The sequence below is a fragment of the Cimex lectularius genome, unplaced genomic scaffold, assembly GCF_000648675.2.
Source record: "Cimex lectularius strain Harlan isolate CLEC.00 unplaced genomic scaffold, Clec_2.1 scaffold23, whole genome shotgun sequence".
NCBI lineage: Eukaryota > Metazoa > Arthropoda > Insecta > Hemiptera > Cimicidae > Cimex > Cimex lectularius.
This window is the reverse complement of record NW_019392690.1, coordinates 1,305,578-2,182,577: the sequence shown is the minus strand read 5'-3', so window position 1 is coordinate 2,182,577 and position 877,000 is coordinate 1,305,578. Positions and strand designations below refer to the sequence as shown.

The following is an 877,000-nucleotide window of genomic DNA, read 5'->3' as shown; positions in this document are numbered from 1 at the left end:
CACACTCTCACTCATTCTTAAATACATCCTTTCCTATTTACACACCATTCACACAGAGTGGTGGAGTACTCGATATTCTTCCATCGCCCTTTACACCTATTATATAACTTATTGTGGTTCGATGGGGTGGGTTTCAATAGACCGTTGTGAGCTCTCTTACACTACTCATTCACGCCAAAGTTACATTCACTATTACATTCGCTATACACATAAAACTATCAATACAATATACAATAAAACAACAATGTATTCTCCAAAACTTTGACCAGGGGACCCAGATACTCTCTGCCGTGCTCAAGCACGATATATCTCATATCGGTTCATTCCTACACGCTCTCTATATAGAGCCAATGAATGAATTGCCCCTTCAATTAGTTAGAAGACATAGAGCAACATTTGTCTACATACCGGACACTAACGCGCGCTTTATCCCAAAAGTAAGCGTCCGTGTGTCAACCTCGTACAGCCTATCCTTAATCGGGTGAGGATGCCTTTTCTACGAGTCAGGTCCTCCGACGGCTACCACAGTGCTCTTGAAACGTGAGAGCTTCTCTGCTTATCCGGCCCACCCACGCAGCTAGCTTCTTTTAATCATTGTTTTTATTGCATTTTTTTGTGAAAATATGAAATTATACATATTCAAAAGACTTAAAAATTTTGGCCGCAAGTATTATCACTGCCCGGTCACACATTGAAAAAATCTGTCTTCAAAACATAACAAGAGAAAATAATAATAAAACGGTACATTGCATTTGGAGTATTTCTGTTAATCTCTTCTGAATTCTATTGGGAGGAAATAATTTCACATAGTGATCAGCGTGGGCAAATTTCAATTTATGTATCTTTAGTCAGAAAATAGTCAAATCACCTTTGGTCTCTGAATATTCGTTCAACGCTCAATTCGAATTATAATCTCAATTTCAGAACGATTAATATGCAGAATATGCAACGTAAAATAATATAGCCTTTAGTATAAAGAAATACATCATCCATCCTCAAACCTCATACTCAATTTTTAATCGGAAGGGGTTAGAATCATTACATCATTTCATTTTCATTTGCCCTGTTTAAATACAATATTAGGACAAAAATGTTTTTCGTACTTACCTCCCAGACGATTCTTCTTTGACTTCTTATCCCTAAAACATTGGAAGAAGCTGATAATTTGTAGTTTGTATTTTCAGTTCTAAAACAGACAATTTATTGTAGAAAAGTAACTTAATTGCAATACAACGAAAGGCTAAGAGTAACATTGTGTTCATTTATATATTTTTTATTTTATTTATCTTCGTTTTTTAACTTTTATTTCTCCTTTTCAATCAACATTGAAATGTGATTATCTCATTTTCTCTTCATCTATTGCCGAGGTTATTCTTTTATATTGTATTATTATTATTTGCTGTTACTAGTATCAATATTATATCAATTAACTTTTCTTAATACTTTTATCTAAGATTTTTTATTGGAATCTTTGGATGCGTTGAGAGTTGGAATGCTTGGTTGCCCCCCCCCCCCACGTTCGATACCATAAGTCCAGATAGGTTTAAGAACCATAGAGGAAATCAATTTTTTATAGTTATATGAAAGGTTGGATCGTTTGTCGAGTAGTGGTGATAGCAGTTTATAATGTTATAATAGTTCGTTCTGTTGTAGTCTTGTGTGGGGATTCCAAGTATGTTGTATGTCAGGGTGAAGTCCCAAGTAACGTAAGTGTTTGACAGGGGGTAGTGAGATCCCGTTAAGGTAAACTGGTGGTAGTGTGAAATTATTGGCTCTTCGTTACACTTATTTTAATTCTCCACTTTTTCGACCAAACGTCGAGGCACTGAAAATGGCTTTGAAGGTTTTTGTATGCGGCAACAGGATCTTTATGTGGAGATAGGGAGATAGGATTACTGTATCGTCAGGAAAATGGGAAAAAATTGTTTCTGGAAGGCTAGGAATGTCAGCAGTACATGTCGTGTAAAGGAGAGGTTCAAGAACGCCAGCTTGGATGGTGGATATCACTGTGCCCTGTCTCTAAAGTAGTGATCAGACAGGTACGATTTTAGTATTAGGTAGTAGGTACAGGGTAGCATGCCCTTAAGCTTCCACAGGAGGTCGGGGTGCCAAACCCTCGACCTGACGGGTGTGACTCAAAGAATCTAAATCCGAGGTGGTAGTGTTTCGACAATCTGTAAATAGTTTGGTTTGAACTACTGCCACGTATTCAGACTAATCAATCATCTTATTTAATCATTTTGTGGAACATGTTCAGTAATCAATCAGTTTTGTTAACTTGTTTATAAATTAAACAATTTCACTGTAACCATTCTCCCAGTGATGTAATTTTTTTCGTTCAATAATTATACACTACTCTGTGATATGAAAGGTGAATATGGAAATATAGAAAAATAGTCATAACTTTATTTAATCAGTCGTAAGGTGTGACGTAAAGATGATTGACAATCCAGCAAATGTTTTTGAAATGAAATTAATTAATGAGATCGTTAGTATTACATAAGCATTGTTTTGAAAATTGATTGGTTGAGATAGTGTTCCAAAAACTGTTAATTTCAATGAAATCGAGATTGGACTTTTATTGCACATTTAATCAGTGTTATCTAAAGAGCGTTACGCGAAGCAACCGGTACAGATATCCATTGTATGAGACTTATGTCATTGTAAGGCAATTCTTTTAAACAGGAACCAATTGAAACCTGTTGAGCGAAAAGACGATACTTCCACTCGCACTTAAGCGAAAAAAAAAAAAAAAAACGTTTAAAAGAGGGATTGTGCGATTCGCGTTCAAACGCGTTCCTGTTTCAGCATTTATGAAGCGGCATAAAAAACGAATGGATTATGTATGTGAGCAGACGTCATGATCGCCTAAAGCAATAGAGCGTTGTACGGTTTTGAAAAACGATTTGCCGAATCGCTCGTTCGGGGAGGGAAATAAAACCTAATTTTGACTCGTGCTTGTTTTGGGTGTTGACATCTAATTTGACCCTTATGTAGAAATTGTTTTTATACCCTTGAAACAGGATTGGACGCATGATTTGTGCGAGTTGTCCCACTCCTAACAAATAGCCGGCAATAATTTATTTCCATCTCTATCTAAGCATCGGGCTGGACGGATTAGATTTCTTTTTACTTTTACACGATTTTTTTTATACGAATAAACTTAGTTAAATATGCAGATACATTTTATTTAAATTTGAGCTCTGCCTTAGGAGAGAAATCAAATAAACATCGACAGACCTCAGATGCAAGATAGGTTAAAACATTGCCTAGAAGACACAATCAATGCCCTTGTAACTTCCAGCAACTACACGAAATGGGACTAATCATCGATAACGTGATTAACCACCCTAGAGAGGTTGTTAATTGAATAATCTATTTATAAAAGATAAATTCTGCATATATACAAAATTGAGCCTATGATTTCATATACTTTGTAGTTTTGGCGGTCCGGGGTCGGACTTTCCCGGAGTTCCGCCGCCAAAGTTAGGCTCCACATATTAACTGCTGATCTGGGAACTGTGTTAAAAATTTCTTAAAAATCATTATCATTATCAAATAAATTAGTTTTTAGAAAATAATGGGGATTGTAGGGTCAGACCTCGGTTTTGTTAGTCTCTGGTTCCATTATTTCCCATTAGGGGTCTCATCGCCCTCACCTGGCACATGGCCTTATCAGTCGTTTGTTTGTAACAAGGTGAGAGGCGAAATTCTGTTTACGAAAGAATGGTGCTCTGCTTGTAAGTTCACAAGTAGAAAAACGTCCAACTTAAGGATTAGGTCGAGTTTCTTTCCCACTTGCCCCTTCAGTGGACTACGTTCTGTCCGAACCTCTCGGCATACTCCTGATGAGAGAATTGGCATCAGTTCACCCAATAGCCAAGAGTCCTCGGCACTGGATTTCGATTTAAATGAATGCTAATTACCCTTAGGGGAGCCAGTCGTACGGTAACGTTTCTGATCAACATAACCACTAACAACGACAACCCAGTAGCTGTGGGCTTGGAAATTGCTTGTGCCTGTAGTTCATTCCGTCATGCTCCATCCCTCGTCTTTTTAAACGGATCTAGTTCACTGACCCACCGTTTTTTATAAAATTGTGTAGTTTTTCCAACGTATGTTTTTTACATGAACATATATATAACTTTATACACTATATTATTTTTATGAATGTTGTGTGTATTATCCTTTGTAGGTGGTAGAATAGAATTAATATTTTTTAAAAATACGTCTCAAAAATAAATGGTTCCAGTATGTTTTCTTATTTACAAATCTTTTTAATTCCTTCTTCCAGGCTCTCTATGTTACCGAAATCGATGCTTGTAAATAAATAAAAAATACTTTTTATGAAAGTGTGTTTTAGGTTGTCTCTGTCTGTGGAATAGTGGTCAAGATAAAAAAATTAATTAATAAACTTCTCATTCCATGCTATTTCCTCGCCAAACTGCCCAGCGTCTTCCATTTTCATCTCCAAGAGGTTCTAGTCTACCTACAAACTGCATGAATGTCAGATCCGTCCCACTCCGAATTTAGGTTCAAGGGAATTCACCAGTTTACGTGGTCCGCTTGACCAATTAATATCTTTCAATAAACTAAGGTTTTTTGTTGAGATAAAAAAAGGAGGGAAAATTCAAAAGGTTTGGGTGAGATGGGAAGTTAGTGTCCGAGGGGATCGAAGTCACGATAGCTCAAGTGGTAGATTAGCGGCTATCTAGCCGAAGGTCGTGGGTTCGAATCCCGCTCGTGACACTGACTTTTTTATCTCAACTAAAAACCTTAATTAGTCAAGGGAATGTTAAAAACAGGACATTTCAGCCCCAGTTTTTAAATCTTAAAATTCACACTCATTCTTTCCTATTTAAATACCATTTCCTCGAATAGGGAGTATTCGATATTCCTCCCATCAACATTTGAATGTTCTATATATATAATTTTATTGAGGTTCTATGAGTAGTCAATATTTCATGTCGCTCACACATTCACTCAAATGAGTACATTCACTCTCAATTTACACAAAAGATAGTATAGAACGAGATATCTAAGAAGTACTAAGATAGCCGAGATGATCGACCAACCTAAATGCATTGTAACCGATATCACTGAAGATGGCGAATAGCAACAAAATAGGCTGTAACAAATAACTTGCTAATTTAAAATGACTTTCGCATCTAGTTCAATCTTTTAGTTTCGATCTCGTTTTCCATCTAAATATTTAATTTTAAATAAAATTCATTTACTTTAAAAATATTTTAAAAGGGAAAGGCCCTAAGTTCTCATTTGGTTTAGAAATTTTAGACATTTCCAGTTGGCATGGAGAAACTCTTTTAGCTAGCTTTGGCTAATCCTAGGGGTTGTATTTTTTTTGTAGAAATTCAAATGGGAGGTGAAATTTCAACCCATTTTAACATATTAATGAACCAGTGGGGCATTTTCTTCTAATTATGTTAACATCAAATAGGACTGTTGCAATCATTTACGTTCAGAAAATTTTCACGAGTATTGTATACAGATGTATGCTAATAAAGGATAATAATGTCTTGGTAAAAGTTTAGAACATGACTAAATTAATGCACAGTAAAACTGTTCAAATAGGAAAATACGTAATAGTAAAACTTTTACCTTGAGATCATAATAACAATTTAATTAAAAACTCGTATAAAACTCTTGGTTGTAATTGACTGTAGTATGTGCTTTCAGAAATACTCTATTATTTTCTTCATGTTACTTATTAAAAAGCAATAAGCTTTGGCTTATGTTTGTTGCTCATTTAAAAAAACATGTTAACACCTTTATCACGCTTGATATTCTTGTCTTTATTTGCCGGTATTTACGTATTTAAAAATTATTATTTGATCGTACTGTCACGCTCATTAATATTTTATCTAATTGTACAAGATTATTTTCATTCTTAAGGGGAGGCCTCTCGTAAAGCCTCAGTTTTTCGAAGTTTTCGGTGTTATTTTTTTAACTGCTCATAACCCTTGAATGGCATAACTTTATTAAGCGCATTTTGGTCTTGTATTTTTCATTTAAAAAAATGCCGTCTCTAATGGGCTATAGCGCTATAAATATTCATTTTAAAAAATTCGGACTATAAACATAAGCAATTTTAGATGGTTAAATAAAACCAGGTGTTCTGTGCCGTTAATTTTATTATTGGACGTTTTAGACCCATGCCATCTTCAGCTGCCCTGACAAATTCACACAACAACAGAACAACTAATCTAAATAAAAATAATAAATTTAGAAATAAAGTTTTTCAAAAATGTGTGGTGATTAGTGACCGTTAATCGATAATTATTCAGAAATCGTGATATGCGGTGTGATGTAGGTTTCAGAAAAACATTTTCTTTATCGTGCCAACGTTTCGATCTTTATTGAGATCATCTTCAGAGCCTGGGATTTAAAAACATTGTTTACATTTAACAAATACATTTAGGATGTGAAAAAGTGAATTTATACAATGCAAAATATATTTTTTTATATTCAATCAAAGTATTTCTACTCACTCAACGTGTTTGTCTTCTGTGTAATTGTGCCATTCTTGCGTGTCGTGTTGAGAGTACCAGTGAGATATTGCTGTTTTATGTCTCAACACGACACGCAAGTATGGCACAATTACACAGAAGACAAACACTTTGAGTGAGTAGAAATACTTTGATTGAATATAAAAAAATATATCTTGCATTGTATAAATTCACTTTTTCACATCCTAAATGTATTTGTATTACACCCAAAGAAAAAAAAACGTACACTTGTTCGTTGCCATTCAATTTCTCGGTGGGCACATCTTTAATTTCTTGCAAAATGAATGATTTTTAAAATCATCACCTCTATCTCCATGCGTTCCCTTTCTATTATTAATACATTCATCGGACCTCCAAGTCGTCGATCATTAAAGACGGCAATCTCATTTTCCGTCATACTAAAACACGAGTCATGAAAGTAAGTTCACAGCCGCCTGCTCCTAATTGGCTGTTGTGCGAGGAATATCTCTAACTTCACAGTGGTACTTACAAGAAAATCGTAAAGTATGTAGTACCATTTGCCCCCACATCCGTCCGAATGAATCGGAGCATTATGTCTACGTCCCCTCAAAACATACTCCAACACGCCCCGTCGAACAGTGTGACCCCGGCTTGGGATGGAACCGTGAGGTTTAGAGCATTGTACACCACTTTAGATGTGTCACCGCAATTTTATTAACACGACGAGCTGACAACATTGCATATCAAAATTACCAAAAAGTTGTACAATACTTTTAGCAAAAGATTTTCTTTCATTTTTGAAGCGAGCTCGAGCATAAAAAAATGTTATACTGTGTATTTTCTTGCATAATTTTTCTGTAGTAAATGTCCACATATTTAGAATAATATATAGTTTTTTAAAACCTATGTGACATAATAAACATTCTCTCACAAAATTGAATTGAAGTAAAATATAAATCGTGTTTGCATTAGCGAGATTGCCCTCCTTTTCACTCTTTGGCACAATATTTACCGCGTACCCGGGGGTGTCAAATTGTAGCCGACGGCCCATCAGATGGCAGACAGCGCCTTGGCTGTTTCTGCAGGGGGACGATAATTCAATCCGAGCCTGTTTATTATGGGCGTCTACAGTATTTTCGTCAATCCTGCAAGTGTCCAAGGAAAATGCCTTAAGGGAAGTAGGTCTCCAAGACAGGAGAGCAAAGAGTATAAACTTCAAAAGAGAAGTTGGGCAAAAGGAAATCATATTTACTCATAAACATTTATGAGTCGGACAAGTAATTTTTGTGTTGTCAAACAACGCTCTAAATAACATTTTTGCATGACATTAAGTAATAAATGTCATCTGATGTAAATCCCTTAAAACTAACATACTTTGAAGCAATTTTATTTCTATTAGGCTGAATGTTACTATGATTAGCGAATTTTTGTTTAAAGTATGTAATTTAATTTAATTCTAAACCGGCCGAATGACAACGTTTATCTCCATTTCGGTCGAGTTAAATATTCCAAATCACGCAATTGTCGCAATCCGGAGTTTTCAGTACTGAATTTCCCGTATCGTAGAAATGTTAAATCGAATGTATTGAAAGAAAATACCTTTTCAGTTGTTTACAGATGGCTGCTTAACGAGGTTTTCTCCTCTAAAGATAGACACATCGCTCCCTCCGAAAGTACGACAGCTCGATCCAAATCGTCTTTGAATTCTTCTCCCGGTGTGAAAACAATTGAATGCAAAACTATTTTTAGTAGTATCACAAATATTTATTAATGCAAGTTGGCGAAATTTTTGGTTGAATGTTTTGCGAAGCTTAGTTCGCGTGTTCGAAAGTGTTCGAAAAATCACAATCATTATGGTTATATTTGTATTTATTGCGTTGTATTCAGAAATTGTGAGATGCGGTCTGGTGTGATGTAGGTTTCAGAAAAACATTTTCTTTATCGTGCCAACGTTTCGATCTTTATTGAGATCATCTTCAGGGCTCAAAGTGTTTGTCTTCTGTGTAATTGTGCCATTCTTTCGTGTCGTGTTGAGAGTGCCCATATATAAAATACGTTATAATATGTTATAAAATGGGCACTCTCAACACGACACACAAGAATGACACATCTACACAGAAAACGAACACTTTGCGCCCTGAAGATGATCTCAATGAAGATGGAAACGTTGGCACGATAAAGAAAATGTTTTCCTAAAACCTACGTCACACGATACCGCATCTCACGACCTCCAAATAATCATCAAGTAACGGTCACTAAACACCACACATTATTTTTAGTAGTATCGCAAATATTTATTAATGCAAGCTGGCGAAATGTCTGGTTGAATGTATCACGAAGCTTAGACAGCGCAGACAAAGTGTTAAAAAACTCCCAATTATTATGGTTATATGTATTTGTATTTATTGCGTGCATTGAACTGTTTGCCGTTATAAAATACGTTTTATCAGCTTGAGTTCTTTATTTTGTGACTTTTGTAAATTTTAAAATTGGATTAACGTATATTGTTATTAACCACAATAAGAGAGATGTTAAACAACGGCCCTGTGCTTTTCGAACGTCGTGTAAACAGGATACAGTCTCGGAACGCCTAAGGATATGACAATGTAGGTTTCCCCTAGGTTCCTTCTTCCCAATGTACGAAACTAAGAAAAAGTTTCCTCGTTGCACCTCATGTTAAGGGGGTGGTTGATGTTGGCAGCGAGTGGGCTTTGCATTTTCGGAAGAAAGACAATGGTCTACTACTTCTTAAAAGATGGTTCGAGTCATTGACTGCCTGAAAAGTGCGATAAACCAAAGGCTGCAGTACTTGGGGGAATTTATACCCTGGAAGTGGATCCTAGTATTCCATTATCATTGTTGGATGTTGTACATCGGTTGTTGGTTTTGGGCTGAAGTTAGGCACCCTGTCATTCTAACATCCAGTAAATTGACACTATGTATGTTGTTCTAAATTGTAAGATTTTGAGATGAAGAGGAATACGTGTTGTCTTGGTGATATCTTGTATGATGATAGTTACAAAACAGGAATCATTTCAATTTTCTAAAGTTTTCCGATCTTTCATCAAAAATCTATAAATCTAGGTAAATAGTTTCGTCTTGTCGGTAGCAATCAAGTGAGTGTTGTGGTCGACCACTGCATGTGGATTCCTAAGAGTACATAGACAGTGTTTAAACCCCGCAAAGTCCTTGTGGTATATTAAATATATTGCTTAAGCTAGCGTGTAGGAATTCCTGACGGTAACCCTGCTTTTTCTAGTTAGCCTGGCTCTCTCGTCGCAGTGGTTGTATATCTTTACAAACTTATAAAAAAATTGAATGTTTCGGGTGATCCTAAGTGTACAGAGTATATATAAACTATTGAAAATCTTTCTTATTATTCAACTGTTATTTATCTTCCCGTAGAATATATTTGAATACTTTGAAGTAACGAAAAATGTCCTATATTGCTAAACTAGATGTAAAGAAGTATGCGCGTTTCTTCCCGCAATTTCTCATATTAAAGTTTAGTACATCAGAAAGTTCTGGTTCAAAAAGTTCAATCTTTAAATTTAAACTAGTTTTTTATTTATCTCCCGGTGGGTTAATTACTTTTCCTTAGCCCAGTACCGCCTTAATTTAGGACGTTCCTTCTTTATTGTACTAAATATTCTGTATTCTTTGGCAGTACTAATGAGTTTTGAAAAGTATTAGTTCTTTATTAAAAAACTTGGTTTATTCGAAATAAGGATAATTTCTAAGTATTAATCAAATTTTCAAATTTAAAACTGCTTAGCAATGTCACATCCGTTTGATAAAGTAGTTTCAAACAAAATACAAGCTCAAAGCCTGGCAAACGCTTTAACAATTTCGTTGAGCAAAAACCTCTGGGCGTGATCTGGGTCTTGTTTTAACACGTTGGAGATTGAAAATTTGTTTTCTAGAACTTCTAAAGCTCTTTGTCGAAAGTCTCGCTGATAAGGTCATGCAACATTTAGAGTTTCCGTACAACTCGAAGGTTCATATTGCAGCTGATTCGATTTTTTATTAATGTGTTGTAGCTCGTCGTGGCAAATTTACTGTAGGCGATTACTTTTTTCCTATGTGTTCGAAGCATGTATAAATATACGTAATTAATTAAGCATTTATTCTCAGTTAAAAATTATGATGAACCGTCGTTCAAAATATTATTCAATTTTTTAAATTTTTTATTCGGATTTTCTCCTTTAATTTTATTTTGTGACCAAAACCTTCTTTGGACAATAAACTGGACGATTCAACGATTCATAAAACCATTTGTTTACCGTTTGGGTACTCGTGTTACAAATTTTTTCAGTAGATTCTATATTCAAAATGGAACCAAAAACCCTAATTTACTGAGGCCCGAATCTCCACAGTTTTGGAGTTATTCCCCTTGTTCTTTTTTTTTAAGATTTCACGACCTTCATTCAACATTTACAAGTTTAGTATTAACCACATCTTACCGGAAATTTAACGTAGTTTTCAATGGTATCAACGGATATGTCCAAAACCTTTCTGTTTTGGAGTTATCATTGTTTATTTCAAGTTGTGTGTGAAATCGTAAAAAAAAAAACAGAAAAAAGGGAATAACTATTGAGATTGAGGACTTCTTGGTTCTACTTTAAATGTAGAATCTACTGTCAAAGTTTGTAACACCTTGTATTTAGGTGTTACATTAAAATACCAAAAATTTACATTTTTGATCTTCACAAAATTATTCATAACTACGAAAAAATAACATAATTTACAATTTTTCATATTTTTTTAAATATTTCGTATGAGATCCCTTTGCATTTATTTAATTAAAACAATATTTATTACCATCAATACATTATAATACATTATGTAATAATGTTTTGAAATTCGGTTGGCAAGAAAATAATGACTTTTTTTATAATATATCTTTTTATACCTGGCATTTTTTAACTATTCGGAGATATATTGTCCATTGTTTGCAATTTATGATGATGATTATGGATACAATGAAGCGGGCTTTGTGCTCCCCAAGCACTGCAGCTTTTTGGCTTATTGTGCTTTCCTAGTTTCCTAGTTCAGTGCAGTCGACTCAATCTTTCTTCTCAGAAATAATAGTTCATCGCTGTCGCTCCTGCAATTTCATTCCATGTTTTTTTTAAATTTTTTAAAATTTTATTTTATGTTGTTTCTATGTTGTGTACATTGAACCGTTGCGTCCCGGTATATGCAATATGTTTGGCTGTCAAAAAGTTGCGATCTACTTTTTGGTATAGCTCTTAAAAGATACAATAAAATAAACTAAAAAAATCCCTGTCCTGGTTCTAACAAAAGAAAAAAAGTTCTTCAGTAAATTGTGTAACGTTTATGACGGATGGTGGTGACAGGTTTGTGCCGAGAAAGGTGAATCGATCGATAATAAACAATATTTCCAGCAAGGCTAGAATCTTGCACAGTCGAGTGCCTTCGCACCCTTCAGGATTTTTGCCTGCTTAGAAAACATGTTAGCCTTATATACCTCTTACAACGAGATTAATTAAAAGTACAAATGATCTTAATTAATGTTCATTACGGGCTGACGTACATTCCGGCGTCATTAGTAATCAAAAGTCTTGTAGACGGAAGCCGAAACTGAATTTCCCCGCTTTCAGGTTTGAAACTGAACCTTTTAGGCCCAAAGGCCATTGTACGGGATTCCTTTTGATGATCGATTGCCTCGAGTTTCTCACCTCTCATTCAAGAGATTTCCCCTTGAAAAAGACCATTAGGATGATTGCCGAGCATTACGAATTCAGAATTTCTCCCGATTGGTTGCCGGGCACTTCCATCCAGGCATATCTCATGATTCGTTTCATAAAGCTTCTTCACTCTGCATGAATATAACATCTCATGAATTAATGATTTATGGATTGTTTTCAGAGGTTTTTTTTAATGATAAGGATGAGAATAGCGACTGGAATAGGAGGAATCTTATCGTTAGGAATAGGATACGGTTTGACGTTATCTTAAATAGCGCTTGTAAATAAACTAGACAGTCTTTTAAAGGGAGTAGAGAAAGGTCGGTTGTTTCTTCTTTAAAGCGATCGGTAATTTCATCAAAATTTCATTCTCCAAATGAAAGTGTTTTCTGAATCATTGACTGAAAGCCGTCATCATAGCGGCTTGCGTTGTTTCCAAACTCAGATTTTCCGGTCATTGTTTTGACAAGGTTATCCCGCAACTTGGCGTTATCGAACTCGAGAATATTAATTAACGACAGCCTCAGACTTTTAGGGAGACGTCTAAAACAATCCTATTAAATCGGTCTGACAAAAAATATAATATTTAATCGATAAATTTGTTTACGTAATTGCGATGTACATAAGTCCCTCATTAAAGTAAACAAGAGATATTTCTGTCAGAATTACTTTTGAATAATTTAAGCGGCATATCCCTGCAATGGGCCATGAATTATTGAAAAGACTATATCACAATCTACAAACAGTTGACAGGGAATTTACCGACCTCCAGATAAATTTGCAAAACCAAATGTTTATCGTCAAAAGACTAAAAATAATTAATATATATATAAAATGTCACGAGTTGATAAACTGTTTATAATGAACTGCTCAGAATCGGAGGAAATTGTTCTGCCAATTTTTGTCGATTTAAGTCTGATGACCTTTCTGCCCGTTTGTCAGACATAAATATAGGATTAGTCGAAATTTTTATGGGATCAGATCAATTAAATGTTTTTCATCATCTCGAGTCAGCTTCATACATAACATTTTTTAAATAAAAAAAGTAAAAGTAAAGTAACGTCTTAACGTCCAACTACTTATCGCGTATCGCGAACGGTTGGCGGTTTGACCCCCCCCCCTTAACACTACTTTCCTCATATTATTCGCGAATAAAATCCATAGATTATGTCGGGATTCGAATCCAGGACCGTAGTGTGGCAAATACGAGTCGGACACCCTTACCATTGGTCACCATGGTTCCCTTATTTTTTTAATATTGAATATTTCATCTACCCAGAAGTTCACTTTCCCCGTCTTCACTAGATACGAGATCTCTATTCACTGCCTTTTTAGCTTACGTGGAGGGTTTGAGTGGATTATGCGTTGAGATGTTAGATTAGTTAGACCTAGATTAGTCTTTTAATTTTGGCTGTGAGGGATCTGTGAAGCTTGCGATATTTGAATAGAATGGTTTCGCGTACGAAAGGTATATTAAAATCAATGTAGATGGTTTCATTCGACGTAGAAAGGAGCATTTAGGATTTTTTCTGAGAATTTTGGATTGGGCAGTTTGGATTCTTTGTATTTGTTTGGTGTATACAATTGTAAACAGAAACAATTTAAAGTAATTTTTATTTAAAATTTATTACTCCAACAAGATTTAGAGATCATCTGTTGGACTCATTAAACCCTCGGCGGGTAAGGTTAACACCGAGTTTAGAATTTATATCGAAGAATTTGATCAAGTCGATCGGCGGCGAAGCCCCCGGTAGCGTTTTCCCGGGCACGGGACTTTTCGAAGTCGAAGTTAATAACCGACTCGGGGGCACGGGTAACACGATAAATTACCTGGTAGAACTTTTTGAGGAATGTTGTCATGGAACCGACCCTGATGTAGTTAACAAGTTTTATCCCTTAAATGGCCTGGCTTAGTGGGCGGAATTAAATTTTATCTTAATTAAAACATGGTTAATTGAGCGGCTTCTCTCCTCGGAAATTTAGAATGAGCAACTCCGTTTCAACCATTCTTTGAAAAAGTTTCAGAAAACTGCAAGAAGTTAGGATAGGGCTCTTTTTAATTAAAATATAATGTAACACCCTCATTGGGCCCGTATAGTTTATTTGCTAAGTTATTTTTTGAATCTTATGTATTTCCTGCATTGAAAACATTCGAAAAGGAACACAGGAATTACAATAGGACGTTAATGACCTGTTTCGAAGATGCAAAATTTGAACTGATGTTTAGATTATTTTTTGTCAATAGTTTTAACATTTTGTTACATTCGTTGCGCCTTTCTTCGACAAAAACTAACTGAGAGTAAAATGGCGATTTATTCGAATTTATGCATTCCTGTTCGTAGTAGGAAAACGAGCAAATATACCTGCGTCGTTCAAGCGACGACAAAAGAACTCATCTTTCGGGCACTCCAACCGTGAAGTGCCAACGTCAATATAACTGTGCGGAAAATTTGCCTGGCAATAGCACGACTAACATATCTCGTCCTCTATTTCTCATGCTTTTCTGAAAGCACGGCGATGTTGGTTTTTTTTCTATTTGCAGTTCGTTGTTTATTCCAAAGTCGAAGCTGTATTTCAATAGTCGCTTTTTATACATTTTTGACAACTTTTCTAAAACAATCTACGATCGAACTCAAACATTTAAATTTCGTTTGGTCACTTGTACGATTTGGTAGGCAAAAAGTTTCTATTATCGCTAAAATTATTTTCCAGCCTATCGTCGCCTATTGCCATAGTCACAATAGTCACATTTGCTGGAATGAGGTAGAAGAAGGATTGACTTGTTGGGATATTATCCATCCCTGAGAAATTTTAGTCCAATTAACAACGAAAACACGAATACCACAGTAAAACGCATTTTAGAATAGTGTGAAACACTAGGCCACACAGGATTCGGTGTGGCCTGCTTAATAACATGTTGAAAATATTAATGCACAACTGGAATCATCAAGAGAAAAAACTCCTTGAATATCTAAAATTGATAAACGCATATATTATATACAGGGTGAATTGCTACTCGTGCTACAAACTTCTCCAGTAGATTCTTCACCCTAAAATGAACAAAAAAGTTCATATTGTCCATGGTCCGATTCTCAACCATTTCAGAGTAATTTCGCTTTTTATCGATTTTGAAAGATATCACGTCCTGGCGTCGGAAAATCGTGATATCTTTTAATCTAAACATTTCTCTGAAAATCTAATAGCACCGTTGAAATTCCCGTTAATTTTTCAATAAGAAGATGACGGTGGCAAAATGTTTGGGCTAATTTTTTGTGTTTTATTTCAGCCAGAACTACAAAAAGAGTGGAAAATTGTGTAAATCGGAAAGTGTATAAAGTAATCCAGAGTTTCTAATTTTAGTCTCAGAAGGCAGCAAATTTGAGGAAAACTACCTGATTTAATAACGCTTCCAACGCACTCGTCATTTTCTTATTTAGTGGTTGTGAGACCAAGATGTTGATGACAAAAAGAGAAAAAATGGTGGTTCAAGGATTGCTAATGTTTGAGAGTGACTTGCTACTCGTGCTACAAACTTCACCAGTAGATTCTTGACCCTAAAATGAACAAAAAAGTTCATATTGACCATGGTCCGATTCTCAACCATTTCAGAGTAATTTCGCTTTTTATCGATTTTGAAAGATATCACGTCCTGGCGTCGGAAAATCGTGATATCTTTTAATCTAAACATTTCTCTTAAAATCTATAAGCACCGTTGAAATCCCCGTTAATTTTTCAATAAGAAGATGAAGGTGGCAAAACGTTTGGGTCTTTCTTCCTTGACCTTCTAGCTGTTTGTAAACTTCTTAAGCATTACATACTAAATGGGCATTAAATTAAATTAAAAAATTTCAATGGAATTATGATTTTGATTCTCTCTAAAAATTAACGGGGATTTCAACGGTGCTTATAGATTTTAAGAGAAATGTTTAGATTAAAAGATATCACGATTTTCCGACGCCAGGACGTGATATCTTTCAAAATCGATAAAAAGCGAAATTACTCTGAAATGGTTGAGAATCGGACCATGGACAATATGAACTTTTTTGTTCATTTTAGGGTGAAGAATCTACTGGAGAAGTTTGTAGCACGAGTAGCAATTCACCCTGTATAACCCCTCATTTTATATATAAACTAGTTAGGTCTATTCGTAGATGAATGTGTGTGTAGCGTTATTGGACGGCTAGACATCGGCATAAAATCAATACCCCCGGTGCCTTTCCAATTTATAATTGTACGTACGGCTTGAAAGAATTTGTAAGAATGTATTTATTTGCATAAATGGACGGGTCTGTGGCGGAATGTAGAGTACCCCCAGATCTGTCAAACTAGTTAGGTTAAGAATAGAATCGGTTCTTTTTACTCTCTGTGTATATGTCTTTCATTGAATTAGGGCTCTCGAAGTGTGAGAGGATGATATATGTGAAAATAGAAAAGGCACGTATTAAAATATCACTGTGAAAATTGGCAGGGTTGATTCCCCGAGGGGTTAAACGCGCATAATGTTATGAGGGTCCTTTATAATACCATAAGTACATAAAGACCAGTTGAGTAATAAGAAAGATTTTTCAATAGTTTACACGCTGTACACTTAGGATTCTCGTGAAGCCCTATGTTTTTTAAGTTGTTAAAGACTTACACAACTATGAGCCATAATACACACTGAAATTGGCATAAAGACAAATGCGATTAAGTAACTTCAGAAACTCCCGAGTACACTACTCACAAACCAACATAACCATAAACTTTAATTCTTCATTACTTCGGCAAATCGGATGGTTCCTCTACCATGAGGAATCGACAGGTTAGTCTACACTATCCTATTCTTAGGCGTGGCAAGGCTATTTCCTCTTCACGGGACATTTGAACAGCGTACGGCCATCTTCTTTCTTAATTCCCCTCCGTTTATTGTGTAGTCAATATCACGCCATTCGTTAAGCCAGTTTCCCAAAACTTGTTTTGACTTATATGAAATAGGTCCTAGACATTTGAATGCTCTAAGTTACCCTTGGAATAGAAAGATTTCCTAGATTACGGGATTAAAGGAAAAAAAGGCTCTGTATGGTCAACAGCTTTAGTTAGTTTGTGGGTGATAAAGAATATAATGTTGAAACTTTTATTAATTACAATGAGCTTCCAGCAAGCAGCAGTGAAATTGTGCTTATTGCTGGAAGACAGTTGGAATTTTCCTAACTGTCAATATACAGGAAGGTCGTCTTTGTGAGAGAGGCATGTGTTTAGAGAAATTCATGTTTGTATATGTCAGGTTGAGGGTTTTCTTTTAGAAATTTGGTTATACGAAGAGAAAGTTTTGGCTCGGGAAGTTGCCGAGATGTTTAACTTTGAAGAAGAAGTAGAGAGATGCCATGGAACATGGAAGTGACACGATCCCTACCTGAACGAGTTTTGCGAGTATGGCTAAGTTCAAATGCAGTTGACACAATTTTATTTTGATTAAACGTTGAATTGATGAAAAATTGATGCCTAGCAATAAGAGTTTATGGCGAAGTACTAGGGTTTACTAAGCCTTCGTTTTTAATTTATCGTTTTTAACTTTTTAAAATAAAATGAACCTCACTTACTTTGATCGTATAAACAAATCAAAGAAGTCTGTTATTTATTAATTATTACTTAATTAAACCACCCTACCTGTATTTCGTCTTTGCAAAGTGAAACTACGCGTTTTACATATTGCTGTTTAATAAAAATTGCAAGCTTAATAAACGATCAAAACCGGGATCGTAAAATCTTCATTTGGCTTTTGTTTAAATAAATTGTCCATTTAATTAACGTTTAAGACCAATTTTTCACATACAAATATACTAAAAATTGAAAAAAAAGACGGGTTTATTGAAGTTCACTGAAAACCCACTAAATTGGGCCTGGAATCCACGGATCAATGAAATAATCGTCGTGAAAAAGGACTGACATACAATATCCATTTCGGAATGGAATCATGATGTTCAGGTATCTTATGAATAATAAAAAAAAGGCACATTTACGGTTTGGTGTGTTTTATGATAATTATGCAGTATTTGTGTGTCTATATATGTTTTGATCAAAAGCGTTTGGACTTCTCTTCTTACTCAGTTGATATTTGCCAGTATCAAATAGATTTTAAAAGTAAGCTGAACACGATCGAACATCTGACAACGTACAATTGAAGGAACACAGTAGATTACAAACTTAAAATAACATAAGCGTACGTTTTCAAAAACTTTGAATTAAATTTGTACATGATTGTTGACAGTATTTCCTCAGCTTATTTAATCCTAAAACTCTTTCAACCAAATCGTTGCTGCAAAATAGTTGCGGCAATGAATTATCAGAAACAAGACCTAACTAATCTGGCGACCTAAAAGCATTCTTGGTCCTATACTGTATACTATTTATATAGACCTACCTATAAACCCTCATTCCATCATAATCACCTAGGCAGACGATACTGCAATTTTTTCTCTAACTCGAATCATATCCAATCTACCTCCAACATCTAAGAACGCCTTGAGCTTGTCGAAGATTAATGCAATATGTGAGTAATAAAACCGAAGGAGGAAAAATGCGCCTAAATTACGTTAACATTAAATAAACAGTCTTGCCAAAGCCCCGGCATATAAAGGCCGTCAAGAGCACCCTTGGTAAATGATCCCCAGAGAGTCTAAACTGCAGGAGAAATATCATCGTAACCCGACTCAGAATTGGCCATGCGCGGTTACGGACGGACATTTACTTTTGGGCCAAAGCACGCGTTTGTGTCAGGCCTGCAGAGAAAGGTTGCTCAATGTGTTCCACTTAATTTAAGAGTCGTTCCTTCGTTCCATATAGGGAGGAAGTAGGATTGCCATCATATATGAGAATTGTGCTCGAGTACGGCAACAAATCTTTAGTTCTATATAGATTTTTTATTGCGGGTAACCTTATTGTACGCCATGTTTGGTGATATATGTGTTAATGGTTTCATGAGGATGTATTTATATGAGTGATGTCTGTGCAGTATAATACCGTCTATTGCGGAATTTCGAGCCCACCCTCATCGTCCCTTAATTAAACTAAGTATTGTATGTATACGTATAAACGCTGTCTAAGGAATATCTAGTACTTCATCACCCTTCTTGAGAGAAGTCTATGTAAATAAGAAATAATATATTTAAAATGAGTCGGGGTTGACATGACCTTATTGTCGATAGCCCCTTAAACCTATCTTCGGCGTGGTTGAAGACCGAGGTCTCACCATGACCAGCAGAAACAAGTGGGTGTGAGATAGGGATATAATTTTGGCGTTACCGATGTGACACTACTTTCAAAGACGTACGGCCAGTCGTCAATAAAGAGGGATAACAATATAGGGTTCAAGAAACACCCCTGCTTCACTACACTATCCACTTGGATTAAATCATACCATCTTTCCCCCGAACCGAAGAACTTGCTGAGTACTGTACTACATATAATATTAATGAATTTGGCTGAAAGACCAAAGTGTACAATTTCATAAATAGCAAATTGTGATCGACTGTGACATCAAATATGTATATTTATAATATTCGATATTGACTTGTATTAGAAATAATGATTATGAAGGAGCTCACATCATCCTCATAATCTTTAAAATGTATATAGTGCTGGTTCCAACCAATTGAAATAATGCTTATTTGTGTTTAAAATACTAAATCAGATACTGTTCAAAGACGGGTTGATGAGGTTTATAGTTTTTTCTTCACATTTGCAGTATAGTAGGGATAGGGGTATAGATTTCCCTTTTTAGCATTTAAACTTTCGTTTATTGCATCAATTTTTGATAATGGATTTCTTAGATGATATTCGTTTCTTGTATGAAGTAGATAATTCTCCTCTTGGCTTAAGAACAGCTTTTTCTTCGCTATTGTGGGGCAGTTGCAAAGGATAGGTTCTTTCGACTCTCTCACTTCTAGACATTGGTCAACTGTTTATAGTGCCATATTTTTTAATGGTACCTTATTAGAGCAATTCTTGTAAATATATAAGTTTTTAATTCCTTTCCTCTTGCTCACAGTGGGTTGTTTTTGGGTGTAGTATTTCTTCTTGCTTCATGCCTTGTATTTTTTGTGTTTTTTAGCAACCTCCAGTTCTTTTTTAATGTTCGTATAATTTGCGGCAAAATTGATAATAAAATGGATTTGGGCCTACGAGTAGTTCCGAGGCCCCTTTTAAGCAAGTATGCTACCTCGTTACATCAGAATCGTTAATTAGTGTGATTTCATGTCCCTGATTAAACAGTCAATTTTGACTATTAATACACGAGAAAAACATTTACAGACAAATGTTAATTTTCACACTGCTCTCGGCATCGTTCTGAATTTTTGATTTTTTTTTGCAAAAATAAGGACAATCGTATTGTGAATATTTTTTTATCCCCACAAGTATATCACTTTGGCGTTCCATTCAATTTTTATAAATGTGCAAAAAACATGTTCATGTTATTTCTAGAGTATCCATATGGAATCTAACCGATTTTCTAATTTAGTATCATTAATCGAAAAATAATAGAAATATTTACACATTGGGATATTTAATAAGTAATAATTGAATAATAATAGCAAAATTTAAGAATGGTATTGGCACGAAGGGGATGTTTACGCCGTTATCCTTCTAAACAACGTCCTCTCATACGCCCGTTCGCCTGGTTTTACTGCTATTTTCTCGGCTCATAAAAATTTTACGGCCTTCCTTAAATATCCCGACGGGTTTAGGCAGAAGGTCTATCGTCTCGAAATCGCATTCCCGTCTCACTCAACATTCCGCGAGAAAGGTAAAATGTTATAAATCATTGATCCGAGTTGAAGCAACGAAAGACATCGAGTTGATCTCGAAAAGTCCTGATGAATTCTTTCTTGATCTAAATTTTAATAATAATTTTGTAATTTGCAAAATTATTATGCAACGTCTAGTACAACTTAGTAGAGATTAATAGTAACAAGGAGTATTTGTCGACCAGCAGCTTGTCGATTAACCATGATTTTTGAGGGTGAAGGATATGGTCCAATTAAAGAGTATTGTTATAACTCTGCGAAACTTCTCTTTATCCAGTTATATCAGGGCTCCACAGATCGATTATATACATATTGTTCACAGAACGATAATATTCATTAATCACAATTGTTGGAAAGGCTGTCATTTTTCTTCTGTCTGATAATTTCAAAAGATGATAAATATTGCTGTAAATGTGTTCGAGAATATCTTTAAGCAATAGTCTGCTACTTCAACGCATGGATATTAATACAAATCCCAGCCCCATTGCTTTGGAGAAAATTATTCCATCCATTAATTTCGTGGGTTATGCGTCAAGAAACCTGAAACTCTTATTGGAATCTAACTGTGACAATATAAAAAATAGTTTCTTTCAATTAGTTAATCTTTTTATTAAAGGTATTGGTTGAAATGGAAAAGTTAGTGTCACGAGCGGGATTCGAACCCATGACCTTCGGCTCAATATGCCGCTGCCGTTACCACTTGAGCTATCGTGACTTCGATCCACTCGGACACCAACTCCCCATCTCAACCTACCTTACGAATTTTCCCTCCTTTTTGCCATTTTTCAAATGTCGTGTAATCAGGATTCGATTCTCTGCGACATATGAAGTGGCCACGCTTTCCCGCTCGTGACGTTAACTTTTTCTTTTCAACCTACACCTTACATAAAAAGATTAATTAATTGAAATAAGTTATTTGGTCAATCGGACCACGAAGTATAACGGAAAGTATATCTTCACTAACAGCTCTCCGTGGCCACTTTTTAATTCACATCTCTGATCCCCAAAAATTATCGTTAATTAACACTGCAGCTGGTTCTTTGAGATCTGTCAAACGGCAGCTAAAAAAATCCTTTGATTCGGTTTATTTCTCGTTATAAATTGAACAACTTTGAAGGAAACGGATGTAATTTGTCGAGGAGAAAGGCTAGTTTCGCGCTGAGGTTAAATTTCGTTTAGTTTCCACCTCCCGTCCAACCATCCGGAATCTCTCCGGTAATTAAGCACAATTTGGCTGATTCTCTTTACCCAATAAACCGATCGTAGTAAATCAAAACCCGCCGGACCATCCCGGTGCGGCGATAAATTGGAAAATTTCTCTCCGACGTCTCCGAAACCGTCCGAGCGTTACGGCTCTGATAAATCCGCTAATGAATTTTTTTTAAACCGGAGTCTTTCATCAACAGAAAACGTTTAAAAATAGAGAGGAGGTTTTATTTAATGAACATTTAATAACTTAGTTTCTTCATCCCCTCTGGAAGTTAAAAAATTAACACCCCCTGTACGTTTTATGACTAACTGTAAGGCCTAGTACGCACTGGGATTCTTTGAGTCGACTCTTTGAATCTCCGGAAAGTCTCTGCTGCGTCTAGCCTGAGTCAGGGCTGTCCCGACTCATTGTTGTGATGAATCTGGTGGGCTGCGGGCTAGCATTTTCGGTCTCTTTTGAATCCCATCCGATATGGGATTCTTTGACTCAATGTTGCGCAACATTTGCCAGTGCGGACGTGCATCGGAACAAGCGCTCTTGCTTCATTTATTTAGTTGACGTTGTAGTTTTTTTTGAAGATTTTGACAGTATCTTGTATAAAGGTATGTTGTGAAGTACCTCGTTGACATTACAGTTTTTTCTAAGACATGCATTCCCATCGGTGTTTGTGGGATGTATCATTTACGAATTACAGAAATCTGGAATTGAAAAGCCAAACATTGAACGGTTTGGCCCAAAAAACAATGAATGATGGCTTCGCACACTTCTGGAACGAAATCTGATATTGATTGTTTTGAAATTCTGAAGGTGTACGTATATGAGGCAAGCATTCGCTAGGAACCAGAGAGTGGCAACTAATCTGTTGGCCGGAGAGATAGATTCTCGAAAGTTGGTATCTTTCTTGGAAATTTGACCACAACTTTCATTGGTTTCGAAATCGGTCGGGGACATCCTCAAAAAATTTCTGAACCCTGCGCCATTATTTAATCGCAACGTGTCCAAAAGGTTTTTCCCGTGCTGATTCCTGCTGTGAAATATTTGTCGAACCCACCATCTTTTTGGGCGTTTTTTAATGCACCTCCGATTGGATTCACTACGTACAATGTAAAAAAGAGCAAGGGAAATTTCTTTAAGATCTAGTTCCTCTGTCATTTTCGCAGGCACTGATGAATGTGAACTGAATCTTGACCTGGACACGATTCTTTGTCGCGGAGCAGAGACGGGGCTGCGTAGATTCATTGTTGCGACGCAGCCCCGACTCTGCTCCGCAACATGAATCGACTCAAAGAATCCCAGTGTGTACTAGGCTTACGAGGTTTGATAAAAATTGACAATATGAAAACCCCGTCTGACATGGAATTTGCCTCCTCTTGAGTGGAGAGTATAACCCTGTAATGAAATAGCAGCTGGGAATATGGCTTGGTAAAGTACATTCATAGTGCTATTGACTGTGATAATTAATCGCCCATTGAACGGCTATGTGTGCTAGTAATTGATTCAATATTAACCCTTCAACAGAACTCTTTGCTTTGGCCAAATTTATTAAACAAAATTGAGTTTTTAAACAAGAGATTTAAAAATAACCCGATAATATTAATAAATATAAATATAAAAATAAAATAATAATTATAAATCCGATAATATTATAAAATAATATAGTAAAACTTTCCGTTTGTCTTAAACCGCTGTAGACCATCGTGGATGGTAGAACATAGACACCCACGACTTGGACTATGTGTAGGGACGTGCGATACCAGAAAGAAATATTCGATACTACTCAAGTATGGACAAGAAATTATTCGATACTGTTGAGTACTTCCTCATATGAGTACTTTGTCGTTAATTCATATATGATCAACTTACCCACTCTCATGCGTTTAAATAAACAAAAATTTGCATTTTTTCCATATTTTTAAGTATTTTTTCATACAGTGGATACGTAGGTAAGAACAAGGAAAAGCTGTCAACACATTTCAACAAACTTGATATTTCAATTTTATCGTTATCGAGTTTTGAGAAAATAGATCAACGGTGTTTTATTTTCAAATGTTTGAAAAGATTAGACGTATTCCCGCACAGTTTACAAGATGCCGACGATTCAGTTTTCTTAGTAAAATAACCTCAGGGAGGAGACATGATTAGGTATCTACCTATGAGAAGGAAGGCGATCACGTTTTAGGTACTTGAAGACAAAATCATTTTATAAAAAATTACTGAAATCAAAAGTGCGACGCGGTAAAGAATGATCAGCAGAGTTAACAACCACCAATTCGAAATCTCGATTAACTTTGATGACACATGCCATCTATAGGCGCTTCTAATAGTAACTAGTTTGATGAAAGGTGTGTTTCGAACGGAAAATAACAATTCAATATTACTTGAACACTCGATGAAAAATCTATTTGAGTATTTTTACCGATACTACAAAAAACACTCGATACAGTACTTGTATCGAATGACAATATTCGATATCAAAAGTACTCGTTACCGAATGAAAATACTCGATACTTTACTCATATCGATTGGTATTGCACGTCACTAGCTATGTGGACAGACTAAGTCTGTCTTTGGTCAAGCATCTGACCGAGCGAGATTTTCTCGACTTAAAACAATGCTTTGGAGAAAAAATTAAATTTTTCCTCTAATTTATTGTTTCATCAAAGAAAACAATATAAAAAAAGCAAAGTTAGCTCGGAAAAGAATGAAATTGAACGGGTTTTCTTTATTTTTAATCTAACGAGTGTAAAAGGATTAGTAATTCTCTATAAAGGTGAAAAACAATTTATTAAATGTGTTGTTATTTAAAGAGAGATTCTAGTTTTAATTTTAAAATAATCCGATTTGTTTTTGTTCAACTTTGAGCTCGTTGAATCGTGACCGAAGAAAACAATGGGATAAATGTTAATCAAGACAAGAAAGGTGTAGGTAACTATATCAATCATGAGCACAAATTGACTAAACAAGGGAGAAATTCTATTGCTCTCAGAATCTCCGCTTTCTCTCAAACCGAGGATGTTTTTCGATTATAGTTTGAAATTGATCGCCCCTTTTCCGTAGGCGTAGCCGAGCTTTGTTTGTCTTCCAAAGAAAAATCTCATTTTGTAGGCTTAGCCAAAACCACTTTGCAAAAGTACTCGCTTACTGACAACATCTTCATTGTTTTTTGTTTTTTTCTCTCTTTCGTAAATATTTTATTTTTTCAATATGAAGGAAAAATAAGATTTTATTTTAATTTAAAACTAAGTTGGGTTTACCTGGTCCTCTATGGTAATAAATTGATCAGTATCGATCAGTTCAACATGGGTCCATCCACTCGCAGACCAATCAGCACCACCAACCTGAAGAGTTCAACAAACAACTACAAATTTCCGAGAGGCTGCTTAATGAAACAAGCTTCACAATTTAAATTCACTTGGTGAAGTTCTCAAGACAAGTTGCGCCTTAACCGTTGTTGAGTTTTGTTAGTTTCGTTGCCAGACCGTTGAATTAGAGGATTAGTAAAAAAAGCGAGTGGTTGGAATTTTCAGTACATAATTTGGTAATGGATATGGAAATGTATACTGTACAATTTCAGACATAAAAACTTCCAGGGTTTTACTAATTATCAGTAAATAAAGAATCCTTGTCTGGAATAATTGGGAATATTAGCAATGTACATTGTGAAATCGAGAATACTCCCTTGATGATTGGTTATGAATATTAATTTGATAATTAAATTAATTGGATTAATCATCGAATTAATTTGCTTAGTGGTCATAGTTGACTATGATTTATTCCAATTAATTATTCTTTTTATCTAAGGTTTTTGATTAAAATGAAAAATTAGTGTCACGAGCGGGTTTTGAACCCACGACCTTCGACTTGTGATGGGGTGTTGCTGTCCAACGGGATCGAAGTCACGATAATAGCTCGTGTGGTTAGAGCAGCGGGGCATTTAGCCGAAGGTCGTGGGTTCGAATCCCGCTCGTGACACTAATTTTTTATCTCAACTAAAAACCTTAGATAAAAAGAATAATTAATTAGATTAATTTGACCCATGAAAAACAGGTGGAGCGGTTTGTTTTTAAACAATCAAAGACAAGAAAACCGGACACTAGTATTTTTTTTTCCGAAACATATATTTATTTGTATCGTATATTTTTGGACATCAATGAAGCCATTAGATTCAACTGTTTATTAGTTTATTTGGGAAGGTTTTCATTTACATTGTAAGCATCTTCAACCATATCCCATACAGAAGTAATTGTAGGGGGATAAATATATAAATTTTGACAAATCTGTACTAATGTTTACCTAACCTCATTTACATCTAGAGAATTGAATGAAATAATTACATTTAATGAAAATAAAATAATATAAATCAGCTACATGAAGATGTACTCGGTTTTTGTAATTATATACAGGTGTTATGTGGACGTTTTTCCCGTTTTAACATCTCCAATGTAACTTCATCATTTGGAACTTGACGCCGGAGCGACAGCTCGTGTAAACAGGTTAAAGAAGCAAGTTCTTCAATTTCCGTGAGAATAAACTAGCAGGCGCATTTTTCCACGAGTTGAGCCATTTTGGTGCCAAATCCCTATATCGTTTGCTTTCAATCAACGTCTGTAAAAACATTCCCTTTGGAAAAAAATTAATTGGTATTTACGGACTTCAGAGGCGTTGGGTTTCACGTCTGATTAATTCTCTGATTATTTATTTATGACGGCCCACTTTATCAAACGTCGAAGAATTTCCGGCACAGCATTTTTTAAGTTCAAGAGAGGAGCCGATTTCTTCTTTAACACAAAGAAATCGCCATACATTGAAGTGCCGTGTTCTAAACCCAATCTGATGATAGGCGATTATGGATTGGGTCCTGGGACTCTAGATTAGTATGAAGGCATATGAGGTGCAGTTTTTCAAGGGTTTTGCCAGGAAGATAATAAACCGTTAGAGAATGTGGAGTTTCGGTATGTTTGGTTTAGGAATTACTTTTACTTCTGAAAATTTCCAAACGGCAGGGAAATAATTGGTAGAGATTTCAGCGTTTTAATTGTATTAAAAAAATTAATTATATTATTTTTTGTACTTGGTATGCATGTTGGTACTTGTTACAAGTGTGATCATAAAACGTTTTGTCACATGGTCACACCACTAACACTAATGCCAGCGCTGTACCCGAAGTATAATGAGAAATCGGCCAATGCTGGCACTCAGTGTGAGGGATGACGACAAGTGGCAAGGAGGTCTCGAGCTTATCGCCGATTAAAGCGACTTGGTCGGTTCTCGGAATGGGAATGTGTAGTGAGGGCTCGAGCAGTAAGAGTTAGGATGGTCCAAGAGGTTGTGTGAAACTTTTGGAATCGGGAACGGATCAGTTGACAAAAGGAATGTTGAGGTAGGATGGCGAGCATAGTGAAGTAGTAAAGAGCTTTGGATTGGAAGGATTGGATGCGTTCGATGTTGGATGGCTTGGCAGAACCCCACAATAAGTACAACGTGGACTTGGTATAGTATAAGGTTAGTTTAGTGTTGTTGTGCAGATCAAGTCAGATTTCGGTCCTAGAAGTCTTCTTAGTTGTTCAGATCTTCTGTTAAATTGCTGCCTCATAAATCTTCTCTTGGGAATTCCAAGTCAGTTTGCAGTCAATGTATACTTCTAAGTATTGTATTTGATTGAATGGAAATCGTTATCTCTTTGTTGTTGCACACTGGACGACAGGACTTTTTTTCAATGTAAACGTTCACTGAGTACATTTTTGTTCATTTAGTCTTGCCCTACACTTTTTTCACCAGTCTTCGATAAGTTCAATCGTTTACTCGATAGACTTGCCTTTGCAGGGCGATCTCGGAACAGACTCATCAAGAGTACGCCATCACTGGAGAATTAGATAAAATGAATATACAAATAATAAATTAAGGGTGATCAAATTAAAACTAACTTTAAAATAAAACAGACCGTTAATCAAACACAAACAAACCCAAAACCAAAATATGACCTTTTAAGAAGATAAATTGTGGTAAATAAAATGAAAGAATACGGTCCAAAATGAGTGCTCTCCAACCAACTCTTCCAGCACCCAAGTTTGTGGCTTCCACTTAGACTTAGTTGTAAAAATACTTTTACTATTTGCTCTCTGGCACCTTCAATCGCATCCGGAACAAAACTGCCCTACCGGAGAGGGCCAACCGGCCACATTGATATGCGATGGCTTGGTGTCACGGTATTAGGGTATGTAGGTAGGCCAGCAGTGAAAATGATAAAAAGGATGGTACCAAGAATGCTCCTTTGTCGGATGCCGACTTGTATCTGTCTGACTGAGAGCTTGTTGCTGAACCTCACTCTGAAGCAGCTCTCGTTAGATAGGATTTCAGGATAAGCTGAGTGTGTAGGAAGCCTTTAAGTTGACAAAGCATTCATATTTTTTATTAAACTCATAATTATTTGTTTATTTTATAGTTTCAAGTTGGTTTTACTTTTGAGCTTTTGCGTTACCTTCTTGTCATAAATGTGTGACGGATGTATACTTTTTTATATATATATTACATTTAACTCCTGCAGGATAAACATTGCGCTACAAGATTGTTATAATTTATGCGTTAAACCCAGTAAGAGTGGATAGGAAAATTAATGTTATAATCAACCCGATAGGGTGGAAGATCGCCCTCGGCGGTTGAATAACGGTCGTTTAATTTAGAGGGGTAATTATGATTTGGTTTAATTGATCGGCTCTTGGACTCCAGCCCTTCCAGAAGGCCTTCTATTCGAAAAAGGGCTAAATGGGGCATTGTTAAGCGGTTTGCCGAGCATCCCAACTTTGTTTCCCTCTAATGGAACTTGTTCGACCGCGAAACAATTCGTGCCCCCACTCCGTTTATATGCGTCAGTTCTTTTAAACTGTTGTAGCAAATTGAAAAGAAAAGGGGGTCTTGTCCCCTGTGGGATAGGTTTGCAGATGCGGCATAGAGATGCCTGTAAATTCCCAACATGAGCTTAGATAAGAGGTACGCCTGGAATCCTCGTTCAGAGAGAGGAAAAATATTTATGCATCACTTGTCTATTTTTTTATGAGATATATATATTTATTTATTTAACTTCATATGAATAATTGAGTTCAACTTCAACTCACATGTAACACAGTTTTAATTTTTTTTATCTACTTTCTTGTTTTAAACTAATAAATAATTAACAACTTTTGGACTCGGTGGCGTACTTGTACAATAAATGTTAAATATTGCATATATATTGCACATATGCAAATATATTAAAAATAAACCAAAATATGACGGAATCCATTCTGTGTTCTGTTTAGAAAAGAAATTCGCTTTTTGTGAGGTAGTTCCTTGTTTCACTGCACTGAGGTTGAACTGTGGCGGTACAGCGTAAATTGAATTTTAACATATACGTCACTTTGTTAATTTCAAACAACAAAATCGCCATTGTATTTCGACCTGAGTGAATAAATTATTACTGTACCTACTGTAATTATTGTAATACCTCCTGCTCTTACCTACACATGCACAAGTGGAACTTTGTGATAGTATTAACAGAAACCTTTCTTAATTTCTCCACCAACCATCTAACTTAACAGACATATTGGGTACTATTACAAACTTCATTTACCAAAATGTCAAAGGAGAGCAAATTCATTAATAGGTGGTATAAGACAAAAAAAACCATAAAATGCTTTGGGGGATTTTATAGTCACCTGTGTTAATATTGCCAATAGATATTTATCTTTATATATCTCGTATGCAATACATTTTTTTTACATATGAAAACATATGCAATAACTGATTATTGATTTATATAAGCTCAAATCTGAGCACTAGCACTCCTTGCAGAACATCGACAATTCCAGCTTTTGTTTTTTATAATAAATTACTGGTAGACCGTGAGATTTACTCATCCCGGATGTTTGGAGTCCGAGGTCAGACCTCGGTCTTTTTCGTCTAGCCATAGAGCTTGTGCTCCAGGGACTATCAACAGCTACGTCATTTCGGCCTTCAATGCACCCAATTTCTAAATCCAAACCTTTTCTCACTTTCACTTACTCTTAAATCCATTCGTTCATATTTACATACCATTCGCTCAATTGGGGTTGTGGAGCACTCGATATTCCTCTATCACAGAGTTGGGAAAAAACTAAAATTCAACTAAAACTAAAACTAAAACTAAATTACTTAGTTGAACCGGAAAGGTCAACTAAGCTAATAGTATTAATTAAGGTTTTTAGTTGAGATGAAAAAAGTTAATGGCACGAGAGGGATACGAACCCACGACCTTCGGCTTGATACGCCGCTGCTCTACCACCTGAGCTATCGTGACCTCGATCCACTCGGACATCAACCCCACCTTATGAGTTTTCCCTCCTTTTGCCATTTTTCAAATATCGTGTAAACGGTTTGGATTCTCGACGACAATTGACATGGCGACGGAGAGCTTTAGTTAAGTGTACTTCATTTTAATTCATTAAATTCACTAATTTCGTGGTCCGCTTGACCGCTGCTCAGAGCAGCACGAAAGGTCTCCGTCGCCATTTCAATTGTCGTCGAGAATCCAAACCGATTACACGACATTTGAAAAATGGCAAAAGGAGGGAAAACTCATAAGGTGTGGTTGAGATGGGGAGTTGATGTCCGAGTGGATCGAGGTCACGATAGCTCAGGTGGCAGAGCAGCAGCGTATCAAGCCGAAGGTCGTGGGTTCGAATCCCTCTCGAGCCATTAACTTTTTTTCATCTCAACTAAAAACCTTAATTAATTGTATAGTATTAATTGGTCAAGCGGATCACGAAATTAGTGAATTTAAGCTAATAGTTTGTAATTGTAATTTCAAACTAAATAAGTTCAACTAAATTAGTTTAGTTGAATGAGAAACTAAAACTAATTTAGTTGAGCAGATTTAGTTGAACTAAAAAGTACAAACTGTTAGTTTTAGTTTTAGTTTTCAACTAACAACTAAAACTATTTTAAAATAAACAACTTATTTGTTACTTCCATGTTCTAAATAAATAGAAGTTTTGGGATCGTCTAAAATCAGTAGAAATATGTCCCACACCTCCGGCCAAACTCAGAGGAGTGGTAGGACTACTAGCCGGTCACTGATATCTGAGAAAACATCTACACAACATGGGTGATCCCCTTTGCAGATTACGTAATGAGGAGGAGGAAACAGCCACTCATATCATCTTCGAATGCGAAGCGACAGCTCAATGGAGGTTTAACCTAACATACGGAAAAGACTTAGGGAATCAAATTGCAGCAGCAACATTCAATGACCTGATACTTCTAAGAAGAAGGATTGAGTCTATTGACTGAACTAAGGAACTAGGAAGGTACAATAAGCCAGAAGGCTGCAGTGCCTGGGGAATACATACCCCGCTTCCTAGTATCCTTTTCCACCATACCATACCCACACCCCCCTGAATCAATTCTACTAGGGCGCCCTTCTTATGATGAAGCCTTGCTTCAGGAGGAAGTCTTTAGAAACTCATTAATGGGTAGGTTGTGTAATAATAATAGTACATTCTTTAGAGGATTTTGTAGAATAAACAAATTTTTACGTCCTTGAAGAAAACAGGATTCATTTGGCCCAACAACAACATTATGTTGGACGTCTTCTTCCCCTCCATATTTTGGACGTCACATGGTAATTTGAATGCAACATAATTTCTTCAAAGTACGTAACAGTTTCAGGTTTTAGGTTATGTAAATAACAGCATTTTTCACATTGTTGTGGGAATATGTGTACTTGTAATAATTGCAATACACTCATATACAAACGTTTGAACAGAAATACGATTAACTGGTACCTATTGTAATATAAGTGTATTGCTGCAATACTATTGCATGCAGTAAGACTAAGACGTATGCGTAGTGATGTTTTCAAGAAAACATTAGACGCAAACATCACACCCTTTTCCTTACAATTTTGTTCACAAAATCCAACTTCATTACGACAACCCTTTTCGTGATTTCATCAACCAATGTCAACCTAAAACCAGCTTGGAAAAATCAATGAGAAAAACAAAAATCAAACAAAAGATCGAAAATTTGAACAAGACGGAAGACGCAATCATTGGTTTCAGAGAATGCCACACACACACACACACTCACACGTACATACAACAAAAACACAACTAAATTGGTCAACTAAATTAATTTAAAAACTCAATTGATTAATTAAATTAGTTTAAAAACTCAAAAAAAGTTTTAGTTGTTAGTTGAAAACTAAAACTAACAGTTTGTACTTTTTAGTTCAACTAAATCTGCTCAACTAAATTAGTTTTAGTTTCTCAACTAAACTAATTTAGTTGAACTAAAAACTGTCAACTAATTTAGTTGAAAAATTGAGTTGCAACTACTTGGCAACTATTAGTTTTTAGTTGAGAGTTTAGTTCAACTAATTATTAGTTAATAATGCCCAAGTTTTCTCTATCACCCTTTTCATTTATTTTAAAACTAACTTATTGAGGGTTCATGGGGGTACTCGGCCATCGACCCTCTCGCACTACACATTCTTGTTAATAAATATATTTCCTCCTAATACCCAATAGGATACACAGCAATGTCAGAAGTATACAGGGTGTCTTTTTAAATATGCGCCGGCAGGAATTCGCTATTTTTCGAACAGGTAAAAAAAAGTTAAGTACTCTCCTTACATTTTTGCGCAGATTTAAAATCAGTCAATTTTTATCGTCCTCAAGTATCGTTGACGTCCACGTAGCTTGTTTTATTTCGAATGTAACCTGCAAAACTATACTGTTTCTTCCAAGAATCGAACAGGAGATATAAAAAATTTATTCCCTTTTGTAAACATACTTTCCTTCATTCTCGTCTTCCTATTATGCTGATTTGGGATGTAAGGCGGTTAGTTTTCAAAAGAGCACGAAACGTCAAAACGCTTCTGCTCAAGGGTAGGTTGATCAGAATGATAATAAACGAAAACATAAATAATATAAATACTGTAACGTCTATCCTTCGACACTACACACATAGGGGTAGAATCTTTTAGACCCTAAATAACAGAAAAATATATTTACAAAAACTTTTACAAAACAAACTAATTCCATTAGAATAAAAGCAGAAAAATTAATTATGAATATTTAATTCTCGAAACTTTCATTTCACCCTTAGTGGCCTTTTTATAGTTTTGAATTACACTTATCTAAACTCATGGGATTTCCAAGGTAGCTAAATAGTGACCTCAGAAGAGGGACCAGGTCGTGGCCCGAAATGCATTAGTAATTAAAAGATGTATTGCATAAAAATAAATGGTCTGTTTAGTTCCAAAAACATAACCAATTTTCTAGATTTAAAATATCTCCTTCAAGTTGATTAAGGTGATTAATTAACAATGAAAATCAAATAATGACCACGCACTTGAAAAGTTTAAGTGGGAAAAATTTGGATAGTAGTGCGAATGTAATAATCAATAGTTTATTTCCTCTTCGTCATATTGGAGGTATCCCTCAGTGCATCAATATTGCAAATATTCTCAGTGAATTTACTGAGTCTCGTTGGGCCGAAGTATATCCCATCAATATCCATGCCGGTTATGAAAAAATGTTTTCTTTGGCGAAACTTCCTAGCCCTTTGGCTCTATACTTAAATAAATAGGGTGCCATAAAATTCAGTATAACGAAAACTAAAACGGATATAGGGCGGAAAGCTAACGGAGTCAGAGTTATATTTTGAATAATGGATTGTGTTCAGTCCTAATGTTTGTGAAATTTAAGAGTAGGGGGAACTAATTTAATTAATGATATATAATCTTTAGTGTTTCTTTTATTGAAATTTTGATTAAGGTAACAACTATTATTAGTATTATTATTTGGTACTCGATATTCCTCCATTGGCCCTGTAATGAATTCATTCAACACAAACAAATATGTACATATAAACACACTGAAGGGCTGCACAATAATTATACATAATATTTAAAATATTTACCGATGGGGAAACACCCGCCTACTCTCTCCCGATAAAGAGCCAAGGCGTGCCACTCCACGACCAAGTGTGACACACTGAGCGACCTTTCTCTACATGAGGGACACCTGCGTGGGGTACCCAAAAGCAGGTGTCCGTGTGTCAATCGGGATTAGCCTATCTTCAAACTTGTGGGAACGATCTATTTCTTGCATAGCTTCTCGGACGATCCGGCCTGTTTACTCTGCCAGTCTAATTTTATTGCGATCTATATTGCTTGTACGGCGTCATCGGGCCGGATGGCGTTGATTTGGTCTGGAGGGCGAGACGACCGAGATTTCGCCGCCTCGTCTACACGTCCGTTGCCCTCCAACCCGCAGTAGGGTTCTGGGCTCCCTTTTTGGCCAACATGTCAACCTTTTCGTTGCCTCTATGCCCCGAATGTCCACGGACGATGCAAGGGTTAGGTCATTAGTGTCGCTGACTTCCGTCAGGGCCTCCATGCATTTCCAAACATGATGAGGCTAAGGACCTGAGAACTGCTTGGCTGTCAGAGAAAATGGCTATCTTCCGGGAATGTATCCCTTTGTTTTTCTGGTACATTCGCTATTGTTTCGGACTGGAAAACTGAAGCTTACTTCCCTCCCAAAGACCCCAGCTCCTTGTCGGTTTTGGAGCCGTCAGTATACCAGTATAAAATTGCCTTTAGTGGTGTTCCTCTTGCCCATTCTTCCCGTTCTGATATCAGTACTTTGTACTTCTTGGTGAAGTTGTACTTTGGAGGAGTGGCATCAATTGGCATACCTAGAATGGCATCTGCCTGTATCTCCTCCCTCAGTTTACATTGTTTATTTGCATGGCCTATCCTAGCAGATGGTTGTCTATTTATGATCCTGTGGGCTGCTGCTTTGGCTTCTCCTTGGATTAAAATGTGAAGCGATGGTAGGTTTAACAAAACTTACAGGGCCGCAGTTGGCGTTATGCTCATGGCACCAGTGACACTGAGACTAGCTTGTCTAGCCACTTAACAGCCTTTTTGCTTTAACCTGAAGAGTTTTGATCCACCAAACCACCGACCCATATGTCCGAGATTTTGCCGCCTCGTCGGCAGGTTCGTTGCTCTCCAACCCAGACGACCTACTAGAATTCAAGGAATCGGTACAGATGAGATATGTAAAGCCTCTTTCCTCTCGAATCTCCCCGAGGGCATGCCAAATGATTATTTTTTCTCAAAATAGAATAGTAAAAGTTAGCGTAAAGTTATTTTTATTCCTCATTTTCAATCTAAATCTGATGCTTTACATGAATAATTTTGAATTGAAAATATGAGATACAAGACATTTGACATTTGAGGTACTGTTTTCCAATAAAGAGTGAGTGGTGTATTGTCTTATTTTTTCCTAATGTAATCCACTGCTAAATACGGGAAGAACATTTCAGACCGTAAATAATTTTTTCTGCGAAAAGGAAATAAGCTCACGTGGGTAAAAAAGCCCATATCATAGAGAAACTCATAATTGCGAAACAATATCAAAGAGCCATTTAATTGGCCTCACATCCATAATCTAGGCCCTTTAAAAACTTTTGTTTATTTAATTAAAAATTTTAATTAATTAAATACAAATTAGACGACATTCGTTGTTATCCCCCCGAAAAAAAGTTTGGTAAAACGAATAAATTAAAGCGACATCGTTGTGTTGCGGGGGGTCATTACGAAAATGGGTCGTCGTTACTCACCTCAAAGGCTTCCAAAAAACTCCAAGTGTATCAATTTTGCTATTTGGCCCCTTTATTTTTTACCTCTGACCCGTTGTAAATTTAGAGGAAATCGACCCTTTGATTATTTAAAAACGACTTGAAAATATTGGTCGAAAAGAAAAAATCATAAAACTCACACAAATCGCCGACCGGAGGAAGCAATACCGAATAATAAATGATTTAATATTGCGAATTTTATAGAGAGAAGTAGATTTTTATAGACCCAAAGATGGGGGTTAGGTATTTGGTTTATCGACGGTTATTAGTGTAATAACCGTATCCGGAGTATTCTAAAACGGAATGTAAACGCCATTTCTTCTTTTATAGAGAGGAGAAAAAAGCATTGAAAGCGGAATCCGGGTGAGTTGTAAAAATGATCGTCGGTTTTGTAATCTTGCAGAATTTTAACGGCACCTCCGCCAAACGTGGGTACATCCCCATCAATGAATACGAAATGGGGTACGAAGTCAGTTAAAAAGTGAACATAGATGATAGATAAATCCAGTATNTATATATATACATATATTATATTAGGATTGAATAGATATATATAAAGAAAAAAGAGAGGGACGGGAGAGAGAGAGAGTGTGTGTGTGAGAGAGAGAAAGGAGAGAGAGTTGAATAACTTTACGAAGCGAATATAAAATAACAAATAAACAGTACATCTTTAATTTACATTAAGGACGACTAATATTTCATGGCATTTTTTTGGATAAGTGATTTATTCAAAAGTTTGAACACTATCACAACATCATAACATTTCGAAAATATAGCGTATTACTGTAAGAAAAAATTCAGTAGATTCACGAAATCGTTTAACGAAAAACAGCCAGTAGATTGCACAATATCTGTCTGTTGTGTAGGTGTTTCAAAGAATACAGACCGGTAAACGTAGTCCGTTAGGTAATTGAGAATCAGTTGAAACCTTAGAAACCGTGCATCTCACTGCGCAGAAGAGACCCTGATTGAAAACTCTTCCGGACTGTCTGCGCGTTCGCGAAATCAAAAACCAATTGCTTGACAGAAGTGAGAGAACTGATGTTATTTTTATTTTTGTTACAGCGAGTTCAGGACTTGCTACCATGGCCATTCTCCAGTCTTGTTGTTGCTGGAGGTCACTGAGGAAGGGCAGTTACGCCAGTGCAGCTTACACAACCGTGAGTTGATTTTTTTATATTGACTGATTCTCTCTTAATTTTTAATTTAAAAAATCATATAATTGCTATTAATGTATCAACGTAATTTTGACTTTGTGACTTCCCGGAGAAAGTTCAACAGGGAAATAAGTAGTCTATTTTCTGTTTAGTTAGATAGTCAAAACATTCGGTTGATTTGTCTAACGTTTTATCTCAGTAAACCTGATTGATAACTTTGTTTTGATAATGATCCAGTATTAATTGTGCTGAATATTAAGGTCTGAACGGCGTTAGCAGTTTCATTTTCTGAAGTGTTTTCAATTACGATAATGTAAAAGAAGAAACGGGTTCGGCAAATGATTGTTATTTGTAATATTAGACGAGGCTATATTTTTTTATAAACGTTTGATAATAAATCCTACGAATTTTCTTTTACGTTTAAAGCACTATTAAAAAACGATAAACCTTAGATGTTGATTTTAAATTTTATTTTTAACTTTTATTTTGATAATTTTTTGTATTATCTTCGCGATTTTTGAGGTTGTGCGTTCGTTGGAATTTAAAATTTTCCGTGAGAGAAACGGTACATAAGAGATTCCGTTCAAACGGAGATTGATTTTCAGAAATAAATAACTCTTCGAACCTCGAGTCGTTTGTCCCTTGATAAACTGGCAGCAATTTGTTTTTCGTCAAAAGGAAAGCGAGAAATTTTTTTCTGGTGGCACGGCTTTTGGGAATCCTTTCAAATTCACGGGGATACCTTTACACCCTCTCTCTCTCTTTTTTATAATGCTGATATAAAGAAAAGGAAGCCTCTTCAGGGGCCATATTTCCAAAGCGAGAAAACAGACACCGATGAATAGAAGCCCGATAAATATTTTTGTTTCCAATTACAGCATCTCAAAACCTTTTTTCTCCTGTATTGTGGAAAATATTTATCGTATCGAGGAACTGGAAGTGAGAGACTCACTTATTTTAGGAAGTATACGGAGCAACGCTATTTATGGACTTTCATGAAGTATGGGGGATAATGGCCCAAATGAATTCTGGATTTGAAAGGGGAAAAAAGTAGTTGATGGGGCCACCTCGGCTTTAATGACCGGCTCATAAAGTCTTTGAGTAACCAAATGGCCCCTTCGTACTACGCTTCGTGATAAATCCCTCCGCTTTATTTGGGCTCATTTACCTTCAGTAAATTTACCTTCTGTAAATGAACACCGATCGCTGAGTAACCGGCGCAACTTTTATTTTCATGGAGTCATTAAAGTAATCAAGTCGATGTTGGAAACTAGCCTTCTTAAAGGCCTCAAACAGTTTGAAAATTTCACGGTTTGTGATGCCTCACTGGGTCTGAGGCAATCGTTACTGCTGGCAGTTCAAGTTGTTCGTGTTAGTGATAAGAAACGCTTGCTTGTTTCTAAGTTCTTATCGGTTTCCTAGAACGCTGACAACGCGATTTACTCGCCCGGGTTACTGACGCTTTTCCGGGGGGAGACACAACACGGGCATCTCCGCTTTGCACAATACTAAAGCAGGAAACGGGAATGATAGTTGACGTTAACGTGAAAAGCGATGAAAAAACGTCTTGGGATCATTTAGGTAACTCGTAGTTTAACTCTATCAGATAGCAATCGTGCTGAAATCAGTTGTTTTCACCCCACGAGGGGTGATTTTCTAGGATGTCGCATTTCTACAACCCGGACGACAGTAAAATCACGATAAAATACTCAGCGTTCTAACTGTCGAGGTTAAACGGGTTCAGATTCAAAGTCATTAAACTCAACGGTCCTTCTTTAACACACAGATTGACGTAATGTCAACGTCCAAATAATTCAAAGATACCAACTAACGAATTTAAAACTAAATTATAGTTTTCTCAAGACTATATTGTGATGAGTATATATGACATTTTTGCATTCCAGGTTTAGTTAAATCCAATTGACCAAAAAAATGAGAAGAAAATGTTTATTAGCATGTGTAGATAGGGCTCGTTAAGACACTTGGCATAGAAGTTTTGAAAGCTGGATCGGATCAGTTGTTGACAAATGGAATGTTAAGGTTGACAGGACAGTGAAGTTAGTGACTTAGTAAGAAGCTTTGGCGATTTGTCTGGGGACTTTGGGGAAGTATTAGATGCGCTGGATGTTGGTGGCTTGGTTGTACCTCACAGTTCTACTCGGTATTGTCATTGGCCAACAAACCAACAAACTCTCCAAAAATCAAGAAGTAGGATAAATTAAAGAAACAACTCTTTACCAAACAAAAACTCCATCACCTTTAATTTAAATAAAATGACAAAGAAAACAGTGAAAGAGACTCTTTTCCAAATGCTCCAATGCTTATAGCACCAAATTACAATAATGTATATTTACAGTTATCTTTAATTCTATAAATGGTCGAAGTTTATCTTTCCGGGCCTCGATTACACCTGCTTGACTGTTACCTCCCCGGACGCCTCTTTGTGCCACCCGGTTGTGACAGTGTGCCCAAATGGTCCCAGTAATGTGTTGTGTGAGTTGAATTTTTACCTTCAGAACATAATTCGGTCCTAAAAGTTGTCGGTGTCAATTGTCTTTTAAGTTTTGTACGGAGATTCGAGGCAGTCTGCTGACTAGGCATAGTCCTATTGGAAGGGAAGTCAGTGACTCTTTGTGGTTGATGTACAGTGTAGGGTAAGACTGTTTTTCATGTACATTTTTCTTCATTCAGCCTTGTCATTCACTTGTTCACCAGTCTTTGATAAGCTCAAGCTGTTCTGGGATGTTAGAGATAGCTTCAAGACAAAATTGCGGTATCGTCTTCCTAGGTTGTGATGATGGTATTAGGCTGTATAGGTAGTTAGCACTATATTTTTTAGTGTTCTGAATTTATTTATATTAATAAAGATTCAGATTAATTGCAATGAATAATATTATACTTTAATTATTCCCGCCTGTATCTTAATTTTTAAAACTACATCAATCTAGTTGTACTATAAAAACAACTAAATTATTGCAAAGTGGCTCAAAAGGTGTTAATATATATTTTTTCCCGAGTAATTGGATGAAAGAGGCCTACACTAATAAATTGGGCCACGCTGCGAGAATGATTTGTAAAGCCCGCGAGAAATTTATTTTGTTAGAAGGATATTTTTTTTCTTTTTTTGAATTGGATTACACACGCCAGAGCCAAGCCCGCTTTAACTTGAAAAACATTTGTCTCAGGGAAATATAGCTATGACGGTGCTCGTAACCTCAGCCCTCTCGCGAACTCCAGTTATGGTTCACAACGGTACTTCACTTTACGATTTTAACTGTTCTGATTGTCTATTACTTTCAACAAACGGTATCTTTTTTAACAAAAATACACATGCTCCATATAATTTGCGAGCTTTGATTATAAATTTTTTCATGTGAAAGAAAAATTAGCGCATATTACATAAAATCTGTTTCTCGCGTTTTAAAATAAATTTGATCACACGGAGTTCGGTATTGAGTATTTATCACTCTTTTTTTTCAAAAACTGTTTTCAGGGTGAACTTTCCTATTTGTTGTCCGAGTTTTCTGTTAAGTTGTCTCTTAAGTCAAGAGTTGGGATTTTAACGTCAGTCTGCTCTAGACATAACCCTACATTGAGTGAAATTTGTTGATGTACAGTAGACTGTTTGGACTGTTTGTTCAATGTAGACATACACAGGGAATATTTTTTCTGCAGTCTTGTCCTCTTTTTGCACCAGTCTTTGATTGAAACCTGAAAGTTCTTGGATGTGGAACGTTGCTTCGTTCCTACAGTATAGTGTATACGTGGGCTAGGCTGTTTATTTAATCTGAACGTAATTTTAGTGCATTTTTCTCATTCTATTCCACAATTCACATTCTATTCGTGAGAGGAAGAGAAGAGAAGAAAGAGCAGGAGAAGAACATAAACTAAAGGGAATAATTGAATAATTTAGGAAAACGTTTAAAAGGTTAGATTGGTTAGTACAGGTTTTTGTTTTAGTTATTCGCGTTAGGGGCCTGGATTGTTCGTTTAAACTAACTTAAGAACAAAAATCGATAAAGCAGAGAGAACATTTACAGTAACAATAATTAGCTGATGACCGGAATCAACCCTTGGGAAAACCTGTTTCTATAGAACACAAAATTAAGCAATGGGAAGCTTGGAATTCACAGAAGACCATTTTAGAGAAGAGACCCAAGAGTTACCGGAAAGCGAAAACGTAAATCAACGTAGACTTTGTGGTAGGAGGCCCAGCCGAAAACCAACTTTCTATTGTGTTGTTGCCCACAGCCCTTTTCAGCGCCCCGAACGCGGTGGCTCGAAATTTTACACAAATTACACAAATCCATTTGCATACAAAATTAGTTCCAATTAACTGAAACAATGAAACAATTAATTGGAGTAACTAAGCGAGCCTCTTCACATTCCACGTCTGGCTTCAACACCTCAATCATCACAGTTAATATCCCAACAAGATACCATATAATTAACATCTAGACGAGTTTTTTAAATTAATTCTATGCAGAGTATTTGCAAATCTTAATAAGCCGGTATATCTATTTTGTTAAATTTTTTACAATTGGATAAAAAATACAAAATGAAAAATGAGGGAAGGTACAAAATACACATACATACATTTTTATGCTTTATACAAATGGATTTGAATGAATATCTTCCAGTGATAGTAAATATTTAAAATATGTCCACTTAGATATTTCTGAAGTTCAGATCTGCATTTGCAGAATTTGTTTTCCACGAAAATGGTACTGAATGTGCGTCACAACAGTGTCTGTGGTCTATATGTTGTTTCTTCCTGCATCATGTTTGTCTGGGTTCACTGAAAATTTTATTTCTGTTGCTTTTGCCATCTTTATACTCCGTTCTGACTGTCTTACAGCACTCTCCGCCATACAGAACATCTTCCTAACTCCAGACACCCAGGATATTCTTATACAATTAACACCATATCGAGACTGAAATCGCAAAACATCATTTAAATAAATTTCTCTTGCATAATCAAAAAGGAAAAGGCAGACAAAATGTCAAATTGTTCCAGCTTTTAGAACGAGGGGTCCTTAGGGCAGTATCCTTGGCCCACTCTTGTTTATATAATCTTTATGAATGATCTTCGCTTCCTTATGGATGATGACTGCGTTAGTACTAACTTAATGACTCCGGTTTGATGATGCTTTCGTTCATACGGTGGAGCTATTTGAGAGGTTTTCATTCAATCAGTTGGAGCTCAATTACTCTAATTGTACAATATTTCATCAGATCATTAAACGCTACCAAAAGACTCCTTCAATTTTTATTGTTAGTGTCTACTGCCTTCACATCATTGATAAAATCTGGTTTCTGGTAGTGACACTTGATGAGTCATGCGTTTTATCACATCACGCTCTCTCAAGGAAACACTCTGCTGCCTGTTTTGATTGTTCTTCAGCAAGAACTGTTATTGAGTTATCATTGCTTATGTCACATGCTCATTACGTGTTGGTTTCTGGGTTTCCTGATCTCTTAAATAAGGTTTTTCTACACCAGAAAAGAGCAGACCGCATCATACTGGTTTTAAAACATCATATCTTACAATGCGTGACACTGTACTCAGGCATCAGCCGTTTGATGAATGTCCCTTATATTCGCTTCAACACGAGATACAAGATCCATGCATAATTCGACATGTTATGAACACCCGATCTCCTAAGCGATGATTAAAATATTGAATGAAAAAAATAGTTACATTTGAAAAGTAGAAGAAATTCATTGATATTTCTAGTTGAAAATAAATTTTATTATGCGGCAAGATTTGCACATTTTATTCCAATGTAGTTTTTTCATATTTAATTATTATTTCAATTAATTAATCTTTAATTAAGGTTTTGGTTGAGATAAAAAACTCGGTATCACGAGCGGGATTCGAACCCACGACCTTCGGCAAAATACGCCGCTGCTCTACCACTTGAGCTATCGTGATGACGTGATTTGATCCACTCGGACACCAACTTCCCATCTCAACTCCACCTTTTGAATTTTTCCTCCTTTTTGCCATTTTTCAAATGTCGTGTAATCTATTTGATTCTCGGCGACAAATGAAAGGACCGCGGAGAGCTTTAGTGGTATACTTCATTTTGCTTATTACATCTATTAGGTTTCGAGGTCCTATTGACCAAATAAATTGTTTTCAATTAACTAGTCCTTAATTAAGATTTTGGTTGAGATAAAAAAGTCAGTGTCACGAGCGGGATTCGAACCCACGACCCTCGGCTAAATACGCCGCTATTCTACCACTTGAGCTATCGTGACTTCGATCCACTCGGGTTCGAATCCCGCTCGTGACTCTTGACTTTTTTTTATCTCAACCGAAACCTTAATTAAAGATTATTTAATTGAAAAGAATTTATTTGGTCAATCGGACCACGAAACCTAATCGATTTAATTATTTTGAAAGGGCAAGAGAAGCTGCCTCAACTGGTACTCTTCGGAATGGGGCCCCTTCAACCTCGGTTGTCTCAGTCTGCTCTGAAAATGAAATACATATTATTCTTCATAGTTGAGTTAGTGCAAAGTCAAGAGTAAACAGAAACGTGCTTTCAATAGAATTATTAAGCTTGTATGTTTTTTCTTCCTTTATTCCACAAATATTCTTTTATTTCCATTCGGGCAGTCGGATTTATGCTGATCCGTCGACTCGCGGGTGGCGTCCATAACTAAACAAAAGCCGCAATAGAGAAATCTGCATCCCGTTAAGCTGGTTTGACTTGGCCGGATGATTCGAGAAGAGTGGAATACAGAAAAACTACTGGCGGATGTTTCGAAATGAACAATGTTACGATCGACATTTTCCCGTTTACATTGAGTGCTTTTCAAGTGGGTTTCAACGTTGCAAACTTTCCATCTGTCTCTAATTCACAAATTTATCCCCTCGGAATTTCACCTTTTTAATTTTGCCCAGCTATCAACCTGAGTGAGCCGGGGATCGATACATTTTTAATGAAAGGGGTCTGTAAATGACGGAATGATCCATTTAAAACTCTTTGTTTAAAAGCTCCAATAATAGCGGAATTAAGACAATCCTTGGGCTTTGACTACAAAGAGGAAAACATCCATGCTTATGCTGTAATCAATGATATAACAATTCCCCAGGATTTGTACATGATTTAACAGAAAAAACTAACATCTATGTAAGAATCGATATTTTTTTTGTCAAATTTTCTTTAAAAAAAATTTACGTACAGTAAACAACTGATGTTTTCTGAGTTTGTCTAGCCAATTAAGTGCGAGATTTGGAGGACTTGTAGGAGGGCGAGGACTATAAAGGCGTAATGGCCCAATAGCCCTTATCTACGGTCTTATGTCCCGGCTATAATACGTCCCTCAGAGGGTCCTCTATCTCGATCGTGTCATACTGCTCCAGATCTACTTGGGCCGTACATCATGAACTTATAACATCTGTCCACCTGGTGAACCCTACCGCCCATCTGCTAAGTTGATAACCGTGTTCAACTTTTCCTTAAATCAGGGTTAAATATATTATATATTTACAAAAATCGTGCATATCGTTATTTTATTTCTGGAGTGTATCATCGACGAAATCCCGTCAGGCAAAGTTTAGCGGGTTTTAATAGGGCTACCCAGGTGGAATGTGAGCTTCGTTGATTAAAGCTTATCGGCACCACGCTTGAATTGATACTTAATTTGTCGGCTGATGGTGAAATAAACATTTATTCTGGTTATAAATTGAGTTATATTACGTGTAATACTTTTTAAGTCAAAAGTTTTTGACGGATAGTTAAAAGAGATCGGTTGGTTGTTAATGCAATGATAGTACAATAGGGAGTTAGGATTGGAGAAGGAGTTGGGATTCAAACACTATATCCTGGGATTTGCTGATATTGTGAGAGAGAGTCCATAGAGTGTGTTAGAGATTTGAAGGTCATAAGGAAAAAAGGAGATAAAGATTTGGACGTCATCCACGTAGATGCGTGTGCAGTATTTTAGGATATTAAGAAGGTCACTGATGTAACAAAAAAACGGAGTCAGATGTACTGTAGCCTTGAGGAACACCAGAGGTAATGGGTAGGGGACTTTAAAATTGTATTAAAATGATTATAAATATAATATTAATTTCATTTATTTTTTATTTAATATGTTTTGACAAATTAAAACAAACTGCTTGATCGAACAACTTCAATCAAAGTTTCCTTATTCATAATTCGACTGTAGAACATGATCAATAATGAATTTTAAAATTTGCGACGATTTGCTTTTATTGGTTGTAAATCATTGAAGGCCATCCTCTCTGTTTACTTATTTTCCTGTAAAAAGAGTAATAAAACGCTCCATTACAAACAAGACAAACCTATTTAAACCGAGATCAAGGAGAAACAATTCGTTATGGGAATTAATCACTTATTTGGAGGTACAAAGTGTATTTTGTCGACACGACGTGGAAATACTTGTGGTAACATAAGTCCCAGGTATTTGTTTAACGTTAAGCCCATTGACGTCTATAAGACTTCCCCTTCACAGCTCTATTCTACCACAATGATTCTTGATTTATGTTGCGTACATACTCTCAGTCTATAAATATACGATATAATTGCTTATAGAATTGCTATCCGTTTAGAAAAGCAAAGAGTCCCTACTTACAGCTAATTAAATTGAAATAATATAAAAATAAATTTAAATATATCGTTATAAAGGTGTAGCAGTACATTAGACAAAACTATTACCTTTAGATAGATAGATGCATTAGTTGGTGTTCATTATACTGCGCTCTTTAAGAGCTGTTGTATCCCCGGTTCTGTGCTTATAGCACCGAGTATTAGTAACCAGAGTGAGTCCTAGTTCATCAAGGAACTTGATTATAGGTCCGATTTCAGAGGTTGAATTTCTTCTACGGTTAAATTACTCCTAAATTTGCCCTCCACGAGCAAGCGTAGCACCACAGTTTGTTAATAGTTGTGTTACTGTTTCCTTTGTTTCTTTGCAGAACCTGCACTTGCCGTTTTGGGTTATGTCAGCCTTCTCCAGATGCCCATTTGGTTTGCAGTGGCATGCAGGATTCGCAGTTTTTCCGGTTTCCTTTAATGCTTTCGGTTACCTGTTTCCTTCCAACGTTTGCTAGAAGGTTCTTGGATTGTTTGTGACTAGTGAGTTCGACTGTTCCCTCATTTTCTTTTTGTCCTTTCTTCTAAATAGTAGGAGTACCTTCAAAAAATTTGTCCGCATAGGTGCTGATGATGGTGGTATTTTAGGATGTATAGACAGATCAGCAGTATGAATGATATAAAGTATGGGACCAAGGACGCTCTCTTGTGGAATACCCGCTTGTGACTATCTGACTTCGGAGAACTCGTTGTCACACTTACATCGAAGCAGCGGACGGTAGACATGATTTTTAGAAATGATGACTAGGAAGCGTTTAAATTTATAAAAATGCTTGCATGCCCAACCATATCCAAAGCCTGTGCGACATCTATGATCCCAATCAATACTCTCTTTCTCTAGAACAGAGGAAATAGTGTCGGCAAATCTGAAACCTTGGATCCGAATGAATGGATGGAATGATGAGGACGGAAGCCGAATTGGTGGTAGGCATGATTTTCTGGGTATCTAGGATTAAGCGATTTAAAAGGAGTTTTTCAAGGATTTTGTACATTGAAATAAGAAGGCTAATTGGTTCTGTAAGAAGACATGTGGTTCGAAGATTTGTGAGCTCATTGTCAGACAAATAGTCATAACTCCTTACTTGTTTATTTACTGCTACTACTGTTTATAACTAAGCTCACTATCCACAACCTCAATATTCCTTTTCAACGAACTGATCCGTTCCCACTTCCTGTTTCAATTTAATCTTTCAACCCATTAACTCTTTTATCCCTTCTGCTCAAGCTCTATGAGACTTTCCACTTCGCCTCTTACGACGATTTAGGTTCTCCAATTTCTTAGTGACAAAACAATCTGTACAGTTTATATTCGTGTACAAGTAAATAAAATTAAGTAGCAAGAAATAGTTGTTGAATTACAAACAATAAAATGTTTGAACTATGTACTCAATTGTTCACTTTCTGGTTTTATTACATAGTTGCATATTAATCGTTTTAACTTTTAAGGGCGTTTTTACGTAGTTAAAAAGAATTTGAAATTGTTTTTGATGGATAAAGGAGGAAAGAATGCGATCAATGTAGTTTTAATTTGTCCCAAGTGACAATAAACGGGTCTCGTGTTATGGTTGAATTCATGCCCTCGCAGGGGCCCAACTCGACACTCACCGACATTAACAATAACTAACGGTAACATAAAAAGTTAGCTTGTACGCTGGCACTCCTACCCGAACTAATATATCAAAGTCAAATAACACCTTTGGGTGTACCATGTTTAAATAGAGGAAGGAGAGGAAGGCAGGGCAGGTCGGTGTTGTAAAGGTAACTTATTATCTGTTATTGATTTTGTCGCTCACAAAGAACGTGCGACCACAAAGACCCTCCATTTAGGAACCCCAATTTTAAGTTTAGTGAATTAGTTTATTGGAAGCGGAGGTCGTCAGATGAAGGCGAGTTATTCGTATATCGTCATAACGCTTAATATTTTATTTAGAAAGTTTTTTTAGATTTTGGTATTTTTTGATCATATAGGATTTTCCGTCGGTCGATTCGACACGGATGGATATGCAATAGGTCAAGAAGAAAAATCCCGATATACTACCCCGAGTTTTCATTTTCTGGGTCTTCGGGAGTGACAGGACAGTAAATTCGACCGCTGTCATGATCCAATCTACTCGCCGGATATATTTTCTTGTCAGAGAACAGGCCCCAGGACGAAGAACGGGTTTCGGGCTTGTGCTTGTTTTGGCTTAAAACATATCGACCGAGGTGTTGTTTGTCCTTCAAGACCGGGAAAGCGACCCCCGACCGTGGGGTGTTCGATGTCACCGGTGTTAACAAATAGACCGATAACGTAAATGGGGCAGAAAAATCAAGTCCGGAATCTGTTGTGCAAAGATTAAAAGCAATAATGTGTGGCTTATGGGACCCCGGGCAGCCCCTTTTCTTCTGGTTTACAACTGCCTCCAAGCATTTATTTTATTATTTACGACCCTTTTGCAACATTTCGTTTCATAGAATTGATAAAATCGAATGCCTCAGTACAAGCCTTATTTAAAGGTATCAATATTTTAAAAAGTATGTTTCCAGGCGTTACGGCGACCTTAAAAATGGCAGCTATTTTACGTTCCCATTGTTTACCTTCACAAAGATAATCGCAATCCTAAGGCAACAAATCATTTCCGTTTTATAACACTTTTTCAACAAGGGTGTACTCGAATAAATTGGTATTTTGTGAGCTGCTATATCGAAGATTTTTCGTATCAAATACAAATCATTTTTAAAATTTACCCGGTTGATTAGTATGAACAAATTTGCAGCATATTAGACTTGAAAAACTGATTTTTGGATAAAATAAATTTAGTAAAATTGGACTTAAATTAGTTTCATTATTAATACACGAAATTATAATTCTTTCTTTTTTAATAGTTTTACTAAATACAATAGTTGAAGAATATACATTGCTACGTCACGTTTGCCAGGGTCCCTCCTTAGGTTGCCAGCCTGTCAGTAAAGATGCTGGTGCCAGGAAGCAAGACGAGAAAAAATGAAAATATGAACCTAAACTGAAAAAAAATCTACTTCTGATTTTGTTTGTTATGTGTGTGAAAGGCTGTTTGGGTAGCGAGGAAGTGTGAAAGTGAGTGTAACGGTGTATGTTATTTACTGGTGTGAGTTATTTTTACGATATTCACTTTACTTACTTTGTTCAAAATACCATAGTTGCCTTTTAGTGGATGAGAAGAACACTCGAATGTGGCATACCTCTAGCACTACATCCTTAGGAGCCTTTTTCTAAGACGTTGTAGGTTATTGACTATCTGTCATTGCTGCAATACTTTTTCCTCGAACTCTTTTTGCCTGATTTTAACAAATATATCGTAGAAAGTACGTAAAATATCAGTAGCAACGAATAATGACGAAAAAAGAGTAAATCTATCACTTCTGGTTTTTTTCTGACTGGAAGATTATTATTGGTTATTAATTTCTTCTGTTATTACCTTTATTTAGGCTACAGTTAACTAAAATATCATTAAAACTAAATAAAATGCCAGTGATAAAAAAAGTTGAAGTTTGGCGTCAGGATATTAAAAGTAAGTTATTAGAATGGAGTGGTTCGATCCAGCCGCGAGGCTTATCGAGTACTCTAGGACGAGTATGTGAGTCTGGAGAGGAAAAATAATTATTAGCAAGAATGCAGTGGGTTTAAACCCCCTTCCCCACAAGGAATATTCTAGCACTCTCGGGAAGTAAATACGACCAGACTTCTATGTTTGTATCGGGTGTTGTGCTTTTGTTGATTTATTGGATTGAATGTAATTTATTAGCGTGAAAGGAAGGAGTTTTTTAACCACACTCGAGGAATATCGAGTAATCTGGAGTGATTGTATGACGACTGTTGTTCAACTCCGCTCGACGAATATCAAGTACCTTGGGGGTATGAATGTGACCAGATTTCTATATTTGTATAGGGTTGTGATATATATATATATATATATATATATATATTGCTGTATGTTTAGTATCTATCCTATAGTTGACAACCTGAGGTACAAATGAGAGGGTAGCATTTTAGGATATCGACTTAGTTTTCATTACAAAGGCAGAGAGTAAATAACAAACAGAGACGCTCAAATAATTGCAGGTTAAAAAATATGCATGAAAGACCAGGAATATAAGTATAAAATCGCAGGGGACCACTAACCTGGAAGCCCTAACCAATCAGCCACTCATGTTTTAGAAGCACAGTATTATCCAATAATATGAAAATCAAAACGTAATAAAAAAAACTGGAAAAGCCTATTAGATACCCATTTAATTTTAAATTTTTACCAATTATTTCGTGTCCGATATTTTGGAATGTAGAATCACTAAAAACGTTTGGTCTGGAAAATCCTTGACTCACCAACCTGGTCGTTCCATTGTAAGAGTATTTTGAATTTCTCAGAATTTATTCTGTACTAAATAAGGTTAGAATTTGATTGTTAACATTAGAATAATATTTAATTGGTCGATAACATTTAAACTTCGATTTATTGTTGTAAGTTATTGAAATTCACCTTTTTAATTAAAAATATAATTAAGAAAGTATGGCAAATATTTTTTCAAAATATGTAATGTGGTATTATTGACCTGGACATTTTTTTTTACTGTATGGGATATCACACACACGGTCGAAGAATAATTTGTGGAATGTAGCAATAAAATTAAATGTGACCCTCTCCTGCCCCGCAAAATAATATTAGAGATGGGAAGGATTGACAAAGAATTTAATTTGGAAGATGATGATAACGCGAATTTAGAGCCAGCAGTGATATCTTCCTTGTAGATAAGTGCTGATAACACAGTAGAGGGTTGGAAATCATTAGGTACATTCCCTATTGATCCAGGTCATAGCGACGTTCACCCTGACGTGTAGATTTACGGAATTTTTAACTGTGCTTGATATTTGTTAGATTTTATCCTTACAATGACTACCCGAGCTGTGCATTATTGCTATTTCGCTTTCTGGCCTGGGAAGGAAAAATGGGGTGAAATGAAGCATTCGTTTAATTTAAAAGTCTTCAAGATACAAAATGGATACAAATATCTAATCTTAATACTCGGGAGATAGCATATCCAACGCTCCTTTTCTGACTTTAATAAAGTCTCTTTGCTGCTTGGACGATGTCAGATTCCAATCTCTGAAGAAAAGGCAAATACATAATTTTCTATAGTTCTCCTTGGATTGCGAAATCTTAAATTAAATTTTATAACTCTTATGTTATACAAAATTGTAATGTTTGTTTCGATTTGTAGGTTTATTATTTTAAGAATGGCCACACTACGAGTTGTAGAACTGTTAAGATTAAAGTTTTACACTAATCAGCTGATAGTTGAATGTTCCCTGGGAGGGAGGGTCCCAAACCCATTACAAACTTTGCCGTTTTCTTCCACTTTGGGTTCCATCGAGGGGGTGGGAATCGAATCACCATCGATAGAAAAAAAGGACGATCTGGGTCAGTAAAACCGTTTCAATGAATAGATTTTCAACTATTCCATTTCTTAAAAAACATCCCTGAAATGTCCGTTAAAATGTATATTTTTTAAATTTGCAAATAAAAAATACAAAATAAAACAAGCAGATATGGTGCAAAAACAAGAAAACAGAATCTGAGTGAGAGGCCATTCAATGATAATTATAATTCCCTAGTTTCGAGGTCCGCTTGACCAATTAATATTAATACTTATAATAAATATTGATAATTATAATATTCATTATGATGAGATTACGGTTTCTGTACAGCTGGACCTAATATGGTTTCGAATTTTTGTCGATTGTTTTAGGAATCATAGCTATCAGGATGGTACTAAATCATAGTGAAATTCAATTCATTTGGAATTTAAGGTATGTTAGAGACATAGAATGTGACTTTAAAATTTCGAGATTGCCAAGTTTGTCCTAAGATTAGGTTAGAACGCTCCTATAGTTCAAGTCCGTAATATTTCCTAGCAGATCTGTGTAAAGTCTTTTAACATGGTTTTTGGACTGGATACATCATTTTTGCGTTACCTAGAAATTTATATGTGGTGGGCTAGGTTAGGTTAGGATCAGGTTACATATCCATGATTCAGTGTTTTATCGGAAAGCTGGGAAAATATACGTGTGCGAAGAGCGAGGTTAACCTACAAAATTGCATAGTTATTCCCATAACTAGCTCCACTATACTTTGAAAACTTCTTTTAGAGAGCCGTAGTATTTTGAAAGTACAATATATATGTTGTCATCCTACGTACGATTTTCCTATAATGGAAGTATTCTATAGTTATTCTTTTATTATTCCTAAGCTCACATTATCATCACACTTCTTCCTACAAGCGAATCAGCCTTCTTCCGGTGATGTCCAAAATCCTCGAATGATTCCTTTTAAAATTCCTTTATTTTGCTACTAGGATTTTGATAGGGTGTCGAACCCAGATATCCTTTATAAACTGAAATGCTTCCTACCCACCATGGGCTTGGAGGCAGATGAGCAAGTTTATAAATTTGCTAAGGAGCAATGCTCCACACCCTTGCTGATCAGGTTCAACAGAGTTTCTCTCTGGATGCTTGTGTGATTCTGAATGAAATAAAAAATAGCAGAATTGTGGAAAGGGTGCGGGGAACACACTTGCGATTGTGATACTGATTTGTGATGCACGCTGTGTGACTGTACGTGGCGTGCGCTTGGCGTCGAACAGATGTGCTCACCCTACCAAAACGAGAAAAGGCGTAGAGTAAGTGTATTCCCTGCTTCATAGTTTTCTACAGTTGAATGCAAGAATGAGTAGTGACTCAACCAATAAGACACCTTCAGCGGCCATGGTAGAACGAAAGCCTCTACGCCATCATGTCCATGCTTAGATAATGAAAACTGAAAACCTAATTGTGCACTGTCTCAATGTCAGAAGAGTGGACTTCAGGGCCAACAGTGAACCTCCTAGCCAAGTTCAGTTTACCATTGTAGTTCGGTTAATTTTTGCTATAGTTGACATGGAAATGCTACTGTCATGGCTATATTGCGGCAAATATCTTTCATTTCTTATGGCCCCGCATTATCTTTCTCAAAGGGGTCTTATAAAGGAAAATTGGTTTCAATAAATGTTTTAGGTTAAGCTATGGCGACCCTGATTTACAATTGCTCAGTGTTTTATAAGGGGAGGAACATTGTCGAGCAGTGTCGTAGGTAGGTCTTTGGAATCAGTGAATCTTGCCCTCTTTTGGTGATAAATCCTCCGGAGGGCTTAACCTTCGAACACAGGAGAACTGATCTTATGTATCTGACTCTTTCACTTTAACTCAGGTCTTTAGTAAAAGCCGGTTTTATACTCTGGTTTAATGAGGGTTAGTACCTTCGATGGCGAGGGTTTGGCGTCGATCCCTAATGCTTGCTGACGAGGATGTCCTCACGACCTCATATGGCGAGACCTCGCCCTGCGAGCCTCGGATGAAGCGGCTTTTTAAGGTTTCAAGGTCTGGAGTAAAATCTAGGGAAAGGATTAGTGTCGAATCAGCAACGGTATAGTCAGTTACCTTGAGAGAAAGTGGAGTGTTAGCCTGATAGTTTAGAAAGGTAATATGGATACTTAAATAGAGTGTAGGTTCTTTGTAAAATGAATAATGGATGCTGATTGCCGATGATTGAAGGCTGTCAATCTAGAGGCTAGGTCTAAGAAATTCTCGATTGCCTAACAAAACGCTCAAGAAATTAGCCATCAGTCCATATTATATCCATCACACCTTTTTTGGTGGAACACATGGCTAATAACTAGTTGACGTAACATCATTAATCTTCGAGCATTGAATTTATTTATAGACGATGGTTTGGAATGATGTTACGAAGCGCCATTCATTTTTATCAAGTAGGCCACAGACAAGAAAGAAGTCTCTCTTCGACTACATTGATCGACGGTTTCTGAATGAATCTTCAAAGCCAAGGGGAAGAATTTGTCGGACTCTCCAACTCGCAAATAACATGGTTAAGACCGTTCCCGGCTAGTTTATTGGGGGCCGAAGAGGGAAAAGGGGCCAATTTATCGCGGCCGGCGCGACAACGGCGTAGGTGTCCGTCGATTTGGGTGATTTACCGTCCTGTTTGCATACCGGCGGCCCCCTTCTCGACCCTTTAAATTCCCATCCATCCTTTTTTCCACTTTCGTCATCATCTTTTTTTCATCATCAGATAATGATCATCTGCGGCGAAGAATAGGATTAGCAAAAATTAAGCATTTGGAATAAATATATTAAATTATTATTACTGTGTTATTCTGTGGTTTTAAAAATTGTCCATCCGTCATACATCAAAATCAAATAAAACCCCACTTTTGTTATTATGATCGGTGGCATCATCAACTTGGATTACACGATTTCAAAATTCTTTAAAGACCAACTCAGTTCCAACATTGCCAAGTAACATACCATGATCCAGATTATTCGTGAGTGAAAAGTAGTCGATACATCTAACACGTAAAAATAATAAACACTGCAATTCAAAAAGCGCATTTTTTGCATAGGTATTTATATATATAGCATTGCCTGATAATCTGAAGAAAAAGGGTTAGACACCTCGTTACTCTAAGTTTACAACATCCAGACCCTTGGTAATTTCAAACCCTATGAGAGATATGGTTGATGACCACATTTTAAATTAGAGCAGTAAACCTACATAAACACGGCTTTGAAACCTTTGTTAATTTACGGTCTTGATATGTCAAAGAAACTTCAATTTTTCTAAGAATTCTGATTATATTATTGGGTGGATATCGAATGGTTGTCTTTGTATCTAGCCTTACCGTCTATTATTTCTTTTGCCTATTGCCAAAGCTCTATATTCCGCTTAATTAATTTACGTTTAAATGGTCAATTGACCAAGTTACATCTTTAAATTAATTATTCCTTCCATGTAAGGTCTTGGCTAAGATAAAAAAAGTCAGTGTCACGAACGGGATTCGAACCCACGACTTCGGTTCAATTCGCTGCTCATTTGAGCTATCGTGACTTCGATCCACTCGGAGACCAACTCCTCATCTCACAATACATCCTTTAGAATTTTCCCTCCTTCTCCTGATTACACGATATTTGAAATTTGACGAAAAGAGGGAAAATTCGAAAGGTTGTAGGTTGATAGAGAAGCGGCGTATTTAGCCGAAGGTCGTGAGTTCGAATCCCGCTCGTGACACTGACTTTTTTTATCTAAACCAAGACCGCTTAATCTTTAGTAAACCACAGAAATACCTTGTGGGAGGTAGGGAATTGCCTTTTTTCAATTTGTCTTGAACGGAGTTTAAATGATGAAATCCGTTCAGCTTTGAACGGCCCGACAGATGGTTAAATTAAGTTTAGAGTTAAGTGTAGCTTATTTCATATATAACCTGTACGTTATAAAAGACGCGTTCTCACGACTCAACTGTGAAAGTGATTTGAATCAGCTTTTGTTAACACGTTTCATAAAAGTTGATCAACTTTTGATATGTAAATCATTGAATGTACTCTTGATACATGGTTAAAACCAACGACTGTTTTTCTAATAAGCAATTTGTATTTCATTTACTGTAGAACTCAACACATTTTTTCTATCATAGTTATTTATAAAACACTTTTAGCTAAAAAGCTACATAGCATTGCCTGGAAATCCTAAACAAAATAGACAAATGTCTTGAGTTTGCTACAATATCCGAATTTGATCTATTTTAAGGTCATCATCAGGGCAAAACAATCTTAAATGTGTGCAAATTGAAATAGTTAAGTTTTTAATATACGATTTAAAAATTCTTTAAAGACCGGCTCAGTCCCAACATTACCAAGGACCATGATCCAGATATTGAGTAAAACGTAGTCGATACATCTAACACTTAAAGTATTAACTCGGGAAATTCAAAATATAAAAAGTATACATTTTATTTTTAGGGCTAGTTTTCCAAATGAGCACTTGGCCCTTTTATTTAAAATTTTATTTTTATTTTCGCAGTAGTTTGACGTTTTGAGCAATTTGCTCGTCGAACATATGTTTATTTGTAGTAAGGTTTATTCTTCTTTTTTCTTTCTTCTTCCTTGCGCGTCTTATTTTTGGACTGATTTATTGGTCTTCCCATGGTAATTGTTTATAATGTTGTTCGAAACGTAAACACTACTGTGAAAAAATAAAGTTTTAAATAAAAGGACTACCAAAAATAAGAAAACAACATAAACTATGAAAAAATATAGATGGGCAGAAAATGTTTGTTGAAAAGATTTCCTTGAATTGGTAGCTTATTTGAATAGAGCTTAGAAGCTTTAAAAGTTTTTTAGAACCAGATGAGACCATTTTCGCGAATGAGTGATGATGATTTCTTTAATAGATTAGAATGTAAACACAATTTCTCTGACATATACAATCAGTTATACTAACTTGAGGATGAACTAGGTCCGATATAATGGTGCATTCTTCTTCTTGGCCCTGATTATGAACGAGATTCTAGCAAACCCAGTTTAAACCGTGATTGGTTCAATGGGCATTAAGTATATGTATTTTTACCGGAAGAGCGCTGACCTCTTCTTTGCTGTGCAACTTTGCTCAGGCCCACGCTCATTTGGCCATTTTTATTTATTTATTCAACAGTTCGATTTTTCAATATACAAGATTAAATTTTTTTAATTAAGCCGTAGGAGATAACGAACAATATATATTTCTTTTATTTTGTCAGATGATCCGTTTTTGTCGGCGGATCGGTTTACGAGTTTATTAGACTGTGCACAACCGATGAACAATCAACGGGGGCAAACTCATTAAATCTCAAATAAACTCACTTTCACACACAACTTTAGACCCAGCTTTACAAAAGCGCCAACGAACCGATGATTTTAATAACTAAAGAGACAAAGCCTCCCCCCGCTGAACTCACCCCTTAATTGTATCGACATGAAAGACGTGGGACGAAGATACACAAGCTGACAAAAATCTACCTACAGGGATAAACCAGAACGCTACAAATGCAGAGATTGATTCTTTCATGGAAAATAAACCAGAGACAATTAATCTTTGTAATTTCGCTTTTATCTGTTTAAAATGCTGTAGTGATTAACCATGAACTATTTTTTCATTAAAAAATCAAAAATTCATCTGCTTGTTACAAGACCACCTTTCTCTTCTAAAATTATTTAGAAAAAACAACAAGAAGAAAGTGTAATTTAAAGGTAATAACTTTTTACAGGGCATGCTTAACTTTTTTCTAAACATACGTATTGATAGGTATTCATTGTAAACGGGTTTTGCCGGAACAAAAATCCTCTGCCTATGAAATAATAATTTTAAGTAGTTAAGCGCATTTTCCACCGCGTAGCCGTCTTATTCCTTAACAAAGGCCCTGCCGTCGTAAAAGCTCCGCTGAATGTGTTAGTGAAAAGTTGACGGGACTGGAAGCGTGTTTTAATTTTTTCTCTTAAACGTACGATTCGTCATTTAACGATCTTTAAGGTCTAATTAATGCGGCAATGATGAACCATGAAAAGATTTTACGGGAAGAGTCAAGCTCGTCAGTTTATTAAGCAGCTTTTATTAGTGGGCAACTATCAGCTCTTATGAATTCCACCCACGAGACTAGGTTATCAACTTTATATTATATTCATTAAATTTCGTGGTCGGATTGACCAAATAACATCTTTCAATTAATTAATCTTAATGAAAGGTATTGTTTGAGATAAAAAGTCTATCACGAGCGAGATTCGGACCCACGACCTTCGGCTAAATACGCCGCTGCTCTACCACTTGAGCTATCGTAACTTCGATCCACTCGGACACTAACGTCCCATCTCAACCCTACATTTATATTATATATTTTGTTTTGTTAAATATATTTATCTTTATATGCTATGTTTAAGTAACGTGAAAACGGCAATAACGAGCCTTGAAAAGATTTTATGTGATGTTTCAACACGCCAGTTTATTAAATGCTTTTATTCAGTCTATTAGCTGTTATGAACTCCACTCACCCGATTAGGTTATTCAGTTTATATTATATATTTTGGTGACACGTTATTTTACGGCTCACGGAAAACCATTTAATCATGGATATGTAAGCTAAGACCCCACAGCACACCGCAGACTTTACTCGGTTGTGTTACTTAGTTGTTCATTCAGCTGTCCTTCAAGTGAGTGCGCACACCCAAGCGATGCTAGTTGGCCGATAACCCAGTTTACATTCCAACTAAATAGTTTTGCCTACTGTTAACAGATTGCTTATTCGATACAATGCGAGTGCGCACACATGCCGATTACCCAATCGGTGATCGAAGCGAAATTAACTTGTCCTTAAGGCTAAATGTATTCCAAAATATTTTAATCAAATCCAAAATAAAGCAGAACCTAATTGTCTAATTTACTTGAACTCTAATTGCTGTACTACCATCAATTTTTACGTTCTTTAAACGTTATAATCCCCAATAACATAGAATTTTCGCTAACTAGTGATGCAATTTTTAAACAAATAATAAAATCTGTAATTTTATGTTCTACCGGAGTTTTAATATATTATGCAAAAATATGATTTGCATAATCACAATTTTTTTCGCATAGAAAATACTTTTGCGGAGGACATTCCCTCGTCCAATTTGTCCTTCTACCGAAATTCGCATAGGAAATACTTTTTCCCTTCTCCATTTATAAGGAACGTTATTGGGCTAATTTCCGCTCGTAAAGTATTTTTGAGATGATTGGTCTCCGTTAAACGGAAACATGATTATCCCGGGGTGGTATATTTTTCCTATCCTTTTTCTCAATATTTATTCGTGACATTACTTCTAACTTGTTTCTAGTATTCATAATTGTTCTACAAACAGACGATTTACTCAATTCATAAAGTTTCGGTAGAGAGACAATAATTTGGACGAGGGAATGACCTCAACCATGGACAGGTTTCGCGCCAACAGACTGGCATACTCTGAAATGTCATCTGTCCTTTTTCAAGAAAGAAACGCGTGCTAATTGATCCCAACGGAACATTAAAAGAACATAATTTCAAAGAAACAACAATTTTAGGAATAACATAAGCAGGAAAAAGCGTGTGGAATATCTGGATTCTAAATATAAAAAAAATATTTCAACATAAAAATGATAACGAAAAAAATTAGGGGCAGAAAAATTAGGGAGGCTGACATTAAAATGCCAAATGTAATGGTGAATAAGTATTTACGTCTGTCTTTATGTTATCTCAGATTCACTTATATTATGACCGAATCATATATATATATAGTACTGTGTAATATATGTATATATGTAATTATATCTCCGGTTTTGATTTAATTACGTAGGACATGTTTGTGCTATTACGTGTAAGTTACAGGGTTCTAAATTCCTCACAAGTTTCCTGCAGATCGGTGAAGTTTAAAAGTTATCGCCATTTTTGCAATTTTATTAAAAAAAAAAAAAAAAAAAAAAAAAAAGTTTTCGCTTTTCCCAAAAAATTGTCATCAAGGATTTTTTGAAGTGGGAAAAATGAATATAAATATTCTTTTTTGTTTAACAAATATTTTAACCTATTTTTGTATGTCGCTTGTTCACAAATTATCTATTTCAATATCTTCCATGCCATTACTATCTGCCAAATATAATTGTTACAGGGATTTAAAACCCTGTGTATGGCATAAATTTGGCCTCCTTAAATAAATTATAATTGGAGTTATAAAATAAAACCATTTGGGGAGTTTTTGTTTAGTCCAATCTTATTTTTCTTCCTCTCAATGACATAAAATCTAACCATCGTTAACAAAAGAAATGAAACAAATAACATTGAATTCTGATAGAATCCAGAGGAATTATGAATATGTAAGTTGAATACCGGTCATCGGAGCAAAAACATTGCCCCCGGCTCACTGAACCCAATGTATTTTTTGTTTGTTATGAAAAATCGTATTGAAGGATTTAAAAGAGCGCTCAAAACAAATCTGACTTGGTTTTTCTACAAACATGGATTGGTTTCATAGTTTTTGAAATTATTTGTATATTTATTCTGATTTAACACTAGCCGGCCACATTATTTTCCTACCCTTGTCATATAAAAACAAACAACTATCAACTGATATACCTCCAAACAGTAAAAAACCGGACACTCAAATTTTGCTATGTCAAACTATATGTGTTTTAATCGTTATTATATATTATTACAACATACTTAACCAAATTAAACGAGAGAATTTTATGAAATTTTTTTAAATTATGATGGTTTGAAAGAAAATTCTCCAAAACATTGGGAAATCATTTAATGATAGATTAAAATTTAACTAACAATTTATTCGATAGTTTTGTTTCTAACAACGTGTATTACCCTGGTCTTGCGGAGGGCCAAGTACATCCAGCTAACCATGGAGTAAATAAGCGATGAAATTTCGTTTTGTGAAATAGAATCCAATTCTTCAACAAGAGCGATTTGAAGCTCTTCAACGATGTCTAACCCGTCCTTTTATCATATCCCATCAGGATGTCAGGAGCTGTTGTGGTAATCCCTACATCCTCGAACTAATAATGGGTGACAACTCGATTTACATGCGGTCGAGCATTATGCATTAACAAGTTGTCCACTATAAATGGAGCCAATAGGACGACCGATTCCGGAAAAACTTTCCCAATGTTTAGTGCATTCGAAAATCCATTATGCATGATGAACAGTTCTGACGGGTAGGGACTTGATTCCACCCCATACCAAGGTAACCGTTTTCCACTTCTTCTCCACACACGTCCCCGTCATCACAGTCATCTGATTGCTACGAACTAAACCGGCACTCATATATGAAGAGAAGCTCTCTTGTTCAAATGTCGAAGCGAGATGTTGATTTGCGAATAATCGCCTTTCTACTCGATGCCTCTCCACTAGTAGGGATGTGGGGGTCCATAGGCTAGACTATTCTCACGGAGCTTTCTACAGCTGTTTTAGAGCGCACCGTTATATTTCGAACCGTTTGGAGTTGACTACCTCTTACCAAGGAAGCCGATAAATGACCGTTCCGTGGCGCGGTAAGAGCTATAAAACGATCGTGTCTAGCTGTCGTACATCGCGGTCGACCACTGCCTTCTTTTCGATCTAACCTTCCGGTGGCCCTAAACCGCTGTAGACCACCGTGGTTGGTAGGGCGCGGCATACCCAGGACTTGGACTATGTAACGGTCATCGTTGGCCGAAGCATCCCCGGGCTACATCCTCTCGACTTAAAACCATTTTAAGAAACAAAATTGACTCACATTTTTTGTTTCATCAAAGAAAACAATTTAAAAACCTCGCTCGACGAGTTGGCTCTGGAAAGAATGAAATTGAACTGATTTTCTGTAAATTTATCTCAATCTTTATACCTAGTTATTATGGAAAATAAACAAATAAATGCAAGTGTTTAGGTTTTGTCTTTGAGTGTATTATAATTTTGAAATCCATTCAAAACAAAGGTAGAAAATTTATTACAAAAATATGTAAATTACTGAAAACAGTTTGTTTTTTCTCGGCTCTAAGTTGAACAAGAATTAAGAGTGTAAATTTTTTCGACCAGGTATCACTAAAATATGTTTTAGTAAAGAAAGTCCGTAGTCTCCTTTTGTCATGAAAGGATAGTACATCAACTTATTGTACTATACATTACAATGTTCCGAAATCAGTTGTTTATTGTACAATGAAGATACTTTCTCAACTTGTGAAAACGTTCTACTACGATATCAAGTTAAACTGAAGGAGAAACTTGAATACTAAACAAATACAGGCTCATTAGCTTGTTAACAATATGGTGAAAGATTCAATGAAAAGTTTATTTACCGATCCCGTTTGCGTGTCATATTATCATGACGTTAGGATTTAGAAATTTGCGTGAATTCTTTCGTAGATTTCTATGCACTGTTGGAACTAAGACCGCCTACATTTGATTGGGTTCCGCTGCCAAAATTATAGACTTTTCAACAAGACGAAAAAATATGATTTTTATTCGAAATATCGCCTACAGTTTTTTCGTTTTACGTTTTTTTTTTAATTTTAATGAAGACGTAGATATTATAAGCTTCTATTTATTTTGGAAAACAAGATCTGTGGGGAAAGGCGGTTAAATGACAAAAAAGTAGCGGTTATCTACAAATATGGAAGAAGATGGCCAAGAAATTAGGATATGCCATTGTGATCTACAATGCGGTACAATGATGCCTTTGATGAATTGTAAAACATTAGTAAAAATAAATATTTTGGGTATTTATTTAAATAAACAAGTTTTTTTATGTTAAATATATTATCAGACATCAGGTTTCCTTACTCTGGATTTCGACTATGAAAATGAAGCCCATTTTCAATATTTTATATACCTAAATAAAAGTAAGATTAAATTTAAATGTTTGGAATAATATTAGGATTACTATTTACCTAGTTGGAGAAAGTTCTCGACGACTGGGGCATTTCATAGGGGGTGGTTAAATATCTGTGGGGGGTCCAATGAAGCCCGGCGGAACGAGGCCCTCGTTGGCCTTTTTCCACGCGATTGTCGACCAGGGTTTACTTATTTACGCAAACGGGAGGATATAAACAAAATTGTGATTTAAAGAATGCCCCGGGTACAAATCATGCCGATTTACCAACCGGACGTCCCAAAAACATGACCCCGGGCCATAATGTCCAAACTTTCGCCGAGAGTTGTAACGACTATGCTAAAAAAATAATTTCGTTGCTTATACATACGTTTTTATTCTGTGTTTTAAGTAAAATTGAATATAATACGGGAATGAACAAAATCAAAACCTTAAATAGTTAGATTATTTTTTACTAATATCGTAAAGACCCGTTAGTCGTAACTAATTGGGATAAAGCACAGTTCGAATTAGCCTGAGTAACTTCAATAATGCAACAGCAGAATATAAAAATGGTCTGTGCTGGTATTAAAGAATTTTTCAAATATACGACGTTTCAGCATCCTCTGCCATTTTCCAGTATATGGCTTATTTCTGGAAAGTATTTAAATTTTACATTATATTTTTAAATTACATAATACATTTTTATAATTGTTTTATTATTAATATTCACCTATCGTGCTTCAATACAAAACAAATTAAAAATAAGTTCAAAAGAATGTAACGTAAAAGAGTTTAATTGGTTTGTATTGCAGCACTAAAAGTGGAATACTAATAATAAACTAATTATAAAATGCATAACTAATTCAGAAAAGTTAATAATGTACTGTAGTTAATGTAATTAATTATTGTTCAGAAACAAATCATATTCTTAAAATCGGCACAGGATGCATAAACCGCCTATAAAAATTCGATGTATAAATATGTAACAATTTCGTTCGTTCGAATGTATAAACTACCGGATCAGGTGATACACGCTTGAGCACTATAAAAAACAAACTTGAATTTTAAAAAACGCAGGTGAAGGGTTGGCAATTTTATCATTTATGACCATTTTGATCTGCCTAGCCTCGCGCTAACCCCGCTGCTTTTGTCCGTCATGTACGTTTCATTGTTTACGCTTTTGCTATTTTCAGTTTTTAATGGTTTTAGTTTAAACTTAGTACTGAAGTTGGCGATCAGCCGAAACCAATACAAGTCCACAATGCGCAGAACTCACAATTTAAAGTGAATCTATGCACCGAAAAATCGGCATTAGTGTTAGTAGTGTAGGTCAAAGGTGCAATAACCATTATTATTTTTTTAAACTAAGTATTCAATACTGCAACTTATGATACCTTATGGTAAAGATTATACCGTAGGAAGTACGCTTTTCCCACAAAACTTTATACTTCCTCGTTCCATCTTCGAACACTTTTCTTCGTGTAAGATTACCTAACCAAAAAGGTTATTCAGCATACGGGCCTCACATCCATAAAGGCTATGTTCCATTATCTCGGTTTTTCTTGACAGAATCGGCATATTTCTGTTTCTGCTATGTCCATCTTTTTTAGACGTAGGTCAGAGAACAGTGGTCGGACAGAGGTCTACCATTCTTGTATGATGATAGTAAAGAGAGAGGGAGAGAGTGTGAGAGAGAGAGAGAGAGAGAGAGAGAGAGAGAGAAAGTGAGAGTGAGAGAGAGAGAGAGTGTGTGAGAGAGAGAGAGGGAGAGAGAGAAAGGAGAGAGTGAATGTGAGAAGAGGTATGGACGAAGTTTTTCGCCTTCTTTGGTGGGAGATTTATGAATCTCTTTGCTTGCATACCGGGTGTTTTTTCGATGTTGTATGTTTTGCTCGTATTTTTCTGACTCAAACCATTTTTCTAATTCCATTTACGAACACTCTCTTAATTGTAGTACCGTCCCATGGGTGAGAAGACTGCCCCTTCTTTGTATAGTTGGTCAGCCTGTTCTTTTCCTTCTTTACCTTCATTTCCCGGAACTATCGTGAAGGTAACATTGCTGTTTTCTCGTAAGGGATATAGGCAATTTAGGTTCGGACCAGTTGGGAGTTAGAGCAATCGCAGTGCAGATCTGGATTGCACGAGCTTGGACGTTAGTTGGAACAAGCCCAAAGCGTTTAGCAAAGGTGTAATTCAGCCTCTGCATCCTTAGTTGTGATTACTATTGCATTGATGCGAGGTCTGCTCCTTGTTTAGCTGATTGGTCAGTCTTGTCCTTCATGTTTCTGAACGTACTCAAAGTAGCATTGTTGTTCTCCTCGGGACTTAAGACCTCCCAGACTGGTTTGAAGACAGTAATCGAACGGATCTAGCGCATTACCTGTTCGACTGTGCAAAGGTATAAATGAATGCATTTTTTTTAATTTTCTTCTTTATAAAACCTTGTGCTTAGAGGATTGCATGAGCGATGAGCTTGGAGTTAGAACCACTGTAATGGGTTTAGCAAGGATAATTCGGCCCTTTTACCCCAACACATACTGCCTACTCTAGGTTTGATCAGTATACCATATTTCGGTTTTTCCTGATCTCTGTCATCTATGTGCATTTGAAAGTGTCTGTCAAAGTTGAGCTTTGATTTTGTCATGTAATGTAAATATACATATAGCCATGTCAATTATTTTAAATTTTTCCTGTTTTTTGTTTAAATTTATGGCTTCTACTTAGATCTGGTTTTATTGTTTGTACCTTGTTTGTTCGCTCTCTCGAAAGCCACTTTCGTAAATTAAAGGTGGTCAACAGGTCTCTGTTATGTTAAGACACCCTAGTCATTGTAGAGTGTACGGAGTGATATTGTATTAATACGTAACTCACTAGTATCGTTTCTCTTGGTTTCTCTCTCTGTTGTATAGTTCTTTTGTTATTTTGGTTCCGATAAAAGTTCGTTTTCAAGTCGATGAAAAAAAAATGTATATCCTTCCTGCAATATTAAGCTGGAACTCATCTCACACCAAACTCAGTGGGAATAGACTCAATTTTAATCAAGCTACGGCGAACTATAAAACGGTTCAACTAAGCTGATTAAACAGTTTGCCTAGGAACTTGAAGGAAAATCGAATTTGCAAATACCACGTTGTGTACAGCACAAAACACAATTTGAATATTCAAATAACGAAATAATTTAACTCGCACATTGAAAACATAGTACTATTTCTAGTATTCATGCTAATACAATATACTTCGTCCTTAATATATAAAATAATTTACGCTTAAAAGCGTTCAGTACGTGAAAATTCAATTATGGGACCATTAGTAGATAATTGGTGCAGTATGATCCAGAAAAACGTCAGATTTTCATCACTTTGCATTCCAGTAAATGGAATAATTTAGTCGGGAATAAAGTTGTTGATTTAGAATGGTAATGAGAAACCTGAGTAAGCTGAATAATTAATATGATTTATACTTACTCCCACTTGAACCCGTGTATTAATTAACGCAAAAATCTTTCATTGATTTTTGTTGTTGTAAATATTAAAACTGGATGTTTATCATGAAAGGGGTGTCAAGTTGATGGATATAATGTAAAGGCTCATTATGATTCACGGTGTAACCCGTATATCTTATGAATTTAAATCGCGAAGTAAGGAGGTAAGAAAAGTCCCTCGACATGTTTTAGTAAAAAATTCAAATTTTTTTAATACTTCTTTTTTTAAATTAATTTTTAAATAAAAAGTATTAGTATTTCCTTTGTCGTTTTTCTTGAATAGAATATTGAATCCCGGGGATGAGACTTTGTCGATGTTGTTGACGTTCTATAGGGTTTCGTGCCTGAACCTCAAAAGAACTTTCTATCCGATGAGCCCGAAAAGCACTTAAGTTCCTAAGCGTCTACTCGCACACCATCCTTTCTTGACCACGTGTAGGCCATTTAACGAGAAAGCACTTGTCAAACTTGGCAGATGCGTCCATTTATCAGCAAGAAAACAACAATAGTACATGAAAATTCTAACCTATTCCAGTAGAGCAATAAACAATAAACAGCAATAAAATACGTCTTTCCAATCAAATAATAGAAGATTATATTCAAGTACAAGTAGTCAGAATAATGCAGTTCTTTATCTTTGCTTTTATGAAATACTGGGAAATATATCAACAGATCATTTATGACTGGTCACATAATTATAAACAAGCAAATTGAACAGAAATGCACACAAACACAAACTAACAATTTTAAACCAACAATGAACCTCTAATCAATAAACACGCAAAAAATGTACCAATACACCAAACTGCGCATTGCCGCAACTCTCCCCAAAACATCGTACAATGCCATTAATCAATTAAATCGTGAATTATTGGATTATAAAAAATTGAATTTAGTTCGAAACAGAAATATCATTGAAGCATGTGATTAATGGGTACATTTCATTTTGCAATAAGATCTCGTACTTAACAGAAAAGGAATTTTTATACATTTTTTTTATTCTTTGCATAAAGCATTCTACCCTTAGCAACAGACAAAATTGGCATAAAGAAAGAGCAAGAAATTAAAAATCTCTTAACTTTAAGACGGTCCAAGTCTTACATTCTTTCTCCTGCAAAAGAGGTAGAAAACCATACTACACATTGTCAAATACTGTATACTTTGCCTTATGGGTACGGAATCATTATAAAAAAAACATTGTCACAAAGAACTTATTCCCGTATTACAATGCTTTAGCTTTCCATTCACATGTCGTGTAAAGAATTATGGTGCTAATTCTACTCCCAAATAGGTATAACATGAAACAATTTTGATTTCCTTCCAATCATACCACCATCGTTCATACTGAGACAATTTCCTTCCTTCTTTGAAACTCATAACATTTGATCCGTCTAAATTAACTCCGAGCTTACACAATCATCGTATATTCTATTTATCATTCTTTATAATGTAATTCTATTACTTGTAAAATGTCTTTTATCCTCTGCATAAAGCAATCATCTTAAATTCGGATTGTCAATTCATAAACCTATACATTCATGCAGATCAGTTAAAAAAATTGCAAAGAGAAGAGTAGATAATTGCCATTCCTGCTTTACAGTTTTTGTTGTGCTTGACTAATTTCTGTTTGAAGGCTTCATGTGAATCTTTTTGATTCTCCCAGAAAATATTTTGTCTTCATGCAATACATATCCCTACCGACATGCCATTCTTTCGTTTTTATATTTTTATAAATTTATTCCTCACCATTTTTAGCTGCCATTGACGTTTCCTTTTCTTTTCAGTGAGGTTTTTATTCATCCAAATGCCCAATTTGTTAGTTTCAAAGTTTTGGATAGAACCGATAAACATGCAAAACCTGAGTAAATTAAGCGATAATAGCTCTCTGTCCTCGAATTTTAGAACCGATTTTACATGCCCAATGTACGCCGACCTGGATTTTCAATATTTTTGGCACATTTTACTATTTTTTCGGCTCCTCCGCTTCCTCAAATTAGTATGTTTCTTGTTTTTAATTTCGCCATCATACTATCTGATTATTTTCTTCTTTCAGAGTGGAGACTTGTTTATTTTCAATTCAATTTCTTGTATCATTCTGTCCAGTTGTAAATTAAGGTCGTTGAAATCCTATTTATACGTAAGCATACTGACTGCACATTTTAGTTTTTCTTCCAGTAATTGACCAAATTTGATCATAAGAGTATCTACCTTCGTTCGTCATGCTCAATGTTTATGTGTTTATTGGGCTTTTGGCTTTACACTTCAGGGCTGCATTCTGAGGAATTGTTCCTTCGTTTTTATTAATCAAATAATTAAGGTTTTTAGTTGAGATAAAAAAGTCAGTGTCACGAGCGGGATTCGAACTCACGATCTCCGGCTAGATACGCCGCTGCTCTACCACTTGAGCTATCTTGACCTCGATCCACTCGGACCTAACTTCCCATCTCAACCACACCTTTTGAATTTGAAAAATGTCAAAAAGGAGGGAAAATTCAAAAGTTTTTTATTATTGTCCTCGGGACAAAAATATGTCCAACTTTAGATCTTTTTTTATTATTACATCCTTCTTCGGATTAGTATTTTTTCATAATTGTAAATTTCTTTAATAAATGTTTGATAAATAAATATAAATTACATTTAATTAATCTTTATGTGAGGTATCGGTTGAAATAAAAAGTTTGTGTGGCGAGAGGGATTCGAACCCACGACCTTCGACTCAATACGCCGCTGCTCTAACCACTTGAGCTATCGTGACTTAGATCCATTTGGACATCAACTCCCCATCTCAACCTACCTTTCGATTTTTCCCTCCTTTTTGCCATTTTTGGCTGGGTTCGAATCCTGCTTGTGACACTAACTTTTTCATTTCAACCAATTTCTTACATAAACTTTAATTAATTGAAAGAAGTTATTTGGTCCATCGGACAACGAAATATAATGGAATTAATAAATTACAATTTTTAATCTGTATATTTTTAAAATAGGCTCTGCCTGTTTAATGAATAAATAATTGAACATTCTCACACACTACTGTTTGTTTATGCTAGATATGAACGTTATATTTTTCTGTTAAAACATGCATTTTCACTCACTGTTCATAAATCCATGTTCAATTATCACCTTTTCCCAGCAGAAAAACTATGTAGGTATCTTTTGTTAATCACTGAAATGATTGTCGGATTTTCAGCTGTCTGCTCATTAAAATTGCACAAACAATAGCCACATTAAATCGCAATAAAACTATAAAAATATACAGAACCTAGGTATTGCTTGTACGGTGCATCAAAGCAAACTCCAATCCAAAGCAATTTATTTTTTGTTTATCTAACGTTTCTGTACATTTATGCACTCCTGACTGTTCAAATTTCGTGCTATTTTATCTGATTGAACAGTAGTATTATAAATCAATAAAATGTACCCATTCCTTTTCAAATATGTCGTACAGCAAATTCCAAGGAAATATGATTATTTATGTGATTATTAAAAGCTTTGTCAACAATTAATTGGGTTAAACTATACATTTCCTTTATAAAGAGGGACCTACGGAACATTAAGCTTTGCGCTTTGTAAGGCAATTGGGCTGTATCAAGGGAATTAATTTAATAGCCTAGCTAGGGTAATTAATTAGAGAGAGATGCCTCTTAATCTTTTTAATTACTCATTTATTTTTTAAAATAAACTATTGTAAGACTTTTTTTATTGTTATGCACCACCAGAATAAGGGGAGTAAACAATAATAATAATATTCAATATGTTTAGGGCGTTTTTGAAACGTGTTTTTTAGTAAAACAAACAAGCTCAAACATTCAGGTGTTCAAACAACGACTAGACACAAATGGAATTATTGGCATTAGTTGGATTATATCCCAAGAGTGATCGAGAATAGAACAGAGGTTGTTTCGAACGAACGATTCTAAAACTCATTGACTCCATATTAAATTTCGCAAGCGTGTAATTGTTAGGCCAAAGTTAATATTAAAAGTACTTACAATTATCAAAAAAAAAAAAAAAAGAAAAAAAGAATTGTTTCTAAATTATGTCTTAAGTTGTTGTTAACAAAATGTAGGTAATTAAAAAACACTCAAGGAAAATCAGAGGGGGTCAAGTTTTCCTATCTACAACAAATCAAAGGAGCAATTTACCCAAATAGAGTTGGGGGCCAAGGATGAGCCAAGTTTTCAGCATGAAACTACGCGTTTAAACCCAGTTTCTCAAGCCGAATAATTACCGAAACTAATAAATCAACAGTCGGATTAACGGTCCTGTATTTTCACATGGACTCGAATCAATGGTATTTTTTTTTCTTTTCTCGGATGGGAGTGATTTAAGAGGGAAGTTTGTGATTCGGGTAATTAATGGTCCACAGAGGAAAGTAACAAAGCGAGACTTGGGCGTCATCTCTGTCCGCGGGTCCTCGTCTCAACCGGGGTATCCGTTGATGACAAACGGCCCTGGAAAACAATCCATCAAACTCCTTCCACGCGATAACAAACGTCATCCTAAAGAAGAAAGTCACGGCAGTTCGATTGGTCCTCGGGGGTCAACGAAAACAGACAAACATTATTGTAGCCCATGCTATAATCCAGTATCAAACGATTATTAATTAATTATAACTTCTCAGCCATTGGGATCTGACTTCCCGTTCACGACTTCTGTTTTGGAGTGGATTATTAGCTTAAATTGTGGCCGATATGAAAAGTTTCTGGCCAATATTGATTTAAAAGCATTGCAGGGAGTATTTTTTCTTGGTATAGGTAATCACGAGGTTATTTTCGGTTTGCCTGTATTTAATAATCGACGCAGGATATCAGGGATACGGTCATCAAAAACAACTATATTTTGTAACTTATGCCAAGCTTTCAACCTGTATTGAGGTCTTCATCAGTGCTCTACAAGTAATAACAACATTAATAATTAAGTGTGGTGATTAGTGACCGTTAGTTGATGATTATTTAGAAATCGTGAGACCAGACCGCATCTCACGATTTCTGAATAATCATTAATAATTAATAAATAACAATAATTCTCAGACATTACATATATTATGTTACTTATTATTTATTAATTATTAACATTGTTATTACTTTGACGGTTTCAAGGTTGAAAGCTTGGCATAAGTTAAAAGATTTACTTGTTTTGGATGACCTCATCCCTGATCTTGAATTTACTATTAAACAACACAATAATTTGCATTCTACTGGTTTTATTTACGATCTTGAATTGAACCAACTATTTGAAAAAGAGCATACAATACAAATAAATAAATAGATAAATTTGCAAAGTTCTGACGCTATATTTTTTAAATGCTAATTATTGTTAAAGCAAAATTAAAGTTAAGTCAGTATGTATAAATATTTGGGCTTAATTCGTAAATTTTCATTCAATGCTCATCTCAAGCGAAAGACTCACAGTGCAAAATATGCGATGAATTCAATTTGGGCTAAATTAATTTCAGATACTCTCGTCTAGGTTTGCAGTAAATACAAGCTGTTTTTGGCTTTTTCCCGCTTGCTTGTGTCCTATGCTTCCCAGGCTTGTGGTTTCCAGAGATATGAAACAATCCGTAAAATTTATCACCTCTCTTCCTTCACCCCACTACATGATCTACCTTGAGATCTCAGTTGAACTCTCGTTTCAATTTACATACTTCCTCTGTCTGCAGGTTCCTAAACCTTCCTTACCACCCCAGAAATACTACGCTGGAAATCATAACGTCCAAAAGATCATGGTTCTCTTCCTGACCTTGGCACAACAATTTCAGCTTAATGACATTTTTTCCCTGGTTAATTATAAAGAGTGGCCACTTTTACACTTAAAATTGATCAACAATATCTGCACCTTTCACAGGTGGGTATTAAGGATCTTAATATTAATCATCCATTCTTGAACATAGCACACAGTTCTAAAATTCCATCCATTCCGCTAGCTCGCCGGTTTTTCAAAGTTAGGATTGAGTTACATTACCTTAATTATAATCCCACAAGAGTGATCAATACCGATAAGTCTCTCTCTGCAACAGGCAGGATCGAGAAGATTGTTTTCACTTTTGAGCAGAATGCCCCCCAGAATGTTTTGACGGAATTCCGAGTACGGCAAATAGGCTTGCTCACGTTGACAAGAGAGCACCTATTCTCTGTAGTGTATGACCCCGAGTGCTTACATTTAGTAAAGTTTACGATGAAACCTGTAACTGTTTTGATTCCAACAGAAAAGATCTAGTTTTGATTTCAATTATTAAATGTTAATTATATATATAAGTGACACGCGGGTTTTAAAAAAAATATTTTATTCTACATGCTTCATACAAAATATTACATGTAATACAATAACCATAAATACATATATCATACTAAGGCGAAAAGACAATTACTGAAAACTGTTAAATAATTATGAGTGTCGTTAATAAATAAAAAACTAATGAAAAACTAAATAAGCAAATAACCTAACATTTAACTAAATCATTAAAATCTATTGTTTTCATGAATGTGTCAAAATGTTTGTAATATTCTTTCTTCAGAGATACCCGTGTTATTTATATGTGCATAAGTGTAGGTAAATATACATAGATATGTCGTTATTTTGTTTTACTTATTTAGGTTTTTCTTTTGTTTATTCCTCGAGAACAAATTTTTGTTGTGTTTGTCTATAAAAAATTCATACTCCAACTCCGGCAGACGGTTGATAACCATTGTCGTTGTTTTTTTTTTTAAGTTATGCGCAATTTTTTTCCCTCCATTTTGTTTATCTAATAACGCACTTTTTTCATTCATTCATTCCTTATTCATAATTAATCAAGTTCTAACGTTAGTCTCTGAATAATTTGCCGAAAGAAAAAGAATTAGGGGTCGATGGCCACATGATCTGAAAACCTTTGGAGGTCAAGCTCGGTCAAGATACCAGGGACAGTCTTTCCCGTATACTCGGTCGTCCTAAAAAGGACAATGAGGATCTTTAACGTCCGCACATAGCCTATTCGCCCTAGTCGGACGTTTTGATTCTCAAGATGAGAGCTGACGCACCTCCGCATACGACAGAAGTGTGTTACTGCCGCAGCGTTGGTGTAGAGGCAGCTCAGCCCCGAGGGGCCAAGACAACCACGCTCCTCGCTTGCCCATACCGAGTCGTCGAGTCTGCATTAAACATCGAACCTTATGCCGCGCGCAAAGGGCTAACTAAGCCTAAATACATCAGCCTGGTTTCCCGCGCGCTCCCTAGGAGGAGCGAAGGCCACTCTATCTCCCAGAATAGTGGGGCTTCCCTAGCGTAGAAACCACCGGATCCGCTTCGTCCGCGGTTTTGTTTAAAGTGGAATTGCTAGCCACCCCCTAGAGGAGACCTCCTACGGTAAAAGCCTCCAATCGAGCTCAGCCTACACCTACGTGCAAAGCATACTCCAATAGGAGCAACCGATTCACTACCAATTCTCAACCGCCACTACTCACGCATTCGAGGGACTTTTCAGCGTACTGATAGCGTCCTCAACACTTATACGCTGCCGTCCGATCCGCCGTATCCCGTGAGGCAGGGTGTATAACGATCGTCATGCGCAAGTTTCGTGCGAAGGTCACAGATCCTTTTCTCGTAGTATACGCCGGCCAACCACGGTCCATTCCCATTGTAACAGGGGCTGAACCTAGGAAAATTTCTGTTACCCCGTAGTTCAGATGGTTATGCACCCTCCCCCGTCTATGCAGACAGGATCTGGTACCCTAACCCTCGTGTGCCTCTGATAAGGCACCCGCCGCCCCATGACGACCCGAGGCCGACAAGAGTACAAATTTTGCTTTAGAGAGGTTGCCACGCCCTCAGGGCTGCACCATTATTTTGCGCCCGTACACCCCCTTGTAGAGAAGGGTTGGGAGGGGTCAAGGGTTGTAGTTCCACATTAAGTGGAGATGCCAGGGACAGAAAAAAAATCGAAAAACATGGTCAATGTTGTTGCCAAAATGTGGGCTGAATTACAGACGAGAAAGTTGTTTTTATTTTTGTAATCGCTTGTCAACTTTTGCACTTAAACTTTCTTCTATTTTATCCGAACTTTGCGGTTTTTGCTAATAATTTTCGTTTCTCTAATAAAGTAAATAAAATCCTCTCAGGAGGATGTGCTCTATATTTTCTATCTCTCCTAGACATAGCCGACATTGGTCATCTATTAATAGTCCTATATTTAAATGGCATTTACTGGAGCATGTCCAGTACAGATACCAGCTAGATTTTTAATCCTTTTCTGTTGTATAGGATTCCTCTTTTCTTCCATTGGCTTGTTTTAACGACTGGTCGTTTTGCCTATCTCCTGCTTGGCAACTTTGACAATATTTATTGTGTTCTTTAGTAACTCAAGATTTTAGTTTGATTTTATTAACTGAAATTTCCTCTCGACCTGGTACCCCGTTTATCATAAAACAAAGCTTGAAGATGTCCGATTTTTTATGGTATTCAGCCGTTTCAGACTACTTTTGCGTTGATTCATAACCTTGGAGAGCTTTTAGAGTTTTCTGGCTATCTGTTAGTATTTTTATAGATGTACCCTTCAGATTTCTTATTTAAAGTCATTAATCGACGAAAATCGACCGGCATTGGCTAGTCGCAATGGGATTATTTTGAACTAGGATAACCCTCGCCCTAAGAAAAAGTTGGAGCCTTATTCCGAAAAAAATTATAAATGGGAAAAAATGTACTTACAAAATCTGAGAAATTCTGGGAGGGAGAGACTTATAAAATTATATGGAAGATGGCAACAGATAGCGAAACAAATGGTTCAAATATTGTTGATTACTTTTGTCCAGTACAATAAGGATTAAATTTACGATCAGAATTTCATGAATACTTTCAATGATTCAACAGTTAAAATGAAATTTAAACTATTAACATATTTTAATATCACTTTTCTTCGTTTTAGTTCAATGTAACTGGAAGTTGAATTTTTACCCACCTTGGTAGATTGCCAATAAAAATATAATTAAAAACCTGTATTTCAATTCTGTGTGAAGAGTTTAAGTATTACACATAGATCAAGAATTAATATTCGTAATCAAATCCCTATATGTGCAGAATAAAAAAAGTCACAATAAAGCCGTATTACCATAAAAAAGACGAAACGTCAAGCAAGTAAATTAAAACAACAATTTAATATGTATGTTAATCAAGGAATTACCAGTGAAAGGGGAATCGATTTTCGCTTCATTTTAATAATAATGTATTTACTTTGTCAGGTCGGGTGCCAAACTGGGACTTCCTTGCATACCTTATCATACATAAATAATTATATTTATTTTCAACCGCGAATACACTTCCCACCTTTTACGAGGCACCGAAATTAAAAAAAAAAAGGTTAATGGAATTTACTAAAGTTTTCATTACGGATTATCCACTTCAATCACGTTTGTCGTTACAAAAGCCCTTGTGCATAAATTTCATATAAATGATTTCAAATCAATTATTAAAAAAACTACAAAATACTATTTTTCAATGTATAGTCTATTGTTTACATTTCATACGTTTATTTGCCAATGATTGGATCTGATCCTAGTGCCATTACTTTAGTTTGTAGGCAGAAAACTCATACCAATTTCCACGTCCTCGTAGTTAGCAAACCCGCGTTTGGAAAATTAAAGCCATCGTCTGAACCAGGCCATAATCAGATGATGACATATCTGTGATAAATACTGGGTGATAAGAAACCTCTTTCCGACAATTTTGCCTTAGTTCCTGTTGACCAATGAAAATACTCACAAAACTATATAAGCTCTGTCTAGCAGAAAAAATGGTAAAATCGATCGGTTGACCATCAGAAACGAGTTTATTTATTCAAAACACCCTTGAAGCTCCAACTTTTTCCCCAATGTTGTCAAACCTTCGCATGTGCAATTACCCTAAAAAGCAAACTCAGGTCACTAATTCATTTTCATTGACATTTCAACATAGGATAGTTGAAGTAAATATTGGCGTAAATAATATAAACAAAAACATTCTATTATCAAACAATGAGAGTAGAAAGCTATTGCGGTCATGTACACGAACTTTTGTAACACCTTTAGGTTTACTACTTAAAAAAAAATCAATAAAAAAAATTAAATAAAAAAATAAATTAAATAAAAAATAAATTAAATAAATTTACTAGTTAAACAAAAATAAATAAACTATAGTTTACTAGTTAAAATCTTTATAATGTTATTTCTAACTTAGAAAATATTTAACAACAACGATAATTGTTGACATAATAATTTGCATAAAAAGATCAGGGGTTGAGGCCAGTTGGAAAGAAAACAGTCAGTTCCTGCATCGACCTTTCGAGGTATCCTTCACCAGAACTTCGAAACTATAATTGATAATTACAAGGTTAATATACATAAACAAGAATGATGGAATTATTAATTAAATTAATTATTAAACGAGATCAACGACCCGTTTATTCAATATCACAAATATAACCTCCATCCGTTTATGTTATACAGGTGAGCCAATACACCTGCATTTAACCTAAATAATAATATTGCCAGCAAACTGTATTAACAAATTTAAGTACAAAACAATTATCTTCACTTACGTTAATTTTTAAACCCGATTTATAGTGTAATGTTTTTAGCGGGGAACACACTTACCCGATGCAATGCTATAGCGAGGAATACACTTACCTCACGCAACGCTACGCGACGCTACCCGAAGCCACCCGATGCAAATCCAAAGTCCAGTTTCCCATAAGATTGTATTATCCTCGTGCACATCTGTCCGATGATACGCAACGCTACCCTACTCTACGCTGTGCGATCCCCGCTGTCCAGGTTTTCGTCGAGTAGCATCGAGTACAGTCGAAAACAAAAGAACCGGACACTCATCTTTTTATTTCAAACTATATGTATTATTGTAGTTATATTAATTACAATATACTTATTTAATATAAACCAAATTAAGCGAGGTCAAAAATTCATGAGTTTTTAGAAAAATTATTTAATTATGATGGTTTAGGCAGAAAATTGATCAAAACACGGAATAACTTTATTTAAAACAATGAAATTTATCAAACAATTTATTACATGGTTTTGCTCAAAATAATGCATTAAGAACAAAAGAGGCGTTGCGATTGTGGTACAGATTTGTGATGTGACGTCGCATAGATGTGCACACTCTACTAAAACGAGACGGAGCGTCGCGTAGCGTTGCATCAGGTGTTTTCGGCAAAAAGATACGAAAGCTTGACGAAGGAACAGTGTGTCATCTTTCCAATAGGTCTTATACTTTTTTAATCTAAAATTAGAATCTAATGTACTAATCATATAGGAGGTGTACGAAAAGAAGTAAACAGTAATAATGGTTAAAAAACACTTGTAAATTAGAAACTTATTTGTTAATAGTACTAATGTATACAACGGTTATTTTACTTAGCTCAGGGAACAGACTTAGTTGTAATAAAATAAAGCGATATTTCCTTTCGTGCGGAATCTCCGGAACCATAGCAAATACGACAAACTGAAATATGCAAAGCACGAAACAGGACGGTTGAGCCGGGGATAAGACTCTTCCGGCTATTTTCCCTTCCGCGTCGACCCCACAGGCTGCCGCTGTCGGCGTCTACCTGGATACAAATATCGCTTTTAACCCAAACAGGAAACAGCGGCTTGGCCAACTTTACATAACTTGACTATTTTCACACCCCTTTAGTCCCGTTTTATCTAAGCCAACTATTTTAAATATTGAAATGACTTCCTTACTTCCTAGTAGAAACGTTGTATCTTAACAGAGGGGATTTTCTTTTTCATTATAGAATATATANTATATATATAAACTTACTCCTAAAGTTTGCGTAACTAACTATTTTTCTGGAAATAATTTCCGTGAAGCACTGGAATTTTTTACAATTTAATTGTATGATATTGTCTGATTCCGCTTTTACTGATATTGAAACTATAAAAATATTATAATGTGTATAATATAATATATAGGTGCAATGTTAATTACTACACATTATTCCAATTATTATAGTTTAATCTGACTAACTAACAAATTATAATCTCCTCATTTTTTACCGTTGCCTTCTAGATCGACATGCTGTCTAAATCAAACGACACATTCTAGCCACCACATACAACCCGAATAAGGTGGATTGTTACACTTTGAAATACAATTTTAATTAAATACACTTAATTACTAAAATTATTATAATTTAATTCACTATTCACTAACTAACAAATTATATAACCTCCTCAGTTGTTTCGCCGGTACCTTCTATATAGACATGCCGGTCTAGATCTCACGACACATTCTAGGCACCACACTATCGCCCGAACAAAATGGATTATTACACATTAATAGACAATTTTAATTGAATACACTTAATTATTAAAATTATTATAATTTTATTCAAAGCTGACTAATAAATTATATAATCTTCTAGATCGACATGACGTTTAAATCTCACGACCTCACCGCCCCAATAAAATTGATTATTACACTTTCAATATATAATGTTAATTAAATATTTATAAACACTTCGTGGTCTTCCCCCCGCAGTGTAGCAGCGTTACGCGGCGGAATTGTTGCGATTTGGCTCGAGCTTGAGTCACCGACTACCTTACCTCGGTTACTCCTGTCCGTTGACCGTTGTGCTCATGGCGGAGAAATATCACGAACTGGAGTAGTATCGGCAAAACAGTGGTTGTTATCTGGTTACTCTGACACATAAGTCTGGAGGTCGACCAGGCGGCTAAGGCAGGGATGTCCCAACCTCTCTGAGAGTCTGACTCTTAGAAAGGTCATCCCCACCCGATTAAGGATAGGTCGAGGGTGACACACGGACGCTTACTTTTAGGATAAATTCCGCGTATGTGTCGGCATTTAGAGAAATGTTGCTCGATGTGTCCACCTAGTTGAAGGGTTCGTTAGCTCCATATGGTAATCGTGTAAAAATGAAACCAGAATATGAGAATCGTGCTTAAAGGATTTCTTGTTCTTTAGCACCTCTTCATAATGTTTTACTTTTTAATCTTGATATCACATAGACAATGTAGAGGTATGCCTCGTAAGTGCAATATGCTATAATGACCCAAAGGTCCTAAGGGCAAACGGTTCCATCCCCACCTGACTACTCCAGTAGTCTATGACTGATTAGGTTTCTTTTTGAAAATTAAAAAACTTATTCATCTGGGTAGGGTCGTTACCAAGATCATCACCGATCTTGTCTATAATTCGTCAAAATATGTTTTACGTTTAACTCTACTCTACGAGCGTAACAAAGAGGAGCCCAATTTTTACGAAGAGCAAATAGATGAATAAGCAATGACCAATTTTAAGCCTAGCAATAATAATCTAATGGTCTTGGGTTTCTAAATCACTAAATCACTGATTTGATTTATAAAAATACTTATAAGTAAATTATTTGAACTACATAAGGACGATTTTAAATTTATTCAAAAGATTTTTTTTAAATTTAATAACTTATATTTCCCATAGTTTCTAATTATTCATATTTACAAACCATGGATTCATTTTCTATTATTTAAAAATGTGGTTATATGGCTTATATTGAGTTAATTATTGGCGTTATTATTATTTTGGAATGGAAACTTAGAAAAAGTATTTCAATCGATTTCAACTCCTAGATTTACATTTTTCTCCAAAACCTAGATAATTCCATCACCGAAACCGTTTCCTCCGTTGCTCATCATTGCATAATTCAGCGATGCCGTGTTGATAAATAAGGTCGTCAGAAAAATTTGTGACCCACCCCCAGGTGGAGGCAGTGGGCGGAATTTATGGAGCGAGTCAGAAGGAAATATGGAAACATCGAACCCCTCCCTGGAGGCTCTAACTACGCGATTTTCTCCTGGACAAAGTCATACGTGGCGTTGACCCGGGAGACTTTGCGATTGTAAGTCTTACTCGGAAAGAGAATGACGGGGATGTTATTTCAGTACGTTTTCAACTGCTTCTACTGCCAAAAGAAATGTTCCCACTTCGACTTTTATTTATAATGCTACTAAGAAAATTAATTCAGTTTCTTTTCCTAGAGAAAGGAATGTAAAAGTTCGTTCTATTCATTCCATTTTTTATTTAATTAAGTGTTTGAAATAAAAATAAGATGCTAACGTTAAATGCACTGTTTTTATTGTCTTCTACTTTATACATTTTCTACCGCATTATAGCAAAATGTGGTTTTTCGTTAAAGTTAAGTATGTACTATTTTTATATTATACAGACCAGCATGTAGTCTAAATTTGTTCATTAGTACTGCGTTTATTAACCTGTTAACCTTCCTACGACCGGGTACTCGCTGAAATGGTCAGGCCAATGGTGGTGCAAACTCGCCTCAGTTGAAATATTTCTTTTAGACCGCAATACGATTCTTCCTCCATTAAAAATAAAAACATGATAAAGCCGAATGTAGGCCAAACCACTACCAGGTGAACGCGTAGTTTTTGTTTTGTATAAAACAAATAATTTTAATTGAAATATAATTGTATTTAATATATATGTGTGTGTGGTGTGTGGTGTGTGTGTGTGTCGCGTGCGTTCGTTACTTGTAATAAATATAACAAATTAAAACCCGGGTTGTCAATGAAAAAAATTAACAAAATTAAGCGCTCCAACGCGATAGACATATTTAAGATCTTTACAGATCCTAATTGTTTTTTTACTAAAGCATTTTTTATCTGCTGATCTTGAAATGTATTTATCCAATCTCACTTTACAGGATCATGTATTTTCTTATTGCACGCACAAAAATAAATTAATAAAACAATGTTGATTAAGGAAAAATTAAGAGCTCGACGCGACAAAAGGTTTTATTTAAGATCTTTAACCCATCCAAATTGTTTGTTTTTACCAAAACATTTTTTTTATCTGCTGAACTTCAAATTTATATCCAATCTTACGTTGTAGGATCCTGTATATTTTCTTATTGGAAGTAAAAATAAAAAAACACAAAAAAAAGTCAAACAGATCGACGGATATATAATAATCGTAAAATACATAAAAAAACAAAGGCTCTGGGCCTAGGGCCGCGGCACCTGTCATAACATTTTTATCTCTGATCACAAAATAAGTCAAGAACTGAACAGACGTTTCTCACTACTCTATAAGTTAAGACCTCCTGTACCACAGAAATTATTTTAGTTAATGTTTACTTTTAATAAACTAAACACACACTTATTTTTGTACAAATAATTTGTCTTATTGAGAATAACCTTTTCCAACAAAATGTGCAAAATTTTGGTCTAATTTATAGTGAATCTTTCCTAAAATGACCACAAGAGATCAATAGATTATTGTATTTAAGTATATATCTCTGTAAAAGATTATTTCCACGTTTAAAAATAATCAAAAAGATGACGAAAATGGTAAAAAATTAATGCAAACTTTTGCCGTCAAAAATCGCAATACAAATATCAGGTTTCTAAAAAAAAACAATGACTATGTTTCAAACAAATATGTGAAAAACGTATTAGTATAAAAAATACGGAAAAAATGAATAATTAATAGGAAAATTAATAGGATCTACGCAGTTAATTATTTACTCCATGGTAGGAGGTATCGTCGAAACAAGGTCTTAGGAAACTTGGACGCAAATCAAACATGTTGACGAAAAACAAACTGATGTTATACAAAACATTACTTAAACCGATTTAGACGTACTAACGGGCACACCTAAGCATACCAATATCCGAAGAATTCATTCCTTTCCACCCAAAGTCCGAATCATAGTCCACAACGATCTCAAAATACCTTTTTTAAATAAATTAATCCCCTCCACATTTTCCAGGTTCCACAGAAAACTCACCACTCACCCCAACCCATTAACCATGTCCAACATAATCCATCCATATAATCCCGTCAGACGACTAAAACAGAAATGGCCCCGGGACCTACTTGGTAAGGACTTGTCCTTGAATAAAGTTGTTTGAGTTTTGAGCAAGAAAGGTTGTCAACTCCCCTCAAAACATTTATTGTCTCGGTGTGATTTGTAAATGTGTCAAAACATTACATAATGTATTATAATGTAAGGATGGTAATAAATATTATTTATAAAAAAAGCCCACACTTCTTTGAAAAGAAAAGCGGTTTTCTGCATTTTACATATAATTGTTTATATTTCTAATTAGATATTTTGTAAAATTTGTTGAATAAAGGTCGAAACGTAGGCACGATAAAATAAATGTTTTTCTGAAACCTACGTCACACCAGACCACATCTCACGATCTCCAAATAATCATTAATTAACGGTCACTAAACACCACACATTTCTGGATTTTTTGTGTCTATGCAAATGTGCGGACATAGTACAAATATCAAATATTTATTTATAAACTTGTGTGTTTTGATAGTTTCAAGCTAGTTCAGGGTAGAAATAAATGTGTTTTTTAAAATATATTTTTTTTACTTAAAACGTAAGATTATTTGTGTTTGAACTATTTTCATTCTAACAGTAAAGACGCCAAATGTATTACTTTTTTAATGACAAATTTTAGGTCGTTTAGTCTTGGTACAAATATATAGTTTGATCAGGTAAAACATAGTTAAAATGATTTGCCCTTTGTTTTCTTTGATAAAAATGAAAATCTGTTACAACCTAGGCGCTGGTTATACCATTACACAAGACAGTTATGTCGTGCACTCAACTTTCTTTTTATCGTTAATTTGAAACACATCATTACAGATTACATTGGTACGAATTTATATTTTCTGATGTGTTCTATGTAAATTATATGATTTATAATTTGACTCGAAGACACTCGCTTTTAAAAAATCTGACTCGTGTGAGAGAAGAATACGTAGTCAGAGTCCCAGAGCGGGTCTAGAAAGGTTTTTTTTGTCCTAATCCTCGGTATATTTTTTAAACTAGTGGTTTGCTTATTTACAATCGGTAAGGAAATTTTATATTTCCTAGCTTGGCGTCGAGGGAACTTGAAGGCTGGAGTTCCGTTCGATCAGAGAACGGAAATGGAAAAACCGACTGCCCTTGACCCTAGACCGAACTTTTCACGCTCCGTCGAGTCCGGAGTTTTGAAGCATCGATTCTTCCCCTCTTTAGAAACAGACGATTTCGAATAGTATAGATTCACAATCGTCGAGCCTTGGCATGAGTACCCGAGCCGTTAGTCTTTCTGTGAAGCCGACCACTTCCACGGATGCCGGCCGTCGGAACCCCCAGCGTTAAATGCTGGAGGATTTCCAAATAGGGTAAAAAGAGGAAAGGAAAAATAAATCGTCATTTTTTCCTAGAGAGTAGAACCAGGCGGTCTCGAAGATTCGGAGAAGGCTTTTGTCCCTTCTGTTTTCGCCACTTCGTCCTGTGAATTTCTGGAACTCTTTATCGCATGAGTTATTGGCTCAAATGGGAAAGTTAAGACCCGATTTGTTTCCGGGGAGTGTAGTGGACAGTTCATTTACCACGTCTATTGTCTTTTCTGGAACAATAGTTTTCCAGTGAAGTGCGGTTCGCACGGGTTTATGTAATTCTCTATCTTATGCTCGAAATGTCAGATTGATTAAAAACTTGCAATTTATCCATGAAAAAATGTCAGAACCACTATTTCCATTTCATTCTACTCAGAATTGGTTTATTTAAGCATTATTTTACACGATAGTCGACAAATAAAACAAAATTGCTATAGGTTTTTATCAGATAAATGTTTTCAGCCATTTTTTTATAATTCAAGCAGAAAAAATTCACTGTTTACCGTGATCTAATTGCATGGAAATTTTTATTTATCTTACTCTCAATAGGATTACTTAAACATCTGCAGAATATTCCTCTTGGTCGTAAATTGACCGGACCAACTTTTATTTCCTACAAATTAATTATCAAATAGAAAATACTTATTATGTATCCATTATTTGGAGATCGTGAGATGCGGTCTGGTGTGACGTAGGCCCATTTGTAAGTATGTCGGGATCGAATGCAGGGCCGCTGGATTCGAACCCGGGACCTTTACCTTACAGTGATGAGCGCCGTGTCAACGCCTAAACCGTTGCGACCACCGACGCTCCAAACGTAAGAAAAACATTTTCTTTATCGTGCCAACGTTTCTATCTTTATTGATATCATCTTCAAGGCCTTGTATTGTGACCGTTAGTTAATGATTATTTGTAGGTCTTTTCGATTCAGATTAATCATAATAATCATAATATTAATAATCGTCGTTTACAAAAACAAACAAAGAACAAAATTTTTCTTCGTTTATTTCAGTGTTCCTTTCCTTTCTTTTGTTAGCACCAAGATAGTAATTTTTCATTAATTTGTTTACTCTGTTTATTTTGTTGATATCATAATGAGTCGTCAGAAAAGTAAAGTATTGGTGAACAAATGCCGGCGGAAGGAAATCGTGAGGAAAAGCGTCATTTATCAACCCACCAATTATCCCAGAACGCTGACAGTTATATGACGGATGAATCGGAGTGTCCCCGGGGACTTTTTTAAACCATGTTGACAAATACCGACAAAAAAAAGCACCAGAGCTAAGTCGCGCTAATCCTTGAGGAGTAATTTCCGCAAATCCGAAATTGATTTGTAAGTGGCCCATTAACGCACCGCTGCACGTCGGACTGTAGAGCCATTCATACCCTGAAACAAATAAGGGCCTAAATCAATCATGAACGGCCTGCTGCACCTGTTGTTTCTCAAGTGCCGCCATCTCCAGGAACAACTGGTTTGTCACTAAAGACAGAAGTAAATGTTAAATTTAACCTTGATTATTGAGGAAATAATCGGGGAACTATTTGATCAACAACTTAAGTAATTAATCCAAACTTTAGTAAAGATTACTGTTGTATTATTATTTGTTATTTATTACTTTTGGACCGATAAACTTCAAGTTTCTCAACTTCGCCCCTCTGTGCAAAACATGAAAATATTGCATAATAAAAGCTATTTCTGCATCTCTCCCACTGACTCATTTTTTCCCCTTATCTTATTTCTGTCAGATATTGTCCAGTTATTATTTTACTTACTACCCTCCTCAGGCCCGGTTTAAAACCAAACCATTCACGCTAATAAATTACTTAACTTTATTATACTTTTTATCTCAGATTTTGATTGAAATGACAATCGTAATTAATTGTAAATTACGACTACTGAATACGTACGTGGACCAAAAGTAAACAAGCATTATTGTCCAGTACCCAGTAATTTTTCTGGATGTCACGAAAACATTTTATAGCGTTGGGCATCTAGTCCAGGGCTGGGAGTACAGAGCTTTTAGATATTAACCCCCTAAAGGCCGGCGTTTCGCCAGGGAGTAACCTAGGACCAATCCTCTTCACTGTTTAGAGTGTTGACATCCTTATACACCCAAATCACAAACTTTGCGGTCACCGCAATCCTCTCCTCACTCTTTGGCAGTACCATAACAACAGTAATAACCCAACTATACCTCGACGTCATTACAGACTGGTGCACTCGGTGGCCCATCCAGATAAACGTGTAATGGTTTGACCGCGGTCGGGAAGCATTATCCTATCCTTACTAAGAGAAGACAATGCAAGGTTGACGCATGGACACTTACTTTTGGGTTAAAGCCCGTCTATTTGTTCTGCTAAATTGAAGATGCTTGGAGGCTAGGACTTGGCTCTGTATAAATAGCCAATAGGAATGCTTCTTGATTTGAGTATTTGGGTTCCGATTAAAGAAGGGATTAGATAAAATGATAGACATAGAAGTGAATAAACAGGTTAAATATATAGATGAATGGAAAGATAGATATGAATGTAGGTAGATAGGTAGATATTCAGGGTGTTCTTTTTAGATGGCCCGGGTGAGTTTCTCTTGAACCAATGAGGCTTTAAAAAAAAACATAAATACATGTTTAATATTTTTTTACTCGTTTCAAGTTTTTACCTTTTTTGGAGAAAAATTATACAGGATAAAATCTTAAAATTGTTCATTGTTTTTTAATTAAGAAAGTTAAGAAAGTGTAATTGCATTAATTAATTTAGTTATACTTTTAATCTTACAAGGGGACGACCAGGTTGGCTTGTCACGGATTTGGAAAACTCTTTTTTTAGGCAATTAATATAAATACACATACATTTTAAGTTGGGTTTTAAAGATAATTTTGTAAATGATTTAGAGACAGAAAATTAAGTAACATTAAATGGAAAGAAGTGCTTATTCAATAATTATTAAGGTGGCTCCAGACATGCGATATTTGCCGAATACAGCGAAAATCTTCGCCTAATCCCGACTAGTTTGGATGGACCCTCGGCTATTCGCGGAATAACAACACCGGTGCTCGGCTTTTTGTCGGTTTTCTCGTCCGCTTCAAAGGGCAGGAATATTCGTGAAGTAACCGCACTCAAACCATACTCATATTCGGGAATCAAATATAATTGTACATACCTTTAACCTACTGTCAACTATTATCAAAATCAACAATAAGCGTATACTTCTATCTAATAATATTTATTTTTCATTAATAAACGATTGCTAACTAGTGTAGATGTTTTAATACACAATAACAATTGTTTTTTCTTATTATTAGGAATTGATTGACCCAATGCAACAGTTTTGGAGTTCCTCGATGCTTTCGAAACAGAACCAATAATTGGAAAGCTTCTCTTACACGTCATAAATTGTTTTATAAAAGCCATAATTAAAAATATAAAAAATATAATTAAATATTTTTTAAATTAATTTCTTGCCACTGCACAAAATAGTAACCCCAGCTGCATCAGTGACAGTTTCACTGTTGTCCATCACGATTTGTAGTAAGTTGAGTCCCACGGCATTTGGAAAATACGTATACCCACGTACAAAATACGTTTCCGCAACAACTAGGAGGTTATACAAAACCCGTGTGTGTGCATACGTAGGCACGCTATTTCGCGAATGCCAAGGCCAGCATCTCGGGAATTGGCCGCATTTCCGGAATATTGGGCGGCAATCGGCATTCGGCGAATACCCGCATGTAACCATGTATCTAACCTCCTTTAGATATATGTAACTTTACCCAAAGACCTTAGAATAGGCTAAACCCGTACAACATCTGTGTCATGCCGAACTGTTGGCCCTTTTTATTTTTTGTTTAATATACAGGGCGTCCTTTTTCCATGGCCCGGCTGAATTTCTCTTGAACCAATGACGCTATCATTAAAACAGAAAATACGTATTTATTATTTTTTAGCCTAGTTTCAGATTTTTACCTTTTTCTGGAGAAAAATTATACAGAGTACCTCTGGCCCAGTTCAACTTTAAAATTTCAAATACGACCCTATACATCCTGACACATTACTTTTAAAGAATGTTTTACGCTGAAAACAGTGGTGCAATCGGATTTGAAATTGGTCCAAAAAATAACAAACTTTGCGGCAAAACATCATCTAATAGTATTGGTAAAACCTCCCTCAATTCAATTACCAGGTTTTACTACTACTTACTATTACATTTACTATTTACATTATTTTCGTAGAAATAAGGCCCAATTAATTTATTCCATAGAAGTCCACAGCAAACGGTACTGTGAAACTGATCATGACAACAGTACGGAATTCTCGGATTTTCCTCTGCCCACGTTCGAAAATTATAATGGTTTAGTATACTTTAGAGTGAAATTGGATTCATCAGTCCATAGGATGTATGAAAGAACGTTTTCTTCAGCCTTCCAAATTGTCATTTGTGTAAGGAACGATAAGACGCCTGTCATAATCAGAGACCCGAAGTACGCTGCCGGTTTGTTTCTGCCATAACTGTCATTTTTTGACCGATTTGAAATCCGATTGCACGATTGTCCTCAGCGTAAATTTTTTTCGAAATGATGTGTAAGGATGTCTATGGTCGTATTAGAAATTTTGGAGTTAACTGGACCTGAGGTAACATTATAATTTTTCTCTAAAAAACGTAAAATTTGAAACTAGACTAATAAAGATTAAACACCTATTTATTGTTTTTTCTGTAGCGTCATTGGTTCAAAAGAAATTAAGCCGGGCCATCTAAAAAGGACACCCTGTATAGATATCAGATAGAAATATAGATATATAACAAGAAAATAAAGATATGTATATAGAGGGATAATAAGTAGAAAGATATATAGAAAAATGGGAGTGTGTGTGCGTGTGTGTGTGAGAGAGAGAGTGATAGAGAGTGAGTGAGAGTGGGAGAGAGAGAGAGAGTGAGTGAGTGGGAGACGTTACCTAAATATAATCTTGTTATTCTCATTATCTATCCATTTCTCTGTTCTCTCTTACTATCTTTCTGCCTACTTTTTCTCTTTTCTCCGTACTTTGATTTATTGTTTTCAATTAATTCCTTGTTGTGCCCGAGGTGGTTAGACAGTTTTGCTACATTCTCGACTCGTAGACCGCCACCTCTGGAATTTTTGTCCCTATCCCTCACAAGAAAAATGTTGTTTTTATTAGCAAATGTAGTGTCTTGGCTGCTTCAAGCGTTCTACGACGCCTTATAAAACATAATAATAAAACATTTGCATTTCATTATTTTATAGTTGAAAATAATTAGTTTCAAATAGTTCTTCTTTCTTTGTATTTGACTCTTAAATTGTTTGACAAATTAAAATATTTGACTATTATTGGGCTTCATTCCCCATCAATATTTACTTAAAATAAGATTAGACCCAATTTAAATATTTAATGCTATGCAAGAACGGAGTCTTTTACTTCCAGGTGTAACCTTGGCCCATTAAAAAAAAAAAAAAAAAATAAAAAAATAAAAAAAAAATAAAAAAAAAAAAAATAAATAAATAAAAAAAAAAAATTGAATTTTGTTTGTTATTTTTTATTCTTTAAATAAATTTAGTTTAATGATGTAGCCCAAATGTTTAAAAATTATTAAACACATCATCTTTGAAATACCGACATCGTGAAGTAATATAAAGAAAGAAGAATTAAATAAGTATTTTTGTTTTATCGTTTGTCTTTTTGAATTTATATGGCTGTTAAAATATTTTATTTTAAACGGAAGAGAGGATAAAAGCAGATTAAATTCAACTGTCTCAACACTGTCGGGTTTAAATGAGGGCGATGGCATTTTGTTTACTACTTCCTGAAAAGTGAAAACAGAGATAATAAGTAATGGTCGCCAAGCCGTAAAGAGTTGATCCAATAACAGACCATCAAAAGCGCTTTGGTTTAGGTGCAATGATGACCCCAGATTGTGGAAATGGCTACATTCTTGATAATTCAACGTTATCAAGTTTTGGATTATTGGCGCCTGCTGCAGAACAATGGTGGATTTTCCTCATAAACCCTTTATGTCAATGCTTACTCTCCTTATTAACACTTGTAAATCAGAGCGTAGGGGCGTAACGTCTATTTTTATTTTATTTTATTGTGGCAATTGAAAATATTTCGTTTCATTGAAATGATGGATTTCTTTACTTTTATTTAATTTGGTGGTAAAATATTCTAAATTTAGATTGTTGCTTACATCTTGAACTAAAAACACCACTTATTCGTTTTTCGCCATATTTTTAATTGGCAGTATATTTCAAGCAAAGTCCTCGGTCCTTCTTCAAAGCTACAATATTTTTTAATATCCATAAATACTTCTCTTTATTAAAACAGTTTGAAAATTAAATCTATATTTACATACCTGTTGATTTAGCTGAACTAACTGGTTGAAAAGGGTGCATAAAAGGGGGGGGGCATTGCTTCTCATTTCCTATCATTTTGACGTGAAACTATACAAATGTTTAGTGAATATAAATTTTAACTGGTTATATATTAAAAACCAAGAACAAATTTTTACTGGTCTTTTTAGTTATAAAAAATAAAAACAATAAATATAGGTGTAAAGTTAATGAAAATTAAAATAATAAATGCCCAACAATTAATATAAAATACAGTCGCAAACAACAAATATAAAACTATAAAATAAATGTGATTGATGTATGGTGATGGATATCGGATGTTTCTGTGTTGGCTTTATGTTATATATGGAAATGTATGTAATTTATTAGCGTGAAAGGAAGGGGTTGTTTACCCCGCCCGGGAGAATATCGAGTACTCCGGGGTGTGTGCGATGTCTGGAGAGTAAAAGTAAGTTATTAGCAAGAAAGTGGGTTCAACCCCAGGTAACATCGGATCTAACCGTGAACGGTCTTCCATGTTTATTGAGATGTATATTAAGTATTGTAGTTGACATACTGAGGTACAAACGAGAAACTAGCATTTTAGGATATCGACGTAGTGTGCATATAAAAGTAGAGAGTCAGTGACCTGATCGAGACCCACAAATAGCCGTAATCGAAAACAAAATATACGCGTGAAAGTCCAGAAAAAGAAGTAAAACACGTAGAGCGCCGACGATAACCTTACCTGTTTGTCGGCGCATAAACCTGCCACTACATATATACAGAATGTATCAACTTTTATAGTCCACCCATTAATTCCGAAACGATTAATTTTAGCAGAAAATGGTATTGTACACACCCCAAGTTAATTTTTGATAGGAATGGCGTGGTGGCAACAGATTTAACATAACTTTCTCTTCCCGTTCAATAAAAATACGGGATTCTCTTTTAAAATAACAAAGTTAGTGTCATATCCCACCTAGATGAGAAAGTTATGTTAAATCTGTTAAGCCAAAATTAACTTGGGGTTGTATAAGACCATTATTTCTGCTCAAGTCAATCGTTAAGAATTAAATAGGGTGGGACATCTTGTTGTTACAAAAAGCATACCTTCCCCCTTACACGTCATCTGTCGACAGTAACTCAGAAATCGTCGATCCTGCCAGCATTTTATTTTCAGTAAAAATGGCATAAAATAATCTCTAAAATCGAATTGTACAATAAAAATATGGGATTCTCATTTAAAATAACAATGCTAGTACCATTTCCCAGCTAGATGAGAAAATTTTGTTAAATCTGTTACCACGAAATGATTCCTAGTTAAAATTAACTTGGGGTTTGTATAAGACAATTTTTTGCTAATGGTAATCGTTTCCGATTAAAATGGGTGGACTGTAGAAGTTGATACGCCCTGTATAATATAAAGTCTTTCAAATAAAACGTGTAAAAATAATAGACCTTAGATGGAAAATATAATTGATTTTATATTAACATTGTTTTCGATTAAGTTAATTTATATAGTTTCTAAAAATGTAACTCAAGTTCATTTTCTTCTTTTGTTAAAACATATTAAAACTCTATGGGTGGTGATTAGTGACCGTTAATCGATAATTATACTCAACACTCTCAACTCGACACGCAAGAATGGCACAATTACACAGAAGACAAACACTTTGAGCCCTGAAGATGATCTCAATAAAGATCGAAACGTTATCACGATAAAGAAAATGTTTAGATCACACTAGACCGCATCTCACGATTTCTGAATAATTAAAACTTTATATTTAGACTCAAAAACATGTTGAACCAATAGTGTAATTTTACTGATTTTGAACTTTTTTCATTGTTTTTTAAAAATTGTAAGGTTTTTCCAACATAAATCAAAAGTTACAAGTACGCATTAACTAGTGAACTATTTTACTTAGTTCCATTATATTTATTTGATCTCTTAGTGTCGGAATTGTTGTAATTATTTTTTTAATTTAAGTATTTATAAAAATAGAAATCTTTACAAATATTTTCTTTTATTATTGCTTTAAGTATTTTGTCTGTTAACCCAACAATATAGGTAATTATAAAGCCAATATAATTTTTTTTATTGTTGTACACCACTATGTTTATTGAGATTATTATATAATTTTTTCTTTTCATTTTCTGTATCTAGTTTTCTTAGTTATTTTGTTTAATTATTTTTATACAATAAATTTGTGAAATTTAATTTTTTTATGATAAAAAATCGCTTAGTACAAACATGGGTCTAATATAGTTGCTAATAACATTAATTTTTTGTGTAAAAGGATGTAATGATAGAAAAGTTAATATTTGATCACTTGTTATCAACACGTAATATCTGATCACAATTTTAATTATAAGTAAATATAGGAATGATAATGTTTTTGTCTTCTATCTCTTGTGTGGATTTAAATTTTGACTAGACATTATTTAATGCATCAAGTAATTCATAATAATCATTTTTGTGAATGGTATATTAATGTATCATCCACATGTTTTTTAAAAGTTTCAATTTTGGTTTTTTGAATACATTGAGAATAATTGATTTCTGATATATTCCTCTAGAAATAATTCCTTGTTAAACATCAGATATGGAAATAGGTCTTGAATTCAATTTAAAATTAGCTTTGGTGTACATTGTTAGCCTGTTTATCCCCGTTGTGGTCCTGAGGGCCGTTTTGTTCAATAAATAAGTCTTACTAAATAGTCTTCCTGACGTAACAGTTATGTTAAACAGTTTGGAGGGGATTCGGTAAAGTTGGATGCATAAAGTTTCTAGGGAATCTCGCAAATTTACTCTTAATAGCGAGCGGTAGAATAGAATTAGAATTTAACATGTTTCACTGTGCCACAGATATGCGACCACAGGTTAAACCGAAAGGGGTAATTAGACTTCTAAACGTAAGCTGCCATAAGACTACATCTGTCGTTTTCTATTTACATCCATGCTGGTTAAAAAGGAATACATTAACGATTACGAACAAACATTGTTTAATTATATATTTAGTTGATTAAAAAAAAATTGCGTTCGCCCTTCATAGTATTCATTTTTTAACAACACTGAGCGCGTTCCGTTCCTTGTACGCCTGGCTAGGCAATTACCTTTAGGGTGTTCGTTTTTTTAAAGAACGACAACTACTGGTTGGGCATAGTCGATAGATAACCTGCACGGCACGGGAAGAGGTTGTCCGATTCCATTTGTGCATTTTTTATCTTCTAACTTGGTTATAGTATAATTTTGATTTTATTTCTGAGGTTTTGACCTGAAGTCGGAACCTAAAGTCCCTGTTGTTGGATAGTATTACAGGTTTATACCAAGACCTGGGAGATTTTGGGCTTTTGGGGATGTTTATTTTTTCCCAGCTTGGAAAAAGTAAATGACTTGGTAGAACAAGCTGAATTTTTTTCCTAACTCTAGCCTCAATACGTTCTATCTTGGCTTTATTTATCTATTGTAACAATGGGTGCCGTCAGACATTTACCTTTGAACATTAGTGCATGACTTGGATGATATCGTAGGTTTGAGTCCTTGCGCCAGTTCACTTGTTTTCGCGACCACTTTGGATCTTTCTAGGATTTTAATGATTGTTTGGAGATCGTAAGGTGCGGTCTCCACACACGGTCTGGTGTGACGTAGGTTTAGAAAAATGTATTCTTTATCGTGCCAACGTTTCAATCTTTATTGAGATCATCTTCAGGGCTCAAAGTATTTCTGTGAAGATGTGTCATTTTGTGTCGTGTTGAGAGTGCCATTAAACACCGCACATGTTATTTTAAAGCCTCGATTTATTCTCTGCAAAAAAATCCCTCTTACCGTCTACTTCAATCAAATACCCTTCACAACTGCGGAGAAGTTGGGGTATCTAGGGCTTGACAAACGGCTAAGTATTGACAAACGTCTGAGTGGAATTCTCACACACGACAAGAGGTTATGAAAGGTTTTAGGGTTCTTTAAAGACTTCTTGATAAACGCTCTAAAGAAAAGGCATGCTTGATAACATCATTGTGAAACCGATATGGACTTATGGGCTGGAAGTGAGGGGTTCAATCAAACATCCTTCTTATGCAAAGAGCCCAATCCATAATGCTCAGAAAAACCCTTGGTGCTTCCTTTTATATGCCGAACGAAACTACCCATGCAGAACCAAATATTCCTTATCTCCAAGATGTAATCCACTTCCGTTAATTTTATTTTATTCCGAAGCCCTCACAATCACAGCCTAAGCCTTTCCAACACCAGCCTCCCAAATGATCTCAAAATTCTTTTCGTAGATAAACTGGTCGCCAACAAATTTTCCTGACTCGATAAACTGTCTTCTCACGCTAACTCATAAGCCTAATCAATGTCCAGCATAATCCACCCTTATAAACTCGTCACCCCGTATAGCAGAGATTGACCTCCTCGTCAAGGACATAAAAGTATGGGTTATGTATATATTATGCTATAAAAATGTTAATAGGTTTAAAACAACATTAGGAATTGATTTTCTTACATTGGTCTGTTGTTTTTGTTAAGGTCAAGAGGGGTCGTTTTCATAAAGTTAAATTTCTACATTGTGTTATCTAAGAAAGGTGTTTAAGTTTTGAAATAACTTTTAAAAAAATAGCCGTTTCTTCTATTTTGATAACGGGCTTAGAAAAAAACATTTTCCTCGGAATAAAGCGATCTTTATGCGGAAAAGCTTTGATAAATACAAATGCTCTCCTACACGGAATTTCTTTAAAGCGCCGTCGTACAATTTCGAAAGAATTGTTTACCCGTGATACATTTTTCTTCCGGCCCTTCACCGGATCAGATAGTTTTAGAGTTAGATCACGAAACGCGGGGGTTTCCGAGTGCCTTAATTCACTTTGACCTGATTAACGCAGAAGAGGTTTTTAAGATAAGTGAATTTATTACTTTGTCCCGGTTATGAGAAAGGACTTTATGAGATGTCGGCTTTTGTTTACTTTATTCCTTTAATTACCCCAGCAATGTGACTAATGGTGTAATAATTTCTCAGTTTAACCTTCTATTTTACAACTGGTGACGTTTAAAAACTTAATTTGTTTAAAAGCATTTTTTTCTGTTTAAAATGTCTCCTTTAATAACAACATTAACAGACCTTTTAAAAAATTATCAATCGCCTTGACTACGGGCCATAATCACAAACAGGAAATTAAACTTAAACCAATAGATACGTATTATCTATGATAATATCTGACGGTTCTTTTCCTGAAATCGAAATTAATCATCTGAAATGCTATGAGTCATTTTTCACGTAGTAGTATTTTTCTCTTGGTCTGAATGAGTGATGATCGATCTTTGTTAACAAAAATTACTTTTGCCCTAAAAGAACCGGATGTTCTTCTTTTCAACATACAAATGAAAATGAATGAATGAAAAGACATAACGTCACCTTCGGTAATTAACAATGAACAAAACGGATTTACAATAGATTCAAGCCTGCAAAAATAAAAATATATACATACAAAATAAAAATAATCTAAATTAATAATTAAACAAAAATTTGACTGTGACAAGAGGTAATCAAAGAAATAGGACTTGAAGGTTGTTCGATGGAGTGAGGAAGGAAATTCCATAGTTTGCAAGCACGATTGATTAATGACTGGAAACAGTAGTTCTTTTTCAAACGGGAAGGGGACTGAAGAGCGGTAGTGAGTTTGACGTGAATGTACAGAAGATCTGAAAATGAGGAGATTATATATTAGGGAGAGGAATGGAGAAATATCCTCTGATAGAGTAAGAAGCTAAGGAAATATTGCGGCAGGAAAGGTATAATTGGATGATACAGATCAGTTACATTCTTTGGGAAAAACAAAACTACAAAACAGTTCTGTAGACGTTTAAGCTCAAACGTGTTTGGCAGAATTGTACTGATGGAGAGTGGAAAAGCCGCAGTGGGAAATCTGCGAGATATGGGGCCTCCAGGACGACCATAAGGTTATTGTTGGTAGGTCATAAGGAAATAGGGCGATTTTAATGGTAAACTAAAGCAAGGATTAGATAAAGAAACTGGATTCAACTCACGATCTTCGACTCGATACGCGGTGCTCTAACCACTTGAGCTATGGTGACCTCGATTCCCCGAGGCATCAACTTTTCTCAACCGGCTATTATTTTGTTGGGTTCGAGTCCCGCTCGTTACACTAATTTTCTTCTTTCTCAACCGTCTTTTCATAAAAATTGGAAATTCGTCATAGAACAACCCACATCCCAAAACACCTCTAGGGCCGAGGATGACTTAGCAATACTCAGACGAAATCCAGATGAGCAAACGACCCTCTATAACTTCCCAACCAACGACCAATCACAAGGGGCGCATGAAGGCGAACAACCCAGAAGTAATGTAAAACCCAGAAAGCATAACAACCAGCTTAATAATTTGAACTTAAGCTCCGTCTTGAAATCATAATCTAAAAGGTTATCTCGGAGTGCAATCTCGACGACCAGTATTCAGAACATAGTGGCTACTCGATCGCGCTGCGACCTAGGTCACGTGTCCATTGAGCGGTTGGTTCAAATCACACGTAATATAGGTGGCAGTTTCTTCCTTTCATTGTAGAAATTACAAACCTATCATAGAAGTCACCCATGTTGAGTAGGTACCAGTACCGGTATTTAGCCCTTAGCTTTAACTTGCCTATCTATATCAATATGTTCGCATTCTTCAGAAATGCTTTTGTCCTATCACCTAGCAATTCGTCAGGTTGTTGTGTTTTCCCATATTTTGGTTTAACTCACTGACTATTTTGGATATGACATTTTTACGTGCTTGTGCTTTTATGGCTGCTTGGTTGTTTGATTTTATTATCAGTGTAAGATCTTTTAATGTTTCATATGGCACAAGTATGGAGTTAATCTTAAATTATCGAGGTGTACTTCGCTAATAAGTTTGATACTCATGTTTTGGGTTTGTACAGAATATTCCTGATTCAGGTGATTCATTCGTTTTGAAGCCACATGTATACCATATAATTGTATTTGATTTTCTCATGCTTTCTTCTTGTCCTTTATAGTCTGTTACTACATTATGGGATATTGGAAAGTAAATAGGGAGGAGTTTCAATCTAGTTGAATAGAAAGTCCAACGGAATAGATTACTAGGACTCATTATGTCTGCACTGCGGTAGTCAGGAACAGAGTTCCACAGAGACTTGGATGTTCGCCATCTCAGCGAAGGTATCAACCAAATACTACCTTTTTAAGTTTCACCCAACACCTGCAATGCAGTTCTCAGCTTTAATATCTTTTAGGATCTCATAGAATTACCAATGAGTAACACACTAAAAAATATATTCCATTTCATATATACAGGGTGTCAGGGGATAAATGTCAAAAATTACAGGAGTTGTTTCTATTCACCATATGCAAGAAAAAATCTCCTATAAACCCCTGTCCACATCTCAACGGTAAAGAAATAATTTTAGGTTTTATGTTTTTTAAATTTTTTTGGATTTAGGCCCACTAAATTGCTTATAACCTTCAGAATTACTGACTGTAGAAAAAGTGCCACCTGAAACAACGTTAAATTTTCTGTAAGAAAGTTATTTACAATGCAGAATTGAAGAAAAAATTCAGAAAAAAACAAAAATGTTGAAATTTGGATTTTTTTGAAAATGTTGAATTGGTAACTGTTAATAACTACAGACGTGGAGCTTTGCAAATTCCGTCAAAAATTCCCCATTCAATTATCTTCCAGCGGTATACCCACCTATTTGGATTGCCCTCCTGGAAGACCCAAAAATGTTGCATTTTCTTGAAAAAACTGGTGTCGATGAAGTGGGGCACGCTCAATTTTTCCAGGAAATCCGTCTTGAGTTTCGCGTCAGTTCTTTCTTGTTCGATTCAATCAGTATGCTTTTTGTTGTCAGTTGTCAACGTCCTCAGGTTCGTGATTTAAATTAGAACTTTGTTTCCGAATGAACATCTTGCTGACATGCACTTCATTTTCAATGATAATGCTACTGCTGCAAGGAGCGAATACGAAGCTTGTTTTCCATATCGAGACGTTCCAGCTGATCGCACCTTCCAACGATTTCATCAGAGGCTGAGGAAAACTGGTTCTTTCGCTGGAAGAACGAGGGAAGACAATCAGCGAACTGATGTAGATGAGCATAAAATCAACTCGTTGCTGGTGACCATTTCTTTGCCAATTTTGCACCCTCGTAAAATCGTAAGAGTAAAATCCTTCCCGACGTATCCCAAACTCTCTATTGTGAAACACCAAGGTCTATATTATAACGTGCGTGTACTAGTTTCGCAATCACGATTAACATAACGCAAAATTTCCTCATTCTTTCAAGTGGCACAAACCAGATTCTACAGTCAGTAATTCTGAAATTTATATGCAAGTTACTAGACCTAAGTCGAAAAAACCCCAAAACGTGTGGTGTTTAGTGACCGTTAGTCGATGATTATTCGGAAATCGTGAGATGCGGACTAGTGTGATGTAGGTTTCAAAAAAACATTTTCTTTATCGTGCCGACGTTTCGATCTTTATTGAGATCATCTTCAGGGCCTGGGATTTATAAACATTGTTTAAATTTAACTTTGAGTAGAAATACTTTGATTGAATATAAAAATTTTTTTGTGTTGTATAAATTCACTTTTTTCCACATCCTACATGTAATTTTTAAATTTAAACAATGTTTATAAATCCCAGGCCCTGAAGATGATCTCAGTAATGCTCGAAACGTCGGCAGGATAAAGAAAATGTTTTTCTGAAACCTACATCACACCAGACCGCATCTCACGATTTCCGAATAATCAATAAACCACAAAACCTTAAATTCTCTTTTACCGTTGAGATTTGGACAGGGTTTACAGAATTTTTTTTTGTTGCACGTGAGTAGAAACATCTGAAATTTTTGACACTTATCGCAAGACACCCTGTATATTCTATTAAGTATTTTTTTCAAATATTTATTTTATGTTTAACTGTAATATAATTAAAATATTCAGTAAAATTACCTGATAAATTTATTTAACAAATCTAAAGAAAATTTAGTACTGTTTGGAGTAAAAGTAGTAACGAAGACTTGGATCAGCTCCAGCCGTTGTAAGGACGGTGTAAACGACAGCACTAGGAAATTTCACCGCGGTTCTCTGTAATTAGGAAGGGCGGAGGTCGAAATTAACCCCATCTCCCAGGCATCATCGGCGAGATATGAAGTGTAAATCTCCTAGCACACGCACTGCAGGGGTTTATTAGACGGCCGGCAATCCAATCACACTTCCCACTTAAGACAGCTTCTGACCGCTGATTGAAATTTAAATTAAACCCATTCGAGGCGGCCCATTAACCAGGCTGAGCCGTCAAGACGGGAAAGCGAAATTGAATACTCAGTTCCTCCTCGGATTTAAGTCACCAATGTGGCAAAATTACTTGGCATTTTTTGAAAGATTGAAACGGAAAATATCGTAATTTATCTGCAGTGCTCCATGTAGAAGGACCATGAATCATGTGCCTCATCCCCTTGATGAATTCCTTCACGATCTCTAATAAACGAACCGAACAATACGATTCTTGCTCTTAGAAATCCTGCAGATTTCCTCTCTCGACGTTTAAGGTCAGACCTTTCTCGATACATCTTAGTCTATCGCATTCCTCTAATAGGTGTCTAACTGCTACCTGATCCTGTGGTCTTTTTTAAATTATTATTATTTTTTCAAGTAAGTTACATAGTTTTTTAAAACAGGGTTTTTGTCTTTGTTGTGGATATATTTCAAGGGGTTATATATTACTCAATTTTTTAAAAATCTTGGATATGATTTGATAATATAGATAGTTATTCAGAAATCGTGTGTTGCGGTCTGGTATGATGTAAGTTTCTGAAAAACATTTTCTTTATCGTGGCAACGTTTCGATCTTTATTGAGATCATCTTCAGGGCCTGGGATGTACAAACATTGTTTACATTTAACAAATACATTTACGATGTGGAAAAGTGAATTTATACAATGCAAAATATATTTTTTATATTCAATCAAAGTATTTCTACTCACTTTCTACAAACACGTTGATTGAGTAGAAATACTTTGATTTCTGCTCACTCAAAGTGTTTGTCTTCTGTGTAATTGTGCCATTCTTGCGTGTCGTGTTGAGAGTGCCGGTGAGATTTTGTTGTTTTATGTTTATATACGTTGGATTTTGAAGGGGTGGGGAAGGATGTCGGTATAGAAAAGACATTTTTGTATAAGGCGTCGGCTTATTTGAATGAAAAGAGCCGACGAAGGGAAACAATGTGTTGGTAATGGTTCGGCCAGATTATCCTTTCAGGATTATATAGAAAGGGATAAATAGGAAAAGGAAAGCTAAATTGTTGGGCAATTGGTCTATGTGAAAAATTTTTGATGTGTGGAATGTAATGTAATGATATATGTATGGTATCTATATTGAATTTGATTAATGATATTGGCGTAGGTGCGACTGAGTTTACATGTATCTTTTCTGTAATTGATGCTGTGTTTATCTCTGTTGATATAAACCATTTCTAAGAAATTACGTTTATGTTTGTTTTGTTCTGTGTGTAATACTTTGGGATTTTTGAAGTCGAAATTGTGTTGGTGTTCAAAATGGTGGGTAGCGAGTGCTGTAGGATTTTGCTTGGGTTTTTTGCAATCATAGAAATGTTGCTTTACTCTCTTGTCCAGATATTGGGATGTAAGACCGACGTCTGCCGGACAGTTTAAACAGTTGATCTTGTAGATTACGTCAGTATAGATAGTAGGATATAAGGCAATAAAATTAGATAAAAAATAAGAAAAAGACACATCTAGTAAAGGTGGTGAAATCAAAGGTTTTGAAAAAAACAAAAAAAAAAAAAAACAGATTCGTGTTAAGCACCCTTCAAAACACTTGAATACAAATTTTTGGGCTTGACACGCCTGGGACATTTTTTTAATTAATTAAAGTTATATAATTAAAAATACATAACTCCTTTGGATTTTATCCACATTGGACGTTATGTGTGGTGTTTATAATTAATAATCATTAAATAATAAACACAGCGAAAGAGCCACTTCACAGAATTATTACCCTAAGCCATGAATGTTTTATCCACAAGAAAACATAAAAATATACAAACATATCCTACGTAACAATCTCTACCCTAACAGAATAATCAACAACTACAGCTCAACACTGACACCATCTACTATTACTATTAATCCATTAGATATAGTGGTACGATTGACCAAATAACTTCTTTCAATTAATTAATCTATATGTAAGCTATTGGTTGAAATAAAAAAGCCAGTGTCACGAGCGGGATTCGAACCCAGGACCTTCGACTAAATACGCCGCTGCTCTATCACTACTTGAGCTATCTTGACTGCGATCCACTCGGAGCTCTCCGTAGCCATTTCATTTGTCGCCGAGAATCGAATAGATTACACGACATTTGAAAAATGACAAAAAGGAGGGAAAATTCGAAGGGTGGTTGAGATGGGAAGTTGGTGTCCGAGAGAATCAGGGCGAACCATTACCCATTTTTCTCATTGTCGGCTCCTTTCATCTCAATGAAGCTGACTACTCATATAAAAATGTCTTTCTATCCCGGCTTCCTTCTCACCCCTTCAAAACCCAACGTATATAAACAAAAAACACCTATATCTCACTGACACTCTCATCACGACACACAAAAATGACACAAATACACAGAAAACAATCACTTTGAGAGAGTTCAAATACATTGATTGAGTCTAACATTTCTAGCATTGTAAAAATTCGCTTTTTTCACATCCTTACATGTATTTGTAAAATTCAAACAATGTTTATAAATCCCCGGCCCTGAAGATGTTCTCCACAAAGATCGAAATGTTGGCACGATAAAGAAAATGTTTTTCTAAACCTACTCCACACCGGACTGCATCTCACGATCTCCAGCTAATCATTAACTGACGGTCTCTAAACACCACACATTAAATTATTAATAAATTATAATTAAGTAAGTTACATAGTTTTTTAAATAGGGTTTTTTGTCTTTGTTGTGGATATATTTCAAGGGGTTATATATTATTTAATTTGTTTTATAATCTTGGATACGATATGATTGTACGGATAGTAGGGTATAAAGAAATAAGATTAGTTAAAAAAATAACATAAAGCTACAAATTTTTGAGCTGGATAACCCTGGGAAAATTTTGCAAATTAATTAAAATTATATAATTAAAAGTACATAACTCCTTTGGATTTTATCCACGTCGTACGTTATGGCAACCGTTGGAAAGGTGTATTCATCTATTTTTTCAGGCTGTTTAATATTTCTTATATTTCTCCTTATACTAATAATAATATTTCATTAAATATTGGACACGTACCTCAGCTAGTGAGTGAACAAGTGGCTAAAATATCTCATTGAACTGAGAAAAAAATTAGTATTTTTTGTACATGGTCTTTTGTTGTGTTTGTATTTTAAACGTAATATATGTATATCAGTCGATTTTCCGCAGGGTAAGAAAATGTAAGACCAAAGAAGAACACACAGTTGATAAAAAAAAAAGTTTGCCTTAAAATTGCGCCCGAATTTTTCCCCAAAAGTCACAAAAGCAGTAATAATTAAAACGACTTCATAAATCCATGAGAAACATTAATCAGGTTTAGAAACTTATAAACTAGACGTACTAGCGTAAAAAGTCCCTCCGTAAATAAATCAGAATTGGACGTACAAAATAAAACGTTTGAGTAGATTTTTTTAAACTCATCATTATTTCATTACTTATAATGACTTACTTTCAATGACTGTCATAACGTTGAATTTTGGATTCAACAGAGGTTGTAGGATTTTTTAAAATAAAAACGGAAGATATTTATTTGTAAGTGGAACAACGGACATTGGCTGAAACCACTGCGAAAATGTAACATCAGTACCCAACCCCGTGTGTTTCAAATGTCAAAAAAAATTAAATTTTGTCTGATCGCAAATAATATATTTTATAATGATATTTTAAAAGCATATTATAAATTGCAAATATCATTAATAATAATTGATGTACAATTAAAACGAAGTGACCTCTCCGCTATTCTGGTTGTTTTGTTAATCGTGCCATAAATCATATTCTTCGAACCGACTGATTCATATCGAATGCCTCGCTTTTCCGGCGTGGTTTTGTTTATTCAAAATGTTTCAAGTATTTTCTTTGGCCTTGCTATGGAGATTCATCAGGGGCGGACACAGACAAACAATGGGCCCTAATCTATGCAGAGTAGGGCATTATCCGCAGAGACCTCCTTTGATGCCCTTGCTGACATCAGTCTAACGGCCCGCAAAACCTTAAATATCTGATATTTCAAGAGTTAAATCAGGACAAGCCGGCTCCAGAAAAAAACTAGATGTGCTTTTGAATTTATTACATATTTAAGTCAATTTCCAACTAATTACCAACTCAATAAAATGGAGAACGCTTACATGTCGAAGCGGGGTTGAATTAATATACTTTGATCCACTTTGTATATATTAAAGTGTAATTATTAGTTCAAGAAAAGCATGTTTCGCTTTGCCTTTGTTTTTAAATTAAAACAAGTAAAGCAATTTAGTTGTTTTCAATTAACCGGTAGTACGTCACCATCCAAATTAAACTAGACCAGATTTATTACTTTGAGAGACTGATTAAACCATGTATGCAATTAGACGAGAAAAAATAAACCAGTGCCAGATTTTGTCATACTTTCAATTAAAATGGTATGTGCACTGTTTTGCAAGTTGCAAGGTAAATACTCAAATCCGCCTTTATATGACAATAGTACTGGTTGAACAAAAAAAAAAAAAATTTTTTTTCCTTTTTGGCATTGGCTTCCCTTTTTCGAGGCAAAATTTTCCGTACTTGGACTACAGTAAAAAATGGCGTCGGTTTTTCGATTTGAAAGTCAAGCCATGGCATCCTCAGAGGTTTCCGCGCTGGCATTAACATGTCACTAACTCAATGCAAAGGACTTCAGTATCAGTAAATATTATTTCTTTTAATTTTTGTGTGTGCCAAATTACATATTTCTTCACAATTTCTGTCCTAAATGGGCATGTTTATGTTTTACAGCTTTGAAGGTAATTAATCTAGTGTAGTCTAGTAGTCTAGTTCAAGGAAGGTTAATGGTAGAAGTGTACGAAGCAATATATATATATATATATATATATATATTAGACACTATATACTAAACACATAAAAAATTGATAAATACTATACACTGGTAAGTATAGTAAACAAATACAATATACATATTATATGTACATGTTGTTCGGCTACAAACTTTGCCAGTAGATTCTACATTCAAAATGGAACCAAAAGGTTCTAATTACCTATGGTCCGAATCTCCACAGTTTCGGAGTTATTCTATTTTTTCTAATTTTTTAAGATTTCACGACCGTGCTTCAAATAGACAATGGTAACTCCAAATCTAAAAGGTTCTGGACAAATCCGTTGATACGGATAATGACTACGTTAAATTTCCGATAAGATGTAATCAATACTAAACTTGTAAAACTTGGGTGAAATATGCGTTTTAGTAGCGAGAACTTGGAAAAAAAAATTTTTTTTTTCAAAGTTGACAAACTTACTATCGTGATTCTAAACCTAGAGACCAGCCAATTTCAGAAAACGTTTCTTCCGGATAATAATAATACAATAATTCTTTAATCAAGGTGCAGTAATGTAGGTAAACAAGTAAACACACTATTTCGGTTTCCAACCCAAATTAAAAAAAAAGTTTAATACATTCATTCAATTTTTTTAAAATTCATTGTTGAAAAAAGTAATTAAAAATCAATTTTTAAAATCATTTTTGAAAAAGGTAATTAAAAAAGCAGTTCCAACACTAAAAAGGATATTAAATGTAGTACGTTTTTTGAAATTTGCTGGTCTCTAGGTTTGGAAATAATGATTTAGAATCACCATAGCAAGTTTTTCAAAATTGAAAAAAATATTTTTTTTTCAAAGTTCTCGTTACTAAAACGCTTATTTCCCGAAGGTTTAGAAGTTTAGTGTTGAACGTATCTCATGGGAAATTTAACGTAGTTTTACATGGTATTAACGGATTTGTCCAAAACCATTTACTTTTGGAGTAAACATTGTTTATTTGTAGCAAGGTCGTGAAATCTTAAAAAAACAAAAAAAGTGATATAACTACTAAATTGTTGAGATCCGGACCATAGTTAATTAGGACTTTTTTTAAATGTAGAATCTGCTGGCAAAGTTTGTAACACGAGTAGCCGAACACCGTGGATATATATAGTATATTTTGGATATATATACTAAACGCATAACGTACTCAAAATTATTTGATAAATGGAAAAAATTTCACTAATAATGACTAGATTTTATTTTTTATTATATCTTTGCTTAGGTTTTGAACAGATGCATTAAACAAATCGATATTCTCATATTCATTCGCTTGTCTTAATTTCATAGCATCGGCTAATTTATAATATAATTTGTCTCACCGTGTTTCACATGAAATAGTTCCTTAGACCTTGAATGGAAAGTAGGAACTTTAAACAGGATTAATGTTAACATAATCACTCTCCAGTCTTCTAGTGCATAATATATAAAAGCTCAGTGCCCTTGGAATAGTTTCATTGTTATGAGAATCCCTACGTGTCTTTAATTTTTAAGAAACAAATGGCAGAAATGTAATCTGTTTTTCTTCTCTTGTGGTGTAAAACAATCCATATAAACCGACTATTGATAAAATTAATGAATAATTCATAAGGCGTGATGCAACAGTGCTATACTTATTCATCACCCATGAATTATCTGTTTCCGTAAGTAATTCCATTATTCAGTCGTAAGAGACAGTCCAGAAAATTACAAACGCCAAGAACACGAATTTATTCACAACTGGAAACAATGTTGTTCAGGATTGTAAAGCGTTTTTTGTAACTATTGTAAAAAAATTGATTTTCGAATGTCCTTCTATAAACTACATGTCTAGTTGACGTTGATCGATCTAGGTAGTTTAAACTGATGTTGTATTGGATCTTCTTGAGGTCATTTTACAGGTGAACAAAGGTCATCACTAATTGGGTTTCACCAAGATTTCGGCGAAGATGGCGGAACATTCGCCGAAAACTTGATGAAACCCAATTAGTGATGTTCTTTATTCACCTGTAAAATGACCTCAAGAAGATCCCATACAACATCAATACATACATGTCTATTATTTTTAATTAAAGAACAAATTTGTTCAGCTTAAAAGGAAATTCAGTCGATCACGGGCTTTTTCTTTTGAATATGTCAAATCTTAGCTCTCATCTGCAATTGGGAATATGCACTATTCGCTAATTGAGGTCGCACGTTTTCCCAATATGTGCCTTTTGAATCTGGGGTTAGACAGGGCTGCCTTCTCAGTCCCTTGTTGTTCTCTTTTTTTAAAATAACGACTTGTACGATGTAGTCATACTGGCAAATGGGGGAATGATAATAACGATTGATAACGAATTTTTGCCATTCTCATAGATTTTATTTGACTTACAAATTACCTTCTTACCTGCTAATACGATCATTTTGCAGTAACTTAATTCCTTTCGGACTAGACTGATAAAACCGGCCACACGTAATGAACCCTATGCTTTGAATAGGTTACGGAGTATGATTGAACGACATTCAATCGATATTTAATAATTAATCATCATTAAAAGCACGTCATCAACATTATCTTATAAATCCATTAGAGTTCGTGGTCCGATTGACCAATTAACTTTTTTCAATTAATTAATCTTTATAATATAACCATGTATAAAGCCATAAACATCTTTCAATTAATTATTCTTTCTGTGTATGGTATTGGTTGAGATAAAAAAAGTCACTGTCACGAGCAGGATTCGAACCCACAACCTTCGGGTAAATACGGCGCTGCTCTACCACGTGAGCTATCGTGACTTCGATCCGATCGGACACTAACTCGTCATATCAACCTCAATTGATGAATTTTCCCTCCTTTTTGCCATTTTTCATATCTTATAGTATCATCGTTAATTAATTAAAAGAGACACATAATTCTTAATATTTATTCAATTACTGCTAACGTACAAACTAATGCCACCAACGGTAATACATGGTGAAAGAGACCTTAGGCAACGAGATTTTTCTTTCCTGTTCGCTTCAGAGGTTCTCGTCTCTGTAGACACATCGTCTTTGTTAAAATTGTATCCCAATTAATTTAATATAAGTTTTTTTTAAAGGTTGTATAAATGTTATCACTTTGTCATAAAGGGTCGTAATAATTGCCCTTCGTCGGATTTTATGCTTCTACTAACTTCTATTGACGTCAGTGAAATTATTTTGAACATTCAGGTGTATTGTATTGTACTTTGATGATTAATGAAATGACAGGGTTTAAAATAAACTTTTTGAACCGTAAATTGTTCATATACGTGGAAGTAAACATTTTCATTACTGGAGTATTTTTTCGAAAAAGTTTTTGGACATAAATTAATGCGTTCACATTACTGCTACTGGTTTAGTTAAATTCAGTATATTTGATTAATTCATGTATAATAAATGCCTGTAAACAAAAAGTAAAGATTTTGACAAATTCATTAGCTTTGACCTGACAGAAAGGTCGAAAATCTTTCTTTGGATATAACCAAGGTTTTGTTACGTTAAAACAAATATTAATCTAAAATTGTTTTTATGAGTCTTCTCATCGTGCTTTCCGTCTTATTTCACAAAGCATGTATACAGAACATACGCATCTTTCAATTAATTATTCTTTCTATGTAAGGTCTTGGTTGAGATAAAAAAGTGAGATTTTTGAGAGATGAGTAACATTTGTACCCCTGATGCATTACAAAACAGAGTATCCCGCTCGTGGCACTAACGTTTTCATTTCAACCAAAACCTTACATAAAAAGATCAATTAATTGAAAATGATAGTAAGATTTACCTCTGTTTTGTAATGCATCAGGGGTACAAATCTTACCAGACTGCCTACATGAAATCGGTCTGAGTAGATTTTTTGACTTTATTAATTAAAAAACAAACTTATTACAAAAATACAATACGCATATAACAAAGTAATAAATCATTTGGAAAAATATTTTATGGGCTAAGGCGGGTTTCGAACTCAAAACCTCTAGCGTGACAAGTACTAGTCGGACGGTCGCAATCTCATTAACAGAGAGCCCAAAGAGGTGAACTTTTGCAATCTTGGTCTTACAGTGGAATTACATAAAATTTTATGTCTATCTGGACCACGGAATTATTTATTATGACGTGTGATAAATACTAAAGCTTTATGCGCTATATCATTAATTTTAATAATGTGTGATTGGAAGTTTAAGTTGTTACATTTGATAGGCAATTTTTGTTTTAATGAAAATAACAATAGAATATTTTTCGGAATATACATGAATATTTCTAGTTGAACACCATTAATTAAATTTTTCTAAGAAATTTTAAAGTTGAAAACAGTCAGGAACAGAATTAATTTTTGAGAATTTTTTAAATTAATGCCAAAAGTATAAAAGGAAAATATTCAGAAATATCGGTAATATAGATGTTCAATAGAAAAGGGATCTCTTGAAGTACTCCCAAAGTTGATAATAAATATGTGACATTATCGATTTTAATTGTACTTCCTAAAAAGGAATTGGTTTTTATAACAACAAGTTTTTTTTAGGATATGTCAGTATTTACTTACGGTGTTAGTATATGTAATTAAATCTAACCTAAATATATATTGAGAATTATATAACATTTATCGTTTTTGTATTTAATCAGGTTGTACATTTAAATTCTCAATTCATTACTATAGTATGATTATAATATATAAGAATAAACAAATTTGATGCGAATGAAATGAGTAATCCTTTACGACGCGATGAAATTTTCATAATACACTTCTGGGAAAACAGTCCAATGTAATTAACACGTATATAATTTGATCACTTTGGATATTAAATGACACTGATGTTCACGAAATGAAATTATTAAATAAAATATCTCATTTTTAAACCAATTTAATAAACAATCTGTTGCTTCGAAGCAGTAAATTATTTATGGAAAACATCAATAAATGCAACTCGAAATGTTTGAATAGTGAACAAGTAACAATCACTGAACAATCAAAATGATCATAAAATAAAGGGAGGTAAAACAAATCTCGTGCTGTTTAATTAGGAAATAAACCATAATAATCTTTACTAATGATTATTCAGAAATCGTGAGATGCGGTCTGGTGTGATGTAGGTTTCAGAAAAACATTTTCTTTATCCTGCCGACGTTTCGAGCATTACTGAGATCATCTTCAGGGCCTGGGATTTATAAACATTGTTTAAATTTAAAAATTACATGTAGGATGTGGAAAAAAGTGAATTTATACAACACAAAAAAATTTTTATATTCAATCAAAGTATTTCTACTGAATATTGAATATAAAAAATACATTTTTTGCATTGTATAAATTCACTTTTTTCACATCCTACATGTATTTGTTAAATTTAAACAACGTTTGTAAATCCCAGGCCCTGAAGATGATTTCAATAAAGATCGAAACGTTGGCACGACAAAGAAAATGTTTTTCGAAACCTACATCACACCAGACCGTATCTCATGATTTCTGAATAATCATCGACTAATGGTCACTAATCACCACACAAATCTTTACTAATGATGAATATTTAGGTAGAAGAAATTAGGTATTCCGTGGTATTGAATTTTTATATTCCATCCCATATATATTAATTTAAAGATTATTATAATATTAATGTTTACTATATGTAAGAATAATATGTATTAATAAACATAATAATGCTATTTTAAAAATAGTACCCTCGTTAAAANTTTTTACTTAATGGAGCAATAATAATTACAAAAACGGTAGGTGCGTCCTTGGCCGCTCAACCTCCGGTCAGGGCCGCTGGATTAGATCCCGACATACTTCCAGATAGATTTTTTTTTTTTTTCATAAACACCGTTACCCCGAGGGTTCATATAACCTAAGATGAAATACCCTTGTAAAACAATTTTAAAAAACCACATGACGCCTAAGAAATATTCACTTGTTCGATCACATTAACTGTTCACGTTCAATGGAAAGAGAAGTAAAAACTAACCTATGTACATATTTAACTAATTAAGCATACACGATTAAAGTATTAGTATTGTTTATTTTGTACTTTTTGTCCCTTTGTTTTTGTATCGTCTGTAGTTTTCGTAACAATTTCTCATTTTGCAATAATTGGTGGTCTTTTCCTGCTGCAATTTATATGACTTGTTGGGTCAGCATTTTTTCTCTCTTGCTGTTAGCCTACTAGCGAAAACAGATTTCCTCTGAATTTAAAACGACGAGGAATCTGACGTGGTTGTAAGTGGCGAGATTATGCGGATCGTATAGAATAAAAGGACATAGGACTCGTTGACCAACTATTTAGTTTGACATCTGGATCTTTTGTTATCCCTGTTCTAGACACTCATTTTTCCAGATCCGACAAGAGAAAAGGACATTTTTTCTAAATGTATTTCAAACTGGGAAATAAATTCTGAATGAAGCGATGAAGTTCGCTCGTCAAGCGGAAGGTCGAAAGTTGCTGATGGGAAGAAAGTGATTTATGAATGATCCGTGTTATGGGGTCCGTTTTTGATTAGAGTAGAAAGAAATTACAATCTTACTTTAGTGGTCTGACTTTTACGTCGTGGCTTTTTGATTAGCATTTTCTTCAAGATTGTTTAATTAAAAAATTATAGAGAAATAAACAAATTGACAATGGTATCCCATTTCAAAACAATAAACAAGAACAATATTAATTAAATTATATTGCAAATTTGAGAGATTTGTGCTTAGTTAAAAAACTGAAACTGTATGAGGCAACGAAGAACATGAGAGGACAAAGCAAAAATTTAAAAATTTATTGAGAATTAAGTTAACTTCCGAAGACGTACACACTCTGAAACAAAATAATTCTGTTGAAATAATAATAATAATTATTATTGTTATTTGAGGCTCTTATTTGCAAACCTTTTAGGAGCAGTTTTTTGCCTTTTCTAAAAAATTCCTTTTCCTAAAGTAGACGTGTTTTTGATTGTTGGTGAAAATAGACAGACTCAGTTCTCTTTCAGATCTTTAATCTGGTAGAGTTCAAAAAATTAGGAATCGGGAAAGAGGGAGAGAGAGATAGCGAGAGAGAGAGAGAGAGAGAGAGAGAGAGAGAGAGAGAGCGTTATCTGTATGATCTTATTCTCTCTCTCTCCTCTCTCTCTCTCTCTCTCTCTCTCTCTCGCTCTCTCTCTCTCCCTCTCTCCCCCTCTCTCTCTCGCTCTCTCTTTCCCGATTTCTCTTGCACGCACACGAATTAGAGAGTGAATGAGGGAGAGAGAGAATTATATTAGAAGAATTATATTACAGAGATTGAAAAAATGAATCATCCTAGACGAAAACCGGTTTGACTGAATTGGTGGAAGTATAAAAATCTTAAATGGAAACAATAAAGTTGTTATGCAGGTCGACGAGGAAGCAATTTTAAGTCCTTACAAGTATGCTACAATTACCTTTGTCGACGTTAAAACGTTTTCTACTAAGTAAAAATATTAGATGAGCGAAAAAAAGGTTAGGTTTAAGAGATTAGTTACGAAATGTAACTTACGTAATTTGCATTTTGAGATCGTGAACGCAATTAAGTTAAATTATTCATGTGGTATAATATTTTAAACGAGATTTGGTGAAAATGTGATTTTTTGTCTTATTTCCTTTTAAAATGAATAGGTAAATAGCGAAATGGTATATTTCTAGGCTTAAAAAAAGTAAATTATTAACCGAGTGACGTTCTGACATTCATGTTGGGTGTAATTTTTTTCATATTTGTCGAATGTTTTAAGTGCATATTATACGACATATTTCATCATTTTTACTTCATATAAATCCTCGCTCTGATAAAAGAGAGAATTGGAAACAATACTTCTTTAATACAGCCCGCACGACAGACGAGTGATGCGTAAGTGTAGAAACTTGGCGCCGCGCAAGTATGGCCGAAGCTTAACTTCGCTATTTTTACCTACTTCTATTTGTCTTAAAAAATTATTCTTTAAACTTTTTTTATAACGATTTCTGCAAATTTTACTGTGTATAAATTTCCTTATAGCAAAGCAAGTTTTAGAACGAGTAACCTGCCATTTTAGCCACTGAAGTTTTAATAAATATCCATTACATTACTAATTACCAAATGATTGCGGTATTAATTTTTTCAATAGACTTTTATTAATAATTAGATTAATTTTTGTTTTAGAATTATTGGAAAGAATTTTTCATATTATTTTAACTGTAATTTTAATGAACTCAGTTCATTTAATAATAATAAATCTTTATTAGGTACATTACATAAATTTACAACAAAAAATAATATATTGATAGATCCCTGTCTGCTGTCAAATAAACAAAGCTTGTACTAGACAGCAGGAGTTTTTGGAGATCCTCAGAGAAATAAACGGAATATATATGTACGAAGGCAAAATGGAAAACTAACAAATAAACCAACATAATACAGAATAAACGTTTAGTACGAAAAAAACAAACAAATTGGTTGTTAGTTTTAAAATATCTTAACCACAATTGAAAATTTTTGAAATTATAAACTTTTTGCCTTTTTTAATTTCTGAAATTTTGAATAATGATCATCTCTTTATAAAAAAACGATGTGATAGATGCGATGAAAAATTATAACATTGCGTAGACTTTACATTGTAAAAATATGAGTTAGCCAATGAATTGTGTCTTGTACACACACACACACACACACACACACACACACACACACACACACACACACACACACACACACACACACAAATATGAACGTTTAAGAAAGATTTGATATATATTCATTACATTCACTAGTTTCGTGGATCGCTTGACCAATTAATATCTTATAATTAATTAAGGTTTTCAGTTGAGATAAAAACATCAATGGCACGATCGGGATTCGAGCCCACGACTTCGGCTAGATACGCCGTTGCTCTACCACTTGAGCTATCGTGACTTCGATTAACTTCAAAAATTCAAAAGGTGTGGCTGAGATGGGAGGTTGGTGTCCGAGTGGATCGAGGTCACAATAGCTCAAGTGGTAGAGCAGCGGCGTATCAATCCGAAGATAGAGGGTTCGAATCCCGCTCGTGCCATTGACTTTTTTTATCTCAACTGAAAACCTTAATTAATTGTAATATATTCATTATTTTAAATTCACTGTGTACTTTTTTCTATTATATCTGTACGGTTTTCGTAACATAATTTTAAAAAGTGAGTTTATAGTTACTTCCAGAGTCTTAGTGTACCATTAGTAGTATCGCTCCAGGAAACAATACCACAGGCTGTTATCGATAGTGGTAGAGAAAAATATGTTGCCCTTAACAGTTCAATTTTCAGAAAGTTGCGTAAAATTCTAAATTTATAAAAGAGCTTTCTCAGACGGGAATCCAAAGAATCAATATGTAAATTAAATCTCAAATTTGAGTCCAATATCACACCAAGATATTGAACGCTGTAAGTAAAAGGAATAGGCAAGCAAGAACACACATCATTATCATCACAACCATTAAAAGCAAATTTTAAATTATTAGTATTTATTTTTTTGTGTGAAAAGTGTAATTCATTACTTTTCTTGTGTTTAAAGGAAAAAAGCTTGAGTTTAACCAACAATTAATAATTTTCATATCATTATTTATAGTTTTAGTTAAATTAGTTAAATGATCAGCTTAGAAAGTGATACAAGTTTCATCTGCATAACAAAATATTTTTCCAGTGAATTTAAGTTTCAAAAAATAATTAATATATAAAAGAAACTAAATTGGGCTTAAGACTGTACTTTGTGGTACTCGCGATTCAACGCGTAAAGAAGAACTATAAACTGTTCCAATTTATTATTCCAACTGTTCCAATTCATTTTCTATATTTCAATAAAATTGCCGTAATCGTAATTTCCATAAATAAACATTTAAAATTTTCTTCCAAAGATTAATACATAATGCAGTGGCTGTTAGTTAATGATTATTTGGGGAACGGTCTGGTGTGATGTAGGTTTTAAAAAAACATTTTCTTTATCGTGCCAACGTTTCGATCTTTATTGAAATCATCTTCAGGGCTCAAAGTGTTTGTTTTTCGTGTAGATGTGATTTGGGCACTGTCAACACGACACACAAGAATGACCCTTCTATTCAGAAAAAAAACACTTTGAGCTAGGGGCGTCGTGGCCCCAACGGTTTAGGCGTTGACACGGCTTTCATCACTGTAAAGGTCCTGGGTTCGAATCCAGCGGCCCTGCATTCGAGCTTTCATACTTACAAATGTTTTTTTTTCTCCAAAAACATCGGCACCTCGAGGGTTGATATAACCTCTGCTGTTGCGAACCCTCGTTAAAAAAATAAAAAATAATACATGTTATAAAAGATGTCACACAGCAGAGAGGGGAAATTTCCTTTAAAAATAATAATCACTATACTACTAATTGCAAATGATGGGTATTGGAAAAGTGTATAGATTTTTTTTCCATTTTTTTCGGCACCTCGAAAGTCGATGGAAGACACGTTGGAACGACGGGATTCTAAGGGAAGTTTTTATAGAAAGGATTGATAAGAGCAAAATGTCATATTTTGTATTCGCCTCCCAGCTTTGATCCAATCAATCAAGCCCGTTCATCGTGAGTCGGAACGGGATCTTGATTCCATTTTATATCAGATGATCCCTCGTCTTTTTGCAAGTGGCGTAGAACCAGATCAGATTATGACCCAGTCCATACTCGCTTTGGATCAGGCAACGGATTTCGAAATGGCTAATCAGCAGAGCACCCAGCAGAAATGGCTCTTTCATTTTGACATATACCCTGTTCACAACTTGCTTTCGGAGTTTTTCACAAGGAGTAAAAATTAATAGTATGTATATTCATGCTAAATGAACTTCTCTTTGAGAAACTAACAACTTCACCAAAATACGGATCTGTCTTGAATTTCGTTTTTAGAAATAGTTTTTTTTCTAAACTTTCTTGTCGCTCCTCACGACTTCAACAAAGAAAGAAATTAATTTAATATCCTTTAAATTTAGCCGATTGTTCATCAGAATGTCTCTCTGGCAGATGGCGTTATAACATTTACAATTGTCCAATTTTACCAACCGTCAAAAATTTTCAAATGTTCGCCACCACTGTGTCACTCCAAATACTCTAATATCATAAAAAGATCGACACACGTCCGTTCACGGCGAATGTCAATAGCAAAGTCCAGTAAATGAAATATAATTTTAAGGAAAAATGAACAATTATATTTGATAGTTTGTTATCTACAATTGAATATATTAAATTTTAAATATATGATACAATACAGTGTGGAAGACATTTTATCTCAATGTGGAAGACACCAAAATATTATTTTCACATAATTATTCTTTTTATTATGTTCTTGATTGAGATAAAAAGTCAGTGACTCGAGTGGGATTCGAACCCACGACCTTCGGCTAAATGTGCCGCTGCTCTACCACTTTAGCTATCATGACTTTGTGGTAGAGCAGCGGCGTATTTAGCCGAAGATCGTGGGTTCGAATCCCTCTCATGACAATGACATTTTTATCTCAACCAAGAACTTACATAAAAAAGAATAATTAATTGAAAGAAGGAACTTGGTCAATTGACCACTAAAACGTAAATGGATTATTATTTTCACATTTTGGTCTTCAGGTGGGAAATTAATTCCTGAATTTTTTTCTTAGTCTTGTATCTGTTTTGTTTTGTTCAAGAGCCTTTGCATTCTAATTAGTTTTATAATTTTTTCTTAATTAAAACGTAATTACTGGGTTTGCATTGAATGCAAATAAAATAATCATTTTGAGCAATGGTCGTTCTGTAATCCCCCTTCATTCCTTCTCAGTTTGTTTTTTGGCTAAAAGAAAATGTCTTTGTTGTTATGATAATGTCATACAGTAAAAGAAGTTCGCCGGTATTCTTCAGTGCAAGACGAAAGAAATGAGAATTAAGGATTTTCTTTTTCTATTATACTTTGCTTCATTAAGGGAAGAGACCTCCACCTGTTTGGATGCTAATGCATCTGGATTTGTTTGGTGAACCGATTTAAAAACAAAAAATCTCACGGAGGATTTCCAACGGTTTAATCCGCACTTTAATACCCGGTACACTCTAGAGTTGCCTACGTGAGAAGAGTCTTCTAGATCTGTTTACATATAAATTTTTGTTTTAACTAATTTGAAATGTTCCGAAAACAAAACTTTAGTAGAATGAAACAGAACTAATATTCTACTTTTTTTTGTATCTGTAAAAATCAAATCTCAACCTGATGTTTATTGTTAAACATTTCCGAGTGTCTTACTGGTCATCTCTTCTTCTTCTACTTAATAGTTCTTAGAAGAGAAAAATAATACTTCCTCTCCACATATTATTACTTCGTCCTTAATCCCTTACCAGTTCTTACTTTCGTATCTCCACCCTAGCCTGGAACCATAGCATAGAAAATCAAAGTCAACGAAAAAATCCTCCAGTCGTGCTCAGAATTAATTTACTCGTGGCAAAAAGCATGTTACTTAAAATGGTGAATTGGAACCCACATACGCTCGGGTAGAATGAGTAGACTGAAAATAGAGGTACAAAGGAATTCAAACAGCCTTTCTAAACTGATGTATAGCACTTCTTGCTGCAGTCCAAAGTTCTCCGTACAATAGTAAGTTCAACTTTATATATTAGGAAAATCATCAAACACACCGACCGAACATCATTTTCAGTGTGTGTTTTTAGGGTGTTTAATGATCGTTACTTAATAGCGTTTCCAAAAAATCATCATTTTTTAGACCTTGCTAAATCTTAGTACGTGTAGGTTTTCAATGTTTTTAATAAGTACGCACTTCACGTTGTAAACGATTTATTTGTTTATACGTTACACGTTTTACAACAGCCAAAGCACTTCTAACTGCCACTTACTTTTTGTCGCCACGTGCTCTTGAGCAGTGTTGCCCCACATACTTCAAATTCCATCGTAATTATTGTCACTTTCATGTAGCCAAAGTCACTTTACATTTGCTGTTTGTCTTATAGCTGGAGTTCTTCCACCGTGTATATACAATTCCCCTATAACCTGTACACTACTTACCTTGTCCATCACTCCACTACCATAACCTTTGTAATAACCGATCTTATGATTCTTATGAACTTGGTTCTGTCATACCTTCCGTCTTGTCAGACACCGCCTTTTTTGCCTGGATTCATGGCATCGTACATCGGTCTTCCTCAACTAAATGTGTTAGTTAGTACTCCTTAGTACCAGACATACGATTAAAAGGAAAAAATTGACTAAAATTTGTTGAGTATGTACAGAGGTTCAAAATGTTTAAACGGCCGTCAATCCCAAAAGATCTTATACTGTATTACTTACAATCTTTCGGATCTATGCCTTAGAATATTATAGGACAGCAAAGCACTATATCATATATTGTATTCTGTCCTTCTAATCTAACATAAGCTTCAGCCATACGTCGTGGGAACAAACGAATGGAGCAAATATTGGTGAATAAAAATTACCCCTTACATATTATAATTCTATAACTAAGACCGTTTGAGTCTACTATCTTTGGTTCTTCTTCACGACTAGACGGGAGTTAAACATACGCTTTGGTCTGCCCTACAAATTTCTGGCATGAAAGCCTAACATCTGTACAAAAACGAACTTACAATCCACCAAACCTACTTACTAGAACTAGAATCAATTTGGACGCATGAAAAAACCTCTGAGATTCTTCTAAGAATACAAAATCTTCCTCCATCCATTTCATTTAGTGAGTGGTTTTGATCCTATCCTCAAAAGGAACGGTTTTTCCAATCTCTAGTGTTGATAGTGACGTGGGATTTGAACTAAGAGCTTTGACATGGGTTCGAAGGGTTTTTGACTGCAGCGAATGGATTTTTTGGAGGTTGGAATGCTCGGTTGAACTCTACACTTCATTTCTATATTTGCTGTAGTGACGATATGTAGAGGCGTTTATTTTGCATTCTTTTGTCGATGTAAAGCCCCAATCAGCGGATGAGATTGGTTGTGGGGAGTGGAACATAGTTGTAATTGGTTGAATGAGTGAGTCATTGTTATTTACCAAAACTTTTCTCGATATCCGCCATTTCTTGAACATCCCTAACCATCCCTTTCTTGAACATTCTTTAAAACAGAGGGACGGTCCTGGAGGTTTCTAAAGGCCAATTCTGGGTCTGGGTTGCTGAAATGAAGGCGGTGTAAACCCTACACTTTAAAGATTTATTATTTAAATATTCGACACTAATTCCTTAATAAATAATCTACCTTGTCTCATAACCTTTATCTCTCTCCTTGACGACTGAGAAGTCCGTGGTCCTATCTCATCTACGAACAATATAAATATTTAAAGTATAAAGACACAATAAAAGTCGGCGGCACTGAACAATGTTAGTAAAATTTACGATATTATTTACTAATGTACAATGAAAACGTTCCAATGGATGATGGATGGTACAAGATGACGGCGAAAGACAAATTTGTAGGGGGAAAAATATATCCTGGGAATTGTCCGTTTACTGTGATCCATCACCTGCACCTCTATTGTCTATAGCAAATGGTTAAGAGATGGATTTGTGGATCCCATTATGTCCGTTTTTTGGGGGTTTATTGAAAAGGTAAAAAATGGATTATTAGACCGGGATAGCTGGGCGATATTTCTCTCTCTCTCTCTCTCTCTCTCTCTCTCTCTCTCTCTCTCTCTCTCCATCTGTACCAGAAAAAATTAAGAAAGCCTCCAATATAGAAGAAATGAAACAAATTATTCACACGGTTCCACATTCAGCTTAATTTTTTTACATTATTGTTCATAATTATAATGATTTATAATCATTCTCTCATTCTCTCTCTCTCCCTCTGAACGCTATCGTCGTTCGTCGAACTATGTTAATTTTGATGTATTTGGTGGCAGAATTAATCAAAGCACAACGTATCGCACCGGTGGACAATTTGCAAGAGCGGGTTCACACTACCAGAAAGGCCCGCATAATGTATCAGCAGAATACATTGAGAGTATTGTATAAAAACACGCATAAAAAAAATTATCGGCAGACCTTTATCATCCTTGGAGGAAATACTTACCAGAAGTAAGACCCCAAAATGGCTCATTGTGGGGAATAGTCAAACTCTTTAAACTGAAAAAAGATAGTACAAATGTCAGTGTAATCCACAAAAACAAGCCGTGCATCACTGACGATGAAGAAGAGAATGGGAGAGTATTTCAAGTCTGTTACCATCTCAGTACTGGCCAAGGACTATGTAGATAGACTTGTTGCACAAAAAATCCCTAGTCTCATGAACATGAGTGTCGACCGTCATGAATATAAACTGGCCACTCCAAAAGAAGTTTATGAAATCATTCACTCCAGACGAATGTCTCCATGGCTTGACCAAATCCGAAACGTAATTCTGAAAAATCCTCCCAGAAAAGTACTGCTCCTTTTTCCAACCGCTTCAATGCCATGCACTTATTAAATTATTTCCTGGAGTGCTGGAAAATTTTTAAAGTTATTTACATTAAAAAACTGACAAACCTCCTGAACTTCCTTCAAGCTACAGGGCAATAAGCCTTCTTTGATAAAAATGGAATCCCATATATCAACACAGCTTCAAATAATGGAAGAACAATTTGGTTTCCTCCCTAGGCTCAGTACAGTAGCTCAGCTGGCTCGTGTTTCAACATACAGAATGTTTTCACTGCAGAAAACACCCGGGTTTTGTTCGGTTGGATTTAGAAAAGGCCTTTGACCGCTTGGCTGATGGTAGAATAGATTTTTCCTAACTATTTACAATCATAACTCTATCTTATTTATAGAACAGGGTTTTTCTAGTTCCCCATAACAATTCGCTGTCAGCCCCTTTTAACATTTTGCAGGATTGCCCCAGGGGTCGATGTTGGGTCCCTCACACATTTTTCGATTTTCATAAACGCCGGGCACGTGCTCAGAGACTGCCATTTAGCATTTTATGCAACTGATATCGCACTGTTCGGTTCTTTTAGGAGGATGAGTGGTATTGGACGAGTAATGCGCTAGCGCGTCCAATAGATATTGAAGATCAGGGTACAGAAAACCATCTGCGTACTCAAAAAGCAGGCCCATAATCTTCCACAAAATAACTGTGGAAGGAATTCATTTTGAGTGGATCAAAAAAATCTGTTACCTGAGAGTTGTAATGGATTCGAAACTAAACTTCAGCGACCATATTAAAAATATTGCTGGAAAAAGCAAAGCTGCCGTCAGAATCCTTTTTCCGCAACCGAGGAGGGATCGGGCACGAGAGTAAACAATAAACTCTTGGTGGACAACATGGTTGTTAAACATATGTTTCTGTATGCCTGTCCCTCTTGGACTTGGATCTTTAACGTCCGCACCTATTCGGCCTTCTCGGACGTTTTGATTCTCAAGATGAGAGCTGACGCAACTTCGCATACGACAGAAGTGTGTTACTGCCGCAGCATTGGTTTAGAGGCAGCTCAGCCCCGAGGGGCCAAGACAACCTCGCTCTCCGCTTGCCCATTCCGATTGGTCGGGTCCGCATTAAGCATCGAACCGTATGCCGCGCGCAAAGGGCTTGCTAAGCCGAAATACATCAACCTGGTCTCCCGCGCTCTCCCTGGGTAGAGAAGGCCACTCTACCCCCCCAGAGTAGTGGGGCTTCCCTAGCGTAGAAACTACCGGATCCGCTCCGGCCTCTGTTTTGTTTAAAATGGAACTGCTAACCATCCGCCTACGGTAAAAGCCTCCAATCGAGCTCAGCCTACACCTACGTGCAAAGCATACTCGAGCAGGAGCAACCGATTCACTACCCGTTCCCATCCGCCCCTACTCACGCATTCGAGGGACTTTTCAGCATAATCATAGCGTCCTCAACGCTTATACGCTGCCGTCCGATCCGCCGTATCCAGTGAGGCCGGGTGTATAACGATGGCCATGCGCAAGTTTCGTGCGAAGGTAGAAGACAGATAGAAGACATCCTTTTCTCGTAGTATACGCCAGGTGTCTCACCACGGCCAACTACGGTCCATTCCCATTGTAACAGGGGCTGAACGTTGGAAAATTTCTGTTTCCCCGTTGTACAGATGGTTATGCACCCTCCCCCGTTTATGCAAACAGGATCTGGTGCCCTAACCCTCGTGTCCCTCTGAGGTTGTCAAGCTCTCAGGGCTACACCATTATTTTGCGCCCGGACACCCGGTCCCTTGTAGCCAAGGGTTGGGAGGGCTCACAGGAAACAATGAAGGAACCTGGAGTGAGAAAGGGAAAGGGATGCATGCGACGACAGCTAAATTCTTAAAGTTTTTAGATAAGAGTCCTAATCACATGCTGTTCTATGGGTTCTTGTGGCGAAACTCAAAACACTAATGCCTGCCGAAAAGGATTAGTTAGTATTTTCGTCGTTTCGTTTTTGTGTAGATTTATTTTTTATTTATAATAATTTATTTATTTATATATTTATTTTTGCATATGCGCACTTATTTATAACGTTGTATATAAACACTTTTATCTTTTTATAGTTTAGTTACATTTCTGAGCATATGGGTTTTTTGTGTGAATAATTTTCCCCATCAATCTCTGACATTTTTGGTTTAAATCTACTATCCTGCCAAAGGATATTATAGAGCTTTCTCTGTTAAAATAGTTGTTTTTCTCAGTTGTCCAATGTAAATTGTTTTTGCAATAATAAAATTTATCTAACTTTATCATCCTAACTATATTTTTTTCTTACCACATAAATAAACTAATATTTTTTCTCTATTCAATGGAGTGATAAATGATAAACTTTGGAAAACAGCTGAACAAAATATCGGTGACAAAACTGCTTAAATTATATCGTTTGCAATGAAAAGATACAGTAGTCTTGAATTTTTATTTCGAAATAGTGTTTGTTGGGCTTTCAGCAAAGCGAATATCATTGAGTGAAACAATAGTAGGTTCTGGATAAAACCCAATTCTTCTTAATTGACTGGAGCTAATTGTTTTCTTTAACAGCTCGGATGTTTTACTCGGATCCCGAGGTGGCCGCGTCGACTCACTCCGTGAGAAACGCCAGATTAACCATTGCCTTCCTTACGGGCCGTCGAACTATTTCGAGACGCTTTTGGGAGAATCTAAAGGGGTCTTAGAGGCCCGTTGCCTCTAATCCCGGACTAATTGGGATACACGGATTAGGTCTTTAGTCCTAAAGTTTATGTTACATATATAGAATGTCAGTTTTAATAAAGTTCTACAGATATGAGACTATTGGGAAGGGATGGTTAGGGGTAGAAAGGACCGTTCAAGTACCGAGCAAATGCATTGTTCCACAAAAAAAAGTGGCTTCCTTGAATTTTTTAAAAAATTGAGCGTATTGATATCTCCAATATTGAACCTATTTATTGGACAGAACTCGAGTCACAAAGGTTGGAACAGTTTATAGTTCTTCTTTACGCGTTTAATCTGGAATACCACAAGGTACAGTCTTAGGCCCAATTTTGTTTCTTCTATATATTAATGATTTTTTTGAAAATTAAATTCTTTGGAAAAATATTTAGTTAAGCAGATGATATTTGCATCATGTTCTCAGATGATAATTTAATTAATTTAACTAAAACTATAAATAATGATATGAAAATTATTAATTTTTGGTTAAACTCAAGCCTTTTTCTTTTAAACACAAAAAAGTAATGTATTGCAATTTTCATTAAAAAAATAAATACTAATAATTTAAACTTTTCTTTTCATACTTGTGATAATAATGATGTGTGTTCTTGCTTGCTTACCCCTTTTACTTACAGTTTTCAATATCTTGGTGTGATATTGGACTCAGATTTGAGATTTAATTTACATATTGATTCTTTGGATTCCCGTCCGAGAAAGCTCTTTATAAATTTAGAATTGTACGCAATATTTATTATTATTATTATCTCTATTTTTTAATTAGATGCTTGGTTTGTCCATTGATAACATGAGGCCTCACAGGGCAGACAATTCATTTTTTATATTACGTTTAAGCAAATTTTGGTTTTCTTTTGAAAATATGTTGTAAATATACATATTTGTACTTAGTCCTTGCCGGGTGCATTTAAATAGTATAACTAATTTGTGTGGTCAGATATGAGTTATATATTTTATCATTTTTATCAGCTTCGCTGTTAAATATGTCAATGGTACTTACAGTAAATAAATAATCATATATGATTGCTGACATTTTATTGTATTAATCTGCCGTTAGAAACGTCTTAGAAACATAGAGAGGCTTTACGATGTTTTTGGCTTTATGTTTAATTGTTCGAACCAAAATCACTTGTATATCCAGTTTGTAGATCGCATAATCAAAGGCAGTTAGAAAAATTTCATGAATCGCTTTACACGCTTTAGATTAATATATATTAATCTCTACGTTGACTAAAAATCCTACAATACGATTAATGAGGAAATGGCACCAAGGGCTTCTTTGTGAAATTAGTGGTTCTAATGAACAAAGACTAAAAGTATCTAAAACGAAGAATCTTCATAAAATATTTTATGTTTTTGCGTAGAACCGTAGTTAATTATCAATAGTTTTGTAATGACATGAAACTCTCATAACAAAAATTAGATATTTCAAATTCAAATTTTGTCTGAAATAGAAAAATTCATTTACGTTACTGATTTGTTCAATATATTAAATGAAAAGTGAGATTGTTTAGCTACACTGATAAATTGATAAATTAAAAATAAAAAGAAACGTATAAGTATGAAAGAGTTTTATGAAATCCAGAATAAATAAATACGAGGTGGTTCGTGATAATATGGGGTCAAAATACTCAGTGGAACTTTGTAAAGTAATAAGTTAGATTCTTTTATGCTCGTTCAAAACTGCAGTCCTCGGCTATGTAAATATATAAGTTTGAACAGAAAAGTTAGCTGAAAACAACTTGGCTTCGATTATTTTTCAAAAGTCTAACGGCATCACTTTTATCCCGTCTGAGGGGGGGGTGAGTTTATAGAGATAGTAAAAAACTAAATTAGGGGATGGCAGTTTGAAACGCAGGTCGGTTCGGTTTAAATTGCAAATCTTGTTGATGAAAGGGCGTGTTTGTCCCATGAATTTTGCAGTCGCCGAATTGTACGTTATGACGACCGCTTTCCGACCCTCACAATGTTTATTCAATCTGCACCAGCATCGGCGTCACCATGGAAACGCAAATTGTGTCAGCGACGTTTTTCAAGCGATGACTAATTTTTAAAAGTATTAGACCGGGCTTAATAATTTGTCTTTTTTGGTGGGGGTGGGGGAGGAAATTGGCAAGTTTTCATTATGTGGTCGGGCAGTTTGATTCAATCTTTCATGTAAAGAACGCCGATTTAACGACGATTTTAATATTCAATATGAATAGCTAATGTGGTATGGTTATACCCTTCTCCAGCAAGCAATACCTAGAATCTATGCCTTTTGGCTAAGATCAGATTGTAGTATCTGTTCTTATCGGCTTCATTTCTGGTATGAAGGAGACCGAGGTTGCCGAGTGGTTAGTGCGTCCGACTCGTATTTGCCTCGCTAGCGGTCCTGGGTTCGAAACCCGGCAGACCCCATGGTGTTTTAATTGATTATGGTATGAAGGTATTATAAAGCGGTTTGAACCCCCGACCGCTAAAGGCATTCTTCGGCCACTTTTTCTGCCAGATGATATCTTCCCACTGTCTTCCATATATGATCCCATTATCATGGATTTCTGTACACTCACGTCAAACTTGCTTTAGAGCTCATCCCTCTCATCACCGAACTACTGCATTCAATCATTTCAGTCCGTCTTTTTCGACGGGATTTCCATGAATTTAATACCCAGTGTGGTGTTGTGTATGTATATGATTTTATAAGTTGACGTTCTTGTGTAGTCTTATGTCATTTTCTTTAGACGCAGGATTGCCTTTTTTAAAAAAAATATCTACGATATTTTCCATTTTTCCTTTCCAGCTGTTCATGCTAATTAGAAATATAATGTGAGAACCGAAATTTAATTTTAAACATACAGAAATTCCAAATTATAGTTTGGAAGAACGAAAAAAGGTGGTTCTTCAAGGTAAAAAGTCTGTACTGCGTAAGCTACCACAAGAATTCGCAACTTTATTACATCCGTGAAGATAAAATTGAAAATACCACCTGTGCTTTGATTTTTTATTAACAATCTGTAGATAATAATCACCAGTGACAGGATTCCACTGGATAGGCACTCTTCCGGGTCTGGTGGTATGTAAAATATTTACGAAATATTTCAAACCTACTTCATTAAGAATTTTTTCAATCTGCCAGTTGACGGTACTATATCTTATATGTGCAGAAATCTAAGTTGCACTCTACAGCTACAATTTTATGTGTCTGAGTCGACCCATGAAATTCATTGGCAAAGTCTTGATGTACCTGACTGATGTTGTAATAAGCAAAGATATATCTTGTTAAAAACCAATATCCTTTCCTTCTACTTAATAGAGGGAATTATTATTAATTCAAGCTTTGTTTTGAAACAGGGAAACTTAATTTTTAAAAAATTGATTTATAAATTTTATGTAAGGTGTGGTTGAGGGAGAGGTTGGGGTTTGAATAGTTGGCAAAAAAGTGGGAAATTTAAAAACGTTATAGGCTGTTGATGTTTCGGGGATTTACTAAATAGTTCAAAAGTACTTCATTAAGAATATTTTCAATCTGCCAATTGATAGTACATTATCTTATATGTGTAGAAATCGCAGTTACCCAACGGCAGTAAGTCCTTCTAGGTGATTAAGTTTTTTTTTAAATTTATAAAGATTAAAAATATTAAAATTTGATTAGTTGCAAAACCTCAATAGCCCGTAATTATTAAAATTGTTTTAGTAAAATTATATATGTGTTACATACAGTGACTTATGTAATTGTATTTAGTTTAGCTTTTTGACTATATTTTATTAGGTTTCGTGGTCCGCTTGACCAAATAAATTCTTTCAAATTAATTAAGGATTATAGTTGAGATAACAAGGCATTGGCACGAGCGGGATTCGAACTCACGATCTTCGGCTAGATACGCCGCTGCTCTACCACTTGAGCTATCGTAACTTCGATCCACTCTGACATTAACTTCCCATCTCAACCCCACCTTTTGAATTGTCCCTTCTTTTTGGCCATTTTTCAAATGTCGTGTAATCTATTTGATTCTTGAGAGCTTTAGTGAAGTATACTTCATTTTGCTTAATACATTTTATTAGGTTTCATGGTCCGCTGGACCAAATACGTTCTTTTCAATTAATTAAGGTTTTTTGTTGAAATAAAAAAGAATTTTTTTTCTATAACTATGACAACCGTCGTAGAAACAGCTTTATCAGGTTCCTCTTGAATTTGTTTCAATTAATTTTTTTTTGAATGCTTCGACTGACTTGATATCGTGTTAGTACTCGAGAATGAAATTAATAAAGCGCAAAGTACAATGGAATTTTTTCGTGGGAAGCCAATTTTACGGGTTAAAGAAAACGATTCAGAGGGAGCAGTTAACGAGGATAGTAATTTTATTTCCAAGCTAATAAGAAATGAGTCAAAGCTTTTTTCCACACGTCGAGCCTCGAAGTTTAATAGGAAAGTTCACCCTGAAAACAGTCTTTGTAAAAAAAAATCCGAAAAAAGAAAAAACAGGGTGATAAATACTCGAAGTCGAGACTCCGTTTGATCAAATTAATGTTAAATTTTATTTTTAAGAAATCGTTTGTTGAAAGTAATAGACAATAAGAGTTAAAATCTGAAAGTGAACTACTGTTATGAACTGGAGATCGCTAGAGGGATGATGTTTAGCACTGTCATAGCTATATTTCCCTGGGACAAAAGTTTTTTAAGTTAAAGCGGGCTCGGTTCTGACTTGTGTAATCCAATTCAAAAAAAGAAAAAAAAAGTGTCATTCCAACAAAATAAATTTCTCGCGGGCCTTACAAATCATTCTCGCGGCGTGGCCCAATTTATTAGTTTAGGCTTCTTTCATCCAATTTCTATGGATAAAAGTAAAATACATGGACACCTTTTTGAGCCACTTTGCAATAACTTAGTTATTTTTTTAGTAGAATTGGAATAATGTAATTTTAAAAATTAAAAAAATGGGCGGGAATAATTAAAGTGTAATAATATTGATTGAAATTAATATGATTCTTTATTAACATAAATTAATACAGAAAATTAAAAAATATACTGCTGATCTACCTGTAAAACCAAATACCATTATCACAACCTATGCGGACGACGATTCTGTCCTCTAATTCGAACCCTACCCAAGCTACCTCAAGGACAACTTGAGCTTATCGAAGACTGGTGATCAAAGTGGAGGAGAAGACTGAATGAAGAAAAACGTACTTGAAAAACAGTCTTGCCCTCCACTGTAATCAACAATGAAGTCACACCGACTTTAGTGGAAGTGAAATACTTAGACTTTCCTTAGACAGTAGACGGACCTCGAATCCCTACAAAGACAACAACTTAACAGTGGGTTTGGACAGTTACAAAGACTTTTAAGATGGAATTATGTTTGGACAGTCAAAACTCAACTAACTCTACACATTCCTGCCTCTTCTGGACATACTGTCGCCAGGACAAAATACTTCCGGATGACACATGGAGGCAAAAGGAAGTAATGGTCAAACAGGTGTTATTTGATTTACTTGAGGAGTGCGGGACACACATGAGTTACATGGCTTAAAAACCTGATATCTAGGACGGAATTACAAAATTACATAGAAAATGCCAACAAAATGTTTACTGAACACATTGTTCAGTAAATTTCTTTACAAGGACCCGAAATTTTCATTGAACCTACTATCAAAAACCCTACGGACTTATTTTACGACCCAATATTTTCTTCACCATAAGCACTCATTCAGCCCGTTTTTATCTTGAACTATTATGAACTTTAAAATCGATAAATTTTTTATTTCCTTTCGTCATTTACTTTCCACCTCGACCTTAGAATTCTCAGGTGAGTCAATTTTTATTTATTATTATTTTATTTGTACCGACTTCCTCTCCAAGCAAGTACTTAAAACTGTACCTACATAGCAGTCTGACGTGGAATCTACACAAGACTTAATAGCCAGCAACTTAACAGAGGATTTGGACAACTACTAAGACCAAAATCTGACTTGACCGTCAAAGCTAAACTAAGCTTATACTGGGACCACTTTGGACATACGGCGTGGAACTGTCGGGTTCTGCCAATCCATCCAGCATCCAGATCATCCAATTCTTCCAAGTCCTCAGACAAATTGTCAAAGCGCCTTACTACTTCGCTAACCTCAGTATCCACGACGCGCTCAACATGCGTTTTGTCAACGAGTTAATCTGTTCCCGATTACAAAAGTTTTATACCAACCTCTCGATCCGTCCTAACCCTACTGCTCGAGCCTTCTCTAATCATTCCCATCCCGAGAACCTGCCACCTTTAATGGACGACGGCCTCGAGACCTTGCTCTTTGTCATCCCTCCGGCAGCATTGGCTGATTTCTCATGGCTTAGTCCTCCGGACTCATGGCATTGGTGTTAGTAGTGTTGATATATGAAAAAATGTTTATTGATCACATTTGTAACAAGTACTAATTATAGTTGAGTGACAACATTCATTGGCATGATATATGTCTTCTGGGTGTAGCGCTGGCATTAGTGTCAGTGCTGTGTCCGCGTAAATTTTTTTTTTTGAAATCACATTTTTAATAACAAAATTGTAAGGGGTACAAATAAAAGAACTAAAAAAATTCGAATGAATCAATAAAGGCTGTATTGTAATGTAAAAATGCCCATGTTCCTTTTCATTAGGACATTAATTATTATGTCAGATGAAATCGTTTTATTTTCATCTATCATTTCCATTTAACTTGTAACAAAATCACATGTACTTTTCTTCGACCTCACAGAGCGACTAATTAAACTAAATCTTTATTTTCTAACAGTGAAACTTAATTTTTAAAACATTCATTTACCATTTTTGTACAAAGTGTGGTTGAGAGAGAGGTTGTGCTTTGAATATTTGCCAAAAAAGGGGGAAATTTGAAAAAAGTTGTAAATTGTAGATGATTTGGTGTTTCGGGGACCGTAGTCACGATTGCTCAAGCGGTTAGAGCACCTTGGTAAAAATCGATCGCGGGTTCGAGCCCCACTCGTGATACTGATTTTTCTTTCTACCAGACTCTACATAAAAGTTATAAATCAATTTAAACAATTACTACATCGGTTAACTAGGACCAACTCAAACATATAGAATTTTTTTTGTCGATAGGCCGTTTTGTTCCCAACCGGAACGGAACGATATTCATGCGAATGCAAGCCTAATGGCATCGGGAAAACTTTGTCACTTTTCATAAGATGTTATGTGGGACGAGACGGTGTTGGAAACTTGGTCACATCCCTCGGGGTTTGCTCGCCAAATCGCACATTGCTTTGGGAAGTTGGGCCATACAGGAGAAGCAATCCGGAACATCGTTTTACCTTCTTCAACAGGTTATTCAATTTAAAATTTTGAAAACATTTGTCTCATGAATTTTGCCACAGGGCTTTATTTGTATAGACAAAAATGGTGTATTCGCAAACGGTGTGTTCGGTATTAAAATATTTGTGTGGGTTTTCTCTCACGTTAGATCGAAACGAACTTTTCAGTGCATCTTTGTCTCTCATATTTGTTTTAGCCAGTTGAAACAAAATAGAATAAAATTGGAAATTATTGCGAACAAAGAAAGGTTCATTTAGTTTGTACTGGAATTTCATAAACGTTTTATTGACAGTTTCAAACTTCACCTGATTGCTGTAAGCCCAACCATTTTTGGTAAATAATTATGATCAAAATCGTACGTTCTTTGTTTTCTCTGCTACTAAACAAATGTCGTTGTAATTTCCAACCTTTTCGCTTTGAAAATCTGTCGCAAATAAAGAACCTTCTTAGAAAGTAAGTAATAGACGATTAAAGTTTTTCGAAATATTTTTCATTACACATTTACTATTTTTATATATTCAAAAAGTTAAGTTTAAAAAATAATCTATTTGTTTTTTAAATATTACATCCATTCGATGAAAATACCAAAGCGGTCCTACTTTGGCAGTCAACCTGGCAAAAAGTTAATAGGAATTTTAGTCAAATGACAAAGGAAAGCTAATAAAGTGGCACATTACTAGTTGGTATTAATTGCCAAAAGGGGACGATCTAGTTGGTGGATCGTGGATTTGCACCATACTTTTTTTTGGTGATTCTACACTCCAAAATATCGGCTATCCGCTACTTCTGTGAATAGGAGTGGTTTCGCCAAATTTAAAATAGTTGAAATGTTCCGTTTTTTTAATATTAGTATTTCGCCTTTCTAATTGCTTAAATCAACTAGGAAAATATATCATTTTATAGCAATTTTTTTGTATATTGCAATAAAAATACAGAAAAACGCTGTTTTAAAAAGTTTATCAATAACCCCAAAAAAAATCTATGACTTTCCTAGAGCAAGCTCTAACATCATTTTTCTCAAAACCTAGGAAATCGATTTTCACGGTTCATAATTCATTTTAAAGAAATAGTCATTGCATTTTATTTAAACAACATTACAATTGGGTTATTATTTCCATGAGAGAAAAAACTAATTTAATTTCTGACAAATAATTTTATTTTGTGTATTTTCTTACGGAGATTTTTTATATATTTTAATGATAAATACGTAGTTAAAAGCTACGTGCTTCTTCTATAAATTGGTCTATTTGACCTTAAAATCCTTTTAGCCGTTTTTGAATTATAGCCGTTTCAATCAGATATTCGCTAACGACTTCTCAAAAATTGGAACAATTTTAGGAATCAAAAAATGAATATCAATATTCAAACAAAAATCTATATTTAAGATTCTCTAGTGGTGCTAAAACGAAATGTTATATTAATTTCGCGAAAAAATTATATGACCTATTTGGTTGTTGGACCTAAATAAAAAACATTTGGTTTTTTAAATTGTTTAGGTTGTTGGTACACTTTGGTAGCTTTTACTATATTTTTATTGGAATCTATATAAAAACTGCTGTTAAATGGTGTATTGACATAGTTGATTTAAGCAAATAAATATACTAAAAAACGGAAAATTTCAATGTTGAAATTTTTTTTGGTAAAACCCAGGGCCTGTTCACATGAAGTGACGAATACGTGTCTCATATTTTGGAGTGTAGAATCACCAATAAGTTTGGTCCAAATCCGTGACCCCAGTTCGTCCCCTTGTAGGACATTTTACAAAAATTTAAACTGTTTTTTAATAAATGCGCATCTCCTGTCGGTATCCTGTGTTCCACTTAAAAATTCATAATTCTTTGCACCTGATCGAACTTCAAAATTCGGACAACCATTGAAAAACTGAATGTCGTTCTTTCATCCTATAAAAAGCTTACTTTTTATCACTGTAAGTAAGAATATAAGCAAGGCCTCAACGAAAAGTTATCATATGGTCAGAATTTAGTTTCCCTACCATGATTGGTGCTTCTAAAACCCTCTAAAGTTTCAAGTGGATAAGTAGTAGTGGTTTCAAACATCATAATTTTTGAAGCCAAATAGGAAGCATTGGAAGTGTGCCTTGTATTAAGCATAAAACGTTACATAAACGAAAAAGTAGGTAGGTACATACCACGAGTAAAGTAGGCAAAAAAATATAATTTTTACCAAAACCATTTTATGTTCGCGTGAACATACATAACAACTAAATTCATTAGAAGATTTTTAGGTGAGATAAAAAAAGTCAGTGTCACGAGCGAGATTCGAACCCACGACCTTCGGCTACACTGACTTTTTTATCTCAACTAGAAACCTTAATTAATTGAAAGATATTAATGGGTCAAGGGGACCACGAAAACTAGTTAATTTAATAAGTTAAAATGAAGTATATCTTTACTAAAGCTCTCCGTGCCCATTTTATTTGTCGCCGAGAATCAAGTAGATTACACGACATTTGAAAAATGGCAAAAAGGATATAAAATCCAAAAGGTTTGGTTGAAATGGGAAGCTGGTGTCTGAGTGGATCGAAGTCACTATAGCTCAAGTGGGAGAGCAGCGGCGTATCTAGCCGTGGGTTCGAATCCCACTCGTGACACTGACTTTTTTATCTCAACTATAAACCTTAATTAATTGTAATACATAACAACATTGCAAAGTTTCTTGTGGGTCGGTGAAAACATTTCTAATTTATCACTATTTTTGTGATTTTAGAGTAAAACAATGGAGGCTTTGAAAGGCAAACATTTTGAGGAAAACATGATTTTTTTGAAAATTTGATAAAAATAAATACTGTTGGAAATAAAAAAACGACGAGATTCCTGAGTAAAATATTATTGGGAAACGTTTACAACGTACTCAAATAACTAAATCAGCATAATATTTGTTAATGCAATCTTTGTAGTTATAAATATATTAAATAAATAACAAAGAAAATTAATTTAAAAAATGTTGTAAAAAATCAAATGGCAGCTCAGTAGTTACAGTCTTAGGCTATAGAACCTACCCTAAGTAGGTTCGATTCACACCGTCGTCCCAGGAATTTTCGACCATGACCTTTCCACCAAAAATATTCTTATTAGGGAACAACCGCTCTTTTTAAAGGATATGATAAAGCCTATCACTCAGTGAAATGAAATCAGCTCTTTTTGATAATTCATTAAATTTATCTTACCCATAATTCCAAGGGTAAACTTTGATCGCGTTTTTCGAATTTCGGTGTGCCAGAGCCAGGGCCAAATGTTGATTGTGTTAAATATAGGGTTGTTGAATTGAAATAAATAAAGAAGTTTTAAACCTTTATTTTATTATTTCCAGTAATACACTTCCATATTCCTTAAAAAATAAAAATAAAATAAAGTTGATTGAAGAGTTTGTCATTTCATTTACAAAACAATTGACAACTCTGGAAATCTTATAAATGAGGGAATAAAACAAAAACAAAAAATATCCCCCATAATTATAACAACAAATATTTTTTTTTATTAAACTTAAAATTAAAAGAAATGAGCACATATTTTTTAAAAATTCCTGGATATGAGAGCGATATTTTTTTCCAGAGCGGTTCATCGCGTGCTCAGTAAAGTGTATTTGATTCTTTTGATGAGAATTATGAGTAAACATGCGGAGACCAATCTCGAATTCTGATCATTTGTGTACACTGGCTAAATCAAAGGAAATAAAGCCTTGATAAAAACAAATTCAACATGTAAACTCAGTTAAAATCTCGAGGATTATAGGTTTTGCAAGTAAACAGCCTTATCATTAATTTTATTTTGTATTAGATAAAAGAAAAAATCCAATTTCAAAATATCTACGAACTTTTCGGACAGCCTGATATAACCTCAAAACGTCCATTACTCGCATAAATATAAAATCTCTCGTGTTTTCCTTATAATGACCCTTTTTACTATGCTGTTATGCTAGCTGTTTGCATAAACCATCAGAACGAAATCCGTCGGTCGATTCGGTATTCGGCCGAGGCCATCTGTTCTTAATACTGTTCCTGCCATATCCATAAACTGGCAAAAAACGGTCTTCAAAGTGAGATAAAGGTCAATCCGTGCCGATTATACTTCAGTAAAGGATTTTCCATTTGAATTTTGATGTTCAGGTGAAGTATAAATTCTCCCGTTGATACTCTAAGAAAAGAACCGCAAATGATTAAAATAAATTATACTAAAGGCTAATTATACTAATTTATTAATAAACTATTAGTTTTATGTTGTAAAGTTTCATGATATCCGAAACGTTAATAACGTGCAGCCAAAAGTTCATCAATATAAGGGTACGTGAACAAGGAAAATATTTCTTTTTAAAGTTGTAAACTTCATGGCGAAGTTTAAATAAGTACGATACTTTATTTAAGCCTATTTCTACGTAACAAGACACAAGGTAAGATGTAAGAGTTGTGCCACACTTACAAGAAAAGTACTGTTAAGAAGAGATGAATGTCTTCTCCAGATATTGTCAATAGTATAAAACAAAGGCATCAAACGGTTCTCAAATTTAATTAAATTGCTTCCAGTGGTTTAATCCAGTAAGACGTCTTCCCTAGGATGTAGACTGATCGCATGTGTCGGCTCGGTGTCAGCGATGGAATCCTCACTCGCGCCGAAAACAAAACAAGCGGAAATTTAATTTTCCACGCGGCTAGGCAATTTTAATCTTAATGAAAACCTGTTGTTGAAGAAAAGCATTTTAGAGCTTATTCTATTATTAGGTTTGTTAACAGCTCTAATTTCGTACGTTGAAGACAAGGACGCTTTTTCTTATCCCAAAAAAATAAAATTCGTGGGGGTCTAATTGATTATCAAAAGACGACATACTTGAGAGTCAAAGAGAAATTCTATTCTTTTCAAGCCGTTAACATTACAAGACTGAAGATGATAATGCAATAGCGGCAAAAATGTCAAAAACTAAAGAAATACATACAAAAACATTAATTAAAAATATTTTTTATCTCAACCAAGACCTTACATAAAACGAATAATTAATTGAAAGAAGTAACTTGGTTAATTGACCATTAAAACATAAATGGATTAATAATTAATTAACAAGTTAATATGAAATTGTAACAAAAGTAAAACCAAAAAGAATTCTTATATTTTGATACCTTTGCCTCAAGGCTTTAGCATTGCCCTCTTGTGTTTAACATTTACAAAAATTATTTCAATTAAATATTCTTTTTATCTAAGGCCTTGATTAATGAAAAAGCTAGTGTCACGAGCGGGATTCGAACCCACGACCTTCGGCTCAATACGGCGCTGCTCTAACCATTTAAATTATCGTGAATTCGATCCTCTCGGACACCAACTCCCCATCTCACCCGACCTCTCGAATTTTCCCTCCCTTTTGCCATTTTTCAAATGTAGTATAATCAGGTTTCAATTCTCGACGACTTATGAAGTGGCCAACGGGAAGCTGTTAGTGAAGTTATATTTCGTTTTACTTATTAAATCCATTGACTTTGGTGGTCTTATTGACCAAATTACTTCTTACTCCGAGTGGATTATTGTTGTTAATTTGTTGAAAAATATAGGCCCTGATGATGGCCTTGAAGCCCGGGTCGAAAGCTTGGCCAAGTTGGAATTTTGTTTTTTATTCTACCCCTTGACCATAGTACTGATCGCTGGATTTATGAGCGGCCACAGGGAGCGGTTAGCGATATGATTACTTCTTTAATTATTATCTTAATTCATATAAATTTAGCGGTCATAACTGACCATATTAATTATTTCAATTTATTATTCTTTGAATAAGAAAGGTTGTAGGTGGAGATGAAGAGTTGATGTCCGAAGCGATCGTAGTCACGATAGCTCATGTGCTCGAGAAGCGGCGCATTGAGCGGAAGGTCGTTGGTTCGAATCCCGCTCGTGACCCTAGCTTTTTCATCTCAATGAAGACCTTAGATAAAAAGAATGATTAATATGGTCAATTATGACTGCTAAACATGGATTGGTTTACATCAATGATCTCTTCGATTCCATTCAGCATTGAGATTACCATCTTTATACCGACCACTCCCAAATTTATAGATCTTCCATCCATCTCCCATTGGGCTATCCGCAGAATTCATGAAGATCTTAATAACATAAACGAACGGACACATAAAAACGACCTAGAATTAGTTGCTAAAAGTCCAAAGCCATATAGGTTATTTTGGCGGCATTTGGCAGTCATTTGTCAAAAGTGGCACATTCCAATTACAAAGAATAGTCGGCAATGTATTATTTACGTTTGAGGAGATGACTACATACCTAGCATTAATAGAAGCCTACTTGCCCTCGTCCCCTGACGCCTGTTTCTTCAGATCCCACTGACCTCCATTTTCTAACCCCAGGTCATTTCTTGGTAGATGATGCTCTGAACTCTATAGTAGAGTCTGATCTGACAACGTACAATGTGAACATGCTTTCTCTTTCGCGAAGGGTTCAAAGGGCCACGCAACAGTTTTGGCTTAGATCGTCAAGGAAATACCTATCCAGACTGCAAGGAAGGCCAAAATGGAAACAATGATGTACAAATCTTCAACCTGGCCAAGTCGTTTTAAAGGAACCAAATTTCCAACCTTTACAATGGGCGTTTGGTCGTATTGTGTAAACTAAGCCAGGCAAGGATGTTGTTCGACGATCAATCGTTAAAACAACCAATGGACAGGTATGAGCCTTTCTCATTGTAAAATGAAAAATAGCACAACGCGAAGAAAAATCTATTCAAGATCATTAAAGAACAATTCATTTCTTTTGTGTAAATACGTTAACAATTTGCTTCAAGGACTTTTATTATTTTATTATTTAAATTAGTTTTCAATTTTTCACGATATTTTTTATTTGAAATGTTAAGATTGATGGTTAATTTTTTGGTTTATTTTTTGAAAGCCTAAGGTTTGACGAGGGTGACGGTAATATGTTTGTTCGGCAATTGTAAGGCGTGGTTCACGACCTTGAATGTATAATTTGTAAATCATAAGTATACAGTTCATTAAAGACTTACGTTGCGTTTATATGACTATTATAACCAGTGGAAAGAACGAAAATATTAATTTGTCGTTTCTGTATTTAACTAACTGAACTGACGGAAAACAAGGATGAAATAAATGTAGGACGGGTTTTTTATGTTCTTTACCTCCTCACAGTGTCTATTTTCACCTGAGCAGTATTCCTTAAATATCCGTCCTGCATATTTCTCCTTGTGCATGTAATTTTCTCTTCTGAGCACATGGCGCTTACTTTCTCGCCTTTGAGTTTAAAACGTCTTTTAAACTGCCGTCGGGACTCAAAACAACAAAGCGCGAGTTGTTCTTCAGGTGTTCGAGTTAATAAGTTTTCCTAGGCTACCGTTCCCTTTATTTCTGAGGACGCGGGAATTTACAATTCAAATTTACCTCTTGTACAACCTCGTTAAACGATCTTACTCGAATTTGGGCCACACAGGCGGAACGATCTAAGTGTAGATCCTTTCCTACCGGCAGTCTTCACGATTTTTTTATTATTTAAAAAATAACCGATTAATACTGTTTTCACGATCTGGATTCCGGTATGGTCAAGAGGAAAAAAATCAATTGTTGTCCGCCAGGTTTTTGACCTATTTTAAGGTCATTATCAGGGCAAAACAATGTTAAAGAAGTCCACAAATTTACTTTTTTTTTATTTAATTTATTTATTAAAACTGGTCTTATTAGACCAATCATTAATTTTACAATAATATATATTTAATAAATAAAAGCTTACATTCTTATTAACTCGTAAAAGAAAATCGTACGAAATTCTCGCTTTGACATTATAAGGATGACTGAATTATTTCCAAGTAGCGGAATGCTACAGAGGTAAACAAACAATATCATTTGGAAGAGGATTAATAAGTGTTGACATTCATACAAATGAGTAATCCTGTAAACGTAAACAGAATATTTTATATAGATTTTTTTTAATGAAAACTTAAAATCCTGCATTATTTTCCGGACAACCCGATATAAACCCATTGGCACAATACGATTTCGCTATTCGCTAATTTTTAACTACACTAGTTCATATGACTTGTCCTTTGTAACTTTCTGACAGTGTTTCGGTTATGTAGAAATTTAGTCACTTCCACATTTTCGTTCTGGCTGAGTCGAGACTGATGTTTGGCGGCAAATCTTTGTATTTCCGTGACCTCAGGGATCTTAAGATAACTTCGTATTCCTGAAGTACCAGGATGACAATGTTACGTAAGATTTTATTTTGGAGTGTTTGTATGATTGCTGTGTTTGGTACAACCGCATAGTTGAATAAAGTGTTGGGCAAAAATTAGTCATGTCTAACGATTAATGATTGATCACTCAGACCGTTAGTAATGATTGGTAGTAAGTGACTAATTTAGTCATTAATCACCATATGTGATTGATGGCTAAATGAGTCATGACTAGTAATTAAATTCGAGGCATGACTAATTTAGTCACAATATAGTTAGTCACTACTAAATTTCGATAAATCATGTTCAAATGGGTGCTGAAAAAATGAAAAATACACAACTTCATCACTTTTAAAAAATTTTCTAACAGAAATTTATTTCATCAAAATGAAAATCCTTCAACACCTTATTACCAAAAATCAATCTTCCAATTATAAGTAAAACTACGTCGTTATGAAAAGCCAAAAAATAATTATAATAATAAAATAAAATAATCCTAGAACAAGCTACGCTTTGAAAAATAAATATGTTTACATAATCGATCAATGGAAAAAATATTTCTTTGAATTCAAATTTATTCCCCTTGGAAGGAGAGATATCTACATTATTTGGAAAGTACACCATCTAGCGGTCTTGATTGTAATAAAATAGACATGTAGAATAATTATGTAACTTTGGTTTTCGTTTATGGTAACACTTTTTGAAGGTTGGCATTGAGCACGACTCTCATCTTAAAATTTTTATCCGGAGTCGGTTGGATTTCGGTAAGTTGGTCATTGTAGCCAGAGTTGGGCAAAATCTAACCATGGTTAAGAATTTTGATTGAAGTTTAATCATGATGTAATGACGGATTGGAGGAAGAATTACTCATGACTAAATCATATAATGATTAATTTACTCAATTAATATAATTTACAAAATTCTTAATCATGATTGAAGTAGTTAGATTTTGCCCAATTCTGGTTGAATACCATATGTCCACATAGGTAATAATTTAGAAATCGTGAGATGCGGTCTGGTGTGATGTAGGTTTCAGAGAAACATTTTCTTTAACGTGTCAACGTTTCGATCTTTATTGCGATCATCTTCAGAGCCTTGGATTTACAAACATTGTTTACATTTAACAAATACATTTGGATGTGGAAAAGTGAATTTATACAATGCAAAATATATGTTTTATATCCAATCAAAGTATTTCTACTCACTCAAAGTGTTTGTCTTCTGTGTAATTGTGCCATTCTTGCTTGACGTGCCGAGAGTGCCAGTGAGATTTTGCTATTTGTGTTTATATACGTTGGATTTTGAAGGGGTGGGGAAGGATGTCGGTATAGAAAAGACATTTTTGTATAAGGCGTCGGCTTCTTTGAGGTGAAAAGAGCCGACGAAGGGAAAAAATGTGTTGGTAATGGTTCGGCAGATTATCCTTTCAGGATTATATAGAAAGGGATAAATAGGAAAAGGAAAGCTAAATTGTTGGGCAATTGGTCTATGTGAAAAATTTTTGATGTGTGGAATGTAATGTAATGATATATGTATGGTATCTATATTGAATTTGATTAATGATATTGGCGTAGGTGCGACTGAGTTTACATGTATCTTTTCTGTAATTGATGCTGTGTTTATCTCTGTTGATATAAACCATTTCTAAGAAATTACGTTTAGGTTTGTTTTGTTCTGTAATTAATGCTGTGTTTATCTCTGTTGATATAAACCATTTCTAAGAAATTACGTTTATGTTTGTTTTGTTCTGTGTGTAATACTTTTGGATTTTTGAAGTCGAAATTGTTTTGGTGTTCAAAATAGTGGCTAGGGAGTGCTGTAGGATTTTGCTTGGGTTTTTTGCAATCATAGATATGTTCTTTACTTTCTTGTCCAGATATTGGGATGTAAGACCGATGTAAGTTGCTGGACAGTTTAAACAGTTGGTCTTGTAGATTACGTCAGATTTATTTGTTATTGGTGTGGAATCTTTAATTTTGGAGAAAGGTATTTTGAAATTATCGGACGAGAGAAATGTGTTTAATTTATGTGATAGGCCTTGGATAAATGGCATGGAAATGTATGCTGGTTTGTTTGTGTTCGATAGACTTATGTGGTATTATTAGTAATAGTGGATGGTTGTATTTGTTAAATGTAAACAATGTTTGTAAATCCCAGGCCCTGAAGATGATCTCAGTAAAGATCGAAACGTTGAGACAATAAAGAAAATGTTTCCCTGAAAAATACATCACACCAGACCGCATCTCGCGATTTCTAAATTTTATCGATTAACGGTTTCTAATCACCACACATGTCCACATAGTCTTTCGGACTTGTTTGTCTAATAATATTTTAGTTTGTATAGTAAGGTTGGAACCACTTTCTATCAACCAGTATACGTACCTGTACCTTAAACCTATTTTTGTCCTTTTTTCCTTCACGTGCGCTTACCATCTCAGCTTATCATCGAAAGTCATTCTTAGATCGTTGTACGGATTGTCAGCGACGGAACATGATCAATTTCTTTGTTTGTAAAGTTTATATGTACTGATTTAAACTGATTGAGAATTTTTTTGTCCATTCGTTTATCGTGTTACAAGCATTTTGAAGGATTTTGGTTGAATAGTTGATAGTCGGTCCTATCGATATCACCGCTGTGACATCTGCAAACGTTGGAATTTTTCCTCTATCTATTTTCGGAAAATCACTGGTGTATAACATCTAAAGAAGTGGATCTGATATGCTACCTTGTGGCAATTCTGCATTTATTGTTTTTAATTTTGAATATTGATCTTCATGTTTGACTCCAAACAATCGGTCAGTTTGGTAGGAATTGATAATGTCTACATATGTACTGTTTTGGAGCATCCCTTTTAGTTTGTACAAATTGACATAATTAAGATAGATGGTTTCAAATTTCTTTGAAGACGGACTCAGTCCTAACATTGCCAGCAATCTTGTTATGTACGGTATTGGTTAAAATGAAAAAGTTATTGTCATGAGCGGGATTCGAACTCACGACCTTCGGCTCTTTTCACTTGAGCTATCAGCGGCGTATTGAGCCGGCGCTCGTTGGTCCGAATCCTGCTCGCGACTCTAACGTTTTCATTTCGACCAATACCTTACAAAAAAGATTAATTAATTGAAAGAAGTTATTTGTTCTATGGGACCACTAAATATATAATGGATACCAACTGTTTTCCGCTGGTGAAGGCCTTAAAAAAGGTCAAAAGCTTGGCAGATAATTGAATTTGTTGTTTCACCGTACCCAGATCTGCCTTATTCATGAGTAGAAAAAGTGATCGATACATGTAACACTTTAAATATAGAAATAGTATTTTTAGAAGTTACATTTTTTTAGGGCACAAGAAACAAAAACAGAATTTTTGGGTGAGCAGGGAAGTGGAAACTGATAGCTTTTGTTAAGAAGAACAAAGGCAAATATGCAATAATAAAATCGCACTTTATCTATATTTGTTATTGGATTCCTTTCAGTCCTTGGTTTATGTTTTCAAACAAGGCCAAAATCGAATGGAAGAAAGTACAAAAAGGGCCGTTCTTCAAAGAAAAGATGATAAATATTGAAAACCGGATCGGAGGAAGAAGAATCGCTTAGACTTTCGCATCCTCTCGGGTCAGCATTGATGGAAGAGGGGGAGTTAATGGGCGAGAAAACCGTGGCAGAATAGCGACGACCGGGTTTATTCCAAGGCGGGATTTCGCGTCTCCTGTCACATTAGAAACTGTCGTATTCCGCTAATGAGATCTCTCGTCTCGTTATTGGGAAACAATGGCATGTGTCGTGTGACTAACAGAAAATGATGTTTATGTAACGATCTTAACGTCCAACAAACTCTTATATTTTTCAACATTTCAAACACCTTATGTCTAACCTTCGCTCCTACCTTATAGACGATTTTTGCAAGTACGCCGACGTTCGTACCGCCTTGCGGGCATTATGGTATCTATAGGACAGATGTTCCCATCTTTACTTATGGGTGTTGAGACCCATGAGGATCTTTAACGTCCGGACTTATCCCCGAGAGGATTTCTCAGACGCCCAGTGTTTTCAAACAGAACACCAGGAAGATTTTACATGCATGGACTAGTTACATTCCTTGGCTAGCGAGGAGGTGCAATGCTAACCAAGTTTAGAACTGCCCTAAAAAGGGCACATCCATACACGTGCCTTGAAAAAGGCAGCTTGTGGTTTGCAAACCACGACCACCACGAGTCGACCTCAATTAGTAGAGCCGTTTGGATACTGTACTCCCGTGGTTTAGTATTATTTTTAAGGTGGGACTGATCGCCCACCCGGAGTTCGTACGAACCCCCGATGCACCCGTTGCTTGAGGGGTGTGGGTTCAGTGACCCAGGAAGCCTCTGCCAAATCAGAGGGGGGTAGGGAAGAGAAAGGAACATAAGGAAAGGAATGGTATAGGAAGGTAAGGGAGGAAATTGCCTCCATCATTGGTTACTCCCAGGCACCAGTGTAGATGGTCGGTCTTTGCCTGCGCCCACAAAGGAGGTGTCACTGTGGGTAGAGTGGCAATTCGAAGCATGTGGGATCTATGGGACTAGTGTGCTTATATCAATCCTATACCTAAGACAACTCAACTACACCCTATATCCTCCTGGCATCCTTCACCAATGACACAGCTTTCCGCTGATCCCGATCGTACAATTACTTCGGGGGAGCTCCAGGCTCATGTTCAACGAATAGCCGAATGGAGCAAACTTTGGAGGATAAAGTTTAAATGAAAACAAATGTACCCATGTGAGATTTATCCTCTGAAAGAATCCCCCCTCAGTCCTGTACAACACTGTATAACCAACTGCGTAAGCTACGTAGGGTTATATCTTGACTCACCTTTAACCTGGACCCGATTAGAAAAAAAAAGACAGGAACTTTTTCGACTTATCTTTAAACTACTTGGACGCCACTCTGACATGTCAACTGAAAAGATACGACACTACAAAACACAACTGAAACTGATTTGGAGAACTGAACTATTTGAACCATGGGTCACCGCTAAATCTACGAATATCCAAAGAAGTTAGAAAGGTTTCCCAACAATGTCAAACTTTAAGAAAAGCTTATATAGCTTTCAAAAATAGGTTTACATTCAATTTAAACAAATCTCATAATTGGAAAGTATGATATCAGAAAACAGTAGAGACTGGTAGAATGAATTACGAATCAAAATTATCAGAAACAGTAGAAACAACTGGCCAAAATTGCAAAAATAATACTGTTAAAGAAATTAACAATGTAAACGGCGATACTATAAGAGAGCGTTTCAAATTAATTTAATAATTGCTTTAGTAATATAGTAAGGAATTAATGGTATTCAATCCATTACACAGAATAAAAGCACATCAAAAAGAGGCACTAGTTCTAACTCTTTTTTTATGCTTCCTCAAAGTGAAATTGAAGTTTTAAACTGTATTATTTCTTTTATGAATATGAAGTTTCCCGGCATAGATGGACGTGTCTAAATCTTAATCTAAATAATGGAAAATGGTAGTGGGAATTGTGGTAGATAGAGGTAAACCTTACATCGTGATATCCTCCTTGACAAATTGTACTTCTAGGGAATTATAGATAATATGCATGTTTGGTTCATGTCTATCTGATAGTTTGCAATGTGACCGAATCGCTGATGATTTGACTGAACCGACTCCATTGAGTGTAGTGTTCGTCAGGGCTCTGTGTTAGAACCAGGTTTATTTTTGATTCGTATAAACGACATCTTGGAGGGCATTAGATTTAAAGGCACAATGACAGGGCTTGCTGACTGATATATTTATTCAGTACTAGTAACAGTCAGGCGGACATACAAATATTGAGTACGAAATCTGAATTTATTTTCTTCAGCAGAGTTTGTCCTGTCTGATAATTAAATTAAATTGTTAAATTAAGTTGTTAAATCAATTTTCTGCTAAATGCTTTAACATCGAACAAAAAAGTCACCAAAACTACTTGGGCATTCCCATATTGATATGGTCCGAAGAAATAAACAGTTTGGTCTGAGCTCACTACACCTTTATGAATATGGAGTTTTGAGAAACTTATTTTACCAGAAAAGAAATTAAAATAGACAAACGCAAAACTTTAAATTCACAATCTAGAAATTGTCTCAATTTAAAACCTCACTAATGTGAAAAAGTGTCTTCTCAAAGAACCTAAATGGTAATTAAATGCATGGCGGAAGAGTTGATTGTACGTTAAAATTAATAATTAGCAAATACATTCTGAAATAATTTATTAGCAAAGAAACGGACTGTGCTTCAGTATAAAAATTAAGACGTTTTAAAAGAACAAACTTTCTAGGTTTGGTTTAATTCCCAGGATACGTCCTGGATCACGTTTTCCCAACATCCAACTGAAATTGCCCATAAAAAATCCAAACTAATTAAGGTTTGGAATAGTCCTTTAAAAAGCTCATAAAATGTTGAAATTTTTAGCTAGTTTGACATTTTTAAATATGTAACGTAAGTCAGCTACGGTTTAAAGAAGTTTATTCAAAATTACGATTTCCATGATTATTCAGAAATCGTGAGATGCGATCTGGTGTAATGTAGGTTTCAGAAAAACATTTTCTTTATCGTGCCAACGTTTCGAACTTTATTGAGATCATCTTCAGGGCCTGGGATTTACAAACATTGTTTAAATTTAACATGTAGGATGTGGAAAAAAGTGAATTTATACAATCCAAAATATATTTTTTATATTCAATCAAAGTATTTCTACTCAATCAACGTGTTTGTAGAATGTGAGTAGAAATACTTTGATTGAATATAAAAAATATATTTTGCATTGTATAAATTCACCTTTTTCCACATCCTACATGTATTTGTTAAGTGTAAATAATGTTTGTAAATCCCAGGCCCTGAAGATGATCTCAATAAAGATCGAAACGTTGGCACGATAAATAAAATGTTTTTCTGAAAAATACATCACACCAGACCGCATCTCACGATTTCTAAATAATGATCGACTAACGGTCACTAATCACCACACATTACGATTTCCAAAATTTCATTATGTTTGTGCTGTTATTTCATAAATAGACAAGAAATTTTAAGAACAAAAGTGGACTAATCAAAATAGGAATTCGGGGATAATTATAAAAATGTGGTCAAAACTCAGGAACAGTTACGTAAAACTGGAGAAAATTCGGATTTTATGAAAAGAAAGGTGTTTTTCTTATATAAACATTTAAAAAAATCTTAACTTTCGAAGAAATTGAAATAAAACGATGAGGTTTTCGGCTTTCTACTCCCCTTTAGACGTACTCTCACCTGAAAGTGTTTTGAACACGACGAGCTTGGCCAACTTTTGTATTATTATATATAATTATATGCTTTTTATAAAATAAAGTTGGTGAAAAAAAACCAGTCCTTCCATTCCAAAGTCCTCAGAATCATAGCCAACGCTCCCTACTATGTCCACAGTACAGTCTCTCCCCACAAATTTTCCAGATTCGACGAAAAACACTTACCCCAACCTTTAACCCAAACCATAGTCAACATAATCCCGTTGAAGGGCGAAAGCGGAAACGGAACCTCTTTGCCAAGGTGCAACCAAGATTATTTACTCCCCTGGAGGGACAATGTATTTTTTATGTACTAAAACATTACATAATGTATAATTAAATTCACTAATTTCGTGGTCCGCTTGACCAATTAATATATTACAATTAATTAAGGTTTTTAGTTTAGATATAAAAGTCAATGGCACGGGCGGGATTCGAACCCACGATCTTCGGCTTGATACGCCGCTGCTCTACCACTTGAGCTATCGTGACCTCGATCCACTCGGACACCAACTTCCCATCTCAACCCCACCTTTTGAATTTTCCCTCCTTTTTGCCATTTTTCAAATGTCGTGTAATCGGATTGGATTCTCGACGACAAATGAAATGGCCACGGAGAGCTTTAGTGAAATTTACTTCATTCCAAATCATTAAATTACTAAAGCCCTCCTTGGCCATTTCATTTGTCGTCGAGAATCCAATCAGATTACACGACATTTGAAAAATGGCAAAAAGGGGGGAAAATTCAAAAGGTGCGGTTGAGATGGGACGTTGGTGTCCGAGTGGATCGAGGTCAAGGTAGCTCAAGCGGTAGAGCAGCGGCGTATCAAGCCGAAGATCGTGGGTTCGAATCCCGCTCGTGCCATTGACTTTTTTATCTCAACTAAAAACCTTCATTAATTATAATGTATTATAATGTGCCGATGGCAATAAATATTATTTGTTTTAAAACAATTTCTTCTGATAATCATGATTGTTATTTTCCTAGTTTTCAATCCTATCTTGTTTACCGGTTTTCACAAATTTCTGCCACGTGGTTCTTATTGCGATCATTGATCTCTCCAGTAGTACTCGGAAATTCGACTTCCTGGCCACCGACCTGACTGACCTGAAAGGGCCCCTAGACGTCCTTGATTAATAGATTCGATTCCCTGTTTCCCTGGGCAATCAGGGATGATGCTTTGTTCGCGTCTGAATCCCCGAGGTAAATTATTGGTCGGGTGATAAATCGCGTTTCGCTCTACGCCTCAATTCTTCAGTTCTTTTGGCTTTATTTTTTACCCGAAATCTCAAAAGACTCCGTGTGATTTATCTGTAGCTTTCAATGTATCAATTAGTTATTGGGGTTCTTGGAAAACACCCAAAAACTAGTCAAATTGGCATTCTTTCTTACAAAATAACACTCTCGGTGCTGCATTGAATTGGCTCATGACAATGGTACAATCACTTGTACTTTCTTGTTTGTTTATATTTGAAAGAATTACTTTGTTTTATTTACGAGGTTTTTCCATTATGGAACAACTTTGCTTTTACTCTGGTTTGAGATATCATTATTTCCCTGTTGAAGCAAAGCTTCATCAATAGTTCCGGATCTGTTTCAGAGTTTAATTCTACTGAAATAGTAGATGGAAGCTCAGATGATTTTGATAATGAAGCCATTAGGAAAAAGCTTGCTGTTCTGATCCTGAGTTGTAATATGGGTCAGAATGGAGGTCCCTGGATTTCCTTACAGAAATGGTGTGATTCCCTGTCCGAAGTTTTTTCTATTCTCTTTGGCCAATTTTTGCGGGAGAGGAGCTTTCCAGAAAGAAAGAAGATTAGTTCCTCCTATAATTAAAAAAAAGGTAGTTGTCGGAAAATCAAAAACTATCTCCCTATCAATAAGTGCTCTACTATACTTGAGATTATGGATTTCATAAGGCAGACGTATTGAGCCTATCAAGCAACATCTCGTATATCGCTCCAGAATTTGTACCCAATATGTAAAATGAAATTAGTGAAATATTGAAAATACTAAAAAATTTTGATGAAGTAGGTGTTTTAACAGATTTTTAGATTTTTCCCTACCAGTTGAGGTGTGAGTTCGGAGTTGCAGTTTTGATGTATTCGACATTTCCTACTAGATCTCAGATACGTATCTCTCCAGAAATTGTACCCAATATGTAAAAAACTTTTTTGAAGCTAGTGAAACATCTAAAATAACAAACAAAAAATTCTAAAATGTAGGTGTTTTAACAGGTTGTTTTATTTTTCCCTACCGGTTGAGGTGTAAGTTGCCAGTTGCAGTTTTGATGTATTCGCCTGTAGATCTCAGATAAGTATCTCTCCAAAAATTGTACCCAATATGTAAAAAACTTTTTTGAAGCTAGTGAAACATCTAAAATAACAAACAAAAAATTCTAAAATGTAGGTGTTTTAACAGGTTGTTTTATTTTTCCCTACCGGTTGAGGTGTAAGTTGCGAGTTGCTGTTTTGATGTATTCGACTATTTCAGTTAGATCAAAGACCTATCTAGCAAATATGTAAAAAAATTGCTCGAAACCAGTGAATCATCTAAAATATCAAAAAAGTCCGAAAACATCTTATTATTCAGAAACTGCACGGTTTCATGAAAGGACTCCAGTATACGTATAAATACAACTTATTTCTTTGCAAGGATTTCATTCTGAACCATTTTGAGAACTGTGTTCAGTCCGTTTAGTCGGATTTGTCTAAGTCCTTGGACACCGTGAACCGTTTAATCTAGTTTAAAAAAACTGGAAAAGTATGAGTAGGTAATCCCCTTCTGGGGTAGATCGATTCTTTTCTGCTGGGGAGACCTTTTATAATAAGATTCGGTAAAGGATTATCCGCCCATGTCTATTTAAATTTCACAAGAAATAAAAAGTGATATAACTAACTGAGGAGTTTTACGTTTATTAATTATCAAAAAACCAGACTATTTGCATACCTAAATTTGTTATTTGCATATTTACATTGAATATGAACACGTTCCATATTTCGGCCTTCCGGTCCTACAATTTCATAATCGATATGAACATAAAATATTCATTCGGTTCGATTTTGATAAAGGTAAAAGAATTCAATAAAATATGTATACTGAATTTTCAAAAGCATACAGAAGGAAACTGCGATATGGTAAATTGTAGATTTAACTTAAAACAACTCTTCTAAGAGCTTGCTCTTAATTTCAGAAAGTTTTAATGAGGAACAGACCAAAGGTTTGTTTTGTAACTCCATTCTATTTTGAAATAAACTTATGACACGTTTAAACAATTCTACAAAAAATAAAAAAATGTACAAAACTATGCATGCTTTTATTAAAGTCTCCCTCCTTTCACATGCTTGTTTTGAATGTTAAAATTGCTTTCACCGTTAGTGTACGATTTAAGCAACCATTTATTGAATATAGTATTTTCCTATCCAAAATGTTTCAAACTTTTTCATCTTTAAACATGTATATGTTTGGGGTTGGATCTCAATATTTTTAGCGTTACCATTTCCTAATTATCGATTTCGCTGTATTAGAGAATGCGCATGGGTTGAATTAGGTGAAGTTAGGAATAGTTAGAATAGGGTTAGGTAAAGTCAGGTAGTGTTAGGTTACGTTAGGTAGGGTTGGTATGGTATGGTATGATAAAAAGGATACTAGGAAGCGGGGTTTGCTCTACCCAGGCACTGCATCCTTTTGGCTTATTGTACCGTCCTAGTTCCTTAGTTCAGTGCAATAGATTCAATCCTTCTTCTTAGAAGTATCAGGTCATTGACTGTCCCTGCTGCAATTGAATTTGATTAGTTTTTTCCATATGTTAGGTTAAATCTCCATTGAGCTGTTGCTTCACATTCGAAGATGATATGGATGGCTGTTTCCTCCTCCTCATTACATAATCTGCAAATGGGATCATCGTTGTATATACCCATGTTGTGTAGATGTTTACTCAGATGCCAGTTACTGTAAAGCATTGGCAAATTTCTCGAAAAAAAACAAAAAAAAAAAAAACCTCTACGAACAAACACTCTCCATCATCGAACCTTCTAATAAAATCCTCGACCATCAATTTAGATTTAGACGTCACCATTGTACTGTTCAACAGTGCCGTCATGTTGTGGACAGCATCGCATCCTTTCTTGAAAGAATGCTGCTTGGGAGTCTTTCTCGATGACCGAAACTCTAAGGCGTCCTACCCTCTATAGTCTTCCTCACACCTAAATCCTACGTAGCAGACAGGTCCTCAAACTTTCCTTTGTATATTCCTTTCCTACTGGGGTGTGTCAATGTCTTTTAACATTCAGGTTCTTTAGCGTGTGCACGTAGCCGTCAGGCCTAATCACACATTTAGATTCTCAAGTTAGAGCGATTTACCTCCGCGCAAGGAAAAACTGCTTCTTCGATGTAGAAGCCCGCAAATCCAAAGACAAATCGACAGCAAGCTGACTTCTCCTCTCTTGCCCCTTCCGAGGGGATGGGTAAACGTTGTGCACGTAACCAGTGCCGCGCGTAAAGGGATACCCAAAAGGTGGTCGAAATGCATTGGTCAAGTCTCCCACGCACTCCTTCGATAGAGGCGACAACTCTGCCTCCCTGGGTGTAGTGGCTCCGCTAGCGTCGAAACCTCCGGATGCGCTTCAGCCGCGGTTTCGATTTTAGTGGATCTAACCACCCCTTAGAGGAGGTTCTGCCTACGGTAAGGTCAGCCCAAACGGCCGCCACCGACAAGCAACGCCCCCGTCCACGATTTCTCACGCATTCGAGGGACGCCGGCAGCGTCGTCATAGCTCCCCGCTGGCTATACGCTCCCGGCAATCCGATCCATCCGATTCCCACGAGGTCGGGAGGTAATTCGGAGGTCATACGGAATACTACGGTCCACGGCCACGAATGAAACACAGCCTCTTCTCTAAGTACCGGCCTGGGACTCACCACTCAGCCACTGCGAGTCCCTTACCCATGCAGCTGGGCTTGAACTTGGAACGAAAATACGCTGCCTCGAGTTCAGATGGTTATGCACCATCCCACGTCCGTATATATATTAATATATATATATATTCAGATAGGATCCCCTATCCCCTGGTTCCCTAACCCGCGTGTGACTCTGATGCAGCACCCGCCGTTCGCGGCCAGCTCTCAAGCCAACAACTCCCTTAACGCATTTCGAGGGACTAGATAGGCGTAGTCGCATCCTCGCACGCTATACGCTCATCCATCCCTAGCCATCTCCAAACTTTCCTTTGTACAGGGTGAACGCAGAAACCTGTAAAGTTATCGCCTTTTGACCTGGTTTTTTCTGAAGTGAGAACCAAATTTATAATTTTTGGTACACGCAGGATTGCTGTTACTTTAGATATATACTGCCAAAAAACGTACTTTCCCATTAATTTTACTACTGCCTGTGTAGATGTTCAGGTGTCGGGTTTTTAATCGAGTGTCTGTGTGTGCTCAGGCTTTTAAAGGTATCCTCTGGTTCAGACAGTCCCATGCTCTACTTTTTTAAAATCATTTTACCTATTATCCAGTTCTGACTCTTGTAACGAAATTGTTCCGTATCCTGTTATTACCTTTAGGAGAATTTACATTTGGATCAATTTGAGTTTTCGTATGTTTTTTTCATTATGCAACGTCTGGTGCCACTTATGGTCAATATAGGTAGATTCGTACCTCTGTACATAATTTGTCGATTTTTCCGCTTTATATCCCATTGTTGGTTAGGGACGCGTCAAGTAACCTGGATAGTTTTTCTGTGAATAAGAGAAAATATGCGACGAAGCGTTTAAACTGAGGAATGTCTCTTGATCCTTGTTTGAATTCATCTTTGAGTATGAAGCAGATGAGTTTCTTATTCATAATCGCTGCATATCTGTAGTTCTATCAAGCTAATGTTTTTTGAAGAAAATATTTATAAATAAGCAAATAAATATATATGGAATTTTGACCATCACTGTAAAACCCAAGGGAATTTATGATAATGCAATGCTATGATTTTCAAATCGTCTTGTTCAAAACAATCCAAACAAATCCGGATTTTCTGTCTAATTTTAAAAGTTCAATATTAAAGAAAAAGAAAAGAAAGGCACTCGCATTTTCGAAAACCTGGTGGGGAAAACGTTATTTTGCATTGGTTTTTTTTTTCGGGTTGCACTTAAATTCCTAGGACTTAAATGGTTTTTGAATATTTCAATATTATTCTTTTGTCCTATGCTTAATTTAATGTTCAAGGTTTGTGGGTCTAGAAGGAGGTACTTCAAAGGGAAGGGAATCTCCTCTAGATCTGTTTAACCATGCGCATTTGAGCCAAGCAACAAATTCCGTGTTAAATGTCAGTCGGTCGGCATTCAACAAATCGAGGCCCTTTCGCTTTCCTAGGCCCTTGACCTTTAGGATTTTTAACAGTCTTTCGCTACTCGCAAATTGGCACAATGTTACCTTGAATAACCGCTGAAAACATGTTTTCTTTTCCTTTAGAAGCCGTATTATTTAAAACCTCTTTTTTTTCCATCGCCAAAATTTAATTTAATATTAATCCAAACTTTTTTACTCCGTTTAAACAACAATATTAAAGAGATTTCTCGGATTTCTTTCTTAGCAAAACGTTAGCTTTGTTAATTATTTAGTTAACTTTTTTTAATTGAAAGTTTAGGGTTTAAAATGAAATCTTATTTTCATAGGTATTAAACAAATACATGATATCTTTTAAAATATGCTGGGAAATAATGCAACCGAAAAAGTAGTAGAAATCATAATAGACACTCGTCATCGGTTGTCTATACCATTTTTAAAAAATGGTAGTTTCCTATAGTATGTTTTGTGTCTGTATTATTTAGGTTTTTAATGCATTTATGTTGAGTAGATATTATCTTACGTAGGGTGGTAATTGCAAGTACCTTCTTGCTTGTTGTGTTCTTAAGTTCTTTAATTTAGTCTTTATTTATTTAAAATGGTGTTGCTAGACTCGTTTTTAACACGAATACATTTTAGACTGGATACACTTATTATTTTGCGTGACCATTTTCCTGACGATTTTCCATAGTAGAGAGCGCGAATTTAGTCAGATTACATAAGGTGAGGGTTAGAGTTGAGTTGATAAAGAATAGGTAGGTTTCACAGAGTTAGGATTGAAGTTATATTACGTTAGGTACTACGGATAGGGGTAAAAGAGGCATCCTCAAGGCACCTGGCCTGCACCTCCACCTGAATAGATGTCATGTGCTTCCCTGTTTTATATTACTCATTGCTTGTTAATCAGCCTCCATAGCTTTGCCAGCGGCTCCTTAGTGTAGGATCTCGCTTGCGGTTTTTTTTCTAGTAGCAAGTACCATAGATCTTCACAGAAACATAGAATGTGTTCTGCGGTCTCCTCCTCTTCCTGGCAGTATCTCACAGTGTTTCTTCTTTCTGTACTCCTATCCGGTGCATGTGCTTTCTTAAGTAGCAATGTCCTGTCAGGTCCTGACAATCGGTTCTCCTACTCGAGTATGCTTTGCACGTAGTGTAGGCTGAGCTCGATTGGAGGTTTTTACCGTAGGCGGTACTCCTCTAGGGGTGGTTAGCAATTCCACTGTAAACAAAACCGCGGCCGGAGCGGATCCGGTAGTTTCTATGCTAGAGAAGCCCCAATATTCTGGGAGATAGAGTGGCCTTCTCTATCTAGAGAGTGCGCGGGAGTCCGGGCTGATATATTTCGGCTTAGCCGTTTGCTCTTAGGACCTTTGGGCCACTGTAGCATATTGGACTTACGAGTATACCTCTACACTGTCTATATGATGTTCGGCTTAGGTAGCCCTTTGCCCGCAGCATACGGTCTGATGCTTAAGGCAGACCCGACCACTCGGAATACGCAAACGGGGAGCGAGGTTTTCTTGGCCCTTCGGGGCTGAGCTGCCTCTACACCAATGCTGCAGCAGTAACACCATTCTGTCTTATGCGGAAGTACGTCAGATGTCATCTTGAGAATAAAAACATCCGATAAGGCCGAATAGGCTAGGTGCGGACATTAAAGATCCTCGTTGTCCTTTTTAGGACGACCGAGTATACGGGAACCTCATGTGCTGTCAGGAGGCCAACCAGAATCCAGGTTCGGTTGTGATTGCCTTCCATTAATTATTTTGTAAGTTTTGCGGATATTCCTTCCATGAATCTCTTCGCGTTCTTCATACCAGGTGTTGTGGTATTGTTCCACCAGGTTTTGGACTCATTAAGGATACATTTTAATATGTATCCTCTTTTTTGGCAGGATACTAAGCCACAGTAGGGTTCAGGACCCAGAGAGTCTATGTTGGTTCCATCTTTGGCCAAAAGGTCAACCTTTTCATTGCTTCTATGCCCCGAGTGCCTAGGGAACCATGCCAGAGTCAGGTCATTAGTGTCAGTGACGTCCGTCAGTTCCAAACACTCTTTGCTTCGCTTCGCATCAGGCTAGGGCTTTTAGTAATGGCTGACTGGCTGTACCTGGAAATGGCTAGCTTTTTTTATTTCTTTAGCGCCTTGTTCAATTGCTATGATTTCAGGCTGGAAAACTGTAGCATATTTACCTAGGTTTACAGACAGTTAGGTCTTTGGGTTCATCCCGAAGACTCCAGCTCCTGTACCCTTCGAAGTGGTGGTTTTGGAACCGTCAGTATACCAATCGGAGTTTGCCTTTAGCGGGGTTCCTTTGGCCCATTCTTCCCGTTCTGTTATTTCTACCTTGTACTTTTTAGTAAAATTGTATTTTCGAGTAGTGGCATCAATTGACATGCCTAAAATGGATCTGTAGGGTTAAGTACGAGGTTAGGTAGATCTACGATTCAACGTTTTTTACATAAAGCGGAGAAAATGTAGGATTGTGAAGTCCGAGTTTGGCTAAGTTGTCTATTGTCTCGTTGCCTGCAATTTCCTCACGTCCTGGAAACCAAGTTAGCGTGATTTGGTCATTCCAGCTTTTTTGGCATGATAGACCAACCCAGTTCAGTAACCATTAAATTACAAGTTCATAACCCGCATACCGCAGGAGGATATTTCCTCGGTTTTCAATTGATCTGGAATCTTAAAGAAATTTTAGTGCTACCTGGCTATCCGATAGAATTATAATTTTGTATGGTGTCTATAGTGATTCTGTAGAACTCCACAAAAAATGATTGGTAGGAATTTTTTTTTCAACAATAGGCATTTATTTCGTCAGACGCGTTTCGGTCTAATATCACCATCTTCAGTGTGTTTTATTTAAAGTGGCTTGACGGTTTTTTACCTTGTTATAAGTTTCGAAGTGGATGTCTGGACGACTATAGACATGGCCAGTAGTCTGTCAAGAATGAGAATTCTTTTTTATTATTTTTATAGATGTTGCTCTTTTATGATTTGTTCGGGAGTAAGTAAAAATCATACAAATAGTGGAGTTCATTTCCTATTTATATTTATGATATTTCAATAAAGATGGGAGACAGGAAGAAAAAGCTCCAGTTTTCTTAAATTTGTGAGATTTCAAGAATTTCCGTGGAAGAACTGATTGCGAGGGAGCTCCTTTTTAATTTAACTTCTTTCAATCCTTCAGAAATCAAGCTTTTTCACTTTATAAAATAACTGACCTCTTACATTTTTTTCTAATATATCCTCTGATAGTCCTATTTTGAACGCAATCTCCCGAAGAATCTTTATAAAAACTACCTTTTCGGACATGTTTAAACAAATTTCCAGAATATATAGAATTTCCAGAATAGTTAACAATATCAACTTAATTGAATTATCAAAGCAAATAATAAGGGAAGCGGGAAATCATTAATTTAATTTAATTATGAAACTATGTTAAACTAAACACGAATCATGGATTTCATCCAGATTTAATGGAACCGGTTCGATTAGAAAATATTCCTGAAGTCGTACGAGCTCTTTATTTCCAAGTCAATACGATCCCACGTCCCAAGTTTCGAAAATGATCGATGCACCAGGAAAACTCGCCCGTTACAAAGAAAAATTAATTCGAGAAACAGTTCAACTTGTACTTCTCAACTGGCTAACTTTTCTGCCTAATTATCATAAAAACACATAGACGTTTCTTGATTGGTATAAAACAAAATCTTGTAAACGTTATCGTGTTTAAATAATCAAGTTCTAGACCAACAAAGGAAAGAATTTTAATGAAACTTTGATTGGTGATAATTGGACTGAATGACATTAGAGTCTTCTGGGCTACCAATGAGTAGGAGACGAGAATTTTTGTATTCGTTTTTATTTTTGTTGTGTATGTCTTTTAAGGTTGCTATATAGCGGTCGATTTGTTTTTGTAAATAGGATCAGAAAATAATTAGTACGGGTCTTATTCACTGGAAAGAATTCAATGTATAGGGTGGTTATGGATGGTTAATGATGGGTGGGCTGAAAAGTATGTACGTAGTATTTTTAATTTTATCCCTCTTATGCTTCAAAGTAATGTTTATTCTCTGAAAATGGATTGATTGAAGTGTTTTTATTCGTCAGTCTTTTCGTTTTTTCAAGATCTCGTATTTTTACAATGTGTCATTTTAAAATAGGGAAAAAACGTTCATTTTCGATTACAAAAGGAAAATTCCATCTCAGAATGCTAGAAAACCAGACGATTGTAAGTTAAGAAAGAGTGAAGGAGGGAGAGGAGAAAAGGATATAGGTAGATACACCCAAAAACAAACAGCCAGACACTTGTATTTTCCCCCCTCAATAACTAGGTAGAAAGATTAACTTGATTAACTTAATTTAAATCGTAATCAAAACATTAATAACTTGTTTACTTTCATAGAGTGTACTAATCCTTTTATATTCTTTAGATTAAAAACAAAGAAAATCAGTTCAATTTTCGTCCTTAGCAGAGCCAACTTGTCGAGGTTTTTTAGATTGTTTTCTATGAAACTATAGATTTAAGTAAAAAATTATTATTTCTTTCTAAAAAACATGGTTTTATGTCGAGAAGATGCTTTGGCCAACTATGGACGTGGCCGTCAAGCGCAAGGTCATGGGTGTGCGGTGTAAAGTACGACTGCAACAGACGGTCGTTACTGCATCACGGAACCGTCATTTAACCTCTTCCTTAATAGATAGTAAACCTAAAATAGTCAATAATGTAAGGGTGATATTTAAAACAGTCAGCAGAAGGGTTGGTGAGCCTTGTATCTAGACGCCTCGCATCAGGTTCTCTATTACTGATGATGCATGGCGTAGAAAGGCGACTATTTGCACATTAGCATCTCAGCGGTTTGGTTTGTGGAAATTCCGGTACCGTGTGTGAAGAAGATGTGAAGAACGTTATGGTATTGGGTGGAACCAAAGGCCATGCCCGTAACCAGCTGATTGTCATGCAGACTGGATCTTTGACTGCATTGAGGTAGTGCTTCTGGAAGCTGTGGTCCCATTTGCTCTATTTTTCGAGTCGTCCATGAATCCTATGGAACACTTATGGAACAGGATAAAGGAACGGGTTAGACATCTGTTCTTACTGAAGAATTGGATTCCGGTTCACAAAAATAAATGATATCACTTATTTACTAGATGTCTAGCAGACTTAAGCCAAAGGAAGTAATAAGCGTTATCACGAGCAAAACCAGGAAATAATTTGTTAGTTAAATGTTAATCTATTACTAAATATTTTGGTAAATTTTCTTTCGAAACATCATAATTGACTAACTCTTATTAAAACTCATCATCTCGTTTAATTTAATTTACATGAACAATTAAAAAAATACAGTTTGAAATAAACGACAAAATACTACTGTCCTGTTATTTTGTCTTTTAGTTAGAAGCCCGGACGAAGTTTTCGAATGAACTGCTCCAAGAAGAATTAATTAATTTCGTTCATTTATAGGGATTTAGAATGAGAAAGTAGTTTTATCTTTACAAAGATGATAAAGAGAAAATTTTCACAAAGGGGCTAATCCAAGAGACAGAAGACAACGATATTGATAAACAGGATTCCACTCCATGTGCCACTTTTACTCAAAAATTAAAACTATTTATTAATTAATCACGGAAGCGACGTTCAGCAAGTTGGGACTAATTAGTCTAATTAGAGAAGCCTATGAGAAAACTACCTGACTCGACAGCCCAGTCCTGAGCAGTTAGAAATTAACGCCAGTTAAATTAACAGAATTACGAACTAAGTGAAAAAAATAATTTTCAGCAGAGTTCATTAACAATTTCATCTTTTATTAGGACGATATTAAATTTATAATGATTTATGTACATAGAGATGAATGATTTTGTCACTATAAAAGATATGGAAAACGTGTTTTATATAATTATAATTGCACAACATATCCTAACTAAAAATCATTGTAAAATTGTGTTAACTATTAGTTAGTTATTTATATATTCATTAGCTTAATTGAATAAAAAATGTGTATTAAATAATGTTTAATTTGGATAAAATATGTGAATGTTATTGCTGATATTATTATTATTATTATTATTATTTGCTATTTAGAAGAAATGGGCTCAGTGTTGATGGCTTTCCTTTCCGGTCATTTTAAATAGTTTGAGCCCAAATTAAAATATTAATATGGTAGGTGATGGCCGTTGATGATTACAGTGATGATGATGGGGGGATAGCCCTCCCTAAATGACTCTAATTATGGATAATTATTGACATTAACAAACCAAATGACTTTTTTCAAACCTTTTTTCCATAACTTCGTCACTTTTTGACCGATTTAAAATCCGATTGCACCCTTGTTTTCAACGTAAAAATCATTTAAAATGATGTGACAGAATGTTTAGTGTGTTTTTGGATAATTTGAAATCGAACTGGGCCTGAGGTACCCTGGTTTTTTTTGTTTTGTTTTTTGTTTTTTGATTTTTCTCTTAAAATGGTAATAATTTGAAAGTGTACTAAAAAAATATTAAATACCTACTTTTTGTTTACTTGATAGCGTCATTGGTTCAAGGAAAATTCAGTCGGGCCAAAAGTTCGGCATGACACAGACGTTGTACGGGTTTAGTCTATTCTAAGGTGGTTACATAAAATTCACAGATAATTAATAATTATTGAATAACACTTCTTTCCATTTAATGTTACTTAAAGTCTTGAAGTTATATTAAGTCTTATGTTCCACCTAAATTTACTCTCTTTGTCATCCGGCTTCTCTGATTATTAGTGTTCATTCATTTCAGCGACGTTCATAAAAAAATTTTTAAGCTATTATATAGTTCACTAGTTTTCGTGGTCCGCTTGATTAGTTAATATCCTTCAATTAATTAAGGTTTTTAGTTGAGATAAAGAAAGGAGGGAAAATTCAAAAGGTAGGGGCGAGATGGGAAGTCAGTGTCCGACTGGATCGCGGTCACGATAGCTCAAGTGGTAGAGCAGCGGTGTATCAAGCCGAAGATCGTGGGTTCGAATCCCGCTCGTGACACTGCTATTATCTCAGCTAAAAACCTTAATTATTGCTGATATTATTATTATTTTTTGCTATTTAGAAGAAATGGGCTGATGTGTTGATGGCTTTTCTTTCCGGTCATTTTAAATAGTTTGAGCCCAAATTAAAATATTACTAAGCTAGGAGATGGCCGTTGATGATTACAGTAATGATGATGGGGTGATAGCCCTCCTTTAGGTTAAAAAATACCTCTATTTCATTGAACTGACGTTTCGGAAATATATTTTCTTTTTCAAGGCTACGCCTAGAAACCCAATACTATGATGTAGTAATATAATATAGTAATATTATGATGAAAAAAACCTACATCTATTCTAATTTCTAAATTAATTACAAACGAAAAAATACATCAGCCATTTGCAATGAGATTTTTTAGTCAAAACTACATTAAAAATTGTCAATTATTAATTTCTTTAAAGGAGTGTATACACCAGTTAGTTACATAACCTTCCCAGGTCATACCTGGCTATGTAAAATTCATAATTTTAAACTCCTTTTGGATGGGTTCACATTTGTATATTACTATAGTTGTTAATAAATTTAATAAGAAGAAATGTAATCAATAGATAATTAAAACTTGATCAATTTGATGTGTAAATATTCATTTTAATTACCAACTCGCAGTACATAAATAAATATTTATGTAAAAAACATTAATAAACACTGATTTTTCATATTTCAATTGGACCCTTAAAACTTTTTGCCAGATTTAATGGTAAGTTGTTTTATATGTTCCATTTTAATACCATTCATAAGAAGGTTTGTAAATAGATATTAAACAATAGGATTTGCTCAGTTAACTAGTTTAAAAAAAAAGCCATTTTAGATTCTAGTCTAGTGATCGCAAAAAAAAAAAAAAAAAAAAAACACACATATGCTCTCGTTTCCCACGAAACGGCTGTAAAATCGTATTAATTAATGCGGGAGCGCCTGCGATTTCCTGGCTTTAATCCTTTTGTAGGGTTGACAAGGGTGGGCGTACAGTGAATCATTCCTGACAAGCTCGCATCGTTACGAAAAACATTCAAAAATTCTCGAGGACTGTTGTAACAACAAGCTTGTGCAATATGATTTATGTAATCCGATTCCCACGGGTCATAGGCCGCCTTCCTCGCTATGTAATTTACCCCCGAAAATGTCAGACCATTGTTTATCTCGGTCCAACCGGTCTCACTTGTTGTACAGTTCTGCAAAGAAGAGATAATTTTCGAAGCTGAATTTTTAAAGAGTTGTACATTTTTTTTCCGGAGCCCCATAACGAAAGATTGTATGACATGAAATAAACGTATGTTCAAAGTACATATATTTTTAATTGGTCCTCCTAGGTGTGGTTGAGATAGGAAGTTGGTGTCCGAGTGGATCGAGGTGATGATAGCTCAAGTGGTAGAGCAGCGGGCGTATCAAGCCGAAGATCGTGGGTTCGAACCCGCTCGTGCCATTGACTTTTTATCTCAACTGAAAACCTTAATTAATTGTAAGATATTAATTGGTCAAGCGGACCACGAAATTAGTGAATTGTATATTTTTAATTTTATAATTTCCCAAGTTGGACTATAAGTCGTTAGAATTCGGCGATTCAAAATCCTCTCTCTTCTATTTTCTTCTGTATACAAAGACTAGATGATTCATATATTGATTTTTTTTAGTTCTCATGGATACTATTTGAAAGGTTTTGTATTGTCGCAGGTTTATTTCGGCGTGACAGCGGCAATAATGGGCTCGTTCGTCCACGAGGAAAGGGACTACTGGACCGGAAACGCTTCCGTCCCCAAAAGCCAGTCTTTCCTAGAGCCGGAAACCATATCTGCCAGTGAGTACAAATTATACAGTTGTCCTAGAACAATATGTAATATTAATCTGACAGTTAAAGCCATACCGATGGTAAATTAATAAACCTTATACTAAGAGTAATGGGTCCTTTTGTCAAAACGATAATATATTAACACTTTTATATTATTTGATTATTAAATCCAACAAATAAATTTGCGGTTTAAGCTTTATTAAGCTTAATTATTACAATGGTTTTGTTTCTTTTTCAGCAACTATGATTTTCAACATAATTGTCCTCAGCTGTGCAGCATTTGGGGTCATTTCTTCTATCATCCTCGTCTACGGAGTTTACAGCGTGAGTATTATTTGCGTTATCAATTATTACAGCTATGCTAGAGTAAAAATTTAGGTAAAAATAACTGATCATATCGTTTTGAGTACTGAAACTCCTTTGCGGTCCGGCAGTTTACGTTCATCTTCAGACATTCCTGTGTCAAAACAATGCATGATAAATGTCTCTGATAATGAAAACCATATATAATACATGACCAAAAATAGAATTATACGGTGATGAATGATGTACTAGTGGATCAATTTGATCTGATCACCGTAATAATAGATTACAATTAATTAAGGTATTTATTTGAGATAAAAAAGTGTCACGAGCGGGATTCGAACCCCCCGAAAAATGACAAAAAGGAGGGGAAATTCAAAAAGGTGAGGTTGAGATGGGAAGTTAGTGCCCAAGTAGATCGAAGTCACGATAGCTCAAGCTGCAGAGTAGCGGCGTATCAAGCCGGAGGTCGTGGGTTCGAATCCCGCTCGTGACACTGACTTTTTTATCTCAAATAAATACCTTGATTAATTGTAATATATTAATTGGTCAAGTGTACCACGAAATTAGTGAATTTACGTAATAATAGAGTTGTGATAAATCCCTCGGAAACCAGAGCTTTGCTCCGTATATATTTTTCCATCAAATTAACCGTTTTTAACTTCACAATAACCTTTTTTTTTTTTTTTAAATCCATTATATTTCGTGATCCGATTGACCAAATGACTTCTTTCAATTAATTAACCTTTATGTAAGGTATTGGTTGAAATGAATTTTTTTTAAATTTCAAAACAATTTTTTTAACTTTATTAGAAGATATTATATTATTTATTTTTTCTGGTTTATAAAATATAGTCTACTCCCATAGGACTTGTTTTTCGGCTTGATATCATGAGAACAAATGTGCCATTTGCTACATAATCAATCTCGAATGTTCTATTCGGATAATTAATATTTTCCCATTTGTGAATTTTCCCATACATGTTAGTTTTTCCGATCGATCGGCACTGTTATGGCAATGTTATGTTCTCCTAATTGATTTACAGGTTCGAGATAAATTTTCCCAAACGACCTTGTTCTCTGCAGTGTTGTTGAATGTAATCGTATTTTATCGTTCTACACCAGTAAACACGACCCATTCTGTTAACTGGGGATAATTTGTCGTTCGGTCATACCTAAACAACCACGGATGCCGATCGTGAACAATAGAAATGTTTACAGTACAAATCGTCTGGAATTCTACCATTTTCACACTTCGATATTGTTCGGCCGAGTTATTTCAATATAAAGAAATCTTTACGCCAAATACGGACTGTAACCTCTATTAAAAACAGTTTTCTCTAAAGAGATTAATTTCCAATTGGATTTAAGATTTATCCTTTTTTTTCTCTTAAGCAGCATTCACACGAAAGCTGGTATGATCCATGCCGGGCGAGTAATGGGACGCGTTCACAGCGAAGGTGAGATAAATTAGTGTTCCAGCCTTGTTAATAGTTTTTCTGGACGATTTTCTTTTCTTTACAAAAGTACTGAGTTCTTTTCAGGGGTATCATAGCGAGATCTTCACTCCTCATAAATGGCTTTCCTAGGATACTTTTTTTCTTATCCTTGCTATTGCCGGAATTCACAAAGGATGACTTCTTTTGTCTCTGTATCCTCTAAACTCAGTCGACCCTGTTTTGACGGAGATATTTTACTGAAGCGTGTTCGGTTAATATGGTGGTTTTAAATCCTTTCTCTTGAATAAGAATTTCTACCATTTGGTTGTCCTGTTGGATTGTCTTATTGCTAGTCTCATGCCTGCATACGCTCCCAGTGTTGTGTTCTTTATTAATTCAAGATTCCAGTTTTTTGTTGCTTTTATTTATCCTGCAAAAGGGTTTTTTGCTTATTTTCCGTTCCGAGCTTCGTTATTGCGCTGGGGTGTCTGCTACCTCGCGTGCGGAGACTCATAACTATTTTTCACACACTCTGAAAAGCAAAAGCATGGCCACTTTCGTATTTTTTGATAATACTTGAAATCGTTGTAATTTTTATTTTTTGTTTTTACTGGGTCTTTATAAAGAAAAATATAAGATATAGCTAAATTAAAAATTAAACTGAACGAAATAATTTTACCAAAAATGTTGTTATGGGAGCAATTAAGAAAATATTCAATTCAGTACGGATTATGTCCTCTTCTTGTGTTGATACCGCTTGCGTTCGACTTGGCATCGATTTTACGAGGTTTTTATTGTTTTATTATTATGCTGTGGGATATATCCATACTCTTTGAAGAGCGCTTAATTCCTGCAAATCCTGGGCATTACTGGGAGTCTTTTTACTCTTTTTGTCCAGCTCGTTCGTGTTCCATAGGGTTTAAAGTCGGTACTACGCGCCGGTCACTCAAAACATTGAATTGAAGACCGTTTCACCTAGTCACTATCAATCCTACATGTATGGGGGCTCGCATTGTCATGCATAAAAATAAAACCTTCTACAATTTAGCGTATAAGGAAAAACTTCTGATAACACATCTTCATTGTATCGCCCAGCTGTTAGGACACCCTCGATGAAGATCAAGTTTGTGCGATCTTCCTTAGAAATGCCTGCCTAAACCATAACCATAACCTACATAGCTTCTTCGGATTGAAAATGTAGCGGTGGTCATCATCATCATCAAGTATCACTTTCCTGTTCTCCAATTCCTCCCAGGTCCGTCTGAAGACCTCAAACAATACCTGTATTCATCCGAAAAGAAGATTTTAGCCCAATCTTACTCAAACCGATTGATGTGATTTTTAAAACTTAACTGAGCTGTTCCGTGCCTTGTCAGAAGTTTTGGTGGGTCAGGTCTTTTCGCGCGTGATCCGGCTTGTGAAAGTCTTTACAGTGCGTCAAATTAAATTAACATTTCTAACTTGTTGAAGTCTGCATGATCTCAACAGTGGTAGAATGTCGATTATGGAGGACATTCGAAATACAAAACGATCATTGGCTGAACTCTGAGATGTGACACGATGGCGACCTGATTCCTGCCTTTTTAAGTAATCTCCAGTATCTTAGTAGCGATGGAAAAACATGATAAGCACCCTGGCCACATACTCTTGACTTGTTCCGTCTTCCAACAATGCTACGATTCTAGCCGAATCTGTATTACAGAAACATATTTGAAACTTAAAATTGGTACAATTAAAAAAAATCAAATCACCGGAACGTAACAAAGAAGCTTCACGGAAAAACCAACAAAGAGGAGATGGACTAATCAAAGATTTATTTAAAAAATCAATTGCCCAATGAACAAATGGGAGATTTTATCGCTGTTTTATTTACCTCTAATCCTTTCAAACGGACCAAAAATTGTTATAAGATATTCTCTGGAGGATTGTCTAAAAAATAATTTAAAAATTAATGGCGGCCCCCTTTTTTTAAGTATATTTCGGGCTAATAATCTATCCTCTTTGATGGAAAGAAAGTTATGAATATTTTAATATTTGTAATTAAATTTTTCAAATGCAAGATCCACCAGATTGTTAATTTTCCTCGTTAGTACGTTTGGAAGGCGATGGAAGAAAAGAATTTCTTGCTACTTCCTTTTAAGATAATCAATTAATTATTAAAGCGTTCTTTCAAAACAACACACAAACTGTAAAAGGGCCATGCTAATTAAAGATTTTTTTTCTTGATGTAAATAATAAAATGGATTTAACAAAAAGCCGTTATATTGACCTGAAAGAACAAAATGCTTAAATTTGAATAGAAAAATTCTTTTACGGAATTAAGAAATCTATCACCGCGGTAACAGAGTGGTAAGCAAGACTCTCTACTCACAGACCCCACGGACGTGGGTTCAATTCCCACCGTCGCCCCTGGATTTTTTTCATACGCTTTTCCTCCCTAAAAAAGTGATGCAAAAAAACATTACTGTACTCTGGCCAATGTGGAAATCATAAAAAAAAATTACAAATAAAATAAATCGAGATGGACTACTTTAAGGGTTCAATCTGTGTCCTACACTTTTTATTATGTGTGGTGTTTAGTTACCGTTAATTAGTGATTATTTAGAGATCACGACGGTCTGTCGTGACGTCGGTTTACAAAAAATTTTCTTTGTCGTGCCAACGTTTCGATCTTTATTGAGATCATCTTCAGAGCCTGGCATTTATAAACGTATAAATTATACAATGTTTATAAATCCCTGGCCTTGAAGATGACCTCAATAAAGATTGAAACGTTGGCAAGATAAAAAAAATGTTTTTCTAAACCTACATCACTCCGGATGGCATCTCACGATCTCCAAATAATAACTTAAATAATAATAATAAAACCTCCTTACTTCATATCGTAAAGTTAAGAACTACGGTGGAAGCTGCAGCATTTGCAGATGACCTCGTTTAATATTAAAAATGAAACAATTAATAAAAACAATCTATTTTAATTATTTATTCTATCTAGTGGTTTATTTCTTCGAAAATGTATAAATAAGATTCATTATCTTTATTTCATAAAATGAAAAGTTTACTTAGGTTCTAAATTTGGCAGTATTTACAGATAAGATATTTACTACATATTATCATTTTGTTTGTTTAATAAATATATTTTTATATAAAAATATATTTATTTGTTTATTTTTTATACGTGTAACAGATCGACTAAACAATATCTACTTCAGTTTTTCTCTTAAAATTGTGTTATATTTTTTGGAAGAAACCAATTTTCGATTTATGACTCTCCTGGGTGGTATATGGATGCCCAGCTGGGTAAATGTCCCCGATGATTTCATTATTTGTGAACCCTGCCTGTAAAAGGAAGGAAAACGACATACAACCGGAAAGGGCCAATATTGGTCTCTAGGTGGAAAGCGGCGTAATCAGGTGAAACAAACTTTCCAAGTTTTCTTATTACTATTTGCAGGCAGAACATAATAACTTAACTGTTTTTGTTACTTTTAGGAGTAGTTTGGCAATAATTTAAATTCCTTCTCTTTGTACTAATTCCTTACTTTCTTTATTTGTCGAACTATTCTTCGCTCTGCCGCCTACCGGGTAAAGAAATTTCTCAGAAATGAGTAAGTTTACATACTCACCACTATGTGACATAAGATGGACCTTGCAACGTCCTTCTCACCATGCCGGGACAAAATATTGTATGATTTTTTATAGATGTTATTTGTTTGCTGCCGTGTCGTAATTATTTTTTTAATAGTACATTGGCTTAATTCTTTCATCAAGTGGTAGTTTATGTTTTTAATTAAGATTTCCTTGGTTTATTCAGAAGGTAAAGCAACTGTGTAAGTCTGTTGTTTTGAAAAAGAAGATTGTTTAATATTCATATAAAGTATAAGTTTACAATTAAATAAGGTTTTTTGTTGAGATGAAAAAAAGTTAATGGCACGAGAGGGATTCGAACCCACGACCTTCGGCTAGATACGCCGCTGCTCTACCACCTGAGCTAGCTTTGAATCCCTCTCGTGCCATTAACTTTTTTTCATCTCAACAAAAAAACCTTAATTAATTGTAAAGTATTAATTGGTCAAACAGACCACGAAATTAGTGAATTTAATGAATTAAAATGAAGTACACTTCACTAAAGCTCTCCGTCGCCATTTCAATTGTCGTCGAGAATCAAAACCGATTATACGACATTTGTAAAATGGCAAAAGGAGGGAAAACTCATAAGTTGGGGTTGAAGTAATAGTAAGGGGGAATAAAGTATAACAAAAATCAAACATTTATGAAAAGTTTCTGAAGTTACTAATTGTTCACTTTTTTCTGTCTCGCTCCCTTTTTTCTCTTTCTCTCTCTCTCACTCTCATTTTCTCTCTCTCTGTTTCTTTCCCTCTTTTTAATTTATTTACCACGGGCTGTCTTAAGGTTTTTAGAAAGCTGAAATACTAATTTAAAATTTCTGTTTGTTCCAGGATAACAAAATTTTGCTGATCCCCTGGATTATGTCCGTGATAACCACGACGATGGTCGACTTGTCCCATTCCATATACTTATTCGCGCTAGAAACGGTAAGCATGCATTTGCAGAACTTGATCTTTACAGAGTGTCGGTGAACAGATGGCCTACATATCAAATTGAACTGAAAAGTCCTATTGTGGAAAGTCAGGATCTCAATTTTATTCGAGAATATTTCACTATTCTGAACTTGATTTTGAAGTTTTAAACTGATAGTGTGTATTGAAGTAAATCAATTTCTCAGTTATTTTTAGGATCTATCCACTGTTATTGGAAAAAGGAATTGTATCAGTAGAGATAATGGAACTCACAAATTTTAAGAAAGCGTATGGTTCGAACTCTATGGAATTTATAAAAATATTTAAAAAAATGCCCATTCCAGATCAAGCTATATAATAGCTTTAAATTAATTAAGGTTTTTAGTTGAGATAAAAAAGTCAATGACACGAGTGGGATTCGAACCCACGACCTTCAACTAGATACGCCGCTGCTCTACCACTGAGCAATCGTGACCTCGATCCACTCGGACACTAACTTCCATCTCAACCCCACCTTTTGAATTTTCCCTCCTTTTTATCTCAACTAAAAACCTTAATTAATTGAAAGATATTAATTTGCCAAGCGGACCTAGTGAACTATTATATAATAGTTTAACAAATTTTTTATGAACGTCGCTAAAATGAATGAACACTAATAATTAGAAAAGCCTAATGACAAAGAGAGTAAATTTAATTATAACATAGGACTTAATATAACTTCAAGAATTTAAGTAACATTAAATGGAAACAAGTGTTTATTCAATAATTATTAGATATTTGTGAATTTTACGTAATGACCTTAGAATAGACTAAACCCGTATAACGTTTGTGTCATGCCGAACTGTTGGGCAGTTTCACATTTTTTTAAATAAACAGTGTCCTTCCTAGATGGCCCGGCTGAATTTTCCTTGAACCAATGACGCTATCAACAAAACAAAAAGTAGGTATTTAATATTTTTTTAGTATATTTTCAAATTATTACCATTTTAAGAAAAAAAATTGTACAGGGTACCTCAGGGCCAGTTCGACTTTAAATTTTCAAATAACACACTAAACGTTCTGACACATCATTTTAAATTACTTTTACGCTGAAAACAAGGGTGCAATCGGATTTTAAGTCGGTCAAAAAGTGACGAAGTTATGCAAAAAAGGTTTGAAAAAAAGTCATTTGGTTTGTTAATGCCAATAATTAGCTCCTATATTAAAGTAAACATTAATTGCATTTATTGTTTACATTCCGTTATTGTTTGTCAAATTAGCATTATGCGAGCAAATCTTAATTCCTGGAAGTAAATAAATTTTCCGATAAAATAACAGAAGAGCACATTTTTCCGATCAAAGCCGAGTTGATACGTCCGAATGCTTTATTGATAGTGGTGGTATTGCGTGTAGGCAAGTTGTACTCCCAGGAATTTCCTGATCGCCCCAGAATAAACCACAAAATATTTATTCGTGATGTTCGCAGTATGAGATACAGATCAGTTGGTGTTCCTGCACCAAAAAACCGGCAGCGTAATCTCGACGAGGGGTTGAATATTGTATTGTATATTTGCGAAAATCCGAATTCCTCTCTCCGAAATGTTGGAAGGGTTATAGGTTTTTCAAAAAATAAATTAGAGATGTACTACGAAGTTACAATTGTAAGCCGTATCACTCTTAACTGGTCCAGGGATTTCGGTGTTCTGATTAGGACTGGCGTCTTACGATTTGGAACGCTAAAGGAGCCGATCTTCCATTCTCTCTCCCCCTCTTTCATCACCCTGACATAGATCCACTTGATCCATCCATTAAATTTATACGGATCAGAGTCATGGTCAACCATGTTGACGACCCACGAAGAACAAAATTTAATAGTTTTCAAATTTAGATCAATTTCATTTCAAATTTTCATCAATTTCAGATTTAGATCAACAGGGAAGACAAGCAGATGAAGCGGCCGGAAACGATCAAACTGCCATGTAATAACGCCCATTTTATAAAAGATAATTCAACAAGATTTTGAAGGTGGGTGGTCCATTCAAAATGAACCGAAATGAATTAATTTTTCCTATCAACGGTGAATTAATATGTAAAACAGCTTTATTGATAGTGGTGGTATTTACGAGTCTTGCAGTAGAGATTTACCCCCAGAAATTATATTATACAGAGTACGTCAGGCCCAGTTCAACTTCAAAATTTAAAATACAACCCTATACTCCCTAACACAATACCTTTAAAGAGTACTATTAAAGAATGTTTTTCGCTGAAAAAAATAGTATAATAAAATGTTAAATTACTCAAAAAATTGCAAAGTTATGGCAAAAAATTTGAAAAAAAGCGTCATTTGGTTTGCTATTTATTAATCACATTTCTTGTTCGAATTGCCTGCCATTTTAAATACGACTCTACACATCCTGGCAAATCATTTTAATGCATTTTTTACTGCTGAAAACAATGGTGCAATTGGATTTTAAATCGGTCAAAAAATGACAAAGTTACGGGGAAATATTTGAACAAAAAACATTTCGTTGTTAATTCCAATAATTTGCTTCTTCACTAATGTAAACATTAATTGCCTTTATTTTTTCCATTCTGTTATTGTTTGTCATACTCGCATTATGTGAGTATATTTTAATTCTTGGAAGTAAATAAATTTTGCAATAGTACCTATTCGTTACATTTAGTATTCCATTCAAACTAAACCGAACATTTTTACGATCAAAAAGCGAGTTGGTACGACTGCTTTATTGACAGTGGTGGTATTGCGACAGAAGAGAGTTACTCCCAGAAATTTCCTGATCGCCCCAGAATCAACCACAAAACGTTTATTCATGTTGCTCGCCGTATGAGGAGAAAGGATCAGTTGCTGTTCCTTCACCAAGAAACTGGCAGCATAATTTCGACGAGAAGCTGAAAATTTTACTGTATGTTCGAGAAAATCCGCATTCCTCTCTCCGAAATATTAGACTAGTTTTAGGTTCTTCAAAAAATAAAATTAGGGATGTATTCCGGACTTAAAATTTTAAGCCGTATACCCCTAATGGCATATTAAACCGTTAAAACTTTCGAACGTGGGCAGAGGAAAATCCGATAATTTCGTACTCTTGTCACCTGGTGGTTCACAGTACCAATGTTTGGTGTGGTCTTCTTGTAAATAAATTAATTGGGCCGTATTTCTACGAAAATAATTTGAATCGTGCTTAGTTCCTCAATTTTTTGAGGGAAGTTTTCCAACACCATTATATGATGTTCCTTTGCACAACGACAACGAATGATTCTCCAGCTTCATGGATGCCGAGCACACAATTCTTTGCAGGTGAGTCGTTATTTGAATCGTTACATCCGGTATAAGAGGATAGGACCTCATGACCTGAATCGGAGTCCTTCTCGGTCACCTGATTTAACTGCATTTGAATATTTTCTGAGGAGCCATTTAAAAAACAATGTCTACGCCAATCATAACACAGCATCTTCAGTTGAAGAACTGGGGCACATGATAGAAAATGCTTGTCAATCCATCTCCCCTAACTCTATCTCTCTGTGCAGCATCAGTGAAGAGTGCTTAAACAGAACAGAGCTTTCCATCTTTTCACAAGGCAGTCAGTTCGAACATAAAATGTTATTAATAAATAGCAAACCAAATAACTCTTTTTTACCATTTTTTTTGGCCATAACTTTGCAATTTTTTGATCAATTTAAAATCAGATTATACCATTGTTTTCAGCGTAAAACATTCTTTAAAAGTAATATGTTAGTCAGTAAGGAGTTGTTTTTGAAATTCTGAAGTTGAACTGGGCCTGAGATTTGATTAAAAATATAAATAAATCAAGCCAACAGTTCTGCATGACACGGACGTTGTACGGGTTTAGCCTATGCTAAGTTCGTTATGTAAAATTCTTAGACATCTATAATTATTGAATAAAGACTTCATTCCATTTAATGTTCATTCATTTTCTATCTTTAAATCATTTACATAATTATCTTTAAAACCCCACTTAAAATATATGTGCATTTATATTAATTGCCTTAAAAAAAGTTTGTTCAAAATCCGTGACACACCAACGTGGTCGTCCCTTTGTAACATTAAAAGTAAAATTAATTAAATGAACTAATGCAATTACACTTTCCCTAATTAAAAACAATAAAAAATTAAGATTTTAAATGTTTTTTTTTTTTTTTTTTTTTTTTTTTTTTTTTTAGAGAGAGAGAGAGAGAGAATAATTAACAACGAATTTTCACTTAATCGTTCAATATTTTACATCATACCTATTTATAATAGGCCCCTTATTTATTGCAACATTTAGAAATGTTTTACACAAATTTTAATTTGTGCGTTTTCATGTTCAATTAGAAGGGAAATTGTAAATGTTCTCGTGCATCATCAGATCTGGAATCCCATTATTAATATAACATGGAGTTCTAGTAATAAATCACTAACTAATAGTATAATTTTTATTTTCAATTTTTTTATCTGGTCTCATACAAATTGAGTAGTTTCTGTTTAGTTAGAGTGTTTTCTAAAAACGTATTCTTTGTACATTCCTTCCTTCCTTTGCCACAATCCCCCGAAGCTATTTTCATCTTCTTGTTGTTTTCTTGTTGAATCGAGTTCTCTCAATATAAAAACATTTTCATCTTTTACTATGTTTTACAAGCACAGGGTTTGTTTTGGAAGGAAAGATTGAGATGGTACGTGAACATTGCGTTCCGGATTGGATATTGACATAAAAGTAAAAAAGACATAAAAGGAAATGCGAGTTTTATAATTGTACTAACATGAGAAAAACAGGTCCGGATATATCGAGATATCAAATGGACAAGGGGAAGCTATTGAAATGTAAATCCTCTAGGAAGGGTTAAAGGATTCCAGGTGTAATATAAGGGTTTTGAAGGCCGGCAATCACCCTTTTCCCTTTAACCTTCTGATTTCATGAATGGTTAACGAGTATCGCTGACTTTTCGACCCGCATTCTAAATTGGCTTACCTTTTAACTTTCAAGATCATTTCTGTTTAACCGCAATGATCCAATTTTTTTATTGTTCTTTTCGACTTTTGAAAAAGGGTCAATTTTTGATGTGTTGGATCATAAACTAAGAAAATATTTGAGCTATAAATCAAACATGTATTGTTGCCCTTAAAAATCTAAATATAATTGAAATCTGCCTTTAACGTAACAATTTTATGTTAAAAAATCAGTTATAAGGTCAATTAAAAAAAAAAATCTCATCTCCATCTGCAAGCTTTCTACGGATATATTAAATCGGAAAATGGGCGCAAAAAACAAATAGGCTAATAAGTAAAATATTATTCTATGTTTTTCTGTCCTCGTTGTACGTATATTTCATTGTTAGTATTAGAGCCCGGATTTATAATAACTTAAAAAACCCCTCAAATATGCCATATAACTGGCAAAATAAGCAGGATGAATGTCACAGACATTACCCCACTATGAATTTACTTTTTTTTTTTTATAGGAGACATCCATTTTTTGGTCTTGTACATATTCATTTTTGTAAAGAAATAGAAGAGAAAATTTCAATCACAGAAAAATATTATACAAAATATTGGGTTGTCCGGAAAGTACTCCAAACAAATGAAACTTAAAAATGAATAAAATAAAAACAATTACTAAATGAATTGAAACATTTTTATTAAATAAATTCACTATTTTTCGTGGTCCGCTACCACTTGAGCGAGTAGCTGCGTATCCAGCCGGAGATCGTGGGTTCGCATCCCGCTCGTGACACTTGACTTTTTTATCTCAACTAAAAACCTTAATTAATTGAATTTTTATTAATTAAAATACCCTCCATCAATCATTCTCAGTTCACTTCACTGAATATAATTTTGAGTATTTATTGTTAACAAATTCAATACATTTTTGAACGATTTTCGGTTAATACATTTTTTATGGTATAAGAAGTTGTCCAAGGAAAAAATGGTAATGGGTAGGCGAAAGATCTGGAAAATAAGGAGGTTGATTCCGAACCTCATTACTAAAATGTAACAATTTTCGTATGTGTGTGTATATGTGAGTCATGTCGTTTACCAGAATCTGTCTTTTCCGATGGACCAATGATGGCTACGATAATGCAATTACATTTTTGAGTGAAAAAATAGTTACTCGCCTATTATTTATGTTATCAGTATATAAGTATACTATTTAGTAATTTAAGTGTCGTTTTGCAGGGTACTTAAAAAGAATTCGGACTGGTTTTTCAAAAACATTCTAATATACTCGAAGCCTGTTCTGGTTTTGCTACTCTTTATATATTTAACCTCATTAAGAACAACATTAATCTGGTCTTCTAGGTACAAATACAAACTGACTTTTACATAATGACCCAGAAATACACAAATACTTAACAATTACGTTTTTGTAGATAAGAAGAAAAAATTTGACTAAAATAGGTGATCCACATCTGTAGCCGGTTAGGTGTCTGTAAAACAATTAGAAGAGGAGATACGAAATAGAACGTAAAAAAATATTTATAATTTGAATTCCTTATGTTCTCACTTATTATACATTTTAAAGCTTGTTGACGTTGACCAAAACGGATTTGGGCAAAATTCAGAGACGTATGAATTTTTAAGTAAAAAGCAGAACATAGTATATGTCACACATTTGTTTTGCGGCATCGAAGTTAAATAACCACTCTGCGGAAGAGACTTTTTAAAAAGAAAGAAGTTTTATTGTAAATATTACAACAGTGGAACCGACAATAACGGACAGAATGCAACTGTAAGAGTGAGCCCTTTCCTAGTAGATACAAGGGGTTTCATACATTTTGTCTAATTAGTTTAATTGGTCTAAGGGCTGATGTGTTTGGTTGCGATGATAAGAAGGGCGCTTTATCGTCTCGGGCCCCTAGGCTAATTGGGTCCTAGATATCTGGCTGGCTGATAATCTGTCACTTCTGACCCGTTATCTGAAATGCTGGTTATCTACATGACGTGTGGTCGTTTCTATAACTTCGATTCCGCATAAACGGTGACATTACGGACATGCGGAATGCACATGAGATGGGTTAGGTTAAGTTTTAAAAGGTAATGCTAGGTAGATTGCGTTAGATTAGTTAGGTTGGGATAAGTTGGATTAGTGATCACTTAGGTTACGTACATATGATTGATCGTTTTTCCTTGAATCGGAGAAAATCTGCAGCTGGGAAGCATGACAGTTGTGCTATAATCTCAATGTATTGGGTGTCCTTTTTAGATACTCTGTTCAATATTTGTTAGATACTCTGTTCAATATTTGTGATAGTTCATAACGACCTTAGAATAGGTTAAACCCGTACAACGTCTCTGTCATGCCGAACTGTTGGCCTGTTTTATTCATTTTTCTAAATACACGGTGTGTTGATGGCCCGGGTGAATTTCTTCAAAAAATTATGTGTCTAATATTTTTTAGACTAGTTGCAAATTTTTACCTTTTTTGTAGAAAAATTATACATGGAACCTCAGGCCAGTTCAACTTCAAAATTTCGAACATGACGCTGTACATCCTGACATATAATTTTAAAGGATTTTTTACGGTAAAAACAATAGAACAATCGGATATAAAATTGATAAAAAAATGACAAAGTTATGGCAAAACGTATGAAAAAAAATCATTAAGTGTGCTATGTATTAATCACATTTCATGTTCGAACTGCCTACCTTGCGAAAGATGCAAACTTTGTTTTGTTTAACCACTTTTAGAGATGGATAGACAAGCATTTTTCTTCCTTTGCTGCAGTTCATCAACTAAGGCTGCTCAGTTAAGATTGAAGTAGTCACTGTTTTTTAAATCGCGCCACAGAAAATAGTCACATGAAGTTAAATCGGGTGACCGAGAAGGCCAACAGATCGATCCATGAGGTCCTATCCACCTATCCTGAAAGTGACGATTCAAATAACTTCTTACTCGGGAAGAATTGTTTGCCGGGGGTCTCCATCAAGCTGGAGAATCATTCTTTGTCGTTGTTGCAGAGGAATAATGTTGGTAAAACTTCCCGCAAAAAATTAAGGAACTGAGCACCATTTAATTTATTTTCGTGGACAAAAAGGCCCAATTAATTTCCGAGCAGTCCACACCAAGCGTTGAACTGTGAGATGACAAGAGTACGAAATTATCGGATTTTCCTCTGCCCTCGTTCGAAGATTCCAACGGTTTAATATGCCATTAAGGTGAACTTGGATGCATCAGTCCATAGGATATATGGAATAACTTTTCTTCAGCCTTCCAAATCGACATTTGTATAAGGAACTTAAGACGCCTGTCATAATGAGAGTCCCAAAGTCCCAGGACAAGATAAGAGCGATACAGCCTTAGATTGTAAGTCCTGAGTACATCTAAAATTTCATTTTTTGAAAAACCTATAAGCGTTCCAATATTTCGAAGAGAGGAATTCGAATTTTCGCGTATATACAGAAAAATATTCAGCTCCTCGTCGAAATTACACTGCCGGTTTCTTTGTGATGGGACAGCAACTGATCCGTATCTTCTCATATTGCAACACGAATAAACCTTATGTGGTTTACTCAGGGGCGATCAGGAAATTTCTGGGAGTAACTCTCTTCTGTCGCAATACTACCACTGTCAATAAAGCAGTCGTACCAACTCGCTGTTTGATCGGAAAAATGTTCGGTTTAGTTTGAATGGAATACTAAATGTAACGAATAGGTACTATTGCAAAATTTATTTACTTCCAAGAATTAAAATATACTCTCATAATGCGAGTATGACAAACAATAACAGAATGGAAAAAATAAAGGCAATTAATGTTTACATTAGTGAAGAAGCAAATTATTGGAATTAACAACGAAATGTTTTTTGTTCAAATATTTCCCCGTAACTTTGTCATTTTTTGACCGATTTAAAATCCCATTGCACCATTGTTTTCAGCAGTAAAAAATGCATTAAAATTATTTGTCAGGATGTGTAGAGTCGTATTTAAAATGGCAGGCAATTCGAACAAGAAATGTGATTAATAAATAGCAAACCAAATGACGCTTTTTTTCAAATTTTTTGCCATAACTGCAATTTTTTGAGTAATTTAACATTTTATTATACTATTTTTTTCAGCGAAAAACATTCTTTAATCGTACTCTTTAAAGGTATTGTGTTAGGGAGTATAGGGTTGTATTTTAAATTTTGAAGTTGAACTGGGCCTGACGTACTCTGTATAATTTTGCGCACGAAAAAGGTAAAAATCCGAAACTAAATTAAAAAATATTAAATACTTTTTATTTTTTATATAGTCATTGGTTCAAGAGGAATTCAGCCTGGCTATCTAAAAAGGATGCTCTGCATATTAAAAAATAAATAAATTGGGCCAACAGTTCGGCATGACACGGACGTTTTACGGGTTTAGCCTATTCTAGGAACTATGAAAAATTCGCAGATCTAATAATTATTGAATGAATACTTCATTCCATTTAATGTTACTTAATTTTATGTTTTTAAATAATTTTCAAAATTTAACTTTAAAAATCCACTTAAAATGTATGTGTATTTATGTTATTAATTGCCTTCAAAAAAGTTTTTCCCAAATTCGTAATGCACAATACTGCTTGTTTTACATACTTTGATCTGCTACTTCCGTAAGCATAGCAGATCAGAAAACGGTCCAAACTTGGATTTGACCTCAATGTCGAAATTCTACCGAATTTTAAAATTCTATTGCACCATTGTTTTCAGCGTAAAGATCCTTTAAAATAACGTGACACAATGTATAGGGTCCTGAGATACCTAATAATTTTTCTCCAAAACAAAGTAAAAATTTGGAACTAGTGTAAAAATGTTAAACACCTATTTTTGGTTTTTTTGATAGCGACATTGTTTCAAGAGAAATTCAGCCGAGCCATCTAAAACACCTTGTACATCAGTGTTGGAGGGTGCTTAAAACGAATCCTTAATTTACACACACACACACACACACACACACACACACACACATATATATATATACAGGGTGAATTGCTACTCGTGCTACAAACTTCTCTAGTAGATTCTTCACCCTAAAATGAACAAAAAAGTTCATATTGTCCATGGTCCGATTCTCAACCATTTCAGAGTAATTTCGCTTTTTATCGATTTTGAAAGATATCACGTCCTGGCGTCGGAAAATCGTGATATCTTTTAATCTAAACATTTCTCTTAAAATCTATAAGCACCGTTGAAATCCCCGTTAATTTTTAGAGAGAATCAAAATCATAATTCCATTGAAATTTTTTAATTTAATTTAATGCCCATTTAGTATGTAATGCTTAAGAAGTTTACAAACAGCTAGAAGGTCAAGGAAGAAAGACCCAAACGTTTTGCCACCTTCATCTTCTTATTGAAAAATTAACGGGGATTTCAACGGTGCTTATAGATTTTAAGAGAAATGTTTAGATTAAAAGATATCACGATTTTCCGACGCCAGGACGTGATATCTTTCAAAATCGATAAAAAGCGAAATTACTCTGAAATGGTTGAGAATCGGACCATGGTCAATATGAACTTTTTTGTTCATTTTAGGGTCAAGAATCTACTGGTGAAGTTTGTAGCACGAGTAGCAAGTCACTCTCAAACATTAGCAATCCTTGAACCACCATTTTTTCTCTTTTTGTCATCAACATCTTGGTCTCACAACCACTAAATAAGAAAATGACGAGTGCGTTGGAAGCGTTATTAAATCAGGTAGTTTTCCTCAAATTTGCTGCCTTCTGAGACTAAAATTAGAAACTCTGGATTACTTTATACACTTTCCGATTTACACAATTTTCCACTCTTTTTGTAGTTCTGGCTGAAATAAAACACAAAAAATTAGCCCAAACATTTTGCCACCGTCATCTTCTTATTGAAAAATTAACGGGAATTTCAACGGTGCTATTAGATTTTCAGAGAAATGTTTAGATTAAAAGATATCACGATTTTCCGACGCCAGGACGTGATATCTTTCAAAATCGATAAAAAGCGAAATTACTCTGAAATGGTTGAGAATCGGACCATGGACAATATGAACTTTTTTGTTCATTTTAGGGTGAAGAATCTACTGGAGAAGTTTGTAGCACGAGTAGCAATTCACCCTGTATATATATATATATATATATATATAATTTGTTCCAATTTCCGGAAATTATTAATTAATATTTATTAATTATTACGATACATATTATTTTCAGTTTTTAAATTTGTTTATACAGAATCAACAAAATAGAACAAATTTTAATAAACTTTTACATATCGTACTGCAAGGTAACGTTTTCCACAAACTTTAAACCAATTTCGAAATTTGATGATTTCTCAGGACGCGAAACATGTAGGATTGCAATAAACTATTTAGATGTCCTAATATCCAGTAGGAGGAGGACATTTGATTTCACAGCTCTCCTTTTTTTATATCATTTCGGACTATCGATTTCCAAATTTCTTCCTCGGGGACACTGCTAAAGTCGATTACTTTGGAAAGAGATAGAAGGCAATCTCGAACTCTTTGAACTCTGTCCCCACTGTGCTCTTTCAGAAAACAATAACGTCGTAATTTTGTCAAGGAGAAGACATTGGTAAGCGTAGAATTTTTCTTCTTCTTCCTAATAACGGACAGAAAGGGTCGTCATGCCAGAGAGAACTGAAATTTCGTTTAATGTTTATTGCTAAATCAGAAGCGGTAGTCGATTACCCAAAGGCTTTTAACAAGTACTAAAGTTTGTTAAATGAAGAAAGAGACGAATTTCAATATTGAAATACCTATAAAACAAAATATTTAAGCTTCTGTGAACATCGTATTAGTATTAAAATTACAGAATTAAACTCAAAGAGCAATTAATGTTAACCTCTTGGACTTTGTGATATCAAGGTACAATGACTTTGTTTATAGAATGATATAAAATGAAGATTATATTTGATAAGTTTCTAAAATTTTTGTGTAAACCAGACAAGGTTTTGTTAGTAGAACATGAAAATGAGAGAAAAAATTTCTACATTGTGTGTTTATTGAATATTAAATAGTCATTGTCCTTTGTTTTTTAAATATTTTAAATAATGTGTAGAGATTAGTGACCGTTAATCGATAGTTATTCAGATATCGTGAGATGCGGTCTGGTGTGATGTGGGTTTCAGAAAAACATTTTCTTTACCATGCCAACGTTTCGATCTTTATTGAGATCATCTTCAGGGCTCAAAGTGTTTGTCTTCTGTGTAATTGTACAATCCTTGCGTGTCGTGTTGAGAGTGCCATTTTTGGTTTTGGTATATGTTTGTTGGGATAGGTTGTGTTGATTTGTAGTGAGGCGTTGTAAGTGATTTGTTATTGTGTTAATGCATTTTGAGCGTGTTATGTCTTTTTCTTCCTCTATTTTTGTGGATTTTTGAATTGCATAGTCTACATCCGTAATTAATTTAGCTGTTGGAAAATCTGTTTTGTTGTAAGGAATGGAATGTTTGGGACCAAGTGACAGGAAGTTCTGCATTTCTGGAGGAATGTTAGTAGTATTTTTATTCAAACTACATGTATTATTGTCGTTATATTAATTACAACATACTTATTTTAATATAAACCAAATTAACTGATTAAAAATTAATTAATTTTTATTTAAAAAATTAATTTTAATGGTTTGGTAGAAAATTAATCAAAACACCGGAATACGATTTTTTGATATAATGAATTTAACTAACAATTTATTGTACTCGCTTCGGCGGTACATATACTAAAATTGGAACAATTTATTATACGGGTTTGCTCATAAAATTTAATTAACTATTTATTTCATTGTTTTGATCGTAAATTGATACCAGTTTGTAATGTCGGGTAGCATCAGAAGAGGACACTCATATTTTTGGTAGTTTATTTCAAACTAAGTACATGTAATTTTGTCGTTATATTAATTACAACATGTTGTTTTAATGTACACCAAATTAAACGAGATCAAAAATGCATAAATTTTTATAAATATTGTTTAATTATGATGGTTAGGAGTAACTTTATTTAAAACAATTAAGTTTAACAAACAATTTATTACATTGTGCTCATAAAATTTAACTAACAATATCATGGTGAACCATTTCTTTCTTTTTGTTCATTTAATCTTAGCATGTCATAACACTTAGGAGAATTAGGACTGTTTTTTTAAATGGACGGCATTGCATTTTGCGCAGACAAGCATTACAGACTGAATCATCAATCTACAAACAAATCCGTAGACTTGAGAGACGAGAGTTGAGGATTGTATTCAAAGAGGTTTTCATCTTTCCATTTATCTCTTCCCAGGCGACTTCAAAAATACAATTAATCCTTATATTTTAATCTTAAAACTATATTTACATGTTACTCCCAAAACGTATTTTGTTTGATAAAACGCTTTTTCCTTCATAACTCGAACCAGTCGCTTTGAAATAGTACGGCGGAATATCCAGGCTATTTTACTTAGCGGAAAATATCAGACGACTATTAATCTCGACGACAAAGCTCCGGTTGAACAAGCAGTCTGAATGGAAAGCTCCGCTAGGACTTGTAAATACGTTGCGACAATTAAATCTCGCTTAGACACATTCTCACATCCTTTGTCTCGAGTTACAAAACGTTTGCGCTTGTAGTACTATTAATTAACAATTAAATTTGATAACCATCTGTACAGTGGTCTGTGCTTACAGAACCAACACTCTATGCGACGTCACAGAAAATGTAAACCGGAAGATATTTTCATTACTGCTAAGTTATTTAAAAATTTATTGAAAATAGTGCCTTATTTACAAGGAAAAGAAGGTCTAACAAGCACTTTAAGTGTGTTTCCATTCGTTTTCTATACCGGAAAAAATCCTGAATATGGATATTTGGGGAAATAAAGAAAATATTTTTTTACCCTCAAATATGTTTGCTTGTATATCCTGCGATTTTTTTTTCTATATAATTCTGACCATACTGTGAAAAATGTTCTTTTCCCACAAAACTACGCCATTTCTCGGTGCCTTTTCGCTAATTTTACTATGAGAATATATACTAATTAAATAAACTGTTTTCCTTCCTAAAATAGCCTGTATTCCCACAAATCGATTAACTTCTTAAAATTTTGCTTGAAAAACCAAATAGTTTTAATCGGCCTTCTGAGTGGTTAACAAAAACTAAACTTTTATTACAAACATTACTTGGAAATTAATTTAAAACATAAAGGCATGATTGTTTAATTAACACAGAGAGACGAACGAACCCGAATGGTTTTGATAAGCACGCATTAATTAATGTTTCGCATGGTAAGCCGAAATAAACGTCCATCTTTAGCTGGACAATATTTTTTTCGTTTTATCTCTACTAATAATCATAAAATAATGTAATCTATATATATTTTTAACCGGAAAATATGAAAACCTGGTAGATTTAAAATGTTGTCCTGAAATGTACCTACAATTTCAACTTGCTGACTTGTGATTCGTTAAGCTGGCTTTCGTTCCTTCCATCTAAGAGAACGCTGAAGTTGTCTATTGTCTCGACATCACGTACGTGTTTGGGGTGTAAAAACTCCGATTCATGTCTACTCCTTTGAAAATGAGGTTTCATCTCACAACTAAAAGAAAAGAAAAAAAATTTATTTAATTCACGTCATTATTTCTTTATCAAAAAGCAGTAATATTATATTTATAAAGGGAAAGCATTTAAAAATAAAAGACGATTCAATTACAGTGAAACCCCTCTTAACGGACACCCCTCGCAACAATTCCGTCTGGTCACGGCACAATGATATAAGAAATCAATGTATTTTGAAACCCTCTACAACGGACACCTCTCTAACGGACGGGACACGCCGTTTTTAATGAAATAACGGACATTTCGGGGACCGCGGTAGCCGAGTGGTTAGCATGGGAGACTCTCACGCCGCGGTCGTGGGTTCGATTCCCACCGTCGCCTCTGGCCCTTTTTTCCCGATAACCCCCAATTTGAACACACAAAGAATTCGTACCTTGGCTAATATGCTAGATCGTAAGGCCAATAAAAAAAAAATAATAATAAAAAAATAAATAAATAAATAAAAAATATAACAAAAACGGACAGCTCTTTATCTTTTATTTCTTTTTCTGTGACTACTTCTTAAATTTTTTTATTACATACATAGAAAATTACAAATATACAAAAGAAATAAAAGGAGGGTTGTTAATAAATAATCACCCGGTACAGTATTATCACTCCTCTGAGTTTTGCCCTGTAACTGTGTCAATTTCATTTTCAAATTCTATGTAAGAAATTAGGCCCAGTTCTATTTTTTTTAATAATTTGCATACAAAAGAAATAAAATGAGGGTAGTTCATAATCACCCGGTACAGTACTATCAGTCCTCTGAGTTTACCCCTGTAACTGTGTCAATGGAGAGAAAAAAATTGTCTTCAGATTCAAATTCTAGGTAAAAAAATTATAGATCAGTCCTATTTTTTAATTATTTCCATACAAAGAAATAAAAGGAGGGCAGTTTATAAATAACCACCCGGTACAGTATTATCACTCCTCTGAGTTTTGCCCTGTAACTGTGACAATTTCAGATTCAAATTCTACGTAAGAAATTATTGGCCGTTCTATTTTTTTAATTATTTCCATACAAAAGAAATAAAAGGAGGGTAGTTTATAAATAACCACCCGGTACTGTATTATCACTCCTCTGAGTTTAGCCCTGTAACTGTGTCATTGGAGGGGAAAAAATTGACTTCATATTCAAATTCTAGGTAAGAAATTATAGACCAGTCCTATTTTTTAATTATTTCCATACAAAGAAATAAAAGGAGAGCAGTTTAAATAACCGTCCGGTACTGTATTATACCTCCTCTGAGTTTAGCCCTGTAACTGTGTCAATGGAGGGAAAAAAGTGTTTTCAGATTCAAATTCTAGGTAAGCAATTATAGAACAGTCCAATTTTTTTAATTATTTCCATACAAAAGAAAAAAAGGAGGACAGTTTATAAATAACCACCCGGTACTGTATTATCACTCCTCTGAGTTTAGCCCTGTAACTGTGTCAATGGAGGGAAAAAAGTGTTTTCAGATTCAAATTCTAGGTAAGAAATTGTAGACCAGTTCTATTTTTTAATTATTTCCATACAAAGAAATAAAAGGAGGGCAGTTTATAAAAAACCACCCGGTACTGTATTATCACTCCTCTGAGTTTTGCCCTGTAACTGTGTCAATTTCAGATTCAAATTCTATGTAAGAAATTAGGCCCAGTTCTATTTTTTTAATAATTTCCATACAAAAGAAATAAAATGAGGGTAGTTTATAAATAATCACCCGGTACAGTGCTATCTATCACTCCTCTGAGTTTAGCCCTGTAACTGTGCCAATGGAACAAAAAAATTGACTTCAGATTCAAATTCTAGGTAGGAAATTACAGACCCGTCCTATTTTTGAATTATTTCCATACAAAAGAAATAAAAGGAGGGTAGTTTATAAATAATCACCCGGTACAGTATTATCACTCCTCTAAGTTTAGCCCTGTAACTGTTATGGCGAAAAAAATTGACTTCAGATTCAGATACTACGTAAAAAATTATGTAAATACCAGTAATATTTTTTTAATTGTTTCCAAAAAAAAAAAAGATAAAAGGGGGGTAGTTTATAAATAATTACCCGGTATACTTGGCCGATGGCATCTGAGAAAACGTTACATAAATGGGTATACTCAATAATGACCCATTACCATTGATTTGTAGTTTTATGCAATGAGGTGGGACAAAGCTAGCAATATCATCTTGGAATGCGAAGCAACCGTCCAATGGAGACCTGAGATGCAAAGAAAACCCTGTGAATATTAAACGACCAAACAATACTGGGGAGAAAGAACGAGTCGATTTCACTGAACCAATATATTTTCTAATATCCATAGTAATCAATCATTGGGGGCCGCGATAGCCGAGTGGTGAACGCGTCAGACTCTCGGCTAGTAGATCCCGCGGTCGTGGGTTCGATCCCCACCGTCGCCTCTCGAATTTTCTGACGCCTAAGGGGACCGGTGGCCGCAATTGAATGAAATTGACACGGCAGTCATCAATGGAAGGGGCGGGATCGGATCTCAGCGATCCCGAATTTGGTCCCAACCACCTTCCAAAATGAGTTTCTTCGATAGAAGAACACCGATACAACGGGGGCTCAAGTTCACATTTGTGTTGCGAGCCCTCCCCCAAAATATGGGGCCAGGAATAAAGTACAATAAGCTGTACAGCTCAGCTGCAGGGCTCAGGAGGTAACTCCTCCAGTCCCTGGTATAAAAAAAAATCAATCATTAATTTAAGAAATAAGTACAATATGTAACATAAATCGAAAAATTCTTTTTGCTACTCTTATAAGAGACGGCCTTGGTTGACTTGATAAAAGAAAAAAACAGGTCAACCTCCTTGGGCCTGAATTCTCTTTGATGTGCGCACCAATTGGTCTCTTCGCGTCATTAACTCACCCTGTCCTCAGCCTTGATTGCCAACCTACACCCTATTTGCTCTCGTATCGAACCGGGGCAGACCTTCCACGTCCCATTTGCCTAGAATCGTCGGACTCTGTGTGTTCGGTAAATGGGCTTCCTCATATTCGGTTGAAGGGACGTGAAAGAGAGTTTCTATTGTGTCATAAAAGGTTTAGTTTCACCTTTACCTTTGGCCAGGGAAAATGTAAATGGTTTTCTCATCCTGACCTTGTCTATTTTTTTAAAACATTCAAAATTACTGTTTCTTTGGAAAATGCGTAAATCAAAACGTAAGTATTTTTTATTCGATTAATGGGTTCTAATATCGGACCTTGAAATTTTATTTTATATTAATTTAAAAAAAATATGAACAGTTATTTCTCGTTCAAAAGAATAAAGTTTGTCCCAATGATTCCGCCCAAGTTAAATATTTCATAAAGAAGTACAAATCCGACATAAATTGGTGCGGGTATAAGAATAAAATGTGTTCCTAGCATACTAAACTCAAGGGTAAGGAAGATAATTTGAATTCATCGCATGTTGTAAGAAAATGTCAAGTATTAAATTGATCAAAGGATATGGATAGGGATAAAAGAGGCGGCCACAAGGCATTCTGCACCTTATTGAGCTCCATTATTTATAACTCACTGGCCAGCTTCAGGCTATGAAGCTTTGCCAGCGGTTCCTTGGTGTAGGATCTTCCTTGTGGTTTTTCTTGTTTTAGTTACAAGAACCTGCACCTAAATAAACCTTCCCAGAAACATAAAATGTGTTCTGCGGTCTCCTCCTCTACCTGACAGTATCTGCACAGTGTTTCTTCTCTCTGTACTCCTATCAGGTGCATGTGTTTTCTTAAGTGGCAGTGCCCTGTCAGGAGTCCAACCTGAATCCTGGTTCTGTTGCGGTTGCCGTCCAGAATTCTTTTGTAAGTTTTGCGGATGGTCCTCGCGTGCCTCGCACATGCGGTATTGTTCCACCAGGTTTTGGACTCGTTAAGGATCCATTTTAACATGTACTCTCTTTTATGGCAGGTTGCTAAGCCGTAGTGAGATTCTGGGCCAAGAGAGTCCATTTGGCTCCCTTTTTGGCCAACGAGTCAAACTTTTCGTTGCCTCTATGCCCCAAATGTCAAGGGACCATGCCAGGGTCAGGTCATTATTCGCTGATTGCCTTCAAGACCTCTATGCAGTTCCAAACACACTTCGCCTTCGCCTCGCATAAGGCTCAGGCCCTGAGAGCTGCCTGGCTGTCAGAGAAAATAGCTATCTTCCTGGAATATATTCCTAGCCTTTTTATTTCTCTGGCACATTATTCAATCGCTATGATTTCAGACTAGAAAACTGTAGCATACTTACCTAGGTTTACCGTCAGTTCGGTCTTGGAATTCATGACCCCAGCTCCCATACCCTTGTCAGTTTTGAAATTGATCAAACAAATCAGAGACTACAAAATATAATTTATGTTCTTGTTTTTGATTGTGCTAACAGATTCAGAAATGGTGTTGAACTCTCGAAACGTCCACTAAAAATCGGCATCATTTTGATTTTTCTAGTGATGAAATAATTGGCACGATTCTCGATTACTCAGAAGAAGAATAAAAGAGGTTGGGGCCATCGGTGGCCGCAACGGTTTAGGCATTGACACGGCGCTCATCACTGTAAGGTGAAGGTCCCGGGTTCGAATCCAGCGGTCCTGCATTCGAACCCTACAATCTTACAAATGGGCTTTTTTTTTCAAAAACACTGGCATCCTGAGGGTTTATATGACCTCTGCTGTTGCGAACCCTCGTAAAAAAAATAAAATAAAAGAGGTTCTACATATTAAAATTGCTAAACACTTAATTATGCCAATTTGTTGACATGTTTTCTAAGATCTATGTCGTTGAATTGATTATTGAATTAGCTTACTTTGTATTTATAATTTTTAATTAACATAGGCCTTGATGATGACATTTAAATAGGACAAACAGTTTAACAATTGAATTTATTTTTTTCATTGAAGTCTTACAGAGATCCAGATTATTCTAAATGCAAGAAGACTTAAAACAAAAAATATAGAAAAATAATAGCAAAGATACATACATCACAATGTACTTGTATAATACATAAATTATTTGATATTATTATTACCATGTATTTTAAAAACGAGTGGAAATAATTTTCAATAGAAGCCTGTAAGTGATAAAACCTACTATATTTACATAAGTATATAGTTATATTTACAATTAATTAAGGTTTTTAGTTGAGATAAAAATGTCAATGGCACGAGCGGGATTCGAACCCACGATCTTCGGCTAGATACGCCGCTGCTCTGCCACCTGAGCTATCGTGAGCTCGATCCACTCGGACACCAACGTCCCATCTCAACCGCACCTTTTGAATTTTCCCTCCTTTTTGCCATTTTTCAGGCGGATCACGAAATTAGTGAATTTAATGGTTTAAAATGAAGTACACTTCTCTAAAGCCCTCCGTGGCCATTTCATTTGTCGTCGAGATTCCAATCCGATTACACGACATTTGAAAAATGGCAAAAAAGAGGGAATATTCAAAAGGTGGGCTTGTGATGGGAAGTTGGTGTCAGAGTGGATCGGGGCCACGATAGCTCAAGTGGTAGAGCAGCGGCGTATCTAGCCGAAGATCGTGGGTTCGAATCCCGCTCGTGTCATTGACTTTTTTATCTCAACTAAAAATCTCAATTAATTGTAATATATTAATTGGTCAAGCGGACCACGAAATTGGTGAATTTAAGTTATATTTACATATTATGTTCTCTAACATTGACATCGTCAAACTGGGTTTTAAAATCTCAGGATGGATGACTTTTGAGTAAAAAACGTTTAATTTTTCTTCCCAAGGCTCATTATCCGGAAAAATTATTTCGATTATTATATTATAATGGAGATAGAAGAAGTCTATACAACAAATTAGAGTGTACTTTTACCGTCAATTTTCCACCAATTTACCTTGAACCTGATAGCATTTTTGTTTCAATATCCTCTTTGTTTTATCATTTATTAATATTTTGTTTGCTGTTTTTAGCTTTAATTCTCAGAATAAAGTCTATTTTGGCCAATTAATTCATTATTAACCTAACGAAAATGAAATGTTTAATGTTTGTGCTGTATTGCCTGTGCCCAACAAAAAAAGTTTTCCTTTATACAAAGTACTTCAATTCCTTAACAACGAATTTGCTTCGGGCTGCTTTGATACAACTCAATTACGACTCTACACTAACAAAATTAACATGATGAAATAGTTTTCGAAGGGAATTTGGGTTCGAGTCTAGAAAGGAAGTTTTTTTTCCCTAATAATATATAATGAAGTCTTAACATTTTCTCGCCTAAAGTTACGTCTAATTGTGATTTTTTTTCATCTCGGCTGATTATTTTCCAACTTCTGGTTATTATATTTCCTCCTTCGAGTTTTGTTTAGTGACATTGTTTATTTGTTTTCAGATGAAGTTCAATCCGTTCACGGCCATCCTTTTCACGATGGACTTCTTCCTGCTCAGCCTGAACGTAAGTACGTCCGGCCAAGACTGAATTATCCGGGTGGAATGCGATCGAGGGGCTTTGCCAGGCAATAATCTCGGCTTATCCCAGATTCAAGCCGGGATTGAATTGCGTGATGAGAATGGCGCCGAATCCTGTAAGATGCTCCGGAGGCCGACCGACGTTTTTGAACATTAATCAGATCAAATGGAAACAGAAGCTTTTGTAAATGGGCCATCAGTCCTTGTCATTATTTAGACATAACACGGATTTCAGGGAAATAACCATCGACGAAATGATTCTTTCTTCTTTTGTTATTTGTTTCTTATTCTTAGGTGGAAAGCACCCTTGTAGAGATTAGTACTTATCGAACCATTTTCTTCTTATCTTTGTCCAAACGTCTGAAATTAAACCCATCGTCAATCCTCAAAAAATGAAACTTATTCTTAAAGAAAACAAGTTTTACATAATTTTATGTAGCATAAGTTCAACAAAAAATAAGAACATTCCAGAAGAAAGCTCGTTCCTTGCCTTAGGATTCAATTTTTTAGAGCAAATGAAGAGATTTACGTATGATGAAATAAAGTTCATTATTTTTTGTGCAATATAAAACTGATTTTAATTGAGGTTAAAGTAAAGTAGATTAGTAACATAAAGCGATTTTATATAGCATAAGTTCATCAAAAAATAACAATATTCTAGAAGAAAGCTCGTTCCTTGTCTTGAAACTCAACTTTTTATAACAAATTAAGAGACTTACTTATTAAGACATTAAGTTCATTATTGTTTTGTCCAATATAAAAGCGATCTTATATAGCATAAGTTCAACAAAAAATAAGAATATTTCAGAAGAAAGTTCGTTCCTTGCGTTAGGATTCAATTTTTTAGAACAAATGAAGAGACTTACTTATGATGAAATAAAGTTCGTTATTTTTTGTGCAATATAAAACAGATTTTAACTGAGCTTAAAGTAGATTAGTTACATAAAGCGATTTTATATAGCATAAGTTCAAAAAAAAAAAAGAATTATAGAAGAAAGCTCGTTCCTTGCTTTGAAACTCAACTTTTTAGAACGAATGAAGAGACTTACTTATGATGAAATAAAGTTCGTTATTTTTTGTGCAATATAAAACAGATTTTAATTGAGCTTAAAGTAGATTAGTTACATAAAGCGATTTTATATAGCATAAGTTCAAAAAAAAAAAAAAAGAATTATAGAAGAAAGCTCGTTCCTTGCTTTGAAACTCAACTTTTTAGAACAAATGAAGAGACTTGCTGATGAAGTCATAAAGTTCACAACTTTAGGGATGGTTAGGTATGGATCAAAACTTCATTATTTTTTGTCAAATATAAAAGATGTTTTAGTTGTGCTTAAAGTAGATTTGTGACATAAAGTAATTTTAATTTTCCACATTCCCTGACCAGCTTTGAGTTGAAGATGGATGAATCTTAAGCCTTTTGCTTCTTGGCTGTTTGAAAATATGTAATATATATGCACCACTTTAAAGGATACTATCATGGCTTTCTATTAGGCCTGACTTTATTTCATTTTGTGGCATGAAATAGGAAGAATTTGAGTACAACTTTTATTTGAGGTATTTCCAGACGAATTTGTTTTGACATATTTCTTGTGCACTGAGTTCTTCTGCGTGGATCTCAACTTGGGAAATTAATGGTGCGGGTCTAGATCAAAATTTGAGTCGTTGACTCCTGCCGCTATTCCATGTTCCATTTTGGATCAATTTGTATGCCATAATACGCTCCTCTAATATTTTCGCTGTTTTTATTTTTACAAACATCTCTTGTTACTGAGAAGCGTTTGTCAATTTAATTTTGTCATATTTGTACTTATTTTTCCTTACTTTTATCTTGTTTTATGATTTTTAGGTGCTTTTCTTTTAGGCTAGACATTAATATTACATTTTATCCGATGAGCCTGTTTGCACTTTCATACGTCATCCGATGGATCTAAGTATGTAATCCGAGTGCGCTACTTTTATTGATTGCTGAAGTTATGTTTTTTAATTGATTGTACAGATAATAATCTTATTTTGTATAAATTTATAAATTATAAAACATTATGATTTAATGTTACACATTTGGCTTCGTAAAAACAACGCGCAATATAAATGAAAATTAAATTATGTTTATTATTGAGTTATGTTTAGTGGTTTGATTGACTAAATTACATCTTTTAATTAATTATTCTTTTTGCATAAGGTCTTGGTTGAAATGAAAAAGTTAGCGTCACGAGCGGGATTCGAACCTCCCACCGGTGTCCGAGTGGATCGAAAAGTGATTAGAGCAGCGGTATATTCAGCCGAAGGTCGTGGGTTCGAATCCCGTTCGTAACAGTAACTTTTTATTTTCAACCAAGATCTTACATAGAAAGAATAATTAAAAAATGAAAATGTTTACAAATTATTCGTCAGTAAGAAATCAGGCGTGATGATCGACCAGCTGTGTGATATTGATATTTTGGGATCAGGGATGTTTCGAAGAATGAAAATGAATCTATATGCATAAATATAACAATTGACCTAACACCTAAATAAATAAATTAAACAAGAAAAAAAAGAACTATTGAACGTCCAATATTTTTATTTTCTTTATTGTTTATGAATGTAAAGCCCTGAGGAAGGAATAATAAATGCTGAAAGCTTGGAGATACTGCAACATTTCTTCGACGACAACTCTGATCCCAAACATAAATATCAGTAAGAAAATCCTCCATATATTAAAAGTTGTTGGAAAATCGTCTTTTTTTATTTATTCCGTTATCGAAACAGATTGCACAACATAAAAAATTATGTTTGATCGACCATCTTCTCAATTAAAAGTTATTCGAAACATTAGGTGATGTTGCAATATGTAAATGTATCTGACCGAATTTTTTTTATATATTTTTTTTTATATTGGTCTTTTGACTTTCAGACGTGTTTGAAATTCTTTCTAGGAAAGGATTGAATCGATTGTTCGGTATAGCACGTATAAAGCCTTTTTCACATCCTCCATTGTTAGCACAGCGATGTCGTTATGCAAAGTAGTAGCGATAAACCAACGCGTTCGTTATTCTTTTTTTTTCAAGTTTATTAAGTTAATCCTTTAAATAAATATTTAGTATTTACCGATATTATTTCTTAAATCTATTTCTACAATGCAATTTTGCAATTATTACTTTTTTAGAGCATTTGATTATAATTTCTTCAAACGGTTACATTCCATGTTTATTGTATGCTCTGTGAGAAACGTAAACGTGTGAAAATTTGGTGAAAAAAATTAAAAACTATATAAATAAAACATAAGGGATAATAATTCATATGTAAACTTTTGAAGTTATACACCTGTTTGTATTTTAGCAAGATTTTTTATGAATAACAATGTAGTGAACTCGTTATTTGGGCCGTGTCAAAAATGATTTTGGTTTTATTTTTGTTTTTGTCGGTTTCTGGGGTGAAGGGGTATGCCTTAGTGGACCCTTCCTACATAGTCGAGTTGAAGGACGTGTCAATAACCGGCAGTAACAAGACGGACTCGTGCCCTGCGGTTTTGGTGAGCAGTTTGATAAGTTTCACCTCGTGCTATTGCCTGACGACGACCATGGTAAAACACGTGGTTCTGAAGGACCCTCGGTCTCTGAAGTTGGTGGCACTTCGGCAGAAAAAGAACCACGCCGGTGTGTACGAGGTTACGCAGTCCGTGCCCGTACTGCATTTCCTAGTGCATCCGGAATGTCAGTTCCACAACGGAACACGGCGAGTCCCGGACATGGATTTCGGCGTGGTGAAATCCAGGGTCCCTTTCAATTTCACCGATGAAGTCCGGCCTGTCTACGGGAACGTGTTCTTCGTGTCCGACCGTTTTTACAACTTGCCGTTCGCCTGGTCCGATCCAAACTACTGCGATTTGATGACCTTCGAGACGCCCCGTGTTGTCGCCCGAGAATTAAAAATGTTGCCGAACGAGGCCTGCTACGATCAGTTCTGTTCTACGGAAGAGTATGGTTTCTGTAAGCTCGGCAAAATGACAGCCTCGAGGTTCTGCGGATCGTTCAAGAGCGACAAGCCCATGTGCTCGGCCGCAGACGGCAGCGGAGTGGTGTTCTGCGGAGGATATCTGTACGGTTTCACAAGTTTTCCCTGCCTATCCGGAGTAAAGCAGACTACAGTGGTTGTCACCGATTTTGTACAGATTTACCCATTCTACAAGGATTTCATTCCGCGAAACCCCGCCAGTAAACAAACTGTTTCAAATTTTCTAGGCATTTTATGCGCATTATTATGTGTAATACATAAAATCTAAAAGACTCGCTGACTGACTTTTCATGTAGAAAAATATGTTTTGTAATACGATAAGACACAAATGCTTGCGCTTTACTTACAAGGTGTTGATTTGGCTACTGCCTTTTACAACATGTGTCAACTGTTTAAAACTTTTTTCATTTAATTTCCAGTTCATTACAACTACCTTCAATTTCGTGCCAACCAACACCAACAAAAAAAATATACATACAATTAAAAACCAAGTACCCATTGGGAGGGTTTTAGAAACTTTACTATAACTTGAGCAAATTAAATCTCGGGCGAAAGGAAGAATTAAAACTGTGTAATTTAAGTCGTAATCGTAAAATGAAGCATGGAGGATTTTTTGGTGTTATCTCTGAATATTTCTGTGTAAGATCGTTTTATTACAAATCTAGTCAATTATTCCGTTGTGACTGTCCAATAATAGATGTATTTATTGCAATTTGTATTCAGTTCGTGAATATATCAATTTTTCTCCTGAGTAGGCACCTGTGTTATCAAATATTGCAAAATTTATGTTTTCCATCTGTGCTAGGTTACTTCCACAAGTAAAATACAGGACCTAGGATGCCACCTTGTAATACGGCAGCCTCGGTTTTTCGAATAATCCAGAGTATTCGGCTCGCATAATTTGAAATTTTTCCGAAACGCATGAGGTCGAAAGTTCAATGCATTGTCTTCTGAATATTTTTTTAACTTATGTTGTTTTGTTGCCAAACCTGTCACAATTTTTGATACGTCTAGGAATAAAGTAGAACATAGATTTTTATTTTCTAGAGCTTTCTCTATAATATCAATTATTCAATGTATCTTGAATTTTATATATCAGTGTGAAACTAGTGTATTCGATGCCATGTTCAGGTATGAAGTTAGTTTGATGGCGTTTTTTGGATGTAAAAAACATTTTCTTGTGCTAGAGTATGCTTAAGAAAATTACCCAATCACAGGCGATATTTCCAGTAATATTTAGGGGTGGGGGTTTAATCAGGAATGTTTACCTAAACTTGAATAATTTTGCGTCTATCAGCCATGGTAGTTTTAAAGATATAACCGTCTATTGTGATGATTTCTCCCCGGGAAGGTAAATGTCCGAATGCTTGCATCATATCACTCAAAAAAGAATACTTTTTTTTTTACTTACGTAATTAAGTACACGCAGTTACGGTTGTCGTCAATAAAAACTGTCATGTTTCATCAATATTCTTTTTAGTTTGTCCAAGGCTTAAGCGAAAACACAAAACTTTAAATATCCAGTTATACTAACCCTAAACAACTACCCCTTTTGGAGTTCTTTTTGAGTGGCGCTTTTATTGAATGTATTGGCTCTCAGTAATTTAACTTAGTTAATTCACTAATTTCGTGGTCCGCTTGACCAATTAATATATTATAATTAATTAAGGTTTTAGTTGAGATAAAAAAATAATAAAAAATAAAAAATCGATGGCACGAGCGGGATTCGAACCCACGATCTTCGTCTTGATACGCCGCTGCTCTACCACTTGAGCTATCGTGACCTCGATCCACTCGGATACCAACTTCCCATCTCAACCGCACGTTTTGAATTTTCCCTCCTTTTTGCCATTTTTCAAATGTCGTGTAATCGGATTGGATTCTCGGCGACAAATGAAATGGCCACGGAGAGGTTTAGTGAAGTATACTTCATTTTAAATCATTAAATTCACTAATTTCATAGTCCGCTTGACCAATTAATATATTACAATTAATGAAGGTTTTTAGTTGAGATAAAAAAGTCAATGGCACGAGCGGGATTCAAAAATGGCAAAAAGGAGGGAAAATTCAAAAGGTGCGGTTGAGATGGGAAGTTGGTGTCCGAGTGGATCGAGGTCACGATAGCTCAAGTGGTAGAGCAGCGGCGTATCAAGCCGAAGATCGTGGGTTCGAATCCCACTCGTGCCATTGACTTTTTTATCTCAACTAAAAACCTTAATTAATTGTAATATAATAATTGGTCAAGTGGAACCCGAAATTAGTGAAGTTAATAGTTTTGATCTTTATTAATATCATCTTGAGGGTTCTAAGTGTTTTCTGTGTAGACGTGTCAATTCTTGTGTGTCGTTGAGAATGCCAGTCACATTTCAACACGGGAAGAACGAAGAACATGGGATTCGATGAACAGATTTCAACTACATATGGACATCAAGTAAAGAGTGTTCTGAAGGACATCGCCAACAATGAAAAGAATCAGAGAACTTTTTGTTGAAATGCAGACAACACTAGGTATTTCCTACACACATAAAAACAACCTTAACTTCACAAATGCCACACTAACACAACCAAATACCAGAATTAACGACATACATAAGGCCACAATACGTTTTAAAATAAACATTTTAAACATAGACATCACTACCAGCATCAAAAACATTAAGACACTAACACAAAAATTACAGAAATTAAAACTCAGTCACCAACATAATACCTACAGACACTTAAAAAATTCTGGAAACATCATAAAGGCGCATACACCTTCCACTTTGACCAAATTAAAAACAAACACATCATAAAACATAACTTAATCAACAAACAAACACCTGATAACACAAACAATTCGTTTCTAAACCTAACAAAAACTAACATTCCTCCAGAAATCCATAACTTCCTAACACTTGGTTCCAAACATTCCATTCCTTACAACAAAACAGATTTCCCAACAGCTAAAATACTGATGTAGACTATGCAGTACAAAAGTCAACAAGAATGACACATCTAAACAGAAAACAAACACTTTGAGACCTGAAGATGTCTCAATAAAGGCTGAAACGTTAGCACGATAAAGAAAATGTTTTTCTAAAACCTACGTCACACCAGACCGCATCTCACGTTCTCCAAATAATCATTAACTAACGGTCACTAAACACCACACATTAAATAATTAATATAGTCATTTGTGACCGCTAAAGTTTAATTTATATGAAAAGTTTTCAAATGTTTTGGCACTAAGTTACTTCATGGTTTTATATATATTTTAAGGGTGTTTCAAAGTGGTATGAAATAGGATGCTGTCATAATTTCTAACCTTTGGAACTGTACGTATGCAAATTTCAAATGACGCATTCGTACCCGCATATTTTACAAATATTCATGTCATTTAATGATGAATCCAAATCCCCGGTGATTTCCTTTTGTTTATTTAATACATCTCCTATAAAAGAGGCTTAAGCACGCAACCCGGAGTCACGGAAAGTCTTAAGTAAACGGCGAGAATGGAAAATATTTGCCCAGTCGAAGGTATATCATGTTAACGTGCAAGTAGGAAGGTCATCGGATACACGATCCTGGGATTGTTTTGAGTCGCGCGATTAGCAGGGCAGTTTCCGGTCCATTTGTTTTCGCTGTTTGCCATCGATCTAAACCCTTAGAAGGGGATGGATCAGAATCCAACTTTACTTACTTTTAACTGAGTTTTAGACAGTTTTGATTTAGTTTTTCGTTCGTTTCTCATCAACCTGGTTTACATTAGGAATGCTAATTGATTTAGCTGTTTCGATTAACAAAAATTCAACCTAGTTAAATCACTAAGAAATTTAATTTACACTTATTTTAGCCACTGTAAACAGAAAAACGTTCACATTATAGCCGACAACAAAATCTCAAAAAGTAATGCTGAATTAGTTACTAAAAAAATTTTTGGTGTTTGAACTTTGTCGCATTGTGCAGGTCAGATTGCATCAGAAACTTGTTCTGCCGATATTAATCCTGCGTGTGAGACTCCAGGAGCATGCATACAGCATCAGCTGACAGCATTGTGCAGCACAAGTTTTTTTCGCCGGTGTTAGACGTCTGGACTGCTTTCATTTTGAAATAATAAATTCTTGACATACAGAAGGGCTTAACGTCCAACTACCAAAAATCATGAGCTCTGCCATGATTCAAATAGCTATGAGTCGGACGGCCTAACTAGTGACGAAGATACCCGAAAATATTCGGTATGGAAAGAAATATTCGGTACTACTCAAGTATCGATAGAAATTATTCGATACTAACTAGTACTTACTCATGTGAGCACTTTTTCGTTTATTCATAAATGATCAGCTTACTATTGTGGACTTTGGTTAAAATACGCTCATGCGAGGATACATGATTAGGTATTTACCTACGAGAAGGAAGGCGAACATTAGGGCTTGAAGACCAAAATTTTATAAGAAATTACTGAAATTGATAGTGCGAGGTGCGACGCGGGAAAGAATTATGAGTTACCAGAATTATCAGCAGAGTTACCAACTAAAAATCTAGATTAACTTCGTTTTCATGTGCCGCTAGTAGGCACTCTTAACAGTAACTAGTCAATTCCCAGTTTGTTGAGAGGTAAGTTTCGATCGGTAAATAACAATTCAGTATTAATTGAACACTCGACAAAAAAATCTATTTGATTATTTTTTCCGATACTGCAAAAAGTATTCGATACCAGAATTTCTAGGTATCGAAAGAAAATACTCGATACTTTACTCATATCGATTGGTATCGCACGTCACTACCAACAACCTCTCGGCCACCGCAATCTCACCAATTTGAAATTTTTGTACAGCAAGGATCTACATTTGCTGAAAACTACTGCCTCCGTTTAATCACGTTTAATTTTAATTTTCCAACGTTTGTAGAAACTTCCTATTTAGCGCAATGAATTGCTTAAACTGTTCATTATTGAACATGTCTTTAATGTTTGTACTACTTTGCGATGGAATCTGAACTGTCTAGTGCGAATAAAACAGTGCGTTTTGTGTTTATATATATATATATTTACGGGGGGGGGTTATAGGATGAGATCAATTAAATATTTTTCACCATCTCGAGCCAGCTTCATACATAACATTTTTTTTTTAATTTTTTTTTTTACGAGGGTTCGCAACAGCAGAGGTCATATAAACCCTCAGGATGCCAGTGTTTTTGAAAAAAAGCCCATTTGTAAGATTGTAGGGTTCGAATGCAGGACCGCTGGATTCGAACCCGGGACCTTCACCTTACAGTGATGAGCGCCGTGTCAACGCCTAAACCGTTGCGGCCACCGACGCCCCTGGGAAATAATATTCTAAATTGAAATATTTCTACGTCCTTTCGTAGTTTTCGTGTTTGCTCGTATGTATACTCAAATAATTTAAACTATTGTAATACAATCGTCTATGCAACACTTTCATTAAGCGTTTAATGAACACAGAGAGTAATTAAAGAATAAGGGTCCAAAATCAGGGTTTCATTACGTAAATCTTATGTTGTTGGTGCTATTGCGTAAACGACTATGAACAAAATCAAGTTATTGCATAAAAAATAAATTGATATAATAACCATAAAAGAAATAACAATTAAAATCCATTCTCAATTTAACTCATAGGTTAAATCCATTATATTTCGTGGTCCGATTGAACAAACAACTTCTTTCAATTAATTAATCTTTATGTAAGGTATTGGTTGAAATGAAAAAAGTCAATGTCACGAGCGGGATTCGAACCCACGACCTTCGATCCACTGGTTTTCGTTCGTTGGTCGCCGAGAATCGAATCCTGATTACACGACATTCTAAAAATGGCAAAAAGGAGGGAAAATTCGAAAGGTGGGTTGAGTTGGGAAGTTGGTGTCTGAGTGAATCGCAGTCAAGATAGAGCAGCAGCGTATTTAGCCGAAGGTTCGAATCCCGCTCGTGACACTTACTTTCTATCTCAACCAATACTTTACATAAAGATTAATTTATTCATAGGTTAAACTTCAAGTTCTTCCAGACCCCATTTTTAATAAGCCTGATATCCTTAAAAGTTTGAAATATTTAATCTAAGAATTTCCACCGAAAATCCGTTCTGTTTTTAACAAAACCTACAATTTCCGCCAGATCCCGGTGTAGTGAGGCAAACATCATCGATGAAATTTGTTTATTTACTCTGAATCCAAATTATTCGAAAATTGTTCAACCGAACTTATGGGCTTATAACAACGTCGGGTAAACAAACAGTTACTTTAACAGTAAAACAAACGCCTTCCTACAATCTCAAACTTAATTTGAAAATCCGACGACCTGGGAAAAGTTCTTCTTTACATTTGTTCAAAAGTTTGTGAAAGGGGGTCGAGCACGCCTCAAGAGAACGTACAAAACACTCTTCGAAACAACGTGAAATCAACCAGCTGTTATATACGAACGATAATATTAGTACGATTAATAATGAATCGATTTCGCCTGGAAATTTTTACTCTGAGAATGTGTTGTTCTTATTGAAAATGGCGCAACGTAAGTAACAACAAATCCTAAAAGAACGTCCACTCAAACAACTTGGAATTAAACTAAAAACCAAGTTCGTCATTCCTAACTATGAATTTTGATGTCGACACACAGGTGTACAGCAGTCTCAGTGTTGTAGAAGTCACCGCCTCCTCCCTTGAGCTTAAATACTGTTTTCTCAATATTCCTTGAGATCGCGAAAGCATTTGATAAAGTAGGGCCCGATAAATTGTTATTTAAGCTCAAGAACATCTTTCCTAACATCTTCCAATCCTTAAAGAACCGAGAGATGTTTTCTTTCTTGCGAGAGGCGTGCACTTTTTTTCCACCATCCCTGTTAGTGCGGTTGTTACACAAAGTAGAATCCTAGGTTCTACCCTTTTAACAGATATACATCATAGGCTGATGATACGTGAGCTTTCGTGTTACACTAATCCACTGTCATCACCAATAAAAACCTTTAAAGCTGGAGGACTGGTATAAAGAAAGGAAAGTGTAGCCGAAGTAACAACTAATTCATACGACGATACAGTATATAACAATGATATTGTGACGTCGATCATTCGATGGCACGACAGATAAGGGTCCAACACTTCTAAAACTTGGTATAGTAAAGGGTAGGGGAAAAGTAAAATGAAACAAATAAAAGCACACTTGCTGAAAATAAATCGACTGAAAACAAAATATATTTACAAGACATATACAGGGTGAATTGCTACTCGTGCTACAAACTTCTCCAGTAGATTCTTCACCCTAAAATGAACAAAAAAGTTCATATTGTCCATGGTCCGATTCTCAACCATTTCAGAGTAATTTCGCTTTTTATCGATTTTGAAAGATATCACGTCCTGGCGTCGGAAAATCGTGATATCTTTTAATCTAAACATTTCTCTTAAAATCTATAAGCACCGTTGAAATCCCCGTTAATTTTTAGAGAGAATCAAAATCATAATTCCATTGAAATTTTTTAATTTAATTTAATGCCCATTTAGTATGTAATGCTTAAGAAGTTTACAAACAGCTAGAAGGTCAAGGAAGAAAGACCCAAACGTTTTGCCACCTTCATCTTCTTATTGAAAAATTAACGGGGATTTCAACGGTGCTTATAGATTTTAAGAGAAATGTTTAGATTAAAAGATATCACGATTTTCCGACGCCAGGACGTGATATCTTTCAAAATCGATAAAAAGCGAAATTACTCTGAAATGGTTGAGAATCGGACCATGGTCAATATGAACTTTTTTGTTCATTTTAGGGTCAAGAATCTACTGGTGAAGTTTGTAGCACGAGTAGCAAGTCACTCTCAAACATTAGCAATCCTTGAACCACCATTTTTTCTCTTTTTGTCATCAACATCTTGGTCTCACAACCACTAAATAAGAAAATGACGAGTGCGTTGGAAGCGTTATTAAATCAGGTAGTTTTCCTCAAATTTGCTGCCTTCTGAGACTAAAATTAGAAACTCTGGATTACTTTATACACTTTCCGATTTACACAATTTTCCACTCTTTTTGTAGTTCTGGCTGAAATAAAACACAAAAAATTAGCCCAAACATTTTGCCACCGTCATCTTCTTATTGAAAAATTAACGGGAATTTCAACGGTGCTATTAGATTTTCAGAGAAATGTTTAGATTAAAAGATATCACGATTTTCCGACGCCAGGACGTGATATCTTTCAAAATCGATAAAAAGCGAAATTACTCTGAAATGGTTGAGAATCGGACCATGGACAATATGAACTTTTTTGTTCATTTTAGGGTGAAGAATCTACTGGAGAAGTTTGTAGCACGAGTAGCAATTCACCCTGTATGTTACAAGCTAAACCAAAATTGTAACATAGGGTAAGTGAGACGTTTAATTCTTCTCCCCAATTCCAACCTGCAACCACACAACGGTACAGCACAATCGCTCAATTGGTGTAACTAAATTATGGCAGAATTTATGTTAGGTTCGAGCAACCGTTATCGAGTCTGGAACACCTAATCTCTTTTTTCCAGTTCAACTCCAACATCTCCCCTCCTTCGACCTTCCCCCACTCATCATTCTAATGTGCCCCATCCACTTTCCAAAAGTGACTGAAAGTGTCATCCTCAAAATGTGAGGGTGACACTACCTCCCTCCCAAAAGCCGGAAACGCCCCTTGGCAAAAATGATATTTGATAAAGCAGTCCTGGCATCGCTGTCTTCAAAGGCACTCAACACTTCCAACGCCTTTTGAGAATGTTCCCTTTGGAGTTGTTTCGTTAGTTCGATTCCTGGTCCTTTTGAAACTACACTGTACACTTTTCCATAGTCTACAGCAAATTTTGCGTGGGCAATGCACTTACTCCCGACTTCCCAGTTAGCGCTGATCCTTCAAGGCATTGCGAGGAAGTGCAGTGCCGTTTCTTCTTTTATTTCGCAAAAACGGCAAAAGGGATCTGGTAGAATACCCATTACGGAGAGGTGTCTTCTCAGTGGGCAATGGCCCGTCATCAGCCTCCTAATTCCCTTCCTTGAGTTAGAGAATAGCCATTTCGATTCTGCTGGTTTGATCTCCTTAACAAACCCGTTCGATTACCTGTGTCCGGGGGATCGATTCCATTCCTTAAGGAATTGTTTCATACCCCGGTTTTTAATACTCTCTTCCGCTGTGCTCATAGAGTGAGGTAATACCTGTTGTGGCCCGACAAACACAGTATTAGAGCTTTCTTTGGCCAGGCTATCCGCCTCTACATTGCCATAGTGTCCTTTATGTGCTGGTATCCAAATAAGGGTTACCCTGTTCTCCAACCTGAAGGTGATCCTATTGATACGATGATTGATAAGAGTTTCCTCCATCAGTCGTGAGGTTGACAAATCTTTTTGTAATGCCCTAAGACTAGCCTGACTGTCAGAAAAGATTTTAATGTCTTTTCCCTTAATTTTATTTTCCATAAGTGTTCTACAACACACATTGATGGCCCAGATTTCCGCCTGAAAAACGGAGGTGCTATTGCCAAGAGGGGAGGAGATCCAGGTCTGTAAGAAGAAAGCCGGATGAAAATAACCTCAGGACCCAGCACCCGGCTCGTGAACACAGCTTACCAAGCTCAGAAAATATTCAGGCTTCAATTCAGCACGGGAACGTATGAATTGGACATTGGACGATTGGAGACGAGTTCTCTTGATACGCTCTTTCGCTATGTTAATAAGATCTACAGTTTTCTCCACCAGTCTAGATGTTGACAAATCTTTTTGTAATGACCTAAGACTAGCCTGTCAGAAAAAATTCTGATATCTTTTCCCTTGATTTTATTTTCCATAAGTGTTCTACAACACACATTAATGGCCCAGATTTCCGCCAGAAAAACGGAGGTGTAATTGCCAAGAGGGAAGGAGATGCTGATTCCTAATTTAGGTATGATTCCTGCACGACTCCCTCTACCTTTGATAAGTGTACCATCTGTGTAGCAGTTTATGTAGTATAAAACGTGGAAGATAAATAACCGAGACCCCAAGTGAATGAGAAAGTTGGTATTCAATGAGAGATTTAGTCTTATCAAGCCCACCTACCAACCTAGTCCTGCTACAAGGTCCAACTTCGACGAACCTCTATTCTACCAAAGAATCCGAAAAATAATCGATTTCTACATTTTTACGTATCCAAGCCTATTATTTAGAGACCGTGAGATGCGGTCTGTTGTTATGTGTGTTTAGAAAAACATTTTCTTTATCGTGTCAACGTTTTGATCTTTATTGAGATCATCTTCGCAGCTTAGGATTTATAAACATTGTTTTGAATTATACAAATATGTGTAAGATGTGAAAATGAATTTATATAATGGTGTAAATGGTGTACACAGTATGGAAACTGTTAGGGTTAATCAAAGTATTTGTACTTACTCAAAGTGGGTGTTTTCTGTGAAGATGAGTCATTCTTGTGTGTCGTGTTGATAGTGTTGGTGAGATATTAATGTTTCTTTTTTTTATATTTTCGGTTTTGAACAACTGGGGAAGGAAGTAGGGATAGAAGTCCATTTTTCTATGAGGAGTCTTTGTAGTGAACGTTGCCCACAATGGGAAAAAAGGGGTTTGTCGTAGCCTTTCAGGGTTATTATAAACGGGGATTATTAGGGAAAGGAGGGATAAATTGTTGAAGAATTAGACTATCTAGAATTGTCAGATGTGTGGAGTGTTATGATTTTTTTCCCCTTATGATCTTTGCATATTAGCCATGACGAATTCTTACATATGTTGTTCAATTGGGGGTTATCGGGAAAAAAGGGCCAGAGGCGACGGTGGGAATCGAACCCACGACCGCGGCGTGAGAGTCTCTCATGCTAACCACTCGGCTACCGCGGTCCCCCATTTTATATGTTGTATTATATGTTTTGTGTGTTACATGTATGTTATTGATATTGCATTTGATTAACGATATTAACGTAGCTGCGACTTAGTTTACATGTGTTTGTTCCGTTCATCCCTGGCCCTGAAGATGTTCTCAATCATGATCGAAACGTTGGAACGATAAAGAAAATGTTTTTCTAACCCCAATCTCATCATACCGCATTTCACGATCTCTAAATAATTGTAAGCCAGTCCCCGTCTTAGATATAAGTTTTAGTTGTTAAAGTAAGAAAAAACTCGGGTAAACGATGATAGGGAACAAAGGTTGTAAATCTGAAGGGGCGATCACCCAGACGGGAACGACGTGACGTCCTCCTCAAATCTGGCAAACATAACTTTGAAATAATTACACCTTTGGACAGATAGATAAGAACGTCGAAGGGTGTCGCAGGCCCAGACTGGAACCACGTCAGTTTCCCACGAACCTGGGGAACATAAAGTTGCAATAGTTGTACAACCGATCAAATAAATAACTATCGTCTAGTTATTTAGTACTGAAGTGTTGTCACATGGTCAAAAATATGTACCGACGTGGGACATCGGAAATTGGGGTCGCGTCAACCATGTGCGCGACACCCGTCTTTGCCGGTTCACCTGCGGCGTGGGAACTCCCCCGACTTTTGATTTTCCTTTCCACCCCTACTCCGGTAGAGAAACTGGTATAAAAAGGGATGACTGGGAAATCAAAAGTCCGTCAAAACTAGAAACTCACCACAGGCAGTCAAAACCAGAGACTCACCGCAGTCAGTCATAACCAGAGACTCACCCTCAGCGAGTGAACAGTGAAATCCAAGAGACGATCCGGAACAGAAGCAACCGCACACCGTCTGGGACTTAACAAGGGAACTCAGCCAGCCAGAGCCAGCGGTTGCGACCCATCGAACCAAGTCGACGGTCGAGAGAACAGACGGAGCTGGGAATGCTGTGGCGAAATCGTGGCGAGCGTCGTTTGGAGTAAGTCTCTTTGTTAATATACTCATCCCAGATTTAGAGTTGGCTGACTTTTAGATTGATTAAGATTCTGTTGTTTGGGTACAGTTAAGGGACGGAATTGAGTTACAATAAATGTTAAGGAATATACTCTCTGGTTTATTGAATTCTAGAACCTTACCTTCCCCTACCCAAGAATAAATAGCATCGCGCTTACGCCGACTCCTCTCTTGTCGCTTAGAGGAAAGCAAGCGAATATTGAGAGATTATTCGGCCACCGCGCCGTCGTCAGCTTACACAATCATTAACTAACTGTCATTAAACACCACACACTTATCATTTACGCTGACCTCAACGTTCCTTTTGTCCATAACCAATTTACTATGTAACCTAACTTGCATCCTCCGTTCTTCAGGCGCCTTCTTTATTTAGGGTAGAAGGAAAGCAAGCATGTTGGGGGTGACAAAGACATGTTGTTCATAGTGTAAATAACATGTTTATTGTATTTTTATTACAGTGGTAAATAAAAAACATAAGATCAGTGATTTTTTTCTGAAGAGATGTGCTACGAGCTGAGCAGAATGTTCTCGGCCATGTTTGTCGGTCGTGAGTTACGAGAGTCCGATTTCGGGTTGTTCACCTCCTCGGAAGAGCAGAAATTCTTTATTGCACCATTTATTACCGTTAAGTGCGCTCCCGGAGGGGCATAACTGTTCTCAAAACGTTTTTAGAGTGCACCGGGATTTATCTCGGCCCGATAAAATGTAGCACGCTCTGCCGCGTCCGGTTGTCCCTTTGGCCGATGTAAACACGGACGACGGAGGTCTCGGAGGTTCTTTCCCTCGGAACAACAACGACATATTTCCTAAGGGACGTAAGGAAAAGCCACCTTCGGCGGAAACAACCTTTCTATTTTCCCTGATACCAGTCGAAGAACTTTCCGGAGGGCACGAAAACCTAGTCCCATGATAAACTCATGGGATGGGTAACATCCTCCCATTGCTACTTTCTTAACTCTCTTAAAAATACTGAGAAATGTGGTTTCAAATGGAAAAAACTGTAAATAAAAAGAAAAATCTCTTCAAAACCCACAAAACTATAAATCCTTGTTAATAATTTACTCTCAGAACCATAGTGTAATTTTTTTATTATACCTTCATAAGTAACTAAAGAATAATAAGTTTTAACTAGTAATAGAAATTAATGACGTAACTTTAACCCTTTTGCTTCCTAAGATCTGCTCTTTATTGCTTACCCACTTCAGCTCTATTTTATTGCTAACAGTCTGAAATTCATTTTTAATTTTTTTCTTTTTTACTTTTGGTATTTCTATTTAGTGGAATAAGTAAAATAATTTTTTTTTAAATTATTATGTCTGGGGGGGGGGTCGAGGGTATTTCATCTACGAAGTTATATGAACCCTCGGGGTGCCGATGTTTTTTGTGTTTTTATAAAGAAAAGCCCATTTGTAAGTATGTCGGGTTCGAATGCAGGGCCGCTGGATTCGAACACGGGACCTCTATCTTACAGTGATGAGCGCCGTGTCAACGCCTAAACTGTTGCGGCCACCGACCTGATTACACCACATTTGAAAAATTGAAGAAAGAGGGAAAATTCGAAAGGTTGTAGGTTGAGATGGGAAGTTGGTGTCCCAGGAGATAGAAGTCACGATACCTCAAGTGGTTAAAGCAGCGGCGCTTCGAGCCGAAGGTCGTGGGTTCGATTCTCGCTCGTGACATTAATTTTTCATCTCATCCAAAAACCTTAGATAAAAAAATAATTAATTGGACTAATTAATATTATGACCACTAAACAAATATGGATTAGTTTAGAATATTGTTGGCCACATTTTCCACTTATTCTCTTTCTAGTGTCTATTTTAGTTTGTTTTCGTTGTCATCAAGTGGGTGATTATTTTTATGTAATTGAATCGCTAAATATTTTACCTCTTTTTTATTCTTAAAATCCTGTTTAATTTAACTTGATGATATTGTTTGCTCGAAGCTAATGTGAAATCTGCCAGATAATAGTAAAATCCGCGAAAATGTCCATCTTTCAAAAATAAACCAACGATAAAGCCCAGAGAATTTGGGGGACATTGCAAAGCTAGTGGCACTCTCACTAGAACTTTTAACCATGTTCCTCAGACGGATTCACCTGTGTCGCACTATTATTGCCTGACAAGAACAACTTTCTTTTCATTTGTTTCCAACTCGTGTCGAACGCTGACAATGCACTTTCATGAATTAACTGCCAACAAGCTTATAACTAAATAATAAATTCTATTTACTAAGAAATTCGCCTATATGTCTTAAGATGGAAGTTAAATAACCGCTCTGCGGAAGAGACTTTTTAAAAAGGGAAGTTTTATTGTAAAAGATTACAACAGTGGAACCGACACTATGACGGACAAAACGCAACAGTAAGAGTGAGCCCCTTCGTAGCAGATACAAGGGGTTTTATACATATTTGTTTAATTAGTTTAATTGGTCTAAGGGCTGATGTGTTTGGTTGCAATGATAAGAAGGGATAAGAAGGGCACTTTATCGTCTCGGGCCCCTAGGCTAATTGGGTCCTGGATATCTGGCTGGCTGATAATCTGTCACCTCTGACCCGCCCGACTTATCTGAAATGCTGGTTGTCTACATGACGTGTAGGTCGTTTCTATAACTTGGATTATAGAAAATATTGACCCTTTAAAAAAAAAAAAAAAAAAAGATAGTTCCTACTCACAGTAAGTTGTTTTGCAGCGCCGGATTTCAAGCCCTGTAGCTCATCATCAGGTTGAAGGACTTCTACAACCACGACTCTCGACATGAACTGCAAAAGTGAACCCCCCCCCATACCCCTGCCAACGCGACGTTCCGACGAGCAGCTGGTTTTTCAATGGCGCTCAATTTGAACATGCAAAAAGCGGGAATTATAACACAAAAAAATATTATAATAGTAAATACTGTAAGACATTAATTGTAAATTAGTGATTAAAGATAAAAGATAAAAAATTAGAATGATAACTTAATATTATTAAATTATTATAAAAATAATAACAATTAAAATAATTAATTTAATTATTTGGACGTTTAATATTATTTATGTACATATTTAAAATGGAAGGTAGATCAAAATCTGTTATATTATTAATGCATTTATCTCCATGTTCAATTTTACATTTTTTAATTTCAAACTTCTCAAATCAATCTAGTTCTCTCCCTTTGTTAAAACTATGTAACACTGTTGTATTTAAATTTGGATTGAAATTATTATTTCAATGATTTCTTTTAGATGGTCCTTAAATTCCAAAAATTTGCTCGATTTAGGCAAGTGTTCTTTTATTCTGTTTTTATTTCTCTACCGCTTTGTACTATATATTTAATATCACAATCATTACAATTGAGTTGGTCAACCCAGCTTTTTGCCAAGTTTTCTACTTTGTCTTTAGGTTTTGAGAGGATGTTTTTAAGTGAACCCGTACTTCTAAAAGCTATTCTAAAACTTTCTTGTTTAAAAATTTTACTAACTTTTTCCGATAATTCACCAATGTATGGCAAATAACGGAAACCTACTGATTCATTTCTGGTGGGGTGGCTGAGCCCTATTGTTGATTCGTTTAAAGTTAATTTTTTTACTCTTTTAACTAGCAACCTATCAATAAATATTTCTAGATACTCGTTGTTTTTTTGCTAAGGTTTTAATAGTTTCAAATTATTTTTTATAGTTAGCAGGAGTTAAGGGAAGTTATAACATACGGTCTATGAGCCAAATAAAACCAGCGGCCTTTTGGGACCATGAGTGGGAACTTATTTTTTATCGAACGAGCCTAAATCGAACAAATTTTCGGAATGTAAGGACCATCTAACAGAAACAAAACGTAATTTCAAACCAAATTTAAATACAACAGTGTTATATAGTTTCAACCAAGGGAGAGAACTAGATTGGTTTGAGAAGTTTGAAATTAAAAAATGTAAAATTGAACATGGTGATAAATGCATTGATAATATAACAGATTTTGATCTACCTCCCATTTTAAATATGTACATAAATAATATTAAACGTCCAAATAATTAAATTAATTATTTTAATTGTTATTATTTTTATAATAATTTAATATTATTAAGGTATCATTCAAATTTTTTATTTTTTATCTTTAATAACTAATTTATAATTAATTTTTTACAGTATTTACTATTATAATATTTATTTGTGTTATAATTCCCACTTTTCGCACGTTCAAATTGAGCGCCATTGAAAAACCAGCTGTTCGTTGGAACGTCGCGTTGGCATGGGTATGGGCGGGTTCACTTTTGCAGTTCATGTCGAGAGTCGTAGTTGAAGAAGTCCTTCAACCTGCTGATGAGCTAAAGGGCTCGAAATCCGGATCGTTGCAAAAACAACTTATTGTGAGTAGGAACTATAGTTTTCAAAAAAGGATTGAACACCACACTCACTCCATCATTCATCATTTCTATGAAAATGTTGACTGTTGAATAAGTAAAAATTTACCCTAAGAAAATAGTTAAGGTGGAATACATTCAATTCACAAACTAGTTTAAGCAGTGATCCGGATATCAAGCTCATAAAAAATCTCAATTTCTTTGAAAAACTGTAGCACAGAGAAAACAAGCGAGTAATTAAAGTTAAATTACGTTCCCGCTTTTGCAAACCGTTCTACGATGATGTTTGAATTACCCATTAAATTAAACCCTTGTCAATTAACGTCGGAACTTTACAAACAATTTACAGACCTGTCAAGGCTTGTCGAGAAAACGAGGAACGGAATAAAACGTTGAATACTAAATAGCCGTTGCTTCGGTTTCTGTTAGGCCTGAGGTATTCGACCTTTATAAATCTTTCTACAAAAATTATTATACAACCGGAAGTACGTAAAATAATTTATTGAAAAAATGATATTCAATGTGTGTTTCTTTCTTCCATATCGTAGACATTTATATTCACGATGATACGAATCTGTGTTTTTATCTCATCAATTCCATCATGTTACTTTATGCTCAATGAGTACCTGTTAAATTTTATCTTGGTAAGTAACCCACGAGCCACCTAAACGTCTATAAATCCATTTCTCTTGGGTGGTACTATCGTCGCCTTCACGGCACCACACCGTTTACCCATAGTTGGCTAAAGGGTCGTAAATATTATAAAGTGCATATCCGAACGGAAAAGGCATTGTTAAAATTAGCAGAAGGTGAATTTTCACAAATCAAAAAACTGCTGGCATGTCATGCTTGACTATGCAGAAAAACCAGTTGTTAACTATCTATTTGCCCAGAGGTAACGCAACAATGTGATGATGAATATCTTACTAAGCAAGAACTGGCAGCAGAAGTCGCTGGTAATACAACTTATGTTGATATTACCCGCACTCGCACAAAAGAAAATTCCTCGCAAAAATTAAACCTCACTGAATATTCTATTTAGGTAGGTGCATACCTGTCTGTGCGTTAGTTCAAAAATAGACAAAGCGATATCCTCAGTCCTATCCAAGCTGACGTCCCACAAGGGAATATTCTTGGACCTCTACTTTACACGATATGTATGCTGTTGAAATTCCTATCCTTCGAAACCTCTAAATCTAAAGATCCAGTCACCGAATACAGAACCTTTCAAAATCATCTGCAGTGCCTCGAAATTCAGTCAAAAATTGGAGAATTAAAATAAATCCAACGAACAGCCAAGGCATTAACTTCACACTCAGATGATTTACTCTACTTTTTTTTTTGGCGTTATGCATGTAAGCCATGATGACAAATTCTTATATGTGTGTTCAAATTGGGGGGGTTATTGTGAAAAAAGGGCCAGAGGCGACGGTGGGAATCGAACCCACGACCGCGGCGTGAGAGTCTCTCATGCTAATCACTCGGCTACCGCGGTCCCCTACTCAACCTGTTTACTTTACGGAATTTCCCCCCCCCCGTCGAAAAAGTTACTTGAGAATTCACTGGATAAACAATTAATTGACGATACAAACTTACCCTTAACTACAACTATATACACTGGTTTTCAAACCTGTATGGACTTATGCCATCGAACTCTGGGGATCAACCAAGCATGCCAAGTCTCAACCAATCCAAAAATTCCAACCAAAAGTCTTCAGAAAAATTGTTAATCCTTCTTTTTATGGATTAGCCTTCAACCAAAACATGAACTTAAAATACCCTTTGTTCCATAACTAACTAAAACCTGTTACAAAAATTCCATCTATCCCTTTCCACACATCCTAATGCCTTGGTTCGGATCAGTTCTACCCTCCCAGATAATCCTCCCCGTCGACTGACGTCGTGACCAGTGACGTAGCGACGAAAGTTGAAAAAGTTATTATTCGTTTTATAGGGGCGCACCATTCACAGATTTTTCATGTCAATTTTCCTCCTACATTTTTATTGTTGTAATTGTTTTACAGATAAATAATTCATTAAAAAAATAAAGTTTAGGTGCCGAGTATTAAATATCTCCAAATTCTAACATATAAGAATTGAATCTTTTCTAAAAATATAGTTCGTACTCACAATAAGTTGTTTTCCAACTATCCGGATTTCGAGCTTTTAGCTCATCATCAGGTTGAAGGAGTTCTCCAACCACGTCTCTCGACATGAATTCGATTATGATACGCGATCAAAAGTTAAATTTATCATTGATAAAAAAACGAAGCTTATTTACGTACGGCACACATAAAATTAAAAATACTCATAAAGACCAAAAAACTCCAGTTAAATTTTACCAAAGGGTTATAAAAACTTAACAAACGTGGTACTAAATAAAGAAGAAAACAATGTATTAAACAAAGGCTTAAAATTTTTCCCTAAAACAGTTTTGTATACAAAAAAACTACCTTGGTTCATCAATAGATTGTTGTAACATAAATACAAATATAAAATATAATGTGCTGAAATAATTAAACAAAACTTGGTAAATCTAAATGTGAAAAAAATAAATCTCCCACGTACAATTCGGTCTATTGATAAAAAGTAACAACTAAATTCACTAGTTTCGTGGTCCGCTTGACCAATTAACATGTTTCAATTAATTAAGGTTTTTAGTTGAGATAAAAACCTTAATTAATTGAAAGTAACAACAACTTTATGTCAAAAGCCGATAAAGGAAATAGTATAGTTATCATTGAACATCAAAATTACGTTTCTAAAGTTGAGGAATTCCTAAATAATAACAAGTGTAAAGAAATAAAAAAAAAAGATCCCACCTTAAAATTAAAAATTAGAGTTCAAACAGCCATACAAAATAGTGAACTGTTACCAATGAACCCGAAACCTCCAATGTTATACGGTCAAAATTCACAAGGAAAACAAACCTGTAAGACCATGGCAATTCATGTCGAGAGACGTGGTTGTAGAACAACTTACTATGAGTAGGAACTATCTTTTTAAAAAGGATTGAACACCGCACTCACTCCATCATCCATCATTTCTATAAGAATTAAATTTAATAAAATGATTGTACAAAATGTAATTAAAACTGGCACTTATTACTTAACTGGGTCAATCTATACTCGCTGGTTAACGTGTGTGTTAGCTTCAGATCATGTTCAGTTTATTATTGTGACGTTTGACTATAATATAAACCAGCGAGACACGACGAATCCAGTTAATTGATTAGTTCAATCAGTTCACGTCTTGAATCCTTGATCATACATGTCCAAATACGATGATATGATCTACAGGTATTAGAAACCGAGGGAACGGGATCAGGAATTTTCTGCAAAAGCCAGAAGAATGAAATATCAATCTCATTAGAAAAGTACACCTCGGACTTTCAGTATGATATACATGCCGTCAACGCTTGTGCCTTAGTTGGTAAAAAGGTTACCCTGATAAATAAAAATCCTCATAAGATGATATAGATAAGTAGCTGTTAAAGCATTAACGTGCAAAAAAATCACTTAAAAATTAGTCAGTGAATGCATCCAAAATTTCCAAATCCTGGGTAAACGTACCGACATGAAGATGTCTTGGGTAGGAGAACACAGTTATTTTGGGTAACGGAAATACATACGAGTCAAAGGAGGATCGGAAAGCCTCTATATAAGCCCTGAACCGATATCTGGGATGGCAAAAAGAAACAATCCACCACCTCTGAATAGCTCCAAAAAAGACAAAAGAGGTAATCTCTAAAGGTGCCAGACACAATAAGCTTATCATAACCTTACCAAAGCTGGCCAAATAAGTGCTACATTTCGCGATGTCTAAAGTCTGACGCATGATAGGTCGTTATTCAATGATGACCCGATTTGGAGGTTATGCAATGAGGAGTAGGAAACAGTCACGCATTTATCTTCCAATGCAATCGTCAATGGGATACAAAGAAAACCTAGGAAAAGGAATTGTATTGACGGCACAACGATATTCAGGAGATGGATCGAATCCATTGCACTGAACTTAAGATCTAAGGAAAGTACAATAAACCATCAGGGTTTCGTCATCATCACAGACGATGATAATTGCTAATGCAAATATATTGTACGTTCGGTGCTGAGTACGAGTAACGATGTTAGCAAACCGATAGAGCAGATGATTCAGGTTCTCCCTGGTGTAAGATGTTTTAATTCACTAGTTTTCGTGGTCCGCTTGACCAATTAATATCTTTCAATTAATTAAGGTTTTTAATGAAGATAAAAAAGTCAGTGTCACGAGCGGGATTCGAACCCACGACCTTCGGCTAGATACGCCGCTGCTTTACCATTTGAGCTATCGTGACCTCGATCCACTCGGACACTAACTTCCTATCTCAACCCTACCTTTTGAATTTTGAGTGGATCGAGGTCACGATAGTTCAAGAGGTAGAGGATCGGCGTATCTAGCCGAAGGTCGTGGGTACGAATCCCGCTCGTGACAATGACTTTTTTATCTTCACTAATAACCTTAATTACATTTAAATTATTTTGTCTCATGGACTATCTACCATTGCCCAACTAGTGATACTAGATCGATAAAGAAAATACTAAACTTTGATACTATTTGTCATAATGATATAATCATTTAGTCAATGCGACCACAATCTAAACTTCATTTCCTAAATAATCACCTTTTTCCAGCCGAATAACATTACGGTGTGGGTTTCTCAATGCTCTATCCTTAGACCCATCCTGTTCTTTGTATTTCTTTTAACAAAAGACTTTGTATAAAGCATGTAAAATGATCTCTTATTGGATAAATGCATTATCAAAAAAGTTTTACTTCCAGGATATTTTCTTTTTTCTTTTTGGAAGATGTTTTTTACTCACCTTCTGAGCATCATCAGTCATCCTTAAAACAAAACATATATATATATATATATGTAACGATCCCATCTTACGGGCCGTCACAATTTGAAATTGCCACCTGCAGTTTCGATAAATCCTAAGAAAGGGAGGGGCCGAGTATAGGCCTTAAATAAAAACATTGGGGGGGAGATAGAGTTGATCTGCTCACTGGTGAAGACGCTACCATCCTTGTTGCCTGTGAAATAGTAATATTAAAAAAAGTAAAACGAAACGTTCCAGTCTCCGTGGGTAAGTCCTTTCCTTAATCTAGGCAGTTTACAATTATTACTTTGTTAAAAAAAAAAATTATTTATAAAATTCAAAGAAAAGGTTTAATTTCATTTTTATTTAAACATCATTTATAATTAATATAAGGAATATATTTTGTTTCAACAATTGTCTTTATTATAGTTTGTTTATGCTTCATTTATATCATTTCAAGCTTGTTGCTTAGTAATAATAAATTGTTTAAAATTAATTCTAACCATAAAATAATTTCATTTTCTGTCCTTTTATTTTTATTCAAATAATACTGTTACATTTTATAGTAGTAATACTTTGTTATTAAAAGTAAAATCAATAAAAAAAAAAAAAGGTCTCTGGCAAATTTCAAAATTATAGTCAGACCGATCGAGGGATTTCCTCTGGGACCTAGACAAAGTCTAGGTTGGGCCCATCCCTTCCTTAAAAACAATTACTAGATAATTGTGACATATATATAATTTCCTCACGCTTTTGTTCAGGATCTGGCCCCCAGGCATCTTTTATAAACTTAAACTTCCTACTTACTCCTCACTACTTTATTCCGGAATTCTATTTACCTTTCTCGGGTTTAGTGTAATGGTAATGAGTACTCAGATATCAGATCAATACAATCCGGTGTCGCGCAAGGATGCATTTTTGGTTCCATCCATTTATACTGTTCCTCTACATTTAAACTCTTTCATTATTTCAATTAATCATTCTTTTTATCGAAGGTCTTAATAATTATTTGAAATAATTAATATGGTCAATTATGACAGTTAATCATGTATGGATTAACATAAGTTTAATTATTACTATTGCTGATGGCGGATGAGACCACAATTTCGTCTTTTAACCCGAATCCTCTCCAAGCAATCTCATTAGTATACAGTTGTAACAAAAAAAATTCCAACGAAGCTCTAGATCCATTATTTGCAGTACGTCTACGTTGGGCGCAATGATGATCATGTCAATATTGTGGCCAGTAGGAAAATAAAACATATTTGCAATATGTATTTTGATATGTACAGGCTACAAAATTAATTTTAAACTTTATCTAATTTTCTTTGTTAAAATGAATTCAGTTTTCAATTATTGTAATTTGGATAACATTTTAGACGCCGTTGAGAAATGGGCAGATATAAGGTGATGTTAGGAAAACGGCGGTGAGGTCGGTTGCTTGGAGATAATCCGGACAAGCTTGCGACGGGATTAGGCTTAATTAAACCGAGATCGGCTCAACCTGAACGTATGTACGTACCCTCGTAGATTAAACCCTTTAAGAATTTTCAACCAGAAATGATCAATTTTAGGGTTTTGCTGCCGGTGTTTACTGTAACGAAGCACTTTATTTTATCACTTGCCATTAAACAAGATTTTTTTAAATGAAATTACCTAAAACTATATTTGCTTGGTAGCTCAGTTATAAATGAACTTTTTTTATGTTGTAAAAATAATAATAAAGAAATTTTACATTGACTAAATAAAGGCAGAGGAAAACTGAAATCCTTGAATATAGAACATCAAATTAGGCTTATAATTCGGGTTCAAAGTGAATATAATTTATCCTTGTGGAAATGCTCCGCCGTAGGAAGTGTAAATCCAAAAGAAAGATAAAAATTATGATCTGCGTGATAATCAAGAAACCTCCTATTGTCGGAAAACTCGTTTCGCCGAGTCATTTTCAGAGGGAATCAAACAGAATGAATACAATGAGGCGGTTCATCAAACATAATAGTGTCAGCCAAGGAGGGAGGCAGTGTCAGGGTTGATTTCCCGAGGGACGAGCTCATTTCATTAATGGACTTTTCCGAGGGATATCGTTTCGGATCTTCATAGTTGTGAATCGGTGTCGGAGCAATTTTTGAACGGGCCGTCTTATTTTTATGCCTTATCTGATTCTCGTTTACGACTCGTAGGAATCGCGTGATGGTTAATGGTGAAGAAGGGAGAAGGCTTTTGATAAACCAGGCCGCACAGCACGGGCGAAAGGCAAACACGAAACTAATAACATTAATACGTGAGAAATAAATCGACGTCCACACACGACCCAAGGTGACAGGTGAAAAAACGGCGCTGATGCCCCTCTTAATCACATATCAAATAATAGAGAAAGATAAACGGGAAATGCGCTTTTCATAAATGAATATGGATTTTTGTAATTTTTTCATATTCTATTAATTTCAATTAAATATATAAACAACATAGAAAATACAAACCAAAAACCAGTGTTGGGCAAAAATTAGTCATGTCTAATGATTAATGATTGATCACTCTGACCGTTAGTCATGATTGGTAGTAAGTGACTAATTTAGTCATTAGTCGGCATATGTGATTGACGGCTAAATTAGTCATGACTAGTAATTAACTACGAGGCATGACTAATTTAGTCACAATATAGTTAGTCATGACTAAATTTCGATAAATCATGTTCAAATGGGTGCTCAAAAAATGAAAAATACACTTCATCACTTTTAAAAAATTTTCTAACAGTAATTTATTTCATCAAAACGAAAGTCCTTCAACACCTTATTTAACAAAAATCAATCTTCCAATTATAAGTTCAACTCCGTCGTTATGAAAAGCCAAAATTAATGATAATGATAATAATAATAATAATAAAATAAAAAAATCCTAGAACAAGCTACGCTTTGAAAAGTAAAAATGTTACATAACCGATCAATGTAAAAAATTTTTCTTTGAATTAAAATTTATTCCACTTAAAAGGAGAGATTTCTACATTATTTGGAAAATACACAATCTAGGGGACTTGATTGTAATACAATAGACATGTAGAATAATTATGTAATTTTGGTTTTCGTTTATGATAACAATTTTTGAAGGTTGGCCTTGAGAACGACTTTCATCTCAAAATTTTTATCCGGAGTCGGTTGGATTTTGGTAAGTTGGTCATTGTAGTCAGAGTTGGGCAAAATCAAACTAATTCAATCATGATTAAGAATTTTGATTGAAGTTTAATCATGACTGAATTAGTCATGAGTAAATTAATCATTATATGATTTAGTCATACCTCATGATTGAATTAATTATGATTAAATCATGTAATGATTAATTTACTCATGACTAATTCAGTCATGATTAAACTTCAATCAAAATTCTTAATCATGATTGAATTAGTTAGATTTTGCCCAACTCTGCCAAAAACAAACAATCTTCATTTTTAATAACGGATTTACTTAAGAATAGTAAACATGAAGATTACTCGTTTTGTAAACACCTTTTCTCGTCTTTTCTTCATTTTAATCCAGTTGTATTCTCTTTAACCAAGGAAAGACATATTCTTGAAACAGAAGTTCACAATATTGTGAGAATGAGCCACTCAGGACTTCGCCTATTTATCGGACGCCAAAGGCCGGACGAGAATTAATTATTAATTTATTTGTGTGGTGATTAGTGACCGTTAGTCGATGATTATTCAGAAATCGTGAGATGCGGTCTGGTGTGATGTAGGTTTCAGAAACACATTTTATTTATTGTGCCAACGTTTCTTTATTGACATCATCTTCAGGGCTGTCTCACACGACGCGCAAGAATGGCACAATTACGCAGAAAACAAACACTTTGAGTGAATAGAAATACTTTGATTGAATATAAAAAATATATTTTCCATTGTATAAATTCACTTTTTTCCACATCCTACGTGTATTTGTTAAATTTAAACAATTTTTGTAAATCCCAGGCTCTGAAGATGATCTCAATAAAGATCGAAACGTTGGCACGATAAAGAAAATGTTTTTCTGAAACCTACAACACACCAGACCGCATCTCACGATTTCTGAATAATTATTAATTTATTGTTGCATCAAATAAAACAATTCATAAATCAATTAACTCATTCGTCAAGTTAACTCTAGAATTGATGAATTTAGTCTAAATGGTGTAAAAGGAATAGTAAAAGGTTTATTTTTAAGTCAACTATTAATACTTATGTGTAGAGATTAATGACCATTAATCGATATCTGAATAACTATTAGTACTTATACCTACTTATTATGGAAATAAATATATAAATACAGGTGTCCGGTTTTCGTTTTTGAGTGAATTTTTATCTTCTCATATTTAAATATAAAATAATCGTTTTATGTGAGGTTTTTGGTTGAAGTGAAAAAGTTAGTGTCACGAGCGGGATTCGAACCCACGACTTTCGGCTCACGACCTTAGAGCAGCGGCGTATTGAGCCGAAGGTCGTGGGTTCGAATCCCGCTCGTGGGACTAACTTTTTCGCTTCAACCAGAAACGCTACATAAAAAGACTAATTAATTAAAAGAAGTATTTTGGTAATTATACCACTACATATAATGGATTTAATAAGTAAAACGAAGTTTAACTTCACTAACAGCTCCCCGTGGCCACTTCATATGTCGCCGAGAATCGAATCCTGATTACACATTTGAAAAATGGCAAAAAGGAGGAAAAATTCGAAATGTCGTAGGTTGAGATGGGGAGCTGGTGTCCGAGTGGATCGAACTCACGATAGCTTAAGTGGTCGGTTAGAGGAGCGGCGTATTATGCCGAACGTCGTGGGTTCGAGTCCCCCTCGTGACACTAACTTTTTCACTTCAACCAAAAACCTTACATAAAAAGATTAATTAATTGAAAGAAGTAATTTGGTTAATAGGCCACTAAATATAATGGATTTAAGTATAAATATGTTTCGAAATTTGGCAGCCACCGTTATAGACAGAATAATTTAATTATTAAAAATATTATTATTAAAAATATTCTTGGACATTAACGTTTTTCACGATAAATAAGGTTTAACATTATTATAAAATATATTTTCAAATATTTAAAAACGTTGAGGGAGAGATGTTTTTAATTCTTTGGCTTTCGTAAAAAGATGTATGACATAAAAGGATATTTATACAAGAAAAAACCTTACCCACAGAGAAGACATTTTGAAACATCATAACAAAAGAATATTTCAAGTGTGTTTTTCCATTCTCTATAACAACATTGTTTCTGTTCGTTTTGTGTAAGTGAAGGGTTTCTTTTATTAGCCAACAGGAGCACCAACCGTGAACTCTGTTTATACATTATTTAAACGACCATTGCGTTTTCTTTAAATTTGATTATTTTCAAACCGACATATTCAGATAAGTTCCCATCCACGTTTCAATTCATTCAGTTTTAATCACACAAAATGAATACTTTTCCAACAAAATCCACGGTCTGAGAACGAATATAGTTTCACATTTTATTTGTCTTCACTATATTAAAAATTGATCCATGGTTGAATTTTTCCAGCTGACTGCTACAGTCATTGCCCGCCCTCACTTGCTTTCTTATTATGTTACATTATCTTTGCTGCCATTAATAATGAACCCTTACACGCTATTATGTTACATAATTACTTCGACATATTCATCCTCTTACAAATAACATCTTATTCTAAGTTCGGTGAAAGTAATACCTAAAACTTATACAAACTTCAGTTGGAAGGGTTTTTGCAGCTTCGACGTCCACCCATCATTCACGTCAGTGAACACATTCATACAATGTAGAGTGCTTTTGTACCATATGAAGGCCCTGTGGTACGACAGGAACCTGATCGTGTGTAATGATGACAAAAATCTTGGAAGTGGGATTGTTCCCATAGCACTGCACAATTTTGGCTTATTGAATTTTCCTTAGTGCTTAAATTCAGTGCAATCCATTCGATCCTTCTCGCAAGGATTGCTAATTCATTGACTGTCGTTGCTACAGTTCCTTGCCCGGGTTTTTTAGGTTATGTCAGCGTTAAGTGGTGGCTTCACATTCGAAGAAGATATGGGCGGCTGTTTCTACTTTATATTGCATAATGTACAATTGGTGTCATCATTGAATATACCCGTGTTATGTCGATGTTTTCTCAGGAACCAATGACCGCAATATAGTGTTATCACTTTTCTCAGGTTAGACCTCTATAAATGTAGCAGTGAGTTAGCACTTTAGTTGGTAGTGTTTTAACATAATCTTCCCGTATATATTATGCAGGGTGGGCGACCAAGACCCGAGGGGTTAAATGCCTGGGTAGACTCGTACCCTAACCCAAAAAGGTCCGGGACATGGTCGGCTCAAGTGTCCTGCATAAACCTCTTGGACCTGTTCACAAACCCCAAGATTTTGGACCATTTAATCTCGGGGAGTGATTTGGTGATGTCCTCTCCTTCAAAAGTTTCAAATCTGGACCTAGCATACCTATTACACTCTGTGAGGTAGTGCCTTGACGTTTCTTTTTTGATTTCGCAAAAACGGCAAACGGGATCTGGTAGAATACCCATTACGGAAAGGTGTTTTCTCCGTGGGCAGTGGCCCGTCAGGATACTTATCAGCCTCCTAATTCCCTTCCTTGAGATAGAGAACAGCCATTTCGATTCTGCTGGTTTGATCTCCTTAACAAACCCGTTCGATTACCTGTGTCCGGGGGATCGATTCCATTCCTTAAGGAATTGTTTCATACCCCGGTTTTTAATACTCTCTTTCGCTGTGCTCATAGAGTGAGGCAATACCGGTTGTGGCCCGACAAACACAGTATTAGAGCTTTCTTTGGCCAGGCTATCCGCCTCTACATTGCCATAGTGTCCTTTTATGTGCTGGTATCCAAATAAGGGTTACCCTGTTCTCCAACCTGGTAGTGACTCTATTAATAAGATCTACAATTTCCTCCACCAGTCTAGATGTTCACAAATCTTTTTGTAATGACCTAAGACTAGCCTGACTGTCAGAAAAAATTTTAATATCTTTTCCTTTGATTTTATTTTCCATAAGTGTTCTACAACACAATATTAATGGCCCAGATTTCCGCCTGAAAAACGGAGGTGTTATTGCTAAGAGGGGAGGAGAGGTTGATACCTAATTTAGGTTCCTTCCCGTATGTCTTTTTCCGACCTTTAGAAATTATTCACTTCTCCTTTTGTCTTTTTTTTTATTCATTCTGTGATTGAGATTTTATATTTGTTTTTTGATTTTTTCTACCAGAATAGGTTCAGGGCCTGTATGGTCATGTAGATCTTCGTCTGGCCTGTAAGTCTGCCTTGATTCTTTTGAGTTCTGGTACGCAAGGCATCATCAGGTTGTTGGTTTTTGTCAGGTTTTGTAGCCTTTGGATGCATTCAGTAATTAATTTTGATGTGATTTTTTAACTTACTTTATGAGATGTTCTTGTCAGTGTTACCTCTAAGACTTTCGAAGGTACATGGTGGCATGTATGTCAGCTTGAAAGATCAAGGTGAACATGGTTTATGGGATATTCTAATTACCCTAAATTTCGACATAAACACATTCACACATGAGAGCAGTTACCGGGTCTTTTTATTAGGCCAGAATCTTAACCCTACCCATCTTATTACAAACATGATAGACTACTTTTGCTGGTCTGATTCGATATCCGTCAGAGTCCAACCTACACGTTCAACTAGTCTCGCAAATAAATACAGTCACGCTTGAATAAAGAGTATTGTATTAAGAGGTTGCCTTTATGCAACCATATACTTATTGTTTAATTTTTTTCTGTGAATATGTATAATTTTTTCGGATTCTTGAAGTCGTTAATATTGAAATATGTCTTGTATTATTGAATCTTTCTCCAGATATGAGGTGTCCTTATCTTAACCGAGTATTTTATTTTCGAGATTGTCTTCGTTTTGTTTTACTGATCATCCAGCAAGTTTGACATTTTTTTCATTTCTTGCTTTGCTTCTGCTGGGCTTATTGGAGACTCCGGGTCATTTGGCAGGTTTGCAGAACTCTTGGGAGCTTCATCAACTCTTTCATTCTCTTCGATGTCAGTGGACCCGAATTCCAGACTATCATGACCATCATGATTTAAGTTTTGATCTATATCCTTGTTCAATGTGTCTCACTCTAATGATTGGGTGGATCTAACATTTCAACATTTTGCTTTTATTTTACACCTCTGAAAATCTTTTTAATTACATAATTGCGTCGTATTTTTCAACTTTGTTTAACTTTTTCTCGCATTGGACGTCTCCGATGGCTCAAATTGAAAGAATCCTAAGTAGGGCAGATTTTTCAAGCGTATTAGGGTTTTTTCATACCGATTCCAATGACGAAAACAATTTTCGCGATCACAATAGAAAAGGGACGGGAAGGTGGGTCGTCTTCATTTCTTCTTTTTTTGCTCTGAATCAGTTCCCCGTTCGTTTTAATTCTTTGTAATATCTCTGTTGTTCTCTTCTTAGCCATTTATTGTTAACTATCAATCTTTAAAAGTGTTAATTCACCATAATCCATGACAAATAACTGTTTAAGAACATTTACAATTTAAAAGAGATTATTCAATGTTCCGTTCGCGCTTTAACCTTAGAGCCTGGAGAAGTGCTTTGGGGCGATAAAACGACTGGAATACAAGAAGAAAACAATGCCTTAATTTGAGAAAACAGAAGGGTTAGAAGGGAAATACCGGTTTACGCCTTTCCGAATCACCGATAAAACCATAGGCGGCCCTTCTCGCCAAACAACCAATTCGAAGTCTAAATCTACGAACCGGGCTCATTAGGTTCCAGGACGTAAACCGAGCATAAAATCTGACGAATAGCCCTCTTAAGAAACGAGGACGATGCTATCTGCATTTCTGTCTGAATAAATTAACCATTTATATAAATAAAATAAAAATTTACCAAGTTGGACAATAAACAAAAAGAAATCGTACGAGCGTTGACAAACCAGTTTTATTTAGTTATAGTGAGTGGTTATCACATAAGGTGAAGTATGTTCTGAAAAAAAAAGAACATTCTATTAGAATAATCCCTATACGTTTAGCAGTCATAATTGACCATATTAATTATTTCAATTAATTGTTCTTTTTATTTCAAGTCTTGATTGAGATGAAAAAGTGTCACGAGCGGGATTCGAACCCACGACCTTCGGCTCAATACGCCGGTGCTCTAACCACTTAAGCTATCGTGAGTTCGATGTGAGTACAAGTGGTTAGAGCAGGGGTGATCCGAAGGTCGTCGGTTCGAATCCCGCTCGTGACACTAACTTTTTCACGAACCTTATATAAATAACCACAACCTTATATAAAAAGAATAATTAATTATAATTAATAATAATCCCGTCACTGTGACTGCGAAACTGTGAGGACTGCGCAACATATGTGGAACTCGAACACATCATCATGCACTGCAAGAAACATGTAAATGAACGAAAATAAACACTAGAAAGAGAATAAGAGGAAAATGTGGCCAAAAATATTCTAAACTAATTTATATTTGTTTAGTGGTCATAATTGTCCATATTAATTATACAAATTAATTATTATTTTTATCTAAGGTTTTTGTTTGAGATGAAAAAGTTAGAGTCACGAGCGGGATTCAAACCTACAACCTTCCGCTCGATACGCGCTGCTCTAACCTCTTGATCCATCGTGAGTGGTTGGAACAGTGCGTATCGAGCCGAAGGTCCTGGGTTCGAATCCCTCTCGTAACACTTACTTTTTCACCTCGATCAAGGCCTTAAATAAAAAGAATAATTATTTGAAATTCTCGTAGAGATTTCTACCACCAGTTTTTAATTTTTTTTCATATTTGGTCAAAATTTAACTTGTCTTACAGCGTTTTTAATATCACGTGGGTCCCTCAGTGTAGAAATATTTATAAAAACTGAAAAGAAGCATATTAAAAAGAAAACGAACTGGAGATCAAAATGATATTAACTGCCTTTAGAAAAAAATATCAATTTATTAAAAACAAAAAATAAACTTAAATCCTTGCCAATAGTTCAAAAATTGGAAAATCTTAACAAAAATAAAATGACCCTTTGAAAATGAGATTAAGCCAGCCCTAGTTTCTTTTCTAATTTAACAATAAAATAACAAAATAATCTGACTCCAGTACTATACATACACGCATAGAACAAAAAACAAAAACCTTATTTTTTGGGAGAGGCAAATATTCATGGCTCTTCTTTTCTTCCTTTTTGCCTCTTCTTCTTTTTTCTTTTTTAATCTTCGGTTTGAAGTCCAAATTTCTCTTCGTAAGCACGATCCAATCCAGCTTTCTCTTCTTTTCTTCTTTCTTCCATCCTTTTGCTACGCTACCTACCGGCTGGCGGGTATTTTCAAAATTATCGTCATTGTCTAAACTATTATTGAGACCAGTCACCATTGGTGAAGTTGGTGGTTTTAAAAACAAAGCTTCATAACAGTTTCCATATTTTATCTTTAAGAAGCAATGAAAATTTTGCTTGTAAGAATAGTTTAGTTTATCGTTTGTAAAGGTTTTTTTATATCTCTATGGTCAGAAGAAAAAAGTCGCCAGAAGAATCTTTTTCATTTTTGGCACACAATATACAAGGTGGCCCCAATCGATTCAGCCACACTTCCGATCTTATAGGAATTGCGTTCATAGGACCTTTTTTACTCAGCGTTCAATTTCCTATAAGATCTGGAAGTGTGGCTGAATCGATTGGGCCCATGCAGTATTTATAAACTAGAAGTTAAAAAAATATGTTTTATTTGGATGTTTTTCAGTGTTTTGTCGCTATGAAAAGACATTGGCGATGGAGCTTCTTACGTGCGACACCCGAGTATAAATTGTTCATGTAGTAATAATATTATAAAAAATTACCTTCAGGTTGAACATCTTCGGCTAGTTCGAATAACCTGATATGTATTTAAATTTTGGCTAATTTATTGCTTTTCACCCAAATCAAATGTTAGTTTTCTGATGGGTACCCCCTACTGAATGAAATAATGTACGAAAAATCTGAACGGCTTACCCATCAGAAAACAGTAACATTCGATTTGGGTGAAAAGCAGTAAATTAGCCAAAATTTGAATGTTTCATGAATCGGACTGGGGTTGGCCTACTGTGACGGATAATTCGATCACCAACAAACGAAGTTTGTAACGGAGAATTTTTTGATAGGGTGTTCAAGTTGTGAATTTTCGATAAAAATGTCAGAAATGGTGAATTTTGTGTACCCCTTCACCTCCTAACTTCGAAAAATCGCCAAAAATGAAATTTTCGGCAGATCAGGCTTGTTTTAATCTCATTCGACGCAGAAATTATTCGTCTACAGATGTTGTTTTACGGTCAAGCTAACAGTTTACTAACAATTTCACGAATAAGGTCAAAAAACGTGGTTTTTCGTGGTTTTTGCCTGTAGCTCGGAACTGAAGGGTTTGCGGACATAGGTTCATAATACCTTTTTTACTCAGCGTTCAATTTCCTATAAGATCTGGAAGTGTGGCTGAATCGATTGGGCCCATGCTGTATTTATAAACTAGAAGTTAAAAAAATTTGTTTTATTTGGATTTTTTAAAAAAGTGTTTTGTTGCTATTAAAAGACATTGGCGATGGAGCTTTTTAAGTGCGACACCCTGTACACAGAGTATAAATTGTTCATGTAGTAATAATATTATAAAAAATTACTTTCAGGTTGAACACATCTTCGGCTGGTTCGAATAACCTGATATGTATAAATTTATTTTTCACCGGTATTCATTTATTCATGACAGCGCAATAAATCTGAACGAACCTTATTAAATATCTGAGAAAGCGGGTCTGAAATATTTCACGAGTATTTCTTTATACAACCATCAAGGCACATTGTTTCCTCTTAATAATTTTCCGGTAAAACAGACGGAGAAATTATTTAGACGACTTATTTATAAGGGTTTACTTATTTATTTCAGGTGACTAATTTATCGCCGTATGCTAAGGAATCAGCGAGGTAGGAAGTTTATTTATGATTTAATTAAGATCAGCTCGCGTCTTCGCCTTCCTACACAGTACAGTTTTGTTCTTCCTCGAATCCCGTCTTTCGACAAGCAAGTTAACTACAAACATCCAAAATGTCTGATTTTTTAAGCTACATGGTTTCCTTATATGTACACTTTGGTTAGACGGGAAAAAATTTAAATCATATGAGGGAAAATGAAAAATTTGTATTGTAATGAACGTCATGGTATATGTGAGTAGTTATTGCAGCTAAATACGAGCTGAGAGCAAACAAGTGACGTGTGTGAACTTATTTTGATTTACTCTAAAAATAAGAACTTAATCATATTTAGAAATCCACCAGGTACAAAATTGTCTTTAGCATCATGAATTGGAAAACGTCTGTAAAGCAAACAATAAAATCTTAGATTGAAAAATATACTCTCAAAAGACAAAACGTCAAACCGGAAAAAAATTTGAAAAATGAAATGAAAAATGGCAAAAAAAAGGGAAAATTCGAAATGTTGTGGGTGGAGATGGGGAGTTGGTTGTCCGAGTGTTTGTAAGTCACGGTAGCTCAAGTGATTAGAGCAGCGTCATATGAAGCCGAAGGTCGTGGGTTCGAATCCTGCACGTGACACTATCTTTTTCTTCTGAACCAATACCTTACATAAAGAAAAAAGTTGTTTGGTCAATCGAACCACGAACTTTAATGAATTTAATGAGTAAAATAAGTATATCTTCACTAAAGCTCTCCGTGGCCATTTCATTGTCGCCGAGAATCGAATAGATTACACGACTTTTGAAAAATGGCAAAAAGGAGGGAATTTTTTTTTTATTTTTTATTTTTTTTATTATTTTTTTTTATTGGCCTTTCTTTGCATATTAGCCATGACGAATTCTTATATATGTTGTTCAAATTGGGGGTTATCGGGAAAAAAGGGCCAGAGGCGACGGTGGGAATCGAACCCCCGACCGCGGCGTGAGAGTCTCTCATGCTAACCACTCGGCTACCGCGGTGGAGGGAAAATTCGAAAGGTTGTAGGTTGAGATGGGAAGGTGGTGTCCGAGTGGATCGAAGTCACGGTAGCTCAAGTGGTTAGTTAGAGCAGCGTCATATGAAGCCGAAGGTCGTGGGTTCGAAAACCGCTCGTGGCACTAGCTTTTTGATTTCAACCCAAAACCTTACATAAAAAGATTAATTGAAATTCAATATAATGTTCGCAATAGCACATCCTGCAATCACAAATTTCCTTTAGAAGAAATGGTAGTGGTTGAGATGGGAGGTTGGTGTCCGAGTGGATCGAGGTCACGATAGTTCAAGTGGTTGAGCAGTAGCGTATCAAGCCGAAGATCGTGGGTTCGAATCCCGCTCCTGCCATTGACTTTTTTATCTCAACTGAAAACCTTAATTAATTGTAAGATATTAATTGGTAAGCGGACCACGAAACTAGTGCCTTTAGAAGAAAGTCTTTGTTATAATTATTTTCTGCGCAATTAGAAGCAATATAAACAATAATTCTTTTATATGTTAGAGTAATATTTCTCCGCGGAGTTTAGTATGTCAAGATTTTGTGTTTATTAACTTTGTTCGGGGCGTAGGCGGCCTCAACGGCTTAGGCGTTGACACGGCGCTCATCACTGTAAGGTAAAGGTCCCGGGTTCGAATCCAGTGGCCCTGCATTCGAACCCTACAATCTTACAAATGGGCTTTTTTTTTTTTAAACGCCGGCACCTCGAGGGTTGATACCTCTGCTGTTGCGAACCCTCGTAAAAAAAGTCACTTTTTCTAATATTTCTAATATTTATTTATTCTAATATAATTTCTAATATTTAATATTTATGGTCATATAACATGATTCTTCCATCCTATGGTTACGTGACTCTATTATCGTATTTCCTTATTTATATCCATATTGTCAAAACTGATCTCCAAAGTTGGTTGAAGATGCCACCGGTTGACGGTTATGAGTAGTAACAGGTGAACCTGAATTGAAGTGAAAACCCGTGTTCTGTTCTTTTATATTTTACGAAATCCTATTTTTGTCCTGAAAATTATCAGTTATCTTTTATACTTGATATTTTTCCTGATGTCGTAGATTTAGAAAGTCATTGGTAGAAATTCTCTGATTAATAAAATAAGATAAAGTTATATGTTTATTATGTTATAAAATACCTCTTATAACACTTGGGACTTTATGAGATTAAATATTGATTTCTTTATAAATCGAGGCTGTTGAAATGAAGTTTTTTAAAAATTAAGCGTTTTTAGAACCAAACTTATTGGAACTTACTAACTTCTTATAAGATTATAAGATACATTTACTAGATAAATTTTTTGATCGATTTATTTTATTTTTTGGGCATTTTTAGTTAAACTACATTTGTCATCTCCAGCCGTTTCTCTCTTTCCTTTTCTGTTCTTCTCGTTCTCTTGTTTTAATACAACCAATTTACAAAAAAAAAAAATCATAGTATAAATTCATATTCATATCTTATATATATTTGTATAATTTAAACAATGTTTGTAAATCTCAGGTGCTGAAGATGATCAGTATAAATCTCGAAACATTAGCACGATAAAGAAAATGTTTAATCCCACGATCTCTAAATAATCAGTAATTAGCGGTCACTAAAAACTACTCATAAATAAGAAAATTAATGGACAATAAGGGAAAAACGGATTAAAATAAATACTACTATTGTCCGAAAAATACAAACAGCATACAACAGTTTCAATATAGATATACTTTTCAAAGAAATAAAAAACACATAACACCAAAAAACTAACCAATGTACATATTTACCAACTTAAGCATAAAGTGTACTAAATTCATTAAATTTAGTGGCCTATTGACGAAATTACTTCTTTTAATTAATTAATCTTTTTATGTAAGGTTTTGGTCGAAATGAAAAATTAGTGTCACGAGCTGGATTAGAACCCCAGCCGAAGGTCGTGGGTACGAAAACCGTCTTTCACACTAACTTTTTCATATCGAGTAAAACCTTATATAAAAATTACAATTAATTAAGGATTTTAGTTGAGATGAAAAAAAGCTAATGGCACGAGAGGGATTCGAACCCACGACCTTCGGCTACATACGCCGCTGCTCTACCACCTGAGCTATGGTGACCTCGATCCACTCGGACATCAACTCCCAATCTCAACCCCACCTTATGAGTTTTCCCTCCTTTTGCCATTTTTCAAGAGATGGGGAGTTGATGTCCGAGAGGATCGAGGTCACGATAGCTCATGTGGTAGAGCAGCGGCGTATGTAGCCGAAGGTCGTCGGTTCGAATCCCTCTCGTGCCATTAGCTTTTTTTTCATCTCAACTAAAAACCTTAATTAATTGTAATGTTTAATTGGCCAAGCGGACCACGAAATTAGTGAACTTACATAAAAAGATTAATTAAGTGAATAAAGTGTATTGTTTATTTTTTCCGTTACATGCTTTTATTTTTCTAGTATTTTAGATACAATTATTCATTTTGGAATTATTGGTGGTCTTTTCCTTTTGCAATTTTTATGAGTTGTTTGGCCAGCATTTGTTTTTTCTCTTTTCCCGTTAGCCTACTAGGGAAAAAAGATTCCCTCTGAATGTAAAACGAAGGGGAATCTGTCGTGGGTATAAATGGCGAGATTATGCGGACCGTATGGGATAAAACGACGCGAGACTCTCGTTGACCAACTATTTAGTTTGACAATTGGATCTTTTGTTATTCTTTTTCTAGATACTCGTATTTCCACATCATTCCAGGTAACATTTATTTATAAAATAACATTTTTTCTTCTTCAAAAATACACCAGGTCGAACATATAATCTCAAAGAGAAGGTTGTAATTCGTCGTTTCAGTTTTTTTTTTTATAAAACGTCTTATTGCCAATGCCTGTGGTTGGATTTTCTTTTGGTCGATGTCTTGGTTAGAATAAAAGGAAACCCCTCAAGCGAAAAGTTTTATTTTGGCCAATGCCGAGAATATTCCCTTCCATCAAGCCCCTAAGTCGCTTCTTCCTGGCTCGCGGAAAAACACCACTAAATCCCCGACGACCTCAAGCATTAAACAGATTGATTTGCAATATATTTTTTTTCCAGGTCTATTGCCTCCTGTGCGTCGTATCGCAGTATCAGGAGTACAAGGCCGGCAGGGGGACGGCAGACTTCGAATCCGTTAACAGAAGGGTGAGTTTACAAAATGTTTTTAATTTTGTTAACGTGAGATTTTTTGTAACCACTGTAAGTAGTTAATTAAAATAGTTATTAATATTTTACAAACTAAGCATTAAACGCCATGACATCCAAAACAAGTTGTTAGGCTTTGCTCTACCGTCTCAAACAATCAAGCATTGTCAATACCCATATCAGAAATGACATTGAATTAATTAAAGAAACAATTTGTGAAAGAACAAAGAACGAAGAAGTTTTACGAGCGATAAAACAATCTGAAGAAAAAGTGGTCTTATTAGTCCTGCTCACCACGAAAAATTGTGAGCACAAACCACGCTTCCTAGTGTCCTCATCACCATCATCACCTTGGTCGTGTCGTATCTTCCCACTTTTAGTTTTTCGTACGGTTGAGATACCAAAACTTCTCTGGCAGACCAATGGAGCTAAGTTAGGCTTACTCGGAAAATTACATAGAATCGACCAAGCCTCTTTTTCTATTACCTCTTTTTTCTCTTGTACCTTCGTCATTTGCTATTCCAGCTGTTGGTCAGTCCTGTAAATCATTAAATTTAGCGACATGACAAAACGTGTATGGCAGACCGTGCTACAGGATCCATACAGCAAACCTCCAGCGGAAATCTCTCATCTTTTAGCAGACTATATACCAGATTCAGTACAATCAAAACAATATTAATCTTCAAAATCATAATCCCCTTCAACTAATTGATTGATAGACATTTATTGATAAATATGTACATAATTAGTAAAGAAATAATTTTGATAAGCATTACAGGATCGATAGAAAATCCGCCTGCTGGAGGTTGTTGCCAAAATAAATTACGTTTCTTTATAATGATAACTGATTTTGTTTAATAGAATGTAAAAAATGATAAGAAATCAAACAAAAATATACAAAATAAAATGGAATTGCTCACTTACTACTAAATAAAAATACAGGGGAAACATAAGTAAAAAAGGAAACACATACTTTTTTCCATGAATATAGCTGTACAATTATTTAAAATACGTGTATGGTGTTTAGTGACCATCCCATACTGACCGTTAGTTAATGATTATATGGAGATCGTGAGATGCGATCTGGTGTGACGTAGGTTTTAGAAAAACATTTTCTTTATCGTGCCAACGTTTCGAATTTTCTTGAGATCATCTTCAGGGCTCAATAAAGATCGAAACATTGGCATGATAAAGAAAATGTTTTTCTAAAACCTACGGCACACCAGGCCGCATCTCACGACCTCCAAATAATTATTTACAAAACATTGTACAGCCATGGATTACGTCCGTCTGCCGGAGTTCGTTGTTAAGACAAAAAGAATAAAACAGAAAAATAATAATAAAGAAAAAAGGAATGAAGCAAGGTTTTAACATTATTAGGGGGACCGCGGTAGCCGAGTGGTTAGCATGAGAGACTCTCACGCCGCGGTCGTGGGTTCGATTCCCACCGTCGCCTCTGGCCCTTTTTTCACAATAACCCCCCCCCCAAATTTGAACACACATATACGAATTGTCACATGGCTTAAAACAAAAACATTATTCGCTATTAAATTCACTAGTTTTCATGTTCCACTTGACCAATTAATTAAGGTTTTTAGTTGAGATAAAAAAGTCAGTGTCACGAGCGGGATTCGAGCCCACGACCTTCGGCTAGGTACGCCGCTGCTTTACCTCTTGAGCTATCGTGACCTCGATCCACTCGGACACTAACTTCCCATCTCAACCCCACCTTTTGAATTTCCCTCCTTTTTGCCATTTTTGAAATGTCGTGTAAGTGTCCGAGTGGATCGAGGTCACGATAGATCAAGTGGTTTACTAGAAACCTCGACATTAATTTTTATCTTGACTAAAAACCTTAATTAATTGAAAAAATTGTTCACTATATGCTAGCAAAAACAAATTAAATTAAACATTATAGTAAAAATACTTATAATAAAAAACAAACAGTGGGGAAAAGTCTTAATTTTAAAGTGACAAAAAGTTGGATAAGATAAAATCATATGATATACAAAGAAAATTTCTTTTTCAAATACTTTATTTAGATTTTATACAATATACAGATAAATAGAAAAAAACGTACAATACGACATGGATCGCAATCCATTTGTAGGGAGTGACCTAAAATGAGAGATAAAAATGAAATCAAATCAAATGAAAATTACCACTTATTACTGCCTAGTAGTATTCATTTTATATACATACGTACACTTATATATTTACATGTGCATGTTAGTTAATGATTATTTGAAGATCGTGAGATTCGGTCTGGTGTGACGAAGGGTTTGGAAAAAAATTTTCTTTATCGTGCCAACGTTTCGACCTTTATTGAGATCATCTTCAGTGCCTGGGATTTATAAACATTGTTTAAATTTTACAAATACATTTAGATATGTTGCTTTACCTTTTTATCCATACATCATGATGAAATACCGATGTAAGTTGCCGGACAATTTGAACAATTGATTTGTATAACCGATAGATATAGAAATAATAGAAGATTGGATATAAAACTTTTTTCTTTACTAATATGAAAAGCTGTCATCAATTGAACTGCTGAATCAGTCGATACGTAGATTGCCAGGCATCGCGAGACTAGTATGCAAGCGCCTAGCATGCACAATTCCTTATTTCGTTCAAGGTCTGGAGAAATCCAACACGGAAAAGGCTAGGAACACCCAGATGCAGAAGGCATTATTCTGTCAAAATCGAACACTAACCAACAAAGTAAAAAACATCTTTCTTTATTTTTGAGTTACATAAGGAACACAATTCGTTAACATTAGGTTTCCAGGTTACAAAATTGAGGTATATTTGCTCGCAGCCCATCTCGGAGTCGCGGTTAGGCGCTCACTTAGTGGATTGAAGAGACACGATGAATGGTCCAAATCTCTACAAAGGAGAAAACGGGTGGATAATGAGGCTTTCCTAAAGCAACTCTCGTGATGGACTTCCCTAATTCTGCTTAGGAGGATTTCAGATAATCCTCGCCAGTCATTTATATTTTAGCTTGTAAACGTGAAAGACCGACCATGATCATGTGCCAACTTGTTCCATTTGGAAAACCAATAACAATACGTGTTCATAACGGCTGTGTATGTAATTTTGGATAGAGAAGAAGATGCCAAGGACATCGTTTGAAAACAAATGAGAAGTGGAGTTTCAAAGTGAAAATAAATAGGTCAGCTTCAGTCTCTAACAACAACATATGTGACTGAAGGGGGGGGGAATATAACACATAAGGGTCTTTACGGAAACTCGTTATGTGGATGAAATTTTGGAACATCAAAAGTAGCCTATCCTCGATGAAATGAACGACAATCCTATTCTAATGCACGATAATGCCCGTCCACATGTCGCTCACATAGTACAAACATACCTTAACTGCATAACATGAGGATCTTAGCCAGACCATCCCGTTCTCCATGCTTGAAACTCATCGAATATTTATGGGATAACCTACGGATAAGCCCATCCCTTTATGCTACACTCCTCTACCATGTAAAGATTCTTCGTGACGAATGGGCTAAACTCCAGCAAAGAGACATTTTCTCACTCGTAGAAAGTATGCCGAGGGGTCTTTAAGATGTAATTAAGGCAAGAGGAGGAAATACCCGATATTGAAATGTTAATTAAAAATCTAAAACAAATTTTATCTGTCCATCTGTCTTTCTTTTTTTTCTTTTTTTTTTGTTATTTTTATTTTTCATTTTCCTTCGCACTTTTTTATACAAAGACTTAATTATTAAACGTTAAAACACGAGAAACTTTGATTAATATTTATTCAGAAATCGTGAGATGCGGTCTGGTGTGATGTATGTTTCAGAAAAACATTTTCTTTATCGTGCCAACCTTTCGATCTTTATTGAGATCATCATCTTCGTCTCAACAGACACGCAAGAATGGCACCATTACACAGAAGACAAACACATTGTGCCCTGAAGATGATCTCAATAAAGACCGAAACGTTGGCACGATAAAGAAATGTTTTTCTGAAACCTACATTACACCAGACCGCATCTCACGATTTCTGAATAATTATCGATTAACGGTCACTAATCACCACACATTTAATAAAAATATATACAAATCAAGTTAAATTACAAGTGGGTGGAATTTTTTGCCTGTCAGTGCAGGTACATTTCTGTAAGTCAAAAATGCCATGACATGTCTAAGTACCTTGTGAAGTGATCACTAGAGCGGACTTTTTCTAAACGATCCTCCCGATCTTTCATATTGATTTTGTTTAACTGAACATATGAATGAATTCTCTGAGAAGATATATTATCTAAAGTCACTTCAAGACCGCGCTTCCGGAGAAGCGCATGCCAGTGATCAAACCATGGGATTTTACTGTTAATTAACACAGCCGCTGTAATCCTAGAAAGTTTTCGATCATGGCCTTCCATTGATTTTATTACATATTCAAAATGGAGTCTTAACATATAAAGAAAAAGTTTTACAGCAGTTTCCAGATATAGTGCGTTATTTGGAGTCGGAGTATTCAATGCAAACAGCTTTCTAATAAAATACCTTTCAACTTTTTCCAATATCTCGAAAGGTTTTTTTAAATTTTTTTTATTACATTTATTTGGTATTTAAACTACAAGTGATGTAATAAGTAAATAAGTTCGTATATGTTGAATTATCATTTGAGGCTCTTGTAAGAGAAGTTGCCCAGTGGTAACACTCCTTCACACTGATATCTTTTTCAGTCTTCACATAATGAGAAGGTCTCGGGTCTCTCTTTTTTTTTTAATTTTAAATTTTTTTAAAATTTTTAATTTAAAAATTTTAAAAATTAAACCTCACTGAATATTCTATTTAGGTAGGTGCATACCTGTCTGTGCGTTAGTTCAAAAATAGACAAAGCGATATCCTCAGTCCTATCCAACAAGCTGACGTCCCAGAAGGGAATATTCTTGGACCTCTACTTTACACGATATATATGCTGTTGAAATTCCTATCCTTCGAAACCTCTAAATCTAAAGATCCAGTCACCGAATACAGAACCTTTCAAAATCATCTGCAGTGCCTCGAAATTCAGTCAAAAATTGGAGAATTAAAATAAATCCAACGAACAGCCAAGGCATTAACTTCACACTCAGATGATTTACTCTACTTTTTTTTTTGCGTTATGAACTATGCATATAAGCCATGGTGACAAATTCTTATATGTGTGTTCAAATTGGGGGGGTTATTGTGAAAAAAGGGCCAGAGGCGACGGTGGGAATCGAACCCACGACCGCGGCGTGAGAGTCTCTCATGCTAACCACTCGGCTACCGCGGTCCCCAGGAATCCTTGGTTGAGCCCCACAGTTCACCACCGTACGCCCAGCGAGGTCTAATCATTGTCTTGTAAATTAAAAGTTCATTTTCAAGGTCTACTTTTGATCGGCTTTAAGGCTTTCATTCCTGAACCCCGTCCCATTTCATGGATATTCGCAATGAGGGGAAGCAAGGCGTTTTATTCTTCGATTATCAGAATCAGGGCGAATCACTGCATATGTGGTGCTTATCTGAATAGAATTCGTATAAGACCCTCTCCAAATTGTGAAACATGCGATGAACCCGAGACAATGCAACATATTGTGTTTGACTGTCCGGAGTATGAAGAAGCGAGAAATGTCATGTTTGAACAAATCTTTAGTTACAAAGAGGTAGAGGAGCCCTTCAATTTTAATATCCTTATGGGTTCTGAAAATGAAATGGTATTTAAGACGTTGTTTGAATTTTTGAATAAAAATGATATGAAGGTTTAATCGCCAGATAATTAGTCAATTGATTAATGCAATATCTGTCCAATTATTAATTTATTAAAGATTTACATTGTTACTTATGTAGTAAAATTTATATATTTATATTAGTAATTTATTAACTATATATTAACCGAATGATTATTTAGTATCGATGTAAATACTGATTTATTTATTAACTAGTTATATAGAAATTTGTTCGCTGATACTGATACATTTGTATAGATTTTTTATAAAAATTTATTTATCAATTGATTATTTATTACCGATGTAAATACTGTTTTATTTATTTATTTATTGACTATTTATATTGAAGGTTGTTTGCTGATATTGGTACATTTGTATAGATTATTAATAACTATTTATTTATCACTTGGTTGATTGACATGTGAGGAACCTGGGTCATTCTGGGGGTGCTGGGTCGGCTGTCTCGGGTTGTCTCCGGGGGGTACTCCACATGCAAAGGGCAAATGGTCCCCGGTAAGTGGGGAGGATGTGGACTTTTCCAGGGGCCTCTGTTGCCATGTACGGTTTTTATCCACATCCTCCTAATGCTACCGAAATTAGATGTAAACCTGAATGAGAAGCGGGTGAATGGGGTAGTGCCCTTTGGGGATGGCCCGGGTCGGTTGGCGTTGTCACCAATTAATTGACATTGTAGGGCAAAGTAAAAAAAAAAAAAAATGATCGTGAGTCGAGTAGTTTTTTTTAACAATTTATAACGTCGGTTTGTTTGCTGTCTTTTCAGTCTTGAATGGGGATTCCAAGTCAGTCGTTTATCCATGAAAAGTCCAAGATAACGCACAAGGTCAGTGTTAGGCAATGGAATTCCATTTACACTCACCGCAGGACTGACATTTTTACGTAAGGAAAATTGATCTGTGTCCTTTTTGTTAGGTTTACCCTTATTCTCCACTTTGTGAACCATATTGTTAATTCATTCAGTTGTTGTAAGTGTTGAGTGTTAATTGAGGGGTCCGAATTGCGTGTAAGAATCGCTTTATCATCAGCGAATGTGTGTGTCGAAATGTTAACTTGTGTAGGAATATCTGCAGTGTATATGGAAAATAGAAAAGGGCCAAGTATGCTTCCCTGAGGAACACCTGCCCTTATTCGTATATAAGGTGAGAATTCAGTTCCCTGACGGACTCGACAAAATCGATCCGTCAGATACGATCTCAGTATAACATATGAGGGAGGATGTTCCTCAGTTTCCAAAGCAAGCCGGAGTGCCAGACTCGATCGAAGGCCTGTTCTAAATCAAGAAAGACACCCAAGTAATGCTGTTTTTGTTCGAGGGAAGAGGCTATATTGTCAGCAACACGATGTAATTGTTGAGTGAAATGTGCGGAACCCAAACTGATGATCTGGAATAATATTAGAATTTTCAATCATTGGCAGTAATCGTCGGAGAAGTAGTTTTTCTAGTATTTTGGCAAGACTAATGGGTCGATAGGAATTTGGAAGATCAGAAGGTTTATCTCGAAGTTGAACTCAATTTCAGCGATCAGCAATAATAGCCGAATGCGTATAATTTATAAAAACAAACGTAATTATTGTTCACGATCAAATGTATTGTACATTTTAGCTATTAGTTATCGTCCGATATTACCTTCGTATGGGCCTCGTCTCGATTTGCAGGATTTGGCAATTCGCAAAGTTCTGTCTCAGAGTTTCACGATCTAAACACAAAGTTGAACTTTAGTTAGCTCGTCTATGCTGAAAGCAGGTGGGACTTCTAAGCGATTACATTCCCACCCACTTTGCGAAGGAGACCTTCCAATAGACTACTGTATTTTAATTTTTTTCTCAGTTGTTTAGAATAAAGCACATAGCTTAACTGTTGTACTAATTGCGTATAATAGCAAAAAAATATTTTTACCGAATGAGCTAGGGTATCTAGTATTTGTTCAGTTTTCTATTATCTTTAAGCAAACTTTGCCGCTTGTTCGACCAGAATCAAACGGTAAATCAGTTCTTTGTTCATAGCCAACGCCATATCATAACATTTCCTCCACCCACTTGTCGCTTTGTAAACAGTTTCTTTTTCTTTCTGTTAAGCTGTGAAAATAATGCCATCAGGACGTTGAGTTTTTCTTGTATCCGAGGAAAAGCACGTTTTTCTATTATTTCCACTCGGGCAAGGCTTTCGACTTTTCTTATGTGTAATATTAATGGGCTAAAGCTTTTTGTATTTTTTTATGTTTTTCTTTTCTGAAAGTATGGCGTAGACCGTAAAACCGTAACATATTTTAAATTACTTACGTCTCCCAGCTGTTAGGATTTTACGAGCTGCCAATGTGGTGTTGCAGCCAACTGTTAAAATTGCTTTTTTTATTTTTTTATAAAACCCTACTTTTTCATCTTTATTGTATTATGTAAAGGTTTTGTTTAAATAAAACTTTTTCACGAATGCACATAACGACAACGAGAAGAAAAATGACTAATGTTGAGATGAATGTGTAAGTTTGTGAAAAGTACAAAGTTCTTTGACTGTCAGCCTCTTTAATGGATTACGTTTTTTAACGCAGAGTTATGTTTCATTCCTTTCACGCTAATAAATTACATTCATCTTAGTAAAGTAAAATAGACACTGAGGCACTGGAACAGGTCCGATGATTCTCAATAGTAATTATTATTTATTTATTTGTTCTTTAAACATGTTCCCATATCACGTTTTTCTAGAGAGAAATGTCAAAATGTTTATCAAGATTTGGAAAAATTGTCCGCATTGAAATTTAAATAAAAATAAGATTTAATCCTACACCCTAAACTTCTATTCAAATTGTGCTGAAAATAAGGAACTACTTCATTTTATCTTGCCTATTATGTCAAGTATGACATCAAGAAATGACAATATTTGTATAAATCCCCATTTTTTATGTTAAAGACTTTTTTTTTTTTTTGGCTGACAAGGCGAGATAAATATTTTCCTATGTAGAAATAAGAACACTGATTGTGAGAAAAACAGACGATGACATATTTAAAATTAAAAATAACGATTTATTCTTTATGAAGCCTGGAGAGGTAATCAGAGTCTTGGTGAGAAAGGACTTTATGCAGCATACCGCCCACCATTTTTGGATGTCATCTTCTTAGCATGAGGAGAAGCATGATATCTACACTTGGAATATAGGTAGTAACCCGTAGCTTCATCAGTGAAGAAAATTACCAGAATGAAAGGAAATGAAAGTACCCTAAGAAAGCAGCTAACCTGAAATATTGTAATCTGCCGGCGTAGATATATCCTTATTTTTTTACCTTATTTGCCAGATTGAAATCTCCACGAATTAAAACATGATTCTTTATAACCTGGACTGCTTACGACCTTAAAGAAAGGTTATAACATATGAAAGATGTTTATCGTCTAGGATAGATAGACCGAGCATGAACAGTTCCTCTAGGCAACAGCTGTCGTTGCACAACTTGATTTTCCATTTTTAAATTATTCTCTGGTTTTACAAAATAAGAGAAGTTAGTGCAGCTAGTGTCATTTGACATGTCAGAAGTAAAAATTTTGTACAGTATGGAGCGATTATTGACCCCTGTGTCACACCTACAAAAAATTTCATTTATCTCAAGTCTCCGATCCCTGATTTTCTGAAAAACAACTTACTGTATGATCAGAAAGCCAGAGATAAAAATAGTTGTAATTTGTATAATCGTCAGTCGTGCCACACATTATCGAACAGTCTGAGAAGCATGAAACAATCCCGTTGCGAGTTTTTGCTCTAGACAGGTGATGTAATTTGGAACTTTGCGAAGTTGACGAGTAGTGGAATGATGAGCTCGAAAGCATGTTGTTCTCTGTATTGCATTAAATAAAAACGTCAGAAATACAACTTTTGTTAGGAGGGGATCTCGGAGAACTTCAACTTTTATCAAATCATGACCTGGTGATTTTTTTAGGAAGCTGTCCAACGTGTGGGAAAAATGTTCAGTAACAGTTGTTTCAAACGGCATCCCGTTGCTACGCGTTCAGACAAATTAAATAAATAAATATCTCTAAAAATCCTCGTAAAATCTCGAAAAACTTGCCTTTCCATTAGAATAAAAATAATTTGGCTGGTCGACACAAATCATTCTAGATAAGCAGCTGTTGCTGATGACAAGCACGGGATGATCAGTGATTATAAAAGATCCGGCAAATAAAGGGCGGTTTTTATTTCATAACAATCAAGTCCGTACATTCGTCAAAGTTTTTCTCTTATTACTCTCTAAAAATAAATATCCTAAATAAAAAAGGATAATTGTCGTAAGTTTCTAGTTCTAGTTAAAATTAACAAACATTCCAGCAAACAGTCTGAGCCTTTTTTTAAACCATTCGATGATTAATGCTCAAAAGAAAAACTTAAGCCACTTTCAATTTACTGATTAAAAAATTATTCAATTACCTATTATTATTTTAATTTATTAGGCTATACCTATTTGTCATTTATCAAAACTATCACAACTCTTGACACACAAATCTCTAAGCAGAGTTGTAAAATTAAAGGGTTGAAAAGGGCTTGTCTAAGTTGAGATCCTAACGAGTTGAAAATATATGAATCTTTGTACAATTTACAAGTTGAAACCTGGCCTTAAATGAAGTTACTCTTTTCCAAAATAACTTCAATTTCTGGGCCTGCCGTTAACAATTATTCAACCAAGAACTTTATAAATTTCATCCTTAAAAATGTATGAATCCTTCAACTTTGCTTAGCCGACATGGTCTACGTCTCATTAAATAATCTTACAAGTCGATATCGAACAAGAAACAATCTATTATCAAGGACCTATCGATACTAATTCTACAGCTTCCAAATATAATAATAGGACATTAATAAAACTTATTATTATAATAAGAAATACTTTTTTTGGGAAAAAGTAATATAAAGGTGTGTGGTGGATAGTGACCGTTAATCGATAATTATCCAGAAATCGTGAGATGCGGTCTGGTGTGATGTAGGTTTCAGAAAAACATTTTCTTTAACGTGCCAACGTTTCGATCTTTATTGAGATCATCTTCAGGTGGCACTCTCAACATGACACGCAAGAATGGCACAATTACACAGAAGACAAACACTTTGAGCCCTGAAGATGATCTCTATGAAGATCGAAACGTTGGCACGATAAAGAAAATGTTTTTCTGAAACCTACATCACACCAGACCGCATCTCACAATTTCTGAATAATTAATATAAAGGATTGTACATAAGTCTCCTATTTTCCTTCCTTTTTACTTTTTTTAAGACTTGGCGAAGTTACCTTAGATTAGATACAATTCCTTGTTTTATGGAGTTGGAATGCATTAAGATAAAAAATAGACATTAGAAAAACAATCTACTGAAAAAAATGGATTTAGGCTAATAATTTTTATAAATTATTCATTAATTGAAAACTGGCAAAAAGGTGGGGTTGTGTTGAGAGGTTGGTGTCCGAGTGGAAAGAAGTCACGATAGCTCAAGTGGTAGAGCAGCGGCGTATTGAGCCGAAGGTCGTGGGTTCGAATCGCGCTCGTGACACTGACTTTTTATCTCAACTAATCCCTTACTAAAAGAGTAATTTATTAATTAATATTGCTGATTATATTTCAGAAAACTTTATATATATTTGAAAGTTGTTGAATTTCTGCCGAATTCGTTCAGGTTACGGCGGTTCTTCGAGATATGTAATCGCTGCAGTTTTTTTTATTAAAAAAGTCATTTATTAATATATGCTCTTTATCGGGAATATTTTTGATTAGTAATACGTAGGGAATACTTTGGCCGTATCAGAAATATTGGTGTGATAAGCTGAGTTTTAAGTTGTATTTTTTATCTATAACTCAAACAAATGAAAAATACTTCACCACTTTCGTATATTTTCAGGGATTCCGTTGCATTTTGTATGACCTTTTGTCGCGAGAGCGGACAATACAAAAAAACCATCTTCATCGGAATCATCACGAAACCTCGACTCTGGAAAACGTAAAGTTGGAAACAACCAAGGCGATGCATAAAAGCTTCGACATTACAATGACACATTAATCGCATATATCATGCCATAAAGAACAAAAAGAAAGAATAATCGTTGAAAAATATTCATGCGATCTCGGTTTTAGCGAAGAATTTTAAACGTTAAAAAATACACATTTTAATTACATGAAGCATGAAAACGCTATCTTATTTGACGTTAAGACGTTCGTTTGGAGAAATGGAAACGATAAGAGAAACACTGTTCGCGAATATAAAGATGCCAAGCTCATGATGTTCATAAAGCGGAAAATAAGGAAAATAAAATGTGCGATGTACGCCAAACAGGACCCAATTTCTCTCTGAGTAATACAAGAAAATCGTTTATAATAAAATTGCCAAACGGTAAAATCGTTTGCATACAATATCACGGTTTTCTGCGACTGTTAAAAGCTCAAATAACACGTTTCCCGTAAAAAAAAATTCAATTAAAATGTTCAAATATTGAAATATTGTTAATTGAAATGCGTAAATAAGTAATATTTGTTGATCAACAACACGGTTACTGGTAAAAATAGCAAAGTACTGTATATTCGATTAATAAAAAAAAGCGTATATGAGCCCCCTTGTAGAGAAAAGTCGCTTGGGTTCAGGAATGCCAGACATTGGCTCATTGTAGAGAGTAAATAGGCAACTGATATAAAAAAAGTCCTTGATAGTAGGTTGTTATGTTATATATGCATCTTCCTACCAACTCGGCGTCCCCATGAAGAAATTTAAGCCGGCGTCCAGGGCAAAACAGCGTCCGGATGTGGACCCCGATTCGCCGGGCCAGTGCTTTTAGCTCATCATCATCAGTGTATGGACTTCTTTTTACCATTCCAACGTTTTTCAACTCCTTTTGGGGCCTACTTTCCGTATTAAGTAGCACAGATTTTTGTCGAGTTTTCGTAACATTTCCGCATATATTTTTTGGACAACAACCCGGTCAAATTTTACATTTTTAACGTTTTTCCACTACTTTTGGAGCTTACATTTCGTATTAGGGAGGGTCCAGAAATGTCCCCAGTTTCCACGATTTTTCCGCTTGTAACTACCTACTTAACGCCTCTGTCGACTTTGGACATTTCAGCGTTTTTCAACTCTTTTGAGGGCCTACTTTTCGTGTTGGGTTGGTAGTTTTTCCTCAGGTTTACTTAACATTTCCGCTTTTATCTTCTGGAAAACAGCCCGGTCAAATTGTACGTTTTCAACTTTCCTACTCCTTTTGGGGCATACTTTTTCTAATACCTGGTCCAGAATTTTCTTCCAGTTTCTAAGACTTTTACCCTTATATTGAACGATTTTCACGTTTCCAAAAATTTTCAACACCGTTTGGGGCATGGTTTTTGTATTTGACGGTCCAGAATTTTCCCCGAGTTCCATAATTTTCCACTTATATCTAGGAAACGCCTCGGTCGATTTTTACCATTCCAACGTTTTTCAACTCCGTTTGGGGCCTACATTTCGAATTTAGTGTTCCAGATTTTTACCCAAGTTTCCCCATGTTCTTCTGGAAAACAACCCTGTTCAATGTTACATTTTTAAAGTTTTTTTTTAAACTTATTATTTATCAATTATAAACGTTGTTATTGCTTGTAGAGCCCTGATGAAGACCTCAATAAAAGTTGAAAAACTTACTTGTTTTTTTATTACCGCATCTCGAATTTATCCTGTCGGTCGATTCATCCTTCCTTCGAATCTTAACAAAATTCAATCCCCACAATCCAAAATCTTACGCACAATAGTTGACGCTCCTTTCTATGTCATCAATCGAGTATATACTCCGATCTCAACATACCCTACGTCCCTAGCCCAGACGCGCTACAATAAATTTTACTCCATACTATCCTCTCAATGCAACCTGTTAATTCGCACCCTGTCCAGCTCAACCCTTCCTTCCGACCCTTATAGAAAACTGAAGCGCAGGTGGTATCGCGACCATTTGATTTTGAACTTTAGTAACAACAACTCTTGGGACTTCTGTTTACTTCACCCCATAATGGCTAAATACGGCCACTTTCACTGGATGGTTCAAATCAATTACTCCAGTCATGTAGATATTTATATAATTGTTAATAAGATAACTTTTGCTTGTTGCATTTTGTATGTAGTCGTAAAACAAATAAATAAATGAAAAAATTAATGTAAATGAAAAAAGAAATTCACATTTTAAGTGCTTTTAATTTTTTTTTTCTTCAACTTTTTAAGCGAGAACCCCTGAAACCAACATTGACAAATATATTACAATTATGATGCAATTTGTTTAACTTTAATTTTTATCCTTTTTTTTGTCATTTGATAGTTTTTACACAGTTTTGATTCGATGTTGTATTTTTTTTAAATTGTATTTCTTTGTACGAGGTTACCTAAGACCCGCACTTCCGGCAGACGGCTATGCTCGAATGCTTATTTTACATCCACACAAAAAGAAGGAATTAGTATATAATATTGTTCTATAATGCTTTTTCTTTCTTTTTTTCTTCTTTCTTAAAAATTGAACATAAAACCAAGAAAGAAGCCATATGTTTATTTAAATTTAAATATTTGTTAATGAAAGAAAATGAAAAATACATTAGAATATGTTGAAATGGTGTATTATATGGTCGATGACGTAAATTAAATGCAAAATAATTCCCACGTATGAAAAACAGTAGGGAACGTACAAAGGTGGAATAGAAAATACGGCGCTTCGCCATGCTAAACCTGCACGACTTATCTGCCATGTGGGTTTTAATCTATTCAAGAGCTTTGCGAAGGAAGTATTGTATTTCGCACTTGACATTCCTGAAATTCACACTCGAATGATTTCGCAGAATATCCATTTTGTAACACACCTCTGAAGATTGCGAGAAGCAGATCGATAGACAGGCCAGAGCAGACAAGGAATATCTATCAGTTATTTCCTCTTATCTCGAACGATTGATCCATGTACTAAACTCCCTCAACCTTTTCTCAGATCACCAGGATTGTCCTCAACATTCTACAACGTAATAGGTACTTCGTGTATTAGACGATTGATGCTTTCTCCATGAATCAAAATAGTTTGAAAATAGTAAAACGTGTCATTCTAAATAACGTTTCACTCTTACCTAAAGGAACGATTTTTCCTAGTTCGTCAATGAAATGACCGTCTTCCTTCTTTGTTTTCTTTATCGACGAAAAGGATTGCTATCCTCGGTTCCTGATCCCGCAATTTTAGCTCCAGGGGCACGTCGCGAATAATGGAGTATTAATGTAAATGAAAGCAAATAGATCCATTCTTTTAATTTTTTAAATATTTTTAATCGTGAGCCCCTGAGTTTGAACAGTGTTTACACCAATGTAAACATTTTTATTTATTAATGGTTGGTTGGAAAATCTTGTCATTAGTTATTTTAAATTTATCATTTTGAAGAATTGTGAAAACAGAAAATTTGTAAGGATCACGACGCTGGAGGGAGAAACAGGTCAATTTTCAGCAAGCCTTCGTAAAAGGAGTGAGTCACTGCCTGGTTTTCGAACTGTTCGCACGAAGTACAACTGTCTTCAGCGTTCAATCAGTCTCTCCCGAGGATTCAACCCGTACGCACGAACGTACATCAGCGGTCTCCAGTCTGTCGCTCTCTGGCTTCCGACTGGTACGAACGAACGCACCTTTGACTTAGTCCGGTGAGTGGCTCCCAGATTCCAATCAAGATAAACACAAAATCGTTTGATCTTCACTGTCGTGAGTCGACAAGACGTACGAACGTCCTTATTCTTTTTCTTCAACATTGCCATTTTTTTGTATCAACTTATCTCTCTTTCTCTCTCTCTATCTATATTTCTATGTTTTCGTTAACTTTGTTTTGTTTCTGGCCAGATTTTAATTTCCGTATTATGTCATAAATTGTCAATTAGTAAATTTAATCATCAAACGAATTATTAATTTTTTTTTAACCTTAAGTCCTTTACGCAACAGCCGGCAACTATCCCTGGTAACGCCGGACTTGGAGGGTAGATATCCAATACTCACTCCCGCCGGCGTCTACGAAACAAACAGATTAGAATTATGATGCAAAAGAATACAGTCGTTCCAACTCGAAGTCCACAGAGCCACTGTGAACGTTCCTTGCGTCTTGAACATCACTTTAAATACCTTTATATAAAAACCTAATTCCAACGAATTTTCCACATTACATAAAAAATAACCTCACATTCCAACCCAATAGCCCGATCCATGTTCCACATAACCCATCGTTACAATGCAGTCAGTCGACTTGAGCAGAAAGGGAGAATGACAATGTTTCTTTGCTCATGATATAAATCCAAAGAAGCCAACACACACAATGGTAATGCAATTTCTTTGTTTTTTCTCATTTTGGTCTGACTATACTTCTGTACTAATTTGCCGAATCGGCTGTCTGCACCAAGCCTCTACTGAAGATGGCAAAAAGCCGAAGTCCTCTAAGCCAAACAGCAAAGTTAGGACGACCAAAATGATCTGAAACGTCCAAACTGCAGGTTGATCACTTCGCAGAATACAAGGATCTCACAATAATGTGTTAACTTATAAAAAACTGATTAATTTTAAGAATCGTTCAGAAAGGATGATAGCGTTTGTGAATATTTTTGTAGGACAATTCGTTTTCAATCTGTATGACATTTTTCCATTTCCGCAGTAAAAGTCGTACTTTCACTTTTATACTATAATTATGGTAAGGCATAAAACATTTAAACGATCAATTTCTTTCATAAAATCGGTAATAAAGGATTTAATAAAAACGTCTGACTTTCATAAAAATTTTATGCTTTGGGAGAACGGTATCGTAAACATTTCGTAGGATCAGTTTCTACGCTGCAAGAAGCTGTATGAAATAATTTTATCTGCTTGGAGACGGCTTTAATAAAAGGGAAATAAGACGTTATTAGCCTGGGCCAGCCCATTATTGCCATGAAAAGAGCATCGATACTCTTTTGTGTCTGTAAATCCAACCCACATTACTCATTCCCTGCCTCAACCCGCCAATCAAGAAGCGTATTTCAAAGGGGTTATAAAGCTTCTTTACACGGGAAACAAAAGGTTAATTATTTATCTTTAGTTTCTGTTACGACGTACTCACGAAAAAAAGTCTTAACAAGTTATCAATTTTTTTAACAACTAAAATTATCATCAATATTTATGGCTGTAACTTTAAAATCCTCCAGTAACCCGACTACTGAAATATGATTCCTGATATTGCAATAATCAATTATTAAATTCTCTTTATAAAAAATCGAAATGTTCTTTGGTCTTTCCGCGGTAACTGGTTAGGGCGTCCGACTCGTATTTGCTGCGAATCCTGACAGACTTCATGGAATTATAATTGATAACATATTTTAAAGTGGATTGACTCCTCGCCCGCGAGGTGGATGGACGTCAAGTTCTCCAGTACCACAGGATTTACTTAACTTTACGTTCTCCATTCTTATGAGACTTTTCATTGTAGTCTGACTGGTTATGAACCTGTGTGTTGGTCGTCTATGCGAACTCACCTCAGAAATAGCGAAAAGCCCAAGCATATCTACAGTTCAAAAATTTTTGACGAATCAATAAGTAGGTTAAAACCAACCAGCTCGGACAGGATGCTACATTTCTCCATCCATCTTTCCAAATGAAAGTTAACATCATTGATAGGGCTCTGAAATTGAGCGATGGTCGGTTCCACAGTGAGAACAAGAAAAAAGTGTGCTCTATGTTAATAGATAATGGTTATCCAAGATCATTAATAGATTACTGGAAAACAGGACAAGAGCAACAAGGAATGAGAATATTCCTGTCGAGCAAAAACTTTATCAACCAGTTACATATGTAGCTGGAACATCAAGTAAGTTAAAAAAACTGTTGAAAGAAAAAATAGATAATGTAAAAATTGTTTACAAATTTAATAATAAAGTGGGTAAGAAGTTTTACACAAAACTTAAAAGTAAAGAACCTCTATTACAAAAATCTAATGTAGTGTATGCATCAAATGTGCACAATGTCCCACTTTGTATTACGGCCAAACAAAACAATATTTATCGGAACGTGTGCGGCAACATAGGTATGATCGCAGAGATGAAGAAAGGCCGTGAACAGCACTATCCAAATATACACATGCTACGAAACATAATTTTGACTTTGATGGAGTCAAAATTGTGGTTTCAGAACAAAATACAGGTCGTAGACTTTTGAGAGAAATGATATTTATTCATCAGGATAACATGGCATGTAATTTAAAAACAGATTTGAATAATTTGAGTGTGATATACAGTGGGATTCTAGAAAAAGACAAGTTCTTTCTCCAAAGATCGTAAAGGTGGCCATTCACGATCACTCCAAATGGAACCGCGCCAAGCCGTACAGCTCCATTTGGAGTGCCTGAAATTTGAGGGGCATTCACGACCGCTCCACAGCCAGTCGCTCCGAACATCAACCAGTGAATTACCTTCTCAAAATGGATGATGATCTCTTGTGCTTCTCTTCTGTTTATTTACATATTAAAAGCAAAAAATCGAAGAGAAAATGGTGTAAGAAGTGGCTCCTGAACATAAGCCGTCATACCCATTTCAATTTGATGTAAGAACTTTCCCTTGAACCCGCTGATTGGAGGAACTATTTAAGGATGGATGAAACGGTTTTGGTTGAAATGAAAAAGCTAGTGCCACGAGCGGGATCTGAATCCATGGCCTTCGGCTAAATCGCCGCTGCTCTACCACTTGAGCTATCGTGACTTCGATCCTCTCCGACACCAAAAAATGGCAAAAAGAGAGAAAATTCGAAAGGTTGTAGGTTGAGATGGGGAGTTGGTGCCCGAGTGGATGGAACTATCGAAGTCAGTATAGCTCAAGTGGTTAGCGCAGCGGCGTATTTAGCCGAATGTCGTGGATTCGAATCCCCTCGTGACACTATTTTTTCATTTCAACCAACCTTACAAAAAAAAGATTAAGGTCTTATTTATATTTACTCCAGCTTGTTACCCCCTTGATTAGAAAACAAAAGACAGTCATGAGAGAAATCATTACATGAAAGGCTGGCAACCACATTACGATTTCTCGCTACTGGGATGAACTACAAAGAACTTAAGTTCTCTACTACGGTTTCTGATCATTGTTAGGGGTTATCAATACCTCATCTCTCATTGCATTTGTATCCTTTGTTTTGAAAACGTCGACCAACTGGTTGAGGATCGAATTTCTTTTATTTCTATCGTGGTAATATAATCATTGTCCACCACTTTCATAAACATGGTAAACTTTTATACAATTCAATCACCTCAACAATAAAATCTCGATTGGATGTCCTTGCCATTTTTGAGAATGTACGACGGAGATGTTTGCTCAGTGCCAGAAAGACGGAGATTGCGCCAGAAAAAACGCGGCTTTTCCCATTCACGAACGCGCCATGCCGTCGTCGCGCCGTAGATATTTGAAGTGGCGCGATGGAGTTTGGACGGGTCGAATATTCGGCACAGCCGGGCACGCCAGTTCAGTTTTGCCATTGAAGTGGTTTTTGGAACGTCGTCGCTCCGTCGTTTGGTCTGCTTGGAGCGATCGTGAATGGCCACCTTAACAATACTTGCATACATATTTATTTATTTATTTATTATAACAGTGATAACATAGAATTACTAATGTACTAGAAATTAAGATCTTGTTTTAAAAAAATTGTGGAAAATGATTGTTATCAGTAGGTGATAGTGTGGGGAACCTCCCACCTGATAACGTGATAAACACAATTTTCTAGTCAAACGCCTGTGATATCTATGTACCTAAAAAATACTAATTGTTAAGTAATTGTTACTGGTTTAAAAAATGCATATATATGTAAGAGGCTATTAAGAAGAGGTTTTTATTTATTTCTTATATATGCATATAGTTTGTATATATACATATCGTGAAATGTGTAGTGTGTTTAAATTATGTCTTTGTATCTGAAAGTACAATTAGTGTAATTTACAGTAATTTATAACTATTTAAATGATTATGTCCCTATGTCTCTGTAGATCCCCTGAAGAAGGCAATAAAACTTGTCGAAAGCTTGGGCGTTGATATAAAAACATTGTATGTTTGAAGACCACAACCCGAATCCCAATCAACATCGTATTAAAGGCTGGTGATCGCATAACAAGTAATATGGGTTATGTTCGTCATGTACCGGGTCAATGAGTGGGGATGTTAGGCTAGTTTTTGCGTAACGTGGAAAATTTGTCGTGTGTTAGGGCTTCAACAATGCAAGTCATCATGAGTGGAGTGACGACGTACTATGGATAAGAGAGGCGGCCACAAGTTCTACTGCACTTCTATTGTGCTTCCCTGCTTTTTATAATTCACTGGCCAGTTTCAGATTGTTAATCAGCGTCCATAGCTTTGCCATTGGCTCCTTAGTGTAGGATCTTGCTTATGTTTTTTCTTGTCCTAGTTGCAAAAACCTGCACCTACATAGACCTTCACAGATAAACAAAATGTGTTCTGCGGTCTCCTCCTCTTCCTGGCAGTGCCTGCACAGTGTTTCTTCCGTCTGTACTCCTATCCTTTTTACTAGTGTACTTTCTTAAGTGGCAATGTCCTGTCAGGAATCCAACTAGAATCCTGGTTCAGTTGCGGTTGCGTTCTATTAATTAATTTGTTAAGTTTGCGGATGGTCCTTCTATGCCTCATACCTGTGGTATTGTTTCATCAGGTTTTGGACTCATTAAGGATCCATTTTGAAAAGTATTCTTTTTTGTGGCAGGATGCTAACCCACAGTAGGGTTCAGGACCCAAAGAGTCCAGTTGGCCCCCTCTTTGGTCAACATGTCAACCTTTTCATTGCATCTATGCCCTGAGTGTCCAGGGACCCATGCCACGGTTAGGTCATTAGTGTCACCGTCATGGCTTCCATGTAGTTCTACACACTCTTTGCCTAAGCGTCGCATGACCGCTAGGGCCCTTAGTACTGCCTGACTGTCAGAGAAAATGGAAATCTTCCGGGAATGTATTCCTAACTTTTTTATTTCTCTGGCGCATTGTTCATTCGCTATGATTTCAGACTGGAAAACTGTAGCCTATTTACAAAGTTTACCGAATTCGGTCTTTGGCTTCATCCCGGAGACTCCAGCTCCCGTACCCTTGTCGGTTTTGGAGCGGTCAGTTGATACCAGTAGGAGCTTGCTTTTAACTGTGTTCCTTTGGCCCATTCTTCCTGTTCTGGTATCAATACCTTGTACATTTTGGTAAAATTATATTAGGGAGTAGTGGCATCGATTGGCATGCCTAAAATGGCATCTGGACAACGTTCTAAGGACCTTTTGCGATGGTTCTGAGTACTTTGGATTCGATAACTGGTCCAAATCGGTTTCCCGGAGGTCTCACTCAAAAACTTAAAGGCATAAAAAAGAAACGGCCCAAGAAGTTTCCTATGTGACTCTGGTTTTGCACATATAAGTTCATGAGTATTTTCATGTGTCAACTGGTCAAAAAATTGATACTTTGATTAAAAATGTGAATTAAGAGGGAACCTCTACTTCGTCAATTTTTACTCTGTGTTTTACCTTCTATGTTTTTATATTTTAATTAGTGTTAGCATTGTTATAACTACCACTACATATTGATAATAAATATACTATTATGTTAGATTTTTGGCTATTTTTAAAATTTTCTCAAAACATTGTCCTGTCTTGTCTTCTATTGACTTTTGATCATAATTATCTTCATTATCTCTGAAAGTTTGAATGCAAATAACCGTGATGATTGTTTATGTTGTGTTTCAGGTCCCAGGGGTACGGTACAAATCGCAGCCGACTGGAACGAGTTTTCTGAGTACGAGAAGGGCCGTGACGTACCACGAGACGAAAGCCAGTCCGACAGGGAGTCCGATGGCCCCCGACAAGATGCCGCAGAGAAAGCACGTCCAGTTCGGGGAAGAGAGGACCATCCGCTTGGTCCCGCCGCAGCCGTCCGTTATTCACATCGAGTCGCCCAAAGGTTAATTTCGTTTCTCTTCTTCCTCAAATAGAGGAACGTGGGAAGAAAGCAAAACGGAAGGGATTTAATACCTCGGCCCCGGGTATGTTTCAGGCTGCGCGATAAAGAAAAATGGACCTCGTTTCACGCTTTTTCTCCGGCAACTTTTATTTTTACCAAAAGCCACGGTTACATGGTGCACCTTTTTCTGTTTGTTCAAATCCGTTGATACCATACATAAGACCCACAGTTTCTCACTGTCAAGAATTTATTCTTATTAAGGAAAAAATGGAATTCCCTTCACATAAGTCCTCAGAATCCAACATTCCTTTTATTTACCGAACAATTCAGAAAGTTTGGAAAATTATATAATCACAAAAAATTGTTTTTATAAAGGAATAAAACCACGCGAGCTTAATGAAACACTTTTTCTCCCACCAATACGCATTGTGACTCCTTACCATTTCTTTCCAATATCTGTCCTACTTAGGATAATCGCCTTGAGATATCGATTGATTTTTTTTTGTTTTTGTAATCTCACAAATCTGAAAAAATCAATAAAACTATTGACGAGAAAGAAGAAATACAGTCCAACTTCCCTAAACTCTTTTAAAAACTTGATATCCCCCATAAACGTACAATTTTATTTCCTCAGAAATTTTCCGACCGGTCACCTAGACAATTTTATTGTTCCTAGAATTGTTGCATTTAATTCACCAAGAAAACTATTTCCAATAACTGTACATGCATCATAACCAGACAGTGTTATTTTTGCATTTAAATTACGAAGAAAAGTACTTCTGGTAACCGAACAATGTTATTTTTTATGGAATTTTTGCATTTAATTTACGACTGATCACCGAACTGTATTTTTAAAAAATTCCAGGAAAAATGCAATTGTCCGTTTATTAGTAGAACATTTTGCAAATTAAATACAAAACATCCAGAAAAAATAACCTTGTTCGGTTATCAGAAGTACTTTACTTTCGAATTACAAAAAAAATGACGTTGTTTGGTTATCACAAGTAAATTTCTTCGTAAATGATATTCAAACAATCCAGGAAAAAATAACATTCTTTGGTTATTAGAAGTAGTTTTCTTCGTAAATTAAATCCAAAAATTCCAGGAAAAAATAACATTGTTTGGTTATCACAAGTAGATTTTTTCGTACATTAAATTCAAACATTCCAGGAAAAAATAGCATTGTTTTGGTTATCACAAGTAGATTTCTTCGTAAATTAAATCGAAAAATTCCAGGAAAAAATAACATTTTTTGGTTATCACAAGTAGATTTCTCCGTACATTAAATTCAAACATTCCGGGAAAAAATAACATTGTTAAGGTTATCACAAGTAGTTTTATTCGTAAATTAAATGCAAACATTCCAGGAAAAAAAATAACATTTTTTGGTTATCACAAGTAGATTTCTTCGTAAATTAAATTCAAACATTCCAGGAAAAAATAACATTGTTTGGTTATCACTAGTAGTTTTCTTCATAAATTAAATGCAAATATTCCAGGAAAAAATTGCCTAGTTCTTAGAAGTAGTTTTCTTCTTAATTTAAATGCAAAAATTCCAGAAAAAAATACAATTGTCTGTTTACTAGAAATACGTTTATTCGTAATTTAAATGAAAAATTCTGGGAAAAACAAAATTATCGTTTATTAGAAACGTACTTGCAAATAACCTGACAATGTTATTTTTCCCGAAATTTTTGCATTTAATTTACGAAGAAAAGTACTTCTAATAACCAAACAATGTTATTGTTTATTACACAGAAGGACAGCGACTGCAAGCTGTACGACTTGAGCTCTCACATTGAAATAGACCGGTTGGTGCCATGTGTCCCCCATTAGTGGTTGTTTTGTTGCGGTTGATATCAATTGTAATGTTATTTGGTATTTGGAGGTTTATAATATTTTACAAATATGAGTGGTTTGATGGAGAAAATTTTGAGGAAAAGTTTGTTGTCGAAGGGAAAGACGTCAACGAAGAATGGAATGGGTTCTATTAGTGAAAAGCAATGTAAATAAAATCTCCACTCAAATACTAATTCATTTATTACTTTTTCTCTTTCTGGTAATTAAATACATCATAAATACTGTAACTAGCTGAAATAAATAAATTCTTAGGCGGTGTTATTTATTCAAAGCTTAGATTTAACATTCATGTAAGAAATTTGACAAAAGATCCAAGTAAATTGCGCATTGCCTAATAGACTGGGCTTTATGAAAAAATTCCCAGTTCGCTTTGATGTAGTCACAGGTATGAACTGAACTTACGCAGTCGCACGATTAAGTCGCTTTCAGTGTGATGGGGCTGATTGGAAAAAATATGTGCGATCAAAAATCGTACGTAGTCAGTTTCAGAATGAAACCAATTCAGTGTGGAAGAAAATTCTTTTCAGATGATCAGTCGAAGTCGTAAAAGTCCATGAGAAAGAGAAAATTAGTGTCCGTATAGGGCGTCACTTAATATACCGCATAATTCTATATCCTTCTAACAAGTGAATTCTCGTTTCTGAGGGGTGTCAGTTGGAAGGAAGTCCGACTAAGTAAATTGCACAATTCGTCCTGATCTGTGTTTTATATTCGGTTTTCTCATTCGGCCTAGGCATTAAATAAACTTCCGTTTTCTTCTTTCCGAAATAGCATAACCAACTTTTAGGCTGATCATTTTTCTAACATGGGAAGTCTACTGATATGGGAACACTTAATGAAACTTTTGGTTGATTCTTGGTCGAAAAATATTAGACACGTGTCCGAGCATTCGTATTGAGGAACCTAGAAAAATATTTTTAGGCAATTTCAATAGTTTTTTGAACATGATTTTATGCTTTTTTCCAGCATGTATTTCAACGTTATTATATATCAGTCGACTCGGTATTTTCCGTATAAAAAAATAATACGTAAGATTGTATTAAATAAAGTTATTTATAAAAAACTTACAAAAACCTTTTTTTGTACCTTTTTCTAGAAAAATAAATCACAAAATATTTTTGTTGAAAAACAAAATCGGATTCATTTTAACCACTCTTTAAAGCCGGTGAATACGAATTTTCATAGCAATAAAAAAAAGACATTTTTTCCGGAAAATAACATTGTTTGGTTATCAGAAGTACTTTTCTTCGTAAATTAACATTGTTTGGTTATCGTAAGTTATTTATAAAAAAACTTACAAAAACCAAAACCCCTTCTTCTTCTTTTAACATTGTTTGGTTATCGTAAGGTATTTATAAAAAACTTACAAAAACCAAAACACCTTTTTCTAGTAAAGTAAATCAAAAAATATTTTTGTTGAAAAACAAAATCGGATTCATTTTAAGCACTCTTTAAAGCCGGTGAATACGAATTTTCATAGCAATAAAAAAGTCATTTTTTGACTAGATTCACTGGGAGCCATTTTTTCTTCGATGACTATTATTTCACCTAAAAATGTATAACTCGTCTTAATTTTTTCTAAATTTAACGTTTATACAACCATTCAAAAGCTGAATACTTCGTCGTTTAAAAAATAGGCTACGTCAACAATGTTTCTATATTATGCCATTATAAGATAGAGAAATTAGGATGAAATTAACAAAAAAAAACCTCAAACGTATTATTTTATTTCTCCCGTGCTAATTTATTTATATACATTACAGTTCGTGGTACGATTGACCAATTAACATTTTTTCAATTAATTAATATTTATGAAAGGTATTGATTAAGATAAAAAGTCAGTGTCACGAGCGGGATTCGAACCCACGACCTTCGGCTAAAGATGCCGCTACCCTACCACTTGAGCTACCGTGACTGAATTGAAAAATGGCAAAAAAGAGGGAAAATTCGAGCGCTGAGGTTCAGATGGGAAGTTATTGTCCGAGCGGATCGAAGTCACGATAGCTCAAGTGGTAGAGTAGCGGCGTATTTAGCCGAAGGTCGTGGGTTCGAATCCCGCTCGTGACACTGACATTTTTATCTTAACCAATACCTTTCATAAATATTAATTTATTTACATAGGTGACGTTTATGCCATCAAGGGTAGTTTATTAGGTGCTATTGGCCTTTAAAGTTTCCCGTTGATCAGTAGAGTCGTTCTATTGAAATCCCAATTTTTGTGATTGATGATGAAAAAAAATTGGGAGGCATTTGGGAAGGCAGGCGTTTTGAGGAGAGAAAAGGGTTTTGAAATTTCCCAAAATTCGTTACATTGGAAGGTATAATAGCCTAATGTTAATTTGGTTTCTTGGTTAAAAAAAAATAGTTACCTCGGTCTTTGGTGCCTTTCAATGTCTACGAAACCCATGGTTTTGCTATCTGGTCCAAGAAAATTAGGAAACCTGGGACCCAAGAACCCCTGAATATAATTTTCTCGGAAAATCAAGAAATAAATTTCATTAACATATTTGCATTTTTTGTTGGCTTTTTCTTTGCCGAAAATCACAAAAATATGATAGCATTAATGCAATTAAGCTGATCCATGCCAAACTTTTTAGCTCTTGATTTATTTATCCATCCAATTAGTCCAGACAGGGACCCAGGATACGACATTTAATTTCATAATTCATATTCGCTATTATAACATTAAAAAAAATCACAGTAAAGTTAATGAAAATTTTAAATTACAATTAAAACAAAATAAAACTAAGTACAATATAAATGTAAGGATTATTAAAAATAAATAGAATTTGATATAAAGTAATTTACAATAATTAAAGTCGCTAGAATACAAAACGCCGTTGTCCCAAACAACCACAACTGCGCAGTTCTCCGTGCGTACTCCCGTTAGTCCCGTTTCTTTGTTCTTCCCTCTCGTCAACACCAACCCCTCAGCGTTGCCAACCGTCCCAGTGTTGCCGCCGGTTCTCTTCTAATGTTTCGGAGGGGCGCCTCTTTTCCCTCCTCTTGTCCTCTTCCATAACATAAACAAGTCAATAAAAAAAACTTATAAATTTTCCATTTCAAAATATTTGCAGACTATCGCCAATTGTATCACAATTTTCAAATTGATTTTATAGACTGGCTATTCTGACGACACATTTAGCCGACGACTAATTGGTCCTGCGAGTTGGAACATAAAACAGCTCATAAAATCGTAGATTACGGTTAGGGAGTTTAAAACAAAGCTGAAAAGAACTTCAAGGGACAAGTCCGTTAAAACGCTTCCATGCAAAAATCAGAAAAAACAACCGATCAAATTCAAAACTATGAGGTCTTCATCATACGATAAGAAACAAGAAGAAAAAGTTCAGATTTAACAAAAAGATAACAAGCTCTAATTTGTTTTCGTTCCATGTCTTATACGAGCGGGACCACATCAATCTAGCATACTCAACTACAATTATAGCCTTTTAAATAAGACAAAATAGCACGAAGTCGAAAGACAAACTAAACCTAGAGATAAAAATCAAACGTTTGAAAGTTTTTTTGCTTTTATCCTGATTTTCCCCCCTGATTTTTTCTCAGTTATACTCGTGCTAACTTTGTCAGTAGATTCTACATTCCAACTGGAATCAAAAAGTCCTAATTAACTATGGTCCGAATCTCAACAGTTTCGGAGTTATTTGACTTTTTCTCATTTTTTAAGAATTCACGATCTTGCTTCAAATAAACAATGGTAACTTCAAAATTAAAATGTTTTGGACAAACCCGTTGAAATCATTGAAAGCTACGTTAAATTTCCTATAAGAGTGATCAATACTAAAGTTGTAATATTCGTGAAATAAGTGTTTTAGTAGCGAGAACATTGAATTTTTTTTTTCAAAGTTGAAAACCTTACTATGGTGATTCTAAACTACTATTTCCAAACTTAGAGACAAGCAAATTTCAGAACACGTACTCCATTTTAAGTTTAATAATTTCATTCAAAATTTCCTTAAGTATTTTTTTTTAATTTTCCACCTTACCGATCCTTCAACCACGATTTTTTCTTTTTCTTGATCAATTTCTTCATCTTTGAAAAAAGTAATTTAAAAAATAAATTGCACCACTGAAAAGGATATTAAATGGAGTACGTTTTCTGAAATTGGATTGTCCCTAGGTTTGAAAATAGTTGTTTAGAATCACCTTACTCCATAGTAAGTTTCCTAAAAAAACAAAAATCTTTTTCAAAGTTCTCGCTACTAAAACGCTTATTTCACTAACATTTACAAGTCTTATTGGAAATTTAACGTACTTTTCAATGGTATCAACGGATTTGTCCAAAACCTTTTAGTTTTGGAATCATCATTGTTTATTTGAAGGAAGGTCGTGAAATCTTAAAAAATCAGAAAAAGTGAAATAACTCCGAAACTGTTAGGATTCGGTCCATAGTTAATTAAGACTTTTTGGTTCCATTTTGAATGTAGAATCTACTGGAAAAGTTTATAACACGAGTAGCCGAACACCCTGTATTTATATTAAATCTAAACTTCATTGAAATTGTCTAAAAGTAGAACAATCTACCTTTTCAACGCTTGTCTTCCATCACGTTAAATTTGGATCAAATCCAGAGGAGTTATGATTTTCAAGTGTAATCATAAGAGGGAAGAAAATTGTCTTTAGTATATCGAGCCAAATAATATATATTTTTCTATTTTAAAAAAAATTATGGATTTAAACGGTGTTTAAAACAAATATGATTTGTAGAAATGATAAATGATGGAATGAGTGTGGTGTTCAATCCGTTTTTTAAAACGATAGTTCCTACTCACAGTAAGTTGTTTTTGTAACGACCGAATTTCGAGCCCTTTAGCTCATCATCAGGTTGAAGGACTTCTACAACCACATCTCTCGACATGAATTGCAACTTTTTGACTTTTGCAATTGATGATGAGCTAAAGGGCTCGAAATCCGAATCGTTGCAAAACAACTTGCTGTGTGTAGGAACTGTATTTTAAAAAAGAATATGATTTGTTTTTATCGAGAAAAAAATGTCTACTACTTTCCTGGAACTGTCCTTTGGTTGGTGGTTTATTTTATGTCCAATCTCAATTAATACGATCCTGCTTTTTTTTCTTATCTTAGATTTTTTTAAATCAAAGCAAATTATAAGAATCTTTTTGAAATACATGCACAAAGATATTCATTATTTTAAAAACTACGTAAATTACGATTTTCTTCTTCTCATAAGACCCATTTGGTAAGATCGCTTGGACACGTCTTATATTTTTTGATCTAGTGTCACTAAAAAAGTTTTCATTAAAATAGGTGATCCCATTCCATACTCTCCCCTTGTAAGTTGAGTGCTTTAACATGAACTTTTTTCAATAGTGGCATTGGCTTATGTTAGGTTTGAAGAATATTTTCTTCTATGTAGAATCCCTTGAAACACTTTTCACCGATTATGTTTGTAAAGAGTTAATCTCTTTTGAAGAATTAGCAATTTGTCAGAACAAAAGTACTAGGTATAAATCTCTGCGATATTTACAGGACGACAATTTTACTGAAATGAGGTCTTTTCTTTGGAATATTCTCCACACTGGACGTGATTGTATTTTTCTCTCTTTCTGTTAAAAAGGTCCAGATTTCCATTTGTTGTAAATCTTTGCAGTCGTGTCCCCCCATTTATTGGGCCCATCCTACATAAGAATATCTTGTTATGCCATGATTGAAAACCCTCGGATAGCAATAAATCCCGGCCCTTCTCGTTTACGACTGTCTCGGCCCGACCGTAAACGGCCGAAAACGAAGGGCCAAGTCATCGAACACGAGTTTTAACTCAGCGCATTTTTCTTACCAATAGGGGATAGTGCCGAGTTGTCCCTGGTCGAACTTGACGCCGGGCCGGACGATAAAATAAGCACGTGCTTCCAGATGTGAACGTGATCCCAGCTAGGCGTTTGTACTTTTGACCGTCAGGTAGGGTCAACATGATCGTTATAACAAAGCTTTGCACACATTTCTACAACGGTAATTAATAGAATGTTCCTTTTGTCTATTGAACACTGCACGGAATTGGTTCAGTCAACGCTTGAGCTTGCAGCTTTCATAAGCATGTTTTTTCTTTATTTTAATTAATTTTCTTGTCAGCTTTAACTTGTTTATTAGATGTTTTAAACAATTTGTTCAGCTTTTATGATTTTTTTTTTTAATTTTGATTAACACACCATCAATTATGAAATTATAATGAGCAATGAACTTACGTAATAATCCATTAGAGTTTGTGGTCCGATTGATCGAATAACATCTCAATTAATTAATCTTTATAAAAGGTATTGGTTGAGATAAAACAGTCAGTGTCACGAGCGGGATTCGAACCCACGACCTTCGGTTCAATACGCCGCTGCTCTACCACTTGAGCTATCTTGACTTCGATCCTCTCGGTCACCAACTTCCCATCTCAACCCACCTTTCGATTTTCCCTCCTTTTTGCCATTTTTCGTACATAATAATCGTGAAGTGGAACTGGGTAAAGAAAAGTAAGCGCAATCTTTTGAACTTCCCCAATGACAAATGGTATGATAACCAATTGATGCGGTCAAGCTAAGGGCGATCCAGATCCCCAGTATTGCTCAGACACTGGGGCAATGAGCACAAGCCCTGGAAGTCCTTCTGAATCTACCACCACTATCCTTCGGCCTGGCCGGATCAAAGAAAATCGACGAAGGCGATCGCGGACCCACTCAACTTCAGAGAAGGTGCTCCACATTCCTAGAAGCGGGGATTTTCAAGCGCCTGGAAAAGAAGCATATCTGGNAACCCACCGCCAATTTTAGTTTAGGTGGCATTACAATTCAGGAGGCATCCCTGGCCAAACAACAACAATACACTCATACTATGTTACGTTTTACGAATGTAACAACTACACATCTTAATCCAAGGAGAGGACAGAGCCACAATTCATGGCTAATGCAGGGACAGGCTCCCATAGCCTACCGGCATAACAAGGAGCAACAAAAGGTGCCATGGGAGCTTCAGCTAGACAGAACCTTCGGGATGCCTACTACCATGAACCCTAAATTCAGTTTTGAAAAAAAAATTCTAATCAAAATACCTTTTAGAGCAGATTGGGAGAAAGGGATCTCAATGCTGACCATATCTGGTTTACAGATGGCTCCCAAACTCAATATGGGTCAGGAGCTGGCATTTTTGGAAATAAACCAAGGATTAGAATTCATAAAAGCCTTGTACAAAATGCCACTGTTTTTCAGGGTTGTCAATAGAAGAATAGCCATCTGCTCGAACAGCCAGGCATGGCCGCATCGACGATAAACTCCAGACTCGTTTGGGACTGCAGTAGAGCCTGTCAGACATTGGGGAAAATAACAAAATAACCTTGTTTCGGCGCCAGGGCCACAGGGCAGAGAGCAACGAAGAGGTCGATAAATTGGCAAGGAAGTTTAATGAGGACACCTATTAGCCCTGACCCATTTTGTGGCTTACCAAACTGGCAAAAATGCAGGTCCATAAGACAAAGGATTATAAATAAGTCTTCCGCTCAATGGGAATGTAGCCCGGGGAAAAAAGCATGCGAAAAAGTTTATTGAAGGACTATCGCAGAAACTAACGGCAGAACTACTAAATCTAGAGCTAGAATGGACTGCTAACTGGACACTGCAGATTCCAGAGATATATGTAGACTCGGAGTGGCAGAAACAAGCCTGTGCGGATATTGCCAAGAAGAATCGGCGGAATACGTCCTCTGTTGGTGCGAGGGCCTATGTAAGCTGAGATTCCTAATCCTTGGAAGGAAAAGCCAGGACTGAAGGATACACACTGGAGCCCTTGAAAGAGCGTTGGGGTCTGGTAAAAAGGCTCAAGCTTAACGAGAAGCTCTAGATAAAAAATAGGAGATGCACAGTAGACAAATTCTGGTCGCGGAGCGCAGGTCGTACAGGCCAGCTCTTATTTAATTTATCTATCTACCAATTGATTAAGCTTTTGGATGATCTTATTTTGCACCCATTTGAATGGTTGTTTGGAATTTTAGCCAAATAGTTGTGGATTTTCCTTAGACCTCTTTATGTCAGCCTTGAGTATTGTCGTACTCTATTTTATGTTCGTGAGAAGATACGGCCAGTAATTTGACTTCCGTAATCACCAGTCTACAATCTATCAAATTCATCGAGTTGTAGAGGGTAAGCAGTTCTATCTTAGAATCTATCTATATATCGAGGCAGATGTCTACCGAAGGTTCTTTCGGTGTGAAACTCAAATCCTTCCTTTCTGGAAGATACTTACTAACCCATGGATCCAATTAAGGCTTGATTTTTTCCGTACCGTACAGTTCCACAGTTCCGTCCTCATGATTTCTTCCTTGTTACCTATCGAACCTCAACCTATACAATCCATTTTATCTTCTTGTGTACTACAAAGGGAGTATATTTTCATTATGTTGCAAACATCATCGCACCATCCGCCCCCAACAGCGAACACAATTCTGCCCTGAAGTCATTCTAGACATTTCACAGGCGTTCAGTTGCGCCTTACGCCAGGGTCTTCTGCTGAAATTTAAATCCTTCCTCTCTAGTGCATACTATCTCATCTTAAAATCCAACTAAACCATCCTAAAAGTTCATGCTACTACCGAACCTCAAATTCTCCGTTCTTCTGTTACTCTGGTGTTTCACATGGGAGCACCCTAGGTACGTACATATTCAGCATATACAGAAGTCTTCTCACAACACTCTTGCACACCCATAGGCAAACCTCGATCTCCCCAAGACCAATTACCTTAGAAACATGGTTCCGAAAATGGAGAAAATAAATGAAAACCAATTCCCAATTTGTTGTAATTTTGAGAAGCGGTCAAGAATGAGGTAGTTTAAAAAACACATTTTTTATTTTTTTGCCGACGTTTCGTCCTTTATTGGGGTCACCTTCAGGACATAAAGTGTGGTGCTATTCTTGCAATGTCATATTGGTGCTGTGTGAAAGTGTTGTGTTCTAAGCCTTGAAGATGATTCGAATAATGGACGAAACGTCGGCAAAAAAATGAAAAATGTGTTTTTGTAAACTATCTCATTCGTAACCGCTCTTCACGACTTAAACAAATTATGAAACAATAGTACTAAGAAACACACAAATCCCAATATTGGTCCTTTACAAAAAAAACTTAAAATACTACCCTTTATCTTAATCAAATTCAATTTCCTGCTCAAATACTTGGGACTGTACATGGATAAAAAGTTGACAATACACAAAGGCTCTTAAATTGGCAGAATTAAAATACAGGTACAAGACACCTAAAAAACAGCTGATACTTACGTTCAAGAGTTACTCGATATTACTACTTCTAGCTCGTATGAGGACTTACGTACTGGAACTGTATGGGACGTAAAAAGCCTTACAGGATCCAATCCCTACAGTCAAAAATTTTCCATACGATCACAAAACTCCTTTCTCAAGCTTCCAAGTTATATGACATCCAAAATTCCTCTCTAAATCATATTTTTATTCCGATATCCGCGAATCCTCAAAGGAGGTTGATACGTCGCTGGCCTCGCGACCATCGAAGTCATCGAGTACATGACATGTCGAAGAGACGGACTAATGTTGATCATAGATGAGTAGCTCAAATTCACGCTTGACGCCCCTTATCTTTTTTCATGTAACCTATCTGCTTATTGAATAAATTGATGTAGGTTTAGGTTAATAATTTTAAAAAAGATACTCCTTATTTTTCCTTTTACCGAAGTTCAAACATAAAAAAAATACTTTTTTATAAACACCGTATAAACTGCAGCTGAAAAAAAACTCTTAGTTTAAACAAGGTTTAGGCACGTCGAGGATTTCACGTTGAATCCATTCCTCACGGCAGACAGTCAGGAAACGTGCGGCGGAATTTTGTATCGATCCATCCCAGCAGAAATGTAAAAATGAGTACTTCCTGGTATGTACTTACTATTTGTTCAGTCGGCATATTAATACAATTATGCAAGAAAAAATTAACTTAATTCACTTTCATATAGTCACGCTGACCAGCGTTTTGGTTAGTTAAATAACGAAAGCATCCATGAGAAAAAATCGTTGTCTTTACGAAACATTTATATTATTGTAATTTACTATTTAAAATTACGAATTACGAATCGTTTGTGTTGATAAAGGCCTTGCCAAAACATTTTGTACTTTATGTAGGATCTGGCGGGCACTATGGAAAGGGTTCTGCCTCCGATATCCACTTTTCCGATGACCTCGATGACTCATTCTCACAATAATATTGTGGACTTTTGGTTCAAGAAGATGTTTCCCATGATTAAAGAGAATACAACTTGATTAAAATGGAGAAAAGGTGTTTATTTACAAAATGAGTAATCTTTATTTTTGCTATTCTTAAGTAAATCCGTTATTAAAAATGAGGATTAACATTGGTTTGCGTTTTATTTGTATTTTCTATTTTGATTTATCCAACTAACAAGTATATATTGGTTAATTTAATTATAATTAATAGAATACGAATAAATTACAAATATCCCTTGTATTTCCCTTATATTTTTGAGCAGTTCATACTATCACACATGATTATTTCTACTTTTGCTAAAAATTAAAACCCAACCAATGCACCCCTCTCATTAATCATATTTAACATGCCGTGGGAATCAATTTCGCAAATTGTGCAATCTCTATATAATGAGAGTGTAAGTGGTAATTTAGTAGTATTAGCCTTGTTGAGTCGACGGACCAAAATTTTGGGCATACAGGGCATCCATTTTCACACACCTGACACTTTTGTTGTAAAGCAAGATATAAAAATGTTAAATTGTTAAATTTAAACCCTTAATTGTTTTTGTGAGGTATCAATTTTATTACCGCAGATATCAAACCTGTTTGTCTCTTTTTATGCATATTCATGAAGTATATTTTTTAATATGAAAAATGAATTTTATTTCATCGAAATCATTTTATTGGTTCGACCTGAAAACAAACTGTTTTATTCAGATAGTAAGTATAACACGTGTAAATACTTTCCTGATTCAGCTAACAAGGGGAAGACCAGGTTGGCGTGTCACGGATTTGGACCAAACTTTTTTTGGCGATTCTACACTCCAAAATATCGGACACGTATCCGCCACTTCTAGTGAATAGGCCCTGGTTTCGCAAAAAAAAAATTTTAAGTTGAAATTTTCCATTTTTCAATTTTTTTTATTTCGCCGTTTACTTGCTCAGATCGACTACGTGAATATATCATTTTACGGCAATTTTTATGAAGATTGCAATAAAAATATAGTAAAAGCTATCAAAGTTTATCATTAACAAAAATTTTCACAAAACCAACTTTTTTTCAAGTGAACTCGTAAACTGATAATGTTTTTTTCTTAAAACCGATATGAAATTTCGTTTTAGCACCTCTAGAGACTCCTAAATATAAATTTTTGTTTAAATTTAAATTTATTGATTTTTTAACCCCTAAAATTTTTCCGATTAAGAAGTCGTTATGGGAATGTTGATTGAAATGATTATAATTTAAAAATGGCTAAAAGGATTTTAACGTCAAACATACCTTTTGAAAGAAGAGGAAGGTAGCTTTTTAACGACCTACTCAAATTTGGAAAATTATGTGACAAAAATGAACGTCGTTTTTTAAATGAAAATAATAGTCTGCTTTTAAAGTTTGATATAATAAACCTGGCGGATGGGTGCACGGAAAAGCAAAAAAAAATTGAAAATCGAAGTGATGTTAGAGCTTGCACTAGGAATGTCAGACAGGTCGTCGAAATTAATTTACACCGATTTCCGCGAAAGTCGATCGGGTTTTATAAAGCTAGAATCACGAAAATAGGGTCAAAGTCAAGTTTTGACTAATTTCCGACCTACTTTGCTCACAAGAAAACGTATTTTTTTTATTTATCCTTTTTACAACATACCAAATGATATCCTGCATCGTAGAACATTTTTGTTTTTATGTTAACTAACAATTATAGTAAAAATAATGTTTTTTTAAATCTGTAAATAACGGTTTATGCTCATTTATTTAAATTTACTACTTATGTATTACACATTTTGGTGTGTAGCATCACCAAAGAAAATTTGGTCGAAATCCGTGACAGCCAACCTGGTGTCACCTTCTAAATTGGGTCGGGTCGGATGGCCAGGTTGACTTTCTTCTCTTCTATGTTTGGCTGATTATAAAAAAAGATCAAAAAAAAAGAAAAAAAATCACTCTTTTTTTTCTTAATAGGAAACATTTGTTAATGAAAAATAAAATAAATAAATCTGGAATAATCGTCAATACGGCGCGTTTGTTCGGTTAAACTTTCACGACCGATCCGTCATGCGGGTTTTAATCTATTCGGGCGCCTTACTACGAACTTTGTACTTGGTGGATTGCCTTCTCTCCGAGAAAGCTCAAACAAAACTTGCCACTCGCATATTTTCTCGGCTTCAAAGAAAAACATTAAATCATGCATGTATTGTCTGTCTTAGCAAGGCGCAAAATCCAGGTAAATATCTTGGTGTGATAATGGACAGTAAACTCACTTTTATTCCTTCTTCGATGACACGATGACCATCGATCGATTTCTATTAAAAATAAAAAGTATAATTCAGGGTTGTGGTCTATTTTACAACTAATTACTGTTGTAATTTGCCATGGTATCCATGATTTAATGGAACTTCTATTGGTTGCAGAGTAAAGCTTCAGGTTTTAGGTTGATTCAGAAAGAAATTCACTGAGAAAATTGTCGCAGAATCGTGCCATCACAGAACAGTAAACTACCCAGTATGATATATATGTCTTTCATCAGTCCAGTCTGTCACGACCAATAAATTTGTGATGTACAATGTACGCGTACCTCCTGGAGTCTCATATGCCTCGATATACGAGGTGTCCTTTTTAGATGGCCCGGCTGAATTTCTCTTGAACAAATGACTATAAAAAAATTAATTAATATTTTTTTAGCCTAGTTTCAAATTTTTACCTTATTTCGTAGAAAAATTATAGCCCAGTTCAACTTCAAATTAGCGGTAGCCGAGTGGTTAGCATGAGAGACTCTCACGCCGCGGTCGTGGGTTCGATTCCCACCGTCGCCTCTGGCCCTTTTTTCCCGATAACCCTCAATTTGAACAACATATATAAGAATTCGTCATGGCTAATATGCAAAGATCATAAGGCCAAAAAAAAACTTCAAATTTTGTTTTCTAAAGACGGAAATCATGAAATGAAAATAAAATATATCGGAACATAAGATTGGATGTGTAACGAAGAAGAAACTCGGAGAAAGTTTATGCTACCTAAGAAAAACGAAAACCCTATTCTGACCTATATCTTACTCACAGGTTTTCTGAAAATATAAGTTTATTCTCCTATCATTGTCCTTTATTTGCCTCTAAGTATTTTTTTAAAGTAGTTTTTCAAACCTCGTAATTTAAATATCAATGATTTAATGTTACAACTATGTAATAAATTTCAATTAATTAAGGTTTTTCGTTGAGATAAAAAAGTCAGTGTGACGAGCGGGATTCGAACCCACGATCTTCGGCTAGATACGCCGCTGCTCTACCACTTGAGCTATCGTGACCTCGATTCACTCGGACACTAACCTCCCATCCATGTCAGCCCCCCCCACCTTTTTGCCATTTTTCAAATGTCGTGTAATCTATTTGATTCTCGGCGACAAATGTCCGAGTGGATCGAGGTCATGATATCTCTAGTGGTAGAGCAGCGACGTATCTAGCCGAAGATCGTGGGTTCGAATCCCGCTCGTGACACCGACTTTTTATTTCAACTAAAAACCTCAATTAATTGAAAGATATTGATTGGTCAAGCGGACCACGAAAACTAGTGAATGTATGTAATAAATTATTTATCACCCAACAATATAAGGTTAGAATTAGTAAATCAAATAATAAATAATACATGCACTATCATATATACATACTATATATCCTATATACTTATACATACATATACAGGGTTTTCTTTTTAGATGGCCAGGCTTAATTTCTCTTCAACCCATGACGCCATAAAAAACACAAAAAACACGTGTTTAATATTTTTTAGTCTAATTTCAAATTTTTAACTTTTTTTAGGAAAAAACATTACATGGGGTACCTCAAGCCCAGTTCCACTTCAAAATTTCAAATAAATCTCCATATATCCTGGTCAGTTTGAAGGATTTTGTACGCTGAAAACAATGGTCAAATCGGATTTTAAATTGGTCCACAAATTATAAAGTTATGGCGAAAAGTTTGAAAAAAAGAAAAAAAAATCTTTTGTTTCGAGGTTTATTCCAATAATTTCTTTCTTCACTAACCATTAATTGCCTTTATTGTTTACATTGTGTTTTTGTTTGTCAAACTCGCATTATGATAGTATATTTTAATTCCGGGAAGTAAATACATTTTAAAATAGAACTTATTCGTTACATTCAGTATTCCATTCAAAGTGAACCGAAGAGCACTTTTTCCGATCAACGGTGAGTTGATACGTACGACTGCTTTATTGTCAGTGGTATTGCGCGTCGTTCAGGCGAGTTGTACTCCCAGAAATTTCCTGATCGCCCCAGAAAAACCACAAAACGTTTATTCGTGTTGCTCGCAGTATGAGGAGATACGGATCAGTTGCTGTTCTATCACCAAGAAACCGGCAGCGTAATTTCGACGAGGAGCTGAATATTTTACTGTATGTTCGCTAAAATCCGAATTCCTCTATCCAAAATGGTGGAAGGGTTTTAGGCTTAAAAAAAATTAGGGATTTATCCGGACTTTGAATTTTAAGCCGTATCGCTCACAAATATCGATTTGGAAGGCTGCAGAAAACGTTCTTCCATACATCCTATGGACTGATGAATCCATGGCATTCTAAACAGTTGGAATTTTCGAACGTGGGAATCCGAAAATTTCGTACACTTGTCATCATGAGGTGGTTCACAGTTTCAACGTTTGGTGTGGACTTCTCGGAAATAAATTAATTGGGCCTTATTTCTACGAAAATAATTTAAATGGTGCTCAATTCCTCAATTTTTGAGGGAGGTTTTACCAGCACTCTTAGATGTTTAGAAGCACTATTCTCTAGCTTGATAGATGTCCTGCACACAATTCTTTGGTGAGACGTTGTTTGTGGATAGGCACAATTGTTGGACTTCTCGGTCCGATAACTCCACTTGACAATTTTTTGTGGGGGCCATTTAAAAAACAGTGTCTACGCCAATCATAACCTACCAATCTCAGTTGAAGAACTGCGGCAAAGCAGAGAAAATGCTTGTCAATCATGCCCCCTGACTATCGCTCTGAGCACCCGTGAAGAGAAAATCTTTGCATCGTTACGCAGGGCAGGCAGTTCGAAATTGAAATGTGATTTAGTTACCAAATGTCTGGTTTTTCAAATTTTTTTGCCTTAACTTTGTAATTTTTTGACCAAGTTAAAATCCAATTGCACCATTGTTTTCAGTGTACAAAACCCTTTAAAAGGATGTGTCAGGATGTACAGAGTCGTACTTGAAATTTTGAAGTTGAACTGGGACTGAGGTGCTCGTTATAATTTTTCTCCAAAAAAGGTAAAAATCTGAAACTATAATAAAAATATTAAACACGTTTTTTTAGAGAGAGCTTTTTTTTAAGAGAGCCATTACATTTTTGAAACAGCACAATCTGTAGATAAATAATTAGTTTGGACGACAGGCGCATACACAGGAGAGTAAAGCCTTTCTATTATTAGTCATGATAGATGAGTTTTGGTTTCATCTTTCCACCCCCCAAAAAAAAAAAAAATTATGTAACTTATTGGTGCTCCAGCTAACAGGTAAGTGTCGCTAGTCCTGATGGGAAAAATGAAACCGCGTTACTATCGTCTTAATACTTAGAAGAAGGACTCAACCTCTAACACACTGATTGCTTCTCGACGGAGGAATTAAACGGCAAATTTTCTCACCTTTCCACCCCGAATCCGTTTGAACAGGGGCAGCGTATCGAAAATAGTTCACCCTCAGGCTGTGGGCCTAAAATCACGGATTTGGACAGTTGACGACGGCTTTAGGGGGGGTAATTGGATTTCCTTCCAGTTTCTCGAGAGCGTCTCCTCCAGGAGATTGGGACGATAGCAAAATAAACGGATAACACCATCGTCGTAAAACGATTTTATTATTTGATTTCATTGGGGTAATTCCCAGAATCGAAAACATCGAAATATCATCTAGATAATTTCCTCGCAGTGCATGTCAATTTCTTGAATTTTCAGGTGAAAAGGTACTTCTGATACTTTTTATAATCTTTTTATCTTTCTTTTGTATTCTTATGTATTCTTAACGTTTCTTTCTGTTCTCTCTTTCTCTCTCTTTCTTTTCTAATTGTCACATTTTTTTAAATGTAACGTTTTCTTCTATGTAGAAATAAATTATATATTATAATGTAGCAGTTTGATAAGATAGTTTATCAGTAAATTGTTTTAATATTTTGTCATATTTTCTACTTTTTTTGTGGTAAAATAGTCATTGTCATAGTTAATTTTACCAGCTTGTATAAAAAAGCGCTTTAGTTCTAGAATTTTCATATAAATTGGTTTAGAAATAATTGATAATTAATTACCATGTTGCACAACTTCTGGTAGGTGATCGTAAAAGAAAAGTTAATGATTATTTAAAACTTTTTCACAACTTTTAGTCTTTTTTTTTTAAATTTAGATAACGAATCTGTAATCTTATTTCTGATCATCTTTGTGGTTAGGTTACTCAAGACCAAACGTATTTAAAAGTCCAAGATGATCGGAGATGACTTAACTATTTTTATAAATGTAAAGGATGACGGTGGCCGCTATCGTTAAAGCATTGACCAGCATCATCTCTGTAAAGGTCCCAAAGTAAATACAACTTTTTTTCAAAAGCATCGGTACCATGAGGATTGATGTGACCTCTACTTTTAGATAACGACCCCCCTTAAAATAAAAAAAAGACGAATAATCCTTTCCAGGATTGTGTAAGTTGTAGAAAAAAGATGACCTTTCTATTTTTTTCCAGTAGTTCGACTTCAAGACGTTAAAGCACATATTCATATGTACAAAAATAAGGAATACGTTGTTATATACAGGGTAATTAGCGAATAAGGTGGCAGATTTCAAGGGACTATGCAACAAAAAAAAGTTTTCCTTGCTACCTGGTTCAATCTAAATCCAAGAGGGTGGGTATTTTAACAATTTTGGCAATCAGTAACTCTAGTCTGTAACGAAAATTTTTTTTTGCTCGGATGAAAATGGAAAGCAAAGCGATGAAAGATGGTCAAAGCAGTAGATTTTTTCAAAACTTAGTAAGGATTACTTCTAAGCAGCCTAAATAGATCAATGTCCAAACTTAAGCTTAGATTAGGACTGATTTTATTGAAACTTCAAATAACCTTAATTTATGGACCCAATTATAATCCGCATATAAGAATATATCTTTCTTGTTTTCAATTCTGGCAAGCACCGTAATAAGTAAAATACCTACTTGATAATATCCGCGATAAAACATGAAAAACAGAAACGGGCTTAAAATTCACCCCGCATGACTTCCGAGATTCCTTAATTTTCAGTTAATTCCCGTTAGAAGCAATTAGGATTCTTCTTACATTGGCACATGCTTAATAATCTTTTGAAATGAAGTGGTGATAGGCAAGACTGAACTTCCTCGAGTCGGCTAAAGAGTCGCATAGATAAACAGATAGATTATAATGAAGGGTTTTAAGCCTTTTTTTGTCTACCAATATCTTAACTAATAAGTAATATTTTCGTTTTTACCGATACTGACAGTGAGGTCACTCCTCACAATATCGCGACGAACTTTGAATTACTTATTCAGGGCTTAATAGGACAGGACTTAACTTATTCCGAGTATCGTGCCAGGACTAGGTCAAAAGAACCAATTAATCCGCATATAAGAGTATATCTTTTTTGTTTTCAAATCTGGCAAGCACCATAATAAGTAAAATACCTACTTAATAATATCCGCGATAAAACATGAAAAAAAGAAACGGGCTTAAAATTCACCCCTGCATGACTTCCGAGATTCCTTAATTTTCAGTTAATTCCCGTTAATATTCAATCTGTATAATTTTTTTCATGAAGCACACTTTTTGAACACTTTACGGAAGTAATCAAAAATAGCAAAGATAATAAGATCATTTTCTTTTTTTGAGAATGTACTAACTAAAGAATTTAATATGAACGCATTATTATTTACGCATCCTCGCTTCTAAAACTTCCCTGTTCATCTGGGATAACGCAATATTTGTACATTATAGCAGTATAAAACAGGAAAACAGAAATGGGCTTAAAATCTCCCCCTGCATGACTCCCTTCCAGATGTTATGTGATTAAAAGTGCTAACCATTGTCATATCCTTAATAATAGCAATTAACCTACCATTAATATTCAGTTCATCAAAATTCAAATTCTGACATCACTGGCCACTATTAACTCAAAACCACTCAACTACTCCGTACTCAACCATTGACTAGAGACTACTCTTTTGATACCATACTTTTTGCCAACTTCCCAGAGGGCGCTTTCTTCCGTGTGGCAACTACTACCCTCTGGCTTCATCTTTTGCATTTATTGAGCTTTCCTTTGGAGGGGATTCTGGAGCATCAAAGGAAGACATGAAATGTATTGCTTCAACTTTTACGTATCCTCATTTTAATCATTCAACAGAGGCAAAACGATACACAATTAATTATTACTTACTTACACAACTAATTAGCTATACAAAACATAGTATTCTCACAATGTTTCTAATTAACCAAACAATTATTGAACCCCGTTTGAATTTACCAAAATGTAACACAAAGTTAGATTTACAATAAAAATGAATACCATTAACTCTCATTTGTCTAATTAACAAATCTTTTAAAATTCTTCCTGAAATGTTTTTTTCTTAAAAAAATAAATAAAAAATAACCTTCTCATGATGTTATACAATGTCTGCTATAAAACAGAATAATAGAAATGAACTTCAAATTTACCCCTGCAAGACTCCTTCCGTTAATATTGTCTATATATTTTTTCCATAATTTTTCATGAGGCACAGCACCAAACGCTGTCCTGTTAATCTGTAATTATGAAACATTTTTTTGCACAGGCTATTAAACAAACTGCCAGAGTAAAAGTAAACACTTTGAGTGAAGTTTTTTTAATTTTATTTTTTATAAAATCATCGTAAGTTCCTCCAACCAAGAAATATGGGATGTTTCAGCACTAATTATTACATTTTAAGAAGTTTAAAACGCAGGGTTCTACCGAACTGAGGGGTTCGTAAAGCGAATTAATCTAATTTAAAAAAAGCCAGAAATATCACCCTTATTAATTAGAACCAGACAGGAGGAGTCAAGAGAAAATGTTTTGTTGCATTTTGGGCGTAAAAACAACTCAGAAAGTGTGACATAATTTGTAAATCACCCTGTATATATACAAAAACAATACATGACGACATACAAAAACATTGATGGACTATACAGAGTAAAAAATACAATAAAAACAACAAAACCTAAAACTACTTTATTAATTATTATATTGATATATACAACTGTACAATTTGATAGTACAACATGTGAATTTGCAATCTAGTAAATTATGAAACAAAAAAGCCTTAATTAACATAAAACTGAAAAAGGTTCTGCATCAGCCCTTTCCAAATTTGTCATTACCTAATAAAGAAAATAAATAAATGTACATGGGCCAACAGGCATAAGATGGAAAAAAATAAACTGATTAATCTTTGAAATATGTAAAGATGTACAAAATATAATATCCAAAACCAAAGTTGTGCGACACAAATTGTATAAAAGGTCTGTTAAACAATCGTCTCACAGCCTCTACTTGTTTCAGATTCAGTCTCAAGTGAGTTTAAAAGCGGGGGCAGCCCGAGTGAGGATAACGGGTCCAGTGGTGAATGGCCGGGTGGCAGCAACGGTAAAGTCATCATCGACACGGAGCCTCTAATTGCGTGCAACCTTCAGTTGGCCCAAGTACCTCTTAAAACAGCTCTATAAACATCTGACACACCTACAAATTTATATTAAAAAGAGAAAAGAAAAGCAACTGAGAAATATAATTATCACAGGATTGCTAACTGTGGTTAAAATTTAAAAAAATTGAAATTTTTTTTAGATTTTTTTTCTTGTCCATAGGAACAACACACTAGGGTCTTGATGTTATATTTTACCGTGTGGACTGTTTAAAACTCAAGGCCATTAGTATGATGCGGAAAAAGTGCAAGCCTAGTGCTCTGCAAGAAATTAAATTTTTCTGAGCAAACTGGTACAGCTATAAAAAAAAAGTGTTACATTAACACTACTGCTAGATTAAGGACTGTAGATTTTATAAATGTTTAATATGAAATACTCAATGTATAAAGACTTCTTGTATGTTGTAAAGAACACACAAGGTATGCATTGTATTGCACAAGTAATTTATTTATTTGTATAAATGTATCTATATGTATGCACATATGTATGTTGCCCTTTGCAAATAAAATTTTAAAGAAACGTCTTATTCAGTTACCAAATTTGCTCTACTGCAATTGTACTCTACTAATTTTTCATTATTTGTTTTTTCCACATGTTTCTATGGCAAATAAAATTGTGATTTTCTCTTTAAAAAGAAAAATGATTTCTCCACCACACAGACAAGCCTAAGTTTTATTGAACATTTTTATATTTTCACTATGAAGGTTGAACAAACTTCGGCTAGTTAAGATAAAATGGTACGATAATCCTGCCCCCCCTTGTTGATGCCGTATATTTTTTAACATGTTGAATTTTGTTGATGATGGGTATTGGCCTGGGTCCAATTTCCCTATCTTAGTAGATCAAACTGCAGTTTAGCTAAGCATAGCAACTACTGGTTTAGACGTGGACTTAAAATGCCAGGAAATCATAAAATCATTTCTGTTCAGAAAAAAAAAATATAATTTTGCCTTATACATGTATAAAAAAAATTGTATTTTTATTACTCAAATAAATTGGTAATACTTAAAAATCCTTTTTAATTTGGTGTAACTAATTTAAAAACGTGTAAATAAAAATTGTTTTTTATTTTAAAAAATCACCCAATTGCAATAAAATAAAAAAATTAATAAATTATAAAACATTCAACATTCATAGCTCAAATATACATGTATAACTCAACCCTAAAGGAAGATAACCATAGAAATGTTATAAATGCACATGGATCATGGATACACATAGAACACACTCCACACTTTTTTGCTTTTTATCCAAGGAGAAAAGTAAGTAGTAGGCCCAAGTCAATCGGTGGAAGACCAAGCTCTAAACTAGGTGAATATTTTGTTGAAATCGACGCATTGAAAAGGAACTGGCTCACTTGGGTAGTTTTGAGCAGTTGAGGGGACGCGGTGTCATGTACTGCGCCACGACCTGGTCTGTGACTTTGGCCCTCCTTTCTTGGTGTTGTGCGATGATGGGTTGTAAGTGGTCGATGAGTAGCTTCTTCAGTTCGCCTGTCAGTAGTTCTCCACTTGTATAATCCTAAAATATAAAAATTTGAATCTACAATAATTGTTTTTATGATGTGTCGCCACATTAGCTGAAGGGTAATATGCATAATCGTCAGCTGTGGGATCCTTGTGGTAAAGGAACCTACTCTGATTTGCCAAAGCTGTCAAGAACTATTAACAGTCTATCATATCCTAACTGAATAATTTCAATATGAAATGGAAAGAAATACATGTTTAAAGGATCTGGTAGTCAAGGAGAAATATTGTGTTATGTTAGTTCCTCTTTAAATTAAAAGTGATAAATTAAAATACAATAAAACTTGAAATTAAATCAATTAAATTCTTAAAATAATTAACAAAAAATTTGGAAAGAGGGGAGAAAATTACTTTCTGTGGGGAGGCATGAGAAATCACTAGTGAGTGGGGTTTAAAATGAATAACAAAAGTAAAAAATAAAGAAGTAATCTTGATATTTTGACTATGGTCAAACAATTGCTTTTTAAAAGTGGACTTACTTTTTTTATTTTTTCAAGCTTCTCATCATCTTCAAGGAAAAAAGTTAAATACTGATATGCGATATCAACTCTGCAATCACCACCCAACTTTCTGTGTTCCTCGACGCTAGCTTGTCCACCAGAGAAGGCGTACTTATTTATCTAAAATCAAGTGTCAATTTTTTAACTAAGAAGAAATTAAGAAAACAAAAGAACTCACTTTGGTTTTTATTTGTTTTGGCGTGTCTGTCAAATATATTGCTGTGTTTGAATCACTCCCGGACATTTTCGTGTTTGCCCCTTGTAGGGCGGGGATGAACGTCGAATGGAGCAAAGCAGGTTTGGCGAAGCCGAGCCTCGGAGCGACATCTCTTGTCATCCTAAAGTAAGGGTCCTAGAAGGCAAATGTTAATTTCCGAATACGTCGTATTAAATCAGAATACCTACCTGATCTATTGCACAAGGGATTAAACATGGGATCTTCTTCCGGCCGAATATGTGCGGGAAAGAAGTAGAAAGTGCGGGGGCGGCTTGTATGGCTGGAAAGCTGATTTTTCCTATCACATCGCTGTCACCGAAACCAAAAATTCCCTTGACTTGGTTAAAAGTGACACACCTTTCTATTCGCACTACATTCTGATAAAATTCAGGGGACTGCCTGTAAATTTTTAAATACCACATAAATAATACAAATCAGCTACTTATTCTTATTACCTAAATTTATTTTATTACCAAAATGTAATATTTAAAAATGAACTACTTAATCCCCTTCATTAGCTTTTAAGTTTCAAGTTGTACAATTAAATAGTTAAATATGCATTTTATTTTCTTGATCATTTAAAGAAATCATAGATGACTATAAAGAAAGGACATAAATTGAAACTATCAAAATTTTATATTCTAAACAAGGCTGATAATAAGGTTAATACTAACCCCATGTAAGTGAAGTTTGAAAAAATGAATGTTTTATCCATGTCAAAGCCACATGCTATGATGTCTTTGGCGTTTTCACGAGATAGCCTGAGGCCTTCTTCCACAGACAGGTCTTTCCAAAGGAACTTTTCATCATCAGTCAACTGGATAACAAGAGGGACGTCAAATAGATCCTGGATCCATCTAAAATTAAATTAACACAATTGATTATCTCATTGGCCAAGTCTTGTCGATAGACATACTTGGTAAACATAAACGGAATCATATGACCAATATGCATAGAATCCGATGATGGCCCACGTCCGGTGTAAAGGTAGAACGGACGGCCTTGTTCAGCAAGGCTGAGAATAGTGTGGACATCTCGGTGTGAGAAAAAGATTCCCCTTCGAAGCAGATGATGGGGAGGCTTCCCCGTAACGCTTTCCCAGCGGTCCAGAAGCTCCCGGTCAATTTTCGAACTGCCAAATCTTTCTGGAAAATTAATGAGTGACATATTTCACATCCATTTTTTTCACTGTCTGAAAAACCAAACTACTTTGCTTTTGTAACATGGTCATGCCCTACTAAAAGAAAAATTCCCACAAACCTAGCAAGAGGAGATGACCAATCAACAAGTTCATCACCCCTCAGAAGTGCACATTCCAAGGTATGTTAATAAAAAGGGTCAATTCCATAATGGACTGTTTATATCACATTGCAAAGAAAGGAAGATTAAAGTTAACAGGGACCCGAGAAAAGAAGAAAATCATGGTTAAAAGTAAAATAAATGGTGTTAAATAAAATATGGTCAAAAGCATCATAAGTTAAAGCGTATCCTTAAAGCATATGATGTTTCAAAATTTCATCCACATAGCAAGTGGCCGCCAAAGACCCTTCACGAACAACAACCAACTCTACTTATCTCTATTAAAATTCCCGCCCAAACCATCACTGAGCTACATTGAAAGGTTGGTTCTGGAAAAAATTACAGGCTTTGTACCTTTCATTTCAGCTTCTCCACACTATTTCACGATATCTGGAGATCATAGAGCAAATCTACACTCATCTGTAAAAAGTACAGCAGACCAATCGTCCAAAGACCAATGACTGTGTACTTGAGCAAAAGCAAAACATGCAACTCTGTGTTCTGGTCCTCTTACAGGGCGAAAAGCCATCAGTACATACTGATTTAATCTTTTTCAAACAGTGCGTTTAGAAATCGCTTGAAAAAATTCCGTAAAAAGTAAACATTGAAAGATCCTTTATTCTTGTCTTGGGTTAAGGATTAAATGTGAGTACCTCTAATTGATATTCCCAATTTAAAACATAGCATAAACAAATATTTATTGGTATAAACAGACAAATTAAGGGCAAAATTTTATTTTATTGAGAAAATGAAAAAAAAATCAATTGGGTAGAATTTTTTGCCTGTCAGTGTATGAAAGTACTTATTTGTGTGACTGTTAGTTTGCATGCGTTGGCGACTGAAATGACCTTGCTGTTGAAAGACGCCATTGGTTGGGAAGCGACCATCTCCTGGGCATCTGGGTTAAGGGATACCAGCGACAACCGCATAAAGGTAGGTGAACCCTATATGTACAGTCCCCCTATAGCATAGCACATCAGGGAGTGACAACACTTCGGGGTGAATATCCTGAAATTAATTTAATTTGGTACAAAGTTAAGATTGCAATATAATGCAACCGTCAATACCTTCCTGAAACCTTCCTATGCCAAGACATAAACTAAGACAACTGCGGCCTGTATAAACTGCACAAATATAGTGCTGACAATTTGTAGTGAGTTCCGACACGAAAAATATTAGAACTTCGTTGGAAATAAAGGGACAGTTTAACATTTAGACGTATTTAAGCGTGCACTCACTGATCAACTTGTCGTAGTCGACACCTTCCTGCGAAGAGCTGGTGACCGTCCAGGGGTTGACGACGTCCTCCTCCTCGGTTATTTTGAGCCGTTCGAGCCCATCGTCTACCTCGGTGCTCATTTTCCAACGGCAAACCCCGTCCGATCTACGAAAATCAACAAGTGCTCTTCTTTCGACTTTTGTTGTGAAATTGACATGAAAGAGGACAAAGCTCAATATGGAAGAAGGTTCCTTCGGATGTCGAACCTTCGGAATCGCCGTGGAACCTCTCGCCTCGAGACAGCAGCCGGCTACTCGCCAGGATAGCCAACGTGCACAATAAAAAAAACCACGTTCTAATTTTTTTCAAAACCTTTCTTCATTCATGTTTTTACACATTTATTTGAGTATAGTTTCCATATTTTTACATCTTAGCACCGTTTATAAGAAATTATATTCAAATCTTCATTTATTAAACTCTCATTAAAATATAAATGTCATGCAGGTGCACTCAGGCATCTTTCAAAGATTTAATCTCTTTCCTATTTACTCCTTAATACCATTTATTTTATCCTAAAATTTTGTTTAATGTCAATTTTCTCATGCACTGCGCAGAATGTATTTGACAATTAATACTTATATACTTTATTTAAAAATATTTTAATAAAAAATCATATTCCTTTCTCAGTTAAATTAGAAATTTTTTAACCAGTTTCAAGATCCATGCAGCTCAAGTTTGAGGCTTTTCACATTTTGATGCAATAGATAAGTTGTAATTATTTTTCATTAAAAGCATATTGCACTTCCCGCATAATACACAAAATTATATTATATATTTAGAAACAGGCTTAGCTCCGATTTTTGTTTATGCTCTCCGTTTGCAATATAGTACATTGGAAAAGTTTGACCATTACCGGATTCTAGATATCCAAACATTTTAGACAAAGAGGTAATTCGAAATAATGTGGTACAAAGAGCTCAATAGTACTTGTGATTGTCTGGAGCTTGGAGCTATTGATTATTTAAATAAAGAAAAAGTAAATATTTTATTGGAAAAAGTTATGCAAGAATTTAAAAAGGCAAAAAGCGCAACAAGCTCTTTTCCGTAGTTTGTATTGGGACAACCATTGATTGTCAATTGAATTCAGAACTAGGGGACAATCATCAATATTTCTGATAATGTTGTTGATGTGAGAATTTAAGAACATATTTTATATTAAACTGCTAAAAATAAATTTTGTAGTATTTACTTTCCGTTTTTATTATAAGTTGCATTAAAATTTATTAGAAATTATGTTTTTACTGAAGGAGAATGTAATTAAAATATTTTGAAAAATAACCAAATAAAAGGTTTTAATTCTATAATTTTGTTTATTGGACACAATAATGTTTTAAAGAATAATACTGTGTATATGGCCTCTGTTAGCTAAAATTTCACTCCATAGGTGTTGCAACGCTCCACTCAGTTGTTGCAGGTCAACTGGCACGGATGGCGATGGAAAAGCCTTCTCTGCAACACATCTCCCATGTGCTCAATGGGATTGAGATCTGGAGACTATGGGGGAAGCAGTCGATGGGAAATTGCCAGGTTTTCTTAACATTGATAGACAACTGTACGTTTATGAAGTCTGGCATTGTCAACCAGAAATCGAAAATCCCTGCTAATGAGATCCCTGGTTTTAGGGATGTATTCCTCAATAATTTCTTGGTCATAATGAACTACAGTGAGGTTGCCGTCGAGTCCAGTTCGTCCTCCGTGTAAATTCCATCCCAGACCATTACACCGCCTCCTCCGAACTGCACTGAAGGCAGCAAGAACTGGGGCATTGTACACATCCCCTGTTCTCAGTAGACATATGGCGTCTGCGGTGAAACAGGACTCATCAGTAAAGCACAGCATTCCAATTGGTGTTCTCTTCTAGGTGCTTGCTGCACCATATTCTCCTGAGTTGCTGGTGGCGGGCAGTTGCTGCAGGTTGTCCCAAAGGGTCATACGATGTGAGGCCAACTTCCCCCAAACTCGTTCCTTTGTTTTGATAAAGCCCTTGCCAGAACATCTTGTACTTCATTTAGGATCTGGCGGGCTCTATGGAAATGGTTCCGCCTCTGACATCCAGCCGGTGACCTCGACGACTCACTCTCACAGTAATATTGTGAACTTTTAGCTCAAGTTGATATCTTTCCATGTTTAAAGAGAACACATCTGGATTAAAATGTAGAAAAGATGAGAAAAGAAGTTTGTTTATAAAATGAATAATCTTCATGTTTTCTATTCTTAAGTAAATGCTCAGAGCAAACTCAGTTTCTGGAGGAAACCATAATTCAGGATTTTGCGTTGATACAAATTTTCTTAGGGGAGGATATGTGTCAAGTAAAAAATACAAAGATATTCAAGTAGACAACAGCCTGTTTTATTATTATTATTATTATTTATCAGTTGAGATCATAACCTACATGTTATGGTTACAACAGTGGACCATGCATTCACAAAAGATAAAATAATAATTCAATTGTTATATTTTTCATGGGGTCTGATGGTGAGCCAACCCGTAGTCATTTGTGATCGTTTTGCCATCAACCTTCAGCTTTGTTGTTGTTCCTCACTGATGATGGTACAAAGGCAAAACATGTTTAATTTATTGAAACCTGCAGATGTAGACAAAAAGTGACACAGTACCAGTTCAACAGGATTTTTTTAAATTTCTAAATATAGGAGCACTTTAACAGATTAAACAAAAACAAACTGCTGAACACCCATCTAAAAAACGTATTTTTCTTTTATTTGCCCTGGAAAATAATGAATAACACAGAGGTGATTTAAAAATGAAATAAATCAGTTTCAACATTGAACATACTTTATTTAAAATTTAATAAAATCTCAGCCCATTCTAAGCTGAACACATAAATAAATATATTTCTTTATACCGGAGTGGCAATCGTTTAAATAACATTTATCCAACCTCAGAGGTTTAATGATTAAAACACCAAGAACAACCTTGATATGGTAATACTGGTTACAAGTACACATCGAAAAATAAAACATTTATCGTGGAAACACTAAGGCAGGGGTCTAAACTATTGGTGATCAAAGAGAAAAATAGATTTTCTTATTCAAATAGGTACACATATCACAGATAAATTTACTTCCAGACTAGCAGTCGCTAGTTCTCCCTGTCTTTCATCTCGGTGATTATCGACTCGCCGAGCTCATTCTTGACCTTCCACCGTTCTAGATTAGCTGTGCAGGAGTCCAACAGTGGTTTAGTGTCTGGAATCAACTGTGAGAGAAGTGAGTAGCATGGGATACAGATCCCATTGAGAAAGCCAACCTGAAAAACATTTATTGTAAATTGTAAACATCATTAGTGTCGAAATAACATGGAAATGACCTCCAGAGCCAAACTTACTCTAGAGGCCAATCCTCCCCTGCCTTCACCCATAAAATCATCCTCCCATAAAGGCCTCATCTTTATAAAAATGTAAATCACACCATCCAACGATTATGCTGCACTGGCATCTTCCAAAGTGGAGAGTGAATGTGGGACTGATAAAATCGATTTTCCACAGCTAGAGAACTCCAAAATGACCTGAGTTAGGAGTACTGGAACAAGGGTGTCGGATACTTACATAAACCGACATAAGACTCCTATTGTCAATTCGCTCAAGAGCATAGGAGGTGGCAGCTGAGACATTGGAGCCGTGAACTGTTCTCAGATGAGCCTAAATTCACTTTGCTTAGTAATGATGGGCGTGTGAAAGTTTGGTGAAAAGGAAATTAGCATTTCATCCCTTTCTTCCATCACACCATTTGGGGGTGTTACCTTATCTTAAAGGGAAACATAACAATCCATGGCCAAACCCAACTCGTGATTCTTCATGCTGGCACTTTGACCGCTCAACACTTTATTGAAGAGATTTTAGACATTCATGTTCGGCCCTAAGCTGTTGCTGTTGGTGCGATTTCATCTTAAAGCAGGATTGAGCTCGACCACAACAGCTAGGGTGGTGAGAGAGTACCTAAATCAGCACAATATTCACATTTTGGACTGGCCAGCATGTGGTCCTGACCTCATTCCCATGCAGCACATGTGGGACCAGCTAGGGAGGGCCATTCAAGGTCGTCCAAATCTACAAATAACTTTGGAGGAGCTTGAAGAATCGCTAAAGGAGGAGTGAGAACAACTGCCAAAAGAAAACATTTGGAGCATGCCTCGTCATCTACAAGCTGTCATCAAAAGCCACGAGTAACACTGGATTCTGAAGGCCATGAAGTTTCAAAAAATCACGTTTTGGTCATTTTTGTTTTGAAATTTTTAGTTTTAGCACTTTTCGTGTTTTCTTCAGTCCCACATTCCCTCAGCCCTTTGGAAGATTTTTTCCACCCAAGAGAATCACATAAATAAAAGAAAAAAAATTGTGGAACATATCAAAAATAAAACTTTAAAAAACGTGATCAACCTTAATTCTTTTGAGGTGTGTATTTTAACAGATAGAATCATCATGAAAACCATCTGCCCTGAAATAAGCTCAACTCTGAAACAAGTTACCTGGGAGGCTGCTTGCTGTTCTGGCTGGTTTCTGTCCATCATGGCAATTGGTGTGATTCCGGCAGCTCGCTCAGCATCACCCTATAAAATTAAAAAAAAAAAAAATTAAGTCAAATGATAACCAAACATTCATATATACAATTTTATAAACACTGAAGGATGAAATTAACCTGTTCGTAAAATTCTTGAAATATGACTTCTGCTGTTTTAACCTGGAGTTCCCAGGGCTTGGCACTTGCTGACAGGTCACTGGCTGTCATAGCAATCGCCTGTATTAACGATCTGTAAAATGATAATTTTAAATGATCAATTTTGATGTATTTAATCATATTTGTTTTTATACTTTGTAAGAGAAAATGAATAAGAAAATATGGATTTCAAATTTGAAACTCATCATCAGGTTGAAGGAGACACAGTTAATATAGTTAATGGGTTACTTAATATTCCGCCATTCGTGCTCTTGCACTACACGCATTCACGCTTATAAATACATTCTCATGAAACACTTAACACAGAATAATAACAGTTTCATCTAAAAATGAGAATAGAATTTCCAAAGATTCCCTGCCTTACTTGAGCACAATTCTCGGATCGGGTAGCATTTCTATTAGCTCCCTATATGGAGCCAAGGAATGACATATTCAATTATATGGAACACGGGGTAACCTTCGCAACCAATTACATGGCCTATTTTTAGTTAGGTGAGATTATTTCATCTATTTGGTCTCTTGAAGGTCATCTATTAACTGAACTGTTGATATGTGATAGCTTCCGTGCTGATCCAGTTCACTGGCACTTCCATTTACTTTTAATCGCAAGTTTGGTGGAAGTCAGATCACGGCTGTTGGTTTTGGAGGTTGGGATGTCCCGGCTTTAGCAACCTTGTTTGGCTTTTCAACACCCAAGATTGAAGGCTTGCAAGCTTTGGCCCTAAAGTATGTGTTCGTGTGCCAACTGTATATGGCGGATCATCAGGTAATCCTTCTTTGGTATACTCTCTTGAGGTCATGAATTGACACAGTCCACTCATGCTGCAACCTTTTCTTTACCATATTCACTACTGCTAGTTTAGCGTCAGCAGGTCATATCGTGGTAGTAAGGTCTGTAGGCGGGCTTCCACCACATCTTCTTTACTTTTTATTTAACATTCATTCTTAACTAACATTGCCGATTTCAGACTCACCTATGCTCTGGATTGCCCCAGGAGAAGGTGTTGTTCTCAACAAGCTGCTGCAGACGACTCTTGTAAGGAAAGAAGCGAGCGAGGTCGGTTGCGAGAATACAGTGCTTGACATAGCTAAGCACTTGCTTGTACTCACTATTGGTCAATTGGCTGAAAATGTTGTGGCCATGCTACAATAATATAAACAAATTGTATTACATATTACAAAACATACAAAAAAAAAAGAACAAACAAAATTTAATTAGAAATTTTTCAGTTTGACACTGTCGCCAAATTTTCCTTTTATAATTGCTACCAGGTCATCTATTATTTAATCTGTGGGATCTTAAGCTATTAAGCTAATAAATAAATTTACTACTAAGAACTATAGGAGTAGCAATAGTTCTGCTTGAGGGCATCTTTGGGTAGGTACTATGTGTATAGTCTGATGGGGTTCATCGCTTATTATTACTTCTTAGCTAATATCAAGCTGGTTTTTGAAGTTCTTTGAACGGATATTTAAATAGCTACATATGAGGAATCAATTGTCAAAAACTTCTTTTATGCCCATGAAGCAACTGAGTACTATTTGTTTATTCTTTGATTTATCGTATTCTCTATCAATTTGCTCAGGGTAGTCTCTCATTTGCCATTTTGGTAGGCATGCTGTTGGTCATGGAGGTTTTTAAAAGATGATTACCCCTAATAGATTGACCTACAATTTCTTGACTGTTAGTTCATTTATTCATGTACCCTCCGCAGTACACTTACCCGCAACCATGTGGCATAAAATTTAACCTCCCATTTCTAGACTCCTACAAATGTTCTCGTTCTGTAAATTACAGTATAATAATTATTATCTTGTAGGATTAAACTAGTATAAGTACAAAGTACAAGTACAAAGCCAGATTTATTTATAGGGGTCCGGTGGAAACACTGAAGCTAAGCGCTCCTTGCAGGAAGTGTGTAAAAGGAAAAATAAAAAAGACCATCCTTAAGAAAGGGTAGTCACTTGAGTGTAGTTACAGTCGTTTGTCCTGTTTGGTTCAGTATTAAGAATCTTGTTTACACCCCAAGGTACCGATGTTGCAACATCCATTCAAAAGTAATGTTAATTATACTACGATTAATTAAGGTTTTTAGTTGAGATAAAAAAGTCAATGGCACGAGCGGGATTCGAACCCACGATCTTCGGCTTGATACGCCGCTGCTCTACCACTTAAGCTATCGTGATCTCGATCCACTCTGACATCAACTTCCCCTTCTCAACCACGCCTTTTGAATTTTCACTCCTTTTTGCCATTTTTCCAGTTAATTATACTCATGATAATTTTGATAACATTTTGTTAACACTATGCAATAAGGGATGTCATTGCGTATTATGAAAAATTTGGTTGAGTAGACAATCAGTGTCATGGGAGGGACTTGAACCCATGACCTCTCGACCCGGGCATTTCTACATCTTAAGCGGGTAGAAGCATCAGGGTACTGATCCAGAGGTGATAGGTGGACAGGCAGAATTGCAAAGTGGAACTACAATAATCTCCCCCTTTTGAAGAAAGGGATTTAGTCGATATGCATACTCTAGGGTGTTGTAATCGGATGGTTGTTGAAGATGCTGGAACTGTTGTTTTTACAGCTGGAAAAACAGATTTGCTTTTGCTGTAAGGAGAGGATAAGTGCCGCTTAATACGATCCACAGAAACAGTAACAGTTCTTCCTCATACTTCTAGGACCTGCTTAAAATCGGGATATGTGAGGTAGTTGAACAGAATCTACTCGTAGGAAAGCATGTGTGGCTGTAATTCTTTATCCACAAAACAATTCTTTGGATTGGGCAGAAAAGAAATGGTGGATGAAGAGTCTAAGGAGTTATGGCTATTTCTGTAAAGAAATCTCCTGATAGACACAATGTTTGCCCATAAACTAGTTCATATGGAACCAAATTGAGGTTTTCTTTCACTAATGTTCGCAATCCAAGTAATTAGGTGATCAGAACGAATATTAACAAAGATTTTAGTGTTCTGTGGAAGGCTCAACTAACTCTTAACATTTAATACTGAAAAAGTAGCTAAATTAATTTTTGTTTAGGTCTATAAGTTTTAAATTAGAGCAGATATGGAGGCATTAAGCAGTGATGATGGTTTGCCAATAATTGCTGATTTCTACAAGAGATCGAAATGCTCCCACTGGTAGGAGGAGACTTGAGCTACTATTTAAGTTTACTCCATGTTGTTATACTTAGAAAACTAACATACGAATATTAATAAACAGATGATTAAAATGTAAATATTTATTTTTGTGCTATTGACATTGTTGATTTTGAGTTAAAAAAAGAAAGAACTGTTTTATAAGAGATCCTGAAGAAATTAATGGCGTGTATCAATCGTCGGTTCCTGATAGATGTAATCGACCTGATAGTACGAAAGCACGAAGTGGATTCGCTGAAGTACGACAAAATTGCTGTTGTGTTAGAGGGACCGCCGAGCAGCATTTACAAAGAGGGTTGTTGGAGGGTGTCGGTGGAGATTCCGGACAACTACCCCTTTACCGCGCCCCAGATGCGCTTCATCGACCAGATCATCCACCCCAATGTCCACCAAGTCTCAGGCGCCGTGTGTCTCGAAGTGGTAAGCAAGGTCTGGAGCCCGACCCTGACCCTGGCGACCCTCTTCGAGAACTTCCTTCCGCGGCTTCTCGCCCACCCGGACATGGACCACGCGACGAACCGAGTAGCCGCCCTCACAGCCTCCAAGTATCCCGATCTGTTCGGCGAATCCGTCAGGGTATTTCTCAGCGTCAATCGGAGAGAGGTTGAACAAATGCAAGTCGATTCTGACACCTCTTCACTATCGTCTGAAGATTGATTTTTATGCTTAGGTTAAGAACTATAATAAAAATAATAACTGTAAAAACTTTAAATTTGTCTACACTTTCATAATTGTTTTAATCAGCCAAATATATTATTTAAATCAGCTGGAAAACTAGAAAACTACCAGCCTTTCAATTTTTATGTTATAGACACTATTTTAATAGCAACCCTCTTCAATCTACAGTTAAGTAGTTGATTTTGGGAAATTTAATCATCATAACTATTAACAACTCATAAAATAAAATTTTACTTATTTATATTTTTATTCTGTGCTGCATAAGATCCATAATAGGTAACTAAATACAATTTCATCTATTCGTAAATTTGTATTTCATTTTTGTATATTAATAATTATCATAAAACGTATAGACCTCTCATTGATGGAAGGCTGTAGTAATGGCTCATAGGAGAGAATTATTATGAACTACAAGCCTGAACATACCCTGGTTTGAAACTTTCTGACAGTTCACAGCAATAGTTCATCCATCTGGACGTTAACCTCTCTGTTAACCTCCCCAGAAATATGGCAGAGAGAACAGTATAGTAGCCCTATGATGTGAGGAATACGATGATAATTGCTCACATCGTCTCTTTAATGATGCAATACAATCAGAGGGAGGAAGTGTGAAATAGAATGACCCCATAACCTCTCCAGTTGTTATGCGACCACCTGCCTTCCAAGGCAGTTATTGGTACCTTTCTGACAATGCACCTTAACCCTGTGGGTTAGCACAACCCACAGGGGTAAGCTTGCGATTCTTAAAACCACTTGTCATCCTTTTGGAGGATTTTGAAGCCAGAAATGATGAGCCACTTCCATTATCTGAACATAAAAATATGGACAAGGGTCTACCTCACTTTAAATAGGATCGACCTGGGATGTGGGGTGCATCCTAAAGAGGCGAACAGTAATTCCAGGCATATTTTCTTTGAGGGGGTTGATTTTTGTGAAAAGTAGTTGTGGCTCTAGCCTGCAGAAGGAGACTTCCTCCCTCTTACATCCATCTAGACGAACTGTGAAGAAATTAAGGGGATCACGAAGATATTGAGTGGTATTGTGCTAAGTGCCTTTGGTTAACTAAAGTTTACACTAGGCATCGCCACTGCTTCAGTAATGCCGGCAATGAGCTTACAACATTTCTATATATAAGCAGGGTTCTTATAGCCCCTCCCTACTGCTATCATTGAAACACACACAATAAAGTTTTACTATCATGTGTTTATCTACTGTCGAGATGCTGCACCATTGAGGCACGAGAGTAGATTCACGCTTCGAGCAATGTCACTAGTCTTAAGTATCAGGTCGTATCATATACCCCCTGCCATCGAGGTCACCAAGGCTGCTTACTGTCGTCCGCAGGGTGAATGGTATCTACCGGGAAACAGTAGAGGATCTGTGGTGTACTGGCGTAAGCCAAGGTCACACGTGCTGCCAGTAGCTAGGGTTCGGGATGGCCTCGCCAGTTTGTGGTGGAGTCTGAAGGTCCATAAGCAACTACTCTACGGGGTGAGAATCACAGCACTATTCTACCCGTTCTAAGACCGCTAGACTCTCCAAATGTGGATGGCTTTGTAGTAGCCGCCAGGGGGCGATTGCCACGAGATCTATGCCAGATTCTTGGAGAGAATTCTTTGAGTACCCTTGTGATCGTGAAGGAACACCACGTAAATGTAAAAATTCCGTCTTAGTAACGTTACCTTTAGTAATACAAGTGCTAGACAGTTTGGGAGACTAGGTCATTGCTCACGCCAACAAATAGCTCTCATGATGGTTTCGGGTTGATAGAGATCTAGAACTCATTTGGTGTGCAGAAGGCCAGGGTGTGTATTTACGAATATGAGTCCCTATCCTGCAATACTATCGCCCTGAACGCCCGACTCGGAGTGGGGTAGCAGATGGGCACCAGAGCGAACCAGGAGCAGTGCCTCATAGTGCAGGCGGACCATTTGTTTGTTCAGGTGCGGGCTCAGAAGATTAATCGCTGGGGGAAGTGGTCTTTCAAGAGAATCGCTAGATTTTGTCTAAAAAAAGTTCTTCGTGCCCTTCTAAGGGTGTAGAGGATCTGACGTGTAAGCCAAGGCTGTCACTAGCGTTCGGGACAGGCTGGTCACTTTGTGGTGGAGTCCGAGCGTCCCTAAGCAACTACTCTATGGGGTAAGAATCACAGCACTATTCCAAGACCGTTGGACTCTCCAAATATGGATGGCTTTGTCGTGGCCACCAGGTCCACAGGGAAAGAAAGTTGTTAACAGTCTTGAGGTTTAGGTCAGTATTGTACTGCACGCACTGTCAGTATCAAATTCTAATCACTCTATTCTGGAACATCTGTACATTTTTCACCTGTGAGCATAAAATTAATGACCATATTGGGTACAGCCAGATATACCTGTTTAAGAAGAAGTGTAGTAAATGTTTAGTGTCAAAGGTGATGGTTTGGTGGGCAATTATTGGCTTAAAGCTTTTTATTCTGCGCTTTGTGTGACAACTTTTATCCAGCTTGATACCCAAATACGTAACTGACTCCTTGACCTCAATTCTTTTCTTCATAGGAAGAAGTCTGCTATTTTCCTACGTAAAGAAGACAACTTATAGTTTATTTTGACATGACATAATGCAGTCCAGTCGTCCATTTTGCGCTGAAGCTTAATGTGTGACTTTTCCCAAAGTGCTTCTTGAAGTGCCGCTAGTCGTGCGTGAAGCCATTCACGAAGGACTTGCTTCCTCATTGCACGCCGGATTTGATGGACTGAGTTGGGGAAGTTATGCCATTTATTAACACTGAAACGATTTGTCGGTAAGGGATGATTTAATTACCCTGTACCATCTGTCTCAGTTTAAGTTTTCCAGCAGGTCTTATCAAACGACTTTTCCGTGCATAGAATTAGCCCAGTATATACTTTTTTCTTTGAAGATGCCCAGTATTTTCTTCAGAGTTGTTTTGGGCATAAATGGAGGTTTCGGAACCCAGATTGCTTTTCTGGCAGCAATCGGTTAAGCTCGCATTTTAACTGGGGCAATGTATGTCTTTCAAACACTTTGGTCTTTAAAGATAGAAGCCAGATAGGCCAATATTGTGAAAGACTTTTTTTAAAAATCACTATTTTGGTTTTTCATGTTTTGTAATGGCATTACGACCAATGGATTTTTTGGTTAGTTGTTCACCAGGCTGTGAAATCTAGTGAAGTAGGAACCGCTATAAGTGGACGTCCATGTCATAAGGAATGTCCCAAGCATTTTCAACAGCGGACGCATTTTTATTTTTAAGAATCCATTGTTTACCGACCTGCTGCAATATGGTGACAGTCTGGTTGAAGTGATGATGCTCCATAGTCGAGGTGCTGTAGACAGCGGCTAAAGGAGATTCCGTCTCCAGCATGAATTTGTTGTTCTTTCCCCTGTGGTCTAAGTCGTGGCACAGCGCTCCGATATACAAGGCTAAACACTGATACAAAAATATTAAACTTTTTGAACAACTTGGATCCGTTAAAGTGCTCACCTCGTTTGATGTGAATGTCCCGTTGGAGTGCTTTATAATGGCATACATCGAGTTGGCCACGGAAAATCCGTGCGACCAGTTGTGGTAAGGTACTCTTCTGTAGTTTTTCTTCACAGTGAGGGTGAACCTAATCAGAGAATCCCTGTCGAATCTCGCCAAGCCGAAAAGGTCTTTGAACATGAGAACTGCATGGCGTGCCTTCGCATCATCGTCCAATGTAAAAACATTGAAATGAAAGCTTAAACGGAAAAAAAGATTAATGGATAAAATGACAATTTTTTCTATATACCTACTCGTCAAGTCCGATCAGTTTGATTTGGTTCAAAGCAAGTTTGGTCTTCTCGACCTCAGTTTCGGTGCAGGTGTTGTGATAGCCGAGAACTTCCAAAGCGACCCGGTACTTTTGTTCGGATCTACGGATTTTGTCATATAACTTGGCGTGGTGCAGGGCAAGGCCACAGTAAACAGCAAAAGTCTCGAACGCTTCTTCATCCTCCTGAAAATCGTTATGCTTCGTTTATTTTTTAACATGGGAAAATTTCGTTAAGTTAAAAGAAAGACAAATTATGTCTGAAAAAAGAACAACACAAAATCCAATGGATTATTTTTCCTCAGTACTATAAGGCTAACAAGTGGATAACTAATTTGGTTATGATTAATCATATTTGTCACATTTTTTGATATACAAATGAACCAACATGAACAACGACCAAAATCCACAGCACTAACAAAAATACATAAACATATCTATAATTTGGAGAATGGCAAAATGTCGAAACGCGTCTGGTAGACCATCGCGAGGAGAGGCAGACCAAAATGATCAGTAACGACTAAATTGCAGATGTACGTGTCTGGTTGGTGCATGTTAATGTTTTTATCGAAGTTTTTATAACTTCTTGGACAGTTCATGTATAATTGCACGTTGAATTAAAATTGGATCGGTTTGAAGACTGCGCCCAATCGAAACTTAGGAGGAAAAACAACTCGCGGTTGATCAGTAATGACAGAACAGCTCACAATAATTCCACAGTTGGCAAATCACCCCATAAAGCATAATAGTGTTGATCTCCTTCACAAGGAGCGTAGATTTTAATCCGTCAAATGGATTGGGGCTTTAAGCATCACAGCCGTTAAAAATAATGACACGGATCGAGAGTAAACAAGAAAATCAAGAAACTTATAATTTGTCGAGAGGGATCAACATTTTAACATTGGTCGTGCGATTAGTATAGCCGTCTTATAAGTTATTTTTTAAAACTGCATTTGAGCCTGGCCTCACCCTGTTTATATCCCTAAAGGTTTATTGCAGGAGGACATCTCACAACTGCACTACTCATATTTAAAAAAAATTACGATGGACACGATGGCTTTTTTTAAATATTTCAGTCATTCATCAGTGAATTGGAAAATTCTGGAACATGTTAATTTTTGCACTTTTTACGAAAACTTCAAATTGAGCTGTGGAGCTCGGAAATCGTCCTGGAGCGACGCCCTGTAGCGATCGATAAGAAATTTTAGTAAGCTTTTAATTGGTCACTTTCCACTTGGCCCGATTTCTCAAGTTTTCGACTTATTCGCGATTTTTAGGCAAAACACGTGGTTTTTTTACGTGCTCAAGAAAAAAACCGATCACTCTCCCGGTTATGCATATACATATTGTTTCAATACGCTATTCGAAACCAAACTGCCACACAACACATGTGAAATGGGAAGGAAAAGTTGAACTCCCGTGATGAAGTAAAGAAGTGGTTATCGACATGCATTCCACATCCCAAAAGGTCAAAGTAAGAAAAAATGAAAATTGCCTGGTCACTTTTTTTGAAAAAGTCCTCGGAACAAAAGTTGTAGAGCATCAAAATTTATGCATTCTTGAAATCGGAAGAGAGAGTGAATAGTTTTCCATGAGCACGTAGTAAACCAGGTTTTTTGCCCAAAATAGCGAATAAATCGAAAACGGTTGAGAACTCGGGCAAAGTGGAATGCGACCAATTGAAAGCTTATTAAAATTTCCCATCTGCTACAGGGAGTCGCTCCAAGACGACTTCCTGGCTCCACAGCGCAATTTGAATTTTTGGTAAAAAGTGAAAAAATTGACACGTTCTTAAAATTTTGAATTTAATGATCAACGACTGAAGCTAGGAAATATTTAAAAAAGCCATCGTGTCTATCGTATATTTTTATTTTTTTATAAGGGCAAACAAAATTCAATTGTAAATATAAGTGGGAGATTTAACTAATGCTTTAAAACGGACTAAATATTGTTGGAAGATTAGGGCATTATCTTTTTGCCTGAACTTATTTAATAAGATCCCCCATTATTTTCTCATCCTGCTTAAAAAAATAAATCTATTGATATATATAATAACCCTGACTTTTTTATCTCAACCAAGACCTTAGAAAGAACAACTAATTGATTGAAAGAAGTAACTTAGACATGTGTGGTGATAAAAAAAAAGATAAAAAAAAGTAACAGACAATTGACTATGGAAACGTAAATGGATTAATATTTCAATAGTAAAAGAAGTATCACTTCACGAAACGACTCCCGGTGGCCACTTCATAAGTCGTTGAGAATCCAATCCGATTACACATTTGAAAAAGCCAAAAGGAGGGAAAATTCGAATGGTTGTAGGTTGAGATGGAGAGTTGATGTCCGAGAGGATCGAAGTCACGATAGCTCAAGCGGTAGAGAAGCGGTGTATTTAGACGAAGGTCGTGGGTTCGAATCCCGCTCGTGACACTGACTTTTTTTTATCTCAACCAAAACCTTAGAAAGAATAACTCATTAATTGAAAGAAGTAATTAGTCAATTGACGTAAACCTTGAATACACTTGCTCTTAATCTCATAAAAATAGAAGTTTCATTAAAATCAGCGACCCTTAGAAAGAAACCTTAAAGGACGATTTTTCGTTTACCTTGTTAAACGGTCCAGTGTGCTTGTTGACCATCTGCATGACGCCGATGACGACCCCTCTTATGAAAATCGGCATGCAGAGGATTGTCTTGGTGTGGTAGCCGGTCAGTTGGTCCACCGTCCGGTTAAACCTGGGGTCCGAATAGGCGTCCGCGATGTTGAGGACCTCTCCTGTCCTCGCCACCTGGCCGGCTATCCCCTTGCCTACGCTGAAACTAAAACAAATCTGACGTCAGTTCCGTGTCCTTTTCAACCTGCGAACGCTGAAAGCTAGACGACAAAGATCGAAATTAACCATCACCTCTATTCGATTTAAACGCGTCTAGGTCTTGTCTACCTGCTTCTTGCTGACCTCCCCTTCACCCTATGAATTAGTATACTCTATAATGGATATAGTGTATCAACTATTACAACATTGTTAATTGTGGAAGAAAAAAGGGTAGTTGGGAGTATTGACCTGTCAGAAAGCCAAGGCAATAGGAAAACCAGACAGCTTTTTTGTGCGACCCTTGACCGATGATGCGCCGTTTTTCCCTGGTTTTCATTTTGTTGTGGTTGAGTTATATAGTAATTAAAATAGGAAATTCGAATGAGTCCAACTTAGCTAAACCTTGTCTCATCCTCAACTAAAAACCTATAACCAGTATTATAACATTATCATTGCATATACTGGTACCACTCCTTTATACTCTCTACACTCCTGACGTTACCTTTCACCGCAATACGATAGCCGTTTTAATGATCCTAGCTGTGTTGGGCCTTCTGGCCTTGTATAAAAATAAAACCGAGGCCAATCAGTAGCATATAAGGAACATCTTCTGATAACACATCAATGAATCGCGCAGGTCTTAGGGAACCCTCGACGAAGGTCAAGTTTGTGCGACTGTCCATAGAAATGCCTGCCCAAACCATAACACCGCCACTTCCATAGCTTCTCCGGAGTGAAAATGTTGCAGGGATATATCGTTTTCCAGTTCTCCAAACCCTCTCTCGGCCGCCAGAAGACCTCAAACAAAACCTTGGCTCATCCAAAAACAAGATTTTAGTCCAATCTTGCACGGACTAATTGATGCCTTACGAAACTCAACCGAGCTGTTTGGGCCTTGTTACAAGTTCTGGACCAATGGCAGGCCTCCTCGCACGTAATCCAACTTCTGAAAGTCTTCGCCTTACAGTGCATAATTGACATTAACATTTCTAACTTGTTGAAGACTTCGATTGATCTCAACAGCGGTATAATGTCAATTAAGGAGTAGATTCGAATGCCTTCTTGAGTAACCTCCAGTATCTTGGTAGCGATGGAAGATCTTCGGACATTTGTTCGGGGAATATTAAGCTCCCTGGCCAAATACGCTCGACTTCGACCATCATCCAACTATCTTCCAAACGTGTGGTGATTAGTGACCGTTAATCGATATTTATTTAGAAATCGTGATTTGCGGTATGGTGTGATGTAGGTTTCAGAAAAAAACATTTTCTTTATCGTGCCAACGTTTCGATCTTTATTGAGATCATCTTCAGGGCCAGGGATTACAAACATTGTTTACATATTACGTCGGTATAGAAAAGACATTTTTGTGTAAGACGTCGGCTTCTTTGAGGTGAAAAGAGCCGACGAAGGGAAAAAATGTGTTGGTAATGGTTCGGCCAGATTATCCTTTCAGGATTATATAGAAAGGGGTAAAATAGGAAAAGGAAAGCTAAATTGTTGGGAAATTAGACTATGTGAAAAATATTTGATGTGTGGAATGTAATGTGATGATATATGTATGTTATCTGTATTGAATTTGATTAATGATATTGGCGTAACTGCGACTTAATTTACATGTATCTGTTCTGTAATTGATGCTGTGTTTATCTCGGTTGATCTAAACCATTTCTAAGAAATTACGTTTATATTTGTTTTGTTCTGTATGTAATAATTTGGATTTTTGAAGTCGAAATTGTGTTGGTGTTAAAAATGGTGGGTGGCGAGTGCTGTAGGATTTTGCTTGGGATTTTTGCAATCATAGATATGTTGCTTTACTCTCTTGTCCTCATATTGGGATGTAAGACCGATGTAAGTTGCTGGACAGTTTAAACAGTTGATCTTGTAGATTACGTCAGATTTATTTCTTATTAGTGTGGGATCTTTAATTTTGGAAAAAAGTGTTTGAATTGTTTTATAATTTTTGAAAGCTATTTTGAAGTTATCGGACAAGAGAAATGTGTTTAATTCGTCGGTTTCTTTCACCTCAAAGAAGGGGACGCCTTATACAAAAATGTCTTTTCTATACCGACATCCTTCCCCACCCCTTCAAAATCCAACGTATATAAACACAAAATAGCAAAATCTCACTGGCACTCTCGACACGACACGCAAGAATGGCCCAATTACACAGAAGACAAACACTTTGCGTGAGTAGAAATACTTTGATGGAATATATTAAATATATTGTGCATTGTATAAATTCACTTTTCCACATCCAAAATGTAATTGTAATATGTAAACAATGTTTGGTATCCCAGGCCCTGAAGATGATCTCAATAAAGATCGAAACGTAGCACGATAAAGAAAATGTTTTTCTGAAACCGACATCACACCAGACCGCAACTCACGATTTCTAAATAAATCTTCCAAACAATTTTAAACTTAAAAATGGTTCAACTTAAACCACCGAACGTTAGAAAGAAGCTTTACTGAAAGGAGCAGATTGACTATTCAAAGATTATTTACACAATTCAATTGTAAATATAAGAGGGAGATTTTATCTAATGCTTTTTTATCTAATCAATGGCCATTATCTTTTTGCCTCTCAGTGTAGTATTGAGTCCTTATATTCAAAATTTCCTCCAGTATTATTAAATATTTTTCAATTAATTAAGGTTTTGGTTGAGATAAAAAAGTCAGTGTCACGAGCGGGATTCGAACCCACGACCTTCGGCTAAATACACCGCTGCTCTACTACTTGAGTTTGAGGTCACGATAGCTCAAGTGGTAGAGCAGCGGTGTATTTAACCGAAGGTCGGGGGTTCGGATCCCGCTCGTGACACTGACTTTTTTATCTCAACCAAAACCTTCATTAATTGAAAAGAATTTATTTGGTCATGCGGACCACGAAACCTAATGAAATTATTAAATATTCTTTTCTATGTAAGGAACCATACCATTAACACCATCCCCTCAACGATAGACCTTCCAAATTATCTTCTGACTCTAATCCATTAATAAAGAATCTATCTCACACTTCTTGAGAACCCTATCAGACGATCGAAACTGAAATAGCGACGAAAATATTTACCACTGGGAGACGGTAGTTCACGCTGTTCAAGATACAAAAACTAAATTCAACCGTTTAGCTTGTATATAGTTGAAAAAATAACTTTAAAAAAAGAGAGAAAATGTATTTTTTTGAAACGGAAAAATCAAATCACTACCGAATCATGGCAAGCCGACCGAACAAGTCTCGGATCAAATTAGAACCCGGCTTACGTCTGTCTCCAAAGTCCATAAAGTTTGGAGAAGTTTTGACAAAGGATCGGCCACGAGCAGGGGGAAAAGGTTTCAGTTCAGATCAGATATAAAGCTATTTCATATCGATGAATTGTCGAGAATAATATTGAACTATTTTGTTTCATCTAAAACATTAAAATAAATTATTTTTTATGAGGAAACGCCGAAGTGAATATCGACCAGAGTAGATTCACATTACTGAGGGAACAAGGATGTAGTCCGAATTGTGTTAAAATTTCTGTATCCGTGATAAGCTTTCAAATATTCAGTCTCCATCTGAGATACTTATTGAGAAAAATGACCTACCTCTCCTTTAGAAACTCTTCCTTTACAAAACTCTCAAACAAAGACTGCCCATACTAAAATTTTTGATAAAGTTAAAATAACTGATATTGATAAAATTATTTCTCACTCCAAGACTTTGAAAAGCTATTCCCTATAATTGTTCAAAAGGGAGCAAAATGAAAAGATTAAAAAAACCTGTAGCTCTTTTCTAGGAATAGATGGCTCAAAGATCGGATATGACACTGGAATTAGAGAAGAACATCGATAAAAAAAATCGATGGTCACCATCGCTTAAACATCAAAACCTTACCATCGATGGTGGTATGACCATCGACTCTATAGTCTACATATCGATGGATTTTTTGAGAACTTATTACTCAAACCGCAAATTATTTTCATACGCAAGCATTATTTTTAGTTCAATTAATTAAGGTTTTTAGCTGAGATAAAAAAGTCAGTGTCACGAGCGGGATTCGAACCCACGATGTTCGGCTAAATACGACACTGCCCTACCACTTGAGGTATCGTGACCTCGATCCACTCGGACACTAACTTCCCATCTCAACCCCACCTTTTTGCCATTTTTCAAATGTCGTGTAATTTATTTGATTCTCGATTAACCTACTAAATGTTGGGTTGAGATGGGAAGTTAGTGTCCAAGTGGATCGAGGTCACGATAGCTCAAGTGGTAGAGCAGCGGCGTATCTAGCAGAAGATCGTGGGTTCGAATCCCGTTCGTGACACTGCACTTTTTATCTCAACTAAAAACCATAATTAATTGAAAGATATTAATTGGTCAAGCGGTCCACGAAAACTAATGAATTAGTTTTATTTGCCACTTTAGAAACAAGCTAATTTTTCAATCTTCGCCATTTCTGAACCTCTATTAGAATCTTGGTTAATAAAAATTATATTTATTTTTTTAATAACATTTGTTAGGAATTATTTTTCTCCTTGGTTTCATTTATAGTTGCATATAGATCTCTCGGCCCCTTTTAAATAAAAGACGTCTGGTGTTAAAGTATTTTGTGCCTGTAAATTTTATTCAAAATACCTCCTTGTTTTTCTTCGATACTTTGTAAAACATTCATAATCCACCCAAGCCAAATCCTCACCCTTGCACAAAAAAAGGTAAAGGTTTATCATGTAACTAAAATCAACCATATCCTTTATTTATTAGAATCATTGTGTCCAAATTTTATAATGAAACACTACTACATCTTCTTCGGAATAAAATTAAAAAAAAAAGTTTTAAATCCAATTTATCCTCTAAGCGATTGCTAGTTTTCCAAATAATCTGTCCTACTTTGGAAAATAATCGTTCAGAGGGAATTCCACTATGGCAACAAATGGAACAACTCCTGACAGGTTCTGATAGGTCCTTATCAGAAGAATATGGCTCATTTCCTATCGACAAAAGTGGAAATGAGGAAAAGTGAAAAAGTTTATAAAACATCGACAGCCCACCATCGATGGTCAAAAAACATCGAACATCAGTCGCCTACCATTGATTCTCATGCCTAACTGGAATGGTCATAAAAGGTCCAAACTATGAGTATCATATGGACCCTGGTTCCATCTCAACCCTTTTCAAGCCGAATTTCTAGCTTTATAAATACGTGCACGAAATAAATAACAAACACTATTAGATAGCCAGACGGCTAAAGATTCTCCAAGCAAACAAGATCAAATCAAAACTAGTCTGAACTGCGTCAATACCTTTAAAAGAATAGTATTCATAAATAATCTAACGATAAAATGTATTCAAGATTATCAGGAAATGTCATAGAAAGAAATACCATAGCTAAAAAGGATGTCTCGTAACATGAACGAAAGCCTCAAACAAAGACTGGACATTACAAAGTGTTTGATAAAGTTAACATAACTGACGAGCCAAAAACCATTTGTAAAGTTTCAGATAACTACTAGATTTTCACAAATCATTCAACATAATTATTGAGAAAGGGAGCACAATGAAATATAACAACAAATAAGAAAAACCCTGGGACTTTTCTTTTGTATAGAGATGTTTGAAAGCTGGGAAATGGTATTAGAAGGGGTAAAAAGGAGCCTAACTATCTTTGTGAAAATGAAATAAATAAGAAAAATCTCAAGAGTGCAATAATACTAATACTGTCATATAGCCAGGCAGATCTAATGGATTGCCAAGACTAAGAGATCAATTCAAAAATAGACGAACCTGTGAGCTTTCATCCTGTGCTGTACGAGATAAATTGTAATTGTCATCGTTACTGATAATTTCACTAATTTCGTGGTCCGCTTGACCAATTAATATATTACAATCAATTAAGGTTTTTAGTTGAGATAAAAAGTCAATGGCACGAGCGGGATTTGAACCCACGATCTTCGGCTAGATTCACCTCGATCCACTAGGACACTGATAATTTTGGGCCCCTTATCTCGTTAGGTTTTCTGTCAAACGATCTTCGGCATTTTGCCATCTTTCGTGCATACGTGTGATCCTGTGTTGTCCAGTTTCTTTTATAAGGTCGTGGTAACGGAAAGGACGATTTAGCGAGGATAGACGGACCAAAATTATCGGTAATGACCAAATTATACATCATAGAGATGCCAGAATACTGAAAAACTGGGATGAACAAATAGACGAACTCTAAGGTGGTCAAGAAGGAATTCCATGTAACGAGACATCAGATATACTAGCTCAAAAATGTGCCTCGAATATACTCATAAGCCTGGCGTTGCAGAAATAAACACAAAACCCGTACGTTCATGAAATAAGCCAAAATTATATTAAGAAATACTACCCAATGGTAGAAAAAGGAATACCTTCTCAAAGAAAGTAACAATAAAAATCCTAACCTGTATATTTACGTGATATGCTCACGTAAAATACTAATTAAAATGTGACTATTAACAAATGATTAATATAGATAAAGTATAGAGGAAATAGAGACAACATAGATACTGAAATCCAATGCAACTACCCTGCAATAGGTAGGAAAAGGATATGGTACTTGATCAGATCCGTATTTTTTAATGAAGTTGTGCGACCTACAGACCAATCGACGCTAGGTGGATCAAAATTATCGGTAACAACCATATTACATACCCGGCAACTGCTTGACTTCTCTAAACAACTGGACTCTATAAATAGTTGAACGGTAAGGAGGGACGTAGGTCATGAGGGAAGTTAAGGAATTGTTTATTCTTACTTTTATCCGATCTGTTATCAGGGCTTTATCCGGCTCAGAACCATATTTCAAAGGTTCAGTAATACTGCCGAATATCCAGACAGCTATAATGACTTTCAAACTCTTCTGGAACACTTAAGCTTTTCCCTGTGGTCTGCAAGTGATAGCCCTGTAAGTTGGTAATTATCGATCATTTTGGTCCGGATATCCTTGCCAGATTAGCCCGATTGGTCCCACGACTTTATAAAAGAGACTGATCTGTACAGACTCCACGAAGATCGTCTGATAAACCTAGCGAGGATAGGCGGACCAAATTTACGGTACAACAGAATTACATAGTTTGAAACTGCCTGAGCACCCTAAAGAATCTTGGATCTAAAAATAGTCGAATGCTAAAATGGTACGAAGTTATGAGGGATTTTCAGGTATAGTTATAACAATGCTTATATTTCATTTTAAGTCTGCTGATTTTTGATTTTGAATTTTATATAAACTGGTCTCGCTACGGCCAGGAAAAGTCGATTTTTATTTTACGCCTGGTAAAACCTTTTTGAGCATTTCAAAGACGTTTACGTCGTCAGAAGAGCTCGTTAGAACGAAATCAAGAAGGAAAAGAACAAACGACAGGCAATTTTAATAATAGGCGAAAAGGAAATAAAGGAGGCACGTTTCTAAAATCGAGGGGTTCGCCGCGCCCACGTCCGCAGGTCGGAACACAAGGAAAATTAAAACATTCTTCCTTTCATCCAGGCAAAATTATCAAATTAAAGACGAAATCATTGTGATGATCGGCCATCGGCTAAGAATAATTGTATGTTTTCTTACCTGACATCAGTTATACAAGTGGTTCTTCAATCTTATTCCTAAATATTAACCTACAACTACAAGAAATACTCACTATTTACCCATGCCATAAACACATTTTTAATAAATAATAAAAATAAAGGATTTCAACTAAAAAAAGCTTTCATTATATAATCGAATTCTATTCTCATAAGCCTAACTCCTTTTATCCAAAGACAAAGGAGAAAATTGTAAGTCAAGAAATTGACGATAATCAACTTGTAAAAAATCCCGTCAATGGCGAACAATATGCACACCAAAAGGGTAAATTCACAGAGACTGCCCAAAAAATTGCAGATAATGAAGATATATCATTGGATAATAAAGAAATAGCGCTTTGCTTCATGGATATAGAGGGAGTTTAGATAACACCTCGTATACGAACGTATGTTGTTTTTTTTCGAGGGTTCTCAAAAAAATATACAGGGTGTCATTTTTTGACGCACCATTGGAAAATCAACGTGGCTGCGTTTAAATCTGACTCGAGGCTTATTTCCTTTGATTAATACGTTAATAAAAGAAAGTGAGTCAATTTTCGGTGCACCATAGGAAAATCAATGTTGGTTCGTCTAATTATGGCTCGGCACATTTTCTTTTGTTAGTCTCGTACCAAAAAAATAGGCAGTCACTTTTCGACGCACCATTCGTTACAAATTAGTTTTAGTAGGTTGGAAGGAAAATAAACGAAACCAATATTATTAAAACATTATTCAAACACAATGTAAAAATTTAAAAAAAATTCTTCACAAATTAATTTGATTAAGGTTTAAGAGCATTTTTTTCTGGTAAAGTAAAAAAATTAAATAAATGTAACAATCTCCTTTTTTCTGGTAAAGTAAAAAAATTAAATAAATGTAACAATCTCCTTTGTTAGCAAACCAAAAATGTTCAAAATCATTATAATAATTGTTTGAACAGACCTCCATTTGCTGCAACACAGTAGGCTAGTCTATCGTAAAACGATGATCGAACGAAAAAAATACTCTTAAACCTTAATCAAATTAATTTGTGAGGAATTTTTTTTATTATTTTTACATTGTGTTTGAATAATGTTTTAATAATATTGGTTTTGTTTATTTTCCTTCCAACCTACTAAAACTAATTTGTAACGAATGATGCATCGAAAAGTGAGTCGCTTATTTTTTGATACTAGACTAACAAAAGAAAATGTGCCGAGTCATAATTAGACGCACCAACGTTGATTTTCCTATGGTGCACCGAAAATTGACTCTATTTCTTTTATTAACGTATTAATCAAAGGAAATAGGCCTTGAGTCAGATTTAAACGCACTCACGTTGATTTTCCAATGGTGCGTCAAAAAATGACTCACCCTATATATATCATATATACAAATATCAACCCTCGGGGTGCAGGTGTTTTTGAAAAAAAGCCCATTTGTATGTTCGTCAAGTTCGAATGCAGGTCCGCTGGATTCGAACCCCGGACCTTAACCTACAGTGATGAGCGCCGTGTCAACGCCTAAACCGTTGCGGCCACCTCGTATAAAGGCTCGTATAGATTCTTTGACTGCCAAATGGATATTAGCAATGCTAATAAGTTGCCAATCAGCACTGAACTTGGTCATCATACTATACAAATAGTACGTATCCAAGGATGCCCCGACAACTGGGGAACTATCGCCAATTTTTGGTTGCTAGTAGTAGGTGATCTAATTAAAGAGCTTAACACCTTAAGATACCATACTATAGGTAATACAGATGACCTGATAACAATCATAAATGGGAATTTTCATGTCTCTGTGAAATCAGAGACAATACACCTTGAATATTGTATGTTAATGGTGTAAGAAAATCGATTTAAATATAAACAATAAGACAACATATCGCATAAATTTTATAAGCATAAGGTAATAATAAGCTAAATATGAAAGACCCTTAATAAAAGATGAAGCCTTGAATTTCTCCAAAGAAACCAAGTACCAAGGTATAACCTCCCCTCCCAAAAGGTCAAATAGGAAAAACCATCGGCAACATTGTGCATAAAACCAAGGCTCTACTAAGTATTGGCCAGAGATTATGCAGCAGAATTGGAGAATTATTGGTATTGGTTGTAAACCACAAGGGTCAGACCCTTCGCACCGCCACATATGGAACTCTAGTATGATGGCCAAAAACACAACAAGGAGACACATAACAAGTTACAAAGTCTACAAAGACTAGCGTGTCTTAATGGGGCAATGCTTACCTACCCTACTCTAGCAATTGATCTTGCTAATATTAAAATGAAATATTTGCGATAAAAATATGTAGTAGTCAGCTTGGCAAGTTGTCCAACAGTTCTTTCATTTCAATGTTGGTTTCCGCTTTCAGCTTCCGGCAGTCGAACGTATTCGACCAAATGTGAAAAAAGGCAGAGCCGGCTTGAGAGGGCTCTGGTTGGCACCACTTGACACTTCCACTTCCATCGACTCACTCTTCTTTTTCTTCATGGGCTTCGTCTTCTTAGCAGTCCTTGGGTCTGATGTAAACTTGAAGTCATGTGGGAATTTAAGCTCTTCTATGTAGTGCTTTTTCCGCTCCTTTGCATCCTTGCTTACAACACCTCACGATTCGACAAAACATACATTGGTTTTCTCCCAGCTTGAGCTTTGAAAAACGAATCGTGAATTTCGGAGAGGTGCAAGTCAAGGAGGTGTGGAGAAATGAATTGTTTTTTGCATTCCGAACAAGAGAACCGATGACAAGAATTGTATTGCATGTCATAGCCGAGGAAGTTGTCGAATTTGGCAGAACAGTTGATAACTTCGCATGTGAACATTTTCAACTGTTCATGGCACAAGGACTCGTCATCTTCATCTACGATCCCAACTCTTGTGTAAACCGGCATATTTCGTTCCCTTCATCAAAGAAAGGATCATCGACACTCCTTGGAATGTTTGTTCCATGGTTTTTGAGAAAAGTGAGGATTTCACTAATATCCATTTTTTGCTTTGTAAAGTTAAACTGTAACACAAAAACAAAGTAGAATAATTAAAAACAAATCTTGTATTAAATACACAACTATCCCCAAACTAAAGCTAACAATAAGATGGCATAAATTTATAAAATATTTTAGGATTTTCGGCATAATTTTCTGATATAAATTATTACCTTAGCTAATTGATTTATTAAAAATGTTATAAAAATCGTCATTGTTAACATGTTACCAACCACCTGACCACCAATGTGTATTTCTTTTTTTAAAGAAAATGTTTGCAGTAATCATAATCTATATAAAAATAGCAATCTTTTTGCTAATCATCAAAATGACATTTTCCTGATGAGATAGAAAATAAGTGTTTATCGAATGGCCTATCAATGGTTAATCTCCTAAAAATAACTCTAACCGATAGTATAATTTGTTCTATAAAATTATTTAATGGGTGGATTAAATAAAAAACGGTATTATATATTAAACATTGTATTTAGTAAATTTTAGGAAACATTAAAAGCGATGTATTTTAATGTTTAATTTTTTCATAGCAATACACTAAATATCAATTCTTTTAAACATACAAATCACATATTCGTTTGTGTGCTTCCAAATTGAAGGCTTATGGTAAAAAAAATACATGTAGTATATATGTGAGAAGTTTCATAATAAAAATTTATACTTTTTAGTTAAAAAAAGTTTGATAAAAATCACACAATGCTCTTAAAATAAATACGAATTTTAATTAATTATATATTTAAAATTTACAACCTTAAAACTAAGATTTGTTGGCCATCACTGAGCAGAATACGCAATGGATTTTTGTACAACATCAGACTTTTCTCTCTGAATTACATTTATGATAAAACAATATTTACATTTTTATAGTACAATTAAAAAGTTAGTGTTATATAAGATTATGTTCGGTTTTGTAAAGCATGCAACGGAGTTTAGCGGTTTCATCGCTTAAGGCGGCGACTTGGTATTTTAGCCTGAGGTTCTCTTGTTCGAGGAAGGCAGCGCGGATGGCGATCTCGTCCTCCTTGGCTCTACGGGCATCGCGCGACCTTTTGGCAGCTTCGTTGTTTTTTCGCCTTCTCTCCCAGTAGGCTGCGTCTTTGTCATCTGTCTCACCGCCGCTGGACGAAGGTTGCTGGGGGCTGTTTGGCCTCTTCTTGGCGCACTTGCTGCTCCGTACCTGGGCGAGCATCTGTTGCCGGAATTGAACGTAGGCTTCATTGTTCGAGGACGAGAGGGACAGCGGGTCTTTGGGGTACGCCTTGAAAGGCCTAGTCCCTTGGGGTGTGTTCGCCGCCTCCAGAACCCTCTGTGTTATGGCCATCGTCGGAGAGACAACGTTCATAGGCAGAGGAGGAGAAATTGAGCACTCGCTCTTTGGTGATGACCAGCCATCACTCCCTGCTTTCCCTGTCCGTAAGTCCAGAACACCTGGGAAGTTCATCCTGCAGTCCAATGGTTCATGTAATCCAAGCATTTTATTTCCAATTCTATAAAAAAAAGAACAACATAAGAAAATTCATCGCTTTAAGTTCAATTACTACAATTTAGGACTACACAAACAACAGTCAACACATAAATATGCCTGGATGAAAATAAGTTAATGCTACCTACCTAATTTATCCATTTCTTTTAACGGTTTATTTAAAAATGGATTTTATGCCATTGAAAATAGTAAAATATACTATTTAATCTAACGTTTATTTAGAAATCGTGAGATGCGGTCTGGTGTGATGTAGATTTCAGAAAAACATTTTCTTTATCGTGCCAACGTTTCGATCTTTATTGAGATCATCTTCAGGGCCTGGGATTTACAAAAATTGTTTANGAACACTAAATATAATGAATAAATAAGACGTTTCATCCATCCTTAAATAGTTCCTCCAATCAGCGGGTTCAAGGGAAAGTTCAAATTGATGTGGGTATTACGGCTTCTGTTCAGGAGCCACTTCTTACACCATTTTCTCTTCGATTTTTTGTTTTTAATATGTAAATAAACAGAAGAGTAGCACAAGAAATCGTCATCCATTTTGAGAAGGTAATTCACTGGTTGACGTTCGGCTGTGGAGCGGTCGTGAATGCCCCTCAAATTTCAGGCACTCCAAATGGAGCTGTACGGCTTGGCGCGGTTCCATTTGGAGTGATCGTGAATGGCCATCTTTACATATTTATGTAAAAAAGGTGGTTTTTGAGAGTGCCAACGGGCTCCTGAGGTACAAGAAAATAATAAAGCCAGATATCAGATATAGGGAGGAGCCACCACAAAATTCTGAAGAGATTTAAAATAAATGGGATGGTACTTGACAAAATAAGCGAAAAAGGACTTAATTTTGACAGGCCCCTAGCAAGTGGTCATAGTTGCTAGACACTTTTCTAAGAATGTAGACTCAAGTTTCAGGAAAGAGCCCTAATATGGTAAACGGTGGATGGAAGATGGAACATAGAGTAGATGTAGTGGTAAAAGGGCTATACCATAGGAAAGCCTCTTGGACTAATCCCAACAATTTTCCAACATCCATGCAATACACAATGTGCACATGAGTTAATAAAGTAAAATATGAAAGGTGGACAGATTTATAGCCAGTAAGCTATTATAACGGCACTGAATGCGAATGCTTTCAACTCTAAAGTTGTCTGGGAGTGCTTAATGATTAATGCTTAATGCTTGCCTAATGGCTCTGGGGAACACAAGATGACCTTAAAGTGAGTTCCGGGACATGAAGGAAAATGAACAGGCTGACCAACCAGCCAAAAAAAGGGAGCTCTCTCAACCATGGGACCAGAACTACAGCTAGGTGCATCGGAGTGTGTACTCAACTTGTAACTGGAAAAATGGCTTGAAAAAGAAAAACTCAAACACTGGACAAAAGCAGGTATTAGGATAAAAGATTTTTAAATATTTCGAAAATGAATGCGAAGAAACTATTCTCCCTCAGAAGGCAGGATTTGAAGAAGGTTATAGGCCTCAATGTCGCCCTCTTAACAACCATCTAAAGAAGATGGGCAAAGTAGAGACAGTAGCATGGCGACATTATCAAGATGAACCAGAGACATCGTCACATATCCTTGTGAATGTGAAGCATTAGCCCGTGGGGTACAGACTACAGGGAAAGCAATTTTCATGCCAAAAGAGGTGCGCGCAGAGGCACCGAGGAAAATGCTAATCTCATAGTCAAAAGTGCACTTTCTAATGTATGGTTGGTTATAATTTATAGCGTTTCCAATATAGGTCGAAGTGGAGGAAAGTATTTTTAAAATCCTTATTCAACCAAAAAAAATCAAGTTCAAATGCGAGGCGATACCGTGGTTGAATTTACAGATTTAGACAAAGTGCAACAATTTTGCCAACCAAATGATCTTACGTTGTCATGGCCAACAACAAACAATCCAGTATAAAGTCCTTTTATTTATTTGTCTCTGACTCATACTCGTACCCTAAACAATTCTTTTATTATTTTCGCGTTCAGACTTCGTTTTCACTCCTAGTTATCATCTTTTATCATTAATTTACAACGGCATGGCACTCCGCATGAGATAATTCCTGAGAAGAAGACGGAAAAAGGTTGAGAAAGAAAACGCTAAAAAATAGTTGATGAGATCTATAAGCTTGAAAAATACAAAGGGAAATGAAAAATAAACTTTATTCTCTGTCATAAGGAACATTTGAATAATTAATTGTGAATACTACGTAATTTCAAATATTCAGACTTGATAAAGCTGTCAATTTATATACAAAACAAGGTCGTAAGGATAAGAGGTAATCAAACAAAAGGCGCTTAAATTTGGAAGTAGCTCGGCGGAAAAAGGAAAAAAAGGGAATTCTGAGGTTGGAGACATGTATGACATGGGTAACAGCAAGGTTTAAGGGAAAATACAGAAGATATGAAGGAGAGGAGGTTATGTATATAGAGAGGAAGGATCCAAGTATGTCTACGTTAGGAAAGATATAACCGTTTCAGAATGGGTCTTCGATCGACAGCCGAAACATTGTACAAAACAATTCATTAGACAGAAATCTTACGTAATAAAGGGCATAGCGAACATAGAACAAGTGCAGCCACAGATTCCGCTGAGGATTTATCAAACTTGGGGACTTGTAAGTTATATCATTGATTTGTTTACAGTGAATATATGGCGTACAACTTCGTTATATGACAGTGATTTATGCATTATGGTGATACATTTGGATGCTTCGGACCTGTGTGGATCGTAGTGGATGCGTAGATAGGCCGTCTTACTAGAATTCGCCACGCTAGTGGTTCTGGGTTCGAATCCCGACACGGACCTTGGATTTTATTTGTGTTTAATGTGGAAAAAGTACTGTATATGATTCTATCCCATCGACCAAGACACCCAACGGGTTCTTTTATCTTAAGCCATCAGGACAGGAATTACTTTACCGACATCCTACTTCCTCCATCTTCAAGAGTAGACCCTGATTTGGAACAGGTTAGTTCGAAATTTAAAAACATGTAGTAAGGACAACTCACATTGAATCACTGAGCAATCTTGGAGTACCTGTAAGTTACATTATTTAGGCATAGATGAGTGTATACCGCGGTGGCCGAGCACTAGAATTTTTCCACGATGGTAGGTCTGGGTCGGAGTCCCAACACAGCCCTTGGATTTTATTTATGTTTAATGTGGAAAAAGTATTATGATCCTAACCTATCGTCCAAGACACCCAATGGGTTCTTTTAATTAAAGCCATCAGGACAGGAATTATTTTACCGACATCCTACGTACTTCAGCTTTCAGAGTAGATGCCAAATTAGATGGAAAGCCTGATTTGGAACAGTTAAGTTTGAAATTTAAAAACTTTTAGTAAGGACAGCTTACATTTAACCACTGAGAAACCTTGGTGTACTTGTAAGTTATATTATTTAGGCATAGATGAGTGGTACCGCGATGGCCGAGCACTAGAATTTTTCCACGCTGGTAGGTCTGGGTCGGAGTCCCAACACAGCCCTTGGATTTTATTTATGTTTAATGTGGAAAAAGTATTATGATCCTACTCTATCGTCCAAGACACTCAACGGGTTCTTTTATCTTAAGCCATCAGGACAGAAATTACTTTACCGATATCTTACATCCTTCATCTTCAAGAGTAGACAAGAGTAGTATTTAGGTAAGTTCGAAACTTAAAAACTTTTAGTAAGGACAGCTCAGATTGAACTGAACACCCAACGGGTTCTTTTAACTAAAGCCATCAGGACAGGAATTATTTTACCGACATCCTACGTACTTCAGCTTTCAGAGTAGATGCCAAATTAGATGGAAAGCCTGATTTGGAACAGGTAAATTCGAAATTTAAAAACTTTTAGTATATTTTACCGACATCCTACGTCCTTCAGCTTTCAGTGTAGATGCCAAATTAGATGGAAAGCCTGATGAAACAGGTAAGTACGAAATTTAAAAACTTTTAGTAAGGGCAGCTTACATTTAACCACTGAGCGACCTTGGGGTACTTGTAAGTTACGTCATTTAGGCATAGATCTGTAGGAACCGCGGTGGCCGAATAGTATTAGAATTTTCCAACGCTAGTGATTCTGGGTTCGAATCCCCTTGGATTATATTTGGGTGTAATGTAGTCCTGACACTTAGTTCACAACACCCAACAGGATGAAGTTTTAGGCCGGGTCCACACCTTAGCGGTAAGATTTACTTGCTTACATTGATGAAACTTAATCCGTTGTGGATTCAGCTAGCTTATCTTGATACAGCCAATATAAACTAAAACTTCTTTGAATGTCTGCGATTTATTCATTATGGTGGTAACATTAGTTACACGATTTTTAACCTAAGATAAGTGAGGTACCGAAGCGATAAGACATGCCAGCCAATGACCTCACTTTTTGAATTTTCCATCTTAACCATTCCCAACATCGTACGACACTGAAGGAAAAGACAAGCAGGTCTGACTCGTGATACAGGTATATTACGACACATGTCAGAATCGTACACTATGAACTAATTTAGTCGTTCCTTCACGATTTTTTATAGACCTGAGCGTTGCGAATCTTACAAGACAGTTATCATATATCGCTTCCGACCTAAAGATGTGTATTTTATAGCTCTGGTGTGCACTCTACCTTAGAAAAATGGTTTTTCTCATAACTACATTTTGTTTTCGTGTCAAAGGGTGACGAGTTTAAGAAGGGAGATTTTTACTATTCTTTCAACATGATGGAATATTTATTGATCGAGAGGACAAAGCGTCATGGCCAGGCAGTTTGCTATCTTTATTAATTGTTCCTCACAAGGATAAAATAAATTGAATTTTAATCTTAGAATGCTACGCGTCGTTGAATGTAAACAAAAGCCTCGTAAAAAATCATAAAAAAACTCTGAAAGATAAATCATTAGGTATGTAATATGTTAGAAAACCCGAGAATAGCATGAAAATCTGACCCAAAAGGGCGAATACGTTCTGGAGATTTTTTTACAGCCGAAAACACCCGGGTTAAAAACGACTTGTCACCTCTCATCCCGGTAGATTAGGCGTTGATCGGTGAATTTAAAATTGGCGAATCATCGTGAAATTGCCTCTATACCGTTCACAGATTCCAGCCACGGGGAAAGAAAATTGGCCGATAATACAAACTTTTCAATCTCTTCGGAGCAAAATTGAAATATGTCCAATCGATAATTTCCTTTAATCCATTATAAAAACTCATTTCCGTTCGAGAATATAATTTGAATTTTGTTTAAATTATAAAAATAAAATAAGGGCAAACCTAAAAGACTTAACCAGGACTTAATTGGCCAAATTGTAGATTTCAGAATCTTCTAAGTAGGTTATATGGATAACGTTAATAGCTCCAACAGACTATAACTCTGTTTACAAAGCATAAAAGTGAATTCTTAAGTAGTCTCTTAAAATTTTTTAAAATTCTTTGATAAAATTTAGATTTCCCCACCCCTTCAAAATCCAACATATATAAACACAAAATAGCAAAATCTCACTGGCACTCTCAACACGACACGCAAGAATGACACAATTACACAGAAGACAAACCCTTTGAGTGAGTAGAAATTGAATATATAAAATATATTTTGCATTGTATAAATTCACTTTTCCACATCCAAAATGTAATTGTAATATGTAAACAAAGTTTGTAAATCCCAGGCCCTGAAGATGATCTCAATAAAGATCGAAACGTTGGCACGATAAGGAAAATGTTTTTCTGAAACCTACTTCACACCAGACGGCATCTCACGATTTCTAAATAAATAAAATTTAGAATAATAATTTGCCAGAAAATGCCCTGCTTGTATCTTTTCATATTACCAATATTTTTACCTAGCAATCGAAGAATTTTATAACGGACTAATTAAAAAAATTACAAGAAAATAAGTATATAAAATCTCCTTAAAATTGAACAGATAAATAATTTTTTTTCAATTTTAAATTCAATTGCAAAAAATATGCTATGAGGATTCTGGAATGGTTATGATCTTTTTTTACACGCTAGTAAAACCAATTTGTAAGCATTAAAATCCGCTATTAAAAAGCATCGTGTCATAGCAGAGATATGTGATTTTTTTTTTCATTTGTTCTCAAAAATAGGATGTACTTTGGATGGTTTTAGAATATGTTATATATATATCGTGTTATATGTTATATGTTATATATAAATTCGTGGTCCGATTGACCAAATAACTTCTTTCAATTAATTAATCTTTATGTAAGGTATTGGTTGAAATAAAAGAGGTTCGAAGTGACGATAGCTCAAGTGGTAGAGCAGCGGCGTATTTAGCCGAAGGTCCTGGGTTCGAATCCCGCCCGTGACACTGGCTTATTTTATTTCAACCAATACGTTACATAAAGATTAATTATATAATGTATTAATGATTCATGAAGATATATATATATATATATAATTTTTTTTCACATAATAATATAATAATTGCTCCACTTTCCTGGAATCTAATCTCATTTAATACGATCCTTATTATTTTCACTTTTTAAATTTATTTATACAGTAAAAACAAAATAGGATAAATTTTAATAAACCTTTTCACATCGTATTTGAATTTTTATGATTTTTCAGGACGCAAAAAAGGATGTTGTTTCAGCAAAACATGTAGGATGGCAATAAACTGTTTACATGTTCTAATATCCAGTAGAAGGAGCAGATTTGATGATCATTTCGTACTATCGATTTCCAAATTTATGCCTTGGGGTCACTTCTAAAGTCTAAAGTACTTTGAAAAGACTTAGGAGGCATTCTCGAACTCTTTGAGCTCGATATATATCTGTGTGTGGGTGAACTTGGATTCATCAGTCTATAAGAAGTATGGAAGAATGTTTTCTTCAGCCTTTCAAATCGACATTTGTGCAAGGCTTGAAAAAGTCTGTCATAATCAAAGTCCCGAAGTCCCTGGATAAACTGAGAGTCCTGTGTACATCTCTAATTTTATTTTTGGAGAAACCTATAACCCTTCCAACATTTCGGACAGCGGAATGCGGATTTTCGCGAATATACAAGAAAATATTCAGCTCCTCGTCGAAATTACGTAACCGGTTTCTTGGTGAAGGAACAGCAACTGATCTGTATCTCCTCATAATGAGAACAACACGAAATTAACCTTTTGTGGTTTATTCTGGGGCGAACAGAAAATTTCTGGGAGTACAATTCGACAGAACGACGCGCTATACCACTGTCCATAAAGCAGTCGTACGTATCAACTATAGATCGGGAAAATGTGCTCTTCCGAATTTGAATGAATTTTGAATTGAATATTGAATGTAATGAATAGGTACTATTTTAAAATTTATTTACTTCCAAGAATTAAATTATCCTCTCATAATGCGAGTTTGATAAACAATGACAAAGTATAAACAATAAAGGCAATTAATGTTTAATGAAGAAGCAAATTATTGGAATTAACAATGAAACAAAAAGAGATGCGTTTTTTCAAACTTTTTGCAATAAATTTTTCATTTTTTGACCGATTTAACATTGCATTGCACCCCTGTTTTCAGCGTAAAGTATCCTTTAAAATGATGTGTCAGTATGTATAGGGTCGTATTTGAAATTTTGTAGTTGAACTAGCCCTAAGGTTTTTTTAATTTTTTTATTGGCCTTATGATCTTGCATATTAGCCATGGTCCGAATTCTTGTGTGTTCAAGTTCAAATTGGGGGTTATCGGGAAAAAAGGGCCAGAGGCGACGGTGGGCATCGAACCCACGACCGCGGCGTGAGAGTCTCTCATGCTAATCACTCGGCTACCGCGGTCCCCCAGCTACCGCGGTCCCCCAGCATATATAGGTCGGTTCGTATATAATTTTTCTACAAAAAAAAGGTAAAAATTTTAAATTAGACAAAAAATATTAAACACGTTTTTCTTTTTTTTTAACCATCTAAAAAGGACACCCTGATATTTTCGTCAACCAACTGATAAGATCCCGCTTTTAAAAAGTTTCACACCAAGCTCTCGATCCATCCTCACCCTATTGTCGGGCTTTATCTACACTTTCCCACCCCTAGCATCCGCCACGAAGCCTGAAAGAACGAGAGACCTCCTCTAATGGTATTTTACCCATATGGCGATAATATTTATTGTTTTTAAACACAGCTTGTTGTTGCATAGCGGTGGGACGTAGTGGGTTCAATACTCTGTTTAGGAGGTTGATGATATCAGGGTACAATAAATAGACTTTCATTGTTCCATGAGTTCCTTAAAGGATATCTCATCCAGACCAAAAGATAAAGTGGACTAATGTTTTAGTAGTGGTGTATTCAGAATCAAATGTGATTGAAATACCATTTACCTAGGTCAAACGGAAAGAACACTTCGAAGAAGGAAAAAAGAACACCTTCCCAATCGGAATCTAAAGACTACATTGTCAAGAACCACAATTTTAAGCCTGAGGATAACACGGAATTACTGCATGTATTAAAAATAGGAAAAAGGTGAAAACTGGTTTGAAAAGATAGAGATCTTAAAAGCGAAACAGGATAAAAATTTAAGAATCTAATGACAGATTTCAATTCCAGTCCAGCAATGACGTTAGCGATCAATTATGCCTCTAACGAACAGAAACAACTCATCGCGGATATATCAGTCATTTAGACACTGTTGAAAGATGTATAAATTTAAGTTTTAAAAAGAAGTACAATATAAAAGTGCTGTGATGTCTGTATTTTAAAGATTATATATACAACAGTATTTGGGAGAAGGTATTTACTGTTTTTGTACAAGAATTATTTAAAACTGACAGAAATGTTGATTGTAGGACCTAATAATGACCCAGTGGGTTGAAACCGGTCGTTGGTCGTTGAAATCAAATGGACTTGAAAGTCTACTTATTATGGTCTGATATCATCAACCTTCTTAGCAGTACACTAGTTTTCGTGGTCCGCTTGACCAAAGGCTATAACCGACCAATAAAAACAATAAAAAAACACTATAACCGACCAATAAAAAGAATAAAAAAAACAAGCTGCAATACTGCTTAGAAGATTAATTAATCTGCATTTAAGGTATTGGTTGAAATAAAAAAGTCAGTGTCACAAGCGGGATTCGAACCCACGACCTTTGGCTAAATACGCCGCTGCTTTACCACTTGAGCTAACGTGACTTCGATCCACTCGGACACCAATTCTCCATCTCAACCTCACCTTTTGAATTTTCCCTCCTTTTTGCCATTTTTCAATTTTTTTTATTTCAACCAATACCTTAAATACAGAGTAATTAATTGAAAGATGTTATTTGGTCAAGCGGACTATAAAAACTAGTGAATTTAATAAGTTAAATGACACTGAGTTTTTATCTCAACCAATACCTTAAATTCAGATTAATTAATCTTCTAAGCAGTATTGCAGCTTGTTTTTTTTATTGTTTTTATTATACCTTCTTTAACACCTGCTGCATTTTTGAAACCAAAATACAATCATCCACTATTTCTTTATCTCCCATGTTTTTATTGACAACTTTTACATTATTGCAAAAGAAAAAATTTTTTCTAATGATATTTTTGACCAAATTATTTGGATAATTGTTTATGTATGATAAGTTACATACCTTATCATAAAAGGCTGACCACTGATTATATGAAAAAACAACTTTAAGAAAAAATGGATCTACAATTCATGTACAAATAGATGACTGTGAAAAAGTAGAAATATAATCTTCCAAATTTAATGGATTTCGTGCCAAAAGATAATACATTGACAGGCAAAAAATTCCACCCACTTATAATATAATAAAATTGGTTTTCATTTTGTTTTAGATTTTCAATGAACATTTCGATATAGTGTATTTCTTTCTCTTGCCTTAATTACATCTCAAAGATGCCTCGGGATAATTTCTAAAAGTCTGGAAATGTCTCTTTGCTGGAGGTTAGCCCATTCTTCACGAAGAGTGCTTTCAGGATCGAGGAGTGTATCAGGTAGTGATGGACGTGTTCTTATTCGTTTTTTGAGGTTATCCCATAAATGCTGGATGGGGTTCAAGTCTGAAGAACGGGCTGGCCAGGCTAAGACCCTGACGTTATGCTGTTGAAGGTACGTTTGTACTATGCGAGCGACATGTGGACGGGCATTATCGTGCATTAGAATACGATCGTCTTTGATTTCATCGAGGATAGGTAATGCATGATGTTCCAAAATTTCATCCACATAGCGAGTGGCCATCAAAGACCGTCCACGATCAACAACCAACTCTGTGCCATTCTACATTGTAAGTCCCGCCCACACCATCATTTGGTGCTACTTTGAAAACGTTGGATCTGGGAAAAATTACAGGCTTCATGTCTTTACGTCCCATCTGGAAATTGTAGAGCAAGTCTACACTCATCTGTAAAAAGTATAGCAGACAATCATCTAAAGACCAATGACTATGTTCTCGAGCAAATGCGAGCCTTGCAACGCATTGTGTTCTGGTCAATTCTAGTCCTCTTATCGGGCTTTTAAGCGATCAGTCCATACTGATTTAATCTTCTTCGAGCATTGCGTTCAAAAATTTGGACGCCTTGAACTTCTTAGAACTGTTGAATCGCTTTAACCACAGTAAGGTGCCGGTTTCACAAAATTCTCAAAGTCACAAAACTGTCATCCTGTGGTTCTGTTAATCTAGGGCGTCCAGAAGTAAGTAATGGCTTCGTACCTTTCATTTCATCTTCCCCACAGTCTTATGTGCCCATCTGGGGATCGTAGAGCAAATCTATTCAAAGTCCAATGGCCGTGTTCTCGAGCAAATGGGATCCGTGGAACTCTGTGTGTTCTGGTCGTCTTATGTAGTAAAAAGCCATCGGTCCTTACTGATTTAATCATCCTCCAGCAGTGCATTCAGAAATTGGACACCTCGAACTTTCTGGAGAAGATGAATCGCTTGAACAAAATACAACAGTAAGGTGCCGGTTTCGCAAAATTTCCCAAGTCAAAAAACGGTCATCATGTGGTTCTGTTACCCCAGGGCGACAAGGGCCTTCTATGGTATGACCCAGCTTCTCGAAAACGTCTAACGGCGTCTCGCAGAGTTTCGTAGGGATCTCCGATGGCCATAGCCACATACCTGATGGAACGACCATCGTCAATAAGTGCCACACCACGCGCAACGTCCTCAGCTTTTTAAGTTTAAAAATTGAAATTAAGAAAGCAAAGATGAAAACTGAACAGTTTCTTGCTTCAGAATTCAAATGAAACTGAATAAAATTTTTAAATTCCGTAAAAAGGAAACATTGAAAAAACCCATATCCTTGTTTTGGATTAAGGATTAAGTGTGTTTACCTCTAATTGATATTCCCAATTTGAAAAATAGGATAAACAAATGTTTATTGGAAAAAACCATGAGAGAAATTAATGACAGAATTTTCTTTCATCGAGAAAATGAAAAAAAAAATCAATTGGATGGAATTTTTTGCCGGTCAGTGTATAACTAACATTCTGTGCTTGTATAAAAAAAATTTTAAATGGTAAAACCAATTTTTCAAGTTCATGCAATTCTGTTATAGCGTTTTAATTGCTAATTACGAGAAAATATTAACTACTGGTATCGATTAGCCATGTAAATTGGGAGAAAAATCCTGGGAATTGAATAAGGCTATATTTTCTAAACGGACAGTTTGAACGAATCATGCATTAGTTAATAAATATAGATGATGCTGAATGTCAGTTCGAGGTAGGAAAATTTTCCAGGAGTGTAAGATTATCGGTAAAACTGGTCTAGCATGCACAACTCGCGCCGTCCTGCTATTCGTTACTGGTTTTGTTAAACAGTTAAAGGATCGGCCGTCAAGGAAAGTTAGAGGGAGTAATAAGAGTTTATATACTTTATGCTCTTCTTCAACATTTCCTTGTCCTCGGGAGAGCCAGTCGTCGGGCCTTCCCTGCAAAGCGATAAGCCAATTTTTCTCTCAGTTTAACACGCCTTTTAAAAATTATTTTAAATAATAACATCGATGGAGCAAAAAATACATAAAAAAACATTAATTCTGGTTTGAGATTTTAAGCTACGTCCTTCAACCAAAGCTGAACGAAGTCAGAAACTAGACTGAAATTTTTATGATTACTCTTATTAAAAAAGCTATTAATATTCAGAAATCGTGAGATGTGGTCTGGTGTGATTAGGTTTCAGAAAAACATTTTTTTTATCGTGCCGACGTTTCGATCTTTATTGCCATCTTCAGGGCTCAAAGTGTTTGTCTTCTGTGTAGATGTGTCATTATTGGACACTCTCATCACGACACGCAAGAATGGCACAATTACACAGAAGACAAACAATTTGAGCCCTGAAGATGATCTCAATAAAGATCGAAACGTTGGCACGATAAAGAAAATGTTTTTCTGAAACCTACATCACACCAGACCGCCGTGGTCCGCTTGACCAATTAATATATTACAATTCTTACCTCAACTAAAAACCTTAATTAATTGAAAGCTATTAACGTTAAATTACATAGAAAGTTGAATGTTTATAGTTTTTCCTTACCAAATCACTGCTTCCTGCCGTGAAACTTACAAAATTATCAATCCGCAACGTTTAAATTGCTAGAATTTCGAAACGTTTTCCTGTCCTACTCTTTAAATATGTTCTATACTTTTATAATAATGAAAAAAACATGAGAATGAAATGAAACTAGAATAATCTTTGAAAAATATCAAGTTGCGAAATAGTTGTTCTCGTTAAACTGGAAAGTAATATTTGTAGGGATGTAGGTTCCAATCGAGGGCACTGGGTTGACACCCCTGCTGAATAAAAAGGAGCGTTTGGTAATATATTCTATTCAAATTGTACAATCGTATTGTCCCTAAGAGTCGGAGCTGTTCGATCGAATCTGGCCAGGATATTCTCGCTCGTTTGATCATTTTCTATCCCGCAGATTAGATCAATAGGGACGGGTAACTCATGAGAAATCACCCCATTCATCATCTCAGAGGAATCGCGGTTGTAATTTGAGTAGTTTGCAAGTACAGGGGTTTTTCAGGTGTTAAGAAAAGGTCAAGATAAAACAAAAACTCATAACCGAGGAATACGATAAATTGACAAATTCAATTAGCATCATTAATGACAAAGAACACTACTAAATATACGTCGAGAAGCTATCCAGCACCCTTCTAACCCAGACACCCCACCGGACGTTCAATTCGAACTGAATACATAGTTCAATTAATTAAGGTTTTTAAGTTGAGATAAAAAAGTCAGAGTCACGAGCGGGATTCGAACCCACGACCTTCGGCTTGATACACCGCTACTCTACCGATTGAGCTATCGTGACTTCGATCCCGTCGGGCACTAACTTCCCATCTCAACCCTTGAATTTTCCCTCCTTTTTGCCATTGAATACATAGTGATGGAATGACTAGTAAGTCCGCTCATCTGCCATGGCCGAAAAACTAAAAGCAGTGAAAGCAATAGTGACACCCTTGCTCCCAGGATATGACCATAGTCGCCTGACACCCGGCTTCCTCCTTAGCGGAAACAGACGCAGGAAATGCACCTTATGTGGGGCAGTAGCAACAGCGAAGCATATTTGGAAAGTGGACCTACCTCACGATATGACGTTCTGATAGAGCACAGTGACTGTAGAGATATTGCATATTTAAGATCGATAAGTACGTATGGCCTCATATAACCTACCACACACATACCATTTGTTGACGTAGGCGTGTGTGTGGTTGTGATAAAAATCGTGTAACTTACAATCTAGATGTGAGAGGAGTCTACGGCACTTCGGCTAGAATTGTTGAGGCAAAGTAAATACATTTATTATCGTGAGTTTCAAAACAAAGTAAAAATCCTGGGGATCTTCTATGGTAAACAGATGGCTCAAAAATGCAAAAAGTTCTAGAATGAACGACAAGTGGCGTACTATGAGCACCACATAGCTTTCGACCTTACAAGAACAATTTTTCAAACCGAATTGTCAGTCAGAGAATCATGTGTTCTTGGAAAAATAACAAACACCTCAAGAGTGCAATACTACCATAATACAAAAATACTACAGTCAGGCAGCTCTTAAGTTCTCTTAAGTACGAGATCAACTCAAATCTAGTTTGAAATGGTAAGATTTCTTCCTGTGGTCTGGGGAGTTAATTGTAATAGGGTTACTGATAATTTCAGCCTATCCTTCAATAGGTTGTGCGTCAAACACGCTTTGGTATATCGCCATTTTTTTGTCTATGTGTTCAGTTAAAACTAGACTCTTATAAGGTCTTGAGAACAAAATTATCGCAAACGACCCAATTTACTTAATCTGGAACTGCCTCAATATCCTAAAAAATTGGGATCTACGAATAGTCGAAGGCTGAGGTGGCTCTCAGATCAAGAGGTCTAGGTAACAGGCATAATGCCTAAAAAGCGAGCCTCTAAAGGTCTCCACGTCTCCATGAAAAAGAGCGAGTCCGTACATTTGATCTCAACAACATAACATCTGATCCGAAAAATCCTACTAAATCCAGAGTATCAGATCTCTCTATCAGCCGGCTCTCGCCTGTAATTGCCTATGAAAAAAGGCATTAAGTGCAAAAGTAGGAAATCCGAACGAATCCAAGTAAAAATGAAAGAGCTCTACTTTTTTACATACTACTTGATTCTAAAATCCTACTAAGCAGACAGAAGGTCGTCCACCAGCAGGCTATCGCACAGATGTAGGTGCATCCCAAGGAAGCATCTTAGGATCCCTCCTCCACACAGTATACACCGAAGATATTACAACTTTTTTCGGATGACAATGCGATTCCTTTGTTGTTACAAAAATCCATCCTAACCACAAACGGCAAACCTGTCCCATTGCTTTATCAATTGATCAAGCGGTGGAAAAAATGGGACTGTGTTTTTTTTATAAATTTTTTTTTTGTAGTGGCCTTATGAACATAGCATAATATCCAATAAAGAGCAAAGGCTAAGGTGGGAATGGAACCCACGACTGCGGGGTCCACCAGCCGAGCGACCATCACATTAACCACTAGGTCACCGCGGTCCCAAATAGAACTGTTAACAGATAATCAATATAGACTATGTCTACAGCAGACTTAGTCAACAAAGCATAGCCTGCAATAGCAAGGAAGAGGATATAGTATTTAGGAAAGCCATTTTACAATATAGATCTTGATACCTCTGAGGAAAATTCTAGAATTGTGTACTTTATTAAAAAAACGAATATTTTACAGAAAACCCTTTAGCAGTAATCGGAAACAATAGGCTAATAATTAAGTGCAAAATGAGAAAATCCCTACGACTTCAAGCAAAAAAGTAGGAGTCTTACCTTTTACGTACTGATTCTAAAATCGTACTGAACCGACAGACGACAGTGAGTCCTCTATCAGCTGGTTATTGCTCAGATGCAGGGGTACCCAAAAGAAGTATCTTAGGACACATTCTCTACACATGCTCACCTTCGTGAATGTCACCTCTGTACTTTTGCTCTCATATCCTCAGATCCTGTCATCCTAAACAGAAACCCATACCGTCAATGACCATTCATGAAGCGGCGGACGAAAAAGGACTGTTAACATATTACGAATTTCGTCTAGAGGAGAGAAACGTAACAGAGCTTATCCTACAACTGACTTCCAATAATTAGGAAAAATCTATGGTACTAGGAATGACATTCTTGAGCACGATACACCTCGATACCACTGAGAAGAATCACAGAATTCTGCTCTTCAACAAACTACTCGCAAATACTTCCAGGACAGCCATTAAGAGAGATAGGACACAACAACGAAAGTTTAAGAGCAAAAGGAGAAATCTCTACTACTCCAAGAAGTACCTGCACCTAAATTTCCTACTAAACCAAGTTATTTTCAAATCGTCAGTGGCCACTCTAACATTCGCACCGTTGTGGATGACAACGCTAGTACTTTGTCTCATAAAGGACACGTACTCTCAACCAGAACCTTCAAACCTTGGAAAAATGGGACTCCTAACAGATGACGTACGTCGACTATTTGCAGTGAAGACAGAGAAAACTTAATATATCCTACAGAAGCTAGGAAAAGGATACGGTCCCGAGGGAAGTTATTCTTGTGCAACATTGGCTTGCCTTGGTAGACCTTGGTACCCCTGAGAAGATTTTGTTCTTTATGAAAAATAAAGTAACAATGTTCTAAGAAAACCGTTGGCATAGATTGGACACTATAGCGGAAAGTGTGTTAATCGTATCCTTACGAGCCCAAATTTAAAAAAAAAAAATTATGCAGTTATACAGCCTGATAAAATCAATGATTTTTAATGAAACCATGGTGATTTTTTGACACGCAATTAATATATTCAGTCACCTTTTACAACCAAGGACAATTTAGGGCATTAGCATACCCGATAAAGTTTAACTTTGAGCACTGTGTTTAATTATCAACGAACAATGTGTAATATCGTCAGCAGTTTCATCTATTTCAGATTCTTAGAATTGCTGAATAGTCGAGTTAGAGATAAAGCATTTGTCAACACGGATCAGACTGCATTAACTCGCAGACCGAGTATATTTCACTTGGAAAACGTCTATTATCGGTTGTTTTCAAATTTCATAATTAAACGTCAAAAATTGATTCTTCTTGTAACAAAATCTATAGATTCTGGAAGGTCAAATCAGAATTGATTAATCAAACCGGAATTTGCATCGGCCGAGCGGTGAAAGAGAAAAGGGCGTTTATTATAGTGATTATATTCACTATTTTTCTTGGTCCACTTGACCAATTAATATCATTCAATTAATTAAGGTTTTTAGTTGAGATAAAAAAGTCAGTGTCACGAGCGGGATTCGAACCCACGATCTTCGGCTAGATACGCCGCTGCTCTACCCCTTGATATATCGTGACCTCGATCCACTCGGACACTAACTTCCCACCTCAACCACACCTTTTGAATTTTCCAATCTCAACCCAACATTTAATAAGTTAAAATGAAGTATATCTTCACTAAAGCTCTCCGTGGCCATTTCATTTGTTGCCGAGAATCAAATAGATTACACGACGTTTGAAAAATGGCAAAAAGGAGGGAAAATTCAAAAGGTGGGGTTGAGATGGGAAGTTGGTGCCCGAGAGGAAGTCACGGTAGCTCAAATGCGAGTAGCGGCGTATCAAGCCGAAGGTCGTGGGTTCGAATCCCGCTCGTGACACTGACGTTTTATCGCAATTAAAAACCTTAATTATAGTGAATATATTTTATTATTCAATCCTTCGTTTTCGAATACTTTTTTAAAGCGTTGTAACCAAATTTGTTCTTCGCCCTTTGACACAAGTGTATTGAAAACATAATGAAATTAGACGATTCTTTATATTTCATCATATCCAATCAGGTCCAGTTTTCCAGTTGGGCTTGTACCCTAGTCTGAACGAGCAACCATGGAATTGAAAGTGGAAGTGGCATTGCCCTGGTTGATCTGTGAATCGATGAATAGCGATAATAATCATCTGCGATCCTGTTGTTCTTGCTATCAACCGAGGATCATTAAAGCGATTCGCGGATTTTTTTTTCAAAGCCTCAGTTTTTGGAAGAAGGAGTAGCATTTGTTAAAACGATTTTAAAAAAGTAGCTTCTATGACTGACCGGATTTCTTTGTCTGTGAGAGACTTGTTGCCGCTGTCGCTGTCGACTTCCGATTCGTTGCCGCCAACGTCGAAGATCCTGGCGTAGAGCTCCTTGTTCTTCGAGTCGAGGAGGAAGAGAGAAGCGCGGTCTGCGTCTACGAGACGCTGGGCGAAATTCATGATCTTGGTCACCAGCGTGTCCATCGAGACCATATCCTGGAAAATTGACCTGGAACAAAAAATAAAAAAATCGTAATTGTGGAAAAATACACGCCTTGATTAACACTGGAGAGGTTATTTAAATAAAGTTTATGTGTCGAGTTAAATTACAACGAGAAAGGAATTAGGGACTACGGACGGAGCCGTGTTAAATACACGGCAGCAACCGTTTTCATATCCTTGACACTTTCATTCTACTGCTTTGTTAAGACCGTTATTATGTTTATTTTAGAACAAAGTCGTAGAGAGCAATCTTTGCCAAAAAGCTGACTTATTTCTGAAGACAAACTTGCTTCAAAAAGAGTACACTATCAAACTCCATCAGGTCGGAAATTCCGTACACAGCAAATATACCAACCAATTAAACTTAAAACATGGCTTCACTGTTAATTCCATAATTAATTAATTAATTAAAAGGTTAGCGAAATAGACGTTGCCTTCATACATCTCTAGGTCGGCCCAGGGTCGAAGGATAGTGCGACAACAGTTCAACAGTTGCAATGCTAGTGCCACTTATATTTTCTTAAACTTTTAAATTATTAATTAGTAAGTATTAAGATCGAAAGTGCAAACTGGCTCATAGAACAATATAAACCAAAGCGAAAGGAAAGCCACCTGAAAAATAAATCAGTTGGCTGTAACACAGCCTAATAGAATGAAAATTTGAAAATGAAAATCTTTCCCAATAAAAATAAAAACAAGAGACATTCTTAAGAATAAAAACACTAAAAATAATAGAAGGGCCTTGTTATGGTAGTTCAAATATGGACATGGAGTGGAGGCAGGGGTTAAAAGGCCTACATTTTGATCTAGCGAAAGTTCTAAGCCCCGTAACATAAATTTTCCTAGCTGAGATCCATACAATAACATTCTGTGCACGAGAAATACTCAAAAATGGACTTAAAAGTGTATATTTGTATATCAGAGAGATAAGCATGACTGGAGACTGTTGAATCTTACACCGTTAACTCAAGGTGCTCTGGGACTAACTTAACTCAAACTACTAGGAAAATAAAATAAAGTTGATTTGGCTGCCGGGATACGAAGAGAACAAACTGACAAAGTAGGACAATCGGATGGAGAAAATGATGATGATACCAGAGTACAACAAACAAAGAAATTACTTAAAATCATGAGTCAGTGAAATTAATTATTTAAATAAGCGATTTAAAATTTGAAATAGTAGCGTAGAGAAAGTCAAAAAAGACGTTTTAAATTATTCCAGAAGAGATAGTCAATATCATCAGCTTTAGCAATTAGCAGAGCGTTGCCTCCGTCCGCGCCTCGTCCTGTGATACTCGACGGCACGTTTAAAGTGCGTGAACGACCTGATTAGAAATTTCTAATAGGGAATAATTTCGGCGGATCGCTCATGAGAAGACATTCGGTTCGCGGATCGAATTGCAAAACGATGGCAATCGGCCATTTAACGGATGTCAACTACGTGCCGTCCACGTCAAGCAAAATCATCTTCAAAGTCGTTGTTCGATTCTGCCCAGCGTGCTGTAATAAAGTTTCCTAGAGAAACGTACAACTTTTTCATCCGTGAAAGACGGGCCAGTCGAAGCCCAAGGGGATCAAAAGTACAAACAGATAATCCACAAAGACCCACAATAATAGTTTTATTTGTTCAAATTTTCATATTTTTTTAGTTTTAGGGCCAGCAAACTACATTGGTCATTGCCAGCTCTCTTCCTTAGCTTCACATTTATTTTCTTACCTTTGTCGCGTTTTATTCCTAGTAATTTCTTTTTATGTTTCTCCAGCTAAGACTATATTTTATAGTGCAACGGTAACCGACTCTCTCTTTTCTTTGTCCTATTGCTAGCCTCTCTATACCTCACGGCCTCCTCAATTGTGGATACGATAAGACAAATAATAAACACAAATGCACAAAAAAAAGATAAAAAGATGAAAGTCTGGTTAGCATTCACACTACCGTAGAGTATTCCATATTCCACACAATAATTAAGGATATGCCCTTTCATTCACGCTAATAAATTACATTCGCATATTCATTCACTCCCAGAGTACTCGAATCCTACGAGGTAATTGGGGATAAACGACCATTCATGCTAATAAATTACATTCGCTCATTCATTCTTTCTACCCAAAATACTCGATATTCCTCGAGGTATTTGGCGATAAGCCCCTTCATTCACACTAATAAATTACATTCCACATTCATTCACTAAACCCCCAGAGTATTCGAATTCCTCGGGGTAATTTCGGGTAAACCTCTCCATTCGCGCTAATAAATTATATTCGCACATTCATTCACTAAACCGTCAGAGTACTCGAATTCCTCGGGGTAATTAATAACATTCACGCAAATAAATACTTTCATTTCAATAAATAACATATGCCACATATGTATTTCTTTCTTTGCTGGCTTAGTTGTCAGTCTGTCTAAACAACGAAACCTTACGTGGTCTCACCCCCATTACAAGGTGTCCGTGATCATGATATGACCTATGCTTTTATAATTCTAAGAAGCACTAAATATCAAACATTCTGGTCACATTCATTCTTAACATTTTATCAGTCATGGACCAATGAACAGCATGAAGTAACTGTATCTGTAAAATTGCAAACTGGCTGACTTTCCTGACATGACCACGGGAATAAATATTGAATAAGAATATCACGAGAAAAAAAAATCAGTTTTGAACTTGAAAACAATTTTCTCTAGAAATGAATCAAGCAGTTCATTGATTATAATTATACTGAAGTTTTTCTAAAATATCCTGTAGAGAACCTTGAAAATTAACCATACCCAGGATGTTGAAAAAAGAATACCGAAAAGAATTCTCACCTAATATAAGCGTTAACTATCCAATGGACCAGCTTTTAAATAAAACAGAATTTCAACCAACTACAAAAATTATGAACTAGTACTTGTCCGGAAGACCGTTATTATTGTGAAATGGGCGCATTTCTTCAGTTCCACGGCGTTTACGAATAAAATGGAAAGTCTTTTTTATGCAAATGCCGCTGGCCTCAGAAGGCCATCGGCCTTATATAAGAAATTTTTAAACCCACTCCTCACTTCTATTCCACTTTCGTATTCTGACAGGAAGCTCGGAAACTGAGTCAAGTCCATGGACAACTGCCGTTTATGTATAAGCGGCATTTTAAAAAGCCGCCTTATCTGCGAGGTGATCAACCTTAGTTATGTATGATTATTCAGCGATCGTGAGATGCGGTCTGGTGTGACGTAGGTTTTAGAATAGTATTTTCTTTATCGTGCCAACGTTTCGATCTTTATTGTGTTCATCTTCAGGGCTCAAAGTGTTGTTTTCTGTGTAGATGTGTCATTATTGGGCACTGTCAACACGATACACAGAATGGCAGAAATACGCAGAAAACAAACACTTTGAGCCCTGATAGGGATAGGGATAAGAGAGGAGGCCACAAGGCCTATTGCACCTCGACCTAAAAAGATCTATTGTGCTTCACTGTTATTATAACTCAGAGGCCAGTTCCAGGCTAATAACCAGCCTCCACGGCTTTGCCAGTGGTTCCTTAGTGTAGGATCTTGGTTGTGGTTTTTCTTGTCCTAGTTGCAAGAACCTCCACCTACACAAACCTTCGCAGAAACATAAAATGTGTTCTGTGGTCTCCTCCTCTTCCTGGCAATATCTTCACAGTGTTTCTTCTGTTTGTAATCCTATCTGGTGCATGTGCTTTCTTAAATGGCAGTGCCCTGTCAGGAGTTCAACCAGAATCCTGGTTTGGTTGCGGTTGCCTTCCAGTAATTATTTTGTAAGTTTGCTGATGGTCCTTCTGATGTATGCTACATCCTGTAGTATTGTTCCACCAGGTTTTGGATTCGTTAAGGATCCATTTTAAGATGTATCCTATTTTGTGGCAAGCTGCTAGGCCGCAATAGGGTTCTGGGCCCATATAGTCCATGTTGGCTCCCTTTTTGGCCAACGTGTCAACCTTTTCGTTGCCTCTATGCCCCGAATGTCCAGGGTCAGGTCATTAGTGTCGCTGACTCCCATCAGGGCCTCCATGCATTTCCAAACTCTCTTTGTCTTCGTTGAGCCCTGAAGATGATCTCAATAAAGATCGAAACGTTGGCACGATAAAGAAAATGTTTTTGCAAAACCTACGTCACACCAGACCGCATCTCACGATCTCTGAATAATCATCGACTAATCACAACACATTTCTACTTAGTTATGTAGTTTCCGATCTCCAGTTCTGCTATCCTCGGCGATTTATGCCCTGAAGTTTTATTATTTATTTTATATTCATTACTTATTATTGTTATTGTAATTAAAATTAATTAGTTTATATGGTAAGTTTTGTTTGTTGACATTTATGGATTTAAATTTATGAATATTGCCGGTGACATTATTATGGTAAATATAGGTTAAAAGGGTGTATTTAAATTTATGGATACCAAAACGAAAATGAGTTCACAATGTAGCAATACGTAGGTTAAATTGTTGGTGTATTAGCTGCACTGTATGAAATACCCAGATGGAGGTTATATTTATGATAAAGAAAGAAAAACAAAAGATCCACGAAGGTACTAAATGTTTTCTTTCCAATTGTCTTGTCCCTGATTTGTTAATATAAAGTTACAATAATGGGAACTGATAATAATTATACCCAAGAAGTGTGAAAACATAAGATTTCAAAAATTAAATTGTGTAGCTGTATTTAGGTTAAATTGGTAGGTGCATTGTTTGTACTTGTAATGGATAACCGGATGGAGGAGAAATTAAAATAAAATACTTGACACCATTATAAATGAATATTCATTTTTTTAACCTTGTAAATTATATAGAAAGGACGACGACGGTATTAAGTGATATCTTTCTAATTGACTTTATCTCTGAATCTGAATTTTTAATATAAAAATATAATATTGATACGAAATATACGCCTTGTAAAACAATAATACCTTCGAAACCATTTTGAATTCACAGTGAAGTCATATTTAGATTACGTTTGTAGGTATATGGGCTGAGCTGTATGGGCAAACCAAATAAAGGTTATATTTTTGATATAGAACAAATATGCCTTGTTATATCTCGTTCACTGTAAACTTATTTTGGAACTTCGTTATTCTTCAAACCATTTAAAAGCGTTGATCATGTTTGTTAATCTCATAATTTATTAACTATAGTTTCATAGTCCTGATTAATCCTCTGTTTTCCTCGGAAACACGACCGAGAAAAAGTTTTTTTTTTCCATCCTTGATTTTTTCAATATTATATTGCTAACCTTGTCAATTATTAAATACAGTTTCAGAGTCCTTATCGAGCAGCTTTTTTTGATGAACAAGTGCTTTCTTTCAAATTGGCTTTAACTTCGGTCGGCTTCGATTAATCGAATACAAACAGAGGGCGCGCTGGTAACGCCTTTTTCTTTGGGAAGGGGCCTCGGAAATTAACAGCATTTACAATACAATACAGATGATATTGACATAATTTATATTATGATTTACATCTGTATTGTATTTGTTCCAACCAACATATGTTTTGTAATTAACCCAGTCCCTGAAGATGACCCGAATTAAGGTCGAAATGTCGGCAAAAAAATGAAAAAGGTGTACCTCATTCTAGACTGCTCCTCATGACTTCAACAAACTATAAAACTATAACATTTTTTACAAGAAATTTTCAAAAACCAAAATTGAGTTTACAATATATCGTTGTTATATATATATATATATATATATATATATATATATATATATAATACATCAGTATTGGTTGCAATGGATGGAGGTTTCTCATATAGGTTGTGCTAGATCTCGTTCGCTGTAAATTTAATTCATAATTTCATTATACTTAAAACTGCATGTTTCAATGTTATGTATAGATCATTATATTTATTATTTTCTTAAATTCACTAGTTTCAAGGTCCGCTTGACCAATTAATGTATTATAATTAATTAAGGTTTACAGATGAGATAAAAAAGTCAATGGCACGAGCGGGATTCGAACCCACGATCTTCGGCTTGATAAGCCGCTGCTCTACCACTTGAGCTATCGGGACCGCGTTCCACTCGGACACCAACTTCACATCTCAACCATTATATTTATTAACTATGACAATTATTACAAAATTTAAAAGCACTTATCCAGCGGATATTTTTCTCGAAAGCTCGACAAAGGAGTACTTTCTTTCCAATTGCCCTTATCTCTGATTTTTTTAAACTTAATATTGTAATATTGATTTATGCGTCAAGACCAACTGGAGTTGATACTGCTACCATATTTGGATTAAATTGGTTAGTGTATTGGCTGTACAGAGGTATGGGATATCTGGATGGAGGTTGTATTTTTGATGTAGGACGAATGGGTTTGGTTAGATCTCGTTCTCTGTAAAATTAGTTTGTAACTTGCCTATGTTTGAAACCGTTGAAAAATAGATGTTCATAATTTATTAACTGTAGTTTCAGAGTCCTGAGTTAGCGGTTATTTTCCTCAAACACTCGACCAAGGAACAGTTTTTTTCTGTTCATTTGGCCTTATCCCTTATTTTGAATATAAATTAATAATATTGACGGCTTATGCCAATAATATTTAAAAAAAAAAGACATAAAATCAAATTGAATTTATAGTGCAGGCATATTTAGGTTAGATTGGTAGGGGTATTGGCTGAACTGTATGGGATAACGGGGTGGAGGTTTTATTTCTGACGTAGAATTATCCTAGATCTCGTTCACTATAAATATAATCTGACTTTCAAACCATGGCTAATATTATAAAAAGATGTTCATATTTGTTAATCTTTTAAACTAATAAATATAGTTTGCATGTCACAAAATAAATAGAGTCTACATTGTAGCCATATTTAGGTTAAATTGGTGTATTGGCTATACTGTATGAGAAGCCAGGTTAGATTTATTTATAATGATAATTGTTTTTTATTATTATTATTTATTTTTATTACAATTTGTAATTATTATTTACAATATGTAATTTGCGGATAACTATGTACAACTATTTACATTGAGGGGAGAAAATAATCAATGTTATCACTCCCTCTTCAATTTGTTTATTTTTTTTTTTTACAGTTTACTCGGAAATGAGGTCGCGGGGCCATTTCCTCTTAAGACGCCTTATGGGGTTGTAGGGATGGGTTCTATCGGACAGGGCTTGGGCAAGACTATTTGGATGGTGGGAGAGTTTTTTGTGAAACTTGGTAAATTTTTTGGGAATAAATTTTTGGATATAGGGAATTTGAAGGTCGTTGTGGAGGGTAGCATTTGAGACCTAATAAGGAGCATTTCATGGATCTGAGGACTTTAGATCGAAATATTGGAGACGTTGGATATTGAAAGGTTTAGACGTTGCCCACAGTTCTATTCCGTACGTCCAAATCGGTCGTAGTAGTGTTTTGTAAATTGTAAGTTTGTTTTTTGTCGATAGTTTAGACTGTCGTCCTATAAGTCTGTGCAGTAGACCATACCGTCTGTTTAGGTTTTGTCGTGTCAGTCGTGTATGTTGATTCCACGTTAGTCGTGAGTCTAGGTGGAACCCAAGGTAGCGAGCGCAGTCGGATTTGGGGATAGGAACGTTGTTGTAGTATATCGTGAGAGGAGATTTACTTCGGAGAGTAAATGTGACATGGACGCTCTTGCTTTCGTTTATCTTCATTTTCCATTGTCTACACCAATCTGCTATACATGAGATATGTTCCTGCAGATCGTCCGAAGCAACCGCATGATCGGAATTGGAGGATAGTACAGCTGTATCATCGGCGAAGGATGCAAGTAGGGTGGTAGGTTTAGTGGGAATATCTGCAGTATAAAGGATGTAGAGGAGCCAGAGAGCAGTATTCGGAGTAATCTGATCCTCGTCGGACCCGAAAGAACCACTCTGTTAGATAAGAGCGGAGTATTAGGTAAAGAGTATTTGGAAGGACATGCATTAAATTGTACAGGAGTCTCGCGATCAAACGCTTGTGCCTTATCAAGGAAAGCTCCCCATACAATATTCTTTGCGCTCGAGAATGATAATTGTAAATTTATACTTGTGTTGCTGACAATGTGCTAAATTTAGGTTAAATGGATTGGTATATTGGCAGTACTGTATGAGATAAACGTATGACGTTTATATTTATTTATTATACTAATTTATTTGGCAATTTGTTATACAAATAGTAGATTTTAATATTGTATAATTTTTTTTTAACTTTGTAAATCATTGAGTCAACGTCCTCATCAATCTGATATATTACTCGAACATTCGACGTAGAACTCGATGTTTTCTTTCGCTTCGGCTTTCGATCTCATTTTAAATTAAAAACTATAATATTGATGGCTAATTGGATGATTCAAGTTTTTTTGATCAGTTCATTTTCATTCATCTAACAACAACTTAGGTATATAAACATATAATCAACAAGGCATTTGTAAACAACTCGAAAGACAAAAACCGGCAAGTGAAAACAAAACAACAAGCAGTAATTTGCCTACAGAATAAACAACAACAAACAGTCTCTTATTGTCAATAAGTAGCCAATTGTTTAAAGCCCGTGAACTGCTAAGAAATATCAAAATCATCTGAATAACTTATTAACAAGAGAAGGCGAGAATAAACGGACCAAGATTACCAGTGACGCTCAAACTATTTACGAATTTTTTTGTCCCTCAGATGGCTTTCTTCGGATAATAATCAATGTATATTTTGTTTGTTTTGCTGTTTGAAAATTAACTAACTCTATCAAACCTCCATCGAAAACACAAAGAGAAGCCACTAAAAGCACTTACACCAAAGATCGATGGGAAAAATATTTCAGGTCAAAAGCATTAGTACTTAAAAACTTGACATCCGAGAGGGTCGGTGAATGCATCTAATCTCCAAAACAGGGAATAGATAACCTAGCAATATCTGTCGTCTTGAGGACAAAGTAATCATTCAGTGAAAAAGCAGACCAACTGACCAGAGGATGCCTGCCCATCAAATAATTGATATAGGCTCAAAATCAAGAATACTCGTTCAGTTCATTGACCTTTGCACAAAATAAAACAGAACCAAATCTAGACGTGCCAGACAGGAAATTCTAAAACGTGTACATTGCTACAAGGACACAGTGTAAACATCATAGTGATAGGTCTATACCTGTCTCTGGCATCTGAGTAACCACCTACACAACACTTTCAACAATGATCCATATTAACTTCGTATGTTAAGCAACCGCTCAATGGAGATATACCTAGAGCATCTAGATATCACAGAAACAGCATTCAGTGACCTACATTTTTAAAAAATAAGGATCAAGCCAAGTAAATTTAACTAAGAAACTAGGAAAAGTACATAAAGCCAAAAGAATGATTGGGGAATACCAAACCACACATTCTTTGTTTTGGGAAGTATATGTTACATATGCTAAATTAAACTTTGTCAGGAATAAACATTACAACTGCTACATCCAGACGAGGAATTGATTGTAATCCTGATCTTTATTCATTCGTAAACATTGACAGGATTATGTTAACGGACTAAGTTCATCGGCTGTTAAACGTGAACGACCATGAACCGGAAGATAATAGTTTAATGGACGCTGTATCTCTGGCACCAAATGTAAATATCGATTCACGATGTTTTCTCACAGAAACGGGTAAACATTCGCGAAAAGTCACATTTAACTTCAAGGTAATTCTTAAGAAAATTTCTCATGTAAATCTATTTATCGGTCTCTCAACTTTGCATACATTTGTTATTCATTTATGCTAACAGTTCAATACAATAACTGCTCATGTTGAGATGTAAACAGTACCAAACATATCCTAGTAGCTTGTATGAAATGTGAAAAAATTCAATCGAGACAAGATTTCTTAATTAATACATTTGTATTATTTTGCCAAATTAACATAATCAGACTGACTATTTACATTTAAAATGGAAGAACTCAACAGAAATTTGTAGTTTGGTCGTTACCGATCATGTCATCAAAGATCACTGGTGGCATGATCAGTAATGATCGAACTAAACATTCACATTGATAAATCTTACAACTCTGCATATAATCATAACAAATGGAGCAGGGTGATAAAAAAGTTGATGAATCGTTCTATTTGGTCGTCACTGATCGTCTCTGGTCCGCCGTTTCTCGCTCTTTAAGTCCCGAATCGGGCGCATTTCGGCGTGACGCCATGTTAAATTTGGCCTATCGCCGGTTTATAATTTTTTGTTTTTGAAACACAATTCCGATCGTTGAGCTATATTTTTAGACAGGGCACAGTGATCATATACAGGCTGGTGTCACACAAGACAGTTTTGACCTCTCTTTTACAGAATATATGCTGCTGACACTCATGTCCTAATAGCAATCCTATGTGGATGAGAGCAAGACAAAAAAAGGCAAAGCCAAATCCCAGGGTATTGGGCACGCAAAGGTACCCGGGAAAAGATAATCGTAGTCCAGTCATCAGTCGTAATATCCCCTTGGTTTAATAGTTCTGTCGTTAGTTTCTACGGTTTATTAGATACCAACGCTTTGTTAACGGCTTCTGTGCGTATCCTTCAGGCTATTCCTCTCCCAGAAGTAGGGATCTCAACTTCGCACAAACAGAAGATATTTTTCGCTGTTTCTTCTTATTCCTGATAATGCCTGCACAGGTTGTTCCTATCCTATTCATATGCTTCTCGAGTGTCCAGCCATAGTCTGATCCTCCAAGTCTGTACGTATGCCTTCGGAGTCGGTGGTGTTCAGTCAAGAGCCAATGTTCTTTTGGTTTAGAAGTTCTATCATTAGTTTCTGCGCAGACTTTGTATTAGATACCAAAGCATCGTTAACGGCTTCTGTGCGTATCTTTCAGGCTTTGGCTATTCCTCTCCAAGAAGCAGGAATCTCAATTTGCACATGACTTCGCATAAACAAAAGGTATGGTTCGTTGTTTCTTATTCTTTCTGATAATGTCTATACAGGCTTGTTTCCGCGGTTCCGAGCTTATACACATGCTTCTCGAGTCTTCAGTATCCAGCCACAGTCTGATCTTCGAGTCATCATATGCATTCGGAGTCGGTAGTGTTCAGTCAGGAGCCATACTGTCCTTTTGGTTTAGAAGTTCTATCATTAATTTCTAGGTAGTTTCGATCATTAGTTTATAGGTTTTGTATTAGATATCAAAGCTTTGTCAACGGCTTCTGTACGTATCTCTCAGGCTTTGATTATTCCTCTCCAAGAAGCAGGAAACTCAATTTGCACAGGACTTCGCACAAACAGAAGATATGATTCGCTGTTTCTTATTCTTCCTGATAATGTCTGCACAGGCTTGTTTCCGCGGTTCCGAGCCTATACACATGCTTCTCGAGTCTTCAGTATCCAGGCATAGTCTGATCCTTCGAGTCATCACATGCCTTCGGAGTCGGTAGTGTTCAGTCAGCAGCCATACTGTCCTTTTGGTTTAGAAATTCTACCTTTAGTTTCTGCGCAGGCGTTGTATTAGATATCAAAGCTTTGTTAACGGCTTCTGTGTGTATCCTTCAGGCTTTGGCTATTCCTCTCCAAGAAGCAGGAATCTCAACATTTGCACAGGACTTCGCACAAACAGAAGATATGATTCGCTGTTTCTTATTCTTCCTGATAATGTCTGCACAGGCTTGTTTCCGCGGTTCCGAGCCTATACACATGCTTCTCGAGTCTTCAGTATCCAGGCATAGTCTGATCCTTCGAGTCATCACATGCCTTCGGAGTCGGTAGTGTTCAGTCAGCAGCCATACTGTCCTTTTGGTTTAGAAATTCTACCTTTAGTTTCTGCGCAGGCGTTGTATTAGATATCAAAGCTTTGTTAACGGCTTCTGTGTGTATCCTTCAGGCTTTGGCTATTCCTCTCCAAGAAGCAGGAATCTCAACTTGCACAGGACTTCGACAAACAGAAGATATGATTCGCTGTTTCTTATTCTTCCTGGTAATGTCTGCACAGGCTTGTTTCTGCTTTCCGAGCCTATGCATATACTTCTCGAGTGTCCAGCCATAGTCTGATCCTCCGAGCCATCGCATGCCTTCGGAGTCGGTAGTGTTCAGTCAGGAGCCATACTGTCCTTTCCTTTTTAAAAAGGATAGAACCCCACACTCACTCTATCATTTATCATTTCTATACTGTCCTTTTGGTTTAGAAGTTCTATCATTAGTTTCTGCGCAGAATTTGTATTAGATAACAAAGCATCGTTAACGGCTTCTGTGCGTATCCTTCAGTTCTTGGCTATTCTTCTCCCAGAAGTTGGAATCCCAACTTGCACAGGACTTCGTACAAACAGAAGATATGTTTCGCTGTTTCTTCTTCTTGCTGATAATGACTGCACAGGCTTCTTTCTGCTGTTCCGAGTGTATACGTATGCCTCCAGAGTCTGTAGTTCAGTAGGAGCCATAGTATCCTTTTGGTTTAGTAGTTCTGTCACTAGTTTCTGCGATGGTCCATTAATCAACATGATTTTCTCCTAGAGTAAAGTTCTATTGAATTAATTACTAACCCATTATCTAATGGGTCTGCGTTTTTGGCAATTGTCTGTCACAAAAAGGATCAGGGTGTCCCTTTTTGTACTTTCCTTGGGAAACTGCCGATTTATCGGACCCTTCGTTGTCCGTCTGCACTGTGTACCCTGGTACCAAAACAAGGGTAATTTAGTCTTCATTGTCTCATAGAGTCTTGACGCGTCACTATAACTATATTTTTATATTTAAAACCTACTATCAGGAATCGATATTGGCTATCTTTTCAAGATTATTTCGTTACAACTTTGTTTTCCTTTGAGATTTTCTTATGTGACCCAATTAACAGTCGGAAAAGTTTGGGCATTTAATATTTCATTGTTTATTACGAGTACACGTGAATTTATACTTGTGTTTACATTTAAAATGATATTGATTTCTTACTCTTCTTGTGGTATAAAAAAAATATTTTTTGAGTTCAATATTGCAAGATATGAAATTTATATTAATAATTATATCGTAGATATCAGGCAATTGCGTTCTGATTATAATAATTTATTGATTATTTTTGTGGGAGTAAAAAGTAGTGAGGTCTCGGAACAATTAATACTCCTCGATGCGGTTTGGTTAATTGATTCTAGCCTCCGTCAACAACCCACACAAACAGACCTTTCTCGTAATTGCCCGATAATAACCCGCAGAGCTGGCGAGGGCGGACGGGAGTTAATTTGTCGTTTTTTTGTGTTTTTTATGGGGGGGGGGGAATTTACCGGCTCAGTAACAGGTGGGCCCTGCGGCTACCCCGACCCTACAACCAGTTGAATGTCGAACAAGTCGAAGCTGGGAGGACTTGTCCGCCGGGGGTGGTCCCAGCTTAATCCATCCGTTTATTTAATCTTCTTCCCAGATTCAATAAGGAAAAAAGCTATTCGAAAAACAAATTTCATGGAAAATCCCAACTTCAGTTCAACAAGTAGTTTTATAGTTTTAACACATATTTTATTTGTGAAAAGTTGAGGGTTGAGGAAAATTGTTGCAAGGCGCCGGACGTGAGAGCGAACATGACCTAATTCTCATAAAACATTTTGTTATGTAAATAAGGCCGTGAGGAAGGATCGTACGCCATCCAAATACGTTGACTACACGTACAAAATGAACCATGCAAAGAAAGATGTACATTTTTGGAAAGTTTTGAATATAACGAAGATCGTATGGAAGGAAAAAACTGACACGAACTACATACTTGACAGAAGATTCACATGAGGAGCTTACGACCGTGGGGTAGCAACCTATTAACGAGAATGCTCGGAGTCGTAATGTTTTCCAATCTAATATCATAAAAAAAATTAATTGCAATCGATTATCCATGTCGTTATGATGGACTAACTGGCGAAATATGTATGGCCAAGTAACACAGCGAGATTAAACAGCATGACATGTGAGATTCTCTAATCGGTTTTAATCTATAGAGTGTGGTATATATGTTTTTTTAATCAACTGAATTTTGCGATGGATACACAATTTTTTTTGGGTGACGTGAGTTGGATTAGGTTAACATATACAATTTTGGTACGTCCATAGTGTTTAGTGGTCCGATTGACCAAATTACTCCTTTCAATTAATTATTCTTTCTATGTAAGGTCTTGATTGAAATGAAAAAGTTAGTGTCACGAGCGGGATTCGAACCCACGACCTTCGGTACGCCGCTGCTCTAACCACTTGAGCTATCATTACTTAAATCCGCTCGGACACCAACTCCCCATCTCAGCCTACAACCTTTCGGATTTTCCCTCTTTTTGCTATTTTTCAAATCAAGTAATCAGTGTAATCAGGATTCGATTCTCGGCGACGTATGAAGTGGCCACGGGGTGCTGTTAGTTAAGTTATAATTCGTTTTACTTATTCAATCAATTGTGTTTAGTGATCTGATTGACCAAATTTACTTTACTTACTTACTTTTTTCTTTTACTTCTTACTCCGAGTGGATTATTGTTGCTAATTTGTTGGAAAATATAAGCCCTGATTATGATCTTGAAGCCCGGGTCGAAAGCTTGGCAAAGTTGGAATTTTCTTTTTTATTCTACCCTTGGCCCATAATACTGATCATGCTTCAAATTAAGTGATCGATACCTTCTCTTCAATAAAAAATTGTTAGTAAGGTTACGTTAGGTGTAGTTAAGGTTATGAACGAGTTGGTTTAGGTTTCGTAGAGTTGAAGAGTTGTTCTAAGGGTTCTATACGTTCTAAGTACCAATATCCTCAAAACTGAGATTTTTTTCTTAATATGCTCTATGTGCCATCGCCAATAACCCTAATAACGTTCTAAGTGCCAAAACTCTTTAAAAGTGGTTTGTTGCGTTCGTCATAGATGGCCCTGGTCTAAGTATGGGGAATATGATTTTTCCATAGGTCTATGCGCCATGGCTTATCAGGCAGTTGGAGAATCAGAAGTTGGATCCTGCATTTTACGTCTAGTGAATTCATATGACATTTTCGGCAGAAAGAAACTGGTTATGTGGACAGATAATTGTGCAGGCCAAAATTTTCGTAGAGTTGGAGTTAGAGGTAGGATACATGAAGAGTGGTTCTAAGGGTTCTAAACGTTCTAAGTGCCAATTTCCTCAAAACTGAGATTGTTTTTTAATATGCTCTATGTGCCATCGCCAATAATCCTAATAATGTTCTAAGTGCCAAAACTCTTTAAAAGTGGTTTGTTGCGTTCGTCATAGATGGCACTGGTCTAAGTATGGGACATATGATTTTTCCATAGGACTATGCGCCATGGCTTATCAGGCAGTTGGAGAATCAGAAGTTGGATCCTGCATTTTACGTCTAGTGAATTGATATGACATTTTCGGCAGAAAGAAACTAGTTATATGGACAGATAATTGTGCAGGCCAAAATAAAAATCGCACCCTTATTTTTTTAATTTCGTTTTTGGTACAATTTGGATATTTGGAAGAGATTGTTCAGAAATTTGTAATAAGCGGTCACAGCTTTTTATCATATGACCGAGACTTCGCCATTATTGAAAAGAGGAAAAGGGTTTCCAAATGTTTCACTACGACAGTATTACAAAATGTTCTGGCATCAGCTAAAGTGACAGGGGAACCGTTCTCCGTAGTTAACATTGAACATTCATACTTTCTAGATTTAAAACACGCCTGTGACTATATTAAAAGTAAATGGTCCAGCTACAAAGACTACTATGATAAAAATTTCACAAGCCATTCCCTTAGAACATTTGGTATTTCCATTTTTCACATACTCAATGTTCCAAAATAGATCCTTAATGAATCTAAAAACTGGTGGAACAATTCTACTAGCACTCGAAGAGATTCATAAAAATCCGCAAAACTTACAAAGGAATTACTGGAAGGCAACCGCAACCGAACCAGGATTCTGGTTAGACTCCTGACAGGACATTCTTTCCCCTGGGGGTCGCAATGTCATTAGACAAAAAGGTTTTTTAACTTGCGCACTTGGTACATGGCCTTATCACGCGTTTAGTTTCCCAAGAAAGGAACGACTCACCTCCGCTCAAGGGGCGTGGTACTAATCCCGTGAGTTTCGGTGCAGAATTCACTAGATCCACAGACTAAGTTTACAGACATGCCGACTTCTCCCCCATGCCTCATCCAACGAGGTGGGTTAACATTTTGCACTCAACCGTGTGCCGCGCGGTAAAGGATTACCCGTTAGGGCTGAAATGCTTCAGCCGGTCTCCCAACGCACCCTCTAGATAGAGAAGACAATTCTATCTCTCTGAGTGTAGAGGACACGCTAGCGTCGAAACTATCCGGCTGTGGTTTCGTTGAAAGTGGACTTTCTAACCAACCTTCTAGAGGAGCCTGCCTTCGGTAAAGGAAGCCCATAAGGTCACCACCGAACAGGGTCTCCTATAAGTACCTTCCAGCAGCCTCACCTACGACGAATCCATTCCAACATAGCTACTGGGCTTGGAACTTAAAAACACCGTGTTATCCCGTCGTTCAGTTGATTAGGCACTGTCCCCCGTCTGTTCAGACAGGATCTGCTCTCTAACCCTGGTGTGCCAATGATCAAGCACCCGCAGTCCGCAGCCGGTTCACAAGGCGATAATTCCATTAACACATTTCGGGGAACTCTGTAGGCGTAGTCGCATCCTCGCATGCTGTACGATTCCTTCGTCCGATCTTCCATATGCACGCGGAGGGTGCTTACGAACTTCAATGCGCGCCGAGAAACACGAATACAGCTTGTGCTTTAGAGAGTCCGTCACGCTCTCAAGACTACACCTAATTTCTTCCTGGAAACCCCCCATGCAACCAACGTTCGACTCCTGATAGTACAGTGCCATTTAAGAAAGCACATGCACCGGATAGACAGATAAACACTGCGCAGATACTGCCAGGACCGCAGTACACATTTTATGTTTCTGTGAATGTCTATGTGGGTGCAGGTTCTTGTGACTAAAACAAGAAAAACCACAAGCAAGATCCTACACCAAGGAACCGCTGGGAAGGCTATGGAAGTCGATTAACAATATGAAGCTAGCCAGTGAGTTATAAAAACAGGGGAGGATAATAGATCTACCCAGGTCGAGGTGCACAAGGCCTTGTGGCCACCTATTTTATCCCTTTAGAGATAAGTTACATAGAAGTAAGTTAGATATCCATAACTCAATGTTTTTCCATGAAACGCTGGATAAGCAGCAAAAGAGGTGGATAATTAGAATGTCCAAACCAAGGCTTTTCTAGACAATTTGTTGTATTAAAATGTCATTACTGCCTCATACCATGCACAAGAATGGAATTTTTAAAAAGTTGGTAAACATTTGTGTTTATACATAAAAGCCTGTTTATATTCGAAATATATCAAGACTTATTATCTTTTTGTGAGATTATTTACAACTTGAATATGCAAAACATATTTCGCTTACAATCCCAAGTAGAGTTTTTTTTTTTATTTGGTTAGGTAGATTATAATTTGAATTTTCCTGGTTGTGTTAAACAATCATCATCCAGGAAAATGATTTATATTCCTGTTATAGATAGATGCCAGACTTTGAAGAAAACATGCCAATGGAAAACTTTCAACTGGAATTCGCCTACGTTTCAGAGCTCACGTACTTTCCAATAGTCCTTGGTTGTCTATTCACCTTTAAGGAAGATTAGAATAAAAAGACTTATATTGACGAAGCAGTGAAATGCTTAGGAGTTTAGGTAACAATTAGCTATGTTACTATTAGTAATGTTGTTCATTCAGACGCCTACGTTTCAGAGCTCACGTACTAACTTGTCCTTGGTTGTATTCAATTTTAAGGAAGATTAGAATAAGAAAACTTCTATTGACGAAGCAATGAAATGCTTAGGAGATTAACTATGTTAGTTATGTTGTTCATTCATATCGCTTAGTTTGTAATTAATCACATGAAAATTAACTTTCTACTGACTCCTTGGGTTGTTTGACCGATGATTTGACTATTATTTATGTAAGTTTGATTATAAATTGCAAGCAACGTTAAAGTTGTTTAAGCCAACAGTGAATACATTACGAGTCCTGTCCAGGATCGGACTTATTTGAAAAAAAAATTGCTCGAAAAGCTACAAGAATAAAAAACCTATCCTCAGATTAATGAACAATATGCCAAGCAAAATGTATTCTACATCACAATTTATTAAGAATAATATCGTTCGAAAAATAAATAGTTACGAATGAAATTATATAAGGAAGATAAACACAGACAATTTAAGATTAATAGGAATATCGACAAGTCTAGCATGAAAGGGTAATGTCATTGGAAATAGATGAGCTTTTTACATTGAAAAAACGAATAAATCAGATATAATGGTGGCAGAATTCTTACTGGATCATCAATTTGTCTACTAACAATACCAGGAATTTTATAAAATGTACATTATCCATCTTCATGTACGAAGAGGTTATCTATTATTTACTAGAAATCCCTAGATAGGGATACATGGAAAAGACGGTTTGCGGCTGTTCAATCCTTGGCGAACGGTGTCTAACCAACCTCTTTATCATGTTCCATAATTATTCTGTAGGATTCATGTCAGGAAAACGTGCTGGCCAATTAGATATGGTAATCTCTACGTCCTCCAATTAATGGGTGACTACTCGAGTTACGTGCGATCGAGCATTATCATGCATTAACACGAATGGAGCTTAGAGACTACAGCTTCCAGAAGAAAGCGTCAATCAAGAAAAACGTGTCAAAGTTCCGTTCTTTATTATAATCAATTCGGTAAGGACATGTATGTTGATTCCACCCCATAAATTGCACAACAAAGGGGGAAAATCGTATAAAACATTTAAATTACTTTAAAAAAAAAGTCGACTCAAGGTCCTATTTTTCTAAATTGTTTCACCTAAAAATGTTTCTTTTCTTTTTTATTTGAATCGAGGCAAACATTTATATATACCTAGCTGTACTTCATTTAAAATCTGATGATCTATCTTTTATTTATGACTGTTATCTTCAACGATGTTGGGTTGTAGGACCTGCAGTCATACAGAAAACCAGCGTAGTGCTCATTTCTTTTATTTGCCAACGTTTCGAAAGCAGCTTTACCTTTATTCCAGCGTTGCCTTGAAAAATAATGAAAATCCCTTTTTTAAGGCAACGCTGGAATAAAGATAGAGCTGTTTTGTCCACTTTTTTTCAGGTGTTAGCATTAAAATCGTAGACGTAGATTCGTTTCGAAGTGGTAGTTCTTCAATTTTTCCTTTTTCTCCTTTTTTTCTTTCTCATGCCGGTACTATTCTGATTATGAGTCAAGGGCTTTAATTTGATGCACTTTTTCGTTAGAAATCTGACTAAGGAGTAAAAGTTTTCTAACTAAAAAATGCATCAAATTAAAGCCCTTGACACGTCATCAGAATAGTACCGGCATGAGAAAGAAAAAAAGGAAAAGTTGAAAAACTACCACTTGAAACGAATCTACGGCTATGGACAAAAGCGGCTCTACCTTTATTCCAGCGTTGCCTTGAAAAAGAATGAAAACCATTCGAAACGTTGGCAAATTAAAGAATTGAGCACTACGCTTGTTTTCTGTATGCATATCCCACAACCCAACATCGCTGATAAATTATGTGCAGTTGTCAAGACATTAGGCTAGACATTTCTGATTCAGTCCAAAAATGTTTTGTTTGACGTTCCGTATTTAAGAGGATCAATTGGTGCTTAAAACGAATCCAAACAAAGGCAGAAATATTTCGAAAAATTATGTAAATGACATCTTTAAAAAAATTCACTTTGGCAAGAACGCTCGGATAGTCTTGATTTTACTACCTAGTGCTACTAAAATAATCCTTCGGTTCCAAGAATACGTTTTTCAGTGTTCATCTTTTTAAGTTTATGTAATAGCAAGTGAAGAAAAAAAGAATCAAATAAGCAAAAACTCCTCAAATATTTTTTTTAAATCTTCGGATTTGATTTAATTATTGAAGGTTTGTGCGTTTAAATACAGTTCTAAAGCCCTGTAAAGTATCATGCTGATAAGTAGAGCCGATCCAAAGTTATTTCTATTTTTGTCATTTTTAAAAATATCGGAGGCAAATGAAATGAAAAACTTTTCCCCAAAATTTGTATTCAGGGGTTTTTGGGGTAAAGAAAAATAATATCAACTTTGTTTTTTGCTAAAAAATATATCCATATATATATATTCCTGAAAAATGTGTATTTCTTTAAGTATGATGACCATTTTATGGCTCGCAGACAATTTTGACGTAATAACCAAGCAAACAAAGTAAGTTATTTTTAACTAATATTATAAACCTGAGGCCACTATTTTTCGACCTAGTATCACTAAAAGTTTCATTAAAATCAGTGATTCCTTGGCCCTTGACAGTTCTTCCTTTTTTATTATCTTAAACCAAGAGAAAATTTTAAGACGGATTATTGGTTGCCCTGTTTATTTATTTATTTGTTGTTTTTTTTTAAATTTGAATTGAGTCAAAATGCTACAGGCGTCGGACCTGATTTATTGATTCCTAACTGTACTCCGTTTAAAGTCTTACAAATCAAGCGCAATCGTAAAAACTATCTGGCCAGAAAATATTTTCTCCCGCAGTTTCGGCCCCAAATTTTTTATTTCTGCTGTATAAAATTTCGTATTTAAGAGCTTCAAATGGGGCTCAAAACAATTCGAATAAACATATCTAAAAAAGTTTGTCCCAATTTACTGGAATCCTTTTATTGTTTTTTTAACTTTTTATATACCTAAAAATTATTGCCTCATAAAAATGCCTTAAAAAATAAATAAAATTAAGAAAAAAACAAATATTAGACTTCATTTTTTTAGACAGTTTCAGAAACCATGCAACTCAGTTTGTGAAGCTGAGAATGAAAATGCGTTTTGGAAACTTATGACTATTCGACTCTACTTAGTACCTATTACACCCAACGTACTAAAAATTTATGACAATACGAGTGAAAACTTCAAATCCAGTCAGTTTTACACGAGTCCTGTCCAAGGAAGGACAAAGTATTGTAACCAAGCCAAACGCTTAAATGACCGTTCATCCTACGTGCAAGTAAAAGTTTTAAAGTTATCACTTGCGATTTGTTGGTTGCGCCAGCTCAGGTTAAAGTCCAAACCGAATTTCCTCCTTGCTATCCGGTTTCCAGTGACGTCCACGATTCAAGGCTAACCTTTGCAATTAACGAGACCAACCAATAAACGATCATCGTTCCATTTAAGGGGAGATTTGAATGCTTCGGGGAAAACACGAGCTTTTTAACGCGGTGAGAAGAATTATGTGACGGAAGAGGCATCTGAAACAGACTTGCATTTTTCGTCAAAAAATAAGTCAACCGCCGTTGAGGAAGTACATAAACATAACAGAACGTATGAGAAAGCAATTTTAGTTGTAGGACAATTTTATATTCATCCGAAACAGCAATGAACAATTGTATGCTGCAGTTCTAAAATTTGAGAAATAGTACCTTCAGTCAAGATTGGATAGGACATACAATAAGTTTAGAATTTGTTGCATGACAGTGTTTGGGTTGTGTCATATGAAATGTCCGATTTTATAGTTTCAGAAATTCAGAGAGGATATAGCGGTTTTCTGTTGTTTACTTCAATTGTATACATATTACAATTAAGCAGTTATTCTTCCACTTTTGTTTATTATGATGAGCTCCACATCCATTACACAGTTTTAGTACACCTCCAAATATGAACATGGAAACACGCGATTTTCGTGTAGTGTGCCTTTACTAGTTTAAACTCGGTCTTTCGGCAGCTGAGGCTGCAAGAAACTCAGTAAAGCGTTTGAGGAAGGGAGTGTTCGGACCATTCGCCGTTGGTTTGCTGTTTTCTGAAGGAAATACCGAATTGGAAAACAGAGCCCGCGGAAGACTTCCAAATTTAATTGACAACGATGTCCTTAAGCTTCAGGCAGAAGAAAACCACTACCAAACAGTCGTAGGACTCGCAGCACAACTAAATAGAAGTGTTTGATGTATGAGTCGCTCATGAGCTCACTGAGCGACAAAAGCGCCTTGAGACATGCGTTTCGTTGCTCGCCAGGCAAAAAACCGAGCATAGCAACTAAATGCAAGTGCAGGTATCGTGCCAAAAAGGAACATAGGAAAGTTAAGAAGCTTGATCTATGGGTCTCCCTGAGTACATTGAGCGACAGCACGCTTTTTATGAACGAATAATCACTTGCGATGGTGGATTGCATATGACAATCAGCGTCGGTCAGGGCAATAGTTAAACATCGACGTAAGACCAGGACACATGCCATAACCAAATTTACACCCAAAAAATTATGTAATGGTCCATGGCTGGAATTATTCACTACTCCTTTTTGCCTAGAGGTAAGACCATTACCACTACATCGTACTGCAAGAAAATTGACGAAATGGATAAAAAATTACTCAAAAAACAACCAGCATCGGTAAATCGGAAAGGTCCTATACTTCTCCACGACAACGCCAAGCCTCATGTTTCAAAACATACCGTAAACAAATTGAAAGAGTTGGGTTACGAAGTTCTTCAGCATCTGCCTTATTACCCAGACTTGTCTCCAACAGATATTCACCTGTTTCGGAATTTAGACAACTTCGCCAAAGAAAAAAAATTTAGAAAATGACGTTCAAGTCCAAAACATCAGATTTTGTTTCAGCTTCAAACCTCAGAATTCTTCAGTTCTGGCAAAAAAAAGTTGGTCACGCGTTAGAAAAAATGTGTAGAAAATGAAGGTAAAAACATAGAATAAAATTGTGTTTTTTCTATAGTAATTTTACTAAAAAAACCTTTACCTTGGAAAACGACATTTCATGTGAAACAACCCAATATTAACATTAATACATTGGGAAAATCCCTCCAAATCGAAACCATTTTCAAAAGTTGCTTGGGAAGAACAGTAAAACTAGGACTAGCTGAACTACTAGCATTAGAAAAATAATGTTCATTACTGTTAATCCACGTACATTCGCCTTCTTAAAGTTTTAATGCCTGTCTGAGAGTAGTATATCTGTGCACGTTTCAAATTTTTCTTTATTAACTCCTGTGCACAGAGTTGTATTCCATGGACTTCAACTTGTAAAATCGTTGGGGTTTCATGGGGTTTCGCCAGGGTGAATCCGGCTCTTTTATCCTTACGCGTACTCCATGTTCCATCTGGCCACCATATTAGCACCCTTTCTTGAAACTTGTGACCACCTTTTTCCCAAATGTCCCTAGTGTCTACGTCCACTTGGGAAGGTCTGTCAATGTTGAGCTTTTCTCTCATTTTGTCAGGCACAGTTGTAGCCATCTCATTTATTTTAATTATTTTTAGAATTTTGTGGTGGCTCCTCCTTAGATCGTTTTATTCCCTTGTGTCTCAGGAGTCTTTTGGCACTCTCAAAAGCCACCTTTTGTGCATAAACATGTAACAGTGGGAGGTTGAGTGCTGTAATCAATGCTTCAATGGGTCAGTTATGTATCGACCCTGTAATATTGAGACACGTAGCCTTTTTGGTTTGATCTGTGTCTCCTTTTTTTAGTGTTTTTGGACACTTGGTATTGAAGAGTATGATCAGTACGCAATTTTGGTGTTTATTTCCTTATTTTTACTTCTTCTTCTTTGGCCGTTCTTTGGCCAATGCTTAGTAGAAGGGCCCTGGCTTTATGCATGATGTGATTTCCTCATTTGAGCTTTTGGTCAAGAGTTATACCAAGGTACTTTATTTCTTTGGAGAAAGTTAAGTCTTCACCTTTTATAGTGGGAGCTTTTATTTAGAGCTTCGTTCTTTTTATGAAGGGTATAAGATATGTTTTTTGTAGGGTTTATATTTAAACCCTTTTTCTTCCACCATCTACCTATAATATTTAGGGCGATTTGCATTTGACTTGACAGAGTTATATAATACAAAGAAAAACAAATTTGATCTATTCAAAGGTTCTGAATATTTTAAAAGCTGTAAATCGATCGTTAACGATTATTTTTGTTTGCCTATCCTCGCTGGTTTGGTATTATGCATATTGGCTTACTGCCATCTGACTTCTCGGCCTGCTTATAACCCTAAAAATGGCGAGTTTAACTAATATTTTTTTCATCTTAAATAATAAGACTTGTATGTAACAGAAGCGCGAAATGCAAAACGGCTAGAAATGATGAATGGTGGAGTGAGTGTGTTGTTCAATATTTGTAAAAAGATAGTTCCTACTCACAGTAAGTTGTTTTCAACGATCCGGATTTCGAGCTTATAAGTCATCATCAGGTTGAAAGAGTTCTACATAAAGCCCTAAAGGTTTTACAAAGATTGATGCAAACATGCGTCCGACAGACTAAACCAGTGAGAACAGGCTGGTTAAAAATAATCAGGAACAACCAAATTGCAGGTCCATCACCCCGCAAATGGATAACACGAATTCTCCCAATCTAATAGCTATTAGCCATATCGACTAAACGCACTAGTATTGGGTTGTCCGGAAAATAATGCAGGATTTTGGTATTAAACAAAAAAAAAGAAACTAGTTACTTTAAAGCAATGTTCTTTAATCAAAATAATTTCCNAATGAGTAATCCTGTAAACGTAAACAGAATATTTTATATAGATTTTTTTTAATGAAAACTTAAAATCCTGCATTATTTTCCGGACAACCCAATAGAAACATTTGGTTCATTTAAGTCAGCCACGGTTCCTTGTATTCCGCAAACATAAAGTTAATTTCATTGGAAAGAAAAGAAAAATTATGCTTACGAAACTCATTTCCCGGCTTTACGTCGCTTTCTACTGTTTCACAAATATTTTCTAAAGATAAGAGGGCAAAAATAAACTTTCACAATAACAAAATTGGTATAATTCAATATAAGCGAGTGAGGACGATACTTTATAGCTAACACAACGGAATCTTAAACAACTCTCATAAAAATATACAAATATATCAATGAACTATCAAGAAAGGGAGGGAGAGAGAGAGAGGGAGACAAATAAGATAATAGTATGATGCTAATGATTTTGGTATCACTTAAAGCATCAAGATCAACTATATGCCCAGAACCGATAATTATGATGAAAAGATACTCCTTTCATACTTGTCTTTATATCAGCGGTTATCTCTTCCGAACTTAGCTACCAGGCTTTGCGATTGGCATGACAACCTGTACACTAGTGGTGCGTCCTCTCGTACTAGGAGCAGCCCTCCTCAAGATTCTTCTTGTGCACGGGGTTGTACATGTACCTCAGCTTAGAATGTGTTGGGAATAGTTCAACGTGCTTTGCTAGTGTAAGATCGGCCCTTTTTTATCCCATATCCACTCCCTTTTCCATCTTTGATCAAACTACGTACTATATTACGGCTCCTTCCTGGAATTGAAGTTTGCCTTTCTTCCAAAGATTTTTTTTCCAAGGGTTCGCAACAGCACAGGTCGTATAAACCCTCAGGGTGCCGGAGTTTTTGAAAAAAAGCCCATTTGAAAGTATGTCGGGTTCGAATGTAGGGCCGCTGGATTCGAACACGGGACCTTTACCTTACAGTGATGAGCGCCGTGTCAACGCCTAAACCGTTGCGGCCACCGACGCCCCCCATCTCTGTTTTGTCCGACCAATTTGAACGATTTGTCAATGTCGAAGTTTTCTTCTCGCTTTGTCAGGTCGTAGGTAGCCATCTCAGTTATTTTAATTTTATCTACGACATTGTAATAGGTTTTCCTTAGATCTGTTTTTATTTGATTTTATCTGCCTATTGGCACTCTAAAAAAAGACCTTAAATATATATATACACACACACACGCACCTTCCTTTTCCTTGTCAAATTAACCCTTTTAAATATAAAATGAATCATTTTAAAATTCACATTAACTTTTTGTTTAATGTCAGATTAACCTTTTCTTTAAATCAATAAAAAAAATGTGTGAAATATAAGCATGTAAAATAAAATTCCTTTTTATTTGAGATTTTTTTAAAATTTAAAATAATTGGACCCTGACAATCGTTTTAAAAATTACAAATTATATAGAATTAAATATGTTAACAAATGATTCTTTTCTTAGTTAGAGAAATGTGAGAAATTTCTCAAATTAAAAGAAGAATGCTTTATTTTTATATTTAATTGTTAATAATTTTAATTAACTGTCATATGGCTTTTAAGAGCCTAATTAAAATAGCTAACATAAATTTTGCGGGTTAATTTTAAGTTTTAAAAAAAATAATTGGAATAAAAAATGTTAATTCGAAATTTAAAAGAGTTAGTGTGATGCGGAAGAGAGCTATTATGAAAAAAAGGTTACACGCTAGTATTTGTAGGTTGTTTTTTTTATGTATCCTTCTTCAGTGTTTTTGGCCACTATCCATACACATATGGTGTATAACCATATAAAAATATATATCGAACCATACTTATATGCAGGGTGTCCAAGATAATGCGCCCACCCCATTTTTTTCTTTTACCTAGTAAGCTTTCAGACTTTTCTCTCTATTTTGGCTGATTTTCCACTCCTATTTCAAAATATTTGCAGTAGAAGGCAAAATAAAGTTGTTTCGACCTAACGCACTAGAACAGCATACCGGCTATTTTCAAAAAATCATATCTCCGGTTCTATTGGACCGATTTTAATATCTCAGTGCTCATTTTTCCCACCAAAAAAATCTAGTTTAAAAAAATGTGGTTCTCGTTTAAAATTAAGAATTTGAATTCGACTTATGTCGAATCGAAGTTGAAAAAAATAAATCGACCTTCCATGAACAAACTACACGAAAAATGAAGGGGAGTTCAATTCATACTTTTTTCCTATCTAGAACCGCAAAGAAAAAAATTGGGGTGGCGCATTTGCATGAACACCCTGTATATGGTCATATATATACATATTCGAGCCGAAGAAACTAAGTACCTAGGTATAACCCTTGATTAAAGGAGAAAACATAGTCAATATTATAATCAACGGTTATACCTAGGCACTTAGTTTCTTCTCGACTTGAACTTTTTGATATGATAATAGGAGTTTGTAGAGGGTGATAATGGATTGAAATAACTAAGAAAAGAAAAGGTAGAGATTTTTTCAAACATTATATTGGAAATTTAACTTTAGTAGAACGTGTATTAAACGGAAATCATCAGAATTAAACTATTTTGATTTGATGGCGTCAGTTCTAAACGAAGAAAAATTCAAAGAACGGAAAGCTCTAAAGGAAAACGTTTTATGAGCAGGGATTCAATAAATATGAGAGAAAATTAAGGTTTCTTTGAACAAACCAAGGTAAACCATTCTGAATAAATTCAAGGAGAGATTGTATTGGGAAAAGCTTAACTATCAAAAGACCCTGCGAGATGTAGTTTAATAAATATAAACACCATTAAATATTGATTGCTTGCATGCAATCACACTTGGTATTTATAAGACGTTAATATTGGGTCATAAAAGAAAACTCTTTAAAAAAAGAACACAATTAGTAAGGAGAATGCAGTTTTTTATTCAACAAATAAAAGTGAAATAATAAAGTTTCTTGTAGGTCTTTCGATCAAGATTTATATTAGCAAACCTATTAAACCGTGGACTGTGGGGTATCCCGAAAATTCCAACCCACTCTGACCATTCCACAGTCCTTCTCTCTAGACCGGACGATATTTCCTCATTTGCTTACGCAAGCCGTGTACCGCTAACAAAGATAGCAAGGGGGGAGCTCGATTATAACAATTCTTCCATGGTAAATAACAAAACAAAATTCCAAGGGGGAATGAATTTTATCTGGCAAAAACAAACAATTGGCCAGGAAATATTTATACTAAAGGCATATCAAGTTAGAATATCCATAAAGATTGGGACACAGTCGTCTCTTACTTGCACACAAGTAAACAAAAGTGTGTAAGAAATTACTTTGGGAAAGCACTGATCGAACGTACCAGGCAAAGCGAGACAGTGCACAGAACTAAACAAGAATAAGAGAAAGAAAATAATGGAAGAATAAGATGTCAGAGAGCAACGTAAAATAGATCATCCCAAGACAAGTTCTACGTACATTTTTCATCATAATAATTACTTATTATTTCCTAACAACTAACTATTATAGTACAAATAAAGTTTATATAAACTTCGTTAGTATTACAATAGTTAGTTATTTTTTTAATTCAAATTAAAGTTGATATTGGTGATAAATCATATAATTCGCGGTGCACAGCTAATTCGGTTGTCGATTTTAGATCTCTGTATCCATAGGGTGGTTGAAGTGTCGTTTCTTTGGCAATTGAGAGTATACTCTGCGTTCATTTATGTGCTTCTTGCAGTGCATGATTGTGTGTTCGAGATCTTCATGTGTTCATGCGTTCTTTTATATGCTTCTTGCAGTGCATGATTGTGTGTTCGAGATCTTCATGTGTTCATGCGTTCTGCTTCTTGCAGTGCATGATTGTGTGTTCGAGATCTTCATGTGTTCATGCGTTCTTTTATGTGCTTCTTGCAGCGCATGATTGTGTGTTCGAGATCCTCATGTGCTTATCTCTGTATCCATAGGGTGGTTGAAATGTCGTTTCTTTGGCAATTGAGAGTATGTCGAACTCCCCGTTCTTTTCTGTGCTTCTTGCAGTTCATGATTGTGCGTTCGAGATCCTCAAATGTTCGCTGGCCTCCATATATCCATTGCACAGTTCATGATTTGATCTTAGCCTTATCATTGTTTTGCAAAATGTCATGGCTGTATGAATTGCTTTGGCGGACCAAGGTTCACGAGCTACCGATGGAAAAATTTTGAAATATCGTGCCTTTATCATTTGGCAGGCTATTTGCCATTCTATTTGCAGTTGTACTTTTAATATTGAATGGAGATCATTTCAGGGTGTGTTGAGTGAATTGCCCTTTGTGATGGCATCTTTGGCAAGCTGATCTACTACATCGATGTTGAACCCTGTATGGCCTTGATCCAGGTAATTACTATTTTGTATTTACGACCACTCTGGATCAAGGTAATGTCTTGAAGAAGAAAGCAAATTCAGTCCCCAAGCTTACAGTCCTTGTCGATGCTGGGATTGAGTCGGTCTTCAAGGAAATTTGAGATCGCCTGTAAAAACTTGAATATGTCAATGTGTAAACATATTTAAGATTGTTTTGCCCTGATGACCTTAAAATAGGTCGAAAGCTTGGCAGTAGCAATTTGCTTTCTTCTTCAAGACCATACCACGATACAGTGTGCGTAAGTGAAAAAGTGTTCGATCTTCTAATACTGAAAACACAACTTACTATTTTGTGGCCTTTAGACCTGAACTTTCCACCTAGTTCGAAGATATCTATGATGGTGTAGTCCGCGATATACAACGTTTTGCACACTAAGGCAATCTGTACAAATGGCAACTTTGGGAAAATGGTTGCTACCAATTCTGCTGAACAAATAGGTCTTTTTAGATAGCACGGCTGAACTTCTCTTGACCAATGATGTTATAAAATAATTTTAAAAAACGAGTTTAATATTTTTTAGTCTAGTTTCAACTTTTTACCTTTTTTTGGAAATAAACTGTAAGGGCATCTCAGGTCAAGTTCAACTCACACCATTTTAAAGGACTTTTCGCTGAGAACAATGGTGCAATCAGATTTAAATTGATCAAAAAATAACAAAAGTTATGGCAAAAAGTTTGAGCAAAAACAAACTTTTGGTTTGCCATTTATTAATCACATTTCCTGTACGAACTGCCTGCCTTGCGTAAAGATGCAAAGATTTGCTCTTTTTAACCACTTTTCACCGGTGCTCATGGGGTTAGAGTGAGGGGAGATGGATTGACATGCATTTTCTATCCTTTGCCGCAGTTCTTCAACTGAGGTTGCTGGGTTATGATTGGCGTAGACCCTTTTAAATGGCCCCACAGAAAATAGTCAAGTGGTCCATGGCCATGAGGTCCAATCCCGAAAGTGACGATTCAAATAACTTCACACTTGGAAAGCATTGTGTGCGGGGCTTCCATCAAGCTGGAGAATCATTCTTTGTCGTTGTAGCAGAGTTACATCATCTAATAGTGTTGGTAAAACCTTCCTCAAAAAATTTAAATTATCACCATTTAAATTATTTTCGTAGAAATAAGGCCCAATTAATTAATTTTCGAGAAGTCCACACCAAACGTTGATACTGTGAACCACCTGATGATGACAAGTGGACGAAATTCTCAGATTTTCCTCTGCCCACGTTCAAACATTCCAACGGTATGCCATTAGAGGTGAACTTGGAATCATCAGTCCATAGGATGTATGGAAGAACGTTTTCTTCAGCCTCCCAAATCGACATTTGTGCAAGAAGATTGTCATAATGAGAGTTCCGAAGTCCCAGGACAAGATGAGAGCGATACGGGTTAATTTTGTAAATCCGGAGTACATCTCTAATTTTATTTTGCAAAAAACTGAAACCCTTCCAATATTTCGGAGAGAGGAATTCGGATTTGTCGAAATTACGGTGCCGGTTTCTTTTTGCCACAAGTTAATAACAAATCCGATTGCACCATTGCTTTCAGGGTAAAAAATCCTTGAAAATGATGTGTCAGGATGTAAAGGGAGGTATTTGAAATTTTGACGTTGAACTGGGCCTGAGTTACCTTGTATAATTTTTCTCCCAAAAAAAGGTAGAAATTTGAAACTAAACGAAAAAATTTTAAACACGTATTCTTTATCGTGCCAACGTTTCGATCTTTATTGAGATCATCTTCAGGGCTCAAAGTGTTTTTTTTCTGTGTAGATGTGTCATTCTTGTGTTTCGGGTTGAGAACGCCCAATGTTTTTAACCTACGTAACACTAGACCGCATCTCACGATCTCCAAATAATCATCAACTGACGGTCACCACACATCAATTTTTTTTTAGTGTCATTGGTTCAAGAAAAATTCAGTCGGGCCATCTAAAAAGGACACCCTGTATAAATAGGTACTGTGGGAGAGAAAACCTTTTACTGTAGTTCTGTATAGGATCATACTGTCACGCCTCTAATCGCCAGTACCGATGGGCAGGGGCGGATTATCTTTTCCGTCTCTTATGATCAGAGCGGGGGAACTCACTCCTGCCCTGTCTTTGGTGCTGTCCAGACGATTTTAATTAGAAATTTTCTTTCAAGGTGAGTCAAGGCTCCCCCTTAGTTATTCAAGGTTTTTTTTATTTGTCCCAGAAAACGTATTTTGTTTCTTTAAAATTTGAAGTTGAAATTTTATTTGTAAATACATTTTGAGTTGAGATTTTGTTTTGTTATTTTTTTTAAATTTAAAACTGGCGAAAGAGCCGGACCATAAATTTTTGGTACACCTTTTGAGGTCAAGCAAATACCCAAAGGGGTTACAATACTATGCACAGCTTATAAGTGCATTTAGGAGTGATCCGTCCGTGTAAATAACACGCCCGTCTGGAAATCTTGCATCAAGTTACTTAAGTATTTTGGTCGACTTGGATTTTGTTCAGATCGGTGTATATTTTGGAGATGTATATAGATATATAATATTGTCGAACACTTTCAAAGTTTCAAAGAAAAATGAAGTTGATGGGCACAGTGATTCGACTGATGGTTCTTATTTGGCTAGATTGGTGAGAGTACATACAGTTAATTTACAGTGTGTTTTTACCAGTAACTTTCCTCGTTGCCTCTTCGCTTATAACTTGTTCTTCCTTTTCTTTCCGGTTGCCTTTGTCTCTGCTTTCTGCCTCGTCTTTGCCCATCATCTTTAGATGATAGTTAAGATGGCAATGGCCCGTATAGAAGCTATGATTTTCCTCAAATGGGAGAAAAAGAGAGAGAGAGAGAGAGAGAGAGAGAGAGAGAGAGAGAGAGAAAGAGAGAGAGATTTCTTCGCCTTACTTTTTGAGAGATTTACGAATCTTTTTCTTTCTCAAGACATTTTTCCAACTCTATCTTTAGCGATGGTTCCATGGGTGAGAAGGTCGCCTTTTCTTTGGAGAGCTTGTCAGCCTGTTCGTTTCCTCCTTCGTGTTCCAGAACCAATCTCAAGATAACGGTGTTGAGTTCTCCTAGGGGGTCATTAGTCAATTAAGGCACTCCCAGGCTAATTTGAAGCTAAGAGACTACGCATTTTAATGCTTTTATAGCTGCCTGACTTTCTGTCCGTCTGTGAACTATTCATTTTGTTCTTTATCAACTCTTTTGCCTAAGTTGGACTGTATGGGCCTCAGCAAGGAAGATAGTTGTAAGGGTTTTACTTTCAGCTTTGATCCATTACGACCTTCTCCAGATTCCTGGAGTTGTTTCTAAAGATCCAATGTCTATGACCACTTGGAAAGTTCTAAGTTGTAAGCCACATATTTTTTTTATACTTTCCTTCGATTTTTCTGATCTATTGTATTTAACTCTGGTTTTATTTTTTGAATCTCAGGAGTCTGGAAATCCACCATTCAAATAATTACATTTATTACAAATAGCTGGACGTTAAACCCTCCTGAATATGAACGCAATTGTGATTTTTTTTTTTTTGAAAAATCAGCCAAATTTTAATTATCTCAGGTTAACACAATCCAGCTGTTTTTTTTATACTTTCTCTCGAATTTTCTGATCGATTGTATTTCACTGTGGTTTTATTTTTTTTAATCTTAGGAGTCTGGAAATCCACCATTTAAATAATTATGTTTATTACAAATAGTTGGACGTTAAACCCTCCTGAATATGAACGCAATTGTGATTTTTTTTGTTGAAAAATCAGCCAAATTTTAATTATCTCAGGTCAACACAATCCAGCTGTTTTTTTATACTTTCCCTCGAATTTTCTGATCGATTGTATTTATCTCTGGTTTTATTTTTTTGAATGTCAGGAGTCTGGAAATCCACCATTCAAATAATTATGTTTATTACAAATAGTTGGACGATAAACCCTCCTCAATATGAACGCAATTGTGAAAATTTTTTTTTGAAAAATCAGCCAAATGATAGAAAATGAATCCGAAGGTTTGATGTGGATTTTAACCAACGTTTTAAGGCTAAATGTACCATCTGTAGTACGTTTAATCCGCCAACACATGGCACATCAAATTGATCAATGTTTTGACCTCTCATTGCAATACTACACTATTTTTTCGTTCTGAAAATGTATTTATAATCTTTAACATCGTAAAATTAACGCGAATTGTTTTAGATAATTTTTAAACAAAAATCCGTAATTTTGTCTTATTTCCATTCCATGTCACAGTAAGGTTGTATAACACAAATCGCCATCTTTTGGATTTGATTTATAAGATTTTAGGGTTTCATGTAAACTTAAGCTTCTAATACACAAAAAAATCTGAATATTTATAAGAATTTCGAGGAAAACCAAGGAAGATAAGAATTCTAAGATTATTCGTTAGCCTATGGCGTATATTAATACTGTATAATTTACAATATAATTAAATATCATTCCACTGCACGCTAACGAAAGGGAATGGGGTTAATGATGATCATTGATTAAAAAAAAACGTTTCCCGCTTGTCCTCTAAAAATCTAATGAGATTGACTTTAAAAGGAGTTAAACCCAACAGCGGAACTTGGGTTTACTTGTGCTGTTACATTTACCTTAGGATTTTTTTCTTCAAATTTTCCAAATGCTTCCAATTTTTAAAAAAGTCACAATCATCGTAAACACATTGAAACTGCTTCACTGATCTACATGATACTTTCCACTGGTTTAGAACTATATAAACTGCAAATAAGGGCACAAATCCGTTCTGCATTATTAAATCAGCACCGAAGATATAAAATATAAAGAAGAATTTTTGTTGGATAGATACTTTTTTTTTAGTACTTATAATGATATAAATTAAAACCTTGTTAACAACGCCAGAAATAAGACAGATTAAGCTTTCAAACTGTTTTACAATTGTTGAATTTGGATAAAATGGGTGTTGGTCGGCGAATCGGTGAACTCGTGATGAACCGTCATAGGGCCACTTTTTTGGGTCCGTCTTACCTCGCGGGTTTGAGTAATCCAACAAACCCGCGAAGACGGCCCAAAAAAGTTTCAGCGTGAAATCCAGAGTGGGTTATGAATTTTTAAATGGAACACCGGGCATCATAAAGAGAAAAAAGTTTATTTTTCGATTGTTAAAAAATCCGTATTTAAGGGATTTAAAGGGTAGGAAGTTGTAAATATTTAAAAGTCAATTATAAATTGATGAGATTTTGTTTTGCTGCATAAAAATTCATAATATCTCTTAATTTTTTAAATTAAAGTTGTTTCACCTATTTGCTAGTCGGAAATTTGAATTGAAAAGACCTAAGCTTAAATATTAATAATTTGCCGGTTATTTTTATGTAATCTGGGCTTTTGAAAATTTATACACAGCCTAAGGCCTGTCTTGTCGTCTTTCAAAGCATGACTGGTGATGAAGTGTTAATCATCCAGTAAGATAAATCGGCAAGTAGCTGACTAATGTATCTAGCGAAGTTCAAGGTCCTGGAGAACCCCTCCCAACAAAAGGAACCCGGGGGAGGCGAGATCCAGTATAAAAACGGACGATCCCCTACCAGCGTCTGTCAGACGGAATCATCGCGATGAAGATCCAAGCAGCCATCTTCGCCCTCGTCGCCCTGGGCACAGCGACAGCTGCCAATCTACGTAAGTTCTGTTCAGTTGATACGGGGTTTTCGGAGTAAAAGTGTTAAAACAAATCAAACAAGTGAGTATTTTAGAATCTATTTGCACGGAAAAAAAATAAATCGTAGGGTTTAGATACATGGCCAAAACTCATCTGCTACTACCGGGATCATTGTAACGACAAATTTGCTACAAGATCTAAAAAAACTTTCAGATAACAAGTATCATAGTAAATGCAAATAAATAATAAGAGAGATTGGATTGAAAAACAATAATCCACCGTAAAAATATCCTTGTTTTAAGATAGTAAAAAGAACAGACAAGGGAAGGCTACCGATTTACCGATTTCAATGAAACTTTTAATCATATCAGGTCTGAAAATATTTCACTCATGTTTATAATGTTAATTTATTAACGTTTGTTAAATTTAACTTGGGTTTGCCAGGTCGCAACGTCAAAAATGGTCAGCGAGCCATAAATTCGGCAGAAATACTCAATTTGAGATCATTCGATCAAGCAAATTAGGTTAAAATATATTTTTAGGAAGAAAGAAAGTTCATTTTCTGAACCTCAAAAAAAAGCTAAATATAAATTTTTCTTCAGATCAAAAAATATTTTATTTTTTATCTTGACCCACTCTATTCCACAGACTGGGACAACCAAATAAATTTTTGGTCTCAGTCTGTGTATTAGAGTAGGTCAAGATAAAAAATAAATCGTAATAACAGCCTACAGAATAGATTAAACATCATGAGAAGATAATATAGTTTTTACAAAAAAGTTTTTTCCAAATTTTTGGCCTCCCATCACCTGCGATTTTTTCTTTAGGAATTTTCAAAAATAATTATAACTTTGAAACGGCTCCATTAATCTATGTAATACTTTACAGGGCTTTACAACTGTATAAACTACTTATAAATGCACAAACTTGGCAAAAATAAATTTAATTAATAAATAATTAAAAGATAACAAATAAAACGTTTGAACAGTTTTTGTTGATTTGATCTTTATTTTTCTAACTTATAATGAAATAAAACTAAAAACTTCTAGAAACACATTGAAAGAACAAACAATTTCGTTTTTTTACGGTTCTACAATTTTTCAATTTTGATCAAATCCAAAGAAGCTATGAATTTTTAAATTGAACATTAGCCTTCCGCGAGAGAAAATCACCCGAGAGCCCTCCCCATCAAGCTCGAAATTTTAATTTTTAGACGGCTACAAAAATTCGGATTTAAGAAGCTTAAAGGTTGCTTACAACGAATTTAAATTGGTGTTTTCCTTAAATACAAAACATAACATTTTTGGCCTATTTTACTGAAAGCTTCTTTTCATTTTGCCGTTATGCTTCTAATCTCATTTAATCAAGTCCTTCATATAATTTTCTTAACCTTGGTAAAAAAAAACGTCAGCTGAAATATAATAACCTAGAAATACAAGCATAAAATGACAGAAACGCAAATTTCAAGCTTTATTTTTCTCGGCTCCTATGCCCCTTTGGCAAGTATGCTCGAAGAAGTGTTTAATATTTTTCAACCTAGTATTAAGAAAGAATGTTTAATTAAAATCTATCATTCAATGTATTTGAAAAATAAGATAATAATTATTCTAGTTAAGATATTCTGAGAGAGAAGAACAAAAGCCTTTTTGATGTAGGGCTTGCTTGATTCTCTTCCAAAGTAGCTGTAAAAAGTCCCTAATCATGGCATGAAACTGTGAAAACTATCTAAGCTTTACCGAGATTAGAAATTTCCGTACACCCCGAACAAGTTAATTGGCAAAGAAGTACGTTTAAGATGCTAATGTCACTAAATCGAGCCAAAGTTCTAAAAAGCCTCGGCTGGCCTGGCGGTGGAATTCTCGAAAGGATTTGTAATTGAATTTGAAATTAGTTGGATTAACTGCAGGACTTCTTAATTCGAGAATTGCCGTCGAATACCTCAACGTTATCGATCTATAAAAATGTGTTCAGAAACTAGGTCCACATTAGTGAGCATAGAGTTCGTCCAAGGATTTCCAATTTTCTCGGTTGTCGGTCAAACCTCTCAAGTCAGAAATCTCCTTCAAGTCTTTTCTTTGGTCTTCTATTTTTTATCTTTCCAACTTTCCATTTCAGTGAACTCTTGTCCTTTGACCCTGCTATACTGCTTTCGTGGGTATTTAGGTGCCTCTCTTTTCTGTACATGTTGCCATGGGATAGTGACACACAAGCGTCCAGCATCTTTCCTTTCTTTTTGTAGGGAACGTTTTAATTTTGTATAATTTCTTTTAAACTCCATTATTTGTCCTTACATTTTAATATTCTTCTTGTTCTGTTATTCTTCGTTGAAACTCACACGATTATACGATTTCTTCGGCCCGTTGTAATTTTTTCTCTTTTGTGATGTCCTGTTATCTTCCGGTGGTCATTAAGTTGTATTTTTGTCCATTTCCGGGCCTGATACGCTAGGCGGCTTTTCCTTTCTCTAGTGTTTCAAGATTTTTTGCGCATATGCTCAACGTCTTTTCTCTGAAGTATTTTTATTTTTATGTAAAGTCAAAAGTTTGCCGAATTTTTTTGTGGTTTTGAACGTTTCTTCCAATACGCTGTCGATTAATATTGGTGAGAGGGGGTCGCCTTGTCTTACACCACCTTTGGTTGTCGAAATGTACTTACAATTTACTCTTTTCGTACATTTATTTTAAGAACGTACATAAAAATCACGACCGTCGACGCATTTCCATTTAAACATAAAAACCTTTAATAACGTTGAATTTATTTTAATTAATAAAACAGGAAGGAACATGATTTGCATTATATAAAAAAACACAACTATTTCGGCAGCAATTTCAAATAAAATCGGAAATTAAACAGTAATTATATGAAAAAATCCAAAAGTGGTTGCATAAATAATTATAACAAGCACGAGCTAAAAAACATATTTAATTAAAACACTCCGATCTGATTTAACGAATGGTTAAATTTTTTTTAAGAAAAAAAAAATTTAAATCGTCGTAAAAACTTTACCACGGTTTGTTGATAAATATAGTCAAAAAAATGAATTACATGGAAACCTGGACTTGTTTTCTGTAGGATAAAATAAACATGAAGTTCAAATTTTTTCGTATAAACAAAATGATATTCTTCAAGATTAAATTTTGAGTTAAAAAAATACTGATGTCTTTGCCTCCTCGATATCGCACTTTATCTCTTCTGAACTTAAATTCTAAACTTAATTTTGTAAAATTTAGGCAAAATTACTCTTATTGGTTTTTGGGCTAATTGAAAAAACTACCAAGCATGTTTTGCTAATTCCTTATACTATTTGACTATTGACTATTTAACTTTCTCAGATCCATGAGTCTTAACTGATCACAGTCGCATAAAGTACCTTTGGTTTTGCGTTGATCAGAGTTTTGCAATAATAATTAAACCTTTCCATGTGCAATTAATAACAAAGGTTGTCGTGCTTCTGATTTTCGTTCATTATTTCCATGCTTTCACATTAAGTAATTCCACTTTTCATCTATTGGCCCTTCCTTTTCTCTTTGCTGTTATTATTTTTCCTCTCAATTATATTTTGTATTATTTCAGGGTTGTTAACAAATGATGCTATTGTCTACGGTATATCTTCTTTTTCCAAATATATTTTTAACGTGAATATATTTTTAAAATCAAATAATGGGCATTTCTACGTTTAGCCTCAGTTTGTCTAAATTTTGCCTATTTTGGAGAATTCATCTGACTCGGTGGAAAATTTTTAAATCTACAAAAAATTGTTTTCTCGATGAATTATAAGTTTAACAATTATCAAATCATCCTGACTTTTGGTACAAATTTTATGTTTAGGACCGCAGAATAGTTCGTTTTGAAAGGAAAGCATTACCTTCGCCTATCTGAACTAAAGTTATATAACTTTCAGCATTACAGAAATTACATTGAGATTAATAATTGAATTATTGAATGCACAGTTAAGAAAAAATTGAATTTTTTGTTAAAAAAATGAATGATTTTTCATTGAGTCTAACAATCCTAAATCTTCTTCTTGGAAAAAAACGTTGAGCCTCAATCATATACGGCTCAAACCTCGTGTACAAACAATTCCAACAATTATGGCATTAACTATGTATCCATTAGTTAAGAGTTATTTTATTATATTAATGTGGCGTTCTCCCTTTCTCGACCTTTTACAACATATGGTCTGTTTTTGAGTAATTGCAACTACTTTTAAAATCTGATTTGAATTTTTTCTAAAGCTTCAAAATTTGGAAAGACCAAACAATAACGACATTATCTATTAAGGAGTTCAGCAGCAAATAGATTCGGTAGCCTCAACGATTGACAAGGCGACTCACCCCTGTGTAAGGTAAAGGTCCATGGGTTCGACTACGCCAGCCCTGAATTCTAACCCAACTTACTCAAAAATGTTTTGTTTTTGTTTTTAAAAACCACCGGCACTCCGACGGTTTATATAAACTGATAGTGTTAAAATATCCTCGTTAAAAAAAACCGTATCCTTTTATTACAGCAATCTGAGTTCAAGAAACTCTTTTTCTGCTTATTAGCCTTATCGCATTTAAAATTTGATGATAATTTGATGCAAAAATAATTGTATGAGTGGAATATTTATATTTTTTTTTATTATTATGCGTCATATGTAGGGATAGGGATAAAATAGGTGGATACAAGACGTGATCTATTTTGCTCTGCATGATCTCTAATTACATCAAATTTTCTTTAAAAAAAAGCATTGTAAAATTTATTAATTTAAGTAAATACAAAGTAGGATTGTGTGGTGTTTAGTGACCGTTAGTTAATGATTATTTGAAAATCGTGAAATCGTTTCTTTTTTCCATAACTTTATAATAAATCCGATTGCACCATTGCTTTCAGCGTGAAAAATCCTTTAAAATGATGTGTCAGGATGTATAGAGTGGCATTTGAAATTTTGAAGTTGAACTGGGCCTGACTTACCTTGTATAATTTTTCTCCAAAAAGGTAGAAATTTGAAACTAAACGAAAAAATTTTAAACACGTATTCTTTATCGTGCCAACGTTTCGATCTTTATTGAGATCATCCTCAGGGCTAAAAATGTTTGTTTTCCGTGTAGATGTCATTCTTGTCCGTCGTGTTGAGAGTGCCCGATGACAGAAAGAATGACACATGTACACGGAAAACAAACGCTTTGAGCCCTGAAAATGATCTCAATAAAGATCGAAACGTTGGTACGATAAAGAAAATGTTTTTCTAAACCTACATTACACCAGACCGCATTTCATGATTTCCAAATAATCACAAAGTTGGATCTTTAAATGAAATTTCATTTTTCTAGTTTAATTAGGGTTTTATTTTTTAGTTTGACTTACCCTCCTATTTGATACCTTGTTGTGTCATTAAACGACATTTGCCAGGGCAAAAACAGTTCGACGAATGGGGGTCATTAGACTAAATCGTAAATAATTATCACCTTGAATTAGGAAATGACGACTAATGTTAAACCCGTATTTTTTTAACAAGGGCTGATGATATTTTATCGCTTTTGACAGTATTAACCTTCTTGAAATATGAAAAATGCTTTATAATAATTAAATAAATAAAAAGAGTTTTTTTAATATATTGTTCGCGTTGGGTTGAGACGTTGAATTGGTCCAATTATCGACAAAACAGAAGATGATAACGTCTTACAAGGATAACGACCGTAAAGTCCGTGTGAAATATTCGGGATCAACAAACCTGCAGGAACTGTGTATTTTAAACATGTTTTTTTTTTCAGCTAGCAGTTGGAAAACCTGCAAGAGAGATTCTCAAAACTACAACACGTGTCTGAAAGAAGCCACGACCGGGGTGCTCAAGGAACTCAAGAGTGGTAGGTGCACAATTTCCTTACGAGAAATTTTTACTTTCCGGCCCAAACAGGATCTAATTATAACAAAACAAGATTCTAAAACGAAAGCCGGTTTGCGTCTCAAGGTTCCCATATTTTATTTTATTTTTTTAAATCTATACTTCTACGGATGGTTTGTCTGTCAATTAATTATTCATACAGGTGGGAAGGACGCAAACTCTCAATTATATAAAAATTGTGTAATTGGTTTATAATTTTTCCCTAGAACAAGGATTAATCCGCTCAATTAAGTTTGAACAATAACATCTTATTTTTAGGATGAGTTCGGGAGAAGGTATGAATGTATTTTTAACGTCCAGTACATAGAGATCGTAATGGCACTACATGAATTAAATGCACTTTTTTATTTAACAATTCGGATTCGGTACATTATAAACCACTTGTTAATAATTTAATAAATGCAAGATTTTGAAGTTCTCCAAGAAAAAAGATTATTCGTCCATAGTACTGAAGGTTCTCACATTGAGGAGGTAGAATCTCCGATTTAGGGGTTGTTTTTAATAGGAACTGTAATTTTCGGATCAACAACTATGCCAATAGGAATAAAGCGTTTAAAAATTGATGATTTGTACTCCGGCAAACTGTTGACTTTAAGAACCCTTTTGCTATAAAAGTACGCATTTATCTAGAGTGTTTTTGCCGGGTTCTTTAGATGGTTCTTACAATAATAGAAATGGTACGGAGAAAGGCCACGAAATACATATTTCACAAGATATGCTATCGCAGGAAGTACCATCATTGCCCGTATGAAGCCAGACTTGCTCTACTAGGCCTGGATTCTCTTGGATAGAAGAATTTTGGCTTCCGTTATGTTTCTGTGGACGATCCTAAATAATTTCATTGTCTCCCCGGAGATATTGTCTTACATTGGCTTTAGGGTACTCCAGTGTCAACTACCTATGAATTATTTGGTACTTCACGGCACAGGACCAAATACACGGGTTAGAGTCTTCAATCTTCACAGCTGTGCATAACATAAATAAATTCTGTGTCAGTGCGGACCCCTTTTCCTCGTCCCTATGGATCTTTAAAAACAATATAAAACGAGCTTTAAAATATAAATGAGGGTTTATATATTACTGTTATTGTGTAATTTATTCATCTCTTTATCAATTAATTAAGATTTTTAGTTGAGATAAAAAAGCCAGTGTCACGAGCGGGATTCGACCCCACGACCTTCGGCTAGATAAGACCGCTGCTCTAACACTTGAGCTACCATGACTTCGATCCACACGGATTAATTAATTGAAAGATATTAATTGGTCAAGCGGACCACGAAAACTAGTGAATTTAATAAGTTAAGATGAAGTATACTTCACTAAAGCTCTCCGTGGCCATTTCATTTGTCGCCGAGAATCAAATAGATTACACGACATTTGAAAAATGGCAAAAATGAGGGAAAATGGTGGGGTTGAGATGGGAAGTTAGTGTCCGAGTGTATCGAAGTCACGATAGCTCAAGTGGTAGAGTAGCGGCGTATCTAGCCGAAGGTCGTGGGTTCGAATCACGCTCGTGCCACTGACTTTTTTATTTCAACTAAAAACCTTAATTAATTGTAAGATATTAATTGGTCAAGCGGACCACGAAATTAGTGAATTGTAAGTACACTTGATCACAGCGGTAAGTGAATACGACACCGTGAAATATTCTTTCCTCCCACCTCTAACTAGAAACTAGACAACTCTAGAAAACATTCGTTAATTGAAAATTGCATTTTCCAGGAAATTCTGCGCTTAAACTTTCACCGTTGGACCCAGTCCGTATCGAGAAGATCACGCTGAAACAGGGCGCAGGGACTGCTGTCGGGCTGACGATCAACTTTAAAAACCTCATCATCAATGGCCTCTCCAACGGCAAAGTCGAGTCGATGAAGTGAGTGTCTTGATTAAAAAAATAGCAAAATTATTTTTTAACGGACTGTCTCTTTATAGCATCAATCACAAAAAGCGCGAGATCACGATCGACTACAGCTTACAGAGCCCGTTGAAAATGCAAGGCGACTACACATCCAAAGGGAGGATCCTACTCATCCCGCTCAACGGGGTCGGCAAGAGCACACTAGTTTTCGGTTAGTTTTTGACTCTGTTTAGAATTTTTTTTATACGAAAGTCGCACAGGTTTGGCGAGATGGAATTTCAGGAAAGAAAAGAAACCGAATACATTCCAATTTACCCCTTGCAAGGGTCGACATAATTTGATAAACCTTTTGATAAACGGACGCTTTTCCCACTGGGGAAAATTACAGAAATTCTTACAACAGAACAGACTTGGAAATAACGGGATAAGGTTCTTTTTTATAATCTTACGTTCTTAATAAACAAGCTAACAAAATTTTATTACAATTTAAATTGTGAGGTTTTCTCCCGTGGGTGATGAACAATTCTGGGTCTGCCTATCCTCGCAGCTTATAGCTTTAATCCATCAAATTAACCATTTTATTTTTTTTTAACTGATACCTTTTTCTTATAAAGGAAGTTACAAGTTTTATTTCCTTGTATCTCAGGAGTGTGTTGCCAATTTTGAAACTCACCTTTTGTACACGTGTATTTTTTTTGTTCATGCAGGTATATTGTACATTTTTATGTATTAGTATGTAAGGAGATCGATTACGATTTACACAGCTATACGGATTGCCCATGTTATTACTTTTCCTTCTGAAATTAACCATTTTTAATTTTAAATTGACTCTTTTGCTAATTAAAAAAAACTAAAAGATGGTATGAAGTGAAATCACTTAAAATAAAATTCCCTTATATTTGAGAATTTTTTAATATAAATTTCAGGGCTCAAAGTGTTTCTTTCCTGCGTAATTGATCCCGAAGAAGACCATATGAAATTTAATTAATTTTTTAAAATTTATTTACACCTCAATGAAATATCACATATCGTAACCCCTTAAAGAAAGCTCCTTGTTTCGACATGATCACCGCAAAAATCCTTCGACATCTACCTAAAGAAACTGTACTTTTTCTTATCTACTTTTAAAATTTTGTCCTTGGAACAACGTACTTCCCATCCCAATTGAAATTTTCCCTCAACGGAATGATTCCAAAGGCTAAGAAACCATGTAACCTTCAGTCACCATACGGTCCAATTAGTGTATTGCCTATAATGGGGAAATTCCTAGAAAAACTGCACAAAATGTAAAGAACAATTTTTTAAAATAATAACTATTCGGAGATGGTGAGATGCGGTATGGTGTGACGTAGGTTTTAGAAAAACATTTTCTTTATCGTGCCAACTTTTCGAACTTTATTGAGATCATCCTCAGAGCTCAAAGTGTTTGTTTTCTGCGTCATTGTGTCAACACGACACACAAGAATGGCACAAATACTCTGAAAACAAATACTTTGAGCCCTGAAGATGATCTCTATAAAGATCGAAACGTGGCACGATAAAGAAAATGTTTTTCTAAAACCTACGTCACACCAAACCGCATCTCACGATCTCCGACCTACCAATTTTTATATTTTTAAACAATTCTCAGTTAAAATAATTTGTTTTGAAATTTACCTTCATATAACTTTTTGCCTTATAGTCTAATCCTTAAACTTTTATATAATTTTCATTTGGTCTTCTAAGAACACAGATATTTAATATCTAAAAAAACTCGCAAAAATACGAGAATTTTTACTTCTCATGCTTTTATTTCAGACCAAATCCTAAATTTTTTTAATGCGAACAAATACATTTAGTTAAAAAGTGTGGTGATTGGTGACCGTTAGTCAATCATTATTTGGAGATCGTGAGGTGCGGTCTGGTGTGATTTAGGTTTAGAAAAACCATTTTCTTTATCATGCCAACGTTTCGATCTTTATTGAGATCATCTTCAGGGCCTGGGATTTACAAACATTGTTTAAATTTACCAAATACATGTAGGATGTGGAAAAAAAGTGAATTTATACAATGCAACAAAATACTTTTTATATTCAATCATAGTATTTCTATACACTCAAAGTGTTTGTTACGCAGAAAACAATATTTTAAAAAAATCTTCTTTTCTTTCTTTTCTTTTTCTTTTTTCCACATCCTGCATGTATTTGTTAAATTTAAACAATGTTTGTAAATCCCAGGCCCTGAAGATGATTTCAATAAAGATCCTTGACACGATAAAGAAAATGTTTTTCTGAAACCTACGTCACACCAGACCGCATCTCTTGATCTCCGAATAATAATAAGTTAAAAAGCTTAAATTGAAATTTAAAAAAAGGGTAATTTGAAGATAAAAATGGTTTATTTGAAAATAAAAAGGTTAATTTGAAATTAAAAAGGGTTAGGTGGAATTAAAAATGGTTAATTTGAAATTGAAAAAATTAATTTGACGGAACATTTTATACATACCCATGCTAAATAAAGAGCATGTTGCAAATAGAAATATTCGACCTGCTCTGTGCACAATTATTCATGATAATTTTCAACTTGCAGATGATATTTTTTATGACCGATTGTTGTTTTTATTTTATTTTCAGACGACTTTAAAGGAAAATGCGTTCTTCGATGCAAGAGCGTGAAGAAGGGCGGACAGGAGTTCTGGGAGGTTCTTAAGACCGACATTAACATCGAAACCTCCAGGCTGCACTTGAATTTCAAGAGAACGCAGAACATCAACGAAGGACTGGGTAATTATTTATCATTGAGAAAATCTTTTTTAAAAATTTGAATTTTCTTTTTATGCTCGCCCTAGGTGCCAACCTGAACACATTCTTGAATGAGAACTGGAAAGAGATCCTCCAAGACCTGAAACCGGCCATATCTAAGGAGTTTGGATCGATTTTCAAGAACTACGCCAATTCGTTGTTCAGCCAAGTACCATTCGATCAAATCTCACCTGCTTAAAAAGCTGACTGCATTTACTGTCTTTTAATGTGATATTTATATAAATAGAAAGTATTTAAATTCTTTTTTTGTGAGTTGTTTCGAAACCATACAATAACCCCAAAGATAAGAAACATTATTTGATGAAAAAAAAGAGACATCTTCAATAAGTATTATGCAAGTATTAAATTATGTATTCGACTTCACTTACTTGACAACAGCTAGTAAGAAGTCGGAGAGTTTTCTTTGTTTCGCCATGGACATGTAAAGCCTGGCGTAGTGGAGTGCGATGCCACCCCAGACAAGGTAGCTGGTGGCGATCTCCTCGTCTTCTTCGTGAAATCTACCACAGCCGGACGAACAACGCCACATCTCCAGGACGGCAACCAGCTGACCGTCGGGCTGGACGATTGGCTCCAGCAGCAGGTGCTCCATGTCCCCGATGCCCTGCGAAAAAATTTCATTAGCTGTCCATATCGATAAACGTGGTTTTTCGTACGGTTGAACCATTATAAAAGTTCGATCTTAGTGTCCACAAGAGCAAACCTGGTTTAATCAGTTATTTGGACAGATCAGGCAAGAAAAACGACATCCAAAAATAATTTCACGTTTTATCATCAAGATTTTTTTTAGAATCAAGCCACTGAATACCCTTAGAATAAATCAATAATAAAATATAATTATTAAAGCTTTTCGTCTTTGCGCCATTTTCAGTGAGGAACTTCTACTTATTTATCAAAACGATTGCTACTTTCACTAAAGGATTATTGTATTATTATCCCCCGGAATAAAAGAGTTTATGATTCAAAACGTTTTATTCATTCATTCAAAATTTTCTTAAGTTTTGTTTATTTTTTATTATTATTAATCTTTTCACCTTACCAATCCATCAACCACGGTTTTTTACTTTCCTTCATCAATTTCTCCATCTTTGAAAAAAGTAATTAAAAAAGCAATTACATCACTCAAAAGGATATTAAATGGAGTACGTTTTCTGAAATTTGCTGGTATCTAGGTTTGGAAATAGTAGTTAAGAATCACCATAGTAAGTTTTTAAACATTGAACAAAAAATATTTTTCAAAGTTCTAGCTACTAAAGGGCTTATTTCCCCAAAGTTTAAAAGTTTAGTGTTGATCACATCTTATTAGAAATTTTCAGCAATTTTCAGTGGTATCAACGGATTTCTCCAAAACCTTTTAATTTTGGAGTTATCGTTGATTATTTGAAGCAAGATCGTGAAATCTTAAAAAATCGGAAAAGGGGGAATAACTTCGAAACTGTTGAGATTCGGACCATAGTTAATTAGGACTTTTTGGTTCCACCTTGAATGTAGAATCTATTGACAAAGCTCTGACACGAATACCCTGTACTACACCTGATAAAAAAAAAATGTCTTAAGTCTATTTTGAAGTCTGTTTGACTAACCCCGAGAAAGATTTTTGTTGTTAATTAGAGATTAAATATTGTCAGACGTGCCCAGTAAACAAAAGTGTAAATCAAATAGTTCTATTTGACCGTGCGGACGTTACCTTGGACGGGAAATTGGGTTCGCCTTTTGAAAGTCGCATCGGTTCTTTCGTCTTTGCGACGATGCAGGGCAACAGCGCCTTCCCGAGCCGCTGGCAGTCACTGCGAGCAAACGAAAGTTTTAACGAAATAAAAATCATTTCGGACTTTAAGCGAACTCACTTCGACTCGTATCCCAGGTACAGGCATAGGTGGTTGTCGTCGTCCGTGTCCGGAAGGTAGAGTCTGTAGCCGTCTGCGGAAACTGCGGAAGAGATGCAGCTCGCCAGCTCCGAGAGGACATTGACGACGCTGGGACGCAGCTGCAGCGAATGAGTCAAATCCTGCAGCATTTGACGCTTGTCGGCGTGGACGCAAAACTGAACAACACCATATTAATTTATGAATTTAAAATTTGGCATTAAAAACGTTTACCTTCCAGCGAGACAAACTCGTCTTTCTGCCGGCAGAGCCTGAAATACAATAAAAACTTATTTCTGTTGGATTACATATATATAAAAATAGTTTAAAAGTGATCGTATATGATTAATTGAATTTAAAAAATTATCAATTGCTATAAACCAAAAGATTTATGTTCAATCATGGTTGACTAAAATTTTTGAGGTTTCCGATCATTCTGAATTAATTATTCTCTAAGTTTTGGTCAAACAAACGTACTCAAATGACTAAATGTTAAAATGTGTCTCAATTATAACAAACAGTATTAAAAACAGATTATAATGACTGGAAACGATCCAAAAAACAGTGAATCACCAAGCAGATCTCAACCGGAATTTTTTTTAAAGATTTGCCCAAATAGACTCTGCCATAATATATACTTGCCCTACTACAGCAATATAATCAATGAGACTGAGATTCAAGGACCAGATGTAAGGAGGAGCCACGACAAAATTCTTGAGAGAATTAAAATAAGATGGTTGTAACGGTACCTGACAAAATGAAAGGAAACCCCAACTTTGATGGACCCTACGAAGTGATCATAGAAAATAGAGAACTTTAGAAGAATGGTACCCCCGAGTTTCAGCACGGGGGAGGCCCTAATATGGTACACGGATGGAACAAATATAAAACAGGGAATAGGTATAGGGGTAAAAGGGCCGAACTGTGCACTAGATAAGCTCCTAGAATTAATTACAACAATGTTCCAAGCTGAGGTACAGGCACTACAACCCCGTGCACAGTTTATAAAGAAAAATACGAAAGGTGAAAGATTTACATACTCTCAGAAGGTCCGGAAGATATAAAACACTAAATGAATATACTTTCTAGTACGAAGTTTTTTCGGAGGATCTACGGAAGAGGTCAACACAGAGAAAAACTTCCTTTCGGTTTTCGCCGAGCTTTCGACAGTTTTTATACTGTCATCTTCCAAGGGTAACGCAAATGTAATACTAACAAAGGAGCAGTATAGGCAGAAAATGAAGGATATTTTAAATGATTCAGGGAAATATGAGACTATAAGGGATGACCCCACCACGAAATTGCAAGCTACCAACAATCTATTGGTAAACAAATTAATAAATGCGGAGCTTATCACAAAGGCTAAAGGAACAAATCTTAAAACTTATATAGCGGTGGCTCCAAAAATATATGGTCTACCCAAGATACATAAAGTGGACTTACCGCTCAGACCTATAGTCTCATGTATTCATGCTCCAACTTACAACCTATCAAAATGGGTTCATGAAGTATTGTCGTCCTTATGTGTAGACAATAGATACAATTTTAAAAACTCTTTCGATGTAAAAGAAAAAATAAGTAATATAACGATAAATGAGGATGAATTACTTGTATAGCTATGTAAAATCTCATTTCACATCAGTGCCTCCGGGGTTGGTCAGTTACATCATCCAAAGAAGATGGAATGAAGTCGAGATGTCTTATCCAGGTTTAAATATTGAATTATTCATGGAAGTGATGTCTTTCACTTCAATGAATGGATATTTCAAATTTGAGGAAGAAATTTATAAGGAAAAAGATGGGGGTCGCTATGGGAGGTGTTTTGTCGCCAGTCTTAGCTGACCTCGTCATGACAGATTTATTAGACCCAATTACCGTTTGAATTAAAACTTATGATAAAATATGTGGACGACCTATTAAGTATAATTCTAAAAATAAAAAAGTTAAAGATTCTAACTTGTCTGAATTCATATCATGATGCTTCACAATTTACCACAGTGGAGGAGGTGGACAGGAAACTGCCCTATCTCGACCTCTTAATAAAAAGGACGGAAATGGGTCAATTAATAACAAACTGGTATAGAAAGCCAATAAATCAGGGAAGATTTTTTGACTTCAATTCTGCGCATTCGTATATATATATATATATATATATATATATATATATAAGATGCTGAGCACCAAAAAACGTAATGTACTTTTGTGCCCACGACACCATGTCTTTTTATTTCCCCATTAAGGTTTAAGTAAGATATATAAAAATTTTCAATTTTTGTGCAATTGTTTTTTCATGTTTCTAATTGTTGTTTTTATATGATAATAAAACAGGCCCTGAAGATGACAGTATAAAAACTGTCGAAAGCTCGGCGAAAACCTGTTTTTCTCTGTGTTGACCTCTTCCGTAGATTCTCCGAAAAGACTTCATGTTTCCAGCAGGTCGAAAACCCAGCTCATCGATACTTTCTAGTCCAAACTTGTCTGAAAGTGCCTAAATTGTTTAATGGGTCGGGGAAAATAAAACAAGATTATCTTAAACTTACGGATAAATGAAGGTATAGAAGGAAATGAAAACTGACCAACCTGCCGAGAATGGGAAGCCCTCATCAATAGGACCAGAACTATTGGGTTGTTTTACATGAAATGTCCGTTTCCAAAGTAAAGGTTTTTTTAGTAAAAATTACTATATAAGAACGAACTCATTTTATTCTAAGTGTTTACCTTCATTTTCTACACATTTTTCCAACTCTTGACCAACATTTCTATGCCGGAACTGAAGAATTATGAGCTTTGAAATTAAACAAAATCTGAAAACAGTTTATCGACTTGAACATCAATTGCAACAATTTTTCCTTCGACGAAGTTTTCTAAATTCCTAAACAGGTGTAAATCTGTTGGAGACAAGTCTGGAGTATAGGAAGATGCTGAAGAACTTCGTCGCTCTTTCAATTTGGCTGAAAGTTTGAAAATATGAGGCCTGGCGTTGTCGTGGAGGAATATAGGACCTTTGAGATTGACTAATGCAGGTTGTTGTTTTTTTTGTTTTTTTTTATGCATTTCGTCAAATTCCTGGCAGTAGAATGTAGACGTAATGGTCTCACCTCTAGGCAAAAATGAGTAGTGAATAATTCCAGCCATGGACCAACTGCGGACACCATCAATTTTTTAGGTGTTTTGACATGTATCCTGGTCTTTTATCAATGTTTAACCACTGCCCTGACCGACGCTGATTGTTACATGCAATCCATTTATCATCGCAATTGATTATTCTTTCAAGGAAATGCTCGGTTTTTTGCCTGGCAAGCAAGGAAACGCATGTCTCAAGGCGCTTTTGTCGAATGCCAATCGCTAAAGTTTTGAGAGAAAGGCTAAGTCCTACAAACCATGCCATCAAGATCAGAGAAATGACTAGATGCGTCTTCTCGAAACTAAGCTCGATCGCGAAATCAAAATGGGGGCTGAGTTCAAGGGCGCTCTCCATCACTTACATAAGCGTATACCTGCCCATTGCCACGTACGGAGTAGCAGCTTGGGGAACAAAATTGCAAAGCAGGAGTAGAAGCATCCTCGAGCAGAGTCAAAGAATAGCGCTCCTGAGAACGACTAGAGCTTATAGGACAGCCCCTACTCACGCCCTCCAAGTCCTTGCTTCCGCTGCACTAATAGACATTGTGCTCCACAGTAGAATTGCAATCCGGCAGCTAAGAGATGGAAAGGGGCCAACAATGGTAAATTTGGATGCGTCAGATAGGAAAATGCTGCGAACTGCACCTAGAAAGCAGATCCGGGAGATCCTTACAGTTTGGATAGACAACTTGTGGCAGGAAAGATGGGACAGAAGCACCAAGGGAAGGTTAACCCACGAGTTTCTACCCAGCAGTGAGGACCGAGCAAGAGCAAAGTGGTTTCAAACAGATTTCTGGATCACACAAATAATGACAGGTTACGGAAATTTCAACGCTTACTTGCACCGATTCCGTTAGAGCTAACAGTCCACTGTGTCCCGACTGCGGAGTTGATGACAGTGTCCAACACAGACTATTCAACTGCCCCCTCCTTGAGAGTGTAAGGAACTACACTTGGCCACCGACCCTCAACGAGCTGGTTAAAGAAAAGAGGACGTTTGAGGTCCTCAAGCCTGTTAGCCGAGCTATAGTGGATAAAGTACCTGACTAGTTTTTTCTTTCTTTCTTTTTTTTTCTTTTTCTTCCTATGATAAGTTACTTGTTAGATCTTAGCGTTTCCCTGAACTTTTAATTCCGGGCTGGTTACTCCTTGTAACCATAATTGTTATTTATTTATTAAATATTGTATTTATTAGAAAGTGTTCAAAAGGATTAACCAGCAAGGGGGAGACCTATTAGATTTCATAAATTAATAATAAGAAAAATATTTCCCTTCTTCCTTGGGTCTTCTTTTTCAGAGCAAGGTCGAAGGAAGACGTTAAGCACAATAAGATCCCCTAAACTTGCATCCCATTTGAATTAGTTTAGTGGCCGTGGTCCGCCGGTAGGGGTCCCCTTAAGTACGGGGAGGTGCATGGGAAAAAAGACGCTTTTGTCGCTCAGTGAGCTCATGAGCGACTCATAGATCAAACACTTCCATTTAGTTGTGCTGCGAGTCCTACGACTGTTTGGTAGTGGTTTTCTTCCGCCTGAAGCTTAAGGACATAGTTGTCAATTAAAGTTGGAAGTCTTCCGCGAGCTCGATTTCCAGTTCGGTATTCCCTTGAGAAAACATCAAACCAACGGCGAATGGTACGAACACTCCCTTCCTCAAACACTTTACTTTGTTTCTTGCAGCCTCAGCTGCCGAATGACCGAGTTTAGTAAAGGCACACTACACGAAAATCGCGTGTTTCGGTGTTCATATTTGGAGATGTACTAAAAGTGTGTAATGGATGGGGAACTTATCATTATAAACAAAAGTGGAAGAATAACTGCTTAATTGTAACATGTATACAATTGGAAGTAAACTACAGAAAACCGCTACATCCTCTCTGAATTTCTCAAACTATAAAATCGGACTTTTCATGTGAAACAACCCATCTAGGTGCTCCGGAGTGTGTTTTTAAGTCTGAACTAGAAAAATACCTCGAGAAAGACTCAATCACTGGACAAATGCACCAGTTTGAGACAATCTAAGAGATTTATAAATCTCTCAAAAAGAAAGGCGAAGAAACTTTTCCTTCTCAGCGGACAGGATTTGAAGCAAATTATCGTCCTGTGTACACTACCACTTAAAAAAAGAAGATGGGCAAAACAGACAGAACCATGCTGACTTTGTCGAGAGGAACAAGAGACAAACAGCACACGTCCTTTGAGAATGTGAAGCATTAGTCTACTTACTGTACATCCACTTAACGCTACAGAATCAAGTAAGTTCATCATCTATAAACAGCTGGACGTTGAATGTAAATAATTTTCAATCGCCAATGAACTTCCGATTATAATGAGGGGTGAATTATTTTACCAAAATTTCACCCTCTGGGTTGAACCCTCCTGTTATGTTCAAGGGAGAGTATGGTTCATTTTATGGCTATATCTAGTTTTAGAGATTTCAGAATACGAACAAAATTTAAAAAAAAATGCGAAACACTGTAGACTGTTTTAATCGAGTAAATTAAGCCTGGTCCGCTTGGAATTACAGACATAATTTAGTTAATGAATTTAATTATTAATTTCTATATTATTTTATATTATTGTTGATCATATTAAATATTCTTTTATAGTATATGTACTTTTAGTTTAACTATTTTTTTCAATATTTGAATGCAACCTCAATTCAATATAATTTAATTTTTAATTAAATGTAATGATATAATGTAATTCTTGTTTGCATATAACATTGCGTTATCGCTATCTTTACATTAATTTCTTCTCTATACTTTTTATTAAATATTATTAATATAGCAAAACTATTTTTTCATGGTCCGGTTCAAGGATATCTAAGCCAAGACGCTTTTATATAGCTAGGAGCTTCTTTATAGCTTTTTTCTACTATGTAATTTCGTAATTATTCATAAATATAGTATCTAATTATAATTAAATTATAGCCACTTAAGGTGAGGTAATTTTCACACTAAAAATGGTACGAGGAAAGTGCTTAGCCATCGAAAAAAGTGCACTTTTTAAGGTATGGTTATAATTTATAGAGGTTCTACAATTGATCTATATAGGTCGCAGTGGAGGAAATGATTTTTAAAATCGTTACTCAACCCCCAAACCTTAAAAAATCTCGAGGCTAACCCTTTTTAAGTTATTTGTAATTTTTTAAATCTAATGAACATACCAGCTCGTTTTTTATCACGCTGCGTCCTCCTTATGATCCATCTCTCGAGTTGCTCGATCTCCAGCTCTTCCATGACGTACTTCTCCAGGAAATCTGGATTTTCTCTCAAGAAGCCGGCCACCCTGGCTTCTGTCAGATCTGAAAAGCAGATTACGTTCTTTTTTGATAGAATTCATTCGTCTTCAGGCTGGCAACCAAACCGGCTCGGATCAATGCCTTTCTTATCTATAGCAGGATTTTTCAGAAGAAATGATAAAAACCAAACGGTTGTATGAAGATTAAAAAAACAAGATTTTCTTCGTTTGTATCTGCAAAATTAAAATCTCTAAGACTGTAAAGGTTGAAAATTTTTTACAAACATGTTCTTCATTAAACTTTAAACTTTTAGTAGTTAAAATAAAATATATATATTATCGAGTGCAGTCAAAATTTAATTTCTCGAGTTGATTCTTTCAATTTTTGGTAAGATTTCAAGCCTTGTTAGGTCGATTTGAGATGGAAAAAGAAAATTTCGTTACTCACCTGAGACGTGATTGTGGCTCTCCATTTTTTTATCGCCGTTCATCACAATTGAATCGGCGTTTGAAGACTCCGGGTTGGCATCTGAAAAAACCCAAACAAAAATATTGAAAAATGTATTGGCAAGATTAAAAATAGTATAATTTCCTTTTAATTAAACAACCCTGATTAACGTTGATATATCAGGGCTTCCCAATATCAGTTCTGGAATGGATTATCCCGAATTTAATAACAGACAATGAGAAAAATAAATATTTACTGTTTGATATAAAATTTATGATTATTTATTATTAGATCCCATTCATTTGTTGTGGTACCGTGAGAGTGATTTTTCTACATTAAGATTTATTTACATCCGTGAGAATTGTGAAAAATATATTAGAAAAGTGGAAGCGTCGTAGGGCTGAATCGACTGGTGTCCGTCAAGCCGACGGACAATCGGTGGAGCCCGGAAGCGATATCTCGAAGGGAAAGAGTCGTCCTGACCCGCTTGCGGATCGGTCACACACGTGCGACTTATGAGAACCTGTTGTTTGGCGCGAATCGACCTAGGTGCCCAGCATGCCAAGATAACAGACTCACTGAGTCGCACGTGTTGGAGGGTTGTCGCAGCTTGGCCCCGTATAGGGAACGAAATGGAATACCGCCGGACTATACGAGAATGCTCGAACATGGTAGCGAGTTTAAAGAAAAACTTTTTAAGTTTTTGAGAGAATGGGGATAATGGGTTGTACATAGTGGTGTATTTATTTCGTAGGTTAAAATTTAGGTAACGCTTATGTTAGAATAAGAGTTTGCGGGGCGCCGGTGCAGCATATCATTTCAAGGCTCCACCGCCGCTCCGCCAAGCCGGGTCAGGGCGGAACATCGAATACCCTCCGACCTGGATTCTAGACAGAGGATATGCATGTGTGATTGGGTTTGTATATAGGAGTATGTATTGTATGAGTGAGTGTGAGAATTACTAGTTTTAGGGAACGTAAGGGTGCTGAAATGACCAAAGAAGTCGATGGGGCCCGATCAGAGCCCCCAACCTCGGAGTCGCTCAGGCACAAAGTGGATGACTCCCCCTGATCCATCAGAGGAGGCCAGAGGCCCCCTAGGAGATCTCGTAATTCTAATTTGCCTATTTTTACATCCTTATATGAATCTTTTACAAATAAGTTTAAATAAGTCGTAAATTAGTTAGTAGTTCATAAGTCGTTGATTAGTTTAAAGGTTTCAACTTTTTTTTTGTTATTATGCACACTTTTTGAGCGGAGTCTGTTGTTATTGTCTTTGTTATTCCAAATATTGGTTCCGAGCCTATGGTCTTATAGATCCTCCTCTGGCCAATTAGTCTGCTTTTTCATTACCTAGAACTGTTTTGTTTCCTAGCATCCTAGGTTTTGGAGATTTTGGACGCATTCACTATTTTAAACGAATCGGTCCGTAAGTACTTCTTTGATGTTCATTCAAATAACCGACCTAACCCTACTGGTCAAGTTTCTCCACTATATCCTATCCCAAGAACCATCCACTTCTTATAACACATATCCTCCGGAGTGTTGGTATTTATAACATAAAGAATAATATTAAATTAATTAAGGTTTTTAGTTGAGATAAAAAAGTCAATGACACGAGTGGGATTCGAACCACCCAATGCCGCTACTCTACCACTTGAGCTATCGTGACTTCGATCGGACAGTAACTTCCCATCTCAACCCCACCTTTGTATTTTCCCTCCTTTTTGCCATTTTTCAAGATAAAGAATAATTCGTGTTGTTTGATGAACATAAATATTTTTTATTTATTTTTAAAGTCTCCAATGAGACCGATTATTTGTTCATTTTGTTATTCAAAAATCTGAAAAATATGTATCTTAGTGTACTCCTGTAATTGTTTTAATTACAAAAAAGGCAATTATTTTTATATGTTTTTGACAAATGTATGTTAATCCTCATGACCGTTTTGATGTAATCAGACTTTGTTAATTAAGCAAAACCTGGAACTAGACTTGTCCCCGGCTGTTTATGAGCGTACATAACAAGAAATCACACATTGCAGTCCGGCTCGCCCATTTCGCTAATTTGTAAGTCGAGGAGATCCTTTGGGAAATCAATACGACCTGTCTTTGCCGTCGTAGTGAAATCTCCGTCCTAGGAACTTGCCTTTGAACATAGATATCTGATACACGTCATTTTGGAGAGACACGAGGCGATTATTCTTCGTCTCTTGGTGTGACTCGTGGTATAAGGAAATACCTCAATTTGGCTAGTGTAATTTGCTACATTCCCGGCATCCTGTTTTCCCTGACAATCGTACACATTTGAAAAATTGAATTAATTCGACTTTCTAACAGGTTTAACCTTAAATAGGATGTATATGCAATTCGTTGCCTGACTGTTTATATAAATGAATACAGTTTATCTTATCTCATTCTACCCCCTTGCCGATTTGTTTAATTGATTTTGAATCAACTTTCAGCCGGTAAATGATTATTTGCCAATAAATATTTATTCCTTATCTTTTCTCATTTCCATTTTTTGAATTGGATTTTGCATAGATTTGGATACCGTTCGAGTGATGCCAGACCACCCTACACTCCATGTTTTATCCTTTTATCCCATATATTTTTTAAATATTATTTGTACTCCTTTATATATCTGTAAACAAATATACATTCAACATGTTTATTATATTTCAACAAAGCATCTGTTGCCGCTGGATGGGTTTTAATGTTTGATCTCTAAGCTGGTTGTCGACTGTGGGAAGGGAAACAACCTTTTAACTCTTCCTTGCCCAATGTTGCCTCGGAGCAACACCAAATTCAGCAAATTTGTTCAAGCTTAGCTGATCCCATGGGATTAGGGCGGTTGTGTTTTTCCTTTAATGTTTCATCCCGAGTATTGGCAACACCGATTTTTTTGGCGTCAATCTAAAATCTCCATCTTGGAACCTTACATCTTCAACTCTTACTTCACTACTTCACTTCGTATCGATCGTTATATTTACCAAAGGTGAAATCTCTCATGTCCGTTTTATAATTTAACACTTTCCTGACCAAAGTTGCCTCAGGGCAACACGTTTTCTACTAGTTAGTTAAATCTATGCGTTTAGGGCGGATGCACTGTTTTTTCTTCAATGTTTCATCCCGACTATTGGCAACACTTATTTTTTTTAACACCATTCTAAAATCGCCATCTTGGAATCTTATATCTCCACTCTTTACCTCACCACTGCATCTTGTATCGTCATTATATTTGCGCAGCGTAAAATGTTTTATGTCCAGTTTACAATTTAACACTTTCCTGTTCAAAGTTGCCTCTGGGAAACACTAAATTTAGCAAATTTGATCAAGGTTCAAATCCTATGCGATTAGGGCGGATGTAGTTTTTCCTTCAATATTTCATTCCGAGTATTGGCAATACTGATTTTTTTTTAGCGCTAATTTAAAATCTCCATCTTGGAATCTTATATCTCCCTCTTTACCCCACACCATCATCCAGTATCGATCGTTCCATTTGCCAAAAGTAAAATTTTTCATGTCCAGTTTATTAACTCTTTCATGCCCAAAGTTACCTTATGGCAACACCAAATTTTGCAAAATTGTTAAAGGGAAGATAATCCCATGAGTATAAGGTGCAATTATTTTCGTTCAGTGTTTCTGCCTGTGTATTGGCAACACTGATTTATTTGGCGCCAATCTAAATATCCATCTTGGGTATAGCCACCAACATGGCTCTTCACCTAACCAAGGCATCTTGTATTAACTGTTATATTTGCTAATGATACAATTTTTCATTTATAGTTAATTTAACCCTTTCTTGCCCCAAGGTGCTTCAGAGCTATGCCAAGTTTAGCAGTTTTGTTTAAGGTTAGCAGAAAATCCCGTTGGTTTAATTCAGGCGCAGCGTTGTTCCTGCTATGATTTTGCCCGAGAATTGAAAAACTATTTTATTTGGTGCCCGTCGAAACTCTATCTATCACTAAACTTACATGATAACATAGCTATTCGTCTTACCCTAAGAGAACATTGGATCATATCATAATCTACTGAATATTAGAAGGTATTCCCAATTATACATAGGAAAGTTGGACGACATTTAACTTTTGGACAAAATTAGATTAAATGGGCGTTCGGACCTAATATGAAAGGGCGAAAGCAGCAGGTATGCTTAATAATTTCTTTTGAAATAACAGCCTTTTAAACGAAGATAAAAAGAAAATCAAAATTGGAGGAATTTTGTAAAACCTGGCCAAAGCCACTTATTACCTCTTGGTAATAAATAATCAATTAGTTTTCATCAAGTCCTTAATGGATTAACTCATTAACGATCATACTAAGAAAACCGTCCTTCATTTTAGAAAATGCTAATTATCAACTTGATCTCATTTGGCTCAACGGCTTATCCGCTGTTGCTTGTTCTAACCCGGATTACTTAATTGGCAAGCCAAAGTCTCTGTGGACAAAGATTAGACAGTTTAAAAAACAATTCACATTATTCGAGGCTTAGGAGTAAGTTAGTTTAGACTAAAGCAACCTAATAAAAATATTATAAATAAGTTCGTTAGATTTCGTGGTCCGATTGACCAAATACATCTTGCAATTAATTAATCTTTATGTGAGGTATTGATTGAGATAAAATTACATGAATTTAGTAAGTTAAATGAAGTATATCTTCACTAAAGCTTTCCGTGGCCATTTCATTTGTCGCCGAGAATCATATAGATTACATTGCATTTGAAAAATGGCAAAAAGGAGGGAAAATTCGAAGGTGGGGTTGAGATGGAGAATTGGTCTGAGTGGATCGAATTCACGATATCTCAAGTAGTAGAGCAGCGGCCGAAGGTCGTGGGTTCGAATCCCGCTCGTGACACTTACTTTCTATCTCAACCAATACCTTAAATAAAGATTAATTAATTATAAATAAGGAAATGAAAGATTGCTAGCCCCATCAGAAGTGTAATTCAACGATCCTCGATTTTAAATTTCGGGATTTGATAACCTCTTGCACAAAAAAAAGGAATTTCAAGATTATTGTGTATCTTTATGAAAGGTATTGGTTGAGATAAAAAAGTCAGTGCCACGAGCGGAATCCGAATCCACGATCTTCGGCTAAATACGCCGCTGCTCTACCACTTGAGTTATCGTGACTTCGATCCGCTCGGACACTAACTTCCCATCTCAACCCCACCTTATGAATTTTCTCTCCTTTTTGCCATTTTTCAAATGTCGTGTAATCTATTTGATGGTAGAGCAGTGGTGTATTTAGCCGAAGATCGTGGGTTCGAATCCCGCTCGTGACACTGACTTTCTATCTCAACCAATACCTTACATAAAGATTAATTAATTATAAATAAGGAAATGAAAGATGCTAGCCCCATCCGTAGTGTAATTCAACGATCCTCAATTTTAAGTTTCGGGATTTGATAACCTCTTGCACAAAAAAAGAAACTCAAGATTATTGTGTATCTTTATGAAAGGTATTGGTTGATATAAAAAAATTCAGTGCCACGTGCGGGATCCGAACCCACGACCTTCCGCTAAATACGCCGCTGCTCTACCACTTGAGCTACCGTGATTTCGATCCTCTCAGACACTAACTTCCCATCTCAACCTCACCGCTCGGATTTTCCCTCCTTTTTGATATGTAACCAAATCCGACAATAACCTTAACGAACATTTATAGGTTATTCAATGAGGAGGAATGAAGAGCCACCCATATCATCTCCGAATACGAATCCATTTCTCAATGAAGACATATCCTAGGATACATAGAAAACCCAGGGAAAGGAATTGTAGCAACGACTTAGCACTCCTTTGACGATAGATCGAATCTATTCCATTGAACTGAGGAATCAGGAAAGTACAAAGATCTAGAAGGAACAATAAGCTTGGGGAACAACAATCCGATTTCATAGTATTCATCATCAACTCAACCTACCGTAACCTATTCTTAGTACTATCTAATCTAACTTAACCTGTCCCTACCATATTTAGCCTAGCCTAACCGTCCGTAATCCTAATAAACTAACTTAACCTACCTAACAATACCTTTTCTAGCCTAACCCGACCATAACCATACCTATCTTAGTCTTACTAGTCACTACACTAATCTAAATTATCTTAGCTAACCTAACATAACTCGTCCCTAAACTTAACCCTACCTAATCTAAAACGCCCCTAACCCTACTCATACGCACTCCGCAAGTCTCATTCTCATGGGTCAGGGGGCACGTGGGCACAGCGGAAAATGAGATCCCTGACCAAATGGCTGCTTCTCAAAACGAAGACTTGCATATTCAAAGGTCCCTCTATCTGCAGTTAAGAGATGGCAGAATAAACGCAGCTTGGCTAAATGGGAAAAAATTGGTGTAACTCTATCCAGGGACGACTGACCAGGGAATTCTTTCCATCTGTATCATACCGTTTACAGAAGAGCCACCTGCAAATGGACTACAGGCTTATTCAAATCCTGACAGGACATGGAAAATTGGCGGAGTATCTCTTTAGCTTTAATATTATCATCGACCCAGCTTCTTGCAGTCGGGCGCCTCCACAGACTGAGGATCACCTTCTTCTGGAGTGCGATGGAGTGACGGCTGCCAGGCCGTTGTTGCAACACATGATGACGCGGGGCTTATGTTGGCCGCCCCCAACAAAGTCATACTTTTTGCAGACCGAAATGTTACCGTATTTTATGAAGTTGGTTTCGGGAATAATGGCGTTCATGAATAATTAACACATAATTATAAATAATATTGAAGAATTAAAAAATTTAATTAATTGTGTTAATCATATTAGGTTAATATAATATTGAAGGAAAAAATCTGTAGTATTGCTTTATTTTTATATTGTAATAATGCTTTGTAATTTTTAATTATGTTGTTGTTATTATGTTTAATTCATGTAATACATTACATTAAGTACATACTTAATGTAGTGGAGCATGATAAGCAAATTAAAAAAATAAAAAATAAAAACTCCCCGTTAACACGAAAATTATGACGCACACACGAATATGGCAACATAAGAAATGAAATGATAACCACAAAAACACATCCATGAAGAAAAAAAAATTAACAGAAAAGAAGTAGCAAGTTTGTAAGTATATGATGAACGCAATTTAACAAAAAAACAAAGACAGAAGAGTACGATTTATGATATTCAAAGTTTAACTTTGGAAGAAGAACTTTGGAATAAAAGATACACCTGATATTCAATCTACGAGTTTTGTTTATTAGATTCTGAGCTTTATTACAAGACGAAGTTTAAAGAGTAAATTACAATAAAGGCACCTAAGATGTTCACACTCATTTTACATAATTAAGAACAAAACTTTTAATGAAAATGTTATTAAAAAGGTCTTTTATTTATAGAAGAAATAAATTACTTTCGTTATACAATTAATAATCAATATTTAATAAAGTATTTTTTTGAGGTTAATACACCTCTTAGAATTTTGGGATTTTCAATGATCTCTTTTTCAGAAATAATTGTTTTTAGGCTTGTTCTATTTTCCATACTATTAATTAGAATTGAAAGACAAATCCTTGAAAGGTGCCCAGTTAATGCAAACGGCCATGCTTACAGAAGCGCATTACTTGCTCAAACAAGACGTGCCATGTTTACTTTCCATAAGTGGTTCGATCCTGATGGCACACAGGACGGCCAATAATTTTCGGCAAACGCAGGCTTGTCAAGGAAAATCCTAAGGGTCCACCAAATGCCTTAGATCGATCGAAAACTCGAGTTTTTCTCGGCCATGAAAAGTACTTTTTTGTCGAGTGTTGAGTCTGACAAAAAAAACTTCTTTGTACACGTTGATAGTCATAGTTACTAAATATTAAAAATTATTCACTAGTTGTCTTCCCAATGGAAGTGTAACGGCGAAATAATTTTATTCCTATCAACCCCCTTCCTGTTTATTTTATCAGCATTATGAAGCGTTTTTAACAAATCACTTTTTTTTAAACTTTACATCATGTCAACGTTATGTACAAGCCTTCATTTGCATAAACGATCATGGGTAATTCTTGCCGCGATTTGAAGTGGCTGAAATCGGATTTTCTCGAGGGTTGTTACTCGTTAAAATCACGATAGGGGGTATGCAGGCGGCGAACTTTGTCCCAAAGGACAATCCGGATGTCAAGAACAGGCCCGACCTTTTGTCTCGAATAAGTTGGACGACTCTTTTCAAAAAGATTTGCACGTTTTTAGACCCGACAGACCTAAGATTTGAAATCTTACCAATCGGAAAAGAACAAAGCAGTCATAACGATATTTTTTCTAAAAGTTGGATTAAATGAACAATAAGAAAAACTAAAATGGCGAGAAAGTGAATAATAAGCAAACAAACAAGTCATAATTTTTCAGCATAGTTTCGTAAATAAAGAAAACACTAAAAATTTGGGAAAGTTGATCAGAGACTTTAGGCTGTTTATTGTTGAAAATATTTCATATATTTTCCCACACTGAAAATCTACGCTCTCGGAGCCGGGCGAGTCCCTGGGAAATTTAATAATCATCAAAAGGCTTCCTTCAAGGCTGTAATCGAATCAAGAAATTTGGTTTCAACCGGCGGTAAAATTTGATCCGAGCCACTTTTTCAAAGGGAGACGCTTGGAAATCTAAGTTGGCAGCAAAGTTAGCTATTCTCTTTCCTCTTCTCCTTTTGTCTGAAGGTAATCTTAATCTCGAGCCTATGATCAACGGGTAATGAGATCGAATTTGCAAGTTTGAACGAAATTTCACAAAAGCCACTTCCTTTTAGACAAGCAGGCAACTGTAGATTAAACGCGTGTTTTTAGCGACAGGTTGTTCAATAATTCGTTGAAGTAGTGAAAATAAATTTTTTCATTTTTTGCGCCGTTCCACCTTTATTCGGGTCATCTTCTGGGCCTTGGTGAATTACAAAACATATTTTAACTGGAAAAAATATAAAATACTTGGTTCAACATTTATATTTATATCTGGATTGTATTTTTTCCAATCATATGTTTTATAATTCACCCACGCGCTGAAGATGACTCGATTAAAGGTCGAAACGACAGTAAAAAAAAATTAAAAACGTGTTGCTACTTCATCATAAAATTTGGTGAAAATATCCACAAAACCTTTATAAAAACTAAGGAAATATCAAACGTCTAAAAAAACATTTGAAAAGTATCTTTTTTTTTCGATTTATCCAAATTGAAGCCTCGGTTGAGTCGAGAGTTGCGAGTTAGCGCTTTGGCTTGTTGATACTTCAAATTGATTTCGTGTATCAATCTTCTTAAAATTTGGTCAAAATATCCACAAAAACTTTATAAAACTAAGGAAATATAAAACGTCTAAAAAAACATTTGAAAAGTATCTTTTTTTTCTCGATTTACTCAAATTGAAGCCTCGGTTGAGTCGAGAGTTGCGAGTTAGCGACTTTGGCCTGTTGATACTTCAAATTGATTTTGTGTATCAATCTTCTTAAAATTTGGTCAAAATATCCACAAAAACTTTATAAAACTAAGGAAATATCAAACGTCTAAAAAAACATTTGAACATTTTCGATTTATCCAAATTGAAGCCTCGGTTGAGTCGAGAATTGCGAGTTAGCGACCTTGGCCTGTTGCGACTTTGTATTTATTTTTAAAGACTCCAACGAGACCGATATTTGTTCATTTTGCTCATTGAAAACAAAATTTTTCATTTTTTGCCGCCGTTCCGACCTTTATTCGGGTCATCTTCTCGGCCTTGGTGAATTACAAAACATATTTTAATTGGAAAAAATATAAAATACTTGGTTCAACATTTATATTTATATCTGGATTGTATTTTTTCCAATCATATGTTTTATAATTCACCCACGCGCTGAAGATGACTCGATTAAAGGTCGAAACGACAGTAAAAAAAATTAAAAACGTGTTTTTCTAAAATACTTCTGTTATGACCACTCCTCACAACTTCAACTAATTATACATTAAACATTTCATTTTATTTTCGATCATAACTTGACAATTTGAAATTGATACGCCTCACGATCTTATAAAAGATCTTATTATACAAAAATATACTTTGTTCACGCGCAAAAAATATCGAAGATTTTGTATTTATTGTTGGAATCCGCAAAGAAATTAAAACTTTGTGACGAGCGACGTGGTAAAATAGGGTATGTAATTTTTAGCAAAAAAATATACAACACAAAATGGCATATCCTAGGATTCAGTTATCAAGTTCCGTTAACAAACTCGGGATAAAAAATGGAGCGTTTGAGAAGTTTTTTATTGGTTTCATCCTTAGTTATCTCACGTATAATTAGAATAAAATTTAAACGATATAGGTTGAAAGCATACTAACACAGGTATCCAACGGTTGTCATAACTGATCATATTTGCTTAGTGGTCATAATTGACCAAATTAATAATTCCAATTAATTATCCTTTTTATCTAAGGGTTTTGGTTGAGATGAGCGGGATTCGAACTCACGAACTTCGGCTCAATACGCCGCTGCTGTAACCACTTGAGCGACTTATGAAGTTATTTTTTCATCTCAACCAAAAACCTTAAATAAAAAGAATAATTGATTAGAATTATTAATATGGTCCATTATATTACTAAGCAAATATGGATTAATTTAATAATTAAAAAGAAATAATTACTTCACTAACAGCTCCCCGTGGCTACTACATAAGTTTCTGGGAATCGAATTTTGGTTAAATGACATTTGAAATATGGCAAAAAGAGGGCAAATTCGAACGGTTGTACGTTGAGATGAGGAGCTGGTGTCCGAGAAGATCGAAGTCATGATAGCTCAAGTAGAGGCATATTGAGCCGAAGGTCGTGAGTTCGAATCCCGCCCGTGACACTAACTTTTTCATCTCAACCAAAAACCGTAGGTAAAAAGAATAGTTAATTGATCGTCATAACGTTTAATTTGAATAAAATCAAGAGGAGTTATGCATTTTTAACCTGAGAAAAAGCAATTGCCCCCCCGGCAGGCTAATCGTGCCCAATGTCCCCAATGTCTATTTTTTACATTTATATCTAGTTGAAATGGTAGGGAAAATTAGAAAAAAATGTTTTTCCTCGGTCCTAAGACTTGTCCAAGTGAAAAACATAAAGTGGCCATCCAAGAATTTCCTTGCTACTCCAAGATTATTCACCTCAAGAAAGACCTAATATCGAAAATATGCATTTTCTTATGTGTCATTATCTGAACGAAAAACTATTCAACCTACCTTGATTAATTCTTCGTTTTTTCAGTGAAATTTATTAACGGCATTAGTAGAAAAAGGTTGAACAGTATAACAACCATGTAATTCAGGCAATAAACTTTTAGATTAGCCTTGACGCTGGCACACCGAAATCCGAAAAACCCGCGAGAGTTTACGCATGAAATTATGGTTAAGATAAATTTGGTGAGTGATGACAAAGGGCTGATTCATTTCACTGAGTGAGCGGTTTCTATCCGATCCTTAAAAAGAGCAGTTTTCCCGTCCGTTTTATATTTCTTCGGTTCCAAAATTGAAATGTTGCACATATTTTTACACCTTTATCCTTACTTATGAATTTTTTAGTAATTAGGGAAGAAATAAGTTTAATGTTTCCATGGAAAGCTGTAAGTGTATCCTTGAGAGGGATGACCATTCGGCGCCCACTCGATCCGAAAGTAGGTTAAACCCGCTCGACTTTGCGGTTTTACATTTTAGTCTAGCGGAGCACCCGTCTTCAAAGCAAATATTGCGAATGGCCGGGTATTTAATAAAGAAGCGAAGGATATTGAGATAATACCAAAAAGGGAAGTCTAATTGAAAACGGACCGAATTAGCTGAATTTCTAAAGGGAGGTAAGTCCTTTCGCGGAAATTCGGAAAATTCAACCAGACCAGTGAATACCGCCAAAACGCCACAGGAACGTCAAATATTAAAAGCAATACAATCGAGAATATTGGAAAAATAATTCCAATTATTTTTTGTATTAATTATGTAAAAAAAGACCACAATTAAAACACTTGCAAATAAATTCTACTCTATTCTTATACAGGTGTTCGGCTAGTCGTGTTACAAACGTTGCAGTAGATTCTACATTCAAAAAAGGAACCAGAAAGTAATTAACTAAGGTCCGAATCTCACCAGTTTCGAGGGTATAAGTTAGTTAAGTTAGTTTAGTGGGCACGTCTGACGATATTTAATCTCTAATTAACAACAAAAATCTTTCTCGGGGTTAGTCAAACATACTTCAAAATAGACTTAAGACATTTTTTTCTTGGTTTTTGATCAAGTGTAGTACAGAGTATTCGTATTACAAGCTTTGTCAGTAGATTCTACATTCAAGGTGGAACCAAAAAGTCCTAATTTACTATGGTCCGAATCTCAACAGTGTCGAATTTATTCCCCTTTTTCCGATTTTTTAAGATTTCACGATCTTTCTTCAAATAAACAATAACTCCAAAAATAAAATGTTTTGAACTAATCCGTTGATACCATTGAATTGAAAATGCGTTAAATTTCGAATAAGATGGGATCAATAAGAAACATGTAAACGTTCCTGAAATAAGTGTTTTAGTAGCGAGAACTTTGAAAAAAAAATTTTTTTTCAAAATTGAAAAACTTACTATGGTGATTCTTAACTACTATTACCAAACCGAGAGACGAGCAAATTCCAGAAAACGTACTCCATTTAATATCCTCTTTAGTGGTGCAATTGCTTTTTTAATTACTTTTTCAAAGATGAAGGAATTGATGGAGGAAACGAAAAAACGTGACTGACGGATTGGTAAGGTGGAAAACTAAAAAAAAAAAAAAACGTAAAGAAATTTTGAATGAATTTATTTAAAAAAAATTTAAATTTGAGTTCTCTAGGTTTGGAAATAGTCGTTTAGAATCACCATAGTAAGTTTGTCAACTTTAAAAAAAAAATTTTCTCAAAGTTCTTGCTACTAAAACGCTTATTTCACCAACGTTTACAAGTTTAGTATTGATCACATCTTATTCGAAATTTAACGTAGTTTTCAATGGCTCAACGTATTGGTTCAAAACCTTTTCGTTTTAGAGTTATCATTGTTTATTTCAAGCAAGATCGTGAAATCTCAAAAACTCGGAAAAAGAGAAATAACTTCGAAACTGTTGAGATTCGGACCATAGTTAATTAGGACTTTTTGTCTTTTTTTTAATGTAGAATCAACTGGAAAATTTTGTATAATGGGTAGCCGAACATCCTGTATATTCTCAATAGGTGCAAGTTACTCCATATTTGTATTACATGGTACATTATACGACTTTATTATCATTTTCATCGACTTGATGAAATTCCATATGGGTTGGGGTTATCTCTGCGACTCGAGTTCAAAGATGACTCCATAACGTCTATCCTGAATATTTCAACATCAAAGTCCTTCATACATAATCCATGTAAATCCTTCGTCGTAAGCGGCTCATAATGACCAAAGCTATGAGTATTGCGGATTTTTATTAGCACTCTCATCACCCAGAATCAAAGTCTTTAAGATCAGATTTGATATTATGTTAAACAAGCGTCTGAAAACCGCAACTGAATCCGACTCCCAATCTAAATATATTGTCATTATTTGCTATTTACGCAAAACAATTGATATAATATTTTTATAATATAGTGTGATGCACGAAATTGATCAAATTTTGCAATACTATTCATAATTCGTCCTAATCCGATATGTTTTTTGTCAATACGTTTTTATTACTTATCTTAAAACTTTTTTACTATTTTATTGTAATACCTATAAACTCTATCTTATCTGCATTATAAACTTAATACACCCAGTCTGTTTTGTAAGCCTCACAAAACCACTTGTTTGATTTTGTAAGTTTCAATCCAACAGTTAACAATTAGCAAGTAAAATCAATTCAAAATTGGTCACAATTGCAAATTTCTGCAGCAGATAAATCTGTACGTTAGAAGCAATTTTACCTTTTGTTGACAGTTTTGAAAATTTGAATTGTAATGATTTTATAATGAAGCCGATCTCGGAAAATATTCGGAAAACGATTCTCGAAAAGCTTTCGAAAAGGAGCATCCCGCCGTTCTTTGAGTAACAAATTCGGATGCTTAGGAGTAGTAGTAGTAACAATCGAAAAATGAATGCAACCCATGTGAGAGGGATTGAAAAAGAATAAAGCAGGTCGTAAGCCAAAACTCTGAGATGCCTTCAAGCGCGGTATTTTTCGTTCAATTCGTTCTGGCGAAGTTGATAATGACGTTCAAATACAATGGAAACTTATGCGATTTCATAATATCGACTTCAGTGCTAAAGGAGTTCGCCGTGTCTTGAGGGAAACAGGCTTGCGAGGAAGGGCAAAAGTTAAAAAACCACTATTAACAGATAGTCATAAAAAACTAACTTTAACCTTCGCCAAAAAATATGCCCACTACACAGAAAATAATTGGTCAAATATTGTATTCTGACGAAACTTAAATTAATAGATTTGGGCCTGATGGCAAAGAGTGAATATCGAAATGGCGAAATGAAAAATTAAGGGCAAGACATGTTAAACTGACAATTAAACTTGTGGGTGGAAGTAAAATCGCATGTGAATGCTTCATGACAAAAGGGGTTGGTTACAATGAGAAAACGACTAAGTTGAATACAAACTAGAATACAAATGATTATTTGAAAATCGTGAGATGCGGTCTGGTGTGACGTAGGTTTTAGAAAAACATTTTCTTTATCGTGCCATTATTGAGATCACCTTCAGGATACAGTACAAATACTTTGATTGAATATAAAATTTCCTTACATTGTATAAATTTTTTTTTTTTTACATCCTACATGTATTTGTTAAATTTAAACAATGTTTATAAATCCCAGGCCCTGAAGATGATCTCAATAAAGATCGAAACGTTGGCACGATAAAGAAAATGTTTTTCTGATACCTAATCACACGATTTCTGAATAATCATCGACTAACGGTCACTAATCAATCACCACACATAAAAAATAAGGTTAATTTGAAGTTAAAAATGGTTAATTTCAGAAGGAAAAGAAATAACATGGGCAATCCGTATGGCTGTGTAAATCGTAATCGATCTCCTTACATACTAATACATAAAAATGTACAATATACCTGCATTAACAAAAAAAAATACATGTGTACAAAAGGTGAGTTTCAAAATTGGCAACACACTCCTGAGATACAAGGAAATAAAACTTGTAACTTCCTTTATAAGAAAAAGGTATCAGTTAAAAAGTGTAATTTAAATTATAAAATGGTTAATTTGATGGATTAAAGCTATAAGCTGCGAGGATAGGCAGACCCAGAATTGTTCATCACCCACGGGAGAATACCTCACAATTTAAATTGTAATAAAATTTTGTTAGCTTGTTTATTAAGAACGTAAGATTATAAAGAAGAACCTTATCCCCTTATTTCCAAGTCTGTTCTGTTGTAAGAATTTCTGTAATTTTCCCCAGTGGGAAAAGCGTCCGTTTATCAAAAGGTTTATCAAATTATGTCGACCCCTGCAAGGGGTAAATTGGAATGTATTCGGTTTCTTTTCTTTCCTGAAATTCCATCTCGCCAAACCTGTGCGACTTTTGTATAAAAAATTCTAAACAGAATCAAAAACTAACCGAAAACTAGTGTGCTCTTGCCGACCCCGTTGATCGGGATGAGTAGGATCCTCCCTCCACACCATACCGCATCTCACGATCATCAAATAATCATTAACTAACGGTCACAAAACACCACACATTTCTAGAATACAAAAATATCCGGGCACCTCTAGCTTTTGCACCACTTTAAACATCCAGATGGCATCTTCTAAAGAAGTCGTAAATGTAGGCAGCAGCGAACTTAAATTAAATGGCTATTTAGATTTTTTGGTTTATAATTTTCAGAAACTGCTGTCTTTGTTCGTCATACACAATCGAGTAATAAGTGCTCCAGACTCTCCTCACCAGCACACGATACGCATTTTGGAAACTATTTGGATTTAATTTTGTATAGATATGCTCCACATACACCATGTCCAGTGCTAAGACGCGATATTGAAGAGAAAAAGGCTTTGCCTCTCCCTCCTTCGTGAAACCACTATCTTTTGTATCGTTGGGAATAAAGCACGGTAATATTTTTCCACACTAGCAGTTTTCGAACGTTTTTGCCATTTTCCGATAAGATCTTTTTTTGACTGTCCTAATATATCTCCGCTGGTCAATTGAATGTCTAACAGACTTCCTTCAGTGGTAGCCAATTTGGCTAAATGATTACTTTTTCGTTGAAATGTCTGCCTGCATGCCCTTTCACCCAACATATGCTCGCAGTTTTTCCTTGCTCAGTTAAATTATATATTTTTCTCACAACTTATATCAGAAAGTACTCGTGTCTAGTGTTGATCTCAAAATTGCGGAGTTGAGATACCCAGCTCAAGCTATCAGTCATTATCCCGATTTTTCCATTCGGAATATTTGAAGAATATTCCAATGCTTTAAGGATTGCTATTCCTTCTGCTGTGAAAGAGCTGCAGGAGGTACTTTTCTTGATAGTCATTAAGGTTATCATAAAAAGCACACCTCACAGATCCATTAAATTTTGACCCGGCAGTAAAAATGAGACAGTAATCAGAAAATTTATTGAACCTATCCGCTGTATTTACATTGTACTTGTATCTTAACTTATCTGGATAGTTTGAAGTTTAATTCTTGGCAATTTATTTCGTTAATTAACGCTCGATGTTCCAGGCCAAAATTTGAGATATTGGTATTGGAAAATAGGTTTAATTTTTAGAATGGCCACCAGATTTAAACCCTATAGAGATTCTTTGGGCCCAGCTGAGATCTGTCTAGTGAGAAATTGTTGTGACCAGAACAATGTGAGAAGTTGGTACAAAGTTTCCCAAGACCGCGCCGAAATCAACGCCAGAGGGGGCTAGACTAAATGTTAAAAGTTAACAACTCGTAAACTCATAATATTGATCAAATATTTAAAAAAGTAAATTTTTGTTCGTATATAAATGTTATTATTTTTTTGTTATGTTATTTTTTTACATCCTACATGTATTTGTAAAATTGAACAACGTTTATAAACCCAGGCCCTGAAGATGATTTCAATAAAGATCGAAACGTTGGCACGATAAAGAAAATGGTTTTCTGAAACCTACATCACGCCAGACCGCATCTCACGATCTCCAAATAGTTATTTTAAAAAATTGTTCTTTACATTTTGTGTAGTTTTTGTTAATTCTACTCCTAAGTAATATCATAGCAACAATGGCGTTGCAATTTAACTGATGTAACATGACAAAAACATGTGATCTACCGTCAAGCATAGGCGATTTTTTGAAGTTCGTGAGTCTCTGTATATCGCTCTAAAAAGTGTATCCGAGTGCTGACTAAAGAAATAGAAATAACAAGAAACCATATAATAATTATTTTCCCTTTATCATTTAATAAATAAAACTTTCAAATCAGCAACTAAATTGCATTAAGGTGGCAGGATTGGATAAGGTAAATTTGTCCGATTTGTTATCAGAAAGGGGCTCGGGGTTAAGGAGACCCCTCAAGTACTTTCATTAAGTGCATAGACTGATGTTTAGATCAAGTCCACTTTTAGAGCGAAGTGGATAATGGAGGTTTGTTTGGTTTTCTTCAAAATGTCTGCCGAAACGTAATGCCCAGTAATTGACTTTAATAATGTACATGACACAGTCTTTTTGATTAAATATTTTTAATAACGTGTGTGGTGATTAGTGACCGTTAATCGATAATTATTCAGAAATCGTGAGATTCGGACTGGTGTGATGTAGGTTACAGAAAAACATTTTCTTTATCGTGCCGACGTTTCTATCTTTATTGAGATCATCATCAGGGCTCAAAGTGTTTGTCTTCTGTGTAATTCTCGCGTGTCGTGGGCACTCTCAACACGACACGCAAGAATGAACAGAAGACAAACACTTTGAGCCCTGAAGATGATCTCAATAAAGATCGAAACGTTGACACGATAAAGAAAATGTTTTTCTGAAACCTACATCACACCAGACCGCATCTCACGATTTCTGAATAATTATTTTTAATAACGAATTATCTATTTACATTCGCCTGGGAAAAGATGCGTTAATGTGTATGTTGAAATAGTGTATAGTAAAATATAAGGAACACAATTGCAATTAATTCGTATTAATTCATTTAACCGATATTTGGAAATCAAACTTTTACGTTGGTAACAGTTATTTAAACTAATTATATTTTTAATATCAGATCTTGGTTTAGATCAGTGGTTCCCAAAGTGGTCCCTACGGACCCCCAGGGGTCCCCGGTATCATTAAGGGAAAATTAAAATTGATTTAGGGGTCTCTGAACAACGTCAGGGGGTCCGCGCAAGGTTTAATATAAAATAATATAATATAATTAATAATATAAAATATATAAGTACGTTGGTTATCTAATAGTGAATGTTTAAATCGATTTTATGCGCTCTTTGATTCAGTGTTGGAATTCCTGAAAACCTAAGACAATTTGCGACACAATTTAATTAACTCAAAAAATGACATAGCGTGTATGTCTGATTTATTTGCCATATTTAACGAAACTAATCTGAAACTACAAGGTGACCAATTAAATTTAATCAAAACTAAAAGCGTAATATCTGCGTTTGTTGCAAAACTTTTTCTTTACAAACAAAACATGGGAAGAGGAGAATGCTCTGTTTCCAATCTTTCGAAATTGCAAATTAGAGAAGAAGATTTGCTTGCTTACTGTCAACACTTAACGGCTCTCCTTACAGATCTCAACCAAAGATTTGAAGACATTCTTCACTTCCCGGGTGTTCAACCCTTCTGCGCCTGGACAGATCCCAAACAAAGATGAATCTATACTTATACAGGAGCAGCTTGTTGAAATATCCACAAATGAGGAACTTAAACCAATGTTTGAACAAGAATACCAAAAATTCTGGTTACAAAAACAAATCCCAATTTTATATCCTGTATTATGGGTCTTTCAATTAGGCAGAACGTGGATTCAGTGCCGTTATGAACCTCATCACAAAAGAAAGAAACCGATTAGAAATTATACACTCGTAACATCTCATCACGTTCATCCAAGTCATTAATTTTTTTATATTTTATTTTAAACAAAAGGAATTAATATTATAATTTATTAAATTCACTAATTTCGTGGTCCGCTTGACCAATTAATATATTGCAATAAATTAAGATTTTTTAGTTGAGATAAAAAAGTCAATGGCACGAGCGTGATTCGAACCCACGATCTTCGGCTAGGTAGGCTCGTGATTGTTGAACTTGGGTAGAGTTTCTGAGACTTTGGAGTTAGATTCCAAGGCGGTGTTAATGTACATGAAGTTAAATACAGGTGTCTCTTTAGAAAAGGTCGGATATGATAGATTAGCAATCAAAGCAGTGTCAATGAGAAAACACCGTCTTGTATTTCGTATGTCTAAGTTTTACATAATACATTAATGTTTTAATTGAAGTTAAACATTCCTGGATTTATTAAGCAAGACATTTTTACAATCAAACTTCCAACTTTCTAAATATAGATTCATAGTGTTATTATTAATTAGTGTCATAGGTAATTTATATAACTATGTCATAGGTAATCATAGGTAATAACTCCATTTTTTGTATAAAGTTTGCCCATATTATTTTTATACTTTAATTCGATGAAAATAACATTACTTGGTACAATAAGTGAACCAGTGAAGAAAGTTCAAAGGTGAAAATCTGAGGGGCTTCCTTCGGTATCGGGACAAAAGAGAATTCCCGGACCACTTTTACAACGGCGCTTAGATTCTGAATGACCCTAACTTGTAAACGCTCTTTTCCTTTGTTGTCCCGGACGCGAAATCCTTTTGTCAAAGACGTTTTGACCTTTTTTGGGGGGTGGATTTCATTGCTGTGAAAATTGCCCTGAGCGTCTCCCTGTCAAAGAGCCTTGTACTATCGGAAATGTTAGAAAAAAGCTGGATCTTTGGCTTGAATCAACCGGTTGAAAGGGCCGGACTGTTTGCCAGATCAACGAAAATCACATTGATAGAATATTTTTCTTGAAATTAGGACGAGAAAAAAAATATCCGTTAAAAAGTTGCATAAAATCCTACATATTTTTATATTTTGGAAATGTCTGACTAAATTATGTTAATTCTACATATAACCTTACGTTCTTTTGTTAATGAAATTTGCCCTTTATGTAAGATTAAGACAATTAGAATAGAATATGGATTGTGTGATGTAAAATTTGATTAATAAATCTTGTTTCTTCCTTGTAATATCCTATTAAAAACAAGTTCTCAAAGTACGGTACACAAATGTCCTCGTTATATATTTAAAACATCATCCAAAGTTGATATAAACTTTCTTAAGGGTAACAAAGCTAAAGTAAAGCATAAATCCTCCCCCCCCCCATAAATACATTATTTTCTTGTTTACTTGTTGTTACTCTCGCTATAAAAATTATAAATTAAATTAAATTTCTATGGCGAAAACAAAAGTCATTTCCTGGTATTTTGAAAAAAAAAAGGTGTATGAGGGAAAGAGAATAAAGCAATATGTATGTAGAAAAGAATCTTTTCGTCCAAGCCTACAAGGATTACATACTCCACCCCTTTTCCACTATAAAAAACGAATTGCCTTTTTTCGTGCTATCGTCTCACTTGTTGTTGACTTTATTTTATTTATATTTTTATCCCCGAAAGCAGAAAGTTCAATCAGGTTGATCGAAGTACGAAATTTCTTTTAGCATCTTGCAATACACGTATCTTGAGCACGGCATGGCTAAGGTTATTTATTATTTTTTTTATTAATTGCCCTATGGCTTTACATATTAACCAGAGAACATTTTATGCTGATTAATTTTATAATTTTACAAGGGGAAAGGGGGGCGTGAAAGAAAATCCGACGGGGGACGCAAAATGGGGCAAAGGAAGCAAAAAAAAAAACGATTACCAAAAACTGAAAATTTGATAATCCGATTCACTTTTCTTACAGCATTTGAGGCAGAGAATGTGTAATAATGGTTTTACGATTAAAAATTGATCAAAACCAGTAATCACTTCTGAAACCTGAAAATTATCAATTTTGCAAGGTGTACAGTTATTTTCTGAATATTACCGCCAAACACCTATAAAAACTAGTTAACTTAATTTCCTTTTATGTACACACCCAAATATGAGATAAAGGCAAAAATTTAACGTTGGTATCAGGTGAGGTTAGTTGAGGGAAAACCAGCAATATTGGAGGAACATTCGGATTTTTTAGACGTTCAAAAACTGCTTCGTTGTGCTTTGCTTTAGCTCCGTCTTTTTTCCATTCTATACACATCGAATTACTATCCCTGTGGTTTTCAGCAGCCTATTCGTGCCTATTTGATTGCAACCCTGTTTTAAATAGATTTAGCCTAAAATCTCGAAAATTCAATAAATTTGGCCACTTTCTGTTTAGATGAAGCATTGTGCCTTAAATGTTCCTGTTCTTTTACTGTGTACAATCAGATATCAAAAATATCGTATCATGAAATGTTCTCTTTAATAGAAATGTATACCTATAAAGGAACACAAACTTTGGTTTCAATGTGGACAAAGCGCAAAATGTCCTTGACATAGTTATTAGTTGTTAGTTTATAGTTATTTTGTCAGCTCAGTTTTCATTTAATATACATTCTTTGAATAACACATCATAGAAATGATAAATGTAATTTTAACAATAATAAATCAATGTAATCGATCAGTATACGGATAATAATAATTTCCATTCACACAGACAGAGAAGTGCAATATCGTATCGTTCAGAAAGCCTTTCACTGATAGTTTTTCAAATTTTGAAGGTAGGCAATTTGAATGAAAACCCAAAATTTTAATATTTTCATTTAAAAAAATCAGTTTACTACTCTAACAGAAATAGTAAAAAAATGAAAAAGATGATCATTGGAAAGCTCTTGAGTTCAATTTTTTATTTTAAAAGCAATTTAACAATTTTTGTGAGAAATCTATTGAGAAGAAAAACATGCGCAAGCTTCATTTTGGTTGTCCAAAAACGGTATTTTTTATGATTTACTTGCGAAAAAAGCAAGTTAATGCCTTTTTCGTGGTGATATTCGTGAATAGCGTTAAATTTTCTATGAGAATAGAGGTATTCAATATTTGTTATTATTTTATTTACACTTAGAGTTTCAACAGTCTGTGATTAAAAGTTATTCAGATGCAATTATTACGATTGAGTCCATCTGAGTCAATACAGCAGGTTATGGTGTGCAACGTGTGGCGTTATTCGTCTACCGTCCACAATTTTGGAAGTTTAATTGAATTCAGCGCGAGAAAAACCCATGATTGTCGGTAATATTTGTTCCAATATTGGATTTTCAACCGCAATTTTTGACTATGGCTATGGTCTAATCGATTCAAAAAAATTTCGTTGGATTCGGCGCACCAAAAAACATAAACGTACAAAACTTGGGGGAACTTCATTGTTTGGGTGTTACTTTCCGCTATTTTGTGTTTTTGCCCCACTGCTAGACGTTGGGATTCGAACCCACGACAAGGGGATCTACGAGTCTAGAGGTATGTTAACCATCCGTGGCCATTCTTCAGATCAACCTGCATCTTTGCTATGAGGTAAATATTATTCATTGCACGAATTAGGTTTCAACTGTTGCATTGATTCAAAAGTTTAGTGCACGGTTTATTATGCTGAATTGAATGGAATAAACGACGAAAGACCTCAAAAATTACATATTGTTACATCTGCACTTTCCAACATAACAATTTATTAAAAATAACGAACAGCTTTAATTAGCAGAGTTCATACTGTAACAATTAAATAAATATTATTAAAAAATCGCATTTTAAGTAGAAACCATTTAGTGAAATAATTTTAAACGAAAATTTATTTCCACAGGCGGTGAAGTGCGTATATAACAACTTCAAACTCATTACATGCTCACATCGCTGTATAATTTAATAAAAAGAGCAATGTTTGGCAAAATTTCGTTCAGCATGAAGCAGTTGAGAAATTAACCTGATATACAATTTACCTCTCACGCCAAACTAATTTACATGTTTTTACATTGATCAACTGCTTTTTAATTGCAATTGTTAATGTTAATAATATTGAGAAACCCTTGATATGCATTACAAGAAATCAATATTACAAATTGAATCTACATACTATTTTCTATCAACTAAAATCTATGTACTATATGCTATGATTCTACAACATGCCATTTACGATATACATACTAAATTGGACAAAGTCTTCCGACATCGATTGAAGAAGGCGAAACTCGTTTGAAACAGATCGTACGTCGAAACTAGGCGGACCAGGTTGACCAGGGGTGATAAACTGCGAACAAATTTTCAACAACTCGATGACCGAGAAGCAAGAATTCAAAATTAACTAGAATGTACACTGATGTTTTGTTTTGTTTGCTAAGATTCGTTTTAAACTGGCTTGACATGTCCTATAAATGTAGCTGTATTTCAAAACTTAAAAAATAACGCTCGCGGGAGCAGACCCGAATCAGTTTTTGAAAACATCCACAAAAATGATAAGCTACAAAGCTCGAAGTTTACTAGGCACAATCATAATTCCCTTAACTAAAAAAGTACCAAAGATTTTTTAAAATCATGAGCTAAAATAATTCTAGGAGGGAAAATCATCTTTAGCAGATGTAATCCTTTTCTGGGTAAAGTTGGTGACTAAATCCAACGACAATCGCAGCAGCTGTTGGACCCATGGTAACCAACGTATTGTGGTTTGCTGATAACATAGATTATAACGCTCACAGACTAGCTTGCTTGGGCACAACTGGGACAATGAGACCCGAATTCCAGCATTAGAAGTTCTCAATCTTCCACCCCTGAATATCTCTATCCGGGGAAAAACTAAAACAATTCTATAGCCAGCAAAAAAAGGAGCACTTAATCCTTCGGGAGAAACTTAGGCACACAAGGTTCTGGTGATGCCTGGAGGCCATGATCACAAAATTCACATTGGATGAGCAATTTCAAATTAAAATTCACAATAGGGCAGGTTCGATCCACTCGGACACCAACTTCCTATCTCAACCTCATCACTTGAATTGTCCCTCCTTTTTGCCATTTTTCAAATGTCGTGTAATCTATTCGATTCTCGGCGACAAATGACAAGGCTACGGAGAGCTTTAGTGAAATATACTCCATTTTGCTTCTTAAATCGTTTTCGTGGTCCGATTAACCAAATAAATTCTTTTCAATTAATTAATCTTTAAGTGAGGTATTGGTTGAGATAAGTGTCACGAGCGGGATTCGAATTTGAAGAATAAAATTTAAACGATATAGGCATAGCTTGAAAGTATACTAGCACATCCAACGGTGGTCATATTAATTCATAATTTACCATATTAATAATTCCAATTAATTATCCTTTTTCTCTACGATTTTTGGTTGAGATGAGCGGGATTCGAACCCTTGAACTTCAGCTCAATACGCCGCAGCTGTAACCATTTGAGCGATTTATGAAGTTATTTTTCATCTCAACATAAAACTTTAGATGAAAAGAATAATTGATTGGAATTATTAATATGGCCCATTATGATCAGTAAGCAAATATGGATTAATTTAATAATTAAAAAAAAGTAATTATTTCCTAACAGCAACTCGTGGCTGAGAATCGCATGCTGGTTACCCGACATTTGAAAATAAGGCAAAAAGAGGGAAAATTCCAACGGTTGTACGTTGATATGACGAGTTGGTGTCCGAGTGGATCGTGGTCACGATGGCTTAAGGGAAGGGTAGCGGCGTATTTAGCCGAAGGTCGTGGGTTCGAATCCCGCTCGTGACACTGACTTTTTTATCTCAACCAATACCTCACATAAAGACTAATTAATTGAAAATAATTTATTTGGTCAATCCGACCACGAAACATAATCGAATTACTGTTAATGTCGACTATCTAATGAACAAATGGCTGAGTAATTGTAAGGATCTATGGAGATAACCCCAAGAATAAAATTCATTTAAGCCTTGAGCACTATATCACTATCTTTCGGCCGGAGACTGTGGCTATTAAACCTGTACCTGGGAGATCATAAGCTAGGTATTTCCAACAAAAGAATAGCGGTCTATTTAGACACTCAAGGCATCACATGGGAATCCGAAGTCGTTTGGGATAGCATCAAAGACATATCAGAACTATACCCTTTGGATAAAGGTCATTTAAGGCAGATAGGCAACGAGGAGGCTGATTTATTACCCAATGAAAGTTCGACCATGACATCTATCAACCTTGAACCCCCAAGAATTTCTAAAAACGCAGCTTAATTATGGGACCTTAATATTATTCAAGAAATAAACGGTAGAACCACTAAGCCAAGGAGGATAGCACGAATGCTGGCCAGATGATAAATTACCCAAAAAAAATTTCCATGAGGACACGTAAAGGCGCTGAACCCTTTTCCTGCATGACGAATTGTCAAAAACGTAAATCCATCAGATAATGCCTCCTCGTATTTCGTTACGGCAAAAATGGCCAGGAAGAAGTACAAAAAGCGGTACACCATCTCAGTTTGTCCGAAGTTGTATGCAGGCTGATTCCTACTCTTGGGAGAGGAAAAAAGGACCAAACGGGGGCCTTTAAGTAAGTTAGTAGGTAAAAAGCCTACAACTTGAAGAAGTGCTCTTTACAATAACTGACATTCCACAACAGTTTGCACAAAGGAAAACCTGAGCGGTAACACAGTAGGTGTGTAGGAAGCTTTTATGAGAGGTTTTTCTTAGTAAAAGAACGCTTGGTAAGGTCGACGAGGACATACGACGAACAGCTTAAAGCTTAATGAAAAATAATGGACATTATGCCACATGACGCTCACGAGCACGTGTAGTCTCCCCCATTTATAAAAACAGTATATTACCTGTCTCGACAGTAAGCTAAATAAATTCAGGACATTCAACCGGAATAACCATCCATTTTCCAGACGATTCCAACCACCTTTTATCATTTAGAAAGACGGAACTCAAATATCACGCCAAATATTCTAAATTGCCTTTTTTTTGTGTTGCCTTATTAATAAAGCCAGAGGCCAAAGTGCTTGGGGAACAAAAAACCTCGACAGCTTCGTTCCATATTAATCATCATAACCATTGTTTATTAAGCCTGAATTGAACTTGGGAGACCATATTAAGCCTGAAACAGGAATTAAACCTTGTCTCAAAACAAATTACTAAATATTTAAAGAAATTCGTTTCTGGCCACTCAGCACAATTTAAACACCCACGTGAACAGAAACTTGTTTTACATAGTTTTCTGTGCAAACATTTACACAGTTTATCAGTATAATCAGTGGTACTGATCAATAAAAGATTTTGCAGGAGCCTGGCAGACCGCAGGGATGGGGAGAGGAGTCGGCCATTGCTGGAATTCTCAGTGTTTAGTTTTGTAGGTTGAGATTTCGGGTTGGGTAAGGAGGATGGTGCCAACATGGACTCTATTGGCCCAGAACCCTACTGCGGCCGAGCAGCCTGCCACAAAAGAGGATACATCTTAAAATGGGTTCTTAATGAGTCCATAACCACAGGTATGAGACACGTGAAGAGATTCATAGAAGGACCATCCGCAAAACTTACGAAAGAATTACTGGAAGGCAACCGCAACCGAACCAGGATTCTGGTTGAACTCCTGAAAGCACATTGCCACTTAAGAAATCACATGCACCGGTAAGAGTACAGACAGAAGAAACACTGTGCAGATACTGCCAGGAAGAGGAGGAGACCGCATAAGACATTTTATGTTTCTATGGAGGTCTATGTAGGTGCATGTTCTTCCAACTAGGACAAGAAAAACCACAGGCAAGATCCTACACCAAGGAACAGCTGGCAAAGATGTGGAGGCTGGTTAATCGCCTGAAGTTATAATTAACAGAGGAACACAATAGAAATATTTCGGTCGAGGTGCAGTAGGCCTTGTTGCCGCCTCTCTTGTCCCTATCCACTATCCCTAGGAGGATGGTTTGGGTGAGACGTTGAAGAGGGCTTGAGCTAGTGGAATGGAGTGGATGGAGAGCTTGGACATGTTGTGGCACCTGTTTAGATCATGTCCGTCAGGAATTGAATGTCTACTTCTTTGTGCATGATCTGGTTAGTGACATAGAAGGGAACTTTCAGGACTTTTGATTTTTTTTGCCTAACCTTTCGGCATTTGCCATATACCTATTTCCCCGTGAGACAGACGGAGTGCCACCGCCGCCGCGGACCAGGAAGTTACGGCGGGTTACCTCTTTTTTATTTATTTTATTTCCGGGTGTTTTAGGAGGATGTAGATAAAAACAATTTACAATTTTACACCTATGGAAAAGTCCACAACCCGTGGCTAAACGTGCCCAGGTTGCCACCATACCGTGCCGAAACGACACCCGAAGACGACCGCCCCCAGCCCAGCGACCCCCCATCCAATCTCAGGTGCTATTTTTTCTTTTCTTTAAATGCCCATGTCGTTTGTAGTCAGAATGTTGAAAACAGCGTTTAAAACATCCAAATCACCTAATCTCAGAACTTGGACTATGTTGGTCGGAAGACTTTTGATTGAAAGGACTGTATTCTTTAGATTTTGGATGGCTTGAATAATTAGTGTCTTGAATATTGTTAGTTTGTGTGAACTCAACGTAGATTTGGATCCACATAGGCTTCTGTGTTGTCCGTACCTTCGTTTCAGTTCTCGTCTTTTTTGTTTTATGTGTATGTTCCGTAAACTTCTACTGTCCAAATACCCAAGGTAGCGGATTTCGTTGGATAGAAAGATTACATTACTGTATATGTGAACTTGTGCGCAGGTATTTCTTCTAAGTGTGGTCGAGAACGGCTCTATAGAACAACTAGGACAAAAAAATCTCCAGGTCGATTTCTAGCCTTAATATGTTGTAACGAAAGAATTTCCGTGAAGGTGGACCTGGAGAAACTTATTGCTTTAGGATGAGGCCTGATTCTGTCGGACAAGTCACGTGAGGTCATATTTTCACATGTCAGACTCAGAGTACTATTGTTAAATCCGAGATAATTTTATACGAAGTATGTCAGCGAAAAGGAGGTCAGAAATAATTAACAATTGTAAAAGAAGATCTTTTACGTTATACAATAGTTGTTTAAATGGAAGACCTATGAAATTAAATTAGGTCACCTAAGTTTGTTTCAGTTTGACTATTAACACAAAATGGGCATTTAACACTTTTAATTCCCTACTTTCTTACCTTGAAGAGGATTCAAATCGTAGAGAAAAGAAGATACAAAACGGTAAAAGTTTGTAGTATTGTCCGTAGAGGGATGTGGTTTGATGCCAAATGGTTTGGTTGTCAGGGGAAAATAAAAGTATTGTTAATATAAAGAAGGAAAGACAGTTAAAAATTCAATGAATTAGCAATCAAGCATGAAAGTTTTTTTATTTGTTAAATTCAATTAAAATATTTTGTAAAAATTAAACATTAATTTTAATTTCAATATTATTTTAGATTGGGGATTTTTTTTAACTAAGTTGCTATTGATTATGTTTTTCAGAAGGAATGTCGCGTGTTAGAACGCAAATAGCCATCACGTGTACGTCGTTTCTTGGGTAGATAAAAGAGCTTTTTGTTTAAAAGTTAAAATAAGTTCTTAGCATTTTTATACAAGGGTCTGCTAATTGTATCTTGCCTAGAGGCACCTTTTTTTCTTGAACATTTTCGAGTAATCGATTTCGCGTTACCGAAGAGTGCCAGTGAGTAAGGTTAGGTGAAATCAGGAATAGTTAAGTTAGGTAGGGTTAATGTTAGGTTAGAGTTATACATAAGCTTAAAAGGTAATCGGTTATTTTACGATCTAATGTACCACAACCAATATCCATCTATTGGTCAATCTTCACTGCTGTGTAAGCTCTTCGTTAAGTTTAAGGTTTTTTTATCAGATCCAAAAGCTTTGTTGGTACCTAGGAAGCCGAGTGGTCAGAGTGATAGACTCTCTGCTCTAGACCCCGCGGTCGTAGGTTCGATTCCCTCAGGCCCCTAGCCTTTAAAAAATACCCGTCCCATATAAGATAGTGCCTTAGCTAATACGCAAAGTTCATAAGACCTTAAAAAAAAACTTTGTTACAAATTCTCTTGTGTATCATTCAGGCTTCCGTTTTTCCTCCCCCTGGAGTCTAAATTTCTATGTAATACGTCCTAAGTTTAGTTTCGGCGGTAATCTTTTAAATGCCTTTATCAAATTCCTTTCTCCTGAGATACAATCCCATTCTAACGAGGACTGATTGCCTAAAGGATCTTACATCTTCGTTTTTGGCAATTTGGTATGTCACAAAATGGTTCCGTAGATGTCTTGACCGAACATTCCTTCCCTAATTTATCAGCCTCCTCATTACCTCGTGTGCCTTGATAACCCAACATGGGTTCTTTATGCACTGACGCAATGCCAAACGGCTTGGGACTTTTCTACCTATTGGTACGCTTTAATGTCAACTCTCGTGTTGGTAACCTAACCTGTTGATCTCCCTGGCACCACAGACTTCATGGCAAAGACTGTAGCGTTGATGCCCAAGGCTTATATGTATTCTCCCAGGAGTAGGAATGTAAGCGTGCATAGTCTTTCACACCATCAGAGAATATGTTGCGCTGTTTCGAGTCATATGCCACAGGAGTCTGAGGTGTCTGTTACGCCCTATATTTAGTAGTTTGGTGTTAGTTTTGATGATGGTTTTTGTTAATACACTTACGCTCGACTCAATTCTACTATTCTCTCAATCCCATCGAAATGAAGAGTTATTCTTAACCATTACCTAATAGATTTGATTATTTGTTATGACAGAAAAGTGTTGAGGGCCGATAGACCAAACTTTCCTTAGCCAATTTATCATCCTCCTCGTTCCCCTTCTGCTCTGAGTATCTTTGTACACAAATAAGGACAATTTGCTTGTTTTTTCTAATTTCTGAGAGGGTATTAAAGCAATCACAAACGCCTTTGCACTTTCTTACCGACGACGTGCCGTCAGGGTCGCCTGGTTTCTTTTGTTGGCAATACCCAGACGTTTAGTGTTGGAAAAAGGACTGGTTTTCATGTTTTGTTGTTTTTTTAAATCCAAATCAGCAACAACCATTCATGAATGAATTATAATCGCATGTAAGATCAAAAAGGCAATGTGGGCCAAGTGTTGCTAAATTTGCCACAACTTTTCAAGCATTTACTAAAGAGAAGAAAAAGAATTTTTAAGTATTCCGAACGCTTCGTAAAAGGAGAAAGACAATTAGGAAAGTAATGAGAACTTTATCTTCCATTAAGTCTTAGGTAATCTTTCATTTTATAGCGAAACGGCCGTCGTTAAATAATTCAACGATCTGTAATGGGGTGCTCTGGTTTTAAAATTGAAACAATAACATTGTTTATTGTTGTTGAAACAACAATCCGTAATATTTTTTTAAATTTTATATTTAAACTAAATTAAAAATGAGCAATCATTTCTTTGAAATTGTCTATGTAAAAGTCTTCAGATTTTTTTAAATTGGAAAATATTGTCTAAGCTCTGAAAGCTTTATAAACATAAAAATTTGTACTTCCTCCAATTGCATGAATTTATTTATTCATAAAAAGAAAGCGATTAATAATAAAGATGGATGAGCTGGAGAAACAGGAAACGAAATTATTAGAATCAAAACGGAAAGGTGAGAAAAGAAATGCAAAACTCGAGAAAAGATAGCTGGCGATGACCAATATAATTTGCCCGCCCTAAAACTAAAAAAATAAATAACAATAATTACAAAAATAAATATCGGAAATATTAAGACAATTTTGAATGTAGTATCAGGATAGTTAAATTTGTTTCAAAATGAAAATCAGTCCAACTTTAAGATATAAACAAATTGACAATATAATATAAGGTTGTTAATGCACTTTAACATGTAGGTACAATATTAATAAATGCATTTAATTAGTACACATTGATATAATTATTGTTATTGTTTGAATATAAAATATAGTTTGCATTGTATAAATTCACCTTTCCAAATCCTAAATGTATTTGTTAAATGTAAACATTGTTTGTAAATCCTAGGCCCTGAAGATGATCTCAATAAAAGATCGAAACGTTGGCACGATAAAGAAAATGTTTTTCTGAAACCTACATCACACCCGACCGCATCTCACGATACTGAATAACTATAATTATTATCTTTTAATTATATCAAGGTATAATCATGTCACTAGATAACAAATGAAAATGTCCCCAGTTTTCATCGGTGATTTCTTGATCGACACGCCATCTTGATCTCATGACCCATACATTGGATAAAAACATGGCTTTATTCTACTTTAGTCTAGAAGTACAATGCAATTCATACTTATAATTAATACATACTAGTTCAGTTAATATATTTTAATTAACTGGCAACTAACTAATGAATTAAACAAATTATAAACTTCCGGGTAGTCGGTAGTCAACCAATGCCATCTAGATCTGATGACGTATTCTAGCCGGTGGCCACATAACTTTCCCGAAAAAATTGTTTATTACCCTTTAACATATATATAAAGTGTAATAAATGCATATAATGAACACATGAATATTATAGTTTATTTCACTAACTAACAAATTAAAACTTTTCCAGTAGTTTTTCACTAGTGCCAACACAATTGTTAAGAATCAAGATTTCACGACAAATCCTAGCCCCCACAGTGGCCACACCATCTCCAAATAATTGAGTTTCTTACCCTTTAATAATGTATATAGTTGCCAGTATAATAAATACATATTTATGCAATTATTATAGTTTAATTCACCGATTCCTAACTAAAAATTAACCTAATTATAACCTTCCAAGTTGTTTTTCACCGTTTAGATCTACATGCCTTCCTAAATATCATGAAAAATTCCAGCCACATCCTACTCAATAAAATTGTATATTACATAATAATCGTAAATTAATACAATTAATATATTTGATTCAATGGTCGGTTGCAAACAAATTATATTCTTCTCAATAGTATTTTATCAGTCCCGTTAAATCGACACGGCTTCCTAGATCCACGACACATTCTCGCCCTCATTCACTTAATTAACATACATTGTTGCAATTATTATTATGTGGGGATTTATTTCAAGTAACCAGCCTTAATTTTCTCTAAAACAATTTATTGTAAACGCATTTTGACCGTGTTTTGGCTCCTTAGTGCCTACATTTAAAAACTCGAGTGTTATAGTCTAACTAGGAATTACCATAGAAATCGAATAGGGGAAAAAGAATATGGGACACTGGGTACTCATTTTCAGCCCATAATTTGAAACAATAATGTGCTAGGTATGATTTTAGGATTTGTAATAAGGAGAGGATGTGTATTGCTTTATATTAAAGAAAACTCCCGGCTGCCAAAAGCTTCCTAACTAAGGACGAACCAAAGCGGTAGTCTGTGTTCTCTAAAGAGAGAAATAGTACACACAAACCTTATTTACCTAAAAAAAAAAAAAAAACTATATAGATTGATTATTGAGAAAATATCTATCAAAACAGAGATTTACTTTTACACGATCTAAAAAGACGTGAAGACGTGACAACAAGTTTGCAATACCTTCCAGTCTTGCGGGTTTAGCATAGGTACTTGAAATACCTTCGTATCTCATGTGCCTTTCGAAACAAATCGAGGGTGTGCCGGTAAAAGCACGATCCACTCGGACCCTAACTTCCCAACTCAACCCCTGAATTTGAGTGGATCGAGGTCTTGCTAGCTCAAGTGGTAGAGCAGCGGCGTATCTAGCCGAAGATCGTGGGTTCGAATCCCGCTCGTGACACTGACTTTTTTATCTCAACTAAAAACCTTAATTNAGATTTTTTTTTATATGTTCTCACTTGTATTTAAAAATAAAGAGGTCACGATAGCTCAAGTGGTAGAGCAGCGGCGTATCTAGCTGAAGATCGTGGGTTCGAATCCCGCTCGTGACACTGACTTTTTTATCTCAACTAAAAACCTTAATTAATTGAAAGATATTAATTGGTCAAGCGGACTACAAAAACTAGTGAGTTTTATTTAAGTTTCAGCTTTTCAGCAGTGGACAGGGTACGTTGCTTTCAAATTACAACGTTTGGCACTTCCGAATAGTACACTTCACTCTTCATGAATCCCCAAACGAAATAGTCCAGGGGTCAATAATAACAATATACAATAATCCTTTAATCGGTTTCGAACCCAAATTAAAAAACGTTTATGAACTGTCGAGATTCGGCCCATAGTTAATTAGGACTTTTTGGTTCCATTTTGAATATAGAATCTACTGGCAAAATTTGTAACACAAGTAGCCGAACTCCTTGTATAAAAATATAATAGGCCTGGGGTAAAAACAGTTTTAATTTGTATCATGCCATACTTTGCCTATAAAAGAAGAGAGAAACGTAAAAACACTTCTGAACAGTACAGTTTTTGCTCGAGACATGAGGTAATGTAATATGAAACTCTGCGAAGTTTATGAGTACTAGAATGACATTTCGAATGCCAAATTGAGTATCTGATAATATATTGGAATTAACGATATAGATGAATATTTTATGAATTAATTTTTCCAATAATTTAGTAGAAACGGGTAACGAACTAATAGAATATTTGACGTTGGGATAATTTTAATACAAGAAAGTTTCCATTTTATGGGAAAGGATGTGGTTCTTAATATTGCATTAAATAATAAAGTCAGAAATAGTACATTTTTATAAATAAATAACAGAATGGGGATAATTATTTGCTATAAACAGAATGGACTCCATGAAGACTTCAGTAAATGAAAATGTAGGTTAACAATTTGAAAAATTTGTAAGCCTAAAGATGACAGAAAAGGGGAGTAATACAGACCAAATGAGAAAGGATAACCAGGCCAAAATGATCGCAACATGTTACATAAAAAATTACAATTAATCTGTGAAGCCTAACTATATCTTGTATGGTGGAAATTTTTAAGGGGTAAATGCTTAACCTTTTTACTTTAACGGAAATATAAACAAAAATGTTTAAAAACAAACATCTTTTGGGGAAAAATATACAGTATTATTTATTTAATACATTGGGAGAAGGAGGAGTTCAATATATCTACACTGATAACCAGATATCGCCTTACAAAATGTGTTTTATATTGATTTATAACTTAAGCCCAGGAGAAATTTTCCGTCCATTCCAGAGGAAATTGAACCAGATGCAGATCTGTTATCTTCGAGTTGTCTTGAACTTGAGTAAAAATACGCAAATTGTTGACGGAAAGAGGCAGGTGGTGAAAATAAACAGAAACGAGACTGGCCTCAGGCCAGCTTTTAAGCGTGTGAAGCCGTGGACGAGTTCATAGAAAAGTCAGTTATAAAACACCCGGGGTTCCTATATTTACGAAAGCTTCAAGATAAAAGCCGATGAAGAAAATATCCAGCATGTCATATTTTAAACAGTTTACCAGAATTTATGTAGTTTTTGGAGGAGAAAAAGGGGGATAATTTCAACTATCAGCCAAATTTTAGACATTTTCTCCTCTTTATGGACAAATAATCAACACTTCCATAAAAGGTCAATGTGTATTGTAAAATTGAACCAATTTAAATTTAAATTTGTTTACATGACATGTGGCACGAGGGAATTTAACTATATTTAATTTAATGGAGCGATTTTCCGCCACCTCAGCAAAAGATCAGGCTTTTGAAAATGGTTTCACGCATTGTAAATGAAAAGAAAAATCATTTATTTTTATTTTATATAATTTTTAGTTGTAATTTTAATTCCTTTTCATGTGGTTTTGAAGAGCCCAATATTTTATATTTCAAAAAATCTAATAAGAAGAATCAGTTTTTTTAATATTTATAGCTTTTATTTGTCAAATTAACCTTTCTTAATATTACGTTAACACGTTTTAAATTGAAATTAACCCCATTTTAGATTCAAATTAACCTTTTTCCTTTTTAAATTAAGTTATTTTAACTTCAAAGCAACCTTTTTTTAAGTATTAAAACTTAGGAACTTAGTAGAAATATAAGCATTGAAAGTAAAATTCGAGTCCGTTTGTAAACTTTTATTTTAATAAAAAATAAATGGCCTCTTAAAAAATAATTAGAAAATATGTAATATTAAGCACAAAAACAAATTAAGTTTTAGTTTGATACTTTTTACAAATAAATTATTGGGCTCTTAAAAACCGCATGGGAATTTCTTACATTTAAAATTAAAAATTATATAACATAAAACCAAAAAAATAAAGGATTCTTTATGTAATTCGAGAAATCTGCAATGGTTTTTAAGAGCCATTTTTTAATAAAAATAAAAATTTTGACGGAGAAAAGCTAGAATTGTGTATATTTGTACATTTTAATTGTAATTATTTTTCATATATTCTTCTAAAAGTTCAACTATTTTTTTAATGAAAAATAAATCTCAAATGTACAGAAATTTTACTCTATGTTTTATTGATTTGTTTAAAACAGTTAATGTGAAATTTAAATCTGTAATTTTAAGTAAAAAAAAAGGTTAATTTGAAATTAAAAAGGGTTAATTTTGTGCAAAATAAGTTAATTTTAGTATTAATTTGATAGACAAATTGTACGGTGAAAAACGGAATCTAATAAGGGTTTTGTTAACAAATCACCTAAAATAACTCAATTTTTCTGAAGTTGTCATTTTGACGAGCTAAAATTGGCCATTTTCTTGGAAAATTTAGGCAAATTGTTGTTTATCCTTTGTGGAAATCTGAAGATAAATGATTTATTTCGAGAAGCTATAGAGACATCTGCCAACTATTATTCTTAGTGTTGCCGCCTTCTGACCGGGGTAGCATCAAATAAATAAAAGAGCTCAGATGTTTTCTGTAAAATACCTTTCACTAAAAACCGCTCAAATTTTGAACGATTTGTAGGTAAAATATTACGGCTTGGGTGTGTCGGGAGATGTATATGTCATAGGTGAAAAACAACTCAATCGGAAAAGCCGGATTTACACCATTGAATCAATTCAACATCAATCATCACGACAAATCTTTTCGATGAATAATGTCCAATTTTAACTAGGCAAAATATGGAACGCGCACATTGTCCAATTTTGACAAATCACTTAACAGACCCGAGCATTAAATTAATTTAATTTCAAGCTCAAGCTGCTGTGAAAAATTTCTTGCATCTAAGTTTAAATAATCAGTTCAGCTGTTCGTTTGTCGGGCCGTTCGAAGCAGGAAGCTTCAATTGAAATGCTTCCTACACAAATTGAGATTCAATTCCAAAGAGGTAACCTTTCTGAAATTGGAATGGAATAATTCCATTTCTCAGGCCCTCCGATCCTCGTTACACATCCGAAGGGATTATGATAAATACACGGTTCAACTAGCTTTGAGGGGCACCTGATAGGAAGATTTCCGATAACGCGTTCAACCATGATTTTTAAATATACAGGAGGAAATTTGTACCTTTAAGATATTTTTCTGTATAAATAAAATTTTTAACACTCCATCTTAACGTTATTTATTCATAAAAATTGTTCTCAACATTTTATGTGTACTATAGTTATTATTGAAATGAAATAAATAATAATCCATTTAGCTCGAATAATTTCCTCCATGGAAGGAATAATTTCGAAGAATTTCCTTGATATTTTTTGTTATTGATTTTCCTCACTGGGTTCGTCTGACAAACAAACCAACCTACGCATACATTTTATTCACCAAATGCAGAATTAGTACAAAAAGGGATCAAACACAACATCAAATCAACGAACACAGACCGAAACCTCACCCAAATAGAGATGAAGAGGAGAGATAGAGATGAACACACAGAACAACAAGAACGAACAAGACACTAAGCTGAGAGAGAGAGAGGGAGAGAGAGAGAGAGAGAGAGAGAGAGAGAGAGCGCGCGAGAGAGAGAGAGAGAGAGAGAGAGAGAGAGCGCGCGAGAGAGAGAGAGAGAGAGAGAGAGAGAGAGAGAGAGAGAGAGAGAGAACAAACGAGGAAAACCTCTTTAAGAAACTAAAACACCTAATAAGGAAAAACGACTTACTCATCACAAGAGGAGGTAAAGTAACGCCACCCGAATCATAAAAAATCAGACTACATTCTCAACACTAATTATTTTACAAAAAACTTTAACCATATAAAGTTCAACAAACAGTTTCATCAACAAAAAATTTAAAAAAAGGCACAATAAACAAATCCCTGATTTAATTTACAGATAATCACGCACAATTAATTATGTGATTATAAACCCCAAATACACAAATATGAACTTAAAACGCCAAAATTCACAGCACTTCCTAAAAAGTAAGGAAACATAACAATAAAGTTGGAAAACGCAGCCCAGCATTTCTCATAACACACCTGACACTAAACAACACACACTGTTTAAAAAACTCATCAGAACAAATAAAAGGAAAAGATGGGACAAAACTAAATTTATATAAAAGTGGCAGGTGGAGAATGGCGAAATGCCTAATTGCAACAAAGCTCATGGTGCTAAAACGGAGAAAGAGTAACGACACACAAAAAAAGTGGTGGTAGCAACCCTCGTGAAACCCCACGATGGCGAAAAAAAGAACAGTAACGTCACATAGTGGTAAAAAAAGGATGGGTTACTGCCCTCATTAAACCTCATGTTGTTGGAACGTCACAAGAATAATGCGAAGGTGATAACGATTACTCTCGACCAATCCCATGATGGGGAAGAAAAGAACAGTTATGTCAGAACTGCTAGAAGGGAAAATACCGTGACGTCACAGGAAAAAATACGAGGATGGCAACAATTTCCCACGTCAAACACCATGGTGGGGGAAAAGAAAGTAAGGTCAAATTCCATAAAAAAGGTCACTACTCTTGTCTAACCCCATGATGGGGAAGAAAAAAACATTTACGTCAGATGGGGTGTCTGTCCAAAGTATCAGTACTTCTTGCGATTTATATGTCAAAAAACAACAGACTGACAAAGTTAACTTTAAATTTAAAAATAAATTGTATTTAATAATATTTTCATTTTTTAATAATTGTTTGATACCAGCTTTTATTTGAGTTATGAAATCGCGTTTTAAGGAAAGAATAACGTAACAAGTTTTAAGGAGAAACCTTTAATTCGTGGGCTTTATTATATTGTCCTAGGTTTATTCCTTTAATTTAAAAGGATTTACATTAGTTGTAAATATATATTTTTTATAAAGTATTTTCTCGTTAAAACCTATATTAGATTTTTCCCAGATGGGAGAAAAGATTTTATTGTGCTATCTCTCAAAACGCGATGCCAAATATAATACAAACCCTATAAATTGGACGTATATTCTTTTGTATTCTGGTTTTATAGATTGCCCACGGGGCGGGGATTGAGAACCTTTCTATACGCCATACAAAGTTGTATATAGGTTATTTCTAGGTTTCCTTTTGAAAAGGACTTTATGATTAAAGCCCGTGGGCGAAATGAACCCGACGTCGTGTTTTATAGGCTGTAAAGTCGAGGAAATGCAACACCCACTCTTCCACGAGCTACACAAATCCAACAATCTCCACGATTCAAAGTGCGTGAGAATTTAAAACACTTTTGTTTTGTCTAAAAGTTTTTTTAAAGAAGGAGTAAAACTGTCAATTATTACAATTTTGGGTACAATTTGAAATCAGGAACGGCTTGAATAACGTCATTAATGACCCTAAAAATCTCTTTCCCGTACCTTTTCCTCTTGAGTTTTTCATAATGTAACTTTTTAAATGTGTGTGTGTGTGTGTGTGTGTGTGTGTGTGTGTGTGTGTGTGTGTGTGTGTGTGTGTGTGTGAGAGAGAGAGAGAGTGATAGAGAGAGATTTTATCTGATTCGATAAACGACTTATTTTTTCAAATCTCGCCTAGTTAGGTCAATTTGACCTTTCTTACACTCAACGAGAAACGACCATTTTACAATTTGAACTTATACATTCGCTTCTAGATGATCATATGTATATAATAATTTAAAAAATAAGGCTGAATATGGAACAGTAATAATAACTAAATAAAAATTTACATTAATTTAACTGTAATAAATCCATGAAAAAAGAAATTATATAATTAGAAAATTTACTAACATGTTATAGATTAAATATATATAAATTAAATTTTCATCACCCCATTAAAAACTGTAATAAAACTATTAAGAAACAAAGAAAAGAACTTACAAATTTATGCAACATAAAATACAATACACTATAATAGTTTGAATATTTGGCAGATTTAATCAATTTAATTATTATTCTTTATTAGTAGTTTTACATAAAGTTTTTCCATTTCTTTTATATTGGAAGCTTTCTTAATTTCATCTGGTAAATCATTTTATAGATACGTACTTGTTTATAACAAAAGATTTTTTATATTTTAGAGTATTAAATCTTGGTATTGTGAAGTGTTTTATATTCCTTATGCTAGTTATAACACATTTAACGTGATTTTGAAAAGTAGCATTGATATATTTAGGTTGTCTAAAATATATTGAGTTAAACACAGTACTCATAATGGATACTTTTTGTTGTTGGTCATATTTTAGTAAATTTAGCTTATTATATTTGTTGTAAATCGAACTATCATAACGTATTCTTAACATATATCTTATACACGAATTTAATCCTATTTCAATTTTATGTTTATTTTCATCTTCATAACAGGAGCCTGTTTCTAAGATGTGGGATTATTAGAGTTTGTACATGTTTTCATCATAGATTTTTATAGTTACAATTTATTCTCCTATTAAACGCATATAATAACGAGTAACTTCATTGGCAACGAACAGTGTTTGTTTTTTCCAGGAAAGTTTATTATTAACAAGTACTCCCAGTATTTTTAACTCAGTTTTAAATTCTAATATTTCATTTTTTAATATAATGTTGCCTATGAGGGAGAGAGAGAGAGAGAGAGAGAGAGAGAGAGAGAGAGAGAGAGAGATCCTTTGTCTCCGGCAGCATTTCCTTTTCACCTTTAGACAAAGAAATATACAGAATCGAGGGACAGACAGACAAACATAGGAAAGGAGAAGAGAGAGAGAGATCGACTGTCGGCAGTAATTGATTCAAATATATTCTTCCACTCTTACATTTCAACATTGACAAATTATTTCGACTACGCCTCTTTAAATCTGCTTTCGATTATAAATAAAATGTCCAGTATGAAGAAGAAGCATTTTCTCAGAATTTTTTTACAATGCAATAGTTGAGCAAGGTTTAGGTCTCACACCGGTTCCGGCTAATTGGTCCAGTCGGTTACAGTTAGCCTACAATATGAAGAATGTACCTCTTCCTCAGGGTTGAATCGATCCATCGAAAATTCTGCGTCACTCAGAAGGTTTACACGGCCAATTCAGCCGTCGCTGCCAGCTCGACCTTTACCCTCTTCTATACATTGACATGTAACTTATTTATCCCCCAGCCCTGATAACCTCAAATTACGCTGTTTACTTATTGTTAGTGTTTCTTTTTGTTTTTTGAGAAGGTTACGCTTCACCTTTTAGTATCTTTTAGACTTCATTTTTTCTTGTGTTGATCGCCTATGGTTAACTAAAGATTAGGGGTCGCAACTTCAGCAATTATTCAAGTAGCGGGTGTACTATCAACAGCACTCAACCTTCCCACTCATCGCACTCCCAACATCCGACATGGCTACAACCTACACGAGGCCCATCGCTCCTCAAACACTTCAAGAACAAAAATCACAAAATCCTTGCAAACGATTAGATAGTTCTTAGAGGTAATATTTAAGAACATTTTTTCACACCATTCTTCAATAATCGTTAGGACATTTTGCTGATCAGACGAGAGTCATCAAATGAAGTGATGTTACCAGATCATCTGCGTAACCTATCTTATGCTATTCTAACTTTTTTAGCTCTGTGATTAGATTATTTACTATAAATGATCATAGAAGTAGCGATAGTACTCTTCCTTGGGAGCTTCACTAGGTGCTATTTATAAATATAACTAAATTAGCTTTATTATCTGTCTCTGTTAGCATTGTTAGTATCCTGCTAGTAGTCGGATCGTTATATAGTTTCTTTGCGGTTTTAATGGTGTTATCAAAAGTCCACAAAGCAACAAAAAGATTCTATATCTTCCAATGATTCATCTATACACTCCTTCGATCTATCCAGAGCAGTCTCTTTGGAGTAGCCCTTTCAGTACGAACGTCATGTAAATGTTGAACACAGGATATAAGGCTTATTGTTGGTACTGCTTTAGTCGATTCCGAAGGATCGTTTCCTCCCATCAGTTCGAATATCGTTCTTATGTCTTTACTTCTCTGGGATAGGCTATACATAGGTGGGCCTAATGTCAGGAATTCAAATTGCTGTTACAAAAACAAAGGTTAGTGAGGGTGATCGGACCCGTTTTGGCCTTGGCACGGCACTCATCACTGTAAGGTAAAGGATCCGGGTTCGAATCCAATGGCCATTCGGTGTACAGTGAGAGGTCACCATGTTTTAAAAACTTTGATTTTAAGATTTCAGAATCTCTGATACAATCTCTGGGCGTTTGAAAAACTTAATGCGTAATTCACAAGTCGATTTTTTTCGCTTGAAGAAAATTGCTTATTTAAACCGTCTTCATTTTCTTTTTTGTACCTGTTAGATCGCTTAATTTATAGGTTTCGTTTTCTCCTCGGTCGCATTGAACGGTCTAATCGCCTGACTATCAATCCCGGCGACTGTGAAAAGGATCTACTAGTTCGAATGAGTCTTCTATTTTCTCGTTGTACACCACGTTAAATTCTTGATTGAATTGTTTTTATTTTTTCAAAGAACGTAACCTATACTACTTATTTAGGTTATAAACACTGAATAAGTTTGATCTCACGATGCTTCTGCAGTTTCGCTTATTCAATTCCTTCTTTATTCTTGCCGATAAAGACGATGACGGACGTTCAATTACGCGAATCACTTAACACATTACAATGATCTCCAATCAGCACAGACAGCCATGAAATTACTAACTCAGAAGTACAAGAACAAACGTCAGTAAAACTAAAGAGGAAGACAATAACTTTCCAAATTACAGATCCATCAGAACATTGACCTGATCTTTTTGAGGATGAGAACGTTTAAACCTACTGAGTGTCGCCGACGTATGAAACCACTTTACAATGAAATTCCATTATTATTCTTAATTAAAAATCTATGGAATTTGGTTGGATTCGCACCAATGACCTCTAGCCAGGAAAATACGGATCGGAGTTTTACTTAGCAATTTTCGCATAAACGTACAAGATCATTTTTATTAAAATTTGGGTTTTAATTAGGAAAGGCAATAGTTTTTATTACTACTCTCTACAATGCAGTACAGCACACAACCTGTGAGTCCCGACCAACGGTGGCCACAAGGTTATTCGACTCGGATCTGCCACAATGGAGGTTCTGGTTAGAACCATGTTCTAGCAGACCAATCCAGTGACAGTAGGCAGAGTAAGATGATCGGAAAGTTCACTAAGCTGGGATTTTTGTTCATTTACATTAATTCTCCATCGCCAGAGCCAGGGCTCAAGGGTTGGGTGATAGTTTTAAAGGTTACGGATTGCTAAATTCACTAGTTTTCGTGGTCCGCTTGACCAATTAATATCTTTCAATTAATTAAGGTTTTTAGTTGAGATAAAAAAGTCATTGTCACGAGCGGGATTCGAACCCACGACCTTCGGCTCGATACGCTGCTACTCTACCACTTGAGCTATCGTGACTTCGATCCACTCGGACACTAACTTCCCATCTCAAGTAAAAACCTTAATTAATTGAAAGATATTAATTGGTCAAGCGGACCACGAAAACAAGTGAATATAATAAGATAAAATGAAGTAAATCTTAACTAAACCTCTCCGTGGCCATTTCATTTGTCGCCGAGAATCAAATAGATTACACGATATTTGAAAAATGGCAAAAAGGAGGGAAAATTCAAAATGTGGGGTTGAGACGGGAAGTTAGTGTCCGAGTGGATCGAAGTCACGATAGCTCATGTGGTAGAGTAGCGGCGTATCTAGCCGTGGGTTCGAATCCCACTCGTGACACTGACTTTTTCATCTCAACTAAAAACCTTAATTAATTATACCACTATGACTTATGAAGAGGCAGGATTGTATTCCTGGGAAGGTGAAGGTTATTATTTCTAGATAAGTGGGTAGGTCAACCGTATAAATTGTGTTTAGTAGGGAGCAAGTCTCTTTGAGTGGCTTGAAATAGTAATAGGAGAGATTTAAGAATGAAGTAATTGCTAATAGGCAGGTTGTCTCTTAATGTATACAGTAGACCAGAGTGCCAGACCCGACCGAAGTTTGAACTGCATCCAGGGCAATAATACTTCAGTTCTAGTTGAATCTGGATGGAGTCTATAACTCGATGCACCTAGTGTTCATTCGAAGTGGAACTTCTGAAGCCAAACTTTGTTCGGGAATGGTCTTTGTTTCATTGCGGATTTTGATTAAAAGGAGCTTATCTAGGTTTTGCCATTGTTGGAAAGGAGGTCGCGGGGCCATTTCCTCTTGAGACGCCTTATGAGATTGTAGGAATGTTGGACAACGAGCAACAACAAGCAAAGATTGTGGAATTTATTAAATTTTTGGGGGATTGTATTTTCGGTAAATGGGATTTTAAGTCGTTGAGGACATACATTATTGAAGACATACGGAGCTTTTATAAGTGATCTAAGGACACTAGATAGAATGGATTGGAGACGTTGGATCTTGGAAGATTTACCGGTTTCCCACAGTTCTATTCCGAATGTCAAAATTGGTTTTAGTAGCGTTTTGTAAATTGTAAGTTTTTCTTCGATACCTTGGAATATTGTCCTACAAATTTGTGGATTAGACTGTTTAAGTCTTGTGGTTTCAGTCGTATGTGTTGAATCCACGTTAAGCGTGAGTCTAGGTGGAACTCAAAGGATAGTAAGGTTGTAGTATATTCTGAAAGGACATTCGGTTCGAAATGTAAATGTGACATGGACGCACTTCCCTTCATTTATCTTCATTTTCCATCATTAAGGAAATTAAATAAATAAAAAACAGTAGAAAGTGCAAAATATTTTTAAAATAAGAGAGAATTTTACATCCGATTGAACGAATGGTATATATGACAATTAAACCGAAACGTCTACCCTATTTTCCCTTTTCCTCTCTGAGTGACCATTTTACTTTTCTAAAAAATATTAAGACAATCACCACGGCTTTTAAAATTGTTATTTACCTAACACCTACCGACAAAGAAAAAAGCCTTCAGCAAGGTACTAAGCAGGCTGATGTTAAGTTAAAGTGTTTTATTGCCCGGAAAAGATACACAATAAAGTTTTACGGTCCGGAAGAAATAAGTTTTTGTAATTCATAACCTACGGGCCGAAGGACGTGTCGCTCCGATTTCAGAAGCTCCTGTGTTTAATGCCGCATATAAACTTTTATAGGAAGGCGGACATTAAAAAAGGGTTAAAAGCCCTGTCACATCAGGTATTTTTATCTCGAAACAATTTCAACTTTAAATTCTCCCTGATTTGACGTCTCCGTTACATTGAGAACTGTTCGAGAAGATTTCTCAGGAATATCTCTTTAAACGAAAGTCTTTAAAATAAATTTAAATCAGAAATAATTCAACTGCTTATATATCTTCTATGGCGGATAGTCGGTTAATGATCAAACAAAATTACAAAACTATAACAATTTTATTTTTATGTTAAACCGGCACAGGGCCTCTTACTGAATACTACACCCGCAGGGGTTGCTGTAACTCAAACGTGTTTAGGCTTTTGGCCATATTCACTATAGATAGACCCAATACCAACTCAACCAACATCTACTGGTCAGCTGCAGCTTTTATGCTTACACAAGTTTTTCTAACACTAGCAGCGCCTTTCAGTCTCTTGCTCGGTTTCGACATACTTGCTGTTCGTCGACCAAAATATTGTTGTCGCTCACATAATTTTCAATTTTTCAGTTTATAGACTACAATACGTCATAATCTGGGCTATAATAATCTTCAGGCTTAAGGGCTCCAAATTTTTTAAAACTGGTATAGTTGGAGTTTCTTAGCTGCTGTTTGATGTTACAAAAAAAGGGACAAGTAAATGTGCTGCAGGAAGATACCCACAAAATAGTTTTGGATTCCATTTGGGCCTTCCCATCTTGGGTTTTTTTTGTACTGACTTACATACTTCATGGCGCTACACCCCTGATAAGACCTTGGCCTCCAAGTTTCTTAAAAGCATTTACACTTTCAAACCGTTGTTCACTCACGTTACATAACCAAAATATCCTAGCTTAATGGTCATTTTGTTTTCTTCATTGTTACCCCTTGTTTGATAATAAAACATAAATGCTTAAGTAAGCAGGCATTGGAAAGTATTGTGCTTGCCCTAAAGAGAGGAGAGGAGAGCCAAGGAAAAGGGAGCATTACGGACTGAAGTTAGTCAATGAAGTTATTACGGGATGAATATTTATAAACTACCCACCGTTTGGAAATAATTTAAAAATATAGGACTGGCTTTTACATAATTTTTTAAGTAGAATCTGAATCTGAAATCGAAAAATTTTTTCAACGTACGGTACGTCCCGAATCAACAATTTTCCAATGTGAAGGTATCATTTTTAATACGGAATTTAAATTCTACGACTTTTTTTTATCGTAATACAATAATGTATTATAAGATGGATTTTCTACTTTCTTTATGAGAACTATATCAGGTCAAGGTGCAGCAATAAAAAAGCTGGTGGGTTATTTTTTAATATGTTAGGATTTGTAAATGGAAAATTTAGAATGAATGAGGATTTGGTAATTTAATTTAATATACATTAATTATGATTTTAGCTCTAGATTATGTACACATCGCCCGTCGCTCACGGGTTCGAGGTAAGTCGTAACAAAGTAGATTTACTGGAATAACAAGACAATTATGCTAACATACCACTAATTAATTAAATTTTATAATTAAGGAAGAATTATAAATAAATTAACAAAAAGACAGAGAAAATTGAGAATTTTTTTATTTGACAATAATTGTAATTTAATATATTTTAATTTCACTCCAATAATGTATAAAAAATGTAAAAGTACATTATTGGAATANTATATATACATATACCCACGACCAGCTTCTTAAAACTATTTTAATACCCATTTACTGGTCTCCCAGAAAAATAAAATATACCGATATTTAAATAAAAGTTTTATTCTGGCTCAAGAGTTAGCAAAGGGATAATTATGCACGTATGTTTTAGCTTGTTTAACAGTATTTCTAAAGAAAAATTTGTATCTAAACGCAGTTTTTAGAATTAAATATTTATGATAGTAAGATTTAGTTAATATTAGTAACGGACTGACTAATTCTATGCCAGCAGTCGCGGTTATTCATTATTAGTAATTATATATTGTAAAAGCATAACACTAGATACTTTCCGTGGAGTACGAAAAATGTATGGAGGATGTTTGAAAAATTGATTTACTAGGATTAAAGTAATAAATTTACTAGGAGGTAATTGAATTAGTAATTAGTAATTAACTTAAAGTAAATGAATGACGATTGAGATAAATAACATTTGAACTTTTTTTTTCAAACCTTAATAATTCTTAAACTACAAACTCTACAAGAAAAATGCTCGAAGTAAAATCTTCTTTAAAAAAGTCTTAGAATTTAATTCCGCATTCAAAATGATGCCTTCCCATTTGAAAAAAAATGTTGCTGGGGACGTACCCTACGTTGAAAAAACAAAATTGACTTCAGATTCTACGTAAGAAATTATGTAAAGACCAGTCCTATTTTTTTTATTATTATTTCCAAACAAAATAAATAAAAAATGGGGTAGTTTATAAAGAATCACCCCATCTAAACGAGGGTTGGTTTTGTACAAGAAAATGTTAAATAAAAAAATATAAAACAGAGAAAAAGTGTTGAGAGAAGACGTTGGTTTTCCTGCTTATGTGTAGCGGAAGCCATCCCGGACCGAGGAATCGTGATGGATAACAAAGGGGATTCGGGGCAGCAATAAGGAGGACGATTTTCCCACCGTCGGGGCTAGGAAAAAAGCTCTCCCGGGAACCGGAAAAACTGTTTTCCATCGGTCATCAAGAACGGGCAGCAGCGGCCACCAGAAAATAAGTTTTGGGTGTGTTTTTTATTCATTTACAAGTAGCATATATATTAGTTCTTTTTTGGCAGTTATGTTGGTTAACCACAGACGTTAGTTTTATTTTAGTTAATAATTTGAGAGTATTTTAATTTTTTAAACAAAACAATACTCTCCGTGTCGTCTTCAGGGGTTGCAGGTTACGTTGAAATCATAAAGTTTTGTGGTTTTCCTCTCTTCTATGTCTGCAGCATCAACCAGCCAAGTCCAACTTACTCCTAGGGGCACGGATCGATTCGTCATCGCTAACTCCAGCACTAAATTAAAAAATATTGGAAAAGATAGATCGCCTTATGATAAGCCAATGTTTTTTGGAAATTCCGAAGAAACCTTCGAATGATCAACGATTTTAGCCACCTTATTCTTGATCTGAATCCGATCATCTTCGCAGAGATCCCAGTCAACTTAAGTCCCTTAATGAATCCTTCCCGCGACACTGTGTCATATATCATCTTGATGTCAAGAGTGTGGAGGTCCAAGTATTTTTATATCATTTTTTTAGAACCATCGTTATAGTAGAAATATGATCTATGAGTATCTGCCACAGACAAAACTCTCTTATTAATACCGACAGTATTGATACGAACTATTGAGGATACTCCACGATAAAGTGAGCATTTTTGCCGGTTTCCTTTTTTATAGATGGGGCTTGTTAAGGCTCATTCGCCATCGCATCCATCACATTTCCTCTCGCAGCCGCACTTCTAGAATGAAGGGGTATAATTAATTATTCCTGCAGCTTCTCACTTCTGAACTCCCGCGGTCGGTCGTGGTTTCGATTCCTAGGATGTTACAGGTAGGATTCCGACGGTAGGATGTTATAAGAAATGATTTGTTTATGTTTTAGAGTATTAAATCTTGATAATGTAAAGTGTTTTAAATTACTTATTATATATATATTGGGTACTTTTTGTAATTCGTCATATTTTAGTCAATTTAGCTTATTATATTTGTCGGAAATCGAACTATCATAACGTAATCTTAACATATAAATGTTATACATGAATTTAATGCTATTTCAATTTTCTGTTTATTTCCTTTAATTAATGTTTTTAGTTGAGATAAAAAAGTCAGTGTCTCGAGCGGGATCCCGCGGACCACAAAAACTAGTGAATTTAATAAGTTAGATTAAGTATATCTTCACTAAAGCTCTCCGTGGCCATTTCGTTTGTCGCCGAGAATCAAATAGATTACACGACATTTGAAAAATGGCAAAAAGGAGAGAAAATTCAAAAAGGTGGGGTTGAGATAGGAAGTGTCCGAGTGGATCGAGTCACGATACCTCAAGTGGTAGAGCAGCGGCGTATCTAGGCGAAGTTCGAATCTCGCTCGTGACAGTGACTTTTTTATCTCAACTAAAAACCTTAATTAATTGAACGATATTAATTTGTCAAGCGGACCACGAAATTAGTGAATTTAATGATTTAAAATGAAGTATACTTCACTAATTGGTATATATAACAAACAGTATTTGTTTTTTCCATGATAGTTTATTATTAACAAGTACTCCCAGTATTTTTGCCTCAGTTTTAAAATCTAATATTTCATTTTTTAATATAGTGTTGCAGAGAGAGAGAGAGAGAGAGAGAGAGAGAGAGAGAGAGAGAGAGAGAGAGAGACAGACAGACAGACAGACAGAGAGACCGACTGAAGGCAGTGATTGATTCAAATTCTTTATTCTTCCACTGTTACATTTCAACAGTGACAAATTATTTCGACTACGCCTGTTTAAATCTGCTTCTCATTTCTGAACTCCCGCGGTCGTGGGTTCGATTCCTACCGTCACCTCTGGATATTTTTTCTGACCGGGGCCGCAATGAAAATTGACACGGCACTCGTCAATGGGAGGGTTACGAGGGTGCGTTATGACGGGGTTCAGTAAATTGCTAAGGACTTTTTCTCCCTCCCACCAGTATGTAAAAATTGAAATGCGTGTTTTTTGCTGTTTTTATCGACATTCAATGGCCCAAGTTTAACAAAATTTGGCGAAACCCAGTCAAGTGTAAGCGGAGAAGGACTAGAGCTTGAAATACGAAACAATGTCAACATTCAACATTTGAACATGTGAACAATAGAGCAAGAGAAACCCGGCTCTCGTGGCTCTTGAGCCGGCTTAAATATTTTTCCTTTTATCACCCGTCATTAAACGTATTTAACAACACTCCATCACACAACAGGAAAAAGCTCGTAAAATAAGCAACACAGACGTTTTTTGTCGGTTCATCGAAGTTCGCAGGAACAGTTACGGTTGGGTAAATGCTTAAATAAAACTCGACTTTTCAACCATTGTCAAAACCTGTTGATGACAGTTGAGCTTGAAAAGAGGAAGATTTACACAAATAACCCTTCCTCATTTATGTACAAAGCATTCTGAAAACCTATCATAATATTTGCGATATAACATGCAAACAATGGATCAAGACAAAATGTACAATAGAAGAATAAACAAGATTCGTTTGTACACATGTCAGACAGTAAATAAATCATTTCATTGAACACCGTCAAAGATCTCGGAGCTATTTTCGATGTCAACTGTGACGGAACAGCGCCCCCATTTGAAATATTCATTGACCGTATTATATATCAAATTTCGTATACACCAAATCTCAAATCTATACAGGGTTTTAGATTCGATTTTCTCTTAAACACATATCGTTATCAAAAAATCATAAAATTCGTATTTAAAATTTTTTAGGCTAATTTGTAAATATTTGTTGTCAGGATGCTTCAGAGCCAGAACAACTTTGAAATTTCAACTTATAAGAGGACGAATGGAAGGACTTAGGAGATTATTAGAATGGTCGTTGGTCAGCAAAACTCTCCACCACATTCACAACACAATTCAAATTCAGTTTTAGTTGAGATAAAAAAATAATAAAAAATAAAAAATCAATGGCACGAGCGGGATTCGAACCCACGATCTTCGTCTTGATACGCCGCTGCTCTACCACTTGAGCTATCGTGACCTCGATCCACTCGGACACTAACTTACCCAAGTTCAACCCCACCTTTTGAATTTTCCCTCCTTTTTGCCATTTTTCAATGTCGTATAATCAGATTGGATTCTCGACGACAAATGAAATGGCCACGGAGAGCTTAGCTCCTACTAATAATTTTCGTAAACATTAAAAAAAAATATTGTATATATTTCAATGGTACATATGTCGTAAAAAGCTATATTCTTCTTCTTTCAAATGGTCTGTTTGCCGTTAAAATCCCTCTAGCCATTTTTTGAATTACAGCTTCTTCAATCAGATATTCCGATAACGACTAAATTTAGTGGTCAAAAAATCTATTAATTTAAATTCAATCAGAAAATTATATTTTGGGTTCTCTTGAGGTGCTAAAACAAATTTCATGTTAATTTTACGAGAAAAAAATTCATGACCTAGTTTACTTGAAAAATATTTTGCTTTTGGACATTTTTTGGTTATTGATAAACTTTAATAGTTTTTATTATATTTTTTATTGCAAAAATTCTAAGATCTCATGCCATACCGAAATATATTGTCCTTAAGAGCAAAGTAACCGTCAGACTTCAAAGGTACACGGCCTAACTTGTCGTAGGTGAACCCGACGAAGTTTTCGCTTTTGTTAAGCTTTGTTTATTTTTAAGCCGGCCTTTTTGCACTGAGTACAATAAATCGAAGCGTACAAGAGAAATATCCGGCTGTGAAAGCGTTTGAAAGCGAAAGAAGTTCATTAAGAACAACAGTTCCCAAATTGGACTCGAACTTGAGCACCCATGGTGAGGGGGGTCGACTCGTATCTGTTAGGCAAGCTGTCCTGGGTTCGAATCCCGGTACAGCACACGGTTTTTCAATTGAGAATAGTATGTAAGTAGTAATGTTAAATGTTTGACCCAACGGTTAATATAAAAAGAACTAAGTTCTAATCGTTTGTTCTATGAAAAAAAGTTCCTCTTGGGTTCTTTCCGTCTGTTGATGTATAAAATGGGCGGTTCAGGCCAGAAAAATGTGACTCCCAAATTACCATCCCCCTGCCAATCTATATTCACAATGCGCCATAAAATTGAAAAATGGACGGAATAAGAACGTTTTCAGAGGCATCGCGTCTGATGGATCGGCGGGGGACGATTGTGCCGGTTGAATCCAGAATCGTGTTGACTCCGGCCTGTAATTTCTTTTCGGCTCAGCCGAAAAGGGCCCAATTGTCGGCTAAAAGGGCTCCGAGGTGCACCAGCCCTTTCTACTTCTATCGGAAAATTGGCGGCCTCATCTAATTTACATTTTAGAAACGTGATCGTCTTACTCGCTCCGCAGACGAACTTTATGCTCCCTGGGGGGACCTTTTGTTCCTCTCTTCGGCAAAGGTCGGCTGTTAATGGAACACGTGCACCTACACCCTTTGGGATAGAATCAATGTTAATTGATCCTCCATTAGCCGGCTTTCAGAGTCGATCTCGTTTGAGACGGCATAAAGTTTCAGGGCTTAGGTGAACTGAATAGACCTTCCACGACGAACATAAATCCGTCTTAAGTAAGCGACAAACAAAGCTTCTAGGCGTAAGTTTAAACCTCGATAGCTAATGCTAGATTTACGTGTTTAAATAATGTCGTTTCCTTCGGCCAATGCAGCTTGATTTATAACCCTACCTGCTAATCTTAAGTATTTTACTGCCATATAACTTACACTTAGTGTAACTTATACCAGAGGTAAATAAACAAGGGCTTACAACAGGTAAGCGTCGTTTACTTATTACCGGATTAAATTTAAACTTATAAATCTGTATGAATATAGCCATGTGGTTTGGGCAATGCGCCAGACTTTCGGCTCGTAAACACTGGAGCCGTAGGTTCGATTTCCACCGTCTCTCATGAAATTTCTGCCCCACTAAACTATCGTATATGCACACCTCTGTTTCTGGACAGATGGAGATATGGGAAGCAAATTCTATTAAAAATATTCATATAAAGAAAGAGTTGGCTAAATAATTTATAATTAATGTAAACTGTGTGTCTACTGGATGTTCATAGAGGTGGAGCAATTGCAAGATTTTCACAAAGTTAGCTTCATTAAAAAAAAGAAAAATAGAGACTATTAATTTTTGACCTCTGGAGGAGCTGGTCCAATATGTCTGAGTAAAGTCGAATTTACCCTACCGACTCGGTTTGGATCAAATAAACTGTGATTCCTAAAAAAACCTCGTACGTGTTTCTTTTCTCCGATTTCATAGTTTTACTACAATTCTAATTTTCTCTTGTCCTCTTAGCAGTTGTTTTTCTAAAACGTTTCTGACGTCCGTCTTCATCTGTAATCTTCTACGTGTGGTAATATCAACAATGTTAATTTTGATACCCACTAGACAATTTTGTGTTGAAACAATGGGCCATTTTCATTTTGTCCAGTCATATTTTCATGTTTTACAATCCCAGTGAGTTATCTCACAATGAGACGGTGTTCATTCCAATTGTTTTACTGTCCGAAACTCAAACATGCCCGTAAAAAGGTTTACAACTCCATAAAAAAAATTTACGACGGTTTTACTGTAAATTTAGCGTAAGGGCTTGCCTTCATCCAGACTGTGGAAAAGATTTATTGAACTACACAAAACTCACTTTAAAAATGATTCGGCGTGATAACAACCGTACTTTTTTCTGGAAGTCAAGAAAACGCTAAATGCAACAAAATTAACAAAACATCGATTTGCACAAATAAAATAAATAAATCAGAGAATCGTAGTACAAGGGAATGTTTCTAATTCACACCATTCAATTATAAATCTTTCTGAAAAAATATGTTTCCAATTGGATAAATATAAGATATCATATTAAAAACAAAAAACATGAGTAAAAAGGCATATTGAGTATAGTATTAGTAATTATTAATCAGGCTAAAAAATGTTTTAATAGAATCTCAAAGTCGGCTTTTATTTCTTGTAAAGCTACAATCTATAATTAATCTTCTTTTTGGCATTTATCCTATCGCTTTTCTAGTGATTTATGGCCTTACTCTTTCTAATCTGTGCAAGCCAAGCGAAAATATTACCACTTAGTTCACCAAAGGAGAAATTAACACCATGATCTGACTTCAATTTTGAGTAAAAGAAGGTTGGAAAATTAGTTTTTATACATAAAAAAATAGTAGGTTGTTAGAGCGTTGCGTGAGGCTACAGTTGGAAATTATACGGCTTCGTTTTCTTATTTTTTTTTTTTTTTTCAAATTGCACCATTTATTTACACCTTCTAAACAGAACGCTGTTTTGTTATGTTTTTCTAAGCTAAAATATATCTTATATTGCTGTTTTTGCTGTTCAATACAGTGACTTAAAGATCACTATGCAGATCAAAGAAAACATTAAAAAAAAGATCATTCTCTTGCCTCTAATCGCTTTTGTAAAATTTAGTGTTGACCACTTGCCATTGCGGCAAAATCAGGCCGGAAGTGATAGTCTGACAGTTCTGATATGATTTAAAAATATAATGTTTACTTTGATCTGTAGAGTGAGGACAAGCGATGTAGTCGTACGAAATCACAGAATGCCAGCATGATGAGCTCTATGACTCTTAGAGGCAGAGTTTGTTCTAGGTTTAAATTTTCTCTTTTTCTTAATTTCATACATTCAACATTGTCTTCTTTTAAAATCCATCATATTTAGTCGGCTTTATGTCTAAATTACTTCTTTCAATTAATTAATCTTTTTACGTAAGGTCTCGGTTGAAATGAAAAAGTTAGTGTCACGAGCGGGATTCGAAAAATGGCAAAAAGAGGGAAAATTCGAAAGGTAGTAGGTTGAGATTGAAGTTGGTGTCCGAAGTCACGATAGCTCAAATGTTTAGAGCAGCGGTGTATTCAGCCGAAGGTCGTGGGTACGAATCCCGCTCGTGGCACTAACTTTTTTCATTTCAACCAAGACCTTACGTAAAAAGATTAATTAACTGACTTCTTTCTTTTTAATTTCGCAAAGTACGTACGTGTTGTGCAATTTATTGGCTCTATAATTCACAAACTAAGCGTGAAACACAAGGAGACTTTATCTTATTTGCAACACAAAATATTCTATACATTTGTTAAAAATTCTCTACTAAATAAAAAATAAACCATAAAACTTTCGGAGATATTTATAATTAATTTCTTTTTCCAAAACGCTATTTCTTTTTGTTAAAACTATCATATCTTTTCTGCACATTAAGGTATAGCAAATCTGATAGCACTATTAGAAAGAGAGATAAATTTCCCATTAGATAGTGATAAGTAAATTTTGATTCCTTTGTGCATTTCATTTCGCATTTAATCATAAAACAATCCAGTTTATGTCATTTCATCTAGAGTTTTAATCTGAATTTAAGCCTCAACAATTGTCACTGTGGGCTATCGAAGTGAGAAAAACTTCTTCATGTAATAAGCTTGAAAACCACGTGCTTTTTTCTACGATAAAATGATCATTAATGGAAAAATAGGATTTCAATAAGAAAACCATCTGATAAGGTGGCAAATGTTATTCTTTTGCTTTATTCAAATTGATAATAAAATAAAACCCATTGACCCCCATTAGATTAGATTGTTATTGAATGCAGGTCGATGGAATATTCAGCACTCCATCTACCAAATAGAATGAATGCAATGTGGTGTGAATGTATTTATTTGTGTGAATGTGTATTGAATGTGTGTTATAATATTTTGCATGCTCATAACCAAGCTGTCGGATGCCCCTTTAAAAACCAAAAAAAAATTAGTGAAAAAAATTGACAAGAAGGAGAAAATCCGCCTTAATCCGCTGATTTGATGTTGTGCACACAAGAGAACTTGTTTACATTATTAGTACAATCCTCTCCCTTTGTTGTTACTTTCTAATAATTTACTTCTAAGCATAGTTCTTATTAGTTATTATCTTAAACACGAAAAGAAATGCGTAATAGAATCATTTTAAAAACTTATTTTTCACAATCTAATGGGAAATTTATCCCTCTTTCTAATGATACTGTCAGATTTACTGCACCTTAAAGAGCAAAAAAGGATACGATGGTTTTAACCTAAAAAACAGCGGTTTGGAGAAAAAATAATTTATAAATATCTCCGAAACTATCGTGAATTTTTTAAAAACGTATATAGAATATTTTTTATTGCAAATTAGCTGAAGAATCGTTCCCTTGAGTTTCGCACTTAGTTTGTGAAACACCCTATATAGAGAGCGCGTAGAAATACCACACGTAGGATAATTTTGTTGATAGTTTTGGATAGCTAGTGTGTTGAGAGTGAATGTATTTATTGGCGTGAATGTATAGTGTAAGCGGGCTGATGGCGGAATGTTGAATACCCTCAACCCTCAATTAGGTTTGTTACATAATAGGTGCAAAGGTTGATGGAGGAATATCGAATACTAAACCAACCTAATTGAGTGAATAGTATGTATGTAGAAAGAGTTTATTTAAGAATGAGTGTGAATGGGTTTGGATTTAGTAACTGATGGCGTTGGGTTCTGAAATGTCCCAGTTATTGACTACTTTGTTGTAGGTCAACCTCGGCGGCGGATAAGACTGAGTTCTGCCCCTAGACTACCAACACCCGAGGAGGATGATTCTGTAAGCGTGCCGGTAATTTATTATAAATTACTGGAATAGCCGGGGGCACTGCGTATATGTTGTATGTATGTACATACTTGTGCAGATATGAGATTATAAAAATCCAAAATCCGTACTATCCATGGTTTTCTGAAAAAGGGTCTTCCGATACGTAAGCTGGTACGATGCGCTTGAACTTGTACACACTCCCGAGTGCCAAACACGATCAAAGGCTTCGGATACATTCTAGAACACACCATGGCAATAATATTTAACTCAAAGGAGGTGGAAATCAAGTCTGCAATGCGATTGCTTGTTGGATAGTTAGTGGCAACTTTGAAAGTCGAATTGATAATGTGGAATGGTGTCAAGGTAATCTTAAAGAGTAGGTGGTCCAATGGTTCGTAAGAGCTAGGAAGTGATTAGGTTTTTTGTTTAGAGGTCATCTTTATAGACGAAAAGTTTCATGAGCCTTCAAGAACCAGGATGATTAGGTTTTCTTGACATAAGTACCACCTTAATGGAAGAAAATTTTCATGGGACTTTAGGAACTAGGAAGGTGATTAGGTTTCCTGGGCATAAGGTCCACTTGCTTTGTCCCTTTTGCCGTTACTACCTCACAGGTATGCTAGGTCTAGATTTGAAATCTTTGAAGGAGAGGACATCAACAAATCGCTCCCCTAGATTAAATGGTCCAAAATCTTGGGGTTTGTGAACAGGTCCAAGAGATTTATGCAGGACACGAGAGCCGACCAAATCCCGGTCCTCTTAGTGATGGGGTACGAGTCTACCCAGGCATTTAACCCCTCGGGTTTTGGTCGCCCATCCTTATAAGGTTCACTTTTATGGAAGAAAATTTCTATGAGCAGTTAGGAACTAGGAAGGTAATTAAGTTTTCCGGATTTAAGGACCATCTTATTGAAAGAAAATTTTCATGGGTCTTTAGAAACTATGAAGGTGATTAGGTTTCCTGAGCTTAAGGACCATCTTGATGGAAGAAATTTTCAATGGGTTGTTAGAAGCTAGGAAGGTGATTAGGGTCAAACTGATCAAATTTTCATGGGTCAAACTGATGGAAAACTATGTCGCAAAGAACGGCGTTGTATAGGTACGTTATTAAGATAATGATTTTTGTAGATAGTTAAAATATCAAATGGTTGAGGCGATCAGTCGACAAAGTAAAAAAGAAACAAAAAAGGCGAAGGTCAGAGAGACAAAACTGCGAACATCACGCCCACGAAAATAATACGGGAAGACCGACAATTTCGATTTTCTAACAGAACATAACAGGATTGCGGCGCCGTCGACCGTAGTCATTTCTTTGCTTGGATGGCGCATTTGTATAATGACTGGTTAAGACCAACATATTAGACAAGGATTGATTATTGGTAAATTGGACGGCAAATTTCCGATACGAGATCGATTCGACGGGATATCTCAGATCGACGGATTCCGTCACGAATTGGCCTGTCTGCGGTTTCGCCGACAGCTTAGGCCTGGAATCGTTCGTAACTTCCTTGCAAATAGGCATTACAAGATATTTACTTAGAAAGTCAGATAAAGCAGTACATCGGGATGTAAAGTGTGTTCGAGCCCAGACGTCCAGGGAAAAACTGTCTAAAAGTTTTCTGTTAATAAACCCTCCATGCTATACTTTTAATTTTTTCCGTGTCTACCACATTAACCTAGCCAGTACGTATAATTATTTATTTATTTAAACCATCCTCCAGGGTCAGAATCCCATCGACGATCTAAAAAGTCAGATCGATTTAGACGGTGAAAATCTACTGGGAAGATATAATTCGCTATATAAAGACCAGTTAATTCATTATAATTATTGTATTAGTGTGTATTAAAAAATGTATTATTTACAATGTACCTATATATTAAAGTGTAAGAAATAATCTTTTCGTGGTCTCGACGTTGTGTGACCCAACGAATCTAGCATGCGATCTAGATGACGTATCGATCTAGACGGCATTGGAGAAAAACAACTGGGGATGTTAAAATTTGTTAGTTAACATTGAATTAAACTTCATATTTGTATTAATGGGTATTATTTAAAATCGAATATTAAAATATGCCTACTGGGACAAGATTTGTACATAATTACTGTCATATCTAAATTCCGTAATCCATCCAGCTACAAATCGTACTGCAGATTAGCCATATAATATTGTTGAAAGACTTCAAAACAATATTAAGCAAGATTTAAATAAAACCTTTCTTTCTTATCAACGCGCATTCAGCCATGTTTCAGGGTTGTCGGCAATGTTTGTCTTCTTTAAAGAACAGAGAGAGCTCAGGTGCATCCTTAGACATGGCCAAACTTTTTCACAAAAGTCTGGTTCAAGGGAGTTCTCTTTCAACTTTAGATGTTTTCACTTACTTCTTAATACCAATCTAACAGATCGTTCCTTCAAAACAGTACCCATCAGGACCGGCGCCTCCAAGTGAGCCTTTTTGGTCCTTTTACTATTTATACCACTGACATCTCAACACCAATCTTAAAATTTATGCGGTCGATACAACAATTTTAGCTCCTACCTAAACAAATTTCAATATTTAGGAGAAGTTCATTGAGAACGATGCAAAACGTGAAAAATGAAACTGAAAGAGAAGTAATGCACCCAAAATGCATTCAGGTTAAATTTTCCTCATTGCCCTCGTCTATACGCGAGGAACTAGTGCACATCACACATATTAAATACACATATGTACACATGAGCAATACTAGTACAAAATAAATACTACAAAGCTAGTCTTAATATACTAGTCGAAAAGAGCACATGACCTCAAAGGAGGAATTAAAACTGTCTGAACATTACTTCGACCGGTGCCACCAAGCCCTTCAATAACTAATTCAGGCAATTTAAATAACTGTCATAAAAAGAATTCTTCAAGCTCATTACTATCTCTCTTCCGTCACTACCCACAACTACTCCAACAATCACCACTTTCTCGAGTTTCGCTTCTATCTTTCAACCTATCCATATCCTTCCTAAACCCTCTTTATTACCTTTGCACAAAGACCCTTTGACTGGCCTCTTACATCACGTCTTCTTCAGAAGCAGTTCTAGAACCGAAAATAGAAAGACAAGTACAAAACATAACTAATCTGCCTTGCCTACGTCTATACTTTAATAGCAAAAAAACTATCGATATCTTCACCTTCACAAGTTAAATACTTAGGACTGTACTTAGGCAGTAGACTGATATTGAATCCCCAAACAAGAACTCAACACCTAAGGAAACTTCAAGGATCGGGATCAGGCATGACTGTAAAGAAAAGAACAAAGCATTATTTCAAACTACATAGGTATATGGAGCCGACCTGTGAGTATGTCACCATGTCACATAACATCCAACTAATCCAGGCGGTAGTTAATAAACTAAATAAAAATCATAAAATCTACAAGCTCCGTAAGACGTCACTATCTTCACTATCCACAACGACGTCCATATCATCGAGTTTCACTCTAATCTTTCCATCCTTTTTAACCCTACTGCTCAAACCAGTCATTACTTCTCATCCCAAGAACCTTCCGCGTAGCCATGACAACGACCATTCTATGACCCCAAGACCTTCTCGCCCTATATCCGAAAATCACTCGTTCAACTCACAGTTTGGACCGCAGTGTTCTTGTCATGTCCGTGTAGTGTGTATATTTCATCAGAACTCGCCGAGCAAACTTCAACCGGAGAATCTCGAGAAAGAAGCAAGGTTTGGATAATATAATATCTTCTTTGTTGAGACGAAATTATAAAGTATCAAGGAAACACGTCACTAGCGTAAGAGAATTCTCTCTTTTTCCCCTTAGTTACATAACATTCCTGTTTATCGAATTTACTCACGTTACAAAAAACCTGCTATTGCCTTTAATAATGAATACCAGCAGAAAATTATATATAATTAATATTTTATAGATGCCAACAGGTTTTAATTTGACATGTCAACAACTGAGCTTCTTTGTTTATTGATAACCACCAGTTCAGTTCATATAAAATTTTCCTCGTTCAAGTGAGATTTGTCAAAACAAACAAAAAAAATCCATAGGCAACGTCGTTTGTAAAATGTAGAATTTCATACACGATTATTCATGGAGATAGTCAAGAGTATCTTAAAGTACGGATCACACGTGACAGGATTTTGAGATTCAGGCCTTTCAAAATGACCTCACCCCGAAATCATTTTTGTCGGAAAATAGCCTATCATTTTGTGATCCACGGCACTATTTTGGTTCGCGACAACTCGAGCGTGCGATGAACCTTGGCGAAATTCCAACTAATCGAGCGTAGACCTAGGATCAGACTATTTTGACCGGCCAGATGCACCTGTCGGAATGTGAGCATTAATCAATTTGCCGTTTTATTCTAACTTAAAATAACTCGGTCGAATTGGCCCCATTTGACCATCATCGTAACAGAAAGTCTATTTTCATTTAAAGTTCTTATTTGATATGTTGATTTATTGAAATTAGAATTAATTTGATTCAAAACTCAAAGATACACGAAATGCAAGGTTCTTCATAATGCGAAAATCATGCAAATTTATAAATTTTTCCCAAGCTGAAGGAAGAGAAAAAAACAGCCTTCGATGCATATATTGATGGAATGTAATTCAGATTTTGACGGATTTTTCATAAATGGGTTAAAACAAATGAACAGGATATATACTGGACTCCAAGTATGACTCTGGGGCGGTAGGCTGAGAAAGAGACCGACATCGCCTTGGGACCTTCCAGCCGTACTCGTCCCGTACGACCTCAAGGTTTTCGTTTTCCGCCCGTCTTCACAGAACGGCCTTAGACGGGCGAGGATGCGGTATGCGCGGTATGTAATGGAGGTTCGGCTTCTTCGTGGTTCCTCCTGCGGCACTGCAGGTTATACGGCGGAACTATATGCGATTGAGCACCACGCTCAAAGGAGTTTGGAGACTATGGAGGCTCTGCCAACCTCGTCTGTACCGACTCCCTGGGCAAGGCAGATCTCGGTAAGACGATGGTAGTTGTCTGGGTACCCGTCAGACGAAGAGGCGAAAGCTGGACGTCTCTCCCTCAGACCGAATTACCGCGATTCGCCCAATGACGATGTGCGAGGAGTAAAAAATGTGGTAAAATACCGCTGGCAGCGACAATGGGCCGGTTCAACCGAGAAGCTCTTGCGGTTCAAAGGGTATGACTATACTCTGAGAATCTACCGCAAAAAAAAAAAAAGAATCGTACTAACCCGATTGAGGATAGCCCATACCCAACTGACATACGGGCACATACTTTGGGGTCAAAACCAGCCATGGTTGTACAGAGAGTGTGTCACATTTTATAGAAGAGTGCAATGCCTTGGCCGCGTACAGGAAGCGAGAAAGCATGATCTCTGGCGGGCGGATCAATTGTTGGATCCCTTGTTCTATTTCTTAAGGGAAACGGGGGTGTTTCCTCATATAGAATTGTATATACTTTGTGGTGTCCGTGTGAATATGAATATTTATATTAATTTACTTTGCTTCATGTGCCATGCGCTAGTCAAAGCCTTTTCAAAGACAGTGTGGGTAACTAAAGTACATTCTGGAAGCTGTGGTCCCAATCGCTCCGTTTATTATGGACAACTCCAGGTGGTCCACCTCTTCCAGTTCGAGTTGGCACCCATTACTTGGAGGATGTAGGGATTACCATAACGAATTGGCCAACAGGTGTTCCTGACAGGAATCCGATAGGACTTGACAGAGAGACGGGTTAGACATCGTTCGCCGCCTCCAACGTTGACAGCTCTTCTTGAAAAATGGTATTCTGCTTCACAAACCAAATCCGATCACTTATTTACTCGACACCAAGGAGGATAGTTTTTTATATTAAAAAAACCTGTTCCATCTAGATACGGTCAAGACGAAATGATGTGGACGATTCCACAAAACCAGCAGTGTGGGAAAGAAAGAGTGTACAGGAAAAACGCTCTTAAGTAAACCATAATTATCTGTTAATTTTAAGTGTTTTTAATTATTTGACATGACATTAATTTATAATGCTTGGTTAGTGCCAAAAAAGTTAAAGCAAATTTAGGTGCTACTGCCAAGCTTACGACCTTTTTTAAGGTCATCATCAGGGCAAAACAATCTTACATACGTATACAGAATGAAATTTAAGATTTTACAGATCTCAAATTTCCTTGAAGAACGACTCAGTACCAACAATGCAATACTTAAAGTCCTTGGCAATGTTGGGACTGAGTCGATTTTCAAGGAAATTTGAGATCGCCTGTAAAAACTTAAATATTTCTATGTGTATACATATTTAAGATTGTTTTGCCCTGATGATGACCTTAAAATAGGTCGAAAGCTTGGCATTATCACCTAAATTCGCTTTATTTTTCAAGACCATATCTTGATACATAGTGTTCTTAAGTGAAAAAGAGGTCGATACTTCTAATACTGAAAACAATAGTTAAGACTATGTTTTTATAAATTTAGTCTAGGAATTTTATCAACTCCTATAAATCTACTAAATCGCGAACCTCTCTTGGTGTGAAATTCCCTATAATTAAATACCTAACTTTATTGAAATTATACTGATAAGTGGTTATGTTTTTAACTCCAAACTAACCTTTTTAAACTTCAAATTAACCCTTTTTAATTTCAAATTAACCGTCTCCTCATTTATAAAAAACTTGGGATATGGTATAAAATATAAGCATACAAAGTAAAATCGCTATACATCAAATAATATTATATAAAATAATTAGGCTCTTAAGGTTTATAAATATTAATTGCAATTGAAATTTAATAATAGTATATATATTATTATATATAATATATATTTATATATATCAGTAAAGGATTCTTGCTTTAATTTGCGAAGTTTTTTTATTATAAAATTCCTTCCTTTTATTATAAAACAATATTAAAAATCCTTTTATTTTTTATTTTTATTATAAAAATTCTCTTAATCTGAGAATTCTTAAAGAAGAAGAAGGTGTGTGTGTGTGTGTGTGTGTGTGTGTGTGTGTGTGTGTGTGTGTGTGTGTGTGTGTGTGTGTGTGTGTGTGTGTGTGTGTGTGTGTGTGTGTGTGTGTGTGTGTGTGTGTGTGTGTGTGTGTGTGTGTGTGTGTGTGTGTGTGTGTGTGTGTGTGTGTGTGTGTGTGTGTGTGTGTGTGTGTGTGTGTGTGTGTGTGTGTGTGTGTGTGTGTGTGTAAACATATCAGCAAAGGATTCTTGTTTCAATTTGAAAATTTTTTTCTTATAAAATTCCACATGAAAACTAATTGCAATAAAAATAAAACAATAAAATTTATTTAGAAATCACTCTCGACTCGACACGCAAGAATGGCACAATTACATAGAAGACAAACACTTTGAGCCCTGAAGATGATCTCAATAAAGATGCAAACGTTGGCACGATAAAGAAAATGTTTTTCTGAAACCTACATCACACCAGACCGCATCTCACGATTTCTAAATAAATATCGATTAACTGTCACTAATCACCACACACACCTTAATAAAATTAAAAATCCTTCTTTTTCTCTGAGAATTCTTTAAAAATGTAATATTGGTTATTTAAAATGATTATATTATATTTTTTAAAATCTGGATTAAAAGAATCATTTGTTTTTATATTTCATTTTATATCACTTCATCTCAAATTAAAAGAAGATTGATTGTTGATTTACATAAGCTCAAATCTGCCCATCCATACATATACACATGTAAAGAGTTAAACCTGTCACTTCTAGCAGTCCACCGGCAATTCTAGCTTTTCTAATTAACGATAAATTACCGGTAGGGCTCGTGAATCACCCACCTCGGGGGTTGGAAGTCCCGGGTCCGGCTATCAACAGCTAGGTCATTTCAACCCTCAACGCAAACAGTTCCTAAATCTAAACCCATTCACTCTCGCACTCAAATTCAGTCTTTCTTATTTACATACTATTCACTTAAGACAGAGGAGTACTCAATATCCCTCCATTACCCTTTATAACTATTAATTCCTGGTAACTCACCTAACTGAGGATTGATGGGATACTAGGTAAATATTCTGTCATTGGCCATCTCACATTACAAATTCACTTTAATAAATACTTAGGGTACACTACAATACCATCATACAATAAAACAACCTTGTTTCTTTCAAGAATCGAAACAGGGGATTCAGATACTCGCCGCCGTGCTCAAAAACAATTATCACATCGGGTGGCATTCCTACGTGCTCTCTATAAGGAGCCAAGAAATTTCACCTTAATCAGGTAGGACGCATCGAGCAACCTTTCTTTGCATGCCTGACAAATTAGTCCCAAAAGTTAGTCTCCGTATGTCAACATAAGAGATTGAGAAAGAACCTTCATTTACGGGTCAAATCCTCCGGGACCAGCTATCAATTATTGGAGCTTCACTGCCGATCTAGCCCACTGTCGTGTTTTTAATGTATTTTTAGGATCGGAGGGCTGGATGTTGGGACGTCCCGGCCATTTCCTTACCCTTCAGACTTATGCGTCTGGGTACGCAAATAACAACCACCGTTTTGCGGAGACACTCGTGTCCATGGTATTTTCAAGAGCAGAAAGGTCGAAGGACTTTTCATGACAGCAATAACAGAGCTAAGGGAGTCGGTGAAGACTAGGTAAGCAGAGCCGTCGTCTCGAAACACCTCAAGCATGTACAAATCGCTTATAATTCCATGTAATGGATACAGTGCGGCGAGAGAGACCGGGAAGTAGAGACACAACAACCTCACCCGTCTGTGAAAACTTAGCGAAAACTGGAATATGTCGACTTAAGTTCTAAGAAACTAGCTAATTTTTACATTTAATTTAATATAACTTTTAATTTTAATTATGATTAGTTTTCATATATTTTTCTATGAGTGAAATTATTTTATTCTCTTTTGCCGAAGTCTTGCATGATCATTGTGAGGATCGAGCACAGATTAATGGTCGGAAGAAAATCACGTGCTCGTCAACTCAATGAGACAATAGTCACGAAATCCGCCTTGGAAGAGGCAGCCAAACATTTAATATTTACCGGGAAGTTTTAGAAAAATCTGTGAGATATTTGAAATATGTTTTTAACGAAAAAAGGAGAATGCCTAAAACACGGTAAATAATAACATCTTACTTGATGTTTTGTGGTTTCTAAAAATTAAAAATACAGCAAGTAATTGTTTACACAAATACCAAGGTAAGTTAGCGTTGTTGTACTTACAAATTAGAGCATAGATAATGAAGAAGATACTCACCTAAAACAAACAAAAATAGAATTAGCTCCTCTGTTTTCTTTATAATGTTCATAAATCTAATATTAATAGCTTGGCGAAATTCTGCTAACTAACATAACGGTTACTTTTAAATAATCGAAGATCTTTGTTTTTAGGAGAGGAGGCAGACTAGCTTCGAAAGAAAAATGGTATTTCAAATGGACTCCCATCAAAGTGGTAAAGGAGCACAATACCTTCGTATAAAGCTAAGTTCTTATTTGACACGCAATACGCACTTCGTGCAGAAAGTTTCGGCTGCAAAATAACCGCTTAATAGCTATGCGCTCTGGGTCATGAAGCATGATCTTGTCCCTTTATCTTCCGAATTTAAATTGTTTAATGCAGTTGCCGTTCCATTCTCAGATATGGATGTCAAGATATGGGGTTTTCAACCTTATGATCAGTTGGAAAAATCGTTAAAGTTCAACTTCTTCAAGCAGCTGTTTGCCCCCCTTGTTGATCTCTTATTTCTGCATACATTGAATTGCGATATACGCAAATCCCTAAGACCCCTTTGGTTTTTTATTGTACGTTATACGAAAATTACAGCACAGGAGATAAACTAAATTATTTTTTGGTATGTGCACTGGAGTTCCTTGTCAGACATATACCATCCTTCTTTCCGATCCTCTTGGGACAATATTTCTGAATAGATGGCAGAATTCCAGTGTGTTCTTTCCAATCTAAAGTCCAGTAATAGCATGAGTTTTTTGGAGCGAACGCTGACGACAGAGTTTCTTATGTACAAGGAACTCGACTGAAAGCTTAATCTGTTCTACTTGACGAATCAGAAACCTGGAAGAACACCAAAAGTGAGGGATCTACTGATGTAGACTTCTGTTCCTTAACTCTACTCCCTTGATAGGATACAAGATGGATACAGAAATGTGCTCTCTGTGCAATACAAGGGGAAAGGAAACCATCGTACACTTTTTGACTAAATATACCATTCTGCGTATCTCCCCTGCAGGAAATCCTATCCACAACCAACTATTCCTGAACACCAATTTGGCTTTCGTAGTTATGATGATGTAGACATCATCGCAACATGTCTAAACCGTAAGGAAGTTCTACCCTTGAGTCTTTTGAGAGGTCTCCCGGGCGTTTAACCACGTCTGGTACCATGGTCTTCTGCTGATACTCAGATCCTTATTTATTTTAGCAAAACTCATCCTAAAATTCTACCTATCATTTCTTCCATGTTACCACCGAATCTCAACCTATCCAATCTCCTTTTGGTTTTCTGGTGTTTTCTCAGCGGAGCATCTTACGTCCATTACTTTTCAGGATATTGCTGGATCACTCAGAGCCTTGCCACGGCCTAGTCATCTGAAGTCGCGTTCACATCGCGTTATCACGACCAGGATTCCACCCTGTCCTAATCGAATACACTGCCTCGTCGGCTAGGACCTGGGATCCACCGCCTCCGAGGCCTAGCTATCCAAGTTTCTCAATCCACTGAGCCAGGTTGTAAAGCTAGCCTCTACTGAGTATGGTTGGATAGAGCAAAGTAGAGCAGAGCGGAAGAGAGTGTCAGTTAAGAGTAAAGATGAGATTGATAGGTGACAGTTAAGAGTCAGTAGAGAAAATGGACAGAACACGGGATTAGCCGCCTGTGAGCCGTTGGAGTCAATCACACAAGACCTCGCTGTCACCTGCCGCCCAAAAGATGGACAACCCAGCACCACAATGAGTCTCCCACGCAACGAAGGTATACGTTAAGAAATAAAGCAATCGTAAGCCAGGTGCGCCACCCCTTAAACTGGAGCAATTATTAACTTACTACCCTTTCCTGCGTATAAAACCGCTCTACCTCTTGAGGAAGATATCGCAGGGCACAGAGAAAAGAGATGGATCTGTGCCACAAAATACACAACTTCCCCTCAACATTCTAACAAACTCACCCTTTGCTGACGATATAACAATTATCCCTAGTCAGTGAACAGTTTACACGTCGGTTAAGAAAAATATAAAATTAAAGAAAAACGTAATGAAACTTACATAGATGTTCTAAAAGTTAGGCTTGAACTGTCGAATATTGTTTCACTTATCCATTATCAGATTGCAATCAAATATCAAATCAAAAAATATTGCAATCAAATTGTAGTTTCCTCCTACGTAAACCCCTCGAAATTTGCGAAGTTGTTTGAATGAAAAACGTCATCACATTGATTGTGTTTATGTGTAGACGGACTCATATCCGCAGTGACCCTTTTGAGAATGGGGATGGGGGTGGGATTATTAAAAGCCCCTAAGAGAGACTTGCTACCCGGCTCCGTTTGTTTTACGACAGAATAATATCCCACATTTCATCCGGAACCGGGTTCATTATTTGGGTCGTGAAATAGCCGATTTGACGCATTTGCCGAGTGCGTTTCTGAAATTACTTTCCGCCCTCCCAAGCTAAAAAAAACAGCCAATTTAAAAAAAAAAAGATAAAATATTAATATAGTAAATATTTCAATTAAGATCTCTAATAATAGAATAAATTGAATATGTTACTTGTATAAATTATCTAGTTTTATTGCTATTTTAATCTAGACCATTTAATCAGACATTATAAGGAAAGAATCGAACCAGAATTAACCTTAGAGTTTCTGCAAAATCCTGCGATTTTTGGCGGATATTGACGAATTTACAAGCAGTAGAATTTAAGAATTCCAAAATACCAGGAGTATAACAAATCTGGCATATTTGGTATTCAGAAATCCTTGACATTTACTTGTCTCCTGAACCAATCGTCTAAATTAGAGATCTTAATTTATTTTTGGTGATATTTTTGACAAAACGTAGCCATTTCTTGATTATGTTAATGCCATGCCGCATTTGTTTATAGCTTGTATCATTTTGTCAAGATCGTCGAGATAAGAAGCAGAAAAATATTCTTAAATTATTCAACGCCTTGCTCTTCAGTCTTCGCGTTTTTACCACAGTACGAAATAGAATCAAATAAACCGCAACCATTGCGAACATTTCCCTCAAAACATAAAAATAAATCCCTTTTTTAAAGATTAATTTTGAACGAATAAAACACAATTATCTTTAAAACTATAGGTGATTTTTTCAGAAGGATATTAATTCTTTAAGTTAGTGAAATGAATAAAAAAAATCGTAAATATGCATTATTTTCAACAAAGATAAATAGTATATTTTGAAATTTGAACAGATAATTCAAAGAAAAAAATTCAAGCTTATCTTGGTAATTACGAATATTACATTTCGCGCATTAATTAGGTCAAAAATTCTTCAAAGTACCTCAGAAAAAGTACTATTTTTTAACTTTCAGATTTAATCCGAAGTCATCATTACAAAACAATTATCTTCGTCAAAGTCGTAATTATCATTACGGGGTTTAGTTTAAGCCGTTGAAATTAAGGGAAACGCAATTTCGGAACGTAGCACTTTTCCCTCTCCGTATTTTTCCTCTGTACAACAAACAGTACAGACAATTAGGAACTTTATTTATGGGTCGGTTTCGTATATGCTGGAAAAGAGTTCGATACTGAAATTGAAAAAGTTCCCCTTCAAATACCACCCTGAACCATCCTTCTTTCTTCGATGGCCTGAAGTAAAAGCTAACATAGACTTAAAAATAACAAGAAATTATTTTTAAAAAATTGTTTGTCAATACTTATCGTTTAAAATAGCACTTCTTGGCGTAAAAATAGTGTTGTTTTTCTTAAATGGAAACAGGTTTTTCAAAACATTTTATGAATTGTACATAAATAATTACAAAATTGCATTGGCATAACTTTTGAAATCGCAAATTCCGTTTTGTCCGCAAATTATGTTTTTGAAGGCCTCCTTTCAATATAATTCTTGGAAATCTTTTAAACTATATCCTATGGCTACAGTTGTCCTATATATCTATCAAGCCACCACAGCCGGTCGGTTACAACCTGGCAATAATCGTCCAACCTGACCATGACACAAAGGAACTCTGGCTAAAAAAAAAAGCAGCCTATCTGGTGAGACTAAGTGTGAAGATCAATTAAAAGCGCAGAACCTTTAATTAGTAATAGTTAAACATAGGCTCTACCAACATCGCATAGATCCACAGAAAGCAAAAGGAGAGATAGGCAAACTCTAGGGAAGTCACACATTGAAAACCCATGATTAACGAACCCTCATCAAATCTGGGAAACATTGCTGAAGGTAGAAAGTTAAAATATTCAGTGTATTAAATTATTATATATTATAAATTCATAAACAACTTTTTTGGTAAATGTTGCAACTAGAAAATTTAAAATTAGTTGGGTGTAATAATAGTGATAAGTGTCAGAGTTTTGAAGTATTTTAAATAGGAAAAGTGTGTATTCAAGAGTAATAACTGTTTTAAATAATTGCTGTGTTCATAAAATCGTAATAAAAACATGTTGATGTGAGGTGTGGTGAATAAAATTTGTTGTGCGATCTAGACGGCATTTCCATTTAGATGGCACTTACAAAATGAACCTAAAAGCTTATAATTAGGTTGTTAAAATAGGTTTAGTGGGTTAACTAACTACATACCCTAAATTATTGTTAAATCGACAAATAGTAGACTTTTTCTTTGGCTAGATCAATACTTTTGACGAGATTTGAAGACAATGGGTTTTTATCGCTTTATCTCATTTTTTGTATGCACGTCGGTTTGACACGGCACCCCATCATTAATAGGCCCGTTTCTTAGTATCTCATCATCATAATCATCATTGCTCTCTACTTTTGAAATTTCGCCGAAATGAAATACACAATTTTTTACAAATCAAAACGGTATTTCCCAATGACGTATCGACGGCCGTACTTCATCCTCAACGGACCGATTCCGGCACGAATTTATGCAAAAACAGGGAAATTTCATTACCGGCTTAGCATAAGAATGGACCGGTTAATAAAAACTTCCCCGTCCTTCAATTACAAGGCAATTTTCCAAATGGTCTCGTGCTTGGCAACAATGAACTTTTGGACGGGATATCGGTTAATTTAACCGTGCACCACTGTTTCTGGCCTAATTCTCGAAGACGGATCGACGAAGAATGGGGGTCGTTGAATGGAATCACTCTCGCATTTAAAAAACGCCCTTTTCGTGCCGAACCCCTTCTTCCTACTTTTTCTATCTCGATTTCCAAAGTGAGGACCCATTAAGTTCGAGAAAATTAGATTTAAGATATATCAAGAGTCGAAAATCAACGAGATGTCTTAACGAAACTGCGAACGAGCTAACTGGGCTGAACTTTTGATATTAAAACGAAAGTCTTAATTAAAATTATAACTGGAATAACTGAAAAGTACTAGAAGTGTGTCTTTTTGGTTTAACCCGTCATCTTGCGCTTTCTGTGGGAGAGTTGACACTTGTTTCAAGTAATGCTTTAAGAGTGTGACATTCAGCCTGTCGTAGAGTTACTTGAATATGTAATCATCTTTATGAAAGACAAGAATTACGAACTATGGTGCAAACGTGATCAGAATGCTCATCTGGATTATTCAGCAGGTAAAACTCCCAAATAAGCATGAGCATTTGTATACTTACTTTAATTTGAAGGATTTATTTAAAGTGTGGCATTAGTTAGGGAAATCTGAATTCGGGTGCAGTAATAATATGACTAATCCAATATTTGTTGCCCAAGAGGCCTGTTCTACTTTTCTCTAAAGAGAAATCTTTCAGTTTTGTTTTATGTGTTATACCTTAGTTCCCCATTCTCTTAACTTCCTTGAAATACCGCTGTAAGTTAATTTAACATATATCTCATTTTTGAAAGCTCCGGTGTCATTCTATCCCGTTAAATCGAGTTCAGGCGACATTCATTCTACAATGCTACAGGATGATGGGCATCATTGGATTCTCCAATGAGTGAACGTAACGATGCTGGGTAGGTAAGCCTTCGAACGGGCTTTCTCAGGAAACTCAAAACCCTCCATCCTAAAATCACATCTGCCTGATAGGTGTTTCGCAAGGCTGCAGCTTTAATGTGTTTTAATGTTCTCTAATCAGTGCACACTGTAAATATTCACTTGTCAATCCCGATTCACTACTTCTCAAGCATACATTACCGCCATCCCTTCAGTAAACCCAAGCCCAGTAGTGGTACTGGTCTTGCATGACAATCGTTTTTATCAACCCCTGTGCACTTAGATCGTACGGACTTTACGTTGGAATATAATCAGTCCATTCTAGCATACAGCTATCCTTTGAACAAATCCTGACCTAGAAGACACCCCGTGTAAGCCACTTTCTCGAAAACTTTACACACAAATAAAAACCTTTCTGAAAGTGTCAAAGATTGTAAGAGTGTAAACTCTTTGAACTTTGCACCGAGAGCACGTGGTCCGGTGATTTGACCGGATTCCGACCTTTCCAGCTGAAGGATTCGATGTAGTGGCCATCGTGCTGCCGCTCGCTTTTGTTTGCCGGTTCGTTTTAGTTTCCAATGATTGCACTGAATTTAGTCTATCTACCTGGCTTCGATTACGTTCGAAGAAGCCAAATGTAAGGGACATCTATTGTCTTGTCTTCCACGACGTAATTACCCTCCTGTTCCTCCCTTACCTACAAGGGAAACTTCTCAACGAACGAACACCCGACGTGATGTGAGTAAGCTTCAAATATTGTTAAAATAAACTTTCAAATACAGTCTACTCATTATCTCGGGCAGAAAATTAAAGAAGGGTTTTTCATATATTTCGGACAATAATAAGCTTAGGGTATTGGTCAGTGGCTGCAAACGGTAGTAAGTCCCAAAATAACATATGGATCATTAATCTGGTGGACCAAAGCAAACAAAAAGTAGCTAATCAATCACAGGCAGCTTACAAAGATTAGCAAACCTATGTATCACAGGGGCAATGACAACAACCCCTGCAAGCGAACTAGAAACTCTGTTAAGCCTACCTCCACTGGAAACATTTATACAAGCAGAGGCTAGGAAAAGCTCATTTAGACAAAAAAAAAAAAAAAAAAAAAAAAAAAAAATCGAATTGGTTAGAAACTAAACAATTCGGGCACCAATCATAATTAATAAAATCAGATATCCATTCTTAGAATTGGGGACTGACTATATGATCCCGGAAACATTCTTTACAACATCCTACAAAGTCTCAACGCACTATGAAGGAGAGGAAGAATTCAGGAGAGCATCAGATGCAATAATATGGTATACAGATGGCTCCAATACAAACGAAGGAACCGGATAGGCTATTTTTTGTACAAGCCCAAGATATGAGCAATCAAACTCATTAGGGAAATACACTTCGGTCTGTCAAGCAGAAATACATGCTATCAACGTTTGTGCCCTAAAAAATGTCAAAAGAGGTTACACTGGCAAAAAACACCTCATAAGATCTGATAGTCAAGCAGCTATTAAATCACATCAAAATTAGTCAGTGATTGCATCCAAAGTCCCCAATAGAATAGAGGAATTTTGCGTAACGAAAAAGCAGACACACTGGCCAGAGGAGGATTTGCAAGACCATACATATGCCCCAAACCTATACTATTATACTTGGAATAACATAAAGAAATATAGAATCCTCCATCGCAAAATGGATCCAAAAGGAGAAGTGGATAAACTCTAGCGGCGCTAGACACAATAAACTTATTGTGAAACAACCCTCACTAAGACTGGCAAATCCACTCCTGCAGATAGGGCTCAACTCGGAGGAGTGATAAGACTATTAACTGGTCATTTTCATCTGAGAAACAAATCTACACAACATGGGCATATACAACGATGATCCCATCTGCAGATTATGCAATGATGAGGAGGAAACAGCCACCGATATCATCTTCGAATGCGAAGCAACAGCTCAAAGGAGATTTAACCTAACATACGAAAAAATTTAGAGAATGAAACTGTAGCAGCGACAGTCAATGACCCGATACTTCTAAGAAGAAAGATTGAGTCTACTGGACTGAATTAGGCAACTAGGAAGGTACAATAAGCCAGAAGGCTTCAGTGCCTGGGGAGCACAAACCCCGTGTGGTGGCCACATATAGTTACCGCTAGATGCCATTACCGCTTATGGAATGTTCTCGCTCTCCACTCTGCAGCAATTCAGAGTAGGGCCCTTCGGAATATAAGCAGGGGCACTGCCCCACTGAAACCAGACTTGTCAGCCCGACGAGGTCTCATCCATCAATAATGGAACACTGTCATTGACATCGACCACGACGACAGCAAGGGTACTCGCAGCATTAGCCTGATTCTCGCCTTCTAAACACAGCCGACTTGGCTAAAAACGCCAACTGCTGCTCTCGGCTAATTGCTGCACACGAGTCCGTTCAGCCTCAGCGGAGTCAACCGACTCACGGCCCTCGGACCTCAGCCAACGGTTCACTCGGTCACAAGTCCAGTCACTAAACCCCGCTTCTTAGTATCTCATTACCATTATCATTACCACCAAGCTAAGGTGTGGGCGATGACTTTTAGGGTCGCTTCTAATTTTTTGTACATCAAGTATAAAAGCAAGCTAAGGTTAAATTTGACAACCAAAATATTAACTTTAACTTTGTTCTTTTAGATAAAGCGTAGAAAAAGTAATTAAAGGCTTAGAAATGTTGGCAAAGCCCCCAAGGTGACATGTGTGGTTTTTTTAAGGTCAAAACAACGTTCATCGCCAAATTTCGTTAACCATGACAACCTAGCAGTTTAAATTAAAAAAGCATTAGCTTAAAAGCGAGTGAGCGCTCATTTGCGCAAAAGGTTTTACGATCGTAATTCAAGAGGTCCATTACTTATAAACATTTTCCCGGTTGGCATCGTTCCTTAATTTATTTATACAATTTAATACCTTTAAACAACCGCATTAGACGGGAGTATGTACAATTTAGAATTCCGTTCCATGATATTTTTTTTCAACAGTCCTTGACATTTCAATGATGAGTTCCTTGTACCTGGTGGATTTTTTTATATCGGGAGAGACAACATTTTCGTTAAATTTATTTCACCTCCGTAACGTTAGGTTCCGGTAATTCGCTTTCGAGTCGGCGAAAGGCTAACAGAGTAACTTTTTTTTTTGCTACAAGCGCTTAACTCGTTTTGGCCAGAAGGTAGTAAATTGAGATTTGGCCGGATCTTCTGATGTGGGGAAACTTTACTTCCAACTCTCCCTTGCTTACAAATTTTATTATTGGCACTAAAGCCTATTTTCAAATTACTATTGCTTAATATTTTCGAACCGTTTAAGATCAGCTTTACTTACTTTCTTACTTTATACTGCCATTCCGTCATTTTAAACTTTGAAACTACTGCCCAGTTACAGGATTCGATATAGTGACCATCGTAAAGAGATCCTTTTTCTATAAAATTAACACGACAAATTAGGGTAATATTAACCTTAAGGTCAAGGTTAATATTAACCCTTTCTAGCCCAATGTTGCCCCAGGGCAACAACAAATTTACTATACCTTAGCTAATCCAAGAGTTTAGGGCGTGTGCTGTGTTTTTCCTGACATGTTTCATCCCGTGTATGTACAAGTAGATGTATTAGTTCTGTGCTTAAAGCACATCATTAAATCCTAGTTTATAAAGGAACTTGATTATTAGGCCCAGCTTCAGTGGTTGAATCTCTTCTATATTTACGTCCCAAAACACTCCCTTATGCGGGCAAGTGTAGCACCACAGTTTGTTAGTAGGTGTTTTGGTGTTTCCTCTGTTTCTTTTCAGCATTTGTACTTCCGTGTTGGGTTATGCTAATCTTCTTCGGATGCCCATTTAATTTGCAGTGTCCTGTTAAGAATTATGCTTGGATTCGCTGTTTTTTCCAGCTTCCTTTCACGCATTCTGTTATCTCTTTCTTCCCAAAGTTGTTGTGATTGTCTATGCCCAATAAGTTTTTCCCTCATTTTCTTTTTTCCTTCGGTCTGAAGTACTCGTTAATAGTGTGGATTCCTATGCCATAGAAAGGCTCGGGACGTATCGGTACAAAGCCCCTTTTCTTGCAAGAGTGTCCACTTTCTAGTGGCCTTCTAGTCCCACATGACTTTGGACCTAGCAGAGGGTGACTTTGTTTTGCATTAAAATTTCAACCACAGAACTGATTTACAACCTCTGTTTTGTTTGGCCATTTTACCAACACTTATTCAAGTTTATGAAGTTTGACTATTAAGATTAAACCGATATGTTTGTACTTGTTATACGTTTTTCTTCCTTTTAGAAAATCCTTCAATAAATGCTTCCGATTGAGTTTGTTTAACAGTGTTTCTAAGGTAGCAAAAGGACATGCTTGTTTTTGTCAATATATAGTATAATTTATATTTAATCCTAAAGAAATTATCTAAAAAACAGCTTTCGATTGTAAAATTTGAAATGAAGGACGTCTCGTAGTTAAATCGAGCTCTCCACTTACTTCATTGACGTTTTTTACAATAAAAGAATGTCACACGTTTGCCAGCTTCGTTTCCGTAAATAGCCGTACACCTCCAAACACCCGACGTATGTCCGATGTTTGGACACCCTCGGCAGTAGCCTAAATATAGCACGAGATCGGCGCCGGCTGCGAGTAAATAACACCACGGTCAATCCAGGTGTAGGCGGATTTTTGTCGGGCCCACTAGTCAATTAGTCAATTAGCACAATCTGCAATTCATGTGATGCAACTTTGAACGGACAGTGACGGAAATAGTTTTGGACGATGATCAGAAGCTGGGCAAGGTCACAAATCGGATCAGTCGTGACTGATATTTCGTACATTTCACATCCTGCGTAAAACTGCGAAATGTTTTTCTCTATTTGCTCACTAATCTCTAAGACCTAGTCTTTATGTACATCCAAGCAAGTTACAAGGTGGTCTGAGGTCGACTAGAGAGCCTGAACAAAGCTACACGTATACTTAGACTGATGAGTAGTAGTGCCAAAATGCTAGTTAAATCCGAATTAATTTTATTTAATTTAAATCATGCAGTAATAACAACAAGGAAAAGACATACAAGATAAAATCTCTTGGTATAATTTTAATAAATGTGCATTCATAAACTTGAGTAAGTGTTGCAATTTGGTCGTTATCGATCATTTGGCAGTCCTCAATGCTGGTACATAACATGGTACATATCTTGCCAGGCCTTTCATTCTGAAAGTATCAGACCAGAGCTTGAAGGAAAAGCTTGCCTACTTAATAACTATTAGGCACTGGCCGTAGGACACTTTAAGGTAGGTAGGCTCCAGGTCATGAAAGAAATGAACAGACTGAATAACTAGCCAAAAAAAGGGTATCTAGGAGTGTGTGCTAAAGTTGTAGCTGGAAAATAGCTTTACAAAGAAAATCTCACTGATGAGCAGGTATAGTTTAATCTAAAAGATTTATAAATCTCTCTGGATTAAAGAATCCATCGGCAGGCGGAGGATAATTATAGCCCTCCTCTTAACTAAATACCATAAGGAAGGAGAGACAAAAATATTCCGAATTTTTCAGCAGAAACCAATGACATCGGTGCATATCCTTTGTGAAAGTGTAGCAATTAGAAGGTTACGGTGAGCCATACCTAGAAAGCTAGGCGGAAATGCACTAAGGAAATTGCTTAGCTTCGTAGAAAAAATGCTCCTTTCATAGTACGATTATAATCATATGGATACCACAATAGACCTATATAGGAGAAATGTAAACAATGGAGAAAAGTATTTAAAAACATTAATAGAGATGTATAAAAAATATAGAGATAGCGAGAAAGAAGAAGCAAGACAATGCGGCTAAAGAGGACGAATCAACGCACTGACCACCCAATCCTGATCGCCCAGCTGATGTGATAAGATTATTGAGGAATAAAGTAAAAAATAAATGGGAAAATCGCTAGGCAAAGACTTTGCCAAAATTAAGACAGATAAAGTCGGGCGTTGGTGTGTGGTCGAGAAAGGAAATGGTCGTAGATCATAATAGGCAAACATATTTTTTTTATTATAAGGAGTTCTGAACTCGTTCAACCTGATGATGAGCTAAAAGGTCGAAATCCAGATCATTGCAAAACAACTTACTGTGAGTAGGAACTATCTTTTTAAAAAGGATATGACACTTGGTGGCGTCGATCATCAATATGTGCCGACAGATTGAACAGTGATCATATTTTGCAATGAAAAAACTAGAATCCTCATGGCGTAGCTAAGGAGTTCCTGCTTGTCTATGCACGGAGCTCTGTTTTAGTAACTGATGGTGTAATAGTTTACAAATGTATATAGTATGTCTATATGTGTTGTGCGTGCTCTTTTGGTGTAAATATAAATTATCCCACACTGGTGGGAAACGAGAAAATGTTTATGTGTTATGTGCTTGTGTTACATGTGCTTTCTTGTTATTTTGAAAGCGTGAGGTTAGCAAGTTGAGAAAACTGGAGAGAAAATATGAATGAGTCAGTGATAAAGATCCGCGGGAAAAAAGTACGAAGAATTTTCCGTTTAAACCTCAGAGGGCCGGCAATGAACATTTAATGTATGGCAGCCCATAAATAATACATAATCGGCCCCCACGACTGAAATATCGGTGTGACAAATAACAAGAAATGCTTCAACTCCAAAATGTATCCCATTTCACGATAAACTACCATTTCTGATCAATTAAGGACCCTTTTCACTTCGTTTTTCATATTTAAAAAAAAAAGTAAAAATGATGAACAACGGCAGAGCTCAACAAAGATGCGCAGTCAAAACAAATGGTGTTGTTCTGTTCTTGATAAATAAATGAAAAAGAAGCCAAGAATGCAAATATCAGTCAAAATTTACCCTCTCAATGTAAAAAGCGAGGCGAAAGTTGATTTAAGTTGGTAATAAGTGGTAAGTATAAATTATGGTTATACCAGCACCCTTTTACGGGACCTTCTCCTTCATCACGATGAAGGATAATTACGCGTTAATACACACACTTCACTCCGAAAACACACACTTTGAGTAAAAACAAATACTTTGGCGAGTCAAGAGCAAGACCGGTAGATGGCCCTCAGAGAGCCTGAGCAGGAGAAGAGGGATCGTCCGAACCCGATTGAGGTTTAGCCATACGCGATTGACCCACGGGAACCTGCTTGTGGGCCAAAGCCCGCGCAGCTGCCTCTTCTGCAGAGAAAGGTCGCTCGACTTGTCCCACATAATACAGGTGTGTCATCCCTTGGTTCTATACATAGAGCGTGTAGGCCGCCGGAATTAAATATGGTTCTCGGACATGGTAGCACTTTTCAGGGGCCCCTGTTCCGCTTTTTAGGGGGATTGGGAATATTGTATATAGCCGTCAAAATATGTGTTTTTTGTTTCTGTTTGTATGAGTGAGTGTATTTATTAGAGTGAATGGGGAGGGGCTGATGGTGAAATAGCATCCCCATCGCCCCTCGGGCTGTATAGGTGACTTGGGTCGATGGCGGAATGAATAAATATTTGCTTATGCTATGTTTTAACTTAGGAATATCAATTAGAGGTAAATAGCCTTACTGCTTTATTCAAAACAAGGAAAAAGGATTTTTCAATGTTTACTTTTTACGGAATTTAAAATATTTATTCAGTCTCATTTGAATTCTGAAGCAATAAACTGTTTACTTTTCATCTTTGTTTTCTTAATATCAATTTTTAAACTTAAAAATGCCTCTTAGTGCTGAAGACGTTGCGCATAGTGGGGCACTTATTGATGATGGACTTTCCACCAGGTATGCGTCCATCGGAGTTCCCTACGAAACACTGAGAGACGCCATTAGAAGTTTTCAAGAAACTGGGTCATACCACAGCAGGCCCGGTTCTGGACGCCCTATGGTAACAGAACAGAAGGATGGCCGTTTTGTGACTTTGAGAATTTAGTGAAACCGGCACCTTACTGTTGTTCAAGCGATTCATCAGCTCCAGAAAGTTCGAGTTGTCCAAATTTATGAACGCACTGCTCGAAGAAGATTAAATCGGTGTGGACGGATTGCTTTTCGCCCCGTAAGAGGACCAGAATTGACAAGAACACAAAGAGTTTCACAGCTCGCATTTGCTCAAGTTCACAGCCATTGATCTTTGAAAGATTGTCTGCTGTACCTTTTACAGATGAGTGTAGATTTGCTCTACGATCTCCAGATAGGCGCGGACAAGCGTGGAGAAGGCGAAATGAAAGGTACGAAGCCTGTAATTTTTCCTAGAGCCAACCTTTTCAACGAAGCTGTATTGGTGTGGGCGGGAATTTCAATGGTGAGTCGCACAGAGTTGGTTGTTGTTCGTGAAGGGTCTTTGACGGCCACTCGCTATGAGGATGAAATTTTGGAAAGTTACGCGTTGCCTATCCTCGATGAAATCAGCGACAATTCTATTCCAATGCGCGATAATACCCGTCCAAATGTCGCTCGCATGTACAAACGTACCTTCATCAGCATAACATCAGGGTCTTAGCCTGGCTAGCCCATTCTCCAGACTTGAACCCCATCGAACATTTATCGGATAACCTCAAAAGACGAATAAGAGCACGTCCATCACTTCCTGATATCCACGATCCTGAAAGAACTCTTTGTGAAGAATGAGCTAACTTCCAGCAAAGAGACATTTCCAGACTGGTAGAAAGTATGCCGAGGCATCTTCGATATGTAATTAAGGCAAGAGGAGGAAATATGCAATATTGAATGTTAACAATGGCTTAAACAAAGTTTATCTGTCCGTCTTTTTTTCATTTTCCTTAGCAATTTATTTTTGCTTTTTTAGACAAAAACTCAATTATTAAACGTTAAAAAACGTGAAACTTTGATTAATATATAAACATTTATACAAATCAAGTTATATTATAAGGGTGGAATTTTTTGCCTGTCAGTGTATTTATTTGTGTGAATGCGTATTGAATATGTGTTGTTATATTTCGCATGCGCTCATTGCTGAAATGACCAAGCTGTCGGATGCCCCTTTAAAAAAATAATAATAATAATGTACAAAACGTTGGCTAAAGAAAGATAAAGAAAATGTTTTTCAAACCCTACATCACACCATACCGCATCTCACGATCTCTAAATAATAACTACGCATCAAGTTTATACTCAAGGAGAATCTGTTTAAATGTATTAATAATTAATTTTAAGTGGTAAGTCTCCATTTTCAAAAACGCATCCGACAATTGACAGATACTATGCCAAATTCCGGATATAGAAAGACTAATTGTCTTTTTTTAATTTAAAGTCTATTTGCCATTTATTCATTTATGGTAATGTTCCGAATTCAGTGTGGAAATTGTAGTTTAAGAAAGCCTAAATTCTCACTTTTACTCAAATTGGCACACTCCTTAAATACTTCGGTTTACAAAAACGGAAATATCTAGAAAATGTGTAGAACGTTGTTTCTAGATTGAAAGGCAATGAAAGTTAGTACGGTGAACAGTAAAGTGGATAATGAGGAAGAAAATTTTTCCTCGCCGATTACGTCAGACAATAATAAACAAAAATGGGTTTCCGGAGTAGGGAAATCGGCCACATCAGCGACCCACTTGCATTTTTAACGTAACACTTAGAAATTTCAAAATTGTCACAAACGAGCGATATCCAATCAGATATGGATAAGAAAGCCGTGAGTATTTTCAAAAATAAATTATTTTGCGAAAACTGTATTGAGCTCTTGATCGACAGTGGACGAGAACGAAAATGTTGACCGATCTCCAACTCGGCTACCCTTACTCGGTACTCAGGCTGGAGAGAAAATTCGGTGACCTAGTGGCGCATGTCGTTTTCGGATTTTCCGGATATCACGAAGGCCTATCCAGGCACGACTTAATCGCTATCACACTTCCGAAAAAAATCGCAAAGGACTTTAATCGAGACTTCGTCTCCAAGTACAACGGATCGAACCGTAGCACGCTGGTCTTGGTTTACAAGGGACTTAAAAACGGACGTGTTGAAATTGAAATTATACAAAATACTAAATATTAGCCTTGTTTTAAAAAATGTATTATGTAATATTATTTAATTATAAAGCAAAACATTAGTTCTTTTATTTCAATTTGCGAATTGGTTATTACCGACCATTTTGGTTTGCTATCCTTGCAGGTTTGTTATTTTTCGCCGTTTCTGGTTGTCAGAAATATATAGATTTTTCCATCAAATTAACTCCATTTTTAATTTCAAATAAACATTTTTACTTCATAGTAACGCTTTTTAATTTCAAATTATCACGACCTTTAAAGCGGTAAAAAATTACGACATGGTTTGAAACATGCATATGTAAATTAATTTCCTGTATGTAAAGCTTTTTTAGGACCCTCATAAAATTAATTAAGTTAAAAAATTATATAAAATTAAATATAAAAATAAATTATTTTTCTATTAAGTTTTTTTTTTAATATAAAATAATTGGTCTTTTAAAAAGAGTACGAAAATTAATTCAAATTTAAAGTTGTACACACTTTAATGTATAAACAAATTGCTAAGATAATCAATTGTTTTATATTTAATTTTTACATTTCTTAACCTTTAATTTTTGTAAATACTTGTCATGTGATATTTTAGATAAGAACCAATTGTATATTTTTAAAAAATCTCAATTTGAAAAAGGATCGTTTATATATTTTTATATTTAATTATATATATTTTTTAATTCTAATTCAATCAATTTTCATATGGACTTCTAAGAGCCCAATTATTTTATATTTTTTTGAAATTCCAAAATGTACAGCAACTTTACATGCTTATATTATCCTATGTGTTTTAATACTTTAACTAGAAGTCGTGGGTTCGATTCCCACCGATTCCTTTGGCCCATTTTTCAGCAACCCCCCCCCCCAATATATATATATAATCACGTTCTTTGGCTAATATGCAAAGTTCATACGGGCATTTTAAAAAAATAAAATTCAACAAGGTTTTTAAAAGTTTCTGAAAATTGTAGTAATTTGTAAGTTGCATATGATTATTTGATATTAGAAAAGGTTAGTTCGAAGTTAAAAAGGGTTCATTTGAAATTTTAAAAATCAAGAAAAAAAAAAGTAATTTCTTATTAAAAATCCTTAATTTGACGAAAAATTACCATAAGCAAGGTGAGAACTGGCATGATGCCTTATCTTACTTTAAAGCATTCTTCTTATTTTAATTAGAACCTTTCATTTTTAAAACATATAAATATTATTTTATTTGAACGTTGTTTATAACGTTATAATAAAAAAAAATTAAGATTCTGTCGAAAGTACATTAAAATGCACTGGTAAGATCTGCCAGTAAAAATAACTAATTAGAATTATTTTCTCATACCATCATAATTGCTTCAATCGATATATACTTGAAATTTAAACTAGGAAATAGATCTTGAAATGTCCAAACTATTTAAAAATTGCAAACTTATTTTTTATGAACTTAAATAATTCTTCATCCAGACCATTAATATCTGTTGGTATCACTCGAATAAATATTACACGGAGCTATAACACCTTTGTAAAAGGTTCCCGATGAAACACAAAGGATACTGATAAATAACTCCTCGTAAAATACAACCAGGGTAAACTTTTTTCTTATAATAGAGAGTAAAACGAAAAGACAAAAATGCTCAAATTTTATTCAAAATATCTTTCAATTAAAAATAACATCTGGCTTGTACAATATACTAGAAAAAAGGACCTTATGAAACATTTTTTTCGATTAAACGTGATGTGAAGTGTATTCACTAAACAGATATCTGAAGTATCATTTAATTACGACGATTTTTTTTTAAATTATGTTTTTAATAAAGAAAACGATTTGTATCAATCCTCCATTTCTGTCAAGTAACCAATAACATCATGATGAAATATTTAATAAAATGTGGATTTTATGAGAATTTTGTAATACTGACACAACAGCTTACTTTTCCCCTAACTTTCTCCTGCCACCCAATTTAATCATTTCTGATTTTATTTAAAGTGTTTTCGCCTGTCAGCCTAATAGCAGGATTGGTTTAAATTTTACTGAATTAAAAACGAAAATTTACTACATGGGAAATGTTCTTAAATGGGATTTTTTGCGGATTCGAGTGCATTGGATTGGAACAATGAGTGCCTAAATCGTTGTGGCCACCGACGCCCCTCATCTTACTCTTAAAACGGACCATACAACAAATTGAACGTTAGGAAGTAAAATATCGTGCATAAAATAGTAATAAACAACATATCTTTTAAATAGCTCTCATTTCTATTTTCCATGTCCGGAATGTTTTGTGAGATTAAGACGGCATTGCGATCACGATGGCACTTGCAAAAACAAGTTATAAGGTTATTGTTGGTTAGTAGTGAATAGTGTAATAAAGTATGTTAAATAATTATTATGCCCATGATATAAATGGGGGGTTATAAACCACATATACGCACGTGTTGCGACTACAATGTATTATGAGATTAATTGTAAAACGGTATTTCAAAATATTATGTACTTGAAAACCAAACGCAATAAAAAAAAATTATTCAGAAATCGTGAGATGCGGTCTGGTGTGATATAGGTTTCAGAAAAACATTTTCTTTATCGTGCCAACGTTTCGATCTTTATTGAGATCATCTTCAGGGCTCAATAAAGATCGAAACGTTGGCACGATAAAGAAAATGTTTTCTGAAACCTACATCACACCAGACCGCATCTCACGATTTCTGAATAATTATCGACTAACGTTGTTGCTTATTGACAGTGTATTTTACATAGAGAATTTCGATTATCATGGCACTTGCAAAACACTAAGGATGTTATAATTACGTAATTATAATAAATTTTGTTAGTTACACAGTATATAAAGCGATTTTAAATAACTGGCTTGTGTATTCAAGCGTAATAAAGTTGAGTAAATGACCATGTTGTGCATTAAAATGTAATAAAGTAGCACTTCGCAAATGCTCTTGAATGGTCATTTTTCGCCTTCCATTTTTAATGAACCGCTCGACTTAGCAGAGAAAGCTTCCAATAATAAACTTTGCTTAATTAATTTCCTCGGTTTGGACAACCCACCCGAGAAATGATCGACTGCCAGGGCCACTAAAAGCAAATTGAACATTGCCCACCAAAAATATTACTGCCGTGTAAAAATTTCGGCAAGATTACAAAATTATTTGCAACAACGATTTTCAATCCGTTTAAACGTGTTTAAGCGTGACATTTAATCACTGAGAAATAAACGGCCTTTCGAGTACATAAATATTTGTTTCTTTTAAGCTCTACCACTTCAATTCTAAACTGGGTCCATTCTTCTATGATAAGAAGAAATTGAGAAATAATGGAATGACTCTTATAAAAAAAATATATATATAAATAAAAAGACTTTTCGACCGTTTATCCGTTGACACGTCAAGTGCTCTTTTCTATTCTGCGGCTTTGTTTCCGTTGCGAATTACAACGGACTTTGATTAAGCTGGAGCGAGCCACAGTTTATTTCAGTTAACACAAACAAATAAGCTTAAAAACAGCTGTTAAACGTACCTACAACTTAGTTCCCGACTTCTCAATTCAATCAGGGTAAATTAACGGATGAGAGTGTCCAGGGGTCGGAGAGAGAAAAACTTTCCACAGGATTTAATTCTGCTAAAATGTCCGACGTTTTTATTCCTAGGGGAGAAAAAGAAATAGAATTTAAGTTGGACGTTTTCGCTGCAAATTCACTGGTCAGAACTTACTGTAGTTTAAGTTGAACTTAACGGATCGCTTTGAAGACAAAATAAAACTTCATATAACAAACTTAAGCTGCACAAAGGAAATCATCAAACTTACAAGTTCATTCGCAGTGTGATGCAAAGTGCAGTCGAACATTTACCAATAATTTTGTTAATATAACGATCAGTTTTCCACGATGTGCGTTCACCCGATCAAATTTAAAATGACCAAATCCGCAAACATCGAATCAGAGGCTAGCCACATTACATTTACGAATTTCCGGCTTTCCCCTGCCGAAAATTGGATTTTCATCTTAGCATTGTCGGTAGGAATAAATTCTGAGCTTTCCATTTAGTTCTGTACATCTACCCTAAATAGAATCTTTTTTCAATATTTAAATCATATCTTTTGATTAAAATTTTTTTATAGGATGCTGTGTTGACCTACAAATGTTGATGATTTTTTGATCTAGACGGCACATGCAAAAACAGCTTGCAAGGTTAGTTTGCAAGTGCGTAAATAGGGCGTACTAAAGCGTGCTAAATAACTGTATTATTTATTAAAGTGTATTTATTAACTATACATATTATGAACTCAAGGGGAAAAAACAACTTATTAGGGGGAGGTGTGATGACTACAATTGAGATCTAGACGGCCATCGATCTAGATGGCACTAAGAAAAACAATTTTCTTACGATAAGGGTGGTTAGTGTGTATATATTAATATGTGTACTAAGTACTAATGAAGGGTGTTAACACAATGTATTAAAGTGTCATGTAAACTTTTAGCAATAAATTAAGGTTTTTAGTTGAGATGAAAAAAAGTTAATGGCACGAGAGGGATTCGAACCCACGACCTTCGGCTAGATACGCCGCTGCTCTACCACCTGAGCTATCGTGACCTCGATCCACTCGGACATCAACTCCCCATCTCAACCCCACCTTATGAGTTTTCCCTCTTTTTGCCATTTTTCAATTGGTCAAGCGGACCACAAATATAGTGAATTAACTTTTAGCAATAATTTCTAATTTTTGAGACGTAAAATTAACAAATTAAGTATTATTTTCACCGGTTATCTCTGTTGTGAGATACTTTGTATCTACTAGATCAATGATAATATTAATTAATCTTAAATGTTATAAGACTATGTACCGACAATTTCCGGCATAGTAAAGACAGTCATCTATTTTCATATTTCAAAAATTGATGACAAGGGCGAAAGACACTATTTCTTAAAAGAGCGCTTTGTAATGAAGAGGAGGTTGATAGGTTGATTTGTTGCCGTAAAAAAACAAATCAGTACATCTTAAGGACAGTGTTAATTAAATAGAAGATTAAAAGGTTCTTGCGGTCCAACTAATCAGTGATAATTACATGCGTTTACAAAATGTTACGTTTCACTTTTCGAAGGCTTCAAATCAAGTAGTTGCGTGACACGGTGAAGATTTCAATATGGCATTGCTCTCCCACATACAGAGATTAAATTCAGCCTCCTGTCTGCCGGGGCGCCGGTGAAAGTCAAGACGTGTGCCAAGACTATTTCGCCAACCGGCATAATCGCCGGCCCTGAATAATTAATTAATTCGCCGGGTTCGAGATGGAAAACTTTTTCGGAAAAAAACCCGCCGATTTTCTTCCCGTACGGTTTGACTTTCCACCTCTATTAATAGCCCGGCTGGAAACGAGTCCAGGAGGCAAAGGATGTTTTCTTTACTTTCGCGGTGATTTAGGGTCTCGCTCCTGCACTTTATGACCGCATCAACCTCGTTATGTATACTTTATCACCTTCTGCACGACATCAAGTGGAGGAGAAAAAAATTCACCTCTAGCACTACGAATGACACTATGAACTAGGTCGTTGTAGCCCTTTTCCTTTGATTTATAGAATGTATTACAATAAAAAGAAAGCAATGAATACTATCAAACGTGGTCAGTACTGAAAATGATTTACTGAGATTTTACTCTTCGACCCGCTTCTTAATTACATTTATGAATATTTTTTCTATCTACCTAACAATCTCTAACAATTTAGATTCTACTGACAGCCCATCTCAACAATAATGAGATTTCGTGTCATTATAATTGAGAAAAATAAGGATTAAATTAACAAAAAGCAAGCGTTGTTTTATATCTACAGCTCTAATTTATTACAGCCTGTGTGGCATTAAGTGTAGTTTACTAGGCTCTAAATGTTGCAAAGTTTCGCGGAGATTTGTTAACATCTACTATTCATACATACAAATATCAACTTTCTTTGCTAAAAATAAAAATATTGATTGAGCAAAATAAAAATAATTAACAAAAATAATAATATTCATTTCCGCGGTACAGGAGCAGACGCTATTAAAGCTTATAGGAATTTTATTATCCAGGGAAGTAAACGAAAAGTGTTTGCTAATCCATAACGGAAAGCATTCAACATAACGTAACGGGATGTCCTGTGCTTGCCCCGATAGCTGACATAATAATGTGGCTAAGGTTATCCATTAGGTCGAGAAAAAAAACCAAAATCTGGGCGTTATGAAATACCCAATTACGAGTATAAACAACCAGCATCGGGTTGCTCAAGCAATAACAGACAGGACTGGAAGTCACAAAAAACCTGATCTTATTGGTAATGAATAAGAAAGCCAGAACGTCAAACATCATAGATATTGCGATACCTAATGACAAAAACACGCAAAAAACCGGGCTGGAAAAATTCGGAAGTTTCAGAACCATAGTTTTGATCTGAAAGAAATGTGTGAACTGGAGAGAACAGTGTTTTGTACCAATAATAACATGCCTAAAGCAACACTGGCAAGTGACATAAGCCTGCAGAGTTACGATGTCAGTGCCCTCGGTGACCGCAACGGTAAGACACGGCACTCATCTCTAAGGTAACGGCCCCCGGGTTCGAATCCAGCCATCCTGCATTTTATGGGCGATTTATCCAAAAACAGCGGCATCCCGAGGGTTCATATAACCTGCCGAGCGAATTTGTCGTGGAGGTGCAGAAGGCAGTCCTGTTGGATACGGGTCGCATGATAAGAAAATTCTTAAATAGTTAAGTAGCTATTCACATTGACTAAGCAACGTAGGAAAGTAGGGTAAAATGTATATTTTTTATCAAGAAATGAAATTGATATTTGTTTTTACAACCCAAAAAAATTACCAAATTTATGATAACTTTGAAACGATTGTACATAGATTATAAACCTTCTAAACTACACGGAATAGCACAAACTTCTCTTCGGTATATAAATTAAAACCGGAGATATAAAATTCAGCGTTTGTAGTGTTTTTGTGGATTTCAACCTTATTTTTCTCGCTTACAATAACATAAAAAACCAATAGTTATTAATGCAGGCTCGAAGAAGAGAAATGCACCTTTCAAGCGGTCGCAATAACGATAACATTAGAAAATCCTTTAAAAAAATTTATTTAAACGACAGGACACAAGAGAAAAATATGCCTAGGGCTAATCCAGGTCAAAAAAGGCCTATTTTTGTTTGCTATAAACATTTGTATTAAAGGGCTTTCTTTAAAAGGTGCTTAAAACGAATCTGAATTATATCAAAACCTAAATATCTTGGCCTGTTTTACAGATACCATGTTTTGGTTCATTTAACATTTTATGTACCTAATCTCATTAATACGATCTTGCTGATTATATTCTTATCCCCCGCCCAGAGGAATATCGAGTACTCTGGGGGAGTGAATGTGTCCAGACTTCAATATTTCTATCCGGTGTTATGTTTATATTAATTTATTGGAATGAGTGTAATTTTTTAGTATAAAAGGAAGGGGTTGCTTATAACGCCTCCGGAGGAATATCGAGTACTCTAGGGTGAATGTGTGGCGTCTGGAGATTAAAACTAATTTATTAGCGAGAATGGTGTGGGTTCAACCCCACCTCCAGGAAAGGCGAGTACTCTGGGAGAGTGAATGTTACCAGATCTGTGTTTGCGGTGATGTATATATACGAAATGAATGTTTTGTTTATATTCTGTATTTGACAACCTGAGGTAAATATGAAAGGCTAGCATCATAGGATATGGGCGTAGTATACATTTAAAAAGCAGGGTCAGAAATTGATTCGATTGCACTGAACCAAGGAACTAGAAAGTACAATAACCGACACTCCGGATCAAGGTATGGTTTTGAAGAAGAAAGCGAAGTCAGTTGCTACTGCCATGACTTCGACATAAGACGACTTTAAGGACATCATCAGGGCCTATATCAATTTCGCATTATTAAAAACATACTTGCACAACTAATTTTACAATCTATATAGAATTTACAAAATAACATTAATATGTCTACTAAGCACGAAAGTCTTCCCAAGTACTTGTAATCCACAGAGGAACAAAACATGCCAAAAGTAAGAAATGAACTAACAATTAGGAACACCTATTAATATCCATTAATTAAATTTACCTGAATGAAATTTTATTCAAAGAGTTTTTTATTTCGATTTAGAAAGATTTTTTATTAATCAGCCTGAGAAATAAAACTTCAAGGATTATGACATCGATACCATTATGTGCCTAATATCACTTATCTTTAAGGGTTTATTAGAAGCCAAAAATTAATTAATTTGGGCTTTATATTCTTACTAATCTTTATGATTTTTTTAAAATAGTCTTTTCTTTTGGTCAAATTAAACCTTTTCAACTTCAAATTAACCTTTTTTATTTCAAATTAATATCTTATAACTTCAAATTAACCTTTTCTTTAAACACTAAAAAAGTTGATGGTATATAAATATAAAGCATGTCAAGTAAAATTTCTGTATATTTACGAATTTTTTTAAAGATAAAATAATTGGACACTTAGAAGACGATATGAAAATTAATTAAATTACCTACAATTAAAATTAAATATTATATAATCATGAACGGTGGTTCCAGTCTGGGTACTCGAACCCATAGTTCTAGAGAGTAATGAAAAGGCGGAAGAGACAGCGTCGAGAGCAGATACGTCTCAACTTCACGGACTTAACCATAGCTATCCGGCCCTCTGACGGTAAAAATGCAATAAAAAATATGTTTAAAAGAATGTAGCTGAGTCGGTGGGCTGGATTGGCAGAGAAGCTTTCACGTATTAAGAGGATTGTCGATAGGTGGCCCCTTATCTTCTTATGAGGATCTTATCATCTGAAGACTATCTTAGAAGAACCGACATCCTCAATCGATAGTTCATGCGAGGATGACGCAAACGTATGTACACAAAAGAGGAAGGTTGCTCCCACTTAATTGAAGGGTTCCCCTTTTGCTCCATATATAGTCTGTAGGAATGTCAGCCGATATGAGAATCGTGCTTGCAAAGTTTATAGGGCTCATGTGCCTATTTTCGGTGACTGGGAAGGAAAAGAGTTGTTTTATTTGTTTTGTGTCCAATTTGCGTGTATAGTGAATGTATTTATTGGCATGACTGTACAGTGTGAGAGTGCCGATGCCCCCCCCCGATGATCCTCAATTAGGTTAGTTATGTAAAAGGGTGAAAAAGGCATTTCAAGTTCTCCGCCGTCCTAACTGAGTGAATGGTATGTAAAAAATAAAGAATGTATTTAAGAGTGAGTGTGAATGGGTTTGGACCGGGAAACTGACTGCGTTGGGGGATGAAAGCCCTAGCTGATGATAGCCCCTGGAGCCCAACCTCGAAGGCCGGACTGCCAACACCCGGGGTGGATGACTCTCCTGCTCCAAGGATAAAATAATTGAACTCTTAGAAGACCATATGAAAATAAATTTAATTAATTACAATTAAACTTACAAATTGTATAGAATGAAATATAAAAATTAAGCATTCAACTTTTAATTTGAGAATTTTTAAAAATAAATATTATCGGTTTTTATATAAAATGCCACATGAAAATTAATTGCAATTAAAATTAAAATTTATATAAAATTAACTATAAAAACCAATGATTCTTCTATTAAATCGTTATTTTTTAAATATTAAATAATTATTTTATATTATTTTAAAAATCGTTATTTTTATATTTAATGTTAAATAACATTTTTTTATTTTAATTGTAGGTAATTTTCATAAGGTCTTCCAAGAAGCCAATTATTTTATATTTTAAAAAGATTTCAAATATACAGAAATTTTACTTGGAATGTTTATATTTCATACCATCTCCTAAGTTGTTTTAATGCTTTAAAGGAAGGGACTCATTGGAAATTAAAAAGGGTTAATTTAAAGTAAAAAAAATTAATTTTAAATTAAAAATGTTGAGATATTTGAAATATATTTTTAATGAAAAACGAGATCGACTAGAAGGCAGTAAATAATAGCATCTTATTTCATGTTTTTGGTTTCTAAACATTAAAAGAAATATCAAGTAATTACGTTACAATACCAAGGTATGTTAGCGTGGGTGTACTTACAAATTAGGTCGGGGATAATGAAGAAGATACTCACCTAAAACAAAAAAAAACAAAAAAATAGAATTAACTCTTTTGTTTCCTTTACAATGCTCATAATTCCAACCCCCTCCCCAATGAAAAAAATTAATAAAGAGATTTTTTATTTCGTTTGTTTTTTCATAAAGGTTTTGTTTGAAATAGAAAAATCCTTTCTTGAGACAAGATCTTAATCACATTTTATCTCTCCCTTCAGTTTGGGTTGCAACGTGTGCACCTTGTGGTGGACTATATTATAGAGTTTGTTCATTGTGAGGACAACATACCCAACAGAATACAACCGAAATTGGTCGATATCTTTTCTACAGCGACAAAGACGAGAATGCCAAAGATAAAGCCGAAAGCTTAGCAAGTGTGTAATAGAGTGGTGGATTGTAGGACCACATACCCAACAGAGTATAACCGAAATTGGTCAATACCTTTTCTACAACGACAAAGACGAGAATGCTATAAGGAATGCCAAAGATAAACCGAAAGCTTAGCAACTGTATATTACAGTGGTCGATTGTAGGACCACATACCCAATAATCCCAAACCAGAATGGAAACAATTGTCTCTTCCCTTGACCTTCTAGGTTATAGAGACTGTAAAGTAGGATTAGCAAATGAGTGCAATTAAACTGATTTAATTAAATATACGTACTACAAACTAGTGATTTATGTATTGACACTTATTAATATAATAATGACTTCTTGCTGTATGTTCCAAGTCAATTATGCCGCGTTAATATAACTCCCGAGGTATACTGGTAAAAGCCTAATCCTGATCTTTTTTGACAGCCTTCTCGTCAACGAAATGGTAATCAGAAGGTACGGTGAATACGGAGGATGCGTCGAAACATCCCACCCAATTATTAATTCACTTCGGGTCTACAACAGAGGCAACGAGACACCTCTCCTTTTCCTGTATTCCTACCTGTCATAGAACATCTCTTTCTTTTTAAATTCCAGTAAAATCTGGAGTCCCCAGAGTAACCTTGGTCCGATCGTTTTTGCAATATATACATATACACAACATCCATACTTCCCAAACACATTCATATCCACCTTTGTCAGGTCTAACCTCCTTTCTCACTCCAACCAAAAGTGCTGACATATTACAATACTTGCGACTGTACGTTGATAAAAAGACACGGTTTCAACACACACCTGAACCGTTGTTACAAATCCTTGTCTACTCGACCAACGATCCCACCTACACATTATTAACTTATTCATCCCCTGAAAACACACTTGTGATATAACATATGTACCTTCAGAGTAGAAGTTTGGGTCCAATTCATCTCGTATCCAGCCTTTCCAAACTAAAATCCTAAGAAAATCTTTAATCCTCACTTCTCGATGAAACCATCTACACTAACCTCTATGTCCTATTCTTTCATAATTAATTAATAGGACCTTTCCGTATCTCTAAACTCTTTCGACCAACAACTTTCCACACTCCTGAAAATCCTACACCTCGGTTGAAGATGCAATGACTTGGAGATTGGTGATGTAGGTGTATGTACAATCTGAGGGTATGTCGTCTTGTCACTATTTTTACCTAATTGACTTATTTCAGTATAAAATAATAATTTTACTTAAAAAAAAATAAATCTGTTTAGCCAGAGAAAGCCTTTTGTTAGCAAAATATCTTTTCTTTTGTGATAAGAGACCGTCTTTTAAACAATGCTTAGCTGACAGTAAATTAGCTATTCAAAAACGACCATTTTCCAAGGATTTTTGTAGTAATAACAATTGAAAAGTATTCTAACAATTTCAATATTAATTAACCAATAATAATTAATCAATAATAAATCTTACTTCGCTTAATTATACTTTTATCTAAAGTCTTGGTTGAGATGAAAAAGTTAGTCTCGCGAGCGGGATTCGAACCCAAGACTTTCGGCGCAATAAGCCGTTGCTCTAACCCCTTGAGCTAACGTTTCTTCCAAATGGCTAGATAGAAAGTATAAATAATTGAAATATTTAAATAGGACAATTATGACCGCTAAACATATTGGATTAATAAATCTTACTTTCTATGTCTTGTCTTTATTTAAAAAATTTAACGACTAGAGCACCATTTATCATGTGCGACATCAAGTTGTACCCAGGTGTTGGTGATTTCCATGATTTTATGGTAACTACGTAAATCTAAATATTCCATTTTTTTTTGTTCTAAGCGATTGGAAATAAACATCTGGCTCGGTTGAATTCAAGTCCAAAGGGATGAAGTGGATCGGAAATTTAGACGGCGTTCCGCCCGATTCGTTAAAGCCATTAAGAGAAAAGTTTGACTGAGAGTTTGAAAAAAAGGTTGGACTGTTGACAAATTGTGGATCGCTACAATTTTTTTATTGGATTTAATTAAGGCTGAGTTAGTTTAAGACACGCCTCAAACTTCGCGTGTCCACGAAATCTCCCCAGATTTAATTGTCGTGCCTGAAAGTCTTCTCTGACAAAATTTACAGGCCAGTTACACTTAAATGGTACTTTGATGGTACTTGTAATGGTTATGAGATTACCTTCATGCTCTGAAAAATATATTGGAATAACGAAAAAAAAAGTAATAAAATGTGTATGCCCAAATTGAAGTGGTATTAGAACGGACTTCATCTTCTGTCAGTCTGTCGCCCCGCTTTATTAATGATGTGGGACTACAGACTCAATTACCGTTCCTGATTACTTCTATTATCCTGTTGGACTGCCACGCCTCCGAAAAGGCCTTGGCAAATTTTTTTGCAACGTACACATAATATTGTAAATGAGGTCTGATTTATTTTCAAAATTAAGTTATTTCATTAATGTTTGGAGTTAGCCTATGGATATGCACATAATACCGTGTGATAAGACAAAGTATGTAAGTAGGACGACATATCCTTTGACACGATATGTCTACAAATTGGCGAATCGTTTCAAAGTATTTTGTTCTATATGGCTTTAAAATAGGGCAGATTGCAATCGTATGTTTTGTGTCTTCAATTTCTTTTGGATTACACAATGAACAAAGATGACACAAATCTGGTCTAAAAGGTCTAAAATTTAAGTTCAGCTGTTCACTCCTTGTTCCATTATTAGTTTAACTTCAGTAAACGATCTAGGGTGTAAACAATTGACATTATAATTTAGCTTGGGGTACATTCCATGAAAAATCCCATTTCTAGCTTTAATTTCTGGATTTCGATTTCTTCAAAACTTATATTTAAAATTAATTTACTTAAATTTGCTTCCCAAGTTTTTTCTATATTTTCGTTTACATTTATGCTAATATTGTACTGATTACATAATTTCTTCAGTTAGACCAAAAATAGTTTTATTTATTATTTGTTTACGTATAATTTTTAGGGAGTCTATAATCAGGCAGTTTTAAAGTTCTTAAAATGTATTTTACATGCATACATGCTATTCATTCCTATTTCTAAATTTAGAATATAATTAGGACTATTGTAAGGAAGGTTGAGTAGCCTTTTCACAAAAAAATCTCTGTAGTTTCTCAACTTGGTCATAGATTTGGAAACCCCAAACTTGGACTGCATACAAACTACTGTTCGAGACGCTGCGCAAAACACTTTAAGTTTGGAGTTCATAGGTATTTTTGTATTTAATAAAACATTCTGCCAAGTAGAATCCCGGACTTTGCTTTATTTATTTTGTCCCGAAAATTAGCATTAAAATTCAATGAAGGAGTCAAGTGGATACCTAAATATTTATAGATTTTTACTACTTCTATTTCCGTGCCTTCAAAGAACTATCTTTATTTTTTTTAATTCTACCTCCTGTCCTATTACAAATCATAATTTTGGATTTTTCTAAATTAACAATCAAACCCCAAAGCTCGCAGTATTCACCCAAGGAATTTATCATTAATTGCAATGTAACAGCGATATTCACGACGACTAGATCATCAGCGTACATTAACGCACGCACTTTTATACCTCCTACACTCGCATCTCCTCCGATTTTCTCTATTATGTCACTTAGACACAAAGAGAACAGTACCGGGGCAAGAGGCAGCCTTGTTTGACACCGTTTAATGTATTTTAAAAAATCTGACGCCCTCTGTGCCCCACACTGCCGCTCGTGTACCTTCATATAAATTCTTTAATATATTTGTAAATTTATTTGAGAGTCCACACTTAGATAACTTGTACATCAATGGACATCTTGGGATTGAGTCGAACGCAGCCTTAAGGTCTACAAAAAATAAGTAGATTTTTTAAAATAATTTTCATTCCATTTCAGCTGCACCAGATTAAAGAAAATAATAGGTCTTTATACCCACAATTGTCCATTCAATTACCACCTTTAAAAAAAACAGGAAAACAGACAAATACAGCAAAGACATCCGAATATCCAAGCATTAGCCTGTGGAATTAGTGCAATGGAAGAAAGGAAGAACCAGTGACCTCGGAATTGTGTTTAACTTTTTAAAATCCTCTGCTTAACAAGTCGACCACATTTCCTTTCGAATAAGACTTTCAAAAAATCGCTCATAAGTGGGAGGAAATCATAAATGTACGATAACTCTATTCATTGAAGACATTAAAAAGGATTTAAAGAAAATCTCCTTATAAAAATAACGGCGAAAGAAACGAACCCGTTATCAACTGAACTGTAAAAACCCTTTAAAGCTTTTATATTAAAAAACATTGTACACTTTCACACAACCACTTAGCTCTACCTTCGATAAGCCTGTTAGGAAATGGGGTATCTCATGACATTGCTGTTTCCTTTTTTTCCCACCAGCAGAAAACCAATCTTAATTATTTTATTTTCAAACTTGATTGTATTCTATCAAAACAATTTCGCAATTCAAATAACAAATACTTTGCCAAGGGCATATAAGCGTATTTTCTAAAATTTTCTAAAACGTATATGAAAATAAATACATAATATGTTTTCTAGTTACATATAGTATGTGAGCTTACTACTGTCGTCCTTGTTTTCTCAAAAACTACTCAACTATGAAAAATTTTAAAACGAGTTTTTTTAAGCTCTGAGTATTAATTACATTTGCTCTATTTTACTCACACACACTTGTTTTACTCAAACACTTGTTACTGTATTTATTATGTTAAATAATATGTATATTCAATTATGCAATTTATGCTAAGATGAGGCTTGAAACTTAGAATGAAAGATTTACAAGATGCAAAGATAATACAACTTTTTTCCTGAAAATAGGTCGAAAAATATTAGGCACGTAGTTCTTGCCAATGGGCTTCAGAGGCAGAGAATTTTCTTTTTTAAGTAATTTGCATTTTTTTAAACTTACATTATACCAACATATGAAAGTGTAAGATACAAGCTTGTTTATGAGCCCGACGTAGTTTACGGTTAGAATGTGTCGTGAGATCAAGATGGCGTATGATCTACACGGAATTGTGAAAAAACGGAGAAGGTTATAATCTGTTAGATAGTTTATGGCTTGAATGTGTTGATGAACTAGGCGGCATAAGTAATAACCATAATATTGAATAACCACTAGGAAGGTTATAATCTGCTTAATTTGTTAGTTAATGACCAGTTGATTAAAATATATTAATTATACTAGTGTTTATAAATTAAATGTCTTTATTGCAATGTACATGTATATTAAAGTACTATATTGGATAGGTGTTGTGAAGGCTAGAATTTGTCGTGTGATCCAGATGGCGTGTCAATCTAGACGGCACCAGTAAAAATAACTTGAAACGATATCATTTATATCAACTGTACTGATATGCTTTCGGAAAGGAAAAAAGAAAATTCGGCATCTAGCCCAAAAATGTATATAAATTTATATGTTTATGTGTTGTTAAACAATAGGTTTTTGCTACAATTAACGTCAAGCTCATTGAGTTTGTTGATTTTTGTCTTAGTAATTCACGTAATCATGATTTGATCAAATCCCATGAAATCCATTCGAGCACTCTGTACAAACAATCCGTTAAGGAAACCTCGTCATTAAGAAGTTTGATTTTGTTTAAATATCAAAAATATTTTAATTGTAGCCTGTCTACCCATTCTGTCAGCAAATGTTCGGTAATGACCAAATTACAGGTTGATCACCCTGCAGACCTCATGGATAAATCTCACATTAAAAATATTCTTAGCAAAATAGGCTCATTTAAAAACGTACTTTTCATAACTCCGAATAAACCTTTCTTAAGGAAATGACGTAAACAGACAAGTTATAAAATGCAAAAGAATGCCAAATTGTACGAAAAGACCGACGAAGGAATCCGTGGATTCCCGCAGACCTCGCTCATGTTATTTACCAGCTTGTGCCTATGAGTCCGAAAAATTTCAACGTTTTCATGTCCGCCAGAATTCAACCGACAAAACCCGGCGGAATGTCATGGCTAAAAAAAAACAATTAAATCATGTTTTCCTTAAAACAGTATTTTAAAAAAATCTACTGTGTCAGTCGCTGGAGATTTCCCTTTGAAAAAGCCACCATTCCGAGTCACAATTTGACCTTGCCGTGTTTACCCGAGAGTCGATTTTGCTGTCCTTTGTCAGAAAGGACAACAAAAAGTAAATGGTTTCATAATAAGCAACGAGTATGTAAAAACGGAGAAGGTAGGACGTTCACAAAAGAAAAGAGGAGTTAAATATATTTTCATTTTTTTCCAGAAATTCGCCAAAATACATTCAACGCAAAAGTTAATTAACAATTGCATCTATCATTCAACTAAAACCTATTAAAATATCTGTCCATTGAGCAAAATAGAAATATTATAATATTTCCAAGTAAAATCATTGAAGTTGCACATCCGGGGCAATCCGAATTTTATGGTAAATAATTCCTTAGATTTGACCATCCCTGGTAATCCTGTTGCTTCATTTTTATTTTTATTTAATTTTATTTTTATTTACTTTTATTGTTACTGAATTATGTCACGCTGCGGTGGACAAGTAGTGAGAGCTATTCACATTTGTTGTATTATTCACTTGTATCGAACGATTATGTTTTTAATCTCGGCCTAGCTCATGAAATTTTAATTGCTAATAATTTAGAAAAAAGTGTTATAAAATTGTTCTAACCCCTTTTCTGAGACACCCAGTAAGTAGGACGTTATGATCTCCAGCGGGACAGCAATTACTTTTTTATTTTATTTTTGGAAATTAACTATTTTCAATTTCAAATTAACCCTCTCTTTAAAGCATTAAAATACTTACGTTTGAAATAAAACCATGTAAAGTAAAATTCCTGTTGCGATTGTTTTTTACAAAATAATGTCGCTCATATAAGACCATATAACAATTAATTACAATTAAATTTAACATTATATAAATAAATAAACCACCATTTATCGCATTTCTTATCCACCACATTCATAAATGGTGTTTTATTTATTTATATAATTTTAAATTTTATTTACCATCTTTTAAGTTTTTGAATGCTTTACAGAGAGGGTTGCACAGAGAAAACAGAGAGGGTAAAGTAGAAATTAAAACTTTTAACGTAAAATAATTTGGCTATTGTAAGACCACACAAAAATTAATTACTAATAAAATTTAAAATTAAATAAATAAATATAATAATGATAAACCACCATTTATCACATTTCTCAAATTAAAAGAAAAATCCTTTATATATATTTAAAGATATATAAAAGATTTTTCTTTTATAATTTGAGAAATGTGATAATTCTGGTTATTTCCATTATTCTATATTTTTATTTTTATTTTTTAATAATTTTTATAATTAATTTTCATAGTATTCTAAGAGCCCAATTATTTTTTTTTTCAAATGCAGGAATTTTATTTTACATGCTTACATTTCATACCATCTTCTCGGTTATTTTATTGATATAAAATTAAAAAGGGCTAATTTAAATTAAAAATGGTTAGTTTGAAGGTATAAAGGATTAATTTGATGATATAAAATGTTATTTTGAAATTAAAAATGGTTTATTTGTAGATAGAAAAAAGTTCATTTGAAATTAAAAACGGTTAGCTTGATGTATAAAATGGGTTAAATTTAAATTTAAAAAGGGTTATCTTGACAGAAAAAGTTGTATATCTAACAGTCGTTCCGCTCGCACCGCTGGTTTAAATTGAAAAATCGGCGTGTCAATCCTGTATTATTCAATTTAATAATCGCCTCAACCAATTTAATAGTCGTCCTGCCCGCCCAGGTGCCCCTTATGCAGAGAAAGGTTGCTCAACGTGTCCCCATAATAGAGGTGTGTTATGCCTTGGCTATATATAGCCGTCAAAATATGTGTTTTTTGGTTCTGTGATTGTATGAGTGAGTGTAATTATTAGAGTGAATGGGGAGGGGCTGGTTGGAATAGCATCCCAGCGCTCCTTGAGCTGTATAGGTGACTTGGGTCAATGGCGGAGTATTTATAAAAGTACCCCATCTACCCCAATTAGATTAGTTTGTTATTGCATGCAGGTCGATGGCGGAATGTTGAGTACTTCATATACTAGAGGGAATGAATGCAATGTATGTAGGTGTAAATGTATTTATTTGTGTGAATGCGTATTGGATATGTGTTGTTACATTTCGCATGCGCTCGGAGGTGAAATGACCAAGCTGTCGTGTGATTTTGTTATGTGCGCTGTGTACAAAACTTGATGGGGGTTACTTATGTAACGCATTCCTAGTTGTGGAGAATGCCAGGATCCATAAAACTGCTGAAGTTAAAATGGTTGTGGAATCATTTTCTCATAAGATTATTTTCCTGCCGCCCTACTCGCCAACTCTAAACCCTGCAGAGTGTGCGTTCTCCGAGATTAAGACAGCTGCGAGGACTCTGCTGAAGGAAAAGTGACTCATAACTTAAGTGAAATAATAAGCTTTAGAAATAGCTAAGTTTAGATTTGGCGAGTAGGGTCAGTAGTTTTATGGATCCTGGCATTGCCCATAACTAGAAATGCTTTACATAATGAAAGCCCATCAAGTCTTGAACACAGCTCAGGTAAAAAATCATAAAAGAGGAAGCTGATACCGGTTATCAATTTTCAAATATTTATTATAATTTTTTATGAAATAATTGTACTTTTTTATATTTAAATAAAGGTTTTCGCAACTTCTAGTTCATATTTATTTTCTCCCTGACTATAAAATTCCGAAAGGGAGGATTAATCAATTGAATGAAACTATTCATTTTATTTATTTATTTTTTTATTTTTTATTTTTTATTTTTTTTTTTTTTTTTTTTGCGAGGGTTCGCAACAGCAGAGTTACATCAACCCTCGGGGTACCGGTGTTTTTTAAATTCGAGTGCAGGGCCGCTGGATTCGAACACGGGACCTCTATCTTACAGTGATGAGCGCCGTGTCAACGCCTAAACCGTTGCGGCCACCGACGCCCCCGAGTGAAACTATTGTTAAATTGGTTGTGATGATTATTAAATTGAATGAAACAATTATTAAATTGGTTGAGACGATTATTGAATTGAATGCGACGACTATTAAATTGGTTGAAAAAATTATTAATTTGACTAAAAATGATATAACAACTTATAAAATTGTTCATTTTGGATCATTCGATATATTGGATTAAATCGAACATTACCATTTAACGTACTGATGTTTTATCGCCATCCGAACAACCCATTTTGCCTAATGACACGGTATAAAACTCATTTTTATAATTCATATCCGCCTGGAAAAAGAAAATACTTATATACACTGTTATATTGTGATTGGAATCTGGTCACTGGAGCCTATTAGCAAGTATGTGTGCAAACAACTTAATTCACTTACTTATCGTTTAGAAATCGCCTTGTATTAGCCCGAGTAATGATTGCCGATTCAAGGTCCCGTCAGTCATGACTTAAATAAATGGGAAGCGCATTTTCTTTCCAACTCTCATCCCTGCCAGTCTTCCAGTGACAATGGTGCTAAATGAGTTAGCAAAAGTTTCCTCCAAAGAGGGTGAAGTTTGTAATTCTAAGTCAGCCCGTGTCGCCGATTTGCATAGCGTGCACGACAATGTGAGCTTCATTATTAGCAATTTTTACTTCCTTTTTTAACCGGATCTTTGACTCGACGGTGGGCCGGAAAGGAGTTGAATTTCCAGCGGATTGTTAAAATTGTTACCGCTATCGAGTTCGTAAAACGACTTTACGATCGGTCGTGACCTTGCTTCGAATTGAACCGGTACGATTGGATAACAACTAGAATGTAAACAGAAAAACACTTTGATAAGACAAGGCCTATTGACGGCTTCTAACCATTTAGCCGGACCGCAACAAAAAATTGAACAATTGAACCAACTAATTCATGAAAGTCAAGTTTTACTGTAAGCAAAATGAAAGTACAGCCTTTCCACTGAATGGTACTATATACTCAATACCAACTGTCAAACCCAATTCAATATAGAAAATAAATGGAAACGATGAAACATAAAAATAGTACAGAAATGATGACATAATAAAATTAAACATTTTCTCTCCAATTTATTCCAATATCTCTATTTAATAATTTTTAAATTTATTTTATTTATTGTTATATGTACAAGTAAATATACATTGAGGAAATATTGTAGATAATTACATAGAAATCTGAGAGATCTGTCAGACCAGAAGACAGTGGGGGAGAAACCAGCCAGTGCTGGAACTATCTTTTATTTGGTTGAGAGGGTTAAGTAGGTGGTCACGAGGCCCATCGTCGGACTGGGGGATTCTGAAATAGGATGGAAGAGTTTGAGGAGTCTCCCAAGAATTTTTCCAGGAAATGAGAAGGTTAGTTTATTAGTTTTATGGCTGACCGTTAACTGGGAAATTGGGAGAAAGTGCATGGCCATCGCCTTCATTGAATTTAGGCCCTGGGGGCAGGATTGAATATCGCCATACCAGGATTATAAGGATAAGACATTATTGAAAGAGTTTGGGCTCGTGGGTTAGGGTGGACGGTTTAGAGTGGAAATTGAGTAAGCGTGTTGGATAAAATCTTTCACGAATGGGATTTTAAAATCTTTAAGAATCATTATATTGGTAACTTAGAAGGGAGCGTAGAAGATATGCCGGAGAACTTTGGATTGAAAAGATTGGATTCGTTGGATGTTGGAGGAGCCTCAACTTTGTAGGGTTAGGAATAAAAGAGGCGGCCACAAGGCTTTTAGCACCTCGACCTGAATAGATCTATTGTGTTCCTCTGCAATTTGTCGGATGGCCCTCCTAACTCTCTTCGCCTCATGCCTGGTGTATTGTTCCACCAGGTTTGCGGTTATGTTTGAGTTGATTATGGCCCCAGTAGGTGTCTGAGTAGTATCTTTTAACTGCTTGTCGTTCTAATCTTTTATATGGGTTCCATATAAGTCTGCTATCTATGTAAAGCTCAAGGTAGAGGTCTTGGTTAAATGATGGTATTACATTGTTTATGTGCACTGGTTTAGGGTTGATGTTTAAGCATAAAACGTACTTGTTAGTTTTTTGCTCGGTCAACCTCATCTGCCACCGGGTGCACCAGTCTGTAGTGGTTCAGTTGTTATATTGCTTTTGTAGCTAGGATAGGACTGGAGTGTGTAAAGATTGCGGTGTCATCCGCATAGGTTGTGAGTTGTGTGTTTTGATGTGTAGGTATGTCAGCAGTGTAGATGGTGTAGAGGATTGGACCTTGTGGAACGCCTCACTTACATACAAAACTGTAAAAAGTCACTGTGGGCTTAGACTTGAACATCGGGGTTTAAATAAACGCTCCAATATTCCCAAAAAAAATTCCTCTCTCAACTTTTTTTTCCCAAGCTCACTATATGCACCGACCTCAACATTCTCTTCGTCCACGTCTGCAAAAACCAGATACCTTAAATTCCACTTCAACCATAGTCCCCTTGTAACCGAACTTGCAACTTCCACTCTTCCAACTAATCCGATTACGAAACATTAAATTGACCACACGATCTATTGGTTTAATGTAAAAAGTGAGCAGTAGCAGTATATTGGATCAACACTAGAGAGTTAATAAGTAATAAGTATCGCATTACAACAGTACATATGACTATATTAGCACTACGATCCTATCAGCCTACATCAACGTTGACAGTTGTAAATCTCGTCTTCTCGTTTAATTTTTTCCTGAGCCTACGAAAAATGGACGAAGGGAAAAGAAATATGCCCATATTCACTGCATACATGTCTGACCCGGATCAACGAGATTAAGCCAAACAAGAAGATCAAGGACGATTTACTCCAACGGCCTAGAGCGTTATGAAAAATAAGGATACAAAATAAAAAATACTGGTTTGATTTATGTATAAAAGGTTTCTCATTTAAAACCTTAAAATGAGTGGGAAAATTCAAGGGAAAACGGAGAAACTTAATTTATATATATTCTTGGAATTTATATCGATAGTAATCGCTACTGACTAGTTTTGAAATACACCTTAGTAATTGTTGTTGTTTTATTTTTTTTTTTAATGCAAAGAAGTTTGAGAAGAAAATTAGTGTCAGAGTGTTTAATACCTAAATAAGACAATTTATTAAGTTCTTTGGAGAAGGAGGTAAGGATGTTTGTTAACTGTATAGGTTGGACCTGCAAGATTATACGAACAAACAACAAAACTCTCATCTTAGTGTTCTGAATATAAACTAAACTAATACTGATTTATGTTACTGATGTTAATTTGAATATAAAATTTCGACAAATATTATTTAAAAATGAAGAACAACAACAATAAATAACATTTAGGAAGAGAAGAAAATAAACACAAAAGGTCAGGCTTTTTCGTTTTCTTTTTTTTAATATGTTGCACTGTTTATTTTTGATGCAATTATAACGAATTTAATTTATTCTAGAAGAATAAAAATAATCAAAAATAGATCAGAGATATTTGAATAAACGTTTACGACCGACCGGACCGGAATGCCCCGAGGTTTGGCTCAGGAATGGGTACAAATCCGTCGCAAAGTTTTCTCGTTTCGATGGACAATGAAGGGAAAATCAAGCCGTTTTGTAATCGTTGGTCGGTTCGTAAAGTCAATTTTGTAAATTTACACTCTCTCACTCATCGTCGACGCTATCGTCCTTCCGGCCAAATAAACTGGGCCGGCACGCGTTCGCTCTTATCGCCGGTAGAAACCGATGTAAAATACATGTGACCGACTTTGAAACGTTGATAGTGTTTCCCTTTTTAAAAACGAAAAATTCAAATTTGACTTTAAAAAAGTTTTACAATAAAAAAACGGCAATTGACAAAAATTCAACTTTCCGCAATCTTGAAATCGTTTGTTTAAGCTTTAAACGTCTCCACAACACTCTTACGACAAAGGTAAATAAAACATAAATAATCTGTGAAAAAATGTTCTAAATAACTTTAAAATCGTCGTAACGAAGTGAAAAGTTGATACCACTATTTATTTATTACTATGTAGTTCCATTATACAGCTTTTAGCAAACCAAGAACCACATCAGATACCTCCTAGAAACATCCTCCGCTCCTGGACTGTTTTGCAAGAAAGCGTCCTTGGTCCCATTCTCTTTTCAGTATACATTGCGGATATTCCTAATCAGACCCGATACAGTACTCCCCACATATGCAGACGATATCGCTAAACTTTCAGCAAACCCAAACCTAGAATGGCGTTCAGAAACCTCCAGGACCGTCCTCCTGTTTGGAAGAAGGGCTTAAGTAATGGAGGATCGAACACGATGAAACCAAATCCCACGGAATTACCCGTAGGTACTTTTAAATACGATCTGTTCACTATGCCGAGGTGGGTGTTTCACAAGAAAGCATCCTTGGTCCCATTTCCTTTTCATTATACGTTACAGATATTCCTAATCAGACCCGATACTCCTCACATATGCAAACGGTATCACTAAACTTTCGGGTAACCCAAACCTTGAACTGGCGTTCAGAAACTTTGAGGACCGTCCTCCAGTTTTGAACAATGGTGGTTTCGCAAGACAGCATCCTTGGTTCCATTTCCTTTTCATTACACGCTGCGGACTTTCCTAGCAATTCCAATGCAGTAATCCTCATATACAGATGAAGTAATCCCCCTCCAGACGATACTGCCATTCTTTCGGCAAACCCATAACAATTTGGGGACTACCAAGCAGTAAACGTTTAAACGTTGCAAGGTTATGATAGCCACCAGTTGGTTCTGTGAGGCGTAACGAAAAAGATTGAAATTTCACAATGTGCGACTCGGAACGTTACACTTAATGAGATTAGCTTGGGAAAACCATTCTATTAAGAACTCTCCAGTAGGTCAGATGGCATGATGCAAATGTAGTTAGTGTCCAACCTAACCAATTTAATCATTCAATTGTATGTCAGGTCATTATCCCCAACCGAATACAGAATATTTTTAATCGTGCTTACAAAGAAATGGTTATTTTTACGATGTCATAAGTCAAGCATAAAAAGAGAATAAATGACTCTAATCCATCACGTTTACTCGTTAAACGAGTAATTTTCATAAGACAGTTCAATATTGATTTTTCATCTGATCCTGATTTATTGAAAGGCTTATATAAACTGTTTATACCTGGCGAATACTTCGATTTATCTCCGTTCGTTATGTTTGTTTCGAAAGTTACGAAATACAATTACACCGTACAGATATTGATAGATACCTGAGGAACCTAACTTTTCAATCGCTTTGTTGTACAAGTAGAACAATGAGAAAAAAAATCAGCCTGTTTTTGTATTTAAGTTGGCCGATGGTTTTGATGTCATTATGACAATCTATAACAACGGAGAACAAGAACGAAAGAGCGAAAAGTTTGTTCGAATTGGGCCGAAGTTGGCTTCGTCGCTTTCCTTTGATTTTGATTCGAGACATGACATTTTCTCATTCGGGCATTTTCCTTTTTGTATCGAAGTACCTTTTTGGTACAGAACTGTTAAAACATTTTTGAAACAGGTTCCTAAAAGTTGGATAGAAAAATCATGGCACATAAAGGGGGAAAACATCACAAAAGAAAGACTCTTGACTTCCTGCCCAATATAGAAAAAAGAACATATGTAACATGGATAGAACCGGATTTTTAGATTTAAGATTTAAGTTTCTTTTATGTTTATAAAAAAATGTTAGCAATCCTGCGGAGGTTGCGGTAGTTCGTTAGTATATAATAGCCCTCATTCTCGTCAATAACAGACAAAATCCAGGGAGTGCATTTATTAATTACAGATTTTATTTAAAATATTGTAAGCCAATTAAGTTGAATTCTAGGGTGTTAGAGATCATAAATCATGTCACAGTACGTAAAAATTTGGGTTGATGTAGAAATCTCTCTCTCTCTCTCTCTCTCTCTCTCTCTCTCTCTCTCTCTCTTTCTCTCTCTCTCTTTCTTTCTTTCTCTTTCTCTCTCTATTTCTTTCTTTCTCTCTCTCTCAACCTTTCTATTCTCTATCTTTCTTTTTCTCATTATTGCTGTCATTTCGTGTTTCTCTGGTTTGGTTTTCTTTTTCTCCATTTCTCTCTCTCTCACTCTCTCTCTCTCTCACTCTCTCTCTCTCCCTTTCTCTCTCTCACTCTTTCTCACTCTTTCTCACTCTTTCTCTCTCTTTCTCATTCTCTCTCACTCTCTCTCTCTCTCTCTCTCTCTCTCTTCCTATGTTTGTCTCTCTGTCCCTCGATTCTGCTTATTTCTTTGTCTAAAGGTGAAAGGGAAAGGCGGCCGGAGACAAAGGAGATTCAACACCTCCCTCTTGGAGGTGTCTCGTTCCATCCATTGTCTTGAAGTGACCGCTTTGAATACATAAACGAGATAATGGTCTAGTCATATTTCTTCCAGATTACAAGCCTTTTCGTCGACAAACTAAAATAAAACTGTAAATAATGGAACACAAATTTTATATTAAAAGGGGCCATTTTGAAAGACTCAATTCCTTTGTTGAACTTTCCAAGGAAATTAATCCATTCCATCAGGGCTTTGTAACTATTATTAATTATCTACTACGTTAACAAACAAGAACAACTATTTGCAATATTATTGCAGGTAGCTCGTGGAGTTACTTCTTCTAGAACAAATAACTTCTAGAGATTTCCGCAGTGCAAAAATGCTCTCAACTAATGAAATCCATGAAATACAAGTGACACAATGACTCTGACCGAGAAATACCTCGGAGAAGTTGAGATGTCCCACTACAATAATCGGGCGTTTATTTTAGTTGTTTTAGTTTTAGTCGTAATTATTATGTTTGTCTCACTATATGATTTTTTTTAATTTCACAATTTAATTTATTATTTGTTCGTTACCAATTCTTTTGGTCTGCCCATCCACTTATAAATCTTTGAGATGCCTTCATACTGCACCTAAACTACAATAAATAAAAAACTAACCAAGAAATTAATTTTTTCCAGAAATAAAATAGTCAAATAATATTTTAGCTATTGACAATTTAACATTTTACTTAGCGTAAAGTCGTTTTAAAGATTATTACTTGTGAGACCTACCATTTTGAAAATCAAAGAATCTTGCCCTTAATCACCCAAGGGGTGTAATGGAATTAAATATCCATTGTTTATATTATTTTTGCATAAACTTAACAAACTGGCTTATAAAAATAAGGTTTTAGGCCTTGCGCCGGCAGTGGGGTTCAACAATTTTTAAAAAATTTATAGGATTACAAAAATAAGATTTTTGGAAAAAGAAACCTTGTGAAATATTCAGAACATTCACAAGCATCTAAAACATAATAAATTAAAACTACACAACGTAGGTAATATAATCCATTTGAAATCTTTTATCGAGAAGGTCGTCGATTTTGTTTTCGATGACATCAACATCTCCAAAATCTTCCAAACATTATGGAGAGAAACCGTAATTTGTTGTATACTTGCTTTTGCCTCCTTCCATTTCGAAAGATTCAAATAAGTTTGACTAATTTTATTTGCCATAAAACATAGATAAACTAATAAATAATTATGTAAATAGTTTTATATTTATTGCAGTTATGAATATTTTTTGACGATACGTATCATTTTGCTCTGCTTATCCTCACAGTGTTGGTCGTTGAGACGCTTTGAGTTAGACACACTGAAGGTGCGAAATGCAGACCAACCCAGTGAGTACAGACAGACTGCATCACGTATATAAACAATCAAATCACAAGTTAATCATGTAGAAATCTTAAAATTTTAATTGATCCTGATGTACATTATTTTGTTTATATATATATGCAAAAAATTATAGAGCCCAAAATTGACCCTTTTGGTACTGCAGTTGTAAACTTGTAATGCAGGGTTTGATTCACGGATAATGAGAATGGATAGGTTTATTCTACCTTCGATCATTTTTTATTTGGTCTTCTACGTCATCATCATTGTCAAAATCTTCCAAATTTGATGCAATAAGGACGGACAGTAATTTGACAGCTCCTTCGCTTCCTTATTGCCCGACGACTTGAAATAAGCTTGATTTATTTCTTTATGTCATCAAAATAGATAAACCAATGAATAAGTTTATAAGCAAAGTTTTACATACAGTAGACACGAATGTATTCTTTTCCCTAAAAGTATAGGATCCAAAATTGCCCCTTGGGAGATACTGTGATAGCCTCGTCTACGTTCGATGATTGCGAAATAAGTTTGTAAGCAAATGCCGTATACTTAGGGTTAACTTTACAGTAAACTCGATTTTTCAAAACCCATAAATAATCTGGTAAGCAGGGGAAAGTAGCTATTAAATCCCTATATTCAATATTTTGTCATGAACGTGAAACAACTCATGGGTTATGCCGTCCAAGCCTGGGGATTATAAAGCAATTATTGCCTTGTCCCCAAAGTTATTGCAATAATTTTTTATCACTTTTGTGTGCTGAAAGAATGTTTATATAGTTATTATTGTTTACACACCCTGAAAAGGGATTAGGTGAGATATTTCTATTTGTCAGTTTCTTTCAAGATCTCGTATTTTTGCAAGGTGCTATTTTAAAATGGAAAAAATAGTGCATTTCGTTCTTTAATAGGTCTTTTTTTTTACCACAAAGAGAAAACCGCAGCGCTCACTGCTAGGAAAATTTATGTGCATGATGGAGCTTTAAAAGGAAGCACTGACCAGAAGTGGTTTGCTCGGTTCAGAAGCGGAAATTTTGATTCGAAAGACGCAAAGCGCTCTGGTCGTCCTTCAACCGTTGATGATGACGAAATTCACGCTTTTGTCACAAATAACCAACACTGAACGAAGCGGAGACAGCATATTCTATATAAAAATTTCAGCCCATCTGAAAAGTTGATATGTTTGTCTAAGCGATATATACGGGTCCACATGTTGAAAAGAATTGGGCCGTATTTCCATCTACATTTCCTAATGAAAACGCAATGTAACTAGGTTGATAACTAGGATTGAAAAGTGGATCCTATACGACAATGTTAATTGAAGAAAATCCTTGGGGAAACACGGCCACCTATCGTTCACAACTCCAATAACCGGATTATCCTAAGAAGATAATGTGCATTTAGTGGGACTGGGAAGAGGTGCTTTATTATTATCTGCTTACGCCAAACCGCCAAACTAAGACCGTTAATTTTAGTGTAAACAGCACACAATTGAAGCGTCTCAAGACAGCCAAAAAAATACCGGGATTGGTCGATCGGAATTTTTTTACCAGGATAATGCTCGCCAGATAATCTTCACAGAAGTGCCAAAAATTGTTGGAACTTGGCTGAGTTACCCACCCAACATATTCGATTGGCATCGCCCCGCAGATTTTTACTTATTCTCTGAAAAATTCTATTAATGAGGAAAAACTTTAATTCGCTTGAGGAGGCGAAAAACACGAGTGAAATGGCTCAAAAACCTGAGATCTAGGAGGACGGAATTACAAAATTACATAGAAAATGGTTCATATATTGTTCAGTAAATTACTTTACAAAGATCAAAAATTTTCATTGAATTTACTATCAAAAACCCTATGGACTTATTTTACGACCAAATATTTTCTCCACCATAAGCACATTTTAAGCTCATTTTCACCGTGGATTAACATGAACTTCGACAAGTTTTTTATATCCTTTTGTCACTCACTTTCCTCCTTCACCTAAAAGCCCTCAGGTAAGTCAATTTTTATTGATTATTATTTTATTTTCACCTACTTCCTCTCAAATCAAATACTTAAAACCTTGTACCTAGACAGCAGTCTGACGTCGAATCTTCACACAAGACTTAAGAGACAACAACTCAACAGAGTATTTGGACAACTACGAAGATTTCTAGGACCAAAATCTAACTTGACCCTCAAAACAAAACTAAGCTTACACTGCGACCACTTTGGACATACAGAGTAAAACTATGAGATTCTGCCAAGCCATCTAACATCCAACGCATCGAATCCTTCCAATCAAATGTCCTTAGACAAATTGTCAAAGCGCCTTACTAACCTTGCTATCCACAAGAACCTCAACATTCCTTATGTCATTGAACTAATCCGTTCCCGATTTCAAAAGTTTCACACCAACCTCTCGACCCACCCTAATCCTACTAGTCGAGCCTTCTCTACAGATTCCAATCCCGAGAACCTGCCACATCCCTTAATCGACGGTGGTCTCCTTGCCATTTAATCCCTCACACTGAGTGCCAGCATTGGCTGGTTTTTACATTTTACTTATTAACACTTATTATGTAGAAACAAGTATAGGGTACAAATAAAATAATAATTTTAAAAAATATTTTCCAAGGAAAATGCATTTGGTAATTATCAAATGTTTAAGTTTTGGGAAATGGCGATTTGGTTAAAGTTACTACTTTTATCAGTAATGGTGGGCTTTAAAACATAAGTGGAACGATTTCAAGGGCGATTAGTACCGAAATATTAAACATTATTTTATTTGTAATATTTTTCCGTGTGGTCTGCAGTGTCGAACTTGTAATTTGGTTGTTACCGATAATTTTGGTCTGCCTCTCTGAGTTAGTCCGTCGTCAAATGCATTTCCCCATCTTCAGTGTGTCAGATTAAGAATGTCTGAAAGACCTAGGGGTACGCAAATCAAAATGATCGATAACAACAAAATTACAATATTTATTTGATGACAAAAAATTTTATACGTTAAATTATATGTGATATATATTCATAACTAGAATAAATAAAAAAATTATTTACATAATTATTTATTAGTTTATTTATGTTTTATGACAAACATTAATCAAACTTATCAATCCTTCGGAAGGGAAGGAGTCAATAGGAGCCAAACAGCAAATTACTGTGTCGGATTTGCAAAATTTCGATGAAGAAGATATCGTACAAAACATTCTCGTCGAAAGATTCCAGATGAAATTTACTCGAGCATATTACCAGGTCAAAATACCTATTTTGTGTGTTTTACTTGTTTTATATTACTTGATTATTTTTTAGATGCTTGTTTATGTTTTGAAGATTTTATATTGCTACTTCTTTCAAAAAATCTATTTTTGTAAGCATATTTGTTTAGTTTATGCCAAAATAAATAAATAAAATAAATGATTATTTGAAACCCTCGAACCCCACTGTTGCCTCAAGGCAACGTTATTACATTTTCAAAATGATAGATCATAAAAATTCAGGCATAATCTTTAGACCCCGTTAAATAATTCCGGGGTTAAACGGTTAATATGAAACATAGGGCAGATTAGGAAATTAGACTTGCCAAGGTAGGAACCCTCTCTTTCTTCTGATAAATGAAGATGATCAATTTTACTGCCATGTAAAATATTAAATTGTCAATAAATATTATTTAACTCTTTTACGGAATAAAAACATTTTCTATATTTTTAAGCTTAGGTGCAATAAGAAGCCAGCACCAAGATCTAAAGCTTCTGCTCCCCTCTGGATAGTGGAAGGACCTACTAGGATTTGTAAATGTCAAGATTTATCGGGTAGTCAATGGTCCACCATAATATACATTCACTCAAAAAATACATTCACTCCCTCACTCCCAATACTCTAAAAAAAAATCTCAAACTCTCTCTCTCTCTCTCTCTCTCTCTCTCTCTCTCTCTCTCTCTCTCTCTCTCTCTCTCTCTCTCTCTCTCTCTCTCTCTCTATATATATATATATATACACTGACAGGCGTTCCATCAGGTATGCGGCTATTGCCATCGGAGTTCCCTACAAAACTCGCTGTTAGACGTTTTTCTAGAAACTGGGTCCTACCATAAAACGCCCGGTTCTGGACGCCCTAGGGTAACAGAACAGAGGATGACCGTTTTTTGACTTTGTATTTTACGAAACCGGCGCCTTACTGTTGTTCAAGCGATTCATCAGCTCCAGAAAGTTCGAGGTGTCCAAATTTCTGAACGCACTGCTCGAAGAAGATTAAATCAGTATGGAATGATTGCTTTTCGCCTCGTAAGGGGACCAGAATTGACCAGAACACACAGGGTTGCAAGGCTGGCATTTGCTCGATTGGTCTGCTGTACTTTTACAAATGAGTGTACATTTGCTCTACTATCTCCAGATGGGCGCGGACAAGTGTGGAGAAGGCGAAATGAAAGGTACGAAGCCTGTAATTTTTCCCAGAGTTAACCTTTTCAAGTAGCTCAGAAATGGTGCGGGCGGGAATTTCAATGAAGAGTCGCACAGAGTTAGTTGGTTATTGTTCATGACGGCCAGTCGCTATGTGGATGAAATTTTGGAAACATAACGCGCTGCCTATCCTCGATGAAATCAGCGGCAATGCTATTCTAATGCACGATAACACCACATGTCGCTCACATAGTACTACTTTCAACAACATAATTTCAGGGTCTTAGCCTGCCCAGCCCGTTCTCCAGATTTGAACCCCATCGAACATTCATGGGATAACCTCAAAAGACGAACAAGAACGTCCCTCACTTCATGATACACTCCACAATCCTGAAAGAACTCTTCGTGAAGAATGGTCTAACCTCCAGCAAAGAGACATTTCCAGACTGGTAGAAAGTGTGCCGAGGAGTCATCGAGATGTAATTAAAGCAAGAGGAGGAAATACGCGATATTGAATGTTAACAGTGGCTTAAACAAAGTTTATCTGTCCGTCTTTTTTTCATTTTCCTTAGCAATTTATTTTTGCTTTTTTAGTCAAAGACTCCATTATTAAACGTTAAAAAACCTGAAACTGATTAATATATAAAAATATTTACAAATCAAGTTATATTATAAGTGGGTGGAATTTTCGCCTATCAGTGAATATATGTATATACACATACACTATTAAATAGCCCTATATCCTCAAAAATCGGAAAAGGGTATTCAACGACTGCAGTGCTACTGTCAATTTTATATCGAGTAACATTCCTACACGCCCTTTATATAGAGCCACGAATGACACGTTTTAACTAAGTCGGATTCATCAGAAAACCTTTTTTCACATACACTATACATTCTTTTTATATTAGCAATCCATGGAATTTATAATAGAGATAGAAGATAAAGAACAGTCTAAACGAGACATACAGAAGAAAACTGATCATATAATTTGTTGGTTGGTTGAAAATGAGTAGAAATGGCAACATTACATACAAATAAAAAAGGTATTAAAAATAAAAAGTAGTAAAAAATAGAATAATATACACAAGAATACAATAGAGTATATTATATCCTATTTCATCTTTTATATTTGTATTTTGTATAATAGAATTTTGAGTAAAAAATACATTCGATGGAGATTTAAAGATATTAGATGATGAAATTCAATGTCATTCATTTTGAATTTGATAGACGAGGAGAAAATTTCCTACCGAGTATTTTTCATAAACTTACATTGAAGTTCCGGACTAAAAGCGAGGGCGACCTTTGCATCCATTGCGGATATTTTTTTCCACGGCACACTGTCGACTCGTCCGTAGACTCGTAACACTCGCGACGAGCGAAAAAAATCCGACCCTTCCCAACTCCTATCTTTCCGAAGACTGAACCCTGATCAGTATTTTTAGAAAACGTGTCCGTTCCCCACCTTCAGTTGTACGGGGAGGGAGTCCCGGAATGATACCGAATTTCTACCAGGCGCAATTCGCCGCAGGGTACGTACGAGGGTAAACCAATGTCGCCCTTGTAAACAAACCCTCCCGATTCGGCGGAAAAAAATCTGGTATTTCTGTTTTCACCCTCGGGTCAAAAGCCTTTTTCTCTGTTGAATTCTTCTGTAATAAAAGCTTCCTTCTGTGCCACGTACCATTTCCTACCCGGCCAAATAAAACCTTCCATAAAGCAAACTTTTCCAGGCCAAAAATAAAGTTTGCCTTTTACCGTTTAACATCCTGTGAATATATGAATACTTTAAAAAAAAATATCTATAAATAAATTCGACAAACTCAACTTAATTATAGAATATATTGAAAGAACAATTCGTAAATTTTACAATATAATATTCATCACGCTGTATAACCAATCCGATAACAACCGAGAAACCTTAATGAAAAAGCTAAAATATAAGCTTTCATTCATCAAAAAAAGTTTCTAACTTTACAGATCTACTTTGAAGATGAGGCGTTTAATTAAACGATAAAAGAATCCGACTAATATTGACCCTACAAAGGGCCACGATTAATGTAGGTAACAATACTTTTAATTAAAAGACAAACGAGATCATTAGACTTTAACAAAGTGATACTTGAACGGGTCATAAACATTTTTTTAAATTTTTGTTTAAACTTCAATTTATTAAAAAAAATTAATTAAAATAACATGGCAATTTTTTTTTTCAAAAGAATGAAAAAAAAGAGCTTAACATGAATCATGGCGAAGTACCGACGAGAATATTGGGTTGCCTGAAAAGTAATGCAGATTTTAATGTTTTCTTTCGATTACCCCTCTATATAATAAACTGTTTAGTTTGATAAATTATTATTTTGCCAACACTTTTTAATCCTCTTCTAAACAAAAATGTTAGTTTACCTCTGTAGCATGACCTAACTTGAGATTATTCCAGTCTTTACTAAGATGTCAACTCGTGATTTTCGCGTAATTTCATTTTATGAGTTTAAACTCGGTCGGAAGGGTGCCCAGACGGCCAGAAACATTAATGGTCTGGGACGATTGCTATGAGAGGAAAAGTACCGTTCAGAGGTGTTTTAAAAAATATCGCGAGGGAGATTTTAGCCTTGAAGACAAAGAAGGTAGTGGAAGGATTTCTTTCCTAGATGATGATGTTCTGCGAGTTTTCGTCGAGGAAAATCCCAGAACAGCTGTTCTAGAACTTGCAGAGAATCTTTTAATTAGCAAATAGACCGTCGCTGACCACATTCAAGGCAATAGGAAAGGTGAAAAAGCTCGAAAATTGGGTTCGTCATGAAGTAAACGACCGCCAAAAAAATCATCGTTTGTGAAATTTGTGCAACACTGCCGAAAAAGAAACGAATCTTTTCGGATAGAATTGTTACTTTTGATGAAAAGTGGATTATCTACGATACAGCAGACGTTCTGAATAGTGTCAAAGGAAAAGCAGCACATCATTTTCCAAAGGCTGCCAACATCAAAAAAAGGTGATGGTGACTCTTTGGTGGGCTTCATTTGGGTTATTTAATACGGCTTCTTGAATCCTGCCGAAGCAATCAATGCCGAAATGTATGATGAAAAATTGAAGCAATGCACCTGAAATTGGCACTATTGAAGCCTTCATTGGTCAATCGAAAAACGCCCATTCTGTTGCTCGGCCCCATGTCTCACATGTGACAACACGATAACTGTTGGACCGGACAGTTTTACAACATAAAAAATTTATTGATCAAAAATCGTTAAAAAATGCATTTACGGAATTTGTTAATAATAAAGACTCAAAATTATATTCAGAGGGCGTGGAGAAGTTGCGATGGAGAAGAAATGATGGAGGGTGCTTTAATTTTTAAAAAATGTTTAAGATCATTTATTTAATTGTTTTTATTTTATAACCATTAACCTGCCTCATTTTCAGGACAACCATAACATACAGCGAAAGGAAAAGTTTGTCGATTGTCCCCCCAACTCCTGTATCTTTACCTCCGTCGTCGTCAATAGACAGGCTCAAATGGACATCGCACATTATTATTGTTTCAAACATCTGTAACTTCGTGATTAACAATGATAAATTAATACGACCAATGATAATTTTTCCATTGTTTTCATTTATAAATTAGGCTGGTATCTTAGAAGATTTCTTCTTAAATAAATTTAGAATAACTACATTAAAGCATGGGCGGTATGGACATGTAGCTGCCCCTTTGGACGCGTGCAATCCTGGGAGGATGCACTGACTTTCGATATGTTGTGGGCTCTTAGACATTTTAGGTGGATCCTCTCGTCGTGTTTTTATTCAAAAGATACGCTGAGTTGGTGCGTCTCGAAACGGTAGCGGTTGTCTCGGTACCCTGGACACGTCGGGCTGGAGGGCAACGAACGTACAGACGATGCAGGGAAAGCCGGTACGGATCACACTTCAGACCTTACTATCGCTGATGCCAAACGAGCAATAAAGAATATGGTAATGAAAAAGTGGCAGCTTGGTCTCAGATGCTCTTGCACGTCAAGACTCCCCCTGACAGTCTAAATCGCCCAAGAAAGTACCACCCTAACTAGACAAAGAATTTACCATACGCAGTTGACAGACAGACACTTACTTTTAGGCCAGCATGTACCCCACTTAATTAAATTGTGTCATTCCTTGGCACTATATAGAGAACAAGTGCCACCCAAAATGGCAATAATGCTCGAGTACGGCACGAATCTTTGGGCCTATTCCGATTTCTGGAGGAAATTGAAGTAATTTTGTATTTATAGATCTTTTGATTGCTGGTAATTTCAATATAGTATGTATATTAAGTTTGGTGTCAGATTTTTTTAACGTGTCGTGAGAATATATGTGTGTCATACTATGACGATGGCGGGATATCAAATAGCAAATCGACTCTCAATTAGACTGGTGGGGTATGTATAGTTATGTGGAAAGGGACCTTAGATTGAAAAGAATAAGAGTATATTACACTACATCACCCTATTTGAGTGATAGGTAAATAAAAAAGAAGTATTTAAGAATGAACGAGAGAGTGAGCGTGTTTAGGTTAAAACTGCATTCGTTGGGGCTGAAATGACCATGTTGTCGATAGCCCCTTGAGCCTAACTTCGGAAGTGGTACGGATTAGATAATGGTCTATTATCATGGAACACCAAAACACCGAGGTGGCTGATTCATATTCAAATATGTTATAGACTCGGCTCTGTGTATATATGTACACAAGTGCATTGTTTAGGCCAGGAAATATTTTCTTTTGTTATCTACAAACTGCGTGGTAATGTCGTTTTCAGAAGCATCTTGTTTATTTCCTTCCATATTCCCAATTTGTCCCTCATGTCCCTTTTCTCACCTTTTTAATCAGTATAAAGTAAGCCTCCTACGCTTCTCTCTTCACACTTTTCTCTCGATTCTCTCGAGTTAATATCAAAATGTGTAAAAGCTCCCTAAAAACGGTCTTTTCTCCCATATCCAGAATCAACTGTGGGCTTTCACGATCGGGAGCTGGTGGACTCGCCTACTCGCAGAGTTTATCGTTATTTTTTATTTACTTTTTTATGCATTTTTATTTGCCTAAAAAGGGAGTCCGATCAACATGACTATATGGGCAGATTGTCCTATATAAAAATAATAACTAGTGGTTATAACTGGGTTTTGTAAATAATATGAATAAAAATTAAATTGATATTCTGTTCATTTAGTCAGCTGTGTTAATTTAGTCGGCTGTAGTAATTTAGTCAGCAGTGTTTATTTAGTCAGCTGTAGTAATTTAGTCAGCTGTGATAATTTAATCAATCACGTTAATTTAATTAGCAGTTATCTAACATAACAGCCGGATAATGGTTAGAAGAGAATGCAGTATTGAGAATTCTTAATTTTATTAAGGATTAACGTGTAAGCAATTTTTGTGGATATAAATTCTGTATTTTTCCGTGTTTATCATATAGGTAGTTACTATATAATCGTGTGTATTGGTATTATTTTTTCGAGTAATCAAATTATTTTATACAAAAATACATGTACAAATAAATTCACATATACGGAAACTTACTAACTAATGTATGTAACAAATAAGCCTTAAAACAGTGAATGTACATGAGGATTTCGTGTGATGCTTACAGTATGTTTTTCTCGCTTTCGAAGACTATTTTAATTTCTCTGGTGAATCTTTTATAACTATATTGTTTTCTTATGCGTAGTGTTTTCTTTATTTTTTCTTAATAAAAAGCAACCGAGTTCCACTTAAGTAAAGTACTTAGAACAACTCTTTTCACACTCTCATTCGTCCAGTAAGGTAATATTCGAGTAAGGATAATCCAAGGATGATCCTTTGCACGGAGGAAATTGCTTTCTCCTTTCGCACTAGAACAGCAATGAGCCTGCCGTCCTCTTTTGGGGTTGTGGAGTTATGAAGCGGAATAAAATTATTGCTTGGTTACTCTACAATCAGAGTTCTTAATGAAAGACGAGTTGATGTAAGGATGTTTGCTGCAGTATTTGGAAATTTAAGCAACGACGCATAATTCAACGCCGTCAAACAATATTAATTTCGGATCCTTTGATGCAAAGAGGCCGTGTAACTTTATCTGGTATACCGAGGGAAATACGAGGTCCGACGTCTACCTGGGTGTAGCCCCTTACAGCTGAATTTCGTATTTAGGCCAATATGTTTAGCTCTCTTTATTAAAGTGGTAGTAGAAGGCTCAAAATTCCCACACGAGATAACTTAACGGAAGACAAAAAACTTTACTTAGACCATTTTGGACATACAAAGCAAAACTTCCCGTTTAGAAGTTCCAACAAACAAAAAACGACTAATCAATCATCACCCTGACATTGCATGTACCCACTCATGCAATATTGTTTATTGAACTGTTATACTCTTAAATGATTTCGTCTTATATTGTTTGCAACCACCGGTTTAGGTGGGAACGCTTTATTTACATAACATATAAAATTATGAACATGTCTACTTTTTCCTGACATTAATTAATTAATTTTCCTGGCTTGTTTTCTTTCAGGTGTTTTGTAAGGGCTAATCAATTTCAAAATCGAGCTCTTTCTTGTATACACATAATTGTTTATTTCTCTTGATTATTTGCTCCTGTTGAGATTATATATGAAAAGATCGACTGGAACTTGCCACTTATCATTCAAGTTAGAAAGACTTTTACTTCTTCTATAATAAATGTGAGCTCGGAAAACTTAGGACGATTTGATTGACAAGATGCAGTGCGCAAAATTTAACCACGGTAGTTGAATTCTTGGTAAACAACAAGACGGGCCGATGTTTTCAATTTTTCCCAATTGAGTCACGGCGTAGTACAATTTTCAGTTGTCCTTGTATTGGAAAATTTGACGTAATTGCTATTTTGAACTTTTCGTAATAAATTATTTAACTTCTTGGCGTCACAGGCTATGATGTGTTTTTTTATTGATCACCCCGGATTATAATGGGTTTTCTGCGTGAAGCGTGTTTTACGGAAATTAAATTAAATAACAACACTTTCTTGGGGAGACGTGATTTTACACAGATTCCATAAAATATTTAATTTTACGTTGTTATTTTTATAAAATTATTTCATTACTCTAAAAAGAATACAAATACATAAGATTACATAATAATAACTGGATATAAAGATTGACAGAATAATACATACCTAAAAAATAATTCACTTACACATTGTTAATACTTAATAATATAGCTGACTAAATTAATACCGGTAACCGTATTGATTTTTGCATACATGTTTGTATTATAATTATATGGAATTTATGCTGTTTTGTAAGACATTCTGCCGATTATGATAAGAACCATACTACGAAGAGGGATATGTTTCGTTAAGTGGGTTGATTTTGGCAATGTTTTGGCCTTTTGAATTTTCCAATGTTATTTGTAAAAATTAGTCTTTAATGAGTAAATAAAGATGGAGAAAATTCGTAATACATACCTAAAAATATAATTAATGTACACGTTGTTAATAGTTACTAAAAATCAAGACTTCTCAATTCTGTAACTTCCAAATCTTATACAGCTGACTTAATAACACAGATGACTAAATTAACACAGCTGACTAAATTAATACACCTGACTAAATTAACTAAGGCAGCGTTATTTACAAACGTATACGAACTTAATTATATATTTGATTATGTATGTGTTGTATGTTTTCTAAATCATTCTGTTACTAAAAACGTTAAATAATCATGAATGAAACATCCATTTCAACATAATTTGCCATACATTATAAATAGTACAACAGTTTCTTGTTTTATCGATTGTTTATCTGTTGTTATTTTTATTGTTTTTTGTGTGATAACATTATCAATAGGATGTTGAAACGGAAGTGTTTTTATTTACAGGAAAACTATCCAATATAAAAGTTCTTTTGAAAACAAGCCAGCGTTTAATTATTTTTGCAATATCCAATCAAGCTAATCGCTGTCTGGGGGAATGCGTGATTCCTAGACTATTACCTGATTAAATTAAACGGAAAAGGTATAATAAGGGGATATATTGTAATATACATATTTCATGTAACTATGTAATCGTACATGTTTCGAAATGATTTTCTTGATTGACCAAAAATTATTTGAGTCACTGTTATTTCTATTCAGTATCTATAAATTTGTTAATTAAATAATAACACGATAGACTGGCGATGGTTTCAATTTTTACAAAAACCTGAGTATAACGGTTCAATGGGATCGACAAATTTGAAAGTTGCGAAACGAGCCTTGAAAGAACAAGGTTCAAGGTAGAGTCGTCCTGGGAGTACCGGAAAAAGCTCTATTCGCATCTATATGAGTTCCGTGTACTATAAAATAATTAACTTTTTAAATGTCGACAAGTCAGTGGAGTAAAATGATACCAGAAATGTAGAGAGGTTATAAAATGGAATCATGACAATTTAAAGTCAACATTACCTTTTCAAGCAAACATGCAATATTCAAAACTGTCAACGTTATCATTTAAAAGTATAATAAGGAAAATGTAATTTTGTAATGTAAGTATACAGATCCAGTCCTTTAAACGATATAATAATTTATTTTTTATATAATTCCAGGTTCCAGCTTCCACTGATGATACAATGTAAACATATAAATGTTATAAAATATAACTTTTTTTCGAAAATGAATATTACAACATTTCGTTGTGCTGTCAATAAAACCTAGACGTACAAATGCTCTTATTAATTAAGTGATGATTGTTTCTGTTGTAATTTATATATAAAAATTGTATAGCTTTTTCCATCAAATTAACCGTTCGAATTAACCTGTTTTAAAATATACATTATCCCTTTTAACTACAAATTGACCCTTTTTAAATTCAAACCAACTTGTTTTTTAAAGCAATTTGAAAAACCTAGGAGATGGTATGAAATATACGCATGTAAAGTAAAATTTATGCGTATTTGAATGTTTATTTGTGGTATAAAATAATTTGAGACGGTGTAGTTAACGGTATTAAATGTCGAAGCCTGCTGTTGTATCTGTTGATGGAATTGAGAAATGGCTTTTTGAATATTTTTTATTATTATTATTTCTTGCTTCTACTTTTACTTCTTTTTTCTGGGGAAAAATTGGCCATATCTGAACATTCTTTTTGGTGCATTTACCGAGGACATGACTCGTCGCCTCTAGTGTCGGCTCCAAAATCTTCATTTTCGTTCGTTTTTTGTTCAGGAAATTCAAACTTCAGTGCAATCGTGCAACAAGAGTTAAAAGTTAAATATAAAACAAATTATTCTTCCATTAATTCGAGAATTATCGAAGTATTTTATAATATAAAATACATATTTTATGAACCAATTATTTTCTATTTTAAAAATCTCATATTAATAGAAGAATCATTGGTGTTTATGTCACTTTAACTCAAGTTTAAAAAAAAAGGAATCCTTTATTTTTATGTTTAATTTTATATAACTTTTAATTTTAATTAATTTTCAAATGATCTTCCAAAAGAACCCAATTGTTTTATATTTAAAAAATTCCCACTTTTCACGATTCTTACTTTACATGCTTATATTTCAGACAATCTTCTAAGTTTTTTAACACTTTAAAAAAAGTTCATTTTAAGTTAAAAAGGGCTAATTTGATGGAACAAAGGTCCATTTGTTAGCCCTGAAGAAACACATGTATAGGCCGAAAGCTTAGCTATTGATAAATATCTCAGAGATGACTAACCACTGCCAATCCTAAATCTAAAATAATTAACCTCGTACAGTAATGTGACAGGACTAAAAACATTCAAACAAAAATGAAGTCTTACTCGAAGCCACCAGTTAATTTAATAACTCTGTTTTGTTTCAAACTTTGGCCACTCTAAAAAGCCGGCAAGTCCAAACAATGGGACGGAAGTTGAAAATGATCAAAAAGTTAACCCACAACTGTGTACCTCGGCATTCAAACGGAATTCACCCGACATCGAGCGTGTTTAGTTAAGATCTCAAGTTTGTAAGATTTACGCCTCCGGAGTTGAGACGATCGGAATTCGCCCGGTCGTTAATGAAAGGCGGCTCATGCCGGATCAATTGCTCCACCAGTAATTCGAAAATAACATTTTATCACTTTATTAAGTGCGTTCGAGGAAAAACACTAGCGAGAACTAATATTAAATATTAATACGAAAACAATAAAGATTAGCTATTTAAGCCGCTCATTTTTCATAAATCCGTATAGTATTACTATTTCTCCGTCAATTTCAGCTTTTGTAATTGATCTAATTACTTAATAAATTGCCGGTAGGCCGTAGAATCACCCACCCCGGGTGTTGGCAGATCGGAGTCAGACCTCCGTCTTATCCATCCGGTCTCCGAGGTCGGACTCCAACGGCTATCCAACAGGTAGGTAGGTCATTTCAGCCCCCAATGCGATCAGTTCCTATACCCAAACCAACTCACTCTTAAATACATTTTTTATATGTATATACCATTCACTCAGGGTGATAGAGTACTTGATATTCCTCAACCACCTTTTAACCTTATTATCTCTTAGAGCCGACAACGCCCTCAGAGAGTCAATTGACACGAGGTAGGATAAATTTTCCCCCGATTTTACGAGTCCAATGGCGTGCCACATCGCATATAGCTCTTCGATATTCACACCACCCACCCATACGATAATGTAGTTATTCTAAATTTATTTAATAAGAAAAATAATAACATTTTAAAGGTTTGTAAGAACTATTTATGTTTTAGTGGTCAATTGACCAAGTTACTTCAGTCGATTAATTATTCTTTTTATGTAAAGTCTTGGTTAAGTTAAAAAAGTCACTGTCACGAGCGGGATTCGAACCCACGACCTTCGGCTAAATATGTCGCTGCTCTACCACTTGAGCTATCGTGACTTCGATCCTGCCGAACACCAACTCTCCATCTCAACCTACAACCTTCGACTTTTCCCTCTTTTTGCCATTTTCGAATGTCGTGTAATCAAGACTCGATTCTCAGCGACTTATGAAGTGGCCACGGGGAGCTGTTAGTAAAGTGATAAACTTTACTTATAAATATTAACCCATTTAGGTTTTAGTGGTCAATTGACCAAGTTACTTCATTCAGTTAATAATTATATTTATGTAAGTCTTGGTTGAGATAAAAAAAAAGTTTGTAAGAACCTCGAACTGAGAAGCCAGCCTTCATTTCTTTTTTACTGTCGTTATTTATTTTCAGTCATAATAAATTAATTCAAGTAACAATAATATTAACGAAGATTGTAGTAAATAATTGTAAGTTGGTAGTAGTTAAACTAATATGATAAGGATGTTAATAGTAAAAATAATATAACATGGGAAAACAATCTTTTCTAATATATCTCATCCTTTTAGGCAATGAACTAATCCGGAAATAAGAGAAAATCTTTCACTGCAATAAATATTGACGATTCTGTTACGTTACAATGATGTCGGTAAAAACAACACCTCCCCACAATCCTGAAAATAGCAGCCTTTAATCTTTCCAGCTGTGCTAAGTATAGAGGGGAGGGTCATAAGAAAGGACCTCTTTCCGATCCGTTCAGATGCACTCTTGCTTTACGAGCTTTTAAAAAGCACTTTGGTATTTTTCAAGATATTTCATAAACTTGACGATAAAATGGCCCCAATTATCTAATACATCGATTACATTACATTTGTGACAAAGAATCATTGATTGAAATTGTACGCAAGTAAGTTTGTGAAAAACGAAGAAAGTTTAAAAAACTGTTTTATAAAAAAAATCTCTACTGATTTAAGTGCCTAACAGATAATAGTTTAATGGAAATAACTTGAGATAACGGAGAAAGTATAAATAGATGGATGAAAACAGTTTAAGAAAGATGGAAGTGATTTATTATTCACACGTGTGTGTAAGTGTAGTTGGTATCTCTTGTTTCCTCTAGATTTTGAGGGTTTTTTTACTCAAACTTTGAGAATTAAGTCGCCATAGCTAATTATTTAAGAATGGGCTTCGCCACGCTTTGAACCTATAATACTTTATCATCAGGGACTAAATGAACAAATTGGTTAATTAAATTGAATATTAAACGATAATGTCACGATGTTACTTACATTTATTCTACTATTATTCTTAATTATTAAAATAATGCCGTCCATTTTGAGCTATCTTCAGTTAAGTTATATAAATATAAAAATTTATTTATTAGCTCTTATTAGCTTTCTCAGTCATGTTACCCCTTTTTTAACTTCAAATTAAATTTTTTTTACAGCAAATTATTTTAAAATTCAAATTAACCAATTAACCAACCAACCAATCAAATTCAAATTTTTAATTTCATATTAACTCGTTTTTAACTTCATATTAACTGTGTTTAACTTCAAACTAACCCTTTTTAACTTCAAGTTAACCTCTTTTAAATTCCACATTAACCCTTTTTAACTTCAAATTAACCTATTTTAATTTCCATTAACCCTGTTTTAACTTCAATTTAATTCTTTTTCGCTTCAAATTAATCGTTTTTACTTCAAATTAACCATTTTTATTTCAAACTAACCCATTTTTTACTTCAAATAAAGTTTTGTAGTTCCAATTTTTCATATATTATTTTAAAGATCAATTAATTTATATTTAACAGTTTACTTATTTTTTAATTCAACTTTATATCACTTTATCTCAAATAAAAAAGAATCTCCTATTTTTATATATAATTTTAAATAATTTTCATATGACCATTTCGCAAATTCGCAAATATACAGTAATTTTACTGTATATGTTTATTTCATTCGATTTCCAACGTTTTTTTAATGTTTTAAAGAAAAGTTTAAGTTTAATTTGACAGAAAAAGCTATACAAAATAAGATGCTGATGAGGAGAAAAAAACATCGGACAGACAAGATAAATACATAAAATGTAGCATCACGACGAAAAAAAAACGAGAAACTCACTTAACACACAACCAATGAACACATCACAATCAACACAAAGTAACAGCTGCTAAACGGAACCCCGACCTGCACTGACGACGGCGAGAAGGCGAAACGCGTCTGACAAACCAGAGTATCTACGATAGGCAAACTAAAATGTCCAACCGTTTTTTTTTTTTTTTTTTCTATATAGGCAATAATTTTTTAAAAGTTATAACTAAGCATTTCTTGATTAAATGCCGTTCAACTTCATAGAGATATTTTAGATATTTTAAAATTCTGAACCAACTCTACAAAACCGGACTAGTGGGAAACATTCATCACTTGTTGCATATAAAAGTACCGTTGAAAATCAAAGATTACCTTCAAATTACCATTAAAAGACAAAAATAAAATTTGACGTGCTGTAATACGTCTATCGTTTATCACGAAGCGCCTGGATATTTCATTTAGCCTAAGCTCCACATTCGGATCTGTTTACAACTGTAACGTATGCAATGTTTACCATTTTAATTTAGAATCGAAAAGAGAAAAATAAACAATTGTTGAATAGGAAGCGTGATAACTCGTTGCAACGGATAAATCAAGTGTGACATTGACCCACAAGGCCGTCCATTCAAACTCCACTCAAATGTAATTGAACGAATAATTTCCGCAGTAGATATTGCGATTAAAAAGCGATAAATTCGATCATCAATTTTTTAACTAATATCCTAGTTCTTGTGCCGTAAATACAAAATAAAAAGCGAGGAACTAGTTTTTATTCTTTTATACAGTTTGAAAATCAAACAATGTCAAAACCTTTTGTATAAAAATTGATGAAAATCATAAACTCTTAAATATTAAATTACACAGTAATTTCATCTTCAGTTCTCTTTGCTAGTGCAATGGTTCGAAGAATTTTGGACTGGAGTTAGTGAATTCTTCCGAGGTTGGTTGAACCACGCAGTTCAATTACGTACGGGTGTTCTAGTCAGCATTTCGATCTATTTTCAAGTCTTAAAATGTCGATCTAAGTAAATCTTTTATATTGCATGGCATTAGCTGTTGGGAGAGGAACGGAAATGTAATAAATTGAGTACATGATGATACAGTCCAGGAGGGTTATTTGCTAACATTTTGTTTCGTTGAGACTGATCTAACATTTTTTACCCATTCTTCCAAATAGGTTAGATGGTCCTGGAGGTTTCTTAAGGCCACTAATTGGTCTGGGTTTGCTGCTGGGATGGCAGTATCGGGCTTGATAATAATGGCTGTAGTGTATACCGAATAGAGAATGGAATCATTGGTACTGCCTCACTGAACACCAGCAGAGTAGATAGACGAGAAGGATATTCCGATTCATACTTGAAAGTACCTACAGGCAATTTCCCTTTGGTTTTATTGAGTCTGATCGTACCAACTAGGAAACATTTTTCCAAATAGAGGAGCTAGTTATGGAAGATTATATATTGGTTGCTTGGCTACTGGTGTAACAAACTTTGCCAGTAAATTCAACATTCAAAAAGAAACAAAAAGTTCTAATTAACTATGGTCCGAATCTCAACAGTTTCGGAGTTCCTTCAACCACGTTTTTTTCTTTTCCTTCATTAATTTCTTCATATTTGAAAAAAGTAATTAAAAAAGCAATTGCAATACTAAAAAGGATATTAAATGGAGTACGTTTTCTGAAATTTTCCGGACTATAGGTTTGGAAATAGTAGTTTAAAATCACCATAGTAAGTTTTTCAAGTTTGAAAAAAAAATTTCAAAGTTCTCGCTACAATAACGCTTATTTCACGAAGGTTTACAAGTTTAGATTTGATCACATCTTATTGGAAATTTAACGTAGTTTTCAATGTTATCAATAGAGTTGTCAAAAACCTTTAAGTTTTGGAGTTAAGCAAGGTCGTGAAATCTTAAAAAATCAGAAAGAGTGGAATAACTCCGAAACTGCTGAGATTCAGCCCATATTTAATTAGGACTTTTTGGTTTCATTTTAAATGTAAATCCTACTTTTTTTTTTGGGGGGGGGGTTATTGGTCATTAAGCCTTGAGTCTTTACAAGGCAACGGTGCAGCAGAGCGAAGTCCCTGCAAACCCCGGCGCCGTGGCAGCCCCAGGCATAGAAACAACGGAACGGCACGGATCTCTCGCAACTGATGTTTTTAATATTAATATTGGGCGCAGGGCTTTATCGAGAATGGGTCGGTGTCTACCCACCAACGACACCTCCACCTAGCTCGCTGGAGATTCCTTTTTTGATTATTGGATTATTAGGATTATATATTTGTTAAATATAACAAAGTTCAGAACAAATAGGCCAGAAAATTTTACAACTGTTCTCATATATACACGTAAGTAAAAAAAAGTAGTAGCGAGTTGTTTTGTCGTGTTCATTGTAAAACAAATAGAACCGACTCAGAAGATTGAGAGAGGAGCAAAAGGTGTCCATTTCTCTCTGGCGGTAAGGCAAGATTATGTCAATGACTGTGACCTCTGGTTTTACTATCCCCGAACTGGCGGCCTGTTTTGCGAGTATTATTGCATTTATTATTCTTACGGGCTTTTACCCATATCAAGAAGGAGTCCATACCCTTGTTGTTTATTTCCATTAAATTCTGCCTAATTGTTGTGATAAGTGGATCCCTAATATGACTCCCTCTAACCACTGTCTGAACACTGAGACTGTCCGACAGGACGTTTGACTGGGGTTTTTTTGTTATGTAGTTGAGCTATTTGGATTTAAAAAATCGACAAGATTGAGCCTAAGGCCTAATAAGTTGTAATATTATTTTAAAATGTGTTTTTTGAAAATTAATGTGGATTTTGTTTAGCAATAACAAATGAAATATGAGAACATATGATTTTTTAAACTCTTTAATTCACAAATTGATGCTAGAAACGAAATAACTCAAGAGATTTCTCAAAAACAACGTAAGTTTATAAGTATTATATTTTAAAATGAAAAGGACTATGTCGGTGATAGTGGCGATGGTCTGTTTGTCCGTAACCGCGGTTTTCTCGTCGACGTTGCGCGGGCAGATCCACATCCTATTCGCTCCGAGTTCCTACCTTTTTCTCGGAAAAGAGCCCCTCCGTTTAAGCTGTTTGGAAAGCGCGATTCCTCTTTTCATGGGTAAAAGGTTCGAGTCGAGAGCTTGGTCCGGCCTGACGCTGAAGCACCCGTTCGACTTATCACAAAGCGTCGTACTCCTCCACATCCCGGGCGTCTCCTCATTCCACGTGGAGAGCCTCCGTTCCTATCCGCTGATCTGGGACGAATCCGTCGACACGATCATGTACAGGACGATGTACGACGACGACGCGAAAGTGGTTTATCTCGACGAAAAAGAGTCCGTTAGGAAGACGTACGACGTGGAAATCGGCTCCGATACCGGACTCTCCCCGCCCGAATTCATCGGCACTGCGGTCAACAGTTACGAATCTTTTTTAGAACAGCTGGAACTTTTAGGCAAAATCGGCCACAAGCTTTCGGAAGACGAGAGAAGAGGGCAGATTCACTGGATCGCATTCACCGGTTACCAATTCATTGACCGGATGCATCTTAGAGACCGTGGTCCGGCTGTTAGACATCTGAAATGGATGCTAAGAAATATGACGGAATCCTTGGAAGCGAACAAGAACGTACGCTACCTTTTCGCCATCGTCAATTATCCCTTCGACGGCGCAGTACGGAGGAAAAGAGAAGATCCACCCGCGGATCTATCGACCGCCGAAACGCCGGTCACTACAGACAACGCCACCGCCTCCAACACGACAGTCTCTGGAGGCGCTTACGGACCACCAATGTTCAACCTCGTCTTCTGGAGTTTTTTGACTTGGTTTTTAGTGCTGTACGGCCTCTGCATCGCGTTTTGGAACATGAACCCAGGATCACAGCACAGCTTTTACCGAATGACGGATATGAAAATGAAAATAGAATAATAAATAATTGTCTTTAAAGTATGAGCGATAGCTCCTAATAAAAATTGATGCGTTAAAACAGCGTTTAAATCATTTAAACATATATTTTTTCCGTTTATTCAAACATCTTCCGCTTTTGATTATCTACATGTGTTTCTTAATCGTATTTATAAAATATGTTGACTAAATAATTATCGAAATATTTCACGTAAGTTTACAACATGCTGAAAATGGAATGAAACCCTTTTATACAAAACTAATTCTAAATCCATAGAACCGATCCGTAAAAATTTTTTAAGAGGCTTTGAACACTTGCTTAAACAGAATGGCATAAACTTGGCTTCTTTAAATAAAGCATGACCTCTCACTCTCACTCTCACTCTCTCTCTCTCTCTCTCTCTCTCTCTCTCTCTCTCTCTCTCTCAAAATATCTAGAAAAACTTTATAAAACTAAGGAAATATCAAGTCTGTAGTTTGAGAAAGTTTGGACACGTCTAACATTTTTCGACCTAGTACCACCAACAAAAATTTTTATTGGCGTTGCCACGTCAGTAGCCTCTTCTTGTGAGTAAAGATTATAGTACACAAAATTAAAAACCTTTTCATAAACTGAACAAATGAGTGGAAGAATATGGCCGTTTCAGTGGTTTTGCAAACTTGATTTTATACTACGTTATTTCTTCTTTTTTTTTCTATTTTTTATGTAGTTAAGTTTATAGGACGTAAGTCATATCCAGTTTGGTTATGATAAATAGAAAAATATATAGTTGCGTTAAAGGCTAATTGACATGTAGCATATCAGAAGGTTTCAACACAGTGGATCACGTCCAAAATTTGAATTTTTTGTTTAAATTTATTTACATTACAGACAGAGACTGAACTACATCAGTTAAGATGATATTCGGGTGCTCACTTATGCATTGATACAATATCCCATATGCCTCTTTCAACACTTCCGCGACGTATTGTATGGTATATTTAAATCACGGGAAGTATAGAGTTCCAACTTTACTAAGGCGTCTTCATGATAATCCGCAGAACTCGATTTTAATGAATTTGGAGTCTTTTTAATTGAGAATTAAAACCCCAGAACAGGTGCATACTGCCAAATTGGACGGAGAAGTGATTTGTATAACCTTTTGTTGAAACGTTATTTTTGTATAGAAATAATTTGTTGATGGTTAAAGTGCCATCTCCAAGTTGTTTACCACAATTTTCCCCACCTAAACATTTTCTTTGATTTGTCCCAAAAGAAATTTACGGGCTATATTTGGACGAAATTTTTTGTCTCGGTTCTATCCCGCCTCGAGGAAAACATTTGCGCAACCAAAGTAATAAATATCAGCAAGGCGACACGGCCGGAAAACAAAAGATACAAATGTAAATATTACTATGATAATTATTATCATCAGCATTGTCCTGTCAAAACATTATATTTTCTTTTCAAAAGTTATTCGAAAAGCAAAACAAAACATTATATTTAAATGTTCGTAGTAATTATACCTCTAATAAGGTATTATAGTCTTGTGTACAAAAATATGTGTAAACCCTACTTCCTTCAAACACTAAAAGGACAATCCTAAAAGTAAGATAGATTGTATTTGTTCTGACAAGTTCAAATTTTAAAAGGACATAAACATGGATGTACCTGCTCGCATATGACCCAAATAATCACGATTTCTGAACATGAACAACTAGAAAAATTTGACTAAACCAGAATGCACACAATTATCATTAAACTGGAAAACAACCCTACTCTTACATATCCTTTATTTTTCAGGCAAGTCAGCCTAGATTACAAGTAACGTTAATCCATATAGTTAAATCCTTGCAAAAAATAAATATTTCGCATATACAACAGTTCTATGACAATTTAACAGGTAGAATGCCCAAATTGTTCATATTATAAATAATATTATGTAGTTAATTACCTCAATCTGGCCTAGTTGGAACCAGTAATTTTGATAGACCCCAGGATATACATTCTAAGTATAGACAAATTAACTATCGCATTTCGACTAGGCGGACCAGATAGCGGATTCAGATTCTTTCAGATTAAACAAAAGGTCCACACTCATAAACCACGCGCCATTGCCGTAAAAATATAATTTCCTTACATACCACCTCAGTTATCATTGGCATTAATTAGTAGACAAAAATGAAAAGGTAATTGAATCACATGTGCCATACATTAATTTCTTTTGTTATTTCAGAACTACATCACGTTACACAACCTTATAAATTAAACCACGCGTATAACAAAGTGACTTGATCAACTATGCAGGTTACCGATAACCTTAAGTAATGCTATGGTAATCAGTATTGACTGCCCTGAGAATATAGCAGTATTGCCAACTTACTTATATTTTTACAAATTTGTGCTGTGTATTCTGTGGTTTGTTGAGTATTTCTTTTTTTTTTATATATTTTTCAAAGTAGAAGTCAAAAAACAAAATTAAACGTAACATGCAAAGTCGTTTAATTAGTTTGTTACAGGTAGAACAAAATCACGTTACGACCTTACTAGTTACTGAAACAACAAACGTGTCTTGATCAACTAGGCAGGCTACATGAAACTTTATAAAACCAGTGGTGCCTACCTGAGATGGTAACTAGTACTAACTTACACAAAATATTACGATTTTATGACGACAGAGACATAACTGAGAGAGAAATAAAGATCATGTTGCCTTAACAAATTGATGAATCCATCATTGAATTGAATTTTTATTTCCTTTATAATTTATCTTAGGAATAAAACTATACATCTAACAATGTAACTTGATCACATATTCGGGCTGCACTTGACCTTAAGTAGTGTTATCGTATCCAGTGTAGCCTGTCGTGAGATGGTATTAATGTTACCAACCTAATTATGTATATTTATTTGCCTATTCAAAACGTTTTGAATTCGGCTTCGTATTCCATGAATCAAATGTAAACTTTACCTTTTTATAATAGCTTTAGAAAATTTTAATATTTATTAATTAGAACTGTTAAGCAGTCTAAACTAGTAACCCCCTTCTCAATACCCTAAAATCATTGGCCGTAAGCTCTCTTTAAATAATAGGATTAATTTATCGTTTGAAAATAATGGGCTGAAAAATATGCAAGCTAATTTTGCTAATGGTTGTGCCAATTTTCTTTGTTTACAAAAAAACTAGTGTGCTATAAAAGTTTTTAATCTAGTTTAAATGTGTTTTTTCTTGCATAAAATTTATGGATGTATTTATGTTATAAACTGTAATTTCATATTAGCTAAAATATTGTTATTGTGTTGAGATTATACGAATAACACGTACATACATGGCGTCAAATATGTTACGTTTGGATCAATGAAAATTTCTTTTATAATACAAAAATTTAAAAATAGATTTTCATACGAATATCAAACCATGTTAAACCATATTTTTTCCAAACCTTGCTTTATATGAGATGTGTTATCACAACTAATGTAAACATTTTCATGGACTTCTCCATCGATATAGAAAGGTTTCTGAACATGGTACAAGGCTGAATCATTTTACTGATAATTGAAATCACATAGTTCATTAAATGGTTGTGCTATAAACATAATCAGCTGCGACCTTTTATTTTTAATTCATTCAAATCTCATAATTTGTCTTCCTTAATTTGTGGCAATCATAAACAAATATTCTCATATTTTGACTGAAATGTTTAAATATAACAATTTATCTGCAGAGGAACGTTTCCTTTTGCCGTTAACCCATTCACATAAATTATCAAACTAAAAATAGTTGGAGAACTGATGGCCTGTTGCCATATTCTAAGAGGAGGTTTTCATTGCATATCAAATAAAGTGGGATGTCAAGTAGGTTTTCATTATCTTTTTATTTCTGTTGATACCCACATTCAAAAAAGAAAAGAAAAAAAATTAATGGTCAAAAATTCACAGACCACGGAGCATAATGTAGTAAAAATGTGTTTCATATAAGCTGGCGACACTGCTACCATCAAAGGGCAAGCAACACAACATAACGTTAAGTGTAGCCCGAATAGGTTAAGTTATTTTGTTAGACACTAAAGTTTATTTCTTCAAATTTTATGACGTGATTTCATTATCCTATAACAAAAAAGTGTAATGGGTATCAGGTGGGATTTAATTACTTTTTTATTTTTGTTGACGACCACTTTACAAAACAGAAAAACAAAACAAAATGGCCTTCCAATTCACTTTCCTCGCAAGTGTTAAAGTCAACAAAAATGCAAGTCAAGGAAATCTGAGAGGCATAATTATATTTAATTGTTATCTAAATATTTTGTAATGCAGCACAACTAAAGAATCCATATTTTAAGAATGATCTACTTTTCTCTCCCAGGGCTTAGATTAGACAACTCATAGACTACGCAGCATAACGTCGTAAAAAAAGTGTGTACGTTACAACACCGGTTACTATATCTACTAAGGTGAAGTGTACCCTGCATTGTTGATTAAATCACTTTGCTAGGGGATGTTTAACACTTACGTTACGTTACATAGCATGGTTTTTTTTTGTTTTTTTAATTCAATAACAAACTAATAAAATGTGGGATTGCAGGTGAGATATAATTACCTTTTTTATTTTTGTTGAAGACCACTTTACAAAACAGAAAAACAAAACAAAATTCTAATTCAATTTCCTAACTATTATTAAAGTTAATATAGATATTCAAGGATATAGATCACACATCCTCTCTCAAGATCGATACTTTTAAATGAACGAATCAACAATAAATCTATCACATAATCAATGTTTTATAGTAATCTGTGCGTAGTAAAACCTCTTGTATAAAATATTGAATTGGTTTAAGAATCTCCTCCATTGGTGAGAAATTTATAAAATATATAGTAATAATGAGTACTTACAACAAAGAAACGAAGTCCCTGAGGTACTCTGGCCCCCTTCTGTAACATAAAATTATGTATTAATTAATTATTTTGTTCAATATACTATAATTAAATTTATATTAACCAAGAAATCCCAATTCCTATTTCTTTTTCAATTTGTGATATCATCTAATAAACATTGAACATGGGGTTCAATTGTTCAAACAACGCTGGCTTTTAAGCCTAGCTTAACTGTCAGAGAATTTCGAATGGCACTTAAAAACCCTTCTACTGCAGGCTTTTACTAATTAACCAAACAATGGTCCAACAGATGAACGGAAACAGCATCATATTGCGATTATGGTATTGATCTTTGATGAGAGATTACGAGCGACAAAAAGATTTAAGCTGGTTGCTAATGTTGGATGAGATCAAAGGCATTGCAACACCAGATTTACACCCGACAAAGTAAGAGACAACCTGTGTTCGGTGGTCTATGAGTTGTTATCTATCAAAAACCCGAAATTCGGTTGTTCAAAATATCTGAAGAGAACGGTAAAAATTTCCAATGACGACCAAACTGAAGACAATATTTATAATAAAAATAACCCTCAAACAATTTTTACAAAAATATATAAATAATTATATAAATTAAAAAATAATTAAATGAATAAAAGTAATTACATGAAAAAAAAATTGAAACAATAACAATATTTGAATAAACTCTCTTAACCAGATTATCTCAGTGTTTAGAAAAGATAAATAATGGTGGAGTGAGTGTGTTGTTCAATCTTTTTAAAAAGATTGTTCCTACTCACAGTAACACTCTTACTGTGACTAGGAACCATCTTTTTATAAAGATATCTCACTGTTTTTGCAAAATAATCTAATATAGTCTAACGATTTTCCAGTTACCCAATTTGGTTTTCGAAACAAACATTACACTAGTCCACACAAAATTGCCTAGGGTGAGGGAATATATTACGCAATCTTTTGACGATAACAACGTTTGCATAGGCAGTTTTACGGACAAAGAAAAGTTTTTTCGATAAAGTTTGGCAATCACCTTCTCCTAGCTACAATTTCCCCCTGAATCTGATATTTTCCTATCGAACTAGCGAACATTCCGCTTCCTCCGGACCGATAGCGAAAAGATAGCATAACGTTGGAAAAAATCTGTTGAGCGATCAGTCGACAGTTGATAGAGAATTAAGGGAAGCAAAAGGGAGAGATATATACAGACTGAGAGAAAAAGTTATTATTGAGAGAGAGAAAGAGAGAGAGAGATACAGAGTGTGACAGCGAGCGGTAGAGAATTAAATACAAGGAAAGAAAGATATGAAAGACTATAAAAACAGAGTGTGAGAGGGGAAGAAGAGAAGAGAGAGAGTGGAAGGGATAAAGATAAAGAAGAGAGAGTATGAGGATAGAGAAGGAGTGAGAGGAAAAGAGAAAGAGGTAGAGACAAAGAGTGAGAGAAAGAAGGAAGAAAAAGAAGTGAGAGAGGGAAAAGAGGGAGAGATAAAGATAACAAAACGAGAGAAGAGAGAGGAGTGAGCGGAAGTCAGGGAGAGAGAGAGAGAGAGAGTATTAAAGAGTACTTTATACAGATGTGTGCCTATTTTCTAAATCTGGCGAGCAATCATTCATGACACAAAGTGAGGGTCTAAATACACTTATTAACCTATTAAACATGTGGAAATGTCTATAATAATTCATTTCATTTTTACGAGAGTGCGATATTTTATCTACACTCAGGAAAAATTTGTTCTGTCGGATTTCGACGGTAAATGATAACAAGCGCAATTAAAAATACTTTCATTATTTCTGGTCCGGAACACTGCCCTTGACACATTTATAACAAAAGATTTTTTGAGGATAAAAACAGGTAAAAATAGAATATCTCTTATTTTTGTAACACCGTTGATGACAAACAGTCCCCTCGTAACGAATATTTGTCTTGAAGTACGTGACAGGCTTGCTAAAAGCCCTTATTTTGCCTTTTCTCGGGGTCCAACTCATTTTTCGCTCGGAAGACTCATTCCGACTGTATAGACGTCAAGGAACAGGGCGACTTTTCCCCTAATAACAATTCTTTTACAAAGACCTTTTACAAAAACACCCATATGGATTGTACAAGCGGGTTGTCTGATAACACACAAGCCAGGGCGGCATCACCTACTAACAGTTATCTTATCGTTCAACCTACATTGGATTACCCTGTCAATTCAAAACCCGACTGACAATGACGGGTTCATATTTTTATTAAATTAAGTATTTTTGATTAAAATAAAATATAAAAATTAAATAAAATGCACTTGACAATTTCTTTAAAACGAATTATCAACCTTGAAAATTTTTGAATAATAGCCGTTTCAATAATATATTCCTATAACGACTTCTCAAAAAATAAAAAAAAATTTAGTGCTCAAAAATCGTTAAATTTAAATTGAAGCAAAACTGTATATTTAGAGGTCTTTAGAGGTGCTAAAACGAAATTTCATTTTAGTTTCATGGAAAAAAATTATGACCTACTTTACTTGAAAAATATTTTATTTTTTGGAAATTTTTTAGTTATTGATAAACTTTGATAGCTTTAAATATATTTTTATTACAATCTACATAAAAATGCTGCGAAATTATATATTCATATAGTTGATTTGAACAAGTAGAGCAGCGAAATAAAAATATTAAAAAACGAAAAATTTCAACTTTCAAATTTTTTTTAGCAAAATCAGGGCCTATCCACAGGAAGTGGCGGATACTTGTCCGATATTTTGGAGTGTAGAATCACTAAAAAAAGTTTGGTTCAATTCCGTGCATATCAACCTGGTCGTTCCCTTGATAGTAAATAAACTTCGAGAAAACTCATAAAGCATAATAAGCAGTACAGATTAAGAAAATGAAGGTTAAAAAGTCTTACGGAAGCAAATTGTTTTATTATAGAGCTTTCGAGTAATAATATAATAAACGAGGAAATTGAAACTCGAATTACTACATTAAATTTATCTTTTAGTTCAAATTGAAAAATTATTCGTAGGCAAATGCAAAATGCTCTGAAGTGTTTATTTTTAATTAAATTGAAGTTTACAGCCCTGGCTATATAATCAAACTGAGCAATATATGTTTAGCTTAACTGACATCCTTTCACTCACTTTTTTTACTCGTTATATATTGAGACAGAGAAAAGTTTTGAAAATCCTTTCACGTTTTTATCATTTATTCGTCCACGTCAATATAGAATTTATAAAATAGAGAACGCAGACAGAAAAATCTCTTTATTAACAGAGATTGGAATACTGGGAAAGGATTGGTAAGAACGGCGTTTTTGATCAATAAATGCTTCAGGGCTACACTGCATTTGAATTAGCGGATTTTCTCCACATTTAGCATTGTTGAAAAAAAAAAAAAAACGAATTAGCTTATTGCTTCTTTATTCAACGTAACGTTCAAAAGCTGCTTGTTTGTTTTGATTTTAAGAGGTGGTTTTCGGCACTAATTGCTATCCGGTTTGACAGGTAATATTGAAAATAGGCGAGGCAATCCGTCAGGATTACCGGCCGGTAAGGCGGAAAACTCGTTATCTCCGGTTTTTATGCCTGACCTTTTGATAAGGTGTACTGAAATTGTTACTGGCTCATTGAAAAAAGAAAAACCTAATAAATTTCCTTGCTTTAAATATAATTTTAATGAGTAAATGTTAAAAAACTTGAAGTTCAAGTCTCCTAACTCTACGGTATATTCAGGAAATATAATTAAACAATATGAATATATATAAAAAATAATAATAAACAAATTAACTAAACGATACATATGTTGGTACTTATCTAGAATATAGTATCTGTTAAATACTAAAATTATAATTTGTTATTCGGTGACATATTTTCTTGTTCGTCCTCCCTCACGCCAATCCCTACATATATATAATTAATTTAATTAGATAATTAATGCGAGAGGTGAGTGTTGTACCTAAATTTTAGTATATTGACGGATCCTTCAAGGCCTTTATAGATAGATAGAAATACTTTATTTTACAATTTTGTGCACGTCAATTAAACACATTTATGTATATATGAAATTAAATCAGTCTGTCGTCGGAGATCGTTGTAAATTGTCACACATGATCGAATTCAAAACTAAACGTAGAACTCTGGATATACATTAATTGTAGAACATAAAAAAAATAGAAATAAATACAAGAAAAGTAATGAGTTTGATCTTCCAGATCATTGGCTATTTTATGTCTGTGCTACTTAACGAAGGAAAGCTTTATACGAAATTAAAATTCCTGGGCTAAATGGAATTTATACTTCCAAGCGAAGCTAGCATACCGTACGTTAGCCGGGGGATCCGAACCATTCAAATCTCAATGATTTGGACTCTTAAGAAAGTAAAGGACCCGAGGTGTAATGGACGAATCTATCCTAAAATCAGGTAAGAAGTGAAGAACTATTTCAATTGACCACGAGTTGCGAACAGATCTCCTCAGCCCTCGCTCTAATCCAAAGAGCACAGTTCAAATGGAGAACCTCGCAACGAAGGTTTAGAAGCCAACGCAACTCAGGTAGATTAAGAACGACGAAATTTTATTCTTTTAAATTAAATAAGCTTATTTAACAAGAATGGACATGAATGAGATAGGTCCTAAACAACGTGAAATAAACTGAGGATTGAGCACGGCGTAAGCATTCGTTTCTATGTTGATCTTTTATTGCATACAACAAAGCTGAAAAGAGGTATGACCATTTATCAAGGTTTGTGGAGGTTAGGGAATACTTATAGTATAGAGATTGCCATTGTGCATACCTGGAAATGTTGAACCTAATGATTTCTAACGCTGTTATTTTTACTAGCCTGGAATCTGAAAAGTGTAAGGTTTTAAGGATGAATGATAAGTGATGCTGTAAGGTGGTATTTGTGTGTATAATAGATCTGGCGAGGAATAGGTAATGCAACTTATTTACGGACATAATATCAGAACATTTTCTATTGAATCAAATTGTTGATAGCCTCATATCTGAAAACCGTAACATAGTATTGAACAACACACTGAGAGTTGAATACTTGATACTTCAGTTTTAATGGGATTACAGCTTGAGTGATAAGAAAGGATCACGTCTTGATTGCAAACTTTGTTAATGAGAATTTGTTTCTTAAATTATTCGTCCACTGCATTCTGAGGGTGAGGAGAACACCAAGTTATTTATACTCATTAACCACCTCTATTCTTTCCCCTTTATAATACCAACGGTACGAAGATTTAAGTCTACCAACTCTTCTGAACCTAGCCTTAGACTTTTTGAGATTCACCTTTAAATTCCATTGATCACAAAAAGGCACTTATGTTCCCTTTGCAACATGTCAGAGATTGAAAATTATATATCATTTTATAGCGTTATGTCCCTTACCTTAAGGGGTTCAGGGTAAGGTTCTTTCATAATAGTACGTTTTCCTGAGAGCAACTTTTAACATATCTTAATGGCTTTGGAAAGTGGTTACCTTTAATTAATTATTGTAGGACAGCATGTAATTATCAATATTTTGTATTCACAATTTCAACTTTTAAAGTGGATTCATTCAAAATGCTATTATTTTCTACTCTAATCTTTGTCTCATTATTAATAATTCAGCCCTCCCTAGGCCGGAGAAGGTATCTTCATATTATTATATCATTTTCTTTATTATACTACACAATCATTAATTTTACCATCAAAGTTATTTTCGTTACTAATTTCATTTTTTTTTTCAATTCCTATTATGTCTATTACTAACTATTATGATATACGAATATGTATTTTTTTCTACAACAAGTAAAAAAACGTACTAATTATAAATGTATTTTTTATGTTATGTTATTTATTAGGGTGAGTTGTGAGGGATGATGGTGAAATATAGCGTACCATCGCCCCTCCAGCATTGTGTGAGTTTGGGGTCGATGGCGGAATATTTATAAAAGTACCCCTAATTTAGGTTAGATTATTAATACTGTGTGTAGATCGATGGAGGGATATAGAGTACTCCACTGACTAATCAGAATCAATATAGTATGTATTTATACGTTTGAATGTATTTATTTGTGCGACTGACTTACCCCATTTAATTAATATTCGGCTACATTATAATAGTTTGGAGATGAAATGACCTAACTGTCGATAGCCCCCGTCAGAGCCTAACCCCGTTGGTAAGGATTCTACGATCTCCTGGGCATCTGGCTTAAGGGAGTACTAGCGACCCATAACGGGGTGGGTGAATTCCCTGATGTATAGTCACTAGGGTCAGCATATCCAAAAGTCCAAATATATCTAAGCAGCAAATCCGCTGATGATCATGAACCAAGCATACGTCTAAGTATTATATTTCTGATTTTTATTGTACATTGTATGAAATAAAGTATTTGATAAAATAACATTTATTTTATCAAATTAAAAAATATCGGTATTCTTCAAACATGAACTTTTTTTTCCTTGGTTGTTTTATTTTGGAATTCGTTTTGTTTAGTAATTGCAATGTAATGACAGCCCTTCATCTCGAGTCGATTGTAAATAAACAAAATTCAATTAAGTGAATGGGCCAAAACCGAAACCCGACAAAGGGCCAGGGCGAGCACAAGATTTACTCAGGACTAATTTGGTAATTTATTGTCGGAGAAGGGGGCCGAAACAAAATAAATAGACAACTGGGTCAATGAATCCAGCCTTTTTCGCCGACAACAGGCTTAGCTACTGTTTACAGGCTGTACCCACCCCGAGAAACCTAATAAACTAGGCTTTCTCTCCTCTTGTCATCATTCAGCCGTCAAGACACTTGGTTTAGAGTGGTTCTTCATTAAATACGCTTGAGTATTGCATTGTATGATACGAAAATAGTAATAGCTTGGAATTTAACAAAACCCGCCGTTTAATAAACGGGACATGTTATGTATATTTCGCTAATCTTGTATCCTTCGTTTGAACTAATTATCTAATCAAAGAGAATTACCGACGGTGATACGGGAATGTGTTTAATGCCCACGCTTAATCCGAACTGCGTTGTAATTCGAAAGATCCCTTTCTTCCCATTGTTTTATACTCAAAAAAGTAGTTTTCGTTTAAAAAAAACAGTAGGATTGAACTGATTGATTATACAAACATTTTCTGATCTCTCCAACGAAAGACCATACTAAATATATTTAATAATATCAATGTTAGAAGGATCGACCTCTGTTTCACTCTGGATCAAGTATAGTCTTAAAGAAAAAAGAAAATGCAGTTGTTACTGCCGACCTATTTTAAGGTCTTCATCAGGGCAAATCAATCTTAATCTGTAGACATATTTGATAGTTGCAGTTGTAAGGTTGCAATATTGTTACAGTCCTTGGAAGTTTTGAAGCATTGCAGCCTCTTGGTTTATTGTACTTTTTTCACTATTAGAAGTATCAACCACTTTTCCACTTACGAACACTCAGGATCAAGTTATTGTCTTAACGAAGAAAGCATATTCAGTGGCTACTGCCAGGCTTTCGACCTACTTTATGGTCATCATCAGGGCCTATATTAATTTCACATTATGAAAAAGAACTTCAACTATGTCTACATATTGACTTATTTACTTTTTCACAGGCGATCTCAAATTTCCTAGATGTCCGACTCAGTCCCAACATTGCCATTGTAACAGTATTGCATCCTTACAAATGAAACTTATTGTTACTTTCTTGGGCTATGTTGGGAGTGGGTCTGTCTTCAAGGAAATTTGAGATCGCCTGTGAAAACATCAATATGTAGACAATATGTAAGGTTGTTTTCCAAGTTCTATATGTTAATTGATTGTTAAATCAATTGTACAAATATGTTTTTCATAATGTGAAATTAATATGGGCCCTGATGATGATCTTAAAATAGGTCGAAAGCTTGATAGTAACAACGATTTTGCTTTTTTCTTCAAGCCCATAACTCGATCCAAAGTGTTCGTACATTTATTTACTAATACCATCTAATTTAGAGGCCTGCCGCCCAATTGCCTGGAGGTACCACTCCTCGGGCTTTAACTCTTACTACAGTCTTCATCTTCCTTATAAAACGTTTTCCATTAATGGAGTGGAGCTGTAGTCTGAAGGAAGGAAATTAAAAAAGATCCCACACTCATTAAGGAATAACAATAGATCAGTCGATAAATCTGTGGTTACAATGACAAGAGTGAAAGAATAAGATAAAAAATCCACAACTCGTTTCCTATAAACGTATGGGCTACCTAAAGTACATAAAGAAGATGTTCCGATAAGGCCTATAACCTGTGGAATCCAATTGCAATAAGCGAAATAGACTACTAAAATATTTCCACAAGCGGAAAATTCAAATCGGCAGGTACTTTTGTACACAGGCAATTTTGTTCACCAAAAGATGACCTACACTACATCACTAATAGTAGACAACCGGAACATAGAGTGGTCAAACGCAGTAAAATAGTTCGGGATAACTTTAGACAGAAAACTTAACTTCACACTGCATATCAATAACATAGTAAATAAATGTAAAGGACTAATAGTTCAACTATTTCCTTTACTAAATAGAAATTCAACACTTATTGTTACTGTACAAGTACTAGTAAGACCAGTGCTAACGTATGCGGCAGACACTAATAAAACTCATTTTAAAAAGTTGCAAAGAGCGCAAAATAAATTCCTAAGGTTTGCCCTAGATGCTCCTAGGGTACCCATATGTAAACTCCACAATGATACGAGTGTACCTTACATTAACGATAATATGAGAGAAATTAGTACTAAATTTTTCATTAAAAATGTAATGAGTGAAAATTTAGTAATAAGAAAATAGGATAATACAGTGTTAATAATTATAAACACAAAAGAATTAAGAACATAATAATAACATAATTAATAGCAATTAATTAGCTTAATATTACATAATTAAAACTAAGTGTAACTCAAGGTTGGGTTTTAGTAGTCCAGTTTTCCCAACATTTAAATTGTAAGACATTATATATTCTTTATTTATTTAAGTCGAGAGGTATAATAATACTTTACCTCTCGACTTAAATAAATAAAGAATATATAATGTCTTACAACTTAAATGTTGGGAAAACTGGACTACAAAAACCCAACCTTGAGTTACACTTAGTTTGAATTATGTAATATTAAGCTAATTAATTGCTAATAATTATGTTATTATTATGTTCTTAATTCTTACTAATACTCTTATCTCTAACTTGTAAATATGTATGTACATATAGATGGTCAGTAAATAAATAATTTTGATTTGGAATCCAATCACACTTTCTATAATCTATAAAAATGGGTTAAGACTTTGTGTGAAAATAAATACAATGTAGTTTGAGCTCATTGAAAATATAAAAAATATTAATCCATATATGTTTTAGTAGTCATAATTGACCATATTAATTATTTTGATAAGTTATACTTTTAATCTAAGGTCTTGGTTGAAAGAAAAAGCAAGTGTCATGTAACACTAGCTTTTTCATTATCTCTGATAAAAAGCATAATTAATTTAAATAATTAATACGATCAATTATGACAACTAAATATGTATATGGATTAATATAATAATTATAGAAGTAAATACTTCGCCAACAGCTTACCGCGGCTACTTTATAGGTCGCCGAAAATCGAATCCTGATTACACGATATTTGAAAATATAGAAAAAAGAGGGAAAATTCGAAAGGTGTAGGTTGAGATAAGTAGTTGGTGTCCGAGTGGATCGAGGTCACGATAGCACAAGTGGTTAGGGCACCGTAATTTAAAAATGTAATTAAAATAAAAAATATTAATGTATATGAAGGTCTTTTTGTTTCATTCGATTTTAAATCCCTATTTAATTTAATTCCCCTAAATATAACAATATACCTCATATATCAAAACATGTGCAAATTTATCAATGTGCCACTTGATCTGTTCACTGATTTAGTCACTTTCTCAGGAATTAAAGGATATTTTAAATACGATAACAAAATATATTGCAGATTGGTGGTTTTGCGACGGGAGGCGTTATATCTCCCATTTTTGCACATATTCTAATGAATGATTTGATTTATTGTTTATTGAAATCTAATTAAGACAACCTCTTCAAGCTTTTTAATAGTTATCATGAGAATATATAATTAACCTATAAAGTTGAAAACAGTGACTCTATTCCTTAACTTGTCGTGAAATTATTAGAGGTCCGGAGGGTATATTTCAGTTATTTCATTCTCACTCTTTTGGAAAAAAACTGAATTGAGTTAATAATTTTATACAGAGAGTTTTGACACTGACAATAAGCAGGACATGCTTCTGGAGTGAAGTTAAAGAAATAATATAAAAAAGAAATAATAACAATACACAAATACATACAGCGTTAGATTTTAATTCAAAAAAGTTAACAAACAGTGAACAAACCGATAGAAATATGAACAAATACATTCATTTTTTTAAATTATCAAATATGTAATAATTTTCTTTACATGTTTATATATCGTATCATCTTCTAAGTTTTTTAATACTTTAAGGGAAAAGATTAATCTGTCTTTTAAAAAGATTATTTTACGATTAAAAATGGTTAATTTGAAATTAAACAGATTAGTTTGCGATTAAAAAGGGTTAATTTTACGTAAAAAGTTATAAATTGACGAATTTTAAAAGGGACTATTTTAATACTAGCCTTAATCAATCAAGTTTGTGAAATATTAAAATGCATTTTCCTCTTAATAATTGTTTAAAGGATATTGCTGATTTCTAGACGATTGATATGAAAAAGGGTGCCTTTGAGATGCGATGCCAGTAGGCCTACTAGCAAATATTTATTACAGTTGACGTATGTTTAACAACAGAAATCTGTTGTATTACATGTGTAATAACACATACCAATAGCATGTGCACTATAAAAAACCTATGTAGTTTTGACGCAGTTGAAACTTTCGGATTTAAAGAGAACGGGATGGGCGATAATTCCTCCCACGCGCTATTTATCCCCGGTTTGTTTTTGGCCGGAAAACGTGTGTAGGGTCTCTTCCGGTTTAGCTACAAGTGGGGTCGCTTCGGCGATATCCGTTTAAAACCTTTCCTTTTAGGGTGGTAATGGGTGGGGTGACGTCAACCCTGTCAACACTCCCATTAGGGGTGTGACCCGCGCACCACTGCACCGTTCCACCCCCCGCAAATTGACACTCACTCTTTAATAATAATTGCTCCTTGGCAAGTAGGCGTTTATTTGGCGTTGTTCAGTTTTGAAAAGTCGAGATTTTCTTTAGTTCACGATTCTCTTTGGCTGCTTTTAAATCCTGAACATGGAAATAAATGAACTGTTTGGTTAATTTATTGGAATGAATGTAATTTATTAGCGTGAAAGGAAAGGGCTGGCTAACCCCACCTCGAGGAATATCGAGTACTCTGGAGTTAGTGTATGACGTCTGGTGAGTAAAAGTAATTTATTAACGTTAAATGAAGGGGTTGTCTACCCCACCCCGAGGAACATCAAGTACTTCGGAATCGGTGTATGACTTCTGGTGATTAAAGGTAATTTATTAGTGTAAAAGGAAAGAGCTATCTAACCCTACTCCGAGGAAAATTGAGTACTCCGAATTGAGTGTAGACGTCCGATGAGTAAAAGTTATGTGATAGCGTGAAAGAAGGGGGCTGTTTAAATCCACTCTGAAAGCTTGTCGAGGAAACTGTATACATCCATATAATATATACTTCCACCAGCAAGGAATTCATCATTGCTAACTGAACCTGCTAAATAAGAATCGCAACATCCTTCTCCACCATTCACTTCACCAAAGCGAGTGTTTTACAAACTACTATCCCCCGGGTTCCCATTCTCTTTTCATTATACACTGTAAACATTCCTTATCACTCCTCACATATGAAAACGATAGGCTACCTTTCAGCAAACCCTCATCCAGCAGTGACCTTTACAAAGTCCAGGACTATTTGGTCCTATTTGAAGATACAACAAGTTTTGGTGGTATTCAAAGGTACTGGTGTTTTTTCTTTCTTTCAAACTCGCCATATCCTTCATCTTTATAATTATGATGTTAAGGCTGATATCAATCGTACAAAGATAAAAGTTTTAAAGTCCTCATGAAGGCACTTATTCCTCAAGAGCTCAACGATAGAGCGGAGCGTTTTGATTTACACTTGGCTTTATCCCTGACTTTATTATCGGATTGATTATTAATTTATTCAATAATTGTGCTTACAACTTCTTTTTTTTGGCAAATAGAAACAAAATAAATTTTCTCATCGGCGTGTCAAAATTGAACTTGGATGTGACATCCAGTAGTAAAAATGTAAATGAAAATTTATTGTTTTTTAAATAATGTTTACTTAGTAGATTAAGTTCGGTCATCCTTAAAAGAACATTTCACTTATTGCAGGAGAAGTATAAATAAAAATACTTTATTTGTATTATATTATAGTTCCCGGCTGCAACGACGAAATGCACATGGCAAGGAAAAGTGTCATAGTATTAATGAATAGAAATGCAACCATTTGTCTCATTGGCGAGAGAATTGTTCAATCAAAAGACAACAAGCCTTTTCGGTCTGCGGCAGGAAATTAAATTGCCTCACTAAACGGCAGGATGGTAGCAATAAAAACGGATTAATCGCTGAGAAATAACTGAATGATTATTTCATAGAAAAATTGGCATGATTCTCTTACTTAGACCAATACTTGTAAATATTATCTTAAAATACATATAACTCCATATTCAACCGTTATTTTATTGCTTTTTTTTAGATATTGGATGGATAAATAATCATTCTTCTAATTTATTAGTCTAATGTTGTTTTCAAAACTGGGATAGGGATGGGGTAAAAGAAGAGGCCACAGGGCCTTCTGCACTTCGACCCAAGGAGATTTATTGTGCTCCTCTGTTTTTATAACTCACAGGCCAGCTTCAGTTTGTTAATCAACCCCCGTAGCCTTGCCAGTGGCTCCTTAGTTTAGAGTCTTGGTTGCGGATTTTCCTCTCATAGTTGCATGAATATCCACCTACATAGACCTTCAGAAAACACAAAACGTATTCCGCAATCTTGTCTTCTTCCTGGTAATATCTGAACAGTATTCTTCTTACTGATCTCCTATACGGTTTTTAGCCACAATGCATTGACAGGAGTTCAACCAGAATCCCGGTACTGTTGCAGTTACCGTCGTGGGTACTGGAGGAGTAATTCGTTTCTAAGTCTTGCGGATGGCTTTTCTATAAATCTCTTGCGAGCCCCATGCCTGGAGTGTTGTTCCACCAGGTTTTGGGCTCTTTCCGAAATCTGTTCGTGGCGTTTTTATTTCCATTATGTATTTTTCTGATAACGTATTTTCGTTTTTGGATAAGTTATTGTATATCTAATCTCATTTAATATGTTTGTTTTTTTTATTGTAGGTAAAAAAACGAATCAACTGATATAGAATAAACTTGAAATACATTCACAAAAAAGGTAAAATCAAGTTTTTAAAACAAATATTTAAATTAGCTAGCCAATTTTTTTCTAGGTTCGTAGAATCCATTGATAAGAAAGCCCACATACATGCCTAATATTTTTGGGCCAGTACCGCCTAAACTGTTTAATTAAAATCGATTATTCCACGTTCATAGCCTTCCGTTGACGGTGAAGAAAATGAAGAAAATATTTACACATTGTCCAAATGTTATTTTAGCTTTCAGGCTTCAAGGGTAAAAGTTAATGACCAAATTGTTGACAAACTATATTTACAATACTAAGTAAACTGTATTGAATAATGGAAAATTGTAATGTGTGGATCGATTTTTAGGGTGACCCATTTATTATTTTTAATTGAGGAACGTAACAGGAATTATGGATGACGATAGCTGTTTCTATGAAGTATCTAATACAGACAAGGGAGGAAACCTCCTTGGAAATTCTAATTTTTTCCTTATCGTTACGTCGATCATCCACTATAATCCCAGATAAATTGTCGCTCAATCAAAGACGAAAAGTTTGTATTAGGCCTGAAAATCGATATGCGGCGCCAGGGATCGGGAAATCCTAGATATCTCAATTATCGAAAACAAGGGCATGTTCTGGGGTTTCGGGGTCGTCCACCCTCTTCCAACCGACCCCAATTACCATAATACATGTCGAATTTTATTTGGAACAAACGATAGCTAAGGCAGAATCTTTTCCCGCTTGTTTTGTCTCTTTATGTCCCGGCTTCTCATTTACATACATACGTATCTGCCGAACGCGCGTGAATTTTCCACCATACTCAACAAAACTTCCAAGTCGCTATATGAATTATTTATCAACTACGAAACAAAATTACGACCGACGACAAAGGGTATAAGTCTTATCTCAGATAAATAAGATCTCTGATGAATAAAAAAAGTAATTAATAATTAGGTATAAATAATTTCCGTAGGATTTCCGGATGCTAACACGTTTATTTTTAAACCGCCGGTCTGTTATTTTCGTAACTCTGCCAAAGACTTCAAACGTCGTAGTTGCCTAATAATTAAGAAAAAAGCCAACAGACGAGGGGCCTTGTACTGTTTTATTCTAAACCCCTAAAGCAGAATTTTTCCCCGTTTAAAGTGAAGCCAGAAAATAGAGGTTTTCTAAACAAAGTTGTACAGATATATAAACAGTGGCTTTATGTGTTGCATAACTTCTGCCGAAAAAGATGAAGGTGCCAACTGCCAAAACGTTTTAATCACAGCAAGATGAGATCATTACAACCGGATTAAGAATAGCAGCTCGTGTTTGTCCATGGGCCGGACACGACCTGCTGTCTATATTTAGAAATTGATCTTTTATTGGAAACGTCCTTAAACATACCCCTCTTGAATATTTATAGAGATGAACAGACTCGTTTGTTCCGGATGGGTTAAAACCGTTTTACGCAGATCTACGCTGTTTAGTCAGTGCAGTTCTCTACAATCTATTCAACCCGATTGTTAAACCAATCGGCACTGATCACTTTATCCGATTCTGTCTAATCTCGTTGTTTTACGTACTACTCACACTTCTCGCCATGATAAGTAATGAACTGTCTCAGAAAAGGGATATCTGAAGTTCAGCATTTAATCCTCCTCGATCAATGGCAACCAAAGCGCAGCAGATGAAGCCGAACTTTACGAGCAACCACTATAAGAAATAACATGATCCCGACATCAAAAACCCTGCAGTGATCAAAATCTGAACCCGACCTGATTTCTGGTCGGATTCTCAGAGAGTTGACTAGAAAACCAGAAGATGGCGAGGATCATCAATGCTACCTTTACTCTTAAATATGTTTTATATATTATTTACCGATTTCTCTATTGCCGCTGTTTTCTAAATTACTTGAAAGACTCTTACTTAAAAAGGGCAATGTCAATTAGGGAGGATCACAAAATTATGCTCAACCATCAGTTTACTTCGGCGAATCTTCGACTAACCAAGTCACCGAACAGCCGAAATATTGCACAAGCACTGTAAGCTCTGCTGTTTTCCTAGATGTGGCTCAAGCATTTGATTAAGTCGGACGTGAAGGTCTTTTATAAAAAAACTCCATTCCAAATAACTACTCAAAACCTATCGAATCCTACCTTGCTGACAGGTACTTCGGAATTAAAGAAGAAGAGCCTATTCGGAACTCAAACGGATCCATGCTGGAGTACCGCAAGGCTGTGTACTAGACTATGTCCTATATCTGCTCTTCACTAGCAATCTACCAGCAAACGAAACAACTACCATGGCAATTTTGGCAGAAGATACGGTTGGAGAAAGCGATACTCATTCGATTGAACAACTCCATTTCCTAAATTTATAAATGGACAACATAATGGAGAATAAAGCTGAATAAAGAAAAATGTATATGGGCTTCACAAATCGGAAAATTCAATATGTGTCAGCCAATTTTTTTCTGTTATTGAACTGAAATATAATCTCTTTCCGGTCTCTCCCGGTGTTCGTTTTCTGTAGTGGGGGCCCTCTACTTCGCCCGTACATCAGGATTCAAGTCCTTTCGTAAAGTCAGCTTGTCAGGTCCCGTATATGTCTAGTGGCTTTGCCCGACAGACGGCGCCGATGGATGGGTGTCTAAAAAGCTGCGCTCACGACCCATATGGCCGCAGGCAATAAGCAGCGTCGACCTCAGGCGGTATGGGAGAGGTTGAAAAAAACTTTGCACGTCCTTAATACTGTGTGAAGAACTCACCATCATATTCCCGAAAACGTACTGGTTAATGGGCAGAAACTCTCCATTACCTACTGAAAGTAAACTTTTACTTAATCAACAGGTCCTTAAGATATGTAGATTTACGACATCTAGCTCTGGGGCTGTGCCAGCAAGACCAACCGCCAACTCATACAGATTTCATAATAGAGTAACGAGAAGCGTGGTCAATGTACTGTACATGATGAATGAAAACGTCCACCGTGACCTCTAAACGGAAAATATAGGAAGCTAACTATAAAGCCGCTTTAGCCTACCATCAAAGACTACAAAAGTGAAACTGAAGACGTCAAATACCTTGCCAGAAGACTCAAACCCCTCTAGCCACATGATTTATTATTGGTGCAGTGATTTGGTGAAAAAGCATGTTACATATATAAGTTTTATTGTCTATGGTAGTAAAGGAGGATTAATTATTAGCTACGTTAATAGCGCTAGGTTGTAATATCAATAAAGTCTCTCCACCATTAAGGATTGGAGGGAACAAATTACAAATCACCATGATGGATCAAAATGGTACGAAATAAGCTACTTTTTTACAGTCATTTCCTTTTTCCAAATAATCATTCCTTTATATAAATTTAGTCTTCCGTATTTCAAAAACATTTTGTGATGTCGGAAGCACCTATGTATTTAAATGATGCTGGGCTCGTTTGTACAAAATTAAAAAATTTTAACAACGTTTTTACAGAAAAATTGTTAAAATGTCCGTTTTCAGATAGAACAATTTATGCCAATAAATTACAACCTTCGAACATGACGGTCTTTTTGATGAAGCATTCTTTGATTTCAACCTTCGTTGACACATTATTATTATTACACAATATAAACAAGCTGGTTGTTTCCGATCATTTGGTCTGCCTATTCTCGCTGCTATGGTCTAATAAACAAGTTTCACCATCTCGCCAGCTTCAGTTTTGAGTCGGTGTGATTTCCATTTATTGGAATCCTTTTCATCTCTTCGTGTAAGGAGGAAGTGGTGTGTATGAGTGATTAGTAATTTGATTAATTAAATCAACGTTTTATACTTGTTTTTTCTTTTCCACATGAAATTGTATAAATTTTATTTTTTAGGGTTAGGTTGTGCACGAGTTATTTTTAATTTAAAACTTTATTTTTATCTTTTTTACAGAATTTTAGACGTTTAGAGCAGTTTGCTCATCTTCTGTAACTAGTATTTATATAGAAAAAAACCTTATACTAGATATGTGTAGAGATTAGTGACCGTTAATCGATAGTTATTCAGATATCGTGAGATGCGGTCGGGTATGATGTAGGTTTCAGAAAAACATTTTCTTTATCGTGCCACGATAAAGAAAATGTTTTTCTGAAACCTACATCATACCCGACCGCATCTCACGATATCTGAATAACTTATACTAGATTTATTATTTAAAAAGTTATGGTTTATTATTTATTTTTTTAATAATAAACTAACTTTTTAATAATAAATAATCTAATATAAGGTTTCTTTATATAAATAATAGTTCCAGAAGACGAGCAAATGGCTCGAACGTCGACACTACGTAAAAAGAGAAAAATACAATTTTGAATAAAAAGGCCACTTCTCATTACTGCAAAACTAACCCTACAAAACATTTTTTTTTAAGTCTTGAATGCGTTGTGTGAGAGAGAGCACGCAGGAATGCTGCCCGATTTGGGAATTGTTTTTGAGCGCGGCAACGAGTATTTGGGTCCCCTATTCCTATTCTTGGAGGAAATGGGGTTTTTCTATTGTATATAGTAATAATAGTTGTGTATACCTAGTTGTGTTGAGAGTGAATATATTTATTAGCGTGAATGTGTGATGTAAGAGGCGGATTATCGAGTACCCATCGACCCTCAATTGGGTTAGTTGTACAATGTAATGGAAAAATATCGAGAACTCCACAACCCTAATTGAATGAGTAGTATGTAAATAGGAGTGAATGTATTTAAGAATGTGCGAATGGGTTTGGAATTGCATGCGTTGGGTGCTAAATTGACCTCACTGTTGACAACACTTGGAACCCAACCTCGGTGGCTGAAGGATAAGACTGACGTCTGCCCTCCGATTGCCAAGACCTGGGGTGGGTGACTCTCGAGTCAGCCGGCAATTTAATGTAAATAGCAAAAGCTGGAATTGCCGGTGGACTACAAGAAGCGAATAGGCTCAACTCGACACATGTTCATTTGAGCCTATATAGATCCAAATTCAAATCCAAAATGTGCTGTGTTTGTAATTAATTTTTGGCTTCTCAATTTTCAGACACTGCAGAAATCCCTGTTTTATTGTATTAAAATATTGTTCATTGAGGAAAATTTCATAAGCAATATTGTTTTTCCCTTACTGTCAGTGTGTACAAAAAAAAAAATTTCAAACCAGGAAAATGAAATTAGCTTGGCTGACTGACAAGTTTAATAGCTTAATACGGCCCCCCTTTGCCTTCTTGAAGTTAATTTCTTTTGTAAACGTATCATTTTCACCGAGTGAATTTCGTCGTTCCTTGTTGCCGTAAACAGGAAAACGCCCTAAAAGGGAATATTTTCATTCTCTCCATGTACACAATTAATAAAACAGCTAAGACGTAATCTCGGTACCTAGTTTAGATTCTGGGAGCGCGAATGTCGTTAAATGGTTGTTACATTTCCATTCAGTTTTATGAGTAAGAGGATTTCAGTATCTTCCCCCTTTTCTGCTTATTAAAGCTGAGTTATTTACTTTTCCATTTTCCGGCTTAACGAGATTCCTAAACGACAAAAGGAAGGCTTTCTGACATCACTCTTCATTCTTATTTGTCTTTGTTTTTATATAATTATTACAAAAACAACAGCCTACAGCTCAAATTTTTTTAGTTAAAATTTAAAAATCGGTAACCTTGTTTATATTTTCGTAAATTTCAATCAGGATTAATTGTTAAATTTTACTTCTATTTAATTAATGGGTAGTAAAATTTGTGCAAACTCGGACGTTTAAATTATGTTGGTCTTAAATCAAAACAGCTTTCGCTGACAACCAAAATAAGGCGGTAATAGCTTCGAGTAGGCGTAGATCACTATCACACACGGAGTTAAGTCACAAACTCAACATATGAGCAAATTAAATCAATGATGTCACCCGGAAATCGCAATTTATTTTCAGCTTACACCACTCGAGACTTGTCTCGATAAACGTATCAAAGTTACAAATATCCGGTTGGTCGTGATCTAATGGTAGGTTTATGGAATAACATTCGTCTTTTCTGAAAAGTTGGATCTTACTCACAGTTCGTTGTTTTCAACGATGCGGATTTCAAAATTAAAGCTTGTAAGGTTGTAAATCCTTCAACCTTATGATGAGCTTTAAGATCGTTCAAAACAACAAACTGTAAGAGCCAACTTTTCAAAAAAGATTAAACAACATACTAACCCCTTATTATTATGTGGACTATAACAAGACCTTCTTGATAGCACTCTTTGATCGAAGTGGAAAAAAGTTTGGATCGTTTGTAAAGTGAGCCCTTCATATGTCGGACATACACGCGAACAATCTTGCACGAAGCTTGGTGAATTTAAATGTCATTTGTCATAAAATGTTAAGAAAAGACTGGTTTTGATTAATTTCTAACGACTGTTGCCAAAAATAGAAAATGTTGATACCATCATTATTTCGCCGAGTTTTATCTGCCAATTTATCGTACTGACAATCGAACACTTATCAAAATTATATATTCCGATTTATCAATTTGAGACGAGCCCATCATCGAAGTCTAGCTGTTCAAAACCCGAGATATAGACGGTCTCAGAAATAATTTCATAATGGTCTTTTTATCTGGCATCCATCCTTCATGAATGAGAGTAGTTGAGATTTAAAAAATTAGGCCTAGTTTAAAGATTAAAAAACGGCGTTGAAACGATTAGAGGTCATTAAGAGATTAAACGAAGTTGAAAGACAATTTCACGAGAGATTTTGGAAGAAAGTTAAGATTAAGACGTCAGCTTTGTATCTCACGGATTTTTAATGCCGAATCACGTTTTAAAAAGTCACTCATTCCGGTTTAAACTTGTACTGTTTTGGTTTCAAAAAACTATTGACACATGAGATAAGAGTAACACCTGTGATAATCAGAGGAATTTTAATTTTTGGTGGAGTCGGAATAAAAATATTGACATTACTCCTTGTGGTAGGAAAACTTTTCAAATTAAAATAATAATCTCTTGTTTTATATTTAATAATTATATCTTTTTTATATTATCTCTTAATTATATTTAATTTCATATCATTATTAATTTTAATTGTAATTAATTTTATATCGTTTTCTAAGAGCCCAATTCTTTTAAATTTCAAAAGAATTGCAAATAGACAGGCATTTTACATTACATGTTTATTTTTTACTTTAAGGAAGGATTTATTCGATATTAAAAAGGGTTAATTTACTATAAAAAATGGTTCATTTCAAATAAAAAGGGTTAATTCGTCGGGAAAAAACTATAATCAGCAACATCCTGCATAAACAATTGATAATTAGACAACTATGTTCTTCTCCCCGAAACTTCAATCCGTTTGGATAAATAACTATAGGATCACCCCAGATAGTGTACAGACACATATCAACATCAAACATATTTCAAGGTTTCAGGCAGTAAGTGTACCTCACCGTTAGGTGGCCATTGGAGGAGCAAGACAATGGGCATTAGCCTTGAATATTTACACAGATAGTAGCAAGGACGGTGGAAATTTGGGCTGTTCAATGGTCGTCTATAGAGTCGGGCAGGGGAAGGAATTTCTGGTAGTGCAATGCTTGGCTGTGGTCTAGACCTCGCAGCACTAGGCGCATGTTGTCAAAACACATTTTAATCTTATTGTTTTTCCTACTTAAGTAATATCGAATATAAAATTATCTTAAGTATAAATCGATCAAAAGCCGATTTAACTAAGCGATTTTTACATTTCTTTAAACCATTAAAAAAGCTTAGTCGATGGTATGAAATATAAGAAAATAAATTAAAATTTTTGTTGATTTGAGAATTTATTTTTTTGCATTTTTCGAAATACAAAATCATTGGGCCCTGACATAAACCACAATATGAAAAATAATTGTAATTAAAGTTACAAAGTTTATAAACTTAAATATAAATTTTTTTTTAAATTTGAGAAATGTAAGAAAAGATGAGTTTTAACAGCCAAATTAATTAATCTCAAATTAAAAGAAGGATCATTTGTTTTTATACTCAATTTTATATAACGTTTAATTATAATTATAATTAATGTTATGGGGTCTTCTGAGAGCTAAATTATTTTCTATTTAAAAGAAATCTCAAATTAAAAGAAGGATCCTTTGTTTTTATACTTAATTTTATATAACTTTTAAGTATAATAATAATTAATTTCATGTGGTCTTCTAATAGCTAAATTATTTTCTATTTAAAAGAAATCTCAAATTAAAGGAAGGATCATTTGTTTTTATACTTCATTTTATTATAAGAAGTTTTTTTCATGTAATTTCCTAAAGACCTACAGTATTTTAAATATAGTGTGTGTCTAATACGCTAATTTCGGTATAATTAATTTTGTTTATAAAATATTTAGACGCTGAAGATGAGGAAAAAATCCTGAAACGTATTCAAAATAAAAATAATATAATTTTCCAGAAACAACAAGTTTGCAACTTAAAACAAATACTTAATTTTATACAATTTTTCATTTTAATATAATTATATTTTCATATGGTGTTCTAAGAGCCAATTTTTTTTTAAATATATATATATATATATAATGAAGTAATGTTACTTTGCGTGCTTTCTACTTCACATTTCATACCATCGCCTAGATTTTTTTTAATGTTTTAAAGAAAGGTTCATTTTAAATTAAAAAGGGTACATTTAAAGGTAAAACATTTAATAGAAAATTAAAAAGGTTGAATGAAATTGGCTTTTAATTAGTTTTATTTATGCAATTATTAAATATATATCTGGGGCTGTAGTGAAAAGTAGGTTAAGCAAAAGTTATGAAATAATCCGATTAACTTGAGGGAAAACAATACTTCAGGAAGCTATGCTAATGTTGAGAGAACCAGAAAAATATTCATGGCCTTTTTGGACCCACTTTTTACTGCAACAGCAAAAATATTGGACTCATTTCGGTAGCACGTGCTTTGAAGTATAGAAGTGTAAAAAGTTAACCTGTTCATTGATCAAAAAACCTAATAACCTCGCTTTTAAACTTTGAAACAATTTGTAACAGAACAAAAATTTGAAAATTTAACAAAAATAAAAGTTTAAACATTTAAAAAATATGTGCTTTATCGTCAATACGAATTGTGCTTAATATAAAAGTTATTGTCTTTCGAAAATATGGTCTCGAATAATAAATTTGCATAATTTAATTACTTTCATCCAACAAAATTAAATCACATGTTGTCCTCGAGTTTAAAAAGTGTTTTCCGGCGTGGGTTTTTCGTTCGAAGCATAAAACGATCATGTTACATCAAATCGAACTGAAAAACCAGCTTCTATTATTGGTCAAATATCCTGAGGTAAATGTTAATATCGTTTTGTGACTCCAACGTAGAATTTTTTTTCCATTGAGGATGATGTGCGTATACATCGAATTAGAAACTCTCATTATACTTGATTGTATTAAATTGCCCCATTTCGTATGTATTTTGCATAGAGTATACGTATAAATTATGTTTAAGTCCTGTGTAGATGGCGTGAAGTAAACACTTAGGTTAAGACTGTTATCCTATAATTAACTTAGTTTAGCAAATTTAGCCTAATGAGCGAGAGACATACGGCCACGGATGAATCCCTTTTGAATTTCTTCGCGTACGAAAGTTTAGGAGAGTTGCCCGGAAAACTTTCTCGCGTTGTATCGACGTTAGCCGTTTAAATGTAAATACAACTTTTTGACAAACAATGTGTCAGTCGAAGATTTGAATTTCGCGTTTTATCGGTTGAAGCCAACGATTCTTCAGGTATAAAACAATACGTGTATGCAAATGAATTACGGAAAAGAAGACGGAATAAGCCAAACCTCTGGCAAATTTTTTCTTTCAAAGGAAGAAATTATCAATAACCGAGAAGGCGCAAAAAAAACTAGTTCATTAGTTTTTCAGATCAATTACAAAACCGTAAAGAGCCGAAACACCGACCGAAAGGATTTTATACTAAAAACCCTCATATTAAAAGAAGAATTACTTGGTTTTATATAATTTTTAGTTTGAATTATAAGAAATTTTCGGTAAAGGTAAAAACATTTTTTTAAATTTGAGATTTGTATTAAATAATTGGGATCTTAAAAGCAAAAATTTTTCACATTTCTAACAATTAAAAAAGTCCTTTATTTTATATTTAATTTCAAATATTTTTTAATTGTTATTTAATTGTGTCATTTATATAAGAGTCCAATTATTTTATATTAAAAACCTTCATATTAAAAGAAAAATCATTTAATTTTTATAATTTTTAATTTTAATTATAATAAATTTTCGGTTATGTAAAAATTCGTTATTCTATAATTAACTTAGTTTAGCAAATCTAAGTGTCTTTTATATAAGAGCCCAATTATTTTATATTAAAAACCCTCATATTAAAAGAATAATCAATCAATTTTTATAATTTTTTATTTTAATTATAATAAATTTTCATGTGGTCTTCTAAGGGCCCAATTATTTTCATTAGAAATTTGTCTATTAGATACATTTCTTTTTAACCCAGTCATCTTAAGATAAAATGAAGTTCCCTGAAAGAAATACGAACAATATTTCTCTTTTTACCACGCCTTTCCCCAATATGAATTGAACATTTTCTCGTTTGGACCCATATTATTGAAATATTTTGGGCCGTTATGAGGTCGTCTAACGCCACCTTGGAAGGTACGGTTTGTTTGTCTGAACGCATCTACATCCGCAGACGACGGCGCCGAAACGAGACTGACCTCGAACACAACTGACATGATTTAAAAACAATCCTATACAGAAAAAAAGACCACCGTGTACGTTGTTGCCAGTTTTGCCCGAGCGAGACTAATTGAAAAAGTACTAGGGACCATCACGTCGTAAAATTTTGACGTTAAACCAAGGTGTTTTTTACATATATTATACGAATATGTAAAATAGTAGAACAGTTTAAATATTGATGGTAACTCTGGATTAAAAAAATGATAAATAATTTCTAAAACAATAGTTTTTATTAATTACTTAATTGGATACAGTCAAACAATCCAAAAGAAATCTATCTAACATGTACAGGGTGTATCAACTTCTATAGTCAACCCATTCGGAAATTATTAACTTTAGCAAAAAATGGACATATACAAACCCCAAATTAATTTTAGCTAGGAATCCTATAACAATTTTCCTTTTAGTAAAAGGGCTGTAAAATAAGCTCTAGAAACGAATAGAAACGTACAATAAAAATACGGGATTCTCATTAAAAATAACAAAGTTAGTGACATTTCCCAGCTAGATGAGAAAGTTATTTTACATCTGTTACCGCAATTCCTAGCCAAAATTAACTTGGGGTTTGTATAAGACCATTTTTTGCTTTCAGAATTAAATTGGTGGACTATAGAAGTTAATACACCCTGTATATAAAAGTGAATGACCGTATGTGTGTTAATCGTAAAAACGAAAACTACTAAACTGATTTCGATGGAACTTTCACAATTTGCTTTTATTAGTGCCGGACGGATTTAGAAACTATAAAATGGGCATATAACAAATAATGGGCGTCAGGATTTCAGGAATTTGTGGCGCCCATTTTCTCAGCTGTCAGCTGTCCAGACGGGCCTCCGGCTGCCGGAATGATAGATACATTTTTCGAATTCCGATTTCGAGCTTCTAGCACTCAATAGAGCGATTTCGATGAAAATTTCAGTTTGTTCAAACAGTCCTGGGAGTGTTTAGAAACTATAAAAATGGCATGTATTACACATGAGGGTCGTCAGGATTTAAACAAAATGATAACATTTTCTTATAATTACACGTTTCCCGCGTCTTTCAAATTCCGATTTGGAGGCGCTAACAGTCAATAGACGCAAAAGCTACGCTAATATTCTATAATCGCAAAAATTACTGAATCGGTTATAGTTGCAAAATACTGATACTTTATAGTCGCAAAAACTGCAGAATTGGTTTCGCTGATATAAATATAGGAAGATGAAGAACTTCACCGTTGCATCTTTACGATAGGCAGCAGTGGTGTAGATAGGAGAACGCACTATCGGCATGTGACCTGACGGTTCTACTCAGGCACTCATCCAAACCATCAGATTTGAGAAAAATGCTCCAAGTGAACGTTTATTTAGTGTACAAAGATGAGGACTGTAAAAACAGATTTTGTTTTATAGGTATGTATAAATGGACAATTATAAATTAGTAAAATATTAATAAACATTGCTTTAACGAACTCGGTCATTCTAAATTAAATGTACTGTTGTTTTGGAAATTGGATTTATTAACATTCTGACTTTTATAAAACATGAGCTTACAAAGTTCCGTTAATTGAACGGATTTTGCTGAATTACGAATTATGTTTAATCTTAATCTGTCTTTTCACACTGCTGTTGTAGAATTGCTGTTGGAATTGCATTTTGTTATTATGCCACGAAAACGATAAAATATTGGTCGTCGCACAAATAACAAGAGAATTCGAGATAAAAGACAAAATGAAACAAAAGAAGAAACAACTCAACGAAATGAACAAATTAGATTTCATGTATTACACACCTGCTATGAATCAAAACATCACGAAGCCCACAATGAAGCAAGTCGAGTAAGAATTAGAGAATTAAGACAATTTTCACCCTATTGTGATCAAAATGAACAATGTGTCAATAGTGATGCAAATGAATCGATTAAATCAATTGGCAAAACTTGATCGTATTGCATTTCAGTATAATTCAAATATTGAATATAGGTTGCATCCAGTTGTGGTTGTGGAAAGTATGAATAAAGTTTGCCCACATTGTGATGCATTAATGCATTAATATCAAACTTAAAATTGCGTTCATTTATTTATAATCAAGCAATATGTACTAAAAAATACACATACAAATCAATCAATAATCTTATAGTGTGAATGGTTGTTTTTAGGAAATGATTGCGTTGTGGGATGAAATGACCTAGCTGTTTGCAGCTCCCCGAGCCCAACCACCGTTACAAAACAAGATGAAGTAGTAAATTATGCAACTGAATTCATAAATTAATTCGATTTATCTGAATTACTACCACACATCATTAATCTGAAGGCTGGTGTTCCTATCATTCTTCTTAGAAACATTGAACCCATCTTTCAATGGTAATAGGTTTTTTTGGTAGTTTCTTACTTTTCGATATTAATATAGAGATGATTTTGCTGTATTATGAAGTGAAGTTTTGCAAGTATATCTAATAATGTTTAATGTTACATTCTGACTTTTTGACTCTCTGTTCTAGAATTGTATTTTTCTATTGTTTAAAACGACAACATATTGTTTGTAGAATAATATTAATATTCTCAGTAAAATTCAAAGGAGAGGGTGTGCTAATCAACCAACCAATGACACCAACAAATTGCTTTCCAATTCAAATGATTGCAAATTACAATTAAACTGGCTTTTGAAGTAATGATAAACAAATTACCAAAAACATTGTATATCCAAGAGCATCGCAATGAATTTACATTTATTTAATGCAACAGTAATTACATGTTATACAATGTAATCCAAAAGAAAAATCATATTATATATGTCAATATCTAATCATGACTAAATACAATCATTGATATCAAACATTTAATTGTGTTCATTTAATTTATAAATATGCTCCTATCTAGCAATAGCAATATTTATACTCAAAATAATGTGTTAAATAAAACTTTTTATTATCCCCCTGAGCAACGCCGGTCATAAAGCTACATAATATAAATGTACTTAAAAAACGATAAATCAGGTAACAGCCTTTTTCCTTTTTAGATTTTAAGTTTTTGCCTTATTATTGCACAACTATAACAACGTATCTCTTGTCTCAAATAAATAAATTCAAGGTTCCCCCATTTTGGAGACCACGTGAAATTCACTAACTCACAGTTTTTTCTGTCAAGCTAACCCTTTTAACTGTCAGATTAATAATTTTTATTTTTCAAATTGTCATCTTTTATTTAAATTAACCCTCTCTATAAAACATCAAAAAACCTAGGAAATGGCATGACATGTGAGCACGTAAAGTAAAATTCGTGCAATTTGAAAAAGGCAATTTGAATATAAAATATCTGGGCACTCACTTAAGGCCGTGTATGATAGATAGCTTTATTCCATCAAATTCTTAATCCTTTTTCCCGCCAAATTATCTTTTTTTTATTACTTAAAGTTAATCCTTTTTAATTTCAAAGTAACCCTTTCTTTAAGACATTTAAATAACCTATGGGGTTATTATGTTCTATGTTCTGTATATTTGAAAAAATATAAAAACATTCCGCTCATAAAAGACCATATATAAATTAATTACAACTAAAATTAAAAACTGTAAAATATTAAATATAAAAACAAATTAATCTTCTTTTGATTTGAGAAACATAAGAAATTGTGAGTTTTAAGAGAGAAATTATTTTATGATTAAAAAATTCTAAACTAAAAGAAAATATCATTGTTTTTATATTTAATTTTACAAAATCTCTAATTTGAATTAGTTTTAAATATAAAATTATTGTGCTCTTAAAAACCATAAATTCTCACATTACGCAAATTTAAAAAAAAATATATTTCTTTCAGTTTTTATTTTTTTATCCGTACTAAAAACAACACATGTTTCAAATAAATGTGAGGTTCACCAATTTAGGAGGCCGTGTGAGATTAACTCATTTAGAAGGTCTTATAAATTTTATATTTTAAAAGAGGAATATTTTTACAAATTTAGTCCATTTGTCCGGCGGCTGTTTTGAAATTTCTCATTTGTTTCACAGTTAATTTACGGAAAATCGTATTAATATTTTGTTTAATTACGGTAAAAAATTTGAGAATAGAGAAGTTCCATTGACGAGTATATATAGTAATGTAAATAGCACGTCTAAAACAGATTAATGCTCAGCTCTGTCTCATTATTTAAAATTGACATCAAACAATTTAAATATGGGAATGTCAACCGAAATAAACGACAACTCACGTCTTTGTCGTCTTTCCCGCCAATATTTGGAAAGGCGGTTGCTAAGCCGGTCCGTCCACATGAGTTGCCGGTTGGAGACTGGCGATTTGAGCGAACCGGCGAATTGGATTGGCGAGACGGGTTAACGGCAGTGTTGCCACTTCTGAAAAAAATATTTCCCCTACCGAGTGTTGCATTTGATTGCAGAAAAAAAGGATAGCGAAGATGATCAGTAAGGATGGTCGGATAAAAAATGACCTGTGCACATCATTGGTTCCAAATAAGATTTTTAAAATATTCTAGCTTGTTGCTGGAATATTCTAAATTATTTGCAAAACTGATACATATATAGAGACTTCACATCAATCCACCCCTCATCACACCAACCTAGCAGGAGAACTTCAATGAACTTTGAACTAATAGAATTGTTTAAAAAAATGATATATATATATANCTAACTAAAAGTTGAATTCTTAAATTAAATTTTTTTAAAATTCTTTATACATATATATATATTATAACATAATTAAACTATTATTTAACAAAATGAAACAAACATTATTATAACAAAATATCTAATTATATAACAAATAATCAAAGATCAACAACATCAAATATAAATTGATGCACCTACTTGTAAAAAACTGAATGGACAATTTAATCTTCAAACACCTGCAATCTTAACCGGGAGCAGCTGAAAATATATTCCCTCTCATAAGGGTTACTTGCGAAAGGAAAAGAATTTTAAAAAATTTAATTTAATTTAAAAAAACCTCAGAGAGATTAACTTCAAACTTGAAGCGGAAAATAATTTAAATGTTTCTCAGACCTTCAACAAAATACGACATATTGGTCAAATAAATAGACTTTCCATTTCTGAAATAAAAATAAACACTAGCAGGTGAATGGTAATCGGTCCTCGCCGTGCTGTCGGACTCAATTTTTACCTACCTCTTGAACACACAATTTCAATGGATGGATAAATAATTTACTTAATTTTTCTGTTTAGCAATATTTCAAGAATTTAAAAAAGGTGCACTCTCATGAAAATAAATTTCAAGCCTCTAAAATTGCCATAAAACTTTGCACTCATCTGCAAGACGTTGTTAGTTTGTTAAAAAAAAACCTAGTCCGTTATTACACTGTACAAGTAGTAGAAAAATATTTTATTATTACACTAATGATAATTACACATGACACTTGAGGAATCTGCTATCCTGTGACAGCCCACCTTCAAGACAATGCACATATCAAAATATATCTTATATGCGTATATATTATTTTTTCTCTCGGAGACAACACTGACACTATGGCCACCTTATCTGGCCAAAATACTGCAAATGGATCACAAAACACACTGCAAAGTCTGACATAATATAGGAATGTATTATGGAAAGGAGACTGCACTCGACTTTCCACCCTTACATATTTATGTCCAAAAAGTGATTTTTGAGAATGCCAACTATTCCTGAGTGCCAACTATACAAAGAAATAAAATCAGATCTAAGAAGATTCTGACAAAAAATGCTAAAGAGAATTTAAATAAATTATATATCTACAGCTATAGCTGATAAAAATTAAAGGAAAGTTCCACTTTGACAAACCGTTCCAAGTGACAGAGAACTTTGGAAAAAAGACAACCTAAACTTTCAAGAAGGGGCCCGAATATGGTATACTGATGGATCTGAGATGGAGTTTGGTGAAGGGGTAAAAATATACCCTGTGAAAACTCCTTGGACTGGACCCAATAAACTTCCAAATGAGGTCCATGCAACCCAACTCTGGTACAACCAGGAAAGTAATAAAGAACTTTACACGTCGTATAATTTTAGCTCTAAACTAGACTATGAATGCCTAATGGCCATAGATTACAACAAACTTACCTTGAGCAGGGTCTTGGGACAGGACGGTACAGACTGACCAACTAGCCAAATAAGGGACAGCTCTCTCTTCCATAGGACAGAGACAAATCCAAGCACCAGGTATGAGGGAAGCTAAAAGATTTATAAATCTTTCAAAAAGGAAGGCAAAGTAACTCCTTTCAACTGGGAAAATATTAGCTCTTTACACTAGCTATTGCTCCATGAATTACCACCTAAAGAAGATGGGAAAGAAACATGTCGACTCTCAGTCAGAACGTTCCTTCATCAACTTTATAATTTCATTAGCTTGTCATTTGTTGATCTGCTATTCAGGAAATCACCAAAATCCAAGGACTTCTGCGGAACTCCAGACTTAATAAGCCAATGTCAGATCTTTTCGAAATTAACAACTTTTGAACAACTACTTAGATTTAAAATAAAAATATTTCAAATGGTAGAGTTGAACTAAAATCTTACAGATTTTCCTTATGCCAGGCTCTTTATACTTGCCAGTCTTTACGTCGACTATCATACTTCATCATTTTTGACTTTCAAAGTTTCAACTGAATTAATTTGACTTGAAAAAAAAAAAAAAATAATGGCGTCGCTAGAGGGTTGATCCCGCCCTCGACAATCGATACACGTGATCTGTGATAACGATACCTTCCGTTTGTTATTATGTGAAGGTTATCGTTTTATTTCTCCCGTTTTTTTAATTTATTTTAGTTTAAAGCAGTTAAAAACCACCAACCACCCCCAGTGTTCCAGTATGAGAGTTTGCCTCGAAGATAATGTCGTTCTTCAGGAAAACCAGCCTAAAGGGCGTGGACTACAAGGCTCGACTGGAGCACAAGCTGTACCTGGTAGTCATTTCATGTCAAACTTTTATCATCTATCCTTCTTAATTGCTTTTCTTAAAGGCCAAAGAGGATCCCGATCCGATATTTGATCTGTCTGACTGTGATTTGAAAGTCGTGCCTAAAGGTGTATACTCAGTCTGCAAAGTCCTGCGGAAGGAATCACTCCTCTTGCACGTAAGCTACTCAGTTAGCTTTTCGGTTTTAATAGATCTATTTGACCTTTTGATCTTGTATAGCATAACTGCCTAAACTCCCTATCTGGTGGTGGGTCTCTGGAGGACTTGAGCTTGCTGAACATTCTAGATCTCAGTTCCAACAACCTCAGCACAATCCCGGATAATATTTGTTACCTTACGAATCTGAAAGTAAGTTAAAAATGTAATTTTTGTGTTCATCATTGACACGCTTTTTTTTAGGAATTATATTTAAATAACAACCTTATAAAGTCGCTTCCGGATTCAATCTGTGAGCTTAAGGAACTGCGAGTGTTGAGCTGTCCGTTCAATCGGCTCAAGAAACTGCCACAAGGGATGTCGGCGATGATGAGCCTCGAAGAGTTGTATCTTCAGGGCAACCCTGCACTATGCACGTTGCCAGACAACCTGTGCCTTTGCCCTCGCCTTTGCCAACTTGTCCTTGACATCGGTCGTTTCTTCCATCCACCCAATGATGTTGTCCTGCAGGGCACCAACGCCGTACTGACTTTTCTTGGCCTGCGTATGTCTTTATTGATATTTTTTCATCTTATTGTTTTGATTTTGAGTTTGGATGTGTTTTTTACCGATCTTAAGAAATGGGAGTTGCTTATAAAGGAGTCGTTGAGTTTAAGGAAGAGAAGAAGACTTCACAACATGACAACAAAAACCTTGCCTACAGTTCATCCCAAGATAAGCTGATTCAGGTTAATTGTTGGATTTGAATAAAATTGCTGGCTAGTTTGCATGATTTTTTATTCTTTAATTTTTTTTTTTTTTTTTTTTTAATAAAAAATAGTGGCATTGTAAGATCATTTATTTCTGTCAAGTCAGGTATATTGAAATACCTGGTCAGCACAAGTGCTGTTGATGATCACATGAGTCATTATGTAATTTTGGGGGGAAGGGGACGTTGATGGCCAGAAATTTTTGTTAAAAACGTGTAGAGAGGTTGACAACTTGTTGACTTTTAAATGGTTATTACACTATTATTTTTATTTAAGATGTCGTACATTGCCCTGAGGAAGGCCAAATATAGAGCTGAAAGCTTGGCAACTGTATAATACAGTGTAAGATTCATTGAAAGACCTCATACCCAATAACATCCCAAACCATATTATAATCAAAGTTGGTCGATAACTGAACAACCTTATTAAATATTGTTCTCATGTTTATCATTATTTGCTTATTTGTTTATTTTATTGCTATCATAATAATCATTATGAACCTGAAAATTAGATAACAATGCTTATTAACAATTTGGGTGTTACTATCATTTTGATCTGTCTGTCCTCGTTGGGTTGGCCTGACAGACACCTTTTGGCTTGTCAACAACTTCAATGTTCATAGTGAGTGAATTTTGATTGGAGTTTAGAGTCAAGGCTTGATTTTTTTAAAAACCTCCAGATCCAACTTTGAAAATATCAAAATGCACACCAACCCAGCAAGGATAGATAGATCAAAATGATTTGTACCGACCAAGCTATTATTTAACCTGCAGACAGCATATACGAAATTTCTCAAAAATTGAACTGTCAATCTGTAATTTTTGTCCCACAATAGTTATTTGACTTATCGAACACTGAACTTAACACAAAGATTAATTTTTATTACACTTTTCAGAAATTGAATGTTTGATTTTAACAATTACTTATTTTTATTACACTTTTAGGAAAAGTTATTGGCGTTGGAGAAAAAAAAGGCACGTTTAGTATCATCGCTAGTTAAGTTATATTTTATTTTATCCTTTATTTTATCATTTGAGCATTTGTTTTCGTGGTAAGCTTTTTCAACATAGCAAATTACACTTGTTAATGCTTATTTATTTTGCTGCTAAATTATTCTTGCATTTTTGTGTTTTTTGTAAGTTTACTCTTTATTCTTAACTGCTATTAAATTGTATAAAACATTTTTCATAAATATGTTTATTTAATATGCCTGTCAGGAGGGAAAACAGATGGAGTGTCGAGCTATTGAAAGAGAATTGGCAGTTCAGAAGGAACAGGAAATTAGATTCCACAATATGTTGAAAGAAGGAAAAGACAAGGTAATTGATTTGCGAAAAAAAATTTATGCTTTTTTAAAAACACGTGGATATTTCAGCTGGTCGAAGACTTAAAGGCACAGCAGATGAAAATAGCTGAAGAGGTGCTCAAGTTCCAGAACAAAAAGGAGGCCGAAAGGTCCAAGTTGGTAACTCATCTGAAGCAAAGTGAGTCCGCTCAAAAATCAGCCTCAGAAGAAAAAAATTTATGATTTCTTTCGATGATTCCAGTGGAAGAAAGCTCTGACGTGATCATTAAAAAGATGCTTCAAATAGGCAAAGCGGAAAGACAACCATGGAGGATAATTCAACAGCAGGAGATGGATCATGCTGCTGAGGAAATCCTTTTCCAGCACAACTTAGATGTTGATTTGAGAAAGAAAGAAATTTTAAGTAAGTTTATATAAAAATTATTCGTTAATTAAAATTATTTCAGGTAGATTATAAAAGAGTTTGTTGTAGTAGGTAATCAGAAAAGTTCATGCAGGCTTAAAGGGATTAATAATTATCACAATTAAAATTAGTTTTAAAATATTTTATTCAGGCATATAAAAAGTTTTCCAAAACAGTTACAAGCCCTTCTATAAAAGTTAGGGTCCCGGGACTTACAAAACAAAATTACAGCTGTTAACAATTATTGGACTCCCGATAGTGCATAGGATTGTCCATTGCTAAGAAAAGGTAAAAGTCAGGGCGTAGTCAGGAGAGTATGGAGGGTGTGGTAAGACTCCCCCAACAAGCTTCATTGTATACCTTTGTATGAGTCCTGGTGAAAAATTACACCTTTTCTATTCATAAGAGAAGGGTGTTTCTGGGCCAGGGCAAGAGATAATCATTGCGTTTGGCTTGAGTAGATTTCTGTGGACAGATTTAATTCCATGTTGTATATACTTTTGTAAATATGTTTCATGATGTGCACAAAATTATAAAATAAAGTATTCTATCTATCTAATTTGCTGATAGCAATAATACCAACTTATATAGGTAAAGGCAATTTTATTTTCTAAATTTTATAAGCAGAATGATTTTCTAAAGAAAAAATATAAAATTTTAATTTAACAATTTATTTTTTAGATGATATGGGAAACCTCATTGAAGAGGAAGGTCTTAAAATAATGGAGCATGAAGATATTCGAGCCCAACTTGTTAAAGACTCACTATCCAGGTTGTCCTTTTTTTATTATGATTATTCATCAGAGTTTACAAAAAACTTTGTTCATATATTTTAAGGGAGGTTGAGTGGGATGAACAGTTAGCAAACCTTTTTGCAAACAAACTCAACGATCAGAGCTCAATCGTTAATTCGATAGGCCAAAATGAGACGATGCAGGAAGCCGCAGTTGCCAAATTGCTCGAAAAGAACGACCTCGAATCATGGAGGCTGACCGCCCAGTTGAAAATTATTGAGAGACAGCTCGCCCATTTGACTAGCTTGGAGTTAAAAAAGAAAAAATTCAACCTCGAACAGCTTCAAGTAATTTAAAATATCAATTTTATTTTTAAAATGAAAATTAATTTTTAATCATTTGGCAGTGTGAGCTTAGCAGTAAGAGGTGTCAGCTTTCCGAACTACTCGTCTCTGTCCTCGCAAAACAAGATGAGAGGAAGACCCAGCTTTTAAACATTTTGAGAAGAATGGAGGAGCGCAGACCAGAGGAGAGTCCGGACTACTGGCTAGAGCAGTACCAGAAACTGCTAGAATGCCAGATCAGGCTTGACAACAGTCTCGTGGAGGAGATGGTACTCTTGGGCGTCCCACAGCACCTCCCTGCATTGCTCAATCTTGAGCTTGATGAAGTCTCGTTTGAGAACTTAAAAGCTGTAATTATACATTTTTCCTTTTTTTTTCTTTTTTTTAAATAAATATTTTGTGGGTGTATCCTGACTAGTGTAGTTTTTCCTGATTAATCTGTTACAATTGGGCCAGTACAAAATTCAACATATTACCCTAAAAATGTATTAACTGAAACCTGAGAAATCAAGAGGGTTTATTTTTTTTGACATGTATTTCATCGTAGGGATGGGTCAAGTAATATAATATGTACATACTTATTCATTGAAAAAAGTTTTTGAAGCCTTTCTTATGAGTTACCGACCAATCTCATGGGTAGCTATCAAAATTATATAAGGGATCTGATCCATTGAGAAGAACAAGCCAAGTTTTAGCAATGGAAAAATGAACAAGTACACCTCTCCCCACACCTGAGACAGTGTTGTTTCGTAAGTGATTCAAACGTTTAGTTGCACGATGATTTTTTTCGCGCAATGGAAAACCAGCTTTAGGGCACCTGGGTATAGAGCGGGAGGTCTTGAGTTCAAGTCCCATTCATGACACAATTTTTTATCCCAACCACACTTTATACTTAAAAAAATTATAAATCAAATTAAATTAATATCTTATTTTTAGGTCGGTATTACTGATGAAGAGGAGAAGTTTGCTGTGTATAAAGCCATTAGGAATTATATCACTAAAAAAGCTGTTGCGACTGCTCCAGAGTATCAGGACGAAGCAGGTCCCAGTCCTACAGCTCCGCCTGTCGATTATGATACAGAATGCGTCATTTGCATGAATAGCGAGGTAACAATCACAAAATATAAATTACAATGTTTATATTCTAATGTTTAAACCTGATTTTAGTGCGAGTTAGTGTTTGTGCCATGTGGCCATTTGTGCTGTTGCCGAGGTTGTTCACAGAAGCTGGCCCAGTGCCCGCTCTGCAGGAGTCAGATTGCTCAGAAGGTTTTTGTAATAATAAACACGGTTTAAATTTTTATTTTCGTCTGCACGATTAACACGCAAGTTAACTTCCTATTAGTTGGCTCTTGACTCACTTTGGGCCTCATTTTTATTGTATTCAAATGCATCAATGACTATTATTTTCTATTTTATTTTATGGACATGTTATATGAACTTTTTATATTAAACATATCAATCTAAAGAAAAGTTTTCATTTCAGTGTTATAAATTTAAAAAATGTATTATTTTTTTCATAAATGCAATGTGAGCTTACAAATAAAGTGTCATATTTTGCACGAAAAATAAATAAATTTATCGATAGCATTCATAATCTGCTGCTATTTGTTTTCCTGATATTATTGTACGATTGCTATTATATTAAAAACCCTGTTGCCAAAACACCATGTCATATTAAACCCAATGCATGGAGCAATATATTTTTTATATTAAAAAATAAAGCATTAATAGGCTAAGTAAAAATATAAAAAAGTTACTGTGAGTAATGAACTATCCCAGTGTTAAATTATAAATGTATTGCTCAGGGCCATTTGTAAAAACTCAAAAATTAATTAAGCAATATACCGATGGTCTTGCTTGACTATTTGATATTATTTTTTTGACTTGTCAAAATAGAAAAAAAAAATTAAGCAGCTTAAACATTTGGTGAAATTTAGTCGAGTTATACTTAGACTTAATTTTGATGTAGAATCGTTTAGACTGGAATAAAAACCAATTTCAGCATTTTCATCAGCATATTTGTGATATAACCACAATGTTTGTGCAATGATCTCTTGAAATATATGCGATATTGTATTATTCTTGCTGTATGACATTTTAGTTTAATAATAATGTATGTCAGAGTTAATTACACAATTTTTTGTAAAATTTGATATCACAGATTAAAGTGTTATTGACAAAATTATTTTCTTTCCTCATTCACAAATCCAATTTTCCAATTCATAAAAAACGCGTAAAAATGAAAATGTTTAATTTTAAAAATACTACAAAGTTGTAACAATATTATTTAAAAGAATTTATGTACATTTTGTTGTTATAAGTTTATCATTCATTTTCGTCCGGTTCTTCGTCATCTGAAGCTTCTTCTTCATTGTCCTCTTCCTCGGCAACTTCATTGCTAACCTCCTCGCCGTTTGTCTTGGCTGGTTCGGTGTCTGATTTCTTCGCCCTAAGCTTCTTTTCAAGCTGGGACTTTTTGAATGCTGTAAATCAAGCAAAAAAAAATTTTTAATCAATTTTTTTCACATTGTGACTGTTGAGTAATGATAGTTTAGAATTTTATCAATTTGGGAAGTTCATGAAACATTTTTAATATTAGTGTAAATAAAGACAAAACTGATTTCCCCATTTTTGATAAAATACCACTCTGCACTTTTTAAGTTTTGTCTAGTCATGTTGATATTGTAATTAAAATTAGAGCTCAGGGGTGTAGCTAGCCGCAATGGTTTAGGTGTTGACACAGTACGTATCACTGTAGGTGAAGGTCCCGGGTTTGAATCCAGTGGACATGAATTTCAATGCGGCACACTTACAAATGTGCTTTTTTCAAAAACACTGGCACCCGAGGGTTTATATGACCTCCAGTGTTGCAAACAACGGTTTCAAAAAAATAAATAGGGGACCGTGGTTAGAGAGACTCTCACGCCGCGGTCGTGGGTTCGATTCCCACCGTTGCCCCTGGCCCTTTTTTCCCAATAACCCCCCAAATTTGAACACACATATACGAATTGTCACATGGCTAATATGCATGTTCATAACGGAAAAAAAAATAAAAATAAATAAATCCGTTGGTTCCTGCGGGCGTATCCCCAGCACCCTCCACTAGAATTTCATATTCTGATAAAAGTCATCAAATTTAATAAATTAAGGTTGATATTCTTTATGAATTTTAATAAACGGGATTATGTAGTAATTAATGACTTTTTCCTTGAATGGGATGATTTGTTCCCGAGTAGCCTGCTGAGCCTCTTGACAACTTTTATAAAACGTTTATATACAAATAAAAAATATAAATAAAAAAAAGTTCAAGTAATGAAACAATGGAAATTGAGGGAGGAGTACAGATTAGGCCAATTGATGCCACTACTCCAAAATACAATTTTACTAAAAGGTACTGATACCAGAACGAGAAGTACTGGCCAAAGGAATACCGCTAAAGGCAAAAAAACCTACAGGTATAGTGACATTCCAAAACTGACAAGGGCATGAGGGCTAGAGTCTTCGGGATGAATCCAAAGACTGAACTGACGGTTAGGTAAATATGGTAGTTTTCCAGCCTGAAATCATATAAAAAGGCTAGGAATACATTCCCAGAAGATAGCCAACTTCTCTAGCCTTTGCGGGGTGAAGGCAAAGAGTGTATGGACCTGCATGGAGGCCATGGCAAGGGTCGAACCTGACCCTGGCATGGGTCCCTGGTCACTCAGGGCATATAGGCAACAACAATTCGCATGTTCACTAAAGAGAGAGCCAACTTTGACTCTAGGTCCTGAACCCTACTGTGATTTAGCATCTTGCCACAAAAGAGGATACATCTTAAAACGGATCCTTAATGAGTCCAAAGCCTGGTGAACCACACAAGATATGAAACACACAAAGGGATTCATAGGAACCTTACATAGAAATTACTGGAAGGCAACTGAACCAGGATTCTGGTTGGACTCCTTTCAGGGCCACTTAAGAAAGCCCTTGCACTGGATAGGAATAGATAGCAGAACACATTTTATGTTTAAGTGAAGGTCTATGTAGGCGCATTCTTGCAACTAGGACACGAAAAACCACAAGATCTTACACTAAGGAGTCACTGGAAAGACTACAGGGGTTAATTAACAACCTGAATTTGGCCAGTGAATTATAAAAAACAGTGGAGCACAATAGATCTACTCAGGTCGAGGTGCAGAAGGCCTTGTGGCCGCCTCTTTTATACATCTTATCGTCCAACCGAAACAGTTATGGGACTAGTCTGAATGCATGGATTTGTGAGGTCGTGTGAAATGTCAATCGACCAGCTTGTCCTTGTCTGAAGAGGACTTTCAATATTGTCAGACTGTTTTACTGTCGTCATATTATTAATTACAGTTACTATCAGAAATTGGAAATGGTTAGTAATTAGTGAACCTTTTATGGTTTGTTAAACACTCGGATAATCATACCTTCCAGAGAGTCTTTCAGTGGCTGGATGAACATGTCGAACTCGGTTTCTTCCAGGGCTTTGAACACGTCGTTGGCCGAGATCGTCTTCCGGTTCGACTGCATTGAGACGTTGTTGGACGCGGACGTGAGGTAGAGGACGAAGACGGAGGCCGCCCGGGCTATCGCCGTCCTCGCCTCCTTCGAGACGTTCACCCCGGCCGGAACGCAGTCCTTGATTATCCTCGTCACGACACTGTTCGGGAGGTTCAGGTCTTCGACGCGTTCCGCCATTCCGTGAAGATTTAGATTTGACAAAATATAATAACAATAGAATAAAACTTCACCGGTCCTCTATTTCTGAGTTCTGCTTGTTTACGTTATAACAATATGGCGGGAAAGAAAACCTCCACAACGAGTTTCGTGTTCGGGCAATAACAAAAAGTATTACTCGCGACAGCTTTTTCTAATCACATACAGTCCTAGCTACTTTTCATTTTAATTGTTTCATTACTTATAATAACTAATTATAACATTTATTTAAATTCATTTCTTCATTCTGCATTAAGTCTAAAATATTCAAATATAAAAAGCGTTATAAACAAAAATAAATAGTAATGTGTGGTGTTTAGTGACCGTTAGTCAATTATTCGGAGATCGTGTTGGTTTTCAAAAAATTGATGTACAACTCTACCTCTATGAGGCCTGGTGTTGTCATCCAGAAATCGAAAATCCCTCCCAATGAGAGGTTTGAGGGATGTATTCCTCGATAATTTTTGGACATATCAGACTGCAGTGAAGATGCCTTTTACAATATGGAATCCAGTTCGTCCTCCAGTCCTAGACCATTACACTGCCTCCTTCAAACGAAGGGAGCATGAACTGGGACATTGTATGCATCAGTAAACATATAATATGTTAATGGTACAGTAAGCATTCAAATTTATGTTCTCTTCTAGTCACTCGCTGCACCATCTCCTCCTGAATTGCTGGTGGCGGGCTGTTGCTGCAGGTCGTCTCAAATGGGCATACGATGTAAGGCCAACTTCTCACAAACGATTAAGAATCGTTTGTATCGATAAAGGCCTTGCCAAAATATCTTATATTTCATTTAGGATCTTGCGGGCGCTATGGAAAGGGTTCCACGTCCGATATCCACTTTGCCAGTGACATCAATGGCTCGTTGTCACGATATTAGTGCAAACGTCTGGTTCAAGATGATGTTTTGGTTAAAGAGAATACAACTAGATTAAAATGGAGAAAAGACTAGAAAATGTTTTTGTATACAAAATGTTTAATCTTCGTGTTTACTATTCTTAAGTAAATCTGTTATTGAAAGTGAGGTTTAACATTTGTCTGTTTTTAGTTTGTATTTTCTATTTTGTTTTATCCAACTAATAAGAATATATTGATTAATTTAATTAAAATTAATATAATAAGAATAAATTACAAATATTCCTATTCATTTTTGAGCAGTTTAGTTTATTCTAATAAATTATCAATTTGTGTGTGTTTATTAAAAGCTGACGTGAGATCGGCGCTTCCCCTCCTAAGAATCCATGATCTGGACGGGGCGAAAGCGGTGGCGGAGCGCGGCTCGGCGGCGCAGTCTCGAAGCAAATAATCGACGTCAAGTCCGAGTTGTTAAACATGGCGGAGTGTTAAAGCCTCTCAGTTGTGAAGTCGTCCGAACTCGAGACCGATTGGGAGAGGAGCACCGATAGTAAAAGGACAGGGAGACCACGGCAGGACCCGTTTCGGTTTTCTGTGATATGCCATGTGATACGTGATCCGCGGAGGGCTGTGCAGAGCGGCCAACGAGCTGTGCCGCCGACTGGGATAATGGTAACGGTCCTCACCCGCGACCACAAGGACAAGGATGGGGGCCCAACAGACTAAAGACCGGGGGATCGCTGCCGGATCCCTCACCGTCAGATCGACGAGGAGCAAGCCGAGGATCAACAAGGACGGGAGGCAGCAAGGGCTCAACATTTTCACAGAACACAGCGGTGAGTCACTTTTTAACCCTTTGGAATTATTTTGTATCACTTCGCCGAAACTGAGGATTAATGCTTTATCCTATAACATACCACATAAAAAAATCACATATGGAAAAACTACGCTATCAGAATTAAAATTTAAGAATTTGGTCGGAATGACAGAAGTCTCTTTTCCACCTTCCTTCCTCCGCGAACCCTGACTTTTTTAAGCCGGTTTCAGTCTTTTTACAAAACCTAACCAGAATATTTACTTAAACAATGCTTAATGCTACCCTTGAGTTATTAGACATTACACGAGACAGTTGACAAGCCTTCAAAGTTTAAATTTGACTTATCACAAACGGTTCCATATTCAAATAAAAACATCGTCTATGTCCGGTTAAACGAAATAACGTTCATGTCACAGACTTTTCATATTAACGTTCAAATTTCAATCATATCACGTGACCAGCACAAAAAGTGAAATTCTTGTAAAATTTTTCATGAAGCAGAGGGTAATCGCCAAGGGTTGAGAAATGTGTATCGTGCTGGGTTTATTCATTTTATTCATCGTGGAAATTATTTTAGAGTGGATGCCCGATGAGAACCAGAGGTTTGCTTCTTCCTCGGATGACATCGACAAAAAACTTTGATCGTAGTCATTCCCATAGATCATCGGTGATAACGGACCCTTGTTTAAACTTTGACGTTTTCTACACCAAGTTGTTTACATTCACGTTTTATTTATTTATTTGTCAACGTAACGGTATTTCTTTTAAATTGAAATCTGTCAAAAACGTTAGGACATTATGTGGAATTAGTCTTCTTTGTTTTTGTAAGCTTGCAACTAAGAAGAACTAAATCCTATTTAAAAAAATCTTTATTATTTCCAATGATCCGATTTACTAAGTCCCTAAGTATATTTGACCTGATGTCGATGGTTCCTTGATTCATTTGGCCTCTTTCACTTTTATTTTTCACATTTTGTACCATTTTTGGGTGAGTTAAAGAACCTCCTAGACGTTGGATGTGGCTTGGGGAAGGAGAGATACTTAGTAGCTGGTAACCTTATACTAGAAAAAGTAACCTCAATTAACATAATATTCGACCAAATCCTGTTTCCTCAAATATATAATACACCAAATCATAGGAATGTATAGTTAAGATGAATGTTTCCTGGTTCGCTTTTATTTTTAACATTTTGCATCGTTTTTCGATGAGCTCAAGATCCTCCTAGATGTTGGTGGAGGTTTGGGTTTGGAGAGGTACTTAATTGCTGTTAACCTTGATTGTAAAAAAGCAAATAACATCGATTAATAAAATATTTCACCAAATGTGGAAACCTGTTTCCTCAAATATATACACCAAGACTTAAGTATGTAACCTGTATTGATGTCGGTAGTAACTTGATGTTAACATGTAGGCTTGATCAAGGCTGCTTACTTAATGTGAAAGTAATTTAGATGCATTTGTCCCCGTTTAGTTTTACATTCCAGTTTTCATAATTTTTCGATAACCTCAAGAACCTCCTAGATAATGCAGGTGGCTTGGATAGGATTGGATTTTGAAGAAGTACTTACTTACTTTTAGTCGCTGGTAACCTTGATCCTATTAAAAGCAACTAACCTCAATTAATATAATATTCGACCAAATGTCGAAGCCTGTTTCCTCAAATATATAAGATACCAAGTCATAAGTATGTAACCTGTGTTGATGTCGGTGTTCATTGCTGTGAACGCATAAAGTTTATAAAGGCTGGATTTGACGTGAAGGTAGTTAACGTGAATTTGTCCTAGTTCAGTTTTATTTTTCACCTTTTCCTTCATTTTTCGATTAGCTCAAGATCCTCATAGATATTGGAGGTGGCTTGGGTAAGGAGGGGTAATTAGTCGCTGTTAATCTTGATCCTATAAATAGCAAATAACCTTAGTTGAAATAACGTTCTGAGAAATGTGGAAGCCTTTTCCCAATGATCCTACGTCCTAAGTATGTAACCTGTGTGGATGGCGGTAGTAATTTGCTGTTAACGTGTAGACTTGATCAAAGCTTTGTAATTAACGTGAATGTAATTTCGGTGCATTTGCCTCGTTCAGTTTAATTTTACACTTTTGTACCATTTTTGGGTGGGCTGTAGTTACTCCTGGTTACTAGAGGTTGCTGGGTAGGATTGGAGTTATGAGAGGTCGCTGTTAGCCTTGATCCTCTGAAAAGCAAATAACCTTAGTTAAAATAACGTTCCGCGAAATGTGGAAGCCTTTTTTCCCCAATGATAGGCTCTAAGTCCTAAGTATTGAACCTATGAAGATGTCGGTAATAACTTGCTGTTAACGTATAAAATTTATAAAGCTGTATTTAACGTGAAGGTAGTAAAGGTAAATTTGTCTTTGTTCACTTTTATTTTTCACATTTTGCATCATTTGTCGATGAGCTCAAGATCCTCCTAGATATTGGAGTTGACTTGAGTAAGGAGAGGTACTTAGTCGCTGGTAACTTTGATCCTATAAAAAGTAACCTCAATTAATATAATATTCTGCGAAACGTGGAATTTTGTTTTCCCAATGCTGGTAAGTTCTAAGTATGCAAGCTGTTGGGATGTCCGTAGTTCAGTGCTGTTAACGTATAGAATTTATAAAGGCTGCATTTAACGAGAAGAAGTTAAGGTAAATTTGTTCTTGTTTAATTTGCTTTTCCACATTTTCCATCTTTTTCAAGGGACTCGAGATCCTCCTAGATATTGGAGGTGGCTTGGGTAAGCAGAGGTACTTAGTCACTGGTAACTTGATCCTAAAAAAGTAACCTCAGTTAATATAATATTCTGCTAAACGTGAAATCTTGTTTTCCAAATGATCCTAAGTTCTAAGTATGTAAGCTATGTTGATATCCGTAGTTCATTGCTGTTAATGTATAGAATTTATAAAGGCTGCATTTAACGTGAAAGTAGTTAAGGTAAATTTGTCCTTGTTCAATTTTATTTTCCACATTTAACATCATGAGCTCAAGATGTTCCAAGATATTAAAGGTGGCTTGGGTAGGATTGGATTTAGGAGAGGTAATTACTTAGTCGCTGGTAACCTTGATCCTATATAAAGCAAGTTGTTTTATGTACGTGAACGTAATTTTGGGTGCATTTGTCCTCGTTTAGTTTTATATTCAGCATTTTACACCATTTTTACAAAAGAGAGAGAAAGAAAAAAAATGTTTCTGTAGTTTTGAATAATATATTCGGCATTCAAATCGCGGGGCATTTTCGAACAGCAAATGTGGTTTCAAAGCAATAACTCACTCCAAAGAGAATCCAACCACAGTTATTTTATCTATTAGGTTCAACTTTATATGAACGAATTTAAACACTTTCTATTCAGGAAGGAACACAAATGATACATTTACATTCATGGTGTATAAAAATGATTGAAAGGATGTTTCTTTGTCATCTCTCAAGTTGTGAAAAATAATTGAACTGAAAGGGTCACATAATGACTTCTGAATTCATAGAACGACTGGAGAAATATTTTAATTATGTATTTAATAATGAAAAACTCCCGTTAAATAATTTACTATCAGTTCATATTTACTTTTATTTCGTACAAAACCTGGTCCGATAAAACGGCCGTTATTTCAGTTGGACGTTTGAAAAGGAAAAGGTTGTCGATCGGTAATTGGTGGTTGCAGAGAGGCTTGGAGGTGGTGTGTGACTGTCGGTATGAATGGGCCACCTTTTTTCCTCCCCCTTGCAAACAGCCCTTGAAAATCCCTTTGAGGGTTATCGAACTTTTTCCGGCTTCGTCTTTCACTTTAGAACTCATCATTAATATTCTTTTAAATACTTGCGAGCAAAGGTGAACCCGAATGTAAAAACATCTTGTTTTTGTTGTCCGAGTTAGTTTGCGATTACCTAGCTGTTTTGGCCTGCCATGGAACAACCAAACAATAGGTCCACCACTATGAAGACCTCAAGACCTTGTCGCCCCTCAAATAAGACTGGACTATTCGATATAATTTGACCGAGAGCTTACTATCTAACGCCCGTCTTTTCATTAAACATAGATAGTCATCAGTCGGCAATTACTCCTTTTTTATGAAAGTTGGAAATTATTCCAAAGGTTATAGAAGACCTGGCCAGTCTATCAGCCTCTTTGTTACTCTTCTTCTCTTTATGCCCTGTCACCCAGACACGCGACAATTTGTTTCTATTCTTATTTCTCCTCAGTACAAACATGCAGTCCCTTACTATATGTGAGTTTAACTCTGGGGGACCTGAACAGATAAAACACAAAGTAATCTTCATTCCAAATTTGTCCCTCCTCCAAGAGCTAATTTATTTTTATTATTTGAACCGAATGAAGATAAAAACATAAATATAGTATATTAAACTAGCGTGATATATACTGCTATAAAAACACTAATTTCACTCGGAGGAAATGTGCTGAGAAGCTAGCCAATGCTGGCATACAATTTCGGTCGCATAGAGATCTCGGGCTAGTTTGTGGAGACGTGGAGGTTTCTAATGATGGAATGTAATGGAGATGGCTTGAACAGAAGTGTTAAAATGGGTTTAAAGATTGGTGACAAATTTGGGGAAGCGGGAACACATCAATTCTTTACCCAAAAGAATGTTGTGTCAGGTGGTTATTGTCAGGTTAGGGATGTAGTAAAGAACGTCAAGAATTTTTCTGAGGACTTTTGATCGGAATGCTTGAATGAGCTTGATGCTAGATGGTTTGTCCGCACAGCTTAGTATGTCCTAACAGGTCGAGGTAATGTATTATACGGTGTTTGTCCTACAGTCATTTCGTTCCTGGAAATTATCGTAGTTGTCTCCAACTCGTCTGTTTAGTTTTTGAGTTTTGTGTGGGCACTCAGGAATTAGGAGATAATATTGCTGTACCGTCGGAGAAGTATGTATAGTAGGTCAGCACTATAAATAATATATAGAATGGGACCAAAAATGCTCCCTTGTAGGACGCCTGCTTGGATCGTTCTTGTCTCTGAGAACTCATTGGCCCACCTTATTTTGCAGCAACGTTATGTTAGGATATTTCCAAAGGTAAGGTCTTCCATGAAACTTGCTTTACGTATGTCCTTCTGTTTATTAGGTTTTGATCAAGATAGACACTCATTTCATTTTTATGCCGTTCAGCAGGGCAATTTATTACAATAAATCTTAAAAAGAACAAAACTCGCCTTGGTTTAAAAATGCAGATCAGTAGCGTATAAAAAGTGTCAGCAATTTGATAATTCTGAATCCGCTTTATTTGCCAGTAATCTTCTGTCAGAAGCACTTCTGTTCTCTTTCGATGTGTATCGACAAGACAGAATCAGTCAGTCAGAATAATCAAACCACTGACATTTCAACTCTTGTCATAATTTCGCAATACTTGTTTGTTGTTTCAAATCATATTTGATCGATTTGTAAATTAGAAAGAAAACTCTTTTAAATAGAATATTTAAATAGAAAATTATTATTTTTTAATCTTTGTTAACAAAGCTGCAGCTTTTAAAATGTTATGCATTATTATGAGTAAGTAGTATATGACTCTCTAATTCGGGCAAAATGAGTAGCTTTAACGGGAACCGAATCTTTTTAAAAATGTTTTGCCATATTAGCCAAGTCAAACAATAAAACACTTCGTGTAAAAGTCCGTTAGAAAAATGTTTATAGTATAAATAATGGATTTTTCCATTGGCGTGACTAAATGTTTTTTCTTAAATGCTAATTTCTGTTATCGAGAGTAAACATGTAAGCCAAAACTTCGTCATAACAGAAATTAATTTTTAAAAATTATCTCATACTCTTGATTCAAAATTTCGTCGATTTTTTTGTATTGAATATATTTTTTATGTTAAATATTGTTAGATCTATATTGAATATTTGTTACATGAATTTTCAGCGTATTACATCGAGATGCAACAATGAAAGCAAGGTGAAATGGGGTAGTTCCATATAAAGAACCATCTCCATTTTCTTTTTAATTCTTGGTTTTTTATTTTTGGCTATGTTCGGATACAATGACTTATTTTTATTACATTCAACATAAAAATGTCTGTGGATGATATCAATTCAGAAGAATTTTTGAATAGTTTCTCCTCTTACCGGCACGAGAAATGTTTATAATTTTCTTGAGTTGACCTTTTGTTTGTTTTCTTTGTCTCTCTTTAGCTAGCAGTCAAATATCATAACAGTCCTCTTATTCTATCTTACGCCTTAAGAATTCCAATTTGTTTATTTATTTTGGCGAGGGAAGAAAACAAGTTCATTCTGCTTCTATTGCTACTGCTTATAACAGGCGTTAAATTTATTTTTAAAATGAAAATTTAGCTCCTTGAAAGCTCCCGTTTGGGCCAATGAATCCTAATGTACTCGGTAGGAAAATATGACTTTGTGTTGTCCATTTGCGCATTCTATCGCTTCTTCTACTGAATGTCCTTGTTTAGGATTGCCTATTCTTAACTCTTTTATCATATAAATCGACAAAGATAGTGCGCCATGCTTTCGTCTTTATTTCTGTTACACATAATTCCCTTTGGATAGTAGAATGCAAAGGTTTAAAATTCAAGTTCAACTCTTCACGTGCTTTGAATATTAAAATTATAAAGTAGGCTGATGAGACTTTAATGTCCGAGTATAAGATAATCCTCCCAATTCCTTGATTATGAAGGGCAGAAAATTGATGACTTCCTGGATTACATACACCGTGAACAATATTTGTGTATGTCAATCATTGATGAAACTTCTCTTATTATGAAGTTATTCTCTTGATAGGTGACTTCAGCGGAATTGACTCATAGAAGGGGATTGTCCTCATCCTATTAAGAATAGGCCATGCCAGGTTGTCGCACGGATACTTTTTCTTGTCCGGCATGTAGCGAAAGGTTGTTTTATGTGACCCATTTAATTAAAGGGTGTCATTCCTTGGCTCCATATAGAAAGAGGGTAGGAATGCAACCCGATATGTGAGTTGTGCTTAGCACATCGCCGAGTATTTGGATACCATATTCCGAGTTTTGGAGGAAACAAGGTTGTTTAATTTTTATTGTAAATTTACTGATTTTCTTGCGTCACGTGTTATGTGGTGAGAGTGAATTTATTGGCATGTATGTGTAGTATGAGAGGTCTGATAGCGGATTGTTGAGTACTCATCGACCCTCAATTAGAATTGTTATGTTATACTTGGGGTGATGAGGATAGGGATAAAAGAGGCGGCCACAAGGCCAACTGCACCTCGACCTGAATAGATCTATAGTGCTCCCCTGTTATTTATAATATAACTCATTGGCCAGCTTCAGGTTGTTAATCAGCCTCCAAAGCTTTGCCAGCGGTTCCTTAGTGTAAGATCTTGCTTACGGTTTTTCTTGTACTAGTTGGAAGAACCTGCATCTACATAGACCTGCACAAAAACATATAATGCGTTCTGCGGTCTCCTCCTCTTCCTGGTAGTATCTACTCAGTGTTTTTCTGCCTGTACTCCTATCCGGTGCATATGCTTCCTTAAGTGGCAATGTCCTGCCAGGAGTCCAACCAGAATCCTGATTCGGTTACGGTTACCTTCCAGTAATTCTTTTGTAAGTTTTGCGGATGGTCCTCCTATGAATCTCTTCGCGTGCCTCGTACGAGTGGTACTGTTCCACCAGGTTTTGGACTCATTAAGGATCCATTTTAATATGTATCCTCTTTTGTGGCAAGATGCTAAGCCACAGAAGGGTTCAGGACCCAGAGAGTCCATGTTGGGCCCCCCCCTTTTTGTCCATGGGGTGATGGAGGAATATCAAATACTCCATCACCCTGTGTGAATGGGTTTTTAAATAGGAAAGAATTTATTTGAGTCGTTGGGTTTGAATACAGAGACATAGGTTGGGGCGGAAGTGACCTAGCTTTTGATAGCCCCTGGAGCTCAACCTCGGTGTCTGGACGGATAAGACCAAGGTCTGACCCCGGACTGTCAAAATCCGAGAGGAGTGATTCCCAGAGCCTGCCGGTAATTTATTGTAAATGGAATTGCCGGTGAATGTTGGAAGTGGTAGACTAAATTTTATCATTTTTTATCATGAGCTGTAGCGTTGATAACAGGTGACTTTGCCAGTTTAACCAAATCATCAGCATAGAGGAACCTCTCAATCCTGTCTATATTGATTCTGAGTAAATAGGGCATACAAAATAACGAAGTCGAATATTATTTTATTAGGAGATTTGTCAGAAGCAAAAACAACACCATCAATGCAGGATGCTTCATTGAGGCTGTCATCTTCTTTTCAGTGTCTTGAACCTCATATAACATACTAGATTTTCTATTGTTCCTTTAATTAGTTAGAGCAGCTATTAGTTCTTGCGTGCGACTATTGAGCTCAGATTGAGAGATTCATAGTACAGACATTTTCTCAATGGTATTGATCACAAATGTAGTTTTTCATGGGTCAATAATACAATATTTTGGTTAAATTTGTATCTTCTGATATTTAGCTTACTAATCATTGGCTGTTAAAACTCAACAGAATATTTCTAACAACATTGTTCATGGTTGTAATGATCAAAAGTTTCAAGAAAACAAGACGTTCCGTATTTTTCTTTGATGGTCGTCAGATAGCCTCGGGGGAGTGGAATCGAGGGGAAGAACATTGGGTCGGGCGATAATGCGTTCCCCGTCCACATTTGCGCAGTGGCTGGGTGCAATCTCCGCTTTTTCCACCCTTCTTTTCGTTTGCAGAGTATAAATTGATAAGACCCGAGGAAAAGAACGAGATCCCTACTTAACAAAAGGATCCAACTTGTCCCGAGTGAACTTACCAGAGTTCGGTTGATTTAAGAGAACAAGGCTGATGTGTCAAATCCTTGGATTTTTGGACAAGTGGTAACCTCGTTAACATTTGATTTTATTACAGCCACCTTGGTCTAGCTTCGGTTTTAAATTTTTGAAATTACGGTTTGGTGTATTTACACGAATGAATGTCCATTGACTGCCTTTTGCAACTTTCCAAATAAGGACTGTTGTGGCAGTAACATCAGCATATGGGGTCAGAGGAATGTTGGAAAGCCACTCTCAAAAATAAGAAGACTACATGATTTTGTCCACTACACTTTAAAATCGTTAAATTTAAAATTACCCTTCATATACGTTAAAAATGTTTTTGAATATATAAAAATAAATCATAAAGATTTAAGTTTCCAGCTTTTTGAAAAAGAATAAAACACTAACTTTTTATAACACCAGAAAGGAAACTGATGAAAGGGAAGGTAGAAAGAATAAAGGCTTACGTTTTGTATAACTTGCAAAGTCCTTGGTTTGCATTTTGATGTTTAACATTAACTAGCCTCTTTCCATCTTTTTTTTAGTTGGAGTTTATTTTGCGTCGAAAGTTTCTTTCCATTAGTCCCGGAATAAGGAAATTGCATAACAGTAGAAATGAAGTAGATTAGTAGCGCTACATACATTGTATTCGGAAAACAGAGGCAAAGTGTATATCGACATGTGCCGTTTTCATCGGTAAAACACTTAGCCTGGGGCGATGGGGATGGTATTTATGTTAGCATTTAGTCCAGCCTTCCCGCAAAGATGTGATGGAATTTCCTACATTAAAAACGGACCCTCGACATACTCCATGGCTGTAAAAGCGGTCATGTTGCATGACCTCAAATACCAAACGGCTTGATGCAACTTTTGTAGTATATTCCTTCCTATAAACCTTTCAACAAAACAAAAATTAAATTAAAAATAAATTTTCATTTTTGGGCATATTTTAATTTTTAGACATTTTTCAGAAAATTAAAAATACCCTTATAACTGACAAAAATACTGAAACGACGTCAGATATTACAAAAACAACCAACACATAAAAAAATAATAATAAACAATGGAAAATACGAAAAAGATGAAGAAGCTAATAATTAATTTATTAATGCATATCTGATTCAGAGTGAGGCGGCAAGGGAAATACCATCCGGGCTCCTGCAAGGTAGCATTCTTGGTCCCGTTCTATGCACTATTTACTACTAAGTGACTTACCTATACGTCCCAATACTGTCGTTACTACCTACGATACCGCAATTTTATTTATTTATTTACTTTGTTTGGCGAAAGTAAATTTCTATTTTTCAGGATTATCATTAGGATTCCGTCTTCCGTCCGGCCCATTGTTTTTTGCTGAATTGAATATACTGGCCCAAAATAGTCAGCGAATGGGTTAGCATCATGAAAGCGGTTTTTCAGCGGAAGTGTTTTCAAATGTTTAGTTTTGATGGTATAAAGTTAAAACTAATGTACGACCAAAAATATTTCTGGTTTGATTCTGCTTTCGATGTTACGTATTTTGAATGACAATTGACATTCCTTTTTCAATATGTTGCATTTTTCCCAAGGGTGGAGAAAGTTTCATAGTCTTCTATTGAGAATTGTCTTATAAGTCGAACTTTGCTCAAGCAACCTCCAACACTCAAGAGTACCGAGCTCATAAAAAACTGGTACATATAGTAGAGGACAATACAATTAGGAAAAATGCACACAGTAAACATTTATTGAAAATCTTCGTCCTGTACGTCACCGAGGAGCTAACAACTTCCACTCAAGTAAGATAGGACTGTACCTAGTCTACCTAATCCCTGCGCAAAACTTAAGAAGCAACACATAACATAAAGTTTGAAATTGTTTCGTATTGTCTGCGGGGCGATGAACCTGAAATTGGTGAAATGCAGAAACCGTCTGACAAACAAGTTAGCTAAAATAGGCGATTGGTAACGACCAAATCGCAACTTTAATAAGACTTGTACAACTCGAAGGCTTCGATAATTTCTCAAAGAAAATATCTTTGACTTGATTGAAAATGCATCAACTTAATCACCCTAGATTCCTTTTTTCTTCAAAGCTTTGGCGGTTAAACAAGTTTGAACGTTTCGCAATACGCAGTGTTTTTCCTCAAAATGAGATATAAGATAAAACTGTAGCGAAACAATTCGAGTATTGGCAATTTTTAATTGGATTTTTCACGTTAATTTATTTTAAAGGGTTTTATATTTTTAAATGGTCGTATTACGTTTATGGAAGCCATGGAACGGTTATTGAAAAACGTCGACTTTGAAATGGGTTCGAGTCAAGCACGGTATTTAACGTGGGTGCATGGATTAAGTCTAATGAGATTTTTTTTTTTTCTCGTGGGGTTTCTTCGGTAGAAACTATGACCTCCCGGTGATACCTTGTTTTCGGAAGGCGTTCCCAGATTCCTTTTTTTCTGCGGGTCGCAAGGAACCGTTGACATTTCCCCTTCCCGAAAGGCCAGCAGGGTAAAAGTCAGCAGCTTTGTCTTGGTTCTGAAGAGGGTCCGGAAAGGTTCTCGTCTTAACAGTCTTGTAATTCACCTTTTGTTTAAATTAAGGGCGAATAATTTCAATTCAGAAAGTCGAGGCTTAAGTCCCTAATTGGAACTTTATAACACTCAGGACCAGATATTCTCGTCTTGTAGTGTACTTTCCTAAGTCTTTCCGGTCATGATAGAAGTTTTCAGACATGATAAAGTCGTGATTGCTAATCGTCGATGACCACGCAAGCAGAATGAATCGACACACCCAATCAACAAAATGAAAATCCGACTACATCACATTCGCGAATGGCTGGCCTGTCATTGAACAAAAATTTTGATTTTTTTTTCTCGCCACTGAGTTTCAACTTTATATCTTGTTCGGAATTTTTCTGAATATGCTCATATTGCTGCATCTTAGCTGTAAGTTGACACATATCGGTGTTAATGCGATTGATTGACCTCATTCACTTTTTCCCCTTGTCAAGCTAGTGTTATCTACAATTTCCGCTTTCTTTATCGCTGCGATAATGATATTGCAACTTGAAGAGAACAACTGGAAAGTAAGATTTTTCCGTTTATTAATATATGTTCACCTAGAAAAACGCAGTGTTACTTTCGTGTTGGCATTTAACTGGTCTGATCGCACTGGCCATTCTTTTAACAGGCCTTCCTTGCTGACCTTTGTCGAACAGGGGGCAATTTGACTCTCTTGTACGAAAAGCCTGCGAAGGGTTTGTAAATGAAAATCGGTAGGGTAGTTCGACCCCTGTCTGATTGCTGGGCATTAAAGAAAATTGGTTCCAGGAGTCTTGAAGTTTTTCGCCCCTTCCAGCTAATTTTAAATAGTTTCTTTTGAGATTTCCGGGGTGGGAACATAGATCCGACCAATTAACGCGAATTAAAGCAATTTCCTTTTAACAATTATATATATAATTTCGTTTTGTTGGCGGCGTTTTAATCCCGCGGTTCAAGTTGCGTTTGGAATGATTAATGACCTCGCTGCGGGCTGTTTGCCCCCTCTAATTCTCAGCTGGAGGTATGCGAGCTTTTGCGAAAAAATGAGTTGGGGAAAACGATTATACACGAGTTAATAACATACCTAAATACTAATGGAATAACTATGCATTTTTATGAGGCTTGTTTTTCATTCTGTACATGCCCCCGAATAACGTATTCAGAAATAGAAAAACAAAATAGAGGAAAAACGAAAGTAAGCGTTGGTAAATAAACGTCCAGGCTGGAGAAAGCCCGATGCCGAGCGGAAAGAAAGTGAGCGGAAATCACGTGAAACCGCGTTGTCTTGACTGGTTATGCCGATGAGATAGGGCGATTTGTACGCTGATGACGGCAAAACAGTTGGCGGATCTAATCTGGAAAAATGCTAATTTAGGGACGAGGTTCACGTTAACAAGGGTAATATTGAGGCGCAAGGTTATTACATAATAAACTTTACGAAGCCATGGATGCTTAGTTACAAAAGATTTTTCCGATTTACGGTTTTTATTTAAGCTTAGTCCATCATAAATTTCTTTTAATTTTTTTAGGCTGTAATATCTGTAAGATTGCATCGACTTCTCGCCTACTTCAGTGATGGGACGGTCTACAGATTCATCACCCCGCAAGCTCAAAAAGAAATCTCTCTATTTAATTCTTAACTGTACTGCTTTTAAATGAAAGATTTTGGCTGATAATCCACCCCTATTTTCTAATTCTCGCTTATTTTTCTTGTTATTAAAATATGTAATATTAAGGTTTTTTCCTATAAACTTAAACATTATAAAAAATTTATCATTAATTTTTGACATAGGGTAGTACAAAGAGAAATTGCTTTGATCAGGGTCTAGTCGTCCCGATTATCTTTGCAAAATGGATAAAGGCGAGAAGGCTGCGGTGATTTGTTCTGCCATGCCCAAATAAGCGTAAGTAAATGGGAAATAGGTCATTTTGGACCCTTTTCACTTCAGTTCAACTGCAGGCATTCTCGACTGGCAAATTAATATTTTCCTTCATAACTGATGGCATGAGAAACTGATGGCCTATCATAGAAAGATGTTTTAAATTAAAATTTAGTTTTCAATTAATTATTATACGGACTATTTTTTCTTTCTTACGGTCGATTTCTTAATTGTTAAGTTATTTCTTTAAATGGCATTTGTTCTCCTCATTTAAAACACTGGGTTACTTGTTGGGTCGTTTTGATTAGTTTATATCGTCTGTTTTTTGTCGATGTAAAGTTCCAAACGCGGTCGACATTGGATGCTTGGAGAGGGACAGAATTGTTGTAGATTGTAGAAAAAGTGATAAGACGAAGGGTGAAATCTGTGATTTGGTTTCGTTCAGTCTGATCCTTCATTTCTTGAATCATTCATCCAAACATGATGGTCCTGGAGGTTTTTGAAGTACACTACTGGGCTTGGGTTTGCTGAAAGGATGGTGGTATAAAGAATGGGACCAAGGAAACTGCCTTGCGGAATACCTGCATCGGCATAGTGGATAGGAGAGAACGATATTCCGATTCGTAATTACTTAAGTATATGTAGGTAATTTCCCGGGATTTGATGGCGTTTCGATATTCTCTATTTGCGGAACCATTCATCTAACCAGGATAGTCCTGGAGGTTTCTGAACTCGGTCTGGGTGTGCTGAAAGGGTCGGCAGGATGTAGGTCTGCATATATGAAGTGTACTGTATCGGGATTGCATGGTTGCATGTATACTAAATAAAGAAAGGGACCCAGGATGCTGCCTTGTGGAAACTCGCTTCGACATAGTAGCAGCAAAGCTGGGGTGCCACACTCGGTCTAAATCGTACCTAAAGTCTAAGAAAGCAGCCGAACTGCATTCAAAAGAGGAAGTAATGTTTAACACCTTATGTCACTTATAAATAGCTTATAAAAATATTTTACTTATTTAAACGCCCATTTAATCTAAGTGTTTATCATTTTACATGTTAATATAAATCTTAAAGCATCAGCATGTAGTATAACGGTTGAATAATTGTCACGAGCACAGAGCCATGGTGACTTTTTTTCGGTTCAAGTGGTATTGGGCGACTTTGTAGATCGGCTTGCGGTCAGGTAGGCCATCGACGAGAGAAATCGGAGTAATAGAGGTGAAGTTATGGTATGAAACTTCACTATAATCCTATCAACAATGTCAGGAAGGGCAGCTTAAAAAAATAACTTGTTCTGACCACGAAAGGTGGTTTTGGAAACTCTGACCATAAAACTTAAAAACACTGCACAGAAAGATTATGATTAGGATACATACACTTTGTACGTTTTTCACAACCAAACAAGGTTTTTTTTTCTTTTCAAAATTCACACCGATTGCATTCCAAATTTGGCGAATGGGAAAACTGACTCGTCTTGCTATTAGCATGCAAGGCCATAGGTTTCAATCAAGACTCCTAATTGATCATCGATTATGATGTTTTGACCTATCCTAATTTATCCCGCACCGCCGCTAAAATTTTATGTTTTCATTTTCTTGAGAATGTATGAATTACTGGATGTGATATATCTATTGGGTTGTCCGGAAAATAATGCAGGATTTTGGTATTAAACAAAAAAAAAGAAACTAGTTACTTTAAAGCAATGTTCTTTAATCAAAATNAATGAGTAATCCTGTAAACGTAAACAGAATATTTTATATAGATTTTTTTTAATGAAAACTTAAAATCCTGCATTATTTTCCGGACAACCCAATAATAAGATATTCTTGGATAATAAATCTAAAAAAATCCTTTGTACGCATTTTGTTCGGTATTTTTCTATTAAAATAATGATTTGATCGGGATGACATGTGAATCTGGCTGTAGGCATTGAAAAATTTCCATTATGTTAAATTTTCAGACAATATTTGTACCGATTAATTTCATTTCCGCACTGCTGTTTAACTCCTCTTGTTAATAGTAACATGGGATCGATGGTGGAACCCGTATAAACTGCTAATGGACTTTTATGTGCTTACGATCCAGTTTATTCCCAATTGGGTTTGAATGCTGTATGGGGTGGTATTGAATTTGTGTTCTAGGGTATACAAGGACGGAGAACGACGGCTATTTTCATTTTCCCGGATTAACATTGCAAAATTCATCGAGGCCCGAACGAAGCGGTGGTAACGATCTGTTTTTAGTGTTTCGAGTCTGTCGGATGGTACTTGGGCTCTTAGGTCCTTGAATAATACACGCATTCCTGGAGTGTGAGAGACTTGCCGGTTCAGTTCATGGGAATCCTATTCAGGCCGGTGAAGTGCCCAGCCAAGTAGAAAGTCTAGCTAAATATAATATCCTGTTCGGTCCGGTGTCCGGATAAATCGGCTCTGTAGCGAAGTTGACTCCATTCCACCAAGAACGTCGGTTCAGGTTTCCTTTTTGCCTACTCTCTGCTGATATCCTTGCCGTAGAAATCAAACCAGGGGCTATTTTTCTAATAAATACAAACTAACGTTTTTATTTTCGTTTATAAACACTATACCATTGTCGAATACTAACGGTAAAAAGATTTTTCTTTTGATTTTATAGCAGCTGAAACTATCCTACGAATATTCAAGTTTTTGAATTTAAAGATAAGTAAAAATTAAATTATTTCTTTATTTTCGAAAAGGATTATTACCTATTTACTCGTAATTTGGATTTTACAGCCATTTTCATGTTATGTGGATGTGATAGACAGGTGCTTTTTCTTCTTTCTTCGGATAGAGCCATTACGGGTTCCTCACGTTTTGTCTGTTTAGTATTTTTATTACTCTTCTTTACGTTTAACCCTTCCACATACGATCTCCTAAGTCAATTAAAATATTCATTAGGTGAATAACGATAACCTAATCTAAATTTGGTGGTACTCAAGTTCTCGATATACAGAGACCCCCATCTACCATTACGCTAAATTTATGTACAATCTAAACCTACAGTTGGGCGGCCGGCAAGACTTTTTCACCTTCAATCACGCCAATAAATACATTCACACAGAGTAAAACTCACGCATTCACTGTCCTAAGTTACCCTAATTGGTTCGACAGGTCTATGGATTTCGACATGTCACATAGTCCGTGTCATTACACTTGACTACTCTCGCAAATAAGTACATTCATGCAATTCTGTTTTACGTTGTATTGTTCCCTAGACCTCTGGTCAGTTGTAAGAAGCACGATCACATTTAATTTTACTCAACATTCTATAAACACAAGATAACAACCACTTGCGCTTCTTAAAATCTTGCAGCTTAAATGTCCTAAATGTTGAAAGTTCAATAAGATTTCATATATTTTTTAAGTTGGTTGTATTAGACAGAATAGAATTTAAAAAAAATGGTAGCGAATGGTAGTCTTTCGAAAAAGAAATGCATATCAAAATTAAACATCTACAGAGTAGAAGAAGTACAACTATGACAAAACCAGATTTTTACAATGCCTCTTTTTATATTTTTTATTTTTATTTTATAGCAACAAAACGTGTAGAATTCATACCATCACCATCTTACAAAGAGTAAGAGGAAAACAATAATAATGTAATGTATTTGAATATCAAACAGTTAATCAAATCTCTTTTAAATTGTACGAGTAGTAGCAATTAGTAATTATAAAATCCGATACTTCAATATAATGAACATTAAAAAAACCATTGTAATGCTTAAAATTTAGTATAAAATTATTTGAGAATGGTTGGACAGTCTGCCAACGACTATTGTCTTTAATACTTTTAATCAAAATGATGCTGTTTTTTGGTTTTGGTGTAATTTTTTTTATACTACATGTCATTAACAAAAAAGCATTAATTTATTCATTCGTATGAAATAATACACATTAAGATCTAGTATCAACTTAGTACACATGTTGCAGCATGTATACAAAGTTTTAAATTAAGAACGAATGAGCTTTCTAATATTTTATAATTGCTTTGGAAAAAAATAACTTCATCATGAAAAATCATGAAACGTCCTTTGAAATCCAACTCTAAATTGACTGAAGTCTTAAAACGAATTAAGAATTTTTCGTTAAATTTCTATCATTGAAACAATTTTCATCATATTTATTTTTTGAAATTTCTCATAAATAAAGTAGAAGCAAGGTTATTTACAAAATTATTTGGTCTACCAGACGCGTTTTCAGCCTTTCGGCATCATCTGTGGTGGGAGGCTCGGAAACGTCCAGATTACAGGTTGATCACCCCATAGACCTCGAGAGGAAATGTTAATAGATTTTAACGAAAATAATAAAAATAGTGCTATTGAAAAACACCTTGAAAAGATTCGACTAATCTAAATATTTCTAGCGATTTATTCAATCGCTATTGAAATACAATTTTTTTTACCATCCCTAATCATGGGGAGTGGACAAGTTATTACTTTTTTGATTGAAAATCCTATTTAAAAATGTAATATTTATTAAAATATACCCCTCTTAAAATAATTTAAACTTGTACTGGTGAAGGAGGCTACCTCTATGCAAGAACCACATTTTTCGAACTCCCGCAAAAGGAAGGAAGGCGAGGAAAGTTGCCCTCGTAGTATTTTCTGTGGCCAACGAACCTGATAAAAATTTCATTACGGTTGTGTTTTTAAAATCAGATTTTTACTCATCAAGCCAATGTTTTTTAAATTCCGGTTAATTCCAGTGGGTTTATTGTAAAAATACCTACTCTTTTGTGTGATAATTAATTATAGATATAAAAATTCATAGATACGGCACATTTGAAAGAAAGAGTCGTATTGTAGAATGGAGGGCTGGTGAAAGATCTCTTTTACTCTTCGAAGCAAAATGCTTATATTTATTATGGTTGAAGCCATAATTGCGAATATTGTAAGTAGATGTTTATACTAGTAAAAGTTTAAATCATTAGTAATAGTTTTAAACTCCTGATGAAGGGGATATATTCTTCCACAGCTTGACGAAGGGTTTTTCTTTCTTTCAAATTTGCCTTATCCCTGATTTTTTATATAATATTAAGGCTAATAGCAATCTTGTTAATACAAAGTGTACTGAAGTCAAAAGAAAAAAGAAAAATAAATAGGATAGTTCGATTTCTAGCTTTCCCCTAAGCCCCGTACAACTGTCCCCTTTGATTGCTACCCTAGCTAATCTGCAGCCTCGCTTTCTAAGGGATTAGTGTTTTAAGAAGAAATGAAAACAGGTGTTTCGATTTTCAGCATTTTTTCAAATTTCGACAAAAATTATGTCTCCAATTTTTAATTTTGCATCGTTAAATTTGATTAAAATAGTCACTTATGATTTATTCACTAACAATGGAATCAAGGCCCTTTGTTCATAACACGGTGAATAATTGCGTGTGGTGAATGGAACTCGTGCTGAGTTGAGACTTGTGCAACTGCTTCAACTTTATCCTTGGTGGCGACATAGCCTGGAGCGAATAAGTGATAATGGGAGTCGGACTTTGTCATTCAAACATTTGCTTCTACGGCGATAAACCTAGTTTTCGTTTTACAGAATATGCGATTTTTGCTTTGTCGACTAAAGTCGATTTGGGCCATGTTCTGGCCTTGTTATAAAGTGCTGAATTGACATTGCCGGCATCACTGGCCTACGATTTTTCCTACGAAATAATACTGCGTGCTCTGGGGAAAATTCCTTAAGCCTGGTTCTCATTTTTTAAGTATAATCTTGAATCTCTTAAAAGAAGTGAAATCATGTACGACAAACATCACCATTACCAAAATATTATGTGGATTGGAATCACCAAATTTGTAAGGATTCTTTTCCTTGACTATTTGGAAAGAAATCCTACTGATTCCAAAAAGTGTCCTTTTTGCCTTTTTCTTTTTCTTGTAAATAATCAGTTTTACTGTTGAGATACTGTTCGCTTGAAAATTGAATGAGGCTCTTATTTTTTTATGTAATCCCTTTAAATAATTGTAGGATCAAGGGTTGTGAAGATTATGATATCGTTTAAGGACATTGACTAACACACAATTCAAACTCACAAAGTGCTGAATATCTCGCTAATGCTGGATAATTCCAGGCCCTATTGTGTACGACGTGAATATGGTTGAATTCAATTGAATACGTTTGAAGGCCCGGTAGTTTCTTTTATAGTTGGAAAGGTCTGTTGAGGAAGAATGAAAAAAATGGCTCTCAAAACTTCATTAAACACTTTTTCCCAGTATAAATCGTTCTCCTATCTTTTTTTTGTTTAAAAATAATTTATTTATTTTAAATAGAGTATGCATTGAGTTGTAGTCGTACATATATATTATATAGAAGGTTCTGGACATAAAGTATAGGTACAATATTAAATTATTGTATTTTATATATAGTTTTTTCGTCAAATTAACCATCTTTAATTTCAAATTAACCATTTTTCGCATTAAATTATTACCATTTTTTAACTTGATTTAACCGTTTTAAATTTACAAAGGTCCTTTTCAAAATAATCCTTTTGTTTTGAACTTTATCGTGGTATGATTTCTACTTAAAATCCCCTTAAATAATTAGGTATGGCTACATCACTTCCACAGTGATTCGAGCCAGATAAGGCTGTTCAAAATTTTACAGAAGCATATACATTTGTATAATGTGAAAATAATCTACAAGAGATGGTTTAAAACATAAACAATTAAAGTAAAATTTGAAAATAAAATATAAAATAATTCTGCTTTTAGAAAACCATATGAAAATTAATTACAATAAAAATGTTATACAATTAAATATAAAAACTATAAAAATAATAAAATAATTGGGCTCTTAAAAATCACAATTTCTCACATTTCTAAAATTAAAAGATGCTTTATTTTTATATTTTATTTAAGGGCCCAATTTACAAAAAATCTCAAATCTAAANTATACGTTATATATTATTATACAGGGTGTCCTTTTTAGACGGCCTAGCTGAATTTCTCTTGAACCACTGAGGCTATAAAAAATTTTAATATTTTTTAGTATAGTTTAAAATTTTTACCTTTTTTTTGGAGAAATATTATTCAGGATACCTAAGGCTCAGTTCATTTCAAAATTTTAAATACGACCCTATACATCCTTTTTTACGCTGAAAACAATGGTGAAATCGGATTTTAAATTGACCAAACAATGACAAAGTTATGGCAAAAAGTTTGAAAAGAAAGCAAAATATAATAAAAAATAATAAAAAAAAAATTATAGATAATTTTATATTTTAATTATATATACATATTTTTTTAATAAATATATTTTATATTTATTTTATACTTTCTAATTTTAATTAATTTTCATATGGTGTTCAAAGAGGGGTTAATTTGTTACGAAACCGGTTACTTTGAAATTTTGACGGGAAAAAGTTATACAATTACTTCGTTATGGGAAATTCGACTTATAGAGGATGGTTTAAGGCAAATAATGGTAACATAAAAGATAAAAACAGCACGTAATTACATTGGAATGAACGCGAAGGTTAAATTATATTACATGTATAATTACGTATAAAGTAAAAGAAAAATATAATAATATATCAAATAACATTTAACTTTTGAGGAGACATTTTAATTTGAAACTTTATATACAGAATAGAAAAATGTTTTTCAAGTTGGCCGAATTTAAGTCCAATAATAAGTCGAAATGGGAAAGGTATTTCGATAAATATTTTGATCTGAAAAAAGTCAAACAGGGCAATTAATTAAAAAGTGTAATAGCTGATTAGGACGCCTGAGATTTATATAAAGGACATACTGTATCTAAGTTGAAATAAAATTTCTATCTGCTAAAATAAATTAGTCAAATTTTCTTATTAAAAAGAAGAAATAAGTAATAAGTGTGTCGTGTTTAGTGACCGTTAATTAATGATTATTTGGAGATCATGAGATGCGGTCTGGTGTGACGTAGATTTAGAAAAACATTTTCTTTATCGTGCCAACGTTTCGACCTTTTTGAGATCATTTTCAGGGTCTAGGATTTATAAACATGTAACTTGGCGAATTAAACAATAATTAATTGTCAAATATTCCACAACCCATATCACTAGATCAAGTGCAAACGTAATGTAACACGTAATTAACGATTGCTAATGTCAAACGCTGCAGACTTAAAATGCAAAGTTCGCCGAATGGCAAAGCACAAGCAGACACCAGAGATGTCAGATTAAATCTGAGTGATGCTTAATTTTTTCCTTCCTGTTGAAGTCTTTAGGTGTAAATGAGAATCCATGGCAGCTGTTTCGTCTGTACGGTCCGTCGAGCGTCTTTCATCTTCCATGGTTTATTCATAGCGTCCAAGTGGTGAATGACGGGGGAAGAGGGTCCTCCGTCCTTGTACCGGATAAGAGTCCTTGACCGGGGATTCTTTTCCACCAAGGAGCGACGGAGCGTGACGGAAACGGACTAGCACCGCGTCTCACTCGGCTTGTAAACAACGCGTTGGTGGGGCATCGCGGCCGATTCACCAACGCGAGGAGTGTGGGAGCTTGGCCCAGGAGTGGGAGTGCAGACCGCGTCGAGGGCCGCCCATCCTCGGCAGTCGCTGTGTGTGTGTGATGCCAGCTCCCGTGCAACCTCTCGCAGCCTATCAATGGGACGAGTGCAGCCTCTTCGAGCTCGCCGGTAAGCCTTTCGACCGCCGGCACTCAAGAAAAGGGTACGGAAAACCCAATACGAGCCGACGACCCTCTCGCCCTTCTCATCGTGTGGGAAATGGAAATAAGCCCTTCTCCCTTCGGGCTTACCTTGTAGGTCGTTGAGGACGTCACAACCTTGTCACTTGGAGCCCAACCAAGCTTAATTTTAGATAATCTTGTGGCAACTTAACCTTCCCCGATCGTATTTATAGTAGTTCTTTCAAAATTAGTCGCTAACTAAAGCCCGCACACATTCAACAAAACAAACCTAGAAAACGCCCCCTCGTAAAGTTTAACGAATCCAAAACTTCACATCACTAATATCGCCTTTTCAGATACAATATGTTAGGAAAAATTAAACTCAGAAATGCTTAAGAATTTCTACTTGACCGTTCACAAAACCAACATATCTCAATTGGCCCAATTAATTAAAAAATAATTGGAAAACTTTCCATGTCTATCCAACCCATTTCGCTCAGTTTAGATTGTAAATAAAGGGAAAACCATGGATTGCTTGTCTGCGAAGACAAATGTTTCGTACAAAGCGGGCACAGAGCAAAACAAAAAACAGAATTTAGGCAAAACAAGACAACCACTTTTAAAAGTACGAAAGAAAATTCATAACATTATCATTAAAATAAGTACAGTTTACAATATCTAATAGTAATATAATAATAAATGTTTAATTGCTATTTATGGAGTCATTACTAAATTATAAACATAGAGTACAAGCACTAAAATAAAGGCAAAAATTGATTTATTTTATTTTCTATGCAAAGTGTAGTTAAGTAATAAATAATTGTCGAGTAATAAGTTGCATAAACAATAATTAATTAATTAAAATTATTACTTTTGTTAATTTGAACGACTAAAAACATGTATTTGAAAGATATAAATGTTTACACCTCCAATACAGCCTGCCTTAGATAAGAGATACTTGACTTGGAAGAGGAGTTATTCTTTATAGATAGTTAATTATATATTATAACATTATTTAAAAACCTTTACAAAACTAAATTTTGTCTTATATTTAACAACATTAACAACAGAAATTAACACTTTAAAATATGCATAGTTGATTAATTGAGAAATCTGTACAGAGAAAATTAAAACGATATCCGTGTGTTCATATATTCTATTGTTAATTAATTTAGTTTATTTGTATAATTATTTAGAAATCGTGACATGCGGTCTGGTGTGATGTAGGTTTCAGAAAAACATTTTCTTTATCGTGTCAACGTTTCGATCTTTATTGAGATCATCTTCAGGGCCTGGGATTTACAAACACATTTTTCCCTTCGTCGGCTCTTTTCACCTCAAAGAGCCGATGCCTTATACAAAAATGTCTTCTATACCGACTTCCTTCCCCACCCCTTCAAAATCCAACATATATAAACACAAAACAGCAAAATCTCACTGGCACTCTCAACACGACACGCAAGAATGGCACAATTACACAGAAGACAAACACTTTGAGTGAGTAGAAATACTTTGATTGAATATAAAAAATATATTTTGCATTGTATAAATTCACTTTTCCACATCCTAAATGTATTTGTTAAATGTAAACAATGTTTGTAAATCCCAGGCCCTGAAGATGATCTCAATAAAGATCGAAACGTTGGCACGATAAAGAAAATGTTTTTCTGAAACTTACATCACACTAGACCGCATCTCACGATTTCTAAATAATTATCGATTAACGGTCACTAATCACCACACATTTATTTGTATATTTTTGTCATGTTTTTATGTATTCATTCTGAAGGATGTAGTATATAAAATGCAGATAAACTTTAAAAAAATTAAATAATATTGTTAAATAAAAACCCACGAACCTACAGTAAAATATTTGTTGTAGTTAATTAAAGGACTTAATAATTTGGGGCATAACTGGAGAAGTAAAAAAAAAAGAAAAAACATTTTCAGGATTGCGATTTTAGTGTTTACACGTTTGGTACAAATTCAATTTTTGTACTTTTTTAAATTTCTCATCAGATTCAATATAGGAATCCTAGTGAATAGGGTTTTTAATTTGTTAGTTATTTATTGAATTTCCTGCTACTTATCCCATTATGTATCGACATTTATCTAGTTTTGAACACAAATTTAGTACAATTCTGCATTTATTCACCTTCGATTTACTAGGATGGTAATATGGGATAAGCCAAGTATTATAAATCACCATATTTTACTCTAATTCACTTGTTATTAACGAAAGGAATACTAATACAAGTAGGTAAAATAGCACATCTTCGTCGCACGAAGACAAATTTTCATTAGGAAGCTTAGTACATTTTTTATATTTCACTATATCATTCGAGTTTACAATTTCGAGTTAATAGACAAGTAGATTTACGAATTTTTGAAGTAACTTTTCGAGATATCGAAAAAGAAGACTAAAAAATTATACAGTCTGTCAGGCCTAAATACTTATTGGAATATACACTCTCATTTGAACGTTGCAGAACGTTTTTTTGAGATTTTTGTGACTTTATAAAACCAAAACCTTTTCAAAGAAAAATGAGTAAAAATATTTAAATCCCGAGGAAATTATTATATCACGGTGTATAATCAGAGCTAAAGTCTTATACTGCTTAGAATTATTACAATATCAAAATTTAGAAGAAGTATTCACAAATTGTGAAATTTCAGGTTTTTAGAAATATTTTTTATGTTAAACGTTTTAATTATTCTGTAGATGCGGAATTATTTAATGAGTGGTTATTTTCCTTTGGGGGTACATTGACCTATTCACGTTTTATTCATGTTTGAGAAATTTCTTTATTTACTCAGTTTATGCGTCTAAAGAAAATGGTAGTACGTCGATCTGGCGATTTACGGTTAACTATTTGTTTTATTTTCAATGAAAGGTCTGTATTTTAGTTTACTTTTTTAATCATATCCATTCCACTTTTTAGAAAGTTTAGAACATTTATAAACAAAAGAAAAAATAGAGATTTTTAAGGCTGGAATGTAAATATTTGATTGAACAGTTAGACGTGTTTGTTGTGAAAAGACGAGTTCATTGGCATTGTGTCGTAGATTTTCGTTTATTTCGTGTGCGACGCTAGATAGGCTGTTGTTTGTTTTAGAAAAAGAAGCTAGGACGGCTTATCAACTATTGACGACTATGTGTCATTGTTTTATCGACTTTGTTTAATACTGTTTCGCCATGACTTTTGTTATTTTGGTATTGAGTTCTTTGTTGAATCGTAAAAGTTAATGAACTGTCGGTTCGACTATCTAGGCACAATGATTAATGGATTCCGGGGAAATATGATTAACAATTTCTTTCGGTCGTTATGTTTCTGAATCGCATAGTTTAAACGACACGGTGGAATAACATGGATAAGTTTAAATAGAACAATATCGCTATTGTCATTAGCTGTTTTGAATATACACAAACACAATACCACATGTCGTAAAATATTTTATTTTAACTTAAAAGAATAATTGCGGTAAAGAATGAGATAGTAAAAAGAGGCAAGTCCAGAGTAAATGGGACAGATAAAAATAAATTTTACTTCATGTGTTTTTTTTCCTTTTGCTAAGGAATCCCATTGTTTGTTTATAACTATTCAAACAGTTTGGGGCTTATTTAACTTAACCTATTTCGAACATAACTGCCTAATTTGGGGAAGGCATGTTTTTTGCCATATTGATGAAGTACAAGAATAAAAGGAAGGCTCAAAAAAATCATAATCGCTCATATTTCTCCGACTATGAATTTTATACTTGCATTTTATCTCCTGACAAAGAATAATTGTATCAGAACTGGAATATGAAGGTAGTAAACTGTTTACAATGCTCAGAGGCAGCAGGAATAAATTAATCGAGACCCCGTGGTACGTGGTAATGTAGGAAATCTGTAAACATCGTTGTGTAAGTCTTAGTAATTATCATAAAGTAAACATTATCCTTCGTCTCTTACAAACACAGATATGTCTCTTGTTTGATTTACAAAACCAGATCAATCCGCGTATTGATAAAAAAAATAAAAATAAAAAGACGTTTTTGTGTCTTGGACTTTTGATCAGTCAAGGGCTTCTCATTTGAGACAATTTGTCATGACCAATCGCATAGGCTTGTGGGTGCGGAGACAATAAATTAATGCCCACGTTAAATTGGTGGACTCCTCCCCACTTTTTCATCTTTCTCTGGAGAATTCTTCCACTAGGACCTAGGACGTTCAACTTGGCGACAAAACGAGGCACTCATAGGCGACGCATAAAAAACCGCATTACCACAAAGTCGCCGCTGACCAACATCTGATAAAGCGAAAAAAACCGACTCGTGCACGTTTCCGTTTATTCCAGAAGAACTGACATTTGCTTCAAATAACCAGGAGCCACAACTGATAATTTTCTGAATCGTTTGGCGGTATTATCGTTCAAAGCGGTTGTTTGATCCAGTGACAGCTTTAACAAAGCTGCTCAAAATATATTTACTATTCTATGCTGGTCAAAATTGAAATTTTACCCCATCTGTAAATGCAAATTTTCACCTTGCTTTCATTTCATCTTGAAATACACTTACAAGGGGAGTCCAGGTTAGTGTGTCACGGATTTGGTCAAAACTTTTTTGTGGTGATTCTACACTCTAAAATATCGGACACGTATCCGCCACTAATTGTGAATAGGCCCTGGTTTCGCCAAAAATCTTTTGAAAGTTGAAATTTTTTGCTAAACCAGGCCTATTTATAAGACGTGGCGGATACGTGTCCAATATTTTAGTGTAGAATCACCAAAAAATGTTTGACCAAAATCCTTGACGCACCAACATGGTCGTCGTCTTGTTAGTCTAACGTGGCAGAAATTCCTAAAAGACAGCTCAAGACAAATCTGCATAATTTCGGTCATACAGGACTTAAAGTTCAAGTACCAGTTGGTCTACCTCCGACGAGGGGTCAAGCAACCGCAATTTTTTTTTTCACATTATGATAAATTAAAAAACCATGAAATATATATACCCGGATTCGAACCCAGAACCGCTAACGTGCGGTTTGAATCCGCACCCGATCCTCTCGCTACTGCGGCTGAGATATTCCATTATACGTTAAATTATGAAAAAAAAATCAAACCTGTAAAATTTATTTATAAACTTAATAAGAAATCCTTAAAGTCGAAATCTTGGCTCATAGACCTTGCGGTCGTGGGTTCAATTTTCCACCGTCGCCCCTGGAATATTTTACCCATCACTGTACTCAACAAATGTTATCAAAATATGCAATGATACTTTACTAACGTGATGAACAAGACGTTATTATGGACCTTTTCACTTATAGAAATGGTGAGAATGAGTCAAAAGTATACAGAAACAAAATTAGTGTACTTTTAAAACTGGGAAACTTTTATTTACACCAAATTCAAAATTACGATGATAAAAATATAATTGGTTTATATTTTGAAATGCCAAACACTTCCCTGGTTTTTCTTGTAGGGGAAAACATAACAAACTTTATGAACCAAATTAACTAATATCTGTACTTATTGTGTTGTTAATTATTTATGTTTTCACAAACTTAATTCAACTAGATGCTATTTATTAATGGTTGTTGTAATGGAACCGTGTGCAGTTATACCAGCAATTTTTACTTTATAATTTTTTTACCTTGCGAATTTCTGTCAAAGTTTGTTGTTTATTGGCAATTAATAGAGTTTGTTGATTTAATCACATTTTTTGTTACACGTGTTCGTCTAGTATTGAAAACAAATAAACGGACCATTGGTCATGAATTGATAAATGTCCTTTGTTTTTGTTTTGTTTTATTCGTTCGTAAATCGAAAGTCACAATAATAAAATTGAGAATGGCATCGTTTCGCGGCCTTTTATTTTAATAACATAAGCCGTGTCATGCGCCCATTAGGTATCACATTATCATGTCGAGGGGGTGTCGAGGGAATGAGATTTCGCCGGCAGGTACGAAAGAAATCCCGAGAAATACAAGGACTGTGAGAAAAAATTGAGTATAATTTTAAATTAAATTCATTTATTTTATTTTATGCTCGGATGAGTTATTCATGATACTGTTGTGCTATCAATTTTATTTTGTTTTAAAATTTTCTAAGGGTTATTTGTTTAATTACAAATTGAGTAGGAATAATTTCTTTTGTTTTATTTTGTCCCACTTGACAATTAATAATTACTTGTGATCATTGTTACAATTTTAGTAACAGTGGTCGCGAATTGTACAATTTTACGTGCAATCTTTTTTGGGCATTCAATACACCAAGTTTTACTATAAGAGATCCAGTCATTATGGGCGTTTTATTTAAACTATTATTTAGACTTTTTTTCTATAAATTCAATTCTCTGTACTACACATACACATGTGCCACAGAAGTTTGGTTCCAGGTGCTGTCAACGCTAGGTTATCTAACCCCCTGGCACACTTAATCTCCCAATCATTCTTAAATATATTCTTTCCCATTTACATACCATTCACTGGAATAGGTACTCGATATTCCCCCATCATTGTTTACACATATATAAATAATAAAATTAAGGGTCGTTGGATACATAGAAAATTAGACCTCTCTCACGCTAGGCATTCACATTAATTTCACTCTCAATATACACAAAAGAGAACACATAACGAAAAATGTGTCAATACTACATATGGTACAATAAAACAGCCCCGTTTCCAATAAAAATGTATACTATGTAACCCCCCCCCCAAAAAAAATAAATAAAAANCAGGACGTGATATCTTTCAAAATCGATAAAAAGCGAAATTACTCTGAAATGGTTGAGAATCGGACCATGGACAATATGAACTTTTTTGTTCATTTTAGGGTGAAGAATCTACTGGAGAAGTTTGTAGCACGAGTAGCAATTCACCCTGTATATATCCGGGTAAGGGCCTGAATTAAATTATCTACCGTTTCTTATCAAATTAAAACGTTGTTTTTATTCCTGTATTTATTTATTATGAATGGGAACTTGTCCAAATCTAAAGTTGAAAGGGTTTGGAAAGATTTTAATTTAACTCGCTAGCCAATGAATTTATATAGTTCAGATTTGCTGGAGCAAGTCGTACGACCTTAATTCGATCGTGTGTTTCTGTTTTCTTAATTTATCTGTCGGAATCGTTCCAATTACTAGAAATTAGCCAGTCGGACAATTTGTAACGTTCAAAATGCAGTATTGGTACAACTTTATTTCCCTGCAGAATTTGAGGATCCTTCAAATGTTAAGTAATCGTTTAAACTTTAGTGGTGGAGTTTCTTATAAGACTCTTTTGTACTGGGTCAAAGCTTACGGGCTCTTGAAAAAATCAGGGCAATAGATTATTTCTACGTACTTACATTAACTGGCATGCGGGTCGTTCTATTTGGGATGGAACGATTATGCGATGACGGTCTTATTGTATGCAGGTTTCTCCAATAAAAACTTCAATAGCGTGTTAAAAATATATCTCGTGAAGAAAGAATAATTTTTGACGAAACTCGGTTCTCTTGGTCGTGTTAGTCTCAACTTCCCAACTTCAGTAACTAAGGAGCACCTTTGTTTGCTATCTAATTTGCAGAAAATGAACCCTTATTATCACATATCTCCCCTACAAACTATTAAATTGAAATAAAAAATATAATTTTATATATATTTATTAATATGGAGTTTAATTTTTTGTTTGTTTTTGTTTCAGGTAAGTTTGGTCTTTCATTCATCTTGCAAAATTGGTAAATAATTTAATTTATACATTTCGAATAACTCTTAAAGTTAATCGGTCTTTCGTGTTCCTAGTAATAATCTTAGTGCAAATTCATCGTCCAACTTTTTAATCGTGTTTTTTTAAAATTTGGTTAAAAAATGGTTAAATTTAATCAGGGCTTTACGGAGTCGTGGGTGGCGATGACTAAAGAAATTGGCTTTTTTCCATCGCTTGCTCAACCCTAGGACTTATTAATACGAAATTCACAACGCCAGCTTCAAATCTGTGCATTATAGGGAAAAGAACCATGCCAAATGATTACGTACCAAATCCAAATTCATTCTGCCTAGTTGAAATGTTCGAAAATTTTACACCAATTTTGTACTTGAAACTCTCAACTAGAAAATCAATTTTCTAAACAGAGAGCGAGATGGTTTCCTTTAATGTAAATAATATGAAGATGATAAATATGGTTTTATCTTGTCTCTGAATTTCTGTTTGTTATTCGTGTCATTTTATTCACAATTGACGAGGCCCTGAGGTACAGAGAGGCTAGCAATAGGATAAAGAAAAGAGAGAGTTGGTTACCGGTTACCGTTATATCATAGAACATCACAACTTGGCTGGAGAAACACTAAAAGAAGGTTTAAAAATGAGAGAACGATAAGAAAAGAAATGCAAAGCTAAGAAAAGAAGGACTTGTGTAGTGCATATATGTACTTACAAAGTGAAATTTATAAATAAATTGATTCGGTTTGATTAGTCGTCAGTACTCTTGACAAAAATTTGAGGTCGCAATGAAAGTATTAATTTCTTTGCAATTGAAATTAAAATTATAACCAATGGGGCCAAGAACAGAATTATACCATAATACCATAATTATACCATAATACCATAAATTAATACTATTTCTGACTTTATACCATGACGCCTTAATTGCCAAAATGTTTTCCCTTTTAATCAGAAAATAGAAGTCCTTTCCAAGTTTAATTCGGTTTTAAAATAAGATCGATATTAACATAGAAATTTTTTACGATGGTATTTCAACTAAAGTTATATGGACCCTCAGGTCCCGGTGTTTTTGAAAAAACGCCACGAATCTTTACCGATGCCGCTTTTTGTTTAAAGGGTTCGTTCAAAAAGTCCTAAAGACCTTGAGGTAATAGTTCTCAGCGCTAGAGCATATAATATAAGGCATAATTATAAAAACATTGCTTAAGAATTAGAAACGAGGTCTTGACTATAAATAAACAGCTATTTATATACTGTCGTCATTTGAAAAATTTGAAAACCTGTTAAGAAATTATATATCATTGAATGAGCAAAATAACAAGGACTCGTATTCTGTAACACACGATATAAAATAAAACACATTTTGCGCCTTTTTAAAATACACCTTGCAACATGTTTACGACATGTAATCCTCAATAAATAGTCTATGTTTAATGCACTTACATAAATAGGGGACTGTTTTAAGTATTTGGTATGCACACACATAGATTTTTTCAAACCTAAGTCTGGTGGACCAACCCAGCGAGGATAACCGATCCAAAATGATGCTCGCAAACGACTAAACTTTAGTTTAATCCCGCGCAGACAATATGAATTAGAATTAGAATATTTTATTGTATTTTAACATTATATATATGCATATACAAGGGATGCACATTTTGTTTTCTCACATATTTTTACATAATTACAATACTTTATCCATGTCAAAACTAACTACATTAGAATACCATATGTACAGTGCAACACAATTAACAATATACATAATTTTTTTAATAGACTGCATCATTCATCTAATACAAAGGCTCTCAACTTCAATGTACCCAATATAAAATAAAATAAATCATTTATTTTTTCTTTATTCCAGCTTCCATTTAGTAACCATATTAATTTTTCGTCACTATTGTGCAGTTGTGGTGCATTCTTTAAACAATTCTGTAAATTTTTTTTCTTAACGACGAATATATTGAGCACTCCCATATTATGTGTGCCAAAGTTTCGTTGACCTTAAAATTGCAGATTGTGCATAATTGGGTGCAGTCAATGGAGTATGTAATGCCATTATAAAACAGTCTAATTGCTGCGGTACCCGATAGCCTTAGTTGCACTATAATTCTCTGCTTGACCATGGAAATATTTTGAAGTGAATAATTTTCGCATAAATAAAGAGAGGAAATTCGCCTGAAGAAGGGGTTGAAAACGGAGCCAATGCATCAGTCGATGTTAATTGAACAGAGATTATTCTCCCAACGCTCTATAATGTCCCTTTTGTGCTTCGCCATCACAATTACATTACGAAAAAAATGGGAAGGTTCGTAACCCAAATGAGCCAATATACCATGTAAATGAACAAGCCAGTTACCATTGCAATATTCTTTACGAGGTGACGAGAAGTTCGTTGCGAACAAAACAGATTCAAACGATCTCTTCAAAAGGGATTTTTTATCTGAAGCTAACACTTTAGCCAGTTTATGACCCTAATCAAAATTTTGGTGCTAGTGGATTCAAGATCAAACTCAATTGTTATATAATGATCAGGCGTGTCCCCGCAGACAATATGAAGACTTTATGGTCAGTAATTGTTTATTGTAATACATAACTTGAATTTCTCCTTTACCTGACCAAAGTACATTTTAAGACCTTTTAAAAGCGACTCAGATGTATAAACATAAGATAAATTCATGTTCAATGTTAAGTTTACTCGAACAGACCCAAAATGTAGGCTTTTGTTGGTAAAGGACAATGGCTAATCATTGTCATAGCTGAGTTTGTTCAATATTCCAACTAGCCATTTTAGTTCTCACATTTCTTTTATCGGACGTATCGTCGGTAACTTAGCATTAGGAATGCCTAGGAGGAGCCGTATAGTCTTGATGGTTCACCATATTAACAGTGTTATAAATACGTTTAGAACTCTTCATTTCTGACAATATACCGCCAGGTAATAAAATTCCTATTGGCGTAAGGCCAAGATCCCTTGGTTTATTCTGAATAATGACAACACAACAAATAAAAGTCCAACCGCATTTTACACGACGTTTGGTATCATTGATCAGATTCTTATATAATATTTAATTTAAAAAAAAAAGTTTTAACTATATATAACTATAAATATTTACGAGGCTTTTATCTTACTGTATTTGAACGTTGAAAAATAATTTTGAAAACGGATAGGCATTACAACAAGCAAAATACTATACCTTTTGTACAGGGTGTATCAACTTTTATCCCATTTAATTCACAAACTATTAACATAGCAAAAAATAGTCCTATACAAACCCCAAATTAATTTTGGCTAGGAATCGTAGATCCTATTAACATTATTAAAAATTAGTTAATTAAAATATAAATTAAATTATATAAATTAAAATTGGTTAATTTTGGTTAGGAATCGCGGGGTAACAGTGTTAACATAACTTTCTCATCTAAAATAACCCTAACTTCGTTATTTTAAATGAGAATCCCATATTTTTATTGTACATTCGATTCTAGAGCTATTTTATGCTACTTTTGCTGGAAGGAAACTTTTGATAGGGTCCACCATTTCTGAGTTATACCCGACTGAACACGCTTGGGGAAATATGTTTTTTGTAACAACAAGATGTTTATTTCGGAAACGATTTGCATTAGCAAGTTAATTTAGGATAGGAATCGCCTCAGAATAGGAAAGGGATCATGAGGTTGGTTTTACGCTTAGTTTATATGTATTAATTAAATAAAAAAGAACTCTTTTTACAAGAAAGGATTTGTTTTAATCATCATCCAGTCCATATTATTTTTAAAATGACTCATCTGTTGTTTGTATTGTTGCAGATTTGACCATTTATTAAAATTTATGTTTAAAATAAATGCTCAAATACGCTCCCTGCGTTTGATGCACTGAGCTCTGCTCGTTTCAGGAAGTTGTGGCCTTTTCTATTATTCTGGGCGTATTTCTCCGCAAGTCACAACAATTCGTTGTTCCAATTGTTGGGCAGTCAATACTGGAGATAGCATACACTCGATTCTTCCGAATAATTTAAGTAATTAATTTTTTTTCAAATGCCGGAATTTTCCTTTCCTTTCTTACATTACATACCACTTCCTAGTTTTTTTTGTTTTTGTTTTAAAGAAAGGGTTAATTTGAAGCAAAAATAAAGAAAATAAAGATTAAGCTTAAAGAAGGGCTAATTTGAAGTGTAAAAACCACCTTGAATTTGAAATTTAAAATGGTGTTGAAGGTAAAAAGGTCTGTGATGTCCGTGTTTGTGTGTAAAAATGTTTCTGTTGAATTTGTAATTGTTTTCTTTTTCTCTGATTCAGCAATATTGGTGTTAATCAAACAGTTTACTGTAGATTTTTTCTTTGTTAACAAAACATGTTAAAATTCACGGGATTTAAAATGAATATTGAATCTCTCCGGTCAGACCTGAAAGTTAAGAATGTTAAAGAAAATATGATCTAGTGTAGAAATTATAAATTGATTAATATTGTCTGACGATTAATCTTATCCAAGGATTTTGATTGATGGTCTTGAGCAATGGCATCGAACGTGTTCGAGACGTACACATCCAGGATACGAGCTGACATTTCATGTTTTTTTCGAATCGGCAAAGCAAGTCGAATGTCGAATAGTGGCAACTGGAAATGACGTCAAGACAGTTACAAGCTGACTTATTCAAATGGACGATTTATTAGCTTGTTATCTGGACGGAGTGGCTTTGCTGCAAGGAGGACGGAACGTTTTCGAGACCGGATGAGCTGGTCACAGGCACACCTCGTCTATTATTCGGATTTGGTCTGAAAATCCTTCCGAACGTCAGCGTTTTTTTTTCTGCCTCGGATACCAGATACGCAATTATCCTTTTTCAGAGACAAAGCGAAATCCTTTTTCCCTGGTTGGCGACAGCAAAGCTGCTCGTAGATCCGTTATCGCGACGAATTAATCGTATCCCATTTTATCCACTCAGCCTTGCACAATCCAAGGAGTTTCTCGGTATTCTACATTTCCATAATATAAAACGAAACATTATAGACTTAACATAATTTACTTTGTTATTTCTATATATTATACATCAAATTGTTTAAAAAATTTTATGAAAAAAACCACGTTTTTTCACCAAGCCCATTCATTCCAAACCCAAAATTACTTTCGAAAGCGCAAGCCACCGTCTCAATTATTGCAATTTTGCTTGTTTTTCGTTGAGGATATACCCAGGCTATAAGATCTGTATTATACAAGTCCAAATCCTTCCCATATATTGTATTATTCAGATCACCCTGCATTCGCCAATTATTCAACTGCACGCCTCAGCAGAAAATTTATAATCACTGTTGTTTGTCACGCAATTTTTGTTACACTAGAGCAAGAAATTATGCAGATATAAGATAAATGTTAACAATTAAATATTTAACGTAAGGAGATGAAAGTTCGGTGTAAACCGTTTTATAATTTTAACCGCATATAAAGGAATATATCCAATAAACGCTGAGGTGGTACCCTTATTCTCGCATTTTACGTCAAGGAAAAAATAACATTAAACAGAATTGCTTCTTTATTTTTAATTCTATAACAGAAAAAAGTTATTTTCTCCTACTAAATTTTAATTTGGTCGTTACCAATCATTTTAGTATGCCTACCCTCGCTGAATTGGTCTGTACGACGCCTTTTCGCCAACTTCAATGTTGGGTCTGTACTAGGGATGCCAATCTTTAATTTAACAACGGCTTCACTGATATATTGTGAAAAATGTATCGAAATATTAATTGAAGGTACATTACGACTATTTTATAATATCCATATTAGCTAGCCCAACTGGACGAAAAGAACGGTATAACGGTAAAAATATACTCATGGTCATGAATAATTATCTTAATTCTTATTAAGTATTAATAAAACAGATATAAAATAAAATCTAACGTTATAAAAATTAAGGTTTTTAAGCCTTTCGAGCATGTTTTACAAGTTGCCACTTGTTTTCCTTTTTCCGGTGCAGTACAATATTTTCAAACAAAACTTTTTTGACTTTTTCCCGGGGAAGGTATGATAAAAATATATTTGAAAATTGAGCACAGAAACGTAGATGCCGATGCCGACGCAGAAGGCAGAATGATAAGTTACACACACACATACATATTATTTTATATATTACATAACATATATAATAATTATATATATCTCATGCTAGAGGCAGTCTCTAATCCAATTTGAAGCACTGACAGGGATTTTTTTAAAAATAATTTATCCAATAATAAATAACAAAAATGTATAGTCAGGTTTTTGTAAATTAATTTTTCCGTAAATAAAAAACGAATATATCGATATATTTAAACGAATACATTGGTATATTTCAAGTATTTATACTCAATTATATCGATAATAATATACTCGATATATATCGTTGCCATCCCTAGTCTGTACCGCAGATCACACGGAGAAATCTCACAGCCTGCTGAAATGTTATAACTAAGGAACTTTCATTTAAAAACTTTTTGACAAAAACTTCTTTCCAAAACGATGAGGTATGGTTGGTTTGCGAGTTGATGAACACAAATTAAACTGACCGATATTTCATTTTACTTGGTCCGTTTATTATCGCTAATTTACTTGCGCGCGATGTTCTCTGATGACCGTCGTATAGCCGAAACTAAAAGAAATGTAAACCAGCGAAAATAGGTGGTCCCGGTAAATTGATCTGTGCTAGTGTTCACCTTGTGTTCATATATTTCATAAATTGTTATTAAAGTATGCAAGGAACAGGATGGGTCCAAAGGATTAAATCCCTTTTGATGGAGTAGAACGATGTTAATTTAACAAGATGTATCAATTAGGTCAATGCACTCATCAAAATAAAGGCGTAAAATTTCGTCTTCCGATTTTAAATTACAGCTTAGAGATACAAATTGATCTTTAAGAGAGTCTTTAATAAGAAATTCGCTTTTATTGCTGTTCTGACATCGTTGGTTGTTCAAACAAACAGCGGTTTGCATCTAGCATTCCTACAATAACGGGTATGGAATTTTCAAGTAACCCTAAGTACCCTCATTTTCGGACTCGCGACGAACAGACAGGGTAAACAAGATTAAATCGACAGAATGCGAGCCGTTATTAATTTAACGAAGATGTTATCTTCTTAAACGCCACTTGACGCTCTGTGATTCCAAACTGTTCGTCTCTGTTATATCCGTTGTAGGCCTTCTTATCTCCTCTCATTCTGTACACTTTCATAATGACACAACTACGTTTAATGGGCCAGTCGTAAAATCTGAAATTCGCCGTTTTTTGTTTAGTGCCTGTTTATATAACGGGACGATTTTATGTATATACACTCAAAAACAAAAAAAAAACACTATTACTTTGTTTTTTATTTCTAACTATGCATATGTATTTTTATCTTTACATTAATTACAACATTTCAATGTAAACCAAATTAAACGAGATCCGAAATTCACGGGTTTTAATAAAAATTATTTAATTATGATGATTTAAAATAAAATTCATCAAAATATAGCAAAATCATTTAGTTATACACTGACAGGTAAAAAATTCCACCCAATTGATTTTTTTGATTTTTTCGATAAAAGAAAACTCTGCCCTTTAATTTGTCACATTGTTTTTTATCAATAAATATTTGTAGGTGCTGTTTTAAATTGGGAATATAAATTAGAGGTAAACACACTTAATCCTTAATCCAAAACAAGGGTAAAGGATTTTTCAATTTTTACTTTTTACGGAATTTAAAATGTTTATTCAACCTAATTTGAATTCTGAAGCAATAAACTGTTTAGTTTTCATCTTTGTTTTCTTAATTTCAATTTTTAACTTAAAAATGCCACTTAGTGCTGAGGATGTTGCGCGTGGTGTGGCTCTTAATGATGAAGGTCGTTCCATCAGGTATGCGGTTAAAGTCATCGGAGTTCCCTTGGAAACACACGCTACCTGGATGAAATTTTGGAACATCATGCGTTGCCTATCCTCAATGATTGATAATGATTGATTATCGTATTCTAATGCACGATAATGCACGTCCACATGTTGCCCGTACATTGCAAACGTACCTTCAACATCATAACACCAAAGTCTTAGCCTGGCCAGCCCGTTCCCCAGACTTGAACTCCATCGAACATTTATGGGATAACCTCAAAAGACGAATATGACGAAATTGAACTGATTTTTATTTTTAAATTTTTAATCTAAAGAATGTAAAAGGATTAGTTACACTATATAGGTTAAAACAACTTATTAATTTTGTGTTCCCTGATACACTCCACAATCTTGAAAGTACTCTTCATGAAGAATGGGCTAAACCCCAGCAAAGAGACATTTCCAGACTGGTAGAAAGTATGCCGAGGCGTCTTCGAGATGTAATTAAGGCAAGAGGAGGAAATACATGATATTGAAATGTTAGTTAAAGATCTAAACCAAAATTTAAACAAATTTAATCTGTCCGTCTTTTTTTTCATTTTCCTTAGCAATTTACATTATTATTATTTTTTAATTACTTTTTTAGAGAAAGATTCAGTTATTAAACGTTAAAAAACTTGAAACTTTAATTAATATATAAAAATATATACATATCAAGTTATAGTGGGTGGAATTTTTTGTCTGTCAGTGAAGATTAAAATTTAACTAATAATTTATTACCAAGTTTTGCTCTTAATAACGCGTACCTCCTCCGGCCTCGCAGCGAGCCTTAAGCCTAGGCATCTAGTGAATAAGTGATTGGTTTTCGTCATTTCAAGAAAAACGATTTGTGGATGTTTAACCCTTGTTGGAGGCGTCGATCGATATGTCTCTTTATCAAGTTCCCAAAAGTGTTCTATGGGATTCATGTCAGGAGGATGTGCTGGCCGTGTACCTTAATGCAGTCAAAGATCCATTCTGTATGATAGTCAGTTCGGTACGAGCATGGACGTTAATTCCACCTGATACCATAATTGTCTGTATGGTACATGAATGTTTTCTTCGTCTTCTCCTCACACTTACCACTCATCTGTAAAGAGAAAAGCCTTCTATTAATCAAGTGTCCAAGCGAGATGTTGATTTGCGAATATTCGCCTTTTTACTCGTTGCCTCTTCAGTAGTAGTGAACCTGATGTGTGACGTCTAGAGACCAAACTCTCACGAAGCCTTCTGATGACTGTTTTGAAGCTCACCCACACATTTGGAGTTGTTGACACCCTATCAAGGAAGCCGATAGATGAATGTTGCTTAGTACGGTAAGAAGGAACCGTCATTCTCCTTCTCGTCGATCGAATCTTCCAGTGCCCTAAACCTTGTAGATTAACGTGGATGATTGATCATAGCATTTGCCCGGGCGACATCTTCGCTTAAAACCATACTCGGAAGAAAAAAAATTTTTTTTCTCTAATTTAGTGTTTCACCAAAGAAAATAATTTAACAAACCAATTAACTCATTCGATATGTTGGCTGTGTAATGCTCGATATTAAACTGATTTTCTCCATTTTTAATCTAAAGAGTGTACAAGGATTAATAACATTTTAAAGGTTAAAACAACTTATAAATGATTTTTTGTGTGACCGTTAATCGATAATGATTCAGAAATCGTGAGATGCGGTCTGGTGTGATGTAGGTTTCTGAAAAACAAGATGATCTCAATAAAGATCGAAACGTTGGCACAATAAAGAAAATGTTTTTCTGAAACCTACATCACACCAGACCGCATCTCACGATTTCTGAATAATTATTAATGATTATTTGGAGATCGTGAGATGCAGTCTGGTGTGACGTAGGTTTTAGAAACACATTTTCTTTATCGTGCCAACGTTTCGATTTTTATTGAGATCATCTTCAGGGCTCAGTGTCTTCCGAAGTATTTTCCGTGTAGATGTGTCATCTTTGTGTGTCGTGTTGAGAGCATTAAACGGTCACTAAACACCACACAACTATTACTGTTGTGTTTACGTTTTAAGTTTAAATTAAACTTTATACCTAGTTATTTCTGGAGAATAAACAAATATCTGGTTTTTGTCTTTGAGTATATATCGTAGAGAGCTTCCTAAACCCAAGGCTAGTCCCACTCGCCACTAAGGATCAAAATTCAAAGTTCTCGAGTCGAATGAAATTCAGTTAAACTAAACTCGGCTATGATTGTTTTTTTTGTTTTGTTTTTTTTCTTTTTTTTGTCCATTTCCGTTTACCGTCAGACTCTCAATAACGTAGTAATACTCGGGTTGGTATGAAACGTGATAGTTTTAACAATTCACACAATCCGTAGTCTATTGACTGCAAAAAGATTCATTGTTGTTGACCGTTACTGCGTAAGAATAAATGTTCCTTATACCCAACCGTATGCTTTATAACCAATTATAAGTTATAAGTAAAATATAATGTTAATGAAATAGTTATGCTCTACCACTATTACTACCATATAATACTATTACTTAGGCTTTTTATAAACACTAACAATAACAGATTGAAATAAATTCTGTCTTTCTAATTCATTCGTTTTTCTTCTCAATTGGCACGTATCATTCTAGTAATTGAGATTGAACAAAATCCAACATCAATCCAGCACGTCTCCGCTCGCAATAAGGAAGACGCTTCCGGAATCGATAAAGTTGTTCGTTCCAACACCACAAGGACAAAATGTGAAAGCAAACGTAAACAATAAATTTACAAGTCAGTCAAACATTATCGCAAAGTTGATATATAAAACCGTCCAGAAATACATGCACGATGGGGGTCATGTCAGTTTAAATTGAGAAGCGTAATTTGAAAAAAAAAAGAAGGAAGAAATTAAGAAAAAAGAAAAGAAATATGAAAGAAAAGAAATCTTACAAAATATCTCATGTAAAATTAAAATCAAAAATCAATCAATCAAAAAAACAAATAATATTGAAATAAATTATTGTAGGGAGCCCTGGCTAATCCCTCTCGGGTCAGGGCTCAAAATTAATGGTAATAACAATGGCCAAAAAGAAAAAAGTTTGATCTATGTAAGGCATTAATTTATTTCATTTTTTAAATAATTCATACTGGGACAAAAAGGTATATTTTTAATTAACCAATTATTAGGAGAAGAGATTTAAAATTGACCTTTTTTTTAAAGTTACTTTTGACTAGTTTTCAGCGACATTGTTCCTTAAGACAGATAATAAGAAAAAAATTGTTGTAATAAAACAAATAGATTTGGGGGGGGGGGATGGTAGCTTAAATTGAAAGTAGAACTACTCTCTTTAAAAAAATATATATATTAAAAAAAAATTGTCTTATAAAATTAAAATAATCAAAAGGAAAAAAATTGCTCTTCGCCCTAAAAAGGGTTGCTACCCTGTAATGTGGTACTTACCGATCGGTCTGCACGTATTCGATGGATTGGTTTGTCAGACGAATTTCGTCATTCCGCCATCTTCAGCGTGTCAAATTAGAAATCCATGTTCGTCAAGTTTCACCTCAAGGATCAACGAGACGTCACAATTTTGCTAGAAAGAGAAATCGAGCTCATTTTCACGAAATATTTCACAGGAAAAAAAATAAAAACAGTTATATGAAGAATATCGTTTTGCATAGTTTAGAAACAATTTTCGTGACATTTCCACCACCGCCTGACAAGTCTTATGTTGATCTGTCCTGACAAAGAGCTGAATAGGCACGAAACAATCCGACCGTAAATAGAACTGAACTTAAAATAACGAATTCATTTACTTCTATGATAGTTGTTCAAGATGGATTGTTTTTGTCTTTTGAGTGTTAAAGTACATTTTTTTACTATATACAGTTGTTGAAGCTTACGTCCATTGTGTCCGATCACTGCTAATGGTTTGTCTAATTTTTTTTAAAGTACAAAATTCTTTTTACGGGCGTGGCATCGAGATCTTAATTGTTCAGTAATTGCTTTTAGCCTTTTCATAGCCATCGATGGCATTTGCATAGGATATGACTACCTTCGTTCAAAGTAATTAGGATTTAATTGTCTTATTTGCAAACCGTTAGTAAATCCTTGACATATGAAAGTCGTCTGTTTTAACGAAGTGTAAAATTAGCAACCGGGATCAGTTTTATCTTATCACATTTTTTTTTTACTGAAAGGAATGTCATAATAGAAGATATGACAGGAAGGCCGGGTCGAATATTTTAACTTTTTCTCTCTCTAAATATTTTCATTGTATAAGGCTACTAGGTAACTCAGGACTTAGAGGATTAATGATACCTTTGTTGAACATGATTGAAAATAAAACGTCAAACTGCCAAGGGTAAAGCTACCTTTACCTTCAGACCTTGAACGATCATATAATCATTATGCTGTTTACATTTTTTCGCAAGAGGTCACATTTTTATATGTTATCCTAGAGGTTGATAAAATATATCGAGCAGTGCTAAACATAATGGGTTTCGATTCTGTCCTCTATTGAACCACTTTGGTTGTTGAACGGCACGAAGGCCTATTTTCAGATCGGAATCTTATAATTACTTTTCGCAACATTTCTATTTTTGTTGGTATTCGATGTGCTCATAAAAAGAGTAAAGCGACTCTTGCCTCAAGTATGAAACATTTTGTACTAGTTTCTTCCGAAAACGTTAAAGGTAATATCTTTCATTTTCAAAAACAAAAGAAGGTAGATTTCAAAAAAACACTGACTTCAAGGCTAAGCAGCCTTGTTGTCAGCTGCTTTTGCCTTTTTCAACTTTTCCAGTCAATGTCGATCCTTCAATAAAAATAAAGGAGGTCAGTGATCGATTTATTATGCAAAACAGTCGATATTATTAGTTAATACAAATACATAAAAACATTTTGTATATCACTGTGATAGAATTTCTGCCCATTTTCTACGAATGGGGATGAATTCCCTTCAACAATTTCAAAAAAGAAATTTTATATTTTTATTTACACATAATTAGATCGAACTATTCCTTTGGCTGACAAGTTCCTGTTAAAAAAAGTAAAAATTAATAATTAATGAAACCGTACACGGATAAACGTTTACCCAACATATTAAATTCACTAGATTTCGTGGTCTGCTTGACCAATTAATATCTTTCAATTAATTAAGGTTTTCAATTGAGATAAAAAGTCAGTGTTACGGGCGGGATTCGAACCTTCGGCTACATACGCCGCTACTCTACCACTTGAGCTATCGCGACTTCGATCCACTTCCCATCTCAGCCCCACCTTTTGAATTCTCCCTCCTTTTTGCCATTTTTCAAATGTCGGGTAATCTATTTGATTCTCGGCGACAAATGAAATGGCCATGGAGAGCTTTATTGAAGATATTGACTTCATTTTAACTTATTAAATTCACTAATTTTCGTGGACCGCTTGACCATTTAATATCTTTCAATTAATTAAGGTTTTTAGTTGAGATAAAACAAACAAAAGTTTAACAAACATGTGCAGTATTTAGCGAGTAATAATTAATGATTTTTTGGAAATCGTGAGATGCGGTCTTGTGTGATGTTGGTTTAGAAAAAAATTTCTTTATAGTGCCAACGTTTCGATCTTTATTTAGATCATCTTCAGAATCTGGGACAAATAAATAATTTTTTAATAATTATTATTTATTTTGTCCTTTTTGTCCATGTCTTTTATGGGTGGTAATAATCTATTCACCCGATTATGTATATATTTGTAAAGTAAATTGTTTGTTCCATTCTTATTTTTTATGATATTTAATAATCTTTCTGTCAGGCCATTAACGTCCAAAAACCTTATGGACTTTTTTGGATTTATATTGTTTTCCACGGTCTTGGTACTATTGTCATCGGTTGCTTCATTATAAAATCGGAATTTTTCTGTATTTATGATTATATTAATTAATTTTGTTGGAAAATTATTTTTTTGTAAGGTTCTTTTTATATTTTATAATTTTTTGTGTGAAATGAATAGTCGCTAACTTTCAAGCATCTTCTTACATTATTTCTGACTACGTTACATTTTTGCTTGTATGGGTGCGATGAAAGTAATTAAGTATTATTCCGCTTGTATTCGGCTTTTTATGTAGATTTATGCTGAAACTGTGGTTGTCGGCTCGTGTAATAAACAAATACAAGAACGCTATACATTTAGGAGTTTCTATTTCTGTGGTAAATTTTATTTTTTTATGTTCTTTAATCTAAACTTCCAACATTACATTATAGTTTTTCTTCTATATGCATACCAGGGTGTCATCTACGTATTTTTTAGGAATATTATTCTTAAATTTTCCGATTTCATAACCTTGTTTTTCGTTGATATATATTTCTGCTATAACAGAAGATAAGCTACCTCACATTGGCAGTCCATTAAATGGTTTATACATATTTTGTTATTAAATGATGATGTTATGAAATGTGAAATATGAATTTCTTTGGCATAGGTCTAAGATTTCTCAAAATATTTCTTTTTTTATATTTGTATAATGTTTTACTGTATACCATTTTTTTAAAATCATATCTATATTATATTAATTATTCTTTTCATCTAACGATTTTGGTTGAGATGAAAAATTAGTGCCACGAGCGGGATTCGGACCATGAACTTCGGCTGGGGGGAGATCGTGAGTTGGTTGGTGTCAGAGGGGATCGAAGTCACGATAGCTCAAGTGGTCAGAGCAGCGGCCCATTAGCCGAAGGTTCGAATCCCTTCGAGTCCCTCGTGACACTAATTTTCATCTCAACCAAAAACCTTAGATAAAAGGATTAGTTAATATAATTAATTGGAATATTTTTTTAATGACCTTGTGTTTTCACATTAACCATGGGATCCCTTTCATAAAACTAGACATTTGCTCACCATTCACACGTCCAAATTTCGAGCTGATTTATATTAAAATAGAATAAATAAGCAGCTTATTATTAGCTAAATAATTAACATATGAATAAATAATCAATAAATCATTTAACAAATAAATAATCAAGTAATTAATTAACAATTAAATAATCACGTAATTATTTAACAATTAAATTAATTAACAAATAAATAACATTTTATCTAATTCTAGTCTTAAAGTGTTGCTATATATAAATTCTACTAGGAGCCGGTATATTTTGTCATCTTTTTGGAAAAGTAAGGATCTGTAGTTTATTAGCTTGTCAATACACTTCATTGAGTACAATCTATCAAGCAACAATCTTCTCTCTTCAGAATATTTCGTACAGTCCACAATAATATGTAACATATCTTCTTCAATCTAGCACGTTATACATAAATTAGTCCTTGTTTTCTTTATTTTATGTAGGTACACCTCACAAATGCTGTGACCGGACCTAAGCCTGTTCATCATTGAGCTGTCCCTTTTTGTCTAGGCTAGTCCATGGAACCAAGGTTTCTTATTTAGGTTAGGATAAACTGAGGTATAGAAAACACCTGTAGGTATGGTATCATTTATGATACCCCACTTCAATAATCTCCGCTTGGAGACATCGTTTCGCGTCCTCGACGGGACTAGGGGCATTAACGATTTTATCTTCATACAAGGCGCGTTTTGATAGTTTGTCAAGACCCCTAATCCAATACAATCTTATATTAGTGTTTTAATTATTTTTTAATGCTAATATTTTGTACCAAATAATTACCACCAAATTTTAAATTGAGATTTTTTATGCTTTCCAAAGCACTTTTAGAATCTGATAGAATCAGAATTGACTGGCTGCTTAGCTGATTTTCCTAGGCAAGCATACTCAAGAGCCTTTAAAGTTCCGCGGAGGAGATGCTTAGTTCTGAAGGAACCTTGTACATTTTACTTTTCTTTAATTGAGGGCCAAACCATGCACACTTTATTCAGTCCATTGATTTTAAACCGTTTTTGTAGATATAGTAAGGAGATCTGGAAAACAGTTACATATCGCCTAAAATACGAGGAGGGTATCCCAGAGTAATCGGGAAGGAACGTACCCGGTATATTCGAGCGGTATGATTCATAATCCGAATCCAATGTTGGACAAATGTCGTTTTTATAAACATACTGGAAACATATTCTTAATATGCTTCTACGATAGGGGGCGTACCTTTGTGTCCCTCTTATCTTGCATCCTTTGGGATGTACGACAACATTTACTCTATAGGTATACTCTACGCCTATAAGTTATTTATAATTATTGCTTATTATTTATTGTTTTTATTTTATTGTTTGTTTTATTTGTTTGTGATAACATTTCCTTAGTAATTTTTACTTTTGTAAGAATATTTTCTATGTCATTTGAGAATATCTCTTGGATTGGCTCAGTGCTGTATCTTTTATTTTGGATTGGCTAAGCCCAGTTAGTAAAAAAATAAATCTGAATTTTAAGAATTAAACTGGTTTCGGTTTTCTTTTCCATCGATGAGACACGGAGGAGCCGATATTCAATCGTAGCGTCCGTCCTTGCCAGTTCCATATATAGCAGCAAAACCGACAATCAACGACCAGTCGGCAAATATCTCGCCCCGGAACCCGGTAATAAACTCGGGCCAAATTGCGTGTAGTATCGGCACGAAGAAATTGGAAATCTATTCGGGAATTTTTTTTTTGCCCACCGAAAAAAAGAAAAACGGCCTTGATTTCCGATATAACAACGCACCTCTGATCCCACGATTTTGGACGTTTCAACCTGGGCCTTTGTTATTTTAAAAAGCTCCAAAGGAGGTGAAAAAAATAAGAGTGACTCACAATCTCCACCCCACGCCCTGAAAAATATTCCCTTACGGGTTTTCACTCCACTTTTCCTTCATTTGCATTTATGTGGGTATAGTTTAATATTTATATTTTGCAATTTACTTTCAGGATGTGATGATTTAAAATTTGTAATTATTCACTCTCTAACGTTTTGAAATTCTTGGATAACGACGTTATTCAAAACGTTTGTAGGCCGGGGTCGATGTTCTCCTTATTAATTGTTCAATTTATCATCTATGTAATATTCAAACGTAAAAAGTAAAAATTAAATATTACACAACTATTACTATTTCCACATCTGTTATTGGCATGTTCATTCTTCTGGTCTCTTCTCCAAGATCCACAGCATCGGGAAGATTGAGTATTACGATCTACACACTTGTCTTTTTGCAAGGAAGTAGAAGCTTCATCCATTTTTTATTTCGAGAAGCCTAATTTTAACGGTCGTTCCTTGTGTGAACTGAGATGGGCTTTTAAGCTGAGATGTGAAGTTGTACATGTAAATTGAGCTGTGTGCAATAGGGGTAGCTTTAGTATACCGTCGATACTGTGTTTCACTTTTTGCCAGAGTGCTCGATTTTGGCTGATGATTCGGCTCTTACATCTTGGTTGTTTTACTCTCCCAAGAAATGAGCTATTGCGGTTCTTGAATGGCTCAAATTATCAGTGCTTGAATCGGTATGCTAAACATTCTTGGAACTACAGATACGAATTGATTCAAGAATTTAATTTTTCGTTGTTACTAAATTATCAAAATTTTGGGTATAGAACTCATTTTTAATACTTGTACGCACATTTATTTTTATATACACGTTGTATTTTTTCTTCTCTCTCTCTTCTCTAAAACTTTGTATATATATATATATATTTATTTATATATTTATTTATTTATTTGTAAACCAATGACCTTTGGCAGAGGGATCGGACGTTTCATGTCCATAATTCTTTTGTTCTTTAATTTACCGAAAAAGTTTTAATTTTGTTTTAATAAAGCAATTATTATTATTATTACTTCTTGTAACTTTGTTTATCGATAAAACTTTAAATTGGATTTTGACTGAATGCTAGCACTCATTGTGAAGGATGAAGGGGCAAGCAGTTCTCGAGACCACCGTCGATTAAGGGACATGGCGGGTTCTCGGGATGTGAATGTGTAGAGAAGGGTTGAACGGTAGGGTTATAATGGAACGAGAGGTTGGTGTGAAACTTTTGGTATATATATTGAGGTCATTGTGGATAATAAGGTTAGTAACGTAGTAAGTAGCTTTGACGATTCATCTGAGGACTTTTGATTGAAGGATTGTATTAGCTGGGTGTAGGATGGCTTGGAAGAACCGATAGTTCGGATGTCCAGTGTTCGGGGTAATGTCTTTTATATAACTTTTTGGTTACTTTAGTGTTGACGGTCAAATCAGGTTTCGTTACTAGTAGTCGTCGAAGTTGTCCAAGCCGTCTTAAGCTGCTTCTTAGGGGACTTTAGATTAAGATCTAAGTCATTCTGCGCTCTGCAGGTATTTGACTTGATTGGAAGTTAGTATCGCCTTTTTGTTGATGTACAGTGGAAAGTAAGACTTGTTTTTTATGTGTACGTACATTGAACACATTATAACAACTTTCAAATTGGAGCGCGAGTGCACCAGAATTCGCTTGATGCGCGGCGGCTCCGCCAGACATGTTGCTTCTCGCCTTTGCGGTTCTGCGCTCTCGCCTTTTTCCCCGGGGACGACAAAATATATATATTTCTGGATTCAACGGCCTTTTTTCTGGACAGAGATCTTTCTGGCTCATCGGACTGGGCAACCGGCTTCGATTGAGTTCGACAGTTATTTACCTTCGACTTTCATCGAGCTGCACTGGCAGGGTAATCACTTGTCCCAAGAACATTTTATTTCATTATTTTATTTCTGTCAATTGATTTTCTTTATTATTGCCGGCACAATGTCATTAATTTTAATTGAAGAAAAAGTATTGGTTTAGTGTTTTTAATTGTTAAAAAAGGTTTTAATCGGTATTATTCATTTTAAATATAGAAAAGGTATTTATTTGTATTATTTATTTTGAATTTAAAAAAAGAAATTTATTCTGTATTATTCATTTTTATTTCAAAAAAATTGAAAAAAGGTGTTTATTTGTATTTTTTTGCTGTGGTTTATTTTTTATTTCTTCTCACAAGGTCAAAAACAACTGTCCTGATCCCACCATTCAAGTATAACATTCTTCTTCATTCAGTCTTGTCCTCCAGTTTTTCTTCGATTGTTCGATAGGCTCAAGGTTTTTTTGGATGTTAGAGGTAGGTAGCTTGGATAAAATTTGATATACGTCAAGGTGTATAGTAGGACGGCAATATAAATGACATAAAAGAGGCGACCAAGAATGGTCTCTATCTATCTGACTTCCTAGAACCTAGAAGAAGCGGTCGGTGGGATAGGATTTCAGGCTAAGAATTAGGATTGGGTAGGAAGCGTTTAGGTTTACAAAGCATGTCCGGGTGCCAGAGTTTATCTAACTCCTATGCTACATCTAGGAACGTACCTAAGCAATACTCTTACTTTAGAATAGAGGAGATAGTGTCGACTACTCTGAAACCTCGAAAAAGAAAAAAATAGTCCTATAAATTGTCCATAAGCAAGAAGAATAGATAAAAAACTTGTTGGCGCTCAGCATTATAAGGTAAAGGTTGCAGGGCCGCTGGACATACTTACAAATGGGATTTTTTCAAAAATACCGGCACCCCGAGGGTTGAGATGACCTCTTCTGTTCCGAACCCTCGTTTTAAAAAAATAGTTATAATATTAATCCACATATTGTATACAAAATAAAAATTATTAACATCCCCAGGACTGATTGTCATGTCTTAAGTCCTTGTCATTTTGAAAAGGTTAAATTAATCTGATATTAACTATGTCAGAGTAGCTCTCGAGTCGCGAGAAATTCCAATGCCATTGTAGGTTTCTTTTTACACGTCAGCCAAAACATTTCTACGGAGGTTTTAAAATATCTCTACGCTGAAATTAGAAAGTAAGTTTTATAACGGCGCATTTCCTTGTCGGAAATGATCTTTCTGAGGCTTATTATGAACCCGAATGCTCGGGCGTGGCTTCAAAACTGAGCACTACTGTTCTTCTTTTCCTTTATGCCTCTTGAATGTATTATGGGTGAAACTTTCCGTGATGATTACTCTTTTCAACCTTTTACACGGTGTTTCACGCGACGGAATAAGGCGTGGTTGATAATAAGGAACTTAGAGAAATATTGACTTACTGTTTTTTCGTATAGAAATCCAGGTGCAGAGAGGCTGAGCCGCCCACGCGAGGTTCAAAACACAGTTTAATCGATTTTTTTCCCAATCGTATTTGGAATTCCAACCATTCAGGGCATTTTAGTTTAAATTAAATTTATTTTCAAACGCATATCGGTTGCTAGTTATAACGTTGCCCAAGGCGGTTGGAGATCCGTGGGATCCTCTACGTGATGGCCCTGAAAGATCTTTCTGGACGTTCGTGTAGGACCCGACGTATCCCACGCATCAACTGAACCTCCTCTTCTGATTACGGTGTACCGGGAGTTACACTTAAAGATTGCCTAAATTAAATCCAAAAATTAAAAATTGTCCGTTGATAATTGAATAATTTTTCAGAAGGACTTGCTACCCGTGGATACCCTTCTTAGGCAGCCCCCTGTTTATCTAAATCTTTACCTTTATTTGACTTGGGCGTAATCTCATAATGATTTTTCAAACGTATTCAAACTTATTGCAAAATCTTACAACAGTAAAAAAATAAACAATCATAAAACAAGCAAGGATTCATTTAATCAACCTTGTTAGGATGTTGCTTTGAATTCTGCCCTTCCCTAGTGATACATAAGAGAAAAAGTATATCTCCCCTAATAAAAATGATTGAAAAGAAAACCTCTTCTTAAGGGAATATACATACTGTCGCTACTTTTGTGTTTTTTCGGAAGATCCCTCTAAACAGACATTTTTGACTATGACACATATCAGTCTGTATCTGTACACATGTTTTTTTTTTTTTTGCATTACAGTCTCCGTATTAGCCGATATACATGATCAGATGCTACATGTGAGGAGTAGGAATGGGTTAATTGTAAAGTCATTAACGAATTGAATTAAATGTATTTAATAATTATTGGATTTACGAGAAGTGGTTAAGAATGAGGTAAATCATTCTTCAGAGCATAATATGCTTGAGTTTCAAAGGTTCAAATTTTTAACTTTTTTTGTGTAAAATTATACAGGCCCTCAGGCCCAGTTCAACCTCAAAATTTCAAATACGACCTTATATATCCTGACACATAATTTTAAAGAATTTTTTACGCTGAAAACAATGGTTCAATCGGATTTTACAATTAAATTAGGGCTCACTGAAAATAGCCATGTGGAGTTAAATCGGGGAGGCCAATAGATAGGGCCATGAGGTCCGAGCCACCTATCCCGTAAGACGATGCAAAGAATTATGTGCGATTTATGATGTTTCACCAACACTGTTATATGATATTCTTCTGGGGGGGGGGGGCATCCATCAAGCTGGAGAATCATTCTTTGTCGTTGTTGCAGACGAACATCATATACTAGTGTTGGTGAAACCTCCCTCAAAACATTTAGGAACTGATCACCAATTAAATTATTTTCGTATAAACAAGGCCCAATTAATTTATTTCCGGGAAGTCCACACCAAACGTTGATACTGTGAACCACCTGATGATGACAAATTCCTTTGCCCACGTTCGAAAATTCCAACGGTTTTGTATGCGTCCATAGGATGTATGGAAGAACGTTTTCTTCAGCCTCCCAAATCGATATTTGTGCAAGGAACGTTAGACGCCTGTCATAATCAGAGACCCCGACGTCCCTGAACAAGATGAGAGCGATACGGCTTAAAATTGTAAGTCCGGAGTACATCTCTAATTTTATTTTGAAAAACCTAATACGTCCAACATTTAGGAGAAAGGAATACGGATTTTCGCTAACAGTAAAATATTCAGCTCCTCGTCGACCGCTACCGGTTTTCTTTTTGCCATAGCTTTGTCATTGCAATTTTTTGACCAACTTAAAATGCGACAGCACCATTGTTTTCAGTGTAAAAACCCTTCGAAATGATGTGTCAGGATGTATAGGGCCGTATTTGAAATTTTGAAATATTTGTAAAACCCTGTATAATTTTTCTCCCAAAAAAGGTAAAAATTTGAAATTAAATAATATTAAACAAGTATTTTTTTATAGCGCCATTGGTTCAAAATAAATTTAGCCGGGCCATTTAAAAATGACACCCTATATTTGTGTTTTTCAGTTTGTTTAAGAAATGTTGTAATCATTGTATAAAACAAGAATCCTTCTTGTTATTATACAGAATCATTCTTGTGATTAATATTTAATTTTATATAATTTTTATTTTTTACTGTATTTAATTTTCAAATGTTTTTTAACAGCCCGATTATTTTATATTAAAAACATTCTCAAATAAATAGAAGAATCCTTTATTTTCGTATTTCGTTTTGTAAAATCTTTAATTTTACTTGTCATTAATTTTTAAGAGCCCAATTATTTTATATTAACAAAAAAAAACTGGAATACACAGTAATTTTACATCACATGCTTATATTTCATTCCTCATGTTTTAATGCTTTAAAGACCGGGTTAATTTGAAATTAAAAAGGGTTCATTTGCAGTTAAAAATTTGTAATTTCAAGTTAAAAAAGAATAATTTTCATTTAAAAAATTTAGTTCGTGTTAAAAAAGATATTTGAAATTAAAGGGGGTTGTTGATTTGACGGTATAATGCTACAAATTCCGGGTTTATTTGTAAAATTGAAATAAAACATATTATTCGGTATTTTATTTAGTAACACTTGCATAAACGTTGTATAACTTCATATGTCTGAGATGTGAAATTGATTTAGGTTGTGAAAAGAAAAACTAAAGGAGACTCGAGTAATATAAGACCTTTCTTGACAGTTGACCTTTATCCTAATCTGGCCCAGAATTCCCTACTCGATCTATGTTGTCTCCCCACAAAATCCCTTTTATCCTATGAACTACAGGCCTTAGCTGGCCAACCTTAGCTAATAAGGAATTTTCATTAAATCCAGTTCAATTTGCCATCACTTGTTTAAATTGTGCATAATACTGGTATGGGTTCTTGTTGATTCAGATTATCTGTATAGACCGCATGAATTATAAAAATAGTACTCTGAATCGAATGAAAAACCCTTAGATGACATTTTATCTTGATTAAATAAGGACTTGAATCAAAATTATAACAAAATAATATATCCACAGTCCGGGTAATAAAATAATTTCATAATGTTGTAACATTACGGAGTAAGTTGATTCCCAGAGGAAATTATTACATCAATGTAGCATCATTGGTGAGGATCCGTTCTGAATGTAGTTAGGCGGTAATCGAGTCCACTTAGGGGGCACCCCTTTAATTAGCCTTTAATCTCCGAAAGTGCCTCCTTTCTGTCACTATTCACCGGATCGCGACTATCTCTTCCATTCATCGCCCAAGTTTTTTCCCCTCTTTTTGTAAGAATAATAGCTTAATTATTTTTATAACTCGTTTCATTTCTGTTTTACTGCCCGAGGTCGTTTTTCCGATAACGAGTTTCCATCCATAAATATCTCGGCCCAATTTCTGTGTTTAACGAGTTACGATCTTTTCAGGGCAAACATTTTTTGAAAATTTATTTTGAAATGATTTAATTGTTTATATTTATGGTGTACAGTGATGCATATGTACAGCGCAAAATACAGATAAATTAAAACGAAAAGCCTTCCAAACAACACCAATTTATAGGATTTGGGGAAAAAATTGAATAGAATAAAAATTCTAATTTTATTATCGAGTCTATAAGTAGAATATAAAATTCGACATCACAGCGTCTGATAAAGCCGATAAAATTCCTTCTTGTTGATATTAACCTTGGGCTCAACATAGTTCATTCAAAGAGTGCATTCACGTTTGTCGAGACCTTCACTTTCGCTGTAATGAATAGCCGAAGTACTTGCATTGCAAAGTCACACAACTCAAAGTCAGATCCGATAAGATTATACTAGAGCAGCCTAAACATTTAAAACAATTTATTAAGCAAATATTGAAATAGTTTTTTCGAAGTCACTTCGATTGTTTTTATAATTTCTCTTTACGATTATTTTACAAGGTCTGTGAAAGTAGTTCGGTTAAAATATACTTTTTAGTGTTTTGTTTATATTTACAAATTGCAATGTGTGACCGTTTTAAATGTTTAGCTGTTGGCGGTAAATGCCCATGGGGTTCAGTTCAGTTTGGCGTATGGCCGTGTTATGTTAGGCTATTTGTGGGTAGGGTCGTACGTGCGGTTAGGGACGTGTTGGGATAGGTAAGGTTAGGATTAGGAACGTGTTAGTTGGTTGGGTTAGGTTAGGAAGGACGTTTTTACGTTAGGAACGTACGTATTAAGTTAAGGAATACGTATTATGTTAACGTTAAAACTACGGTTAGAGGTGTGCTGGCTTAGATATGGTTAGGTATCGGATTATCGTACGTGTAGGCTAGGGACATGTTGGGTTGGATAGGTTTGGAGCATGTTTCTTTGTATTGAGTTAGGTACATGTTAGGTTAGATAAGGTCAGGATTAGGAACGAGACGTGCTAGGTTTTATAGGATTAGAGTTAGGGACGTGTATAGATCATGCAGGATTAGGTTTGGTTACATATCCAGGATTCAATTATGCCGGTGGGAACCATGAGTTTTATGTACGAAGATTCTTTCTTTCTTTTTGATTTTCTTATGTGGACATTTAAGTTTTATTTAAAAAATTCAAATTCACGTTGTTTGTTCGCTATATCACATTTTCGTGTTATTTCATTTATTACTATTTCATTTACAAGCAAACAGGTTAATAATTTAAAGAAAGGTTAAATGTCAGAACAGGTTTTATCTTCTGGAACGGGCTTTGAGGTGGCAGATTTTTTTACGTGTGTACATAGTAATAAAGTCGATGCATTTCTCTTAAAGAGTCATTAACAATACATAAAAACTTAATTTTTAATTAAAAAATCCAGTGATGGAGTTTTCTTCACTAGTAAATTTGCCTGGAATAGACAAGATTAAATTAATAGTTTTCCTGTGGTTCATCATCGTTATTTCTGTTGTAGTAAAAAATATATAAATATAATAATAATATAAAAATGATTTAATAAACGAAAGGCAATCATGAAAAATAACTTTGCTCCAGTAGTTCATCACTGTTAATTCAATTATGTGTTTCAACTAAAAATGTTAATAACGGATCTTTTTTCTTTTATTGCCGGTTTATCATAAAATGTCCATTTTTATTCCATTCCTCCTCCTATCATTTTTTGGTTGTAGGTTTATAATAATTTTATCATGATAGTACTTACGACTTCCAACTTCGCAAACGGTTAGGCTACCGCGCACCTGATCAATCGAATGAACGTGTATCTAAAACTATCCTCTGCAGGGTCTTCAGGGAAAGAGTGTCATCTGTGGTTTTTATGAATGAACCATTAACTTAACTTACAACGAAACACCATGTTCAAACAATAAGACCCAACCAAAATTTGAATTATTATGTATTTATTTTAAGAAATAACGTAGGGTGATGGTGGTAGTTTAATATTATGTTGTATTAGTTATACAGTAAATAGAGTTGTAAAATAAAACTCAGTGAATTTAAAATCAAGTTTTCTTTCCAAATCGCTTTCTCCGCATTTGAAATAGTTGCTAAGCAGGTGCTTTCGTTTTCAACCGTATGCATAATTGCATTTCCCCCTGACCGTGGATAAAATGCTGTTGAGTAACCCTTTTAATCCCGGGTTGAAAGAAAAGTGAAAGGCTCACAAGGGCTGCATAATTTATTCCTACACATAGGAAGGACCGAGTCAGTCCTATTTACTCAGTCTGATCTAATGATGAGCACGTTTGCTCCTTTGTGCATCCAAAGAGGAAGTTGTGAAACACTCTCGAACGTGTAAAGGTAAAAAAAAGTTTCAGTGGAGCCGGTGGGCGGACGGGAACAACCGCGGTGGTCCTTCCTAGGAAATTTCACTGTCATTTCAATGTGACAACACCGGCTTCCCGTCTCATTTCTATTCGCGAGACGTACGATCGACGGCTACTCGATTTGAACTGAGTCTTGACGTTAATTAATCCTCGCAAGCATTGTTACAGGATGTCAAGTGTCATCAGTGATAGATGTATCCTTCCTTGTTCATCTTTGCTTAGAATAGTATCCGCTCTAATTTTGATTTGTTGCCTATAATTAGCACACTAAAGTCAGGTACGTCGCAAATACTTAGAAATTGTGATGATGAGTTAATTGAAAAATTTTCTCACAAAATTGCAGCTCCAGAAGCAAATTCATGGTTGTGTGTTAAACATTCACAAACCTTTGATAGACTATTACCACGTAACATGTCTATTTAGATCTTAATCAAAATCAGACATTATTCGACTATTAGTTTGCCTCAAAGGAGTTCTTTAGGAATTCAATCAAATGCGTGAAAACATACCCTGGTGCAGTTATTAATTCAGATCATAATCTTTTGTTAGCCAAATGGACCTTAGGTTGAAGAAATATCAGTTAAAGATGACAAACAGTCGAACTGCTATCTCTCAACTTTAGGACCCAGCAGTAAGAACTGAAGTACAAAATTCAAAACCATCCAGGAGACAGTAGACGTAAATGAAATTGAAAACAGCTGGAGCCAAATTAAAACTGCTGTGAATGAGGTGTGCCAGGAAAAATTAAAGATCGTCGAGAGAAAGCAGATCAAATCTTGGATGACAGATGAAATTCTGGACCTCAGATCGTAGAAGAGAGATGAAACATAGAGATCCTGTAACATATAAACAACTGCAGAAAGAAATACGGCAGAAAATAAGAATGGCAAAGGAAGAAAAACTTTCAAAGGAATGTAGCGAAATTGAAGAATTGGATGCTAAGCATGATTCATTTAACATGTACAAGAAAATAAGGTAAGCAGCAGGTGTGTATAACAGAATACGAAGTGAATCTCTTATTGGCAAGAAAAACGGCAATATCTTGACAAGCACTGAGGAAAAACTACAGGGATGGAAGGGATATATAGAACATCTCTTTAAGGATAACATAAGCATTGACCATGGTGTGAAGTTAGATGGTGTAGATATCATGAGGGAGGAGGTAGAACATGCCTAAAGGTCTAAACTGTCGAAGTGTGGCAAAACTCCAAGCCCTGATGAAATATATATGGAAATTTTGAAATTGCTTAAGGAAGAACAATTCCTTTCCCTTCTGGTCGATTTATACAACAACATCTATAGAAATGGAACCATCCCACAGGACTGGCTCAAATCCACTTTTATACCACTCCCAAAGAAACATATTGAAGCTATTTTTAAAAGTCCTGTATTTGAGAATATATCGGAAATGTGAAGAGAGCATTGGAGCTAGCCAATTTTGATTCAGGAATGGATTTGGAATTCGGGAGGCATTATTTAGTCTTCAAATACTAGTTCAGCGATGTCTCGATATCAATGTCGATGATTTTGTTTGGCTCATTGATTATGAAAAAGCATTTGACTCAGTTAAACATGATAAACATTAATATTTTTGAAGAACTGGGTCTTATCTCAACTAAAAACCTTAATTAATGGAGTCCGCAATAAACTTGACTCAGATATATTATATGATCGAAGATTTGCACTGATAAATCCTCTTGAAAGAAAAAGAATAAAAGACCCTCATGAATTAAATAAACTAATAAATAATGTAAAATGGTAATAATAAACAATGTAATGACAAGCTTAAAAAGAGGTGACATGGCATTTAGTGTTTTCTGTATGAAAACGTCTTATTTCCTAATATATATATAAGTTAAAACAGATAAATGTTTTTCCCGTGCAATTAATAATTTTTAATTTGAAATTAACCCTTTTTAACTTAAATTAATTCTTTCTGTAGAGTATTTGGACCCTAGAAGATATATGAAAGTTGATTAAAACTTCAATTAAATATTATATACAATAAAAAAATATTAAAAGATTTTTTTTTAAATTAGAGAAATGTGAGAATTGTTTTTAAAAACGAAATCGGTGGAATTGGATCCAGCAGCCCTGTATTCGAACCCGACGTACTTACAAATGTTTTCTTTTTTTTTCTCAAAAACCCAGACACCCCGAGGTTTGATATGATATTTTCGTTAAAAAAATACATATTTTATATGTTTTTTAAATTCTCCAATTAAAAGAAGAATCTTGTTTTGTTTTTTTAATTTTATATAATTTTTAATTTTTATTGTAAAATTTTCCTTTTGGGCTTCTAAGTTAGAAGTTAAAAATCTGTTAATCTGAAAGTAAAAAGGGGTAATTTGAAGTTAAAACTAATTAATTCGGAATTAAAAATGTGAGTTTGCTCCAGAAAAGCGTTACTTTGAAATTAAAAAGGGTTAATTTTATAGAAAATGCTATAGTAATTGATTAATAATGATAACGATCAAGTAGCGTACTAATTATGTTTCAGTTTTATTTCTTCGTCGGCTTTGTTTAAAAATTCAAATAAAATCAGCTTTCATCCAAATCAATCATCTTCAGAATCTAATAAATTGATTTTTTTTCAAATATTTTGATATCCAAGTGTTTTTTATAACTATAATATCTCATGGTCCATCTCTTTATAATTCGAATGAAGAGTTATTTGTGGGCCTGGTAGAATGCTATTTTAGTCATCTAGTGTTGTGGCGACAAAACTAAAACGGCATGATGCTACGCCTCCACATTTTTGGACGTCTGGAAATAGACCACATCCAGATGGATTGCGCTCGAATGCCGCGATCGTGCGTAACTGTCTTTAAAAGCATTTGCATCTGGGTTCTATGAGAAATAATTCGTTAACTTTTAAATTTCGAAATTGGATTTTTTGTGATCAGCTTTACACTCGTGTTTATCGAATTTGTCGATCGTCCCTCGATAACCTCTTTGACCTTTCACAGGAAAATCCCTCGCAATGTGGGAAGTGCTTTTAAAACAAGTTCGACGCTGTGCCACTTAAAGCTGCAGACGTGGGCGTCAAATTCTCTTCTGAACGTTTTTGTAGGCTGAAAAAATTATTTAAAAAACCTCTCCTCGTTTATCATCCCGTATTGAATTAAAAGAAGGTAATTGTCGACAACTATCTCGGAATGTTTTAATTACACCTTATATAAAAACAATAATTACTGCCTGGAAAATTCTCAGTCTCGTGCTTAATAGCCTTTCTAATAATTATTTATCGGGAGATAAAATCTATACTAATTTCCATATTTTTCACATCATTTATCCACTTCAATCGATACTTAAGTCTAGGAGGTAACCCTTAGAAATCCAATGTATTGTACCTTGAATTTGTGGAATGTTTTGTTTTTTAAATTCCACTCCCACCAACTTTAAATATTTGGATTTGTTCAGGGTTATAAAGTTTGATAATCCTTGAGGGACCCTAAACTTACTTTTATTCAAATTTCTACGTGCAGTAGTTCAATATAGACATGTCTTTAATTAATTAAAATAACCTTTAATCTTAGAAGTTTCTTTGATTGATACAATTATTATTCTAGTAAATTACAATTTTTGGTTTTTATATAGGATTTTCAAATTAAATTCATTTTTTCGCTAATCAAATTCTCCTTTTTGATTTGCAAAAGAACGAATTTACTTTGGAAAACCTTTTATTTACTTATGCACCATTCTGTATTCTGTTCATCTTTTCTTAGATTCAGTGTAGGATCAGTTGTTGAATTCTGTTTCATTTTTGTTTTATTTTTGTAAATAACTTCATTGTAATCATATATTCTAGAATTTTGCCAAAAACTGGAATAAGACTAAGTCCTCGACATGATAGTTTGCTTGTTTTATCCTTTCCTTTAAAAGCAACATTATTTTCGCTCTTTTCCAGAATTTTGGAAGTAACCTGCTTTATTCATTGTATCTGTATCATACATGTTTCTTAACTTATTTAGCCTTGTAAACTTTGTGCATACCACTCAATTTCACGAATCAGTACATGGACTTAAACGAAGGGAAGACCTTTTACGACAGAGACCAAGTTTTCTTTAAAGTAATGAAGGTATTATTCATAAAAAAGTAAATCAGTATGTTAAATGGTTAAATGTCAGTAATGCCAAGGGGGGTTCACTATATAAAACGTAGTTCAGTGCCACCAGAACGAGGTTTCTATTTTGACTCTTTCCTCAGTCATGACATTGTTATCATTTTAGCCTAAAATTCGATTTTCTAATAGTCATTAACAAGTCCGACCTTTATTCCGCAAACTAAAAACAAATTCGTGCTTCCGAATACACAGCAACCGCTCAAAGAATAACAAATGGCAAAACCTAGGATTTTTGGAATTATTCAATTATTGCTCGTGCAATGACTTTTCCATCAAAATTTGCGGGTATGTCACCAAAGTTTCCTTATTTTATAAGTATTCCAAGGACTCTCCCTTTTACGTTTTTGGAACTTTTCTTAGTGAAATATCCTTTGCAAAGTTAAAAAACTGATATCGAACCCGAGAAGAGCAGCAATACAAGAACTTCATACATGCCATATTGTTAATAAAAACATTTATTAGTTGGTAACAAAAATTAGATGCCTTCTTCTTGTGGATATGATTTTTGTTACCAACTAATAAATGTTCTGGTGGCACTGAACTACGTTTTGTTTAGTGAGTCCACCATGACAGTATTGACATTCAATCTTGTAATAGAACTTGAAAGGGACGAATTGTAAAACCCGAGAAGATATAAAAAACGTAGGAGGTGAGCTGTCAAATAAGATAACGGCTTAACCAAGTGCTTAGCACTTGTAAGCAGTAAATCTTTTATAAGAAACATATATTATTCAATAATTAAAATCTTCATCATAATGAAAACAGTACCATAATAAGACTTCTGTATTGCTAACTGTACAAAAATAATCAAAAAGCGAATATTACAATGTACGTATTTCAGGAAAGGAGGTCATGAGACCTTGGCTATTTTGTACGGCTTCAAGGAGTATAGTAGCACTTAGTTATGCATGCTTAGTGGGGATTTCTGAGTTATCCATATCTTTTGTTTAGTTGTCTTTTTAGTCTAGTAAGTCTGATATCCAAGTGAAGCCCAAGGCTGCGGAACTGGTTGGTAGGAGGAACCTTGTTATTTATATGCACTGGTGGTCTAAGGTCTGAACTTGTTCCGCCACCGATTAGACGGTAGTGAGGTCTAGGTGTTCTTGGATTGCTTATGTTACTAGTCTGTGTATAGAATCGCGGTATCGAACGTGTAATATGCGAATTAGAATGAGTAAATTCTGTAAAGGATTGGTCCTAGGACACTTCCTTGCGGAACAACAGCTTTGATTGAATTGATGCATAAAAAATCTCATACATTTCTTACTGTAAACCAGTGATCCGATAGAAAGGAATTAACGACGAAATGGCAGGTGTGAAATAAACCAAAACCATAAAATATACGAATTAAAACTGAAAAATAAAAGACGTTAAAAGTGCCGCGTCTGTAAATCGCAGGGCAAAACTCTACTTGACAAGATTCGATTTACGTAAAGGAAGCGTTTCGGGAAGAGATCAGAAAAAATAATAAATTGCCGGATAAGACACAGATAAGGTTTAATTTTAGGGTTTGTAAACATCTGGCGTTACAATTTAATCGCATTCATTCAAGAGACTCCATAAAACCTTATCGGATTTTGTTGTTTATCAAGGCATTCTTTTAATATAACTATCGTGCATTTACGGATTTTTTCTAACACGTGTAACGCTTTGAAGATAGTATAGTTAATAATCTCTGTTTTTTCACCGGCATTTTATTTAATGTTATTAATCAACCTCTTCTATTTTTTCAGGTAAGTTCATGGATCCTCTCTCATACAAGCACGCAAGTTAATCAAAATCAGTAAGTGCATTTAAAAAATTAGCATTACCCATTTTGATATTAAAATTCTCTTTCTAGAATTGTTCTATATTTTCACCACTATAAATTGGTTTTCCCTTCTTGGCTTCTTCACTTAGTTCAGTGGGGTTTTGTTAATGAAGTGCTTACCTGGCAACGCAGGCTGATAGGGGCGTCGGTGGCAGTAAGGTAAAGGTCCCGGGTTCGAATCCAGCGGCCCTGCATTCGAACCCGACACACTTACAAATGGGCTTTTTCTCACAAACACAGGGTTGATATAACCTCTGCTGTTCCGAACCCTCGTTTAAGAAAAAAAAAAAAAAACGCAGGCTGATGAATATTTAATATTCTATCACCAACGTTCAACTTAATTCTCTTCTTTGACTGATCGATCTTTTGTTTTTGTAATTTTCCGGTTATAAAAAAATATTTGTCGCTATTGGTTTAAAATTTAATAATTATATCACTTAACGCGATTTAAAACAAACATAATGGGGGAATTACTAAACTATGACATTATTAAACTGTAATTTGATTTGTTGACCATTATATTTTCGAACAGATTTTGCAGTTGTGTTTTTATTAAATGTTTCATTTGTTGTTCATTGTTCATTTGTTTGGCTCAAAATACAACATGCTGACTAAAGAAGCGGGTTTAACTTAAAACAAAAGCTGGCAGTTATTCTCGATTTTTGTTGCTTTTAACACTTGTTAAATCGAATCGAAAATGATAAGTAAGACAGTGAACGCCCTCTTTCTTACTTCGAAGTTAACATGCTAGTTCTTAACGGTAGTGGCGCACGTGGCGACTAGTAGAACCAAAAACTGTTGTCAAAGATATAACATTCCAGGAAAGATTTGTTATTGTTGGTTCAGTTTTTTTTTTTTTTTTTCAGTTGTGAAGGAAGTTTTTTTTCTTTTACAAAATGCCAAAAGTCAGTTGAAAGATATCAGATATGACTAATCAAATCTTTGATTTAAAATGCAATCTTTGATTTCTGTGAAAAAGTATATGATGAAATGGGAGGATTGTTCCTTGAATGTTTAGAAGATAGACAATATCTGAACTGATTAGATAAAATTAGATAGAACAACTGGTTCGCGAACCCAGTAATGAATATTCTTACTGCATAGGATTTTTTGGAACGTAAAAACATAGTTAATGAAGATCCCATGCCTCCACTAGAACGAGGGTATGAGGACAGGTTAGAAATTAAGAAAAGAAATGTATTGCTCGAATTTAATTAATTAACAATAAATAACTAGCTGTACTATTCTGCCGACCGTGATTGTTTCCCTAAGTCAAAGGGTTAACAGTCTGACACAATTAACACAGGCCCAACTTCCTTAGATCGAATTATGTTGAGTAGCCGATTTTTAACTGACCTACGTTATCAATTTTCTCAATCTAACTCGACTTAACAGAGTTAACAGTGTTGTCACAAGGATCGTGATGTAGATATGCTCTTGTGGATGGTGTATTTTTAAATATTAACGATATTGTAGAGTGTGATTCTTCAGACAGGAAAGAGCTTGAAGTTTTGCCACTTTCTTATTCTTTGCACACGTTTCGGAGCGTTTTGCTCCTTTTTCACAGCCTAAGGAATAAGAGGTTGACAAAACTTGTGAAAGTAAAGTTTATTAATCTTTAAAAAAAGACCAACTTCCTCAAAAATAAACAATCGGATAGGTCGTGTTTTTTCTCTCTGGCTCTATTGTTACTCTACTTTTTTTATATCTGATGTTAATGTACCTATTATTTAGTTTTGCATTATTCAACAATAAAATAGATAATAGGTATATTTATTTTGTATTAAGCCAGAATACAAAATTCAATAAATTCTCACTGTAGTATTTATTATTATTAACCGTAATTATTATTGATAATTATTTAACCAGAATCACTGTTTTCGCCTTAGTTGTGTTCGGTTAGATTTCAACGCACGGTGCGGAGGTCTTGCGGTTTTAGCCTAATCAGCGCCTCGATTCAACCTCTCATTCATGGCATGCCATAATTCAGTTACGTGTTTAAATCTACATTTATTAATACATTACATTATACTTCGACCAGGGTTTTAAGCGCGTTTATATGTATTTGTTTTTTAACATAATAAACCACATAATAAAATAATATATTATCTATTAACTGGCAAAAAACAGTTACTTTTTAACCATAACTACATTTATTATTACTATTACCATTAGCATTAAAAACGTTTAAATATATTTTTGGTGAGTATGTAGTGAGTACTATGAGAGTACGTAGTGGTTTGGGCCAAATGGCGTTCTACTTTACAAACCGTTCCTTCCTGCAAGGGGTCATAACGGTTGTTAAGAGAAAACTGTAAATATACTCGATTTCTACCATACGCATTTGTATCTCAAGCAATCAAGGCTTTATTTTCTTCCGAATCATCTTATACAAACGTTTATCTGGCTGAATATCCTAGGCATACTATTAGTTCTTTTATTGGTGAAAAGTTTTTCCAGATTTCAAGATAACATTTCTTGCCTGTGAGATCCAAGTTCTTGAATTGTACTAAACAAGGGATTCGACGTCTTTATTCTGCGTTTCGTTCTTGTAATTGATACTGTCAAAACCAAACAGTTTAATCTTAATTATCACCGTTATTATACGTTTTCTGCTTGATCCAGTTATTTTATGAGTGAAAATATAGCCTCGAACCAAAGAGTTTTAACATTTCGCGATTAATTGCTCATTTTGACCAAACCAGTTTACAAACACAATCGTTATCGTTAAAATTTGAAAAGGTGGCAAGGACTTCATAAAGTTCGGTGAGAAACTTGTACGATGAAGCGAACAAGTTTACCCAAAAACGACAACTCCATCGCAGGAATTTAGCAAACGTATTGGTGTAACTTCACATGAGGCAAAAGTTCATGCTTTGTTTGTTTTATTTTTTTATAAAACGTATCTTAATTATTTCAAAATAAGATTCCTTTGATTGGAGGACCGGTGGCAGATCACCGGCCTCAAGGGGGTTAATCAAACCTTAAAAGACGGAATATAATCATTCGTTAAAAGGACCCCCCCCCAATAAATTTTACTTCGAATTTTATGTTACTTCCTTATATTGAATACCACCCCCTACGTTTTTAATGGTTTACAAAAAATGTTAATTTGAAATTAGAAAGGGTTAGTTTAAAGGTCAAGAGCGTTAATTTGATGCGAAAGAAGGTAATTTCAAATTAAAAAGGGTTAATTTGACGAAAAAGAAGCTATATGAACAAGTGTTGTTTTGGATTTGTCTTAATCTTGGCTCCAGATTTCTTTCAGGCAAGTGTACCACGTAAAAAATATGTTCTTGACATGTTGTTCGGTTTTTATGCTCTGCTACTGTTTGTTTCTTAAAACTCTTCTCTTAAACTCTCTCTTAAAACTGTGATAAAATGCTAGTAGTCAACGTCAAGAAGGATCGTGTCGGTTTATTGTTTTGCTGCAATTCCTTGCATATTTAATAGTATATAGTATTTTTCTCTCAAATTAATCATTTTTTCAACCAATTTAATAATCGTCTCAACCAATTTTATAATCGTCCCTTTCGGGATTTTATAGCGGAGAAAATACACACTGATGAAGTTGCTAAAACCCTTATTTAAATTTAAAAAGTGTAAAATTCATCAGAAAATATAAATATCTGCAAAATGATAACCGGGAACAGTTCACTCTTTTGCGATTTTTTACGCGAGCTGTTTACAAAACTTGGGCATTCATTATGTAATGCCTTAATTTCATTATGTAAGTTATGGACAATGCCAGGTACCATAAAACTCCTGAGGTTAAAGGGTTGTGAAATCATTTTCTCATACGATTCTGCCACCCTACTCGCCAACTCTAAACCCCGCAGAATCCGCGTTCTCCAAGTTACAGATGCTAGGACCCTGTTAGCTGATGCCAAAGGAACTCACAACTTGAGAGAAATAATAATGCCAAAATTATCATTTTTCAAATATTTTTGTTTTTTGATCAAATTATTTTACTTTTTTCATTTAAATAAACTTTCCCATACAATGGAAACTTTCTTACATTCCAAAACCCCCATAAAAATTTAAGCTCCGCATCATCTTATCGTCCTGTTAGTTTGTTACCCGTTCCTTCGAAATTATTCGAAAAATTAATTTACAAAAGAATAATCTCTATTGCTACTTCAAACAACATCTCACCAGACCGTCAATTTGGTCCGAACCCATCATTCCACTTCTCATCAACTTCACGGAGTTATTAAATTAAATAAATTCACTCGATTTCGTGGTCTGATCAATAAATATCTTTCAATTAATTAAGGCTTTCAGTTGAGATAAAACAAACAAAAGTTTAACAACAAGTATAGTATTTAGTGAGTAATAATAAATGATTTTTTGGAGATCGTGAGATGCGGTCTTGTGTGATGTTGGTTTAGAAAAAAATTTCTTTATTGTGCCAACGTTTCGATCTTTATTTAGATCATCTTCAGAATCTGGGACAAATAAATAATTTTTTAATAATTATTATTTATTTTGTCCTTTTTGTCCATGTCTTTTATGGGTGGTAATAATCTATTCACCCGTGTATATATTTGTAAAGTAAATTGTTTGTTCCATTCTTCTTTTTTATGATATTTAATAATCTTTCTGTCAGGCCATTAACGTCCAAAAACCTTATGGACTTTTTTGGATTTATATTGTTTTCCACGGTCTTGGTACTATTGTCATCGGTTGCTTCATTATAAAATCGGAATTTTTCTGTATTTATGATTATATTAATTAATTTTGTTGGAAAATTATGTTTTTGTAAGGTTCTTTTTATATTTTATAATTTTTGTGTGAAATGAATAGTCGCTAACTTTCAAGCATCTTCTTACATTATTTCTGACTACGTTACATTTTTGCTTGTATGGGTGCGATGAAAGTAATTAAGTACTATTCCGCTTGTATTCGGCTTTTTATGTAGATTTATGCTGAAACTGTGGTTGTCGGCTCGTGTAATAAACAAATACAAGAACGCTATACTTTTAGGAGTTTCTATTTCTGTGGTAAATTTTATTTTTTTATGTTCTTTAATCTAAACTTCCAACATTACATTATAGTTTTTCTTCTATATGCATACCAGGGTGTCATCTACGTATTTTTTAGGAATATTATTCTTAAATTTTCTGATATCATAACCTTGTTTTTCGGTGATATATATTTCTGCTACAACAGAAGATAAGCTACTTCACATTAAATGGTTTATACATATTTTGTTATTAAATGTGAAATATGAATTTTTTTGACATAGGTCTAAGATTTCTCAAAATATTTCTTTTTTATATTTGTAAAATGTTTTAATGTATACCATTTTTTTTTTTAATTATATCTATTATTCCCATTAATTATTCTTTTCATCTAAGGATTTTGGTTGAGATGAAAAATTGGTTGAGATAAAAAGTTGTAGATAAAAATGAATGAAGTGAATAAAAGTATTTATTTTCTCCCCTGATTATAACATATAGAATTGATTGAAAAAATTATTAATTTGACTGAAAGATGCTATGATATATTCTCGTCCTTGTCAAAGCACCTTTTCCGTGGTACGTCCTGTTCCAGAAGAGGGGGTCCCGCGGGTAGTGGGAGCGGTCCAAACGATGCCCGTATCGGGAGGGGATGCGGCCGTACCCGTACGGTTTCCACTTTTCCAGTCGTGAGCGTACCTCCGTCCCTGGTACTCTTCTGCCGGAGTTCATCCGCTTTAAGAGGCCCTTTCTCCTCCTCTCAACGGCTGGAGCAGATGTGGCCCATGTGTTTTGTTCTTCTATATTTATATATCGTTGCATCCGCCGAGGAGACAACATGATGTGCGCCAGGGGACTGAGGAAGAAGAAGAAGTGCTCTGTCGACTCTGGCTCTGGAAACTGCTACACAAAGCACTCAGGTGAGAAAGGTATCCGCGACCTACTATAGAAAAAAGGTTTTCGACAGTCGCAGAAATACGTCATTAAGCAATTTGCGAAACAAGATACGACAAAACAATTAAAGCTAAAATTTCTGTTTTTCCTGTTAGCGTTCTATCTCGATATACTGCCGCCCAGGAAAAAAAAGATTTTCATGCGATGTGTACTATACGTAAGTAGGTTAGATTGTTTAAAAATAAATACGTACGATGATATTGACGCCAGATTGCTAATTCTCTTTATTTCTTTCATGGGTTCAAATCCCATCCGTGACATTGACCTTTTTATCTCAAATTTCGTCTCTATAAAATCTAATATTAAAAAAAAATAAGACAAAACCGATAAAACCATTAATCAATTCTTTTTATTGCCCACGAAGAATATGGAATCCCCATATAAATTGTAATTCTTGAAAATTGTCAGGTATATTTTTAATCAAAAGACCAGTATTTAAGCAGCTATTTGTTCCACGCGCGCATGAATTATAAGACATTGTCTAAGGAAAAAGTAAATAATTAAAAAAAACTAAGTTATAATTATAATCCATATCGTCCTACTGATAATTGTTTCACAGCTAGAATTTAGGAGGAAAAGTTAGGACTGTCTGATTTAACCCCGATATTTTTTAAATAAATTTAAAACGCACATCCAGACATTCTACGTTGTTCTGTAAAAACGACCAGTTTTCAGAACCGCTAGTCTAAAACGCATCCCACTTGATAACCCATTAAATTATCATAATTATAGTGTAACTTGAGACATTAAAACTCAATGAGATAGACTTTTAAATAAGTATTTCAACTTAAAACGCCATGTAGTATTTTCTGTACTAAAGTTTCCTGAAAAATATTTATCGGATATGAAGAAAACTTGTTGCTTGTCGGTCTTACAGTTCGATCATTACTGACGTCCCAGGTCCGCCTATTTCCGCTTGTACTTTACACGGTGTTCATTCACGACAGGATAACCGGATCTAGAGATAACCACTTGGTCAATCCAGCTCACTGCAAGAATGTTTAGCTTATATTCTATACAAACCACTTATGCAGTTAGTTTTGTTAACGATCTTACATTTCTTTGGAAATGGAGCTTAAACGAAAGTATTTAACATGGTCTTTCAGTTTCCTTCCCATTTTGGCATTATCAGACGAGTTCTGGCCTTTTAACAGATCAAACAGCGACTTTTTTAATACTTAAATGGCCTCAAAACTAATTAGAATCATCTCATATGTTTTTGATAAATTAGGTGTATAGTACCACTGATGATGTGTTTTGTATGAGTGAGTGTATTTATTAGAGTGAATGGAGAGGGCTAATGGTGGAATAGCATCCCTATCGCCCCTCGAGCTGTGAACGTGACTTGAGTAGATGGCGGAATATTTATTAAAGTACCCCATCGACCCCAGTTAGATTAGTTTGTTATTGCATGCAGGTTGATGGAGGAATATTGGGCACTCCATCTACTAAATAGAATGAATGAAAAAAGGTGTGAATGTATTTATTTGTGTGAGTGCGGATGAAATGACCAAGCGATCGGATGCTCCTATATAAAAAAAACTGGTAATGAAAAAGAAAGAATACTAGAGAGAAGCCATAAAAAAGGTATTTTAACGTTTACACAAAGGTTAAGTAATTTTCCGCGTTATTTGAACTTTTTGATGTTAATGCTCAGCGATAACATCAAATTGCTTGCTCATGTAAGAGTGGAATCAGGTTTTCTTATGTTCATTTGCATCGCCTAGTAATCATAGGCTTGACTGTTACAAATGAGCGAAACGGTTCGACTCCGAGTCGGGAATTTTTGTTTAAAGCCGTTCTTTATCTTAAACTCATATGAATCGACAATAAACCTTAGTTATTTTTATTTGTTATTGCATCCAGTACCTGTCGCCGGTCGCGTGAGAATTTACCCAATCCAGTTCGTCCAGTCTTTTGTGCCTTCGTTATCCGTCCGAGCCCATTAGCCTTTTCCGCTAACTAATAGAAAATAATCACCGTCACATTTCTCTCCGGGTGGCACTCTCCACTGTTAGATCGGTCGTATCCTACTTAGCCTTTTGAATCTAATTGTATTCTTCCATTCTCCCATCGCATCGAAGATCCCGGTCTGTTCGTTCGCTTATCATCAGTTTATTTTTTTTATCGGTTGGGAACCGTTTGAGAACAAACGGATTTTTAGTTTTGATTTTCTCACGATTAAACCACGCTTCAGTTTACAGTTCAGAGGACAGTCTCAATCCAAAAAAAGTGATGTTTGGATCAAGAGTCCTTTCTACATGTTTACGCCCCAGAAAAGATTTATATCGGTATTTTCTGCCAACTTAATCCATTTTCTAATCAATTTATTTTCGCTACAAATTAACTATTTCTTTAAAACATCAAAAAATCCAGGAAGTGGCATGAAATGTAAGAACACAAGTAAAACAAAAGTACAATTCCAGCATTTAACAAACAAACAAAAAAATAATAATAATCGAGCCCTTACAAGACCATATTTAAATTAATTGCAATTAAAAATTATATAAAATTAAATACAAAAACATTCTTCTTCTTTTGACTATTTTTTAATAAAAATAATTAGGTTCTTAAAAACCACGATTTCTCACGATTTTGTAATTATAAGATGATTCCTTTATTTTTAAAATTAATTTTATTTAATAATAATAATAATGTGGGAAGTTTAGCCGGCCCTCTGCTCTTTATATAGTATAAGTATAAATATTTTTACAATAGTATTAATAATTATTCCAGTAATTTTTATAATACGCAACAAAATTACAATATTGTAATGTTCTTCTTCAAACCGTAGTTTGAAAATCAAATTTAATAGTTCAACCTTCACCCTCAATATTACTTTAAGTAGATCTAGTATCTGTATAGTAACTGTTTGCAATTGAGTATATACAGGGTGTGTCAAATTCTATAGTCCACTCATTTAATTTGAAAACGATTGACTTTAGCAAAAAATGGTCTTATATAAACTCCAAGTTAATTTTGGCAAGGAATCGCGTGGTGGTAACAGATTTAACATAACTTTCTCATCTAGCTCCGAACCGACACTAACTTTGTTATTTTAAATCAGGATCCCATGTTTTTATTGTACAGTACGATTCTAGAGCTTATGTATGGTGATTAGTAGTGAGTGGAAATACTTTGATTGAATATAAAAAAAGGTTTATTTGCATTGTATAAATTCACTTTTTTCCACATCCTACATGTTTTTGTTAAATTTAAACAACGATTGTAAATCACAGACCCTGAAGATGATCTCAGTAAAGATCGAAACGTTGGCACGATAAAGAAAATGTTTTTCTGAAATCTATATCACAACCGCATCTCACTATTTCTGAATAATCTAGAGCTTATTTTGATAGGACCAATTCTGAGTTATGCCCGACTGAAGAGCACGAGGGGAGTGAGCTTTTTGTAACAAGATGGCCCTCCCCGTTAATTTCGAAAACGATTAATTTTAGCAAAAAATGGTCTTATACAAACCCAAGTTAATTTTGGCTAGGAATCGCATGGTGGTCACAGATTTAACGTAACTTTCTCATCTAGCTCTGAAACAACACTAAGTTTGTTATTTTAAATCAGGATTCCAAATTTTTATTGTACAGATCGATTCTAGAGCTTACTCGATTCTAGAGCTTACTTTATGGCACTTTTACTGAAAGGAAAATTTTGATAGGATCGACCATTTCTGAGTTAAGCCCGGTTTTATTTTATTTTGAAAGCAAAAGATATATTCTCATTTCTTGTTGAGGTATTATCTCCCATTTTGTTTTCTTATCTAATTGAAAATATTTATTCAAAGAACATTTTTTTTACTAAAGTTAATCGTTTTAAAAATAAACATGGAGAGCTTCTTGCTGTTAAAAAAGGCATACCCCCTTCACGCGTCGGGTATAGCACAGAAATGGTCGATCCTTGGTCGATCCTATCAAAATTTTATTTTCAGTAAAAGTGACTTAAAATAAGCTCTAGATGTTAAACCTGTTACCGCCACGCGATTCCTAGCCGAAATTAACTGGGGTTTTGTATAAAACTATTTTTTGCTAAGTTAATCGTTTCTCAATTAAATGGGTGGGCGATAGAAGTTGATACACCCTGTATATATACATCACCTCAAATATAGAAGTCGGATCTCCTCCAGAGTACTCGTTATTCCTCGGGGCGGAGTCGAACCAATTCCATTCTCGCTAATAACATACTTAACCCTCTAGACGTCACACTGTCCAGAGTACTCGATATTCCTCGGGGTGGGGTTAAACAACCCTTTCCTTTCACGCTAACAAATTACCATAAACACAACACAAACACTACACATATATAAAAATCCCTACAGCCCTGAGGCACCGGAACAGCGAACTGTACCCACCGCCTTGCCCCAAGACTACGCACAGCTCTGACTATATTCCAAAATATTGCCTACGTATTCTTCTACAATTAAAAATATCTTCGTACGTTATTCTATCCTTGCATAACGGACACCTACGCGGTAGCTTCCGCCCAGAAAGTGCCGTGAGTTGTTCTTGTATGACCTATGCGCAGTCTTGTATTTTTCCTTTTCGATCCTTTTTCCGAGACCATGTTCTGGTGTCTTTCTTAATCTGCCACAGTTTAGCAGTTATTTCTATTTTACGAGCCCAGCGGTTTACCCATTCTACTTTAATCTCTTTTAATAGTTTCAAATTCGCTGAGCGTCCTGGTGGGCTCTCCGGCGGCTTCTTTGGCCGCCCTGTCTGCCAAATATATCGAAATTTTATATAATTTTAAATTTTAAGTATACTTAATTATCATATGTCTTGTATGAGCCTAATTATATTCTATTTAGGACAAATTCTCAAATTAAAATAATAAGAATTTGTTTTTATATGTCATTTTATGTAATGTTGAATTTTAATTGTCATTGAATGACTGATGAACGAAAGGCCCAGTGGTCTTCAGTCCTCTTTTGTCCGTTAAAAAGCACATTCGGTCACATTTTAATATTTGTTTTGTATACATACTCCATAAGAGCTCGTGAAAAGATAAAATCGAGTATTAAATAAAATACAAAAAACGGCGTGTAAATGATTCACTGTAATATTGCGTGCGCTAAGATGAGGTAGGCAGACAATCGGTCGTGAAACCACTCAGCTAGAAACTATTTTGACAAAATAATAACAAAGCAGAAAAGAACGGAAACTTTCTAACTGCTATTTTTGCCGGCTCTGGGTCCAACTTCAGCTCTTAAAAATTACTTTCTCTCCCGTTAGTAAAGTTGAGTTTGTTATGTTCACAAAGCACCCAAGAACATATAAATATTTCAGAAATAAGTTGACATCTCGTAAGATCTAAAAGAAGGCAAGTGAAAGCGGTCAAGTGGTTTGTTGTGTGATTCAAACGTTTATTTATAAAACGAGGGTAAAATCGTTTTGCACAAGTTTTTTTGCCCTATTTTCCTTTATTGTACTTTCCGAACGAATGTACTAAGCTTACTTTGGTTCCGTTGTCGGAGTGAGATGTAATACCCGTCCATAAAAGCACTAAGCGGTTCCATCTCGCATGAATAAATGATTTTCATGGTAACGACGGCGTAACTCAATGCTCGAATCGCAATTTTTTCTTGTCGAACATGCGGTTGATCAGTCCTGATATGAATCGGTGTATGTTCGCCTTTCGTCCTTTGAAGTATTTCGGTCATTCGTCATTAACTACAATTGTTTAGCTTTTATTGCTACGTCAGATGTAGAAAGTTTTATATTATTTTAAAAAATCTCCCCTGAGAAATAAAAGTGAAGATTCGTGAAATTATAGCTTTTCCTGTCACATTAACCCTTCTTCCTATCAAAATAACCCGTTTCCACGTCAATGTAACCATTTTAACTTAAAATTAACTCTTTATTTAAAATTAACCTTTCTTTAAAGTATTAATTGATCTTAGTAGATGGTATGTTCTGAAATATATCTTAACTGAAAATATTTATATATTTATTTTATACAATTTTTTATTTTACTTGTAATACATTTTTATGTAATCTTCTAAGAGCCTATTTTTTTAATGCACGAATTTTACTTAATGTACTTAAATTGCTTACCACCTCCTTAGTTTTTGCTGTTTCAAAGAAAGGATTTATTTGAAATTAAAGAAGGTTAATTTGAAGCTAATTAGATAGTAAAAAGGATTAATTTGAGGCTTAAAAACATTTGAAATTAAGAAAGGTTAATTTGAAGCTTAAAAAAATAAGTCAAAGGTTAATTTGAAATTGAAAAGAGCTAATTTGACGGGGAAAAGTTATTAAGTGGTGTTAGGGCCCATTGTACGACGGCCGATTGTCGGTTCAAAATTCTTCAAACTGCAAAACTCGGAAGACAAAAGGTTCAAATTCAGCATATTTTTCCCCCACCGGCAAATTATCAGGATATGTTAAAGGCGTAATTAGTCCGACGTACGCATGCAGCAACCGGTCGCCGGCATACCTGACGAGTTTCCGTTCCGCCGAATTAGTGCTGTTGCTGACGTGCCAACGCAGTCTGAGCATGCACATTCCTTTAGGGGGTAATTTAATTACACAACACTCCTGAACCTGGATTCTTTTAATATATTAACATCAAAATAGAAAGTATTAGACGAACTCTTTTACGAACGTCTTGCGGTTTGTCTAGACATCCGATGGCAATCAGAAAGCGATCAAGCGAAGAACAACCTTCGGTAATGGGTTAAAGGTGATGATCAACAAGTAGCCAGACAGGCTAGAAACAAAGGACGCCAGGCGTACTGAAAGGGTTATTTGTCCTTCGAAACTGGGCTAAACTTTGATTATATAAATACCTACAATGTAACAATCCAAGTGATCTCTACCATCTATCTACATTACCTGTAGGATCTAACGAGACCTGACGATGACAAAAAGTGATAATAATGAGAATAAGTAACATAAAACAAAACAGACATAGATATATTGAATTAAAATATAGATTTTACAGACAAAATTGATTTTCCCCCTCGGATCACTAGCGTCTTCCTTTCTTCCTCTACGACTAAAAGACATATTTGTGGAAGTGACCTTTCTTTATTTCCAAGCGTCGAAAAGTACTTAGGGTACTTTAGCACTTTAGGGTTCCTCCTTAGCCTACTTCTTTAGGCGACCACATCGCCTTTCAGAAGAGGCAGTACCGTTTCCGGGCCAAAGCTTTGCAGTTGCAAAGGACATGCACCGATGTCTTTGGTCCTTCCTGACAGAATCGGCAGGTTTCTGACTCAGTTTTTCCCATTTTTTAGGCGATAATTAAATGAACAATGTCACTTATATAGGCCTATGGTTTTTTCCTCAATTCTTGACAAAATATGATTCGTGTTGATGATCACTTCACATATTATTTTCTTTTACTGTTATTAAAATAAATATTATTAGTTTTCACCGGGGAGAACCCCTGTAAAATTGTATACTTAATTACGAGAAAATACAGTATTTGCAATTAAAAATTTGTTTCGACGTTCGATGATTTTTTTAAATTTTTTTTATTTTAACCAGTTCAATGGCTTGCAGACCCTCTTGTCCAGACATGTGTTGATTCTTATGTTGATTTTAATTCGCTAAGGTACTCTACAATTCATTTAAGACGCGTTTTTACCATTCAACGTTTATTGATCAACTAAAGTTGAACGAAATCTATTATGAGAACCTTTGGTCCAATTCATTGATCAACTGAGCTAGTGGAGTTAAGAGGGAACACGCCTTAAGTGAAGCATCATACAAAAGTACATAATTTAGTCTGCGACTAGGTTTAGAAGGGAAAACATCCAGGTTGCTCATAGGTCACACCAGGATCACAGGGCATCTAACGGTGGTGAGACCGCGTCTGTATCCGTTGTGTAGCAAATCGTCGCTATAGAACACAAGAATTAAATTTTTTGGAAGTCAAAATTTGATCTATTTTTATTGAAATGTGTGAACAGAAACTGATATATGGTCACGCTTTCAAATCTTTTGCACCACTTAAGTAGAATAGTGAGTACACTTCTTTAGAATGTAATGTTTTGAAGACAATTAATTGTGTTCTATTACATCCATTTAAATTTGGTCTTAAAATTTCACTATGACAAAGGTCGACCTTTGCACCAACTCGGTTTAAACCCAGTTCAGCACTGAACCGAGTTCAGCTCAAAAATTGGCTTTTTTAAAATTTGTCTTGATCCTAGTTTAATCGATTATCCTGGTTTAACGTGACGTTCCTTAGGGCCTGTTTCACCAACTCGGTTTAAACTCAGTTCAGCACTGAATCGAGTTCAGCTCAAAAATTAGCTTTTTTTTATTTTTTAATTTGTCTTGATCCTAGTTTAAACGATTATCTAGGTTTAACGTGACGTTCCTTAGGTCCTATTACATCAACTCGGTTAAACTCAGTTCGGCACTGAACCGAGTTCATCTCAAAAATTGGCGTTTTTGCGATTTTTCTTGAACCGAATTCACACGATGACCCTGGTTTATCTTTGAGCGGCTGTCGAGCATGGGTTAAACCTAGTTCAGAGTTGGACGACGTTTCGTAATATTATAACCAGTATGATCAGTTAAAGGCGTGTTCTCGCTAATCAACTGTTAATGTTTTTGTTCACACGATTCAACTTTTGAGAGCTTTTTTGTGCACTGCTTCCTGCTGTGAACTTAGTTCAAATTTTGAACGACGTTCCAGTGAACCCGGGCTTTAAAGGTGACGGGTGCAACCCTTTGTCAACAGCGCTGAAGTTTATAAGTATGATTTTTGAAGGGGTATTCCAGGATTCTTTTCGTTCACCCCGTATATGTACTTTGGTCGTGGTCTTGGATGATTGCGTATCTCTTTTTCAAGCATAATGAATCAAACGCCTAAGCAATGTTACAACGAACAGTTTTAGATGGGAAAAAAGGAAAAGGACCAAGGCGGGTAACATGTGTCCGGGCGGATTATTATACCCGGTTGGACCATTAAGAACCCAGGAATGTCGGTTCGGTTCCTTTGCGCCTCCATCCTCTCTTCGTTTATTCCTTTACATGAAAATGTTCCCTTTCCGGTCTCGTTACTGGGTCGAAACGGACTGGGAATTGTTTGCTTTGCCGACGTGACTCATGGCGAACATTACATCACCAAACCGGCTTTGTCCGCGCCGACCGGCAGGTCATCCGAGAACATGCAGATAAAAATGGCACAATTCCATAACGGGCTGACTGGACGAAACCTTGCCCTGTGCAAGATTAAAAATTGCCGAAGTCGGTTGAAAATGTTGATCTTTATTTTTTCGTTTTTGACTTCTCTGTACATAAACACTAGTTACGCTTCCGATTTCACGTTTGTCGCTCGAGCTCGCCCTGTTTATTTTCCAAAGTCCACTCTAAACCCTGGACATATTGTTTTAACTGTTCCGCCTTTTGTTTAACGACTGTGGATTGACAAGGCCGTAAAAGTACCCATCGCGATAATGATGGATCAACCAACCATCTAACCTCCGTGTTAAAAATAGCCTGATCAATATTGATCTATAGCTGATTCCATCAACTTAACCCTTTTTAATTTTAAATGAACTCCTTTTCGAACCAAATTAATGCTTTCAAATTAAAATTAACATTTTTTAAATTAACCTTTTTATTTAAAATTAAACTTCTTTAACTTCAAATCAATCTTTTCTTTAAAGCATGTAAAAACTCAACTTACCGTATGAAACAAGCTAACTAAGTAACAAAAAATAAAATTTCCTGTATATTTAATTTTATTATTATTTATAATTTTATTCACACCGTTATTAATTAAATCGCTTTATAATTTCAAATTAACGTTTTTTAAGCCTTATTATTTATTATAATTTTTTATACACATAAAATGATTTGGCTCTTCGAAGAGTGTAAAAATTAATCAAATCTAAAATTAACTTATTCTTTTATTATTCTTAAATTCTTCTTCTTCTTTTAATTTTATTTTTATAAAATAATTGGGCCCTTAAAAACTATTTGAAAATAACTACAGTAAATTATAAAAATTAAATATAAACATAAATTATTTTCCTTTCGATTTGCACCAAATTAATGCTTTGAAATTAAACTTAACCTTTTTTTAATGCAAATTATCCTTTTTATTTAAAATTAAGCCTATTTAACTTCAAATTAATCCTTTCTTTAAACCATGTAAAAACTTATCGTATGAAATAAGCATAACTAAAAGCAAAATTCCTGTATATTTAATTTTTTTATTATAATTTTTTATACATATAAAATAATTTGGCTCATAGAATACCATATAAAAATTAATCAAGTCTTAAATTATTAATTCAGTTAAAAATTATAAAAATTGAATATATACGTAAATTATTATTCTTTCAATTTGAACCAAATTAATGCTTACAATTTAAAATTAATCTTTTTTTACGCAAATTATCCTTTTATTTAAAATTAATCCTCTTTAAATTCAAATTAATGCTTTCTTTAAAACATATAACTTATCGTATGAAATAAGCATAACTAAAAGCAAAATTCCTGTATATTTAAATTTTTTATACTATTTTTTATTATATTTTTTTATACGGCAGAACAATTTTTTTATACCCTCCATGCCGTAATTTTACTTTAAATTATATATTATGTAATGTTTATAACTTCTTTTTTTGCAAAAAAGTATTATAATTTTTTATACATATAAAGTAATTTGGCTCTTAGACCCTATAAAAATTAATCAAGTCTAAAATTAAAAATAATAATTCTTTTATTTTTTTTTAAATAAAATAATTGGGCCTTTAAAAACTATTTGAAAATAACTTCAGTTAAAAATTATAAAAATGGAATATATACGTAAATTATTATAATTTCAATTTGAGATTTTGAAATGCAGTCTCAGGGCATGTTTTCATACCTTCTTTCTGTCAAATTCCCCCTTTATAATTGCAAATTAACAGTTTTTTAACATCATATTAACCCTTTTAACTTTAAAATTAACCCTTTCTTTGCAGTATTAGAACAACTTGAAAGATTTAAAACCTATATATAGAGATTAGAGATATTTAGCTTATTTATATCTTTTCATTTCTTCTGCTTTGTTGGTGTTTTTTTAGACAGAGGTTTTTACATGATTTACTCAAAAATAATGCTGGGGGTCATTTAATTTCGATATCACATGTATTAATCCGAATATATCCATTGTTTTGTGACAGTTTTGATAGGCACGTGTAAAGATCATAAGCTTTCCAATGACCAACACCACAGGATTGCCAATTTAAGAATTTAAGTGTTCTCATTTTATTTTTTTATAAATCCTGACCTACCTAGGAAGAGAACGGTTTCCTTTGGTATGTAATTAAAAAAAGAGTGGCCACAGTCTTTTTATCTAATGCCTTCAACCGTCAAATAGTGTAAACACGTTGCCGGCGGTTATTTATAGCGGGTCCGTTGAGCAACACAGAAAGCAGCATATGGTTCCGCCGCCTTTGTCTTGTACACCAGCTGAACGGAAAAAGTCGGGAGCACTACAAATTGAGAAGTTTACGAGGAAAGGATAGGGGAAAGGGATGAGAAAGACCCTCCTACGCCTATTTACGGCCCCCGGGGCCTGGTCTCGGAAAGATGCTCAACCCTTCCGCCCTTCGAGGGTTTAATAATACAGTTTCTTTTCCGAAATTTGGATGACGGCCCCCTCAGGGCGGAACTGGACCATTTCCTTCCGTTACTTATTATTATCTTCTTTATTGACAATATCACATTATTTATTGTTTAGGAGAGCGAGAAATCTTTAATAAAATACGATATCTTTACAAACTAAAAAAATAAAATCAATTGATATTTTCACCATAATCTTAAAAAACCTAGTGTACGTTATAAATTAATAGAAAGCATAAAATTAGGCACCAATAAAAAAAAGTGCCAACGCCCAACAAACATTTTGAAAAACAAAAGGTCTTAGAAGGATCGATTCTTCGATACCGGAACTTGCTCCTTCACACTCTGAACAAAGCCAAAGTTATAAACTAGGTCACAAAATTCAGTTCTAACCGTACTCTGTAAAAACATGTATACTTAATTTTTCCACCACCTCTCAGACTATACATTCACGCTAATAAATAATATTCTCGGACCCCTAATGGAAATAGTTTCTATATTCCATCGAACCTCCAAAAATCGAAACAAAGGACTCAAAACTGCCTTTCTCAACACAACTACAAGCTCACTATAAGGAGCAAGTATTGAAACCTATAGCCTGAAAATTAGTTGAGATTCATCGAGCAACCTTTCTCTACATGCCGGACACTTGCTTTTGGGCCAAAGCCCGCACGAGACGAACTTGTTAGGGTGTTCGAGTACTCAATATTCCTCCGGTACTATTTACACATATAATATAACTAATTTAATTGAGAGTCGATGGGGTACTCAATATTCCATCATCGGCCTTCTCACACCAAACGGTCCCGTTAATAAATACATTCACTCTCAATATACACTCAAGGAGTTTTATAGTATATTAGTACTAGATACAATAAAACAACCATAATTCGAGACAGGGGACCCAAATGGTCGCTGTCATGTTCCATTTTCATATCAGGAGGCATTCTTTCTAGACCATCCCTTCAATTAGTGAAACAACGAGTAACCTTTCTCTTCATGCCAGCCCCTAAGCAGGATTTGGTGCTAAAGTATTCGTGTTTAATTTTTGCATGGCCTATTTTTAATCGGTTTAGATTTATCCCCCTTGGCGATACATACAAGCTTCTCTGCTGATGTAAGATTGCTTCTTGAGATCTGTAGTTTGGTCATTTGTGATTGATTTTGGTACTACTAATCGCTTTTTTGGCCGAGAGATTGTAATATGGAGGGTGGGTTTTGATTGCAATATGAGGGCTATCAGGATATAAGCAGGGTGAGACAAGACACACCATAAATGAATATGGTGAACAAAACTGTTATATTAACGAATTTCCTACCTAAATCGTCAATAATGCATGTTAGGGAGGATAGGGATAGGGGATAAAAGAGGCGGCCACAAGGCCTTCTGCACCTCGACCTGAGTGGGTCTATTGTGCTTCCCTGTTTTTTTTATAACTCACTGGCCAGCTTCAGGTTGCTAATCAACCTCCATAGTCTTGCCAGCGGCTCGTTAGTGTAGGATCTTGCGTGTGGTTTTTCCTGTCTTAGTTGCAAGAACCTGCACCTATAAATACCTTCGTAGAAACATAAAATGTGTTCTGCGGTCTCCCCCTTCCTGTTATAATAATAATTGGCAGTATCTGCACTGTGTTTCTTCTGTCTATACCCCTATCCGGTGCATGTGCTTTCTTAAGTGGTAGTGCCTTGTCAGGAGGCCAACCGCGTGTATCATGCCTGTGGTATTGTTCCACCAGGTTTTGGACTCATTAAGGATCCATTTTAAGATTATCTTCTTTCGTGGCAGGATGCTAAGCCTTCAGGGTTCAGGACCTGCAGACCCCCATCTTTGGACAACATTTCAACCTTTCCGTTGCCTCTATGCCCCGAGTCCCCAGGGACCCATGCCAGAGTATTAGTGTCACTGACTTCCTTCAGGGCCTCCGTGCAGTCCAAACGCTCTTGCCTTCACCTCGGAGGTTGAGGCTAGGGCCTTTAGTGCTGCCTGACTGTCAGAGAAGATGGCTATCTTCCGGGAATGTATTCTTAGCTTTTGTATTTCTTAGGCGCAGTTTTCAGTCGCCGTGATTTCAGACTGGAAAAGAGTAGCATATTTACCTAGTTTTACCGTCACTTCATCCCGAAGATTCCAGCTTCCGTGCCTTGTCGGTTTTGGGAGCCGTCAGCGTACCAGTAGAAATTTGCCTTTAGCCGTGTTCCGTTGGCCTATTCTTTTTTTAAATCCGGACTTACTACAGAAGATGGCAAACAGACAAATCGCGTTTGATAGGCCAAAACAGCGAGGTTATGCAACATTCGTCCGAAAAGTCGAAATTTCAAATTAATCATTATTATTGATCTTTAGAAGCAAATAAAAGCACAGAAAATTATGTCTGATTGTGATAAAATTATATTTCCTTGATTTCTTTTTTATTTTCTAAAAGTTAACGTTTTCTACGTTTCTATATTTAATTGGGTCAAATGTGCAGATCTTTTTTGTGCGTCCAACCGAATTTTATGATGCTTTAACATGTTTCCTTTTAGTTAGACATTCGCAATAAAAAAACTTTTTCATGGTGATAAATGTTTACAACTTGATCTTTTGATATTGATTAAAAGCTCATTTTTTACGGAATTTAACACTTTTAACATATTTTTGTAAAAAAAAAAAAAAAAAAAAACACTAAAAATGCTTCAGAGAATCGTTTTTAGTCGTGATTGTAAATTTTTAACGTTTTCTCCGGCGGAATTCGGTTCTAGGGCGTTGATAACTTATCTCATCAATCTTGTTGCCAGATTCCGTTTACTTACGATCTGCCCACGGTTCAAATCCAGGGCTCCTTTCTTTTTTACAGTCCTGGGAACAAATGTCAACGACCAGCCGACCTTCCGAGGAGAAAGTGCCTCTGATTCAGTCGGATTCTGCACGCCTCCTGCATCCCAATGGACATGGAGGATCAACGACCATGTAAATAAATTGAGCTCGATCGTAAATTCATGACCAGTGTTTACGATCCAGATAAAACACGCTAAGTATCGCCGGTGCGATGTGACTTTTAATTGACACTTGTGGAATTATGGATAGTGTGGAGTTCGGCTCCTGGACAGGCACGTGTAAATCAGTTGCAGGTTTTCGAGTTGACGTTCGTGGTCAACTTCAAACAGAATAATTCCGCGGTGTTCGGTTTAAACGGTTACAAGCCAATTTTTGGTCGTTCTTTATTTACAGGAAAAGAGTTACAAGTTGGCCACCGTGGCACATGATTTTGGAAATTGGTCCGGTATCCTAAGTTACAGTTAAAAATTGACATGTACCACTATACCCGAACACTTCTGGATTGACGATTGCCAAATAAAACGAAGGAGAAAAGGCGTCATCGGGAACGTTTTTCCACAGTAAACAAAAGCTAAAATTAGGGTGCGAAACCGTCCAGTTGATTAGTCCAGTTCCCATACCGAGAAACATCTCTGTTTGCGATCTTAATTCCACAATGTTAAAATAATTGGGCTCTTAAAAACCCCAATTTGTCACATTTCTCAAATTACATTAGGTATTCTTTATTTTTCGCAATTTTTAATTGTAATTATAATTAATTTTCACATTGTTTTTAAGAGCTCAATTATTTTATATTCAAAATAACTCACATTAATTCAAGAATCATTTGTTTTTATATTTAATTTTTAATATTAATTAATTTATATATTGTAGTAAATTAAAATTTTAAATGTTACGGAGAGGATCGACCAGTTTTTTCAATGTTGAAGAGGATCAGGTTTATGGTCTTGAATGAAGTTACAAATTTATGATTTGTTTTGCAATTGTGCATGAATTGTTTTGCATAAATTTGTAACTTCATTCAAGACCATAAATCTGATCCTCTTCAACATTAAAATTTTAAATTTTAAAAAATGCTTAATTTTGTTCATTTTATTTATTGAAACTGGTCTTATTAGCCCAACTATTAATTTTACAATCACATATATAGAATAAATAAATGTTTACATTATTATAAACCCATTGGTACAATAAGATTTAAATTTTAATATTCACTCATTTTAACTACACTAGTTCATATGGCTTCTAACGGTGTTTCGGTTATGTAGGACTTTGGTCACTTCCACATTCTAGTGCTGGCTGAGACGAGACAGATGTTTAGCGGCAAACCTTTGTATTTCCGCCGTGACCTCAGGGATCTTAAGATCCCTACGTAATTCTTTATTCCTTACGTTCCGAGGTGCATTGTCCGTGTTACGTAAGATTTTATTTTGGAGTGTTTGTATGATTTTGATATTACTGTGTTTCGTACAACTAGATTAACACCATATGTCCACATAGGCTTTAGCTTGTTTGTATAATACTACTTTATTATGAATAGCAAGGTTGGAGCCACGCCCTATCAACCAGTATAGCTGTCTATACCTTAAACCTATTTATGTCCTTTTTTTCTTTCACGTCTACTTTACTCAGCTTGGCGTTTAAGGTCATTCCCAGATATTTAGCTGTATAGTTGAAATTTGAAATTTGTGAAATTCGAAGGCATCGGCGAAACGTCGAAATGTAGTGGACGGCCGAGGGAGCAAGTCGAAGTAAGACTTTGCATCATCACCGTGGTAGCTGTATAGTTGTATGGTATAATAGTTCAAATATGCAGGAGTTATACTGTATATGGTTAATTTGGACTTAAAAAGGGTTAATTAAAGTTTAAAAAAAAAGGTTAATTTGAAGGGGAAAAATATAAGCAATTAATTTGGGGCGAAAATGGATAATTAAAAGGTAAAAACCTTATTACCTTTTAATTATCCATATTATAATTCATTACAATTAATTTTCGTATATTGTTATATATGTGGATGATATTCATATTTTATCTATAAAAAAAATTCTCATAAAATACAAAGCCAAAAATACATAAATTTTGTTTTGTTATTTGAATAGAAACGATAAATGGTGTGTTGTTCAATCTTAACAAAAAGTCCCTACTTACGGTTAGTAGTACTTGGTGGTAGTAGCAAAAACGAAAAAAAAAAAATGAAATAAAGTAACTGCGAGTAAGGACTATCTTTTTAAAACGATTTTGCTGTTTGGTTATGATATTTTAGTTGTCTATTTTATTGAATATAAAATAATAGTGCTCTTAAAAACCACAATTTCTTATATTAAAAAAAGAATCCTTTATTTTTTATATTTTAATTTTTAATGGTAATAATTTTTATGTTGTTTTCTAAGATTCCAATTTTTTCTATAAAAAATATAATATACAGAAATTTTACTATACATATTATTTCCCATGCTTATATTTCATACCATATGCTAAATTGTTTTAATGCTTTAAAGAAATAGTTTATTTGGAATTAAGAAATGTTAATTTGAAATTAAAAAAGGCTAATTTGAAGATAAAAAGGTTAATTTGAAATTGAAAAGAGTAAATTTGATGTTAAAAAAATAATTTGACGTTGGTTTGAAGTAGTAAAAAAGGTAATTTGACAGATAAAAGTTATAAATATCTCATGAGACGCCCTATAGCAGTTAACCAGAAGTGCTACGTCCTCAGCAAAGAGCAGGCTTATGGGGGTGAACAGTTTTAACCAATTCAGCATCAAACACTTTTCTGTTTTCAAAGAAATGAACGGAAACAAAATGTGGAAAGACAAAAAATCGTGATCGTATTCATCGTTGACTTCATCAATTTCAGTCGCGTTTCTATTCCTTTTTTTTCAGCGCGTTAAGTCTGTTACTTTTAGTGTTTAAGGCATTTTCACACGGCTTTCTAAGATTTTTAGATTCCACCTTTCTGCACTGATTCCTAAGCTCAGGGAGATTTGTAGTGGGACAAGTTAAGTTTCGCCTGGGAACACTGCTTTCTCTCTCCCTACAAATCGAAACACGGAAACGCGATTTGATCCTATCGATCCTCCGATAAAAGTAAAAATAAAATTGGCCCGACCCAATTTTTTTAATTCGTATTGTGATCTCAGTCGCGATAACAGCGGGTGTCACTTACCGGTGTTCTCCGGCAGATGAAAACCACACCCGAGACAATAGTCTCGACTTTCCGAGATGTGATCGCCCCCGCCAGGGCTAATGGATCCACCGATGTCAGTAATTACAGGACCGACCTTTAGGGACCGGTCAGACAGAAAATTGTAGGATGGACAGAATAAGACTGTTATTCCAGAGAGGCCCGGCCCCCATTACAGTCCACGGTCGTCCTTCTAATAGCCATAGAACCGAGGATTAACGCTAGATAATGACCTTACACGCTTTTCCTCGGGACTGGCCAATAATTTGCCGATTATAAATAATGCACGGCTTCCGTGGGTTCGGTCCAATCAAGGATTCTTGTGTTTTTTAAGAAAAGCCTAAAATATGGAAAAACATTATTCCAGTGTTGGAACAAAATGTTAAATAAATCGATCGAATGGCAAAAGTATTGTAGGGTCAGTACGTGGGCAGTAAACCAATCCTCATCTACGGGGCGATTGTTCCGTTCTCTAAAGAAACCAATTCTTTATCCGTCCATGGCAACAAATCATTCATTGTTGACAACAACCTTTGGAGGTGCTTATAAAAGATAATATTTTTGTTGACAAATATGAAATATCGATTATTTTTTGTTTCAAAACCTTTGTAGAGGATTAAAAAGATGGCTATTTGATTCTCAGCAAAATGTTTACAACATGTAATAAACAATGTTAAATCTTTATTTTTCTTTCTAAAGGGACATTCAAAGTTAACAATGGAAATCAATTTTACACTATTTTTGGTTTTAATATATTTTGGGGGTTTTCTTTTTTACAATTTACAATATTTTTAATTATTAGTAAAACGTAAAAAGTTCCACTCTATCGGAGGGATTTTTATGCTCTAAAAATGTTACCGTTTTGAAGTAGTGTATCATTTGCGAATAGGGCTTTTTTCACCAGCCCTCTCATTTTTAGCCTTCATTTTCGTCTTTCTCGCAGTTCAATTTTGTGTGTTACTAACTACTTTTCCTGGTTTCCCCAATCAAGTTTAGATCAGATGGTAGCCGATCCTTTCTTTTCTTTATCCTACTGCTAGCCTTTCTGGTACCTCAGGGCCCAGTCAATATCGATAAAATAACCCAAATGCAAATAAAAGCAGAATCGTAATAATCCTAGGGTACTCGATATTCTTCGGGATAATTGGGGTTAAACCCCCTTCCATTCACGCTAATAAATTACATTCACAACCACAATTCATTTACACTACTCCAGATTACTCGATATTCCTCGGGGTAATTGGAGATAAACCCCTCAATTCACGCTAATAAATTACATTCATTTACACTACTTCAAATTACTCGATATTCCTCGAGGTAAATTGGGGTTAAACCCCCTGAATTCACGCTAATAAATTCATTCACAATCACAATTCATTTACACTACTCCATATTACTCGATATCCTTCGGGGTAATTGGAGATAAGCCCCTCAATTCACGCTAATAAATTACATTCACACCACAATTCATTTACTCCACTTCAGATCGCTTGATATTTCTCGAGGTAATTGGAGATAACCCCCTTCTTGTTAAAGAATATTTAACCTTACTTTAAATCCTGCCAATTAAATAGGCGCAGACTATTTTAAATATGTACGTGCTTAAAATTCTTAAAATTGTTCGACCATTGTAACCCAATTGTATAAACTAGCTCGCAAACTAAGTGAGAAAATTAAGTTAACAGATTTTATGACATCGAGCATGAAACTAATAAAAGATCAGTTTTATTATTTCCGGCTTTCGGTTTTCCATTCTCAAACTGTCTACAATTAATGTGAAGAATTGTTGTTTTTCTTCTTTGGTATATGTACTGTTTTTTTTAATACCCTTTCCACCACCCCGCCGTACCTGAGGAAGACCCCATACCGGCGGACAATCGCTTCAGCTTAATCTAATTTGTGTATCTAAGGGATTTCAAATAAATGGGATAAAATTACCTCCCAACGATCTTTCTTCAGGCGAGACCGCTGGTCAGTTTTTGAAGGGACCATATTTTCATTTTAAAACCTAAAACAAAAGGTCTTCCCTTGCTGGTTTCCCTTGCACATTTACTTTTTATTTTGGTATATGTACATCAATTTATAACGGTTCTTCTTATATAGGATTATCTTAGAATTATCTTAAAAGAAGAATCTTGCGTTGGCTTGTTTCGAAGGTGAAAAGTCAAGGAATCAGATTAAAGCCCACCCAGCGTGATTGTGACATTATGGTACTGTTATCTCTTGAAAGTGTCAACCAACTCGGATTTTCCGTTCATTTCAAAAACTGGTTTCTGCCCTGTTTATCTTTATATTTGTGCAATTTGTAAGAAGATATCCCTTCCCGTTGAAACTCAGCGGACGGTAGGGTAATTACGAAAACAAAAGAATAAACAACCGTTTCGAAAATGTGAATTCATCCCTGTTTCCTGACTTTATGCACTTGGCCCATTCAGTTTCGAAATCTGTTATGGATCCATGACGGCCCGTTAGGATTTACTACTTTAACAATTTCCGGGGTGGAGAAGGGCGATCGATTCCGCACCAGCACGGTAAAATGATTATTGATGAAAGCCGGTAATATTTGAAAAATACGTTTGAATAATTATCGGCCTCGTTTTACAAATAGACGGCACAAACAAAAACATCAATACACGAACGGGAAATTCGTAATTCTATTTATTTCCATGTACAAGAATCTGTTTCCAACTCAAACATGTAATTAAACATAGGAATCCCTTATACAATCCATGCATTGTGCAAAAAGAAATCGGTGTTGTAATGCCTTGATTTTTTTTTTTATTAATATACGCAATTTTTATATGTAATAAAGTACGCAACATGCAATAGATAGCAAGTTCTTTTGCAATGCTTACTCTGATACTGTACCTATATTCGGTTGCATGTGTTACGTAAGAGTACTAAGAGGCACTATGGTCATGTGCAATTATTTCAATTTGAAAAAAAAAAGTGTGATCAAGCTGTATTCTATGGTTTGTAGCCATAGTAACTTTGAATAGTACAATAATTAAGACATTACATTATGATAATTGACAAATTAATTATAATTAAAAAAATAAATACGAGCAAATCACAAAATTTGGAAATTGTAAATACATACAAATAGACACCATGCAAATAACAATACAAAAATTTAACCTCTAGAACTAGGTAAACTCTAGACAACTAAGCGCTAAGCTTTTCTTCTTGATGTTTATTTTTTCAACGTTTTTAATCTAGTGCCTAGTTATTTTACTGAACTCTAGTACTATTTTATCGTTGAAGGTGATTTGCTTGTAATTTATTTTGTTCTTTCAAGTGGATGCTGTTGATTGCGATTCAGGCCGATTCGTGGTTGTATCGATACATTTTTCTATTTGTGGTACGACAGTGGCATACTTAGGGGGCCTAAGTTGCTACCTTGTGGTACGCCTTGATTTCGAACAAATCTAAGTACTCGTCTTGTTGTCTAATTTGGAATCTTTCCGAAAGGTTAAAGGTCAAAGTTGCCTTAAGAATATTGTTTCAAACCTAAGCGCTTTTTATCTTTCAGAGCTTTGTCTATATGAATCTGATCTATGGTTTAATGCTTGGCGCTAAGTCCAAAGGTGGCCTGTATAATGTTCGCCTATTCATTGTAGTGTTTCCATCTTTTCAGCACTAGTTTTTCAAATATTTTTTAATTGTTTGTTTCAAACCTAGTGCTTTTTACCTTCCAGGCTTAAGTGCGGTCAAGCTGTATTCTATGGTTTGTAGCCAGACCTACTAATCTAACAGTTTACTTTATAAATTATCGTTATAAAACTAAACCGTGTTGGCCTTTTTTTAGGATATATCTTTTTTTTAAATCTTTTTGTCGTTTAAAGTAGAACGAACTTTTCAGCCGATATGTGACACATTCGTAATATTTATTTCCATAATACATCATGAATCATAAATTGTATTCATGTGCGTATCTTATCGTTAGAACTTCCGCTGATACCCGGCCGAGACATGGAAGGGTTCCGATCCTTTTATGGCTTAATCCATTACTTCCGATCACACGTGTCGAACAAGAAATTTAGGCCTGAAAATTTTTATCCGGTATGGAGTTGATTTGCCATAAGCGTTCGATTTTTGTCCAATTTTAATCACTTTGTTCCGAATTAATTCAGAAATTGTCCTACTTACATATTATCGAATTGTTTCATGGCCGAAAGACAATATTTATTAAGAAATTTGACATATGAAAATTAACTGTAATTATATTCCCCGTTCAATCACATCTGACACAAGTTCACAGTTTCCACAAAGCATCGCAAAGATCTCATAATGTATCAAAAATCAATTCACCAGTTTGACCAGTAAAAAAGGTGTAGTTTAAGACAAATACTAGGTATATCTCTTTTTATTTTTTGGTGACGTTTCGGAAACGTTTGTGACATATTCTGCGCCAAACTATTTATTTCTATGAATCAAATTTAATTGATATTAGGCAAAGTAGATACACGTGAATGGAAAGCTTTTTTCCAAATATTAACCCTTTTTTATTTCAAATTAACGTTTTCTTAACTTCAAATAAATCCTTTTTTACTTCAAATTTACCCTTTCTTTAAAGCATTAAAAAAAACTAATGAGATGGTATCAAATAAAAGCATATAAATGAAATTTCTGCTTATTTGAGATTTTTTTTAATATAATCAATTGGGCTTTTATAAGACCATATGAAAAATATTTACAATTACAATTAAAAATTGTACATTAAATATACAAACAAAGAAACTTCGATTTGATAATTTTGAAAATATAAAATAATTGGGCTTTTAAAAACCTTACTAAAATTAATTACTATTAAAATTAAAATGTATATAAAATTAAATAAAAAATAATATTGTAATTTGAGAATTGTTTAATGGAAATTGGGCTCTTATAAAGATCATCTGAAAATTAACTTTAATTAAAACGAAAAATTGTATAAAATTAAATATTACAATAAAGAATTCTTCTTTTAAACAGTGAAACAATAAAAACAGGATACTTGATTTACATATTTTATTTTGTAAATTTTTAATTTTCGTGGGTTGTTTAAGAATTTTTTTCACATGCAGGAATTTTACTTTACGTGCTTACATTTAATACTATCTCTTAGGATTTTTGATGTTTTGAAGAAAGTTAATTTCTATTTTGAAATAAAAAAGGTAAAATTTAAACCTTAACAAATATTAATTTGAATTTAAAAAGGGTTAATTTGACTGAAAAAAGCATTTGGTCGTTGGCAGGATATATTATTGGACTGTTATCCCTATATTAAAAATATTTCGTTTCATAATAACTTTAAATAGTTCAATAATTAAAACATTACATTATGGTAATTGACATTTTAATTATAATTAAAAAAGTAAATGAGAACACAATAAAAAAAATTGAAAAATGTAAATACGTACAAATAAACACCGTAGAAATAACTGTTCAAAAATGTAACTTCTAGAATGACGACAACTAAGCGCTAAGATTTTCCTCTTGATGTTTACTTTTTCAATTGTTTTTAATTTAGTGCTATTTCTAGTTATTACTATTACTATTTTATCGTTGAAAGTGGTTGGCTTGTAATTTATTTTGTTCTTTCAAGTGGATGCTGTTGATTGCCATTCAGGCCGATTCGTGGATGCATCGATGCGGTTTTCTATTTGTGGTAGGACAGTGGCATACATCGGGTTCAGTATAGGGCCTAGTATGCTACCTCGCGGTACGCCTTGATTTCGAACAAATCAAAGTACTAGTCTTGTTGTCTAAATTGGAATCTTTCCGAAAAGTTAAAAGCCAACTGTCTCGGAATATTGTTTCAAACCTAAGTGCTTTTTATCTTCTAGAGCTTTGTCTATATGAATCTGATCTATGATTTAATGCTTAGCGCTAAATCCAAACGGTGGCCTGTTATAATATTCGCCTTTTCATTTAGTATTTCAAACTTTTCAGCATTAGTTTTTCAAATAGTTTTTAAATTACTGGAAGTAATGAGATGGATGGTAGGATAAACGTTGGTGTGGTTAGATTGTTTTTTATGTCTTGTTACTGCATTAAATGAACGTATAATACGTCAATGTAGACAGTTAGCATAATAAGTATATACCATAATTAAATTATTACATAAAAAAGAAAAAACATTACAAACATTAGTTGCCCTAAGAGCTAAAAACTTTAATTCCTTTCAAAACAAAATATATAGAAACTTATAGGAAACATTTTTCTCCGTGTAATGTATTTTTTTTATTTTTTTTATTTATATAGCCATCACATCATCACCACAGGCAAACTTGTTATATAGGTTAGACTTAATTGCACCGAATCTCCTCTGAAACAAATCTTAAGCCTTTAGGCTTTATAAGGAATTCAAAGTAAGAATGTTCGTTCAAAATTATACAACGCAACCAACTCGACAGCCTTGACTTCAATTCGTAAAAAATTACAGAATTTAAGTATGACAGTAAAACGTTTTGTGATAATAATTAAGTAAAGCATTATATTGAATTTTGAATTAAAAGTTATTATTATTAATTTTTAAGGGCGTTTTAACGGCTATGGTCATTTCACGTCCTAACTTTAAACCTTCTATCTTAGTTGACTGTATCCCTTCTGAGTGCTATAAAGCTCTGACCCCAAACATTCACTCATGAACTAATATATCCTATTGCCATCTAAAGCATTAATTTATCCTTTTAAAAGTTAAAGTTAAAAAAAAATTAATAATAAACGCAGGATAAATAAATTTTTCTCAAAAATATTACAGTTTAAGAAAAAATGTAAGATTTTAATATTGTATCTTGCAAATTCTTTGCATAAAAAGTCATTTTCTACTTTAAGAAAAGGCAACAAGAAATACCTCACTTTGTCCGATATTCGAGTAAAGGAAAATCAAGAATTATATTAAATTGATTTAAGAAAAACTCGCAATTTTGTTTTTCCCTTGCGACTCTAAATCCAATTCGGGAAATGCTAGAGGGCCAAAAATTCAATTTTACACTTGGAAAAACTTTATAGAATAAAACTAGACAGCTGTATAAACAAACTTTGTAACGGAGAGCCAGACGTTTTAAGGGTTCGCGTGGTACCCGCTCTACAAACTGTCAGTGTGTCAGAGTTTTATTATAATTTATCTCTAGACATAACTGTGGCTTTAAAAAAAAGTATTTTGCAATGTTTTAATTGTATTTTATATTTGGTGATTAGTGACCGTCAGACCATAATTATTCAGAAATCGTGAGATGCGATGTGGTGTGATGTAGGTTTTAGAAAAACATTTTCTTTATTGTGCCAACGTTTCGATCTTGATTGAGATCATCTTCAGGGCCTGGGATTGGACACTGGCAATCTCAACACGACACGCAAGAATGGCACACATATGCAGAAAACTAACACTTTGAGTGAGTAGAAATACTTTGATTGAATATAAAAAGTATATTTTTTTGCATTGTATAAATTTACTTTTTTCCACATCCTACATGTACTTGTTAAATTTAAACAATGTTTGTAATGTTTGATGTTGATGTTTGTAAATCCCAGGCCCTGAAGATGATATCAATAAAGTTCGAAACATTGGCACGATAAAGAAAATGTTTTACTGAAACCTACATCACACCAGATCGCATCTCACGATTTCTTAATAATTAATGTTTTTTATATTCCTGAGACGAGGAAACGACTTTAGCCTCTTTAAAATATTTTTATGCTTAGTAATAAAATAGATATTTTTGGGTCAGATTGCATAGATGTAGAATGAAACCGAAATTTGTTACACTCTTATAATAACAAATAAACACAATTTTATATGTATATGTTTAGATTCATTAAGTTGTTCTGGTTTATAAACATTGAACTAAATAAATATTTATAAATAAGCGTAATAAACGGGGCAAATTGTTCTAGAAACTTTTCTCAATTAACAACCGGTTTGAGCTATCGATGCGATAAGAATTTTATCTACCGGGATAGCCATTCGTTCCACCTTGGGAATTTTGTTTTCCCATCGACTTAACCAAATCTGTCTGTAAGTGGGGAGTTTCGTCGACTCGTGACGAGTCCGCAAGGCTTTTCAGTACGACATGAGCATCAACACATGGAAGAGGATAGCAAGTAAGTCTTTCAGCTCAATTCGAAAGCAAATAAGCAATCGTCTCGTTTGGCTGTCAAACGGTTCATCCTTGAACGAAAACCTTTTAATTTGACCAGATCATTCGCGTCCTAGTTTGGGTAAAAATGGTTCTTCTCGTCGAGTATTTTTTGCAATTGTTGGGTGAAACTTTTCCCGGTTTACTTGAGAAAATTCGTGTGCTTTCTCCGATGTTCCCAGAACGGAAAATTGGAGTTATTTTTGAAAAATCTTTCCGGCCTCGAAATACCTCAAGAAAATTGTTTCGAGACTTCAGGAAATATTCTGTAAGTTGAATTTCTATTCCACTTATTACAAAAGGTTGTAGAATAAAATAAAATAAACCGAAGTGCTTGAAGAGTCGTAAAACGTTTAAAACCAACTATGAGCTCATCATGCGAAACAAGGATTTCTGAATCATCGTACAAAGCAGTCTAGCAACTTACACACCAAGTCCAACAGTTTATTAGAGAAATAATCAAAATGCTAAGTTCAAGTAGTAGCGTTATTCGTACATTTGTGTTTATTCATTTATTTCAACGAGTGGAAATCAAGTATCAAAGATGTCCATTTTTTGTCAAATTTAAGATTTTGTTTTGTGAGGTGTTTAGTGACAGTTAATTAATGATTATTTAAAATTGCTTCAATTGCACTCCAAACAAGCTTAATAACTAATACGTGAAAAATAATAAGTCTATTTATTAACTAAAAAAGTGACTGAAATGTTCGATTTTGTGTAAAAACTGCTATGGACTTGTATAAAGAGTAGTTGCACACCAAAAAGATTATTTTAAAAGAATGAGGTCATTGGTAAATCTTACATGTTTTTATCGATTTGTAAAAAAACTCTGTCAAACTGCACAATTTTACTGTCATACTTATTCCACAAGTTGACTCTTATCAACAAAAAACCGCGATAAACCGGCTATTGTTTATATATTTTGTCCTTGGTTATTAGGTTTAGAGGCTGTTATCAATGGAGAAATAGATTGACCGTTTTTGAAGCAAAATTAAACTTTCGTTGCTTGGAAAAAAAAGGGAAAATATATTTTCTAATCCATTTATGTTTAGTGGTCTAATTGACCAAATTACTTCTTTCAATTAATTATTCTTTTTATGTAAGGTCTTGGTTGAGATGAAAAAGTTAGTGTCACGAGGATTCGAACCGATATTTTCTAATTAAGGCCAACATACATTTACACATTGAATTTACCGCATTTGTAAATTATTAAATACAATTTTTAGCTTTTTTCCGAGAAATTAACCCTTTTTACCGTCAAACTAACCTTTTTACTTTTAAACCTACTTTTTTTTAAAGGCTTAAAAAATTTGTTTGTGTTTTGAAATATAAGTAGGTATGTAAATTATGTTTAAGCATGTAAAGTAAAGTTTTAATATTTTTAAGGTCTCAGAAGGTCTTATGAATGTGATATTGCACTTAAAATTAAAAATTTCATACAATTAAATATAAAAACCAAGGATTTTATTTTTAAAAATTCGAGTAGAAAAATCTCTTTTTATACATAATTTTAAACTTCTAATGTTAACTGTAATTATTAAATATATATCTTTAATTTACAAATAAAAAAGAATCCTTTATTTTTCAATCGAATTTTATCTTTTCATTTTAATTGTAATTAATTTTCATGTGGTATTTTATATAAGAACCCATTTTAAATTTTGAAAAAAGTAGCGAAAAGAAAAACCCATTAGTTTTATGTTTAATTTTAAATGTAATCCATGTATAATATAAAGTGCTAATATAGTCCAATTATTTAATATTTACAAAAACCTCTAATATGCAGGAATTTTACTTGACATGCTTACATATCCTCAGTTTATTAAGCTTTAAAAAAGGGTTAATTTGAAATTTAAAAGTTAATTTCGCGTTCAAAAGGGTTAATTTGACGGAAAAAACTTTATAGCGAATAGATACGTAATTCGGCCCTAGCTATTAAAAAGTTAATTGCAAGATGTTAAAAAACGATAAATGCTGTGATTTCATTAAGATTAAAATTCTTTCATTTACTAGCTAAGAAATCAATTTGAGATTTGAAGAATGTTTACTATAAAAGACGTTAAAAAAACACATAAAATATATAGTTATAGATAAGGAGAATTTTTTAAGCTTCTATTTTTGACCAATGAAGTTTCAAATAAATTTCAAAAATTCTGTAGTGTAGTCGGTTATTAACTTCTTTCAAGAGGTTGATTATCTCCTATGTCGGCTATTCTCACGTGTAACTGACCACTCTGACCTTTTAATATAAACTGCTCAAGAATGAACAGGGATATTGCCAATGTTGTAGTACTTACTTTCCCTAGCATTTTTATTCTATTTTTTTTACATTGCATTAAGATTTATTAGAAATGATGTTGTTTTACTAAAGGAAAATTTAATTAAGGGATTTTGAAAATAACAAAATAAAAGGTTTTAATTCCATAATTTCGTTTATTGGACACAACAATGTTTTAAACAAATAATACCATGTATAATGTCCTCTATTAGCTAAAATCTCTGTGCACCTTTTAGGCATACTGTTAATAAGGTTGTCACCAATTTTATAAGGAATTTCACTCCATAGACGATGCAACGCTGCACTCAGTTGTTGCATGTCAGCGGATGGTGATCCCAGACTTCTCTGCAATGTATCCCACACGTGTTAAATGGGATTGAGGTCTGGAGACAATGCGGGAAGGGGCAGATGGGAAATTCCCAGGTTTTCTAAACATTGATGAACAACTCTGCCTCTATGAGGTCTGGCATTGTCATCCAGAAATCGAAAATCCTGCCAATAAAAACCTGGTTTGAGAGATGTATTCCTCGATAATTTCTTGGACATAACGGACTGCGGTGAGGTTACCTTCAACTATATGGAGTTAAGTTCATCCTACAATCCCAGCCAAGACCATTTCTCAGCCTCCTCAAAAATGCACTGAATGTAGCACGAACTAGGGTATTGCGGATAACTCTTCGGCGCTTGCATACAGACAGAAACGCCACTCATCAGGAAATATAGCATCATTCCGATTCTAAGCGCTCGCTGCACCATATTCTACTGAATTGCTGATGGCAGGCTGTTGCTATAGGTCGTCTCAAAGGGGTACGACGTGAGGCCAACTTCGTAATCGTTTGTAATGATAAAGGCCTTGCCAAAACATCTTGTACTTCATTTAGGATCTGGCGGGCACTATGGAAAGGTTCTGCCTCCGATATCCACTTTTCCGGTGACCTCGATGACTCATTCTAACAATAATAGTGCGAACTACTGGTTCAAGATGATGTCTTTCCATGGTTAAAGAGAATACAACTGGATTAAAATGGAGAAAATACGAGAAAAGATCTTTCTTTACAAAAATGTTCAAGTAAATCCATTATTAAAAATGGGGTTTAACATTAGTCTGTTTTTGGTATGTATTTTTTATTTTGTTTTATTCAACTAACAAGAATATATCGGTGAATTTAATTAAAATAAATAGAATAAAAATATATTACAAATATCCTCATTTATTTTTGAGCAGTTTAGAACTGGAAAATTTGACCAAATTTAATCGATTCCCCCTCCCTTAGATTTACTAGCTAGTGCGAACTAATATAATCATCAGCCAGTAAGTTTTCTAGTAGTTCCATATAAATATGATGATGGCTATTTGACTACTCTGTTCCACCAAGTACTTCGTTTTAAAGGTAGAAGAACGAATTTATACATTAAAAAATCCAAAATCATACTAAGCTCTCGTCTTATCTTTGGTCGGTAGATATGGGTGCGTTTCTATGCTTAGGAACGCGTGCGCTATTTCTGCAGGGTTTAAAGGTTAATTCCGAACGACGCAAGTAGTTCGCATGTTTCCTACTGGAGAAAAAAAATCCTTCGGCACCATTTCGTCCTGCCGATATTCATTAAAAGCGTTTCAGAGAAGGGATTTTATTTCGTCGATCCCAGGCCGGATCTGTCGTGAGATTCCAGAACCAAGGCCGCGTTGTGTTCGGCGGTTCATAGCGTAACAAAATATGCTCCAACTCCAACGTGTGAAAAAACGAAACAGGGTTGTGACAGTTTTTCTCGAAGCACAAGGTTTCATTCGTCTTTCATTTAAAATACGGTTTGTTTAGGTTCTTAATTAAACCTTCGACAATTTGAAGTCGAGAGTTTTACAAAAAAATTTCAAAGGGTGGAAATTTAAAACAGTTCTAACAACTTGATATTACAACAAAGTCAAATGTTTTAACAGATTAGGCCATTTTATGTAATTTTTGGTCAACAGCTTACAACAATCCAAAATAGGAATACCACAGTACTAATCAGAAAATACTCATTCAACAATTTATCATCACCAAACGTTTTTATCAACTCAAGTATTATTGCTTTCGGTTATTGCAAATATCAGTTTTGATTACTTCTATAAACGGCCACTTATTTCTATACATGTTACAAAACTTTCGACCACTTTCCTTTTAAAAAGACTCGTTTTTACTTTAAAGTGGATATTTTGGGCTGAATAATTATTTTGTGTAATCTAAGATTTCGCATGAATTGGGTTAGGTTAGTTTAGGAATAGAAGAAAGATTTAGGTTAAGTAGGCTTGAGAAGGGTTGGAGTTAGGTTACATGTACATTATTCCATGTTTTCCGTGAAGCGGGTAAGGATAAGCTGTGAAAGTGTGTGAAAAAAAATAAGCCTCTTTACAATCTTACGCGCCATGACCATTGGTCTAGAGTATAATCCCCATTATTATACAGAGCTCTTCGTTAAGTTTAAAGCTTTTTATCAAATCAAATTGCTATCTGAAAAGATTCGAGTCTATAAACGACCGGTAAAGTCCGCAGTCCAAGCATAATTTTAGCCCTAACCCGTCCTACGTTTAGTAGTTGTGCCGTTAGTTTCTACGATGGTCTTTCCTTGAAGTTTTTCGCATGCCCCTGTAAGACATTCCCATTGAAGCGAGGACTTATTCTTAATCCATTGTCTGGTGGATCTACTTTTTTCGCAATTTGGTTTGCCGTAAAAGGGTTCAGGGCCGATAGATGCTATCATCCCAAACGGCTCTGGACTTAATAACGAGGTTAGGAATGGTTAGGGCTGGATGGGTTAGGGTACATATCCATTGATTCAGTGGTTTTCCGTGAAGCTTAGGACTTCAACCCCAGAGAGGACATTTTATGCTATTTCTTCCTGACTATCTCCGTAGGCTTGTTTCTGCTGCTCCGAGCCATATGCGTCCCGTCCAGACAACAGTCCAACTATCACTCTAGTCCTAAAACATGTCCTAGGTTTGATAGCTGTACCGTTAATTTCTGCGTTGATCTTGTGATGGACTTTTTTGCATGTCTGTTCTTAAATACAACCTCCATTGAACTGAGGACTTATTCTTAATCCATTGTCTGATGCCTGTTTCTGGCAATTTGGTATGCCGCGAAAGTATTGCTTGATACTGCTGATGATGCTCCCTGTTGTATAAGAGTTTCGTGATTAAATATTGTTGTTTGATAATCATTACATTTAATCTTTTCTGTTCGTTTCATTAGGCAAATATACACTCTGTGTGTAGTTCAAATAAAATGAATTATTTGGAAATTTCTGCATACAAGATTTACAAACCCCCTTCATTCTGCCCCCCTGCAGTTTCACATCATTTGAAGCTGAACGTGAAATTTGTCACAATATATAAACATTTCTTATTAATTTATAAGTATTTCTTTTTAAACTATCGTCGAGTATAGATTTTTTCATTTTTTAGTGTTTTCGTCATTAGGTCGTGCATTTGATGTTGCTTGGCATCTTGAGCTTTACTTTGGGTCCGTTTGTTCTTTCTCTACCCTTGAAGATAGGAATTAAAGACTTTTTTAACGAGGTTATTTCAACTAAGAGATTATATGAACCCTCGGAGTGCCGATGTTTTTGAAAAAATCCCATTTGTATGTCGGGTTCGAATACAGGGCCGCTGTATTCGAACCCGGGACCTTTAACTTAAAGTGATTAGCGCCGTGTCAACGCCTAAACCGTTGCGACTACCAACGCCCCCTAACCAGCATTTAAATTCGATGTATGTCTAAAATAAAATGATCGACAAATAATTAACATCCACCAAGGCTTTAATCTGTAATTTCTAAAGTTTGAAGTTTTTGGTGTCCAGTCAAATCTTTATTACAATTGCAACCAACATGAACATGTTTTGAGCATTGTTTGAATTCAAGAGGAAATTGAGGGAGTAGAAATAAATTCTCCCTAAATAAATTTATTTTTTAAATAATTTATCTGTAATTTGTTTTAATATATCACTAACAATTCATTATCCAACTCCTACACTTTCTTCATTAGTACGCGATTGTTTTTGCATATTGCCAGCGATTGTCACATATATTTGACGGGTGAAATTGTTTTTGAAAGTTCACCGTCTGCAGTAGGACGTGGGATTTTAACAGGCGTGGAAATGGAACGTTACATTATACGTTGAAAATAGAATGTGTGAGTTGGAACTGTGTCGACGAGTAAGGTGATTTTACATGCTTCCCCCTCGATTTAAAGGAAGAACAATGATAATAAAGCTCCAGTTCAGCCTGGCTACCTGGCAGACCACCCGACAATCAAACCGATCGCGGACCACCCACGTATCCTAACATTACTAACTGAACAAAATCGAAGAATGAGAAGATGGACAGTCCGACAGCTGGAACTGCTTACACTGGAATACGTGTCAGCGTTAGAAAAGGTTTTGCGTGGGTACTTTCGAGATTCGCTGATTTTGTTTGTTCCCACTAGCATTTTTTTTTCTCGTCATGCTCAATGATGGTCTCAGCAGCGCATCATTCAAGTTCATCCAACTCGAAAGCTTTTTATATTTAATAAATCATTGATTCTCTTTTAGCCAATTTTTTTAATCATACTTGTTACAATCTGTAACATTATTTAATTTAATGTTAATCTACAACTTTTTTGTAATAAGTGAAATTTAGGTGAATTAGGTGTCGTGAGGGAGGTAACAACCATTGTTATTCTCCTATTTTTTCTAGCCTAAGTACCCCAACGGCTTGAGAATTTATTTAGTACCTGATCCTATAGCGATTTCAGGTATTCATATCCACATACAATTATTATTTACAAATAATTTAATATAATTTTACTAACAAAATTAATTAAGATTTCATTGTGGTCTTTAATCAAAATGTGATGGTCTGGTGGCCATTGTCCACCTTTGCATACAACACCCCTTATTAGAGATTTTCGGCGTAGTTCTTGAATGGGGCAGTCGAATAAGATGTGGTCTCATGTTTGTTGAGGTCTTGGACAGTCGCATTCCGAATCCTCTGTTATATGGAATTTACAGAAATATTCTCGAGTTCGTCCATGCTTGTAAGTTGAGTAAGCGTTTGGTGGTGTTTCAGTTCTACTGCCATCCTCGATTCTACTGTTGGGAAAAACTTTTTAGTATGAAGACTTTTATCTTTATGGAAGTAAGCCTCCAACGTTGTTCCCATTGGGCCAATGTCATTTTTGAAGCCATGAAGATGAAGTAGCTTTTCGGCACTACTGTGCCTGTTGTTTCGAGTTCAGCGTTTTCTGTGGCATCCTTTGCTGCTGCGTCGGCTTCCTCCTTACCTTGGATCCCTGTGTGTGCTGGTACCTATATTCTCCCAACTATCTAGGAGTTATCCTCATTAGTAAGGCCATCTACAGCCGTCTAGTGGGATTATAAGGGTGGTTTCTTTTGGATAAGGATTTGGGAACTTTTTTGGGGAGAGAGGATTCTGTGTCGGGGATTATTTTTAAGTTTGAAGTTATTGTGAAGGGTATTTTGGAGACGGAGTAAGGAGCAATGGCTATGATTCTGAAGATTTTGTATTGAAAGGAGTAGTAGTAGTCTTTGGATGTTTGAAGGTTTAGCGGTACTCTTCTTTTAGTCGTGCATTGATTCCAAGTTAGTCTTGAGTCTAGATGGAACCCAAGGTAACGGACGCAGTCTGTTATTGGAATGGGAGTATTTTGAGGAATTTTATATGAGGTGTTTTGCTTCGAGGAGTGAATTTTACATGTGTGCTTTTGCTTTCAATAAACTTTATATGCCAGGGTTTGCATTGGGCTACAGGACATGTGCCAGGAGCTCCTCTGAAACAATTTTTGGATCAGGATCAGAGGAACAGCTGTCGGAAAAAGATGCAAAAGGGCTGTGTAGAGGAGGTAAAGGATCGGTCAAAGTACGCTTCCCTGAGGTACTCCTCCTGAGGACAATAGACGGAGAACGCCGATCCTTGGCGGACTCTTGACAATCGTTAGAAGGATTAGGTGGAGGGTATTTCAAAGCACGTGCTTAAGTTTGTTACAGACACACGCGGTCAAACGATTATGAAACGTCAAAAAAGACCGTACAAGTATTCTTTTAAGAATTGTTTGATAAAAAATATTATCACTTTGGAATTAACTGACAATTTCTGGAATCGGTTTATTATTTCTTATTTTTCTTATTGTTCCTTATTATAATTATACACTAAAAACTGCTTGATATTTATTCCCATCGAGGAGACTGAAAAACCCTAGAATCCGACGTTAATTCAAAAGAAATCGGAGATAATCAGCGTACCTGTTTTTCAAGCTTACAAAAATAATCTGGTATAGTTTAAGAATTTCTTTGTTTACCTTTTGACTTTTAGTACAGATTCTGTGAGACCGTTCCATTTTCTTCTCTCGTCAAAATTGTAGAAAGTACTGGAAATCTGTTAAAATGGAATGAAACTCGTTAATTTAACAAATATAATTTTACATTTTTTACTCTTCTTTTTCACTTGTTGACTTTTTATATCTCTTGGGTTTCTTTTCAGGAGACATCCATCAAACTCATTTTCTTCGGTAATGATTTTTAATAGTTGACTAGTTCCTGAAAAGAAACCCAAGAAATATAAAAAGTCAACAAGTGAAAAAGAAGAGTAAAAAATGTAAAATTATATTTGTTAAAGCAATGAGTTTCATTCCATTTTAAGTTTTCCAGTAAATTTCTACAATTGTTTCCAATTTGGCCCATCTCCAACTGTAAACTTTATCTTTAGCGAAAATCCAAACTTTACAAATACGTCGTGCCGTCGATGACCCTTAAGATAAACAGGTCGTTTATATAAAGGAACATCGGTTCAAACAAACGGATTCGGGAGCGAAACGATTTGTTAAAACACGCTCAGATCGCTATTATAAAACAGAAAAATCTTGTTTTTAATAAGGGACCCTAGTCATGTCAATAAATTAATCAATGCTACCGTTACTCAAACCGCTTGGTAGCCTCGCGTTAGAGGAACGGGTTTAGCAAGCATATTAAAAATGTGAATTGAATAGTTCGAAATCCTTTTTTTTTATTATCTGGGCGTCCAAAAATTAGTTTTCTTTCCACCCGCTGTGATGGAGGTCTTTTTACCCTGTTTATTATCGATAGAAAATACAAAAGGTTGTATACATCAACGGCCCTTTTGTTCGTCCTTAATCGATCTGACGAATTCATCGGTCCTTACTCGGGGTGCATTTCTAAAATGAGTTTTCAAGAAGTAGAAATAAAGGACTAAGGAAGCGCTGGGAAAGCAGGAAATAAAGATAGCTGTAAGATAATATAAATTACATTATTTGTTGTGAGTAAATTAAAAACAGGTATAGTGCGAAAATGTTAACTTTTAAGTTACTCGCCGACTGATGCACGATCTGGAGCAAGTACGAACGTGCTTCGACCTGTTGATACGTTCCGCACGAACTGAACTCAGATGATCCTGCGTCTCTTCCAAACATAAACACTTTTTTTTAAATTGTGGTGGATTCAAGGAACTAGTGGAGTCCCCTGAGCACTGCAGCTCTATATAGCTTATTGTACTTTTACTGTCTCCATTTTTAGAAGAAACTCATTTTCAAATTCAGGGTCGCTGAGATCCGATCCCGCCCACACCTTCCATTGATGAATTCCGGGTAATTTTCATTGCGTCCACCGGTCTCCGTAGACGTCAAAAAAATTCCAGAGGCGATGGTGGGAATCGAACCCACGACCGTGGGATCTACTAGCCGAGAGCGGACCGCCACTCTACCGCGGTCCCACGTCGGTCGTTACTTCAAAACCAAAATTCTGAACTTTCATATTTTTAGGATCGCTCTCGTTAATCTTATTAGTGGCGCTCAAACATTAAAAAATGCCAATTAAAAACTAGGATGTTGGCAATTGGAAAATTCTATGTTCTTCCTGACGAAGTAAAGACTAACAAACTGGGCAATGTTTTTCTTTCTTTTTAACGGGGTTCGCAACATCAGAGGTCATATCAACCCCCTGGATGCCGGTGTTGGATAAAGCCCATTTATGAGTGTTTGGGTTTGAATCCAGGGCTGCTGGAATCGAACCCAGGACCTTCACTTTATAATAAGTTGCCGTGTCAAAACCGTTGTTGCTACGGACGGCCCTCAACTAGACAAATTAAAATTATATTCATTTTCCCGTCATCACCACGAATCATTTGTTTTTCTAAATAATTTTACATAAATTTTAATTAATTATTCTTTTAATGTAAGGTTTTGGTTGAGATAAAAAAATTCAGTGTCACGAGCGGGATTCGAACCCACGACCTTCCGCTAAATACGTCGCTGCTCTACCACTTGAGCTATCGTGACTTCGATCTTCTCGGACGCCAACTCTGCATCTCATAAGTCGCCAAGAATCCAATCCTGATTAAACGACATTTGAAAATGGCAAAAAGAGGGAAAATTCGAACGGTTGTAGGTTGAGATGGAGAGTTGGTGTCCGAGAGGATCGACGTCACGATAGCTCAAGTGGTAGACCAACGACTATTTAGCCGAAGGTCTTAGGTTCGAATCCCGCTCGTGACACTGATTTTTTTATCTCAACCAAAACCTTACATTAAAAGAATAATTAATTGAAAGAAGTAACTTGGTCAATTGACCACTAAAACATAAATGGATAAATTTTAATTGAGATTATTTTTGTACGGCCTTCTAAAGCCCAAGTTTACTTTACATGCTTACATTTCATATTATCTCATATTTGAAATTAAAGATTAAAGAGTTAATTTGAATTTTTAAAAAGGTATTTTGAATTAAAAAAGGTTAATTTGAAATTAAAAGGGATATTTTGACGGAAAAAGCTATATAAATCATCGCCTTGTTTCTGTTAGCCGGTTATGCCTTTTGTCTTTTGATATGCAGGTATTGTCAGGTTTATATAAGAATCCGTTTTCTGGTGTTTTTGGTCTTAACCACCCAATTTTGGCCGAATTTTATGAAGACACCGTTATCGCATAAAACCAAATGAAACCACTAGAGAATCTTTTATTTCATCGCATTCGAAGCAATTTAACTTCAGGATAATACTTATAAATACTTAATCATGAACGTCCGTTGCTCTGACAAAATTAAAGCCTAGGGTATGTCTTTTCCAGGAGGTTGCCTGACACTTTGCAATCTCTATTCAGAATTACGTGGCAACATGCATATCTTCTTTTTTTAAAGATGTTTCCAGTTATCTATGATGCGATGGAACATGAGCAAAGTGATGAATATGACATCCTGTTTTGAAAAACCACTTTCCCTAAAGAAAAAACGTCTGATGTTTTCGACGAGGTAGCCGATAGTCTTATGAACAAAGAACAGTTCTGTTATCCCTGTAATGCAATAGCCATGTTGAAAAGGCGAAACCAATTCCAGCAGTATCGGCCGTTTTGATCTTTTCCTGCAATACATTTTCCGTGTAATTGTTATAATAGAAATAACAACTATCGAAAAAAAATCGATAGAGTATAGATTCGCCTTCATAAAAACAAACAATGAAGCAATTGCGAATAGAGAAATGTGTATGACGTTTTATATTAGCTCAGTAGATCACAATGAACATTTTGTTAAATTTTTTGCTATGAATTCATGGAATTAACAATAAATTTTTAACGATGAATGTTGTACAATGAGTTAATTACGATAACACTCATGTGTTTGCCTATCATCTATGAAATTATTAAAGGCTGACCTCGGCCAAACCCTGCCATAGTTGATCGTTATGTAATTATATCATTTGGAAGGACAGAAAATGTATTATTAAAAATTCCAAGATAATTGTATACCAATTTTTATACATACAGTGACTCACAGATTCGTTCACAGATGTATACAAATTGTGTTATTTCATTATCTACTTTAAAAAACAATTGTAGGAAATCAGATAAACGTAGTTTTTTAAATAATTTTATTTATCTTAACACAAAAAAAAATACCCAAAAAATGAAATTGATCCTTTATCATATTATTAAAATAATATAAAAGAAATTACCGTGTCTAAACGATAATATGATTGTGTCATAGAAAGTAATATTTTGTATGTCCTCCTTTGGCTTTCAAAACTGCATCAATCCTTCTGGGCATACTTCTCACGAGATTTCTGCACTGTTCTGGATCAATTAGGATTCAATTTGTGTTTTTTCCCAAAGTTGATCGACGTTTGAAGCGTCCCCTGCAGAATCGACTAAAGATCTTTTTAGCGTTCCCCACAAGTGCTCAATTGAATTAAGATCAGTTGACTGTGGAGGACATTCCATGACATTAAAACCACGATCGGCAAGTTTGGTCAGCCTGGCCGTATGTTTGGGGTCATTGTCGCGCTGAAATAGGACCTCGTCGATGGATTTGCCCCAATTGATGTCATGCAACTCTAAATCGTTATGTTCCCACCAAATATTACATTAGGTAGGACCGTTCGAGAGCTTAAGGGTTCTTTCTTTCCCTTCCAAACCCAAACTTTCACATCTGCGCTAATCTGTAATTTTGGTTTCATCAGACGAAATCATGTTATCCCACATTTCCTCTGTGTAGTTTTTATATTTTTTGCAAAATTCAAGCGAAGCAACTTATGACTTTTGGTCAGCAATGGTTTCTTCACTTTTCCCGTCGCTCTTAATCCGGCCTCACGTAAACATCTCCGTATTGTTTCAGCACTGACATCCATATTATCATTATCACGCAGCCTACGCTGAATTTGGACAGCATTGTCAACCTCTCCTGATCGAATGGAGCGTATGATACAACGCCTTTTGGCCTCGGAAATTTTTTTTTAGGACCACTCCTGTTCTTTTTAAAACAAGGATTGGAAATTCCGGAAGATCTTTTACGTTTTGTTATTACCCCAATAGAGCATTTATATTTTTTTGAAATTTCACGATAAGGAAGTCCTTGTAGAGATTGCATTATTTAATCTTTCAAAAATGTTGAAAATGGCTTCATACTGTAATTAAACGGAATAGATTATAACCATTAAGGAAAGTAAATATTTTCAATATGTAAGAAAAATAACTAAATTGATGATACCTGATAACAAATTTGAGACGAATTATTGAATGGTTTTTGCGAAATTTGCAATGAATTAACCCGAGTCACAAAACTGTTCAGACGAAGACTCGTATTAAACTGGCTCACTTCAAAGATATAAATATAAGTGAAGCATATTAGGTTGTATGTTTGTTTACTCACAGTTCAAAGAACTCAATCCTGTTGCTGGGATTAAAAAATATGGGATTTGCAGACTAGAGATAATTGAAAATTGTTTACCGATGTGAACAAATCTGTACGCGCTTGTTTGCTTATATACATTTACCACAATATCATTTACGATAACTCGTGTTTTTTTCCCGCAAATAATGCCTTCTTAAAAGATTTTGTCTTACTAAAAGATAGATTATTATATCTTTACCATACGGCAAAACACAAAAGATTTCATGCTGGTTCGGCTAGTGGCCGGTTGTGTTTAAGGTTACATATCCATGGTTGGGTGTTTTCCTGTGAATCGAATAAAGTTGAGGTTATTAGGAGTTTGCTTCTACGTTGTAGAATTTCCATTTTGGGCTTTGCCTCTCCTATTCTGGGTTTATCCTCTCTTGCAGAGTAAGAATCTCAGCCTCAATTAGTCTTTGAACCAAGAGAAGCCATGTTCTGCCGTTTCTTCCTCTTCCTGCGTATCTGGACAAGCTTGTTTGTACTGTTCCAAAGCCTGTATGCCGCCGGAGTTTGCAGACTCCAATGTACAATGAAACTATCGTTCTAGTCCTAACACGTCCTAGGTTTAGTAGTCTGCGATGGTACTTTGATTGTCGCATGCCTCGAACCTGGAAACCATTCTATTGAACCAAGTTGTGTTCCATTATGTTAGTTAAAGTAAATTGCTTCATCAAATTAAGTTTTGGTTCAGTAACTACTGTATACTGTTTATACAATCGATAACAGCTTCCATTGATTTTTTTACGTATGTAAGGAATCAGCAGTGCACAATTTTTGTATTGCTTTCTACGTCAAAAAATACCGAGCAGATCCAATTTTTGACTATCCTTAACAGGAAAAATGTTTGAATCATAAGTAACGCCTGCTATTGTTTACCAAAAAAGGCCGTGGATTTGATAAAACAAAAAATAGAATATACATGAAGCGGTGGGTTCGGACATGTTATATGTTATTAGATTCTACCATAATTAGCAGTTTTGTACTTGTAGCACCTGCTGCCATCCACTCACATGCTGACAATGGCTATAGAATGCATCTGCCCTCATTTCCAGGGACGCTTCCGACCCTTTTTAACTTTTTTACCAGTGATTTTTGTTTTTAATTTATCATAATTTTCTCCTGGCACATATTGACCAACACGTACCGTATTTTCCTTCTTCCGCGATGACTCAACGTGACTCACGCAGTGTTCGTTGCTTCCGAAAATTGTATCCTTTTATTCAATTGTGACCTCGTTTATACTGCATCACTCATTTTTCTTTTCTTTCTTTATTGATTCATGTTAATGAAAAGTTGTGCTGTTGCCGGGGAGCATGGGAAATGGGGAAAAACTGGATCGAATCGAAGGTTTTGATTCTAAAAATAAAATGTGGTTCGGATCAAAGGCTGATTACCTCGCTTTGAACATTAATGGTGTAATCTCTTAATGAGATCATCGACCCGTCGGAAAGGACTAAAATAATTCGTTTTGAACATATAAAATATACTTTAACTCACGACCTATTGAACTAAGTAAGAAGATTGTTATAACAGTTAACAGATTATTTTATCAGTTTTTAAGAAGAACAAAATGATCGGTTAACTTAATTAAACATTTTTTTTTAATTTGACAGGAGTTTGATTAGTCTTGGTCCGCTAATTCTCGCTGTCTATCTCAATGGCATTTCGCCATCCTCGACTGTCATTTCAACCGAGATTTGAATATTCTTCTGAAAGCAAAATGAAGATATAAACTGGAATTTGGACGTTTTATTGGATTCTGTTCTTGTTCTAATCGGTCAAATTCTCAGTGAAAATTATCACTGGTCCGTTTATTCTCGCTGTTCAGATGACAAATGATGTATAAATGAATAAACTGATGATCCGGATATTGTATTAATTATGGTTTTCAACAGAATCTGAATTAACATTGTACCGAAGGCTTACCTATTTAAAAATAAAGCTTTTTTCCCCTCTCGGCTTAAATTTACCTTAAGATTTATTGATTATTGTTATAAAAATAGTTTCTATAGTTTACATGCTTATAATCTACATTCCTCGGGCAAGACATGTTCGTTCAAATAGACAAAAACCTTGAAAATTTTGACATGGACTAATGTTCGACCGTCTTAAAGGTTCAACACTACAAATACTAGCAAAAGATTTTTTTTTAAATATTTAAACATGGTAAAATTATTTGAATAGTGGACATTCGTTGGACTGATTACTTCCGGGTGTCCCTCGCTGAAGATGGATTGAAGCCGAAACCAACGAGAAGACGAACCCAGTAATAAATATGGTCAGCGTCGTTAGTTCCGCATAGTTCGTACCTGTATTATTGTTGTATTAGTATAGTTACTAACTATTAGTTGAGGTTTATTGTATAATTTTTGGAAGTTAGTAGTAACACTAAGTAGTGAAAATTCTTGTGTTCTAGAAAATTAGCCGGATTGCTAATGATAAGAATATTTTTGGGTAAGTGTTGGAAATTGGACGACGATGGTAATCGAACCCACTATCGCTGGTTCTAAGAGATCTGACAAGCTAACCTTCAAATAACTTCAGTGCGTGTCAGCCCATTCATTTTTCTTGTGGTATTTTCGTATCCTTTCCTCTCTTACTTTCTGAATGTTTCATCAAACAGCAATATCAGTAACTTGAGCTGCCTTCTCCCAGATTAGATCTTCTACTATTATGTCGGATTGATTATCCTAGTTGTAATTAACTGGATATTCCAATAGATTATAAATAGGTCTTTTTGAAGAAATCCAGGCTGCTAATCTTTTTAATAAGGATATTGTCCATGCCTTTCTATAATTCACTACTTTCGTGGTCCGCTTGACCAATTAATACATGACAATTAATTAAGGTTTTTAGTTGAGATGAAAAAAAGCTAATGGAACGAGAGGGTTTCGAACCCACGACCTTCGGCTAGATACGCCGCTGCTCTACCACCTGAGTTATCGTGACCTCGATCCACTCGGACATCAACTCCCCATCTCTCGTGCCATTAGCTTTTTTCATTTCAACTAAAAACCTTAATTAATTGTACTTTACTATAATGTTGAATAATGGTGGCAATGCTTACGTGTCTCTAGGTAAATAGTAAGAGTCATTACCGGGCAGCATGCTGTGAGGTGTTGGACACTCTCTTTATCCTTCCTTAAGAAGTATTTGCTATAAACTCTAGCGGCGATAATCTGGTCTTAAATAGCCTGCGAGAAACCCTCTGTTTCAGGGTGTAATTTATCTGCCTATCTGCTTATGCCCAAGTCTGAATGGCCTATCAAGTTCATGACCATGTACTTCCTATCAAGTCTTTGCATTGCTTGAGCAAGGGATCAATTTCTTTTTACTTGATTTTTTATATTGACTAGGTCTCTTCCCAGAAGCTTAAAAAGACTCTTAAGAAGCTCCTTGGGTGGTTCATCTATTCTAAGACTTACTGCTTCTTACAAAACGATCAGGGTTTTCAAGCCTAGTTTTTGACCATTTGAGGATCTTAGACTTCAGATACGGGATGGCTCGTATATTGATGACTTTCACGTTATACTTTGTTTTCAGCACCCTGCACTTAAATTCTGTTACTGGGTGACCAAACCAACAGCTAGCTGTTTTAAGTGTTGTCTCTAACCTTAGTATTTATAGCCAGTTTTGCTACAAAGTGGGTAGGACAGTACCACAAGATTCCAAGGTTCTTCTATGCTTTATGCGTAAGACTCGATATTTTTATTATTTGTTATTATTAAGTCAAACATATTCGCCGTAGGGGCTTAGGACTGATGCTTTAGGTCTTAAGTAGGCTTTAAAGGATGACATATGCTTTAAGGTCATTCATGTAAAACGCATTTTCAGTAACTGGTAACCATAGTCATTCCCTAAGACAGTTCGATGCGAGGCTGAATCATATGTATCAAACTATCTTCATGATAGATTCATATAGTCTCAAATGTCGCTCTTCTTTTAGGAATTAGGCAATTGCATGTTGTTATGATGGGCTTACTCGGACCTTCTATAGACCAGTTTATGTCTCTGTCGTTTGAGATTGTAATCTGTTATCTCCGCATTTTTTCCTTTTGTTACAGTATTGGTCCAATATGCATATTTTTAGTAAAACACTTTCTCACGAGTCCCAGTACAACGACTATGACCTGATTATTCAGGTTGACCACATTATTGTGTCGTTTTGAATATTCAGATCCAGCTATGGTTCCGCCTATGATTTGATGAATAATTGTAGCAACCCGACTCTTATGTGACACACGTAATTATTAGTATTATTATTGTATTAGACAGCGCATTTTTTATTTGACTCTGAATTTTCTACAGGGGACCGTTACGATTTGTCGCCAGTTGGCTCACACCCATTCAGAATTGGGTGAATGAATTGGTCAGGGATCATATTATTTTATATATGTAAAACCACCAAAGAGTTTGTAACAAACCCCGCAAATTCTGTAAGATTATATTTAGTAATCCTCAAAATATTCGGTCTCTCATTTCTATAGAGAAGGAACCCGTTGTGGTAAGGAAACCTCGTTAGATGTAGACAATCTCTGTAACTAAAATGTCTTTGTTTTGTACCGAATGAATGAAGGTGTGACTGAATTTCCAGAGGCGCTGCTAGCGAGCCGTCCTTTACCACACATCCCTGACCTGCCGGAGCCAGCAGGGACCGGAGGGCTCGACCCGAGTGCCAGCAGGTGGACCAGCAAGGAGAACCTCCTCGTCCAGGAGGAGGACGACCCGCAGCTCTTCGTCGCCCTCTACGATTTCCAGGCTTCCGGCGAGAACCAGCTCACCCTCAAGAAAGGTAAGGCCCGACACGAGGTTTCCTTCTTTTCGGCGATTCCGTTGTCAAAGTCGTGCCAAGAATCGAAAAAAGGAAACCAATTAAATCTGAGATAGACGTTTTACCCGGATCCTTTCGAACGGCGCTGTCGCTTTCATTACAGGCTGCATGTAATTTATGCGTTAAAATTACATAACGTTTCACCCTTTGGCTTCCGTTGTGTTATGTTTGCGGACATGTTATTATGTTTATTGACTCTACTTCCCTTTCCTTTATATTTTGTGTTATTATTAACTTTATTTCTTTATTGTTACATATAGTTTCATATTACATTTTAGAAGTTGTCTCTTGACATTTCCTCAAAAGATCTTCGTTGAAGCTGTTTTTCTTTACACTATCTGGAACGATAGTTACGTGCTTTCTTTATAATCGGTCAATTAATTTTAGCAGGTGGACCAAACTTTAAGACACAAATCTTTTGCGGGGGCAATTAAAAGTTCGCTCATTGTTTCTTCCCCGTAAGGGGCTTTAGTTCTCCAGGCAGGTAAATTTATTAGAAAACTAAGCGCTCGCTTCTCCAATATAATCTCTGCAATGAAACGGATCCTTGAACGAGGCTAATCGCCGGATCATTTTTAATACCCTCAATTAGAATTGTAGACAACGCTGGCCTAAACGTTTGCAATATGCCATATACTTTACAGTCCGACCTATTAACTACCTTTCTATTAAGTGTAAATGCAATAAAACTACATGATGCCCCAAGGAAGGGTATCATCATCAACTATATTGTCATTGGTCAACCTTCTGCATAAAGGGCTTCGACGTCCGCAGATGGTCAATACTAGGAGACAGTCCATTCTCTGGTCGAACTATTGCAAAAAGAGTTAAACTTAATATTGAAATGGTGCCAGGATAAGGGTTAACGTAAACAATTGCAAAGGCAAATATTGTTGTCCCCATTCACAAGGAAAAGAAACTTAATCTTACAGCTATACCCTTGCGAAATTAAGTACTAAGGCATTCCAAAGAAGTAAAATACCTAGGAGTTCCTGACCGAAAATTAACTTGCTATGCCAACAAAAATCTGTGGACAAACTTTGACACTGAATCCTAAAATGACCTTGGGCATACCTTAGGATTTTCAGATCCTTGATCTGTTTCGCAACTTATATATGGTGGCCAAAAATAGAACAAAGAAACGCAGAGGAAATTCAACAAAAAATCAAAAGAATTGCATGCCTTAGCATCAACGTTTCTAAAATAACGCCCACAGTCATGGGGCGGTGAAAAGAAGCAAACAACATTGTTGAGAGCTGATTCTTTCAGACAGCATGCAGTTCAAAAGGCTTTCTAGGACTACGTGGTCACCTCAAAACTTATTTGGAACTGCCTACGTACAAAAAAACTGCTATATCTTTAAATAGCCTAACTGTAAGGTCCCAGGTCATGAGAGAATTACAGGAAACGAGTCAGCAGTTGGTTACAGAAGAACACAATCGGGAACTAAACGAGGCATGAGGCCAGTAAAAAGACTACTCGCATAAAGAACCCAATGGATACAAGTGGAAATCTCAACACAAAAAGCAATTAAAAACGATTTTTATAGGACATGCAGTTCAGTATCACCTTAAAATGAGACTATCATCGGATAACCAATGTCGATTATGTCTAGAAGAGACGTAGATAATCTATCTGGAAACACAGCTCTTAAGCTAAAGACCCTGTGAATATACATATATATTTTTAGTAGAAAAATCGGCACAATAGACGACAGTTTAAGTGATAAAGAAATCCGTAAAGAGGAAAAAAGTGTAAATGCTCGAACTAATTCTCTTCTGAGGTTTTTCTTCGTGGTTTTGTCTTGATTTAGCAATTAAAACGGTCTAATTCCTTGAATGAGAGAATAAGTCATTTATAACTAGCAATTCAAATCACAATGATTCATTCAGATAAAATAAGCATGAGAGATTACTCAACACAAGCAGACAAAAGTAAATTTTTTAACTCCAATGTTCTTTTCAATCTCGATTGAAAAGTCAGACCGACACGAAGTTTTTAAACTGCTTGGCATGAGGTATTATTTGCTAGGACAAAAATGGTGCTTAACAACGGAGTACGAACCAGATGGCATTATCGGTCCCATACGTGATTCGGGATTAGCATCCAATTATGTCATTATCCCCGATAATAATTGTCTATTAGGCTGTGCAGAAAAAGTTTTAAAAAAAATAGAAAGATGACATGACACTTCTTGCTCCGGTGCAATAAAAGCATTTACTTGGCAAATGAATTGTCATCATGATAAAGCACACATCTTTGTAGGATCCTCTTCCAACCGTGGGTAAAATCTTTTCAAAATTGTATTTTGTACGTAACAGTATGAGATTTCACCGAGTGATCTGCGGGTTAAATCGGTCGTTACGGATCCTCCTGGTCCGCCTGTCCTCGCTTGGTTTCGGCATTCCGTACGCATCGGTTCTGTGAGAGGCGAACCAGAGCAAGTCAGGCGCAGGCTAGGACCTAGGACCGGACCGAATTAAGATAAAATTATGAGTTCAAAGGAATTAGAGTTTTTTGTAGAAAGAGTGGAAAGGAAAGATAGAAAACAGGACCTTTTATACCGAAGAATTAATTAAAACAATAGAATTTCTTAATAAATCGCGCTCATTTATAAGCAGGATAATCCATCGGCGATTCGCTGTCCATGACAGTGTCATTAATCCTATAGTATAGAGTATGAAGCTTTTTTCTTTTTTGGGCTGTGCCAGGATTCGAACCCAGAGCCACTAGCATGGCAAATACGAGTCGGTCGGTCTGGCCTCTCAGCTTAACTCTTTTTAATGTCAAATTAACCTTTTTAACTTCAACCTAACCATTTTTAACATTGAATTAACCCTTTATAATTTAAAATTAACCTTTTCTTTAAAACATAAAAAAAACCTAGAGAATTAACTGCAGGCATATAAAATAAAATTCCTTCATTTGAAAAAATGGAGCTTTTTAGACCCACCGTATAAAGATTTTTAAATACAATTTTCGTGCGTGTCGTGTTGAGAGTGCCCAAGAATGGCACGCAAGAATGGTATAATTACACAGAAGACAAACACTTTGAGCCCTGAAGATGATCACAATAAAGGTCGAAACGTTAGCACAATAAAGATAATGTTTTTCTGAAACCTACATCACACCAGACCGCATCTCACGATTTCTGAATAATTATTGATTAACGGTCACTAACCACCATACATTAATTATTAAAAGAAGATTATTTTCAGAACTAAAAGAATTAAATTAAGAATTAAAAGAAGATTATTTTAATTAACAGGGTGAATTTGGAGGTTAAAACGATTAATTTGAAATTAAAACAACTTAGTTTGAAGTTAAAAAGGGTTCATTTAAAATTTCAAAGAGTTCATTTGAAGTTAAAAAGGGTTTAATATGAAATTTAAAAAGGTTAATTTGAAACTAAAAAAGATTAATTTGGAATTATAAAAAAGGTTAATTTGAAATTAAAACGGGTTAATTTGACGGGGAAAAACCTTTAATCTGGGCATTCTACGGGATGGAGGTGGCCCAGATCGACCGACTCGTATTTGCCACGCTAGCGGTTCTAGGTTCGAATCCCTGCACCGACCACGGAATTTGAATTGGTAAAAAATTGTAAAAAGAATTTTAAGTGGCTCTGACCTTCTGCGACACCTAACATAGTACGTTATTCCTGCCAATATGACTGGAATTGCATTATGATTTATTATATACATTATTATATATTACATCATATACATTATTTCAGTTCATTTTTGACTATCTTCGCTGGGCCAAAATAATAGAAAACGACCAAACTGTTCGTCACCCTGCAGACCCCATAAACAGTTTTACCGAGAAGTCTTATGTTGACTGATGAATATAAAATGAATATTTTACATTCATAGTCATGAATATTTAAAAAATATGGCAACAGATAGGTTTCAGGTTCCTGAAATAAACAGGAATTTATTAACGAAATATTTGAGGAATTGTGCAACTGGATGTAGGAGGATTTGTTTTCATGGCCCGGCCATTCCGGTGAATCAAGTAAATAAACTGGCCAGGCTAATGTACCTTTTTATGATTATTTTCTCAAGTTTCGGCTTTGCGAAATACGCCATGTATCATTCCATTCGATGGTCGTTTTCGCCTTCGACTGATTTCCGGTTCCACACTCTTGTTCCTCCAACGCTTTCAAGTTTACTGGCGCCATAAAGGATCGTACAATTTTTCCAACGTCGAGCTTTTTTCTTTTTTTAAGCCGGATGCAAAACCGAGACATAAGGTCGACAAAAAAACACGGCTTGTATCTATTTGAGACATTTGTGCAAGAGGGGGAGAGAAAGCACCGTAACTTTCACTATGTCTGAGAACTTTATCGGACTTTTTTGAACTTGGGTTTGAACTCGTCCGATTTCTAATTGTCCGGGTTATTATCTCCGATTTATCTACGCGTAATTTCCCTTTCAGCATCGAGAAAATAAATTTCCTATTAAATCTAATTTCTCTCCATTAGCCATTTCATTTAAAAAGAAATATAAAACTATGAAGTCGGTCCTGGAATCTATGGGCTATTATAGTCGAATGGGCCGCACTAAACGATTATTGGCTGTTCTTCCTGTTTTATAAATAGACGGAAATATTTATCGTCTTGGAGTATTTTTAAAGAGGGTGTAGTGCTTTAAGCCATAGAAGAAATGACAATTACAATCATGTTTCGAACCCCCGTGCCTTGAATTAGAAGTAAAAACAGTTGAACCGTTTGACAGGGTCGGTCTTCCTCACTGAAGATGGCGCAAAGCCGAAACGCATTTGGGTACCATCAAAAACCCGGGAGTGTAAACCCAGTAACAACATTCATTATCATTGAAAACAAAACTGGACAAAAATGTATTTTAAACAATTGAGAAGTCTATCGGCAAACAGTCTACACGTGGATAATTGAAATGAGCAAATTTTTGTGGGGAAACTGAACAAAATAACACACGTTACATTTTAAAACCAACTTTTACTTTTACTTGGCTGTAATAAAACGGTTCAAAGCCTCCAAGAGTTATTTGCCATAAGGTCGTTAAAAAATTACATATTATAAAAAAAGGTACATTAATCTTGCCAGTATCACCACGCGATTTCACCGGAATGGCCGTGCTCCAAAAAAAAATCATAAGACTTTAAGCTCTTTGAATTGAACATCTACTACTATGATCTACACATTGTAACACATCTCCTTGAGCATCCTGGGGAACGTGCTGTCTGTACAGTCTGATGACCAAGTTCACTTATCCGAAGCATTGCAGCAATCTAGCTTGCTGTCGGACCTTTCCTTTGCACTGCCGTTTCAATAGCTTAGGAGTCGTCAAAAGCTCCTTCTAAGCCCATGAAGCAGCAGATCATGAAAAAAAAGGTGCATTATTTTGGCCAGTTCACTCGATTCACCAGAATGTGGCCTTGCTCCATGAATAAAAAAATCCTAAGCTGTTAAGCTCTGTGGTTAGATCATCTACTATTATTATTATTTATTTATTTACTGTGGAAACTAATATGAAAACTAAAATACATATTCCACTATACAGCATGGTAATAAACCGTCTGCTTGGAAATCATCTACCGCTAGCACCATAAAAATGGTGTTAGTACCCATCATTTGGGTCATCCTTCACTACAGGCTGCAATTTAGTCTGTTGACCAAGTTGACTTCTTAGCAATGCTAATATCCAGCTGGTAGTCGTAGGGGTGCCTTTTCTTTGCACTGCCATTTCATTGGTTCATATGAGGCATTGTGAAGAGGTTAGTGCTTTTACAGCTCACTGTCCGCGTACCTTTCTTATTTATTAACTTCTGTGCACAGACGATCCCGTGGACCTCTGCATGGAATATAGTTGAAACCAGTCCAAGGGGTTGTGGGTGCTCGGGTTTAACATAAACTTGCAGTTGCCATTCTTTCAAAGATTTCTGTCATCCAAGACCATCGTATCGAAGTGTCTGTCAAAATAGAGCCATCCTGTCATTTTGTCACGAACCGTTATAGCCATCTCATTTATTTTAATTATCTGCAGAATTTTGTGATGGATTTTCTATCTGGTTTTATTTCTTTTTATTTCCGTAGACAAAAGCCACCTATTGTATATGAATGTGTAAGGGAGGGAAATTGAGTGCGGTTTCGGTCGCAGTTGTGGGACAAGTATGCATGTTACGTTAAGACGCGCTAGCCTAGGTACATCAGTCTGGCCACTAACACTCAATTCACCGAAATGTCGATCTACGAAAAAATCCTGTCTATCAGTCACCTCTTACCGATCAATTTTAGCGCAGCGAGGATAGACAATCCGAACTGATCTGAAACTACGGAACAGATTTATATTAGAAAAGTAAACTAGCCCCTGTCATCTACAAAAGCTTACAAATACTTTTCATGTGGGTGTCGTAGACAAGGGGTCAGAACCATTTACCTTTTACACATATTTATAATTAAAATTACAAAGGATGTGCCGGGATTCGAGCCCAAAACCTCTAGCGTGACAAGATATGAGTCTGACGAGCTTAACCACTCGACCACAGAGGTTCCATCGATTTTACCAACATAAAGGGTAAAATATTAACTTTGTTAATTTTTGTAGACACTCTGTAACCAAATTTGTCTTGCATTTGCTGTAGCTCAGTAAGGTCTTTGTAATAAGTAAACGCAGCTATGTATGGCTTAGGTGAGAAATGGAGTTTAAAACTGACAAAACCGGTCTGCAATTAGAAAACAAAAGCTTTTCCGAAATTGAGGAAATCAAGCTTCTGGCCCATCCCTGTAACTTCCGGATTAGACCTATAGAGAACCGGAAATGACCTCTTTCTGGGAACTCATATGACCTGCATTTGAATAGGTGTTCGTGAAAAATAAAATAGCCTCTGTTATCAGAAAAGCCAGTCATTTTTCAACAGAACTTATTTAGTTATTAAGGGTGAAATCTAATGAGTAAACATACTTAATTATTTAAATTACATTGTAAGATTTCCTCTTGGGACCTGCAAGATGATGATCTTTAGAGTCGTTTCAGACTATTTGGTCTTCCTACCACGCTGTTTTGGTTTGTCAGGCGTTCAGCTTATTGTCAACATAAAAGGAAACAAAGAAAAAAATACAAGAATTAGCAGATACAGATTATCTTCAAAGATGTTCAAGTGGAAAGATTAAAACCTTTAGTTAAAACGCAGTATAATAACGTATAAATTTTAACTTTTGGGGCTTGCGGTCTTATGGACTTTTAGTACAGAATCCCACTGAAGACTGCGAGAAGCCGTGTTTGACAGAACAAACTATCTGGAAACTACATTAGATAGTTTCGTTTCTTTCACGTTTTTACATGTGTAGAGTTATGTGTCGCCCATCTAGCACGTGCTAAGTCCTATCGATTCAAGTCCAGTCCAGGCTAAAGATTCACAGAACGATTGTCGAAAAAAACACTTCTCGACCAAGTTTGGATTAATCTGCTTTTCATTTTGGTTTTTTAATTAAATTTCATAGTAGATTACATATGCTCGAATAGATCGGGGTTAATAAATCTTCCTAAAAGATAATAAAAACCGGTTCTGCCTTTCTTTAAAAAAAATTATTCTCCCTAGATGTCATCATGTAATCTTTCTATTAAGAAAATAATAAATTAACAGAGCTTACAAGACTGTTGAGGCTTTCCTATAGGATAAAATATTAGTCAAATTGTCCGGATATTAAATTATACCAATTACGAATAAAATCAAGCATGGCAGACTTGTGAATACTTATGGTAATCTTTTTTTTCCTATATTTTTTTTTCTTAGGAATTTCTGTGTATTTACTGATAGACCATGGACGAAAGTTGTTAGTATATGGTGAAAATTGTTATGTGGTTCGTCCTGATTAAATTGTGATCAACCGGTTCATACTCCAATATTCTTGAATAATGAAAGTTCGAAGAAAGTCGTTTGCGATGTCCATCCGGGGCAAATTTAATGCGGGAAAAAAACGTGAAACCATAAACTGTCGTCGCCTTGGTAAAACGATTTGATAAAGAGCATATTCTTAAGTTATGGTTTGAACGACCGTGTTGATCGATTGGCTTCCGATGGACCGGAGGAAGGTGAAAATATGGGGCATAACAATTCATTCCCAAGGGTTTTCCTTTCGTGATCCATTTCTTGTAGAAGTTATGTCAACTGTAACATATTTCACTGATTTTAGAGTCGAAACCCACTTTCCAGTTCAAAGAAAAGCCTGATTTTTCCTTCCTGTTCATATTTTGGTTTGATTTCAAAATTAAATTCTTTTGTGAAGCCCAACACCGCGCCGTCTACTAAGTGGATATTGCCTTCCGCCTGCTCTCCTGATCTATCGCAGCTGCTCCCCAGATCCTCACACTCAGCATCTCCTTGAGTCCATCTTGGCTTTGGTAAAAATTTTCATTTATTAATCTTTTTGGGATCCCTTCTTCCCTCCTTGCTACATGGGCCGCCCATCTGAGCCTCGATTACCTTATAAACCTAATTAAGGCTCATTAAATAGGGAGTAGAAAGACGAATTATGCCTCTGCCGCCATTGGTCGATCACTTTCACAAGCCTTTAAAAATTTACGTTTTATAAAGCCTCAACTTCTTCATTCTCTTTAGGTATCTGCTTTTCATTTGTTTAACTTCTTATGTGCATAGGTTATTCTTTTAAGGACGTTACGCTGGCATGTTATCGTCGTTGACAAGGAAGCCCAAGTATACAAATTCCCTTACCCTCTCAATTCTGTAAAACCGATCCTCACCTTTCTCCTACTTGACCAGAGACCATTTATTTGGTTTTTGAAGAGTTCGCAGCTAGCCCAAGCGTTCTTGTTATCGTCAGAGATAAAAAAGCTTTTACCGCGCTTTTTGATCTCATCATTGGCATAATCAAGAATCTGAACTAATTAAGTAGTTTTTGTAGTTTGAATGCTTGAATCATAGATTGTTTTCTCTAGGATCAAATTTAGTAGAAGACTAATCAGTTTTCCTGTTTTAACCCCCTTCTAAACGCCCTAAGACATTATATACCGCATTATTTATAGTTTATTCAGTCGTAAATTTAACGGGGATTGTTAAGTCCTTCATCGCCCATTATACTTACTTAGCACAGTGTCATACGCTGATTTAAAATCCACAAATAGATCACAATATCCTATAATCCCTTCCTCACTCCAGAGTCCTCTGAGTACCTTTTACACTCCCTTTATAAAACCTGTTACCTTTGTTTCACATTCCTCGAATGCAGCCAATACATTACAGTTACCTTTCATTATCTCATATTATCAGAATGCATCCAAAATCTCCAAAACGTGGGGAAACACAACAACCTAATGATACCTTGGGTGCCAGGGCACAGAGGAATTTTGGATAACGAGAAAGATAGACTGGCCAGAGGAGGATCTGCAAAACCATACATAGGCCCCGAACCTATTCTTGTGATAACAAAAACAAATATAGAATCTTCCATAGCAGAATGGATCTAAACAAAACAAAAGGAGAAGTGGATAAACTCTAGCGGCGCTAGACACAGTAAACTTATGATAAGCAACCCTCACCAAGACTGTCAAATTCACTGCTGTAATTTGAGATGGCTAGACTCAGAGGAGTGGTAGGACTATTAACCGGTTACTTACATCTGAGAAAACAATCTACACAACATGGGCATATACAACGATGATCCCATTTTCAGATTATGTAATGAGGAGGAGGAAACAGCCATCCATATCATCGAATGTGAAGAGCTCAATGGAGATTTAACCTAACATATGGAAAAAACTTAGGGAATCAAATTGCAGCAGCAACAGTCAATGACCTGATACTTCTAAGGAGAAGGATTGAGTCTATTGCACTGAACTAAAGAACCAGGAAGGTATAATAAGCCAAAAAGGCTGCAGTGCCTGGGGAGCGCAAACCCCGCTTCCTAGTATCCTCATTACCAGTACCATTGATAGTTAGTCAGTCCTATAAGTTTAATGGGGATTCTTAAGTCCTTCATCGCCCTTTATGCTTACGTAGCACAACGTCATACGCTGATTTAAAATCCACAAATAGATGAAAGGTGGATTATCCTATAATCCCTTCCTCACTCCAGAGACCTGCGAGGACCTGTTACACTCCCTTTATCAATCCTGTTACGCTTGTTCACAAATGATAGTTCATCTTGAGCAGAACTTTATACTTTTTCATAATCATTGGCCATTTCTCATTAATCTGATGCAATTTAGTTCATAATTATTTAAATTTCAACTAAAATAAATAAGAGGGTATTGCAGATTGCTTCGTTAGACAGATGTATTAGTCGGGGTGTGCATTATACTTCTCCTATTAAGAGCTATTGTTTCCCCGTACTGTGCTTATAGCACACTGATGAATCCTAGTTCATCAAGGAACTCGATTAATAGGCCCGGCTTCAGTGGTTGAATCTCTTCTACGGTTACTTGTACGTCCCAAAACACTTCCTCCTGTGGACGACAGAACCACAGTTTGTTAGTAGGTGGATTGGTATCTCCTCTGCTTCTTTGCAGAATCTATATATGCCGTCTTGGGTTATACCAATCTTTAAATGTCCGTTTAGTTTGCAGTGTCCTGTTAATCCTGTTATGGTTCGCAGTTTTTCCTGCTTCCTTTAATGCATTCTGTTACTTCTTTCCTTCCAAAGTTTGTTAGGAGGTTCTTGGAGTGTTTATGTCCAGTGAGTGAGTTTCATCGTTCCCTCAAACTTCTGTCTGAGATGTTAGTTGATAGTGTGGATTCCTATGCCACAGAAGGGCTCGGGTCCTATCAGCGTCACAGCAGCCCCTTTTCTTGCAAGGGCAGCCGCTTTCTCGTTGCCTTCTACTCCCACATGTCCTGGGACCCAGCAGAAACTGACTTTGTTATGCATACCTAATTTGTTTAATTTAGTTTTGCAATTCACCACCATCTTTGTGCTAATGATGTTTGAACATAGAGCTTTGATGGTTGCTTGGCTGGCATGATATGATCTCTCGATTGCGTTGACCTCCGCTTGGAAGATACTGGTGTATTTTCCCATGGGTTCTGAGTATTTGGTTCCCGGACTGAATACTCCTGGTCCCGTTCCTTCTTGCGTTCTAGATCCGTCTGCGTGCCGGTAGATCGTGCACATTTTTAAAGAAGGTGTTTTTTCTCTCTTTCCCATTCTTTTTTGGTACCTAAGTTTATTTGGAAATTTTGTTTAAACTCAAACATCCTTGGGTCATCTTGGGGCTATGAGTATCGGACGGTCTTTCATTAGACGGTTGCTAACTCTCCATTTTAGTTTTATTCCTATTGGAGGTTTCTCTTTGATGATACAAATAATACTTTTCTTGCTGTTCTCATATCATGTGGTGAAGATCGCTCGATAGTTGTCTTAGTTATTTGAACAGCGAAATCCTTACGCCCCTGGAGGATTATCTTCAACTGCAGCACTCTGTTTAATTAATCTTAAGTGTATTATTTTTTAAACTGTTCCTCTTGTGGCCTTTCGTTTTTTTATTTCTGCTGATTAGTTCGTTCCGTAAAAGCATTAAGCCTTCATGGCGTCGTGTACGAAGGCCGAAGCAAAGAAACCCAGCGAGACTAAACGGACTAGACCTTGCATTAACGAAATCTGTACACTATTTTCAGTATGAGACCAAAAGCCGACTTTTTTCCTGCCTCGGATTCTTAGGCACTTCAGAGAAGAACGAGATGTATAGCGCAATTAGAATTTTTCTAAAACATGTTCAGCAAAAGGCAGACTAATGCGTTCCTAGAAAGCATTAAATCCTTTTTATATTTTTTTACTAATGAAATTCATTTGGGATTCGTCTACGCTTATCATAAGTGGGCCTTGCGATTTAAAAAGACGATAGCGGTGCTTCAAAGTTCCGAAATAATATTAAAACCACGTGGCCTTTCTAGCAACTCGTGCCTCTCCCGCATAACGCATCAACGCCCATCAATTACACACAAAAAAAAAATATAATGAATGGACATTATTATGAGCAGCTTGATTACATCAGGAAATTAGATACATGACGGAGAAAACCGTAACATTTCCCCGTTGATCTGGTACCGATTGAGAAATTCAGTTTCGGTCCGTCTAATCTCGCGTTTTCCCGATGTTACATTGCACGCGGCCATTGGTTCTTTGGTTTAATTCCGCTCGAATAATATTTAATGCAACATCATCATTCTAGCGTAACTATTGCAAAGGAGACATTTATATCATCCTAGTGTACAATTTTAAAGATGTTTTAGGGCATGTTTCTATTGCGTGTCAAAATTTTTTTAGAAAGCGTCACGAAGCAGAAAGTGAAAAAGCTCGATTTTTAAACCTTAGAGGACTGTGGATAGGCTTCTGTTTGGTTTTATAAGGCCGTTTTGATTGATTCTCCAAGCCTAATATATCAATTTATCCGGTACCGACCGCTCTTTCAAACTGGAATTTGCATAATGGCCCATCACTCATTTGCTTTCTTTTCTTTTCTGGTTTTTCTCCCCTTCCGTGACTTACTTAGCAAGTCTGCTCCTTGCGAGTCAGGTCTTGTTGCAAAAATAAAAATGCACAAATCATTAGCTTCCATTATTTACCGAGGTGGTAAACATAAATTAAATTCAAGGTAGAAAAGATTTATTTTTTAATCACATCAGTCCAAACAGAGACAAGTCTCCAAAATAGGATAAATAAAAGACTCACACTTTTTTCAATCAATATTATCATGTCACAGTAATAAGTAATTGGGTATCAGCTTTATTTTGTTTAACTAGATTTTTTTCTTTTAATATAAAAATGACATCAAGAACAATTATAATGGTCGCTTATTTCAGGATTTATTTCTGTATTTCATATTTTGAATTAATCCAGATTGAGAATCGAATCAATCTGTTTAATACAAGTGCCACCAAGTCTGACCAACTCGAAAAATCATGAGCCACGATGCACCAGTTGTAGAAAGCATAAAACCTTGAAAATCTTAAGATCATCAACAAAGAACTGTAGAATTTAATAGAAATGGCCAAATTATTGACGAAGACATTGAACAAAAACCCTATGGAACACCAGATCTAACTTCAGCTTCATCAGACAAGAAACCATCAGGCATGAAAGGATCTTCCAACAACAAAAAAAACCAACTCAACACAAACACAAACCAAAGAATTGACTCAAGACCTTCTCTCTTATTGCTCACAGATTTTTCTTTTCATGTACTCTGGGATATCTTCCGTGGTCTTATATGAGAAAAAAGGTTTGTGCAATCCTGGGTTATAATTGGATTCATTACACAGTATGTCTTATGCAGGGGAAGAATGTTGTCAAGCTTAGTCATAAATCTTCTTCACGGTGGATTGCTCTAGGTCCTTCTTATGATGATAAACCCTTGGACTGACTTTTATGACTCACTGAACAGCACTGATAAACTCAAAACCAACAACTCTGTGATTCACCTCGAGTCTCCACATCAACTCAGACTCTCTAGTACTTATGAGCTTTGAACGAAGCAATTTTGTACGATATTAATGACTGATTAAAATCCAAAGAGACTTTTCATTTATATAAAAGAGGTTAAAAAGAAAAAGTCATTTAATATTCAGAAGAACTGAGCTCTTTGCCCGAAAATAGAAGTAAGGCAAATAAAACAGAACACATATTATTAAAAATAGGTATGTCCCAATACCTGTTTAAATGTGAGATTTCTGTGTGTCGCCTGCATGGTGTTAAATCTGTAATTCAGTCCTTACTGATCATCCTGGTCTGCCTATCCTGACACAACAGTGACGATGGTGAATTGCCTGCCGTAGGATTGGTAGCAAATAAATTGTCTATTTAACTGGTTTTAATTTAGTCTAAAATTAAATAACTGATAAAATTTCACTGAGTGATAAAAAAAAAACTGGCCTCAAAATATTCAATTCTGTACAGAGTATTTCCTCTTGCATTGATTGTATTGTACGCGGCATCGATTTTAGGAGGTTTTGAATGAGGTGGTTTGGAATATTTTCATACTCCAACACACCATTCTTAATTCCTGCAAATTCTCCGGCATCACTAGGAAACCACTCCAAACATTGAATTGAAGCTCGTTCAAGTAGTCACCAATGATCTGTGGAAAATAAAACAGTCGCCAATTAGTGCCATATAAGGAACAGCTCATTTCAATAAGACATATTCATTGTATTGCGCAGCTCGATGAAGATCAAGTTTGAACGACCTTCCGTAGAAATGCCTGTCTAAACCATCACACCACCACCTCCGGAGTCAAAATGTTGCAATGGTATATCGCTATCCTGTTCTTCTCCAAACCCTTTCTCAGCCATCAGAAGACCTCAAACAAAACCTTATCTGAAAACAAAATTTTAGCCCAATCTTAACTGAGCTGTTCTGTGACTTGTCAGAAGTCATGGATCTGTGGCAGGCCTTCTCTTGTGTAATCCAGCTTCTGAAAGACTTCGCCTTACAGTGTGTAAACTGACATTAACATTCTAACTTGTGTAAGTCATTGCTTGATCTCAACAGTGGAATGTCAATTACAGAGTACATTCGATATAAAATGATCATCTCTCTGAGATGTGACACAATGATGACCTGATCCATGCCTTCTCGGGTAAGCTACAGTATCTTTGTAGCGATGGAAGACACTTTGGACAGTAGTTCTGGAAATGTTAAGCACCCTGGCCACATACGCTTGACTTTTCATCTTCCAAGGAAGCTACTATGTTAGCCAAATCTATATCACTTAAAACCATCACTCAAACAATTTTAAAATTTAAAAATGCTACAAATTAAAAAAAAAATCAAACCACAGGAATGTTAGAAAGAAGCTTTACAGGAAAAAAAAAAAAAAAAAAAAAAAGAGAGAGATTGACTAGTCAAAGATTTATTTACAAATCTAATGGTAAATACAAAATTTTTTTGCTTCTCAGTGTAGATGGAATTGTTCCAATTGTGCGAATTTGAAATTGTTTCTTTCAAGATAATTTGGATAGATGTTCGGTCTTGAAGCTAGACAAATTGTTTATTTAAAACACTGTCACTGGCATAAAAAAAACCCTCAGTGAAATTGTTATTAGCTTGTTCATACATTTCATCTTTTCCATGTCAGCGATGACTTCACCGTCTTTGATGTTTTCATACAGATAACCATGTAAATTTGATTATATTTAATGTAGAGCGATGGTACTGCAGGATCTAAGGGAAACTTCAATACTCTCAGTTGTTTACCCATTTGGAAAGTAGTCTTGCCTCTTAAATATTTAATTGGTTGAATTTTTAAAACGCAAATTGCATTAAAATTAGGAAAACCTTTTGAAAACTCCTTTGGATTATCATCTTTTCACAATCAGTTGATACTACCTATTGCTTAATTTGTTTATTTTAATAATTTTCCACTGTTCTAATTAAAAATCAGTGAAGAACAAAATTGGAAATTGGAGCTCTTTGTCCATCATCCTACATTCATTAAAATGCAAAGATAAGGATGAAACAAAAAAAATTATCAAACTATATTGCTCATATTCTGAATTATTCTATATCTGAGATGTCGTAACTCTGAACAAAATGAATAAATTCAAATAAGGGTGTACCATATATATTCCTTTGTTGTCTATTTTTTTTTTCTTATAAAAATGCTTAAATAAAAGCTAAATTGAATTGTTTACAGGAGAGCAGGTGCGAATATTAAGCTACAACAAGTCAGGAGAATGGTGCGAGGCCCACTCGACCTCGGGCCAGGTTGGGTGGGTGCCTTCCAATTATGTGACACCAGTCAACTCATTGGAAAAGCATTCCTGGTACCACGGACCAATATCCAGGAATGCGGCTGAGTACCTTCTCAGCTCGGGAATAAACGGGAGCTTTCTCGTTCGCGAGAGTGAGAGCAGTCCCGGACAGAGGAGTATATCACTCCGGTATGAAGGGAGAGTGTACCATTACAGGATAAATGAAGACCCGGAAGCAAAGGTGAGCATTTTTATAAAAAAAAGTTGATAACTTGTATTTCAATCTTAACCTTTTTCTAGGTGTTTGTCACGACAGAAAGTAAATTCAACACTTTGGCCGAACTAGTACACCACCATTCGTTACACTCAGATGGTCTTATCACCCAACTATTGTACCCAGCTCCTAAACATAATAAACCAACTGTGTTCGCTCTCAGCCCCGGTAAGAAAATCACTATAAAAAAACCTTTCTGAAAACAAAGAATTAAATAGAATACAAATATTGAAAATAAACCGTACTAATTAAAAACTGTTGAAAGTTGTATAAATGATGTTATTTTCCTTCAGAGCCTGATGAATGGGAAATAAACAGGACTGACATTGTGATGCGCCATAAACTGGGTGGCGGACAATACGGTGATGTTTACGAAGCCGTTTGGAAGAGATATAATAAGACTGTAGCTGTTAAGACACTCAAGGTAATGTCACTTATATAAATATTAATGACTCAATCTTATTATTATTGTATTTGTAATTTTAGGAAGACACAATGGCACTTAAAGACTTTCTTGAGGAAGCGTCAATAATGAAAGAAATGAAGCACCCTAACCTTGTCCAGCTTTTAGGTAAATATTTAATTATTTTAAGAGTATTTTTTAAAATTCAAATATATGATTGAATATTTAAATCATGAAAAGAAAAAAGTAAGATTTCTTGTTAATTTTTATAAATTTATTGTTTCAGGCGTCTGTACAAGGGAACCTCCTTTTTATATAATAACAGAGTTCATGAGCAAAGGCAACCTCCTAGATTATCTTAGGCTAGGGAATAAAGAGCAGATTAATGCAGTGGTTCTTATGTACATGGCCACGCAGATTGCATCGGGAATGAGTTACCTCGAGTCCAGGTTCTTCATCCACAGGGATCTGGCTGCGAGAAACTGTCTAGTCGGGGACAACCACCTTGTCAAAGTCGCAGATTTCGGCTTGGCAAGGCTAATGCGTGACGATACCTACACAGCGCACGCAGGAGCCAAGTTTCCCATTAAGTGGACTGCTCCGGAAGGTCTTGCATACAATAAGTTTTCAACAAAGGTGAGTAAAATGTTTCATATCCTCTGTATTATCTATAAGTTATATTTCCATTTGTAGTCTGATGTTTGGGCATTTGGGATCCTCCTATGGGAAATCGCTACATACGGAATGTCACCTTATCCTGGTGTAGACCTCTCGGAGGTGTACCACATGCTAGAGAAGGGCTACCGGATGGAGTGCCCACAGGGCTGCCCACCCAAGATTTATGACCTGATGCGTCAGTGCTGGCAATGGGAGCCAGGCGATCGACCCACCTTCCAAGAGATTCATCACGCCCTTGAGAACATGTTTCAGGAATCGAACATTATTGAAGGTGGACATCAATTTTAAATTTTTTCAGTTAGATCACAGATTATTAAACACTATTGTGACAATAAGAAAAAATTATAATATTGTATAAATGGCATCCACAGATAAATAGGGTACTTGCATGATTAAAAGCAAAATCATTGTGCTTATTTCTTACTACAGAGCATAGACAGTAATTTTAAAGTTGTTTTTTTCCATCAAATTAACCTTTTCTTTAATGTATGAAAAAAATAATAACAGGAGATGGCATTAAATAAAAGCATAATTCTTGAATATTTGTAATTTTGGTTTAAATATATAATAATTGGGCTCTTTTGAGACCATATGAAAATTAATTATAATTATTTAAAATAAAAATGGTCAATTTGAAGCTAAAAAAGGTAAATTTTAATTTTAAAAAGTTAATTTGATATTAAAAGGGTTAATTTGAAGTTAAAACGGTTTATTTGCAATAAAAAGGGTTAATTTGAAGTTTAAAATGGTTAATTTGAAGTAAAAAAGATTAATTTGAAGTTAGAAAATGTTAATATTAAGTTAAAAAGGTTTATTCGCAATTAAAAAGTGTTAATTTGACTAAAAAGAGCTATAATCTAGTAAACAATCTCAATAACTAATTATTGGGAAATTAATTGTAAATTAAATAATTAATGAAGTGGTTAGGGTCGTATTTCGGTAGGATAGCAATATTCAAGTAAAGCTTTTTTTTTTTCTTTTATTATAGAATATAACAATATTTCAATGACCTTTCCATAAAAATTCATAATAAAATTTAATTATTAGCAACTAACTGCCCATCTGTAGTGTCAAAGATAAATTTTAAAAAACCCAAGAAAAATTATTTAAACAATTTATATGCAAGTACCCCATCTATTTATTGCAAAGAGTCTGAAGATTTAAAATCCGAAGCGGAGACATGTTTTGGCTTAAATATTTTTGCATGGCTTCAGAGGAAATTATGCCTTTACAAATTATAATGGTAGATGTACAGTGTAAGGGTAGAAATTTTAACTTGTAGTGGCAAAGAAAATGCAAAACGGCGAGCTGTGATGGCGGTGCTGCATGCGAAACACGGTGGTAGTGATTTGGCCCTTTTCTCACTGGGTCTCCCCCTTTTGTTTATTAAAGTAAGCCAACAAAACTGAATAATATCTGCTTGAATGTCTTGCTACTTTGCATCATTTCACCATACCCATCGCAACTCTTTTGCCAAACTAAAGATTTAAAATCATTTATCTTACGCCCTCCATCATCTTTTCCGTTTTGTCTTTAATATTGTTTTACATGCCTCCATATTTACTTTTTTTTATATATTAGTAGTGTGAATTGTGAATTATTTCCTTTAATAAACTATTTCATTACTGGATGTGAGCCCTAGTTAAATAATCTCCAAATGTTATTTTTAATTTATTTTTTTATGGATACACAGAGGTTGAAAAACAGCTTCAGGGATCAACGACACCTCAACTCCCGTACAAGAAACCACATAGTGGTAGCACAGGGAACATCCACAGTATGGTTCTTATGGCAGACCAAGTACAGCGTAAGTATTTTCTGTTTAATTAATCCCCAAGTCAGGAATAACGTTGTATTGATTTCCAGCTGAGTCGACACTGCCGGTCAACAAACTTTCTACATTCAGCAGTGTCAATTCGAACAGTAGCGGCCAGTTGAAGAACAACAGCATGGTCCAACTGCGTAGGACGACTAATCGTAAAGGAAAGACTGCCCCTGCCCCACCAAAGAGGACAAGGTCAGTTGGACGGAATTAAAAATACGTAATAATTAAAGGTTTAACAAAAGTCAGGTGTTGAATGCTAAAAAAACCATGAACCATTCCATAAATATCTTCTAAATAAGTTCTTATAATATAATATTTTTGAGCTTTCACTGGAAAAAAATTACTTAAGGTAAAATAAAAAAAAATAGTAAAATGCTTATGGACATAAAAAAATTAATATGCTTCTACTCGGCTAGTACATAGTGCAGAGTTTTCAGTGAGTGTATTGCTAAAAAATTGCATAAACATTAAACTCTGAATACTTACTGAGATCACTCTATTTTCTACTTTTTAAACAGAATTGAGACCATCATAATTCCTTAGTTGTTTGCTTATGACTGTTGTACTTCTTGCTTAGAGTCATCACATCATCTGAGAAAACAAGTTGCTATATATTTTTTGTGTATGAAATCATTTGTATTCTTCATCACCACTAAAAAAATCAGCCAAAACATTTACATACTTCGGCAAACTATCAGCCTGAAATTTAAAACAAAACTTATTTTTATTATATTCAAAAACATTGGGTTGGTGATTAAGTTTTATAATTTGCTGTTTAAAAGAAAATGTTTCGGGTGGATAGCATACTTTTTCTGATCAGTTACTCTTTTAACTTAACTTGATTTAAGCACTGACTTATCTCTGGAGCTTTGAAATTGGTAGAATCTTGAATTTTTTCAACTCACGATCTCTACTCTTTTTTTTCTTTTTTTTATACCAGGGACTGGAGGAGTTCCTCCCTCCTGAGCACTGCAGTAAGCTGTACAGCTTATTGTACTTTATCCCTGGCTCCATATTTTGGGGGAGGGCTCGCAACACAAATGTGAACTTGAGCCCCCGTTCTTCCATCGGAGAAACTCATTTTTGAAGGGGGTTGGGACCAAATTCAGGGTCGCTGAGATCCGATCCCGCTCCTTCCATTGATGAGTGCCGTGTCAATTTCTTTCATTTGCGGCCACAGGCGTCAGAAAAGTCCAGAGGCGATGGTGGGGATTGAACCCACGACCGCAGTATCTACTAGCCGAGAGTCTGACACCTTAACCACTCGGCTACTGCGCCCCCCTCCCCACTATCAGCCTGAAATTTAAAACAAAACTTACTTTTATTATATTCAAAAACATCGGGTTGGTGATTAAGTTTTATAATTTGCTGTTTAAAAAAAAATGTATTGAGAGGATAGCATACTTTTTCTGACCAGTTACACTTTTAACTTGATTTAAGCCCTGACTTATCACTAGAGCTTTGAAATTGGTAGAATCTTGAATTTTTTCAACTCACAATTTCTACTCTCCTTGTTAGTTAAATCTATTAGTTTAGTCCTCATCAGTTGACTCAACTCTATTCGCTTCTACTCTTTAATCACTTTAGTCAGGTCTCAACTCTTCTAGACTTGCCTCTGCCCTTTACTCAGGTGTCTCTGGTCTCATCCCTTCTCGTCAGTTTATTCGTATCTCGACTCTCCTCAGTCAGTCGAATCTACTTGATTTACTTTTACTCTTTAATCAGGTTTTGACTCTAGTAGACACGCCTCTTCCCTTCATTCACGTCTCCCCAGTCCCATCCCTCCTCGTCAGTTGATTCTCCTTGTCTTGGGATTCTCACTTGATTCCTTTCTGCCCTTTACTCAAATATCCACTCTGATCAGTCGACTCTGCCCGATACTTCTCAGCCTTTTAACAATTGACTCTATTCCACTTGTTTCTGCCATTTTATTCTCAAGACCAATTTGTTTTTCCAATCCTCCCCTTTTACATAAGTCCCTAAAACAAGAGGGAAAAAGCAAATATCCGAGACCTGACGGTCAAAGCCCTTCTTGAGGTGTAATGACATCATGACCCTCTGACACTACATAATATACATGCAACACTCCACAATTCCTGGGAGTTTCCATTATGCAACCCTCCCTTCCCAGGTCCCGTTTTAATAGATCTCAGTTGTAGGTATAGGCCCATCCAGTTCACCCAATCCCAAATTATGACTATGAGAATTTTCAATATTAAATATAATAACACCACCTTTTTGGTTATTTCCTGTCGTTTCTGCAACCTCTAGCATTTTGGAAATGTTCATTTCCCACTGGGATAGCAATAAGTGATATTTAAAGCATAGCGTTAAAAAAAGAAGTACAAAATCCCCAATAAACTATTGCTTTATTTTAATAATTACAGCTCTTATTTACTACAGCTTAATTACCTTAATTCATATTCAGACAAACCTACTTACAATAATTTAAGTGAACAACTGTTATAATGTGACTAGTATTTCAAGCTCTTCTAGCAACAATTACATTACTTCTTCAGTTTACTAATAATTTTTTTTCTGGGCTATGTTTATTAAAAACAAAGTTTTCAGTGTATAAATTAAAAATGTATAAAACTTAATTAGCAGCCCCTTCTTCATATTATTTTTACAAAAAAAAACTAAATATTTTGTATTGATACTCAACCTTCGATAATTTTTTTTTAATTAGTTTTAAAAACTGCATGAAACATACTGTTTATTAGCTATGTTTATTTGTTTACAAACAAAATGACAAAATTTGCTATCCATGTTGTTTAAGAGGAATTGCAACATAATTTTACACTATCATTAATACAGTATCAGTGAAAAAAATTTAAACGTTCGATAATTATTATAATTATTGTCAGGAATTATTTGTATGTATGATTTTTCCATTTAAAATGGCATTAGTTTTTGCTTAAATTTATTGATTTTAGTTCAGACTAGCTGTCCCTTTTTTGTGTGTATGTTTTCCTCTGAGTCGTTATTGATCCAATTTAAAAGTTGGCTATTATTATGTGATCATAGTGAATGACAAAGAGAACCCAATTTTCATACATCAGCTTTCTGTATATATATTTCAACCTAAACATTTGTAGTGCTAATTGAGAAATTAGTTTAGTAATCTTTAACCACCTTTCATTTAATTTGTATTTTTGTTCTATTTCAGTTTATTGTCTTCGTGTAGCTCTTTTCGAGATTCGACATATGCCGACCAGGAACAAGTACAAGATCCTAATCCTGAGGAGACGCAGTCAGCGTTAAATGGTATTGATCTCATTTTCCAAGGTAACAAACACAAGCGCTCTATCGCACCTTGTGTTTGTGTGACCATTAACAAATAGATTTTTTTTTTTTTTTAATGTTGTTTCTATGATTAAAGCATGATAATCATGGCTGGAATGAGTAAAATCTAGTGATCTTGATAATATTTAAAATGGTTGTTACATTTAAATTGAACTTTTTGAACTGCAGTGGAGACCCGCAAATCTGAATATCTGTTTGGAAAATAAAGGTTTTTTTTTTTTTTGTATTTTCCAGTTAGATTAAAATGGTATTAATAAATTGTAACTTTGCCTGCTTCAAACTCTACTCCCAATTGCTGCTTTTTGTCCTTTCGAAAATTGTGAGGTCTTTGTGGTGATGACTTTTCTTTGTACGTTTTGGTCTGCCAGAAACATTTTGTCTTCTCGACTTCAGTGTTCGGTTTCAACCAACATTATTAAAAACTGAAGATGAGGAGAAGCCGAAATGGATCTAAAAGCCAAAACTGTGAGGATAGGCAGGCCAAAAAGATCCGAAAGGATTTAATTGTCCTTTTCAAAACTCCCGGCTGATTTTTCAACATACGTGTGTGTATATCACCTGTTCTGGTGTGTCTATTTTACTGCTTGCTTCTGCATTATTGAAGTTATTTGGTTAAGCAAACAGGGTCCTAGTCAGATCGGACTAGCGGGGCTGGTTTTTTTTTTTTCCCCCTTCCCTCTTGGTTTTTAATAAAAACACTTTAGGCTGTTATATCGTATATTATTAATTGTTATTTGAGCCTTTAAAAAAAGTTGGTTTTTTATTTTATAGTTAGTTGTTTGTTTGTGTTTGTGTATTAGGTTAGCACTGAATTATATATTCTATAAAGTATGTGCATGTATTTGAGTATCTGATAAAATAAAATATTTTTTTAAGGTATTACAAAGGAATTACAAAGCCTTGGTCAAAAGACTGATAGTGAAGACCAGATGACTCCTGATACTGATGATTCTGGTGCACATTCTTACCCTGGGGAAGGCTTTAAGAGGTCGACTAAACAAGAAACACCACCAAAGGTATAAAAACAAAATTAAACATTACATTTTTACTTTTCTATAAAAACAAATTACTGTATAGGTCGTGCAAGTAGCAGCGCTTGAGGTGCATAACGTGCGAAAAGCCATCAATAGATATGGTACGTTGCCAAAAGGGGCTCGTATCGGAGCATACCTTGAGTCTCTTAGGCAGAATCATATGCCGGAGAACAACAACACTTCTGGCTGTGAGACACCGCCATCCCAGAGATCGCCGAGGAGCAAAGTTCAGACTCCGGGGCAGATGATTAGGAGTAACTCATCCGGTGGATTCCAGCACCATCACCAACCGAACTCTCCTCGCAGTGTCAGGGGACGAGCTGCTCAGCCTAGCCTTGCCGACCTCGAATTCCCTCCACCACCTCCACCGGAAGAGCTCCAAGAACAACCAAGCTACAGGTGAATAAACCAACAAAAACAAAATTTGTACCTGTTTTTTGTCTGTGTATATAAATAATCAGAAAGATTCTGGCTGCTCAAGAATTCCAAACGAAATAAACAAACTCGCAAACTAAAATGTCTCATTCAAATCGGAAATACAAATCAATAAACTTAATGATCCAAAACACACAGAAATAAATCGACTGACTTCAGATGCTGGCTGATTACTGAATTTTTGATTCTTGTTTCTCTAAATGCTGGTTTTTCCAAATACAGAAATCTTTGTTCAGCATTTCCTCAAATAATTAACGCCAAATAACTAGATTAGCTAAAATAAAAGAGAAGTCTCAGAAAAATCAAACGTTCAGTAATACAAGTGTCGGCCAAAATATCTTCATCTGGAAATTGTAACATGTAGGACCGGCTTTGCTCAAATGGGGGTCGGTTTTTCATAACGTTTTCAGGCAGTTAGGTCATGGCTAAAGCATGTTCATGCTAAAAAAAATTAAAGTCAATTGTTTCAGCAAACTCATGGACTGGCCCAATTGTGCCTTACAGGAAACAGCAATCGAGGAAAAGCTTCTTCTTTCAAATATACTTACCTATCCTTTTGACCAAGGGAAGAAGGCCGAGTCCTTGAGAATCGCAAATCCAGAAAACCGTAACTTTTCCTGTCTTGACCACTCGACCCTCTTGTCTCTTCAGGTTGTTTTAAGATATTTATTTAGAAATCGATAACGGTCACTAATCACCACACACGTTGTTTTAAGAGTTCAGCTTATCTCCCTCGTTTCAGCCCACCATGTGCCGTGCCACCCCCTGATACTGGTCTTCTTCCCCACCAAAATTATAACTTTAAAAAAAAACTAAAAATTACAGCTAAACTTTTTTTTTTTTTTTTTTAGGGGGTAGAAGAAATATAATAGATGTAACTACATTTGACCTGTTTTTTTCAAACCATCCAGCTTTATTTCAATGTATGTGTCTATCACCTGCTCAGGTGTGTCTATCAGAACGTTTTAATGCTTGTTTTTGTATTATTCAGTTAATCCAAACAGTACTCAGTACCAGTAAGTTAAGACTAGCACACGACATTGGTTATTACAAATATGATTATTTTGTCATGTGTGTTTATTCGTCACTTTTAGAATCACTGAAAGCCACGGCGTAACAAAAAATGCCACCCTTTGGTTTGGGTTGAATCGAGAAGAAATCTTTCGCCGGTACTTTGCTTTCTTTGTGCTGCACTTCCAACTTCAACATGTTTTGAACGGACAAATTGTGTTTCTTAAGTAAATCTGAATAGGTTTTCGTATCCTGGAAATGAAATCGTGTATTTTTATATGGCGATTTCAATTAATAAAGGACTCACGATGTAATGGCTCAACTCCTTCAGCTCAAGTGGCGGGTTCGCATTAAATGGGAATTGTAACGTTCCCACCTCTATGTTATCCTTTAACAATTGTAAGTACAAGGTCTGTTGCTTCATCGTCTCGATCCGATTGCTCAGGCCTAACTTCTCAACCCAAAGGATTGCATAATCCTGCTCTGAAATGTTACTGAAATGAGCACTGTTTCCTTTTTTTCCTTAAAAACGTACAATTCAATAAACCAATAAATAAATAATATAGATTGTAAAAATGGAAAAATATCCAGTTTCAGTAGGTGTGAATACAGTACAAGCACAATCGTTGGCATAAATTTGAAAAAATGTTTTAATACCTTCACTGAGGATGTTTTTCCTTCTATCCAGTTGTACCTAGATAGTTCTTAGATAGCATTTGACTTTTATTTCTAAGTTTAATGTTTTAACACTGTTGCCTATTCGTAAAACCATTTTTTCAGAATGCCAATTTCGCCAAGTATTTACATTTTGTGCTTGTGGTTCGGTAAACATTTTTTTCTGAAGAGGCATTTAGAGAAACACAATTGTATTTTTAATTAAACATACCGTCGGTTTGTAATAAAGGAATATTCAAATGAATGCTCCTCTTGAGGTCTTCTGTTAAAGTAATCAGTGCTCTTTTATATTTTATGTAATGGATACTCCTATAATTATCATCTTCACTTTCTTCTTTTTTTATTGACGATTCGGCTCTCACTCTTTCTGCACTGGCATATTTGTTGTTTTCGGGAAAAGTATCCAAGAATTTCGACTGAGACGATGTATATGTGGTTATACTGTCTTCTAGGACTTTTTTCCCTTTTTCAGTCTTTAACTGAGCTGTGGTTGTCATTATTTTTGTATGTAAATTTAGAGAGTAAATGTTAAACATGTGTTTCTTTAATTTGTGTAATTATAAAAGAGGTCTCAGTTTGATATTTCTTTCTAATGGTTATATGTATATTGCTGAATTCAGCTATTCATTATTAATTATTAGTAAAGGGTCAAATATTGTTTTTAATATATTTTAAAAGTATATTTTATTACCTGTGGTTTTTTTTTTTTTTAAATATAATATTTTGAATTTCCAGTCCTAAATACAGTCTCAGATAAATTTATTAACCAAAACATTCATGAAACCGTAAAACATTCTTTAATTTATGCTTATCTACATAACAAAGCTGAAAATGAGGCAGTACTGTAAAGACTGTATTTTTTTAGTAATAATTTTATTTATTAGACAACTAAAAATTAAACAGCAGTTTTTATTTTTGCAGAAGTGTAAACTATGTGATGTAATAAAACAGCTTTTAAGGGGTCTGGCGATTTTTGTAGTTAGGGGGAATTTTTTTTTTATAACACTTAAGGTTAATTACTAGTACTCCAGGTTATACGAATGTTACAATTGAACCGAAATAAACTGAAAATTTGTATATGATAATTGCTCAACTTTATTTTTAGGTTTGGTGTGAGTTTGAGAAAGAGGGAACCATCGACGGATTCTTGCAGTAGTGCAAAATCAGAACCTGCCAGGAAAGGATCGAGACCGAAGGAAAAACCTCCTAGTCCTCCGAACCAGCAGCCTGAGAGTAGTCCAGAGGAACTTTTAAAGACGGCTCTCCCTGGGATGATGAAAGAGATGATGGAACTCAAGATAAGCAACGACAAAGAAAAAGATAAAGAAAAGGAAAAAGAAAAAGAGAAGGAAAAAGAGAAGGAAGAGAACAACATAGACTTCAAGTCCCATCTTAGAAAAGTCAATAACAAATGTGAAAGCAACAAGGTTGTAGATGACATTGCGGATGTCAAATCTAAATTGAGAAAGGTGGAAGTCAAACAAGTCGATGAAGAGGAGGACGAAGATAAAAGGAGGAGTACCGGAAGCATAAGCAGTCTGAAGAAATTATGGGAGGGTGAAAGCCCGCCTGAAGTCGTTAAAGAGCGCAAATGGCCGCCTGAGGAGAAACCAGCCGTCCCGACCAAGCCTACTGTCAGGCCCGTTGTGCAAAAAGCGCCTGCTATCTACGCCACCCCCGGAGGCTTGGCAAACGTTATCGAAATATCCCAAGCTCTCGAAACGAGCATAAACAACCTGAAGATGGCTTCGACAGTGACATCGGCCAACTGGCTTCAGCTGTCCGAGAAGGTCGGCCTGTTCCACAGTTCCTGTTTGAGCTATGTCAACACGGTAGCACCGCCTCACACAAGATTTCACCTCATGGAGCTCTTGAACAGAGTCGAATCTCAGGGGAGGCAGCTTAGATCCGCTGGAACCAAAAACCAAGCGGACAACACCAAACTCCTCGAAGAACTTCACAACACCCTCAAAGACGTTGTGAACGCTGTACAAAGATAGAAGTTTTCTTGTATATATATTTATATATACATATATACATATGCATATAAATTTGAAATATATTTTATCAGTAATTTTAGGTAAATAAGAGGATTAAAGTCCTGGGTAACATTTTGGAGAAAAGAAAAATTTACCAGGAAAAGAATTAAAATTTGTCAACATAACAAAGGCATTTCTTTAATGGGAACGTGTCTTTGTTCCCTGTGATATTATGTACATATATTTTCCTCTCCCTTGTGAACCAAAAAATTTCCCTTACCTCAAAAATTATTTAGATATGCTCAAGTGTTTTTAAGTTGTGTGCCACAGTATGAACAAAAATATTTGCGTTAGTCGGGAATGTGAGTTGGAGTGATAATGCCGAAATGTGAGATTTATTGTTTTTATTATTAATTATGTTTGTTCGTACTCATCCATCTTGGTATTTTATCATATTCTTTAAGAATTTCTTAGAGAGATGACTTTTTCTCTCTATCTCTCTGAGAAAATAAGTGTATGCTAGTCTGATTTTTGTTTAATTTTACTTTTTTCATTAATATATCATTTTAATATAAAAATACTGTACATGAATGTCTTTTTTTAATCATAAAAATAGAAAAAAATATGCTACAATTTATTTCTCTTAGAGTATTTGACTTTGTTGTACTTTTAACTTTTTTTTATAAATATTGTAGAAAAACTGTATTTTTAAAATTTGTAGATTTTAATAAAATTATATCACACAAATTTCAAAAAAAAAACCCGGTGTACTGGTTCAACCAAAATATCGATAGAATATAGAAAAGTTGCCTATTCGGCCTACTCCAGACATTATTTTTATGTACATTTTTGACGTTTCAGTTTAAAAAATAAAAAAATACCCATCCATCACAAATATTTTGTCAATGAACGTGCATTTATAATAGAAATAATTTTTTAAAAAACTCTTGTAAGTGAATAGTTTTATTGCATTTAATATTTATAAGTTGATTGCACTAAGAATTTTGTTGGAATTGTACTTAAAATTCAACAAATCTATATCCAGAAATTTTGCTAAAGAAAATGAACTTTGGTTCCAATTAAATCTTAACAAATTCTCATTATTGTAAAACAATGATTTTAAGAACGATTAAATGCTTAAAAAAGATAAAATTTACTCGAAATTTAACAATTGGCCTAAAATGTATTAAAAGGTTAATATTATTACATTTTTTATTTATTATTTTTTATATCAATGAAATGTTCAAAAATATGATGGTGGATGGTGCAGCTGAAAGTCAAAAATTGCAAATGAAAAAATAACGACTGTGATATTAGGTTAAACTTTTATTATATTCTATAGATAAGCCGCTGGGATTAATATTCATAAAGTACATACACTGAATGTGAGAAATAATTGTATTATTATATATTTTTCATCTTTAGTATTTTTTAATTTAAAAAAGTCCTATCCCATTTTATTATTATTATGTTTTTGAAAAAGAATAGTTATTAAGGATATGGTGAGAAATATCGAATTTGGTGATTGCTTTTTACATTGTATATTGATCGGTTTTAAAAAGAATCTTTTTGTGAATTATGTTAGGCCTTTTGTGACAACAGTTGGATAACGTAAAGCGAAAGTTAAGCTTTCTGCAGTCATTGATGATAAATTTGCCTTGTGTACAGATAATTTGCTGCGCTTTCAGTCGACCCTGATAGATGGACATTTAGCTAAATTCATGTTGGAAGATAGTTTTATTTTTGCATTCGTGTATGAAATAAAAATCTTAATATCGATAATACACTATTAAATGAAACCTCGATTTTCTGATAGGGTAGGAAATCTGTTCCTCATTCCGTTGATTCTTCTCATTTTAGCCAAATGTAATATAAAACTTTATTGAGCTATGGCTTTTTTCAAAATACTTGATGTGTAATAGAACATTTCACAAAGAAAATTGTAAATTGTAATTATTTTTGACTGATTCCAATGTATTTGTAATTTTTAACTGTCAATCACTTTTTGTATAAACATTCAACGGCAGAAATTATATCGCATTTATGTAATGTGTATTTTGTACTTGTCCTTAAAAAGTTGTATATTAAAAAAATCAAAACTTTTTTCAGGATGCAGTAATATTGTAATAATGTAAAGTGAAGACCATCTTGTATTAAACAAAAGTATTTAAAAAACAGTTGTTTGTATTGTGCAAAGCCTTATTTTCACTAATGAAAAATAAACTAGTGTAAGCAGCAAAGGTTGAATAATCTCTCTAAATTCTTGCTTCTCCCTAAGCAATAAGAAAGTAGTCAGCGAAAGTGCTTCGCTACCTAATGTGTAGGGTAATATGAGGTTCTAGAATTCAATAAATCAGAGAGTATATTTTTCAACATGTATTTTAAAACACTTCCATCTTTTAAATGTACACAAACAACAACAAAATTTTAATCAATCTAAAAAGTCAATGACAACTTTAAATGTGGGAGAAGTTTATTAAAAAATGGCCAAATGACACTTTCCACAAGTAGGAAACACAGCATCCCAAGCCTTTCTGGTTTCTCGACCGTCATCTTGATCCTAGGGTCACAATGGCTGGTCCTCGCTGGCCAAGTCCCATAAGGAGTGTAGCTGATTCTGTTCCAGATCGACTCCTAGAATCGACTGTTCTCTGCATGGGATGTCTTTGGTCTTGACGACTTTTGATTTCCAAATCATCCCTTTTTATACTAGTTTCTCTACTGAAGTAGGGGTGGAAAGGAAAATCTAAACTTGGATGTTCCCACACTTGTGGCACCCTTTTTTTTTGGGGGGGGGGGTTATGCTGGCATATTACCTATGAAGTGGCACCCTTTAAAGTTTTTATTTATTTGACCTACTGTGTAATTATTAAAGGGTTATGTTTTGTACTATTGTATTTATGTACCAAACCAGGGGGTTTGGTAGGAATATTGCTCCCGTCTGGGTGATTGCCCCTTCCGATTTACTGCCTTTTTTTTCTATAGTCAGATTTACGAAGATGGTACCCTTGGAGAGATACCATGAACTGGAACATTTCAGCAAAACAGTGATTGTCTGTGTACTCAGATTTACAGGGCTAGAGGGTAATGAAACCTCTGGATTTAATCATCGCAGTTCGGCCCTCACACTAAAAATGCATAAAAAGCATGATTAAAAGAAAGTGGCAGCGTCAGTGGACCAGATTAACAGAGATGCTCTCTTCTATCAAGAGCACGTCAAAAGGTGGCCCTCGGGAAGATCTGACTTGTAGAAGGGGTCATCCAACAGTTATAGTGTTAATGACCTTAAAATAGGTCAAAAGCTTGGCAGTAGTAATGTAATTTGCTTTGTTCCTCAAGTCCATACCTTGATCCAGTGTTCATAATGACATATAACTGAAAGAAGATAGTTAATATTGGGGCTTGGTGGCCACAATGGTTTATGCATTGACAGGGAGCTCAACACTAAGGCAAAAGTCCTGAGTTCAAATCCAGCAACCCTGCATTCGAACCCAACGTAGGCTTTTTTTTTCAAAAACACACCCCTAGAGCTGATATGGCCTCTGCAGTTGTGAACCCTCATAAAAAAAAATTTTAAAAGTGGGGAGAGATGAGCACCTTGTGGAACACCAGATACCTCGTATATTCTCCTATTTTTACTGCTTGAATACAAGATGACAAATAGTTTGAAAACCAAGATCAGAAAAGGCCATTGATGACTGCTACCTTAAAGTTTTCCAATTAATATTTTATGGTCAACTCTGTCGAATGCCTTTGAGAAATCTATGTAGATGATATCAACTTGTTTCACTTTTTGATTTTTTTGAATTTGATATTTATCCAAGTAGGAGCTAAAACAGCTGAGGAGAGAACCATGTATTCCGTGCTAAGTTTTCAAAATTTTCAAATAAGAAATTTTGACTCGTAATGACCTTTTCCTAATGGAACGAGATTGATATAAATACATTTTCTTTTTCCTCAAACTAGTACCCATAATAAGAGGGAATTTATTTATCACATGCTCCATGTGACATTTTGTTTTACAATCATTATAATATATTTATGTACATTTTAAATATAATTATTAGCATTTCATGTAGATGGCTTGAATTAACATTATCATATCTTGAATATTTTAAATTAAATCAAAGTTAAGATTTTTAATTAAAGAAAAATATTTCTTTTTTAAAAGTATTAATTATTTCTAAAAAAGTTGGTGGCATTGTCTCGTTGTAACACTATTGCACGCATCAAATCAGATCTTTTTTGTTGAACTTGGTACAGTCGAAGATAATGTGTTCCCAATTTTGCGCTCTACTCCCTATCCTCGATGATTTTGAGCCTTTTAAGATGTACTTTATTTTTTCCTTGACGAGAAAAAATCGTTGTGGTTTATAAGAGTGTTTGATCTCCATTCGTAAATGTTGTGATATTGTTTGATAAAATTTTTCAGTCTGACTTCCATTGTCAGTGTTCTGCCATATTTCATCTCATTCATGTTGGATTTTCACTCTGGTTGTTCTTAATACATGCGATATTGATGCCAAGTTGAAAGCAGCTTCCATCGGGCTCTCGCTACTTCTTTTGCCTTTTTGTCATCTTTTTCATTCCCCTGTATGCTCATATGCGCCTTAATTCAGCTTATTTACCCTGAGAAGCAAAAGAAAAAAATGGCTTTTTTTTAAATTAAATACTTACAAGTGTTATAATTTTTATATTTTGTTGTTTACTGTATATTTTTAATGAAAAATATAAGATATGGCTAAATAAAAAATTAAATTGAGTAAAACAATTTTACCACATACGTTGCTGTGGAAACAATGAAAAAAATATTCAACTCAGTCTGGAGTATTTACTCTTCTTGAGTTGATCACGGCTTGCATTCAATTTCATGAGGTTTTGAATGCAGTGCTGTAGAATATTTCCATACTCCTTCAATTGCGCTATTCTTAATAACTGCAAATTCTCCTAAATCACTCAGCAACTTTTTACCTTCTTTGACAACTCGTCCAAAAGGTGTTCAATAGGGCTTAAGTCGGTACTACACACTGGCCTCTTCAAACATTGAATTGAAACCAGTTCCAAGTAATCACCAACGATCTTAGCATGGGGCCATGCATTGATATGCTTACAAATAAAAGTTACCAATTAGTGGCACATAAGGAACAACTTCTGATAATACATCTTCAATGTATTGCACAGCTTGATGAAGTTCAAGTTTGTGTGACATTCTATAGAAATGCCTGCCCATTGTTGTCTTACACCACCACCTCAATAGCTTCTCTGGAGTGAAAATGGTGAGGGGGATATATAGCTTTCCTGTTCTTCTCCAAACCCTCTCTCGGTGTCAGAAGATTTCAAACAAAACCTTGTTTCATCTGAAAACAAAATTTTAGTCCAATGTTGCTCAGACCAATTGATGTGATTTCTTGCGTAACTAAACCGAGCTGTTCTGTGCCTTGTCAGAAGTTTTGGACCTGTGGCAGGCCTTCTCTCGTGTAATCCAGCTTCTAAAAGACTTCGTCTTACAGTGCGTAAATTGACATTAACATTTCTGTCTTATTGAAGTTGTTTGATATCAACAGCGATTATTGAGTAAAATCGAAATAATAAAGTGATCATTTCTCTGAGACTTGACACGATGGTGACCTGATCCATGCCTTCTTGAGTAACCTCCAGTATCTTGGTAGCGATGCAAAACGCCCTTCGGACAGTTGTTCTGAGAAGTGAGAATGTTAAGCACCCTGGCCATATACGCTTGATTTCTTCCGTCTTCCAACAACGATATGATGATTCTAGCTGTATCTGTATCATCTAAAACCATCGCTGAAACAAGTTTGAAAATAAAAAAATGACAGGTTAAAAAAATCAAACTACAATAATGTTAAAAAGAAGCTTTACAGAAAACCAACCAAAAGAAGATTGGCTGTTCAAAAATTTGTCAAAATTCAATTGTAAACATAAGTGAGAGATTTTATCTGTTTTATTTACTTCTAATGCTTTAAAACGGACCAAATATTGTTGTAATATAATAAATGGAGGATTGTCTAAGAGGTAATTAAAATATTAAAGGTGGCCATTTTTTCCCATCTAGTGTAAAATTTCAAAAGTGTCTATTTTGTCGAATTGGAAAAACATGTTTGTCAGGATAATTTGAAAACTGAAAAGTCGATGAGGGACTTTTTTTTATTTAAATAGAATTAGAAAAGTGGTATTTTAATTAATTTTGAGTTATCCGGCTCGTCCTCGAAATAAACAGGAAGCGATTTACAACCGGAAATAATAGGAAGCAAAAGTCCGCGAGGCGTTCGTGGCCGGGCCGGGAGTGGGAGCAGCCAGCGGCAGCGGCCGAGCGAGAAGGCAGTGGTGACTGGCGAGTGGACCCGCCGCCCTGACGTCCGACGGCCAACGCAGCTGATCAACCCGTGATATTGTTATTATCAGTTTCTCTCTCGGCTATTTTGTTTTCACCTGGACTTTTATTATTATTATTATCGTACATTATTGTAAATGTTATTAGTAGAATTTTTCGTTTGACTCCAGTCCGGCCACGTCTCACCTTAGCCGCCTGAGGAATACAGAGGGAATTCGCCTTTTATCGAACGGTGAGTGGCCTTTACAGCTTTTCCGACCTCCTCTGGTAAAAGTTTAAGATTTTTTTCAAGTCTTTTCCACATTTTTTTACTTCTCTCTGCTCCATAATAATATCAAAGAAACTTAAAACAAGAGTGAAATTGCCCCAAATAAAATTTCACCTTTCTCCTTTGTGCTCTGTGAGATGAGTCCCTTTCTTACCACGGGAAAAAAGACGTTCCACGATCTCTTATCTTCTGTCATGTTCGCGACTTCTAGCATAAAAACAAAAAGTGAAAAAAAATTCAACTTTTCACTGACGTGGAATTCAAAAAACCAAAAGTTCCACGTAATTTTATTGTTTTATTTGGTTTTACTTCAAGACCTTTCATTTAAATTTTAAAACATTAATACGAGATATGATCAAATGGGGATTTTTTTTAAATAGCCATTATCGCGTTTATCTGTTGAAAACATGCATGCAATCTCGCCCTAATTGTATTTCAAAATTATCCACACTTAATCAAAGCAGAATTTACAATGGATATCAAAAAGAAAATTGCACTAGTTTTATTTTATTTTTATTTATTTATGTTATACAACAGTGTTCTGAACACTGTCGCTCTGGGCCATAGAGTATCACTCAAGATAGTTTCACACATAACACATTTCTACATTCACCACAGTAGGCTCATCATGAAGAACAAAATAAACAAAAAATTTTACAATTAAGTACATTTGCTTAAATACTAATATCATGCATGCACTAAATTTCAAGTTACGAGTTGCTACTGCCAAGCTTTCGACCTATTTTAAGGTCATTATCTGGGAAAAACAACCTTAAATGTGTCTACAGATTGACATATTTAAGTTTTTACAGGCGATCTCAAATTTCGTTGAAAACCAACTCGCTCCCAACAATGCCAAGGGCTATATCTGGTAGGTCAAAAGCTTGGCAGTAGCAACTAAGTTTGCTTTCTTCTTCAAGACCATACAGTCCATACCTTCTGACTAGAATTTTGAATCTTTATTATTAACAAATTCTTTAAATGCATTTTCTAATGACTTTTGATCAGTAATTTTTTTTTATTTTGTAAAACGTCTAGATGTCTGAAAAAATGGTAGAAGGTATATTAATATACCTTTTAATAGTAGGCGAGAAGTCTCGAGAATAGGGAGGGTGAGGCAGAATCTCATAGCCAAGATCCAAAAGTTTTCATGTCGCATGTAAGACATGGTACTGAGCGATGTCATGTAACAGAACCAGCATTTTCCAATTGAGCAAAGATCACTTAAATAATGTAAATTTCTGGTGCATTGCTTCAATATAGGAGCAGTACATTTCAGCATTGATTGCTTCGCCGATATTCAAGAGCTGTAGTAAATCAGCCCAAATGAAGCCCACCAGAGAGTCACCATCTTCTTTGTCGAACCACTGTCCAGAATGAAGTGTTTTGCAAACTTCATAACGATGCTTTTTTTTGGCAATCGTTTAATGAGTGTGGAACCCAATTTTCGAGTTTTTTCACTTTTCCAATCGCCTTAAGGTGGTCAACGATGGCCGATTTGCCAACAGAAAGATTCTCTGCAAGTTCTTGAACAGCCGTGCTGAGATTTTCTTTGACCAAAGCTCGCAAAACATCATAATCTAAGGAAGAAATCCTTCCACGACCTTCTTTGTCTTCAAGTATCCCTCTCAAAAATTTTTAAACTCACAGTGCCATCGCCCCAGACTTCATTAATGCTTCTGGCTGTTTGGGAACATTTGGTTTTGGGGGCGATGAGTACAGTAGACTCTTCTTACCCTTGCATTCATTATTCACATTTTTCACTTATTTGCAATTGCCTCCCTAGTTAGTTATATTTATTTTTGGCCCCTAATATTTTTTTTCCCATTTGTTTCGATATCGTGTCTGCCATCAATTCCAATTGATGTGTATATTGTTTTCCTGCTTGGAATAAACTTTTTGAATGTTGCCATACAGTGTATTTTTCTTATGAAAAAACCTGAAATATATAATAAGTTCATTCATAACGTTGACAATAGGTACATATGGTACAGAAAGTATCTGAAGAAGAAAATGCTTTGAAGCCTGAAATATTCGAGGCGTTCCTGTTGTCCGAGGTGAGCTTGGTACATATCCCCCATGGATAACAAGAGTCTATCGTGTATCTCAAACTGTCTTTAATTCAAACTCACGGTGCAGAGCTGAGTTTCTCTTGTACTATGGTGGTACAGTTATTAATTATGCAATTAATTTAATTATTTTAATTTGGACTGTTGAGTTGTGAATTGGAAGCAGAATACCATATTTCCTATCCATAAAACCAGATTAGCATTTTATAGACAGGGACTTTTATCTTAAGGTGCAGACTCTGAGGCTTGAGTACTGGTTTTAATTGGTCCGGTTGTTTATCTGTGGGACCATTTTGGTATTTGGTTCTTCCATCTTGAGTCAAGGGTTACCCTAAATATGTGACAGAATTTTTACAATGATTTTTTGAGCCTGGTAGGAGATCCATCACTAAGTAAAGACAACTATAAACAATTCGCTCACAATCTTGATTTTCCATTTGCTGGTCCTTTTGGGTTTTTGGCTGATGCTTCTTCCTCTGAAGGTCCACATGCAAGAACTGTGTCAAATCTAAAGACTTTTTATTTAATATTTATTGTAGGAGCTTTATTGTAAACTTGGAACTTTTAAGTCTAATTTATCCTATTTAATTTTTTTGGTTTGTATTAGAAAAACGTTTCCATGCGGTTTTTATAATAAAAAGTAAATACGTTACACTTATTTGAATTTATTTGGACGTTTCGAAAATTTACACCCATCATCAAGATTTTATATTGTATTAAATTTATAATTTACTATTATCTATATTATATTTTAAAAGATATGACCATCTTGCTGCATGGCCAAGATGGAAGAGGTAAATTCCCAAAACATCTAAATAAATGTAAATAAGTAATGTATTTACTAATTTGTTAAAGTGGTGAGGAGCGGTCAAGAACGAGGTAGTTCAGAAAAACACATTTTTATTTTTTGCCAATGTTTCGACCTTTATTCGGGTCACCTTCAGGGACTTTTGTGTGAAAGTGACACCACAAGAATAGCACCACACTTTATGCTCTGAAGATGATCCAAATAAAGGTCGAAACATCGGCAAAAAAATAAAAAAGGTGTTTTTCTAAACTATCTCATTCTTGACCTCTTCTCAAGATTTCAAAAATTATGAAACAAATTGTCGCTAAGAAACACAAATGTATTTACTTTTTTTTTTTTAAACCCTCGCGGAAATGTTTTCTAAATCAAAAAAGTCTATTTTTATAGTAATTCAATGCATCCTTCAACTTATTATTTATTTATTTAAATTTATTATTAAATTCATATATAGAATTAAATGAATGAAGAGCAGCACTCAGTCCGAGGACGTTTAAGTGGAGTGCCAAAATACCAACATTTACACAAAGAGTAAATTATAATAAACTAACAGTTTAATTATTTTAAATCCAGAATCAAATAAACATGAATAAAATATGAACTGTAAAATACGAACAATAACAATTTATTTTCATGAATTATATTCGCAGATTTGCTTCTATTAATTTAATAAATTTATAGATTAGATACACCCAGGTCTAATTTTATTGCCGAGTTCTCAGAGAATCCAAATTCTTTTAAACCAGCCAAAGTAATATAAACAATTTCTTAAATTGGAAGGATTGGCAATGGCTAAGTATTGTAATATGGTATTTGTTCTTTTTTCAGGATATCAAGCTAGATAGGCTTTCCTTGTTTGACTTACTTGCAAAATTGTAAAAACAATGGAAGAGGATATTTTTTTCTCTCATATATTTAAACATCGAAACCTAAATAGGTTGTAAATTGTTGTGACACATAAAAGTTTATAGATTTGAGTTTTACAAAGACATTGATGTGGTGATTCACTCATCTGAAAATACTGTTTGGCAACTGTTCAGAAGTAAACTATATAATATGACAAGATATATTCATCAGAAACAATTCTTTCCATTTGAGGGATTTATTTTAAAATAAGGAAGTTGTTTAAAATATCTCAAGCGTTGAATAATATTTATTTTTTTACTTACATTCACATTTTTTAATGCTTTTGTTTGTAACATAACACTTGTTAGTTATTAAATTATTTGGTGTATGTGTTAGAAATGGTAAAGGTGGGGTGAGTATGTTGTTTGACTATTTTAAAAGATAGTTCTCATTCACAATTTATTGCTTTTGCAATAAACGGCATGAATTGTAATAGTGAATAATAATAATTAATTAATAATAATTGTAATAGTGAATAATACGGATTGTTGAAAACGACAAACTATGAATAAGAACTATCTTTTAAAGTAGATGTGTTATGTCATAATAAACAGATTTATTTAGAAGATAACCATATAATTTCTACGTTTGTTCTCTTAATATACAAAATTATAGAAGTGTTTTTTTCCAAATTTATTCTTCTTAGTTATATTAATGAGAAATTAATCTTGAAAATGTTAATTTGGTTTTTATTTTGTTACAGGTCTATGAAAATTTCAACGTGTACTAAATTTAGCACCAACCATGTGGCTTGGTAGTGGTGCTTTTGAAAAAAGCCAAGACTGGATATGCTTTTAAAATTGTCAAATCCATAAAAAAAAACGTGGCGGCGCTAAATTTTGTTTAATACAAATATGCATGCTTCTGTGCCCCAGCGCTCCACCAAAGCCCAGCCCATTCACAGTTCGAGGATTTCCAACTCGCTGAGGACTTTGTGACGATTTCTTAATGCCTAGGCGCAAGAATTCAATTGTAAAGTAGTATTTAGGGTTTGAAAATTTAGGAGACATTTAAAAGAGATAGAGATGGCTTTTCAAAATCCTGCATCTCTTTTGTTGGTCTCCACCCTCTTAGTTGCTTTTTTAGTATTAGTTAATGGCGACGAGGATGAGAAATTGAACATCATGTCTAGAGAGGAGCAAGAAAGCTTAAGGTGAGAATTAAATTTTTTTTTCCTTTTTTTCCCAAAAGCTGAACGAGTAAGGTTGAAAGAAGGAAGTTAAGGAAATTACCAAGGCAATCCACTATTCTTGACCTTCCTCTTTTCCAGGCCAATTATATTCATTGAACCCATTCGAGTTCGACCTTTCTTCCGTTACTAATAATAACAAGGGTTTAGTAAAAGTGGAAATAACTACTAGCTATTGGTAGTAACTTATACTTTCTATTCTATTTTGAATTGTCCCACTTCAAAAACTTTCTATTACTTTTTAACTTGAAAATTTCTCCATAATCAATAAGATAAATATATTTGTTTAGAATAGTATAATAATATATAGTATAATAATATAATAATTAATATAGTGTATAAATAATAAAATTAATAAAAAAAGACAAAACACTATGATTGTTATTAAGATAATAACTTACAATTTTTTTAAACTTTAATTAACTCCTTTTAATTGATCGCCTTATTTTTCAATATTACCCAAAGAATGTGATGAATTAATTGTATTCTTAGGGGAAAACAAAAGCCAGAGGCGACAGTGGCAATTGATCCCACGATTACAGGGTCTGCGAGCCGAGAATCTAAATCTCTGACCACTCGGCTATCGTGGACCCCTACTTGCGATTTAATTAATATAATATTCAAATATGCAACTTATATTCATTAATTTAAAGTTGTTACATGCATTTCCCTCAATATGTATTAAATATTTATTAAATTATATACTCTAGGGAAGAGGCGAGGGATATGTTTTATCATGCTTATCGAGCATATATGGTAATTACTTTTATTATCATTATGGTTAAATATGTAGAAGTAGTATTAATATCATTTTTTTCATAAAGGACAATGCATACCCTGCTGATGAACTGATGCCATTAACATGTCAAGGCCGATATCGTGGAAGTCACCCTTCTCGAGGAGATATTGACGATACCCTTGGGAAGTTAGTACCAACTATAACTATCTGTTTATCTTTTGTTTATTTATTTATTTATTTTTTTACTTTTAGTTTCTCACTGACGTTAATTGATACCTTGGACACGCTTGTGATACTTGGAGACATCTCGGAATTTGAGCATGCAGTAAAGCTAGTGATAAAAGATGTAAGCTTCGATTCTGATATAGTCGTGTCTGTATTTGAGACCAACATCCGAGTCTTGGGGGGACTTCTATCAGCACACATTCTGGCAGAATATGTTCAACAAAAAATCGGTGTGATGGAATGGTACAAGGGCGAGCTGCTTGAACTAGCCAAGGATATCGGCTACCGCCTCACGCCAGCTTTTAACACCACAACGGGCATACCTCATGCCAGGGTAAATCTGAGGACTGGCATGAAGGCACCTTCACTCTGGTCATCCAGGGAAACATGCACTGCCTGTGCTGGCACGATGATATTAGAAATGGCTGCTCTTTCCCGGCTCACTGGAGACCATTTTTTTGAGGTAATTTTTAAAAAATGTAATTTATAAAGACTTAATAGAGATTTATTAAATTCTTACAAATCACTTTTGTAGGAAAAGGCTCATAGGGCAATGGATGGTTTGTGGAAACTTAGACACCGCAGTACTGACTTAATGGGAACTGTACTGAATGTCCATTCTGGAGATTGGATCAGAAGAGATTCAGGAGTTGGTGCTGGCATTGATTCCTATTATGAGTACTGTTTAAAAGCCTACATCCTCCTCGGAGACAATCGTTACCTCTCTAGATTTAATAAGGTAACCATTATATTTTTTCTAGGCCAGATTAATTTTTGTTTAATTATAAAACTTGTTTTTTATTCATGTATTTATTTTTAAGCATTACTCAGCTGTCATGAAGTATATCAGTCAAGGACCTATGCTCCTTGATGTGCACATGCATAGACCTACAACTAACTCTAGGAATTTTATGGATGCATTGCTTGCCTTCTGGCCTGGTCTTCAGGTTAATAAAACTTACATTTAAATTTACCCCTGTTCATTTTCTAATTTTGTTAATTTAATTTTTTTTAAGGTTTTGAATGGAGATCTCAAACCGGCGGTTGAAACACACGAGATGCTCTATCAAGTCATGCAGCGGCACACGTTTATCCCAGAGGCATTTACTACGGATTTCAAGGTGTATTGGGGCCAATACCCTTTGAGACCTGAGTTTCTTGAATCAACATATTTCCTCTATAAAGCCACTGGGGATCACTACTATCTCCAAGTTGGTAAGAAGATCCTCAAAGGCCTTCAACAACATGCCAGAGTGCCTTGTGGTTATGCTGCTGTCAGCGATGTCCGGACCGGTCAACATGATGACAGGTGGGCTAATAAATAATATATTAGTAAAACCATTGCTACATTTGCTATTGAATTACTGGATAAAATTGCAAATTAAGTTAAATAACTTAATTTTTGCCACTTATCTTCCTAATGGTGAAGGGGGGAGTTGAAAGAATTGTAAATTTGTTCGCAGCTTAGTTATCCTTTAAGTCTTGCTATGCCTATCTCTTTATATATTAATCAGACCAAAACTATTGAAACAACCATGCTGACAAGAAATTTTGAACAATTTGCAAACCTAGCAACACAACTTTCTAAAAACACTCCTTGTTAGAATATAACCAACATTGCATAAGAAAAACGATAAGTGACAAAAATTTATCTAATAGGATTTAATGATATTTATCCAATCAACATGTTTTAATTTTATTTCTTATATTAATTTTATCTAATTTAAGCGTAAATAATAATTTAAAAGACATTTATTTATTTGTCTTAAAACTTTTATTTGTTTTTCAGGATGGATTCATTTGTCTTAGCCGAAACTTTCAAGTATCTCTACCTGCTCTTCACAGATCCAGCAGACTTGATCGTTGATTTAGACAAATTTATTTTCACAACCGAAGCGCACCTCCTCCCTCTTGACTTATCCAAACTGATGACCAATTCCTCAGCATATTTGTTCGAGGTAATTTGAAAACAAAAAAAATACCGTAAAAGGGCAGGACTGATCAGATCAATTTGTAGGATGATGAGGAGATCGAAGAACCGGCCCAGTGTCCGACATCGCTGAGACTGCTCCCGGATCAAGTGCGCAAGCCTCTGCGCAACTTTGTCCATGACACCTGCCCAAGTGACACCAGGACAAAAAACAGGCGCCTCTTGGCATCTCACTTTCAGGTAAAGAAATTGAAAAACCACTTCATTCTAGAATAAGACAATTTTCTTGGTAACAACAGTATTGCACCGTAGAAGTAGCTGGATGAATAAACCTTACTTTTGCATTTTTTTTTTTTTGCATGCGTAGAAAAATTTTCTTTGTTTTCATTTCTTAAATTTTTTTAGTTTAATCATCTTTAAAAAAATTAGCAAAAATCAAATTTGTGTAAGCATTAGAATTTAAAAACTTCCTTAACAAAAGGATATAGATTTCTTCAATTATATAAAAATATGTTTCAAAAAGTAATGTGATTATATTTAATTTTCATTGTTAAAGAACAAAACGTCGAAAGTTAAAAGTAGTAAATTGTTGTTTATCAACAAAAAAATTGTTGAGCATATTCACTGAGGGACCTATTTCATTTTTGTATATAGATTTTTTTCAGCCAAATTAACCCTTTTTTTACATCAAATTAATCCTTTCTTTCAACCAATGAAAAAATTAAAAACTTTATGACAATTAATTTGAGATGTTTTAAATACATATAAATATTAGGCTACTATATTAAATATTGGGCACTCTCAACACAACATGCAAGAATGGCACAATTACACAGAAAACAAACACTTTGAGCCCTGAAGATGATCTCAATAAAGATCGAAACGTTGGCACGATAAAGAAAATGTTTTTCTGAAACCTACATCACACCAGACCGCATCTCACGATTTCCGAATAATCATTAAATTAAATATTAAAATAAAGAATTCTTCTTTTTATAATAGTTAAAAATTTCTTATGAAAAACTGAAATATACATGGTGAGTTTATTATTATTAATTTTTAATAACGGCTAAGGTCATTTCACGTTCTAACTGATATATTTAAAACTTGTAGCTTAAGTCATCTATATCCCTTCTGAGTTCTATAAAGCTCTGACTCCAAACATTCACTCATAATCTAATTTATCCTACATCCTCTGAAGCTTCCATCCCGCACCCTGTCATTCCCGTTCTTACAAAAAAACCCCCTTAATATATTTAAAAACCTTTTAAACTAAACTCCAATTCAAAAACAAAATTGGAAATAGTTAAGCCCCTATTCATATTCTGCTATCTTGGCGAGTTGGGACTATGGTAGCCGAGTGGTTAGCGTGATACTGTTGGCTCATAAACCCTGTCACGGGTTCAATTCTCACTGTTGCCGCTGGCCCTTTTTTCATGATACCCTTCCCCCAACTACAAAAACAACCAACTACTCAAACTACATACTCTGGCTATATGCAAGTTCATAAGGTCATAAAAAAATATATTTAAAAAAAATTTAAAAATCTAGGCAAGTTAGAGATTGAAACCTTTTGACTGAGAGAAATTAGACAAAAAATTGAAAGTTTATTTGACAAGGTTTTCCCCGTAAATGCCCCAATAACACAAATAAATAATAATAATAATAATAAAACACCCTATATATTCCTATATTAGTTAAGAATTTTTTTAACTATTATATAAAAGAAGAATTTTTTGTTTTTATATAATTTATAAAGGGGTTGAGATGGGGAGTTGATGTCCGAGTGGATCGAGGTCACGATAGCTCAGGTGGTAGAGCAGCGGCGTATCTAGCCGAAGGTTGTGGGTTCGAATCCCGCTCGTGCCATTAACTTTTTTTCATCTCAACTAAAAACTTTAATTGGTCAAGCAGACCACGAAAGTAGTGAATTATAATTTTTAATTTTAATTGTAATTAATGTTCATAAGGCATAATGACTATTAATTCATAATTAAATAAATGTTAATGTTTATATTTGGTGTTATTGTATTAATGGGAGAAGGGTATCATTAAAAAAAAGGCCAGGGGTAACAGTGGGAATTGAACCCAAAACCACAAGGTCTCTGAGCGAAGAGTCTTCATGCTAACCTCTCAGCTAAGTCCCTTTAATTCGAATTAACATTAGAAGAATAATTTGTTTTTATGTTAAATTGTACATAACTTTTAATTGTAATTAATTTTCATATGGGTTTTAAGTTTTTTTTTATTGCTTTAAAGAAAGAGTTAATTTGAAATAAAAAAGGAGTATTTTGAAATAAAAAGGGTTAATTTCAAATTAAAAAGAGTACATTTTAAGTTAAAAATTGGTTACATCAACAGAAAAAAACTATATCAGGTTAAATTGGAGAGAATTAGAATTAGAATGGCGTTATCCGTCTGGTGAAATAACTCAATGATGAAACCACCATCCACAGTGAATGCTTTAAAGACAGGATGGGTGAAAGCAGTCTATTAAGAAAATAAAATCTGTACGCTTACAGCTGTCATTGTGCTTGTGTCATGTGTGTATAGTAGGTTTTATATTATGTTGTTTGAAAATGAAGAAATTTATAATTAAAGTATTTTATGCTAGTCGCCTAATTTTTGTCCCTTACTAAAATTGATTTTGATAAGTAGAGCATTTTTTTTTTTCATAATTTTGTCTCACCTATTTACGTAACTTGCCATTCGTCAGCTTTTGTATGTCGTTAACCTTTAAATGCCTTTTTTAATATGCTAATTCAAATAGTGAAGGAGTAAACAGAATTGACCACTTATAATTTGAATAATTTCAGCTGTCTTTTTAAGACTGTTCATACAAAAAGAAATTTGCATATATTATAATGACAGCCTTTAAAGTCTGTCTCCTGACTAACGCTTTGTAAATACACTATTTTTGCTGGTTCAAAAGCCTAGTGTTTATAATTTGCAAGTATTTTACCTGTCTTCTTATATGTTTTGTTTTGTGCCATTTCCAGACTGATACCTTGTTAGCAACACCAACCAGCGTTATCATCCTGTTCAGTATTATATCATTTTTGCAACTAGGTTTCCTGTTTAGCTCATTCTTTTTTTATATTTCCAAAATCAGAAATATGTGATCCCAATAAAACAGCGAAACCGCAGTTTAACTTATGACTGTTTTAATGAATATTCAACAATAAGACTTATATAAAGTCACTGAACGTTTACTGTGATAACAATACATTACATTCCAATTTTTATATTTTTGTCTATTTTTTCTTTTTAATTGTTTATATAGATATATATATTTTCTTTAAGATGAAGTTTTTGGCTGTTTTAATTATTTGTAAAGTTTGATAATTGTATTATTTTGTATTTAAGTAGTTTATTAGAATGTTGTGAAATAAATTAATTTAAACAAAAAATCAGTTTTCTTGATGACCACTATTCTTTCTCTCTCTCTCACCCTTTTTTTATGATTATTTATCTATTTATTATTTATTAGTTTTTATTATTTGAATGCATCCTTTTGTCTTTCCTTTTTTGCATGAACACATGGCATAAATAGCACGGCTTTCATTATTTTTCACCCATACTCGTCAACTTTGTTTCATTTATCTCAGTCTCCGAAAGGGGAACAAATTCATTTATAGTTTTAAGCCAAGCTCCTTGTTTACAGTCTGGGAATCCGGAGCACAAGAAGATAATAGGTGATATGGGAATAAGCATTGCACACCTAGACGACGGTAGAATTCAGCTGCTGCATTCCTTTTCCAAAGTGAGTATGCTGTAGTTTTTTTAAATTTTCAAATTGAACTATAACCACTTAAAATATATACATAATAAAGAGTATAATGGATGTGTCAGTGGTTCAAAAGTTAAGGTGTTGACATGGTGCTTGCAAGGTAAAGGTCCTAGCAGCCCTGATTTCGAACCCAACAGCTACAATTTTTTTTACCCAAAAGCCCTAGCACCATGAGGGGTCATACAATCCCATAAAAAAAAGAAAAAAATTTAGAAAATGTAATAAGTTGTAAAAGCTCGAAAGTTGGTAGGTTACTTCTTTTCCACCATCATACCTCCTGGAAACAAATAAAAAACAAAAAAGTAATTTGCTTCTTTATTGAAAAAAAAACCTTCTAGAGTGAGATAGTCCAAAAATGTAGATCCTGCATCCATTTATCAATTCACCTTAGTAATTAAAAGTATAAAATCATGCATTAATTAGTAAAAAGTTTGGAGTTTCAATAAAGGATGATCCTAGATATAACTAGACATTTGGAACTTAATTAAACTTAAATACATTTTAATTAATTATACTTTTTTCCTAGGTTTTGGTTGAAATTAAAAAGTTAGTGCCACAAGCGGGATTCAAACCTGCCAATATCACTGTATTTAGCTGAAGGTCGTGGGTTCAAATCCCGTGGGTGACTCTTAACTTTTTCATTTCAACCAAAACATAGGAAAAAAGTATAATTATTTAAAATTATGACTACTAAATATTACGGATTACCTTAAATTATTGTAAGACTCTTTGTAAATAAGTAATTTGAGGAAAGACTTAGTTTAAGTGTGAGGAGTGGAAGAATAAGCATTCTGTTTCCTAAATATAATAAATTGATCCAAAGTTGGTACACTTTATAAATTGATAGTCAAATCAAGGAAATCACCTCCAGGGAACTTTCTGGCATGGTAAGTACTACTGCAATTCTATTCACATTTATCCTTTCCCCTACCCACTAGAGGGGTTTGTTGCAAAAGCAAGCATATATAAAATGAAAGGTGGGGCAGTGTTTTAATTGATTTTCTCTGATTTTGTCCTTATAGGCAAAATCTGTCGGTGACGCTAAAGAAGGGCTTCTATTCATGCAAGAAATGCTGGAGCTTGCAAAGTCTCAAAGCCCAGAGACGTTGCCACAGGCGGTACAGTATGTCAGCAAAGGTGTGAAGCACACTTTAAACGCCGGGCCAGCCCACTTTGGTAAACAACTACGAGGGAACCACAAAGTCAGCGGTAACATCGACATAGCTTTTCCGTTCAAGGCGTGCGACCCGCTTGTGAATGCCAAAGCTTTAAAAGGGAAAATAGTCCTCGTCCAAAGGGGTGACTGCATGTTTATTGAAAAGGTACGGTCTCTCGCTTTTTTTTATGGGTTTGTGTTGACTCAGCTTCTGTTCAGGCAAGGAAGATCATGCAGGCGGGTGCCATCGGCGGCATTGTGATGGACAACAGCGGTGACTCGTCTAAAACATCTCCTATGTTCGCAATGTCCGGTGACGGGACTGACGACATAACGATCCCAGTTGTCTTCCTCTTTTACCAGGATGCTTGGAAGCTCCTAATGGCCCTCACTGGAGAGCCGAACATGTTGGTTACTTTAGCCGATAGGCAGTCCTCACAAGGTAAGTTTTTTTTTTGACTAGTCTATATTATTATTTATTTTGTAATGCTATTTTTTTATGTAGAAGACCAACCTGAAGGAAATGATACAATAGATGATGCTTCCGTCCACAATTTCCTCTTTAACAAAGTTCCTACTGGAGAGGTATTTGAAAAATTATTTGTGTATTTGACACGTCTATATAATTAATCCTATGGCATGTTAACATCACCTCAAATACAATTTTGAAATTTTTAATTTTTTTTGTTTAGGGTGAAATAGTAGAGGTTAAAGGTGAAGAACTGATACGTCTCTCGAACGTTAGCCCTCAGGAATCCAACAGTGAAACCAATTCAGCTGAGGATTCGCTTCCAACGCGTATGCACAAGATCCTCTCGTCACTCCACAAGGACAAAAACCTACCGGAACCACCGAGCGACTAGTTCGACAACGGCACCGGTTCCATTGTTTCTAGTTTGATGTTTTCTATTGTATGTTTGTTTTTGTCTAAATCAAGCTTTAAAACCACTCTGGGAATCAAGTTGTTGGGGGGAAATGTGGAGGCTGTTTTTCTGAATGCCTGGATTTTATCGTGTGTTTCGTGGGTTATTAATTGAAATTTATATATTTTATCGAAGAAATGTGAAATTATAAAAAGATACTTTATAAATTAAATTTGTATAAATATTACCAAAAATTACTCAATTGTATTATAGTTTGTTCTTTAACAGAACAAAATATTAGGTAAATTATTAATAGTGTATGAAATTACTTAAAACTGTACATGTGTCATACTGAAGTTTGTAAAAATTGTATTATATCTTTACCATCGTGTAAATTTGAATAAAGTTTTAAGGTAAAATAGGTGTTACGATGATTTAGGCAAATTGATTAGGTAATGTCAATTAGTTAGCTTTGTGTATATAAGTTTTTCTTCATTTAATGTAAACAAAATTAAATATTAAAGTTTTGTTTGTTCTATTTCTTATTCTCTTCTGAACTAAACTCCATTTTAAATAATCCAAAACCAAACAAAATTAAAATAAAATAAATTTTAAATAATATTTACCCGACCCACCAATCGTACAAAGTTGAACAAAATAACACCCCGTGGAATCCTTACAGCTGTGTGAAGCACATCTGGACAGATGGCTATCCAGGAAGTACTACATAACTAAAAAGGTCACTGAAGGAATGATTGTCTGGGAATGATTAACCACACTCGTAGACCCAGTTTGATTCCCACCGCTGCCTCTGGCCCTTTTTTCACAATACCCTTCCCCCCAATTCACATACACATAATATATCATCTCTTTGGCTAATATATATAGTTCATAAGCCCATAAAAAATAAAATAAAATAAAAAGTGGCCAATATTTATATCTCAAATTGTTAAATGTGAAATATTCTATACGTGTACTTATGTAAAACTTTGTAAGTAATTGGGCTAGTGATTTTAATTACAAAAAAACCATTTATGTTGGCCTAAAAAAGTCATCTCAACCCATAGCTAAAGACAAATATGTATAGTTTTACATCATACAACTTGGTCAAATTATGCTACTTAAATTATGCTTCATGGTAGTGGTACACCCCTTTTTGAGAAAGTGTATACAAATTTTTTTAATGCTTGTAATATAAATCCTATAACAAAATGAGAAAATTTTCTTGAAAAATTAATTATATTTAATATATAAAATTTATATACATGAATAAAAATATGTATAAATGTTAACAAACAATAGAATTAGCATAATCACAAAAATGGTATTCAGACAGAATTCGCCCCCTCCTAAAAGACTTTAAGAAATAAATTATAATAATAATGTCAGCACAATTTGTATGATAGAATTGCAGTGAGGGCCTGGTCAGTTTTTAAGAGAGTGGCCGCTGAGCGTCTCCTGAACCCGATCGATTCCTGCGTCTCGACCTGTGCAGAGAGTAAACTCTGGTTGATCTCGTTCATCTGGTCACTGGCATATTTGAGACTCGATGCAACAAAGGATTTCAAGTCTTCTTTCAGCCGGAAATGACTTTCTTCTACAGAATAAAAAAAGCTTTTAATAAAAACAATTAGAAATACGATCTCAAAAGTGTGGTAATATTTTAATTTACTAGCCATGCCCTAATTTTTAAGAATTTATATCTTGAAATTTTCTAGTTATCTTATACCAAGCAGTTTACACACAGTTCTGCATCACTGATTTGTGAACAAACAACTAATACTTTCCATAAGGAATAATTACTTTCAAATATTTTCATTACATTCACCAGTTTCGTGGTCTGCTTCACCAATTAATTACAGATGATCTTGGTGGTATTGGGTTTACAAATCTGTTTAACTAGCACTGGGTCCATCTACACTTGCTGGTTTTGTTGTTACTCAAGCTTTGCATTATCTTCAGCGAGGAAATAAGCTTCAAAACTGTTCCTCATTGAATACAGTACAACACCAAAACACATTTAAATAACATCAAAGCCCACGAATGTAGATGGACTCAGTGATGGTTTAAAAATTTTTGCCAGATATAGCGCACAAATATGAACTAGCTGTAGTAATTAAATGAAGTTTTTAAAAAAAAAATTGATTGAACCAAAATTATAATTGTTTTCTCTGATTCCCAAACAAATTCATAAAAATACAAAACTCACTTCAGCTAAGTATACGACAGACAGTTCATCACTGAGGATGGTGAAAAGCTGAAATGCGACTAACATCAAAATTCTGTCAGTTAGACCCAATAATTATCCCAGTGCTGGTCCAATACACTCTTATCTGTTAACGCTTTAATAATTTGGTGTGAGAACAGTTATAACGATTCTCCTTTTAGGTTTTATGTATTTATTTTTTACTGTGGAGGATACTAGGAACTGGAGGAGTCCCCTGAGCACTGAAGCCTTTATACAGCTTATTGAACTCCTTTGGCTTCATTTTCAAGAGCTCACAACACGTGTGTCAATTAAGCCGCGTGTGCCAGGTTCTTCCGTCGAAGAAATTCATTTTAGAAGGGGTTAGGACCAAATTCCGATCCCGCCCCAGTTCTTCCATTGATGAGTGATGTGTCGATTTTCATTGCGGCCACCAGTCCCGTAAGCATAAAAAAAGTCTAGAGATGGTGGTGGGAATGGAACTCACGTCTGCTCGTTCTACTAGTCAAAGGGGTTCCAAAATTAGTGAGGATTCTGCACTGAACCCAGAATCAGAAAAAAAATACACTAGCCAAAACACATCTGAGCCCCAAACAATTTAAAAAGACAAAATTACATGTTCACCCCACAGACTAAATAGAATATCAGTAAGTAACATGCAGAACTTGCCAAAACATTGGGGGTTACAGTGAATATCAGCTTCTTATGAGGTAGCCCAAAGAAATAATTTAGGATTTGGAAGAACTGAGGCTCTAGTCTCAACTATTGTCTAAAGTGAATAATCCCTGAAACTTATTGCACTGCACCTTTCACACCACCAAACAAATTTAATGTAATCTCAGGGTACCAGTGTTTTTGAAAAAAAAATAAATAAATAAAAATAAAAGCCCATGTGTAAGTATGTCAGGTTTGAATGCAAGGCTGCCAGATTCGAACCTGAGACCTTTACCTTACAGTGATGAGCATCGTGTCAACATTTTAAACACTGCAACCACCGACACACCCTAATGTGATTGTTACTAATTTTCTCTGTTATCTAGGATGCCAACAATTAACATAAAATTACTTACTTAATTTTTTATGTAGCAAGGTGTTGTATTTGGCCTTGTTGGCTTCATTCATCTCCTCAGCTTTGGAGACGAACGCCCTGACAGCTATGCTGAGTTCATCTGTCAATTATAAAGCATGACATTCTAATTGTAAAATCCAACTTAAAAAAAGTTTACCTTCGGACGAGTGGACTTCGTAACGTCTTGCGTTTTCAAGACTTTTACCCTGAAAAATCAAAAATCTCCCTTTTTACCAAAGATGTCACAAGGGTTCAATCAGCATGATAGGTGTGAATCAACTTACAACCGGCCTCATAAAGTCTTCCTCGTCTGATTCCGAAGCCTCACCTTCAACAACCACTGAACTTTTGTCGTTTTCCATTTTGTTAAGAATCAATACTAACAAATAACAATGACTTAAACTAAAATGGCATTAAACAGATCTTACGCAAAAAAAAAGAAAATAAATAAAAACAAAAGAGAACCTTCTGTTGATTGCCATCTTCAGTGACAGCCTAGATCAATGACGTCAACTTAACTAACACACTTCACAAATACGATAATTTGGTTAATAATACAAATATTCAAACAAATCCCTGATAACAATTCTAAAAATAAAAAATCTTTCTTTTTAGCTTAGTTTATTTTAAGTGTAGCAAAATATATCATTACTAAAAACACTGGCTTTAACATAAGTCAAAAAAGAACCACTTAAACTTAAACTGGTTTCTTTATGCTATACACATATTTTATGAAAGGAAAAGATCCAATAATAGAAGAACAAAACCATTTAAGACATAATAATATTTCTTTACTTCTGACGTTTTTGGAGACAAGGTATATCAGTCAGCAATTTGATTATGTAAAATTTTGGAATCAATAAAAATCCATTATTATATATTTAACTAATTCCATAGTAGTTTGCAACCATGGATCATTTGCTCATTTTAGCAGTCTTTGTTGTTTTTTTCTGTATATTCATTGTATTGAATTATGTCTGTTGGCCTGTGAGTGTCAAAGAGAATATCACAAGTTGAACTGATTGGCATTGATCATTTTTCTGAGTCTGCCATCATATTTGTTTCAGCTTCACGCCATCTTCAGAGAGGTTTTTTTAAATCAACCTTTGATCACATCAAGCTTTCCCCTGATAAGTATATTTTTTATTACATTCTTTCTATATTTGTTGTATGTTTCTGTTGGTAAAAGGCTTTATGTTCAACTATATGTGGGGTGTCCTGCATGATGGGTCAAACTACTTTCAATACTTACAACTTTTTTCATATTATTTTCAATTAGATCCAACAAACAGAAAGGGTTCAGAATAAATTTTTAAATGAAGCTTACGAACTTAAAATTTTCCAGGCTTTACATGACTACTATAATACTTTGGATTATTTTGATATCTCAACCTTTGAAAATATAAGAATTTACCTTGATCTTCCTTCATAAACCTATGAATAATCAGATCGAGCCTCCTTATTTACTTTCCAAATTAAACTTTAATGTTCCCCAGCTCTCATCTCGAAAACAAAATATTCATTTCCGCCGCTAAAACTAATTACATAAAATATCCCCATCAATAGGTTAATTCACAAAAAAACTACATTTTTAAGTAGGTCGTAATTAAAATCTGTAATTAATACAGAATAATTTTTATGTTACAAATTTTACTGACAAATGTAATAAAAAAGGCCAATTTATTGTTTTAAACATAGTTGATAATTTATAAATATTATAGGTTTTTTTGCTGCATGTGTTATTGCAATAAAAGGAAAAATATTTTATGTTATAACAGTTAATAATAAAAAATTTTATTTACAAAAGTTCAACTTCTGCTGCAATTTCTTCCCAGATATTATCTACAATCGTCAAAGTGCTGTGGTCTTTCAAGTTGATGTTGTAGATAGTCGGATGCTTTTCAACAAGCAATTTTTCTGCACTTTGATCAAGCTGAAAAAATAAAATAAATGAAATGCAAATATAACAAGGGAACAGAAATAAAGCTATGGTTAAAGCAAGCCATCATGGGACCTTTAACCTATAGTTTATAAAGGTCTTGAGTGCTGGATACACTTACAAATACCCTCGTAAAAACTAAACAAAAAAGTAAAGCATTGTTTTTAATTAAAAAAACTCAAACTGACCTGAAGACGATTTGGTCTTATGTTTGCTATTACATCTTTATCCTTTTGTTCCTGCAAACTATTATTAGTACATTTGTTCATGTCTAGCATTGTTGAGAGAGCGACTATAGTTTTTGATATCAAATCAAGATCGTCTAAGGTTTTTGCTTTATTTAGTATATTAAGGGCCTCCTCTGTTACTTCTTTCTTCCGCTGTGAAAATTCCATGGTTGGGATTTCCTCTTCGTCCTGCTCGATTAGCTGTTCTACGATGTTATTTGTGTCAATGTTTTCACTGGCATTTTCAATCACAAGCACTTCTAAAGAAGGGTTGGGAACAACTGAGGCTTCTATTATGCCATCGTTCAGAAGTCCACCCAATGCATGTATGTGCTTGCACATGTTCCATTTTATTGTGCTGTCAAGGCAGGAGCAGGTATAAGCGTGGACACAAAATTTGCAGTCTTCACATTGCAGACCACAGGTACAGTCTAAATTCTCTTTTTCTATTGTGTAAATTTCTGAACTTGTAGACGATGGGAATTTCCATATGTCGTTTTCTTTCACAAACTTCATTCTGTCTAGAGACAGGGCTTGGTTGTGACGTCGTCTAAGTTCAGCTATTTTTGATTTTGCCTTGTTGGGCGAAGTTAGGCGGTTATAAAGCTTGTCTCTCACAAACCCCATAAGAGCGTTGAGAGCGACATCAGGCCTCTTTACCTTTTTCCCACTTAAAAATAGATGTTTTATCGTTTTGTGCATACGCTCTATATGCACATTTGTATTTAGGTTTGTATTTTGTCTAAAGCAATAAGCCCAACAGTGTGCATTATTGCTATAGTTGTCTATGAAATAATTTCCAAAATTTTCAGTCGCAGGATCAGTGATCAAAGTGTTGATTGTACTTTCTAATAATCCAATAAATGCGGATTCGTCGGTTTCTTCTAATAGACTTTGCAACAACTTGTAAACGGCAAACTGTTTCTCTGAATCTTTGATATCGTTTAAAATTTCTCTCCAGGCATGATCGACATGCCAAGGACTGAACAGCCTAAATTTCGGTTCTGACAATGTAGTCTTCCATGCATTAAAGCATGTATCAGTCATATCACTCATGAAAATATTGGGCGTAATCGGAAAATGGAGATTTTCATTGATAACACTAAAAAACACAGTCATCACATCTTCACTGCTACGATTAGATAAAAGAAAAGCGCAAGGAAAAGCCTGTCTCAAATCATCGAGAACAAACAATGTAGTTAGGTTGAAATTATGTGGATTAAGACCACGGATTTCATCGACACAGATACAATCATTTCCAAACATTGCCAAATACTCCAACTGTGCATCATTCGCAAGAACTAAGATAAAATCATCTTCATTCAATTCAAAACGATCAGGCTGCTTGGCACCCTGTGGCTTGTAAAATCTGACGATGTTAGTCGTCTCTTCCATCCTGGAAACCCACGACTGTACGCTGCCATTGTCTTTATAATTTCTTTTGCACCCTCTGTTCAATTTGTAAAGTTTTTCTATATTAAAGAGATCTTTCTTAGTAAGAAGGTGAATGCGCCGATTGAAACCGACTGGAGAAATAGAATGCCTGACTTCGTCTAAAATATTATCGAAAGGGATGTTCATGGAAATCTTCTGGGCCAACGAGTCGCGATCCTTCTGGGCGAGCCTAAGCCTGTTTATTTCCAGCGAATGTCCGACATGCGTACTGACATATTTCACGACGACCATACTCTCCGTCGTCATGACATCAAGCTGGGCCGGGCAATACCCGTCGATTTTATTTGAACCGAGCATTTTGAGATGTCGTTTCCCCTGTCCCCTGTACACGTACGTGCCATCCCGGTGACACTTGTAAAGCGTACGCGATGACTGGTCGTTCCTCTTGTAATTGGACCTGTTGACTACAAAAGAATGGCCGTGCTGTTCGATCGTCTCTTTCCAGGAGAAAAACTCTTCCTTGTCTTTGAAACAGAGAGTCTCTTTGGACAAGGAGATGCCGTGATCGTTCTTATAGTGTTCGATCAATTGGTGTTTTGGGGCCACATTCCCGCAAATGGGACACTTTTTCAAGTGCTTCGATGGTATTTTCGAGTGGCGTATCAGGTTAGACGTCCTCGTCTGAGATTTGGAGTCGTTTTGCGAGTTGGAATGTGTTTTGAGGTGTCTGGTCAAACTAAATTTCGTCTTAAAAGATTTGAAACACGAGCCGCAGGTGTAAACATCCCAAGAGGCGTCCCCGCAACCGTGTTTCGTGTGTTCATGCCTTTTCAAATTGCTCTTTTTCGTAAAAGTCTTCAAGCATATTGTACATTGGTGTTTCCTCGTCTCCATTTGACGAGGAAATGGTTTTTATCGGATCGGAAAATTGTCAAATCTAGATGGATTGAGGTTGTTACCGATATCGAGACAATAAAAAGCTCCTCTTCATTTGTAAATCCTTAGGATGTCCACAACTGGCGAGTCGGTCGGTCGGTCGAAAGGTTGCAAGTTGAAACTGATTGGAGCTTGCAACGTCACGTCTTCAAAAAACCACCAGCGAAAAACTGCAATAAAAACCTTTGAGCAAAAACCTTATTTTCATGCATAATCAGTATTTTTCTTTTGCTTTTTTTTATAAGCTCCTTACATATTTTCCTTCTCACGTTTTTTAATTATTATTATTATTATTATTAATTATTGGATTCGTGAGGAGTGGTCAAGGATAAGTTGGTTTAGAAAAACAACTTTTTCATTTTTTTTACCGACGTTTCGACCTTTATTCAGGTCATCGTCAGGGCTTGGGTGAATTACATGTAATATTTATCCTTACAAATATATCCTTGTCTGCATTATTGTCCACAAAACCATCAAAAATGAAATATCAGAATAAACAACCAATCTTTATGTTGAGGTGCCCGGCCACTGTGAGATTCAAGGCAACACTGAAGCTGACATTCAAACGAAAAGAGCAACAGCACAAGGAATCCCAGTGACGTACTCACGAAAGAATTTAGAATCACACCTAAAATATGAATAGACTAGGAATAAGCCTGGCACAGCATCATAGACAATAAACTGCGAAGCATCAAAGATTCTGCCAAGTACTGGACTTCGTACTTCGGACAAAGCAGTCAAGAAGTAACTCTGAACGGCTACGGATCGGACACACCAGTACACACATGGCCACCTCATGAACAGAGAAACACCCACAATGCAACGCATGCAAGGTATTACTGATTGCAAAACATTAACTGAATTTCTACTTTTAAAAACTGCCAGAGAAGTATTCAACCTCCCAAAAAGCCTAAAAGAGATCATAAGCGACGAATCAATATGCTTAAATAAAATGTTTGAATTTCTAAAATATACAAACATACTCAAAGAAATATAAACAAAACATAAGCAAAATAAAATAAGTACCTGGTATTTTATTATATTATTATTTATTGATTTTTTTTTTTTTTGATAGTTCGGTTTTGGTGTGATTCCTATGTTAACGTATCATAATCGTTGAGGCAGCAAGTTGTCTATGGCGTTGTTTGCCTATGGTTAGACTAACCTTCCTCTGCTTGCCGCTAGACAAAGGCAAACTCGGTCTTTCTGTGTTGGGATGTTTTTAGTTTGAAAGGTAGAAGACTTAAAAAAAGCTACTTTTGTAAATTAAATCAAGTAAGTAATTGATTTATTAGTTCCTTATACTTTTATTTTTACTGTTTCTTTCAAGCAGTGCATTAAAATTAACTGCACAAGATTTCAGACACATTTTGGTAAACAATGTCTCACTTTGAAATGGTATATGTAAAATAAACTACTGAAAAGTGAATGGTGATATTGCCTATTTTGTAGGATTTACTTTACGTAGCATTTTTATCTTATTTTTATCATAAATTGCATTAACATTTATTAGAAATTAGTATGTTTACTGTGTGGTGTTTGGTGACTGTTAGCCAATGATTATTTAGAGATCGTGAGATGCGGTCTGGTCACCAATCATTATGTTTACTGAAGGAAAATTTAATTAAGATATTTTGAAAAAAGACAAAATAAAAGTATGTAATTCCACGATTTTGTTTATTGGACACAATAATTTTTTTAATTATTGCTGCAAGTCAGAACTCTTTCCATAGTGCCCGCCAGATCCTAAATGAAGTACAAGATGTTTTGGCAAGGCCTTTCTCAACACAAACTATTTGTAATTGTTTGTGGGAAGTTGGCCTTGTAATTAATACCGCGTGTAATGTCCACTGTTAATAAGATTGCCACCAATTTCATAAAGAATTAAACTCTATAGATGTTGCAACGCTGCACTCAGTTGTTGTAGGTCAACTGCTGCGGCTGGTGATCGAAAAGACTTCTCTACGATGCATCCCATGTGCTCAATGGGATTGAGGTCTGGAGAAAATGGGAGAAGGGGCAGATGGGAAATTCCCGGGTTTTCTAAAGAAAAATGAACATTTCTGCCTCTTGAGGTCCGGCATTGTTATCAAGAAATCGAAAATCCCTGCCATTGAGATCCCTGGTTTGAGGGATGCATTCTTCAATAATTTCTTGGACATAACGTACTGCGGTGAGGTTACCTCCAACAATATGGAGTTCAGTTCGTCCTCCAGTGTAAATCCCAGCCCAGACCATTCACCATCTCCTCCTAACTGCACTGAATGGAGCATGAATTAGGGTATTGTCAATAGACTCTTCAGCACCTGCTATCACAATACAGACAGAAACACCACTCATCAGTAAATATAGTAGCATTCCAAGTGGTGTTTTCTTCTAGGAGCTTGCTGCACCATATTCTCATGAGTTGCTGGTGGCTAGCTGTTGCTGCAGGTTGACTCAAAGGGGCATACAATGTGAGGCCAACTTCCCACAAACAATTACAAATAGTTTGTGTTGAGAAAGGCCTTGCTAAAACATCTTGTACTTCATTTAGGATCTGGCGGGCACTATGGAAAGAGTTCTGACTTGCAGCAATGCCAATATTTCCGTCTTCCCTTTGCATCTGAGATCCACTACCAGGCCTCCTATTGGCACTTCCAGTCTCTCAGAATCGTGTTAAAGCCCAGGAGACCACGCTCTGTCTGAGAAATGCCAACTGCCTTTGTGATATCCATTTGCCGGTGACCTCGATGTCTCATTCTCACAATAATTGTGAACTTTTGGTTCAAGATGATATCTTTCCATGGTTAAAAAGAATACAACAGGATTAAAAGGGAGAAAAGATGAGAAAAGGTGTTTGTTTACAAAATGAGTGTCCTCATATTATTATTCTTAAGTAAATTCGTTATTAAAAATGAGGATTAACATTTGTTTCTTTTTGGTTTGTATTTTCTATTTGCTTTATCCAACTAACAAGAATATATTGATTAATTTAATTAATTAATATTAATTAATTAATTAAAATAAGAATAAATTACAAATATTCCTATACATTTTTGAGTTTATATAGGTTCAATTCATACAAAACTATATCCATATGATGAAAATAGTATAGTAATATAGAAAATAATAGTAGTAAATTGACCTATGAACAAAATAATGCTAAATGTTTGATATAAATTATTATCTAATAAATTTTTAAGGTTTTTATTTTATTTATTCTTTTTTTTTGGGGGGGGGGGTTTGATGCTGAATACAATTCTTTCCTCCACTATGACCTAAGATATAATATTAAATCTTATTGATAGTTTTTAAATTTACAGATAAGAAATGGATTACCAAAACCGTGCCGGTGGTAAGACAGGCACTGGTGGCGTGGCGTCATGGTCGGAGACGAATAGAGATCGTAGAGAGCGTCTCCGACAGCTTGCCTTGGAGACCATCGACATCAACAAAGATCCCTATTTCATGAAAAACCACTTGGGTTCTTATGAATGTAAATTGTGCCTAACACTTCATAACAACGAAGGGAGCTACTTGGCGCACACCCAAGGTAAGAAACATCAGGCCAACCTCGCCCGTCGAGCAGCCAAAGAGGCCAAGGATTCTCCACAACAGGTAATTAATTAGTCATACAGACAATAGGAGGCATTTTTAATTGAATCACATTTCTTAGCCTGCACCAGATAAGCCGAGGATAGAACCGAAGAAATTTGTTAAAATTGGTCGACCTGGTTATAGAGTAACAAAGCAACGGGATCCTGAAACGGGACAACAAAGCCTTCTTTATCAAGTTGATTATCCAGGTAAATAACCAATAAATATTTTTATTTTATTATTTTCTTTTGTCACTATAATTTTTTTTGACATTTTTAGAAATTGCTGATGGCATCTTGCCAAGGCATAGATTTATGTCTGCTTATGAACAGAGGGTTGAACCTCCAGACAGGAAATGGCAGTATCTCCTTTTTGCCGCCGAACCTTATGAAACTATTGCATTTAAGGTAACGTTATATTGTAAGAATGAACTAATCAGGAATTTTTAATGTGTTTAGATAGCCAGAAATTTATAGCCACACAAAAATTTCACATTTATATTATAATAAATTAGCTAAAAATGGTCATTTTATAGTATGCTAGCTGTCACCCCATTTTCATCCAGGACTAAAAAACCTTAACCCAAAATATAAAAAAACCTTGTATTTTCATAAATAAAATCATTGGATGTTGTGGTATGATCAATGCATTTTAACTGTCCATCATACTGTTTAGCACAATATTTCTTGGCCCCTTATCTTCATCAAACAAGAGAACCCGTAACTTCATAACAGTAGATAACTTGTTAACTGGCCACCTCAGGACTGGGACCCTGTCCAGTTCCTGTTTTGGCAGGTTAATCCCATCCAAATAAATTGGTTATCTGACTTTCTGGTTTTTGTACGAAAAAACTTTTGTCCCAGGTTGAAGTGAAATGATGCCATTTACGTGAACTTTTTGAATTTGGACGTAATAAATTCTTTGATGGTTGGGAAATTTAATTCTCGATAAAGTTTCTCATATAACAGCAGTTTTGGACTCTTATTTTCGTGATTGCTGCAGCTCCCCATTCCCCACTCCCATATAAAATAGGGGGATGTACTATCTGGAATATCAATGTGCAGAATTTTGGTTTCAGCTTGCTCATTCTATTTAGAAATGGATAGAGTTAAATGGTTTTTTTCTTGACAGTATATTTTTTATTGTACCTTGGGAAGGTTTGATTGTTGATGATCAACTCCTGAAGAAAACGAAGGGAAATTTTTTTTGCTTTACATTTAGATACATTTACGGCAATTTCCCATTTTTCCACGTACGATTCAATTTCTGTAAGTGCATTGTGCACATGCCTTTAGGTGCCTCTATATTATCACCTTTGGAGTACATTATGGCGCAATCTTCAAACGTCTCCGGCTGAGAAGCTGTGTGGTTAGGAAACTCAATTACATATTAAAAAACAGGTGTGAGGACAGAGCCCAGAGTAGTGCTTGCTTTAATTTGCCTTGTCACTGAGGTATGCTCATTAATTTTAACAAAGAACGAACTGTTGACAAGAAACGAAGATAAAGAGCAGTAAAGGTGTAATGGAAGTCCCACATTTTTTTAGTTTGAATTTTAAGCCTAAAACATCGAAAGCTTCCTCCAAATCTAGAAATGCACAGATGGTGTGCTGTTTAAGTTTAAATCCTTTTATGATATTTTCTTATATCTTTAGTGATCAGTTTCAGCCTGATCTTTATACACTTTTCAAAAATATTTACTGTTGAAGGAGGCTGTTTAGGCGATAGTTCTCAACTACATTATTGCTTTTGCCTGGCTTTGGGAAAACTCTTAATTCTACCATTTTCCATGTTGAAGGAAAGCAACCATTTCTCAAGCAAACATTAAAAATTTGAATCTCTGAAAACGTAACTCATAATGTCATAATGAAATGCTAATCTACTACCCCTCTTAACACACAATTTTTTGGCATCATTTTCTGTATCTCTTGTTGCTGAATTACAAGCAATATTACAGTCGAAAAAATTTTGTCGTTCTTTTTCTGTCTCATTTAGCCTACGGATTTTTTGTTTCCTTGCGGTGAAGGCCTGTCATGATAAATTAATTTGATTTTCTTTTGGGCATTTTTAATTTTTAAAATAAATAAATAGCTGAATGAAATAGGTAAGTTAATTAGATGATAATTGACAAATTTGAATTGTTGTAAATATTGAAATTTTTAAACATTTTTATGCATATGTCTGCACTTCATGCCGGTTTGCTTGGCTGTACCAGTGCAACATGACAGACTAAGATCTGTCTCTTTCTCCGCAAACATCCCCCACATTTTTTTGTCAAGCATTGCAGCAGTGGGAATTTGCAGTTACGCTGAACTGCTTTGTGAACTGCTATGCAGAGTAACATACATAATTTCCTACCTTTATTTGATATTGCAATTTCAACATGACAAAAACTACGTCTGTGTCATTCCTATGGTCATAAGGAACGCATATAAATAAAATTGATCAAAATTGTACCAGTAGATTTTGAAATTACCTCTTACAAACTTTCCCTCTTTATTATATCAGTCTATACTGAGATCTGTTAAAATACAGTAGTGAAATCTTTTTGTGGTTTGGTGTAACAAACCTATAATTTGGACATTACCGAACATCCTTGCCTGCCTATCCTTGTTCTGTTGGTCTTTTAGAGACATTTCGGCATTTCAGTTTTCAGTGTTGGGTCAGTGTGATTTCTATGAGGTCAAGTCCCTTTTAATGGTCATGAAGTGGTGTGTGTCAGTCAGAGTTATCTTTGTTTGCCAATGTCTTTGGTGGATCATGTCATGGATCCTTTTTCTTTTTAATTGGCAGATTATTAAATAGAAGAACGTTTCTAGAAGTCTTCTTTTTTATTGTGCAAGTTTATACTTTAAAAAAAAATTATTTATTTGTTTTTGTAAGAAAAATAAAATAATGTTATTAAATAAATACTTGCAGGTACCGAGCAGGGAAGTTGACAAATCGGAGAACAAGTTCTGGACACATTGGAACAAAGACACAAAACAATTTTTCCTCCAGTTCGCGTTCAAGAACGACGCTGTCGGCATCCCTTCACTGGTCACATCCCTTCCATCACATCTGCCTATGCCACGGCCTCCACATCTCATGCCTCCTCCACCTCCGATGAACGTCCCTCCACCGCCACCAATGTTCAATCCCGTTCCACCACCTCCACCTAACCTCATGATGGCACCGCCTCCTCCACCAAGCCACCACCAGCCGATGATATAAACGCTGTGATTCGCCAAATGAACAGTGGTTTTTATATATATAAAAAAAATGTATTTTACTGAGCTATTAGTTTAAAAAAAATATATAATTGGTACGTACAAGTTTTGTTTATTATTATTTTTTTCAAGTGTGTTAGAATTATTCACAAATTACTTGATTATCTCAATTTTTCTTTTTTTATTATTTCAGTAACATTAAAAAAGTATGTGTGATTGTGTTGCCTGTTGGAAAGAGAATGTTATACCCTGATCAAAAATTAAAATGCACTAAATAAAATGTATTGAATATTTTGTGATCATCTTGTGCAAAGCTACCCAGGAAAGGTCATGTCAAGGCCTGTGACATTTCTTCTTTCCTTTACCTTGAACCCCAACTTGAACTTCGGGAGCATCTTTCGTATAAAAATTCAGGACTTTCCTGTCCAAGGATTGCATCATCCTTAAACTTCAGTCAGGTTTCAGCCTCTTATGTAATACAAAAAATAAATAAAAGACAAATGTTTACATGCCCAGATTTTAACACTTTGTAAATTGGCTCTGGCCTTTGCCTAATTTGCTCTTAAATAATATTTTATCTCAAGACTCTCAACTAAAATTCCAATTTGATCTAAGGTTACCAGAAGAAAAAATTGTATGACCTTATTAATAGAACTGACATAAATTTTTTTTTTTAAATTCCAGATTATTGTTTTTATGTGTTAAGCTAATTATATTGAGAAAAGCGAAAGAAACACTAGTTAATCACCCTTGTTAAGATGTTTAGTATGTTTTACAGTTGTTAAAAAGAAATTTAGTCAAATTTACAAAGTCAGAAATTGGCGTTTTATGAGGCATCTAAAACATGGAGAAAATGAGGGGTTTACCATGCCTTCTGCCATCAGTTGACATAACTTAGTGTTTCAAGGATTTGACTGTTGTATTATTTTTAATAACGGACATTTTAAGTTCATTGATCACACTTTGTCACTTGTGAATGGAGAAAAGTTATTAATTTGATGATATCGCAGAAAGGAAAAATTTTTTCCTTTATGTTCTATAAAAAAAAAAATTATACATTGATCATAACCTTGATGGGAAAAAAATCACTGAATGTTACCCATAACGGCTTAATGCAAATTTAATTAATTTGGCTCAATGAGGAGGGCCTGGGGTGTTGAGAATATATAAGGAGGTGGCCATGTGAGACAAACCAGTTTTGTGTTAGTAGCTGAGAAATTGAGTCCTCACTTAGTGGTGACTCTGTCCTTCATGTGACTATCAGAGCAGAATATTTTTTAGAAATCCTCTCATCATTGTTAACTTAGGCCTTCGACGATGAATGTCAAAATTTTTTACATGCTATTTTTAGTCGCTAATTCATATGGGTAAACACTATTCTTTCTAGAGAGAAAATTATGATTTTTTATTATAATTCTATATAATTCCTCTTTAGGAAGGAAGAGCAATTTACTTATAAAACTTATAAAGAAGTAAGTAATATTAATTTATTATTTGTAGCCTTTCATATTCTCTCTCTATATTTTTTTAATTAATTTGATTATAGATTTCTGATTTTTTATTAGAAAAAGCAGCCAAACATGAAGACAGCGTAGAACACTTTTCAATAGGTGAAAGCGTAGAGGGCCGGCCGATCACCGGGATAAAGATCAACAGAGGAAAATCGCCCAAGCCGACAATTTTAGTAGATGGTGGTATACATGCCAGGGAGTGGGTTGCACCGGTTGCAGTCGTTCATTTTATCGAGCAACTGCTAGACAATGATACCAATTTGGAGATGACTGAGAAGCTGAACTGGTATTTATTGCCGTTGCTCAACCCAGATGGATATGTCTTCTCCATGGATTCAAAAACGGTGAATTTTCTTTACAAAAAATTTAATATAATTTGGAAACTTTGAACTTACGTACACTTCAGGTGAAATTAATTTTGATTTGTTATGCATTAATTGGAATGTCATGATTTCAAGATGACACTCATCACACAATCTGAGCAGAGGAATTATTACATACTCAACTCAGTATGTATAAAAAAAAGAAACATGACTTTTCTAAAGAGTGGAAGGGTTTCAATGAAAAATACTTCCTGACAACAAAATTTTCTAGAGCAAAGCAGTGACCCTGGCAATTTATGAAAGGAAATAAAAGAGGGAGGAATATTTCCTGTCAGATGGGGGAATATCCTTTGAAGCAGTTAAATAAATTGTTTAAAATACTTACAAAGGGATGACCAGGTTTGAGGGTAACGGGTTTGAACCAAACTTTTTTCAGTGATTCTACACTCCAAAATATTGGACATGTATCTACTACTTCTTGTGAATAGGCTCTGGTTTCAACAATTTTTTTTTCAAAAGTTGAAATTTTTTATTTTTTAATATTTCTATTTCGCTGTTCTACCTGCTCAAATGAATCATGTGAATATATCATTTCCTATCAAAGTTTAACAATAACAAAAAATGCTAAAAGCCAAAATTTTTCAAGGTCATAATTATTTTAAAAATCTAATATGAAATTTCATTTTAACACCTTTAGAGATCTCTGAATATAAATTTTTGTTTGAATTTAAATTTATAGATTTTTGACCCCTCAATTTTTTTCTATTTTTGAGAAGTCGTTAATGGAATATCTGAATGAAACAGCTAGGAGGATTTAAAACCATTTAAAATAAAAGGAACTTAGCTTTTAACAATGTACTTACCATTAAAATATTTCTACAAGAAAATACACAAAATAGCAAAATTATTTAACAGAAATTAACCTCGATTTTTTAAATGGAAATAATAGTCTGATTTTAATGTCTGATACGGTTATAAAATGCATTTGACAATTTCTTTAAAACGGATTATCAACCATGAAAATCAGTTCACTAGCTTTTGAGAAAAACGATGTTAGGGCATGCACCAGGAATGTTGCAGAATGTCGAAATTATTAGTCAAAAAAATTAATTTAGACTGATTTCTGTGAGTCAGTATCTGAGTGTTTTATAACACTGGAATCATGACATTGTGGTCAAATTCAAGTTTTGACTATTTTCTGACCTACTTTGCTTACAGAATGTTTGTTAAAATATGCCAAAAAAGCAATTTTTCATTTCTAATTGATTGATTTATTGGTTGATTTATCTAAATCATTCCAAATTAGAATATTTTGCATTATATTTGTGGAACATTTCTATTTTTATGTTAACCAAGAATGACATTTATTTATCAAAAATAATATTTTTTTAATCAATCACTAAATGATGATTTATGTGAAAAAAATGAAATTTCCTGTTTCACAAAAAAATTATGGCCTAGTTTACTTGAAAAATATTTGGTTTTTAGATAATTTTTGGTATTGATAAACTTTGATAGCTTTTACTATATTTATATTGCAATCTATATAAAAAATGCTATAAAATGATATATTCACATAAATGATTTGAGAAAGTAGAACAGCAAAATAGAAATATTAAAAAATGGCATATTTCAACTTTAAAAATTTTTGGCGAAACCAGAGTCTATTCACAAGAAATGGTGGGTACATTCCAATTTTTGTTTTGCCCTGATGATGACCTCGAAAGCTTGGCGGTAACAATTGAATTTGCTTCTTCATCACGGATGGAGGAGAGCTGGAAAATTGTGGTGGCTGAAGCTTAGGCCTTTCATGGGCCATGAAAGATGAATAGTAATAATAGTATGAATGGGAATGTGTATGTCAATATATTTTTTATACTGTACATGAATTAAGTACTTGATTCACTTAGCTGTCGAAGTCTCAAGACTTAATTTTGGTGTGCTAGATATTACTAGGTGACTGTGGAGGCCAAATGGTTAGGGCTTTCTTGTAGTTCTGGGCCGAATCTTGGCAGAGCCCACGGCTTTTTAATGATAATAGTATGAAGCATGTATAGTAAAGTGGTTTGACCCCTTGTCCATGACACCCAACTGGTAATTGAATAATTAATAATAATTAAGCCCGCTGTGTGACAGGAATTACTGCAGATAGTTCTAAAGAGGCCAAGAAAAGTTGATTATCAATAAATAAAATCAAGGCTAAGAACAGGACAATTGTAATAAAGTATAGATTGTAAACATTTAATTTTTTACAGGGAAGACTCTGGCGGAAGAACCGTGCGAGGACATTCGACCCGTTCTGTGATGGAGTGGATCTCAACAGGAATTTTGGTTTCATCTGGGGCGGTGATTATTTTATTATAACTGTTTTGAAATAATTCACCTCCAGTTTTCCACTTTTAGGGCCTGGCTCGAGCGACAACCCTTGTGACATGAACTATAGGGGTCCGTTTCCATTTTCGGAACCGGAAGCATCATCTTTTGCCAATTTTTTCCTACCGAGGGCAAGCGAAATCCAAATGTACCTCACGTTCCACAGTGCTGCAACTGTTAGTACATTTTTCTTTTTAAAATCTTTTTATTTTAATTAATAAATTTGTTTTTAAAGGCAATTTTATATCCTTGGGGCTACACAGATCTTGTTCCTACTGACTGGGATGAACTGGTAAATGTTTGTTTTGAAATATTACACATATAATACAAATAATATTAATAAAAAAATTTTCTTTGATTTTCAGGACAGTCTTGGTAAAAAGGTAGCTGCAGAAATGATGAAATTTAATGGAACAAGGTATGCAGTGGGTCCAACGACGCACTTAGTTGGTAAGTAACATTCTTAATCTCAATTTGATTTTTTTCTTTTTTAATTAAGTACTTTGCTTTTGTAATTTGATCTCTACCAATCATTTTGGTCTTCCTACAATCGCTGGATCTGACTGGTCTTTCAGACACATTTTGGCATTTTACCAACCCAGCGAGGTAAGCAGACCAATACGATTGATTGACCAAATTTTAGGTTCATCACCCTGCAAATCTCATGATTACCGTACTTTTGATAAATTATTAATTCTAATTACTTTATACAGAAAATGATGAAAAATAATTTCAAACTTATTCAACTTTATCTGAAAGGTCAACTTTTTTCTGTATTGTTTATCATTGGAGTATTTTTTAAATTAATTCATATATGTATTTAGTAGTCATAATTGGCTGTGTTAATTATTTAATTAATTATACTTTTTATCTAAGGTTTTGGTTGAGATGAAAAAGCTAGTGACACCAGAGAGATTTGAACTCATGACCTTCAGCACATTGAACAGAAGGTCGTGGGTTTGAATCTCACTCGTGAAATTATCTTTTTCGTATCAACTACGACCTTAGTTAAAAAGTATAATTAATTAAAATAATTATTTTTTAACATATATTTAAATGATTTTGTACATTGGATTAATTTTTCCCTACTACACGGGAATAATTAATGTGAAAGTTCCATGGTGATTTGGCACTGTGTTCATGGCCATGTTCTGGTCAGGGAGTTTCCCGTGAAATCCTGTAATTATATTTTTAAACCGCTTTCTAGGAGTTGGCGCGGGAGGAAGTGACGACTGGGCAAAGGGGTCAGTTGGTACCAAATATGTCTACACTTTTGAGATGCCTAGCCAGTCATTCCCGCAGGCAGGATTTGACGCCCCATTGGACGCTCTCCCTACCATTGCTAAAGAGTCATTTGTGGGTTTGAAAGTGTTTGCTCAACACCTTTATTCAAAATATGATAATAATACGATTGATCATTGATTCTATACCAAACATAAATAATAATGAATTATTTAAAAAATCTTTAACTTTATTAAACCTTAGTAACTCTTGAATATGTAAAATTCCTTCTTAATTCGATAATTAATTTAGAGTTCTTCATTATATATTTTCTTATTATATTAACCACATTGTAATAATGTTAACATTTTAAGTAATTTTATTTTATTGGCTTATCAGCCACAATGATTGAACTGGTGTTAAACTTTAGTTTTTGTCTGTGATATAAATGTTGAGATATACAAAATTGGCGCACTTTGAAACTTTGATTTTTTTATACCTTAGGGAAAAAAATCACTTTTGTATGAACATTTTGTGTACGAACAACAACTTTATAAAACAAACTTACAAATCTTTAATAGGGTGTATTACCTCCTCTAGCTTTTAGTATACACTAATTTTCTTGGCATGCTCATAATTAAACCTTTAACCATGTCTTGAGGAATTTCATCCCAACTCTCACTAATGTAAATTTCAACTCAATTGTCGTAGATCAAATGGGCTGGTCATCTTAGACTAAGAACATTGGCATTACAAAGGTACTGCAGATCACTGGTGGTGACAGTTGGCCTTGCATTATCTTGTATAAATAACAATTGCTTGCCAATAACAAATGGCACTACACATTCTTCAAGAATGCTTACCATAAAGATTTCTACATTAAGTGACAACCTATTAAAAATGCATAATTAGTTTTTGCCTCTAAAGCAATTCCACCTAATAACCAAACCACCAACAAACAACTATTTGCATTGGCTGTAGTGCCCTACAGATGTTCGATAAATTTGAAGGTGTTCTTTTGGTGAAGGAGAGAAAACTGAGGCTTGTCTGAAAACAACATTCCTCCATTCAGTTTTTGTCCAATATCTGTGTCCTTTCCAAACTCTAAGTGGATTTCTGATGATGGTCGATTGTAAGTGCTGGACTCGCTTTTCACTTTCTGGGATGTAGACTCATTTGTGCAAGTCTCCTTCTTTCTGTTTCAGCACTAACGGATACATCCCGCATGGATCGAAATTTTGAGATGTTTCAGAAACAGCGGAAAAGCAATTTCTTAGAGAGTGCAGCCTGATAAATCGGTTGTCGACTGGTCTTGGGCATCCCGATCCTGGTATCCAAGTACACTTTACAGTCCTGATGCTGTTGAATACCTTTTGCTGTTTCAGGCCTAAAACTCTTGCTGCGAAACACTGATTTCTTCCATCCTTAACAAGTGCAATGCCACCAGCAACTTGCTCGCTGCTTATGGGCTTTTCTGTAATAGTTTTTAATGGATTAAATGCAATGTTGATGATTTACATTGTGGGGACTTCAAATTAAATTAGGAATTAAGCAGTTTTACCTAAAAATCTATGGCCAAAACAAATACTTTCCATTTAATTATAATTATTAAATCATTTTTAAAATAGTCAAATTAAAAATATGGCTAAAACATTGCCAAATTAAAAAAAAATAAAAGTACCGCTTGTTTTGTGGAGCAGTATACACATGTAACATTTTATTCTTCAAATCCTCGCTGTTTTGGTCTGTCTAGACGAAGAATAGCTTTTCACCATCTTCAGTACTGGGTCTCTACAGACCTAAATAGTAATGATAAGTACATAAAATAAAAAAAAGGTTTTTGAATGATTTAAGGTTGTTTTGTTTAAAAAATATTAATTAAAAAGAAATAAGTGCACAAATGAACTGCTTATTTATTATCAACTAATAAAGTGCCCAATGTTATTAATCTATTTTTCATTGTTTGTTGTCAAATTAGTTTTGTCACTCTTCTTTTTCGCCTCATCCAATCGTTCTTCAAGCAGCTTCAATTTTTTAACGAGCCGTTTTTTCACAGCAGTATTACGCTTCTGAAAGGAGAAAAATGTGCAAGGATTAAAATTATAATAAATCAATCACTTACCCTGAGAATCATGCAGTCTTCGGCCAACTTGGTCGCATTCAGGCCAATAATTTTCTCTTTTGTTGTAGCTATGTGCATTTCCAGTGTCTTTTTCTTTTCCCGCAGTGTTTCGATACAATTTTTCAACTCATCCAGGTCTTCTAATTTCACAGATTTTAGCCCTTAAAAAAATAAAAATGATATATATTTTTTTCAGGTTCTTGTTGTTTAAGATTTAAAAGAACTTACAAAACCGTTCATTCTTTTCATTTTCCTCTTTAATCTTATTGTAGTATATTTCGAATGTTTTTATTTCTTTATCTTTCACCATGTCAGTCTGGCTCTGTTTGGCTAAAATGCTGTCAATTTGGCACTCAATTGTCTGTATCAATTTTTAAAAAATATATGTATATGCCGTGAGAAGACTTATTTTTTTATGAAGAAAAAACTTTTCAGGAAAAATAACTTATTTTAAAAGATTTGTTAATCAAAAAAATTAGATTTTATTGCATTAATTTTTATGGTAATAGTAATTTTGTTTTAAATTCAGAACTAACAGGAAATCCACTCAGGGTTCCATAATTTTTTGTTTATTTAAAAAATAATTTTTCAAAGCTAATTAGTTGTGTAGCTAATTAATAATTAATTATGTAAAGATTATTGTATTAACTGTATTGAACAATTAGAATGAGTGTACATAAAAGTAGAAGCATCTTTCTTGGACGCAGAATACCTTCTAAAAGAAAGCTCAAGAATTGCAAAATGGTGAAGCCAGAGGGCAGTAGCTATTCCAGACAGTATCAGACATTTCTGTAGGATAGTGAACATGTACTATGCCGAGATTGTACAAATCCATTGTACATAACATGCCCAGTATTATCTGACAGGATAAGATGAAATTAATGGTTTTATAATTGACATAACTTTGCATAACCAGAATTTGTAGTACACCTATCTAAAAAAATTCAAAAAGTAACTTCTTTTCTTTTAAAATGGCTGCCCAATGGAGGCAGGTAAGCTGTATGGAGATGGTTCCCTGGCGCTGTCAGCAACAGGTATTATGCCGACCACATTTATAAGAGGTCTGGATAAAGTGGAAATTCACCCTGAAGTAATTCCGCAAGTACAAAGGGCATCAATCCTTGCAGTATGTAGAATTGGACCCAATGTCGGTTTTGCCTGTCAGATCAAAATGATCAAGCAACAGGTTCATAACCTAGCAGCCCTCACTATAATGTCTTGCAATTTGTCAACATATTTGTTTTACTTACATCAGTTGTATACAATTTTAAAACTAGTTACTAACATGCATTGTTTATTTTGATTTACTTCAGTTAAGTGGTCATCAAATAGATATTTTCAAGTCAAAAAAACTTACAATCAATTTTTCTTTGGCTTCATTTATTTTTGAGGTCATCTGAGTAATTTCACCACTCAGAAGAACGCTCTTGTGGTTTAATATGTCTGATTTCTCACGTAGAGCTGTTACTCTTCTTCTTGCTAAAAGCTCAATGCTTTATTTTACTTTATTAAGACAAAAAGAGTGATTTATACCTTCGTTCAACTGATTTATAACTGATGCGTGCTTTTTTGAAATCTTTTCATGCTCGGTTTGTATCAGCTTTGCCGTTTCTTCCCTCTTTGCTAATATCATTTGATTCATTGTCGGACATTTGTCATCCGTCATTTTCAAAATATTTTAAAGTGGATAAATAAGGTTGAGACTTATTCAGAAATTATTAGCTGACTGTAAGAATTAAATTATTAAGCCTTAAAGTCTATAACAGCTAACAAGCCTTGTCACTCATTCTTTCTCTCTCTCACTTTCTCCCTCCCTCAGACATATTAATAACACAAATGTTTTATTCAAAACAGTAAAGTTAACAAAAAAAAAAAGTTTTATCGCAGAAATGTGTTTTAACTTTAACTGTATATTGTTATTATTTGTAATTATAATTTTTCATGGCTAAGGTGATCTCACAGCCTTACTGATAGAAATTTTCTCACCAATACCTGGGGGTCCACACCTTGATGATCTACATTCGCTATTATGGAAAATTTGTATCTATAATGAAGGCTTTAGCAGATACTTTTAACTGTTAGACAAAATAAATGCACCACCCTTAAATTTTATTTATTTAGGGTTTATTCATATTTTGGATGTAAAACTAAAACATTTAAAAATTGTAATCAAGCGACTACCAAGTAAGGCACGGCTCTCCCCACCTGTCCAAGAGGAGGGCCCAGCAAGGCTTAGCTGTGCCCACCTGGAGACTGGACGGTCCAGGCCCATTCCGCTACCGATTGTCACAAGAGTTGTACTGATTTGTTAATTATGACTTAAACTTAGGTGAGTCCTTTTCTCTTTCTCATTTCCATGACATATGCCTGGCGCCCAAGTTTGTGAAAATTAATTTAGTTTTCTTTTTAAATTCATTTCTTATCTGGTACAGGTCATAAAAGAGATTTAGAAGGATGAGCTTCTGTTTACGCGAATGGGACAGGAATTAGCAGATTGTACTACACTGAGTCTTTTTAACTGTCATATATGTTCTTTTAACCTTTTCACTATTTCGCCCTTCATGTGAACAGCTCATCAAATCGGTGTTCCAGCAAACCGCTTCAATATAGCTCAGTTGAGTTATAAATTCTTGAAGCAGAAAGTCCTGGAGATGATTTCAAATAAAGTCGAAAGCTTGGCAGAACTGTTTTTGGATTAAGAAGCACTCCCAAGCTTCACTACAACCTCGATCATCATGACAATTACAACTGCTGGTCGATCCTATCAAGAATTTACATTCAGTAATGACATGAATGGTGATAAAAATTCAATTCGCCAGCCGACAAGTACACAAAGAGATTTTTTTATTTAATATATACAATATTGACAATGGCTAAAGAACAGGTTGATAAAAAAATTAATTTTCACTTGTCCAATTCTTCGGGGGCTACGTACTCGTACTGTTTGACTTTCGTGAAGCCTTTTAAGCTGTAGACGTCGGCTCTTTTGATGCCGAGCAATTCGGCGTAGTAGACGGCAGCAGGTTTCGCGAGTTCCTCATCGCTTTTGAGGCCGTAGTATTCAGGCCAGTCCTTCCTCCCGGTGAAGGTGAAGTAGGCGACGGCACCGAAGGCGTTCCACGCGAGGAACGCGTACAAGAAGGACAGCTTGGCCTTCGTCGACATGGCCTCCTCCGGGTCCATAGGTCTCATCCTCTGACGGATCATCCGATGAAACCAACGAAACATATCGATTTCGATTAAATTAAACTTTAACTTACACAAAACTTCTTCAAAAGCATATTTATATGGGCAACAGCGAATATAACCTCCTAGGATCACATTAACAGGGTGAATTTGATAACATTATCAGATAACACGTTATCACATCAGTACACAAATTAATTATTTATACTGGTAAATTTACCCAGTTACAAGTTCTACAAGAGCTTAATAAATACATAGGTTTAGGCTCTTTCAGGAACGAATAGAAAAAAAAATTTTCTTTTACGTTTCCTTTATTTTTTAAAAATTACATTACATTCATTACACTTTATATAACCATCTCTAAAGTGGCCAACGGATTCAAAACGTCACGATCTGACGTCACCTTGGCGCAACTTTCACATTTCGTTGACACCATGTTAAAGTGACGAATGTGAAAAGTGGAGACAATCCATATTCGTCACTTTAACATGGTGTCAACGATTTATTCCCCTACATAAACAATTTTTTGTGGTATTTAGTGACCGTTAATTAATGATTATTTGGTGATCATGAGATGCTGTCTAGTGTGACGTAGGTAATAAAAACATGTAAACACGAACAAATATTTGTAAGATGTGAAAAAATGAATTTATACAATAATAGAAATTTTAGACTCAAAATATTTGTTCTCATACACTTGTAAAGTGTATGTTTTCTGTGTATTTGTGTCATCACTGTGCGTCGTGTTGATAGTAGCAGTGAGATATTAATGTATGGTAATTAGTGACCGTTAATTAACGATTATTTGGAGAACGTGAGATGCGGTCTGGTGTGAGGTTGAGAAAAACACTTTCTCTATCGTGCCAATGTTTCGATGTTCATTGAGATCATCATCAGGGCCTGGGATTTATAAACATTGTTTAAATTATACAAATGCATGTAAGATGTGAAAAAACAAATGTATACAATGATTGAAATTTTAGACTCAAAGTATTTGTACTCACTCAAAGTGTTTGTTTTCTGTGTAGTACAAATATGTTGATTGAATCTAAAATTTCTATCATTGTATAAATTCATTTTTTCACATCTTACATGTATTTGTATAATTTAAACAATGTTTATAAATCCCAGGCCCTGAAGATCTCACTAAAGATCGAAACGGCACGATAAAGAAAATGTTTTTCTAAACATACGTCACACCAGACCGCATCTAATTATAAATTATTTGTTGAAGTGATTTGGGCATTCATCAGGGCTTGGTAAATTACAAAACATATGTTGATTGGAAAAAAACACAATTTAAGATGTAAATATAAATTATGAACCAAGTCTTTCATACTCATATAAATTGTGGTGCTATTTTTGTTGCTTTTCTGATATTTAACAGGACACTGCAAACTAAATGGACATTTAAAGAAGATTGGAATAATCCAAGAAGGCATATGCAGGTTCTGCAAAGAGGCAGAGGAGACTCCAACAAACCTATTAACAATCTGTGGTCCTACACTTGCCTGCAAGAGGAAGTGCTTTGGGACGTACAATGTCACTTTCGAAGAAATTCATCCACTGAAAACGGGCCTACTGATCAAGTTCCTTGATGAAATAGGACTAACCGGCGTGTTATAGACACAGAATGGGGGATACAATAGCTCTTAAAGGACCCAGTATATCACACCGACTAATACATCTACATCTGTTCTTGTGGTGTCAAATCGGTTTTGTGTGAAAGTGTTATGAAACGTGAATTTGTATTCTGCCTTGGATTGGATTTGTGATTCGGCGTTCAATATTGGAAAGGAAGTTAGTTATTAAGGAAGATAAACGAAGGAAAGGAAAATAAAATTAAGGTCTAATAATTTAATTGCTTCATGATGTTGGCATAGCTACGGCTGAGTTTGCATGTATCTGTTCTATAATTAACGTGTGTGTCTCTCTATTGTAAACCATTTCTGGAAAGTTGCATTTGTATTTGTGTTTTTTCCCATGTTTAGTATTTGTATTTTTTTGGAATCAAAGTTGTGTTGTTTTTCAAAGTGTAGTAAAGTAATAATGAATAATTACATATAACATAAGTTTCTGTTTTCAATATTAGAAGTATCCATTCACAAACAATCTGGATCAAGGCATGGTTTCGAAGAACAATGTAAATTCAGTTGTTACTGCCAAGCTTTCGACCTATTTTAAGGTCACCATCAGGGCAAAATAATCTTAAGTATATCTACAAATTGACATATTTAAATTTTTTACAGGCGATCTCAAATTTCCTTTAAGATCACTCAGTCCCAGCATTGCCAAGGGCTGTGATGACTGACAGTCCACTTTAAATATGAATTGATAATTATATTTAGACGGAAAGCATTTGTTTTTGTCACTGACAGTGAGGCAAAACCGATTAATTCATAATTTGATTTAAAATTCCACCATGTAAATTATTAACAAAGGCATTTAATCCTTTAACAATGAATGCCTTTATTCACTTTTGTGTTGGTGGCACAAAAAACGATTACAAAATTGCCCGTAATAAGCGAGCAAGTTGTCCATGCCATTCCACTCATTGAGGATGGAAGAAATCAGCTTAAGGCTGCAAGAGTTTTAGATTTTCCTAAAACGACGGCTGTCGGGCATTCAGCGGTACCAGGAGATTGCTAAGTGTACTCGGAGACCAGGATTGGGACTCCCAAGAGCCAGCTGACGACCGATCAGATCAGATTTCACACTCTGAGACATCGTTTTCTATTGCTTCTGAAACGTCTCAAAGACTTCAAACTGTGCAAAATGTGTCTGTTAGAGCTGAAACACGAAGAAGAAGACTTGCAGAAGTGAGTCTACCTACATCCCGTAAGGCCAGCAATGGGTCCAGCCTTTCCAGAGACCATCGTCGGGACCGCTTAGGGTTTGGAAGGGACACCAATATTAGGAAGAAACAGTAATGAAGGAATGTTTTCAGACAAGTCTCAGTTTTCTCTCCATCCATCAGATAGACATTTTCGACTTAGCTGTAGAGCTAATATATTAGAAAGGGGCGGTTAGATAAATATAGCCATAAATATAGTATAAATAGAGGCATGGATGGATGGATGAAAGGCTTCAAGAGGGAGCTAACACCAAGGAAGGTGCCAGGCAGCAGTTGGTAGAGGAAAACCGAAAAAAATTCTGAATATTTTTTTAAGATTTCCAATGTAAACGACCCTGCTGAGTCGACTGGTACAAGAATTAAGCTCGTAAACTTCATAGTTTAATTTGAATTTCCTGTTGTGCTGAAATAAAGAATAATTAAAGTTTTTAAGAAAAATCAATCAAAATCAATTCATGTATACTGTTGCGTTTTTAATTAATTTATTATTTGCTTAAAGCGATGATAATTGACAAGTGGATTCGTGCGGTCTCTCGGTCGACGTCAAATTATTTACCAATAGCAAATTTCTTGACATTTCGGCTATATACCTCGTTTATCGTGATTTCTCTATTCTTACTGCATTTATTTTTTTTCTTTTCTCTTTTCATTAAAACATATGCTTGTCCAACCAGCTGTTTGAATTTTTGGCTTTCCGGTTCCGTGCAGTTTTTGTTATAAAATTCCAAAATTCAAGCCTGGGATGTTCAAGTTCAAGTACCCAAGGAAGGACTATGAGTCCTCCAAGAATGTCCCATAAACATTTATAAGAAAAAGGAATCAAGTTTTTTTCACTATCTTCGCCGATGCCAGGGATGTTTCACAAATAATAAAAGGTAATCCGTTAGATCCTAATTTCACAATCAGGAAACGCTCGTCGGAACGGCTCGGATCTTTATCGTCGGATAAGCCTTTTTTCCATTATCCTCAATCATTCATGTTAATTCGCCGAGAATTTTGTGCGTTAATAAATATTTAATTAAATACCTAATAAGTTATCCGTCGCAGGTCTAATTTGCCGACCGAATTCGTCTTCGTTAGGATAAGCTGACGCCATTTTCTTTCTTGAGCTCTTTCCTGTGTCCCTCTTTTCAGTTTTCAACCATGTTTCCCTTCTTTGTTAATCTTGAACGATATCCGTCCTACTGACTGTAGTTCATCTGGAAAAAATAATTAGCGAACGATTTTACATTAATTTAACAAATTGATTTTGCCCAGATGTTGGCAGATGTTTTTTTAAGCAGTCATATTATCAACAAATTAATTACAAAATATATTAAACATTGTACTTTTTTCTTTTTTAAAGCCTTTAAAACTGCCTTGATTCTATATAAGAGAATGAGATGAGTGAGGAGAGGCAAGGACACTTCCCCTAACTCAAAGCCATCTCACTTTCCTTTCACTCTTTGTTTGTCAAAATTTATTTATCAATTCAGATTCAGTAATGAACTCAAACAGCTTTGTGATGTAAGATGGGGAATCTTTCATAATTTTGGGCACATTATTTGCAAGCCTATATTTGACTGTAAAGTCTTTGTAGTTTCTACATGATGTCAGAATATGCTTGATTACTTCACCGAAAATTGTGCATTCTGGAGGAAGCACTCTGGTCATGAGACGACCGATCAATCTTATGTGACCTATGCCAAGCCAATTTTTTCCTCTTTCAGTGATTTTTGCATTGCCGTACCCCATTTTTTGACATCTCCATTGTTGTTTTGACAATGAGTTTGTTTTCCTCGATGTTTCACCATTCCAAATTCCTTCAGAAAAACTGCAGAGTCTGTGCTAGGCACCTCCAAGATGGAAGTACCCTTTGATGCAGCACATTTCGCTACCACAGTGACCTGGGATCCATAAAAATTAACTACTGATTTTGTGTGATCTTTTAGAGCAAGTAATATCTCTTGTATTCTGGGATTAACAGAAAATTTATTTTTGATAGCTAGATGTAGAAAGGGCATCTATACAAATCACCAAGGCAGTGTTGTTAGAGCTTACAATATTTAGGCATTTATTGATCGCAATTATTTCAGCAGTGTACTTGCTACATATCTGGGAAAGAGAACATATTTTTTTCACATCATTTCTGTAAATGTGAAAGTTGAATTTTATATGGGTTTTTTATCCTTAAAAACTTTTTTTACAATATTTTTTTATATTATAAATGTATGAGGGTGTGTTTTCTTTTGGAAATCTTAGACCAAGGTTTTTGGTCGGCGGTGGGACGAGGAGAATGTACGGCTCCAGTGATCTAAGCGATGTGGACTTTTCCATGGATAGTTCAATGTAAATGATTTTTATCCACATCTCCATAGTGACTATCATAGTAATTGCATAAATTGATTTTACACAAAAGAGGATCAGCCCACCTTTTATCCCGGCTCATCCGTTGCTGCTGGGTCGACTCCATCTAGTCCTTTCTTGACAATCCTACCTAATGTTACATTTAAGTACGCGGCCAAAACTTAAAGAGTAAGGTCCAAAAAAAAGTTATTATCTATATTAAAAATGGATGACCATTCTGTGTTTTTAAAATAAAGTTCAGAGTATTAACACACTGCATTGATTGAGAACACCTCAAAGTGAAAGCTAATTATTTGAAATACAATTTTTTTAAAGTAACTATTGAGAACTACATATTTATAACATAAAATATTTTAATTTAGATTCTTGGTATATAAATGATTTGACTAGAAAATAGAGTAGACAGACATATTTTTAGCCAAATAAGTGTGAAATTCATGAGGGTGATACCCAGTACCGCGTTTTGACTAGGCCGATAGACCCAAGGTTTAATAAGCATTTTTCCTTATGTGCATGTAAAATGAACTAATTGAACAATAAAATGATCCAGGTTTTAATTTTGGAGAATGATGGATAGTGAAAGCATGGCAGCTCCTTCAAGGGGTGCTAACAAGTAATTGCCTCAAATTAAAAATCATTTAATTTTGTGCCTTATCAATTTATATTAGTTAACATTTCAGTGAAGAAAGAATTGAGGACCATAGTGGATCACAAATTCAGCCGACTGCCCTCGATGAGTAATAAAAAGTTAACACTTTTTTTTAAAAAATTGCTTCAGTTTAATAAATAAAAACATTTTTAGTATGAAAGCCATGGAAGCGAAACAATCAGATACCTTTTCAGGTAATGTCGACCAACATTCAGATGACATACTTCATCCAAATCAGCAGACATTAAAAAGGTATGTTTTACCCCAATTAAATTTTCAACATACAAAGTATTATTCTATAACATTATAAGGAAAACTGAAGCAAAAATTATGTAGGCTGCAATAAAATAAATTATTATTGAGATTTAAAAATAATAAAAAAACAAAAAACAAAAGGCTTGTAAAAATAATCTGTGATAAGTTCTTTGCAAACCAATAATTGACAAAAATAAACATGACACAAATATAATTAATTACTACCTGTTCTCAGGGAACGTATATATTATATATTTTTATTTTTAGTCATAGTTCTACTCATGACATATCTAGCCTTAATAAAGAACCAGCTAGTAATATCGTGTCACAAGGTGCTATACCTGAAAATGAAAATCAATTTGCGGAAAGGTAGTTATCATGTTTAGAACATTTTACAGTTTAAATAGGATATCACATGATATTTAATCATTTAATTAAAAAATAAATAATTTTAGGAAATGTAAAATGCAAGTAAATGCAATAATACCTGAAACTGCTGGTACATCTAACAAGCTTATTTCATTTCCGGAGAATGAACAATTAAAAAGGTATGGTTTTTAAATTTCATAGCATTGTCTTCCAAGGCTAATAATAAATGCAGAACCTCGTATTGACCGTTTTGAATATTATTACTAGGCAAGCTTCTAACCATGATTGCAAACAGTCTGATAATGCGCCAAATGCTCCACTTAAATTTGAAAATGAACTTAAGCCTGCTCAATGGTGGTTATTGGCTTTACAACATTTTACAATTTAAAACTATTATCACACAATATTTAATCATATAATTAAAAATTAATAATTTTAGGAAATGTAAAATTCAAGAAAATGCTATAATACCAAAACCTATTGGTACATCTAAAAAGCTTATTTCATTTCCGGAGAACGAACAATCAAAAAGGTGTTTTATTTTAAATATGATAGCTTTGTTTTTTAAGGTTAACAATAAATGTAGAACCTCGTATTGACTGTTTTAAATATTATTACTAGGCAAGCTAACTATAAATGTACACTGTCTGATAATGTGTCAAAAGCTCCCCTGACATTTGAAAATGAAAATAAGCTTGCTCAAAGGTACTTCTATACTGATTGAAACTTTGTTTATGTACTTGTTTCTTTCATTCATACCTACAAGCAGAAAATAAAATTTAAAAAAAATTATTATATAGGGAAAATACATTGCCCAAATGTGGAAATTGTCAGTTGCAAAAAGAACCTGTTCAACCTATCAAGGGATTTAGTCATCTTCCTGGGATTAAACAAGACCAACGGTATTTTATTTCTTGTAATTGTATTCCACTTCATATTTTAACAGTAATTGGTATTGCAGAAACCCTCAAGAATCCACATTTTTAATCGATTTTTTTAAACAGTGCTATTACAATAACATTGCTTTGAGTAATTGGGAACAATCCAAATCTCCTACACCAGAAAATAACTTTGCCCGAAGGAAGTCCCAGTAAACATTTACTTCATTCATTACTAGTTTTTTTTTAAATCATATTCATATGAAATTTAATTTTAAACATTTATATGAAAAAGTTATTGCTTTTAGGAATCATGAAATGTCAGAATATGAAATTTTATTTGGAACCATTAGTACTAGCGAGAAACAAATTTTACAACCTGGGTTCAAGCAAGTTCAACTGTACTTTTTTCTGCTTGATTTTAACGTATTATTAACATAAACATTTAATTTCATAGGCAAACTTTTACCACAAAGTTTTTAAAAGATGGTTCTGAAAAACCAAAAACCAATTTAACTGATTGTAATAATTATTGTGTACCAAGGTTGAAAAATGTTTCACTTTATTGTAGTTTCTATCTTTTTTTTTGTATTATTCATATAGGATTTGTATTAATACTAACTTTTTAATAAATTTTCACATGCCTTTTTAAAATTTCCATAGGCAAAATGTTTCTGATGAAGGTTCTATACAGGATTCTCTACAGAGTAATATTCAACCACCACAAATTGCTACAGTTGAAAAAGAAAAATCTGCTCGAAGGTAATTTAATCAGAGAAAGCTTACTAAGTTTTATACAGTCAGTAAAAAAAAGTTTATACAGACTTTTTTTACTAACTTTATAAAACTTAGTATTAATAACAAAAAAGTGGTTAAAAACAAATGGCAAAATTACGTTTTGAAAATATAAATTTATTTATTTAAATATAGGTCTATAAATATAGGTGTATTTTGAAGTTTATTTTAACCACTTTATCCGTACAAAAGAAAATAATGTTTAAAAAAAAGTAGCATAATGTTTGCAAGAAAAAAAACACAATTTTTTTCACATTCTGTGAGAGGTGTACTATTGGGTTCAAACTGAATGATTGCGGTGAAGTTTTTAATGGAAGTGTAGTGTTGTATAGGAACCATTCTTCAACATTTATGGCACAATGATTAGGATCATTAACATGCTGACAAATAAAATTCAATCCTAAGCCTAACTTGATAACACTAGGTCGCAGATTCTCTTTGGAATATCAATATACATACATTGATCCATTTATTCCTTCAATTGTCTTTAAGTTGCCTACTTGAGTTGCAGACATAGAACTCCAAATCATGATCCCTCCTCTATGTTTAAATGTGGGGTATAAGTTCTTTAATTTCATAACTTCGTTTTTCATCTCCACATACTAACATTGCCTTCACTACTAAAATATTGATTGAAAATAAATTGTTCCTAAAGCTAGTAGGCTTAAAGGTATTTCTGTAAATGCCAGCTCGCTTACTTTGCTTGAAATTTTTTGTGGGCAGATTGTGATTTGAGTTTATTTTTATTTTTTATTTTTTACATCAGTTTGATATGCTACATCAATGTTTTAATCCTGTAGTAAAGTAGCAACTATTGTAGGAGCACTTGATATTGGATTTTTATGTGCAATTCATAGGATGGCATAGTCATGATGGTACTGGAGTTTTTTTGGCTGTCCTAATCTAATTCTGCTTGCAATGCAACCTGTTGCACTATAATTTCTAATCACATTCTGTACTTCAAACACACTTTTAGTATGAAGATTTCCCTAAAGCTTTGTGGCCAACAATTAACTGTCTTATCTCCCGGCAAATTTCCATTGTGGTGAATTGAACTTTCACGTTAAATAAAGCAGTATTGATCAAATTTGAAAATATAAAATAACATAAAACCATTTTTGTCTACATTCAGAAGATTAAAACAAAGTGCGTGTAAATCCTGAAATGATATTTTAAGTGTGTTTTTATCCTCAAAAGAACATATAACAAAAATATTAAGTGAAATTAGATTGTGGAATTTATTTTACTGACCGTATGTCAATAATTTATTGTATATCTTTTTAAAATGAATTGTTTTTAGATTAAATAAATTAGTGGAAGGTGTAAGCTTGCATAAACCTATTGTTTTTTCCAAGGAGTCCAACTTACATTTTTTAAATGATCCAGTTGATAGGTATTTTACTTTTTTTTTATTAGTTAAACATAGTTTTCATTGAAAATTTTCTAATTTTTGTAGGGAAAAGGATGTAAAAAAAACTTCTATACTGCCGAATATTCAGACATCAGTAGCCAATTCAGTAGAAAAAGAAAAATCTGCTGATAGGTAAGGCATATTGTGAAAATTTTTTAAATGTTTGTTATAACATATATAATCTAATTTATTGTAATTTAATTAGTATACATGCTTCTTACATTAAAGCCATACAAATTAACTGCTTACAGGAAAAATAAATTAGCAGAAAATGAGAGCTTAGGTGAACCCAACGCTTCTTCTGAGAAACCTGGCGACTGTAATCTCATGGAATGGTGTTTGTTTAAGTTTAACGCTTTGTTATTGTTTTTATTGATTATTGACATTGCAGAACATTTTTTCATCAGTATTTTTAAATTGTTGTAGGGAAAATGTAGCTAAAAATATTTCTATACAACAGGATTCTGTTCAGCCTAATATTCAAACAGCACAAGCCACTATAATTGAAAAGGAAAATAAGTCGGCTCAAAGGTACAGCATATTTTTATATTTTTAATAGGGATTCGCCACCTCTATTTCTACTCAGGATCTTCCATGATATTAAGTATCATAACACCTTAACCATTATTCCATAGAGTTAGTTAGAAAGTGTGTGTGTGTGTGTGTGTTTTAATATGTAGTCTCTCTTTTTGACATATTCAGACAGTTTAATTCTTGTTTAAATTATTTACAGAAAAAATATATTAGTGGAAAATGAAAGCCGCCTACTTGAGCCCATTGCTTCTGCTAAAGAATCTGGCAGCTTATATTCCCTGAAAAACCCAACTGAAAGGTGTTTAATTTAACATATATATTTTGTTTCAATTGATTATTGGTACGGTTGACAAAATAAAGAATGAAAATAAACTGATGAAAAGTGTATAGTTAAATTTTACCTTGTATGACAGTAATGCCTCCAGTGAATATCTATGGAACACCGTTGCCTACCACTGACACTGTCCATTATTTTGGACTTTTCATGGATAAATGATTGACTTATAATCCCCAAACAAGACTAAAAAGACAAGAAACAAACCCACCTTTTAAATGATTGAAACAATAATTTACGATCAAAATTAGATATAGAAAATAAACGTTTAATTTACAAACACAATAATAAGACCTCTCTGGTCATAAGGTTTCCATTGTCCCCAATCAAATCAGTCAAAAATTCTCCATCAAGTTATAAATTCTCAAATCATACAATTCATAATGATCTTCACATCCCTGTACATGACCTCATCAAAACCCTGTGCAAAAAATTTCATCAACCACTGAGCATCCACAATAATCTACGAGTACGATTATCACTTCCAATTCTACCAGAAAATCCTCCAAAAAATTGAAGTGGAAGTGGCCCTGAGACCTTCTCAGCGAGTGACAAGTGACAAGGTGTCAGTGTGAGTGTTGTCACTGGGCAACATCTACAATGTTGTATGACAAATTCAGCCTATTCGGAAATAATATTAGCTTTAATAAGCTAACACTGTTCTTTTTATATATAACCATAATTTTTATATATATAACCATTTATTTTGCGTTTTAAATTTTTGCAGGGAAAATATCAACAAAATTTCTATACGGGATGCTGTGCAGCCTACTACTCAAGTAACACAGTCCATTACAACTGACAAAGTATACTTGACTGCTCTAAGGTAATGTTTATTTTTTTTATATTGTGTGTCCTTGTGTGCAATAAAGTACTCTCTATTTTTTGACACGATTTGCAATTTTTATAATAAACCAACATTAATTATTTGTAGAAAAAATAAATCAGCGGAAAGATTAATTGACCCGACTGTTACTGTTAAGGAATCTGACTCACAGTGTTTGAATAATCCAGTAGAAAGGTTTATTTTAACACTTACTTTTTTAAATAGATTATTAACATTATATACATGTCACCTGCCTTTTTAAATTTTTGTAGGCAAAATTTTATCAACAAAATTTCTATGCAAGATGCTGAACAACCTCATGTTCAAATATCTCAACTTACTACAACTGACGAAGTGCACATAGCTGCTCAAAGGTAATACAAATTATGTTTTATATTGTGTATTTAATCATATGTTGGATGAAATATGTATATTCTCTATTTCTCTAACAGGATTTAATGCAATTCACAATTCTTATATACAAATTAACATCAAATGTTGTTAAGGAAAAATAAAATAGAATGTGAATCCTTATACAAACCTATTTCTTCTTTTAAGGAAAACTCATATTCTCTAAATAATTTAATTTTTTTTTTAAATGCTGTCCTTTTTTTTTCTTTTTATAATTGTTGCAGCGAAAATGTTACCAAAAAACCATCTGTACAGGAATTTGTGCAGCCAAATATTCCAACATTACAAGACCTTCCAATTGCAAAAGAAAATAAATCTGTTCAAAGGTATTGCATATTCATTCTGTTTTGTGTATACACAAAGAAAAAGCATGTTTCTTAAAAAAAAAAAAAAAATTAATTAATTAATTTAAAAAAATAATATTTTTCACATCATATTAGTGTACTATGCAATTCTTACATGTTGCACCTTTACTTATGTTTGCAGGGAAAACAAATTAGCAGAAACCGATAACCCACCTGAACCTACTGATTATTTTAAAGAATCTAGCACACATTGTCTGAATAACTCAGTCGAAAGGTATTAATTAATTAATATAGCTTTCTTTTCACCTGCTTTTTTAAATTTTTTTATAGGGAAAATGTAACCGAAGAACGGTTCGCACTGGAATTTGTGCAAGCAAATATTCAAACATCACAAGACCCTCCAATCGAAAAAGAAAATAAACCTGTTCAAAGGTTGCATATCTTTTCATGTTTTGTGTGATTGCTTAAAATATCTTCTCACTTTTTGTCATATAATGAATGATAAGATACAGTGTACTAAACAATTCTTATATGCAAATTAATTATTTACAGAAAAATTAAATTAGCAGAAACTGATAGCCCACCTGAACCTACTGATTATTTTAAGGAATCTAGCACACATTGTCTGAATAACTCAGTAGAAAGGTATTAATTAATTAATATAGCTTTCTTTTCACCTGTTTTTTTTTTAAATTTTTTTTTATAGGGAAAATGTTACCGAACAACGGTTCGTACAGGAATTTGTGCAGCCAAATATTCAAACATCACAAGACCCTCCAGTCAAAAAAGAAAATAAACCTGTTCAAAGGTTGCATGTCTTTGCATGTTTTGTGTGATTGCTTAAAATATCTTCTCACTTTTGTCATATAATAAATGATAGTATACAATGTACTAAACAATTCTTATATGCAAATTAATTATTTACAGAAAAAGTAAATTAGCAGAATGTGAAAGCTCACCTGAACCTATTGATTTTTATAAAGAATCAGGCTCACATTCTCTGAATAACTTAGTAGAAAGGTATTTTTTGTATACTGTATATATGCTCATGATATATGAGAGAATGAGGTATTGCCAGTTGAAGGATGGTGTCAATCAAACCACTTGTTTTAAATTTTATAAATATGTATTAAAAAAGACTGACTGTAGCAACTGAAACTAGAATAATTTTCCTACTGAATTACAGTAATGACAACTTTCTATCTCAACCATTGAACATAGGGCAATTTCTGAAAGTTAAGTGACCGGCAATACCCCATTCTCTCCTATATTTATGTTATTAATGTCACAGAACTTTCTTTTAACCTGCTTTTTTAAATTTTTGCAGGGAAAATGTTAACGAAAAACAGGAATCTGTACAGCCAAATATTCATACATCAAAAGGCACTCTGATTGAAAAAGAAAACAAATCTGCTCAAAGGTATTGAATATTTTTGCTATATTTTCTGTTAACCCTTGAATCCATGCGGCTTGTTGATTACACAATATGTCCACACTAATGCACTTCATGCACCAACTGATTTTCCTCTTTTTTTTCATAAAAACCTGATTTGGTTGATATTTATTCCTTTTGAAATTTTGAATTCTTTGTCAAAATATAAGAATTCCTATGATATGTGATCATCATATGTGACGTGAATCATTAATATTATTATTTTAAATTATTAAGATCACTTGGAAATACTGCTTCTGCACTCTCTTTATTGGTCTTTAGTCCTATTATAATGGAGCAATGTTTTTAGACATTCATGTGAAAAATATCTTCTTTCTATTAACAAAATGAGTACAGTAATTAGTATAAACCCAGCTCAATTTGTAATGAATAAAAAATAGGTAATAATCTCAAGTAATAAAAACAAAAATACTCACTTTGACATAATAATGCACGATGGTGTACAAAGTGCACCAGGTGGAAAACCATAAAAAAAACTTATTCGTAGCAAAAGCTGATAAAAACTATGAAATTTGTGACTTGTCCACAATAGCCCAAACAATATACTGAAAGGGTACCTGGAAGATGGACCTTCCAGCACTCCCCAACAAGTTTTGCCCAATGGTGCACTGAGTGCACCTAATGCACAGACTTTAACTGTTAGAGAAAAATAGAACAAAATAAGTTAGAACCCGGGGGATAGCTGTGGCCAAGTGGTTTGGATGTCCGACTTCATATTTGACGCTAGCGGTTCTGGGTTCGAATACTTGAAGAGATCATGGCTTTATATTGATTGTAATATGAAAAATGTATTGTAATGTGGTTTGACCCTTCGTCCGCAACACCCAACATTGCGTTGAACATTAAGCCCTTCAGTAGTTTACTTACTTTTAGAAAAAATAAATCAGCAGAAAGTGAGAGTACTTGAACCCACTGCTATTTTAACAATTTAAAGAAATAGATAATTAAAATTTAAGAACTTTATTTTCACCTGCCTTTTTTAACTTTTAGGAAAGATGTCACCATCAAAAATTCGGTAAAGGAAGCTGTGAAGCCTACGACAACACAATCCATTACAACTGACAAAGTTCATAAATCTGCTACAAGGTAATTCAGTAAAATAAAAGTTCAACAATTCTAAATTTTATTATACTTTATATGTTTTGCTAATTATTTAATAATTTAACATGGGAATATTACTTAATCATATAGTCCAATTTTTTTCACTTAAAGAAAGCTTAAATTACATGACTAAAATTGATATTTTACTGATAGTTAATCTTACAATGATATTTAATAAACATATAAAGTTTGTTATTTATAAGAAAATGAATGTACTAAAATTTAAAAACAAAACCTACTCACATAAGAACGATGTACATAAAGAAAGGTGTTTTATTTGATCATAATGTTCTAAGAATGATCATTAATATTATATAACATCTTTTTAGCAAATTTAATTCTTTGTTTCAGCCAAAAAGTTGTAAAGCATGGTTCTGAACAACCTAATAGTGAAGCGTCAGCACCTAACAATGAAAATCAATTAAATAAAAGGTATAATAATATTTTTGATTTACGCTTTTATTAGAAGTATGGTAATATACCATTTTATGGTTTATGAAGTGCTTAAATTATATAATTTAGTAGTAAACATACAAAATTCTTTATTACCTTGGGGTTTATTATTTTGTGGAGTGTTTTCTGAAGATTCAGATAAATAATGAGGTGTAAACAGATTAAAAAATTGTGTTTGTATTATGTTGGTATAATTCTTTAACTTACTTGTAATTTGTATTTACAAAATCATGCAGTTTGATTTTTAAAAATTGCTAATTGTGTTAAAAAAACAGTTAATTTTTACTCATGCAGTTTCGCTACTTAAACACTTTTTCTTTCTAAATCTTAAAAGTCTAACATATTATGTTAAATTTGAATTTAAAGTCTGATAGATAAAAGTGATGAAAATAGATGTATTTATTGCTTTGAAACATTAAAATTAGTATTTTTTAAAAAATTTTAATTGAATTAAATTTACTATAGTTTAATTATGAAATGTCAAACATGTAATCTTTAAAAATTATAAAGTATCATTTTGTGAAATAATGGTTGAATAAAAATAATATAAAATGTTATAAAATCAATTAAAAAATGAACTTTTTGCACCAGCAGTCTTGTGAAAAGCGCAGAGGATGACACATTTTGGGAGAATAACTTATTAGCAGGTCTCACTGAGAAATATTTATTTCAAACAATTAGAGGCGCAATACCTCATTTAACTGGTTGGAGTCAAAATCTTACTCAGCACATAAGAAAGAAGTTTGAGTACGGGGAAGAAAAAACACAGCCAAATCTACAAATTGAAAACTCTACTGCAATTAAGGATGTGGTCGACGATTCTGGGCAACCTGAAGTCAGACCAAATGACTCGAAGACTGAAATGTAATATTATATTATAATTACTATTTATTTAATTATATCCAACAGATATATTAGTCGGGATGTGTATTATACTGTGTGTAACAGATTCAATACAGTGTTTACTGACCACTTACCATTTAAAACCAAAAGAAGGCAATCTAATGAAATAATTTATAGTGGCGCTGGTGGCTGTAACAGGTAGAGCATTGACACAGTAACAAATCACCTTTAATGGTCTGGGTTGAATCTGAAAATTGCCCTGAATTCCAATCCAGGGTACTTACAATTTTTTTTAAATATTGGAACCTCGAGGGCTAATATGATATCTTTATGAAACAGCTGCCATCCCTATTCAATGTAGTGTTTGGTTAATCTTAACTATCACACATTTAATGGATCTAAAATGTGGTGGTCTAATTCTAGTCTAGCTTCTGAATTTTAGTGTTCGATTTATACGTTTTTGTTTCCCCAGGGTAATTTTTAAGAAAATAAAGTAAACAAACCCACCACTGATGATGGCAGAATGCCAAATCACATCTGATACACCAAACAACTGGTAAAGGCATTAGATTTAAAGGCATCATCATCCGCAGTCCCCTTCCCAAGATGAGTTTTATCATTTTTAGGCCCTTAATATTTTTTGTTGTACATACCTGTTGATGTATGTACATATTTACACATTGTTTTCATGTGTAGAATAAATTTTTATGTAACTTACTGTACATTGTAACATTTTACAAAAATGTGTGGTGATTAGTGACCGTTAATCGATAATTATTCAGAAATCGTGAGATGCGGTCTGGTATGATGTAGGTTTCAGAAAAACATTTTCTTTATCGTGCCAACGTTCCGATCTTTATTGAGCCCATCTTCAGGGCCTGGGATTTACAAACATTGTTTACATTTAACAAATACATTTAGGATGTGGAAAAGTGAATTTATACAATACTATGATTGAATAAAAAATATATTTTGCATGTATAAATTCACTTTTCCACATCCTAAATATATTTGTTAAATGTAAACAATGTTTGTAAATCCCAGGCCCTGAAGATGATCTCAATAAAGATCAAAACGTTGGCACGATAAGGAAAATGTTTTTCTGAAACCTACATCACACCAGACCGCATCTCACGATTTCTGAATAATTTTATAAAAAGTATGTAAGTTCATACATTGACTGTAGGCACAATACAGAAACTCTTTGATTGGTATGCAAATGAAATAAAATGTTTTGAAACCTGAAATTGGAAGTTTTTCCTATTCTCTGAAGTTCTCACGGTGATGCTTGATAACCCCATGGATAATGAGTCTATTGAGTATACTGTTTTTCAATAATGCCCAAGGAAAATTTCAATTGCTGACCTTTGGTTCACCCACGTGAATCTGGTGAAATATGGTGTATTCATGGAAGAATCCCAGCTTGACACCGTTTCTATGTACCATTGATTTATTGTACTTACAAACTCCCTGAAAATTGTTTTACCTAATATACTATTTTCTTTTCAATGTACTGTATGTAAATCTTTGATATGCTATTCCTTTAAAGTTTAGCATCTCTATGAGATCATTGGCCAATAGACACAATTTAAGAGGGTGAATAGTGCACTATCTTGTGGGCATCTTTTAGTTGAGCTCACTTGTATTGCATAGATTTCTCTATTTTCCTTAGATTTAATTTACTTTACATACAAATACCCTACTTGTTACTCACATACATTTTACTGGAGAGATTAAATTAGGAATTTTAAAACAGATAAAAATCTGGTAAATGATCTGATGATTTTTATAGCAATAAAGAAGATGGTTTTATAAAACATGACCAAACATCAGATAAACAGGGGTAATTCAGTTTTGACTGTTTATCAACTCATTAACTTAAACATTTTCCTATTTCCTTTTTTTTTTTGTTTTTCAGGAAAACAGCAGAAAAAAGTGACAGAACAACACCTTTCCCCAAGTATGTATTTTAATTGAAGTGTTAGTCAAATGGTTATCATTTTTACTTTTTTTTAGACATAGATTTCAAGTTATTCCCACTCCAGAAAGTGCAGTCCTGAAAGGTTCAAAGCCATCAAACAAGTAAGTATGTAGGAAATAAATAAATAAATATATTTATATATTTATTTTACACCTCACCTATTATTTTACCTGTGGCTGATTTTCGAGATCTGCTGGTAGTTTATTATCAATTACAAAAGCTGGAAACACTGGTGACTGTGAAAAGTGATTGGTTCAATTCTGTACATGTGTGGATGTTTGTATGTGCATGTACAGATTTGAGCTTATAAAAATCATTATTCAGTAGTGAATTAATTATATTCTATAATTTATTTTAAATCACTTGTTAATAGTTAGTTAATAATAAATTGTCCTCGTTTGTAGAGAAAGTACCACTGCCCAATATGGTGTGCAAAATAATACATGTAGCCAGTCATTGCAAGGAGATAAAAAATCTAAAATATCTACGAAGTAAGTATCAACATTTTTCACACACACCTTTGTTTTTTGTACATATGTTTCGTACAATTGGATCTTAACCCACAATATTAATGATTTTATCTGTTCTGGTTTGAAAATGTGTAATTGATTGTATTTGTAGAAAAGTGGATAAAACTGAAAAATCTGATTTTAAGAGAACTGTGCTGAATTCAAGTTGTGAAAAGAAACAAATAGTTACCAAAGACAATAGGTAACAAAGAAAAGTATTTAGTTTTGTAGCTGATTGTTTTTATAATCCAAAAAAATATTTATAAATAAAAAAATTGTTTTTATGCTAGTACATTGGTCATTTAGTAAATTAAGTCGGAATTTTTTTTCTAGTAATAAAATGTCAAATGTTAATGACAAGAAGTTTTAACTAGAAATTTTGTTATAGGAGTACATCTAAGAGTCCGAGATCATACAGAGAACCTGGAACATCGAAAAGTTTCAAACCCACTTGTTCATCACATAACGAACAAAAGCAGCCTAATATCATGGGGACTGTTTCATCAAAATCGCCCATACGTGCAATGTACGTACTTGATGCATTTTGTAACAACTTAATTAAAGTTGAAATAATTCTAATAATTTGTAACGATGTTAAGGTATGCTGAACGACCAAAGCATGTAGAAGCAACCATGCTGAAAACTGTTTCAAAACCAAGAACTCCAAGTATTAAGTAAGTAATCATTTTGTGTTTTTATATCCTGGTTTATTTACATTATAGTTTAAACAAAATATTTGATCAGTAAAACTAAAATACCTTGCTTTCACATAATCAATAATAATATATTTTACTGAATTAATCCAATGTACAAAAATGTTTAAATATGGAATTATACAATATATAAAATATAATAATATAAAAGTAAAACTAAGAAAATGAAGGGAAAAAATTAAATAATTGTAAAGTAAGCATAGAGCTAATATAATAATAAATATAAAGAATGTTTCATATAAATATTCCTAAAAATATTTTGTGCATATTTAGTTGAATTACATTCAGCGAAAATTTTAATTAGAATTAATATAAAGCTAAATATAGAAATATGCTGTTTAGATGTATTTTTTAATTTCACAGACCAGAAACATCTAGGATTCACCATTTTTCCGTGAAATGGAGAAAACATGGTTGTTGACCTTCAAGATTTGGTTGGTTGAAGGAAGAAATTCCTGAAGCACTAATTTCTTCTTTGCAATACTACTTTACTTTATTTATTTTTTCTTAAAAAAATATGAAATCCAAAAATCTTGTTAGCAAGGCAAGGTGCTTGAACAGATTAAAATCTTCATGACTGATCAGTCTTGCAGGTTCAACATAGCGAAGAACTCTCTCTCTTCTCTTTTTGTTGTATATGAATGAGACTCTGGATTATAAAATAATCCAGTTTGTATCTATCTCTTTCTCTCTTTTACTCTATCTATCTATTTATCTATCTATTTATCTATCTATCTTTATATTTAACTATCTATCGATCTATACATCTTTGAATCTATCTCTCTAACTCTATATCTCTATATATCTCAAGAATGTTATTCTGTGAAACAGTGAAAATATGTGACTGTTGGTCGAAGAGAAAAAATCCCCAACTATGTTTTCCTTTGCAATACTGCTTTTATTTTATTTTTTTCTTTAATGAATATGAAACCCCAAATAAAAGTGACCAAAAATCTTGTTAGCAAGACACGGCGCTTGAACGGGCTAAACCTTCATGACTGATCAGTCTTCCTGGTTAAACATAGCGAAGAAAACTCTTTTACTCCCCCCTCTCTCTTTCTCTCTATCTTTTTTATCATCTATTTATCTATACATCTTTAAATCTTTCCATCTTTCTAACTCTACATCTCAAGAATGTTATTCTGTGAAACAGTGAAAATATGCAACTTAATCAATTTGGTTGGTCAAAGAAAGAAATCCCCAAGTACAATTTTCTTTTTTGCAATGCTGCTCTAATTAATTTATTTTTTCCTATTTAGAATATAGAATTAATATATGTATATATAAAAATTAACAAAACTGTTGTTAGCAGGGTGTTTGAATAGGTTACAATTTACATAACAAAGCGTCATATTGGCAATTACTCCATATTTTTTTACTTTCTTTGTCACATATTTTATTGGGTTGTCCAGAAAATAATGCAGGTTTTCATGTACTCTATATGATAAACTGTTTACGTTGGATGTATTATTCTTTTGTATGAATGTCCACACTTTTTATTCTTTTAGCATTTCATTACTTGGGAAAAATTCAGTCTTTAGTTACATGTGATTTTTGTGTAATTTTGCAATGGCAGTATGAGCAAGAGTACAGTTCGGAAATGGTTTAAAATATTTCGAGAGGGAGACTTTAGTCTATAAGATTCCTTTGGAAGGTCGGCAGGTTGCTTCCATTGATGATGATGTTCTGTAAGCTTTGTTGGAAGAAATTCCCAGAACAACTGTTTGCGAACTTGAAGAGAATCTTTCAATTAGCAAATAGACCTGTTATGACCATCCCAAGGCAATTGGAAAGGTGAAAAAGCTCTAAAGCTCCACGTGCATTGAATGACCGTCAAAAAAATCATCATGAAGTTTGTGAAACACTTCTTTACCCAAAAAGAAATGAAACTTTTTCTGGATAGAATTGTTATTTTTGATGAAAAGTGGTTTCTCTAAGATAACATCACACATTTTGGACAATGGCTCAACAAAGGAGAAGCAGCATCACATTTTCCAAAGCCACCAAGTCATCAATGGTGACAAAAGAGGCTTCATTTGTGGTGAGTTATTTCAGCTACTCAAAGGTAAAACAATCAATGCTGAAATGTATTCCTCTCAAATTGAAGCAATGCACCAGAAATTTGGATTATTGAAGCCATCTTAGGTCAGTTGGAAAAGGCCGATTCTATTACATGATAACGCTTGGCCCCATGTCTCACATGTGACAACATGACAACTGTTTGATCTTGGTTTTAAAAAAAGGTTGCCTTGCTCTCCCAATTCTCCAGACTTTCACCTACTGACCAACACTTCTTTCAGAGACCTGGACAACATTTTACAATATAAAAAATTAATAAATTGATCAAAAGTCGTTAGAAAATGTGTTTACATAATTTGTTAATAATAGACTGAAAATTCTATTCATAGCGTATAGAAAAGTTGCCATCACGTGGTGAGAAGTGTATTGAGGGGTGATGGACAGTATTTTAATTAGCAAAAAATGTTTAAAATCATTTATTTAATTGTTTTTATTTATAACTATAAGTCTGCATTATTTTCTGGGCAACTCAATACATGAATGCTTTGATGCATTAATACTGTTTCATTTAAAACAAACTACACAATTATGACTTATTTTATCTATTTATTTATTATTTTTTTGTACAATTACAGGAAAGAAAATTCAACTCAGTTTACAGCATTTTCTTATATGGAGCACGAAATAGAGTAAGTTTTTATATCATACATTCAAATAGTAGTCGGTTTTAAGTATAGAAAGAGCAAATTAAATTTAGTTTAATAGAAGACAACTTGATATTTAATTTAAGAATTCTTGTTGTTCTTTGGCAAAGTAAAGACACCCTATTGTTCAAATAAATAACATGTTTTTTTTAAATTGTATAATTGAGCAACAATGTGCATGACGTGCAAAGGGTTACATAGATAACGAGATAATACTAAAGAAAACTGGGAAAATATAATAAGCAGAGAAGCTATCCTAATCTAAATCAGAAATCATCACTTACTCTCTTACATTCTTACTCTCTGAAAGCAGGTCTTTTTAGACATCAAGGAGTATTGGGGAGAGATCAGGAGGAAAGTTGTACATAGGGATTAGAGTGGAATTGAAGGTTGGATGGAAGTTTTTGAGGATGGATTTTACAACTTGATTTAAAAAGGGAATTAGGTTGTTATTGAAGATGTGGTTGCAGACATAAAATGAGGCGATGTTGATGGAACTAAGGATTTGTGATTGTAGGGTCTGGATTCTGTGGAGATAGAAAGGTTTAGTTGAACCCCATAGTTTTATGTTGTATGTCCCTAATGGTTGCATATTAGCAGAGACTGGATTTTTATGCAGTAAAAATTGCCAAAATATGCCATAAAATAGCAGTTGAAATATACAATATACAATAATATGCAGTATTATTATGTTAAAATATTCAATGATATGCAGTAAACCATTTTTTTACTATCATAATACCTTTAAACAGAAATAAAGATAATTAAAGAAAATATATATTAAAACTCTTTAAAACTAAAAATAATTAAAATTCACAAGTATTTAGAGTTTATTTACATTTAACAAAAATATTTTCTCACTTACATAATTAAATTATATATTTTATACTAATTGAGTATAATTAATGTTCATAAACAAGTACTTCTCTAAATTGTCTTCCGTGAAGTTGTGCCTATGGTTACTTAAAATTTGAGAGTATTGAATATTGAAATAAGACCTAAGGGGTTTTATATTCTTTTGTCGGTATTCCTAAAATATTCTCTTTCCATCATTGCGGTCTGTTTGTTTTCTTCGGATTAAACACACTTTTTGTCAACTTATTTTTTTACAGATTTTTTTTTATACTTCTTCAAAAAGCCAATATAATATTTTAAATATTTTGCGCAATAAATGCGATTTTATGAAAAAAATCCTTCATATGCGATATTGTTCAAATATGCAATTTTATGCAATATTAATCAAATATGCAAAAATATGCTCTGTAAAATTTAATCTACGGCTTCCTAGATACATGATTCAGATAGGATTTCCTCGATCATATGTGGTGGCAAACAAAATATGCAACTACAAATTCTATATATGAGTATTTTGTTGTCAAGGGAGAGTTTAGATCTGTTGTCTAGTAGTCTTTTATGTAATCAGTATTGTCGGTTCATTTCTATTCTTTAAGTCGTTTACGGAGATTCCAGGTGAGTCGTTTATCCATATACAGCCACAAATAGCAGATGACAACATGATGACGGGAAGGGGTGAGATTATGTTTTAGGACTTTGCAGTGTTTAGTTTGATTCGCTATTTTTTTATCCATTGTTCAATGGAATATGGCGCGTATGGAGGTTTTGGTAAGCTATAACGAGATTGGATTCAAAGAATAGAAATGTTATCACATTAGGTACTGGTGTTGGGCTGGGAAGGAATATCAGTATATACAGGAGTGGGCTGAGGATGCTACCTTGAGGGACTATCATACTCTATAATATCTATCAGCCAGATAGGATTTAATATTGGGGAAGGTGTAGAGGGTAGAATGCCCTTGGGTTTCCAGAGAAAACCCAGGTGTCAGACTCAAAGCCTGTTCAATATAAATAATTTAACTTTATTTCTGAAATGGTACAAGGTACAATTTAACTTAGACAACCTTCCTACAGCAGATTTGCTGTTATGATACTGCTCTAGTTTTTTCCCATGAGCAACTGAAGAGGGTCTCTGCAGCCTAACATATTCTAGTGTTGCTGTGACCTGTAGTATGGGGGTCTGGGATAAGGGTGGAGAGAACCGGAGAAGAGGAGGGGTTGAAGGAACTCCTGGCCAAAGAGTTACAGGGCTTTTAATAGGAAGCAGGAAGAAGAGGGCATTACTCAAGGTATTGGAAATGGAAAGATGGACGAATACACTTCCCCCTCACATCCTATCAAATCTCAAAATCCCAAGAATGTTAGCTTTAATCATTACATACAAAAAGACAAAAACATTTAATTGCAATTTTGGGGAAAAATATGAAGAAATATGTAAACAGAATTAAGTATTGGATAGAATTCCAAGCCAAACTCAAGGATATTATTTGAGATTGAGTTCGAAAAAGGGTGCAGAAAGGAGCAGGTCAGCAATAATAAATTCCGTCACCCCGCTCAGAAGAAAAACTTCCTGTTTCTTCTTTTATCGAATGGATTAACCGAAAGAAAGTCAATGAATTATCCAGGAAAAAATAAAGAAAAAGCCTATTTGGTTCTGTCCTACAAAATCTCATTGGAACAGCTGAAAAAATAGACTGGTGATTATGCAGCAACCACTGTACTTGCATTGTATTACTCATTTGATTGATTTGGTCAGAAGAAAAAATTTAGATTAGTAAAGCTTGTTAAAAAAAAAAAAAAAATTATTTTGTTATTGTTTCAATTAATAAATTTTGATGTAATAGTTTAGATTCATAATTGCTAATTGTATTATTGTTTGATACAGGAAGGAAAAGCCCCATGAAATTGTTACATTTTCTCTTCCAAAATCTGAAATCGTGTAAGTTGTTCAATCACTGTAAGAAAATTTCAACTAATATTTCTGGTTAATGTTAGAAAAGGTTTCCAGGCAGTTTAAAATAAAATCCATTATTAACTAATTTTATAATTACATTAATTATAAAACAACATATATGTTTAAAAATATTATGTTGTTTTAGATTGGACGATTCTAATAGCATTAATTCTTCAATTTGTAAATTCAATGCTGAAAAGGAAAAATCGAAATTTTCAAAAAGACTACTCACAGTATATTATGAGTATGAAATTTATTTTTCCATGAAGTAAAAAATATGAGATTTAATCAATGTTTATTGCATTTTAGTGACGATAAAAAATTGCAGTTTGAAAGGAGTGAGAAACTACTGCCTCCAGATAATTTAAACAAGTTAGTCTCACTATATTATGACAGGTATGTTTATTGGAAGGGGAGCTCGATTAATTACTCATTGACTTTTTTTATGTTATGTAAATCTATGCTACTAGTGAAACTGAACTTGAAAAGACGCATGATTATGGAAAGGAAAGCTCACCCGACTCAAGGAACACGTCTCACAATTCAAAAAAAAGTTTGATTATTATTCACCACAACGGGTAAGTTGTAAGACAGGGGAATATTATTTTAAAATTTTCTTGTTAAAAAAAGAAAAGATTTTAGCTAACAAATAGCATTATGTACACCTCGGGTTCCGTGACTACATACACAAGATAATTATAGGTGCCTAAAGCTTGGTGGGTGAAGAGGTTTGTCTTAGTTTAGATAACACACACACACAAAAAAATTGTTAATAGTCAACCTTTGATAATATACTCTCTGTTCGCAATGAAGTAAATGAAAAGGCCTGAATATAAATAATCCTTTTGATCTCCTCCAACGTGTTCCCTCTCTGAGCCCCTGTAGTCCCTGTGTTCTCCATAATCATGTATAACCAGAAGAAAATCACCAAACTTTTGGAAACTGACTTTTTAATTTTTTTCCGCTCACTTACAACATCTGCCCTGTCGTGACAGTAACCTGCCAGTCCTTGCTGACCAGCCATTTACATCACTGTCCTCTCCTCTGCTTTTTGTACTGTCCACCTTTTTTCATCTTGGACCCTCCACTATCACTGCCCTGCTTTCTGTTGGGTTCCTTCATTTCAACCGCACTTAACCCCTGGTGTGGAAAAAATTTTTACTTCTTTTTGAATTTTCTCATTTACAATTGTTTATATTTAAAATATATTTTTTAACAATTCATTGGATTTTTTTTTAGAGAAGAACATCATAGGCTAAGACAATACAGCTTACCTGGGGAATTGGACATTAATAGTTCTGAAAGGTAAAATTACAACTAATTTACTAACGTTAAAAATAAAGACTTTAATTTTTTTAATTACTCAAGACTTTTTAAATTATTTTATACTCTACTATTTGAAAGTCTAATTTTTTGAAAAATTATATTGTAGGTGCTCAACATCATTTCGGCAATCAAAAGGACGTGACAGTTCATTGGAGTAAGATTTAAAAATATATTTATTTAAATAAAGAAGTATGCACTTATACAATTTTTGTACATAGGAAATCTCCAGTTCCTGAAACAATTTTATCCAAAAATGATAAAATGTAAATACAAATTTATTTATTTTGTTTGCTGTTTTATTATAAATAAAAATTTGCTTTCAATATATATATGTATATTGATTTTAAGGAATACTAAAGAATCAGTTAATAGCGAACCTTGGGAATATGGAACTAGAATTGTTACAGTTTACTACGACCCGTAAGATGATAGTTAAATTGCAATCAAATCAGAATACTAATTTCTATTATTGCAGTGAACAAGAAGAAGATGGAAAGAAAAATGATTTATGTGTTGCTAAGACCAAGAAGAAGCTACTGTCTGTATTCTATGCTAGGTTTGTTTTTTTGCCCTAAAATAATTATGTTAATAGTAAACGTGTTATGATTATTAAAACTTGTCTACTGACTAAAATAATTAAAATTTTAATTTTAGAATTCCTGAATCTTCTGAATCATCAAGCAAATCAGTGGATTCTACAAAAGATTCTCTAACCCAGTTGTTTATTGTATATCATGCTCAGTATGTATTCATTTTGAAATGATAAATTGCACCTGACATTGCTACTTAATATTTTAACTGTTGTGTAGAATTGGTCCTGGTGACGATCCTCCAAAAGACGATTCATATCGTAAAAAGCATTCAAGTTCCCGCACACGTGACTCTGTGGGTACTCTGTAAGTGTTTTTTAAGAAATGTAATTCATAAAGTATAAACTACCTGGCTAAAATTAATCACACCAGAACACGTGTGCCAAAAGTGGTCTAGAGATTTCAATATCAGTCATCTAATTGGCTTTACAAAAAAGACATAATTGAAAGAAAAAAAAACATCACAAACATTGTGCTAAATTATATAAAATAAAATAATAAAAAATATTATTAATGTTTTTGAGACAGATTTTATGATACTAAAATGCATTCCCCTGCTTATATTCTTAACCACTATGTGCCCCCCCCAACCTGATTGATTTTGCACCGGCTACTTAAAATATTATACTCAAATATAATATAAATACTTCAATTATTATAAATTTATAATTAATTTAAATGTTCTTACTCATTACATAGTTGTATATTATACTAGTTACTATATACTTAGTTATTTTGTAGTGCTTTGTATTTGTTATGATGTAATGAAACAGGGATAACGTATTTACTTACTACATTCAATTAATTATTTTATTGTAATATGAATTAAAATAATAAATAACATTTTTTTAATTAGTCCAAAGACATCTTTAGATGAATCAAAATATTCAGGTTCATATTCATCTGAGATAAATGAAGCAATTGACCAATATAACCAAAAACAGCAAGAGTCTGCAATGTAAATATAATTGCATTTTTCTTGTACACTCATTTGTAACTAATATCCCCAATATTTGTAGGAAGCAAGCAAAAATTGAGGCGTCAAAAGCTCCAGGTGTACCAGTAGCAAGAGCGGAAGCTCATGCTTTGGGTGAATTATTTGAAAAAGAACTGAAAAACACTGAAGGGCGTGGAATGTAAGTCACTTTAGTTGTAATTTAATGATAGTTATATCATATACAATTACCCTACTCTATCTATTCTCACCAACTCATGGCAATCCCTAAGATTAAGAATAGAGTAGGATTCAGCCTCTTTATGACCTACACACTTTGACCAGTATTGGTCAGTTGGGCATCTCCACTGTTGCCTAGAGCTCCTCATTAATCTTAAGGTTTTTTTTTCTCTTCCTTTCCCAGAAGTAGGAATATCAGCTTACATAAGCCTTCTCCCCAACGGAAGACATGTTCTGCTGAGTTTTTCTTTCTGGCAATATTTGCCCAGTCTTTTTTTCTGGCACTCCAAGTTATACATATGCCTTCGGAGTTTGCAGTGCCCAGTTAGCAGTGCAATTATTCTAGTCCTAACATGTCCTAGATTTAGTAGTTTTGCTGGTAGTTTCTGCAATGATACTTTGATGAACAAATCAGGTTGATTATAGAGGATCAAACGACAAGTCCGTTAACACAGTAATTGGAAATCATTGTTTAAATTAAACTGCATAACATGCTAAATATAGAACAGCTTACCACATATTTACCATGGGTCAGTGGTATGGTAGGCTGTGCAATGTATGACTCTCAACTAATATTTGGAAAAAAATTCAAGCTCCTCTCAAAAATGACCATAAGCAGAACTAGTGGCTATTCTAAAAGCATTACAATACTTTCAAGAAATAAACTCAACATTGGAAAAGTTGTGTATTTTGTCAGACTCCCGAAGCACACTGGAACGTATTAGAAACTTCAGAATAAAGTCAGGCATCAACTGTATTGTAAAACAAACTGTTAACATTTTAGAGGCTCTATCAAAAGAGAAAGTTGTGATGTCTTATTTCTGCTAGGTTAGAGGACATTCAGATGTATAAAAAATAATGAGACAGTTGATAGTCTTGCAAAGAGTGGCACACACTTAGACATACCTATCTCCTTTGGAGTTGCACGGACTTTTTTTACACTAGAAATGAAGGGATTAGCAGAAAGATTGAGAAGAGTTCCAATCAGGAGTTTTCTTTCAGACAGTGAAACCTCATATTTCCAAAATTCCTTGGTTCCGCCACTCAGACATGACAAAAAAAAAGTGCACTATAATCAACAGGCTGATGCAATCACAGAATTTACGGGGTTTTCTGCATCGTGTTGGAGTTAGGGAATCCTTATTATGCTCGACATGTCACATCCTTGAGGATTTGGAACTTATGATAACGCACTGCAACAAGTATTATTCTCACAGAATTTTCTATGAACTATACAGAATGCAATATTTAGAAAAACCATTGAATTACAAATAATTGTTGGCTGTGGAGGATAATAACATTTATAAAGCCCTCCAGAAATATATGCACGATGCTGAGATGTCAATTTAAATTGAAGAGCATAATTGTAAAAAATAAAAAAAAATAAATAAGGGAGAAATTAAAGAAAACAAAATAATGAAGAAAAGAAAAAGAAAGAAAGACAAAAGAAAGAAGAAACTTACAAGTAAAATTAAAAGCAAAAATAAACAAATATTAGTGAAATAATTATTGAATATATTAATTGTAGGGAGCCCCGGCTAATCCCTATTGCACAGTTAAGGCTAATCGATAATAACAAAGGCAAAAAAAAAAAAATTGTTAAATAAATTTAAAACATCAGTTTCCAACTTTTTTTTTGTGAATCGTTCACAACATCTACGTGAAATAAGATTCTAATTTCTTAACCAACTCAGCACTGGTTAGATTATGAGACCAAGCAGATTTTGCTGCTGATAGGTGACTTCATATGAATGTCACTCATGTGGAAGCTGTCAACTTTTATAAAGTGGTAATAGGGAAAAACCCTATTATTATCCATGGTCTGGCGTTCTGTCTCTTCAGTATAGTGACCAGCACTATAGCAAAAAAAAAAAGAAAAGTTGAATGTAAAGGTCAATTAGTCTTCAGAAGGAGAAAAAAAGCCACAAATAAAAAATTTTTTAGCACCAAAATCCACAGTTTTTTGAGGAAGTCAAAAGAAGTGTGTTAGGTTGGATTGTTCAAAATTAATATTGTTTTACTTTCATTGTGTAAAGAGTAATGCTTCTATTCACCTGTAGTCTACGACACGGTAAATCAGAGGACTTGTCAGACGTTCTATCTACAACTTCAAGAGAAGGTATTGGTCAAAGTAAAGCAGTACCTGCCCGAAAACTAAGCACGGAGGAGCCTAATCTGTAAGTAACAAATGATATGAATATTTCTTTAGTGGGATTATATAAAAAAAATCTTTATCATCTTAAAAATTAATATGATATTGCAGTATACTAGCAACCTCAGAAGAATGGTTATCAGTTCCAATTTCACCTACTCCTACAAGAGCAGATTTGATCAACAAAATTGCTGAACAACCTGTTCAAAAACAAACCATAGATGCGACTGATATGTTAGTGAAATAAAGTTGTTGTATTAATTCTGTACTTGGGTCATAAAAAGTGAGTTTTTGTCCATCGTATTTACAATGAATATTTCAAACAATTGCAGCATACCAGCTAAGTTAGAGGAAGGGTTAAATGAGCCAATACCTGAGCCAATGAGTGATTCCAGTCAAATTTCTGCAACACAATCCAGATGGTAAATACAATTTAATAATTATAAATATTCTATAAATTAGGAAATTTTGTCTATTATTTCCTTGCAATGAATTGAATTTATGGATATTATGTTTTGTTTGAGTTTTGTTCTGTCAATTAAAGTTTGAATGATTATTTCAAGATTGTAATGAAAATAATTTTGGTTATAGGTCCATTAATGAAACTGAAAATCTGCCACAGCCTGCTGTTAATGAAAAACCTGAGGTTGCACCTAATAATACGGATAATCGTGTACCGTTGGTCACTCTTTATTTAAATAGGTTGGCTGTTGTATATTTTCGTTTAAACCAATAATTAGTTTAATACATCCTGTAATTTTAGGAAATCCAAAGAAACTGGAGTGCCTGATCCGAAATTTGTATCTTTATATTTTGATGGAAGGTATATAATGTCAAATTGTATACAAATGGATGGATTTGTTTTATGATAAACTTCTATTCTTGTATTATCTTTTCAGAAATGAAACTGAAAAAAAATTGGTAGTGATTCAACACGCTTTGTAAGTAAAACCTTAATGTTTACACGTGCTATGTAATTAAGTTAAAAATGTATAATCTACCCATTGCTTCATTATTTAATCATTCATTTAAATTTTTTTTAGAATGGGTGTGGGAGAAGACAGATCACATGTTTTTGCTTTGCCGTCTGAACTCGCCCAATTTTCTAAGTAAGTTTTAAATTGGATTTAATTTAAACGTTTTTTTACATACTAGACATACTATCATTTTAATAAAATATAGGGTGTTTCACCACTCATATGGCAAAGTCTTCTACACCTCACTTGCAACAAAAAAGTTCATATGAGCCATGGTCTGATTCTCAACCTTTCAGATATACTTTTTTTTTTCAATGATCTACGGTTTTCGTCATATATTTAATCATCTTGAACCATTTATAGTTGTGGAAATTTAAAAAAAAAATCTGTAGACATATTTAAGATTGTTTTGCCCTGATGATGGCCTTAAAATAAGTAGAAAGCTTGGCAGTAACAACTAAATTTGCTTTCTTCTTCAAGACCATACCTTGACCTAGTGTTCATGAATGAAAAAGTGGTCGATATTTCTAATGCTGAAAGTTAAATTTCCTGTATGTAGGCACTCTCCTAGAACTTTCAATTTAATTTTTGGTAAAAAAAAACACTAAATCTTTCAAAAACTGCTAAATTTAAAATTTGTAAAACAGCTAAATTTGCAGCCTTGTTAGAAAAACAGGTAGAGTTTGGCAAATTTTATAACAACTTTCATTTAATAAGCTTTCTAGCGGTATACCATTTTTTTTAATTACACCAAACCAAAATGCAGAAATTTAAGTTAAAATGGGAAAAATGTGGTGACGTGAAAAAGTGGGATTGGAGTTTATCTAGTAATTCATCTTTTTGTCCTGGGCAAAATTTACTTCCTAACTTTAACTTAATAAAAAACTCTCGACACGACACACAAGAATGACACAATTAAGCAGAAAACAAAAGCTTTGAGCCCTGAAGATGATCTCAATAAAGATAGAAAAGTTGGCACGATAAAGAAAATGTTTTTCTGCACCAGACCGTATCTCACGATCTCCGAATAATCATTAACTAATGGTCACTAAATACCACACACTTAACAAAAATGCACAAAACGAAATAAAATTTAAACAAAAATCATAAAAAAGAAACAAAAACATAGTGAACAACCAAAGTAGAAAAATTGTACAAAATATTTACCCTAAACAAAGACAAAAAACAAAACAAAAAAAGTAAATAAATACAGAATGTAAAAGCCAACTTTAACCTAACAAAAAAGCACACAGAAAAGAACAATCCAATGTAAAACATCAAGCAAAGCACATAAAAAAGAGACAATAAACATAGAGAACAACAAAATAAAACTATTACATTGAATTTTTCTATAAGGGTATCTTGTTAAAAGAAATTTAATGCTCTTTTCACATCTTTTTTTGATTTCCCAAAAATGAATAGTTCAAGAGCTTCAAGTATATTTGATGGAAATATTTGAGCAAGGATTGGAAAATCAGACTGGTTCATATCAACTTTTGTGCTGCATTTGAGGTGTAAAAGCACCTAACAAATTCTGTTTGAGTAGTGAATAATTAAATATAAATCATAGTATAATATATATATATACATATTATGTATTATGATTGATACATATTATTCAGATATATATATATATATATATATAATAATTAAAAAGTAAAAAAGTAATATTAAAATGAACAATAAATAATTGGGTAGTACAGTACATTTTAATTATGTTGTTTAATTTTTTTATTACAGGGGTCCAAGCGCTAAAGAAAATATTGTAGTCATAATGGAAAAGTAGGTCCATAATAAATATTTGTTTTATTTATTGCTTACAATCTTTCCATTTATTTCAGCAATAATCAAAGTAAACCTTGGTTAAGTGGGAAAAAAATTGTAACTCTGTATTATGATCAGTAAGAAATTTTATATATATTAACCAATGCTTAGGTTTCTGTAAGTTAATGTTAATTATTGAAAACTGGAAATATTACAGATTAGGCGTTTGTTCTTTTAAACTTACAATAATTTAAGTGTTGGTACAATTTATTTTCAGAATTATTACATTAATCTGGTACTTCTTTCAGTAATTTAAGTGGAAAAGAAAACTCAAAAGAGCCCAAGAAAAAATTACTTTCTGTCTATTGTGCAAGGCAAGTTTTTCCTTTGTAGTAAAATGTAATACAGTGAAACTTTCTTAAAGGACACCTTCCTTGAACAGGCAAATTCAGATTCCCCAGCACCTGCTCATTAATTTCTTCACATTAAATCTTCCATAACGCAGACAAATAACAGAAGTGGACAGCAAAACTTTTCCAAAAGCGAGCCTAAAGAAAACAATTTTTTTTATTGAATTGCCGTTTCCCCTATGTGGTTTTTGCCTTCCAATATTTTACGAATAATCCTAGGTTTTGATTAAGCTATTTTGCAAACATGGTTAAGTATTTTTTCAGTGCATTTGTCATTAAAAAAAAAAATAAAGTGAGCGAAAGGAAAAACTTAGTGTGCGAGTTGGCTGTGAAATTTTGGAGACAAGTGGAATTGTAAAAAATTAAAAAAAGGGGAATTTAGGGCTAGATTTCTTTTAAGTGGAACAAAGGACAGTAGTTATACAAAATAAACTGCTCAAAAATGTATAGGATATTGCCAATTTTGTTGTATTTACTTTCCCTAGCATTTTTATATTATTTTTATTATAAATTGCATTAAAATTTATTAGAAATTATTGTTTTTTTTACTGAAGAAAAATTTAATTAGGGGATTTTGAAAAATAGCAAGAAATGGTTTTAATTCCATAATTTTGTTTATTGGACACAATAATTTTTTTAAACAATTAATACTGTGTAAAATATCCTCTGTTAGCGAAAAACCTCTGTGATCTTTAGGCATTGGCACTAATTTCATAAGGAACTTCACACCATAGACGTTGCAACGCTACACGCAGTTGTTGCAGGTCAACTGGCTGCAGATGGTAATCAAAAAGACTTCTCTGCAATGCATCCCACATGTGCTCAAGTGCTCAATGGGATTGAGGTCTGGAGACAATGCTGGAAGGTGCAGATGGGAAATGCCCAGGTTTGATTGATGAACAACTCTGCCTCTATGAGATCTAGCATTGTCTGCCAATGAGATCCCTGGTTTGAGGGATGTATTCCTTGAGAATTTCTTGGACATAACGGATTGCAGTGAGGTTGCCTTCAATAATATGGAGCCCAGTTCGTTCTCAGTGTAAATCTCAGCCCAGACCATTACACCATCTTCTCCAAACTGCACTGAAGGGAGCATGAACTGGGGCATTGTAGGCATCTCCTGTTCTCGGTAGACTCTTCGGTGCTTGCTATCACTAAACCGACAAAAAAGTGACTCATAGTAAACAAAACAGCATTCCAATTGGTGTTCTTTTCTAGGCGCTTGCTGCACCATATTCTCCTGAGTCGCTGGTGGCTAGCTGTTGCTGCAGTTGTCTCAAAGGGGCATACAATATGAGGCCAACTTCCCACAAATAATTACAAATAGTTTGTAAAGGCCTTGCCAAAACATCTTGTACTTTATTTAGGATCTGAAAGGGTTCCATCTTGCAGCAATGACAATATTTCTGTCCTCACTTAGCGTCGTAATGCGCTGAGATCTACTACCAGGCCTTCTATTGGCACTTCCAGTCTCTAGGAATTGGGCAAAGCCCGGAAGACCACACTCTGAGAAATGCCAACTGTCCCTGCAATATCCATTTGTGGGTGACCTCAATGACTCATTCTCACAATAATATTGCCAACTTCTGGTTTAAGATGTTTTTTGCATGGTTAAATAGGATAAAAATGGATTAAAATGGAGAAAAGGCATGAAAGATGTTTGCTTACAAAACGAGTAATCTTCATGTTTACTATTCTTAAGTAAATCCATTATTAAAAATTAGGATTAACATTTGCTTCTTTTTGGTTTGCATTATCTATTTTGTCCTATCCAAATAACAAGAATATAATGGTTAATTTAATTAAAATTAATAGAATAAGAATAAATTAGAAATATCCCTACTCATTTTTTTAGGATGAAAAAGCTTAAATGCAACAATTTGAACCCAAAAACATTTTTAATTGCCATGAAACAGCCTTATTTTTTAGAGCATTTCTGGCTAGACTATGCAGTTAAAAAATGAGCATTATCAGAGAGAAAGTTTCAAAGGAACATTTAACTTGCCCTTATGCAAAAGCTTGGCGAATTATGACCCATTCTATAATAAAAAAAAAATTCTCTCTTCCTAAAAGGAGATACGACTATATTTCATTCCCAAGAGTGTCCGTTACATGGAAGTTTCCCTGTATTTACAATCTCCAGGTGATAAAGTTTATTTATATTTGAATTTTTTGGTTTCGCATTCATTAAACCAAAGTTTAGGAGAAAAAGGAATTTTTTTGTAGTGCTTATAAACACTTTTTTCTTTTCTTTTTTTCAATATAGACTTGAGGGATCAAATTCACCTATGAAGTTGATTATCGTCTATCATTCAGTGTAAGTTAAATGTTTAACTTTTTATCATATTTTTAAGTACAAAATTTAAAATTGTTCATTATGGGACACTACTATTTAATTTTAAAACCGGTAAAACATGAGGCCTTTTCTATCCATAATAAAACTATTAGCATCAGTTGATTAAAAATTGTGTCAAAGTTTTAAATACCTCATTTTTTTCTGGAATAATAGTTTGTTTAATTTATTTCTAAAAAGCGTTGTTAATCAATTATTTGATCTAACAGGAATTTGTTTCAGTATTAGATCGTCTATGGATTCAGATTCTTTTAACAAATTAACTGTAACTCAAAATACTATTGATAATACAAACAGGTAATATAGTAGTGCACCTTTGCAGCATATTTTTCCTTTTTAAAAACATCGTAGAAAATGATACAATTTACAAACGTTTTTGTGTTGTGAAACAGTCTACAGATTGTTGATTCCAAATTAGACAACATAAGGATGTCCCAATCAGCCACTTTAATTAACTCTGATAAACCATTGCTGTAAGAATCAATAATCAAAATATGTATATTATATGATAACAGTTATTTATTTTAATTTGTTTTATTTTTTATTCAGTAATGAAACGGAAAAAATGGTTTATAAACTATTTAATGGGGAAGAACGAACATGGTGAGTATGTTTTATACACAAAACAATGTTTATGATAAATTTAGAAAAATAGTTTTAAGACAATTAAATTCATTTTATTTTCTGTCATTTTTAACATACAGGTAACTTACATTGTCTGCTAATCAAAAAATGTTATCATTACACTTTAGTTTAATAATAATAAGTAAATGATTGAATTTGTATTTTTAGTGGTAGGAAGGAACAAGAAATGGGTGTTTCTAGTGTCATGCAACATTTTCCGTAAGTATGATTATTCAACTAACTTTTAATGAGCTCTAATTTTTAATGTTATTTTCGTCTTTCATTTTAGGAAAAAAGAAGAAGGGAAAAAACAACGCTCACCGATCAATAAGAAAATTCATTTAAAGTAAATGTTTATTTCTAGTAAAATTTTTTTGTTTTGTAATTAATGATTTTAATTATAGGGAAAATGAACAATATTTACCTGTAAATAGCTCAAAATGCTTGCTGTAAGTACATCTGTAGTTTATAAAAACACTGACATATTTTTTATAAACTCGCATAATTTATTGATAATAGTCTGGCATTGGATGATAAATAACTTTTTTGGCATGGAAATGTTAATTTATCAAATTGTTGGATGTTATTATGATGCATTCCTGAGAGCTGATTGAGAAATTTTTAATATATTGTATAATTTCTCTCTCTCTCACACTCACACTCTCTCTCTTTCTCCCCTGTTTCTCAATATTTCATTTGTTTCCTTTAAAATGCTCACTTCTTGAATTTTTTTTCCACTTTCTATTACTGGAATGTTTGGAGTATCGAAGTTCGGATTAGGAAGGGAGCACTGGGTTTGGTAGTAAGTTTGAATCCCTGTGCTGCCTTGGGAATTTTTCTAAATTGTTTGAATAAATAATAATTCGTGCAAATATGCTTAACTGGTTGATCGTTAATGATACCTGATGTTTAGCAACCGAAAAGCCTCCTGGTATGATACAACTATTTTACCTTTGTCCATCAAAACTTTTGGTTTTCACACTTGCTATCGTAAGATTGAAGTGTATTGAGTCTCATTATTAATAATGATGATGTAAGTTCATGATTTATCCCATCAGATATTTCAGCAATGATGTATCCAATTAAAAAGAAAATAATGGGTGTAACCTATTATACTTGTTTTCATTTTTATTATCAAAATTGTGAGAAATTGTATATATACAAATGTTGATTTGAAAAATTGTCTTTTAAATTTTTAAGAAAATAATGACAATCTGTTATTTTTAAAGATTGTTAACTTTTTTGACATTTGTATTGATTATAGGGTTAAAGAAAAAAGAACAACTTGCTCCCCTGTGTATAAAATAAAAAAATTACTGTAAGTACAGCACACAAATTATTTTATCTGATGAAAATTTTGATTTTATTTATTTTATTTTTTTACTTTTCAGAGGAAAAAGAGAAGCAATAAAGCAAAGTTTATCTGCTGTCAAGGTCATGAATGTTCGGTCAGTTATTTATGTTAATGTTTATTGGCAACCAAAATTTGATTTGTGTTAACAAGTTGAATAAACATTTATTAGTATTATTTAATACATCTATTATATATACAATGTAAACAAGCTAAGCTTAATTTTTTTTAACTTTTAGAAAAACAGAGGAATCAAAAAGACAACATTCACCGCCTCCTGTTAGAAGGTACATGAATAGAGCGCGAAGTAACGAGAGTTTTACTTTATTGAAGTAAGAATATATAATGCTTAGTCGGAATACTGAAGACTAATACTAATTCATTTGTTTTGTTTTGTCTTCTAGTGTTTCGTCTGTAGACGTACCTAGTGCAGTGCCCAGGTAAAGTACATAACCAGTAGTAGTGTTAAGTTTTCTAGATATTGAATCTTGCTTTGTATATAAATATTTCTTCTTTTTTTTTTTTTTTCAAGTTTACACAATGTTAGCAGTGGGTTTGTTAACAGTATGTATAAAGTCTGCAAGGCTTTAGATGGCGACGTGATGAAAGAAAAGAAAATTAGGTGATCTTAAATGCTTACATTAATGGCCATTTTATTTTATTTATAACTCAATAAACATTTTCTCAAATAAATTTATGCCTTAATGATTTCTTTAAATTAGCTTTGATTATAATTTTACTGTTTGTCATTTTGTTTTGTTTTAGTAAACAACTTCCACCGGCTACTCTCCATCCATCGTTGCAGTGTGACAATAGCAGTGGAACAATTTTACCTAGTTCATCATCAAGTCTTGAGTCCTTGTAATTAACCCACATTGTTTTAAGTCAGAATAGAATGTATACTTAATGTGACTTTGTAGGTACCCATCTCTACATAATGTAAATTTGAGGACGAGAAATTGCAAGGATCTTGAGTAAATATCACCTCTTATCTAGAAAATTAGTGCTGTTATTTAAAATCTTTAAAATCAGTAACATTTGAAAAAACAGGATTAAACTATTTAATTTTTTTATTTTAATTATTTGTGGGGTGTAGGTGGCCACAATGGTTAAGGCATTGACACAGAGCCGCTGTAAGGTAAAAGTCCTTTGTTCAAATGAAGGCCAGCTGGGTTCGAACCCGACAAACTTACAAATGGGCTTTTTACAAAAACACCTGCACCCTGAGGATTCATATAACCTTGTAGTTGAAAACCCTCATAAAAAATTATAATTGTTTTAAAAATATTTATGTTAATGTTTATTGTAGAATGTATTAAAATTTACACTGAAACATTAGGATTAAAAACTTTAACTATCTGATTTTCACATAACCATATTTTATTTAGTGTGGGACGTTGGTATTTGGTAAATTGTGACAATGAAGCAAACTTGGGAGAAAAAGACTCAGTTAGTGAAATAATAAGAGCCGGGAAGTCCTCTGTGGAGTATGTTGTTCATTTTTTGTTTTATTCTACCTTAAAATATTTATGATAAGCAAACAATTTAAAGAGTGACAGTTCGTTTTAATTTTTTTGATTATCAAAAATAATTAGATTAACAAAGAATTTTGTCTTAATAAATATAATTTTTTTTAAATTTACTTTTGAGTATTCGCTCAAACACAATTTCTATAGTTCCCTGATTATTTGAGTAATATTTTTTTCCCTTAGCAGCACTTATAATGAAAATTGGGAAGAAAAAACTAGAAAACTAAGACAGGGAAAAAGGCCAGCTAAAAAAAAATCAATACTTAACAAATCAAAATTTTGCTTTAATCCGTAAGTATTGTGTTCATTGTCATGAGAGTGTAGATATGAAACCAATTTCCCATTTCTTTATACAAAATCTTAGCTTTGTAAATCGATATCAGTTTGCTAAAACATAATTTGAAAAGTTCTAGTAAAAAGAAAGAATGCACATCGAAACTTCGATCTCCTGGCAAGGATCCATGTAATGCATTTGCATCATCATATTATAGCCCAAGTGATGCAAATCCTTGCTGTTCAGAATGGGGCATGGGTGGAAAAAACCCCAGGAACACATCAAGAAAAAGGTAACTTTCTAAAAATGTTTTTGATGAACTATATTTTAATATAAATCTTGTTTTATTTTTATTTTTTTTACGTGAAATCAAACCCAAAAAGAATCCATGTTACCATTTTTATTTTTATTTTATTTTAGACGTGAAAAAACCATTACAAGCTCTGATTTGACATTGGAGGAATGTTACATGCTAATGTAAATATGCAATTTAATGTGTGCTTCAACATGTCAGTGAAAACTTTCCTATATTAACTTATTTGTGGAAGTTTTGAAGACACAAAATATTTTTGCAATATGTATCGTGTCTTAAAAACTTTTTCTTTCTTTGTTTTAAATCTAAGCTAAATATAATTTGTCTTAAATTTGCTTTTTCATTTTTTTCTTAAGGTAGGAAATCTTGCAACTTGCAGATTTGGTTTAGAAAAGGTCACTCAATTTCAAAACTTTCTACTATATTATAAATAATTTTTATTGTTTTAATTAAATTCCATTTGTGATTTATACCTACAATTAAAATAAAGATTAGTCTAAAATTATTATAAGGGAAATAAATAGAAGTTTTAAATATTGTTTTGATTACTTTGATTAGTTTAATTACTTTTTTATTTTGATTTGTATATCAGTTTTTTTCAAAATTCAAAATTTTCCCCTAAAACAATTCAAATAGAGCATGCCTTGGTTCTAATGTTTATTATGATAATGTTTGATAGCGTTTATTTTCAGCATTATTGTTACTCGTTTCTCTAAATCTATCGAGTTACTAATTCGAATTAAATTTTTTATTTAGAAATGGGATCAGAGATGGGACAATTACAGTTAAAAGTACAAACGATCAATGTGTTGAGGGATGTCTGAAAAAATGTTGCGACGTGCCAAAGGGAATGAAACGATCTACTGTCAAGAGACAGTTGAACACCCCATTTAAGAAACCACCTCCTCGTTCGCCTCCCACAGGGATTGACGATAATGATGTGTGTTTGCCAGCCTGTTTGGACACAACCGCTGGTTTAACAGACAAAGAGAAATTATGTGGTGGAAAAGGAAAAATCCCAAAAGCATTCAGGTAAAACAAAAATTTGTTACAATCATTCACCTTATAGTATTGGTGAAATGTTAGTTTTTAATTTTTTTAAAATTTTTGTTATGCCTAATTTCACATACAACAAAAAGCCCTCTATAACAGACACACAAGAAAGAAGTGTTTTTGTCCATTAATGAACGATGCCCATTCATAAAGACATTTCATGATTAATTCATTCACCATAGCAAAGGATTTTTGCCTAACGTATTTATAAAAGTCAAGCATCCAAAATCGATTTTGAGTGTCTTATGAAATGGTGTAGCACAAAATAAGTTGAGACTTGAGAGCCAAGATTAAGAGTAAATAAATAGGGTGGCAATTCTATTTTCCACCAATCAGAGTCAACAATGTTAAAGCAGAGGGGCAAGAATTTTTGGTTCCTCTACAAAAGAGAAGCTTTCAATGAAAAAAAGAAGACAAAATAATTTCCAGGAAAAATAGAAAACAAAAAAATAATAAAAATAAAAGTTTGATCAATTTAGTCTTTAACAAATGAAAAGCTTTTGAAGGAAGGAACCTTATGAAGAAAATGTAATGTCATGGGTTTGAATCCCGCTCGTCGCGCTTCCTTTTTCAATAAGACTCAAATAAAGTTTTAAATGCAGAATTGCTTTGGAATAGAATCTTCCCTGAGGCTGATATATTAATTAATAATTCCTTGATGAACAATATTGGTTGTTAAACTCAGGACATAATTTTGGTATCAAAAATGACTGAATTGTTAGGACATCTGGCTCTTGTCGATGTTGAAACCTAGCAAAGCTCCTGAAATTTTATTTGAAAATAATTGGAAAAAAGTAGCCTGATCCCTCATCCATGACACTTAACGGGTTTGACATTAAGCTTGGAATTACTTTTACTTCAGTCTCAAATTAAGAGTCTGGGTGAAATGTCTAATTTTGTCTAATTTTAACCATTCTATTTAAAACTCCTTCATGTTTGTTGAAGAGAAAAGGTGTTTAGTCACTGTAAAAAAAATTTCTTCCAAATTTGTGTAATGTTATTGTAATTTACTTTCATGCCAGTATCATTTGTCTTGCTTGCTCTTCATTTTAGATACAACTATGAAGACGAGGAGTATTGCGAAGATCAGAATAAAAACAAAGGTTATTATAGTGGCTATGAAGACAGTAACAGGAATATGCAAGATTATAATTGTGGAAAGTAAGTTACCCAAATAACTTGAATATAATACAGTTAACAGTTAGACAACTGTTTAATAAAATCATTGTTTATTTTAGTGACTTTATGATGGGCCCTTCACAATATTGTGATGACAAATATGACAAGTAAGTTAGCTGGTATAGTTAAAATATTAAGGGGTTTAAAAAAAAATGGCATAGCTATGTTTATATGTTTGTTTAACATGTGGAAGTTTTTAATTAGATGGTTCTTTTTAAATTTCTAATTACATTTGAATGAGACCATGGCGGTTGAGTGGTTAGGATATCTGGCTTGTATTTGTCACACTAGTGATTCTTAGTTCAAATTTCAACACATCCCTTGGAATTTTCATTGAGATTAATTTGGAAAAATATTGTAAAGTGGTTTATCTGCCTTGTCGTTGGTTAGACATTAAGTTAATCCTGTATGACAGGAAATACTTTGTTTTTACTTACTTTACTTTAATTATTTAATTATAGCATAATACTATGTTTTATTTTTAAAGAAACTATGCTTGTAAGTCAGCCTTCAACGTCAAAAGACAAAATGTATAGGTAGTGTATATTAATGTTTTCATTCTCTATATTGTACTCGTTTCTGTATAAAGCCCACACTTTAAAAACATCCTATTTTTCACAGTTTTAACGATTAAAAATCAAACTTCGAACTGGGACTTTTGAGTATTATTTCTTATAAAGGCATAAACGTGTGCTTTATAAAAGTTGGTTATTTTCCATTAGAAAAGTTAATATATAATATATTTTGTGAATGTGTGTATGACACCATACATATACAAACATATCTTCTTAACTATTCATTCAAAATATTTCTTTCAGTAAATTTAATTAATAGAGATAATCATTATTAGACTATATTACAATAATAATTTATTTGGTGTGTACATACGTTAAACAAAATGTAATTTCAAATGATAAAATTATACTGTAATTTAATCATTACTGACCATTTTAGTCTTCCTATACTCGCTGGGTTAGGTATGTTAATAAGGTAAGTTTAACTTTTTTTGTTCCTCTTAAATATATATATATATATTTACTGAGGCTTTTCAGTAAAAACCAGAGACATAAACTTTTGACTTTTTGTCTAGTTTCTCATAAGCCAAAAAATTTTGATCTAACTCTTCAGGACAGCGAGATAAGAATTGGATTTTAAATATTTCAAATGGTAATATAATCAAAATACATTTTTTAAGGGTTTTTGATGCTGATTTGAAATGTGCAAACAAGTTTTGATTTGGTGCGACCATTCACAAGTTATTCACAGAAAACTATTCCTGAATATTGATTTTTGGAAAATCAAAATCTTCTTAACCAAGAACCAATTCATTTATTTATCATGTTAATCGTAAATTGATTGTTTTACATGATTCAAAATATCACAACAATTTCCTCAAAGAACATCAACTAACAGGATGCTTTCGATGCAACCCTTTAAAACATGATTTAGCCTGATGCAAATTTTAGTCCACGAATACAAAAGAAATAAATGATAAACAAAATATAAATTAAAAATTAATTTGTTGACCTTTGAAGCTTTTGAATAATCCCAAAATAAGATTGAAATTTTTTAGTACATAATTAACACTCATCTTAAAAACTACTACGATAAAGTTTAGTTTTTACCTTCTTTGACTTATTAGGCAAATCATAAAAATGACATATGTTACAAGAAAAATTGGAGATCATTCTGCAGTGGGGACAAGTGGACTGAAATTTGCACCAGGCTGAATTGTGCTTTAACGAATTACATCCAGTGTCTTGTTAGTTGATGTTATTAGAGGAAATTACGGCGAAATTTTTTTTTCTGGTACTATAAGAAATTAATTTATTATCATTTAAAATGATAAATAAATAAATTGGTTCTTGATTGAATTAGTTGGAGATTTCATTTTTCGAAAATAAATGTTTGAAAATATTTAATTTATCATATATATTATATAATAATTTTATCTCAAATAAAAACCTTAATTAATTGAAAGATGTTAATTGGTCAAGTGGACCACGAAACTAGTAAATTTAATGAGTTTGAAAATAGTTTTTTTGCAAATAACGTGAACGTGTGTTTAATAGACCAAACCAGCGAGGATGGCAGACCAAAATGTAATGATCAAATTCACCATAAATTAGTGTAAATATGCAATATACAAATAAATAATTAACATAATAAGCCATAAAAAATTAATGAAGAGGAGCAAGAGTAATAAATAGCAATACAATCTTGAGAGAATGTACTTTTGATGTGATGACACATACATGGCTTTTTGGGGTAAATAAAAATCTGAAAGAAGTGCAACCATTTATTCTAAAGAATACGAACGATTAATGGCTGATTAAACAAATTTATTAATATTTAATTGCAGCAACCACAGAGTTCAATATTTTAATTTTTTAAATATTTATATATATAATCTCAGATCCACCACACACTACAGATTTTTATACGAATTATTGGTTATTTTGTTGCTTATACAGTTTTAAATCTTATGTGAGTGTGCATACTTAAATGAATATAGTCAGCTACCTGTCCGATTTTCTTCCAGCTGAAAAGTTGCCCAAAATTGGCTCAGGGGAGGCCTTTGGCACAAAAGTATCAGTAATTTATACCCTTAATTAATCTTTTTGAACCAAAAGTTTTCAGCCCCTCTAGTAATTTCATACATTCAGTAAAATTTTGTAGACTGTTGCAAAATTTTAGACAGATTTCAGCTTTGACATCACTGGTAGGAATCGGCCAATTATATTGGATAGTCCACCAGCACCCATAAAAGTTGTTGACCTAGTGTGTGCAGTTGCAACCCAATCAGCCTAAATTATCTGCATTTTGTTTACTCTGTTCTCTGTAGTGTGCGGTAGCCCTTAATTAAACAATGAAAAGAAAGGAAGATTTTTTGTTAATAGAATATATAATTCTATAAATATATGATGATTTCATTTGAACATTTAAACTGTATTAATAATTTCATCATACATTAAATTTGTATTAATAAATAATAAACTATATTAATAAATAAAATGAATTATTTAGTTTGGGTCAGTACAATTCAGGACTTTGCAGCTGTTGTCAGTTTAATGGATCTTGTTCAGCACAAAACAAGTAATGTTATTATAAATTGCAAAAATAATTTTTATATTTAATATGCATAATATTTTATAAAATAGGGATAACTATGGTGGAATGAAAAGTGGATACTTAGACAGAAATTGTGAAAGGTAATCAATAATTATTCAGTAATAAAAAATTGTAGTTTTTTAGAATGATCTTTGGAAAATTGTATGTTTTGTAATTAGATGGTAGATATTTAAAATATTATCTACGTAATATGATAAGTATACAGATCGGTGTTAACATCAATTTAGCAATGATTTTACTTAATTTAGAAATGTATTGTTCTTACTAATTATTAAAAAGTTAATTAGTTAGTTAATTATATAAAAATTGCATGTAGACAAAAATTGTAACAAAGATACCAGTTTAAATAAGTAAATATAAAAAATAAGTCACTGTAAACAAACTACGTAATACACATTATAAATAAATCATTTGTCATAGCTTTTAATTATTAGTATAGCAGAATTACAAGTTGATAGTAGAAAGTTAAAAGTAAAACATTGAAGTAGTTAACTAATTACTGGATTTATTTTTGTTGAAACTATTTATTTAGAATGTTTGTTATTTCACTGAGTTAAATCTTCAACTTCATACTTTCAAATTAATATCCCATTGTCATGAATCAACATTACAAATAATTATTTTGTCGTTGTCTTGTACGCAGCGTATTGAATACAGTTCTTAGACATCATTCCAGTGATTTTCCAAGGTTATTATTAATAATACTATCATTTATTATTATACTTATTATGTTACACAATGAAAGAAAGCATAAAAATTATTTTTTGTCTGTTTATTTTTACAGAACTGCATCGGACATTTGCAGGAAATATGAAAACTGCCCACCGTACGTTTTTATATATTTATATATATATTTTAAATTGTGGAGTAGTGTGGTAGATCTAGCTTTTCACTTTGACAGAGTAGTAGAACACAAGCTTTTTAAATTAAATCATTTTCAGAACTCGTATCGCTGCATTTGATGTAAAGTAAGTTAAGAATTGCACACAAACAGATAATTATAATAATAGTAATGTCAGTCAATTAATTACTTGTCATATTTATACATTCACTTATATATTTTTATTTAAATAAATAAATCAGTGTTATTTTGGTTCTATTTTGTTTTATTGCTTTTAAAAATAATGCTTTAAAAACCAAGCATTGTTTTTAAAAATTGTGATTTCTACCAACACATTTGTACTTATATGTATTATAATTGTTTCAGCCAATCGAACACATCTCTTATGAGGTAAGATTATTTTATGTATTTATTTATTTTTATTTGTTGTTGTTGACTGTCTCAAGTTAATACAAATCTAACTATTAACAGACTACCAAAAATGACAGTAATTGAAATAGAATGATTCTTTGTATTTTTTCTGCTTTAATGGCAATTCTTCAGCAGAAAGACTTGCAATAATTTCTCAGTTGGCACTCGGGGTGGGGAGTATGGTCTTTGGCTATCCGTGTCAAATTCTCAGTGTCCCTCTTGTTGTGTTCTTGCTAAAGAGATATGCTGAACTGAAGCACCTTGGAAAATGGGTGATAGTCTTTTGGGTGCCCAGAGACATTGGGCTGGAGGGCGATGAACATGCTGGGACATTTCATCCTCTAGACAGGACCAATGTGATCGGACACACTGACACTATACAAGTAATAAATATGCAATAAAAGAACATCGGTAACATCAGTGGGCCAGCGTGTATGAAAATGAGTACAACTGAATGATTCCCCCCCAAGTGTCAGAATCAAAAGGAAGGAATTGTGCTCACCCATTTGAGCCATTTCCTGGTTCTAGAGAAAGGTTGCTCAGTGTGTCGCACAAAGTCGAGGACTGCCAGGCCTTGGCCCCTTATAAGGAGCAAGTAGGCATCCATTATAAAAAAAGTCTTTGGGATTGAGAGTAGATTGTTGGGTCTACTTGCTAACCTGATCAGGGTCTAACCTGATCCAGTTTTTAAATTTTTAAGTTTGGTTTCCACATTTAATCTGTAAATATTATGTGCATTATTTATTTATTGTGTATATTTTTGTGTGAAATTGAATGTGGTTGTGTATTATTCTTGTAAATAAGAGGGTCAATGGCAGAAAATCAAGTACCTCATTGGCCCTCGTATGCTCTAGAGGCTGAAATAACTCCATTGTTGGTAGCCGCCATTAAAAAAATTCTCATTGTTCTTAATTAATCTATTGAAAACTTTTCAGATCTAAGTATCGGCCTGCGAATGCTGGGTAAGAATACCGGAATTATTTGTGTTGATGTTAATTTTTTCTTAATTTTTATTTTTTATTTTTGAACAGTCCCTGTCGTGAGCCATCAAGACCTACCTATAAGACTAGTTACAATAAGCCGTACAGTTCTTATCTCCCGAACACGTATTCAAAGTGAGTACTGAACAATTCTTTTCTCATAAAGTGCATGAAGTTTTTTTAAATTTATTTTTAGAGTAAACTTTTATAATAGAAAAATAATATTAACAATAAAGAGATTATCTGAACTGTGTAATCATTTTCTGATACAATTTATTTTCATTAGAGAAAATTTAACTGCATACTGTAGGTAAATAAATAATTTATCTTATGATACTTACTCTATTTCTTTAAATATATTTGAAACAACTATGTGAATAAGTTTACATTATTTATACTTATGAAGATCATTATTTGAAAATGTATTCAAAATAGTTGAATTTGGCTTTATTATGTTTACATTTCTTTTTATTTTTTTATGCTGAAAATTAAGATTGAAAATGATTAACACATTTGAAAATTTTATTTGATTAATTCTTGAAAATTTATAATAAACTAAATCAATTCATCAATTTGCATATCAAACTATAATTATTGCTAATAAACTTTGCTACATTTCATATTAAATATGTTTCTTTCAAGGATATTTATCAGAATAAATTTTCGTTTGTACAAACCGTTTAAAATGTTTAAGCCTTTTTAAAGATTACAATAGGACAACTAAATTTGATGATTTTATTGCCTTTTGACTTGAAATTGTTAAGTCTTTAGTTTGAAACTTGATTGAATTGATGATTGGTACAGAATGAAAATGATTGTATGTTAATTCTTTTGTCCTCCCAGCGACCCTTACAGTGAGTGTTGTAAGTCGAGTTACAAACCTATGAAAAGCAATCTTGATTATTCAAGGTAAGTAAGGAGTGTGATTACATTTTTGTAGATAGTGGAGTACAATTGAATAATTTTAAAAATTGTGTCAACTCAAAGTCCAAGTGAACCCTCACTCTCATGCCACGAGTTGTGGTCGGGATCATGTTCTGGCGACAATACAGCTTTTCCCTTGTATTCAAAGCAAGTTTCAGACCACTCTGGCCTTGAAAACATTAGCCTAGATTTCTTCAAGGGCAATTTTTTTATTTTAAGGATAATTTAAACCACAAGGGGATGATCATGTTTCTAATTCAATTCTGGTTTAATAAATTTATTTATATTCTATAAATTAATATATTAGTAAAAATTATAAGTATAAAGTAAATTTAATTGAATAAACATAAATCATTATTTAGAGATTAAAAAATATTATTTTTGGTGTATTAATTTCATTGTTGGTAAAGATAAAAACAAAAATGATGCAAAATATTCTAATTTGGTATGATTTAAAAAGATAAATCAACACAGTACTGTTTTTTCCATATTTTAATAAACATTCTCTAAGTAAAGTAGGCCATAAAATGTTCATCACTTGGATCTGACCTGTTAATTTCTGATAAATAATTTTCCTATTTTATTTTTTTATAGAAACATTTTATGGTACTTATGCCATAAAAAAGCTACGTTCCTCTTCTTTCAAATGGTATATTTGACCATTTTCCTTCCTTTTAGCAGTTTTTAAATTATAGCCACTTCAATCAGATATTCTGATAATGACTTATCAAAAATCTGAAAAATTTAAAGGTAAAAAAAATCAATAAATTTATATCCATACAAAAGTTGTTATATTTAGGGGTCTCTGGAGGTGCTAAAACAAAATTTTGTATTAGTTTCAAGAAATTTTTTTTATGACCTAGTTTACCGGGAAAATGTTTGGTTTTTAAAAATTATCGGTTAATGATAAAATTTGACAGCTTTTGCATATTGCAATCTACATAAAAAAAATGCTGTAAAATGATATAATTCTGTTGATACATAGTTGATTTGAGCAAGTAGAATGGCAAAATAAAAATATTAAAAAATGAACCAGCCTTTCAATCCACATCGGGGGATTGCTAATGTTTTTTGAAAAATAGGTTCATTTGTAGTTGAGGAAACTAGAAAAAATCCATGCTTTCTTTCATTTGTACCCTAAGGATCTAAAAAATCAAAAACTCAATTTTTTAGATGATTTTTTTAAAAACAAAAATTGTTTTTCTACAACGGTTTGAAGAAAACCCTCCACCCTTAAGGATCTAAATCTCTTAATTCATTTTATGCAAATTTCTATGCTTCATTTCATGTGTAATATTTTATCTTGATATGATTGTAATGTAGAATTTATTTGTGGTGAATCTCATCCACTCTACAAAGCTAAATTCATAAATGCATTACGATGGAAGCCATAATTTTTAATATTGTTAGTAGACGTTTATGTTTATCGTTTACTGTGTAAATAAGTGATTCCCAAACTGTGCCCCGCTGTGCTACAAAGACGTTGTGAAAAATTTTTATGTGCAAGTAATAATGCTCTAGTAATATTTTATAAAGGAATAATAATAATAATATTTCCTCGAAATGAGGAGGTTCCGGGTGAGATTAGGTACCGCCTTATCTAGTACGTTAATTCAAGAAAACGGGACTCCTCATGGTTCAGTTCTGAGTGTCACTTTATTTGCTATTGCGGTAAACGGTCTGGCTGATAATATAGATGATCGTATAGTCACACCTTTATATGTCGATGATCTTTGCTTTTATTCCTTTATAAAATATTACTAGAACATTATTACTTGCACGTAGCATAAAATTGTAGACAACATAAGAGGTATAGATAGAATGCTTTCCTGAATTACCATAAGAGATAGACGAGATAGACCAATGTTTTGACTTGAGGCACTGACAAAAAATTGTTATATATTAAAGGCACTGGAAACTGAAAATGTTTTGGAACCACTGGAACGTAAATTATGTTTATATATAGTTTTAATTAATTATAGTTTTAATCTAACATCTTGGTTGAGATGAAAAATCAACTGTCATGCTTTCATCTCAACCAAGACCTTAGGTTAAAAGTATAATTAATTAAAATGATTAATACGGTCAAATATGACTACTAAATAATTAACTAAGGTCCGAATTTCAACAGATTCGGAGTTATTCCCCTTTTTCCGAATTTTTAACATTTCACAACCTTGCTTCAAATAAACAATGATAACTTCAAAATTAAAAGGTTTTGGACAAATACATTGATACCATTGAAAACGATGTTAAATTTCCAATAAGAACACCCTGTATAGATTCAAAGACCTGATAAAGGAGATATATTCCTCGAAGGCTTGACGAAGAAAAGTTTTTCCTATCAAATTTGCCTTATCCCTGATTTTTTTTTCACATGTAATCGTAATATTTTAAATGATTTATTTGATAAATATTTTAAATGGATTATGATTTCCTAAATGTATTGTATTTAACATCATTAATGATTTCAGTTATTGCAGTGACATCCCGGATGATAGGTAAGAAAAACTCATTTTTAAATTAACAGCAATAAGTAAGTAATTATAATTTATTTTTAAAGTTTCCTTTGTAAAAAAAGTTTTAATCTAAAATTAATTGGTGAACATTATCGGTTGTCACATTTATCAGGAATTGTTTTAGTGTTGTTAGTACTATTTTAGCAACTAAGGTTATTAGTTGCGATAAATTATTTAAATATCTGCAGTTAATAAAAGTTTAATGTAGTTTATAGGGAACCTCTTCATATGTAGCTTTCATTCATTTGTGACAGTATTTATTGGAAGGAAGATTGTAGGAGAGTGTGTCAGAATACCCGATTGTCAACCATCATCAGCAATTACCATTATTTATGAAAGTACATAAGCACATAGCATAGAATGTAAAATATGAATATTAATGTTATGCTTTTGTATTTTTATTGCTGATGATGGGTGTAAATTCCTGAAATGTCTAAAGTAAATGTTAATAAATAACTTTTATAGTCATTTTAATGGTGGGCCCTTAAGGTATTTTGAGTACTCAGTTGCACCAAACTTATTACGCTATTAGGTTATTGTTTGTAATGGGATGAATGTACTATGTGATAATGTAGTTAATATCGTGGACCATAAATGTTGTGATGGGTTAGGTCAGTATGACTGACTAGAGCCTTACGAGGTTCTGCTAATCTCAAAAATAGACAACATTTAAAATATCCTAGAAAAATAAAAATAAAGGTAAATACAACACTGAAAATTTTATTTTTAACAATTATTAATTACGTACATAACAAACCCTACACCTTTAACATTTATAAACCTATCTTAAAATTACCCTTCATTAAAATTATTTAGGAACCAAAATATGTGTTATAAAATAAAATCATAAATTTTAATTAAAACCAATTTAAAATTAAAAGAGATAATACACAGGAAAATTGTCTATTTGACCTTAAAAGAATCATTTCTCTGTCAGTCCTGCAGAAGAAGTTTGACCTGGGGGAAGTTGCTTCTGCCTTTGGCAAAACCACTTCCCCTTGGGGGGGGGGTCAATCTCTAATCTCCGTCAATCCAGGGGGTGACAACGTGGAAGATTATTAGAGACAGCAAAGAATCGTAACATGTCCCATCCAAAAGTGATGGATCACCTGATCGTTCTTCATGAGTGCTATTTGGTGGATTTTTGTAATAACAAAAAAAAGTTTAAATAAAGGTGGATTAACAAATGTTTTAATAAGGACCAAACAAATATATCCCTGCAGCAGGAGCATATATAAAAATTACAGAAGTGGGCGCAAGCAGTATTCATTTCTGCATTTTGTTTTTCCATTTTTTTGTTTAAAAAAAATAAATAAAAATATATATATTTACTACTGTCTCCTATTGATATAACCTCTGCTGTTGGAAACCCAGTTAAAAAAAAAAAAAATACACTTTTCTGTTCTAATAATTCTTTACTAGCTGGTAATATTCAATACTGCATGTATGTCTTATAAGTCCTGTTAGGTTCAGTTTAAATCATTAATAAACAAACATTTCTATTTTTGACAATATTATGATTCACATTCAGTACAATTCAAGTTCCATTCATCATTTAGCAAGTAATAAATCTTTTCATTTTACGAATTTTAAATATCTTAACCATCCCAACCTAACCAACGTTATAGTTACGACAGGGAATGACATTGAAGAACCTGGTTCAAATACTTATTGTAAAAGAATTATTTTCAGGCAATGTAAAGAAAACACCCCAAGAAGGACAGTGTAAGTCAATAGATCTAGTTTTATAACATATAACCAAGACTGTGAGGACACTTAAATTTTCTTACCTCTCTCATCATTGCAACACCAATCTTAATTTTGGTACTTCTAAATTATTCAGGTCTTCACGTTCCAAAAGAATTTTATTTCAAATTGGAAAATAATTAAAGAGAGAGTTAAGAATTTTTTTTTTGCATGTAAAAGTGCAATGTATTAGCAGTATTTAATTTTGGATTTAATTTGTTCTATTTAATTGAATTGTTCAGCTATGCTGCGTATGACCTAAACTCTCCAAAGTATGTTCCAATACAAACAAGTGTTTCTGTGAATCCTGATCGAAATTATCTCACATCTACCAGGTATGTTTAACTCAAGTGACCATCGTTTTAAATTTTCATTGTTGCTTTTCCCAGAATTTTATGAAATTGATGGCAATTCAAATGAGTATAATATGCATAAACACTTTTGTTTGTTTCTGTTTTTATAATCCTTTGTGTCTTTGATTTTCAGATTTATTAAAAATCCCTGTCTATTCATTTCTAAAAATGTTTCTAGCATTTCTCAATTCTCCCCTTTTTAGAGATGCGTCCTGTCAACAGAAACTGGAGAGACAGGTAAAAGACAGCTATTGTCAGACAGCACAAAATCGTTCGTATCCGCCTGTTAGCCAAAACCGACCTTGTTTTTGTCCAACTTCCTGTTGTGGGTATGTAATAATATAGACCACACTCGGGATAAGAAAAAAGTTTTTCTTTAGTCATAGCATGCAAAATAAGTGAGGCATTCAAACAAAACAAAAAATTAATTCTGTTTATTAAATATGTAAGTTTTGAAGACATTAGTAAAAATGTTACAAAACAACACATATATTTGTATTAGGATGTGCAATTTTTTAAAATATTTTTTTAATACAAAAAAAAGAGAAAAGAATGTGATATGCAATGTAGTTTAGCACTTGCTTAAATTTTGATAATAATAGTAGCATTTTTTATTTATATGTAGCAATAAAATTCACTATATTAACATAACCGTTATATAACTAATCCTTGAGTTTAGTCACTATAATTTCTAGAATCATGGATGTTTTGAAATTCTCAAAAGTGTCAGTGTGATGGGTTGATGTCCCAAATATTTGGGGGATTTTACATATAATTACATATGTTTCCTTAATTTACACATTTTGGCCCATATTTAATAAAAATAAAAAACAAAATTATTGAAAATTTTAAAAAATGAGCAACAAAATAAGAAGTATTTTAGAGAACTAAAGATTTCAAGTTGTAAACAAAAATTTTGGGAAAAGTTTTTTGTTCAGATGTGAATTCTGTATCAAACGTTAAAAAGGATTTCCTTAAAGCGCTGATAAAATTCCAAATGTATCGCTTCCACCACAATCTGTCATAATATTATGGGGGACCTGGGTAGAAGCCACCATGTTCTACAGTGAAAATTTTTCAAAAATTAAGGAACAAATAGGAAGAAAATGCTGTAGCCCTGGAAAAGGCAAAAGAAATTATGGAAGTACATACACTGACATAAAATTGAGCTTTCATTGCATTAATTTCATTTTTTTGGCAAGCACAATTACGCAACTGGAAATCCAGTACCCCTCACTCTAATGACTCCTTCGAAAATTTGGAAAATATTATTGGAAGGACGGGAGATAAAGTAAAACAAAAAGTGTAAAAAATCTCAGATTTGACAACTTGAGAGAGATTACTCTTTTGATGGGGGGAAAATTGCAAAACATAAATTCCTCTCACTCCAAATGTAATTACAGTCTTCAATATTGGGCCCCCATTACATCCCATTCATTAGATGCGGATCATTCTTTTAGTCAGTGCAGAAATATTTTAGCACCAGGTTAACATAATTTTACTTTCAGTTTTAAAATGCATTTTTTTGACACTAGAAAACATTTATATTTACAAAAATTTAAAAATGGATGATATTTTGAATAAATTTGAATTTTAAAAATTTACTTGTTCTATATTTCCTTTGTACACAGTGTAAATTATAAAATTTGCTTACAAAATGCATAACTAAATCTTTTTTATTTTACAAATTTTCTGTTTTACTTGCAAATTTGTTAAAAAATAAATACATATTTATAATAAATAAAGTATATTTTATTTCACATATACCTGGTCCCTATTTATATATATTTTAAAAAGTCCCAACAACCTATTCAATTAAAAATTGCTTTCTCATGTTGTTTAGGTAGTGGAATGATTTAAAAATTTATGTCTCATTATTTTTTGGTGCTATACAAACAATATAATGAAATATGACATAAAACCCCCCATTTATAAATCTTATTTTATAATAATATCTAAAATATGACAAAAATAGGGAAAATTCAAAAGGATGAAGTTCAGATGAGGAGTTGGAGTCCAAGTGGATTGAAGTCACGATAGCTCAAATGTTTGTGCAGTGGCCCACCAGTGGTGGTGTATTGAACTGAAGGGTCATGGGTTCGAATCCTGCTTGTGACACCAACTTTTTCATCTCAACCAAGACCTTTGGTAAAATGTTAAAATTAATTAAAATATTGATAATAAAAATAAGAAGTACTCTTGTGATCTTTGGACTTGCACCTTGCTTCCAACTCCTGGAAGGAATACCACAAAACAGAGCCCTGCAGCTTGATCATCTTGGTCTGAATAGTCTTGCTTTGTTTTGTCTATTAGAAACATTTCAGCATAAATCAATCTTCAGTGGTTGATAAACTGTGTCAATGTCATAGACAGCCAGAACAGTCGAAGATAACTGAGTTATAGGCTCATCACCAAACAATTTTAAAAATATTTGAAAATCAATAAATGTGTCTCACTTCTTTTGTTCGCAATGATTTTAATGAAATACAGTTCAATGTTAATGTTAATATGAACATAAATGCAAACCTATTGGTAAGTCGTTTAACTCACGCCATTACTATTTCCATTGAATAGGTATCATGCACCATTCTTTCAGCCTGATTCACAACAGTAAGTATCAATGCACTTTTATTTTTGTCTATTTTAGTCATGCACATAAATATTGTCTTTCGTTGATCTCGTAATGACAAAGAACAAGACCTACCGAACAACATTAAAAAGAATCTTAAAGAAATAATGATGTCAAATAAATTATGAAGCATATAAATTTAACAAAAATTCAGTATTTTCTACATTTACAATGAATGAGAAAAAAATATATACACAGCTATAATAATTTAAACTTCTCTATACAAATTAAAGTTACATCGCGCACTATTTTTCATATCCAATTCTCAATTGATTAATATTTTGAAAATTTTATCAAAATTTATGATCTAACACATTGTTAACTGTTATGATTTTGTAATTACAGATATTAAAATGATTAAAGGTTTAAGCAGACTTTCTGTTTTTATTGGATGGATAATGTACAAATTTCATAATTGATAAGTGATCATTTATTAGATTTTAAACCTACTTCAGGAGAGGAACTAGCCAATATGACATAATTAAAGTCTAAACAATTGTCTTTTTTTTCTCGCTTTTCTCTTTTAGGAACAAGAACGAATTCTCTTATCCAGCACAAACAACATCAGCAAAAGTTCAGCACATTGGCTTAAGTCCTCATTTAGGCACAGCCCAAAGTAAACTGTCACCAAATAAAACCAAGAAATTGTCACCAAGTAGAACTGTTCAGTTTGATTCAACTAAGAAAAATCTAGGCACATCAAAATATACATCAACGAGCGAACTGTTTAAACAACAATCAGAAGAGAAGACAAAAAGTAAAGCTGCGAATAAGAAAACGTCTTTGAAGAAATCCAAAAAACCTGACCAAAATGCAAAAGCTAACAATTCTCCAAAAGCAGAAGCACAGCCCACCACCCAGCAAAACAAAAAAACACGAAATAAAACGCCTACTACTGTAAAGCAAGATGTACCCAATCCTACAACAAAAACATCCCTTTTAAAGAAAGACGCATCTAACACCAAGACTGTAACAAAAGCACCCTCTTCTGTAAAGAAAGACGCACCTAGCACTAAGGCTGTATCCAAAACACCTACTTTAAAGGCAAAAGAGCCACCTAGCACTAAAGCTGTAACAAAAGAACCCACTTTAAAAACAAAAGAGCCACTTTCTGGCTCACCAAGCAAAACAAAAACTACAAAGCCAAATATAAAGAAAAAAAAGTAAAAATTGCCCCCCCCCCGCTCACAAATGAAATAAAGTAGGTAGAAATTCTAAATTCTGCTGGGCCTTGAACGTATGCACAATACTTTATGGTATCTTTCACGTGAGTATACCTACACCAAATAGTATGTTGCACTATTTAGATGCACAGTTTTGTAATATGTATTTAAAAATTTCACAGCACTTTTTTTAAGCACAATCACATCATTCATGTACAAGTGGACAGGTAAATAAAAAATTCAAGAGGTGACTTTTATTGTTAAATTGATAAACATATTTACAATAATAGGAATTGGTGGAAATACATTTGATTTTGAATTAATATATAAATATGTATATTTTTTCAAAAGATTAATTAAATTTACAGCAACAAAGAAATTGCAGAGAAATCTATTATAATACGTGTACCCAAAGAAGCACATATGTATGTACTTATGACCTATTTTTGAACAAATTGTACATTCATTTTTTCTTAATTTAAACAATTTAATTTTAAGAGTTATAAAGAAGATTGAAGGATCTGAACAGGATAATGTATGCAGTAAAGTGCAACAGGATAATGCATTTAGTACAGGGCATCAGGATAATGTATTTACTGGGCAACCATTAGATGTGTGTGGTGATGACAGTGAGGTAATTTATATGCGGTTTTGATAGTATTTAAAAACATAGAATCAAGAAATATTCAGTCAATCTTAGGAGAAAAACAATTACTGGCAAATCCCAAATGACCAATGAAACTTCCAGCTTTACTGAAGCCAATTTAATGTACAGTTTAATGTGTTCGATGTATTACCACTTTTTTACTCACAAATAACTTGGAACATGGTATGGTCTAGATAAAGACACAAATTCTGTTTTTAGGAGCAAGCTTTCGATCTAGTTTAAGATCATTATCAAAGCAAAACAATTTCAATACAATTTTATTTACGAATTTAACAGATGGTTACAAATTTCTTTGAGGACCGACTCAGTTCTGACCTTTTCCAATTTAAACTTTAATTAAAAACTTAATAATGTCAATGTGTAAATATTTAATATTGTTTTGCCCTGAAGATGACCTTAAAATATGTGACAAGCTTGAATTTGTTGAAGATCCAGACTATTTGTGAATATGTACCAGCTATCAACAAAACTTTTAAATTTCAAACAGCCATTCAGTTAGAAGTAAAATTAATGTCTTCATATATAATTTGAAATTTATAATAATTAAATATTTTTATAGGTATATGTAGCTCACAAAATTAAGCTAATCAGATAATCAATTTTTTTATTTACAACTTTTATTTCATGTTTTAGAAATTAGTTATAATCTTTTTTCAAAATAATTTTTCAATTATCTGCATCCATAAAGTTAATGTAAGTTATTTTAATGTTCCAGCGGCAAGCATTAAAAGTGGACAATTCGAAACCGGTAAATGGTAGGGTTTTTCTTTAAATTTGTTATGCAAATTACTGCACACAAAATTACTTAACACATTTTTTCCTCTAGTGCCTGAAGTCAAGTCTACACAAACGGGCGGTATGAATGCACTTTTTTTAAAACGAAAATAATCTATTCTTTCTTATAGCACTGCAATATTTCTTTCAATACATTAAATAAGATTTGTGGAATTTTTCTTTATGAATTTATCTTAAATCATTTTATTTTACAGCCAACAGAACAAACACACCAAAAAAGAAGCACAAGAAAAAAGAAAAGGAAAAGGAGTGCTGACTAATGAATAAATGTTTGTTCATTTTAGTTAACTTGATTTATAAAACGTGATCTTTAACATTGCAAAATTGAACGTTGAAAAACAAATAAATTTACAAACAAAAAGAAACTTGAAAATCTTTTTTTTTACTTCTCTGAAAACAAGATTAGTTACTTCAAAATGTCAAGATGAATAGTTAAATCAAGACGAAAATGATTAATAAATAACAAAATACTTGTTAGAAATTATAGAGAATTAATTTGTGCTGTTTATCAATATATATGTAAATATTTTGTATTTTCTATAATTTCATATTAAATTGGGAAAAGCAACATGAGGTAGATTAATATGTTATGTAGATATGAAAGAGTAACCAAAACATTTATTTCAGAGACTTTTTCACTACAGAAGGAGTGGCTGATACTGGGAGATGGTATGCAAGCTATTGAATTATATATATTAAAAATAATAATTGTATAATTAGAAATAATAACACAAGGTTTTGAATTTGAGATTGGTTTTGATCAAACCACTGTTGAGATGTAAATTCTAGAGTGAATATCTGTTTAAATTTGGAGCGATTGTATTTTATTTGCTATGATAAAATTTTAAAAGCACCAGATTTGAATAATTCTAATTCTAGAAGTTTAGTTTAATTACAAAAACTAATATGTTTACATTTTGATATATTTGAATAACTTGAATGTACAATTTTAGGGATGGACAAAAAATAACTAGCCTTGCTGTTGAGCCTTCCAGAAAAAACAACATAGTAACGCTAAATGTTCCTTCTTCTTCAGACATGACTTTGTAAAAAAACAAATGTTAATTTTAAGAAACATTGTTTCTACATACAATTATTTTCTTCAGGAAAGTTCCTGAAGGTGCTTACAGAAACGTCACCGGAGGAGGATTAGTGAAAGATATCAACGCAGTCGACAATTCAAATCAAGAGTGTGAGAATTCAAATTTGGAAGGACAAAATAAATTGATCTCAGTCGTATACTACAAGTAATAAAACATATAATATTTAGTTTGAACAATTATTAATTTTTTATATAATTATGTTTGCAAACCAATTAAATTGGTTTATATCACCTATAGGCAGATGCCTCCAAAATTTACCTTCCCTTCACACCTCCTGACTTATATTATTATATTATAATTATATTGTAAGAATTCAGGAGACTTCAACTCAATGGGCTGGTGAAAATGGGCTTAACTTGAATGTTGAAAAGTCCCACGTTGTTTGAATCCAGTATCTATATTTGTTAACAATCAAGGCATTTTCTTCTGTCCCGCAGTCCTTGGGATTGCCATTGTTCTGGAATCCCCATAATATATCCAAAATTTCCCTATGCTGCTTCTCCACCCTCCATCAGTTCCTTCACGCCAGCCTTTTTACCTTTAGTATAGATAAACTCATTTCTTCCCTTATTCTTTCCCACTTTAATTACGGATTAGTTGTAAGTGAGATGGTGATAGTGATGGTGATGAGGATACTAAGAAGCAGTGTTAGTGCTCCCCAGGCACTGCAGGCTTATTGTACTTTCTAGGTTCCTAGTTCAGTGCAACAGACTCAATCCTTCTTAGAAGTATCAGGTCATTGACTGTTGTTGCTACAATTTCATTCCCTAGGTTTTTTTCTGTATGCTAGATTAAGTCTCCATTAACCCATTGCTTCACATTCGTAGATGATATGGGCTGGTTCTTCCTCATTACATAACCTGCAGATGGGTTGTATATGCCAGTTGTGTAGATGTTTTCTCAGTTACCAGTGACCAGTTAATAGTCTCCTCTGATTCTGGCCCCGTCCGATTGCAGGCAGTTTGCCTTGGTGAAGGTTGTTTTAGCATAAGCTTACTATGTCTAGCACTGCTAGTTTATCCACGTCTCCTTTTGTTCTGCGATGAAGGATTCTGTATTTGTTTTTTGTATTTGTATTTGTTTCTGCCATCTTAAGTATAGGTTCGGGGCTTATATGTGGTCTTGCAGATCCCCTTCTGGTTTAAGTAAGACTTGCTGGGGATCTTGACGATAAGCTTTTAAATTTATTTTATACGTATATATTTTTATATATAACCTTATCAGACCTGAATTCTGAATATGTATTCATAAACAATTATTCAAGAGGATTTTGAGTTACAGAATAGTTTTTTTAATTCATTTTTTATTATTTTTGCTTTAAATTCATTTATTCTGCTGGTCATGGAAGCTAGTTCGAGAAGTCATGGGTAATATAATAACCTAACCCCCCCCCCCCCCGAAAAAAAAAAAAAATTCATTTCAAATTTGTTTATAAAAGTTATGTAAAATAGGTGATATTTTAGTGTAAAAAAAAATAAAATAAAATAAATGGTTAAAAATACATTCTTGCCATACAGAAGGGTATCCTTGTATATTGTATTGTTGGAAGTCATATTATTTATTGCACTAAAATACTCTAGTACAGTATACTTGGCACACATAGTGGACATTCAAATGACAGCCCCTGGGGATGCCAAAAATTTTATAGCTTGACTAAACCATATTTAATTAAATGTATAAAAGACTAATAATTTATTATATTTGTAGTGATAAAGGTTCTAATGAGGAAGATGGCTGTGAGAATGCTCCAACAGAATTACTGTCATTATACTATCAAGGGTGAGTTCTCTTATATAATAAATAGCCAATTAAATATAAGTGTTATCTTATTATTAAGAAGATAAGGTAGTTAGCAAACATTGTTTCCCCATCAGAAAAATGTTTCGTGCATTGCTGTCCTGTACTGTAAAAAAAAAAAAAAACATATTTAACCTGGGCATCTGGCTTACGGGAGATACTAGTGACCCAGCCATATATGTGGAGGTGAACTCACCCCTGGGGTTAAAACAAAACAAAAGTTCAGTATTTTATAGCTTCTCCATCACCTTTAATTACATCAAATATTCTGTTAGGAATACTGTTATGAAAGTTTGAATTTCCAGTGAGATATCACGCCATGCTTTGAGAATCATCCCTTTCTGTTCCCGGATACTCAAAAACTGCCTCAAAAACAAAAGCTTTCTAGAATGTATGACCTATGATGAAAGTGCTGGCCATTTCAATATTGTTCTCAAACCATTTCTTGTTGAAAAATTGGAATTACTTTTCGCAAATAATTTAATATAAATTGTTCATTCTCAAGCAAATATCCAGTGTAAATGGTCTTTTTCTTTAAACAGAGCCTACACAGCCCAAATCATTAGGGAACCACCACCCATATTGTAGCAAGACAAAACTTTTTCTGTTTTCTTAAAACACAGAAATAATATGAAAATCCAGTCAGAGGCTGAACTTTTTCACGTCTGAAAAAATTACTCATTTCCAATCAGATTGAAAAATTCAATTTGGTGAGTTTGTTGTATGATAAGAGGATTGGCTTTCTGCCTGCACTTGATCATCTTGGTCTGAATATTCTTGCTTTGTTTTGCCTATTAGAAACATTTCAGCATAAATCAATCTTCAGTGGTTGGTAAATGTCATAGACAGCCAGAACAGTCGAAGATGACCGAGTTATAGGCTCATCACCAAACAATTCTAAAAATATTTGAAAATCAATAAATGTGTCTCACTTCTTTTGTTCGCAATGATTTTAATGAAATACAGTTCAATGTTAATGTTAATATGAACATAAATGCAAACCTATTGGTAAGTCGTTTAACTCATGCCATTACTATTTCAAACCTTTTTTTTATTTTCTTCTTCTTGAGGGTCTCTGATGCGTTCGAAAGTCGCTGAACATTTTGTACATTCCAATTAATTATTCTTTTTATTAATATAAATTTATATATTTAAGTTAAGATGAAATATTGAGCATACTGCATCCGTGTAACTGCAGCGATTTCTTTATATCAATGTGGAATTTCATGCAGCATCCGATAATAGACCTTTTTTTTGTGATGAATGATGAACGTCCTTTTGCCTTTCTTTTACCATAATTCTGATAAATTAACCTACCTATAAGAAATACCCTCGATAATGAAATACTTCTCTTTATTGAAGAAACACTTTCCTTTCCCTATTAAAAATTAAATAAACTAGAAATATTAAAATTATAAAACTTGAAATAAAATGTAAAGTAGAAAAGTTCTGTGTGAAAGGATAACTCGAACAGAGTGAACAGATTGAAAAAAGTCTTAGTGTCTATCATTTTATTGCACTGAAAAGGTAAATATTTTGCTAAATAACTAACAAAAAGCTATGACTGCAGATTATATCTGAATGATAGAAACCATTGCTCTGTAACAACTTAATTTAAGCATAATCAAAAATAAATTTATTTAATTTTGTAATTGTGTGTGTGTAATTTTGTCATGGACTGTATTTGTAACGTGATACTACGATTATCTTGGTCTGTCTATAATTCTGCAGACCGTCGGTGGAAATCACATGTTATAAAAAATATTTTCTATACACAACTTGTTTGTTATTTCAGTGGATCTCAGAATGCACAAGTACCTAATCAACCCCTACAGATAGTAATTTCAGCCAAGCATGTTGAAAATGGTAGGCTAGTGGGTGATAAGCCAGGAGAAGAGAAAGCAATTCAGTAAGCCCATAATAAACACATATCTGTTCAAAAATATACAATTTTGTTAATTAATTCTTCTTTTTTTTTAACTTAGACTACTCAAAGTATGCCAACCAAATGCTCCACCACAAGGAATTACAGTGACACTGCCTGGCAGTAGTGTGAACAGGTAAACAAGCAGTTGAACAAAATCTGGCCTCTTAATACTATTTTTTGTTTACAGGAATACGTCACCTGCTGAAGCAGATATGGCAAGTAATGACGTACTTCTTCATCTTCCTAAAGACACAAAACTGTAAGTTAGTCAATTACGTTTAAAATAATAACATTGTGACTTGTGATTGCATTTTAGTAGGAGGAGCTCTTCTTCATCAACGTTGTCATGAAAAGTAAAATAGAAACATCCTTGCTTCATTAAACGGCCTTGAGTTTAAAAGTTCATAATGGAGAATGAAGTGTACAAAAAGATATTATGAAGAAAATTTGATTCCAACAAAAAAAATAAAAAATAGCAATAATTACATGTTATTTTGTGTTTCTTTAGAACATACGCACTTAACTAGGATCACCTTTCAATTAGCTGGGACACATAGAACAACTTTGGACTCATACATACATGGGTTTTGGCCCAAAAGTAAGTTTTCGTGTGTCTGCCTCGATGGCCTGTCATAAATCGAGTGAGGATTAACCTTCTTCTATGAGTCAGGTCCTCTCGCCTATCCAGCTAACAATGCTCTTTAAGTTTATTTTCTAAGGTGTTTTCGGGAAGGAAAGAATCAAGGAATTTCTGGATGAAATAAATAAATATATATTTACAGAAACACAACTACATTATTTACATAAATTGTCCAAGTATTTTTTTTTTTTTACAAGTATTACAATTTGAACAGAATGTGTTTAGTTATCACTTTTAACCATGCACATGCTTTTGGTATATTCAATTTAAAATATCAAAAAGGTATTTTGACTACATTATACAATAGTGAGATGCGGTCTGGTGTGACATCTCACGATTTCTAAATAAATATCAATTAACGGTCACTAATCACCACACATTATAAAATAATTTCATCTACCAGTGATAATTTTTTTCCAATAAAAAATTCTTGATTAACTAAAACAATTGCTTATATTTATGTAATAATATAGTAAAAATCATTGAAATTTTAAATGTTGAGGAACACTGACAAATTGAAAGCTTTTCTTGATTGTTGTTAAGTTTAAAAAAAATATATATTAGAATATATTGTACTTCTTTCAATGTTATGACTATTATTTAAAGTTCATTAGTATTACAATCATGTAACATTTTAAAAATGAAAAAGCATTTAAATTTTGCACATGGCATTGCATAAAGAACCACTAAACACGAATAAACAGAAATGGAGCGTCTTGATTAGAATGATCGGTAAAATAACAATTGGTAACTTTAGGATTCAAAACCATTTTTGTGTTTTAAAGTTCTTGGCACATTCGAGGTTTTGGTGGAGGTAAAACATAGCCGGGTTCACAAGGAGTACCTTTAACAGCTTCACTTGTTTTAGCCATTAGAACTCTATAATTGATGTCATTCTGATCCAATTTTCCATAAATAAACTTATGTAAACGGTTACTTAAAACCCAAACACTTTGATCCACCTCGTGGTCTATTTTTAAATCGTTTGGGAATGAAAGTGTAACATTGTTCAACTCGACGATACCATGGCTTTCTGGATTGTGCACTCCGACATGAGAATTCCAGCAGCCCACTCCACTCATAGTGACTAAGTTGTAAAAGAGAACGCCATTTCTATCCATTCCAGATGCACTTGAATGGCCCATTTCTCTTTTACGTTTGCCAAGGAGCATAAATGATTCAGGAGAAGATTTTGCCAAAGTTTCGTTGTGCAAAATCCTAGTGTCTACTCTAAATTCTCTGAAACTTGACATGGGATGGAAATATAAATATCTCCTACCTCTTTCAACTGGAGACACAGCCAGTCCAAATATACCATCATTCCAATTAAAAGTCAAACCGTCTAAAATATACTTGGAATGCAAAGGTTCTGGAAAGAAATAAGAATTTTCCACCCTCCATGATCTATTTTTTTGCAGATCATAAACCACAAGACCATATCGAAAAACATCTGAGGCATAAGCAAACGTCCTTTCACAAGTGATAACATCAACTGCTATGTTGGTGAAAAGAGCTCCTTCTGGTGTTTGACCTTTTGGAAATTGATATCGTACTATTAATTCATCATTGTTTAAATCAAATACTAATATCTGCGGAGGGCAAGCTCGTTTCACTCCTGTCACAATGTCGATGACTCCAGAGTCCATTACCCAAAGTCGTCCGCATTCATCCACAGCTATTCGAAATATCTAAAAAACATTTAGAATTTATAATGTGATTGTTAAATTTTAGAATTTTAGACAGTATGAACTCACAGAAGTCAATCCTTGACAATTGCCGGGAGAGTGCCAAGCCCAAGACGGGTACGGGTGTAATACTGGAGATTTGGTATTGCTATTGAGTGGTACCCACGCTAACGTAACAGGAACACCCTTTTTCCACCTCGGCAACGTTATAAACATCCTTCCTCTGTACACTTCCAATCCTAACGGAAGATTCGCCTCAGGATTAAAAGCCCCTGATGATATTGCAAGTTCCCTTGCAGCTGTACTTGGATATTGGAAATCTACTTGATTCCAACTGTAGTATTCCCTCATCCCTTTTGGCAATTGTCCTTGATACGCTGGCTGGTAACCCTCGTTTCTTCCAGATGCTAACCAAGTCATTGACATGACCCATGGTAAATAAAAAGCTGAAAAAGTAACTGTTTATTAGTTTCTTGTGTGAAAACTGCTCAAATTAAAAAAATATGAAATTGTATTAAATCCATATACATATTTAGTAATCATCATTAATTAACTAAATTAATTATTATAATTATTTCTTATTATTATATATAATAATATATTCTTATGAAATAATTATTTCAATTAATTATACTTTTTATATTAAGGTCTTGATTGAGATGAAAAAGCTAGTTTCACGAGTAGGATTTGAACCCACGACTTTGGCTCAATATGCCGCTGCTCTAACCACTTAAGAAGTCATGATGGCTCAAGTGGTTTGAGCAGCGGCATATTGTGATCGTGGGTTCGGATCCAGCTCGTGACATCAGCTTTTTCATTTCACCAATACCTTAGTTAAAAATTATAATTAATTTAAATTATATTAAATAAAATTACTACTGAGGTTTTTGAAACAAACTTAAAAATTAAAATTGGTAAAATTATACGGAATGTGATTAATGATTTAAATAAGTCAATTATATTTTGTGATCAGATTGACCAAATTACTTCTTTTAATTAATTAATCTTTTTATGCAAGGTATTGATTGAAATGAAAAAGTTAGTGTCACAAGCAGGATTCGAACCCACGACCTTCGGCTCTTGAGCTATCAGTGTATCACCAGCTATAGCTCAAGTGGTTAGAGCAGCGGCGTATTGAGCCGAAGGTCGTTGGTTCGTATCCAACTCATGACACTAACTTTTTCATTTCAATCAATACCTTGCATAAAAAGATTAATTAATTGAAAGATTTATACAAGCTCGATCTTGCTTGAACATAAATTATTATTGAACACACTTGTACAGAATCAAACTCTAGTGCACCAGTCTGGAATCAGATCATCCTATCCGTTCCACTGCTGAAGTTAGGTTTCAGGGTCTACCAACAGCTAGGTCATTTCAGCACCCACTGCATCAGTCTTTAAATCTAAACCCACTGACACTCTTACTCTTAAATACATCCTTTCTTATTTACCTATAGTTTATTCAATATGGTACAGGATATTCCACCATCAGCTATTTTACACTATACATTCATGCTAACAAATACATTCAGCCCCAATGTATTTCAAAGAAATACTTTACAAAGGTAAAGTACTATATATAATAAAACTGCCCTGTTTCCTCCAAAAATCAGACGAGAGGACCCAGATACCCACGGCTCTAAAGCACAATTCTCATATCGGGTGGCATTCCTTCATACACTGTTGTAACACATATGTATTCTTAGTTGAATGAGTTTGATTCTTCTTCTTCTATTTAAATCCTCCTAGGAACATTTATTGACCAAGCTATTGATACATGAGAGCTTCTCAATCAATCCAGCCCATTGACACTTCTATTGCCTCTTTTAATCAAATTTTTAGTGGATGGGACGGACTTAGCCACACTGTCCACCTTTTTTGTTACTGACCAGAACAAATACAGTTACAGTTGAAAATTAATTTTTTAGCTGCAGTTTATTATTTTATTGATCATGAAAAATGCCATAAAATCAATAATAAAATGTAAAAACTAATTTCATTCTGATGATCTCTTATGATAAAATTTTAAAAATTAGAAATTAAATGTTCTGAACTACACAAAATGTTATGCCGTCAAAGATTTACTATTTATCATCAATCTTTACAATCTTGTGGTTTTAATTTATAACAAAAACGATTAAATGTGTGGATAGCAAAATGTGCAATGCAGGGCAGGATCTCCAGAAAAGACCTGTCTACAAGTTCATTATATGTAGACCTCAACATACCTCTAACATTTAAACAATTAAACTCTAAATGTGTTCCTAGAAACTTATTAGGATTGTTAATGTAAAATGAAGTGTTGTGTTTAAAAATTTAATTTAATTTACGTTCTATTCTTGTTACAGCAAGCAACAGTAAACGAATTACGGAAAGCAGTTACAGTTACTTTCTAATCCATCAAGTTAAGGAAGAAAAAGTTTCCATTAATTGTTGACATGATTATTACATATATTTATACTTTTAATACCTTGAACAATGATTATCAAAGATGTGTCCCCCATGACATAAAAGCTGTACCAAAAATAAAAGAAAGAATCCGAGTCTGCAGTTCAGTTTCCGAGGGCGCATATCGTGATCTGAGATCAATTTTTGACACGACCGCTCACGGTCCGTTTCGTCAAGACATTTTTCCAGACTATTCCATCTCTCATCTCTTATTGATTTGGGCACGAACCGGTCTGGGTCGTGAACAATTTAAAGGTCGTGACTGTCCGTTATCTGAGGTCAGATTCCTTCCTATCTGTTCTATAGTCTTCAGGACACGCGGGTCCGGATATTTTCGAAGCCTTATACAATAAGTCCGACCATAACTGGTAATAAAAGTCATTTTGCAATTAGTGCCTGCATGTGCCCATTGACGAAATCTAGTCTCATTAATTACAGATATTCGTTACGTGGCCGTTTCACTTATCCGAGCGAGTGAAAGTAAAACAAGAAGACGTTGTTAACATAAAAATGTAGGAGTCGGGCTTCCCATGCTGCTCTTGACCCATTTCTTCGTGCAGTTATGTTACAATTTTCCGATGAGGCCGAGTGAGTCCAATGCTTTACGGCATCTTTAAGATCTTTAAGCCGTGGTGGGAATTATCAGACTCCATATATTCTCTAATTAATTAGAAACCATAAAAACAAGAATTAAGTAATAAACATCGTAACGCAGTATAAAAGTGCTTAGGCTTATTCTAATTATTTGGTTTTTGATAAAAAAAGAGGTTTATTCAATCATGAACATAATTTTGGAGAGAAGATCGACCTACTATACCGTGAATACAGATGATGAGGAAGAGGAATCCAATATTGATTGATAACCCTGATGACTCTCTCACACACTCACCAGCTCACTCCCTCTCTCTTATTTTCACTCACTCATACCCTCTCTAGGGGGGCGAATGAGTTCTATGCGATTCTGATAGCCTCTAATACTCAACTCCGACTTTTTACCTTCACGAAGCTTATGCGGGTGTATCCTGTTAATCAAACTGACGGAAAGAGCAGTACGGAGTGATAGGAATTAGGAGCTGTACCTGTCACCTCCTAAACCCTACACCCCACATCTTACCCCTCCTCCTAATCCAATCTCAATTCTAATCTCACAATCCATCTCCAATCAAAGGTGTCGTTCGACGCGTGCCGATGGATGGTACATGGGTGTACAAATAACGAAGCCGCAATGTACCCTTGAGTAACCTTACGTCGGAAAGAGGGCTCCTCCGGTGTGGACTTTAGATCCCTCATACTCGTGGGAGTCACATGGATAGATCGAAAGAAAACAAAAAACATCGGGGGAACCTGCAAAGGATTGGTAAATAAATACCAAACTAGAATACGTAACCACTCAAATGGAGAGATGGAGAATATTGAAAAACTACTCCTCAAACCCAAGCAAATCTGAGGCGTAAAATAGCAATCAACGAGCCAAACAAAAGGGATAGCTAATCCTGAAAAGAATCAGGAAAGGGAAGCAAAACCCTAATGTTCACCGATCACTGGAAGGGTTAACCCCACAAAACCAGGGCCAACGCCGACCAAACGTGGTAAAAGGGACAGGTCGCTGGGTAGCGCCCCATCATCAAGTGGAAGTGCTCCTAGGACATGTCCCAAGAAAAGCAAAATTGAGGGAAGAGATGTTGAAAAAAACCATCCCCCCAAAAATAGTTGATGGGGAAGGCAATGAGGCATATCAGCAAGCTCTTAGAGCGCTAAAAATGGCCGTGGTGTTGGAGGAATACCCAGAAAAAGAGCGAACAGCCGATCAGGGCAGGGCCGTCCTGTCTGTGGTTTGGAGCTGCACAAACTCAAAAGGACCTGTTCAGGAATGGGTACGTTGAAAAAAGGCGATAACCTGCGAGAACCAAAGTGCCAATGAATGCCTCATGCAAACGGTACCTACTATCCACCCGTGTAAAGGGGCAAGACTTAGAGTAGGACCCAATAGAGAAGTGATGAGTGGTCATTGGTGGTGACCTGGGCACTATGAACACTACCATTCGGGCTACTATACCGAGCAATGGTGGGCCGTCAGCCAGAGAGTTGAAAGCAAAGTCTAACATGTCGAAGATATAGATGATGCATCTTTTGTGGCTTTAAACAAAGCCAACTTAAAAACTGTATCTTGACTTTGCAATGATAACCTTAAGGGTAATGAAAAAAGCAGTAAAGACTGATGCTGAGGGTGCTTCAAGCAAAAGCTACAACACTTATGCTTTGTCGTGTGACCAAGGTGAACAACATCGATTTTATTTTCTAGGAACCCTAACAGATCAGGGAGATAAGGTTAAAAGTCATATATGACTACACGCAACGAAACGTAAGAACTGAATTTCAAGTAAAAATTAACTACAATGCCTAATCACTTATGAGCTCTGTTCCAGGGACGAAACAATAATTAAGATTAAACTACAGGAAGAAAGGAGTCACGACGGACATGATGAACTCCACCACAAAAGGAATCTGAGGACCTGATACAGTGCAGGCAAAAGAACCTACAACTAATGAGATGATGTTAACTCGCACAATGAGGTATGGAACAGCACAAACACCAATAAAAGAAGTGAGAATCTTTGAAAATTTATACTAACGATGTTAGTATCATTAATAAAGGCTCTGAACCGACATTTGTAACTAACAGAAGAAAAAAGTTATATAATCTCTCTGCCACTCAGTCACTTTCGTTACATATTGTCTTATGTATTTCAATCTGATTTAAAGATATGATCTTCGTACGGGAAAACCTTCAAAACGTGCGCCAGAACGTAATGAAGGTCAACATTTCCATTAAACATAGTAAAAAATCAATTTTCGTAACAAAAGTAATTATTTTCTTAAGCATTGTTTATGACGTAATTGTTTATATGGTTATGCTTATGTGTAGAACCCAATATGTACAAGTATACAATTAAATTCAATAATATTCAACTAAATAACTAAAGTTTAAAACTTTACTAAAAAACAACTTTTTTTCTCCCCCCCCCCCGAGGGTTCGCATCAGCAGAGGTTATATCAACCCTCGGAGTGCCGGTGTTTTTGAAAAAAAGCCCATTTGTAAATATGTCGGGTTCTAATGCAGGGCCGCTAGATTCGAACCCGGGGCCTTTACCTTAGTGATGAGCGCCGTGTCAACGCCTAAACCGTTGCGGCCACCGACCCCCCCCCCAAAAAAAAAAAAAATAAATAGTAAAAATCTGATTATACAGAAAATTAATTTCTCTAAGATTTATTTTCTGCCAGGTTTTATTTTCTGTCATCCAGAATGTGTTTCAAAAATGAAAAGTCCTTCTGTTCATCTACATTTGTTAGAGGGCATTGCTTGTAAGAAAAATTTTTACAGCCCTGCACCATCAGTTTTAAACTAAAGGATTTATGTGGGTCCGCTGTGACTCCAAACCGCAGAAATACTGAGCTTTACATATCAGTAACTGTATCGATAATACTAAAAACATATTTGGACAATGCTTAACGATATAAGACTGTGAAAGCATATAAAAAGCTCAGATACGTTTTTAAAATATAAAAAAGTTAGATAAGCGTACATTATTTTTTAATGTCATCGTAATTCGAGTTGAACGGAAGTTTGGTAACGATCAGAACTCAAACACTCGGTATGTAACTTCATACTCTCATAAATAATTAAAGGATTGCATCGCCAGTTTTTCTTTCTATTTCAATCTTAATAAAATTTTAAATCTAAAAAAAAAAAACACATAAAAATACCCATGTATTTACCAAATGATTTCACGAGCTTCTCGATTTTCATTCCTGACCGACTTCATGAACTCCCGACTAACACTGAAATGATTGTGAGTATTTTCCCACTCGTGAAATTTCCATTGAAAAGATTGGCAATATGAGATCTTATCAAGCCAGTGCCAGAAAGAAAAGGGAGTTATTCAAAGCACGTTTTATTGATAATCTTTTCTTTTTTCTTCAAGGATATTTTTATGATTTTCTACTTACTTATAGTCACAGGTGAAAACAATCACATAATAACAATGTCGCCGTTTAATGTTGTAGATCGGTAATTTGTACGTGTAATCTTAGTATTGCTACACCCGTAACAAAAGGGTTGATTTTACAGTTACACAAATAAACTATAAGTTTAACGCCGAGTTAATAACAACATGGGTAAATATTTACACAACGGAGTCGATCAGAGCCAATCAATCCAGTATCACTCAAAAAAAAATTCATTTTCGTCAATCTTGTATGTTTATATTATCTATATATTAAACTGTAAAAAACACCAAACCTATGTTTGTATAATTAACTATAAAAAGATGTCTTTTTTTTTATCTGCATGCGATAAATATTCACACATTTGTGATTTCTATCTCGCTATTTTGAGTACTGTAATTAATTGGTGTCGAGGAAAAAAGACTAGGGGTCTGGTTTATCCTGCTTCACACCTACGAATCTTTTTTAATCCCGGCTGTATCGTACATGTTATTCTGAAAAGTATTTTTGGAGTGAATTATCACATCGATATCCTTTTGATATACAGTGCGTACTAATTGTTGGTGGGGAGGTATTCGGATTGCTGAAAAATCCGGATTATTTAAGTGTTAAAAACATACATTTGTATGTGCAAAAGAGTACATGTTGAACCGGCATTGGGTCACATGTTGGGTCCGTCTTCACCCAAGGATTTGTTGAACTATTCATACGCGATTCGGCATTGCGTCGTCTTCAGTGAGGAACTGTTCAAAATCAGGAAATCACTGAAGAAAAGAAATTCTCAAAAATTCGTATTGTCAAAGCTGGCCTTTGTCTTTCCCTCTAACTCACTCACACACACTCTCTCTCTCTCTCTCTCTCTCTCTCTCTCTCTCTCTCTCTCTCTCTCTCTCTCTCTGTCTCTCCCTCCTTTCTCTGTCTCACTCTCTCTCCCTGATTCTCTCTTTCCCCCGCTCACCCTCTCTTACCCCATCTCTCTTTCTCATTCACTCACTTACTCACACTCACTCACTATAACAATCTCTCTCTCTATTTTCTTTTTCTTTGTTACATACTTTCCTTCTCGTTCATTTTTTCCCTCTCACACTCTCACACTCTCTCTTACTCTCTCTCTCTCTCCCACCTTCCCTCACTCACTCACTCCATTCCTCTCTTCCTCACTCACTCACTCACTTCCTCTTTCCCCTGCTCACTCCCTCTCACCCTATCGCTCTCACTCACTCTCTCTCACACACACTCATCACTTAATCTCACCTCTTTCTCATTCATTCATCTCCCATTCACTCACTCAATCCCTTACTCTCTTTCACAATCACTCACTCACTCACTCACTCTCTCTCACTCTCTCTCTCTCTCTCTCTCTCTCTCTCTCTCTCTGTCTCCCCTCTCTTTCTCTGTCTCACTCTCTCTCCCTGATTCTCTCTTTCCCCCGCTCACCCTCTCTTACCCCATCTCTCTTTCTCATTCACTCACTTAGTCACACTCACTCACTATAACAATCTCTCTCTCTCTCTCTCTCTTTTCTTTTTCTTTCTTACATACTTTCCCTCTCGTTCATTTTTTCCCTTTCACACTCTCTCTCTCCTCTCTCCCACCCTCCCTCACTCACTCCATTCCTCCCTTCCTCACTCACTCACTTCCTCTTTCCCCTGCTCACTCCCTCTCACCCTATCTCTCTCACTCTCTCACTCACACACAAATCTCACCTCTTTCTCATTCATTCATCTCTCATTCACTCACTCCATCCCTTACTCTCTTTCACACTCTCCCTCTCTCTTTCTCTCTCTCTCTCTCTCTCTCTCTCTCTCTCTCTCTCTCTCTCTCTCTCTCTCTCTTTCTCACTCAATCACTCACACACTCACTCCCTTTCTCTCTGTCATACTCAATCACTCTCTCTCGCTCTCACTCACTATTACTCACTCTCTCTCTCTGTCTCTTTCCTTTTTCTTTCTCTCTATCTATCTATCTATCTCACTCCTCCTCCGTCTCCTCTTCCTCAAAAATTTTGTTTTCTTTGAAAGTCTGCTCTATGTTCTCCTTCATTTTTTTAATGGATTAATGGCATGTTTTTAGTACCGAAATTCGAATTAGGGAGAGAATTTCAATTAGCATTATTTTATTATTGATGGGAAATATTTAACCCCCTGGAACGAATTTATACTTGTATCAGAATAGTCAAATAGGCAAGGATTTTTAAATAGCCTGCATGTATGGTTTTAATTATTTCGACAAAATTAAATTCCCCTTTAAAAAAGAAGATATTACGACTATTGATCTTCTTGTTGCACGCCAGTGTGTTAAAAAAGATAATATCTACTTTAATTTCGATATTTATCTACATAAAAACACACGTTTCACGTCGATATCATTTTAACGAGACTTGAATTTCTTCAATACAGTTAACTGGGGAATCAAGGCTCATGGTTTGATTTAATTTAATTACACGGCGAAAGAAAAGGTTTCGTAATTTGGTCGAGAGTAGAACATGTATAGATGAGGTGACGTAAATGCCCGCATTGCCTTTTGATTATGAGAAATCTGTCGACATTTCGTTATTTGAACAATATATAAATTAATATTTACAACACTAAAAAATGAAGTTTAAGAAAGAAGTAAATACAAATAAGTAATTAAAGTTTTGTCGTGTCATCACAATTGCAACACATAGCAAGATTAGCGATAAAGTCACGTTCATAACTTCCTCGATTCTCCTCTCTCTTAAGGACATTGCTTCTTTAGAAGAATGGCCTCTCGCCGAAATACAAACGAAAAAACTACAAAGGATCTACTTCTTCTCTGTTCACTGCACATAAATTTTTAGAAATGTGTGGTGTTTAGTAGTTTACTTCATGATTATTTGGAGATCGTGAAATGCGGTCTGGTGTGACGTAGGTTTTAGAAAAACATTTTCTTTATCGTGCCAACGTTTCGATCTTTATTGAGATCATCTTCAGGGCTCAAAGTAAGTTTGTTTTCCGTTTAGATGTGTCATTCTTGTCCGTCGTGTTGAGAGTGCCTGACGACAGAAAGAATGACACATCTACACGGAAAACAAACTTACTTTGAGCCCTGAAGATGATCTCCATAAAGATCGAAACGTTGGCACAATAAAGGAAATGTTTTTCTAAAACCTATGTCACTCCAGACCGCATCTCACGACCTCCACATAATCAATAACAAATTTTTAGTTTACGAAATTTTCATCTCTTTTAGAGGACATGGGTAAAACCAATTGTAGAGAATTGATTGTGCAATGAAAGAAATTTGACATTCCACATGACCTATGTTCCAAAAACTCCATAAATATTTAACTGAATCTTTGTGGGTATGTGTTTGTCTGTATATATAATGGAATGAATGTATTTATGAGCGAAAATGGAGGCGTAAGAAGTATAGAGAATTGAGTGTGCAAAGAAAGATCCAAAACATTTCCAAAAAATTTGTCTTGTTCAAAAAATAATAAACCATAATTTTTCATCAATTCTGAATTTTTCGAACGATTGGACATGTTTATATATTTAATTTTTCGATAATAATCTTGTTTCATTGTGGTGAGGTCTGATCATCCTGATCTGCGTTTGATGGACAAAATCAGCGAGAATAGGCGGACCAGGATTATCGGAGACGAACTTCTGCGTCTTTTAGATTTTTTAAGTCCAAAACAATATTTTACGTCTTATTCAAAAAATAATGAACCATAATTTTTCATCGATTCGGAATTTTTCAATTGTTGAAGCTGTTTAATCTCCTGTGCCTTTTAGTTTTTAAAATATAAAACCCCTATTTGATTATATATCTTGTTTCAAACATTTCTTATATAATATGTATTTATTGTATAAAAAGTTATGTCTTGTTCAACAAATAATGAACCATAATTTTCCATCAACTCTGAATTTTCCAACGAATGGACATGTTTATATATTTAATTTTTTGATAATAATCCTGAGGCATTGTGGAGAGGTCTGATCATCCTTATATTCGTTTAATGGACAAAATCAGCGAGAATAGGCGGACCAGAATGATCGGTGGGATTCAACAGGTTCTGCCTCTCATATATTTCTTGTTTTATGAATCAAAACAACAAAAGAAAGACAATCCAGTTAACAAAGTGTGGCTTATTATATATTTAATATTTGCATAACAGGAACTTAATAGGTCTGCAGTGTAACGACCCTGCTGTTGGATTAACATCACTTAACAAGCTTTTTAACTGTATAAAATTCAGTTTTGCTTATAAGTGTGTCATATTTAGTATTATTAGAATAAACTTAAAAATTTTAAATTATATACATCATTGTACAAATTCATAGTCATATTATGTATTTGTATAATTTAAACAATGTTTATAAATCCCAGTCTCTGAAGATGATCTCAATAAAGTTCGAAACGTTGGCACTTTAAAAGAAATGTTTTTCTAAACCTACACACCAGGTGCATCTCACGATCTTTAAATAATCATTTGCTTATAAGGTAAAAAAGAAAAATTTTGAACTTGTTTGGAGGGTGCAGTCTATTAGTTCCCCTCATTAATTCTGAAATTTTCGTTTTAATAATAAAAAATATTTTATTTTCTCTCTCTCGGTGCGCTTTCTTTTCAGTCATCGCTAGCCCATAAATGGTAGTTGGTTTCTAGTTTAGCTGTCTTATTTGGGTACTCTTTTATAGTTTCATGAATGCGATATGATTTTTTTATGATTTCTACGATCTAGAACCTACAAAACCTGCTTGAATAAGCAGATGCGGATGATAAACGGTGACCTAAGTCCGTCAACTCATAGACGTGGACAAAATATTAAACTTTTTTTAACCTTTCAAATTCTTTAGTTTTTGAACTTATTGTATGAATAAGACGTCAGGAAAGGATTTCACCGATCTTCAGTCTCAATGTCCGTAACGTTTCTGTTCCGCTAGGGCTTGTTTCAGTCAACAGCGTTCGGGATCACCGGAGACAAGTTCAAAACTGTCGTTCGCTCTGGCCGAGATGAAATGTCATTTGAAATATAGTTCGAGCAGGAAGCGAAATGACTCAAGAATGGCACGTCATCACGTAACAAGTCCGATTTTTCCCATTGAAACCAGATCTTCTTCTGAACTTCGACTCGGGGAGATTGGATTGCGTCACCGGTGGTCGTTTAGATTTTGCGAAATTGTACATGGGTCGGAGACGAGTTTGGAAATCCGAAGACGCGCCCTTCTACGTTAATTCCGATAAATACGCACGCCATACCAAATATCACGACTCGCTCCACTTTCTTTTTCTCTAATTATAATCCAAAAGGGCTTGACCTTAATTTGCTAAATTCTTTATATTCCTATTGATTTTCACCCAACCAAAATAGATCGCTTTTATAGTTTTTCTGATTCGGTTGCCTAAACATATAATTTCTAATTAGGTAAGTTTTTATTTACTCGCAATCAGTTTTGATCTTGTTGCGTGAAAATTATTTGGAAAAAATATTGTAAAGTGTTTCTGGCCCCTCGTCCACCCTAATAAATTAGTCGTTAAGTCCTCCTGTATGCCAGTAATTATTCGTTTGAATAAGTCATATTACAATAATTTGTCTATATTTGCCGACATCTAACTTTCTTTTCTTTTTTAGTATTGTATGTGGTAGTCATTTTAAATTATATAAGGTAATCTTGTTATCTTAATGGTTTGATGGTCTACAATGCCTGTTCTCACTGGTTTCGTCTGTCCAGACGCGTTACGATACTTAACAATTTTCAACGTGTTATTTTATATCTTTTCGGTTCAATCAAACAATGCGATAACACACATGATGATGCCGAAATGCTACACTCGTCTGACTGACAAAACCAGCGAGAACAGACAGGCCATTGTCTAACATGTCCGTCACCTCGCAGACACTGTAATAATATCAGAAGAATTTCGAGTGATCTTGAATGTAATTCATTATCGTGAATGGAGGAGCTTATCTGGAGGAATATCGAGTGTAATCTGGCGCAGCGTGAAAGAACTGTGGTGTGAATGTAATTTATTAGCGCGAATGAAGGGGCATATCCTCAATTACCCCGAGGAATTCGAATATTCTGGGATAGTGTATATAAATGGATGATGTAATTTATTAGCGTGAATGGGGAGGCATATCCTAAATTACCCCGAGGAATATGGAATACTCTGGGATAATGTAAATGAATGAATGATGTAATTTATTAGCGCGAATGGGAGGCTCATCTACAGTCACCCCAAGGAATATCAAGTACTCTGGGGTTGTGTGAAAGAATTGTGGTGTGAATGTAATTTATTAGCGCGAATGGGATGCTCATCCACAGTCACCCCAAATAATATCGATTACTCTGAGGTTGTGTGAATGAATTGTGATGTGAATGTAATTTATTAGCGCGAATGGGATGCTCATCCATAGTCATCCCAAAGAATATCAAGTACTCTGAGGTAGGGTGATTAATATGTGGTACGTGAATGTAATTTATTAGCTAGATTAGTCTGCGTTTGTGTGAGTGAATTATGGTGTAAAGGCAATTTTAGCGTGAATGGAAGGCTTATCCACCTCGAGGAAGATCGAGAACTCTGTGATAGTATGAATGCTGTAACCAATCTGCCATGTTTTATATGGTTGCTGTTTGTATGTGTATTTTATCCATAATTGACGAAGCCCTGGGGCACAGATAGGCTAATAATACGATAAAGAAAAGAGAGAGACGGTTATCGTCATAGATAAATAATCATAATTTGCCTGGAGAAACAGAAAAGGCAATTATTCGGATAAAAAATCGAACCGAATTTTTTTTACGAGGGTTCGCAACAGTAGAGGTTATATCAACCCTCGGGGTGCCGGTTTTGAAAAAAAGCCCATTTGTAAGAATGTCGGGCTCGAATGCAGGATTCGAACCCGGGACCTTACAGTGATGAGCGCCGTGTCAACGCCTAAACCGATGCGGCCACCGACGCCCCCGCTATTTTATTGTTATAATACAAATTGGAAATAATGTAATAATAATTGTAAGTAAGTGAATACAAATTGCATTAAAAAAATGTAACTAATAGAAGTTATATTCGAAGAAATTTCATCTGCTCAAAACTCGCAGGCATAATAATTACATTACGTCAATGACTTTACGTATTTGTTGCCATAACATTAATAACAAATCCTCGATATATTTTCTAGTTTAATTAGTCCACAATTTCTTTTCTCCGTGTCTTGTCATCTTCCCCTGACATAGATAAGTAGGTATATTTAGCTGTTCCAGTTCTACATTGTTCGATGAAATAGTACCTTTCTTTTCCAATGGGCAGGGCATAAAACTTTTCAATACGATTGCGCTGATAGAATGTCCATGATCAGTGTACAAAATAGACCTTACTAGGTTCGGTTCGCCTTCGATAATATCTAGCGGACTGTATTGCTATGCACCAGGCATATTTCAAATGCGATTTTTTAAATTTCCACCCTGCAATTAGTAAGGCAGATTTATTAAAATATGTTTTTATGCTATCTCGCGTGGTTAACCTTGTATTTTTTCATATTAAGGCTTATCTGGCTTTCTAAGCGTTCATAGTTGAGACAATACAACTATTTTTTCACCACTTCACCGTACGTTTTGGGAAAAATGTACAAAGAATTAAAAGTGACTTATTTTGCACGAATTATTTTAAAATAGTAATTATTAATACATAAGATGAAAGTAGTACACAACGACTTTCAGTCTAATGGTCCTAAGTGAAAGGTAAAAACTGGTATTATTGAGACATTTAGTTTGAAATTTTGCTGGATAAAGAACCCAAATGTAGTTTTTTATATTTAAATGGTTTGTTTACATAATTCAATAAAGTATTCGGACCAACGTGGTGAACACGGAGGTCCAGACTGCTATCGGGCCGATCGTGAAAAAGCTACGGTTCCAAATTTGTCACAACCATCTGTGATCCGTGGCTTACTCGGTTCTGTGAAAAAAGTAAAACGGGCCCGTTCCGCACGAGCTGGGCGCTGAAGAGGTGAGCGTTTCTCCGCTTGACATGCCAGTTACTATTTCGCAAAAAAATTCCAAATGGCGAACGTTTAATTTAAAGAACTGTTTCAACGAGTGAAAAGTATCTAAATAAAAAGAACGATAAAAAAACAACAATCTGTGGATCAAATTCGGTCCCTACTGGCCGGAGATAAAAAAACGTTTAATGGACTTCTATGGATGTTGGGTGCTTCGTAAAGAACTTTTCTACAGGGTGTCCCAGAGAAAGTGTGAAACAATTTTTTGGATGATAGTACACCCTATTTGCAACAACTACCGACGTGCAGTCAATCCCTGACGAGTTACGATTTTTTGTTTTCCAATGAAACGTTACCTTACTTGAGAAAAACACAAACATCATCAGTGCTACCACAGTTTTGGATTCAAACACCACTGGATTTACTATTGAACTGTACACCTTTCCCGTAAGGAATCCCCAGAAGTAGAAATCCATGATCGGGAGAACGAGGTGGCCAAGGGATGACTCCTCTAGCAATCCCCACGTGGGATATTGCTGGTTCAACCAGGCACGCACTTGTCGTGTGTAGGTGTACAGTTCAGAAGTGAACAGTGCTGAAGATTTAAGGATTAAAATCCTCGAAGCATCTGATAAACATAGAATCAATTTATCCACACGATGAACTGTAGACAGGGTATGAGAAAAAGAGCATGGGTGTGCATCGTGAAAACAATTTGTAACGTCTAATGTTTGTAAATCCTTCAGTAATTTATTGTGGATAAAATTATAAACTGGAAAACCAAACAGTTCTATTTATCATCATCACCTGAACAGACATGGTCGATCTCGTGTAGTTCTGCAACAATTGATACGCAGTAAGTGTACTACAGGAGGAGTTGTGAAAATTCTTCTACCGTTTGAAAGCTTAATAATGAACTTAATCATGGAGTTTAATCTCTAGAATTAAACATAAGGGCATACTAATTATACATGATTTCTAATTAAAAATGAAGACCACTATGTCTGTCAGAAGTCAGTGCTCTTTTCATGCCACCTACAAAATCAAATTCAAGGTCAAATTTTTCCTAAGTTTATCAGATGCTTCGAATATGCTTCAGCATTGTTTACTACTGAAACACCTACACCCAACAAGTGCGTGCCTGGTTGAACCAACAATATCTCACGTGGAATGGTAGAGGAGGAGTCATCCCGTGGCCATCTCATTCCCCCGATCTTACTGTCATGGATTTCTACATCTGGGGATTCCTTATGGAAAAAGTGTACAGTTCAGAGGTTTGAATTCAAAACTGTGGTAGCCTGTTGATAGATTTTTTTTCAAATAAGGTAACATTTCCAAAAAATCTACCAAAAAATCGTAACTCGTCAGGGAAGGAATATAGGTAAAGAGACTATACGTTGGAAGTTCTTGCAAATAGAGTGTACTACCACATAATTTTTTTTTTAACTTTCTCTGGGAAACCCTGTTTATAAATATCGTGTCAGTTTCGTTATGAACATTAGAGTGTATGAGTGAGATTTTATAGGTAGTAAGTGAAGAATGGAGAGAATCTTCTTTGTCATTATATTCTCATTGTATCTTGCTCTTTTTGGAGCTTTTTGGGAAAATTCCTTAAGGTGGAAAGTGACTAGCAGCTATTTTGTGATATAGGTGTAACGAGGGATACTGCCAAATGGGAAACTCATTCTAGCTGATACTTTCCTACAAAGCATATTTTTTTCTAATCGTGTTCTTTCTAATTTATTTCATCAGTCGTCAAGATTCTGTTCGGTAGTTGGTTCTTTGACCGATTCTCCTAAGCTCGCGTGTTCATTCTCATTTCGAATTAAACTACACAACTTTACAATAAAAATATATACTTTAGTTTGTACAAAGCTTAGTTAAATTCTTAATTAATTTTCAGTCGTTTTGTATTAAAGAGAAACTTCTTGTGGATAATTAGCGAGGGAAAAGTTATTGACTCCTTTCTTTTTTATCCTTTATCTTTTCCTTTATTTTCCAGTTCAGCAGAGATAATAAAGACTGTTTTCAATGTTTACTTCTTGTTTTTTTTTTAAATGCAAAATAACTGTTAGGACTATGACTTAATTACATCATCGACGTTTCCGTGCGCTTATGTTGTTAATACCTACTAGATCAGGTTTATTTTCGGATTCTTGCATAAAACCGGTCACTGATCGCAATCGATCTTATGCTAGAGTCGGCAAAGAAAGTGGTCCGGTCAGACGACCTCTCGACAAAAAAAAAGCATTAAGGAAGATTCATCCGACCCATCAGAGCGCCAGTTAGAAGGTATAGCATGTCCCATAAAAAGATCAAAATTACTCGGATAAAACTGAGAAAAAACTAAGAACGGTGAAAGTACTTTGCGCTAAGGCCCTCCCACAACGATTCGTGTAAATTATCGGAAAGCGAATAAATTAATGAGCATTTATTATTACGGAAAAATTGATTAAAAATATATTTTCTGCATAGAAAAAACATCGATCTTTTAGACCAAGGAAAAAAAATTAAGATATTCTTCAAAATCCAAATGAAGATTTACAAAAAATTTTTGTATTTTTGGGATTTTCATTGAAATTCAGGAGGAATCGTAAAAATTTTGGTGTCTACTACCGCCCAATGAAATTGTTGAAGTTAATGGAAGTTGGTCTAGTACGAAATGCGCAATGTTCAGTGCCCAGTTGTGTAACATTTGTGGTGCATGGGAAGTACGTCTACAGTGTGCTAAAGCCTGGATTCATGGAATATCACGGTTTGATTGAGGAACCGGTTTAAAAAACGAATCCCTGATGAGGGGGAAAGTTGAAAACGAATTGAAAATGAACGGAGCGGTACACGTGCACAGATCGTTGTCAATTTGCATTGCAATTGCTACGAAATGCCTCAGATTGTCGGATGAGATGAAAAAAAGACCGACACAGCGCGAAAGGACCGCATTTTCATTATTTTACCATCGACAAATGACCATTTGAGGAAGACCCGCTTTCACACGCCAAAAATAAACAAAAGTAGTACTTCTTCGCCCTAAAAAGAACAGGGGTTACAGAATCAAATTGCATAAGAAAGTGACTGTGAACAATTGATCATTTATCTATTTAGGCCTCTTGCTCGAACGTTTTCTCTCTATCTTATGTATTTAGGTGTTTTTTTTAAATACTACGTGTCCAGGCTTAACTAGCATAAATTTCCACTATAATAATTAAACATTAAAAAACTAAAAATACTATGACTCATAGGAAACCTTAGACAAAAAAATTAATAGAACGTAGGTTGTAATTTTCTATCTTAATAAATTGTATTATGTATTTGGTATGAAATTTCTAACCAAACACAAGAATTTAATTATAGTGAAATATAAAAATAAATGTGCACACAGTAGTGTTGGAATCGTTATTGCTTGCTCTTAGCTGAAAGTAATAACACTGCAATAAAACTTGTAATTTTATTTTTATATTTTTACTTGCGTGAAAGCTTAAATGTTGCGTGTTTTACGATGAAATATTTACATACCTATTCAACGATATAAAAGATGGAAAGAGCTAAAATTTCTATTTTAGTCTAACATTACCAAGTAGAGAGAAGGTTCAGGGAAAGACTTTAAATTTCTATTTATCTAGTCGGATATTTCATTAGAAAATTGGGTGAAGGAAAATCCCCTCGTGGCACCTGTTTTCCCAAAATATTGTACCCCCTCAATGGGCACGCGTCTTGACAACGGTAAAGATACAGTTCGAAAGTTCTTTCCTTCGATGGTTTTCAATGGTAAAAGGACAATAGGCTCAGGGAAAATGTAACCATGACAAAACACATCTGCCGGCAACTTTTTTTTCAATTTTCCAATTTTTTTATCTTATATTTTTATAAATTCATCATATCTCACGTATCTGTATACTCCCAGTCGACAACGAAACAATAAAATTAAGAAAAGACGAAAAAAAATTTTCTGTGACATTTTCTTCTAAAATACAGAAATTGAGATATATTATTTTTAATTACCATATAATCTTCAATTAATGTCAACTTAATTTTTCAATATTTGTGGGATTTGTTAGCTTTTGATCTTCTTGAGAACACTTCCCACAAAATGTAAACCGTATATAAATTATTTAATTTTATTAATTTAAAATAAAATAATAGTGAAAACGATTTTAAGTCATAAATAATTATAATTTTTCTCAAAATTTTGATTTTGTAATAGATATATTATTTTTAATTATCACATAATTTTAAATTTTTCAACAAATTAACTTAATTTATGGAATTTGCTGCCTTTTTTTGTTCTTGAGTACAGCTTCCCACAAAATATAAACCGAATGTAAATTATTTAATTTCATTAATTTAAAAAAATTAAATTACAGTTAATTCGATTTTAACTCGTAAAAAATTATAATTTTTTCTATAAGATATTATTTTCAATTATTAGTTTTAAATTTGTCAAAAAATTAACATAATTTTGCAATATTTATGGGATCCCTTGCCTTTTTTTCTTTTCTAGAGAACAGCGTTCCAGAAAATGTCAACCGAATATAAATTATTTAATTTTATTAATTCATTAAAATTAATTGATAGTTAATTCGATTTTAACTCGTAAAAAATTGTAATTTTTTCTATAAGATATTATTTTTAATTCACAATTTTAAATTTATGTCAAAAAATTAACTTAATTTAACGATAATGGGATTCCTTAGCTTTTCTCTTTCTTGAGAACAGGTTCCACTAAATATAAACCGAATATAAATTATTTAATTTTATTAAATTAATAAAATTAAATGATAGTTAATCCGATTTTAAGTCGTAAATAATTATATTTTTTCTGTAAAATTTTCTTCTGTAATAGATATATTATTTTTATTTAACACATAATTTTAAATTGATGTCAAAAAATTAACTAATTTACGATCTTTACGGCCTTTTTGGTTTTGTTATTTTCTTGAGAACAATTTCCTACAAAATATAAACCGAATATAAATTCAATAAAATTAAATGATAGTTAATTCGATTTTAACTCGAAAAAAATTATATTTTTTTCATTAAGATATTATTTTTAATTATTACAATTTTAAATTGATGTCAAAAAATTAACTTAATTTTGAAATATTTATGGGATTCCTTGGCTTTTGTTCTTTTGTTGAGAACGCTTCCAACAAAATGGCAACCGAATATAAATTAAGTTTTAAATTAATAAAATTAAATAATAGTTAATTCAATTTTAAGTCATAAATAATTATAAATTTGTGCTATAAAATTTTATTCTGTAATAGATGTATTATTTTTAATTATCACATAATTGTAAAATTTGTATATAAAAATTTACATTATTTAATTTTATTAATTTAATAAAATTAAATTATAGTTAATTGGATTTTAAGTCCTAAAAAATTAAGAATAATGAAGGATTACGACAAAAAAGTATATTTAAACTTGGTGAAAAAGTATTTTCTAACTAAAATTCGAAAAGTTGTTTATTTATATTATTATTATTACTTTTATTCCTATTATTTCTTCGACGAAATGAAACTTACTTTTTTTCAAAAACTTATTTAGGATTTATTTATCAATAAATTTTCTATCAGATTATTATACTAAATTCTTAATGACTAGAATTTTTTCTCCAAAAAATCGTCAATTGTTCTAGCCAATTAATAGACGAAAAATAGTGTGAAATAAAATTATGTTATACTTTTTATTAATCGCAAAATTTTATTGAGTCACCTGGGGGTGGTGGAGCTTTCTGTAATGTACTGGGAATGGCATTGGTGGACGCTTGCTGCCAATTGTAATCGGCCGGCCAGACCCTCACGAATCCTCCCATTGTTCCAATATGTCTACTTTTCGATTTATGGCACTTTTATGTTGTCGATATTTCTGTATCTCCGTTTACCCGGCCGCACTCACATCGCACTCTGGGCAAGAGTCGGAACGCCGTTTGCGAGGACAACTCCCTCCCCAGAAGTACACCACCTCCTTCGCCTTCCACTTGCATTTTCCCTTATCTTTACCTCTTGGGTAATTCTTCATCGCTCGTTATTTTGCCTATTGCAAATACCCTTTTTACCCTGCTTGATATGGGATGGAATAAGAAAAAAATTTTTTTTTACCTGCTGCTCATATGCATTTCATTATTGTAATAAGTTTTTTATGTAAATAACTTTATTGTACATTAGTCATATACTACTTGACAAATAATGAAAAATATATTCAGTAGACATGAAATAGGAGATACTAGGAAATTTCAACCAAGTGAATGTCCTCCGAAACGTAGATAAATATATATACGCAGGAAGGTCGCTTGATGTCGCTTCAGCCATCTAAGTTCACGTGTCAACATCAAGACTGGACAATGAATCAGTGAAGATGGTTTATTTGGGTGCTAGGATGCGTTGCATTATCACGTATGCTTATTACTAGATCAAGGTGAATTACAGAGTTCCGAATATACCAAGACGCATTCTTGATAATCGGCAGTACTCGATTTTGGTGGATTTTAAGTCTTATTAATTGCGAGACACTTGCAGATCCGCAGAAGGTGACCCATTGTGCCGAATCGGACAGAGAATTGATAGGTATAGCAATCTTCCTTTGAAGAGTGAAAGTGAAGAACGGGCTTCAGAAGATGGGTTCGCCCTAAAAATCGTTTAATCAGATCATTGATGTGTTTTGAATATATCAATCTTTTATCGTGCGTGGAGACTAAATATTTTATGGAAAAGACTCCAGGTATCCGAGCTGCATCCATGACTACCGGTGTCGTTTCAAATCTTGCATGCAACAAGGGTAGACTTTTGGGGATTTATTTTCATACGCCATTTTTGAGTCTTGAGGATATAAGTTCTATTGTGTAGATATGATTTCACATGATGGTAGAGTCTGGCAGCTCCTCCTAAATTTGGAATAGAAGTCCAGAATTTCTGACCCTATCAAATTCCTACTGCATATCAGCAAATAGAGCTTGACAGATTTTTTTTTTTTGTAATTTGTCAATTCCTCTATGGAACTGTTGTTGGCATGAGTGCTGCGGACGGAACCGAATTTTAAATAAGGAATTATTTGAGATAAATAGTGTAGACGTTTTGGCAGTATAAGTCTTTCAAAAATTGATAAGAACAAAGGTAATAGGCTCATGGGGCGGTAGCATACCATGCTTAATTAATTAATTATAGCTCTGGCCGAAATCAACAGTAAAACTAAACAAAATAATATGATATATAATATGACAAAACACTTGTAAAAACATAACCAAGATAATTACATATAAAAATATGCGTTATGCGTCTGCCATATGAACGATAAGCAAGCCATGTAGTCCGAGATCGTCCTGCGATATCTTATTCTGGCTATTTTAGTCCTTTCTAAAGGATTTAAAGTAAAAGTAAAATTTGAGATTTTTTCAGCCTAGTAATCAACCTGGTTTGCGTTCTGTATCATACCTGAGACACCCAGATCCCTAGATTCTAAGTAAAGTGGTGATATTTTGTATTGAGCTGTGCAAAGTTACGGACCTTTGGAGTTATGATCTGGTAGTTGGAGATCATCCTGGTTTACTGTCCTGGCATATCTAGTCCTTTCCAATGAATTTTTATTTTACTGGATGTGCGATATACTACTGACATATGGAAACAGCGAGGATAGTCTGAACAACTTGCTCGAAAACTAAAAATACTCAAAGCTGTGTTAATTTTTTTTTTTTAAGCTCCGCGTGAACAATCTGTTGTTTGAGATCATCCAACTATCCTCGCTGATTTGGTCCTTTCTAATGGATTGTTCTTTTCTGGAATGCCGAAATGCTTCTGACATAGATTGGAAACTTCCAAGCCTCAAAGTAAACTGTTTTTAGCTTTTGTGGTGTTGGGCCTGCAGCGTGGTCGTTCGATATCATCCTGGTCCACTTACCCTTGCCGAAACTATTACATTCTATTTTGTAACGGAGAACGGGGTATTACCGGTCACCTAACTTCTAGACATTACCCCATATTAATGGGTGGGACAGTTTCCAATACTGTGTCACCGGTCAAACCACTTGTTATACTTTTACAAATTTTAGAAACATTCTTACGATTAAACAAAAATGTAGAAACTGAAACTAGAATAATTTCTCTACTGAATAAAGTATTGGCAACTTTCTATCTCAACCATGTTTCCATGAATATGTGGTAATGTCTAGGAATTTATTTTATTTTGTAGCTATTTTTGATTTTTCATGGCCCAAGAGTTGATCGGCCAATTAACAAATACATCTGAAATAATTCATTAGTAAAGAAACAAACTATTCCTCACAATAAAAATTAGCATCAACTCCTTTGGGACATGCGTTTAATTTCCGTTATACCACGAATTCCCAAATTCCAACTGAAAAATAAAAATAATCTAGGTTTCGAATAGACCGTTGGAAAACTCATAAAATGTTTAAGTTTTTAACTGTTTTGATATTTTTAAAATCGTAATATAAGGCATTTAAGGGGGTTTAAAGAAGTTGATCCAAAATTACAATTTCCCAAATTTCTTGATGTTTGTTTTATTTCATAAGTAGACTGGCAATTTTTCGACCAAAACTGGACTAATGTAAAAGAAAATTCGGTGTTAAATCTAAAAATATGGTCAAAAGTTGAGAAAAGTTAGGTTAGAATGGAGACAATTCAGGTTTTATTTAAAAAACGTGTTTTTCTTTAATAAACTAAAAAATCGTAACTTTTGAACGGATTGAAATAAAACCATGAAGTTTACGGCATTCCACTTCACTTGAGAATTAATAACAACGAATTATTCTTTTTTAACATGACGAGCTGACCACGCTGTTAATCAGTTTCCATAGGTTCAAAGACCTTATGGATTGCGGATAATCGGGATACCATAGCAGTTGAATTACGGTAGCATTTAATAAAATCATCTAGTTTTGTAATTTTGCTTTATCTTGTAGATAATGAACCTTTCCACAAAAGCGCAAGCAATAATCCTATATATATATTACACAGGGCGGGCGACCAGGACCCGAGGGGTTAAAAGCCTGAGTAGGCCCGTACCCCATCCCTAAAAGGTCCGGGACCTGGTCGGCACACGAGTCCTGCATAAACCTATTGGACCTATTCACTAACCCCAGGATTGTGGACCATTTTATCCTGGGGAGTGTTTTGGTTATGTCCTCTCCTTCGAAAGTATTAAATCTTTCCCTAGCATACCTATCGCATTCTGCGAGGTAGTGTCGAGCCGTTTCTTCTTTTGTTTCGCAGAAGCGGCAGAAGGGGTCTGGTAGAGTACCCATTATGAAGAGGTGTCTTCTCAAGGGGCAATGGCCCGTTAGGATACCTATCAGCCTCCTTATTCCCCTCCTAGAGTTAGAGAGTAGCCATTTCGTTTCTTTAGGTTTGATTTCCTTCAGAAACTCCTTCGATTGCCTGCATCCGGGGGACATATTCCATTCCTTAAGGAATTGTTTCATGCCCCAGCTACCTATACTCTCTTTTGCTGTGCTTAAAGAGTGGGGTAATACCGGTTGTGGTCCAAGTAATAATCCTAGCTAAAAGTTGAATCTAAAATCTTTCATTTCAGAGCTTCTATTAATGTATATATTCAGAGTTGGATGACATTTAAACACTCTCAAAGGAATGATTAACATTTAAAAAATTTATATTAAAAAGGAAAAAGATTGTTCCATTGTACCACGCAAACTAATTCTGAGCCAGCTATAATAGACATAGATGCAGTTTTGCAGAAAAAAAATATGGCAAAAAATGAAGTTACTACTCAACCAAATAGCGTAGGTTGCGGAAATGGTTTTGATATTTTTCCATGTGCTCAACTCGATTTTCACAATTTTTGACTTAATCCAACTTTTCAGTTACCACAGATTTAATAATAAATTTAAATATGACACAATTATATTTTATTGCAATGATAGAACAGGAAATCAGTTATCAATTCTCACTCTTACCTAGATAGAACTAAATCATATTTTCTGTTATTAAAGAAAAAATATAATTTTTGGACAGATACAACAGCTACTCACATCATAAGAGTTATTTAAACCCTATTTCACTATGGAAAAAAGGAAATTTCTAATGAAAATGTAAGAACATCTAGACCATTCACGGCAAGACGTTGGGTGTTACAGACTTTTTGTTGATTGCCAGACATTGTTTAGCTAGTTTTTAAAGATTTTTCTCTTGAAAGGCGTAAACAATCAAGTCTTTGATTAACTTAATTAAATCAATTAATTAAAATAATTAACGTAAAGCTAAAATAAAACATAAATTACCCAGGATAAGTCGAATGGAGAGATGTATTGACGATAATTCGTTTACAAGACTGAAATTTAAGAAAGTGCAATTCTGTTGGCGATATTGTTGTAAATTGCCAAGCCAACGATTTCCTTTATTGAATTAACGATTGGAGAGAAATTTCGGCTATGTATAACTACACAGTTCGGCGGCGATCTCGGGGAAAGGTAATTGAACCTCCATTAACCACTTCCATGAGCGGAAAGCCGAAGAGTTTTGGTGGGCCCTGAGGGGAATTCTTCACCATGAACCTTCTTGACAACGAAAAGGTCAATTCCATCAAGTAACGGGCGACAATGAATAGTGGCACGCAATTAAGGAGAAGTTAAAGCAGTTTTTCTCCATGACTGCTTAAGCACGTAAGGCCTCATATTTCGCCGATGACGCGGAAAAAGTCCACCACTCGACGAGCTACTCATCCCCTGATGGCACTTTTAAATTGTCCCGTATGCAAAATTGATTAAACAAAACATAGTCGCAGTGAAATTAATAAATTCTGCACTTCAGGGATTTTTAAAAGGCAAACATTGGGAGACAGACAATTAGCTGTAGTAATAAAAAAATTGTTAATCATGTAGGAACCGGTCAATTATTCAATTATTCGTTGGGTTCGTGGCTAGTGGGTCAAAACCACTTTACCATACCTTTTACGTATTATTACCAATTCATGTTCCATGAGTTTTGCCGGGATTTGAACCCTAAACCTCCGGCAATACGAGTCGGACGCTCTAAAGAAGGCGCAAATTGAGGCGAGTTGGAACAAAGAATAGAGGCGGGAGGAAATCAATGATGAAGGGATTAAGCAGTCAGAATGAGATTTAAATTTTAATTAAATCAATTAACTTTAATTTTACATTACTTCACGTCTCGAGCAGAAACTGTACGCGACTGGAGTATTTCTAGATGTTTCTCAAGCCTTCGACAAAGTATAGCACGAGGGATTATTATACAAATTAAAATTATTTTTACCCCGGGCCTATTATCTGATTAAGGAGAGATTTTTCTCAGTAAACCAGGGTACGGAGACTTCTGAGATGGAAGAAGGGTTTGCAGGTGTGCCACAAGGGTCAATACTCGCTCCGCTACAATTTTTACTTCTGATATGCCCACAAATGATATGCCACGTACGCAGAAGACACCGTCGTATCAACAAGTCATCCCTCTTCTATACAAGCTTCACTTATGTTACAAAACCACACATCATCAATTGAAAAATGGACCAATCTTTGGAAAATAAAGTTTAACCTCTCGAAGTCACATAGTACCTTTCCACTCCGTCGTCCACTTGTCCTAATGAATGAACCTCAAACCGACAAAGTTAGCTATTTAGGACTTACATTTGATAGAAGACTAACTTGAAATCCACACACAAGATTAAAAAACAGGCACTCAACAAACGAAAATGCTTTATTACGTACTCAACGGACAATCAAAATCACTATTAAAATGAAAACTTTCGACATAAACATACCTACTAAAACCTATTTGGATGTACGGGTGCCAAGCTTATGGATCTGCCAAATATTCCAATAGTCAAAGATTACAAAGTTTCCAATCCAAAATTTTAAGACTAACTGTTTCTGCCCCCTTTTACGTAAACAATAACACACTTCACAGAGATCTTCACATGCCAGCAGTTTTTTCATCCATCAAAACATATTACAGATGTGTTATAGTAAATTATCAAGAAAACGTCTGAAAAGAATATGGATAAGAGGCCTCTTAAATTATTAATATAATTTTATTAATCCAGAGCGGCTGCCGATGAGTAGCTTTCTCTATAACGTCCGTAATGTCACCAACATAAATTATCATAAAAATCTGCTGGCTATAATACATGTACAGTTGTAATTACCAATAAATGAAGTTTAAAAAATTATGATTAATAACCATCAGCAATATAAACATTAAATTAATAAAAAATAAAGATATGGGATGTAAAGAAGCCAGGCCTGACCATTAGGGTTCCTAATTGTCGAAGTTATCAAGTAATGGTCCTGAGTTCAAATCCCGGCGTTGTTTTTAGATTTTTCATTACGAATTTCAATATATAACAATGTGAAAAAGTAGTTTAAAACTTCTGTTCGGAACACCCATGGCGTTTTTTTTCATCCATAGAAAGAGTATGTGAAAAATATTATTTTAAATATTGGACACGGTATAAATAATTTATCAGTCCGTGTAAGAATGTGTAATGTCGTAGGTGTCGAAACTATGTTACAAATAGGACCAATTATATTTGGATTTTCGGCGGACAATCCGCTAGGGACGTTTTATTGAAATTTTCAACAGGAACCTGAAAAATCCTTAGTAATGTACATGGAACATTTCAGAGAGAGAAAAAACATAACCGTAACCAATTGATTTCAGGTGAAAAACGGGCGCATATAATGTAGCACGAAGAATAAAAACTTTATGAACCAAATTGTGTCAGTGGGGATTCACCTTGTACATTTTATCGCGATAAGGATCCCAGGTATCAGAAGGCTAACTTAAAACATCAAAGTGAATTAATTATTCAGAAATCGTAAGATGCGGTCTGGTGTGATGTAGGTTTCAGAATAACATTTTCTTTATCGTGCCAACGTTTCGATCTTTATTGAGATCACCTTCAGGGCTCAAAGTGTTTGTCTTCTGTGTAATTGTGCCATTCTTGCGTGTCGTGTTGAGGGTGCAAGAATGGCACAATTACACAGAAGACAAACACTTTGAGCCCTGAAGATGATCTCAATAAAGATCGAAACGTTGGCACGACAAAGAAAATGTTTTTCTGAAACCTACATCACACCAGATCGCATCTCACGATTTTTGAATAATTATTGATTAACGGTCACTAATCACCACACACCTAAGTGAATATTTCATCAGATCTTTTTCACATTTAATCAAATTTCTTTAAAATTTTGAAGTCCCTCAAGTTAGCTGTAAGTGGAGCCAGGATCTGTATGCAATTGCACATGCTTTTAGTAGCGTTGTAGAAAGCAAGCAAGCGATCAGCTGAAAACAGTAACCGTTCTTTCTCGTACTTCCAAGGTGTAAGTTTACGACCTGCTTAAAATCTTAAAAATCTAAAGTGTCCCTCGTCGGATGGAGTGACAGGTGGTTGAACAGCATCTACTCGTAGTACCCCGGTCCTTCTACCATACGTGAACTATCGCGACTGGGGTGGTGCTGATATTGAGGACGTGGGTTCGAGTCCCGCTCGTGACACTAATTTTTCAACTCAACCTTGCATTAAAAAAAATCAATTAAAATAATTACTTCGGTTAATATGATCAACTAAAAACATTATATATATAATATTTTAAATTATAGGATTTTTCTGTCTTATTTCGTTTCAGAATGAATATGCACTAGTTCAAAAAGAAAAAAAATCAATCTAGGTTTTTAGATTGCATATTTGAGGTTTATTAGTGCCTATTATATGTCATATTTGGAGATTTTTATTGTATATAAATCCGTCTCTAGCTGTAAGTTTCTTTTTTACCTAAATTGATTTCACACAAAGGTTTTTTAAAACAGAAGATGACAGAGAAATGAGTCAACATCACCAAAATTCCGTGGCTTCATTGATATCGGTAAGGTCTTAGAACATAGTTTTGAATAGCATTAGCCGTGATGACTTCGAAATTCAAAATCCCTATTGTTTTTATTTTCTGAGTAATCAACCCATGACGTTATATATACGATCACCATCGGGCCCATCCTTTGCCTAGGTTTTAGGTATTTTCAGGATTCTACCCAAAACATATTTTATTTAATCTAAACTCAGAGGAAGTGGGCGTGTTTCTTCCGGTCTGTATGTCGAATTTTGATATGTAAACCATATACTTTTTGACCCCCAACACGTTTTCCAACTCTAATCTCTCACCCAAAAAAAGGCGAGGCCTAAAAAGAGCCATTGTAGAGTGATTAACTGTCCCTCTGGGGTACTCGGGACATTTTGATTTTTTTCGTCTCTTATGCAAGGGCGTCTAAATGTTATACTTGTCGAGGTGTTGATATAACCCGACTCTCTAGGGGGGGAAAAAGTGGAACAGAAATAATACCACGTTATCCGCCTACTTCCAAAATCAGAAAAGGTCCGGCGCAATTGCACGAATATGAAAGCGGGATGATAAGTTAGAAAACCGGAAGAACACTTTTTTCTTATATTATAAACTCTATAAACAGACAAAACTCCAAGGTTTAACTTCTGTCCCCTCCATATAATTGGCATAGGACATCTAGACGTTAGAAAATTAAAATTAATCATAATAAAAAGCTACAAGTTTTCAGCAAGCATAGGCCGTTGCAGTATTAAAAAAAATCTAAATTGAATGTCTAACTGTCGTGGACTGAGTCGGTCAAATATCTTGAAGTTATAATTGACTGTAAACTCACTTTTACTGCCACGTTAATAATAAAATGAACAAGTGCAAAGCGGCTATCTAGGCCAATAAACTACTTTACGAGGTAGTGGTCAGGCACCTGTATGCGTGCAGCCTCGCATACAGGAGTCACCAGGTTGTGCAGAACAAGTTTCTGAGACTTGCATCAGAACTGCAAAATGTGTCAAACACGTTGACGGTGCTTGAATCCATCAGACATGTTCACATGTCAGCTAGTACCAGTACAATCTGCTGCCAAATTGGTAATTACTGTTTGGACGACAGGTACATGCACAGGACAATAAATAACGCTCTCTTATAACTTTGTCCATAATGGCTGGGGTGTGAAAGTCTAAATTTCCCCTAATAGAAAAACAATGTCGTGTTGTTAATAGAAATTTAGTTAAACTTAACCAAGTGTCTCGAGACAGAAAATCCAGAAAAAACCTAAACCACTTTATTTAATGTATATGTTTGTAAATAAAACTTTCTGTTCTGGATATAGCCCATTAAAGTACAATACAATTGGTGCCAATTTTGGCCCACAAATGCAAACGTAAAAAAAATTGATTTATTGACCTTTGAGGCTTTTGAATAATCCCCCCCCCCAAAAAAAAGATTGAAATGTTTTAATACTTAGTTAACACATATCTTAAAAACTATGACGCTAAAGCTTAGTTTTTACTTATTGTGCAAATCGTAAAATCTCGTACATTACAAGAAATATTTGAAAGATGATTTTGCAGTTGGGAAAAGGGGACCGAAATTTGCACTAGACTGATGTTAATGTTACTGAGCTACGGTCTATTTTTTTATTACTTTAATATTAATTTCACTTAATCCACCATGATTGATTTTAAATGTTAAACGGTTGCAGATATTTCCTATCTAGCACATCGCGTTGTCTAATCTGTTCGATATTAGAGCGATATAGTTAGCGAAAAGTGCCAATTTTACGTTAGGGCAAGGTGTTATGTCGATATATGCAAAGAACAGAATGGGTTCAAGGATAGAGCCTTGAGGAACACCAGCAAACTGTTTCTCGGTTGGGAAATGGATGATAGAAAGGAAACTCGGAATTGTCTGGATAAGACATAGCAATGGACTATTTTTTATCATGTAGGGACGGAAGCAAATATTCCAACATCCGGACTCATTATCTCAAAAACGGTCAATTTTTTATATCTATCACTCCAGAATGCTTTTTTAAATTAAAGCGTTATGTCATCTACTGACCTAGCTTGAAACCAAACTATTCCGGCATTATTTTCACATAGGTATTACCAGGTTTTAAAATGTGAAAAACTGTACAGGTTTTCCAGTTAGAGTAACCAAGAATAATTATTTGAATGAAGATGTTTGTTAGGTAGTCCATGGCTTTTTGGGGAAGATTTTTGTGGAGGATGTCGAGGAATGAGCTACATCCTGAGCGTCATGTTAATCGATGTTATATAACGAAATTAACCCGAAATTTGTCTTACTGTATCACAAGCATGTAATTTACTATCAATATAAATAAGTAAATAAATTGAGGATTGATTGAAGATGAACTATTCCAGCATTATTTTCACACAGGACTTGCCAGGTTTCAAAATGTGGAAAATTGTAGAGGTTTTCCAGTAATGGTAACCAAGAATAATTATTTGATTGAAGATGTTTGCTAGGTGGGCCAGGGCTTTTTATGGAAGATTTTTGTGAATAATGTCGAGGAATGAGCTACATTAGTAGTAATTTAGTAATTTAGATAAATTTTTAAATTAGAAAAACAGAGTTTAGATAAGGTTTTTGTGAATAACTAGAGAACTGTTGTTTCAAATTGAAAATTGTTTGTACTGTTAAATTCTGCGTCCAAATAATTTAAAAAAATATATATCTTACTATTTGAAAAATTCAAGTTTCTATTCTCATCCCGTTATCCTGGAGAGCTAGATCAAAATATTTGGTATCATGAGAAACAAGAAAAAATATAAATTTACGTGGGGTTTTTCACAAAAAAAAACTGCTGACTGAAAATCTGAAAGGTCAGTTTTGATAAGAATAGATAAAACAACGATAACTTTTAAAAATAAAGATGTGAAAGAAGGATTGATTAGATTTAGATACAGATAATTAAATTCGAAGAACGTTTTGCTAGATTGTATTGAATTTTGACCGATTTTTATGGTCGGTTTTGATTCAATTATTTTTTATTTTTGTAATAAACATTATAAGTTAATAATAGTGATTGAGTGTTAATTATAATTGCCCCGTAAGTCGATTTATTTTAAGAACTCGACAATGACAAGTAAATGTTCGATTTAAACCGAGTCGGTACATAAATAGTATGGCATAATTTGAAAGGGCAAGTATTGCACGTTAAAAGCAAGGTCGGCCTGATCAGCGTAAACATCAGGTTTATACAGTATGCGTTCGAAAGGATTTTTTCACCCGTACGAAAGTCTAACATTTCGGACCGTATAGTTAAACGTTATCGCATACGAAACTGGAAAATTCGTCCTCGGTCAAAAAACAGAACGACCCGAGTTGCAAAATTGAGTCCGAGATCCGGGCGCACCCACCGAAAGACGGTCGAGGATGTTCTGGAGCGTTGGTCCGGTTGTTTCGTATCGCGATGATCGCCACGCCCGCGGACCAGGGTAGTCCTTGGATTCCCAAAATGTCAGTTGGACTCGTTTTTGCCCAAAAGCAAAGGTCAGTTTGCGATGCGCCTTTGCAGCCCCTCCTAGCAGCCCCGCCTTGGCCTCGACTCAAAAACTAAACGAGCATCAAAAAGACGCCGATTTCTTAATTACTTTTACCCCTCCAAGGCCTATTTCAATAAGAACGATAGAGGTTTTTACTTTTAACTATGGTTAGATGGTAAGGTGAGTTATTTACTGGGTGATTCACTGATCGTAAGGTCTTCGTGTGCTTCTACATCTGAAATGTCACAAAAAAGTTCGTATGAACCATTCCGATTCTCAACCCTTTCGTAGATCCTCAACATTTTTTCAACTATCTATACTTTTTCTCATAGCTCGTAGCCCTTCACTATTCATTTTTAGAGAAATAAAAAAGCATTGGAAAGAGCGGTTTTCGTTTAAGACGGTCAAAATGATTAAAAAATTAAACAACTCAAACAAAACACATAAAAAAGAGACAATAAACATAGCAAACAACCAAAGCAGAATAAACGAATATATAGCATTTTTCAGTCAAATGAAACTTCTTTTCAATCAAATGAAACCTTTTTCCAAGAAAATGAAACCTTTTTTCAACCAAATGAAACTTTTTTTCAATCAAATGAAACCTTTTTCAAAGCAAATGAAACCTTTTTTCAAGCAAATGAAACCTTACTTCATGAAAATGAAATCCAAACATTAGGGTGTTTTATAAAAAGGCATAAGTAATTCAAATGTTAGTAATTTATGCATACATTTTTATTGCCTCAAAAATGTATTTAACGTTTTGTAATTCAAATTCAACAAATTCAATATAAGAAGATTATATATATAGCATTTTTCGGTCAAATTAAACTTTTTTTCAACCAGAAGAAACTTTTTTTCAATCAAATGAAACTTTTTTTCAATCAAATGAAACTTTTTTTAATCAAATGAAACCATTTTTCAAGCAAATGAAACCTTTTTTCAAGCAAATAAAATGTAAAACCTAATGACAATTATGTAGAGGAACAAATAAATGACATTATAGTAATAACAATAATTTTTATGATGATTGAATATTAATATTACAATAATTTACGATTCAATAATTCGACAAATTCAATATAGCAAGATTATATATAAAGGAAGATTATAAATAACATCTTCACTAAAAACAGACAACAACAAAAAATACCGAAGAAGTAAAACCGAAATTTAACCTAATAAAAAAGCACATAAAAAAGAAAGAATCAACATAGAAATCAAATAAAACACATAAAAAAGAGACAATAAACATAGCGAACAACTAAAGCAGAATAAACGAATATAACATCTACTCTAAAAACAGACAACAAAAATAAATACCGAAGAAGTAAAACCGAAATTTAACCTAATAAAAAAGCACATAAAAAAGAAAGAAGCAACATAGAAATCAAATAAAACACATAAAAAGAGACAATAAATATAGCGAACAACTAAAGCAGAATAAACGAATATAACATCTACACTAAAAACAGACAACAAAAAAAACAATACCGAAGTAGTAAAACCGAAATTTAACCTAATAAAAAAGCACATAAAAAAGAAAGAATCAACGTAGAAATCAAATAAAACACATAAAAAGAGACAATAAATATAGCGAACAACTAAAGCAGAATAAACGAATATAACATCTACACTAAAAACAGACAACAAAAAAAACAATACCGAAGTAGTAAAACCCAAATTTAACCTAATAAAAAAGCACATAAAAAAGAAAGAATTAACGTAGAAAGCAAATAAAACACATAAAAAAGAGACAATAAATATAGCGAACAACTAAAGCAGAATAAACGAATATAACATCTACACTAAAAACAGACAACAAAAAACAATACAGATGTAGTAAAACTCAAATTTAACCTAATAAAAAAGCACATAAAAAAAGAATTAACGTAGAAATCAAATCAAACATAAAAAGAGACAATAAATATAGTGAACAACTAAAGCAGAATAAACGAATATAACATTTACACTAAAAACAATACAAAAGTAGTAAAACCCAACATTAATCAAATAAAAATAATAACACACAAAAAAAAGAAAGAATTAACGTAGGAATAAAAAAACACGTAAAAAAGAGACATAAACATAGCGAAGTTACAAAGTAGAAAAATTACGTTGAATTATTCCTTTTTGTGCGCATTTTTTATAAGGTTAAAGGTGCTAAAGTATGTTATGAAATTTGCCAAGCTCTACCCTCACGTTTTCCAACAAGGTTGCAAATGTAATTTTTTTACAAATTTTAAATTTTTTGAAATTAATTTTTCAGTGTGAATTGTCATTTCCTTACATTTACTTTCTCCTCGATTATTTTTCTTTCACTCTTCCATTTTTTTTAACATTATCTTACGAAAGCTTTCGGACCAACACGGCCGGTTTTTTGACTTTTGGTGGAATGTCTTATTCTTTTTTGAGCGCTTTTTCATAAAGTTAAAGTTGTTGTGAATTTTGCCAAGTACTTACACTAAAACTCGGCCCCTCAGTCTTTTGTCAGATGTGGAAGATCTTAACATTACTTGTTATGTTAATTGTGTATTACTGTTTCTTATGCGTTATCCAGTTGGTCTAAGATTTTAAAAACTGAATTTATAAAATTCAAATTGACTATTCGATAAAATAACACGCTTCTCTAGCAGGTTGTAGTTAGAACCCATTGAGAAAAACAGAGACCCCACTGCCGTAGTAATGTTGCTAAACGAAAATGGCTACAAATCCAACGTAACTTCCTTTTCAAGTAGTTTGCAGTCTTCGGAAGTCGAATCCAGTTCAAACTCAATGATAATTACCAGTTATACCGACGAAAGTGATTTATTAGAGAAAGGTAATCGCCCGGAGACCTAAGCTCAACTGTTACGCAAGAACTGTGATTATTAAGCTCTTTCAAAAATAGTCTTGCAGTCCCCCCCCGCAGATAACTTAAAAACCATTTTACAAAAAATCCAAGCTGTATATTCGAGTTTTTTTTGTTGTGATTTTTCAAGTGCAACGAAGAGTTTAATTACATGCAGGAACATTTCAAAACGTGTTATCCAACAGGCAACATCCAATTTTCTACAATCCTGAACACTATTTCATTGAACGATTAGAATAACGAAAGACATCACTTCCTCGACGGACATTTCCTCTTTTCATCATACCCCATGAATTAATTCGTCGGGATTATTAATCTTCCTTAATAGGAAATATAAAAAGAGTTTTTTTAAACTCGATTTGAGTTCAATTTTTTTCTCCCTTCTTGCTGTCATGGTGGATTAAGTGAAATTAGTATTGCGGTAATAAAGTTTCACCATATAGGATGATGAACTCGTACGACAAAGTTAGTCAGGCGCTTCTGAACCTCAAATAAAATCAGAAAAACTCGTATGAACCAAGGTCCGAAAGTAAAACTACATCATTCAAAAACTGCTAAATTTAAAATTTGCAAAAAATTGCAGCTTTGTTGTAAAAATTTACGATAGAGCTTGACAAATAAAAATCTTGACCTAATAACTTCTTTCAATTAATTTTTGTGTAAGGATTGGTTGAGATAAAAAATTCAGTGCCACAGTTTAGGGCTAGTATTGAAGTTACTCAATGATTGATATTTGAACGAGTTTAATTTTTATTGCGCAATATTTTTTCGTGTGCACAAGCAAAACATTGACGCTTATGTGTCGTCAATATTATTGCGTGATAAATTGGATCAAGATGTCATACAATACTATTGCAAAATAAAAGTATTGTGCAATTAAAACGATTAGGTTTCGTGGTCCGCTTGATCAAATAAATTATTTTCAATTAATTAATCTTTAAGTAAGGTATTGGTTGAGATTAAAAAGTCAGTGTGACGAGCGGGATTCGAACCCACGACCATCGGCTAAATACGCCGCTGCTCTACCACTTGAGCTATCGTGACTTCGATCCACTCGGATATGGGAATGAAAAATGGCAAAAAGGAGGGAATATTCGAAAGGTGGGTTGAGGTGGGAAGTTAGTGTCCGAATGGATCGAAGTCACGATAGCTCAAGTAGTAGAGCAGCGGCGTATTTAGCCGAAGGTCGTGGGTTCAAATCCCGCTCGTCACACTGACTTTTTAATCTCAACTTATGCCTTACATAAAGATTTCAACCTATAAAAAAGCACAAAAAAAGAATTATTCATCGCAATTTCGACGCTTCGAAGTCAATAGTTGTAGTGCACTGCAGATTCCGGAGGCATAGGAGCAGCAGACGCTAGCCACGAAGAATAAAAAACTGCAGAGCATGTCCTGTGTTGGTGCTACTTCTGGAAAAAGGCCTGAAGGAAGAACACGGTAGCTTCAGGATCTGGTAAAAACCCCTAAACTTAATGAAGATGAGAAGGTCTCGATACGAATGAAGATGCAATGGACCGATACTGGTCACGGTGCGTAGGAATTCTTTTTAACCTTTAACCTTTTTAATTCTTACATATTTCCCGGTTTTTAAGAAAAGTGTATAGATTAATGTGACTGAGAGTGTTTAAAGGAAAAAAATCTCATAACGTCTTGCATCCTGACAGGTGAAATTCCAATAGAGCTTAAACTAAGAGAAATTTTCCAAAAATGCAAATTGAACCACGAAAATCTCTTTCGAGAATGGACGCATCCAGCCGGAACAAGGAAGTTAAAAGGAAAGAAAGTCGAAGAATGTGATTGCCAGAAATTCACTGATGGAAGAAAAATCAACCGGGGCACGGGCTGTGCATTGACATAATTAACTGTTTAGTAGATGCTTTCAATTTTTTTTTCCACTGAAGACCGACTTAATCTTAAGAATGCTAAGGACTATAACACATCATATACATATTTTGTCATTGTAACACTAAAACTTGTGTTACAGTCCTTAGCATTCTTAAGATTGAGTCGGTCTTCAAACAAAATAGAAAACATGTATTAAAAGCTTAATTATTCAATTCAATATGTTTAAGATTGTTAAGACAAAATTACAAATGAATGCAATTAATTAATCAATGCAATTACAAAATTACAGTTATAGTCCTTAGCATTCTTAAGATTGAGTCGGACTTCAAATAAAATTGAAAACATCTATTAAAAACTTAATTACGTCAATATGTAGACTGTTTTGCTCTGATGATGACCTTAAAATAGGTCGAAAGCTTGGCAGTAACAATTGAATTCGTCTCCTCATCCAGACCATACCAAAATTCAGATTTTTCGTGAGTAATACAGAGGTCGATAACATCTAAAATTTTTAACAGAAATCTTAAAAAACGCTCAGACTACAAAGATTACACTTTTAAAAGAAAAAAACCCTGCAAGTATGATGCTTTTTAGTGTTTCTCCTTGTTCCCGTGTAATTTTTATGTCTTAATGATCTTACATTGGGCGAAAAAGGTGTTCCGAGACGTTTTGTCTTTTTAGCTGACAACATTTCACTACAGAAATCTTTTAGAGGAAGATTTAAATTTTAAAATATGAATAATTTTATTGTAGTAGTTGTCGAAGTTCGTCTTAATGCTTATATCTTAAATAGCTTCGGGTCATGATCTAATAAAAATTCTCAACCTTCACCAAACGAAAGTAAAAGAGAAAAAACAATTAAATTAAAGCCTTGCTACGATCAACAGCATTGAATTATTTTTGACCCCGAGTGCTGTATTATGAAATTGACTTCAAGGTTCTAGTCAAACCGGAAACTAAAATGCAGGTCCTGATGTCTTTTAAATCGATCAATGGTAAAACCCGAAGAATGATTTTTATTAATATCGGAACGGCAATTGTTCCAATTTCACCTGTACGGGATTTGCGATGGACGTGGAGGAACTTTGACACCGAAGACTTTCGAAACGGCGTGTCGCAATGAAAACCTTTTCGGAATTTTCACATCGTTAACTCTCTTTTTGGAAGAGTCGCAAAGTCGATACTAAGGTCCATCCCTCAAGGATTAGCCCATTGTGCCATTCGTGAGAATTCAAATTAATTAGTCAATTAGGTATTCCGCACGACCGGTTTTACAAGGCAGCCGCTTTGTCCCATGTCTTTTAATCTTCTTTGTCTTTAATCATCTGACTACTTATTTATTCGTACATATATTAATGCTTGCAAATTAGTAAAAACGCAGAGTTAAAACTTAATGAACATAAGTAACAACAAAAAACAATTATAAGTGAAAGTTAAAACCTCCCTGATACTTTTTTACAATGTATTTTATAAATATACACAGGGTAAAATAAATATACACAGGGTGTCCTTTTTAGATGGCCCAGCTGAATCTTTCTTGAACCAATGAGGCTATAAAAAAAATATGTTTAATATTTTTAGTTTAGTTTCAAATTTTTACCTTTTGTTTGGGAAAAATTATGCAGGGTACCTCAGGCCCAGTTCAACTTCAAAATTTCAAATAGGACTCTATACATCTTGACACATCATTGTAAAATATTTTTTTACGCTGAAAACAATGATGCAATTGGATTTTAAATTGGTCAAAAAATCACAAATTTATGGTAAAAAGTTTGAAAAAATGCATTTGGTGTTTAATATTTTTTAGTTTAGTTTCAAATTTTTACTTTTTTTGGAAAAAAATTATACAGGGTACCACAGGCCCAGTTCAACTTCAAAATTTCAAATACGTCCCTATACATCCTGATACATCATTTTAAAAGATTTTTTTACGCTGAAAACAATGGTGCAATTGGATTTTAAATTGGTCAAAAAATCACAAATTTATGGTTAAAAGTTTGAAAAAATGCATTTGGTGTTTAATATTTTTTAGTTTAGTTTCAAATTTTTACTGTTTTTGGAAAAAAATTATACAGGGTACCACAGGCCCAGTTCAACTTCAAAATTTCAAATACGACCCTATACATCCTGACACATCATTTTAAAAGACTTTTTACGTTGAAAACAATGATGCAATTGGATTATAAATTGGTCAAAAAATGACAAATTTATGGCAAAGTGTGAAAAAATGCATTTGGTTTGTTTCGTTGTTAGTTCCAATAATTTGCTTCTTCACTGAACTAAACATTAATTGCCTTTATTGTTTATATGCTGTCGTTGTTTGATTGTCATTTCATGAAAACCTTGTTCTTTTTAAAGTTCTTTTTATTTTATTAGGTTCTTATTGCCACGTTAAGGTTAATTTTATTGTGTGTTATTTATCACTTTAATTTGGTCGATAATTTTTGGTCTGCCTTTCGGCTGGATTTCAACCTCATACTTATGGAAAAATCTCACAACATACTTTTCATACTAAATCTAAACAATAAAAATTAATTATGCGTATAATTTTCAATCATTTTCATTCAAGCATTTTAAATAATTTAAGTGTCTGTTTTTTAATCGTGTGTGCGGATTCCAAATCTTCTATCAAGAGTAAGTCCTAAATGGGTAACCTTGTCGAATTGAGGAACAGGTTCAATGTATGGTGTTAAACTTTATTTTCCAAAGATTCCATTTATCAATTGTTGACGGAAGGGAAACTTATGCAGAAGAGGGGTGACTTGTTAATATGACGGTGTCATCTGCGTATGTGGCGGCAAGTGCATTCTCATTTGTGGGCATATCAGAAGTGAAAATGGCAGCGGAGCGAGTATTGACCCTTGTGGCACACCACAAGCACTTCTTTCATCTCAGAAGTCTCTAATACCAGGCTTACTGCGAAAAATCTCTCCTTAAGTAATACACAGAGAATAGGCCTGGGGTAAAAATTATTTTAATTTGTATAATTGTCCCTCATGTTGTCGAAAGCCCATCATCTAAAGACACTCCAGTTTCCGCTCGAGGCATGAGTAATGCAATCTGAAACTGAAGTTGATGAGTAGTGATGCTTGAAAGCTAAATTGCTGGCCTGGTAAGATGTTCGAAGAAGCAATAGAGATAATTCCTTTGTGTAGTTTTCGAACAATTTAAATGGTACAAACTAATAGGTCGGTAAGATTATGGGGAGGTTAAATTTTTATGAAGCTTTGAGATCATTGTAATTTAAGCAAGTTTCCAATATACGAGAAAATATGTAGTTCTCATACTAAATAAAGAAGTCAGAAATATGACAGTTTTTTTAAGGACTTCAGCTGTTAACAAATCATGACCAGGCGATTTCTTTTTAGAGGGTGTCATAAGTGAAACGGGTATAAATTTATGGTGTTCAGTATCGATTAATGTAAGTCATGAGATCACTAAGTCATTTTTTTAGTTTAGTGTATTTACAGGTTAGGCGCATTTAATGAGAATGCGGGATAACAAAATTTTTATTGCAGATATATCACAAGTATTCCACTTTAGGTCATAAAACGACTGTTGTGACGGGTTTAATAATTTACAACCTTTTAAAAGTTTACCATCGATACCGGATTCTTCTTCGTACGTAAGTATATAAAAATTTCAAGGAAGAGAATAATTTTCACCTTGTGAATCCAGTCGCAAAGCATGTCACCTCGTAATTGAGGAAAAAATACATTTTTTCCGAGTGCTTGATAAATATTTTAAAAAACCTTGGTATCGAAAATATTTCGAAAGATATGTTAATATTGCCTGTAATAAAAAAAATCCCTTTTCTATATACATTCATCTGAACATGTTTTTTATGTGATATGTGTACTTCTATGAATATATTATCTCCTATTTATAAACACGTACATCACTGTTTTAATACTTTTCTTCCTTTACCCGGTGAAAAAAGAGTTTTGCACTCAGAAGTATGTTCTCTGGGTCCGCTAAGTTTCCATGCGTTCAACACACTTCTCAATAAAACAAAACTTTTGGAGCAAAAGGAAGATATAAAGCTGAACCTTTCGATCGGTTTGAAGAAGTAATTATTGGACACGATGGCAAAATAATGAATAACAGAAAACAAAACAATTTTGTTAGCAATTTGACAAGGTCACTATAATACGGTAGAGCATGGGAAATTTCAGAACAAGTTTTTCGTTTAATAAGCTTTCTAGCGGTATGCTCTTGTTTTAATTACAACGAACCGAAGTGAATAAATTTGATACTAAATGGGAAAAATGTGGTGGTGTGAAAAAGGAGGAAAGGGGTTAATCTAAGAGTTCAAATTTTAGTCCTGGGTACAATTTATTTCCCAACTTTAACCTAATAAAAAAGTACAAAAAGAAAGAAAAATTCAACTTAAAAATTAAACAAAACATATAAAATAGAGACAATAAACATAAAAAAATTTCTTCTTTTTCTATGTATTTTAAATTTGATTAAAGCTGGGTTTTACAACTCAGTATTGTTGTTCTTTTTTTTTCTTTTGTCTGTGTTTATTGCAGATGTTTTGTCCAATTTTGTTGCTTTGGTTGTTCGCTATGTTCCTCCGTTTTATGAGTTTCGTTGCATTTTTCTTTCTTTTTGTACTTTTTTCATCAATGATTTTTCAATCCAGTGGTCCTGCGTTCGAACCCGACATACCAACAAATGGATTTTTTTTCCAAAAAGACTGACACCACGAGGGTTCATTAACCTCGTACTTGAAATACTCTCGTAAAAAAACTGAATTTTAATTGTTAATGAAAGTTTCAAAGCCCTGATGACTTTCAAATTAGCTTATATCCCTAATAGTTTTTAATAATAATTTTAAAAAAATATCAATTATAAACCAAAGACTTTAAACTATTCGGAAATAGTTTAAAGTTAACAAATGCTTGGGGTTTTTCAGCAGCCTAAAAGAAAAATATGTAAACCTTAACCGATGATATTATCAACGCTGTTGCAATGTCTCGCGAGGTCATCGCACTTGACGTTAGGAGATTTTATTCAGCAAGGTTGACTCGGTTTGAAGGAAAAACATTTTGAAAAATTTCGGCCAATTAAAATCACACTTCCTGGTTCGAAGTTGGCCGGTTTTTACGATATTCACGATCCATTCCGGGCGTTCTTTCAACCGAGTTGTGCCAAAACACAACGGTACGGTGAATTTCCGCCTGGCGACGGTTCAAAGTAGGAAAGAACATGGAACTGGAAATTTCACCTCGTCGTACTAAATATGACAAAAACGGACCGGTGTTCGGTAATCGTTCGTAAACAATCGGCAATCGATTTGAGCTCGCACTCGGTGGGACGATTGCGTGGCGCGGTCATGAAAGCTGCTGAGATAATTGACTTTATCCTCACCATATCGAGTCCATTAGTTTCACCTGTTTCATGCGATGAGTTTCCGCCAATCGGCCTGGAAATGGCTGGAAAGGGGCAACTCCAAATTAGAGCGGCGTTTATTTTTCCACAATTTAACACTTGTAACAAATGTAAAAAGTTTCCTTTCGACTATTACAATTGTTTATGAACAATCTAGATAAAATCTTTAGTTGTTAGTTTCCGACCTCGTTAAACTTTAGCATATCTTTGTATATTTAAGCAACCAATTTTAAGTACTTTCATATAATAAAATCCTTGAGAATAATTTTGTACTTTTTGTTATTCAAGTAGGCTCAAAACCTCAGAATAAAATTACTTCTTCTACATCCCTTTCATCATGACTTTGAAACTACACTGATGGGCAAAATTAACGCACCACTCGAATTGTTTAGTTTAAAATTAAATCCATTATCTTTCTACATTAGTCACAGACAATTAGAAGCTATCGTAACCAAAATAAACAGTAAATAATGCTTTGTTTACTTTTGTATTGATTAATCCCATTTGCACAAAAAGTAGCATTATGCCCATCCATTCTGCTATGCCTAAAGATCGCTTTCAGTTAATCTTTTTCCCTCGTTGATTTCATTTGATATTATTCTTATTTTTAAACCTTTTTCAATGGCTGCAGTAAGCGTTATTTGAGGAAGGATACAGCCAGTGCGAAATCCCCAAGAGACTGAGTGTAATACTACAATAGGAAGGGTTCTTCGGCGGTTAACACTTCAGGACAGGGTCGACCTAGGTCTGCTGACGAGAAGGACAATAGATTCATCAGTCATGATAGCTCTTCGAAACCTCAGCATCACGGGAAATACGATGAGAAATGTGATAAAACAAGTCCGAAATGTTTCAATTTCTTGTAGGAATGTTCGATGAAGACTCACTGAAAATAACATAACATAACATACCTAAACATACCTCAGGAATGGGTCAGGTTTCAATTTGCACGGGAACATCTGAATTGGACATTGGAAGATTGGGGACGAGTTTTCATTACAGTTGAGGTCCTCCCAAATTGGCCTCAAATCTTCAGATGGGCGTAATTTCAAATGGAGAAAGGTACGTACCATACTGTAGTAAGGTTCCTCAGGTGGCGTTCCACGATGGGTCATTGATGATCTGGAGTGACATTTCCTTGTTATTATGATCTCTAACTTCACAGAGGTACTTACAAGACATAATCGAAGAAAATGTAGTGCCATTTGCCCCTCACATTGGGGAGAGATTCTTGCTAATGCAGGATAATGCCCTATAGACGGCCCTATAGAGCACGATTGAGGATGACTATCTGAATGAGGTTGGAATTGAGTGCTTGGTTGATGTTCAGATGTGATCGACCTTAATCGACGAGTACGGCGGCGAATCCCAGGTCGTAACACCTTAGAAAAGTTGAAAACGGCTGTTCTTGATGAATGGAAAGAATTCCTCCGTGCGAAGGACTTTTAACTTTTTTAACTTATACAATAAACACCCAATATTGTCGCCTTGTAATATAAGGTTTTCATGCTTAAGTGCGAGCTGATCTCACTTAATTTCTCCCCATTGAGAGTTGATTGTATTATCGCTCTTCACTTCGCAACTCCTACGCAAAGGAAGAACTTTTTTATTTTCTACTGGAGTGTTCCATCCTTGCTGGGTTCCAGATTTCTTTCCGTGTATTAATAGAACTTTTCTCATCGAAAAACTCAGCTCTTCAAACTGCTTAGAACTGTTGGTTTTACAAAAAGTGCACTTGGGTTCAGCAGAAAGCTCGTAGAATAATTTAATTTTTGTTTTATATTGAGGAGCCATATTTTTTCGTTCTAGGTATTGCAATCATCAATGTTTCATTTTCTCTTAACTTTGTTTTATTTTGATTTTTGTGTGTATGATTCTTGATTTTCAAGTGAATTCCTCGGCCACCACATCCTGCAGCTGGTTTTACAATCAATGCTTTATTAAGAACTTTTTATTTATTATTATCTTGTATTTTCTTTTTGTAAATCAAGTTCTTTCTTCATTCATTAAGTATAATTTTAAAGAGGATTGCCATAATGGGAAATCATTTGTTGTTACTACATTATTTGCGATTTAAATTTCCATTCAGCAAAAATTAATCTTCTGAGTTTGCAAATTAGTTTTTCTACTAATTAATTAATAATAAAATGTTAATGTTGTCAATTATGGGTAAAAAAGTTGTCAGAAATAGTTCGTATGAAAAGTGTTATTCAAGGTATTCATGGGCGCCTTAATTATTATTAAAAAGGTTTGGTTTTGTTTCTATTTGGCAGACAGCATTTAATTCTACGCTTCTTCATTCATCAGTGATAATCTTCAAGGTTTCGATTGTCTTTCTGTAGAACTACGAAAGCCCGTGTAAAAAGTCGTGGAAATATGAAAAGTATTATTCTGAATAATCGAAAAAGAAGACAAGTAAAAAAATCCTAAAAAATGGAAGAATGCTAAACCCGCGTTACACGAAAGTAAAGCACAACTGTATAATCTGCGCATTTTGTTAAGATATAATAGTTTATAATCAAAGAATTTACGAGAACCGATTTGAAATTATTTTTCGACTATCAATTTTAGGATAGAATCAAATAATTGTTTTCAATTTAAAAAAAACTATTCCGAGATTTTTCTGAGGGTTCAAACTTCCTTGGTTCTACTATTTTCGGTTAAATTGTCTTTTTTAGACGCAAGTCTTAGCGGACGCAAGTAAAAAAAACTTTTGGGTACAAAACTATTTTTTCAGTAGGTAAAGGAAAAATCCATTATTTATATTAATTATTTAGTATTATTTTATTTCCTCAATTCGATGTCACATTATTGCGACTGATATCACAAGATGAAAACGGATTTTATTCTCTTCCTTGAAATTTATTAGATGCTTATGTAAGAGAATCCGGTACCGATGGTAAACTTTTAAAAGGTTGTAAGTTATTAAACCCGCCACAACAGTCGTTTTAAGCCCAAACTCCAAGTAAACTATTTATGGCGAAACAGAAGAAGGAATGGCAGACCAGGATGATTGGTAACGGCCAAATGAAATTGAACTATGAGCCAAATATTATTTGTGGATTTTTTAAAAATAATAATTAATATTTACAGCAATGGCTGGTTCTGATGGCAGGAAATGATTTTCACTGATGGCCTACATACAATTTTAGGATAAAAGTAACACATAAAACCAAAACTTCATTTTTATTTACTTTATTCAGGGTGATTCATTTTTCGACGCACCCTGCATTTACACACGCATAGGGAAATCAGTGTAGGTGCATCGAAATATAAATCACTTATTCCTGTGAAATGCATGATATGTGCATTTCGATGCACCACCATCATCATACCCCATTGCCTAAACAAATAACTTTCCACTGTATTTTTGGACGTATTTTCCATCAGCAAAAATAATGACAATTTAAAATTAAATTGAAATAGCTGAAAGAAAAACAACTGAGTTTTTAACAAAACCGTTTAAAAATTTCTAGAGTCAAATAAAAGTAACATATTTAAAATATGCTTTTATTAAAATACTTTCCACTGTATTTTTGGAATTATTTTCCATTAAAAAAATAATGACAATAAAAATTAAGTTGAAATAGCTGAAAGAAAACAACTGTCTTGTTTAATAAAAAAACTTATAATAACTTCGTGAGTCAAATGAAAGTAACACATTTAAACTATACTTTTATTAAAGCACTTTCCACTGTATTTTTGGAAGTATTTTCCATCAGAAAAATAATGACATAATAAAAATTAGTTGATATAGCTGAAAGAAAAACAACTGTCTTTTTAAAAACTGCCCACAGATCCTTTTGTGAAGTTTTTAAAAGATTTTGTTAAAAAGACAGTTATTATTATTAATTTTTAAGGGTGTTTTAACGGCTAAGGTCATTTCACGCCCTAACATCCAAAACTTCTACCTTAGGTTAGCTATATATCCCATCTGAGTGCTATAAAGCTCTGACTCCAAACATTCACTCATAAAATCATTTATCCTATTTCCATCCAAAGCCTTGTATATTGTATATTGTAAGAAAACGCTAAATGTATGCACAATCCCATTTTAAATCACATATAAAATTTATTTCTGTTTTTTCATTAGAATTTTGAATGTTTGTTCCTTAATTTCAACATTTTCCATGGCTAATAATAATAATAATAATGGAGTCAGACTAGCAACAGTCTCAGCATGAGCTCATCCTTATCCTTTTATTCTTCCATTCAAATATGATAGATAAACTAACGCTACATAAAAATAATAAGAAACAAAAACACAATAACACTTCTTTTTCTTTATCCTTTTTTTTAAATCGCGATTGTTGGGCATTGCAGTTTATTACCCCGCAATTTATATTTTCTTCCATTTCATTTTTCCGCTCCGGTAGCCTCAAAACTCCTGAAAAAAGAAAGAACTCTTGCACGCACAACTCTCATTCAAACATTAGCACGCAAACATTCAATGGTATAACAATTTGGGAAAAGGCCTAAATCTCATTATAAATTCCAATAAATTTGAGAAAGCTGAAAAGTACTCTTCGAAAGAAACACTGGGGGCCCAGTAACACCTGTAAATCACTCGAAAGGTTGAGCCTTTGCCTAAAGGGTTGCAAAGTGCGACAGTCGACCAAAATATGTTTAACTGTCAGTTCTCCACTTCGCATAGATCGAGGACAAGTTGGAAAATTGTTGCCTATTAAAAGCCTATTATGGACTAGCCTGATATGACCTATTCGCAATCTAGAGAGAATCGCAAGTTCTTTTCTCTCAAGTTCCTCATTTGGCCATTTTTGTGCTAAAAAGACAGTTGTTTTTCTTTCAGCTATTTCAATTTAATTTTATATTATCTCATTATTTTTACCGATGGAAAATACTTCCAAAAATACAGTGGAAAGTGTTTTGATTGAAAGAATATTTTATTGGCGTAGTTTACTCTTTGTTTTGCCAGTGGGGTTTGATGGTGGTGGTGCATCGAAAAGTGAATCATGCATGCCACCGGAATAGGGATTCATATTTCGATGCACCAAGACTGATTTCCCTACGGTGCATCGAAAACTGCATGACCCTATATAGCTATAATTATATAGCTATGTATGGAAAAATAGGTTCCTTTACCGAAATCAGACTGGCAACCCTTAAAACTTCGAACCGCCTCACTCTATTTTCCTTCCTATGGTTTTTTGAAAATATTCATCGCATTTATACACTCGAAAAAAATGTATTAGTTCTTCAGTTACGAGGTAACATACTTTCCGACCGGAATTACAAGGTGAAAACGGATTTTATTATCTTCCTTGAAATTTATTATACGACAATCTAGAGGCAATAGATTAGTAAACCCGGCGTAACGGTCGTTTTAAGCCCAAAGTTGAAATAAACAAGTTATGCCACAACAATTTCCTAAGAGGCATTTATAAAATAATATAATAAATACCTCTCATTAAATTCACGTTGAAAAATGTATAAATTATTAATTGTACAATTAAATTTTTTATTTTGGATCAGCGTTTAAAGTGTAACGTGAGAATTCTGTTGTGCTGGTTGATGAACCCGTAATTTTTGTCGTAAGAGATTATTTTTGAACAATTTATCCTGGTTGGTTTGGTCTCAACCGCCATCTCCGTCTCAGCACTGAAGATGGCGAAACACAGCGAGGAAAGGGCATGATCGGTAACGGCCAAATGAAACTGAAATATGGACCAAATGTTGCTTGTTTTACATCAATGGCTGGTACTGACGCGAAGAGTTTTTGACAGGTTTCCTACGTAGAAACCAAAACACATAAAAACCAAAACTTCATTTTTATCTGCTTTAAATTATTATGAAATTTTAAATATTCGATAGGTTTCTTTACAGAAATCCACCAGGCAGCCGTTGAAACTTTGAACCGCCTCGAGTTTCCATCTTGAAGTCTGTTTGAAACCTTTATTGTAAATACGATACGACAGTATAAAGGATGTGTGCAGTAGCATGTGCGTGTGTAAGTGTGTCAGTGTGTGTTAGCATTTCATTTAATCTTGTCTTAGCTTACAGCTAATAATGTGGAATTTTTTCTGAAAAAATAATATAGACTGGGTCACTTGTTGGGTCCGTCTACACTCGCGGGTTTCGACGTCACTCAAACGTATTCCGACTTTGCGTCATCTTCAGTGAGGAGCCAGTAAGTGATCCAGTGCCAGTTCAACATGTATTACAGACTCGTATACCAACTTTCCCCAACAACTTAAACTACACTCCAGTGAGTGTTAAATTGCTAAAAAGTGTGTGTTTATTAGTGACCTGTTGTTTCGTAATTTTTTGAAGTCGTGAGGAGCGGTCAAGGAAGAAGAAGTTTAGAAAAACGCCTTTTTCATTTTTTTGACCATTATTTGGGTCATATTCAGGACATAAAGTGCGATGTTTTTCTTGTGGTGTCGTACAATGACACCATAAGAATAGCGCGATAGTTCATGCCCTGAATATGATCCGAATAAAGGTCGAAACGTCTGCAAAAAATGAAAAAGGTGTTTTTCTAAACTACCTCATTCTTGACCGCTCCACACTATTTCAACAAATTATTGCTAAAAAGCTTGTAGGGCTTCCTGTTGTTCATTATTTTGACATCATGTGCAATAATTACTTCGTCAGATCGATCAAAAGTTTCAGCTTTATATCTTTCCTTTGCTCAAAAGTTGTGTTTTATTTAAGGAATATGTTAAAAGTTGGAAACTTTATGGTGAAACTTAGGCATTATGTGGGCTGCGTAATGAATAAGCAAAAATTAAGTTATAAAGTTCATTCCACACAATCCAAACTTTGTTTTTCTGAAAATCTACTCGGCCGATTTTTTTTTTTTTAATAATCTCGGTACGCTGAAACAAAGCACAGATAAAAAAACCGCGCTTTGAAATTTCACCCGTTCAACGAAAAACTTATCGAGATGACCGACTTAGCCAAATATGTTCTATGTTTCTGTAAACAGTAAACTACACATGCGATAAGACGATTGTCTCCCCTTTCTCTTGTGGTAGATCGTGAGATCATTTATTCTCTCATTTTCCCTCAGTTTTCGGAAATCACTACTGTCACGCACTGTAATTTTTTTTCTTCGTGCATGACTTCCATCAATAAAAAAAATAATCAACGTCTACTTCGGCATTTCAGTGCGAAGAATGAATGCGGCTAACCGGCGAAAGTGTTTAAGAGGAAAGAAAATAAAACGAGTAATATCGGCCTTGTTATGATCGTAAAGTTTATTGGTCCCAAAGGAGTAAGGAAATCCAATGTTTCCTCATCAACCCAAATGGGTGTAACAAGAAGCAGATTCTAAGGTGAGCAACAACAACGAAACGGCAACACCGCTGTAATCCAATCTCTTCGTTTATTCCTTAAATTCAAACAATGTCAATTTTTAGATCGACCTTTAATCCGTCGCTAGACCCAATCCAATTCTCCTACTTCTCCATATTGCAGACTTACGTTTCTCTCGCTCACACATGGACGTATCCCAGTATTGCATTAAAGTTAAGGAAAAGCACAATATAATACATATTTTAATTTGTAATTAAGTATCTATGAATGGCATAATTAATAATTCCACAATTTATCAAAAAATTGACGTTTTTGCCATATACTTTCGGCTTCGGCCAACAAAGAAGGTACTAAGGATAAATTTTATTTGTACGTGTTGGCGCCAGCCATCTCATTTTTAAATATACTTTGTTTTGGATTATTGTAATCCCTAATCCTACTCCCAAGCTCCTTGCAAACCCAGTCCTGTTCTACTCCTATGATAGAAAGGTCCGTCTCTCTTTTCTCATGTTTTTTTTTCTCCCGTATTAATAAAAAAGTCTTTAATCACGCGACCACGAAAAACCCTCTGTGCTGCTGCATCGATCTCTTCCACCTGAATTCATCGGATATTCTGCGACGAAGTCAGAAGGATCGGGCCCGAGCTCCCTACGCTTCTTGTAGCCGGCATCTGAAGGAAGGTGGTAAGTCCCCTATGAATTTCTCCCTTATTGTATTTTAATTTAGAATTTTCTTAAATTTATTTTATTAACGTTTCATGTTTTTTTAATTTTTTTTTTCTTACACGGCATTGGCCGTAACATTGGTCCTCCGGGCCGGATTTGAACCAGCGACCTATGGATTTCTCCCTTATTGTATTTTAATTTAGAATTTTCTTAAATTTATTTTATTAACTTTTCATGTTTTTTTAATTATTTTTTTTCTTACACGGCATTGGCAGTAACATTGTGGCGTTGTAATTAATTTCATTCTTGTTATTTTAAAATATCATTTGCCATTGATCAACAACTAAATCAATGTCATTTTGAATATACACTGATGGACAAAATAAACGCACCACCGTTAAATTTTAATTTATTTAGGGTTTATTCATATTTTGCTTAACAAAGGTTTGGTTGTAAAAATGAAACATTTAAAAAGAAAATGTTTATTACCAAATTCTAATCATTCAGACTACAGCAAGGTGTAATACTAGACAGACTAAGCATAAAACAATAGACTTCAACTACCCCAAGGAAATTAAAAAGCTGGTAAATCAGAAAAGAAAGGCTAGGAGAAGATGGTAACAATCAGGAGACCCTTCGGACAAAAACATTCTTATTATTATGGCGCAAAAACTTAAACGAAAGCTAAAAAAAAAACTACATGACTTTCTTGTTTGAGATCATTATTTATACCCTATGAGACAGCCGCTGGAATAAAATGGATGAATAGGTGATTTTTTTTAAATTTTTTTTTTTATTTACAAAATATATACAGTATTTACAAAGAAATTAAAAGACTGGCCTCAGGCTTCCTGTCTATATACCTGATCTGAATTAAAAAAAGGACTAATTTAAACATATCTCAATATTAACACAGAGGGAAAAAAATAAAAAACCCTTTACGTTATATAGTTAATTTACAGCAAAATGTGCTTCACTCTTTTGTACTTATATTTTTTGTAAAGTGTCTGCAAGGAGGCAGCTTCATAGTTAACAATATTTCTAATATTAGTGTATTCACTAAGTTCACAAGCTTTGCAAAATCTTGATGTTATACTGTGGACTTGTGTAGAGACACTAGTCACCTCCAATACTGAATGCATGTAGTCTATTGGCGTCCACCTGTAAAAGGAACCAATCAGTCTCAAGCATTTGTTCTGCACAACCTGCAACTTCCTGTAGTTGGTGATACATGTATTAGACCAGACAGGAGCCGCATACAACAGCATGGGTCGAATATACAAATAATAAATTAACTTTTTATTAAATATACTCAGATCAGAGTGTCTATTTAACAACGGAAATAAATTGCAGATCAGAGCCACTCCTCTATCGCATACCGTGTTGATGTGCTTGGTGAACGTGAGCTTTGAGTCCAGCATCAAACCGAGATACTTCACTTCTTTTTTCCATGGAATACACCTTCCATTTATTGTCACAAAACAATCAACATTAGGCCTTCTGCGAGTGAACAGAATCACTTCTGTTTTTGACTCATTGGGTCTGATCCGCCACCTGTAAAAGTAATTAAATGTTTTCTCAAGGGCTAGTGAGAGATGGCTATTGTATCTACCCTGAAAGACGAGATCATAAAAGTGGTGTCATCAGCATATAGGGCACACTTTGGCTTAACTTTTAGTTCGGTTATACCATTAATAAATAAATTGAACAATGTGGGCCCAAGGGCAGAGCCTTGGGCTACACCAGCAGCAATTGGCCAAAATCAGTGCTTACGTTGTTAAGCGAGACTCAAAATTTCCTATCTTCCAGATAACTCCTTATTAAATAAAAATTATATTTTTTGAGATACTTGGAAGACGGTTAAGATACCTTTAGACAAGGTAACAGGTTGCTTCTTGAGGAAAGTTCTTGAGCTTCCATAATAGCCCAGAGTGCCATAAAAGCTAAAAAAAACTACATGACGACTCAATCAGAAATTATCTAGAAGATCTAACGCCAGGCGAAGCCACTACTCGCTATGGAAAGCAATAAAAAAAATTAAATGACCGATCCTCCAAATTCCTCCATTAAAAAAAGAGGATGTTACATGGGGAAGAGACAGCAGATAAAAAACCAAATTTTTTGCCACTCACCTTGCTGAAATGTTCACACCAAATGAAAACATCAATTGCAGCTCACTTGAAGTAACAATCACTCCACAAGAAGAAAATATAACGCTAGTTACACTTAAAGAAGTAGCCCAAGTTATCTGCTAAAAGGACTATAGGATATGACCTGGAGAAACACTAAAACAATTGCTGAAAAAGGGGAAGTTAAAATATTAAATACCTATTTAATTATACCGACATCCTTCCCCACCCCTTCAAAATCCAACGTATATAAACACAAAATAGCAAAATCTCACTGGCACTCTCGACACGACACGCAAGAATGGCACAATTACAAAGAAGACAAACACTTTGAGTGAGTAGAAATACTTTAATTAAATATATAAAAAAATATATATTTTGCATTGTATAAATTCACTTTTCCACATGTAATTGTAATATATAAACATGTTTGTAAATCCCCTGAAGATGATCTCAATAAAGATCGAAACGTTGGCACGATAAAGAAAATGTTTTTCTGAAACCTACATCACACCAGACCGCATCTCACGATTTCTAAATGAATATCGATTAACAGTCACTAATCACCACACATACCTATTTAATGCTGCAATCAGACTAGAATATGTTACCAGAATCGCAGAAGTCATTATGATAAAAAAAAACCGAAAAACCGGCGAACGAGATCAAATCATATAGACCAATATCGCTACTACCGACAGTCTCTAAGCTTTTCGAAAAGTTGTTATTAAAAAGAATAAAACCCATTGTAGAAAAAAAGAAAATCGTCCCTGACCACCTATTTGGATTCAGAACAAGACATTCAACAATAGACCAAATTCACCGAGTAACACACTTAATAGAAAAATCTCTTGAAGATAAACAAATTTGTTCTGCTACTTTCCTTGATGTCTCACAAGCTTTTGACAAAGTCTGGCATGAAGGACTCATCAATAAACTAAAAGGGATACTACCAAAACAGTATGTAGATATTATCAGTGCCTACCTAACTGACATGAATTCAAACATGCAGATCAATATTCAAAATTAAAAACAATAAATGCAGGAGTGCCACAAGGTAGCATATTAGGTCCATTTCTTTACTTCTTATACACCAATGATGTTTCAAAAATAGATGGAGTAAAAATTGCTACGTTTGCAGATGACACAGCGGTGATATCAGTACGACCGACTGTCAATTCAACCAAAATCCTTCAAAATGCTTGTAATAATGGAATGGACAAAAAATGGAAAATCAAGCTCGATCAGCTCAAATCAGTACATATAAACTTTACAAACAAAAAAGTGGACCATATTCCATCGCTCATTATCGATGGTCCTACAACCTATGTGGACATATGCTCAAGCAAAATTTATGTATATTTGAGAATTTTTTTATAGAAATAATATGAATATGTACTACATGTATAATAATATACGATAATTAATTATTATAAAAATTAAAAAAAAACTTTTTAACTTTAAATTAGCCATTTTCGTCACAACAAAGTAACTCTTTATATTAACCCTTGTTCACTTCAAATTAACCTTTTTTTAACTTTAAATTAACCTTTTTACTTCCAAATTAATCCCTGTATAATTGAACGATTATACCATACAGCGACCTTAGATGCCAAGTTGAGATGGAAAGTGCACGTGAAGAAAAAAGTTCAGAAATAGGTTTAAGGTATAGACATACTGGTTGATATGACCTTGCTATATAGAATGAAATATTATTAAACAAACAAGTCCTAAAGCCTATGTGGACATATGGTTGTAGCAAACACAGCAATATCAAAATCATACAAATACTCCAAAATAAAATCTTACGTTATATGGTCAATGCACCTTCGTACGTAAGGTTTAAGGACTTACATAGGTATCTTAAGTCCCTGATTAGGACTTAGGACAGTAGGAAATACAGATTTGTCGCCAAATACCAGTCTCGCCTCAGCTAGCACGGAATGTGGAAGTGACCAAACTACATAACCGAAACACCGTCGAAGGTTAAAAAGAACAAAGCCATATAAACTGGTATAGATAAAAATTAATGATTGGTGAACTGTAAATTTTATTGTACCAGTAGGTTTATAAGAATTGTCTTTATTGTAAGAATTGTTGTTGGTCTTATAAGACCAGTATTAATAAATAAATTAAAGTTAAAAAAAACCTAATTCAAACAATTATTGAGTAAAAAAATAGAAAATTCAAAAATAAATAAAAATGTATAAAAAAAACCTGTCTGAGGATTTTAGATTAAAGAGATTGAATTCGAGGTTGGAACGCTTAGTAATCCAAGAGTTCAACTCTGTCAAAATAGGGGCCAGCAGGGCATGTAAAGTTTGTTTGTCACTGTGTGTAGATCGTCTACCGAGCAGTGTTAACAAGAACCGAATGTTGCATTCTGTGCGCTTAAGTCATTCATGGGGGTCAGTCGTTTGCCCATCGTACATGGTAGGCAACAAGGATGGGAACATTGTTGAGATGTACCGTTGGGAGTGTTTTCTTGTTTGAGGTCATTATTTATGCCCTATGAGACAGCCGCTGGAATAAAATGGATGAATAGGTATACTGAAATTTTGTGAGATACTTGGAAGATAGTTAAGATAGGATATTAGACAAGGTAATAGGTTGCTTCTTGAGCTAAGTTCTTGAGCTTCTATAATAGTCCAGAGTGCCATACCAGGCTTGGTTTATATCCAAGAACTCACCAGGGCGATATTGCTTTAGTTCAAGGGGGTGGAAATAACGTCTACTATTCGATGTGTTCGTTGGACAGTCGAGTGGCAACTCCGAAAGTCGAATTGGTAATGAGGAATTGTGCAGGAATTTCCTTGGAGAGGCAATGAGCTTTTGTACGCCAAGCTAATGTTTTTTTGTTTTTTTTATAGATGATTATTTTATTTTTTAAAATTAATTTGTTGGATTCCTGAGGAGCGATCAAGAATGAGGTAGTTTAGAGAAATGCCTTTTTCATTTTTTTTGCCGACGTTTCGACCTTTATTCGGGTCATCTTCAAGGCCCGAGTGAATTACAAACTATATGTTGATTTCACACAACACCAATATGACACCACAAGAATAGCACCACACTTTATGTATTAGGAAATATTTGGTTTAAAGTATATATTTACATCTGTATTGTATTTTTTCCGATCGACATATGTTTTGTACTTTACCCAAGCCTTGAAGAATACCTGAATAAAGGTCTAAAAAAACAAGGAAAAAGGAGTTGTTCTAAAATGCCTCATTCTTGACCGCTCCTCACGAATCCAACAAATTATTAAACAACCGGTCACTAAAAAAACAACACTTTTTTTGTAAGTCTTATTCAAATGACAAATTACTTTAAAATAGCGCAGGATCTCGGAAACGTCGTTAAATCTTGAATTTGTTTTAAACACCTTCGAATAAGATCTAAAAAAAGTACTTTGTACCTTGTAGTAAGTAAGACTTGCCCAGGCTACTTCCTCATAGTCAGGTGGTAGTCGTTCATCGGGAGAAGATAATCTCAATTTTGTCTCTATTGGGCATTTTAAAGAAATTTTCAATAAATTGCTGTTTTCCAGTGAAAAGTTACATTCCGTCTCCAAAGCCATTAAAGAAGAAAAGAAAACGAAAGACAAGCTTTACATCGGCACAAATAATAAAAATGATTACTGCAATTGCTACTACCACGGTTAAACTAAATCAATATGCTAGATTTAGAGTCCCGTGTTAATTTGTTTGTGTTGTATATTGTGTAAAATTGTAGATTGTACAAAATTCAGCTTGATAAAATGTCCAGAATCAAAACCAACAGAAGATCAGAGACAAAGGGTTGAAGTCCAAGTAGGATATTGTTGGTCAATTACTGCATTTATGACTGTTTATGTTTGTTTGTAAGTAGTACACAGCAGCAGAAATTCTTCGGATCAATCGAGAGGAAGGAATTTTTTTAGAAGTAAACACGTTTTGGCGATAACGTTCAAGTTCATTGTTTCACCTTCGCCGATGGTGTTGGTCAACATCATGAAATAACGGACTGTTTTCGATCGAAAGTGGAGAACGAAACACGCATCAACAATTTGACAGGCGGCGTCAAAAATTGCTAACAACGCGTTCGACAATCGTGGAGGAGCATGCGTGCTTAGCCGGCGGTGGCAAAGCGTGCACCGAGGGGTGGCAGTTAAACGTCTGAAGACGGCAGGAAAGCATGAGGTGGGGAAGGAAAAAAAACAACATCGTCCAGGATGGGCTTTTTCAAATCGGAGCTCAGGCGTATCACATTTTACTAAGGGGGCCGCCTCTGGAGCGCGAGGACGAAAGACCTCTTGTCGTTTTCATACCACAGCCTCGGCAGGTACAACATGAACTACTTTCATGTAATCTGTACATAAATAAGTCGTAATGTTAAGTATACAAGATTTTTTATGAAAATTCCACTTGTAAAAAACAAAATTCACCTTTGACCATAAACATTCCCTTACTAAACTAAATCAACTAAACAAAAAAGTACCAAATAAAGATAATATTTACTCAAAATAGACAACACTGAAGCACAAGGAGCAACTATTTGAAAAGGGTTTACATAAACGATAAATTTTTTTCTGCTAGGTACAAACATGAAAGGGGGGACAGCGTGATTTTTCCCAGACGCCACTTCACAGAAATTTCACTCGTGGGAGTATTCAGATTGAAATATACACATCGCCTGTTTTAGTCCTGATGACGATTACACGGCACGTTTCTTGACAAACCGGAAAATCGGCTATTGATAGAAACCTGGCCAAACTTTTTTTACACCTTCCGCAAAATGTTCAACGTTTATTTTTATCGATATTTGTCTCCATTTCTTCCCCCGGATTACATTAATTTGTTATGATGTAATAACTCAGATCGAATATTTATTATGTTTTGAGTAGGTGTGTGATATCTAGAGAGTAAAAGTAAGTTGTAGCGATAATGGAGGGGATTTACAGGAAAAATCCAATACTTTGGATGAGTAAAAATGTCCAGACTTCTATTTTTGTATCGGGATTTGAATAGAATAGAAATTGTTGTTTTCAACGATTCAAGCTTATAGCTCATCATCAAGTTGAAGGAGTTCTACAGCCACGTCTCTCGACATAATAATAATAATAAATCTTTATTTGCAAGAATGTACATTACATATAAATTTATAGCAAAAAATAATACTTTGGTACACCTCTGCCTGCTGTTAAAAAGCAAAGCTTGTACTAGACAGCAGGAGTTTTTGGATATCATCAGAGAAATAAACAGAATATATCTCTACAAAATGAAAAACAAACATAATAAAGAATAAACTTGTAGCATGAAAAAATCAACCAAATTAAATCTTGGTTTTAAAATATCTTAACTACACTTTAAAAATTTTGAAATTATAAATTTTTTGCCTTCTTTGTAGTTTTTAAAATTTTGAATAATAATCATCTTTTTATATTAAAAAAAAAAAAAAAAACCGAAGTGCTTTAATGAAAAGTTGTAATATTGCCAAGTTTTTACTTTGTAAAAATTTGAGTTAGCCAATGAATTGTGTTATAATCACTGATGTAACTAGTTACAAGATTATTTTTATATTTTTCAATTAATTAATCTTTATGTAAGGTGTGTGGTGATTAGTGACCGTTAATCGATAATTAATCAGAAATCGTGAGATGCGGTCAGGTGTGATGTAGTTTAGTCTTTATCGTGCCAACGTTTCGATCTTTATTGAGATCATCTTCAGGGCCTGGGATTTACAAACATTTTTTTTCTTTTTATTTAATCTTGATAAAGAAAATGTTTTTCTGAAACCTATATCACACCAGACCGCATCTCACGAGCGGGATTCGAACCCACGACCTTCGGCTAAATAATCCACTGCTCTACCACTTGAGCTATCGTGACTTCGATCCATTCGGACAGTAACTTCCCACCTCAAGCCACCTTTCGAATTTTCCCTCATTTTATTTTTATATATGTACAAACATGAACATTTAAGAAAGATTTGGTATAGATTCAGGGCTTTAAATTCACTGTATAATTGTTTCGTATTATACCTATACGGTTTACGTAAAATGATTTTAAGAAGCGAGTTTATAGTTACACCCAGAGTATTAATGTACCATTTATTAGTACCTCCCGAGGAAACAATACCATAGGCTATTATGGATTGTGCAAGAGAAAAATATATTTCCCTTAAGACTTCAATTTTCATAAAGTTGCGTAAAATTCTAGATTTATAAAAGAGCTTTCTCAGACGGGAAACCAAACAATGAATACATAAATTAAATCTCAAATTCGAGTCCAATGTCACACCAAGATATCTATCACTGTGAGCAAAAGGGATAGGCAAGCAAGGACACTCATCATTATCATCACAAGTATGAAAAGCAAATTTTAAATCATAACATGAATTGTAAGACTATCATCATCATGATCAGTTCTAGAAATTGTTTATTCTATTACAGTAAGTATTATATATACAAAGGGTAGGTGATGTCAAACACTTATCATTACAAATTAAAACGTAATTTGAAAAATAAGATCTTAACATTTTGAAAAACAGTACATGAAGAAATAACCGCAAACAAACAAAATAAACAGGATTTGAATAGATAAATAAATGATTAGCTTAAACAGATATGCAATTATTTCTTTTAAATATTACACTAACTATACATATCTCTATTCAGCTGCTATATTCGAGTATTAGTATGCTCATTCTGATAACGCAAAGGCTCTCAACCTTAAAACACCAAAAAATAAAAATAAATCATTTGTTTTTTGCTGGTTTTCATTAAAACATAATTTTCTATAATTTTATAATTACACTGTGCATATTTACAAATGAAAATGGCTTTTTAGAGGGTGGTAAGTTGGACAATCAAACATAATATGGTGCAACTTTTTTTTGAACATATATGTTGCAAACTAAACAAATTTTATAATAATTTCCATTGAAGAATATTTTTAATGTTTTAAAAATAGCTAGTCTTAACTAAACTAATAACTTCATTTTCTTAATGGCTAAACTAAAAAACAAATATTGTTCAGGAAAAGTTAAACTCGATATCATTCTGAACCCAGGGTAAAATTGCAAGTTGAGGCAAGTGTCGATTGTCTTTTAAGTTTATTCTTCCACCTGTCAACTATATCGTCTTTCATATTTAAAAGGTATTCTCGATTCGTATAGTAGAATATGGATTTACACCCTAAAGAGCTAAGGCACTTTTTCAGGTCGTCGAGCAAGGGCAACGGTTAGCGTAAATAGGGGGGATCTTACATATAGGGAGAGTGTGTGACGTCTGGAGAGTGGAAGTAATTTATTAGAGTGAATGGAGGGTTTAAACCCGCCACGAGTAATATCAAGTACTCTAGGGAAGTGCATGTCGCCAGACTTCATTTTTTGTAACGGGAGTTGCTTTTATGTTAATTTATTGGAATGAATGTCATTTATTAGCGTGAAAGGAAGGGTTCTCTTAACCCCGCTCCGAGGAATATCGAGTACTCTGAGGGAGTGAATGTGACCAGACTTCTATTTTTGTATTGGGAGTTGTTTTTATTTTAATTTATTGAAATGAATGTCATTTATTAGCGTGAAAGGAAAGGTTCTCTTAACCCCACTCCGAGGAATATCGAGTACTCTGAGGGAGTGCTTGTGACCAGACTTTTATTTTTGTGTTGGGAGTTGCTTTTATGTTAATTTATTGGAATCAATATAATTTATTAGCGTGAATAGGTGGTTTATACCCACCCCGAGGAACATCGAGTTCTCTGAGGAGAGTGTGTGACGTCTGGAGAGTGAAAGTAATTTATTAGAGCGAAAGGAGTGTTTAAAACCGCCGCGAGGAATATTGAGTACTCTGGGAGAGTGAATATGACAGGACTTTTATTTTTGTAACGGGAGTTGTATTTTATGTTAATTTATTAGGATGAATGTAATTTATTAGCGTGAAAGCAAGGGTTTTCTTAATCCCGCTCTGAGGAATATCGAGTACTCTGGGGAAGTGAATTTGACCAGACTTCTATTTTTGTAACGGGAGTTTATGTTAATTTATTGGAATGAATGTCATTTATTAGCGTGAAAGGAAGGAGGTTTTTAACGCACCCCCATCCGGTAGTCCTAGAAGTTCCATCTTATTAAAAACATGTAACCACTCCCATAAAAGGCAGAATTTGCAAATTTGCCAAATCGCCATTTTTCTTAATAATTATGGTATTCTATTGATTGTTCAGCAAATTTCTGAGCATTCGTAACGATAGCATGGAATTGTATTTCTGACCTTGCGGTTAACACGGCAGAGAGGAAAATGCAAAGTAGTTCATATACGACAAGAACGAATAACGTCTCTTCGCCCTTTACGAATCAATAACAAGACAAAAGGTTAACGTCGAAACAAATTTATGATAACGTTTACCACTTTTCGTATTAAATAACTTTGGTTGAGACGACTACTGGAGATAATTTGCCGGCGTTTAATATTCTGAAACTGACCGTGAGTTCGATTTTGCCTGTAATTTCAATCGACCTACATCAATCCCTCTCACCGCACGACTAAGCTGTTGTTCTATTGTGCAACGAGAAGAATAAACAAAATGAGTATGTTGTGACATACTTGTTAAAACTACATTCAGTAATTGATATTCTGTAGCAATGTTTATAGAGTAAAATTTATTTAGTCGTTTCAACAAATTTATTCAAGATGGAAATTGAACTGAGACGATTTTCACATTTATGAGATTTCCGATTACCTTTTCGTTTTTAGGTAAAAATCAATACATTGTTTAATATACAAAATGATATTCTTGCGACCTTATCTATCAAAATTGCCAACACAGCGGTACTCAATGTTTATTGAAGAAAAACGCGTATTGTTGCAACATCGGTCGATCTTTGGAAAATGAAGGCCACTCAATTCCGCCTCATCGACATCTGTTCGTAAATTGACACGTATTAAAGAAAATAGGGCGTGAAGACGTTTTTTCAAACAAACAACCTGTACAAACCCCATTGGGTACGACTATTTATCTCCAATATTCTGAAAGTTAATGATGGTGATGTAGACGATGTTTTTGCCAAGACTTTAGAAATTAATTTCCAGTCAATATTCTTCTGTGATCCTCTCTTCTTGTTATAGTGATGAGACCGTTTTACTTTTCATAGTTAATAAGTTGTTAAGATTAGACAGTAATGATATCCCTGATCCTGACTACGTCACGGCTATTATTCTGAAACCCTGTACTATGAATCTGGTTAAACCTTTATACCTGATATATAAATATGACCCTTTTTTCACGCGATCACAGCAATAACACGAATGCCAGCACTGCACCCAGAGGCCATGAGAGCCAAGATGGTACTCGGTGTGAGGGAAAGGAGGTCTCGAGGACATAGTCGAGTTCTCCCGATGGGTACGAGCAGGAGGGTTAGTGGTGTGAATCTAGAAATCGAGAGGTTGATGTGAAACTTTTGGAATCGGGAATTAATCAATTCGATGTGGATAGTGAGGTGAATGACGCAGTAAGGAGTTTTGTCGATTTTTTTGAGGACTTTTGATTGGATGCGCTGAATGTTAGATGGCTTGGCAGAGCCTCACAGTTCCCCTCCGTAGTCCAAAGCGGTGTAGTAAGGTCTTGTGTAAGGTTAGTTTAGTGTTGAGTCAAGACGGGTTTCGGTCTTAGAAGTCTTCGTATTTGTCCAAAGTCTTCTGTTAAGTTTTCTGTCTGGGTGTAGTCCTAATCTCTTTGTTGTTGACGTATACTGGGTATAATTTTCTTCATTCACTTTCGTTCTCCACTCTTTGCGCCAGACTTCGATAAGCTCAAGGCTGGATGCTGAGCGTACCTTAGATAGGATCAGAAATAGAGGATAAAATTGCGGTATAATCCGTTGTTGTTGGAGTATGCAGGTAGGTCAGCATATAAATGATATAAAAAATGAGAATGCTTAATGAATGATGCTCGGCATGGGTTTATTCCTGGTAGGTCAACTACCAGGCATTTTTAGTTGGTATGACAAGTTGGGCATAGCCCATTGTTTTGGATCGGAATAAGGGTTGTTGAAAAAAAAAGCTCTAATCGTTTTTATCTGCGCATCAACGATTTCAATATATAAATTTATACAAAACTTAAATAACAGTTAATTGCGAATTTTCCACGTACTTTAAGACCTTCAGTCTTTGAAAACTTTTATTCAGAAAATGTCATACTATTACTTATTAAGTTATTTATTAAATTTTAGGAATCGTGGTAGCCGAGTGGTTAGACATCTGATTCGTATTTGCCCCAGGGGGGGTCGAATCCCGGCAAAGCTCATAGTTTTGCAGTGAATTATAGTATGGAAAATTATATTGTAAATTGATTGGACATTGGACCTGTCCACGACAGGTAGTTGGACGTTAAGCCCTCCTATATTACAGAAATTATTTTTATTATTAAGTTTTTGCTACTACCTAAACCATTTTTTGTATTACTAGTGTGATTAACTTGAGTGAGTAGCACCACACTTTATGCCCTGAATATGGCCCAAATAAAGGCCGAAACGTCGGCAAAAAAGGAAAATGGTGTTTTTTTAAACTATCTCATTCTTGACCTTTTCTCACGATTTCTATTGTTATTTTAGTGTGGTGCTACTCTTGTGGTGTCATATTGGTGTATTGGTTATTGGTTTTGTGTGAAAGTGATATGTACATGACATATCATACAAGAATAGCACCGCACTTTACGCACTGAAGATGACCCTATAAAGGTCGAAACGTCGGCAAAAGTATGAAAAAGATGTTTTTCTAAACTACCTCATTCTTGATCGTTCCTCACGACTTCACTAAATTATGAAACCACAGGTCATTAAGAAACACGAATAATAATAATAAATAAATTTATATACTTTGCACTATATACATTTGTTACCAATGGAAACATGACTCTTGTCTGACAAATCATGCAACAGCATTTAGTCCATTTGCTTGTTATGTAATGCATATTGCTCAATTGCAAACATCAATAAATAAACCAGAGGGAATTTATTTTATTTAAATTTCGATTGAGGTAGAGTAAAATTTGACCGAAAAATGTATTAATCGAACTGATAAAATGACGAATGGCCCTGAATCCTCGATTTTATATTTCCACGGGGTGAATTTTGCTGATGGAATAATCGCATGGTGATGTGAGATAGTCTACAAGTCGATCCTTCCATGGGTACGAAAGATAGAAACAAGTAAACAGAGTCGATTTTAGACTATTTCATTATTTATTTTCCATTCGCAAATTAGCAGGGCTTTTGTCACCCCAGTTTAAAGACAATTTGTTTTGAAAATTAGGTTATAAAGGAATAGAATTGAATTTATTTAGATTGAGTTTTCTGTTGGGCAGTTTGCAAGTCTTGTTTAATCATTAGTGATCATATCTGAAATGTTTATTCCCCTAGGTTGTCCTTGTCAGATGCGGCTTCACGCCAACATTAGTGGGATTGTTCCACCACGGTAATTAATTGTACACATTTAATTGATGGCCCTGTTATTTCTTGGAAGTGGAAATATTTCTCTAGTTGTCTGAAACACCGCTGATAAATTTAAATTTTGTAGTTTTTATTTCTTCCCTTATCTGCGGCGGAAAAGTATCGGTCGATCAATTTTCGAATGTCGGTTGTTTTTAATTAATTGTTTATTAATTTTTTTAATTTCAATGGGCAGATGCACAAAATACAATGCGCGATACATTTTCCAATAAAAAATACAAATTTATCCATATGAAAAAACGAAAACTTACATTATACATTTGTAAAAAATATACAACAAAGAGTCAAATTAGTTAAAAAAGTAAATTTCAAAATTTAAAAGATTAATGGAAAAATAATCAGAAATCTATTCATATAGAAATAAACATAAACATTACCTTATTGTAATTATATAATAAGCAATTAGAACAAATCTCGAAACTTCTGAATAAAGTTATCAACTAATTTCTGTAGTCAGATACCAGAATGAAAAAGATAATCATGAGGAATGTGAGGAATGAAGACATTGAAAGAAATTCTTTCATTGTGGAATAGATTAAGATATTTAGGTGAGAAAGCAATAATGCACAATCGATTCTATTATTTATTAATTTATAAATAAACACTAAATCAAAATAAACACGACGAGATTCTAATAAATATTGCGAGATGTAAGACCTAGCAGCAATGATGCAAAAAAAAATGATTTACTGTTAATGAAATATGTAATGATAAAGAAATAATGGTTTGGAAGGGGTCCCCTAAGTCTTTATAATTATAATTATAATATAATTATAATTTGCATTTAAAACAATATTACTATTAGTATTATAAGAGGACCAGAATATTTTTAGAACCTTGGTAGAAGACATTACATAGATTTTTGAAGTGTTTAATCAAACAATTTTTATGAAACCAAATTATTCCTGAGAGAGGCTTGTATGAGAATTACGTCCCGAGCATTCGAAATTACACTAATAAATTACTTGTTCATTCCAATAAATCAACCTAAACACAAAGATAAAATTCTGGTCCCAGTCATTCCACGAGAGTATTGGATAATTCTCGGGGCGTGGGGGAACCTATTTCATTCGCGCTAATAAATTACTTTCACTCTTCAGAGCCACACAATCACCCCAGAGTATTGATATTCTTCGGAGCTGGTATAAACGGATTGTCAAAATTTACGCTTACAAATTATTTTTGCATTCCAATAAATCAACCTAAACACAAAATCCGATACAAAGATAAAAGTTTGGACATATTGAATCCACGATGGTACTCGATATTCCTCGAAGCGTGGTCGAACCTACTCCATTCGCGCTATTAAATTACTTTCATCTCCAGACGCCACACACTCATCCCAAAGTACTCGATATTCCTCGGGATAGAAGAAACCAAATATCCCGTATGGGTGAATTTTATATAAAAGAATAGAAAAAAAGGTATATCTATTAAACACAAACAACGGACAATGTGAACACTCTTTACAATTTATTTTTCTTTTTTAAATAATGGTTACATAAAGTTTATTTATTTCTGAGTAGTGAAATATTATATGCATTATATTCAAATTGTTAACTTATTCTTGTTGAGTTTGAAGCTTAATCAATATGCATGTTTTTGTACTATGTACAAAAGCGTAGCTGTCTAATTGATTAATTCTTCCTAGGATATTGTCAAACCCCGTTTCAAAAGCTTTTTACCTTTATTTCTTATCCGTCCGAAATTAATTTGCTGTACATTTCGTATGGAATCAATTTTCGGGCATTCCATCCGATAATTTAACGACCCGTCGATAAACCGTCAACCCGTCGTGTAAATAACGTTCCATCTTTTCAATTTACAATAGTATTTATATTAAAGGTGAAAAATAATAAGTGAAGCTTCTAGAAGAATAAATAGATTAAGGTTTAAGATTTCCCAATCGTTTTTGTATCCGACGAAATGTTAAACCCGAAATGAGATTGTGTGGTTTATTGCCACTTCGATTCTCGATTACGGCTGACCCAATGCGGTTTGAATCCATTATTATGGAACATATTTTACTTAATTTATTATATTCCATCTGCCTCAATTCTTTACAAAACGTACTCTTTCGTAGTTTTTCCCTCCAGTACATCCTGGAGAAAGGGAGTTTATTCTGCATGTACGTTAAAATTAATACATACATGTAACGAATTTACAGGTACTAATATCATTAATTATTATTAGCTTTTTACATAATATTTCAATAAACAAATAAACAAAATATGATTGCTTTTATTAAGTTACATGTTTAAAATTAATTGTTGTCACTTAATTAAATTTCAATATTTTATTTAATTAACAATTTTTTAACTAATATTTTAATTAGATCAGTCTTTTCGGCTGGCCAACTTTCACCGTTTAAAAAAACTCCTTTTATTAAGATACTCCTTGGTTCTTCGAACATTGGACAAACATGACGTGGTACCTAGTTTGATCTACTTGTAGACCATTTGAACATGTTGGATCATAGGTGATATTAAATGTATGTAGGATTTTACCTTGTCATGTCCGCTCAGAAACTGGGTCATTTTATGTAGCTTGGTTGGAGGTCGGCAATGAAGCGAAATTCAATGTTTGAAAAAACGCTTTCCTTGCTGCTCCTGTTGTGCTATTTTTCCATTTAAACTCCCAAGCTTTTATTTCTCGCTGCTTTTATTGCATAACTTTTGAGGACTTTACTGATTACAGCCATCAGATCGCAGATTTTTTTCCCAATCGGTCCGCTTTTCTTTTGTTCCGACGTGTGACTTCACCCATCTCAGGATTTAGCCTCCATCCTCTTCCTTTCGTCGGTGAAATATGGAAATTGGTGTGAATACTTCCTCGATCTAAACTGAAAATTCTCTATCCTAGAGGACATGAATGGATTGGTTCATATAAATCAAGTTATAATCCAGTCCATTTATTTTCTGAGGATTATGCCATCATAGCCATAAACATCTTCCTTAATTTTCAATTTTATGAGAGTTTCTCCTACCAGTACACACGCTGCATTAAATGATATTGTACAGCACCCTTTAATTATTCTTGGGAGAATTTTCCTTAAGTTTTTGATGTTGAACTTCTATTCTAATAAATTACAATTAATTAAGGTTTTTAGTTGAGATAAAAAAATCAATGGCATGATCTTGGAGGTTGAGATGGGAAGTTGATGTCCAAGTGGATCGAGGTCACGATAGCTCAAGTGGTAGAGCAGCGGCGTATCTAGCCGAAGATCGTGGGTTCGAATCCCACTCGTGCCATTTCTTTTTTATCTCAACTAAAAACCTTAATTAATTGTAATATATTAACTGGTCAAACAGACCATGAAATTAGTGAATTCTTTTCTAATGCTTTATCCAGATGGTGCAGCGAAGGTCAGTAGAGGTAATAAGGGCACTACTGGATTTCGTAGTTAGAGCTTCACTTGATATACCCAGTATACTTTGGCTGAACTTGATTATGCATTCCAAACTTTTTCCTAGTATAGTCAAGTCAAATTATGAAGTTTGTCAGTCAGTTTATTTCAAAATTTCTCGTTTTGATCGCCCACGATCATCCCAGTCCTCCAATTTTTTCTGTAAGTTTGTAAGTTCTGTACTTTCCTGATGTAAGTCAAATGAGAGGGAGAGGAAGTTGGAACTAAGTCTAGATTTGTCTATTGGATTTGAACAGAGTTCTTTACTCCTTTATAGTTTGTAGCAAAAGTCTATTCAGGGCAGGTCTTTGACAGCCATATTTTTATATGAATTCCATTCTGGGGTTTTACACATGTCTTTCGTCTCATAGGTTCATTTTCATTTAAAGATATTTATTTTGTGAGAGGGTTGATAGTGGAATATTGACTACTTTCAACCCACAACTAGGTTAGTTTTATAATAGGTTTAAAGGGTGATGAGGAATATCGAGAACTTTCCCTAATGGAATGTATGGTATTTAAAGAAGAAAGAATGTGTTTAAGATTGATTGAGAGTGTGGATGGGTTTGAAATCAGGAACTGATTGTGTTGGAAGCTGAAATGGTCCTGTAACCCGGCCTCATCAGTTGGGTCAGTCAAGAACTAGGTCTGACCCAGAAAGCCAATACCCAGGGTGGGTGATTCTCGCAGCAGGTTTGTAATTTACTGTAAAGTACAAAAACTGAAATTGCCAGTGGACTACAAGAAATAATAGGCTTAACTCTGCACAAATATTTAAACTGCCTGTTGTTACTTGAGTTGTGGAATGCGTAGATAGTAATGTGTTGATAGATAGCAGATGGGAATGAAACAAGTTTTAAATTAATAAAATTGTTTTAACACTAGATACTACAAATTGAAACTAAAAATTTGGTTTAGGACATATACTGCGTTTGATTAGATATGCAAGCTCCAAAACCATTCCCAGTAATCTATTGTAAACTTGAAAATGTTTTGTTTGAACAATAAACTAACAATAACTTTTTAAAATATTTAAAAATTGATAGATGTTCTAAAACAACTTTAATAATTAAAATGTTAGATTTTTTCACAGTATAGTCTTGATGGAAAAGCAAATTCAGCTGCTACTGCCAAGCTTTCGACCTATTTTAAGGTCTTCATTGTTGCAAAACAATTGTAAATATGATGGGTTTTGTTCTGTGAGTCGGTGAACTTATGTTGAGCCGGCACAGGGTCACTTACTGGTAGTTGGTTCAACATGAATTCAACAAACATAAATATATCTACAAATTTAAGTTTGTTTTACCCTGTTGTCCTTTAAATACTTTGAAAACTTGGCAGTAACTTTGCAGAGAATTTGCTTTTTCATCAAGACCATACCGTGATTTTAAGTATCCGCGAGTGGAAAATGGTCGAGACATCTAACACTTAAACCGAAAACTTCATAAGTTTTTAAAGTGGTCTTTCCGTTGTTTCGATTTCCTTAACACACTCGATTGTAAAATGCCAAACATACAATAAGAAAAGAGCTACAATGGCCCAGGGCAAACAAATTTGATATTTTTTTACAGTGCCATTTCGTATATTTGATACATTGTATATTTATTTATTTATTTTTTTTTTTTAATAATAAAACCACTAAATAAAATGGATGCAAGTAAGCAACTGCCCAATCAAAAAAAAAAAAAAAAAAAAAAAAAACAATTCTGTGATATATAAGCAATACAGAATTATTTCCATGGTCATAACCATTCAGATAATATCATAATCTGATAAGAACCATACAATATTATATAACAATTCTCCACGTGTAATTATGTTGATGTAAAATGTGATGGTCTGGAATCTGGAATTCTGGATTGTCCAAGTCCAAGTCCATGTGTCCTCCCCTCTTTCAACCTGCAACTGCATTGTCCCCTCCACATTCAGGGTTCCCTACTAGTTTTCTTTGATAAAGTTTATTACTACTCAGCTATTTTGACTTATTCACGATTTTCCTCTCGTGTACCTTCTTCATTCATTAGCCTTACTTACATTTAACATTTTATAATTGATCTGTGATGATTTAATTTGGGTCAAAAACGAGCAGAGTGATACAATAATGGTATTCAAATGGAAACAATCAAAAAAGGAGGAACAGCCCCCAGTAAGTTTCTTTAGTGATAAGTTCCTTGTTTAAAAGATTCTTCTGCATTCTTTGTTTTATTACAATAAAGAAAATAAAAAATAATGTACCTGAAATTAGTATTGGTTTTCTGTTCATCTAGTTCATGTGATCGCTATGTACTCTCTTCGTAATCCTAAATTTGACATTCCATTAATCAGAACTGAACAATAATGCTACACAAGGTTATAAGAAATTAAAAAATTTTAAAGGAAACAAATTAAACATCATTACTTGGGTGGAAAGGAGATGAGAGAGTGAGTGTTTGAGTATGAAAGAGAGTAAATGAATAACACGGAGAGAGAGAGAGTGTGTGTGTGTGTGTGAGAGAGAGAGAGAGAGAGAGAGAGAGAGAGAGAGAGAGATAGAGTGTGAGTGAACGTGGTCTACAAAAGTCCAAGACCAGCATAGACTACACCATTTTTCAAGAATTTTGATTGCTCAATGAATCCATCACCTCCCTTCCCCCCTAGAGAGTAAATGAGAGACTGTAAGTAAGTGACTGAGAGTGAAAGAGAGAGTAAGTGAGTGAGCATGAGTGATAAAGAGTAAGTGAGAGATTGTAAATGAGTACTGAGAGTGAAAATGGAGGAATGAGTGAGCAAGCGTGAGAAAAAGAGAGAGTAAGAAAGGGAGTTAGTGAGCATGGGAGAGAGAGAGTGAGAGACAGAAAGAGATATTTTAAGTGAGTGACTGCGAGTGAAAGTGAGAGAGTAAGAAAGAATAAAATAGTAAGAGAGAGAGAGTGTAATGAGTGCCAGAATGAGTGAGCATGGGAGAGAGTGAGAGAGAGAGAGAGAAAGAGAAAGATTTTAAGTGAGTAAGAGAGAGTAAATTAGTAAGAGAGAGGGAGAGAGAGAGAAAGAAAGAGAGAGTGTGAGTGAGTGAGCATGGGAGTATCAGAGAGAGTATGAGAGATTTTCAGTGAATGACTGAGAGTGAAAGTGAGTAAGAGAGGGTAAGTTAGTAAGGAAGAGAGAGAGAGAAAGAGTGTGTTAGAGTGAGTGTATGGGGTCGTAAGAAAGACCAAGACCAGATCAGACTATACTATTTTTCTAAAAAAAATTTTTGTTCATTGAATCCACCTTCCTTCATTACTAATAAATTAAATGTTTAGATCACTCTATATTTTTCTTGTGTCATTAAAATACTGCTTAAAAATGAGAGGGGGAGAAAGCAATAAAGAAAAAATTAAACAATTTTTATTATTTTTTTTTTAATTGACAGTATATAATGTATATTCTAATAGGTTTAAAGTTTTGTGTATGCAATAATAATATTTTGTTGTGTTGAAATTGTTTTTTGTTTATATGAATCTAATTTTTTAACACCCTCTGTAATCTGAATACCCACTGCAATCATTAGTTAGGATTATTGAGTCAAAAACACTTGAAAATTCTACGTAAACGTATTTTTGTTATATCAAAGAAATACCTGTTAAGCAATGTGCTCCTCAAGATAAAATTTCGTTTGTTTTGTCATTGCACAACATGATTGATGTATTATCATATCTGCAGTGTTTACCTTGTTTTAGTTTGTAAATTATATATAAATTATCAACAAGATGTGTTAATGAATCTGTGTTTAACCCGAATTTAATGATTTTTTTAAAATAAAATTATTGGCATATGTTGCAGCAACATGTTGGCAGGGGTTCATTAAGATCTGACGACTACGATGAATGGGATTCCAGGTTTATGCTAAGGTCTGATCACGATGATTTTGGTGGTGGCTACAATGATAAGTAAGTGTCAAAAAAAAACCACTCCATTTTCTCAGATAATAGAGAGGATAATAAATTTGATATTCATTTGACTTGTGATAGTACCAATTTAAGATTCATTATGTCTAGATGGGGGAAGAATAGTTGGTTTAAACCGTCTTGTATCCCGATAACTATCATACTACTTCTTATTGTACTTGTTGTACTATTACCATTACTCGATGCAGCCGAAAAACAAAGCAGGTCGGAAGAGCTTAAATTAATTATGAACAAATGCCAGCAACATTGTGTGTATGTTTTCTCCAGTTGTGTAAACACAATAAATAGAATTTTATGTAAATAATTATGTTGCGATTACAGTTTCAGCTTAGTGGAAACGATACCAGAAGGAATGGTGTACAAAAATGGAACGACACCTTTTCCTTCTACATTTGATGTCTGGAAAGAAATGATACTGAGTGCCAACAGTTCATTAGAAATTGCATCTTTCTACTGGACTTTAAGAGATGGAGATGTTTCCAGAGAACCCGGTTTAACTAAATACCCTTCATCAGACAAAGGCGAAGAAATTTTTGCCAAGTTGTTGGAAATTGGACAAGGCGGTAAGGTCAATGTGAAAATTGTCCAGAGTGAGCCATCAAAAATGACCCCTAACACTGATACAGAAGTGTTAAGCAAAAAAAAAGCTGCCGAAGTAAGTTTCCGAGCTGAAATATTTTTATCGATTTCCTCTTGTAGTCTGCAGGGTGATAAACCTATTGATAGTTACCTGTTATCTTGGTCTGCTTATCCTAGTTGATTTTTTTCGGTACAGGCACGTTTCGGCATTTCGCCATCTTCAGTTTTTGACACTGTACCAACAAAAATCAGTGAGGTTAGGTAGACCAAGAGGTAACTATCAAACAATAAAATAATTTTGCCCTCTCCCCAAATAGAAATTTATATTATAATAACAAATATTTAAGCTTTCTATTTGGAATATTTTTTATTGTTTTTATTTATGTGAATGTATTACTCGGAAGGTAAGGAGTTTGAACTTACCAAGATTGATTAGTGGCAATGGTGTTCTTCATACGAAGCTTTGGATCGCCGATAGAAAGACAGCTTACATCGGTAGTGCTAACACCGATTGGCGATCATTAACACAAGTTAAAGAAATGGGAATTTACATTAAGAATTGTACTTGTCTCATTGAGGATCTAGGAAAAATTTTCAATGTACGTATCCATAAATAAATTCAGCATTTGTCCATTTAAAGAGTACCGTATTGCATATTCAATGCTTAGGTGTATTGGATAATGAGTGTTCCAGATGCAAAGATCCCTTCAAATTGGCCGAAAGATTTGTCAACGATATTTAACAATAATAATCCAATGCAGTTATTTCTTAATGATACCAAAACATCTGTCTACTTATCGGTAAATTATTGAAGCTATTGGTTTAAAACCATTGGATTATGTTGTTTCATATTTGCAGAGTTCACCACCTGAACTTTGTCCACCAGGAAGAGAAAACGATGGAAATAGTATTGTGAAAACTATCAGCAAGGCTGAAAAATTTATTTATGTTGCTGTAATGGACTATGTACCATTAAGGATATATACCCCAAAACCTAAGTAAAAATTTTTATATGTTTTTATCGATCTGCCTTGTGATAGAATAGTAATATATTTTAGATTTTGGCCAATGATTGATAATGCGTTGAGAGCGGCTGCAATCGACCAAAAAGTGGAAGTGAGGCTGTTGATAAGCTCATGGAATCACACTTCAAAAGAAGAAAAGTATTTTTTGCAATCCATTGTTGATATTACAAACTCATTCAAGAACGTTAAGGTGTCTGTGGTATGTACAAAAAACATGATGTGTCCGAAAATAAGAATGTATGTTATGCATTTGGCTTTTTATGAAAATAGAAACTATTCGTCGTTCCAAGTTCAGCAGATCAAAGCAAAATACCTTATGCAAGGGTCAATCATAATAAATACATGGTCACAGACAACATTGCTTACATAGGTACTAGTAATGAAATATGCAGGGTGAAGTTAAAAAAAAAAATTAATGTAAATTTTTTTTTGTGCTTGATAGGAACTTCCAACTGGTCAGGTGATTACTTCATAGACACAGCAGGTGTTGGGGTTATTATTGAAGGAGACACATTTATTAGAAAAGACCTGGAGGATGTTTTCCTGAGAGATTGGAATTCCGAATTTGCACATTTCATGAATTGAATAAAGACATGACGACTGAGTTGAAAATTCTGTCATATAAGCATTGTTTTTATTCCAAGTTATTGCTTTAAAATACATACGTTGTCAATTGCTAGAGATAAAATTGTATTCAAAGCCATGTCAGATAAACGTGTTTATTAAATACATTTATAATATATTTTGTTAATCTTTTCCAAACAAATTTTTAAGAATGATTCTGTTACTATGACATAACACATTGAAAAAGATTGCTTATATGAAGAGATTTTTCTGTTGAAGTACCACGATCTCAAAAAAATTTCAATTAATTTTTGTACAATTTTATTCTTAATAAAAGCAATTTTTCATTATTTGCATTATTAATTACTTCCAAGGCAATATCAGTCATTGTGTAAGTTTAAATGAATTAAGAAAATAGGTCATTGATGTCTCAGAAAAGGTGCAGTTTCTGAGGGTGTTAATATTGATACTGGTGTACCTCAAGGATCAAACTTTGGCCTTATATTATTCTTATGTTGTTAGTGTCTTCTAACAGATTTAGAGGCACAGTGCTTGATTAAGGGTCGCTGACCTTGAGCCCTCTCCGAACTCAGAGATCAAGGCATCTCCAGCTAGCTTGGAGGAGTTGTCAATGGAAAGCCCTGTGCACAATGTTAAGTGTAAAAGAGTGTCACCACCAAAGAGTGTCATCATGAGAGATCCGTGGGGTTCTGTTCTTTCCCAGCCACTGTGTGTGGTGCTTCATTCTGATTAGCCAGGGTGTACTGATTCGTACATACTTAAAGCTTAATGACCAAGTAGAGACTTCAAAAAAATAATTAATATGGAAATTTTTATGGCTAATTTGTCTTTTTTAATTTTTTGGTTTTTATTTTAACAAAATTCTATGTGGTTTTTAAATAAAGTAAATTCATTACTTATTTAAACAATTATTTGGATATTGTCAGCACCTTTTTAAAAATTATTAAATTTTTTCATTATATAGTTTATTTTAAAAGATATATGACCATTTTGTATCAACAAGCAGCATGGCCAAGATTTGATTGATCCTGATGGCAAAATGGTCATATATATTTCAAAATAAACTGTATAATGAAAATTTTTAAAAAGATTCTGGGTGTAAATTCCCGAAACATTCAAATAAATGTTTAAATAAGAAATAAACTTACTTCATTTAAAAAAAATCACATGGATCCAATACCAAAAAATAAATTAATTAAAAGGAAATAGTTAAAAATATGAATTTGACCACTGAATTTGAACTGCCTGACAGGGGAGCATTGGGCTTCGTTTGGACATTTTGTCAGCAGAATATATTTAAGTATTTTATAGCATATTTGACATATAAAATTATACAGCAATATGTATTGTGAAAGAAAATCTGTAATCATCAAGGGAACAGATAAAAATAAAGTACTCCCAAGGGTATAGTCCTTGGAACAAATATATATGTATAATCACAAGGTTTATTTTTATGACTTTTCCTAGATATATAGATATCATCTTTTCAATAGTTGTTTTGCCAATAAAACAAAATATATTTATTTAGATTAGCAATTGTATTGTAAAATAGCAGAGATCACCTTGACCTATATGATTTAATCTTAAATTTCCAGAATCCTTCATAGGAACTGGACGAGTTAGATTCCCTTGAGTTGTTAAATTCAAGGAATTTTATTGTTTTCCTGTGTAAAACTGGATGATTTGTTCTTTCAGACCAAACCGTCTGCAAAGTTCATGCCACTGTTTGTTCTCGACTGCGACTGGCGTGTTTTAATTCTTTTTACCTCTTTTCTGAGATATATTGCATAATCATTCAAGCTTTGTCGTATTTGATCTTTTGTTTATCGGTTTATTTCCAATGGTTTTTTGTATGACGCTCTCTCCCCCACACACACACACACACACACACACACACACACTGATTCACTCTCTCACACACTCACNGCCTCACTCACTCACTCACTCTCTCTCTCACTCTCTCTCTTTCTCTCTCTCTCTCTTTTTTTCTCACTGACGCACTTATTCTATGGTTTTATGGAAGTCAATAACTTTTTATATTTCGGGCTTACCTCGTTCTCTCCTCATCGACACCTTCCCGTTGTATGATAGAATGTCATATATTAAATTGTAACTGAACTACAACTATAAACGGTATACAATGAAAAGTGTATAACTATAATAACAAATTAAATTTTAAACGTTTTTCATAGGCCCACACCCATGCTATTATTCCATTCATCCAGCCATGCTATAGACCTCTGTCAATTTCACTACATTCTTCCCTTGATGCGTTCTCGTAATACCTGTCGCTTATTTATGGGGTATAAATGTCCATAAACTAATTTTTATGGTAAGCATAAAGAAAACCAAAATCTGATGGGGTTAAATCTGGTGAACATGGTGGCCGAGGAACACGATCTCTACATGTCTCAACACAGCTAGTACTAAAAATCGTTAAATTGTTTAAACTTAAAACAGAACTATGTCTCGTCCAGAACAGAGGAAAATGACCGAAACCAAGACAAAATAATATAGGCAAAAAGTAGCATCATTGAAAATATATGTCACGGCGAATTTTTAATAACACTAAAAAAATATATATATAAAAAAAACCGAATCGCTTGTTTTAAAAAGTTTGATAATAATATTTGTAACATACTTTATAGGGCAAATCGGCAGATAGTCTCAAAAAGAGATTAAGGTCATCAGATAAATTTGTGCAAAAATTTTATCCATTGCAGGCCCCCAAGGTTAACAAAACTATCTTATAAACTTGTTTTCTCTTAAATTTATTATTTTTTATACAGACTTTATTAAGGACCTATATTGTGAGTACACTGTCTCCCGAATCGGAACTTGGATACACCGAACATTCGGGTAATGCGAATTGGGAAAAAAATCAAGAAATCAGAATTTTAAAACACACAAATGAAACATTATTTGAGAAGAAGTGAGAGTGAGAGGGAGAGGGGGAGAGAGAGAGAGAGAGAGCGAGTGTAAGGGAGCGAGAGGCAGAGAATTAGGGAAAATATATGAGAGAGAAAAAGAAGCGAATAAGCGGGAGAACGAGAAATAGTGAGAGTGTGAGTTAGTCAGTGAGTTTATTTATTTAGAAATCGTGAGATGCGGTCTGGTGTGATGTAGGTTTCAGAAAAACATTTTCTTTATCGTGCCAACGTTTCGATCTTTATTGAGATCATCTTCAGGGCCTGGGATTTACAAACATTGTTTACATATAACAATTACATTTTGGATGTGGAAAAGTGAATTTATACAATGCAAAATATATTTTTTATATATTCAATCAAAGTATTTCTACTCACTCAAAGTGTTTGTCTTCTGTGTAATTGTGCCATTCTTGCGTGATGTGTCGAGAGTGCCGATAAAGAAAATGTTTTTCTGAAACCTACATCACACCAGACCGCATCTCACGATTTCTAAATAAATATCGATTAACGGTCACTAATCACCACACATTAGTGAGTGAGATTGACAGAGAGAGAAACTGAAAGAATGAGTAAGTGGGGTCATACGAAAGCCCAAGACCAGACAAAAAATCTTTCACCTTCCTTCACTACTAAAAAATGAAATGTTCGTTCAGTTTTCATTTTTCTTATGCTATGTATAATATACCTAATGCTTAAAAATGAGAGAAAAAGATGAAGCCGGGCAACCCAGGCACAATAATAAGAGAGAGAGGGAAAAGTGAGTGATGAGAAAGAGAGGGAGAGAAAGTGAGAGAATAAGTGAGTGAAAGGATGTTATGAGTGAGTGAGAGTAAATGACGAGTGAGTGAAAGAATGTGAAGAGAGAGTGTGAGTGAGAGGGAGAGTGTTACGAAATATCAACTCAGCCTATACGAATTTTCCAGAAATTCTTTTGTACAGCGAATCTTTCACCGCCCTTCTCTGCTAATAAATTAAATGTTAGATCAGTGTACATTTTCCTTGAATTAAGTATAACATACTGCTTAAAATGGGAGAAAAAGATGATGAAACAATTAAGAAACTGTTATTAAATAAATTATTTTTAAATAAAATTTGACAGTATATTTTAATAGATTTTGTGTATTTAATAACAATAACGTGTTTTGTTGATTTTTTTTATATACATGTTTTACATGTGGATGTATTTTTTAACCCCCGCTGTGATCCGAATATCCTGCGAGATCACTATAGTTTATTGTTGTTCCTTATTGGTTGTACTTGTTGGTATTGAGAATTTATTTTCCTATTGATTTGAATAACGAAGTAATATCGTACAGAATGGTTGGAGTTTTAGGTTTATTTTTTTCCTCTCTTTTGACTCAAGTTCTTGATGCCATTTATAATCCATGTGTGTACCAAATCTTACAGTGAAAATCTGTATTAATTATGTTTAAATGGATGCATAAAAACTATAATCGACGCCATTCTTAGAAAAATGGAATGCCAGAGTTTGGGCACGTAGTTCCGCAGATCAGGTGAACTCCGAACAACGAATTCCCGAGAATCTGTCCTTAGGCGCAGGGTCAAGTTCGCGATCAGAGAAAGCTTCGGGAGTTGAGTCATTTCCCTTTCGCGTAAAGGAATTTTTGATTCAGAAACTTCTGCCCACTCTTATCAACATTGTGTTTGATGTTTGGCAATGTTTTTAAAAAGACAAAGCCCATTAAAAACAAACGCGTATCTGGTTCGCACAGGGGACAAAGGAATCTTTCGATAAAAAAACAATTTGTAAGCATATTTAAGTTTGCTTCTTGAACCGTTTATCTAATTCGCGGACGGTAAATGTCGTCCCTTTATCTATTGTCACGAAGTGGGCAGGTAAGACAGCAAATTATTTTACGAGTACTACCTGTACTTTTTTTCACACAGGTCTGCTACCTCGATACTTCATCTCTCAGGAGGTCATAACTTGTACAATTAATACAGATCATTATGATAAAATTTATTTGATACATAATCAGGCTGAACTGAAGAATGGATGTTCTCATTATTCCACTCATATGACTGCACTGGGTAGTTTTCATCAAATGAATAATCAGAAACAAATTGGAAGACTTAAAAGGTGGTGCATTTTTCGACGTACCATAGGAAAAACAGTGCACCACTTCCTTAAATCTAATCATAACGAATTTCTTGATAGACTCTGAAAGAATAAGCTAAATGAATAGCTACTGCTACTAATATTCGGCGCTGCAGCCCTTGAAGGGCCATGGCCTACAGTGCTGGCAGTCTCTTCTGCCCTCCACGAGTCTCCTTTATCCTCTGCATCTCCTCGAATTCGACCAACCATCTCTTTCTAGGCCTCCTTTGCAGTCCTCTACCTCCTGGCTTACCCGAGTAAACTTTATTTACAGTCCTATCCTCTGGCATCCACCTGAGGCGGTTCGCTTTTATTTCTGGTGCAAAACTTTAAACTCCCCAGGAATTCGCCAGTGGCCATCTATGCCAATTGCACCTAAGATCTTCCGGAGCACTTTTCTTTCCAAATGCCTCAAAAAATCTGATCCAGTTTCAGAGCCATAAAGACTCTCACAATTTACTGTTGAGAGATCTTGTGGGTGGCGGGACCTGAAGATCTTCCCCAAGGCAAAGTAGCACCTATTCACAGCAATTATTGCCCGGATTTTTTCTTTGACAGTGTTATCCTCGGGGCTCGATGATATTTGAAGGCATTATAGCGTTTAGTGGAAGCGGAATTGACTTGCCCTTGACCTCTTGTGGAATGCATGTACATCTTCTTGGTGCGGACCAAATCCAATCTTCCTGCTTCAACCTTGATTCAAACCCGTCTCAAGCTCTCTCAAATTCCTGGTAGCCAAGTCAATATCATATACATACTCCAGGCTTTAAGTTGTATGGTTCATCAAAGTCCTCCTGAGTTACTCTGATCCACATTTCTCATCATGAGACTTTGGAGAGCCAAATTGAAGATGGTGATACAGCGCATCCCTTTGTCTGAGTCCCTGACTGAATACCGGTCGAACAAAAAAAATCATTCCGTATTTAAATAGTTAAAGCTTTTGATGTGATTGATATCAGTCTTAATATTATATTTGAATATAAAATATCCTTTAACCGACCCTGTGTACATTCAAATTTAGAAAATCTTGTGTCTGGTCGAAAATCTGATATAACACTGACAGAAAGATAAAAGAAACTTCTGCCCTTAATTTGTATCATTGTTTTTACCAGTCTATATTTGTTTATGCTACGTTTTAAAGCGAATATCAAAGAGGTAAACACGCTTAATTTTTAATCCAAAACAAGGATAAACGATTTTTCACTGTTTACTCTTTTACGGAATTTATTCAGTCTCATTTGAATTCTGAAGCAATAAACTTTTTAGTTTTCATCTTTGTTTTCTTAACTTTAATTTTTAAATTTAAAAATACCACTTAGTGCGAGGATGTTACGCGTGGTGTGGCACTTATTGATGATGATCGTTCCATCAGGTAAGAGGCTATTGCCATCGGAGTTACTTACGAAACACTGCGTAGACGTTTTCGAGACACTGGGTCCTACCATAGAAGACCCTGTTCTGGAGGCCTTAGGATAACAG

General features: G+C 34.7%; 17 protein-coding genes, 2 long non-coding RNA genes and 2 pseudogenes across 74 annotated transcripts; 9 read left to right on the top strand and 12 right to left on the bottom strand.

Annotated features, from left to right (window-relative positions):
- Window positions 1-123,290: 123,290 nt before the first annotated feature.
- Window positions 123,291-123,402, top strand: LOC112126583 (annotated as a pseudogene).
- A 148,477-nt stretch (window positions 123,403-271,879) lies between these two features.
- On the bottom strand, window positions 271,880-275,909 carry LOC106662332 (tryptophan--tRNA ligase, cytoplasmic). The gene is made up of 7 exons (XM_014386362.2): window positions 275,612-275,909; window positions 273,991-274,219; window positions 273,749-273,931; window positions 273,263-273,473; window positions 273,036-273,209; window positions 272,837-272,977; window positions 271,880-272,352 (listed from the first exon to the last, which is right to left on the bottom strand). Exons 1-7 carry the CDS (start codon window positions 275,730-275,732, stop codon window positions 272,185-272,187), a joined length of 1,227 nt encoding a protein of 408 aa, XP_014241848.1. The 5' UTR covers window positions 275,733-275,909; the 3' UTR covers window positions 271,880-272,184.
- Window positions 275,910-278,474: 2,565 nt separating this feature from the next.
- Window positions 278,475-535,992, bottom strand: LOC106661441 (probable 3',5'-cyclic phosphodiesterase pde-5). The gene is made up of 19 exons (XM_024225891.1): window positions 535,966-535,992; window positions 507,738-507,776; window positions 397,302-397,404; window positions 374,127-374,207; window positions 373,605-373,742; window positions 367,551-367,588; window positions 367,299-367,495; window positions 367,139-367,238; window positions 365,820-366,055; window positions 320,326-320,535; window positions 314,609-314,665; window positions 290,586-290,799; window positions 287,963-288,165; window positions 287,670-287,907; window positions 287,457-287,615; window positions 281,322-281,491; window positions 280,309-280,420; window positions 280,139-280,219; window positions 278,475-278,920 (listed from the first exon to the last, which is right to left on the bottom strand). Exons 3-19 carry the CDS (start codon window positions 397,324-397,326, stop codon window positions 278,753-278,755), a joined length of 2,427 nt encoding a protein of 808 aa, XP_024081659.1. The 5' UTR covers window positions 397,327-397,404; window positions 507,738-507,776; window positions 535,966-535,992; the 3' UTR covers window positions 278,475-278,752.
- Window positions 300,231-301,368, bottom strand: LOC112126578 (annotated as a pseudogene).
- LOC106661201 (cell death specification protein 2-like) lies at window positions 302,004-302,845 on the bottom strand. The gene has a single exon (XM_014384459.1). The coding sequence runs from the start codon at window positions 302,803-302,805 to the stop codon at window positions 302,218-302,220; it is 588 nt and encodes a 195-aa protein (XP_014239945.1). The 5' UTR covers window positions 302,806-302,845; the 3' UTR covers window positions 302,004-302,217.
- On the top strand, window positions 354,823-365,694 carry LOC106661194 (protein takeout-like). The gene is made up of 6 exons (XM_014384445.2): window positions 354,823-354,928; window positions 360,662-360,754; window positions 362,515-362,665; window positions 362,725-362,861; window positions 365,263-365,412; window positions 365,478-365,694. Exons 1-6 carry the CDS (start codon window positions 354,865-354,867, stop codon window positions 365,627-365,629), a joined length of 747 nt encoding a protein of 248 aa, XP_014239931.1. The 5' UTR covers window positions 354,823-354,864; the 3' UTR covers window positions 365,630-365,694.
- LOC106661218 lies at window positions 511,823-521,900 on the top strand. Its single transcript, XR_001339657.2, has 3 exons — window positions 511,823-512,132; window positions 521,070-521,124; window positions 521,180-521,900. It is a non-coding gene; the product is annotated as an uncharacterized LOC106661218 (long non-coding RNA).
- A 2,471-nt stretch (window positions 535,993-538,463) lies between the features above and the next one.
- LOC106664867 (E3 ubiquitin-protein ligase LRSAM1-like) lies at window positions 538,464-544,531 on the top strand. 2 transcript variants are annotated; one of them, XM_014390913.2, is made up of 14 exons: window positions 538,464-538,669; window positions 538,727-538,840; window positions 538,903-539,031; window positions 539,083-539,383; window positions 539,458-539,567; window positions 540,533-540,562; window positions 540,806-540,907; window positions 540,964-541,072; window positions 541,136-541,297; window positions 541,979-542,069; window positions 542,135-542,378; window positions 542,438-542,725; window positions 543,312-543,482; window positions 543,543-544,531. In XM_014390913.2, exons 1-14 carry the CDS (start codon window positions 538,598-538,600, stop codon window positions 543,669-543,671), a joined length of 2,052 nt encoding a protein of 683 aa, XP_014246399.1. In that variant the 5' UTR covers window positions 538,464-538,597; the 3' UTR covers window positions 543,672-544,531. The 2 variants fall into 2 exon arrangements, with proteins under 2 accessions (XP_014246399.1, XP_014246408.1); XM_014390922.2 differs by lacking the exon at window positions 540,533-540,562.
- A 102-nt stretch (window positions 544,532-544,633) lies between these two features.
- On the bottom strand, window positions 544,634-547,202 carry LOC106665219 (DNA polymerase epsilon subunit 3). The gene is made up of 2 exons (XM_014391524.2): window positions 546,812-547,202; window positions 544,634-544,861 (listed from the first exon to the last, which is right to left on the bottom strand). The coding sequence occupies exons 1-2, from the start codon at window positions 547,080-547,082 to the stop codon at window positions 544,704-544,706; spliced, it is 429 nt and encodes a 142-aa protein (XP_014247010.1). The 5' UTR covers window positions 547,083-547,202; the 3' UTR covers window positions 544,634-544,703.
- A 1,183-nt stretch (window positions 547,203-548,385) lies between these two features.
- Window positions 548,386-689,209, top strand: LOC106661321 (tyrosine-protein kinase Abl). Of its 5 annotated transcripts, none has more exons than XM_014384632.2 (14): window positions 615,382-615,664; window positions 659,489-659,686; window positions 675,355-675,653; window positions 675,713-675,854; window positions 675,980-676,110; window positions 676,173-676,257; window positions 676,376-676,725; window positions 676,783-677,038; window positions 678,461-678,574; window positions 678,634-678,784; window positions 681,762-681,859; window positions 682,775-682,914; window positions 682,976-683,331; window positions 686,159-689,209. In XM_014384632.2, the coding sequence occupies exons 1-14, from the start codon at window positions 615,397-615,399 to the stop codon at window positions 687,051-687,053; spliced, it is 3,483 nt and encodes a 1,160-aa protein (XP_014240118.1). In that variant the 5' UTR covers window positions 615,382-615,396; the 3' UTR covers window positions 687,054-689,209. The 5 variants fall into 5 exon arrangements, with proteins under 5 accessions (XP_014240154.1, XP_024081676.1, XP_014240118.1 ...); XM_014384625.2 differs by having other exon boundaries at window positions 681,762-681,880; XM_014384668.2 differs by lacking the exons at window positions 615,382-615,664; window positions 659,489-659,686 and adding an exon at window positions 548,386-548,797 and having other exon boundaries at window positions 681,762-681,880.
- LOC106661362 lies at window positions 684,251-685,676 on the bottom strand. Its single transcript, XM_014384682.2, has 3 exons — window positions 685,265-685,676; window positions 684,686-684,861; window positions 684,251-684,630 (listed from the first exon to the last, which is right to left on the bottom strand). Exons 1-3 carry the CDS (start codon window positions 685,587-685,589, stop codon window positions 684,445-684,447), a joined length of 687 nt encoding a protein of 228 aa, XP_014240168.1. The 5' UTR covers window positions 685,590-685,676; the 3' UTR covers window positions 684,251-684,444.
- Window positions 689,210-691,209: 2,000 nt separating the features above from the next.
- On the bottom strand, window positions 691,210-692,388 carry LOC106663734. The gene is made up of 2 exons (XR_001340084.2): window positions 691,817-692,388; window positions 691,210-691,661 (listed from the first exon to the last, which is right to left on the bottom strand). It is a non-coding gene; the product is annotated as an uncharacterized LOC106663734 (long non-coding RNA).
- Window positions 692,389-693,360: 972 nt separating this feature from the next.
- LOC106663494 (ER degradation-enhancing alpha-mannosidase-like protein 3) lies at window positions 693,361-707,862 on the top strand. The gene is made up of 15 exons (XM_014388368.2): window positions 693,361-693,616; window positions 698,136-698,585; window positions 699,332-699,377; window positions 699,446-699,546; window positions 699,613-700,048; window positions 700,121-700,324; window positions 700,407-700,532; window positions 700,602-700,894; window positions 701,375-701,543; window positions 701,603-701,755; window positions 705,180-705,278; window positions 706,328-706,627; window positions 706,681-706,903; window positions 706,967-707,046; window positions 707,154-707,862. Exons 2-15 carry the CDS (start codon window positions 698,458-698,460, stop codon window positions 707,322-707,324), a joined length of 2,529 nt encoding a protein of 842 aa, XP_014243854.1. The 5' UTR covers window positions 693,361-693,616; window positions 698,136-698,457; the 3' UTR covers window positions 707,325-707,862.
- Window positions 707,863-708,598: 736 nt separating this feature from the next.
- Window positions 708,599-711,080, bottom strand: LOC106666111. Its single transcript, XM_014393024.2, has 4 exons — window positions 710,884-711,080; window positions 710,757-710,805; window positions 710,601-710,699; window positions 708,599-708,921 (listed from the first exon to the last, which is right to left on the bottom strand). The coding sequence occupies exons 1-4, from the start codon at window positions 710,959-710,961 to the stop codon at window positions 708,710-708,712; spliced, it is 438 nt and encodes a 145-aa protein (XP_014248510.1). The 5' UTR covers window positions 710,962-711,080; the 3' UTR covers window positions 708,599-708,709.
- A 1,297-nt stretch (window positions 711,081-712,377) lies between these two features.
- On the bottom strand, window positions 712,378-715,309 carry LOC106663581. Its single transcript, XM_014388500.2, has 2 exons — window positions 712,727-715,309; window positions 712,378-712,532 (listed from the first exon to the last, which is right to left on the bottom strand). Exons 1-2 carry the CDS (start codon window positions 715,052-715,054, stop codon window positions 712,398-712,400), a joined length of 2,463 nt encoding a protein of 820 aa, XP_014243986.1. The 5' UTR covers window positions 715,055-715,309; the 3' UTR covers window positions 712,378-712,397.
- An 879-nt stretch (window positions 715,310-716,188) lies between these two features.
- LOC106673767 (putative metallocarboxypeptidase ECM14) lies at window positions 716,189-727,543 on the top strand. Its single transcript, XM_024225893.1, has 14 exons — window positions 716,189-716,371; window positions 718,402-718,696; window positions 718,755-718,884; window positions 718,955-719,082; window positions 721,594-721,885; window positions 722,077-722,089; window positions 723,191-723,250; window positions 723,319-723,355; window positions 723,430-723,738; window positions 725,973-726,063; window positions 726,121-726,266; window positions 726,326-726,382; window positions 726,456-726,540; window positions 727,298-727,543. Exons 2-14 carry the CDS (start codon window positions 718,409-718,411, stop codon window positions 727,510-727,512), a joined length of 1,851 nt encoding a protein of 616 aa, XP_024081661.1. The 5' UTR covers window positions 716,189-716,371; window positions 718,402-718,408; the 3' UTR covers window positions 727,513-727,543.
- An 80-nt stretch (window positions 727,544-727,623) lies between these two features.
- On the bottom strand, window positions 727,624-731,269 carry LOC106664244. Its single transcript, XM_014389819.2, has 5 exons — window positions 730,967-731,269; window positions 730,791-730,912; window positions 729,662-729,794; window positions 729,434-729,594; window positions 727,624-729,380 (listed from the first exon to the last, which is right to left on the bottom strand). Exons 1-5 carry the CDS (start codon window positions 731,097-731,099, stop codon window positions 729,261-729,263), a joined length of 669 nt encoding a protein of 222 aa, XP_014245305.1. The 5' UTR covers window positions 731,100-731,269; the 3' UTR covers window positions 727,624-729,260.
- A 995-nt stretch (window positions 731,270-732,264) lies between these two features.
- Window positions 732,265-732,779, bottom strand: LOC106663611. The gene has a single exon (XM_014388599.2). It carries the CDS (start codon window positions 732,659-732,661, stop codon window positions 732,338-732,340), a length of 324 nt encoding a protein of 107 aa, XP_014244085.1. The 5' UTR covers window positions 732,662-732,779; the 3' UTR covers window positions 732,265-732,337.
- A 3,152-nt stretch (window positions 732,780-735,931) lies between these two features.
- LOC106661257 lies at window positions 735,932-795,714 on the top strand. Of its 49 annotated transcripts, none has more exons than XR_002910081.1 (102): window positions 735,932-736,348; window positions 738,370-738,432; window positions 738,500-738,556; window positions 738,622-738,720; window positions 738,991-739,092; window positions 739,179-739,271; window positions 739,360-739,446; window positions 739,532-739,624; window positions 739,714-739,797; window positions 739,893-739,994; window positions 740,039-740,182; window positions 740,634-740,732; window positions 742,066-742,158; window positions 742,222-742,308; window positions 742,428-742,511; window positions 742,603-742,707; window positions 742,910-743,008; window positions 743,772-743,870; window positions 743,979-744,065; window positions 744,143-744,244; window positions 744,500-744,607; window positions 744,768-744,860; window positions 744,917-745,018; window positions 745,139-745,231; window positions 745,293-745,394; window positions 745,514-745,606; window positions 745,914-746,006; window positions 747,030-747,125; window positions 747,492-747,572; window positions 748,185-748,457; window positions 750,229-750,279; window positions 750,355-750,396; window positions 750,453-750,518; window positions 750,822-750,908; window positions 751,039-751,128; window positions 751,315-751,452; window positions 751,526-751,600; window positions 754,294-754,347; window positions 757,103-757,156; window positions 757,317-757,415; window positions 757,481-757,567; window positions 757,642-757,749; window positions 758,411-758,476; window positions 758,604-758,651; window positions 758,716-758,760; window positions 758,846-758,917; window positions 758,973-759,053; window positions 759,152-759,238; window positions 759,307-759,393; window positions 759,944-760,045; window positions 760,107-760,223; window positions 762,322-762,438; window positions 762,525-762,647; window positions 762,746-762,835; window positions 763,005-763,115; window positions 763,177-763,236; window positions 763,313-763,354; window positions 763,457-763,522; window positions 765,131-765,172; window positions 765,232-765,291; window positions 765,463-765,528; window positions 767,831-767,881; window positions 768,140-768,214; window positions 768,310-768,390; window positions 768,467-768,520; window positions 768,710-768,760; window positions 768,831-768,887; window positions 768,946-768,990; window positions 769,806-769,859; window positions 769,933-769,989; window positions 770,132-770,224; window positions 770,297-770,332; window positions 770,425-770,514; window positions 770,658-770,753; window positions 770,813-770,866; window positions 771,281-771,379; window positions 771,605-771,712; window positions 771,829-771,987; window positions 772,116-772,172; window positions 772,765-773,040; window positions 774,115-774,222; window positions 774,300-774,347; window positions 777,268-777,336; window positions 777,402-777,452; window positions 778,016-778,060; window positions 778,157-778,198; window positions 778,314-778,340; window positions 778,580-778,603; window positions 779,560-779,586; window positions 779,656-779,739; window positions 780,448-780,513; window positions 783,003-783,029; window positions 784,740-784,772; window positions 785,036-785,128; window positions 785,350-785,475; window positions 789,307-789,363; window positions 789,437-789,572; window positions 790,321-790,353; window positions 790,432-790,461; window positions 790,595-790,669; window positions 791,028-791,069; window positions 791,354-791,394. XR_002910081.1 is itself a non-coding variant. In XM_014384580.2 (102 exons), the coding sequence occupies exons 2-102, from the start codon at window positions 738,386-738,388 to the stop codon at window positions 795,575-795,577; spliced, it is 8,310 nt and encodes a 2,769-aa protein (XP_014240066.1). In that variant the 5' UTR covers window positions 735,932-736,348; window positions 738,370-738,385; the 3' UTR covers window positions 795,578-795,714. The 49 variants fall into 49 exon arrangements, 2 of the variants coding, with proteins under 2 accessions (XP_014240066.1, XP_024081656.1); XR_002910080.1 differs by having other exon boundaries at window positions 790,321-790,360; XR_002910048.1 differs by lacking the exons at window positions 790,595-790,669; window positions 791,028-791,069; window positions 791,354-791,394 and adding exons at window positions 787,721-787,756; window positions 788,303-789,042; window positions 789,121-789,185 and having other exon boundaries at window positions 740,054-740,182; window positions 790,321-790,360.
- A 578-nt stretch (window positions 795,715-796,292) lies between these two features.
- Window positions 796,293-817,896, bottom strand: LOC106665316 (protein yellow-like). 2 transcript variants are annotated; one of them, XM_014391651.2, is made up of 3 exons: window positions 817,690-817,896; window positions 797,622-797,998; window positions 796,293-797,555 (listed from the first exon to the last, which is right to left on the bottom strand). In XM_014391651.2, exons 1-3 carry the CDS (start codon window positions 817,787-817,789, stop codon window positions 796,647-796,649), a joined length of 1,386 nt encoding a protein of 461 aa, XP_014247137.1. In that variant the 5' UTR covers window positions 817,790-817,896; the 3' UTR covers window positions 796,293-796,646. The 2 variants fall into 2 exon arrangements, with proteins under 2 accessions (XP_014247137.1, XP_014247143.1); XM_014391657.2 differs by lacking the exon at window positions 817,690-817,896 and adding an exon at window positions 800,025-800,228.
- A 35,732-nt stretch (window positions 817,897-853,628) lies between these two features.
- LOC106665258 (phospholipase D3-like) lies at window positions 853,629-870,638 on the top strand. Of its 2 annotated transcripts, none has more exons than XM_014391570.2 (10): window positions 853,629-853,790; window positions 868,159-868,265; window positions 868,374-868,535; window positions 868,605-868,938; window positions 869,267-869,461; window positions 869,531-869,662; window positions 869,721-869,860; window positions 869,921-870,086; window positions 870,158-870,257; window positions 870,330-870,638. In XM_014391570.2, exons 1-10 carry the CDS (start codon window positions 853,644-853,646, stop codon window positions 870,470-870,472), a joined length of 1,626 nt encoding a protein of 541 aa, XP_014247056.1. In that variant the 5' UTR covers window positions 853,629-853,643; the 3' UTR covers window positions 870,473-870,638. The 2 variants fall into 2 exon arrangements, with proteins under 2 accessions (XP_014247056.1, XP_014247065.1); XM_014391579.2 differs by lacking the exon at window positions 853,629-853,790 and adding an exon at window positions 866,261-866,503.
- Window positions 870,639-877,000: the final 6,362 nt, after the last annotated feature.

Coding starts and splice junctions, on each gene's coding strand:
- LOC106662332 (XM_014386362.2), bottom strand. CDS start 275,732: ATGAGCACCGAGGTAGACGATGGGCTCGAACGGCTCAAAATAACCGAG. Junction 273,474..273,748: donor TCAAACTTCACTTACATGGG/GTTAGTATTAAC, acceptor AAAAATTTACAG/GCAGTCCCCTGAATTTTATC. Junction 272,353..272,836: donor AGCTTGAAAAAATAAAAAAA/GTAAGTCCACTT, acceptor TTTATATTTTAG/GATTATACAAGTGGAGAACT.
- LOC106661201 (XM_014384459.1), bottom strand. CDS start 302,805: ATGCTTGGATTACATGAACCATTGGACTGCAGGATGAACTTCCCAGGT.
- LOC106661194 (XM_014384445.2), top strand. CDS start 354,865: ATGAAGATCCAAGCAGCCATCTTCGCCCTCGTCGCCCTGGGCACAGCG. Junction 354,929..360,661: donor AGCGACAGCTGCCAATCTAC/GTAAGTTCTGTT, acceptor TTTTTTTTTCAG/CTAGCAGTTGGAAAACCTGC. Junction 365,413..365,477: donor GAACATCAACGAAGGACTGG/GTAATTATTTAT, acceptor TGCTCGCCCTAG/GTGCCAACCTGAACACATTC.
- LOC106661441 (XM_024225891.1), bottom strand. CDS start 397,326: ATGTCGGAAGACTTTGTCCAATTTA. Junction 373,743..374,126: donor GAGCCACAATCACGTCTCAG/GTGAGTAACGAA, acceptor TCTGCTTTTCAG/ATCTGACAGAAGCCAGGGTG. Junction 280,421..281,321: donor TGGGGCAATCCAGAGCATAG/GTGAGTCTGAAA, acceptor ATCATTTTACAG/ATCGTTAATACAGGCGATTG.
- LOC106664867 (XM_014390913.2), top strand. CDS start 538,598: ATGTCGTTCTTCAGGAAAACCAGCCTAAAGGGCGTGGACTACAAGGCT. Junction 538,841..538,902: donor AGGAATCACTCCTCTTGCAC/GTAAGCTACTCA, acceptor GATCTTGTATAG/CATAACTGCCTAAACTCCCT. Junction 539,568..540,532: donor CCCAAGATAAGCTGATTCAG/GTTAATTGTTGG, acceptor TTACACTTTTAG/GAAAAGTTATTGGCGTTGGA.
- LOC106665219 (XM_014391524.2), bottom strand. CDS start 547,082: ATGGCGGAACGCGTCGAAGACCTGAACCTCCCGAACAGTGTCGTGACG. Junction 544,862..546,811: donor ACTGAAAGACTCTCTGGAAG/GTATGATTATCC, acceptor CTTGATTTACAG/CATTCAAAAAGTCCCAGCTT.
- LOC106661321 (XM_014384625.2), top strand. CDS start 615,397: ATGCGGCCGTACCCGTACGGTTTCCACTTTTCCAGTCGTGAGCGTACC. Junction 676,726..676,782: donor ACAATAAGTTTTCAACAAAG/GTGAGTAAAATG, acceptor TTCCATTTGTAG/TCTGATGTTTGGGCATTTGG. Junction 683,332..686,158: donor CAAGAACAACCAAGCTACAG/GTGAATAAACCA, acceptor CTTTATTTTTAG/GTTTGGTGTGAGTTTGAGAA.
- LOC106661362 (XM_014384682.2), bottom strand. CDS start 685,589: ATGTTTAACATTTACTCTCTAAATTTACATACAAAAATAATGACAACC. Junction 684,862..685,264: donor TCCTTTATTACAAACCGACG/GTATGTTTAATT, acceptor GTAACATTTCAG/AGCAGGATTATGCAATCCTT. Junction 684,631..684,685: donor AGGAGTTGAGCCATTACATC/GTGAGTCCTTTA, acceptor TTTCATTTCCAG/GATACGAAAACCTATTCAGA.
- LOC106663494 (XM_014388368.2), top strand. CDS start 698,458: ATGGCTTTTCAAAATCCTGCATCTCTTTTGTTGGTCTCCACCCTCTTA. Junction 705,279..706,327: donor TGCTGCATTCCTTTTCCAAA/GTGAGTATGCTG, acceptor TTGTCCTTATAG/GCAAAATCTGTCGGTGACGC. Junction 707,047..707,153: donor ACAAAGTTCCTACTGGAGAG/GTATTTGAAAAA, acceptor TTTTTTGTTTAG/GGTGAAATAGTAGAGGTTAA.
- LOC106666111 (XM_014393024.2), bottom strand. CDS start 710,961: ATGGAAAACGACAAAAGTTCAGTGGTTGTTGAAGGTGAGGCTTCGGAA. Junction 710,806..710,883: donor AAGACTTTATGAGGCCGGTT/GTAAGTTGATTC, acceptor TTGATTTTTCAG/GGTAAAAGTCTTGAAAACGC. Junction 710,700..710,756: donor CGAAGTCCACTCGTCCGAAG/GTAAACTTTTTT, acceptor TATAATTGACAG/ATGAACTCAGCATAGCTGTC.
- LOC106663581 (XM_014388500.2), bottom strand. CDS start 715,054: ATGGAGACGAGGAAACACCAATGTACAATATGCTTGAAGACTTTTACG. Junction 712,533..712,726: donor TAAGACCAAATCGTCTTCAG/GTCAGTTTGAGT, acceptor TTATTTTTTCAG/CTTGATCAAAGTGCAGAAAA.
- LOC106673767 (XM_024225893.1), top strand. CDS start 718,409: ATGGATTACCAAAACCGTGCCGGTGGTAAGACAGGCACTGGTGGCGTG. Junction 726,267..726,325: donor CGTTCCACAGTGCTGCAACT/GTTAGTACATTT, acceptor TTGTTTTTAAAG/GCAATTTTATATCCTTGGGG. Junction 726,541..727,297: donor TCCAACGACGCACTTAGTTG/GTAAGTAACATT, acceptor ACCGCTTTCTAG/GAGTTGGCGCGGGAGGAAGT.
- LOC106664244 (XM_014389819.2), bottom strand. CDS start 731,099: ATGACGGATGACAAATGTCCGACAATGAATCAAATGATATTAGCAAAG. Junction 729,795..730,790: donor AAGCCAAAGAAAAATTGATT/GTAAGTTTTTTT, acceptor AAATTGATACAG/ACAATTGAGTGCCAAATTGA. Junction 729,381..729,433: donor AAGACTGCATGATTCTCAGG/GTAAGTGATTGA, acceptor TTCTCCTTTCAG/AAGCGTAATACTGCTGTGAA.
- LOC106663611 (XM_014388599.2), bottom strand. CDS start 732,661: ATGTTTCGTTGGTTTCATCGGATGATCCGTCAGAGGATGAGACCTATG.
- LOC106661257 (XM_014384580.2), top strand. CDS start 738,386: ATGATGGATAGTGAAAGCATGGCAGCTCCTTCAAGGGGTGCTAACAA. Junction 738,433..738,499: donor CCTTCAAGGGGTGCTAACAA/GTAATTGCCTCA, acceptor TTAACATTTCAG/TGAAGAAAGAATTGAGGACC. Junction 750,909..751,038: donor AAATCTAAAATATCTACGAA/GTAAGTATCAAC, acceptor TTGTATTTGTAG/AAAAGTGGATAAAACTGAAA.
- LOC106665316 (XM_014391651.2), bottom strand. CDS start 817,789: ATGGGAGGATTCGTGAGGGTCTGGCCGGCCGATTACAATTGGCAGCAA. Junction 797,999..817,689: donor GAAAGCTCCACCACCCCCAG/GTGACTCAATAA, acceptor TTACTTTTTCAG/CTTTTTATTTACCATGGGTC. Junction 797,556..797,621: donor ATTGTCAAGGATTGACTTCT/GTGAGTTCATAC, acceptor AATGTTTTTTAG/ATATTTCGAATAGCTGTGGA.
- LOC106665258 (XM_014391570.2), top strand. CDS start 853,644: ATGAGGTGGGGAAGGAAAAAAAACAACATCGTCCAGGATGGGCTTTTT. Junction 853,791..868,158: donor TCATACCACAGCCTCGGCAG/GTACAACATGAA, acceptor CATATGTTGCAG/CAACATGTTGGCAGGGGTTC. Junction 868,266..868,373: donor GGTGGTGGCTACAATGATAA/GTAAGTGTCAAA, acceptor CATTATGTCTAG/ATGGGGGAAGAATAGTTGGT.